Source organism: Taudactylus pleione, unplaced genomic scaffold, assembly GCF_031769625.1.
Source record: "Taudactylus pleione unplaced genomic scaffold, aTauple2 ptg000006l, whole genome shotgun sequence".
In the NCBI taxonomy this organism is placed as follows: domain Eukaryota; kingdom Metazoa; phylum Chordata; class Amphibia; order Anura; family Myobatrachidae; genus Taudactylus; species Taudactylus pleione.
Genome location: NW_028284409.1, coordinates 30,537,900 through 31,691,332, shown reverse-complemented (window position 1 = coordinate 31,691,332; position 1,153,433 = coordinate 30,537,900). Strand labels below are relative to the sequence as shown.

Sequence of the window (1,153,433 nt, the reverse complement as noted above, 5' to 3'; positions counted from 1 at the left end):
CTCTCATGAGCAGGGACCTCTTCCCTCATGTGCTTCTCCTTACACTTTCTTTTACTCCTTTCTCCTCATAAGGGCACCTAACACTTCTCTGCCAACTCCCTGCTGCTTATTGTGAGCATTTTAATCGCTATTAAATCACTATCACTGTCCATCACTGTACTATAAGTTACTTGTTTTTTTGTTCACTTATTAGTGTCACGTACTATGTAAGGCGCTGCGGAACACTTGTGGTGCCATATAAATAAAGATAATAATAATAATTTAATATGGAAACGAATGTTCAGAGTGATGGGAAATGGGTGTGTGTCATGTTAACATGCCCCATTTTTAAGTGACCATGCCCCTTGTGACCACACCCAGCATTGGTAGAGTGGCTTAACATATTTTGCTGGACAATAGAACTCCAGCTTCATCAGAAGCCAGCAAAATACGTTAAGCCACTCTACCAATGCTGTATTGTTTGGGGGCATCTCCTGCATCTGGGTAACTTACAGGATCTTCCTTGGTCAATACATCTATATCCTTGGAACAAATCTGGACATTTGGACTAAAGATACAGCTACAAGTGGACCCACACATTTCCTTTGCTGTGGCAGTGATCTGCTAATTGGACTGCATTTATCCAACTAATCCACTTGGTAACTATTTTGCTGTGTTTGCATTCAATTTACTTTGCATTGGAGTCCTACCAGGATATCAGACATTCATCTAATACACCCCAGCAGGGTTCCCCCTAGCAGCTGAATGAACTAAGATAATAATTTTGTTTAAAAAAAAAAATAATTTTTAATCAAATGCTCCTATGAGATAACATTCAATTTATATATGTATGAAATAAAAATGTTTTGTTAAATTCACATCTGCTTCCATACAATTTTAAATATATTATATATTTTACTATATTCAATTGTTTAATTGATATATATAAACACTGGTTACTTTTAGATTTATTTGTTAGTTATTTAGAGGCTGACAACCTGTAACCAGCTGCTAACTGATTGCACACCTAGCATTTTCCTTTTTTCTTTTTCTGTTTAACCACTTTTAAAAAAACACCCCCAAATTGTCGGGTTATTTTATTAGCAAAATATGTAAATAAGAGCTATTTGAACATGATTCAATATAATTTTTTAACAAAAATGTAAAAACACATTTAAATAGCGAATAATTACATAATGTGATAAAAAAAAAATTTACATTTTGGGGATGTTTTTGAAAAAAATGACTTTCCAGTTTAAAAAAAAAGGTAGAGGTAGATGGAGCGATTATTTAGAATAAATGGGGGTCCGGCGGCATAGACTGGGTTCTGGCTTGCGTTGCGGGGATCTGGCGGCATCCACAGCAGGGGTCGGGGGTCCATCTGCATCCAACCTGGTATGTAGGGGGTTTCACTTGTGGCGGGGTGTGAGGGGGTCCAGCAGATATATATATATATACAGATCCACAGACCGGCACTCAATAAATGATGCATACCATTTGAATTGCTCCGGTGCCTTCCTATAGGGTGCCAACACAGTGTCCCAGATACAGATCCAAAAAAAGGCGTCACTCGGAGACTTGAAATGCAGGTGAAAATTCAGTTTTAATGGTCGACGTTTCGGAGGACAAGCCCCCTTTCTCAAGACACTGACATACCATGTCAGTGGTATGTCAGTGTCTTGAGAAAGGGGGCTTGTCCTCCGAAACGTCGACCATTAAAACTGAATTTTCACCTGCATTTCAAGTCTCCGAGTGACGCCTTTTTTTGGATCTATATATATATATATATATATATTTATTATATATTTTTTTTTTAAGTAAACTTGGTATATAGTGACAGTAGTGCTTAAATGTAGATAATATAGTGCTATAGTGCTTAAATGTAGAAAAAAACAAAAATAAATAAATCAATAAATAGAAATGTACAGTGTCCGAGTATAATAAAGTTTAAAAAATACTGTCAGTGTAGTTGGTAAATTTATATAGCGTACAAACATAAATATATTTCACCTTCAAAAATATTCTCTTAATATTGATAAAGTGTCAGTGCAATTGTGCAAATATGTACTGAACCTGAATGTTAATTTATAAATCAGAGACAGGTACCTTGTATATACACAAATTATTACAAATATTTATTTAAGCTAATACATTTTTTTTTTTAAAAAGGAGAGAACATAAAAACATATATATATACAACAAGAAATCAGATGTTTTAAAAGAGAAAGCTCATAGTAAACATGATAGACATTTCTAATGCAAGATGTGCAAAAAACGGTAAAGTGCCAAATGCTTATCATATTTATAAGTCTATCAGGCAAGTTCATATGAGGTAGGTATGGAGTTTGCCATACTTCCCATAGTGGGCTTTCAACACCTATCTTTGTCCCCTGTCGGGCTGCCAGTGTCGGGATATCGGCGGGCGGGATGGCGCCCGCTGGTATCTTGACTGCATCCCTATATATATATATATATATATATTATATATGTATATATATATATATATATATATATATACACATGCATAAATATATGTGATTCTGAACTGCCCGATCACTCTGGCTGGCAGTGATCGAGCACAACATGGGAGGCAGAGGTGGAGTTTGCTGGCTGGGCCCAGAAGGAAGGAGCTAGAACTTGAAGGAAGGTCACTGGATGACAGCTGGGAGAGGAAGGTGGAGTTGTGGCCGACTTATCACGAAGGTCACGGCTGCTCTGCAGCTGCGCCAGGCAGTGGATGAATTCAGCTGCCCGATCACTGCTGGCCACAGTGATCAGGACTCAGCAGCTTCCGCGGCTACAGGAGCCATGGCTGCTGCTACTATGGATGTCACGGATGCCCTTGCAGCGTGCTGGGAGGGGGGTGCTGCCTTGTGCCCAATCACTGTGGCCAGCTGTAGGGGAGCTAAAGGCGGGGGAGCCGTTGGTGCAGAGGGCCTGGGAGGTCCCTCTTATATAGGTGGCTGCGGGAAGACAAGCCCCTAATAGCCTTCATTGCACCCCCCCCACCGCTGGCCAGTAACAGTCCCCCCCTGCACACCGGACATGAACTACACTGACTGCAGTGGTGGCTGTGAAGCTCTGCCCAGACAGTTCCCATTGGGCTTTTAGCTGCCAGCTGAGAGACATGCTAATTTTCCCTCCATCACTCCTGATAGAAGCAGCCCACAGGTAAGGTGGCACTTGCCTGTAATGCATTCAATAAAGTTATAAAATTAACTGCCCTGCTGCAATCATGTGCAACACTGACTGTACAACTCCTACAATATGTGCAATTCCTGTGTGCCACTCATGTCCAGCTGCTCCTGTCAATGTCACACCGGTGAGGGGGAAGCCAAATTACTGCCTTACCTCGGGTGACAAAAATCCTACTTTCAGCCCTGACTATGTACTCAAAGTCTTAGGGCCTGATTCATTTTCGCAAAGTTGATATTTACGCAGATCAAACAATTGTTTGCCATTGCACATACGTGAAAGCCACACTGCACACATAGTGATTGCATTGCGATTATATTCATACAAATGAACCACTAGCAAAGTGATTGGCAGGTAGTCAGCATTTGGTAACAGGGGTGTGGTTAGAAAAACAGGCGTGTCAAATCGTTTAAAGTCTGTTTCATGGGCATGCATAAATTAGCCATTGTGATCTCCTTCACAGTATGGGAACTCTATGCATGTCCGGAGAGCTGCAGTTTTTGCCGCTGATCAAACTTGATTTACATGCCGCGTGACTGCACAATGTGCATCGATGTTACAGATGTTTATGCTGTTGTATTTTGCCGGATGGATATGAGAAGGCAGCAGTGAGCGTCCCTATGCTATGCTATGCTTTGGAAAGCATTAGCATATTTTAGCAACTGTATTCCGTGAGCGAATGCAGTTGCAAATGCATTAGCGTAAATCTTGGAATCAGGCCCTTAAGTTATACAGTACTTTATAAAAATAAATAATGGTCTCAATGTCATTACACATTTAGAGAGCAAAGGCAAGTGTGCATAAAATTATAATTAGAGAAGGAGTTTGGAATTTTAAATTGCTCCACCAAAGGTGATAACAACTTCTTTTTATGTCCCAGATCTTTAATGCAGGAAGGAGAAACTATCTGCAAAATTCAACAAGCATAGAAGCTTGGAAATGAGACCACTAAAGAGCCTCAAAAATAATCTTAACAACAACCTCAAAAGCTTTCTCATGGCGAATAAGCACATTAAGAGGCAAATTCTTTGCTTAGAGCAGTACAGGAAAACTACTTGTTATCAACTGTAAACCTCACTGCTCATGAGTGTTGTGGAGATAAATTGCATGTGAGCAATCATTTTTTCCAGTGTCTTGAAATTTAAATTAAATGCAGAAAACTACTTAACATATTTATTTTATATAATTCAATTGTTTACTCTAAATCAACAGCAATATGTATATATATATATATATATATATATATATATATAAATATATATATATATATAATTATTATGAACAATTTCTTATATAGCACAGCATATTCTGTTGCACTTTACTAATGGAAATAACATTAATTGAATCAAACTGGGTAGTAACAGACAGACATAAAGGTAAGATGGCCCTGCATGCAAGCTTACAATCTATTGGGAAATAGGTGTTGATACACATGGATAGGTGCTACATATTGCAAATTGGTTCAGCTAGATTGCAAAGGCTATTGGTGGGCTGTATTATCCAGTCACACAGGAAAGTTGGCCTAGGGTCAGGAGTATGTGAAAATGAATAAAGAGATAATATGTGAGGCAGTAAGAAGGGATGTAATTAGATAGGGAAGCTATGTAGGTTATGTGGGTGGTTCTGGAATCTGATAAGCTTGTCTGAAGAGGTGAGTTTTCATGGAACACTTGAAAGTTTGGAGACTAGAGGAAAGTCTTAAGGGGCCTATCCACTAGGCAACCTAAAAGACTGAACGTCTAGCATTCAGACCTTCAGGTCGCCGAGGTGCGGTGCCCAAACTGAACGGTGTTCACTGAACGTTATTCAATGCAGGAGCCTATCCTCCTATCACTGAACATGCTGAACCTGACGAGCATAGTCAGGTTAATGGGCATGTTCAGTAGATAGTCGGACTGGCAAGGATCCAGCGTACATGCGCATCGCTGGTCCTTGCCGGCTATCCATTACCCGACTTTGTGAACAATGTGACCAACACCTCCTGGTTTTGGTCGAATTGATCACAACGTCGTGTAATGGATAGGCCCCCACAGGGGTAAATTTACTAAAGTGAGAGTTTCTAGAAGTGAGTTTTAGAAGAAATGTTGCCCATAGCAGCCAATCAGATTCTACTACTACCACCTTCTAAAAGATAATAGCTAGACTCTGATTGGTTCTCACTTTAGTAAATTTACCCCACATTGTGCATGCGAGAGCATTTCACAGGGTGGGTGCAGCCCAAACAAAGTCCTGTAACCATGAACGGGAATAAGTAATGCATGTGGAAGAAAGATGCAGATCTTGTGCAGAGCGGAGATGTCAGGTTGGAAGATATTTTGAGATAAGTGAAGAGATGTATGTTGGTGTGGTTTGGTTAATAGATTTATGTGTGAGTGTAAGTATCTTATATTGAATATGGTAGAAGACCGGTAACCAATGGAAGGACTGACAGAGTGGAACAGCAGACAATGAAAGGAAGATCAGCCTCGCAGTTGCATTCATTATGGATTGTAGTGGTGAGAGCCTGTTTTTGGGAAGACCATAATGGAGACTATTGCAATAGTCAATGCGGGAATGCCATCCAAGATGAAATGGCAGAGAGACATTCAGTGACAGGGACCAGCAAAGATTGTGACAAATCTGGGGAGGATAGGTAGATTTGAGTATCATCCACGTACAGAGGTTACTGAAAACCAAAAGAGTGGATTAGTTTGCCTAGAGAGGTGGTATAGATTGAGAAAAGCAGAGGACCTAAAACGGAGCCTTGCAGTACTCCAGCTGATAGAGGTAGTGAAGAGGAGGCAGAATCAGAAAAGCAAACAGTGAAAGAGCGATCAGCTAGGAACCAAAAAAGGGCTGTGTCTTGTAGACCTAGGGATCATAGTGTTTGTATGAGAAGAGAGTGGTCAACAGTGTCAGAGGCAGCAGAATGATGTAGAAGTATAAGGAGTGAGTAATGGCCTTTAGCCTTGGTAGTGACCAGATTATTAACTACCCTAGTCTTTGCTGTCTCTGTGGAGTGTTGGGAATGAAAGCCTGACTGAAATGGATCCAAAAAGTTGTGCGAGTTAAGAATTTATGTGAGGCGAGTATAGGCAAGCCCCTCCAGTAGCTTGGAGGGACATGGGAGCTGGGAAAGAGGACGGTAATTTAAGATAGATTTAAAATTGGTTAAAATTGAAAGACAGAGCTTTACTGATTTGTGAGGGTATAGGATCCAGAGGAGAGGAAGTAAAGAAGGAGGATAAGAAGAGTGTAGATACTTTATGTTCATTTGCGTCTAAAATGAAGAGAATGTGCCAGCGGGTTCCGGTGGGTAATGAGCAGGTCACTGGCTCAGGAAGAGCCCATCATTTCACTTCGGATCTTATCAATCTTGTCCTTCAAATAGGAAGCCAAATCTTGACTGATAGTAGCAGGTGGGTTGGGTGAGGGAGAGGTAAGAAGTGATTTAAATGTATTAAATAAGTTGCTTGGGGTTAGAGGCTTGGGCAGAGATGAGAGATTGGAAATATGTTTGTTTGGCAGTGACCAGAGCCTTATGATAAGAGTGGTAGATAGTCTTATATGTGAGGAAGTGATTTGGATTACAATATTTAAGCCACTGACGTTCTACTTTACATGAGCGGTTTTGTAGGTGTCTTGTTAATTTGGAATGCCATGGTTGATGTCTAAGGACCGTATTCAATTTGGAGCAAAAAGCCGTTTACGGCTAAACTTTTTCGCCGATGACGTCATTTTTGCCGATTTCACTTTTTCCCTTATTCAATTTTACCATCTTTTCCCAGGTGCAAAAACGCAATGCAATGTAATAGGCGAAAAAGTTTCGCCTATGAATACCCGGCAGAAAAAAGTGCAGAATTAGGGTTTTGGGGTGCAGAGGTGCAGAAACCACTCTGTACCCTTTGTACACCTCACTTGATGAAAACTGCATCAAATAACGCATAAAAAACACAAAGCACACCCCAAACGAGCACTTTCAAAATGTGGGCGGAAAAATTCAAAGTGGTGGTACAAAATTAAAAACTAGCGAAATAGCCTTTGGGGGGTTCTGCAAGTATGGGGGATGCATTTTTTTGATTGCAGGTGCTTGCTGAAGGTGCATTTTTGGCGCTTTTTAATGCTCGACTTTAGCAATTTTTAAATATGCTTGCACCCATTTTCAAGTATCCCTAATTTGATGGGGCTACTTTTTTTTGCCAAAAAAAGTTGCTAAATACTATTCTTCACCACTCTCCCAAAGATGCTAAATAGCTAAATAGCACCTATTGAGACCATTCAAAGACCCCAAATACCTTTTGTAAGGCTATTTGAGGGTACCCATAGTGAACCCCCATGTCAGAACATCTTTAGGGGAGTGTCAGGCTGATTTCCCCAAAAACAACAGGACTTTTCACCAATTTTGTTTTTGCTGGGTCCCGTTTTTGCCAATTTGGAATTTAATACGGGGATACGCCGGGATGCTTGCGATAAGTTTTTGATGGCAAAACCTCCAATGATGGTGAAAAGTGTGGCAACTGACTTTTCGCTCCAAATTGAATAGTCTACATGGAGTGTGATACGTAGCTGGAGCCACTTCATCAAGGGCTATTTCTAGGGTCTGGTTCAGGTCTCAGGAGAAGTGAACGTAGAAATTGGTGAGTGTAATTGTTGGAGAGAGGTGGCTAGTTGTTGAAAATTAATAGCATTAATATCTTTGCGGGTTTGAGGTGGCTTGGTTGATTTGATTGACATAGAGGTTGATGGAGGAGAGTGTGCAGGTGATCAGGTTGTGATCTGAGAGAGGGAAAGGAGAGTTAGTGAATTCAGAAACTGAGCATAGTCTGGTGAATCTGGTCAGTTTATTGGGAGAGGCCAATATAGGAGATTAGAGAGAGAAGTTTGGAGGCATGAGGATATTGTGGACTGTCAACTGGGATATTGAAATCACCCATGATGATGGTGGACATGTCTGAGGACAGGAAGTGAGGGAGCCAGGCAGAAAAGTGTTCCAAAAATTGTTGGGGTTGCCCAGGTGGGTGATAGATAGCAGCAATGTGCAGAGAGAAAGGGGTAAAAGTCCTAATAGAATGAACTACAACTTATATAAACGTGAGTGATGGTACTGTACACACTAGTGAGGTGTGGTCAGGTGAGGCAGAGCCTTTCCTGCCATACTTAGGTACTGTATACTCCAGAGTTTTTACTATAAAAATTATAAGAAAAATGTAAAGAAAATATTATAAAAATCTTCTTTGTATTATTCTAATCATTTTTACAGTGAAAACTCTGGTGTAGAAAGTATATGGCAGGTGAGGCATTTCCTTCCCTGTCTACCTTTCCGCACATCCCAGATCAAACCACACCAAATTTACAGCACTGTAACCTGCTGCATATGAACCCTCAGGTTCATATATGTATCTGTAAATCTGGCTCTGATACTAGAAAGTGCCTCCCCAGCCATTTACCTCATCGCATATCACTGCTGCACACACACATTCATATTTAACTAACAATGTTTCAACCATGTTTAAGCAGTGTTACCACTTACTGTTCTTGTTCAGACATAAATGAGTGTTAGTTTCCTCCTTTGCTATAACCAGGATTATGGAGCTGACTCAGGGCTCCATAGTGGCCCAATGTATGCATGTGCAAAGTCCGGCGTGCGTGAGCCCTGCTGAGTGACTGAAGTTCAGTTGCTACGGGGCTTGCAACAAGATGGGGCGGCTGTTGATGTTGATTGACAGCTCGCCCCATTTTGTGGGCGGGTAGGGGGGGTGGCTGCACAAACGCAGGCGTTCCCTTAGGATTGCCTGTCGTTTATTGGGCGTTCCAACTGACATCACTAAAGTTGCATTTAAAGTTGCATTCCAGCATCTCTAGTACACTTTGAGTGGTGTTAGCAAACAGGGCCGCCATCAGGAGTGTATAGCCAGAGGTTGGGAATGAAATACTGATGGCTTAAAAGCCGTCGGTTCAAATCCCGACCCTGGAAGCCTGACACATCATAATCCCGATGCCAGCTGGTAAGTATATATAACTCTCCCCTCTCCCCCCCATAACCCTAACCCTTCCTTGGGGTGCCTAACCCTAAGTCCCCCCATGGTGCCTAACCCTATCCCCCCCTCCCCGCACCTTAAATCTAACCCTCCTGGGGGGTGCCTAACCTTAATCCCCCCTTCCCCTAGCCTAGACCTAACCCTCCCGGGGGGTGCCTAAACCTAAGTCCCCCAGGGGTGCCTAAACCTAACCCTCCTCATGGCTAACACATTACAACGCATGGCTAACCTATATTCGGTATGCCGGGTGTCTGGATTTTTGGCGTGGGGCTAATAATAGGTGTCGGTATTTAGACATCTATCTTTAGTCCCATGCTGGTCTTTCAGTGTTGGGATTCTGTCGGTCAGCATTTCAACCGCTGGCATCCTGACTACATCTTACAGCCGATACTAATGATCCCATCTGTGAAGTGATCTGCTACTTATTCACAGGTAGATGTCTGCCTCTGGGTACAAGGCAATTTGCTGTCAGGTTCATCAGTGCACTGAGGGCTCCCCTGTCAGTGTCAGTCAGTTAGGCTGAGGAGCAGGGTTCCATCTGCTTCCCGGGCAGGTAGAATGCAGTGCTTTCAGGTGATAGGTTACCTGCATCTGCACTCTATGTTTGCATGCCTGACACCTGGGATGCAGGCAGTGTATGCTTCTGGCTGCACCAATTGTAATTATAAGAAAATCATTAGAGCGCCCGGGCTGCATCCTCCTTCTGCTTTCCAGCTACTTGTCATATCTACGATCCATGTAGGGAGCGAGTGGCTGCACTATTATAATGCTGATTTTTGTATAGCTATTCACCAATCACAGTGATGGGAAGGCTCCGTACACTGATTGGTGGATGGCTGGTGCTATTCACCAATCAGAGTGCAGTAAGCTGAAGAGCACAAGGTAAGACTCAGGAAAGGCAGAGAGACCACAGAAAGGCAGGGTGAGCTATGTAATTGGGCCGCCCCATAGATCTGAGGTCAGATTCACATTGAATAAAATAAATAATGTTTATTTTAATTAGATTATACTGGGAGAGAGGAGTATAAATGGGGAAGAGGGTGGATTGCATTTAAGAATTGTTCTTACTTGTTTTAACATATTTGATGAAGCTCTACAAACATTGGGGGGAAATCATAGAGGGGTTTAGATTCATATCTGAAATAAGATTTTTAATGGGAGGGAATGGAGCTAAATGGAGTGAATTCACATATAGGGTGTGATTTTTTGTAATGGAGCTGGTGTAGTCAAATCTGAGGTCTGATTTGTTAATGTGTAGTGTAGTGTAGAACAATATGGGCAAGTAGTACAGAGCATGTAGTTGTTACAAATCGTGATCATGACTTGTTCCTCTCCTGCAATTTACCTCCTTCCAGCAGTATTGTTCCAGTTCTGTCGGTTGCCAGGTGATCCAGACTTCGCAGGGTGTCACGTGTTTTGCATAACATGGCATGATTGCTTCCTTCTCTTATTTGTGCATGCTGGCCTTTTGCTGCCTCGCCAACTATAGCATTCCTAGTGGATCTCCTGGCTCTGCTGCATGATCAGCATTCCTGTTGTTCCAGATTGTAGTGAACCCTGCATCACTAGCTCCCCAGCCATTTCATCAGCTTACAAGCTGCTACAGACTCCCTGGCCGCAACATTGGTTCTCCAGCCATTCCATCAGCTTACAAGCTGCTATAGGCTCCCTAGATGCTGCAACGGCCCTCCGGCCACACCATCAGCTCTCCAAGCTGCATCACCATCTCTCAAACCACACCTTCAGTTCTTCAACTTGTATTATGGGCTCAAAGCCACACCATCGGCTCTCAAAGCCACTTCACCAGCTCTCAAGCCGCACCATCAGTTCTCCAATTTATACTATTGGCCCTCTGGCCACACCATCGGCTCTCAAAGCCACATCACCAGCTCTCAAGCAGCACCATCAGTTCTCCAACTTGTACTATCGGCCCTCCGGCAACACCATTGGCTCTCAAGCTGCACCATTAGTTTTTCAACTTGTACAACCAGCTCAAAGCCACATCATTGGCTCCCAAGCTGTACCATCAGTTCTCCAACTTATACTACCGGCTCAAAGCTGCAACACCGGTTCTAAAGCAGCACCATCAGTTCTCCAACTAGTGCTACTGGCTCTAAGCCGCACCATCGGCTTTCAAAGCCACATCCCCGGCTCTCAAGCAGCATCATCAGTTCTCCAACTTTTATTACTGACTCTAAAATATCATCACCAGTTTTCAAGCCATACCACTGCCAGCTCTCCAAGTTGTACTACTGGCTCTAGCCATACCACTGACTATCTTACTGGTATCCAGTATCTTGTGCTATTCTGTGGCTCCCATAGGTAATTTGTGTAAACCACTACTACTACGAGTTTAAGTTCAGATGGCCACTTAAGTACCGGTGAACATTTATAATTCTAAGGGAACAGTGGGTGGCTGTTAGTTGTAGAAGACCTCGCTAGCCTGGGTTCTAGGAGGTTTACATGGAGCAGCCTAGGGAATCATCACATTATAGTCAGCCCAAAAGGATAGATATGGTGCAGTCACAGAATCCTGCCCAAGTGATGCTGCACAGATTCAAGTTCTCACACAAATGGTTCAAGAGCTTACTCTTCGAGTCGAGGATGTCTGGTTGCCGGCAGCTTTTCAGGTGTAAAACAACCTAAGATGAACTTACTGAACCGATTTTCTGGGGATTGCAAACAATTACTCAATTTCCGAGAGAGTTGTAACTTTACTTTAGATTACGTCCCATCTCCTCTGGGTCTGAGTCTCAGTGAGTGGGTCTGGTCATATCTTTTCTCCAGGGAGACCCTCAGACTTGGGTCTTTGGGTTACCCCCAACACATGCAGCTTTACAATCTGTCAATGCCTTCTTTACTGCTTCGGGAGTATTGTATGATGACCCTGACGGTACTGCTTTGGCTGAGTCAAAATCCCTCAAACAAGGGGAGAAGGCAGCAGAGGATTATTCTTCTACATTTTGTAGGTGGGCAGTGGACTCTGGTTGGAATGACCTGGCTTTGCATAGCCAATTCCATCTCGGACTCTCTGAGGCCATCAAAGATATTCTCATCCAGCGTTCTCCTTCTGAGTCATTGGATGACCTCATGCATAAGGCGATAGGAATCGAACGTCATCTCCGTGAATGTAGATGGGAGCAGAATCTTCCTACAAGATTGCCCCGAACTCCCATCTGGGTTCTATCTTCGGATTCGGAGGAACCTATGCAAATTTGTGCCTTTTGTTTACCTCCAGAAGAGAGACGCTGGAGACGTTCCCAGGGTCTCTGTATGTATTGCTCAAGGAATAAGGAACATTCCTTGAGTAATTTTCCACTCAAGACAGTGAAAGGCAAGGCCTAAATGTTCGGGAGGAATTACTGTTAGATAAAAAATGGGTCTCAGACTGTACACCCTGAATATAAATATATATATGTATATATATATAAATATATATATATATGTATATATTTATATATATAGATATATAGATATATATGTATATATATAATTGGAGGTGCTACCTGTGGAGACCATTGATATATACATAAAAAGAAGAAATTCAAGTTCACAACTCCAAATGAGCTGATTATATGTAAATAGATACATTTTGCAGTAAATAGAGGTTTTTGGCATAATCTTGGCAAAGGTTATGGGCCTACCCACCACATCCGGGTAACCTATTTAGGGTAGGTCCCTAACATACTAGGGTTCAAATCCAGAGCGCAGGACACGCCCAAACTAGCCCAGCTAAGCCACCCCAAGGCATCGCTTTAATTAGAAAAGTGAAGTGTAAAGGAAATAGTTAAGAGTAGCGGCAGCTGCATATAAAGAATAAAAATAAAAAAGTGAAATACATATATAAAATACAGACAGTGAAGCGATGAAATGTGTTATAAAGGAAAATGTGTTATAATGCGGTGCCCCGAAGCTCTGGATTTGAACCCTAGTATGTTACTGACCTACCCTACAGAGGTTACCTGGATGTGGTGGGTAGGCCCATAACCTTGGCCAAGATTATGCAAAAATCTCTATTTACTGCAAAATGCATTTATTTATATATAATCAGTTCATTTGGAGTTGTTCACTTGTATTTCTTCTTTTTGTGTATATATCAATGGTCTTCACAGGTAGCACCTCCAATTATATATACAGTATATATGTTCAGGGTGTGCAGTCTGAGGCCCATTTGCAGCTGCTGCTGCTCTTAACTGTTTCCTCTATACTTCACTTTTCTTATTATAGCGGTGCCTTTGGGTGGCTTAGCTGGGCTAGTTTGGAGGTGTCCTGCGCTCTGGATTTGAACCCTTGTATGTTAGGTACCTACCCTACAGAGGTTACCCAGATGTGGTGGGTAGGCCCATAACCTTGGCCAATATTTTGCCAAAAACCTCTGTTTACTGGAAAATGTATTTATTTTTATATAATCAGTTAATTTGGAGTTGTGCACTTGTATTTCTTCTTTTTGAGGAATTACTTTTAGGTCTGGCTCCCATTTACTCCAAGAATTCCATACTAGTTCCTGCAGCTATCCAACTCTCCAATTCTACCTTGGCTACTTCTGCATATTTGGATAGCGGTGCTGCCGGCAATTTTATGGATATCTTTTTTAATCTCTAGGTGTTCCCAATGTCTCTTTGGATCAAGATATCCCCATCTGTGGACTGGATGGAGGATTAGTCTCCAACAGACTAATTACATTCAAAACACCTCCTATCTGGTTGTCAGCAGGGTTTCTACATTTGGAGATCATCTCGTTTTTTCTTCTCCAGTGTCCATTAGCACCCATCATTCTTGGTCACCCTTGGCTCAGGGATCATAATCCCGTTATTGACTGGTCCTATGGGGAAATCATAAGATGGAGTCATGCTTGCCATTCTTGTTATCTTGCTTTACCAGTTTGGGCGGTTCAAACTGCAGATGCTGAATCTCCTCCCACCATTCTGATCCAGTACCAGGAGTTCTCTGATGTATTTTCTACACAAATGGCTGATGCTCTTCCTCCTCATCACCCATATGACTATGCCATCAATCAGTTGCATTCTTTGTCAGTTCCTAAAGACAAAGCTATGAAGGAATACATTGAAGATGCATTAGCTAAAGCATTTATCCACCCCTCTAAATCTCTGGTCAGGCTGGTTTCTTTTTTGTTGAGAAAAAGGAGAGTGGTTTCTGCACCTCTGCACCCCAAAACCCTAATTCTGCACTTTTTTCCGCCGGGTATTCATAGGCGAAACTTTTTCGCCTATTACATTGCATTGCGTTTTTGCACCTGGGAAAAGATGGTAAAATTGAATAAGGGGAAAAGTGAAATCGGCAAAAATGATGTCATCTGCTAAAAAGTTTCGCCATAAAGGGCTTTTTGCTCCAAATTGAATAGGGTCCTTAGATGTCAACCATGGCATTCCAACTTAACAAGACACCTACAAAAACTCTCATGTAAAGTAGAACGTCAGTGGCATAAATATTGTAATCCAAATCACTTCCTCACATATAAGACTATCTACCACTCTTATCGTAAGGCTCTGGTCACTGCCAAACAAACATATTTCCAATCTCTCATCTCTGCCCAAGCCTCTAACCCCAAGCAACTTATTTAATACATTTAAATCACTTCTTACCCTCCCTCACCCAACCCACCTGCTACTATCAGTCAAGATTTTGCTTCCTATTTGAAGGACAAGATTGATAAGATCCGAAGTGAAATGATGGGCTCTTCCTGAGCCAGTGACCTGCTCATTACCCACCGGAACCCGCTGGCACATTCTCTTCATTTTAGACGCTAGTATGTTAGGGACCTACCCTACAGAGGTTACCTGGATGTGGTGGGTAGGCCCATAACCTTGGCCAAGATTATGTAAAAATCTCTATTTACTGCAAAATGTATTTATTTATATATAGTCAGTTCATTTGGAGTTGTTCACTTGTATCTCTTCTTTTTGTGTATATATCAATGGTCTCCACAGGTAGCACCTCCAATTATATATACAGTATATATGTTCAGGGTGTGCAGTCTGAGGCCCATTTGCAGCTGCTGCTGCTCTTAACTATTTCCTTTACACTTCACTTTTCTTATTATAGCGGTGCCTTGGGGTGGCTTAGCTGGGCTAGTTTGGGGGTGTCCTGCGCTCTGGATTTGAACCCTTGTATGTTAGGTACCTACCCTACAGAGGTTACCCAGATGTGGTGGGTAGGTCCATAACCTTGGCCAATATTATGCCAAAAACCTCTATTTACTGGAAAATTTATTTATTTTTATATAATCAGTTAATTTCCAGTTGTGCACTTGTATTGCTTCTTTTTGAGGAATTACTTTTAGGTCTAGCTCCCATTTCCTCCAAGAATTCCATACTAGTTCCTGCAGCTATCCAACTCTCCAATTCTACCTTGGCTACTTCTGCATATTTGGATAGCGGTGCTGCCGGCAATTTTATGGATATCTTTTTTAATCTCTAGATGTTCCCAATGTCTCTTTGGATCAAGATATCCCCATCTGTGGACTGGATGATGGATTAGTCTCCAACAGACTAATTACATTCAAAACACCTCCTATCTGGTTGTCAGTAGGGTTTCTACATTTGAAGATCATCTCGTTTTTTCTTCTCCAGTGTCCATTAGCACCCATCATTCTTGGTCACCCTTGGCTCAGGGATCATAATCCCGTTATTGACTGGTCCTATGGGGAAATCATAAGATGGAGTCATGCTTGCCATTCTTGTTGTCTTGCTTTACCAGTTTGGGTGGTTCAAACTGCAGATGCTGAATCGCCTCCCACCATTCTGATCCAGTACCAGGAGTTTTTGACCATTTGTGTCAAGCCACTATCTTTTCTAAAATCGATTTTAGGGGCGCCTACAACCTTATCCGCATTAGGAGTGGTGATGCGTGGAAGACGGCCTTCAGTACTCACTCAGGACATTATGAGTATTTGGTCATGCCATTCAGTCTAGGTAACGCTCCTGCGGTCTTTCAAGACCTAATTAATGATGTCCTTCATGAATTCCTGAGAGTTTTTGTGGTTGTATACCTTCACAACATTCTCATTTACTCACAGACCTTGAAACAACACCATCAACATGTTTGTAAAGTTCTGCAGAAACTGCGGACTAACCATTCTTTGCTGAGCTGGAAAAGTGCAATTTCAACATCACTCAAATAGCCTTCCTAGGTTATATTACTTTTTCCCAGGGGTTTTCTATGGATCCTAATAAGGTCAAAGCGATATTTGAGTGGGTTCAACCAACTACCCTTAAAGCTATTCAGCGCCTTCTCGGCTTAGCTAATTACTAACGGTTTATCAAGTCATTCTCTGCTTTTGTGGTACCCATTGTGGAGCTCACCAAAAAAGGAGCTGACACCTCCAATTGGGCACCCAAGGCTGTCCAAGCCTTTGAGGATCTAAAGGCCACATTTATTCAAGCTCCGGTACTCCATCATCCAAATCCAGATCTCCTGTTCATCCTGGAAGTTGATGCTTCTGAGATAGGAGCTGGAGCAATTTTGTCCCAGAGGGATGCAGAACATGACCAATGCAGAACATAACCATGATGTGGTTAATTGGGAGTTGCTCACTATTAAATTAGTCTTTGAGGACTGGAGACACTGGCTAGAGGGGGCCAATCATCAAATCGCTGTTCAAACCAACCATAAAAACTTATCATACATTCAGTCTGCTAAAAGGTTGAAATCTATACAGGCACAGTTGGTGTTGTTTTTACCCATTTCAACTTTCTCATTTCATTTTGTCCTGGGTCAAAAAACATTAAGGCTAATGCTCTCTCCAGAAGTTTTGTACCAGTTCAACAGACCACTATCTCTGATTAACCTATTTCTCATATCCACTGTGCTATCACCCAGAATTTGTCTGAACTCATTCAGGTCTACCAGTCAGAATCACCTCTGGATAAACCTCCTGATCTTTTGTTTGTTCCATAAAGATTCAGGAAGTCAGTCTTACTAGATTTCTACTCTCGATGAGCTTTTGGTCATCCAGGCATTAGTAAGACTCTGGAATTACTCTCCCACTCAGTGTGGTGGCCTTCACTGGCCAAAGATGTTCATGAGTTTGTTCTGGCATGTGAGGTATGTCCCCAAAATAAGATACCTCAAACAGCTCCTTCAGGTCTGTTGTTTCCTCTATCTATATCTAACAGACCCTGGACTCACATAGCCATGGACTTTATTGTCAATCTCCCTGTTTCTGCTCGATTCTCCGTTATCTGGACTGTGGTGGACCATTTTAGCAAAATCGCACTTTTCATTCTTTTGACTACATTACCCTCTGCCAATGTACTCTCTGGCTTGTTCCTCCAGCATATATTTTGCTTGCATGGTTTACCTATGGTCAGATCAAGGAACACAGTTTGTTGCACAGTTCTGGAGATCCTTCTGTTCTTCCTTAAGCATCTGCCTCAGCCTTTCTTCAAGTTACCATCCTCAATCCAATGGGCACAGAGGCCCTGATTCAGAGCCGGACACTCTGACAGAGCTCTCGCTCTGAATCAGGGCCGGGCTATTTTTTTTTTTGAGAATGGCCTCCTGACCGTTCGCATAGCTGTGGGTGACCACCCACAGCTATAGTGAGTGGCCAGGAAGATCGTCACGATGGTCAAGACCTCATGACCATCGGGCTTGCGATGAGACCCTTGTGGTAGGGTCGCGTTGCCGCAAGCCCCAGAGAGATTTTGGCTCTAACAGAGCCGAAATCTCTCCCGCTGACATCACTCGTGATATCAGTGGGGCTGCCTCCAAATGGACAAATGGAGGCGTTCACATGTGAACGCCTCCGTTTGGGCAGCCACCCCCCAGCCTGCCCACCAAAGGGGGTGTGCTGTCACTCAACATTGACAGCACTCCCCCTTTGGTACGAGACCCGGAGCGATGGCGTGCCCGTCGCTATCCAGGTCTCGCACATGCGCACGATGGAGCCGACTCCATCGTGTGCATGCACACTGGCCCACCATCGACCCAGTTGCGAGCGCACAGTGCTCGCGACCGGGTCAGAATCAGACCCAGAGTGCATCAACCAGTCTCTGGAGCAATATTTACACTTTTATGTTTTCAAATGTCATAACCACTGGCTTTCTCATCTGCCTCTTGCAGAATTTGCATTTAACAACTCGTGTCATTCAGCATCTTCAGTTTCTCCTTCCTTTTGTTTCACAGGTCTACCTACCAGAGCAAATTGTTTTGACTCCAGTTGGCCTGACTCACCTTCTGACTCTCGGTTCCATCGCATTTGGAGCAAGGTTCATCAAAGCCTTCGGAAAGTCTTTCTCTGCTCCAAGAAGTCAGTTGATAGGCATCGTAGGCCATGTGTGTTTAAAAAGTGTGATTTGGTTTGGCTCTCTATGAAAAACATCAAGCTTCACCAACCTACTCAGAAATTGGGTCCTAGATTTTTTGGCCCTTTTTGCATCATTGCTCAGGTGAATCCGGTAGCTTGCAAACTTCATTACCTAAGTCTCTCTGCATCAACAATATTTTTCACTGTTCCTTATTCAAACCGGTCCTCAGCTCTGTCAAATTCAAGCCTAAATTTCCACCCAGACCTGCTTTGATTGTTGTCCACGGTCAACGCAAATTTGTCATTGAGAAGATCTTGGACTCCAAGATTTCCAGGGGTCATTTATACTTTTTGGTTCACTGGAAGGGCTATGGCCTATAGGAATGCTCCTGGGTCCCTGAGAGTGCACTACATGCTCCTAGGCTGAAGAGACTTTTCTTCCAGGATTTTCCTGACAAACAGGGTTCTGGGAGTTCTTCAACCCCACATCAATGGGGGCTACTGCTACAAGTTGCAGTCATGACTTGTTCAACTCCAGCAATTTACTGCCTTCCAGCAGTATTGTTCTAGTTCCGCTGCAGGGTGTCACGTGTTTTCCACAATGCAGCATAATTGGTTCCTTCTCTTATTTGTGCACACTGGCCTTTTGCCACCTCGCGACTATAGAATTCCTAGTGGATCTCCTGGCTCTGCTGCATGACCAGTGATCCTGTTGTTCCAGATTGTAGTAAACCCTGCATCATCTGCTCCCCAGCCACTCCATCAGATTACAAGCTGCTACAGACACCCTGACCACTCCATCGACTCTCCAGTCAATACATCAGCTTACAGGCTTCTACAAGCTCCCTAACTGCTCCATCGGCGGCTCCCTAGCTGCTCCATCAGCCCTCCAGCCACACCATTGGCTCTCAAATCTGCATCACTGGCTCTTAAGCCACACCATTAGTTCTTCAACTTGTATTACTGGCTCAAGGCTGCACTATCAGCTCTCAAATCATCATCACCAGCTCTCAAGCTGCACCATCAGTTCTCCAACTTGTACTATCGGCCCTCCAGCCACACCATTGGCTCTCAAAGCTCCATCACCGGCTCTCGAGCTGCACCATAAGTTCTCTAACTTGTACTATCGCCCCTCCAACCACACCATCAGCTCTCAAAGCTACATCACCGTCTCTCAAGCCGCACCATCAGTTCTCCAACTTGCACTATTGGCCCTCCGGCCACACCATCGACTCTCAAAGCTGCATCATCAGCTCTCAAGCCGCACCATCAGTTTTTCAACTTGTACTACCAACTCAAAGCTGCACCATCAGCTCTCAAAGCCGCATCACTGGCTCCTAAGCTGCACCATCAGTTCCCAACTTCTACTACTGGCTCAAAACCGCATCACTGACTCTCAAGCTGCATCATTAGTTCTCCAACTAGTATTACCAGCTCTAAGCCGCCCGCACGCCTTCAAAGCCACATCCCCATCTCTCAAGCTGCACCATCAGTTTTCCAACTTGTACTACCGGCTCTAAAACTGCATCACCGGTTCTCAAGCTGCACCGCCAGCTCTCCAAGTTGTACTACCGACTCTAGCCATACCACTGACTATCTTACTGGTATCCAGTATCTTGTGCTATTCTATGGTTCCCATAGGTAATTTGTGTAAACCACTACTACTCCGAGTTTAAGTACAGGTGGCCACTTAAGTACTGGTGAAATGTTTATAGTTCTAAGAGAACAGTGGCAGGCTGTTAGTGGCAGAAGACCTCGCTAGCCTGGGTTCTAGGAGGTTTACATGGAGCAGCCTATGGAATCGTAACAGTAGTGTAGAGCAATGCTAAACCCTGTACACACTGAAAGATCCATTTGAATGATATGAATGATAACAATATAGTTCAGTGAAATATCATTCAAATCGTCCAGTGTGTATGCACTTAACAACGATCGATGTGTGCTCCCATAGGTCATTAATGATATCCCCAGTCATTCCTTGTTGCCGGCATCGGCAAGTGCATACACACCCCCACTGGGTCCGCCACATCTGACATGTTTAACTTCCCAGTGTCATGGCTGCTGCCTAACCTTTTAGTCCATTCATTCCTGCCTCCAGGAATTAGGCCACACTTCTTTCTTTGATGCAGTGATACTACAGTATTGTGTGCCACCACTGAATGCTTATGGAAATTGTCCAGTGTTCTCTGTATTTCCTCTACAATGCCTATCAATCCCAGTACCTAAGACCAAGTTGGCTAAAGCCTATGTTTCAAAGAGAAAAACATCCTCTATGGTACAACAGCCCCAGCAAATGTCTACCTTGTCGTTTGCTACTGCAGCTCTGAATATCAGTTACCCATCCTTAAAACAACCTACAGATGAATCTCCTGTCACCCCAGTAGACATTATATATCTACTGTTTTCATTTCCATCTCACCACTCCAGTAACACATTAATCATTGACCTCTATAGTAATGCATCCCCTCCCTCACTGCTATGGTAAGACATTACCCTCCCTCACATGTGTATTAACACATTCCACTCCCTCACCAATTTAGTACACATTTTGATCCCTCACTCCCTCACTCCTGTTGTAACACATATGACCTTCCCCTCCCTCACCTGTATAGAAGTACAATCCCTCCCTCATGTAGGTAGTAACATATTACCCTCCCTTACACCTGTAGTAACTTATTCCCCGCCATCCCCTCTGGATTAACACATTATACCAGCTCACCCCTGTAGTAACATATTCCCTTCCCTCTCCCCTGTTGTTAAACATTCCCTTCCCTCACCCCATAGTAACACATTTGACATTCCCCTCCCTCACCTCTGTAGTAACATATTCCCCTCCCTCATCTGTGCAGTAACACATCCTTCTCACTTACCTGTGTAGTAACACATTCCTCTCCCTCACCTATGTCATAACACATTCCCTTCCCTCACCTCTATATTAACACATTCCCCTCCCACATTTGTGTAGTAACACATTTCCCTCCCTCACCTCTACATAACGCATTCCCCTCTCACTGCTGTTATAAAACATTTTCCTCTCTCACCTCTGTAGTAACATATTCCCTTCCCTCAGTATTCAAATAGGGGAGCCACACCAACTGCCAGTGATGTTTGGCAGCACATGGGATGACAGTTGGTGTTGAATATTGAACTTTACTACAGCCATGATGAGTCAGTCAGTCAGGACATTGAACAGGGGAAGGAAACTTTTAGCCCCTTTCACACCCTTAGTAGTCAAATAAAAAAAAAATCCCTTCATTGTGGGAACCTACATCATGAAAGGAATATACTCCCTAATTTTCATGTTTCTAGGTGCAGGGGTTTTGGCTGGGCGTTGATGAGTTAGTCAATGAGTCATTCAGTCAGGACATATAATTATATATATATATATGTATATATATATATATATATATATAAATAGATTAACCCTGGATTTATACTCCATTCCTGAAGAGACCTTTCACGTTGATCCGCAATGCTTCATGTATGTTTTTTATATATATATATATATTTCTAAGTCATCTTTTTAAAAAAAAAAAAAAATTGGACAATAAAGATTATGGGGTCTATTAACTAAGACGTTGCGTTAATGCCACTCCTGCTTCGCCTGCTACCGCTGCGAAGCAGGAGCTGGCTAACGCAGCACTTACAAAAAATAGACCAGCCGAGGAGGGTGAACGTTAAGTCACCCCCTCGGCGGTAATAGCTGAGACTCCCTTCCCCTGAAAGCCCTGTGTGCAGTGGCGTAACTAGGGCAGGGCGAGCGGGGTTCATGCCCTGGCGCCGTTGGACCGGCGGCGCGGGGGGGCGCCGCCGGCCACGGTACCGGCCCGCCCGCCCTAGTTAGCCAGTGTAGCGCCGACCGCAATGAGTGCGGTCAGCGCTACACATTTGCACAGGACCAGCGCTAGGCTTCCAGCACCAGTCCTGTGCTGCACGCCTGTGCCCGTTCGCTCCCCCTGAGCACTTGCCCAATAGCGCCAGGAGGTGGGCTCAGGCTGTGCATAACACACGCATCGCCGCCAGCGCTGGCGGCAATGCGTGTGTTAAACAGCAGCCAATGAGAGTCAGATAGACTCTCATTGACTGCTGCAGCACCCACTGCAAGAGCCGGACTTCCGTCCGGCTCCTGCAGTGGGTAATGGGACTGACGTCATGACGTCAGTCCCATAGTGCTGAGCGCGCCAGCCCGGGCGGACTGGAGGGCGGGAGCGGCATCGCGGACAGGAGCAGCGTGGAATCAGGTAAGTATATTTTTATATATATTTATTTATTTTTAAACCTATATGCACAACGGGGGAGGGGTTGGCTACTACTGGGGGGGACATCTACAGGGGGGGACATCTACAGGGGGTGCCATTGGGAGAACCTCTACTGGGGGGGGCTACTCTACTGGGGACTACTACTTGGGGGGGGACTACCACTGGGGGCATTCTAAAAGGGGCCTAGTATTACTAGAGGCACTGCACTCGGGGGACCACTAATGGGGGCAATAATAGGAAGGGCCACTACAGGGACCACTGGATGGGGGGGGGTCACTACTGGGAGCCTGCATCAGGGGGACCACTACTGGGGGCACTGCAAGGGAGGGGGGGACACTACTGCTGGGGGCACTATATAAGGGGCTTACTGCTAGGGGCTCTGCGGGGACCACTACAGGGGGCACTAGATAGGGGGATCACTACAGGGTGCCTGCATAAGGGGACCACTACTGGGAAAACTGCATGGGGGGTACTACTGCTGGGGGCACTATATAAAAGGGCACTGCATAAGGGGATACCGCTACTGGGCGCACTGCATTGTGGGGACTGCTACTGGGGGCACTGCATAAGGGGGAACACTACGTGGGGCACTGCATTTGGGGGGGCCACTACTGGGGGTACTGAGTAAGGGGAACTAATTGGGGGCTGTATAAGAGGGACCACTACTGGGGATACTGTATAAGGGGCACTACTATGGGCCTGCATGAGAGGGACCACAACTGCATACTGGGGGTACTACTGGGGTTAAGGTGCATATGGATAGGAATGTTCAGTTTGAAAATAAAGGGGTGTGTCATGTTGACACGCCCCATTTTTAAGTGAGCACGCCCATTTTTTTGCCTTCGCGCACATGGGGGGGGCTCCTTTTTCAAATTTGCCCTGGGCTCCAAATACCCTAGTTACGCCACTGCCTGTGTGTGACTCACCATCTACAGGCTCTGTCCGGTAGCAGCAGCAGGAGCAGCAGCAGTGACTTTTTTTATTTTTCAACAAACTTGAGGAGAAGTGAGGAGAAGCAGATAACGGCAGCTACAGGAGGCGATATCAGTGCTCGAGAAGTCAGCAGACGGTAAGTGCCCTCTCCCCTTAGTAATACCTGGGACACTTAGCGCTGCAATAGGTTTTTTTATGGCAGCGCTAAGTGACCCAGATCCAGTGTGATATTGTAGCCTGCACTTAGCGCTGGCAGGCTACAGGCATAGAAAATCCCATACTGAGAAGCGGTATGTACAGGGATTTTCTCTGCCTTTAGCATTTTTACCCTTTTTCTCCCCTTAGTACATAGACCCCTATATTTTATTCTGTTATTGAAAGTGTAACGTAATAGGAAGTACTTTTCTGCCCCGCTATAGTAGGTGAATAGTGTGCGACTCTCCCCACACCCAGAAATGTTGCCAGCAGCTGGGCACTCACCTCCTGAGCCCCTTGGATGGCTTTTCATTTCTTAGCAGTGTGCTATCACAGCCAGCTTTGTATCTTCTCACTGATGCTGGGAGGAAGTGTGGCTGTGCTGAGCACTGAGACAGCCCCGGACCACGGCCATAAGTCCTCCCAGCATCTGTGAGAACTGACGGAACCGGCCAAGACAGCACATTGCTAAGAAATAAAAAGCCAGCCATAGAGTTTAGGAAGTGAGCATCTGCTCTGCTCTGAATGGTGCAAGGTGTGTGTGGGTGGGTGTGTGGGAAGGTTATGTGTGGCTTGTGGAAATTTTGCTATGGGGCTCCCATCGGTATAGCTATACCCCTGGGTTCATCAATTGTCATTTGCCACCATAGGTATAAAGAAAATACACACTATTCAGGGTGCTCAATAATAGTAAAAATGTAGAGCTGTGTATATAATCAATATAATCAGGTTTGATTAATCTCGAAAAATTCAGTGCTCCTGAGGGCCGGCAACAGAAATCATAGTGCCCTGTACACACTTAATTTTATGGGCCCCCCATCCCCAGTTCCATTGTTCCTCATTCTGTGTAACGGCCCACGGCAGTGTACTGCCGATGGACATTCCACCACTGAGGTAGTGTGTGCTCAGGCCCAGCGACAGGCAGTACCAGATTAAGGTCCACACAGGCCCAGTGCTGAAATTTATAAAGAGCCTATTGTGAGCACTGCATGTATTACATTACGACCATCCCCTGACTTTCTCAGGACCTGAGAGAGTTAACTGATAGCCCTAATGTAATACATTACCCATAGATCCCAGGAATTACCATGATGAAATACATACCCAGTCACACACAACTCGCAAGGGGAAAAAACTTACATAAATATTTTTATTTCTTTAATTAAATTGTCCTACTTCTTAATGGAACTTACTGCTGTCTATTCCATATCCCAACATCTTCATTTCTCTGAGGCGGTTGTTATATCCAGGACCGGCCTTGGAAAAAGCAGGGGAAGGTAGTCCTAGAGAAGGGTTTCAAAAAAGCAATGATGAAAAAATAAAATATGGTGCAGATATATGTATTATACATATATACATATAAATTGAAGATATATAATGATTGCAAAAGTTAGTATAATTTTTATCTGTCTAATATACAGTATTAGTCTCTCAACATCTTATAGAGTTCTGTAGTTAGGATATATTATAATAGTAATTGCCATTTAAATGATCTATTCTTTATTAGGGGAGAGCTGGGTTCGGATTTCTGAAATCCGAACCCCCCCGAGCCCCCCCGATCCGAGGCCGATCCGAGTCAGGCTCGACTTTTCCCGCCTGACTCGGATCTGAAATCGAGGCAAAACATCATCATCCCGCCTTCCGAGTCTCGCGGGTTTTGGATCCTATATAAGGTACCCGCGTTGGTGCCATTTTCTCACTCGGCTGTGGACAGTGAAGAGAGAGGGTGGGAGTTAGGGCTGGCTGGGCTGTGTAGTGTAGTGTAGTGTAGTGCAGAGTAGTGTTGTGCTGTGCTGTGCTGCGCTGTGCTGCTGTTGTCCACTACTTCAAAGTCCATAGGGGCTGGCTGTGTTGTGCTGTGCTGCTGTTGTTAATAGGGGCTGTGTCCACTACTTCAAAGTCCATAGGGCCTGGCTGGACTGTGTTGTGCAGTCAGTTCTCCATAGGGGCTGTGTCCACTCCAAAGTCCTGTGCAGTGTCCCAGTCCTAAAGGGGTGCTGTAGTGTTGTCCAGGGGGTGCTCTGTCCATCAGGGGTGCTCCCCCCAAGTGCTAAAAAAATAATATTTTTTGTGTGTTGGTGAATTGTGTGCGCAGTAGCCGCACGTGCATCAACAAAGTAGAGCCAAGCGTGCACCTGTGTCATAAGTAAAGGGCCGGCTGGCTTGACCGTTAAAGGGTGCTGTAACCCCCAAAGTACACTCCAGTCCAAACCAAAAAAAAAAATATTTTCTGTGTTTGTGAATTGTGTGCGCAGTAGCCGCACGTGCATCAACAAAGTAGTGCCAAGCGTGCGCCTGTGTCATAAGTAAAGGGCCGGCTGCCTTGACCGTTAAAGGGTGCTGTAACTCCCAAAGTACACTCCAATCCAAACCAAAAAAAAAATTATTTTCTGTGTTTGTGAATTGTGTGCGCAGTAGCCGCACGTGCATCAACAAAGTAGTGCCAAGCGTGCGCCTGTGTCATAAGTAAAGGGCCGGCTGGCTTGACCGTTAAAGGGTGCTGTAACCCCCAAAGTACACTCTAGTCCAAACCAAAAAAAATATATATTTTCTGTGTTTGTGAATTGTGTGCGCAGTAGCCACACGTGCATCAACAAAGTAGTGCCAAGCGTGCGCCTGTGTCATAAGTAAAGGGCCGGCTGGTTTGACCGTTAAAGGGTGCTGTAACCCCCAAAGTACACTCCAGTCAAAAAAAAAATATATATATTTTCTGTGTTTGTGAATTGTGTGCGCAGTAGCCGCACGTGCATCAACAAAGTAGTGCCAAGCGTGCGCCTGTGTCATAAGTAAAGGGCCAGCTGGCTTGACTGTTAAAGGGTGCTGTAACCCCCAAAGTACACTCCAGTCCAAACCAAAAAAAAATTATTTTCTGTGTTTGTGAATTGTGTGCGCAGTAGCCGCACGTGCATCAACAAAGTAGTGCCAAGCGTGCACCTGTGTCATAAGTAAAGGGCCGGCTGGCTTGACCATTAAAGGGTGCTGTAACCCCCAAAGTACACTCCAAACCAAATAACAAAATATTTTTTCTGTGTTTGTGAATTGTGTGCACTGTGGCTGCACGTGCATCAACAAAGGAGCAGCGCCAAGCGTGCGCCTGTGTCCCATAAGTAAAGAGCCGGCTGGGTCATTTCTTAAAGGGCGGTGTAACCCACAAAGTGCACTACTCTCCAGCAAAAATAAAAAAATATTTTCTGTGTTTGTGTGCACTTTAGCCGCACGTATATATCAATATAACATAAATGGAGGACCACACTTTCTCCGATAAAAATAAAATAGGGAAAGATCAAGAACCACTTCCTCCTAGTGCTGTTGGTGCTGCTGGGAGTTGTTCATCATCCCAGAGAGGAAGTAGGAACATCACTACTTTTACTAAACAATTGACCCTCCAACAGTCCCTAGCGATGAGGATGAAGTACGACAGCAGTCATCCTGAAGCAAAACGTATAACTGAGGCCTTGACTGCTATGTTGGTGTTAGACGTGCGTCCGGTATCCGCCATTAGTGCAGTGGGATTTAGACAATTGATGGAGGTAGTGTGTCCCCGGTTCCAAATCCCGTCTAGATTCCACCTGCATCCTCAAAGCAGCAGCGACAAGCGTGCGTCTGTCTGTTAAAGGGTGGTGATACCCTCAAAGTGTGCTACACAAACAATAAAAATATTGTTCTTTTTTTTTCTGTCTTTGTGAAATGTGAGGGCTGTAGCCGCACCTGCATCCTCAAAGCAGCAGCGACAAGCGTGCATCTGTCTGTTAAAGGGTGGTGACACCCTCAAAGTGTGCTACACAAACAATAAAAATATTCTTCTTTTTTTTTCTGTCTTTGTGAATTGTGTGGGCTGTAGCCGCACTTGCATCCTCAAAGCAGCAGCGACAAGCGTGCGTCTGTCTGTTAAAGGGTGGTGTAACTCTCAAAGTGTGCTACACAAACAATAAAAATATTCTTCTTTTTTTTTCTGTCTTTGTGAATTGTGTGGGCTGTAGCCGCACTTGCATCCTCAAAGCAGCAGCGACAAGCGTGCGTCTGTCTGTTAAAGGGTTGTGTAACTCTCAAAGTGCTCCAAAAAATAAAAAACTATTTTTTTAATGTGTTTGTGACTTGTGTGCGATGTAGCCGCACTTGCATCCTCAAAGCAGCAGTGACAAGCGTGCGTCTGTCTGTTAAAGGGTGGTGACACCCTCAAAGTGTGCTACACAATCAATAAAAATATTCTTCTTTTTTCTGTCTTTGTGAATTGTGTGGGCTGTAGCCGCACTTGCACCCTCAAAGCAGCAGCGACAAGCGTGCGTCTGTCTGATAAAGGGTGGTGACACCCTCAAAGTGCCCTCCACAAACAATAAAAATATTCTTCTTTTTTTTTCTGTCTTTGTGAATTGTGTGGGCTGTAGCCGCACTTACATCCTCAAAGCAGCAGCGACAAGCGTGCGTCTGTCTGTTAAAGGATTACATCGGTGACAGCATCCAAGTAGGCATGTCAGACAGTCCGTACCTGTACTGGCAGGAAAAAGAAGCAATTTGGAGGTCCCTGTACAAACTGGCTCTATTTTACCTGAGTTGCCCCCCCTCCAGTGTGTACTCCGAAAGAGTGTTTACTGCAGCCGGGAACCTTGTCAGCGAAAGGCGTAGGAGGTTGCTTCCACAAAATGTGGAGAAGATGATGTTCATAAAAATGAATTATCAACTCTTCCAGGGAGACCAGCCTCCAGAACGTACAGAGGGACCTGTGGTTGTGGATTCCAGCGGGGATGAATTAATACTCTGTGAGGATGAGGATGTACACACTGAAGAGGGTGAGGAATCGGTGGATGAGGAGGATGAGGATGACATCTTGCCTCCGTAGAGCCAGTTTGTGCAGGGACAGATTAATTGCCAGCTTGTTTTGTGGGGGCCCAAACGAACCAATCATTTCAGCCACAGTTGTGTGGCAGACCCTGGCGCTGAAGTGATTGGTTTGTTAAAGTGTGCATGCCCTGTTTATACAACATAAGGGTGGGTGGGAGGGCCCAAGGACAATTCCATCTTGCACCTCTTTTTTTCCTTTGCATTATGTACAGTTTGGGGCCTAGTTTTTCAAACTTCCATCCTATCTGCCACTGCAGTTTCACGCCTAGATGGGTCACGTGTTTGTGCCGCCCACTCGTGTCGCTTAGCATAGTCATCCAGCTACCTCGGTGCAACCTTTTGGACATAAAAACACTATTGTGAGGTGTGAGGTGTTCAGAATAGACTGGAAATGAGTGGAAATTAATGTTATTGAGGTTAATAATAGCATAGGAGCAGAAAAACCTACAAATTCTGTGATTTTAGCTGTTTTTATGCTTTTTTAAAAAAAAATACAGATCCAAAACACAAAACCCAGAACCCAAAACACGGAAGGGTGGTTTTGGCAAAACCAATCCAGATCCAAAGCACGAAGAAAGATCCAGATCCAAACCCAAAACCCAAAACACGAAAAGTGGCCGGTGCACACCCCTATTCTTTATACAGACCCTGTTTACCTTTTCATAAGATGTTTTGATATTTATATATTTCAATAGGTAGCCTATATTTTATACTAACATTAGTAATGTAATCATAATATATATTCATTTTGAATTATTGTTTTCATTTTACATTATAGTTTGTTTCACCTTCCATATGTCTGTATATGCCCTTCTATGTCTGTATGTGCATCTATGGATCTGTATGTGCTTCGCCTTCTATACAGCTATATGTGCTTTTATACATCTATATGTGCCTCTATATATCTGTATGTTCCCCTCTATGGGCCTGATTTAGCAAGGATCGCAGATACGAGTACACACGCAGATGGCCGATTGTGGCATTCTACGCATGCGTATGCATCGCAGTGAATGTTTACGAAGGCACCACTGCGGCCACAGACACCATGCAGACCCATCGCAGTGTGTTTGACAGGAAGTGAGCATTTGGGGGAGGTGACGGGAGGGTGGTTGGCAAAATGCAGGCGTGCCAGTGCGTTTAAAATGCCATTACAGGGGTGTGCATAAATTAGCCAGTGCGAAGTTTAGCAATTTCTCAGTAAGGTCTGAACTTATGTAAGTGAGCGTGAGGCTTCGATGGTACTCAGTGTTACAGATGGTTTTGCAGATTTGCAAAGTATTATGGATGTGAGACAGGACGAGTGGGTGTCTTTATATTGGGCTGCGGCGGCATTGCGACTGCAGACATTAGCATTTTTTTGCAGCAGAACTGCATGAGCGATTGCATCTGTAATCCATGCTGAATCAGGTCCTATGTCCATGTGTGCCTCTCTCTGTCTGCATGTGACCCTGTATGTCTGTATGTGCCTCTATCTCTGTGTGTGCCCCTCTATGTCCATGTGTGCCTCTCTCTGTCTGCATGTGACCCTGTATGTCTGTATGTGCCTCTATCTCTGTGTGTGCCCCTCTATGCCCATGTGTGCCTCTCTCTGTCTGCATGTGACCCTGTATGTCTGTATGTGCCTCTATCTCTGTGTGTGCCCCTCTATGTCCATGTGTGCCTCTCTCTGTCTGCATGTGACCCTGTATGTCTGTATGTGCCTCTATCTCTGTGTGTGCCCCTCTATGTCCATGTGTGCCTCTCTCTGTCTGCATGTGACCCTGTATGTCTGTATGTGCCTCTATCTCTGTGTGTGCCCCTCTATGGCCATGTGTGCCTCTCTCTGTCTGCATGTGACCCTGTATGTCTGTATGTGCCTCTATCTCTATGTGTGACCCTCTACAGTATGTCCTCCACCTGTATGGTCTTTATTTTGCTACCTCCTGTTCCATATTCTGTATTATGCTTCCCTTTTTTATGTGTTCATTATTGTTCCCCATCTGTATTTTTTTAAATGTACACCTTATCTCCTCTTATATCTTCCTTATTGAGCTCTTTATTCCCTTACTGTGCTCTGCATCCCCGTATTTAATTTCCTGTATGTTTCTTATTGTCCCCAGCCCCATCATTTATTAGTGACTCTGAGCCACCCATATGTAATGTATTGTGCCTCAGTGTTTGTATTTTCCCTACTGTGCTGTTTATAATCTGCCCCCTTCCCCTCCTCCTCCTCTATCTATGGTCCCAAAAAACTCCAGTAGATAGCTTACCTGATTGTCTTCTCTCCTCATTGAAAGGGCTCGGCTGATAGGCAGCAGTAGTGTCGGACCTCATCATAGCAGAGACGAGGTCAGGAAGGTGTTGTCGAGGAGCCGGGACCCTTGCGCCTCTTGAGTCAGTCACCTGGATCACACAGCGCTAATTGTGGGTGGCGCATATTCAATTCCTGTATCTGGGGCATCAGAGTTAGTTCTTTCCCTTAAGTGACATTACTCAACGTCCCAGCGCAGAGGACGCGTTGAGGCTGTGACAGTATGCACTGCAGTGCAAGGAGGGCATGTGAAGTCTTCTACCTCACCGGCATCAGACGGAGGGGTTCACGTGGGGGGGGCACAAAAGATGGAAAGAGCAGAGTCTCACATGGCCGCTGGTGATGACCGGTATTTGTTTTTTACCTGCCAGCGGATCCTTGTTGTGGTGTGGGCCGATTTCCATTAGGTTTGTCTGTGGGCCCCTAGAATCTTGAGGCCCAGTACGGCTGTGCCCCTAGTCCCCCCCTGTCGCCAGGCCTGGTGCTCCTAATCATATTTTTAATTAGTATACAAAGTGCCCCTACATTATATTACTCACACCCTCTCCCTGTGGTCTTCAGTGTGAAATGGCACTCGATAATATGCAATCCAAAACATGCAAGATCCGATGCTAGAAAGATGATGTTTTGCCTTGTTTTGTGATCTAAACTTGGCAGGAAGACTGAAGCCCCAGCTCGGTTCAACTCATAACCCTTAAGCTCAAGTGTCCTTGGTTCCCATGGAAACCGAACCGCATGTCTCTACTTCTGGCCTCTTTGGTACCTTTCAACTTCAGTTCAAGGTCTCCATCTCCCAGTGTCTCTTCTCATTCTCCTGAACAATAATGCCAGTCCATAGCGATTGCTTTAGAATTGGTAGCTTAGAATTATTCTTGCATGCAATAGCCACACACACTTTCCCCACCTAGAGCTACTATTGATATCAGAGATTTGCTGTTCAGTTCTCCATAAATACAAAGCCACTCGAATTTTGTGAATCCGGACACATCTGTGTCACAGTCCTGATCTCCTGAGGAGATCTAGACAGATCTGATTCATGGCTATGATCTTCCCGTGGCTCGGAATTCAGATTTTAAATACGAATTTTGGGTTTTGGATTGAAAAAATTACATGATTTTAGCTGTTTTTAAAAATGTTTTAGCAATTTTTTTACAAAAAAATCCAGATCCAAAAACAAAACTAAAACACGAATTGAACCTCCCCCATAATGTATAATTTTGGATAAAAGCATATCAGTTTATTTATTTTTTTGCAGTACTTTGCACAGTAAAAAATAAATCCCATTTTATTAGAATAACTGCCAGCAGTGGGAGTAAATACATAGGCACAGGCTTAGACATCCAGAACAGTGAGTCCTGGAGTGTTTCCCAGTGATTGATGGCTAGGAAAACTACATCCCCTATCGCCTTATGTTTATTCCTGAAATGAGTGGCAAAAATCTGACTGCAGAATCGTCAGCATGCACTCAATGAATAGGAAAACAGAGCAATTGGTGTAACAAATTTTTTGTGAAATGGCAGAAAATGAATATGGTCAGGACTTGATCATAAATAAATAAATATAAACTTTAATTCAATGTAACTATTATGACAAATATCTAAGAGTATTGCACATTGTATACTTAAAACATTGCTAAATCTCCAATTGTTATTCATCAATCAATTGCAATATATTGTAAAAAATAAATATTTCTCTTGAACCCTTTTGCTGATGGAATATCCACAGTTAATAACCTGTTTCAGTCCACTAGTCTATGCTGTGTGAAATCCACAGATGGCAAACACTGTACCTCCTCCCCACTGTCTCACAGCCTTCTTCTCTAGCACTTCTATGACAGCTGTCACCTTCAGAGCTGTACTGTGTATGGAGAATTGTGTTGCTAATTGTTACTTGTGTTCTGTTTATATTTTGGTTACAGTATTGTAATGTAATGTTCTGTGTACCCTTTACTGTATGTACGGTGCTGCGGACCACTTGTGGCGCCCTATAAATAAAATTTAATAATAATAATAATAGTGACAAAGTTATTCGTATAGGCAGCCAAAGAGTTACCCACTCCAAATTAAAGTCTCTGTCCCGTGAGAGTGAAAAATCGAGGGTAAACCAGGGATATGTCGGAATCTGTAGTAATGATCACCCCGTCACAATGATATCAGTCCTGGAAGGGTTGTGCCACGGCTCAGCTAGAAGCTACCTTAAGTTTACAAATTAGAGCCAGCTGTCAGTAGATTTCACAAGTGTCTCACCACAGTGTGTCCAGACTCGTAATGCTGAATAAATAAATCATCAGTATCCTGGACAATCGGACATCAGCGCGTTGACGTCTTGACCACATAGGTAACATCTGGGGGATCCCTCTGATGTGTTTTGCCCCTGAAAATAGCAGGGGCTTTTTCAAAGACACTAATGATTTATTTATTCAGCATTACGATTCCGGACACGCTATGGTAAGACACTGCTGAAATCTACTCACAGCTGGCACTAATTTGTAGACCTAAGGCAGCTTCTAGCTGAGCCGTGGCACAACCCCTCCAGGACTGAGATCATTGAGACTGGGTGAGCATCTCTACAGATTCCGACATATCCCAGTTTAGCCACAATGTTTTAAGTATACAATGTGCAATAGTCATAGATATTTGTCATAATAGTTACATTGAATTAAAGGTTTATATTTATTTATTTATTATCGAGTCCTGACCATATTCATTTTCTGCCATTTCACAAAAAAAATTATTAGCGCAGAGTCCTGCTGTTTTTTCTTATAGTCCTAAACATTTGGTGAGCATTGACAAGCTCATTAATGGACTCTGCAGCTGGGAATGTTAATTGGTTTTATATGTATATTTATTCATTAAGTTTAATCTAACATTTATAAGCACTGGAGTTATTTATCAGAGATATTCAACATTTCCAAACCAATTTCAAATTCAGAATTTCACTGGTTTAATGATCACTAATATGTTCACAGTACCATCACCATCTCCAGGCAATTAAATACTTATTCCTATCTCTGGGTAAGAACAATCACTGTACTTCATACAGTTGGCAATCACCAAATTTAGATTTAGGGCAATATGGGCCTAGAGCTGAGAATCATAAAATTGTGAGATATGATGGGGGTGTGGCCCATATTATTACAACAAAAGTAGCACTGACTGAACCCAATACTTTGGTGCCATTGTGGGCATTGGTATAAAAGAGGAAGGGTAAAGCACATGAGGGAACAGGGATTACACTCTAAAAAGATGTGAAAGACAAACAGTGGTGAGAGATAGTGAGCAGGGAGGATAGAGCAGTGGATTAGCATGAGAGCTGAAAGGCTTTAATAAACTACGTTTTGAGAACCTGTTTATAGCTGTTTCAGGTCTGAGCGATAATTTACATCTCAACTTGTGACAAATACCGGAGCAATTCAGCATTGCTCCGACATGGAGACAGCTGATCTGAAAATCAGCGGTGTCCCTGAATCTTTTCACTGCTCCTTTCGGTGCAGTGAAATTATTGCGCCTGCGTGAACTAGAGTTCACACAGGCACACAAAAGCCCCAGCGGAAGGAGCCGGACAGGGGCGGAGGGATCCAAAAGAAGATGGCAAATGCACCCACAGTCAAGATACAAAAATATTATATTTTCAGATATTGATGACTTTTTGTCCCCATACTAGTGTATGGGGTCAGCGGGCCAGATTGTGAGAGAAAGGTAAATAGGAGATATCACAGATATCACATTGCCATTTTGATGAAAGGTCAGAAAACTTAATTTCTACTAAAGCAGGTGAAAAATAAAATGTTAATTTTCACCTGCTTTTGTAGAAATTACGAGATAATAAACAGACCCCTTTGAGAGATGTGGAGAGTCTGATAAGAAGAAGGAGGGAGTTCCCATGGTGAGGAGCGGCACGGGCAAAATATTGTTTCAAAATATTTGAATATTTGTTGTAATAGTGAAATACATTCTTGCTATCAGATTTGAATAAAATAAAAAAATTCTATGATCCTTTTCATATATGGAAATATATACATCTAGGAAGCATTGTCATTCTCACCACCCAAACGTTGATTGACAGGCTGTGGCTCAATCTTAGTATGCTCTGTGAATGATCATGTTATGAAAAATGTACTGTGAAGCATTGTACTAAAGAGTAAATAAGTGATACAGACATTTATTATGTGTTCTTATACAATTAATCTTTTAATTATATTAGGTCAGGAGTGAACAATTTAGAGGTAACAGTGGATTTATATTGTGCCTGCTATGATGACATAAGAGCAATGAAAATGTTAGGAAAAAACCCGTTGTTCAAGGTTATATTGAGCAGAAAATTCTCATTATTTGCCCTTCTGTGATGTGTTTTCAATGTATTAACTTTTTAACTATTTATTTTCTAGATTTTCTAGCATAGAGGGAACATTCCTTGTAGTAGTAACAATAGCTGTAGAGCCACAGGTTTCTTAAACCTAGTTCAGATAATTTCCTGTCATATAAAATGAAATATGTATGTACTGAGGAGTTTGGCTATTGAAGGGAGCACATAGACAATTTATGTTGAATGGAAATATATGAACAATAGGAGACTTTAAACATTTCAGCCTCTAGTTGATTACAACTGCTACTCTGCAGTGCAAGGGATAATCTATTGCCACACAGAATATGGAAAATGCCTTGCTTAACGACTGCCTGTAACCACCAATCTATAAATCATATTGAATGATTGCTTGAATAATTCAGCCCGCTGAATGTCTTGTTTGTTATTGATATTGCTATTGCACTCTCTAGACATGGGTCTTTCTCTGAAGATAAGACAAGGCAGAACAAGGAAACACTGGTTTTATTTAGTGCTTTTGGGCAATGTTTCCCACAGCGCTATAATGACATTAAATGCAAATTGTAATCAAAAGAAAAAAATGAAGCACTCTTCTATGTTTTTTTGTTTGTGACCTTGAGAGCTGAGCTAAATTATCCTCTAAATATTAAATTCACAGTACAAAGCATAGGATTCACTTAGGAATAATGAGCGAATAAATGAAAGTGTTGTATACAATTTAAGAGGATTGGATAAAAATTTATGGCATGCCAAAATTAGGTTTGTATTGTTCAAAATGAAATTGCATGAACCGATCACTGTTATTTGGTTTCTGGAAAATTAAAAAGGATTGTTTGTTTGAGTTCTATTGATCAAGTCATTAGGCTGATATAAAGCTTTTATGAGAGGGATCTTCCAGTTCAACTTACTGGCAAGACAAATGAGTCATATATTGTATTAAATAGTATGGAGAGTGCTGGAAAGAAGGAAAGTCCTCCAAAAGTGAAAATATATATAATAGGATAAATTGCATTTAAGTGATTTAAAGAAGTATAGCACTATTATTCATATAGATATATGTTGTCTCCATGCAAGCTGGCATATGAGGACCTGATTTAGGTACAGAAAGTATTGAACAGCCACAAGGAAGCGGCTGTGCAATACTGTCCAGCAAATATTAAAATACTGCAAGAGGCATCTATAGGAAGCAGACACTTCCTGACAGCAATAGTGATCTGAGTGGATGGTGTCAATTGCAGCAGCACCGACTTACTTATGCTGACAGCCTTTGAGGCCAGGAAATTGATGCAGTCTCTGGCCTTGGTACTCACTTAAAATGGTGCAACACGCCCCCGTTTCTGGGAACATTGACCAGGCACACCCCCACTCCTCCACCCAAACGTTGATTGACATGCTGCGGCTTGGGGGATCTGAGAGCAAGACACAGGTCCCATTCTGGACAGGTCCTGTGCAAACGCAGCTTTCTGATACTCAGAAAACTGCAGTAAGCCCCACAATAGCGTCCAGACATGAATCAGGCCCATGATATGGCGTGGTCGCTACACTGAAATAGATTAGAAATGCGACTGGAAAAAATATACATTTAAAAAATATATTTAGAATATATGAAAATCATTTGATGATTTGCATATGGGATATCATATTACGGGTCTGCGGTTCTTCTCCTTGTTCCACCATTATATTTGAAAATTGAAACAGATAGGATTAAAATGAAATGAGTACCAATTTTTCAATTGTATGATAGTTGTACTCAGATTGGCACCACCAGTCCCAAAGGTGAATAACTGTGCATGTGCTACACTACCTCACCCAATACAGACTGTCCCAAAGCCAATCATACAATACAGAGAGCATTACAGTGACTGCAATACAATTCACAGAGAATTACAGTCACTGCCATATAATACAGAGAACATCAGTAACCACCATTTAATAAAAGAGCACCACAGTGACTGCCATATAGTACAAAGAGCAGGGATTTCCATTGGGTGGTCCTTTCTCCTGGACACTGTTTGCAGGAGCTCACTGCTTTTACAGGTGCTCACTGCAGGTTCCTGGTTGATGATCCCATAATACTGGGTGGATCGGAGTCACTGGTCACCACATCACCAGAGCAGCACAGGTGGGACCCCAGGAACAACCTCCTGGGGGCTTGCTACAGCCACCAGGGACTAGCCATTGCTGCCATTCTTGACAGCACAGTGGGACATCCTTTTTCTTCCCTGCTCCCTCCTTACCAAAATGCCCACCCACCCACAGTGCTACTGACTTCCTGGCCATTTTCTATTCAGCAGCTCTTTTCAAGTGCCCTCTGCTCACCCCTCCCCTATTTTAAACTTGAAATTATACATGATCTGGTTACTATCCTTGAAAAAGTTTTGCAAACGGAATGAAATGCGTTGGGTTGATATAGATACCACATACTATTGTATTTTATATTTGAACCACAATATTGAGTTGTACAATCCTTTTTTCATTATACAATAAAATCAAATACAATAGTTAGTAGTGATACCATTATTCCAAGGATAAGGTAACACAGACACATATAGAGGGCACCTACCCCCCACTCATTCCACAGCCACACTGGACAGAAGGAGAGACCAGCAGAGATGGACTGAATAGGGTGAGTAACTTTCAACCACCACTCTGTGCTGCATAGTGTCTGTTGGATAGTGATACTGTCCTTGTTCTTAAACTTGAAAGGTAAAGGTTTATGGAGTGGATTCCTGAAGGAGGTTTTAAAGGTGGACCCAGTGTGTAAAAGTACCTGGAGGAACTGTTGTATGGTGTATCACAGTGCTGGATCAAACTACAGTGTATTAGTGAATATCTTGGACCGGGACTGTGAAATTTGAAGAATCTATGAGACTGTCATTTGACAACATAAGGAGAGACTATTCTTGATTAAGTTGGAAGGATGCCAAGGAATATTTTTGTGACTTTGTGGATATATATGTCCTTTGACAATTGTGGTGCGTTAATCACAGTTATTTAGTAAGTACTCATAAGATACATATCTACCTTTATCCGGATGAGCACGGCATTGCTATTTCTTATATATATACTGTTTTAAGGATTTTGTGGGAAACCCTTTTTATGCAGGCAGCTGTCCGTGATTTTACAACTGTGAAACTGAGTGCTGATTGTGTATAATTTGCACCCCCTCCCCTATGTCACTGGGATGAAGCACACTGAAAACTACTGAAGGGCACACAAAGGCTCATCCCAATTTGTCTTCTTTTCAATATCACATCTCCAATTATAGTGATCTCAATTTTACATGATGCTATACCTGCTCCCTGCAGTTGACTTACTAATCCTTCCAATATGGAGACGTTTGTGGCCAAACAGTTGGTGCCACTCTCCTAAAGTTAAAGACAAGCTTACTTCTGCAGCTGTCTCTGCCAATGTCTGAAACTCTCTCTCCTCACCTGTACAAGATACTGGCAGATCTCAAAGAATTAAAAGACTCAATCAATTTTGCTATGGTACCACTCACAAAACATTCACACCTCCTCAATGAAGTGGACCAATGTATTTTAAATTTGGAGGATGAGTTGGCTGATGCCCAAAATTTGATCCGCACACATGAAAATGCCAGTTGGCGAAGTTGAGGGAATTGGAGCAACTTTCTGCAGAGCTGGGCTGTTCATCTTCTATGACACCACTGGTGGTGGAACAGGTTCACTGGGTAAGACCAGACCGACTATTGGACCAACAAACACCTAGACCTGTCATCATGTATATCCTTAAGGTTGTGTACACACCTAAAGATATATCTGTCCAATCTGCCTGCTGGGAAGGAAAATCTTCACCGTCTTCCAGTGTTTGGCAACAAATTTTGTTATTTGCTCCTATATTTTACCAGATTTCCCATCCTTCCAGACCGATTGGACAGATACATCTTTAGGTGTGTATGCAGCATAACTGTGCAGTCAAAGTGTGATTACTAGATGCCTATTGTAAACACCCTAGGCTTCATTACAATGGTGACAAACGTCTTCTTTTCCAGGACTTTTATTTCTAGGTCTCCATGAAAAGGAGAGAATTATCTCTGGTCTGCAACTCAGTATTCCAAGCTGGTTTCTGTTTTTTGCTCTTATACACTGCAAAGCTACTGGTCACATACAATGGCCCTCCTCAATAAAGAGCTTATTGAATTCTCTCTCTTTGGCGTTTGACCCAGTCTCTACCTTTATGTCTTTTCCATGTATATTTACATTGGTTTTTTTTACATTTAATCAGTGTATAATTCTATTAGATAGTAGTTTGCTCCCCCTGCTTGCTAGGACAGGTGGCGGCAATTCTCCAACCTTTTACACCAGCCTGGGATTGATAAAAGTAGGGGTGTCTGATATGAGAGATGATGAGGTAAAAAGCTTTTTTTCTATATGGCTCCCTTATGTTCATACCTTGTCTCCCCAGAATAAGACACCTTTAAAGGTTGCTGTCCAACTGACTTTATGGTAAAATATGGTGACAGCAGCCACTGGTTCTCCCACGTTTTGACTCCAAGATATCCTCTCCTGATTCCATACCCCTATTTGCTAATTGCTTTCAATGTATTTATTTATGTTTTTATTTAATAACAGTCTTGTTGTTGTCTCTATTAGACACTTTGAAGTATGTTCAATGTGACATGTCTCGAACTTCTTTCCTTCGCTGTTATATGATTCACTAGATTTCCAAATGAATGTATTATGATCATTCCTTACTGTAATGATTTTCCCTTATTTGAACCTCTCATTAAATTGTTTTACAAATGAGAAATAATAAAATAATACAGAGAGCATCAATGACGGCCATATACTGTAATGTAGTGAGCATCAGTTATCACCATATAATACAGAGAGCATCACAGTGACTCCCGTAAAATGCAGAGGACATCGCATTGACTGACATGTAAAACATAGGACATAACAATGACTGACATATAATATAGAGAACATTGCAGCCACACAGCTAGGCCCCAGGAATGAGAATATTCAGACAGCAAACTGAGAGAGCCATGGGCATGGTTCTCTCAGCTAAACATCCGGGGAATCAACACCTTGAACTCTTTTTTATGTTCCTCAAACCATTCCTAAATCATTTTTGCAGTGTGGCATGGTGCATTATCCTGCTGAAAAGGACACTACTATCAGGGAACACCATTGCTATGAAGTGGTGTACTTGGTCTGCAATGATGTTTAAGTAAGTAGGTGTCAAAGTAACATCCACATGAATGTCAGGACCAAAGGTTTCCCAGCTGAACATTGCCCAAAGCATCACTCTGCCATTAACAGCTTGGCTTCTTCCCATAGTGCATCCTGGTGCCATCTTTTCCACAGGTAAATTAGACACATACACCCATCCACATGATGTAAAAGAAAATGTGATTTGTCAAGACAGGCTACCTTCTTTCATTGCTCCACGGTCCAGGTCTGATGCTCACTGTAGGCTTTTTTAATTGTGGACATGGGTCAGCCAGGGCACTCTGACCAGTCTGCAACTACACACCCCATACGTAGCAAGATGTGTGACAATGTGTGTTATGACAATTTTCAATCATTGCTATTAACTTCTTCAGAAATTTGTGCTACAGTGACTCTTCTGTGGAAATGGACCAGCTGGACCAGCTGGACTAGCCTCCACTCCCCATTGACATTCATGAGCACTGGGTGCCCATGACTCTGATGACATTTCAGAGAGTTTGTCCTTCATTAGACAATTTTTAGTAGGTACTTACCACTGCATACTGTTGTGGAGATGCTCTGGCTCAGTCATCTAGCCATCACAATTTGGCCTTTTTCAAAGTAGCTTAGATTTTTACATTTGTCCATTTCTCAGCTTCAAACAGATCAACTTCAAAAACTAAGTGTTCATTTTATGTCTACTATATCTCACCCCTGTCAGTGATTTCAATGTTATAGCTGATGGGTCTATCTATCTATCTATCTATCTATCTATCTATCTATCTATTTGTTTTTGTTCTTCATTATAGTGTGGAAGCACACATAATGAAACATAATGCCAAGTTTCTTAAGCTAAGGTAGGATACCAGGGATTTATATTTGTTATATTTACCAATAGTTTAACGATAGCATTAGATTAGCAACAAATTAAAGGGGCTGAGGTGGCTGCAGTAAATAAAGGGCTGCTGCTGTGTTGTACATAAAGGGGCTGTAGCTGCAGTACATTAAAAGGGGGGTTGCAGTACATAAAGGGGTGCTGCTGTGTTGTCCTGTCCAACAAGGGGCTAGGGCTGCAGTACATAAAGGGGTGCAGTGTCGTCCATGGGTGCTCTGTCAATCCAGGGGTGCTCTTCCCCAGTGCAAAAAAAAAAGTTAATTAAAACTAATAATTATCATTCCACAAAAAAGAAATAAAATTATCTTTTTTTGTGTGTGTGCTAGCTATGCTATTATTGTTCAGTGACACTGCCGGCCAGACCGCAGTTTATCATCCATGTATTTGTGACTCTGCAGGTGGTCCATCTGCACTCTGCAGGGGTGCTTTGTTGTCCATAATGGGGTGCTGTGTTGTTCATCAAGGGGCTGCTGGCTAATCCAGGGTTGCTCTTCCCCAGTGTAAAAAAAATAAAATTAGCATTCCACAAAACATGTTTTTTTTTCGTGTGTGCTAGTTATGCTATTTTTGTTTGGTGACACTGCCAACTAGACCGCAGTTTATCATCCACATATTGTGACACTATAAGTTGTAGTGCAGTATGTTATTCTTATTCATAAAAAATCTTGTGACACTAAGTGGTAGCACAGTGTTTTACTCATAAAAAATCCTGTGACACTGTAAGTGGTAGTGCAGTGTGTTGTTCTTTTCTTAATTATAAAAACTCTTGTGACACTGTAAATGGTAGCGCAGTGCTTTACTCATAAAAAATCTTGTGACACTATAAGAAGCAGTGCAGTGAGTTATTCTTTTCTTATTCATAAAAAATCTTGTGACATTGTATGTGGTAGCGCAGTGTTTTACTCATAAAAAATCTTTTGACACTGTAAGTGGTAGTGCAGTGAGTTATCGTTCTCTTATTCATAAAAAATCTTGTGACACTGTAAGTGGTAGCGCAGTGTTTTACTCATAAAAAATCTTGTGACACTGTAAGTGGTAGCGCAGTGTGTTACTCTTTTCTTTTTCATAAAAATTCTTCTGACACTAAGTGGTAGCGCAGTATGTTATTCTTTTCTTGTTCATACAAAATATTTTGTTTGCTTTGGAATCAAACACTTAAATTAAATTGACTATTAATCAATTCTTCCTTTACCTGCCTTCTACTGCATACATACTCCATCTCCCTCAGGCCTCTTGATTAATTAAAACATATGTTTCCTTATGTGCCATGTTTGAAGTTAAACTGCAACATGTTTGTGCCATCCAGTGCTGCCATTTAGCTTAGTTAACCAGCTAGCTTGGTGCAAATTATGAGCTTAAACTGGATTAAATCAATATTGTGAGCTATGAGGTGGTCAAAATTGACTGGAAATGACTGGAAATAAATGTTATTGAGATAAATAATACTGTATGAACAAAAACAGGCCCAAATTATGTGATTTTTGCTGTTTTTTTATGATTTTTAGAAACAAATGCAGACCTAAAACTAAAACCAAAACCAAAATATGCAAGGACGGTTTTGCAAAACCAAATTCAGTTCCAAAACACGAAGGAGACACAGATCCAAAACCAAAATCAAAACCAAAACACGGGGGTCAGTGCACAACCCTTATATATATATATATATATGTCCAGTATAGCCCGCACTCACTGCAGCAATCGTCAACCCAGAGGGGTGCACCTCAAAGTAACCACATGGAGCATCCAGGGTCCATACATATGTAGAAAAAAGAAGTAGCGAGGGCACTCACCATTATTTGCACAATAAAATCCTGTTATTCACATACCACCAGTATCATATAGCTGTATAGTCCAACGTTTCAGTCCCCATATGAGACCTTTGTCAAGGTGCATCCATAGCCATATATTAATCAAGTCATAAGGAAAGTGTAACAACAGTCACCACAGTACACCACATATATAACACACATAATGCTTACCATGTGGGAAGCCAATCGATCAGTGTGAGACTGCACATGCTGCACTGACATGCACGCCCACATGGCCATGCCCACTAGCACAAACTAACTCCAAGCCTCATGTTGGAGAACCAATAGAATGGCAGTAAACATCTGTGACTTCATACAACAAAGTCACATGGCGTAGAGCTGTATTCTACAGCATCAGCACACATATCTCAATGTTGTCTTAGTTAAACCACAACAATAAGTTGCTAGGCAACAACACGCAATGCACGGTGTAAAACATCCACAATGCGTGTCATACATTTTAAATGGACCATAATAATGTCACTCTATTGTGAAGTGTAAAAAAACTCACATAATCAATATGGCACTCCCTATAGATAAGCAAAATACACAAAAACATACATAATCGTATAAAGACAAAAATACAAAAATTAAAACATTCATGTTATATATCAGCAATCCCTAAAAAATTAGAGAAACACATTAAATAGGATTTGTTAATTCAGGCCACGAGGTGCTACTGTGTCCAGTTCATATATCCATTTCGCTTCACACCGTTTAAGTGCCAATTCCCTGTCGCAACCTCTTATTAGCGGAGGCTGCCAGTCAATGACCATACACCGTAAACTAGACAGTGTATTTCCTTGTGCCAAAAAAATGTTTTGCCACTGGTTTGTTGGTAGTTCCCATAGTTAATGCTTGTCGTACTGAACTTCTGTGGTTAGTCATCCATTCACGGAAGGATCTTGTAGTAAGACCAATATACACCAGGGAACCAGGACAAGTAAGCATGTAAATCACAAACTCACTAGTGCATGTGAGTCTATTTAATTTTTATCATCCTGCCAGTATGTGGATGCTTAAATGAATTTCCAGTATTCATACTGCGACACGTAATGCAATTAATGCAACGAAAACAGCCTGTGCGCATATCTTTCGTATTGGAGGGCTCATTCCATAAAGTCGGCCTCATCAATAATTGTTTAAGGCTTGCACCCTTTCGTAATGATAACAGGGGAGTCTTATCCTTAAATGGTAATGTAGAGTCAGGTCTTATAATTGCCCAATGTTTATGAATTGCTTCTGTGCACTGGTGGTATGTGTATCATACAGACTAGAGAAGATGATATGATTCTTCAATTTCTCACACTTGATGCGTTTGTCAGACAAATGTCGGAATTTTTTCATTGCTTTAGCCAGACAGGATTTGATCATTTTATGTGAGTACCCTCGTTGTAAGAACTGTAGTTCCATTTCATGCAACTGGGATTCAGCCATTTCCACTTCACTGTTGTTCCGCAACACCCTCAAGAATTGAGAAATGGGAAGACTGGTTTTAAATGTTTCCGGGTGGAAACTTGATGCCAACAATAGTGTATTAGGATCCGTTGGTTTCCGGAACAGAGTTGTGGCAATTTTGGTGCCCAACCTAAACACAGTCAAATCCAAAAAATCCACATGATCATTGTGTGCTGTGAACGAGAATTTAATAGGGGTTGGCAAATTATTAAGTTTGCTCATCATAGTAGCAACACCCTCATAGTCTCCAGACCAAATTAAAAACAAATCGTCAATAAACCATTTAAAATATAAGATCTTATTACCATAATTGGAGAGGATATATGTCTGTTCAAAATTGCATGTAAATGTTCACATACATCGGGGCCACATTGGACCCAATTGCTGTCCCCGATGACTGCATAAAGAAACCATCTTTATATTGGAAGTAATTATATTCAAGAACACATCTAAGTAATACCAGTAAAATTTCCACTGGGGGTATCACAATATGTTCCTTAATCAGTACATAAAAAGAAAAGGGCGGAAAAAATAAGTGATCTTATATTTAATTTGTCATCATACCCCTTATCAGATAGTGAAACCTCGTTGTTAAATAAAAGTCTCTCAGTTGTGCCACTTCAAAAGCATAGTGATTTTCAGTGGGCGGTTGATCATTATAAAATGGGGAGACAGCTCAGATTATGAGAGTTTTTCTGTGATAAGCAGGAACTCCCCTATAATGATATATTACCTATTCTTAGACAACCTAGTTTATTTGATCCGAATTCTACTAATTTTAGTATAAGGGCCTTTCAACGATTGACAAATGTTGATCATAAAATGTATTGTAAAAAATATTTTGATAATTTTACGATTGATGAATGCAAGGTGTTAAAAAATGTAAAAAACAATCGTGATCTTGTCATACGGCCCGCCGATAAAGGCGGAGCCATTGTGTTACAGGATTTTGTCAACTATGATGCTGAATTTTGTAGACAATTATCTGATAACATCACCTATAAGAGATTAACATATAATCCCACTAATGAAATTAAAAAGAAAGTAGATGATGTTATCGATGATGCGATCGTACATCGATGGTTGGATGAGACACTAGATAAATGTTTGAAAGTACAGTTTCCAGTGTGTCCCATTTTGTACACACTTCCCAAGATGCATAAAACCTTGGTGAAGCCACCTGGACGTCCGATAATTTCGGCGCAGGGATTGATTTTACAGCCACTGGCTCAATACCTTAATGGCTTTCTTCAGGTGTTTGCCAATCAAATTCCCACGTATATTAAAGGTACGGGTGATTTCATTTGTAAATTGAGAGATGTGAGTGAGATTTCGCCCTCTACGATGTTTGTCGCCATCGATGTTGGATCACTTTACACCATCATCCCACATGATGACGGTGTGGAGGTGGTACGTAAGGCTCTTGTACTGATTAAGGAACATATTGTGATGCCCCCAGTGGAATTTTTACTGGTATTACTTAGATGTGTTCTTGAATATAATTACTTCCAATATAAAGATGGTTTCTTTATGCATTCATCGGTGACCGCAATGGGGTCCAATGTGGCCCCAATGTATGCGAACATTTACATGCATTTTTTTGAACAGACATATATCCTCCCCAAGTATGGTAATAAGATCTTATATTTTAAACGGTTTATTGATGATTTATTTATAATTTGGTCTGGAGACTATGAGGGTGTTGCTACTATGATGAGCGAACTTAATAATTTGCCTATGCCTATTAAATTCACGTTCACACCACACAATGATCATGTGGATTTTTTGGATTTGACTGTGTTTAGGTTGGGCACCAAAATTGCCACAACTCTGGGGGTCATTCAGACCCGCTCGCGGGTGCTGGATGCTCGCAAGCAGGTCGATGTTACCCCAATGCGCATGCGCAGATCGGAGGGAGCTCCATCATGCGCATGCGCGAGACCCGGACAGCGACAGCCAAGTTGTCGCTCCGGGTCTCGCACCAAAGGGGGCTTGCTGTCGATGGTGACTGATAGCACACCCCCTGTGGTGGGCGTGCCGGGGGCATGGCTGCCAGATGGAGGCATTCCCATGGGAACGCCTACCGTCTGGGTCCGGCCCCACTGACATCACTAGTGATGTCAGTGGGAGTGATTTTGGCTCTAATAGAGCCAAAATCACTCCAGGGCTTGCGGTCACTGAGACCCTACTGCAGGAGGGAGTGACCAGCGTGTTGCATTAATTGCATTACATGTCGCAGTATGAATACTGGAAATTCATTTAAGCATCCACATACTGGCAGGACGATAAAAATTAAACACAGACTCACATGCACTAGTGAGTTTGTGATTTACATGCTTATTTGTCCTTGTTCCCTGGTGTATATTGGTCTTACGACAAGATCCTTCCGTGAATGGATGGCTAACCACAGAAGTTCAGGGCGAAAAGCATTAACTATGGGAACTACCAACAAACCAGTGGCAAAACATTTTTTTGGCACAAGGACATGCACTGTCTAGTTTACGGTGTATGGTCATTGACTGGCAGCCTCCGCTAATAAGAGGCGGTGACAGGGAATTGGCACTTAAACAGCGTGAAGCGAAATGGATATATGAACTGGACACAGTAGCACCTCGTGGCCTGAATGAACAAATCCTATTTAATGTGTTTCTCAAATTTTTTAGGGATTGCTGATATATAACATGAATGTTTTAATTTTTGTATTTTTGTCTTTATACGATTATGTATGTTTTTGTGTACTTTGCTTATCTGTAGGGAGTGCCATATTGATTATGTGAGTTTTTTGCACTTCACAATAGAGTGACATTATTATGGTCCATTTAAAATGTATGACACGCATTGTGGATGTTTTACACCGCGCATTGCGTGGTGTTGCCTAGCAACTTATTGTTGTGGTTTAACTAAGACAACGTGTCAGTGCAACATGTGCAGTCTCACACTGATTGATTGGCCTCCCACCTGGTAAACATTATGGGCCAAATGTAATAGGGTGAGAGTTTGGAAAAGTGAGAGTTTCTGACACTTTTTAAACTTTGCCAATGTAATAGAGTCCAAAAAAAAAGTAACAGAGCGAACTTGCATGTTTTTTTAGGCTTAAAAAACTCTCACGATTTAAAATCTCATTCAGATGTTTTCCCATTTTGAAGATAAAACTCAATCAATGTGAGAGTTTACTGTTAAACTCTCACATTTTCTAAACTCTCACCCTATTACATTTGGCCCCATGGGGTAGATGTATTATAGTGGCACGTTAACTGCCGCTATAACGCTTCCTGCTTCGCCTCTTTACCGAGGCGAAGCAGGAAGCACTACCGGTGAGATGTGTGAACATCTCACCGGCCAGAGAGGGGGAGCGTTAACTCCCCCCCTCCGGCGCTACCCACTGCAGACCACATCGCATCAGCCTAGTGCTGATGCGATGTGTGTCAGGCCCGGCCGGCTCCAATGAGCATGCACGGGATCTCGCAAGTATCGCGAGATCCCCGCGTGCAGCCCTGGAGCCGGTAGCCGCCACAGCAGGGACAGCGCTGTCCCTGCTGTGGGTATAGGCTAATGCCAGGCTGTAGCTGTCGATAATGACAGCTACAGCCGGCCGAACGGTCAGACGATCTGACCGTTCGTACATAGCCCAGGCTGTCGGCATAGCGCCCCTGTTATTTACCGCCCAGACCCCCGATCATACATCGGGGAGAAACGGTATCAGCGCACTTAACGTGCGCTGATACCGTTTCTGAGCTTCATACATCTACCCCCATGTGTGTTATATATGTGGTGTACTGTGGTGACTGTTGTTATACTTTCCTTATGGCTTGATTAATAAATGGCTATGGATACACCTTGACAAAGATCTCATATGTGGACCGAAACGTTGGACTATACAGCTATATGATACTGGTGGTATGTGAATAAACAGGATTTTATTGTGCAAATAATGGTGAGTGCCCTCGCTACTTCTTTATATATATATATATATATATATATATATATGTATGTATATATATATATAACACCACATCTGCCTTCACTCACTGATATAAATGCAACGGGACCCGTTGCCTGTAATGTAACGACACAGTCTCCAAGAAGAAAAAACGGCACACTGAGGACACAATCACTGATGCAAAAAGTGTATTCACTGCCGTCACTGTTTCGTTTCAGGGCTCACACCCTTTGTCAGGGCACACCAATAAAATACATACGTGATCATCCCCTGAGTGACGTTTTTTCTTCTTTAGACTATATATATATATATATATATATATATATATATTTTATTTTTTTTTTCAATTTGTTCATCAGAATTAATCTTACTTTTACCCAGAACACAAGGGACCTGATTCTGGGTGGGAGTGTGCAGACAGAGATGTGATTGCTTTTTCATATGAATCTTTTGCACCCAGCATGGAGTGGGTGCGAGTCCTGAACTAATGATGGCAAATAAAGATGGTAAAACCATAGACGGATCAGCCTTCCACATGAGGATACAGGTGTACTGAACATGCTTGGGCAGATACTTGCTTCAGCGAATGCTTTTTCATGTTTCTGATTCAGAATCAAACCTTAAAGCAATAATTACCACTGGCATTATTGATAAACCAAAGAACATGTAAAGAAAATGTGGATAAATTATACTCCTATTTCACATCTAAATAACTTCACAGTTTGTGAAAACCTGATATACCAAGCCTCCCTGCATTGGAGCATTTTTACATGATCCCTATTGCATCTATATCTAGGGATGGGTTCCAAAACCAAAAGTGGAATTGATAGAACATTTAAAGGGAGGTTTATCTAAAATGGAAAGTGGAGGTGTTACCCATACCATCCAATCAGAGTCTAAGCATCATTTACTGTATCTAGTACATTCCATAAAATGATATCTAGAATCTAATTGTTTATTAACTATAAGGGGAAAACTCCACTTCTCCTTTTTTTAGAAGGTTTGATAAATCTGCTACTATGTTTTAACAAAATGAAAACTTACTACAGACTAGCTCCTTCTTTTTTCAGTGATGTAAGATTGTTGTTGTAGTCTTAATACATACCCAATACATATAGGCCCCAATGCATTCTGGCCTACTTTTGAAACCTAGTTTGAGGGAGATTATAAATGGTAGTAGAATGTGGTGCGTGTAGTGTCGGTGAGGGGACGTGACCAGCTCCACCCAAAGGGCATGGTTAGATCCACCTATTAGCATATCTATTGCCACTCGGGTGTGTCCTGCAGTGAAAGGTAAATACTGTAGTACTATTTTATTACCAGTTATTTATATAGCATGCAGGTTGAAGCTAAAAACTCAATTTCAAAATCTACCTTATACTGCCTATTATTTTATCAATTTTAAGGTTGGATTTGTGTATTTATGTTTTAAGGTTAAAATGTGTCCTTGCTGGTGACAATTTGTATGTTGTGGGTCCTGCTGGACATAGTGTGTATATGTGAGAATGTCTAGGGACTGAATATTCTGCATTGCAATGGGCAAAATAAGCATGAAGTTGTTGCTGGGCACAGGCTGCATGTACAATATAATAAAATGGTAATATATATATATATATATATATATATATATATATATATATATATATTTAATATAGGCAGTAAATTCCTCTAAGGGCCCTTCTGCCACAAGAAGGTGGAAATGAGAGAGTGTGTGACATAATGGGATACATTATGACCTTGTCACAGACCCTCTCTTTTCCACCTTCTTGCAGCAGAGCAGTAATTGCTGAACTGACTGTTATTAGGGACAACTAACAATACTGTAGGAGTTTATTTTGTTGTAATTGGCTATTTAACACCACATACAGCAAATAAGACTATATGGTAAAGAGGGAAGAGCCACCCAGCAGAGAACAGCAGTAACTAGCAAGCACTCTTTCTCCTGAGTCCCTACAGTACTTACATTTAGTTTTTAATAGAGCTTGTACTTTTGCTGGCCAGCATGTGAGGAGACACGCTGCTGCCACTGGTCGCAGGCACCGGGATCCGGCGGGGAGGCATCTGCGTGCTGGGCTAGGCAGCCATCGCTTTCTGCTATCCCGCGGTGGCCGGCCTATTAGTATTCAGTGAAATGATGTCACACGGCTTGACATCCCCAAGCCAGGTCCCGAACCCCGTCACATCCATACTCGCGCATGCGCAGCCTGGATTTTCTACGGGGCAGTTGGGAAATCGGGGGATTCTGGGCCTGATTCAGAGCGGACGCTATTTGCTCTCGCTCATTCAGAAAAAGGGTCCGGCTATTTAAATTGAGCGCTTGTTCTTTGCGGTCTGTTGACGTCTCTATGTCTGAGCGAGTGAACGAAATATGCGCTCGCTATTTTGTAAAGACGTCCCCTGGCCGCTTGCATCATACGTCATCTCCGCTATTTATTAGATTAATCGAGTACATCGAAAGGCGTCTGAACTGCTCGCAGTGCTTGTGGTTGGATTTTCCTACCGCAATCATGCGAACAGTTCAGGCTAAGAAACAACCAAGTGACGTGGTCGATGACGCTGCTTTGTTAATTATGCAAACCCTTAAAACGCCCGTTTTGACCTTTTGGCACGCCTGCGTTCGGATCACCACTCCCCGTTTTCAAGCACCTTCCCCTGTTACCACCCACAAACGCCTCATTCTGTCACTCAAATTAGCAGGCATTCGCTATTTTCGACCGCAATGAATGGTTCGCGCATGCGTATTACAACCCATACGCATGCGCAGTTGTGCGAACATCGCTCGGAGAGAATGAGCGGCCTCCTACGAGCAGCTCTGAATCAGGCCCTCTGTTTGCTTTCTGGGGTAGCGGGAGCTCCCACCTTAAGTCAGGAGGCTCCCGCGGAAATTGGGACGGTAGGAAAGTATGCCCCAACGATAAAGGCTCACGATTAGCAGTCACGCCGCAATTCTTTAGCATTAACTGCTAGTTTTAAAAGTTTGGATTTGCCTTAAAACTAATTGCCACTTTAAACCTAATGACTATCTCACCGGAATCTTGCTGTTGTATGGCAAGCCCTGAGCTACAGTATTACATTTGGGCCACAGCATGAGCCATTTAACCTACAGTTCCAGACTGTTGTTGGACAGGAAACTGGGACACCCAAAAATGCCTGATTCAACCACAGTCACAGCCGCTCTTGCAATAGCGGTAGCGGTGAGGTGCCCACTTTCAGGCTCTATGGTCTGTGCATTTGCAATGGAGTCTGTAAGCACACCAACATTGATGCCCCATAGGTTACACAGACATTTGCGGTAGCTTAGGGTCTACTTTAATCCAACTAAACATGGCCTCTGAAGCATTGTATTTGCGAATAGGAAGGCAGCAGCGTTCCCAGATACACCCATGACATTCTCATAACATGCCCCTGAAACGGCCCCTTTTTGCAAACCTTTTAGGTCATCTCCCAGTCAGTACCATGAAATGCCCAAAGAATGCAAACCTCTTTTCAAGTATTAGTGATTACGTCTGTAATTGTGAACAGCATCACTCACATTGGTTCATGTGTGTACAGTAAGCGTATTTAAAACTTTTTACACGTACTCAGTAGAAAAACTTTGCTCAATTGCATTAATATAGGTGCTGCATTCATCTTTAAATTAAATCCCATAGTGAGATTATACATGCACATGGCACCCTGGGTCTAATGCAGCCCAAGGCCCCAGCGCAGCGAAGCTAACTGCAGTATGCTACAATATTTTCAGTAGAGGTGCACCGACCGCCCCGGTTTTTTTTTGGTATTGGTTCTAATTAGAGATATGCACCGACCCCCGTGTTTTGGTTTTGGTTTTGGATCTGGATCTCCCCTGGTTTTGGATCTGGAATGGTTTTGCCAAAACCTCACCTCCGTGTTTTGTTTTCATGTTTTGGTTATGGATCTGGATTTTTTCTTAAAAAATAAAAAAACAAATAAAATCACATAAAATAGGCCTATTTTTGTTCCTACAGTATTAATAACCTCAATAACATTTATTTCCACTAGTTTCCAGTCAATTTTGACCACCTCACAGCTCACAAGGGGACCAGGAAGTGTGCTTTCCAAAAATAAATAAACAAATGACTTAAATAATGCTTTGCAAATCTTCTATAAACTAGCATTTCTGAACCTGTAGAGGGACATAAAAAAAACCATAGTTCAAACTGCCGTTGTTCCCACTGTCCACTTAACCATATGAGATATATTGTGAACAAGCGGAACTGAGCAGCAAATGCAACATTTCTGACCTAATGTTTAAGTATTAGGTTGTGCGGCTATGCCATGCCTGCTTGCTGGCATTTTTTTTTCATCCCAGAAGGGGACCAGGAAGCGTACTTTCCAAAAATAAATCTTCTGTTCTGTATCAGAATTTTTCCAACCTGTAAAGAGACATTAAAAAAAACAGAGTTAGTTAGTGGCCTTCAAATTGCCATTGTTCCCACTGTCCACTTATTCTTGGACTGGAGAAACTATGGTGACTGAATTAGTGTCATAACTAGAGGAGGCTGCAAACTGGGTGTCATGTTATGAGATGGCCATATGGGGTATGTTGCTGTTAAGGGATCAGGCTGGTTATATCAGTGGACATATAAATTATAGTTTTTGTTATTCTGGGTTTCCATCTCCTGAAGGGTGTTTACCAACAGACAGAGACTACCTACCTATCAGCTCAGGCATAGACAGTTCCTGAGGAACAGAGCTCTGTTCTCTGGACGGAATACAAATAGGTGGGAGCCCCTGTTCCAAGTCCAACATTTGAAGCTCTTATTCTCTCCACATCATCTATGATAGAATAAAAAAAATTTAATTGGGGACATCTAGCTCCTCAATCTGTACCCTGCTTACCCTTTTTGGACAGTAAGTCCAGCATGGATGGTTTGGAAGAAGGCATAGCAACAGATGGGGATGGTCATTATCAAGGCCTGGTCCCCCAAGTGGGTGCAGTCTGGGAGGTATTGGTTGGCATGCAGGCAGCAGAATAACAAAGGCTTCCATGTTGTTTGTGCTTACTATGCTGTATTTCAGTTTGCCATTCAGATAGGAATAAACTAGTGGACTACAGAACACAGTGACAGAATCACTGGATGTCTTAGTGCATTAAGGCCAAATATGATCCATGAATTCCCATACAGATTCCAGACAGATGAATTCTTTGCTTGTAAAATAATATTTGGCTATCTATAACACCCACCATTGCCAGGAATTACCAAACACTTTGAAGGCTGTAACTTTGAACTGCTTTATAGAAAACATGTGAATGAAACCTTTCCATACTGCAGAACATGATGGAGAAATCCCTTGAAGTTCAGCACCTAGAGCATCTTTTTTCATGTTCACCGAGGCCTCTCGTGACTGTGAAGAAAGATTGTCCACACTGTAGTCTTCCATTGTGACTTTTTAATGGTGATTTCAATGTTGTCCACTGGTTGAGATCCATCTCATCTGAGGGTTGTGTTTTCCCCATGCAAATAAGACAATTCACATCCAGAAGGTGATTATTATGTTTAGCTGTGGTGTCATTCTCTCTTTGGGCAGAATTAGGCTTTAGTTTTTTACAAATATTATAAATATAGGCTTTAGTTTTTTAGAGCATATAACTTTATAGGCTGTTAGGATAACCTTTATGCTATGTTTAAGATTAAAACAAAATAAACTTTTTGTAACCCAATAACTTAAAAAAAAAAGTTTTCATTGCAATATTCATGCAGCCCCTTGCCAGAAGGCAGCACAGCATCCCTGCGCAGCTATGCCGATGATAGGTGTGGCTGACATGCACATAAAAAAAATGTTTATTTATTATTTTGGGCAGCAGCCCCTCGACAGACAGGAGCACAGCATCCCTGCGCAGCTACGCCAATGACAGTGACAGCCAGGTGTAAAATTGATCATAAATTAATTAAAAAACAATTCATTGGTTGCAGCCCCTGGCTGATAAATTGATCATAAATTAATTATAAAACAATTCATTGGTTGCAGCCCCTGACTGTTAAATTGATCATAAATTAATTAAAAAACAATTCATTGGTTGCAGCCCCTGGCTGTTAAATTGATCATAAATTAATTTTAAAAATCATTGGTTCCTAAACCAAACATAACATTAATTTAAAATGTCAGGCAGCAATGCCCCAATCAGCACATAATGGAATGGAAAAAAGTGCAAGATGGAATAGTCCTTGTGCCCCCCCACCCACCCTTACGTTGTATATACAACAGGACAGTTTAACAAACCAATCATTTCAGCGACCAGGAATGCCAAATGTAGCTGAAATGATTGGTTTGTTTGGACCCCCATAAAACAAGTTGCCAATGTGCTTTGGACATGGAAAAGAAAATAATCCCATACACAAACTGGCTTTACGTTTCATCATCCTCATCCTCCCAATCAGTGTGTACATCCTCTTCTTCACACAATATCAATTCATCCCCGCTGGATTCCACCATAGGCACCTCTGTCATTTGTTTATGTAATTGTTGGTCGAGGTCTTCCTCATGGAATTTGTAATTAATTTTAATGAACATCATCTTTTTAATAGAAGTAACCTCCTACGCCGATCACTGACAAGGTTGCCAGCTGCACGGAAAACTCTTTCGGAGTACACACTGGAGGGTGGGCAACTTAAGTAATGCAAAGCCAGTTTGTGTATGGGACTACAAATTTCCTCTTTCCTGCCAGTACTGAAAGGGACTGTCTGACATGTCTATTAGGATGTTATCTCTGAAATAGTCCTCCACCATTCTGTGAATGGAGACCGTATCACACATAGTCACGGTAGAAGACATGTCACTAGTAGGCAGTTCTCTCAGGCCTGACCAGATGTCATTTTTTGGTGACTGATCTGCATGACCAGCAGGCATTCTGTAAGGAAAATGTAGTTTTTTCCTGGCAGCTGTTGAAACTGAAGGAGGAGATGAAGGCATTTCACATGCGGCTGCAGCTGCCAATTTTTTGACCAACAGCTCTTTGCATAGTTTTAGATTTTGGTCTTTTGGAAAAAAACTCACAAGGTAGAACTTAAACCTTGGATCCAGAATGGTCGCCAAAATATATTTTTCAGATTTCAATAGATTGACGACTTTTGGAACCTGGTCAAGTGAATCAAGGGCTTGATCCACCAGTCCCGACATACTTTGCGCAATTGCTCCATTTCACCTCCTCCTTCAGTTTCTCCAGCTGTTTTTGCAAAAGTCTGATGAGGGGAATGACCTGACTGAAGCTGGCAATGCCTGAACTAACTTCATGTGTGGGAAGTTCAAAGGGTTTGAGAACTTGCACAACACGGATATTAATCTCACTGCGCTTGAGTAAGGTGCATTCTCCCTTTACGGCCTATGTCATAGTCTGCTGTATAGGCCTGGATGGCATTTTGCTGTTCCTCCATCCGCTGAAGCATATAGAGGGTAGAAATCCACCGAGTTGCTATGTCTTGCTTCAGCTGATGGAAGGGCAAATTTAACTGTACCTGTTGGTCATGCAATCTTCGACAAGCGGTCACCAAATGTCTAAAATGTCTGGATATTTTGCATGCCACCGAGAGCATCTCCTGCACGCCCCTGTCATTTTTAAAAAAAATGTTGTACCACCAAATTAATTCTGTGAGCAAAACATGAGATGTGTTGGAATTCGCCCAGATATAATGAACTCACAATATTGGTGGCATTGTCTGAAATCACAAATCCTGAGGAGATTCCAAGTGGGGTAAGCCATTTAGCAATGATTTCCCTGAGTTTTTCTTAAATGTTCTCAGCGGTGCCTCTTAGTGAAACCAGTTATACAAAGAGTAGCCTGCCTCTGTATCAGCTGTCTTTTGGGAGATGTTGCTGATGCTGTTGCTGTTGTAGACAATACACCTACCCAGTGGGCTGTCACAATCATGTAATCCTTAGTTTGCCCTGTCCCACTTGTCCACATATCAGTGGTCAAGTGGACAGTGGGTACAACGGCATTTCTGAGGACATTAATAAGGGTTTTTTTTAATGTCCTTGTACAGATTTGGAATTGCTCTTCTAGCGAAGTGGAATCTAGAAGGGATCTGGTAGTAAGGACACAGGATCTGAATTAACTGTTGAAAACCCACTGCAGTAATGGCGGAAACTGGATGTGCATCTAATACCAGCATAGCTGTTATGGCGTCAGTAATCCGCTGTGCAACTGATTGTTGTCATACATGTTTGCCCTTGCCAACGATTGTTTGACAGTTAATTGCTTTTTGGAGGATACGCTACAAGTAGTCTTCCTCCTGGCCCCCATATGGGATGAAGATCCACTGACAGCAACAGCAGCATCAGCAACAGGCGTAGTCATCAAGGATCCTTCTGAGGAATCACAGATAGGAGAGGAGTCAATCATGTTTGGAATACCTACATTGGATGCAGCAGGACTACTCCCGATGACAAATGAGGATGTTGATGATGCAGGTGTTGGTGTTGGAGATCGAAGGCACTTGGATCTCACAGAGAGGGAGCAGGTAGGTGACACTGGACTTGTTACGTTTTGAGTTTTGGAACTTGGCGACGTACACTTTGATATTTGATGAATGTGCTCCAAGTGATGTAACAAGGAGGAGGTTCCTAGGTGATTTAGGTCCCTCCCTCTACTCACTCTTGCATGGCAATGGGCACATATGGCTTGACAACTGTTGTCCGGATCAGGATGGAAATAATTCCACACATGAGAAGTAAATTTTTTTGTCTTTTGTCCCGGCATGACAACAATGGGCTTTGGCTTTTTCAAACCATGGGCAACAGCTGTTGCCTTACTTACACAAAGGACATCCTCAGCATCAACATCCTCATCACCAACACCAACATCTTCATCATCAACATCCTCATCATCCTTAGCACCTTCATCCACCAAAATATCCTCCTCCTCCATGTGCAATTCCACAGAAGCATCCTCAATGACTACGTGAGCAAGATGTTGACTGCACTTCCCTACATTAACAGAGGGCACACAAATGTTGGAACTTGGAGGATCCTCCAGTACACTAGTATTTAGGTCGGGCTCACACATGGCTACCACGGACACACTTGCACTCTCCTTGGGGATTTGTGATTTCGATTTCTCAGGGCACACAGTTGGTTTTTCCGGAGCTGTCTTAACAACTTTCACATTTTGAATTGGACCACCACCACTACTACTGCAAGCAGAAGGGCTATCAGAATCAGCAGCCTTCTTCATAAAGTGAGAAGGCCAAGGCCTTATCCTTTCCTTGCCACTTCATGTAGTGAATGGCATATTGCCAATTTTTTGTTTATCTAAAGTCAAATATCCTTTCAATTTTTTTTCTTAATTTCAGTAAAACTTGCTTTACCATATTGATGGTGTCACTTAAGCCCTGGGGCATGGGCGTTCCTAGAGGTCGAGGAACTTGACGGCCTTGCACTGCTGCTGGCAGCTACAACATGTGGTTCTTGGCCTTGCTCTCCTGTCATGTGACAGCCCTCCATATTTTTTCTGCAGTCTAGAAGCAGTGTCACAATCACCAAAAGTGTAGCCAAGGTGCGGTTACAAAATTAACACACGTGCAGTCGTGCGCACACACAAAAATATTAGAAAAAATTACAAATGATGATTTATATTTTTTGTCAGCTCCAGAAGAACTGGGCCCCAGAGTAATGATTGATCACGACTGGAGTCTGTCAGTACAAGGTTGCAACTTGCGTTGCTGGCTGGATCTTGTCCACTAATGGGGTTAAGCCGAAAACCCAACCACACAAACAAGAAAAAAATATGACACTTTAATTGTTTTTTTTTTTATTGAACACGACTGTAGTCACTGTATCTTGTGCGCTACTGTGGTTAAGCCTAACACCCATGCACACACAGAAGAAAAAAATATATAAGACAGTGACACTTGTATTGTTTTTTTTTTGATTGAACACGACTGTACTGTAGTCACTGGATCTTGTGCACTAATGTGGTTAAGCCTAACACCCACGCACACACAGAAGAAAAATATATATATGACAGTGACACTTGTATTGCTTTTTTTTTTTTGATTGAACACAACTGTACTGTAGTTGCTGGATCTTGTGCACTAATGTGGTTAAGCCTAACACCCATGCACACAGAAGAAAAAAATATATAAGACAGTGACACTAGTATTGTTTTTTTTTTTGATTGAACACGACTGTACTGTAGTCGCTGGATCTTGTGCGCTAATGTGGTTAAGCCTAACACCCGCGCACACACAGAAGAAAAAAATATATGACAGTGACACTTGTATTGTTTATTTTTTTTTAAGAACGACTGGAGTCGGGCAGCACAAGGTTGCAAGTGCAATGTGCATTGCTGGCTGGCTCTTGTGCGCTACTGTGGTTAAGCCTAACATGCCTGCATACACATAAAATATATAAAAACTTAAAAATACTTTTTTTTTACTTTTTTTTATTTGGAGTCCAGAACTTGGGCCCAGAGATGGACACAGCACAAGCCCAGGATACAGCAGACAGCCCAGATGGATCACCAGACAGCACCGTGACCAGAGACCAGAATGGATCAGCACAGACAGCACAGTGATAGTGAATAGTGACAGCACCGTGACCAGAGACCAGAATGGATCAGCAGACAGCACACTGACAGTGACAGCACTGTGACCAGAGACCAGAATGGATCAGCAGTCACCAGCCCAGGACACAGCAGATAGCACCAGTACCTCTCCCAGCCCTACACTACCCACCCTCCCTGTTCACTTTACACAGCCGGAGTGGAAATGGCGTCTGTCGCGTGGTCCCTTATATACTGCATTGATCATAGAGATGAAAGCTCGCGAACCACGAGATTTCCATCTCTATGGTTTTGCCTCGGTTTCAAGAACCGAGTAAGGCGGGAACCTCCGAGCCTGCTTGGATTCGACTCAGTTATGCTAAATTCGGGTGGCCTTGGTTCTCTGAGAACCAAACAGTTCATCTCTAGTTCTAATTCACCACCAGGTTTTGGTTTTGATATTTCCAAACCACCCTTACGTGTTTTCTTTGTGGATCTGTATTTTTTTTTTAAATTACAAAAACAGCTAAAATCACATAATTTGGGCCTGTTTTTGTTCCTAAAGTGTTATTAACCTAAATATCATTAATTTACAGTAAATTTTGACCACAGCTCACAATATTGTTTTCATCCAGTTTAGGAAGAAAAGGTTGCACGAGTGTTGGCAACACAAACACATTACAGTTCAACTTCAAACATGGAACATCTAGGAATCTAGGAAACAGAGTGGCACTGCAGTGGCAGACAGCATTTCAGTTTAATAATCTATATGACCAAGATTGTTTCTAGTAGCACCATGCCGTGGCGTGACTTGGTAGCGCAGAGCATCTTCTCATGCAACTTTTTACCTTCAAATGATTGATATTCTGACAGTGGTGTGAATAGAATGCACCAGCATCAACCAGTATCAAAATTATATGCCTATGTTCTGTTTGCAACTGCGGGTGTATCTGCATGCAAAATGCTACATTACAGTCACAGCTGCTGACTCTGTAACGTAGCATTTCACATGCAGATACACCCGCAGTCACACACAGAATATAGGCATGCTGCATTTCTTTTTAATCAACAGAAGCTGCTTGTGCATTCTAGGCCTGATTCAGAGCTGGACGCTCTGACAGAGCGCTCACTCTGAATCAGGGCCGGCCTTCTGTTTTTTTAGAGCGGCCTCCTGGCCGCTCGCATAGCTGTGGGTGACCACCCATAGCTATAGCGAGTGGCCAGGAAGATGGTCGCGATGGTCAAGACCATCGCGACCAACGGGCTTGCGATGAGACCGTTGTGGTAGGGCCTCGTTGCCGCAAGCCCTAGAGTGCTTTCGGCTCTAACAGAGCGGAAAGCACTCCCACTGACATCACTTGTGATGTCAGTGGAGCCGGCCCAAGATGGTAGGCGTTCCCTTGGGAACGCCTCTGTCTGGGCAGCCACGCCCCCGGCCCGCCCACCAAAGGGGCGTGCTGTAACTCAACATCTACAGCACGCCTCCTTTGGTATGAGACCCGGAGCGATGGATTGCCCGTCGCTATCCAGGGCTCGCGCATGTGCATGATGGAGCCGGCTCCATCGTGCGCATGCGCACTGGGCCACCATCGACAAATCATCTGAATCAGGCCCTCTGTTCGCAACGCTGTGTGAATAAGATGCATTTGAGGGAAAAAAGTTGCTTGAAAGGAGCTCAGTGCTATCGAGTCACATGCCACTCACAAGTTGTGTAATGCAACTTGTAGCGCATGGAGGATTGATGTATGTGGACACATCTGTATGTAGTTGAAGGCAGCAAAAGGAAGGAAAGATTGATTTGTAAGTTAATTTAATTGTTTGATTCCAAAAAATTTAGTTTATCATTGGGCGCATTGGGGAACATCTGTTTTGCATAGACCAACATTCTTATTGGTTATTATTGCTCTAATTTATTAATAATTCGCAAATATTTTTTAACTAAAAAAGAATGCAACTTTAAAAGCCTAGGATTCCTGGCAAGGCTTACAAAGTCAAGAAAATGAATAGCTGCACTGTAAAGCTGCAAATATTTCAAAAATTCACCAATCTCCCCCAAAAAAAATACAGCCCACACTTACTAAATAAATAATACCAGAATTATTGACTGATTTTGATTTATTAATTAAAATATCCATCCATCAAGGGTACTGCCGTGGGCATTGTTGTCCCTACACATTTCCCCTCTGGTGTTTCTATCTGGGTTACAACCTGTGTTTGGCACGTAGGTGTAACCAGTCTGAGGCCAAGAGTGGAGGTCATTCTGGTTTAGTTCATGCTCATCTGAGCTTCTAGAACCAGGAGAGCAGTGGTGGTCTGAAGGTACAACCAAGCGGCAGACCTGCATGACAACAGGGTTTCTGCACCACACTGTTGCCACCCCTCCACATTTAAGAAGAACACTAGAATGATTGATTGATTGATTGATTGATAGATTGATTAATTTAAAAAATTAAGATGAGTGTGAGGCACAACATTATTTCTAGTGAAAAATGTGTTTCAAATTAGTAAAGATTTTAGAGTAATTGGGTGCTATGGTGGATACCATTGCTTTGTATGCAGATGATATGCTTCTGATCTTGGCTGGTGCTGATGACTCCCTGTGCAATTTGTTGAGCACGGTAGATACATCTGGACTGAATTCTGGTATTTTGATTAATTGAGGCAAATCCATTATTGTGTCTCTTAAGGCCTTCACTGGGTCGGCACAGGCTCCAGCTCACTCTCTGCAAAATAGACCATCATCAGTGGCCACTCTTATGTTGTATATTAAAAAGGAATTGCACAGTTTTACAAACTAAGCACTTCAGCATCAGGGACTGCCACTTTTGGGGACTGCTTGGTTTGTTTGGGCCCCCACAAAACAAACTACCATTGGGCATAAGGTAGCTAACATTGTTGTTAATGATGGGTTTAAGGCAGCTAATACTGTTGTTAATGAGGGGCTTAAGACAGCTAACTGTGCTGTTAATGATGTGCTTAAGACAGCTAAGCTAATAGCGATGTCTATGATCTCTGCAATGGTAAGACGCTGTTGTCATTATCATTCTCAATCTCATCAGCGTTTACATCATCTTCACACAATATCAACTCATCCACGCTGGAATCCACCATTGTAGTATTCTCTGTACTTTGATGTAATCAGCAGTAAACGTCTTCCGCGTGGATTTTATAATTTGTTTTAATGAACATCATCTTTTCCACATTTTGAGGAAGTAGTCTCCTATGTCGATCATTGACAAAGTTCCCAGCTGTGCTGAAAACTATTTCGGAGTACACACTGGAGGGTGGGCAGCTTAAGTAAAGCAAAATGAGTTTGTACAAGGGCCTCCAAATTGCCTTTTTTACTCCCAGTAGTCAAAGAGACTGTGTGACATGTCTATTTGTCATTATAATAATAAAAATCCTCCACCAATCTGTGAATGCTAACCATATTAGATTGCATTATGGTAGAAGTGTCACAAATTTTGGGCAACTCTTTTAGATCTGACCAGATGTCAAAATGTTGTGTTGACTCATCTGTATCACCAGTGGGTCTTTTAAGAAAGCTCAGTTTTTTCCTGGCAGGGACAGTTGCTTGAGAAACTGAAGGAGGAGATGTTGTTTTGTCACTTGAGCTGACAACTTGCTCACCAGGAACTCTTTACATCTCTTAATATCTGTGTCAGTTGGAAAGAAAGACATGACATATGACTTAAACCTTGGATTAAATATGGTAGCCAAAATGTAGTTATCCAATTTCAAGATGTTGACAACCCTTGGAACCTGTCAAAGCTAATAAAGAACTTGATCTACAAGCCTGACATACTTAGTGGAATCACTTTGTTTCATCTTCTCTTTCTGTTACTAGAACTGTTTTTCCAAAACTCTAATTAGGGGAATCACCTGACTCAAGCTGGCAGAGACTAAATTTACTTCACAGGTGACTACTTCAAAGGGTTTGAGTATATTGCACAAGCTGGAAAACATTCTCCACTGTGCTAGGCTAAATTACATTCCCCCTCCTCTGCCTATGTCATGGCTTGTTGTGTAAGTTTGGATGGCTTGCTGCTACTCCTCCATTCACTGAAGCATATACTGTAAAGGGTGAAATTCCACCATGTTACTGCCTCTTGCTTCAGTTGGTGGCATGGCAAATTAAAGTTTTCTTGCAACCCTCTGCAATCTTCTACATGCAGTTGCTTAATGGTGAAAATGTCCTTAAATTTTTTTGTGGGCCACAGACAGCATCTCTTGCATACCCTGTCATTTAAAAAAATGCTGCGCAACCAAGTTTATTTAATGAGCAAAACATGGTACGTGTTCGGATTCACCTGGTTGTAATGCTCTCACAATTAGTGTGGTATTATCAGATATGGCAAATCCTCAGGAGTCCAAGTGGGGTAAGTTATTTGTTATTCTGTGGTTAGGTGGACAATGGGTACAATAGGATTTTGTAGGCCAAGATTTTTTATAATGTTCTGGTACAGATGAGGAATTGCTTTTCTAGTAAAATCAAACCATGACATTTTGTAGCAGGGTCATAGGAACTTAATTAACTGTCTAAAACCAGATGCATTAATGGCAGATATTGGACACAGATTTAATGGCTTCAGTGATCTGCTGTTCAACTGGGTCAAAGCTGCCATACTTGCTTCCACTTGCAGAATATTGTTTAACAGTCAATTGTTGGTGGTGGAGATTCCTGGCATTTGGATCTAGTTGACAGAGCGATTTGCTGCAGGCCACACCAGATGTCATCCTTGGAGGGGGTGACATGAATATGCCTGCTTCTCCTCAGTGACAGGAGCTGGGTGCTGCAGTGTGACATTCTTTTGCAGCACTCAGCTCCTGTCACACAGGAGGAGCTGAGAGTCATCCAGAGGCAGCCCAGCATCACCGGGAATGCTGGGCAAGCCCTCGGTGAGCTTTTCACAAGGCCTCATCCCCTTTATGGGAATATGGAATATGTGCACCAGGTGTCACCAGATCCATGGACACCTCTGCTGACAGATGGGAGCTAACTGACTCTGGACAGCTTGTTGTTATTACTATAACAGAATTTTCATAAATTGGCAAAAAGTTTTCATGCACATGCTGCAATTGACATAAGAAGGAGGAGGTTCCTAGATGGTTTACATCCCTACCTCTATTTACTTTGGCTTTATATATGCTACAGATGGCTTGACAACTGTTTTTTGCATTTGTGTAAAAATAATTCCACACATAAGAGGTGGATTTTTTGGTCTTATGCCTCAGACATAACAATGGCCTTTTCCTATCATGGGTAAGAAATGCTTTCATTGGTGCCTCACTTGCACAAATGACATGCTAACCAACATGCTCGATAATGGTGTCAGCTACACAAATATCACCCTCATCCTGTTGCACTTCATCCATAGCATCCTCACTTTCTATGTAAGAATCTTTTCTTGTGCCACTCATTCCCACATTTGCAGAGGGTGCAGCATGGTAGAAGGAGGCATCTCTACATGTCCTGTAGCAGAAAGTCAGGCTTACACATAGCACTCGCAGGCACCCTTAGACTTTCCTCAGGGATTTGTAACAATTCTGAACACAGTTTATTCTTCTGTTATTGTGTTTTTATTCAGAACTGGTTTTCCTGCTTTATTTATTTTTTACACCTCATCTAGATACTGAGTGAAAAGGTCTTGCATCGCCATGTGAGGCAGAAGAAGATACCTGACTGACAGCAGTTGCTTGCAGAACCACCCCTCACAAATTTAAGGCCAAGGCTTGAGCCTTTCCTTGCCACTGCATGTGGTGTATGGCATGTTGGAAATTTTGTATTTCTGCAGGAAACATTCCCTTAACTAGAAGTGTTTTTTTCTTTATCAATGTCAAATATTGCTTTGATTTCAGATGCCTGGCTTTAGTAGATGATGTTGAAGGACTAGTATCTTCATTACTTGTGGCAGCAGTTGCAGCGCTAATACATGGTTGCTGCTCCTGCTGTTCTATCAATTGCTCCTGCTGTTCTATGATATTAAAGCAGTGGCCCTCGACCTACTGACCATTGGTTTCTGAAATACTGTATCACAGCCTGAAGTTTTTAGAACACAATAAAAAAAGTAATTTTTTAAATAAAACCAACAACTGCCCACCGACTGTGAGGCATTGTGCAGATATTATATTAAGGTGGTGAGTCCTGACCTAATGACCATTAAGTGTCCTTAAACACTTAAACACTGCCTGAAGTTTGTTGAACACACACAAAAAATGGTTTATTTCTTATAAAACCAACAACTGCCCACCAAGTACGAGGCATGGCACACGAGACTCGGATCCACTCAGATCAGTTAATTCGGGTGGCTTTGGTTTCCTGGAAACTGAACCCGCTCATCTCTAATTTTCAGTTTTTGTATTTTTAGGCAAGCAAACTGCATTGTAGCTAACCTGATATTATACTCTGTATACAAAAACAAGCAAGATATTTGATTTGCTTTATATTGATTTTTGGTTTATTCCATTGAAATGTTGCTTCATAATAAATCATTTTGTAATTGAAATATTTTCTGAACATTGCTGTTTTGTTGAGAGATAGGGTGATTCTTCATTTGATATAAACCTGAGGATCATTCCAATGACTCCAAAATACATCTTTCTTAATACAATTCCTGGCAGTGTTAGACACCAGAGAAAAATATCTCAACTCACCTTTGAAAAATTGCCTGCTATTGACATGTTTATGGATCTTAAAATATCTTCAGTTGCTGTAAGTGTTTAATAAGATAAATTAAACAAACAAACTTAAATGTATAAAAACATATTTGATTACATGTAAGTAAGCATCCAGCTAGGACAATTTGTCCCCTGTGTATAGTAGACAATTCTCCCGGGCCCTGATTCAGAGATGTACTGTATGCTAATCCCACCCCAGCTGTATGTACGCAGCTGCTGTGCCAAAATATACAAATGTCACAGATGCCAGGATTTGTATTGAGACAACCACATGTGGCATCACAATTCTAAGCGACTGCATACAAAACAGCAACGGTCGCAGATCCTTCAATAAGCGACCCTATGGTTTTGGAGAATGGCTGTATTTACTGAGTTGCAAGAACCTTTTTTTGCACATGGGATCGCAGGCCTTTTTCACCGGCACTCCCCCATTACCTCCCCCAAACACTCCCTGACTGTCAATTAGACTACAAGTGAAAAGTCACTGTGAATGACAGCAGTAATGTACCTTGTTGCTTGAGCAGTGTGATTGAGATGCATGCACCGATAATTGATAATCGTTCAACTGAGTAAATATTGGCATTGCATACATCTCTGAATCAGGCCCTCAGCTTCCAGGAACCATAGTATCCCCATGCATTATGTTTCTGTGTGACATATAGGTGATAAAATGCTTAACTCGCTCAATTTCGCCTGCATACCCTAATTACTATAGGTGCCATCATTTGAGAGACAAAATGGCCAATCAGAGTTGAACGTAAGTCAGCCATAATTACACTCGCATTGCATGCACAAAGAATCCTGCAAATACAGTATGCTAAGTTGTACGCATCTATGAGACTGCACTGCCCCTATTCATATACTTCATTTCATAGCCATCATCATTATCAATGCATACTCACATCAGCCCTAGCCTTGGTGCAAGAGATCTGTAAGAAAATAGTCCTATCTTTGTGTATAAACAACTCTGCATGGCATACAATTCCATTGACATGCACCTGATATGCCTTTACACATACGCTGGTTACCACCCAGTTACTCCCCTTCAACTACAAGTGGAAATGGAACTGAGTTGCATACAATTTTGAAGTTATGTACACATTGCTATGGAGCATGCACAACATGAATGCATGCAAGATCCATCTGCAGTACTGACTTGCATTAAATTCTGCGTCAGCCATCTTACTTAGAGATGTGCGCCGACCTCATGTTTTGGTTTTGGTTTTGGATCTGGATCTGCCCTGGTTTGGGATCTGAATCTGGTTTTGGATATTTTTCCTTGGTGTTTTGTTTTTCGGTTTTGATTTGGATCTGGATTTTTTGTTAAAATATCATAAAAACAGGTAAAAATCACATAAAATGGGCCTGTTTTTGTTCCTACACTATTAGGATACAGCTGGCGAATATTAACATGGCACTTCAGTATGGTAGGTAGGGGAAAGGGAAAAAGAGGAAATGGGAAGAGAGGGAAGGATAATAGGGTGATGAAACATCGCACAGACTGGTGGTATATTCAGTATTCAATCTGATAGTGTATACATGAGATTTGTAGTTACTATATTTACTAGATGAGGGTGCTCCCTGGGAGCAGTATTAGCTATGTTCAAAGAAAAGAAGGAAAAAGTACTCCTCTACTGTGGGGAACACCTCATGTAATGATAGATAAAATCTAACTTTTATTATTTCTAATTAAAATATTTAATGTACTCGCATTGTAATAAAGACACATGAATTGAAGCAATAGGTGGACAAATATCCTGTTGTGAGATACAGGAAGGTATATTTGCATTGATAAGCAGCACAATGTACTCCCTGTCTAGGAAATGCAATAATTGCTGAAAATTAGGTGCGGCAATCAAAGCAGTCTGAACTGTATATCATTTGTATAGTCTGTAAATTCCTATACACATGTCCTCCGCTGTGTGAGGAACTGAAATTTTGTATCTCACAATAAATATGACAATACATAACAACATACCATCATAACAACAATAATAATTAGAAAAAGTACTAGTGAATGATCATATATGCCATTGAGGCATATATGTTGGCGAACATGTAGGTGAGCAAAGGCAAATGAGCTTAAACCATTAATGGAAAAATATCCCGTTGTGAGATACAGGAAAGTGAATTTGCACTGATAAACAGCACTATGTACTCTCTGTCCAGGAAATGCAATAACTACTGTAGATTATGTGCAACAATCAAAGCAGTCTGGACTAAATATCATGGGTTTGATCTGTAAGTTCCTATACATGTATCCTCGCTGTATGAGGAGCGGTAACTCTGTATCTCACAATAAGTATGGAAAATACACAACAACATATAGTAAGAAAAACAATAATGATTTAGAAAAAGTGCTAGTAGGTGATCATATATGCTATTAAGGCATATATCAGCGAACATATTAGTGAAATAAATAAATTTTGTAAATTACACACAGATTAAGAATTAGCACCTTGAACCAGACCTTGTGTCATGATGTTAGAATAGTTTATAGGGTTAGGTGTCCCTTAATTAACTGGGAAGGTTTAAATTGGTTTGTCAGGTAGATATCGTTCAGATGATATATTGAATATTGTGAAAAGCAGTATCCATGCATTTAGATACACTGGGATCTGCTTTTATCCAGTCTTATCACAGGTCTGGTGGTGCAGGGGTCCTCTGTGCGCACAGAGGTACCCATGGAGTGGTGCCTGACGATTCTTATAATTTGGTTTTATTTAGAGATGTGCAGTTAAGTTTTGGCTCATTTAAGTTTGGATCAGAGAACAACATCTTAATGGCTACCCGGCTATCACGTTTCTTGTATAGCCAAAAAGGTATTTCCAAACTTGTGCTAATTTGACAGAAAGAACCCAGTAAAACCGAACTGTTCCTCTCTAGTTTAATGTATTGAACACATAGGCTTTCTCTGGTGATAATGATAATTTTCTTATTGCCACTTATTGCCATAACAATTTATCAATAAAATATTTCTAGGTCAGCTCTGCAATATTCACCTGCCCCATTGATACTGGCCTAAGGTACCAAGGAGTAACTTACTGCTGAATTTGATCAACCCCTACTGCAGAGAAAGGAGGAGAATCCAGGCAACACCGGCTAAGCTGCTGACAGACCCGGCTCCACCATACAGGGTTAAAGGTAAGAGCTGGATGAGGGGAGGCAGATACATTTGGGGAGTGGGGGCTGATGGCACTACTATGGGAGGGGGGCACAAAGACATGGGGATTAGGAGCTCAGGGACCTGATGATACTGCTATGGGGAAGGGGGGAGATATATACAATGGGGAGTGGGGGCTGATGGCTCTACTATGGGAGGAGGAGACAAAGACATATGGGGAGTGGGGGCTCAGGGAGCTGATGCTACTGCTATGGGGGAGGGGGAGATATATACATGTGGGGGCTGATGGCACTACTATGGGAGGGGGAGACAAAGGCATGTGGAGTAGGGGCTCAGGGAGCTGATTATACTGCTATGGGGGAGGGGCTGGCAGATATATGTGGGGGCTGATGGCACTGTTATGGGAGGGAGGGCAGAAGGCAGAAACATGGGGGGTGGGGGCTCAGGTTGTTTATGACACTGCTTTGGGGGGAGGGGGAGAGATATTGGAAGTGGGGCCCAGGGGGATATGACACTGCTATAGGCATCGATGGACTCCATCATCCACATTGGTAAGAAGGGACCCAGTGTGTGTACTAGTGATGATGATGATGGTCATCAGCATAGAAGGGGGTAGGAAGTAACAACAAGGTGCAACCATTGGCTACCATTCTACTGAGATGTGCTAGAACAGTCTACATGGGTGTCCTGTAAACTTACATACAACAGATGGGGTGTGGGGGTATGCCTGTACTGTAAGTGATGGGTGCTAATTGTGCTGTGCTAGCTGAGGAGTGATAGGTGCTGTGGTGTGTTGCTGGGTGTGGGGTAATGGGTGCTGTGCTGGGAGAGGTGCTGTGCTGGTAGAGGTGTTGGGGAGGGGTGAGGTGTACTGTACTGAGTGAGGGGTGCTGGGTGACCGGCGCTGTGTTGGGTGATAGGTGAAGTGCAGTGAGGGAAGAGGAGTGCTGCATGGGTAGAATTTGCCCTATAGAATGCCTTCTGTGGTGGAGCTATAAGGAACTAAGGCCCTCATTCAGAGCCGTTCGCTATTTGCGGTCGTTCGTTTAAAAACAAGGGGTGGCTATTCAAATGATCCGTACGCACATTGCAGTCTGTTCACACCTCTAAGTCTGAACGAACGAGCAAAACATACGCTCATTTATTTGTTAAAAACGCCCCCTGGCCGCACGCATCCTACGTCATGTCCGCTATTTATTAGATTAATCGAGTACATCGACCAGCGTATGAACTGCTCGCTATTCTTGTGGTTGGTGTTTGCTACCACAAATTTGCGAGCAGTTCTGGCTCTAAAATAACCCAGTGACGTGGTCAATGACGCTGCTGATTTAAATATACACACCCATAAAACGCCCGTTTTGACCTTTAAGCACGCCTGCGTTCGGATCTCCACTCCCCATTTTCAAGCACCTTCCCCTGTTACCACCCACATACGCCTCATTCTGTCACTCAAAATAGCAGGCACTCGCTATATAGCGTACAAAGGATTTTCGGCCGCACTGACTGGTTCGCGCATGCGTACTAAAAAGCGTACGCATGCGCAGATGTGCAAACATCGCTCGGAACGAGCGTACTGCCGCTAACGAGCGGCTCTGAATGAGGGCCTAAATCCTGTCCTTTTTATCTTTAGTTACAGCAGTGTGCTGCGAGGGGAGAACCTGGGATTTTCTCCTGGGGGCACCAGAGAAAATATTGTCTAGGGCACCAAATTGGTTAGGGCCAGCTCTGCCTGTAGCTAAGCACAAATGTGAGCTGGCCAGCCAGGTTGCACATGAGCAGAAGAACAGTTTGGCCTGTGGTTCCATTAAAAAAAAAGTTACAAATTTGATGAAAAATTATATATATATATATATATATATATATATATATATATATATATATACAGTCAGGTGCATAGATATTGGGACATTGAATGATTTATCATATTTTGGCCTCTATTCACCACCACAATGGCTTTGAAATGAAACAAACAAGTTGTGCTTTAACTGCAGACTTTCAGAATTATTTGAGGGTAATTACATCCAAATCAGGTGAATGGTGTAGGAATTACAATGGTTTCTATATGTGCCTCCCACTTTTTAAGGGGCCAAAAGTAATGGGACAAACTAAACAATCCTAAATCTAACTTTCACATTTTAATACTTTGTTGCAAATCCTTTACAGGCAATTACAGCCTGAAGTCTGGAATGCATAGACATCACCAGACATTGGGTTTCATCCCTGGTGATGCTCTGCCAGGCCTCTACTGCAAATGTCTTCAGTTCCCGCTTGTTCTTGGGGCATTTTCCCTTCAGTTTTGTCTTCATCAAGTGAACTGCATGCTCAATCGGATTCAGGTCAGGGGATTGACTTGGCCATTGCATAACATTCCACTTTTTTAGCCTTAAAAAACTCTTTGGTTGCTTTTGCAGTATGCTTTGGGTCTTTGTCCATCTAGACTGTGAAGCGCTGTCCAATGAGTTCTGAAGCATTTGACTGAATATGAGCATATAATATTGGCTGAAACACTTTAGAATTCATTCTGCTGCTTTTGTCAGCAGTCACATCATCAATAAATACAAGGGAACCAGTTCCATTGGCAGCCATATATGCCCATCCCATGACACTACTACCACCATGCTTCTCTGATGAGGTGGTATGTTTTGGATCATGAGCAGTACCTTTCCTTCTCCATACTCTTCTCTTCCCATCACTCTGGTACAAGTTGATCTTTGTCTCATCTGTCCATAGGATGTTGTTCCAGAACTGTAATGGCTTTTTTAGATGTTGTTTGGCAAACTCTAATCTGGTCTTCCTGTTTTTGAGGCTCACCAATGGTTTACATCTTGTAGTGAACCCTCTATATTCACTCTTGTGAAGTCTTCTCTTGATTGTTAACTTTGACACATATACACCTACCTCATGGAGAGTGTTCTTGATTTGGCCAACTGTTGTGAAGGGGTTTTTCTTCACCAGGGAAATAATTCTCCTGTCATCCACCACAGTTGTTTTCCGTGGTCTTCCAGGTCTTTTGGTGTTGCTGAGCTCACCTATGCGTTCTTTCTTTTTAAGAATGTTCCAAACATTTGATTTGGCCACACCTAATGTTTTTGCTATCTCTCTGATGGGTTTGTTTTGATTTTTCAGCCTAATGATGGCTTGCTTCACTGATAGTGACAGCTCTTTGGATCTCATATTGAGAGTCGACAGCAACTGATTCCAAATGCAAATGTCACACCTAGAATCAACTCCAGACCTCAGTGGCAAACGCAGGAATTCTAGTGGGGGGTTTCCAAATGCTTGATTTTATAGTGAGTGTGGCCCGTACATGAAGAGGGCATAATTACCACTTATCCAGCTTTAATATGCATCATACAAAGTGTATTGTGTGTCATAATTACAGCATATAGAGGACCAGAGATCACAGTAAGCCATTAAATGCTGCAGTAAGGCCATCCTGTCTGAGCTTAATGTTTTTATTTTAGATGTGAGCACCATTCCAGGGCATGGGAGCAAGTCCTGTAGTCTGTGGGAGCAGCAGAAGAATCTAGCACTGCCCTGGACATATGTGTAAATATTGGGCTCTATAGTAGTGCATCCCTAACAGTGCATGTTTTCCAAATCCCCTATTTGGTGCACAGGTTATTTATTACTGGCTGATACATGTTAAAAGATCCACAGGTGGTGCTATTTATGTCATTTATGATACTGAGAAGAACATGCAGCGCTAGTAAAATTCCATTATATTCCTATTTCTATTGTGGTCATGGTGTGGGCTGGGGAGGTGGGGTTTCCAGGCAGGCGGAAACCCCCCCTGCATTTGCCTATGGACCATATATATATATATATATATACATATTAGAGATGAGCAGGTTCAGATTTCAGAGATCCGAACCCACCCGAATTCAGCAGATCCAAGTCGGATCCAAGCAGGCTCGGGGCTTCCCTCCTGACTCGGATCTCAAAACCAAGGCAAAACCATAGAGTTGGAAATCTCGCGGTTCACGAGCTTACATCTCTATCATCAGTGTAGTATATACAGACCACGTGGTGGACGCCATTTCACTCCGGCTGTGGAGACTGAACAGGGAGGGTGGGTAGTGTAGGGCTGGGAGAGTTGCAAGTGTTGTTTGGTGTTGTGCTGTCTTCTGTCTGCTGTGTCCTGGGCTGGTGCACTGCTGATCCATTCTGGGCTGGTGCTATCTGCTATGTGTCAAGGGTTGGTGGTGCTGTACTGTGCTGTGTCCTGGTGTGTCCTGGGCTGGTGCTGCTAATCCATTCTGGGCTGTGCAGCCTGCTGTGTCCATCTGGGCTGGTGCAGAATACATCTGGGCTCTGCTATGTCCATCTGGGCCCAAGTTCTGGACTTACAAAAAACTAGAAAAAAAAAAACAATAAAAGTGTCTTTTTGTGTAATATTTTTCTGTGTGTGCATACATGTTAGGCTTAACCACACAAGATCCAGCCAGCAACTCAAGTTGCAACCTAGTGCTGCCCAACTCCAGTCGTGATCAATCGGTGCTCTGGGCTCAATTTCTGCAGCTGAAAAAAAATAAAAGACAATTTTCTTATTTTTCTAATAATTGTCTATGTGTATGTGCCTGTTAGGCTTAGCTGCACAAGATCTAGCAAGTCGGCAACGCAGTTTAGTGCTGCCTGACTCCAATCGTGATCAATCAGTGCTCTGGGCTCAAGTTCTGGAGCTGAAAAAAAATAAAAATCAAGTGTCTTTTTTTTTATCTTTTAGTCTGTGTGTGTGTGCGTGTTATGCTTAACTGCACAAGATCAAGCCTGCAACGCAAGTTGCAACCTAGTGCTGCCCAAATCCAGTCAATTGGTGCTCTGGGCTCAAATTCTGGAGTTGAAAAAAAATAAAAATCAATTGTCTTTTTTTTTTTACTTTTACTGTGTGTGTGTGCATGTTAGGCTTAACCGCACAAGATCCAGCCAGCTATGCAAGTTGCAACCTAGTGCTCCCCGACTCCAGTCGTGATCAATCAGTGCTCTGAGCCCAAGTTCTAGAGTTGAAAAAAAATTAAAATCAATTGTCTTTTATTTATCTAATATTTTTGTGTGTGTGCACGACTGCACATGTGTGAATTTTGTAACCGCACCTTGGCTACACTATTGGTGCTTGTGAAATTGCTTCAAGACTGCAGAAAATGTGGAGGGCTGTCACATGACAGGAGAGCAAGGCCAAGAACCACATGTTGTAGCTGCTGCCCGTAGTTAAAGGCCGTCAACTTCCTCGTCCTCTATGAAGGCCCATGCCCCAGGGCTTAATTCATGCCATCGATATGGTAAAGTTACTTGTACTGAAGTTAAGAAAAAAAAATTGAAAGGAAATTTGCCTTAAGATAAACAAAAAATTGGCAATATGCCCTTCACTACATGAAGTGGCAAGGAAAGGATAAGGCCTTTACTTTTTTTTTAGGAAGACTGCTGATTCTGATAACCCTTCTGAAAAAACAACTGTGTGCCATGAGAAATCGAAATCACAAATCCCTGAGGAGAGTGCAAGTGTGTCCGCGGTTGCCATGTGTGAGCCAGACCTAAATAATAGTATACTGGAGGATCCTCCAAGTTCCAACATTTGTGTGCGCTCTGTAAATGTGGGGAAGGGCAGTCAATATCTTGCACATGTATTCATTGAGGATGCTTCTGTGGAATTGCACATGGGGGAAGAGGATGTTTTGGTAGTTGAAGGCGCTAAAGATGATGAGGATGTTGATGATGAAGATGTTGGTGATGAGGATGTTGATGCCGAGGATGTCCTTTGTGTAAGTAAGCAACAGCTGTTGCTCATGGATTGAAAAAGCCAAAGCCCATTGTTGTCATGCCGGAGCAAAAGACAAAAAATCGACTTATCACGTGTGGAATTATTTCCACCCCAATCCGGACAAATGTTGTCAAGCCATATGTAACCATTGCCTAGCAAGAGTGAGTATAGGGAGGGATCTAAACCACCTAGGAACCTCCTCCTAGTTACGTCACTTGGAGTGCATTCATCAAATATCAAAGTGTACGTTGCCAAGTTCCAAAACTCAAAACATAACAAGTCCAGTGTCACCTACCTGCTCCCTCTTGGTAAGATCCAAGCACCTTCAATCTCCAACGCCAACACCTGCATAATCAACATCCTCATTCATCATCGGGAGTAGTCCTGCTGCATCCAATGTAGGTATTTGAAGCATGATTGACTCCACTCCTATCTGTGATTCCTCAGAAGGATCCTTGATAACTACGCCTGTTGCTGCTGCTGTTGCTGTGAGTGGGTCTTCATCCTAGAAGGGGACCATGAGGAAGACTACTTGTAGCATATCCTCCAAAAAACAATTAACTTTTAAACAATCATTTGCAAGGGCAAACATGTATGACAGCAATCACCCATTTGCACAGCAGATTACTGTAGCCATAACAGCTATGCTGGTATTAGATGTGCGTCCAGTATCCGCCATTACTGCAGTGGGTTTTCAACAGTTAATTAAGGTCCTGTGTCCTCGCTTCCAGATCCCTTCTAGATTCCACTTCGCTAGAACAGCAATTCCAAGTCTGTACAAGGACATAAAAAAAAACCTTAATAATGTCCTCAGAAATGCCATTGTACCCACTGTCCACTTGACCACTGATATGTGGACAAGTGGGACGGCAAACTAAGGATTACATGACTGTGACAACCCACTGGGTAGGTGTATTGCCTACAACAGCAACAGCAACATCTACCAAAAGACAGCTGATATAGAGTCAGGCTACTGTCTGTATAACTAGTTTCACTAAGAGGCATACAGCTGAGAACCTTTAAGAAAAACTCAGGGATATTATTGCTAAATAGCTTACCCCACTTGGACTCTCCTCGGGATTTGTAATTTCGGACAATGCCACCAATATTGTGAGAGCATTACATGTTGGCGAATTCCAACATGTCCCATGTTTTACTCACACAATTAATTTGGTGGTGCAACATTTTTAAAAAAATTACAGGGTCATGCAGGAGATGCTCTTCGTGGCCCGCAAAATATCCGGACATTTTAGACATTTGGCAAATGCTTATCGAAGATTGCATGACCAGCAGGTACAGTTAAATTTGCCCTGCCATCAGATGAAGCAAGAGGTAGTAACTCGATGGAATTCTACCCTCTATATGCTTCAGTGGATGGAGGAACAACAAAAGGCCATCCCAGGCTATACAACGGCCTATGACGTGGAGGGGGAATTCACCTTACTCAAGCACAGTGGAGAATAATTTCTGTGTTGTGCAAGGTTCTCAAACACTTTGAACTTGCCACACGTGAAGTTGGTTCAGACTGCTAGCTTGAGTCAGGTCATTCCCCTCATCAGACTTTTGCAAAAACAGCTGGAATATCTGAAGGAGGAGGTGAAATGGAGTGATTGCGCAAAGTATGTCGGACTGGTGGATCAAGCCCTTGATTCACTTGACCAGGTTCCAAGAGTCATCAATCTATTGAAATCTGAAAAATATATTTTGGCGACCATTCTGGATCCAAGGTTTAAGTTCTACCTTGTGAGTGTTGAATTTCCAACAGACCAAAATCTAAAACTGTGCAAAGTGATGTTGATAAAAAAAAATTGTCAGCTGCAGCCGCACATGAAACGCCATCATCTTCTGCTTCAGTTTCTGCAGCTACCAGGAAAAGACTCAATTTTCCTTACAGAATGCCTGCTGGTCATGCAGATCGTTCACCATAAAATTACATCTGGTCGGGCCTGAGAGAACTGCCTACTAGTGACATGTCTTCTACCGTGACTATGTGTGATATGGTCTCCATTCACAGAATGGTGGAGGACTATTTCAGAGATAACATTTTAATAGGCATGTCAGACAGTCCCTTTCAGTACTGGCAGGAAAAAGAGGCAATTTGGAGTCCCATACACAAACTGGCTTTGCATTACTTAAGTTGCCCACCCTCCAGTGTGTACTCTGAAAGAGGTTTCAGTGCAGCTTTCAACCTTGTCAGTGATCGGCGTAGGAGGTTACTTCCTCAAAATGTGGAAAAGATGATGTTCATTAAAATTAATTACAAATTCCATGAGGAAGACCTCTACCAACAATTACATGAAAAAATTACAGAGGCGCCTATGGTGGATTCCAGCGGGGACGAATTAATATTGTGTAAAGAAGAGGATGTACACACTGATGGGGATGACGAGGACAAGGATGATGACAACTAGTAATGTAAATACTAGTGACTACTAGTAATGTAGTGTATGAGATCATTTTCATTTCTATGTCCATATCAAATTGGCAGCTTGTTTTATGGGGGTCCAAACAAACCAATCATTTCAGTCACAATTGGCAGTCCTTGTCGCTGAAATGATTGGTTTGTTAAACTGTCCTGTTTTGTATACAACATAAGGGTGGGAGGGAGGACCCAAGTACTATTCCATCTTCCACCTTTTTCCATTCCATTATGTGCTGGTTGGGGCATTTTTGCCTGAAATTTTTAATTAATGTTATGGTTGGTTTAGGAACCAATTATTTGTTTTTAAATTAATTTATTATCAATTTTACAGCCAGGGGCTGCAACAATTAATTTCTTTTTATTAATTATTCAGCCAGGGGCTGCACCCAATGAATTGTTTTTTAATTAATTTATTATCAATTTTACAGCCAGGGGCTGCTCCAATTAAGTTATTTTTATTCATTATTCAGCCAGGGGCTGCACCCAATGAATTGTTTTTTAATTATTTTTTGATTCATTGTACAGCCATGAGCTGCACCAAAGAATTGTTTTTTAATTAATTTATTATCAATTTAACAGCCAGGGGCTGCACCAACTATCAACTATCAATTCTTCAATCCTCAAGGGTATCCCAACCATCATCTTTGCACAGTCCTCAACTCTATTAATAATTATATCAATCAGTTTTGAGCCAGAAAGCTGGATGCAACCTTTTGGCCCTATAACTAGATGAAAAAATCAATATTGTGAGTTGTGAGGTGGTCAAAATTGACTGGAAACGAGTGGAAATAAATGTTATTGAGGTTATTAATACTGTAGGACCAAATAAGGCCCATTTTATGTGATTTTAGCTGTTTTTATGATTTTTGAAGAATGAATCCAAAACCAAAACACGAAAACAAAACACGGAGGTGAGGTTTTGGCAAAACCAATCCAGATCCAAAACCAAGGGAGATCCAGATCCAAAACCAAAACTAAAACACGGGGGTCAGCACACATCTCTAATATATATATATATATATATATATATATATATATATAGGGAGTTTTTTAGGGGTGCACTCACCAGACTTCAAACAGGAGTTCAAAAGATCAGCTTTATTCCAAACAACGCTATTCCTACGTTTCGGTCCTCTTGGGACCTTTGTCAAGGTGTACTAATCAACTACATACAACATCCTTAAATACCCCTACACCCTCCCCCAAAGACAGTACACAAACATATATAAAAAACAAGACATGGACACATTTAGCATTACAACAACCAGCATCCCCATAATAATAGTCTGCTAATCCACGGAATATATCACCGTATCTTACATCTCTCTGGGTCCAGCATAATTAGCCACAACCGACAGCTGAAAGCTGCGGGCGGCATCTCCATAACCCACGTGGTTTGCGCATAGGGCTGACGTCACATCCCGCGACCAGGGGCATGTGACATCTATAGCCAATCATAGTATCACACACAATGTATCACATAGCCCGGTGCATGGATCCAAACAGAGATTATGTAACCTAGCAACCCAGTGTGTCATTAAACAATCCCCAAACATCGTGGATACATAAGGCAGACATCTACAAAATATACATAGGGTATGTGTAGCTGCCGATCACAGTATTTTTTCTAAAACATAGCTATAACAAGCCAAATCTTTTAACAATACAAACACATGTAAATACATGTATAAAACAGAACATGCGTGAATGCAAAAACCTCAACAATTATCAATATTAATTGTCATAGGCACCAACTGTAGAAGAACTACTGTAGAAAAATTAAAAAAAATAAAATAAAAAATATAATAATAAAAAATAAAAAATAATAACCGATATCCATATCCACAATAGTTCCCAATCCTCTATATGTTGTTATTAGATTATAGAGGTTCAGTTCACTCCCATTTGTTATTCGAAGCCTATAGCACATCACATGATGATTTTCAGAGTGCACCCCTTATAGGAAGATGTTATAATGGATTGCTTCATTCAACCCTCTGGGCCAGATGGTATCAAGTTTAAATATCCACATAGCTTCTTTACGTAGAAGTAGTTTTGCTCTATCACCTCCCCTTTGCAACGGTGGTATTCTATTGATAACCATACATCGTAGGGAGGAGAGTTGATGTTTACATTGTGAAAAATGATGGGCAACTGGTTTATCAGATACACCTGAATCTAATGCCAACCTTATGGTGGACCGATGGTTTGCAAATCGTTCTCTGAATGGATGAATGGATGGATAGTTTTGCCAACATAAACAAAGGAGCATGGACAGATCAATATATAGATCACAAAATCCGATGTACACGACAATCAATGTTTAATCGTGATTTTCTGTCCATTATGGGGGTGTGTAAAATATGTACCAACATTCATGCTCCTACATGTGATACAGTTCAAGCATCGAAAACACCCAATTTTAGTGGCATTCAGCCAACATTCCTTAGTCTTGTCCATCAGCATGTTGGGACGCATTAACATATCCCTCAGGTTGGGTCCCCTCCTATATGCAATGAGAGGTCTTTTTGGTAAAGCTTTATTCAAAGCGGGATCAGTCTTAACCAGTTCCCAGTTCTTCTGGATCGCTGCCCTAGTGGCATAACTTCCAGTGTCAAAGGTCGTCAAAAACACAAAATTTTTCTCATCATTAGTGTTCTTACGTGAATTACCATCTTTATAGAGGTTGCGAGCTCTTAGAAGGCATCTATTGATGACATTGGGATGGTAGCCTCTATCCAAAAATCTCTTCTGCATTTCAAATAGCTGTACCTCCATTGTTTCAGGGTTTGAATTATTCCTCATAACCCTGATAAATTGGGATATAGGCAAACTTTCTTTAAGAGGCTTTGGATGGTAACTATTGTAGTCTAAAAGAGTGTTACGATCAGTGGCCTTCCTAAACAGTCGGGTTCCATAACCTGAGTTGGTAGCGAACACAGTCACATCCAAGTAATTAATCTGACATTTATCATATGAGATAGTGAAACGGATAGGTGTCTCTAAGCTATTTAAATAATTAAGCATCTCCTGCATAGAACATATATCACAACGCCACAAAATGAACACATCATCTATGTAGCGTTTATAATATGCGATGCTACCTCCAAACCTCGGGTAGATATATCGCTTCTCATACTCGTCCATATAGATGTTTGCATATGCAGGGGCGATGTTACTCCCCATCGCAGTACCAGAGGTTTGGAGGTAGCATCGATCGCCAAATCTAAAGTAATTACACCTGAGTGCTAACTCAAGTAGTTCCAGCATAAAATTAAATCGGAGGTAAGCCATGGTGATGTGACTCCAAAGCTCTCTTAACGGATTGTATACCTTCAGCATGTGGTATCTCCGTATATCTTGAGCATACGTCCATAGTTACAAGTAGATGGATATTAGTATCTATCACCAGGGACCTAAGGTCTTTAACAAAATCCCCGGTGTCCTTAATATAACTTTGTATATGCTTCACACACGGCTGCAAAAACATGTCCAAAAATCGTGCAACTGGTTGGAACAGAAACCCCCTTGCCGAAATAATAGGTCAGCCAGGGGGTCTCTGCACACACTTGTGCACTTTCGGCAATGTATAGATTATTGGGCAAATTGGAAAATCAACATGCAAATAATCATAAACACTCTCTGAAATCCAAGATTGTTTCAATGCCCCCTCAAGTACACAATCCAATTTGTTTTTAAATTTTACAGTGGGATCAAAGTCAAGTAGTTCATATGTATTACCATCGGCTAGTTGATTCAGGATCTCCTCGTTATATGCAGAGGTGTCCTGAACAACCACGGCTCCCCCCTTATCTGCCGGTCTTATTGTAATAAATTTATTCGCCTTCAATTCACCTATCGCTTCTCTCTCCAATCTGCTAAGGTTATATTTGACCAATCGATTTTTTTGCAACATCTCCTTAACGGAAGTATCCATCATGCTAGAGAAAGTTTTAATATTATGATTGACAGATATAGGATCATAAGTACTACGTTTCTTAAAAGGAGTCTTATTCCCTACAGGATTAACAATTTTTCAAGCAACCTCAATTTGCGAGCAGTGCTGTAATTGTCAACATTCCATCTTAATCTATCAAATTTAACAGTTGGTATAAAAGACAAACCTCTAGACAATACATTCTCTTGAGCATCAGTAAGTGCCATAGAGGAGATATTTAGGACTTTACTCGAGGGATCTTGGGTGGTTTTCTGGTATTTTTTGGTATTGCCCCTTCTTGGGTGCGGTCTCCTATGGTTACTAATCCCGGGTCTACCTGGGACCTGGTTGTAACCCTAGAAAATGGTTGATATTTCCACATCTGTGCGTCAGAGTTCTCCCTATCAGATGATGACACCGTGGAATAGTCATCATACTGACTGGGACCCCTTCTATTATAAACATTTCTCGGTCTCCTTGTGGGTGTCTCAGAACCCACTAACCACCCATAGACTCTATGATCTTTATAGTCTTTGTCTATCTTGTCAAGTTTATTTCTTTTAAAGTTGACCAGGTCATCCCTATACCGGTCACATTGTGTTTTCAATTTAAGCAGAAAATCCTCCGATTTATCACTCTGCAAAACAGGCTCAGTTTCAACACGGGCCGCACTCAATTCATTCCTAACTTTTTTAAGTTCAAGTCCTACCTCCTCTATAACAAGCAGTAAGAGGTCAAATGAACACTTGTTTAATATCCCACACCATCGGCTACAAAAGTTGGGATTATTGCGGCCGATGATGGGGACATTTTTAATACGGAATCCTCTCGGTATCTGTTTCTTTCTAAAATAGTCAGAAAGAAATTGACCATGTAATAATAAATCCGTCTCCCGTTTTTCAATGTTCAATAGCTTGTGAAATATATCAATAGGTTTATCTCCCAGAATACTCTTAAAATCTGAGACATTAAACAGAACCCTAGCAGCTTCCTCATCAGTAAAAGAAATTTGTTTATATTCAGCATCTGATAATAAATCAGAATTGACCCGATTCTCCATAATCTCACTAAATGACTGTGTCACAACTACCAACTCAGAAAAACACAAAAAAATAAATAATAAATTAAAAAATTATATCAAAATATAAAGAAAAACATGAAAAAATGAAAAAATCAGTGATCCACCAGGTATCCAAAGAAGCAAATGTCAATTGATGTCAGACGTAATCCATCATAGACTCTTCATTTATTCCAAGCTTTTTCTCTAATTACACAATCAGGGTGCAGGAAAAAAATTACCATAGGCTAAAAAATATAGCACATGGTATATGCACTTTTTAGTCAATTCCGCACTCACTTTAGAAAGATAAATGCTGGGGTGCAACATCAGATTGTGGTTCAGGTAAATCCAAGAGACCAAAAATACTGTGATCGGCAGCTACACATACCCTATGTATATTTTGTAGATGTCTGCCTTATGTATCCACGATGTTTGGGGATTGTTTAATGACACACTGGGTTGCTAGGTTACATAATCTCTGTTTGGATCCATGCACCAGGCTATGTGATACGTTGTGTGTGATACTATGATTGGCTATAGATGTCACATGCCCCTGGTCGCGGGATGTGACGTCAGCCCTATGCACAAACCACGTGGGTTATGGAGACGCCGCCCGCAGCTTTCAGCTGTCGGTTGTGGCTAATCGTGCTGGACCCAGAGAGATGTAAGCTACGGTGATATATTCCGTGGATAAGCAGACTATTATTATGGGAATGCTGGTTGTTGTAATGCTAAATGTGTCCATGTCTTGTTTTTTATACATGTTTGTGTACTGTCTTTGGGGGAGGGTGTAGGGGTATTTAAGGATGTTGTATGTAGTTGATTAGTACACCTTGACAAAGGTCCCAAGAGGACCGAAACGTAGGAATAGCGTTGTTTGGAATAAAGCTGATCTTTTGAACTCCTGTTTGAAGTCTGGTGAGTGCACCCCTAAAAAACTCCCTATTTATCAGTGGTCTCTTGGATTTACCTGAACCACAATCTGATGTTGCACCCCAGCATTTATCTTTCTAAAGTGAGTGCGGAATTGACTAAAAAGTATATATATATATATATATATATATATATATATATCTTATAAGCAATAGTAGTTTTAATTATTGTCACCTGTTACTGCCATCTAGAGATGTAGCAGCAGGGACGCATGACAGATGGGTGAGATCTTGGGATCAGTGTACATCGCAGTTTGAGATTTGTGCTCAGCTGAATAAGTCCTTTTTGTGATAATTATTTATCAGCTGTTTATTGGATCACATATAGATTCGGGTCCCTTCTAGGGATAATGTTCCAACATCTTCCTATGGGATGACATACAATTTGGGTCCTTTCTGTGACAATTATCCATCAGCTGTTTATTGGACCACATATAGTTTTGGGTCTCTTCTAGGGATAATATTCGAACACCTTCCTATGACACACAATTTGGATGTTTTATACCCCTGATGAAGTCCTAGCGGATGAAATGCATTGGGTTGTGTTTCTTAGAACCCATTGGTCAGAAGGGAGAAACCTGTTTTGAAATTTACCTCTTCCACTGTTATAACCAATGGAATTTAATTGTGTAAGCAATTTTTTGTATTAGTGTTTTATGTAAATTTGACAGTTAAGTGTTTCAATAACATTATTTATTACATCTAATAGTAGGCCTTTGGGCTGTTTTTTGGGTGTTTCTTTGGTGAGTGGGTCTTTTGTAGAAAATTTCTCTGTGGAGAATGTGGATTGTATCACCAACTGTGCTGAAGTTTCCTTAAAAAGAAGAAGAGTCCTATCTGAAAGGACAATATTGTACTTTGCTCATATTTGAGCTATAATATTCAAAAATTATTGTGCCCTCTAAGTATTGTGTGTATATATATATATATATATATATATTTTATAAACAATAGTGGTTTTAATTATTGTCACCTGTTACTGCCATCTAGAGATGTAGCAGCAGGGACGCATGACAGATGGGTGAGTACATTACTATAGACATATGGAAGGTAGGTGGGGGTAGTAGTAGGAACACCTGAAAGGTGGGTAGCAGTAGTTGGTATGCATTTCATGGGCATGGGAGTAATAGTAGGGACATAGGACAGCAAGGAATGTGGATAGTAATATAGATGACACATGAGAGCTAGAAGGTAGTAATATTAGTAGGCACAACTGCGTGAGTATCAGGCCGTTTCTAAGTGCAATCACACAGGGCACACCGCCTATGACCCCTACTTTATCATGTGGCTCCCTGGAACTGTGAACGTTGGCCTCTGAAACAAGCAGAGTCTAAAGAAGCCTCTGATCACTTCAGAGACCAGCGTTCCCAGGGAAGCACTGCGCTGGAGATGTCATGACATCACCCGTGATGTGAGGAGCGATCCTGCCCTATGCGCCTGCTGTATCTAGTCAGATCCAGTCAGAGTGCCTCTGAGTGTAGTATCTGTAGGTACACATGACAGCAGAGGATGGTGGTAGTAGTAGTTGGTACATATAACAGCTGGGAGGTAGTGGTAGTAGCAGGGATTCAGTTGACATCTAGAGGGTAGAAGTAGGGACACAGATTGAGCCTGGTATTTAGTAGTAGTAGGAACACACATGACAACTGGGGGAACTGGGGGTGGTGATAGCAGTAGTCGTAGGGACATATTACAGTTTGGGAGGGGTAGTTGTAAGGGCACAGATAACAGTTGAGGTAGTTGAAGTAGTAGGGACACACAAAATGAAAGAGGAGTATACAAATGGGAGACATTCCTGGAAGCAAGGTTTTGTTGTCCTTCTTTAGGCTGTTCTTATAGTGGTCTGCTGCAGGATCTGAGCCCATTCCTCACTTGAGGGTAGATGTACTGTATCAAGCCTTGGAGAGAGATGAAGTGGGGAAGACTGTAATAAAAGAAATATGTATTATATGATAATATAGTGTATATTTAAAACATACCTTTTAGTAGTTTTTCTTTAAAATAAAGGGTATCTGGGCTCTTTAAAGATAGAGAGTCCACCCAACATCATTGAATAAGAATTATTAAACCACTGGAAAGGATTCTAATATTAAATCAGTGGAAAAGATTCTATTTCATGAATTATTAGAGCAGCGAAGTATAGTGCAAAATAGTTAAACACAGATGTATTATCACTTGGTAGCAGTAGAGAAAAAAAACATTCAGATACATATTTTGAGATACAAAAAATTCTGTATATCTCACCCACAGGTATAGAGTCAGAAACTCTGATACAAATTGAAGCAAATGTTATAGTCTTAGTAAGTGTGTCCAAAAGGTTACAATTGTACCACTTCACTAATGGTGCATAGCCAAAACTGATAATAGACAATAAACAAGTACAGCACACAGATGCCCTGACCCAATCTGCTTTCCAGCCTCTTCCAGGAAAGGATGCTGGGTGAGAGGGGGGTCAGTGTCTGTGCTGATAGGAATAGTAGCGAGGTACAAACTATCACTCACATTCAGATACATATTTTGAGATAGAAAAAATTCTGTATATCTCACTCACAGGTATAGAGTCAGTTTTTAGAAACTCTGATACAAATTGATGCAAATGTTATAGTCTTAGTAAGTGTGTCCAAATAGGTTACAATTGTACCACTTCACTAATTGTGCTATATATAAATGGTATGATTGAAAGTTTGGAGATATAGATAATAGACAAGTACAGATGCTCTGACCCCATCTGGTTTCCAGCCTCTTCCAGGAGTGGATGCTGGATTAGAGGGGGGCCAGTGGCTTTGCTTATATAAATAGTAGAGATGTACAAACTATCACTCACATGCTAGGTGTTAGGTGACCTCTGTTGTCACAGAAAGGACATTGCAGAGGTCAAATGCACCGTGTGAGGACTGTCTGTACAGTATAAAGTAACCTGGGAGTTAACTCAAAATATAATTTCCTAATATAGCAAATTATATTATATATGCCATATCTCTTGATATGGCAAAATAACATATTTTCAGCATATAAAATATGTGCAGCAGGGGAGAAGGCAGGTTTATCTGGTATACTACTTATACAGACATACCATCTTTTATAGTATTCACATACATTTGATTATAGCCTGAGGTAAAACTTTAGATTGCAAATCACACAGCATATACACCAAAGAAAATGTAAGTTATAATAATAGGTTTGAAATAGTAAAAAGTACAGCACACAGATGCCCTGACCCTGTCTGCTTTCCAGCCTCTTCCAAGAGAGGATGCTGGATGAGAGGGGGGTCAGTTGCTGTGCTGATAGAAAGAAACAAAAGAAAAGTGCAAGCTATCACTCACATGCCAGGTGTTAGGTGACCTCTGATATCAAAATAAGACATAGCAGAAGTCAGATGCAGCATGTGAGGACTGCCTGCATGGAAAAAAGAAAAATACCTCGGAGTATGATAAGGGGCAAAGTCTCCTATTGCTCCAAGGTAGCGTATCCCCGCATGGAAAGTATGCTAGTCAGGGAGAGAAGCAGGACGCATGTTTCGCTGGGTAAGCTTGTTCACCTGTAATGTAAACACCGTATCCAAGCAGCACTGTCTTATAGATGCACACAACCAATCACCAGGTGCATAGAATGACTGATGTGTAACTCAGCCAATCACCATTCATTTAACAGATGGCGGGCAGCAGCCAATCACTAGAGGTTTGCCATTAACTGGCAGTTAGTGAGCCTATCATATTTGTGATATGTGAAATCACACGGGGTTTGTGTATTGTGTGGGTAATATGAGATGGAGAACTGATCATTTGCATATATACTATGATTGGTGGGGAAGTTCCTAACCCATTCCTGTGTGTTAGTGAAAACAGATAATATATAACATGATTATTGTGTATCTCTTGATGTTTGTAACTATCAAATATAGTATGTCAGCATCCAGATAAATAATTACCAATCAATAAACAATTAAGTGATTAAAGGAACATAGCAGGGAATAAAAATAAAAATAAATATATGTCATATTGGCAAAAGAATGATCTCATCTTCTAACGCAAAACACTATAAGATATTCACATATTTACTCTGGGATCTAGTTACTAAAGTGAGAAAAGGGGGAAAAATGCTAAAGACAGAGATAATCCCTGTACATACAACTTCTCAGTATCTACTAAAGGGATTTTCTCTGCCTGCAGCTTGCCAGTGCTAAGTGCAGGCTACACTGCACCTGGGGCACTTAGCGCTGCCATAAACACCTTCTCCAGCGCTGATTTTGCCTCCTGTAGCTGCCGGTATCTGCTTCTCCTCACTGGAGAAGCAGAACTTGAGCTGTGTCAGGTTGGTCATTTTTAAATAAAGTTTGTTGGAAAAAAAAGTCACTGCTGCTGCTGCCGGCTGGAGCCCAGAGATGGTGAGTAACACAGGGCTGTAGGGGAAGGGAGTCTCAGCTGTTTCCGCCGAGGGGGTGCCTTAACACTCACCCTCCTCAGCTGGTCTATTTTTAGTAACTGCTGCGTTAGCCAGCTCCTGCTCCGCAGCAGTAGCAGGCAAAACAGGAGTGGCATTAACGCAGAGTCTTAGTAAATAGACCCCTATGTGTCCATCTTTGAACAGGAGGTGTGTCATAGATTGAACTAGTTTAAAATATGTGTTGTATAATATAGAAGATCATGGAAATATAAAACATTACTTTGCAATCCTAGTCATTGACTCTATCTTATTATATACAGTACATAAGAAAAAAACTTTCATAAGTGCATAATAAAGTTAGTAGTGCAAAAATAAAAATAATAATAAAAATAAACATAAAAATAAATATTAAAATAAAAATAATTAAATAGTGCCACAGTACCTCAAGATATATACATATAAACATTTCATCCTGAAATATAAAAAATCATGGTTCTTAGTATTAAAAACAGTGTATATGAATACTGTATATGTATATATGTATAAAAAAATATATATACATATAAGAAAGATGGAAAATTAAAAATAGTGCTGTGTAAAAGTAACAAAACCCTAATACTTATTGAGAATTAAAGAGAAAAGAGAATCACAGAAAATAAGTACAGTGAGTAGTGCAATATAAATACATATGAGATATTCTGACAAATAGTGTCAAGCATAAGTGTGGTGATAATATGATATCAGTGTAAAGTGGTGAATAACATACATCGTTTATTGACTGGTGGTAACAAAAATTGTGTCGTATAATAGAGGACGATGTAGACTAACCATTGATAAGGTGATAGCAAACTCCTATTTGAAAAAAAGGAAAAGAGAGGGAAACCCATGGTTGTTAAATAGTGAGCAAAAAAAGTGTCACCACAATATAAATCCTAGCACAAGCCTAGAAAAAATAGTATGCAAGAGAAAGAAAGTATGAATAAAAAGAATTTAACAAAACTCTCAGAGTACATAGGTAATAGGCTAGAGATCAATAATCAAGTGATATAGAAGATGCTAAGAGCAAATAATAGTTCTCCTAGTAACTCAATTCTTAAAAAGGAAGAGGGGGCAGAAAAACAGGTGTTTCATTTAAGATGAAAATTCATTAATTCAAGAATACTGAATAATTGATGTATTCATTAAAACCTCCGGGAGCAAGAGCTCCCAATCTAAAGGTCCATTTGCTTTCTTTCATCAAGAGCATCCTCATGGTATCTCCTCCTCTGATACCTATTTTAACTTTCTCGAGACCAAAGACTCTCATTTGGTGTGCGTTATATGGAAATGCATGGAAATGTCTGCCCGCTGTGGTTATTTTCTTCATATTTTCAAGGTCTCTTGGAGCATGTCGTATATTACCTGCATGTTCCAGGATGAGTTGTTTGAGCATCTTGGTAGTGATCCCCACATATTTTTTCTTACAATGTCAAGTGATGCAGTATACCATATTTGTGGTTTTACAGTTGAAATACTCATTTATATGGAGGGTGGTTCCATATTTGTCCATAACCTCTCTTGTATTATGGATATATTTAAATGCTTTACATGTACTACATATAAATGTGCATTTGTAATTGGTGGTCTTCGAATGTTTTTGCAGAAATGACTTTGGACAAAGTGGTCTTGAAGATTCAGCGATCTCCTCCAACTCATTGAGACTGTTGTCTTGCATTTTTTAGCTAGTTCTGGGTCCGACATTAGTATTGGCCAGTGTTTTTGTATAGCCCACTTGATCTCCATCCATTCATTACAAAAGTCCCCCACAAATCGTATCTCGTCTGATTCTTCTTTCTGTTTTGTTTGAAAGATCAGAGTGTCTCTCCTAACTGAAGAAACCAATGTTTTAGCTCTTTTTATGGATCTATGGCTGTAACCTCTTTCTCTAAACTGTATAGTCAGGTCTTCAGATTTCTCTTCAAATATTTTGAGTTCCAAGCAGTTACGTTTAAGCCTTAGAAACTCTCCTTTGGGTATGTTAGAAATTGTGGGGAGAAAATGAGAACTTGAGTGGTGCACAAAAGCTGTTAGTTGCTGTTTTTTTACGAAATAACTCTGTGGCCAACATGTTCCTGTTATCACAATAGATCCTCACATCTAGAAATTAGATGCTTTTCTTGCTATACTCATAGGTGAACTTTAAACTCAATTTGTTGTTATTAAGGTTTTCCATAAATGAAATGAGTTGGCTTTCAGTTCCTTCCCATATAATGAATACATCATCAATATAGCGGAGCCAGGTGACAATGCATGATGTTTGCAATTCATCATTATCCTTGAAGACAAGTTCTCTTTCCCACCACCCCAGGAAGAGGTTGGCCAATGTTTGTTTATTCTGTACAGACAGTCCTCACATGGCACATTTGACCTCTGCATTGTCCTTTCTGTGACAACAGAGGTCACCTAACACCTAGCATGTGAGTGATAGTTTGTACCCCTCTACTATTTCTATAAGCACAGCCACTGGCTCCCCTCTCATCCAGCATCCTCTCCTGGAAGAGGCTGGAAAGAAGATGGGGTCAGAGCATCTGTACTTGTCTATTATCTATATCTCCAAACTTTCAATCATACCATTTATATATAGCACAATTAGTGAAGTGGTACAATTGTAACCTATTTGGACACACTTACTAAGACTATAACATTTGCATCAATTTGTATCAGAGTTTCTAAAAACTGACTCTATACCTGTGAGTGAGATATACAGAATTTTTTCTATCTCAAAATATGTATCTGAATGTGAGTGATAGTTTGTACCTCGCTACTATTCCTATCAGCACAGACACTGACCCCCCTCTCACCCAGCATCCTTTCCTGGAAGAGGCTGGAAAGCAGATTGGGTCAGGGCATCTGTGTGCTGTACTTGTTTATTGTCTATTATCAGTTTTGGCTATGCACCATTAGTGAAGTGGTACAATTGTAACCTTTTGGACACACTTACTAAGACTATAACATTTGCTTCAATTTGTATCAGAGTTTCTGACTCTATACCTGTGGGTGAGATATACAGAATTTTTTGTATCTCAAAATATGTATCTGAATGTTTTTTTTCTCTACTGCTACCAAGTGATAATACATCTGTGTTTAACTATTTTGCACTATACTTCGCTGCTCTAATAATTCATGAAATAGAATCTTTTCCACTGATTTAATATTAGAATCCTTTCCAGTGGTTTAATAATTCTTATTCAATGATGTTGGGTGGACTCTCTATCTTTAAAGAGCCCAGATACCCTTTATTTTAAAGAAATACTAATAAAAGGTATGTTTTAATATACACTATATTTTCATATAATACATACTTCTATTATTATTAATATTTTTTCCAATGAGTGCTCCCCAAAAAGGAATTTTCTTTTTTCTTTTTGGCTTCTGCTAAAAATACTATTTGAGTAGTTTTACTGTATTCCTGGGAGCACCGCCGAACCACGCATGTTTATTGGATAGTACAATCTACTGAGTACAAGCGATTATTTGGTACTACATACTTGTGTTTACTTAGTAATAACTCAATAGTCTAGTGCCGGATCACACTATATGTTTTGAATATTTTATAGACTGTACTAGATAAATTACAGTTATCAGCTGATTGGTTGCTATGGGTAACTTCTCCACTTTAGCTCTCTCAAACATTTGATACATCTCCCCTTCAGACTTTCTGGCTCCCACCACAGAGTCTTCCCACCTGATTTTCAAGGATTTTGGTTTCTGTATAAGACGCTGCGGATGGAACTCATCACCATTTCCTTGTTATGCATGCTGATGTATGCTATGCTTAACTCTGCTGTATAAGCTGTGCTGTGTCCAGACTTCTTTAGTGGCTGTACTGCTACTAGTGAGTCTGGAATGCTTTTGTATGCTGTGTTTTACTCTGCTTTATAGGCTGTGTCCACACTCACAAGTGGCTGTGCTGCCTAGTCTATGTGTATAGGGGGTGCATGCTTCTGTATGCTGTGCTGTACTCTGCTGTATAGGCTGTGTCCAGACTCACAAGTCAGAAGTGACTGTGCTGCTTTGTTAATGTGTATAGGGGGTGCATGCAACTGTATGCTGTGCTGTACTCTGCTGTATTGGCTGTGCTGTGTCCATCATTTAGACATTCACATGCATATATAAGCCTTGTGACACTATGCGGTTTGAATAGAACTGTGCCTGCGACATCAAAAAATGAAATTAAATAATTGTATTGTTTGTACTGTTTGGTGCACTTTGTTCACGTGCATATATAAGCCATGTGGATCCTATCCACACAGGAATAGAGCTGCACCATCAAAATAATAAATGTAATAATTGTATTGGTTGCACTGTTTGGTGACCTTTGTTCATGTGCATATATAAGCCTTGAGTCTCCAGGCAGTGTGAGCAATGTGCCATGTTTGAAGTTGATCTGTCACATGTTTGTGCCGCCCACTGCTGTCACTTAGCTTAGTCAGCCAGCTAGCTGCAACCTTTTGGCCTAAACTGGATGAAAAGAATATTGTGAGCTGTGAGGTGTTCAAAATGTACTGGAAATGAGTGGAAATTAATGTTATTGAGGTTAATAATACTATAGGAATAAAAAAAGGCTCAAATTATGTGATTTCAGCTTGTTTGTCAATTTTTGGGAAAAATCCTAAACTAAAACCAGTCCTGGCATTTTGGAAAAACCTAAACCAAATAGGACAACAAATTAAAACCAAAGCCAGTAAAAATGGTCCAGTGCACATCTCTAGACTCCTATCAGACACAGGCTGATCACAGATGCCAGCTCCAGGCTCCGCTCTGCCTGTCAGATGTTAGGAAGGGCAGAGCAGTACTAGGGGAAATGTGCTGTACCAAAGCCTCTACTAATGCTATCTAAAGTTGATGTTAGTTTAGAAGTGCTTGTTCCTAAAAGATAAAGGAGCGTTTTTATCACAATCCGCACACTGATGGACCGTCTTAAAGGCGTTGTAATGTGAGTGTCACAGGCTTGTCGCTGAAGTGGTTTCATACACAGACACTCAATCGTTTACAGTGGAGGCCATACTCAGGCAGTAATTCTGCACCTGCCATAGGTCTGGTGCAAGTTTTAATGGTGCAACCTTTGTTGGTGTCTGCAATAGAGATGTGCTCGGTCCCCCGTGTTCTGATTTTGGTTTTAGCAAAACCACTCTCAAATGTTATGGTTTTGGCAAAACCACCCTGAAGTGTTTTTGGTTCAGATCCCTTTTTGGGCTTGGTTGTGATTTAATTTAAAAATTGATAATAACAGCTAAAATTATGTATTTTGGATCTGCTTACATGCAATCCAAAACCCATGGTTTGTTTTTTAAATCTGAGTTCTGAACTTACAGCAGACCTGAGACAGGATTTGGTTCTACTCGGAACCCCAAAAGTTTGTGTGTGTTCAGTTTTCAGGAAAACCAAAGCGCATATTAATTTGCAGGGATATACACCAGAGAAAGGCTTTGTAGCATCATTTGCATAAAGTCACAGATGGGTAACCACCAAAACAAGCGGCAACATCGGCATCCACCTCTGAATCAGGCCCTTATCATCTTTTTATACCTTGACTTAAATTATATCATGTGGGCTCTGCTAATAAATGTGTCTATATTAAATGTCATGATTATCCTTTATTTATGGGACACCACAGTAAGACTGCAGCGTAAATGCATAGAAAAGTACAGCACAAACATAACAGGAAAAATGTGAGACACATGACAGTCAATAACTACACAAAAAAGCAAATGTACAGTCACTAGAACTAGAAAGCAGTACTGTAAAATGGTATGCAATCGGGAAGCCGACTGCCTAAATACCGGCAGCCGGCTTCCCGACTGTCATTTCCCGGCAAGGGTGAAATGCCGGGCGTCTAGATGTAGACGCCCGCATTTCCCCGACGCCGGGAGACCGGCGCCCGGCATCACGATCGTAGTGATGCCGGGCGCCGCGAGCGGACAGCCGCAGGGGGGGAAGGTTAGGTTTAGGGCTCCCGGGGGGGACTTAGGGTTAGGCACCCCCGCGGGAGGGTTAGGGTTAGGCTAGGGGGAAGGAGGGTTAGGGTTAGGCACCCCCGGGGGAGACTTAGGGTTAGGCACCCCCCCGGGGGACTTAGGTTTAGGCAGCGGGGAAGGGGGTGGTTAGGGTTAGGCACTTAGAGGGGGGATTAGGGTTAGGCACTTGGGGGGGAAGTTAGGGTTAGGCACCCCTAAGGAGGGTTAGGGTTAGGGAGGTTAGGTTAGGTTAGTAGATACTCACCTATCCACGATAGGGATTTCCAGCGCTGTCGGGCTTCCGCTGCTTTGAACTCTGCTCATGTCGGGCTGCCGCTGATGGCAGTATTTCATACCCATTCCCTGTAAAATGTTTAGAGAGATGTGTACCCAGGCGCTACCCAGGGAGTGTGCAGATGTTATTACAACACTTAAATATGTATATACCTTAATGGTACAAATATTAATGCAAAGCACCTTTAAGTCATGATCTTAGAAGACAAACAATATAATAGGGATATAATTCCGAAAAACAGATTAATGGTACAAATATTAATGCAAAGTACCTCTAAGTCATGACCTTAGAAGACAAAGATGTAATACAGATATAATTCCGAAAAACAGATTAATGGTACAAATATTAATGCAAAGCACCTCTAAGTCATGAAAAGTACATGACTTAGATGTACATGCAAAGATGTAATACAGATATAATTACTAAAAAAACAGATTATTTATTTAAAACATATCTTAAAAGCAGTACTTTGCCAGATGACTGCTTTACCAGATCCTAAAGAAAGGTAGGCATTGGAATAGACAGGGGAGATTCCGGACTACCTCTTACTGCATTACTGCTCCCCAAGGAGCTGTGTTTAGCGGTCACTGGATACTTCTTCAATACTGCTCACCATGTTCCTGCAGCTGCTCATCCTGGTGGTAAAGAAGGATGTGGTCCCCTACCAGGCTCAGAGCCAGAGATTGCAAAAAAAAAATACCAAGGAGGAGGCAGATGATGGCATAGTTAAGGAAAGGAGAGTCAGTCCACAGCAAGTAAAGTATCACCAAATCTTAATATTAAAGACATAGATTATTCCACATCCAAAGGGTTTATATTTACATATATCTGATTTCTGCTGAGGAAAATGTTGTTGTACACTGCATGTAGTTCTTCTTCATTGTAACCACCTATCATCACTGAAGCTGTACTTACAGACAGGTCCGACACTAGGTGTCTCTGCACCCTGCGCCGTCCCTTGTTTCCCCCGCCCCTTCCCTCAAAGCGCCCTCCCCTTGTGCTTATATTATTCACAGAAACCATCGGGGTGGAGGTTGGAACTTTCCTCCTGTATGACCACACAGCTCAGAACATACCTGGAGCCCTGCTTACAGATCAGTGTTCTAACACCGAGAGCATGTTATCAGCTTTCATAAAGAAATGTTCATGAAATATTTATATTTTTTCCTCCAAGAACTTTCAATTGATTCTGGTATAGTAAACCATACCTTTACTGATGCAAAATTCCCCTGAACATTTCTACACACTCTCCCAGCCATTTCCGCTCTGTACATTTACTGATGGCACTGTTATATGTTTTGGCATATGTCAAACAATTCTGAAAGTAAGAGAAAATGTAGAACTGTCAGAAGTATTGAAAGACTTTCATTTTTACTTTCAAAAGTTTTATGATGCATTGATTTGCAAGTACAGAAAATAAATAAATAATACATTTCCCCTCAGTATTCTTTAAATGAACATTCAAGAAAAACACTGTTAGAACACTGTGACCTACCAAATAACAAATCACATGTTACATAAAAAAAATCCAGGATTATGATTGATGGTACTAGTGCCAGTAGTCTGTTATCTCAGCAGGAGGTACAAAGATTGAAAAGCCATTGTGCATGGGAGACATTGTATTCTGCTATTTAAAGCTTAAAATCTGAACAAAAGTAAAATCTGATAAACTGCAGCCACAATATGAATTGTTACTTAGACAAAAGAGAAGAGCAGTAAAGTGGATATAAATGGCTGCTTATTGTTCAACCAAAAATATGGACTTGAAACATATAGAATACAGTGTTTCTTTTTTAAAAAAAATAAAAATAAATAATGCTGTCAATGATGATACTTTTACATTATTAAGTGATAACATTTACAGTTGTGTAAAAAGGTAATAATATACATTTAAACCACACAGAAAATCCCATTCCACAACTGCCAAAAAGCCACATATGGCTGAAAGCTGGTAATTATTGTACAATTCTATTCAAGGCAATAGTTTTATTGATTGTACATTAATTAATTTTTATTTTACCATTTTTTTTATTTGTTTTATTATTTGTATTTATATATTTTATTTTTTTGCATATTTTATTTTAATTATTTATTTATTCTATGGCTGTTGTGGACCTATAAGTTCTAGCGGGTTGATATGGGAGACTGATGCTTAGAATCCCGGCGGTCAGAATCCCGACAACGGCATCCCGATAGGGTTAGGATACCGACACTTGTGGGTAGGTATCCTAATCCTCCCCCTCTCCCTAGCCTAACCCTAAACCTCCCTTCCCAATGCCTAAACCTAACCTACCCCCTCCTAGTGCCTAAACCTAACCTCCCCCTCCTAGTGCCTAAACCTAAATTCCCCCTCCCCTTCCTGTACCTTAAAACCTAACCCTCCTCCCCTAGTGCCTAACCCTAACCCTCCCCTAGTACCTAACCCTAACCCCTAACCCTCCCCCCAACCCTGCTACCTACCTTTGGGATGTGGGCAGAAGGAATGCCAGCGCCGGTATTCTAAGCGGCGGCATCCCCTGTGTTTAGATACTGAACATATCACGTTCCAGCATATGAAACCAACTCCTTCTCCCCTAGTGCCTAACGCTAACCCTCCCTCTAGTGCCTAACCCTAACCCTCCACTTGCCAGCGCTGGTATTCTAAGCACCGACTTCCCCTGTGTTGTGATAGTGAATTTATCCAGTTCCAGCATATGAAACATCCACATTAGCAGAAGAAATTAAACATCCACATTAACAGAAGAAATATAGCCATAATCTAATGCAAATGTGATGCTAGTGAGAAGTAAGGTAGAGAGTGGGGGGTGCAGATTCAGCTGGGGTTCTACAGCAGACATGACTACTAAAGACAGCAGCAATGTCTCTCTGCTAAAGTACTAAAATGATGTGTGTAGCTGGTTGTGTCATGAAATTACCAAAACATCTTCCTCTAATCCAGAGGTTCCCAAATTTCACCACTAAAATCCACATTTTAAGGATATCCATGCTTGAGCACAGGTGACTTAATTAGTACCTCAGTCAATTTGATTCAACCATCTGGACTCAGGCATGGATATCCTTAAAACCTGAACTGTAATGGCAGAGTTTGGGAACCACTGCCTTTACAGGGTGCTTTTGGGACTATTCATATTACAGAGATTTTGAGATGTGGTTAGTGCTTGTATGGGTTCATTATGGAAACTGGCCCCATGAAGTTAAATATAGGTCACATGGAAAAAAAATAACTTAAAAACATTACTGTACAAAATATTTGACATGGCATGTTGAGTTAATTAAGAAATAATTTAAATTGAATTGATGTGTTTAATTAAGTCAGTGGTTTCGATCTCCAATCCTCAAATAACTCCAATAGGTTTGTGGAAACAGGGTGGATAATTACTGATTAAGTCAAATATATTAACTCACCAGTGCCTGATTAAATAAATTCTAAAAACATGACCTTTTAGAGTTGGAAACTCTTCCTTTAAATCATGTAGAGTAGTTGCAAGAAGTACATCCCACTCGCTATGCACTAAGCTTTCAATTTCCCTTTTCAATGAGTAGGATTATATTGTACTATTGGGAGAACTTAATATTAGGGAAATCTATATTTTACGCAAGCTACCATTTATAATGCCTCAATTGTTGTGTAGTTTATTTTATTTTACACTGTAATATATGATAGGATTCACCCATCAAGAATGTTTTTAGTGTCTGTATGATCGTATTTGAAGTATGTAAGCAAGGCGATCTGATTTATTTATATTTATTCATTCTATACCACTCACATAATGTTTTTTTAAACTTTTTTTTAAACTTGTTTCTGTGGAATATTTTTGATAAACCAGCTCTCTGGTGATTAGGAATGATTACACATATCCTGCAAAGTTTGCAAGTGCACACCGGACCTTACCACTCCCAAAAAGCATGGCATTGCACCAGGCAGATATTGTGTGATTTAGTTATAATTAGGGGTGTGCACCGGCCACTTTTCGTGTTTTGTGTTTTGGTTTTGGATCTGGATCTTTCTCCGTGTTTTGGATCTGGATTGGTTTTGCCAAAACCTCCCTTCCGTGTTTTGGGTTCTGGGTTTTGTGTTTTGGATCTGTATTTTTTTGAAAAAAAGCATAAAAACAGCTAAAATCACAGAATTTGTGGGTTTTTAGGCTCCTATTCAATTATTAACCTCAATAACCTTCATTTCCACTCATTTCCAGTCTATTCTGAACACCTCACACCTCACAATATTGTTTTTATGGCCAAAAGGTTCCACCGAGGTAGCTGGATGACTATGCTAAGCGACACAAGTGGGCGGCACAAACACGTGGCCCATCTAGGAGTGACACTGCAGTGGCAGACAGGATGGCAGTTTGAAAAACTAGGCCCCAAACAGTACATACTGCAAAGAAAAAAAAGAGGTGCAAGATGGAATTGTCCTTGGGCCCTCCCACCCACCCTTATGGTTGTATAAATAGGACATGCACACTTTAACAAACCAATCATTTCAGCGCCAGGGTCTGCCACATGACTGTGGCTGAAATGATTGGTTCGTTTGGGCCCCCTCAAAACAAGCTGGCAATTAATGTGTCCCTGCACAACTGGCTCTACGGAGGCAAGATGTCGTCCTCATCCTCCTCATCCACCGATTCCTTGGATAAAACAGGAAAAAGGGATTTAGGTGTCCCTGGACTGCTTACGGTCTTAGCCAAAGTTTCTGAACTTGACAGTAACTTTTTATGAACACGCTGCAGGTGCCGTATAAGGGAGGATGTTCCTAGGTGGTACATATGGCAAGACAGTTGTTGTCCGGATTTGGATAGAAATATTGTCAGACCAAAGAGGTGGAATGTTTGGTCTTCTGCCCAGGCATGACCGTGATGGGCTTTTTCATCCCACGGACAACAACTGTCTCCCCCAGAGCCTGATTTAAACAAACCACATCACCATCAGAATCCTCCTCGCCAACTTCCTCCTCAGCGCCAGGTACACCAGTATCCTCATCCTGTTGTACTTCAACAGTGACATCTTCAATTTGCATATCAGCAAGTGGACTGTGGGTGCTCCTTTCAGCACTTGCAGGGGGCGTGCAAATGGTGGAAAGAGCCACATCTTCCCATCCAGTGCTGGGAAGGTCAGGCATCGCAACCGCCACCACACTTGGACTCTCCTTGGGGATTTGTGATATCTTCTTAGAACGCACAGTTCTTCGCTGTGCTTTTGCCAGCTTAACTTGTTTGATTTTTTTAGCTGGAGGAGGGCTTCCATTGTCATGTGAAGCTGAACCACTAGTCATGAACATAGGGAAAGACCTTAGCCGTTCCTTGCCACTCCGTGTCATAAATGGCATATTGGCAAGTTTACGTTTCTCTTCAGATGATTTAAATGTTTTTTTTAAGGTCGTTTTCCTGAACTTTGTCATTTGGGATTGTATGTGCCCTCTACTATGACATTGGGCATCGGCCTTGGCAGACGACGTTGATGGCATGTTATCGTCTATGTCATGACTAGTGGCAGCAGCTTCAGCACTAGGAGGAAGTGGTTCTTGATCTTTCCCTATTTTATTTTTATCGGAGAAAGTTTGGTCCTCCATTTATCTTATATTGATTTGATATATACGTGCGGCTAAGGCGCACACAAACACAGAAAATATTTTTTTATTTTTGCTGGAGAGTAGTGCACTTTGTGGGTTACACCACCCTTTAAGAAATGACCCAGCCGGCTCTTTACTTATGGGACACAGGCGCACGCTTGGCGCTGCTCCTTTGTTGATGCACGTGCAGCCACAGTGCACACAATTCACAAACACAGAAAATATTTTTTTATTTTGTTTGGAGTGTACCTTGGGGGTTACAGCACCCTTTAACGGACAAGCCTGCCGGCCCTTTACTTATGGGACACAGGCGCACGCTTGGCGCTGCTCCTTTGTTGATGCACGTGCGGCTACAGTGCACACAATTCACAAACACAGAAATTTTTTTTTTGTTGTTTGGAGTGTACTTTGGGGGTTACAGCACCCTTTAACGGACAAGCCAGCCGGCCCTTTACTAATGGGACACAGGCGCACGCTTGGCGCTGCTCCTTTGTTGATGCACATGCAGCCACAGTGCACACAATTCACAAACACAGAAAAAAAAAATGTATTTTGTTTGGAGTGCCCTTTGGGGGTTACAGCACCCTTTAGCAGTCAATCCAGCTGGCCCTTTATTTATGGGACACAGGCGCACGCTTGCCACTACTTTGTTGATGCACGTGCGGCTACTGCGCACACAATTCACAAACACAAAAAAATATTTTTTTTTATTTTGTTTGGAGTGCCCTTTGGGGGTTACAGCACCCTTTAGCGGTCAATCCAGCTGACCCTTTATTTATGGGACACAGGCGCATGCTTGCCACTACTTTGTTGATGCACGTGCGGCTACTGCGCACACAATTCACAAACACAAAAAAATATATTTTTTTATTTTGTTTGGAGTGCCCTTTGGGGGTTACAGCACCCTTTAGCGGTCAATCCAGCCGGCCCTTTATTTATGGGACACAGGCGCACGCTTGGCACTACTTTGTTGATGCACGTGCGGCTACTGCGCACACAATTCACAAACACAAAAAAATATATTTTTTTATTTTGTTTGGAGTGCCCTTTGGGGGTTACAGCACCCTTTAGCGGTCAATCCAGCCGGCCCTTTATTTATGGGACACAGGCGCACGCTTGCCACTACTTTGTTGATACACGTGCGGCTATTGCGCACACACAATTTGCAAACACAAAAAAATATATATTTTTTTTTTGTTTGGAGTGCCCTTTGGGGGTTACAGCACCCTTTAACGGACAAGCCAGCCGGCCTTTTACTTATGGGACACAGGCGCACGCTTGGCGCTGCTCCTTTGTTGATGCACGTGCAGCCACAGTGCACACAATTCACAAACCCAGAATAAAAAAAAATTTTTTGCACTTGGGGGGAGCACCCCTGACGGACAGAGCACCCCCTGGACAACACTACAGCACCCCTTTAGGACTGGGACACTGCACAGGACTTTGGAGTGGACACAGCCCCTATGGACAACTGACTGCACAACACAGTCCAGCCAGCCCCTATGGACTTTGAAGTAGTGGACACAGCCCCTATGGACAACAGCAGCACAGCGCAGCACAGCACAACACAACACAACACTACACTGCACTACACTACACTACACTACAACACTACACTACACTACACAGCCCAGCCAGCCCTAACTCCCACCCTCCCTCTTCACTGTCCACAGCCGAGTGAGAAAATGGTGCTGACGCGGGTACCTTATATAGGATCCAAAACCTGCGAGACCCAGAAGGCGGGATGATGACGTTTTACCTCGATTTCAGATCCGAGTCAGGCAGGAAAAGTCGAGCCTGACTCGGATCGGCCTCGGATCGGGGGGGCCCGGGGGGGTTCGGATTTCAGAAATCCGAACCCGCTCACCCCTAGTTATAATAAGCACATACACAAGCCATTGATGCTTGTGATTATTTAGTGCTCTTTAGTATATTGACACTCTGCTACCCAGGATCTATTCTGAGTTCCTGACACTCTAGTACCTGTATTCTATTCTGACTTCCTGGCACCATGCTAGCCATGTTCTATATTGACACCTTGCTACCTGTGATCTATCATGACTTTCTGACACTCTGCTACTAATGTACAATTCTGATCTATGTATCTGGCCCAAGGACTTTCATACCATTGTCAATGTATGCACTACTTTAGTGTAAATACAAATTCTGTAGTTTCACAAGATATCGTATTCTACTTGTGATACATTTCCTGACAGACGGGTTATGTCCAGTAGTTAGACTGGAGCACTAATTTGGGGTGAGTGGGACAAAGAGGAAGAAAATAATCACAGTGCATTTTAGGACCTGTTTCACACTGCCCAAACAACACTGTTGAGTGCAAAAGGGAGATTATCCTGCTGTGTTAGGATACCCTGGGTGAAATGGAATGCCTGAAAATGATAACCAAGGTATTCAGTAGAACTATTTAGAAAAGGGCACAGGCTGTTTATGCTACACATTTCACTGCATGTCATGCTTTAGTTGTAAATTGTATAGGGTTTGTTTCATGCTAACAGTCAGATGGTTTTGGTGATTACAATGAATGATTCCTACCTTTGGCAATACACAGTACATGGAATAGGCCAGAATATTGCACTTTTGTCATGTAGAAAAATTACTTACTTATCATGTGAAACAGGAAAGCTAAAATAAAGTGTTGAATAATAAATAAATATAATAATAATAATAATAATAATAATAATACGTTTGAAAAGCTGTCATAATAACGTTTTAGCAAAATTTAGCTATGTAAGATACATTTTTCTGTATATCTATTTCAGTTGTAATAGTCAAATGTATTTACTCTGGTTTTTCTTTTTTCAGGTAAATCTATGCACCTTACTTTGCAGTACTATAAATAACTAATTTTGAATACAAAAAAGACCCAAAAACATTTAGACCCTTAACTTATAACTACAAATAATAATGAGAAATGACTGGAGAACAAACATACATTGGCTAGAAGCCTGCACAGAATAACAAATGCAAATACAGCACACACACAGTGCAGGCTCTAAAAATAGGAAACACATTTATTTCATGTCCAAAATGTTATATTCAGTCATAATGTTATTTCTTTATCAGGAACTAGATTTAAAGAATACAGTTTACCCTTACCAAGAATCGGGGTGTTACGGTACTTAGTGTCCAATTACTTCTTCTCCTGTGTTCGCAGGGTCATACAGGGATTAAAAAATACAATTCTAAGTCAATACATGATATAAAATACTGTAAGATAACAAATAATACAATGATTCAACTAAAAAGAGGAATATATGGAAAGCTAAGGGTATTGCATAGCGCCTCACTGCAGCTATTAAAAGCTAATAATGATGAGTAGGGAATAAAGGAACACTCATAACAGTGAAGATGAGGGAGGAGGGCCCTGCCAATGAGGGTTTACATTCTACAAAGAAGGGGTCTACCATAAGGGTCAACTGGGAACAAAGATAGGCAGATGGTTAGAGTGGCGGAGTACTGTTAGGCATTTATTTAGAAGTGAGTCTTAACAGCACATTTGAATATTTGGATACTGAGGGCCAAATGTAATAGGTTGTTTGTTTTGGTAAATTGTGAGTTTTGCTGTAAACTCGCAATATTTTTCAACTCTCCAATGTAATAGGGTGTCAGTTCCGTCGAACTCGCATTTTTTCGCTGTTACTAAAATTCACCATGTTCAAAATCGCATCCAGATATTTTCCCATTAGTAACATAAAACTCTCCAAATGTAATAGGGTGCGATTTTAAGACTCACCCATAAAAGATAACCAAAACCAAAACTTTCCAAATCTTAGACCAGGTTCAGATAGCTCTGTTCAATCTCTCACTAATTGTAATTTCACATCTGAGGCATATTACCACAGATGAACCCCATTAACAATAATTGTCTGCCTATATAAACCACACCTTCATCAATTTCACCTGCATGGCTGTAGCAATGGAGTTTTTGTTACCTTCATATGATCTGTATGTGTCTGGCCTTATTACTGTGGAGGAGCAGTGCAGGAGGAAGGCGCAGGAGCATGACCAGATCCAGGTTCCCATCAGAGTACGTGCTAGACACACTTACAGATTGCGGATGTCCCTGGACTCCCTCTCAGATCAGGAGGTTGTTCAGCTTTTTAGGCTGAACCATACAAACCTCATGAACTTATATGAGCAGGTGAGAGATGATTTGGAGTCTTTGGCAGACAGGAACCATGCAGTGCCTGGGCTGCATAAATGAATGCGTGCCCTGAATTTTTTTGCCACACGCTCTTTTCAGTCTGTGAGCTCTAGGGTGTTGGGCATTTCACAAGCCACTTCCTCTAGGCATTTATCTCAAGTGTTAAGTGCCATGAAGAATTTGTGGCGTACATATATCTCATTCCCAAGTTGTGAGTCTGACTGGCAGCACCTGAAGGTAGCTTTCTATAGGCTCTCAGCATTCCCTAATGTGCTGGGAGCCATAGATTGTACCCACATTGGGATCAGAGCACCACACTTGAGGAGTTATGTCTATGTAAATAGGCATAACTATCACTCCCTCAACGTGCAGGTGGTCTGCGATGCCCAGCTACGTATTCTCAGTGTGGTTACAGGTTACCCCGGGTCTTGCCATGATGCCTATATCCTGAGCCAGTCAGGCCTGTGGGAGAAGTTTGATGGAGCACAGATGCCAGAGGGCTAGCTATTAGGAATTTTTTGTTTGCTGTACTCAAATAATTTCATATACATGTATTAGGTATTACAGACTGCTTCATAAGGAAATATCTTTTCAGTTATTTTTTTTATTTAATGTGCATTGTTTTTTTGTTTTTTTTAAACAACTCAGTTTACTATTTGTTTTAAATGTTATCTGTCCCTAAGAAGTCCTGTCAAATTTGGGGTACTTGTAAATGGGTGCTAGCATATTTTAAAGTCTATAAAGTGAAGTATTAAAAAACGTGAAAAAATGCACCTGTTGCATGCACCTGCAATCATAAAAACAGCTGACCCATCCGTGCAGACCAACAAGAAGTCGATTTTGCTAGTTTTTATGCTTGTCCCCCCACTTTGTGCTTTTTTACCCCCAAAATGTACTTTTTTGGGGTGTTCTTATGTATTTTACCTGGATTTTTTGACCCAGTTGTCCTTTGGGGCCTTTTCCAAAGGTTCAGAGTGGTTTCCCCACGTTTGTACCCCAAAATAAAAATTTTGGATTTCTTTTCTCCTGCTATTCTTAGGCGAATCTTTTTCACCTATTACATTGCATTGACTTTCTGTGTAGGCAAAAACCCGCTGGAATTAAATTTGGAGAGAAGTTCTGGCCACGCGAAAAGCCCCAATCCGTTATACTTTTCCGCAGAAAACAGCTTTTCGCTTCTAATTGAATACGGAGGTATAAAGTGTAGGTACTAATCTGCCGTAAGTTAATACGTTATTTTTTTTTTCTTATAAAAACCGATTTTAGTGTGTTATTAATTTTACTTTAAATTTCATAACAATGTCCAGACGATTCAGGATATGGGTGTCAAAGTTGGCTCATGACACCTCTGGGTAGACCACGAGGCACTCCACAGCACCAGTTCAACCATGTACACAAGGTTACCCCACAGTGTGATTGAGCGGACGTTTGGGGTATTAAAGAGTGGGTTCCGCTGTGTGGACCGATCAGCTGGGATCCTGCTTTATGATGCCGGTAAAGTAGGTGACATAGTTAACAACTGCTGCATGTCGCATAACATTGCTCTGGGTCAAGGGCATGCTGACCTAGAAGACATTGCAGCAGAGGTGGATGTGCCTGATCCTTTAACATCACAGGACATGGTAAACTCAGAGGCTGGGAATGAGGTTCAGCAGCGGCTAATTCACTGCTATTTCTCATGTAAGTATGTGTTCTGTTTTGATTTCTAAAAGGGACAGATTTGACACATTTCTACCAGAAATAATGTATGAATAATTTTCATTTTAGAGGGAAATAAGAGAGACACTTGATTTGAACTGGTATTTATTTTTGGTGGACAATGCATATATATATATATATATATATACAGTCAGGTGCATAAATATTGGGACATTGACAGAATTTTCATATTTTGGCCTCTATTCACCACCACAATGGCTTTGAAATGATACAAACAAGATGTGCTTTACCTGCAGGCTTTCAGATTTAATTTGAGATGAAGATGTAGATGAATGTCTGGTTCTGTGCGTATTCAACTGTACAACACCCCTATTATTTCAATGTCCAGAATAGATATTTACACCTCCCTTCTGTACGATATACAATTGGGAAACCGGCTGCCTTAATACCAGCAGTCGGCTTCCCGACTGTCATATCCCGGCGAGGGAGAATTGCCGGGCGTCTATATCTAGACGCCTGTCATTTTCCCGATGCCGGGAGACAGGCACCGGGCATCCCGATCGAAGGGATGCCAGGTGCCACAAGCGGACAGCCACGGGGGATGTAGTTTAGGTTTAGGGCACCCGGGGGGGACTTAGGGTTAGGCACCCCCCCAGGAGGGTTACGGTTAGGCTAGGGAGAGGGAGGGTTAGGGTTAGGCACCCTCAGGGTGGTTTTATTGTTAGGCACCCCCCCATGGGATTTAGGTTTAGGCAGCGGGGAAGGGGGGGATTAGGGTTAGGCACTTAGAGGGGGGATTAGGGTTAGGCACTTGGGGGGGAGGTTAGGGTTAGGCACCCCTAAGGAGGGTTAGGGTTAGGGGCTTAGGTTAGGTTAGTTTATACTTACCTTAGCGACGATCAGGATTTCCAGCGCTGTCGGGCTTCCGCTGCTGGGAACTCTGCTTTTGTTGGCCAGGTGCTGCCGGGAATCGGCCATGCGGCCTGCGGTATATCATACCGATTCCTCCTGTACAGCCCTATACCAATGCAAGTTTAACAACACATGTTTTAAAGACCCAATTACACTCCCTCAACATACCGTATGTTTAGTGAAATATTCTGTTGTTTGAAAAAAGTATCTAAAATACTCACAAAAAGGATTTCTGTTGCCATCAATTTTATTAAATTTTTTTATTCAAAGTGTTTTTTAAAAATATGCTACCTTCACTACATGTATTTTTTAATTTTATTTTTAAACCATTTAGAGTTGTTAGCTCAACATTTGGGTAACTTACAAACAAATGTAAAAACTAGACAAAAATAAAAATAACATACAGTCAGTAAACTTTTTACTGAAACATTATATTAAACACAAATGTAAAAAACAATGGCCATAATAACATAAATAAATTACTTAGAGCCAAAACTACCTTGGCCCCTCCCTAGCCCTTTGGATGCACCTCCACACACACGAGCACTGCATCTAGGTGGAGACAGTGGGGATGTAGTTTAGGGGCTTGTGGGTTGGGAGCTTTGACTTGAGGTTGATGGTGCCTCAACATTCTGCCTTTGTACTGACAAGTCCCTTTGTTGGCAAAGGAAGGCCTGTGCCAACTCCCGCATGGCCATGGTGTGATCCTGTATGGCTTGTGTAATTTCAAACATATGCACATCATCTCACTCGCCATAGGGGTGCGTGTCTCCTGGGCCACTGCGGTGGTTCGATTCAACTTGCGGAGTTGGTGGCTAATGACATCCATTTGCCGTGTTTGCATCTCCATGAATTCCGTCTGTTATGGAGTGAACATGTAATTTCCTCCACAGTGGGTATGGTGGTTTCTGTTATTTCCTGTGTGGGTTGAGGCTGTTGGGCTGCAGGGCTGGTGAGTGTTGGCTCAATGGTAGTGAGGATAATGTTGGTGTCCTCATCATCCTCAACATCAGAATAATCCACCAGGCCTAAAGATCTGTCAGGGACATCTGGGGCTGGTGTTATTCCAATTGCTTGTGTATATTGTCTTGTGGAAGGTCCTACAAATCAAAAAATAAAGGTGAGTATGTTCACTTTAAAACATCCTCAAACAATGCTTTAACTAGTTGAGGATACATAACAAAGGATTTGTTACAGTAATCCAGCCTTAAACAATGCCAAATTTATTATTCCAACATTAAACTTAGGTCCTGAATGACAGACCACAATTAAATATGCTTTGGCAACGCAAATTATATTTTGTTATGTATTACACATGTGTATAAGCTGCACTGCATGTGTGCAGCAATTGCACTGCATTAACTGATGCACAAAGGAAATAAACGCAGGGTGACTGACATGTTGGTAGTGTTTGAGGACATTGACAAGGAATGTTCACTTAAACACAGGCGTGTGTGTCTGGTTTAAAGACATTACATGGCCGAGAATAAATGACACACATTACAAACATACACAGGTGCGCATTGTTCAATCGAGCACAAGGCTGAAACATGTCACAACTGCTGCAATGGCAAGATAACTGCTGATGTGAGGCAATGTTGCACTTATTTAAGGCAGTATGCATCGTTGTACATAGGTAAGTGGGCAGCAGTGTATGTGTTTATGCTTGTATCTTTTTAATTTGCATTCTCATATGTTTACAGCTGTGTGTTGTACAAATGTACTGCATAAATTGTATTAACAAGCATCTTTGATATTGATGGGTTAGGCCAAATTCACAATTAAATTGTAAAAACTGCGTTATATTTTGAAGTTTAATTATTTGTCAAATCAAGAGGACTTTACATTTAAGTGCTTGTAAAGTGTGTAGCCTCATTACATTGAAACTGTTTTGTTTTTATAATAAGGAATATGTACTAAAGTCACCTTTAATTTTTGGAAGAGGTTCAGTTAATCTAAGTTTATATCATTTTCTTTATTATGTGCAACATCTTCTCTGCTTAAAAATCAGAATGTACTTATTTTTCCCCTTTAAAGTGTCACACTTGTAATTTAATGTTGTTTATGTGACATCTACAATTCCACGCTACTCATGACCTAATGGATTTTAATGAAATGTTTACAGTAGTTTACCAACAAAACTCACCAGCCTCTTCATCAGACAGTTGGGAGCGTGGCCTTTTAGCGGGATTTTTTCGCTTCAAAGCAGCAGCTGGTTAAAGTAACAAATGAAAAAAAAAAATAAATAAAATAATAGCTAATACTGATTATGAATTACAAAGGCGAAGAAACGCCATGCAGTACTGTATGTGCTAATGCATTTTGCACATTGGCTCTATTACAATAGAAAACGTCCTGGCTTTGTTTTTTAACACAAAGCACAAACACACTACAGTACATGCCGCAATAGGCGATAATTATTTGCAGATCGCGCATTTTTGCCTCTAAAAGATTACGGACCAAGAGACAAAAAGCCGTTATACGTGGAAAAGCTTAGCTGATCGGGGCTTTTCGCCTGGATGGAACATATATCAAAATTAAATTTCAGCGCTATTTCACATCAGCGGAAAGTCAATGCAAAGTAATAGGCGAAAAAATATCCCCAATGATTTGCAGGCGGAAAGAAGTGCATGATCAAAATTTAGGGGTGCAAACGGGAAGAAAAAACTCAGAACCCATGGGACAGCCCCCCAAAGGACAACTGTGCCAAAAAATTAAGAAAAACAATGTAACAACATCGCAATAAAATACATTGATTATGTGTTGCAAAAGTTTTACCTAGTTCAGTGCATTGACTTTCCGCTTAGGCGAAAACGGACTGTAACTTTATTGAATACGGAGATACATTTTCAGGTGAAATTAAATTCACAAAACTGGCAAAAATTACTTTTCGCTCCGATTTGTAAAACAAAAAAAAGGATAGTTTACCATGAATCCAAAAAAAAACTTTTAAAGTATACATTTGATTATTGACTCACCAGGACGCCTTGCAGCTGGAGGACGATCCATATCATCAGTATGTTCTCCAGGGAGAACTTCGGGTGCAAAAACCTGCTTCAACTCCTCCTCAAAGCTGGTAAACATTATCCGGACAGTGGTCCTCGCCAGTTTTTCTCGCTTCACGCATTTCATCTGCCAATTTGCCCTTCACACACAGCTTGACATCCTTATAATGCTTTTTGATATTTTTAACATCCAAGGGGCTGGACCCAACAGCATTAACTGCCTCCAAAATACTTTGCCACAGTACTTTTTTATGGGCTAATGGGGTCTTATGGGCATCTTCACCCAGGAACCGACTATACAAGGGCACTATTGCATATACAAATGCACAATTTTCTGCATGCAAAAAATGCATATTGCGCCCTGTGTGCTTTTTCCCAGGTTGTGGAGCAGTTTCCTTCTCAACATCCTCCTCCTCACCCTCTTCCTCCTCACCCTCTTCCTCCTCACTACCCTCCCCCTGTATAGCATCACTGCTCTCCTCCTCATCCTAAGTAAATGGCTGTCTGACTCTCACCACATCATCCTCCTCCTCCACTTGGCTCTCCTCACCCATTCTGTGTCTGGAAGACATGGTAGTCTAATCACAATTATCTGCAGCAAACTTTCTCCTCTAGCCTTCACAATCATCTTCACAAACCTATCAAAGGACAAAATGGAGGAACAGGTGTTTATATAGGGTGTGCATTGATCAGGAGTTGTTGGTGTGCCGCCAATGGTTGACTTTGTTTTAAACTGTTTTAGTAGCCTTTTGAAAGTCGCATTTTGGTTGGTCCAAAAATTGGCATTTTTTTGGAGTGTAATCTCGCTGGAACTCGCATGTCAGAATCATCTGTGCTTGCAAGCTGACACCCTATTAAATTTGCGAGTAGTAGGACAAACTCGCACTTTTTAAAAGTACGAGAAAGTGCGAGTTTGTACTGTTACCAAAACAGACAACCTATTACATTTGGCCCTGAAAGTCCAAGAGGGTGAGCGAGAGAGTTTCAGAGCAGTCAGGCAGAAATGTGGAATGGGGGAGTGAGACAAGGTGCAAAGCAAGAGCAGTCAGTAGAGCAGCAGAGAGGGCGATATGGAGTGTGAACAAAAAAGTAATGTTGGAGATTTAGGGGAGAGTGGAGTCATTCAATGATTCTTAATAATATTTGTGCCCATTCTGACACCATTTACACACCTCAATCAGTGCTCTGACTATAGGCTCATTTACAAATTGTTTGGTAGGTGAGCATAATCAGAACATGCACCCTGATAGGCACATACTTCTTTATATGCCTGTTATCATTTGTGAACCTTGCCCATTATGGATGTAAACAGGTAGTTCTCCATTAGAGACAGAGAAAAAGAGAATAACATTTTCTTTCTCTCTGTCTTTAATGGATAACTACCTGTTTTCAATTGAACTAGTACTCTGACTCCGGGGGAGCAATACCAACAATAAAAATTGACAGCATACTTTATATATATATATATATATATATATATATATATATATACAGATATCGCCTGCTACTCTTACCATTATAGATGTATGTAGTATGTATTAATTTACTTATTATTATCTACTGTTATCTTCTATGAATTTTGCCCAACTGTTCATTTAGTGGCCTTGTCTAAAGCTAGTTTCACACTTGTACATTCATACTTCATGCAATCCTTGTTACACTTACAATCAGGGCCGCCATCAGGGAGAGACTCCGGGTCTGGAGTCTCGTGCCCAAGCAGAGAGGGGGCCCGCACAGGGATGGACCTACAAGTGATGCAGCAGGTGCCCCTTGGGAGTAATGGCCGCAGGTATCCCTGCACATAACAAATCCTTATCACTGAGGAGCCGCAGCGCAGCATCAGGCAGCTGTCAGTGAAAGTGATGATCATAGCTTCCTTTACTCCTGGTGGCTGGCCCCTTTCCCAGACTAGCCACCTGACAATGAGCTCAGAGCAGCTCAGCATATGCCTGACTGGGCATTGTGACTAGCACACACCAGTCTGCCCACTCTGACTACAGTACTCTTGAACAGTCTGACTCATCCCCCTTGCAACAGGTAGAAGTGAGGGCCTCTAAGCACACTGACAGAGGTAAGTTAACTGGGGGGTAGGCGGAGGGCACCACTGAGAGATAGCAGGGGGGCACTGATGCAGAGAGGAATGTTTGGGGGGGCAGCAAACAGGATTTAGGGCAGGCAGATAGAAGAGAAGTCTAGACACAGGCCAAGGTCAGAATTGAAGAAATAAGAGTAGTACAAATGGTTCAGGTCAATAACAGGAAACTGCAGACAAACTGTAGGAGGTTCAGTCACAATCTCAAGGACAGGCAAAATCACCAGCATTGGTTGGGCTGTGGCCATGACTGTGTTCAGGAAGGAGGAGAGACCAGGGACTCTGAGAAAGATCAAGTATACCTGAAACAAGTCTAAACAAACTCTATACACTGCAATATTATCTGCCCTTGGTTATAACACTTAGATTCAGATTTGTATGCAGTACACACAGCAGATGCATCTTTGAATGCAACAGGAGGCGTCTTGTGTAAATATACACCTCCTGCAAGCTTCTGTGATCCACTGCTGCATCTGAGGATGCAGCATCAGATTATCTGAGAAATCATCAGCAATCTAAGTAACCCACAGGGTACCCAGGATGGCCGGTGTTTTCAATATGCTGGGGCCAGTAAGATGCAGCCACTGGCCTTAGCACACCTTGAAAATGGGCCAACAACCCCATTTTCAAGAACTCTGTCTATCCCTTCCCCACCTCCAAACAGCCCCAGCATGTCAATCATGCTACAACTTAAAGGGGACTGCGACTGCCATCGCAGCCAGTGATCAGCACATGCACGGTACAGATCGTTAAACATCAGCGTTGTGTGTAAACCATCAGGTCCCCAGTACCAAGCTGAAACTGTTTCTACAAGCACAAAAAACTGTTAGTTGGGAGTTTGATGATTTGCGTTTCCATGGCCAAACAGCAGAACACATTCCTTAGGCCATCATGCACAATGCCAAACATCGGCTGAGTCATCTAAAGCACGCCATCAATGAATTCTGGAGCAATGGAAATGTGATGTCTGTACTGATAAATCACACTTCACCATCTAGCAGTCTGACATATGAATGTGAGTTTGGTGAATGCCAAGAGAAGCTTCCAGGCTGAATTACAAGACCACGAAGATGAGAGTGTGGTGCCTTGTTAAGACACTAATAGGTGACCCTAGTACTTCCTTATAATCTACACAACCTGCAGAGCAACAAACTGTCAAATAAGCCTCATAATGGTGTAGAAATGCTTCTTGAAATTAATAGAAACACTAATAAAATGTAAGCCATACTCCCCCCAAACTTTCCCCACACTTTATCAACAAATTACTCTCATATTTTCAAAATTCTTGCATTTTTGAGAAAGTATGTCTTTAACAGGATGTATGTGTGCTTTATTTCTAAGATCTTTGTATACAATGCTGGAGCAAACCTTCAGAAAAGATTTAAGACACATTAATGAATGAACTCTGAACACATTGTAACAGCACTCCAAACACTAAATTTCCACACTTTAAGTAGCATTTATCTTGCTTTTTTTGCAATGCCCTAGAGTACCAGCCATCAACAAGAGAACAATACAACCACGAAATTAGGCACCAAAACTCCTTTATCTAACTAAATGGCTTAAAAAAGTGTATTCTTTAACTACAGTTTGACATTATGTTAACTTGCCCGACTATATGACAATAATGTATTTTCTTCCAAAATATATTTATTAAGGCTTTGCATAGTACAATAAAGTATATATATATATATATATATATATATATATATATATATATATATATAAAACAGACAAAGTTGTATAAGCAAGAAAAAATAGTGACAGGTGAAAAACATATAGGGATAAATGGAGGGGAATAGTCCCTATAGTAAAGCCAAACATTTTTTTCCTATTTTTATTTTTGTAAAACCAATATAGATTAATATATTTGTAAACAGGGAAAGTTACATGACTATCTTAAATGGGATATACAGAATAAATTCAATTTATCAAAGAAGAAATTGAACATCGCATCTCTAATATATCAACCCCCAAAAAAATAAAATGACTGGCAAGTTGTCTTAATTAGTGTAACACAAATAATAAAAAGAAAAAGACACAAAACATTGGCCCTGATTCAGAGCCAGACGCTCTGACAGAGCGCTCGCTCTGAATCAGGGCCATCCCTCTGAATTTAAGAGTGGCCTCCTGGCCGCTCGCATAGCTGTGGGTGACCACCCACAGCTATAGCGAGCGGCCAAAATGATGGTCGTGATGGTCAAGACCATCGCGACCTTCGGGCTTGTGACGAGACCCTTGTGGTAGGGTCTCGTTGCCGCAAGCTCTGGAGTGCTTTTGGCTCTATCAGAGCCAAAAGCACTCCCACTGACATCACTAGTGATGTCAGTGGGGCCGGCCCCAGACGGTAGGCGTTCCCATGGGAACACCTCCGTCTGGGCAGCCAACCCCCGGCACGCCCACCAAAGGGGGTGTGCTGTCAATCACCATCGACAGAACGCCCCCTTTGGTGCGAGACCCATAAAGATGGCTTGGCCATCGTTAATCGGGTCTCGCGCATGCGCACGACAGAGCTGCCTCCGTCATGCGCATGCGCACTTGGCCAACATCGACCCGCTTGCAAGCGCTCAGCGCTCGTGAGCGGGTGTGAATTAGGCCCATAGTTACAAATAACCAGCACAACAGGTGCTTACCCGAAACCCACGAGTCGCCGATCCATCAATGGGACAAATCAAAGATAAAAGAAAAAATAGGTAGGGAATAGGATAGTCAAAAGATATGTGTAGAGAAAAAGACAATACAAGAAAAAAAGGTTGTATAAAGAAGGGCTAAAGAGTAATGGGGTTTTGATCAGCCAATAGCTTATAACAGAACCAGGAGGTATGCCGGAAGCAACTCCATATAGCTAGTTTAGTAGACAATGGGAGCATCTGAATATATTTGCCTCAATATTTAAATAATTTAGATGTTAGTGTCTCCTTATTCAGATTTGTCTCCAGCCAGTCCATGGTAAATAAAAAGAGGAGTCTAGAAGTAACCATGGCTAAAGTGGGTGCAGAATCATGGATCCATTGTGGAAGGATAGCTTTTCTGCCAACTGCCGCTAGAAGTAGTAATTATTTTTTATCAACCCTGGGGATATCAGGTTGGTCAGCTAATTAGCCAAATATTGCCCAAGGCACTGTGCAACGGAATGGTATACCCAAAGTGGCAATACCATAATCAGTCAACTCTTTCCAGAATTGTTGGATGTATTGACAGTCCCAAAAGCAATGCTTAAGAGCTTCCTTCAGAGCTAAGCACTTGGGGCAATTGGTATCTTCAGATAGACCAATCAGATGTCGTCTTTAGGGGATATATATGCTCTATGTAGTATTTTATATGTAATTTCCTGATAGGATCTGACTTTAATGAGCTTGAGGTTCAAATAAAAAGTATTGAGAATATCAGTGGGAGTGAGGGATGGTTATTGAGTAGCCCATTTGCTAATCCGTGGCAGCTCACTTTCTGGATCAAGTTCGATTTTCATTCGAACATATATAGTGGAGATAGAGCATGAGCCAAATTGGACAAGAGCATCAAAAGAATTTACAAAGTCTTCTGGATTTAACCGTGGAAGAATGGATTTCAAGTAATGTACAGCTTGAAAGGAAACCTATGTTGAGGCCTAAGATTGTACTCTCCCATAGCTTCAGGAAAAGTAAGTGGGGGATCCCAGTAATTGTCTAAGAGTAGAAATACCTAAAGAGGGCCAAGTTGCAAAAGCTAAGGATGCAGAGTCATCTTGAAATTCCGTATTTCCTACCAAAGGAAGAAACAAGCAATGTGTGTAATTAAGATTATGGGGCATATTAAATTGGGTGCGAGAATAGCAAAAAACCCACACCTTTGAGGTTTTGAGTGTAGAAAGGTGTGCATGTAAGATGTAGTTATGCAAAAAAGGGGAATATAGCTGTGATTCCAGTGCAACATCTGTATAAACATTACAGCCTTGAATCCAGTCAATGGCAAAGTGGAGAAGACAGGCCAGATTGTATTGCTTGGTAACAGGCAAATGAATCCCTCCTCTCTGCAGCTGCTAAGTTAATTTAAGGAAGCTATTTCTAGGGGTTTTTTTAAATATGGAATGCTTCACGAATTTGCATGTCATCCTTGCATAGGGGCCACGCTAATCTTAGTTTTGTCTATAAAATGATTAAAAAAATACAAAGAAGATATTTATAATATTTTCTTTAAATTTTTTTTTTATTTTTATAGTAAAAACTGTGGAGTAGACCTATGTATGACAGGAAAGGCTCTGCCTCGCCTGAACACACATCACTGGTCTCAGATCTGTTGGCATAAACATAGATAACTTATTAATTCATAGTTGTAGATGATTCCTTTTTGTCCTGTAGAACAAGGTGTTTGGCTGTGTTACATTGGAGATATAGGGCCTGATTCTGTCTAGAACACAGATGCAGTCACGGCTGTTTCATTTACCAAAATCGTGTCTGTATCTTATGTTAATTTTGCAGCCAAAGTTCACAAAACTGAGATGCCCACTTGCAGTGTGGTGAGGCAGAGCATTTCCGTCTCTGTGTTTCACACCATCGGTTGTGCCATTGGTCATGTCAGTGAAACTTGCACCAGCCCTATTGCAGATACAGTTTCTCCATCTGAGCATGGCCTCTTGTGTGAGTGGTTCAGCATCTTAGGTCACAGCTTTGGCCGCATCAGCTTCTCCACCCCACTGTAACCTCCCAGGAATGCCCCCACTAAAATTCATAGACTTTGCACCAATTCTGTTCTGCACCTCTGAGCGCTGACAATTGGGACATATGCGCTGTGTGACTCAGACGCATTCGCAGAATTAACACACCGGCCAGCTGTGTGCTGCATCCATTGTTTGTGGCAAAATAATTGTAAAATTTAGGAGGAAGAGGTGTAAAATGTAATTATAGAGGGGTGGTGTGTAGGGTACTGTCCCATCTTGTCACATTTGCAGCTAAGGTGACTGAGAAGGTTTACTGAGAAAACTCCTAGTGGTAACAGAAACAGAGGTCTAGTGGGTGGCAGAGAGGGGCAGCTAGATAGAGGGTGGAGCTGCCGAGAGTGGGGGGTAAGCAGGGGGAAAAAATCTGAAGATGGATAAGTATTGGGTAGGGATATATGCTTGGAAGAATTAAAGAGAGAGTGAATTATTAAAAGTAAACCTGTTGCAGGACATGATGGGATGTGTAGTTCCACAGTAGCTGGAGTGTCATATGCAACGTTGCCTATATCCTGCATCAGTTAGTCCTGCTTGAAAACTACTACTAGGATTGTGCAAGTAACATTGTTAATGCATCTAATATTTTTATTTTATGCTTCATGTGTATTAAATGCAATATAGTTGAATTCACCACTATATAGTGAGGCACACATGTCCGCTAGATGTGTGATAGAACACACCTTTAGGACTATTGAAGAGCATGTTCATGTGATATCTGGTGGGGTTCTCCTCTGTGCCCCTGAAAATGTGGCAGATATTGTGGTTACTTGTTGTATGCAGCATAACATAGTGCTCCTATAAGATAGCCCTGACTTAGGGTGTATTGCACCACACAGTGAGGAGCCAGTGGTCCATCTCATGTGGGGAATACAGGAGAGGGAAGGCAGATCAAAGGTGGCTCATTCAAACCTATTTCATGTAAGTGTCTGATTCTGAGTTGCATGCAGTTCAGTATGTGAATATTTTAATAGTATGCTAATGTGACTATATGCATGGCTTCATGTGTATGTATTGAGCCACCCCATAATTTAAATTCACAGACCCAGCAATCATCACTAGTAACACTAGAAATGGCCATTTACTGGATGCAGAGATTCATTCAACTCAAAATTGCCAGGAGATATGCCAATATGCTGAAGTTTGCTACAGTGAATACATAGTTTGCTAAAATTTGCCATATGCAGCCGCATACAACTGCATGCTACTTAGACTTAAGCCCTAAATGTTTCGCTTAAAACAACATTGAGCAAGCTTGTTCCTTGTAATCAGTTTTAGTCAAATAATAACCTATACTCACCCATTGCTAAACTAATGTTACAGCAAGTAGAGCTATTACAATGAAAAGTGTGTACAGATATAGTGTAAAGCATGTTATTTAGTTTTTTATTTCAGCTGAAAAAGTAGGGATTTTAACCTTTACGTAGAGCAGAGAGGCTAGTGTGGAATCCATGGGGACGGTAACTTGCATACTAATCTTGGTCATTGCCGTGTAGGTAGTGTAATGAATGTCTAGTGCTAGACAATACAAAAAGAAGACACATACTGTGTTACATATCTAATTATCTATGCCAACTTTCACATTAATGAATAACACCTTATGTAAGACATTGCAGCTTTTATTTACACACCAGTAATCCACCTCTAGATTTATTTGCTGTTCATGGAAAAAAAGTAGCCGCTATTAAAAGCTGGACTGAGCATTGAGCAGAACACGCTCACCATTATCTTCTATCTAGCAAATGCTGCTATATCGTACATGTTACAAGCATAAGCCTTCCAACTTTCAAAGCTTTAAAAAGATTCCAAGGTTTAACAAGGAAAGGAAATCTTGATTTTAATGGCAATACATACACCCTTCATTGTTATAACATCATAATCTTGTGAGATCATTTTGTATTTTCAAAGGTTACACTAAACCAAAATGTAGACAATTTGCAAACAAAATAATCAGCCTTTTCCATTTGTTTATAGCAGGCCTATATATTGTCCTTATTATTTCCTATTTGTATTTGAGTTTCTAAGATAGAAAGTTAGGAAGAAACTTCTATAATGAGGTAGCTGGAAAGGAGCCGGACAGTTCTGCTGGAGAGTACAATACAGCTGTGAAAGATATTTCTGAGAAAAGACTCAATTCTATAGATAACGTTGAACCTTCTTTGTGCAATGTTGGGAAATATATGGCCTTTGCCTTACATATGACGCAGTTGTGCTTCAGAGCTTCCTAGTTCAAGGCAGTTTCAGATGAATAGGAAGCTTCAACCAATTAGCTTAGTTAAATGGAGCTGTTCTAGAAGAATGGGACAAGTGTGAAACATCCAACAAAAGATTCCAAAAATGATAGAAAGGAAATCTTTACAACTGATGTTACTGCTTTTGGTAACCTTTGCATTATGAACACAGTAAAATAAAATAATCATTTCTACATTTTATTTTAAACTGTTTCTGAGTTTTTCACTTCACTTAATTTGAGAGATAACCTTAGGTTTATGGTGAGCTAGAAAAGTTTCTTACCTGTCAATGGAGCTTACAGAAGCAGTCAGTGAGATCTCCAGTCCCATAGCCAAATATGATCTAACATGCATGGTCACCTACTGTAGTCACACTGTACAAAGTTTTATTATTGTTGTTTGTATCAAACAATATTTCCCAAAAAATCAGAAGAGCTCTCATGTCTTGGATAAATGTACAAGAGTTATTGTATAATGTCTATCAATGTTAAATGTGACGTTTGGGTATTTTCATTTATAAAAAAAACTGTTGTTTTGTAGGTATAATTTAGACCTAAACATAGAACAAATCGTGACTGAAATACAAACATACATCTTTAGTTTCTATGATTTAATTGAATTTTTAGATCTAAATAAATAAAAAGCACAGTTAAGTAAAGTAATTGCATTCAAATACTCACTTGTTAGATTATGGAAAAGTAATTTTACCTTAAAAACAACATTAGTACTTATGTTCATTCTGCTAAGAGCATGTCAATAATATTCCAAGATTATTTTATTTTTCTTTCTTGCTACACAAACAGAACTGATTTGTGTCAATTATGTTTTTTCCTCCTATTAGGATACAATTCAAACATCAAAGGAGGAAATTTGTGAGTCCAGTGGCCAAAACGTTACACATTTATTGTTCTACGAGTTATTGCATAGTAACTGTATCCATTAGTACATTTCGTCTTCCTGAGCATGCTAATTCTAACATAGTTTTGCTAAGAATAAGGTAAGAATAAAGAACAGATGCGTCCTCATACACAGTGGCTTCAGTCGTGCATAAGGTCCCTGCCTGACTCAGCCTGGTCAAAATGTGCTTCTTATTCACACAAATAAAACAACTGGAAGCGTCAAAACTACTTAACTAGATTGCACTGATTAATTTGATGTGCGACATTTGTCTATCAGCGTGCAACTGAGTCTGAATCTGTGTACGAAGTGCTACAATGCAGCGTCCGCGGCTTTTTTTTCACACTAAGGGGCATTTCAATTCCAGGTGAAAAGTCCCGTAATTTTTGCATGTCAGACTTTTCGCTGACATCACTGGTTTTGAATCCCCATATTCAATTAGAAATCTGCAAAAATGGGACCCGACAAAACTGTAACATGCGAAAAGTACTGTCAGATTTGGAGAAATCAGCCTGACCCCCCCCAAAAGATGCACTGACAATGGGGATCACTATGGATACCCCCGATTAGGACTGCTGAAGGTTTTTGGGGTGCTTAAATGATCTAAATAGCTGCTATTTAGCGTCTTAGCATTGATGATAACATTTAGCAGTGTTTTTTGGAGAAAATAAGTAGTCCCAGCAAATTTGGGGTACATGAAAATGGGTGCAAGCCTATTTTTAAGTTGCTTTAGTGAAGTTTTAAAAATCGTTAAAAATCCACCTGCCGCAAGCACCTGCAAACTTAAAAACACCGGGGGCATACTTGGGGACCCCCCTGGAGTCTATTTCGCTAGTTTTTAAGTTTGTCCCCCAACTTTGGACTTTTTTGCCCCAAAATGAAAGTTATTTTTTGGGGTGATTTTTTTCTTATTTTTTTATGCAGTTTACCTTTGGGGGACTGTCCCAAGGGTGCAGGGGGGTTCCCGCAGCTTTGCACCCCAAAACCCCAATTCTGCACTTTTTTTCAACACCTATTCATAGGCAAAACTTTTCCGCAGGTCCCACTGCATTGAGTTTCCGCACTGGCGAAAAGTCTCCGGAATTGAATACGGAGGAAGCTTATCGCATGGCAAAATGACGTCACTCGCGATACTTTTCCACAGAAAATGGCTTTTCGCACCTAATTAAATACGGGCATACGTTTCCGTTGTGTTTCACCTGTGACTTTTATTGAGACCATTTAAAACCCCAAATACCTTTAGCAGGGCTATTCGGGGGTACGGGCAGCATCTTAAGATCGACGGCAGCATCTTAATCTAGACGGCATGTTATTGCCAGGGTGAAGATGACCCAGGTCCAGGCATCCAGGACCACTCTGTACCCTTTGTACTCCCCCCTTGATGCAAATTGCGTAAAAAAACACATAAAAACCAACAAAGGACTCCCCAAAAAAGCACTTTGAAATGTGGCTGAAAAATTTCAAAGTGGGGGTACAACTTCAAAAACTAGCGAAATAGCCTTTGGGGGGGTCTGCAAGTATGGGGGAGGTTTTTTAGGAATTCAGGTGCTTGCTGAAGGTGCTAATTTTGGTGCACTTTAAAGCTTGATTTTAGTGAGTTTGAACCATGCTTGCACCCATTTTCATGTACCCCAAATTTGATGGCACTAATTATTTTTCCCAAAAAAAGTTGCAAAATGCTATTCTTCACCACTTGCTCAAAGATGCTAAATAGCACCTATTGAGGCCATTTAAAAACCCCAAATACCTTTAGCAGGGCAATTTGGGGGTACGGGCAGCATCTTAAGATAGACAGCAGCATCTCAATCTAGACGGCTTGTTATTGCGAGGGAGAAGATACCGCAGGTCCAGGCATCCAGGCTGCCGTCTAGCTTAAGACGCTGCTGGGGCAGCGCCTTAAGCTAGACGGCTTGTTATTGCCGGGGTTTAGATGCCCCCAGGTCCAGGCACCCAGGAATTGCGGGGAGCAGAGAGAGGGGGGGTTGATGAAGGGGTGCACTGCAGAGCATAGCGGTGTCCAGCAATTAGGGACAAGGGCTACAGGGTGGATATTGGAGCTTGCATTGCCAGGAGCACTTGCAGGGATGTAAGGGCTGGCTGGGACCTGTAGTGCCATGGTTGAAAGTAGTGGCTGGGGATGTGCTATTAGCAGGGCAGCATCTAGGATGTATACCTTTTTGTAATGAATAACTGTAATGTGTCGATCATTTATTTGTCGATCTATTTACTGTCAACCTTTTTAGTTTTGATCTATTAACTGTCGAACTATTTGGTGTCGAACCTGGACTCGTCAATATTTATATATCGATCTATTAACTATCAAACTATTTATATGTCGATCTAGGAAGTGTCAATCTATTGTTACTGTCAGATTTTACATTGTCTAACTATTAGTTGTCGATCTAAGTACTGTTGCCCTTATATACCTGTCTATCTTAGATATTCGTTATACTGTATTACATATCGATCTATTGTCACGTTCGACTATATTACAGTCTAAATAATGTTACTGTCGATCTTCGGTAAGTCGATCTACACTGCCTGTCTAACTAGCGTTGTCAACCTATTTATTTTCTATCTAGACACGGCCGATCTATTAATCCATGCCCATTGGGGGGGCCCTACATCATTTCAGGTACAAGACACATGCAGCTTACACATATCTCACTGATATGTGCAGGCTGCTTTCTCGGGAGAGTTAGGCAGAGGGGAAATCTTGCAATCTCGGGTGAGCAATCTCCTGAAAAACATGCTACTCAGAGGAGATATTTCGTTCTGCTTCACCATTGGCCAACTCGATTAGGAACAAATCAACTGTTGGTAAATTTGAGAGATAAAAAGTGAATACATCACCCGAGTTTTGGCAAGTTCCAGTGAGATTAATCTCATTGTAAATTGGATCAATCTCGATTCTTAGTAAATTTACCCCTAAGTATCTTACCCCTCTCCATTCCTACTTATAACCCTAACCCTCCCTTGGTGGTGCCTAGCCCTAAAACTCCTGGGATGGTGCCTAACCCTAAGCCCCCTGTGGGTGCCAAAATCCAACCCCCCTTTCCTGCACCCTAAACCTAACCCTCCCAAGGGGGTGCCTTAACCTAACCTCCCCCTGGTGGTGCCTAAAACTAACCCTCCCTCTCCCACTCAACCCTAACCCTCCTGGGGGAGTGCCTAACCCTAAACCCCCCAAGACGTGCCTAAACCCACCCCCCAATGCCATGGCTCATATTTACCTGCCTCCCATCTCTTATGATCAGGATGCTGGCTGTTGGGATTATGACATCAGTATCATGATACGTGCAGAGATAGCGGCATTGCCATTTTGCCCAGCAGCGGAATGCCGGCATTAGTATATCAACTGCCAGCATCTCGTCTTCTGGGTTATTAACTACATCCCAATGTCCAAAAGGGTCTGGGTCTGCAGTACATAAAGGGGGGCTGCAGTACATAAAGGGGTGCTGCTGTGTTGTCCTGTTCATCAAGTCACCAGTCCATGGGGTGCTTTGTTGTCCATAAAAGGGTGCTTTGTTGTCCATAAAGGGGTGCTGTGTTGTCAATCAAGGGGCTGTTTTTGTGTGTGTGTGTTAGCTACGCTATTATTATTCGATGACACTACCGCCCAGACTGCAGTTTATCATCCACATATTTTTGACTCTGCAAGTGGTCCATCCGCACTCTGCAGTGGTGCTTTGTTGTCAATAAAAGGGTGCTGTGTTGTTCATCAAGGTTCTGCAGCCTTGTCCAGGGGTCCAGTTAAAAAAATTATCATTCCACAAAAAAATTATATAATATATATTTTTTGCAGTTTTTTTGTGTGTGTTTGCTATGCTATAATTATTTGGTGACACTGCCAGCCAGACTGCAGTGTAAGTTTGTTGATATGGAGGATGATCAAATGAGAGGAGAGCAGGAACCACATACTAGTGCTGCAGCTGTTGCCAGCAGTCATGATGACAAAAAAAGGCCGTCAACGTCATCTACGAAGGCCGATGCCCAAGAGCTTAAGGCAGGGCATCTAAAATCAAAGAAGCAATATTTTACAGTGGTAAAGAAAAAAAAAGGAAAGTTAGCTGCAGAAAGACATAAAATTGGTAATATGCCTTTCACCACACAAAGTGGCAAAGAAAGATTAAGGCCTCTGCCTTTATTTATGACTGGTTTTTCTGCCTCTTATGATGATGTAAGCCCCTCTACCTCTAGGTGGTTCAAAAAGATGAAAATAGTTAAGACACAGGAACCAACTGTGTTGTCAGAAATGTCACAAATCTCTGAGGAGAGTCTAAATGTATTGGCAGGTGCCATGTGTGAGCCTGGCCTTTCCATAATTGCACTAGAATAGGAGCCTCCTTCGACAATTTGTGCATCCTCTGCAAAAGTGGGGATGAGCAGCACAAGTCAACAGGCTGACATAGAAATCCAGGATGCTTCTGTGGAAGTGCACCAGGATGGGGAGGATTTTTGTGTACCTGACGCGAATAAGGATGTTGTTGATGAGGATATTGTTGATGATGATGTTGTTGATGAGAATGTTGTTTGTGTAAATCAGGTACCAGTGGAAACAGTTGTTGCCCATGATAAGGGAAAGCCCATTGTCATGTCTGGGCATTAAACAAAAAAAATCCACTTCTTATGTGTGGAATCATTTCTACCCAAATCAGAATAACAATTGTTAAGCCATCCATACCCATTGTAAAGACAGAGTAAGTAGAGGTAGGGACTTTTACCATCTAGGAACCTCCTCCCTGTTTCTTCATCTATAGCGCATCCATCTAAAGTGTTGCAAAATTCAGAAACTTTGGCAGAAAAAGTAACAAGCAGTCCAGCATCAGCTAGCTCCCTTCTCTCTGCTAGATCCAAGCACCTGCCATCTTCACCATCAACACCATCATCAACAATATCCTCAATCATGATCGGAAATAGCCCTGCATCCAATTTGATAAGGCTAACTCAGTCCTCCCCTATCCTGGATTCCTCAGAAGAATCCTTGAGTGCTACACCTGCTGCTGCTGCTGGGAGTGGATCTTCATCCCAGAAGGGGACCAGGAAGACTATTAACAGTAGTTAAATAACATCTATGCTGGTATTAGATATCTGCCATTAGTGCACTGGGTTTTAGACAGTTATTTGAAGTCCTGTGTCCCTGCTACCAAATCCCATCTAAGTTCCACTTAACTAGAAAATAAATTCCCAGCCTGAAACATAGAAACATAGAATTTGACGGCAGATAAGAACCATTTGGCCCATCTAGTCTGCCCCATTTGTATACATACTATTGCCTCAACCGTTATTGATCCTTACATCTTCTGAAGGATATTCGTATGTCCCATGCATGTTTAAATTGCTCTATTGTCTTAGCCTCTACCACCTCTGATGGGAGGCTATTCCATTTGTCCACTACCCTTTCTGTGAAGTAATTTTTCCTCAAATTTCCCCTGAACCTACCACCCTCCAGTTTTTAGAACATGTCCTCTTTTTCTAATACTTTTCTTTCTTTGAAGAATGTCTCCTTCCTTTACCTTGTTAAAACCCTTTATATATTTGAATGTGTCTATCTATCCCTTCTCTGCTTCAAACTATATATATATTAAGATCTTTTAGTCTTTCCTGGTACGTTTTGTGGTGTAGACCTTGCACCATTTTAGTTGCCTTTCTTTGTACAGTCTCTAATGTATTAATATCCTTCTGGAGATATGGCCTCCAGAACTGAACACAGTATTCAAGATGAGGATGTACCAATGACCTATACAGTGGTATTATCACTTATTTATTTCTGCTACTGATTCCTCTCCCTATGCAACCAAGCATCTGACTTGCCTTCCTCATTGCTTTGTTACAATGTTTGCTTGCCTTTAAGTCACCTGAAATAGTGACTTCTAGATCCCTATCCGCTTCAGTAGTTTCCAGTATAGTGAAATTAATACTATATTTAGCCTTTGGATTTTTGAGACCCAAGTGCATGATCTTGCAATTTTTGGCATTAAACTGTAGTTGCCATGTTCTTGACCATTCCTCTAGTCTACCTAGATCATCAATCATTTGTTTTATCCCTCCTGGTGTGTCTACCCTGTTGCATACCTTTGTATCATCTACAAAAAGGCATAGTTTCCCTTCAATACCATTTGCAATGTCACAAATAAAGATATTAAAAAGCACTGGTCCAAGTACAGATCACTGAGGTAGTCCACTGGTAACATTTCCCTCTTGAGATTGCACTCCATTTACTACAACTCTGTTTCCTATCCTGCAGCCATGATCTTATCCATTCAACTATCTTTGTATCCAATCCCATGCTTTCCAGTTTATTTAACAGTCTGCGATGTGGAACAGTGTCAAAAGCCTTACTAAAGTCTAGATAAGCTATATCTACGGCCACTCCTTTATCTATTTCCTTAGTCACCCAGTCAAAAAAGTCAATAAGATTTGTTTGACATGATCTCCCCCCAGTAAATCCAAGCTGTTCGGGATCCTGCAAATTGTTGGATTTGAGATAATCTACGACTCTTTCTTTTAATAGTGTTTCCATCAATTTCCCTACTACTGATGTAAGGCTCACTGGTCGGTAGTTGCTTGCCTGTACAGGGACGTTAAAAAAAACGTAATTAGTGTCCTCCAAAATGCCATTGTACCCACTGTCCACTTAACCACAGATATGTTGACAAGTGGAATAGGGCAAATGCAAAATTACATGACTGTAACAGCCCACTGCATGGGTGCATTGCCTTCAGCGGCACTAACAGCAGAAGCATCTAAGAAAAGCAGCTCATTCAGAGGTTGGCTACTCTGTGTATCACCAGTTTCACTAAGAGGCATACTGCTGACAACCTCTTAGAAAAACTCAGGGAAGTCATTGCAAAATGGCTTACCCCACTTTGTCTCACCTCAAGATTTGTGGTTTCTGACAACGCCACAAATATTGTGAGAACATTACAGCTGGGTGAATTCTAACACATTCCATGTTTTCTCACACTATTAACTTGGTGGTGCAAAATTATTTAAAAAATGACAGAGCCGCGCAGGAGCTGCTCTCTGTGACCCGCAAAATTTATGGCCATTTTTGTGATTCAGCAGGTGCATGTAGAAGATTGCTGAACCTGCAAGAAATGTTGAATTTGCCCTGTCACCAGCTAAAGCAAGAGGTAGTTACAAAGTGAAACTCCATCCTTTATATGCTTCAGCTATCGATTCCTACCTACCTATACACTCTAAAATAATTGTTGCTGTTTAGTGTTATGAGTCGCACAAGAAATAATTTCTTTCAGACTTTGATTGTGGTTCCAAAGCACAAAAAGTTATTATTCAATATAGAAACAGATAGTTACATGCTGTGATCTAAATACAATTAGCGCATATAAATCATACAGACCCAAGGTACAGTCGTTACATACGCACACGCTCTGGATCCAGATCCCGGCATCAAAGTAGAAACCTCCGTCAATAGCAAAGCAAGCAGACTGGGCATCTAGTTTCAGACAGCCCACATATATACTCTTACAGGGATAGGCAATACAATAGAACAGTTTGGCATGATTCCATTGGTTCTTCTTCCTGGTTCGTCTGTTACAGTATAGTTCATAGGTTAGCTGGTATGGACACAATCCAGCCTCCAACAGCCCTTTGTGTCCTTTTTTCCACTGCATAATAAATATAAGCTGGTTACATTACAGAGTACATTTTAATGTTTAACTCTCTATGGTCCAACGTTTGTAGACACAAGTTGCAATCTTCTCACCGATGATACCAGAAATCTGCAAAGACACAGTGGATCAGTACAACACCAAACACAGTCTGCTTACCATGTACGAAACCTTAGATATCAAATAACATTTATTTCACAACATTACTAATTCTGAATAAACCTTGAATATTACACTTTAATGCAAGGGAACCTTTTATGTAAGTGTGCAGTGTGTAAGTATTGGGGTATTGAGAAAAGACGCTAGTTAGCGTTGTGCGACTACGTGTTTGTGGAGCACACCATGGTATGTGTTTTGCAGGGTTGATCATTTTATATGTTTTAGTGACTGGCTGTATTTATATGATGAGGTCTTTTAACATCTTTCTATTGTGTGGGAATTGCACAACGCTAACTAATAGCATCGCCGTATGTACTTATAATGGGCGAGATTCACTAAAATGAATCTGGGTGGCCAGTCGCAACATGGCGTCTCATTGCCGTTTGCAAAATGGCATAGTGCAGATTTAATTTTAAAGCGATCCTGTCTCAGCCAATTATCTGGCTTCGACACAGCAGATAAAGGAACATCAAAAACCCATCCAAAGCTATACAACGAAGTATGACATAGGAAGAGTAGGGGGCATGTACCTTACTCAAGCTCAGTGGAAAATACTTTCCATGTTGTGCAGAGTGCTGAAACCCTTTGAAGTAGCCACCTGTGAAGTGAGTTCAGACATTGCCAGCTTGAGTCAAGTAATTCCCTTCATTAGACTGTAGGAAAACAGCTTGAGAAACTGAAGGAGGAGCTGAAACTAAGCGATTCTGCTAAGTATGTCGGACTTGTAGATCAAGTCATTTATTTGCTTCACCAGGATCCAAGGGTTGTCAAGATCCTCCAATCAGAGCAATGCATTTTGGTGACTGTGCTCGATCATAGGTTTAAGTCATACTTTGTGTCTTTCCTTCCAAAGGACACAGATCTGAAGTGTTGCAAAGAGCTGTTGGTAAGCAAACTGCCATCACAAGTGGCACGTGATGCAGCAATGGCTCCTCCTTCAGTTTCTCCAGCGAGTGTGGCTGCCAGAAAAAAACAAAACTTTCCCAAAAGAACCACTGATGATGCAGGTGAGTCAATTTTTGACACCTGGTCGTGTCTAAAAGAATTGCTATTAATGAGACCTCTACCATGACTCCATCTGATACGGTCACCATTCGTAAAATGGTTGAGGACTATTTTAATGATAGTATCCAAATAGGCATGTCAGGTAGTCCATTTGACTACTGGCAGGAAAAAAAAGGCAATTTGGAGGCCCTTGCACAAACTGGTTTTGCTTTATCTGAGCTGCCCATCCTCCAGTGTGTACTCAGAAAGAGTTTTCAGCATAGCCGGGAACCTTGTCAGCGATCGGCGTAGGAGGCTACTTCCTCAAAATGTGGAAAAGATGATGTTCCTCAAAATGAACTACAAATTCCATGAGGAAGACCTTTACTGCCAATTATGTCCAAAAATGACAGAGGCATCTGAGGCTGTAATGGTGGATTCCAGTGGGGACAAATTAATATTGTGTGAAGATGATGTACACACTGATGAGGGTGACGAATCGGATGATGATGGCGACAACATCTTGCTTATGTAAAGCCAGTTTGTGCATGGAGAGATCATTGCCAGCAATCTCAGGTGCCCAGTGGTAACTTGTTTTGTGGGGGCCCAAACAAACCAATCGCTTTGGACACAATTGGCAGTGCCTGTCGCTGAAGTGATTGGTTTGTTAAACTGTGCATGTCCTATATACAACATAAGGGTGGGTGGAAGGACCCAAGGACAATTGTGTATTGCACCTCTTTTCTTTGCATCATATATGTGCTGTTTGGGGCATTGCAGCCTGACATTGTTAAACTCAGTTTATGAATGTCCAGAAATTGTTATGGCCAAAGACAGCATCTCCTGTATGCTCATTTATTTTATTTTTTTAAATTCTGAACCATCAAGTTGATACGGAAGGAAAAACATTCAAATGTACCCAATTTTTTAATTGCTACCACCAATCCCAACCGGTTGCCCCAGGACCTTGGTGAATTGATAGGCTGTTATAAATAATGGTTCAGCTCAATAAACACCTGCCCCGTCTATATTTAAGTGACTCTAAGCAGAATAACTGGATAATGTAGATGGTGGGTGTCATGAGAGAGACCAGAAATATGAGCAGCAGCACAGAGCATCTTCCTGTCAGGATGTGTGCAATAAAGTGCAAATATGTTTAATACAAAAATTAGTTGTGTATATTGGTCACTCATAGTGCATACATATTTACATGTTATATACAGTGCGTAAAGCAGGCTGAGGTAAACTGAGGCATGCCACCTGTTGCTGCCAAATAACTTCCAGTATGCCCAGCAAACATCACAGATACTGGGAATTCTAGTTCAGCCAGAGAGCTACAGACTGCTTTCCTCTGATGTAAACAGCAAGTCTTGGTCCCATTATCCCTAACAATCTCCCTGAGCACAAAGTAAACGTCTGTTTACAGTGTGTACTAGCAGCACCTCCACAAGCAAGGCCACCGCATTTCTATTAGATGTATAAAAAAAACCTCATCCAGATCAAAGATGTCTTTCATAAACTGAAGAACTTGATCCTACATTGATCTTCCCTCATACATTTTTGGGGGGGATTTAAACAAGTATTTATTTACTGTTAAAAGAACTTGCAGTGGCGTAAGTCACATGCATGTGCACAATAGCGCAGTATTTAAACATCACTAAATAAAAAAACTAGAAGAGTAGAAACACCCCATAATATCCCATGTGTCCATCCACCACCTTATTCAGTGGCAGAAGCCTGCACAATCTCCTGAATGTGAATGGAGACTGTCTCCAAACTTTGTCTTGCGGCTCAGAATCTCATACATGCAATCATCACTGCAGCACCCCGATACACTGGGAGAGGTCTCGTCTATCTCAAACTGTAAATTGTCTATGAAGAATTGGTAAGCACTGTGATTGTGTTTGAACACTGTAAGGATGACTTTCTTCATCTGTGTGCTAATTGCCATCAATTGTAAGATTTGTACCAGGATTTTCCCCAATCATTTCCTGTGGACATGGATTTCCAACAACACCTCATAACAATAAAGGACATCATACCTGCATTCCACATCAAATCTGAAGTGCACAAAAGTAACAGATGCAGAAAGCACATCTCTAAGGTACCAGGCATATTCATCTGTCAGCGCTTTTCCTGCTCCTTCCATCCCCACTCGCTCTGTTCATATAGCAGCTGCATATTTGTCTTTGTGAGTTCAAATACCCAGTCTTGAGTCTTCTGGTCCACATCTGTTACTCTGCAGCACTCCATAGACAGATTCAACCCATTTCTGTAAAACTTCTTATTCTTAAAGACTGGAAAGGCTCCTAAAAGGTCAACCTGCTGATTGGCTGCTTGCACCTTGGCACACACAACTACCATTGCAGCATGTTCTTCTTGGTGTTTTTGTTGTTTTTCTTTTGCCTGTACAGACTTCCTCCCCATGACGTAGCTGATGACGTAATACTCTGAAGCGTGGTTCAGTTCATTTGCTGGAGGGGGAGAAAAAGCTCATATTTTTTTTTAAGAATCAAAACATTAAAATAAATTCATTAAAAACGAATCAATCTTCCGTCCTTACACAGTCTTTATTCTAATAAACATATTCCAACTCCCTCAAGCCTCTGACCTAGTTCTTGATTAATGAAAACATTCTTGGTTTTTAAACTTCCTAGAGGTTGTATAGTTTATTAAACTGCCATCCTGTCTACCACAGCAGTGCCCCTTTGTGCCATGTTGGAATCTGAACTGCCACATGTTAGTGCCGCCAACTGCTGTCGCTTAACTTAGTCAGACGGCTAGTTGGATACATCATTTTTGCCCTCTACTGGATGAAATCAATATTGTGAGCTGTGAGGTGGTCAAAATTGACTGGAAATGACTGGAAATAAATGTTATTGAGGTTAATAATACTGTAGGAACAAAAACAGGCCCAAATGATGTGAATTTAGCTGTTTTTATAAGTTTTTTTTAATAAAAAATACAGATCCAAAACCAAAACATGCAAGGATGGTTTTGGCAAAACCAAATGCAGATCCAAAACACGAAGGAGATACAGATCCAAAACCAAAACACGGGGGTCGGTGCACACAACTAGTATAAATTATTAACTATGAACTGAAAAGGAGCAGATAACAGTTATACTGGAAGAAGGATTCTGCTGTATGATATGTTAAACAGTAATACTACTGAACACTTCTCCTGATGCTTTTACATAATTGAATGAAAAGTAAGAAGCTACATTTATATTTTATAATAAGACCTACCTAAATCATGTAAAGAAAATTAAGATATGAAATGCATACTTTCCTATGAAAAATATTGTTGAAAATCTGATAAAGCTAAAGTGTGACATATTTATTAAATTCTAAGACATTTCAGCATTACCTAATGAGCTATAAGTCATCTAAGCCAATTCCATTTACACAATTTACCATAAATGCTTACATAAGCAGTATATACATAATTTACCAGTGAAACTATTTCATAGTTATCTTTTGTAGTTTCTGCAAAGTTGATGCAGGCTGGCAGTCATTTCAGCATCCTTTTATTGTATAATCACAATACTGCACAAATGAATTCAATTTGCATAGAATTACTGTCTGTAGATTGTCCATTTTGTGGGAGGCCAGGTGACAATAGGTCAAGTAAAGCATTTTAATTCAGTGTCTCTATTGTGTTTTTAATTGCATTAAAATGTGAGTAGGCCTTCGTCTCTGCAAAGATACTTGTTTCTGGAGGTGGGGATTTTTGCAGCTTCAGATATTTCAGTTATACACAATCCACAAGCTTTAATTCAACTCCCAATGCTGTGGTAAGTAATGATGCAGAGCAAGCAATAAATGAATGCATTAAGTTTAAAGCAGATGGACTTGTTACTTTGACTTAAGGCAGAACTGCATAATGTTGTTTTGCTTGTTTTTTTTCATATCAGTAATGTAAATGATTCATTGCTGAAAGAAAGGCTTTATTATTGAACATTTGTAAAAGGGTTTCATTTCCACAACTATTAAAGCAGAAGTAAAGCTCTGCAAACAAAGAATACAAAATCCCACAAAAAAACACAGTCAGCCAAATCCATGTAAAGAATCAAAACACAATTTTATCAGTAGAATTACAGACTAACAATAACTAACAATGGGATTTAAAAAACACAAAAATAACAATCATTTAAGTATGACAAATAGACGCTATATACAAATAAAAGAACAAATGGACGATATTCAACCATTTCTAAAGATCGATTCTTGAAAAGGAATCCATGGGTATATGACAAAAAAAGAATAGCAATAAACAAAATAATACAAGAATTCACACATAACAAAGGAAATGATCTCTTTGCTTACAATCTTTTACTATTTTGCATTTGTATATATCCCTACCCCAGGATTTGAACACTGATGGGAGGGTGGACCTACACTAGGCAAATCTCTAGAGAATGCTTCTTGGGTGACTATGAGCAAAAGAGTCTCAATGTCATGTATATATACTCAGGTTAAGGAGAACTCTTACAAATTATATTACATATCAGGGGTGGTACAACTGGGTCCCCAATGCCATTAATAATTTATCATTTTCCTGATCATTTGTGGATCTTTAGAATGTGTCAGTTAAGAATGAATGTCTTAAAACAAACTGCTGCTATAAATTTAGTGATATCACCAATATCATGCCGGTTCCAGGAATTCAGAATCTATCACATATTCCACTAGGATTCATTTTTGTCAAAAGGTAATTATCCTATCCTCCTTTGTAGGAGGACACCAGGGTACCTAGGGGAAACCCATGCACAGGAATAACATATACTGTACATTCCATACAGATATGGTTCTGGGAAATCAAACCCAGAACTGGAGTCATGTAAGATAACATTGCTAACCATTGCGCAACTGTGCTATCAATTTGAACATCAATGCTCCTGAATACTGCAAGGAACACAAAAAACTAACACAAAGCAAATACTTGTTAGAAAGTGTATATTTACTATTTACATTTCTATTCAATCATTTTATTTGACTTTCTAAGTCAAAGCACATTTAATAGGCTTTAAGAATGTAAGTTATAAAATTAAAGCATTTATGTACAAATTCTTAACCTATTTTTTATTTTTATTTTTTCTATTACTCAGAACACTTGTTGAATGTCTGTTTTGCCCTCTCTATAAACCTCCCTATGGCCTGAGCATAAGTTGACAGTCAGCATAACCACTCTAACTATTCAATACAGTACAAATGCATTATGTGTGTATATTGGGGTCCCATTCCCAAGATATTTCATTATGATATGCAAATATTCCAAAATACAGAATATTCCGTTATCCAAAATACCCCTGGTCCCAAGCATTTTGGATATGGGAGACTCAACCTGTATACAATCTAGATGTGAAAATCTGAAGAATGGTGAATAGAATGCAATTACAATAAACACTTCATATAATGCAAACATAAAATATATACAGTATGAGCTATAGCAATTTACTGAAACAACATTAAATAAATATATGAGAAACTGAAGTGTGATAATGTACTATTAACACACAAACATAACTAAGTTCTGAACTGTGAGCAGATCTAAGGGTAGAAAAGGTAAGTCAACATTCTTACCATTATTGCTGCTACAAAGGGGAGAATATATCTGCACCTCTTTATGTAAACATGCAGCTACTAAAATGGTGGACCTGTGCTATCATATTAGGGATAGCCATCAGCCATAGATATGCCCGATGGCAAGTGTTTTTTTTTCATCACTAGTGTGGCACCAATGCTGCACCATCGATGATGACACCCGATGTTGAGAAAACTTTGGCGGCACTGGTCAGATGGTCTGCGCATGCAATGGCTAAACTATTTATGGTTTTCTAACAATGGTACATCAATCATCTATGGTACAGTCTTTGATGGCCATCACTATATCATACACTTAGGGACATATACAATTGGGCGCGGGGTTTAGCGAGTTAAAAACCTTGCGCACCTCGCGCCCAATTCCGTAATACCGCGGGTATGCGCGCTCCCGCTACCCGCAGTATTCAATTTAAAAAATAGTTTTTGCGGAGTTTTCAGCTCTGAAAACCCTGCGCTGCGTAAAAAAAAAAAAAAACACCTACCTGGCAGGGGGTCCCGGGGGCTGATGGGAGGAGCAAGGGCTGCTGGGAGATGTAGTTCTCCCAGCGCCCTGTCCGGACACACACACCGCACCGGGGGTCACACTCACTCACTCATACACACTTACATACAGCACACGCACTGACATAGTCACCGCTACTGCAGAAGAGCCGGCTCCCGACGCTGGATGCAGAAGAAGATGCAGAAGACAGCGCTTCGGAAGGCAAGTAATTAAGGACTAATTAAGCTGAGCAAGCCCCAGTGATTTTTCCTAAAATCATCGATTTTAGGAAAAATCACGCTTGCTCAGGAAGTGCATGAAAAAAAAACTCCCGGTGCATGCTTTTTAAAAAACCACACACCTAATAGAATAGCAGAAAACCCGCACCTGCAGGTAAAACCTTGCAGGTGCGTTTTTTTCGCTATTCTCGCACACAATTGAATATGCCCCTTAGAGTGCATTGTGGAGCATCGGCGGAAGCTTATGAGATTCAAACTAAGCTGATATTAGGCTCACTAGGTGGAGCTTACACAGAATATTTCCATATAACAAACATAAATGATACTGAAGGCATGAAAACATCCTTGCTCAATATTATTGATGTATTTTTGTAATCCAGAAAGATACTGTAAATGCATTTATGCAAAGTAAAGATGCATCTTGGTGTGAAGACTGATGCACACATCTTGCATCCCTATGTACATATCTTGAAGTAATGTCACAAGAAACAGATCGGGACATTAAAGGGCAAGTACAGATAATAATAAAAATGTGTCCTTTTAAGATACATATTATTTTGCATTACAGGTGTTAGAATATGTTAGCTATGAGACGCATCTTTGCTCTGGACACATCTGCAGTATATGCGAGAATTAAGGCTACACATATGGTTAAAATAACAAAAACAAAGCGTAAACCTTTTCTGTGTTGACCATTTGCATGTGGCATTTATGGCCCTGTCAAACATTTGTCCCTATCAACCATTCACTTTCTACCTTCTGGTACCTATGGATTGTATATCTAGTTACTGTCTATCTATCAATCCACACCCCTTCCAATGTGAAGCCAGGGTCAGTGCACTGACTGGGGGCTTTCTAGGGGTGGTGGATTTTACTGAGGGGCTGCAGCTGCTGCATGTAACTCAAACACAATACTGTATATGGAAATACATTTGGGCAGACACATCTTTTCTCATATGTAGACTGGGAATCTTTGAGTTCTTGTATATGTGCTGCTATTGAAACACAGTCAGGCCAGTTATGTTGAGAATGGATTCTGGCTTATTTTATTAACACATAATAAACAAATAATTGCAAAATTTGAACTGAGAGACAACTGCACAACTGACAACTGTACAATACAGGTTGAGTCTCCCATATCCACATATTCCGATATACGTAATATTCCAAAATACGGAATATTTTTAGCATGACTGAGATAGTGACACCTTTGCTTTTTGATGTTTCAGTGTACACAAACTTTGTTTAATGCACCAAATTATTTAAAAATATAGTATAAAATAACCTTCAGGCAGTGTATATAAGGTGTATATGAAACATAAATTAATTTCATGTAGGTACACAAACTTTGTTTGAGCCACAAAATTATTAAAATTATTATATAAAATTATCTGCAGGCTGTATGTATAAGGTGTATATAATACATAAATGTGTTCTGTGTTTAGCTTTGGGTCCCGTTCCCAAGATATTTCATTATGGTATGCAAATATTCCAAAATACTGAATATTCCGATATCCAAAATACCCCTGGTCCCAAGCATTTTGGATATGGGAGACTCAACCTGTATGTATTTGATTCTTGGCCTTTTTAAGCCATACATACTTTTTAGAAGTGTTTACTAACACTTTATATACTTTCTTGAGACTCTTTAATCCAAACTACAGAGCTGCTGATTAATCAAGCAATGTAAATTAATTTATATACACATCTGTGTTTGTGAAGTACAAATTAATGTTATATTCTTTGTTGCCTCTAAGGGAGGGGTATATTTACTAAAGTGTGGGTTTTTTTAAATAGAGATGTTGTAAATATACCCCTAAGAATATATTCATGGATGGATTTCTTCAGTGATATTTATATATATATATATATATATATATATATATACATATACATATATATAAAAAGAAAAGAAAAAAGGTGAGATAACATGTGCCTTATGGTGTAAAATTTTTGGGAATCTTTGTCTTCTATATATGGAGTAAACCAATATGCGTACCGCTAAATTATGTATAAGCGGGCAGGTAGTAAGTCCCTTTAAGTTTTCTAGATACACTTCCATCATTCGTGAATCACCACCCTCTGGACATGGATCTGTTTGAGAGATCCAGTTGCTCAATGTAATTAGCCAAACAGAGCAGCTATTCCTTAATTAGAATATCTGGATAAACTACGAAATTAACATTGGGGTGTAGCGCCAATATTAGTACCTGTGTTTGAAAAAATAAATATATATATATATATATATATATATGACGTTCAGTCGGGTTAGGGGTCCCTCTCCTGGGGTAGATGGACTCCTTCCTTACACACACAGCAGCCGGGAAACAGCACACCAGTCTGGATGCGAGTACAAGCTGGTCGGCGCCAGTCTTTATTGTACAATATCAGAAATGACATAAAGAAAACAAACATAAATCCTAGCCCTGTCTGGGCTCTAACTTTACAAGTGATTTCCCTCACTACAAGAACCTGGCAGGGCCTAATACCCTCACCAGCAACAAAAGCACAGCACAGTCCTCACTGCTAGGTTTCCAAGTGTCTCTGAGCAAACTCCTTGCCTGCTCTCCCAGGTGAGACACTCAGCCCCAAACAAACCAAGCATATCTTGGCCACTCTCAGCTGGAAGCCCTAATGAGCCTGTTACCAGACTGAAAGGCCTAAAACCTGGAGTGGCCGTGGGTGGAGCCCACCCTTTCATCACACCCACACCCCCAGGTCCCAAACCGGCTTTTCAAAAAGCCGAAACTCAAGCTTGCTTCACTGCAAACTTTCTCCTGGGGGTTTTAAAACACATAGGTCAGAAACCTAGGGCAAACGTATCTATCACTGACCACTTTACCAGTGATCCTATCACAATATATATATATATATATATATATATTTACACACACATTATATATATATATATATATATATATATATATATAGTCTCCAAAAATCGAAAAAAACGTCACTCCAGGGACACCAAACATAGATGCAAAAAAATGTGTATAATCACATAATCAACTATGTGATTATACACATTTTTTTGCATCTATGTTTGGTGTCCCTGGAGTGACGTTTTTTTTTCGTTTTTGGAGACTTTGGTAATATGATGATTCTGGTATCGGGTTCAGATGGACTTTCTATTATGAGTGCTGGCTGATTTGGTTGCGTATATATACATATATACACATACATATATATATATATATCCTAGTAAAGGAACCCTCACTGTCTGTCTGCTGCTCCGCCCTGCCTCCTCTCTATCCACTGCTCCTCCCTGCCCTCTTCTCTATCTGCTACTCTGCCCACTGCTCTGTCCCACCCCGTCCCACTCTATCCCGCCCCCTCTCTGCCTGTACCGATCTGCCCCCGCTCTGTCAGCTCCGCCCCCCTGCCCTGTTCCATTTTTTCAGGTTACAGCTTTCTTACTTTCTACATTTTTAATTTACAATCCTGTTCAGTGCACAAAAGCAATGTGCAGTGTTTGCTGTCTGACTCTCTAACAAATTTGGAGCAGTTGTAAAAATGTTGTCTTTTTTCAGTGTATGCAACCTCATCATTATAATAACAGCTGGGTGAGAAGCTTTGTTTATCAGGGACGAGACTGGAATAGACATCCCAGGATTGGCTATACACAAACCTGTACTATCATGCCTTGTTTACCCTTGTATGTCTTGTCTATGCTATATTTTGTAATATATTACTTTGTACCTGTTTGGAATAACTGTGTTAACCATTTTCTAATAGAACTATAATCTTGGGTATTTGTTTGTCTCTAAAAACCCTTATTTATATAATAAAAACAGATATTTGCCTGGATAAGCTGACTGCAGGCTAGAAGGTAGCACAGAGACGTAGTCGGCAATGAACCATGGGCCAGTTCCACCTGTCAGTCTGGGAGAAATAGCTGCAGACAGACCTGGTATCTTCACAATAATAATGGAACAGAGGTTTCTCACAATGGGTAAGCTATAGTAAAGCATTGTTGCAACAATGTAAAAACCAGTAATCTTCTTTGCTGCATGCCAAATTATCTACTAGTAAGCAGCTAAGAAAATATAGTGCTGGGTGTACACCTTGAGCTATATATCACCATCAGACAGACAGACCAATTATCGGACATTGCCATATACTGTCAGCTAATTGCTCTATCTGACCTATGGTGAGTGTATCCACTGTCAGATCCGATCAGCAATTAACACACCTTTTGGGCATACTGAAAAATGTATCGTACACAACTGAGTGATAATTGCTGCTCAGTCTCGGCCATACACTGTACAATGACCGATAATTGTATGGCTGACATTTGTGACAGCTCTGACTTGTCTTTTCAAACTGAAATTTTGTAATACATGCAGTGGAAACCGTAGGCTCATAATCAGGTTGCAAATGTTTAATATGTGCTTCTTTTCTATCAGAACATAACAGAAAGCTGATAACAGTAATTTGATAATTATTATATTATCTATTGGAGGATATGAGTTAGTTTTAAAATTAATTTTGAGTGCAAATTAATGTTAACTTCAATCTCCCATTTAACACATCAAACAGAGGAAACCCTCATAAGGTAAACTCAAATATGTATCTTACAGTTATATAAAGGAGAGCAAATCCTTTCCATCTCTGTTCTCTCTTTCTTTACATTGTGATAAATGTCACAATAACTTACTTTATCCCACAGTGTCTCCTTTTCTCCCTGTTGGCACTGTTTCTGCAGCCAACCACTGCCTTACTGCATGGGCCAAATGTAATAGGGTTCAAGTTTTAGTTTAAATCCAACCTCCACCTTCTCGCGTTTTTTGTAGGTTTGAGTTGGTGCTGGGATTCGCAAATGTAATAGCCTGCAAACCTTTGAGCTCGAGGCTACTACACTATGTGAATCTGTGCAAATATTTGCCTATGTAATCTCACACCTTTTAATGTGACTAGCAATAAAAGGTGCGAGGTAAACAAAAGCCTTCATAGATCATTGAGATCTGTGAATTCTTCTGTCTGTGTGTTTTATAAAAAAAATGACATGCGCCCTCTCCCCAGAGGCTTAACCAGGCTCTGGCTCTGTACAGCCTGTGCTGGTTTTAAAAATACAGGGGACAAAATGAATAGGGGGCCCCTGTATTTTAAGTACCAGCACAGGGCTTTTCTGATCCGGTCCTGGTTGTGGAAATCAAGTACAAAAATGGTAGGGATTAGCGGATTGCGCACACAAATTAACCCACTATTTATACTAGGGATGTGCAGGCTCGGTTCTACTCGGTTCCGTTCGTTTTTTTTTACCGAATCTTATTGGGTTTCAGCTGTCACGAGTTTTGGATAGCCAATAAGATTCGGTAAAAAAAAACGAACGGAACCGAGTAGAACCGAGCCTGCACATCCCTAATTTATACCATGTGCTGCTGGTTTACTGGGGTGTTCCAAAACCCCTTTTAACAAATAGCAGGAAAAGAAAAGAAATTTAGCGCTCTATGGTATAGGGATGTGTGTATTGTTCCTATTGTGTTGTATACTAAAAACACCTGTATAGATGTTCTGATAAAGTATTAAATAGTTCCTAATGTACTTTTGACAGGTAGGCAATAACTTTAGGCAGGATAATCCCACTAATCCCACTATAGTCTTATGTCTGGTAGGCAAAAACTCTTGGCAGTGTTTTCAATTGATTAAATATTATATAGAATGGTCCTGATGGTACCAAAAGACCACTGTGCTCTTTAAATCTGTTTGGCAAAAACTTTTGGTGGTATGTTCAATAAATTAAATGTCTTTTTTAGTTGTAATCCACAAGTCATGACTACCAAAAAGTTGTTTAGTCTTTTCCGCCTCTTTTCCGTCATCAGTGACACCTCAAAATAATAAATGGATGCAGTATCAGGGAGGTGGACACTATATACGCAGATAGTTGGTATATTGGAATGTACTCACCAAATTAGTGGACAACCAGGACATTATCTATTGGACTTTTTTACCATAGTCTGTTGAGCTACAGCAGCATATGCTGCATTTTAAACCTTACTAATAAATAGTATACTCTGATTTGTCAGTAGTAAGGTCACATCATTTATCCTCACACTCAAATACGTGAAGTCACGAGCCAGCAATCGGGGGGACCAGCAGATGTCAATTTTTTTCAGTTTTTTTGTTTAACCCCCTGGATGCCTACATGGACCAAAGAGTACATGATCAACGCATAGGAGAGATGAGTATGTTTTTTTTTCAGGTACCCGTGGATGCTAGTTGGAGAAGGGGATGTGATTGGCTACAGGTATACTAGGTGAGTATGTGTGATAGTGAGTGTGAGTGTGCATGTATGTGTGCCTCTATGTTTAAATAAATTGTACTGACATGGTGTGTGTGTCTTGTCTTTTTTTAATATTTCTTTTGCAGTAGAACTACAGGTACCAGTGGGCCCGTAATGCCCCGCATGCTGGTACTTGTGGTTCTCCAAGTACCAGCATGCGGGAGAGACTTTCTAGGACCTGTAGTTCTATTGCAGAAGATTATTTACACTATCTATCTTTTACACCACATTGACACTATCAACCTGGGACCCACCAGCCAGGGGTGTCGGGAATATCCTCGGGCTATCAGCCTAGGCCTGGGGTGCCCTGGAGAGGGGGACCCCTTTATTTGGGGGTCCCCACCTCCCCATGGATCCCCGACCTGGGCTGACTAGAGGTCAAGGGTAATGCTTTGGCCGGGGAACCCGGTGATAGGGTTTTCCTGGCTGTAGCATTACACCCCCCCATTAGAAAAAGTTTGGTTCTGGTTACAGGGGACCCCTACTCATTTTGTCCCCTGTATTTCCACAACCAAGACTGGATCAGAAAAGCCCTGTGCTGGTACTTAAAATACAGGGGCACCTTACGCATTTTGACCCTGTATTATTTTTAGAACCAGGATATGCTTTAAATAACCAATTGCTGATTCTTAAAATACAGGGGGGCCCTACACATTCTGTCCCCTGTATATTAAAAACCAGCACAGGCCGTACAGAGCCCGGGGCTGGTTATGCTTCTGGGAGAGGGTGCACGTCTTTTTTTATAGTGTTTTAATATGTACACACAGAAACATGCACGTATCTCATGGATATGTGCATGTTTCTATATTAATCTGACCTGCTCAGAATAAACTCGCTATTCTGAAGCTGGTCTATTGTTGTTGTGATTTCTCAGGCAGTAATATGTGTGAGTGAAGGACTCGCACTCTATGACATTGCCCGAGTTCTATCTAGAGAATGGGAAAACATCTGGATGCGAGATGCATTTTTGCAAGTAATAGTAAAACCCCAAAAATGGGATTTTACTATATTCGCACCCTATTACATTTGTGAGTGAGTAAAAGATGTGAGTTTAGCGTTAAACTCGCATTTTTAAGAAATTTGCAACCTATTATTTTTGGTCCCATATATTTTACAAAGCTGACATATGGAGAAAATGCACCTGCTAATCTCTATTACAACAGCAGTCATTGGTGTAGAACATATATGTAGTATGCCTCTTTAACTTAATCCATAATGCCTTATGACTTGTACCTTTTGTTTTCATTATTAATTCATGAAAATATGGTGTACAGTTGCATACATACATTTTCGCTATGATTATTTAAATATTATTATACACATACTGTCCTATTTCATCTTGATCAGTTTTTCAGTATTCCATAATAAAAAGTTGGAAACATCCTGGAAAGTCTATTTGGCATGCTACGTTGCCGTATGCTTGATTAAAACTATATTCTGTTCAGCAAATATGTTGAGAATGTGTTTAATTTTTTTTGAATATTACAAAATTTTAATTACAAGTCTGCTATACATTTGTGTTTGGATATTACAAAGTATTTCCTTGAGAAATTTATTTCAGGAATGTTATTTAATGTATCAAAAATGTGTGTTAAAATAAACTACAAAACAGCTGAAATTATATTTATTTATTTATTTTTTACATTAAAAATAATATACAGGTATATTACATTTTATAAATCATATTGTGTATTGTTTTCTATTTTATTATCCTAACTTCCTTTATTCAAAATAGATGACTGTTTCATTTACATAATTGATGTCCCTTATATGCATTATAATACCAGAGCTTGAATTTATGAATCCAGCACTGGTTTAGACTTAACCTAGTGAAAGATAAATATACTCTGTCACCACTGTTTAACAAAAGAAGGGTTTACTTTATGAATAAATAAAACAAATGTTAAGGAAAATTACATCAGAAATATTAATATATGCAGTCTACACAGAGGAAGATTACACATATTAGTTATTCATCACAAGATAGAGGAGGTGAAGATAAAAAAAAATCTAATATCCTGGAAACATTTAATAAAATAGGATAATGGCATTTCGCAACAGAACGAAACCTCTTTTAATAAGTTATCTGTCTATCAAATTAACAGATGGAATGGCATTGGCTCTATGATTAATAATAATGTACAGTATGAATAAATGATAACAAGTGTAGCAATATGATGGTGCCGGGATTACGATAACACTCATCCTCCTTATATCATTAAAATGCTATTTTCACTGCCTGGCTTAATTTGTTGAATGCTAGATCATCAAAGAGGAATGTGATGAATCATGGGGAACAGAACAATAAGGCAAACTGATGCCTGCAATGCAGTTATTTTACATGCATTATTTTACTTGTATCTTTTTTATTAACAGCATTGATGTGCATTTAATCTTTGTCATACTCAGTTTATTTCAAAGTTCTAAAAGAAATATTGCAGTGAATCCATTGCTTCTTTTTCTTATCTTCAATATCATGACAAGGTTCAGTTGTTTTAGATGAAATGTGTTTCTATGCGGTGAATATTTGCCTTTTTATCTGAGTACATAATGAGAGTGTGATTCTGGCTGACTTGCATTCTACTCTGTATCAGTCAGAATACCAACAGAGGCATCCCGACAGTCAGAATCCTGACACCTGAAGGTAAGTATACTAACCCTAACCCTCCGCAGCCTAATCATAACCCTCCCCCCCTCAGCCTAACCCTCCCCCTAGTGCCTAACCCAGTGGTTTCCAAACTGTGCGCCGTGGCACCCTGTAAATATGTGGACAAACAGAAGCGATAACCTGTCCACCACAACATAACTGAACCTAACGATGACAGGTAAGCACAATTTACTTTACTACATTTTTCTGAATTTCTCAATAACAAACTTTTGGCTTAAAGGGTGCCATGAAAATGTTGTTGATATTCTAGAGTGCCGTGTTACAAAAAAGTTTGGAAACCACTGGCCTAACCCTAAACCTCTCCCTAAACCTAATACTTACCATCTGGATACCGGCAGTTGGTTTTCTGGCACCAGGTTTCCGACTACTGTCAGGATTTCAGCGCCAGTATTCTGAGCGCTGGCATCCCAACCGCCGGGATTATAGCTACATCCCATATCAGCATCCTAATGTAAAACATATAGGAGTAGAGGCAATTAGGAATGATGTTGGTCCTGCAAGCATTTCCTATGGTGAACTCGCACCACAAATTGCATCTGCAATTCAATTCCAAACTCACATTGCATTTTCTGGGGAAAGTCATGTGTTTGTGAAAAGGTAGGGGAAATCTTTATATCAGGGTAAACACATCGAGACACAATGCAGAACCTCTGGTACACCCCTCCCAATGAATAATCACTCACTTGGAGGGGATTAAATAGCAAATGACCAATGTAGACCTTACAGTTTTCAGGTTATTTTCTCTAAAGAGCTCAGTAATAGGTTAAATTATGTGGGACAAGTAGCTGGAGGTGCAAATGATGTGGGACAGGTAGCTGGAGGTGCAAATGATGTGGGACAGGTAGTTGGAGGTGCAAATGATGTGAGACAGGTGTGTGTAGGTATAAATGATGTGGGACAGGTATGTGGAGGTGTAAGTGATGTGTGACAGGTATGTGGAGGTGTAAATGATGGGGGACAGGTATGTGGAGGTGTAATTGATGTTGGACAGGTAGCTGGAGGTGCAAATGATGTGGACAGGTGTGTGTAGGTGCAAATTATGTGGGACAGGTCTCTGGAGGTGTAAATGATGTGGCAGAGGAATGTGGAGGTGTTATGATGTGGGACAAATAGCTGGCGGTGAAAATGATGTGGGGCAGGTATGTGGACATGTAAATAATGTGGGACATGTATGTGGAGATGTAAATGATGTGGGACAGGTATGTGGAGGTGTAAGTGATGTGGGACAGGTATGTGGAGGTGTAAATGATGTGGGACAGGTATGTGGAGGTGTACTTGATGTAGGACAGGTATGTGGAGGTGTAAATGATGTGGGACAGGTTGCTGGAGGTGCAAATTATGTGGGACAGGTGTGTGTAGGTGCAAATTATGTGGGACAGGTATGTGGAGGTGTTATGATGTGGGACAAATAGCTGGAGGTGAAAATGATGTGGGGCAGGTATTTGGAGGTATAAATGATGTGGGACAGGTATGTGGAGGTGTAAATGATGTGGGAGAGGAATGTGGAGGTGTAAATTATGTGGGACATGCCTGTGGAGGTGTTGTGTTGATGGGAAAGTGTTTTTTTTTTAAACTTGTAGAGGGAAGCTAACAAACTTGTATAAAAACACTGAAAAATCACTTTACAGTACTCCAAAATGCTGGAAAGACTTTAATTTAATGAAAAACACTCACACATATATTTTAATTTGCTGAAAAACAGTCACACTTCCAGTATATAAAAAGTGCAGAAATCAGCCATTTGACACATTTTAAGAACCTCCTGTTTTTTTATGTATGGCAACTTAAAACCTTCTATATGGTCCTGCTATCTCGGTTTCCCCTTTTTTGTGGTCCAGGATGGTTTTCCCACTTTGTCATTCCCTTCTCCATGGTTGCTTTCTGCAGAAAAGTCATGAAACATCACCACTAGTCCTGCTAGTCTGCATTTCTAATTGAAACTTTCATTTCTCTGGGTGCATTTTACAATTATTAGACCATTTACAATGTTATCTACATTATGATTTTTCAGATGCTATTATAATTATAATTATTTTTGTCATTGATTTGTAAATTGCTATAGTCCTCTGCAGTGCTGGACAGTGGTGAAGTCAGCAAACATAAAAAAGGTAAACAAAATAAATCTAGATATGAAAACAAAGGATAAAGAGGGTCCTGCTTGTGTATATACCTTAATGCACGCATTTGAAAAATATATACAAAAAGTTATTTTTTTATAGAAGTTTTTGATTTGTACAAAACTAAATAAACTTGTGTTAATATTTCTCCCTGCACGAATCCAAAAAATATGAACACAGGAGAATGCTTATAGCAAACTTGCCGACAAACTGGCTGCCTCTTCCGGGAGGAGGCAGCCAGCTCGGCACTGTAGTGGGGGGGAAGGGGGCGTGACCTGTTTTGGGGGCGGAACAGGGGGCATGGCTGCATCATCGTGTCATCGCGGCCCTGCCCCCGCTTCACAATGCATATATTATCGGCGTTGTGTAGCCGGGGGCAGGGCCGCAATGACACGATTCAGCGCGAATCGCGTCATCAGCACCCTCTACCCAGCCACTTTGACCAGGTAAGTGGTGACGCCGGTTGTGGGGAGCGGACGCAAGCGGGGGGTGCAGGCGGGCTGCGCCGGCCGGGAGACTTGCCCCCTCTTCCGGGGGGTCGGGAGCGACACCCAATTTTCGGGACGCTCCCGACCATTTCGGGAGGGTAGGCAAGTATGGCTTATAGTATAGTGGTTCATTACACCAAAAAACTTATTAGCTTGCATACTTAAGAATAATGACAACAGGGTTATATGAAGACTGGACCAAGCTTGTGAAGGCTTTGAATCCCTGTGCTTACTTATGTTCTAGAAGAACTTTGCTAGTGTAATAATTTCAAGTCTAAGAATGAACTATTTTTTAAATAACAACAGCAAGAAGCTGTTTGTCCAAATACAGTAGATACATTCTATGTTCATGGTGTCCACACTAGTTATTCTAAGCTACAGTATGTGATATGGATCTAAGGAGTTGTTCTGCCTAAGAGAAATTAAATGTGTATATGAGACTAACTTAGAAACAATTCAGGCGTGCAACCTACACATTACATTCTAACACTTTGTCAGGGGTAATATTAAATCCATTATGCTATTTGTAATTTTTTTAAAAGGCTGCTTTTATCACTGTAAAAATAAAAAGAAATGTTGACCACCATAATACTACTTGATAAAATAGATTAAGTATTTGAAAGGAGGATTATTAATACAAGTAAATATTTTATTGTAAATTACATATTCCACAAAAGCTAAGGTATCATTTTGTTATGTATTAACAATAGTAATTGTGTTACAGAACCAATAACTATATTGTAATTTTCTAATTTCTAGAAGAGAATAAAAAAATATTTTTATATGTATACACTATATTTTATTGACATTTTCTAATTTCTAGAAGAGAATAAAAAAATATTTTTATATGTATACACTATATTTTATTGAAATTTTCTAATTTCTAGAAGAGAATAAAAAAATATTTTTATGTATATACATTATATACTTATTTTTCTAAATGTTACCCAAGAATGAAACAATACCTATTCCCTCAATTAGATTATGAGGAGTCCGAGAAGTCAACCTAAGGCAGACGTTCCCAAATGCATTTCTCAATGCTCCCCAACAGTTCAGGTTTTATATATATTCATGGTAGATCACAGGTGGTTAAATCAAATTGACTGAGATACTAGTTAAATCACCTGTGGTCAAGCATAGATATCCTTAAAACCTGGACTGTTAGGGTGCCTTGGGGACTGAGGACCTCTTTCAGAGTCGGTCGTTGCGGCCGCACGGTCGTAAGGGAAAAGGGGCCGGATATGCAAATGATGCACTCGCAAGTTGCGTCCTTAAGATCAGATCGTTAGCTGGCCGACCAAGGGGAGGAGGCGGCCGTAAGACAAAAAATACGCCCCCTTCTCGTACGCATTACACATCATCTCCGGCCATATAAGGATTAATCGAGACCATCGGTAACCATCGGAACTGGTCATAGAGCTTAAGGTTGACCATACCCTCTCTTAAGCACTACGATCAGGTCAGTGTACAAACCACCCATGTCACGTGTGCCATGACACTACTTTGTTAATTATGCACTCCCATAAAATACCATTCGCATAATTAGGCACGCCTGCGTTCGGATCTCCACTCCCCCGTTTTCAAGCACCTTCCCCTGTTACCACCCACAAACGCCTCATTCTGTCACTCAAACTACCGACCTGGCTGTGTTCAAGGAGAGAGAAATTTCTGTTCGTAGCAGCTAGTTTGCGCACGCGCATTGGGAACTTTACGCATGCGCAGTTTAGCGAACATCAGTGGCGTACGACCGTGCGGCAGCAACGACCGACTCTGAATGAGGTTCTGAGTTTGGAAACCTCTGACCTTAGGCTTCAATACAGATTTGTCCTAAGTTAATTTTGCCCAAGTCTCACAAAAGACCCCTATATCTCATGCCACAGAGATGCATACTGTACAGTCGCTGGTCATGTTATTTGCTATTCTCCAGACTGCAATGCATATTGCAACCACAAAGGGGGCCAGTTTAGAGCTCTGCTACTTTGTGTGGTCATTACTGTAATATAGTGACAAATACAAGTGTGGAGATGACTCTTCTGTTGCCTGGTCTGCCCATACTGTTGTACTGATGGAGCTCTTTGTAATATTTTTTTTTTAATATGTATTTTGCCATTTTTTACTAATGATTCAGATGTACTGTATTCCACTGATTTATTAGTCAAGCATAACTTGTATTAGGTGCCATAAATATGCAACTCCAAATCCCAAAGATGATTAACGGTTGGATATAGCACATTAAATATGCGCATATTTTCAAACATTTTTGTAGTGCGCAAGTGTAACTGTATTGTCTGCTGTAAACTACCATGTCAGATAGCTCACATGTTAAGTGTTTGACTACAATATGGAAGGTTTGATGGTCAAATCACCCATAAGAAGAGCTGTGATGTATGTGTTCTGTATATACAGAGGTTGTATGTTATTTTAATTTTAATTATATTGTTACACTTGTGTGTTAGGATGTTTTAATTACTGTTATACTAAACTAAACCTTATGAGGTCATTAGTATAAGAATACAATGGGATGCTCTTATATAAATAATGTATATAAAATCATGGCAGGATCCTGGCATCAACATAATTCCATCACTACTGTAGTTTCTGTATTACTTTACTGTTTACTGTTTACTTTATACATAAAAAAGACATTATTGGGCAAGGATCTGATGTCTGGAGAATATTCAACCATATTCTCCAGACATCAAATTAATGTAAAGTATAAAGTACAGTATATTGTTGTATGGTTAGTTGAATGTAAAAATAGTCCCAAATACACTAAAATAACAAACCAGTCTTTCTGCAGTCAGCAATTTGTGTCAATAAATAAACTCTCATGCAATTAATGCCAATTATGCTCTTGTTTTCTGTGCATCTGTAGAAGGTCATTTACTGTGTCACATATTGTTTTTATTGCTGGATCTCCTATCTAGAACCGCCCTGGGTATTTTGAGAGAATAGCCTCCTTGAGATTACGTGACAGTGCTATTTTCATTCTGCTCCCAACGATATCCACATTCGTGGCCCAGGTCAAGTACATCTCATGAGTTACCTGGAAAATATCTTGTACATAATGGTACAGATGGCCCTGAGTCAACATGAATAAGTTTGCCATTTGTGGAGTTATGATAGTCAGGGGGATGTCAGACAAAGATATTCCAGATATGGTCATAATTCCAGCATTGGTCATTACATCATTAAATTCTGTGTCAATGTGTACGCTGTTCATAATAAGGATATGGGCATTGCTAGACATTGCATATACTTTCCTGTTCTTCACAACTTCTGTACATCCATGTTAAAGCCTGAAATCACATCCATACTCTACCTTATACAGTTGAATAATGTAGTTCTGTTTGGGCATCTTCTCTACTTTGTCAGAGAGGCACTGTTGACACAATTGCCCATTAATTCTGGTAGTATGCACCTTGCTCGTAGACTTTGCAGTTTGCTGAGGTACCGTTGCTGATAGGGCACGCTTCTTGGCAATGTTGGATGGAGTTCATTAAAATTTGGGTTTGATGTAAAATCTGTGCGGGGTGAAAATTGATAGAAGATTACTGTGACACATGCTGGTTATTGAGGTGCAATGACTGCTGGATCACTAGGACTTTTTACTGTATGGAAAGTGCTTCATTTCCATTGAAAAAAATGCTGTTTATTATGCTAAAGTAAAGCTAAGAAAAGTTGTTACATGCAATTATTGTGTTTGATCCAGATAAAGCATGGGTAAAAATAGCAAAAGCTCATACTGAGTGTGGTTATAACCAAGACTGGAATTTGTTGTATGGCGATAAAGCAAATATTCAGCAAAGAGCAGAAGTACAATTTGTGAAGCACCTCTGTGCTGTGATGGACTATGGACCTTTGCAATGTGATGAGTTGCCAAGTGATATTTCAGAGAAAAACCTATTTCATGTGCAAAAGAAAATACTCTTGAAAAGATTTGTGGTCAGTGCAAAAGTATGAATGCTGGGCCTGCTAAAGTGGACTAAGCGACTATAGAAAAGACTGATCATATAAGACAAGTTCTGCATTAAATAATTGTGTAATATATGGAAATAAACAATTGGTTGAAAAATAAATATTTGGCTTACATCAAAAGTATGATGAAAAGACAAATGTGCAGAAAATAATGTTGAATCATTCCAGTGTGAAATGTGTTTCTTTAAACATTTCATATGGTCAAGACAAGAGGAAATATTGATAGAAATTAAAAAAACACACTTTAAAAGAGTGCCTAGAAGAAAAAGAAAGTGAACTTAAAGCTCATAAATACAATGGTTTGCAGAGCCAACAAGAGAAAGCCACAGCTGTCACTGCTTGTAATGACACAGACATAGAACTGACAGCATTGACTAAGCATTTTGAAACATTGAAGTGAAAAGAGCGCAAAACAGTAGTCTGGTTACAGCACGGAGAGAGCAACAAATTGGTGTTTAAAACTAAAAACTTATAGTTATCTATAAATGGAGACACTAAAGTATTGTATAGGGGGACATCAGTGTGATCCAGTAAACTCTGACATTGAAAAAATAACTGTTCTAAACTAAATTTATATAAAATGTTTTATTACTGTGTTATCATTTGTGTATCACAATAAATGTAATCGTTCATTACAGTTTAATCTGTCTGTCCATATTGTACAGCATTACATTCCCCCTATCGGTGACTTTTTGCACTAAAATGTATTTCACAGAATCCTGCTCCCCATGTCCTAAGTAGTCTCCCTACCAAATTTGGTGACATTCTGGCTGTTAGATTGAGCTACAGACGGCTCTGAATATGTGAAGTATAATTATGGCCACCCTAAACATGGAGGAGGGTAAATAAAGTTATAGTAGGAAAGACACTCACCGGCCTCACAAAAATAGGAGACAATATACCAAAACGTAGTGCCCTTTAAGCATTTCTTTCCATTCAGTATTCCTATGATCAGTAATTCGTGCCATCAAAATAATATATCCACCACTGTAACATTATCTTTGGTGTAACAATTATAATTATAATAACATACCTCCCAATTTTATTATATGTTCCCTCTGTAGTTAGATAACTTTTTTGCCATTATTCCATCATTTGTGGCAACATCCCCTGATAATCATGCTTCTCACCCGAACATATTTGTAGAGAGCAGCAAAAGGGTCAGTTGTCATCCTCAGAGTAGATTGGTCAGCCTGTCGGAGGTGGAAGTATTTCATTTAGAACTGTCTGCGGGCAGCACAGATGGTGTAATGGTAGCATTACTGCCTCGCAGCACTGAGGTCGTGGGTTCAATTCCCACCCCATCCTCAACTGTGTGGAGTTTGTATATTCTCCCTGTGCTTGCGTGGGTTTCCTCCGGGTACTCCGGTTTCCTCCCACACCAAAAATATACTGGTAGGTTAATTGGCTCCCAACAAAAATTAACCCTAGTGTGTATGTGTGTGTGCATGTTATAGGGAATATAGATTGTAAACTCCACTGGGGCAGGGACTGATGTGAGTGGGCAAATATTCTCTGTAAAGCGCTGCGGAATATGTGTGCGCTATATAAATGGTAATAACTGGTAATTTAGAGCAGAGGGGGAAAATTATCTAACATCAGTTCCCTCTGAGTAAATAACCAAGAGCAGAGACTAGCAACACAGTGCTCATAAGGGTAAATTCAATGCCCCTAAAACTGTGACATTAATGGAATTTATGGCGTATGGGAATATGTTCTGCTGACTTCATCATCATCAGTCTGTTTCCTTGTAATGCCCTTGCCTCACAAAGTTTAACATGATGCAAACTGCATATTTTATTATAATTGTGAGGTTTAATATCATATTTCCACTATTTCTTAAGACAAACATAAATAAATGGCTTACGTGGACATATGCTTATGGTCTGCACCTAACAGTCCCTATATCTAAGTACTGGGTGTGTAAACCAGTAAGTCAAATGAACCTGCTGGTAAATGAAAGTATCTTAATAGTCAGGATAAATTCAGCCAACAAGAAAATTAATGTAAAAATCCCCTTTATTAGAGTCACAATGCTCCAGGATATATGTATATTAAAATGGATGCATGCATTAAAGGGTACCTTGATTTTGCTAAGTGGGGGGAGGGTTAAATGTCCAGAATATGGCACTAATAGTGCCACTTGGGTAGCAAGGTATCGTTCAGTGGAGACCGGCTGGGTGGTGAGGTGTCCCCCACCCCGAAGTTTAGGTTAATTGCACTCTTTAGGTTTTGAAAGCAATGTCCAAAACCTATGAAAATAATATAATATAACTGTATAGTCCCTGGTGAGGCCTCACCTTCCTTTGTCTTCCATCTTCTTTCTTCTTCCCGATGAGCCGGACCATATTTCGGTGGGCGCACATCTGCCGCTCACCGGCATGGTCCTTGCAGTGTCCTACAGCAAATCATCTGATGGCCAGTGCGGTGCTATCATGATATAGCAAGGTCCAGATGACAACGGAGTCCTGGGGTGTCTGCACGCTCTACTCATCTCGATAGGGAGGAGACTTTGGTGTTGTTAGGATGTCCAGTGTGGTGCTTGAAAGTGTCTGGGCTTCTCCTACAAGTGTCGGCCATCCGACCTTCCATAGAGAGTATGGTGGGCACCATGTTGGTATGGGCAGTATTTATCCAACAGTCTGTGACATCATAGGTGTGTGTATGTCTCGCTCGGCAACAACATGATGATTGACAGCGGTAATTGCAGAGTATGTGTAAAAATATGCTAAATGGTGAAAAAGTAGCCATCTAATAATATGTCACATTAGGTTCTCTTGATAAAGTTAAATGGCAAGGAGAGTAATGGTTGGCAAAATAAACATAAAGTGAGGCAGGGTTTGATATTAATGGTAAATGGAATCCTCATGGATGAATAAATGAGGACTACATCTGCTTAATAGAGATGGGAACAAGTTGTCTGTGACGGGCCTCCCATCCCATTAGGTGAATATAGTGTCTGTGGCCTTCTGTTTGTTTTAAATGAGTAGAAGAGTCAAATGCCTAAAGTGTATGGCATATAGCGCTTGGTCAATTATGTGAAACCTTCCTAAAACAGAATGAATAAACAATATGAAAAAATAATAATAATCATATGAATGTTAATAATAAAGTAATACAACAGTAAAAAATGTATTAATAAACAATAATGAAGTACTATAAATAAATAAAAATAAAAATATCTGGTATATGCAATATGTATTGTGTATAATTTATATACAGAAATATACAGTAAAAGGATTTTCACTACTTAATTCATGTATCAATAAGTCGTAAAACTATGGCCCTCATTCAGACCCGGACGCAAGTGGCCGTTCGTACGTTCGGCGTACGTAAAAAAATATGTAAATTCAAGCACTCGCTCGTATTTTCGAACGCAGCTAAACATCCTCCCCAAACTCTACCGACCCCTCCTCTAACTAACGAGCGTGCCAAATAGCGAGCGTACATCCCCGAAGTGGCTTGAAGGGAACGCACGCACAAGCACAAACCGGAAGTGGGACTGTCAGATTCCGATTACCTGCTCCTTTTTTCTGCCTACCTCCCTCAATCGTATCATGCCAATCAATATATCAATTAGCTTAATTGTTTTTTTTTGTTTTTTTTGACAATGCAATAAACTTTAATCTTGTCCGTGTTTGTGTTTACCCGCAGAATACGTACGGCTTAAACATTCACTTTTATTTGTCAAAATACATGTCAGAGCCAATTAAACAATTGTTTTATTTGTTTTTAACCACGCATATTTTCCTGGGTTCATTTCTTTATTTAAATTTGCTTACGCATGTCACTGCATCCAGCCTATCATAACTCTCAAGAGATTTCTGGCCCTGTCGAACACATGACTCATACACTAACCAATAGAATTGGTCCTGTTAATTACCCAAATACATTAGCCAATCAAATTTATTTTCGGGTCTTTATTAAAAATGATTTTTAACAAATACACCATTGCCATCATGAGAGCCTCGGCATTCACCAGGCGCGAGCTGCTGGTGTTAACCGAGGTGATGGATAGGCGGATCACCAGCCAGCCTCCACCCATCACAAATCGAGAGAAGCGTTCCGCATATGCGGAGGTACGTGGCCGCCTGCGTTCCTTCGGCTCACGCCGCCAGCTTGGCCAGCTGGAGCGCAGGTGGTCGGACCTGCAACGGCGGACGCCCCGCTTGCTGGCATGCTTTCGCATGCAGATCGCGGAAAGTAAGTTTTTGGGACTGTGGTTTTCATGTTTATCTTTGTGGCCCTAACTGCGTGTGCATGTTTTCATGTATGTCCTATTTATTCATTGTACTCATATCTGCATGGCCATGTTTTCATGTATGTCCTATTTATTCATTGTACTCATATCTGCATGGCCATGTTTTCATGTATGTCCTATTTATTCATTGTACTCATATCTGCATGGCCATGTTTTCATGTATGTCCTATTTATTCATTGTACTCATATCTGCATGGCCATGTTTTCATGTATGTCCTATTTATTCATTGTACTCATATCTGCATGGCCATGTTTTCATGTATGTCCTATTCATTCATTGTACTCATATCTGCATGGCCATGTTTTCATATTTGTGTTGTCATAAATTAGTGTTTAACTCGGTTTTGGTTGAAACTAACCACAATTTGTTTCACATCTTTTAGGGGCACAGCGAAGACTACGGCGTCATCGCCATCAAAGACGGCGCTCTCGCCCACTCTCCAGAACCCCAAGCCAACCCTCCACACCCCCAAATTCCCCTATTTCCCCCTCCTCCCCAGCCTGCACAGACCCTGTGGAGGATGTTTCGGGGCTCCTTCCCCTCCATCCCAATTCCCCCTCTCCTCCAACCACTCCTCTTCTAACTACCCCCTCCCCTGAATCCCAAATCACCCCGCCAAGCTCGTTGGGGAATGGAGGCACCTCCGAGGAAGACGAGGGAGTGGCTTCTGGAGCGGCCATTATTTTGAACGGTATGGTTTTTTTTTTGTTTGTTTTTTGGCAAAAACTGTTTGTATGTAATCATGTGTCGGTCCCTTTTTTTGTGTTTTTTTGCCGAATTTTTGGGAGTTTTCGGTTTGTCTTTACCTGTTACTGCTGATTTCACCATACACATATCACACCTGTCTGAATCTGATTTTTTGACTTGTAATTTTGGGGTAGACCATTTTGGGGGGGTTGGTTTTTTCGGTGTAATTCTGCTTTGGGCCACAATATTGACATTTTTTTGGGTAGCTTGGTTTGGCTTGTTTTTTAATGTGGTTTCATTATTGATGTATTAATCCCCACACTTTTCTAACCCACAGAGGAACAGAGGCGTACGGCTGAATTAGCCGGATGTGTGGGGCGTATGCGTGACCACGTCATCGGGCTGCTGGTGGTCCTTGACCATATGTCGGTCCTCCTTAGGAACCAGTTTTAGTTTTTTTTTTTACAAAAGTTAAATAAATTAAAAATTTAAACTTAACGTTCTGTCTCATTCCTTGTTTCCAAATCAGAGATTGTTTACACTGACATAAGTAGACTCTTCCAGCAAGGATTTGCAATTATTGTCACTAAGATTGTGTGTTGTATTTTTTAGGAAAACAGGCACAAGAAACACCTAACAGTAACAATCTGATTGGCCTTTTTTGGTGTTGTACAAATTATATATTACTACATTTTACATGTTCCTATTTGGGGGGCAACCTGCTTAGGCCGATATTACGAAGCCAACTGATTGTACAGGATTCCTTTGGGTGTTGGTTTGGCCCCAGAAAACATCTTACATTTTAGCTCAACTTGCGTCATTACAGGCTTACCCCTTAGGCAAATGTAACGTGTGTGAACCTGGTTACACTTGCTTGTAATGGGCAAAAAAAGGTACAAAATTACACTCTCAAAACATTTATTCACAACATAACTAAAATAACAAAGTGTTCACTCACAAACAAAACACACAGTGATAATCATAAATACAACACATACAACAAACTTTTAAAATTCAAACAAAAAATCTGGTTGACGAAGGACCATGCCAACATGATTCCACAAATGTGGCGTTGCAATGTGGGTTCCATAATATATTCCCAAAGTTTCCACATGAAGGTTTTTTTAGGGTAGCAGGAAGTAGTCATCGTTGGAGTCCCAAAGATTATGAAAACAAACAGAAGATGGAGAAAAAAACACAAAATAATTAGATGTTCTCAAACAATCCTTACCACATTGTGTCTAAACACTGTTGTGTTGCCAATAATTACCTAAAATATCTGGCCACCACATCATCGCGTATGGCCCCCCCACATACTGACCTCCGACCAACCTCGGGGGGGCCATCCTCAGGTAAGGCATCCTCTGGCTGCATTGGGACACCACTCCTTATGGCGATGTTGTGAAATATCCCACACAGGACCACAATTTTCGAAACCATATCTGGCAAATACATGAGCTCGCCACCAGAGCGGTGGAGGCATCTGAATCGGCCTTTTAAAAGGCCGATACAGCACTCCACCACTTGCCTGGTGGCTGTAAGTGCAGCATTAAAATTACTTTGTGGCCCTGGTGTGTGAGCCAAATAAGGAGTGAGCAGCCAGGGCGTGCAAGGGTAGCCACTGTCTCCTGTGAAAAAGAAGTGACAACATCAGGATCACTGTGTATCAAGCTTAACATTGTTATGTACTAAAGGTCTCCACTTACCCAGAAGCCACGCATCACCAGCTTGTAGGTTGTTTAATTTGTGCCATATCCCTGATTGCCGGATTACGAATGAGTCATGTGCACTTCCTGGTAATTTTGCATTCAGGGACAGGATCTGGAGGGAGGCATCACATACCACCATTACATTCAGGGAGTGATAGTGTTTACGGTTGCGAAATATGGCCTCCAGCCGTGCTGGAGGCTGAAGTGATATGTGAGTACCATCCACAACCCCTATGATGTGTGGGAAGCCAGCTATTTGGTAAAAATTGGCCTTGGCCACACTAAGGGCACCCATATCCAAAGGCATTTGAATAAAATGATGGAGGTGCTTGAAAAGTGCCTCCATCACTGCCCTCAGGATCCGGGAAAAGGAGGATTGGGAGATGCCCGCCACTATTCCCATCGTTATTTGAAACGATCCTGAGGCACAGAAATGTAACACCGCCATAAATTGCGTAAGTGGTGGTATTGCTGTAGGACTGTCAATTTGCCGCTCAAGATCACTCTCTATAAATGAGAGAGTGTCTATGATGATTTTGGGAGGAAGACGGTAGCGTCTTAAAACCTCATCATCGGGCATTCCAAAAAGGGTGACACGTGTTCGAAATATTTGGGGCCTTGCACGCCTACGATGCCTACACCTGGGACAAGATTGAGGTTGGTCGGCTTCCGGGAGCATGGCCAGAACAATCCGACCCAGATCAACCTGAAATGGCAAGATTTGAATGTAAGGCTTTTTTCCCCCCCCAAAAAATAGATTTTTACTTAGCTTGATGATACAATCCATTGATGCTTACATGCCAGGGTATTGTCATGATTGGGCCAAATTGTAAATAATCACAATATAAAAATGCAACAATTTATGCTGGGTGTTTATGGTTCAAAATTGGGTGCAAGACAAAACATAAAAGGGGAGAAACACACATTTGCCCAAATAGCAAAACGACATTGCGCAGACTACCTCAAATTGGGCCCAAATGTAATCCACAAATGCTAAAGGGAAAACACAACCAATTTAACGGGTCTAAATAAGCATTTAAAAATGCGCTAATTAGTTTGCAAATACCAGTCACAATAGAAACAGTTAAAAATGCGCTAATTAGTTCGCAAATACCAGTTACAATAGAAACAGTTAAAAATGCGCTAATTAGTTCGCAAATACCAGTCACAATAGAAACAGTTAAAAATGCGCTAATTAGTTCGCAAATACCAGTCACAATAGAAACAGTTAAAAATGCGCAAATTAGTTCGCAAATACCAGTCACAATAGAAACAGTTAAAAATGCGCTAATTAGTTCGCAAATACAAGTACAAAAATACGCAGATAGAAAAACACGAATTATTTGAAACATTTCTGACTAATAAAAACAAAGGTTACAGGTGTAAGGTCAAACAAAGTTGCATAAATGCAAACATGAACATTTAATAACCAAGTGAAAAAATAAACTTACCAATAGATAATATATAAGTCTCCGGATCAAAAGGTCATTGGGGCAGAGCCAAAAAAAAACTAACAAAGATGAAATTTGGATAAATTAATGTTCCAAAATTCAGGAAAAGAAGGAGACACACATTGATCAAAAGTTAGACTGCCAAAAACTTACCAAATAAATAAACGCCAAAAAAAAAAACACCAGAAAAAAAGCGAACGGAAATAAAATAAATAAATATAGCAAACAAAAACTTCTCCCACCAACGCCAACTCCAAAACCCGCCAACAATCAACTCCGACCAACATAACCTCCAACAATCAACAAACGCCACCTCGACTCGAGACGCCCCAAGCCATAAATAGTGTTTAGTTTCCCGCACAAATTAAGGAGGGATCATAGGAACGCACAATCAATGATGCGGCTGAAAAATAAGGACGCATGTATAAATACGTCACGAGCCAACCAAAAAGTTCTGGTGTATTTCTTGTTTGGAGCTAAGACATGGCTACAGACCAGGGAAACAATGGGCAACAGTCTGGCGGTAAGTATTTCAGGCATTTGGAAACAATGATTAATTTGAAACATAATATAGTGCAAGTTGTGAAGCTTACAATTCTCAACATTTAAACAAATAGGTGAGGAGGATGACATGGAAGAGGCTGCTGGGCCCAGTATTCCGGCCAAAGCTGGCAAAAAGAAAAGGCAGCCACAATTCACAAGAAAGGAGATGGAGGTTTTGTTTCAGAAGTGTGTGGACATCCTGCCACAGGCAGACAGGAATATGAGTGCAAGCCAGAAGTGGAGAATGTGGGAGGAGGTAGCCATTGCGGTCAATAGGGTGGGTGATTTTGTCCGTCTAGCCCGGGATGTCAAACGGCGGTAAGTAAAAACTTGACCACCCAAAAAAACTGGGGGAAAGAATGCATGAATAATGGCTACTTTTTCACCCACAGATGGCAAGACTTCAAATATCGCCTGAAACAAAAAATGGCTGACAGGGCTAGGCATGCAAGGGGGACAGGTGGGGGTCCCACCCCTGTGTCATTGGAGTTGAATGATTTAGAAGAGCTGGCACAGGGGTGTGTGCAGGCTGTGGAGGTGTTTGGCGTGTCCAACATGGATACGGAAATGCCAGACTTTGCGGCTCCTCATGTTGTCCAAGGTAAATATTGTGATGTCACCAACTCTGAAATGTTAATGTGCCAATATGTAGATTCTAATGTGACTCTTTTCTCATTTTTCCAACAGAGACACAGGCGGATGAGTCTGCTCCAGAGGGGAGCCTTGGCCGCAGAATTTCTGCAGGATCTGCAGGGGAGGAACCAGTACATCCGGCTGAGGACCCTGCAGAAGCCAGTCCTGGGCAATCCCCCTCGCAGGCAGTGTCCCTCCTCACAGAACTCAATTTTAAATCGGATTTCCATACGGAGATTCTGCAGAGGATGGACGCCAGTCTGGTACGGGTGGCTGAGGCCCTGGAGCAAAATGCTGCAGCCAACGTGACCATTGGTCAGGCCCTGGCGGAAAATACCAGGGCCAACATCCGTATCGCCAATACCCTGGAGCAGCTCGTTCGCCAGCACTTTTTGGAGCCGACCTCCCTTCCTGCCGGAACATCAGGATCCTCCACCTCTGGCACAACATCAGCCAATCCTCCAAATGTGCCTAGCCCTGTGCCTAGTCCAGAGGCCACAACATCTGTCTCTGGACAGGCCAGCCCGATGACATCCCGGACCTGGTCTGGCGCCCACCCTCCCCCTGCCAAACGGGGGAAAAAACGTTGACAGCACTGGCTACTTTTCCCACACTCCTTCTGTGCTTGCCCCATATTCCTTTCTGGCCAAAACTTCCCTCTCCTTTCTTGTGAATTGTTTTTAATTTTTAGCTTTACGTTTCCATAACTTTTATGTTTGCACAATTATTAAAATTGTTGGAATTAACACTGCAAAAAATGTTTGGGTAAAAAATGTGCATGAAATTGTTTTTTTTACCAATAAATTTGCCAAAAATGTACGACATTGTATTCTGACATTATTGTAGAAATGGTTTACATTTAATCCTGGCCCACAAGGCAAAAACGCGCAACACCAACATTTTACATGAGAAAAAAAAAGGGCTCTTTAAGGAACGTTTTAAAATTTACATAAGGATGCAAATTCACCAGGCAAAAGCAAAATGGCCAAAAACACACAAACATGATGTCATTATTGTTACAATAGGCCAAAAACCAAATATCAACCCAAAAATAAACCCCCACAAATGTACGCAAATTGATTGTCTAATCCTGACATTAGCAGCTATGATTTCCACCTGCGTACGGTTTTGTGCTAACCCAAAAAACTGATTTCAAAACACATACCAAGCCGGATTTCAATACAACACTAATTGATTTTCTGACAAGCCGTGATTAATCGATGCAACATCGTGGAGTGCCGGGACGGAGGAGAAGGCCATCGCCAATGTGGTCGAGTAATCCAGACCCTAAGCTGTGCGAACATTTTGAAGGGAAAGAGGATCATCCAGTGACGTATGAGTTGGTACGAACACATTTGACGTTCGCATCTGATAATGTATGTACGCCCCAAAAACGCCTCGCCACGCCTGCGTTTTTCCATGTCCACCCCCGTCAACGCCCAAAAACGCCCTGTTCTGTCAATCACATTTGACATGTCACTTCCTGTACGCTATTTGACGAACGAGACAAAAAAAGCTCGCAATCTGCCGTACGCACGTGCGCAGTGTTACACCGACGCATGCGCGGTTACTCAACATCGGAACGCAACGAGCGTACTGCTGTTAACGAATGGCTCTGAATCAGGCCCTATATTCCTAAGGATCCCTTTGGGTCGAGTGTCTAAAAGGGTACCTTTTGTGGTAGGGAAGGTTTCTAATGGTTAATTTTTATAGTTAATTTTTATAGAGGTGTCCCTAAGTGTTTTTTCCTGTGATTACTGATTTCACTTCATTTTCAAGATTTAGCCCGTGTGGTGCTAAGTTTATCATCCATTTCAGTTCTTCCTTATTGATCTTTTTACTATAGTCACCTCCACTCCAATTCTTTTTGACTGACTGAATCCCTACAAAAACTAAGCCTGTTGGATCTTGGTTATGGTGGAGTTTGAAATGATTGGAGAGGTTGTGCGTGCCTAAACTTTTCTGGATGTTTCTTACATGTTCTGAAATGCACAATTTTAATTTCCTAGTGGTTCTTCCAAAGTATTGTTGCCCATATGGGTATGTAATCAGGTAGATAACTCCCTCTGGAGTGAGTTGGTTGCTTGTCAATGTTGTCTGTATTTTCCTTTTTCTAGCAAATGACTGTGAACTAACCTCTGTTTGAGGTTAGGGGCTCTTCTAAATACAATCTGTGATTTTTTAGAGAGAAGGTCACTAAGAGTTTCATCTTCTAAAAGTATATGCCAATGTTTGCGAAGTATCCTGTTTAGTTGTCTGTGGTTATTATTGTATTATGTTATGGAAAGGTTATTGGATGATCTGCTTGTATTTGTTTTCTCCTTATATGTCAACAGTGTATTTCTGTTGGTTGTTTCTACTTTTTTAAAAGCTTTGTGTAACTTTTCCTTTTTGTATCCCTTATCTAGGAACTGTAGTTCTAGCATTTGTCATTGTGATTGGTAGTAAGCCAGGTTGCTGCAGTTTTTTTCTAATTCTTGTAAATTGGCCAAGGGGGATATTTTCTAACCAATTGGGGTGGTGCTCACTGTTTGATAGTTTGTAGCTATTAACATTAACTGGTTTACTGTAAGTTTTGGTGCAGATCTGATCATTTTCATATACAGTACAGTTATGTCTAGGAAGTTGCCTTGTGCTCTGCTGTAGTTTGTGGTGAAGGTGAGGTTATTGTCATTTTGATTAATGTATTCAAGAAATTGTGATAGTTCCTGTTCGTCTCCCTGCCAGATAAACATGACATCATCTATAAAGTGTCTCCATAGGACTAGGTTTGCCCCAAACGTATGCTTAGACCAGATGGTCTAGTCCCCATTGCTGTCCTTGTATCTTGTCGGTAATCATTATCTTTGAACCAGAAATAGTTATGTTGTAAAATAAACTGTAAACAATTGACCATGAAACTGGTTTGTAGATCTGTCATATCTGTGTCTTATTGTAAAAAGTGTTTTGTTGATTTCGTCCCTTGCTAGTGGTCTATGATTGTGTATAGCGAAGTCACATCACTAGTACACAGCCAATAATCTTTGGACCAGTTGATATCATGCAGTGTTGGAGAATATCTGTGTTGTTTCGGATGTATGATTTCTGAGTTTGTACATAAGGCTTTAAAAAGGTATCAATATACTGTGAAAGGTAGGAGGTGAGTTAATTCCTTTGGTGTCCTGGTGGTTGTGTGATGCTCTTATGGATTTTTGGTAAATAGTAGATCACCGGAATGACTGGATGGGGGTTGTCTATGAATTTGTGTTCTTGTTGTGTCATGATCCCTTTAGTTTGACCTTCTTGTAGTAGTTTTCTGAAAAGGGTTTGGTACTGTGTGGTGGGGTCGCTTGGTAGCGCTGTATATGTGCTAGTGTCATTCATAATCCTAGTGCATTCAGCTATAAAGTCTTGTTTATCTAGCAGGACCACTTAAGACAAACATATATGTCATAAGAATAACACACCTTATACTGCAAATTATAGCAGACATTAGAAGTCACCATGAACTTATGTGACATGTATAACAAAAATGCTCTCTAGCCTTTATTAATATTCACCACTGACATGCAGATTTTAAATGTGTGTGTATTAAGGTAGAAACTCTTGCCCTAAATTGAAACATCTATTTCATGGGTTTACAGACAAGTTACATAAAAATTGTGATGAACTTTTGAACTTACAGAAATGGCTTCAAAGTTTATTATTTTAAAATTGAAATTTAGCTAAAACAACAGCAATATCTAACTCAAGTATGTTTTTGCGTGAATCTATTTTCCTGAGGAATTATGAAAATATCATTTAAAAACATATTTTATAAAGAGATAATAATAAAAAGATGTATAGTTTTATACTTAGTACTGTTAAAAACGATACAGGTTCATCTAGTTCAATCTTTCATAATTTATAATTTTGTTGATCCAAGGGAAGGCAAAACAACCCCCAGTGTTTCAGATCACCCCTATAATGACCTCAGCTAATTTTTACTATACATTCCATTTTTCTTAAAAAAAGGCATTCAATCTATTAATATGTTAAATTAGTGAATTAGAAATGACCACCTCCTTTGGTGTGAAATTTAACAGCTTAACCACCTTTACAGTACATAATTAACACATTGATGCTGGATGATATTAATCGATTTAAATCTATGAAAATCGATTAAATTTCATCAACATCAATGCTGTGTTTCTGGGGTTAAAACACACGTTTACTAACAGATAATTTTTGATTTGTTTTTTTAAGTAATGTGTGATTTAGCCCCAGAAATTGATTAAAATTGACCTTTAGTAAATATTCCCCTAAATATTGATATGTTAAACATGGAATTGAAGACTGTGTGCTTATAAATATAGAGTCTGTGCCCAAATCAGAATTAAATTTACATGTGAATCCATGAAAATGAATACAAAAGATGTGAAGTCATTGTAACTCAAAATTTAGCCATCATTATCGCCAGTTTCGTGGTCATATGAAAAAATTTTGTATGGCTATTTAACATGGTGCAATTACCACGACTACGGCTCTAATAAGAGCCACTTCTGGCTATAAGAAAAAGTCAAAGCTATTTGCAGCATGACAAAATCATGTTGCACTGCACAGAGTGAATGTAAAGTGTGTAGGCATATACAGACCTGGAAGGAGGTGTATTCTAGCTCAACTGTAAGTTACAGTTATATTCCCAGCAATGGGGAAAATGCATTTGCACCCTTGCTGAGTGCTTGGTATACAATTATAGTAATTGCTGTATAAAGTTAGAACATTCCAACAAAATGGACACTTTGGAGACTAAAAGCAAGTTTTGTTAATTTAATATTTACTCTCTGTTCTTAACTGAAATAGCTTCAGAAGTAAATGGGTTCCCTACATGAACATTACTATGTACTGTATTTTCTCTACAACTTGATTTCAATTCATCTTTCTAGTAACATCCAGACTGGTTTGACCATGTATTTTTATATCGAGTAACATTCAGTGATGCAACTGGTGCTCAGATCACAAATTTAAGCAGTTTTTTAAAAATATCTTAATTTAAAACCTTTATTTAAATAAGTCTGTTTTCATGGTGATTTAATGAATCCTATGTGGGTATTTCAATGTACTGATTACTATGTTCAATTTTAGCTAACTAAAATCTATTGTAAAATCAACACGACTACTACTACCCTACTACACAGTAGTATGTACTAATACAGAGTGTTTAAATACTGTAATGTTGAGGACTTCCAGTGGTCGGGCGTCTGTAGTGGATTTGTTTTACTCGAGCTCCCTGTCTGCTGTCTCCATCCACTGCCATTGCTGCTGAAATCTGCATTCTCCACTTGGTGTCTGAATGGTGCAGAGATAAGTGCAGGCTGTGCTATCTTATGGCTGCTGGTGCTACTTTTCACTAGACTCCAGCACCTCTGGCTCAGAACATTTTGTGCGGCTGTCACATGGCCTTACACACCCTGCTGTCTCTGTTTGCATTCCCTGGGCCCTCTCGTTGCATAAGGAGCTGTGATATTTACCTGCATTTGGATCTAGCTGAACTAGGGGGGCTCCCTGTCTCCCTTTCCATGCCTCGTGGAGTGCTGTAGTAGGGATCACTCTGCTGTTCCGCTGAACATAGTAAATGCATTGAAAAAGCTGGTAATCATGTAAAGTGTTGATTGCAATATTCTATTCAGAATACTATTCTAGACCCAGGATCTTATTTGTGATGAATTCAGAAAGAATTTGCAGGTGCAGAAAAGAGCAATGACTCTGGCACGGTGCCGGATTCTTTGCTAGCTCCTGTGAGGCACCGTCTTTCTAAATACATCACAAGTAAGATGGTGTTACATGAGGAGCACAGGGAGCCGGCACACCACTTGGGTGGCACAGTGGTTTGTCCTGGGTGCAGGGTGAGAAGTTTGGGCCCCCCCTGTACCCATGGGCCCATGTACACAGCACATCCTGCACCCATGATAGATATGCCATGGTCTTGGTATGTAGACTGGCCTTGCCCAATGTATGCCCTACCTCTTGGAGTCTCCCATCATATCTCTCCCAATCTGATGCTTTTCAGGACTTTCTCACTTCTCATTGGCTTGAATATGTCAATGATAATATAATCCACTGGAATTACCCTATTCTTTTTAGGAATCTGCCAAAATGGTTATGCGGAGATATATACTTTCCTTCTAGGCTGGGCATTGCCGGGATTACCAAGACAAAAATTCTTATTTTTCCTTTTACTATGACTTTTCGGTTTATGTCAGTTTCCCCACCCCCGACAATTTGCATACAGTACGTCCACCAGGCAAGAATAATTTTTATCACTTGGCCAACAAGGCTGGTAAGGTTTTGGCCTCTATGATTAAATCTATTGTACGAGGCAGATTCAGCATCATCCCACCGTACCCGAGCTCACAGCTATATCTAATAATATTATGGAATTCCAGACATTTGATGAGCAACTTTACTCTTCTCCTCCTGGCTACTTTGAACTCTCCAAGCTGCAATTATTCCAAGTTACGCCTGTGTTCCTACTAGCTAGGATTACATACTACAGATCTGCTCTGGTGTCTGCATTATAGAGCTTCAGTGAGTGTACTAATTGTGCTGTCCACCTGAGAAGCTCCAGCTAATCATTCAGCCTGCTGCCTTCTAAAACTGCAGAAGACTCCCAGATTGGGTAATTCTGATTCCAGCTCTGATCTACTCTGCAGCACTGCTGCTCCCAGCAATATCAGTCCCAGCCTTGTTAATCCTGCTTTCAGCATTAATCTACTTTACAGCACTACAGCTTCAAGCAATACTTGTCTTATCCTTCCAGCTCCATCTTCATCTGTCTAACATTGCTTCAGTGTAATAAGCATTCACCCCGTGATTCTTGCTTCAGTGATCCTGTGATGCTAAGCTCTCATATACCATTGTGCTTTATCTGCATACTATTTGGAGAAATCCGGTTTCTTTACATGTATTTCTATCATCATTCTAGTATTCTCTGCACCACTCCACCTGCAGACTTTGGTTCCTGTATGCAGTTTACACCTCATATTCCTGCAAACTACCATCGCCTGCTAAGAGTGCAAGTTTCAAGATTCATCTACAATGTGCTTCTACACTAATACACCTGGGTTCAGCAGTGTCCCCCACACTACACAAGGGCTCCAGCGCCATCAGTTTCACTCATCTGGTTCCAGGTCCCTTGTCTAATAAAGAGCCCCTCTAATACAGTCTAAACATCACATACACTGTCATCACTCATACCAGTCTCATTTGTTTAGCCCAGTGGTCCCAGTTCCTGTGCTCATAAACAAACTCATAGTTCTGACAACTGTCCTCTCTCACCCTTAAGCTGGATATACAATGATAGATATATCGCCCTTTCCTTTGAATGGGTGATATATCTATAGTGCATTACCGGGTGTGTACAGTGGATATGTCTGTGAACTACGTTGTTCACAAACATATCCGATCTGCTGTGCAGCTCAACAAATGGCAGATATATCTGAAAGATATATCGGTTATCTGCTGGTGTGTACGGGCGACCCGCTGATCACTCGTACACATGCCGTGGGACCTAGCAGTGATTGACAGCTCAACTGGGAGGGCGATTTAAATGCCCACTTATTTGAGCTGTTAAGCCCATCACTTCGGTCAGATGAATTGGTAAGATACACTTACCAAATGTCAGACCTAGTGTGTACCCAGCTTTACTCTTCAATTTAATGCTTGATCCCTTTCTCTTCATCTTTCAAGCCTTTACTTCTTATTAGGGGATAACTAGAGGCGGGGTGACCACCAATTCACTGCTTTCACAGAGGATCTCTTCTTGCACATTTCTGACCCCAACAATTCTTTACCTTGTGTCTTCAACACTTTGCTGGACAATGGCCAGGTCTCTGTTTTTTCTGTTATACGAGACAAATCAATGGTTATATCATTAGGTACTGTCGTGAGATCCCTCTGGAGTGCCCCTTTCCAGCTGATCTGGGTGAAGAAGCCCCTTCTCCATTTAGGTATACATCTTCGCAGGTGCATTGAATCTCTATATTCGCTTAACATGTGGCCGCTAATCAAGTCTGTTTTGAAATCTGCAGCTGGTTTAGATTCTGTCTCATTTGGGCCAGGTTAACCTCCTTAAAATGATAAGCTTTCCTAAACTCTTTTACCCCTTCAAATTCTGCCCATAGTCTAGTCTCAGAGGGATGATATAAGCATTATAAAAGTTTTCTGGGTCATCATTTGGAACAACTAATGCCCCAGAGTTAGCCTCCTCAAACTCCAGCAGCCCCCAGCAGGGCTGCCAAGAGAAATTCTAGGCCCGGGTACAGCAACATCCTGGGGGCCCCCTGGAAGAGGCGTGGCCACAGCATGTGGGACATGGCTGCACCTGTTTGTGGGTGGGTCTAGCATGTGAGAAGAGTCAGTTTGTACAGCGACCTCCAAATTGCTTCTTTTTCCTGCCAGTACAGGTCTGACATGCCTACTTGGATGCTGTCACCGATGTAATCCTTTAAAAGACAGACGCACGCTTGTCGCTGCTGCTTTAAGGATGCAAGTACGGCTACAGCCCACACACTTCACAAAGACAGAAAAAAAAAGAAGAATTTTTTTATTGTTTGTGGAGCACACTTTGAGGGTTACACCACCCTTTAACAGACAGACGCACGCTTGTCGCTGCTGCTTTAAGGATGCAGGTGCGGCTACAGCCCACACATTTCACAAAGACAGAAAAAAAAAGAAGAATTTTTTTTATTGTTTGTGGAGCGCACTTTGAGGGTTACACCACCCTTTAACAGACAGATGCACGCTTGTCGCTGCTGCTTTAAGGATGCAGGTGCGGCTACAGCCCACACATTTCACAAAGACAGAAAAAAAAAGAAGAATATTTTTATTGTTTGGGAAGCACACTTTGAGGGTGTCACCACTCTTTAACAGACATACGCACGCTTGTCGCTGCTGCTTTGAGGATGCAAGTACGGCAACAGCCCACACAATTCACAAAGACAGAAAAAAAAGAAGAATTTTTTTATTGTTTGTGGAGCGCACTTTGAGGGTTACACCACCCTTTAACAGACAGACGCACGCTTGTCACTGCTGCTTTAAGGATGCAGGTGCTGCTACAGCCCACACATTTCACAAAGACAGAAAAAAAAAGAATTTTTTTTATTGTTTGTGGAGCGCACTTTGAGGGTTACACCACCCTTTAACAGACAGACGCACGCTTGTCGCTGCTGCTTTGAGGATGCAGGTGCGGCTACAGCCCACACATTTCACAAAGACAGAAAAAAAAAGAATATTTTTATTGTTTGTGGAGCACACTTTGAGGGTGTCACCACCCTTTAACAGACAGATGCTCGCTTGTCGCTGCTACTTTAAGGATGCAGGTGCGACTACAGCCCACACATTTCACAAAGACAGAAAAAAAAAGAAGAATATTTTTATTGTTTGTGGAGCGCACTTTGAGGGTTACACCACCCTTTAAAAGACAGACGCACGCTTGTCGCTGCTGCTTTGAGGACAGTATCATATGCAGTGACAGTAGACTTGTCAGAAATTGTTGGCACGTCCTTCAGTCCGGACCAGATGTCCAAACCGGCCCTTGACTTATGACACAGGCGCACGCTTGGCGCTGCTACTGTGTTGATGCACGTGCGGCTACATCGCACACAAGTCACAAACATAAAAAAAATAGTTTTTTATTTTTTGAAGCACTTTGAGGGTTACACCACCCTTTAACAGACAGACGCACGCTTGTCGCTGCTGCTTTGAGGATGCAAGTGCGGCTACAGCCCACACAATTCACAAAGACTGAAAAAAAAAGAAGACGTTTTTTATTGTTTGTGGAGCGCACTTTGAGGGTTACATCATCCTTTAACAGACAGACGCACGCTTGTCGCTGCTGCTTTAAGGATGCAGGTGCGGCTACAGCCCACACATTTCACAAAGACAGAAAAAAAAAGAAGAATATTTTTATTGTTTGTGGAGCGCACTTTGAGGGTTACACCACCCTTTAACAGACAGACGCACGCTTGTCGCTGCTGCTTTGAGGATGCAGGTGCGGCTACAGCCCACACATTTCACAAAGACAGAAAAAAAAAGAATATTTTTATTGTTTGTGGAGCACACTTTGAGGGTGTCACCACCCTTTAACAGACAGACGCACGCTTGTCGCTACTGCTTTAAGGATGCAGGTGGAATCTAGACGGGATTTGGAACCGGGGACACACATTACCTCCATCAATTGTCTAAATCCCACTGCACTAATGGCGGATACCGGATGCACGTCTAACACCAACATAGCAGTCAAGGCCTCAGTTACACGTTTTGCTTCAGGACGACTGCTGTCGTACTTCATCCTCATCGCTAGGGACTGTTGGAGGGTCAATTGTTTAGTAAAAGTAGTGGTGTTCCTACTTCCTCTCTGGGATGATGAACAACTCCCAGCAGCAGCACTAGGAGGAAGTGGTTCTTGATCTTTCCCTATTTTATTTTTATTGGAGAAAGTTTGGTCCTCCATTTATGTTATATTGATATATACGTGCGGCTAAGGCGCACACAAACACAGAAAATATTTTTTTATTTTTGCTGGAGAGTAGTGCACTTTGTGGGTTACACCACCCTTTAAGAAATGAGCCAGCCGGCTCTTTACTTATGGGACACAGGCGCACGCTTGTTGATGCACGTGCAGCCACAGAGCACACAATTCACAAACACAGAAAAAAATTTTTTATTTTGTTTGGAGTGCCCTTTGGGGGTTACAGCACCCTTTAGCGGTCAATCCAGCCGGCCCTTTATTTATGGGACATAGGCGCACGCTTGGCACTACTTTGTTGATGCACGTGCGGCTACTGCGCACACAATTCACAAACACAGAAAATATTTTTTTATTTTGTTTGGAGTGTACTTTGGGGGTTACAACACCCTTTAACGGTCAAGCCAGCCGGCCCTTTACTTATGACACAGCCGCACGCTTGGCACTACTTTGTTGATGCACGTGCGGCTACAGTGCACACAATTCACAAACACAGAAAATATTATTTTATTTTGTTTGGAGTGTACTTTGGGGGTTACAGCACCCTTTAATGGACAAGCCAGCCAGCCCTTTACTTATGACACAGGCGCACGCTTGGCACTACTTTGTTGATGCACGTGAGGCTACTGTGCACACAATTCACAAACACAGAAAATATTTTTTTATTTTGTTTGGAGTGTACTTTGGGGGTTACAGCACCCTTTAACGGACAAGCCAGCCGGCCCTTTACTTATGACACAGGCGCACGCTTGGCACTACTTTGTTGATGCACATGCGGCTACTGCGCACACAATTCACAAACACAGAAAATATTTTTTTATTTTGTTTGGAGTGTACTTTGGGGTTTACAGCACCCTTTAATGGTCAAGCCAGCAGGCCCTTTACTTATGACACAGGCGCACGCTTGGCACTACTTTGTTGATGCACATGCGGCTACTGCGCACACAATTCACAAACACAGAAAATATTTTATTTTTTTTTGCACTTGGGGGGAGCACCCCTGATGGACAGAGCACCCCCTGGACAACACTACAGCACCCCTTTAGGACTGGGACTCCTCACAGGACTTTGGAGTGGACACAGCCCCTATGGACAACTGACTGCACAGCACAGTCCAGCCAGCCCCTATGGACTTTGGAGGAGTGGACACAGCCTCTATGGACAACAGCAGCACAGCACAACACAGCCAGCCCCTTTGGACTTTGGAGGAGGGGACACAGCCCCTATGGACAACAGCAGCACAGCACAACACAGCCAGCCCCTATGGACTTTGGAGGAGTGGACACAGCCCTTATGGACAACAGCAGCACAGCGCAGCACAGCACAGCACAACACTACACTGCACTACACTACACTACACTACACAGCCCAGCCAGCTCTAACTCCCACCTTCCCTCTTCACTGTCCACAGCCGAGTGAGAAAATGGCGCGGACGCGGGTACCTTATATAGGATCCAAAACCCGAGAGACCTGGAAGGCGGGATGATGATGTTTTGCCTCGATTTCAGATCCGAGTCAGGCGGGAAAAGTCGAGCCTGACTCGGATCGGGGGGGCTCGGGGGGGTTCGGATTTCAGAAATCCGAACCCGCTCACCCCTAATATATATATATATATATATATATGTAGACAGACATATATACACATATATTTATATATATATATATATGACACGTGTAGAGATATATAATATATCATATTTATATAAAATGTAGATATGTAATATATATAAAGGCAACCAAGTCACAGTCACTCATATAGTGACAGATGGACAGCACGGCAGTCAGTGGCGGGATGGGGCTCTTCCGTTCACATTGCAGTCTCACACACTTATCACTCACACTGAGTGTCTGCCCCATGGTCACCACTCACCTGCCTTTCTGCAATCCCTCCTGTCTCACTCTCTGCCCACCACCCGAAGGCTGGAACTGGTGTCAGCTGGTGGTGGAAGAGAGAGCCTTGCAAGATGATGACGTCATCATCTCGCGAGAGCATCGTCTCCGCAGTGGCGTAGCTGCACTCCTGTCAAGTGTGACAGTGACTGTCACACTGATACACAGACAGTCTGGCTGGTGACAGAGATCCCCCACTAACACCTCCCCCCTCCCTCGTCCAATCTACCGAACAGTGACTGAGATCCCCTGCTAACACCTCCCCCCCTTCCCTCACCCGATCTACCGGCCAGTGACTGAGATCTCCCACTAACACCTCCCCCCCTCCCTCACCCGATCTACCGCCCGATGTCACCTATGGTGGTTTAGTAAGGGTGATGTTAAAAAAAAATAGATTAAACAAAAAAAACTGTGGTGTGCTGCGGGCGGCCCAGGCCCCCTGCCATGTCCAGACCCAGGTAATCTGTACCCACTCCCCTCCCCCCTCTCGGTGTCCCTGGCACCCAGCCAATGGTGTCATGAATTTCAACAACCTTACCCTTTATAGTTTGGCTGGCAACTTTCGGAATATCTGGGATTGGCTTCATAAAACACAAATTTACACTAATACTCCTGTAAAGTTATAATTTCTTTCTGAGCTTGTCTTTATCCCTTTTCTACAATCTCATAAATCTGAACTGTCTTTGTATGTTCTTGATAACCCTCTCCTTATATCTACATGTACTACATGGAAAGCAGTTTGCTAGAAGTTGGTTCTCAATGATTTCCATACTATGGGGTAAATGTAATAGCTTGTGATTTTTATTAAACATGCAATATTTCTGCAATAACATGTGAGTTTGCATTTGTCATATGTTATAGGCTTCCAGAACATGTAAACTCGCATCAAACTCACAACAGCTATTTTCTCACCAGCAAAAAACGCCATCCAGATGTTGCCCATGTAAAACATACAACTCTCTGGATGTTATAGGCTGCGAGTCATAAACCCATTGAGAAAGCCTCCTGGTGAAATGCGCATCTGGGCACTCCAGGGAACCCCTTTGAATACCAGGGGAACCTCCTCTTGGCAGACTACCATGAGCAGTGACTTCCACACCACAGGTATCTCTTTCTGGGAACAGAGTGTACAGCGCACCTTGTCTCTGTCCCTGTGCTGTTCATACATCAGGGCACAGTGGGGATAGCTCTTTGCATGCATGTCCCTCCCTTCTACACTCATTCTGATGAATAGGGAATCCCCAGAACTGCTCACCTATGGTCCAATGCATATTACACACACCATAGGAAGCAGCACTCTGAGGAATATTACCCCCTTTCACACTTACCTTATTTCCTTATCTTTCCTGACTATTGTGTCCTATCTTTCACACATATCCCTGCTATGGCACTCTCATTGCGCGGGATGAAGGAGAGCGAGTCTGCACTGAATTTATTTTCATCAGATTCGCACTCACATGGTGTCCTATGTCCATGCAAACACCCTGCAGCAGCCATTTCTGCCATACACAAGTAGAGAGACTTTTTTCTCTAAAACTATCCTGTTTCCTATCACATCCTGATTGAAAATTACCAGTGATCATTTTATTATCTTTGCTATGTTGGACACCACTGGAAGTTGTCCACAATGTGCACATGACTTTCAATAAGATATTTACCTGATCATCAACAAGTATAATCTATTAATTGTTTTAGGAGATCACCTGCAATAAGTGTGGTGTATTACACACAAACCTCATTTTGTAACCCACAGTATATATATTTATATATGTAAAAGTTAGGCAGGCGGCACTTGGAGATGGATGAAAACAGTACCCTCACCAGAGGGATTTTATTAGTGGGTCAACATTTCGGGGTCTTCCACCCCTTCCTCAGGACAACACTATGTTGGTGAGGGTATTGTTTTCATCCGTCTCCAAGTGCCACCTGGCTAGCTTTTACATATTTATTCAGGGGTGCTGTACCCTTAGGATGGCACCAGAGCAAGTTGGGGCTGAATATATTAAGTGGTGGAGTGCCGGAGCATTGGTTTGTATATATATATATATATATATATATTTATTTTTTTTTATTATTATTTTTTTTCTGCTCGTATGTCACTTTGGAACTACCACTTTATTCATGTGTATTTTTATCCCCAAGTGATGATGTTCCATATATGAAATTTATCTATCTAGACAGCCAACTGGGAACTGCCTTGAATACCAGGGAGTAGATCAGGTAGTCACCGATGTTTACAATGAAGGGCAGGTATTCATTTACAATATAACCCCTCTTTGTGTATCTTATTTTCACCATTTGTTTGACCACAGTGTCATAATTAGTGTGTCTGACCCATTATTACTGGGAACCTAGAGATTGGATATATACTTTTTTTCCTATCTCACATCAGTCACCTATCACTGGACCTACCCTGGCCCAGATTATATGTTGTGTTCATTTGTTCAATGTTTTGTGTATAAATGTTTGTTCTTATAATATAATCGTATTACTATTTTTTTCAGCATATGATTAAAAGCTAAGTTTTAAACTTTGATGTAGGTTGAGTGCCACACAAAAAGAGTACCTTTCTTGTTTCCTTCTCATATGTACATAACTCTCAAGGGTGCACCTCCATAGAGAGACCTCTCTAGATTTGACCCACACATAGGACATATTTTGGAACATACATACTACACATCTGATTGTGTCAGCAGTCCCACCAGTGCTTAGGATATCCTCTCTCCCTTTCCCCTATACATTTTGATTTTTCATATGTTATAGGCTTCCAGAACATGTAAACTCGCATCAAACTCACAACAACTATTTTCCCATTGGCAAAAAACGCCATCCAGATGTTGCCCATGTAAAACATATAACTCTCTGGATGTTATAGGCTGCGAGTCATAAACTAGCACAGTACTCTCAAAAATAAACTTGTGAAATAATAGACAGATCCCAAGACAAAGAAGGCAAGAAGATGGCCTTTAATACTAATCAAACCCCTATATAAACCTACCTCTACTTCACCTGTGTGGGTGTATTAATGGCAAACTTTCTGAACTCCTATGAGATGTACATGTCTGGGCTCCTGACTACTGAGGAGCAATGCAGGAGGAGGGCGCAGGAGCATCACCAGATCCAGAGGCCCATTAGAGTACATGCCAGAAGAACCTATAGATTTCGTATGGACCTGGACTCCCTCTCAGATCAGGAGGTGGTGCAGCTTTTCAGATTGAACCGCACAAACCTCCTGAACTTATATAGGCAGGTGAGAAATTATTTAGAACCTTTGTCTGGTAGTAACTATACAGTGTCTGGCCTTTATAAATTATTGTGTGCCCTGGACTTTTTTGCAACAGGCTCCTTTCAGTCTGTGAGCTGCAGATGCCTGTGTCCTATTATTTCTATCCCCATATATAGGGAGGAATCCACTCACATGGTGTCCTATGTCCATGCAAACACCCTGCAGCAGCCATCTCTCGTTCAACAGCAGGGTGTTAGGTATTACACAGGCCACTTTTTCCAGGCATTTAACTTAAGTTTTATTTTCCTTGAAGAAAATATGGTGTACACATATCTCATTCCCAAGTTTTGAGTGACAGGACCTGAAGATCAACTTTTATAGGCTTTCAGGATTCCCAATGTCCTTGGAGCCATAGATTGTACCCATATTGGGCTCAGAACACCAAACTTGAGAGGGGAAGTGTATGTGAATAGGCATCACTAAAACTCCCTGAATGTGCAGGTGGTCTGTGATGTTCACCTGCAAATTATCAGTGTGGTTTCAGGTTATCCAGGATCTTGTCATGATGCCTCTAACCAGCGCCAGTCATCTCTATAGGAGAAGTTTGAAGGGGAAGATATGCTAGATGGCTGACTAGTAGGTATGTTGTACTTGCTTTTCATAATATCATTTTTGTTCTGCTGTAGCAACTGTATGAAAGATTGTGACTGCATGGCCTCTTACGAACATGTATTTACAGTGAAACAGACAATCTGCTTTGCATATCTGCTGTTTGCATGTTGGGATTAATGTTTGGCCACCTAAATACCCTTTCTGTGATGTGTCTTGAAATAGATTACATGTTAACCTTGGGTTGTTTGTTTAAGTACAACTTTAAACTTGGCTGGTGTTTATGTATTCAATGTAAAGGCTACACAGTTCATTTTGGAATGTTATCCCCCTCTTTAAATCTCCCAGGTGCTTGATTCAGGATAACGGTGTCAAACCTGGTTCATGACACCTCTTTCTAATCCACAAGGTGTGTCTCAGTATAAATACAATGCTGCTCACATTGCTACATGCAACGTTATAGAGTGCAACTTAGGACTTTTGAAGAGCAGGTTCCTCTGTTTAGAAAGGTCAGAGGGAACTCTTATATATGCCCCACAGAAAGTTGGTGACCTCATTACTGCCTGCTGTATGTTATATAATATTGCCCTTGGACTGATCTTGGTGACAAAGAAGCATACAACAAGGAGACTTCTAACCCATCACTATCTCAGGATGTTGTAAGCCTCATATCAGCATTTTTTGTCCTCTCTCCCTTTCCCCTATACATTTTGAGTATATGTCCTCCATTTTAAACTCATGTATTCTCCCCTTTGTAGCAACAATGATGGCGAGAATTCTGACTGACATATTTGCTACCAGTAGATTTGCTGACATACTATACTGTAGCAGATTATCCTGTATGTATTTTATGTTGTTTGCATACATTGCCATAGCTCATACTGTGCATACAGTATTGCATATTTTTTTGTTTGCATTATATGAAGTGCAAATTATAATTCCATTCCATTGCATGTTTGTATTCCAGTTTTACCAAATCTCTTTATGAATCCTATTGCTACAATAAAACGGGATATAGTTATGAGACCGGTGGCAGCATGGCCGCCGGTCTCAATCCCGACACTGTAATCCCGGAAAGGAATTTAACATAGATGTCGAAATACCGATGCCTATGTTAATCCCGATGCTGGAACGCCGAGAGAATGCCAGACCGATCGTCCACTGCCGGGAATGAGTATACACTTAGCCATGGATGGGGGGGTTAGGTTTAGGGTTAGGTTTAGGGTCCCCCGGGGGGATTTAGGGTGAGGCACCCCCCTGGGGAAGGTTAGGGTAAGGCTAGGGGAAGGGGGGGTTAGGTTTAGGCACTAGGCGGGGAGGTTAGGGTTAGACACCCCCATGGAGGGTTAGGATTAGGGTGCAGGGAGCGGGTGTTAGGTTTAGCCACTAATGGGGGGAGGTAAGGGTTAGGCACTATGGGGGAGGTTAGGGTTAGGCACCCCTGAGGGTTAGGGGGGAGGATAGCAATAGTATACTTACTTGCGCTGTCAGGATTTTCATCCATCGGGGTGCCAGCGTCGGGATTTGAACCACCGGGCTGTCGTCCTGCAGTCATTCATACTGTGTCCCAATAAAACACCATCTTTCAGATTACTTTGGATTTATTGAAAAGTAGAAGTGGTTATGCTGTCTGTCATTTTATACTCAGGCCATAGAGGAGTTTATAGAGATGACAGAACAGTTACTGAATGTACGAGGGTTGTTCAAAAAGTAATGCCTAAATGCTCATAACTCTGAAATAATAAGCAACGTTTATTTGAAACTTTGTCAGTTTGTACTTTAATATGTCTGCTAACTATATATGTAGTTTTGTTTAGGTAGTCCAAGAAATACTATGGAATCCAAGATGAAACAAAGAGCCATCATTGAATTTCTGGAAAAAGAAGGCTGCAGTGCTACAGAAATCCACAAAAGACTGAAAAAAGTGTACGGTGAGTGTACAATTGACTATAGCAATGTCAGAAGGTGGATGAAGCATTTTCAATTGGGAGAATCGTCCATGTGCGACAAACCTCGTGGTGGCAGACCATCAACTGCAGTGACAGCAAAGAACCGACACAAAGTCGATGTCATGATTCAGAAAGACCATTGTGTGACCATCAGAGATATCAGTGATGAACTGGAATGTAGCCATGGCACTGTAGAAACACTAATGAATGATTTGGGATATTGTAAAGTGTGTGCTCAATGGGTTCCAAAGCAATTAACCAGGGATCATAAGGCCCAGAGGGTGGAACTGTGCAATGACCTTTTGACCAACTTTGAAGCCAACCCTGAGATGTTTTTGGAAAATGTCATTACAGGAGATGAGACCTGGGTATTCCTTTATGACCCATAAACAAAGGCCCAATCAAAGCAATGGAAACACCCAAGTTCACCTAGGCCAAAAAAGTTTAAATCGCAGTGGTCCGTAAACAAATTCATGCCCACATTCTTCTGGGATTGCCGAGGTGTTATTCTCATCGATTACAAAACCAGTTAATCAACATTGATCGATACATTATTATACTTAAGAAGCTGAAAGCAATGTCAGAAGGTGGATGAAGCCATCCGCAAAAAAAGGTCAACAATTCGACTGTCAAATGTCATCTTACACCACGACAATGTCAGACCTCACACTTCGATGGCAACATCTGTGGCCATTGCCAAAATGGGGTGGGCAATAATGCCACATCCACCATACAGTCCTGATTTGGCCCCTTCTGACTTTCATCTATTTAGCCCTCTCAAATGCTGTCTCCGTGGTCAACTTTTTGAAGACATAAAGGTTGTTAAAAACATCATATGTTCCTGGGTCAAACACCAACCACTGGAATTTTTCCAAAGTGGATTCACAGCTTGGGTTGAGAGGTGGAGAAAATGTTTGAGGGCAGATGGTGAATTTTTTGAGTACAGTCATTCTGTTACTAAAACTTCAAGGTATTTTACTGCAAATTTTCAAATCTGTATCTATAGTAAAATTTGAGTTGTGAGCATTTAGGCATTACTTTTTGAACAACCCTCATATGTGTGTTTGTGAGTGTTGATTTAATGTGATATTCTTTTTTAAGCTTTATATATGTGCATAAAAATATTTACACTGGTAAAAATTCTTAACAGTCCAGGAAAAAAAAAGTTAAACTTTTAATTCAAAGAAGACTTCACCCTGAACGGTTCCATTTGTAATCTGAAGGAAAATTTTGAGTAAATTTTTAACATTATAATTTCCAAATTGTTCAGCTATTTGTGAACAGTGACAACAAAAACTATTCACCGTTACCCATAGTGTTTCTTTTTACCACATATTTTGTATTTCGGTTGCCCAAGGGCATTTCATTTGTTCTAGTACATGCATTTTGAAAACAGGATCACACTAAAATTTTTTATAACAAAGTAAAGTAACTGTAAAGCTATCAGTAACAAGAAAAAGAGCAATTGTCTCTATGTGAATTTGTACCATTCCAGCAAACAAACAACCATTTTTTTTCTCTTCTGGGTTTCTGTTATTTGCATTTTGACAAAAAAAATTTTAAAGGATTTCGTTTGGTGAAACTTTGTTTGCTCCAAACAATCAATAAGGGTAGGAGAATAAAAAATTGTTAAGACTACCAGGAGAATATCACCATATTTCTCCAAGTGCTGAATCTTAAAGTTGCAGTACTACCCAGGTAAAAGGTTTTAATTATGGTACTCTTACCTCTAACTGGAGCCCCAGGGTCTGCCAATTCTGGGGCTCAACTGGTCCTATAAAGCAGAATAAGCAAATAAATTTCGTTCATGTGCATTAAATGGTGGCATTTAGGTTTATGTGAGTGGAAGGACTAATTAAAATTGTGATTGGTCCCTCTAATCACAACCCTACCCCCCAAACATACATTTTTCTTCCATTTTTAATAAATAGTCCTTTGTGGTTATGCAATTTCAAAAGCACCAAATATGACTCATGCAGAAGGACAATCATTATAATGGTGAGGAATGATACCAGAAAAAAAGGCATAAGTCAACAAAACTCCTTAAAAGTTTACATGACAAAAGGGGGGCAAGCTGATAATTTCAATTCCTTCAAATAGAAACAAAATTGCATTGGGCAATATTGCACCATTGTGTGTTGGTAGCCAGCTTTGGGCCTGATGGTTTGCAAACAAAACCGATTGTTAGAGATCTGCACAGGATCTGCACTGTGCATGTATGTGCAGGTCTCTATCTGCGAGTATGCTCACAGTGCCCCTAAGCTGCAGCATGACTCACATGCTGTGGTCATTTGGGGCGGGGAATGGGTGGGGTCAGCCATGTGTCATCCCTATTTTCTGGGAGTGGCCAGGCTAGGGTCTGCATCTTCCAACGTAGATTTCCTGACTCTGGCTAAGCAGTTCCAGCAGTCATTCTGAGTAAGCTTAGGCTAAATCAGATGGCCGATGGCTGCGATTGTGATCTGATGCTGCCTCTTTCCATGCAGCACTCAGACCTGCGATGCTGTTAGGGGGTGTCTTTTGTCCTCAGACACTTCCTGCAGTATTAGAATATTTTCTCATTGTTGCTGTGTCCAAAGAATAGCGTACAACTCTGAATGTTGAGAATAGCATACAACTCTGATGATGAGAATAGAATAAAACTCTGAATGATGAGAATAGCATACAACTCTGAATGATGAGAATAGCGTACAACTCTGAATGATGAGAATAGCGTACAACTCTGAATGATGCGAATAGAGTACAACTCTGAATGATGAGAATAGCGTACAACTCTGAATGATACGAATAGCATACAACTCTGAATGATGAGAATAGCGTACAACTCTGAATGATGCGAATAGCGTACAACTCTGAATGATGAGAATAGCGTACAACTGTGAATGATACGAATAGCATACAACTCTGAATGATGAGAATAGCGTACAACTCTGAATGATGAGAATAGCGTACAACTCTGAATGATGAGAATAGAATAAAACTCTGAATGATGAGAATAGCATACAACTCTGAATGATGAGAATAGCGTACAACTCTGAATGATGAGAATAGAATAAAACTCTGAATGATGAGAATAGCGTACTACTCTGAATGATGAGAATAGTGTACAACTCTGAATGATGAGAATAGCATACAACTCTGAATGATGAGAATAGAATAAAACTCTGAATGATGAGAATAGCATACAACTCTGAATGATGAGAATAGCGTACAACTCTGAATGATGAGAATAGAATAAAACTCTGAATGATGAGAATAGCGTACTACTCTGAATGATGAGAATAGTGTACAACTCTTAATGATGAGAATAGCATACAACTCTGAATGATGAGAATAGCGTACTACTCTGAATGATGAGAATAGCGTACAACTCTGAATGATGTGAATAGCGTACAACTCTGAATGATGAGAATAGCGTACAACTCTGAATGATGCGAATAGCGTACAACTCTGAATGATGAGAATAGCGTACAACTCTGAATCAGGCCTTTAGCCACAATGGAGGGAATTCAATGCGATGTTGAATAGCCCAGGGAGAGATGTTTGTTTGGTTAGGCTAAAGGATTTCTTCACGCACCTCCCTGGCACGGCTGTTTTCCAGCTTAGCACGGCGCTAACAGCAGCGTGGCCAGAAATTTAGTCGGAGAATACCGGTTTTCATGACTAAACACCCAGGTTAAGCCATGAGAACCGGTATTCTCTGACTTAACAGCACGCTCAGTTGAATAGTTCAGGGAGCTCCCTCCCTGGGCTATTCAACATCGTATTGAATTGAATTGCACCCAAAGTGTTCTAGAACGTCCCACCTCCTTATGGTATCTCAGTGGTTCCCAAGAAAAAAGTTAAAAAAAGAAATAAATACCATAGTGGTATATACTGATATAATATTATATCGGTAAATCAGTGAGTGTTTTACTCACCTTGTTGTAAGTGAGAAAATGCCTTAAACATTAATTTGTACCCCAATGTCTGTAGGAGTGTTGATATTTCAATAATGGTGTCGAAACAATAGAGGATAATTCAGCAAAATTGTGAATGGCTCCTTTATGTTGTAGGGCAATATATCGTACATTGCCACACTAGATAAATAAGTACATGTTTTATTGGCAATGGATGAAAGCAGAAACTCTCAATTTCTGTTATAAGACCAAATTGTGAGCTGTATACATAAATACTTGTGCAAGTCATAAAATAAAATAAGCTCTTATATCTTAGTATTGTAGGAAAAATATTTCCAAATGAAAGTGTAATACCTCTAATATCCTGCTGTGACTACGCATTTCACTGACCTCACGTCTGCTTCTTCAGCTATTGTTTGTTCTTTGAATCTACAGTATCTGCCCAGAGGCTTACAGAGACTGGGCTTCCCCCAAGCATAGCAAGTAATGTACAACTAGGAAAGTACAGTAGCTGACACAGATAGGCCTCAACCCCTATAAAAGCATAGCTTATGTTTAAAAGCTGCTTCATATCTGTTGTGAAAGTAAGCAGAACAATTGTCATGCTTACATTTTGATAAGAAAAACAGGAAATTTGATACGAAATCAGACCCTGAAATAGGCCAAGGAAGGCATGTTACATATTATAACAGTAGGTTTTGTCATATATGCTAAACACATTCTAATTAGAATAAAGAATACATTCTAAGAATTGCTTACTGTGCTGACCTTGGCGACTATGCAAGGCATTATCTCAAAAGCTCAAAAAGAGGATAACTCATACTTGTTTTTCTGATATGATGTACCTCGCACTGAGCTGAACTTGTAAAGTAAAGACAGCTTTAAATAGTACTGAGGGACGGACCATAATTAGGGACTATATCTATGGGGTATTGAGTATTCCTTTGTCTTGTTGGAATTCAGCTGAGACGTGAAGCTTGTAAGAAGTATAGTGCTTAGCACTGCATAGGCCAATTACAGTTAGGGAGTGTTCATATAACTGTGATGTAATTAGAGAGCTGGGGAAACAATATGTAGTGATGATGACAACTATCAGCGGGTTTATCTAGATTGGATATTTGTGTATTGACACTTTTGACTGATTTAAATCATTAGCATTAAAGCTATATTATATCATGTTCCAACCGTGTACTCGTGTCACTTACAGTAATTAACATGTCTATTTGGACTGCTGCAGGAAATAATATTCACATTTAATACTTAAGAGTAAAACAAAAGATTTTCATAGTTAATGTATTGTACTGTATTGGTATCAGGTGCCAGCCCTGGTCAAAAACACGATCGAAATAGTAAATAAACCCCATAGTGTCTTCCACACAATTTGTCCATTTGAAGCCCTGTGTCTAATGTAGTAAAGATCTACAAGGCACAGTGGGTATGTCTGAGTATATAGGCAAATAGGGATATGTATGGATATGTATGGAAATATGATCACCCTTTAAAATGGGCAATTGTGTAATTATGCTATTACTTATAGATCATTCAATTTAGAGGCAATCATTGGCATGTACAAAGGGGTCTAAATGTCATATTCTGTACTATGCTCAGCGATGCCCCAATGCTCCTTTCACTGTCCAATTCACTTATTTCATGAACCTGGCCAGACATTATGGGTCATGGGCATTACATACCATTGTCCAGGGCTGTGGATAGTCTCCTAGGGGTGCATGCACAGTTAGGGGTATATTTACTAAAGTGCAGGTTTATAGAAGTGGAGGTGTTACACATAGCAACCAATCCGATTTTACTTATCATTTATCTAGCGCCTTCTAGAAGATAATAGCTAGAATCTGATTTGTTGCTATGGGCAACACCTCCACTTCTATAAACCCGCACTTTAGTAAATACACCCTTAAGTGGGCAACCTTCGGAAACTTGTGTCTTCTATTACTATAACAGTGCCAGGTCCTAGACCCCACTCACTCTTGTACCTGACACATATTACCAAACCTCGGTTTCCCATTTCACTATACTTCCAGTGGCAAACTCAGGATTTTGAGAGGGGCAAACTCAGGATTTTGAGAGGGGGACCAGAGATCACAGTAAGCCATTAGTTGCGGCAGTAAGGCCATCCTGCCTGAGCTAAATGTTTTTATTTTAGATGTGGGCTCCATTCCAGAGCATTGCAGCATGTCCGGGAGTCTGGGGGAGCAGCAGAGGAACCTAGCACTGCCGTGGACATACTGTGTATGTACATATCGGTCTCCACCTTATGTACTGGATAGTGTATTATTATACAGTATTAATAATTAACCCTATTGATGGTCTATAGCAGTGCACCCCTAAAAGTGCATGTTTTCCAGGTCTCCTTAGTTGGTGCACAACTGTATTTATTATTGGCTCACACATGTTAAAGATCCACAGGTGATGTTGATTATTTCCTTTGTGAAATTGAGAAGAACATGCAGCACTAGTAACATTCCATTATATTACTATTTCTATTGTGGTCATAGTGTGGGCATGGGCGGGGGGTTTCTAGGCAACCAGAGACCCCCCACCCCTGTGTTTGCCTATGACTTCTGCCCGCATGAAATTTCTGTGCAATGACTCTGCTTTGTTAACCAGGGATTCTGCCTGTTGCTTTTCTTTGGATATCTGTATACTGACCTGGCTCCATTTCTTGGATTAGTCTAATTTTTGATTCCTCGCCATTGGTGTAAAAGACCTTGGATTTTATTTGGAATTGCCATGTCTCACCCCTGCCTGATCTAATTTGAACTCCAGTGTATCCGACTATGGGATGCATGACCATGAGTTTCACCATACTGCATCCTCCAGACAGATGAGCAATGCACCATGTTCTGTTATCTACTGTGATTCTGAAACAACTGGAGTAATTTATATCTTAGGGTAAACAAGATAGACATTAGATGACACCAAAGGCTTCAATAAAGGCAAAAAATGACAGTAGAGGGTGTATTATTGTTTATAATACACAAGCTTTGCTAATGATCTCTAAGACCTCAGGGATTTTAACCAATAATATATGAACTTTCATATATACAGATATTATTTAAAGTAATGTATCCGTATATTAGCATCACTTTTCTTGTATAGATAATATATACAGTACATTTCCTAAATAACCCAATATATAACACATCTATTTTTGAATTCTATCTCTCTAACAATCTATGTAACTTAATGTATATAACATATGAATTGGTTTATTATGCATCAGCCACATTATATTGCACAGCTGCAAAAGAGTCACAGCTGAAATGCTAGTTCTTTTCCATGACAAACACCTATTAAGCAGTCAGAGCAAACCCTCATTAAATCCTCTGACATCACCCTTAGGGCAAGAGAACACAGAGCAGCAATTGCCGAATTGCATATGAAAATTATAGTTTTATTGTCTGTACAACTGAAGACTTAACTCCAGCTCCCATTTCAGTGAGCTCGGCCATAAAGAGGGTATTCTTTCCTAGTACAAGAAAGCACAGTACACCATTGTAATGCAAGAAACAGTCGCTGTTTATGTATTCGATAGCCTGGTTCACAATAGCACTAAGTGAAATGGGCCAGAAGATCCAAATTTAGCAGCTGTGAAGAAAGTAAGTCATAAATAACAGAAAACAGGGCATGCCATTTCATACGCAGAAATAAAGCATTTTATTCACTTATGCTATTTTGACTTAGTTTATCAAGCAGGATTCATAGGTAGGAACCATGTATTTTATATTAATGAAAGCATCTTCTCCTCCATGGCGTTCAAAGGCTTCCAATGTTTCTTGAATCAAGTCGCCAATGTTTTCACGTTTTTGCTGGCTGTAGTCAATTCCGTCTCCTGAATTCACTGCACAAAGAGGAGAGCTCCGTTAGTTTGTAAACTTTTATCTATATACTTCATAACACACATTCTAGGCCTGACTCAGAGGTGCATGTAATACTGATGCCACGCACAAGCGGCCAATGGTTTCAGTCTGCGCATGTGTTTGAATTGCACTGCACATGTGTCCCGATGGTCGCCGCTCTAAGGGCCTGATCCAGCATGGACCGGAATTGCAATCGCATATGCAGATTGGCCGATGGTGCGTACTGCACATGCGTATGCACTGCAGTGTGCGTGCGCAGGATAGCATTGCGATCACACATGCAGATAGAAATCCATTGCAGAGTGAGTGACGGGACGTCAGCGTTTGGGGGTGGTGATGGGGGAGTGGTTGTAGAAACGCAGGCGTGCCTGCCCGTTTGAATGCCATTTCCTGGGTGTGTATAAATTAGCCACTGCGATGGCATACGTTCAGACGGAGAAATTGCACCTGCCTTAGGGTGGTGAGCCTTAATATGCACAGCGGTGGATTAGTGCCACAGCTGGTGGGAATCTCGGTACCATCAGATCGTCACAGTACGAAGACATCAGCCATAGCATAAAGACGCAGACGCACTGCGGCAAAGGATGCAGTCATGGCTGCTATAGCATGCACCTCAGAGTCAGGTACTCTGCACCCAACTAAGCTGCCACAAGTATCTGTATGTGAATAAAAAAGTTAATGTCATGCTACTAAATAATAGGAATATATAACAGGCTCCTACATGCCATGTATATAGTATAGCACAAGTAACTGTTCTATGTTTTATTACTGATGAGAGCTACTTAGCTGTAATAAAATATGACATATGTCAGGTTGTACTTGTGCTACTAACAAGTAGTCACTGGATGCCTAGATAGCCAAAAGAGACATAAAGAGCAACTTAAAGGTCTCTATCTACAATTCCTTAAGCCCCGTCATGTAAAATGTTGAGTAGAAATGTCACATATGCCAATGTCATCCCACAGAGTTACTTTCTACACTTCATACTGGATATTAGGGAATTGCTGTACTTCATGACCCCCTATCTCCTAGCCACTGCTACGATATGACAGCAGCTAAAGGCAGCATTGAGGTAAGGAACCAAGGTAAAGGGGTCATGGATCTTTCACTGTATTTTTACAAGTAGAGCGGTCACGTTGTACAGTAAATGACTGCATTTCCTCCAGGTCCTTGCTTGGGATAGCTTACTCACACTGACCGTGCTATAAAAGCAGCTGGTACTGCATAGCTTCTGACTGTCCCTCATTTGCTGGGACACAATGTTCCTACTTTGTTAACTGACAGCCCAATATAATTCCCAAATTTCTGCATCGCAGATACAGAGCATGATACTGAATCACATGTAATCTGCAATGCAGCCCCATCTAACCATTTAGCGGCTGTATATACATCTTTAGCCAGGTAGATACGATCTACAGCCATACACATCACATCCACTTCTCTGAGGACACTAAATTGGTATTTCTGGGTGGTAAGTGGGCAGAAAAAAATACTAATATGGTTGTGTGTGTGGGCGGGCGGGGGGGTGTTGTGGGCATATAGTCACAGCTATACACTAGTCTTACATATGTATTGTGGATGCCAAATGCAGATGGATCGCCTGCGGTGTAAGCACCAATGATAATTATGGCTGCTCTTGCGTATATAGAAGAGCGGGACGGTGCGATCCCATATATGTATTCCTATTAGGACAGCCACCCCCTCTGTTTCTATTCCTTGTGCTCCAAAGTTTTAAGTTATTAAGCTACGATAATCTTCTAAACACATTCTACAGTTTGCTCACATTTCATTTTCAGCATTTCACTTGCAAAATCTTTTATCTTCTTCTGTTAAAGAAATAATTCATTTTTGTTCATTGAGCAACTTAGCACTATTAAAAGGTCTCCCATAAATCTGAGTAATGTACAAAATGTATAGACTTAATACAATGGCTAGCTCTACTCTTTTTAAATTACTGCACATTGTTGAAATAAATGTCAAAAAGGGAATAGTGGATAAAAGTTAAAGAATAAAAACTTTATTAGTGTAAACTATTGATTTACTAAAACAGGTATCTTTTTGTCAGCTCAATCTACAGTACCAAATTTTGCATAATTTACAAGACATCTTCATTATTTAAAGTGCTGTTGTAAAGTTTTCAATGTGACCTACAACTAAAAAGGGCAACCACAGAATCACAATCAATCATATAGAGAGAACGCAGCTCATGAACTATAGCCATATTTCCCCTTTCATTTGCATTTGCTTTCCATCTAAAAGGATAAAGAGCTTTTCCAAATGAAGCTGTAGTTTAGATAATACATTCATGCATCATGTTTGCTAATAAAGTGCTTTACTTATTAAAGGCAAAACATCAGTGCAGTATCAGGACGCAGAGTCATTCAGGGCTGGAACCCACCATTCTGGAGCAGGAAGATGGTTACAGGGTACAACCTAAGATTAATAGATACATCCTGCACCTTTCTATGTAACAGGGTGCACCCCCCGGGAGCCGGCAAGTGTCAAAGTGGTGCCCTCTGTAACACTCCGCCCATTATGGTCCAGATAAACATCCAATGAGCAATGCAAAATTCTTGTGATTGTGCTATGCATTTTAATTTGTGCAGGTGCATCTAGATTAGTTATTAATTTGTGTGGCTTTATGGAGCAAGGTGATGTTTTCTATGTGTGGAGCAGAAGTCTTCAGTGACCAGTAGAAGGAGTGGACTGTAGTGAGAGCATTCCTTGCAAAGAATGCAGCTGGTGCACTAGGGCATATAGTTTTAATGAGCAATATAAAGGTATTGCACTGTGCAGTGTTATTAGAGAAAAAATGGGCTTTGTATTTTAGGGACATTCCTTGCTGTGCTTCTAATCTGCCAAAGGTGCCTATACTTGCAGTACAATGAGACTCTCTTCGGCCGAGAAGCACATTTTTAGAAACATTTTCTAATGTACAAACAGTGTCATAATTCATTTAAGCCATAAAATAATTTACACCAAGAAATAATTTGAGATATAAACAGAAATGTTGCATTCACTGGTAGGAGTCAGTGGTGGACAACAGCCAATACAGAGAGTGCAGCTGCTACGGTACCCTGAGATGTCGGGCAGTGCCACATAACCCTCCTGAAGCTACTGCTCTGCTCTCTATGTGTGGGGGCCGTAGTATGCCATGCATCTTAAAACCCAATTAGCAGAGAGGAGATCTCCATAGGAGTGAACGAGAATCATCAGGCCTACCCTCAAATGTTGCTATGGGACTTGGTGATGCCATGTTCTGCTACTGATTAGAGTGCTTCTACTGTGGTAGGAGATTGGACTTTGGATGTGACATTTGTACTTAGGCATTAGTTTGTGTAGGCATTAGCCAGTAATGATGTGCTGTAGGAGACCATGTAGACACTGGTAACCTAGGTGTTTTATACTGCGTGTCCAGTGCATGTAAGTAAGGTGCAGTGCTTCATTAGCCTTTTATCCATCTCTATATATGTACAGCGCAGTAGTGAATACAAAACAATTATACCAAAACCATTCCCTACAGTATGTTTGTCTATTAACTGTTTGCTTTATACCTAATATACTCATTATATGTCTATCCATTTATCAATCTGAAATACACAAATTATGTTACTATATGCATAAATAGTGAGTAATAATGTCAAACTGTGTATATTACAAGTAGAGATGTGGGGGTCCGGTTCTCAGAGAACTGTCAAAAAATGAATTTAGGGGTTCCGAGTTGAACCGAGTCCGAGATCACTTTGGGGTACCAAGTTGAACCAATTCCCGGTTTGGATCGTCCTGCGGTTTGGAACTCGGATTTAAAAACTGAACTCAGGGTTTGGATTGCATGCTAACAGGACAAAATGACATCAATTTAGCTGTTTTTTCTGTTTAAAAAAAAATACAGAGTCAAATACCAAAACCAAAACACGAAGGTGAATCCGGATCCAAAACCAAAACACCGTGGTCAGCTCACATCTCTAATTACAAGCAATATAATACTACTTACATATATTAGGCAGCACTGAGGATATCTATCTATCTATCTATCTATCTATCTATCTATCTATCTATCTATCTATCTATCTATCTATCTCATATAACATTCTCTTTAACTATCTGTCTATCTATCTCATATCTATCTATCTCATATCTATCTATCTATCTATCTATCTATCTATCTATCTATCTATATATCTTTCTCATATCTATCTATCCATCCATCCATCAACCGTACTGTTATTTTGAAACAAAGTATTATTTAGTTTGTATATACATATAATAACTGACAATGTTGTTTGGAAAGGCCCATAATGTCATCTCAGAGCATTATAGCAGTAATAAATGACACAGTCAGTCAGTGTCATAATTGTGGCAAAGTTATTCTATATTTCTAGCAGTAACCATTAGGATAATAAAGTGTATGTTCAATCTCCCACGCTACTTTTTGGTCAAACACTTCCACTGCCAGTGCCGGTCTTTATTTCTCTGGATTTCCTTATAATCACACATCTTACATTTCCTAACAAAGTGGGCTGGATAGCAGTTTTCAGAGAGCAAGTTAAAACATCAATATGGCAGGATACTTCTCTATTGCCAGGCATGAACAAAAAGGTTTTCACTAGAAAAATTAGTAAAATCAGCATTTCACAGTGAAGGTCATCACCTTAAAAATATATATCCAACTTTATTAGGCTATTAAAATACTATAGTAGCTGAGCTATAAGCATGTACATAATATTTCATTTTTATATGTATTACCAGTACAATATTCAGATCTAAAAGGGTCTTGCACTTTCAGATTACTCTAATTTATTGGCCTGTATGTCCTGCTGTGCAACGTTGACTGAAACCATTGTTTTTCCTTTCTGTATAGCTTTATGCCTACAGTATAAGCCATATCTTTATATAATAAAACATAGTTGTTTATTTTCATTGCCCTAGTATTCAACATAAAGGCACTCTCTGGATACAATTAAATCCAAGGCAAAGAGTGCAGAAATCTGTACTGTAACCAAGGCAACACAAATAAACGCCTGCATCAGGGCATTTATTTAATTTTTTGTCCATAAACTTTCTATAAAGCTACAAAATGTAGGTTTTCTCAGTACTTAATAAGCAAAATTGTGATTGCTTCATAAGTCATCCATATTGTAAATGTACATGGCAAAGAAAGGCCATTAACTGGATATGCTTGTCACAACATTTGATTTTAAGTTTTATATTCATTATTACTAGGGCTGAGCGGGTTCGGATTTCTGAAATCCGAAAAAACCCCAGCCCCCCCAATCCGAGTCGGGAACCGAGTCCGGCTCAGGTTTTCCCGCCTGACTCGGAACTGAAATCGAGGCAAAATGTCATCATTCCGCCTTCCGGATCTCGCGGGTTTTGGATTCTATAAAAGGTCCCCGGGTCGGCGCCATTTCTCACTCCGGCTGTGGACAGTGAAGAGGGAGGGTGGGAGCTAGGGCTGGCTGGGCTGTGTTGTGCTGCTGTTGTCCATAGGGGTAGTGTCCACTCAGTCCATAGGTGCTGAGAGGGCTGTGTTGTGCTGCTGTTGTCCATAGGTGCTGGCTGGGCTGTGTTGTGCTGCTGTCATAGGGGCTGGCTGGGCTGTGTTGTGCAGTCAGTTGTGCATAGGGGCTGTGTCCACTCCAAAGTCTATAGGGGCTGGCTGGACTGTGTTGTGCAGTGTCCCATAAAGGCTGTAGTCCTAAAGGGGTGCTGTAGTGTTGTGCAGGGGGTGATCTGTCAATCAGGGGTGCTCCCCCAGTAGCCGCACATGCATCAACAAAGTAGCGCCAAGCGTGCGTCTGTGTCATAAATCAAGAGTCGGCTGGCTTGTCCATTAAAGGGTGCTGGAACCCCCAAAGTGCACTCCAAAAAAAATAAAAAATTTGTTTTTTCTGTGTTTAAGAATTGTGTGAGCAGTAGCCGCACGTGCATCAACAAAATAGCGCCAAGCGTGCGCCTGTGTCATAAGTAAAGAGCCGACTGGCTCATCTGTTAAAGGGTGGTGTAACCCCCAAAGTGCACTCCAAACAAATAAAAAAATATTTTTTTCTGTGTTTGTGAATTGTGTGCGCTGTAGCCGCACGTGCATCAACAAAGTAGCGCCAAGCATGCGCCTGTGTCATAAGTAAAGGGCCGGCTGGCTTGACCATTAAAGGGTGCTGTAACCCCCAAAGTGCACTCCAAACAAAATAAAAAATTATTTTCTGTGTTTGTGAATTGTGTGCACTGTGGCTGCACGTGCATCAACAAAGGAGCAGTGCCAAGTGTGCGCCTGTGTCCCATAAGTAAAGGGCCATCTGGCTCACTCTTAAAAGGTGGTGTAACCCCCAAAGTGCACTCAAACAAAAATAAAAAATTCTTCTTTTCTGTGTTGTGAATTGTGTGCGCTTTAGCCGCACGTCCATCAACAAAGGAGCAGCGCCAAGCGTGCGCCTGTGTCATAAGTCTGTTAGAGGGTGGTGTAACCCCCAAAGTGCGCTCCACAAAAAATAAATAATTCTTTTTTTTCGGTGTTTATGTGCGAAATGTATGCGCAGTAGCCGCACGTGCATCAACACAGGAGCAGTGCCAAGCGTGCGCCTGTGTCATAAGTCTGTTAAAGGGTGGTGTAACCCCCAAAGTGCACTCCAACAAAAAGAAAAAATTATTTTCTGTGTTGTGAATTGTGTGCGCTGTAGCCGTACTTGCATCAACTAAGTAGCAGTGCCAAGCGTACGTCTGTGTCATAAATCAAGGGCCAGCTGGCTCGTCTGTTGAAGGGTGGTGTAACCCCAAAATGCTCCAAGAAAAAAACTATTTTTTTTCTGTGTTTGCACCGGGCTGAGGGTGCTCAGAGTGCCCCCCCTCCCCAGCGCGCAGCTGTAGCCGCACATGCATCAACACAGTAGCAGCGCCAAGCGTGCGCCTGTGTCATAAGTCAAGGGCCGGTTTGGACATCTGATCCGGACTGAAGGACGTGCCAACAATTTCTGACATGTCTACTGTCACTTCATATGGTACTGTCACCACTGACAGAATGGTGGAGGATTACATTGGTGACAGCATCCAAGTAGGGATGTCAGACAGTCCGTACCTGTACTGGCAGGAAAAAGAGGCAATTTGGAGGCCCCTGTACAAACTGGCTTTATTTTACCTGAGTTGCCCCCCCTCCAGTGTGTACTCCGAAAGAGTGTTTAGTGCAGCCGGGAACCTTGTCAGCGAAAGGTGTAGGAGGAAGATGATGTTCATAAAAATGAATTATCAACTCTTCCAGGGAGACCAGCCTCCAGAACGCACAGAGGGACATGTGGTGGTGGACAGGCCTGCCAAGAGTCGTTGGGGGCCCCGGTAATAGGGGGGCATGGCCTAATAGCGGGAGGCATGGCCATGCCCCCTTGCCGAAAGACAAAAAAAGATTTGCAGCGCTGCGAAGCGGCGCTGCGCGCTGGGGAGGGGGGGCACTCTGAGCACCCTCAGCCCGGTGCAAAGCCAGGGGGGCGCGATCAGTGTGATCGCTCCCCCACACAGGCACAGCTCCCCCCTCACAGCAGCCCAGCCTCATCGGTGGATGAGGAGGATGAGGACGACATCTTGACTCCGTAGAGCCAGTTTGTGCAAGGACAGATTAATTGCCAGCTTGTTTTGTGGGGGCCCAAACAAACCAATCATTTCAGCCACAGTCGAGTGGCAGACCCTGGTTCTGAAATGATTGGTTTGTTAAAGTGTCCTGTTTATACAACATAAGGGTGAGTGGGAGGGCCCAAGGGCAATTCCATCTTGCATCTCTTTTTTTCTTTCCATTATGTACTGTTTGGGGCCTAGTTTTTCAAACTGCCATCCTGTCTGCCACTGCAGTGCCACTCCTAGATGGGCCACGTGTTTGTGCCGCCCACTGGTGTCTCTTAGCATAGTCATCCATCTACCTCGGTGCAACCTTTTGGACATAAAAACAATATTGCGAGGTGTGAGGTGTTCAGAATTGACTGGAAATTAGTGGAAATTAAGGTTATTGAGGTTAATAATAGCATAGGAGCAGAAAAAGCAACAAATTCTGTGATTTTAGCTGTTTTTATGCTTTTTAAAAAAAAATACAGTCCAAAACACAAAACCCAGAACCCAAACCACGGAAGAGTGGTTTTGGCAAAACCAATCCAGATCCAAAGCACGAAGAAAGATCCAGATCCAAAACCAAAACACAAAACACAAAAAGTGGCCGGTGCACACCCCTAATTATTACCTATATTGTTTGTGATGTATAGTAAAATGGAGTCACTGCAGTGTGAGCTGAAATGTGTCTAATAATGGAATGCAACACTGCTACCAGTTCACTTTAATCATTTATAACTAAAGATTTGTTAGCAATGTACTAAATTTGTTTGGGCAAAGGATGATTTCAGATTAAATCATATGCAAAAAAATTAAAAACCCAGACAATGGGAGGTAAGTTACATACTGGAGCAATTCAGCAAGACTGTTATTATGGATTTTATCACAGCTGTATGAAGCAGCCATCTACTAAAAATGCTCTATTTCGCTGCCTTCAAGTATAAAATGATCTCTCAGATATGATATTACTAAAATGGTCAGCTTCTCCCTGAAGTCACCTGCCAAGTGCTATAACTGCGTATTCCCTCTCGCTACAGAAATTAGCAATATTCCAACTCAAAGTGCGATAATTAGGGCAGCATTCACTGAAAGAGCACAATGGCTATCTCAACAAGGTAGATGGATCTCTTTGACCTGTTCAGAATACCTTATGTTAAGTATGCAATCATACAATATGTGCTTTGAAGCAAATTGATACTGATACATAAGGATTTCCTGAGTTGTCCATGTAAGTTTGACTTCATATCGGTGCACTGTATGAAGACACTGTTCTCATGTTACAAGGATTCTAACAGTTTCTTTATTAATCAATGAAAAGGAATTGTGTATATTACAGTATTCTGTCATTTTTTAAATACTATGGGCCTGATTCAGAGATGTAAGTTAGTGCGACTGCAATATGCAAATATCGCAGCCACATGGATTTGTGTTGAGACACCCGCCGGTTAGCAAATCCAAGTCACTATGTTTAAAGTTGCAGCATCAGTTGCAGATCAGTCGATAATTGGCCTGGTGAGTAACCGTCTGGTCATGCAGAATGTCCGCGGGGACACCGGAGAAATTTTTACTGCATATCGGATTGCAGTCACAGGCTGAGACATGCCCAAATAACAGTCGTGACACCCCTGCATTTGATTCGCCACCCCCCGTTGCCACCCACAAACTGTCCCTGTGTCAATCATTTTGCAAATAAAACCTCAATTAAACTTGATGCATGCGCAGTGAGACTCAGGCGCATGTGCAGATCACTATAATCGTTCACCTGCGTAAATATTGGTATAGCGTCCATCTCTGAATCAGGCCCTATGTCCATGTGAGTGTTTTATTACAAGAGCCAAAACAATCCATATAGCATTTAATGACATTCCAGTGACAGAAAGATTTCTCTACAATACAGAGACTACATTTCAACCCAAACTTTCAAACCAACCACAGTTATCACCACCAAACATGGCTGCAGGGAGCATTAGACAGAATGAGAAATGATAGCATGTACACCCTAGAGCACTGACCGCTTCAGAAATTATGCTTAACCTAAAGTTATGGAGAACCTAGCATAAAAGGCAAATAAATATCAACCATCAAGGGCAAAGAAACAGCTACTCCAATGAAAAAGGCCAAAAGGCCAATCTATTTACCCAGAATATCAAAAGAAAAAATAGTGTAATGCTAAATTATATGAAACTGTCTGTTCTACATCAATAAAAATTATACATTATGAATGTATTATCAGAACCATAAAACTTATAATGGGCGGGTTAACACTCATGCTCTATACATCTCATCTCTTATCACTGCTATTCTCATGATAAGAAATGATGCTTCAAGGCAATTACTAAGAAGCCCCAGCCGGGACGTTGCCTCAGCACAGGTGCTTTCCTAGTGAAGACATAACACTATAGTGATAGCTTTCACTATCACTATACTGGGTTCGGGCACACCTTGCATAGAAATAAAATGACAAGAATTGAGGTGAGGTAACCCAGTGTAATGGCCAGGCATCAGAAGATCCCTCCCAAGCGGTGGTTTCAGAATAGGGAAGAGAGAAGATGGTGTTAGCTAAAGACACCTAAGCTAAGCTTTATAAATTACAATGTATCAGCTTCCCATAGAGAACTATGGTGACAGTTGCTGCAAGTATTTTAGAGCATTCTACAATATCTCCTGCATTACAGCGGGGAGATGTATGAAGGGGCAGTAGGGGGATAACATTACATTTTTAAGTCTGTTTTAATAATTTATTGGGTTGGAGTTTCCATTATAATTTCACTGACACACTTTTTGTAATGTGGAAGTGATAAAAAATAAAGAATTGAATGAAAATAATGCTAATTGCGCATGTTAAGTGCTGCAGCTACCGGATCCCTGCATGTAGTAATGAAGGGAAGCGATCAGAATGACAGGGGCGCTATACCCCTGCCATTCATTAGACACACATGGGGACGCACCATAGACACTTGTACCAGCCTTATGGTAGGTGCAGTTTCTCCATCTGAGAATGGCTTCCTGTGTGAGTGGTTCAGCATCTTTGAAAGATGCTGCTTTCAGCAACATGCCCATGTTAGCTTTGCCACCACCCTGTTACCTTCCAGGTACACCCACTAAATTCCACAGACCCTGCAGCTGATTCACTTCTGTGTCTCTGAGTGGTGACAATCAGGACACATGTGCTGTGTGCCTCATGCGCAGACATTGGACAACTGCATACGGCATAGTCACTGCGTCCATCTCTGAATCAGACCCATTGTCTGCAATTGGAAACAAAGGGGTACGATAAGTACATATATATATATATATATATATACACACACACACCGATCAGCTATAAGATTAAAATCACCTGCCTAATATTGTGTAGGTTCTCTTCATGCCGCCAAAGACCTCTGACGGTGTCCTGTGGTATCTGGCACCAAGACATTAGCAGGAGATCCTTTAAGTCATGTAAGCTGTGAGGTGGGGCCTCCATGGCTCAGACTTGATTGTCCAGGCCATCCCACAGATACCCGATTAAGATCTGGGGGATTTGGGGACCATGTTCCTCAAACCGTTGCTGAACAATTTTTGCAGTGTGGCAAGGCGCATAATCCTGCTGAATGAAGCCACTGACATCAAGGAATAGCATTGCCATGAAGGGGTGTACTTGGTCTGCAATAATGTTTAGGTAGTACGTGTCAAAGTAACATGCACATGAGTTGCAGGACCCAATGTTTCCCAGCAGAACATTGCCCAGAGTACTACACTGCCTCTGTCATTTTGCCTTCTTCTCATAGTGCTTCTTGGTGCAATCTTTTTACAGGTAAATGACACACATGGACGTCTGTATTATAACATGCTGTTCTGATACAAATAAAAATGTGACTGCCTTCTCCCTGCCGGATCTGGTGAGTGCTTTTAATATGCATTCATCATGTCGACAAAATGTCCCTGGTGGCTTAGTGGTGACTTACCTGATAAGGCAGGTTTGGCATCTCTAGCTAAATCTTTTGGGTCCGATGGTCAGCTGATGAGGACTTTCAGGTTTCAGGTGGTGAGTAACGCTAACCGTAGTTCCTAAACCCTAACCCTCCTCCCGCTAGTGCCTAAACATCCCACAGCCTAACGCTAACCCTCTTGACATGTCATCATGTTTAATATTGACATTTTAACAATGTCAAAATTATAACTGTCGACATTGTTGTGTAGACATTTTGACTACATCCCAGTCCCATATATCAACTAAAGCTGGGTACACACTATACAATTCTCCGATCTGTCAAATTTTGTGTCACTGACCTAAAAATTGTTTAGTGTGTGCTGTATGCTGCACCAGGACCCTAGAGTCGGTTGATAACCTATTGGATCTGTCGGAAAGGCATCGTTCTGAATTTGTAGTATGTAAGGAGATCGGCTCGATCCTGCATATGAAAAAAACTCACCTCAACGATTTGAAGTTCAGATTATTGTTTGAAATTAAGCAATAATTGTGTAGTATGTACACAACACCCCTGGTGTTATCAGGATTGGCTTCGTTGTCGGAATTTGTCTAGTTTTTGGCAAATCTGTCAGGTGTGTACCTAGCTTAAGAGTAACTCAGATGATGTAAATTAAGCCTAATAAAATACCAAATCTCACTATCGAGTTTATAGATGGTTACCGTTCCTATGGTTCCTTAAATAACGATAGAGCGTGTGGTCTACATGGGCCCCTGGGGGACCAACACACTGCACCCTTATAAATATACTTACTGCTCCGTAGGTCCGACGCTGGCTGCAGAGATGCAGAAATTACTGGTAAAATGGGCACGGGGCCATTTTCCGGTGATTCGCGCATAACGCAGTAGAAATGTCCCAGGAATATGGTACGGGCGCCATGCTCCCAGAGACCTGCACATGCGCAGTAGACTGTGGTACAATGCCAGAGTCTATTGCATCGCAAGAAAGGAGAGGGCCAGATTGGAGCTTGCACACAGGCCCCCTCCTCTCTTTAACCGCCTCTGCTTCAGACTTTCTATATCTCAGCAAGTCAGAGGTCTAGAACTGGATGCAATTGCACATGAACAAGATTAGCAGGAACGACACATTACATCAAATAGCACATTTCCATGTATTTGTTCGGTCTAACAGGCTTGTGGTTCTATAGCACTATCATATGTGCTAAGTTTACTACAGGACCAACAAGTTGAGAATAGAGAAAGTGCAGAGATGTGGTTTGACAGTGTGAGTGGCCAATGTGTCAGTCATATTATCCTATTTGCACACAACATAATAATGGAATAAAGTATCATGTACATAAGAGAAAATAGTATCATGAGAGTATTATTAGTTCATGCAAATGCCATACCATATAAAACGTTATTACATAAACACAAATATAAATGGGATTTCAGGGTCACATTCATCCAGTAATTGTCTTAAAAGATGAGACGCTGCTCTTTGAATCTCTTCTATTCATGCTCTGTGAAGTTTAATGTTCAATGTCCTGTCCTGGTGATCCACAGCAAGAACAACATTTGGGATCTTAGTAAGACAATTCTGGTAACGCTGTTCTTATAAATATTGACTCAGCTCATAAAATGTTTTTGTAACCCTGTCCTGTTGCTGGTTCATAGTGAAATGGTAGACTGCATTCCCAGCCTACCCAACTGCATCCATTAAGTGTAAATCCTACCTATAAATAGGCAATGATCCTCCTTTAACAACTGTCACACTTACTTTTACATTAGTTAGTACAACAGAAGGACAAAGAGATGTTTGAGACAGACACTGGTTAAAAACTGTGTAACATCCATATAAAACTATTGCAAGACACAATGCTATTTGCAGTAACATGTCTGGAAACCCTGTCAGATGTCACTGTGACGCTGGAACACATGGAGAAGTTTTACGAATGATGCAAGTCAAGTACAAATACACTTGTGATTTGCTTCTGAAACAAATACATTGAAATCAAGCCAGTATGACAGCTGTTATCACTATTTTCCATTCCCTGGATATACTAGCCAGGATCAAACAGAATCCTTGCCTACTTCACATTTTATATTGAAGTACTAATGTGAAAACAAAGGCATTGTTTTTTTACCCTGACAAATAACAGCAGGTGATATATTTAATCATTGTAAAAAAGGGAATTGATATTTTTTATCTGAGTTGGTGAGCAGTTTTATTGCTGTAATAATAAGGTAAAACTTTCAAAATTGCTTGTGTAGCTAAGAAAGATCAATAATGAAACAAAGTGGGTCTGAATAATGTTACATGTACAGGCTCTACTGGCACAAGCACACATAAACTAAGCAATATGTCATTAAAATAAGAACTGAAATGATAACACACAATAGTCAGTGAAAACAATGTGAGCTAGTGTTTTATTTACAATTAACTATGGACAGTATATTGAAGGGCATTAGGAGTTTTTTTATTTTTTATTTTGCTTGGAAATTAAAATATAATTAAAATATAGGCAACCACACATTACATGGTTTTACAATTGTATATGTAAAAAGAGTGATACTTTGCATGGGGAAGCTATTGCCAGAAGCGGTCAGCACGGATTATTGGCAACAACACATTGCTTATAACAATTAGGGTAATAGTGGATATTCAGCATATAGAGTTCCTGGTAATAGTCCACAAATTAATTCACCAATGTCTCATGCAAAAGAGATATTTGGCTAATTATTCTTCATATATTCATCCGCACATATCTCTCATGTTCTGTATTTACTCCACAATCCGGAACCTCAAAAAAAAGGAATAAAGCACCACATAGTGTATGATCCGATTAAAAAGTATTAATATGGTGTACACAATAATACAGTGGTTCACATAAATAAATGGATAATAAAAACCACCATGTGGGGTTTGCCCGTACCATATTTGGCCTTTTAGGAAAGGCGCCTTAGAAGGTATGGATATGATGAACCCGGGTAATCCCTTTGTGCTTTGAGGATGGGAGAAAGGTTGTTTAGTTACATGCACACTACATCAAGGCCGTGTAGATATAAGCTAGACCTGCTGCCACTTTGAGACGTGTTATTTTCAGTTAAACAGATACAGAAATGTTAGCACTAAGAGGTACATTATTCACCTACATAAATCTGGTGCAGATTTTAGAACTGATGATGATATCATGCCTTTTCTACTGACTTAGTCATAGAGCAACATAAGTACAAGTGTGGCTATTGTAAAGTAATGGAAAGGCGGCTGCTGTAAGCAAAGATTACACTATGTTTATGGACCGAAGTGATCCTGAAGGAGGTTTCTATGCCAGATTTCACAAAACATCCTATCACACATCAGTCAGATGCCCGACTGGCCAACATTTCATTATTTTATTTTTTTATTTTGCTTGAATTAGAAAACAATTAAGAGCAACCATCCTGTCACTAATTTGTCAGTCTTAGACTTTGATTGTGGAGATGTTTCATTGCAGATGTTCATATATATGATTAGGGATGTAATCGGCATCCCTGCGGTAGGGATGCCGAGGGTCAGAATACTGATGCCGGAATCCCGCTGCCATCTTAACGGTAAATATTAGGCATAGGGCTAGGTTTAGGGGTTATGGTTAGGCACTAGGGGAGGGTTAGGCTTTGGGGGTAGAGGGTTAGGCTGCAGGAAAGTAGGGGTAGGGTTAGGGGTAGGTGTTAGGATACTTACCTAATTCTGTCAGTCGCGATGCCATTGTCGGTTTTCTGATACACACCTGCGTTTCTACAACCATTCCCCAACGTCACCACCCCCAAACACTGATGTCCCATCCCTCGAACTGCAATGGTTTTGTGTCTGCAGAAGTGATCGCAGTGCCATCGCAATTCTAACTCATGCATGTGCACTGTGGTGCATACAGCCGTTCTGCGTACGCTGTTGCAGTTGCAATCCGTGATGAATCAGGCCCATGTTCATTATATAAATATGAAACAATTCATTAGAAAACTTTACTAAAAAAAAAAAGCCATAAAAACACAAGCTAAGCTCAGATGATATTTAAAATATTTAATGTAATATTAATCAATTTATTAATAATATTTATGATTAGAAGACATCACCAGGGAACATAGTTTTTACGAAAACTAGTGAAAATCAGCATGCAGTATTATGTTTTGCATGCTAAATTGCTCCTAGGTATGAAGCCTGTCCAAAATCACAGCTAAACAAACATACTTGCAAAATGTCCAATATTTGCCCAGTCTTTTTCCTGATAGTTTCTGTTGTTAGCTGAAAGAGAAGAGTCACTTCTCCAATCAGAATATTTAATAAGAACATGAAGTTGCATGCAGTAGGAATCCTTTCGAAACCACAGATGAAGCAGGAACAGAAATGGCTGATGGATTGTACAATCCTCAAGAGACATGCTTTGTGCCTGCACAGACCCCAGACTGTACACTTGTGCTCATGAAGGTTAAAGTACTGGCAGCACTGGAAACATAAGTCTGCTATTTATCAAAGAGCTAGGTATAGAGCAGACAGCTGCAATCTGATCCTTAGTTCAAAGGTAAATCTATAACCTTATCTCTGACCTCAGATCTTCAGACCTTTTTCCTCAGCGTATGTGTCATTAGAAAAATGACTAAACTGTCACTTTGGTCTTTAAAAAAATAATAAATAAGTAAATAAAGTTTGGATAGGTCCATGAAATAAAATACTGCTTGCATATTACCCATAGTATACTGTACATAACACATACTGTGTACAAATTCAAGCTGAATTAACGGGTGAGTTGTGTCCTTAGTATGGTGACAGACAGACAGGGGGTTTAGGTGACCCCACATTGCTGTGCACTGTGTTGTCATGAGCTATTAGCTATTGTTATTTGATGAGTATGTTGCAATTATGATTTCTTGTTACAAATTGGTATTGATCACAGTACCAAAACAAGGGGGGTGAGATGGGGAAAAAGATAAGTGGGAGGGGGGGGGGGGGAGGGGAAATTGGCGGTACACCGCACTGAGGTAAAAAGAAAGGGATCTTGGATACAAGAATAAAAGTGGTAATGTAATAATTCCCACAGTATTCTCTGTGACTGTAATGTCTATTGAGGGTGCAAAAGCCTATGGTGAATCAGATATGTACAGCAAAAAGTACTCCTAAGGTGAGGGGCACACCTCAAATAAGCAATCTAAAATATAACTTTTCATTAATGTATTCATAAAATAAGGGAATTGTTACACACACACATATATACACATATATACCCACATATATACACACATATATACACACATTTGAGCTATTATGTATATAAAAGGATGTATCTTTCTGTCATAGCAGTTGTATTACATATGTCTATTATGAACATATGTCCTATTATTGACAATTAGTACCACATGTACATACATATATGAAATATGATAATGTTAAATATACCATCACAAAACTTCAGGGTATATGTTATCTGCAAATGACAATATATATTAAAGATACACCAAATCTATAATCATGGAGAACAATGTAAATTGACAATCGTGAAAAATAAATAAATTAATATATGAATATTCAAAAGTGACATTTATGTGAAGATAATTACCACCAGGTAAGTGTCGGCAAACATATAAGTGACAATGGAAAAATAATGTGAAAAACACACAGATTAAACCTGCACCAAGACTAAAAATGCATAAGTGTTCAGATACATCAGTATAATCACATTTGCATGGGGCTTCCTTCAATTAATCAGTAATCTATATAGCAACTCTATTTAGTACCAGGCATTTATTAATAAAGGTAGAACAATTGAAGGGAAAACTTAGTATCTATGCATTTACATGCAGTTGGGATCTGCTTTCCCCTGTCGTGCAAGCATCTGACTGGGGATGAGAGTCCCGATGCAACGGCACAGTGAAGAAAATGAAAGACTGTTTCTGCTGCTGATGCAGGCTTCCCCCTGATGCTAATGCAGCACAGTGTGTCAGTACATAATCAAGCTTGAGCTTTCCGTGAAAAATCCCCCGCGAAACGCGCATCAGCACCGCTCATGGGTACCTCTGTGCGCACAGGGGACCGTTGCACCACCAGATCATTATCCATCAAGAAACTTACTGTCATCCAACAGGTATCTTATCTTTGATTTCCCTGCTCTCTCACTGATCGCGACTATGTGCTGACACTCTGTGCTGCATTAGCATCAGGAGAAAGCCTTGACAGAAAGATACATCCTTTTATATAAATAATAGCTCAAGTGTGTGTATATATGTGTGTGTGTTTTTGTTCCGTAACAATTCCCTTATTTTATGAATACATTAATTAAAAGTTATATTTTAGATTGCTTATTTGAGGTGTGCACAATGGCAAGGTGGCATTGTTTGTCATCTTATATAACCTATCCTATTCCTAATTGAAAAAACATATTTCCATGGGTATCCATTAAATACACCTACAGCACATTGTGTTTTACGCAGACTGTGCAAGAAGTGAAATAAAAGCCTGAATCACATAGTCTTGTTACATTAGCTTCATTTGATATCTTTATTTCTCATACAAATGCCCAGTGTGCACAGCTTTGTGAACAATACAGCCTCTGATAACTGTGATATTTATATTGCTTTTTACAGATGTTAACTGGCTCAGTTTTGTGACATTTACAATCATAGAAGCAGAAAAGACAGTAATAATATTTTTCTACAGTGATTGCTTGTTGTAGGGATGTGGTAATGTAGAGATCATTAAAATAACTGTTATGTAACAATAATAAAAGAATTTCCAGGATTTGTTCTAATACAGGCAGTAGTAAAGATGCCTGATAAAAATGAAGCCAAGTCACTAGGTTTAATTTGCGATATATGGGGTAAAATTATCCAATTTCTATATTTAAATCATTAAAGAAATATTAGCACTTCCTTTGATAGGACGTAAGCAATGAGACAGACAATACCAAAGGAAAAACATTTCAGTGTTTAATGGTGTGCTAATTGACCAGATCAAATCCTTTTATACATGGGATGATGTACAGTATGCTGCCATAGTCTAAATTATATGGGTAAGTCAGTTCTGTGACTTGTAAATGTTCAAGACCACACGACATGAGCTCTTGTTTTGTTCATGTAAGTCTGAGTTGTTTTCTAATATCAATAATAAGTTATACTACTTACATAGTTAAGTTACACAGTACTTCATTTTAAAACAGAGATATCAGAAAATTCTGATCATAAGAAAGGTCTATCGGTTTATCAGGAAAAGTGTGTAATATAATTTAATGTAGTCCTTACTGTAAATTCTATGATTATTATTAGTTACAGTACTGAGGAGTTCCTTGGTCCTGTGATGCTATTAAAGCAAAAAGCTGTAGCAGAAGTGCTTCTACACAGAGGTTGGATACGGGATACTGGCGCTCGGGATCTCGACGGTCAGAATCCCAATGCAGGCTTCCAGATAGGTTTAGGATACCGACACTTGTTGGTCAGTATCGTAACCCTCCCCTCTCCCAATCCCTAATCCTCCCTCCCCCCTTCATGCCTAACCTTAATCCTCTCCCTAGTACTTTAACCTAACCCCTAACCCTACCCCAAGTACTTACCATCAGGATGCCGGCAGTCGGAATGCCAGTGCTGGGATTCTGTCAGTTGTCAGGATACCGACGTCGGCATTCTAATTGCCATCATCCCGACTGCCGGTATTTTGACCAGATCTCCTACGCAGGTCATTTCTCAGCAGTAATTTACAGTATATAGTGTAAGATTTTCTAAATTTGTAAAATATTTACAGATGTGTCCTCATACGCAGTTGCTCCAGGCACGCCAAACAGCCAGGTCCCCTGCGACTCAGTTTGCACCAAGATGCACCAGGAATCTGCACTTATTAATTTGATATCTGTGTGTGACTGAATCTGAACCTGTATACGTAGTGCTACGATCTGTATATATTTATTAATAAGCTGAAGTGGAAATACTAGAACTCGCTGTATATAATCAGTGACAAAATTCTCAGTTTATACAGATGTCACTTACAGGAGTTTACTAATGTTTATACATACACACAATTATAAGTGATACCATTAGAATTCACTGTTAATTTATCATTTACTCTGTAATAATAAGTATAGGCTGAAATATCGAACATTCCAAACATTATTTACAAAACTCCTTCTCACAGTTCTAGTTATGAAAGATAGCTCAGGAATTCCACAATATTTGCCATGGTTGTGCAACATCTATCATCCTGAGACTTGGGCTGGGGTTGGCGCTACTTCCTGATACTTCTGTCTGACATGAGTGTTCATAATCTCAATATTTTCAAGTTAGAGTATTTGCACCACTGAAAATTAGTTCTTAAAAGATGTAAAAGACTTTGTAACCATTTTTGTGTTAGTTTAGGAATAACTGTATTATCTATACCAGCATTTACAAATGTGCTTTAGGAATAAACCTACACAATCATAGTATATATAAATATCTGATCTAATACATGGGAACACAGGAATTCAGCTGGGGCATATCTACATGCGTGAATTTGGTAAAATGAAAGAAAATCTGTTGCAATAAGCTTAAAATAGACACTTTGTTTCACAAGCAAATGATTTAGTCCCAAAGTGTTGCTTAAAGGCGCATATATATATATTCACCACATGATAAATTGGATGATTTGAACGATATCATTATCGTTCATCATCTGCAATATCATGCAGAGGATATGCCGTCAACGACCAGTGATGCACGATCCCGCTCGTCATTGACTCCGTTGCTCATCGCCTGAACCAGCTGTCCAACCGAACGATATCTTCAGGTTGTGCAGGTTCGGGGATGAGGGTGCTGGCATTGAACGATATATTGTTCAGTGTGGGCTCAATGTCCACTGCACAATATAATGAATGACTGAACGATATCGTTCAATCGTTCATTATATCGTGTAGTGCAGTGATTTTCAACCTTTTTTAACTGGAGGCACACTACACAAGATCATAATATTGACAAGGCACACCATTCGGCGATGTGGCGTGCGCGACCTTGGAAAAAACATACATATTGGCTCCCACATTAAAAAACCACATACATTGGCCCTCACAGGAATAAAAGGCAATACATTGGCCCCCACAGTAAAAATTAACACTGGCTGGCCCCCACATAAACAAAAAAAAAAGACATTGTTGGCCCCCAAAGAGAAAAAAAAACCCATATTGCTCTCCCCAAAAAAACAAAGTAAACTGGCTCCCACATAAAATATTAATATACATTTTTTTGTCCCTACCTGTTCAGCGGAGTGCAGGCAGGCTGGCTTGTGGCCACAGGGCTGGCTGGCTGGGCGTGCAGGTAGAGCACTATCCAGCCAGCTGTGGGGCTGGCTGGATAGTGAGGCAGACAGGCATGTTGGCGGTGCTGGTGGCCACAGGGTTGACTGGTGCGACAGGATGGCTGGTGGTCACAGGGCTGACTGGCGTGTTGGGGGTGCTGGAGGTTGCAGGGCTGGCTGGCTGGCTGGCATGTTGGGGGTGCTGGTGGTCGCAGGGCTGGCTGGCGTGTTGGGGGTGCTGGTGGTCGCAGGGCTGGCTGGCATGTTGGGGGTGCTGGTGGTCACAGGGCTGGCTGGCTGGCGTGATGGGGGTGCTGGTGGTCGCAGGGCTGGCTGGTTGGTGTGTTGGGGGTGCTGGCGGTCACAGGGCTGGCTGGCTGGCGTGTTGGGGGTGCTGGTGGTTGCGGGGCTGGCTGGCTGGCGTTTTGGGGGTGCTGGTGGTCGCAGGGCTGGCTGGCGTGTTGGGGGTGCTGGTGGTCACAGGGCTGGCTGGCTGGCATGTTGAGGGTGCTGGTGGTCGCAGGGCTGGCTGGCTGGTGTGTTGGGGGTGCTGGTGGTCATGGGGCTGGCTGGTGAGGCAGGCAGGCTGACTGGGGGTGCTGATGTTCTTCATGCAGATCATCTGCAAGGGCCGCAGAGCTGGCGTGCGGGTAGTCTGACTGGAAACGCGGCATGCGTGACCTGTGATGTCATGCCACCGCGTCTGCATAGATGATGACCAGGGCGCTCCTGAGACTCCCAGAAGAGCTCAGCACTGCCCGGTCCGCAACACGGCAGCTCTGAGCTCACACCTAACAACCGCTCGCGGCACACCAGTGTGCTGTGGCACAACGGTTGAAAAACGCTGGTGTATTGGATATGTGCCTTCACACAGTCTTATCTATTGAGATTAATTGTATATTTAAAAATATTTATTTATAACACTTTACCTGCAGTGAAGTTATTGCATCCACCACACAATGTATGTTTTAGGTATGTTGAGGACTGCAGTGAGTATGCAACAAGACACACTTGCCACAGAGAGTAGAGTTATTGCTGTGTCCATGTGGGCCATGCTGCTAACTAGACTATAACTTAAAATCCCATTGTTTTATGTATCCATGGTTTCCTAATGTGTTTCACTTCTTAGTACAAATGCTGTAAACTTACAAATATACAATGACAATATTACACATACAGTACAGTACACATTTGGCGGTGGACTGTCACTCTATATCATAAAAGCAACCTAGTTTGTACATGGATTGGAGGACACACTGAGAGTACTGGGAAAATACGACTGTATATTTATTATATCATAAGGTAGCAATACAATACATCAACATCACACTAAATGACAACTTATTAATAATTCCCAAGTTAATCACTAAAATCCCTAGGACAGATCTTATAAACACAACATTCTTGGGAGGAAGCAGCACTTCACACCCCAAGTTTTGACCAATGTCAGTCATAGCAACTAGCAGTACTCTGAAGAACATGTCTCTTTCTTCCCACTCAAATTTCCATATTGCTTTGTGCCTGCCCTGGGCTGATACCATATTAACATACACCCTGTAAGTGGCTAAGAGCTGTAGGGACTTGTGGAGTCCTTCCCTTCATTTGCTAGGTACCCCATGTTGTGTAGGTGCCACTGAGTGTACCTGCTCTCATACTGGAACAATAGGAACTCTCTTATGTTAATAAAGGGAAGTATGGTGCTGTGAGTTTTCCTCATATTAACCCCTTTCATACTTTTTACCTCGAAAGCTGCTTTCAGTTGATTGGAACTTCCTGTCTTAGAGAGAAGAGGGGGGAGGAGAAAGCATACACTATAATAGAGAAGTTACCTGTAAAATAAAACCTGTTAATTCACCAGGAGACATTTCAGAAACAAACAGGACATCAAAACTTCACACGGAATCTATGAAATACCGGCGGCTGAATAGACGACGGAAGTACGAGCGCTGAAGACCCCGACAGCAGTGATAAGTATACTATCCCTACCCCTCTCCCCTCCTTACTCTAACCCTCCCTCTATGGTGCCTAACCCTAACCTCCCCCATTAGTGCCTAACTCTAACCCCAGCCCGGTGGTGCCTAACCCTAACCCCCCTTACCGCACTCTACATTTAACCCTCCCGGGGGGGTGCCTAAACCTAAGCTCCCCCGGTGGTGCCTAGCCCTAACTTCCCCAAAACCTAACCCTATCCTAGTGTCCCCAAGAGGTTGGCGGGCCACTGCTGCTAATAATTACAGCTGTAGCCTGAAGCATGGGAGCACTGATAAACAAAAGGTTTCATCCCCATAACTTATTATGTGCTTTCACTGGCGTTAACAATGCTAGTAAGAGCGGAGAGTAATCTGCACCAAATATACAGTGTCCCTATTGTTTCATTACATATGCAAAGATCCAAACTATTAAGAATCCTATAAAGCAAACCCTATTCTGGAGTTACCACATGGATTATACATTACTATTAGCTACAATAAGGGTTTATATCTCTATTTCCCAGACATATAAGTAGAAATTATTATTAAAGAAATAAAGTGAAATATTACTGCTTATTCCAAAAGAAAAAAAAGACAGTCATTATGGTTTGACAGATAGCTTTTTAGTATATAGCATACTGCTAGGAGGTGAGTGGGAGAGTTGGCAACTCTATATAGTAAAAGACAGTGAAAGGGATGTAATTGCATACAACATAATTCAGCACAAGCTGTGTAAACGATCCTTAGTGTAAGAAATACTCCAGAAAGATGAACACTTGCCTTTTTCTATTTGAAGATGCAAAGTTATAATTATTTGCTCTTCGGCTTCTGGGAGATTAAACAAACACTATCTAGATCCCAGTTACTCTACCCATAACATCACAAGCTGCAAACTTTGCTTTTTAAACTGAAAATTAAATTTTACTGTGAACTATAATATATAATATAGGATAAATGTAGGACAGTTCAACAGTTTAGGTTAATGCAACAAAATAAAATCTAGATATATATAACATAGAGGTTTTTTTAAAAAAAGCTTCAAACGTCCTGAAAGGATTCACACAAGGTGACATATCACTATCGTCTGAGCCAGAAAAATAATCATTTGTTTTCATAGCACCAACTGCTGTTTTAATGCAGGAGTACATGCAAGTAAGACTCAGGATTTCAAACTGTATTAAGCCATTTATAATCAATTTGAATAAGAGTATGAAAATGTCTGGAAAGATATTTCTTGGATTAAGTTGTCCTCTTTTAAAAAATAAATGTTAATCTTTAGTCTAAACACGTAACCAAAATGTTGATTTAGCAGAATTTATGTAGCATTTGTTGTACTTCCTATGGTAATACACTGGCATCACTGCAATTTTAGATATCTATTGGATAATGTAATATGCAACTTACTTGTTTTAATGTCACATTCCATTTGTTCTACCTACAGTTATATATATCTATTTTTTTCACACAATTAGCCGTTTCAGTCTGTTATCTATAAAGTTGTATACTGTAAATGTTCATAAAAAGTCAGGGAAAAATGTATCCATAATCAAAATTAGGTTTGGGCACATTGTTAGTAGTTGGACTCTGTGTAAATAAAATATATGTTAGAGCTGGATTTTTTATGTTCTTTTAGTTGCATGCTAAAACGTACCGTGTAGTCTGAGACACTATTGTATTATATTTTATATGTAAGGTCAACCAAGACAAATAATAGAATGTAAGCTCTAGTAAGCATAACCCTCCTTGTTCTTGCTCCATCCCTAAACTTAGGCTCATCAACTCAGCCAAAAGATAAATGCTATAACTATTACTATACTAGTAACTAGGTAAACCTGTTATTCTATTACTTTGTTTACGATATTTTGCATCTTTGTTCTGTACAGTACAGTGCTGCATACATTTGTGGCACCATGTAAATAAGTATTAATAATAAAAATAACCTAGAATTTCTTAAATCTAAACATAGTTATCAAATACCTGAGACTACATTGCCCAAAATGTTGTGACTCCTTGGTGGCTACTGTCTGGTGAACACCTGTGTTTGTGTGGTTTGTTTGGATATTGGGGTCTTGACAAATTTCTACAGATTGACTGACGTCAACATGCTGTGATGATACAGGGGAGATTTATCAAAGCTTGGAGAGAGATAAAGTAGTAACTAATCCGCTAGTAACTGTTATTTTACAGGTTGTGTTTAAAAAATTGGTTTGGTAATCAGTTGCATAATGTGAGGGGGTCGATCGGGGCACGTGCCCTGGGCGCCGATGGACCCGGCGTTGTGGAGGGTGCTTCCACCTGCAGACCAGGGCACGGGAGGTCCGCGGCACTACACATTAAGCAAACGCCCCACCGACGGCAATGTTTTTGTTTTAGCACTGCAGCCAATAAAAGTCAGAGAAACTCTTATTGGCTGCTGCACCCAGGGCCAGAGCCGGGCAAAAGCTCACCCATAAGCTCCGCCTTCTGGCTCCCACACTGGGTGAAGGGAGAGACATCAGTTCAGCTGAAGGCTCGGTTCAGCTGAAGGCTAGAGATGACATAAAACCTCTCTCGAGTGTTTCCACTAACCTCCAGTAGTGATGACTTATGCAGGGAATCACCTAACCACTATAAAAGTCTGCTCAGTACATTTCTCCAGTGCCTGAATATCAATAGTGGCAACATAGATGCCCCTACTCCAGAACTATGCTTTCCTGTATAGCTTCCTTCCAATGTTGTTTCAACTCCGGTATACGGTCTCCTCGACAGCAGCACATCTATACCTGTATTTCCATTAGCAGTGTTTCAAGGCAGAGTGTTCATACCAGCTAAGTTGGCAGTGTGAATATGGCATCTGGCACTACACTTTTATGATGAGTAAATCATGGACTTTGCTGCTGTATTATGCTGCTATTGATGAGACCTATCTCCCTTTTACAAATATGCACTTGATGTGAAGCTGGAGTTATATCGATGCTTATCTGGATAAAGATGTTTTTTTAATGATGAATGTGCCACAAAAGTTGATATTACATATTTTTCTAGACAGTCAATGTATGGGGTAGCAACATAAAATTGTCATTTATAATTAATTTATAATTTTTATGTGTAACTATATATATATATTTATTTATATATATATATAAAAATATATATAATTTTTGTTTTATGATGGTTCCTGTTTAACTCCAATTTAGAATTTTAGGATTTGTTTACTGCTGTTATTGATTGACCCTGATCACATCCATAACTATGTGTCACTGATGTGGAGTAATACAGCAGTACCTTGTAGATATTTGATAGAATATAGTCATTTTAAATGAGAAGTGTTGTTTAGCATTTTATTTAAATTCTTACAGTAATCGTTTACAATGTACAGTGATTCTAAAAACCACTTCAAACTAATCAGTTGTGCAATGTGCATAAGCCAAACAATGTTTTAGAAAACAAACTTATTGATGTAGAACAGTTTTAATCGCATCAGCTGCGTAGCTCATCTGGGAAAAGATGGAAATATGACAGCCTAAGGCCACTTTGTTTTTGTGACCTACATTTCATTAAAGGTACATGCTTGTAGATTTTTTTCTCTAAGATTAAATTATTATTTTATTATTATTTTTATAACATGCAAGTGGACTTAATTTATGCATACAATACTGTAAATAATATCAGTGCAAACAGTGAATTCTGATTAAATCACTTATAAACAGTGTGTTCTGATTTCTTTGTGACGTTACAGCAAGCAAGAGTTCAACTTTGAGCAATTCATAATTTAATATACCAATAAGAAAAATTATACCAAATACTTGCTATAAAAATCAGGCGCAATTCAATATATTTCACAATAATAACATTTAAAGCATGTTTGCTCACCTGTCAACCCCACTAAAATAAACATATTCAAATCTGAAATAACTTATCTCAGTAGAATCCAAACATAATAATATAATTATGAGTGTACATCTAGATAAATATCCAAACAAGAAGCACTAAACATAGAATATAGAAAATAATTTTTTTAATATACAAAATAAACACACAATAAAACAATTAAAATGCACACAATTTGTCTCCAGACTGGTATGAGAACATGTGATAGTACTATTAAAGTTTAAAAAAAAATTATATAAGAGATCACCTCTGCAGTACTGTAGGTGTCCCTCATATACACAATATGGGTGTATGACCATAATATCAATATCCCTATCCCTGACTAAAGTTGAATATTTGATCAATAGGTCTTAATTAACCAGCTCTTAAAATGATCTGTCAGAGCCCAATAGTAATTAGGTAGAAAGTTTCTTTGTAGACATCCACATAGGTGTACCTAATTGGAATGTTAGTCTTGAACTAAATATCCATATGTAAATTGTTGAAGATCACACTATGTTGCTGGTATGCAGATTTTATGGCTATCCCGTTAGACCAAGGTGCAGTGTTCTGATCATATGCGCCTGAAGAGATGGAGAGCTACTAACCATCAGTAGACTTGTATGGTAATATAGTGGTCTATTTGTAGACCTCCAACATAGGTAATGCACTTGACCTGCTGCTTGGAGTAATCCTAGTCAAGTAACAAATTTAGCATAAGTAGCTTACCGCTGACGGACTACTACAATGATGTAGTGATCTGACCGTCAGCAGGCATGAACGGTTATCCAGCAAACGGACCAGGATTCTTCTCAGCTTTGAGCACATCGGGTATCCAAAAACGGCACACAAAACGAGGCTTTCTGATCCTTATGCATTTCTCCGCTTCTCCACTGCAGCAGTTTCGTCAGACGGTGTGTCTCTAGGTGATTCCAAAAGTCCTTATATACTCAAATCAACCAATGGAATTCCATTATCAATTGGACAAAATTTAAATCATCTAAACCAGCACTCTGCCCAGCAGCAGAGTGTGGTGCTAGAACTAGAAATGAGGAAATAAAGTTTATCATGTGAAGCTGAAGAGGTTTTCCATCTTTAGGTTACTTGAATATACTGCAACTTTAGCGGAATGCAGTGTTTTTACTTTATAGGTTCCTTCTATGCTTGTCTGCCATGACTTCATGGGCGGGATGTACTAAAGTGAAAAAGATGTAAACCTCCCGAAAATGCAGTTTTGTACCAAGCACCGGAATGCATTGCTTCACCCAGGTGGGTAACGCCATCTTCAGGTGGTGTTACCCATTAGAAGTCTATGGGTTTCTTTTTGGGATGCCTCCTAAGAGGGATCAAATCAGATCCCTCCCATCTCCGCCCACAGCGTGAGCGTCCTTCTGTGCATGCGCAGAAGGACGCCAGAGGGATTTCTGGGTGTTAAACCAGGAAATCCCTCTATCCCGAGGGTATCTCAAAGGACAGCTTTTATCAGGAGAGCTGTCATTTACCATTTAAAGCACATTTCTAAGTACATACCGCGGTAATCAACCACAGTAAGGACCCAATAACAAGGGATTTATGCCCTATATCATTAAGAAGAGATGTTTATGTTTGTTTGCTGTGAAACAGCACAAATTGGTCTCTCTTTGCAATTGTGTCCAAGGCAAACCGTATACCATAGTTGGGCAGTGGAAATAAACAACTTTGTCTAATCATATAGATGCATGGCCAAATGTCACAAAAGTAAGCAAGAAAAATAAAGGAATATACAGCAAAACAATTGAGAAGACATTTATAAGGATAATAAGCAGAACCAAACCTAATGCCCACAAATAATCATTTTTCTCACCCTGCTCCTTTTCATGACTACTAGTGACATCTCACCCAATGCTATAACCTATACACTCCCTATTATATGAATACACTCTTATCCTTTGAAATCCATATAATCCATCTATTTTCTCCTCTCTACCTTTGTATTTATTTCATTTATCGCCCCGCTGGTCCAGTTTCTCATTTACTTGAACAATTAGTGCCTAATTCTTGTTTACTGTTATATTAGGTGATTTCAACATTTCTGTTGACAACCTCACCACAAATTTGTCCTTGTACACTTATGCCTTTTTGTGACATATGACGCGGTTCCCATCCATACTACGTGCTTCTTCTTTCATTTTGTTACCTTTTCCTAGACTTCGCTACTTATTTCCACATTGTGCTACCTTTTCTTTTTTTTGTGTCTTGGGGCCGGATTCAAAGTTTCTGCGGATTCGGACTTTCTGACTGTTTTCAAAGTATCTCCATATTCAATTCCAGGACAATTTCACCTAAGCGGAAAATTCAATGCATTGTAATAAGCGTAAAAGTATCTCCTATGGGAAGGGGATTGTATTGCCGGCGGCTGGCCGAAGGGAGGAAATCCCGACAGCGGAGGTAAGTACAGCTAGCTCTCCCCTCTCCCCCATAGCCCATCTTTAGGGGTGCCTAACCCTAACCCCCCCTAGTGCCTAACCCTAACCAACCCCTGTTAGTGCCTAACCCTAACCCCCCCTCCCCGGACCCTAAACCTACCCCTCCTAGGGGGGTGCCTAACCATAACCTCCCCCTTCCCCTAGCCTAACCCTAACCCTCCCCGGGGAGTGCCTAACCCTAAATCCCCCCCAGGGTTCCCTAAACCTAACCCTCCCACTCCCACGGCTAAGAGGACAGGCGCCTGTGCTTAACCCATTCGGGCCTGCATCGTTCTGCATTCCAGTGTCGGGATTATGACAGGCATTGGTATCTTGATGCCTGTCATAAATTCCTAGCCGGCATTCCACCATCGGGATTGTGATCACATAACTACATCCCCTTCTATGAATAGCAGGTGAAAAAAAGTTCTAAATCGTTATTTTGGGGTGAAAACAAGGGGATATGACTCAGAACCCTTCGGACAGCCCCCAAAGGACAAATCAACCACAGAAAAAAATAATTACTTCAGAACACCCCAAAAAAGTACTTTTGTTTTGGGGTGAAAAAGTAAAAAGTGGGGGACAATTACAAAAACTGGAGAAATAGACTTCTTGGTGTGCTGTAAGGAGGGGCCAAGTGTTTTTGAGATTGCAGGTGCATGTTTGTGGGAGGTTTTTCACATTTTTTAAAAGTTGACTTTACAGACATAAAAAATATGCTTGCACCCATTTTTAAGTACCACAAATTTGACTGGACTACTTATTTTCACCAAAAAATACTGCTTTATGCCATTCTTCACTTTTACAAAGACACTGACAAGAAGCAATTTAAACTACTGAAGTACCCCAAACACTTTTACTAGGTCTATTAGTACACATCTACATTGATTCCCTATGTTAGTGCATCTTTTTTGGGGGTACAGACTGATTTCCCCACTTCTGACAGTACTTTCTGCCTGTTCTGCATTCGCCGCTTTCCGTTTTCACCTGTTTATTAATTGAATATGGAGAAAAGCGGGGACACACACGTAAATTTTCCAGGCGAAGGAGGCGGAAAGTCGGACAGGCAAAACTTTTCCGAATTTTTGCCTCTAAATGAATACGGACTTTAGTTTGTATATAGTGTAATGGGTACCTAGGATTAGGTTTAGGGTTTTTTGTAGCAAAAGATTTGGTATACATTTGCAGATTAATCTTAAAGATGCATGGCTCGGGTCCTGTCTTTTGCATGTTTAACCTGGATTGTCTACTTTTTCCTCAATTCTGCTACTTTTACTTTCAATGTGCTACTTTTTACTCAATATTGCATCTTAGTTTACTTATAGTGTACTAGTTACTTAGTATAAGTGTTTTGGTGTGGCTAAATAGCAAAGTCAGTGTCACGCTAAATGGGGCTATTTCGCGCTATTGAAGATAGGTGAATATGAACACGTGTATCTCCAAATAGAAAATAAATAAAGGCATTGATATTATAAAAATTTATAATTTTAATGATACACCTACCCTTAAGCTTACACATATATAAAAATGCATGATATTGGAACACATACATTTAAAACAATCACACAGTATATTGCAGCAATCACTATGATACCATTAAATCTGTGGCCACAAAACCAAAATTAGATGCATGCATAAAGCCAAGTGAAGTGTTGCTTGAAACTGTTAGCAAAAAAAAAATGTTGTTAAGGATGAGTCATAGAGTATGCAGTCTCTTTCAGCATTAACAGTTCTTGTTAGTTTGATGCACTATATCAGTTAGTATGGCTGTAATATGGATTATTTGTTGCAAATACTGGAAATCTTTATTTTATACTCCAGCCACCCACTTGTACCTCAGCCTCTTAAGACTTATCTGTCACTTTTCTAGATGAGGCAGTTATTAAATCGCCTTCTCTGCCCGACAGCATACACAAGATGGCAATACAATGTATCAGCATGAAGAATACACCAGTATCAGTGACTCCAAACTTAGAACAGTTAAATGCTTAAACCAGAAATAGTGAAGGTGGATTAACAAGCGGCAGACACATACAGCAAATATGATCTGAGAATATCGGACCAGATACCAGGAAGCTGGACATTGTGAGAGAGATCAGAGCAACAAGTGATGAAAGATATTGTAAGCAGAGCTCCACCGTGAGCTGCTGAGGTCTTGTTAATTAAAGACAGTAGCTGAGAGATGCACACACCGGTATTTCAATTTATTTATTAATTATACATAGCACCTATTGTTTTATATTTGCTTTATATCTGTATCTCCTGCTGGCACTGAACTTCATCTCACACCCACTGTGATGGTCATGACCATGACCTTGTCTTTTTATGCTTCTGCCTCAACTCTAGTTTCTCCTACTAGTCCTGCCATCTATCTCCTTTTCTTCAGCCTCATCTTATCTTGTGCCCCCCAAAAGAAAAAAAATATTCCTGACCCTATCCACTTCTCATTTTCACCACTTAAACAACTATTCTCTGCTTTGACTACCCTGTCCTGTCCTGATCAGACTGCTTCCCTTTACAACAAAGCACCCACTTCAACCCTAGATAATATTGCTAGTGAATACTAAAGAAAAGCATCCATCATAAAGTAATTTACAGAGTGTACATAAGCAGGGATGGACGGGGGCTGCTGATCAGCCCTGGCAGTCCCCCGACGGTGCGTCCGCAAAAGGGGCATGACCTTGCCACAAAAGGGGCATGGTTACGTCTCACTGGGGCATGCCGCGAGTCACGGGGGCCTAGCCTCAGTATCCCAGCCGAGCAGAGCAGGCAGAGATGCTCGGCCAGGGTTTAACACTGGGCTGGTCCATCTGGCCATCGCCCCTTCTGGCATTTGCCAGAAGTGCCAGATGGCCAGTCCAGCCCTGTACATAAAGTAATAATATAAAAGTTTATTTAAAAAAAACTGTCATTGCTATATCAATGGAAAATAAGTCCCCTCAATAGTGCCATATAAAATCCATAGCATGGAATAAACATTACATCTTAAGCAATAATGAGTGTATTATGACTATAATGAAATGTTATTTGAAGCAATTAAGATTCTTAGCACATTTCCAGGTTATGTCACAAATGGACCTTGCCTCCGTCACCGTAGGACACTGCAGATCAGACAACACATTACAGCAACAGTACTTATAGTACAACAGCTATACATGATCCTAGTTATCTCTGTCCCCATAATTTACTAGGGTAGAATCCTGAGAGTATGACTATTGTGTCTCATTTGTAAAACCTATTATTCTTGTATTATAATTCTATACAAACATCTAGAAATTACACTATTTCTGGCTACACATTTCCACACAATTGTCAAAAACATTTGAAAGAGACATTGAAACATAGTTTCATACATAGCTGTTAATATGTCATTCTAATGGATACAGTTTTATGAAAGATAGACATGGGGTCATATATCATCCTATATTGTGCTCTAATGGAAAATGAAACTAACAATAGTTTGCACCACAGTATACTTTGATAAACCATATCAGGCCTAAAACTGCCATTGTAGTCATAATAAATATACCATATCTAATCTATACAATTTGAAGACTATATTTAAACATAGAAAAGTATTCATCATAGCAAGTTTAAATCTCAACCATATAATACTTATGTTTTAGAAATGTTTGCATTCATTTTAAAACTGCATTTTGCATTCATTCTAAATTGACCATTATATTTTGTACAGTAATTAAACATTGTAAATTAATCATGCAAAATTTATGTAAAGTTCAAAGATAGTAAACTGTTTCTGTATAAATACTGTAGGTTTGTTTGTATATTTAATGACACACAGTGAACAATATTAGAAAACAATATGTTACAAAAGTGTCCTCTGTTAGACCTAGCTACAAAGGCAATTTTTAGTCTCTGCGATTAAATCTCATGAGATTAATCGCTTATAAAACACTCTGCTACTTTATGTGATTAATCACTTGAGATTAATCTCTCTAAAATCTAATTTCACAGGTCAAAGTAGCATTTCCTGCTCTAACTCACTTAAACAAATCACATGAATGAGCGATTAATCGCTCAACCCATTATAGTCAACTGATGCCATTAATCACGATTGAAATATTGCCGTGTGCAGTCAGAGGTTACAGTTACACTACACAGCAATGAAATAGCACCTACGTAGATAACACCATAGGATACAAGTTGCTGCCAAACTGGCAAATAAATTGCCGACAATCGAGCAACAGAATATCACTCATATAGTGTAGCCCGTATGATGGCATGCACTATGTCTTGAGAGCATTGATTTAAAAGCATGTCCATTAAACATGTATAGAATGTTTATGTCATCCCTATTAATTAATTAATTAGGTAAATAAGACAGTAAAATGTAAAGTCATTTTTTTTTCCAAGTAAGGATATTTTCATGTTACAATTAGAAATCTGACAGATTGATTTAGGTGCTGTATAAATTCTATAAGGTTCTGGATGCCCATTGTAGTTGCAGGATCTGCTCTAGGAACAGTGGCAGGAGGGGCGATTGACTGGGCCACTAATACAGGTATCCTAAGGCCAACTCAGATAGGACACAAACCTGTCAACGGTAAAAATAACCTTTCCTGTTTCATAGAAGTTACAAAAAATGTATGAAGTATCTAAAATGTCATTTTTTATGTATTTAAAGAAAAATGTTAAAAAAACATTCAATACTATCTGTGCTAAATGGTGAAAATATAGCAACAATATTCATTTATCATGATAGTTTGAGGTTCCTTAAAGTCCTGCTGAGAGAAATCAGATTTGTCATTTGCTTTGCACGTTCCCAATACTTAATAGATGGATTAATAATTTTATGTTCTATGTGCAGGGCCATAACTAGGGGTGTTCATGCGGTGATGCCTCATAGAGTGCAGGGCCCTGTAGGTGGCAATGTTGCTGCCCCACGGCACCAACATGTGGCTTGCAGGGTACCTGGAACAGCACCCTGCAGCTACTAGTGCTACTGCACAGCTGCCCAGAGCGTTCAAGGGACGCTCTGGCCAGTGCCCTACATACTGGAGTCGGCTCTCCCTAGGAGTGATGTCATGATTTCATGGGCTAAGGGTGGGGCCGGTACGGGCAGCATAGAGTCCTGTTATGGTACTGTCTATGTGTATAGCTAAATGCATAATAAACATTAAGTCATTATGAGGTCTAATTATGTACAAGATGCATTAAATCTGTATCACAGCTTATAGCGGCAGTCCTGATTAGCACCACACTTCTACAATCTGGGCCTCCACCCCTGTGTTACTTTGGATTGCGCAGAAGCAGCTACGGGGTACACATGCACAAATAGTTTAACCTGGCCTTTCAGACTTTGCATGCTGAATAATTATCTATCTATCTATCTATCTATCTATCTATCTATCTATCTATCTATCTATCTATCTGTCTTGTAGTTCCTGAACGTAAGTCTCCATGCCTTTCAGTTTTCCTTGGACAGTTTGGTAGAAAGTATTAAGTCACAAAGCTTATTTTCCCATTATGCAGACAACTAATGTACTCACATTAGTCAAATAAGCAGGGACAGGTTCCTAAAGGAGTTTTAATCATACAGTAACTGGCACCAAAAGGAAGTATCAGGAGGGTCCTATAGCCTGAGCAAACTTCTGGTCACATGGCTTTCATTATAAAATACTGGAGTTATTCTAGGCTAAGTAATGGATATGAACATTATATATTCCCTTTTAACAATGAGCATTCATTTTAGAACATCACTGAATCTCTTGATCACTCATTCATTTCTTAAATTGCTGCTCCTGCATACAGTATTTTGTCTCATCTTTCACAGTAATGTGGACCATAGTTAACATCTACCATTTAGCTATAACATGCATTGTTCATTACATATAGGGACAACTCGTATCTGATTATCAGTTCCAGTTTTACACTAGTTAGTCTGCATGCAACAGTTTCTTCATCTATCTTATAAAAATTAATCGTATATGAGGATTAAAATTAAGTTAAACAGAATGTGCTAAGGAGCAATAGATGGAATTAATTTTGCAGATTTTATAGTTGCATAGTCTAATTACTGTAATATTAAAATGAGCTTAGAACATATTTAGAATCACTTTTTTGTGTACAGTCACAGGCCCTGTTTGTACTTTGTGAATTTAAAGACATTAAAAACCACTTTCTGATGACCAGAACGTGTCTCATAAGCTCAAGGCATGCCTAAGAAGTTTTCCAGCTATATTTACATAAGGGCAAAAAAATGTAAATGCAATGCAAAATCCAATTAACAATTTAATGGCGTTAAATGAAAATGTCACTAATTTCTCAGATGGCATTTTTGTGCTGCATATAAGCACTATTTCCCCTCACTCATATGCATTCCAAATACTTAAAAAAGCATAAAAATGTAAAATATGACTGTATATTCTCTAAGAAGCAAATGCACTTCAGCTTTTATATGTGAATAACTGTTTATACTGGTTTTTTTTATTATGCCTGGCTTTGAGTTATATGCACAACCCCAAGCATTAGAATATTTTGAGACAAACAATATAGGACTATATTTCCATGGGCCTATTACAAAAAGAAACAGTAATCATCTTAGCACCTTTCATACTGTGGTGATAAAATTAACAATAATAAAACACAACATATAATTGCTTGTATAATAAACCTTTCATAACATATTAATCTAGCAATGTCATTTGTGACCTTTTTACCTCACTGGGTACACTGACTGAGAGTATAGGATACCGCAATACCATTGTAAGCCTTTTTAATAGTTTCCAAGATGACTGTGTACTGGTAACAATGTAAACATTATTTTGTACCTCAGCATATCTGATTGTTTTGGTTGAGAAAAAAAGCACTGCCTTCCTATATATAGGTATAAGATTTCACAAATTTGTCCTAGAAAAAATAGTGGCAGCTCTCCGGGACTTGGAGCAATGTAAAAACATGTACTGATAAACAAACGTTTCAGAGCTCCTCAGGCTCTTTTGTCAAAGTATGTATATATATCAAAGACAGGGCCATTTCAATAAAAAGATAATTCTATAGGGCTTCAACCAAACCTCCTAAAACCCACAGAAATATTAATGCGATTAACTTTCAACAACTATCTACCTCTCTACAACAACGACTATCACCAATTTCTACATTCACTTCTCCTGAGACTGCTGCATCACACCTAAACCAGATTCTAGTAAAAGCCCTCGATGAAGTAGCTCCAGCTACCCATTACACTCCGCATAGACATCAACCGTGGCATTCTAACTTAACAAGGCATCTACAAAAACTCTCACGTAAAGTAGAACGTCAGTGGCGAAAGTCTCGTACTCCATGTGACTTCCTCACATATAAGACTATCTACAACTCTTATCGTACTGCTCTGGACACTGCCAAACAAACATATTTCCAATCTCTTATCTCTGCTCAAGCCTCTAACGCCAAGCAACTTTTTAATACATTTAAACTGCTTCTTACCCTTCCCTAACCCAAGCCAAATGCTACTATCTGTGCACAAGATCTTGCTTCCTATTTCAAGGAAAGATTGATAATATCTGAAATGAAATGGTATGTTCTTCCTCAGCTAGTGGCCTACTCAATTCACTACCTGAACCCTTTGGCACATTCTCTTCATTTGACCCCACAAATGAAGATGAAGTATCTACACTCTTCTCATCCTCCTACTCTATTACCTCTCCTCTAGATCCTATACCCTCACAAATCAGTAAAGCTCTGTCTCCTGTGCACATCCCAACTCTAACTAAAATCTGTAATCTCTCTCTCTCTACTGGCATCTTTCCATCACTGTTCAAGCATGCAGTGATTACTCCCATTCTGAAAAAACAAAATTCTGACCCTAACACTCTCTCAAATTACTGTACTATCTCCCAGCTCCCATGCCCCTCCAAGCTACTGGAGAGACTTGTCTACACCCGCCTCACACACTTTCTTAACACCCACAACTTATTGGACCCACTTCAGTCTGGCCTTTATTCCCAGCACTCCACTAAGGTAGTAAATGATCTGGTCACTGCCAAGGCTAAAGCCCATTACTCACTCCTAATTCTTCTAGATCTCTCTGCTGCTTTTGACACTGTTGACCACTCTGTTCTCGTACAAACATTACAATCCCTAGGTCTTTAGGACACAGCTCATTCTTGGTTCTCTTCCTACCTATCCGATCGCTCTTTTTCTGTTCATTTTTCTGATTCTGCCTCCTCTTCACTATCTCTATCAGTAGAAGTACCGCAAGGCTCTGTCATAGGTCCTTTGCTATTCTCAATCTATACCAAATCTCTTGGCAAATGTATCTGCTCTTTTGGATTTCAGTACCATCTGTATGCGGATGACACTCAAATCTACCTATCCTCTCCAGATTTATCACCATTTGTATTGGTCTGTGTCACTGAATGTATTTCTGCCATTTCATCTTGGAAGTCATCTCACCACCTGAAACTTAATATTTCTAAATCAGAATTAATTATATTTCCACCGGCCAATAACAGTTACCAATCTGATCTCTTTATCATGGTTGATAACTCAACAATCCACCCCGCCCCACAAGCTCGCTGACTTGGTGTCATCCTTGACTCTGACCTGTCCTTTGTTCCCCACATTCAATCTGTCTCAAAATCATGTTACATACATCTAAAAAACATATCCAAAATTCGACCATATCTCACACAAGACACTGCAAAAACTCTAATCCATGCACTCATTATTTCCCGCATTGACTATTGCAATAGTCTCCTTACTGGTCTTCCCAAAAACAGGCTATCGCCATTACAGTCCATTATGAATGCAGCTGCGAGGCTTTTCTTCCATGCCAAACGTTCATCGTCTGCTGCCCAGCTCTGTCAGCCCCTCCATTGGTTGCCGGTTTTCTACCGTATTCAATATAAAATATAAAATACATTTACTTACACATAAGGCCATTAACTGATTTACACCAACATACATCTCTTCATTCATCTCAAAATATCTCCCAACACGACCTCTCCGCTCAGCATAAGATCTGCGTCTCTCATTACCATGCATTACTTGCTCCCATTTACAGTTACAGGACTTTCTTCGGGCTGCACCCACTCTATGGAATGCCTTACCACGCACAATAAGAGTTAACTCTAGTCTTCAATCCTTCAAGCGTTCCCTGAAAACTCACCTCTTCAGACAAGCTTATCAGATTCCAGAACTTACCACAAAACCTTCATAGCTTCCATGTCTTATTACATCCCCTCTTACAGCCCACACATAACCTCACATAGTCTTTCTTTCACATACTCCTGACATTTGGCCTACATTCCTGTGTGACTGGATCATGCTGCCCACCAAGAAACTCTGCATTCTGGCTGGACAAAATTTAAATATATAGCACCTATCCTTGTGTATCAATGCCTATTTCCCTATAGATTGTAAGCTTGCAAGCAGGGCCCTCTTACCTCTATGTCTGTCTGTTATTACCCTGTTTTGTTCTATAAATGCTTCCAATTGTAAAGCGTAACGGAATATGCTGCGCTATATAAGAAACTGTTAATAAATAAATAAGGCCACCATTATACTTTATAGTAAAGAGAGGGAGGAAATAAATCTGAATTAGAGAACTTCTATATTGGTCCCTTGGTGTCATAAGAAGCTAAAAAGGTCCCTTTGTTTATAAGAGGAGTGTCTTCTCTGTCATGTGAAAAATACATTTTAATAAGTTACAAAATGAAAATATATTCTAATATTACCCTCAACCTTATAATCTAAACAATGTCCATTACATTTCTCTAAAATTAGCCAAAATTTTAAAAGTATCCATAATCATGAAAGACCCCTCATACTTTGATTGCCAATAACAAATTCTCACAAAAACAAACTAATTAGTTCTAGTCAAAACTTGATTCATTACTATTTAAAAAACTGAATCAATGGGCCAAATGTAATAGGGTAGAGTTTTGAAAATGTGAGATTTTAGCAGTAAACTCTCACATTGGTCGAGTTGTAACTTCAAAATGGGAACACATCTGGATGAGATTTTACATTGTGAGAGTTTTTTTAGTCTAGAAACATGTGAGTTTGCATGTTCTCGGGCTCTATTACATTGGCCTAGTTTAGAAAGTGTCAGAGTTTACAGCTAAACTCTCACATTTTCCAAACTCTCACCCTATTACATTTGGTACAATGTGTTATACCAAAGATATCGGGCCAAATGTAATAGGGCATTCGGTATGAAATATCGGCTGACACATGGCCGGCAGTTCGATTCCCAGCAGCGTCAGCCTGAAAGATGCAGAGATCCTGGCAGCGGCAGCCCGACAGCACTGGAAATCCCGATCGTCCCTAGGTAAGTACAAACTAACCTAACCTAACCCCCCTAACCCTAACCTTCCTTAGGGATGTCTAACCCTAACCTCCCCCACTGTGCCTAACCCTAATCCCCTCTCTAAGTGCCTAAACCTAACCCCCCCTTCAACGCTGCCTAAACCTAAGTCCCCGGGGGGGGTGCCTAACCCTAACCTCCCCCCAAGGGTGCCCAACCATAACCCCCCTTCCCATAGCCTAACCCTAACCTCCCTGGGGGATACCTAACCCTAAGTTTCCCCCGGGTACCCTAAACCTAAACCCCCCCCACGGCTGTCCGCTCCCGGCGCCCGGCATCCCTACAATCAGGAGTCGGAAAAATGACAGGCGTCTAGATTTAGACGTCTGTCATTTAACCCTCGCCGGGAAAAAGCAATCGGCAAGCCGGCTGTCAGGCTTACGTCAGCCGGTTTCCCGATTGAATCCCGTAATAGGGTGAGAGTTTAAAAAGTGTGTGAATTTATCAGTAAAACGCTCACACTAAGGGACATATGTAATTATGTATCAAAGCTTGATGTGAGATAAAATTGTGAGATACATATCACCAACCAATCAGCTTCTAACTTACATTTTGCAGGCTGTGTTTAAGAAATGATAGTTTGGAGCTGATTGGTTGTTGATATATATTTCACAATTTTATCTCACATCAAGCTTTGATACATATGCCCCTAATACATTGATCAAGTTGTATTTTCAATATAGGAAACACCTGGATGAGAGTTTAAATCTTGAGAGTTTTTTGAGTCTGAAAAACAGGCAAGTTTGCATGTTCTGTTACTTTATTACATTGGCTGAGTTTAAAAATGTGAGTTTTCTCTCACATTTTCTAAACTCTCATCCTATTACATTTGGCCCATCATGTGAACCTACTGTACCGCACCCTTATTTAAATAGCATCAATGATCTTTGTTATAAATATATATTAATATATACAGTCAGGTGTATAAATATTGGGACATTGACAGAATTTTCATATTTTGGCCTCTATTCACCACCACAATGGCTTTGAAATAAAACAAACAAGATGTGCTTTAACTGCAGACTTTCAGATTTCATTTGAGGGTAATTACATCCAAATCAGGTGAACGGTGTAGGAATTACAATGGTTTCTATATGTGCCTCCCACTTTTTAAGGGGCCAAAAGTAATGGGACAAACTAAACAATCCTAAATCTAACTTTCACTTTTTAATACTTTGTTGCAAATCCTTTGCAGGCAATTACAGCCTTAAGTCTGGAACACATAGACATCACCAGACGCTGGGTTTCATCCCTGGTGATGCTCTGCCAGGCCTCTACTGCAAATGTCTTCAGTTCCTGCTTGTTCTTGCGGCATTTTCCCTTCAGTTTTGTCTTCATTAAGTGAAATGCATGCTCAATCAGATTCAGGTCAGGGGATTGACTTGGCCATTGCATAACATTCCACTTTTTAGCCTTAAAAAACTCTTTGGTTGCTTTTGCAGTTTGCTTCGGGTCATTGTCCATCTGCACTGTGAAGAACCGTCCAATGAGTTCTGAAGCATTTGACTGAATATGAGCATATAATATTGCTCGAAACACTTCAGAATTCATTCTGCTGCTTTTGTCAGCAGTCACATCATCAATAAATACAAGGGAACCAGTTCCATTGGCAGCCATACATGCCCACGCCATGACACTACCACCACCATGCTTCACTGATGAGGTGGTATGTTTTGGATCATGAGCAGTTCCTTTCCTTCTCCATACTCTTCTCTTCCCATCACTCTGGTACAAGTTGATCTTTATCTCATCTGTCCATAGGATGTTGTTCCAGAACTGTAATGGCTTTTAGTTTAGTTGTTTGGCAAACTCTAATCTGGTCTTCCTGTATTTGACGCTCACCAATGGTTTACATCTTGCGGTGAACCCTCTATATTCACTCTTGTGAAGTCTTCTCTTGATTGTTGACTTTGACACATAGACACCTACCTCCTAGAGAGTGTTCTTGATTTGGCAACTGTAGTGAAGGGGTTTTTCTTCACCAGGGAAATAATTATTCTGTCATCTACCACAGTTGTTTTCCATGGTCTTCCGGGTCTTTTGGTGTTGCTGAGCTCTCCGGTGCGTTCTTTCATTTTAAGAATGTTCCAAACAGTTGATTTGGCCACACCTAATGTTTTTGCTATCTCTCTGATGGGTTTGTTTTGATTTTTCAGCCTAATGATGGCTTGCTTCACTGATAGTGACAGCTCTTTGGATCTCATATTAAGAGTAGAAACATATATTTAAGCCCAACTGTTTGGAACATTCTTAAAATGAAAGAACGTACCGAAGAGCTCAGCAACACCAAAAGATCCAGAAGACCACGGAAAACAACTGTGGTGGATGACAGAATAATTATTTCCCTGGTGAAGAAAAACCCCTTCACAACAGTTGCCAAATCAAGAACACTCTCTAGGAGGTAGGTGTCTATGTGTCAAAGTCAACAATCAAGAGAAGACTTCACAAGAGTGAATATAGAGGGTTCACCGCAAGATGTAAACCATTGGTGAGCGTCAAATACAGGAAGACCAGATTAGAGTTTGCCAAACAACTAAACTAAAAGCCATTACAGTTCTGGAACAACATCCTATGGACAGATGAGACAAAGATCAACTTGTACCAGAGTGATGGGAAGAGAAGAGTATGGAGAAGGAAAGGAACTGCTCATGATCCAAAACATACCACCTCATCAGTGAAGCATGGTGGTGGTAGTGTCATGGCGTGGGCATGTATGGCTGCCAATGGAACTGGTTCCCTTGTATTTATTGATGATGTGACTGCTGACAAAAGCAGCAGAATGAATTCTGAGGTGTTTCGGGCAATATTATATGCTCAAATTCAGTCAAATGCTTCAGAACTCATTGGACGGCGCTTCACAGTGCAGATGGACAATGACCCGAAGCATACTGCAAAAGCAACCAAAGAGTTTTTTAAGGCTAAAAAGTGGAATGTTATGCAATGGCCAAGTCAATCCCCTCACATGAATCCGATTGAGCATGCCTTTCACTTGATGAAGACAAAACTGATGGGAAAATGCCCTAAGAACAAGCAGGAACTAAAGACATTTGCAGTAGAGGCCTGGCAGAGCATCACCAGGGATGAAACCCAGTGTTTGGTGATGTCTATGTGTTCCGGACTTCAGGCTGTAATTGCCTGCAAAGGATTTGCAACAAAGTATTAATAAGTGAGAGTTAGATTTAGGATTGTTTAGTTTGTCCCATTACTTTTGGCCCCTTAAAAAGTGGGAGGCATATATAGAAACCATTGTAATTCCTACACCGTTCACCTGATTTGGATGTAATTACCCTCAAATGAAATCTGAAAGTCTGCAGTTAAAGCACATCTTGTTTGTTTCATTTCAAAGCCATTGTGGTGATGAATAGAGGCCAAAATATGAAAATTCTGTCAATGTCCCAATATTTATGGACCTGACTGTATATATATATATATATATATATATATATATGTTCTGTATGACTTGGGACACATATCATGGTGGAATCTACAAAATCAATTAATTGATTGGAAAGGCACCTTGCCAGATTACATTACAGCATATCTTCATTGTAAGCAGCCTCTTTCTCTCTGGGTTCTCACTCACAGAATGGGCTACGCTATTTCCTATGATTATCTGGCCCTGCTGTCAGACTTACTGATATTTAGTTGCCAGCTACTGAAACATATTTCTTTCTAAGTACTGTCCTTTATAACAGAAAGCAACTGTCAACACATACCAGAAGAAACGAGCCTACAATAGAAATGGGTGTTATTAATTTAGGGAATATGTTTGTTTGTTTTTTCCAATATGAACTCCTTTGAAGTGTTCAAAAAACTTTTTCCCATTTTAACAGTAATTACTGCTCTAGGCCACAGGCAGACATGTACCCTATTTATAGCTATATCAGAGCTATGTTGTGCCCACCTCAGGGTTTATGTTGGGCTAACTATAAAAGGAGAGCTTTTACACTTCAATACAGCAGTTGCCACCATAAATTAGCAAAGAACAATTAAATCAACTGCCCACTTTATATCCTGAGAGAACTGTGAACAATGATTCATAATTAACCTAAATGACAATGTTTGGTGATGCAGAAGCAATTGGTTTATAAATACAATTAATTATAAGTTTTACAAATATAGAGGTAAATGTTTCAGGGACTCGACAGAATATATTTCAGATAAAATTATTTTGTATAATTCCTGGCAGTAGCTCCAGTGTAGCTACTTTTGGCATATTTACGGTATAAATAGAATTCCAACATAGGGCATAGGGAGGGTCCGCACAATCTCTTTTCCAAATACATGTACAGTACTTGGAAAATCCTCTTTGAAATTTTGTATTATCTGAAAGTGGTGACTGCCTTCTTTGTGGCTACACCATCTAGTCATAGGTGGTGTTAATCAGAGCAGCATGGTTCCTGCCAATATAACTTGTATTTCAGAGGCGCAAAGTATGGTAAGTCCTACATTCAAGCAAAAAATTGTTACTTTAGTTTACATTAATGAAGAGTTCTGTATAATATATACTTATTTTTGTAAATTTCACCTGTAGCTTCCATATGTAATTACAGTGACATGTATTTTTCGGCTTAGTGGTCCTTTACAGCACTAGTTGCAGCAAACCTTTTTTGGAGATCTACCTTATCCCATTAGAGCAATCATTGATGTCTATATTAAAACTACAAAGGAGTTAGGGAAAGATAACTGACAGACAAGGGGACAGCATAACACTTCTCAGTGTGTCCATGTTCAGTCCTGTAGTCCATAGTCATTGCTAGTGTACATATTTTGTAAAATGCAGTAATGCTCTGGACAGACACACTTAACTAGATTCACTGTGTTTGAAGGGCACATAGAAGAGAAAAGTAATGCTGTTTCATTTGAACTAGAACGTTTAAGCTTTTTTTGTATTTAACAGCAGCAATGCTTTCCCTCCAAGAGGAAGAAAAAGGGTTCTACCTAGCATTACTGCCTTACTTTTTGACTTTAAGTTAGCATGACAAAAATCCTTAGCATTTTGCTTTTATGAAAGATTCTTTAGACTGCAGGGAACATTTTTTTGTCAGATGAAAATCAGAAGAGTTTTAAATGGCTTATTCTAACTATATTATAGGTAATAGAAAACTACAAAGACTTTACTGTTAATTTAAAAAAATAGTGTATCTAACATAAATTGATCTCTTGTTAAATAAAGTATTTGAAACAGTTTAAATAATGTGATGCAGTCAGCATCCCGCCAGTAAGGATAAAGACAATCACAATACTGACAGTGACATCCCAATTGTCGTAATAAGGACAGATTATGGAAGTAAGTATTAGGGCTAAGGGGAGGTTTAGTGTTAGGTGGAGGGTTAGGCACTAGTGGGAGGGTTAGTGTCAAGCTGCAGGAGGGGAGGGTTAGGCTGCAGAACGGGAGAGCAGGGCTGCGGGTGGGGTGGGTTAGGGTAAAGGTTATAATACTTACAAAACTCTGTCAGGATTCTGACTGTCAGGATGCAGCTGTATTCTGACCATCGGCATCCTGACCATCTGGATCCTGTACCCAAAACTACAGTACTGACCATTGTGATGTGTTTACAGATTGTTTTAGCTGATATCAAAGTAATAGGCCCCTGAAAATCAAACTTTTCACACAGATGTCAATCAGAGGGATGTGGTATGTTAGGTTAACAGGTTAAACAGATTAAAGTCGACATGCATCTGTGACCACGTTGGCATTCATCATGCCTACATGGAAGCCACATCGACATAACAGAATGTAGACCTAACGTCCCTGGTGGCGTCACTTACCTGGTGGTCACCAACGGCAGTGGCATCTCCAGCGGTGTCTTTCGGGCCCCGGGGTAATGTGACCAGCAATTCCGGTGGAGACTTGTAACTAAGCAACGTACCAGTGAGTATTTCTCTCCTTTCCCTAACTCTAATCCCTAACTCTCCACATTGTGCTCTACCATGTATAGACTTAACCATTCCGATGGCACCTAACCCTAATCCCTAACTTTCCCCATCGTGCCTTACCCTAACTCCCCTCCTTCGCAGCCTAACCCTAGCCTCTCCCTAGTGCCTAGCCTTAACCATTGCGACGGTGCCTAACCCTAATTGATGCCATTTTAGAATGTCAACATTTCACTTGACAGCATTTCAGATCTCAAAATTGTAAACATGTCCGCATTCAGAGGATGTCAACATGGTGTCTGTTGAAATGTTGAACATTATGAATGTCAACATGGTAACTGTCGACCATGTGACCGAATACCCAATCAGAGGGAGGTGATATATACACAGGGTTCAAACACTGTATTTCATTATTAGAACATTCTGAGACTCACCAGGTGTAGGGTGAGTAAACAAATCTAATATTTACTGTTATATCGTTTTCCAATAAATTTGTTTCTTAAAAAAAATATGGTTTTTAAGATGCTTTTTAAAACTTGATTTTATTATGAATTCTGATTATTTTGTAGCACTAATTCTTCACTAATTGAAAAACTGTGAAATAATAAACTTTGTCAAAATATATTCATAACAACAGTCTTATGAAACAATTGAATTAGCTGCAGAGTATTACACTGTCATATGTGTTATTTTCAGGTGCACAGTGCTCAAAGACTCAAGCAGCAGCAGCAACACGTGTGACCACTCAGTAGTAGTACTCCCTGAGATGCCCCTCCCACTCTCTACTCTGAGAAGAGCATGGGCAGTGGGTAGAAGCACAGGATCGCAAATGCTTAGAATATTGCCAAGGAGGCTACATCAGCAATGTCAGGCTTCTTCTATGTTTTACTATTGGGCCAGGCTTTGCACTATCCGTCCCTGTATCAGATAATCAGCTAGTATGTATTGTCCAGGGAATTTTTTAATATTAATTCTAATTAATTTTAATATTAATTCCTAGAATGTGATAAAAACATTGGAAAGATCTGGTGATGTGATGGAAATGTTACACAAATTTGAAAATTACCTGTGGTACTTTTTATGTAAACTATGTTCAATAAGCAGGTATTCATTATCTATCTATCTGTCTATCTATCTATCTATCTATCTATCTATCTATCTATCTATCTATATCCTGTCAAATGATACAGTAAATCATGGAACAGATGCCTTACCATAGCAGAATCCTCTGTATGCCTCTTAGCCAAAAAGAGACCTCTGTGTAGTTTTGTGATCTACGTTAGCTCACTCCTGATAGCCCTCCCTATCAGGAGTGGCTGTGAGGTTTTGGAGCACACCTCTGACCTCTGTCTGAACTGTGCACTGTAAGATCTTTCCCCTCTACTCCTCACTCTGCTTTTACATGACATCCTTACAGACTGTGTGAGGCTGTTTTTTACCTGTCTATAAACTGATACGTCCTTTCCACAGGATATTGCTGTGTCAACTCAGGTAGTGGCTAAGAGGAAAAGGCTCCTAGGAAAAAAATCAATTGACCTGAGATATCTTCCCAGGTATCGAGCAGGGTTTATAGTGGGTAATGGGTTACCTGGGTCTTCCGACCCGGGACAGGTTCCCAGCATGCTGATTGGCTGGTATTCGGAAGCCGTCTGTCTGACAGCTGTTACCAGGGAGGGAGAGATTACAGCCTCCCTGTATGGTCTGGATCATTCTAGTTATTACCCCATCTCTGCTTCATACGGGGAGACTGTAATCTCTCCCTACCTGTCCCTCCAGTGTTAGCTGGGACATCACAGCCTCCTGAAGGGACCCCCCTCTTGAAGGACCCCCAACCCTGGTCGCCGGTCCACTCCGGTCTGGCGTTCAGGGGAGAGCTGGAGTTTCCGGCCCTTGGTGATGACATAATCTCCAAGCGCTGCCACTGCACCGTGTGCAGTCGTTGACCCGGGATATTCCTGGGTCGGCGCCGCAGTGGAAATGGGGTAAATCTCGGGTCTGTCCCAGCTTAGAACCATGTTCCAAATCCCGGGTCAGACCTGGGATTTTGGTGGAATATGGGTATGAGACATCTTCCTCCTCTTTCTCCCGCCAATGCATCACATGACATGCTGAGAGCAGTGGCATGGCGGCAGCCATACTGCTTTGCCATTCAGAAAGTCATTTAAAAGGAGATAATGATCTATTGGAGGATAACTAAGAACAAAGACAATCAGATTCATGCTTAAATTATACATTACTTCCTAATAAAATAAAAAAATCTTAAATCTGAGTTTACTGATTATAAAACATTCATAATTAAACAAAATGAACATACCAAATATTCTTCTAAATTACATATGCAGATATATAAATGTAATACTTTTAGGAGACCACTCCCATTGACCGAATTTGATTTTAGGAGTAATTGTACTCATTAAATTTGTTGACAGATGATTGCATTAAGGAAATTGTCTGTGTCATCCTGTGGGGATATTTGCCAAATCATGTACTTAATCATAATCAATATGGAAATTTGACAGTTTCCAGATTGTCATAGCTAACCTCTTTTCTTTAATAATTTGCAAGATCTGGCCAACACTTATTTTAAATCTATTAAAAATAATACATGTATGTATTCAATTTAGTACTTTATGATAATTATGTTTTATCTGTTTTTAAAATGACTCAGTACAGATGTGTCCTAGCTTAATGTGCCATGTGTAGTGAGACGCCTGGCATGAGTGAGCCGCCAGGTACCGTGCAACATGGCTAGCGTCAAACATCTTTTTTCACATGAAAATGCATCTTAGTCGCAAATGGAATGGAAAATCACTTCATGAGACTGCACTGATTCATTTGATATGTGATACTAGTATATCTGAGTGTGACTGAATCTGTATACGAAGCACAACAGACCTTGGCATGGAAAAAAGCCACGGCCGCTTCATTGTAGCACTTCCTATAGGGATTCAGGGGTAAATTTACTAAGATGGGAGTTCTATTAAGAAGTGATGTTGCCCATAGCAACCAATCAGATTCCAGGTATTATCTTCTAGAAGGTTCTAGATAAATGAGAAGTAGAATCTGATTGGTTGCTATGGACAACATCACTTATTAAATAGAACTCCCATCTTAGTAAATTTACCCCTCAGACTCAGTTGCAGACAAGTGTCGCATATGACATGAATCAGTGCAGTCTCATGAAGCGGTTTGTTGCATCCATTTGTGACTAAGATGTGGAAAAGATGCTCGGTGCAAGCCCAGTCAGACGGAATCTGGTGTGCTGAGGAAGGTTGTTTGGTGAGACTGCAGCAATAGTGTATGAGGACACATCTGTATGATCTAACATGTAAAATGCCAGTAAAATATACAAATGTTGGTATGCTGTCGGTGCATGTAATAATTTCCTAAACAAAGCAATATAGAGTCTAGCAGTCCTCTGCAAACTTTGTACATTTCTTTTTTCGTGTGGTAAATAAAAGTATGAACAAGAGGTTGTGATCTTCTGTAAAAGATTGCCGTCTCTGACGTCACACGCATGTGCATGCAACGTGTCAGTCCTGGACTAATACAAAGATGGGACTCATAGCAGTGAATATATTAAACATTTTCCTATTCAGTGGCCAGTAGAAGAAGCAGATATGCTAAATACATTTCACATAGTTGCCAGCTGTTGCCAACTGAAACAGTGGTTGCTTTTAGAGAATTTCCACTAGAATTTCTAATTAGAAAAGCAGTGTGTTATAATCTACATCTATTTCTTTTTTTTTTAATAATCCATGAGAGAAACATTTATCAAAAAATACATAAAATAATTGTAGAAAAGACAATAATTGATTGTATTATTATTATCTAGTCATCAGCTCTGTCCCTGCAGACTAATCCTATGTAGGAAATGTATCTTTTTATTCTCAGTTTTTCAATGAGTGAGCATAATGCATATTTGGTGAAACCTGTCAAATAATTTCAGCACAATATATGTTTTAAATTATAAATTAAATAATTTAGAAACATTTAATAAAATTATACCATAATCTTAAATGAATAGATGATATTTATGATCCAAAATCTCTGGTATACAGTATAACAGTGCACTTGCTTGCAGTAGTGCTGTAAAGTATACATCGACCTTATGTTTAGTTATTGTATATTAGCCCTCTTACTTGTATCTATGACTTTTCCAAACAGATTGAAAACATGAAATAACCAATTACAAAAAGAGCGCCAGGACGGGGGAGGCGTACTAATTACCAGAGCCCACACTTGTTAGGGGGGCCCAGGTCAGCTTGCTAACAGGGACACTGTCCCCCTGTGGAGCCACCAGTGCTCCTCTGTACATTGGGGAGAAGGAGGGGACATGATGACAGAGGGCATTTGCACTCAGGAGGAAGTCTCTCCCCACGGGTGCCGACTGCTGTGGGTGAGGCTATGTGATCTGCAGGAGGCAAGGTGCTTCCAGCAGATAACATAGCCCCACCCACAGCAGCCGGCACCTATTGGAAGAGACTTTCTCCTGAGTGCACACGCTTCCCACCTTCACTTCCCCTATTTACCATTCTGTGGGTGCAGCAGCTGCTGAGGAGAACAAATGTCCCCATGTCTGGCTGTCGGTGCCGCACATATTATTTTTTACCATTTTTTAGGAGGAAGTGACCACACCTCCCTGGATTAGCCACGCCCTCTCTCAGTATCAGGGCCCATGGCCACGCTCTATGACCTTGATTACAAATCATTGCAGCACGAATATCAAAACATTACATTGTCTGTTATATGATGGCTGAAAACCTCACATTATACTGTATATGCCAACTTTAGGTTCATTCACCAACCTGACAGATGAACATCGTAGAAGCCTTTATTCATACCTACATAAGTCTGACTTTTAACACTTTAAGATCCATTAACATGACTATATACTATACACTGATATGAGCATGTATTACTCGAGATACATACGTTTGTTAGACAATGATAATGTTGACAAGCAGGAGATTGGCAGCTTACCAACAAAGTTATAATGCAGCTTAAAGCATTTTAACAGTGTTGGCAGAATAACTGTAAATATGCAGCTACATAGGCAAACACAGGGGGAGTTTCTGTCTGCCTAGAAACCCCCCTCCCTAAGCACACACCATGACCACAACAGAAATAGTAATATAATAGAATGTTACTAGTGCTGCATGTTCTTCTCAGTATCACAAATGAAATGATTAGCACCAACTGTGGATCTTTTAAAATATGTCAGCCAGTAATAACTATACGTGTGCACAACTAGGAAATGTGGAAAATATGCACTGTTAGGGGTGCACTGCTATAGACCATCAATAGGGTTAATTATTAAATACTGTATAATAATACACTATCCAGTACATAAGGAGACCGATATGTACATATATGTCAAGGGCAGTGCTAAGTTCTTCTGCTGCTCCCTCAGACTCCCGGATTTGCTCCAATGCTCTGGAATAGTGCCCACATCTGAAAAAAAAACATTCTGCTCAGACAGGATGGTCCTACTGCCGCATCTAATGGCATACTGTGATTGCTGGTCCTGTATATGCTGGAATTATGCAACACAATATACTTTGTATGTAACATATTAAAGCTGGATAAGTGCTAATTATGACCTCTTCAGGCCACACTCACTCTAAAATCAAGCATTTGTAAACCCCCCTCTAGATATCCTGCGTTTGTCACTGAGTTTTACCAGCCTGCTCACAGTTGTATTGCCGTTTCAGCTTTGTCAGTATATTGGCTCCGGCATACTGCTGCCAATTTCTTGCAAGTCGACATTATAAACGTTTATAGTATACAAATCTGATCTACAATGTTGCAGATTGTATTTGTAACCTATATTCAAACCGTTAAGTTTAGATTTTGTTTCAGACTTAGGGGTCTATTTACTAAGCAGTGTTAGGAGACAGAGTGAAAATAAGGTGCCAGCCAATCAGCTCCCAACTGTCATCTCACAGGCTGTGTTTGAAAAATGACATTTGGGAGCTGATTGGCTGGCACCTTATCACTTTCTTATCACTTTCACTCTGTCTCCTAACACTGCTTAGTAAATAGACCCCTTACTCTTACTTCAGTGCAGTTTCCTGGACTAGTGTATTTTTTTAAATTGTATTTGCAAATGTATAGCTAACTGAAAAGATGGACTCCGATTGTTGTGATTGACTTGTGAAAACTATATAAGGAATGCATCAACTATTTTAAGCGTAACTCTGTCAGAAGGGACAAAAAAAACCATTGCTATTGGGCATTGCACATGGGCCCACAAGCTGGAGACACAACAGGAATGATAACCCTGCTCATAACAGCTTACAGCAGTGGTTCCCAAACTGTACGCCGTGGCCCCCTGGGGTGCCTCAGGACACTAGCAAGGGTGCCTCAGGTTGGTGGTCCAGCACCAAATCAAATTTATTATGGTCAATGTAATGTAAATACTGTATGTGGACAAACAGAAGTGCACCACCACATAACTGACCCTAAGGATGACAGGTAAGCACAATTGACTTCACTTTACTACATACTACATTTTTTTCTGAACTTCTCAATAACAAACTATTGGCTTAAGGGTGCCGTGAAAACAATACAGATACTTTAGGATCCAGTGATTCAATAAAGTTTAGGAACCACTGGCTTACAGTCTTATAAATATGTTTCTTTTTTGGTATGCAGAAAAGTAAATGAGATTTAAAATGACTGCAAAAGAAAACATACTAACATGCACATTCACATCATCATGAGGCACATTTTTAAGCAAATGTAAAATTATTGTAATACATTTGTTGCAAACAATTTAGTGGCACAATGTTTAGTACCTTTGTGATCCACCATCATCAAGGCAATAATATATCAAAATAAACTGGGTATGTATTTATTTTTCATTTATATATCAGAGCTGTATTTTTATGCAATAAAATAAATTACTTATCTGGAAATGTATGTATATATTTATCTACTACCAAATTAATGTTAAATAAAGAACATGAAAAGGGTTTTAATGCTACAAATATACACTTAGGCAACAATCTTAGTACAGTAGTGCAATCTATAATAATCAAGTGAAACAGTAATATTGTGTATAATCCCTAAATAGGGTGAATTATAATAACACCTCCAAAATCACTATGGGTGGCTGCTCATTCATCAGACAACTGATAGGTGGATCAGCATAGAAATCTAAAACTAAGTGGAGATAGACAAGCATCTAATCGTGTAGAGTAGTACATTAGAATATATTTATTCAGGTCTTCCGATTTCCGGTTTCAGAGCAGTTTGTGACTTACGTATTTCCAAATTAACTAATTGAACTGGGTATTTAAGACTAACAGTACACCCCTGAGGAATTCCTACTTGGGATGAAATCTGTCAGGAACTCTGACCTCCACCTAACTCTATCCATTTTTACTTTTTGGACTGTCATGCTATGCCTGTTTCCTTATGGGCTTTGAAAATTTCTAATAGACATCTCATATTTCTGAATCCAGTTAAGCATATTTTGCCTGTATGTTTTTTATATGTGTTGTGTTTAATAGATGTGTTTTTTTAACCTAAATATACTACACTATGGAGATATGTTTTCTCTTGGTTATATGACCTCAGACATGTGGCTGGATGTAATCACCTGATGTACAGAGCAATATCCAGCAGATAAGCTATAAAGTCCATACAATTTATTAAGATAACTTGTATGCACAGCATTACACTATTTTGGTTTTCCGTTTCTCTTCCATGAATTATATCACACCAAGATGAGATTTTTTCATCCAGAGGAAGAGCTGCTGATAGATTCAAGAACCACAGCCTACAGATACGTGTCTTTATACGCGTATGTTTGATACGCATATATATACAGACTCAGACATAAATATATTCTAACTTACAGATACTACACTATTTGGGGCTCATTTATCTCCTGTTTGTTTTAGGAATTAATATTAATTTAACTGTATAAAACTTAATAATTTGTTTATTTGTCTTTCCTAGAAATGTTCTCTGTATAGAGAACTTGGATTCATATGAATAACTTGGATTCTCATTTTAAAATCAAGCAAAAGACACTCATTCCTGTGTGCATACTATTTCTGAGACAATTATGTTTGAAACAAGCTATCAGAAAAAAAACTATGTTCAATTCTGTAGCAATTTGCAATTCATGATTGGGTCCAATTTGAACGTTGGTTTGGATCTGAACTAATTTCAACAGAAATGAAACCTTTCCCCAAATGTTGGCGGGCATCCATATTCTAAGAAGCAATTACAAAAATAAAAAGGTTTTAAAGTAATTGAAGATTGCATTGGTTACTAATGCAAATTCAAGACTGTATTGTGCCACTACATTAAATGTTTAGAGAACACAAGCCCTAACGTTAAAGTGGAACTCACCTAAAAAAGTGGAAATATTTATTTGAAAACTCATTATACAGTAAGACATTGATATTACAAATATTTTATATACTGATTCACATAAATTCTATGAAGGTTGTTGTTGATATTTCTCAAAGTGGGTTAGATGTGCCATGAACTTTTGCAAATTTATGACAGGGTATAATTAGCAACCTCTGAATCATTAATTTGTAGGAAAAAGGAGCTGACATTCTAGCAAATGTTCTGACATTCATTCTCCTCTAAATAATGGGCAGCACAGATGGTGTAATGGTTAGCATTACTGCCTCACAGCACTGAGGTCATGGGTTCGACTCCCACCATGGCCCTACCTGTGCAGAGTTTGTATATTCTCCCTGTGCTTGCGTGGGTTTCCTCCGGGTACTCCGGTTTCCTCCCACATGCCAAAAATATACTGGTAGGTTAATTGGCTCCCAACAAAAATTAACCCTAGTGTGTATGTGTGTGTGCGCATATTATAGGGAACATAGATTGTAAGCTCCACTGGGGCAGGGACTTATGTGAGTGGCCAAATATTCTCTGTAAAGCGCTGCGGAATATGTGTGCGCTATATAAATAACTGGTAATATGGGTAAGATGGGTAAGATGGGTTTCCTGTAGCCAAGAAAACCCCTTTGTACAGTACCACAGTTTCATTCCCGAAAGCCTCATCACAATCTCTTTAGAATGTAGTTTGAGCATTGCAGAAAGCTTACTAAATTAGATGATAGAATTACTAAAGCTGGGTTTCCTGTAGCCAAGAAAACCCCTTTGTACAGTACCACAGTTTCATTCCCGAAAGCCTCATCACAATCTCTTTAGAATGTAGTTTGAGCATTGCAGAAAGCTTACTAAATTAGATGATAGAATGCAGGGCACATGGACCAGAATTCTAGTGCATACATTACATATGCTCAAATGACTGTCAAGAGGAAAGTGGGGAGAAGGGGGATAATGAGGATAGCTAATCATGGCAAGGGTGAAAGAGATGAGGGGTGGAAATGAGAGAGATACGCTATATAATGTCAAATATTGTTTTTTTTCTGAACCACATACTACCCTCTAAGAATCCTGCGCTTGCTCCGGATAACATGGACCATTACATGAAAGGGCTTCAAATACCCGATGTTTAAATGTACTTATGTTTTGTAAGTGAATTGACAGTTTTGTGACTAAAAAGCTAATGCTAAACAAGGAAATTAAATAGAGTAAACCTTGAAAAGGAAAGTGTGTAGTCACATTGCAGATATTTGAAGAATTATTACAGTGAAGTATGAGAAATGTACAGTACAGTTAATATGGTGATAGAAATGGACATATACAATGGATGCCAATGAACCTGAAGAGGTATCGTTAATAAAGCTTCTAAAAATGATAAGTGGTGGTGTTTCCCATAGTAACCAATCAGATTCTATAATTTCTCTATTGCACCCTAGAAAATGATATACACAATCTTGTTGGTTGCTAAGGACAAGATCTCCGCCTGTCTGTTTTAGAAGTTTTAGTAAATCAACCCCCAAAGAATACAAATAATGCAGACGTATTGTGTATATTAGAATGCAAACAATGGTGTATGTGCTGTTTATAAAAATGTAATTAATCCTGAATGCTCATTTATAGACAATGCATGTATTAAATATAGTGACCAAGTTAGTTGTTTAAAAAAAAAAAACCATTGCTATTGGCACTTGATGTAAATGAGAAAAAAAATGTGAAAACCATTGCTATGCTCTCAGTTAGTGGCCAGTTTTTAAAAAATGGGATAAACCCTTTCTCCAGCATATTTGCGGGGGCTTGGGCTTCTTCCTATGTATTTAGGGTCACCGCCAGCAATAGCTGGAAATACTATTTATCATATTTCAGCAGGGAAAGCTTTCCAAAGTATGGGAAAGCCTATTAGAGAAAGACATTACTCTTATCGACTATGCTATTACAGTCTCAGGATATATATTTTCAATTTTTTTATTTTGTGAAAACTGGAGCTGAAAACCCAAGTCAGGCCATAGAGGGGGCACGAAGAGAGCTTTGGAGGGGTCAGTGAGAGAGATATGAAAGGGAAAAGAAGAGAGTCATGGAGGGGCAGTGAGAGAGATATGAAAGGGAAAAGAAGAGAGCCATGGAGGGGTCAGTGAGAGAGATATGAAAGGGAAAAGAAGAGAGCCATGGAGGGGTCAGTGAGAGAGATATGAAAGGGAAAAGAAGAGAGCCATGGAGGGGCAGTGAGAGATATATGAAAGGGAAAAGAAGAGAGCCATGGAGGGGTCAGTGAGAGAGATATGAAAGGGAAAAGAAGAGAGCCATGGAGGGGTCAGTGAGAGAGATATGAAAGGGAAAAGAAGAGAGCCATGGAGGGGCAGTGAAAGAGCCATGGAGGGGCAGAGAGAGAGCTGTAACGTAAGCTGTGAGAGAGCTATGGAAGGGGGTAATGAGAGAACCGTAGAGGTAGCAATGAGAGAGCTATGGAGGGACAGTGATAGAGATGTGGAGAGAGATGTCAGAGAGCTGTGGAGGGGGCAGTGAGGGAGCTATGAAGGGGGCACTGACAGTGATATAAATGGGGCAATGACAGAGATATGAAGGGGACATGCAGTTGAGAACAGAGTTAGAGAGGATTATATAGCACTCTCAGATAGAACTCTAAACAGTGATTTTGCAAAGCAAATAAATGAAAGACAGTAGGTCCTAGTAGATGTAATTTGTTCTGGTCTGGACACTTTTAATAAAGCACACGACTTCCATATACAATATTATTTTGGTTGTATACTGTATGTATAAAGCTAAAAACAGCCGTGTGTGTTGGACATTGCTTTATACAACAAATTGCTCAGCACCGGACTTCCAAAACATACTGATAAATCTGTAATTAAGCTATCCACATATAGGGCTCTATTTATTAACATTATTTTGACTAAAATAAAGTGAAAAGGCGTGTTTTCACACCCTTTTCACATTATTTTAGTATCACCTATAGTTATTACAGGGCAATTCGAGTAGAATTCGTAAAATTCTACTCCAACCCCTAAGTATCACTTATTTTTAGTAAAGCAGATCGCATTTCCCATAATTGTAATGGGAAATGTGATCCGACCAAAGTTACTAAAAATAAAATGTGAAAAAATACCAGGGAAAGCCCTGTGATAATAACGCCACCTGGAGGTGGCGTTATCCAAGGTCTCCCCCGGTTACCGGCCTCCTGCCCTGCTCTAATGGGGAGAGCAGAGTCGGTCCCTGTAATCAGCTGTGTGGTCTAAACAGACCGCAAGCTGATTACTGTAAAAAAAAAGAAAAAAAAAAAATTCACTTACCTGACTACAGGGACCAGTGATCGGGCCACCGATGATGACTCCCCTCCGGTCAGCTGGTCTCCCATACTGCACTGCTGCCCGGTCATCAGGTGATCGTGCCCCAGTGCAATATGGGAGATCACCTGACTGGAGGAATGGAGAACATCACCGGAGCATGCAGGTAAGTGTAATTAAGGGAGGGGAGGTCGCGGGGGGGTCCGTGATTGTGGGGACGGGGCTTAGCACCGGGGGGCGGGGCTTAGCGCCGGGGGGGTAGCAGCGGCGACCGGTCGGCGCATGCGCGGGCACTTAATCACTGTATTTTTTTGCAAAAATACCGTGATAAGGCTCAGAAGGGGATTTGCAGGGACAGATCTTTAACGCAAGCTCTGTCCCTGTAAGGGATTTGTAGTAAATCCCTGTGATAGACTCCATCTTGTCACAGGATGGTGTGTCTTTAAGAGGAAGTATTCATAAAATTTTATAAAAACTGTTTAGCAGGATTTTCTTACTAACCATCAAGGCCAAGTCATGCAATGCGCAGTTAATCAGCAGTGTAGCCAAATAGATAAGAGTAGACAATGTAGCCTTGGCTCCCATGTATGTACTCTAAGGTAAGGGATAATGAGAAACCAGGAGAAACGTATGTACTGCCACTACTAACCTTGTAGAACAATGAATGCCTGTTTTTTCTGTTATTCTGCATGTCACATTTTGAGATCAACCTCTTTGTAGATACGCCTATAAAGTTTTATGCTTTTCTGTAATACAGTTAGACGAATCTTGAACACCGACCTGACTGTGTATGGATTTTGTCTCCTGAGGTCTCAGTAATGCATACAATAATGAACTTAGGCTGGTGATTAATTCAATAGATTGGTTCTGATCTATCAATACATTATACCTCCCCAATTGTAGGATACCTTACAGATTGGGACTGTATTGTCCCAAATAGCTGGGCAGCTTGGAACGTAAGTCCATTCACATCTGCTATGGTGTGTGCAGCATTAACAGTATTCAAAAATGCGTGGTCACATCATATGCACACTGTTATACAGCTTACTCTGGACTATATGTTGGGAGGAATGCATACAGTATATGTACTTTAGTAAATTACATTTGCATATACTGCAGTACTGTACTGTTTATCTTGCTTTTTTGCAATCTGTAATCAAAATCACTGATTGTAAACTAGTTTATAATTGTGTGAATATAAGTTTATAATAATGCATGTTTCTAAATATGTTTGCAATTGAACCATAACATTTTATTCTTCTGACTTTGTGAGCTGTACTATTTCTCTATATTTTTTATAACTTACGAGATCATAACAATAATACTTTTTATAGCTTTAAAATGTTGGCATTGATGAAGAATGCAGTTGTAAGTGACTTTGAAAAATAAAAACTCCAAATGTATAATTATAGCAGCTCAAGTTAATAATCCAAATTATTCATTCCATTGTGTGAAGACACAGTACAATCTGTTCAGCATAAAACTAAACTAATACTATAATATATGAAAAAGCATAAAATAGACTCTGTCTTTACCACAGAGTGAAAACCGCATTCTGACAAAATTTGTGACTTCACCAGAAAACATTCCTATCAAATAGCTAATTTTGTTGAGATAGAAAGCAGGTGGCTCCCTGAGATATCTCATTTTATATTTGATATAGATAAGGGAATCAAATTGCTCACTGCATTGATAGTGAATGAGAAACAGTTAAGCAGAGGTCAGGGGTGGTTATGGATAATGTAAGTGGAGATGGTTCCAAAAAGGGGTGAGGTGATTGTTTACAAAAGCCAAGTTGCAGCTCGAGGAGAAAGAATAGACTAATATAAGGAATTTTAACGTTGAAACTAAACATTTAATTTATGTTTTCTTTGGATTGGAAAAACCCTCAGCCTTATGCCAGTAAAAGCATGGTTTACATCAGGAGACTGATTTAGTACAGTATATCCATTTAGTTAGTGAAGACATAATTAGACAGTGAATCTAATTTATTTCTACTCTGATTCATAAGTGACAGCTTTGGAAATGGAAGCAATTATCTGATATTCTACTAAATATATCACTGATTTTATATATTCACATGGATGGCCATATACATGGTACTGTACATGTTACCAAATAATGGGCAGGAGTACCCTGTAATGTCTAATGAGATATTTAAATAAAAATGCCCTCATTCCCATCTCATATTCACCCTTCATGTATTTTCTGTTTACTACAAAGTTTATAAAGTAAGGGGCTGATGGACGCATTGCGACGAAAAAAATGCAGGTAGAAAATAAACGTCAAAAAGGCACATTTTACGCGCCTTGTAGATCTGCAATGGTAGCCTATGCACCAGGTAGTGCTCCGTGCTGAGGACAGTAGAAAACAGAAGCATCTGGTTTCCAACAGGTTGTGTGGATTGAGTCAGTCATAAGTAAATACCTGTGCAAGTCCGAAAGGCCAAGGACAGAGAAGAGGAGCGAGGCCAGCAGCTACCAGGAGAGGAAGGGGCTCTTCCATGCTGATTCACCTCCCCCACAGCATATAAGACTCTCAGGTGGCATTATGTTTGTCAGACAAAAATCTGATTTTTTTTGTAGCTTGATAATTTGACTACACACAGTAGTCTATTCAGGCGATGTTTCTGCATGATAATCAGAGATTTCTCCACTGTATGGGGCTGATTCAGAGGTGAACGCTGATGCAGCCAAGTCTGTGTCTATTGGCATTTGCCCCCCTGCGAATACCTCTACAAAGTCTTTCACCGGTGTGCATCTGTGCATCTGATTGTGCAGGGACTGTGACACCAATGTCATCATCTATAGGTGCTGATATACTGATTGGTGCATCTTTGGAAGCAACATCAGTCGCACCATCAAAACTTGCACCAGCCCTATGGCAGGTGCAGTTTCTTCGTCCGAATATGACCTTCTATGTGAGCGGTTGAACATCTATGTACATAACCACTCTCACTAACATGTCCACACACTCCTATAACACGCCTATAAGATGGACCTTCTCTGTACATGCACTAAGCCACCTCCCAGTCACCTACAGGGGATGCGTAGCACTTTTCAAAGACATCTCTGATACCATGCGTCTCCATGACAACAGCACCTTTGTGAGTATACACTGTCTAACTCAAGCGCCCAAAGGAGCTTTCAGTGATTTTCACACATGCACAATAGTAAAAAATTGCTAAACTATGGGAACATCGGCATTACATGTAGCTTATATGTCTAAATGTCTAATATAAATGCAAAGAAATGAATCTATATCTATAATAATGTATAACTAGTTTCTATTATGGTGCTAGTAATTGCAGAGCTGTCTAAATTTACTCATAGCCTGCACACAGGGGGAACATAAAATGATGTCCAGTAAATACAATCCTCCATGCTAGGCATAGGCAACAAACTTATTGCATGGCACATATCCAAGATAAGTGTCTCTTTGAAACAAGGATGAGTACAAACAAATTGAAAAGTTATGAACAGTTTATGTTTTGGGGGTTAACTGTAAAGGTTGTGTGAAATGTTGCCCTGTTTTATGTTTTTATGTTGCTGATCATGATATATAAGAAATACATTACTTAGAATTTGACATCTATAGTATTATATTTGTAATAATGCAGAGTTTCAGCTCTCTTCTTAAGGGACATCCATCCTGAATATGCATTTCTAAAATAAACAGAAATGGGTCACAATAAAACATGTAGACAGTAGGGAAGAAAAAGGACTTTCACATTTTGGTGCACTGAACTTACAGTAATGATAAAATATAACCTTTATCAGTACTCGTTAAAAGATAAATGAAATGGTCTAAATATTCTTGAACATAAATGACAAACAAACACAACATATGTTATATCATAAGCTAAAATTAATCTTACCCAATGGCCAAGAATTATTAATATGACTAATTCTTGACCACTGGGCCAGATTCTTTTAATAAGTACCAATAAAGGTTAGATTTTATCCTTACTGTAGGTTAAGTGCCCCAAAAAGTGAGAGTACTTTTCTTCCTTACTACTATTACTCAACTCTCATTGGCGCAATGCCATACATAGCATTTCTTATTCGTATCAAGTCTTTGATTACATGGACATACCTACAACTATCTTCCAACCAGGTTTTAAGATAGTTGTATACATTGGTCTTGCACTAGTGTGCCTGGATGGTCCACGCAGTCTACATGAAGGTGAATGCTTTCTATCTCCTCTTGAGAGACAACTTCACAAAATTCGAAGTGTGCAGAAAATTGCAACACTCTCACATTGTGCAAAAGTGTGAATGTCCAATCAAAATCCAACCTGTTACCACTTTATAAAACCTCTGTCATTAAATAAACATTGAATGAATTGATTTTAATTGCACAGCAGATGTTTTGCACTTCATTAAAGGCCTCTAAAGTCTGCGCTGTGGCCTCAGGTAAATTCTACAGATGGTTAATGCAACTTGAAAGTAGCTCAAAATAGTGAGCATAGATCATCATGTTAAAATACAGTGATAGTGTCCATGGTGTTAATAGCAAACTTGCTGGGATTCCCAGCATTGCCCAGGATAAAGACTGGTCCCTGAAGTACATCTGTAACCTTTATTTGTTTACATTATCCTCGCCTATAATCCCATTACAGTGATCCTGAAAAGGATCCCACTGTATGCTAACATGTATGCTGGCACACCGGCAGGCAGACATAGAGAGACAGTGCCACCGGTCACTAGGCAATCAGATTCAACTTGTGCCGGCAATATGTTTGTCCATGTCTTTTGCTGCCAGTTGCAATTAGGGGAGGTGAGTTGCTGGGGGGCATAATGTGTAAGGGCATTACTGTGTGGCATAATGTGCAAGGGGCACTACTATTGTGTGGAATAAGGTGTTATATGGGGCATTACTACTATGTAGTATAATCTGTATAGGACATTACTGTGTGGTATAATGTCTAAGGGACATTATTGTGTAGTGTAAGGGGCATTACTGTTTGGAATATTGTATAAGGGGCACTACTACTTTGTGGCATAATGTGTATAAGGGGTACTACTGTGGTGTCTGTGTGGCATAACATGAATGGGGGCAAATGTATGTGTTTTTTTACCTCCAGGGGGAACCCTTTTAAGATCTTGTTATGTGGCCCAGAAAGTTTTACTTACACCCTTGCATGAAAACACAGAGGGCTGACTAATATATATGGTCACTTTAAAAAGGACTAACTCTAGATTTAATATGAACTTGCATGAGTCATAAAGTTTGCTCAGCTTGTGTGGTTGAAAGGATATTTTTGTAGCTTTCACAGAGGTTCTGGCAGACTGACAATTTCCACTTGAGCCAGCCCTGGAACTTGTGTAATTTAAGAGTGTCCCCATTTGTGTGACAGTGTGTGGCCCTGACAAAGTTCAAACCCAGGCAAAAACCTAATACTGGTCAAACTACACCAACCTGCCAAATTTGGTGGAGCTAGGTCCAAAACTCTGGCTGTGCATAAAGGACAAACAGACAGACACTATTTCTCGCTTATTATGTATGTGGTAGATTACCAAATTACAGGTATTAATATATTATCAGAAGACATATAGCAAAGCCTGTATATATCTACTATGGGATAGGTATTTCCACAAGTTATTTCTTGTAAATATTTGATTGTAGAATTATAAGCTGTATTTAAGAACAGTGAAATAATTTTATATATGGTTTATATATTTTCTTTATTTAAAAATTCAATAGGTCATCTCAAATCATTTTTGTTTAATTATGCAATACATAATCTTCTTAAACTTAACAATGATGGAAAAGATTTATTTGAAAACATAAATGCAGAACATTATATTTCATTCGTGGCACAATCAGAAATTATTGATTAAAATGTTCTATTTGCATATATATATTATTTTTTCAATCTATTACAGCAATGTTATTGTATAAGTATGCTAGAGAACAGTCTTCATAGCACTGACCTATACAAACAATAATCAAAGGTAGAAATTATTCAACAATATTCAAATACAGCTCACTATGGACCATTGCACATCCATTGGGGATTAGAGGTATTGTTCAGGAGTAGGGTCAGACGAGAAGGTTATTTCTGCAATGTTTTTAAAATTGATGTATTATAAATTGTAATGCATGCTCAGGTCTATTCATTATCCAATGGTTTCACTGACAAGAAAAGCTTTTGAAGATTAATCACTTCATCAGAGTGATAGCCTGTCGATATCCCTTACCAGCATATCACAAATGCAAAGAGGAAAGAATTCAATGAGGCTATTAATTTAATACAGCAAAGCATCATGAGTACATTTATATTTATAGTACAACGCATTTAACTGTGACATGCAAAGAATACACATGCAGTAATTCCCCCTCTATAATTCTAGATATAAAATGGTATTTTATTTGATTTAACTATGACAATTATTAAAAAATGTAAATCATTTTTGTGTTGTAATTGTGTTACATTCAGTGGCGTATCTATAATGGGTGCAGGGTGTGCGATACGCACAGGTCCAGGGGGGCCCACACCGCACACCCTGCACACATTTATTAAATACTTACCTCTCCGGAGTCACACGTCGGTGGTAGCAGCATTGTACAAATTGCTGGGAATATGTCCACCACAGCCATATTCCCAGCATTTTGAGCATATGTGCAGGAGGGAAATTGCACAGACTAGTGGCCAGAGTGTGCGCTAGGGTGGTGCGTCCGGTGCCACCGCACCGAGCGCAACTGCCCTGAGGGCGCAATACCGGCCACCCACCTAAGTTTCTCTCTAGTCTCTCTGCTGGCGCTGGATGGCCACCGATTAAAGTGCAATGCGTGGCGCCCAGCAGGAGGACCGTTAACAGCTGCAGCCACCGGCTCCCCCCCTACATGTGTGAGTCTCTGGCGCCGCCTCCCGAGTTCCAGTAAGTGCAACAAACCCTGTATCTATTGGGACGGGAGAGACGTCATTATGTCATGATGTCTCCCCACCCAAGGCTCCCACAGTTCCGTGGGTAAAGTCTCTCTGCGGAGGAGCTGCTGCTGTAGGGTGGGTCAGGCAGAGAGCGGCACACTGCAGCAGGGCCGTAGCTAGGGTAGTGCGGCCGGTGCCATCGCACAGGGCACCACAGGTCAGGAGGCGCTGTTTGGGCATGTCAAATTTCTACTTATTATCATTATTGATTGTAGCTTCCTCTTATTTCATCCCCAGCATCTTCTGGCCTCTCCTCTCTCTTCCCTGGCCCTTCCCCATTAAGCCATGGCCCTTTTTTGGGTGCATTATGTCCCTTTGAAAAATTGGGGGGGCGCCAATGCTCTTTCTGGCACAGGGCACCAAAAAGTCTAGTTACGGCTCTGCACTGCGGCTATGCTGTGTGGACACCAGGACAGTGACAGAACCTGCCAGGTGAGGTCCAGTCCACTGTGTTGTTAACACTGGCATCACCATGGCATATTATGCCACGGTGATGCCGTGGCATAATATGTAAGGAAGGAGGGGGAGTTGTACTGTGTGGCATAATATGTAAGGGAGGAGGGGAAGTTGTACTGTGTGGCATAATATGTAAGGGAGGAGGGGGGAGTTGTACTGTGTGGCATAATATGTAAGGGAGGAGGGGGGAGTTGTATTGTGTGGCATAATGTGTAAGGGACATTACTACAATTTAGCGTAATGTATGTAAGGGACACTACTACAGGTATGTAGTGTAATGGAAATAATGGGCACTACTGTGTGGCATAATGTGAATTGGGGGTACTATAGTGTGGCCACGCCCTTTCCCTATGGGACCATGCCCTTTTTTAGGCCTGCGCGCCTACAGTGCGCACTGTCCTTGTTTACAATGGGGGGCACCAAAGCTCTTTCTGGCACAGGGCACCAAAATATCTGGCTACAGCTCTGCTGCCAGCCACCGGGTAGAGCAGATGGGGCCCGTGTGTAGTGTCCGTCCCGGGGCCCCCTCTTCTCTACCTAGTGGTCTCTTAATGTGCCCCTAGTTACATTTAATTGGTTTGGGCATGCTAAAATAGATTCTGATTAAAATACTCATATGCAAATACTTTATCAGTCAAAGATAAAGAAATAACATAATACTTTATGTTATGTAGCTGCACATAGTTATATAACAATGAACACAGACATATTCAATACCAGCTTCAAAGCTGGAGGCACAATGAGATAATTCTATTTAAGATCATAAGAAGCTGGGTTCAATACTCTCTCAAGTACACAATTATACCTGAATGTGAGACAAAGGCATTATTATTATTATTATTATTATTATAGTAATGACAATATAATAGTAACAAGACATAGATATATACAACCCTCTTCAGTGGATGAGTAACACAGAGTATTCTAAATTCTTATGCGTATTTATATCTCTAAATTAAATGGTTGAACATGAAGTAAATAGCAGCTAATTTTACATCAAAGTGCTGACACAAGACATACAATCAAACTATTGTGACATGTTTTGTTGACTAATAAGGGGGACCCTTGTTGATGGGCTAGGTGCTAGGACATTTTCAAGGTCTACATAATAGGCAATATGAGTTACTGTATGATGAATATGCAGAGCATAAAATGCCTATGATTGCCTATTTTCTCATTTTTGCACACTTATTTCACCATGTCCACTGTCAATTCGACATACTTTATAATGTTAAATATAACTTTTTCCAATTTTGAATCACTTGTTTGATCTTCATTACAGGTACTGAAACAGGACTGTGTTTACTTCAAATGTCATTTTTTTCATATTAAATATAAATACACTTGTTTATTTTTTATGACCTGATTATCTTGTGCACGGAAGGGAGACAAATGGCCTCACAGTGAAAATAGCTGTAATGCTACCTGTGAGCTTGTGTTAACACCAGGACCTCTGGTGTACTGCCAGTCTGCAGAGTAGTGAGTACATCCAAGGTAGCCCAGTGGAATGATTCCCATTGAATATAATTTGTCACTAAACAAGCTGCTAACAGAATATCCACTATACCGTCCTCCTGGAAGGAGAAATCTGTAGTTCAAAACTACCCTTGTGACACCAGCCTCATTATTTATTATCTTTAAATCATAGAGTACTGTACTTGCCAACTTGTTATATACACCCCCACCCCCACCCAGGAGGTCCTGTGGGGGATGTGAAAATAGGAATGTATGGGAATGCTTAATTGTAACTGTCACACGCCACCCTGGAGACCCCAGAATCAGACCCCATCACCTACCATTGCGGGTGCTGACCCGCGCTGTCTTCCGGCTCCCGCGCTGTGCGCTGCTTCCCTCTCTCTCTGGCCGGTCTCCGCTGTCCTCTGGAGGGTCCCGCTGCTCTGCTGCTCCCACGCTGGCTCCTGCTGGTCGCTGGTCCCCGCTGACTTCTTCTGAGAAGCGCTGTCCTCCGGTCCATGGGTGCGGCAATCTTGGATTGCCCATGTGACACGCTACCACCAATGAGGAGTCTTCTCCTTCTCTCTCAGCCTGTCGGCTCCCAGCGTCCACTATATAAGGTTCCCCAATGCTGACACAAGTTGCCAGTGCAACTAGTTTCCTAGTGAGCTTTCCCACTGTGCTCCAGTCGCTCCACATAGCTTCCCAGCTACCGACGTCTACCCACGGCTATCCAGCCGCTCCACATAGCCACCCAGCTACCATCGTCTACCCACGGCTATCCAGCCACTCCACGTAACCACCCAGCTACCAACGTCTACCCACGCCTATCCAGCCACTCCACGTAGCCACCCAGCCACCAACGTCTACCCACGGCTATCCAGCCGCTCCACGTAGCCACCCAACTACCAACATCTACCCACGGCTATCCAGCCGCTCCACGTAGCCACCCAGCTACCAACGTCTACCCACGGCTATCCAGCCGCTCCACGTAGCCACCCAGCTACCAACGTCTACCCACGGCTATCCAGCCGCTCCACGTAGCCACCCAGCTATCAACGTCTACCCACGGCTATCCAGCTGCTCCATGTAGCTTCTCAGCTCCTAACGTCCACACAAGGCTATCCAGTCTTTCCAAGTGGCTTCCAAGCTACCACACCACTTCTAGCAGTACTCAAATTCCCTATTAGTTCACTGCTTCCTCTCATGCGGAGGAACTTTATTAAACCAAGTCTCCTCCTGCGGGCGTCTGCGCCAAGTGATACAGGTCCAAGGCCCAGTCCGGGAACACAGTCTTTAAATCCCACGATTGTGACAGTTTGCACTGGCCAGATGGACTCGGCAAGTGGTCAAGGATCTGGGGTAAATCCCTCGCAGGATGTACTATCTCGTCTGGAAAGACAGGAGACCTCTCAGGCCCAGTTGATCCACTTCATCCAAGATATGTCGTCATGCTTGGACAACATTCAGTCCTTATTGGCTCATCCCGCTCCCGCTGGCTCCCAAGCCGCCTCTCCTCCTGTGGTGTCACCTGCTCCCCCGCTTCTACCTCCTGCTCGTCTTCAGCATTCCCCTCTGAGCAAGTTTGATGGCAACCGCAAATTATGCAGGGGTTTTTTAAACCAATGCAAAATCTAGTTAGAGCTACAATCAGCCAATTTTTCAACAGCCAGAACCAGGGTAGCATATATCATCTCTCTGCTCTCTGGCCAAGCACTCGACTGGGTCTTGCCCCTTTGGGAGAAATCGGACCCTTTGCTCTCCAACTACCCTGATTTTATTTCCACGTTTCACAAGATCTTTGACGAACCTGGAAGATCCACTTCCGCATCAGCTGATATTCTACACCTCCGTCAGGGTAGCAGGACCATCGGTCAATATGTAGTCCAGTTCCAAACTCTGGCCTGAGAACTCAATTGGAACGAGGACACTCGCATCGCTGCCTTCTGGAGTGGTCTTTCAGAAAGACTCAAAGATGACCTAGCTTCCCGTGACCTTCCAACCAATTTGGATGATTTAATTTCCCTTTGCAACAAGGTGGATCTTCGTCACAGGGAGCGTGCCTTGTAAAGAGGCAAACATGACCGCAGAAGGCCACGTCCAGCTTCCCGTTTACCCTCTCCTCCTATGGGCGAAGAACCCATGCAGGTCATCCGCTCTCGTCTATCGGCTGAGGAACGACAGAAAAGGCAGAGACAGAACCTCTGTATGTACTGCGGATCTCCTCAACACTTAGTTAGGTCCTGTCCCATCCGTCCAATTCGTCCGGGAAACGCCTCCTCCTAACTTATGACAGAGAGGTTAAGTTAGGAGTTGCCATTGAATCACATAGGAAGTCTGATTCCACCATCCAGGCTCACTTAAAGCTTCCCAGAGGTTCCAAAGCTGTATTAGCTCTTCTGGATTCTGGAGCGGTAGAGAACTTTGTTACTACGGACTTTGCCCAGAAACATCAAATCCCCATAGAAGCGTTGCCTCGGGTCATCACTTTAACCGCCATCGATGGTAGTCGCATTACTAGTGGAACCATCACCCATCGTATAGCACCACTTAGACTTACCATTGGGGTGCTCCATACTGAACAACTGTCCTTCCTAGTGATTCCCAAAGCCTCTCATTCTTTAGTCCTTGGACTACCCTGGCTACAGAGACATTCACCACAAATTGATTGGACCACCATGCAAATAAACTCTTGGGGTTCCAATTGCTTCAAAGGCTGCCTTCAGCAGGTAGTACCTGTCCGATCTTCTGTCATACGGGATTCTACTGACCTGCCCAAAGCTTATGGTGGGTTTTTGGATGTCTTCAGCAAACAGAGTGCAGACCTATTACCTCCCCATCATGATTGGGACTGCCCCATAGATCTAATTCCCGGGAAGAATCCTCCTAGAGGCCGAACCTACCCTCTATCTCTCCCTGAGACTCAAGCTATGTCGGAGTACATTAAAGAGAACTTAAGTAAAGGCTTCATTCGACCCTCCACGTCTTCAGCCGGGGCTGGATTTTTTCTTCGTAAAAAAGAAAGATGGTGGGCTGCGCCCGTGCATTGACTACCAGGGTCTTAATGAGATAACTATTAAGAATCGCTACCCTCTTCCTCTGATAACAGAGTTGTTCGGTAGAGTCAAGGGAGCCATAGTTTTTACCAAACTCGACCTAAGAGGGGCCTATAATTTAATTCGTATCCGTCCAGGCGATGAATGGAAAACGGCTTTCAACACCAGGGATGGGCACTACGAATATCTCGTTATGCCCTTCGGCCTCTGTAATGCTCCAGCCGTCTTCCAGTTTTCCGTCAACGAAAACTTCCGGGATCTTTTGTACAAGAGTGTGGTCGTGTACTTGGACGACATTTTGATTTTTTCTCAAGACCTCCAAACTCATCGAGACCAGGTGAAGGAAGTCCTTCTGAGATTGCGGTCCAATCAACTTTTTTGCAAATTAGAGAAGTGTCTGTTTGAAGTCTCAAGTGTACCATTCCTTGGGTACATCATCTCCGGAACAGGCCTTCAAATGGATTCCTCAAAACTACAAGCCATTCTTGATTGGTCTCTTCCTTCTTCCTTAAAATCCATACAAAGGTTCCTAGGTTCGCCAACTATTATCGCAAGTTTGTGAAAGGTTTTTCAACACTGGTAGCTCCTACTACAGCTCTCACCCGTAAGGGAGCAGATCCAACTAAGTGGCCCGTCGAAGCTACCTCGGCATTTCAACTCCTTAAGCAAGCCTTCATCTCCGCTCCCATCTTAAAGCAACCGGATTCCACCCAGCCATTTATCCTGGAGGTGGACGCATCCTCCGAAGGTGTCAGTGCTGTGCTTTCCCAGCGGTTTGAAGATGAAAAACTTCATCCCTGTGGTTTCTTTTCACGGAAGTTTTTGCCTGCAGAAAAAAACTACACCATCGGGGATCAAGAGTTACTCGCCATGAAACTAGCCCTCGAAGAATGGCGATATCTTCTAGAAGGAGCCCATTACCCCATTACCATTTTCACAGACCACAAGAACCTGCTTTATCTTAAATCCGCAAATTGCCTGAACCCTCGTCAAGCCTGGTGGGCAATGTTTTTCTCCAGGTTTAACTTCAAACTCTCCTATCGCCCTGGCTCACAAAACCTCAAAGCAGATGCACTCTCCTGTTCCATGACAAGCGACCCTGATCTACCCATGGAACAGCCCCAACCAATCCTGAATCCAGCTTTCTTCGCCTCCACCAAATTATCTTCTATACCCCCGGTTGGGAAGACCTTCGTCACTCCAGAACTCCGCAAGAAGTTGCTGCATTGGGCCCATGCTTCCCGGTTCTCTGAACACTTGGGTATGGATAAAACCCTTCAATTGATCCAGCGGTCCTATTGGTGGCCTTCGATGAAAAAGGACGTCAGGTCTTATGTATCGTCATGCATCAAATGTGCTCAACACAAAATACCTTGGCGGGTTCCACACGGTCAACTCCAGCCTCTAGCAATTCCATCTAAGCCATGGACTCACCTCTCTATGGATTTCATCTCTGAGCTTCCTCCATCTCGGGGGCAACAACACCATTTGGGTTATCGTGGATCGCTTTTTTAAAATGGCTCATTTTGTACCTCTTACTGGGCTCCCGTCTGCACCTCTACTCACCCAGAGTTTTATAAAAGAGATCTTCAAGCTCCACGGCCTTCCTCAAGAGATCATCTCAGACAGGGGAGTACAGTTCGTAGCGAAGTTCTGGAGGTCACTCTGCTGAACCCTTCAAATTAAACTAAAATTTTCTACCGCTTATCACCCCCAGACCAATGGTCAGATCGAAAGGGTCAATCAAGACCTGGAACAATTCCTGCGGACTTTTGTCTCCTCCTCCCAAGATGACTGGATTGACCTTCTTCCTTGGGCCGAATTTGCTCACAATAATCATTATCACACGTCCACCAACTCAACAATTTTTGGTCATCATCCTCGAGTGCCAGATTTACCTCTTCTTCCAACATTAGATGTGCCCGCGGCCAAGATGTCTCTTCAACGGTTCTCCAACATCTGGGAACAGGTTCGTTCCTCTCTGACTAAAACCTCAGCCCGATACAAGAGATTTGCTGACTGCCAAAGACGAGCGGTTCCCAATTTCCAACCTGGGGATATAGTCTGGCTCTCTACCCAAAACCTAAGACTCCGAGTTCCCTCAATGAAATTTGCCCTGCGGTACATTGGTCCATTCCCAATCGTCAAAGTCTTGAATCCTGTGGTCTACATGCTAAAACTTCCTCCTTTTCTTCGCATTCCAAGTTCTTTCCATATTTCTCTTCTAAAACCACTGGTCTTAAACCGATTTCAGAAGGTCCTTCCCAAAGCTTCTAGTGTTCAAACACAACAAGGAGAGGAGTTCGAAGTTGACAGAATTTTAGATTCCCGTTGTCGATACAATCATCTTCAATACCTCATCGACTGGAAAAATTATGGTCCGGAATAACGAATCTGGATAAATGCCTCCGATGTCCATGCGCCCCGTCTGGTCAAAGCATTCCATATGAAATTTCCTCATAAACCAAGGAAGTGTCCGGTTGCCACTCATGAAGAAGGGGTACTGTCACACACCGCCCTGGAGACCCCAGAATCAGACCCCGTCACCTACCTTTGCGGGTGCTGACCCGCACTGTCTTCCGTCTCCTGCGCTGTGTGCTGCTTCCCTCTCTCTCTGGCCGGTCTCCGCTGTCCTCTGGAAGGTCCCGCTGCTCTGCTGCTCCCACGCTGGCTCCTGCTGGTCGCTGGTCCCCGCTGACTTCTTCTGAGAAGCGCTGTCCTCCGGTCCATGGGCGTGGCCATCTTGGATTGCCCATGTGACACGCTACGACCAATGAGGAGTCTTCTCCTACTCTCTCAGCCTGTCAGCTCCCAGCGTCCACTATATAAGGTTCCCCAATGCTGACACAAGTTGCCAGTGCAACTAGTTTCCTAGTGAGCTTTCCCACTGTGCTCCAGTCACTCCACGTAGCTTCCCAGCTACCGACGTCTACCCACGGCTATCCAGCCGCTCCACGTAGCCACCCAGCTACCAATGTCTACCCACGGCTATCCAGCAGCTCCACGTAGCCACCCAGCTACCAACGTCTATCCACGGCTATCCAGCCACTCCACATAGCCACCCAGCTACCAACATCTACCCACGGCTATCCAGCCGCTCCACGTAGCCACCCAGCTACCAACGTCTACCCACGGCTATCCAGCCGCTCCACGTAGCCACCCAGCTACCAACCTCTACCCACGGCTATCCAGCCGCTCCACGTAGCCACCCAGCTACCAACGTCTACCCACGGCTATCCAGCCGCTCCACGTAGTCACCCAGCTACCAACGTCTACCCACGGCTATCCAGCCGCTCCATGTAGCCACCCAGCTACCAACGTCTACCAACGGCTATCCAGCCGCTCCACGTTGCCACCCAGCTACCAACGTCTACCCACGGCTATCCAGCCGCTCCACGTAGCCACCCAGCTACCAACGTCTACCCACGGCTATCCAGCCGCTCCACATAGCCACCCAGCTACCAACATCTACCCACAGCTATCCAGCCGCTCCACGTAGTCACCCAGCTACCAACGTCTTCCCACGGCTATCCAGCCGCTCCACGTAGCTTTTCAGCTCCTAACGTCCACACAAGGCTATCCAGTCTTTCCAAGTGGCTTCCAAGCTACCACACCACTTCTAGCAGTACTCAAATTCCCTATTAGTTCACTGCTTCCTCTCATGCTTAGGAACTTTATTAAACCAAGTCTCCTCCTGTGGGCGTCTGCGCCAAGTGATACAGGTCCAAGGCCCAGTCCGGGAACACAGTCTTTAAATCCCACGATTGTGACAGTAACCCTGTGACTGCCTAAAGCCCCAATTTGTGCCATTGCACAGTTATGGTACAGACATGATGATATGATTTGCTGCAAGTCACGTTATTAAGGATGGTGTTCTCCTCTGCCAGGAGCCCAAGAGATGCGCCAATATTGGGGAGTCAGTATGTTTTAAATACATATTAGTAGGAAGGAATAAGCGCTAGTAAAATTTTCTATAAAGAAGATGAATGAAGCGTCAATGCTATAATCAAACCACTGCATACTGTTTTTGTTTTCTTTACATTTCCAGAAAGTGGGGAACCTGATAAAAGGTTGTCTCTTAAAATAAATTACCTAACTCTGGGGCACTTTAGAAGTGGTTTATCTTGGTCTATTGATTATTGCAGCTTCCTTTGTAAACTATATTTTATATTATTATGCTTTTATATATTTTCTTAAGTTAAGTCAAGGTATCGGAATTTTTTTTATACATATTATACATTCTCTTGAATGGTAACAGGAGTCTTCTCATATTGGGTCTAGTTAGTATTACATTAAACCAATTTGGGTGTTACATATTTGCGTGAACAGCTAAAGGCTATACGTCTTTGTGTACCCAAGTTTTTCGGAATCACATGAAAGACTGTGATATTATAACAACAATGATGAATGACAACAAATGAAGAGTGGCAAATTTGATGTAAAGTGTTGGCTTAAACTTCAATATATCAGCCTTTTTTATATTGTACCTAAACTACATTTCTAAATGTTATGGCTCACCTTTAGTGAACCTTCTAAAAACAACAGCAATTCAAATATGTACTATTTTCTTTCTTTACACTTTAAAATTTTGATCTATATTATTCATTGACATAATCTGTTGCCATGGCAACATATGCTGTGAGAATAGCAACAACCATTTTAATTTTACTGTCAGCCTGACATGTAAAACAAAGAGAGAAGAAAGGATCTCACAAACCACGTTCTCAATGACAAATCTATTCAATAGCTCATTATTATCCTTTATTCATATAGCACCAGCCTATTATAGATAGCTTGTGAATAGATTATTGTTTAAATAAAATGCTGAAATAGTATGATGCAATCTACATAGAACAATAAGAAACAAAATAAACATTTTTTAGAAATAGTGCTGATAATAATATTCAAACAGTTTTAATTAAAGTGTAAAATACTTGCTAAATGCTGTTTGATTGGCATACTTAGCTAGTGGTTTTGCATGTATCCTGCATAAGTTACTGATGCTAACATAAGTAGCTGCAAGATAAAGCTAATGGAAGAAAACTGTGTGTGTTCAGAATATCAACATGGAAAGAATGTCTACATTCTGAATGTCTACATATAGAATGTCGACATACAATTTTGCACCAATTTTAGGATTAGGTTTAGGCTGTGGTTAGAGCTAGGCATTGATTAGAGCTACAGTTAGGGCTGGGCTACAATTAGACTTATGATGGGCATACACTATACAATTATCTGTCAGATATCTGTCCAATCTGTCTTTTTGGAATGAAAACCTGGTAGTGTATGGGAACAGATGAGATTCGACCATATGGTCCCAAACACATGAAAATGGACAAAAACGATTGTTCAAATTGGTTAAATATGTTTGATTTAACTAATTTGTCTGAACAACCATTTTTGTCTGTTTTCTAGTGTTCATGAGCAAATGGTTAATCATTTTCTCCCATACATTAACAGATTTTCATTCCAACCAGCCAGATTGGACAGATATCTGACAGATAATTGTATAGTGTATGCCCAGCATGGAGCAGTAATGCACCTGGCTTAGTGGATGAGTGAAAATCCAAGATTCTTTTTGCAAAGCAAATTATTTTTAGCCATTTTCACTCCACATAACCAATGTACAGTAATTCTTATGCTGCTCTCAGCTGCTGGAGATCAGGTTTCAGCCTATGCATTTAATCGAACAAACTTTGCACTTTAATAGAGAATTACATGGTGAATGTTACTCATTGGGCGGAATTCAATTGTTTCGCGGTCCAGATCTCCCGTCTAAAGTGACGGGAGATCACGAGCCGTTATTCAATTGTTCCTGCTTTTCACGCTAATTGCGCCCAAAGTGGTCGTAAATCGGCTTCCCCCGACCAAAGTGCTGTGCGCGATCGCGAAAAGTGCCGTTTGGGTGCCCAAATAGGTCACTTTTCGCCCATTTCAGTTCGCACCCACCTGGGGCTGCGAGCTGAAATGGAGCGCTGGTAGCTGATCGTGCCCGACAGGAGCAACAATTGAATAGCCCCGTCGGGCACGAAGGGGGCTGAAAACAATTGAATTCTACCCATTGTTGGCATACATCACTGCAATGTAAGAAAAGCAGTCTGAAAAGATCTGTCACCAATAAATGTCAGGTATAAGTGAGGCAACAGCATAAAGAATTTCATAAAACAAAATCCTGAAACATGTTTTTAATTAACCAGGTTGTTCTAAATTAGGAGTTGTGGCAACACCAAAGTGATTTGTGGTGCACATCCAGTGGTCCTTTGTGCAATATCCAGGATCTCAGTTAAATATTATATTGTTTGTAAAACAGAATATTTACTCTGGTCAATTTGTCAGATGTAACAGATTGAAATTGTGCATGACAAAGAAAACATCTATAATTCAATATATTATGTACAATTGAGACAAATGACCATCTTTCTAATGGTACATAATGCATGTGATACAGTGCAGTTAGTAAATACTTCTGCACATTAAATCTTGCAATGTTCTGCTATGAGCTTGCTAGATGTGCCTGTGCACACTTATCTTGGATCACCGATGACATTTTGAACAATTAATGATTTTCAGTTAACTTTCTAAAAATATAATCAATAAGAAAATACTGATAATTTCTATAATTTGTACACTGTATACAAATACAATGACATCATTTATTAATGTATTTTTGAGCATATTTGAGCTTTACATATGTATGCATAAAACTTTACATTAAAAATGAATAGTGGCTGACAGAATGAATATTAAAGTAGAGCTAAAACTACAGTAAGTTACTCATATATCTCTGTATTTTCAAGCAATGAAAGGCCTGTCAGGGACACTCATCACTTACTATTACAATGCTAACAATAACTTGCTATGTCATTGGTTGGAGCTGATACACTGGGTTATCTGAAAGAATTTCCACAATACTTAGAGCTCTACCTTATATAGTCAATTAATCTCAGCCTCTGACTGATATGGATTATGTGCGACCTCTGTTACTATTTCTAGTTAACAATACAGCTCAACTACCATATCATTGTTTTCTATACCACATAGATGGGCACCAGATGATTTTATCCTGTCAATTTAAACCTTCTGTCTTGCAAACTGCATTTTTGATCTGACTTGGCTGTATGGTGATTTTTTATATACACATTATAAATTACTACTTATATTTTAGGTGAAACTGAAAAAATTACACCGCATACCAGAATAATACAGTCACATTGTTTTTGAATTGCTAAATTAGTATAATAAAAATTACATAAACTTATTGCAAAGGTAATTTTACTTACTGTGCTCCATGCGATTATGAGTACAAAAGATGTATGGAGATATAGGGGTCTATTTACTAAGCTTTGTTAGGAGATAAAGTGAACGGTGATAAGGTACCAGCCAATCAGCTCCTAACTGTCATTTTTCAAACACAGCCTGTGACATGACAGTTAGGAGGTGATTGGCTGGTACCTTACCTCCGTTCACTTTATCTCCTAACAAAGCTTAGTAAATAGACCCCATAGGGTCCTATTCAATATCAGTGAGTGATTGGCCCCCAATAATTAAGTATCCAATTCACCACATGTTGCAGCAGTGGATAATTCAATATTGATCCGGTGTGGGGGTGGCTGCTCCAAGAAGCAGTCACACTCCAGGGACCGACCCAACACTATTCATTTGAATGCGTCACCTGATTTCAAGCATTTGCACTTCCACAAGGGATGCAGGGCCAGGGTAGGGATCCGATCAGATCCCTCTTCACAACTTGGACCTCCTTCCCATTAGAAGCAGCAGAGTTCAGGGGGAACAATGCACCATCTAGAGATGATGAAGGTATATGCAGGCAATCTCTGAAAACTACCAGTTTGCTGAATATTAGGTGGCCCCATCAAACCCCTAATAATGAATGGACCCATTACTAAAACATGCAGAAACTAGCCCATTAGTGATCATGAAAAAGCACCATAGTCATATTATATGTAATTAATTACACACACAGATATACACACACAGGCGTTTGCACAGAAAATGGCACCACAATGGTATTACATTACAGTGCATACTTATTGCCAGCGTTAATTAAAAAAAGAAAAGTTTATACTTTTGTTGAAAGTAATATCACTATATTGGTTATTTAAAATAATTTTTCATTTTATGTCCTTCCGTCATATGTTACAAGGTGCAATTACATTGCTTTTGATAATAATAGATACCATGATTGTACAATTCATCCCAGGCACCATAAAAAACTGGTTTTAGCATGCAACTATTATAAATACCTGAATACCATATCGCTGGCACTTTAAAACCATTTTCAAGTACAGTTTGCTGCTGTGTTGATGCACCTAGCCTTCCCGATACTTATGTTTTTTTTTAAATACTCTTCTTCCATAAATATTAACTGGTAAAGGCTAGAGTACAGTATAACAACTGGAAAAATGTTGGATCTGCCATGCACAGAAAGCAATAGTGTGCAATAATAATGTGCAATAATGAACAACAGGGGTATCTCCAGGGACAAATCTTTAAATCCTGGCTCTGCTTCTGTAAATTAGGAACACTAACAAACTATGGAATACTAGTTCTGATTACATTACATATGTTTGTATCACACACAACAATTCCTATTTGTCATACTGGGGGAAAACTTGGAGAAGATTACTAGAAAAATAAATACACGAGATAAGAATAATAGTGTTAACTTCAATTGTAATCTATTTGTATTTTAAAATACTAGAACACCTTAATGAACACTGAAGGGTAAATTTACTAAAGTGAAAATTTTTTAGAAGTGGAGATTTTGCCCATAGCAACCAATCAGATTCTACTTAACATTTAACTAGCACTAGAAGATAATAGCTAGAATCTGATTGGTTGCTATGGGCAACATCTCCACTTCTAAAAACTCTCACTTTAGTAAATTTACCCCTGAGACTCAGGGAAGGGGAAACAAGTAATTAGGCCAGAATATTAAAAAAAAAAAAATTGGTGCTTCTAAAATCCTGTGGGCTTGGTTTCTCTAATCTTACACAGCCAGTCAAATATATGGAGAACTGTTATTTCAAAGACCTATAATAAGGCACAACAGAGACCCATCTGAGAAGTCTATTGGGGTATTCGGTCAGAAGGTCACCAGTACCTACAGTATGTGGACATTCATAATGTCGAAACTACAATGCAGATATTAGTGTCGAACCAGGAAGTGAATGTCACTGGAGCTGGAGCTGGGAGAAGATAAGTGACAACTGGGCCACCAGGGTGTTTGTCAACAGTTCATCATGTCGACATATAATCCAGTTAGACGTAATGAATGTTGAAAAGGTCACTGTCAACAGTTAAACCATTTCAAAATGTTTCATGTCAACAGTTTGACTATGTTGACATACTCTGATGACCTGACATGATAACTGTCAACAAATCATACCACACCCATCTACTGGGTGCCCAATCTCTGCACACACCAGTAACCTAGAGTCAATTGTGAGGATTTCCAGGATTTCAAGGGAGGTACAGACTCAATCACCAGAAATGATCACCAGCCACCTGCACACTATAGTACAGTAAACGGAGTGCCTTGCTGCTGCGTAGACTTACCAGTAAGATCTTTATAGTGCATATTCCTTTAGAAACCTCCCATCACTCCCCTCTTGGTCCCCACACCTACAGTGTAGTGGAAATATTTGGAAAGTATCCCCCTTAAGGAGCCTACTTATGTCCCAGGCACCACATCATGGTGGCAATTGTCATACACAAATAGTGTACAGGGGAACGTAGGTACAAGGTACCTTATGAAAAGTAGCTCTCTAAAGGAGCAAACTTACCACCCAGGCAACACCATTGGTTCAGCATCAACACAACTCATTTTCATTGAATTGCTATACAGAAGCACTGTGACTCCATCATACTGTATGTGCGACAATAAATTGGATGTTTATTTTAACATATACAAGACTCCTCTATTATTTAACTTTTGGCATATGCAATTACTGTATTGCTAACACAAGTATTCTTCTTACATTAGAACCCACACTGCAAATACATCTATATACCCAGATCACCCCACACCACAACCAGCACCAAAACAACCCAGGTGGAGCACCTCCACCCACCCACCCTCCCTCCTAAGCTTTACAACACACACACACACACACACACACACACACACACACACACACACACGTGCTTTGTAGAACTATGTTTCCATCCCATTCATCCAAGTACAGGCAGTGTACCCTTAGAGTACTTTGCAGTACCCCAACTATCTCCCCCCCCACCCATATCCACTCTTACACTAATACCTGGGAAGCACAAATACAACTACTTCTCAAACAAGTAATTGGTCCAGGATAATCTACAGAAAAATGGGTTCTTCTAAAACCCTGTCAGCTTGGTTTATCTAATCTTATACAGCCAAACAATATATGGAGTAGTGTTATTTCAAAGACCTATTAAAGCACAACAGAGATCCATCTGACTAGTCTACTGTATTCTAGCAACATCTACAGTATTATTATTATTACTACCAGTTATTTACATAGTGCACACATATTCTACAGCGCTTTACAGAGAATATTTAGCCATTCCCACCAGTCCCTGCCCCAGTGAAGCTTACAATCTATGGGGGTGATTCAGCAAGGATCGTAGTTGCAAAGCTGCACGCAGGCCCCACTGCAGGGAACGCCGGCTGACCCTGTCCCCGCATCGCCCCTTAAATGTCTCTGCCTGTCAATTAGGCAGAGGCATAGAAGCGTCTGCATGCGACTTCACAGGACCTATTTGCACGCTCGCAGAATGGGTCCTGCACACTCGAATATTCTCGATAATCGGGAATCTGCAATCAGCAGTGCACTTGCGTGCACTACTGAATCAGGCCCTATATTCCCTACCACCTGTTAACACTCATACACACTAGGGATAATTTTTGTAGGGAGCCAATTGTCCTACTAGTATATTTTTGGAGTGTGGACAATACATATAATATCCTAGTGATCTCCAAACACTGCAGAGAACATTCTAGTGATGAAGATTGGCTTTAACAATTCAACAAAACTATCACACTCATTTGAGAGCTTCCAGCGCTCTAATTGGTGGACAACAGCACTAGCCATTCTCCAATCAACAAGCTGTGATTTACGAACATTCTAACTGGTGAATTGGCTTTATATACTGTACCAACAGACCAGAATGTTGAGACAGTGCTTCCACCTGTCAGAGTGACTGTAGATATAATAGTTTGTTAATGTATATTGTTTAAATGTATTTCGATGCATACATAGTTTCAAGCAAATCATTGAAATGTAATCTTTAGTTTTGCATACCTGACAAAATGTAAGACAGCACTCAGTGATCATACAGTAATACTATATCCCTAGCATATATAAACCGACCCCAGGAAATTAAAGATGACCAGAGACATAATCAAGAACATAAATTCATGGGACAAATGTTACAAATTCTGCAGCATCCTTAGAAACATAGGATCATTGGCAATTAATTATTTCTGTGTAGGATTGGGGCTATGTTATTTACCAGTCATAATTTAGTTTCCACACATCTGCTATCTAATATTGCACATTGATCAACTTCACCATTAGAATGTGATTTCTAATTGTCACCTCAATGATATTCTAAATGACTCCAAATGTAGCGGTGATAATTAATTTATTCATATCTTAAATTAATTATAGCAAATGTGTTGTTATTCCATTTAGTGCAGAAGATAGTAAATATTTTTATAGGAAATAAAAGTTGCAGTAACACAATAATGTATTCCTTCATATTTTATTTGTGGCTTATTTCTATATCCAGAATTCCACCCTGGAGAAACACACAGGAGGGCATTCTGCTCAAGTCACTTAGGGCCTAAATGAGTGGTGCACGTTAAATACACACAATGGCGATGTTCAGATAGTTGAGCGATTATTTGCTGCTGCGCATGGGCAAAAACCCTTATGATGCACGAAATTTACATTTGCATATCATCGCCACCACGACTCCACAAACATACGCATCAATGATTGCAGCTGCTTGCACCTCTGAATCAGTCCTTTAAGGGTAAATTTACTAAATTGAGAGATTTTGGAAGTGGAGTTGTTGCCCATAGCAACCAGTCAGATTCTGCTTAACATTTAACTAGCACCTTCTAGAACAAAATAGCTAGAATCTGATTGGTTGCTATGGACAGCATCTCCACTTCTAAAACTCTCACTTTAGTAAATATACCCCTTAATGTGGGAAGTAAGTCCCAAGTCTCCTAGTGCATTAGAATATACAGTAAGCCCCAAGTTCAACTTATCTTTTGACAGAGTAATTCTTGCACCATTGAAGTTAAACGGTGAATGTTTGATTCCCCTTGCACCCTTTGGAAATGTACTAACTCCCTTATTATAATCTACAATTACAATATTGTAACATAACAATTGAAAGCATTTGTGAGACTGCTCCCACTGGACATAAAAGATTAACTATGTTTCACATTGTTATTTATTTTTATAGATTATCTGTAAAACGTCTGGACCTTAGTCATTGTACATATAAACCCTTATTTTCCTGCATATTTGTATTTTTGAACATGATTGGGAGATGTATGCTGGTTCATCAGCCATGGTACAATGAAATATCAGACATAGATGGTAATGGATTATTGCTGCTGGAGGTGAAATTACAATGTATTCAGTAGAATGCAGCATATATTTGTCTTTACCATGATGTGCAGCAGCCTTTGCTCAAGGACTGCAAATGCTCTTCAAGAGTTCTGCAAAACATATTGTTTCCAGAAAACAAATGTTACAGCCTGACTTTATTTGATGATAAAATCTATCTTAAATAGGAATCGGTATGAGATGCCGGCGCTCGTGATCCCGACACTTGTTGGTCAGTATGCTAAGCATCCCCCTCTCCCTACCCTAAACCTAACTCCCCCTTTTTGGTGCCTAAACCTAACCTCCCCCCTAGTGCCTGACCCTAACCCTCCCTCCCCGGTGCCTAACCCTAACCCTCCCCCCTTAATGCCTAAACCTAACCCTTCCTCTAGTGCCTAACCCTAACCCGCACCCTAAACCTAACTCCCCCTAACTCAAAGATACTTACCTTTGGTATCCCGGCGATCGGTATCCCGATGATGATGGCGCCGGGCTTCTGACCAGCGTTGGGATTTTGGCACCAGTAATAGGAGTGTCAGCATACAGACCGCCGAGATGCCGAACACATACCCTTAAATATAACACACAGTAGTATAATTTTTGAATAGTGTTTATTCTAGCACCCTGCACCTGTCACAACCCATGCAGTTCCTCTTTCCTGGTTGGAGTGTCAATCTCAGCTCTGGTGGCAGGAAAGAGGAACTGCACGGGTTGTGACCGGTGCAGGGTGCTAGAATGAACACTAGTTGAATGTTCACTGCATCCCATTCCCAGATTTCCTGGTGGGTCCATATAATGTATCTTAACGGAATATTGGTGCTGATTCTGAGGTGGACACAGATGCGATAGTGACCCGTCTGCATCATTCCCGAATCAGGCTAGTCACCCCCTTGTTATTTCCCAGGAATACATACTGAAATCCATAGCTCTTGCATACAAGTTCACTCTGCATCTCCCTGCAGTACTCATCGAGATGCATGGGCGACCCAGGCATATGGGCAGTACTTCAAACATCAGCCAACTGCGTGCATATTGGCACTGTGTGCAATTAGTGTGCACCTCTCAAGCCCATTGAGCACATACATTTGTATTGTACCTGGGCATGAGCACATTGCTCTGCATGGAAATGGATGATTAATATTCATATCTCTATGCATTTTAAAATAACTATGTCTATGCAAAATGAGTCACAGCTCATCTGTTATCAAAATCATGTGCTACGTGAAACTAAAAAGACAAAAAAAACTAAACTAAATAACATTATTAGTTAATTTATACAGTATATAGTTATGTCTAGATCTCTTACTAGATCTAAGTTAAGATAGTTATAATTCAGTTATGTGACAATTCCACTATGTCTGCTTTCATGATTTTCCCAAACAGACATAAACAGACTTCCATATACACTATACGAGACAACGGTACAATATCCATCTTGTATGAAAAAGCTTGTAACATCTGTCAACCTTTCATAAGATAAAGGCTTCCAGTACAACAAATAGGGGGCAGCATTTTTTTTACATTTCTTAAAGAACTATGTATACACTGAAATGTCTATGATGTTTTTTGTGCACAAAAATTGCATAATGAAAATACATCCTTGACCATAGCATATTTTTATTTCTATAATTTTCACTATTGAAAAAAAAAAAAACATTTAGAAATATGACAATGCAAAGCAGCTCTAAAACTAGATTTAAAACCACATTTAGTGGAATGGATTTATATATGCTCATTAGAAGCACAAACCGTCTGAGACCCGTATGTCTGAAATAAGGTTGTATTGTTGTAGCCTTCGAAATGTATTGAAAATATATACTATATGTATTTTCTTATTAAAATATGCTAATCAACTCTATTACATAACACTGGCATTCAATGCTCACCACACAGGGCACCCAGAGGCAATTGTGATGTTGAAATTTAAATATGCAGTTGCCAGCTTGTTTAACCTCAGTAGTTAGTGTGATGAGCAACATTGACTGCTAATATGAAGCTTGGCAATAATTAAGTGGTTGAGGACTGTTATGATCTAAATATATCTACTGTATAGGGTTCCCTTCAGTTACTAATATAAGTTTCAATTCCAAATGGGCTTATTAACAGGGTGAGGTCAGAAATCAGCTGCATACTGCCTTTCCCCTTCACCCACTATGCTCATTTTTTAAACTTGGCATCATCTATTCAGGGGCAGGATGTATCAAGCAGTAAATTGCAGTCGCACCTCTGAAAATTGCCGTTTTCTGAGTTTTTCCCATAATACATATGGTTCACCATATGTATTAAAGTGGTCCACAACAGATATCGGCGCTATCCACTGCAGACCACAAGGCAAAAACAGGGGGCTTTCTGATTGCCTGGAAAATCTCCTCCCCAGCCCACACCATGAATTTACTAGTGCTGTATGCTATTCTCAATATCACAAATTAAATAATTAGCACAACCTGTGGATCTTTTACCATGTGTCGGCCAGTAATAAATATACCTATGCACCAACTAGGAGATCTGGATTACATGCACAATAAATGGTGCACTGCTAGAGACCATCAGTAGGATTAATAAAAACATTCAGCTCAGGCAGGATGGCCCTACTGACGCATTTAATGGCTTACTGTGATCTCTGGTCCTGTATATGCTGGAATTATGACACACCATACACATTGTATGACGCTTATTAAAGCTGGTTAAGTACTAGTTCTGCCCTTTTCATGGACTGGCTACACACTCTAAAATCAAGCATTTGGAAATCCCCCTCTAAAAATACTGCGTTTGCCACTGGACCGCCGCCACTGTATGCCCCATAGAATTCTATGGGGCTGCGATATGCCCATACAGTATGCATCAAGCTCCAGGAACCAAAACTTTCTAGAACCTTGTGCACATAGACGTTTATGGACTTCTTTCAACTGAAAACTAAAAATGTAGTTTTGGAAGTGAATTAAGTCATTAAAATAAGACTTGAATGGGAATTACAGGGGAAATACACCCTCAGTAGTACATTCTCAACTGTAGAGTAGTAAGCATAGAGAGGAATGTAGCACGGGCCCCTACAGCCATTGTAAATCCCAGAGGATCTGCTGAATATCACCTGCACATATTACTGTAGGTAGGAATAGCTCAGGATCACACAGGATATTTCATATTCTGTAACGAGAGGGAGCTTTGGAGAACTCAGTGCTTTTAAGGACAAATGTTGTTCAGAATTTACTATGTAACATGTCCTTTTGCTGAAACCTGACAGTTCTTCTTTACTTTCAATTCATGTGTGTCTATAAATGTATAGATATAATAGCATGTTGTTAACAAGGACTTACATAACAATGATAACTTCAAAATGAATGTGTGACTCTCCTTGGAACCCTCTATTAACCCCTAAGCCTTGTTGGAGATTCAGTTTGTGCAGTTGGTAATGGTTTTACAAGTCTTGGTGTAATGTGTTAAAGTTTTCCTGTGGGTCTTCTCAACTCAGTAGACTTCAGATAAGAAATAATGGATGAGACCAGGAAAGAAATTGTAATCATTAACTCCTGAAACATGCATTAGCAGTAACCTGCTAGTACTATTATTTTTCTTTGGAAATGTATTTGTGTAACTAATATTGTTATTATTATTAATTATTATTATTATTATTATTATTATTATTATTATTATTATTATTATTATTATTATTATTATTATTATTATACTATGCAGACTTTAGTAACACATTTGTTATTTTACATATTCTACAAAGTAACAATTGTTCTACAAACTATTTTTGCTTTTGAAACTGTGTTTTATAAACATGTGCAGTACAGATGGGTCCTCACACATCTTTTCTATAGTCGCGCCAAACCGCCCCTCTCGACGCACCAGGTCCCGTACAACTATGCTAAAGCCGGGCGTCTTTTTTGTGGAAAACTCAATGCAATGCGATGCCACTAAGATGCACCAGGAGATCGTGCTAATTCACTTGAATATCTTTGCGAGACTGAGTCTCTAAATAAGCATACAAAGCGCTACGATGCAGCGGCTGCAGCTTTTTTCCACGCCAAGTTCTGTTTACGGACTCAGATATACATGTGTCACATATCAAATTTATCAGCACAGTCTCTTGGAGTGTTCTAGTCGCATTGCATTGTGAAAGAAGCCCGATGCTAGCAGAGTTGCACTCACACCAGGCAAGTTGCACTGCGTGGCGTATTGAGGATAGATGCAGGAGGACACATGTGTATGTGTGAATGCGTTGCACATATTTTAAGCTATATGCATGGTTCATAACGGGAAATGGTACTGTATGTCCACAAATCCTACCTGAGTAAGGATGTGCCTTAATAGGTCCAAATTGTAATTTGGTTTCATTACAAATGTGGGGATATTGGGCCTGATTCAGTATGGATCACAATTGCAATTGCAGCTGTGTAATCGCACGCAATGAAGCTGCAAAAATATGCTAAGGCTTGCCACAGCTCAGCCAGCAGAGACGCCCACTACCGCTTTCTCACATCCGTAATACCTCATGGTCTTGTGTATACATCGGTAACATCAGAGAACATCGGCCCGTCACGCACAATTACAGCAGGTCTGATCTGTCGCAGAATTTGCAAGTTTCATTGCACGCAGTGATTACTCAAGCTGCATAGGCAATTGCAATGGCTAATTTATGCACGTCCATGCAACGGCGTTCAAACAGACAGACCCACCTGCATTTCTCACCCTCCCGTCACCACCCCCAAACGCTCACAGCCTGTCACTCATTCTGTGATGGATTCCTATCTGCGTGCGTAATCGCGGTGCGATTTCAGCGCAGTGCGGTGCATACGCATGCGCAGTACTGAACAATCGGCCGATCTACGTACATAATTGCCATTGCACACACTGCTGAATCAGACCCATTGATCTGTCATGACATATGTACTTGTATTAGAATGCCTGTAGTTATAAAATGTCTTTGTTTGCATATGTGAAAATATTATCTGGCATTGCTATGTTTACAACCATTCCCTAGTACACTAAATATACAGTCGAGTAGTCAGGTCAAGAAATATGTTTTATATATGGCGATTTTCTTATACACTGTGTGCCTATCACCATACATATCACTCACACACATGAAATTTATTTCAAAGTATTACTTGTGAGCATCACATGCTTCTCATCAGCCTGTATATCTATTGTGCAATGTACTTAGTGAACTGTACTAGAGATGTACAGTATTTGCATATATTATACTTGGATGTAAATTGCATAGCATTCATGTGTACAAAATGTCATTTGGCACTTGTTAAAAAGTAAGGATGGGGCAACAAACATAAAAACTCTGTACTTCTTATCCCAATCTACTGTAACTACTACACTAGGTATAATCCTTCTGTATAATTTACATGCTACTGTATTTTATACTGGACATATATACGGAACCACGGAAACCTTGTTATGACTTTTACTTCCTCTAGATAGTCAAGTTTGATCGTCTTCTCAGCTTTGCAACTACCCTACAAAAGATTCTGCTTGGTGGAGAGCAGTGCCTGTAGTTATAATGTAATGCTTGGAACATGAAAGTAAAGCAACTAGGATACTGAGATGCAGCTCCAGTTATTACTGAGGCTATATTAATAATAAACCAATAGACTCTGACCAAATTACAATTCATTCACTGTGAAATACAGAATAATTATAGGAGACATACTGTATGAATTTATATAAACAAATATCTGGATATAGCAAAATAACTGCTATCATTTTATTCTCAAAGTTTCCATTTGAATATAATTTAATAAAATAAACGACAACATTCATTTAATTGTATATAACATGACGTTTTTTAACCTTTAACCCTTTAAAAAAAAAATTTAAACAAGAAGTGTTAATGCGGTCACATTTCCCCTAAAAAGTGAACTTCGTGACAAAATTTAACTAAACATATTTTCTCCATAGAAAAATGATTTTTTCTTTCCTAGTGATATATATCAAGGATCAGTTTCTTACAATAAGAGATTGCAGGCTAGTATCATGAGCCCATATTCAGCAGTACTTTCTCAGCTTCCTAACAGTTTCTCCTTTATGAAAATAAATCTTCAAGCAATACATTTTCCCTGTGTCACTCCATGCTCTTATTGCTATGGAAATATAATGAAGTTGGTAGATTGTCACAGATGAAGGATACTTTCAGTTTATTGTATGCAGTTTCAAGAAATCACATGAATAGGTTTTATAATAATATGAACTGGGAATTATGGTTTTCAAATTAGTTTTCAGAATGTAGATTTAAGTAATGGGTTATTTGCTTGTGTATTGCAAATTTTGATGGAAAAAGGTAAAATGAAATACTACTAGTGCAATCAATTAATGTTAAGGTCACAGACAGAATGATATATTTCCTGTCAATCATCCATCCTATAATCTCTCTGATAGATCTGTCTTCTTCATATACCTAACTCACCCATCAAACCTCTCAATACTTTAATGAAATAAAAAAATTAGTTGGAGGAAAGGCCTACTATGCGGTAATGGGAAAAGACAGATTTGCAAAAATCTGTTCTTCCAACACTATATGCAATATAAGACCTCTCCTGTTTGATGCTAAATAATATTATTATCCAGCATTTACAATGTAGCAACATTTTATGTAGTGCTATAAAATACTAAAAAGTTAATAGACGTTATTAAAGTTAAAAACAAAACAAACTATCAAGAGCACCTTGCCTATGACTGCATAAAATCTAAAAAGAGAAGATCTAAAGAGAAACATTTAATTTAAAAAAAATGGATGGCAAAAAATTAATTTATCAATGGATGACAAGTTCAAATCAAACTGTTTTGACTTGACAAAGTCTGATGTAAATAAGGTAAGTTTAGTAGTAAAGCTGAGCTTACTGTAGCAACTGCATAAAAATTAAGATTATTTTTATATGTATTATTATTATTAACAGTTTCTTATATAGCGCAACATATTCCGTTGCGCTTTACAAATGGAAATACAGTGATAGAACCAAATTGGGTTGTAACAGACAGACATAAAAGTAAGATGTTGCAGGGAACACTGATGAAGAGTTCCATAGAATATGTGCAGCTCTAGAGGTCCTGCAGCATAAAAAAGTTGATAAGGGCATAATGGTGTGAGCAAGATAGCTGAGTGGAAGAATATATATGAGGAGCAGCCTTAGCTTTGCAGTTTAGGCAGCTGTTGGGGCTGGGTACTGAAGGGGATTGGTCAAATCTGGGATGCGTGATGATACACCATCCAATAAATCAACCATTCGCTGCTAAGGGGGACAATTGTCACCCTCTGCAGCTGGCCTGGACACTCGCCGAGCTCCTCCATCCGGCCTGGGTAATCAGTAAAATTTAACAGTCAATCTGTGCCCTGAGTATGCAATCATTTGTTGTATTTTCTCAGGAATTGTAAATTAATGTCAAGATAAATACGCCAAATACAGTGCAAAGGGGGGTCATTTTATGATTACCACTCCAATTTCAAGAGGAATGATAGTCTAAAATGTTATGTCTTTATCTAAATATGTTTAAGTGGGAGGCATTCAACAGGCAGATACCATGTCTCGTTTTCAGTTATTGCAGATAGGCTATATATTCCTTTCAGAATGTCTTTAGCCTTTACCATTTCGGGTATATGACATAATTGAAAAAAATATATATTTTGATCTAATTAATAAAAAAACAACAACCACATCATAATTTCAGAAGTGTACACAGCACTTGACACAACTTTCATGAGTTGCATCGTAAAATAAAAAGCATTGGGAATCCTATGAGCAACCAGTCTGAATTCTAAACTTTAGAAAACAAGCTGAATAGAGTACAGGTTGAGCATCCCTTATCCGAAATGTTTGGGACCAGAAGTGTCTTTTAATTCGGCTTTTTTCAGATTTTGGAATTTTTGCATAACATAATGAGATATCTTGGGAATGGGACCCAAGTCTAATCATGAAATTCATTTATCATTCATATTCAACTTATACACATGCTGTAGCATGAATGTAATTTTATATAATATTATTAATAATTGTGTGCATGAAATAAAGTTTGCGTAATAAAGTTTGCGTAAAGGCATCTTGCACAAAAAGTTTTGGATTTTGAAACATTTTGGATTTTGGATTTTCGAATAAGGGATACACAATTAGTATTTGCCAATTCTGACTTTACTTACTTACACAGCTAATTTGATATTATGTATCATGTTAATTTTTTGATTTTTGATTACTTCTAGACATAAATGACATGTGAATTGAAAGACTATTCAAAAAAATTTTTAATTTGCACATACTTTACAGTGTTGAATAACATGCAGCAGAACGGCAAAGTGAAAGTAGAACTCAAATATTGCATAGCAGAGAACTTGCACCTCTGTGAATCCGTCGGTTACTTTGCGAAATTCAATTTGTTTGAATGGTCTAATCTATTTTCTTCATCTATACGTGTTAAGTGCTTGAAAATTTTGCCAGAAATGTTTCAAAACACCTTTAGAAACGAACAGCATTGGCATAGTCAAAGAGCTGAGAACTGCTCATGAGCCCATTTTATCTTAAAAGCAATTAGTCAAAAGAAGCTACTAAATCTGCACATTTTCTGATATAATGCCTATAGCCTTTTTTGACGAGATTATGACACTGCTGTATTGTACTGCTTGGATTTCCTATCATCTTGTCTATATGACGGAAATAAAATGAATGCCCCAGTTATCTGCAGAGATCTGAAATATACTGTGAACTCAAACAATTTTTATATAAGATAATGATCTATGTGTTAAAAAGTGTTGAAACTCTAAGGAAAACTGAGATAACACAAATTAAGCCATGTAAAATATTTTTGCTTAACTTTTTAACCTTTGTGCATAAATACCGTTTTTCTCACATTAATAAATGCACATTAGAAAGGAATGCATAAGAACACTTTCAGGTTTAAACCACCCCAAACTGTATGTACAGGGATGATTACAGCTTTTCTGCTGACTTTGGCATTTTGTGAAATTTCACCTTTTCCACTCACTACAGGTATAAGTAATATGCTATTAGTGTCATTTATGTCCAGTAAAACTTCAACAGTTGATATGGTATGCCAGTAACATGTACAGCACTAGTAATATGGTACTAGTAGTAATACTATGAAATATTTCAGTAATATATCACTAGTAGCTTTATACAGGGGTCTTGAGACCGTGAGAGGGTACTGTTTACCAGAGCCCGGGCCGGCTGGAGGGCCCTGGCAGGGGATAGGGTCAGTAGCATATTGGGCAGAGAGAGAAAAGAGAGTGCTGCGGAGCGTCCAGGGAGGCTGCTTTCTCTCCCTCTAAGTGTTAGTGTCAGTGCGATTGCCCGCTCCCCTAGATCTGTTCCCTGATGAGGATTTTATACCATTAACACCAAACAGGGTAACTGTAACAGTAAAACAGGACATTTCAATGGTACAGTAAATTGATATATCTTTGGAACAACTCACTGTATCCTGACAGGGAAGTGAAGGTAAGTCACTGGGAGGGGAAGGAAATTTAGCACGCAATAAGCCTGTACCTAAAGATTGATGAGCACAAAGAGTCAGAGTCGATAATGAAATCCAATGGAAGCTAGCTGACACAGGAGTCTGGGGGAGGGCTAATCCGGCATGACTGTCAATCACTCAGAGATCCAGCTGATTCTTCCCCGGTGAGTTAAATGATCACGCCCCGGCAGCAGTGTTTGGATCAGATTTAATTTTATTGTTTAAATGGACCCCTCTGGCAGTTTTGAACTAAGCTGCAGCCCCCACCCTGCAACCTCCACTGGTTAAGCCACAGGTAGGGAAAAGTCAGATATGCAGAGCCATACATGGTGAGAAATATCATATGCTAAGCCACATGTAGGGAATAGTCTGATATGCAGAGCCATACATGGTGAGAAATATCATATGCTAAGCCACATGTAGGGAATAGTCTGATATGCAGAGCCATACATGGTGAGAAATATCATATGCTAAGCCACATGTAGGGAAAAGTCTGATATGCAGAGCCATACATGGTGAGAAATATCATATGCTAAGCCACATGTAGGGAATAGTCTGATATGCAGAGCCATACATGGTGAGAAATATCATATGCTAAGCCACATGTAGGGAAAAGTCTGATATGCAGAGCCATACATGGTGAGAAATATCATATGCTAAGCCACATGTAGGGAAAAGTCTGATATGCAGAGCCATACATGGTGAGAAATATCATATGCTAAGCCACATGTAGGGAAAAATCTGATATGCAGAGCCATACATGGTGATAAATATCATATGCTAAGCCACATGTAGGGAAAAGTCTGATATGCAGAGCCATACATAGTGAGAAATATCATATACTAAGCCACATGTAGGGAAAAATCTGATATGCAGAACCATACATGGTGAGAAATATCATATGCTAAGCCACATGTAGGGAATAGTCAGATATGCAGAGCCATACATGGTGAGAAATATCATATGCTAAGCCACATGTAGGGAAAAGTCTGATATGCAGAGCCATACATGGTGAGAAATATCATATGCTAAGCCACATGTAGGGAAAAGTCGAATATGCAGAGCCATACATGGTGAGAAATATCATATGCTAAGCCACATATAGGGAAAAATCTGATATGCAGAACCATACATGGTGAGAAATATCATATGCTAAGCCACATATAGGGAAAAATCTGATATGCAGAACCATACATGGTGAGAAATATCATATACTAAACCACATGTAGGGAAAAATGTGATATGCAGAGCCATACATGGTGAGAAATATCATATGCTAAGCCACATATAGGGAAAAATCTGATATGCAGAACTATACCTGGTGAGAAATATCATATACTAAGCCACATGTAGGGAAAAGTTTGATATACAGAACCATACCTGGTGAGCAGGACCATAGAGAGCTGTGCCGGGCCTAATGGCCTAATGTGAGGAGGTGGACCACGCTTCCTTACACAAAAAAAATACAAAAATTTTTAGTTTGAGCTGTGTGCCCCTCAGCCAAGAGGAAATCCGGGGGGGGGGGGGCACGATCAGTGTAAACGCTCCACCGCAGCACAGCCAGAGGCTACCTGCATGCTGGCGCCACAGATGGAATATATGCAAGTATGTCCATATTTTTAAGGCAGAAAGCATGTTAAATTCTAAAGCAGCTTAGTTTAGCCTTCAATATTCCCGCAGCAGCGCTGGCTCACAGGCTATTACATTTAGCCAATTATGTATGATGCAGAAGACCATGCTCTAATATGTGTTTGTAGAAATGCAGTACCCTGTATTTTAAATAATTACAAATAAAAGCTACACTGACATATATGATTATCAGTTATTGTTTAACATTCCTCTCCACATGTACTTTAGTTCATATTTAGTTACCCTTTGACATAGCACAATCCAGGACAAATAAGTGTGTGGTATAAATAACATAAATAAAATGACTGAAAGTTTAAATGTATCTTCATACAGTCAGAATACACCAATGAGCCTTTAATATTTTCTACCACATGAAACTGCTGCACAATCATAACACATGTGCATTGTCAGCTGTTCTTTGTTTGCTTCAACATATTGCGTTCCATAATTTTATTGTCTATGAACATGTGTTTGAAAATACAAACTAAACAAAACTCCTGATAAAAGAAACATTGAATAATATAAATGTGTTAGTTAAAAATGGTCAATTAAACAGACACAAGAGACATTTTACATATTTCATAGTACCCACACAACAGAAAACATCCTGATTCAGATTTATTTTAGTTTCTCTAACCAATGTGACTCATTTGCAAAGTGTTTTACCCTGAAGGTGATCTCTATCTAGATACTGAAGCTGACCACAAAGGGGCTGATCTTACCGATTACTACGAGGGCACAGATACAGGATCACCATGCAATTTAGCCACATAAGTGGGCATCAAATTTAGACAATATTCGACCATTAAACTCTTTGGCCAAATGGCTGGAAAACATCAAATAGAGACTGCTATTGATCAATAGCAGTCTTTGAGGCTGCCAACTTTGCTGAAAATGGTAGCACTGCATTATTTGTAAATATGTGTAAATATCTACAGCAACATAAAAATTTGTGTGTGTAAAACCAAGACCATGCCCAGTTATTTGAACTAATATTCAGTGTTGTCTTATGACATTTTAGAGTGCATGGATTACTGTACTGCAAACCAAGTAATCATTGTGCATTATAGATTATTTGTACACTACAGTACTTTCCCTCTTCTAGGGTTCCAACTACAATTGCAGCATAAACACTGTTCAAGAACAATTACAATAACAAATTTCTAGAGTGTTGAGGATTAAAGTTGTGCATGTACTTATATTAGCTACAGATATGTTCACTCACATGATAAAATGTGGATTAACTTCACACAAGCCATTAACAATGCAAATACATACATTTTCTATTGCTATATTAATTTAGTAATGATTAGTAAAAACATACTGTAGGGCAAAAATGCTATAAAAATCTTAAGAAAACTGATGGATATATATATATATATATATATACATAACCAATTCAGACAAAGTGGCACTCACAGACTGGTAGATCATGAAAATAAGCTGATGCTTTATTGCTTTAGTACAGCGATGTTTTCGGGGTCCATCCCCCGTCATCATGTCCTGATGACGGGGGATGGACCCCGAAACGTCGCTGTACTAAGCATAAAAACAGCTAAAATCACAGAATTTGTGGGTTTTTCTGCTCCTATGCTATTATTAACCTCAATAACCTTAATTTCCACTCATTTCCAGTCTATTCTGAACACCTCACACCTCACAATAGTGTTTTTATGTCCAAAAGGTTGCACCGAGGTAGCTGGATGACTATGCTAAGAGATACAAGTGGGCGGCACAAACACGTGGTCCATCTAGGAGTGGCACTGCAGTGGCAGACAGGATGGCAGTTTTAAAAACTAGGCCCCAAACTATACATAATGCAAAGAAAAAAAAGAGGTGCAAGATGGAATTGTCCTTGGGCCCTCCCACCCACCCTTATGTTGTATAAACAGGACATGCACACTTTAACAAACCAAACATTTCAGCGCCAGGGTCTGCCACATGACTGTGGCTGAAATGATTGGTTCGTTTGGGCCCCCACAAAACAAGCTGGCAATTAATCTGTCCCTGCACAAACTGGCTCTAAGGAGGCAAGATGTCGTCCTCATCCTCCTCATCCACCGATTCCTCACCCTCTTCAGTGTTGTGTACATCCTCATCCTCATAGAGTATTAATTCGTCCCCGCTGGAATCCACAACCACAGGTCCCTCTGTACGTTCTGGAGGCTGGTCTCCCTGGAAGAGTTGATAATTCATTTTATGAACATCATCTTCTCCACATTTTGTGGAAGCAACCTCCTACGCCTTTCGCTGACAAGGTTCCCGGCTGCACTAAACACTCTTTCGGAGTACACACTGGAGGGGGGGCAACTCAGGTAAAATAGAGCCAGTTTGTACAGGGACCTCCAAATTGCTTCTTTTTCCTGCCAGTACAGGTATGGACTGTCTGACATGCCTACTTGGATGCTGTCACCGATGTAATCCTTTAACAGACAGACGCACGCTTGTCGCTGCTGCTTTGAGGATGCAAGTGCGGCTACAGCCCACACAATTCACAAAGACAGAAAAAAAAGAATATTTTTATTGTTTGTGGAGCGCACTTTGAGGGTTACACCACCCTTTAACAGACAGACGCACGCTTGTAGCTGCTGCTTTGAGGATGCAAGTGCGGCTACAGCCCACACAATTCACAAAGACAGAAAAAAGAAGAAGAATATTTTTATTGTTTGTGTAGCACACTTTGAGGGTGTCACCACCCTTTAACAGACAGACGCACGCTTGTCGCTGCTGCTTTGAGGATGCAAGTGCGGCTACAGCCCACACAATTCACAAAGACAGAAAAAAGAACAATATTTTTATTGTTTGTGTAGCACATTTTGAGGGTGTCACCACCCTTTAACAGACAGACGCACGCTTGTCGCTACTGCTTTAAGGATGCAGGTGCGGCTACAGCCCACACATTTCACAAAGACAGAAAAAAAAAGAAGAATATTTTTATTGTTTGTGGAGCGCACTTTGAGGGTTACACCACTCTTTAACAGACAGACGCACGCTTGTCGCTGCTGCTTTGAGGATGCAGGTGGAATCTAGACGGGATTTGGAAACAGGGACACACTACCTCCATCAAGTGTCTAAATCCCACTGCACTAATGGCGGATACCGGACGCACGTCTAACACCAACATAGCAGTCAAGGCCTCAGTTATACGTTTTGTAGTAGTGATGTTCCTACTTCCTCTCTGGGATGATGAACAACTCCCAGCAGCAGCAACAGCACTAGGAGGAAGTGGTTCTTGATCTTTCCCTATTTTATTTTTATCGGAGAAAGTTTGGTCCTCCATTTATGTTATATTGATATATACGTGCGGCTAAAGCGCACATAAACACAGAAAATATTTTTTTATTTTTGCTGGAGAGTAGTGCACTTTGTGGGTTACACCACCCTTTAAGAAATGAGCCTGCCGGCCCTTTACTTATGGGACACAGGCGCACGCTTGGCGCTGCTCCTTTGTTGATGCACGTGCAGCCACAGTGCACACAAGTCACAAACACAGAAAATATATATCTTTTTTGGTTTGGAGTGTACTTTAGGGGTTACAGCACCCTTTAACGGTCAAGCCAGCCGGCCCTTTACTTATGACACAGGCGCACGCTTGGCACTACTTTGTTGATGCACGTGCGGCTTCTGCGCACAGAATTCACAAACACAGAAAATAATTGTTTTTTTTGGTTTGGACTGGAGTGTACTTTGGGGGTTACAGCACCCTTTAACGGTCAAGCCAGCCGGCCCTTTACTTATGACACAGGCGCACGCTTGGCACTACTTTGTTGATGCACGTGCGGCTACTGCGCACACAATTCACAAACACAGAAAATAATTTTTTTTTGGTTTGGACTGGAGTGTACTTTCGGGGGTTACAGCACCCTTTAACGGTCAAGCCAGCCGACCCTTTACTTATGACACAGGCGCACGCTTGGCACTACTTTGTTGATGCACGTGCGGCTACTGCGCACACAATTCACAAACACAGAAAATATATATTTTTTTGGTTTGGACTGGAGTGTACTTTGGGGGTTACAGCACCCTTTAACGGTCAAGCCAGCCGGACCTTTGCTTATGACACAGGCGCACGCTTGGCACTACTTTGTTGATGCACGTGCGGCTACTGCGCACACAATTCACAAACACAGAAAATATATTTTTTTTTGGTTTGGACTGGAGTGTACTTTGGGGGTTACAGCACCCTTTAACGGTCAAGCCAGCCGGCCCTTTACTTATGACACAGGCGCACGCTTGGCACTACTTTGTTGATGCACGAGCGGCTACTGCGCACACAATTCACAAACACAGAAAATATATTTTTTTTTGGTTTGGAGTGTACTTTGGGGGTTACAGCACCCTTTAACGGTCAAGCCAGCCAGCCCTTTACTTATGACACAGGCGCACGCTTGGCACTACTTTGTTGATGCACGTGCAGCTACTGCGCACACAATTCACAAACACAGAAAATAATTTTTTTTTTGGTTTGGACTGGAGTGTACTTTGGGGGTTACAGCACCCTTTAACGGTAAAGCCAGCCGGCCCTTTACTTATGACACAGGCGCACGCTTGGCACTACTTTGTTGATGCACGTACGGCTACTGCACACACAATTCACAAACACAGAAAATATTTTTTTTTTTTGGTTTGGACTGGAGTGTACTTTGGGGGTTACAGCACCCTTTAACGGTCAAGCCAGCCGTCCCTTTACTTATGACACAGGCGCACGCTTGGCACTACTTTGTTGATGCACGTGCGGCTACTGCGCACACAATTCACAAACACAGAAAATATTTTTTTTTTTGGTTTGGACTGCAGTGTACTTTGGGGGTTACAGCAGCCTTTAACGGTCAAGCCAGCCGGCCCTTTACTTATGACACAGGCGCACGCTTGGCACTACTTTGTTGATGCACGTGCGGCAACTGCGCACACAATTCACAAACACAGAAAATATTTTTTTTTTGGTTTGGACAGGAGTGTACTTTGGGGGTTACAGCACCATTTAACGGTCAAGCCAGCCGGCCCTTTACTTATGACACAGGCGCACGCTTGGCACTACTTTGTTGATGCACGAGCGGCTACTGCGCACACAATTCACAAACACAGAAAATATATATTTTTTTGGTTTGGAGTGTACTTTGGGGGTTACAGCACCCTTTAACGGTCAAGCCAGCCGGCCCTTTACTTATGACACAGGCGCACGCTTGGCACTACTTTGTTGATGCATGTGCGGCTACTGCGCACACAATTCACAAACACAGAAAATATATATTTTTTTGGTTTGGAGTGTACTTTGGGGGTTACAGCACCCTTTAATGGTCAAGCCAGCCAGCCCTTTACTTATGACACAGGCGCACGCTTGGCACTACTTTGTTGATGCACGTGCAGCTACTGCGCACACAATTCACAAACACAGAAAATAATTTTTTTTTTGGTTTGGACTGGAGTGTACTTTGGGGGTTACAGCACCCTTTAAAGGTAAAGCCAGCCGGCCCTTTACTTATGACACAGGCGCACGCTTGGCACTACTTTGTTGATGCACGTGCGGCTACTGCGCACACAATTCACAAACACAGAAAATATTTTTTTTTTTGGTTTGGACTGGAGTGTACTTTGGGGGTTATAGCACCCTTTAACGGTCAAGCCAGCTGTCCCTTTACTTATGACACAGGCGCACGCTTGGCACTACTTTGTTGATGCACGTGCGGCTACTGCGCACACAATTCACAAACACAGAAAATATTTTTTTTTTTGGTTTGGACTGCAGTGTACTTTGGGGGTTACAGCACCCTTTAACGGTCAAGCCAGCCGGCCCTTTACTTATGACACAGGCGCACGCTTGGCACTACTTTGTTGATGCACGTGCGGCAACTGCGCACACAATTCACAAACACAGAAAATATTTTTTTTTTGGTTTGGACTGGAGTGTACTTTGGGGGTTACAGCACCATTTAACGGTCAAGCCAGCCGGCCCTTTACTTATGATACAGGCGCACGCTTGGCACTACTTTGTTGATGCACGTGCGGCTACTGCGCACACAATTCACAAACACAGAAAATATATATTTTTTTGGTTTGGAGTGTACTTTGGGGGTTACAGCACCCTTTAACGGTCAAGCCAGCCGGACCTTTACTTATGACACAGGCGCACGCTTGGCACTACTTTGTTGATGCACGTGCGGCTACTGCGCACACAATTCACAAACACAGAAAATATATATTTTTTTGGTTTGGAGTGTACTTTGGGGGTTACAGCACCCTTTAACGGTCAAGCCAGCCGGCCCTTTACTTATGACACAGGCGCACGCTTGGCACTACTTTGTTGATGCACGTGCGGCTACTGCGCACACAATTCACAAACACAGAAAATATTTTTTTTTTTGGTTTGGACTGGAGTGTACTTTGGGGGTTACAGCACCCTTTAACGGTCAAGCCAGCTGGCCCTTTACTTATGACACAGGCGCACGCTTGGCACTACTTTGTTGATGCACGTGCGGCTACTGCACACACAATTCACAAACACATAAAATATTTTTTGTTTTGTTTTGGACTGGAGTGTACTTTGGGGGTTACAGCACCCTTTAACGGTCAAGCCAGCCATCCCTTTACTTATGACACAGGCGCACGCTTGGCACTACTTTGTTGATGCACGTGCGGCTACTGCGCACACTTTTCACAAACACAGAAAATAATTTTTTTTTTTGGTTTGGACGGGAGTGTACTTTGGGGGTTACAGCACCCTTTAACGGTCAAGCCAGCCGGCCCTTTATTTATGACACAGGCGCACGCTTGGCACTACTTTGTTGATGCACGTGCAGCTACTGCGCACACAATTCACAAACACAGAAAATATATGTTTTTTTGGTTTGGACTGGAGTGTACTTTGGGGGTTACAGCACCCTTTAATGGTCAAGCCAGCCGGACCTTTACTTATGACACAGGCGCACGCTTGGCACTACTTTGTTGATGCACGTGCGGCTACTGCGCACACAATTCACAAACACAGAAAATAATTTTTTGGGGGGTTTGGACTGGAGTGTACTTTGGGGGTTACAGCACCCTTTAATGGTCAAGCCAGCTGGCCCTTTACTTATGACACAGGCGCACGCTTGGCACTACTTTGTTGATGCACGTGCGGCTACTGCACACACAATTCACAAACACAGAAAATATATATTTTTTTGGTTTGGACTGGAGTGTACTTTAGGGGTTACAGCACCCTTTAACAGTCAAGCCAGCCGGACCTTTACTTATGACACAGGCGCACGCTTGGCACTACTTTGTTGATGCACGTGCGGCTACTGCGCACACAATTCACAAACACAGAAAATATTTTTTTTTTGGTTTGGACTGGAGTGTACTTTGGGGGTTACAGCACCCTTTAACGGTCAAGCCAGCCAGCCCTTTACTTATGACACAGGCGCACGCTTGGCACTACTTTGTTGATGCACGTGCGGCTACTGCGCACACAATTCACAAACACAGAAAATAATTTTTTTTTTGGTTTGGACTGGAGTGTACTTTGGGGGTTACAGCACCCTTTAACGGTCAAGCCAGCCGTCCCTTTACTTATGACACAGGCGCACGCTTGGCACTACTTTGTTGATGCACGTGCGGCTACTGCGCACACAATTCACAAACACAGAAAATATTTTTTTTTTGGTTTGGACTGGAGTGTACTTTGGGGGTTACAGCACCCTTTAACGGTCAAGCCAGCCGGCCCTTTACTTATGACACAGGCGCACGCTTGGCACTACTTTGTTGATGCACGTGCGGCTACTGCGCACACAATTCACAAACACAGAAAATATATATTTTTTGGTTTGGACTGGAGTGTACTTTGGGGGTTACAGCACCCTTTAACGGTCAAGCCAGCCGGACCTTTACTTATGACACAGGCGCACGCTTGGCACTACTTTGTTGATGCACGTGCGGCTACTGCGCACACAATTCACAAACACAGAAAATAATTTTTTTTTTGGTTTGGACTGGAGTGTACTTTGGGGGTTACAGCACCCTTTAACGGTCAAGCCAGCCGGCCCTTTACTTATGACACAGGCGCACGCTTGGCACTACTTTGTTGATGCACGTGCGGCTACTGCGCACACAATTCACAAACACAGAAAATATATATTTTTTTGGTTTGGACTGGAGTGTACTTTGGGCGTTACAGCACCCTTTAACAGTCAAGCCAGCCAGACCTTTACTTATGACACAGGCGCACGCTTGGCACTACTTTGTTGATGCACGTGCGGCTACTGCGCACACAATTAACAAACACAGAAAATATTTTTTTTTTTGGTTTGGACTGGAGTGTACTTTGGGGGTTACAGCACCCTTTAACGGTCAAGCCAGCCGGCCCTTTACTTATGACACAGGCGCACACTTGGCACTACTTTGTTGATGCACGTGCGGCTACTGCGCACACAATTCACAAACACTGAAAATATATTATTTTTTTAGCACTTGGGGGGAGCATCCCTGATGGACAGAGCACCCCCTGGACAACACTACAGCACCCCTTTAGGACTGGGACACTGCACAGGACTTTGGAGTGGACACAGCCCCTATGGAGAACTGACTGCACAACACAGTCCAGCCAGCCCCTATGGACTTTGAAGTAGTGGACACAGCCCCTATTAACAACAGCAGCACAGCACAACACAGCCAGCCCCTATGGACTTTGAAGTAGTGGACAACAGCAGCACTACACTACACAGCCCAGCCAGCCCTAACTCCCACCCTCCCTCTTCACTGTCCACAGCCGAGTGAGAAAATGGGGACGCGGGTACCTTATATAGGATCCAAAACCCGCGAGACTCGGAAGGCGGGATGATGACGTTTTGCCTCGATTTCAGATCCGAGTCAGGCGGGAAAAGTCGAGCCTGACTCGGATCGGACTCGGATCGGGGGGGCTCGGGGGGGTTCGGATTTCAGAAATCCGAACCCGCTCACCCCTAGTAAACACAGATATTTTGTGTCGACCGTGCTGCACGACAGATGCAATATATCTTGCAGATATATCGTGCGCAGCTGCTGGTGTGTACAGCCAAACAAACAACCAACCCTTGCACTGGCCACAGGAACTGCTGACACTGACATCACAACTGGGAGGGCAAATTTAAATGCCTGCCTAGTTGTGATGTCTGGCCAGACATACTGAGCGGCCAACTCGTAAGTGTGTATGCTTACCAAATCGGTTGCTCGGTATGCGAGGATAGTCAGTCTGCCGCTGGGTAGCTTAAGTGTGTACACAGCATGTGACTCACTCCTTCCAAAACTGTGCAATTTGCCATGATGAGGTGTGACCAGCTCCATTAGAAACACACAATTTTTTAAAAAAAAGTTTTGAATATTTTGAATCATATTCCAGAAATCTTCTTCCCTCACATGCTTCTCCTTCCCTTTACTTATACTATAATTTACTCCTAACTCCCCACAATGGCACCTAACACTTGGTTGCTGATGCTCTGCTGCTTTTTTAAGTGTTATGATTGCTAATGCAGCAATGTTTATAATCTATGTCCTGCATTGTTTTGTACTGTTAAGGACTGTTTTCTTTTGTGCACATTTATTTATGTACTTTGTTTGTGTACTTGCGTTGCGGAACCCTTGTGGTGCCATATAAAGTATAATAATAACAAATGTTTTATTTTTCCTAATTATTTGCAACATTTAAATGAAATGTAAACCTGTATGTTATATTACTAAAGTTACATTTCTATGCAAACATTCATGTGCAAAAGCAGCAGCTCTTTCTAAATATGAAATATCCTTAGCATACATAAATCGTTGTTTGACTTGAATATAGCAAGTGAAAGAAAATGGCAGACAGTAAGATAAAATCTCACTCTTAACAGAGTGGTCACGTTGCTAAGCAACAGCAATGAGTAATAGGGTCCTATTACAGAAATTGGTGGAAGGGGCATGCAATCTAACTTTCTTAGGATTGTAGAATTACTCTATTGGCTGTAGGTCACAAAATTATGAACAGTATTATATATTGGACAAAAGTATTTTATACTTCTTTTTAACATGTAGCAATACATGGTATTTCAAGTTGTCTAGAATTCCATACAATTACATCCAGCATGGTGGCAATCTCACTTACAGAAAATCATGGAACAGACTAGATAAAACAATCTCTAGGATATTCAAGAGGTTAATATCTGACAATATATTAATCAGGCCACAAGCACACTTGGAAAAGCCTGTGTGCTACCAGTGGCATTTGGGGTATGCTTTGAAAGCATTCATGTGCTTATAAAAATGTAACACATATATGAACGGCCCTGAGCTCATAGACTTGACATTTGAAGCTCAAGGTTATTCCGTTGCATGTTTGGTCATGGCCCAAGAGCTATTAAAACATTTCCTTCCCATGACAATGTATTAAACATAAAGAGCAATAGAGAATGAATCATGCATTTGTAAATAATTAGCATACCTGGGGCCAGACCAGCGTCTCATACAGTTTTTTAAGATGCTCCAAAATTTTGTCTGAACCTTTCACATAATAACAAACAGGAAAAATCCTTGGGGTTTATCTTCAATCATGCAGTCTTAATGTATGCAAATGAGATTTAAAACATGCAAAAACCGTTGCGCTGTCCTCTTTAACCTCATATTCAAACATCTTTGTATTTTTATTGCATGATAACATTAATTTAAAATGCATTTACAAATCAGAATAGACAAAACAAAACATAGTTTGATATAGGTAAGAATATGATAATTAAAATGTATTAAATTTATAGAACTAATGTTTATTATAGATAAACATATATTGTACTACTAGTGTCTATTTCAGACTGTGATGCTCCTGGGATACTTAATGGTCTCAGGAATATTCTTAACCTATTTTATTTCCAAACAAAGCACTTGAATGCAATCACAAAGTGCACTTGTTCAATGGATTTTTCATTTCTTTGTCTCTCTGAGTTGCAGCTTTCAGTAGCTGTGTTAGCAGAGACAACCTGATGAATTAAGCCATAGTTTAAGCCTTGCTTATCATTGCCAGCACTTTTTACAGTTAAAATGTGTCAACATTACTGGAGTGGTTATCGGCCTATCATGTTGCTTCCAAATTAATGCTACAGAAATGGAAGATGAAAATCCCAGGAAATGGACAATAGAAAAGACACTTAAACGTCTATTCATTATTAGCAGGCCTATATGTCTTCTACGATTAACATGCAGGCTCTCTTCCTGCTGTGAATTAAATGTCTAAGATGTACCATATTCTGAAAAATGTGTCTATTTAGTAGGCAAAATAAGGATATGTACTTATAGATGTCTATATAACATAGTGAACACAGCTGTAACTATGTGTGGTCTGTTAATCATTACACTATGCCTGCACTGTATTTACTCATTATACTGATTTTAAGCACCTGACAGAACAATAATGAAGCGTGTTGTGTGCAAAATCACAGTAGTATTCATAGTCAGTATTGTGATCACTAACAGTGCAGTCATGTTGTGGACTAATATAGCTGAGTTATAACTTTTTAAAAATTATTGGGAGTGCTAAAAATTATTGGGAGTGCTCACATTAAATCCACCATATGTCAAATTATATGCACAGCCATGACTGTGATCAGAACAGACCAGTGTGCCCTGTGCGAGGCCACTAGCACCGGGAAGAACAAGTTGCTGTAAAGACTGCAGGGTGCATGCTTGGATGCTTCGGGTGGCAATGCACAAGTGATACTGGCACCAGGGTGCCATTCCAGACACCTTGCTAAACAGTTGCCTAGGCTGTGGGGCAGCAACGGTGCTGTCCACAGAGCCCTGTGCTATGTGCATCACCACTGCTCGAAAATCACTAGTTACAGCCCTGACATAAACATAGAGGATGCTCTAGTATCCTCAGAGCTACGCAGTGGAGTAACAACAGTCCCCGCAGACCCTGTGGCCGCTTGGGGGCGGTGGGGGCCAGATTAAAGGTGGGGCGCAGGGGCCATTGCTAGCAACTGTGAATTCTGGCCTCTGAAGTGATCAAAGGCTAAATAAGGCTCTAATCGCTACAGAGCCTAGTGTTCCCAGTGATGCAGTGCGATGTGAGGAGACTGTGTACCTGCGGAATCCAGTTAGATCCAGTCAGCAGCAGCGACAGCGGGAGCCTTGATGGCGTAGAGCCACTGGTTCCCACTGGAAGCTGGTCTGCACTGGGAGGGGGCACTAGTACTGGAGGCACCGCATAAGGGGCACTACATTATGGGGCACTGCAAAAGGGGCACAACTACAGGGGTCACTACTACAGGGGGTACTGCATTATGGGTACTATTACAGGAAGCACTGCTTAAGGGGCACAACAACAGGGTGCATTGCATAAGGGGCACAACTACAGGGGGCACTACTACAGGGGGCACTGCATAAGGGGCACTACTACTGGGGCACTGAATAAGGGGCACTAATACAGGAAGCACTGCATAAGTGTCACTACTACTGGGGGCACTGCATAAATGGTACTACTACAGGGGGCACGGCATAAGGGGCACTACTACAGGAAGTACTGCATAAGGGGCACAACTACAGGGGCACTGCATAAGGGACACTACTACAGGGGACACTGCATGGGCACTAACTAACCTGATACACACAGAGTTTACAGGTTATAACTTATGTTCCCAATAATCTGGTTCTACACGAACATAGAAACTTTGCAACCTGTCTTGAGCTGAGGTAACAGACTGGCAGGAGTGGAGAGGAGGGTTAGGGTTAGTGCGGTAGATCTTTCAGGGTGGGATGTGCTGTGCATTACTGTGTGGCATAAAGTGTAAGGTGCAATACTGTGGCATAATGTTCTATAAAGGGCATTACTGTGTAACTGGCATTACTGTGTGGCATGTGTTATAAGGGGCATTACTGTATGTCATAATGTATTGTAAGAGGCAATACGGTGTGCCATAATGGGTTGTAAGGGGCATTAACATGTGACATAATGTGTTATAGGGGCATTACGGTGTGAATTAATGTGTTATAAGAGGCATTACTTAGTGTGACATTATGTGTAAGGGGCTTTACTGTATCACGAAACCACACACCTATTTCGGGAGTGCGCGTGCCAGAGGCGCGCACAGTAAAAACATCTTCTTTGCGGGGGGTTTAGGGAGGCGCCAGAAACTTTTTGGCAATGGGGAGCAAAATGTAGAGTTAAAAAAATAAAGTTGTCGATGGTCCTGACAATCCCTACATATACAGCATTTTACAATCCAATTTCTTCCATTTAGAATAACCGACAATGTAAAAAATGCCTCAATGTGGTGAAAGCTGCACAACATAATGCATGTTCCTTACTAAATAGAAAATCTATATCTATATCTGAATTAAATGCCCCAAATATACCATATTTTGAATTTGTTTTCTGTACATGCATTTAAATTCATACACAGACATAAATAAATGTAATAATGAATCAATGTGATATCTTTTCTCTCAATTTATAGCTTAATAAAGTTTTTGGGGAGTTTCAGATCATTTGCACAACAGTGCAGTGTTACAAAGCAATGACCTGAAGAAAAAGAAAATACAAATATGCCTGGTCACTGTTCCTGGAAACGGAGGCATGTCGTCTCGGTTTTTCTGGGAGGAATGAGGCCAGGGTCTGCATCAACGGACACAGATTCCTGCCTCTTGTGTTACCAGGCACCGGCCAGGCTGCTGGCATCTTCAGCTCCCGCAGACTGACCCAAGGAGCAACCATCGCGACCATCTGATCCCAGCCTGCAACGTTGGTCACAGTGCTGGGATCGCAAAAGCACCAAGCAGGTGTCTGACTCCTCCTACTGCATTTACATCTGAGATGGACGGATTTGCACAGCCGCTTGTGTGCAGCTGGGTAAATCCTCCCATCTCTGAATCAGGCCCTGAGATTTTACGTATAAACATGACTGAATGCCCTTCTGAATGCACTTTTATGATATTTTTTTTTTAAAACAGTCAACTTGGCTTTCATTTCAAAGCGACAATGATCTGGGATGACTTACTGTGACTTTTGCCTGCAGTGAAGATTACTTTGCATTAAAACAATATGCATTGGAATAAATCATATTTCCAATTTAAATTTAACATCTTAAAGGACTTTTCACCTTCATATAAATGTAACCTATTGGCTTAATCTTTTTTTTTTGGGGGGGGTTGTGCTTTTCAGTCTTACTTTTACAATTAAGACATAACTTTTTATTTTTACTACTGCTAAAAACAACACAAAGTTAGTAGCTGGATATATCCAATAGTAACAGAAATAATTTTCCTCACATGATATAAATACAAATGATGGAAGGAAGCCAGAAACATAGAACAATGTATTTGGAAAAGTGGCAGGACGGTAGGTCTCATGGGCATTATGAACGTGGTGGCAGGGGTAGCAGCTGTCATGGGGCCTGGCAGCTTAATAGGGTTGCAGGAGATTTTAATGAGCTACTGTACTTCCTGTGTGATCACCAAAAATTTTACTATATTTATCATTTAGGATAATTAAGAATGTTAGGTTAAGAGATTAGATAATAAAGCAAATGTTATATATATATATATATATATATATATATATATATATATATATATACATATATATGAAAAGTTTTAATTTGAATCAGTGATTTCTTCTTTGGAAACAGAGTACCTCTACTTGAATTTTTTTTTTTCCTTTTTCTTCTTAGTATCACATTTTGGTATCTAAGAGTACACACTCTAGAGATCCATTGGGTTGATATGTGGATTGATTTTCTGTCCTCCTTAAAATTCTAAATTAAATATTTTAATATCACAGAACTTATACCAGTTCCAATGGAGGATAATGTATGTCTTAATGTGATGACTGCCAAATCCACAAGTCCCAGAATGACATACGCATGTGCTACAACATGTTTTTAGTTATACCAGTAGCAGATATAAACCAATAAATTAAAGTTATCAGAAGGTGGAAAACCTTTCATTAAGTATAAAAACCGATCACAGAGTGACGGCCAAAGAGTCAATCGTGATCAACCAGTCGATCATGGCAACATTATGGTAGATTGCGGTAGTTCTCCTTGTCATCTTGTATTGTTAGCGACTTCTAGCTGGCAACAGGAGCAGGGCTGTATTATGACATCTGTTTCATCAACCAGGAGCGGATGAGAGTATGCATTGTCATCTCTGTGAGGGCTCCAGAAGGAAAGGTAAGTAGGTGAGTGGACTTTTAGAGGTGGAATTATTTTTATGTGGGGGGGGGGGTTGATGGTATGTGGGGGTGTTTAGTTGGTATGTAAGAGGCATATATGACTGTCTAATAGTATGTGAGTAGGTGTGAGGGAGGTCTCTATTGCATGTATGCATCATGTTCAGTCTCTTCATGGCATGCAAAAGTCATGTAGAGGTGTCTGATGGTATACTACAAGGAAAGCTGGGAAGTCTGAAGGCATGTAAGGGCACATGTGGATGACTGATGATATGTGAAGGGCATGTGGGGAAGTCTGTTGGCATGTGGGTAGGTGAGAGGGGCTTGTAAAGAGCATGTGGGAAGACTGAAGGTATTTAAGGGCATTTGTATGGGTCTGGTTGCATGTAAAGGTCGAGATGTGCAATGGCATTTAGGGGGCATGTGCAGATGTCTGGCAGCTTGTGGGTAGGTCTAGGAGGCAAGCAAGGGGCATGTGGAGAGATATAATGGACACTTTGGAAGGTCTGATGGGCATATGAGGAGGTATGAGGGCCATGTTGGATAGTTACAACATTTTATTTTTCCTCATTTCAACAGACCCTTCCATACCACTTATGGTTCAACTTAACTTCTGAAGCAGTCTACTCACAGATGAAGATCATTAAATCAAAACACAGAAGCCATCTGACTGAAGAACATTTAAAATACTGCCTTCACCTGTTATTATTATGAACCATCTTTCATCACATGTAACAGCTACACAATACAAATGTGAAAAACACCTTTTAATTTTCATAAAATGCATATGTTTGATGTTATTGTACATTTCATTGCCCAGTTAGCTTAGAAATATCACATTATAGATCCTGAAAGATTTTTGACCTTTATAGTGGATCAGCCCAAAGTCTGTCACCTCTGGTGTAAAGGATAGAATAAACAAAAAAGAAACCATAAAAATGTAAATACAGTCAATGATTATCTAATTCATTTGAAAGATAGAATCCTACTGTAAAAAATACAGAAAACATTACACATGTTAATGAGGGATAAGGGGCTTTAGCTCTCCGACTGGGTAACTTTAATAAATTAGTAAGATGAGAATGAGATGAGAAAATATCCTACAGATGTTTGTTACATTCATTTTCACAAGTCATAATTTTGTAACAGAGATGTGCTGTAGAAGTGTTGCAGTTGTCTGCACCTGTCCATAACTGGAACAATTGTTACAGTGGTGCCCAATGCTGGGAAAAATAGGGATGGTAACAGATGAAGTGTAACAGAACAAAACAACAAGGAAAAAAAACAAAACAAATGCCGTACCTGGAATAGCATCTGTAATATCTGTTGCCATAAATTGCATGGCAGTCATATTAATAACTAAAACATCAGTGAATGTGGAAACTCTGTATATTCCACGTGGAAAATCATAGGTCCACTATTAAGTGTAAAAAAAAACACATTATAAAATTATTAAAAAGGAAAAAAAGAATGTCTAGAGGGGTTACTAGGTACACATAATAAGAAGCATTTTACTGATGTCTATAGGCAAGAGGGATAGTTTTGTATTGGCATTTCGCACAATGAAAACATCATCTTCTGTCCTATTGATAGATGTTTGCTGTTACAGCTAGACCTAGCAATACTGGCTGGGAGCAGTAAGGCTTAACTAGACGCTTCGCCAGTCTCCAGTGATATACGCATGTATGAACCAACTAGTCGGTTCACAAATGCAAAGTGGAACTGAAAGATGGATTGTTTAACAATAGAAATATATATTTAAATACTAATATATACCTTACAATAATTACTATGTGAAAAAATTATTTATTGAAATAATCTAATAAATAACAAACTAAATAAGTGTCTCAGACCGCCGACACCTGGTGTTCACTTACCCGAACCAACGGTGGTAGTCCGTGCTCTTTGCAGCCTGCCCGGTCCTTGTTTGCTTCCCTTCTCTAAGCAGGAGTTGAGTTAGAATTGACCGCCTCTCGGGGATGTGGTCAATTCAAACCCTGCCTCCTATGAAAAAACCCACTCTGGCACTTGATCAGTGCATGAGTGTCGGGCTCATCTTCCTGCACTTCAGCATTGCTACTGCTTGATCCTAATTGGTGCCCTGTGTATTTGATCTAGATAGAGTTCTAACTAGCTTAAAAAGAAGGAGAATTACTCTCTGCACCAGTGCAGTAATAGAACTTTTGTGGTTAGTTGCACTTCATTGACCCAATATAAATCATATTGTATTCTTGATCAATTTCTTATGGTTTATTTTTATTTTGACAACCAATTAGAACCAATATTATCCAAAAGAGAGAAAGTGGTTTAAATTGAGATGGTGTACTACTTTAAAACATAACTTTTACTATACCTATTTAAAATATTGAAATGTTCACAAAAAAAATCTAAATTTATATAATAAGCGAGAAAGCGTGTCTGTTGTCTGTCTATCTGTTATTCCTTTATGCATGGCCAGAGTTTTGGACCTAGCTCCACCAAATGTGGCATGGTGGTGTAGTTTGACCAGGATTAAGTTTTTGCCTAGGTTTGAACCTAGTCGAAGCCCCCTCCGCCTTTCCACTATATTTGTATAAATATATATGTACACTTGAAGGCTAAAACTCCTTCTGTTTGGTATTTGCACCCCACCCATCTGCCCTTATGTGTTTTTAATCATCAGCCCAGGTTCACACTTTACATTTCTGTCTACATATTAGAGTGGGCACTATTACAGGTAAATCTTAGATAAATTTGACTTAATGTGTTAGTATTAGGGATGTTAGGGACCCATCTTAATGGGTTCACCTTGACATGGTGGATGGGCAAACATTTTTGTCCAAACATGTACTAAGAACCTCACTTATACTCCATGTTAATTATAGAGTTTATCAGAATTATTTTGACTATCATTGTTCTTAGTACCTAGAGCTTGCACCTGCATTTTATGTCCCTAGGTTTGGACCTTGTCAGAGCCACACACTGTCACACAATCCCTAAAAATGGGGACACTTAAATTATGCTGGCTCCAGGGAAATTGTCAGTCTACCAAAAACCAGTGTGAAAGCTACAAAAGTATCCTTTGACTCTCTCAGGCCGAGCAAACTTCATGCAAGTTCACATTGAATCCATAGTTAGTCCTTTTTAAAGTGACTGTATATATTAGTCAGCCCTCTGTATTTGCATGCAAGGGTGTAACTAGAACCTTGGGAGCCACATAGCAAGATCTTAAAAAGCCCAGCAGAGGTAAAAACACACATACATTTGCCTCCACACGGGAGCCCATTCCAGTTCTGCCACACAGTAGTACCCCTTATACACTTTATGCCATGCAGTAGTAGTGCCCCTTATACATTAAGCCACACAGTAATGCCCCTTACACATTATATCACAGAGTAATGCCCTTTACAGATTATACCACACAATAGTAGTGCCCCATATAACACATTACTTCACACAATAGTAGTGCCCCACAGTAATGCTCCTTATAACATTATGCTACACAGTAATGCCCCTTACACATTATGCCCCCCCAGCAACTCACCTCCCTGTGTCCCACCAGCAGCCTCTCGTCTCCCCCTGTGTGCTATCAGCAGGTATGGATTTGGTGCTGCCAGCTAATTTCAGTTGGCACACTGGCAGGCAGCAGAAGACATGGATAGGTAGTGCCAGCACAATTTGAATCTGGCACCAATCGCAAGCCAATTGGAGCTCGTGGACCAGCAGCCAATCAGGAGCTGCCAGTGCTGATTAGCTGCCGATCTGTGAGCTCTGATTGCCTCGCGACCGGCGGTGCTGTCTCTCCATGTGTGCCTGCTGGTGTGGTCACCTCTAATCAGCTGGTGGGCCAGCACCAAATCAACACCGCTAACACCCAGTCCCCCCTCGGCGGCCTTGACTGGATCAGTTCACTTTGTGTACATGACTGGGTGCAGGGGGACCGGCGGGCCACAGAGGCAGCTTGGCAATATAGCAGCCACAGTCTGCATGCATGTTAGCAGCCAGTGAGGTCCTTTTCAGGATCAATGGAATGGGGTAAAGGCGAGGATAATGTAAACAAATAAAGGCTGCAGGTGTACTTCAGGGTCCAGTCTTCAACCTGAATAACTCTGGGTATCCCAACTACTATTAAAAGAATGAAAGAAACCAAGATATGAACCTACTAGTATGTGAAATAAAGGAAAATGTGTTTTAAAATAAAACAAGTCCTATTGTTTTTTTTTTTTAATATATATATATATATATATATATATATATATATATATATAATTCCAATCTTGTTTTATTATTATGGAATCGGTATGATTTACCGCCGGACCCATACCCGGTGGTTGGAATCCCGACAGCGGCATCCCGGCAGAGGAGGAAATCCCGATCGTCCCCAGGTAAGTATATACGAACCTATTTCTACCCCCTAACCGTAACCCTCCCTTAGGGGTGCCTAACTCTAACCTTCCCCCCCAGTGCCTAACCCTAATTCCCCTTCCAAGTGCCTAAACCTAACCCCCCTTCCCCGCTGCCTAACCCTAAGTCCCCAGGGGGGTTGACTAACCCTAAGTTCCCCCCGGGGGTGCCTAACACTAACCCACCCTTCCCCTAGCTTAAACCTAACCTCCTGGGGGGTGCCTAACCCTAAGTCCCCCCCCGGGAATCTTAAACCTAACCCTCCCCCCCACGTGTCTATTAGTGCTCGGCGCCCGGCATCCCGATCGAAGGGCTCCCAGCGTATGTCTAATGACAGGCATCAGAATATCGACGCCTGTCTTTAGACCCTTGCCAGGATATGACAGTCGGGAAAAAGGCTCTCAGGATTAGGTCTGCCGGCTTATCGACTGCATACCATTATTATAACTGTATAGTATTAGTATTATGTATGATTATATGTGTGTATGTTTTATAATATATACTTTATATGCAGATACACCAATGCCATATATGTAATAAAAATAGATGATAATATTAGTTGTTTAGTGGTCTTATTCTATCACATTCATGACATTGGATTGTATAAATTATCCTAGGAGAATGTATTTTCTCTTGATACTATCCAGTTGTTAGAACAGTCCAATATAGTGGTACATAATACTGATGGATTAAACTAAATATGTATACAGTTGTGATACTCTAAACTATAATAAATAATGGAATAGGGTAGAAATCCCTTATTACAATATGCTACTTGATTTCTGACTCTGCTTCTTCTTGCCTGCTCATTTGATACTTCTACTATGGATTCTGGTATTTGACTTTGGCTTGGTAATTGATGACTCTCCTAGACATTCACCAGGTTCTTGCTTCTACAGTATCTTACTCACAGCTCACTGACTATTCTCCTGTATTAGTCCCAGTTACCAGCCTGCTACTCCAGGTACCGACTGAACTGCCACCTGTGTGTCGGGTGCAGTAATGCCCAAATCTCCTAGTGGGGGCCTCTGTTGAAGGCCACCAGCACTTTAAACTCTGCTCGTGTGTTCTCGGTAGCGCCAAACCGAGTTGGCAGAAAACATCCTGAGAACATGACAATTAGGATTGCAGTGGTACTTGATGAAACCTGGTGAACTCTTTCTTTGATGGGATCTACTACCGGTTATAACACCCTTTGACTCTGGGCCTGATTCAGACCTGCTCGTGAGCGCATAGCGCTCACAAGCAGGTCGATGGGTGAGCTGTCGATGTTGATCGACAGCTCACCGCATTTTGTAGGCGGGTCGGGGGGGTGGCTGCACAAATGGAGGCATTCCCGAAGGAACGCCTGCCATTTGTGGGCGGTCCTACTGACATCACATGTGATGTCAGTAGTGAACTTCCTGCTCTATTAGAGCAGGAAGTTCACTGGGACTTGCGGTGGATGAGACCGTACCACAAGGGTCTCGTCGCAAGCCCGATGGTCACGATAATCGCGACCATCGCCAGGCCGTCCGCTAAAGCTGTGGGTGGACACCCACAGCTTAGCGGGCGGCCTGGAGGCTGGGGTAAAAAAAAAACGTCCCGCCCTGATTCAGAATGAGCGCTTGCAAATAGCGAGCGCCTCTGAATCAGGGCCTCTGTACCAAGTTAATTAAGAGTACCCTGACATACTATGGAAAGTATTACAGATTACACCTCAAAAGACAAATGAAAGAGTTATATAATATCAGTGGGACTAATGCACAGAGAATATAACTTTTTATGGTTTTTACATTTGCACAACCTTATATAAATAAAATGTGATAATTCGAACTGCTATAATTATTTTTTTTCAGAAAATGTTTTGTGCAATACAATGTTTTCTACAGTACAATGGTTGGTTTGTTTTTGTAACTCTAGAGTATAATATTATTGTATAGGCAGTTATATGCCAGCACTTGGATAAATAATGTTTGGGATTTTGTAGTGTACGTACATGTTATCTAAACTTCATATATTCCGAAAAAACCTTATTTTCTTCTAAGCCACAACATTGACTATATATCTGTTATATTTCCAGTGTAATAGAGTCTCAGTTTGATAGAAAACAAAAAAAACAAGTGGTTAAAATATTTTAATTGGTAGAAGGCCAGGTGTGTACATATATTTATTATATAACAGAAGCACTGTGTATCTTTCCAGCAAGACACTGTGGAGTGGGTGAAAATTACAGCATGTTCTACAATCCCACTCTTTCAACTATGCTCTTCTACCAATTAGCATTACAACGAGATACAGAAAACAAACAGTGTTTATGTGTTTTGTTAAATATCTGTAGGATGTGCGTGTAAGGATGGGGCAAGAATAATCCTCTGCTCCACTGTTTCTTACAGTTTATTTAAATTTTACATTTTATTAAACATTTTTTGTCCAGCAACAGTAATGGCAAATACATGAAAATACTGCTTTGCAGAAGTGCTTTACAAATGTTGCCCAATATAGATGATTAAACACTGCATAACATGGGTCTAATGCACTGACACTGGGCCTGATTCAGAGCCGGACGCTATTTGCGGACGCTCGTTCAGAAAAAGGGGCCGGCTATTTAAATTGAGCGCTCGCTCTTTGCGGTCTGTTGACGCCTCTATGTCTGAGCGAGCGAACGAAACATGCGCTCGCTATTTTGTAAAGACGCCCCCTGGCAGCTCGCATCCTACGTCATCTCCGCTATTTATTAGATTAATCGAGTACATCGAAAGGCGTCTGAACTGCTCGCAGTGCTTGTGGTAGGATTTTCCTTCCACAATCATGCGAACAGTTCAGGATAAGAGACAACCAAGTGACGTGGCTGATGACACTGCTTTGTTAATTATGCACACCTTTAAAACGCCCGTTTTGACCGTTTGGCACGCCTGCGTTCGGATCACCACTCCCCGTTTTCAAGCACCTTCCCCTGTTACCACCCACAAACGCCTCATCCTGTCACTCAAATTATCAGGCACTGACTGGTTGGCGCATGCGCATTACGACCCATACGCATGCGCAGATGTGCGACCATCGCTCGGAGCAAACGAGCGGCCGCTTACGAGCGGCTCTGAATCAGGTCCACTGTTTGAAACAATGTCTGTGAAAACATATCAAAACAATAGAGAGCCATGGGTTTGTTCACAGGAAGGTAACAAATGAAAGCAAAAATGGAACACATCAATTACAGTCTATGGGTCTTAGAGATCTATTTATCAATATTATTTTTACTAAGCAAATGTGAATAAGGGTGTTATCACACTCTTTTCACATTATTTTAGTATCACATAAATGTATTAAAGGGCAATTGGAGTAGTTTTTGTGAAAAACTACTCCAGTCCCTTAAATTCACATATTTTTAGTAAGCAGATCGTATTTCCCATGTTTGTAATGGGCAAATGTGATCTGCCCAGATTTATTAAAAATAAATTGTGAAAAAATAAGTGGGAAAGCCCTGTGATAATAACGCCATCTTCAGATGTTGCTATCTTGCTACCCCAACTAAACAGACCACAAGCTGATCACTTAAAAAATAAATAGTTAAAAAAAACAGACGCTTATCTGCATCCAGGGACCTGTGATTAATTCTCGAGTGAGATCCTCTGGGGCTTCGATTGGCTGGTCTATTGTGTCCTGCACTGTGAGCCCAGTCAGCTGCTGTATGCCGGCATCTCAGTTAGCAGCATAGAGCAGCTGACCGGGGTCACGGTGCAGAAGACTAGACACCAGCTGAGTGGAGCTTCTGAAGACCTTGCTGGAGCCACGATCACCGGGCAGGTAAGTGTAAGCTGAATGGGGGGGGGGTTGGTGGGTGATCGTGGGGGGTGGGTTGGTGGGCACATGCACGGATGCCTTCTCACTGTATTTATTTGTGAAAAATATAGCGAGAAGATTCACAGGGACAGAGCTTTATTTATGATAAATTCCTGAGATATTTCCTAAAATCTCAATGCAAATTTAGACAAAAATATCACACTACAACTGCATTTGAACTGTGGATTGTAGTAAATATGGGCCTTGGGGGGTATTTATCAAAGCTGATAATAAATAAATTACCAACCAATCAGCTCCTAACTATCATTTTTAAACACAGCCAGCAAAATGTAAATTGGAAGCTGATTGGTTAGTACTTTATCTCTCACAATTTTATCTCTCTCCCAGCTTTGATAAATACCCCTTTAGTGTAATACTGAAGAACTATGTTTAGCTTCTGCTGTTTGCATACTTTTTTGCAGCAATTTCACAAGTAGAAATGTAGCTTTCAACAGAACATGGTAAAAGTTTTCTGGTGTACAGTTATGGAAGGGAGTTTTGTGAATGTGCACACAGGGGTTAATTTGATAACAACCAATCACTGTCCACTTTGACTGAAGACTTAAGAGCTAAATGGCACAGATCTGATTGAGATGGGCAAATGTGGGATGACATATACCAGTGTTTCCCAACTCAAGTCCTCAGGGACCCCTAGCAGTGTATGTTTTATGGATCGCCTCAGTATCACAAGTCAAATAATTAGCTCCACCTGTGGATCTTTTAAAATGTGTCAGCCTGTAATGCATACACCTGTGTATTGTAACATGTGGTCGATTAAATATAAGCCTGATTCAGCAGTGGATACAATGCAATGTCAATATTTACGCAGATTGAGCGATTATTTGCCATTGGCATGTGTGTAATTAGCACTGTGCATGCATCGTGATTGCTTTGCACTTATGTACGCACAGAGAATCCATTCGCTAAGTGAGTGTCATGTGGTCAGCGTTTGGGGGAGGTAACGGGGGAGTGACTGCAGCATGAGAGCTCTCTGCATGCGGAGAGCTGCAGTGTTTGCGATTGTTGAGACTTGCCGTACGTGCTGTGATACTGCTTGATGTGCGTCGATGGTACCGATGTTTACGCAGAAGAGCGACATTGGATGCATATGAGAACGCAGCAGTGGGCATCTTTATGCCGGCTGGGCTTTGGCAGGCATTAGCATATTTTCACTGCTGCGTTCCGTGTGAAATCGCAGTTGCGATCACATTAGCATCCATGGCTGAATCAGGCCCACTTATCTGTTTTCAAAAAGAAGCTTTTATGGGGAATGTTAGTCATTTGCTGCCAACTGAACAGATCATATAATTATCAAATACATTAAACATATGGTTGTGTGTGCAGCAGTTGAACTAACATCTGAAATACAGTAAATAAATGTGTTGGTAGTCCATGCACCTATATCTGATTCTGGTGCAGACACAATAATTATTAGTAAGTAGATTAGTAAACAGGTTTTTGCAATATGCGCATGAATTACACAGGTTCTGTGGCTGATTAAAACCAGGTGAAATGCAGAATTGAGATCAGCCAGCCACAAAACCTGTGTAATTCATATGTGTTCTGGTTTAAAGCGATAGTATGATAAGCATATGCTACTGGCTGATGAGCATTCACTTCTAGACTACAGGTTTTGCTAATTAGCTTTTGAACTATTTAGGTCATATTGTTATCAAATATTTCATGACCATTTTACCATCTTACTGCAAAGTGTGTTTCTCTAACACTACAGACATCTATTAAGATAAAATCATTACAGATATTGATGCCGATTGAGAAAACATATCACATTACAAATGTGTCTTTCCTGTCATTGATCTCTTGGCTTTTGTCAATGCCTTTTGATGACTAGGTAAGTCCCAATGGTAAAGAAACATGATAACATCACTAAAACGTGCTACATTATTAAAAAGAGATGGATATCAAAACACACTTGGTAATATTACAGTGAAATGTAATATTAATTCTGCATGAAAATCATTGTTAAATACAATGAATTGTGTTTAAAATACAATAATTATAATAAATGATGCTGATACAAAAACAAAAGTTAAAATCCATACACTAAGGAGTCGATTCAAATTGAAGTGAGCGCGACGAGGTGCGATTGCAACAACATGGAAATGTCGGCAAACAAAATTCTGTAAGTACACACCTAAAAGATATATCTGCAGATTATGGTTGTTCATACACACTGAACAGCCATCACGGGTCCCACTGGCTGTGGGTCGCATCGCGCCCCCATCCCCGCAATCTCTGCAGCAGGTGTACGGCGGTCAGCTGACCACCCATATACACAGCACGATGAGCAGATATATCTGCAGATATATATGCCATCAGCTGTGCTGCACAGCCGACACGATATGTCTGTGAACTAAGTCATTCATAGACATGATGTCTGTACACACTGGCCAAAGCACACACGATATATAGGCCGTTCAATTGAACGGCCGATATATCAACCAGTGTGTTCCCAGCATTAGGTGTGGAGTAAACCATCTCACAGCTAATTGAAGCAACCCCATAGTGTTGAAAGCTTGGTCCACTGATTTTTTACCACAGCCCTGTTATACTGCCTAATACAAGAGACACCAAAGATAGGATAATTATAAGCATACAAACTAATGCTTCATATATTGTTACCATCATGCACAAACCTAAGGTTAGATTACAATAAACATTTTCTACAAAAAAACCTTCTTGCTCTTATGAGTGGTGGATTTTTCAGGTCTAATGGTCTGATTCAGAGTACCAGGTAAGTCAGCCACAAGTGTGGCCTCTCTGCATGCACAGATATAAATGTGGATCTTTGTCCATGTGCAGGGTTATGCACATCTATGTGGCCACACTGCACTCATACATCCACGTGTGGACATAGCTGTCATCTCAGTACCTGAGAGGTAAGTGCATTTAACCGCAATGCATCCGCTTTAATTGTAAATGATCTAATATTTGCCTACTAAGCTGATATACAGGATTACATTAATGGTGATTAGAAAATATAGTAAGTATTATAAAAAAATACATATAGCCTTCCTAATCCTAAATGTTTATGATATAAAGTGATATATAAGAAGGCTATGATTAACTAATAAATCAGTCAGTGAGGAGAGACGGAGGTGGAGCCGGTTAGACTTGTGATAGCAGATGCCTTGCAGCAGCACTCTGGTGAGAATAGAAAAGCCTGGGCTCAAGAGATGGCAGTGTACTCTGTGCAGGGAGAAGGCTCGGTCCCAGAGGTATTCTGGGCCCTGTGGAAGCTGCACTCTTTTCACCTACAGTAGCTTTGCCCTTGCCTGTGAGTGGCAGCTTGCCTGCCAAAGATTGGAAGAGCGTGTACGGTGACACAATGCTCAAAATTGGACAGGTGTGTAGGCATATATTGGGTGTAGTTTGGTTTGGGACTGGATCCCTTGAGGATTGGACAAGTATGTACCCATCTTTAGACATGCAGTGTCATATCAGATGTATAATTCACTTTATCCTTAGTTTCTAAATTAAAAACTGCAGATAAAATGGAGGGAGGTGTCTGAAGGGCTAAGGGTGGCAGGCCAAAATTTGTTATATAGACCTTACCTGAATTTATAATTCAGATTCCTTTTCTGAAGATGTTGCTGTTCAGGACCTTATTGAAAGATATAATCCAATGTTCATATCAGTAGTCATGGTATAAAACAGAAACTACTCAGAGAGTATCAATGTAGGACAAAATGTCACCACAAAATGGCTGCCAGTAGCTGGGCATCCTTTATATAGTGCTGTGACCTGCATTGTGACATCACAATGCAGGCAGGCAGCAGCTAGAGATGGCTGTAGCAAAGATCAACTCTGAGCCCAGATGCCTTGCAACAGCACTCTGGTGAGAACAGAAAACCTGGGGCTCAGGAGATAGTAGTGTAACTCGGTGCTGGGAGACAGTCGGGCCCCAGAGGCAGCCTAGGCCCCATAGCAGCCGCACTCTTTGCACCTACTATAGCTATGCCCTTGGTCAGCAGTCCCTACAGACAGTATTTGGCTATTGGCGGGTTGCCCATACACACATGCAGGTGCACCGATATATCTGTATGCTATACAGGGTTGTACTGGCCCACAAGGGTACAGAGGAAATCCCCGGTGGGCCCTACTGCCTGTGGGCCCACACTCCCTCCTCTATGTTTCAGGTTCCAGACCTCAAATTATAGATTGTTACTCTATTAGATGGTCAGTTACCTGCTGGATCAGGACCACTGATACCCCTTTTCCACCAAAATTCTGGGTCTGACCCGGAGTTGGAACAGAGGCCCTGATTCAGAGCCGGACGCTCTGACAGAGCGCTCGCTCTGAATCAGGGCCGTCCCTCTTACCTTTTGGAGTGGCCTCCTGGCCGCTCGCATAGCTGTGGGTGACCACCCACAGCTATAGCGAGCGGCCAAAATGATGGTGGCGATGGTCAAGACCATCGCGTCCATCGGGCTTGCGACGAGACCCTGCGGTAGGGTCTCGCTGTCGCAAGCCCAGGAGTGCTTTTGGCTCTAACAGAGCCAAAAGCACTCCCACTGACATCACTAGTGATGTCAGTGAGGCCGGACCCAGACGGTAGGCGTTCCCATGGGAACGCCTCCATCTGGGAAGCCATGCCCCCGCCACGTCCACCAAAGGGGGCGTGCTGTCAATCACCATCGACACACTCCCCCTTTGGTGCGAGACCCATAACTACGGCTTGGCCGTTGTTATTCGGGTCTTGCGCATGTGCACGATGGAGCCACCTCTGTCGTGCGCATGCACACTTGGGCACCATCGACCCGCTTGCAAGCACTCAGCGCTCACGAGCGGGTCTGAATCAGGCCCAGAGTTCCTATCCGGATCAGACCCGGAATTTAGCCAGCGCCGACTCGGGAATATCACACCGGAGTCGGGTCTGCATAGACCCGGCTTTCTCAGCGTGAAAGTGGACACTTGGAGATCATGTCATCTCCAAGCGCCACTGAAGCCAGACCAATCGGCCGACTAGCAGCGCACTCCAGGTCATTGTGAACCAGAGTGCGCTGTTCTCACAGCAGGGTTTCACGGGCTACGCCCGTGTTAAACCCTGCTATTTACCTGGGTTGGATTGTCAGGTCACTCAACCCGGTAATCCAACCCTCTCCCCTTTTACACCAGGGAGCTGCCCGGATTAACCCTGCAATAACCCGGGTTTTAGCTCCGGTTTAAAAGGGGTGTGAACAGCATGGTTCCCTTCTATAGAAACTACACCAAAATTTGCCTAATGGTTAGCCAAGCATCTGTGATGGATGACCACACCCCCTCTGGTGGAAGACCACTCCCCTTAAGCATGGGGCCCTACCACTGCATTCCCCCGGTGGGCCCTTCATGTCCCAGTCCAACACTGATTCTATATCTGTATGATATATCTTCATCGCCTGTGTCTGTGAACGACGTTGTTTACAAACAATCCTCTACTGATATATTGTTCATTGTTCGATCAAACAATATATCTTCTAGTGTGTACCAAGCTTTACATGTAACTCTCAATTAGGTCAATTAAGGGAATGTGTAATTAAGTCTAGATAAAAAGTAGTTTTACAGGTGGGTGCAGAATTAATGAATGGTAATGATTGTTTTAATAGAAAAACTAGCAGAATTTATTAATTTTTCCTATGAAAAGCTAGCTTTCACAGGAAATCAAGTTCAAAAAAGTTTCAGTTAGTATCATAAAGATTACATTATTAAGCGATTTTATTGTACAGATAAATTATGCAACAGTTTTTGTAAATGTTCACTCATGTGTGCATAACTTTTTAGTAAACAACCATCTCTTATTTATTTATGACTGTCAAGTTATGTGTTAGCTTTTATTAGTGTATGTAAAACTGCCCATCATGATTCAGCTTCATATGCCGATGCACTAAGAAATATTATTGCCAACAACTAGTGTTTGACATCTGTGCTGAGAGTGCTGGTGAAAAAAAAACCTAAGTTCAATAATTGTTTGAGGCAGATGGGTTTAAACTAAATAGTTGAAGGAGCGCACAGAACAAAGCACCTGTGATTGCTTAACATATCAGGGGAGTCTTTGAAGTGCAGTACAAGATTCTAATCAGCTGACTGTCAGTGCACATTGGCCCAAGCAAGCAAGCTGAACTGTCACTGCTGTACTAGGCCTGGTAATCAGTCAAGATCAATATTGAAGCTTGCTAACTGTTGTTTATTTTGAATTCTGCATTTTAAACACTTACATGTGAATTAAAAGTCTTACAATGTAAGTCTATATTTAGTCTACAGACAAAACAAAATGTGTATAGTTTATCCGCCATAATGTCACAATACAACATTACATATGTGCATACACACACTTATGTGGTTAGTAATAAGTCTTTATAACTGCTATTACTGGCTTTTACCACTTTATGGCCACACCGCTTTCTTACCATGATATCATCTGAAACCATAACTCCAAAGTCACTTGTATCTGTTCTTGTGAACAGTAGATCACCATTTGTTCTGTTTCATATGTTACTTACATTACAACTTCTCTAGGTAATGGTGCGTACACAAGGTACGATTAAAATGGACAATATGAACGATAACGATTATCATTCATATTGTGCATTTTTAGGTGGCCAACGACCTGCGATGCACGGGCACGTATGGATGATAACGATATCGTCCATCGCCTGTGCATGCAGGCCACCTGGTCAATATCAACCAGGTTACTATAGGGACCTGCGATCATTGATCGCGGGTCGTTGGTCATCATTGGTGGGTACATGGTGTGCTGGATGATCGATATCGAACATCCAGCACCATTAGTATTTAATGTAATCCTTTGCTACAAATGAAATATTTTCCAACAGTTATACATTCAAAATCGATACATAATAAGCCCTGTCCCAATCCACCCCAAAACATTCACTTTTTAGCAAAGCTCCACCCATTTCAGTACAAGCGCCTGTAAATCAGGGAGGCATGTGGTCATATGATCACTGTGAGCATAAGAACCAGGCCTTCTCCATTTTCTCTGGACTCCTCATTGTGCACAGTGCCAGCATTTCATATTCCTCAGGGTCATCAGAGTATTTCTCTGACAGTTCTTGGGACTACAAGATGCTTGATCAGGGGTCAATGAGGTGCTCAGGGGAAATGGTAGAGGCAGGAGGCTCCCATATGCACAAGACACAATACCTATAGCAACCACTTTGGAGGAGAGGTCTTAATATTATTTTTCACTCAAGTGGATGTACTTTTGTACTTTTGAAAAAAGTAACCTGAGGTTTTATGTCATGTAACTCCTCTGTGACTCCTAATATCTTTATATACAGTATGGGGTTCAGTTTAATGGATATCAATAAATGACACTTTAAGTACATGTATGTTAATAATATATTACTTTTCTATATGTCCATAATTAACATAATTCTTAAAACTATTCATTTCTTTATGTCCAGTGAGCAAGGACAGATGGAAGGAGGAGGGTGGATGCTCACTAATGCCGAAGTCAGTGTTTCTAAGTGACATAACCACAGAACAAATGACATGTTACAGTTATGGGGCTATTGGAGGATTATTTTATAAATATTAATGAAAAAAGAATCAACCATCCTGAACTTTCTTTAACAAGATACATCATTAGGTGCTGCTATCAACCTGGGAAATAGACAAGAACTGTGATTCAAAGGCAGACCGTCAATCATGTAATAAATGTGCATGTACGACACATGATAGTTACTAATTTAGAGAGAGAAAAATAATTTAATAAATGGACAACAAAATCATTGAATATATATATGTGTATATATATATATATATATATATATATTTCCTACATTGGACTTAAGTTCGGCAATGAGGAGAAAGGCTTGATCTCAAATGTTATCCAATCAATGACAATGAATACTAACCATGATTGAATGATGTACACTGCAGATCTGACAGTTGTTACTAAATTGTGTTATCTTGTGCAGCTGAAAGTACAATAGATTAACTTGAAAACTTATGCAAAAGAAAAGCAATCCACCCTTGGCTGCCAGTCATGATAAGAAGGATTTTACCTTTGGGTGCAGTTTATAGATCAGGAAGGCAAAGAAAAGTCACAATAATTTATTTCTTAATAAAGAAAAGTCTATTTTACTAAAATCAAGATAGGCGACTAGAGAGTACAGTTCCATGTGAATTACAGGTGAAATCTTTATATTAACTGTTTTTCCACTGATGTAAGAGTAAACCTTAAAATGAACAAATGCCTGTTATCACCTAGGATATCGCCGAGTGTGTGGCCAGCTGTTGTCAATGACTTAAGCTGGGTACACACTGAGACGATTTCGGCATTATATGTAGTTTCTGTCCGGATCGGACATATCGGCCACATCGCTCAGTGCGTACGGTTAATATGCAAGCTCCCGCAGCTACTTGCGACATCGTTGCACGTCCAACTGGATGATGTCGCAAGCGGCCCCGTTGAGGGGTAATGAAGGATGGAACAAGGTATCGTTCCGTCGTTCATTACCTCGTTCTTTGTACCAAGGACCCGATATCAGCTGGGTACACAACGCACAGTGTGTACCCAGCTTTAGTTTTGGTAAAGAAAAAAAATATACCGCATCTTCAGTGCATGCCAGAGTAAACATTATTTTTAAAAGCAACCCCAAAGATATGGAATTCTGGTATCTAGGAAATGTCTTTGGTCTCAAAATTTACTCCCACAGGTCTGACCTATTTGGGACAGATCATCATGGTTCAGTAGCGCAGATACAGCATTGACTATAAGTGTAAATCAGTTAGTAGCAATGTGCATGTTGAAGGAATGAAACCACACACATATAACCCTGTGATCATATGAAAAACAATGTAAAACATTGACATATATATTGAAATAACACTGGACAAAAATAGATCCTAAACACCCTTAGTTCTAGTTTTGACACTTTGCATAATAAAACTTATTAAAAGTAACGGTACAAAGATTTGTTGAATGTTTCATGCTATTTCTCATCAATATAATGACATTTCATTCAATATCTTTAAAACAAGTTGTGTAGACCTTGGATTTTTCTTGGTCTGTAAATGCAAGAATCTTCCTTAAGTGAAACTGATTGGGAATTATGCAGTGATATTTCATCAAAGATTGTGTACTACAAAAATAAAATGTGATGACACCTAATCACAGAAGGGAGACGTAAAAACACTTATTATGACACATTTTAGTAAATAATAGCTTGAATATAGAATATACCTTAGGGAAGATTAATGTGACAAATGTGAGAGTATCAGGTCTGTATCAGTATTACATAACAAGGAAAGACGATCGTTATTAGAGCTTTGTTATTCCTCTACAGATCAGATTTAATCTGAACTTACTTCTTTCTTTTAAAAAGAACAGTAAAGGTTTATCTGAAAACTACAACAATCGAGATTGAGACACCTCTACTGACAGGGGCTCTGATCTGTGATTCAGTACTATTTCTATGGTGCTGCGGTTCTGACACTGGCATTTAGCCATGCATGTGCCTTACGTTGATTTGAGTTGCATTCACTGCAGCTCATTGATCTCTATAATAAATGTAGATATTAGTACACATTGACACTTTTCCCAGGGCATAATGCATCAAGAATAACAAGAAGGAGAGTCCGACAAAACGGAAAGTTAATGGTGCATCAAGCATTTGGAAAAATGTCAGTAATGAAGTTACTATGGAGAGCAATCATTTCTGTTTTTACAAGCATCTAGGTTGAGTTCAACAAGCAGTCAATGCAATTTCAAGTAGTACACCTATGGCTAAATGCTAATATGGTCCTATCATTATATTTTTTTATTGAGGAGTAGATGAGTTTGATCCAAACCCACCAGGAGAAAGAGTTGCGAGATATTGAGCACATTATTTTCTACCAAATGTAAGTAACATTGAATGTGTCTCATGAATGACCATGTTCATTGCAGAAATGGTCATATTGTAAAGTAAGTAGGCTACACCTCTTTATTATTATTTATTATTATTATTATTATTATTATTATTACAGTTATTTATATAGCGCACACATATTCTGCAGCGATTTACAGAGAATATGTGGCCATTCACATCAGTCCCTGCCCCAGTGGAGTTTACAGTCTATATTCCCTATTACATGTACATGCAAACACTTATGGTGGGTACACACTATACAGATATATCTGCAGATGATGGTTGTTTGTACACACTAAACAACCATCATTTGTGTCTGCCCGCAGGTCCCGGTGGCAAGGGGGGGTGTTGGGAGCGTGTCCCAGTGGGCGGGGGGAGTGTCCCGCCCCCCTCCTCGCGGCTGCCGCTGTGTGTGTACGGGCGGTCTGCCGAATGCCAATACACACCTGCCAATGGACAGATATGTCTGCAGACATACCTGTCCATTGGCTGTGCAGCACAGCCAATGCGATATATTGGTGAACGCCGACTTTCACTGACATATCGCGGGTACACACTGCCCGAAGGGCAGCAGATACATTAGCCGATCAATTGATTGGCCAATGTATGTGTCAGTGTGTACCCAGCTTTACATAGTAGGGTTAATTTTTTGGTCTGGAGCCAATGAGCCTACAAGTAATTTTTGGATTGCGTGGGTACCCAGAGGAAACCCACGCAAGCACGGGGAGAATATACAAACGCCACACAGTTAGGGCCTCAGTGCTGTGAGTCAGTAATGCTAACCATTATACCATTGGTGAGTAATGGTTATAACCTTAATTTGGAAGTGAGTCAAAAACACCTTTTTTTATTATAAAATCTATTTGCATGGAATACATTATTTAAAAAGGCTTTCCTCCTTTTGCTTAAATGTAGATTGCACATATCAAAACCACATACATAATTACAGAGGCTACATTTGAAACAATATTTACTTAACAAAAACATCTTGAGAAAACAAACTATTATTACATAAATAAAAAAGCAACTGAAAATGTTAATTCAAAATTGTGTCAAGGTTACACATCCGGTATTCATTGCTTGAACAGATGGCAAAAGTTATCATGATTTCTTGTATCACAATCTTGTTCATGCTGTGAAAACATGGTTAATATATTGACAGTAGGTTGTTCCCTAACATTGTTTTTTCACAGTTAATTACTCGATGCAGCAACATATAATATTATTGCAAAAAAATGTATCATCTATCATGTTGCAACTTTTATAATGGCTTCATGCAAAGTTTCATAGGACATACTGTACAAATTACAGAAGTTTGCATACTTTACTGATCAATTACCATTCATTTGCTTCATTTAACATATTTGAAAAATTAAAAGAGTGAATGAGGTATCTGCAAACCTTACCACACTGTATGTCTGTAATTAGTAATTAGTTTGCAAATATTTGATTTAGCAAAGATATAGCAATTTTACCCTAATTTGTCATGTTTAGGCTTGTACCCCGCAGAGGTTGTGTTATTTTCTTTTCACTTATAACTTCATTAGAACATACTGTATAACAGTGACCTATGGGGCAGATGCATCAAGCAGTGAAAAGAATGGAGAAGTGAACAAGTGGAGAAGATGACCACAGCAATCACAGCTTAATACATCTAGATACCGTTGCATTTATGTATTAAAAATAATGGATTATTAAAATAATTTGAGAATAGAACACATTACATTAAGATGAGAGTGAGATTGAGAGTCAGTCACATGGCAAGTCGCCCAATTAGCATTTACATCCCTCTGGTTATCACTAAATCGTAATGTAGATGGTAAACTTATTGGAAATTATTGGAAAGCAATCTGACATGTCCTCCAGCCCTCAACATTCATAAGAATGTGCTATATGCATGAATCTATACATCTGTAGTCAGAGAAAGCAAAAGTGCTGTTTTATTGGAAACGGTATGTATTACCGCCGGACCTAAGCCCGGCGGATGAAATCCAGACGCCAGAAGGCCAGCAGATGAAGATCCCGACTAAGTTAAGTAAGTACCCTAACCCTCCCCTCTCCCCCCCTAACCCTAACCTTCCCTTAAGGGTGTCTAACCCTAACCTTCCCCCCTAGTGCCTAACCCTAGCCTCCCCCTAGGGGTGCCTAAACCTAACCGCCCCTCCCCGCATCCTAAACCTAACTCTCCCCTAACCTCCCCCCAGAGGTGCCTGACCTTAATCCCCCCTTCTCCTAACCTAACCCACCTGGGGGGGTGCCAAACCCTAAGTCCCCCTGGGAGTGTCCCCCCCCCCCCCCCGTGGCTATGAGCTCCCGACGCCCGGCTTACCTATGTTCGGAATGCCGGGTGTCAGGATTTTGGCGTGGGGCTGATGATAGGCGTCGGGCCATGCCAGGCTTTCACTGTCGAAATGTCGACCGCCGGCTTCCTGACTACATCCCGTTTTATGCTTGTGTTAAAAATACAAGGGGGATTCACATAAATCCCTGCTGCACTGAAGATCACATGCTATTACATTTAGCCCATAGTATTAAAAAATGTCATTTGTTAGGAAAAGTCGCAGAATTGTACAGAACACAAAACTCTTTATGCTGCCATTTGGAAATGGGTTCTAAGAATGTGCACTTTAAACTTTCCTCTCCAGATCTCCAAATTCATAAAATATAACACAACACTTTTTAAATATGGGTTTATTGTTAGATTTGTGGCATGTTTTAGGTTGGTTAGAAGTGCCTAAATTCTCTAATGGACATAATAGGGCTGATTCTGCGTCAGATGCATCTCTTTTCATGGTGGTGAAGTTTTAGCATACATTGCATGTGCAGGAGCAAATTTATCCTTATTTTGTATCAGATGGATATTGGCCGGATCTCTCTTTGGGGTCTATGTACTAAGTCTTGGAGAGAGATAAAGTGGAGAGAGATAAAGTACCAACCAATCAGCTCCTAACTGTCACTTTACAGGCTGTTTGAAAAATTAAATTTAGGAGCTGATTGGCTGGTACTTTATCTCTCTCCACAGCTTAGTACATAAACCCCTTTGTGTGAAACAGGTGTTTTGGGATGAGAATTGGGCAGCAACAATGCGATCACATGGAACTGTACTGTTTTGTAGGAGTAAAAGTGTCATGGGAGTGCTGTAGAAATGTAGCTAGATTTCCGTGCTATTTGTCATACATACAGAGAAGGGAAGCCTGTATCAGATGCATCTCTGGACCTAGCATGGGGCTGATGCTAGTGCCGATACTAATGATGACGGTTGAAGCTGTGGACAGAGAAACAGTGGGCTTCCTGCTTGAAGCCGCACAGATCCTCATATTAGCCTTACAGAAACTCACATTAGCATAAGGTAGTAATTCTGGCTTCAACGGCATCACGCAAACACAGACACTTTGAGGTAAATTTACTAAAGTGAGAGTTTTTAGAAGTGAGTTTTATAAGAGAAGTTGCCCATAGCAACAAATCAGATTCTACTTAACATTTAACTAGCACCTTCTACAAGATAATAGCTTGAATCTGATCGGTTGCTATGGGCAACATCTCTTCTAAAACTCACTTCTAAAAACTCTCACTTTAGTAAATGTACCCCTTTGTGCGACTCAGAATCAGCCCCAATGTCCATTAGACCACTTTCTGATCATCTGATAGGAGACAGAGGGTAAATGTAATAGTTTGCGATCTACTGATGCAGCAGGGATTTATGCGAGTCTACCCGTATTTTTAAAGTGACAATCATTTTAAAGGCTAAACCAGCTTGGTTATGCTTTAAAACTATTGTCACTTTAGAAATACGGGTAAACTCTCATAAATCGTTGCAGAATTGGTAGGTTGCAAACTATTACATTGATCCCAGAGCCTGATGAATCCATCCAGTGAAAAACACAAGGATTGTGGAACTACAGTATGTGGATGATTGCTAATAAAAGTTATCTGTTGATTAAATATCTATACAGATACATCTTATGTAGACTTAATATAACAATTTACTGTATATTCTTTGTCTTTATTCCAAAAAATGCTTTAAAGGACTGGCGCATAAATAACACTTGATTACTATGAACAACAATATAGAATGCTTAGTTTCCCTTTACCTGCTTTGCTTGCCCTGCACACAGGGTGGTACAGTTTAATGTTCCCCTCTAACACACCTATAAAAATATGATAAACGACTCAATTTCTTTCTAAGTGTGCAGAACAGTCTTTGAAATGCTGCAGAATAAAAAGGCTCATTGTGATCCGTGCCTACTGTTTTGTGAAGTACAAATAAAGGTTTTACAGACAACAATGAAAAAAAAAAGTAGCAGGTGGGTTAATTACGATAACAAAGAAACATTGTGGGTACATGTTATACAATGGCATACAGAGGGAACAAATGGAGAGAGACGACAACCCCATTAAGCAGTCAGTCATTAGTGCTGCTAAGATGAATTTTCTGGAAGCTGATATGTACATTTAAAGGGCGCCCACCTACGTATATGTTTTTCTTTTTCTTGTTTTGATTATGTAATGTAAATTAATTTTATTTTTTCTTGCATATGTCAAAAAGACACATAAAGCAAATCAAATGTGCATTGCTCAAGGGAGCATGCTGGCTAAATACATTGAAAGTATCAATTACAGGAAGCTTAATTATGACTGTAAAGAAACCATACAACATTTTATTGTGATGATTGACCATATTTATGTATAGATATATGGATAAAAATGCTCTACTTATTTATTTCTGCCTACATAAAGATTTCAGTGCAAATTTTTATATACACTGATTTGCTAAAAATTATGGGATAGATGCCTAGTATCAAGTAGGACTTCCTCTGGCCAGGCGAAATGCAGCAACTTGACGTAGCATAGATTCCACAGGTGGACAGAAGATCTCTGAAAGATGTTGACCCATGCCGTCTGGATAGCTTGCCACAGCTACCTGATATTTGTAGGTGTAGGATCTTGGGTGCAAATGGCCCTCTCTACATTGTCCCATAAATGTTCAATTGAGTTAATGTCGGGTGAACGTGGGGGCCACACCATTCGTTGCAACTCTCCAGAATGCTCCTCAAACCAATTCTAGACACCTTGGGACTGATGACACGGTGCATTATCCTGCTGCAATATTCCATCGTTTTGGGGGTACATGAAGTCTATGAAGGGCTGTAAATGGTCATCACGAAATACAACATAGCAGCGGACCAGCGGTCCTGTGGACCCAACCCATGCTGGGTGACCACAACCCACACCATTATGGAACCACCACTAGCATGTACGGCGCCTTGTTGACAACGGGTCCATGGCCTCATGGGGCCTGCACCACACCTGAACCCTAAGGTCAGCCCCAAAAAACTGGAACTGTGACTCCTCAGACCACACCTTGTATTGGCAGTCCTCTAGGGTCCAATTAGCAACGTCACGAGTCCAGGTGAGGTGCTCTGTCCAGTGTCGTAGTGTTAACAGGGGCACTGTTGTGGATCTTTTGATCCCATATCGCATGGAAGCTGAAAAATGCTGCACTGACCTGCTGGATATGCATATGGTACATGTGGATGTGATTTGAGCCAGTGTCACTTGTCCGTTACTGTGGACAATTCTGGGCAGATGTCGCTGGTCACGATCTTTATGCTCCTGTGGTCAGCTACTGCGCTGTCCATGGTGGGTGGTAATGTCTTTCATGAGGTATTCATGGTACACACATGACACCATAGATCAAGGAATGTTGAATGTCCACACAACTTTGGAAATGGAATGACTTATTCGTTGGGCACCAACTATCATCCATGTTCGAACTCCAATAAATCACATTGCCTTGCCATGAGCAGCCTAGCCGGAGTTCAGACTGAGTCATGAGATGTCAGATTACAACTGATGCAGGTCTGGGAATTTCCAAGATGCCACAGTATGGTAATGCTACCTACCAATACCTTTACATATTATTATCCCATGACTTTTGGCACTTCAGTGTGTATATATATATATGTAGTCTGTTAAAAGAAAATCATAAACTTTATTGAGACCTACTGTATGCCACCTAACTGCAGGGCCGGCAACAGAAATCATGAGACCCGGTACATACATTTTTTTATGGGCATTCCCCATACCCATGTCCCTGTAACCAGCCCCCTATTTGTGTCCCTCCAGTGGCCATCGTTCTGTCAGTGGCCAACCAGCTCCCACAGTGTTCCTGCAGCCCCAACACTAACCAGGCTGCGGCTCTTCTACTGTCTACTACCAGTGCCAGTGTGGTGCTGGCTGACATCATGACATCATGCACTGCGCCGCAATAAACAAACAAAACTTTATTGCACCGGCCTCCACTGGTGCAATAAAGCTACATTAGTTACAGACTCCCCATACGGACCCGGCCTGTTCCTGCCTGTGCCCTGCTGATTATGCAGCGGAAGCAGTGATCAGGTGAAGTATTATCTGTGGGCCCCTCTGGGGCCCCCTATAACCTCTGGGCCCGTCACAGCTGTGCACCTAGTACCCCCTGTCGCCGAGCCTGCCTAACTGTCCAGATAGATCTAAACCAACATGTTTTGTCTTCTCTTTACTCCCCCTACTATCAATCCTTTGGGTCTATTTTGTTGATCTCAATGAATAAACCTCATAATTTGCTCCCAATACTGACTTACTGGCTCCTAAATTATATGTATGATTATGTCATTTTGCCCTTTATGGATTTGTAAGCAACAAAATGTGTTTACTTATATTTCTTAAGTTATTTATATAACGCACACTTACTACGATGTGCTTTACAAATAATATTTAGTCATTCACATCAGTCCCAGTGGAGGGTACAATCTATGGCCCTGATTCAGAGCCGGACGCTCTGACCAGAGCGCTCGCTCTGAATCAGGGCCCACCTCCATTAATATGAGCGTCCTCCTGGACGCTCGTATAGCTGTGGGTCACCACCCACAGCATATACGAGCGTGCAGGATGATGGCCGCGATGGTCTTGACCATCGCGACCATCGAAACTGCGAGCTACAGCCTGCGGTTGAGTTTTTCAACCGCAAGGCCAGGAGTGATTTTGGCTCTATCAGAGACAAAATTACTCCCACTGACATCACTAGTGATGTCAGTGGGGCCGGCCTCCGTCTGGCAGGCACGCCCACCAAAGGGGGCGTGCTGTCAGTCAACATCGACAGCACGCCCCCTTTGATGAGACACTCCAAGCGAAGGAAAGTCCTCCGCTCGTCGCGTCTCGCGCATGCGCACGACGGAGCTCCCTCCGTCGTGCGCATGCGCAGTGCAGACCATCGACCCACTTGCGAGCGGACAGCCGCTCGCGAGTGGGTCTGAATGAGGGCCTATATTCACTACCACAACTTGGATAATTTTTGTCAGAAGCAAATTAACCTATGTTAATGTTTTGGAGTGTGGGAGGAAACCAGAGCAAGTGGAAGAAACCCCCGTAAAGACGGGGAGAACAAGAAAAACCTCCACACATTTATATATATAAACAGCATATGTGAGTATGTAGGTATTTGCTTATACTGTAGTAGATTAATGTAGTAGATCAACTGTAGACAATAAACCGTAGGGGGTAAATTTACTAAGTGAGAGTTTTTAGAAGTGAGTTTTAAAAGTGATGTTGCCCATAGCAACCAATCAGATTCTACTTAACATTTAACTAGCACCTTCTAGAAGATAATAGCTAGAATCTGATTGGTTGCTATTGGCAAGATCACTTTTAAAATGCACTTCTAAAAACTCTCACTTTAGTAAATTTATCCCTAAGGGTCTATCTGATTTGTAAACTTTCCTGTTCTAACGCCCCTTCTATCTTCCATAAGCCAGCTATATTGAAACATTTGCCAAGAATTGGGGCCCTCCCTTCTATAATCTCTTGTGCTACTCTGTTCAAATCTATCGGCAAGATGACACAACGGAGTTTCCAACCATAGACAGAGGACTCACCACTATTAATTTACACAGCCCACCTGACTCCTCTGCCTTTGCTACTATCTCTGCTCCCCACTTAGTGCCACATTATATGTATCTGTCCCTTCCCTCTAGGATATGTTATAACAAACAGGGCCCTCTTACCTTGTGTTTTTCTGCTTACCACTTCACCCCTGTCTCAGCAGCTCTGTTTCTCAAGCCCATACTGTCAATTTGCTGTTGCTTGGCTATTATATAATTCTGCACTATGTAATTATGTATTATTTTTGTCTGTGCATTGTTTAATACTGCTAAATGTCGTTTATGCTCACCCCCTCTGCTGCAGACCATTTGTGGCACCTGACAAAAAAAATATATAATAATGATAAAACCAAAATAACTCCACAAAGGGAATTAGCCTCAAACATGTTGTTCAAGTCTACATATCTGCTTCTAAAGCTGGGCATACACGTGCAGATAAAATGCCTGTCAGACTGACAGACATTTTATCTCGCAGATGTCCGTGGCATACACTGAGATTTCTCTCATAGTGTATTAGCCCGACATCTGCGCTCCGCCCCCGGGGGAGGAGACATTTCCCTGTTCCTTCCATGACTTCCATGGGAAGGAACACAGGAAATGTCTGTCTGTCAGCCGCGGCTGGGCATACACACCCCGATGCGGCCGACAGTTTACCTGTTAAATATCGCATCTGATGGGCAAGCTGGACAATCTGCCATGCCCGACCAAGCAATATTTAACCCTCGGTCGCCTGCACACATGCTACAATTATCGGGGCGATCCGCGGATATCGGGCGGATCGCCCCGATAATTGTAGCGTGTATGGCCAGTTTAAGTGTATCCAGGAATTGAATGAAAGGTGCTGAGATATTGTATGCAAAGTTGAGGTGTTTGTGTGCCTGTCTTCATGTACATATTAGTCTGATTTCTTGTATTCTCTAATTTCTGTTATATTTCCGTTCATTACTGTACTGTCCAAGCTTGACATAATTTAAATTCATTGTTGCCTAAACACTGAACACAAAACACCCAAGTAATTTATAATACTTTTTATAACTGTTTACAAAAAAGATAAATAGTGAGAATAATTTATTATAAGCAATGTGAAAATAATGGAACTATTTAATACTAGTAATTCATTATTTTTAGCTAACAGTATAAAAATATTTCATATCTATGAACATATGAGTGAGCCATATACATCTATACTATACCTTTCACATCTCGTGTACAGTATGTCAATCTTATTTTATCTGAATATCCAGTAGTTATGCTTGTCTAATTATAAACTGTGATCAGCAGCATGGAAATGGTGGATCATTGGATCTGTCAGGACCTAATTAAACAGTGAAGCTGTCAATCATGTTTGGATGTTGCTTCAGGAGCCGAAGTGTCCTTCTAGCTAAATTTATGTAAAATTCAGATGTAGCTCATGCAGTATAATCAGAGAGCCATATGGTATATTGAGCTCTGCTAGCAGTATTTTTCATTGTAAGGTGGGCTACCTTATATTTCACAAATATGAGATTATCATTCACAGAAGCTCTTGTATATGATCTAGCATGCATTAGCTAAATTACCTTGTAAATTATAGTGCAGAACTATGCAAGCACAATGTATTTTCTCAAATTTTTGCTTCAGAGTGAAACCACACTCATCCTGTATGTGTATATTTATGCAAAGTGTATTATTAAAGTTGATGTATTCTGACATCAGAAAGTCCTGAATATAGGGATTTATTTTAGAAGTCACATCTCTAGTTGCTTTACTAGGGTCAAAGCTGGAATGGAGTTCAAAGCTCAAAGAAAAAGATTCATTCAGTGTCGTAACTCCCAGAGGCAATGCTGAGGTTTGCTTCTGTGGAAGAGCCAAGAGGGGGAGCCTGGGAGGGATATGGCATCCTTATCTGCAACAGAGAGAGCGGGTTGTCTTCAGTGCAGCTTTTTTGAAAACCTCATTACATTGCCCAACCATTGCGCACAACCAATCCCCTACTGGCACAGTTGCTAAGCCTTGAGTCGGAAGGCAAATGAGCACTAACTGTAGTGCCGCTGCACCATTCACTTGTTCACACTGGGGAATTGAGTCACACTTCACCTTAGGATCCCTCTCAGCTCCCAGATAACTAACATAGCGCTTAATTTCTTTTGCAGCTGAGCGGCCCGTAGTCCTAATTTACCCACAGCCTGCAGCATAAGTGAGTCAGCATACCCCCTTTTACTCATTTTATCACTTCCCCTTAAGATAGAAATGAAATTTGGGCACAGTGAGTATGCTGACTGACTAGTAGTAAGTCTGTTGCCAGGGATAGAAAGGAGACATCTTGGAGTAAGCTAAATTCACCTGAGGGGGGCAAGGGGTGCGCGACACACAATACAGGGACATAGCCACAATAAAAAGTGCAAGGGTTTAAGAGACAGAGTAGTTATGTACAAGTACACAACTTTGTAGCTATACATAATAATAATCTGCAGAGTATGTAATTGCATAGCAGTACAGAGGGAGAGAGGACCCTACTTACAAGTCCTTACATTACATACATACACAGCGCTCATTAGTATAGCTAAGCGGGTGGGAGTGTGAGTATGAATGAGGCTGAAGATGTACTGAGGGGAGGAATGGTTGAGGGCTTTGAATTTATTTCTGAGAGGGATGAGGAGCTAGTGGAGTGATTGACAGTGAGGGCAGAAGAGGTGGAGCATTGCAAGAGAAAAAAGGAAGGGTGTAGCAGAATTAAACATAGACTACTGAAGGGCAATGCAGAAGAAAAGTAGACCAGTGAGGAGTAGATTACAGTAATCAAGGGGAGAAATGATAATGCATTGCAAGGGTTTTAGTGGACTCAAGTGAGAAAGGGGGAATCCTGGAAATATTGTGGAGATGGAAATGACAAGAGTAAGGGAGAGCCATGATGCGAGGAGATATAGAGAGGGCAGAGTCAAGGATGACAGGATATTACCAGCATCCCGGCATGTGGGATGCCGAAGGTCTAAATACTGGTGCCGAAATCCCGACAGCGTCGGGATATCAGCTCCAGTATCCCGACCACCGGCATCCCAAAGGTAAGTATCGGGGGTTAGGAGAGGGTTAGGTTTAGGGTTAGGCACTAGGGTTAGGGTTAGGCACTAAGGGAGGAGGATTAGGTTTAGGGCGCAGGAAGAGGGAGGTTAGGTTTAGGCACGGGGAGGGAGGGTTAAGGTAGGGTTTAGGGTTAGTGGTAGTATATTACCGCTGTTGGGATTTTCACTGTCGCAATGCCGCTGTAGGTATTCTGACAAGCATCATCCCTACTGCCGGGAACTCATACCCAACCCATGGATGACACATAGATATCATATTTGACGAACAGAGGAAATGGAGGTACAGATGTGTCCTAGCACATGAACTAGCATTTTACTCTGCCATGATTAGCGATATGTAGCTTTTCCAAAATTCGCAATCTTCGTTGCATTGTAAACACAGACAGAGATGCTCACAGTGTATCACAGTGTATCGGAAGTCTGGATTTTTCTTGACCTCACTGCGGCATTTGATACCATTAACTACAACCTTCATCCTCTATTCCATTGGCCTTTGTAACACTGACTCTCATGGTTCTCTTCCTACTAGTCCAACCCTTCCTTTTCTGTCTCCACTCCAACCTTCATCTCATCTCCCTTCCCCCTTCATGTCAGTGAAGCCGACTAAGATGCATATTTAAGGAAAAAAATGAATGACTCCGCTAAGTCACAGAGTCTATGGTGCATCATACAGGGCTAATTGGTGCGATTTGAGCAAAGGTACTTGTGCACATATCTATATTGACAACAGTGAGGGGGAGAGGGTAAAGAGATGGAGACTTGAAGGGGGGAAAATCATGATTTCAGAAAGCAATGTGACATCCAAATGGAGATGGCTGATATTGAAGGCCAAAAAAGGTTTTCTGCTGGCCAAGGGAAGAGGTGAAGAGATAAAAGAGAAGTGGTTAAAAGGACAGAGCCTTGGAGAACACTGACATGAGAGTCAGTGTTACGGAGGCCAATGGAACAGAGAATGAAGGTTGTGGTCAATGGTGTTAAATGCCACAGTGAGGTCAAGAAAAATCAATATAGAAAAGAGACCATTGGATTTTGCAGAGCTGAAGTCTTTGCTGACTTTGGCGAAGGCAGTTTCAGTTGAGTGGTGGGGAAGAAAAAACGATTTTATCAAGGAGGATGTAAGGGTATAGTTACCATATAGACCTAGTAAGATATAATTAAAAGCAATAAAACAATTACTGTATTTCATAAAGATATTAGACAATAATGCCAGTCAAAAGTAATTGTTGAAAAATAAATGTAACTGTTACTATGGTATCTAATAATTGCTAAGTAAGCAAACATATAGGCTATACAGCTGTAGATATACACCAAAACTTGTGGTTATTGAATGTACATAACCTTTTTAACCAAGAACAATAATCATAAAAAATTGTGTAATAAAATTCAGTAATAACATGAAACAGTAGTCACTAGTAATTTAACAATTTGTACTCATGAAGACAAAAATAATTAATATAAGAATTGGGGCAAAAATAAAACTTGATTACTATCAATAACAATACATAATGATTAGTTTCACTTTACTTGCTGTGCTAGCCTGGCACAAAGGGTGGTACAGTTTAATGTTCCTCTCTAACATACCTATAAAAATATGAATAAAGATTAAACAATAAAAATAGAGGATAAGCGGTACATGAGTTGAGGATGCCAGAAGGCAGAATAAAATAACAACTAGCATCAACTAGATTACTGGCAGGAGCATAATAATCTGGACAAGGCCTAGTTTATACAGGAAGCAAGGGGGTAGAGCTAACACATGGTCAAAATCAGGGGATTAAATAGACAAATATTCAATATACTTACATATATATATATATATATATATATATATATATATATATATACATTCTGCAAAGAGCCAAGCCCGTCAGACCTTGCCACATATCACCAGAAATCCCCAGAAATTGTAACTTCTTATTTTGTACAAGAATATTAGATTGCTATCATTCATATAAATACTGCCAATCATAATATGCAGTACCGATATTATGTAATCATTCACAATAGCGACATGTATTACCATAGAAGCTCTAGAGTCCATTTTGTGAGAAGCCAATACAAAAACTCCGTGGAGATAGGGCCATAGTCAGAATGTAACTCATGACCCAAATTCTATGAGGCACCACTGTGCCACCATGCTGCCAATTTAATGATGTCAATTATTTAAACCCATCTTAAAATCTAGTAAATTAGTGCTAAGAAGGGTGTTTAGTCTTTAGGGGTTATAAAAAAGTGATCAATTTAACAGTTCAACACACACATCTGATGAAATAAGATATGTTAACAAAGTGTTAATTACTATGATTTGCTGATAACTTTTTATGATTCAACATCTTTTTTTATTGCTGATACAGGAATGCTGCACCAAGTGTTGAAGTTTTTATTTTGACATCTCCCAAATAGCATGATGAATAGTGATTTGTTTTCTATCTGGGCCTGATACTGAGTTGCATGAAGCTCCAAATGTGGCCACATTCTGAATGCGGATGGATTTGACAATGGAATGCTAACGCAATTATCCTAATGTGAATGCATCACACTGTCCCACTTTTTCTGTGCACAAAAGCAAACATCAACATTTGTATTGGCACTTATACCTACCCCATGCTGGGTGCAATAGACCCATCTGAAATAGGCGTCCCCTCTAGCATACGTATGATTCAGAATATGATGCAACTCTGGCTACACACCCAAAACACTCTGGGGTATATTTACTAAAGTGAGGGTTTTTATAAGTGGAGTTGTTGCCCATAGCAACCAATCAGATTCTACTTATAATTTATCTAGCACCTTCTAGAATATAATAGCTAGAATCTGATTGGTTGCTATGGGCAACAACTCAACTTCTAAAACCCCACACATTAGTAAATACACCCCTTACTGTATGACACTACCACAAGTTGGTTCTATCATGTGCATATGCCCAGTTTCACGTACGGAGAGAAGCAGCTGAAATGCATCAATTTCTGAATTGCCCCAGATATGCAGAGATGCGTATATTTGCTACAACACATTTGGCATTTGCTAAAGCTGGGTACACAATATACGAGGTATGACCCAGCCGTTTGGTGCAATGTGATGTAGTGATATATCGCACACACTGTACACACAGCACGATCTGGTGTACGACCCTGAAATGTGTTGTTACATGCTGTGCAGCACAGCAGATGGGAGGTTGCGATGAACGACCGCCGTGCACGTGTTATCGGGCATACACACTGCACGAACGATATATATCATTCCGATCCACGTTGGTACAATATATCCTATAGTATGTACCCAGCTTAACACTTGCTAGATGCGACTGCATACAGATTACAGACACAATGGGGCATATGCAATTGGGTGCGAGGTTTAGCGCACAATTTGTTATTACCATGGGTATGCACGCTCCCAATACCTGTGGTATCCTAATACAAAAAAAGTGGTTGCAGGGTTTTCAGAGCTCAAAACACCGCAGACTTCGTATTGATTAGCAAAACCCAGCGGCTGCGGGAAATACCTGTGCCTCAGGGTTTTTCAAGTATCTCGCCCGCAACTGGATATGCCCCAATGTGTCTAAATGTGAGTAGTTGGCATGGTATATCTACTTTTTAGTAAACTGACAGGCAGATAGCAATTGTGCATACTGTATGTATGCAATCTCTAAATGTAAGATATTCAGCTCAATAGATCCTATTTAGTTTGTCCTACTTGGCCTAATTATATGCAAAGATTTGGCATATACAAGTTAGTAACAGTTTTTAAGCTAATAGTATTGTATTGTTTTATGTTTAAAATATGTGTTTATGTTTTTAAATAAAAAAAGTAATTAAAGGAAGATAATATTTAACTTTTCAATTATTTAGTTCAACTAGACATAGTAATTTAGCGCTACAGTATGTTTCTATTCTACTGTGCAATTTTATATTCTTTCAAACCAGACTAGGAAAGCACAAACGTTACATAGACTTTTTCCAGGCGATGAATGTTGATATTTAATCTTGCGTCATTTAGAACCTCATACGAGGACATTTACGGAGCATACCTTTTCACTACTTTTGACTTCATCTGAAGTGTTAAAGGAAGCTGTATCCAGAAATATCTCAGGATTTATCTGCCTAGCACAAATATGTGTCATTCCTTGTATGCCATCTATTACATATATAATATTACAAGCATAAGTTTAAAGCTTTGTACAAGTTTAGAGTTTATCATAATTTGTACCTAATACATACTGAGGCCATGCTCATAATCTGCTAAGTATCTGCAAAGAGCCAAAGCATCATGCAAATTTAAGTGAAAGCCAAGCTTATCTTTATTGGATTCAAAGCTCCCTCCTACCATCCAATTAAAAATAAATATGGTTGGTTAAACACAAAACAAGGCACAGCAGAAGCATCCATGTTTAATAGGAAAATCAAATTTCACACACTGATGAAATTGCTGTTTTGAGCATGAATGGGTCAGATAACCGGGCAGAACAGGCCAGAGAGCTGACATTCTTAAACCACTATTTTCAAATTTAATTTCAGGAAAGAAAACAATCTACTAATGCACTTGAAGACAATAATTGGGAGCTGCTTCAGCAAGTTGCTGCTATGATTTGAATGAATCTCAGTATAGAACAGCCTTACATCTCAGGGACTTTCTGTATAATTATTATGGTTGAGGTTAACTAAGTGCACATCATGAAATTAAAACTTTTTTTTTTTTTAACAATGTACATTAAACTATGTTTCTGGACTCCACATAGCTACTAAGAGGGTGAGCAGAAGTAATGAGTAATGTTAGCATTCACAGCAATATCAACATATTTTTAGAAGGAGACTGCAGAGCTGCCTGGTTATACCTGATAGTGTCTGAATAAGTGAAACATGTCTTAATTCTGCCTGGGATGTCTGTTTGTCCTGCTGCAAATGTGCCTGTCCTTCCGATATACAAGCCTGTAAAGCAAGCTCAGTCTGCACAAATGCATTATTTTTTTATTTAAATACAAAACAAAAATAATAATTATACCAAAACTTCCCCAGACTATGGTAATACCACTGTAAAATGATAATACACACTAGGGGCTCTATTTACTAGAATTCGCATTTGTAATGCAGATTGTAGTGTGATATTATCGACTGAATTCGCATTGCGAATTCAGGGCCTGATTCAGACCCGCTCGTGAGCGCTGAGCGCTCGCAAGTGGGTCGATGGTGCCCAAGTGCGCATGCGCACGACGGAGGCGGCTCCGTCGTGCGAATGCGCGAGACCCGAATAACCCGAATAACAAGCCGTCGTTATGGGTCTCGCACCAAAGGGGGCGTGCTGTCAATGTTGATTGACAGCACGCCCCCTTTGGTGGGCGTGCCGGGGGCGTGGTTGCCCAGACGGAGTGGGCCGGCCCCACTGACATCACTAGTGATGTCAGTGGGAGTGCTTTTGGCTCTGAGAGAGCCAAAAGCACTCCTGGGTTTGCGGCAGCTAGACCCTACCACAGGGTCTCGTCGAAAGCCCGATGGTCGCAATGGTCTTGACCATCGCAACCATCATTTTGCCCACTCGCTATATCTGTGGGTGGTCACCCACAGCTATGCAAGCGGCCAGGAGGCCGCTCCAAAAAGGAGCAGGGACAGCCCTGATTGAGAGCGAGCGCTCTGTCAGAGCGTCCGGCTCTGAATCAGGGCCTCAGGCAATATCACAGGGATTACTACAAATCCCTTGCAGGGACAGAGCATGCGATAAAGCTCTGTCCCTGCAATTCCCCTCTGCACACTAGTCACGGTATTTCAGCAAAAAATACGGTGACAAAGTGCCAGCGCATGCGCCGACTGGCCGACCAGCTGACCAGAGGGGAAACATCACCGAAGGCTCGATAACCGGTCCCTGGAGTCAGGTAAGTAAAAAAAATTTTTGACAATTTTTTTTCACAGTAATCAGCTTGCGGTCTGTTTAGACCACACAGTTGATCACTGGGACCGACTCCCAGCTCTGCTCTCCCCGTTAGAGCAGAGTAGGAGGCCGATAACCGGGGGAGACCCAGATTAATGCCACCTCCAGGTGGCGTTATTATCACAGGGCTTTCCCCGGTGTTTTTTTACAATTTATTTTTAGTAACTTTGGTCGGATCACATTTCCCATTACAATTATGGGAAATGCGATCTGCTTACTAAAAATAAGTGATACTTAGGGGTTGGAGTAGAATTTTACGAATTCTACTCCAATTGCCCTGTAATAACTGTAGGTGATACTAAAATAATGTGAAAAGGGTGTGAAAACACCCTTTTTCACTTTATTTTAGTAAAAATAATGTTAATAAATAGAGCCCTAAATGTTATCTATTACATTAATGATCTGGCTATGTGTATAAGCAGGTAAGATTTGTTCAAGTAATCTGTGTCATAGTAATTATCAACAGAGGAATACAACATTTCTTCAAACCTATATGAAAATATTGGCATCATATAGTACAGGTTTCAGATTTTCTACCAAGTGTATCAATTAAATGGCCACTAAACCTAGAAAGTTTTTCTACCATTACATTAAATGTTACCTTGTTATCTGCCTTACTGCAAGAAGCCGCCTTTATTATAATCTATTTTAGGCTTAGGAAAGCTTCTTGGATTCTCCTTCAGTAGGCTTACTGATAGAAAGTCTGATTCCCTGTAAAAATGTATCCTTCATGATCAAACATTGATTTTCAACTGTGATAATCTACTGAAGCTTCTACACATAGAAGTGTTTCTTATTACCACTCTTTCATATAAATAACTTTAGGACAACTTCAAATATTGCAATACTTTATTTTACAATTGATTCTGATGGTAACTGCCAATTTTACTTATACCTGTAAAAAAGATGTATGTAAATACCTGTTTTCAGGTTAAATATCTAGCAAAGACTTGTAGATACCACACATTAGATTACTTGGCATGTCACTAAACCTACATATTTTTCAACTTGTTAACTGGATGAAGGGATCTGTGTACAATGTGACCATACTGTACAGTATATGTGGGCGGTCAAACAGACCAGACCGAACCATTAATCAGGTCAAGATGAATGACTGGATCCTATGAAGCTCCATTAGAGTGACCAACTGACAACCATATAGATAATATTCAAAGTCACCAGCCAACTGCATTTTACGTGTGGAAATTATTAAAGTACAGACACATTTTAATTGTTCTTGCCCATTTTGGGAAGGTCAGTCTAAGCCAGGCATATTTACTTTTGTCTAAATTGGAAAAGTACTTATTTTGTTAGAGCATATGTTACTACAGGTATTGCAAACACTTTAGAGTTTTTTTGGAAATTACTCTAGATAAGTGTCATGTCTATCAACCACTGAAGCCTCATTTTTGTTTAAGTTGTCCAAATGCTGTCATATACTTATTATGTTTAACTGCTTATAATGTTTAAGCATCTGTCACAGACATACAGTACCAACTGTCTCTATTTTGGAAGGACAGTCCCATTATATGGACCTTGAAAGGAGTGAGACTCACATGAAAAGAGCAAACTTTATGCAATGTGGGTGTTTCTGGCTGGATCAAAGGGGATCTGTGTGGACTGGGTGTAGGGCTTATTTTGTCCCAATATTGCAAATGTACATGTTGGTAGGTACATTGAATGGTATGGGCTGTTTAGTAAATCCAGGGCAAATTTTAAGCTAATTTGTTACATTACGAATAATATATCTAGGTAATATCTGTACTGAACTCATTTTATAAAATGTTACTTATTTAAACAGGAAAAAAAAAATTATACGGATCCACAAAACCTAAAACCTGCAGTTCATCTTCTCATTTTCTATTGTACACTGAAATTAGATTGCTATTCCCATAACTCTATACTGGACTACTTTTTACTGTTCACTTTATAATCTAGTTTTCGTTCATTTGTTTGTTTTCCTGTACAAAAAAACATGACATATGAAATACACCAGCTGTATAATTTTAACTGATAGTATGCAATTGTAGAACACAATTGACTACTCTCCCGTCTAGGACACCCAGAATATGGGGAGAGTTTGCCTGCCAGTTATATTAAAATGTAATTTACGTGTCTGCAACATGGGAAGGAATTTGGCAAGATGATGCAAATCACTTCATGAAGCACCACCCACCTCTGCTTCGCATCATTCTGCTTACCTTCGCTTTTTACTATTTAAACATCTAATAGCAGTTTAAAAGTAGAGTCTGTGAACTTCCCATCTGTATGTATTTGCATTGCTGGTGTGAAACATACATCAGGGGTGCTCCTAAAATAACAGTTGTGCAGCTGCAGTGCATGCACATTTCACACACATCAGTTGTTAATAGTCGAATAAAAGTGAATAAGTGGAATTTACTTTATATAACATTATTTCAATAATGAACATTTATTTAACTATTAGAATTTGACACCTATGAAATACATATAATAAATGGTGCAAGAAAATCACATGCATTCTGTTTGCTGTTTGTGTCAACAAACTAAAAGCTGCAAACAAAATTGTCTAGAATGTCATAGAACAGAAGATAAAGATGGCCCTTCCCAATTAGGTTTACACTCTAGAGGGTTAGGGAAGACACGATTTATTTTATTTATTTATTAACTATTATTATTATTTATATAGGGCACACATGTTGCACCCCAACTTTCCCAAGGTGGTACTTTTGCTTCCACAAAAAAATTAATTTTGTGCCCAAATGGTACAAAATGATTTGTTAAAAACTGCTTTGGCACAAAACCCAAATCAGAAAAAATGAATTTTGTGCTTCTGGAGTAATTTTTATGTTATAAAATGTATTTGTAACATCAAGCAATTTATTTAGCGGCCTGTAACTGACGATGTGCAGGGTAGTGCTTAATTTTATAGTCAAAATTACTAATTGCTAATCTACATGCTCCCTCCTCCCTGTCTACCCCATCTGTGTCATGCCTGTTTGTCTGCCCCTCCCCTTTAGAATGAAAGCTCATGCAAGCAGGGCCCTTCACCCTTTTGTGCTTCTCCTTACTTTATTTTCATCTACAGCTTACTCCTCACTAGGGCACCTAACACTTGGTTGCTTATACTCTGTTACTTATTTGGGTGTTATGGTCACCAATGTAGCAATATACTGTATATTATCCATGTCCTTGTCCTGCATTGTATTGTACTGTAAGTCACTTTTTTGTGTATGTACTTTGTAAGGCGCTGCGGAACACTTGTGGCGCTATATAAATAAACAATATTAATAATCATAATAATTGACCAATTGCCCTCCATGGTCCCACAGAGGTCCATTTCAGTGAACATTTTAAATGTATATTAATTGAAATTGCATTAAAATGTTTCTTAACATTGTGTCTCAGACTCTTTCAGAAAGATTTAATTAGGGTTAATCTCAAAAACTCAACTAAACTATCATAACAGATGGCACTAAATTTATGGAAATCCTTGTTGCAAATATGATCCAAGGTTTAGTTGATTATAAGAAGCTGTAAGTTAGTAGGCAAGCTGTAGGTGATATGCACCATCTCCAGGGAAATTAGACACATCCCAAATGTGAGGCTTTCAGAACCACCTCTCTACCACACTGCTGACTTAGTTTTTTCTTTTTTTTTAATCTGGCAGTTGTTCAGTAGTTATGCAACAGCTTTATGGGCTGGAGCCAAAATGTTTTAAAAAAGAATATTCCTTCAAATGATGGGAGGAAAATTGCATCTATGGTGAATGATTTAGAGAGTACAGCACACACAATAAACCTAGGTAGATGAATCAGTGAGCACGCATACTATTTTCTAGCCATGTCAGACCATCCGATATCAAATATAAAACAGCTATAGTTTTGATGCCATAAATAATTAGTATTTATTGTCATCATTATAAATTCACAAGCACAAAACTTTACAACAGAAATATAGACTAAAGTATTTATCATACAGGCAGCAAATATGGAAAAAATTAGACTAAATTTGTATACTAGAAGATAAACAGGACTCACAGACGTAAATAAGAATAAATGAATGATACAGAAGGTAAATTGGCTTCATGTGTGGCCTCATAATTACTATGTGACCTCTTCAAAACATGTTGTTGCAACTAGATGACAAACCTGGTTGCCCCATGATTAAATTGCTTTGTATGTTTTGTCATCTGCCAATTACTATACCTAAACACCGTAGGGCTGATGCAGAGTGAATACTACCCTAGTTTTAGTAGTACAAGTGGGCATACATATATATCCATCCAGATTTATGTGATTCTGACACTTGCGCTTGTCAGGCCAATTACACTAAGGATACATCAGATTGCGACAAAAATGCATATGCATCTGGTATAACCATATTGTCTCCATGTGGTCAGCAGGAGGTAAAAATAGCATGTGATGATGACGTTGATGATGATGATGATCCCCAGGGCTAACATTCCTTTCAGATTCAGATTGGCTGTTTATGAATTCTCCAGGATGCTGATTGATGATTTCTTCATCACCTGGGGGTAAATTTCCTAAGATGGGAGCTCTATTAAGCAGTGATGTTGCCCATAGCAACCAATCTGATTCCAGGTATTATCTTCTAAAAGGTAGAATCTGATTGGTTGCTATGGGCAACATCACTTCTTAAATAGAACTCCCATCTTAGTAAATTAACCTCCTGGAATTATGTTTTGTCTTTTCTCGTACACGAGACGGGGAGTTGATTGTGTTGTATAAGAAAGGTTTTAGTAGTTGAACTGATGCATTGGCCCTCATTCAGAGCCGTTCGCTATTTGCGGTCGTTCGTTTAAAAACAAGGGGTGGCTATTCAAATGATCCGTACGCACATTGTAGTCTGTTCACACCTCTAAGTCTGAACGAGCGAGCAAAACATACGCTCGTTTATTTGTTAAAAACGCCCCCTGGCCGCTCGCATCCTACGTCATGTCCGCTATTTATTAGATTAATCGAGTACATCGACCAGCGTATGAACTGCTCGCTATTCTTGTGGTTGGTGTTTGCTACCACAAATTTGCGAGCAGTTCTGGCTATAAAATAACCCAGTGACGTGAGCAATGACGCTGCTGTTTTAAATATACACACCCATAAAACGCCCGTTTTGACCTTTAAGCACGCCTGCGTTCGGATCTCCACTCCCCATTTTCAAGCACCTTCCCCTGTTACCACCCACATACGCCTCATTCTGTCATTCAAAATAGCAGGCACTCGCTATATTGCGTACCAACGATTTTTGGCCGCACTGACTGGTTCGCGCATGCGTACTAAAAACCGTACGCATGCGCAGATGTGCAAACATCGCTCGGAACGAGCGTACTGCCGCTAACGAGCGGCTCTGAATGAGGGCCATTGTTTGTTGCAATTTAAATAAATTGTTAAAAACATGGGTGCAAGTAATGCATAGATGCATGTGGCATTTGGCTGGCATAAACCAGGCGCAAATGCTACTGTTGCCGATCGTCATGCATCTTAAGATAGTTGGAGCATTGCATATGGTCACAAATGTGTTTTTTTTAATGAATGTACTGTAAATAGTGCCTGCAATATGGGACACAATTGTGGTGAACTCTGTACCAGCTCTTATGGGATCTTGCCATTCAGTCCTATTACCAAACTACCAGATCTTCACAATTTCCGTTCACCCAAGGTTGTTGGTTAGGCTTTCAAAAGCCACAGGGTCATGTCTCACCATTAAGTTTACTAGATTTCTAGTCACTACAAGCATGTACATATTAAACAGCGACACCTTAACAGAGTCATATCTGTTTATTATAGCTTTAATAGTCCTCAAGTTACCAAACAGTGACCCAAATATGTTTGAAAGTAAAAAAGAAAATAAATAAATAAAAAGTTTTGCTAAAATCCTGAGGTAGTGTGCGTGAGACCTGGGGTAGTGTGCGTGAGACCTGGGGTTGTATGTGTGAGAGCTTGGGTAGTGTGCTGGGGTAGTGTGTGTGAGACCTGGGAAGTATGCGTGAGACCTGGGGTAGTGTGGGTGAGACCTGGGGTAGCGCGCGTAAGACCTGGGATAGTATGCGTGAGAGCTGGGGTAGTGTGCGTGAAACCTGGGGTAGTGTGCGTGAAACCTGTGGTAGTGTGCGTGAAACCTGGGGTAGTGTGCGTGAGAGTTGGGGTAGTGTGGGTGAGACCTGGGGTAGTGTGCTTGAGACCTGGAAGTGTGCGTGAGAGTTGGGGTAGTGTGTGTGAGACCTGGGGTAGTGTGTGTGTGAAACTTGGGTAGTGTGTGTGAGACCTGGGGTAGTGTGCGTGATAGCTGGGGTAGTGTGTTGGGTAGTGTGTGTGAGACCTGGGAAGTGTGCGTGAGACCTGGGGTAGTGTGGGTGAGACCTGGGGTAGCGTGCGTAAGACCTGGGTTAGTGTGCGTGAGAGCTTCGGGTAGTATGCGTGAGAGCTTGGGTAGTGTGCTGGGGTAGTGTGTGTGAGACCTGGGAAGTGTGCGTGAGACCTGGGGTAGTGTGGGTGAGACCTGGGGTAGCGAGCGTAAGACCTAGGGTAGTGTGGGTGAGAGCTTGGGTAGTGTGCTGGGGTAGTGTGTGTGAGACCTGGGAAGTGTGCGTGAGAGCTGGGGTAGTGTGCGTGAAACCTGGGGTAGTGTGTGTGAGACCTGGGGTAGTGTGCATGAGAGCTGGGGTAGTATGCGTGAGACCTGGGGTAGTGTGCGTGAGACCTGGGGTAGTGTGCGTGAGACCTGGGGTAGTGTGCTTGAGACCAGGAAGTGTGCGTGAGAGCTGGGGTAGTGTGTGTGAGACCTGGGGTAGTGTGTGTGTGAAACCTTGGGTAGTGTGTGTGAGACCTGGGGTAGTGTGCGTGAGAGCTGGGGTAGTGTGTTGGGTAGTGTGTGTGAGACCTGGGAAGTGTGCGTGAGACCTGGGGTAGTGTGGGTGAGACCTGGGGTAGCGTGCGTAAGACCTGGGGTAGTGTGCGTGAGAGCTTCGGGTAGTATGCGTGAGAGCTTGTGTAGTGTGCTGGGGTAGTGTGTGTGAGACCTGGGAAGTGTGCGTGAGACCTGGGGTAGTGTGGGTGAGACCTGGGGTAGCGTGCGTAAGACCTGGGGTAGTGTGGGTGAGAGCTTGGGTAGTGTGCTGGGGTAGTGTGTGTGAGACCTGGGAAGTGTGCGTGAGAGCTGGGGTAGTGTGCGTGAAACCTGGGGTAGTGTGTGTGAGACCTGGGGTAGTGTGCATGAGAGCTGGGGTAGTATGCGTGAGACCTGGGGTAGGGTGCGTGAGACCTGGGGTAGTGTGCGTGAGACCTGGGGTAGTGTGCGTGAGAGCTGGGGTAGTGTGGGTGAGACCTGGGGTAGTGTGCGTGAGAGCTGGGGTAGTGTGGGTGAGACCTGGGGTAGTGTGCGTGAGACCTGGGAAGTGTGCGTGAGAGCTGGGGTACTGTGCGTGAGACCTGGGGTAGTGTGCATGAAACCTTGGGTAGTGTGCGTGAGACCTGGGGTAGTGTGCATGAGACCTGGGGTAGTGTGCTTGAAACCTCGGAAGTGTACGTGAGAGCTGAGGTAGTGTGCGTGAGATCTGGAGTAGTGTGCGTGAGACCTGGGGTAGTGTGCGTGAGACCTGGGGTAGTGTGTGTGAAACTTGGGGTAGTGTGCGTGAGACCTGGGGTAGTGTACGTGAGAACTGAGGTAGTGTGTGTGAGACCTGGGGTAATGTGTATGAGACCTGGGATAGTCTGCGTGAGATCTTAGGTAGTGTGCATGAGACCTTAGGCAGTGTGTTTGAGACCTGAGGTAATGTACTTGAACCCTTAGATAGTGTACGTTAGACCTGGGGTAGTGTGGTGAGACCTTAGGTAGTGTGTATGATACCTTAGGTAGTGTGCATGAGACCTGGGGTAGTGTGTGTGAGACCTGGGGTAGTGTACATGAGACCTTAGATAGTGTACGTGAGATCTGGGGTAGTGTGGTGAGATCTTAGGTAGTGTTCATGAGACCTGTGGTAGTGTGTGTGAGACCTTAGGTTTTGTGCGTGAGACCTGGGCTAGTGTGCATGAGACCTGGAGTAATGTACATGAGACCTTAGATAGTGTAATAGATAGTGACAGGGTCTACAAGTGCCGGAAGGCCGGCACCAGTGAAGATCCCAATGGGTAAGTACACTAACTAAACCTAACCCTCTCCCCCACCTAACCCTAACCCTCCCTTAGAGGTGCCTAACCTTAACCTCCCCCCCTAGTGCCTAACCTTAACCCCCCGTAAGTGCCTAAACCTAACCCCCTGTCCCCGCAGCCTAACCCTAACCTCATCCCGGAGGTGCCTAACCCTAACTCCCCCTTCCCCTAGCCTAACCCTAACCCTCCCAGGGGGTGCCTAACCCTAAGTCCCATCCAGGAGCCCCTAACGACGCCTATCATTAGTTCCCTGTTGGGATTGTGCAATCAGGAAGCCGGCGGTCGGCATTTTGACCATCAGCTTCCTGACTGCATACAGTACCTCCCAGGAATTTCCCTGCAAAATCCAATTTTTCCCTCTGCAAAATCCAGGGTTTTTGCTTGAGACCCCCTTTCACACTACACGTGAGACCCGGGAAATTCATAGGTCAACGCCTCTCAGACACACTGTAAGCTGGGTTTTTCAGTGTTTTACACAGTTTTTCACAGTTTTGTCATTAAAGGGGACATTTTTCTGGCCCACAATAGGGGCCATGCAAAGGTGGGGGCTGGCTATAAAGAAACTGGGTGGGGTTCCCATTCTCAAACAACCTGCCACTCTCTCCACTGTTCTCCTCCACCATCTGTCACCACTGGTACTGGCACTGTTCTCAGCCCACTGTCACCACTGACACTGTTCTTCTCCACCCACTCTCACAATTGGCACTGGCACTGTTCACCTTCACTTGTGTACATCATCACTGTAGCCTCTCTCTATCTCCGGCTGGCGCTGATGATGTCATCAGCATAAATCAGGCATCCCTGGCCGGCCAATCAGGAGCTTCTATGGGCAACCCAGGAGTAAAATCCCGGGTCACACCATTCACACATAACCCGGGTTATCTATCCAGGATGCAAATCCTGGGAAAAATCCTGGTCAATAGCAGGGGCGCCGTTGGTGCCTTTCAGACATAAGCAAGACCTGGGTAATTTGGCCGAGTCCCGGCAAAAACCCAGGAATCTCGAGGGCATAAGAGATTATTAAAGAAATCATATTAAACTATGACTCCTTCACTGGTGTTAAATCTAAATATAATTTTAATACCAATGAAGATAGACCACATGATTATGGAGATATGGGCATAGATTACGAGAGGGAGAGTGATAGACCCTACACTTTCTTCTAATAAAATAAATCAGTATTTAGTTACATACTAGGGCCCTCATTCAGAGCCACTCGCTATTTGCGGTCGTTCGTTCTAAAACAAGGGGTGGCTATTCAAATGAACCGTTCGCTGTTTGCGGTCTGTTCACGCCTCTATGTCTGAACGAGCGAACAAAACTTGCGTTCGTTTTTTTTAAAAATACGCCCCCTGGCCGCTCGCATCCTACGTCATGTCCGCTATTTATTAGATTAATCGAGTACATCGACATGGGTATGAACTGCTCGCTATTCTTGGGGTTGGTGTTTGCTACCACAATTTTGCGAGCAGTTCTGACTATAAAATAACCCAGTGACGTGGTCAATGACGCTGCTGTTTTAAATATGCACACCCATAAAACGCCCGTTTTGACCTTTAAGCACGCCTGCGTTCTGATTTCCACTCCCCATTTTCAAGCACCTTCCCCTGTTACCACCCACATACGCCTCTTTCTGTCACTCAAAATAGCAGGCATTCGCTATTTTGCGAGCACATGAATTTCGGCCGCACTGACTGGTTAGCGCATGCGTATAACGATCCGTATGCATGCGCAGTTGGCCAAACATCGCTCGGAGCGAACGAACTGCCGCTTACGAGTGGCTCTGAATCAGGCCCTATATCTACAAATGTAATAATGACACATTTAGTTGATACAAGTAGCTATTTTTAAAACCCTATAATGCAATAATAAACTAAAACAAAGCAAAATCTTTAAGTCATATAAAGAAAGGGCTGAATGTTATTGAACACAAATCCCACTTCTATTTGCCTATTTTCTATTACAACAGAGTGTATTGTTCTCATAACACTCACATTCAGGGAGAAATGGTGATATTCAGGATCTCTGCCCCTACTTGTACAGGAATAGCATACAGAATTCTACATTAACTGCATTGATCCACATTTCCTTTTAAGCACTAGGATAGTAAGAAATTCTGTTAAGTATCGGTCACTAGAGTTCATCTCTCGGGCAGTGCTATTAAAATTCGTACAGTGCAGAAATTATTCCAAATCGCCTTAGGCAGCTTAAGAAAGAATTGATTTCTTTTTAAAATCAATTAATAAAACGGGTTATATTTTAAGTTATTGCTTGTGGACATTAAGAAACCTTTTACTGAAGACTGTTGAAGTTCTGTTCCTTTGCTAGCATATATAAGGACTTTCAATGACACCACTCTCAAGATTAAGTTAGACAGCCCAATAACAGGAATTGCTATATCATCCCCACAGTCAGCTTAGGAAATAAGACGCAGGAAGTTTACTTAGAAAGCGCTACAGTATTTGACTGTTTTTTAAACCCCAAACTCAACATTTTTCTTTTTGATCCAAATAACAAAAATCCTTGAATCCATTCAACAAAAATAAAAAGATAGTCAGATAAATCAAACAGCAATTCCCTGTTCCCTGACATACAAGAGTGTGAAATGCTGAGTGCATTATACAGTATTTTAACATCTGTAACACTTTTGAGGAGGCAGAGAAACAGCAATTTGTGCTGACTGTTATGTGCAGGTGTTCCACAATTATGAGGTTTTCTGGCTGATAAAAAAAAGTCTACATTAATTGCCATTTGGCAGTAGAAGTCTTTGCAGGAAACAAGAATTCAAGCATTGTGTCTTTGATCATGCTTCCAGTATAAAGGTAAAATATGAAAAGAGATAGAGTAGCTGTGTTACAACACAACGTGATATAGTTTTATCCAGGCATAATACACTGAAGTGCCAAAAGTCATGGGCTAGCAGTATGTAAAAGTAATGGTAGATGGCATCACTGTACTGTTATATCTAGGAAATGCCCAGACTTGCAACAGTTGTAAACAGACATCTTGCGAGTCAGTCTGAACACCGGCTAGCCTGCTTATTGCAAGGCAATGTGAATTTTTGGAGTTCGAACAGGGCATGATATATCCCGGCGGATAGGACATTCCATTTCTGAAGTTCTGCAGACATTCAACATTCCTCGATCTACGCTGTCATGTTTGTACTGGAAAAACCTCATGGAAGGCATTACCACCTTCCGTGGACAGCGCAGTGGCTGACCATGGGTGCTTAATGATCATGACCAGCAGTGTCTGCCCAGAATTGTCCATGGTAACAGACAACCAATGCTGGTTCAAATCACAGCCACATTCTATGCAGGAGGTACCAGGCGCATGTCTAGCAGATCAGTGCACTCTGGCGGGTCTTCTTGGATATTGGAGCAGAAGACCCACCAGAGTGCCCCTGTTAACACTACAATACTGAATACAGTGCCTCCCCTGGGCTCGTTGGCACTGGTACTTCAGTGTAGTATAAGATGGTGTCCATATGTTTCGTTTTTTATGCTCTTTCCCCTCTATTCCCAGGTTTAGCTATTGCTGGCCTGTCCCTTCCTCAGCTCTATCTTAAATTCTGTTGGATGGAGCTGTATATTATTCACAACCCACTGCACTCTTCTTCCCCTCATGAGAACCCCACAGTGCAAAAGAATCCACATCAAGGTTTAAGATATTAGGGATGATGCAGAGTTGAACATTCACTCATTTGCAAAGAGTACCTAGCATGAACTTGAACTGGGCATTCTTGGGCATAAAACAAGTGCAGGCAATGCAGAGTCAGCCACATTTCCGTTGCATCTACATTTGGCGGATTGGGTCAGTGAGGGAGTGAGTGTTCAGGTAAATTGGGGCTATGCAGACTTGGATGTAAATGACAATATGCCAGTTTGGTGGCAAGTCTTCTGCAGGTGAAAGTGCGCAATGATGATGATGACTAGAAACTAAATAGATGCATACTGTGTGCTACACATGCAGAAGTGGTTTTATCATGACATACGCACAACCCTACATATGGCAAACATACACATTTTTCCCTGCACGCTTCTTCAAAGCAATGTACACCCAATCTGCTAACTCTGCATAAGGCACATTTGATTACAAGTTGCTGAAATTCAATGATTATATAATGTAAACCACTAATACTATATAATGTAGAAATGAGCTGCATCTAATAACATTACACTTTACTGCAAAAGGTGCTTATGTACCATATAACATGGTACACCTAATCTGACATGCATAGACATCAAGGCACAAAAAAATCTCCCTTTGAGTCTGCTAAAACATATGCATCTAAATATGTATTAAAGAGCAAGCCTTTCAACTATTTTTGGCTCACTAATACTCTTTGGGGGACTGGTAGTTTCAAATAGTCTTTCACATCGCTAAACTGCATGGTGCTTTATGTAGATGTACGTGTGCTTGCAATATCAATGACTGTCTGTAAAAGTAATTCATGTCATCATCACTAACATGGAACTGAACAGGTGTAACCTGAAGCGCTGACTGCTACAAGGTAACAAATGAAGAAACACAAAATATATCAAATTTTGTCCAGCAACAACCAGCACTTCACCTATTGGTGAACTACATATTGTATGATGATTAGCCAGCATTGCTCAGTACACAGCTAAATGGTGGCTATAGTACTGAAAAGTTCCCACCTCAATAATACCTGAACTACATGTTCTGCACAGTACTTTACAATTTTATTATTCAAATAAAATGAGGCCTATTTTTATTGAACACCAATTTGACTCAATGAGTTAATCTGTTATCATCACAATTTGCAGCATTGACAGAAATATCTTAAAATCATCTTGACATAACAGTGGTTCTGATAATAGAATAATACTAGCTGTATAGGTTGCTGGAGTATAGGCTGCCGGGGACGGATCTGAAGATCCCTCTCCCAATGAAAAAGAAGCCTACAGGATACGATAGCTAATATCATCTAAGCTTTTCAAAACGTAATAAACTGTATTAAATTAACGTTACTATAGCGGTGTATGGGAACATTGGGCCTGATTCACAGCTGAACGCTCTGACAAGAGCGCTTGCTCTGAATCAGGGCCCTCCTCCATGAAAATGGAGCGGCCTCCTGGACGCTCGTATAGCGGTGGGTGACCACCCACAGCTATAGCGAGCGTCCATGATGATGGTCGCGATGGTTTTGACCATCACGACCATCGGGCTGGCGACGGAGACCCTGCGGTAGGGTCTCACTGCCACAAGCCCTGGAGTGATTTTGGCTCTATCAGAGCCAAAATCACTCCCACTGACATCACTAGTGATGTCAGTGGGGCCGGCTTGAGACGGTAGGCGTTCCCATGGGAACGCCTCCGTCTGACAGGCACGCCCCCAGCACGCCCACCAAAGGGGGCGTGCTGTCAATCAACATCGACAGCACGCCCCCTTTGGTGCGAGACCCGGAGCGATGGAAAGCCCGTCGCTCCCCGGGTCTCGCGCATGCGCACGACGGAGCTCCCTCCGTCGTGCGCATGCGCAGTGGGGAACATCGACCCGCTTGCGAGCGTACTGCCGCTCGCGAGCGCGTCTGAATGACCCCCATTGTCATTCTCTGAGCCCTTAATTAACACAGGACTTATTCTGCATTACAGCTTTAATATATTGCCCAATACTAAAGGTTCCAAAAATCTGAAAGATAAGGGTATTCCTAAGTGAATATTTTCTAACGTTTCACAATGAGTTAAGAAACAAAAAGTTGCAAGTACTCTTTTAGATTTTGGCATTTAACATTAATATAACACATGCTCTATGCTTTGAATCTTTACTTTTTGAAATGATTCAGACACTGCAGTAATTATGTTAATTTCCTTTTTATTGCACCTCATCTTAATGAGCTTAGTATGCTGGATAAGGAGCATTGGCATTTTAGACCTTCTGATCTACAGTCTAATGTCAATCTAATATTCATAGACTCTGCTTTGCTTGAAGCATTTCTGCAGTGTATTATGCAGCTGTTGACTAAATATGATGAACAAATAGTTAGACATGTGTGTAAGCATCTAAATGAACCAAACATCTTTGATTAATATTTAATGTTAAAGAGAAAATATTGTAACTGGTTCAGCAAGTTTAGTGTGCTATAATAAAGTATTGAAAGAGAGCAGTTCCCCAGAGTATTCAAGATTTAGCAAGCATTATATTGCATTTTATTAATGCCAATGTTTCATTTCCCTAAAACCAACAATGAAAACTTTGAATCTAGAACATTTGAAAACACAATTCTGAATACAAATAGAAATTGCTCATACAAAACATTCCACTGGAGGAAAAGCAACATAAGGCTATGCTTATTAACCCATTCAATGCTGTGGGCTTTCTAGTCCTGTGCTGAGCCCAATTTTTGATGTTTGCACACATCACATTCCAACATGAATATCACAAGTTTTATACAGTACACAAACAAATTATACCTTATTATTTTTTTCAGAAGACATTGCATTTTTAGAACATACCATAAGTATATTTGGCTCCTCCTAACATGTCAATTTTTTTTATTTACTGACATTTCAATAAAGCAAAGAATTATATATATATATATATATATATATATATATAAAATATATATATATATATATACTAGCTGGAGTACCCGGCGTTGCCCGGGATTTTAAGAATGTTTGTTTACACATCGTCCTCCAACAAACCTCTCCTTGGGCAGGCCTCTCGAAAAGTATGACAAACTTCCCCATCCACAGTCCTAAGGTCTTCGAAGGAAGTAGGACCTGTAACGGTGTAAAGAAAACTTCGGAGATAGAAGCATTCAAAATTTGTCGGATGTACAGTGTAAACACAGCCAAGAGCTTATGTTGCTCTGATACCAGGATGACAGTGTACTTCCTATTTGCTGGATCGAACTATGAAATGCACAGCAACTACTTACAGGTCCTTGTGCAGCTGTTTCCGGCATTCAGGGTCTCCACGGTGTATTCGATTCATCCAATTGGTTTTACCCTTCAGGGGCTGACAAAGGAATGAACCAGAAGTAGTCTTTGTGCCTAATTCAGACCCGCTCGCGAGCGCTGAGCGCTCGCAAGCGGGTCGATGTTGGCCAAGTGCGCATGCGCACGACGGAGGCGGCTCCGTCGTGCGCATGCGCGAGACCCGAATAACGACGGCCAACCCGGCGTTATGGGTCTAGCACCAAAGGGGGCGTGCTGTTGATGGTGATTGACAGCACGCCCCCTTTGGTGGGCATGCCGGGGGCGTGGCTGCCCAGACGGAGGCGTTCCCATGGGAACGCCTACCGTCTGGGGCCGGCCCCATTGACATCACTAGTCATGTCAGTGGGAGTGCTTTTGGCTCTGATAGAGCCAAAAGCACTCCTGGGCTTGCGGCAACGAGACCCTACCACAAGGGTCTCGTCGCAAGCCCGATGGTCGAGATGGTCTTGACCATCGCGACCACCATTTTGGCCGCTCGCTATAGCTGTGGGTGGTCACCCACAGCTATGCGAGCGGCCAGGAGACCGCTCTTAAATTCAGAGGGACGGCCCTGATTCAGAGCGAGCGCTCTGTCAGAGTGTTCGGCTCTGAATCAGGGCCTCTGTTTGGTCGCCACTGTTGACACCATCTAGTTGTGTAAGCTCATACAAGAGCAAGAATAAATAAAAAATTGTGCTGCAGAGCTACGTTTTTGCATCGCAGTATAGTTGCCATCTTTATGGGCCTGATTCTAAATCAGATGGATCTCTCCTCATGGATGCAGATATCAATTTTTACCATATTCAGACTCATAATAAGCCTGGCTTAATATCAATAGGGGTTATAAATTCATACAGCATTTAAAAGGTACTGTAAACTCCACGCGAGAGCCATAGTAAATGATGTTCAGAGACTTAGATTATATGCTACAGAATAAAATTCCATAATTCCTTAGAATGTAGCAAAATGCATGTTATAAAATTAAATTATGAAATTAAACAAAAATAACATTTTAATATTTTTATTATTGACCTTGCAGATGGCCCAAGAAGAATGGTGTCCAAATCTGCATATAACAATAAACCAAACAGGACAATGCTCTTATTCTTCTTTGGTGTTTTAGGTGTAGAACCATGAGAGATCTTGGCTTGTAAACTGTGGCTTTTAAACTGTGGATTTGTATAGAAAGACAGAAGAACAAATTTTCGCTTTTATATAGTAGATAGTAGAGATTGAAAATAAAAAATAGTAGATAAGCTAAATCCTTTTCTAATTCCGTACCTGACCTGTAAATGGAGCGAATGCTATGCAAAAATTGTGTTTTTTTATTAAAAATGAACAGTAATTAATTTCGATTTAAAATTTTTTCTTGCCTGTGAACACTGCACTGATCTGTATATCTGCCTGTGGTGAGAAAAAAACCTTCTGTTGGATTTTACTCCAGTCTATGTGATTCTTGTCACAATATATATATATTGAAACTAGGTGGCGATAGTGAGCCATGGACCCTGTGTGGGCCTGGAGGGATCTGCCCATACAGGGTAGCGAAATGTGCCTTAATAGCTGCCGAATGGAATCAGTCCAATGGAGGACTAGGGAATAAAAAAGTGATATATAAGAAAATAAACACTGCATAAAATTAATGAAAGGGTACCGGGAAAATACTGGACCAATAATCCAAATAGTACTCACTACTGTGTTCTATGGGTCTGATTCAACAAGGAATGCAGATGCTAATACACACTCAATCGACCAATTGTTGCATACTGCGCATGCGTGTGTATCGCAGTGTGCGTGCGTGAACTATCCACTGTGATCAGGACTGTGCAGTGATTACGTAGACCCATCGCAGAGTGATTGACAGGAAGTGCCGTTTTTGGCTGGTAACGGAGAGGTTGTCGGTCAAACGCAGGCGTGCTAGTGCATTTCAACTTCATTGCAGGGGAGTGCAATATCCAGCGCGATGCTCTACGCAGCCTGATAGCATGGGTGGAAGTTAGCAATTTCTAAGTAAGGTCAGGGCTTGTGCTAGTGTGCGTGAGGCTGCAATGGTACCAATGTTTTTGCAGTCCTGCCAAACATTACGGATGTGTGTAAGATTAAGTGGGCGTCCTTGTGTAGTGCAGCTGCGGCATTGTGATCGTAATGGATTAGCATACTATCGCAGTTGAACTGCGTGCATAATCACTATTGCATTCGCAGTTCTGTTCCTTGCTGAATAAGGCCCTGTGTTCAAAGAATATCAATGCCAAAATAATTCCATGATATGCACAAAGATAAACACTACATTAAACTGATGAAAAAGAGAAAGTTCCAAACAAAACAATAAAGGTATATGCCTGTGTTGCTGAGAGAATCAGCTTCAGAGAGACCCAAAAAACTAATTTTACGTGCACTGCATTGACAAATATTCCTAACTAGCTGAATGTGACAATTTAAAAAATTATATATGAAGTGTAAGGGGAGGAGGAAAGAGGAACAGAGAGAAAATATTTACGTTCGCCTGGTGTAACCAGACAAACAAAAGGAATAGTCTCTATCTAAACAATAACATTAATGCATTAATGAAATAGGAAAAGTGGACATGGGGAGGCAGAGGGGGTAGAGAGTGGAAAGGGGTAAGGGGAGGGGGGTGGTTAAGCAAATCAAATACCAGACAGAAACAGCCTACAGTATTTAAATGAGAAGTGCAACAGAGATAAGCTATGGGGCATGGGGCCCAATTCAGACCCGTTCGCTAGATGCGTTTGCAAGTAGCCGTCAGCTGCCAAAGTATGCAAATCTCGCGATTACATGGCAAGGCATTAGCACGCCCAATATGTCTTGGGGTGCGATCACGGTGTGTATTTAGACACCCACCAGCCTGTCTTAAGACACCCACTTTCCCTTAGTGATACACATCATCTCCAGGAAGTGTATGCAACAATCGGTAACATCGAGTACCATCGGACCCATACGCAGCACTTGTGGCTGACCATACCCTACTGCAACCACTGCGAGTTTTGCAGTGTGTAATTCAACCATGTGACATGTACTATGATGGTCCGTCTTAATTATGCACGCCTCTGAAATGGCGTTAAGATGCTTAGACACGCTTGCGTTCACACCACCAATTCCCCGTTTACATCAACCAACCCCTGTCACCACCCACAAATGGCTTGTCCTGTCACTCAATCTAGCGAGGCATTTATGTACAAGGGGTGATCGCTTTGCGATTGCATGGACTGGTTCGCGCACGTGCACTGCGTCTTACATGCATGAGCACATTGCAAACATCGGCAGGCTACGTGGAAATTCAGCATAGCGAATGGGTCTGAATCAGGCCCGTAGAGCAATACATTATAATCGTAGGAACTTTACAGAAATCTTGCCAAGACCATTCCCCAGTAGGCAGGCCAATAAAACAAAGTGTTTACACAGCATTCATGTCACAAAACCAACGGTGCACAGAAACAATGGAATTTATACAATAGGGGCTTGGGGTAACAAGAGGGATGAGTATCAAAACAAAATGTTGAGGTAGATGTACAGTGTAAGGAAGAGACCACTGATATAAGATAGCAGGACCCATCATGTGACTGTCTACCAAGGCAACTGCCAGTGTCCATAGAGAACTACCACCGGGTCCAACCCCTGACTTTGGAGTAAAACCCATGCTGTAAAGATAGCAGATGTTGAGGTGTCCATAGCAATAATTGGAGTCAACTAGGGAGCAGTTAATCCAAAGATCCTGGGGAGGGGAGTGTCAGGATTCGGTCTGGGAGCGGCCATTACTCACCATGTTGCCGGCTTCTCCTGATCAGTCATACAGTCAAGACACCAGGTGCAGAGTATTCTCCCCAGGGCCCAGTGAAGATTTCCATGCGATTCTCCATTGCAGACTTCCCACGGCTGCAGTCATGGGCGCAGCTATGTTGTCTTTCTCACCTGACCAGACTTTCCTCCAATGGTAGCCTTGCAGTCTCTCAGCTGACTATCTCGTCCAATGACCAGCTACCTGTACCTAAGGGTATAAAACAGGACTCCAGGAACAGGAAGTTGGCTGAACAACTTCTCTATTTCTAGTTGCTGCTTTGCTGAAGTGATGTTCCAGGCTCCGTGCTGTTCTTATCTCCAGTGCTCTTTCACTGACTCTGCTGATATTCTCTAGTGTGCTTCTCAACAGTCTCAGCTGATATTCTCTTGTGTACTTCTCATCAGTCTTAACCAATATTCTCCAGTAATAACCAACATCGTTCTAAACCGATATTCTCCAGTGATATCCAACATCAGTCTCAACCAATATTCTCCAGTGATAACCAACATCGGTCTCAACTGATATTCTCTAGGGATAACCAACATTGGTCTCAACCGATATTCTCCAGTGTTACAAACATCGGCCATTACCGACATTCTCCAGTGTGCTACATCTGTCACTACTGCTATTCTCCAGTGTTACCAGCATCGGTCACTACTGTTATTCTCACGTGTGCTACATCAGTCACCACCGATATTCTCCAGTGATATCAAACATCCAACATTGGTCATTACCGATATTCACCAGTAATATTTAACATTGGCCCTCATTCAGAGCCGTACGCTCTGAGCAGAGCGCACGCTCTGAATGAGGGCCGGCCTCCATAATTATGGAGCGTCCTCCTGGACGCTCGTATTGCTGTGGGTCACCACCCACAGCATATACGAGCGTGCAGTTTGATGGCCGCGATGGTCTTGACCATCGCGAACATCGCCACTGCGAGCCGGAGCCTGCGGTTGAGGTTTTCAACCGCAGGGCCCGGAGTGATTTTGGCTCTATCAGAGCCAAAATCACTCCCACTGACATCACTAGTGATGTCAGTGGGCCGGCTTCTGACGGTAGGCGTTCCCTTGGGAACGCCCCCATCAGGGAGGCATGCTCCCGGCACGCCCACCAAAGGGGGCGTGCTGTCAATCAACATCGACAGCACGCCCCCTTTGATCAGACACAACGAGCGAAGGAAAGTCCTTCGCTCGTCGCGTCTGGCGCATGCGCACGACGGAGCTCCCGCCGTCATGCGCATGCGCATGCGCAGTGCACAACATCGACCCACTTGCGAGCGGACAGCCGCTCGCGAGTGGGTCTGAATCAGGCCCATTGTTCACTACCAATATTCTTCAGTAACATTCAACAACGATTACCGATATTCTCTAGTGTTTATCTCCAGCCACTCACTTGTCTTCCTGTCATTTGCTAATTCCTGGGTCCCTTACCAGGGGGCCGCACCCTGCTCATTGGGCATAGCTAAGAACATATCCAAATTGGAGGGGTCACTGGTGAAAACCACCGACGAGTTAGATTCCGAGCCTCTGGTCCGGTCTCGTCAACAACCAGCTTTAGCTGATGAAGAAGTCCTATATACTTCCTCCTCGTTTATGCTGCCTCCCCATCTGGTCCCCATCTGGTCCCCTCGACTCCCAGTCCTCTGACTGGAAATCTCAAGGGCCAAGTCGTGACACGGAGGCTGCAGAAGGCTGACTAACAGTTTCCACAGTAGGCAGGGACAACTGGGCAGCAGGCATAGGCTGCATGGTATTTAAAGTGATAGTAATCTCAGAATTATCTGGCATCTCCAGGATAGCTGGGGGTCGAGGTGAAAGCGATGGAGAGTCCACACTGTGACCTAAACCCAAGAGCAGGTTGGTAATTATAGCATCCAGATATGATAGCAAGAGCTTACTCAGCTCTGCCACCAATGATGTGACTAACAAAGGTATACTAGGCATCTTTGCTGATTAGTTTAGTATAAAATAGACAGAGGTAGCACCTGGAAACAGCATAATTAATTAAAAAAACAATCCTGCAAATTAATATAAAGACAATCAGTTGAAAGTACATATATATATATATAAAAAACAATATAAACTAATCATATTAACACAATAAATCAGTAGATAGATAATGAAAAAATAAGTTGTATTTCATTAGAGAATTGTGGTGTTATTTAAAAGTTTAAATAGTGTTATGACCTGGTTCATAATAAAAATTGTTTAACTTGAAGTAATAAGGTGCAAATTATTTCCATCAAGAAGTATATAATACCTGTAGATCAGATACAATGTGTCCACCGTATGTTTATAGATAAATCTGTGCGGTAGGGCTGAGAATAGCGAGCAGCAAGGGGAGTCTAGTGATCAGTAAAGACTCCAGCAGCTAGATCTCACTGCAGCTGTATAGTTCCCCGCTAAGCTCCACAGATAGCCTGGTCAGCAATATTGACCCTCAGTAGGTATCGGGCACAGGCTGCCGCATTTCAGTGCGGCTATTTTACTTCCCGCCCAGCTCCACGAGTGAAAGTATATATTGCAGGTGTCTCGGAGCACTCAGCTTGTAGCGGGGATGTTCTCACCGCTAGATGCAGTATCACAGTCACGGTTCAAAAGAACTCCCCACACCGGGAACGAACAAGCTTTTACGGGACAGAAGGCAGTTCACATAGAACTCCGGGACATCAGTGTACTCCAGGCAATGGGCAGCCCACTGTATTTAGAGAGGGAATTGAGATGGATTATCGAGCCACCTCAGGGAGCTCTATTAAAAAGCGGCTATGCTGGATGCCCAGCCCACCGGAAGTCCTCCTTTTCTATTTTACACAAGATGAGGCTTTAGGCCCCCCAAATTGTGGGAAAAAACATAAGTAATTGTCTGTGATCACCAGGCAATAACTATTAGGGGGACACATTGTTTGAAAGAGTGGGTATCTGGTCGGGCCAGTATGGGGGAGAAAGGACACAATGTGCCCTTGAACCTCCCCTCATCTATGGAGAAACACATTTTTACACAGTGTAAGTTGATAATGTCTGGTAAACACAGGTGATTACAAGGCAATAGCTGGGAACATCAATTGAAAAAGTGGATTCCCATCTATCAAATGCCCAACATGTTCAGATAGCATTATGGGGATTATAGGGCACATTTTCCCATTGTCCAGGGTGTCGAAGCTGGATAATTGGCTGAGACAGAATCAGTTTAAAAATTAGATTGGAACAACGTCATCTTGCGAATGGCCACAAGACACCATCTTAGAAATGAGATCTGCACGACGCCATTTTGCAAATAGCCGCCCAGCGCCATTTTATAAACTCACACTTAAGTATATATGGCGATGCTATTATTAGCATCATGCGATTGCATATTTCACCATACCCCCATACACACATTAAAAATACGCACATTAGCTTCATGCATAATACCCCATGTATAGATGCTGTTTATTAGCTTCATGTGTACGCTTCTTCCCTAAGTTAAAAGACCTCATTACATCCATGGTGAACTTGAACTAGCGCCTTTTCCCAAACCCCTAATACTTACACACTGCACACTCACATAAAAGGTTCCATAGCTTCAAAGTGTAACATTCAAGGTTTATTCATTTATTACTAATGTTGTGAAATAAAGACTATTTGATATCTAAGGTTTAGTACATGATAAGCAAACCATGTCTGGTGTTGTACTGATCTACTCTGTCTCAACAGCTTTCCGGTGCCATCGGTGAGAAGATCGCAACATGCGTTCGCAACTTATGGACTGTAGAGAGTTAAAACACTAAAATGTATTATGTAATGTTAGCAGCTTAGATTTGCATGCGGCGGGAAAAAGGAGACAAAAGGCTGTCGGAGGCTGACCTGTGTCCATTTGAATCGACCTGTTAAATGCCCGTGACGGAGAACCAATGGAATCATGCCAAATTTGCCTATATTATTGCTTATCCCTGTAAGGGTATATATGTGCGTTCAGACCCCAATCTGGAGTCTTCTTGCTGATGCTGTTGACGGAGGTTTCTTGTAGATGCTGGTAACTGGTCCCAGAGCGCGTGCGTATGTATAACTATACCTTGGGTCTGTATGATTTCTTTGCGCTAAACTGTCTTTAGATCACAGCATGTAACCTACTGTTTATATGTTGAATAATAACCTTTGTGTGTTGGAAACAAATTTCAAGGTCTGGAGGCATTTATTTACTGTATGACTGCGTACGCAAATAGCAACAATTCTAGAAGGTATAGGCAGGATTTAGAAGGTATAGGCAGTAGCGTATAGAGGTTTAAATTCAGTATCGTTAAGGGTAATATTTCCTGACGGTCACAAGAAAACAACTGTAAGCGGGCCATTCATTTGAAAGAGCAGACTCCCAATTTTCAAATAACTTTATCACCACATGTGTTTTTGCTCACATGGAGGAGATATGGCACATTTTGTATAGTTTCCACAGTGAAGCAAGATATTGTCTGGTGACCAGAGAATACATATTAAGGGGCACCACATCTGATGACTACACTGTCAGACATTTACTAAAAGAGCATCTAGTTTAAAAGAGGGAAACCCCCTCTATCAAACAAGGGTGCTTCTTCTTTCTAGGTGCCAGGATAGGGAAGATAGAGGGACTTAAACTCTTTCCCACCATAGACTGACGTTGCTGGAACATGGCTTGGTGGTTACCTCCAGGGCCGGATTATGGTCTGTGGGGACCCCTGGGCAACAAACATGTGGGGGCCCCTATTAAATGTGATGAACTGTAGGTATGCACAATTGGGAACCCAGTAGTGTCAGTGCCCACAGTGGTAGTGCCCCATATGCAGAGCCCACAGTAGTGGTGCCCTTTATGCAATGCACCCAGTAGTAGTGCCCCCAGGAGTGGTGCCCCTTATGCAGTGACTCCTATGCAATACTCCCATTAGTAGTGCTCCCAGTAGTTATGCCCCCAGTAGTAGTGTCCCCAATAGTAATGCCCACTGTATAAATACCCCCAGTAGTAATATTCCTGTAGTTGTGCACCCAATAGTCATGCCCCACAGTAGTCATGCCCCCTGTGTGCACCCAATAGTAATGCCCTTGTAGTAATGCCCTCTGTATAAATGCCCCCAGTAGTAATACCCCTGTATTAATGCCCCTAATAGTAATGCTCACTCTGTAGTAGTGCCCCAGTAGTAATTCCCTGCCTTCAAGTAGTAGAGCCCCCAATAGCAATGCCCCCAGAAATGGTGCAATGCCCTCAGTAGAAAAGATGCTTGCGCTAAAAAGAAAAAAAAGTTCATACTTACCTTAAGCCCTGCTCCTGCTGCCTTCTGGTCCGCTCGGCTGCTCCTCTGCACTATGGGAGAGACGTCATGATGTCTCTCCCATAGTGCACTGCGTGAGTCGGAAACCGGAGCTCACAAGTGAGCTCCAACCTCCGGCTCTGGCTACCGCTGAGGGGAGGGAGCCGGGCGCCCACTGGTTACAATCTCAGCGGGCACCTGTCAAATGGTGTCTCCATGTGGCGCCGGGGTTAGGTTGGCTGGAGGAGGCGGAACTGGTTCCGTCTCCTCTGGTTCACTTTAACCCCGATGGCTGGGTGTGGGGGCCCTTCAGGTGTGGGGGCCCAGGGACGATCGCCCCTGTGGCCACCCCTTTAATCCGGCCCTGGTTTCCTCACTGGTTGGCCTGACTGGTGGTGAAGGTAACTACTTTTTTCTTGTTACTGCATATCTCACATCAAAGTGGATGACAAGAGGGACTTGTCATCTGCAGTATATGCATTTCATCTGCAGAAATGGGGGTAGAGGGAGCATAGCCATTTTCTGCATTATCATACAGAGACTTTAGAATAAGGTGACATGAGTCAAGATCAGTTTTCAAAGGGAGATCAAGGTTTATCTCGTGTTAGTTTAAGTTGTTATATATAATTAATTATAACTGAATATAGATAAATGCGAATGAAGATTCATAAGATGCCTGATAAATAATACCTACTGATACCTAAACATTGATGTCTGAGGATATGACAAGTTGCACCTGGCCCTAGCCACTAGGGCAACTAACACTTGGCTGCTTATGCGGGCGTTAATGTCACTAATATAGCTATGTTTATGCATGTCCTGTATTGTATTGTATTGTATTGTAAGTCAATGGTTACTTTTTTGTCTATGTACTTTGTAAGGCGCTGCGGAACACTTGTGGCGCCATATAAATAAATGATAATAATAATAATAATAATAATAATAATAATAATAATAATAATAATAATAACCTGGCAATGTTATTTTGTTTTCTTTTGTTCTGTTCAACATTCACACTCAAAAGGAGAAAAAATATATACTTGATAAGTCATTCGTCAATGACATGTATTAGATGACTTTTCTCTTTGAGAATAAAGTTCCCCTGTCTCTCAAACAAATGAGACAGCAGTAATTGTTCGTCCCACCCTTCCTCAGCTTAGGAAGTCATAATGTAACCATCTATCAGGTTTTGAATATAAGTACTTTTATTTTGCAACAATTGGGGGGGGGGGGTGATTTTAAAAAAGCAAGCTGCATATCAGCAGTGTTTCGTTATGTGTCCAGGAAGGAAACAGCGAAAAACATCAAATTAAAAATCCAACCACTAAACATATATTTATTCATTATTAAACATAAATTATATCTAAATATTAATATTATAATATTATATCAATTATTAATTATGCACCTCACATAGTGGTATTATAACAACCTACTTTCCATATTACAAACTAATCAACATAAAGAATTTGTACTATAATATTAGAATACTATATACTGTTAAAGTCGAATGAGAATTTAGCATTTTTAGAATTTGAGGTTGCTAGTCTCCTATTATCTACTTTCATATATACATTCACAAATCTTTGTTGCTTAGTAAGAAACTCATGCAAAGTTGAATGTGCACCTGTTTGCAGAGTAGCTTGCTTTTTATTGCCTTGCACATGCTCCAGAACCAAATGTAAGCAAGCACTAGTAATGGAGAGTTGAACAAATTTGAATTGCTACATCTAGTAGACTCCTTGTCTTCCAATTCCATAGAAATCTCTATATCAGACATACAACTGGCTGAAGAAGATTGACTGCCACGCATCATTGCGGAAGGCGTATAGTCATTTGGACACTTCACTTGGAAGATTGTAATATTAGAATTTGTTTCCACTGAATATTTGAATATATATATTATTTCTTATACACTTTTTTATGGTACAGCGCAAATAAAACAACGTCTCCCTCAGTATATGTGTGTGTATACACCCCATTCACACTTTCCCAAGCTCCCTTCATAGTGTCCAACGCAGTGGAAGCTGTTAGTGGGGAAGGGGGGGGGGGTGGGACGAGTCCAAATGCACAAGTCTGACTCGGGACAGATTTAGTAGAATTATTATATAGACAATAAATATATTAAATAGTTTTTTCAGTTTAAGGCACTGCATGACTTATGTCGGTATTCAAATATGCCCTAAACTAGTAATCCAAACTTTATAATCTGTTTAAAAATTTTTGTTAAACTATCACACTTGTTATACGGTGGCTGCAAATGGAAAAAAGCCCTTCAATACCAAGGGTCACTTACTTATCATCTGTCCATCAACTTCATTAACTCTTCTTAATTTAAACCATTGATTAGCAGTAGGTAGATTAAAATGTGACCTACATGATCTGAAGATTTACAAAATTAAATAAGCTTTTTCAATGATAAATAAGTATCCTACAGCATATGACAAGCAATTATTTAGTCAAGTAATAAACAACTTGTGGCTCTTTTCACCTGCATTTCGCAGCATGTCCCATGGTTTTATTCAGGATAAAATAATCTGGATATATATTATTCTAAAGCAGTGGTGTCAAACTCAGGCCCTTCAGCTTTTGTGGGACTACATATCCCAGCATGCCTTGCCACAGTTTTAGCATGCCCTAATAGCAAAACTGTGGCACTGCATGCTGGGATGTGTAGTTCCACTGCAGCTGGAGGGCCCAAGTTTGACACCACTGTTCTAAAGGAAACAGTGTAAGCAAAGCACAATAGCACAATGTAGTATTTTCTATAGATCAGTTATGCTTTGTTTCACAATTAATAATTAAGCTTGTGAATATCTGCAAACCCTAAAAAAAAGATCACATTTATGTGTTTTAGAAAATGAGAATATTTTCACTGCAATTGAATCTGCAATTGCTACAATACGGCTTTCTTGGTTCAGAAGTGCACTGAATGGGATGGCATTTTGTATTGTTTTGAAGGCGAAATCCTGAGCTCCATTAGCTTTATGTAATGAGCAGGAAATTTGCAATATTTGGATATACTTATTTTTAAAGCATGCTGCAGCTTTCTAATAGGTTATTCTGAAACCTTATGAAACAGCCATGATAATTAAATCAGCAACATCACAGAAGGCACCATTTCAGTTCTCATCAACAGGAAGCTAAAATCTAACAATAATATAAAATACTAACAAGTGTGTTGAGGTTGTCAAAGTGTTTTGCCACCCATAATTAATCTTAGGAGATCCGAGGTTGTTTGTATCTTCAGATTTAATATTGTGAGAGAAAGAAAAGTAGTCATTTTGTCAACCATCACTATGTCAACAGCGAATATACCGAAAATGCTGATAACATAATATTGACACGGTTGTAATGTTACTAAAAGCATTTTAAACATATCGGCAGAATAACTATATGCTTTCCGACCATGTTTAAAGTTAGAATGCCAACAGGGTTAAGTAACATTACAACTGTGTCAGCATTTTGTCGCTGGCATTCTCTCATCAGCATAGTCACTGTCATCATAGTAACGGTTGACTAAAGATATGCATCACGAGTGAACGGTGCCATATTGATGCCTTGAACTATGATGATACAACATTTATCAAATAACATATAAATAATTTGGTAATACCTACAATCTGATGTGAGGTTCTGTTTTGTGTTGGCTGTTTTCACAATAGGTGGCGGAGTGGCACAGTGGTCAGTACCAAGGTCATGGTTTTGATTCCAACCAGTGCATATCTGTACTACATTTGCATGATCTTGTGATGTCAGGTTCTCTGCTTTGTTCAAAGATGACACTGGTAAAATAATTGATCTACTGTAATGTGTGTGTTTGTGTGGAAAGTAATTAAGCACCATCAGGATAGGGACTGATGTAAATGATTAAACATTCCCTGTAAAGTTCTTAGTAATATGTTGGCACTGTATAAGAATAGCATCATTCTATATTTAGAACTGTGATCAAAGTGGATCACAAGACAGCTGCTATGTAATATTTTGTTCTTGAGAGATGCAATGTCATACCCAGAAATAAATATAATTATAGTTACAAATAATATTTATTATACTTTATATACTAAATATATTTTATTGGGGTAATACAGTGGCACATATCCTCACAGCAATGCAAGGGTCATGGCAAGGGCCCTATCTGTGTTCCTATGTTTGTGTGTGTTTCCTCTGGATGCTCCAGTTTCCTCCCAGAGTCGACAAGATGCTGATAGGTCAAGTGGCTTCTGACAAAATGGAACTGTGTTCATGTGTGCAGATGGTAGGAAACTTAGGGCATGATTCAAAGATGTACGGTTTTCTGATGTTCACGATGTTTACACAGTTGAGTGATTATCGGCTATCTGTGCATGCATCTGAGTCACACTGTGTATGGTCAGTGTGGCTCACTGTGTATGGTCAAGGTACATTGTTCTCAGCGACTATTCATTTGCAAAGTGATTGACAGTTAGGGGTCATTTGGGGGAAGTAACAGGGAGTGGCAGCAAAAACCAGGCATATTTGTGCATTTTCGGGGCATGTCATAGCCTGCATCTGTGATCCCGTACACAGGTAAAGTAGTTTTGACGTCTCAGTTCAGGAAGCCATTTTGTGCGACTACAGGCGACTACTTAGATGGGCAATTATCAAATGATCTACGATGGCATATATGTACGAAGTTGCTTGCAATTGCAATGACACCTGTAGGTGACTCAATACATATACCGGCACCTGTGAAATTTGCATATTTTCACACTTCTGCTGTGTACGAGATCGCAGTTGTGATTGCATTAGCGTACATCTCTGAATCAGGCCCTTTAGCTGGATACACACTGACAGATATATTCCATGGATCAACATATTCCACGATATCTATGTCTTATAAAGTTACAATGTATAAAAGATTACAATGTATATAAAATGTAACTACATGATGAGTCCAACAATGAAGAATAGTTATAGGAAAATACTCCACACAAGTTTCTCATTTAAGCCCCTAGGCATAATTGTGTCCACGGAAAAGATCCATTGAGCGTCCATTTGTGCCAATTTTTTAGCTCTTTCTCCACCATGTATTGATGGTGGAAGATGGTCGATGATTTTGTACCTTAAACTGGTAAGAGAATGATTATCACTTTTGAAATGTTTAGCAACTGGTTGGTCAATATCCTTTCCACTAATGGCTGTCCAAATGGCAGAGTGGTGCAAGGCCATTCTTTCTTTAAAGGTGCGGGTAGTCTTTATAAGACATAGATATCCTTGGAATATGTTTTAACGTGTTTTACTATTGTTATTTGCACACTAACACATATTTTTTCTGAGTTTTTACTTTGTCTTATTATTTGCAATTCTAGCCCCAGGTAGCAGAGGACATGAGTGTCCCAGGTAGCCATTACTACGGCTTACATCATCTCGCCGCGTCTATTCCCCTGCTTGTGGAGGTCGCGTCCTCGGCTGCCAGGTGAGAAGGGTCAAACTACACATTATTTAAGGTAAGCACTACAGCACTTTTATACATATATAGCATTTAGAAAAGAAGTTACTCAATGGGGACTTTAAAATAAAACTTATTTAATGAAAAATAAATTTTGACCCAGGACATTACATCATAGTTAATGAGAGGTTCAGGAACTGAGTTCCTGCTTATTCCTGCTGAAAAATAGCACTGATGATAGGTAACACCACAACTGGTGGCTGCAAATCACATTGACCATAAGTTTGATTTGGTCCTGGACCACCAACCCATGGCACCCATGCAAGTGCCACACTGCAACCCAAGGTACCACAGCAACCAGTTGGGGAACCACTGGGTAAGATGCACATTATATATTTCTTTTAGGTTTTTTGTTTATTATTATTAATTTATATTTATAAAGAATATCTGTATGTGGTCTATTTTGTGCGGATATAGTGTTTTCTCCTCAAATTACTCTATGCATCCACTTGAACTTCATATTTTTCTAACTTGTACAGCAAACTGTCATAATGATAAGGCAAGCAGTCAAATACTTGCATGAGTAGGTATTGTGGATGAAACGTGATGTTCTCTATACAATGTATTCCATTTCATTAACCCACTCAAATTTGCAACAATGTCCTAAACAGCCATTCTTTAAACATAACAAGTCTAGACATTGTCAAAGCCCAGCGTTGACATTCTTTGTGCATTTTATACAGCGGGGGTTTGCATGTAGAAAAATCCTTTTACAAGAGAAAAATTTATAAAATTAAAAATGTCAACAGCAGCATTTGTTTTATAATTCAGATATTTTAAAGAAAAATTTTTTGCTGCCGATTAAACTGTTGGTTTAGAAGAAGTGTCCAAAGGGAAAATTTCAGTTAGAAAACAGCTTGCTGAAATGTTTTTCCAACCCCAATGTGAATTATTTATTTTACACAAAATGTAAAAGCACAAATGTGTGACCCACAGCAACTAATCAACAATTAACTTTGAGCAACGTAATGCAAGTTCCATTAGATAATGAAAGCTAACTTCCGATCTGCTTGATTGGTTGTTAATTATTGTAGCAGGCAGGACCCTGCATTTACATTGTGAGTGAGGGCCTCCTTTACATAGTGCATACAGTATGTACAAGTACAAAGAGTAAGAAGGAAGCACTGACAGAGAACAAACGTTTGCAAATGCCAATGGTAGTATGTAATCTGAGATAGTATTGATGTAAGAATAGGATTACTGAGGCAGTGAAGATGTGTAAAGGTGGGTACACACCTGATAGATATATCTGCAGATGATGGTCGTTCATACACACTGAACGGCCATCATATGTGTCTTGCTGTGGGTCCCGGTGACCAGGGGGCGTGTCGAAAGCGTGTCCCGGTGAGTGGGGGGCTTGTCCCTTCCCCCTCCCTGCAGCTGCTGCTGTGTGTGTACGGGCGGTCTGCAGACATATCTATCCATCGGCTGTGCAGCACAGCCAATTCGATATGTCGGTGAACGCCGACGTTCACTGACATATATCGCGGGTATACACTGCTCGACGGGCAGCAGATACATTGGCCGATCAATTGATCGGCCAATGTATCTGTCAGTGTGTACCCAGCTTTAGATGCAGTTTTTTGTTTTTATCATTTGGATGATGGAAATTAAGTATGCAAAATAGGTAAAGACAATTATTCCTGACTTCCTAACAATCCAGTTCCATAGCACAATGTATAGCATTGTACTCTATGGTGTTAATCTAATTTTCCATGAAGGGGACGAGCTGCAGATGCTATTGCATTGAAACGCCAGCAACGGCACTGCAATTTGCCGATCCGGACATACCATGAGTGTGGCATACAGCCGCACTTATGCTAATTGGATTGTATCCTTTGTTTTACCAAAACATATTCACACCATTTTCAAAATGTAACTAATCCTGACAACACATTTTCCAGTTGGACATTCAACAATTACAAATATCAATTATTCTTACTGTAGCATTGTCTTCCATACAGTCGCCCACTCTACATACCAGTCATTTTCAACTTTAGTCCTAAAGGTCCCCACTGGTCATGTTTTCTGGATTTCTTTGTCAACTATTTTTCTGGGGCAATTATCCCTCCTGTTTTCACAGACAAAAATCCTGAAAACATGATCATTTTGGGGGATATTAATCCTAAGAGAGGACATTATAAATACCAAGGTATGACATTCAGAAGATACATAATCAATTCATAGGTGAGATTAAAGTGTTTTAATTGAGAGGACCCACAGTTGGTTAGAGAATTTCCAAATGAAAGTCTCATCCTATAGATCAATTACTCTGAAAACATGTCTAAGAAAAAGTTAATGAAATCTGCAAAATAGAATAAGAACAGATTAAGATTTGAAAGAATTGTAATATTCCACTGAGCATTGTGAAGTACCCTATATAAAAAGAACAAAATTACAGAATATGGCACAAGTGTAAAATTGTCTTAACCACTTAACTGATGATTTCATTCCCAGCAAACCGCTCAGAAATTGTTGAGTATTTTAATACTAATTTAATTTAAAAAAATGTTTTAATAATATATTTAAATATTTTATTTGAAAAAATATATATCTAGGGGGTGCTTTACAACTGGTGTTTTACAACCCCCCATACCCCCGCATCTATGGGCCCCATTATAAAATAAATTCCCACCCTTATAGGCAATAAATCCTAATAATAACACCCCCTACACCACATTAGTAGTAAAAAAATACCTGTTTTTTAAACCACCCCCACCCCCCTCCTGTAAAAACACCATTTTTCTTTGGTCCCCCCTTCTACCCTGTGACAAGTATGTTTTTTATATTCTTATTTTATCCCCCCTCCAGTGTCATATTTCTATATATATTATTCCTCCCCCACTAATGCTAGATAGCCCCCAACCCCCATGGGCATACACCCCTCCTGCCCCTCCCCTCCCTTCCCCCATATGCACAGCGCAGTGTGTGTCAGGGGGGACAGATGATTAGTCCCCCCTGCTGAAGCTGGTCTCTGCACTGTGATCCCTGCCCATGTAATGCGACGTTGCCAGCTGAAGCACTGCTGGCTGTGGTCGCATTACATGTAACGCCCCCAGATAACTGGTAAACAAGCCTTTCTCATATACTCAGTGCTAGTAAGGAAGTTGTAGGGAGACCAAGAAGCCTCCTGTAACACTGAAAGAGTTGTAGTCTTCTATGGCTGAGAAGGGAGGAACTGTCTATGGCAGAACAATAGCCAGAGGCACTGTATAAGAGGGAGGAAAACTAAAACCATATTAAGTCAAATTCTGCCAGGAAGTATGTAGAATATCCTCAAAGCAAGTGGATGAATTCTATGGCCTAATGAGGCTGATTTAATTTTAGAACATGCGTAATGCTAAGTGTCATCCTGAACCGGGGCATAACTGCCACTATAGCAGGCCCATGAGGTTGCTGTATTGCCCAGCTGTGGTGCTAGCCCTTGCTCATTTGTTCTGGAGATCCTGCTCTGTTGATCTGAGCATCTGCTGGGCCTGGCACCAATGGTAGAATCACAATAACTTTAAAAGAGGAATTGAAATGTCAAACAGGGCTGCACTATACATACACCAGCCCCTACTCATGTTCAGAAAAGTGTTCCTCCAGAGCAGTGACTAGCTATATAGCCCATCACAGCTCCCCACGGTATGCCTATTGTGAATCCTCATCAGGGGAGCATAATGCTATGGGAATGCTGTTCAGCTCCAATGCCTGGAAAGAGTTACAAAAATAAAAAAATAAAATTCATTGGACTCTGAAAGTGACTTATGATTTTTGAGAAGATTTATACTGTTAGTATGAATCAGAATTCATGAATAAGTCAATTATGATACCATTACACAACAATGTAAAATGTGAATAACCAAAGTGGAATAATTACTATTTATAGCCACTATACACTATATGTATATAATCATGTCCTAGTATAATCTCTTCATTTTCCTTTCTCTTACATATTCAGGAAAACATACAATTTGACCAGGGGTGGCCAAACTTTTGCATAGATCTCTTGATATGCAGCATGTATATAAAACAAATGTCAATGTCAGTCAATGTCAATGTGCACAGAATTCTCCTGACATTTAAAATGCCAGCTCCCTTTGTCCACTGTCCCAGCATACCAACTACAGTATCTTACATCTATTTACATTACCTGTCCTTTCTAAATACACATTTTCCCAACAGCTAGCACGCAATACAATGCACTTCTAGTCACTTATCTACGTATATAAATGCAGTTTATTTCTAGGAGATTAACAGTAGAAAGAGAGAATACATTTCAGTTAAGAGGTAGAAATAATAACTCCAGTGAAGAGGTTAGTGTAATATCTCCTTGAGGATGTTATACTTTCCTCTTCCATGTGAATTACATATTGTATGAACAGCGAAAGAATACCATGTATTTCTATGTAAATGTCTCTTTCATGAGAGTTCTTTCAAGAGTGCAGTGTGTTGGCAACAATGTTATTGCTGGAGTTCAATTTGGAAGCAATAATTGCCCGACTGCTGAGACCTTTCCCTCAGCAAATGATGGAAATGTATTTGAAAAAAAGATGTTGTAAAATGTGATCCTGCCATAGTAAAACTTATGAATTGACATATTTCACAGACACAAGAGATGGATGTTACAGCTATGTGATAAATATTGTAAGAAAGGTCTGCATTAAGTCAAGTTGCAAATAATGGAAAGTGCTTACACCAAATCATGAATGTACTTGCATAACAATACTCATATCTTCTGTGCACAGTATCAACAAACACTGAAGGGGAGGGCTACTTCTGCTTCTGCCATGCACTGAAAATACATCTTCATTCATGCTGGCATTCCCAGGCTGCACCTGCTTCTATTCAATCTGGCCATGGAGAAACATTAAAATTAATTCTCCAAGGCTATCAATATCTTCTTCCCTTTCAAACACTATGATACTATTATCCTGAAAAATGATCTGTGACAAATGACGTTTAGCAGGGAAAATACTGATGGAAATAAGGACTATTAAAAAAAAAATGCATCACTCCTGATGGCTTTTCATTCCTTACTGCCTCAATGTCATAATTTATCTGCTTAAAAAGGCTAGACTGTAAATTCTTTTCCATATCCCCTATCCTTTCTTGCATCTTCTCTGCATTTGTGTCATTCTAATGTAGAATTCAACCTCAAAACCAAAATGAATTCCTCCTGTAATGGTGCGAGAAGATAAAATTGCCACAGTGCAGGATTTTAAATTGAGTTATACAATAAGCTAAGAACGATGAATCAATAAGACATTAAATTATTAGACTCTCAAAGGGAATAATGGCAGAAATGCGGTGTGGCTGATTAAATTCTCTAAGCAAACTACTCCTGCTTCACATTTCAAAAGCACAGCCCCAACAAAATCAGTCCCTGGGCTGTCATACCGATTATCTTTGTTTGTTTTCATTTTACACAGCTATTCATTTGCACAAACTCTGCTATTCTAGCCTCTTGAAGCTACGAGGCACCCATCATTGGTCTGTAAAATATTCATGTTTCCAAACAATAATGGCACAAATGAGAAAACACGCAATTACTGCAACACATGACACAACTGATACTAGCAGAACTGTGCTTCTTAAAAGGCTGTTTATTCCCAGAACATAAAAAATATAATGCATATATCAGTCTACTGTGTATCACCCGCCATTCTACAGTATATTTGCATGTTACTAACAAAGAAATGATAAGGGGGCATTTATTAAAACTGGGGCACTCAAGAAAAACCGATGCCAACCAGATTTTGTTTGAATTTGTTTGTAATACAGTCATGTAATAAAGCAAACATCTGATTGCTATGGGTTTCAGTTAAATGTTTGTACAATAACCTGTACACCAGTTGTCATTACTGCCTCCATTGTAATTGTGCTTTTCACTTCATTATTAAAAAATTCAATATTAGAAGATAAATTATTTCAATTAATATAAACAAACACAACATTCATATCTTCTGTATATTTTAGAAGTATAAACAAATGCCTAGCACTTTGGAGCTAAGGTATTCAAACTTAAGTAGCAATAATTTAATGTACTGTTGAACAGATGGCGCACAATGTGAAACTTAGGTACACTATACTCTATCAAAGTCTTCTAGGTGAATTATGTTCTTTCCTTCCTGTATCTCACTTTCTCTTCAGTAGTACAGAATGGAAAAAAATACAGTAAAATTCCACAATAAATGAATATCAATATTAAAAGTATTTATACTGTATACTGCACACCAACTCCTTAATAAAAATGATGGATTGGAGTGCAGAACAACTGCCATAATTATCACTTCTCTGTTATATTGCACTACAGCTGAGTGCGATAACTGTATATCCTTCTATAGGCCGCTGATATGAACGCACAAGAGGAGTGATGTATGTATACAACACTTTTAATAATATTAAAAACACAGGAATCACTTGTCTAAACAAAGTAATCATGTTAACAGAGGATATGAAAGTTGTGCATAGCCTAATTAAGTAAAACAAAAACAAAAAATAGATTGCCTGTAGTAATTATCATATCCATTTCTAAGATATGTGTGTGTACTTCATTTGATCTATCATAGTGTGATTCAAGCATTCCAGTGCAATGCAGCTGTCACTCAACATACTCAGTTTATAAACAAATCAATATAACTCCAAAGCACAGATTGCACTGTGATCACCTGCTTCAAACAATACTAATTAAGGTTCTTTTACTTGAAGTAATCAATTGTGATGTCAGGTCACCCTTATGAAGACGATATTGACTGTGATGGCTGTTTGTGCATGGTGTCCAATGTATTTTTAAGTATATCTGTTTAATATGTTCTACTGCAATTGGCTTTTACTAAAGGAATATATATATATATATATATATATATATATGTACAGTATATATATATATATATATATATATATTTAATTCAGCAACCCTATTAATTTCACATTGCTGAATTGTCAGTGATGGTGACAATGCATAGTGTTATGATATTTAAGGCCTTAAAATACCATATGTTATCAATTTTATTTACTGTACTTGTAACAATATATACATAAATAGGCTGGGTGTATGAAATGGCATAACATATGGTCATAGGTTTTAAAAGAAAAACAAACATCTTATTCGCACAATGATAATTTTATCATCAAATGTCATAGTGAAACATCAAAGTCCCTTTAGTTTTAAAACTAAGAACTGATACTCCAATGTGCTGCTCATACTAGTCAAATGTCATTGTCATTTGTTAGAGACAACCCACTCTTTCAGTTCAAATGACACTGGGTTGGGTTGACATTGATGAGTAACCATAATATTTGATAAACTCAGGTTTTAGAGTCTTGCATCAGCTGTATATACAATTGGATATTGGGTCAATCTCATAACTGACAATGATGATTGACAAAGTCAAGTTTAAGAGTAAGATGTCAGTATCAGGTATCAACTGAAATGGAAAAAAATGAGTTGATGTTGACTAGATGGTCATCAAAGTCAGGTATTAGCGTCAGTCAGTCATTGTTCTTTAAACAATGTAGGCCAAATAATAGGGTGTGAGTTTAGAAAATGTGAGAGTTTAGCAGTAAACTCTCACACAAATACATTGATCGAGTTGTATTTTCAATACAGGAAACACCTGGATGAGGGTTTAAATCTTGAGAGTTTTTGAGTTTGAAAAACATGCAAGTTTGCATGTTCTGTGACTTTATTACATTGGCTGAGTTTAAAAATGTGACAGTTTTCTCTCACATTTTCTAAACTCTCACCCTATTATATTTGGCCCTGTATCTCTGATTTTGACTATAATAAATAACATCCCAAAATATAAATCAAATTGTGCATGCAAGACATAATTAACAAACCTTTATAAATATTTCAAGTAAAAGTAAATATGATAAAATATTTAAATAAGAACTAATTTATATAACATATGAGTAGCATTAGAAGAGTACATTACTAACAATGTTCAGAAATATTAAATACAAGTTTAAAAAAAATCACAAACTAATATACAATAAAGTAGTCACTTCCCTTTAGTACTAATATTTTAGATTTTAGATTAAGTTGCTCATTAGGTAATAGGCTTCGGCATTGTCATATCCCAATTACATTAGGAGGTGTATCCTATGATTAACTGCTAACAAATTTAATTTCAGAATAATGTCTAATAAGTCTAATTTATGAAGTTGTTAGTGTAGTTGCTATCAACTTCTGTACGCATTGTGGGTCAAAAAAAAGCCATTAAGTCTCATTACAATTGATTTGCAAGGTCAAATAATACTTGTTTTAGAGTAATTCAAGTAGTTTGAGAAAGCTAATGAACTTTTTAACTGTGTATTTAGATTAATTAACATAATGGGTGTTATGTCATTAATTATAAAAGTTATGTATTTTGTTAGGGAAGAAGGACAGACATCAAAGTAACTGTACTATATTCCCTGACTAAACAAAGACACCAGTGATTATAAAAATCCACCCATGTCAAAAGCAGTATAGAAATAATATTGGATAATACTCTATTTGATTGTACTAGTAATACTATAAAATAAAATCACAATAATAAAATAATACAACTGCAGTAAATATTTATAGTGCAATTTTGTTTATTCAATTACATGGTCCATGTATTATTTCTTCTACAAAGCATTGACTTTTATTCTAGAGAAACAAAACCAAGGTACCAATTCTAATGTTACAGACTTCATATACTGCTTCAATGACATTCAGTGCATACAATAACAATTAAAAGGTGTGTAACTCCCAATGTACAATGTATCAATTGGCCATATATGGAATTAATTATTTCACTAACACTCCCAACAAAAATGTCCATTCTTTCATCAACTCTCATAGTCAAACTTCAGAGTCACATTAGTTTTAAGACTAATTACTGACACTAAAAGCCTGATGCTGATATCTGACAATTGTCACTGCCACTTGTCAGTCCAATTTACTCATTCAAATAGCATTTAACAGTTGGGCTGGTGTGATAAATTCAAGATGAAAAAATTATCTCACAGGATTTTTTAAAAAAGGTTAATAGGTACTTTTACATGATCTATTTTTCAGTTGCAGTTTATAACCACTACTATTATTACTACTGTATTATTCTTTCCATTGTGTAGCTAGATGTGGTCCCCATATCATTCATATCATTCATTTACTGAAAATATGATTATTATTATTATTATTATTATTATTATTAATATTATTATTATTAATGAAAATAGTATATAGTTCAGTGGAGTATGCTGGCACTATTATATATATATATATATATATACACAGAGAGAGAGAGGGAAAGACTGAGGGCCTGATTCAGCAAGGGACACATGTGAGAGATCGCACGCACTTGGGCGCTGCGAGTATATGATAATCAATGCATCCGCATGGCATCCGCATGGCATATACAGCAATACATAGTGCCGCCCATCTCCCTTTACTCAATGCACAATTAGTACGCAGGATAGCGCAAACATCAGTAACATTGAGAACAATCACTGGAACCAGACGCACAATAGAGGATGACTTGACCTGGTGCAGGATTTTGGTACTTCCTGTGTGCATAGAGTCATCTGGCTGCGTATGCTGCCACACTGCCTTAATTATGCATGCCCCTATAATGGCATCCCAACGCAAAGGCACACCTGTGTTCGCCCAACCACCCCCATCACCACCCACAAATGGCAGGGTCTGTGTACACACTAAATGTAGTCTGTGTACCCTTACCCAATCGTACTGGCTTGTTCACGCACGCGCAGTGTGATGCATGCGCAGTGCGAAAACATCGGCCGAGTGCGTGCATTCTCTCACTTACATTCCTTGGTGAACCAGGCCCTGAGACAGTACTGTCCCATCAAGGCTCTAATTGTTCTGAAATATGACAAATTACAATTTTGTTACTGTAGTGGTTGAAAGTTACAAGTACTACAGAACTGCGTATATCTAAACAATATCTAAAAAATAATGTAGGTGAGTCATAAAGGTAACTTTATTAAGTTTTCTAAGCACCAGATTTACAAGGGTTAGTAAACTGATTGGCAGCTCCCACACTCTGACCAATGAGAGCACTCAAATTCATTCCTATGGCAGAAGTACAGTGACATCTTACATGGTTTTTCTTCTGCCAAGTATCAGGATTTTACTTTGGAAAAAATACCACCTGTCCCAATAGGGATGAAACCATAATGTCGACATTTACAATGTTGATTTATTGAAATGTCAACATTGGATTGGTCGGCATGTCAAATGTTGGCAGCAAAAGGTTATGCTATGGAAAGGGGTGATTAGGGTTATGCTACAGAAGGGGAGGTTAGGGTTAGACACTAGGGATAGGGTTATGATACTCACCGCCAGAAGCAACTCAGTGTAAGCCAGAAGTCATGAGGACATCACCGCCGTACCCAGAAGACACAGCTGGAGCTTCTAGACCTACCAGAGCGGGTAGGTCACCACTAGACCACCAGGGACATTTTTTCAAAATTCTAATATGTTTACATTTCATCAGTGTCTACATAATAAATGTTGAAGTGATCAATATCGTCCTTCCACACATGTTGACATGCTGCATGTTGACATTGTGGCCACGGCGACATTCTCATGTCGACATTATGAGTGTTGACATGATGATTGTCGACAAAATATTCTACACCAGTGCAGATGGATTTGTAAGTAATACTTTGTTTTTATTTAAGAAAGGTTTTTTACATTATACTGGTGTGTGTGTTTCTGTTTTGCATATTTTCCTGGTGCATTACAGGTCCCAGTTAGCCCAGGTACCAGGGCATACTGGCACTTGTGGTTCTTAAAGTGCCAATATACCATGGCAGCTATTTTAGGCACTGGACCATGCTGCAGAGATCCAAGAAGAAAGTGTATTTATTCTATTATTTTACACTATACCCTATACCCACTGCTACATGAGTATAGGATGAACCCTAGTGTTATTGACACTATGGCTCGGTTAGGGTAAACCTAGGATGGGGGGCATACACATTTTTTTTGCAGGCCTAATAATAATAATTAATAATAATTTACTGGCTGATAAAAGAAAATTACTATTGCAGCACCACTTTTGGTCCATTCTTCCATAGTCTATTATTAAAATGTTTACTCCCATGAAAATATTGTATTTACCTGTGATCCTCCAGTACAGTAAATGATTACTCCTGATCTAGTTTTTATCCCTGCCAGTTTGCTAATGTTTCTGTCACTTCCAGTTAAACACGTATCGACCAGCTAATTATATAAAACAACTTCATACTAGTAGCACATTTATATATAGTAAATAAAATGTAATTGTGCATGCTTCACAAGTCTGTTATATGTCAAAAAATTGCTTTTTGGCTTCATAACTGTAAATAGAAGTACAGGTATTACAAATTTGTGCTAATTGTTTTAAAATGCAAGTAATGTGCTAAGTTACTTCTCTCTATTGAAACTTTGAGAGGTTGTCACGTCAGACTGAAATACCAGTATTTTACAGCTAAGAAAATATAGGCATTCTTTTGAACAATCTCAAAATGTATGTGAGTGATGGCATGTCAGCTGCACTGACAGGTAAAATTACATTTCCTTTGCTACTGTATGAGTAGCAGGGCACATAGGACAGGCAGGTGAAATGCACTTTTTCTGTTTTTGGTGAGTAATCATACTTTTCCACTTAGAATTTTACTTTTAACTTTGCCTTTTTATGACCCGCCAATGACTTTCTAGCAGAATAAGTATGTGCAGGCATCATAAGCACTTTTAGTTCTAGGCACGAATTGCTCTTTATTTCTTAAAGTTGTTTTTCTAATAGTATGTAATTTAACAAAGAACAACTGCAATCATAGGGTAGAAAAAAAACGCAAATCTGCAACAATAGCAGCAATCACATGTAATATTTTAGAATATATTGAAATATGTATCGCTATGCCCTTTTATGTACTGTAGTGATGGATTATGCTGTGAATTATTGGAATTGTCAGTATTCTTTTCCTAGGTATTGTGGACATTTAGTAACAAAGTCAGAAGAACTCAAAAAGCAGCCATTTATCAAGACAAGCTGCATAAAGCATTAAATACTTCATGAACTTTAGATCATGCTAGCATTGCAGTGTGCTTTTTGGAGCCACTACAGATGTGTCCTCAAACGCCTAGCCTCAATACGCCATACGGCGCAAGATGCACGGTGCGACTTAGCCTTTCCCAGAGGTGTAGCGTACCCTATTTATCTATATATTTTGTGTCTAATTTGCATCACAGACACAGAAAAACACAGTTAAAACTATACTAGAGACACTGGGCTGTGACATTAACCAAACATGAATTAGTTTTAAAGAATAACAAAGTCAGATGAAGCACAAAGGAACTTGGCAAAAAAAAAAGCCGCGGCTGCTGCATCATAGCACTTTTTATACAGATTTAGACTCAGTCGCACCCAGATGTACAAATGTCACACATCAAAATGATCAGTGCAATCTGGCACAGTAGTGTTGCTGCTTCCAGTTATTTTATTTGTGTGATAAAGACACACATTTTGATTGAAAAAGACACTTGGCACGGCTGAGTTGCCTGGGACCTGGTATGCCAAGAGGGGCTGTTTGCCACAGTATATAAGGATACATCTGTATATCCATTACCTATTTCATCTAAAAGCAGTCCATCAGAAGATTGCAACTATCATATTCAAATAATTTGTAAAGATAGCTAATGCCAAGTAATCTGCTAGTTCTCATGACAGTTGGGCGCATATTCATCACTATGCCCCTTATGTGGCCCAATACTTTGGTATCTGACTCGCAATAAGTTGTGGGATCAGTTACTATATTACTGGAGTACTTGAAGATTGCTCCTGTGTAGCGACAGGTGCTAGTAAAAGCAACTGTCCCTGCAATCTTTTACACTGCTGACCACACCACTGATTACTTGCAGCAGAACTATACACAGTAGTGTTAGTGCACATGCATGAGTTTTCGCATGAGCATTGGCAGAGGGCATGTAGTGTGGAAGGGGGTGGAAGGATCCACTGGAAGGCACCATTTGAAGATTTTAGCCTTCGGAATTTGCTTAAAATAAGCCTAGGTAACCTAAAAATGAATGGGTCCATTACTAAAAACATGGGGAAACTAGCGTTTCTGCATGTGTAAAGGGCTCATAAGGGATCATGAAAAGGCCCATTGGTCACTACATACAAATTATAATTAAGTCAATGAATGGAAGATAAGGTTGTAGTAAATTACTAGATGTTAAAACGCATTAAGTAATTTACTACAACCTTATCTTTCATTCATTGACTTAATTATAATTCTACAGTTAAGTGATAAATACCCAGGATCACAGAATGATACTCGCTGTACTTAGCACCCTAATTCAATTTACTAAGCAGCAATGACTTTCTAAAAAACAATCCACTAGATCATGACCAATGTTGGTATATATGTATTTGTCTTATGAATGTAGGAAATAGATGAATACATCCAAGGAGCACTTTCCCAGAATTAAAAAAATTAACAGAGATTCAACATCCCAAAAAGTAGCTTTTATCAATACAGTACCTTCAGATAAAAGATAAAATCTAACCCAAATGGTCTCATCTTTATATTAGATTTGAAACTCAAATGGTCTCCAAATTAAAGATGGCAGGAAAACTTTAGGAAGATTCTGGAATTCAAAACATTAGCAAGAGTGAAAGACTCCTCCAATATGCCGGGGATGTAACTCGCAGTAGCGCGGTTATCGCTTCCTCTGTCTCTGCATATTTTAGCATTGCTGCTACAGTACGTCGAAAGACACAGCAGCATTGCTAAAAGTGAACAACTCTGAAACAGGCCCAAGTTTGTAACTGTGTATAATTACTCCAGCCCACGTGTAATACCTGACCTTTTTGATGTTTTTTGTTACTATTTTATTTATAAAAATATTTTTAAAAAATATTAATATATCATGTACCCTATTTACTGTATATGACTTCTACCAGATTTCAACAAACTTATTGTCTTCATAATGTGTCTCACATTTTAGAGTTAGCTGCTCAATTTAAATGTATTGCTCATATAATGTCATCTGTGACTTAACAATGTGTAACTAAGGAGGGAGGATAACGTAATAATTGTAAATTAATGTGAACATTATGTTTACATGAGCTTTTTTTATGTATTTCCACTTATATTAAGAATGTTATATAGAATAAAAAAAAGGTTTTAGGTTAGTGACATCAAATAGATTAGCATCTTAGTAAATACAGACTCTATCAGTAGCTTACTCTTGGGAAACAAGTGTTATTTTAGATACATTAGTGATGCACTAACTATCTCTGTTAATGCAAACATGTTTTTGCATTAGATATTTATCTGAGTGTGTATAGTACATTGACCAATGCAGGGTGTAATAAGTAATCACTGAGCCTTATAGCTACTGGGTGACCGCTAATATGTGGCATGGCCTGATACGTGTCCATGCACTGAAGGCAGGACTCTGCTGTTATGAGCATGCCAAGATCTGGCACATGTGCAGTGAAGCACCGTTTGCCTTTCAGTTCTGGAACTGAAAAACCAAATAGGGTTTTGATATGCAGAAACCAGCCCCAGAGCCTGCTCATGAGAGCATAGTGGAAACCTTCTCAGGTTTGCATAATTCTCTCACTTACACTCATTTGTGCCTGGTGAAACGGGACAGGGTAGGGAAGGAACACACTAACGTAGGCTGAGTACAGTAAGCGAGTGTCCACATAATTGCAAACAGATGCATGCCAGCACAGAGATGCATCTATGCCTGTAAAACCCTTTTCATTTACAGATGGCTGAGGGTAAATATATATGATGATATTGATTATGATGAGCTTCAGAGCTAGCGAACCACTTGCATATATTAGTCTGGTGTGAGTCTTTTATGTTTCCTTTCTTAAATGAGATGGAGAGGTCTTTTTGTTGTATAAGATCATTTTTAAATGCCTTTGAAGTCTAATAGAGAACTCTTATTTCAGATACCAAGACAAAAAGATCAAAAATACAAATTTAGATACTTGTGACGTGTACTAGGAATAAAGTGCCAATTTGTATGCTACTTGTGATTGTTGCAACTTTGTATATACACGCAATTGCACCTTTTCTTTGCAAACATATTTTACACCTGGGCTCGGTTTCCGCATCAGGGCCACTATGTGCATAAAGAGGAGAGTGCCACACCTGCCACTATTGTCTGAGACCTATGCAGCATCTCCATGAATGACATATTGACCAGAATATAAAATATATCCCTCACATTTAGCATCACTCTGTGTTGCACAAAGCTATTGATCCTGGAAAAAGGGAACCTTGTCATTTATGTATCTTACATTATTCAGCAAGCCTACCACTATGAAATCACATTCTTCCAGGGCTGGGCAAGTGACAGACAAAAGACTCAGTGCAGCTGTAGGGGAACTGTCGCTCTGAACACATAGGGCCTCATTAGAGTCACAGCCATACATCTGTGATTTTTTTTCACACTGCACATATGTCATATGTCTGAGTCAGTTTCAGATGGTTATATGCAACTTGGTGGATCTGTGTTGCTACGGAAGTCAGCCAGATCTCCATTTGCGGATAAATGGGTGTAACTGGGCGGACCGGGGCGTCCGCATAAGTCTGATCTGAACATGTCATAGACATGCAGATGGAATTGTGGCCTAGTCAGTAGTAAGCATATGCAAAAATTCAGCAATTTCAGATGGTGCAAATGGTGCTGGTGCATCTGCGTGTAGATAGTGATGATTGCTGCTCTTACAAATGGATGTATAAAAGCGTTGCAGCCATATAGGTAAAGCCAACTCTGATAACAGATAGAAGTCCACATCTGTTCTCAGGTACGCAATGGAGTCAGTCACTTGGAGTCAGAATCAGGTAGACAGTGTCACTTATAGAGTGTGCACCGAATTAGACTCAGTAAGCAGTTGCAGCAAGTGTTTTCATATTGTGTAATCAATGTTTTATTTCCATACAAAGAGCCACATACTGTATCCCTCATATAAAACATTAGATTTCTGGTGTTTTTGATTTACTCAAGAAAAATCATCTGATGGAATGTTATTTAGGCCACGTTTCCGAACTGAGTTCTGTAATATAATATTTTTTTTTAAAACCCTAATTATTGCGTAAGGTACTCAGAAGCCCTGCTCTGCTATTCGGTATTCAGATTTCATGTAGTCACCAGTAACTGGACAGAACAGACACAAATGCACTTGTCGCCACTCAGAGAGAGGGAAGTAACAAATAAATAAAGGTAAAACATTTGCAGAGGCGCTAGTCCTCAGTGGAGCACTAAAGGCAAATATAGAACACAAAAAAAAATAAACAAATGAGTAAAAAATAGTGACTGAAAAAATAATCAAGGATTAAACAAAAGTTTCAAATGTAGATCAGCACAGTGATTCACCAATATTTGAAGAACAAAGCTTAGACATGTTATTAAAACAATACTGAATGATACCGTGTTTTCCATTTAATTACATTATGCTCTTAGTACACTGGGAATGGATTGATGCTTATGGTGACAGGTGTACTGCTAAAAACATTTGTTAGAATGTACATACACAAACCAAAATTAACTACGTTTTATTTTCAGGAAGCAAGTGTATTGTTTTTCTCTATATAAATATTTTAAATTGGATTAGTAAATGCTTCATAGTGTAGTACTTTCTCAATGAAATATTGATTTTTCTATATACAGCCCAAACTATTCGCAATTAAAAACAACCTTTCTTTTTAGGTCATAAATCAATTCCTTCCTGAAACTATGCTGGAACGAAAATAACCCTGAGTGAAAGCTAATTTCTCCTAACAATGCAATATCCTTTAACAATAAATCTACTTTTAGAAGTGAAATACATAATATTACCTATATCTAATGCTATCGCTAGAAAGGGTAGTAACAGTATCAGCTGACTTATTTAGAGTCAATAGGCATCTTGTTTTGTTTGTGACTTTATGATACTGTATTAAGCCACAGCCCAGGAACATGGATGATGATTTATAAATAAAAAAATAGTTAGTAATTAGGAGTATTTGTTATCATTGCTACAGCAATACAAATGTTTACAAAATGTTAGACTAATTTCATTTGTAAGGAATATAGATTGTAAGCTCCACTGGGGCAGGGACTGATGTGAATGGCTAAATATTCTCTGTAATGTGCTGCGGAATATGTGTGCGCTATATAAATAACTGGCAATAAATAATAATTTGTACTACAAGGCATTGTATCATTAATATATTATTACCTAAAATGGCATGTTTCTAGATGTATACCCAATAGGTACGCAGGGAACAGGCGACTGGTAACCGGATGACTGGGGAGAAGCACAGACTGTTCGGATATCAGCAGAAGTTCCCCTAGGGATGGTAGCCTGGAGTAGCACTGCTGTCACACAGAGGTCTGATGAGGGTGACTGGAGTCTGGAGCGAGCAGGGTCTGAGGATAACAGCTAGGAACAGGTAACAGCAAGAGAGCACAGAGAACTGGTATCCAGCTTGCACTTGGATAAATGTTGCAGTGGCAAAGAAAGGACTGCTCAGCAGCCCTTAAATACCAAAGGAAGTGCATAATGGTTGCTAAAATTCCTGATAATGCTCTTGCTGGATTGGCTGAAATGAGTCACCTGATGAAATCCAAGATGGCGGCGCCCATGTCGCACTGCTGTGCTGCTTGAAGTGACCCAAACTGACTTCTGCATTCAGAACTCTGTGCCTGCGTGACACTGAGGTATGCAGTGCTGACCTCTAGATTCCTGCGCCCCCGCCAGGGGGACCCCGCCACAGCGTCTGAACAGGTAAGGCTCACTGGCCCCGGACACACACAGCCCTGGCCGTGACAACCATATTCTTACTTCTTCTTTGTAATATGCAGAGAAGAATCATACAATAACATTACATTACAATATTTTTGTAATGGTACTGTAAACCTCAGAGAGAAACTGATACCAATGGGTTATCCAGGGACAGATGAAGAAGCACTGGTGCCGTACACAGATTCCAACCCTTATCAGAATGCAGCACCCACTCTACCTCCTTCAGATATGTAGAAATAAAGCACAAACCTTACATAATTCATATCAGGGTTCAGCCTAGGATCGGCTGTTGCTCACCACTGCGCCGGCTTCCCCTGACTTCTCGTGCAGTCAGATGTCAGGTGTGGTGGCGGGTGACACCCTCAGGATTCTGCCTTAGATGCTGGTGGACTTCCATGGGTGGCCCTGTGTCTTAGGTATTGTGGTTCCCATTATGGGCGCCGCCATGACAGTCCTTCTCATGTGACACTGCCTCCAACCAATGGTAGTGTGGTCTGGGTCAGCTGACGCTGTCCTCCTGCTAACCCTGGGTATATAACCAGCCCCAGAACACCAGGAAGTTGCCTGAGCAACGTTTGTAATTTCTAGTGCGTGTTCTCCTTCCCATGTGACTACCCTCGAGTCTTTGCAAGTGCCACTTCTCAGTGCAACAGTGCGTCATACCACCTCTGCCTGTGTGCAACTCCGTGCCACCTCTTGGTGAAACAGTGCATCAGACCACCTCTGCTTGTGTGCAACTCCATGCCACTTCTTGGTGCAATAGTACATCATTCCATCTCTGCCTGTGTGCAACTACCGTGCCACCTCTCGGTGCAACAATGCGTCATACCACCTCTGCAACAGTGCATCATTGCATCTCTGCCTGTGTGCAACTACTGTGCCACTTCTCAGTGCAACAGTGCATCATACTACCTCTGCCTGTGTGCAACTCCGTGCCACCTCTTAGTGCGTGTTCTCCTTCCCATGTGACTACCCTCGAGTCTTTGCAAGTGCCACCTCTTAGTGCAACAGTGCATCATACCACCTTTGCCTGTGTGCAACTCCATGCCATTTCTTGGTGCAACAGTGCATCATTCCATCTCTGCCTGTGTGCAACTACCGTGCCACCTCTCGGTGCAACAGTCCGTCATACCACCTCTGCCTGTGTGCAACTCCGTGCCACTTCTCAGTTCAACAGTGCATAATTCCATCTCTGCTTGTGTGCATCTACTGTACCACCTATTGGTGCAACAGTGCATCATAACATCTCTGCCTGTGTGCATCTACAAGTGTCATCTCTCGGTGCAACTGTGCGTCCTAACACCTCCGCCAGAGTACCATGCCAGGTGCCCTCTCTAAGTACAACTGTGTGTCGGAATGCTTCTTCCAGTGTGGATAATACCTTCTTCCAGTGCAACAGAGTGCTGAACATCTCAAACCTGTGGGTACATCCAGTATCATCTTTTGCCTTCTCAGTGCCTCTTCTGAGGCATATTCCTTGGGCCATAGTCTGTGTGAGTCTCTATTCCCACAAGTTTTGGATACCTGATTAAAGGACCGCGACCTTCCTGCTGGGTGCAGCTTAAACCCATATCCCGATTGGTAGGGGTCACTGGAGAACACCTCCAAGCAGGTTAGACTCCGCACCTTTACTCAGGTCTCATCAACATCTAATTCCTGTGGATGAGGAGAGCATACATTCAGGCACCTCACCCCCGATTTGCCCGACAACCTCGGACCTCAGCTTTCAATACTCCAGTGGCAAGCATGACAATCCAGTTCAAACTGTTCACCATTACTAATTTCTCTCCATACCATTAGGAATAACATCAGACTGACACATACAGTAAATAATAGTCTTTATTCTATCACTGCTCTCATTGGTCACTAATGAAGCTGTATGCCTCTCATTGTGGCAATTTTGTGCCTGATTGAGGAGCTGTGATTGGTGTCCCCTACATGTTGTCAATATAGCATTTAGTCTGTATGTTTTGCTTTTGTGCTTGCTCTTGTATTGTTCAGGATTACCCCTGCCAGTTTTTGAATATTCTGCATGTTGTATTCCCTACCTCTGTTTTCTCTGTCTATCAAGCGACAACCCATATTATCTTTCTTATTACTGCCAGCTCAGGACATTGTCATGTTGCTACTTTGTTGTCTAACCTGACCATTTGCTTGTCCACATTGTTGTTAGTCACCTATTTCTGGTATTGCAGTCCACACTTATACTCTGCTTCTGCTGCATGTCCAATAATCATATTGCTAACTTGTCTCATGTATGTATGTATGTAGGATTAAAGCCTTTTGTAGGTATATATAATCTTTGTTGACTGCATCATCTTTCTGTAAATGTGTGTTACCTGCATTAAGTGGTATGGGCAACAGAGTATTGGTGTGCATATTATGTTCTATAGTTCTATAAGTTTACTCAATTACTGGGTGAATTCATCACACATTCATCTCTGACATCATCACGACATAAATCCAAGCTCAACTACACCACTCTGCCATTACCCTTCACTTCTCTTGCACTCTACTTACATCCTCTCACTTCCATCTGCAAGCTCCAAGACTTCTCCCAGGTTGGTCTCCACCTATAGACATCCTTGCCTCTCCCTTCTAGACTCTCCCCCAAATACAATCGCTCATACATTCCATTAAAACCCATCTTTTCTTGCTCACCTACCATACCAACTCATACACTGTCATGTCTACTTTTTCAACTTTCTCCAACCACCACGTCCATTTGTGAACCATTTGCTACACGACCACTTGCATACCATTAGCTCCTCCCACAGCTTCATTACTGGTAGATGGCTTAGAAACTTCTACTAGAATTAATATAAATATAGTCAATCATCCCTTAGGCATATTATTTTGAATAAAATATTTGAAAACATTTTTAAAATTAAGCTCTTAATGTAATTACATAAAACAACACACCATTTTTGATGACCTTTTAAAAAAAATTGTCAGGTAAGTGGTTAAAATATCTGCAAAGTGAAACCTCATATCTATTTGGGCAAAGCATCAGGTCCACTAAAGCAGCTAGTCTATGTTCAGCAAGGACTTTCTAGCCCCCCCTTCCCCTGCAGTTCCTCCCTTTAGCTCACTCTGCAGTTGCTACCAATTTGATGTGCTAAACCAGTGGCGTCACAAGGGGGGTGCGGTCCGCACACGGTTGTCACCCGCCGAGGGGTGACACCAAAGTGCAGACTCCTCCTCACTGACAAGAGCAGGGTGCTGCACTGTAGCATTAAGTGCAGTACTAAGCTCATGAAACTGAGGGAGCTGGCCAGCACTCCACGCAGGTACCTCCCCCCAAGTAATAGGCATGGGGGTTTGGGCCACAAGGCCACGCCCCTGCCCATGTGGTCACGCCCCCTGCCTGCATGGCCATGCCCCCTTTTTGGCAGCTGCGCCACGTGCACAGCATCCCTCCCCGCATCGGGTGACACCGCGCGGAGGGACGCCACTGTGCTAAACCACTAAGCAATACAGTATGTTTACCTGTGGCACAAACATACCTGTGGTACATAAAATATGATATTCTCAAAATGCATAACATACCAAAGTCTATTCTGTATGAAATATGATGTTCTGTCATTTTATATTCTGTATGAACATGGTATCTTCAAGATGTGCGTCAATTGCTATCCTGGGTCCTTCTTCAGGGGGAGGTGTAGCGAATAGGCCCAGAATAATCACCAGAAATTATATTTCTTGATACATATGTGATAAACCAGCTGCATTTGATGCCCTGTAGTTGACCTGTGGTTGGTCCAGAGGAGCTGATGGGTACACTGCGGTTTATGATTTGTAAATCCTTTGAAGCCAGCCACACCAGGAAGAGAGGGTGATAACCATCTAGGACCATTCTTGTGATTTGAGGAACGTTTACACAACTGTGTACTGGCCTGTGTCAGTTGGAGAGGGAGTTATGCAGTCACACATCTTTATAACAGAGACCTTGTTGGTTTGGCCAGGTAACCCTGCATTGGAAATCATAGGGGCCCTCTATTGATCTCAAACCCTGCTGACCTGATAGGGAGAACCTATTTAAGTAGGAACAAGAATTAGAGATCTATAAAAAGAAGTGCCATCCAGCATTCAATGTTCATTCATTGGGGAGCAGTCAAAGTGCTGTGAATGCGCCCCGAGATTCGTTATGCGTGAAACCTCCCACACAGCAGCAGTGCTAAGGACTTTGTTGTAAGTTGTCTCAGAAACTCTGAATTTATTTCTCTTTATTTGTTAGAAAATATGTGCATATATAATCTGTGTGTCATTTTAATGTTTTTGTAACTAAGCCTTTAAAATATTTTTTGGATCAAACACATTTAATCTAATATACTCTCTGTCATTCTTATTGAATTTGATTGAAGGTGATTTATTAATAAGTTGTTCGAAGATTGCAGGGCTCCTGAGTAAAGCCTGCATGGTGGCAGAAGAATCGTGTATTTTGGTAAGTGACCGAGGTGCGGCAGCATCACAACCAGTGGATTATTATTATTATTATTACCAGTTATTTATATAGCGCACACATATACATATTCCGCAGCGCTTTACAAAGAATATCTTACCATTCACATCTGCTCCTGCCCCAGTGGAGCTTACAATCTATATTCCCTATCACATGCTCACAAACATACACAGTATGGTCAATTTTGTGGGGAGCCAATTAACCTACCAGTATATTTTTGGTGTGATACATATTGCTGTATCTGTGAGTCAACCCGTTATCATTACAGATGGTTACCACTAATCCAGGGGAGGTGGTGCATGCAGCAAGTTCACTAAACAACATCATGCTGGGTTGGGCACACTATAACAAGAAGTGTGACATTCCCTGTCATAATATGAACCAGCTCCAGGCTGTATAGCATGAGGTGAGATTCCCTTGGCTACATAAGCTTGAAAAAAATAGCCTTGGGGCTTTTCAAGAGCCCTCAGGATGGTATTTGAACTTAAGCTGGGTACACACTGACAGATATATTGGCCGATCAATTGATCAGCCAATATATCTGCTGCCCGTCGGCCAGTGTGTACCCGCGATATGTCTGTGAACTGTGTCGTTCACAGACATATTGTATTGGTTGTGCTGCACTGCTGATGGTCAGATATGTCTGCAGTGCATTGGCAATTGTGTACGGGAGGTCTGCAGACCACTCGCACACAGCTGCAGCCATGGGGACGGGGGGCGGGATCCGCCCACCGGACACCAGTTCCGCCCCCGGCCGCTGGGACCCGGGGGCACAAGCAGATGATGGTCGTTCAGTGTGTATGAACGACCATCATCTGCAGATATATCTGTTAGGTTTGTACCCACCATTAGACAACCATTAGGTAAGTTTATGGATATACAAGTCTCAGCAAAACTGAGCCGCAGATTTTAATCTTCCTAAAAGTGCTATCTGGAGGTGTGGCCTACTTACAGTACTTAAGTAAGTTGTGTTTGCAGTTTGCACACACCAGGCCCATATCCTTGGGAGTAGAGGTCCACAAGTTCATCAATCACATTGTTTTACTACACAAGCAGAATTGTGCTCCTCTGAGTTAGACTTACATCCATCTTTAAAGAACACTCTATATGTTACTAGCCATTCAGATATTTGCTGTCATTGCCTACCTTGAACTAAGAAAAAAATCAGTTGCTGGTTTCTATGGATTGCTGTACATTTCAGGATTATTAGTTTCAAATAAATACAGCTCAATTAATAATATATTATTTTCATTAGGTTTATGGGAAATCCTTAATACAGTATAATGGCAAACTTACATAAGCCATTACATGACTATGACTTCATAGATTTTACACTGTAGATTATCACATTTAGTATATTGACTTTACTACTAAGTGTTCGGAGAGGGATTCAGTGCACTGCATGAGTTATTGTATAATCATGTGAAGAAAAACCTTAAAGGTTAAAAGGGAGAAAATACAGCAAATGAATGGCTCAGTGGATTGAACTAGGATACAGACCAGCTTAGCTCTAGGCTCAAATCTGGCTCATGTTAGTAGTAACAGAAAATTCAAAGCTTTCCAGGTTCAGTTTTACTAAACGTCTCCATTACTAATCATCTTCCATTGAATTTAAATAAACTGTTAGTTCTTAATCATGAACTAACCCAATGATATATACATAAACACAAAAGGACTGGCTATAAATATTCTTAATTAAAAGTAAAAACAAGAAAACTAAGACAAATTTACTCTTAAGAATTAAGTATTTAGTATTTTACTGTTCTGTGACATTATTTTCGATACAGTCTTTTATAAGTCAAGGCCAAGCTGAGATAATGCATAATTGTATAGGGTTTGGAACGGGATCTTGGCAGTTGATAGGCCGTCAGTCACAATACCGACAGCGGCATACCGACAGTCAGAATCCCGATGCCTACAGATAAGTACCCCTACTCTAACCACTAACCCTCCCCCTAACCCTAACCCACCTTTCCTGCAGTCTAACCATAACCCTCCCCCCCACAGCCTAACCCTAACCCTCACTCTAGTGCCTAACCCCTAAACCTGCCCCTAACCCTAAACTTTCCCCCGTATCCTAACTCTCCCTCTCTGCAGTCTAACCCTAATCTTCCCCCCAGTGTGACTTACTGACAGTGACAACCTGAGCCAGCCCAAGATTGCCCTCCTGCTCCACCTACCTATGCTGCAGCCCGACACATTTGGGTGGCCTGCTCGCTACTATCCCCTTGTCTGCAGCTGCACGCTGCACACACATGCAGGACCTGGCCCGAGTATAGAACAGGCCAGCCCGGCATTAGCATCTGACTGGAGAAGTTTAACTGACTCAGCTGAGGCTGAGCAGCACTGGGGTGGGGGCGAGGCCCGGCAGCCTGATGACTCCTCGGATATTTAAGCCAGTGATCTGAGGAGTCTTCAGTATGTTGAGCTGTCTGCTTCAGACTCATCTGTTCACTGTCTGAGAAAGCCGAGGAGTCATCAGGAAGGTCTGTCCCCAACCCAGTCAGCTTCTCCAGGGACCCTGGCAGCCAGCTTCAGGCAGACTCAGAGGAGCCAACTGACAGGGAGCAGGACTGTCACTGAGAAGAAGCAAAATAATGAATATGGCCCTGGACAACTTTCACTTTCTGGACAGTTTTGTTATAGATAAGTGATGGAGGGGGGCACAGTGTGGGTGAGATGAGGGAAGGTAGGAGCACAGTGTGGGTGAGATGAGGGAAGGGGGGAGCACATTGTGGGTGACATGAGGGAAGGTGGAGCACAGCGTGGGTGAGATGAGGGGGCACAGTGTGGGTGACATGAGGGAAGGGGGAGCACAGTGTGGGTGGGATGAGGGAAGGGGAGTCACAGTGTGGGTGAGATGAGTGAAAGTAGGAGCACCGTGTGGGTGAGATGAGGGAAGGGGGGAGCACAGTGTGGATGACATGAGGGAAGGAAGAGCACAGTGTGGGTGAGAGGAGGAAATGGAGGCACAGTGTGGGTGGGGTGAGATGAGGGAAGGGGGAGCACAGTGTGGGTGACATGAGGGGGCACAGTGTGGGTGAGATGAGGGAAGGGGGAGCACAGTGTGGGTGGGGTGAGATGAGGGAAGGTGGGCGCACAGTATGGATGACATGAGGGAAGGGGGAGCACAGTGTGGGTGACATGAGGGGGCACAGTGTGGGTGAGATGAGGGAAGGGGGAGCACAGTGTGGGTGGGGTGAGATGAGGGAAGGTGGGCACACAGTATGGGTGACATGAGGGAAGGGGGAACACAGTGTGGGTGACCAGAGGGGGCACAGTGTGGGTGAGATGAGGAAGGGAGAGCACAGTGTGGGTGAGATGAGGGAAGGGGGGAGCACTGTGTGGGTGAGATGAGGGAAGGGGGGCACAGTGTGGATGAGATGAGGGAAGGAGGGCACAGTGTGGGTGAGATGAGGGAAGGAGGAGCACAGTGTGGGTGAGATGAGGGAAGGGGGAGCACAGTGTGGGTGAGATGAGGGAAGGGGGAGCACAGTGTGGGTGACATGAGGGAAGGGGAGAGCACAGTGTGGGTGAGATGAGGAAATGGGGACACAGTGTGGGTGGGGTGAGATGAGGGAAGGTGGGCGCACAGTATGGGTGACATGAGGGAAGGGAGAGCACAGTGTGGGTGACATGAGGGGGCACAGTGTGGATGAGATAAGGGAAGGGGGAGTACAGTTTGGGTGGGATGAGGGAAGGGGGAGCACAGTGTGGGTGGGATGATGGAAGGGGGGAGCACAGTGTGGATGGGATGAGGGAAGGGGGGAGCACAGTGTTGGTGGGATGAGGGGGCAAAGTGTGGATGAGATGAGGGAAGGAGGAGCACAGTGTGGGTGAGATGAGGGAAGGGGGAGCACAGTGTGGATGAGATGAGGGAAGGAGGAGCACAGTGTGGGTGGGGTGAGATGAGGGAAGGTGGGCGCACAGTATGGGTGACATGAGGGAAGGGGGAGAACAGTGTGGGTGACATGAGGGGGCACAGTGTGGGTGAGATGAGGGAAGGGGGAGCACAGTGTGGGTGGGGAGAGATGAGGGAAGGTGGGCGCACAGTATGGGTGACATGAGGGAAGGGGGAACACAGTGTGGGTGACATGAGGGGGCACAGTGTGGGTGAGATGATGGAAGGGAGAGCACAGTGTGGATGGGATGAGGGAAGGAGGAGCACAGTGTGGGTGACATGAGGGGGCACAGTGTGGGTGAGATGAGGGAAGGGGGAGCACAGTGTGGGTGGGGTGAGATGAGGGAAGGTGGGCGCACAGTATGGATGACATGAGGGAAGGGGGAGCACAGTGTGGGTGACATGAGGGGGCACAGTGTGGGTGAGATGAGGGAAGGGTGAGCACAGTGTGGGTGGGGTGAGATGAGGGAAGGTGGGCACACAGTATGGGTGACAAGAGGGGGCACAGTGTGGGTGAGATGAGGAAGGGAGAGCACAGTGTGGGTGAGATGAGGGAAGGGGGGAGCACTGTGTGGGTGAGATGAGGGAAGGGGGGGCACAGTGTGGATGAGATGAGGGAAGAAGGGCACAGTGTGGGTGAGATGAGGGAAGGAGGAGCACAGTGTGGGTGAGATGAGGGAAGGGGGAGCACAGTGTGGGTGAGATGAGGGAAGGGGGAGCACAGTGTGGGTGAGATGAGGGAAGGGGAGAGCACAGTGTGGGTGAGATGAGGAAATGGGGACACAGTGTGGGTGGGGTGAGATGAGGGAAGGTGGGCACACAGTATGGGTGACATGAGGGAAGGGAGAGCACAGTGTGGGTGACATGAGGGGTCACAGGGTGGGTGAGATGAGGGAAGAAGGAGCACAGTGTGGGTGGGAGGAGGGAAGGGAGAGCACAGTGTGGGTGAGATGAGGGAAGGGGGGAGCACAGTGTGGGTGAGATGAGGGAAGGTGGGAGCACAGTGTGGGTGAGAAGAGGGAAGGGGAGGCACAGTGTGGATGAGATGAGGGAAAGAGGGCACAGTGTGGGTGAGATGAGGGAAGGAGGAGCACAGTGTGGGTGAGATTAGGGAAGGGGGAGCACAGTGTGGGTGAGATGAGGGAAGGGGGGAGCACAGTGTGGGTGAGATGAGGGAAGGGGGAGCACAGTGTGGGTGAGATGAGGGAAGGGGGAGCACAGTGTGGTTGAGATGAGTGAAGGGGGAGCACAGTGTGGGTGAGATGAGGGAAGGGGGGAGCACAGTGTGGGTGAGATGAGGAAATGGGGACACCGTGTGGGTGGGGTGAGATGAGGGAAGGTGGGCGCACAGTATGGGTGACATGAGGGAAGGGGGAGCACAGTGTGGGTGATATGAGGGGGCACAGTGTGGATGAGATGCAGGAAGGGGGAGCACAGTGTGGGTGGGATGAGGGAAGAGGGAGCACAGTTTGGGTGGGATGAAGGAAGGGGGAGCACAGTGTGGGTGGGATGAGGGAAGGTGGGTGCACAGTATATGTGACATGAGGGAAGGGGGAGCACAGTGTGGGTGAGATGAGGGAAGGGGGAGCACAGTGTGGATGAGATGAGGGAAGGAGGAGCATAGTGTGGGTGACATGAGGGAAGGGGGAGTACAGTGTGGGTGGGATGAGGGAAGGGAGAGTGCAGTGTGAGTGAGATGAGGGAAGGGGGAGCACAGTGTGGGTGAGATGAGGGAAGGGGGAGCACAGTGTGGGAGAGATGAGGGAAGGAGGAGCACAGAGTGGATGGGATGAGGGAAGGCAAGAGCACAGTATGCATGAGATGACGGAAGGGTGGAGCACAGTGTGGTTAGCATGTGTGGTTAGCACAGTGTGAGTGGGATGAGGGAAGGAGGAGCACAATGTGGGTGAGATGAGGAAAGGGGGACACAGTGTGGGTGAGATGAGCAAAATCGAGAGCACAGTATGGGTGAGATGACGGAAGGGTGGAGCACAGTGTGTGTGACATGAGGGAAGGGGAAGCACAGTGTGGGTGGCATGAGGGGGCACAGTGTGGGTGAGATGAGGGAAGGGAGAGCACAGTGTGGGTTAGATGAGGGAAGCGGGAGCACAGTGTGGGTGAGATGAGGGAAGGGGAGCACATTGAAGGTGACATGAGGGAAGGGGAGCACGGTGTGGGTGAGATCCAGGAAGGGGGAGCACAGTGTAGGCAAGATGAGGGAAGGGGGAGCACGATGTGGGTGAGATGTGGGTAGGGAGACTACACTGTGGGTGGGATGAAGGAAATAGAGCACAGTGTGGGACAGGGAACACAGTGTTGGATAGGGAAAAGGAAGCACAATGTAGGATGTGGAGCACAGTGGGATACAGATAAGGGAGGCAGAACATATAAGGTGCATAATGCAAAACATATAGAGACTAGAGATGACCAAATTTGATTCTAAGTGGATCTTAAATCTGTTAGTTAAACTGGGTCTGAAATTTGCTTATTTGTAATAAATTCTCATAGTTTAGTTAGATAAATAAAATTGGGGTTAATTTCAAGAAAATCAAAAACATTTGCGCAACTGCAAACATGTGACAGCTTGTTTGAGCTTTTCATGAATGGCTATTTTGTATAGTGTTGTTAATGGTTTTCCATGTTGAATCCAAATAGAACCGGGATAAAAATCACAATGCCTGATTCAGCATGGATCGCTATTCTGCTTATACGCACACAACTGCGTTGATAATATTAGCGGTGATATGTAAATGTGTGCATTCACATTGCATATGCAGCCTGACATAAGGATGCCCACTTCCCCTTACTCACATCCGTATACTTGACCAACATAGTAGAAACAAATCGGTAACATCAAGTAACATCGGACAGTTAGAGAAGCCCAGGCCTTACTAAGGAGTTACTTACTTATGCACACGCAATGACGCCTCAGGCGGCACCTGGTATAGCAGTTAATAATTTATGCACACCCCTGCAACGGTGTTGAAGCGCACTGGCACGGCTGCGTTCGCCCGACCACCCACAAATGGCATTTCCTGTCAATCGCTCTGCTAAGGGTCTGCGTAGTTACTGCGCATGCAATTCCTAATGCATACGCATGCACAGTGCAAATTAATCGACCGATTGCAGGCGTATAAGCAACTGCGTTCCCTGTTAACATCTTTTGTGAATAGTGATATTCAGTTAAGTACCAGGTCCATAGGAGCCTCACATGGTTTGCCTTTGTTGGGCTTTATTCGTACTAACCATCATTTACTTTTGGTTGCAATTCATACAGGTGGGAGCCAAAATAAGACATTTTACAGTAGTTTAATATACATAAATGTATTTTTATATAGTTAAAATAAAAAAATTTAAGTACTTTTTAATACTTCATGACATTGATAGTGTTCCCCTGCAAAATGTATAAATACATTTACATGTAGAAAATCTGCACTATGCAAATAAACATTCATTAAGTAAAGTGTTTTTGCTTAGTAATCCTTCTTGATGCAGAAGCGAAATGTAGACATTTTAATGGGAAACTTTAGCACTATCTATTTACATCTCATCAACAAGTTTAAATGCAACAAAATCGATTAAAGTAGACAAATATGTTGAGAAAAAAAATATACTTGAAAACATATGTCTTCTAAAATGTAACATATTTATTTTCAATTACAAATAAGAAGTGAAGAGAAATAAGGAAGTTCTGCATTCTGAATGGGTGTCTCCTATCAGTAAAAAAGATACTCATATATAGTTATGGCTCCTACAGTATGTGTGCTTTATTGATCAAGACAATTTGTAATTGCAACTGAAAATCTGTTGCTTACACTGCTTACTGCCCTAAATGACAGTACTTCCTCTGATACACACGGATTATCAGAATTAGAGCCGTATTCAATATGAGCCGAGCCGCGATACTTTTTTGCGGCCCGGACTTTACGCCTAGTTTGCCTGTTCTGCAGGCGGTAAAAGTATCGCGGCCGTCCCTGCTTTACCCCGTATTCAATAGGGAAGCATGCGAATCAGCCTGACAACCCCCAAAAGATGCTCTGACATTGGAGTTAGCTATGGTACCCCTGATTTGGCTTGCTGATGGTATTTGGTGATTTTAAACGGGCTCAATAGCTGTTAAATAGCATTTTTCTATACGTGATGCAGAATAATATTTAGGAGCTTTTTTTTTTTACCAGAAAATAACTTATCCCAGCAAATTTGGGGTACTTGAAAATGGGGGTTAGCATATTTAAAAGCGAAATTGAAAAATCGTGAACTCTCCACCTGCCGCAAGCACCTGCAATCAAAAACACACTTGGGGCATACTTGGGGACCCCCCAGAGTCACGTTCGCTGGTTTTTAAGTTTGTACCCCAGCATTTTTTTCGCCCCCTTTTTCCAAGTACATTTTTGGGGTGTCCTTAAGTATTTTTTTACATTTTTTTGACACAGATTACCTTTGGGGAACTGTTTGAAGGTTGCACGGGGGTTCCCGCAACGTTGTACCCCAAAACCCCAATTCAGCACTTTATTCCGCCTCCCATTCATAGGCGATACTTTATCGCCTATTACATTGCATTGACTTTCCGCCTAGGCAGAAAGTCTTTCAAATTGAATACGGGGTAAAAGTCAAACAGGCGAAAATGACGTCATCGGCGAAAAGTTTCCGCCAAAAGCACGCGGAAACTGACTTTTCGCCTCAGATTGAATATGGCCCTTTATAGGAAAAGGACCCTATGGGCTTGATTCTGAATCGGACACACTACTGATCTCAATTTTTTTCTTCTGTACATGCGTCTAAGAGACGTATTAGTGTCGAAAATGGCAGATTTTTTTGCCATCGACGAAAACGGCAGTTTTTCGCCAAAAAGAGGCAACATTTTTGCCCCCAAAAAACGGCAGGTAAAAATGGAGAAGAAAAACTGGAGAGAAGTTTTCTCCATCCCAGACCAGGAGAAAAAAAAAGCAAAATCTCTATTTTTGGCAAAAAATGTGGTGAAAAAAATCAGGTGAACGGTGTAGGAATTACAACGGTTTCTATATGTGCCTCCCACTTTTTAAGGGGCCAAAAGTAATGGGACTATCAACTCAAAAGCTATTTCATGGACAGGTATGGGCTATTCCCTCGCTATTTCATTATCAATTAAGCAGGTAAAAGGTCTGGAGTTGATTCTAGGTGTGACATTTGCATTTGGAATCAGTTGCTGTCGACTCTCAATATGAGATCCAAAGAGCTGTCACTATCAGTGAAGCAAGCCATCATTAGGCTGCAAAATCAAAACAAACCCATCAGAGAGATAGCAAAAACATTAGGTGTGGCCAAATCAACTACACCGTTCACCTGATTTGGATGTAATTACCCTCAAATTAAATCTGAAAGTCTGCAGTTAAAGCACATCTTGTTTGCTTCATTTCAAAGCCATTGTGGTGGTGAATAGAGGCCAAAATATGAAAATTCTGTCAATGTCCCAATATTTATGCACCTGACTGTATATATATATATATATATATATATATATATATATATATATATATATATTGTACTAGGAGGCGCATGTGTGTTTTTTACATTTAAAATTGTGGATTCAGTGTGATTCACACAGGGTCTGGGCCATCCTGTAATGAAGATATTTCTAGGCACTATACACTGTATAGCATGTCTGTTTAATTGCTGGTCCATCAGCATGAGAGATCCCATCACGTTTTATTATGTGATCCATGTCATTCCAGCTTATCACTAGAGCCTATAGTGTATATAATCATTATATCATTATTTTAATAGGTCTGCAAACATATCTATATATAGTAGTACTAATATGAGATATATTATTTTTAGTTCTAAAATTGTGAGTCAATTACATGTCTCAAAATAAATCAATGAGTATTCCCATAGTTACGTTTTCTATTTGGATATTCCTTTGTGAACAAAAAAAAATCAGGTGTGATTATCAGAGTAGCGCTGAATAATTAGCAATGTAATTGGAGGACTGGGAGGGTCATTAGGTACACAGTTTCCACAAGACAATCTATGATTGGAATTCCTATGTGAGTCTAATAATCACACATTTACAAACACTTATATTTTCCAAAGTTGATAAGTTAATAGTGTTTGAGTACAAAGGGCAGCGCAAACCCCTCAGGTGTTCACAAGTTGGTTATAAGAAAACAATAAAGGGTTACTCTATAATATGCTTATACTAAATTATTAAACTTACCATACAACATCCCATGGTTCACTCTGCTGTACTTACTAGATACTTTTTAATTGAGTAACCTGTGCTGAAGTACAGTAAACAAAAATAATTAAAAAAGATTACATTGCAATAAAATAGCACAGTTTTATTCAATGAAATAGACAAGACAGAAGGTATTGTGTACAAGGTGAAATAGGTCATGTTGCAACACATTATATTGCAAAAAATCTCTCTCTCTCTCTCTCTGTATATATATATATATATATATATATATATTTATTTATATGGTTCAATTTACACTTCCTCTGCGCTAGAATAGGGAATTACAATTATGACAATAAAGTGTTACTGACTTGGCCGAACCTCCAGACAGATCCCCTGTCAAGAATGGATCCCGAAAAATCAATATATGGAAAAAGATACCTTATGGACATTTTTCGTGTATATATACATATATATACTATATGTATATATATATATATATATATATATATATATATACATATATACAGTCGTGCCCTTAAGGCTGAATCGAAAAAAACTGCATTCTCCCATAGAGAACTCTCGAGGGAGGGGGGGGAATGGGGTTAAAGGGGCTACACCTCAAAAGCTATTGAAGTTACCAAGCTGAAATTTGGTATGGACAGGTAGAACTGATGCTCGGTGCTGCATGCCAAATTTCAGGGCAAAAAAATAAAGTGGATTCAGGAGTAATCTAAATATATATATATATATATATATATATATATATATATATAGTTAGAAGAATAGAGAGCCAGATTTACTGAGCAAAGATGATGACAAACCCACCCAAATAATAGACCTGCCTCTGGCAGGCGAGTTCGCGTGAAGCACTGCACAGATCACTACATAGAAAATGTTTAAAAGGGTTAAAATTAAAAGAAAAATGGTGTGGGTCCACCTCCCAATCAATAAGCAGCCTCTGCCTCTGAGCCTAGGCTGGTATTGGAAAATAGGGGGGGGGAAGTGTGGTGTCCCCTCTATTATACAATGACCAGCATAGGCTCCAGGTTGAGCAGTAACGTTGTTTTTGTTTTGCCAAGATTCAGTTATGTTCATGGACAGAAGAGGATGTAAATCACAAAATTTTGTGAGCAATAAATGGGTCAATGAGGGCTGTGTCAGGGAGTTTTTATTTATTAAAGTAATACAATATTCAGTGTGTGTCCGGGCATTTATTTTCACAGGTGGATGTCAGGGCAAGCTGGCATTTTTGGTTTGACAAGTGCCATCAAGCCCGGGCAACCTTGTTGGGACTTAAGTCTACCTGTAAAGAACAATATTATTGAACCATTTCTTTAAACTATTACCGCTGCACCAAAAGTCCAGTGTGTGCAGAAAAAAAAATTGGGCTGGTTGTCCTTGGGGAGGGGACCCCATTATTTCAGGAGTCCCCACTTCCCTAGGGATTTCAGCTCTGGGCTGACCATTGTGGTCTGGTTGCCATTATTGCAGCGTGGCAGTGGGACCCCACGCTATGTGTCCCCCTATATAGCTGATTCATCCTAGTTTTGATTATTGAAAAATGGAGGGGACCCCATGCCATTCCCACCACCCCTATTTTCCAATACCAGCCTAGGTCAAGAGGCCCAGGCTGGACAATAATAAAACAAAGCCTGCACACATCATAGTGATCTGTGCAATGCTTCACAATCCACCACTGAATGACAGTGGAAACTCAACAGATTTGCAGCAGAAAGAGTGGCTTCCAAATTCATGAGCATTGCTGGTGGCTTTCAAATTACAGTGGTAAATGCTGTATTTTTCAGGACTAAACCACCGACTATGTATTTGAATTGAAACTGACGCTTAGTAAAATTATATCCAACTGTCTAATTGACTGCCTAGGCCAATGGTTACTTAAAACTATTCATAGTCCACAGAAAAACTAGAACACAAACTGGTCATAACCCCAAGTTTTTCAATCGCATTAACATTTTTGCAAGACTTTTTCATGAAAAAATTTGATGACAAGAAATTGAAAATAAGGACTGATAGTTATTATATGTGGTTTTCAGAAATGTTATATTGTTAAAAGTGAATACATGGGGGGGTTATTCATTTAGCCGTAATAATTTGCCACAGCTAATTGATCCTCTGGGAACTATTCAATTAGCCCAGTAGCTGGCAGTAATCAGGGATTTTTTTTTCACCTGCCTAAGGCGGGAGAAAAAAAATCCCCGATAATCAACCCCCTTACCACGATTGCGGCTGCGAAAACACATAGGTCCGTGACCTTTTCATGGATTCTATGTGTTTTCAACGTAAAAAAGATATTTTTCGACTGCAAAAAATGGGGGCTAATTGAATAACCCGAAAAAAAAACCATTGCAGTAAAGTGAAATAAAGTCGTAAATAACTCCAGTTTTTCACACTCAAAAAAATATCGGGGCTAATTGCATTCCCCTCATCTTTTTAAAAGTTATAATTGCAGTGGTTTACCTGGTACAATTGTTTACCTAACATATTTCTTAGAGAAGCAAACAGCTCTGTTTTTAATAATTACTCCATAAGACTTTCCCAAACAGAAAATACAGCTATAATTGCCAAAGAAATCCCACTAAATCAGGAGTTCTCAACTTTGATCCCCTGGGACCCATAGTATGTATGTGAATCAAGTGGTTCAGTTTTAACTTGAAAAAGTACTTCCTTTTAATTACTCTACCATTGTTTTAAGTCTATAAATGTTACAAATATAATGAACAGAATATTTAAGATCCATACAAAATATTAATATTGGTGCATGATTAGACATTTGCTTCTTAATTTGTAGTATCAAACACTATGTATATGTTACAGATTTCTTTACTTCCTTATAAATAAGAATATGAATAATCTTACATTCATAGTTAGAGTTAGTGTTACAGATACTATGCCAGAAACCAGTTTGCTTTTCCCAATACCGTAAAAACAGAAAGAACCCAACTAGTGTAAAACTATTTAAACCTGCTCCACACTGGAGGATATGGTATTGATATGGGCCCAAATCAAAATAATAAATATGTAACTTCAAATAGCTTTAAATTATTGCTTTTTGGAAATATCCAATCACATTGAAGTCCAATTCAAAGTCACTATGAGCCCTCCCATTTTCTATTTACAAATTTTTTATATTATATGAATAAAAAATTAGATCAGGGTGATCATACAGACAATAGGATACAAATAATAAATCTTAAATGCTGTTGCTTCCAAAGTGTGATTTTTATCTCCGAAAAAAAAGAAAAAAACATCAACACAATAGTGTAGTATATTAATATTATTCCAATTACCACAGGAGTAATTATAAGGTGCTTGTAATGAAAATCTGGGCAATTCCACAATCAGCTCCAAGATGGATGACACTTCGATTATTGGCATACGATACCAATATTCTTCTAATTAGATAATAAGGTGCAATAAAGCAATACTGTAAACATACAGTATAGCAATTTATTTTCAAACATACAATATAAAATGCCAGTGCATGAATAAATAATATAGAGAGCCTTGGGATAAAATAAACAGGACAAAGAGCCTCTGGCTAGCAAGGGTCTCACACCAGTAAGACAGTCCACATGGGTATTCAGCAGAAAGTGTCTCCAGAGAGCAAGAGCCCTGACACGCAGGCCGGGCTGCCATCAGAAATTGTGGGGCCCGGTACTGACAAAATAGGCAGGGCCCCCCGGGGTATAGGGCAGACTTGGGTGGAGCTGTGGAGCTACTTCGGCGGTGATGCATCAATTTGTGCATAAATCAGAGATGCTAGACTTAGTGGGGGGGTAAAAGGGCAGGGAAGGATGGACATTACTGGGGAACAAAGGGCAGGGAAGGCTGGCAAGTGGGGGCACTGGGCTGGCAAGAGTGAACTGAAGCAGGGAAGATAGGCTAGCTGGCTGGACTAGGAGAGGGTAGGGGCACAGGGAAGGCTGGCTGGATTGAGGGAGGCGCAGGGAAGGTAGGCTGGCTAAACTAGAGGGCTAGCTGGACTGGGGTGCAGTGGGCAGGGAAGGAAGGCTGGCTGGACTGGGGAGGGGGCTTAGGATGGCTGGCTAGACAGGGGGGGCAGAGAAAGTAGGCAGGCAGGCTGGCTGGAATGGGGGCTGGGCAGGGAAGGCAGGCTGGCTGGACTGGGGATGGGGGAGCGGACAAGGAAGGCTGGCTGCAATGGGGGGCTGCAGGGAAGTCTGGCTAGACTGGGGGGACAGTGCAGAGAAGGCAGGATGGCTGGCTGGACTAGGGGGTGGTGCAGGCTGGCTGGCAGGGCTGCCATCAGAAATTGTGGGGCCCGGTACTGACAAAATAGGCAGGGCCCCCCGGGGTATAGGGCAGACTTGGGTGGAGCTGTGGAGCTACTTCGGCGGTGGTGCATCAAGTTGTGCATAAATCAGAGATGCTAGACTTAGTGGGGGGGTAAAAGGGCAGGGAAGGATGGACATTACTGGGGAACAAAGGGCAGGGAAGGCTGGACAAGTGGGGGCACTGGGCTGGCAAGAGTGAACTGGAGCAGGGAAGACAGGCTAGCTGGCTGGACTAGGAGAGGGTAGGGGCACAAGGAAGGCTGGCTGGATTGAGGGAGGGGCAGGGAAGGTGTGCTCACTAAACTAGAGGGCTGGCTGGACTGGGGTGCAGTGGGCAGGGAAGGAAGGCTGGCTGGACTGGGGAGGGGGCTTAGGACGGCTGGCTAGACAGGGGGGGGCAGAGAAAGTAGGCAGGCAGGCTGGCTGGAATGGGGGTTGGGCAGGGAACGCAGGCTGGCTGGACTGGGAATGGGGGAGCGGACAGGGAAGGCTGGCTGCAATGGGGGGCTGCAGGGAAGTCTGGCTAGACTGGGGGGACAGTGCAGAGAAGGCAGGATGGCTGGTTGGACTAGGGGGTGTTGCAGGCTGGCTGGACTAGGAGGCAGTGCAGGGAAGGCTGGCTAGACTGGGGGGACAGTGAAGGGAAGGCAGAATGGCTGGCTGGACTAGGGGGTGGGCAGGCTGGCTGGACTAAGGGGGCAATGCAGGTAAGGCTGGCTGGACTCGCGGGGGGCACAAGGCAGGAACAACCTACCTGTTCTTTTCATGGCACTTCCTGTCCTGAGAGAGATGAGCGAAGAATGCACTCAGTGGCAGACAGGCAGAGAGACCATCAGTGTGCCGCTGCGGCATGTGAGCTATGGAGCTGGCCGTGAGCCAATCATAGCTCGGAGAATGGCAGCCAATCAGAGCAGCCGCTTCTGATTGCCTTCCGTTCCGCGAGCTGTAATTGGAGCCGGAACAGCAGCCAATCAGGAGAGGCTGCTCTGATTGCTTGCCGTTCTGCGAGCTATGATTGGCTCACGGCCTGCTCCAGTGTTTACATGGCACAGCGCTGATGACTTTACTTGCCGCTGCCACCCGGGCCCCCTCTCTCTCCGGGCCCGGGACTGGAGGCCCGGCAGTCCCCCTCTGATGGCGGCCCTGCATGCAGGTCCTCCTCATGTCACCAGCTGTGACCCTCTGATATATAGTGCTTTTTTGCCTTATGATGAATGTGCAATAATGTGGTTAAATGCATTAAGCATAAAATATGACGTTACAAGTAAAACCACTGCAATGTGACGTAACACAATGCAAGTAAAACTTTAGTTTCTATGGGGCTAATTCAGAGATGTATGCTAACCCGATGGCTAGCTCACATCTCCGTTTGTAGCCATTTTGCGCCAGCACAAGACCCATAGTGTGATCCCGCATGCAGAGTGGCAGCAGACTGTCAGTGATTGCAGTCTGCTGTCATTTCTGGGAGGGGAGGAGGCGGCGACGGCCTCCATATCCCAAAACAGTGGGGTGACTCTGTCATTGGGGGGAGGGAAGAGGCCAGGATCTCTGTCGGCTGACAGAGATTTCCTGGCCTATTTTAAGCAACTGCGATCGCCGGCTTGAGTGACCCCATGGTCACTCAGCTGGCAGAAGATCACGCAGATGTTCCTATGCTGCGTCCATGGACGCAGCTCGGAACAGTAATGCATGCAGGAGGCATGATACCATGGTAGCAGCTGCGATAGCAATAGCTTTGGAGCTTGAATCACCCCCTATGTTAACACAAGAAACAATGACTACTATCAGATATGCTTACTTTCCATGCATTTCTTTTATATAGTGCACACTGTGTTAAAAATGCATTTAAAAACCACCAGTGAGTATGAACCCTTAAACTCTTTATTCATATCTTACCAAATTAATATATTGTTTATTAAATATATTCAGGTCATATTAATAAATTCCTAACTAGACCAAGACGTGCGTGTTTTATATTCCAACTTTTGAAGAATTTAAAATGTGAAAGTTTGTTCATAGTTTATCCATGATTGGTTGTACAGAGCTCTACAAAAGCTAGTCAATTGCAACTTTGAACACCACAGCAAATTATTTGTATATATAACAACAGGACAAAACTTTCCAGACAGATCAATCATGAAGGTTATTAAATGGATTTGGTTTAATGATTTTTGTGGTCAAGTAAATAAACACAACTTCTAGGCCTTATTAAATGGAAAAATGAAAATGCTATTTTATCAGTTTTATTTTTAACCTTTGTAGTAATTTCTACAGAATTCATATTACATATTTAGTATCTAGATCAGTTTAACTGTTGTAAATGCAAGCACCAGTGGTGGACCAGAGTGGGAAGGGCTGACTGTAGATGTGCCTGGTGGGTGAGAGGTAGCCATAGGATCCTGCCTGATCGCTCTGATTGTGAATATATCACAATCAGAGTGGCCGGGCAGCATTCTCTGCTTAATTCTCATCCCCCAGACACTGACATGCTGTGCAACAGCAGCTGCATATTTACTGGGTATAAAAGTGATTTGTGAATGGTAAAAATCTTAAACCAATCACACTAGTGGGCAGTCAACATACTCTGATTGGTTAATGACTGGAAATACCCACCACACACACTGTAAGAGTAGGTGGGACTTTACTAAATTACCCCCACTCCCCCTCCCCCCCAAAAAAGGTCTAGATCTCTCTGTCCTTGATAAGCAGATACGCTAAATTAGCTTACCATCTATTTTCACCAACAACAGAAAAAGTTGCACCCCAATTCAACCAGTTGTTTTGTGTGATCATAACTCTTTGGGAGCGATTCAATTCAGCGTGAACCGAAGAGCGCCGGGAGGGAGCTAGTTTTGCTAATGATTTATCCTCACACCCTCCTGAGGGTGAGGAGAAATCCGACTAAAGTGCCGGCCGCGAGGCAGATTGCTGGCTTAGCGCGGTGCTAACAGCCCTGTGTCCGGCACTTTAGTCAGAGAATGCTGGTGCTCGCGACTAAACACCCAGGTTGTCTCGAGAACTGGCATTCTCCGACTTATCTACTTCCCATCGGAGTAAATATCGCGCTGAATTGAATAGACCCCTTTATTTGCTGAACTTCCAAAGTGCATGGGATGCAAATAAAGTCATATCACAGATAAGACACAAGACAATGCCTGATTTTAAAAAAAAACTGCCTGTGATCGGGTGTAGCTACTGTTTATTGTAATACTATTTTTAGATACTGTAGTATCTAGTCTAAACTAGTTTCAGTAATCTAACATAATCTAGATTCAAATGGCTGTCTATATCATTCCACACGCTAAACTGGAAAACATATCTGATGCATAAGTACCGACTGGGAGATTCCTGATATAGTGGATGATCTCCCACAGTGCATAATACTCCATGCAGTGTTATGAGCAGCACTAGGGGCCTGATTCTGAGAAGCATGCATGCAACTTCAAATGCGGCTGCTCCCAAGGAAGAGTGGGGTGTGTGATTGCATAGATGCATACACTTTAGAACATGCGTAGAGTCACATTAGCATTCTGTTTCCTTTTCATTCGCAGCAGGCGTCAAGTCTTCCATTCCCATCACGTCCGAATTAAGCTGGGTACACACTAGGATGACAAATCAGCCTTCCGACCAATGTGCCGTCCTATCTGACGATTGATAAGTGCATACACACTTACCAATGGTCGGCCCAATGTGTCATGACTGATGTCACAACTGGACGGGCATTTACATGTGCCCGCCCAGTTGAGCTGTCAGTCACCGGCATCTTCTGCAGCAAGTGTATGGACGGTCAACTGGCAGCCCGTACACACAGCATGATCAGGGCCGGATTGAGGGCCACATGGGCCTGGAGCTGAAAATGACCAAGGGCCTATTATGACTTATGAGAAGCAGAGGAGGTGTGACCAGTGCTGTGTGGGTGTGGCCAGTGCCATGTGGGCGTGTACACCCCTATACCCAATGTTTCCATAAATATGTACCGTATATACTCGAGTATAAGCCGACTTTTTCAGCACATTTTTTGTGCTGAAAAAGTACCCCCTCGGCTTATACTCGAGTGAAGTGTAGCGCTGACCGGACGGAGTTCGGTCAGCGCTACACAGCACAAACACACAGCCGCCGGAGCCGGCAGCTGCGTGTTTGGTGTAATCAGCAGCCGCTGAGAGTCTGTCAGACTCTCAGCGGCTGCTGCTGCTCCCACTGCGGGAGCCATCTTCCGGCTCCCGCAGTGGGTAATGGGAGACACGTCGTCATGACGATGTCTCTCCCATGCAAAGCGGCCGGAGGAGTGGATAGCGGCGGGACCAGGAGCGGGAGTTTCAGGTAAGTAATTTTTTTTTTTAATTCTTATTACGTCTCTCTCTACTGGGGTGGGAGACTACAGGGGGCACTACCAGGGGGCGATTACTAAAGGGGGCACTACCAGGGGGCGATTACTACAGGGGGCACTAAAAGGGGGGATTACCACTGGGGGAACTACCAGGGGGGGATTACTACAGGGGGCACTACCAGGGGGGATTACTACAAGGGGTACTATAAGGGGTGATTACCACTGGGGGTACTACCAGGGGGGGATTACTACTGGGGGCACTAAAAGGGGGGGATTACCACTGGAGGCACTGAAAGGGGGGATTACTACTGGATGCACTACCAGGAGGGATTACTACTGGGGGCACTGAAAGGAGGGATTACCACTGGGTGCACTACCAGGAGGGATTACTACTGGGGCACAACCAGGGGGAATTACTACTGGGGGCACTACCAGCTGCTGCCATTTCCCACACTAGGCTTATACTCGAGTCAATAAGTTTTCCCAGTTTTTTGGGGTAAAAGTAGGTACCTCGGCTTATATTCGGGTCGGTTTATACTCGAGTATATACGGTAAAAGAAAAAAAATGCTTAATTTTGTGAGGTAAATAGAAATACAATTTTACTACTTATGATTTATGGCTGACCATGTGGAGAGCAGATGGCCAGACATCATGTTGTTGTCATGACAATGGGCCTATTTTTATGTGGAGGCCTGGAGCTATAGCTCCATCCTCCCCATTGTTAATCTGGCCCTGAGCATGATGCACCAATATATCTGCGTATATATTGGGTATTGGCTGTGCTGTACAGCCGACGCAATCTATCTAACGGCCGATATATCGGCCAGTGTGTACCCAGCATTAGGCCCAATGATGTAGTAGGGGTTATATTTCAATCAAAAATTAATGAATGGCTATTAAGTAAGGAAGCATGTCAGGCATGCTGATAAATGGTCTTCTCTAATAGAACTAAATGCTAACTAAATTAATGCCTGCTAATGAATTTCTGATCATTTCTGATAATCAAACCCCTCTGGTTTTATTCCTACACATTGGCAATGCCGAATTAGAATGTCTGAGATCTACCATAATGAACTAAAACATTCATAGATACAAGCAAGGTTAAATTTACATTTTCAGATTTCGGAAATGTATTATATGTAATCCCCAATAATGACAGTTGTACCACAATAATGAAAATACATCAGTAAGAATAAATCTTTAGCCACAGGAGATATCCTGATAAGCTTCTATTGAAGAAAAGAAAAAGAAAATCTCCTGGAAACGTAGAAAGTCTCAGTAGTTCACATATTCTTAGTTCTGTTCTACTTGAACACATGTCAGAATACTTTGCTCTTGCTCCAATCATGCTTTCAGTCTCAGGTCTGTGTAATGAACACCACTTAGAGATGCTTTGTGCTTTCAGCAGACGAATGTCAGTAGATGTATGAGAAACAAAACACAATTGCCAAATGTGCTGCTAAAATGAATATGGGTGCTATTTACAATTCCATTAACAACAAAGATGCTCTCATTTTCTTCTTCCTTCTAGAACACAAAGACTAATAGGTTCAGTATTAGCAGGGATTTAGATTTGACAGGTCAAACAGTTGGTGGCTTGGTTCCAAGCCCTGGTGCTATCTTGCATAAATAGCACTTTTTTTTGCCATTGTTTCAACGATAAAACTCATTCACTGTCAATACTTAGAACACTCCGATTTCCTTAAAGATAATTATACATGCTGTTCAAATTACACATTACAGCTTAACCCTTTGAGCGCAACCAGCTTTATAACCTACTGTGTAGAATCTCAAAGCATTTCAAGCTCACCATGATACTGTTGCGGCTGCAATAACTATAATTTTCTTGTAAGAAACCAATACTAAATTATGCACTGTTTTTCTTGGCACATCTCACAGTATACAAAGAAATTCAGGGCTCATAGATATTTTGTGACACATTAGAAAAACATTTAGCAGGGTCCTACAAAAAGACATAATCATCTCTGTGGAATCTCACTGTCGTTCTCTAGCTTTTCCTTTCACACCCCAGTGCGGAAACACAGCCCCCCCCCCCCACCACCACCCTCTCTGAGCAATTAGTGAGGATGTTCAACCTCTTCATACTTAGAAATCTGCAATTCGCTTTTACATTTCCTGCAGCTGTCACTTGATGCTGCAGAGAGACCTGGGGAAGCGATAGACTCATTCTCCTCTAGGGATGCTGAAAGTCTAGGTTGCATTATACAAATCACATGATAATTTTATTTTTTGTGACTATATATATGAATGCTCTGGAAATGTAGAATCTATAAAAATTCCCTAATGCTGTGTACATTTATAGAACAATTGTATAAGGAGCACTTACCAAATCTGTCTTGCAGAAAGACAGTCATATACAATAAAATAAAAAGAGAAATTCTGTTGCGTTAAGCTTTTATAGCTGGAGCACCATCTCAATGGTTCATCCTGACCAGTAAATGTAGGTGCATTTAGAAGAACACTTAGGCTAGCAGCATGTTCAGAAAAATGCACAGTTAATGGAGGCATCGATGAAAGCCACTCAAAAATGTATGTATTTCAGCTGTCTTCAATATTACATAGGCAAACCTGTGTATCCATGCACTTGCAACAACCCTTCTGTATGCATCTTCATATATAATACACCAATACGCTAAGTACGTATGAGAAAACTAGGCCTATTTTTTACTGGTCAGTATTCAAAAATGTAGCAAAGTGCAACCGACCTGACATAAAAGTGCCACCTGCTGACTATAGCACCAACTGCATTTCTCTATTGCTTGCAAGGACTAATTATGAAGAAGAAACAAGGCCTCATTCCAGAGAAGTAAAAAAAAACTTCTACACAAAAAGTTGATATACATACAGTAAATAAAACACACATTGAATCTTCAGGTAAGGCACGGCTATTAACAGCTTTAGAAGTACTGTAGCAAACGGTTGATAAATAGTGACTTCCATTTTTATACAGTCAGTGGCTCTGTGCCCCCTTGTGCTGCTCCCGCCCCTGAACACATAACATCAAGACATCATGCTGAGAGGATGGAGCCGCTGCCCAGAGCATCTTAGGATGCTACAAGCGGCTCTACAGGCTGCCATTCAGGGCACCCTGCAAGCCTAATGCAAGTGCCATGGGACAGCAACAACATACCCTGGGTGACAGCATCACTTGCACAGCACTAGTTATGGCCATGCATAGAAAATAACCCTAGGTATGCATGTCAGGATTCAGAATGTCAACTTCAGAATATCAACAGTTATGAAAATGTTGACAGAGACAAAATGGCAACATTAGCATAGGGGTTAGGGTTAGGGGCTTGGATTAGAGGATACCTGAAAACTGGATTGACAACATTGTGCATGTCCTCATTTCATGAGTGTCGATATGCTAAATGTCCATATTTTCTATGTCGACATTATGACCATGTTGAAATTTTCATGCTGACATTATGAAGGTCAACACGGTTACTGTCGACCTAATATACTGAAGCTGCTGAATGGATATGCCATGAATGAATGTTATTTGGGTTGTATATGCTGAAGGCGACTAAAATGGCATTATAATGTAAAAAGGGATACCTCCTCACATTTCAGATCTGTGAATAGGAAGCATGATGGGGAATAACTGTGTCATGATAGGGGTGTAGTTATCAGGGGCATAGAGAGCCACACCGGGCCCCGGTAAAGAGGGGGCATGGCCTAATTTCAGAAGGCGTGGCTACGCCCCCTTGAAAAAAAATAGTGTTTTGCAGAGCCCCTCAGCCCGGCGCAAAGCCAGTGGGGGGCGTGATCAGTGTGATCACTCCCCCCTTCAGGCATAGGAGATTGCTGTGGCTGCTACTTAGCAGCCGCAAGCAATCTCCTGCTGCAGCCCAGCACACGCTGTGTGCTGTGCTGCTGCAGAGGGAGGAAGTGAGGGGGGGGCGGCGCCAGACCCGGGCCCCTCAGGAAGCCCAGGCCCGGGTAAACTGTACCCGCTCCCCCCCTCTTGGCGCCCCTGGTAGTTATGCTCCCAAGGCCAACCACCCAATCACTGGCACGTGCACCAGTCACATTTGCATACCTCCTGAACTCCAGGCCCTGGTGAAACAGACCCTACAGATTGAGACTGTCCTATCAACATAGGGACAGTAAAGAAGCATGGAATGGTTTGCAATACATCACTATTTAAAACAAGAATGCAAAATATCAGGTGCATTAAGTATTGTTGTTGTATGGGAATTGTCATTCTCTGGAACTATTGCAGCATATAATAATTTATTAAGAAAAAAGAAAAGCTAGTCTGATAAACAAGGGAAGGTGCAGTTCACTGTCCTGTACACTGTACATAGATATTTTGGTTAATCTGAATGTGGAACTACAAATGCTGTTTAATTAAAGTAGCTGCTAATGTTTAGAATTATCCCTGTTTTCTGAGGCCTTAGAAAATTCTGTATTTATGAGCGGATTCGGTGACTTGTGATAGCTACCCAGCTGTTGTATTATATATGTACTCCCTGATTAGCTTTGAAATACATCACTAGTGAGTAGAAAGTATATCAATTCTACAAATTACATAACCCATCATGTAAAGTCTCTGGGTCTCATTTGTGGCATCTGCTGATCCAATCCAATCACACCTCTTGATTGTGCTGATGACATCATTTAATATGTCAGTACATCTCGGGGCACACAAAGATTTATGGTGTAAGAAGCCCCAGTCAGAATCTAACAATTTAGCAAGATATGTAAATACTTTTAACAGAGCATAAAAATATATACATAATATAAAATAGAACATGATAATAATGAATTGCAATTACATGACTTTGGACAGATTGAACAGACCCTTTAAATTATTTCTGCAAAATAATTAGAAACAACTGGTTGCCCTAGTGACCTCAGAGTGTTTCTCTCACAGCACCAGAATAGTATAAGTAGCCATTATGGTATAAACGACGTAGCAATCAGGTACAAGATTTTGGTACCATTAACAACTAAAATAGCTCATTTATATACAGTTTACAATTTTAAATAACAAAAAAGAAGATGATGCAGGACAATGGTTGTGAGAGAGAGAATAGGGATGCTGACAGTAAGATTAGAACATGTCAATCATAACTGAAATAGCTGTCGGTTGTTGCTACATTGTGAAGCTAATTGGTGCAGTGCAGATTTCTACCATACTGCATACATTATAAGGAATAATAATCAGATTCCATTCATATAGATTTTCTCCAATCACTTCGATAAACACGAGAATGAAGAAAAAGGTACATATACAGTGTGTGTATACAGTACATAATACATTTCAAAACATCTTTTTATCAAATAAGTGAAAGAACAAAATAGACAATTTGTTTCCTAGGGAAACCCAGATCAACCATCACTACATAACATGTACAGTAAGTTACTATAAAAAGCTCCATTATAAAATCAGAAATGCCATCGTAATACTGTATAGAAAAAAAAATAGGAAAAGATATGGTGACAGCAGAATTCCCATGAGGGAAATATTTTTATTGACAATAGATGGTCTGATACTTGGATGTAACTCATTGAATCATCATCATTAGACTAGGCTTTTTATGTTCATTACCTGCAAGATAAGGCTGCGGGTTCTAATTATGCACACAGGAGACACAAATTCCAGTCTATCTTATACAAACACATCAATAACAACATTATCAAGAAATCTCTGGGCCTTTGTTAATCATTAGAAATACCAAGATCACAGAATGTACAACTATATTTTTGGATGCCTATTTTTATCACTGCTAAAATGAAGTTTAGCAGTTAAGTACGTTTAATGAGGCAATTCCATGACTGACAATTCTGTTCCCTGAAAGTAGAGAAAACTGCATTGTAAAAATGCTAATTTTAATTAAATAATATACAGCAAAAACAGTAAAGCAGTGGAGTGTAGTCTCTTGAACATGTTAATATTAATGGTTGGATGAGTTCACAGAGTACATGGCATTTGCAATCAGAAATGCAGCCAGTTATTACCATTCACAATACTAAGCTTTTTATGCTCACATTTACTCACTGTTCTCTCTCCCTGAATCTCATAAAACATTTATGAAAAGTGGCAATGCCTCTGTGGAAAGTGACGGCAGATATTGATAGACACTGGAAGTGAAAGCATGGATAAAGTGGAAATGAAGCACCTTTCCATGCAAAGCTTTATAGAAATGAAAGATTATTACTTTCTTATTATACAGCAATGTCCCATGCTTGTTAAATTTTACTCATTAAGAAGTACTCTTACTCCCTGAAAAGTAGCATCATTCATTTTTAGTGCTTGCAGTCTCATAGACTTCAATAGAAGCGTGCTCTTTGATGTACGAATTTCTCTATTAATATGATATTTTTGATCCAGAACACTGAAGCTTCACTCAATCAAGCTATTGTACTTTGACAGCTTTGTTGTCAAGGTCTACAATGCTGCACAATATACATATACAAACATCATTATTAAAGGGATTGGATATAAACATAAGGGCAAGATGAGAACATACTGTACGATGGGAGTCAGCAGTAGTAAGGATGCGACAAAGCTGGTTATATTCAGAAAGGAACCGTAAAATAGTAACAAAATATATCACACATTTAGCAGTGTGTACAAAGAGAATTATATTGCAGATTTGAAATGATCCACGACTTGAACATCTGGATACTTATAAATTATGGCACATATTCAGCAATCAAAGCAGCTTCCTCAGTGCATTTCAAATGATGTACTGTGTTACAATCAAAAGATTTTAAAGCAACTGTATCTTTATTATTTTTTTTTTTTTACCTCCCAGTTTCTCTCTAAAGTAAAGCACAATAACAGCAGAACACAATTTTTAAGGAATATTTAGGCAAAAGATCAGTTATAATATTAAATTTGTCCTCAATATTACATGGCATGTAATCAGAATACAGAAGCCCGGGAAGCTGTCTGACGGAATCCCGGCGTCGAAATCCCGATTTAGGACTAAAGACAGGCGTCTAAATCACGAAGCCTATCTTTAGCCCGATGACAGAATCCCAACAGACGGCTTTCCAAACGAAGGTAAGCGGAGAGAGAGTTAGCGTTAGCCGTGGGGGGTAGGGTTAGGTTTAGGCACCCCCGGGGGGACTTATGGTTAGGCACCCCATGGGGAGGGTTAGGGCTAGGCTAGGGAAAGGGGGGTTAGAGTTAGTCACCACCGGGGTGAGGTTAGGGTTAGGCACCCCTCCAGGAGGGATAGGTTTATGGTGTGGGAAAGGGGGTTAGGTTTAGGCACCCCCGGGTGAGACTTAGGCTTAGGTACCAACCGGGAGTTTTAGGGTTAGGCAGCCCTAAGGGAGGGTTAAAGTTAGGGGGGGAGAAGGGCAGGGATAGGGTACTTACCTTAGCCGTTGGGATTCTGCTTGTTTGGGTTCCGGCGTTTGCATTTAATCCGGCGGCTATTCAGCAGCTGGGATTTCATACCCAACCCTATTACACGTGTACTGTTAATGTACGTCTTTGTAATGAAAAATAGGTAACCCCACATTGGTTCCAAGATGGTGCCAGACATATTTTAAGAGTGCCCCACTGGAGTATAAGCAAGCTTGGTTACATCAAGGGGATGCGAAGAGGATGATGTTTCACTTAACTATTTGCTTTTGGGTGGATGGATTATTGGGGTTACAAAGATATTGTATGTATTATTAAATGTTTTGTAACATGATGATTGTTCTTAAGGAAGCTGAAATGTAGGCCTCACTTCTAATACCTAATGCTTAACCTATTTAAAATTACTGTATAGGCTCCCTTTAATCCTTTTTTACTGTGGGTCTGTGATTTTTTTTTTCCTGAAAAAGCCAAACCTACTTTCTATATTGATCCATATTAGCTTAGATTGCATTGTAATCTGTGTATATTAAAATTTAAGGACACTAGAATGAAGTTCGGTGTCCTATGTAAGTTGTAATGCAATATTTATAAGGGAGATATTTTTTTCTGGAAATATTAAGGTTGTATGTGTAGCAAGATAGATAATTTCTTTAAACTTAACATATGTTAAAAGGCTAAACAGGACAGTAAAAAATGACTAACTCAGACCACAAACACAGTGCTTATATGAAATATGTTCATAAAAAAGAATGATCCAAGATGAGACTGAAAATAAGTTAGGGTGACATTATTCCAGAGGACTCTCAAGGCTGCAAAATAATGTAAGGGGATGTCAGGGAAGAGTGGTGGATGTCCCACCACATGGCCAGCAACACCTCCAATCTGAAGCATTGTTGTATAGTATGGTACTACTCTGCATTCAGTATTCCTCAGGCCTCCCTATTATATGAAGTATCTGTAGGGGCAGGCTGGACTGGGGGGAGATAAATACATGCCCATCAGGTGGATCCTAATTGTCATGGCCCAGGCTATATACAAGCATAGGCCTGGCATTTCTCCCAGAAATCAGCAAGTAGTTCTTGCTTGCTGATTTGGAAGGGCTCCCGTAAGCAGGGTTTTGAAGGGTGATCATTGGTTTTATTAGTAATTATTTGTTTGATTTACTATTTAACCTGCTCTGGAAACAATCTGAACAGTGAATTAACCAGGTATATAAGCCTAAAGACTGCTGCATGATTTTATGTGATTATTGATGGTTTCAACAAGCAGCCTGCAGCAAAAGTCAGATGTTTCTCACACCAGCACAGTTGATAAAATCTGGTGGTGATCTATCATGAATATTTGCTACTTCACTGTAGCGATTGGAAATGGGGAATGTCCTTCTCAGCTGTCTACACTTTACAGCGTTCAACGTCAAACCAGCATTCTCTATGAATAGCTGTGTCCAGAGAAGACATATTCTCCAAAGGGTTTAATGATCCACAACCTCTGGGGCATTATTATAAGAGCATGAACACAGCTCAACCAAAACCACTGGAAGTACCACGAGTACCAGGACGTAAAAGTGCATGATATGTGTTTATTCATCCTTACATGACCATTTGCAAAACTGCAGCGCAAACTTTGCTCATTTAATCACCGCTTTAATTGGAATAGCGAGCCAAGACAGCAGTATCTGCAGTGGTACAAACATTTGCATTGCCTGATGGGAGGGGTTTGGTGGATTGGGGACATTTATTGTATGAATTAGAACCATGTGTAACTACTTTGGAGATTTAAATAAAAGTTACTGTGGTGACAGAATAATTAACAAGTACATTTATTTTTTAAATAAATAAAAACAATGCAAAGCATGATGGACTGGTTCTCTTGGGACAGTGCTTTGTTCTTGCTCTCCAAGATACAGTTTACCAGCCAGTACTATTATTATTATTATTATTATTATTATTATTATTAAAGATTTCATTCAGAATTGTGGTCAATGCACTAAAGTCATTGTTGACCCGTAAATAGCTTATTATGAGGAAGAATCCCTTTTTATCCACAACTACAAATAAAAAAAAAAATATCTGTGGAACATAATACAAAACATCGCCTTCCATTATACTTTGTGTGGGATGTACTAAGCATTGCATCCATGATGCCGTACATACCGCCCATTATCGACTACATGCCGGTGATAATATCACTGATATGTACCCAGAAAAGTGCAAAGGACAGCTAACCCGGTAAGAGCTGTCCTTTGCGATAGAGGGATTTCTGGGTCTATTACCCAGAAGTCCCTCTGGCGTCCTTCGCCACGGAGGGAACTGGGAGGGATCCGATTGGATCCCTCTCAGGGGGCGTTCCAATAAGAAGCCCATGGGCTTCTATTAGGTAATGCCATCTAAAGATGCCCTTACACACGGGACGAAGCAGCAGAATGCATCACATTCCGGTGCTTAGTACATATGGGAAATGCAGTAAAATCCACGAAAACTGCATTTTCGGGGGTTTTACTGCATTTAAAAGCTTAGTACATCTCATCCTATGTGCATTACACCACAGTGCAGAAAATGAACAGTTATATTAGCAGTAATTGATTCTGTCACAAATTTCAGAGCAGGAATCCATGGTATACTAAATGCAATGTGGAACAGTTATTAATATAGTTAAAGTAACAAGTTTTCCTTGTTATAGATGAAGAAACTGCCATTAGCACTTAAATCTGGCTATGTATCAAATGAACCAGTAACAATGGCTGTCAATTGGAATTTGGTTGCTTCAAAAGCACACACAATTTCTAAGCCCAGGCTTATAACACATGCACAGACAGCACAATACTCATCTACTCAAAAAAACTGCAACAAACCTTTAAAATGTAAATATTAGCAGATTATACAATTGCTTCAATGCTTCTGTACTTTGTTTAATAAGCTGTACGTGAGCTGTGTCATAATTTGTAATCTAATATTACTAGATCCCAGCACTGTGAAATATGGTAGTTGCATTACTCTGATCTCCAAATGTATTTGGATTTAGCTGTGAATATATATTATCTAAGGGTTGTTATCATACGTCGTGATTATTTATACTCTAAAATAAATTGCATCAGTTGGCAAGATAATGTGCATTTTAAGGCTTTTGGAAAACGAAAGTATTTATGCAAAAATATCCAATCTATAAAGTGTATTAAGTGATGAATTTCTGGACGAATAAATGAAGCATACAAGTAAAAATACAGACTCACCATTCATATTTTTGAATATGTTGAGGATGGGGAGAATCTGGCGGTAGTAAGGCACAAGAGCTTCACCCACCATTTCAGAGGAAACAACCAGGTGCTGGAGAACTTTCAGTGTGGTGCAGATTACTTGCCGATTGCGAATGTTCAAAGCATCTAAAGCAAGAAAATAAAGATGTTTGAAATTCATATTTTGTATGTATCCATCAGCATCCAGCCTCTGACCCACTTCCACTCTGCATGAGCAGCATTACGTCATCAGACATATGTTACAGGAGACTATTTTACATGTAAAATTAGCACAACTGTGAAAAAAACATGCCTTCCCTGCTTAATTATATCTATAAATATGTGTTAGTGCTGCAATATGTCTCCATAGAGAGCAATAGCACCATCAGTTTGGTCACAACTATGATCAAGCGACCCTTAAAATATACACATTTTGTACTAGATTTCGGGAAAAAAAATTTTGCTTTACCATCTACAAGTACAGTCAAGTATGTAAGACACATAAAGACAAGAGAGAAATGGATAACTGTCATATTATAAATGATGTGTCTCTGAAAGAACAGGCTGGTATGTATAAATGTTTGATGTTTTAATAAAAGGAAAAAAGGACTACAGTGAAATGAGAGTATTATTAGTCATAAGCGTACTCTAAACTGAGTGATCTGGAAATGATCATGGGCCTGATTCAGTGATGTACACTAACCCGATGGTTAGAACATATCTCCGATGATAAGTGATCTGCCCTTGTGCAGAAAGGGTACTGTGATACAGCACGGAGTTCCCCTGATTGACAGGCAGAAGCATTTGAAAGGTAGTGCGGGGACGGCCTGCATTCCCAGAAAGCAGAAAGGGTGCTGTGTCACCCCAGTTTTCTGGGAGTGCCGAGGCCATGGACACAGACTTCCTGGCCTCGCAAGCTGCCAGGACCAGGTCAGGTTGCAGTAGATTTCAGCTAATGCAGCCTGTCAAAAGGGACAACCATCGCGACCGTCTGTCGCGACTGTTCAGATGGTAATCCCAGACTGCAACCTCGGTCGCAGGGCTGGGATCGCACATGCAGCAAGGAGTGTCTGTTTCCTAAAGACACCCCCTGCTGCTTTTGCATTTGAGATGGATGGAATTGCACAGACCAGCAGATTTTCTATGTAGTTCTTCAGGGTGGAGTTATCCTTACAGTATCCTTTTAACTCTTCCATTCCCTGAGTATAGAGGCAGAATTAGTCATAAGAACCAGAAAATTCATTGAGTGCAGGAACCCGTAATAAAAAAAACAAGTAAGGCAAGCAAAAAAACATTGATATATTATCTAGTTTCAACTCAGGAACAGGCTCTAAAATGACTTTTTAACCCTAATCGTTATTTAATTACAATTTGCCTAAATGTGTGTTATAAATCTGCTGCCATTCTATTCAGATTAGTTATAAAGCATCTATAAGAATAGAGTGTGATTCTAGAAAAATCATAAAATTTGCAGATAAGTGCATTATATAATGTGAAAAGGAATCGGTATGATTCACCGCCGGACCCCTGGCCGGCGGTTGAAATTCCGACAGCCGCAGCCAGACAAGGATGAAAATCCTGATCGTTCCCAGATAAGTATTCACTAACCTAAATCTACCCCCTAACCCTAACCCTCCCTTATGGGTGCCTAACCCTAACCTCCCCCCTGTTCCTAACCCTAATCACCCCTCTAAGTGCCTAAACCTAACCCCCCCTTCCCCGCTGCCTAAACCTAAGTCCCTCGGGGGGGTGCCTAACCCTAAATCCCCCCCGGGGATGCCTAACCCTAACCCCCTCTTCCCCTAGCCTAGCCCTAACCTCCCGGGGGGTGCCTAACCCTAACCCTCCCTGGGAGCCCTAAACCATACACGGCTGTTTGCATACATAAATAGAGAACAAAAATTGTTATTATACAGGTTAGTATCATGTATCAAATTCAGAAATATCCTGTGAGAGCATGATATCAGAATTGCACAGTTTTAGCAAGTGACACTAGATAACCATAGATTTAAAGAATTATATGATGAAAGGAGTTGTCCATTAATCAAAATGAATACACTATTTACTCTTCTGGTTGTATACAAAAGTGCAGAACAAATATTGTTATTAAGTTCTTATACAGGTTAGTATCATAATTCAAATTCTTTAAATCTATGGTTATCTAGTGCAATGTGCTAAAACTGTGCAATTCTGATATCATGCTCTCACAGGATATTTGTGAATTTGATACATGCTACTAACCTGTATAATAAAATGTTTTGTTCTCTACTTCTGTATACAAACAGAAGAGTAAGAAGTGTATTAATTTTTTAATGAACAATTCCCTTCATCATATAATTCTTTAAATGTTTTTAATTTTTTGCACGTTTTATGTTAATTAGGTTTAATTTTCATTAATAGTGTGTTTCCTTTGCCTCTATTTACTGCGGGCAATTTCTATTGAGTAATTCTCTCATTGGGTGTCCAATGCAATAAGTATGACACTCGACAGCAGAAATGAAATTGGAGTAACGTCCCTGTTATGCTGTTGTTTCTAAGGGTAAACTGCTCTCCGGTAATCTCTCACTTCTCACAGATAGCATTTGCATAGGTGGGGAGCAGTAGAATGAGGAGAAGCAGCCCTATACCCTGACTTTTCTTATTATTAATGTCCGCCATTTTGTTAGGACATAAAGAAATTAAGGGTACACTTGGATATATCATGATGTACAATAACAATAGATTTCACGTATTGATACTCCATGATTTCGCTAGGTAAAGGTTTATATGTATATATGTTAATGATCTAAATATTTTGCCCTGTTTAAGATTGGTGAACTTTAATAGTTTAAATCACAGCTATATCTGTATAATCGGTCCTGGTGTATAGTCTTATCACCAGTAATTTTTATGACTCGATAATTGTTGTATGTTAGTTACAGTACGTTTTGTCTTCTCTACAGTGTGGCGTCATTTATATGTAACATAGTTTGTATAGATCTCCAGTGGATGTTGTATATGCATACACATGTTACGGATCTCTATTTTAGAGTATATTTATTAAAAGTTAAGATTTAATATTTTTCAATCATTTTCATCATCAATCTAAGGAGTGCTCACCAAACAGAGTTCTTTTCTTTTCCTCTTTGTTCTTTAACATCACAAAGTCGACAGTTATGATGTCGACACTGTCAAAATGTCAACACTCAATGTGTCGACATGCTCACAATGTCGTCATGAGAAATGTTGACATTGTCAGAATGTCAACATTAATATTAGGCTGCAGACAGGAGGGTTGGGTTAGGCTGTGGGGCAGTTAGGGAGGGTAAGGGGTATAGATTAGTGTTAGGAATAGTAGAAAAATATTTTCTCGAATGCCTGATGATTGGAGGTTTGACCAGGAAGAGACAGTCACATGACCACCAGTACCAGGAAGCCGCATTGGTCTGTTGCAAGTAAATCACCGCTGAGATACGTTGACATTCTAACGTATTGACATTTCACTGTCTACATGATGAATGTCAACATATCATACTACAGCCTCACGCCTATACTAACAAAAAAAAGGTCATCGAGATTTACTTACTGACAATGTTCAAAGGTATAAATCTGAACAGTGCTATGGCTTTAATGCAGATTTGCACAGTTGAGCGATTTTAGTGGATAACCTTAGAAATTATGATTATCTTGTATATACTCTCCTCATGTGTAGAAAGACAGAACCCCTTGTTCCTATTTAACCAACATAACCTAATGCTGTTTCCACCATTTTCTCATTGTCATTTGTACATAAGTATGAAAGTAAAAATGTAAGACTCCCAGCAACAATTAACAAGCAAAGAAAAGGGATATAAGGGAAGAGCTGTTTAGAAAAACATTCAGCAAAAAAACAGTCCAACAAACCAAGTCAGCGACTTAACAGATCACACGGCTTATATGATGCCTATGACTAATAAATTCATATTTTCATTACATTGCTTTAAATTTACTTTTTTAAAACATCAACATTGATACATACCAACTCATTTTTAGTTAGGATCTAGATAAGTATGAAACAACTTTAAATTTCTCTCAATATTTAGATATTGTTGTGAAAACTCTTGGTGAATTTAATATACACTCCTATGCCCTGGATTCATTGTAGCCCCTTCATATAAGCCATCTACAATCTCTGTTTTACCAGCAAGCAGCAAGTGGGAGGGTGCTTAAAAGTTTGTATGTAGGGCATTATTCTATTTTTGGAGTGCTGGAGTATCTCAACAAGCAGGGATATTCAGGTTCCAATGCCCATAAGCAACTGCAGGTAGCGGTAGCTTACAGAGATGTCTCAATCCTGACAGTGCTTTACCCCTGCCAAGAAGATTCCATAAAGGACTGGGGGGTGATGTATCAAATTTGCTTAAGAAAACAAGTGGAAACAATGGGCCTGATTCAGACCCGCTCGCGAGCGCATAGCGCTCGCAAGCAGGTCGATGGCCGGGCAGTGTGCATGAGCCCCGGAGCGAGTGAGAACTTTGCTCGCTTGGGGCTCGCAGCAAAACGGGGTGGCTATCGATGTTGATCGACAGCTCACCCCGTTTTGTAGGCGGGTCAAGGGGGTGGCTGCACAAACAGAGGCATTCCCGAAGGAACGCCTGCCGTCTGTGGGTGGCCCTACTGACATCACACGTGATGTCAGTAGTGAACTTCCTGCTCTATTCGAGCAGGAAGTTCACTGGGGCTTGCGGTGGACGAGACCCTACTACAAGGGTCTCCTCGCAAGCCCGATGGTCGCGATAATCGCAACCATCGCCAGGCCGCCCGCACATGCTGTGGGTGGTCACCCACAGCTATGTGAGTGGCCTGGAGGTGGATTTTTTTTTTTTAACAAAAACCGCCCTGATGCAGAGCGAGCAGTCACAAATAGCGAGTGTCTCTGAATCATGACCATTGCCCAAAGCAACTAGTCAACTTTTAGCTATTATTTAGACAGCAATTCTATAAATGTATAGATTGGTTGCTATGTGTAACTTCTCAACCTGTCCTCTTTAGAAGATTTGATACATCACCCCTTTAATACCATCTGCCTGCAATCCATGCAATGGTGTTATGTAGATGGGTCATACAGCAGGTGCATGGGAAACCCTGACCCTCAATGCCTCTTAATGGTTCTAGGATGGACTTGGGTAAGGTTGCCTTCACAGAGGTAGCTAGTGGACCACATGACTGTAGCATCGGTTGTAGTTAAGCATGTAGACTCTGATGAAGTTGCCAGGGCCAAAAACCCAGTATATACAGCCTGCTGTGAGTGTATTTGTCTGCTTTGCATTAATGAAAGAATGAGAAAAGAAATAGAAGAGTGTAATGGTGCTTCACGTCCAGAAACTACTTCCAACAATCAAAAATCAGATAATCACCATAACACGTTTAAAATGTACAGAAATATAGAAATTGCAACATATTGATACCATCTATAAAGTTGAAATATAAAATCTAAATATATATAATTACACCCTTCTCTGGATTGATAGTAAACCGGAGTCAGTCAATTCTGCTAAATTAAGCTCAGTTGTTCAAGGAAACAAGATTTTAGGGGAACAAAGCTAAAAACATTTTAGACATTCTGTTTATTGAAGTTTTTTCTGTACAGAACAATTTAGGGAAATAACAGAAAATATCATTAATAATGTTTGAACAGTTAACTGACACAGAATACACAAGATCAAAGGACACACTGGTAAAGGCATTCTAATGGTTCACTCATAATCACCCTATAGAGGCAAAAGTGACAGCTTTACTGTTGATTATACTACCGATGTATTCCATTGTATAAGGGAACCAAATAGGTTATTTTATAGAGAAAATGAAGAATGGGGCCACAATCCTCCAAGAGAGCATGATTTTATTGCATTTACTATATGGCATATAAGTTTCTGAGTGTAAGTGAGGGAATATGAGAATCTGAACATTAGTGATAAGGGATATTAAATGATAAATATCCTTCAGCATGGGAGCTATTTTCTCACAATATCAAGATTTATGTGATAGAGTGCTCACCTTGAACACACTCCCTCCAGCAAAACTGGAAGGAGGAAATGGTAATTTTGTGGAGGCACTGTGGGACCAGGTACCAACAACGAGTTTTCCCAGATACAGACTGAAGATGCAGAAGAATCAAGACTGACACAAATCCATTCCCCAATGTCAGGGTCATGGGTATCCACCCATATTGTGTTACCCATCCAATTCATATGTTTCTTTACAAGGGATTCTGTGTGAGGTAAGAGGCTATAGATCATAGTGAGTAGACCTTTCACAGAGGAGTGAAGCCAACACAGTGACTCAACTGTCGTCTGCTGATGAGGAATCCATTGGTTCGTAACCAGATGATACAAATTGTACATTTGAATGTAGTTTAATTGAAAGTGCAAAGGAAGATCCCTAACCTCAGTAAAGAATCATAGCACCTGATGAGGAACATACCCAAATACTTAAGATGATGCTTCTTATTTATAATTATAGCTTGCTCTAAGGGTAGTTTTAGGTGGATCTATGGTATTGAGATTCAAAGTATCAGTTTTAGTGGAGATTATTTTGAAATTGGAGATCTCACCATATTCAGCTATATCTTTTAAGAGGTTTGGAAGAAGTTAATGGATTAGACAGAGATAGTAGGATGTTGTTGGCATAAAGTGAAAGCGAATATCCTGAGGAATCTATGTGGATAACTGAGAAATCCTGGTTCTATCTGATTTTGGATGCTAGATGTTCTGTAATTTAGGCGCAGTTTAAGAGTGACAAGGGATATCCCTGCCTTGTCCAATTGCAAATTGAAACTGGTGGAGATGTTTGGCCATTGGCCATGACTGAGGTAGTGGGATTAAAGTAAAGGGATTCAACTCCAGAGAGGATGCACCCAGAAAATCTAAAATAAAGTTCTCCTCATAAATGTCCAAGAGACCCTATAAAACACATTCTCTGCATCCAGGGCCACCACCAGGTAAAAGTACATGTAAGACAGAAGTAATAAATTAGGTCAACAGGTAATCTAATATTGTCAAAAGATTGATGCCCTTGGATAAAGTCAACCTGGTCTAGGTGGACCAGGGAATCTGTGGCCCCAGTCAAGCGATTAGTGAGAATTTTAAGAAAGAGCTTGAGGTGAGAGTTTAGGAACAAGATGGATCTTTACTTGGTTTAGGTATAACTACTATTTCAGCTCGGTGATGGCAGTATCAAACTTTGAACCTACCAAGATGGCATTAAAGAGTACTCCCAGGTATGGGATGAAATATTTTGTTCTATAAGGATGGGAGGCCATCTGCATCTAGATATAAGGCATATTTAAGAGTTTTGATAGTCAGAGCTATCTCCTTATTAAGAGAGAAGAGTTGGGAAGAGGACAATGCAGGTAGGGAAAAGGATTAATGGAAATGGTCAATCCGGGAATCCAAGCTGGGATCCGATTAACAAGAAGATCATATAGCTTCATCTAAATTCTTGAAAGCGTTGAGCATATGTCAGCTATATGTCAGCTGGTTTTGGGAGCCTTTGATGGAGTGGATTCTATTACGAGAACAACAGAAGTGCAACTAGCCACCAAAAAAAGGAGTCCTCCTTATCATAGAGCCTATGTTGCAACTAGTGTAAGGTTTTAGCTGCTTTTAGTTACCCACTTAAGGGATATCAGTTTTGCATAGATTGAATCTCCAATTTGAGTTTCAAGGTCAAGAATTTGTTGGCCTTCTTTGAGTTTCTGCACCTTAACAAATAAATTTAAATGACCTCTGATGGTGACCTTATGGGTCTCCCAAACCACTGTAGGGGAGATCTCACAGGATTGATTAAGTGAGAATTCTTCAAGAGCATGTTCCATTTCCATTCTCTGATGTGAGTAGGATTGAAGCATTTAAAAACTTTTTAGTTATGACCTAATGAAAAAAGAAACCTTTGAGGAAGTTGAGACACCTGATGTAATTTTTATGGCAGAGGATAAACCAAATAAAAAGTAGTATTTATAATTTATTTCTAATTATAAAAATAAGTATGCTACATACAGAATTATATTTAAACACAATTTGAAACAAGATCTTTTCTAAGCCACACATATTCCTAATGCCTGACAATTCCTATGTAAAAGAACCCTAAGCTTAAAGAATCATTAGTGAGTAATTTTATTTATAACAAATCAGACAAAATAAATATTTCTGGGAATGACCTGGGTAGCTTGCAGTGTAAAAGGTGCGACCCAGGTTATTTAACCAGTATCACGCTACCAAGCTGCTAATTGGAGTGCTGAAAGATGACAACTGCAAGCAACGTCCCCTTTTGATGATCCTACACTAGTTTGCAGGGCTGACACGAGTTCTGTGTGAAAGGGGTCGACCCAGGAATAACCCGGGTCCAAGCTGCAGTGTGAAAGGGGTGTAGACAGGGGCATATCTATAATGTGTGCAGTGCACATGGGCCCCATCATCCAGGGGGCCCACACTGCACACCCTGTTTCCATTTATTCAATATTTACTTTTCCTGAGTCCCGCATTGGCTGTAGCATCACTGTACAAATCATGTGGAAAATGGCCGCCAGGGCCATTTTCCCAGTGTTTTACGCATGCACAGTATGAAAATCACAGGAAAAATTGCTGCCGTGCCATTTCCCTGGTGACCTGCACATGCGCAGTACACTCTGGCACAGATTAGTGCCTAGAGTCTACCACTGGGTAGAGAAGAGGGGGCCCCATGAGGAGACTGCACATGGGCCCCTCCTTTCTTAATACACCCCAGGGTGTAGATGCTGTGACTCGTGTTCAATAACCCAGTGAAATACATATCAGTGACATTTATGGCTGCATTATTAATATGGCAGAGGGGAACAGTATCACCAACAGTTCATGTTATAAGGCTTTCTGGGGTCTATTTACTAAGCCTTGGATGGAGATAAAGTGAAAGGATATAAGGTACCAGCCAATCAGCTCCTAACTGCCATGTCACAGGCTGTGTTTGAAAAATGACAGTTAGGAGCTCATTGGCTGGTACCTTATAATCGTTAACTTTATATCCATCCAAGGCTTAGTAAATAGACCCCTCTGTCTGTTGAAACAGGTGGGATAATTATGGACCCAGCCAAATATAGCAAGTCACCTGAGGATGACTAAAGGCAGCCTGAACACATGAGTTGTTGGGGGTGTGTGAGTTTGAATGCCTGTGTGTCTATGTGGCCTACACCATATCATTAATATATTTGATATACATTTCTTAAAATTATTTTTGTTTTTGAGTTATGACATCTACTTTCTCTATATATTATTGTTATTCCATCTCAGAGATCTATTTTAATTTATTAGCTCTCAAGTACATTTGTATGGAGTGCAAACCTTAGCAACTGTTTGCTACTGTATGCAGATTCCCTGGCATTGGGAAACAATGGTAGTTTTTCCAATGCATCTGAAATAAGTTTATATTATACGAAATGCTGTATATGTAGGGCTGAACATAATGATGAATACAATGATTCAGAAGCCAGTCAGATGCAGCATGTAAGGAGTATTTTACAGCATTCTGGTCTACAGGAATTATTTTTAAAAGATAGACTTCTATGTTAAACAATATTTATTCATATGAAATGTGTATATATATTCTAGTATATACGCATGTATACACGTGGATGAGTGTTGCAGGACTTTTGTACTCTTATTTATAATCAATAACTGCAGCTCCTACACACCAGACATGGTAACATTCAATAAAATTTCATTTTAGTATTTCTGAGCTAGCCCTGGTCCAGTTAGTAATCTCTCTCAATAACATACAAATGCCTTTAGGAAATCTCATGAATTCAAGTCAGGGTTAAGATGTCATATGTTGATACAGAGCCCTTAACCCTTACTCATGTGCCAGTTATAAAACCACTGAATATGCTTTTTATTCTTTCATTTTCCCCCCTATTTTATTGCTACAAAGCAATGTATTCCAGGCCCCTGAGGCACTGTAGGGAATTAAGCTGGTTTCTGCTGGGAATGTAAAAAGTCCTTTATTAGTCAAAGCCTTGAAGGAACTAAAAGATGGATTGCGGCCCTGATGTTATAAAATGCTGCCTTGTGTGACTGGTATTTGTTCCCACAGTTTCTGCTGACACCTCACTAGCCCCCAAGAAGGCAGTCTATTCTTTCACATTGGCTCTGTTATTAGTCTATTCAAAAAAAGTATAAAGAAATCACAGTTACTTATTTTGTACACTGACAACAGGAAGTCAACCTGTGAAGGGACAGATACAGCATGTATATTTTCCAATGACTAAGTTCTGCAAACTTCACATTGCTCCTCAGTCAGATTTGTAATTAACTGATGCAGTGCAGGAAAAAAACACATGTAAAAAAAGACCATTTCAAAGTGAGAATTCCTTTAAAATATGTACAACCTATTTAGCGCTATATTGAAAAATAATTTTTTATTGTTTGTTAGAACACTTATTTTTCAAAAGAAAATAAACAATATTGAAAGAAAACTTTCAAATACTGTAAACAGTAACTTAACCACTTACCTAGCACATGGGAACCAACTGTAGCCGCTGCATCCCCCGTCTGTTATGGAGGAAATTTATTCTGCACATGTGCATAACTGATCTCCTCCTTCTGCTCAGGTCCTCCAGGGAGAGAAGTCGTGGCTTGTAACTGCCAACATTACTCTCGAAATTGCGCCCCAGAATGCGTGTGAATGGTTCTACTCTGAGCACAAGTATGCATGTGCAGATATCAGCTGCAGCATGGGGGACTGATAACAGTTCCTCTACCCAACACCCGCTGTATGCTGCAAAAAGATGAGGGGGTTGGGCAATGGCACAGGTGGAGGGGGGTAATGAGGGTATCTTTTGGCAATGGGGGGTTAGGGTGGTGGGTAGGCCCAACCAAAATAATTCTTGGCCGCTGAGGGGGGTATTTTAGAAATATAAAACTATATATATTGAAACATGGGCAGGGGGTACCAATACAGTGGAGACCCATTGACACATGGGGTGGGGGTCAGAGCATTTGGATCTATTACTATTAGAGGGTTGGGGATTGATACTACTGGGGAGTGATTTTACATTGGGGGACTATAGACCCAGGGATTGCAAAACACTCCCTAGGTATATTTCTTTTTTAAATAAATATTTAAAAATATTTTTTTAAAGACATTTTAAAAATATTTTTTTTTTCATTGTCAGCTAAATGATTAAATATAATTTATATTGCCATGATGGATCAAGAAAACTACTACTAAAAATACTAAGATCTTCATAGAGTACATGTAGCACACTTATGCATGCTCTTCTCTAAAAAAGTCTTAGTGCTAAAAATTGCAGCACAAAACCATTTATTTCCATTCTAAACAGTATTTTATAGCAGGGGGATGATGGGTACTTGAATACAGTAAAACTTGCCTATACTTTTATCACTGGGTTGGCTCACATTTCTGGTCACTCCATATCTGCTGTCCTTCTGTGCTAATCCCTGCACTCAATCATTATACCCTGTGGTTCATGTCCTTTCCCTACACTCCATCACACTGCTCCTGATTACATTTCTGACCTACTCTTATGTAAACTGAGCTATATTTAGAACTCAAGAAATTGTGATCGGAACGTTCATATTCTTAACAATTTTCCCTCATTCACTATTTTTACTAGGATAAATAGCTGGTTGGTAAAGATCAAGTAGTAAAAAAACCGAAAAGAGATTAAACTAATTCTATAGTATGCCCAGTATACTCCAACTTTATGGGAAGTCTCTGGCAATATTGTATAGAGGTCACTAGAATGTCTTATAGATTGTAAGTGTTCAGTAGAATGTTGCTTATTGTTTATTAAGGTACTCTGTATTGTACAGAGGTCACTAGCATACTCTTTGTATAGTATGAGTATGTTGGTCACTAGATGGTTCTCTGTATTCTATAGGTATCACTAAAATGCTTTATGTAGTGTATATCACTAACTAGAATGCTCTGTGCTTTTTACAGGCCATTAGAATGATAGCAAATCAGTCACCAGAATGATGTTTACAAAATGTACTGTATATGTCATTAGAATGTTCTCTTTATTGTAGAGATGTTATTAGAATTGTACAGAAGTCACTAGAATTCTGTGTATTGTGTAGTCTCTGCATTGAATAGCAGTCAGATGAGGATTATAGGTGATGCATTTTATAATAGTTATTTTATATAACAAAGTTTCATATATTTAATTGGCTATATAAAATCAAACCCAGATCAGGCATGCCATGCGTACATGCATTTATCATGTCCATTTTTTTATTTTCCTTTGTGGCACTCTGGTAGGAAAGCATGGGCCACATGATGGTATTGACGTAAAGAACAACAGTTGCCATCCTTTCTCTGGATGTTGAGCACCTTATCTGGATAAAAGCCTAGGGAAAGACCTGAATCCTAGTATTGAGACATCCAGCAAAGTTTTATGGTAATTTGCACTAGACCTGTCACTATAAATGTTTCAACTTGGTTGCCAAATATGCAACACTGTGCATGCAAAGTATAAAGAGTGAAAGTGTAGGTCCTACAATATCAACTACATTTAGGGTAGGATCAGCACCATTTTATAGGAACTTAATTTTTGATTTTCTGTTTTAAATTGAAGCTTTATGTTTTTTAATAAATCGTTTAGTAAGAAGAGCTCTACTCCTTTACAGATAATTTAGAAGTGCTCATATCATTCCCAGGTTTATGACTTAATGGACACCAGGGGAAATACATTACGCTGCCAATTGCAATAAAAAACAAAGTTGTTAAAAATTGTGCCTGCATTTAGAAACATTAGACGTAACACAATATCATTTCACAGTCAGTCCTATATAAAAGATGACTCCATGGAGACAAAGGTGTAAATTGAAGGTAAGAGGAAATTTTTACTCCATAAGGTGCTCTGGAAGCTTTATAGAGAGGCTTGGAGGCATTTATTGGAGAAGTATCTTTAATAAATGAAGGGGAGTTGTTTATTCACAGAGGACCTTTCAATTTTAGTAGTATTATTTATTTCAAGAAATATGACAGCAGCACTCATAATATTATGGAGTCAAATAAAGTTTTGGTGTCCTCGAATCATAGTAATGCTACGTTTTGCAGGTATACTATAAAATTAGCAAATGACTCAGCATTTAGTCTGTTTCAATCACATAGAGCACTTACTTTTTATAGGTATAATAAGCTGTGGAATGACAGGCAGAATCTTTGGTCCCCCATGCTCTAACATGTCATGGACTCCTTGACGTGCAAAAAACTCATAAGGATGTGTCATTTCACAAAGCCCGTCAAAGAATAGAGGCAAGTAGTGATGATAGTCCAATTTTTCAATCTCCACCTAAAAAGAAGTAAAAAAAGAATAAATGATATATATTACATTCAACAGAAATGATGGAAAAAGCAAAGGTTTAATGAAAGTGATCATACGTCTTAAACCATTTGTACAGCAACAATATTATTACAGATATAAACTATTAATGAAATATTGTGGGGAGCATATATTTAAAATGAAACTAATTGACTGGCAATGAGTTTTAGTTTGCCTGAAGGGATTAACTTTATTGAGATTATAATGTTCCTGTTGCCACAGTCATTCTAAATTTTCCTGTAGATTTAAAAATTAAGTGAACAGATAAATGTACAGATTGTAATATTAAAATGTAAAAGAAAGTATAACAAAGAATGTACTGTCTTCTAACATTCATTGTATTTTCTGTAAAATCCCTGATGTGCATGTCCTTGATTTTGCTGTTCAGCAATGACAGATGACTTTGTATATATTATAATCTTTGTAATAACTGTAAACCAACATTTGGTCTTTAAAAATAACATGTTGGGCACAGCAGAGCGGTCCTGCTGGGCTATTATCACTTACTCTCAATGTTATCACATAATGCAGCAGGTGTGATAGCTATATTATCCTATAGTTTGCAATGGATTGAGATCCTCTTATAAATGTATAATGTATCCATTTTATTCAAAGTTAGTAAGATCATATTGTTAGCGCTATAATACAATGTACAGTATGCCCATGAAGCATTGTGAGGTCACTTGGATGACAAAAAAACACTCAGGGAATAGCATAGGATTTTCCCATTTACAGCAGTGCCTTTCAGCTTACTTATTAGGCACATTTTTCATTTGAACAAAAAAAAAAATATTTACTATTCTGAAAGCTTTGTAAATCACACTTCTCTTATACACATGTATTCATTATGTCTGACTACTATACTGGTCAACAACAATTTTGTTTAAGGGTGTTCTAAGTATACTTTTTTACGCTGAATCCAAATAAGCAATTGACTTTTCCAATCTGACTAAAGCTGGGTACACACTAAATGATGTGTATACAAAGCGATGTGACGGACGATGGCACAGGCGACAGGCCGACATATTGGGCGGCCTGTACACATTACACTATACAGTACCCGCCAGTCTGATATGTTGGCCCCCGCCGCATCCCGCTGCATGGTGTCGTCAGTCGCATTGTCAGACTGATTTGCATGCAGGGATGACCTGACGATGCAACTGACAACCAAACGGGAGCAACATAGTGCGTATACAGTAACAAATTTTGATGATATGTCAGCCTGATCCGTTGAATCGGGCGAAAATATGATCTAATGCGTACTCAGCTTTAGTTTTCTTGTGGTGCCATGTTTATTTTCCTCATTTAGAATAATCACAGGATAAAAAAAAATTATATATTATTTTTTAAATATTAAACAGGTTTGCAGAATAGATAATGCTGGCAGGATAAACTTGATCAGAGCAGCAGACTGTGTTGGTTGAAATCCTGTTTAGACCAGTGAAGACATGAGCCTCACATGTGTGTGTAAAGCAGCTCCAAGTTAGTCTGTGTTGGATTGAGTGCGCTCCTGCGCTGCCTCCCCCCAGCATCCTGTAGGTGAAACTGAGCCAGCGATCACTAGGACCTGGCGCAGCTCAGTCAGGAAGATTCCAGCTGCGCACACACGGCATCTCTGCGTGTCTTTAGTCCCCAGATTCCATTTGGACAGGATGAACCCCAGAAGCTACTACCAGAATATATTCCAGTACAGCCAGTAACAATAACCGCAAGTACCCTATACCACCACTGATACACTGAGGACATTGGGGCTATCATCCACCAGTGCATTTGTCCAGCTTATACCTGGCACACTACAATGCCCAGCATTATCCTAAGCTCCTGGCTGCTATATTCTACACAGATTGCCTACCACTGTTGTTGACCAATGCCTGTATGCCTGGGTTTAACTGCATATCTGGAGCACTAATAATGTAATGCTGAGCGCTAATATTATTGTGTCAATTATGTGATTATTGACAGTGGGAAAAGATGAAAGAGAGAAAGACTAAAACCATAAATAAATCAAAATAGTTATATAAATAAAAGAAAAAAAAAGAAAATAAATAAAATTATACTTACTGGAACAACAAAAATTGTCTTGGAATATTTAAGCTCTTTTAAAGCATTTTTAATGGGCTGTGGCCAGTTCAGCGCTGTAGATGGTATCTGTGGACTAACCCTATTTTTACCCTATGGCTTGCAGGGTCTTCAGACCTAAATCCTGGTCCTCCCCGAACAGTCTCTACGGCTTTGGAGCACTGTGCTAGTTCCTGGCTCTGGGTAATTTTTTATCATAGTTACTGTGCTAGTTCATGATAATTTCAGGTAATGTGCTAGTTCCTGGCTCTCAGTAGTTGATGATTACAGGCACTGTGCTAGTTCCTGGCTCTCAGTAGTTGATGATTACAGGCACTGTGCTAGTTCCTGGCTCTGTGTAGTTGGTGATTACAGGTACTGTGCTAGTTCCTGGCTCTCAGTAGTTGATGATTACAGGTACTGTGCTAGTTCCAGGCTCGCAGTAGTTGGTGATTACAGGCACTGTGCTAGTTCCTGGCTCTGTGTAGTTGGTTATCATAGTTCCTGGCTCAGGGTAGTTGTGATTGCAGGCATTATGCTAGTTCCTGGCTCTGGGTAGCTGGTGATTACAGGTACTGTGCTAGTTTCTGGCTCTGGGTAGTTGGTGATTACCGGCACAGTGCTAGATCCTGGCTCTGGGTAGTTGGTTATCATAGTTCCTGGCTCTGGGTAGCTAGTGATTACAGGTACTGTGCTAGTTCCTGGCTCTGGGTAGTTGTGATAGCAGGCATCGTGTTAGTTCCTGGCTCTGGGTAGCTGGTGATTACAGGTACACTGTGTTAGAGTCTGGCTCTGGGTAGTTGTTGATCACGGAATGGGATTGTAATGCAGGTGGTTATTTAGCCACCAGTTCAAATCCCGGCAACGTGAGCCCGAAAGGATGAAATGCTGACAGCGGAAGTAAGCTAATCCTCCCATCCCCTACCCCCTCAACTCTCCCTTACGGGTGCCTAACCCTAACCTCCCCCTTAGTGCCTAACCCTAACCTACCCCCAGGGGTGCCTAAACCTAATGCTCCCTCCCCACTCCCTAAACCTAACACTCCCGCAGGGGGGTGCCTAAACCTAACCTCTCCCCGATGGGTGCCTAACCCTAACCCTCCCTGCCTCTAGCCTAGCCCTAACTCTCCCGGGGGGGGTGCCTAACCTTAAGTCCCCCCTGGGAGCCCCCTAACCTAACCCTCCCCCCTCCCACAGCTAAGAAGACGCGTGTCCCGGACCTCGTTAGGGACCACTTAGTTCTGGATTCCTGCTTCAGGGATTATGATAGGCGTCGGTATCTTGACAGCTATCATACATCCCTAGCCGGCATTCTGCCATCGGGATTGTGACCGACAGCCTTGCGGCCGCCGTTCACTTGACTACATCCGGGTGATCATATGTATATTGTGCTAAATCTTGGTGCTTGGTGATTACAGGTGATTTGTGAGTTCCTGTCTCTAGGTAATGATTACAGGCATTGTGCTAGTACCTGGCTCCATACAATTGGTACTGCAGATATAGCACTAGTTGTTATGGTGGGTGCACACCTAAGCGATATATCTGCAGATAATGGTTGTTCATACACACTGAACAACCATCATCTGCATGCCACAACGGAACCCGGCGGCCGGGGGGGCGAGTCGGGGGTGTGTCTCAGCATGCGGGGGGGGTGTCAGATGGTCAGATATGTATGCAGACATATCTAACCATTGGCTGTGCAGCGCAGCCAATGCGATATGTCTGTGAACGACACCATTGACAGACATATTGCTGGTACACACTGGCCAACGTGCAGCAGATATATTGGCCGATCAGTTGATCAGCCAATATATCTGTCAGTGTGTACCCAGCATTAGTCAGTTGGTAAGTAAATGGATAGTGGTAGTTCCTGGCTCCAGTCAGTTTATGATTATATGTACAGTAATGCTTTTTAGCTAAAGACAGTTGTAAATTTCAGGTACAGTGATAATCACTGTGATCATATGTATAAATGCAAATATGCACAGATCACAATTTTGTTTTTATTGATTTGTCTCAGGAGCTGATTAATTTGTGACTGAAAAAAAGAAACTACTCATCCTAAAAATATATGTCATCTTTCTGCAGCATTCACAGATATATGAGGGCGGGTTGAAAAGTAATGACTGATGTTTTTATTCAGAATCAAATAACTCCACAGGACAAACAACTCATAATTGAAGTTTACTTAAAAAAAGTCAATGATCTTCATAGAAACTTTTAGCTACAGTATGCACTTGTATCATTCTATATAAATATAGAAATCTAAAATATTTTTGTGAAATATAAAATCACAAACTACCCAGAGAATGCAAACATATAACAAAGTAACAATATAGTGAATTCATAAAACATATTAAAAGTAACTGCACCCTTAATTATTTGGTTGTAAATAAATTCAATTGAGGCCTTTGAAATAATGTATATGGTAAAGCTGATTTTAGCACATCTACGTACTTCTCTGAGTAGAACTTAAGCAAACCTGCATCAAGTATGGCTTCTCCCTCTCTACCTACTTTGCTGAATCTTTGCTACAGCTCTCATTACAGTGCACACTGGCACGTTGCCATCATTTACCTGTGGTGCTGCCTCCCAAAAAATCCTGATCTCAGGGCATATACATTCCTGTTCATCCCAATTTGCAGTAGGTTGAGAGGTATTTCCATTAAAACACCATAGTGGTGGTCACAGCGGAATCGGGGCCTGATTCAGAGCCGGACGCTATTTGCGGACGGTTTTCGAAAAAAAGGGCCGGCTATTTAAATTGAGCGCTCGCTCTTTGCGGTTTGTTGACGTCTCTGTGTCTGAGCGAGCGAACGAAAAATGCGCTCGCTATTTTGTCAAAGACGCCACTTTGCCGTTCGCATCACAAGTCATCTCCGGTATTTATTCGATCAATTGGGTACATCGAAAAGCATCTGAACGGCTCGCAGTGCTTGTGGTAGGTTTTTCCTACCGCAATCACTGCGGCAGTTCAGGCTAAAAGACAACCAAGTGACGTGGTCGATGACGCTCCTTTACTAATTATGCACTCCCAATAAACGCCCTTTTGACTGTTTGGCACGCCTGCGTTCGGATCTCCACTCCCCCGTTTTCAAGCACCTTCCCCTGTTACCACCCACAAACGGTACATTCTGTCAATCAAATTAGCAGCCCCTCGCTGTTTTGCGAGCGCACGATTTCCGACCGCAATGACTGGTTTGCGCATGCACATTACGACCCATACGCATGCGCAGTTGTGCGAACATCGCTCATAGCGAACGAGTGGCCGCTTACGAGCGGCTCTGAATCAGGCCCTTGGTACGAATTACTGCCGGACCTAAGCCCAGCGGATTAAATACCGACTCTGGAAGGCCGGCTCATGAAGATCCCGACAGAGGTAAGTAAGACCCCTAACCCTCCCCTCTCCCCCCCCTAACCCTAACCCACCCTTAGGGGTGCCTAAACCTAACCTCCTCCCAAGTGCCTAACCCTAACCTCCCCCCACGGGTGCCTAAACCTAACCCCCCTCCCCGCACCCTAACCCTCCCCGGGGGTTTCTAAACCTAAGCTCCCCCCGGGGGGGTGCCTGACGCTGATGCCCCCTTCCCCTAGCCTGACCCCTAGCCCTCCCAGAGGGGTGCCAAACACTAAGACCCCCGGAGTCCCTAAACCTAACCCTCCCCCTCCGCGGCTATCACCTCCTGACGCCCGGCTTACCTATGTTCGGTATGCCGGGCGTCGAAAGTTCGGCATGGGGCTAATGATCGGCGGCAGTATTTAGACGCCTATCATTAGTCCCATGCCGGGATTTCATTCTCGGGAAGCCGGCGTTCAGCATTTCAACCGCCGGCTTCCGGACTACATCCTGGTCATGGCCACTGATGATTTCACCATAGTATAACAGCAAAAGTAAAACCAATATAATAACAACTCATTTTAGTATCAAAGGAGTGTGAAAACTTGTTACTGCATCATTATTGAACGCTCTATTTCAGTTTATAACAAGTCCGCACAAATAAATGATAATGTGGCCATACCATTAGTCTCATTTTGTGGAATTCTCTGAGTGAGATAACTGAATACAATCCTAAAATATCACGTTAACATCTTATTTAGCCTTAAACCTCCAGTGTCTAACTTCTTTCTATATGTTCTGCTCTCTGCCCATTTTGGCCACTAGCACAACATTTGTTTGGGCATCACAAACAGGAAAAATATTTGTGTTAAATTAATTAGCCATATGATTATAGTTTAATATAAAGGAAAACCTATTTTATGATCTGAAAACAAAAACTAATTTGTGAAGTGTTATGCCAAATGTGTTAGTGGTAAATTGTGGTACCTCTCCCTTGATTAAAAAAATCTTAATAATGTTTAGACCCTAATATTAAAACTCAATTCATAGCACCGCTTAATCGGATGTTTCTTTGTTTTCTCAAAAAGTGGAATGTGATAAATGGAAAACAAGGAACATACTCTTCTTATACTGTTAGAAATTAGTTATTTTTATTGTTAAACTTGCTAATATTTAAAAATATATTCTGCATTAATGATACAGTATTTTCCACAATAATGCTGCTTTTGTGTAACTCTGCATTCAGTGGTATGATTTGAGGTATAGCAGCATATGCAGCTGTTGTGAGATAGCGATACAGGGATACCGGGATTAAAATTTCCAATAATAACCTTCTAGGCACCTGCTGCCTGAAGCTTGAAAATGGGATAGGATAGTATTAGGGCTTCCTGAATCTTCCACTTTCAGACAGATAGACCTCAATGTATCACCCACAAACCACACAGTAACTGAATCACTGAGAGCCACAACTGTCAATGTCTGGTTTATGTGATTGGTTATAACATTCCTTTTTAGGCAATTGTGCTTTTCCTACAAATGAAGAGATTAGGAAGCAGATGGGAGAGCAGGATAATTTAATGACAGCAGGCACTCTTCAGTAAACTTGCTGGCAGATAGTAAAGAGTAAATATGTCACATATGCAAACACCAATGTGACTATGTGAAGTAGGAATTGTCAGCTGTGCATATGTTAATGCTCATTTCATCATGCAAGAAAGCTGGTTTAGGGGATTTATCATGCATTCCCAATGAGAATAGGTAATAATAAAATATATAAATGAATGGAGTTGAATGGTGCCAGGTAAATAAATAAATAAACACTCATATGACCCACAGGCTGTATGTATCCCAGAAGGCCATTTTTGTGGCTATGGAGAATATTTCTGTCCCCAGTCACCCTATATCTGTCCTACATTGTAATGGGTCTTAGAGTGACTGTAGTGAGACTGAACCACTCATCAGTGACATACTGTATAACAGACAACCAGAGTGAATGAGTATCACTGAGAGTTGAGGCTGAGCTGTCCCTGTATTACTTGCTGCCTGAAAGACAGGTAGGAAAGTGTGCATGTGAAAATATCGCTATAGGATGGAGGAGTTTTTTTGGGGGTGTTGCTATAGTTGAGTGAGATATATTACAATTGAGTGGGAAATGTGCTATTACAGAGGGGAAGGAAGAAATATGTTGCTACAGAAGTCAAAGGGGTAGTGTGTTACAAGAGAGGGGTGAGAGGGGTTGAATGTGTTACTGTAGAGGTAAAGGTGGAGGGGGATGTATTACTCTATCCTTTCTCCAATCGGTAGACTCTCCTGCCTTGATCAAGCTGTTTCCCTTTACAACACTTCACTTTACCAGTCCACCAGTGACTCTGACACCCTGGCTTTCACTCTCAGTCTCTATTGGTCTGCACCTCAACCCTAACATTGTAAACTCATATATTAACTTCAGGAATGCTCCTGCATTGCTGAACTGTAATGGGGGAAATCATGTTCTCACTGTGATTTGCTACTTTTACAATTCATACTCTCTTCCTACAGATCTGCTCTGACCCACACTAAGCAGTCTTTAAATCTCCCATCCTTTCATAATCATTCAATCCACACTGCCTTTCCACCACTCTCAACTTCCTTCCTTTGCCACTCCTACTGTACTTCTCTGCACTTGACTTCACCACTTATTTCACTTTCAAGAGTGACACCATTATCAAGTACATCTCCTCACTCCAATTCCTTCATCTACTTCCCCTACTTCCCTGCCCACATTGTCCTCCTTTCCCCCAAGATTGGGATGAAATCTATATCTTCTTCTCAAAATCTCCCCCTTCACCTGAACCATATTCCCTCCAAACTTCTTTGCTCAATCTCTCCTGCAATCTGCTCCTACCTTGCATTTCTCTTCAATCTGTCCTTTTATCATCTGCCACTGTCCCCTAATCCTTCAAGCATGCCCTTTGTCTAACCAGAAACCCTCACTTGACCCCATCTCTTTCTAACTACCCCTATATCTCACTCCTCCCCTATGCCTCAAAGTTTCTAGAAAGGTTTGCCTGCCTCCCTCTCACTAGCTACCATTGCTACCAGTTCCTTCTTGACTCTTTGCAAACTAGTTTCTGTTCTCTCCACTCTACAGAAATTGCCCTCAGCATAGTCCCAAATGAACTTCTCACCACCAAAGCCAATGGTAGCTTCTCATGTTTTATCCTCTTAGATCTGTCTCCTGACTTTGACACTGTTAAAAACCCCATTTCCTTCTAACGCTCCATTCCATAAGTCTCTGTGAGTCTGTCCACTAATAAGTCACTCCTTACTTTGTTAACATTATTAATGATTCATTCTATGTATCTATCTCTGAAACTTTATCCCAACTATTTCTAGGGTATGGCCCTCTCCTCTTCACCTTTACATCTCCTTCTTTGGAAACCTCATCAGCACCTTCGGTTTAAAATACCACCTCTATACTGATGACACTCAGATATAACTTTACTCCACTGACCTCTCTCCATCCTCGATTATGTCTCCTCTTAGTATAAGCTTTTCCTCTGCAACCTGGATCCATATCCTCCTTAGAGTCCAATGCAAACTCCTCATGCTCACAGATTAAGTCACTAATCACTTCTCTCCTCCTACATCTCAAACCTCTTTTCTGTCTAAAGCCCTTCAGCCCCATCTACTATTCCACTGATAACAACTTCACATTCACCCTGGTTACCAATTCTCTTTCCTGTCTCCAAGATTTCTGCCACTCTGTCCCCCTCTTCTGGAGCATACTGTACTCTCTTGCCAAGTCAGTCTTTCTACCAGTCTCTCTAGCTTCAAATGTGCACTCAAAATACATGTTTTCATTAAAGTCTGCCAGCCCTCCTCCTTTTTCTCCACTTACATCTCCACTCTTGGCCTGCCCTTCATCACAGTTCATCCACTCACTGTACACCCCACCCTATACTCAAAGTTCTCATGGGCATGGCCCTCTTTCCTTTTGTTCTTGTCTTAGAGTGATCCATGCCATCTGTGCTCTATAACCTTTTATCTCCAATCTGTGATATTGTATGCTCATCCTTACCTTGTGTATAGACTAATTAAGTGCAAAACTGCCTCCTCACCCTGTGACTACCACTTGCCTTGCAAGAGAGACAGTTGCCGTACCCTCAGCCCTTGTCATAGTCCTATCTAGTCTGTTTTATCATTATATTTTGTTCCTAGGAGAGGCAAAAGAAGCAGACACTGAAAGAATAATTTGATAAGTAGGATGAGAACTAGAATAGAACATTGTCCTGAAGACTTTGGGATTGTAGCATTTGTATGAGAAGCCAGTTATGTTTAATTGTGTCCCCTTAAAAATAGTACTATCTCCTAATGCAGACATTAGAACAAAAATGTTTTGTATCTCTATGTAAAGGAGCCATACGTGTGTGAATAACTGACAAGATAGCCAAAGAATGACATTGGATTCAAATAGACATATTACTGTATCATGTATCCTGTTTCCATTTTTGGCTGTTTTTGGGATATTATATGGCAACATAAGTAAGAGTGATGTGGTCACAAGCTTACTCTATAAGTGCTATGGGTTACTTATATGCCCGTAGTATAGTATGCTTTGTCTGCTGTGCACTGAATTCGACTGCTAACACCCTTTCGCTAACATCATGAATCAATTTTTATTATTTAAGAGAACTGTCACAGCGCTTTTTTTTATTTAACTGGAAATCCAATGTATGTGTGACTTCACCTTCTAACTGCTATTCATTTTGGTCTGTATTACTCACTTTATATAGGACATTTTCAATTAAGAAATTGATCATTTGGCAATGTTTCAAGGCCTTATTTCTGTGCGTTTTCAATTTCTGGAATAAGTATTCCTATAACATGACCTTTCAAGGTTATTTAAGCAGCTTGCTTAATTAACTACTTTAGTGCTGGAGGGAGGAAAGAATGGGTGAGAGATAATCCATGGCAGAGGGTAATGCATTTATAGCCTTTCAGTATAGATTAAGGGTATGCCATGTTTTCTAATAAGGGTTTTTTCCCCTATCTATGCTATTTGAAATTTTTATCTATTTTATATGGATACAGATTGCTTGGCAAAATATAGTTTCCTTCCTACAAAATGTATTACACATACGCATATTCATTTTGCTAGCAATTTTGATTTAATTTTTTCATTAGCCAATTGTTTAATATCCAGAAGTTACGTTAGTGCAATATGCAAAAAGTGCAAAACATTTTTTTCTGCCGCCTTGTGATTGAAAATCGTATTAGTTTATCTGCAGCACTAAGGAAGTAGGAAATAAATAAATGTGTGGAGTTCCCTTTTCATAACACAGAGCAATGTAAATATATTGAATATTTCACAGTATACTAAAGCCACCATGAATCTTGTACTATCCATTAACTGCCACCAACATTTCAGAATTATATTTAACATTAGCTGTAAATGCTAAGCAATTGCATTTAAACTATGCTTATTAAGTAGTTTAATTTGGTTGACAAGAACATTGATAAATGTATTTCTTGTCTCAGTGAGATGACTAGGTTTTCATGTATGCTATACATTAAAATAACATGAGGAAAGTCATACCCTTATTAATAGCAACTTACTAATAGATAATTTTATTAGCATTGTTAATAATGCTAATAATCCCTCCTAATAAAACATAAGTCCATACCAGCATACATAAGTAGTCATGTAAATAGAATATAACCTCTTCTTTATATAATTTGCTGGGAAGACAACTATGTAATACTAGGTCACCCCCACTGAAGTACTTGCACCCTCCACACCGAAACCTCTGCTCTCCAAAGAACAGAACAGAGGTCTGCAGTTAGTGGTGAATGAGCTGGACGCACATGCTTTGAAGAACCGAATTGACAGGCACACGAGGAGAGAGTTGCATTGTTGGACCCCTACTCAAATTTGTCCCTGGCCACACCTGTAAATTAAGATGGTATTCATTATTATTATTCTAATAAATACATCTAGTTATTATGTGCAGCAGGGAGTTTGTTTTTTTTATATCATATTTAGATTCTCTGTGTGTACAATTACGATATGGGTACATATTTTGCGACAAAACTGTTTGATTAAAATTCCTGGAAGGAAAAGGTTGTGTGTGGCACTTAGGACGACTGGCACAGCTATGATGAATTCAGACGAGGAACAGGGGGTTTTATTGCTTGAACATGTTTGTAAACCTTTTGTAGATTTCAATAACTATAAATGCCTGAACAAATGTTCTAGAGAATGTTTACAAAATATGGGCTATTTCAGACAAAACTATATATAGTGTAGCTATAATTAACAAATTGCAATACTAATATGAATGATTTAGAGAGAATTAATCTGACTACTATTTACTTTATGGAATTTCAAATAACTTTTTTTTTTTTACTCTATTGAAATGAAATTGGAACATATAGTTTTTCCTTCTTCTGAATCAATACAGATAGGAGTTGATAAAAATTTGAAACCTCAAATTCAGTTACCAGAAAAGCATTACTCAACAGTCACTTGTGTTGTAGATTGTTAGTGACATTGCTTTTATGGCTTAAGTTAATTAAATACTCTTTTAAAATGAGATCTATTTAGTGGAGCATTTGCATTGCAGTGTATTATTTGCTAGCAGGCCCGTTTTGTTTAATATTGGATAAATATGGTCATAGTTTATTTTGATGCTGAGTAGAAACATTTTTTACTAATTAAGAATCTTTAGAGAAAATAAAGGAGATTTGGGGGAGAGGAAATATATATGATCTGTAAAAACAAATGTTCTCTATAAATGGGAAGCACTGGCAGAACAATAGTAACACTAATTAACACTAATACCTAAATAAATACACATTTTGGATTTTTATTCCACTGTAAAAAAAAAAAATACACTCAGCTTTACCCATATAGTAACGGTGCCCATGGCTCCACTACTAATCATATCAAATAAACATAGAAACATCCAAATAGCTGCTACTTGGATAAAGGAACAAGCTATCTCATAGAAGTAGTTTTATATCTGAGCAGCCAAAGTGCACAATATTTTGACTGTTTCTTCATCTGATTGAAAGGTGACTTCTTTGTACTTTCATTATTCTTCTTATTATTATTATTACCAGTTATTTATATAGTGCACACATATTCTGCAGCGCTTTACAGAGAGAATATTTGGTCATTCACATCAGTCCCTGCCCCAGTGGAGCTTACACTCTATTTTCCCTACCACATGCGCACACACACGGGTTAATTTTTGTGGGGAACCAATTAACTTACCAGTATATCTTTGGAGTGTGAGAGGAAACCGGAGTACCTGGAGGAAACCCACGCAAGCACAGGGAGAATATACAAACTCCACACAGTTAGGGCCCATGGGAGTTGAACCCATGACCTCATTGCTGTGAGGCAGTAACGCTAACCATTACACCGTCTGTGCTGCTCATGTCTATGCATGTCTATGCTTTCATGTATAGTAAAAATAAAAACTCACACACATTTCTGCAGACTGGTTTCACCCAGTCATCAGTAGGGTTTGTCAGCTTCTCTACTTCAACACGATGATTGGCCACAAGCCTGAAACATTTTGTGGAGTGATTTGGATAACTTCTCTTCTCACTTGTATCTTCAACTGTCTCTCTACTATGTCTTCCTGGATGTCCCAACACTTTCTTAAACTTCACATGTATGAATCTGAGCTAATCATCTTCTCACCCTTCTGCATAACCTTACGTCCTACATTGTCATTATCTATTGATGGCACAACCATCTCCTCTAGACCCCTAGTACACTATCTTGGAGTTATCCTTGACTCCTCCCTCTCATTCAGAGCACACATTCAGCCCTGCCGTTTCCATCTCAAAAATATTTCCAGAATCAGACCCTTTCTCACCCTGGATGCTACTAAGACCCTCATCCACTCACTGGTCATCTCCAGAGTGGACTACTGTAACCTCCTATCTGGCCTCCCTGACTCCCACCTCTCTAACTCTATCCTGGCCTCAATGCTGCTGGTCAGCTCATCTTTCTCTCCAAGTGTTCTACATCTGACTCCCCTCTCCTACAAGCCCTACACTGGCTCTCCTTCCCCTCCAGAACCCAATTCAAAGTTCTTACACTCACTTACAAAGCCTTCACCCAATCCTCTCCTGTTTATTGCACATCTCAGACCTCATGTCCCTTCACACTCCTGCCCGCCCACTTTGCTCAACAAATGCATGCTGCCTCTTCTGCCAACTGATTACTTCCTCCCACTGCCACCTCCAAGATGTTGCCCGTGCTGCTCCCAACCTCTAGAACTCTCTCCATCTCTCAATCAGACTCTCTGCCTCTCTACAAATTTTCAAATAGACTTTCAAGATCCGCTACTTCATCAAAGCCTTCCAGCTCTCATCCTAACCTGATGCTCCATGTTCCATCCTCACTGTCTACCCCATCTCTGTTATGGGCTGTCTGTCTGCCCCTCCAATTTAGAATGTAAGTCTCACGAGCAGGGCCCTCTTCCCTCATGTGCTTCGCCTTCCCTTACTCATACTAACATCTACTCATCATAATATCATCTTCTCCTAACTCCCCATAAGGTCATCTAACACTTGGTTGCTAATGCCCTGCAACATATTTGAGTGTTATGATCACTAATGCAGCAGTGTTCATAAATCACGTCCTTGTCCTGCATTGTTTTGTACTGTATGTCACTGTTTTCTTGGTCGCTCATTTGTTTATGTACGTTGTAAGACGCTGCAGAACCCTTGTGGTGCCACAGAAATAAAGGATAATAATAATAATAATAATAATAATAATAATAATAGTGTCACTGCGGCCTATTTTGGCTAGAAGATGACACCAGTCCAATAACATACATACCAACATTAACCCAGGCAAAACTGAGACAAAATAAACTCTATCCCTATCAAAACAAACAATGTTCCAGCTCACCCAATCCAACCAATCATGCCCATTTCCTGACAAGCCTGCCCTCTTTTGGATGATGCCTCACACACTATTTGTATGCCCCGCCACTATCAGGACCTAGTTATCTGGATTGCAGTTGCTATGCAATAATGGACAGTTTCTGTGTAGCAGCCTCAATGCTACAAAAATAACATCAAGCAGCACTAATGCAAGATATTTTAAATAAAGTAAATACAGATAATGGAAATTAATATTTAAAAAAAAATACCAAACATGTCATTAAGTAAATTAAACAATTTCGGCAGCATAAAAACATTTGTATCTGTAACCACTAAGATTTACATTTAAAAGCCCTTTTATTACTACAGCTTACATGTATTTGTTTTACTCATTAAATAAACATTTAAATAGAACCACCCTAAATTAAAAAAAATGTTAAGGGCAGCTAAATAGGGAGCAATGATAGGAAACAGCAGCTCAAGCTGGAACCATACTAATTGAAGTGGTCAGTAAACATGACTGATAAATGTGGAATGCACTCAGAAACTGTCTGTACAAGGTAAATAATAGGCCCTTATCTTGGCACCATTGGCTTCTCCTCTATGCAGATTCCATCAGAAGTCAGTTGTGTTGTTTAAAAGGTGTCAATCACACATTTGTGTTTGCTGTTATATGAATAAACAAAGGGAGTGAAACTAAAGCCTCCTTTCCCTTCCAACAGCTACCACTCTACATATAAATCGAAAGCTCTGTGCACAATGTATTTACCATTAACAACTGATTGACAAAGTGAGTTTAAGATTTTAGTGAATATATTAACATTTGCTGTAACTGTAAAGGTCAATAAAGATGCAGAATTAACCATACAGTTACCAAGTTACTATATGCATCTCATATAAAACATCAGTAACTGGTTTAATACTGTGGGCTTCATGTAATAGATTGCGTTCCAGTGCCACTGAGAGAATACATGCGAGTATTTCCTTATTTTTAAAACAGCAAGCATGTTAAAGGCAATACCAAGCTGGTTTTGCATTTAACATGCTTGCTGCTTTAAAAATACCGGAATATTCACATGTATTCTCGCAGAGGTGCCGGCTCACACTCTAACATTTAGGGGTCTATTTACTAAGCAGTGTTAGGAGACAGAGTGAAAAGGGTATGCAGTCGGGAAGCCGGCGGACGTAATCCCGACGGCCGGCTTCCCGACTGCTTTATCCCGGCGAGGGTTAAATGACAGGCGTCTAAATCTAGACGCCTGTTGTTTTACCGACGCCGGGAGACCGGCGCCCGGCATCCTGATCGAAGTGATGCCGGGCGCCGCTGGGGGAGGTTTAGGTTTAGGGCTCCCGGGGGGACTTAGGGTTAGGCACCCCCCCCAGGAGGTTAGGAGGCTAGGGGAAGGGAGGGTTAGGCACCCCCTGGGGCAGGTTAGGGTTAGAAAACCCCCCGGGGGACTTAGGTTTAGGCAGCGGGGAAGGGGGGGTTAGGTTTAGGCACTTAGAGGGGGGATTAGGGTTAGGCACTGGGGGATAAGGTTATGGTTAGGCACCCCTATGGAAGGTTAGGGGGGGGAGGTTAGGTTAGTAAATTTTATCTGGGAACGATCGGGATTTTCACCCATGTTGGCCAGCCGCTGTCGGGATTTGAACCGATTCATACCGATTCCGTGAAAAGTGATAAGAAAGTAATAAGGTGCCAGCCAATCAGCTCCCAACTGTCATTTTTCAAACACAGCCTGTGAGATGACAGTTGGGAGCTGATTGGCTGGCATCTTGTCACTTTCTTATCACTTTTCCCTCTGTCTCCTAACACTGCTTAGTAAATAGACCCCTTAGCCCTGTATCTGGATTTCCTACTGACTCAACTGTGGCTGTTCAGGGTCAGGGTGTATGGGGGAAAGATTGCAATAGATTGTATTTCATTTGAACACATTATCAGGTACTTAACTATGGAAAAAGCATTTAGTAAACATGTTTTAACTATATCTATGCTGACAATCCCACACACAGACACTGTGGCACGTAACAGGATCACTAGAAAGGCTGAAAAAAATAGTTACAGCAAAGTGTTGCGTATTGTTTGTGCGCTATATAAATAACTTATTAATAATAATAGAAGTCAGTTGGCCAAGGTTCAAAAACATGACTACATATACAAATATGGGCTGGCATCCCTTATGTGACAGGGCTCTTTAACATTTCCAGCCCAGCTTTGCCATGTCATATAACCATATTACATTGCCTAAAATACCAAACTGTTGATGCAGGTAACAATATTTCTAAGAAGTGACAACTTCTATTGAAAGCATGTATTTTTGCAATATGTCATTCCCTGATTTTACCATTTCCATTTGTATGGTCCCTTCAGTCCCTGATGCATTTTACTGGGCATATTTCCCACATGTCACACAACCTTTTACCATCTTGAACACTAATAAAGTTGTACACTAGATTTTTCAGTGTGTATTACTGCTTGTGCAATACATTAACTTATAGTACAGTGAAAGAAACAAAACATTGTACATTCAGAATACAGGATGAGATACATTTGGCTTTTTTGTAGTATTATTATTATTATTATTATTATTATTATTATTATTATTATTATTATTATTATTGATTAGGAATGGTTTCTTAGAAAAGTGCACACATTAGTACATAACATAACCTTCTATTTTTTTAAATTTTCTGAATTTCACACCAATTTTTCATAGAATAGAAAATGCATGGAAAATGCAGCAATGTTTATAAATAATGTTCATGTTCTGCAATGTTCTGTATTGTATGTCACTTTCATTCCTGTGTTTTTTTGTTCATATTGTTACTGTACTTTGTAAGGCGCTGCGGACCCCTTGTGGCGCCATATAAATCAAGGATAATAATAATAATACATGCGCTGTAGTGAACTGTAATTCTTCTAGTGAACTCATATTGGACGCTCTGCAATCTGAGGCACACTAAATGGACATCAGTTAAGACCCCACTGAGTTTTGAATAAATACCCCTAACACTGTTGGAGAGCACAGCACGGATGACGGAAATAAACATAGGTAATAATAGACTTTGGGCTCCTTGAATAAAAGTTAAATATGTAATAAATAATCACAAATATACCACAGTAAGAGTAGTATATTCAAAATGACAAAATGACAATATCAGAGGAAATTATAATTATATGATTCTAGGATTTATATTGTAGGCGTAAAAAATGTTAAAGATGTTTGCATAGATTTCAATTTTATAAAACAAAAACAAAACTTTAGCACTTAAAAAGTATCATATATAAATGTCACTCTATATTATATTGTAAATTGTTGATTACATCAGTAATTTCCAGTCAAGTTAAATGAACATAAATTACGTGTAATATACTGGCATTACTGGATAGTTCCCACAATAGCTGGTACCATTTATTAGTGTCATCCCAGTGACAAATTATTAGGAATTGTTTTCCTGATGGAAGATAATGGAGACATTTATCAAATGGAAAGAGTTGACCCAAAGGCAACAACACTTATGAAAGTTTTACACCATTATATCACCAGAACAAAATTAGCAGAGGAATATTTTATTAGCTGCATCTATCCATACTACATACTGAAAGTACTGTCAAACTTTAATAATCCCTGCGGCCAAATGCAAAACTATATAAAATGTTAATATTGCCTTGATATACAATATTATACTGTACATATGTATTTTGTGTGTAGTAAAATACATCTCCATGAAAATATTCTATAGCATCTATATAACATCTCCATATTCTTTATAATATAATGCACAGTGTTGTTCTTGTTCCAGTCTTGGTTTAATTAATTAAATTCAACTTGAGTTTAATTAAGTGTCAGCAATGTAGTGTTTGTATTTCTACACATGTATATTACTTGTGTTGTGTAGCAGATAAAATAAACTTTGTGAAAAAAAAGTAAATTAGGTGTTAGAAATATATTACAGTTGATTGAATAAGGCATTTGCTAACCACCTACATACTTGAAGTATTGCAGCTGAATAAATATTTCTAGCACTTTTTTTTCTCACTTATTTCTTTTTAATAAATGAAAACATGTCTCAGTGTCTCCTATTTAGCTGGTGAATATCAAAAGAATGTCCTAGCAGTTCTTCAGTTAACCAATATTAAAATATATTAGTGTTGCGCAAGTAGATAAAATCATTAAAACAAAAAAGAATGGTGCGCTAGAGTACCTACCAATTCTAAGGGGCCTATTCATCATAACTAAAATGGCCTGTCAACCAAGCAAAAACACTAGAATCCGCATATTTAAGGTGATGTGCCATTCATCATCAGGGGTCCTATAGGACAACCTGATATTCAGCAAACTCCGAAAAACAAAGCTTCTGGAGTTTGCCAGCGAGAACAAATGCCATCTTCAGATGGCAGTTGTTCTCATAGCCCTGTTCCTTCCTATGGGAAGGAGTTTCAGGGATGTGAAGAGGGATCCCCCCGCCGCCTCCTCAGTGCCTCCCTGGCGGCTTTGCGCATGCATGAACTCAGGTCACATATGCGCAGAAGCCAGCAACGGGGACAGATAAGTAACGCTGCTACTCCTGTAGCAGTGTTAAGGTGCGTACACATGGAACAATATGTTTCAACGGTATGAACGATATCGATATTGTTCTGATATATCGTTCATATCAGTGTGTATGCAATGAACGACCAACGATGCGTGCACCCGCTGGACGATAATGATATCGACCATCGTCCATGCATGCAGGCCAACCTGGACGATATCGCTATATCTCCATAGGGATCCGCGATCGTTGATTGTGGGTTGTTGGGGTCTTTTGGGTGTGTGTGGATGAACAATATCGTTCATCCAGCACACCAGGATTTTTAAAGGGAGATCGTTCAGCGATATCGTTATCGCTGAAGATCGTTCCGTGTATACCCAGCATTACTGACCATGAGGACAGCTGCTTTTAGAGCAACTGTCCCTGCACTAGAGCAAAGAATTGAAGAATTGCTTCAGAGATAAGTATCCCCCGTGGCGAGGTGGATACTTAGGTACGGCGCCAATGATGAATAGGCCCCTAAATCTAAATATTAGTTTAGCAGCTCATATAAGTAGGATCTGCACCGACTAAAAATCAATAGGAAGAAAAAACACACATAGGAGTAAATGTAATTGCCTGCAACTTGCATGCATGTGCGAGTTCCTGGCGAGTCTGCCTGATGTTTTAAAGGGACCATCATTTGAAAGTCTTTTAAATAATGGCCCCTTTAAAACATCGGACAGACTCGCTGGGATCTCACCAGTGCATGCAAGTTGCAAGCAATTACATTTACCTGCTTATATTAACAGAAGTGCCTATGGAGTCAGTTGGACATTTTAAACCCTTAGAGTTGAATTCGTAATTACCAAACTCAAAGTAACTAGCTAGTGATAGTGATTGTCATCATCATCAGTGCGTATTCTCATCTGCCCTCAGGCTACCTTAAACAATATGGTAAACAAACACAATATATCAGGAGCCAACCAGTCACTAATCAGGCAAAAGTATATGTGTAATGTAGGCTGCTGCTTGCCACCTGGGAATATTGCCAATCTTCCCAACAATAATAATTAGAAAAAGATAGGTGAAAAGCGCCGCTCAAACACACATAAAATCAAGCAAGTGTATTAGATAAATAAATAAATCACTTTTTAATACACAATAAAACACAATGATATGTCTCCAGCTTACTGATGCTATAAAGTAAATGTCCAGGGAAACATATTAAGCCACTAGTAGAAGTATGTGTGGTATCACAATACCACTGTGATTAATAAGATGACTCGTATGTCCCTCCTACACAAAAAAGAAGTCACTATTAAGAACGTTGAATCTGTCCATAAGAAAAAGACTCTTGAATACTGGGTGAATAAAGCGTGTAATAGCTCTGCTGGATGAATATGCCAAAAACAAAAATGATGGCTAATGTTTAGCTGATACAATGTCCACATGTAATGCACATACCCGCAACACTTCCTCAGGTGGACAGGTCTGCCACTGCCGCACTTGGTAAATCCTCCGGCAACACAGTGGGATCGCTGTTCCTACCAGCTGAAAAATTACCTTGCGGTCAGTTGCCGTCCTCTGTTATGGATGTACCCGTGCTGCACTGATGTGAGCCGTGTCCTCGCAACTGAAGACTGGTGAGTTGTTGGGGGGAAATCCTGCACCACACGGGACGAGTGGGTCACCACAAAGGAATGGATTCACCGGCTGTTTACAGCTCAGGAAGCTTGTATGTGCGGCTCCACAAGACAGCGGGTAATGACTCCAGAGATGTGGGAGTGCACAGGTGGAGCAATCGTGTTCCCTTAACGCATTTCACTGCTAGCAGCGGTGGTAGGAACAGCGATAGGGATGCCAGCTGCCAGGATTCCCACGTCGGCATCCCCAGGTAAGTCGGGATTTTGGTGCCGCTGTTCTCTCGGTGGTTGGGATTCGGATATTAACCACATCCAGTAGAAATATAGTGCTCTGTGTCCTTTTATGAATATAACATATGTGTCCATTGATGAATAAATATAATGAAATGTGCTGCATGGTGAACAGATTTGTGCTGCCTTATTATTGCAATCAAACAATTAATATGTCTCTTTAGTAATACTAATATTGGTGGGTGTATGTCCTATTCCTATACATTTATGTGAGTGTTATGGTGGAATGCATTTACATTGATCCCAATACTCAGATGTGTTTTCCTCATTGTATGTCTAATTTTATATCCTTTTAACATTGTGATTGGTGATACAAAGCAATGTAAAGCTGACATGTATACACTTTAACACGTTACAAAATGGTCTTTTGGGCTTAAACTGATCTAATAAATCACATACAGCTCACAACAACAACATAAAAGTAAAATAACATTGTGTCTGTGCCATCAGTCAAAGACAGAAACATGATATAAATAACTATACACAGTCTTCTAGGATGACAGGTGGTGAGTGGTGACTAATAAAAAGTGTCTTTAAGCTCTCTAAAATCTACTATCAACTACTGTGTACTATGTCTGTAAGTCACTTCTAAAATTACTCCTGGCATCTGACTGATATTTGACCTACAAATCCTAAAATAAATTTTAGGCTAAAGAAAATTCCTTGACAGAAACATAAAAACAAAAAGCACATATTTACTGGGTATTGGGTATCTGGAAACACAATATGAGCAAGTTCTGATTTGTGAGTTCTATCTGTGAAAACAGTATGTTTCATATTTATTTAATCACTAATCTAAAACTAAAGCTAAGTTCTACAGGCAAAACTATATCATGTAGTGGTCCCACTACTGCTTCGAACACGCACCTCTTCACATTATGCCTTGTCCAGTCACATACATCTAATGATAACACATACTGTATATACTCGAGTATAAGTCGACCTGAATATAAGCCGAGGTACCTAATTTTACCACAAAAAACTGGAAAAACGTATTGACTCGAATATAAGCCTATGGTGGGAAATGCAGCAGCTACTGGTAGTAATCCCTCCCCTGGTACTGCCCCCAGTAGTAATATTCCCCCTAAAGTAGATACCCCAGTAGTAATATTCCCCCTTCTGTAGTGCCCCCAGTAGTAATACCCCCTGGTAGTGCCCCCAGTAGTAATACCCCCCCTGGTAGTGCCTCCAGTAGCAATATCCCTCCCTGGTAGTGCCCTCAGTATTAATCCCCCCTGGTACTTCCCCAGTAGTAATCCCCCCCTGGTACTGCCCCCAGTAGTAATACCCCCCTGGTAGTGCCCCCAGTAGTAATACCCCCCTGGTAGTGCCCCCAGTATTAATCCCCCCTGGTACTGCCCCAGTAGTAATCCCCCCCTGGTAGTGCCCCCAGTAGTAATACCCCCCCTGGTAGTGCCCCCAGTAGTATTAATCCCCCCCTGGTAGTGCCCCCAGTAGTAATTCCCCCCCCGGTACTGCCCCCAGTAGAGAGATGTAATATATAAAAAAAAAACACTTACCTGAAACCCCGCTCCTGGTCCCGACGCTGCTACTGGATCCTCCGGCCGCTTTGCATTATGGGAGAGACGTCGTCATGATGACATCTCTCCCATTACCCACTGCGAGAGCCGGAAGATGGCTCCCGCAGTGGGAGCAGCAGCAGCCGATGAGAGTCTGACAGACTCTCATCGGCTGCTGATTACAACAAACACACAGCTGCCAGCTCCGGCGGCTGTGTGTTTGGCAGTGTGTAGTGTTGATCGAACTCCGTCCGGTCAGTGCTACACACGCGGTGCAGCTGTGTCACAGAGACACAGTCTGCACCGCGGGCCGCATGGTACGCTACTCAGCTGCGTACCATGCGGGCATCACTCGAGTATAAGCCGAGGGGGTGCTTTTTCATCACAAAAAATGTGCTGAAAAACTCGGCTTATACTCGAGTATATACGGTACCACTCCTCCTAACACACTACAGTGGGAAACACACCATGCTTTAAGTTTTCCTCACTAGCACAGAACATCAAAAACTAGTCACAAATGAGCTGCCTGCTTCCCTTCTTTCACGGATACTTCTGCTGCTAATCTATGGGTACTCTGGGATTTGGATGCCTGCTCTGCAAATCCAATGCTTCTTATATATTTTGATTATCCTATACAGTGGTTTGCTGTCATGATCAAAAGCTTCCATTTAGGATGAGGTTATGTGTGCAAAAGCCATACACAGTGCCACTTCTTGGGTGAATTCAGAACAAGGCCTATCTCCAATCAGGAAATGAATGGAAAACTAGTGGACCATAGAAATCTGAGTCAGGAAAACCCTGTAAAATGTTGTACTCGCAAACAGGGATCCGTTCTGTTAATGAGCAGGGGGAAAAGGGGATCAAAATTTATCTTGAGATGAGAAGGCAATGACCAAAGTTCAGTTTTGATGGAATTAAAATTAGAGATGAGCGGGTTAGGATCTAAGAGATCCGAATCCACCCGAACTAAGGGGATCCGAGTCGGATCCAAGCCGGCTCGGATGTTCCCGCTTTACTCGGATCTCTGACATTGAGGCAAAACCATAGAGACGAAATCTCGCGGCTCGCAAGCTTTCGTCTCTATATATAAGCGACGTGGCGGGTGCCATTTCACTCCGGCTATGGATACTGAACAGGGAGGGTGGGTAGAGTAGGGCTGGGGAGAGGTGCTGTGCTGTTCTGTCTGCTGTATCCTGTTCTGTCTGCTGGTGCTTATCCATTCTGGGCTGGTGTTGTGCTATCTGCTGTGTCCATCTGGGCTGTTGCTGCTGATCCATCAGGGCTGGTGCTGTGCTGTCTGCTGTGTCCATCTGGGCTGTTGCTTATCCATCTGGGCTGGTGCTATCTGCTGCGTCCATCTGGGCCCAAGTTCTGGAACCAAATAAACTGTATTTTTTTTGTGTAATATATATTTGTCTGTGTGCGTGTTAAGCTTAACCGCACAAAATACAGCAAGTCAGCAACGAAAGCTAGGGCTGTCCGACTCCAGTCGTCATCAATCTGTGCTCTGGGCCCAAGTTCTGGAGCTGAAAAAAAATATATATTTTTTCTTTTTTTTCTAATAATTGTCTGTGTGTCTGTGCGTGTTAGGCTTAGCACAGAAGTTGGCAATGCAAGCTAGTGCTGCCCGACTCCAGTCGTCAATCTGTGCTCTGGGCTCAAAGTTCTGGAGCTGAAAAAAAATAAAAAAATCTTGAATTTTTTCTAATAATTGTCTGTGTCTGTGCGTGTTAGGCTTTGCCGCACAAAATCTAGCAAGTCAGCAATGCAAGCTAGTGCTGCCCGACTCCAGTCGTCATCAATCTGTGCTCTGGGCCCAAGTTCTGGAGCTGAAAAAAAAAAAATCTTGCCTTTTTTCTTTGTCAAATTTTTTTTTGTGTTCGTGTCAGCCACACCTGGCTATCACTGTCTGCCACACCTGGCTGTCTGTCAAGGGGCTGCATGAATATTGCAATGAAAACTTTTTTTTAAGTTATTGGGTTACAAAAAGTTGTTTTTTTTTATCTTAAACATAGCAGAAATGTTATCCTAACAGCTTATTAAGTTATATGCTCTAAAAAACTAAATCCTATATTTATTTACAAACCTCTATAAAGTAGACATCCTATATTCTAAATCTGTTCTATTAAAAAATGTAAACAAAAGCAAAGATTATAAGTCTAGTGTGTTATAGTGTGTTATTATGATGTTAGAAATGAATGTAGAAGGCCAAAAATTGGGTGGACCACACATGGCTGATTGATCAACCATGGTGACTGGATTAGTGTCATAACTTAAGGAAGAGGAGGCTGCAAACTGGGTGTCATGTTATGAGTTGGCCATATGGGGTATGTTGCTGTTAAGGGATCAGGCTGGTTATCATTATCAGTGGACACTTGTTGTTATTTTGGGTTGCCATCTCCTGAAGGGTGTTTACCAACAGACAGAGACTACCTATCAGCTCAGGCATAGACACTTCCTGAGGAACAGAGCTCTGTTGTCTGGAGGGAAGCCAAATAGGTGTAGCCCCTGTTCCAACATCTGAAACTCTTATCTCTCCACATCATCTATTATAGATAAAAAAAATGTAATTGGGGACATCTAGCTACTCTTTCTGTACCCTGCTCACCCTTTTTGGACAGGAAGTCCAGGATGGATGGTTTGGAAGACGAAGGCCTAGCAACAGATGGGGATGGTCATTATCAAGACCTGGTCCCCCCCAGTGCGTGTGGTCTGGGAGATATTGGTTGGTGTGTAGGCAGCAGAATAACAAAGGCCTCCATGTTGTCCGTGCTTACTGTTCCGTATTTCAGTTTGCGATTCAGGTAGGAATAATGTCGGCTACAGAACACAGTGACAGAATCACTGCATGTCTTAGTGCATTCAGGCCAAATACGATCAATGAATTCACAGAGATTCCGGACAGATGAATCCTTTGCTTGTAATAATTTTTAGTAATTCCTGGCAAAGGTGGGTGTTATAGCCAGACACTTTGAAGGCTGTAACTTTGAACTGCTTTATAGAAAACATGTGAATGAAACCTCCACACTGCAGAACATGATGGAGAAATTCCTTGACGTCCAGCACCTAGAGCATCTTTTTTCATGTTCTCTGAGGCCTCTCCTGACTGTGAAGAAAGATTCTCCACACTGTAGTCTTCCATTGTGACTTTTTAATGGTGATTTCAATGTTGTCCACTGGCTGAGATCCATCTCATCTGAGGGTTGGGTTTTCCCCACGCAAATGAGACAATTCACATACAGAAGGTGACTCTTATGCTTAGCCGTGGTGTCAATCTCTCTTTTGGCAGAATTTGCACAATCTTGGTCTTGGGGGCACCATGATGAATCAGACAGATCCTCCAGGGTAAACATCTGATCTGGTGTTGTATCTATTTCTATTAAAACTTTGTGTGTGAGTTTAGTCATCTGCCGCTTGTGGTGGAGATCTCCAGAGACAACGTAAAACCTAAACCTTTTTTGAAATGTTGCATTTAATGCTCTGTTCCGCTTGTTCACATATCTAAGAAGTGGACAGTAGGAACAATGGCAGTTTGAAGGCCACTAACTAACTCTGTTTTTTTTAATGTCCCTGTACAGGTAGGGAAATTCTTTTACAGAACAGAAGGTTTGCAAAGGATTATTTAAGGCAATTGTTTATCTATTTTTGGAAAGCACACTTCCTGTTTCTGGTCCCCTTCTGGGATGAAAAAAATCCACTCCCAGCAAGCAGGCATGGCGCTCAAGAAAGAATTCCCAAGAAAGACACAACATAAGACTTAAACTTTAAATCTGAAATGTTGCATATTTCACATGGTTAAGTGGACAGTGGGAACAAAGGCAGTTTGAAGGTCACTAACTAAATCTGTTTTTTTTTGTCCCTGTACAGGTTGGAAAATGCCTTTACAGAAAGATGCAAAGGATTATTTAAGTGAATTGTTTTTTGGAAGCACTCTTCATGGACCCCTTCTGGGATGAAAATCCACTTCTAGCAGCAGAAGCAGGCACAGGATTCTAAAGAAAGACACAACATAAGGCCTTAAATTAGGGGTAGCCAACCTCGGTCCTCAAGAGCTCACGTTTTCCAGATGACCTAGCTGGTGCACAGGTGTATTCATTACTCACCAAAACATTTAGAAAGATCCACAGGTGGAGTTAATTATTATAGTTTTGATTCTGTGAGGAGACCTGGAAAACATGCACTGTTGGTAGCTCTCGAGGACCAGGGTTGGCTACCCCTGCCCTTAAATCATAGATCTTATGCTTGTTCACATATCTGTGCTGGTTAAGTGGCACTTTGAGGCCACTAACTAACTATGTTTTTTTTAATGTCCCTGTACAGGTTGGGAAATGCCTTTATAGAAGGTTTGCAAAGCATTAAGTTAATTGTTTATTTTTTTTTGGAAAGCACTCTTCCTGGTCCCCTTCTGGGATGAGAAAATCAACTCACAGCAGCAGCATCCATGCTCAAGGATTCTTCTGTGGCAAGGACTGATGTAAATGTACTGTATCACATTTTTTTGTAAATGCCTCCTCCCCTCCCCTTCTCCCTCATAAATCTTTGGAATCAAAAAACGAAATTAAATTTACTACCAATCAACCCTTCCTGTCCCTGCCCTACCTTCAACTACATACATACTCCAACTCCCTCAGGCCTCTCTTGAATAATAAAAGTGTTTCCTGATGTGCCATGTTTGAAGTTGAACTGCCATGTGTTTGTGCCATCCACTGCTGCAGATTAGCTTAGTCAGCCAGCTATCTTGGTGAAAATTTTGGGCCTAAACTAGATGAAAAAATCAATATTGTGAGCTGTGAGGTGGTCAAAATTGACTGAAAACGAGTGGAAATAAATGTGTTATGTTCTGGGTTGTTTGTGGACCCAGGGTGGTAGCAGGAGCAATCACAGAAGCAGGTTTGAATATAAAACTAGGTTTTTTACTAGGTGCTTGAGTAGACATAAAATATGGCAGTAAATAATAGTCCAGGTATATATAAACGTGCACTAGAGTTCTGTGGTGGGAGTAATGGGTTAATGTCCAAGTAGAAACAATTAGAACTGTCCAGGTGTGCAGGTAGTGAGACTGGAATAATCAACCAGGTATGCAGGTAGTGATGCAGGGAAATAATAAGCCTGGTATGCAGGTAGTGAACTAAGGCAATGAGCAGGATGTCAGCAGGCTCAGGCACTCAGGTATGGGCAAGGGTGGTGGAGGAAGCAGGGTAGTCCAGCGGAAGCTAGGAGCTGACAGGCAGCCTGGCAGACAGCGAATTTCACAGGAACAGGATAAGCACAGAGAACTCCCTCTCAGCTAGGCTGAGATACACGTTGCACTGGCAAAGAAGGAAGGCACTGACCCTTCCTAAATACCCCATGCCGTGCTGTTACTGGCCGGAGGGAACATGTAACTCACCAGGATTGGCCAGCTGCATCACATGGCCAGAAGGCAAAATGGCGGCACCCATGCCAAACGGAACGGAGACACCGCCAGACCTTACCAGAGTAGAGTGACAACAGGCCCGCACAACAACGCGTGCAGCCAAAGCCCCCCGCCAGACACCAACTCCGCCACCAGACAGCCCGTGCCACAACGACCTCACAGATAACACCTGACTAGCGCCATGCTGAAATACTCTGGCCGTGACAAAATGTTATTGAGGTTATTAATACTGTAGGAACAAAAAAAGGCCCATTTTATGTAATTTTTAGCTGTTTTATTTTATTTTTTAAGAAAAAATCCAGATCCAAAACCAAAACACGAAAACAAAACACGGAGGTGAGGTTTTGGCAAAACCAATCCAGATCCAAAACCAAAACATGGGGGTCGGCGCACATCTCTAATTAAAATACATTAAAATTGGAATGTTAAATTCTCACAGCAGGAGCATCAACAACTCAAAAACTTTTATAACACTATATGGACTATTGCAGACATCTTGGGAAATGCCAAATCTGGGTAATCACACAAATGCGGGGAAATTAGTGTAACTGAATTTCACTTCAAATATATTTTTACATCTGGGTGGGTGAATAATGTGTGTGATGGAGCTAGTTGACTATTTAGCAATTAACTTTTATTCCGGTTTAGTATAGGAACTATACGATATACTGGCATGGGAAAGGAACTGTAGTATTGTATTCTGTAATGGACACTAAACTATAACTGACATATTAGTATACTGCCATGGTAACTGTACTTTATACTGGCATTGGCGTACATGGTATACAAGCATGGAACTAAACTGTATATTAGGCACTGTGTTGTTTCTCCTATTTTATGACCGATAGGTGAAAGGATTAGAAGTATATATTGAAAAATAGCAGTTATGGCTACAGAGAAATTAGTTCAAAATGGGGGATAGCCAAAATATGTGTAGCACAATTTGCTCTGCCTAGATGTACTGATTACATACTAAATACAATCTTGCTTGGATGCTAGATTAATGAAAAGCTTCCTATTTTACATTGTTCTTCCTCTTTCCTGTCCAGTTTCAGAAACTGTCACTGGAAATCATGATCCTAAAATACAAGTTGTTCTAATGTGAAAAAGGAATCTTCTAACATTCATATATGCCAGTGGTTTGGTTCCCTAACTGGGGTGCCTCGGGGCACTTACAGGGGTGACATGGGTTGGTGGTCTAGGACCAAATCTAATTTTTTATAGTACATGTGATAGACAAAACCAGAGGTGGTGAAGGCCAATCATAAAATATGTGTACAAACAGAAGGGCAATCCTATCCACCACCACATAACTGACCCTACGGATGACAAATAAACACAATTTACTTATTTTAAGTCTTGCAGAATTTCTCCATAAAATTTTGGCCTAGGGGTGCCATGATAACGATGCTGTGCCGTGATTCAAAAACATTTCAGGTACGGAAACCCACCGATTCCGCGGAATCAATGAGTTTTATTCTCGGTCACAAATCCGATTTTGTGTTTCCCACACAGACTTCAGTCCGACTTCGGGGAGTCTTGTGCGGGTAATCCCGGCGGCTAATTGAATATCCCCATATGTGGCTTAAACAGAAAGGCACAAATTCAAAGATGTTTTAATTGGAAAAAAGATACTTTTCATAAATATGTCTCGGTCTGTAACCTATTGCCCACCTCCACACAGGGCATTGTCCTCTGTGTCCAGCCGTTAGCTCTCTATGGGGTCTATTTACTAAGCTGTGTTAGGAGTTAAAGTGAACAGTGATAAGGTACCAGCCAATCAGCTCCTAACTGCCATATCACAGGCTATGTTTGAAAAATGGCAGTTATGAGCTGATTGGCTGGTACCTTATCACCGTTCACTTTATCTCCTAACAAAGCTTAGTAAATAGACCCCTATGTAACATAGAATGTGAACTTTATTATCAGCAACCATTAGTTAATAAACAGGCTAATATAAGATGTATATTTGCCTCCCAGAACTTATTTTGACCATAAAGACAAGGTCAACAGAATGTTGACATAGAACATTGCTGTCTTTATGCACAAGCTGTGTTTATTATCAAAAAAAAAAAAAAAGCTTAATTAGTCCATGGAACAGCTGCTCAAAAGGTTTGGCAGGAAACTCTTATTGCCTCCGGATAGCAGTGTTCCCTGGACTGGTGGTTACTGGGAGTATTGCATAATTTGCTCTTCCTCCTCAGATGCTTTAGGCAGTAACAGAAGGTAAGTGACCTGTCAGCAGTCATAAAATAATGAAAAAAAAATCTTTCCGTTTTACAAGGGTATACATAACTGCAATTAACCATAACTGTACATTTACTCTGTACATCATAGACTATGCAGCAACATTATAAGCATCACAAGCACACCATATGTTAATTATAGATATAGATATATAGATAGATAGATAGATAGATAGAAAGATAGATAGATAGATAGATAGATAGATAGATAGATAGATAGATAGATAGATAGATAGATAGATAGATAGAAACTGCGCACACACAAATATATATGTACACACACTTTTTATGTATATATTTATATGTATACACTACATACACACACAGAAACACACACTTTTTCGCTAAAATCCATTATATACTGAGATAGCAGTAGATTTATCGTATAACACATATCTTCAGTGGAACTCTGCTAACCTCTTCAGTATTGGGTCTGCACTTGTACAGTAGCTTTCAAACATGTCCCATGTTATTCTGTCAGTGAAAGGGTCAAGACCATGGGTTACTGTAAGTTATGTGGTGAACGAGCGAGTCTGCTTTTTAATGAGATGCAATTTAAATGAATGACACTTGGCAGAAGGATTAGGTTAGCTTAGCCTCAAGTTAGTATTACTCTATAATTATCACTTATTTATAAGGCAGTAACATTCTACACAACTGCAAAAATCATAAAACATGGCAATTTTTTTTACAAATTGCTAAAATAAGGGGGTTTGCAATGAAAAAGAAAATGCATGTTATTTTTAAATAGTTTAATAAATTGTTAGTTATAGTATAAAGACACAAGGTAAAAAAGGACGTGATGGTCGTTCCAATTGCCTTCATCCCAGAACAAAAGATATGTGCAATCCTCCAAATAACGACACAATCCTCCACAAACAACGGCACAATCCTGCAATCCTCCAAACAACGGCACGCTATACAGTATCGTTGCATGGGACTGCATACAATTAATTGTTGCTCCTGTAAACACTATACAACCATCTTATTCGGTTGAGCATACACACTGAATGATGATGACGTGCAGCACATCAGATATGAAGATGCGATGTACGATGCACGTGGACGCACGATTGAGGGTACACACTGTGTGATGTGAACGATATGTCGTACCCCCCCCAAGACTATCAAATGTCATGTATTTTAGTCATTAATGCAAATTATACTTCAAGTTCTGGTTACAGTAATAAGCAATATAAATACTATAGTTAAATAGATGTGTTTCAACAGGCTCTAAACTTTTAAATAGTAGCACATTGGAATCAGGGGCGTATCTACCCATTGGCCAGGATGGCACTCGCCAGGGGCGCCGACCAAAGGGGGGGTGCCACCCGGCAGTGCCACCAGTAGCCAAGGGGTGGACAAGTCCCTCGGCCCCACAAGTGTAGGGCAGACCACAGTGATAGCGGTCTGCCCTACACAGTTTACAAACATGCAGCCGCCAGTGGCAGCTGTGTGTTTGTAATAGCAGCCAGCTAATGAGAGTCTGCCTGACTCTCATTAGCTGCTGCGTTGTCCGCAGAGGGAGCCGGCTGGAGCTCACTAATGAGCTCCGTCTTCCGGCTCCCTCTGCAGCATGTGATGGGAGAGACGTCATGACGTATGATGTCTCTCCCATGCAGGATAAGAGCGGGCGGGACTATGTGGACAGCGGCGGTCGCGTCAGGAGCGAGGATCAGGTAAGTTTTTTTTTCTCTCTTTGTGTGTGTGTGTGTAGGGGGGGCACTGAAATAGGGGGTGACCGCTTTGTATAGGGGTGGCCACTACTTGGGGGCACTCTATAGGGGAGGCCACTACTGGGGGCACTCTATAGGGGTGGCCACTACTGGGGGCACTGAAATAAGGGGTGGCTGCTACAGGGGGCACTTTATGGGGGGGTGCCTGCTACTGGGGGCTCTGTATATGGGTGGCCACTACTGGGGACAATTTAGGGGGGTGGCCACTACTGGGGGCACTGTATAGGGGTGGCCACTATTGGGGGCACTGTATAGGGGAGGCCACTACTGGGGGCACTGTATAGGGGTGGCCACTACTGGGGGTAATTTAGGGGGTTTGCACTGTATAGGGGGGACACTCTACTGGGGGCACTGTACAGGGTGGGCTACTACTGGGGGCAATGCAGCATAGGGGGATTGCTACTGGAGGGTTACTACTGGGGGCACTGCATAGGGGAGGCGCCAGTCCATTACATTGCCAGGGGCGCTTGGATCCCTAGATACACCCCTGATTGGAATTGTATATAAAATGCTATGTTGCAACCAGCAGTTCATCCATTTCATTGTTTGTATATTACAGCAGTCATAATTGTGGTTGTGCATGATGGGCCTGATTCTGAGCTGGGAGCAAAGCAAGAGAGAACAAGTAACTGTGCACCTTGTCAAAACCATACTACACTGCAGGCGGGGGAGATGTAACATGTGCAGAGAGGTGTAGATGTGAGGGGGGGGGGTGTCCAAACTTAAATCTAAATAGCAGAGTAAAATAAAGCTGTCCATTATTTGTAGGCTACATGCAAAAGCAGCCAGTATTTATGCTGCATGCAAAAAATAAATATACATTTATTTGCACCCCTTGCATTGTAACATGGGGCCTGATTCATTACGGATCACTATTGCATTCGCAGCTGCGATTACACGCAGTCTCACTGCAAAAATATGCTAATGAATGCTATCGCAATGCCGCAGCAGCCTAACATAAGGACTACCACTTCACCTTACACACATCCGTAATACTTTGCAAGTATGCGAAACCATCGGTAACATCGAGTACCATCGGAGCCTCACACTCTTGCACAAGGTCAGACGTTTCCCAGATATTGCTAACCTCATCGCATACAGTGAAAGCCCAAGCTGTGTATGCCATCGCAGTGGCTAATTTATGCACACCTTGGTAATTCAAACGCACTCGCACGTCTTTGTTTCGCCGATCACCCCCAAACAGTCACGTCCTGGCAATCACTCTACAATGGGTCTGTGTAGTAACTGTGATCAGTGTGATCAAAGTGAGACCTTCACAAACGCGCAGTGCGATGCATATGCATGCACAGAACGCAACAATCGGCTGTCTGTGTGCATAATCGCAGTTGCGATCGGTAATGAATCAGGTCCATGGTTTGTACAAGTGCAAATTTACTTGCTTTTTTGCTTTGTACCCAGAATCAAGCCTAATATGATCAAAACATATCTCTCACATATGTATATACATTACACACAGGGACGTACCTAGGGCTCCGGGCACTCCTGTCAAAGTGAAGGACTTGACACCCCCCACCATCATCCATATAATAATTTTTGCTTATAACTTAGCCATCTGTACTGTATAAAGCATATTATTAAAGACCCTGCCTGTAAAAACTTAACATGCAGAAGGGGTAAGGTACATAAGGGGGACATGAGACTGTTTAGTAACAGTGGCATCAAAGGATGAGAAAGAGGGGGGGCAGGAGTGGAGTAGTAGAATAGGAGGGAAAGAGAGGGGAGGACTAAGGGGAAACATGTGAGGCCTTGTAGAATATATATTGTGCCATTTTATACCCTTTCCCTCCCCTAAACAATGTTCTGCAGGGTGTAGAACGACATGAGCTTTCTCTATACTAACAATACCAGTGCAAAAAGGCCAGCAAGGAAACTCACCCCCACTTGACTCACCCAACCTCCCTGTAATATGCCGTCTTCTAACAGCGGTCGAACCTGCCCACTAGGAATACAGAGGGCGCAGCCTGGCACTGGACATTGGATGCTCCATTTCCACAATTTAATTCTTAATAAATAATAAAAAAAATTTAAGAACGTGTCTTCTGGGTAGCAGACTGGCCCGCTAGTGGATGGCAAGCCAAGCCAGGTGGTACCCCCCCTTGACCAGCACCCCTGGCGAGTGCCATTTTAGCCAATCCCTAGTTACAGCCCTGTATATACACACAGTCACACTTTCTGAATTTTCTAACTGTCCCAACAAAGATTCTCTGCATAACCTTTTGTGGGCATGCAGGTCTGATTGGATACGTGCTTGTTTTCTCCTGAAACATTGCTGGGTTAACACTTATCTATAAATAGATTGAAGAAATTGGGGATGTCTTTGTTAAGTGTCACTATCATACATTTCAGTGTGTACAGTATTGAACATTTTCTTTGTAGACATGCAAATATAATCCTCCTATATCTATATGCATACACTGACCACAGACCTCAATGACTCTTGTCGAAGCTGGATTATTGGCTGAGACAAGATCAGTTTAAAATTGAATCGCAGCGACGCCATCTTGCGACTGGCCGCCATCTTGGAAATGAGATAGCAAGACGCCATTTTGCGAATGGCCGCCCAAGCACCATTTTAGATAAACTCACAATTAAGTACATATAGCGATATTACTATTAGCACCCTGCGATTGCATCTTTCACCATTCCTCATATACACATTAATACGCACAATTGCGCTGTTAACGAGTCGCATATTAGCGAATGCATAAAATCCTATATGAAAACGCTGTTTATTAGCTTTATGCGCACGCATCTGCTCCAAGTTAACTAGCGTCTTTATATCAAACCCTGCATACTCACACATTACATATCCACATATTAGGTTCCATAAGCTTGAAGGTATAAGATTTAAGTTTGTTAATTTAGTATAAATGCTGTGAAATAAAGATTATTTGGTAACTAAGGTTTTATACATGATAAGTAAGCCGTGTTTGGTTTTGTACTGATGCGTACTCTTTCCACAGTATTCCGGTATCATCGGTGTGGAGATCGCATCATGCATTCTCAACTTATGGACCGCAGAGACTTCAAGCAACAAAATGTATATTATGTGAACAACTGTTAGGATGTTGCATGAGGCGGGAATCCAGAGACCCCCAGTTGTTAGAGGCTGGGTTGGGTCTATTTCAATCAGCCTGTTAAATGCTCTGTAACAGATGCAACCCCCTTGGGAACCAATGGCATCAGCAACAAACTTCTCTATTGTGTTGTCTATTTCTGGGGGGTATAAATATGTGTGCTCCAACACTGGGTCTTGGTCTTTGTGCTGAATGCTGATAGACGAGGGGTTTCTTGTTGATGCCTAACATCTGGTCTGGAAGCGCTGCATATGTATACTGTACTTGGGTCTATATAATTCCTTTGCGCCTAATTGTGTTTGGCTCAATAGCGTGTAACTGCTGTACTTTTACTTGAATAATACTTTGTGCTTTGGAACCACAGATTCCAGGTCTGAAGTCTTTATTTACTGTATGACTGCGTACGCAAATTAGCGTCATCCTTAGAAGGTATAGGCAGGATATTAGAAGGTATAGGCAGGATATTAGAAGGTATAGGAAGGAGTGTATAGAGGTTCTAATTCAGTATCGTTACTCTTCAGCACACCCCTCTGAGAGCTCCCTTCTCAACACTTGGGGAGAGACTAACAAGGACCTTTCTTTCATCCAGGTACCACAAAATTCTTACTCAAATTCCTGCACTTTTTTTATATCCTCTGGCTCACACTCAGCTCCTTCCCGCCAGCTCTGTAAGACAGTATTGGGCCGTGGCTTGCAACTTGCTTGTTGTACTTAGCCAGCTCCTGCATCTCATGAGAGCCACAAGCGGGGCTGTAAATCTGGACAGCAGAAGGCAAACGGGACTTGTGGTTCTTTCACAGCCCCCAAACTGTCTCAACTAATCCTCTCACTGCAGTCTCCATAAAGCAGTACTAGCAATGGCATAGCCCGCAACTTGGCCTACATGCCCACAATATGCCCTCAGAACTACGTTCATCTGCAAGTGGAGATGAGGCTAAGTTGCGTATGCTCATAGATGCATATGCTCAAGCCATAGAGCATGCAACTTTGCATTAGCCCCAGGTCCATAACTAGGGGTGTGCGACCTGTGCTGCCACATAGAGCGCAGGCCTCTGTGGGTGGCACCATCGCTGACCCATGGCCCTTGCTTCTTGCTAGCGGGGTGTATCTAGATGCTCTATGCACTGCCGCTCTTTCAGGTGCTGTTTGACCCTGACCCCTATGTGCAACATCATGATGTCATGTACAGGTTGCATTAGAGCACTGGTCAGCCCCTTCTGAAAATTAGCACCTATTTTAGCAAATACCTTGAAAAGGGAGATTTACTAAAGTGAAGTTTGTGAACTATGAAATTTACTAAAAGCTGATCTTCACGTCAAACTGAATTTTTACAAAGAAATAGTTCTTGAACAGCCATCCTAATTTTTATGCATATAGGCCCTCATTCAGAGCCGTTCGCTATTTGCGGTCGTTTGTTCAAAAATAAGGGGTGGCTATTCAAATGATCCGTTCGCACATTGCAGTCTGTTCACACCTCTAAGTCTGAACGAGCGAGCAAAACATACGCTCGTTTATTTGATAAAAACGCCCCTTGGCCGCCCGCACCATACGTCATGTCCGCTATTTATTAGATTAATTGAGTACATCGTACAGCGTATGAACTGCTCGCTATTCTTGTGGTTGGTTGTTTCAACCGCTATTTTGCGAGCAGTTCTGAGTTAAAAAAAACCAAGTGACGTGGTCAATGACGCTGCTGTATTAATTATGCACTCCCTTAAAACGCCCGTTTTGACCTTTAAGCACGCCTGCGTTCGAATTCCACTCCCCCGTTTTCAAGCACCTTCCCCTGTTACCACCCACATACGCCTCATTCTGTCACTCAAAATAGCAGGCACTCGCTATATAGCGTACAAACGATTTTCGGCCGCACTGACTGGTTCGCGCATGCGTACTAAAAACCGTATGCATGCGCAGATGTGCGAACATCGCTCGGAACGAGCGTACTGCCGCTAGTGAGCGGCTCTGAATGAGGGCCATAAATCATTGTGAAAACTTGCAATGTGTATTGCAATTACCTTTAGCCCCCTGGAGAAGTATCACAAGAACCCTCTCTGGCAGGGCAGCCCCATTGACAATCAGGCTAATGCTATCTTAAGCTTTTCACAGCTTGGTACATTGCCGCTGAACTCTGTGCCCGATTCAGACCCGCTCACTAGGAAGCGTTCGCACACAGACTGCCGATGTTTGCATTGTGCACATGCATATGTATCGCAGTGCACGTGTGCAAACCAGTCCGTGCGATCAACAGATGATCGCCCCTTGTGCATAGACGCCTAGCTAGCTTGAGTGACAGGACAAGCCGTTTGTGGGTGGTGACAGGGGTTGGTCGATGAAACCGGGGGAGTGGAGGTGCGAACGCAGGTGTGCCTGAGCGTCTTAGACGAAGCGTCACTTGGTTGAATTTCACACTGAAGCACTCACAGTGCTTGCGGTAGGGTATGGTCAACCACAAGTGCTGCATTTGCATCCGATGGTGCTCGATGTTACCAATGGATGCATACACTTCCTGGAGATGGCATGCTAATGCCTTGCCGTGCGATCGCCTGCCTTGCTGTGGGTTTCCCAGATTTACATATGCTGCTGCGTACGAACGCATCTAGCGAGTGAGTCTGAATCGAGCCTTCTGTCCCCATAGAAAATTATGGGGATGTTTCCACATGCGATGACAGATGATCTGAAAGCAAGAGATATCTCAGATAACTATTGCTTTTAATCTTGGTACATATTGGAGGCACATAGTTCTGACCCTAAACATGCAGTTTGAGCTATATTGTTTGTCAGAATCAAGTAAAAAAAAATCAGAACTTTTTCTGGCGTCTTGATGTGCAGTTTTCTTTAATGACGTACGGACTGGGACTGAATTTTCTTTCTCCAAACTTACCTCACAAATGTATTTTTCCCTATAAATTTATTTAACCAATTGCACAAACATGTGGCAGTGACCTCCACAGCAGGAACCTGGACTGATGAAGCAGGGAGTATCGCTGTGAAACACATCAAAGTGATATTTATTGTACTTTCTGAAAATGAATTCTAATCATCTATAACAGGACCAGAGGAACATTTTAGACTGAACCAATTTGAATGGCTTCTGCTGCTGCAACCCTGAAATTATTTCTCATTTTGTTTTAACAATACAAAAATATTTCAATCACAAATTGGTTTTAAGAAGGTACTGCACTATGGATTTTTATGCATGATTAGCTGTTGCCCGGGGCTTCGCCCACGATGAAATCGCTTCTGGCAACATTTTTTTATCTGAGTTGTTCTAGTTGTATTGCTCTGCATAGGGGCCCTGTTGCAGGAGTGGCCCACATGACCAGCAGCGGTCTACAGACTGGTGGCAGCAGCGCCTTCACCCACCACTTACACCACTGTCACTGTGTGCCCTGTGCACAGACTGTTACGTAGCCTATCCTATTCACCTACCACTCACACTAATGTCACTGTGTGTCCTGTGTACAGACTGCTATGTAGCTTGTCCTATTCACCTACCACTCACACCAATGTCACTGTGTGTCATGTATACAGACTGTTATGTAGCCTATCCTATTCACCTACCACTCACACCAATGTCACTGTGTGTCCTGTGCACAGACTGCTATGTAGCCTATCCTATTCACCTACCACTCACACCAATGTCACTGTGTGTCCTGTGCACAGACTGCTATGTAGCCTATCCTATTCACCTACCACTCACACAAATGTCACTGTGTGTCCTATGCACAGACTGCTATATAGCCTATCCTATTCACCTACAACTCACACCAATGTCACTGTGTGTCCTGTGTACAGACTGCTATGTAGCCTATCCTATTCACCTACCACTCACACCAATGTCACTGTGTGTCCTGTGTACAGACTGCTATGTAGCCTGTCCTATTCACCTACCACTCACACCAATGTCACTGTGTGTCATGTGCACAGACTGTTATGTAGCCTATCCTATTCACCTACCACTCACACCAATGTCACTGTGTGCCCTGTGCACAGACTGCTATGTAGCCTATCCTATTCACCTACAACTCACACCAATGTCACTGTGTGTCCTGTGTACAGACTGCTATGTAGCCTATCCTATTCACCTACCACTCACACCAATGTCACTGTGTGTCCTGTGCACAGACTGCTATGTAGCCTATCCTATTCACCTACCACTCACACTAATGTCACTGTGTGTCCTTTGTACAGACTGCTATTTAGCCTGTCCTATTCACCTACCACTCACACCAATGTCACTTTGTGTCCTGTGTACAGACTGTTATGTAGCCTATCCTATTCACCTACCACTCACACCAATGTCACTGTGTGTCCTGTGCACAGACTGCTATGTAGCCTATCCTATTCACCTACCACTCACACCAATGTCACTGTGTGTCCTGTGCACAGACTGCTATGTAGCCTATCCTATTCACCTACAACTCACACCAATGTCACTGTGTGTCCTGTGTACAGACTGCTATGTAGCCTATCCTATTCACCTACCACTCACACCAATGTCACTGTGTGTCCTGTGCACAGACTGCTATGTAGCCTGTCCTATTCACCTACCACTCACACTAATGTCACTGTGTGTCCTGTGTACAGACTGCTATGTAGCCTGTCCTATTCACCTACCACTCACACCAATGTCACTTTGTGTCCTGTGTACAGACTGCTATGTAGCCTATCCTATTCACCTACCACTCACACCAATGTCAATGTGTGTCCTGTGCACAGACTGCTATGTAGCCTATCCTATTCTCCTACCACTCACACCAATGTCACTGTGTGCCCTGTGCACAGACTGTTACGTAGCCTGTCCTATTCACCTACCACTCACACCAATGTCAATGTGTGTCCTGTGCACAGACTGCTATGTAGCCTATCCTATTCACCTACCACTCACACCAATGTCACTGTGTGTCCTGTGCACAGACTGTTATGTAGCCTGTCCTATTCACCTACCACTCACACCAATGTCACTGTGTGCCCTGTGCACAGACTGTTACGTAGCCTGTCCTATTCACCTACCACTCACACCAATGTCAATGTGTGTCCTGTGCACAGACTGCTATGTAGCCTATCCTATTCACCTACCACTCACACCAATGTCACTGTGTGTCCTGTGCACAGACTGTTATGTAGCCTATCCTATTCCAGTGAGCGCGGACCCAAAGCACCTCTGCCACCACCCACCACCCCTTACTGGCCGCGCGCATGGTACCACTTCTATCTCTTGCATTGATGATGTCAACACATTTTGTTCTTGTTATAGCTCAGCTTTAACTTCACAGATCGAGATGAAACAAAGTGCAGGTTATTTCTAGTTTCGACTACAAAATGAAAAGCTGTACAGTGGTTTTTGCACCAACTTGGAACAAACAGAAAGACGCAATATTCTTATTATATTAGTAAATACTACTAACAATGGGGGATGACAGTTGTCTACACAGTTTCCTTTTTCTTCATGGCATAGGTGAATGTGTTTCTCAAAGTTCACTTTGCACACTGGCAATACAATAGATGATTTTGAATACACATTCAAGAAGGTATTATAAATCACTTCCATACACAGAGAACAATTTTTAATGTTTAATTTCTATTCTGGGTTTAATCCGAAATGCACACCGTATAGTGGACTAAATGGTACTAATTCAGGTTTTAACCTACTGTATACAAGTTTGGGGATCACATCCAGGGGAGCAGAGAGCAGGGGAAGCTGGTGCTGTTTACCTTGGCTCAGGCTTGTTGGAGGCTTGTTTCCGTCAGCAGCGCTGCAGCAGGCAGCGGCAGTTTAAAGAGCCGCACTTAGGGGTCTGTTTACTAAGGAGATAGAGTGAAAAGTCATAAGGTGCTAGCCAATCAGCTCCTAACTGCCATCTCACAAGCTGTGTTTGAAAAATGACAGTTGGGAGCTGATTGGCTGGCACCTTATCACTTTTCTCTCTGTCTCCTAACACTGCTTAATAAATAGACCCCATAGTAAGGTGAGCAGCTGCTGAGGGGGATATTCACATTGTCCCCCTTTGTAGTGCAGCTAGGCCCCTCCCCCAGGGACCTGATTGGCCATGCACTGAGATCCCGTCACGAGGAGAGCCATGGATGAACATGTGAACTGTCAGCAGCAGATCCATTCCAACCAGGACCGTGCAGAAAGAGGAGGCGCCAAAGGCCACCACTCCCATAGGTACCAGCTTTGTTCCACATGGTTCCCTCTGCAGTGCGCGCGTGTGCCATACAAAGTAGTTTTTCATTTTTGGGGGAAGGGGGTGCTACCACGCCTCCCAGATTAGGCCATGCCTCCTCCAGTATCCAGGCCCATCCCCTTTCTCAACAGCCCTGAGCACATCCTGTGTTGACTTGCTCTGTGCATGCTCAGAAAAGCTCAACATGCAGAGTCACAAATATGCGGAACGTATCTACACTTATGACCACAACTTATGACCAAATAGGTGGAATGGAGGAGGGAAGGTGAGTTCTCATCTAGACAAGATCAGGGAGGGAGCAGCCCATGCAGACCAGCAAGTAAGCATATTTACATGTAGTATAGAGCAGGTGCTGGTGGTTGAAGATTATGATGAACCAGGAGCAAATACTGCTAATGCAGAGGCATGCACATCTGGAGAAGCATATAACACTGCATATGTGCACAAATATACTATTTGTTTAAATACTTTGAATAATGTACGTACATTTTACTTACAACTCTGTGTCAGTCTCAGAATGCTCTAAAGCAGAGGTTCCCAAACTTTTTTAAATCAGGGTGCCCTAGAGTAACAGCATTGTTTTCACGGCATCCCTAGGCCAAACGTTTGTTATTGAGAAATTCAGAAACAAATGTAGTAAAGTGAAGTAAATTGTGCTTACCTGTCATGCTTAGGGTCAGTTATGTGGTGTTGGACAGTTTTGAGCTTCCGTTTGTCCACATATTTATATTACATTGACCATAAATATTTTGATTTGGTGCTGGACCACCAATCCGAGGCACCCCTGCAAAGTGTCCTGGTGCACAGTTTGGGAACCACTGCTCTAAAGTAATACTATAAGCAAATCTACACTGTGAAATAGGTGAGGGCAAGTCACTTTTTGCATATTATTATTACACACTATTCTTATTTTTTCTTCCTTTTGGGCTTCTCTGCACATGAGTGTCACCATCAAGTGTACCCTTTACCCGCACCCCCTCATTTCTCACTACTTCTTCTAAACACATCCACCGAAAGGTAATATCAGCGCATAACAGCAATAAAATGGATAATTGCATAACTCTTTATGCTTGAAACCATTCATTTTTGTTGAGTAATTAAAGTAGAAATTTGAACAACTAAGTGCCAGCATGTACTTTCTTCTGAGAAGTTTAAGTAAGGTTTCATTTATGACTAAATCTCTACTTATTATTAGTCATTACATACTTTGTATTAAAAAATCAGATAGGAACAAATCAATGGAAACATGGGGAGTACAAATATCTTTAGTTGAATTTCTTTATAGACATAAATTTAGAAAAGCGAAATGGTAAAAAAATGGATCTTTATTTTTAAGTAAATCAGAAAGCAGACAATAATGGGCAGAGATTATCTCCTCAGTTTGCGATCAGCTTCCCGCCGGTTCAGTGTTATGTATTTTTGGTTCAGCATTTGCTATTTTCTTCCTGTGCATGATGAGACAACTAAGGTATAATTGTGTTGGACACCACAGATGAAAAAAGCCATTAACCTTCATATTTCTTCTATAAAACACTTTAATTTACCTCTAAACTTTAATCTGTAATTATTTTCATTCAGTTGAGCGATTAAATGGTCAGCTTCAGTGTGAAAAGTTCAAATAGCAAAAAAAATACCGAAAACAGAAAAAAGCTGAAAATGTGAATGTATGCAATAATGACTTGATTTATACTTGCTTACTAGATAAAAATAAAAAGAGGAACTGTCATAAATTGCAGGCTGTTATTTTTATTTATTTTTGTAACACCAACTGCATATTCACACGCTTAATTTAACACAAACAATATTTTCTGTTAGTGAAACACAGAAAATGTTAATCATAAGACAGCACTACTGTTGGCAATGTTATTAAATGCAGATACAAAATATATCCTAAAGCAGTTTCCTAAACACCTCCATTACAGTCCAGGTTTTAAGGATATCCATATCTGAGTCCAGACGGATAAATCATATTGACTGTGGAACTAAATAAGTTACCTGTGCTCAAGCATGGACATCCGTAAAACATGAACTGTAATGATGGCGTTTGGGAACCAAAATTTTATATGTAAAGGAGCCACTACGTTCCCCCATCACACAAACTATAAAAGACTTTTATTCGCTCTGAGAAACTGTAAATAAAACTTAGTAAAACTATTAAGGCTCATTAGCTCTGTTGCTCACTGTTATTAAATTGTATAGTGTACAGTGTGTAAACATGTTGTACATGGACATGTTCTTTGCAGGTTTAGCCTCTTTTCTATCAGCTTATCTTTTTTAGCTACTTTTTCAGGGGTAGTGAGTGACCAAAAACTGCACAGACCAACATTTATAAACAAACACAACAAAACTTAATTGTTAATTTAACACCTTATTTCAAAACTCTGACTGATCTAGTCCTTTAGATTATTCCGCATGTTTTATCTATTTTTGTATTGCATGATTAAAAGTTATTACAAAAATATATCATTTTTGTTAATATTGTATCCTGTTTACACACGAACAAACACTTTGCAAAAAGTATATATTATTGACCTTCCTCATTCTAAACAGAACTGGGTAAGTAGTACTCACATGGAACATATTAGTTTGTCTCATTCTTAGCAGAATAATAAATGTTCACAGTCTTTAAAGTTAGTAGCAGAAGTATAGTGACAAATTGAATTGTAATCAGAGTCTTCAGATTACAACACAATAAAGTAAATTTATTTGACAAGACCAACTGTTCTTGTGATAGAAAATAAACAATAGGGCTTATTTGTTAAGCTGAAAACTGTTCAATCAATATCAAAATAATGTTAAATGCATCTAATGTGGCACATCCACTAGCAGACTTTGAAACAACTGCACGATTATGACATTGTAATCGTGCAGTCGTTTCACAGTCTGTGCTGTGCCTACATTGAACGAGCAGTCGGTCAGTGTAGGCACATCAATCATCCCCTAACATGCTCAACCTGATGTTATCGGCAGAATGACCAGCATGCTCGGGCGATGATTGATGTCGGAAACGACCAGCGGGAGTGCGCATCACTGGTCGTTTCCGACATTAATGTGTCCGATTCATGCACGATTCATGAGCGATTAAACAATATCGTTATCGTTCAATCGCTCATAGAAATCGGCAAGTGGATGTGCGCCCTAAGACACATCCAGAATATCCATATATACCAAAAATATACATAATTTAAAGTATAGAGCATGTGTTTTGGATTGTCTTCTGTTATACCATCAAGGTCTACTGCACACATATAAACTAAAATAACATACACACAGATGCACCAAAGACTGGCTGGCGAGTTGCTAACAGTTTTTTCACCTTTGCCAGCCAGTATTGATGGGTACATGAGGATCATTCAGCTGCTTCAGTGATATTTTCTTGATAAATCGTGGGAATTTTTCAGAAAAGTCTATAAAATAATTTCTATTATTGCCACTTATATAAGCAAAAAAATCTGTTTATCTCTTAATGGTCCTCAAATGTCTATCTACATGACAGCACTAAACTATACTTTGTATGTCTTGAGTGATCTTTATTCTGTTGGTTATGCCCTTGCCAGAATCACATTAATGTGGTTAAGTGCATGTTGGGAGTGCACAGGGCTGAAATAAATTAACTCACAGGTGTCAATTAAATTCAGAGCAATGGTTGTGAGTTGCTGGTGTTCCAACCAAATAGCCAATAACCCAATAATAAGAGCGTATCACAGAAATTTTCCTTGCATCATGTAGAGGTGGGCAATAAAATCTGTGATATTTGGCCGAGTGATGTGCACAGACACACATCAGGACCGCACAGAGGCCCTGATTCAGAGCCGGACGTTCTGACAGAGCGCTCGCTCTGAATCAGGGCGTTTTTTTTCTTTTTTATGGAGCGGCCTCCTGGCCGCTCGCATTGCTGTGGGTTGCCACCCACAGCTAATGCGAACGGCCAGGATGATGGTCGTGATGGTCAAGACCATCGCGACCATCGGGCTTGCGACGAGACCCTTGTGGTAGGGTCTCGTGGCCGCAAGCCCCAGAGAGCTTTCGGCTCTAACAGAGCCGAAAGCTCTCCCACTGACATCACTTGGGGCCGCCCCCAGACGGTAGGAAATCTCATGGGAATGCCTCCATCTGGGCAGCCACCCCCCCGGCTCGCCCACCAAAGGAGGCGTGCTGTCACTCAACATCGACAGCACGCCCCCTTTGGTATGAGACCCGGAGCGACGGATTGCCCGTCACTATCCGGGTCTCGCGCATGCGCACGATGGAGCCGGCTCCGTCGTGCGCATACGCACTGGGCCAGCATCGACCCGGTTGCGAGCGCTCAGCGCTTGCGACCAGGTCTGAATCAGGCCCAGTGCTCAGAAATGAATTGCCCTCATAGGGTTATATTTACAAATATTATGTCACAATCCCAAATGTAAAAATTAATTGCATATGATGTAAAATGTCATCAAAGAATTTACTAATAAAATGTTTAAAGACTACAATTGGACAAGGTAATGTCTAATTGTTGTAGAAAAGTGACCTATTTTTGAATTTTTTAAAAGAAATATGTTAAGGCTACACTGTTGTAAACTACATGAATATATAAATAAGTAAATAAATATATATATATATATATATATACACATATATACATGTGTGTGTTTGTGTGGTGTGCTTTATTTCTTCCAGTCATTTACTAGTTGTAGTTTAGATGTCAGTCATGACATATTAGGTAACATACTGCCGAATGACAAATGACTTCTACTCAAGATGGGGCAGAGAATAGATTGATCATCTTATTTGAAAAACCAGCTTATGTTTCAAGGTGAACAAATCAATGTATGACCTTCTTAATCAATATAACCCTACATAAAATCTACTGTGACCTAGTGTGTAGTGCAAGCACTGTATATTTTTGTATAGATAGATAGATATGAGATAGATAGATATGAGATAGCTAGATAGACAGACAGACAGACAGACAGACAGACAGACAGACAGACAGATAGATAGATAGATAGATAGATAGATAGATAGATAGATAGATGACGTATGTTGTTATGTACCTACCCTCCCAGACTATCCAGCAGACTACTGTATTTCGGGAAGTTCCCAATGCTCCCAGTGAAGTGGACAGAATGAGGGAGTGATGACTTGATTTGCAGCAGATCATGTCATAACAGCACCTGTCCTCACTGTGATGCCACGAATCGCAGCATCTTGCAGCTGCGGAAAAGTCATGGTGAAGCAATTTGCATCTCCATGCCTCTGCAGCATAAAGTAAGTAGGTATGGTTATATGTGAAACCTTATTCATAAAACAATTAGTATGTGGGCTCTGATGCTCACAGAGTCTGACATGCCCCTCATGTTTCACCTCACTTCTACTGTCAGTGAACAAGCGACTTGCTACCTGAATGATAAATGACCAGCTTGGCAGTAGTGAGGAGGATGTGACTTAGGGCCTGATTCAGACACGCTCGCTGTATGAGTCCGCACGCAGCCAAAGTTTGCAAATCTTGCGATAGCACGGCAAGGCATTAGCACGCCCACTATGTCTTGGCGTGCGATCACGGTATGTAATTAGACGCCCACATCATCTCCAGTAAGTGTATGCAACAATCGGTAACATCGAGTAACATCGGATCCGTACGCAGCACTTGTGGCAGACCATACCCTACCGCAAGCACTTCGAGTGCTTCAGTGTGTAATTCGGCTATGTGACGTGTATTATGACGCTGCGTCTTAATTATGCAGGCCTCTGAAATGGCGTTAAGACGTCCAGACACTTTTGCGTTCGCACCACCTCACCCCCATTTTCATCGACCATCCCCTGTCATCATCCATAAATGGCTCGTCCTGTCACTCATTCTAGCGATGTGGCTATGCGCAGCGAGCAAATGCTTCCTGATCGCATGGACTTTGTTTGCGCAGTGCGTCTTATACGCATGCGCACATTGCAAACATTGGCAGACTACGTGCGAATGCAGCCTAGCGAGCGGGTCTGAATCAGGCCCTTAGCCGAACGGAGCCAGTATTTTATCATGAGTGGGCTCGTGGGCTCACGTGAATGTTGGATGCCAGATACATAATCTTTGGGATCATGTTTTGCAACAGGAATTATCATTTAAGTATAATACATTGGAAATGATCAGGAATGCCTACTGACAATATAATTAAGAGAGAGAAAATTGTTGCCATTTTCTGCATTTTGTATCTGCTAAATTCCTATTTTGGTCTATATTAAAATGTCTTCGGGTCCTATTTATTAACGCTATTTTTCTAACTGGCAGAGCAGAGCTGGGAGCCTGTGATCACTGCAAAAAAACAAACACCTGCATCCAGAGTGATCAGTGCTCGGTGATGTCCTCCGGCTGGGGCTCCGGTCAGCTGGTCTCCCATCTCCTACACTGTGACCCTGGTCAGCTGCTGCATAGAACAGCTGACTGGGGTCACAGTGCAGGATGGGAGACCAGTTGACCGGAGCCTTGGAGAACATCACCGAGCACTAATAACCGGAGGTGGTACTGGGGCCGGAGAGCTGGTCGATGCATGTGCGGGCACCTTCTCACTGGAATTTTTTTCTGAAAAATACAGTAATAAGGCTGTAGATGGGATTCGCAGGGACAGAGCTTTATCGCAAGCTCTGTCCCTGCAGGAAATTTTTGATAAATCCCTGTGATATTGAATTTAGATGAAAATATCACACTACAATCTGCATTTCATATGCGGATTGTAGTAAAAAGGGCCCTTAATCTTGAGTATCTTAAGTATGTTTGAATCAGTAAAGATCTATAACTTCCTTATAGCTATTTAATTAGATGGATGTTTACAAGAACAGGATTACATCACACACTGGCAGCAATGCAAAACACATTGCAGGGCTTTAAACAACCATTGAATTCAAGTTGTGTTACATCAGGCAATATGCCATACATATGCCCAGCATAACATGCCACTGAATTTCTACAGAGGTATAGTGGATTGCTCCAATTATTCAGCTTGCTTCATTCTGTCTAACATATCTAGAATGTGTAGCTACACTATAGAACTTGAATGCGTGTAATGGTACATCTAAATTATTCTGCATACAAGTTTGGATTAACAGTGCCTAAATAATTAAGGAAATATTTAATATTTAACAATGTCAAAATAACAATGAGCAATAAATGAAATGTTCTATAAAAGCCTGAGATCTGAATACAATCCATCACACAACTGTGATTCTTTCATCAAGAACAAAGATACTACTGATTTGTTTTTCAGGGTACTACTGTATCTAAATGAGATACAGGGATTCTTTACCATTAGTAAGTATTGACTTGAAATAGGCCAACAGTTTTATTTCATGCAATGGATCGTTAAAGGAAGCTCACTACTTCTGACCTGTTCACTTTGATTATTATAGGTAGCTTCATAAAAAGATTCAGCAAGGCTCAAAGAAGACTTAAAATGATCAAGAAATACCAAAATGTGAAAGTGCCAGATGGCTTTTGATATAAAGCTTTGCAGCTGCTGACCAGACATACAGGTCAACACATTGACTGAGTCACAATGAAGTCTTCTTTTATAATTTTCAAATATATTACCATTCAACATATTTAACCACTAAATGTCTCAAGTATTTAACAGCATTATAAATTACCTTTAAATTAGCTGAGTCACAAACAATTTTTATATACTTACACATAATATATCTATTTATACAGTGTATACAGATGAAGCAAAAAAACTGGTGTTAGCACCTTGACAAAGGGGCTTCGAGCTCTGAAACGTTGTAGTTTTATGTGACACTTTAATACAGCTTTTTGTACCAGTCTCCGAGTGCCGCAGTTTTTTGCTTCATCTGAATCTACCTTGTTACTGAGGGCACGGAGAAGGCTGATCTATGATAGTGGAGTGCCAGACTGCGCGCATTGTATATACTAGGGGTGTGCACCGGCCACTTTTCGTGTTTTGTGTTTTGGTTTTGGATCTGGATCTTTCTTCGTGTTTTGGATCTGGATTGGTTTTGCCAAAACCACCCTTCCGTGTTTTGGGTTCTGGGTTTTGTGTTTTGGATCTGTATTTTTTTAAAAAAAATCATAAAAACAGCTAAAATCACAGAATTTGTAGGTTTTTCTGCTCCTTTGCTATTATTAACCTCAATAACCTTAATGTCCACTCATTTCCAGTCTATTCTGAATACCTCACACCTCACAATAGTGTTTTTATGTCCAAAAGGTTGCACCGAGGTAGCTGGATGACTATGCTAAGCGACACGAGTGGGCGGCACAAACACGTGACCCATCTAGGCGTGAAACTGCAGTGGCAGACAGGATGGCATTGAAAAACTAGGCCCCAAACTGTACATAATGCAAAGAAAAAAAAGAGGTGCAAGATGGAATTGTCCTTGGGCCCTCCCACCCACCCTTATGTTGTATAAACAGGACATGCACACTTTAACAAACCAATCATTTCAGTGCCAGGGTCTGCCACACAACTGTGGCTGAAATGATTGGTTCGTTTGGGCCCCCACAAAACAAGCTGGCAATTTATCTGTCCCTGCACAAACTGGCTCTACGGAGGCAAGATGTCATCCTCATCCTCCTCATCCACCGATTCCTCACCCTCTTCAGTGTGTACATCCTCATCCTCACAGAGTATTAATTCGTCCCTGCTGGAACCACAGGTCCCTCTGTACGTTCTGGAGGCTGGTCTCCCTGGAAGAGTTGATAATTCATTTTATGAACATCATCTTCTCCACATTTTGTGGAAGCAACCTCCTACGCCTTTCGCTGACAAGGTTCCCGGCTGCACTAAACACTCTTTCGGAGTACACACTGGAGGGGGGGCAACTCAGGTAAAATAGAGCCAGTTTGTACAGGGACCTCCAAATTGCTTCTTTTTCCTGCCAGTACAGGTACGGACTGTCTGACATGCCTACTTGGATGCTGTCACCGATGTAATCCTTTAACAGACAGACGCACGCTTGTCGCTGCTGCTTTGAGGATGCAAGTGCGGCTACAGCCCACACAATTCACAAAGACAGAAAAAAGAAGAAGAATATTTTTATTGTTTGTGTAGCACACTTTGAGGGTGTCACCACCCTTTAACAGACAGACGCACGCTTGTCGCTGCTGCTTTAAGGATGCAGGTGCGGCTACAGCCCACACATTTCACAAAGACCGAAAAAAAAGAACAATATTTTAATTGTTTGTGTAGCACACTTTGAGGGTGTCACCACCCTTTAACAGACAGACGCACGCTTGTCGCTGCTGCTTTAAGGATGCAGGTGCGGCTACAGCCCACACAATTCACAAAGACAGAAAAAAGAAGAAGAATATTTTTATTGTTTGTGTAGCACACTTTGAGGGTATCACCACCCTTTAACAGACAGACGCACGCTTGTCGCTGCTGCTTTGAGGATGCAAGTGCGGCTACATCGCACACAAGTCACAAACACATTAAAAAAATAGTTTTTTATTTTTTGGAGCACTTTGAGAGTTACACCACCCTTTAACAGACAGACGCACGCTTGTCGCTGCTGCTTTAAGGATGCAGGTGCGGCTAGAGCCCACACATTTCACAAAGACCGAAAAAAAAAGAACAATATTTTAATTGTTTGTGTAGAACACTTTGAGGTGTCACCACCCTTTAACAGACAGACGCACGCTTGTCGCTGCTGCTTTAAGGATGCAGGTGCGGCTACAGCCCACACAATTCACATAGACAGAAAAAAGAAGAAGAATATTTTTATTGTTTGTGTAGCACACTTTGAGGGTGTCACCACCCTTTAACAGACAGACGCACGCTTGTCGCTGCTGCTTTAAGGATGCAGGTGCGGCTACAGCCCACACAATTCACATAGACAGAAAAAAGAAGAAGAATATTTTTATTGTTTGTGTAGCACACTTTGAGGGTGTCACCACCCTTTAACAGACAGACGCACGCTTGTCGCTGCTGCTTTAAGGATACAGGTGCGGCTACAGCCCACACAATTCACATAGACAGAAAAAAGAAGAAGAATATTTTTATTGTTTGTGTAGCACACTTTGAGGGTGTCACCACCCTATAACAGACAGACGCACGCTTGTCACTGCTGCTTTAAGGATGCAGGTGCGGCTACAGCCCACACATTTCACAAAGACCAAAAAAAAAAGAACAATATTTTAATTGTTTGTGTAGCACACTTTGAGGGTGTCACCACCCTTTAACAGACAGATGCACGGTTGTCGCTGCTGCTTTAAGGATGCAGGTGCGGCGACAGCCCACACAATTCACAAAGACAGAAAAAAGAACAATATTTTAATTGTTTGTGTAGCACACTTTGAGGGTGTCACCACCCTTTAACAGACAGACGCACGCTTGTCGCTGCTGCTTTAAGGATGCAGGTGCGGCTACAGCCCACACAATTCACAAAGACAGAAAAAAGAAGAAGAATATTTTTATTGTTTGTGTAGCACACTTTGAGGGTGTCACCACCCTTTAACAGACAGACGCACGCTTGTCGCTGCTGCTTTGAGGATGCAAGTGCGGCTACATCGCACACAAGTCACAAACACATTAAAAAAATTGTTTTTTATTTTTTGGAGCACTTTGAGAGTTACACCACCCTTTAACAGACAGACGCACGCTTGTCGCTGCTGCTTTAAGGATGCAGGTGCGGCTACAGCCCACACAATTCACAAAGACTGAAAAAAAAAGAACAATATTTTAATTGTTTGTGTAGCACACTTTGAGGGTGTCACCACCCTTTAACAGACAGACGCACGCTTGTCGCTGCTGCTTTGAGGATGCAGGTGGAATCTAGACGGGATTTGGAACCGAGGACACACTACCTCCATCAATTGTCTAAATCCCACTGCACTAATGTCGGATACCGGACGCACGTCTAACACCAACATAGCAGTCAAGGCCTCAGTTATACGTTTTGCTTCAGGATGACTGCTGTCGTACTTCATCCTCATCGCTAGGGACTGTTGGAGGGTCAATTGTTTAGTAAAAGTAGTGATGTTCCTACATCCTCTCTGGGATGATGAACAACTCCCAGCAGCAGCAACAGCACTAGGAGGAAGTGGTTCTTGATCTTTCCCTATTTTATTTTTATCGGAGAAAGTTTGGTCCTCCATTTATGTTATATTGATATATATACGTGCGGCTAAAGCGCACACAAACACAGAAAATATTTTTTTATTTTTGCTGGAGAGTAGTGCACTTTGTGGGTTACACCACCCTTTAAGAAATGAGCCAACCGGCTCTTTACTTATGGGACACAGGCGCACGCTTGGCACTGCTCCTTTGTTGATGCACGTGCAGCCACAGTGCACACAAGTCACAAACACAGAAAATATATATTTTTTTGGTTTGGAGTGTACTTTGGGGGTTACAGAACCCTTTAACGGTCAAGCCAGCCGGCCCTTTACTTATGACACAGGCGCACGCTTGGCACTACTTTGTTGATGCACGTGCGGCTACTGCGCACACAATTCACAAACACAGAAAATAATTTTTTTTTTGGTTTGGACTGGAGTGTACTTTCGGGGGTTACAGCACCCTTTAACGGTCAAGCCAGCCGGACCTTTACTTATGACACAGGCGCACGCTTGACACTACTTTGTTGATGCACGTGCGGCTACTGCGCACACAATTCACAAACACAGAAAATAATTTTTTTTTTGGTTTGGACTGGAGTGTACTTTCGGGGGTTACAGCACCCTTAATGGTCAAGCCAGCCGGCCCTTTACTTATGACACAGGCGCACGCTTGGCACTACTTTGTTGATGCACGTGCGGCTATTGCGCACACAATTCACAAACACAGAAAATAATTTTTTTTTTGGTTTGGACTGGACTGTACTTTCGGGGGTTACAGCACCCTTTAACGGTCAAGCCAGCTGGCCCTTTACTTATGACACAGGCGCACACTTGGCACTACTTTGTTGATGCACGTGCGGCTACTGCGCACACAATTCACAAACACAGAAAATAATTTTTTTTTTGGTTTGGACTGGAGTGTACTTTGGGGGTTACAGCACCCTTTAACGGTCAAGCCAGCTGGCCCTTTACTTATGACACAGGCGCACGCTTGGCACTACTTTGTTGATGCACGTGCGGCTACTGCGCACACAATTCACAAACACAGAAAATAATTTTTTTTTTGGTTTGGACTGGAGTGTACTTTCGGGGGTTACAGCACCCTTAATGGTCAAGCCAGCCGGCCCTTTACTTATGACACAGGCGCACGCTTGGCACTACTTTGTTGATGCACGTGCGGCTACTGCGCACACAATTCACAAACACAGAAAATATTTTTTTTTTTGGTTTGGACTGGAGTGTACTTTGGGGGTTACAGCACCCTTTAACGGTCAAGCCAGCCGGCCCTTTACTTATGACACAGGCGCACGCTTGGCACTACTTTGTTGATGCACGTGCGGCTACTGCGCACACAATTCACAAACACAGAAAATAATTTTTTTTTTGGTTTGGACTGGAGTGTACTTTTGGGGGTTACAGCACCCTTAACGGTCAAGCCAGCCGGCCCTTTACTTATGACACAGGCGCACGCTTGGCACTACTTTGTTGATGCACGTGCGGCTACTGCGCACACAATTCACAAACACAGAAAATAATTTTTTTTTTGGTTTGGACTGGAGTGTACTTTCGGGGGTTACAGCACCCTTAACGGTCAAGCCAGCCGGCCCTTTACTTATGACACAGGCGCACGCTTGGCACTACTTTGTTGATGCACGTGCGGCTACTGCGCACACAATTCACAAACACAGAAAATAATTTTTTTTTTGGTTTGGACTGGAGTGTACTTTCGGGGGTTACAGCACCCTTAACGGTCAAGCCAGCCGGCCCTTTACTTATGACACAGGCGCACGCTTGGCACTACTTTGTTGATGCAAGTGCGGCTACTGCGCACACAATTCACAAACACAGAAAATAATTTTTTTTTGGTTTGGACTGGAGTGTACTTTCGGGGGTTACAGCACCCTTTAACGGTCAAGCCAGCCGGCCCTTTACTTATGACACAGGCGCACGCTTGGCACTACTTTGTTGATGCACGTGCGGCTACTGCGCACACAATTCACAAACACAGAAAATATATTATTTTTTTAGCACTTGGGGGGAGCACCCCTGATGGACAGAGCACCCCCTGGACAACACTACAGCACTCCTTTAGGACTGGGACACTGCACAGGACTTTGGAGTGGACACAGCCCCTATGGAGAACTGACTGCACAACACAGTCCAGCCAGCCCCTATGGACTTTGAAGTAGTGGACACAGCCCCTATTAACAACAGCAGCCCAGCACAACACAGCCAGCCCCTATGGACTTTGAAGTAGTGGACAACAGCAGCACTACACTACACTACACTACACAGCCCTAACTCCCACCCTCCCTCTTCACTGTCCACAGCCGAGTGAGAAAATGGCGCCGACGCGGGTACCTTATATAGGATCCAAAACCCGCGAGACTCGGAAGGCGGGATGATGAGGTTTTGCCTCGATTTCAGATCCGAGTCAGGCGGGAAAAGTCTAGCCTGACTCGGATCAGACTCGGATCGGGGGGGCTCGGGGGGGGTTCGGATTTCAGAAATCCGAACCCGCTCACCCCTAATATATATATATATATATATATATATATATATGGGATGTAGTCTGGGTTGGTTAGGGTTAGGCACAGGGGGGGAGGTTAGGGTTAGGCACCCCTAAGGAGGGTTAGGGTTAGGGGGATTAGGTTAGGTTAGTAAATACTTACCTTTAGGATGATCGGGATTTCCTCCGTTGTCGGGCAGCCGCTGTCGGGAATTGAACCGGCGGTAATACATATCATACCCATATATATATATATATATATATATATATTTATATATATTTTCTTTAAGGAACATTTTTTTGAAAGAAAGTAGATCTTTTTTGAAAAATTCTTTATCTACTTGACCTGATGACATTTGTAATAATTTTTTATATTTTTTTGCACTTCTTGAGACTCTATGGGCCGTATTCAATTCGGAGAAAAAAGCCGTTTTCGCGCGTTGTTTTGTGAAAATTCATCTGGTATTTTTTCTCCATATTCAATTCCATTCCGTTTTCGCCTATGCAAAAAGTCAAGGCACTGAAAAAGGCAATACTTTTTCTCCATAGAATAGCAGGTGAAAAAAAAGTGTAAAATCAATTTTTTGGCGGTGTAAATGTTGGGAAACCACTCAAAACCCTTGCTACACCCCCAATAGAGAATTCACCCAAAATGCGATTTAAACAATTCCAAAAACACCCAAAAAAAACCTTTGAAATTTGGGGTGAAAAATATAAAAGTGGGGTGACAACTTCAAAAACTAGCAAAATAAGCGTCTGGGGTGCTCTAAGAAGGGGCCAAGTGTTTTGGGGATTGCAGGTGCTTGTATGACGGAGGAATTTAACTTTTTTTAAACTTCACTTTAGAGACATTAAAAATATGCTAGTACCCATTTTCAAGTATACAAATTTGACTTGATTACTTAATTTCACCAAAAAATACTGCTTAATGCCACTTCACCACTTTTGCAATGACGCTAATAACAAGGAATTAAACAACTTCAGTACCCCAATTAGTTTTATTAGGGCTATTGGAACACTTCTACATTGATTCCCAATGTTAGTGCATCTTTTTGGGGGGTTCAGTCTGATATTCCCAAGTATGACGGTAGATTACACCTGTTCTGCATTCGCCGCTTGCCGTTTTCATCTGTTTAGTAATTGAATACGGTGGAAAGTGGGGACGCGCACGACAAGTTTTTGCGTCCAAAGCATGCGATGTAGGCGAAAAGTCAGGCAGGCAGAACTTTTTCGCGGATGCAAAACTAATTGAATATTGAATTATTTACCTACCTGACTTGATGATATTTTTAATAATTTTCAATATTTTTTAGCACTTCTTGATATGTGTGTTTTTATTTTTGTGTGATTTGGGTGTTTTACTTTAAAGTGCGATAGTTTGTCTAAAAACCTGTGTGCTATGTTATCTCTTGGCATTCAGCACTATGCCCCTGTTATGATAGATATTGAGCCCTTTTAGCAGTCTCTAAGTTCCACATCATATAATTAAACATGGGCAAATGTGCTGTGTATTAAGATTTCCTGTTTGCTTCTGAACTTTTCCGCCTGACACTTCCGGTTTGTACCATGTGACACTGGACGGCCGCTCTGTGGTGACTTACACATGACTGGAGAGTGCATGATGCACCGATGGCCGACATCCTGTTCCGCATTCCACTGCAGTTCAGCGGTAACTTAAAGTATGGGACACGCGATGTTAATAAGGTATTTAGAAGAGAATACATCTAATTCATGTATGAGGGAGACTGAGTGTGCTCTGTGGTGATGACCGCTAACTTTTTGGGCAATAGATCTGGAGATTACAATCTGTTAATGGATGTTTTCTGGAACATTATAAATTATAAGTGATATACTTATTTCCGGTAACCTGGTTAATTGGGGGCGTGTTTATTGTATTCAGGGGTATATATAGCACTAAGGGTTTCACAGATGGGTGTGGGCTATCCTTCTAGGTGGTTATTGGTCTTGACAAAGGTCCATTTAGAGACTGAAACGTCAACATGTATCCTATTATTGTAATGCCGTGAGTAACATTAAAGGATAAATTTTACATTGCTGCTATTGAAGAGCCTGGTGAGTGCTCTCATATTTTTGATATGTATAATATATATATATATATATATATATATATATATATATATATTAGTAAAGTGACCCGAGTCACCCAAATTTTCCCACACCCAGCCCTCCACTCTGTCCAGCCCACCCCTACTATTCCATCCTACTGCCTGCACCTCAGTCCTACCACTCGTTACCATACATACCCCATTCAGGTCGACCCTAGAAGTGAGAGTCATTGGTGATGGGACAGACATTACAGAATTATTATACAGGTTGAGTCTCCCATATCCAAAATGCTTGGGACCAAGGGTATTTTGGATATCGGAATATTCCGTACTTTGGAATATTTGCATACCATTATCAAATATCTTGGGAAAGGGACCCAAATCTAAACATAGAATGCATTTATGTTTCATATACCCCTAATATACACAGCCTGCAGGTCATTTTATACAATATTTTCAATAATTGTGTGGCTCAAACAAAATTTGTGTACAAACATGAAATTCATTTATTTTTCATATACACTTTATACACAAAGCTTGAAGGTAATTTTACACAATATTTTTAATAATGTTGTGCCTTAAATAAAGTTTGTGTACATTGAATCATCAAAAAGCAAAGGTTTCACTATCTCAGTCATGCTAAAAAAATTCCGTATTTCAGAATATTCCGTATTTCAGAATATTTGGATATGGGAGACTCAACCTGTATAGATATATACTACAACTCTCCTTAGTATAAACTGTGGCAATACAGCCAATCCATCAAACTCCTTGCTCTATTTATTTAAAATTCTCCAGGATGATAATGCTTATAGAAAAAAATGTTAACCAGACAAGAAAGGGGGAAATACAGCTGTAATTGTGGGGGTTTATTCTACAGGGGTTGGCAGGAGGCGGTTTCCTCATTAAAAATCATTACCTAGAGACTTTCTTTAATTACACCTCACTTATTTGACAAAGTAGCATTTTTTGTCTGGATTACAACAGGACAAATATAATTAAATGACACTGAGGTGTACTCTTTGCCAAGTGTAGTCAGTGGAGCCACCATATAGCAATGAACTGGGGGCAGGGGCGTATCTATAATGGGTGCAGGGTGTGAGGTGCACAAGGACACACTGGTCACACTACTACAGTACATGACCAACACCAGGCCATTAGACCAGGGGTCTGGTTTGTATTTAATAAACCTTCCTAGTTTTAAACTTTCTCCAATCCATCCATCACAGCAGGACCGGTGTCGAACTGCTCGCTGCCATATATTCACTGGCTTTTTTCTTAGCAACATTGCTGATTGCAGTAAACCGTACTATTAAATTAGCCATCATTACATGCATTTAAATGGATCCTGGGTTTTCTGGGAGAGAAATGGCGGTGTAAAATAGCAATGTATACAAAAGACACTTAGAAAAGTAAAGAAACCCTAATGCTACTTTTTAAATTCATCTCTAAATATAAAAGACATTTAATAGTTAAGCTAATCAAGTTTTTATGTCTTTTCTGCTTTAACTCACCTGATTTTGAACTCTCAGAAATTTTGGAGAGGCTATTCTTGAAACTCAAACTTGATGCATTTTATGATGTAGATAATTTACATCACTAATGAAAAATAATGGAGACACAATGCAATACAGAGTTGGTATGTGCAATATGTGTTATTATCAGAGCCTTCAGTGACATATGCACATACTGTAAGTGCTGCATTATTGGATAGTGATTAATTGCAGCACATGCCATAGTACAATTATAAACACAAAACATTCTCCACGTAGAGTCCACATCAGCTTTTGAGCTGATGTTTGCTGTAAGTAATGTGCTCATTTATACTGAATATGCACAAACATGGGCACAGTTATCGTGTACAAAGCTTCAACCTCCGTGATTGACAACTTCCTTTCTACTACTACTCATTCAATGTAATAACAACATATGACAAATGTTTTCCAGCAACAAAAATCATATAACGCACATCTCATTAACCTTAACACTATTTTTCTTTTTAATTTGTATATTTGGGATGGGATCTTCTAATACTGTTAGTGCATGTCACAGCTCAGTCATTTACATATCATTTACAATGACACTGCATCTTTGCAGTGCCTGTTTTTGAGTCTAGGGTTTGAAGAACAGATTGCAAGCTATGTGGGTCAGATATATGTGGTTACAAATAATCCCAGATATCTATTTTATGCCCAGAATTATGAAGTCATTTTGAAAAGCAATTCCCTAATGACTTTTAAACTGCCAAAGCTTGCTTTTCCAAAATATATGATCATTGTGCTTTACTACCCAATAGCTTGGTAACACTTAAATATATCTGCCAAAACCTTGCTAGAAATAGCTTTGCTCTTGGCCTAGCTAACATTTGTATCTCCCAAGACACATTTTGACTTCTAAAAATGCTGCACCAACCTATTAAGACAATCTGTGCTTCATCTAGTAAATGACTCTCTTACCTGCTATTTAATGTAGTAAAACTTTAACGAAAAAGAAGCCAAAAAAAAATCCAAACAAACAAACAACACAGACTTCCCTTCGTTGTGTTGGAAAATGTGTTTAGCTAATGTGTAATCTGATCCATCTAATAAAATATTGCATTCTATTTACATAATTAAGATGCACATAGATTAATTACAACAGCAGACTTGGAAATACACCCAGTTTTAAAATAGTTACCAACATTTTACAATATGCAAGTTCAAGGGACACTGCATTTCTGATATGCTACATTCCAATTGTAAAGCTCATAGGAATATGTTGCCTCTACAAAAGTAAATGTTGATAAATAGATAATAAATCTAAGCATTTCACAAACGGTACACTCTTCATAAACTTTGCACTCTACAAAAGGATGTACTCTACAAATTGTTACTGTGAGAGTCATCATGGTCATTTGGCTATTATATGGAACGGTGCTGAGGCACAGGCACAGCGAATTAATGAACCAGCTGCATTCTTTGGGGGTCAATTCAATTAGTCGTGAGAGGGGCAAATTGCTGTTGCAATTGCATTGAAATGCCACAACCCCACCTCCTCTCGCCCCCCTCACGTACCAATCTCACACCGGACTCGCTGATTTTCAAACGCAGCCCTAATGGGCTGCAAACAGAAATCAGCGAATCCGGAGCTACTGTAAGTGCGGCACTTACTCGTAGGGATGATTTAATTCAATTGAACCCTATAAGAACACTGCTGGAGAGCACTCCAAATTATAATACACTTTGAGTGAGATGTGTACTGTACTGTAGTTTAGTATATCTACCCTTTACCTCTCTCCCAAGCTTGGTACATATCCCTCTTTGTGTACATATTTTCATTTGTATGTTTAAACATACTAAAACGTACAAACTCTATTCAAGTAGTAAGAAGATTACATGAAAAAAAGCCTGTGTTACTTTTACTGAAACCCTGATTCAGCCTTAAGGCGCACATCCACTAGGTGATTTTAATGAGCGACTGAACGATTACGACATCATAATCGTTCAATCGCTCATTAATCATGCACAATTCGTGCACTATAATGTCGGAAATGACCAGTGATGCGCGCTCCCGCTGGTCGTTTCCGACATCAATCATCGTTTGAACATGACGGTCATTCTGCCGATAACGACAGATTGGCCATGTTCAGAGATGAGGGAGGGTGCCTGTGCCGAACGACAAATCGTTTGTAGGCACTACAGGGGAAGGGGAACGACAGTACGATTACAATGTTGCAATCGTACTGTCATTACCCCATCGCCTAGTGGATGTGCACCTTTAAGAGTGTTATATTGGTGTAAAACATCTCATAGCACAGACAGCATATTGAGTCCTCAAACTCAGAAGAGTCCAAACTGTATCTTACAGCAGTTACACTAATAAGAATTAATATTTATTTACAGACCATTGTTGCTTGCCAGGGCCGTAACTAGGGTAGTGCGACCAGTGTCATGGCACAGGGCACTGCAGGGCAGGGGGCGCTGTTTGGGCCTGTCAATTTTCCTGTTTATCATAATTCTCACTTCTAGCCTCCTCTTCTTTTATCCCCAGCATCTCCTGGCCTCACCTATCTCTTCCCTGGCCCTTCCCCATGAGGCCATGGCCCTTTTTCAGGTGCACTATCTTATGTCCCTATTTAAAAAAATGGGGGGGGGAGGGGGCGCCAATGCTCTCTCTGGCACAGGACACCAAAAAGTCTAGTCACGGCTCTGTTGCTTGCATAGTACGGTATTTCAACAATAATACATTTAAACATCATGGAATTCAATAGCAATTTAAATAAGAAAAATTAACATCTGTCTTTGGTTGGCTGGTAAAGAAAAAAATGAACCCATATCTTTTGATCCATTCAGTAAGCAAGGGCTGTTGACTTTCAATCCTGAATTTCCCTTGGAAACAATATATTACTCATCACTGAACAAGGATGTGCAATTAGATTAAATTAATCTAATGAGATGTAATACCAAATCATTAGAACATTGTACTATTGTTATTGCAATGGGCTTTAGATAAATGATCATTATAAGACACACAAACAATATTGTGCAAATGATTAAATCTAGTGGTTCATGGTTCATCATTTACCAGAACTGTTTGTTTACATGCTGCAGCATCAGAAACTCAATAACCTAAAATCACCCCAACAGATAATGTGCTATTTCTTACTTAATATAAGTCATTGGTTGAATGCATATTTATTTTTTATTTTAAGAGTAGAATAAAATGATACTTTGGAATATATTTGAAGTTCTAGTCTAATATCTAGCATGAAAAACACGACATTTCTAATTAGAAAGAAAAACATTTTGAACTATCAGACCTTGAGGACACATACTTAACACTGATCCCTATTGCCATTCATTATTTTACACTGCTACGAGATAATATATGCCCAGGCTTGGCGCTACCATTAGGCATCTTACGGCAACTGTTGAAGAAAGAGATTTGTTCAGTGTAAGGCAGCTGTCCAGAAATCCACTAAGTCACCCCACTTACCCCTGCCCATGCCAGCTGGTGAGCAGGGCAAGTGAGAGAACAGCTTGAATGCAGGGGTGGCATGTGAGGGAACAGCTAGAGTGCTGTGGGTGGCATGAACTAATAAAGTTAGAAGGCAGGGAGGGATACCGAGAGAACAGCTGATGAGTAGAGGGTCATGTGAGGGAAAAGATAGTTCGGCAGCGGAGAATGTGAAAGAAAAAGTGATTGGCAGAGGGGCATGTGAGGGAAATCCAGGTTGGCAGGGGAGCATGTATTCTTTCATTAATTTGTTTCTGATTTAAAATAGACACCCTTTAGAAATGGTGCAAGTATACTACAGGAATTGCCTTTAAACAGGGGTTTAAACTATAGACAAAGAATGAACTGTCTGCTGCCAGCATCTTAAGCTTTTTTTAATTTGTTGGCTTTGTTCTGAACTTTAACATATGGACCCCACACCTTCTAGAAATCCTGCATTTGGCCCTGGGCAGCAGAGGATCCTGATCAGCATTCTGCACAAGATATCAGTCCATTTGAACATCAGTGTATCTGGACCACAGCCTTGTGAGCTGTCCAGAACAGATAGAAGTCAAGTGCATGAAGAGTTATGAAATGGATATTGAGGGAGGTGGGGTGGTAGGCTGAAACTTTAAATAGGGTGCCAAGACACTTTGTGCTGGCCCTACACATGTCACCTTTATATATCACATATGTAATTATGAGGCATAGAATTATGTGCTGACTAGATACATTTCAAGCTACTGCTGGTTTATGCTCTATGGATGTTTTGGTTTGCCTTTAATTCCATGTCAATCTTTCTTTCTATCTATCTTACCAGTTCCTGATAAACCATTAGGCTGATCTGGCTACTTTCTAGGTCGCTGGGACTTATAGGGCACCCCCGAGCACTAAAATTAAGGAGATATATGATAGATACAGACTAACTATTCTTAACGCTTGCAGTGACCAAAGATCTTACAAGCCACCTCCGCAGCTGCATATCATTTTGTTATCTGGATTCTACATCAATTTGCATCCTGGTGGTTGATACCTCCACAGGGACCACCAACCATCTTAAGCCTAAGGCTCAGATTTATGAACAAGTGATATTCTTGTTATCATTCATTATGGACCTTAAATGGTGCTCCAACCAATCACATGATAGTTAGGAGCTGATTGGTAGGAGCACCATTTAAGATTCGTAACGAGTGATAACAAGAATATCACTTGTTCATAAATCTGGGCCTAAGTTTACTGTGCATCCAGAACAGAGCAGCTGGTGTTTAAGCTCCAGGCACTGGCTCAGTCAGGGGACATCAACCGCGGTGGATAAGCAATGGTATGAACTTTGTATTTCCATTATATATAGACCACCAAGATCATTCCCCGGTGGAACAACACAAAGTAATGGGGAACTGTGTGGAGAGTGCCACTGTACTGTGCATACTGCCCTTACACTGCTACCTCATCCAAATAGTGCCCCAACAATGTTCCCACTTCTCATACTGCCTCAACAATAATCCCATTCCACATAATGCCCCAAAACTATTCCCACTTCTCATACTGCCCAAAACACTTATCCTACTCCTCATATTGCTCCAGCACTGCTTCTACTCCTCATATTGTTCCAACAGTGCTCTCACTCCACATACTGCCCCAACAGTGCTCAAACTCCATATATTACCCCAACAGTGCTCTCACTTCACATATTACCCCAGCAGTGCTCAAACTCCCCATATGCCCCAACAATGCCCTCACTCCATATATTGCCCCAATAGTGCTCTCACACCACATATTACCCCAACAGTTTCACTCCATATATTGCCCTAACACTGCCCTCACTCCACATATTGAACCAATAGTGCTCTCATTCCACATATTGCCCTAACACTGCCCTCACTCCACATATTGCCCCAACAGTGCTCTCACTCCACATATTACCCCAACAGTGCTCTCACTCCACATATTGCCCCAACAGTGCTGCCACTCCACATATTGCCCCAACAGTGCTCTCACTCCACATATTGCCCTAACAGTGCTCTCACTCCATATATTGCCCCAACAGTGCTATCACTCCACATATTGCCCTAACACTGCCCTCACTCCACATATTACCCCAGCAGTGCTCAAACTCCCCATATGCCCCAACAATGCCCTCACTCCATATATAACCCTAACAGTACTCTCACTCCACATATTGCTCCAACAATGCCCTCACTCCATATATAACCCTAACAGTACTCTCACTCCACATATTGCCCCAACAGTGCTCTCACTCCACATATTTCCCCAACAGTGCTCTCACTCCACATATTACCTCAACAGTGCTCTCACTCCACATATTGCCCCAACAGTGCTCTCACTCCACATATTGCCCCAACAGTGCTCTCACTCCACATATTGTCCCAACAGTGCTATCACTCCACATATTGCCCCAACAGTGCTATCACTCTACATATTGGCCTAACACTGCCCTTACTCCACATAATGCTTTAACACTGCTCAAACTTCTCATTCTGCCAAAACACTGCTCCTACTCCTCATATTGCTCCAACACTGCTCCCATGCTACATTTCTCTGTGCGCATCAGCCAAGAGCTGATCCATCCTGCCCCCTCCTGCTCCTCACGCCCTGATGTGTGCACTGTAGCATTAATGGAGGTTATCGCAAACTTGTTTCTCCAGACTTCAAGTGGGACCGGTGTGGTGGATGTCTCAAGAGGTAGAAAGCATTTTGGCTGTCTGACAACTGGCACCAATGAGCACACACCGGAGAAAACTGAACAGATGAAGGTCATATGGTGCACAGCATATTGTGTGTTTTAAACATAGAGTTTAGATGCAAAAAGAGTGTGAGGAAAGGGCTGAGAATACTGTCTCATTACTTTAGTGTACAGTAAATAGTAAGACAGGCTCCTGTTTGTGGTCTTTTCTTGTGTGTTTTTCAGTTTTGCTGTCATCTATTATATTTTGGGGTTAAATTATGTCTCATCAGGCAGCCTTTGCATCCCCCTCCCCTCCTTGTACCTGATTACACCTCATTACAGTAATGTTCCATGCAACAGAAATACCTTTAGTCTACTAATGATGTATGGCAGCCACCTGATCTATATTGTAAACAGTATAATGGCAGAATCCCATTGAAGGGCTGTGATCATCCATTGAGTAGGTGTGGCCATCCCACAAAGGACACAGTATAAAACAACCTCAGATTCACTGACACAGCACTGTGCCCTCTTTAGTCTAATAGATTTTATCTGTGCCACCTTTATTTTAATAATAATAATCTGTGGCCACTTTAGTAGAATAATAATATGTGCCACCTTGCTGTTGACTTATACAAGTCCAAATATGCCAGCCAACAGTTTTCAAATTTGCCATGAAAAGTACCCCCTACAAATGTTTTTATATTCTTTAAAACCAACAAATTGACCACTAGTTCTGCTGGTATATTATCCCTATGTTCACTAAGCTAACTTCATTTGTCCCCCTCATAGCAATATTTTCTGCAAACACAGAAGGCCTGATTCAGAGGTGTACGCAGTTACAGTCGTGACTGCATATTTGTATGCGTAAATACCGCAACCCATTCACAGCATACGGAGAATCCCTACTGGCAGTGGCGGTATTCCGTCACCATACGTACTAAGACGCACTGTCATTGCACCATCAGTCACAATATTGAAGACTGCACCTACCCTATGGCAAGAGCATGGCTGCCAGCATCAGTACAACTGCTTCTTTGGATGCATTCGCTGTGCACGACACACCCTTGATATGCCCACGTCTGACCGACGGCTGGGATGCCGACTGCTGAAATCCCGGCACCGGACACCTGATCAGCAAGGGAAGACCGTTGAAGGAATCTTGGCTGGAGATGCGGATGCTGGAATCCCGACAGCTGGTACCCCGATTGTAGGGCCAGGTAGCTGTTAGCCGTTGGGGGAGGGATAGGTTTACACACCCCGGGGGGATTTAGACTTAGGCTGCGGGAGGGGAGAGGTTAGGATTAGGCACCACCGGGGGGAGGTTACAGTTAGGCACTAAGGGGGTAGGGTTAGGGTTAAGCACTAAAGCTGCCCATACACAGTGCGATATGCACCTTGCTATGCAACTTGGGATCCGACGGCCAATATATCAGGCAGTCCCCACAGACAGAGTGATCGGGTGGCTGACCACCTGATATGCCGACAACCCCCTCCCCTACCCGCATAGCGCTGCATGGGATCGTACATCGCATGCCCAGATCAAGTGAACATGCAGTAAGATCTGGAGGTGCGATGTACGACCCCACTGGCTGACATCATGCCCACACACGGTACGATATAGCAGCATTATCGTACCAATCCGTCAGATCAGCTGCTATATCCCACCGTGTATGGGCACCTTAAGGGGGGGGGTTTGGCCACTTATCGGGAGGGTTAGGGTGCAGGGTAGATAGTAGATAGTGTTAGGGTGCAGGAAAGGAGGGTTAGGGGGTAAATAAGAATGGGGAACACTCCTTATTGTTCCCCTGTTGGGATTGTAACCATCGGGATGTGGCTGTCAGTGTATTGATAGCAGGCATTCTACATGTTGGTATATCATACCTGACCCATCTGACTAGCCTTCCCCGAAAGTACTTAAATGAAACGTCCACCAAAAATCTCTACATGCAATTTTCTGTGTCTTAGAGCGGTAACCATCAGGGCACATGTGCAGTGCGACTCGGAAGCATGCACATGCTCAAAATATCAGCCGCTTGCATGTGGCATTGACATAATGAGTGGGGCGTAGCGAGGGTAAAGTCGGTGGACCTCATGCTCCAGGTGCTTCTTCCAGTCAGGGCACCTTAGAACAGCTGTCCAATGACGCCGTGGGTGGATAGGGCCACCAGGAGCTAGGGCCGGTCCCATGCTCCCCTCGGTGGCTTGCCACAGACCCTGGCTCTCTCCCCTGCTGGGTCAATTCATAATGGCTGCTGACTGCTCAGCTTCTGGGATTTGCGTTCCACTGTGGAAAGCAAACCAGAAGTTGTCATCTGCTCCAGATATGAGGTGTCGTCAGCTGGGAGAAGGAACACCTGGGATCCTTGCAGTTGCCTCTATGACATTGGCATGAGGGCCTAATGTGGTCTGCAAGACAATTGAGTCTTGCCCGATTCACCCTGCAGCACCTGAAAGGTCAGTCTTCTTTGGGGGACTGGGGCAATTAATGTGTTTTATTTTTTCTTATGGGGGCCAATGTATTTATTGTTTTTCCTGTGGGGTCCAATTTGTTTTATTTTTTTCCAGTAGGGACTAATGTGATTTATTTTTTCCTGTAGGGGCAAATGTGTTTCTTTTTTTTTTTTTTTTATTTGGTGGCTAATGTGTTTTATTGTTTTTTGTGGGGGTTAATGTGTTTTATTTTTTCTTGTAGGGGCCAATGTGTTTAATATTTTCCTGTGGGGGTTAATGTGTATCATATTTTCCTGTTGGGGCAAATGTGTTATTTTCTCCTGTGTGGGTGAGTGTGTTTCATTTTTTTCTGTGGGGGCTAGTGTGTTTGTTTATATATTTTTATCAGTGGAATTAGTTTACAGGGTTGTAATATATCTAGCCCTCTATGTCCTAGTTCAATACTGCCTCTTAATGTTTAATTTTATTTCTCTTTTATTTGCCTCACACGCTGGACACCATGGCTACTTGCTATAGTCCCTGTGATGCTCCCTGTATTGTCTACAAAACTAAAAAGTCTGCCAAAGGTTAACCTTGGGGGGTAAGGAGGGAGGGATGCGCGGGGTGTCAACAATTAGTCTAGGATGGCTGGAACACTTAATAAGGCTATGCATACTACACACATGCACATACTGATTTTAAAATACTCATAATATGAATCTATTTGTTATATCTCTAATGCACGTGAAGATATCTAGAATATTAAAACAACCTACTGCAGTTAGTATGAGTAGGTACAGGAACTGGTGTGTGCACTAGTGATGACATTCTATTTTATTTCATATAAGCAATTGTATTCATTAACTTAAAGTAAGTAATTTGTAGTTGCCCAGAAATATAACTAACTTTCAGACTTAAGCCCTGCATTTCACTCAGTAAGTCTGTATTTTCATTTTAGTAACTTGACCTTATATGTAAAAGTATTGTTGTACAGAGCTTGTGCCATGTACAGAGGATCGTCAGACTGCCATTGGTAGGCCAGGTTTAATTTACTTTTATTTACCCTTTCTATACAGTATGTCATTATTTATATTGGAAGAACATCAGAGCTCATGTCTGTACAAAGCAGGTCAAACCTATTTTCACTCAACCTTTCAGATCAATATCATCTTTGCACGAGCCATCACACTTCCCTCTGATCTCTGGTCATGCTGTACAATAAGAACAATTGAGAAAAATCAGATTCCATGAGCAGTATAAATAGAAAGAAAGACAATGTGGTTTTATAAAAACATTGCTTTGTCATCTGTATGACCCTCACCAGTTATACCACAAACAGTGCAGCTTTATAGCAGGGATGGACAAATAATTAGATTACAACGGATCACTGTCCTCACCATTTTCCTTCTTATTTGATTTATCCTTCGCCTTGAAAGCGTATTTGTTTGTGTATATCTGTGTAGATGTTGGTTGTGTTATGTGGCTGGCATAATAATATGCCCCTGCTGCCTCTGCCCTTTGCCTCAGACGTTACCCGGCAGCCATTGCAATGCTAAGTCTGGTGTTAGCATTCGCACAGTAAAAACGTGTTTTGCTGAGCTCGGCATCCTGTCATTCTTTGGTGATCCAGCATCTATAACCTGCATGTTGTAGTGGATGCCAACACTGATTAATTAGGGGATAGTTTGGATAAAACAATAACCAGTATAGCAAGATATTTAACAGAGGCGCATCCACTCTTGGTCCAAAAATACAGAAAATGTTGAATTAAACAAAACACAAACTCCAGTATATGAGCTTTCTAATTGTTATAAACCTACTAACTGCTCTGAAATCTGTGCTAGTCTCCATAAGGTAGAGTGACCCCAATTGTCTCCAGCAATGACAAAACTTCCTCTCTGGGTGCACAATGTTATTAGTGGCAGATCCCCTCATTTACCAGCTCTAAGTCCCTCTATCTTGGCAGTCACCACCTCCCACATGCAGTCAATACTGAAAACACTGCTTATAATTCCCAAATGCTCATGCCTGCAACTGGTATATTATTACATTGAAATACTACATTGAATGTGTTTTACCATAATAGTTAAACTGTGGGATAATTATTAAACATGCTAAATAATATATTAAATACAATTTGAAAAACTGTTATTGTTAAAACTTGAGTGGAAAAGATCTGTTCTCTTACAGTTTTATACTTACAGCACATTCAATTTAGCGTAAAACTAAATTTTCGTAGTGAGCCTTAATCTTATACAAATAACTGACAACTGGATTTGTGCTTCTCATTTTAATACACAGTTTAGGTTCTTTTGTCTTCACCAGTAAATCCTTTATTTAGTCAGAAAATTCAACAAGCTCCAAATAAGTCATTTAACACAGTATATAGAAATTACATAGCAAACTAACATATAAATTATAATAGTACATTATGTTACTACATTCTCTGCAGATTTTGTTATGAAACATATTCAATTTTAGAATATGTAACTGTAAATGATACAATAATACTACTGAGTACAGCCATACTGTATGCTAACTTGTAATGTCATGGCTGAATAAGTGACGTCATACATTCGTTTTTCTTTTCATTTTTTTTCAACATCATCCCTGAAATATTAAATTAAGGCCAGACATCTGCAATCATCAGAAAACTTAAGAGAACAAACCTAAAATTACTGTACAGTTCGATTTATAGCTCTACCCAACCATGCGACATGCTATTAGAACTGAAATGCTTGGTGCCCAGTTACTGACCTCCAAAGTGAAATAGGCAACTACGTTATAACTACAACCTTCATTCTCTCTACACATAGTTCTTAGCTCTGTCCTCTTTCTCCTTTATGTCCCTTAATCCTGAAACATCCTGTCAAAATTCATCACTTTCTTTGCCATTCTAAACACCTTAAAAAATGTCTGATTTCTCATCTGGAAAATGCCTGTGGTTATAGGAAATAGCTGCTATAGGATCTATAATAGTATACTGTGTGTATTTTAAATAAATGTGTCTTCAAACTAGCCCTTAGGACATATTTAAAAATGAACCCTAAAAAACTTGAAGAAAGCCTCTGGAAAGATTACATTTATTTAAAGCAACTTGTTGATAATGAAATAACCAGCCCAGAGATCGTTGCTGTTTATTTCAGACAAAATTCAGTGAAACGGCTGTTTTCAGTCCATGGTAAATATGTCACCACTTTACTGTGGAAAACTGGTGGAGTTAGGGCTCCCACCAGGCACCTAAAGCACTCAATAAGTGACATTACAGGAATTCTAAATTATATTCAGGGTTAAAGGGGGGGGGGGTAGGGCTGGATACAGGGACATGGGGGGTGAAGGGTGGATTTATAGAGGAGAGAGGGGAGCATGAATCACAGGGGAAGTGTCAGGGGGCGATAACCACTGTGGTGGTTGGTGGGGAGAAATATGTCTAAATTAGAACTCATCATCTCCCAACCTTCCAGCCCCCCCCTCTCCCTCTCTCTGTTGACAAAGTCTCCCTCCAGGCTGTTCCCAAGTCCGCTACCTAATCATCACTTTGAACTCCTGCTTATCCCTCTATTTGCACATTCATTCTATACGTCATTCCTACCGCTTCCATATCCCAAACATCTCTAAGTTCAGTCCTTTCTCACCACGTATACCACCAAAGCCCTTTTCCAAGCACTCATCCTCTTATACCTCAATTATTGTAACCTCCTCCTTTCTGGCCTCCCCCATACTCACCTTTCCCCACTTCAATCTATCATTAATTCTGTGGACCATCTAATTTTTCTTTCTAACCGCTCTGTATTAGCTTTCTTCCCTCTCTGCAACCTGCTTCACTGGCTCTATACCCCCCTCTAAATCCAGTTCAATCTCCTTACTCTCACTTAGAAAGCACTCAGTTGCTCTCCACCCTCCTTCATCTCAAACCTTATTTCTGTTTACTCTCCCTCCTGATCCCTCTGTTCTTCCTCTGATTTCCATCTCCACTCCACTTTTTAATTGTGTTTTGTAAATGTAAGCGTTGTGCCATAAATGACAGGATTACCCCATTTCCCTAGCATTCCATGCAATAGTTATAGCAGAAACAAATGTAGATGGAGACAATATAAAGTCCATATCTTATATAGGCTTAAGACAATGTTAAATAGGAAAAGACTATTGTTTGCAACACTGTCCTTCGCATAATTATAATGTCTACTAGTAACTCTGGCAACCAGGTATTAGACATACTGTAGGCCTACACAAGGATCTTTAAAAATGTTTTGTAGTAAACATGTTACTCTTACTGCAGTCAAGGGCGCCGAGAGGAGGGAGGGGGCGCGGGTACAGATTACCGGGGCCCGGGCTTCCTGGGGGGCCCGGGTCCGGCGCCGCTCCCCCTCCCTCACAGCAGCCCAGCACACAGCGTGTGCTGAGCTGCAGTGGAGACTGCTCGTGGCTGCTGAGCAGCAGCCACAGCAGTCTCCTATGCCTGTGGGGGGGAGCGATCACACTGATCGCGCCCCCCTGGCTTTGAGCAGGGCTGAGGGGGCCCAAATCACGGCTCCCGTGATTAGGCCACGCCCCCTATTACCCAGGCCCGCCGCGGCTCTCAGCGGGCCTGACTGCAGTCTACTGTCCCATCACACTGAGCATTCAGGAAACAGTTTGTGTGACTGCTGTACAGTAATTGCAGAAATAAATGTAAAAAACTGACTAAAACGGTAAATGTTAGGTTTTAGAGTTGTCACACATAATTATTCATTTAAATATATTTGTAGAGCTTTTTATTAGAACAAAAGATAGTCAAGTAATAATAGTGTTCATTAGCAAATTAAATGAGATTACTGTACTCATGTTTTATTGTTAAGCAATAAGTTAAGTATACTATTCCGTACTGCCACAGTCAAGAGTAATAAGAAAATCTATCTCCTGTGTGTCTAAATATAATGGAGTTATCAAAGAGAAACCTTTCTTAATTGTCAGAACAGAACAACTTCAAAAGACATCCCGAAGCATCTAGTAATATAATTCCGACAAGCTTTTTATCTATTCCGAGTTGTCGAATTAAACTATCTTGTCATGAATTCTAGTCTCCACCATTATAAATCAAAGGCCTGACATACTTCTGAGCTGTTACTGTTAACATCACTATATCAGGTACAAGACAGATCACATACAGCATATACCTCTTTATTATTTAAGTGATACTGTATCAGTCCTTGCATGTAAATCACCTGACAGTGCATGCATGCTACCTTATACTTAACCTTGCATGAATCAGGACATTGTGGGGCTCATTTAGAGTTAGAAATACATATTACGATCATACGTATTTACATACTGTGTATGTACACCAAAAATACATACACTTACACCCGTGCATAGCTTTTTGCTAATTAACGACTTGCATTACCTTACATATTGAGAGGTGGAATGAAGGAGGAATAGATGGCCAATTGTAGGTAGGATACAGTAAGCGTTTATTTACATAAATGCTACTCAGTTATAGTGGAGGCAGATGCATATACACTTCTCAGAAGCTGTATCTTTTGTGGGTGCTGGAGAGCTGGTGCAAATATATGCAACGTGTATGATGACTATCAGCAATGCTATTAGCCTATATATCTGCTTCCGTTTGGCTACATGTGTATTGACCCTTCCAGCTTAAAATACTTAAGTAATTAGCACACAGATATGTTATATGAAGTTGCAAACATCTATTCACATTACCTAATTACCTAATTGATATTTCTATTGGGACCACTGTAGAAACACATGCCATTAGATTTTTAAGCAGGGTACACAACTGGCCGACAGCTGACCTGCCGACTTATCTAACGATTGGTTAGTGCATACACACTTACCAGTCATTCGGCTGAAGTGTCTGCACTGACATCATAACGGGGCGGGCATTTAAATCTGCCCCTGCAGTCACCAGCGGGTCCCTGCAGCAAGTGTACGGGCTATGGCGGGTCATACAGTATTTGCAAGATTAATTGGCATCGGCTGTGAAAAAGAGCAGATGCAATAGGTCTGTGAATGACGTTGTTCACAGACATATCATCTGTACACACCTGCCGATGCACTACAAATATATTGCCTGTTCAATGGAATGGCCAATATATCTATTAGTGTGTGCCCAGCTTTAAAGGGGAAAAAAAAATGATTTTAACATTTAATTTAACTTCATTTTATCCAATTAATATCATTTTTGTATAAATAGGGTAAAGTGACTTTCGCATTTACTACTAACACTGCCATGCCATATCTGTAACGCTATCATGGGGAGTAAGTATACATACAGTACTTGCTACACCTGATTTGACACACGTATGGTGCAAATGCTTCTCACTGAACATAAACGAAATACACTATTTTTAAAAACCGCAAATGCTTCCAGATGCCTAGAAATACACTTTTTCTTACTTGTATAAATTCCTACACATCCTACGCATGGGTAACTCTTCTAAGTGCAAATGCATCCTACTCTAAATGACCCCTTTAATGTGTTTTTGTACTATTAGATGTATCCCACAGTTAGGAGCATATTTATTAATGAAATGGCCAGCCTCCGATAATGATTACTTATTGCCGCAATGTATTATTACTGAGTCACGGGGACAGGTCCGTCTCTGCGATCAGTACTTTCTATTTGGCTAGTTGCCCATGCACCGATGTGGAAAAAGTATATTCACGAAAAAGTCTGTGGAGGGTAAACCAAAGGGCTCCTGGGGGCAAGCTCCAGAATGCTCTGCTTTCCGGAGCATGGTAAATCTGACAGCTTTGCAGATATTATTTGATGAATAGGCCCCTTAGTACCATCAGCTATAGTCAAAAAAGTAAACTTTCATAACACAATTGTGCTTTTTTGACAGGTACATTACATTCTAAAAGCAGGTATTCACTGGATATTATTAAAATGCAAATATCATAGACATATCTTTTATTGGTTATTAACCATTTTGGACATTAGCTGGCCTTGTGCTCAGGCAGGTAATAATGATGATTTTGGAAATTTTGAAATGTCAACATTTAACATGTTGACACATGCAGAATGTCAAAATGTTTACAATGTCGACATGTGAAATTTCAACATGCACAGACCAGCAGTGGAGGGTTAGGGTTAGGCTGTCGGAGGGGAGTGTTAGTGTTAGGTAGTGTTAGTGTTAGGGGGAGGGCTAGGATTAGGCTACAAGAAGGTAGGTTATTGTTAGGCAGTAGGTGGAGGGTTAGGGGCTAGGATTAAAAGTACTCACTACCGGAAGTCACGCAGGATCTGCCGAAGTCATCAGGAAGTCACTGCCAGACTCGTAAGACAATGCTGGAGCTGCCAGACCCGCTGGACCAGGTAAGTGACCACAAGACCACCAGGGACGTTTTAACGCCATTCTAATCATGCCAACATTTAATCAGTGTGGATGTAATGAATTTCAAAATGCCAAACATGTTGACATTATGAATGTCAACAAAATATACCACACCCATATATAGGTATGACCAAAACTGGAGTTCGCAAAGACCACTTTCTTTCACACTAGCAATCCACATAAAACACATTCATATGGCCTGGGTGCAAAAGTTGAACTGTCCAATTCACATCTATACACAAAATGTTTTTACTATATTATCTAAATCGAATCTGAATTGGAAATTAAAACTAGATATATTATATATTAATAAATTATATATTATGTATTATTAGATTTGAGTGAACAGTGCTTGGCTCATGCTACTGGTTATGATTGTAATGCTGGATACACACTAAACAGATATATCTGCAGATGATGGTTGTTCGTACACATTGAACAACCATCGTCTGTGTTCAGTGTGTAGGAGGGGGCGTGGTCCCATTGGCCGGGGGTGAGGCAGGGATATGCCCGCCCCCCTCCCCGTGGCTGCCTATGCACGTGTATGGGCGGTCTGCAGACCTTGCCAGGGGACAGATATGTCTGCAGCATATCTGTCCATCGGCTGTGCTGCACAGCCAATGTGATATGTCTGTGTACGACATCGTTCACAGACATATCGCGGGTACACACTGGCCGACGAGCAGCAGATATATTGGCTGATCAATTGATTGGCCAATATATCTGTCAGTGTGTATCCAGCTTTAGGGGATACTGAGCTCAATGCTTTGATAAGAGCCATTGGAGGTAATTAATAGGTTTTAGGAGGACTGGTTTAGGAGTTACTAGGGAACTTTAAGGCTAGGAGGAAACTAGGGAAGAGGTTAGGGTTAGAAGTGAAGAGAAGGTTAATCAGAGAGAAACAGTGTCATGGGCAAGTGAGATTTGGCACTCCATGTATGTTGCACAATTGCTCACAAAGCAACCAGATTGCAATGTGTGTGATCAACAAGAGAAGTATCTGCTTTATATTAGTCATGTTGCATTTTAAATTTAGGTTTAACACTGAAAAGAGATACCAGGCCCCAGAGCAATCACTGTGAAGCATTCTTGTACATTTATGTGTATACAATGTATAGCCTCATTGGCTAAATGACAGTAGGAATGTAACACAAGCTTGCACTGCAGGATGCTATGAAAATGATACAACATTCATAACTAAAAGATTCATTAGCAAAGCATTTTCTTGTAACTCGGATGAATAAACAGTGTCACTTACTGCAGTTCTTAGACAAGTCTTTATAAACCATATCAGCAGCTTAAGCAATGTCTATTTGAAGATTTTTCATTCATTATGATTAGTTAGGGGCAACCTAACTATATATCTGCAGCAGACTAATAGCCCTGCAGCCAAATACAAGTTTTGCAAAAAATCTCATTTCTCATAGCTGCTAATGAATGCAATTAAAAAGTAATATTGTTAAGGTCAAGAAAAGGTGTCTAGGTTCTCTATGATAGACAAAAGGAATTTATCTTTTTTAAGTTATTATTTCATTTTAACAAGCAAACTTTGTCTTTATCAGTTAATCTGCATCTTCTCTTTCCTTAGCTACACCCAGGCACTGCTCATGCAAACTTTCAGGGGGCTACATACTATGTTATATGTTATTATGCCCACATACAGTGTTATGTTCAGCTTGGCATGTAGCAGAACAAGGCTATCATACTTAAACAGTGCTCATGGTAACTACAAATCTCAAAGTCACACATTCTCTCTACCATGTGGGCATATGCAGTGACCAGCATGCGGTACTCAACAATGGGCAGCATATTGTGCCCAGCAAAAAAAAACAAAAACAGTTATTATAATAACAGCATTGCATGAGAATGGGGGATGTGGTCGGCTCCCCAACAGTCAGGATGCTGGTGGTCAGAGACCCGGTGCCGGAATCCTGACAGCAGTCTGAATTCCGACTCCGCAATCTTGACTGCTGACATCCCACGATAAGCATTAGGGTTAGGATTAGGGTTAGGTTTAGGGGTTAGGGCTAGGCACTAAGGGGAATGGTGGTAGTAATAAGTGAAGACATGGGATACAAAAATATTGGAATACTTTCCAAGAACCTTGTGATTGAAACTATTCCACAGATAACACCCATTGAAAAAAAGCCTTTACTGGATTACATCAGGCACAAGTATATCCCAGAACATGAGCACTGCTATTTGGTCAGGAGATGAGTGTTTCACAGGGAATCACAGTTTTAATTAATACAATACAGAAGTTGCACCTCTAAGGGCGCGTATCCACTAGACGAGAAAAATGAGCGATTGAACGATTAAGTCATTGTAATCGTTCAATTGCTCATTAATCGTTCATTAATCGTGCACTAAAATGTCGAAAACGACCAGCGATGCCCGCTCCCGCTGGTCGCTATCGCCATTTGTCATCGCCTGAACATGCAGGTCAATCTGCCGTTATCGACAGGTTGTGCATGTTCGGGGATGAGGGAGGGTGCCTGCACTGAATGACATATCGTTCAGTAAGGACACATTATCCACTGCACAGGATGATGAACAGTTGCATGATTACAATAGTACAGTCGTTCCACTCTCGTGTAGTGGATACGCACCTTAATAGTTACACTCTTGTGTCTGAGTTACTGTAGTCTCACAACACAAAATAAAAACATAGCTCTAGCTATGAAACTATTATTTTAATAACTGAAATAAACTGATTTATGTAAGCATAATATACATTTGATCATGCAAAAATCTGAAAATATATTTAAGACACACATCTTGTCACCCCCCATCGCTTCCCCCCAACCCCCCGCTTTCCAAAACTCTCTCTAGCCATAGCGGATATTATCTGTAATGAGACGTTACCAAGTCATACCAATCTGTGTTGTAGTTTTTCTTTTATAAGTTCAGACGCCAGTGGATAGATTTAAGCTTGTATTACATCAAGGAAATTTGAGTGAGCAGAAATGTTTTTTTAATGCAATGTCAAATAGGCACAGGGGACGCAGCCAGCTATGGATGGTCACTCTCTCCTCTTTTTCATCAATCCAATTGTGACTAGGATCATTTAATTTGCTTTACCAGATGGGCATCTAAATGTCCTAACATGCGACCGTTTCAAACCATATGGTCACATCTGCTCATTGCTGTGATTGTTTAGCTACAGATCCTATCACTTATTTTGTCTGCAAAAATGGATTTCTTTTCCATTTATGTTCACTTACAGAAAATTTAATTGAAGCTAGATCACTTGCAATGATCCCAAATGTATAAGTAATATATATGCTGTATATAAAATCAACTTAACAGACAACCTCACTTTCTATATCAAAGCTTGAAACTTTATATTCGTTATAAACCTAGACTAATAATGCATGGTTATTATTATATATCCCTTATAAAGCACAGACAAATACAATGATGTGAAACAGAATGTAAAAATGGTTCTGCCCAAAAGATCTTACAATCATATAGGTATGGGGAGAACGTGATACTTACAGTAGTGAAATAATTTTGGTTAAAGAAAAAAGAAAGGACAGAGTGTATTTTATTGTTTTCAATATAACAAGTCTACTGGTTATACACACAGCTGTGGAAAAGTTTAAAAAACCTTGTAGTGCACTTATGTTAATTTAACTTAAAAAAATGAATGGTCTCATAGGAAAGGAAAAATGTCAATCATTCTCAGACAGTAACACATATACAGGCACTAAAAGTCTGACTAACTGTTTTCCAGTTATGGTTTCCAAAATCTTATTTTGCAGGATCTGTACTTTATTACCTCCAAACTACTGTCTGCCAGTTTATTGGTCCAGAAAATGACAAGTGAATGATTTCCTGGCCACATAATTATTTTATATAGTACTCAAACTGACAAATCAGGTGCACTGAGAATATTAGCACTGGCAATGTAGGAGATCCATCAGTCTCCTATGATTGATCAGGATTTTCAGGACACATCCCATTGTTGTATACCAAACCAACTGAAATTCACTACACCAAGCCATAGTCCACCATGTTTCCTCTCTAGGGGACTTCATCAAGAGGTTGACATGACACTGAATGAAGTTTAAATAGTGCCAGGTTAGGGTAGCAACCAAATGAACACTAGAATGGTGCATAATTATTAACCAATGAAAACAACTTAAAGTATGGATGGCATTTAAATAGCTGATTATTCTCTTCTCTTTAAACAAAGTAGCCTAAAAGAATTTGATTCAGACAATGAGAAATATTGTAGTACACAAACATTTTATAAAGATAGAGAGGAGCAGTTTGATATAATTTAAGGGACAAATCAATTAGAGAATCAACAATAACTAACATAAAACTAGAGCCCGTACAAGACAATATCATTCAATTTCATTACTTACTTTAAAAAACTGCAAAAAAAACCAAATGCTGATAACTGCTAGATGTAATTTTATAAGGGAAACACTTACTGACTGAAATATCATAGGAAGCTAAATCTGTTGGTGTTTGTATATATAAAAAGAATAGTTCATAAACACCTTTTCATTTATGAAGCTTACTAACCTAGACATACTTTTATTGCAGCTGAAATGTCACAGATATTTAAGAAATAAAGTAGAATGTTTTTCTTTCAGAGCTGACATTAGAGAGCCAATTGACGATCACCCTTCACCTCAGTATGTGCCTTTGGGTTGAGCTAGTGGTTGCTGATATATTGCTCACATATTTTATTTCTCCAGTACAGTAATAGTTTGCAACAAATAAAACTGAAATACATTATTGGTTAGATAATGTTCCTCCCTTAAATTATAGTATGTGCACTCCATTTACTTTTCCGCTAGATAAAATTGTTGTTGCCACTTTCACCAGTGGGTCAAGCAATGAGATGTATCACACATTTTATAACTGAGTCCGTGGTCTATGTACTAAGCTTTGAAGAGATATAAGATTGACGGAGATAAAGTACCAACCAATCAGCTTCTGTCAGTTTTCAAACACATCCTCTAAAATGACACTTAGGAGCTGATTGGTTGGTACTTTATCTCCATCCACTTTATCTCTCCCCAAGGCTTAGTACATAGACAGAACAATTATATTATTGGAGCTGTAAACAATGCACTTAGATACATGCAATTATTTTTAAGAATAAGAAATACAAAGTAAGTAAATTATTTGCTTTGATTTGGCTTGTTTCATTATAAACTGTACTATTTGAGCCCCTTCTCCTTAGCACATACACTGTCCAGTGTTTTATTTCAGTGGCAGTTTTGGAACACTCAGGCAATTATGCATTGGAGACTGGGACACACAATACCTAGTGTAATTTATCCAAAGTACACTGTAGTTTATTCAGCTAAGTTTTTATTTTTCAGGCTGAATTCTCTACCTTCCAATGGCCATAGATTAGGTGCAATCAAATGAATCTAGCAAACATACAGTAGCTAAATCTCATTCCTTCAACAGTAATCACACTAAATCAGTAAAAGAAACTACAGCAGCCTTTCATGGATAAATGTATTGTAGTTTTATTAATTTCACATGCAACAATAACAATAAGTGGTATATTCTGCAACAGGAAAGCCAAATATACACAAGTCTATATCTGAACTTTATACACCTCCGGATTGAGGTAAATTATTTAATAATTCAAGAACTCAAAATGTGGAACCTGTAATAATAATTATATTTAATGCCATTAATTGACAGTACTTCAAGAATGGACTAATGGAGGATTTCAGGCTGGGTATTTCATCATGGCCTTTTGTTAAACAAACATTGCTTTATTGTATTCTTCATACGTATTAAATTTTTTATACAATAGCAGAATACTGTAAAAGCTAATTTGTGTTCTAAACAAGAGTTGTATCCTACAAATAATAATATACGATGAGCTGCGCAGTTTAGTAAATGAACAATTGATAAATGGTGGGCTAGAGGCGTGTCTCTGCCTTATCACTTATGAAAATGGGGAGGGGAGTACAGAGGTCACAGGGCAAACTGTCGGCACAGAAAATGACTGCCAAGCCATCTGTGTTATAAGGAGAAGATAATGACATTTCAGCATTACAATTTCTAATTCTTTTGTAGTTCATTCTCTTTCAGAGATCTGACATCATTTCAAGATGAAAATAACCCATTACACCTGTTTTTCTAGATGCCAAAGATCAAAGCAGGCTGAGTAATTTATCTATGTCTCAATGTTTTTCGATTAACAAAAATAACAAGTGCTAGCACACTGGTAAAAATAAATAAATAAATACAACATTAAATATATATAATTATGAAGATGATAATAATAATACAAAATGTAATTATGTTGCAGGCTTGCTATATTAAATGGTATATAATATGCTACTAAATAGTACAAGTCAGATTTAATATAGTCGGTAGTACAAAAATATGTTTTCAGAACCTGTACACTGCTTATCAAATAAGGGTTGAAACTTTGCTACTTGAAAAAAGTTATTTTGCACTGTTTTTATCTAAAATGTTATTCTATATACAAAAAAACAATCTCTTTCTGGAATAAGTATAGTGTTGTCAATTACGGTTCAAATTTAGGGCTAGCCAAGGGATGGGTTACTTCAAAGTGATTATATGTTAGTCTAGCTGTCAATAATAAAGAAATATGAAGGTTGGCTAAGCTTAATAGTTCCTGAAAGTCACAGAGGTTGTTGTACAACTTGAAAAATTATACTTTCCACAAGTCTTGTTAGTAGTTCAATACATCAAAGTGTGTGATGCCCAAAGGAATAGCTAAAAATACAATAGCATTAAGCCCAATATATATTTTTGGACACACTGTGCAATAATATTAACAAGTTATGTATGATGGCCCACTGTTAACACTGCACCAAAAAAAACGGGCATGCAGATTGCTGCTACAGGTCTTCATATTAATTTATTTTTGTGAGTCCTTGATCAAAGGTTAGGGACCAATACAACAGAGTACAGACTGTATTGTTCACTTAATTATAAATTGCGAGCAAAAATCTGCAATCTGCTGTAATGATATTAGCATTAGGGGATGTTGCAGAAAACTATAGCAAATAGTTCTGAAATATGAGATGGAAATATTCTATTCTGTGCTGGTCACATCTAAATCACTGACCTCAGACCCTTTATTGCAATTTTGGATTGTCACTCAGTACACATTTTAACTTTATGGCCAGTTAACTGATCATTTCATTGATATGGCTACGTGATAGATAAAAATAAATATATAAATTATATAGCTTTTTGTTATGCCAGCTAATACTTTATTGCTAAATGAAATGTAATCAAACATTTAGATTGCCTATTTAATGTCACATTAGGTATTGACACCGTATGCTTTCATAAACGTGACTGGTGTTAACAGATAGGTAAATTATAAACCTGAAATCATAGAACATTTATAGAATTGATTGGCTTTAGTTATATTATTGCATATTTGTATAGATGAATCAACTTTTTTGCTTTGTTGCAAAGCTTTCTCTGTCTCAACAGGAATCAAGGAAGTAGCAAAATGCTATAATATGAGTTTATCAAGTAATATAACCCTGATCTGCAGGGATCATGTTCTTTAATGGTGTGATGCAATTTGGTCTGTATGTCAGTTCACTTTCAGTCTTCTCCTAAACAAAGGCCATCAATCATGTCTTACTGTGGAATTATTCCTCTAGCTCAAACCAATAGTGCACACTGGAGACCATGCTGATACCATCAAACTCATTTCATTTAGGACTTCAGGCCACATCCCCATACACAAATGTTATCTCACATGCCACCCAGTTTTTCTTGTTGCTGAAATGGATTGTTAGAAAATGTTCGCTTAGATCTGAACATGAAGTGAAAAAGACATTGTCTAGTTTTAAATTACAAAGATAACACAGGATACATCAAGTGTGTGGTATTGGATCTTTTAAACTTTCAATATGTGGGGAACCAAATGTCACAGCACTGAATAAGTAGTATAATTAGTCTCTAGAGAATGAAAAAGTGGCCTCTGCTACAATTGATTTATGTGATGAGGATGAACATCCATAAGGAGATTTTAATTCCTTCTCCCTAACTAAACTGCAGGGACGTGGAAGCATAAAATAAACTACGTACTTTAGTGCAGAGAGTGGGATACAGAAAATCATTTTAAGCCACTAAATAGCCCATGACCCCATTTATCCTGAACGGCAGAAATCAGTAATGTAAGTCTAACCCAATACACCTAAATATATCCTCATTCTAATACCTTTTATAAACACGTGTAACTGGTAAAACACAATACAGTATTCTGTTCTTCTTTTCTCTAACAGTTCAGGAATCTGCTATGATCTATGTAAGCTCTTTACAGGTCCAATTAATCACAGTTAAAGGCTCCGTTATACATGCAGAAAGTAGTTTGCACATATTTTATGTAACACACCCATTCGCCATTGCTGCAATGCAGGAGAAATCATGGTTATCTCTGGCAGGCACTGAAGTACCAATGTGCCTTGCATCTTCCTACACTAGTATGGGGGTGACTAGTCAGCTTCTTTTTCCGATCAGCAGCCTTGGAACCGGAGCAATTCATATTCTTGATCTGCCACTCTAAATTGTTGTGGGTCAGATCCATAATTTGCATGGGAAGAACACATTTTATTAATTAATAGGCCACTATATGTAGCTGTATTGGCAACTAACAGCACATGTATGGGCCAAGAGGCCTATTATATAAAGCAGTCTCTAGAATGTCACTGTACTACAACATGTGATCCCATCTGAATAAATTAAATCTTTCATACAAGGATTGAACCCCAAATAGATAAAAACATTACAAATGTGCCTACTCTTCCACAAAGTATGAACACTGGCGCTCCTAGCGTTATGCAAACTATTGGCTTGTCCACGCAGGTGTTTTGTGATATTTTCTGGGTGTATATACTCGGAATGAAAACACATCACATTAGAATCAACCCATTCATCTCTCTTTTTCTACTTAACCACTGCAAGTATTACCCTCTTTTAGTTAGTTGGGTATGGGATCCCAGCAGTCGGGATGCCGGTGGTCACATTAACGACAGTGGCATAACAATAGTCAGAATCCTGACCCAAATAGGTATGTTTTTCATTTTACTTGGCACAATAAAGACTGGCGCCGACCAATTAGCACGAGACCCAGACTGGTGTACTATTTTCTGGCTGCTGTGTGTGTGAAGAGGGAGTCCATCTACCCCAGGAGAGGGACCCCTAATCCAGTCCTGTTACAATTGGTGGAGAATGCGGGCAAGCACACACTGAGAAGTGCAGCAAGGACAAAATTTGTCCTTTAAAATTTAAAGGGGCAGACACGTGATTGTTGAATCCCTGGAGGTGGCGTCAGCCAATGCTCAGAGAGGCAAGGTTCAGCTTCCAAACAGCACCTGGAGGTAAAATGGAGGACGTAGTAAAAGCCCTGCTTCAGGCTACAGCAGCTCAGCAGGAAACAAACAAAATCCAGCAGGAATCCACCAGGGTGCAGCTATTGGCCTTGGAGACAGCCCAGAGGCAACAACAAGTCACCCTTGAGGAAACCCACCAGGCCTTAGCAGAAAACAGTCAGGCCATCAAAGAGATGGTACAACACCTAGTAGCCCAGCCTGGAGATGCTAATACTGGTCCTCCACCACCACTCACTCCATACGAGCCAGTCACTTCCTCCAAAAAATTACTTTGGGCGATGATGTAGAGGCATATCTCGCCGTGTTTGAGAGAACGGCCGAAAGGGAGAGTTGGCCCAAGGAGCAATGGGCAAGTCAGGTGGCACCTTTTCTGTCTGGGGAGCCACAAAAGGCCTATTACGATTTGTGCCTGGCCGATGCTAAGGACTATGTGAAACTGAAACGGGAGATCCTAACTCGCTTAGGGGCCACCACCTTTTTTCGTGTCCAACGAGTCCACCGCTGTGAGTTCCAAATCGACAGACCTCCACCCTCGCAGATGCACGACCTCGCCCATTTATCCACCAAGTGGCTACAGCCCGAGACACTGACAGGACCACAAATCGAATGAGTTGTAATGGACCGGTATCTGCGATCCCTACCCGCATCCTTGCGTAAGTGGGTGAGCCATGCTGACCCTAAGTCCGCCGACCAGTTAGTCGAACTGGTGGAGAGGTATGTAGCGGCTGAGGAGCTGATGAGTCTGCCCCACCGAGCCCCAATGGCGCACCGGAGAACTCCCAACAACAATGGTAAGACTGTTCCTGGGGAGAAAGGTGCTGGGCGTTGGAACGTGCCTAAGACTGAGTGTGGGGAACTTGAAGACAGGCTTTCTAGGACAGAAAGGTTCCTGCCCCGTAAAAGATTAGACATTAATGTGACTCAATGTTTCCGATGTGGTGGCTTCGGCCATATAGCAGCTAAATATTCACTTACTCACCAGCAGGCTGAGACTGATAAACACCTGTGTGTACTCACTGTGGAAGGCAGCCGTGTAGCGGCTCTGTTAGACTCTGGTAGCCTGGTTACACTTTTGAGATCTGAGCTGGTGACCCCTTTGAAATATAAGGGAAAAACTGTTGGTGTGACATGCATACATGGGGATACTCTGTATTATATTACTGCCGAAGTGAACATCGAGACGCCATGTGATACCGCGGTAATCTCCGTGGGTTTGGTACTGGGCTTAATGTATGAGGTAATATTGGGAAGAGACTTTCCTCACTTCTGGTAGTTGTGGGGAAGCCGGTTTTGCATTGTGGTAAATCACCCTGCCTCATCTGAAAGGGTGACTGATGTAGTGTCGGAGTCAGAGATGTTCCCATTTTCTAGCATGATTGGCGAAATAGAGAATGCGGAGCATAATGGTGGCTCACCAAGTGTTGTAGAGCCCATTGATCGTTTGCCGGATTTAGAGGTAAGAAGAGAGGTCTTTGCCGTACAGCAGTTAAATGACCCTACTCTGGTGAAAGCCAGGGAGGATGTCAAGGTGGTCCAGATAGTCCCTTGAGGTATCCTCACATGGTAATATGTTAGGACCTGTTGTATCAGATGACTAAGAAAGGGAGGAGATTGTGGAACAATTAATAGTCCCCAAAGCTTACATGAGAACGGTGTTAGATCTGGCCCATGGTCATATAACGGCAGGCCATCTAGGGATAGAGAAAACCACTGAGCGGATCGTGCAGAGGTTTTTTTGGCCCGGTGTCCATAAAACGTGTCTGACTTTTGCGCCTCCTGCCCTGAATGCCAGTATCATGCTCCCAGACCACATTTCAAAAGTCCTCTAGTCCCACTACCAATTATAGAAGTACTGTTTGAAAGGATAGCTATGGACTTGGTGGGACCCTAGTTGAAGTCTGCCCGGGGACATTAATATATTCTAGCAATTCTGGACTACGCTACCAGATACCCGGAAGCGATACCGCTACACAATACATCTACCAAGTCCATTGCTAGAGAGCTGGTCCATGTTTTTAGCAGGTTGGGAATACCTAAAGAGATACTAACTGATCAGGGTACCTTGTTCATGTCAAAAGTTATGAAGGAGTTGTGCCGCCTATTTAAGATTAACCAGTTAAGGACCTCGGTTTATCACCCCCAACCGATGGACTGGTTGAGAGGTTTAACAAGACCTTAAAACATATGTTAAAGAAAGTAGTCGACAAAGATGGTAAAGATTGGGATTGTTGCCTTATCTGCTGTTGGCCATAAGAGAGGTTCCCAATCCTCCACCGAGTTTTCACCTTTCAACTTGTTATATGGGAGACATCCAAGAGGGTACTAGACATTGCCAAGTAGACGTGGGAAGGGCAGTCCAGTCCTTACAAAACAGTGATTGAACATGTTTCCCAGATGCAAGAGAGAATTGCGGCTGTAGTGCCGATAGTTAAGGAGCACTTGGAACTAGTACAGCAGAGGGTATATAACCGCAATGCACAGTTAAGAAACTTTGCTCTTGGGGACAGAGTGTTGGTGTTGGTTCCCACGGTAGAAAGTAAGCTGTTGGCTAAGTGGCAAGGGCCCTTTGAGATCTTAGAAAAAGTGGGACAGGTCAACTATAAAGTTTACCAGCCGGGGAAAAGAAACCCGAACAGATATATCATGTGAACCTGATAAAACCCTGGAAGGATAGAGTGGCACTGTCAGCCATCCAAGCCCCTCCAAAGTGACCATGGCAAAAACCCTGTCAGCCAGTCAACAGCAGGAGGTCAAGGAATTTTTGATCCGAAATAGAAATCCGAAACTGTTTTCTGACCTGCCAGGAATAACCACGGTCATCAAACATGACATAGTCACTGACCCGGGGGTTAAGGTTAACCTAAAGCCCTATAGGTTGCCTGAAGCCCAAAGGGAATCTGTGTCAAAGGAAATTTAAAAAATTTTAGAATTGGGGGTAATTGAAGAATCACATAGTGAGTGGTCCAGTCCCATTGTGTTGATTCCAAAGCACGATGGGAGTGTGCATTTTTGTAATGACTTCCGAAAGCTGAACAGTGTTTCAAAATTTGATGCCTACCCAATGCCAAGGGTGGATGAACTAATTGAAAGGCTGGGGACAGCAAGGTATTTAACCACTCTGGACCTAACCAAAGGGTATTGGCAAGTGCCGTTAACTTAAAACACCAAAGAAAAAACAGCTTTTTCTGCGCCAGAAGGGTTGTTTCATTATAAAGTGTTACCCTTTGGGCTACATGGGGTGCCTGCTACCTTCCAAAGAATGATGGATAGGATTCTCAGACCCCATAGACGATATGCTGCGGCTTATCTGGATGATGTGGTCATACATAGTCCTGATTGGCAGTCTCACTTACCCAGAGTACAAGCAGTGTTATACTCCATCCTTAAGGCAGGTCTGACAGCCAACCCAAAAAAGTGTTGTCTAGGGATGGAGGAAGTAAAATATCTGGGGTACACCATTGGCAGAGGTTTGATAAAACCACAGCTCAATAAGATTGAGGCAATACAGAACTGGCCATGACCCCTCAATAAGAAGCAGGTGAGAGCTTTCTTAGTTTTGCCACCATTGCGGTCCCACTTACTGACCTTACCAAGGGCAAACGAAAAACCATGGTGGAATGGGGTCGGGAAGCGGAGAAAGCTTTCCAAGAATTAAAAATAGCCTTATGTACCCAACCTGTTCTGGTAACCCCTGATTTTGACAAAGAGTTTGTGGTACAAACCGATGCGTCCGGTGTAGGCATCGGAGCCGTCCTGTCCCAAAGCAGAGGGGTTGAGGAACACCCTATTTTTTACCTGAGCAGGAAATTGAATACCCATGAGAGAAACTATGCCACAGTGAAAAAGGAAGCTTTGGCCATAAAATGGGCATTAGAATCTCTCAGGTACTATTTGGTAGTAAGAAAGTTCAAACTGATTATTGACCATGCCCCTCTGAAATGGATGTCCGAAAACAAGGACATTAACACAAGAGTAATGAGGTGGTGCTTGGCGCTACAAACCTTTAAGTTTTCAGTAGAGCACAGGCCAGGAAGCCAGCTGGCCAATGCAGACGCGTTGTCACGCATACATTGCTTGGGGGATTCAGTTGTTCCGCCCCACAGGTCGAAACAAAGGGGGGGATATGTGATAGAATCACTGGTAAAGTGGTCAGTGGTAGATACATTTGCCTTAGGTTTTTGACCTATGAGTTCTAAAAAAGCCCCCAGGAGAAAGTCTGCACTGAAGCAGATTTGAGTTTGGCTTTTGGAAAAGCCAGTTTGGGACCAAGGGGTGTGGATGTGAGGAGAGGGTGGGCTCCATCCACAACCCACTCCAGGTTTTGGTTTTTGGCCTGTTAGCAGGCTCATTAAGCTCTGCACCTGGAACTGGCTGATATAGGCTGTGTCTAATTGTAAGGGAGTGTCTCATACCTGGAAGAGCAAGCAGGCTGGCTGGCTCAGAGACACTTGATGAAACTACCTGTAAGGTCTGTGCATGTGCTTGTGTTGATGGTGGAGGCAGTAGGCCCCACTGTTTCTTTAGAGAGGGAACCTCTTGTTTAGTTAGCGCCCAGACGGGCTAGCGTTTACTTTTATGTTTTGTTTTTCCTTTTACTTGGCACAATAAAGACTGGCGCCGACCAATTAGCACGAGACCCAGACTGGTGTACTATTTTCCGGCTGCTGTGTGTGTGTGAAGAGGGAGTCCATCCACCCCTGGAGAGGGATCCCTAATCCAGTCCTGTTACACTATGTATAAGAAAGGTCCACATATTTGTTTTCAGTAAGAGGGAATCTACTAACACACTTGGCTCAACACACATGTACATATACTGCAGAACATGAGAACATAGAACATAGGGCCTAATTCAGACCCGCTCGCAAGCGGGTCGATGGTGCCCTAATGCGCATGCGCACGACGGAGGGAGCTCCGTCGTGCGCATGCGCGAGACCCGCATAGCGACAGCCAAGCTGTCGCTATGGGTCTCGCACCAAAGGGGGCGTGAAGTCGATGGTGACTGACAGCACGCCCCCTTTGGTGGCCGTGCCGGGGGCGTTGCTGCCCAGACGGAGGCGTTCCCATGGGAACGCTTTCCGTCTGGGTGCCGGCCCCACTGACATCACTAGTGATGTCAGTGGGAGTGCTTTTGGCTCTGATAGACCTACCGCAGGGTCTCGTCGCAAGCCCGATGGTCGCGATGGTCTTGACCATCGCGACCATCTTTTTGGCCGCTCGCATAAGCTGTGGGTGTCTGATCAAAGGGGGCGTGCTGTCGATGTTGATTGACAGCACGCCCCCTTTGGTGGGCGTGCCGGGGGCGTGCCTCCCTGACGGGGGCTTCCCAAGGGAACGCCTCCCGACAGAAGCCGGCCCACTGACATCACTAGTGATGTCAGTGGGAGTGATTTTGGCTCTGATAGAGCCAAAATCACTCCGGGCCTTGCGGTTGAAAACCTCAACCGCAGGCTCCAGCTCGCAGTTTCGATGGTCGCGATGGTCACGACCACCGGCCACAGGCTATACGAGCGTGCTTTGTGATGGCCGCGACCATCGAAATTGCGAGCCGGAGCCTGCGGTTGAGGTTTTCACCCGCAAGCTCCGGAGTGATTTTGGCTCTATCAGAGCCAAAATCACTCCCACTGACATCACTAGTGATGTCAGTGGGCCGGCTTCTGACGGGAGGCGTTCCCGTGGGAACGCCCCCGTCAGGGAGGCACGCCCCCGGCACGCCCACCAAAGGGGGCGTGCTGTCAATCAACATTGACAGCACGCCCCCTTTGATCGGACACAACGAGCGAAGGACTTTCCTTCGCTCGTCGCGTCTGGCGCATGCGCACGACGGAGCTCCCTCCGTCGTGCGCATGCTCAGTCCATAACATCGACCCACTTGCGAGCGGACAGCCGCTCGCGAGTGGGTCTGAATCAGGCCCTTAGTTCCAAACATGACATGTGAGTGTAATTGCGGCTGACAAATCTGAATTAGCCCCATTGACTCAAGCAAACTTTTCACATTTACATTAGATGCCATCTTTGTCAACTAAAAAAGGTTCACATCTATTTACACGAGCACATTGGCACAAAATAGTGATACTGCATAACACTAAGGATTCTATGTACTAATAATCTCAGGAACAGCCACGATTATTATGTATCCATATTATGTATCGATATCGCAGGGGATATTTTAATTTTCTAATGAAAATACCTCCCCTCTGTACAAAGGGAAACTTGTAAGCACAGCAGTTGCGGTAACCGCGTCCCTGCTAGTTATATCCCCTTTTGTGAAAGACTTCTCCTGTAGAGGCTGACACTGCACATGCACGCAGTGGACCCGATTCAGAAATGGACGCTAATGCGATCACAGTTGCATTTTCATACGCAATCCAGCTGCAAAGAAATGCTAATGTTCAAAGGTCAAAGATCACCTGAGCATAAAGACGACCACTGCTGCCTTCTTACCTGCGTGCGACGACACACACCTGCATAAATATCGGTACCATTGACACACATTGGCGGCCATTTTGCCCTTGCAGAAGGTCTGACCAGCCGCAGACTCGGGAGCTCTCCTTTCATGCAGAAGGCTCTCATGCTGCATAAGCACTCACAGTGGCTAATTTATGAATGCCCATGTAACAGCGTTTAAAAACGGACAGGCATGCATGTGTATTTCGGCCAGTCCCCCATCACCACCCCCAAACGCTGACTATCTGTCAATCACTATGCGATGAATTCTGATGTGCGTCTATAATCACAATGTGAATGCAGCGCACGTGCATTCATAAACAATTGCTTGATCTGCGTACGTAATCGCCATTGAGTTAATCTCTGAATCAGGCCCTGTGTGAACTCCTGGGATCTACTGGGCCTAAACTCCGAAAAGCTTCGCTTTTTGGCATTTGGTTCATAACGGTCAGATCGTAGTCCTCATTGATAATAATGGGGACTGCGATCTGACAGCATTGTGCTATTACATAACTACAGTTTATTCATACATTTTATGTAAAAAACAGCTTGATACATAGGCCCCATAATAGTAAAACATATTTTGCTCTGCCCATCTCATTTGTCCATGTTACTAGATATTTACCAGTCATTCACATTTAGGACCTCATTCAGAGTCAGTCGTTGCGGCCGCACAGTCGTAAGGTAAAAGGGGCCGGATATGCAAATGAAGTGCTCGCAAGTTGCGTCGATAAGATGGGATCGTTAGCTGGATGAGCGAGGGGAGGATGCAGCCGTAAGACTAAAAATACGCCCCCTTCTCGTTCCCATTACACGTCATCTCCGGGCATATAAGGATTAATCGAGACCATCGGAGCTGCTCGTAGACCTTAAGGTTGACCATACCCTCTCTTAAGCACTACGATCAAGTCAGTGTAAAAACCTCCCATGTCACATGTGCCATGACGCTACTTTGTTAATTATGCACTCCCATAAAACGCCGTTTGCATAGTCAGGCACGCCTGCGTTCGGATCTCCACTCCCCCGTTCACAAGCACCTTCCCCTGTTACCACCCACAAATGCCTCATCCTGTCACTCAAACTAACGACCTGGCCAAGTTGAAGGAGAGAGCAATTTCTGATCGTAATAGCTAGTTTGCGCACGGGCATTGCGAATTTTACGCAAACGCAGTTTAGTGAACATCGGTGGCGTACGACCATGCGGCCGCAACGACCGACTCTGAATGAGGTCCTTAATCCCTAGAACCTGTCCTCCTGCATTTCAAGAACATCATCTTCCCCTTACTTCATAAATAAGTGCAGATGAAAATGTTCTGACACCGTTCACATGAAAGAGCAAAAGTAAACCAGTTTATTTACAATGATCATTGGAATAACGTCACAGTAGTGTACAATTAAAAAAAAAAGTCCTTTCACACAAGCATGTGTTTTATGAAACAACGTGCAATGTAAAATATATGAATTAATTAAAATGGATTAACATCCCCACATTATAACTAATGTACATCTGCCAATGTAATGCAACATAGTGCATTGTAGTGTAATGTAAAGTAAAGTCACACGTTCTTGTAAAAGTGGGATTTCGGCACATGACGATCCTGATAAAACATTTCATATATGCACATTACTCTGTTAGCATGTACTATTCAACTATTAATAAGCCCAGAATTCAGTCTACTCTATATACATCTGTTTGCAGCTTGTGTGAAAGGGCTCTATTATGGACTTCGATTTTCTCTCCTGAACTGAGTATCTGACCAACTACATGAAAAGATTCTGAGAAGAAAAAAAAACCAGAGAGGCATAATGACAGCAACATAAAACATAATATCTGCTGTTATGTTTTCTCAGATTGCTTAGCAAAATTTCTTCCTAAGGCATAAAAGTAACATCAAAGTGTTCACATTGCCACTGGTATCTGGGCGGTGTACACTGCATGATTTCCACCTACTTCATCTATTCCTCACATAGTTCAAGCTACAATAGAATCTACATTTACAGTCAAATTCCTATCTGTTTATGTATTGTTCGAGTTTGACTATGTTTTTTAAAATTATATATATAAAAAAAAAAAAAACCATTATATCTATAACTACAGTAGCTGGTATACCCGGCATTGCCCAGGATGAAGACTGGACACTAAAGTACACCTTCAGTCTTCATTTTTTTACATTGTCCTTGCCTATAACTATGCAAATTAGGAGTAGTGACAGCGCAAACAAGCGTATTCTCATACCGTTTGGAGTGGGTATATCGAGCGCTAAAGGGGTTATGCTACGTTGTTAAATAGGGGCCTGCCTTACAGAACAGAAATCAGTACAGCTTTCAAAGTCACTTGCGATTCAGAAATCACTGCAGAACATTCAGCTGCGGACATATATGCTATTGCAGCTGCTAACATGTTAGCAGCTGTGATAGCTGTAATATGGTAATGCAGCAGGAGGCGTTAAGCCTCTTGCGTGCATTACTGATCTGAGCTGCATCCAAGCATGCAGCATTGGATCATCTGCAATCACTTCGGCCTGCTAAGGACCATGGGGTCACGCAAGCCAGCCGCCGCAGATGAGTAAAGGAGGCCAGGAAATCTAAGTCTCCGCACCCAGAAACGGTATAATCGAGAATCTGTGCATGTTTTCTGTCACTCCGTCCACAGCTGAATCACCCCCTGAAATCACTCTGCAGACCAACATTGTAGACCATGTCTAGCAGGGCTGCCATCAGGGGAGAAATGCGGGGACTGGAGTGCCGTTCCTGGACAAAAGGGGGCCCGCCCACAGTGGCACTGTGTGGCTGCGATTAATCTCCCCTGCTGTTTGTAATATCCATATGCTAAGCTTTGCCAGGATCAAAGATTGTGTATTGATTATGCTGTCTGCCACAGTTTGAATGTATCGAGAGCTGAGCTGCTCATGAGCCTGCCAGAGTGTGACAGTGTGTGTATGAAGCCAGCCCCTAGCTCCAGAACCTGTTTAATTTTAAGAGTGTCTCGGTTTTATTGGATTGTGTGACAGTGAACAAAGGGCTCGATTCAGACCAGCTCGCTAGATGCGTTTGTACGCAGCCAGCGTATGCAAATCCAGCACACCCACAGCAAGGCAGGTGATCGCACGGCAAGGCATTAGCACGCCCATTATGTCTTGGCGTGCGATCACACTTTGTATGCAGATGCCCATCAGCCTGTCTTAAGACGCCCACTTATGCACATCATCTCCGGGATGTGTATGCAACCATTGGTAACATCGAGTACCATCGGAAGCGAATGCAGCACTTGTGGTTGACCATACCCTACCGCAAGCACTTCAGTGTAAAATTCAGCCAAGTGACGTGTACTATGATGCTGCGTCTTAATTATGCACGCCTCTGAAACGGCGATAAGATGCTCGGGTACGCCTGCGTTTGCACCACCACTCCCCCGTTTTCATTGACCAACCCGTCACCACCCACAAACGGCTTGTCCTGTCACTCATTCAGCCAGGCAGTCTATACCCAGCGAGCGAACGCTTCCCGATCGCACGGACTGGTTCGCGCACACGCACTGCGATCTGTATGTATGCGCACCATGCTACTATCGGCAGTTTGCGTGCGAATGCATCCTAGCGAGCGGGTCTGAATCGGGCCCAAAAACAACTTTATATATATACACAGTACTGTAGAATGCAGCATTAGACAATAGGAACAACAACATCACTGACACATAGCTTCCTCACAACATTGGGGTCATGAGTTTGATTCCAAGTATGGCACTATGTGGCATTTGTATGTTCTTCCCATGTTTGTGTGACTTTCCTCCCGCATTGGTGTATCTATAATGGGTGCTGGGTGTGTGGTGCACATGGGCCCCTGTGTCCAGGGGGAGCACACCCTGCACCCATATTCTATTTACTGCTCCAGAGTCCCAACATGCCAGCCAGAGCTGCAGACAGAAATCACAGGGAAAATGGCGCTGTGGCCATTTTCCCAGAGATTTCCGCACAGTAGAGAAGTTTCCAGGAACAAAGCACAGGAGCCATGTTCCCGGAGATCTGCGCATGAGCAGTAGACTTTGAAATAAAGCCAGAGTCTAATGGGCTGCTAATGAGCAGCCAGAGAGGAAGGGGCCCACACGGAGGCTGCACACGGGCCCAATCCTCTCTTACACTGCCCATGCCTCCCACAGTCCAAAAACATACTGTGTTTATTTGTGGTAGGGGATTTCAGGAGATGTAATAAATATTTTAATGAGGACAAGTGGAGAAGATGAGCATAGGAAACAGCTTCTAGCTATTATTTATCAAGTACATACTTTAAATGATAGCTAGAAGTTGATTGGTAGCTACGGGGAACTTTACGTCTGTCCTCTTTTGAAGATTTGATACACCTATCCCTTGGATTGTAAACTCCAGTGGGGGGCAGGGACTAATGTTAATGATTTCGTATTATCTGCACAACACTGTGTAATATGTTTGGTGATTTAGAAATAAACAACGATAATAAAATTTGTTCTCTAGACAATAGATAGCTCGCTTCTTAGAAATAGATATGTTTTAGAGAATTCACAAGATTAAAAGTATGTGTGTTACTTAAAGTTTATTAATAATTTGAAAAATAAATATTTTGGTTTTAATTTATTGCCTGCAGGTGTTTCCTCTGCGGTCTATGGAAGTTTTACATGCTTTCTGTAGACAGCAAATGCAACAGTGTCATCTGTAGACTACATCAAGGTACTGTTCTATTATGAAAATGATAGAGAAGGTGGCAATCATTAAAATCACATTTAACTATTTTTAACTTTATACAGTATATCTTTAAATATCACTCTTGGATTATCCTACACCTATTCATGTTATCTTCCAGTAATGGCCCAATTCATTTATTAGTTTTTCCCCAAAGAGCTCCATGAGACAGAGAATGTTACTGAAAGCAATGCACAGTTTTCGGCTTGCATAAATAATTATACGTTCTCTATGCAATAAAGGGGTTATTCTTTTTTATTATTAAAAAAAAATAGCAACAGAGCAAAAAATGAAGGGAACCTTTAACACTTCACTGAATAATATCCATGGTATACAGAATAAACCTTCAGCAGCTCTTAGGGATTATTAGATTAATAATTGATTTTGTATTCATTTAAAAGTATGCATAGTAATGAGCTCATTCGTTATTTATGTGGATGTCATATGAATGTGCAGAGGCGTTTTGCTGCAGTTTAGTATTCAGAACCGGACATTTAAAACATCACTTTTTTAATACATTTCACACGATATGATTTATAGCCTATATGTTTTAGTTTTTCTGTGTTTTCATTATTTTTTATCAGTATTATTATATTTAGAAGCAAAAAAGTACCACTCTTGTCTCCCACTGAAGCATTACCTTTTTAAAGTCTTACTGGCTACCTAAAAAAAATATATTAATATATAAGCAAAACTTATATGTCATTTTATTTACTGTAGAAACTGCTCAGTGTTCACAAATGCAAAGTGCAATGAACAAAAAATGTGTAGTCAGTGATAGTGAATCATTCGGCATGAAATATTTAATAATACATGCATTATGAGCAACAGGATCCTTGCATCCAAGGGAAAATCCAGTACATTTTTGTGTTCCCTTGATTTATAATCCAACTAATGTAATAATAATTAAAAAAAATAAAAAATCATATTTTTATAAAGATATATAATTTGTCAACTGACTTCAACAGCGGAGATTACGTGAATTGATTTGTTCATGATTTACAGGTACCTTCTGATGATGATGTCCTTCACAGCGTGTCCAACGGCGACTCCCTGACATCATCTTCTAGTGTGCGCTCTTATGTGACTAGCAAAGCTGAACTTGGTCTTGAAAATTCGGTTGCAGACGGCACAGTATAACTGTCTGCTAGAGTTGACTGTGTAGTAGTTATAGAAGGGTTTTGAGTGGGTTTGCCGGATTTGGCGCTGGACATCAAGCTCTTATAAGTGCAAACGTTGAAAGTTGTCAGTTCCATTTTTGACAGCATGTCGCCACTCCATTCTACCTAGTGCAAGTTCTTCCCAGGTGTCGTGAGACAGGCTGCTTGAAGCCAGGTGACGCTTCAAGACATCCTTGTAACGCAGTTATTGACCCCCAGCCTTGCGTTATTCCAATCGAAAGCTCGGAGTAGTAAACTGACTTTGGCAACCTCAAATCATTGATCCGCACTAGGTGGGGCTAATTCAGACCTGCTCACTAGGATGCGATCACTCATAGCTGGCCGATATTTGCATTCTGCGCATGCATCACAATGCACGTGCACGAACCACTTCGACAGATCGAGATCACTCACTCGCTCAGCATAGACAGCCCAGATGAATTAATGACAGGAGAGGCCGTTTATGGGTGGTAACAGGGCAGGCCACTAGAAACGGGAGAGTGGAGGTATGAACGCAGGCATGCCTGAGTGTTTCCATGTCGTTTCATAGACGTGCATAATTAACAGGTAGCGTCATTGTACACGTCACCTGGTTGTATTTCACACTGAAGTGATCGCAGTGCTTGCGGCCAGGTATAGTCAACCTCAAAAGCTGTGATCACATTCGATGGTGCTCAATGTACCAATGTTTTCATGCACTTCCAGGAGATGACGTGCGCAAGTGGGCGTCTTATGAATGGCTGGTGGGCGTCTGCATACACAAAGTGATCGCTCTCTAAGACATAGTGGGCGTGCTAATGCCTTGCTGTGCGATCGCCTGCCTTGCTGGGCATGTGCCGGATTTGCATACGCTGGGAGCGAGCGATCACATCTAGCGAGCGGCTCTGAATCAGGTCCTAGGTGTCCACACCAGCTCAGATGGCCGCTCATCAGCAAGCACTCCGTGCCATTCATCTTGTTCCGACAAAGAATCTCGGAGTTTGGGACACGATCCTGCCAATTCACAAGCAGGATTGCCCGGAGGCATTTCAGGTGGAGGTTGTCCAGTCTTCCAATGTCTTCCCTGAAGAGGCACCAGGTCTCAGAGGCATACATCAATAAGGGAAGCACGATTGCTTTATATAGAGTGAGTTTAGTCTGCAGCTGGAGATCGTGGGGCTTCCATACTCTATGATTGAGTTTGCCGAAAGCAGCAGCAGTTTTGCCAATCCATGTAGCAATTTCGGACTCGAGGTGGTCGTGTCACGTATTATGCTTCCTAGGTACAGAAATTATCACATTTCTTCCAGCTGTTTTCCACCCAGGTGGACAACAGCGTCGTTCACAGGTAAGCCTTTTATAGGTTATTTTGATGCGCTGGGTTTTCGATGCTCTTATCACAAGGCTGAATTTGCCGCAAAAGTGGCCCATAAGGCAAACATCATTGGCATACAGAACTTTTAACACAGAGAGGTGTCTAACTTTATGATTTGCTCTGAAGCGAGATAGGTCAAAGATGCTCTTACGGTATTAATTGATACGATTCTTAACTGCAGTTCTTCAGAACACCATTTATCAAAGCAGCAAAATAAATGGCGAAGAGTGTAGGAGCCATTACACAGCCTTGCTTTACACCACTGGTGACTGGGAATCTATCTGTGAAGTCATTTTCATGTTGTACTCTGGCCATCATGCCATCGTGGAATTGGCTTACTACAGTAAGTTAATCAACCTCATGGGACATCCAATCTTCTCGAGCACAATCCAAAGAGCAGTCCTCGGTACCCTGTCAAAACCTTTCTCCAAGTCGACGAAGCACATATAAGGAGCCCAATGTTGTTCCAGGTTTTGGGCCAAATGTTATATGGTGAGAGTTTAGAAAATGTGAGAGTTTAGCAGTAAAATTCTCACACTTTTACACTGGTAAAGTTTTATCTTCAAAATTGGAAAACATCTGGATGAGAGTTTAAATCATGAGAGTTTTTTGAGTCTGAAAAACATGCAAGTTTGCATGTTCTCAGACTCTATTACATTGGCTGAGTTTAAAAACTCTCACCTTATTACATTTGGCCCTTTTTTCTTGAAGTTGCTTAACAACAAATATTTATTGATGCAACCGTGCCTCTATTAGGACAAAACCCGCATTGACTCTCCAGAAGAAGTTGCTCTGTCAGCGTGCTCAGACTGTTGTTAATAATATGATTCAGAACTTTACCATCTGCACTAAGAAGAGCTACAGTATGCCCCTGTACCAGGGGCGGATTGGGCTGCGGGGAAAGCAGCAGAGTTCCCGCTGGGCCAGTCCCAGGAACCCATGTGCAGGGCTGGCCAGCCCAACACTGCCGGTGGGGGTCGGCGTTGCCTGCTGTCTGCAGCGCTACCTGGAAACCGGAAGCTTGCGGCTGCACCATCACTCTGTGGTGTCCTCTCCATCAGCCTCCGCCGCCAGCCATCAGCAGCCCCCTCCCTGTCTTTGGGATTGTAGGGGCCGGACGTGACCATGTGGGGATGAATGGGTCATGTGCATGTGCAGCCTGCAGCTGTATGGCTGGTAGCCCTGGGACAGAGTAGGAGCCGGAGGAGCAGGGTGTGGGTAGAAGGCATTTCACTCACTTTGGATGTGAAAACTGGCTGCTGTCAGCGCGAGAGAGGGATGGTGATCGGGACCCATGCAGAGAGAAGGTGACACCCGGAGTGGAGGTGATTCATGTTCAGGCTACTACTTCCCAGAGAGTCACCTTCACTTCAATCCTGCCCACTTATTTCCACCACTACTCACACCCTGCCCCCTGCTCCACACCAATACTCCCATCCTGCCTCTGATTTCCACTTACTCCCACCCTGCCCCCTGCTCCGCACTACTACTCCCAGCCTGCCCCCTTTTCCACACTACTACTACTTCAGCCTACCACAAATTACTTTTACTCCTATCCTGCCCCTGATCTGAAACTCTATGGTTTTTTTCTAGGTTTCTTTGTAACTCAATGTACAGATTATGGCTCAGCAAATATATCTGTTTTAAGTGATGTATTTTACAGATGTTGATTACATTACAAATATTTGCCTAATTGTTATAAATGATATTAGTTTATATTGTGTGATAGTTATTTTTAATCACCCAAACCCATCCTAATGCACCAACCACACCCATTTTTAACCAACCATGCCTACTTTTTTATGAAACCCCACCTGCTTGCCTTTGTTGTAAGAACCATCCCTTGCAGAGGCTGTGAATCAAGACAGCTGTGAGATATGCTTTGGGTACTGTGGACCACTTCATAGTACATAGAGCCCACATCCCAAACACATTTTGCACTTAATTTGCAGGTTGTCAGAAAACATCAAACTAAAAATTTATTCTTTATTAATAAATCTCAATGAATGAGCTCAATTAACCCAATAGTCTTTACTGTGTAGTTGAAAGCTATGTCCATAGGCTAGGAACTGACTGGTTATTTGGAAATGATCTTGAATGGGAGATAATACTGTAACTGTCAGGGTGCATGGAAATGGAGTGCCATCATTTCTAACAAGAAGTGTTTATATGGGTATGTTTGGGATCTAATTTTAGTGGGTATGTAAGCAAGCATTTTAGGGGTTTAGCAGTTAAAAAATTACCATATAACTGAGTAATTTCATTTATTTAGCTAAACCTCAGTCACAACATTTTATTATGTAGGCTAATTGAATGCTTTATTAACTCAGGCCATGTTTCATTGGTCTGGATAACAAGTATTGCAGCTGAAAACAATTGTTCAATACCCAGAGTCATCATCTTGTGCATGCATTGAAGCAAACATGAGAATCATACTGATCTGATGCTCTGACCATCTTTTCAGTGCTGGCAACAGAATCCTAATTAGGAGACTTTAGTCGTATAAACTCAATGGCTTAATTGACTAATATATTGAAGGTATTTAGGGTTTGGTGCAAAAATGCACATATTATGCATATCATATATTCTATTGCGGATTTCTTCTATTGCAAATCACATTTCAATAACTCTTTCTAATTCCAGCTGCCTTATACAACATCTAGCAAAATCAGGTGAGACATGCCATTTTCAGTGATCAAAAAGCACATTTTAAACTATGAGCATATGAAATGTGCATCCTATTATTCAAAGCTAATAAAATATTTACTTTTTAATTTTCAGTCTCCATTTTTCTGGAACCCATCATATGAATTTTGTCAAATTGATAGCGGATCAAAGCAAGGCCTGATATTCTAAACTGTAGAACAGGAAATACTATTTTATTTCCATGCTACTTAGCCTTGGTAATGATGCATAAAACAGATCTTATTTGCATGGAATTTCTTGCAAGGGTAGAGGAGCAACATTATCTAGCAAATAGATGTTTTTGACAATAACAAGGCAGTAAAACAGACAGACTCCTCGAGGTTTTGTTTTTAGAGCTCATTATTGTTTAGCAGTTGTGAATTTGCAGATACCCCATCAAAATATGTAACAATAACAGCAGTGCTATTAATAATAAACTTGTACACTATACTGTACATTTCTGGGGTTATTATTGTTTATGCATTTATATTTATTCTGCAGTATATATGTAATTCTTCTATATTTATTATTGTTAATTACAGCAGTGCATACCCTTTATTGGTCCAAGGGTCACATTTACACCATTATCAGAAAGAACTAATATGAATGGGCTATACTAAAATTTTACTTGCTTAAGTACAGTAAAATATGTGGAAATCACTACAGGAAACATAATAACCTTGATTCAATTATGTAATAATTGAGTTATAGTATACATCCTAATTTTATTAAAAAGTGCTCTTGGGGACCAAAATGTGTGCACCACCACAGAGAGGCAGTGTTCCACCAGATGTGGTTGGACCATTCCACATAGTGGGTGAGTCATATTTGCCTTCCTCATATCTGTAGTTACACATTTCTTCCTTGCTTCACCACTGAAGTAACGCATTTCACCTTCTCCTCTGTAGTAACACAATCCTCCCTCCCTCCTGTAATAACACATTTCTTCCCTGTCTGCAGTAACAAATTAAATAGGGGAGCTCTGTAGCAGCATATTTTCTCTCTGCTCCCTGTAGCTTCACATTTTCCCTTCTGCACCTGTAGCAGCATACTCTAACCCATAACAACAAATTCTACATAATTCTTATCTGTCCTTTTCTCATTTGTACACGGACAGCCTGGCAGTGACTCAGGGAAGCTCATTTACTCTGATTCACTGCCAGACTGACTTTGTGTTATCCACCACGGCCACAGTAAGCATGTGAGACTCAGTACAATGAGAAACAGATGCAGGGAACCCAGGAGACCAGGACTTAAATAGTACATTATTACTTCTGTCAAGGCATCCTGATTATGCTTGTATCCCATTTTGTCACACATCGTGCACAACTGGTATAGTAATTAAAAGTTTAATAACTTTTTGTCAAATAATATACTTGAATAAATGCTAGTGCAGTAGTTACTACACATAACACTGTAGGCCTAATTCAAAGTTGCATGCAAGTCCATTTTGCGGATTGACCATGCAATTTGTTGAGCATATGCCATTTTTGAGCAACTACTAGTGTCTTTCATCTCCACTTGCAGCTGAATGAGTGTAACTGAGAAACAGTGGGAGGTTCACACATAGGTTTAGTATTTGAAGGTAGCGTTGTAGGCGTGTAGGCAGAATTGAGAGCTATGCAGATTTCAGTGCAAGCAGAGATCCATCTGAAGGGTTTGAAGGGTGTTGCGGCCTCGGGTGATCAGGGGCTGTGCCTTATGGCAATAGGCTACACAGCTCCTGCACCGCACAGATGAGGAGGTGTAATGTGTATTTTTTCAGTTAAAAGGTCGTACATCACACCTCCACCTACGTGCAGTGCAGGGGCTACGAAGCCTGTTGCTATAAACCACAGTCCCTGACTATCCGCGGCTGCCGCTGCAGGCAAGTAAGAGAGTGGGAGAGAGGAAGGGATGGGTTGCAGAGGCGTCGGAACAATTTTATGCTGCCACCATACATAAAATCTTTCTTATTAGTCCCTGTATGCAGATGATAAATCCCATTCGTTGTCTGCAGTGAAGGGGTAAAATAATTGCTAATTGAAAAAAAAATGCTTTATTTGAATAAATAACCATTTTTCATTGATTTTCGTTTTCACTATATAATAAATAGAGAACTGTGCCTTTCTCAATAATTATCCTCGTCCCATGGTGAAACATTTAACATAGTGTGAGAGGAATGTCCTCATTCATATAGTACTTATCTTTTAACGATTTAATGAAACACCCTATTTCATGGCCATCTCTGACCTCAGAAAACAGCACTACTGAACAACTATGGCAGATACTGAAGTAGCACCTGAAACAATATATTCCACTATAATCAATTAAACATCAACTGAAGGAATAGATTATACCAATGTCAGAGATTCTATTTGATGGATTCAACACCATTTGTTCAATAGATATTTAAAAACCTTATTATGAAGACCATAGGAGCCAAATTTTTTTTTAAAAAATTGGGGTGCTCCATTATATTATCATTTTTATTTATATGGCACCACAAGAGATCTGCAGCGGCTTGCAGAATACATAAAAAGAAACAGTATGAACAAATCAAGAAAAAAGTGACTTAGAGCACAAAACATAGCAGAACAAGCAGCAGTCATAATACCCAGATGAGCAACAGGGCAACCAAACCCAAAAGTTTGGTGCTTTTGTTGGCAGTGGGAAGGAGATGATGGTATAAGTGAGGGAAGGAGAAGCACATGAGGGAAAAGGGCCTTGCTCGTGAGAGCTTACAATATAAAGGGGTGTGGGAGACAGACAAGGGTCACACAGATGAGGGAGACAGTGAGAGAGAAGCATGGAGCAGTGGGTTAGTGTGAAAGCTAGAAGGCTTTGATGAAGAAGTGGGTCTTGAGAGCCCATTTGAACATTTGTAGAGAGGTGGAGAGTCTGATAGGGAGAGGGAGAGAGTTCCAGAGGTTGGGAGCAACACAGCAAAATCTTAGAGGCGAGACTGGGAGAAAGTAATCAGCTGGGAAGAGAGGCAGCGTAATTTGTGGAGCCAAGTACGCAGACTGGAGTGTGAAAGGAGCTAAGGTCAGAGATGTAAATAGAAGATGACTGGGTGAGGGCTTTGTACGCGAGTGTGAAGAGTTTGAATTGGGTTCTGAAGGGGAAGGTGAGTCAGTGTAGGGCTTGTCGAAGAAGGGAGACAGACGTAGATGCGTTTGGAAAGGAAGACGAGCCAGGCAGCAGAATTGAGGACAGATTTGAGTGGAGAGAGATGGGAGACCTATACAACCTGCCATGCATAGACAAATAATAGGGGTAATCAAGCAACAACAGCATTCACTGATTTGGAACCTTTGATTAAGACACATTTATGGGGTTTATCTTCTTTTGTAAGTGACCTGTATAACCTATTTTCTTTATAAATGCAATGACATTTTAAATCTAAAAATATACAGCATAAATTATAGTACAATTCTGAATTACAGCAAGACACATTGGAGTGTACATACCTGTCATAGACCTGATATTATCTAAGGTGAAGTAAAATGATTTCATGCTATCTATGTTATTCTGGGAAGCAGATTTGCCAAGTAGAAATTTTTTTTTGATGAATCAACCACACAGAATAACTATGAGATTATAATATATTCATAGAAATATTTCATTGTAATCCGTTATAGTACTTTAGCATTGATTTGATAAAATACTAGTTTACATCTGTAGGCATATCCTTTGTATTGTATGCATCTTTTGAAAAGTACAGTATTTTATACTTAAAATGTATTATCTATATGCACTATTATCACAATGAATGCTAAATCTTAAATAAAAACAGCATGTTCTTCTTGATGGTTTAGTTTTGCTACAATATTATTAACAACTCCTGAATTTTAACAAAAAATGTGACAATAAAATCCATTTTCTGCAGATGTATATACAGTTCAACGGGAGCATTGAACTGAAAATTGCAATAGTCTATGGCATTTACATGAAAAATCTAATAACTCAAGCTGCCTACAAAATGTTATTCTTGATATTGCCAATAGGTTGAGAATGGAATAGGACAGGGCATAGCTGCTGCAATTTTCAATGCTTTTAAAAGGTTCTTTGAAGTTGAAGTAAAATCCTTTTTCAACATTGTCACAGAAAGTATGAAAATAAAAGATTGGGAACACTTTAGACACCAAACAGGGTTTTATTTACTATCTTGAAATTAAAAAATAAGGAATTATTTACTGTCATGGTTCAATGTGCACAAATGAGCTGTGACCTGTAGATAACATCTGTCATTTTTATATGACAGATTACATAACAAAAAGTAACAACTGATTGGTTGCTATAGTTTAAAAAAATGTAAACCTGCAGTGCTTCTCTATTTGTGCTATGTGGCTATTTGTGCACTGGCACATTTCACAGTGATGCCCAATAGTAAAATCTCTGCATCAATGTAGCACCTAGTTCCATCTTAGTAACACCACATTCATTAAAATAAACGTTTTTATTTTTCTATTAAACTATACTATGTTTATCTTTCTCTAGGTCTTAAACATTATAATCATTAGCGTAAAGGGGTATAATGATTTATTTTAAAAACATGAGTTACTTTTGTGTAGTTATGACATTAGACAAAGTGCTGCTAAATCTGTGCTTTTCCAAAAAAGTGCAAATAGAAGGTGTAAAATGAGTCCCATAAAATATAAACTATGAAGTTGCTATCGAGATTAAGTCCTTGGGGAGAATAAAGGCCCCCATACACGGTGCGATTGCACCGTGAGAGGCGATAGGGGATCCGTGGTCCGACATATCGGGCGGTCTGCGCACACGGTGCGATCAGGTGGCCGAACGCCCAATATCCCGGCTCCCCCCTATCTCACCCGCATAGCAATCCATGGGATCGCACATCGCATCCCCTGATCTCCTGGTCCTGCAGACAGATCAGGGGGTGCGATGTACAACCAGGGCTGGATTAAGCCTTTGGGGGGCCCGGGGAACTTAAGATAGTGGGGCCCTCTCCCTCTTGTAAGCGATACCCCCCTGGCTTTGACAGTCGTGTGTGTGCCTCTTCCTCCCGCACCTCCATGAGGTAGCAACAGAAACACAGGTACGACTCCTAAATGCAGTCCGGCAGTGGGGGGCAGACTCCCGAACCTCCTCTTGGGCAGTGCGAGGAGGCTGGAGAAAAGCAGAATCGTTCACGGACAGCAGAGCCAGAGTTATGTTGGAGCGAGGCCCGGCAACTGAAACCTTGGGGCCCATTACACTAATTTTTCTTGCCCAAACCCCATCCCTCCCCATTTGGTACAGGCCGGTCGGCTTGAGTCTTTTGTTACATCAGCAACGGGGAACCTCTAAAAAATGGGATCCTCCCTGGACAGATGATAGCTTCAGACGGTATTCAATATTCATGTAGGCAATCGCATGGCCCGGAAAATGCCTGTTTAAGTAGGAATATAACCAATGTCATCATCATACAGCAGGGGTAATATGTTTTTTTTTAAGTGTTTAATGAATATTATTGTGTGACAGCCCCTTCCCTACTGTGTCTTTTCAACTGTCTCATCCCACCATGTCTCTCCTACAGCCTCAGATCCCCCATGTTTCTACATAACCTCAGATCCCCGTGTCTCTGCATAGCCTCAGACACCCTCCCCCATGTGTCTATCCAGCAGCCACAGCCTCCCCTTGTCTGTTCAACAGCCATAGCCCCCCCCTGTGTCTCTGCATCAGCCTTAGCCCCCCTGTGTCTCTGCAACAGCCTTAGCCCCCCTGTGTCTTGGCAGCAAAAGTCACAGCTACCCCCCAATTTCCCAACAGCAGCCACCACCTCCTGTCTTTGGAGAAGCATCAGCCACAAACACCTCCCTGTGTCTTTGCAGCAGCCATCTTCCCCATCTCTCCCTTCTGGAGGAGCATAAGCGACAAACAAGCACTCCCCTGTGTCTTTGCAGCAGCCACCTCCTCCCTTGTCTCTCTGCAGGAACAGCCACTGCATCCCTGTGTCCCTCCATAACCCCACACTTACCTAAGCTGCATCTTCTGCTTGCTCCTCCTCACAGCGGCGGCAGGCTCCTCACTCAGCTGGTCTTCACCCAAGCAGTAAACGGACGTCATGACGTCACGCACACTGCGGCGGAAAAAAACAACTTTATTGAGCAAGCCTGGAGATGCCAGTGACAGTGAAGAGGCTTACCTGCTGGGTTCATCCTATTACTGCAGCGGCGCGGGCCCCGCACAGACTAGCATGGGTAAGAGTGACTGGGGTCCCTTGGAATCTCAGGGTACTTGTATACACCTTTCACTGGGCCTAGTCAAAGCTGCTCTGGCTGGGGGGCCCCCTGAGAGAGGGGGGCCCGGGAGTACTCGCCCCCTATGCCCCCCCCCTAATCCGGCTCTGTGTACAACCCCGCGAGAGTGCACTCAGCCCGATATCAGGACCATACACGGTGCGATATAGCAGGCAAATTGCACCAGTCGGATCGCCTGCTATATCGCCTCGCATTAATGGCGCAAGAAACACTAGAAAGACAGTGCCGCATGGCAACGCTAATGCAACAAATATATAAGTAAAAATTTAAGGTTTTTGGTGACATTGGAAACTTTACATGTATTGTACTAGCATTAAAACCACTGGTAAACAGGACGTAGTCAAAGAAGGGAAGTCGATTAGGCACGGGCTTTGCCGCGCTGGAAAAAGCTCTGTATTTTGCACCTGTAGCAAAGTTCTGGAAACTAATGGTTTCCACCCATGCTAAATGCAAGAGCTTGCATTTTAAATTTTAACATTGAGCTGCAAAGAAAAATCCACCCTTTTGGGCTTAGCGCAAGGAGTTACTGCATCTAAATGATTCGGGTAAACCCTGAGCCTAATTGAATTCCCCCCTAAAGGTCGAAAAATCACATTGTTGACTTTCATAATGTCTATACCACAATGTCGAAGTTAAGACGTCAACATTGACAGGTAATTTGTCGACATTCTCATTTCTGTGCAGCTGCCAGTGGTACAGTACAACTGGAATGACAAGCAACAGAAGAAGGAGGAGATATGAAAGATGAACAAGTTATTAGTCATTAGCACCATCTATTTTAGGTGAATCTTTTTCCTATCCTTCGTTCGGAGAAGGATTTGAAGTGCATGGGCCATACTTGCCTACCGCACCGGAATGGCTGGGAGGCTCTCGAAAATTGAGTGGAGCTGGAAAGGTGGGCAAGTCTCCCGCAGGCAGGAGTCACTGGCCACAGCCACACACTTCCCGTGAAGTAGGCGGCACAGGCCTCCAATGACAAAATTTGCATTGAATCGTGACATCATGACTCCGTCACCCTGCTTCACAAAGCCAGTAATCATGACATTACATAGTGGGGGTGGGGCTATGATGACACCATGCCCCCAACCTGCCCACTATCATCATGCCCCGCCCCCCAGCTTGTAGTAGCTGTGGGTCTGGTATTTTCTTTGGCCTAATGCTCACCTCTGGACACTTGTTCCCCAGAAGTTGTGGCAATAGCTACTACCATCAAGGAGACTGCAGGGATCACTAAAGGAGGAACCAAGATGGCAACAGAAATGACAGTTTAAGTCTCTGGGCCCAGCAGCTGAACTAAGATGGCATTCCAGTATGTCTTTGAAACAACCCTGTCCTTGGTTTGATGACGACCCTCTATCACTCTGCCTTCACACACTTTTTGTATGTTGTTTTTGTGTGAAGATTGTTATGTGGGAGGTAGAGCACAGAACTGTTATACACTGCAGCCATATATAACTGCTGACTAGAAGCCATTGACTTTAGGTCAATCACTGAAACAAGAGCTGCCAACTGGTTACATGGCCTCAGGAAAATGTAATATTAGCTAATGGCATGGATGTAGAACAGCACCATTTTTTTTACTTTCATTGGCATTCAAATAATTGAAAATACGTTGAATTTATAACACTTTTATAACAATTATCAATCTGATTGTCACATTGCGAACAATTGTTATTGATCTTGTTTCTATATTGCACTCCAAATATAATTTGTAAAACATTGACCTGAGATTTATCTGCTCCAGAAAAATTACTACATAAATAATATTTTCATTTTTCAACAGCCCATTAATGGTAAAGCAAAAATATAACCAGCTGTGTTTTGGGAAAACATGTTTTTTCTTTTCTAGAATCTTGCTGAATAAAAGGAAATAGATGCAATGCTTCAGCAGCAATTTAAAATATGGTTCAAATACATTAGGTAACTAATGGACCATTCACTAGAAAGACATTATTCTCAGTCCATTTTAAAAAGCAGAACATTTTTGAATTTCGCAAAAAAAAAATATCAGTTTCATCTACAAATTTAACTGTTGCCACATGAACAATCACATTGTAATGTATTTAATCTGAGGTACTGACAAAAATATAATGCTACAGTACAATATATTTGTGGTGTTTACAGTACAGAATAGAAAGTGGCTTGGAAAAAAGTAATTATAAATTATGACTATATTTAGTCATGTTTGAAAGTATTTTACAGATTTTTTTTCTAGAAAATATGATTTGCTGCTGTTTACTTGCAGTATACTGTATATATTTATATCTTTTTATTAAAAAGTCAATGTGGAAAACTTTTGGCTAATGCCACAAATATTATTCTACATAGGTACCAGCCATGGTATGCAATTATTATGTCAAAACCAGATTGTCGACGTGGTCAAAATATGCCATCGTTCACAATGTCAACATAATGTCAACATTGTGAATTTCTGCAGGCACAATGTCAACAGTACTTGCTACCCTACCAGAATGGCTAGGAGGCTCCCGGAAATCGGGTGGTGCTACTGGCCGCCAGGAAAGGTGTGAAAGTCTCCAACAGGCTGAAGCCACCTTGCCATGTGTACAGGTGGCTGATGACGCAATTCGATTTGAATCGTGTCTTCATGCCTCTGCCCCTCAATTCACAATGGCGGTAATTCCGGCACTGTATAGTAGAGGGCAGAGCTACAATCATGTCATCACGCCCCCAGACCCACTCACCTCCACCTCGCTACGCCCCCCGCAGTGCCGACAGGCTGCCACCTCCTGGGGGGATCCAAAAGGTCAGCAAGTATGGTACATGTTAGTGGTTTGGGTTAGGTTTAGGGTAAAGCTTTGATTAGGGTTAGGGCGAGGCTACAGTTAGAATTAGGGTTATGTTTAGGGTTAAAATACCCTAAAAATATTAACATGCACATCGTCAACATCATGACCATGTCCATGTTGACATTCAGACTTTGTTGACATACTGAATGTTGTCATTCTGAATGTTGACATTTTATGCCAAATCCACTAGTCACATCTATTGTTGTATAATTATTAAAAACACAATTACAATAAAACACATATAAAGGACATCAAAATTCAAATAGTATAAGGAAAAATGTAAATCAACAGCAAAATTTCTATACAACTGTGTGCTATATTATAACAATACCAGTCATTGCCCCAGTGCCTGGGAGGGCAGACAGAGAGGATCACAGCTGCTGGCTGCGTGCGTGTGGGCACATATTTAGATTGTAAACTCATTTGGGCAGGGTCATCTTTACTTTCTGTATCATATCATAGTATCTACTTTATTTATGTCAGCTCTACAGTATATGTATAAAGAATAGGATTAATAAGCAGTATCATAGGAGAAGTAGTCCTGTGACAGCTGGCGTTAAAAAGGTTGCTCTTTCGATAGATAGCAGTATTTACTGTTAGATGGTACAAATTGTACAAGTAGAAGTGTCTTTTTGTCTGTGAAAGCCATTTCATGAATCTATCTAAAGCACCATTGTAAATGGTTCCATGTTACACTGTAGCTGTAGTGTTATAGCTGTGACTGCAGACAATGGCCTGTCCCAAATAGTAAAAAAAAGCTTTGTGTGTAGAATCCCACAACTGCCTTCAATATTCTTGTTTTAAACAAGAGGGTTCAGCTGATGTGTAGCTGTAGTTTATTGTGGCATAACAATTATTTAATATAACATTCACAGAATAGTGCTTTGATATATTGTGTAATGGTAGGCAAATTTATACATGCACAGTAACTTCCATTTATGCAGAAAGTATAATGCCATTATTTTAAAAATAAAATTGCTGGCTAATATATATAATTAATGGCGTCAAGAAGGTAGTGGGGAGTCTGCGGTAGCACAATGGGGGGGGAAGATTGCTTTCAGCATCCCTTGGTATGGCACACTCAGTGCTCGAAGTGAGCCAGTATAAGGTGGTATGCCATACCGCCTCTTCAGTCTGTGCCCCGATTTAAAGTTGGTGCTGAGACCAAATATGGGATCCCAGCAGCAAAAGAGCAGCAACAGGATTATTTGGAGATGTGTCCCACTGGGGACACATATCTTATCAGTGCTAGCTTAACCTAGCATCAGGTCTGGTGCCAGGGGCATATGCGGCATTAATTTATACTTGTCGCCAGCCGCGTGGGTCAATCGCGGACTGGCGACCAATCAAAGAGAAGCATCGGCTGTGGCCATTTAAATTTGGAACTGGCCACTAGCCAATAATGGATTGCGGACCAGCAGCCAATTAGAAGTAGCCATGTGACTGCTTCTGATTGGCTGCTGGTCCGCCCCGTGATTGGTTCACGAACGGCACAATGCTTAACATGCCGCTGCATCTGCACTCATGCCCTGGCCCTGCACCCAATACTCTGTCCCAGCGCCCCGACCAAAGCTGTGCTCCTGCTTGGTGCTGGGCGGCTGAGGAGCGCCCACTGCCACCGAGAAGGAGAGGCGGAGAAGCAGCTGTCTCAGCAAACGCCGATCAAAGATGTGACCCTGATTGTGCAGTGCCACCCACAGAGAGCCCACTGTCAGCCAGGGGATGGAGAAGCATCTCTCTGTCAGCGTAGACAACAGACTTGGACTGGGAGGTACTGTGGGTAGAGTGGGCACTGTGATGAGCAGGAGGTGAGAGGGAATAAGGTAGTGTGAGGTGCAGGGGATGAGAGAGGGAAGCAGGTAGTGTGTGGAGCAGGGGGTGAGAGAGGGAAGCAGGTAGTGTGTGGTGCAGGGGGTGAGAGAGGGAAGCAGGTAGTGAGAGGTGCAGGGGGTGAGAGAGGGAAGCAGGCAGTGTGTGGTGCAGGGGGTGATAGAGGGAAGCAGGTAGTGTGAGGTTCAGGGGGGGTGAGAGAGGGAAGCAGGTAGTGTGTGGTGCAGGGGGTGAGAGAGGGAAGCAGGTAGTGTGTGGTGCAGGGGGTGATAGAGGGAAGGAGGTAGTGTGTGGTGCAGGGGGTGAGAGAGGGAAGCAGGTAGTGTGTGGTGCAGGGGGTGAGAGAGGGAAGCAGGTAGTGTGTGGTGCAGGGGGTGATAGAGGGAAGCAGGTAGTGTGTGGTGCAGGGGGTGAGAGAGGGAAGCAGGTAGTGTGTGGTGCAGGGGGTGATAGAGGGAAGGAGGTAGTGTGTGGTGCAGGGGGTGAGAGAGGGAAGCAGGTAGTGTGTGATGCAGGGGGTGAGAGAGAGAAGCAGGTAGTGTGTGGTGCAGTGAGTGAGAGAGGGAAGCAGGTAGTGTGTAGTTGCAGCGGGTGAGAGAGGGAAGCAGGTAGTGTGTGATGCAGGGGGTGAGAGAGGGAAGCAGGTAGTGTGTGATGCAGGGGGTGAGAGAGGGAAGCAGGTAGTGTGTGTTGCAGGGGGTGAGAGAGGGAAGCAGGTAGTGTGTGTTGCAGGGGGTGAGAGACGGAAGCAGGTAGTGTGTGTTGCAGGGGGTGAGAGAGGGAAGCAGGTAGTGTGAGGTGCAGGGGGTGAGAGAGGGAAGCAGGTAGTGTGTGGTGCAGGGGGTGAGAAAGGGAAGCAGGTAATGTGTGGTGCAGGGGGTAAGAGAGGGAAGCAGGTAGTGTGTGGTGCAGGGGGTGAGAGAGGGAAGCAGGTAGTATGAGGTGCAGGGGGTGAGAGAGGGAAGCAAGTAGTGTGTGGTGCAGGGGGTGAGAGAGGGAAGCAGGTAGTGAGAGGTGCAGGGGGTGAGAGAGCGAAGCAGGTAGTGTGTGGTGCAGGGGGTGAGAGAGGGAAGCAGGTAGTGTGTGGTGCAGGGGGTGAGAGAGGGAAGCAGGTAGTGTGAGGTGCAGGGTGTGAGAGAGGGAAGCAGGTAGTGTGAGGTTCAGGGGGTGAGAGAGGGAAGCAGGTAGTGTGTGGTGCAGGGGGTGAGAGAGGGAAGCAGGTAGTGTGTGGTGCAGGGGGTGATAGAGGGAAGCAGGTAGTGTGTGGTGCAGGGGGTGAGAGAGGGAAGCAGGTAGTGTGTGGTGCAGGGGGTGAGAGAGGGAAGCAGGTAGTGTGTAGTTGCAGCGGGTGAGAGAGGGAAGCAGGTAGTGTGTGATGCTGGGGGTGAGAGAGGGAAGCAGATAGTGTGTGGTGCAGGGGGTGAGAGAGGGAAGCAGGTAGTGTGTGGTGCAGGGGGTGAGAGAGGGAAGCAGGTAGTATGTGGTTGCAGGGGGTGAGAGAGGGAAGCAGAGGCTACTTCTCATTATCAATATCCCTAAAGTTCAGGAGCGGGGGAGGGTTCAACAAAAATGTCCATACCCCCACTTCAAAATTCCCACTTCGAGCGCTGGGCACACTTATAACACATGTATTTAAATAATCTATTTTCACTTTTAAAAGGGAAAATTACAGATGTTTGTATTTAAATTAATTTAATTCGTATATGTATATTTTAAATGTTAAATGCTACATTCCAATTTATTAATAACATTGGGCCTGATTCAGAGATGGACACTTTTTCACAGCAGCTGCGTCTATACTAATGCCTGCTGAAGGCGTCTGAAGAAAAAAGTCTCCTCCTGCTGACATCTCAGATCCGATACCTGCGTCTGAAAACGCAGAATAGGATCAACATTGGGACCATTGCTCGCGATGTGTGCGGCATCAGCCATCTAAGTAAGCCTATGTTTACTCAGAATGGCCACCTCCTGTAAGGACAATAAATCTGTGTGAGCAGACACTGGCCTCGGCACTCCCAGAAGGCGGGGGCGTGCGCCACCCTGTCCACGACTCCAAACGGATCATGCCACAGCTTGGGGGCACTGCGACCATAGTTAAAGAAGGAGACTTGCACATGTGCAGTGCAGAAAATGTGCATGCACAGATCTCCAACAATGGGAGTTGTAAGCAAATCATCTGGTTTGTGTGCAACTTGGAATGAGGCTCATTATCAATACAATATTCTTGTTGTGTATATGATACTTCATACATTTTATAATGTAGATAAATAAAGCAATGTGACTTTCGCAATTACTGCTAACACTGCCAAGCCATATCACTATGCTATCTCTCTGTTATTGTGGTGCATATTATCAGGGGTGCCGACTGAAGGGTGAACGGTTACTAATTAACAAGGCCTGTGCTTGTTTAAGAGGCCCTGGCCAGCTGTGCATAGTAGTTTTCATTCATTTTTTCCCCCTTGGTGGGCTTGGCCACACCCTCACGATTTGGCCACACCTCACCCATAACCTGGGCTCGTCATTGCTCTCTACTGCCCTATATATTATTATACACACTTGTTTCTCTTGAGGTAAACCTGGCACATATGATAGTGTTGTAGAGCTGCACTTATTGTAAAATACATCTGACCAAACATATGCACATAAATGCATTTTTCCACCTTTTCCGCTTACATTCCAAGAACAAATGCCTACAAATCTAAATAATCCCTATTGTTTCTTTGGAATTGAGGCAACCTTATCAAAAGCGCTAGGTCACCCCAAATCCCCTCTTATCAAAACACACTAGAATTGCTATATGGACTATACCTTCCAAGTTCCCGGATTTTAGGATGGTTATACAATCCCACAATAGCAAGACTTTCTGGTGAACTACCTACTGTGCCTCAGATGCAAAGGACTGAGCTACACCTGGGTGGCAAGTATGATTATCTCCAGAGTTAAGTGTCTGAGAGCAGGGCAGGATTATTCATAAGGCTGGCTAGGGTCCTGCAGGGAGAAGTTGCAAGGCACACTATATTCAGCTGAGGTTTGTTTTGAAATAATGGGGGAGGGGGAAGACAACAGACCAATAGCACACTAGCGTCAAGGTTGTTACACCTCCATGAGAGGACACATGACCGCTGTCATCACTGCTACCTGGAGGAAGTTACCTCTGCCCCAGACCTCAGCACATAGAGGGACAGGAGATTCTGCAGGACTTGCAGGTATTCCGTCTACCCACTAGAGAAACGCCACCCAATGCAGGGCAAGGATACCCCAGCATACGGGTGGAGCCAACGAAATTGAAGATCCGGAGTGCACACACCAGGACAGACGCTGCAGCCTACTGGTAAGTGCATAGACACGCCACAGGGAGATATAACCACTAATTGAAATATGGACAGAGGAACATACAGCCGTACAAGGGTTAGGCTATCAACTGTAGTGGGGTAAAAGATTGAAGTGCCAGAGGGGGCCTGAACTATCTGAAAGCCTTAGGGCTTGTCCAATGTTAATATCGCCCTATCTTAGACCATGCACTTACACCATCCACTAGCAGGGGCTATACGAAAGTCTAAACAGTGATATTTAGATTCTTGGTGACCTTAATGTTTAAATATTACAATGTTAATCACACATAAACTTGCATACACCTTGTATGGTATGAGAAATTAGGGATGTTCATTAACTACCCTGATTCAGATTTGAACGTAAAGATGTTGCACCTGTGATTTTTTATTTTTAAAAGCTAAATTTCCACTTGTCTCTAAATTAGTATTACTGGCCACGTAGGCTAAGTATGTCATGGGAATGGAGATGGAATTGTAGACTATTCACAGGTCAGCGTATGCAGAGATCGGACTGATATGGATATTTTGCACTAAGGTTAGGGATGGTGCCAGAGCTTAAAGTGGTCCTGGAGAGGTGGTGGAATTCATCTCCCCACCATCTACTCCCCAACCCGCTACGCTAGTCTGACAGGCCAAAACAAGTGTGAAAACTGTTCTTTACCATTTCCTATACACAATAGTGTGTGTGTGTAAAGTAAATGGCAGGTAGCGTGGAGGCCGCCCAGGCCCCCAGAACTTATGGGGCTATGACAGTGTGAAATACATTTTAGTTGCTCTTTTTAGCACTCCTGCTATCAGCTGAGACTACAAAGTTAGATCACCTAAAAAGAAAAAAAAAATACAATATCATCAGTGTTATTTTTCTGCCGCGCCTCTGAGTTTTTTTTTTATGAGGTCCCCACAAACTAGTCAATGTTACTTTGATGCCTAATATTTTTTTTTGCAACCCCTATGTATTGCCTTCGCTTGTTTCTTTCCTTACCTATATCTTGGTTTCTCTGAAATGAGGACTCTGATAGAGCCAAAAGCACTCCTGGGCCTGCGGAAGCGAGACCCTACCGCAGGGTCTCGTCGCAAGCCCGATGGTCGCGATGGTCTTGACCATCGGACCATCATTTTGGTCACCTACAGCTATGCGAGCGGCCAGGAGGCCGCTCCAAAAAGGAGCAGGGACAGCCCTGATTCAGAGCGAGCGCTCTGTCAGAGCGTCCGGCTCTGAATCAGGGCCTCTGTCTGTGGGATTTCTGTGCAGAGACTTGGTGGAGGTGGAACTAGTTCCACCTGCCATTAGAGGTGACGGAACTCAGACCCTGATTCAGAGCCGGACGCTCTGAAAGAGCGCTCGCTCTGAATCAGGGCATTTTTTTTTGACCACCCACAGCTATATCGAGCGGCCAGGTTGATGGTCGCGATGGTCAAGACCATCGCGACCATCGGGCTTGTGACGAGACCCTTGTGGTAGGGTCTCGTGGCCGCAAGCCCCAGAGAGCTTTTGGCTCTAACAGAGCCGGTAGCTCTCCCACTGACATCACTGGTGATGTCAGTGGGGCCGCCCCCAAACGGCAAGCGTTCCGTTGGGAACGCCTCCGTTTGGCCGGCCACCTCCCCGGCCCGCCCACCAAATGGGGCGAGCTGTCACTCACCATCGACAGCTCGCCCCCTTCGGAGCGAGACCCGGAGCGACGCAGCACCCGTCGCTAGCCGGGTCTCGCGCTTGTGCAAACAAGCGGATGTATAGGGATTGTGCAACTGCTGACTCTCAGTACAGAGGAGATCAATGGTATTGTCATGCATGCAATTTAGTACAAATTGCATGCATCTCTAAATCAGCCCCTAAGGCGGCAACATTTCAGCAGACTCAGGGGTAAACGCTGGATATTTATGGGGGTGGTTTCCATATATATATATATATATATATATATATATATACATATATATACATATACACACACACGTGTGTATACACATACATACTGTACATATATATATATATATATACACATGCATATAGATATACACACATATATACATACACACACATTTATACACACATACATATTTCACACATAGCTTACGTGCACACACATATGTCACACATACATTACAAACAAACCTACCTTGCAGCAGATCTGATCGGGACAGGGCACCATGTTCTTAAGGTCCGCCCCCCTCGCTACAAATTGCCAGGATTCGTGGGTCGATCGAGAGGGGGCGGGGACAAGTGACTTGATTCTAATGAAATTGCGTCATATTGGCTCTGCCTCCTCCATATTGACCCATGAGGGGGCGGAGCTTAAGAACATGGTACCTGCATTCCAGTCTGTCAGGGGGGGTTCTGGGTACTCAGAACCCCCCCTGTATGCGCTACTGAGAGTGATAAGTTAATTCACAGTTGATACTATAAATGTTCGTGAATCTTAAAAGTAATTTAAATAGAGCAAGTAAAGCATCTATTTATCAAATACACATGCTTTTCATATGTGTTTTTCCTGTTGTTTTTACTAGCATTAAAACTGCTTTAAAAGGGGTAATGGTTATGCAACCTTACTTAGCTGTGTAATATACCTAATACAGCTACGTAATCAAACAAGTACACTTACTGCTTTTAACCACTTGACAGCAGGTTGCCATATTAGAAAAATATCACTACATTTACCTCCTTTTTAGAACAAAGAAGTGATATTGTTGACCACCATTTTAAAGACAATTCAAAGTAAATACTCAAAGGTTGATTGTTAAGGATCGGTATGAAATACCGCCAGACCCCCCCACTAACCCTAACCCCCCCTGTAAGTGCCTAAACCTAACCCCCCGCTTCCCCGCAGCCTAAATCTAAGTCTCTCGGGGGGTGCATAACCCTAACTTCCCCCTGGGGGTGCCTAACCATAACCCCCCCTTCCCCTAGCTTAAACCTAACCTCCCAAGGGGTGGGAAGCCCTAAGTCCCCCCTGGGAGTCCCTAGCCTAACCTTCCCGCCCGCGGCTCTCCGCACCCGCCGCCTGGCTTACCTTTGATCGGTATGACGGGTGTCGGGTTCCCGGCATAGGTAAATGACGGGTGGCGGGATTTCAACGCCTGTCATTAGACACCTGCCAGGATTAGACAGTCGGGAAGCCGGCAGTCGGCATTTCGACCGTCAGCTTCCTGACTGTATCCCGATTGTTATGATTTCTTAGTGCTATAAATGCGATCAACATCTGCATTGATAGTCTGATTACTAGGTATTACTATACATTGTGAACTGATCGGGAAGTCAGACATATAAATTTACATACTTTGAGTAAAATGGCATATGCCCATATATCTTTCATAATTTATTGAAATCAATGTATAAAATATAATTTATTTAGAAAAATATTTCTAAGTATAGTTTATTTTCTCATTAAGATGTTTTAAATGACTACAGGGCTAAATAGTTGATATTATCATATTATCAATATCCTAAAAACGTAATACTAAGAATTTTTAGAGAACAAGAGTCACAGGTAATACTAACGTAGTGTGAGAATGATACTGTACTTACTTATTAGTATTTCTATAACGTATCCTGGTACAATTCCCCGAGGAATGTGACCAACTGGATGAATTGGTAAGTGTTCTGTTCCTTTTTCTTCATCTGTTTTGTAAGACTTCATTCGCTGAAATGTTCCCCCGTGGTTCGGTATCACTTGTTCCTAAGGATGACTATAGTCTGTTGTATTGGAGCAGCATCTGCCTTGTCTCTACTCATTATGAGTGCTTTGGGCAGCAGAAAGAATGTTAAAATACAACCAACAGATGTACACGGAGAAATATAGTAACTTCATAATAAGGAGATAAAAGAAAGTTGCTATGTTCCTTAAATATGAATACATCATGCCTTCCAGGGCCAGACACCAAGGACATCATAGTTTCATTGAGCATTTGCAACTCAGCTCCTGTTATGGTCATGAACAAGTATTAATGTGTGATGTGATCTTTAATATCACATGATATGAAGTATTTATTTGCATCAGGTTTGTTCCTTGTTATATTTAAAATGTCTCACATATAGCTGCATTTTTCTAATCCTCCATGTAGTCTATGATTTCTGAAAATGATTTTGAACGTCAAGTTCATAGCAAAATGGCAACACTAGTTTGATGAAACTGTAGACTGTTTAAGATCAGACACTCTAGGCAAGATTGTAGCTGGGGAACACAACTAAAGAAAAACAGCAGAAAGTGTAAAAAGCATTTTTATCATGCTGAATTTGTAACATTATATATATGGTACATGGATGGAAGATCTACAGCGTGTAGATAGATAGTCAGTAGATAGACAACAAATGGTCGACAGGCAATAAGTAGACAGGGTCAAAAGGTAAACAGGGTCAAATGGTCGACAGTTAAAATGTCGACATGGACTAAACACTACAAGTGAACTCATCATAATCACATTTTGTGTAATATATCTTTTGTATTTTACATTTTTTTTCCATAATACTTTTTTTATTATTATTTATTTGCTCAGGATGCCTGTTAATATTTTGTTATGTTGATATGTATATATCTTTCTATTAATAATGTTTTTCCTCATATATTATTATGTTATATATGTGTGATTATGATGAGTTCACCTGTAGTGTTTAGTATGTTTATCTATTTTTAATAGTCTTTGGCGTGGAGAATGTATTTGATTCGATCTTCAGTATTCTAGACATCTGGTACCTAGTCTCAGGTTTCAGTGCTATATTAGGGCATGTTCAGAATTATCAGGGTTAATCCTCAACATTTAGTGTTTATTACCCTTGGCGTCCCGTGCAAGCATTGTATTGAGTGCGATGTCATCTACTGACACGTAACCTGTACCTATGTGAAACGCAAGCTGCCCCGTTGCTATAATGCATCCGTCCTTTGTTGACGGCAGGGACTGGTTGATCTCAGCCACCTTTTATGATGTAGTTCTGGTTTCGCCGGGTTTAAGAGATGGGCGGGCGGCACAGTGATTTTATACACACGCCATCTAACCGGCGTTGTGTGCCAGCGTGTTGCACAGACTCTGGCTGTATTTCTTCATTAAGATGGTGAGTGATCTAAAGTATTGTTACCTCGTTCCCGTTGGTTTTTTCTTCTCCTGATGGAGCCTATCAGTGTTGCCGACGATGTTATATTATACATCTTTTGTGTTTGTTTTTTTTATATAGTTTAGACTGTCCACATTTGGATTCTGCGTGTGACCTCCGAGCATCCCATTTGGAAGTTACTATTAGTAACATCACCATGTTGGCATGTTTTAAATAAGACAGGTAGCTTAATTTGTTTTTGTTTTATATGTAATGTACATATTGGGGCTCATTTCGATGAGTAGATTTATTTTCATTTTATAGACACTCTCATATGGTCATTTATCGTTTTGGTAGAGTGGGTGATATGCACGTACATTTTTGTGATATGCCCATATATATTTTGTTTCATATATATTTTGTTTGGTATATTTATTAGGGTAGTCATGTGTCTATTATTTTTTTTGATCTGCCTATATATGTCCATTTGTATATGGCACGTGAAGCCTGAGAGACTAAGTTTGTTTATGTGTGTTGTTTCTTTTACTTCACAGACACTGTTGTGCTTGATGACATTTGTCTGTTACTATAATTTTGTGATTGCAATTCTATGTTCTAAAGAAGGTCCACTGAGGACCAAAACATTGACATATTTTTCTTATGCATAATAAGTATGGCCATTTGAAGCCTAAATAAAACGTTTATCTAATGAGACTTTGGAAAGTGCACCTGTCCATGAATATTGTTACAGTTTGTTATGCTATTTGGATATGAACAATCCTAGTGGCACCCCTACTGACAACAAATTAATAATGGTGTGAGTGCAGGATTTATGGAGTATATATATATATATACCTTCCAGGTGCGGCACTCGGGAAAGCCAAAATAAATACACAATATCCAAATGTGTTTGCAACGTTTCAGTGTCTATTTAATTAACACTGTCATGAGGAGTAATCAAATAGAACAAACGTACCATTTAAGGTGCATACACTCGTAAGGATTTTTTGAACGATTTAACTATAACGATGTTGTTATCGTTCAATTGTTGAAAAAATCGTTGTTTCTCAGTTATAACGATGAACGGTTATCGTTCATGCGCATTCCCGTTTGTAGTTTGTTGTTCATTCTGACTGACCAACTGAACAATTTTCATTAAGGGAAGTTACAAAAATCATTTGTAGTTCAAAAAATCGTTCATTACACTTTATAAAATCTGACAGATAATCTGACAGATAATCTGACAGAAATTTGTTGGTAACAAAATCGTTGTGTGTGTATCTCAGAATGGTGTTCAGTAACACCATCAAGTTCCAAAAAAATGCTTTTTCAAAACTTGATGAATGGCCCTGACACTTATTTTTTACAAAAGTATGCGAACATTTTAATTTTCAAATGCTTTTGTGAAAAATAAGTGATGATGAATAGGTCCCTAAATCTGGCCATGAATAGAATAGTAGAATGACCAGCTCTAAGTCATATTGGCCCTATAGAGGCACCTGGCCACATTAGACAGATCCAGCCATCAGATGTATGGTGCAATTAGTGCAGATGGACGATAAAAGGTTGTATTCTAGAAAGTACCATATTAATGGTAATATAAAAACAGGATTATCTGTGATAGGGCTAATTTCTATAGTCGCTGATTGAATGACCGATCTTGCCAGTTCATACATAGATACATACATAGCAGAATGGGAAGTCTGGACTTTGGCTCCCAGTTTCATTGGGAGCCAAACCAAACAAATAAATAAATAAAAAAAAATTAGTTGAAAATATAAAATAATAAAAAAAAAAAATATTTAAATAATGTTCTGGTCTGGAAAAAAATGCTTTATTTAAATAAATAATGTTATTTATTTATTTATTTATTTATTTATTTACAGTTCTTATCTCCTGCGATTGCATTACTGTTAAGGTGAAAATGAAAGGAAGATTATGGTGGCACCCCATATCGCTGCAGTCCTTTCAAGACATTCCTTTTGCATAGTCAAACTCTTCCTTGAGAAACACAGAGAAACTGTTCAGCGAAGGCAGCTGCCACTAGTAATAGTAATGACAGCCTTCAAAAAATAGGGAGCATCTCTATATCTGGGGAAAATAGTTGCAGAAAGAACATTTCTCCCTTTGATAAATATAGCACCTAACAACCAAAAAATTATTAAACAAATATTTTTTAAATAACAATACAGCATTCCTAGTTTTATAATTGCAAACAGACACTAGAATATTATTCAGGAACTGAAGCAAGTAATTCTTGAAATATCATGAACAAGAATATAACTGTATATAACTTTTGCTGGAAACAGTATTGCGCAGTAGGTGTGTAAAAACCTGTTGTAAACATGTCTAAACTCAATCTGGCCTTTGAAAAGATTATGTCAAAGCATGATTTTAAGAAATACACTAACAGAAAATGTTAAATCATGAAGTTAAGTTCATTTTGATAGGTAGTGTACGATTAGATGAACATAATCAAAATAACATTTTTCATTAAATGTAGTAGATAAAGCAGATGGGTAAATTCATTTAAAACGAATCTATAACTATCTTTAAATAACATTTCTTTTAAGTCACAAGGTAACAAACGGTACAGAACTTTTTTTTAACACTCACTAGTTGCTTAGCAACTTCTTATGAAAAGTGCGTATTAACCACTAGGATGCTAAATCAAAATTCACAAATATAGACTACAACAGTACTTCTAACCTTCAGTCCTGCTGTGCTCACAAAACATACATATTTAAAGTCTGTCTTCACCTTTGAAAGGTTTGCTGAATGAATGATACAAAGTTGAAGATTAAGCTGTACTTAAAAGGTAATTTCAACCAAAAGTAAACATTTTATTTTGGGTAGTGTTGGAAAAGCCTTTATAGAACTTCCCTTGCTTCCCTTGGACCCTCTGGTTGCTGGGATAAGGTGGCTCTTACAGTCACACATCAAACTCCTCTATCCACTTACAAACTGGACTCAATTAGACAGCCCAAGCGGGTACTGAAGCCTTTCTCCTAAAACATTGCATCCTAGGAAGCTTAGAAAGAAGTTCTGCACGGGATTGTTATAGCTATCAGGGACCCTGGTGGATTCAGTAAACTGTGATGTCAAAAAATTATTATCTATACTAACTCCTTCAGTGTCACCCAAAGCTACATATTTAGGTTGTTGTGGATATTTTCACTAAGGGCCTGATTCAGCAAGGAACGCAGGGCCGCCATCAGGGGGGGATTGACGGAACTATAGTCCCGGGCACGGACAGAAAGGGGCCCCGGGTAACAGCGGAGTGTACAAGTGCCGGTGGTATTTTGCATTTGGAGCCGGCCGCAAGCTGATCGGAGCTTGCGGACCGGCAGCAAGTAAGGAGCAGCCGCAGCTGCAGCTCCTAATTGGCTGCTGGTCTGCAAGATCTGATTGGCTTTCGGCCAGTGCTATATTCAAAGTGCCATTGCCTGCACCCGGGTCTCTCTCTCTGTCCGGGTACAACAACCGCCTGCCAGTGGGGAGAGGCTGTACAAGGAAGACAGCAGCCGAGGAGAGAGGGAGCAGCAGCGGAGAAGCTATCTACAGCCGCCGCGTGATGGTGCAGAGGAAGGACAGGCAGGAGCAGGAGAGGCTCGAGACTGACCAGGTACATAGACTCCAGCTCCCACACCCTCACCCTGCTCACACACCCTCACCCTGCTCTCACTCTCACACCCTGCTCTCACACCCACACCCTGCTCTCACCATAACATTGCTCTCACACCCACTCCCTGCTCTCACCCTGCTCTCACACCCTCACCCTGCTCTCACACTCACCCTGCTCTCACCCTCATCCTGCTCTCACCCTCACCCTACACTCACACCCTCACCCTACACTCGCACCCTCACCCTACTCACACCCTCACCCTGCTCTCACACCCACACCCTCACCCTGCTCTCACACCCTCACCCTGCTCTCACACCTTAAACCTCCCTCGGCTCACATCCTCACCCTCACGATGCTCACACCCTCACCATCACGCTGCTCACCCATATAATCCACAGCGACGCCCACCTCTGACAAACTGCCCCCCCCTCCCCACTTAAAGGGAGGGGCCCTGCCTATTTTGTCAGTCCCGAGCCCCATCATTTCTCATGGCAGCCCTGAAAGAACGCATGCTAGCATATGCACACACCTGTCTGCTGTGATAATATACTAATCAATGAAACCGTAGCCGAAGATGCAGATGCCCAGCCCCATATAAAGTCGCCCATCTCCCTTTACTCACAGCCTGATGAGTACGCAAGATAGCGTAAACATCGGTAACATTGAGAACCATCGGATTCATTAGCATAATAGTGGCTGACCTGACCTGCCGCAGGATTTTGGCCGCTTCCTGTGTACAGCTTGCGGTATGGCTGCGTATGCCGCCGCACTGCCTTAATTATGCATGCCCCTATAATGGCGTTATAACGCCTGCGTTCCCCTGACCACTCCCCGTCACCACCCACAAACGGCACTTCCTGTCAATCAATATCGGAAGGGTCTGCGGGCACACTGCGTGTAGTCTGTTTACCATAACCAGATTGCACTGGCTGGTTCGTGCATGTGCAGTGTGATGCATACGCATGTGCAGAGCAAAAATATCGGCCAAGTGCGTGCGTTCTCTCCTTTGCGTTCCTTGCTGAATCAGGCCCAGTGTCATAATATGCATACTTTTTTATAGCACTAGTGAGTGAACAAAAGTCTGAGAGTTTGGAGATGGAAAAGAAATGATGAATCCTAATGAAATGGATTAAATGCCAATCCTAAATTATAGAAATACAAGATATTCCAGCCCTCATTAACATTAATGTTAATATTGTATTTACTATTAACTTTACAAGCAAAGCTTAGGGCCTGATTCAATGACTTATGGAACAGCACAACCACTGTGTCTTTGTATGCAGCAGCTGTCCTAAAATATGCAAAAGCTACAGGAGGCATCTTCAGTAATAAGACTCCCACTGCCGGCTTCTCTGATCCGCTGCTGCATCCGAAGATACAGCTATCGAATCAACTGTGTGAACATCGGACATCTGAGTGACCCTCAGGTTACTCAGGATGTCCGGCAAAATAACGCTGCTGGGGACAGTGAACCTGCATCCAAGGACACAGCCAATACTTTTGTCACGCACAGAGAATGGGACCGTCACTCTCCCTTTTTCTGCAACGTTCCACTTTGCCACCTCCAAACACCAGCAGCATGCTAATCATGCTTATGGCTTTTGGGGGACTGTGATCGATGTTGCAGAACCTGAGTTAAACATACGCCCACTTGCATAGTGTATATTGTGTATATTCACATTGCGCATGTGCTAAAAATGAATGCAAGCAAATATGGGTAATGCAGAGTTGTACACACTTAGATTACATCTGCACTTGGAACTGAATAGGTAGAACTGGGGTGTAATGGGGTGTTTACACATATGAAGAATTTAGTGACATACAAATGCGTCCTATGCAAAGATGGGCGTAAGGGATAATACTGTCACGCTCGGCCTTGTGGAGTCCCCTACTGAGGGGCTGAAAGTTGTGGTCCTGGGTTACGGAAGAAAACAGGGGTTAGGGGCCTGGATGTTCGTTCTCCCCATCCACAAGCATCGGATGTTGGAGAGACCTGACCAAGGGTGCGGAGTCTAACCTGCCGGGAGGTGTCCGCCAGTGACCCCTCTAAGCGGGATATGGGCTTCAGCTGCACCCGGCAAGCAGGTCGCAGTCACCTGGTCAGGGATCTGATGCGAGTGGGAATAGAGAAAGAAACCCCGCTATCGCCCACTCATAAAATAATCTCTGTACAAATAGTACAAAGAAGCACACTGGAAAAGTTTCTTGAAGAGGCACTGTGAGAGACCAGAGAAAGAGAATCCACTGAGGAGTAGGTTATGTAGCTAACACTGGAGGGAAGTGAGGATATGCTGCTAACATGAGGGAAATTGAGGATATGCTGTTGTCACTGAAGGAGAGTGGTAATTGCACCAGTTTGGATGACGTGGTGTCTGTACAATGAGTTGAGTACAAAATACACAACGTGCGACTTCTGACGCACCTGTGCACCAAGAGGTGGCACTTGGAGTTGCACACAGACAAGGTGTACTGACGCACTGCTGCACCAAGAGGTGGCACCTGGAGTTACTCACAAGCAAGGTGTTCTGACGCACCGCTGGACCAAGAGGTGGCACTTGGAAATAGCACACAAGCAAGGTGTTCTGACGCACCGCTGGACCAAGAGGTGGCACTTGGAAATAGCACACAGGCAAGGTGTTCTGTCGCACTGATGCACAAGGATATGACACTGGTAAATAGCAAACTAGCAAAGTGTTCTGTCGCACTGATGCACAAGGATATGACACTGGTAAATAGCAAACTAGCAAGGTGTTCTGTCGCACTGATGCACAAGGATATGACACTAGAAAATAGCAAACTAGCAAGGTGTTCTGTCGCACTGATGCACAAGGATATGACACTGGTAAATAGCAAACTAGCAAGGTGTTCTGTCGCACTGATGCACAAGGATATGACACTGGTAAATAGCACACAGGCAAGGTGTTCTGTAGCACTGATGCACAAGGATAAGACACTGGTAAATAGCACACAGGCAAGGTGTTCTGTCGCACTGATGCACTAGGATAAGACACTGGTAAATAGCACACAGGCAAGGTGTTCTGTCGCACTGATGCACAAGGATAAGACACTGGTAAATAGCACACAGGCAGGGTGTTCTGTCGCACTGATGCACAAGGATATGACACTGGTAAATAGCAAACTAGCAAGGTGTTCTGTCGCACTGATGCACAAGGATATGACACTGGAAAATAGCAAACTAGCAAGGTGTTCTGTCGCACTGATGCACAAGGATATGACACTGGTAAATAGCAAACATAATCACTAGGACTCAGTATATAGGAGATGTACAGAGTATACATAGGAAATACCACTTGGAAGAGTCTCTGGAATATTGCATGTGAAGCCTGGAACGAAGTAAGCAGCAAACAGCAACCATCTGGGATTAACGAAGTTGATCAGGCAATTTCCTGTTCACCTGGAGTCCTGTTTACACCCCCAGGTAGCTGTCCATTGGATGAGCATGTCAGCTGAGAACTGACACAGCTACCACTGGATAAGGATCTATCAGGTTATTCAACCACGATGGCTGCGCCCATGACCATCGCTGCAGGAACTCCGATATGGAGGATTGCGTGACAGTCACCTGGGCCCGGGGAGAATACTCACCAAGTCACCTACCACTGCACCTGACGTCTCACTGCTCTCACTAATGAGGGGAAGCCGGTGCTGCGGTAAGTAACAGCCGACGCCAGGCAGAATCTTGACAAATACACTTATTTGAAGCTTTAACTTTTGCACCTAGTAAAGGGTAGGTGCTAGCACTCTAAAATGACTAATAGCATATATGCTCCACAATCAGATACAGTCACATATTGGTATGATTACAATTTTGCACATGGGCGAAAATGAAAAAAAAATTCCGCTCATACTGTACTTCTTTTGTGCAATGTAAAGGTGTGTCCTCATACACCAGTGCGCCAGTGCAAGACATAAGCTTTCATTTTCCATTAAAATATTTATTCACTTATCACCTCGTCTACATATCAGTAACTTCTTTTTTTTCTTTTAATACATGAGGCTTAACTAAACTGAATTATTGCATGCAAATTCCTCCCATACTCCTAACTCCCAACAAACTCATGCCCGGCGTGACAGAGATTCTCAGACAGAAGTAACGTGTCAGTATTGTCACTTGAAGTTGTTTTATTTGTGTGAATGAGATGCACATTTGAGCGAAAAAGTCGCTCAGTGCGGCTGAGTCACCCCGGGACCTGGCGCACTGGAGAAAGCTGCTTGATTTACTTCCAAATCTGCACCAGAGACCAATGTCTGTCTAAAAACAAATACTATTTTAACTAAAAAACAGTAATGTGGATATATGCCCTTTGTGTTGTTTTCACAAAGAGATGCCTATTTTTAAAATGAGTTCAAATAAAAAAAATGGAATTACAGTAATAGCAGAATCACCTTTCGACAACTTTTTCAATAAAATAGTGATATTCTGCTCCTCAACTCTACATGCCCTGAGTGGTAAAGATTCATTTTGGTCTTGGACTCAGAGGAGATGTGCATTCATGACCCAGTTATCTGGAACACACAAGCGCATTGGAACTGAAAACCGAGACTTGTCTATCAAAAAAAAAACAGTTGTATGGTGTCTGAAGTATAATGATCATTTATTGTATAAAAAGAATACATTTCTTGTCACCTAGCTAATACACCGTTGTCTTTGGCAATATAAGTATGTTGATTTGTATGTTGGTTTTGGTTTATAGTTAATTTTAGACTAAAATAAGCAAAAAAACATATATCGACATTCTGGTGAAGACATGTTAAATGTCGATATTCGAAACATGACGGCATTTTGTCCATGTCGACATTCTGAATTGTAGAGCATTTAGTGTAGTGTTCTCTAATATGCAGAGGGTCGCAGAGAGTTTTTCTTCTTACATAAAGACAGGATTATAAAAATCCGAAGAGATTGCTGAAACCTGACATCAGCCTATACTTTCACTTTATAGTGCATTTCTAGGTACACACTCACCAGTGCAGAATTATAACATGGGAATATCCTGCCCCACAGCAATTTCTTTTTCGGGGAGTAACAGTGGTGCATGTCCATTTAGGCCTTACTGCACATGCGCTGGCAACATTTCAGTTTCAGAACAGCAGAGAGAGAACCTTCAGAAGGTTTGAGCCAATATTGTAAAGCCCCATAAGCACTGGGTGGGCTGCTCTAGAAGTAGTTACAGATGCGTCCACAGCGGCTGTGACACTGTAACCTAGCATTTCACGCTGAGATATACCAGCGGTTGCACACATAATATAGACATGCCAAATATCATTTTAATCATCAGAAGCTGCTTGTGTTTGTCGTATTCGCATGCAAATAAGATGCATTTGAAGTTAAAAAGTCGCACGAAAAGACACTTGGCCCCAACGAGACACTCCATGGCATGGCGCGACTAGAAGGGCTGTTTAATGCACAACGAACTAAGATGTATGTGGACACATCTGTATCAGTGGCATCACAAGGGGAGTGCGGGGAGTGCAGCACTCGGCTACTGACTGGCATGGCAAATAAACGTAAATAATCATGTCTAAGTAAAGCAATTGGCTTACAAACCAAAATCTACAAATACTGCACAAGATTAGTTTTCATTCTAACAGCCTCTGCACTGAAGTGGCTTCTACTGTACTGTACTGTAGATCACTTCACAGTCTTATGTGAAGATGAAAGTGACAAGAAAATCCAAACATGTATTTTGCAATGGACGGAATTGCTGCACATGAATTTTATGTAGCAATACTCAGAAAGGTTCTCAGGACAGTATCTGTGTAATGAACTAAATATTTTCCTATTGTATTACACATAAAAGAGTAATATTATTATTATTCATAAACATATTAAATTGTGTATTAAAAAACATAGATTTTGTTCTTTCAGATACATTTAACATTTTGTAACTATAATTGGAAAGATAATCTTAAATGTTATTTAAGGCTATCTTTAGGCTTTCCTTAAATAGCCCATCAGGAATATATTGAATATAAACTATGTGGAAACAGGCTTGGGATGTAGTTTGCTTTTTGCCAATCAGAATGTGGACAAGTGGTACGGGACCCCAGAAGGCAGGCCCCAGAATTCTACTTACAGCATTTTACGCTCCTCGCGGTACCACTGTAAACATGATGAATTACCATCATGTTTACAGTTTTTGGAGCGTGCAAAAATGTTGTTAAGTAACATTTCACACTTGCCGACATCCCGGTAACTGCCTTCCGGGGTCCACATACTGCTCTTTGACATTCTGCTTGTCGACGAACTGTATTTATCCTCCACTAGACTTAATATATATGCCTCTAAGACTTTTTTGATTACAAAGGATCTTTTTGTTGAACAGTTTTTACACACAGAACAATCTCTGACATCCTTTATATAGTGAGGAAGCACAAAAAAGAGATTGCACAATCGTGAATAAGTACAAAATTGTTTCACTGTAGGGCAGTGGTCTATTTATTCAACGGACAAATGATTGGGCCAAATTAAATGTCTGTGGTATGTAATATACTCTTTGTTTATAAACGAAAACAACAATGTATTACTGCAAGAGGAACAGCATATGCAATATATAATACTCATGAGGTTATGTATAAAAAGCTAAAAATACTTAAGACACTGCAAATTGGCAAGCCATTTTCATTGATTTGAATCCACAGTAGTTGTTGCTAAGTGGGTCTACACTTTTTACAAAGGGAAACTGAGATCTAGGCTTTGGCAAGGGAAGCAAAGCGAGCTCTAATCTTACCATTAGGGAAAAAATTTAATCACTTGACAACGGAACAAAATGGATCAGCGTATTAGCAACTGAGTGCTTAAAAACCTTGGAGCTTGGAGGCTGTAATCCTATTTCTTTTAACGTTAAATAAATACCACAGCAGCAAAAAGCAGAGGCATGCAAATCCCCAGCTAAAGTGATTGGCTGTAAAACATTTCACTTCTGCCTTTGCCGTTTCATCAACTAGTTCATTTATTTTATCTGTGACTTTTTATTGTAGAAAATATACAGTTTCATCAAACAAGTTGTAGATGTTATCTTCTTTTTAGCCACACATATTAACTATGTGATCGCTGTCAGGGCATGAGAAATATGGCTAATACAATACTACTACTTTCTATATATTCCAGGATCATTCAGGTCTGTGGGCGACTAGCTGTAATTATTAAATTAATCCAGAATGTGCAGGCCCATTATGTGGCAGTGCTATGAGGAAGCACCAATATCAAGCTGGGTACACACCTAACAGTTATATCTGCAGATGATGGTTGCTCATACACACTGAAAAACCATCATATGTAATCTGGTCGGGGGTCACGCTGCAACCCCCTCCCCGCGGCCTCTGCTACAAGTGTACAGGCACACAGCAAGATGGACAGATACTGTATATCTGCAGACATATCTGCCATCTGCTGTGCAGCACAGCCAACACGATTAGTCTGTGAACGACGACTTTCACAGACATATTGCTGGTACAAGAAGAAAAAAAAGTTTCAGTGCGCTCCCAATGGGATTTCAAAAAACTTCAAAAGCAATTGCAATCAATATATTCACAATAGTTCTATATGAAGATCATGATGATACCACTACTCCATAAGTCCACTCTAGTTATTTTGAAACACTTTGTTTTTTGAGATAATCCTTATAATTTCTGTGATGTGATGATTTCACCATTCAGTTCCTTCAATAAAAAATGGCTGTAATATACCACTATATATGTGGGTACAACACAATTCTTTATCAAAATTGTGTCAGACAGTCTATAAGAAGTATATGAAATATTTTTAACCAGTTCACTGCAGATTCACCATTCCAATAAATTTTCCATTCTATTCCTCTTTTAGATGCGGCTCTTCTCTTGTGCAAACTTCTTATAATATATGTCCATGAAAAACACAAAGAGAGGTAGCCACCATAGCATAAAATCTTTTACACTTTATTGGGAATATAATTAGAAACATAAAAATGGAAGCGTACCAAATATGACCTTTTGAGAAAGGTACACTTTAACACATATAGGGGTATTGTGGTCCCCCTATAGAGCGTTACCTTCCCCGTCTGGGTATGCGTCCAATATAGTCACCAACGCGTTTCAACCACTATCTGGGTCTTTATCAAGGTGTAAAGTGATGCTGCAGTGATCAGCTATTTATAGGTGAACAGGACCCGCCTTAGTATTTATTTTAACAATTACTTACTCAGATTATAGGAGCTGTCTATCAGTCCTTTGGTGCTGAGGGCCAGCGCGCTCTCTGTGGCGTCCCACGTGACCTTGATGCGGAAGTGCCTGCGTTCCAGCATCTCTCAATGCGCTCCACGCACAGCTACTTCCGCATCACATGGTGCACGGCCGGAGGGACAAGGAAATGCTAAGCGCGTCCCACGTGGTGCACATCGTGATGCTGGTACACACTGGCCGACAGGCACATGATATATTGGCCGATCAATTGATCTCCCAATATATCTGCCAGTGTGTACCCAGCATAAGAGCACTTTGCAATTACAGGTCTAACTGACCAGGGTACAGTTCACTGACTGTGAGGGGCAACTGTCAAGGATATCAGTCAACCCCGCTGTCAGAAGATGGCACACAGCGCAGATTCTTTTCCAACCACTTACTGTAAGCAGACTACAATAATACAGAATCAGATTATGATGTAGAAACGCAATAAAACATAGTGAAACATGTTTAATAAAAAAATATATATATTACACTTGGAAATCATTGCCCTTCCTTTCTGAAAGGTGTCATGATTTCAAACATTATTTACTGCTCTCCTTCTTCTAGAGGATCCAAGAGATCAAAATCAGCTCGAAAGTTTCATAAATTGTGATTATGTGGTTAATGTTCCTTCCAAATTTTGTAGTTTAATTTGGGACAGTCTGCAAGAAGCAGAATCACCCATAGGGCCTGATTCAGAGATGTACGCTGATGCGATCACAGCTGCGTTTTCATACTAAACGCAGCTGTGAAAATATGCTAATGTCTGCAAAGATCACCTGAGCATAAGGATGCCCACTGCTCCCTTCTTACCTGTGTGCGACGACGCAAACCAGCATAAATATCGGTACCATCGACGCACATCGGTGGCCATCTTGCCCTTGCGGCAGGTCTGACCAGTTGCAGACTTGGGAGCTCTCCTCTCACGTAGAGGGCACACATGCTGTGTATGCACTCACAATGGCTAATTTATGCACGCCCATGTAACAGCGTGTTAACGGACAGGCACATCTGTGTTTTTCTGCCACACCCCCATCACTACCCCCAAACCTGATAACCTGTCAATCACTGTGAGATGTATTCTGAAGTGCTTCCGTAATTGCAATGTGAATGCAGTGCACAATCAGTGTGGCTTATACGCATGCGCAATGGTAAACAGTCGCTCGATCTGCGTATATGATTGCCATTGCGTTAATCTCTGAATCAGGCCCATAGTAAGTAGATGGGTGCATGGTCATGCAACACAGTAATACTGATGTTACATTTGGGCATACCTCCCCTAAAAACTCCCTTTCAGTGCTGTGTACAGCTGACTTGTTAGTGGGTCGTCTCATCTCCCAAGTGTCCTAGGAATGTGAGCAATGGGAGGTAACTTGGAGCTGGATTTATAGGTCATACTGTAATAAAGCAGAAGAAAATGGAGTTTGCGGGTGGTTATAATCAAAGTTTTATAATAGGGGACCATTTGCACATCCTAGCTGCAGCTGATGCCCCTGGCTTTCCGTTGAGCACATCAGTGTATTTAATATTACAAACGTCGCAAAGGTTTGGGATAAACACAGAACCATCTTGCTCTTACTAACCTAAAAAATTTAATTTTTCTTTAGAGAAAAGGATATCTGTAAGACTTATTTGCTGAGGAAAATAAATACGATATATAAAGTATTCACTGGAAGAATTAGGGGTGTGCACCGGCCACTTTTCGTGTTTTGTGTTTTGGTTTTGGATCTGGATCTTTCTTCGTGTTTTGGATCTGGATTGGTTTTGCCAAAACCACCCTTCCGTGTTTTGGGTTCTGGGTTTTGTGTTTTGGATCTGTATTTTTTTTTTAAAAAGCATAAAAACAGCTAAAATCACAGAATTTGTTGGTTTCTCTGCTCCTATGCTATTATTAACCTCAATAACCTTAATTTCCACTCATTTCCAGTCTATTCTGAACACCTCACACCTCACAATAGTGTTTTCATGTCCAAAAGGTTGCACCGAGGTAGCTGGATGACTATGCTAAGCGACACGAGTGGGCGGCACAAACACGTGACCCATCTAGGAGTGACACTGCAGTGGCAGACAGGATGGCAGTTAGAAAAACTAGGCCCCAAACTGTACATAATGCAAAGAAAAAAAAGAAGTGCAAGATGGAATTGTCCTTGGGCCCTCCCACCCACCCTTATGTTGTATAAACAGGACATGCACACTTTAACAAATCAATCATTTCAGCGCCAGGGTCTGCCACACAACTGTGGCTGAAATGATTGGTTCGTTTGGGCCCCCACAAAACAAGCTGGAAATTAATGTGTCCCTGCACAAACTGGCTCTACGGAGGCAAGATGTCATCCTCATCCTCCTCATCCACCGATTCCTCACCCTCTTCAGTGTGTACATCCTCATCCTCACAAAGTATTAACTCGTCCCCACTTGAATCCACCACCACAGGTCCCTCTGTACCTTCTGGAGGCTGGTCTCCCTGGAAGAGCTGATAATTCATTTTGATGAACATCATCTTCTCCACATTCTGTGGAAGCAACCTCCTACGCCTTTCGCTGACAAGGTTCCCGGCTGCACTAAACACTCTTTCGGAGTACACACTGGAGGGGGGGCAACTCAGGTAAAATAGAGCCAGCTTGTACAGGGGCCTCCAAATTGCCTCTTTTTCCTGCCAGTACAGGTATGGACTGTCTGACATGCCTACTTGGATGCTGTCACCGATGTAATCCTCCACCATTCTGTCAATGGTGACAGTATCATATGCAGTGACAGTAGACATGTCAGAAATTGTTGCCAGGTCCTTCAGTCCAGACCAGATGTCCAAACTTGGTCCTGCCTGCCCTGCATCACCGCCAGCGGGTTGCTTAGGATACCTAAGTTTTTTCCTGGCAGCCCCAGTTGCGGGAGAAAATGAAGAAGGAGCCGTTGACGTGTCACGTTCCGCTTCAGCTGACAGTGTGTTCACCAGCAGGTCTTTGCACCTCTGCAGGCTTGTGTCGGCCGGAAAGAGAGACACCACATAGGCTTTAAACCTAGGATCAAGCACGGTGGCCAAAATGTAGTGGTCTGATTTCAACAGATTGACCACCCTGGAATCCTGGCAAAGCGAATGAAGGGCTTCATCCACAAGTCCCACATGCCGAGCGGAATCGCTCCGTCTTAGCTCCTCCTTCACTTTCTCCAGCTGCTTCTGCAAAAGCCTGATGAGGGGAATGACCTGACTCAAGCTGGCTGTGTCTGAACTGACTTCACGTGTGGCAAGTTCGAAGGGCTGGAGAACCTTGCACAACACGGAAATCATTCTCCACTGCGCTTGAGTCAGGTGCATACCCCCTCCTTTGCCTATGTCATAGGTGGATGTATAGGCTTGTATGGCCTTTTGCTGCTCCTCCATCCTCTGAAGCATATAGAGGGTTGAGTTCCACCGCGTCACAACCTCTTGCTTCAGGTGATGGCGGGGCAGGTTCAAGAGTGTTTGCTGGCGCTCCAGTCTTCGGCACGCAGTCGCTGAATGGCGAAAGTGGCCAGAAATTTTTCGGGCCACCCAAAGCGTCTCCTGCACGCCCCTGTCGCTTTTCAGAAAATTCTGCACCACCAAGTTTATTGTGTGAGCAAAACATGGGACGTGCTGGAATTTGCCCAGATGTAATGCCCGCACAATATTGGTGGCGTTGTCAGATATCACAAATCCCCAGGAGAGTCTAAGTGGGGTAAGCCACTGGGCGATGATTTCCCTCAGTTTCTCTAAGAGGTTGTCGGCGGTGTGCCTCTTACTGAAACCGGTGATACACAGCGTAGCCTGCCTTGTAACGAGCTGGCGTTTCTGAGATGCTGCTACTAGTGACGCTGCTGCTGTTGCTGCGTAAGGTGATACATCTACCCAGTGGGCTGTCACAGTCATATAGTCCTTAGTCTGCCCTGTTCCACTTGTCCACATGTCCGTGGTTAAGTGGACATTGTGTACAACGGCATTTTTCAGGACACTGAGGACACTTTTTCTGACGTTTCTGTACAGTCTCGGTATCGCCTGCCTAGTGAAGTGGAATCTAGACGGGATTTGGAACCGGGGACACACTACCTCCATCAATTGTCTAAATCCCACTGCACTAATGGCGGATACCGGACGCACGTCTAACACCAACATAGCAGTCAAGGCCTCAGTTATACGTTTTGCTTCAGGATGACTGCTGTCGTACTTCATCCTCCTCGCTAAGGACTGTTGGAGGGTCAATTGTTTAGTAAAAGTAGTGGTGTTCCTACTTCCTCTCTGGGATGATGAACGACTCCCAGCAGCAGCAACAGCAGCAGCGGCAGCAGTAGGCGTAGCAATGCAGGATCCTCCAGAGGAATCCCGGATAGGAGAGTCAGTCATGCCAGTGACATGGCCTGCAGGACTACTTCCGATCCTGACTAAGGAGGAAATTGACGAGGAGGGAGTTGATGGTGTGGTTTGCAGGCGCTTGGATACAACAGGACAACGGGATTTAGGTGTCCCTGGACTGCTTACGGTCTTAGCCAAAGTTTCTGAACTTGACAGTAACTTTTTATGAACGCGCTGCAGGTGCCGTATAAGGGAGGATGTTCCTAGGTGGTTGACGTCCCTACCCCTACTTATTTCACCTTTACATATGGTACATATGGCAAGACAGTTGTTGTCCGGATTTGGATAGAAATATTGCCAGACCAAAGAGGTGGAATGTTTGGTCTTCTGCCCAGGCATGACCGTGATGGGCTTTTTCATCCCACGGACAACAACTGTCTCCCCCGGAGCCTGATTTAAACAAACCACATCACCATCAGAATCCTCCTCGCCAACTTCCTCCTCAGCGCCAGCTACACCAGTATCCTCATCCTGTTGTACTTCAACAGTGACATCTTCAATTTGCATATCAGCAAGTGGACTGTGGGTGCTCCTTTCAGCACTTGCAGGGGGCGTGCAAATGGTGGAAAGAGCCACCTCTTCCCGTCCAGTGCTGGGAAGGTCAGGCATCGCAACCACCACCACACTTGGACTCTCCTTGGGGATTTGTGATATCTTCTTAGAAAGCACAGTTCTTCGCTGTGCTTTTGCCAGCTTAACTCTTTTGATTTTTTTAGTGGGAGGAGGGCTTCCATCGTCATGTGAAGCTGAACCACTAGTCATGAACATACTAGGGATCGACCTTAGCCGTTCCTTGCCACTCCGTGTCGTAAATGGCATATTGGCAAGTTTACGTTTCTCTTCAGCTGATTTAAATGTCTTTTTCAAGGTCATTTTCCTGAACTTTGCCATTTGGGATTGTATGTGCCCTCTACTATGACATTGGGCATCGGCCTTGGCAGACGACGTTGATGGCATGTTATCGTCTATGTCATGACTAGTGGCAGCAGCTTCAGCACTAGGAGGAAGTGGTTCTTGATCTTTCTCTATTTTATTTTTATCGGAGAAAGTTTGGTCCTCCATTTATGTTATATCGATTTGATATATACGTGCGGCTAAACACAGAAAATAATTTTTTTTTTGGTTTGGACTGGAGTGTACTTTGTGGGTTACAGCACCCTTTAACGGTCAAGCCAGCCGGCCCTTTACTTATGACACAGGCGCACTCTTGGCACTACTTTGTTGATGCACGTGCGGCTACTGCGCACACAATTCACAAACACAGAAAATAATTTTTTTTTGGTTTGGACTGGAGTGTACTTTCGGGGGTTACAGCACCCTTAACGGTCAAGCCAGCCGGCCCTTTACTTATGACACAGGCGCACGCTTGGCACTACTTTGTTGATGCACGTGCGGCTACTGCGCACACAATTCACAAACACAGAAAATAATTTTTTTTGGGTTTGGACTGGAGTGTACTTTCGGGGGTTACAGCACCCTTTAACGGTCAAGCCAGCCGGCCCTTTACTTATGACACAGGCGCACGCTTGGCACTACTTTGTTGATGCACGTGCGGCTACTGCGCACACAATTCACAAACACAGAAAATAATTTTTTTTTGGTTTGGACTGGAGTGTACTTTCGGGGGTTACAGCACCCTTTAACGGTCAAGCCAGCCGGCCCTTTACTTATGACACAGGCGCACGCTTGGCACTACTTTGTTGATGCACGTGCGGCTACTGCGCACACAATTCACAAACACAGAAAATAATTTTTTTTTTGGTTTGGACTGGAGTGTACTTTGGGGGTTACAGCACCCTTTAATGGTCAAGCCAGCCGGCCCTTTACTTATGACACAGGCGCACGCTTGGCACTACTTTGTTGATGCACGTGCGGCTACTGCGCACACAATTCACAAACACAGAAAATAATTTTTTTTTTGGTTTGGACTGGAGTGTACTTTCGGGGGTTACAGCACCCTTAACGGTCAAGCCAGCCGGCCCTTTACTTATGACACAGGCGCACGCTTGGCACTACTTTGTTGATGCACGTGCGGCTACTGCGCACACAATTCACAAACACAGAAAATAATTTTTTTTTTGGTTTGGACTGGAGTGTACTTTGGGGGTTACAGCACCCTTTAACGGTCAAGCCAGCCGGCCCTTTACTTATGACACAGGCGCACGCTTGGCACTACTTTGTTGATGCACGTGCGGCTACTGCGCACACAATTCACAAACACAGAAAATAATTTTTTTTTTGGTTTGGACTGGAGTGTACTTTCGGGGGTTACAGCACCCTTAACGGTCAAGCCAGCCGGCCCTTTACTTATGACACAGGCGCACGCTTGGCACTACTTTGTTGATGCACGTGCGGCTACTGCGCACACAATTCACAAACACAGAAAATAATTTTTTTTTGGTTTGGACTGGAGTGTACTTTCGGGGGTTACAGCACCCTTTAACGGTCCAGCCAGCCGGCCCTTTATTTATGACACAGGCGCACGCTTGGCACTACTTTGTTGATGCACGTGCGGCTACTGCGCACACAATTCACAAACACAGAAAATAATTATTTTTTTGGTTTGGACTGGAGTGTACTTTCGGGGGTTACAGCACCCTTAACGGTCAAGCCAGCCGGCCCTTTACTTATGACACAGGTGCACGCTTGGCACTACTTTGTTGATGCACGTGCGGCTACTGCGCACACAATTCACAAACACAGAAAATAATTTTTTTTTTGGTTTGGACTGGAGTGTACTTTCGGGGGTTACAGCACCCTTAACGGTCAAGCCAGCCGGCCCTTTACTTATGACACAGGCGCACGCTTGGCACTACTTTGTTGATGCACGTGCGGCTACTGCGCACACAATTCACAAACACAGAAAATAATTTTTTTTTTGGTTTGGACTGGAGTGTACTTTCGGGGGTTACAGCACCCTTAACAGTCAAGCCAGCCGGCCCTTTACTTATGACACAGGCGCACGCTTGGCACTACTTTGTTGATGCACGTGCGGCTACTGCGCACACAATTCACAAACACAGAAAATAATTTTTTTTTGGTTTGGACTGGAGTGTACTTTCGGGGGTTACAGCACCCTTTAACGGTCAAGCCAGCCGGCCCTTTACTTATGACACAGGCGCACGCTTGGCACTACTTTGTTGATGCACGTGCGGCTACTGCGCACACAATTCACAAACACAGAAAATATATTATTTTTTTAGCACTTGGGGGGAGCACCCCTGATGGACAGAGCACCCCCTGGACAACACTACAGCACTCCTTTAGGACTGGGACACTGCACAGGACTTTGGAGTGGACACAGCCCCTATGGAGAACTGACTGCACAACACAGTCCAGCCAGCCCCTATGGACTTTGAAGTAGTGGACACAGCCCCTATTAACAACAGCAGCACAACACAGCCAGCCCCTATGGACTTTGAAGTAGTGGACAACAGCAGCACTACACTACACTACACTACACAGCCCTAACTCCCACCCTCCCTCTTCACTGTCCACAGCCGAGTGAGAAAATGGCGCCGACGCGGGTACCTTATATAGGATCCAAAACCCGCGAGACTCGGAAGGCGGGATGATGACGTTTTGCCTCGATTTCAGATCCGAGTCAGGCGGGAAAAGTCGAGCCTGACTCGGATCGGACTCGGATCGGGGGGGCTCGGGGGGGTTCGGATTTCAGAAATCCGAACCCGCTCACCCCTAGAAGAAATAAATAGTATTTGGAAATGTGTTGGGTATGAAATGCCGACAGCTGTCATTCTATGTTGAATTAGTAACTCGCTAACTAAGGGGCCCATTTATCATTAAATATTTGTGGCTTATTCCCTGAAAACGCCTGTTCTTTAGGAGAAAGCACAAATGTTTACCATTTGCTGAATGTATCAGAAGTACTGCAGTAGATATCCCGGGTACCTGCTGCGATCCCTCTATTCCCATCTACGGCCACAACCCCCTATGGGCTACACTTCACACACATGCCTGTGGTTCACTGCTTGCAAGACTTCATCTAGTGTTATAGGTTAGCTCTCCTATCAACACAATGTATTGTCTGATGGACTCATAAAATCTCACTCTTCATATATAGGGAGCGATTCAATTCATTGCGATGTGAATAGCGCCTGGATGATGGTCCCGGAGCTATTCAATTCTCTGTGATTCTTAAGTTGACTAAAGGATTTCTTCTCACACTCTCCTGTGGGTTCGAGAAGAATTCTGACCAAAATGCCAGCCACAAAGCTGTTTTCCAGCTTAGCACTGTGCTACCAGTTTGGCAGCCAGCACTTTAGTAAGAGAGTTCTGGTTCTCTCAGCTAAACCCACTGCTTAAGTTGTGAGAAACAGCATTCTATGATTTAAGTACTTCTAGTCGGACTTAACATCGCGGTGAATTGAATAGTTCCAAGACCGACATTCCAGCGATATTCACATCGCAGTTAATTGAATCACCCCTGTTGTGTTGTTGTGCCCCTTGACAGCGAGACCACACCTGTTTTTTTGGCGTGCGCCTACGCCGCATGCTTTCCGTGCTTCCGTTGTGGATGGGGGCACCAAGGCTCTTTATGTACACAGGAAACCAACAGGTATAATTACGGCTCTGCTTTGGTTTGCACAAATGTGTCATCCTCTGCGTTCAGCACCCCTGCCTTAAAAAATTCCTACAGTGATCATTATATAATCCTCTACATTTGCTAAGCCAGGGCTTGGTCAATTTGGAAAATACCTTCCCTTTTCTTTGTGTGTAACTTACACCAGTGAAGTGCCAGCTTTAACAGAACCAACCAAATACCAAATGTCTGACTATGGCGCATGTTTGAATCCCCTGCGGATGAGCTCTGTTGTGTTCATTTTAATACAGAGAATGATGTATACTTGTATGGTGTTTTGATATTAATTATATTTGTGAAAGTATAGACTAAGGAGTGGCAGGAGTCAGGAATAGTAAGGGGAGGAGTCTGTCAGGAGCCAGGTGCGGACGCGAGGTGGGCCTGTGTGCTGTAAATGCCAGGGCCTATTTTTAGTCCCAGTCCGGCCCTGTGAGTAACCCTCAGGTTACGCAGGATGTCCGATGTTTTCACTCTGCTGGGGTCAGGAAATCTGCGTCGGAAGAAACAGATCCAGGCCTCGGCACATCTTGAAAATGGGGCCGTCACGTCTGCGTTTTCAAGCATGCTGGTCAATACTGACCCTTCTCCGCCCCCAGATGGTTGCAGCATGTAAATCATGCTGCGGCGTAGGGGGAACTGTGACTACTGTCACGGTCAGTGATTGGCACATGCGCAGTACAGATGCTGAGCATGCTCGGATCATTAAACATCTGATTTATGCATAAACATCCGATTTACGTACAACTCTGAATCGGCCCTTAAGTACTCTGTTCATCAGTTGGTACAACTCTGACTTGCTTAAAGTACAGTATTTTCTTTGAGAAAAGGCAACATCCCTGACATATATATATATATATATATATATATTTATATATATATATTAGCAGAGTCTAACATACAGTATTTCCTTAGCTTTTATGTATGGTAATTGTCAGTATATACATTTATTATACCCCATCTGCCTTTTTTTACCCCTAACCTCTCTCCCTCCATCCTGTTAAATGTCACTTCTTTTTTTTCTGTGTTGAATAACTATGTTCTCTTAATTACTGTGATGTTTTGATTGGATATTCTGGAGAATCTTGAAATCCACTAAATGTAATTCACTTCTGGCCATGAATGTATTACTACTTACACCTTTTATGCATGATGCCCTTTGTTTTTGTACAGTATATTTAAGGCTAGGGGATTTGCATTCAGCAAAATACAGTACTGTTGGTCTTTTTTCTTTCTTTTTCCCTTTTCATTTCCTTTGTCAAAATTGATATTAAAAATAAGACAGCAGTACCTTTAGGCGAAGAGATTCACTGTTTTGTCATTTTATTATGAACAGTGCTATATAAAATATATTATGGTTTATGTCAGACCAATAAAAGGAATTAAATCCTCCAAGGTGTCCAATTTTGTACAATAGGATTACACCAACTTTGAATCTAGGCAACATGCATCCAGATTCAATAAATACACTCTCATAACTTGTAATTTGTAATACTGGATTCTACGTTGATGTTACAATGTGAAAATTCTTTCTATATGATCTTATGTTATTACATTGCACTTAACTATGAGGCTGATGCTGAGTTGGATGCACTTGGATGCATGTGGGTTCCCTCCTACTATAAATATGCATCCAGCTCTGCCCTAGTAACATATAAGCCAGGTGTTAGGCAAACATCAAATACACTTGTGCCCAATCATGTCATAAGCACAATAATTTAGTTTTTATAATATATGTTTTGATAGCAAAATGCTTTTTCCAGTAAGTTTTTATTAAATAATATAAAAACAATCTACATGATTAATATTTATTTGAGTGTACAAATAAAAGTAGCAAAAACATAATGCTAAAGGACAGGATGTAGTTTGGAAGCCGACGGTCTAAATCCCAACCGCTGGCTTCCAGACGTTCTAATCCCGGCGTGGTACTCATTAACCAGATGCCGGAAAACCAATGCCCGGCATCCCGATCGAAGTGATGCCTGGCGCCGGGCGCGGACAGCCTTTTAGGTTTAGGGCTCCCGGGGAGGACTTAGGGTTCGGCACCCCCCTGGGAGGTTAGGGTTAGGCTAGGGGAAGGGAGGGTTGGGGTTAGGCACCCCCGGGGGCAGGTTAGGGTTAGGCACCCCCCCGGGGGACTTTGGTTTAGGCAGCAGGGAAGGGGGGGTTATTTTTAGGCACTTAGAGGGGGGATTAGGGTTAGGCACTTGAGGGGAGGTTAGGGTTAGGCACCCCTAAGGGAGGGTTAGGCTTAGGGGGGAATTAGGTTAGCAATATTTACCTTAGGGATGATCAGCATTTTCACCCTTGCCGGGCTGCCACTGTCGGGATTTGAACCGCCGGAAATGTGTACCTACTACACCCCTAAAGGACAGATAGCATCTATCAGCTTTAGAGGTCAATTCGCAATCAGCCAACTAGAAGCATCTAACTAGTGCTGGCTATCATTTTCATCATCAGTGTTTATTTGCACTAACCCTCAGATACATACCCTGCATATACTGTACTCGCATTAGTGACATTGTAACCCAACCCTGGATGTACAATTCCGCAATTACAGACATTGTAAATGAGGGGCGAGGACATGATGACACGATTCAAGTCACTTGAACTTCCCTCGCATGCATACTTCAAGCTGTACTCCACTCAGGTAGTGTGCGGGAGCAAGCAGCCCTATGGGCCCCCTGGGAGACTTGTCTGTACTTCCCGAGATTCGGGAGTCTCCCAAGTGTAGGCAAGTATGGGTAAAACGTCTACAGTAAACAGGACTTTTATCTGTGTTTCTCTGGATATTACAAGGTCACACAATGATATATAATCTAAAACGTTTAATAATACTCATTGATTAGTAGGGTTTATGAGTTGGGAAATATAAGTTCATGGTTGAGAAAATCCAAATCTATCTTGTGCAAAAACAGGCTCAAAAGAAAAAGCAATAAAGGGAGAAATGTTTATTTCCACCCCTAAATTCAGTGGAACTGTGGGCCTGATTCAGAGTCGCTCGCTCTGACAGAGCGCTCGATCTGAATCAGGGCCGGGCTTTTTTTTTTTTGGAGCGGCCTCTTGGCCACAGCCATAGACCATCGCGACCAACGGGCTTGCGACGAGACCCTTGTGGTAGGGTCTCGTTCATCGCAAGCCCCAGAAAGCTTTCGGCTCTAACAGAGCCGGAATCTCTTCACTGACATCATTTGTGATGTCAGTGGGGCCGCATCCAAACAGCAGGCATTCTCTTGGGAAAACCTCCGTTTGGGCAGCCACCCCCCCGGCCCGCCCACCAAATGGAGCGAGCTGTCACTCAACATCGACAGCTCGCCCCCTTTGGTGCGAGACCCGGAGTGATGGAGCCGGCTCTGTCGTGCGCATGCGCTGTGGGCCACCATCGACCCGGTTGCAAGCGCTCAGCGCTTGCGACCGGGTCTGAATCAGACCCTGTGTTTGTCTGTTTATCGCATTTGTTCTGGGTAATACACTGACTGTTATTTATGGAGTGTTCGGTAGAGGGCGCTGCAGGAGAATCAGATTGAAGGGCTACTTTCAGTCTTCTGGGTGCTCATTGTCATTAATCTTATATAAAAAAAGGTTTTGCTTGCAAGGTTTATTTAAGCATGGAAAACAAGTTGTTTTATCGTATGTGTAAACTTGGTTAAAACAAGTATAAATCTGTTTTTAGTCAAATCCTGAGCTACTGTATTATTGTTTTGAGATTGATATGATTAAATAAGAACATGCATGAAAGGTATAAAACATGTGCAATTTGCTCTCACATTAGTATCTTTAACATGCAGAAAGATTAAAAGATGTAAACTAGGAGTAAGATGCAAATATTGCTATTTGTGATTACTGACAGGGTGCTGATACAGAGTTAATAGCAAAGACAGGAGTGTGGCATATTTTGACAACATTCGTCATGTTGACATTCATAATATATCAATGAGAATGCCGACATGGTCATAATGTCGACGTGCACCATGCAAACATGCAGGCAATGTTGACATTGACCAGTTCGACATTTATCATGTCAACACTAATAACACGTCGACATGATTAGAATGTGAACAGAAGTCCCTGGTGGTCTAGCAGTGACTTACCTGGTACCCTCAGTGGCTCCAGCATTGTCTTCTGGGTCTGGCGGTCATCTGATGAGAACTTCCAGAGAAACCAGCGGCACTTGTGGCTGTGAATATGCTTAACACCTAACTCTCTCCCTAGTGCCTAACCCTAACTTCCCCTCATGCAGACTAACCTTAATCTCCCCCCCTGCAGCCAGTCTGTTATGTTCTGGGTTGTTTGTGGACCCGGGGTGGTAGCAGGAGCAATCACAGAAGCGGGTTTGAATAAAAAACTAGGGGCCTGATTCAGACCCACTCGCGAGCGGCTGTCCGCTCGCAAGTGGGTCGATGGTCTGCACTGAGCATGCGCACGACGGAGGGAGCTCCGTCGTGCGCATGCGCCAGACACGACGAGCGAAGGACTTTCCTTCGCTCGTTGTGTCCGATCAAAGGGGGCGTGCTGTCAATGTTGATTGACAGCACGCCCCCTTTGGTGGGCGTGCTGGGGGCGTGCCGGGGGCGTGCCTCCCTGACGGGGGCGTTCCCACGGGAACGCCTCCCGTCACAAGCCGGCCCACTGACATCACTAGTGATGTCAGTGGGAGTGATTTTGGCTCTGATAGAGCCAAAATCACTCCGGAGCTTGCGGTTGAAAACCTCAACCGCAGGCTCCGGCTCGCAATTTCGATGGTCGCGATGGTCACGACCATCGCGGCCATCAAAAGGCACGCTCGTATAGCCTGTGGGTGGTGACCCACAGCTATACGAGCGTCCAGGAGGACGCTCCATGAAAATGGAGCCCGGCCCTCATTCAGAGCATGCGCTCTGCTCAGAGCGTACGGCTCTGAATGAGGGCCTAGGTTTTTTAATATGTGCTTGAGTAGACATAAACTATGGCAGAAAATAAAAGTCCAGGAATATATAAATGTGCACAAAAGTTCTGTGGTGGGAGCAATGGGTTAATGTCCAGGCAGAAACAATTAGAGCTGTCCAGGTGTGCAGGTAGTGAGACTGAAAATGATCAAGCAGGTATACAGGTAGTGATGCAGGAAATAGAAAGCCAGGTATGCAGGCAGTAAACTAAGGCAAATGAGCAGGATGTCAGCAGACACAGGCACTCAGGTATGGGCAAGGGTGATGGAGGAAGTGGGGTAGTCCAGCGGAAGCTAGGGGCTGACAGGCAGACTGGCAGACAGCGACTTCACAGGAACAGGATAAGCACAGAGAACTCCCTCTCAGCAAGGCTGAGATACACATTGCACTGGCAATGCAAGCGAGCTCTGAACTCCCTTAAATACCCAGTGCTCAGCCGTGAATGGTCAGAGAGGAGCATGTGACACAACAGGATAGGGCAACTAGGTCACCTGACCGGAGACAAGATGGCGGCGCCCATGCCAGAACGGAATGGAATCACCCCCAGGCCTAACCAGACTAGAGTGACAGTATGCCCCCACAGAACCACGCACAGCCAATGCTCTTCGCCAGGCACCACTGCCACCGCCAGACGCCCCTCGCCATAGCGTCCTCACAGGTACTACCCATCGACTACCATGCCGAGAGACCCTGGTCGTGACACAGTCCATGCAGAATGCTGGCATTTCATGTCGACATGTGAACGTGTCAGTGTCCTGCATTTTACCAATATTTACATCATACCTTTCAACATTGTGATGTCGACTTAATGCATGTAAATCTGCATATTTACTGAGCTGTACAGATTTCAAATTTACTACAAGTCATTATCATCAGTATGTACGAGCAGCTGCAAATGATAAACCTCCTATTCAGGTGCATAAGAGCAGAACTGCTGACCTGAATCAGCCACATTGAGGTAAACACACTCTCAAAGAACTTTGTTTATGTGAGAAAGCCTCTTCCCAAACCCTTTCTGGTTTTACAATCATAAGGTCAGATGTGAGCAAAATACGTGTGGGACTACAAGCATAAGGATAACACCATGCTCTCATTACACTTATTACAGGTACTAGATCATTCAAAAACCTATCAGACACATGTAACGTTGAATATTTTGTCAAATATCTGTTGGATTACATCGTGGTTTGAAATGGAACTGATGCCGTCACTTTCAAAGCGTTAAAAACTGGAGATGTGTCATTGCCAGAGATGGTGCATTTCTATGGGCTTGGGACCCCTTACTTCTGGGTAACCCATACTATGTACTACCAAATTAATTATGCTGTAAATGACTATGATAATTGCATAGCCTATAGATCTACTGAGAGTGGGCTACTATAAATACTGTATTGGGATATAAAGCACATTTATTTTTCCAGACACTGAGAAGATGAAACCCAAAGATACAAAGTTCATTGTTGTGACTGCAAGGCCATCTTCAGCAATGATTATAAATCTCAACATGAAAGAAATAATCACCATCTAATTTCCTCCATTTATTTATATCTGTATTTATCATTATCCTACAAGGAAACTCTAGGAATCAGAATTGGTATATTTCTCAATTCTCCCCCCAAACAAATATCTCTACTGCAGCTATGCCCTTGGTTCTAGGAGTAAACAACTTGATCAGCAATAACAAACTTTTGCATAATTACTTTAGTGGACTTACAATATGTAGAGACATAGGACCTGATTCAGAGGTGCATGTAGTGTGGATGCCGCATGCAAGCGCCTGATGTTTTCAGTCTCTGCATGCGTCCGAGTTGTACTCGGCATTCATCCCAATGGTTACTGCTGAAAGCTGCAGAACTAATTTGGATGCAGAAAGAGGCAATTTCAGTAGCTAGCCAGATGCAGGCGTGTCGTGGTCAGCGATGGCGTCTTAAGACACAATTGCACTAACACAGACGGCCATGTTCAGGCAGCGATCCTGCACCTCCATAGGGCTAGTATAATGTTCAATGGTGTGACTGATGCATCCGATGGTGCATCTTAATACGCACAGCGGCGGATTAGTGCTGCAGCCAGTTGCTGTCTGTGTACGAATACTATCGGCTGCAGCTTTAGCATAAAGACACAGTCACACTGCGGCAATAGCGTCCACCTCTAAATCAGGTCCATAATTGTGCATGCCTTTCAACTGTACTGAGTTTGCCTGGACAGTCCGGATTTGTTGTACCTAAAAAGAGGAGAGCGTGTATGAAAGGAAGAGGAGTGTAAAAAAAGTGGGTGTTTCTGAATGGATAAATATTTAAATGTAATATTAAAATGAATGGCCACATTTTACCTATTTCATATTTTTACATGCTCCAGTTTTATTTTTCACAATATGTTAAAGGAGATGCTCAAGCTAATCTCTGCTCAATAATAAACAGTCTTACCAACAGTATAAGAATGGCAGTGAGTCGTAGTCCCTAAACTCCTGATGTTCAGGTTATACTAACTCCTCTCCCTCCTGAGCACCTCTCTAGCAGGTAACAGATGGCAGGAAAATTAGGAAAGTCAGGCCATCAACAAAAGGGGGCATCTTATGTGCTAATGTACTGCTTAATAATATGAACACATGAAACAATCATTTGAATCAGAGACTCTGAAATACATTTTTTTCTTGCCAGCCATGGCAATGAATATAGCTGGTGAGGGGTGCAAAGCATGAGTGTCTCTTAAGCAGTAGAGAACTATGGCATCGGATCATTGCGGTCCTGATTTTTTGAGGACAAGGGTTTAATATTAAAAATAAATTATCACTTTTGACGCAGGTCAATTACAGTAAAGAATGGCAACCACTGCACTTACATATACCACAGTGATCAAACAAATCTATCCAAAAATATTATATATTGTAAGTAACTTAAAAAGATAATTGATGTAATTACATTTATACATGATGAAAAGGACATTACCATTTTATAGATTTTATTTTGGTGATTGCAAACATCACAAAAGAAAAGTATCATGATTAATAATGAAATAACCTCATTGATGCAGTAATCAATGAAAGTTATAGAGCATCTCTGCAACAAAAGGGAAGAGTGAAGGTAATTTATAATGGAACTAACATGGTGCCAAGCTAATGATTCTTTAATAATGAGAGAGGCCTTTGATCTTCCTGATTGCAACAAGCGAATTGTGTGGTTCTCTCAATTGATAAGTAGGCTTACAGTTTATAGTGAGGTCAGTATTGTATTATTTAACATTCAGGAAAAACTTGATATTGGTGTAACATGATTGAGATCCCTGACAGATTTTCAATAGCAAAGAGAGGACATTCTGAGACAGTTATTCATTAAATTCTGATAGTGCTGATAACAATCTATTGCACACAAATGCTCATTGAGTTTGAGGTACTTTTAGTAATTGTTACACAAAAGGGACAAAGTAATATTTCACACGATAATATACAAGGCTGCTAGGGCAAAAATGTAAAGAGTCAGATGTACTTTACTGTGCTTAGTGCAACACTGAGAACTTCACAGTATGGAAAGTAAATACTGAGCATTTGCCCAGGGAATATATTGTTGAGTATTTTTCTATATTATCCTAAACAAAATTATTTTCTATACAGAACCTAGTACAATACATATGCATATTATACTTGAATGACTAGATAGAAGTTCTAATCTCCAAATGCATATAGGTCATATAGATTTTATAGCATTTGTATATTTATAAAACAAAACATCAGGGACTTCTACGAACTACCTCTGGGTAAGTATAATGCTCCCTCTGGATCATGCCCCCGGGATGTGACAGAGGTCACAGTACAATAGGAAATTGGGGCGGAGACTAATTGTGTGTTTGGAGACTGGGAAACCCCAGAAGGAGAGAGCAGCAGACTAGGAATAAATCAGTTGACAGGAGGGAAAGAAGATCCTGGGCTCCCCTGGTGTTACAGCATGTGGGGCACAGCCACTGGCGGCTCAAGGCATGGGCAGGCAGGGCCATCGCCTGGAGCACCATAGCCTAAAGGGCAAAGCCCTGCACCCTGCAAGAACATTATTTTAGAGGTGCTCACCACCACCTGGCTTGGGAAAAATCCGCCCTCCACCCACCCGCTGGAGCTATTGGTATATGATATGGGGAAGGGAGTGGGGGAGGGATGGAGCGACAGTGCAGCACAGAATGGGGCAGAGAAACCTAGCGCCGGCCCTGGGCACATGTGGTCTGCTGAGGTAGCAACGCACAGAATCCCTGCTGCAGTTCCTGCACTCCTCAAGGTGTTCAGGGGTGTAGTGTGTTTATGTAATGTTTGTTTAGTAATAGGGTTACAGGCAGTTCATGAGGGGGGTTCCAGGTACCCAGAATTCCCAAAGTGTGCCACTGACATGGTCCTATTTTGCCAAGGAAATGTATTAAATATTTCATATATTTCCATAAATTTAAATAATACAAGGTCACAGCTGACCAATATACTGTACAATGGAGAGCTCAATTAGGTTCTATTATCTGCTGACTAGAAAAATATTACAGAGACTTGTCAATCTAGTGGTAAATGTGGGTTCTTGCTAACTTGATCTTCATCCTACTTAAAAAAAAGTTCCCTCCCTCCCAGAACATTGGAAGAGGGTGCACATGCCAAATGCGGCCTCAAAATGATTGCTTCGCTACACAGTATGACATAACTTAGCATGGAATATTTCAATGAATGTATTCAAATAGCAAGTCTGGCTCTCCCAGAGTAATGGTGAAAATGGTGTCTCATGGTTTCTCACCCTTTACAAGCTGCCAGAGTTTTTATATGGGACACACAACTTGTATCACTATGTGTAGATTTATAAGTGGATAACATTCCTTTTACACTATGTGGATATGTTTGATCCCAATATGTACTGGAACTTTTGTGAAATACATGTGAGGTGTGCTTTGTGTAAATATTTAAATTGAATGTCTAGCCTGCTTCGCTGGTAAGCTTTGTTCCTATGGAAACTGTCCCTTTGCATTGTAATGTTTACATATATTAATGTTTTATATATGTTTAAAAGTTGTGAACCTGTGATTGGCTGCTAGCACTACCATATTGAATTGTAAACTAGTGATTAGCTGCTGGAGCTGTTAGGTTGATCTGTTGGACGTCGCCATGGGCAGTCGTCTGACCGAGTCCTTTATGAAATGCGTTAGACATGGCCTGGTGATGCTCAGATGCTGCCCCTGACTCCTCTGTGCCTGCCATTTCATCTAGTCCCTGCTCGCCGTAATTGAAACTAGGATCTGCGGCGTGGGTTTGTGTCCCCCATTGATACAGGCACGGCTGTTGTGAGTGAGATATCCGGAGTAGACCCCATTGTAATTGGTGATACACACATATATAGTTTTCTATTTAGTAAAAGCATAACCTGGTTGCAGGGTGATTTTCAGTTTAAAGATTTCTCAAAATAAAAATATAGGCACTCTAATTGCTTTTTCTTAATGCACACACAAAATGTCCACTGCATTAGTACACAGTAACCACTTGCCTGGCATGTTCAAATTTTTCCAACCACACCAGGTCGTGCGTTATCTGAGTTGGTCGCAATAATGACCAGTCAGATAAACAGTGTGGGTGGCTGCAGGAAGAGAATCTTCCAGCAGCTGCTGCTCTCAGAGGGACCTTCCAGTCTGCCTCAGTGTCTGCTGTGCTGCCGGTCACTGCTGATCGGTCAATACAGAAGGATTCCCCACCCAGCTTCTGCAGAGATTAGCAGCCGCTGGGGCAAAGTAAATTAACACCCCTCTCCCCCTAAAGTGTATCTGGTGCCTGAAGCAGCTGTGAAAAGGAAAGTTGTGATGGTCCCGATGGTGGTGATCTGATGCTCTGATATTTGAAAAAACTATTTTTTTACAAATAGTAAAAAACTAAATATTTCTTTTTAATTAAATCATTTTGGATAAGTTGAAATACATGTTCTTCACCTAATTCACTCATTATAAAATAACAATTTCTGAGAGATTTTTAGAAAAAAAATTTTCAATTAAGTGGTTAATGCACACAACTAATCAGTCGATCATATGGCAGCAATTGAATGCATAAAAGCATGCAAACATGGCCAAGAGATTCAGCTGTTGTTCAGTCCAAACACAACACTAAGGAAAAAGGGACTTTGATGATGCCAGTTTAAGTATCTCAGAAACTGTTGATCTCCTGGGATGTTTACTTTCAGGGGTCTATTCATCATTATATATTTATCACTATTGATTATTATGTTTTAAACTATCTGTGAGTTTAAAAAGAACTTTTGGAGGCATTCATCATGCCTCATTAACAGAAGTATCACTTCCGAAAAGCTGCCCTTTTGGGAGTCAGTTTATTGGAATTGTGATACTTTTCCCCCTACAGCTAAGGTGTCAATAAGGATTTCCTCACACTGCATCTCTCCCCCCCCCTCGCTAACCCCACTACTTTCTGTAACCACAGACACCCCCCCAGCTCAGAATTGTAGACCCCCGCCACTCGTGTCTGTCTCCCCACTAACCCCACCACTGCCATTAACCAACTCCCTCTTCCGCAGCCGCTGCTGTTGTGTGTAACCACTTCCCCTGCTGCTGATGTAATCCCCTCCCCCCGTGTCCCCAAAGTATGGGAACTGTGGAAATTATCAGGGGGAGAATTGTATCCAGGAGATATCAGTGATACATGCTTAATGAATTGCCCTGAACCTTCGATTTTTACAAAGTAATGTAAATTGTTAATTTTCACTACTGTACTTTGTAGAAAATAAGGGATTATGAATAGACCCCTCAATCCCTAGACTTTTCAGGGAAAGGTGCGCTAAACAAAGTATATCCAGTGAGCACAGTTTGCTGAGTGAAACTGCTGTGTGAATAAAAGAGGTCAGAGGAGTATGACGATGCATTACAGCAGTGGTATAGCAGCTCTGATGGCACAGCAAGTTGAACCTTGAAGTTAGTGGACTACATCAGAAGAACATTACACAAGGCTCTACTTCCTTAAGAACAGGAAACTGCATCATAGGGTCATCAAAACAGGACAGCTGAAGATTTGGAAAATGTCACCTAATATTATACTGTATGTCGAAATCTACTGTGACATACAGTATAAGGGGTAGGCAGTGGTGTAACTCCAGGAGGCAGTGGAAGCATTGGCCTCCAGGTACCAGCTATCAGTGGGACACCAAGGACGCTGCTAAGCAAGGACAGATCTCTCTCCACACATTTTATGTCATGCTGACTGCTTTCCTTGCTCACAAGCCCCTTTGGTGGACCCCACCTCCTGGGCCTTGAGCTGAAAGTCCTGGAAAGTGGGGCACATCACAGTGTGTACAGTGAGCTACAGCAGCTGAAAGAAAGGAGAGCAGTAGTTGTTTTAAGGTAGTGCACTAAATGTTAAAATAAAATTTGTTGGGCATTTGCGGCCAGCAACCGAAATTAAATAATCCATTTCGCCACAATAAGAAACCTTTATTTGCCCAGATGTACCATTGATGAGTCCCCGGGATCATATTACTTTCTTCTTTGCCCCCTCAGTTGTGCTACTGCGCATGTGCCCACGAATGACGGCACTCACACAACTCGGAGTTACTGGGGGGGGGGGTTTGGCACCACCGTCCATTTCGCCTACGGGTGTCTGGTATGCCCTTATGCCCCTGGGGGTACGGTCAGAGTTTGGCATAAAGAACATTAATCCATGAATCCATCCTGCCTTGCTCAGGCTGGTGGTGGTGGTGCAGTAGTGTGGGGAATGGCATACATTAGGCCCCTTAATATCAATTAAGCAACATGTAAATTCCAAAGCCTACTTGAATGTTGTCGCTGTCTATAAAATGAAAAAGTATATTCTGCAAATTGTTCTCCCGGAGAATTTTTGTAAGCAATGATAACAGTTCCTTAAATAAAATGTTATATGTCATTTATACATAATACACTGTTACTAAACCATTCTTGACTGTTGCTAAATTACTTATATTGCTCTTTGAAATAAGTGTATATTAAAAATCAATCCATTACTCTTTTTGCATCAGACACCTGTTTTAGTCTGCTGCATATGCCAGGTGGAGGTCACACTTCAGCGAATACTAGGAAGAGTGGACAGCCTGAGGAGTTCAGCATCACAAGTGATACACTATTGAGTCTGTTCAGCTTTGCCATTAATCCCAGATATCCATGCAAATGCTCTACAAGGGATGATCAAATGTTATCTTTGAAAGCCAGAATAAGGTTTCAAGCCTAAGGACATTAGAGTCGCATAAAATAATTGCTTCCTTCAAGTATAGCTAAGAAGTTAACAAGTTGGCTTGGCAACTTTGATTTCCAAAAAAACTATAGTATGTACAAACAATAAAGCATATTTTTGAAAACCTTGATTGACATAAAATGAGGAGACTAGGGGCCTGACTGAGAGATGTACGCTAACACTAATGCCACCACTTTTGGGAATTTGTACGCAGCAGCTGTGCAAATGGTATGCAAATGTCAAATGTGCACCCTCTGGGATTTGTCTTAAGACTCCCACTGGCAACTTCGCAAATGTAAGCGACTGCGTACAAAGACATCAGTCGATTATTGGACTTCTAAGTAACCCTATGGTCGTACAGAATGGCCCCCAGAATCAAGACAACATTTTCACTGCAAACACGTTCGCAGTCGCAGGCTGAGACACACCCTGGAAACGGTTGCGACATGTCTGCATTTTCGTTGTCACCCAAAATTGCCATTCACAAACAGTCCCTGCCTGTCATTCACTTTGCGATTAATCGGAATCGGATTTTAGTGGCCAAGTATAAAAATACAAGGAATTCATTTTGGCGGATGCCCCTCCATAACATATAAAAAACAGCAACCATAACACACCCATAAGGCTCTACTTCCTTAAGAACAGGAAACTACAGCATAGGGTCATCCTAACTGTTAGCCAGCTGATACTGGAACTTGACGTATGCGCAGTGCGACTCCATTACCAATAATCGCTCTACAGGCCTAGTTCAGTGGCATACGCTAATGCAGTAGTGGCTGCAACTTTATGCTAATGCCTCAGAATGTCTGACAGAGTTTCACTGCTACAATATTAGGGGTGAAAGAGATTGCCGGGATAGCTGAATTGCTCCAATGATTTTGTATACACCGCTGCTACTCTTAGCGATTTAGAAACTAGACAACCAATGATGCTAATATTAGCATAATAAATAAACCCACCTATAAACAAATTTGTATACTACAGAAGTATTTAGTATTTTTGCAAATTTCTATTGTAATGTGACAATCCCTGATTTAGTTGTATTAAAATTGTTTGGAAACAACAATGTGTTTAGAAAATCAGTTCACCACGCCCAAATGTATTTCAGAGCAGATGCTCATTTACAATCCAATATGAAAACATTTATTATTTTGCTGATTCATACTTCAAAAAAATGACTCATGGTTAATATGTATAATTTTTAAAGCATCAAATGTGTGGACCTACAGAGCATTAAGCTGCATACACTCGGTACGATCTGTACCACCAACGGCTTGAAAGATATCTTTCAGTGAAGTCATCCTGCCATATCTCTGAACAGGCAAAGTTGACAATATCATGCAAGTTGGCCTGCATGCATGGATGTTCATGCGGGAACGTGCATCGTTGGTCGTTCACTGCATAAATATGAACGATATCGTTATCATTCATATCGTTCATAGATATGGTACCATGTGTACACAGTTTAAGTTCATACTGTTTGACCAATATAAGCAATAGTAGGTGCATGACCATTTCTACAACTGGGAAGGGCCTGTGTGCAAACACTTTGGGGGGAAATGTATTAGAACGGGATTTTCTCAAAATGTGAAAGTTGCAAACTTTTGTTTTTAAAGTCTGCACACACTGGAGATGACGTACGCTAGTGGGCGGCTAAAGACAGACTGGTGGGCATCTGGAAACACAAAGTAATCGCTCGCCAATACATAGTTGGCGTGCTTATGTTTTGCTGTGCGAGAGGATGCCTTGACGTCACTTAGCTGAATTTCCATATGCTGGGAGCGAGCGGCCGCATCTAGCGAGCGGGTCTGAATTGGGCCCACAGTGCACACCTGACAGCATGTACTCCCCAATCTGCCTCACCCATGTAATGGCTGCATATCTGGGCATCCGGCCGGGACTGACACATGGCTAATGTCGCCTTCCTGTACCCACTTTTAGCAGGGTCTGGTGCTGTGTGTTCAGGGCAATGTGTAGATGGAATTGGTTGCACATGTCCTGGAAAGGAGATGCAAAGGGATGGGTGCCCTGCAGTGTGCCAGTGACAGGCAGCTCTGCTCTCATCATTTCTCCCTACTGTAGACTGTGACTTTGTATACATGCATTTAGCACACTATGCATTATACAGTACATGTACACACACAGTAAATATATAAACATATACAAATTGTAAAAATGTGGCCACACAAAAAAAGACCTGTAAAGGGGTGGAGGTGGAACCATAAAGGAGAGGAGCCAGTACGGGACAGAATTAATCATTAAATCGCCCCCCCCTAAAAGATCAGTCTAGATCCCTGCCCCTGCCTCCATGAGCAGGATGTACTTCATGTGGATCTATTCATACAGGGTATATCATGCTACCACACACGTGTCAGTCTTCCCATGTATGCCTTGGGTCCTTGTACGTTTTATCTCCCACAGTGTAACCTTCGTAGTGCGCCAAACATGGCTGCTTCACATGGTACACTCGTGGATGGCATGAAAAATACATGGACCTGACCAATATGGTCGGACCGTACTCCTAGTGTTAGGATGCTGCAACCACCCATTTTGTGTCATCTCTTCTAGGCGTAACATATTCCACCCAGGGTAATCCTTATAGTGCGCCCAAGATGACTGTACTTTCATGAGTGGAATATATAACCCGTGGAAGTTATTTCTCAAAATGTCTGCACTAACCCTGCAGTATGCTTATTATGCTCTCTATTGGGAATCAGTATGACATAGCGTGGACCAGGGCCGGACTGGCCATCTGATAGTCCCATAAAGATAAAAATGAACCTCATTATGCACACATGTAGAATTTAAACACTATTATTTAGCTTTATATTGCCAACATGGAGAAGTGGCAGAATTTGGGGATGCAGGTAATAGACCTGTGGACTAAATGCCGCCGGTCTATATCCCGACACGAGAAGCCCGACGGGGGACTTCAGATATGCGGCAAAATACCGACGCCAATCTGAATTGAGGTAAGTCCGGGGTGTCCTTAGCGTTAGCTGCGGGGGGAGGGTTTATGTTTAGGGAGTGTAGCTGGGTTAGGTTTTGGGGGGGAAGGTTAGTGTTAGGCACCCCAAGGGGGAAGGGTTAGGGTTTGCCACCCCCGGGGGTAGGTTAGGGTAAGGCAACCCCCCGGGAGGGTTAGGTTTAGGCACCCCCAGGTGGAACTTAAGGTTAGGCACCACCCCGAGAGTTTTAGGGTTAGGCACCCCTAAGGGAGGGTTAGGTTTGGGAGGGAGAGGGGAAGGTTAGGGTACTTACCAGTCGGCGTCGGGATCTCCTGCTGTCGGGATTCTTGTGTCTGGATTTAAACCGACAGCTAAACAGCCGCTGTTATTACATATTGATTTCCAAGTTATGCTCCCTCAGTAACAGCCTAGCCGGTGCTCCCAGCTATAGAAAAGCCTAAGGCTGCTGGAGCTTAGGCATAATCAGTAGCATTCAGCACTGAGTATTGTTTTTATTCAAATGCTGGCCATAAGGCCCCCATACATCAGAGATTGATTGCAGCAATCGTGCAATTTGCAATCGCTTGTGTATAAAAATCTTTCCCTTTTTCAATCGATTGTGGCATTCTGCAATCTGCAATCGATTGAAAAAGGGAAAGATTTTTATACACAATCGATTGCAAATTGCACGATTGCTGCAATCAATCTCTGATGTATGGGGGCCTTAATTAGGATAAAGCTCCATCACCAGGTAAAAACATGAACAAGCACCTGCCACAAGGTAGCACCTAATGAGTAATGTACAGCAATTGCGTCAGTCCCCTCTGAATCCTTCATATTCCAGAGCTTGGTAAATTTGACCATTTAGCAGCTCCCACAGAAACCATAGAATAGGGGCTGCTTTTGCAATAAAAAATAAGGGACTGTAGCAGATAACAGGTGTTTTCGGGGATATCACACAATACTGGTATTAAGGTAGCTTAAAAAATATCACCTTTTAAAGCTATATTAAGCTGCTGGCACTTTCACCACAGAAACAAGGCTGCCAATACCAGGCACGCCGAGAGGGGAGGGAGTGGGCACTACTTAGCTGGGCCCAGGCCGGCTGGAGAGGCCTGGGTCAGTAGCACATTGGGCAGATTCAGAGGAGACTGCTGCTGCACAGCGACAGCAGTCTCTCTCTCCAGCACAGGCTGCTGTGTACTGGGCTGCGGAGGATCCAGGGAGGCTGCTGCCATTCACAGCAGTGACCTACATAATTTGGTAGGGGAAATAGCCATGCCCTCCAGTACCCGGGCCTGTACTGCTCTCGATGGTCCTGGCCATCAGAACTGGTAGAGCCCGTTCCAAATTATACATGCAGGGCCCCACACTTCCTCAACTAAGGGCTCAAAAGATAATGGTAGTGGTGGGTTTCGCGCTATTGAGTAGTACCTCTAGCAGCAGAGCACCGGGAAGGTATCCCCACCTTCCTTTGTAAATTGAAAGTATTAAGATGTGGTGTCTGCGCTCTAAGGTACTATTATGCCATAATCGCTATAAAAAACTATGAAGTTTTTATAGGTATATCTATTGTGATCTGTAAGGGAATTATGGATGTTGGTGATGCCTATGCTCCTTAGAAGAGCTCCTTAATTTTAAGTCTCTATGGGAAATGTCCTGGTGTAATCCACCTCTTGAAAGCTGTTGGATGGTAGTTCTTAAAAAGCAGCAATCCTGGTGGTATTTACTGGTGGGCAAAAACTTTGGGCAGTATGTTCATCTGTACATAGATTAGAGTTAATGTAATTGTTATTTCAAAAGTTCTTGAATGATAGTTGGTATATATATGGTAGGTGTATCCTCTCCTCTCCAATTGGTCTCTGTCCCAGGAAAACAGCCACTCCACCTCAGGGATTCACAAAAAACACAAATTGCAGTATCAGGTGCTGGTGGGCACTATGGTGCAGAGGTAAGTAAATATAGGACTTACCTGGCTCCCGACGTACTCCTGCTGGTCCACCGCACGTGCCTCCTTTTGCGTGTGTTAGAGTGATGGGTGTAAAGGGCAAGACAATAGTATCCAATTTGTCTGGACAGAACACTAGGTGTATGGAGTGGGGATAAAACTCTATTTATTTTTCTGCAACTAGCCCGGATGGGCAACAATCGGTGTCAGAAATTTAAAATATCATATCACATGAAAAAGACTTGAAACATATTAAACATATGGTTTAGGGATGAAAATCAAAAAAGTCACATCAGTCAGTAATGTCCCAACGCGTTTCATCCCATGTGGGGACTTTTTCAAGGGTAGGTGAAAAATAAGGGACTGTAGCAGATAACAGGTGTTTTCGGGGATATCACACAATACTGGTATTAAGGTAGCTTAAAAAATATCACCTTTTAAAGCTATATTAAGCTGCTGGCACTTTTACCACAGAAACAAGGCTGCCAATACCAGGCACGCCGAGAGGGGAGGGAGTGGGCACTACTTAGCTGGGCCCAGGCCGGCTGGAGAGGCCTGGGTCAGTAGCACATTGGGCAAATTCAGAGGAGACTGCTGCTGCACAGCGACAGCAGTCTCTCTCTCCAGCACAGGCTGCTGTGTACTGGGCTGCGGAGGATCCAGGGAGGCTGCTGCCATTCACAGCAGTGACCTACATAATTTGGTAGGGGAAATAGCCACGCCCTCCAGTACCCGGGCCTGTACTGCTCTCGATGGCCCTGGCCATCAGAACTGGTGGAGCCCGTTCCAAATTATACATGCAGGGCCCCACACTTCCTCAACTAAGGGCTCAAAAGGTATTGATGTTTTATAATAAAATATTGCTGGAAAGGCCTAGTGGGGGCCCTCACACCCCTCAGTATCTGGACCCGTGTCTGCTCTCGATGGCCCTGCTAGAATGGGGGCTCATCATACACGACACCATCATATGCTATGTACACTTATTATTACTATTATTGTAGGAATCACAAGAAACAAAACAGCCTACTGATATAATGTTGTAAACTTAAAATCAATATAACATATAAGTTAATGGAAAAAAAATAAAATCCTATGCATTGTCTAAATGTACATTGTAACACAATTATATTAAAATAACTGTACATAATAATCTGGTTCCTATTTATTCACATAGCTAAGTGACCTAATAGAATAATAGATAGGCCCATAGTATATTCATTAGGACAATTGATTGTTACTGGAGAAAATACACTAGAAACTCTGGCTCTCTACCTCTTCATTCCTGGCAGTAAACAAGAAAGTAATGAGGGTAACTGTCCATTCTCTTAAACATACTCGGAATGCAACCTTTCATATAATTGCATGCAGTTCTCTGTAGGTGTATATAGAGCATAGGATACATATCTCAGCATGGGTTGTCAGGCTTGGAGGAGCAGGTCAGACAGCAGACTGAAATTAGAGAGAATATAAATAGAAAATAAAAGAAGCAGCGGATGAAGTAAGAAAAGGGACCCAAAGAGAAGTTTTACAATATGAATTCAAAATTACACGAAAAAAATCTAACAAGCAAACAAATCAAATGTCTCTTATTTACAAAGACTGTGTTAAAGATTGGTTCCTGATTGTTTAGAAGAGTTATTTGTTAAAATTGCTCAAAAGTGCAAATCTGCTATACCATTGTAGTCAATCAAAACATTACAGTACTTTGTCTAACCTGCACAAAACCTAACTGCTGATTGGTTGTTATAGTTTAGTGCAGAGTTGCATGCTGCAACAATGCAATATGACCATGCCCCAAATTTTCTGATCTAGGGGCATATTTTTTAATACATTTTATACTAAAATATTGTGAAAACGGGTGTTTTCACACCCTATTCACATTATTTTACTATCATCTAAATGTACTAAAAAGCAGTTATAGGAGAATTTGCAATATTCTCCTCCAAGTCCTAATTATCTGATTTTTTTATTAAGCATATCGCATTTCCCATAATTGTAATGGGAAAAGCAATCTGCTCAGTTTTACTAAAGTTAAATTGTATGCAAATAACGGGGCAAGCACCCTTGAAATGGCATAATTAGGGATTCCCCTGTTTCACCCACTCCTGTTCTGTTCTGACAGGCATAGCAGAGCCGTGAACTGGCGCCTGTGATCAACCTTAGGTGTCTATATAGACAACAAGGTTGGTGCAGGGTGAGCAGAGCCATAACTAGACTTTTTGGCGCCCCCTCATTTTTCAAAGGGGCATAACGCACCCAAAAAAGGGCCATGGCAGGGATAGGAGAGGCCAGGAGATGGTGGGGATGAAGTAAGAGGAAGCTAGAAGCAAGAATAATAATAAACAGAAATCTGACAGGCCCAAACAGTGCCCCCTGACCTGTGGTGCCCTGTGCGATGGCACCGGCCGCACTACCCTAGCTACAGCCCTGAGGGTGGGGGTATAGCAAGAGCCGGAGGCGGCACACTTTTTAGTCAAAAATACCCTAAGAACTGTGCGAAGAGTATTCACTGAGACAGAGCTTTCTCGCAAGCTCTGTCCCTGTGTGCGATATTTGATACTTCCTTGCAATGTATTAAAATAGTGTATTGCAAATTTGGACGATATTATCACATCCCATCCACATCTGAGATGCGGATTGTTATAAATATGCCCCTTAGCCTTTCCACCCATGATGTCATACAACGGGTGGCAGGGCCGCAAGCAACCTGAACAACACAGCTGAGGATACTTTGGGGGGCTGCTATGGCTGCACTCTGCAATTTAGAGCGTCCACAGAATGCTCCGGGCAGCACTGCAGCTGTGATTCTGGCACCCGACTAGCCAAATACAGGGACCATGGGTGAGCGGCGTTGCTGCCCACAGAGCTCTGTGTGGCGGTACCGGTCGCCCATAGCTAATTATGGCCCTTTTTAAAAATACTACAGACTGTATCAGCTGGCTTAGGGGGAGGGTGTGTTTGATGTATGTTCAGCAGTCTAACTAATGAAGGGGGGGTTGCTTGAAGACGGGATCAACATTGCAGACAAAAAAGCTTTCTTCGGGTGTGAAAAGTGTAGCCAGAGAGAAAGGAAGATGTCAGATATATAAGGAGAAGATGGTTTTACAGGTGAAGAAAGTCTGTATCCTTGGAATGACATCCTTAAAATACAGCCAGGGGCAAACGCAGGATTTTTAAGGGGGGGTTTCCATTTATAAAATATATATATATATATATATATATATTTTACATATACATACACACATATATATCAGCCCCAAACAACCAGTCCCAGCCAGCCCCTACCGCAGCCAGACAGCCACCCAGCCCCAGATAGCCAGCCCCTGCCCCACACTGCCAGCCGCTGTTCCAGACAGCCAGCCCCAGCCCGATAGGCAGCCTGCCAGCCCCTGCCCCAGCCCAATAGCAAGCCTCCCAGTCCCTGCCCCAGACATCCAGCCCCAACCCCACACTTACCTGCTGCTTGTAGTAGCTCCTCAGTCAAAATCCGTGGCTCAAAGACCTCTGCTGTCAGTGGCGCGGCATAACGTCATGCGCGCCGGCCGCCGGGTCTCACCATCTCTCTCTCTCCAAATGAAAAAAAAACTTGCAGGCTTTACACTGCAGCATAGCGGGCGCGTGGGTCGGGAGCGGCGGTGCCGGGCGTGCGGGCCCCCCTCTTTGTCCGGGCCTCCAGTCGAGTCCCTGGTGATCACTGCGCGCTGCCCGGCCACTGTCGGTTCAGCTGTCAGCGCTTCCGTGTCAGTAGGTATGAAAGCACCTGATGCAGAAGCGTTGACAGCTGAACAGGCAGTAGCTGGGCAGCTCCGAGGGTGGCCCGCTGATTATGCAGAGATGGAGACAAGTCTGTCTCTGTCTCTGAAAAAAAAAAATAGTTGGTCAGGGGGGGGGTTTCTGGGTACTCAGAACCCCCCCCCCCTGCGTGCGCTAGTGGCCTTTACAATGGCAGACAAAGGCCTGATCAACTATAAGGTCTGAGCACATGAACAACAAGGTCTTAAGACTCAAGACTTTTATACTTAACAGCAACTTTGGGTACTGAAGCAGAGCTGGAGATACGTCAGTTTGTGTAGAGTATAGCTGCATACACACACAACAATTTAGTTAATGAACGATTTTAGTAAACGATTTTCTACCTTGAAAAAATGAACTAAAATCGTTTACTAAAGTTGTTCATTCACTATGGCCCTCATTCAGAGCCGCTCGCTATTTGCGGTCGTTCGTTTTCTAAAAAGGGGTGGCTAGTCAAATGAACCGTTCACACTTTGCGGTCTGTTCACGCCTCTAAGTCTGAACGAGCGAGCAAAACATGCGAACGTAAATTTGAATAATACGCCCCCTAGCCGCTCGCACCATACGTCATGTCCGCTATTTATTTGATTAATCGAGTACATCGAACAGCGTCTGAACTGCTCACTATTCTTGTGGTTGGTTTTTTCAACCACTATTTTGCGAGCAGTTCTGAGTTAAAAAAAACCATGTGACGTGGTCAATGACGCTGCTGGATTAATTATGCACTCCCTTAAAATGCCCATTTTGATCTTTAAGCACGCCTGCGAACGGATTTCCACTCCCCGTTTTCAAGCACCTTCCCCTGTTACCACCCACAAACGCCTCATTCTGTCACTCAAAATAGCAGGCATTCGCTATTTTGCGAACACATGAATTTCAACCGCACTGACTGGTTCGCGCATGCGTATAACGAACCGTACGCATGCGCAGTTGGGCAAACATCGCTCGGAGCGAACGAGCTGCCGCTTACGAGTGGCTCTGAATCAGACCCTATGTTCATTTAAATGTAATGAACGATTTTTTAGAACTACAAACGATTTTTGCATATTCCCTTACTGAAAATCGTTGAGTTGACAAGTCTGACTTAACTACAAACTACAAACGTGAACGCGCATGAACGAAAATTGTTCATCGTTTGACTCAGAAAGTGAATGATTTTTACAAACGATTATCGTTAAACGATATTGTTTAACGATAATCGTTCAAAAAATCGTTGTGTGTGTATGCCCCTTTTCACTTTTTTTTAGCACCGTGCATACTGAGAAATAGTCCAAAAACAGACGTATGAAAGATGCGACTATTCAGAGACAGATGTATTTCACCCTCTCGACTTATTACAACTAGCAAGGCGGGACACGGAGGGAAGGGTTGTTCTGATGGATCAAGAATACAGTAGTGTTTATTCAACTATGATTGATGCAGAGATGGAGAACTACACCCATGCGCCCGTCTGCTGCTGTATATATGGTGGCTGCTGGACCCATGGTGTAACAGCTAGTGATGATGATACTAATGATGATGAAAACCTCTACTAGTTGGTCACTTTTGATTGGCTACATGCAGATTCACCCCTCATGCAGCTGATGAGATTATATGTTAATGTTTCTAATAGCTAATAAGTGTAAGTGATCGCTTACACCACAGTAAAGGCAATTCGCTTATTGCTGCTGCTTATCTCAACATAATTATATTTTTGCTTCCTTTACTGATCTAATTGATAGGGTCTTTTGTTCTCTGCAAAACTGATTTTATGAATGTTTTTTATATATCTGATGATAGGTACTTTTTCTAGGTCCTTTTTTCTTAAACATGCAGTTTATGTGATGCTGCTGTCACTTCTTATCAATACACTCTGGCATGACTGCATATTCATTGTTTATCCTTTTCTTATTTTTGTGCTGGTAATAGACAATAGCTGTCTAGCTTGGGTGTAAAATCCATTGGTTTGCGTGCACTTTGCATGTATAATTGTTTCAGAGGGGTAAATTTACTAATGTGAGTTTTTAGAAGTGAGTTTTAGAAGACATGTTGCCCATAGCAACCAATTAAATTCTACTTAACATTCAACTAGCACCTTCTAGAAGATAATAGCTAGAATCTGATTGGTTGCTATGGGCAACATCTCTTCTAAAACTCACTTCTAAAAACTCTAACTTTAGTAAATGTAATCCCAGAGTGTGCCGTATCTACAGTATAACTCTGAATATAGGTGTAAAAGCCATTGGTTTGCGTGCACTTTGCCTGTATAAATGATTCAGCGTGTGCCGTATCTACAGTATGGGGTAAATTTACTAACATGGGAGTTCTATTAAGAAGTTATGTTGCCCATAGCAACCAATCAGATTCCAAGGGCCAAATGTAATAAGGTGAGAGTTTAGAAAATGTGACAGAAAACTGTAATAAAGTCACAGGACAGGCATACTCGTATGTTTTTCAGACTCAAAAAACTCTCAAGATTTAAGCTATCATCTAGGTCAGTGGTTCTCAAACTCGGTCCGCAGGACCCCACACCATACTTGCCTACCCTCCCGATTTGGTCGGGAGCCTCCCGAAAATCGGGTGCCGCTCCCGGCCTCCCGGGAAGGCAGGCAAGTCTCCCGACCTCCGGCGACGTGTCTACAACCCACGGATTTGTAAGCATAAAGCCCAGCAGCGGGGGGGGCGGTGACGCGATTCGCGCTGAATCGCGTCATCGTGGCTCCGCCCCCTGCTCCACAATGCCATTAATATCGGCATTGTGAAGAGGAGGCGGAGCCATGATGACGCAATCGTGCTGTCATGCCCCCATGCTCCGCCCCTAATGACAAGTCGCTACCGGGTCCCGCCCCCTTTGACACGCCACGCCCCCCTGCTCTGTAAGCCCGACAGCTCCCTCCCGGAAGGAGGGAGCTAAATGTCGGCAAGTCTGCCCCACACAGGTCACTTTTTGCAGATCACCTAGCAGGAGCACAGGTGTATTCATTACTCACTGACACATTTTAAAAGCGCTACAGATAGAGCTAATTATTTCACTTGTGATTCTGTGAGGAGACCTGGAAAATATGCACTGTTTGGGGTCCTGAGGACCGAGTTTGAGAACCTGTGATCTAGGTCATACTTGCCAACTCTCCCTCATTGTCAGGGAGACTGCCTGAGATAGTAGCAATCTCCCTGTCTCCCTGAAGACTCTAGCAATCTCCCTCATTTCATCCTTACCCCCATTATGAAGCTGTTATATAAAAAAAACAGAGATATATACATTCAAATGGGATCATTAGTGTCATTTCCTTGCATTGGTTATTATAAGGCACAATGATCCCTATGAATTTCTGAAAAGTATTAGTGTGTTTTCATCAACAAACAGATCTTACTAACTGCTTTTGGGCTGGTTTACATTTGGATGTAAGTCAGGTTTAGGACGTGTCTCTCAGATGTAGCAGTACACGCCCACTGTAACACGCGCTCATAGGTGCTGCTTTCACAATCTCCCTGAAATGCTTTTTCAAACGTAGGCAACTATGATCTAGGTGTTTCCTGTTTTGTAAATACAACTCGATCAATGTATTAGAGCTCTATTTCTTAACATTATTTTTACTAAAATAAAGTGAAAAAGGGTGTTTTCACACCCTTTTCACATTATTTTAGTATCACCTATAGTTATTACAGGGCAATTGGAGTAGAATTCGTAAAATTCTACTCCAACCCCTAAGTATCACTTATTTTTATATTTTATTTTTTTCACTTACCTGACTCCAGGGACCGGTGATCGGGCCTCCGGTGAGGTCAGCTGGTCTCCCATAGTGCACTGCGGCCCAGTCATCAGGTGATCGGGTCCCAATGATGTATGGGAGATCACCTGATCGGAGGCATGGAGGACATCACCGCAGGCCCGGATCATGCAGGTAAGTGTAATTAAGGGAGAGGGGGGGTCGCAGGGGGGGGAGGGGGGTCACGGGGGGGCCACAATTGTGGGGGCGGGGCTTAGCACTGGGGGAGGAGCTTAGCGCCGGGAGGGGGTGTAGCAGCGGCTACCGGTCGGTGCATGCACGGGCACTTGTAACTGTGTTTTTTGCAAAAATACCGTGACTAGTGTGCAGAGGGGATTCGCAGGGACAGAATTTGTAGTAAATGCGAATTCAGTCGATAACATCACACTACAATTTGCATTCAATATGCGGATTGTAGTAAATAGAGCCCTTAGTGAGATAGTTTTACTGCTAAACTCTCACATTTTCTAAACTCTCACCCTATTACATTTGGCCCCAGGTATTATCTTCTAGAAGGTGCTAGATAAATGAGAAGTAGAACCTGATTGGTTGCTATGGGCAACATTACTTCTTAAATAGAATTCCCATCTTAGTAAATTTACCCCTATAACTCTGAATATATAAGTGAAAAAACGCAAATTTTTGCGTGCAACTTTTGAACGCAACCTTGAAATCATTTACAGAAGCAGCTGTGAATTAGGACCTTTATGCAAAGCTACTGGGAAACAGTAACTTAAAAGAAGCATCCAGATTAGTGGTTGTGTACCAAAGTAAAAAAGGTATTCATTTAATAAATGCATTAAAATTATTAAAATGGTGACTCATGTCAGGAGACCACCAATATGCAGTGGTGAGCTCTCACTAAATGCATTGTATCAGTAAACAGACAGGTCCTTATAAGCAAGACTAATAATTCCTAAAATCTCATATTTACTCCCCAGACACAATTGGTTAAAGCATTGAAGCAGAGCATTTGGTAGAAGTGTTTTGTTGTTACAGAGCTTTGATTTAGCCATTGACAAAATCTGTATGTGTGTTCATTTTCTGAACCAATGAAATATGACATATTACATAAGGAAATCTTTTTGAAAACATCCAACACATACAGGCATAGCACAGTTTTAAGGCAGCTGTGCTTGTGAGCAGCTGTTATTGTGAGTCACAGTTGCACTTGTAAAGAGCCCGCACCTGCCACATACTGTATGTGCTAACATATAAAATAAATAATTCATCAGAGGTTAGCACCTTCCTTTTTTAAGAAGTACTACATCACATTTGTCACATTTCAATCATTGCTGTTTCCTTTTACAAAACCAAATCACAGTACAGTACAGTACATTGAAACAATACATACAGTAGAAGGAAGCTAGGCTGAACTAGTGTAAATCTAAATAATGTGTTACAATGCTATTATAAAAAGTAGAAAATAAATAAATAAATCACATAGCAATGTTGTTTGATGAGACACCTCAATGCACATGGATCGCTTCCTAGGATGTTCAATTGAAAATGCAGTATGTCCTTGAAAAAAGAGATTCCTGATCTTTATAGTGAACAGGATGTCTGAACATACTGTATACACACCTAGCAGGCCTCATGGCCCATTAAACATTTATAACTTTTCAGTCTATACAGGCACCCCATGCGCTACAGAGATCAATAACGTCTACTCTCACAGCCGTTCAAACAGTGACTGCGTCTTGAATTGAAAGGCACAAAATAATGGCATAAAACAAATGCACTTTTTTGTTTTCAGAGTAATGGATGGAGTAATGGATGGAGGGAAGACAGTGGTTAAGGTTAAGCTCATCAATTCCTATTTCAATGTGGCCATGAGGTTTTTAAGAAGTTACATGATGGTACATGGATAGGGCAAATAAGTACAGAGGCGGATCTACTATGAAACTAATAAAGCTTAAGCGTCAGGTCCCCTAACCCCGGAGGGGCCCTTAAAACTAATTTATTTTTGTTATGAGTGAACTTTTTCAACAAAATCAATGTTTTTTTTTTTTAAAGTGTGTGTTTTTCAGTGATAGAATCATAAGTCAATGGGTTGAAGCACTTAATGTTGACCTTATATGCTCTACAGTAGTGCATGTATAGGGGTTTCTGAGTACCCAGAAGCTGGCTGGGCACAGAATAGAAAGCCGCTGTCAGTGTCACTGCTGTCAGTACTGCCAGGTGCCACTAGATGCTCCATTCTCCATTGGTGCTGTCCCATCTGCCAGAAGTCAGCCCTGCAGTGCTGACCACAAACTGAAAGCTGAGCTGACTGAGGGATGGCATGCTGCTTAGAGGTGGAAGCATGCAGCGTGGGGGAGAGCTCTGTATATATACAGTCTGTCTCTCTCTGTGGGGTTTCTACATCTATCTATCTATCTATCTACAGTCTCTCTCTCTGGGGAGATTCTACATCTGTATATCAGTGACGTACGGTGAAGTCAATGGCTAGGGAGGCACTGGCTGATTAACACCCCTTCTTATAAAAAAACAGTCTAGGGTTCCCCCTATATAACATTAACTAGCACCAGGCTTAACCAGCCAAGAGGATAATGCCATAGTAGGGTACACTCAGAGTGGGGTACCCCTGCCATCAAATTAACCACCCCTTAAACTAGTCAGCCCGGGGCTGGAATTCCTCAGAAAGTGGGGATCCTAAAAAATAAATGGGGTCCCCCTCCCACGCAACAACAGCCCAGTGCTATGCCCCGCACCCCTGGTGGTGGTGGGTGGTGAGTTCATGGTATAACATTGTTCTTTACAGGCGGCTTACAGGTCCCAGCAAGCCTGCCCCAGCATGCAAGAACAGAGATAAGGGTTAGCCTAGCACTGTTCAGCACTAGACACACCGTGGAGGCATGGCTATGCCATCTCCATTACATACAATGGTACTCTCCACAATGGCATAGTTTATTGCTTGATAGATCTACTATCATATGTAAAACAATGTAACTTTATTTACACTTCTTTGATGTTTGCTTCAGCAAATGATTTAAGTTGCAGTATCTAAATAATTATGTACATCTCTAAGCTTCAACTTAAGGAGCTCATTCAGAGCCGCTCTCAAACACTGTGCGCTCTCGCAAGCGGCCCAATATTTGCGCACTGTGTATGCGCCGCATCTGGCGTGTGCGAGCCCCACTGAGCGACTGAAGTTCAGTCGCTACGGAGCTCACAACAAGATGGGGCGGCTGTCGATTGTGAGTGAAAGCTCGCCCTATTTTGTGGGCGTGTAGGGGGGGTGGCTGGACAAAAGCAGGCGTTCCCTTAGGAACAGAAAGAAAAACTGGTGTGCTAATCACTCAGGTGTTGTCTAATATAGAGACTTGCTGCTGACACCAGAGGGATACCTGCAAATCACCCTAAAAAAGGAACAAAAAAATACAAATAAGGTGTCTGCGCTAATCACTACATAAAAAAACATAGGCTGTGAAAATTATAAATATATTATTGTTTTATTAAACATATGAAAAAATTAACTGCAGTTCAACTCTAAAAACATATATAAACATTACACACAAAAAGAAATTGAATGTTACATTAATAATCTAAGCACATACTGTTTCCAATATATCGTAGGAAAAAAGATAGATGCTTTGAACGCTATGTAGAGCCTTGATGGTAATCAGCATATGTTGCTAATGGCAACCAGATTGATATCAATCTGTAAAGTAGGTTTAGTCACTCTGTTGAAACCTGATATAGGGTATGGTGACTCCCTAAATTACAGAGCCGTGGGGCTAACAAATCTTGGTTTGGTGAATATAATAGCGGGGGTCTCCAGACCAAAACCCACAGTACAGTATCTCACCTGTCCCAGTGGACTCAAATCTCCAAAGACTCCCTAGGAACCAACTGCTCCTGCGACTCCCAGACAAATAGAAACAAGTAGGTGTGATGTTGGTCCCTGTGACCAGCGCCGCTCCGGCGGCTAACTGTGGGACTGAGCGTTGCTCCAATGACTCACAAGCAGGGAAGTCGTACAGGATGGTGAGCCTTAGGAACACCTGGCATTTGTTGGGCAGGCAAACTGACATCACTACTGATGTCAGTAGTGGACTTCCTGTTCTATTGGAGAAGGGAGTCCACTCGTCCTTGCGGCATCCCAGACCCTACCGCAGGGTCTCTTTGCAAGGCCGATGGTCGCGTTTATCGCGATGGTCTCCTGGCCGCTCGCACAAGCTATGGGTGGTCTCCCACAGCTTTTTGATTAATTAAAACCGTCCCCATAATGTTGCTTTGATTGAAAGACCAGTTATCAACACAATGTAAATATATAATACAGTAGTGCTTTAATGAACATAGTAAGCATAGTAAACTTTTCCTTTCAAAATGTATAGTTTACTAGTGCCGTGATTGATGGCTAAATACTACATTTAGACCACAAACTACAGCTCAGTCAGAGACAATGTAAAACTTCTTTCTCAAAACACTATATCTTACTGACGCTAACGTTTATGTTATATTCCTTCTGTAAGAAGGTTTTTTATTATTATTTTGCATTCATTGATGAGTGCTGCTTCAGTCACTGACATATATATATATATATATATATATATATAGATATATATATATGTAATGAAGCCTTCCAGTCGGGTTAGGGGTCCCTCTCCTGGGGTAGATGGACTCCTTCCTTACACACACAGCAGCCGGGAAACAGCACACCAGTCTGGATACGAGTACAAGCTGGTCGGCGCCAGTCTTTATTGTACAATATCAGAAATTACATAAAGAAAACGTAAACATAAATCCTAGTCTTGTCTGGGCTCTAACTTTACAAGTGATTTCCCTCACTACAAGAACCTGGCAGGGCCTAATACACTCATCAGCAACAAAAGCACAGCACAGTCCTCACTGCTAGGTTTCCAAGTGTCTCTGAGCAAACTCCCTGCCTGCTCTCCCAGGTGAGACACTCAGCCCCAAACAAACCAAGCATATCTTGGCCACTCTCAGCTGGAAGCCCTAATGAGCCTGTTACCAGGCTGAAAGGCCTAAAACCTGGAGTGGCCGTGGGTGGAGCCCACCCTCTCCTCACACCCACACCCCCAGGTCCCAAACCGGCTTTTCAAAAAGCCGAAACTCAAGCTTGCTTCACTGCAAACTTTCTCCTGGGGGTTTTAAAACACATAGGTCAGAAACCTAGGGCAAACGTATCTATCACTGACTTTAACAGGGATCCTATCACATTATATATATAGTGTTAAGTCTAGCTCCGGCGGCAGGCAGGGCGCCGGAGCTAGAGAGGGCACGTTCGTGCGCGCGCCGCGTCCGAGAAGGGGGCGTGGTCATCGAAAATGGGGCATGTCTATAAGACGAGTCCCCTTTTCGTCACTCTTGGGGTCGTGCCCGGCACTTACGGACACGCCGGGCAGCCCCCAAGCCCTGCAGACAGGGAGAATAGATGCCGGGTGCGGTGACCCGGCGGAAACCGGGTCACCGCACATTTCTTCACCCGTGGGACACTGCGACCCACGGGTGAAGACAGTTCCCGCAGGCTGTTAGGGCAGGGCGCTTTTTGCCTTCCAGAAAGAGGGCAGGGCGCCTCGCCCCACTAAAACAGCCTAGCGGGAACGCTATATATATAGTCAGTAACTGAAGCAGCACTCATCAATGAATACACTCTGGTGCCAAGTCCACAAGAGAAATCATGCAAAACACTCACCAGATCCAGCAGGGAAGAGGCAGGGACTCCTCTCTCATTAGTGCAGTTATTCAGTAACATGTTGGTTTGATACAGTAAAACAATTCTTTTTTATTCAACTTACATGAGTGATTATATTGTATTTTTACAGTAGCACCTTCTTATTCCTTAAGCACTGCAGACCAAGGAGCTCATTCAGACCCGCTAGCAAGTTGCGGTCGCTCTCTTGCAAAAAGGGGCTGGATATTTAAATGAAGTGCTTGCACTGCGTTGCGTAAGGATGCCCACTATGTTTTAGCGAGCTACGGCAAAGTGCGCTCGCAAGTGTCTAAAGACGCCCCCTTGCCACTTGCAACAGACGTCATCTCCGGGAAATGTAGGATTAATCGGACCATCGTGAGCCATCGGAGCTGCTCGCAACCCTTGGGTTGCCTTAACCCGACGCAAGCACAGCAATCAGTGCTAGCTGAAATACATGCAGGTGACGTGTACAATGATGCTACCTTGCTAATTATGCATGCCCTTTAAACGGAATTTTGGCGGCCTGACACGCCTGCGTTCGCACATCCACTCCCCTGTTCACAAGGACCTTCCCCTGTTACAACCCACAAATGGCAATATCTGTCACTCAAAACAGCAACCTGATAGTGGCTTACAAGCAACCAAAATCAGATCGCAACGAATGGCTTGCACACGCGCACTGGTAATTATACGCATGCGCAGACGGGCGAAAATCGCTCAGAGCGAGCAATCGCGCCTTAGCGAGCGGGTCTGAATCAGGTCCCAAGTACCATAACTTCTATAGGAATATTGTAATTTCTCTAATGTGTATATATTGTATTGTTAGCAAAAAAAAAGATGACCATATTACACAAAGCATCATCAGTGATCAAAATATACAATCACATAATGATGATTTCTTTAGCCTGAGTTTTTGCAATATAAGTAGCCCGTTAAACTATATAGGGATAGTTGCAAGGATAAAAATGCTGCTAAGTGCTACTGTGTCATCTTTCTACTTCCTACATCTCCCTTCCAAAATTCCTGGAAAACCAGGACTGGCTTATCTGTACCCTGTCAATATGCAACCCATGTTGTTAAGTTAACATAAACTAAGTGAGTAGTTAGTGAGTTTATTACAGGTTTGTTTGTTTGTTCTTCAGACAGTTCGATTGTTAGTTATGACTAAAATCATACCTCCATCGCTTTTTCATACAAGAACAACAATCTAATTGAGCACTGCAGTAAGTTTTCCATTCTTCATTGTAATTAGCCATAATCATAGCCTTCCTGGGTGCATGAGAATGTTCAGACGACTGATTCACAACCCTAACCTATTTGAATATGAATCTTCTCAGTAAGTAGCAATAAAATAAGGGAAACAAAGCAGTTTCTCTAGGGAATTTTGTAAAGCATTCTTACTAATTCTTCCTCTTCAAAATGTTCCTCTTTCAGTATCTGGGATTTGTTTGCTAAAACAAGGGTTGCTTAATGAATACAATGGTTTATTATTTCCCTTAAGTGACACAGCAGGGCCCAAGTAATACAGACCAAGCTCTTTCAGAGCGCGCCAAGAACATAAGAAACAAAGGAGCAGCATTTCCATACAACAAATAGAACTCTCGGCTTGGTCTCCGGTTTAAACAGTCCACAGAGCAAGACCTCGGCTCTGCTATTCTAGATTTCCGAGCCCGTATTTTTCCCTCTGTTTTATTCTTCTCAATGACTCACACACAGGGCTGAGACTGTGGCTGTGCTGTCATGGAAAAGCACATAGCAACAGCAGAATGATGGCTGGAGGAGGGGTGACTTCACTTTCTCTCATGTGCATTCATAGTGAGCCACCTAACGGTGAGTGCTTTTACAGTTCCACTTGTATCCTGTCATGTTTCAAAGCATATTTTCCTTATTATTATTAACTAAAGGAATTAAATGAATGTATGTATACAATAAACACATTTAACAGTTTTTAACAATTATTTTTTATATATAAATATATATACAGGACAGGTTAAAAAGAGTCCTTTCATCTTTAGAGATCATACACAGAGATGATAAATAAAAAATGACATGCTTCTGACTTGTGTTTTCAATTCCTCTTTGCAGCATAGTATACTATTGGGCATATCCAATTAGGTGCATAATTTACTGTGCGGGGAAAAGCTCCGGGTTTAACACTGAGCTATTCAATAATTCTATTTTTGCCTGCACAGTAAACTCTTGTGCAACGTGCGGTAACCCATAGATTCTGCGTAAAACTCTATGGGTTTCCCCACGTGTTAATCCCTGAGGGTGCATTCTAACGCACACCTTTCCACGCAGCTCCCGAGGCTGCCAGGAAATATGCACCTTCTGGGGCATAATGTGTGGACATGCAGAACCTAATTAAATGGGTAAAAGTTGACAATTAGCCACAGAGTAAACCTTGCTGCTAATTGGATATGCCCTTATGGGTTTATTTATTAAAGACAAAAAGCCTTAAATCCTGATAAAACGGGATATTTTCACAGGATTCATGTATTTTGCCTGTTTGTCAAAGTCAACTTTTTGGTGAAGACAATCACTGGCTATTTCTATAAATGGCAGATATAAGCGGATGATATAAGTGGCCATCTCAATATGTCGCTAGACAAGGGAGTCCACAAGCAAAAATGATTTATTATTTAAAGCATTTTTTCTTTTTGAAAAATAAAAAAATAGTTTTAATTCTTTACATTTTCTACTTATTTTTTTTGTAACAAAATTTATTTTTTCATCATTGTGGATTTTAAACTTACAGTTACAGTGAGCAAGTGGGAGCCAGTAAGCCGATCAGACATGACATCTATGCGGCCTTATAAGCAATATGGCAAATATGTATTTTGGGCTGATTTAATAAATAGATACCAATATTAAATTCTGAGAGTCCCATGCATTTTAAAGCCACTGATGACATCACTCAAAGAGGAATGTGATCATCAGCTGATCAAAAATAGGCAGATCAAGTTGTACCTTATTACTGGATTAATGGATATGACAAATCCATGAAGAATTTGGTCTTTAGGTACATTATGTGTGCCAAATGTCTTTCATTATTCAGCTATAAGGCCATATGGCTGGATCACACCTCACCATGCATGACCAGCATTGGTTGATGAAACTACTGTGACTAGCACATTTGAAGGTGTTATATACATCTTGATAATATAATTGTAAAATGTTACATTTAAATATCAACAGCCTCTAACTCTTCTGAAGCCCTTTTTTGCTTAAAAAATAATAGTTGCATGAAAAGAATATGAGGTAAATGTAATAGCCTAAGTTGCAGGTATGCACACATTTTTGTCGATTTACTTGGTAAATTTAAAGTGGAAAATATTAAAAGGCAAAACCAACCTCTATGTGTGGTTGGCAACTGTCCTTAATTTCCCGGGTCCAATGTTTTAATATTTGTATCTTTAAAATGTTGTCCCTGTAAATATCCCCATTTTTTAATACATGCCAACTATACAGTACACTTTCTATTATGCTGTATAACAAATGCAATTCACATTATATCTAATTATTTTTTAGCAATTATAAGTTTATGTATTTTAAATATCTATATTCAAAATTTCATGAATTACATTATTACCAAATTCAATAAACATTTCATCACGGTGAACCAAGGACAGCTCTTTATGGGCTTAGATTTATATGAGATATGAAGTACACATAGAGGGCATACATTTATATACTGGATATGTAGATATGTTCTAATGGACTTTAAAAGTATTTAATTACATTAATGTCTCTTTTTTATTGCAGTTACGAGAAAAGTAGAAATTTATTTTAATGCATTTTCATAATAAAAGTATAATTCCATATTTAATAACTGTAATGAAGCTAATGTATGTCCAGAAATGTTTTTGCTTTATTATTGTGACCCCAGAAATACCTTTTGTAGTAGTTTCTGTAAATATCAATAGTAGTTTTATTATTCAAATATAAATTGTTTTACCAGGAACAAATACATTGAGAGTCACTTCTCTTCAAGTATGTCCTAGATACATCCTATACAGTTGTGAACTAATTTCAGATAAAAAGCACTGAGCATTACATTTACATACATGTTTATATAACAAAATGATAGAAGCTTTTGAAGATCTCAAACAGGTGGTACATTTTTTAACAAGTAAAAGAAGGCACTCTGTAGGTAAATAATAGGTGATAACGAGTGTAGTATGAGAAATGTTGACACAAGAATGTCAACAAGTTTTGAATGTCAACATGGACATTAGGTCAACAAGCAAAATGTCGACATACAGTTTTTTGTATATTTTACACTACCCTAATCCTAGCCCCTAAACCCAATCCTAACCTTAACCCTAAATATAACACAAAAATGTACTGTCAACATTCTGGTGTCGACATGTTAAATGTGGACGCCAGACATTTTAACCATGTCGGCATTTGTGAATGTCAACATTTTGCTTGACAACCTTATGTCCATGTTGAACCTGTTAACATTCTGGTGTCGACATTCTGACTGTTGACATTCTGACTGGATACCAGTGATAAGTAGGGATGGACATCAGAAGGCCGTCATCGAATGGTTGCCGGGCTTCCGACATCAAATCCAGCAAAGCGATGGCAACTAGCCATCACACCGCAGCCATTACATAGTATAACTATCACAATAATTCTACTTGCATCCGAAAAGGTGGTGAAGCCTTTGTGGAAAGGGCTAGAGCCTTGCTGCACCTCCCATCCATGTCACTGTGTGCACATGCACAGCACTATCCGAAATGTTGGGCTACCCCCAGGCTCCCCCTACACTGAGAATAGATGTCGTGTGCATCTGCTGCTCCTGTTGGTATGCAGAGCAGTGGTGTGTGCACCCCCACAGTCAGCCATCAAATGGGCATCGGAAAGCTGTATCCAATGGCTGGCAACCATCAAATTCCTGATATTTAATGGAAACATCGATGGTTGCTAACCATCGGCTTCCAATGTCCATTCCTTGTGATAAGTGGTGCTAGCTACAAGGGTAACAAGTCCGTTTCGATAAAATTGGACAATTGGGATAAAAAGCATAAGACAATTATCCGAGTTATATCCCTGGCAAATTGGAAAAGTCGTTCAGAAAAGTGAAAGACTTCTCCAGGGAAAGCTGACATAGCGCATGTGCCAGCTCAAGGAGCCGGCCGGAGGCTGCGAGAGAGAAATCGAAAGATCTCTCTTCTGCTTCCAAGCCTCCATAGGCTTAAATTAGCTTGCACCATCTGAAGATAGTGTAAACTACCGAAGCTAAAATTTGAAAAAGTTTCGCGTTTTGGAGTTTAGTACATAGTGGTCAGATTGATAATAATGGTGACTGCGATCTGCAGTGCTAGTTAGCACTTTGTCGAGATCTGTGAAATCTCCTGCATTGTGCTTTTAGTACATACACTATATAGACAAAAGTTATTGGACACCCACGCGCAAGCAAAATGCATACCATGCATTACATTGCACACATGTTCCAAATGGCCACTATAGTGGCCATTTTGACAAGAACACTTCGTAGGGAGGCCCATGCACTTGCAGTTCTACGGAAATAATTAATGTTTTTATCAGGATGACAATGCCACCTGTCATGTTTCCAGGGCGACCCTGGACTGGTATACAGAAAATTTGGTAACTCGTATGGGCTGGCCAGCTCAGAGTCCAGATCTTAAACCCAATGAAAACCTCTGGAACAAATTGGATTGATGGGTGCATTCTAGGCCGACTCGACCTTCTTCAGTGTCATAGTTGGTCACTGTACGTAAGGCAGAATTTTAAAATATACCGCCTGCTCTTGTCCAGGGACTTGTGGACAGTTTGCCATGAAGGGTGTCTGCAGTAATCACTGCACTTGGTGGACCTACAAAGTACAGATGTCAATAAAATCTCGTTGATGTATTTGCTGTCAATGTCCAATAATTTTTGTCTACATAGTGCAGCTACAACACATACAATTATGCCAAAACTACAGTTTATGCATAATTTATTTAAACAACAGCTTGATACATAGGCCCTTAAATATTTATTTTATTTTCTACATGTGTAAACTGGTGCCATCAAGATACGGAATCATTGACATCAAAGGGTTATTCAGGTGCTCACACAAGACTGAGCAATCTGTGCTGTGGTGCAGAATATTGATTTATTTCTTATATGATGAAATAAGTGAGGGCAGGATAGGGGGAGAAAAGCAAATTAATTAATAACTTAGTAAATGTGTAGTTGCTGGGATTATTATTAGGCCCATGCCAAATCAGCTATTTTGTACCAGTTACTTTGCAGGCTGCTACAATTCATTACTGCTGTAGAACGAAAATCTGGAATTAAGTGAAGAAATAAAGTAGTAATGTCTATTGAAAATGTTGCATTAAATGCAGAATATGTCATACTCACAGTTTCATTAAAACATAAAATGATGGCTAATAATAATAATAATAATAATAATAAAAAGTACTGACTACATGTTTAAACATATGAAATATAACTTTTCAATTCTATGGGTAAAAACTTGCTCTTATTAAGGTATAGTACTTTTCCTAATATATGTATTACATGGGCTACAACAAACTGCTTTAAAATCCAGTGACTAAAATATCAAAGCACTACGATAAAACAATACATCTCTCACATTTTCAATGGTACAGCATATACAGTACATCCAACTCTGGGGTACTATTGATAAAGGCAAACAGGGCAGATAAAATACATAGGCAGTCTCTAATGAGGCCAACTGAGCAAGTCAATGAACCAGTACTGAACAGGCAACCAATAATACATCTATAAATCAGTTTTTATGGTGATATTTATAAAGGTCAACAGTGCAATAAAACTGATCTACAATACAATGAAGAAAACAGTTGACGCGATATTCTCCGTTTTTTTTTCTCCTATCAGAACGTCATAGCTATCAATAGCATTTCAAACCATAATATTCACATTTTTATGTACAAGGAGCAGGCCTGTTTATTGCCTTATAAATTACAAAAAGGAACCATGCTGCTACATTGTGTGGCATATATAGAGGTGAGAAAAATAAAAATCAAATTGAATATTTAAGCACAGAAATGAAGCAGTTATGGTGTATAGATGTTTTTGTACCTTGGAATTAGAGTCAACTTTGCTATTACAAGTTTAGTAGAGACCAACATGATACACAAACAGATTGCTTCTTGTAAGCAGAGTACAGCACAATACATCAATAAAATTCTGTCTTATAAGTGGAACAAAACATAGTACAAATCAATAGAATGCTGCCTTACAAGTAGGGTACAACATGACATACAGTGTGTCAGTAGATCGCTGCCTGATAGGGAGAACACAACATGATACATCAGAAACTGCTGTTTTTTCATTATCACTAATGGCTGGGCATAGGAACCAATTGGCAAACATAAATAAAATGATGTACAGCAGTATTGTTCTGTTAGTAATGCATATTGGTACACTACGCTTCTTACAATCATTACAACAGAATGCATAGCTTCTATTATATTTATATTTGTTAAAGTGCTCCTATTCTTTAATATGTTGAATTACTACATAAATACAGGTAAAATCAAATTCTATTCAATAATCTATCATATCTATTTATTATCATCATCATCATCATTATTATTATTATTATTATTATTATTATTATTAATATTGTTAGATAGATAGATAGATAGATAGATAGATAGATAGATAGATAGATAGATAGATAGATAGATAGATAGATAGATAGATATGAGATGAACAGATAGATTAATAGATAGATAATATTCAACAAGATTATGCTACAGCAGTTGAAGGAAAAAATCGGAAACCAAAGTTCACAGTATAATGAGACCTATAGCAGCATGACCCTTGTACTATCCACAGATCAGCAGTAGACACATAACTATTGTTTCAAAAGTTTTTCAATCTGCTTTTCATAGTCACATTGTTTTGTAAATTATTTATTACTGTGTCAACAAGCTGACATTTTATATACAACTACTTTTAGAGAGAAAGAAATAAAATAATTGGTATACAAACTACAATCCTTAGCATGTAAAAATATTTAGGCAAATGCAAGGACATTTAAGAATATATATAGATGATAGATAGAGAGATAGATAGATAGATAGATAGATAGATAGATAGATAGATAGATAGATAGATAGATAGATAGATAGATACTGTAGAATGGTAGATTTCAGATATAGATCTGAGGCTGCCAAACTATGGCTCTCGGGCCAAAATGTTATATCTGACATCTATCATTCTACAGTATCTATCTATCTATCTATCTATCTATCTATCTATCTATCTATCTATCTAATCTATCTTCATAAATGTCCCTGCAGCTGAAATGTGGTAAGCTGTCCCCTGCTAGACTCTTGCCCCCCGCCCCATCTGGGATTCCTCCAGACACCTCTGTTTGGGGTCTGAAGGTAACTTAATTCTTTTAGTGGCTGTATGGCCTGGGCCAACTCCTACAACACATGTCATGGAGGGTAGTGGAGCGCACATGATTCCTGCATTTGGACCAGCACACAGTATGCACAGTGCAGCAGCAGGCAGTATGAATTTCATGAAATAGAGAGGTTCAAAGAATTATGCCACATGAAAGTTTGCTATGGAGATGCAGCTGAAATGTGGTAAGCTGTGGAAGACAACTAACCCTAGTGACAATCCTAAACCAGATGAAGTAGATAGAGCCACGGACAGCATAGGCCTAACTGTGGAGCAATACGTTATCTCCAAGATTCACAGGAAAGTGGCAGCAGTGGATAGCCCTGCAGACACCATATGAAGACAGAGGTCCCCTGAGGAGGATACATTTGAGGCATATGCATACACTGTATGGTACCAAATTGAGTGAATGCAAAGACATGAATAACTATATTGATAAGATGATGTCTATATGTCAGCAGCTACCATCTGTAGGAGTCCAAGTTGATGACGATGAAGACGCAATGGTGATACTACAGAACCAAAGATCTGTTATATTTCCTAGTAGTAGCTCTAGAGCCCAATATGAACAGGTATTGTCAGGACTAAACTGTTGCAGTTCCAACATTAAATGATGAGAATACTGCATCACACACAAGTTATACCAAGGATCAAAAAGGCCCAAGTACAGGTATTTGGTATGTCACAAAGTTATACACGAGGCCTTATAATAAAAACTGAAATATGTGAATGCCGCACAGCAAAAGAAGCGTGACAAGAAAAACAGCCCTAAGCATCACAGACATTTACAGAAGAGACTGTTGGTACATAGGGGTTTACTCATCATCACTTAAATGGCCATTACACATGCGGAATTGCTCGTTTCTGTATAATATATGTAATGGGTCATTCATCATCAGGGGTCTGATAGTAGCTCCTAATATTCAGCAAATTCCGAAAACTCATGGTTTTTGGAGTTTGCTTGTTAGAAAAAATGCTATCTTCAGATTGCTCAGGTTCTTGGAGCCTCGCTCCTTCCTATAGTAAAGAGGTCCAGGGTTGCAAAGAGGGATCTGAGTGGATACCTCCGTTGCCTCCTCACTGACTCCCCAGTGGCTCTGCTTATGCGTGACCTCTGGTCACACGTGCGCAGTAGTCGGAAATGGTAGAGGTAGGTAACGTTGCTAGTAAAGATGCAGTGTTATTACGGGAACAGCTGCTTTTCAGAGTAGCTTTCAGCGCACGGAGCAATTCAGAATTGTTTCAGTGATAAGTATCCCCTGCAGTTAGTTGAATAACCGATGATGAATAGGCCCTATAGACTCGGGAGCAACAAGACACTTTAGTTGCATCCAGGAGTGGTTTCACTAACCACATGTGATCTTATAAAGATCAGAGGAATTGGGGACAAAGTCCTTACAGCCATGAAAGTCAGGACAATAACGATTTTCCTAAGAAAAAAGATATTCAGGATGTGTTATTGGTACCAGATATGGGGACAAACCTCATTGTGTTACTACATACAGATGTGTGTAGTCCGATGGAGGTGAAATTGATAAGTGGATACAGTTATTTTCTAACATTCATTAAAGACTTCACAAGAATGACACACATGACACAATTCACAAGGGTGAATTGGTAGATAAATTGCAGATTATATGAGATCTGTAGAAGCTTAAAAGTCTTGAGATCTGACAAATGTGGAGAATCCAAAAATAGGAGCATAACAACCTTTCTAAAGAACTATGGAATTGAGCATCAACTAACAATTGCATACATACAAAATATATGGGGCACAACAACAATCCGTTCCTAGGGTACCGGCAGCTCACCGCCCACTGACCAACGCATTTTGACACCTGACCGGCATCCTTTTTAAGGTGCCATTGCGGTAACGCATTGGTCAGAGAGCGGTGAGCTGCTGGTACCCTAGGTACGCATTCTTGTTGTGCCCCGTTGATGTCTGGACATCTTATAAAACTGGTTATGCAATTGTTTCCTTCACTATGGTACAAGTAGCCAATCCATCTGTTTTTATGTTTTTGTTTATCTATTAAATACTTTTTAATGTGCTGCACTATGGAGTCTTTTACATATATTTCCCTACATGTGATTTGATCCCTTGAAAATAAATGTGGCAGCAAAGATGCATATAACTGTACATACTGGTGAAAATACGCATTTATTTCCATGTTGTGGGGCATACTCTATTAGGTGTGAGAATAACAAAATACCTGCACCTGCAGGATTTTTGTCAAGCAATTAGGTGCGGGACTTTTTTGTTTTTGAGTGCCAGGAGGTCTTTTTTGAGCAGCCCCAGAGCATTCAAATTTTTCCTAAAAAACATATTTTTAGTAGAAATGGTCAGGAAATGCTCTGGGACCTCGGTGGCACCCCTCTTAATGACTAATTAAGCAATTGAAAGATTCCAATTAGCTTAATTAGCCCTTATTTACTCACCATCCAAAGCGGTGACTTCTTCCTCCATCATCGGGAGCCGGGTCTTCTGCAGCAGAGTGAGTATGTGTGTGTGTGAGTGTTCATGAGTGTGTATGAATAAGTTTCTGTGTGCATGAGTGACCCCCAGAGTGTGTGACTCCACCCGTGTAAGTGTATTTCCTCCCTGTAGCCATCGCTGGGAGAACTACATCTCCCACCAGTCCTTGTGCCTCCCAGCACCCCGGAGCCTCCCAGTAGCCCCCGTGACTCCTAGCAGCCCCCTCCCCAGTGATAAGATGAAGGGGAGGCCACCGGGGCCGTGGAGCCAGACATTTTCTTTTACGTGCAGCTGTGTTTTCAGCTCTGAAAACCCCACAACCTCTTTTTTTTTAATTGGATACCATGGGTATCGGGAGCACACATACCCGGGGTATTCCACAATCGGGGGAGAGGGGAGCATGGTTTTTTACCTCGCTTAACCTCGCCTGAATATGCCCCTATGTCAGTGATGGGGAACCTTTTTTCTGCCGAGGGCCATTTTGATATATAAAACATTATCCGTGGGCCAGGTGCAGGTCACGCCCCCTCCACGTGATGTCACACAGGGACGGGGCCACAATCGTCAGTGATTACAGCAAAGCCTGGAGCATCCTGAGGATGCTCCAGGGAGCTGTAAGGGCAGTGGTGTGACCGTCTAAAGCATCCCAAGGACGCTCCAGGCGGCACTGCTGCATAGATTCTGGCTGCAGGATACCATTATAGATACCCTGCTATCCAGATGAGGCTAGCAGAAAAAAGCTCAGAGGGCGAGACCAAATGATCCCGGGGCCCCCGGGCCTGAGGTACCCCATCCCTGCCCTATGTGGTAGCAATTATTGATTTGCATTCAACTGTGCAGCCAGCCCCAAATATTTTTTTTTGCTTGATGTAGCTATTGTTCTGATTAAGTCGGGAAATGCATTAGATTTCCTATATGGTGCTTCTCATTCAGGAACCCCTCAATTAGTTTTGTATACAGCATCAGACATTTTCTGCAGGATCCATAAATGTGTCTCGGTGGCCTAAATGTTGATAAAAGCAAATAGCAGTACTAGGCGCAACAGACACGCTGACTGCTACCATTTGGTGACTCTGGCATAAAGAGACACTGAGACCCAAACCACTATTGCATGTTGCAACAAAGTAACAGGTTGCTCTTGTGCGACAAAGATCAAGCCTGGGCCACATGTGTGGCTAGGACGCAAACCGATACTACAGTATTTACACTGCACCCTTTGCAGGAGATCCTCTTTCAAAGCTAGGCACAGTCAGCTGAACTAATTGGAAACTTATACATTTAGCCCTGCTTTCAACCACCGTTTGAAACATATTACAAACAGTGAGATCCTGATATTACAGCAACTAAGTTGCAAGCCGCCTTTGCTTGGTGCAACTAAATAGCAGGTTCATTATGCGAAAGAGAACCAATCTAACTAACAGGTATGGCTGGGTGACAAAATTCTACCACCCACTTTGCACCAATTACAGAGAGTTCTGTACCACCTGAACTTTACAAGGAAAACCCTTTTGGTGATTGTACAAAGCACACAGCCGGCTGGACACATTGTGGTTTAAACTCTATGTTATTCCCTTCCAGGAATCACCACCAAGCTCACCACACCAAGTGGACTTTACACTAATCATGAGTATTGATGAGATAATGCCATTTTTATATATCTGATCACTTTGATCTATGCATTTAACTGGTGCAGGTTTATTACATTATATATGGTTAATTTCATCTAAGACTATTACATTTTATTAATATTCTTTGGAGGGGTTTCTGAGTTAATTCTGAGTTAGATCATGTTAGTATAGTGCTAAAGAGGATGCTCAGGATAATGAAAAAGTACTTTAAGAAAATGCTGGTATTGAAATTTAATTCCTCCTGTGGGAAAATCAGGTGGGTCACTGCCTTCTGGGTATGGAGTTGTCGCCTAACCGGTGGGTGTAGCGTAGTGGATAGATTCACCAGAAACAGTAGTGGTGACAAAAGTTCTGTCAGGAGGAAGATTGCTACTCAGGTGCATGTGTCGAGGGAGGTAATCAGTGACCAAATTCAGATATTATTATTTTGAAATGGTGCATATTTTATATACCATTTAGACAGGGCCGACCTGAGGTAAGCAAATATACTGGATATATTTTGGCGCCCCTTAGTGGACTTCCAACTCAGCTCACTCATCCCCCCAACACATGGAGCCCCTCACAGCCTACACACTGACCCAGTTACTGCCCACCTCACAGCATCATCACAGCACCACATACTGCCCTTTTCACAGCCGCCTCACAGCACAGCATCCATCAACACAGCACAGCACAGCACCCCACCACTCACTTCTCTCCCCACCTCACAGCATCCCAACATAGCACAGAAAAACCCTCTACCCTCACAGCCCCCTCAGCATAGCACCCCTCATCCCTCTTCTCACATCAAAGCATCCCCCACAACACAGAAAAACCATCCCCTCACAGCACTCCTCAAAGCCCCGCTGAGCACAGCCCCTCACAGCTAATTGTATTTACTAAAAATGATCTAATGCTGCCCATCCACTAGCAGACCATAAAAACGACAGCACGATTACGATATTGTAATCGTGCTGTCTTTTCTATGTCTGTGATAAGCCTATACTGAATGAGCAGTCGTTCACTGCAGGCTCCTCAATCATCTGGCACCATGCTGAACCTGACGTTATCGTCAGGTTGACCAGCATGTTTGCCCGATGATTGATGTTGGAAACGACCAGCGTGCACGCGCACCGCTGGTCATTTCCGACTTTAAAGTGCCCGATTTGCGGATGATTGCCGAGCGATTGCACGATAACGACGTAGTTATCGTGCAATCACCTGTCAAAATCGCCTAGTGGATGGGCAGCATTACTGTTGTCAATCCTTATTTCATCACAACACCTCATACAGACAAATCAGAATCAACAACTGTGGATTCCTAAACCATATCATTCTACTGACAAATTCCACATGGCAGCAGACACCTGAGTAGGTCTTGCAACAGACCCTCTTAAAGAATATAAGATTCATACTTACCAGATTTCTTAGCATTTTACCTAACCAAGATAGCAATCTTTTACTAGCTTTTAGAAAATGGTACCCAATAGCAACATTACCTACCAATCTGTAAATGTAATAAAAAAAGTGATCTTTTTGTTTGTACATGGTCAGCTATACGCAACTGTAATTTTATGAATTTAGTGTATAATTCATTTTCTATTTTAAGTTATTTTATATTTCAATTGAAGAAGGTAATTCATTTAAAATTGGTTAGATATACATATTCAATTAAACAATATATATTACTTTCAAAATGACGGCAATTAGAGTGGCGTAGGACATAAAAAATTACAGCTGTGATACCATAAATTCATGTAATTGATCTTCATTATCTATCTTTATCATATTTTGTTTTGGGGGTGGTGGCACAACACTGATTCATCTGCATAGACAAAGGATTATCTCCATACTTACATTTCTTCCAGTATTCAGAAAATTGAACTACAAGAGGATGTGTAAAAGCAAACTAAAAATACAGTCGTATTTGGAACATTAAAGTAGTAAACGACCATTTGTATTTCCAGCTTTCAGTGTAGACGTTGTAGACTAATAATTGTCCTTGACCTTCATTATGCACCTGTGCTTTTTATGTACAGACATAACTTAAGTCACAGGCAATTATCTACCAGTAAAGCCCTCAACCATTGCAGCTATTAAACCCTGTCTGACCATTAATATGTTCTTTCTCAGTAACTTCTGTGTCACATAAGCTTATTTATAAAACTAGCTTATTGCATTACCTCATAAGCTATTTCTAATCATGGCAGGTTGTTGCTATCCACAGCAAGCTTAAAATATTGAAGCAGCAGCTTGTGCTTTCATGTCTTTGAAACTAATGAAACAGATGCCAGCTGCATACTTCAACCACAGAATGAAAATAGTCTGTGTCATTCTAAAAGGTGTTGTCCACTTTTGGACAACCCCTTTTCATTCACTGGGGCTCACCTCCCATTAGTAACTCAGCAAGGCATCCCTCCCCATTAATGTGAGGGAGCACCACTGTATGAGACCGTGGGCAGTGTTTTTAAGAATTGTGCAAAGCCTTTACCCAAAAGTATCCAATGCATTTAAGAATAATGCATACTATTTTCACGTGGTTTGTTGTGGAATAATATGGCACCTGATTGTATTGGAGGTGCTGCAGCCCACCTAGTATGCAAATCCCTTTGAGGCCTCTATAAGTCAGTGCTCTTAGTGCCCTACACCAGAAAGAGAGCAGAGAGATAGTGGCGGAGAATACAGCATTGGCTAGCAGCAGATTACAATAATATTCTTGTTGGCATATCAGTATTTACTTTGCAAAAAGATAACACTAAGCTGCAAACAAAGTAGGTCGACGACCCACCGACCTATCTGACGATACACACTTACACACACTTACCAATCATCATGTTGGGCTTGACAGCTCAATTGGATGGGAAATGAAATTTGACTGCCCAGTTGAGCTGTCAATCACCGTTGAGTCCCTACAGCATGTGTACTGGTGATCAGCGGGTCGCCCGTACACACCAGCAGATGACCAAAATAACTTTCAGATATATCGGCCATCTGCTGAGCTGCAAAGCACATCAGAAATGGCTGTGAACAGTGTCGTTCACAGACATATCCTCTGTACACACCCGGTGATGCACTATAGATATATCTCCCATTCAATGGAGCGGGCAATATATCTATCAGTGTGTACTCGGATTTAGTTATAAAGTTTGATCTACTTCAAAACTTCTGAACATTACTGCAGAGCCCAACCTTTACAAACTGTCCCATTGCTATAATATCTTTGTCACACATGATCATTTTTGTCTTTCCATTGCTATTACTGTTTCCATATATATTTCAAACTTTTAGTCAACAGCATGTTACTGTTATTCTTCTAACATACTCCTTACATTTCTGTTTCTTTAATACTGCTAGAAAAACAGCACAATCCAGGTTTAGAAAGTATGATAAATTGTTCTCTCTGTGTTATACTGTGAAATGACTGCTTTGAGATTAAGGAATGTTAACCCATATCAAAATTTATTTATTATGCATTTACCTACAGGATAGTCAATAATAAATCCAATTTAATGCTATTCCGGAGGCTTTTACAAATCTCTTCTATAAAGAAGTAACACATTATTCTAAGTAAATTTGACCAGAAACCTTTCAGTCTGTCGCTAAGCGAGAAGAGGCTTTATTCAAAGACAAATAGCCAAGAGAGATTCTGTAAATTATTATGGTTGCTATTTGCTTTCATGACAGTGTTTCTTAGTATTGGGCCTTGAAGTCTAGCCCGTGGCTCCAGAGTTCAGCGTTGAGAATACAGAATGTCCTAAAGACCTTAAAAATAGTTTTAGAACATACTGTAACTATGATTTGTTCATGTTAAACTGCTTCACTGCTGTAGAAGTCTGACACAGATTAATATAGGGACATTTACAGATGTCAACAGAAATTTTTCATACTTAAATGGCCCATTTAGAGACCTTCAGCTGTGCATTAGCCTTTGCTGCACAAAGGCCTTCAATAACGGTCCTAATACAGCACACAGGTAATTTCATTTAACTATCTGGGGAATAAAATAACGTGGTTCCCAGCTCCAAAATGTACATTTTTATACGAATTGAATGCTGAAGCACAGTATATTAAATTATTGAAAATATAGCATAATTTTGCATATTGACAGACCTGTAGAGCGCCCAGGCAGCTTGAAACATTTCATATATAAAGTCTAGCTTCTATGCTTGAATTAATTTTAAATCTAAACTACTGAAATGTATCAATCCAAACTACTGAAATGTAGCAATCCACAGCTTCCAAATTCACATGAGTAGGCAACATGTGGATGTAACATGTGCACATTATTAACAACACTTTTGTATTATAAATAATTATCCTCCCAGCTGGGTATATTCTAATAAAAACTGAAGTATTCTCAGAGTGACCAGACATGTATGTGTTAGAAGATGCAGGAGGTGCCGCATTGTTCAGGAAACTGCAGCCCAGAGGTAATCACCAGGTCCTACACGCAGTGCAGCTCTCTGTGTATTGCATGTCATATTGTGCAGTATATCCTGTTACCATGTATATCCTGTTACTATGTGCGGGGTTAGGGTTAGGCACTAGGGAGAGGGTTAGGCACTGGGGAGGGAGTGTTAGGATTAGGGTGCAGGGAGTGGGAGGTTAGGTTTAGGCACTGAGGGGGGGGGTAGATGTAGGCATCGGGGAGGGAGGGTTAGGTTTAGGGTAGGGTTTAGAAAAACACTTACCATCTTTTCCGAAGCCACTGTTGGTGTTCTGACCAGCGGCATCCCGACAGCAGGGATTTCATACCCAACCCCCTCAGTGCTGTTGATAGTTTGACCTACCTTGGACAAGTGTCTTCAGCTCCTATATATTTGTTTGTGACCTTGTCTTCAGCCTGCTATAGACATCAGCTTTCCTCACCCTCAACCACAAACCTCTGCATGTTAAACGGATTTCCTTGTCTACAGCCGCACACCTTTGCATGTTAAACGGATTTCCTTGTCTACAGCCGCACACCTTTGCATGTTAAACGGATTTCCTTGTCTACAGCTGCACACCTTTGCATGTTAAACAGGTTTCCTTGTCTACAGCCGGACACCTTTGCATGTTAAATTGATTGCCTTGTCTAGAGGAACACACCTTTGCATGTTAAATGGACTGCCTTAAGCTGGCCACACACTAGACCAACTTTCATCCAACCATCCAACTAGTTGATTGGTTGGAATGAAAATCTGGTAACGTATGGGAGTAAATGATGATCAGCAATTAGCTCCTAAATGCCAGAAAACAGATGAAAATGGTAAGTCAGACAAGTTTGTTTGTCCATTTTCCGGCGTTTGGGAGCAAATTGCTGATTGTCATTTGCTTTCATAACTTACCAGATTTTCATTCCAACCAATCAACTAGTTGGGTGGTTGGATGTAAGTTGGTGTAGTGTGTGGCCAGCTTTATTTTCCACCTTTGCATGTTTACCGGATTTCCTTGTCTACAGCCACAGCCCTCTGCATGTTAAATGGATTGCTTTATCTCTAGCAAGTCAATCAGCTCGCCGGACCAGAGAAAAGATGGCAGCAAAAGACAGGCATCTTAACATGAGGTGTTGTGTGCTTAGGCAGATCAGTTTTGTCTCCTACTGGATATACTATGTATATATATTTATTATGGGATGTTCAACCTTTTACTGACCACTTAAGTTATTTATTTGAGATAAAAATGTTTTTATGCTCTCTTCCCTACAACCTATATTATAGATATTACATAAACTGCACTTTGTATGAGGCATATGATAGCTTGTTAAGTGCTATTTCATGGGCTGGCCACATTCACTCTAAATTAAGTATTTTGAAATCCCCCTCTAGAATTCATGTGTTTGCCCCTGACAGTCGCTACATTCCTTTAGTGTAAAAAACAACTTTTGTAATCTATACATTGACAAAAATGAATAAAAATGTATTAAAAGCTTGTATTATACTATGGAAAGATCATGTATTATTAACTTTATATTTTTTTAATTTGGGTAAAGGCTGTTGATATTACTGAACATGCTTTGGTATTCATCGCAAAATCAATCTAAACTAAAATACAACAATATATTACTACAATATGCATTAGGCTTGCATTATGTTTTCTGAATTTTAAAATAAAACGGTACATTTCATGCATGTGATGTGTTTAAGACAATATAGTTGTACCGAACAGGGAGGTATGAGACTATGGAATGTCATCATCTATAAATACATTTTACATGCACATTACTGTATGTGCCTTTGCTGATGGCTAGAATATACTTGCTTTCCTATGTAATTATTCATGGATGAATTAACTTAAAAATGAGTAAATAACCCCACCTAATTCCTGATTAATTACCATCCCCTGCAATTAATAATACCATTTCACTAAAAAGGAGGGGGCATAGCATTTTGCTGTAATCTATGTCTCATGCTGGGTAGTGTGTTTCTATCTCTTTTTAAATAAGGAAATAAAGAGTACAATCTGACTGCTTTATTTATTGAATAGACATCTATCTGCTACCCTTAGGATGGCTCTGCACATGTCAGAAGAGCATTGACTTTTTTATTTTAACAAAGCAATATAAAAAAGTGCAAAAAAGGATGTCAAGACTGAGGGGTTTATTCATCATCGGGGCCGTATTTCCCCACGATTAGTAATACTGCTACATAATAGCAACGTTACTTATCTGTTCCTGTCGCTGGCTTCTGCGCATATGTAACCTGAGGTCACGCATATGCCAGTGACGTGCGATGAGGTCAATGGCTGGGGAGGCACACATGTATAAAAACTAGGGATGTGCAGGCTCGGTTCTACTCGGTTCCGTTAGTTTTTTTTTACCGAATCTTATTGACTATCCAAAACTCGTGACAGCTGATACCCAATAAGATTCGGTAAAAAAAAACGAACGGAACCGAGTAGAACCGAGCCTGCACATCCCTAATAAAAACACAGTTTTTATATCAAAATTCTGGAGTATGACAGGGAGTGTGGCAGGGGAGGCTCTGCTCCCTTGCCTACCCTGACTGCATGTACTTGGCAAATGCAAAGCTGCTGGGGAGGCGGCGGCAGAGGGATTCGCATGGCTCCCTCTTCGCATCCCCGGAAATCCTTCCCATAGGAAGGAGCAGGGCTCAGAGAACAAGCACCATCTGAATATGGTGTTTGTTCTCGCAGGCAAACTCCAAAACGTAAAATTTTCTGAGTTTGCTGAATATTAGGTGGTCTGATGATAAATGGCCCATTATCTTAAATATGCATAAACTAGCATTTCCGCATGTGTAACAGGCCATTTTAGCGATGATGAATAGGCCTCTGTGACACATCAGTAATAACTTATTATTAGACATTGTCAGTTTCATGCCATTGTGAATAACAGAAAAAAATTATATATATTGTGGTGAGAGGGGTTGTCTCTCACCTATAGTGCCCACATTCTGGTGGAATCAGCTCCCTCCAATGGAGGCTGGAGTGAAACCTGTGCGTTCTGCATTAGCAGTGGAGGTGTGGAATTCCAGGTTTTCACAATTACACAGACCCAGCTGGAATAATCACTGGAGCACAAGAAGGGTTTAAAACTCCCACACACCTGATGTTCCTTGCTCCTGATACCGGACAAACTGGCCTGGTGTTAGGTACAAGGAGTGCTGGAACATTTACTTTTATGTTTATTTGCTTATTTTCTGTTACGTGCCTGTGTGTATCCAGGCCTATGCTCAGGTGTTTTCCGGCATTAAAAGCCACTGCTTTACCAAGAACCTGCCTGTCTGGAGTCCTCATTTCTATCCCCCGTGTTACTATATATATATAAAGTTATATTTCTCCAGTTACAAATGCTGCTTAATTATTGTTTATTGCTACAAAGGAAGCATATTGTTTTGCATCATTATTAGCCTTCATGTAAATAAACTTTCCTAAGTGGTCTCTTAATGAGCAGAGTGCACAAGAGAGAGTTGCAAGGGATTGCATAGTTCTCGATCATTACTCGTTCCAGTACCTTAGCTCTACTTTTAATCAATTAATTAGAGAATAAATAAAAACAGGTTTAATTTATTAACCCTGGTGTTCCTGACACTGATACAACTCTATGAGATAACAACTGCTCTGTGTGCTTGTGCACATATGTATGGCAATACCATGTTTCATTTAGTTTAATCAGTAGTTAATAGTTTATTTCTATCCCACTGCATTACAATTATTTATCCTGCCAATATACACATGTGTCCACCTGTCCCTTTTATGCCATGTGGTGCAACAAGCTAGGCACAATTCCCATGCTGCAGACTTTTCCTCAATTTTGCTACTTTTTCCTCAACTTTGATACTGTTTTTGCTATTTTTACACATTATTGTTTTCCTCAATCTTAAATCTTATTTAATAAATATTGTATTAGGATTTTTGTCACAAAGGAATTAGCACAAAAAGTAAGCATACTGATACATGTCGTGGGCCATTCGTATCGGATCTGTCTTATGCACTTTTTCTTCAACCTTGCTACGTTTTCCTGCTGCTTTTTCCTTTATTGTGCTACTTATTCCTCAATTTGCATCTTAGTTTGCAAATAATGTACTATGTACTTAAAGTTAGTGTTTTGGTTTGGATAAGTAGCAAAGTCTGTAGCATGATAAATGGGGTTATTTGGTGCGATTTGAGGATAGGTGTATGTGGACACATCTGTACATCAATTCATATTTCTATTGAGTACACATTGAGAGTACAAAAGATGCATAATTCCTTTACTGTTGTAGAGCAGACATGACTGCAAACATTTTTCACTTAATATTCACTTAATTTTCATCTATATTTTCATATAGAAGGGTTTGAAAGTCACTCAATGCATTAAAATGCTTCTTTTTTATTTTACCACAGTGTACAGTATTACACAGAAAAGTAAAATGTTTTGTATATATAACTATAGGGACAATGAAATTAACCTACGAGTGGCCCTATGGAGGTTCAGCCTACCGTAATCACCCCCTATGTATGTATGTATCTATCTATCTATATATCTATGTATCATGGCAAATTAATGTAAATTGAAGTTGATAGTATTACAGTTGTAACAGTATGTAAACTAGCAGTATTGGACAAGGCCATATATAGTCCCACTTTGACCACACTGTGTGTGTGTGTGAATATATATAAAATGCACAAAATGGCGTGGGTGAAAGATGGCCAAATATGAAGATGTTTATTGCAGGGCACCACCTATGGACTGGCTGTTACCCTGGTACAAAGAGATTCATAGAGCAGTGGGCATTAATTTGTTGAGTTATCAACATGTATGCAACTTCTTACATACTTTTTACATATTTAAAGAAAAGCGGTGCATGAAACAGTGAACTGTGAGATTCATTGTTTCAATCAGTATCGGTTTACTTGGACTTTCTTATTACATTGCATATTACTGTAAATCACTCTAAGGGGTCATCCAATTAGGTGCGAATTGCAAGGTGCAGGTTTCTATTTTCACTCTGAATTCGCATAGCGAATTCATTTTGCAATCCAATTAGCAACTCGCACTGAATCAGTCAGACTGAATTCGCAACTTTCCATTCGCACCTCCCAGAGGGTGAGATATGGAAAGGAAAATCTTTATTTTAAGATTAAAATGTCGGGACACTGTGCTGAACCCCTTGGAAACCCCTCTTAATGACTAATTAGGCATTTGACAGTTTTCAATTAGCTTTATTAGTAATTACATGTAATTTTTGGGGTAAAAAAAATTGTCCCCAAATTATCCCAAAATCAACTTTTTCGTTAGATTAGGCACCCAAATTTAATTACAATAATTTCCTAGTTGAAAAATAATTGTTTTTATCATTATTGTTCAATTTTTCAAGGTGCCCTAAAAAGTACCCCAAAATCACCCTTTTTCCTACTTTTTTTTGCATTTTTTTAAATTCCTTTGAGATTAAATGAAAAAAGTTAGATTTTTAGCAATTTCTTGCATTTAAAAAATATAAAACACAAATCAGCTATTTGACACCATTTAAAGACTTACAGTACCTTCCTAATGCCCACAAACAGCCTTCCATACAGTCCTGCTAACAAAATAATCCATTTTGGGGGTCCCGGATGGACTCCCCACATTTTCATGCATTTCTCTCAAATCTCATTTGGCAGTCAATTCGCACCCATCCGCTGTGAGTAGTGCGAATAGGCATTTTTAATTGGATTGGAGAATTCTCGGGAGCGCGCTTCGATACGAAGTCTGCAAGTTTCTGGAAACAAACTCGCTACTCGCAATTCACACCTAACTGGATTATCCCCTAACTATTTGTTGGACACTACAGGCCAATGTAATAGGGTGAGAGTTTAGAAAATGAGAGAGTTTAGCAGTAAACTCTCACACTTTTTAAACTCGGCCAATGTAATAGAGTCCGAGAACATGCAAACTCTCACAAATTAAACTCTCATCCAGATGTTTTCCAATTTGGAAGATAAAACTCGACCACTGCTAAACTCTTACAATTTTCTAAACTCTCACCCTATTACATTTGGCCCTACATCTTTATTGAATAAGTCTTTACCTGCTATTCTTGCTAATAGCTATTTGTGCAGTATCAATGTTTCAAGATTATGTACAGTAATCCCAAATGCTGATGGTATGAGAACATTACAGCAATTGATCCACAATAATCCTTTTTTATATTAGACCTAAAGGTAGATTTATTGTTGGATTTGCTAGAAATGAGTCTTACCTATAATTTTTTTCTGTTATAACGGCAAGTTTTATTTACAGGTTTCTGGCTGTGCGATGGGGTCAAGTGTGGTCCCATCCAATGTCAATATGTTCTCAGTTGAACAAGATATTTTCTTTTCCAAAATGGATGTAGCTAGTAAGATTTTTTCTATATTAGTTACATAGACAATTTATTTTTTTATATGGCTGTGTACTAGGGAGGGTTTTGTTTAATTCATGGATAAGCATAATGTATTGTCTAGTGACCAGTGGCGGGCTGGGCCGGGGGGGCAGGGTGCCATGTGCCCCCCGGGCCGCAGTGTCATGCGGGCCGATGGCAGTCTGTGTCACTGTGACACAGACTGCACTGCGTGTGTAGCGCTGACCGGACGGAGTTCGGTCAGCACTACACAAGTGACAAACACACAGCCGCTGGCTCCGGCAGCTGTGTGTTTGTTGTAAGCAGCAGCCAATGAGAGTCTGGCAGACTCTTATTAGCTGCTGCTGCGCCCACTGCAGGAGCCGCTCCATCTTCCGGCTCCTGCAGTGGGCAATGGGAAAGGCATCATATGACGTCTCTTCCATAATGCCCGGGAAGGACAGAGACGGAGGAGCGGATGGCGACGGTGGGAGCGGAGATTCAGGTAAGTGTTTTTTTTTTTACTACGTGTGTCTATTGGGGGGGAGGCTGGCACTACAAGGGGGAGACCACTACTGGGAGCACCACAAGGGGGGAACCACTACTGGAGGCACTGCAAGGGGGGGGACTACTACTAATGGGGGCAATACAAGGGGGGGACTACTACTACTGGGGGCACTACAAGGGGGGGACTACTGGTGGCACTACAAAGGGGGAACCACTACTGGACTGGGGGCACTACAAGAAGGAGGGACTACTACTGGGGGCACTACAAGAGGGAGACCACTAACACTAATCTGGACATTGAAAGGCCCTCTAATTTTATAGAAAAAAGGCTGTTACAAATGCTTAAATTTTCTAACTATTTTTCACTATATCATTATTGGTAACAGCTTTAGTCATCCACTTAGCAGTAGAAAATGTTACATTAATCATTTGACATGTATATCCAAATTCGTAGTGTATTTGGTCTGTTGCTCGTGTGGTCTTAGTTATGCCAGTAAAGACCAACAGGTAGTTTATAGAGCAGATGACCCTTCATAGATCGGCCATCCATTCTGTTATTGCTAATGGTACCAGCGACCACCATATTGCATGTCATTATTTGCAGGCAGGGCACAATTATCCAGTTTACGGTATATAACTATTGATCAGGTGCCTGCTTCAATAAGAGGAGGTGATAAATTAGGAGGCAGCATTAATATGATAAGCTCTAGATCAAAAATATTGTTGCAGTGTGAAGCCCGGTGGATACATACATTAGGCACTTTATGCCCTAGGGGTCTTAGAACAATGGGTTTACATTGCTTCTTATAATATTTATTACATTAGGATTATGTCTTTCTGAATTTTCTTGTTTGTTTGGTCAGTAATAATTAGCCACCATCTGCGATCAAACTATTTATTTTGTTGAGGATATGTATTGCTAATTATTGGTGTTGCCTGTGTGATATTCTGTATGCTGTATAGTTACTGTGTTGCTACTGTGGAATCTAACGTCAGCATGTTTGTATTAGATACTATGGTGATGGGCACTGGGTGATGGTATCACACAATGTGGTTAGCAAGGTATAAGATAAGCTGCTTATGTTATGTTTCTTTGTAACCCTGAGGACAATGTGAACAAATACAGTACATTGAAATATTGGATCTTGTTGACCTGCCTATGAGTATTGTTTCTCCTCAAGCCTGAATGCCAACTGCTTGGAAAATTATGATGGTGGTATCCTTTATATTCTTAAAGATACCAATGGAGGACACAGGGTGCAGTATTTGATTATGAATGTAAGGTACAGTGCACACATCGTATCACAACCTAGTATAATAGTTGTCACAAGCTACTGTTCTATAAACCTCCATTGTACTAAGTTATATCTGGCCAGAAGGATAGTTAAGTGAAAACACATCTGTATATATCAGTGTGTTTATAGCCTGATTCTAAGGTGCATGCACAGGACAGCTGCGGCAGCCAGATTTAGTACCATATGCTAATGCATATATCTATACGGCTTCATGTGTATAGTCAAACTGCTCACTGTTTTTCCATCTGCAGCCACATTCATCATGATTAGCGTCAGGATTTACATTTACCCCATGCTGGGTGCAAGAGATCTATTGGAAACACATCACAGAATAGCACATAATGCTAGCTACATGTCCATGACACTCCCATGACACTTCCATGAAGTAGATGCCTTGTGTGCAACTGCAAGGCAGCCGCCCAGTTGCAAACCAATAACGGCTATTTCACAAAACCAGAGAACCGTCCACAGTCGTGGCTTTCATCAAGGTGTGTGGCTTATATGCAGTTTGCAAATAATCCATCAGTGTGCCCAGGGCCGTAACTAGGGTGGTGCAACATTTGCCACTGCACAGGGCACCACAGGGCACAGGGTGCTGTTCGGGCCTGTAAATGTTTTGTTGGCGGAACATCCAGTGGTGCAGCTGGTGCATTGCATCGGGGCTCGCGGTTAAGAGGGGGCCCACAGCGGCATTGACAACAGTATTGTAATGAGTCAGCGTGATTCATTACAATACACTGCTGCGGGCTGTAGCAAAGAAGGTGATCCGACCCCCCTCCTCCCCTCTCCTCTCCTCCCCTTCTGTCTCCTCCCCTCCTCTTACCTTCTTCTCCTCTCTGACACTGACTGCAGTTGCCGGGGGCCTGACGTCACACTCTAGTGACCGGCCCCGGCACAAAAACTAGTTGAGAGGTGACCTGTGTACTCTTGGGCTCTGGCTTTGCTGATGCCAGGGGAAGTTACCCGATGTAGACAGCTTCTCTGCACAAGGACTGGGTGAAAGATTAGTTCCTTACTAACAGTATACTCCCAATTTCTCTCTCTCCTTGTATTTTTTCTTCCTATCTCCCTCACTGATTAGTGATCGGGCAGAGCAAAAAAAAATGTGGGTCCCAGGGACCCCACACTTTAAAAAATTGGGGTCCTACTCCACTGTTTCTGGGTCCCATTACATATAATGGTGGGTGAGTGCAGGCAGCAGTTTGGACAGTGCTGGGGAGAGGTAGCAGTTGGGGTAGAGGGGATTATGGGCAAGCAGCAGTTGGGGTAGAGCTGGGGGTAAAGGCAGGGAGAAGTTGGGGAAGAGCTTAGAGAGGAGTAAGGGCAGGCAGTGCTGGGGGTAGTAAGAGGGCAAGGGTAAATAGCAGTTTATGTGAAGTGGGCATCTGTACAGTATGTATGTGAACAATGGGTATGTGTGCAGTGGACATTTTTGCAGTATGTATGTGTGCAGTGGACATTTGTGCAGTATGTATGTGTGCAGTGGACATTTGTGTAGTATGTATGTGTGCAGTGGACATTTGTGTAGTATGTATGTGTGCAGTGGACATTTGTGCAGTATGTATGTGTGCAGTGGACATTTGTGTAGTATGTATGTGTGCAGTGGACATTTGTGCAGTATGTCTGTGTGCAGTGGACATTTGTGCAGTATGTATGTGTGCAGCATACTTGCCTACCCTCCCGATTTGGTCGGGAGCCTCCCGAAAATCGGGTGCCGCTCCCAGCCTCCTGGAAAGGTAGGCAAGCCTCCCGGTCCCCGGCGATCTATCTGCCCCCCCCTGCGAATACAGTATAATCCCCGGCAGTGGGGGGGGGCGGTGACGCGATTCGCGCTGAATCGCGTCATCGTGGCCCCGCCCCCTGCTTCACAATGCCATTTATCTCGGCATTGTGAAGAGGGGGCGGGGCCGTGATGACGCGATTGCGCTGTCACGCCCATGCCCCGCCCCCATTGTTGAGTCATTTTCTGGGCCATGCCCCCTTTTGATGTGGCACGCCCCCCTGCTGAGGACGCCTGACAGCTCCCTCCCGGAAGCAGGGAGCTAGAAGTCGGCAAGTGTGGTGTGCAGTGGACATTTGTGTAGTATGTATGTGTGCAGTGGACATTTGTGCAGTATGTATGTGTGCAGTGGACATTTGTGCAGTACGTATGTGTGCAGTGGACATTTGTGCAGTATGTATGTGTGAAGAGCTCTGACAGTGAAAGGTTAGTACTGCAGCAGAGAGTGCTCGCTGTGAGGGTGTCCCAGGGGAAGAGATATGGCGTGATGAAGTCCATTTAGATGGGTATACAGGCTTTCTGCAAATACCAGGACAGCAGGCTTGGGACTAAAGCTGGGTACACACTGAACAGATATATCTACAGATGACAGTCGTTCATACACAATGAACGACCATCATCTGTGTAATGGGCGCTGGTCCAGCTGGCCAGATGCTGTGTCCCGCCCTCCTCCCTGCCCACCCGTACACACTGCACGATGGACAAATATATCTGCCATCGGTTGTGCAGCAAAGTCGACGCGATATGTCTGAACGACGTCGTTCCCAGACATATAGCTGGTACACACTGATCAATTGATCGGCCAATATATCTGTCAGTGTGTACCCAGCATTATGCAAAGATGTGCTACAGGTAGGGGTTGGGAGGAAAGAGTGTTACTGAGGTTAAGAAAAGGGGCATTTGTGAGGAGAGAGTGAAATGTGTTCTCGATGAGAAGACCTAATGCGCTAAAGGGGAGGAGCATAACATGCCCCAAGACTATATAATCTGACTATATGCCCTATGTGACATGGACACACTTCCTCGTCTTGCTGCAAATGCTTTTATGTACACAAAACTTTAGCAATATTGGGATATATAGTATAACTGCAGATCTTCCCCTTTTCCTATGGTAATCTTCCAATTTTAATTGTTAAAATTGGGCCCCCCTCAAACAAGTAGAATCTGATATACAAGTAAATAAGCACAATTTCACTTTCCTGCATACAACATAAAGAACATTGTTGAGGTTAGTGTCCCATTAATGTTTGTGGAAAGATAAAGGAAGCTTTCAGCCCACAAGTTTAGTTCCACAACTGATCAACATGGTGAAAGATCTAATATCGTATTGGCAATCATTATAAGTCATTAGGTACAATTATTAATCTACCATGCAGAATTATAACAAAGCAATAAGAAGGGATTCATTTAAAGATTGCCTCAAATATTTATTTCAAATGTTTACAAATTCCAAAGCAATAATGCTTACATGCACACTGCAAAACGAAGTGAAGCATGTCCTGGACTTACCTCTTCTAAAAGCACAGTCTGATATGCCACTCTATCAAGGAGGGCAGCACTGCCGCCTGCTGTCACGGGATACAGCACATTGCTGAGGCAGCTCCTGGCAAGTAGAAGTCCTCTCTCCCACGGGTCTTGACTTGTACTTGCAGAGAGCTGCCTCAGCAATGTGCTGTATCCCGTGACAGCAGGCGGCAGTGCTGCCCTCCTTAATCCGGCGTCCAGAGCAGCAGCAGTTCGTGGTGAGAGAGGCAGGTCTGAGCACCCAGCAGCCGCGGATCTGTTAGTCCCGCCCCTGCCTCACTGAGTCAGACCAGAGCATTAGTCACACTCGATCTGTGAAGAGATAGGAGAGAGAGCCCGGCGGTCTCACGTGACCAGGAGGCGGAGGTCTTAAGCGGTTATTGGATGATGAGACGCTGCCGACCCCACGTGATTGTTTGGGGGGATTGTTTGGGGACAAGGGAAGATGCTGAGGAGAATTGACCTGGCTGTTACACAGCGCGTCCTGCAGGGCTCACTAATTTTTAGAAGTGAGTCCCTCACTTCCTGTAGCGCGTAAATATGCGCTGTGGTGCTTATTTTGCGAACACTGCTGATACTTTACTTTCATGTCCCAGTAGACCCTTCCAACCCAAATAACCCCCTTTACAACCTCCTACAGAGGCCTCGCTTACCCTCTGCACCTACCCTTCACCACCTATATGCAAATGGTGTAAAACACCGTGGTAGACTCTGCAGCGCTGTGTTTTAGATGTTCAAATCCATATGATATCAATATACCAGATTGTAATATTCATAAACCACATTCGGAAAGAAAAAAGGAATTATATGTCCATCAAGTCATTCACTCAAAAAATATAAACAGTAAAGGATGTTCCTTGTAGTAAATAACACCATATGACGTCTTATAATATTATATTAATAATGCTTCAAAAATACAGCTCCTGTATATAACTTGATAGCCGTCCTGGGCGATTTTTTCAAATCACAAAGAAAAAGGGAGGACTCTATTCCTCAAGACAATTTTCCAATGTAGATCCTGAAGGGTGGATTTAAATTATTGTAGTTCACCAAGGAATAAATCTAAAAGTCTCGATACTCTCCCAAAATGAATACTTTTAATAAAACTTAAAAAAAACCAGTCACAATAAAAACAAAAAATGAGATTCAAAACAAATCTTCTTTAAAAAGGGTAAATCTCCTTCAAATCACACTAGTGTCATTCAATGATGTTAACTCCGTGTACGACAAACCTGGAGTAGCTTACCGGACCTGCAGGGACCCTCCAAATAGCAGCGTAATTAGCTCCATCTATGATGGTAGGGATATATCCACAGAAGAAATCCTATGTCACCTGACACTGGTTGCTGACTTGGAGACGGAGATTCTGATAACATTAGTCATTGGAGTTACGCGGGATTAGGAGAACCCAGCTAACAGGTGGCAGATGTTTGCTGGATGCCGGAGCAGCTGAGACCCATACGATTAGATGGTCATACACAGCGCATGAGCCGTGGGTGAGAGCCGCGAGTACAAGCTCAGAGCACGTCGGATAGTGTGGGGAGAGCAGACAGGTCCCGGGTGAGAGCCGAGCCCTGAGTATCATCTACTGCCCAGAGGATTTACCAACCTGGTACTATCAGGTGACATAGGATTTCTTCTGTGAATATATCCCTACCATCATAGACGGAGCTAATTACGCTGCTATTTGGAGGGTCCCTGCAGGTCCGGTAAGCTACTCCAGGTTTGTCGTACACGGAGTTAACATCATTGAATGACACTAGTGTGATTTGAAGGAGATTTACCCTTTTTAAAGAAGATTTGTTTGGAATCTCGTTTTTTGTTTTTATTGTGACTGTTTTTTTTAAAGTTTTATTAAAAGTATTCATTTTGGTAGAGTATCGAGACTTTTAGATTTATTCCTTGGTAAACTACAATAATTTAAATCCACCCTTCAGGATCTACATTGGAAAATTGTCTTGAGGAATAGAGTCCTCCCTTTTTCTTTGTGATTTGAAAAAATCGCCCAGGACGGCTATCAAGTTATATACAGGAGCTGTATTTTTGAAGCATTATTAATATAATATTATAAGACGTCATATGGTGTTATTTACTACAAGGAACATCCTTTACTGTTTATATTTTTTGAGTGAATGACTTGATGGACATATAATTACTTTTTTCTTTCCTGATGTGGTTTATGAATATTACAATCTGGTATATTGATATATTGGATTTGAACATCTAAAACACAGCGCTGCAGAGTCTACCACGGTGTTTTACACCATTTGCATATTAGTGACAATTTACATCCAGCTGTCGGGTGTTAGTGCTAGATGCAGCAGCAGTGTGAAGCGCTCTATTGAAAATTCCTTGTATATTCTATATCCTTTACCACCTACCTCTCACCGTCACCCACTGCCTCTCTCTGTCACTCTCTCCCTTTCACCTGCTCTGTCACCCACTGCTTCTCCCTGTCACTCTCTCCCTTTCACCTGCTCTGTCACCCACTGCCTCTCCCTGTCACTCTCTCCCTTTCACCTGCTCTGTCACCCACTGCTTCTCCCTGTCACCCTCTGCTTCTCCCTGTCATTCTCTCCCTGTCACCTTTACCGTGTCCCCCTTCTTGTCACCCTTTTCCCGTCACCTTCTTCCTCTCTCTGCCACCCTCTCCCTTCACCCTTACCCTGTCACGTACTGTTTCTCACAATCATCCTCTGTTTCTCCCTATTACCCTCTGTTTGTCACCCTCTGCCTCTCCCTGTTACCATTTCCCTGTCATCCAATGCTTCTCCCCATCACCCTCTGTCTTTCCCCGTCAACCCTCTCTCTGGTCAAACCTCTGCTATATGACAGTCACATTGGTTATATTCCTTTGCAAACAGGCGTCCTCCGAACCATGTGATCTCCCTCGTGAAAACTGAATAATGACTGCAGTCCTAGGGAGGAACAACTTCTTCAAAGGTTCCCCATTGCAGAGAAAACACATATAAGTAAGGCAGACTCTCAATTGATTGGCCTGTACCTGCCATCGACTCGGAAATGGGGGGCCCTAAACAAATGTGTGTACCAGTCCCCATGATTTCTGCTGCCGGCCCTGGTTGGAGCTCCCATCCAGTTGGATGAAATAGAAGGACTGGACATTCCTTCTACCTGGAACTGCAACTTTTTTACAGATGAGCTAAATGATCAAGTTTTTTTAACTGATCATAATAATTTTAATGTATGCATGACATTTTGTGTAATTTTTTAAAATAAATACTACACTATCATCTCCCTATGTCATTGGCTGTTTTCTGGTATGTGGGAGTCCAGTGATATACTGTACCATACAAAGGTTAACCATCCAGGAACAAAAGCTGAGAGATACTGTGACAAGCATTCCGACGATATTGGGACGAATCACAAAATTTATTGCTAATGAGCGATTTCCATGTGCAGTGAACATATTACATAAGTGCTCTCCTTGGTTTTCTTGTCATTATTTCCATTTTAGATCCTTTCTGGCTTGGATCATCTGAGGAGAGCATCTCTAATACTGTTTGCATTTTAATGTTTAGGAGCGCAACATACTGTAGTTACAGTTGTATTGTGTGTGTATTTATCTATATATACTTAAATATAACGGTAATGGTAGGTGACATCTCCATACTGTGACATCTTGGAAATGCCCAGATCTGCATCAGTTGTAATCTGAAATTTCGTAAGTCAGTTTGAACACCGGCTAGACTTGTTCATGGCAAGGTGACGTAAATTATTGGAGTACGAACGGGGCATGATAGTGGGTGCCCGATGGATGGGATATTCCATTTCCAAAGTGGACAGTGCAGGTCCCAACTACGGGTGCTTAATGATCATAACCAGCGGCATCTGGCCAGAATTGTCCATGGTAACGGACAAGCGACACTGGCTACAATCATATCCACATTCAATACAGGAGGTAGCAGGAGCATATCCCGCAGGTCAGTGCAGCATTCTTTAGCTTTCATAGGATATGGGAGCAAAAGACCCACCAGAGTGCCCCGGTTAACAGTATAACACCAGAAACAGCACCTCACCTGGGCTTGTGATGTCACCAATTGGGCCATGGAGAACTGGCAACATGTGACGTGGTTCGATGAGTCATGGATTCAGCTGTTTCAGGCTATTGGTAGGGTTCGGGTGTGGCGCAGACCCCATAAGGCCATGGACCCCATTGTCAACAAGGCACTGTGCAGGTTGGTGGTGGTTCCATAATGGTGTGAGATGTGTTCACTTGGCATGGACGATTCCGCTGGTCCACCTGAACTCCGCTGGTCCGCTTGAACACGTGATTGACCAGTATTGATTGCAAAAACACAGTTTTGAAAAATTGGTTTAGGTAAATTGCCACTACTGTTCCCATCAGATAAATAAATATACATATGTCCCTGGATAGTCTAATGAAAAAGACAGTGCTATATATCACATTGGTAATCTTTCTGTAGAAATACCAGTGTCCAAATTGAATGGCTCCCTCACCTGTTGTCTAGGGAGCTTGGATCTCCGTATGACGGCTCTGTCTGTAGCGGCAGCAATTCCCGTGATGAAGAGACTCAGTCCCCGCGAGCAGCTTGCAGCATAAAACGCAGGAGGCACAGCTGGTGTTTGCTGACCTTCCCCTTGTGGTGTTCGGAAAAGGGACCGGGCTGTACAGGCGCTGGGATGGCTTACAGCGGCACAGCTCAACCCAGGTGAGGGGAGCTGAGAAGCCTGTGTAGCCTGAGTCAATGAAAATCTCCGTGCTCTATGGCAGTCAAGGTAGTTCAGGGCATGCGTGGAAATATCTGGCAGCGTTGATGGTAATAGCCAAGCAGGACAGGTATCAGGATAATGCAATGATGATCCAGGGGTAGTTCAAATGTTTGCACCTACGCGCTTCGACGCTCCTCAGGCGTTACTTTGCCGAACACCACAAGGGGAAGGTCAGCAAACACCAGCTGTGCCTCCTGCGCTTTATGCTGCAAGCTGCTCACGGGGACTGAGTCTCTTCATCACGGGAATTGCTGCCGCTACAGACAGAGCCGTCATACGGAGATCCAAGCTCCCTAGACAACAGGTGAGAGCTTTCCATCGTGACACCGTATCATAGACCGCTCATCCATATAAAAGGCAACACTGGGCTACTTGAAATATTTCTCCTGCTACTCAAAGGATACTTTATAACACAGTGGTGACAAGTGTATCAATCTGTATCTCCAATTTTTGGACACAATCTTTTCACAGCCAGCGGGCCCGCAGCCATTCAATTTGGACACTGGTATATCTACAGAAAGATTACTAATGTGATATAATGCACAGTCTTTTTCATTAGACTATCCAGGGACATATGTATATTTATTTATCATATTTTAATTGTCAATAAATTTGTTTATTTTAATACACGAACCTTGTCATATAATACCTATACCCCCTGACACACCGGCTGTTTTTTCATATATATTGTACTCTTGATATTGGGACTGACTATCCCTTTCAGCCGTGCTGCCTCAGGGGTGTAAATTTACCCTTTTAGCGCCTGGATACCTTTTTCCCTTTATCTACTATCCCATCAGATGCTGTTATATTGATTGCAAAAGCACAGTTTTGAAAAATTGGTGTAGGTAAATTGCCACTACTTTTATATTAGGAGCAATTTCTATAAACGCAGTTAGGAATTTATTGTGAATCTGTAATTGTCTACTCCCTTCTCACAATTTGTTTATCTTAAGCTGCATACACACACAACGATTTTTTTAATGAACGATTTTAGTAAACGATTTTTTCCCTTGAAAAAATTTACTAAAATCGTTTACTAAAGTTGTTCATTTACTAAATGTCATGAATGATTTTTATGAACTACAAACGATTTTTGCATATTCCCTTAATGAAAATCGTTGAGTTGACAAGTCTGACTGAACTACAAACTACAAACGACAAACTACAAACGTGAACGCGCATGAACGATAATCGTTCATCGTTTGACTCAGAAAGTGAACGATTTTTGCAAACAATTATCGTTAAACGATATCGTTTAACGATAATCATTAAAAAAATCGTTGTGTGTGTATGCAGCTTTAGACTTTATTGCATCCCAATTTAGTGTGTATTGAGTACTGGGGGTGGGATCCCAATCAGTGAGCACACAGACCCTTGTTTGTAGCTTTAGTTATTAGTGCTCAGTTAGGCTGCATAGCCATAGGCTGCTATAGTCAGTCTTAAGGTACAGTCAGGTGCATAAATATTGGGACATTGACAGAATTTTTATATTTTGGCCTCTATTCACCACCGCAATGGCTTTGAAATGAAACAAACAAGATGTGCTTTAACTGCAGACTTTCAGATTTAATTTGAGGGTAATTACATCCAAATCAGGTGATCGGTGTAGAAATTACAACGGTTTATATATGTGCCTCCCACTTTTTAAGGGGCCAAAAGTCATGGGACAAACTAAACAATCCTAAATCTAACTTTCACTTTTTAATACTTTGTTGCAAATCCTTTGCAGGCAATTACAGCCAGAAGTTTGGAACGCATAGACATCATCAGACGCTGGGTTTCATCCCTGGCGATGCTCTGCCAGGCCTCTACTGCAAATGTCTTCAGTTCCTGCTTGTTCTTGGGGCATTTTCCCTTCAGTTTTGTCTTCATCAAGTGAAATGCATGCTCAAATCGGATTCAGGTGAGGGGATTGACTTGGCCATTGCATCACATTCCACTTTTTAGCCTTAAAAAACTCTTTGGTTGCTTTTGCAGTATGCTTCGGGTCATTGTCCATCTGCACTGTGAAGCGCAGTCCAATGAGTTCTGAAGCATTTGACTGAATATGAGCATATAATATTGCCCAAAACATTTCAGAATTCATTCTGCTGCTTTTGTCAGCAGTCACATCATCAATAAATACAAGGGAACCAGTTCCATTGGCAGCCTTACATGCCCATGCCATGACACTACCACCACCATGCTTCACTGATGAGGTGGTATGTTTTGGATCATGAGCAGTTCCTTTCCTTCTCCATACTCTTCTCTTCCCATCACTCTGGTACAAGTTGATCTTTGTCTCATCTGTCCATAGGATGTTGTTCCAGAACTGTAATGGCTTTTTTAGATGTTGTTTGGCAAACTCTAATCTGGTCTTCCTGTTTTTGTGGCTCACCAATGGTTTACATCTTGTGCTGAACCCTCTATATTCACTCTTGTGAAGTCTTCTCTTGATTGTTGACTTTGACACATATACACCTACCTCCTGGAGAGTGTTCTTGATTTGGCCAACTGTTGTGAAGGGGTTTTTCTTCACCAGGGAAATAATTCTTCTGTCATCCACCACAGTTGTTTTCCCTGGTCTTCCGGATCTTTTGGTGTTGCTGAGCTCTCCAATGCGTTCTTTCTTTTTAAGAATGTTCCAAACAGTTGATTTGGCCACACCTAATGTTTTTGCTATCTCTCTGATGGGTTTGTTCTGATTTTTCAGCCTAATGATGGCTTGCTTCACTGATAGTGACAGCTCTTTGGATCTCATATTGAGAGTCGACAACTACTGATTCCAAATGCAAATGTCACACCTAGAATCAACTGCAAACCTTTTACCTGCTTAATTGATAATGAAATAATGAGGGACTAGCCCACACCTGTCCATGAAATAGCTTTTGAGTTGATAGTCCCATTACTTTTGGCCCCTTAAAAAGTGGGAGGCACATATAGAAACCATTCTAATTCCTACACCGTTCACCTGATTTGGATGTAATTACCCTCAAATTAAATCTGAAAGTCTGCAGTTAAAACACATCTTGTTTGTTTCATTTCAAAGCCATTGTGGTGGTGAATAGAGGCCAAAATATGAACATTCTGTCAATGTCCCAATATTTATGCACCTGACTGTATGTATCAACTAGCAGATAGTGGGACGACAGTATGATTACAACATTGTATTCATACAGTCGTTCCTCTTCCCCTGCAGTGCCTACATCGAACGATATGTCGTTCAGTGTAGGCACCCTCCCTCATCTCTGAACATGGTCAATCTGTCGTTATCGACAGATTGTACAGCATGTTCAGGCGATGATTGATGTCAAAAACGACCAGAGGGAGCGTGCATCGCTGGTCGTTTTTGAAATTTTCAAGACCGATTAATGAGCGATTGAACGATAACAATATCATTATCGTTCAATCGCTCATTTTAATCGGCAAGTGTTAGATTTTAAGTGTAATTACAATTTGATAACTAAGACGGAGTTACGCTGGAGTTAAGCTGGGGGATAACTGGAGGAGAACATCCTTAAAGCCAGAACACTTTCTGAAGGACATCAAGCGACATACTTATATGAATTACCTAATTCACCATCAGTTGCTGTATGCATATCCAGGAAACTCCTTACTGCACTCACTGCTTGGACATAGCAAGTACTTCCCTATCTGCGTTCTGCTCTTGTTGATTGATCTTGTTGTTCAAACACTACTGACTGGATCGGCTCTGTACATTGTAATTTTTAGCCTTCATACTACTGAAAATCCATTTAGTATTGCCTTTTTCCATTGCATCACATCTATCCACTTTAATCAATCTTTATTTTAATAACTAATTCCTGTACCCGATACTCACATACTTCTCTTCATATTTCACTTTTGGAGCTGCTCTCATACATTAGCAGCACTCTTCTTTTACTTGTATTTTTGAACATTTAACAACTTTTAACCACACTGTCTCTACATCATACAGCTTCCAGTCCAGTTTTTATCTCGCTTATTACCTCGTCCACAGCATGAACACCCTTACTTCAAACACTCTCCTTATTCAGTGTCCACATAATCCTCTGCTTTATCCATCCTTAGCCTCCCCCTCTTGTCTCCTCCACTTGCTGGTCCCCCTATTTTCTCTCATCAGTCTCCCTTTCAACCCTCTGCTTTTTTTCCCACCTTTCCTGTCCTCCACTCTCAACCACCTCCCATCCTTCATTGCCTTGTTACCTCACCACTAAGCCCATTCCCTCTTGGTTCTGCCTGTCACCTCCAGGGCTGCCAAAATAAATTATGGGCCCAGGTACAACAACATCCTGTGGGACCACAGCATGTTGGGTATGGCTGCACCCATTTGTGCTTCTCACATGGTAGACCTACCCACAAATGAGTGCAGCCATGCCCAACATGCTGTGGTCCCAAAGGATTTTGCTGTACCTGGGCCCATAATTTATTTTGGCAGCCCTGGAGGTGACAGGTTTAAGATGACTTGATGTTATGTCAAAATTAAGTCCTTCATTCATCTATCTCTATAACAAAAAAATAGATTTTGTATATGTGTTATTTACATGAGAGATGTATAAAATAGTTGCACTTTCATTTTTGTCTGTAAAATTTTAGCATCTAAATACATCCAGCTAAAAATGCAGCTATTATGGGACTGCCCCGCCATCCTAATAGTGACTACTTTAGTCCCAGCTGCTGGGTGCTATGCCAGATGAATGAAGGACTTAATTTTGACATAACATCAGGTCATCTTAAACACACACATTCCGCTGCTTGTATCCTAACCCACTGCTCCATACTTCTTTTTCACTATCTACCCCATCTATGTTGCCTCTGTCTGTCTGCCCCTCCCCTTTAGAATGTAAGCTCTCACGAGCAGGGCCCTTGTCCCTCACGTGCTTCTTCTCCACCTACTTATATTACATTTACTCATAACTCCACAATTGGCACCTAACACTTGTTTGCTGATGCCCTGCTGCTTGTGTTATGCAGCTATGTTTATTAACCATGTCCTTGTCCTGCATTGTTTTGTATTACTATTAACTGTTTTTTTGTGTACTCATTTATGTACTGTGTAAGGTGCTGCGGAACCTTTGTGGCGCCATATAAATAAAGGATAATAATAATAACCACTACATTGCATTGCCTGATGACCATTTGTAGCCCTTCATGGACTTCATGAACCCCCAAAACAATGGAATATTCCAGCAGGATAATGCACCATGTCATCGGTCCCAAGTTGTCCAGAATTGGTTCAAAGAGCATTCTGGAGAGTTCCAATGAATGGTGTGTCCACCTCGTTTGCCTGACATGAAGCCAATTGAGCATTTATGGAACGTGGTGGATAGGTCCATTCACACCCAAGATCCTGCACCTACAAATATCAGGGAGCTGTGGGAAGCTATCCAGATGGCATGGGTCAACATCTCTCCAGAGGTCTTCCGTCCACTTGTGGAATCAATCCCATGTTGAATTGCTGCACTTTACTGGGCTAGAGGGGATTCTACACAATACTATCATCTAATCCCATGACTTTTAGCACTTCACACATCACGTCAATTGGACCCCACTCCTGTTGCGCAAATGTAGGGAATTGCAGGTCCGTGGGGAAGCTAAAGTGATGAGATTCACATAATTTTAGCTCCGTCCCATCCAAACAGACCTGTGATTCCGGTATTATCTCACCATCTTGCCTACTTCATTAGGAAGTGGGTGGGATGTGGAGAATTCACCCACTCTTCCGATGGCCCAGAGTACTGCACGAAAAATCTGGAGTCTCCAACACCTTCTGGTAGAGTAGGTAAGTATGATACACACACGTAAAACTTTTGGTTACAAAAAAATAAGGAATTCTATTTGATACAGTACTATATTAAAACTTTGACTCTATTTAGTTTTCTGACATGAATCAGGTAACTTTTTGCCTTATTATTATTACCAGTTATTTAAATAGCGCACACATATTCCGCAGCGCTTTACAGAGAATATTTGTCCATTCACATCAGTCCCTGCTTACAATCTATATTCCATACCACATGCTCACACACATACATACTAGGGTTAATTTTTTGTTGGGAGCCAATTAACCTACCAGTATATTTTTGGAGTGTGGGAGGAAACCGGAGTACCCGGAGGAAACCCACGCAAGCACATGGAGAATATACAAACTCCACACAGTTTGGGCCACAGTGGTAATCGAACCAATGACCTCAGTGCTGTGAGGCAATAATGCTAACTATTACACCATCTGTGCAGTCTTATGATTTAGTTTTGATATTTTGCTAGTATCCACTAACTATAAAGCTACTAGGCCTTTTCAGAACATTACATTATAAGAATGTAAACATTTCAACTGCATAACGGACACAAAGATCCACCTGTTAACTTTCATATGCCATCCCTAGGGCCTCTTTTGTTTTCTAAAATATAGTCTTCATTATTGACTAGGGAATTGAAGAAACCAAACAACCGGAAGACTCAAGAGTGGCAAAATAATGACTGGCTTGCTGATGTGCAGAATGTGACTCATATGCCACTGCTGGGAGTAGTAAGCAAAGTCATATAGGTAATGAAGCTGCATAGTGATAAGTGTACTAAATCTGTTCAGAGTATGTGTATTTTCAGCACGAGAATTAAAAGACTATTACAATTCACCAAAATGATGATACAGGATTTAATAAAGATGCAATACCACAAATGCTTGCAAATATAATCTACAACATAATATGTATGCATAATCTCCTGCAAAAAAAAATATTTACAAACAGTGAGTATAGATATTGATGCTTGTAATTATTGAGTTTGTCAGAGTTCATTGAATAATCTTTGGATTATAAGACATAATGCCCTACATTTACAATATATTTTATGGATATTAGTCACCTCCAATTTCTGTGACTTTCATAAAAGCATTCAACATTATATAAGATTCTGATGTCACTTCTACTATCTTTGTAATTAACAAGTGACAATGAATTATGCAGGAGCTTTAATTAGAAACTGCAATTTGTCATGACTTTAATATTCCATGTGTATTTGTGTCCACCCATGTAGTATTTTTTTTTGCTGTAACAACATATTTATAAATAAAAAAGTTCTAATTATTACTTTTTTAATTAATTATAAATTTTTTCAACCAATCGTGTTTTGCAGAGGAACAGACAGATGTGTCACATTCCAGTTCTGCTTGTGCTTCCTCATACAATACCATTAAATGCCTTTCTACAATGTATATGGAAATGTAATATTCATTATTATTTACTTTCAAAAATAAAAGTTTATGCATTATTTCTTACATCCTGGATCCTCCCATATTGTGATCGGCAGCTCTGAGGCACCCTTCACCAGGCGGCTGCAGAGAGGAGAAGCCACTGGGTAAATATAAACTTACTAGCACCTTTTCCCCCTTGGCAGCCCAGATCTTCAATATATTGGTTTTTCAATATATCAGTAAAATCAATATATATTTTTTATTTTGACACTTTTATTTGTTTTTTAGTATTATTTTGAAAGGTCTGATGGCAAGTGTGTTTTTTTTTCCATTGATGGCAGCCCCGTCATCAAGGCAACATCGTCGGTCCCGGGTCCGATAACCGTGGTCTGCGCATGCATAAAACAATCATCGATGGCTAACCATCGATAGTTTTCTGAAGATGGTTTAAAACCATCGGCCATCGATGTTACATGCATCGATGGGCATCACTACAGTATACCATAAATTTGCTATTTTTATGGTACAGGTATACTGAGCTTCAAAAAATAAAAAAAATAAAAAATATATATATATATATATATATATATATTTTTTTTTTTTTTTTTTTTAAATATTGTGTTGGATAAGTATGAAATAGATGTTCTTGGCATAAATCAATCATGAAAAAAAACCTGACAATTTCTGAGTGGTTTTTGGAAAAAAATATAGCCAGTTAAGTGGTTCATTTTTAGTCTTTTCAGAAAGAAATATGGTAATATGGAAACAAGATATGGATTCTTCAGATGTCAACTTCAGGGAAAAAATATGTAATATATTTTCAAGAGTTAGTGCATTTATACATTGATGTGGGGACCTTAATTAACACATTGGGATAAAATAGCAATACCTTTTCATTAATTAATTGTATCATGCAATATGATAAATCCATCTTTCACAGATTATACAAGCATTTTGCTTAACATTTTGTAAATATGAAAGATACAATCATTACTGCTAATGGGCTATTAATTTAAACAGAACATTAATATGTCTATGTAAAATGGACTATGAAAAACATTACTTGTAAAAGGCCATCGACTGTAGTAACAATGAGCATATAATTTATTAATCAGTAAGGATCGCTGTTTCATTTGTGCTATGGCAGATAACACATGGTGGACAGCTACAACATAGATGGAAATTCATGGTACGTAGCTGCCCATGTATACATCATGAATGGCTGTTTTCTATGCCTGCAGAAATGATGCACAGTGTATTGTTGTTGGGGACATTAGCAGTATGAAGGAGTCCTAATAAGTAGGTTAACATTAGCACGAGTGAAGAGGTGGGTAAATTGTGCAAATTCATGTTCAGCTTTTCATTTCCCATCCTGCACCATATTTGTAATTAGCAAACTGCAGAATTTATAGTCTGAATAGAGCCGAAACAATGATGGTCAGTTCATTCTGCAGGGTCATGTGGCTCAGGTAAGTCTGGGAACACATAAGGACAAAATCCCAGTGAAAGGTACAAAAACTTTGGGCCTGATTCAGACTCACTCGCGAGCGGCTGTCCGCTCGCAAGTGGGTCGATGTTCTGCACTGAGCATGCGCACGACGGAGGGAGCTCCGTCGTGCGCATGCGCCAGACGCGACGAGCGAAGGAAAGTCCTTCGCTCGTTGTGTCTGATCAAAGGGGGCGTGCTGTCGATGTTGATTGACAGCACGCCCCCTTTGGTGGGCGTGCCGGGGGCGTGCCTCCCGTCAGAAGCCGACCCACTGACATCACTAGTGATGTCAGTGGGAGTGATTTTGGCTCTGATAGAGCCAAAATCACTCCGGAGCTTACGGTTGAAAACCTCAACCGCAGGCTCCGGCTCGCAGTTTCGATGGTCGCGATGGTCACGACCATCGCGGCCATCAAAATGCACGCTCGTATAGGCTGTGGGTGGTGACCCACAGCTATACGAGCGTCCAGGAGGACGCTCCATTTAATGGAGGGCGGCCCTCATTCAGAGCGTGCGCTCTGCTCAGAGCGTACGGCTCTGAATGAGGGCCTTTGTCTTCTATATTTGTGCACATGTCCAGTTTGAAAATTTTGCCCGACTCATGTTATATATATATTTTTTTTTACAGGACATTGCTTATTCTATATTATAGGTTAACAAACGTATATATAAATAATCACTGTCTTATTCTATTTGCACTTGGGCCTATCCAATTTGCATTCAATGGATTTGTCACATACAGAAATAACCTGAATATTAACCATTTTTTATACAGATGTGTCTTCATACACCTATTTTTTTTGCGCCATATGGCACGAGATGATTTAGTTGGCATCCCAGAGCACACAATGCCGGTGGTCAAAATCCCGGTGCCAGAATCCTGACAGCTGTGATCCCGATGGTATTAGGGTTAGGGGTTAGGCACTAAGGGGAGGGTTAGGGTTAGGCTGCGAGCGGGGAGGGTTAAGCGGCGAGAGGGAAGGGTTAGGATTAGGCTGTGTGGGGGAGAAGTTAGAGTTAGGCTGCGGGAAAGGTGGGTTAGGGGTAGAGCTAGGAGTAGGGTTACAATAATTCACCTGCGGCACGAGTCACTGGTGTAAGACCTCAATCTTTTTACCCAGTACTTTTTCACAAATTGTGCATCACTAATGGTGAACTAAATAGCTAGTAGTGTACTATATATATATATATATATATATATGCCCTTCAACATGTTTCTATATATATATATATATATATATACAAAGGAGCAAGCGTCATGGAATTATTATGCTGGGTACACACCATACAAACACAGATCAGAACAATATATTGTACACATCGTATAGTGTGTACGCCTGATCAGTTGTTCTCAGCTGTCATTCATTGAAAGGTCCCATCTTCTGTGCTGCACATCAGATGGGGCAATTCAATGAACGATGTGGTGTAGTTATATGCAGCATGTAACCATATATTACGTCATCATAATGCGGATCATGCAGTGTATATGGCGCATGCAATGTATTGTTGCATTGCTCACCACATCACTGGGTTGCACCCAGTGCCAGATTACCAAATAGGCACAAAGAATAAGCACAATAATTAATGGACATCGGAATCCCCAAACAGCTGGAAAATGTAACAATTTATGGATCTATAAAAAGAGCTGAAACCGATCAGTTCTTTAAGAGCATGAAAGGGTTAAAGTCACCAGTGTGTATCCTGGATCTATAGCTGGCCAGAGTTCCCCTCCACTGGATCCATCACTTTCTTCATTCAGTGGGTTCCTCCATCCTAAAAATACCAACGCGTTTCTACCCTTAGCTAGGGGTGGGTTCTTCCATCCTAAAAATACCAACGCATTTCTACCCTTAGCTAGGGTGTTTCTTCAGGTGCAGCGATAAGCAGAATGGTCTCTCTGCTTGAGACAATCCTATATACACCCAGTTTAACCTATATATAGGATTGTCCAGTAATTTTTACTTTTTCCAGCTGTTTGTGGACTCCGATGTCCATGAATTATTGTGCTTATTCTTTGTGCATTTTTTACATTAAAAACTGTATTATGCTATATATACCCTTTCTATTTTTTATGACTACACAATGGTATACTATTGAAAGGGACTGAACCAAAAACCTTTCTTCGTTACTGTGGATGACTACAGAAGGATTTGAACTTCTAGTCAAAGACTACTTACTTTTTAACTGTGGTTTGATATGTCTTAAATACCTATTTACATGAATGGGCTGGTGAGCTGTGTCTATTCTATTGTTTCAAATAGATATCGTTATCGTTCATGCAGGAACGTGCATCGTTGGTCGTTCACTGCATAAAAATGAACGATATGAATGATATATCATTGAACGATATATTGTTGAACAATATCGTTATCATTCATATCGTTCATAGATATCGTACCATGTGTACGCAGCTTAATGCTAACCCAGTGTGCCCCATGTTCATAACTTTAAATATATATATATATATATATATATATTTATATATATATATATATATACACATACATAGAATTGTATAATGATAAAGGAAATGTGTACTTATCTACGATGAATATAACATCTTGCAAGTACACTTCACTTCCTTTAAAGATCATACCTTAAACTCAATTTAAAACAATCTTGTTGAAGGTGGCAGTGGCCTTAACGTTTACCCCACTATTGTGGCTATCTTTCCTATGCCATTATAGTTTATTTTAGTATCTCTAAGTCCTTTAGAGTCAGCTAAGATCAAATCTTATTGAAGTGTTTTTATTTCTCCCATGCTACTGAGCACATTTTTTCATTCCCTTTATGACTCTACAAGGCTTTATTCAGTTTATATTTTTAGTACAGCATCTGTGTGGCTCTTCTTGTACCATGCTATATAACCATTACAATAGTGTTGTCTTCAGTTCTTTCTTTGTGGCACTTAGTGTGACTGATTTGTTACAGTACCTATTGTAGCAATTAATGTTATAACACAACACAAATCAGTGTTTTATGTATGAAACATTTTACCCACTCCCACCACTTAGTAAACTTTTATTTTCAGCAGTTGATTCTTGACCTTTATATTAACCTTCCAGTATTACTACCAGTGTGTTGTAAACTGAATTAATTATTTTGATGTACAGTTGTACAGTAAGATGGAATTTATACATAACCATGTGACACTGCTATATGGAATAATGCACTTAACTCTAAATATCCTGAATATTAAAAGTCAAATAAGAATAGCAGCAGGTGTTTTCTGCAGAAGCTGCTCATGTAATTTTGGAGGAATGGTTACGATACACTATTCGGCACAGGCCCCTCACTAGGGGGAATATGTATCAAACTTTCATGAGAGATAAAGCAGAGAAGTTTCCCATACCAACCAATCAGCTTCTAACTGACCAACCAATCAGCTTCTAACCGTCATTTTAACAAGCACTGCTAGCTAAATGACAGTTATCCCCCTTTCAGACATACAACCCGGGAAATTTCCTGCACAGACCCAGGAATTTCTCCTGTGCAAATTCCCGGGTATTTGGTCGAGACCCCCCTTTCACACTACAGACATAAGCCAGGTTTTTCTGCTTACCTGCCTCCAGTGGCGCTGGCGGCGATGCGTGTGTTAAACAGCAGCCAATGAGAGTCAGATAGACTCTCATTGACTGCTGCAGCTTTCGTCCGGCTCCTGCAGTGGGTAATGGGACTGACGTCATGACATCATGACGTCGGTCCCATAATGCTGAGCGCGCCAGCCCGGGCGGACTGGAGGGCAGGAGCGGCATCGCGGACAGGAGCAGGAGCAGCGTGGAATCAGGTAAGTATATTTTTATATATATTTATTTATTTTTAACCTATCTGCACAACGGGGGAGGGGTTGGCTACTACTGGGGGGACCTCTACTGGGGGAGGTGTGGCTACTACTGGAGGTGCCATTGGGAGGACCTCTACTGGGGGGGCTACTCTACTGGGGACTACTACTTGGGGGGGACTACCACTGGGGGCATTCTAAAAGGGGCCTATTACTAGAGGCACTGCACTCGGGGGACCACTACTGGGGGCAATAATAGGAAGGGCCACTACAGGGACCACTGGATAGGGGGGGGGTCACTACTGGGAGCCTGCATCAGGGGGACCACTACTGGGGGCACTGCATGGGAGGGGGGGACACTACTGCTGGGGGCACTATATAAGGGGCTTACTGCTAGGGGCACTGCGGGGACCACTACAGGGGGCACTAGATAGGGGGGATCACTACAGGGTGCCTGCATAAGGGGACCACTACTGGGAAAACTGCATGGGGGGGGACTACTGCTGGGGGCACTATATAAAAGGGCACTGCATAAGGGGATACCGCTACTGGGCGCACTGCATTGTGGGGACTGCATGAGAGGGACCGCAACTGCTTACTGGGGGTACTGTATAAGTACTACTGGGGTTAAGGTGCATATGGATAGGAATGTTCAGTTTGAAAATAAAGGGGTGTGTCAAGTTGACACGCCCCATTTTTAAGTGACCACGCCCATTTTTTGCCGCGCGCGCCTTCGCCGCGCGCACATAGGGAGGGGATCTCCCTTTTCAAATTTGCCCTGGGTTCCAAATACCCTAGTTACGCCACTGCCTGCCTCTCCTCTTCCGTCTGCTAGGGCAGGGCGAGCGGGGTTCGTGCCCTGGGCGCCGTTGGACCGGCGGCGCGGGGGGGCGCCGCCGGCCACGGTACCGGCCCGCCCGCCCTAGATAGTCGTCTGCTCCGCCTACCCCTCTTCGGCTACCGTTGATGATGTCATCGATGTCATCACTGGGCAGCCGGAAGCTGGCCAATCAAAATGCTGCATTTTTTTTATTATTATTATTACTTAATTATTTGTTTTAATTCTTTTATTGCCCTGGTGGTCCAGCGGGAGTAAGGGTGGTCCGCTATTGCTGAGACCAGTCGGCAGTCTCCAGCGCAGGCGGGTGTCCTCAGCGTCCGGCTGGGGTCTGTGTCGCTGACTCCATCTACAGCGACACAGCCACTGGTGCGGGGGGTAGTGAGCGGCAGCACTGAGCTGCCAACTCTATGTAAAAGCTGCTTGGTGCAGCCCGGGAGTAGTAAATTCCCAGGTAGCACCATTCAGACATAAGCAGAGCAATTTCCCGGGACTTAAGTCCCGGGAAATTCCCTGGTCGATTGATGGGTCGGCACCTTTCAGACATACACGGCAACCTGGGAATATGGCTGAGGCAAGCCAAATTCCCGGGATTCTCCGTATGTCTGAAAGGGGTATTAGTAGCTGATTGGTTGCTGTTGGCAAATTCTCCACTTTATCTCTCTCTAAAGTTTGATTACAGTAAATAGGCTAACTCCTACTTTACTCAGCCTTATCAGTGGATTCCCCATGTGCTTTGAGTAGCTGTAATGGAAGCATGGCTAGAAACGACTTCCCCTTTGTTAATAAGGGTATCCTGCTCTTTAATACAAACGACAATAGTAAAAAATAACAATAAAAGCAACGTTTTCCTTTAAACTAGTTTTAAATGCATGACTGAGTGAAATCCAACTGCAGAACTATAGCACTGAAAAACAGTAAGTGGGACTTGAGCTGTCAATATTATAAATGAGAATACCATAGCAAAGCTTGTTTAAACTCATTTATACAGCTTTGCTTGATATTCAAGTGTTATTTGTAATGCACTTACCACTTAGTGAAAGCTGCAATCATAGCAAAGACAAAAAGCTTTATTCAGTAAATCATAAAGTGAGTATTGGCTTCAAATCCAAGACACAAAGCAGTTGTTTTATCTCTTACACTTAAAATTGGTTTTCACTAAGGGATATATCCGTGAAATAAATATCCTTTAAAAATACTTACAGTGCTACATTTGGCCAAACAATTTTTCATTGCTCAGCTTCAACAACTGAGCTGAAGTGTTATTCAATACAATTAATAAATGAAAAATACTGATCAGTGAGATCCTACAATCAGTTTATATGTCTATCATAAAGGTAAAGGCAGATTTAGGGCAGAAGTATTCCTTTTAAACCTAAGTTTCAGTGTGCCATTATTCTGGGCCCCCTCAATACATTATTCTGTAAATAATGTATTGTATAACTCTGAGTATAAGGACCCCAAAGACATACTTAAGGAACCCAATTTCATACAAACCAAATGCCCCATTCTCACTTAAGGTGCATACACACTAGACGATATGCTCCCTGAGCGATATCGTCTAGTGTGTCCCCGGCAGGCTGTGCTCAATGTCGTTCATGACATTGAGCACAGCCGCTGAACGATATCATTAGCGATATCGTTCAGCGCCGGGCTCTCTCCCCCATTCCCTGACATGCAGAAACCTGACGAGGTCGTCAGGTTGGCCTGCATGTCAGCCCGATGAACGAGGATGACGAACGACCCGCGGGAACGCGTGTCGTCGTCATCGTTCATCTTTTTTGTGTTAAAAATGGACGATAAAGTGGACGACTGAACGATAACGATATCGTTATCGTTCAGTCGTCCACTTTAATCGCCCAGTGTGTACGCACCATTAGGCTAAGTTCAGAGAGGGTGTGTTGACGGAATTGTGGGCTATGCAGAGTTGTGCGTATTTGTACATACACCTGTTTTAATATGCATGTCTAGTATATCGATGGTGCAAGTGCACATTGACAATGATAATGGCTGCCAAACCAAGTGTACGGATAGAGATGGTCTGGCCAGGACATGTGTACAACTCAGTATACCGGTAATTTTACACATTTCGTTCCGTGCACCAATGCGGGAGCAATGGCAGCCGACTTGTATTCAACTTTGCATCAGCCCCGAAGGAACAAAGGGCCTGATTCAGACCCACTCGCGAGCGGCTGTCCGCTCGCAAGTGGGTCGATGTTATGGACTGAGCATGCGCACGACGGAGGGAGCTCCGTCGTGCGCATGCGCCAGACGCGACGAGCGAAGGAAAGTCCTTCGCTCGTTGTGTCCGATCAAAGGGGGCATGCTGTCAATGTTGATTGACAGCACGCCCCCTTTGGTGGGCGTGCCGGGGGCGTGCCTCCCTGACGGGGGCGTTCCCACGGGAACGCCTCCCGTCAGAAGCCGGCCCACTGACATCACTAGTGATGTCAGTGGGAGTGATTTTGGCTCTGATAGAGCCAAAATCACTCCGGAGCTTGCGGTTGAAAACCTCAACCGCAGGCTCCGGCTCGTAATTTCGATGGTCGCGATGGTCTCGACCATCGCGGCCATCACAAAGCACGCTCGTATAGCCTGTGGGTGGTGACCCCAGCTATACGAGCGTCCAGGAGGACGCTCCATGAAAATGGAGCCCGGCCCTCAATCAGAGCGTGCGCTCTGCTCAGAGCGTACGGCTCTGAATGAGGGCCAAAATCTCTAAAAACTGCAGGTTTGATAATGATAATCTTGCAGCACGAAATTTGGCATGTTCTAATTTTAACATTGAATTGAGAAGTTTTCCTTTATTAATTAAAATGCATTTGACATGAATTAGACTATTAATATGAATAGATGTTTTTTATATAAAATATCATATTGTAAGTCCAGAATGTCCTATCCTATATTAATGTGCCTAGAAAATTCTCTTTGTTCCAGTGTTTCAAATGTGAAGAGCTGAAATAAATCACAGCTACAAATGAAAACATCAAAACACGTATTGATTTTTTTTATGGTCATATTGTCAATTTGACTTGGTTTGCCACCTACCAAAGAGGTTATTGCTCTGTAGTGCTGAAGCGATATAGGGCGGAGGAGGGGGATGAGGAGGAGGGAAATGTAAGTGTTGGGACCAAGCATGAAACAGTCATTAAATTACTAATTGGACCAGAACAGTGTATTCACCTTCAGAAAACTCATCAGAGCTTTGTTTGTGGTGTTGAGCAGAACTTTATGACAAGCAGCAACCGGTACTCTTAAGAGTGATGTTTCAATGTGCAGTTTAAAGATGAAAGTGTAACAAGCTCTGACACTTTTAGGTGGCAACCTTTGCAGCCTGGAAAAAAAGCTATTCTGCCTGAAACAAATTGATAACAATATAATTTTGTCTTTCTTGCTCTACATTCCACCCTTAACCCCTACATTGTAAAAGAAAAAAACAGTCAACAATAGTTGTTGTTTTTTATTTTTTTTTTAACTCAATGCTGTTTTTTTAGTTGTCAATCCAGCAAGTTTGAAGCTTACAGCTTTGCTAGTTTCCCCTCGGGTCCATAGTAATGTGAATTGTCTTTATCCAAGTGCCTAACAAATCACTGTCATATAACGGCACTCGACCTTTCTTTTCAATCTATGCACTTTTCAGGAGTTATAAATCAGTTGACTTTCAAGCTCGATGAGATGGCATATGCCCTGGTTTGAAGAACAGATGGAAGCTTGGGGGAAAATGGTTTCTGCAGGCCTGCTACAAGCAGCACTTCTCCATAAAAGTGAACCATTCGCACTAATTCCCCACATAAATTATACAGGCAGGATGCGTCAGTCCATTCAGCAGAAAATCTTTCATCTAGCTTTCGGAGGTCATTTAGCAAATTTAAATTCAAATTATTTGTAATACATGACTGCATTTGCATTTTGTATGTTTCCAAGAGTTTGCAATTAACATCAAGTAAAATGATGTCTTTAATTGCGTCTCGATCCAAAAAAGTAATGCAATAAATTACATGGTACAATTTTAAAGATTCCTAAGATTTTGTGATAATCCGTTTCTATTAATCGATGACAGGAAAATTTGCAATCGTATTGCGTCAGCTTCACATTATTGGAAGTATTGGAAGCTTCTCACTGGCTTATCCAGCCTATAGCAAAAGCATGTACCATGAAAACGTAGACACACAAACACACACGCTGCTGACAAAGAAATCAACACTCCAAAATAATCAAAATTAAAACTACATTTGAAATTTTCTATTATTATGGTATACTGATTACTTTTTCTGCAGTTATCTGGAATATGCGGCATTTAAAGTTATATGAATCCTGCAGTCGGTAGATTATTGTATTGCATTAACTGTTTGCGTGTGCCAGCTCTCTAACTAATTTAGGACCTGATTTAGAGTTGTACGCTAATAGCATCGTATCGCCGCTGCATCTTTGATGCAACATTGATGCAAAATTATGCTAATGCCACAGGAGGCGTCTTGTGTAAATGCCACTGTCGGCTAATGTGATCCGCTGCTGTGTCCAAGGATGCAGCATTGGATCAACTGCATATAAATAGGACATCTGAATAATCCCCAGGTTACTCTGGATGGCTGTGAAATTCAAACTATGAGGACAAGTGAAGCTGTCCTGGAAGACGCACGCCCAAAAACGTACCTGTTTTTTGGGATGCTGGCCATCACAGCCCTTCCCCATCCCTAAATGACTGCAGTATGTCAATCAGACATGGACCAGCACATGCACAGTACAGATCCTGTGCATGCACCGTTCAGCCACCATCAGAGTTGTATGCATGCTATTGGGTTTGCTTCAATCTCTGAATCAGGCCCATAGTTTATACACATACACTGAACTGTAAGTAGTTTGGAGCTGTGAAAGAAATTTCTCTGGCATATTAGTTCAGTTTCTTTTTCAGTTTTTACAATGAGGAAATATATATACGTACATCCCTAAAGTCGGTGAAATTAACCAAAATGATGGAAACTGTTTACAGAAGTTTTCTACTTGTGCACTATGTCCCTGAGTGCCACCTTCCTTCAATGTATATATATATACTAGCTGATGTGTCTGGCATTGTCAGGCTTTTTCTCTGTTCCTCCCTTACCAACACCTGTCTCACTTTCCCTTCCCCTATCAATGTCTTTCCCACTCTTTTCTTGTATCCTTCTCACTATCTCCTTTTCCCTCCATCTCTTTTCCCATCTCATTTTCTCCTTTTTTCCCCAGTCTTTCTCTCTCTACCCCTCATTTTACATTTTTCCCGCTCTTTTTTTTCTCCTTTATTCTGTCTCCTACTTATTTCACTTTTTTTCTTTTCTCCTTTCATTTATAAGCTCCTCTGTTCTGTAACTCACTTCCCCGCCATATCAGACTGTCTACCAGCCTCCACTGCTTCACACTCCTCTAGCATCTTAGCTATCATCTCTCTGCCGTCCAACATTTTGTTCCCAGTTCACCTCCCAGTTAAACCCCATCTGTAAGCTCTAACAAGCAGGGCCCTCCTCCCTTTTGTTCTCTCCAGCACTGAGTCCCTAGTGTAATTCCATTTGTGGTCATGGCTAATGACATTTTCTGTCTGCCTATACCACGATACTAAGTCATTGAGTTTTATTGACACTCACAAATGCATCTTATTTACCATTTGATTAAGCCCCTTATACGGTTCTTTTTGTACATTTTATATATAAGTGGTTTTGTTTTCATTGTAATTGTTTCGCTGTATGGTGCTAGAGACACTTGGTGGTACCATCTAATAAAAGGATAATAACATTAGTTACAAATTTACAATGAATTGTCACGTACCTGTATATGATAAAGAGGAATAAACAAGGAATTAATACAAAAACAATTAAACTCCTTGTAGGACTTTAGCTAAACAGTGAAGTGTGCCTACCGTGCACTTTGTAGCAGGTTGGATATGATGGGCTGATTGAATCACAGAGTGTGATTGGATGGTGTTGTCACAAAGAGGGCATAGTGCAGTCACACAGTCTATATGGCAGGTTTGTTTGTGATTGAATAGTGATGTCAAAGAGTGAGCACAGTGCAGTTACACAGTCAATGTAGCAAGTTATTGTGTGACTGTATGGATACACCTTTGGGCAGCACTAGACATAACCAATATATAATAGGCACACCATTGGTATTACCACGATCTAATATAAATTATTTTTCAAAAGTACCTAAGTCTAGATTAAGGTTTTTTTTTGACATTCCAATTACCCATATACATATATTTAGTTTCATTTTACATGTTCAGTACATGTAGTATTTTTGCCTTCTTACTGCTGACAGAAGTCACAAGTATTCCATAATGCACTGTTTTGTAGTGTCACTCTGTGTTCTCTGTTTTATACATGCAATTGGTATATCAGGGGAAATATGTTTCCAAGCAATTATGGAATATACGACTTGGTTTGTTATGAGGAAAAAATAGCTGCATAATCATCCCTTCAACTTTGCTGGAGGGGTTTAGATTACATCCAACACTTCTGTGTAAAACACTTTTCATTACTCAATGCTTTATCCCTCCATGTGGGTTGCTTAATGAACTCCTCCTAAAGCTTTGCTTGAGAGGTTTGTTACAAAATTTAGCACCTTAGGCATATGTAAAAATCCATCCTTATTGAAAACATCACTATCTGCAATATTCTTTAAATGTTTCCCTTCAGTAGAATGTACTTAGACTACTAAGTGCACTTGGTTAGGAAATGCTTTCTAAGATGTACTACTGTGCATTTTGTGTAACTATTGTATATATTTATATTTATTCCTTATGGTAAACATATCTACGTTATAAGGTTTTTCAGTAATAAAACAGATGGAAGATTAAGAGTTGCTGATTTCTAAACATTTATACATTTCAGTAATGTACTGTAGGGTTGGATGACACACATTAGCAAAAAATGCAATGGAGGATAATGATTGAATGCTAAACCTGTTCTGTACTTACAGGTTTAATCAGCCACTTAGCACAGAAAATGACGTAATTACATGCAATATATTTGCTCCCAGACAGATAAAAAATTACATTCACTGTGCTGAAAAAGGCTTGTGTTCAACAATGTTGTGTTAATAACACAAGTTGGGATTTATAATTTGCCCTCCATTTTGTTTTGAATGGCATCACTGGTAACAAGGCTGATTACTGTGAATATTAACAAGAAAATAATGCATATTTTACCTAGCAGAAGTGTGTAGTGAGTCATTAACAGTATTTAGGTGTCTATTCATTATGTTAATTATTGGGGCTTGATAATTAACATTCTCATTCGCAGCGAGTGCCAGAGCACTTCTTGAATGCTCCGGCGCGGAGACAGCTAATCCGAAAATTAGCGGCCTCCCTGAACCGTTTCACTGCTCCTTTCAGTCAGCCTTGCCAATACTAGTGCACCTGCATGAACTACAGTTCATGCAGTTGCACAAAGCCCCGGCATAGGTGGAAGGAGCTGGACAGGGGCGGAGGTATCCGAAAGGATCACTCATCGCAATCCGGGACTCCTTCACATAGGGAAGGAGCGGGGTGTGTGCCGTTTGAGAGCACTCGCCATTTGAAGATGGCGAATGCTCCCGCAGTCAAGCTCCAAAAATATTGTATTTTCGGAGCTTGATGAATCTCTGTCCCCATACTAGTGTATTGGGACAGTGGGCTACATCGGGAGAGAAAGGTAAGCAGGATATATCTGTGATATCTCCTGCATTACCTTTATGATGAATGGCCCCAAAACTTCATTTCTACAAAAGCAGGTGAGAATGTTAATTTTCACCTGCTTTTGTAGTAATTAAGTGATAATGAATAGATCCCTATGAGACAAGAACTAAAAGTAACACTTCTGATACTGAACAATATTAATCAAGCCATTATATAGGGATCCAGTCACATCGTCCACAGTTACCATGTCAACATTCATAATGTCAATATTAGAATCTCGACATGACGAACATGTCGACATGTTCACAATGTAAATATATGAAATGTGGTCATTCTGCAAATGGATATAGTTAGGATTAGGCGCCGACAGGAGAGTTAGGCTACGGGCACGGGGGGGGGGGGATGGAGTGGGGTAAAGGACAGGCACTTAGAGGGACAGGGGGGTGTATGGATTAGGTTAAATTATGTATTAAAAAACGCCACTCTGTCAGAGGTCTGCACTAGAAGTAACGGTGACATGACCGCCGGGACCTGGAAGCCGCACCAAGCCACTGTAGCCGTCTGGACAAGGTATGCAACCGCTGGGCCATCAGGGACATCATCCCTGTAGACATGAAGAATGTCGACATGGTCACTGTGAACATGCTAAGCATGCTGATATTGCCACCATGTTGACATTCTCATGTAGACCTGATGCATGTTGACATGGTAACTATCGACTAACATACCACACCCCATTATATATGGGATTATGTACACCCTACTGTAAATTGTAAGTATATTATAAATTACATGATTATATTAGGGCACAGCCTGCCAAGTGCTTTGATACAGATCAGGGGACCTATACTGCGTCTCCTAATATCAGCAATGATTTAAAATAGTGACTATTGTAAGTTATTTATAATTAATGTTTTTTTACCTAATAAACACAAGTTATAGAGCAATTTGTCTATATTGTACCAATAGATCACATTTTGTTTAAAATGTACGTATTAAGTGTTCCACCAGGTGAATATTAAAATTAAGCATGAGGAGACAAAACTGTACAATCTTAAACGGGAAATAAATTTAGCCCGATGGACGCGATTTGCTATTCTGAAATGGCAGATCATGTACATCTACATCACAAGTTTTAACTTGCAACTCATAGAGGTGTTCAGGAAAATGTGTAATGTCAGCAATACCGTAACTGGATGATATATACCGGGCTAAATTGAACCCTTATAATCCTGGTGAAATCCAAATTCAGATTTAGTTGTTCTAAATCTAAGATTTTAGCTTAGCACAAGTCTTGCTAAAAACGTATTGCCGAATTCCAAACTGAATTCTGTATTTAGTGCCAATGCCAAATGATCTATTAGTAAGGAATAATTAGGATTGCTGTAATTCATTTGGAAACAGTATTATTTGTCATATTTTCATTGTAAATGGTGTTGTTTGTTTTATGAAAAAAGTAATGGTCAAAGAGAGATCTATGTTCCTTCTAATTTCTGAAGTAAGTTGCAAATACTGTATTTGGGTGAATAGAAACATAACAGATTTTTACTGCAATATATGAACTGAGCAGCGCACAAAATGAAAAGTTAGGGTGAGCTTCACAAATTAGTAGGGTGTGTCTTTTCTGTATATTTTTACACTAATACAATGTGACTGCTCAGCAAACTAAAATGGCCAAGAACTACCTATCAGTGATTAGACCAAATGGTTCCGGGGGCCTTACTCGGCCCCCGGGCCTGAGGTTCCCCATCCCTGAGCTACAGCCATCTTCAGGCTTCAATAGTGCATTTCTTTTCAAAGAGGGATACCCGCCGGCCAGTATGGAGGCTTGCGCAGCACCAGATGTGCTTTAAGAGAGGAGGGGGCCTGTGTGGAGACTCCGATCGGGCCTCCTTCTCTCTGGTGGTGCAGTAGACTCTGGCATTGTGCCAGAGTCTACTGCGCATGTGCTGGTCTACGGGAACATGGCACCCGCGCCGCTTTCCCGGGTCCTCTCTACTGCGTATGCACGAATCACAGGGGAAATAGCTGCTGCAGTGCTGCAGCCAGCGCTGGGCCGATGGAGAGGTAAACATATTTAATTGGGTACAGGGTGTGTGGTGTGGGGGCCCCCCTGGACCCAGGGGCGCATGTGCACCGCACGCCTTGCACCCTATATAAATACGGCTCTGTGCAGCATATTGGCTGCAAATGTGCATTAGGTTTACTGGGTCTGTAGCCCATTGCTTCCAGCTCTTAGACAGGACAGCACCTTACTAGAGTCTAAATTTGACATTCTTAGCAGACACTGTTGCCTGTGTATTGGGGTTGTGATTGAGCTTCTCTATCCAGCACCTCCTGATCAACTGAGGATCATCCTATTTTAAAAATACTAATTAAAACATCCACTTGTCATAAATATATTTTTAGAATAATATAAGAATCTCCTTCCAGCAAAGTGTAAATATAAACAAAGTTGCATTGATATATGGATTAATGAAAGCACTGCTTGCTGCATTTTAGGATACAGTTGCATGATATATTATTAAATACAATTTATGAGAACAGCAACATTTTTAATAGATGTTCTTTTTTCACCTGCAGGAGAACAGGGCACAGCTTAACAGAAACATATGTAATATAATATTAGTTGTCTGTCATTTGCATGCTTCAATTCAGTTTGATCACTGAAGAAACCAAACACAGATATATGACCTTGCTTGTCCTCATACTCAGCAGGTAGCTGTACTAAAATAGAATTTGTATTACCATTCACTAGCATAGACTGTGTAAGTAGCATTTCTGTTTAATATGCTTATTTGAATCAGTTTTGCTTCGATGTACATTGCTCAAATAATGATTTCTCACTTATTTTGGCTTTCACAAATTTATGTTTCTGAGTAAGAGGAATAAAAGAGGAAGAAACGATTCCGAGAACACACATAATTAAATGGCTGGTGCAGGAAAAAGATCAGCATTCAGTTTTTCAAATTAAATTTAAAAGCTTGCTCTGGTGAGTTAAAAAGATTGGCAAGTTTTTACAAATAACATCAGTGGGCATTCGGAGACAGAAACCCAGCCGTATTGGAATGGAGTCATTAGGCAATACATTTATTTTGAAGCCAATTAACCTTTTGTCAGAGAAATGTCGACGCTGTAATGATTTCAGCAGTGGAGGTCAGCCTCTAACAGAGGCATGTATGACAGCGATTATGTTGGTTGACATATGCTGCAGACTAAAAGCACAGTCTCAGAATGAGAATCTGCCTTCGTTTATATGCTGCTCTGCACTTTCTAGGGAGCAGCCAATTCTGACCTATCCATTTAGGTAATTAAAGCTTCCATTTGGAAGTGTCCTGCAGGAAGGTGAAATTTGGGGGAGATAAATGGCTACTGCTAGCAATATGCAATCACTTGATGGACTGCCTGAAAGAGCTGAGGTTGCCAGGTCCTCATAAAAATAGAGATGAATTGATGTAGGAGGTAATTCTCTGAGGCAAAGAGGCTCTGTCATCTTCCTCTTTTACGGCAGATAATTTAATTGTTAGCCAAGGTGGCTGGCTGACACCAGGGGCCTGCCTCTGAACAGCTTCCACCACAAAGTTTCATTTGCTAAGAAATTACTCAGGTTTATTTACTTATAAGCCAACTTTGTTTGGCAATAGAAGATGTCACTTCAATAAGCACAGCTGGCAGTCACAGCTGTGCTCTCACTTACCTTCCAGGCTATTTTGTTTCCTTTCGTATCATGCTCAAGGGCGATTGGGAAGTCTCCTCGCTCATAAAACTTGCGAAAAGCTGTGGGCTTAGCAGGTCGTTCTTTGAATGCGCCTGCTGCTGGGGGGCCTCTCACCTGCAAACACAAGGTAATATGTATATCAGTGCAATGATAGAACTCAGGCAGCCTCATACATCATAGTTATGCACGTTTTCAGTTTTACAATGCACAGCTTTCAGGGAAAAATTATCTTTAATACTATACAATTATATTTTTAAAGGCATCTCATACTGAGACTCAAAAGGAAAGTTCTAAAAAAATAAAAAGACAATGTTCACGTAGTAAGCAGTTTGTAAATGGATGTCTATAATCTGATTCACAATGTCCTTCACATATTGATTTGGAGAAACATTCCAAGATAATGTTCTCGAATGATGAAGGAAATTGATCATAGTAAACAGAATATTTAATATTCCTTTGTTATTTTAACCAAAGAAATGTTTGATTCATTTCACTACAGTTTCTGTCAAAATGTACAATGATAATATAAATATGAGTACTGCATTAATATAAATTATGTCACCATATTTGATGGTGCATTATGTATTTACAATATAAAAATTAGATTTTTACTGTGTCATTGTCCAAACAACTCACTATACTGTATACACTGCTAGTTTAAGTCAACTTTTGATTTGAGTTTCAGACAGCGATAAGCTTTCTTTTAGGTTAGCTTCCTAAAGCTGTATGGTACAGGGGAATCTCACCAGGTACGTATACTGCAGACTGAAGTTGAGCTGAATATATGGCGGCACAAGACCCTATGTACTAAATAATAAATATGGCAATATGAAACATAATGCTTTTCTTTAAAATTATTTTTTTTTGCAGTTTTGGAAAATTTTAAATTCAACAGATATTCTACTTTTGATGAGCTTTATTGTGAGAGTTGAGTTGTTGCAGCTTTTGGCTTAAGGTAACAGATGTGCTTCCTTCCATTGCATATACAAATGTATCCACATACATCTGTCCTCCATGCACTACAAGTCGCGTTACACATAACGCTTGAGTGTAATGAACTCGGTAGCGCTGAACATCTTTTCGTGCAACTTTTTGCCTTAAAATGTGTCTTACTGGCAAAGCAATGCAAATAGGATGCACAAGCAGCTTATGCTGAGTACAATGATATGCGGCATGCCTATATTCTGTGTGCAACTGTGGTTATATCTGCATGCAAAATACTATGTTACAGTGTCAGTGGCTGTAATATACTGACACTGTAATATAGTATTTTGCATGCAGATAAACCTGCAGTTGCACACAGAATATAGGCATGCCAAATATAATTGTACTCAGCACAGTGGCGGAACTCCCTGAGACAATGGAGTCAGTTGCCCCCGGGCGCCAGCCCTGAAGGGGGTACCTGGCTCCATTGTCACCCGGGTCCCAGCCGTTCCACCAATCAGCTTCAGTGGTCAGTCTTCTAACTAGAGGAGTGGAGCCGCTAAGCTGAGCTCAGCGGCGCACCTCCTCCGGCTCCACCACGTCTCTCTGGTCACGCCGACATGGACGGTTACATGATACATGACGTCCACCGCGACCTTGTGACTGCCCCTTCTGAGGAGCCGAGGCTCCGTCTCCGACACACTGCTGCTGGCCTGCTGCGCTGCAACTTGGCACCATAACCGACGGCTGGCTGCGGGGAGAGAGTGGCTGGGACACAGGAGAGAGGATCTGTGGGCTGGCTGTGGCACTGCAGGAGACAGACAGTATAAAACATTATTACAGATAGTCTGTCTCAGTGCCTGTCAGTCAAGTGCAAGCCCTATGAGGGTGGGGTGTGGTGACAAATGAGTAAAGCTGATTGTGCTGTACTTCTGGTGTCCTGGCACAAAGGACATTGGGTAATAAAAAGACATATTTTATGATTATATTATTTAATTGTTATTCCGAAAAGTGCAAGTAATTATGAAACATTGGACAAGTCACAAGAGGTTCCACTTTATGCTTTTGTGAGGACACTATAGGCCCCATTTAAATCTGAATGAATGCCTGTTAGCTGAGTGTATTTAGAGTGTTTTCACACTGCATATGCTCTGGAACTGAGCGTGCATACTTTAAGTAGGGGCGATGCAGAAATGTACAATCTATATTAAGCACTTCTACATAGGGGCAGAACTATGGGAGACAATGGAGGCGCCTGCATGCGAATTGCGACATTACAGTGTCATCGGCTTTGAGGGGGGGCACCAAATTATAACTTGCCTCCAGGCATCTTGGATGAATTTACGCCACTGACTCAGCATAAGCTGCTTGTGCATCATGTTCACATAACTTTGTGAATAAGACACATTTTAAGGGAAAAGACCGCACGAAAAGACGCTGATTGCTACCGAGTCGCTGTAAAACGCAAGGAGGCCAGATGTATGTGGACACAGCTGTACATAAGGTTAAGGTTACATGAGAAGTGGTTGTCAAAAAGTTGGCCAATCCTTTAATAGAGCTACCTGAGTAAAAGCAATGACAATGTATTCACACAAGTACCATTATTATATTCTGTTGGTGGGCAGAAGTCTGTGTAATCGAATCCCATGTGACCATGTACTAACAGCTGATAACTTAAAGATGCTTTCTGATTTAAAATCAAAATTTTAAGTTCAAAGATTGTCGACCTTTAGACTAACTAAACAAGTTTGAGCTAACGTCAAGCAATGTGAGCCTGGGTACACACTGGGCCTGATTCAGAGACGGACGCTTTTTTTTTTTGGAGCTGCCTCCTGGCCGCTCGCATAGCTGTGGGTCACCACCCACAGCTATAGCTAGCGGCCAGGTTGATGGTCGCGATGGTCAAGATCATCACGACCATCGGGCTTGCGATGAGACCCTTGTGGTAGGGTAACGTGGCCGCAAGCCCCAGAGAGCTTCTGGCTCTAATAGAGCACTGGTGATGTCAGTGGGGCCACCCACAAATGACAGGCGTTCGCTTGGGAGCGCCTCCGTTTGTGAAGCCACCCCCTGGCCACACCTACCAAACGGGGCGAGCTGTCAATCACCATCAACAGCTCGCCCCCTTTGGTGCGAGACCCGGAGTGACAGAGCAGCCGTCGCTAGCCGGGTCTCACGCATGCGCACGACAGAGCCGGCTCCGTCGTGCGCATGCCCAGTGGGCAAACATCGACCCTGTAGCAAGCGCTCAGCGCTTGCGACCGGGTCTGAATCAGGCCCACTATGCGATCCCTCACACGATATATAGTTCCATCGTAGATCAGAATGATATATGATGCAGATTGCATATTGTGAATGCCCGATAGCGCGTGCCCATGGGTCATCCATCGCATCGTCCCATCTGCTGTGTTGCACTGTAGATTGGACGAAGTGATGAACGATGCCATGCTGTTAAATGCATTATGGATTGACACATCGTGCTGTCATCCACTACATTATGCAGTGCGTACGGACAGCGCAAGTATCGTTCCATTACAGCTGCGTACACCATTGTGTAGTGTGTACCAAGCGTATGGTTCACCACATTTGAGCTGGTCTGTGTGTGGTAAAGCCTAAATGGATACATTATAAAACTTTTCTAATATAGTTAGCAGTGAAATACGTTGTTCTAATAAACTTTTTTTTAAGTATACTATAACATTTAGCCATATCAGCTTGCACTGGAAAATGTTATAGAAATATTAATGTTTTTAAAACAAAACAGCAAAATTAAATCACTATATTTTAAGATATTGTCATTCTGCTGGCAGACAAGGCTGAGTATACATCATACTACAGAAAGTGAAGATAGAGTGTTTTGCAATTATAAGATACATGTCCATCTGCTATTTGAATCCACAAAGAAGTCTTTTGCATTCTTTACCATTTAAAAAGATACTCTAGAAGGGAGAATCTATCCTTTGCTGCAACCTTCAAAGTATCTGGTCCATTAAAGGAATTAGGAATTACAGATTATTTTTTGCTTGATATAAAGGCAATTTGTGATTATACACCTTATGGAAGGTCGTTAAAGTTGTATGATATAATTGGGTCTGTAATTTAAATTTAGCCGCTGTCTTTGCTAATTGAGTTGAGTGTGTGTTGTTTAGGTCCTGACTAGGGTTGCCACCTCATCCCTTTAAAACTGGACACATCTGTGGATAGCTGACTTCAAGTCCCCATTTCACCTGGGTTTAATCAGCTAGAGAACTTGTGTAATTCATGTGTCCAGTTTTAAAGTGATGAGCTGGCAACCCTAATCCTGATCTACCAAGGGATCTGTGGAGATGAGCAGCATATTGGCAATTTGATTTCTAAATAAGGTAATATTAAGCATTTGTGCTGAAAAACATAATGAATCTGATGCCGAATACAACATATGCCCATGTGTGAAGTATCTTCTGCATGAAATTGCATTATTCATGCTCCAAAAATGGGTGATGGCCAGTTCAGTCGATGCAGTCAGAGCCGTGACTTGGCGTGTGCGAGTACTATAGTGTAGTTGCACCGAGTGCAGGGCTCTGTGGGTAGCACCATAATTCTAAATATCCGCTAGGATTGGCACAATCAATAAAAGGGGCATAGAGTATAACTTACTGGTGGTTTTCAACAAGGACCTTCAGAATGTCGTCATGTTCTGAATGTAGACACACTGACAGAATGAGAATATTGCCAACACGTCTTCATTGTGAAAGTTGAGTAAGCATGTCGGCATTTTTATCTGATTAAGCCCTACACTAATCTAGCCAGGTCCATGTTGACATTGTGAATTCCCGCATTCCAATATTCATGTTCAGTAATTTCTTTTATGGTATCTTTATAATATTTCACCACATTTGAATATATTGAATATTACTGATATATGTGCAGGTTTGTAAGATAGGCATTTTATAACTAGCACAATACAATAGACATTTCCTTGACCTTTCTATATGTTTATATTTGTCTTTATTGTCTATGTGGCTTATTACAATCTTTGATTTTATATGTGCAATTTATAAAAGTTAAGTTTTATATTATATATTTTTTCTAAGAGTACCCCCGCATACAGGTATTTCTTTTAGTTTTCAGTGTTTGCTCTAGTATCATTCATATACTCCAGGGGTGCACCACCAGTTTCCAGTGCTATGGTAAAACAATAATTTCAGGTTGATAATTATATTTTTGTGGTTGTTATATCTAGATTTTAAGTCTGACTTTACTGGTTTATCACTATTGTTGCTTATAGAAACTATTCAATGTAGTAAACTCTCCTATTTTTTGTGTGTTCATCCACATAATATACTGTACATCAAAAGTGCTATGAACGAGTAACACTAGTAAAAACCACTAAAGGATTTCAAAGGGAGGACTTACCTAAAAGACCCTTCGGTATTTGCTGCCATTTCACCCCATCCTGGAATATTCAATTAGAGATGTGCCCAGAACCCCGTGTTTTGGTTATGGTTTTGGATCTAGTTTCATCTTTGTGTATTGGTTTTGCAAATCATCCTCATGTGTTTTGGTTTTGTATCAGTTTTTTTTTTTTTAAATTGATAAAGTTTTCATGAAATTCGGGTGGATTCAGACTTCTGGAGAACCGAATTGCACATTTCTACTTACAATCCCAGGAGGAACCTCATTTGAAAGAGGAGAGTCAGCTCTTTCAAGTAGTTATTACAGTAATGAGAATAGCACCCTATACTGCAGAAAGTATTATAAAGTCCAGAAATTAGTTTTTTTACAGCCGAGATCTATCCCATCTAGAAATCAATAAACTCAGAGGTGCCCTAATTTGATGTGGTAGGTTGTCTAATTTTGAAGATGGTATGTCTGTTGGGCTACCATAATATTCTAAGAGATTTTGCAATTCATTTACATTATCAAAAAATAAAAATAAAATTATTTATAAGTTTTAAGTGCAGATTTTATTAAGAAAAACTGTCTATTTTGGCTAGAAAAACGCCCAATATTTGCTTTTAGTTCACTTTCTGTCAATTTCAATAAAAATTTAAAATATTTGCCCCTTTTGGGTATATTTTCTTTGCCATGTCAGTACACAAACTAATTGTATTTTCTGAAATTCAAAGTCTTCGGGAATAAAGTATTGGGTTGGTATGAGTTACCTGGCCAGTCCAAAATGTGGAAAAATAGGCTCAAAGCTGGAGTGAGAGATACCTCAGTGGCAAAAGAGTTACTTGAGAACATCTATCAAGTTCAAGTGTTACTATTATTTGTCCCATGCTAAATATTAAAGTTGCATAGTGGATATATTCACTTATTCGTCATTACAATGTTTTAAACTGCATCTTAACTGTTGGCATACTAGCGCTCGCATACTGATGCCGATTTCCTGCATGTCGACATTATGAATGTCAATATGCAGACTGCATATCTTGTATAAATGTATATTTTTGGAAATGTAGTTGTAAATTACCTCAACACTTTTTATTTAATATTTACTAAATGCTGGCCCACTGCATTACTAATATGGTATAACTGAAGTACTGTAGAAGAATATGGAACAGAAATCAATAGATGAAATTAAAAACTACATAATTATTGCCGTTTCTTCCCGTTAATATGTGAGTGGCGAAAATGTCCATCAATCTAGCTGCCACTCTAAATTTAATAGCCTTTTAATTTCATTAGCAAAACTACAAGTCAAAAGCAATCTTATTGTTTGACCTCTTCAGATTCATTAATGCAAGCCATTTCTGTGATTTACCCAATGACAAGGAAAATGGCGTGTCTAATACTTATGACAGAATCATAATCCAGTGGGACTTTGGTCAAGCAGAAAGCAATAACACTAATGGAACTTTTTACTTCAGGGCTTCTCAAAAACACAAAATTTATGCTTGCATACAAATTGCTTTTTGTAATCCTGCTTATTAATAGAACATTAAGGAGATGTATAACTTATATACATATAACAAAGTCATTAAAAAATAGACTTATGTGATCTATTTATCCACAGGCCAAACATCATTCTGGAAAAGGATAGAAAATGTGATCATATACAGAAATTATTCTTAACAGTAAAAATATTAAATGTATAGCATCTATTACCAGAACAGAGGCAGATGCCGTCAATAATGCCTGTTCACAAAAGATGTTGAAAGAGAAAAGTATGAATACAATATAATTTAGTTTCTAAGTAATACATTATTATTTCCATAGTAGTCCAACCACAACATGTATTATAATTAAATGAATATTTTAGTTTATTTATATTTTATTTTAAAATGTGCAAATCTTTAAACAAAAATATTTTTCAATCTTTAAAAAATTATATTTAAAAAAAACGTAACTACAGAAATATAACTTAAATTTAGGGAAGCGTGAATTAATTTGACTAATACTGAAGTAGCAGCAGTTCTTCCCTTCCTCCTGTGGAGGGGCTGCCTGGGCTGCAGCAATCCCTACCTTCAGCTGCAGTCCGGTGGTCCCTATACATTGCACATGTGCGAAAAAAAGAATTGGGGAAAAAAACACAATCAAGCCTTGCACATGCGCAGTAAAAATAGGATCAGCTAGGGGCTGCTATAATAAAAGCAAAAGATACTTCCCTTAGCAGCGCATTATTTGCTAATGGCAGTCCCAGGGAGTGAAAACATGTTCTCCTGGGACTGCTTGTCTGAAGTATTATTAGCAGAAAGCGCTTTCCATGGGAACCCACTTCTGCTAGCAGCCACAGGAAGAAGGTAGGAATCGCCTTTGTAGTGGGGGACTGGAGTCTCACAGGGGAGTAGTGGATTTTACTGAGGAGGGGTTAGGTAAAATCTGACACTGTTCTGTAGAATTTCAAAGAAAAGGCCCACAATTATGCCTACCAGATAATCAATCCCATCACAATGAATGAGGCATCAGCAAGCATCAACAAATGTCATAAGCCTACAGCATTTTAAAAAGAGATGATAGCTTCTCCCCTACTCATTCTTTCTATAAAGTTATATTATAAGTCTTGAATTTTATCTGTGACCTGTGATGGGATCAGAAGACTGATTATATACCTCTAATTTATATAATAATGTGATCAAGTCTGTTCCGTGTCCGACATACATGCGCAGTGGGAGCCGTGGCACAAGTCACCCCTCCAACAACTCCCACTGCCAGAGCAACAGGACAGACTCAAGCAGCAGAGGAGGAGGACCCACCAGGAGTTAAGTACTGTATGCAGCCATGAAAGGGAGTGGAACAGAGCTAGGAGAGAGCAAAGCAGTACACAACAGAGCACAGTGTGGTAGTATCGGATGAAGAAGAAAGCATAGAGAGGGATGGGGTGGTACAGAATGAAGGCAGGACAGAGAGGGTGGGGGCAGTGAGGGAGAAGGGTGAGGGCTGGATAAGATCTGGAGGGGCTAAGCGGGGCCGGGTGGAGCAGTGGGCAGACAATGGTGACCCTGTTCTATTCTATATAAGAAGGCAGAATGGCATGTCCTGAGACTGGCATGCTTAGTAGGTGTCAGAATACTGTGACATCTCTGACACTGGTGGAAGGGAAAACAGTTCAGACCAACTGTCAGTAACTGTAATGTAGCTGTTACGTAGTAAAGGTGTGTTTTAGTTACTCCTTTCTTTAGCACCAATCTAGAGGGACAGTGGTAAAATGAGAAACACCCATGAGACATTTTTCAGAAATGTTTTGTGAAACTTTGAGGCCACTTACAGGTCTACATAGCAACTGATCCGAAAGTGATTGGTCCGATCACCCATAAAATGTTATGCAAAGGATATGTATACTCATCAGCCATAACATTAAACCAGAAGCTTAATATTGTCCTCCACATGCCACCAAAACAGCTCTAATCATGGACTCCACAAGACTTCTGAAGGCAGCAGTCCTGCAAATTTGGAGTCCAATTCAACACCTTGAACTCTTTGTCATGTTCCTCAAACCATTCCTGAACAATATTTGTAGTCTGACATGGGGCATAATCCTGCTAAAAGAGGCAACTGCCATCAGGGAATACCATGAAAGGGAGTAGTTGGTCTGCAATATTGTTTAGGTAGGTGGTACGTGTCAAAGTAAAAGCCACATGAATTCCAGGACCCAAGGTTTCCTAGAAGAACATTGTCAAGAGCATCCACTGCCTCCGCCTGCTTGCCTTCTTTCCACAGTGCATCCTGGTGCCATCTCTTCCCCTGGTAAAAACACACACACAGACAGCCATCCACATTATGTAAAAGAAAACAGAATTCACCAGACAGGGCCACCTTCTTCCATTGTTCCATTGTCTAGTTCTGATACTCCCGTGTCCTTTCAGTGGTGGACAGGGGTCAGCATGGGCAATCTGACTGTTCTGTGGCTATGCAGCATAATATGCTGAATGTTCTTACACTTTTCTATCATCTCAATTCGGTGCCCCACAAACGGAATTGTCTTTTTCGTTTTGCCTGTGCAAAACATAATACAATATAGTAACTTTTCTATCATCGCCAGCATTTCACTTTTTCAGCAATTTGTGCTACAGAAGCTCTTCTGTGGGTTCAGACCAGGCAGACTAACCTTCGCTCCCCATGCACATCAATGAGCCTTGAGCCATGACACCATTGCCAGTTCTCCAGGTTTCCTTCCTTGGACCACTTTTTGTAGGTACTAACCACCAGAAGTGTAACTAGAACTTTGTGGGCCCCATAGCAAAAACTTGAAAGGCCGCCCCCCATTGGCAGGTAAAAAAACCCACACAGTTGCCCCCACAAGAAAAAACACATTAGCCCCCACATGAAAAAAAAATATACTCAGTACTGCAGGGCTATACTGCTCTACAACCCCCCAATACTGCTTCACATCCCTTTATACTTCTCTACACCTTTCTATACTCCTCTACCTCCCTCTATACTGCACTCACTGCCCATCCTCACAGCACCACATACTGCCCCTTTCACAGCCACCTCACAGCACCTGTCACCACAGTACAGCACCCCCCCACAGCACAGAAAACCACTCTCTCCACACAGCACTTCTCACAGCCCCCCTCAGCACAGCTCTAATCATCACAGTTTCTCACAGCACAGTCTCCCTCATCCCAGTCCCCCCTCATCACAGTCCACCTCACAGTACAGAAAAACCCTTTCTCCTCACAGCATTCCTCACAGCCCACCTCAGCACAGTCCTTCTAAGCACATCCCTCCTCTACAGCACCTCACAGTACAGTTCTCATCATAAGCCCCTCACATCACTACCCCCTCACATGACAGCCCCTTACATCTCAGCCCCATCAGCACAGCCCCCCTCAGCACAGCCCTTCTTCACTCCCCACCAGCAACAGCAAACTTACCTGACGGTTCTGCACAGTGGGGTCTGGTGGCGGGAGCTCCATCCTTGTGGCTCCTGTACATCGGGGGACTGGCGGCGGCTGTGCCATCCTTAGTGTGGCTCCTCTACAGCAGGGGACTGGCAGCGGCAGCAGGGGATTGGTGGCGGCGGCAGCGCCAGTGTTCTATGTGGCTGAGTACCCGGAGTAACGAGCGGGCTGACACTGCTGACAGGGGACTCACGGTGGCCCAATCCATGTGTGACTGAGTGCAAGGGGAGCAGCCCTAAAGAAAGCCTGGGCCCCATAGCAGCCGCACCCCTTGCACCCACTATAGTTATGTCACTGCAGCAGCATAACTAGGTACTTGAAGGCCCCATAGCAAAAGTTTGTAAGTAGTCAGCCAATGGTGAAAAATGTATGTAACACATGTAACTTTGACAAGGAAGATGGGCCCCTCTCAGCTCAGGGCCCCATAGCAGCTACAGCTGTTGCACCTATGGCAGATATGCTAATGCACTGCATACAGAGAACTCCCAACAAGACCTGCCATTTTGGAGGTGCTCTGACCCAGTTATCTAGCTATCACAATTTGGCCCTTGTCAATGTATCTCTGATCCTTAGGCTTTCCAATTTTTACTGCATCCAACACATCAACTTCATGAATTGAGTGTTCATTTGCTGCCTAATATATTACACTCCTTGACAATTGTTTCTGTACAACGCTTGCTATTTCAAAAAATTTGCTCTTTAAAGTCATAACAAAACTGAGTAGGACAATAACAATTATTAATAATAATTATTAATAATACCTATAGTTATCTGCAGTATATGTATAATACCTACAGTATAGTTAGATGCAGTATATGTACCAAAATTACAAAAATATGCCATAAATAAACAACACACTGAATGGTTCTAAAACACAAGTTAGTGAAATGTATGAATATCTGTCATCTCCTTAATGAAATTGATATACAGTTTTTTTTATATATGAACACATCTTTGCAGATTTAATCACCTAACTGCTACAGTCGCATAAGATGCAACCACAGCTAGCTGGTATTTTGATGACATTTAGATGTGAGTTTGGACACACCCCTCCCAATCTAAACCTCGCTGCACATTTTACATCTGTCCCACCTGCAGAGCAACATGGTTTTACCAAGATGCAGAGTTACTTGCTCTTTCTTACTCTATTCCCAAATCTGGATAAGACCCTAAGAGCAGAAAGGGTGGGAGCCTACTTAAATTGCCCAATAGCATTTTCCCCGGATGACACTAGAATAGTAACAGAAAAAGCTTAACTAGTGGCCATAATGAGCTAAATATGCCATAAAACCTCTATTCTGCCCATTTACTAGTGTATTCTATAAACACGTATTAATTGCGAATTGGGGGAAATCATACACAAACAGTCTGTTATCACCGTGAAATGTGAAAATGCTCACATACATCAAAATATATCAAGAATAAATCATTTCTAAAATCATACCATAATCCCCTGCACCATTTCTGTGTGGGGCTCATGTATAAGGGACTGGGTGATCCAACCTGGGAAACAGCTGCACAATACTTTATGTCTCTATAGCTAACTAATTATATACTGTTTTTTCAACCTTGTTCCTTATAGCATAGGAATATTTTTTTCCCTCATTTTAATAATAAAAAACAAGTCATCTTTTACCTAGAGGTCATTTAAATGGACTGGGATTTGTCCTGTTCACTTATCTGGTTCATAAACAAAGTAAAGAATCTCACTACAGGGATAGACTGACCCTTCGTTTTCTGACAACGAGTAACTCACAGTACAAGCTTTTGGGAATGCTATACTTTGCTTACATCACATAGGGTTGGGTACTGGATGCTCAGATTCCTAGCGGTCAGAATCCTGACGCCGGCATCCCAACATAGTTAGGATACAGACACCTGTCAGTAAGTATCCTAAGCCTCCCCCTAACCCTACCTCTCCCTCCCCACAGCCTAAACCTAACCATCCTCACCACAGCCTAAACGTAAACTTCCCCCGCAGCCTAACCCTAACCCCCTCCCCCCCAACAGCCTAACCCCAATACTTATGATCAGGACACTGGCGGTGAGGATGCTGGCACCGGGAATCAGACTGGTGTTGGGATTCCGGCAGTGGCATCCAGACAGCCGGGATATAAACTACATAACATTACATAGTAAGGATGTGTTTTACATTGAAGTGATAACCCTGTATCTTATCATATTATTCTTCAGCTTGAAAACGATCTAGAAATGTTAACAATTGTACTGATATAATGCAAAACTTGAATACCAAAAAACATTCACATTTTCAATTGTTTTAAGTATGGTCTTTTCACAAAGAGGACCTAGCATAAAATAATACAAGTAGCTTTTTAGCATTACCGTCGATTGTGATCCAACCTCATATGAATGCATCCTGAACAATACAAGATTAAAATAAATGTAATGAAATTATTGATTTCATATTGTAAACTTTGTTAGAAACCAATTTAGAGCTATCTGAAAGAAATGACTCTTGTATTGGCGGATCACAGATTGCTGCCTTTTGGTTCAATAATGACAACAAAAACTCAAAGACACAAAGAGCTGCTGTATAACGTGTATATTTAACTGAACCGAATACAATTACAGCTTGTAAAAACTACTTGGTAGTGCAAAAGAGAGCCATGTCAAATCTCATTATAGTTCTCTCGGTTTTGATAGATTAAGACACAAGAGGAAGCAAAAGAAATCAGCTATCAATTTAAAGGTTTTGAATTATTTTAAAAAGCAGAACTTCTTATTATAGAGTTAATGCTTTGTTAAACAATTGCACAATGATAAAGAGCTGTTGTAATATTCTAGCAGAGAGGCCGCTTATAAAAGCTGAAGTGATTTTTCTACCAATTTTTGTTTTTCCTTTAATTTTTGATAGTCCAATTAGATAAGACCTATTTATTTTCAAAATTCGATATATTCCTATGAGAGAATCCACACTCTTCTGCTAGCAAAATGTTGTAGATGGACATCCACTTACATAAAACTGCTTTATTATTGACAAGCTAATGAATGAAGCCATAAACCAAACACCACTTACAAGCAAAATCTGGAGCTCTCTAAAAAGGTCCTAAAGGTCACCATGAATCAGGAACATTGCTGATGCTGGCATAATGGGAGGGTTTGCTTGTTCTATGTCCAGCAGAGACCATGATGCCATTAAAAAACATTGTTAATCTGAGCTGGCACAATCACTCACCATTTGGCACCAACTACAAAATCAATATGGGAGCAAGAAGGACAGTTGGTTTTTATGCCATACACTGGCTGTCTTAATCGAGTACCCATGTAACAGGTATTTGAAAGCTTTCTCCAAAACCAAATAAGATTCTACAATAATTAGTTAATCTTTCATGTCTCTACCTTCTACTGTCTCTTTTCATTTGACTCTTACCACAACACCAATAGCGGCACAAAAACACAATACTATTGGCTAGTTTTACCTTATGTTATGCAATGTCTTTGTATCAGATCCCTTAAAGTACAGTGCTTCATAATATGTTAGCTCTCTATGGATAAATGATAATACAGTACTATACCACTATGTTTAGGTTATTAAAAAGTGTTCATTCACCTCCAAGCTGTTTATGCTGATGCTGCATCTATGCTGGATTTTAAAGCCTGGATGTTATACAGACGAATGGGCGTGTTTGCACCAACAGATGAGTCAATCACCTGAACCACCAATGGTTGGATGAGTCAGTTGTTCTAATGGGTTTATGTTTTCTTGTGATTTTTTTTGTGATTTTACCTGGAATGCAGCGTATATGCCGGTGTGGCATTTACAGACAGAAATAAGGTACTCATAATAGTAGTGTAATAATGTGAGTGGAAAAGAGAGGGATCTGGAGAAAGAGAAGTATATGCAGAGAGAGAGCACAGAAGAGAGCAGGATTAATAAAATCTACAGGGAGTTTGAAAAAGTAACAGTGACTGTGTGCTAAGGGCCTGATTCAGACCCACTCGCAAGCGGCTGTCCACTCGCAAGCGGTTCGATGTTGTGCACTGCGCATGCATACGACGGCGGGAGCTCCGTCGTGCGCATGCGCCAGACGTGACGAGCGAAGGACTTTCCTTCGCTCGTTGTGTCTGATCAAAGGGGGCGTGCTGTCGATGTTGATTGACAGCACGCCCCCTTTGGTGGGCGTGCCGGGGGCGTGCCTCCCTGACGGGGGCGTTCCCAAGGGAACGCCTACCGTCAGAAGCCGGCCCACTGACATCACTAGTGATGTCAGTGGTAGTGATTTTGGCTCTGATAGAGCCAAAATCACTCCGGGCCTTGCGGTTGAAAAACTCAACCGCAGGCTCCGGCTCGCAGTGGCGATGGTCGTGATGGTCAAGACCATCGCGGCCATCAAACTGCACGCTCGTATAGGCTGTGGGTAGTGACCCACAGCTATACGAGCGTCCAGGAGGACGCTCCATAATTATGGAGGGCGGCCCTCATTCAGAGCGTGCGCTCTGCTCAGAGCGTACGGCTCTGAATGAGGGCCTAAGTGTGTAACAGTCCAAAATTCAAATAGGGGAGTCAAACCAACTTTCAGTGAGTCTGTCCTGGCGATGTTTGGCAGCATTTGGGGTGGCTGTTGGTGTGGCTCCCCTATTTGAATTTTGGATTACGCTACAGCTCACCTGTGAAGCCCACTGTCTGTCACACAATTAGCACATAGACATTGCAGAGGGACTTTCCGAACACACTGTATTTTATAGCCCCTTGGCATACTCAGTGGCATCTCTACCTGCCATTTTCAAATAACATCACTTTTGGGACCTCTTTCAGACAGGATATAAAGCCAGTTTCTTCCTCACGTAGTTTTAGTCCAATTTAAGCAAAGTGTGTTTCAATGTATGATAACTTGTTCATCTATCCACTTAAAATTTAAACATGTGCTACACTGGCTTACAACAGGACACTGTGACTAAGGGGTAGATGTACTAAGCCTTGGAGTTATATAAAGTGGAGAGAGTTAAAAGGGTATATGTCCTAAGCCTTGGAGAGAGATAAAGTGGATGGAGATAAAGTACAAACCAATCAGCTCCTGTCACTTTACAGGCTGTGTTCGAAAAATGCACTTTATCTCTTTCCAAGGCCTAGTACGTCTCCCCTTAGAACAGAAAATCCACCAAGTGGTTAACCATACTTGTGCAAGCATGCACATAGCCCTGATATATTATTACAGCCCTTTGTTCCTACAACAACTGTTCACCCACCACATCAGCTGAAGTGGAATCCCTTTATCATGACTCTGCAAAGTCCATCACATTTCCAACAACTTCTGACAGTGGCAGGCTATTGTCTACTGTCCCCTACTTAGTTGCCTCACCTTGGCAGTGTGGAAATTTCTTACAAGTGAAAACACTGTATGGGGAAGGCTCAGGAGATATTTAGTAAGCTGAGGCTGGGAATGATGTTGAGAAGAACTGTGGACAGCAGGGGGTAAATTTACTAAAGTGAGAGTTTTTAGAAGTGAGTTTTAAAAGTGATGTTGCCCATAGCAACCAATCAGATTGTACTTAACATTTAACTTGCACCTTCTGGAAGATAATAGCTAGAATCTGATTGGTTGCTATGGGCAACATCACTTTTAAAACTCAGGGGGTCATTCAGACCCACTCGCGAGCGGCAGTACGCTCGCAAGTGGGTCGATGTTCCCTACTGCGCATGCGCACGACGGAGGGAGCTCCGTCGTGCGCATGCGCGAGACCCGGGGATCGACGGGCTTTCCATCGCTCCGGGTCTCGCACCAAAGGGGGCGTGCTGTCGATGTTGATTGACAGCACGCCCCCTTTGGTGGGCGTGCCTGGGGCGTGGCGGCCAGACGGAGGCGTTCCCATGGGAACGCCTACCATCTGAAGCCGGCCCCACTGACATCACTAGTGATGTCAGTGGGAGTGATTTTGGCTCTGATAGAGCCAAAATCACTCTAGGGCTTGTGGCAGGGAGACCTTACCACAGGGTCTCTGTCGCAAGTCCGATGGTCGCAATGGTCTTGACCATCGCGACCATCTTTTTGGCCGCTCGCATATGCTGTGGGTGGTCACCCACAGCTATGCGAACGGCCAGGAGGCCGCTCCATTTTCATGGAGGAGGGCCCCGATTCAGAGCGAGCGCTCTGGTCAGAGCGTCCGGCTCTGAATCAGGCCCTCAGTTTAGTACATTTACCCCCAGGTGTTCACTGCTGCACTATTCTATTGTATCCAGGTAACCAGAGTTTGCCAGAGTGGGGAGACTCTTGGGCCTAGTGATGATTGCTTTTAGAAGCAATGATGGGGATTTCAAAAGGGAAGAATTCAAATCCGCAAGACTGCCATTCTTAGCAGGAATTATTATCACTCGGCTATTATTTTTGGGTCTCCCTTATTTTGCATTTGTTCCTCTGAACTTCATGCAGACTAAAATATATAGACATACACGCATATTCTAAGCATATGTAGACAAATAGTGCCTACACAATGTTATGCTTTGATTTTAATCTTTCTGCTTGGCTAGAGGTTTAAACACTGCTGAAATGTATTCTATTAAGTAGTTACTGTAATAAATGTTAGATGATGCAATCTGCCATAAATCAGCATGTAGATCAGAGTACTTGCTTTAGTGCTTTTGAGTTAGCAAGAAATGTGGAGGAACTTTCACCCAATTAATGAGATTAAATGCTGCAGGGATACTATTGTAATAAGATAAATGAAGAAAAAAGCTGAACAATGAGACACAATGCATTATCACATCTGGATATGAGAAACAACCTTTTCAAAACCTTTGTTGGCAGTTTAGTATCAGAAACTGTTTAAAACCGACTATGCACTAGTATAAGGTAATGATGAATAATGCTGCTTAAACTGTCACATATGTTCATTGTGAAACATTTATTTGAATAATGTTATACTACAGCTTAAATTAGACAGGTTAGTTTACTCCAGAAGCAAGATTGAGATAAGTGGTAAATTGGGAGAAATTAAATGTTTTGTGGTTTTTAATTTTTTTTTATATAACTCAGACTACTGTATCATATGAATTACAAAAGAAAATAAAAGTTGTCTACCATCAGATTACTTTCATTTTCTGCTCTGTACTCTGTCCTCCTGCAAACTAAATACTTTATTTCATTGTGAGTTTCTGGACCAAGCAGAACTGTTTAATTTCATTGTCCTGTGATACAACGTTGTGCACTCTGCAGTAAAAATTATATACTGTGATCAGGTGTGTCATATCCCAGGGGAAAGGAAATAAACCGTTCTCTGAATGATATAAAGACAAGGCTAAAATACATGAAGGAAGATAGACAGAACAAAAGCAATATGTTATATTAAAAATTGTAAGAGAACATGTACTGTATAAACCAGGGAATACATATGTTACACCGCCGGCCGCATGGTTCAAATCCTGGCAGCGCCAGCCCGACGAGGAAGGAAATCCCGATCGTGCGTAAGGTATTATCTAACCTAATCTGACCCCTAACCCTAACCCTCCTTTAGGGTGCCTAACCCTAACATCCCCCCCTGTGCCTAACCCTAATCCCCCCTCCAAGTGCCTAAACCTAACCGCCCCCTTTCCCCGCCATCTAAACCTAAGCCCCCCGGGGGTTGCCTAACCCTAACCCTCCCTCCCCCTAGCCTAAACCTAACCTCGAGGGGCGGGTGCCTAACCCTAAGTCCCCCCAGGAACCCTAAACCTAACCCTCCCCGCCCGCGGCTGTCCGCGCTCGGCGCCCGGCATCCCGTCGATCGAGATGCCGGGCGCCGGTCTCCCGGCGAAGGTTAATTAACCCTCTCCGGGATTCTGTAGTGGAGATGCTGGCGGTCGGCATAGCGACTGCCGGCATCATAAACGCATACCATAAACCAGTGGTTGCCAACCCGTAGCTCACGAACTATAGGTAGCTCGTTGTCTTAATTTTGGTAGCTTACCTAGCTCTAGTACTGCCGGGTCAACTAGGAGGAAATTACCTCTGACGCACCCTCCCCCATGATGTCGAAGCCATTGGTGGAGCCACAGTGAAGCACGTCAGGTGAATGCCACAGACTTTACAGCAATTACCTGACGTGCTTCCCCGTGGTTCCACGTTACGGCAGAGTGTGTGACTCTTGCCCAGCAATGCTGCTGTGTGAAAATCACAGAGCAGCCCTGCATATATCTTTTGCTTCTCTGCTGTACTTACCTCCTTGAAGCCAGTAATTAACAGTGATATGTGCCTGTTCTTATACTTTATTTACGAACTACAACAATATCACTGTATTCATTAAATTCATTGTTGTTTTCTATTAAACCTTTTTGTTAATTTTCATTAAATGACCTTCAATTGTTCGGTTATTAGCCAGATTTTTTTTTTCTACAATTTTAGTAGCTCTTCAGGCTTCATTCTTCTCAAGTAGCTCATAGCTTAATTAAGGTTGGTGACCACTGGTATAAACTAATAAAGGAAAAATAAATAAAACTGATGCATTTTACATATTATATATTAAGCAAAAAAAATATATAATATATAACATTATTTCTATTTTTTTTTCATATTTAAAAAAAAAAATGTTTGTATGTGAGCATTAAATAAATTTCACAAAAATACCACAAAGGAGAAGAACAGAATGTAAATCAGCAAGAAGTCATACAAAATGTTCACATAATGCTACACAATCCTTCAACTTTTGCAGCAAACCCTTTTTTATTTAGCAACTGTTAAAGTGTGCAAGTAATTATATCTTAATAGGTTTGATACATACTTATAAATCTAATGCCCTTTACCAATATATTGCACGTCTATGGCTCGCAAAATAATACTTCCAGCAGTACTTTACACTGAAAATCAACTATAGCTGTGTGACTACAAAGTAACTGACAGGTTGAGCACATCGGAAACCACGCAAAACATCAATATTTGCTGTTCTGGAAGTGCCGTGCTGTTACCTGAAACAATTTTCTACTTAGTTGCCTCAAAAAGACAAAACAAAGCTAGCAGGTGAGACTATTAGTATTTGTTTATATTTCTCTAAAGGATTAAAGTCAAGCAGATGTAATTGGGAAGTGTGTTACTATACAGTTAAGCCAACAAGTGCTTTAAATATTACTGTTCTTGTATTTCAGCTAGATGTTGTATGCAATCTGCATCACGTTCTATAAATTGCATTTGTTATACCATACTTTTGGGTTCAAATAACATTTTTAGTCCATGTGCATTTATTTTTAACATCTGTATTATAAAATGTATAAAAATGTTCTTGAACAAAGAATTACCTCCCTTACTGTAAACAGGGGGAGCATCTGTCTGGTGTAATCCCACATGCTCAACAGACCAAAAAAGGACACTTAAATGGGGTTTCTATTTAATATAATTGTTCTAAATCCCCTACTATCCCTATAATAGTACTTTGGTGGAGTCTCTGGGCCTTATTCAGACCCGCTCGCAAGCGGGTCGATGTTGGCCAAGTGCGCATTCGCACGAGGGAGCCGGCTCCGTCGTGCGCATGCACGGGACCTGGATAGCGACGGCCTAGCCGTCGCTATGGGTCTCGCTACAAAGGGGGTGTGCTGTCGATGGTGGGGGACAGTCGCTGCTTGGGTTTAGTCGTACAAGGGAGAATTTAAATCAGAAGCTATAAGGCTTTAATTATAGTAGCTGCTTCAGATCTGTTCTGCTATGGAAAATGTGAGCATCATTCAAAGTGGTGAAAGAAGTAAATGGTGGGGGTTTCAGGGAAGGAACCCCAATAGAATACTATTTTGGAGAAAGGAGTGGATTTAGTGCTTTTTTTTTTGCAAAGTGGGAAACCCCTGTAAGGTTATTGTAAATGTGTTAATTTCCTGCCATGTATTTAGACACCTATTCAAATATTTATCTTCGCACATATATGGACATCTTAACCCATACCACATTACAATGCTCACAAACACTCCAGTTAATTAAGCCAAAATGATCATGGAGACTTTACATGTAAGACCAATACTCTATATTTGAGCCATGTGTAAACTATTTGCCAGACTTTAAAGAGGTATAAAATTGGAAGGAAAAAATGAAATAGGATTTGGGTCCAAAAGAATATTTGCTTCAAGTAAAACATTAAAAGCTTCATTCCATTATCGTTGTGATGTACTATGCAGTGTTATCCCAAAATATTAGTTTGTGAAATAGTTAATTGGCATGTTCACATTTTATTTTTGCTAATAAAAGCACCCCCAAAAAATGTTAGTTATGGATGAGTTAATCCTAGCAGCATTACAATGCCAATGTCAACATGATTGACAGTCCCAATGCTACTACAGGATATAAAGGTAGGACTGTTAATCATCTGTGACATGTGTGGAGCACATGGGCTTTGGAAGCATTCCTATTCATTACTGCTTGGCTCATGGTTGTAATATTTCATACTGAATCACAGCAAGGTACCAGTTAATGCTGAAAGAACTAAAGTATGGGACAAGGGCATCAAATACTATAATTATTGAAACTTTTTTTTACCTTATTCTATGTTATAATAAGTAAATGAAATAATTTAAAAAAGTAAATGAATACTGAAGAACCTGTCTATTAAGATACAGCAGCTTTCAAATTAAGTAAATAAGCATTTAAAGGAAAACATGACTGTCCATCCTATTTCGTCAGCTTCTTTTTCAAATTTAAAAGTGCCCACACACTGTCAGATATTTTGCACGATATGTGCAAATCGTCAGTGTTAATTGACAAAAACCATGCCGATGAGCGTACTTGCGGTTTGTCCGTTGTATCTTCAGATCTTACCTACTGCAGACAAGATCTGCGAATCTCATACACGACGCAATGGAAATCATTAAGGAAGCATGATAGATTGTTTGTCAAAATGAACACTTTATGCATGATTTCGTTTGTCCAGGACTGATAGGGAGCTGCCGGGTAGTTCAATGGAAATCGTTAACGACATTGCATCGTTTGCGAGTTGTTCAGTGTATGGGTACCTTAACTTATCATTCTTGTACTGTTAGATAACAACACTGTACTATGCTAGACATAAACTACACAGTGAACAGATTTCTGTATCACAAGTACAATCAAGCATGAGCATGCAAAAGTCAAGTGGTTTAGTAATGTATTTCAGGAAACAAGCCCCACTGAAACTTTTGTCATAATGAATATCATAAGTCATGCGTCCTACAAAAATGTTAATAATTCTGTGGTGACTATATTTTTATTTATAAAATTTTAAAGAGCATAAAAATTTGTTAATTTTCAGGACTATGTTTAAAGTGAGCATGGTTCTAATTGCATTAATGCCTTAGATATGAAGTTTCAATACACCAGGCTTACATATTTTATTATTTTGATCTCAAGCAATCAATAACCATACCATCTCTATCAATCATACTTCTGCATATTTTCCATACATTAGGGGGGTGGGGGGAGGATTCCATTAGGAATGCGGCAAACACTGCGCCTAATTAAATTCCCCCTAGGAGTTTAAAACATATCTCTCCACTCCAGGACTTAGGGTAGAAGTTACTTCATATCTCTCCACTCCAGGATTTAGGGTAGAAGTCCAGTTCTTGCTTTTACCTGCTGTTGCTATGACCTGCAATAAGCAGAGAACTACTGCTCATGAAGATTAGGCAGTAAGTTAATTTTAGGTAAAAGAAAGGGAGTGTCAGCTTGTGCCTGTTGTAGATACCTCTGCTTTCTCTGGCAGATGTTCACGAAACGCGTTGCAGCTATTCCTAAGTGAGACTTAATGTTTATTTAATTTTGTGTTTTATTTTTGTTATTTAAATCTTTGTGTCTATTATTATGCCTGCAATAATTTTTACACCTGATAAGGTGAATTAAGTATTTCAAATTGTATATTGTTTATTGCAGTGAAAGTTATTATGCAGGACAAATACACTCGTTTATGTTTGGGGACCTGTTTTCAGGTTACTTCATTTTATATTTTGAATTTCATAAATTAAAGATAAACTATTACTAGCACATTGGATGCACAGTCTATCCTTTTATGGCTCATTAGGGGGCAGATGTACTAAGCTCTGAAAAGTGATTAATTGGAGAGTGATAAACTACCAACCAATCAGTTTCCATCAGTCATTTTTCAAACACAGCCAGTAACATGACAGGAGCTTTTTGTAGTTTATCACTCTCAAATGTATCACTTTTCAGAGTTTAATACATCTCCCCCTTAGGGCTCTATTTATTAACATTATTTTTACAAAAATAAAGTGAAATAGGGTGTTTTCACACCCTTTTCACATTATTTTAGTATCACCTACAGTTACTATAGGGCAATTGGAGTAGAATTCGTAAAATTCTACTCCAACCGCTAAGTATCACTTATTTTTAGTAAGCAGATCGCATTTCCCATAATTGTAATGGGAAATGTGATCCGACCAAAGTTACTAAAAATAAATTGTAAAAAAATATCGGGGAAAGCCCTGTGATAATAACGCCACCTGGAGGTGGCGTTATCCAGGGTCTCCCCCAGTTACCGGGCTCCTACTCTGCTCTAAAAGGCAGAGCAGAGCCCGGAGCCGGTCCCAGTGATCAGCTGTGTTATCTAAACAGACTGCAAGCTGATCTCTGTTAAAAAAAAAAAAAGTAAAAAAAAAATTTACTTCCCTGACTCCATGGAACGGTGATCGTGGCTCCGGTGATTACTCCCCTACGGTCAGCTGGTCTCCCATGGTGCACTGGGGCCCAGTCATCAGGTGATCGGGTCCCAGTGCAGTATGGGATATCAGCTGACCGGAGGCATGGAAGACATCACCGGAGCACCGATGACTGCAGGTAAGTGCTATTAAGGGAGGGGGGTAGCTGGGGGGGTCCACGATCATGGTGGTGGTGCTTAACAATGGGGGCGGGGCTTAGCACCGGGGGGGTAGCAGCAGCGGCCGGTCGGCGCATGCGCGGGTACTTTGTTGCGGTATTTTTTGCGAAAATACCGTGACTAGTGTGCGGAGGGGATTCATAGGGACAGAGGTTTAATGCAAGCTCTGTCCCTGCAAGGGATTTGTAGTGAATCCCTGTAATATTGCCTGAATTCTCAATGCAAATTCAGTCGATAATATCACACTACAATCTGCATTACAAATGCGGATTGTAGTAAATAGAGCCCTTAGTGAGTAAAGAATGTTACCATTCTTAATATTGTGTTTTATATTCAGATGTTATTTCTGTATTTGTGCATTTAAATCATGATTACAGTAAGGGCTCTAGTCATATCTTCTCAGTGCAGGAGAATCTCCCTCTTTTCAGTAAATTAATCTTCACAGTACATGCTTTTTGATCGAAAGGTAAAATATTTTGTAATTGATCACCATAAATGCAGTAACTCCAGTTGCCACCAAGCAAAATGTGATATTAAAGCTTCTACCTGTGATAAAAGGCTGAAAAAGGAAGCATGTGGACACACCGCAACTTTTTGCAAGACCCGCTCCCTACACCCCCATCCCTTCCCACCCCAACATTTATCACAGTTGTCTTAGTCAATTCCCTACACATTCCCACACATCCGCCCCCCCTCCCCTCCCTTTGTATACCCCTGTCCATACACATTGTCCTGTTTTATGTATTGTCTCATATTCACACACAGCAAGCTGGCTGCTACTCAGAGAATACCCAGTGTATGTACATTTTTTTATTTTATTTTAATACCACCATATTGCACATTAACTCTATCATCTCTATACTTCATGTTAAAGATTTTAATAAATAAGCAAAACTGCATTAAGACATCTTGACTGAAGCACTTAATTTATAGAATCAATATATACGGTTGAGCGCTATGGTATAACCAATATTCTGTGTATCATTGATAAATAAGTTTCTCCATGCTCTGCATGGGTACGCATCGCAGAGGTTCCCCAGTGGGCTATTACGTCAAATACCTGATGAAAGTCTTCACCAGCAGGGGGAGGAAACTTCTATATCCGGAGAAATCATCCCGATTTTGCCAGGATTTAGGGCTTTTCCCTTATGATAAATAGACCAGTGCTATTGTACAGTTAACTATATCATGAAGCTGGACAAAAAGATTAATACAAAACTGACATCAAATAACGGTATGCAGTCGGGAAGCCGGCGGACCTAGTCCCGACAGCCGGCTTCCCGACTGTCATATCCCAGCAAGGGTCTAAAGACAGGCGTTGATATGCCGACGTCTGTCATTAGACATACACCGGGAGCCTCACGCCCGGCATCCCGATCGAAGGGACGCCAGGGGGGGGCGGGTCAGATTAGGTTCAGGGTTCCCAGGGGGGACTTAGGGTTAGGCACCCCCCCGGGAGGTTAGGTTTAGGCTAGGGGAAGGGGGGGTTAGTGTTAGGCACCCCCGGGGAGGACTTAGGGTTAGGCACTGCAGTTTCTGCATAATTTTATGTATTGCAACTATGTACTAAATGCACAATGCAGCAGATTCCACAGAAATCTCTGGCAAAGTGCTAATTAGTACTTCAAAACGCAGTTTCCATTATTATCAATGGGGACTATGATCTTACCCCTATGTACTAAGCTTCTAAAAGCAAACTTTTTGGCGTTTAGCCCTGGTAGTTTACACCATCTTCATATGGTGTAAACTGCTTTGAGCCTATGGGGACTCCAGGGGCAGGAAAGAGATCTTTCGATCTCTCTCTCGCAGCCACTGGCCGGCCCCAGAAGCTGACACTGTGCACATGCGCAGTGTCAGCTTGCCCCCAAGCAAGTCTTTCAATTTTGTGAAAGACTTCCACAATTTGCCGGGGATATAACACGCGGGGACAGCGGTTACCGCAACCACTGTCCCTGCGAGCTCCCCTTTGTACATTATGGGGATATTTTCATTAATAATGAAAATATCCTCTGCGAGTTGGGCTGATAATAATCACAGCAGTCCTGTGATTATTGATACATAGACCCCTAAGTAGGCCTACACATCACAAGACCTGCTGCAACATTCTTCTATTTTGCCATCATATTTTGTACTTGATTTTAAGTATTTTTAACGTCGCAAGCCACCTACATATTAAAAGGTATGTGAAAATAAAAAGAGCATGGAAAAGGCTAACAAAATAATTCACTAGTTTATGCTGTGTCATCTCTTATTAAAATGCAGTGTTGTCTGTTTGTATAGGAATTTTGTAAGGCTGAAAACATTTGAAAGAACAAGAAAACACTAGGAGGTTGAACAAATACAGCAAGACCTCTACTCAGTGAGATACAGAGATCATGTGGTGATTTAAATATTGCATCATAAAGTGAGAAATAGTTTTATCTGCCCAGCAATGTATCTCTCCTGAGCCATTGCATACAGAATAATACATACAGCATGCACCTAATTAGGGTTTAATGCACACCTAAACTGTGTGATACCACATGATACTATTAAATCACTTCACTTTGATGTTGATTATGTAAATATTACTAGTTCCTAATAGGTGTTTGTAATAACAATATTTATTACATTTTATTTGAAAAGTTCAATACATTCCATAGCACTGTGATAAAACCAATTGGTATGTGAAATACCTAAATAAATACAAACAACAGATTATAAGAACCATACCCACAAGGACAACAATTTAAGCATGATAGAGTCTATCAGATACAATGAAATTTTGGTTATAGGTTAATTATGGAGGCATTATCTGAAGGTGAGCATCTCTTTCATGGGTGTGGTATAAGAGATAGACAGTAATTAGATAGAAAATGTCTAGATCGACCCCAGATGTTAGACAGTTAATAGATTGACAGGAGCAAAAGGTCGACAGACTAAAGGTCGACAGGTACAAATGGTCAACAGGGTCAAAAGGTCGACATGAAAATGGTCGACACGAAAATTGTCGACACATGATTTTTCTTTTTACGCGGAAATACCATTCGGCCCCTTGCAGGCTCACTTCGCTCGCCACATGGATTTATTCCCCCTCCATGCCCACTTGGATGGTAGGGAATGACGTTGGCTGGTAGGGAATGACGTTGGACACTGGCTCATCTTAAGTGCTTAACCCTAAACCTAACCCTAAATTTTTTTTTTAAAAATCATGTGTCGACCATTTTTGTGTTGACCATTTTCATGTCGACCCTGTCAACCATTTGTACCTGTCGACCTTCTTATATGTTGACCTTTAGTGTGTCGACCTTTTGTACCTGTCGACCTTTTGTAGCTGTCGATCTATTGACTGTCTAACATCTGGGGTCGATCTAGACATTGTCTAACTAATTACTGTCTATCTACAGTCCGGCACCCCTCTTTCACAAATGCATATTTGACTTAATATAGATTTATAAACTGTTGCTTGTGGCTTCGCCCATAACGAAATCGCTTCTGGCAACATCATTTTTATTTATGGTGTTCAAGTTGTATTGCTTTGCATGGGGGGTCCTGTCGCGGGAGTGGCCCATGTGACCAGTAGCGCTATACAGACTGGTGGCAGCAGCACCTTCACCCAACACTCACACCAATGTCACTGTGTGCTTTGTGCACAGACAGCTGTGGGCCCAAAGCAATTCTACCCCCACCCCTTATGTGTGCATGGTTCCGCACCTATAGCTTGCATTGATGATGTCAATAAATGTTGTTCTTGTTATAGCTCAACTTTAACTTGACAGATGGAGTTGAAACAAAGTGCAGGTTATTTCTACTTGTTTCCACTACAAATGATGCAGTTTTCATGAAAAGTGGTTCAGTAGTTTTTGCACCAACTTGAACAAACAGACAGAATCAACATTCTTATTATATTAGTATAGATAACATTTTAAATACAATAGCAATGTCTCAGGTCATATGGAAACACATGAACAAAAAACTTTACCTGTTTGTTTGTGGTTGGTTCATGGTTAATGTGTTAACCCTGTGAAAACTATTAATATGAGTTATATTTTCTATTAATTTCAATGTTAATCAAAAAATGAGTTAAACCAATTTGCGCAAAAAACAATCCTGCAGCTATAGAAAACACAAAATAGAAGTAATACCGAATTTCCAAAACAGAATTTTACAAAAAAGAGAGTGTGTCTATTAGCGCTTATTGTAGAAACCTATTAAAATAGGATAATGGATAAATTACCCAAAGTGTGAAAAACAACCATTTATTACACACTTAAAATAAACACAATTAAAAATGTATCACATACAATATCAAATTTCATATACCAATACTGGCACATAAAATAGGGGTTCCAGAAAGAGCCTCTCACTGGAATAAGGTGCTGCGGTGGGCAAGTGCTAGTTAACAACAAAGGGTCCCGGGCCTCAATAGCTCGGCACCACTGCAGGGAGCTTATAACAATCCCAGGATAACTGGATTCCCGAATTTCAAGTTCCTTCTTATTCCACAAAACACCTCCTGCAACGCGTTTCGGATCTTCAATGATCCTTCCTCAGGCAAAGGTGGATTGTGTTGTGGACATAGTGTCTAATTTATACCCTCTAATAGCTCCTCTTTGGTCCTTCAATTCCCGCTGAAATGTGGGCACAGGCGGCGATTACGTCACTGATTACGTCATTTGATCAGCCCGTACACTTGCTGCGAAGGCTGCGGGGAGGTGGGCGTGACATGCGCCCCAGCCAGCGGAACCTGCTGCCAAAAGAAAGATGATGCTTGTTCAGTGTGTATGAACAACCCTCATCTGCAGATATATCACTCGATCTGCAGATATATAGCTAGAGGTGTGTACCCTGCTTTACAACTCTAGCTGTCTGTATTAATCTGTTTATTTATTTTGCTTTTGAATAACATAACTCATGCTTCAAAAACATTTCTAAATCTGTATGTAAATATAAACCATCATGTATTCTGTGATGATTTATTTTGCACTGAAATATATTATCCATCCGTATTGGGTGGCAAGAATAGTATGACAATTCCTGTATGCAAGTTTAGATAGGAAATAAATTGCTATGCTAATACAAGAACATGTTTACCAATTTGCCATGCATCTCAATAGACAGAAAAAAATGACAGCCTGAACTGCTTAACTTTTATTTAAGAGCAGCAAATTCCAGGGGTGAGGGTCAATTTCTCTACAGTTATGGCCAGTCTCTGGGGTATTCAGCCTGGTTGTACGCCATCAGGTTAAAGGGCATAATTGAAAACCGTATACTAGCGAGATTTGTTGATGGGGGACAAAGGTTGGTGCTCTGTTGCTGCAACAGCAAAACCCTCCAAATGTCTGTGTGCACTGCTGAGTACAGTTTATTGAAAAATAAAGTAAAACCAAAGCATGGATAAAAAAAATTGCCTGTCATCTTCACAGATGAAGTAGTTTATTAAGTGTGATCTGCTCTAGAAATTACAAATTGTTGCTATATATAAGATGCCTACTATAAGACTAATTATAAGCACTCATGTCATAATCTTGAAGATACATTTCAGGGAGTAGAAACGAAGGCTTTAAAAATAAGATTTGCAGATTTTTTTTTTAATTAATAAATAAGTAAGACCATTGTAGGAGTTGTTTCTTCTGGGAGCACTCATGTACTGTAGGTCAATGCTTTACCCACTGAGCATTAAGGGGAGAATTAAATTGTTTTATGTGGCGCGCTAATTAGTGGACTCTGGATAAAGTAATTCAATTGTTGCTCCATTTCTGCTCGCTGCCTTAAGGTGGCAAGCAGAAATGTGCGAGAAGTTCATTGTTTGGGTGCCCTAACCAGGACTTTAGACCAGTTTTTCCGCTTTACGTGGCTAAACTCAGTTTGTTTGGGCGTGAAAAGCTTGATAATTAATGGTCACCCAAATCAATTGAATTGCTTTGATGGGTGCCCATTAATTATCGCTGGGCTAACACAATTGTATTTCCCCCTAAGAACAAGACATAGGGGCAGATGTACTAAGCTCTGGAAAGTGATACATTGGAGAGTGATAAACTACCAGCCACTCAGCTCCTGTCATGTTACAGGCTGTGTTTGAATAATGACAGGAGCTGATTGGTTGGCAGTTTATCACTTTCCAATGTATCACTTTCCAGAGCTTATTACATCTGCCCTACAGACAAATGATGAGTCAGTATTCAATTTTTTATTTATTACCAGTTATTTTTATAGTGCATACAAATTCAGCAGCGCTTTACAGAGTATTATGCCCAGTTTGGGGATTATTAGTGTTGATGTGGGTATTTGCTTACATGTGAAGTATCATTATCTCTAAAAGCTTCTCTTCTTTTTTTAAAGATTTTATTAATGTGTGTAAATTATTTGCATGCATTTAAATTTTCTAGTAACCGTTCTGATGTGACATTGTCTCCTTCAGAGACAGAAATATACAATGTCCAAGGAAAAATATCACTATAGATTTGTAAATATAACAGTTCATATTAAGCGTGTTTATGTCAGAAATACACTTTTATGAGGTAAATTGACTAAGCATGACTAAAATCACTGTGATCACTCTTTTTTTTTATGGGGTAATGATGTTCCATATTGTTCAGCTGTACTATATTTCAGACCACCATGATACTGATAGGTCAAACATAAGTAATGGTTACAGCCCTAATGGCAATGTTACACATATTGCCAGAAGCCCATTATCTCCAGAGAGTCATCAAAGATTCAATTTAGTCCACGCTATTTTGTCTTCGTTGAGCTGATAAAACGCCTGAATGGTTAAGACAGCTTGGCTAATGTACTGTCAAGCAATAGGACTATGCTGAATGAATGTAGCAGGATGTAAGAAAAATATTCTTGACAGATTTTTATTTAAAAAAAGAAAAAAAAAGATATGTATGTATTAAATGGTTACAAGTGGGAAAATGTGTCGTGTTTTATTTTCATAATGATTTTTGCAGAGGCCACCAAAACAAGCAGTGCTGTGGTATGGCTTATTGCTCTTATTATTACTTTTTATTGTTGGTCAGATAATGTATAATAATCATACTGTTTCAAGTTCATAATAGTCAGACAAAGAGAATACAGTCAGCACAAATGCAACAACTATATATTCTTTACTAGAGTGGATATAAACCCTTCCTATTCTGAAGCTATTGTGATCTTTTGGGGGATGGGTACAGTGAATATCACACTATTCTTTTCAAATAAGATAATGGAATTGGTATGAGATTCCGGCGCTCGGGATCCCGGCTGTTATAATCCTGACGCCGGCATCTCGAAAGGGTTAACATACCGACAATTGTCGGTCGGTATGCTGACCCTCCCCCTCTCCCTACCTTAACCGTAACCCCCCCTCTTTGGTGCCTAACCCTAACCTCCCCCCTAGTGCCTGACCCTAACTTCCCCCTCCCTGGTGCCTAACCCTCCCCACATAGTGCCTAACCCTAACCTCCCCCCTAGTGCATGACCCTAATTTCCCCCTCCCTAGTGCCTAACGCTCCCCACATAGTGCCTAACCCTAACCTCCCCCCTAGTGCCTGACCCCTAACTTCCCCCTCCCTAGTGCCTAACCCTCCCCACATAGTGCCTAACCCTAACCTACCCCCTAGTGCCTGACCCCTAACGTCCCCCTCCCTAGTGCCTAACCCTCCCCACATAGTGCCTAACCCTAACCCTGCACCCTAAACCTACCCCCCCAACACCCTAATACTTACCTTCGGTAACCCAGCGGTAAGGATGATGGCGCCGGGCATCTGACCGGATCCAGGGTATGTGTTGGCATCCAGACCGCTGGGATGCCAAACGCATACCCTGGTAATTAAAAGGCACTACAGCCTTGCAGCTGTGGACTGAGCGCTAGGCTAAAGCCAACAAAAAAAAAAGGTTTAAAAAAAAAAATGATTATAATAAAAAAAATAAAAAAATATATATATATAGTTTGTTTTAAAAACGGGGTAGGAGGAAGGGAGATCAAGTAAAAAGAATTGACGTAACAAAAGGTAGAAATAAGGATGGGGAAGGGTTAAAGCTGGGGATGAGAATAGAAAGAGTGAAAAGCCAGAGAATTAAAAACAATGGGTCATATGACCACAATGGTCATAGCCTCTTATTGACTGGTTGGGGGGCCAATTGCCGGTATGGGGCGGTGTTGTAGAAGTGCTGTCCCTAACTTACCTATAATGGGCTAGGACAGCTTTTTTTCCCTCGCAGGGCGATCACTTGCAAGGAAGCAATAATGCTTTCACCGTGGTGGGAACTGATAACATTAGATACCAGGAGTGTTGTGGTGTCTGGATCCAGTTGCCTTGCCTTCTGCCCTTGTGTAGCCCTTTCTTCTGCATCCAACGCGTTTCAAATCAATAGAATCAATAGAACAATAACCAGTCGTGCCAAACAGCCCCTCGGCGCACCAGGTTCCGTGAGACTCGGCTTGTGCTAAGTGTCTTTTTCGCATTTTTCGCTCAAATATGCATCTTAGTCGCAATATAATGAGACTGCACTGATTAATTTGATATGCGACACTTGTACATCCGATCTGTGTGCGAATGGGTTTGAATCTACATGAGAAGTTCCACAATGCAGTGGCTGCGCCTATTTTAACGCCACGTTCTGGTGTGCTTCATCTGCTACTTAGCACATATTTATAACTAATTCCTGTGTGGATAAAGTAGCCCGGCGTCTCTGGTACAGATTAAGTGGTGTTTCACTGAGTCTGCCGTGTAAATAAGATGAAACATTGAAAAAGTCGTTATGTTAAACCGCTCGGCACGGTTCCCTCGTGCCAGATGTCTTGTACCACGTAGCATATTGAGGTTAGGTATATGCGTACACATCTGTATTTTAGATTGTATTTGCCATGTTTGATGCTTACTAATAACAAACATCTTAATGAGTTGTTAATTTAGAGCACTTCAAATAATGTTTATATTAATGATTAATTTTATACACATATATTTGTTTAAACAGAAGTCCATGGTGAAGAATGGTTTGCAAAACCTCAAAGTGTGAAGCTCCAACAATTACTGCGGTATAATGTAATGTAACATGGGAGCACAGTTCCTGATTGTCTTATAGACCAAAAACTCTCTGAATGCTTCCAATCTCTATATGCTGCAATGCATGCAGGTCTATTCATTTCTTATCTTACATTATGTGTAGCACTATGTCACCACAGAGGACTCAAATGTAAATGACAATGTCAGCTCGCACGCACCAAGTTATTACCATTGTCCTAGAGTATTTTTTTTGGACAGCAATTCAATGATACCTCCGACTCATGAATACAACTATTAGGTTATTGTAGCTCTTAATAGCACATCAGACACTAAAATGACTACTGGGAATAAGAGAGTATGTCCAGATATGCACTCCTGCTAGCTAAAAGATGCTACTACACAAATTAGTGCTTTACAGTCATATAAAAACACAGCAGGATTCTATCAATCAAGTAGAGAATATTAATCTAGCAAATTTTCTGACAAAAAGAATCTCAAAGTGCTTACTAATAAATAGTGCCGCTTTCCTGTCGCTTATCAAACAGCTAATAAAACAGTAAGTACGGAGTCCATCTCCAGTCCTAATAAAATTGCTACTTTCTTTCACTATGACAGCAGGATCAAAGATAAAATACAGATGAGCTCTCATAACTGGTTCACTTTATATCAGTCATTTCTTCCATTGTATGAAAGCTGAATACATCTCAACAAATTTTCTTCTGTTCTGTCGTACATCATACAAGAGTTTTAAAATATATTATTCTAGGAGTATATTTGAGTCCATTATATATATATATATATATATATATATATATATATATATACTGTATATATATATATATATATATATATATATATGTATCTATGCGACCACACTATTTAGATTAAAAAAATTCATACAAACTTGGCACTCACCCATTTATATTCCAAACTGCAATTTATTTAAATTCAGGGAATGTTAGTTCCAAAATATTGCAATACTTAGTCAAGCTGACCAACCATGTCACGTGTAGATAGCTAGCTAGCTAGAGTTATATCTCTTTCAACTGTGAACCTGAACAAATCATATTGCAATGCAAGGGGTGTAAATACATACATATTTTTACATGTGGGGTAAATACTGGCTGCTTTTGCATGTAGCCCACAAATCCTGCACAGCTTTATTATTGCTCTATAATTTATGTCAGTTTGGAAACACTCCTCCCAAATCTAAATCTCTCTGCACATTTTAAATCTGCCCCACCTGAAGTGCAGCATGGTTTCACCAAGATGATCAGTTGAGAGATCTCTCTCTATTCCCAAGTCTGAATCAGGCCCTCAGTGTGTGTATGTGTATGTGTGTGTTTGTGTGTGATGTATTACACATACTGGTTTATAAAATCTAAGTTTCCCACTTCCAAAAGTGAGAACCAATCGCCAATGCACTTATTCTGGCCATGTTGTGGAGGTTACTATTATCAAACACCAAGTTTTAGATTTACATGTCAATTTTTAATAATATGTAAATTTTTAATAATAATGTCGATAAACATAATAGGCTTAACATGTTTGGGAACATTCAATAACAATGTGATTTTCATTAATTATGGAGGGAATGTAATATTTCGCAAAATCCATACAATCTTTTTTTTTGCAAGTAGATCTTGAATAAAAATCTAATACAATAGATTTTCTAGGCACTGCATGTACGTCAAATAACTATGTTTTTTTTTACTTTGTTGGAAGTACATTTCTGAGAGGCTCATACTGTATTGATTTCAGATGTTTTTTTTCCTATAATTTACCTACATGAAGAAAACACTTTAAGTCAATTGATTGCATTTGTTTGACATGGTATTTTAGTAAAAACCAGAGCTGCAATGCAAATGTATTTCAAAAGGCATCATGGATGCTCTATTGCAGAACGTGCACTTTTTTTTGTTGGTCCTGCGCTCTGGACAGCTGATGATAAGCACATTTGTGTATTTAAATATATGCAAGAATCCAAACACTAGATTTACTTTGTACAACAATCAATTGAAATGAGCTGGAAGTGTAAATATTGCACAGGGAGCAAGATGAAGGAGATAACTGGGGGGAAGAGACTGTAGGGAAGGGGTTGGTAGAAAAGATTGATGCACGGTAATCTTCATTAAGATACAGTACCAGATCTAAAGAAACAAATTACTGATACAAATGGTACTGAAGTACAGTTTAATAATACAAAATAGTTTGACCAGGGAAGTTCACATTTTGCCCTGCCCAAAACTTATGTTAGTACAGTATGTATTGTCTGGTTGGACCTGTGTTGTAAGATAATGATATTGGTTATATTACTATGCAAAAATGTATCTCCTGGACCATGTGATCCCCTACATGAATATGTATCTCCTAGACCATGTGATCCCCTACATGAATATGTATCTCTTGGACCATGTGATCCACTACATGAATATGTATCTCCTGGACCATGTGATCCCCTACATGAATATGTATCTCCTGGACAATGTGATCCCATACATGAATATGTATCTCCTGGACCATGTGATCCCCTACATGAATAAGTATCTCCTGGACCATGTGATCCCTTACATGAATATGTATTTCCTGGACTATGTGATCCCCTACATGAATATGTATCTCCTGGACCATGTGATCCCCTACATGAATATGTATCTCCTGGACCATGTGATCCCATACATGAATATGTATCTCCTGGACCATGTGATCCCCTACATGAATAAGTATCTCCTGGACCATGTGATCCCTTACATGAATATGTATTTCCTGGACTATGTGATCCCCTACATGAATATGTATCTCCTGGACCATGTGATCCCCTACATGAATATTGAAAATGACTGAAGACATGATCTACCCAGGGTTCTTCGGAGGTTCCCCGTTGCAGAGAAACTACTATATAGATAATGTCTTTTTATTTAGTACACACAAAAAGCAGTCTCTGCAGTGGTCACGGAATCCTCCATGCTAACGCGTAGGAGTGCACACATATATATCCTCATACATCTAGCCTCAATACGCCATGCAGCGTGACTTGCCTATACAACACTTGTTGTGTGCACCTGAGTCTGTATATCAATCAAACAGAACTTGGGATGAAAAAGCTGTGACTGCTACTTTGTATACAGATACAAAGACTCAGTCGCACACAGATATACAAGTGTCACATATCAAATTAATTAACACAGTCTGATGGTGCATCCTAGTCACATCATATTGCAACACATTTTCTGTAAAAATAAAAGAAGCAAAAAGATGCCTGGCGCTAGCAGAGTCTCACAGGACAAGGCGCGCTGAGAGGGGCTTTTAGTGCGACTGCAACAAAGATGTATAAGGACACTCCTGTATTTTTCCATCTTCGCTCCCCCTCCTATCTAATGCTGACTACGCCCACTGGTCTTAGGTCATCATTTCTGAGGTATTTGATATTACTTTTACAATTGCATTAAGAGTTTATAATGTCACCTGGGCATTGCTGCAGACTATAAAGGTATTTTATGAATGGGATTGGTGGACCAGTAGGAATACCAGGTCTGATGCTCAATTAAATGCATATTGGGCATGGAAGATCCAAATTGGCCATAGATGCTGCTTGTCATGCATGGCAATAAACGTGTATATACACCCATATGCAGCGTTGGATAAATCTTTGGGTTCTGTCCTCTAACCGTACATATGCACCAGACTGTACTTGGAGCTCATAATATGGAATCGGTATGAAATACCGCCGGCCACATGGTTCGATTCCCGGCAGCGGCAGCCCGACAGATGAACAGATCCCAGCAGTGGCAGCCCGACAGCACTGGAAATCCCGATCGTCCTCAGCTAAGTAATAACTAACCTAACCCCCTAACCCTCCGTAGGGGTGCCTAATCCTAACCTCCCCCCCAAGTGCCTAACCCTAATCCCCTCTCTAAGTGTCTAACCCTAACCCCCCCTTCCCTGCTGCCTAAACCTAAGTCACCCGGGGGGTGCCTAACCCTAAGTCCCCCCCGGGGGTGCATAACCCTAACCCTCCCTTCCCCTAGCTGAACCCTAACCCTCCAGGGGGGGTGCCTAACCCTAAATCCACCCCGGGTGTGCTAAACCTAACCCTCCCCCCCAGCAGCTGTCCGGTCGTGGTGCCCGGCATCCCTTCGATCGGGATGCCGGGCGCCTGTTTCCCAGCGTCGGGAAAATGACAGGTGTCTAGATATAGACGCCTGTCATTTAACCCACGCCGGGATAAAGCAGTCGGGAAGCCGGCTGTCGGGATCATGTCAGCCGGTTTCCCGATTGCATCCCCATAATACTTACGCCCAACTCTGTATGGCCCGCAGGTGTATTGGCACGCCCTCACTGACCTTTGCCTAAGTGAGAATGCCCCATTACAGACCTGTAATACTCTCCAGTTGCTAATGGAGGTGGGTTTCAAATGCATACAACACTGCATCACTCAATTCACTGTGCCCAAGCACTCAATTTACACTCAATAAATGGGCCTACATTCAACTCGGTATCAGACCCACAGTTCTTGTTTTCTGGTTATGTCCACAATAAATTTGTGACACTAGTAAATTTCCAGTAAAAATGCTTTGCAAAGAAGTGTATCTGGGCTACTAGTTCACAAACATTCTGTTACCACATTTATATCAGGTTGTGCCATGAAGGGTGGTGGGAGGAGTATTTGTAATTTGCATATTGGGAGGTGATGATACAAGATTAATTATGCTTTTTCTGATATTTTTGGAACTGCCTGCTCTGCTCCCCACTTGCAATGTCCAGCTCTTCTCCCTGAATGCCTATGCGGTCACTAGCAGGCTGCACTCCATTTATTTTTTTTTGTTCATGCCTTCCATTCATGGAATAATGTAGTAATTCTGAGCTGGTAGTGAAAATATCCTAGAGTAGGACAACCCTCGACTGGAATAAACAGAGGTAAGATGTTGGGGCAGGTATAATGAACTTGGTCCACTCCAGGGAGTATCTACAGAGGGGACTCACACACTTGTCCCTGTATCTTTTCCCCTTATTAGCAAGGCCCAAAATTTCTCATGACAACACTGGCAACAAGTCCAATCAATATCTATAGTTCTCTTTATCACATGAAAACAGCACACTGCAGAGAAGGTTTATGTCTCCAGTAAATGGTAACATGCACAGATGGAACTGTGTATTTGAGGCTGCCCAAGTGTATGAAAAAGAGGCGATTGCCACACCTTCTGGCTGCTATACTTAACTAGCAGCTACGGGTATTGAAGCACATTGCTGACAACCACGTTACCCTCTGGGCTAATTTATTTTTTGTGAAGAGGACCTTGCTCCCATCAAGGGTGCACCGGACCGAAAGCAAAGGGGAACGGTGAGTTGTATATTACTGGTCGTTGGCATCATTGTCATGCTCTAAGAGCTCCCTTCACCTTACCATCCTCCTGCTGTCCCCTAATTATCTCCAATATAATACTTTTAGGGACACACTCCATCATCCGGTGACTATTGCTATACCGATTTGTGTCCCTAGCATGGATACGTTTTAGGTTGTTATATCTTGTTGGGTATTAACTATTATAAATAATTATTCTAATTAATATCACTCCGGGAGTTTTCTTTGTTTGCTTGACTGTACACATTTTCTATGTATATGTGTAACTGTTTTTACAAAAAAAGACTTAAAAATACATTTATATTCTTTAAGGGGCAAATTTATGAAGCAAAAATGGTCCGATCAGTAGGCATGTTATGAGAGTGTCGCGGGCACAGGCATAGGAGGTCATAGTCAGACGGAGAAACTGCACCTGCCATAGGGCTGGTAGAAGTTTTGATGGTGTGACCAATGGTGGCTACAAGGACACACAAATCGGTATTACAGTGCATACAGACGCTAAAAGTGGGTGTCTCGGAACTTGCACATTAGCCGAATGGATGTACAGAAGGGAATGATTTTGTAGCGGCGTTTGCATAAACTCATAGATGGGCAACCGCCAATCAGGGCTGTAACTGGTGGTGTGCAACCGGTGCCACCGAACAGAGCCCAGACCCACAGCTCTTGCTTCTGGCTAGCAGGGTGCCGCAGCCAGGATCGCTACTGCAGTGCCACCTAAACGTCCTTTAGATGCTCTAGATAGGTGCCTGCAGTCCTCAGGATGCTCTTTTTAATGGTGCACTTCCCCAATGCTAACGAACCTGCCCCCTCTGCGCAACATAAAGATGTCATGCATGTGATGCTATGACATCACGCGATCAGGGTGGCGAGCCGGCACAGGACGAATCTTAACGCTGTTATGGCACTGCCACCGACAGACACTGCTGGATGCGCTTTTGTATGCAACACAGGTCCACTGTGTACCATTCAATACTAAACTAAAGTTACATGTGATATTTCCCCCTCAAGCTACTATAATAAAAAGATGCAATTAATGGTTAAGGGAAATAACAATTTTGTTTTAGTGTAAATTTCCTGTTTTCTACTGTATCCTATGAAAGGCAATATGGCAATATGAATTTTACAAGATATAATCGCAAAAGCAAACCTTAAGGCCAAGTGGATTGAGTGATATTGGAGATTTCAGATTGTATTTTAGTGTCTTTTTCAGCTACCAGATGGCATTGTTCTCTTTAATGGTACAAGCTGGGCCAAACTGCTGCATTTGTAATTATTTAAGGAAGAGATACATACAATACATACTACATTGTGCTTACAGATTCCAGTTTTGATTTGTTTTTGTTATGGCACACTGAAATGTCACAGATTTATTATTAATGTAAGATGTGTCATCTTGCTAGTGCTGCTTTCTCTGTATATTTGTAAACTGCATTGTAAAATCCAGTATATATATATTTTAAAACTATTACAAGCAGTGGGCATACACTTTTAATATTTTTATTGTGTGCCTATATTAAGTACTTAACATGAATTGAAAAAAATGTGTTCATAAACACAAATATATGCATACAAATAACCAAAATCCATAAATAATAAATATAATAACTACATTTGTAAAAATATTAATAAATCAGGCATGATAGCGTTTTAGCTTTTCAAGTTTTTTTTTGTAAGAGTGAAAGAATAAGAATATAAATATAGAACACCTTATGAAGCAGGTAAAGTACATGTCAAATTAGCAATGACACCTGAATGTGACATTTTATAATAAAAGAAGAATTACAGTGTGAATAAAAGGTAAAATGAATTGTGCAGTCATAATGATGTGCATTATTTAGATCATTTTCTGTTATACAAAGGATACTTCCCTTTAGCGTTGCTTGAGACTTAACAGAGGTTCTGTAATTCATTTTAAATGTGCTTATTTATATATGTTTCGCATAATTTTAAGGGAACCCGCTATGAGCTATCTTGTAAGATAACAAAGCATAGAAATAGTTTAGGGACACTTTAATCTGCAAACATATTCATGTTATCATAGGAGGCTGCAAACTGGGGTCACCTACACTTTATTCTTCCCATATGTGTAATTTATATCCTCTTTTATTCCAATAGACATGAAAATGAGAGCTCTTCCCAGTAAGCAGAATTGATGAAAATTGCCTTCAAAAATGAGAATTCCAAGTAGTTGCTAGGCAATGAGACCTCCCTGAAAAGTCAATTTAAAAATGTTTTGCAATTGATATCACTGTCGAAAACATTTACAAAATACAATGGTACAATACGACAGATAGAAGAAGCAGAGAGCTCACAATACATATATGCTATGATTATTTTGCCACAATATGTTATTGCTGACTTTCACATTATGAAAAATAAAATAATAGTAATAAGAACAAAAAAGCAACAGATGCTGCCTGGGTATTTAATACTATCTACCAGAACGGGTATAGCATTGTGGACTACCGATGTTAAACTATAGTTGTAAAGAATCATTCAAAACACATAAAATGGCACTGTGTATATTTATATATAAGTATGAATAATGAGTTTTTTATATACAGTACAGGCTGTTAAGGATGAACCAGATACTAAATGCTTTTTAATAAGACCCTTAGGGGGTGATTTACTATAAAGTACGCCACGTCTGACAGATTGACATATTCACATTTGCTTACATTCTGTCCAGCTGGGTGTGAGGAAAAATAAAATTCTCATCCTTTTCCACACCTCCCAAGGCAGCGTGGAAGTGATTTCAGATCAATTGTTCTACTGAAAGTTACGTGCTTTAACCATCCCACACAATTTAAAAAATAATCTAACAATATTTTGCAGATGTTTTTATATGTTTTATGTGAATGATTAAAATAGCACTGTTAACTCACAATGAGCCTTATTCAGAGTTGCATGCAAGTCGTCCATAGGTGCAACTGCATTGCGTGCTTGGAAATAAATGCTCATCTCTACCTGTATTTCGAGCTGGCTGCAACTATACTGTAATCACTATCAGTGCACATTTGAAGCAGCCCTCTCCATGGTGCTAGTGCCATACTTGCCTACTTTTGAAAAAGCATTTCAGGGAGATTGTGAATGCAACACCTATGAGCACACATTAAAGTGGACGTGTACTGCTACATATTGTCATAAAATTGATTTACATCCAAGTGTAAATGAGCCCCAAATCAGTTAGTAAGGTCTACTAGTTGATGAAACCAGACTAATACTTGCATGTAGTCATAGGGATTATTGTGCATTATAACTAGAGATGTGCAGGTCCGGTTCTCAAAGAACCCACAACAAACGAATTTAGGGCTTCTGAGTTGAACCGAGTCCGAGTTTGGAATCACTTTGGGGTACTGTGTTGAACCAAGTCCCGGATCGGATCTTCCTGCAGTTCGGATCTCGGATTTAAAAAGTCAGGTTTTGTACAGATTCAAAACCTAAACCAAAGCCAAAACACATAAGGGTGGTTTTGCAAAACCAAAATACGAAGATGAATACCAGCTTCATAATGGGGGTAAGGTGCAATGAGGGAGATTGGTAGACTCTTCAGGGAGTCAGGGAGATTGCTACTATTTCATGGAGTCTCCCTAACAATCAGGGAGAGTTGACAAGTATGTGCTAGTGATCCATCTGAAACCTTATGGCTCTGAGTATCTCATCTCTGAATAGTTTTGCCTACATGCCCACAGAGCACTTATTATATGACATCTACACTTTATTCTCTCCATATGTGTAATTTATATCCTCTTTTATTCCAAGAGACATGAAAATGAGAACTCCCCCCAGTAAGCAGAATTGATGAAAATTGCCTTCAAAAATGAGAATTCCAAGCAGTTGCAGTTCACTTACATCCATTCAGTCACAGGTGGAGATGTGGCTGAGATGCTGCATATGCTCAGTTACAAAGAATGCATGCAGTGCTAAATATTGCAAGCTCCATTAAAAAAAACAGACCTATATAATGGGGAACTCAAAAAGTATCAATAATTGGAAAAACCAATCATCAGTATAGTGATTCCTTCGTATAGTGATTTGTTAGTATAATTAAAAATTAGCTTTTAATATATCTCCACTAAAAGAATAGGGATTTGTTGTGCTCATTTATAAAATATCTAATTGAGCTCCCTTCACAATTACTCTCATGAATTTATAAAAATAGATCTATTATAAGAAGTAGCATAAAGTATGTGGTGACTATGCTTGTTTGAATTCATATGCTCATATAGCTCCTGATGGGTACATAATATATTATAATAGCAGGGTCAGGTACAGTTCATATGACATATAAAAATTGGAAATAATAATTGTAAATAACTCATAAATTAGAACTGTATGTAATAGTAACTACTCGGTCATTTGAGATAAATCTATACATTGAGTGTGATAATAGCGTGTCTGCTGAGTATCGTCCCAACTTCATATACCATGTATGGCCAAACACAAATGCAAATGATCCCCGGCTTGCAACAAATTATTTAATCCTATTGCCGGGTTGGATACTACCTCAATGTAACCAAAAATATATAAATATACACATGAAATGCTAGCAGAGTACTCTGAAAAAAGGGGAGAGCAAAGACCACCCTGTAGGCGTAAATATCCCAGATGACCTGATACTGATTTATATCAGGATAGCAATCCCGGATTACACACTTAAATATTGTAAACTACTATAGGCAGATAATATCATGTTGTGTCACATAACCCCATAGAAATTATAATAGTAAGTACAGTGTACAAGTACCTGGTCCCCTCTGCTGTCCAGGGTCTTCTATGAGCGGACACCTGGATGAGAGAGGGATCAGGAATAACTCCGATAGAAAATAAGGGAGAGGCGGGGGACACTGATCCGTATGTGGTGTTAGGCAGTGTATGTTGCTGAAAGCATTGCAGAAATCTGAATGCGCCACCGGACCAGGTCACGACCCACCCGAAGAAGAGTACCTGAGTTAAAATGACCGAAGGATTGTGCCTGACACCCTGCTGCAGTGGGGAGCGACTGACTGGACACGTGTTTCACCACAACTGGCTTGTTCACCATACAGCCTATATAATGGGGATGCAGCTTATTTACGGGCGCCCGGAATGCTGGATGTCGGAAGCCCGACTCTGTGCTAAAGATAGGTATTTAAACACTGACGCCTATGTTTAGCCAGATGCCGAAATCCCGACGCCCAGCATCCAGAACGAAGGTAAGCGGGGACTGTTAGTTGTTAGCCACATAGGGTCAGGGGGAGGTTAGGGTTATGCACCCCCCTGGGAGGGTTAGGTTTAGGGTGTGGGAAGGGGGGTTAAGGTTCGGCATCACCGGGGGGAGGTTAGGGTTAGGCACCACCGGGGGGAGGTTAGGGTTAGGCAGGACTAAGGGCCGTATTCAAACGTTTGTTTTTTCGCCACTAGCGAAAAACGGACGTTTTTTTGACACTGGCGAAAACTAGCGTTTTTTTCGACACTGGCGAAAACGAACAGATTTTGGCAAAAAAAAGCTGAAATTTTCACCAAAAACGGCGTACAGGCAAAAATGGAGAATAAAAAACAGGAGAAAAGTTTTCTCCATCCCAGACCAGGAGAAAAAAATGTTAAATCCCTATTTTTAGCTAAAAATGTGGGGATTTCTTTCAGAGCTCTTTGGACACCCCCTAATGATAAATTACCCCAAACATTTTTTGTAAGTTGCCTACTTTGGCAAAAAACGACCGTGCAATTTTTGGGTGAAAAAATTAAATAGTTCCAGGAAATTACTGTACCACGTAAATTGGGGGTACGTTAAAATGGGTGCAAGTATATTTTCATGTCGTAAAAAATGCAATTTTAAAAACCATTAAAAAAAAAAACAGCCTACTGCAACCACGTGCAATGTTTAAAACACTTGACACATCCATTCCACCCCCTGAAAAATCAGACCCAATACGTTAAAACTATTTTTGACAATTTTTTTTTTTTCAACAAATGCAACTTTCGATTTTTTTTTCTGGTAATTTATCATTAGGAGGGGGAGGGTCCAAATTGTTCTGAAAGAAATCCCCACATTTATCCAAAAATAGGGAATATGCATTTTTTTTCTCCTGATCTGGGATGGAGAAAACTTGTCTCCAGTTTATTTTCACCTGTTTGACGTTTTCGCCTGTTTTTTTTGCGAAAATTTCATAATTTTTTGTGTGAAAAACGTCAGTTTTTGCCAGTGGAGGAAAAGACGTCCATTTATGCCGCTGATTGAATACGGCCCTAAGGGAGGGGTAGTGTACTTACCAGCCCCAGTCAGGATCCTGACTGTATGGGCTTCCAGCGTCGGTATTTATTCCGATGGCAATACATCTGGCGGCATTACGTACCGATTCCATATAATGACCACCAAATCCTGCAGTGTCTTATGCTGGGTACAGAAAAGATATATCTGCAGATCTATGTGCAGGACAGTATGGACATAGAGATGGGGTGTGGGGGCAATATGGAACATAGAGATGGAGTTGTGGGGGCAGAATGGAACATAGAGATGGAAGTTTGGGATTAGTTTGGAACATAGAGATGAGGGTGGGCAATATGGACAATATGATGAATGGAGGGAATTTCTATGTCTGAGCAATGGTGATTGCAGCGCAGATTTTTTGATCTTCTCTCCCCCTCCTGTTAAAAACTGGTTACACCACTGCTTGTCTCATATAGTGGCTTCTGCACAATTCATTTTGAACAGTTGGAGATGTGCAATATGGACCACAGAGATGGAGGTGTGGGGGCAATATGGAGCATAGAATTGGGGGTGTAAAAGCAATATGGAACATAGAGATGGAGATGTATGGACAGTATGGAACATAGATGGGTGTGTAGGGGGCAGTATGGAACATAGATGGGGGTGTAGGGGGCAGTATGGAACATAGAGATGGGGTGTGAGGGGCAGTATGGAGCATTGAAATGAGGTGTGGAAGGAAGTATGGAACATAGAAATATGGATGTGGGGGAATTTCTGTGTCTGAGCAATGGTGATTACAGCGCCGATTTTTCGATCTCCTGTTAAAAACTGGCTACACCACTGTTTGTCTCATCTGGTACCTTGCGCACAATTCAGTTTGAACAGTTAATCAGTGATGCAGCTACTGTACCTACACATTTATAGTATACTGAAAGTGGCAAGCAATTGAAATTGGATAAAAAAGAGACACAAGGGTTAATTACAACCAGATGGCAGAGTACTATCTTCTGTGCCCTGTTAATTGCTGTTGCATCTACTATATTATGCACATATTTAGGTTCATAAACCACTTTTGCATTAAGCATATATTTAGGTTCATAAAACGTTCAAGAGAATTGGGCCTTTGTTTACATGATTATTCACTATTTTGGCACCCACCACCATCAATATTAACTTGTCTGTTTAAAAACTGCCCATTTAACACTCACTTTATACTTTGTTTCAACTGACATAATTGTGAAGTTTGAAATATTTAACCAATTTGTATAATAGCACAGTAGCATATTGAAAATAGCTGTTAACAACACACCCAAGTTGGCATTCAAAGCAATGCTTTTATATTGCTCCAAAGCTCTGTGACAGCATGCAAATCAGGGAACTCCTCCAAGTTCTCCCTGTAACCACCAGTTAAACTGTTTTAGTGGTCCACTGCGCTGCACCATCTGGTCATAAATGTCACTCATAGACTGAGGCAAAAGATACAAATGCAGGCCTGCCATGTAAAAATATTGAATCCAAATATAAAATGATACAAGTTTAGTACAAAATTTAATCTACACAAAGTAGACAGCTATAATAATATACTCCATGAAATATAAATTAGCACAATTTGCTGGTCTCCTTTAACGTAACATTTATATACTGATTTTTGTAAGGCTAACTAAATATCAAAGATCAGCTTATTATGCTTTATAACTTGCTATTACTGTTTTCGTCCTTTATTATTTACTATATGGGCTTACAAAATGAGACAAAAAATTGTGGAAAACAAAAATACTTTGAATAGAAAAAATTGCATAGCGACAAAAGGAATCATGTTTTGCTTTTTGGAAGGATGATTTTGACAATAATTACAAACCAAAACTGTGAACAGGACATTGTACAATATCAAGTAGGAACAAATAATGGTTTCTGAGTACCTTGTCAGTTTCAATTCTATCATCAATGGTGTCAGATTCCATATATTATTTGTTTACTAATCATAGAAAGCCTGTCAAAGATTGAGATTCGTAAAATGACAGCAATGTGAATTTAATGAATTTCTGGGATAAGAAATCACACCAGAGAAAGAAGTGAAATGCAAAAATGAATTTTAATGCAATTCAAACATAAGACCTCCGTCTATTGAGAAAATAAGCAGACCTAGGGGTTGATCAGTTAGTTATCACTACTCCCAAAAGCAGCTAACAAGGTGAACCATGTGTCTTCAGCATATTTTGGACAAAGTTCATAATATTTTAAAGCTACATTACCTTACATTTTCTTCTGATTATGAGTTTGTTTTGTAATAGCTTGTTATTAAACTCTGGCCCCTCACCAGAGCCGGATTTAGACCTCATGGGGCCCTAGGCAAGATACCAGTTTGGGGGTCCCCCTCCGTCAAACAATCCATAGCACTATATGTGAATTCCTGATTCATGCCCTATACATTGTTGTATGTAGCAGTGGAGTGCCGGCTTCCTCTATTCTACTATATATAGTAGAGTAGTAGAATAGTATATATAGTAGATATATATATATATAATCTAGTGATATTGTAAAAACTGTGCATAAATCAAGTAGGTGTCACTAGGTCAAGTCTTGACCTAGTGACACCTACTGGATATATACAGTTTATATATAATTGCCCCCATTGAGATAGATACATTTTCATATCATATACTCTTCTTTAAAGCTTGGTGACTGCCCCTTTTTCTTTTTATTGTTTTACACAACTGTATATATATAGTGTGTTTTTTGCAGCCAGCCCCCCTTTTTATTGTTTTACACTATATATATATATATATATATATATATATGTGTGTGTGTTTGTGTGCTCATCAGTGGCCCTACCTGCCTGGCCTTGCTGGGTGCCGCTGGTGGGCGGCGGCAGGCCAGGAAGGCTGCTAGGGCAGGCTGCTAGGGGCTTGATGGATGATGGATGGAACATCAGCTGCGAGGGACAGGGCAGCGGGTGGACTTTAAATTTAGTGGCAAACTAACTGTAATCTTGGATCTTATCACATAACTCCCACTGTGTTAATTTTCAGGTATTTTAATAGATTTTACTGCATCCCCACTCCCAGTAAAATTTGCCACTCCCCTGTGAGCCCCCAGTCTTTCAGTATTGGAATTATCAGGGACTTCCTATTGAAAGCACTATCCGCTGATCACTATTCAGACAGGCAGTCCCATGTGGAGGTGTTTTCTCCCCCTGGGACTGCCAGTCCAAACTGCCATTAGCAGAAATGAGAAGTCGCTACTGCTTTAATTAAGGTAACCTCATTCGACTTCTATGGGCAGCAGCAGATGCAGCCCATAGCCAATGCCGATTCTGCACATGCACCAGTTTTTATTGCAGACTTTTTGTCCCGTCCTTTTTTTGCGCATGTGCAATGGGTAGGGACCGTGCGCTGAGCAATTGGACTGCAGCCTACCCATAGTAAAAAGGTAGGAACCACCACTGTATATTGGCCTGATTCTGAGTCGCACACTTCTTTGGCCACTTTTTCTTATGGACACAGCACTGTACCAACTTACATATTCTAATGCGACAATCAGTCAAACTAAATTGCAATCTGTGCACCTGAAAGTGCAAGCTTATCCTGCCCACTGTTCTGCAGATGCAACCGTCATCATCGGTATCGCCACTTGCACACAAGTATCACCACTTGTACATTAGTATTGTTACTTGCACAGTCCCATGCTAGGCGCAAGAGATGAAATAGGCGTCCTTTACCCATATGCATAACTCAGAATTGCATGGAGCTGTACATACACTTGCACGACACCCCCATCAGAAATAGCCACTTTGTTCATCTTAATACTCGCTGCCAAGTTGCTGCCCACAAATGTCTATTTCACATTGATCTCCTTTCACACAACATACAGCACATGCACACACCATGTTTTGTGGTAAAGACACATGTGCCGTCATCACTAAAATGGGAGATGTATTTCACAGATGCGCCAGAATCAGAATCATGCCATAAATCTCCAACTCTCACACTGAAGACATTAGGAATAGTTTACATGTTGTAGGCCTATATGCTTCATTTACAGCAGACAGCAGTAAAGAAGTTAATAACAAGACATTACAAATAATTGTATTATCATTTAGAAATGGGCCCCACACTTGTTTATATCTGTAATAAATAACTGCTATTGTATTATGTCATTTTTGGGAGAAATTAGAGAGAAATGTGACGTCCTTGATGTTGATATTTGACTAGTTATCTGCAAAATCTCTCTAAACATGGGGTGCTTCCAACTGAACAAGAAAGGGCCCTTTAAAAAAAATATATTCTGGGAACAGAACAATTTTGAATAGTTATTTTCAGTTGGTGTACAATCCTTTTAACAACATTCATCCAAAATGTTATTGTCCAATTCCTTTTCTGGCAGGTGTTTCTTTGCTTGACTCTACAAATCTATTTAGGCACATTTACTAACAAACACTCTTGAATAGAGAGATAAATGTAGGCACTGCTGAGATGCCATTGGCCAGTTTCACCACTGTGTGAGACCACCCTAGAGCTTCATGGATCTGAATGACTGACCTACAGTAACCTAGTTTACATAAATGTGTGCATACCAAGTAATGATATTCAAAGTTTGATGATGTATGACCTTTTTGATATTTAAACTCTATTGCTCTTTTTCAGCACTTCACATTGCCCTTGATTTTCAATGAATACAAGGGAAATATTTGTTCACACTGTTAGGGAACACTTACTTCAAAGATTATGTATAATTTAAACATCTGTCTCTAATGGTACATTTCCAGTTAATCATGTGTTCTTCTCAACAATCTTAAAGCATACAGACCATCTCTCCAATAACACCTATTTCTCTACTTCCCTTTGCCTCCAAACTACATGAGTGACAATTGCACAACAAGTTACCTCAAACCTCATTTCACTCCCAACATTTCACTGATACTGCACTGACAAAAAAATGATCAATTATCTACTTACTCTACATCAAAATCGACATGTAATTTCTATATACTCATCCTCCTAGAACTCTCTGTTGCTTTCAGAACTGTTGTTCACCCTCTGCTCGTGCACCTCAACTGTTTTTCACGCTCTTCTCCTTTGGCCTTTGTGACAGTTCTTTCTTGGTTAATATCCTATCCAGGGCCAGCTTGAGGCATGTTCGACCAGTGCGGTTGAACAGAGGTGCCACCCCATAAAGGGCGCACCCCTCCAAACCATTCCTGATTTCAGCGGAACAGTCCCATTTTTCAGGGACTGCCCCGCTGTTCCACCCATGGGGCAAAGTGTCCCGCGGGTGGTCGGTTGATGCTGCGCGCATGCAGTGCAGGAAGAGGACTGGGGGCAGCCCAGCTAGTAGTGCTGGGCTTGCCCCCAGCCTGACATTAATGGGAGGCATGCCATATGGGCACACTCCCCAAAAATATGTCATTTAGTGGGCATGACCTATGGTAATTAGGCCACTCCCCAATTTTACCCGCGCAGCTAAGGGATCGGCCCTGATCCTATCTAATGAACTTGCTCCTTTAGTGTCTCTACTGCTGTTACATTCTCTACTCACACTAACTGCTGGATCCAAAAGAACTTTCTTCATGGTCCTCTGCTTTTTCAATGCACACATGTTCTCTTGGGGACCTAAATTAGGTCACCTAATTCACTTATTTGACATTCAATACCACCTCTAACAACACCCAAATATACCTCAACTCATGTAACCAAATGTCTCTCTGCTATCTCCACATGGATGTGCCGATGCTACCAAAATTTCTACATGTCCAAAACAGAGCTTATCAATTTGCCTTCTCCCAGAGTTGCCACCTCCCTTCATATCAAACTTTTCACTCCTGCTGCCTTGGTGTGACACCTGGCTAGTATTTATTCTTCCTATCTAGTCTCTCATCCCAGCACTGTTGCCTCCACTTTAGAAATATTACCAGAAGATGCTACCAAAAATCTTATTCACTCACTTGTCATTTCCCACATTGACTACTGCAACTTCCTGCTCTGGCATTCCCTTCATTCATCTATCAGCACTATAATCTATCTTAAATGCTGCAGCAAAATCTGTTGCACCACTTTTCAAATTCCTGTACTTGCTCTCTCATCCAGAATCCAAATAAAATTGCTCACCTTACCTACAGTACAAGGCCCTCAACAACATTACTCTTATATACATCTCAAATGTGATATCAAAATACTCTACCTCTACCCCTCTCAGATCTACAGTACCTCTGACGTATGCCTCTTCTTTGATAACCACTTCTGACTCTCGTGCCACTATTTATGGAATTCAGTACTATGACTTAAATTTGCAAAAAAAAACTTACGCTATTCATGCACAATATATATATTATTATTATTATTATTATTATTATTATTATTATTAGTGTTGTGGATTTGTAAGGCACTACAGTGCTCTGCAGCACCAGGTAGTTTTGAAACAGGGCATACATACATAAAACGGACATACAAGGTAGACAAACTAAATTAAATCATTACAAAAAGGGTAGGAAGGGCAATGCGTATTAGAGATTTTACAATTACACTATACGTGATACTTGCCACAGAAATGTACAAGTTACAATGTTCAATAACTGAAAAGGGAAAGCTTAGAGGCCTATATGCTCAGTGCTTAGTTACATCACAAACTGTGTGGCTAATACTTGTATACCAGCTGTTACTACTATCGGTTTTCACATCAGGATAATAATATCAGTTGTACATATATTACTTTGAAATTATACAAAGTCCTTAAATGAATGAAGGAGCTCATTAGTATAATACCTAAAGTTCTAATCATCAATTTTAAATGATAAATCTCATTGCACATTTATTGTGCTGTACATTGGCTTAATAGGAAACCATAGTAAGATGTAGTGGGTTTCAGATGTAATAAAAAAATAGTGCTATCCATCACTTGTACCTTTCCAAAGCTTGTCTAGTTCTATTAATCTTCTCATCCTATTTATTTGTCATAATCCAATAATCTTTCTCACCTCCCACAGCATCCATTGTGTGTGCTCACTTCTCTCGCAGTATGCGGCTGGCTGTTGACAACATCTTCACAAAGAATACATCACGTTTCATATTTTATCTTGACTTGCAAATGTGTTTGAAAAATGAAAAAAAAATATTGTTTTGTTTTCATTTATTATTTTACTGATGATGTATGTCAGCCACCTGCTGAACAGGCACATGTGTGTCACTCTTTGTGCTCAAGATACTGGCAACAGCTACTGCACAGTATATCATATGAGCACTTCGAGGAAACAGGTAAGGAATATGCTATACCAATAACAACAGTACTTACACAGAAATGGGAGTTATTTTACATTTATTTCATGTTCAGCAAGGTACTTCTGTACATAGGTCACTAAACAATACCGACAATGTTATTAAAAGGGGACATAATTGTCTTGGGTGCTATAATTTCCAAATAAGGCTGTCACTCTTACATCTGCTTTGCAGTGACAAGATGAAATACCAATTACCTTACAGCAGAGATACTACTAGCTTCAATCTTGCAAAGGCTACTGGTAATAAATGCTGGAACTCTGTAGAAAACAAACTCAATGATTCCTAACTCTTAATGCAAATTCATCAACCCTTGCTAGCCTTTCAGTAGGGACATGTTTCTGACATACTCCAACATGTTTACTACAAGTATCATGGAGAGATAAATGAATTATATAGTCTACATGTAAACATAGCATGGAATTAGAATTGTTACTTTTGTATTCTGGGTGACTCATCTAATCATATAACTCAGGGTTGCATACAGAACAGGGTAGGAGGACTACAAATCTCGTTGGCGACTTGGGTTTCAAACAAGCAAGTGCTGATGGTAGAATAGATTGAGGAACTAAGTTTGTTAATTTTGTTTTCTTTTTGGAAATTACATTTATTACAATACACCACAGGTTTTAACTCAGTGTTTCCCAAACTGGATGCTGTGGCTACTCGAGTTGCAAAAAAAGGAAATGGTTATCCACACAGGACCAGAGTTATACACAAATAATTTAATAACCAACAAATTTCCAAATAATCTAATAGGGAGTTTCCCTTCTGGTATACAAAAATGTTGGTGGTGCTCCCCTGGAGTTATGTAGTTAATATATCTCATGGGAATCTTTTCTGCAAAGGGCAGAAATGACAGAAGAAAAAGACTCCTTTGTGGGGACACTCTTAATTTTAGTAATTAAACCTTAGATTTTAATAATTCACATATAAAAGGTATGTTAAATGAAAACAGACTTAGAGGGTATCCAATTAATGGATCCCCACGATCAGCGAAAACAAGGGGATTTCTTGACGATAATCCCCATTTTTCACCAATGTTTTTTTTCACCTTATCTTATTATTTTGGACACGAAAACACATAGGATCCACGATAAGCTCGCAGACCTATCTGTTTTCGCCTTTTTTGGGGGTGAAAAAACAGCACTTATCGTGGATTATTTTTCGGGACACATTAGGTCCCGAAAAAAAAAAGCCTGGATGAGTGTCTGCATTGGGCTAACTTGGGACTAATTGGACAGCCCCGCAAGGACCCAGTAGCGCCCAAACAATGTTTGGGGCTAATTGGATACCCCCCTTAGTTACAAAGCGATATTTTGCAAAAAAACAAAAAATATATGTATATAGACATTTATAGATTAATTATATATATTTATTGCCGGTATAAAATAATTATTAAAGTATTTGCTAATGAATGGAGAAATTGGGGAAGATGTTCAGATGTGATTCCAATAGTTTCTATGTATACAGCTTTCATGTCAATAGTATATTTAAATATAAATATCAGTAACTGTAAATTGTGAGAAATCACTTATTTTGTCAACAGTCAAGTAAACCGGGATGCGTTTAATATACCGACACTCGGGGTGCCGACTGCCGGGATCCCAGTATTGAAATCCCGATCAGCATCGGAGGACCAGCCATGGAATCCCAACATGGCTGGAGATGCTGACACTGGAATCCCGAGCATAAGTATAGCGGGGCCGGGTAGGTTTTAGCTGCTGGGGGGAGGGTTAGATTAGGTGCCCGGTGGGGACTAAGGCTGCGGGAGGGGGTGGCTAGGGTTAGGGACCAGACAGGGGGGTTAGGTTCAGGCACCACCAGGAGGAGGATAGGATTAGCAGGGCCGCAACCAGGGGGGGCTGGGGGTGCACGTGCACCAGGTGCCTAATTATTCAGGCGCCAATATCCGGTTCCAAAATTATGTGCGGGACGGCATGAGCGGTCACCCCATGACCACCTTACTGGCTATACATCCCCCACTACTTGTGATATTAAAACGCTGCAGTTTAGTACTCCTCGGCGGCTCAGCTGTTTCTTACAGCAGTCGCCAAGGAGCATCTCCACAGTCAGAGTCTCATGAGATGATGATGTCATCATCCCAGAAGGCAATGTCTGTGAGGCTGAGCTAGGTGCCTAGGGCTTTGACTGTCAAGAGTCGATGGCACAGATAGTGTGAGGGTGCGTTTGTTCCCCTATCTGCCCACTATATAAACAAATTATAAACACCCCAAGTTAAATATATATATATATATATACATATATATATATATATATATCCATATCTATATATCTCTATATATATATATCTCTCTCTATATATATATATATCTGTCTATGTGTCTGTATATATATACATATATATATATATGTAGTCTAGAATATAGGTTGGCACACACAAAAAATTGAACATCCGCCTGGGGTGCTTCCCCAATGCTCCCTCCTGGGCAGCATCAAAACATATCCAAGGTAGTAAATAAGGTGCACTCACCAGGGACTTTCCTTACGGCATAGTCACAAGTCGTCACAGGTCGACGTTTCAGTTAACAGATGTAACCATCCTCAGGACAGACTTCCCAAAGCACCAAAAACAGGCTCTTTTGCTCTAAGTATCTGTCACCATCTTTGTATTATTGTCTTAAACCTCTATGTGCACCTGTGTATGTTTATCCTGCATTTGTGCCTGAAAAGGGCGCAGACTAGAGATTCCTAACTTAAGGGGGGTTAGGCATAAAATGTGAATCCTAAGGAAGAGGCTTTGTTTAGCTGAAAGTAGTATATAAGTGATCATAAAAGGACAGAGATTGCAGTCTCTAGAAATAGCATAGACCGTTTTTGGATATGCCAAGGTGCTGAGTCAAATGCAATGGAGTTCATGCACAGATTTGTACAGTTTATTCCCTACTGCGTTGCAGCTTTGTCTGAGATTTTTCTTTACGCATGCGGCAAATTAGCAGTCCTAAGGCGTATGTATCTTCATCCATGTGCATCTGCGAGCGGTAACAGGTTAGCGTGAAAAGGGCAGCAACTGGGCACGGAGCACTGAATTGAATGGTAAAACTAATTTCTATAGGAATTTCATGGTAGTGTCATGGGCGTCTTTTGGGTGTGTAATAAAATGTTGTTGCATCTTGCGTCTAGTTTATCCAATACCTTTCCAAATTGAAAATTTACACCAAGCATGAAGCAGTTTCAGATACCAGTAATGACAGCTGCCTATATATGGAAACTAACAGAGTGGTTGGGATGGGCTTAGTGCATTCAGTTGCACAGACTTCCTACACATGAAGGCAAATTGTCGCATTTGTTGGAGAAAATACAAAGATGCAGCCATGCGGCAAATCAATTGCAGATGCGTCTGACTCAGTATCAGCACTCAGGTCATCGGAACGTTCCCCAGAGATGGCAGCAACAAAAATACTTTACATTTTCAGTTTCAATTTTAGCTTATGCATTTTTTTTCTCTTTGCTTCGCTCTGTAGCATATAACCTCTCTTATTTCTGTCTCCTACATGGATCCTTTCAAAGCACTAAATGTAATTAAAAATACCAGTATTATTTATTGCTCTTAAAATTCAGGCAATTTCTCCTTGTGCTGTGTGACTCAATTTACTAAGCCTTTGCTTCTATTGCAGATACATTAAATCTAACTTCATTCTTATATTGATCTCGCTTCATTGCCAACACTACTTAGCTCAAAAAGAAAAACTGCTTTCAAAAGTTAAAGCAATTGACATTGTAATTTTACTTTTATTTATAGTTCCTGATCTTAAATATGTGAATTTGTACATGCCTTGTACTAACCAGTGATTTTAATGTACATAAGTTGATGGGAGAGAATTTTATGTGTTAGAGAAATGAGCAATATGCCTTTGCAAAATCCTTGTGCTACAGTAACAATTGTGACAATAGTAAATGTATATAAATAATACTGTATATATAGATGGGGAGAGTGGATGAGGGGCACAGAGATGAGAAAATCACTGAAAAGGTTGTCAAGGGGAGATATATATATATATATATATATATATCAGGGGTTGTTAGCTTCTGTTCTGTCTAGTACACAGAAGCTGATTAGCAGTCATGATTGCTAGACAACGGGCTCAATCCAATTTTGTCTGCGATGATCTCGTGGGTGCAAGTCATCACGACAACAGACGGACCTGACGGTAGCCCGAATTCGCATAAACGTGCTTGCAGCCCCGTAGGGCTCCAAGCAAAATTATGCGATAATGGGCTAAGAGCGGGCCGTAAGGGGTGCGAGATGCAGTGCCGTGGCCAGTGTTTTAACACTGTGGCAATGGCACATTGCACCCTTTGCAAACAAATGGATTAAGCCCAACCTGTGAGAGGTTGGTAAAGGGTGTGTCAGTCTCTGTGCTCAGTTTCTCACTGCTTGGGAACAGGTCAGAGGCCTGCTGAAAGACACTGTGATTAGTGAAAGTAAGTTTTAAAGACTTCCATTTTGTGAAAGGGATGGTAGGTCCCTCAACTCTGAAAGAAGAAATAATTTTGTTTAGTTTGAGCTGGACAGGCCAGGATTTATGTTTATGTTTTGGGTTGTTTTTGTGCCACTTTTAAAACTAGCTGTGGATACTTGTACCAAGGCCCTCTGCAAGTGCAACCATTTATGCCAGGAGGCAGCAATCTCACCAATATCTTGTCACTACATCTAACCTTGGGTTTGTTGTGGCACCTGGGCATTACATGGATATTTTTGAGAGTGCCGGACTCGGCGATTATTTTGCATATATATATATATATATATATATATATATATATATACAAATCCTCAAGTGCGGCACTCCGAGCAATAAACACATAATGATCATATATATATATATATCGATCTATATATAAATATATATATATATATATATGTTTTAAAATATTAGAATGTTTATATATGTGTATATATATATATATATATATATATATATAAACAGTGATAGTCGTCTCTTGAGACCGGTAATGATCCCACTTCGAGAACAGAGAGGCGGCACTCCTTCGGTAGTGTAACGGTTTGTATTAAGAGGTTGACATATCACACTTAAATGTCATTGTTACATTTAAGTGTGATATGTCATCTTCTTAATACAAATTACCGGTCTCACTCATGAGAAGACTATCGCTGCTGTAAGTTACTAGGAAAGGCACCCTCATAACTGCATTTATTTATCTTCAGTGGCAAACCACAACCGGAATATATATAAATATATATATATATACGTATATATATGTATATATATATATATATATATAGTTCAGCAGGGAAACCGCACTTACAAGCCTCCAATTCACCAGCTGCTGGGGTGCCACATGTCAGGGAAGTCCATCTCACAGAGACACCAAGATATATTGAAAGTATATTTGGAGAGCACTCACCAGACTACTTAAAGATTTTTATGCAAAAGGTAAAAAGTTTTTAATCAATATAAAGTCAGTCGTCGACGTTTCGGCTCACGACAAGCCTTTGTCAAGACATAAATCAGAAATCCACCAACACTGACGAACAGCAACTAAAAGTGTGTGCATAACCAGAGCGTCTTTATACCATAAATGATTAGCCACTAATTAACCATATACACCGTCTCCGGAAGAATCCAGAGCACGGGTTAAAGCCAAGTAATATAGATTACAGCTGTACCCACCTTAAACTTAATGCCAGCAATCCTATCCATTTGTACTTTGTAAGCGGCACCACATTACAGCCAGGCTCAATAGCAAGTACAGCCCGGGTACAGCAGGCGGACGTCATCACGCACGTCATCACGCACGCCCATATCACATAAGTCTTAGGACTTATATTTGATAAATAAGTTTATGAGATATTTGATACTAACCTGAATCCTAATAGAATGGAATATTTCACTGTATTTTATGTATTGTTAATATTATTGTTGTTTGTTTATAAGTGTAGCACTGTTAAGAGTGTGCATAACTACATTACTACTATAGTTAATAATGGAGGAGACTGATTACTAAAAGGGCCAATTGTGTTCTAGCGAGGAACAGTGTGTTCCGATTACAATGGCCGTGTTATACTGAAGAATTTGTTGCTATGCACTTAATGTTGACATTTCCGGGTGTATGTGTTGCTAAGCGTGGCTTGGCGCAATACAGCCGGTGTATCATGTGATATGGGCGTGCGTGATGACGTCCGCCTGCTGTACCCGGGCTGTACTTGCTATTGAGCCTGGCTGTAATGTGGTGCCGCTTACAAAGTCCAAATGGATAGGATTGCTGGCTAATCATTTATGGTATAAAGACGCTCTGGTTATGCACACACTTTTAGTTGCTGTTCGTCAGTGTTGGTGGATTTCTGATTTTATGTCTTGACAAAGGCTTGTTGTGAGCCAAAACGTCGACGACGGACTTTATATGGATTAAAAACTTTTTACCTTTTGCATAAAAATCTTTAAGTAGTCTGGTGAGTGCTCTCCAAATATACTTTCAATATACATATATATATAAAGTCTTTATAAATATAAATATTGCACTCACATCCACTTCAGGAAAGTCCATGAGTGCATCACTAAAGAGGACACTAGACGTGCTCCATAAATATATCCAGTGGCGACTTTTCAGTCAAAAGAGGGCACTCACCATAATTTGATGAAAAAAGACTTGCTTTTAATATAATTACTTCATCTCAGTAGAGCAATATAATCATCGACGTTGATGCTCTTGGTCAGCACGCTGAACAGATGACACACGGCAACTTGTCTTGAGAAAGGCCCGGATGGGTCGAAATGTCGATGATTATATTACTCTACTGCGATGAAGTAATTATATTAAAAGCAAATCTTTTTTCATCAAATTATGCTGAGAGCCCTCTTTTGACTGAAAAGTCGCCAATGGATATATATATATATATATATATATATATAAATATATATATATATATATATAAATATATATAAACAAAGGGTCCCCAATCACGTTTTTGTGTCAATAGTGCTGGGGTCGCAGGCTCAAGTGAGCAAAGTAGCTCCAGAGTCATAGAAACATATTGAGTGCACTCACCAGCCTTGAAAACGTAGAAAAAAGGATTTTATTGTCAGAAAGCCATCATCAGTTGTTAAAAAATGTTAACTGGTTTAAAGCTTACCTGCCAAATAACTTAGGCCCTCATTCAGAGCCACTCGCTAGCGGCAGTAAGCTCGTTCCGAGCGATGTTCGCACATCTGCGCATGCGTACGGTTTTTAGTATGCATGCGCGAACCAGTCAGTGCGGCCGAAAATCATTTGTACGCAATATAGCGAGTGCCTGCTATTTTGAGTGACAGAATGAGGCGTATGTGGGTGGTAACAGGGGAAGGTGCTTGAAAACGGGGAGTGGAGATCCGATCGCAGGCGCGCTTAAAGGTCAAAACGGGCGTTTTATGGGTGTGCATAATTAATACAGCAGCGTCAATGACCACGTCACTTGGTTTTTTTTAACTCAGAACTGCTCGCAAAATAGCGGTTGAAAAAACCAACCACAAGAATAGCGAGCAGTTCATATCCTGTTCGATGTACTCGATTAATCTAATAAATAGCGGACATGACGTATGGTGCGAGCGGCCAGGGGGCGTTTTTATCAAATAAACGAGCGTATGTTTTGCTCGCTCGTTCAGACTTAGAGGTGTGAACAGACTGCAATGTGCGAACGGATCATTTGCATAGCCACCCCTTGTTTTTGAACGAACTAACGCAAATAGCGAACGGCTCTGAATGAGGGCCTTAGTTAGTTGGCAGGTAAGCTTTAAACCAGTTAACATTTTTTCAGTTTAAACTCTGTGATAGCAGCTACCAGGTTCCCATAAGTATGACGGATAGTGTATGACCTGCAGAGAAATGGGGTCCCGTGATGTGAGCTGCAGGCTTAAATGCATTGATCAATCCATGAACCAAAACCCCATTAGTTATGAATTACTGTGAGTGATTTAGCAATGGTGAGTGCTGAGTTTTCTGTTTTTATTAATTGAAGCAACGTGGTCAGAAGCCACTTGCACACCAGTCCCGGGAATGGCGAGTGCAGATTTCTGACTTTGTGTGTATATATATATATATATAAATATATATATATATATATATATATATATATATATATATAATGTTCATTCTAGCACCCTGCACCTATCACAACCTGTGCAGTTCCTCTTTCCTGCCTGGGGTGTCGCTCTTTGCTCTGGTAGTTCTAGAACACTCGGCTGATGCAACAAACTGTTGAGATACAGACCAGAGTGAGGTAGAAGCACCAAAGCAGAGAGTGACACCCTATGTAGGAAAGAGGAACTGCAGGGGTTGTGACAGGTGCAGGGTGCTAGAATGAACACTATATATATATATATATATATATATATCACACGCCTCAGAGAACTCAGAGAATAATGCAGGACCAGCACTCAGGATAATTAGCAAAGAAAGTAGATGTATTAAAGTTCCATTACAATCAAAGTGCACAAAATGGCAACAGGGGCCCAACAGTCTGTTTCAACTGCTCCAATGCAGTGTTCGTCGGGGCATACAGACACACTGAAAAAGCTGGATAATAAAGGCTGGGAGCACTCCAATTAACCAATCACATAGCAGAGTAAATTAAACAACAACACGTGTAATTGGCGGGGATCAGAGGAAAGGTGCTCAGTGAATGATGTGTCTGTTATATATTTTAGACACACATACTGTATATTGAGTCCTGTTCGGACCTTCTGTTTTAGGATTGGTCGCACTTTTTCCTATCTTTTCTTATTGGCTGCTGCTGCGATCTACCGGTTGAGTGTCCGTGGTCAACTGGTGGGTCGTGATCATCGTTTTAGCCACCTCTGCCTTATTGGATATTGTTTTTTCATGCTGCTTTTTTCTTACTACATTCTCTGATTTTTTAAATCAATTAATTCAGTTTAAGTTTAAGACATTACGGTGTCTGATATAATATGGCTGATTTAAATTCTGAATCTATGTAAAATATTAACCTTAAATAAATAACCTCAACACTTTACCAGTGATAATGCAGAAAGGTTTCTATTTTCTGACATTGACACACTTGCATTTGATAAGGATACTTCTGAAGAATATTACAAAGACCTCTTGCGTTTAAAGATGAGAGAGGTTGAACTCCATCTACACTAACTGACTCTTTCACAACATTATAGAGAACAATTTATTCCCAGAGGGCTTATATTACACAATAAGCCGAATCTGGAAAGAAATAACGAATTCAGTATTAAATGGTGCTATGTTCACAAAAACTGATACTACCAATGATTGTACAGAGATCTAGCAGAGATAAAGAAAGAGGTTTTAACATTGGAGGAATAAGATCTGCACACCTAGCTCAGGTATCCTGGCAGGCATTGACATTCTGTCCAAATTCAGAGAATTTCTGCTTAGGTTTAAGAAGGATAAATGTAAATGTGAAACATGGTTAGAAAGACAACAAGGTTAACACCTGGATCTACGGGGTTGAAGAAAAAAAAATACAGTTCAGAGAACAACCACACAGTTCACTGGCATTGAAAGCCAGTCACAGACTTCAACTAGTGACTCGGACATCACTGGTACATCTATACAAGGTGCGAGTAGCTTACAGAGATCCAATGGGAAAAGACAGAACTTGATACTAGCCATGTGCCCTTATTTTTCAGGTTATTTCTTTGTATGCTGATTTGACCATGACAGTTTCAGTGGCTTATTTATTATAATGATATTATTTCTTGGACACCTTCAGATCATATATGCCTCTCTCTCTTTGTTATTGGGCTATTTTGATGCATAGAATAATGTTACTGAGTATTCTTATACATTTTCATGTATGTTGTAATTTTGCGAGAGGTTAGTGACTTCTCATTACTGAAACAGGTATCAGAGCTTTAAAGTGATGTCACAATACAATATTGGAATAACCTTTGCACATGAGAGGAGCAGCTGGTAATCTCTTCCGGTGTTATCAAACCGGAAATACAATACACCTTAAACAATAATGAAAATACCGCGCCCAATTGAAGGGATACAATACCACAGCTCAAAAAGTATCAGTGCAAATGTGTGGATATGCGATAGTGCCTGTTGTCGCCTTCTCCAATAGTGAGTTGATATTTCTCTCCAAACATCAGAAAATCATCACATAAAAAGAAAAGAAAAGTACTTATAGTGTAGCATATTCTGATTTCTTCAATAAAATAGAGTAAGGTAGACCCAAGTTCTAAACCTCAAAAATGTATTCTACTGTATTGGTGAAATATCAGGAAAATGGATCACCCTTAGTGAACGAATATGTACAGTGATGGCGCTCACTTTTGAACTGTGGTATTGTATCCCTTCAATGGGGCACAGTATTTTCATTATTGTTTAAGCTTTAAAGTGATGTATCCATTTAAGCCAGCATAGAGTAAGTATACTTTGTTCATTTCAATTTTCTTGGAACATACTGTATGAAGTTGGCATTTTTACTGTGACAATTAGATATGGCATCTGGAACACTAAGGTGGCAATACAAGTCCCTTTTTGACTTCTCAATTCCTGAATGTCCTGCTTATTTGGAATTTAAATATTTCCGTGAATGGATGGGTCCACAATAATGTTGTAAAGGAAGCAGTCCTTGCAGGTTCAGATGGGTGCAAGCTTTGTAATAGATTTCAGCACCCCCCTCACTCATGGAGCCCTAACATCCCCCCCCCCCCTGCAGCTGACAGGGAACATTCCTGTCTTGCTTTCATACCCAAGATCAGACAAGAGAGTCTGACAAGGGGGGGGAGGAGGGGGCCAGGTACATAGTTGATAGAGACTGACATTAGGGACATAAAGGAGAGAGAGGGAGATGTGGGGTGAGAGGGAGAGAAATGAGAAAGAGGGAGATGAGGGAAGGTGAGGGGAGAGGGATTAGAGAGCATTATGGGGGGTTAAGAGGACAGAGATAAGAGAGGGGGGATAAGGGGGACAGAGATGAGGAGAAGGGGAAGTGAATGGGACAGAGATGAGAGACATAGGAGTAGGTGAAGGGGAAAGAGATGAAATATGGGGGGTAAGGGAACAGAGATAAGAGACAGGGACAGGAAGATTCTAGGGTGACAAACATGAGACTGGGAGAAGTGCAGCTAGGGTGGTAGAGATGAGATGACAGGAGGTGAGGAGGAAAGTTATACAGGGAGACAGCAGGAGAGGTGAGTGAGACAGAAATGAGAGACAGGTAGATGGGGAGAGGATGAGAGGCACAGAGATGAGAGATGTATATATATATATATATATATATATATAAATATAGTATATATATAGAATTTGCAGGTCCACACTCACATCTTAGTATATCCACTTTTGCTGGGGTGACAACCTTAGTGAGCACAGCGGCTCCAAATGCATTGACAAAAATTGAGGTGCACTCACCAGACTTGTAGTAACATAACAGGTTTTCTTAATTCGCATATCAAATGGAGACAGCATCACAGTTTGCTACAATTTACTACAAGTCTGGTGAGTGCACTACAATTTTTGTCTATATATATATACAGTCTATATAGTGTGTATATAGCCCTTCTTCGCCAAAGGGCTGGAGAGCGGTACAATAATGAGTGTCTGCAGGCAACAGTGAAGCATGGTGGAGGTTCCTTGCAAGTTTGGGCCTGCATTTCAGCAAATGGAGTTGGGGATTTGGTCAGGATTAATGGTGTCCTCAATGCTGAGAAATACAGGCAGGTACTTATCCATCATGCTATACCATCAGAGAGGCATCTGATTGGCTCCAAATTTATTCTGCAGCATGACAACTACCCCAAATATACAGCCAATGTCATTAAGAACTATCTTCGGCGTAAATAAGAACAAGGAGTCCTGGAAGTGATGATATGGACTCCACAGAGCCCTTATCTCAACATCATCGAGTCTGTCTGGGATTACATGAAAAGAAAGAAGGATTTGAGCTAGCCTATATCCACAGATCTGTGGTTAGTTCTCCAAGATGTTTATAACAACCTCCCTGCCGAGTTCCTTAAAAAACTGTGTGCATGTGTACCTAGAAGAAATTATGCTGTTTTGAAGGCAAAGGGTGGTCACACCAAATATTGATTTGATTTACATTTTTCTTTTGTACAGTCTCCTTGCATTTTGTTAATTGATATATATATTTTTGAAAGCATTCTTACTTTATAGCATTTTCTCTACACCTGCCTAAACCCTTTGCACAGTTCTGTGTATATCTATCTATCTATCTATCTATCTATCTATCTATCTATATATTAGTAGCTAAGTCATTATATGTAAAAGCATGTTTTGAGAAAACAGTTTATACTGTACCTACAAAGGCAAGTTTAAATTCTGAATTGAAAATGGCTCCAGCAGAGTTCCAAGGTATTTCCTTGTGACAACATGCAAAGAAGCAGCTTCTATTCATGAGAAGTCACTTCAGGGAAAAGTAATTTATATGGCAGATCTTAGATCATTGCTTTACAAACTGGATATTCATAGCATGACGCATGCAGCACTGAGACAAAAGGGATTTTGCCTAAATATGTGTTGCTCATTTGCATATTATCATTTTAGTAACTCCAGACCAATGACTTTAAATCTCCACGAGAAAGATATCAAGAGGACTGGCTATGCACCTGCATTTCATGTGACTACATAAAAATCACCCACATTTACACATTCAATATAAATCATTCAGATTCTTCATGTCACACGCTTAAATGAGCAGATAAATCTAAATACAAATTATTAGAGCATCTAGGTAACTGCACATCCTGTTAACATTACTAAGTAAAACACCACATAAAACAAAACATAATTAAGTAGCATATTTATAACATGAGTGAACTGTTTTTACATTCTGTAGGAAGGAAGAAACAGCAATATATTTAAACTAATGGCTGTTGCAGGATAAATTTGGATGAGCAGTTCATTTTCTGTGGTACTAAGCACTTGCTTGAAATATGAAGAAAGAAGAATGTTATTAAGGTTTAACGTAATTTGAATCAGTAATATGCAAAAAACTTTCCAATATGACATAGTCCTTGACTTTCATAATTCTTAAGCACTTTCTTTTATCATTTTGCTGATGTATGTTCTATTTTAAAATCAGGAGGATAATGGATGTGCTTCTTATACAGTAAATTGGGTTTTATATCAGAGACCTGTCAGAGCCACGACAAGTTGACCTGACAGTGGTCTTGCATTTGCAGCTCTCCTCCATGTCCGCTTTCTCAAGGTGAGAGGGTCAGTTTTAAGAAAAGTGCAGAAGATTGCATGATCCCTCAGGAAACATCTCCGATCAGTAATAACATTTACTGCAAGCTATAATCATTTTATGTCCTTCTTAACAGCGTAAAAGCAGAGTTATACTTTGCTACCACATTTATTTTTATTAATCAAGGACATTTAAATCTATACATACATTAACAATTATTTTGTACCACAATATATGAAAAGAAACAAATGTTTTTCATTTTTCTGATCTTGAAAAAAATAAAACAGTAAAATGTTATGTTATTTACCACTGTATTGCATGGCATACTATACATTTTTTATGACTGTTACTGAATGCTGTGGGATTTGCATCAGAGAAATACTAATCTCAGTGAAGGACAATGGATGTTAATTAAGCACTTCATTACAAGAAGCCAAATTAATTTGTTCATTAAATTGATTACCAAGTATAGCTCTATGCATGAAAACTTCCTTTTGTGGTTCTGGGTCCATGGGGATCATTAATCTAAGACTCTGAAGGGTTGTATGTTAAAGGTGTAAGTTGAGTGATTTTTGTGTAACAGGTGTTGATTCATTCACGAGGTTAGGTCACTGATAAGGTCTTCCATGCAAGTCATAGGAAACAACTCTCCAATGTCTCCAAAAGCTGTGAAATGCTTGGCAGGTCAAGAAAGCCATACAATTGGTACTTGACATCTTATTTATTCTTCTAGGTTAGAGCAAAAGGAGAAGATCACTGTTTTTTTTTTCCTCATGAAAAAATGTTTAAGTTCAAAGTACAGTATTGCGAAGTAATCAACCAAAAATTTAGCACAGACTTATATATTTCCAAGTATTACAAGTCATAAGAATTAGCAAACATGCTCTAAAATAATCCATTGTGTTCATACTGATAACAGATTTTGTATTGCACTGTCGCCATTGAAGTCTGATCATTTCTATAGAGAATACATTTTAGGAGGTTGGTAGTCTAAAATTTCACTATATAAGGTTTTATACCAGTGATAAACAATATAGAATATCAGGAAATACAGCACTGTACAGGTAGATTTAGTGTTTAAGCATAATAGCATAAGATAATAGGAACGTTATAATATAGTCATTAGTCAAGCATGGTATAGAAACAAAGCAGGCAGGTATAAATAGACATCAATTACATTTCAAAATTGTGATAAAACTAGGGATGTGCACCGGCCACTTTTCATGTTTTGTGTTTTGGTTTTGGATCTGGATCTTTCTTCGTGTTTTGGATCTGGATTGGTTTTGCCAAAACCACCCTTCCGTGTTTTGGGTTCTGGGTTTTGTGTTTTGGATCTGTATTTTTTTTAAAAAAAGAATAAAAACAGCTAAAATCACAGAATGTGTTGGTTTTCTGCTCCTATGCTATTATTAACCTCAATAACCTTAATTTCCACTCATTTCCAGTCTATTCTGAACACCTCACAATAGTGTTTTTATGTCCAAAAGGCTATGCTAAGCGACACGAGTGGGCGGCACAAACACGTGGCCCATCTAGGAGTGGCACTGCAGTGGCAGACAGGATGGCAGTTTGAAAAACTAGGCCCCAAACAGTACATAATGCAAAAAAAAAAGGGTTGCAAGAAGGAATTGTCCTTGGGCCCTCCCATCCACCCTTATGTTGTATAAACAGGACATGCACACTTTAACAAACCAATCATTTCAGCACCAGGGTCTGCCACACGACTGTGGCTGAAATGATTGGTTCGTTTGGGTCCCCACAAAACAAGCTGGCAATTAATCTGTCCCTTCACAAACTGGCTCTACGGAGGCAAGATGTCATCCTCATCCTCCTCATCCACCGATTCCTCACCCTCTTCAGTGTTGTGTACATCTTCATCCTCACAGACTATTAACTCGTCCCCGCTGGAATCCACCACCACAGGTCCCTCTGTACGTTCTGGAGGCTGGTCTCCCTGGAAGAGTTGGTAATTCATTTTTATGAACATCACCTTCTCCACATTTTGTGGAAGCAACCTCCTATGCCTTTCGCTGACAAGGTTCCCGGCTGCACTAAACACTCTTTCGGAGTACACACTGGAGGGGGGGCAACTCAGGTAAAATAGAGCCAGTTTGTACAGGGGCCTCCAAATTGCCTCTTTTTCCTGCCAGTACAGGTACGGACTGTCTGACATGCCTACTTGGATGCTGTCACCGATGTAATCCTCCACCATTCTGTCAATGGTGACAGTATCATATGCAGTGACAGTAGACATGTCAGAAATTGTTGCCAGGTCCTTCAGTCCGGACCAGATGTCCAAACTTGGTCCTGCCTGCCCTGCATCACCGCCAGAGGGTTGCTTAGGATACCTAAGTTTTTTCCTGGCAGCCCCAGTTGCGGGAGAAAATGAAGAAGGAGCTGTTGACGTGTCACGATTCGCTTCAGCTGACAGTGTTTTCACCAGCAGGTCTTTGCACCTCTGCAGGCTTGTGTAGGCCGGAAAGAGAGACACCACATAGGCTTTAAACCTAGGATCGAGCACGGTGGCCAAAATGTAGAGGTCTGATTTCAACAGATTGACCACCCTGGAATCCTGGCAAAGCGAATGAAGGGCTTCATCCACAAGTCCCACATGCCGAGCGGAATTCCTCTGTCTAAGTGGGGTAAGCCACTGGGCGATGATTTCCCTCAGTTTCTCTAAGAGGTTGTCGGCGGTGTGACTCTTACTGAAACCGGTGATACACAGCATAGCCTGCCTTGGAACGAGCTGGCGTTTCTGAGATGCTGCTACTGGTGACGCTGCTGTTGTTGCTGCGTAAGGTGATACATCTACCCAGTGGGCTGTCACAGTCATATAGTCCTTAGTCTGCCCTGTTCCACATGTCCGTGGTTAAGTGGACATTGGGTACAACGGCATTTTTCAGGACACTGAGGACACATTTTTCTGACATTTCTGTACAGTCTCGGTATCGCCTGCCTAGTGAAGTGGAATCTAGACGGGATTTGGAACCGGGGACACACTACCTCCATCAATTGTCTAAATCCCACTGCACTAATGGCAGATACCGGACGCACGTCTAAAACCAACATAGCAGACAAGGCCTCAGTTATACGTTTTGCTTCAGGATGACTGCTGTCGTACTTCATCCTCCTCGCAAAGGACTGTTGGAGAGTCAATTGTTTAGTAAAAGTAGTGGTGTTCCTACTTCCTCTCTGGGATGATGAACGACTCCCAGCAGTAGCAACAGCAGCAGCGGCAGCAGGAGGCGTAGCAATGCAGGATCCTCCGGAGGAATCCCAGATAGGAGAGTCAGTCATGCCAGTGACATGGCCTGCAGGACTACTTCCGATCCTGACTAAGGAGGAAATTGATGAGGAGGGAGTTGATGGTGTGGTTTGCAGGCGCTTGGATACAACAGGACAACGGGATTTAGGTGTCCCTGGACTGCTTACGGTCTTAGCCAAAGTTTCTGAACTTGACAGTAACTTTTTATGAATGCGCTGCAGGTGCCGTATAAGGGAGGATGTTCCTAGGTGGTTAACGTCCCTACCCTTACTTATTTCACCTTTACATATGGTACATATGGCAAGACAGTTGTTGTCCGGATTTGGATAGAAATATTGCCAGACCAAAGAGGTGGAATGTTTGGTGTTCTGCCCAGACATGACCGTTATGGGCTTTTTCATCGAACGGAAAACAACTGTCTCCCCCGGAGCCTGATTTAAACAAACCACATCACCATCAGAATCCTCCTCGCCAACTTCCTCCTCAGCGCCAGTTACACCAGTATCCTCATCCTGTTGTACTTCAACAGTGACATCTTCAATTTGCATATCAGCAAGTGGACTGTGGGTGCTCCTTTCAGCACTTGCAGGGGGCATGCAAATGGTGTAAAGAGCCACCTCTTCCCGTCCAGTGCTGGGAAGGTCAGGCATCGCAACCGCCACCACACTTGGACTCTCCTTGGGGATTTGTGATATCTTCTTAGAATGCACAGTTCTTCACTGTGCTTTGGCCAGCTTAACTACTTTGATTTTTTTAGTGGGAGGAGGGCTTCCATTGTCATGTGAAGCTGAACCACTAGTCATGAACATAGGGAAAGATCTTAGCCGTTCCTTGCCACTCCGTGTCGTAAATGGCATATTGGCAAGTTTACATTTCTCCTTAGATGATTTAAATGTTTTTTTCATGGTCGTTTTCCTGAACTTTGTCATTTGGGATTGTATGTGCCCTCTACTATGACATTGGGCACCGGCCTTGGCAGACGACGTTGATGGCATGTTATCGTCTATGTCATGACTAGTGGCAGCAGCTTCAGCACTAGGAGGAAGTGGTTCTTGATCTTTCCCTATTTTATTTTTATCGGAGAAAGTTTGGTCCTCCATTTATGTTATATTGATATATACGTGCGGCTAAGGCGCACACAAACACAGAAAATATTTTTTTATTTTTGTTGGAGACTAGTGCACTTTGTGGGTTACACCACCCTTTAAGAAATGAGCCAGCCGGCTCTTTACTTATGGGACACAGGCGCACGCTTGGCGCTGCTCCTTTGTTGATGCACGTGCAGCTACAGCCCACACAATTCACAAAGACAGAAAAAAAAAGAATTTTTTATTCTTTGAGGAGCGCACTTTGGGGGTTACACCACCCTTTAACAGACAGACGCACGCTTGGCGCTGCTCCTTTGTTGATACACGTGCAGCCACAGTGAACACAATTCACAAACACAGAAAATATTTTTTTATTTTGTTTGGAGTGCACTTTGGGGGTTACAGCACCCTTTAACGGTCAAGCCAGCCGGCCCTTTACTTATGACACAGGCGCACGCTTGGCACTACTTTGTTGATGCACGTGGGGCTACTGCGCACACAATTCACAAACACAAAAAAATATATTTTTTTATTTTGTTTGGAGTGCCCTTTGGGGGTTACAGCACCCTTTAATGGACAAGCCAGCCGGTCCTTTAGGGACTGCAAAAACATCATATTTGCCAAGCTCTTAAAGATGCTTAGCTAATCGGAGCTTGGGACCTCATTCAGAGCCGGACGCTATTTGCGCTCGCTCATTCAGAAAAAAGGGGTGGCTATTCAAATGAACCATTCGCTCTTTGCAGTCTGTTCACGCCTCTAGGTCTGAACGAGCGCACCAAACATATGGTCGTTTTTTGGAAAACTACGCCCCCTGGCCGCTCGCATCCTACGTCATGTCCGCTATTTATTAGATTAATCTAGTACATCGACCAGCGTATGAACTGCTCGCTATTCTTGTGGTTGGTTTTTCCTACCGCAATCTTGCGAGCAGTTCTGACTATAAAATAACCCAGTGACGTGGTCAATGACGCTGCTGTGTTAATTATGCACACCCATAAAACGCCCGTTTTGACCTTTAAGCACGCCTGCGTTCGGATCTCCACTCCCCGTTTTCAAGCACCTTCCCCTGTTACCACCCACATACGCCTCCTCCTATCACTCAAAATAGCAGGCATTCGCTATTTAGCGAACAAACGATTTTCGGCCGCACTGACTGGTTCGCGCATGCGTATTACGATCCGTACGCATGCGCAGTTGTGCAAACATCGCTCGGAACGAACGAGCGGCCGCTTACGAGCGGCTCTGAATCAGGCCCTTGGTCCCATTCGCTAACTTCACCTTCAGATGGCGTGTACCCATTATAGCCTAAGAACTGTATTTTCACAGTTTTATGCAAAGAGGGATCATTCGGATCTCTCTCTGGTAAATACTGCTTGCACAGGAATGGCTCAATGGTTGGGTATGTACAGTAGCCCAACTATCTCTTTAGTGTTTAGCACTCTCTGGGTCAGGTTCTATTCAGAGCTCATTCCCCACTTCTCATTAATAGTAAATAACTAAGAAAATAAAATACAAATCGCCACAATATGTTGCAAAGGAATGTTAATTGGGGGGGGAGCTTGGTCACAGTTTATGTTAAATAGGCATCTTAGCCAAACAGTGACAAAAAAACATGTTAAAAACAAAAGAAGCAAAAATCTAATCAATAAATGTTCACTAAAATGCATAATTTACAAGATAAAATGTTACAATTATACTACTTTATATTTAATCAATAGGAATATACTTTCCAGTATATAATCCTCTTTGGAGTTACACAAAGCATATTATAAAAAAACACATTCCTCTTCTCAGCTGTTAATTAATATTTTATAGATATCCAGCTAATGTTTAATATAACTTTGCGTTAGGTGATAGATACACCAAATTTTCACAAAATAATTATTATATTTACTGTTATAAGATTTAATAAACCACAAGTCTAGAAAAGTTTGGTCAAGGAGAAAAGTGTAATATGAGTTTGATAAGAAAATGTCTCATGATAAAACATGAGCCTTCTAAAGAATTCTAGTGTTATAACTCTAACTTAAAAGTTCTGGAGAACAAACAGGTTTTTTTGAAGTTATCATCAATGGAATGAGAATAATATTAACAAAACCCACTCCTTTGCCTTGCAGATGCATGCTGTAGATGTAGACTGATTAAATAGAATAATAATTAAAAGGTACTATGGATAGTACACAGACTCCTTCTGTCCAAATTACCATCTTTGGTAAGAATTGTCACTTATTTTTTATTTGCTTCTAGACATTTACAAATTGAAAGCAGATATGCAAGTCTTTTGAAAGCAGATGAGAAAGCGGACTTAAGGTGGGAACACACCTGACAGATATATCTGCAGATTGAGTGATCGTGGTCATTCATATACACTGAACGGCCATCATCTGCTTGTGCCCTCTGGTCCCGGCGGCCAGGGGGTGGGACCCGGTGGCCGGTGGGCGAATTGTAGGTGTGTCTCGTCCCCCTCCTCGCGGCTTCAGCTGCGTTGTGTACGGGCGGTCAGCAGATATATCTGTCCATCAGCGGTGCAGCACAGCCAATGCGATGTTCACCGACATATCGTGGGTACACACTGGCCAACGGGCAGCAGATATATTAGCCAATCAATTGAACGGCCAATGTATCTGTCAGTGTGCACCCAGCATTTGGAAGTGTATCTTTTTCAAGCTGTTGAACTGTAGGTACTTCTAGCTCCTTAACAACCGGAGAGCTGTATGCTGTCAACCCTTGTGTTAGTGTTGCATCGTGATTATTTTTTTCAGAAATTATGCCACATAAAAACCAGGAGATGGTCATAAAAACCAGGAGATGGTCGTAAACCCTGCTCACAAAATTCTTACTATATATATATATATATATATATATATCTTTATACGTGTTGACTGAAAGGGTTTTGGTGAACATCCACATCAGGCAAACTACAGACAACAGGCTTCACCCACCAATGATTGATAGTATAGATTACAATTTTCAGTGGTTCTGCTTTACATAATTTGGTGTTAGCCACAAGTTCATAAGGATGCGTATAAGCTGCTATGGCAAAAAGAGTGTTGTATGCTTACTTTTTCCTGCAGTGAGGCATTTTGCAAATACATACATTATTCCACTATGTAGTTGCCAATGAAAGCTATACATTTACATTGACAATTTTGTTCTTATGAACTCCACCAACGGGCTCAGAGTGGGACCCATTACTGTCTACACATGAACAACTTAAAATTATTCTTTGAAGACTGTAGTCTATCTCTGGCAGAAACTTTTCTTTATAAGTCACACTTAATCTCAGGTATATATGAATTAGCAAAAATAAACAATATTTTATCTACAATTTCACCTTTATGATTTGCCCTCTCCGATAACCTGCTACAAAGTGTATACAAATTTAAAAATTTAGGAATATTGGTTACTAAAATTCCCTCTGTTTTTCATTTCTCCATGCAAATATTCTTCTCATAATAGAATGTGTTAAAATAAGTTCCATTTATGGAAAAAGCTCTCTTTTAGGTAGGAGGGATATTATTCAACATACCTTAAATTATTATATTAGGTAATATATAAAGCAGGGACGGCTCCAGGGTTCGGAGCACCTTTTTCCAGCTATTAAAAGTGCGCCCTCACATCGCGCACGCAACCAAAAAGGGGGGTATGGTCTAATTACCATTGGCCACACCCCCTATGTGACATTATTTGGAGGTGTGCCTGCATGGCACACCTCCAAATAATGTCAGACTGGGGGGAGCCTCACTAGCTGGGCTTCCCCCAGCCCTCTCCCATTGCTGAATGGATGCATCCATTCAGACTCAAGGGTCCGGCACCGCAGCACAGCTGCAGCAGTGGGGGTCCCCAACCTCCCGATTTCACTACCCGTAGCCCAAGGATGGAACAGCGGGACAGTATGTTGGGGAGGGGTGCATCCTCTATGGGTGGCGCCCCTGTTCGACCGCACTGGTTGAACACCCCTAGACCCGGCCCTGATATTAGATTATAAACATGGATAAGCTACAGTTGGCCATCTTTGAGATGCTGAAGGATGTGACAGAGCTGGGAAGAATAATTTTGTTATGCGATGTGATAGGCCAAATGTAATAATGGACACAAAACTCCCAGAAGTCTTAATTACATGGCTATTCTATCAGATATCATCAGTATATCTGATAAAACAGAGTATTTATGTAATTGTAATTCTACAAACAGAGGTCCTACCAAGTCCAGGTTACAATATATCAGGTTCTTCATTAATTTGCAACTGTGATTTAACTATTCACCAAACATACCTAAGTCTTATGAGTTTGAGCTAAATCTCCACTATTTGCTCTAGCAATGGGCAAATTGATTAAGCTTTTCTGAAATTAATTAGAATTGATCCCTCACCTATTTCTGCAATATTAACAATTGATATCAGTTGGTCCGCTGCTATAGCCAAGCTAGCCAATTTCTTCACCTTTAGCAGCCACCTTTCCTATAGACCTTAAGGTGTTCACAAGCAATGGTTTTCCCCACAGGTCTTGTGGAGGTAGTTATAATCACTGACTGTAATTGGTAATAAGTGACCAATGAGAGGTCATTAAAGTTCAAGAAGACCATTGTCAGGACTATGAATAGTAGTTGTGACAGAAACAATGGCAGATTGAGGTGTTCTCAGTCTGATGCTACTGTTTACACTAGTTAACTTGACATTACTTAACATCTCTTATGTATCTAGCATTATTATCAGCAATGTGAGGACTGAATTGACCTGCTGTTAGGATTGGCTACTGCTGGATTATAAAACTGCATTATTCACTTTTCGCTTGTTATAGCATTAGCTTGTCAAGGAATTATGCTCTGTACCATTGTTTGATCCTGCTCATTATGACTGCCTTGTCTGTCATCCATCCTGGCCTGTGCCTGACTATTGTTGTCTGCCACACATACTGATTGCAACTAGAGATGAGCGGTTCGAATTCCTTGGAATCCGAACACACTTGAACTTCCAGGATCCGAGGTGAACCAAGCCGCAGCTCGGATCTCCCTGTCTGCCTCAGATACCTATCCGACTGTCGAAAGGTATCTGAGGGAGACAGACTGTCGGCGGTTTTGGCTTGGGTGCCAATTTCAAAAGTCCCATTGAAATCAATGGGCTGACCGGTGATTGGCTGAGAGCCATCTGTCACAGCTCTCAGCCAATCAGTGCTTCCCCATAGACTTCAATGGGGCAAATGGATGCAAGATTGTGGCCCCCACCAAACTGAGGACAACCGCAGGCCTGATACCGCTGACACACCCCAGCACTGCTGGCACCGCCACACCCCAGCATTGAAAACACAGCCAGCAGTCAAGTACTGAGGACACCGCCAGCACTTCCACACTCAAAACACCGCTGGCGCTCCTGCACTGCTGGCACCCCCGCACTGAGAACACTCCCGGTACTCCTGCACTGCCAACACCGCCTGCACTCCAGCACTCAGGACACCGCCGCAGCCCACACTTTGCCGACACCTCTGGCACTCCTGCACGGCCGACACTGCTTGCAACCCTACACTGAAAACACTGCCGAAACCACCAGCACTACTGCACTGAGGACACTGCCAGCACTTCTGCACTGCTGACACCACCAGCACTCCCATGCTGAGGACCCTGACAGTACCCCCGCACTGCTAGCACTTCCGCACTCAGAACACTGCCATCACTCCTGCACTGCCAATGCGGCACGCCTGCACTGAGCACACCGCCACCACCCCAGCATGGCCGACACCACTGGCACCCCCACACTGCCAACACCACTGCCACCCCCACACTGAGGACAACCCCGGCACCCTCTGTCACAGTAAGTGCACCATTGGTATATCCAACCTTCACTATATCCAACCCGCACTGTTTTTGACCTGCACTGTAACCCACACTGTATCCAACCCGTTTTGTATCTGACCCGCACTGTATCCAACCCACACTATATCCCGCACAGTATGTGACCCACACTGTATCCCGCACTGTATGCGACCCGCACTGTATGCGACCCATGCTGTATCCAACCCGCACTCTATCTGACCAGTACTGTATCTAATCCACACTGTATCCTGCACTGTATGTGACCTGCATTGTATACAATCCACAGTGTAACCTGCACTGTATCCAACCCGCAAGTACAGAATGCTGTTTTTATGGTTGGGGTGATTTTTGTCACTGCTCACCAAAAAGGCTGATTGATCACATTACTAATTTGCAAAACATTTTAAACAGAAATAACTGTCGTGTATTTGTGCCGCTGCTGTATCTTAGTTTAGCCAGCCGGCCTTTGGCATATATTGGTGAACAATATTGTGAGCTGTGAGATGGTCAAAATTGAGTGGAAATGACTGGAAATAAATGTTATTGAGGTTAATAATACTCTAGGAGCAAATTATGTGATTTTAGCTTTTTTTGACAATTTTTGGAAAAAATCCAAAACCAAAACCGGACGATGAATTAGAACCAAAACCAAAACCAGCAAAAATGGTCCACCGCACATCTCTAATTTCAACCTGTTATATTGTCTGCTGCTTGCTCTGAGCTTGGTTTTTGATCCATATGATTTTTTTTGCTGCCTACTCCAATTTTGGACTTTTCAAATGATTTTTGCCACTGTAATTATTTATACTTCTGATAGTATTCTTGGTTTTATTCCTTTCTATGCTTAGGGAGTTTGTCTCCAAATTATTATTTGAGAGCATTAGTCTTTAGTATTAGGATCTTAATTTGCCAGACAACCATAATTTGCATAGAGGCTTACTCTTCCTTTAGCAACCTGAGTGAGACTTTTTCACCACTTGCAGGGTATAGTGATTGCCTATCAAAGTCAATAACCAACCGATAATGACTCCTCCCACTCCAGCATGGGTGGGTAACTCTCTGCCACCAGCAGGCTCCTACATATGCACCTGGAACTGCTTTCCCTCCTCTTTCCCTACACTGGCACCTGGAATTGCTTTTTTCTTGAGGTTCCTACAATAGCACCTGGAACTGCTTGTACTCCTAGGTTAATACACCAGCACCAGCACCTGGGAGCAATCCTACAAAGCTCTTACTTCCAGCATCTAGAACAGCTGACTTCTGGGTACATCATCTGGATAGTGGGCCTGATTCAGACCCACTCGCGAGTGGCTGTCCGCTCGCAAGTGGGTCGATGTTATGGACTGAGCATGCGCACGACGGAGGGAGCTCCGTCGTGCGCATGCGCCAGACGCGACGAGCGAAGGAAAGTCCTTCGCTCGTTGTGTCTGATCAAAGGGGGCGTGCTGTCGATGTTGATTGACAGCACGCCCCCTTTGGTAGGCGTGCCGGGGGCGTGCCTCCCTGACGGGGGCGTTCCCACGGGAACGCCTCCCGTCAGAAGCCGGCCCACTGACATCACTAGTGATGTCAGTGGGAGTGATTTTGGCTCTGATAGAGCCAAAATCACTCCGGAGCTTGCGGTTGAAAACCTCAACCGCAGGCTCCGGCTCGCAATTTCGATGGTCGCGATGGTCACGACCATCGCGGCCATCAAAATGCACGCTCGTATAGCCTGTGGGTGGTGACCCACAGCTATACGAGCGTCCAGGAGGACGCTCCATTTTCATGGAGGCCGGCCCTCATTCAGAGCGTGCGCTCTGCTCAGAGCGTACGGCTCTGAATGAGGGCCAGTGTCAACTAATTCCCCTCTAGTTACTTACTGTAACCAGTACTTCACTTGGTAGAAGGCAGAGACCTTAAGCTTTGGAGACACTGCGATTCAACCTCAGACAGCCAGAAACAGTTAAGCATTTGACGCTTAACTGGTGGTCAAAGGAAACAAGTAGATGAAGGTGTTGTCTTGATGAAGATGATTATTATCTCCAAATGTCTTTAAAAAGACAATTCCCTCACCGAAGGGCTTGCAGAGCTTTTTTTTATTCAGTTTCAGCAAACAATACCAGAGCAGGTAATCCAGCTTCTGTCCCTTTAACCAATCCAGATGTGTGCAAGCATTATTCACAGGTACTGAGCTTGACAGCTTTACCATTGTTAATGAAAAGAGGTGAGCTTTCTCATAACTGTGCATGACACTGTAAGGGAGGTGGGATTCTTATTTAAACTTCCTACGAGATTCTGCTGGGGGTGCCTGATTAGTTTACCTCCTCTTGCTGAATTTGGGCTCCAGAGACAGAGTGGCCAGACATCGGTCTCCCTGCTACCAAGCAAGAGCCTTACAGGGTTTCACTGTAATAATTTGCTAGGTGAAGTTCCCATCTTTTTTTTCACATCCTAAGTTAATCCAAACTCAGGAGGCTGTCTGTTAATTCCTCCTGCAGCTGAGTGAGTCTCCTCTGAACCTGGGGGCTGCTGCATCTTCACTCTACTCTAAATAACTTTTTTAAATATAGTTCTATAATCGCATCTCATATATTAAATGCTCTACATACACTGTGTCAGCTTTCATCACAGCACCAGGCTTCATCTTTCCCAGCTGCAGTGCTGTACCATACATTTTATATACATACCTTGCCCTTCAACCCGAGATGCAATGCTCCAGGCTGCAGAGCTTCTACTCTATATCTGAAACCTGCATTAAATGTACTAGTCCCAGGGCACTATGCTGGGACTTTAACCCTTTGGGTGCTGGCAGTATTGAGATTTACCATCACACCAGAAGTTTTTTTTAAATGGTGCTGCGACGCAAAGCTTAACCCAGTCAATGACATTACTGCCATCCGGGTCCCCGGCCACACCAATTCTAGGTCTATAGCTATACACCTATACAGAGGGCCTGGGGGCAACTTAATACTGGTGAATATGCTGTATAGAGTTCTAAGGGAAATAGTGGCTGCTATAGGTAAACACCAGATGCAGTTCTATAGGTGTCTTTTGGACAGTGTCATGCGGTTAGGTCAATGGCTGCGGAGGGATAAATGTATAAAAACACAGTTTTTATATCAAAATTCTGAAGCATGACAAGGAGTATAACATGGGAGGGTCTGTCTCCCCTGCCTACCCTGACTGCACGTCCCTGATTAAGGAAGTAGCATAAATTACAGTCATACTCAATCAGATGAAGGTTCAAGATCAGCAGGCAGAGAACTGTGATCTGGGTTAGGACATGATTCAAGGAACAATGGCAATGGTCAGATACAAAGTAAATGTTCACAAAAGTAATCTGATAATAGCAGGTCAGAAATAAAAGCCTACAACAAGCGATTCATTTTAAGACATACACATATTAAAGACTGGACCATAAAATGTTCAGAATCTACCACCAACATTTGGCCTGATATAGAGATGGACGAAATGGCGATTATTACGCAGATCGAGCGATTGTTCTTCATTGCACATGCGTATAAGTCGCACTGCACACACGCTGCAAATGTCTTGCAATTCCACATGCACAGAGGATACATTCGCAAAGTGAGTGATCGGTAGTCAGCATTTGGGGGAGGTAACGGGGGGTCATAAAAATGCAGGTGTGATAGAATTTAAATGCCATTACATGGGTGTGCATGAATTAGTAACTGTGATCTCCTGCACAGCATGAGAGCACTCTGCATGTTAGAAGAGCTGCGGTGTTTGCGGCTGATCAGACCTGCCCCAAGGGCAAGATGGCTGCTCAATGTGCATCAATGTTACAGCATACATGCCGACATTCAGTTCCCTCCTTCTGGGAGAGAGCTGAATGTCTGTGGTCGGGTAATGACACGATTTTAGGGGCTCCGCCCCCTCTTCACAATGCCGAAAATATTGGCATTGTGTAGCAGAGAGCGGAGCCACGATGATGCGATTCAGCACGAATCGCGTCATCGTGCCCCCCGCTGCGGGGGCTTCTTGTAGTAGTTGGGGGGGGGGGTCAGGCGGCAGCCGGGAGGCTTGCCTACCTTTCTGGGGGGTCGGGAGCAGCACCTGACATTCGGTAGGCTCCTGACCAAATCGGGAGGGTAGGCAAGCCTGTGTTACAGATATGTACACAATAGCATAACTGACATAGGTGCAGGGGGTGCGGTTGCTATGGGGTCTGGACCGCCTCTGGGGCCCGGCCCTCCCCCTGCACCTACGCTGCCAGGCTGCTGTGCGGCTGTGAAGTAGCAGCCGACTGCTCGGAAGGTGAAGGCTCGGGCTGCTCTGTGCCGCCAGAGAGACGGAGGCTAACTCGGTAATCACAGGCAGGCTGTACTCAGTGGGAAGGCAGAGCAATAACCGGACAGCTTACACTGAGGTTACATCAACCGGGACTCCATTGAGTTGCAGCACCCCGGTCACTGGCAAGCACTACATGGCTATGGTAATCGGGGGAGCGGTTCCTTCTCTGGGGATGATGGGGCACAAAGTGGGGCAGAAATGGGGAGGATGAAGGTGCAGCAATGAAGGGAGTGGTGGCGGTGTATGAAGTGCCCGTTGTGACCGCTCTCACCCCGCTATCAGTGCCCAAATTCTTCCCTAATGTCCCGGTCATACCCGATTTCCGAAACGCTGTGTTCCCCAGGTTCATCAAGATTATTGAGGTAAGTACCACTGGTGTCACCAGGACACATGACTATGTCGCAGCGAGCCCTTAGTCACTGTGTCTAATGGGCTGCAATGACTAATGTGCGTATGTATAGTATACGGGAATAAGATGCATAAGTGCATAGTTAACACCATCATAAAGTAAACCTTGTGATATATTTATCTTTTATTTTTAATGTGGTTTTTATAGTTTTGAAATATTTCTGTTCAATAACAGCCCATACAGTTAGTGTTGTTTGAGAATGTCATCAAAAAGTACACAAAGCACACAGACATACAGTATTAGTGCATGGGAAAAGGTGGCGGTAGTATCGCAAGTACAGTAGATTAACAGTATAATGGAAGCTGAAACACGTCAGTGTTTTATTGCCAATAATTAAAGGATGCCATATATTAGTTGTTCATACGTGTTGGGTACGAGATCCTGACCGGAGGGGAGAGGCTTAGACCTAGAGGTGCCCGTGAAAATGTTGCTATGGGGCACCCCTAGGTCTAGTTACTCCTTGGATATTTGCGCAGGTAAGCGACGTCGTCCGTAGCTGAGAAGGCAGCAGTAGGTGGCCCTATGCTCGGGTGATCTTTGGAATCATTAGCATATTTTCGCAGCTGTGTTGCTTATGAAATCACAGCTGCGATCGCATTAGCGTACATCTCTGAATCAGGCCCACTGTTAACAATATGTTGGATACTGTAGATTAGGTATCTCACAATTGCCATATTGTGGAAGGAGGTACAAGTCGCATTACACATAACGCTTGAGTGCCAAGTGACTCGGTAGTGCCGAGCGTCTTTTTGTGCGACTTTTTACCTTCAGATGAATGGTATTCGCACATCGATGCAAATAGGATGCACAAGCCTAAATGATTATAATGTTGCGGCATGCAACTGTCGGTGTATCTGCATGCAAATACTCTGTTACATTGTCAGCGGCTGTGACACTGTAATATAGCATTTTGCATAAAGATACAGCCGCATATCATTGAATCAGCAGAAGCTGCTTATGCATCATATCTGCATTGTTGTGTGAATAAGATGCAACTGAAGGTTAAAAGTCACACAAAAAGACACTTGGTGCTACCGAGTTAGGCCCACGGCATGGCATGACTAGAAGGGCTGTTTAATGCGCAAGGAGGCTAGATGTATAAGGACACATCTGTATTAGTAGTCTTATGCCTATTCCTGTATACTCCAAAATAATACTTATGAGGTATCCTAGAAAAGATGTCTGAAAACATCAGCACTTTCATTATTATTTGCTAGATTTAAACATTGTCATACATGTTAGTTTCCCTCCTAGAGAAAAACAGGCATATACAATACTGTTCATTTTCTGGAGTGAGTAAACAAGGCACAGTCTGTACTGTTCTTTCCATTAGGAAACAAAGCATATTCAATTCTGTTCTCTCATGGAGTAAACATGGCGCATTCAATACTGTTCTCTCCTGGAGTAAACAAGGCACATTCAATACTGTTCTCTCCTGGAGTAAACAAGGCACATTCAATACTGTTCTCTCCTGGAGTAAACAAGGCACATTCAATACTGTTCTCTCCTGGAGTAAACAAGGCATACTCAATACTGTTCCTTCCTGGAGTAAACAAGGCACATTCAATACTGTTATCTCCTGGAGTAAACAAGGCACATTCAATACTGTTCTCTCCTTGAGTAAACAAGGCACATTCAATACTGTTCTCTCCTGGAGTAAACGAGGCACACTCAATTCTGATTTTCTCCTGAAGAAAACATGGCACATTCAATACTGTCCTCTTCTGCAGTGAGTAAACAAGACACATCCAATACTATTCTCTCCTGGAGTAAGCAAGCCACATTTATTTTGGTTCTCTCCTGGAGAAAACATGGCACATTTATTTTTGGCATCTCCTGGAGTAAATATAACTCACAAGGCACATTCAATACTATTCTCTCCTGGAGTAAGCAAGGCACATTTATTTTGTTCTCTCCTGGAGTAAACAAGGATAACTCAATTCTGTTCTCTCCTGGAGTAAACAAGGCACATCCAATACTTTTCTCTCCTGGAGTAAACAAGGCACATTCAATTCTGTTCTCTCCTGGAGTAAACATGGTACATTAAATTCTGGTCTCTCCTGGAATAACCATGGCACATTCAATCCTGTTTTCTCCTGGAGTAAACATAGCACATTCATTACTGTTCTCTTCTGGAGTAAGCAAGGTAAATTCAATACTGTTCTCTACTGGAGTAAACAAGGCACATTCAATACTGTTCTTTCCATGAGTAAAGAATGCACATTCAATTCTGTTCTCTCCTGGAGTAAACAGGTCACATTCAATTATGTTGTCTCCTGGAGTAAACAAGGCACATTCAATAAAGAAGGCACATTAATTTCTGTTCTCTCCTGGAGTAAACATGGCACATTCAATTCTGGTCTCTCCTGGAGTAAACAAGGCACATTCAATTGTGTTCTCTCCTGGAGTAAACATGGCAAATTCAATTCTGGTCTCTCCTGGAGTAAACAAGGCACATTCAATTCTGGTCTCTCCTGGAGTAAACAAGGCACATTCAATACTATTCTCTCCTGGAGTAAACATGGCACATTCAATACTATTCTCTCATGGAGTAAATATGGCACATTCTATACTATTCTCTCCTGGAGTAAAAAAGGCACATTCAATACTGTTGTCTACTGGAGTAAACAAGGCACATTAAATACTGTTATCTCCTGGAGTAAACAAGGCACATTCAATACTGTTCTCTACTGGAGGGAACACCCCACTTTCAATACTGTTCTTTCCTTGAGAAAAGAGGGCACATTCAATTCTTTTGTCTCCTGTAGTAAACAAGGCACATTCATAACTGTTCTCTCCTGGAGTAAACAAGGCACATTCAATACTGTTCTCTCATGGAGTAAACATGGCACATTCAATACTCTTCTCTCCTGGAGTAAACAAGGAACATTCAATACTGTTCTCTACTGGAGTAAACAAGGCACATTAAATACTGTTCTCTCCTGGAGTAAACAAGGCACATTCAATACTGTTCTCTACTGGAGTGAACACGCCACTTTCAATACTGTTCTTTCCTTGAGTAAAGAGGGCACATTCAATTCTGTTCTCTCCTGTAGTGAAAAAAGGCACATTCAGTACTGTTCTCTCCTGGAGTAAACAAGGCACATTCAATACTGTTCTCTCCTGGAGTAAACAAGGCACATTTATTTTTGGCCTCTCCTGGAGTAAACATAACACATTCAATTCTGTTCTCTCATGGAGTAAACAAGGCACATTCAATACTGTTTTCTCCTGGAGTAAACAAGGAACATTTAATTCTGTTCTCTCCTGGAGTAACGAAGGCACATTCAATTCTGGTCTCTCCTGGAGAAACAAGGCACATTCAATACTATTCTCTCCTGGAGTAAGCAAGGCACATTCATTTTGTTCTCTCCTGGAGTAAACAAGGATTACTCAATTCTGTTGTCTCCTGGAGTAAACATGGCACATTCAATTCTGGTCTCTCCTGGAGTAAACAAGGCACATTCAATACTGTTCTCTACTGGAGTAAACATGGCACATTCAATTCTGTTTTCTCCTGGAGTAAACATGGCACATTCAATACTGCTCTCTTCTGGAGTGAGTAAACAAGGCACATTCAATACTATTCTCTCCTGGAGTAAGCAAATCAAATTCAATACTGTTCTCTACTGGAGTAAACATGGCACATTCAATACTGTTCTTTCCATGAGTAAAGAATGCACATTCAATTCTGTTCTCTCCTGGAGAAAACAGGTCACATTCAATTCTATTCTCTCCTGGAGTAAACAAGGCACATTCAATAAAGAAGGCACATTCATTTCTGTTCTCTCCTGGAGTAAACATGGCAAATTCAATTCTGGTCTCTCCTGGAGTAAACATGGCACATTCAATTGTGTTCTCTCCAGGAGTAAACAAGGCACATTTTTTTTTGGCCTCTCCTGGAGTAAACATAACACATTCAATTCTGGTCTCTCCTGGAGTAAACAAGGAACATTTAATTCTGTTCTCTCCTGGAGCAACGAAGGCACATTCAATACTATTCTCTCCTGGATTAAGCAAGGCACATTTATTTTGTTCTCTCCTGGAGTAAACAAGGATAACTCAATTCTGTTCTCTCCTGGAGAAAACATGGCACATTCAATTCTGGTCTCGCCTGCAGTAAACATGGCACATTCAATTCTATTTTCTCCTAGAGTAAACATGGCACATTCAATACTGTTCTCTTCTGGAGTGCGTAAACAAGGCACATTCAATACTATTCTCTCCTGGAGTAAACATGGCACATTCAATACTATTCTCTCATGGAGTAAACATGGCACATTCAATACTATTCTCTCCTGGAGTAAACATGGCAGATTCAATTCTGTTCTCTCCTGTAGTAAACAAGGCACATTCAATCCTGTTCTCTCCTGGAGTAAACAAGGCACATTCAATACTGTTCTTTCCTGGAGTAAACATGGCACATTTATTTTTGTCCTCTCCTGGAGTAAACATGACACATTCAATACTGTTTTCTCCTGGAGTAAACAAGGAGCATTTAATTCTGTTCTCTCCTGGAGTAAATGAGGCACACTCAATTCTGATTCTCTCCTGGAGAAAACATGGCACATTCAATACTGTTCTCTTCTGGAGTGAGTAAACAAGGCACATTCAATAATATTCTCTCCTGGAGTAAGCAAACCACATTTATTTTGGTTCTCTCCTGGAGTAAAGAGGGAGCATTCAATTCTGTTCTCTCCTGCAGTAAACAAGGCACATTCAATACTGTTCTCTCCTGGAGTAAACAAGGCACATTCAATACTGTTCTCTCCTGGAGTGAGTAAACAAGGCACATTCAATACTATTCTCTCATGGAGTAAAGAAGGCACATTTAATACGGTTCTTTACTGGAGTAAACAAGGCCCATTCAATACTGTTTTTTACTTGAGTAAATAATTTACATTCAATTCTGTTCTCTCCTGGAGTAAACAAGGCACATTCAATAATGTTCTCTCCTGGAGTAAACAAGGCACATTCAATACTATTCTTTCCTTGAGTAAAGAAGGGACATTCAGTTCTGTTCTCTCCTGGAGTAAACATGGCTCATTCAATTCTGTTCTCTCCTGCAGTAAACATGGCACATTCAATACTGTTCTCTCCTGGAGTGAGTAAACAAGGCACATTCAATACAATTCTCTCCTGGAGTAAGCAAGGCAAATTCAATACTGTTCTCTATTTGAGTAAACAAGGCATATTCAATACTGTTCTTTCCATGAGTAAAGAATGAACATTCAATTATGTTCTATGCTGGAGTATACAAGGCACATTCAATTCTGTTCTCTCCTGGAGTAAACAGGTCACATTCAATTCTGTTCTTTCCTGGAGTATATAAGGCACATTCAATAATGAAGGCACATTCATTTTTGTTCTCTCCTGGAGTAAACATGGCACATTCAATTGTGGTCTCTCCTGGAGTAAACAAGGCACATTCAATACTGTTCTCTCCTGGAGTAAACAAGGCACATTCAATACTGTTCTCTCCTGGAGTAAACAAGGCATACTCAATACTGTTCCTTCCTGGAGTAAACAAGGCACATTCAATACTGTTATCTCCTGGAGTAAACAAGGCACATTCAATACTGTTCTCTCCTTGAGTAAACAAGGCACATTCAATACTGTTCTCTCCTGGAGTAAGCGAGGCACACTCAATTCTGATTTTCTCCTGAAGAAAACATGGCACATTCAATACTGTCCTCTTCTGCAGTGAGTAAACAAGGCACATTCAATACTATTCTCTCCTGGAGTAAGCAAGCCACATTTATTTTGGTTCTCTCCTGGAGTAAACATGGCACATTCAATTCTGGTCTCTCCTTGAGTAAACAAGGCACATTCAAATCTGTTCTCTACTGGAGTAAACAAGGCACATTCAATACTGTTCTTTCTTTGAGTAAAGAAGGCCCAATCAATATTGTTCTCTCCTGGAGTAAACATGGCACATTCAATTCTGTTCTCTGCTGGAGTAAACTTGGCATATTTAAAACGGTTCTCTTCTGGAGTGAGTAAACAAGGCACATTCTATACTCCTCTCCTGCAGTACACATGTCACATTCAAATCTGTTCTCCTGGAGTAAACAAGGAGCATTTAATTCTGTTCTCTCCTGGAGTAAATGAGGCACACTCAATTCTGATTCTCTCCTGGAGAAAACATGGCACATTCAATACTGTTCTCTTCTGGAATGAGTAAACAAGGCATATTCAATACTATTCTCTCCTGGGGTAAGCAAACCACATTTATTTTGGTTCTCTCCTGGAGTAAAGAGGGAGCATTCAATTCTGTTCTCTCCTGCAGTAAACATTGCACATTCTATTCTGGTCTCTCCTGGAGTAAACAAGGCACATTCAATACTGTTCTCTCCTGGAGTAAACAAGGCACATTCAATACTGTTCTCTCCTGGAGTGAGTAAACAAGGCACATTCAATACTATTCTCTCATGGAGTAAAGAAGGCACATTTAATACTGTTCTTTACTGGAGTAAACAAGGCCCATTAAATACTGTTTTTTCCAAGAGTAAAGAATGCACATTCAATTCTGTTCTCCCCTGGAGTAAACAAGGCACATTCAATACTGTTCTCCCCTGGAGTAAACAAGGCACATTCAATACTGTTCTTTCCTTGAGTAAAGAAGGAACATTCAGTTCTGTTCTCTCCTGGAGTAAACATGGCTCATTCAATTCTGTTCTCTCCTGGAGTTAACTAGGCACATTCAATACTGTTCTCTCCTGGAGTAAACAAGGCACATTCAATACTGTTCTCTCCTTGAGTAAACAAGGCACATTCAATACTGTTCTCTCCTGGAGTAAACAAGGCACATTTATTTTTGGCATCTCCTGGAGTAAATATAACACATTCAATTCTGGTCTCTCCTGGAGTAAACAAGGCACATTCAATACTGTTTTCTCCTGAAGTAAACAAGGAGCATTTAATTCTGTTCTCTCCTGGAGTAACTAAGGCACATTCAATTCTGGTCTCTCCTGGAGTAAACAAGGAACATTCAATACTGTTGTCTTCTGGAGTGAGTAAACAAGGCACATTCAATACTATTCTCTCCTGGAGTAAGCAAGGCACATTTATTTTGTTCTCTCCTGGAGTAAACAAGGATAACTCAATTCTGTTATCTCCTGGAGTAAACAAGGCACATCCAATACTTTTCTCTCCTGGAGTAAACAAGGCACATTCAATTCTGTTCTCTCCTGGAGTAAACATGGTACATTAAATTCTGGTCTCTCCTGGAATAACCATGGCACATTCAATCCTGTTTTCTCCTGGAGTAAACATAGCACATTCATTACTGTTCTCTTCTGGAGTAAGCAAGGTAAATTCAATAGTGTTCTCTACTGGAGTAAACAAGGCACATTCAATACTGTTCTTTCCATGAGTAAAGAATGCACATTCAATTCTGTTCTCTCCTGGAGTAAACAGGTCACATTCAATTATGTTGTCTCCTGGAGTAAACAAGGCACATTCAATAAAGAAGGCACATTAATTTCTGTTCTCTCCTGGAGTAAACATGGCACATTCAATTCTGGTCTCTCCTGGAGTAAACAAGGCACATTCAATTGTGTTCTCTCCTGGAGTAAACATGGCAAATTCAATTCTGGTCTCTCCTGGAGTAAACAAGGCACATTCAATTCTGGTCTCTCCTGGAGTAAACAAGGCACATTCAATACTATTCTCTCCTGGAGTAAACATGGCACATTCAATACTATTCTCTCATGGAGTAAACATGGCACATTCAATACTATTCTCTCCTGGAGTAAAAAAGGCACATTCAATACTGTTGTCTACTGGAGTAAACAAGGCACATTAAATACTGTTATCTCCTGGAGTAAACAAGGCACATTCAATACTGTTCTCTACTGGAGTAAACACCCCACTTTCAATACTGTTCTTTCCTTGAGAAAAGAGGGCACATTCAATTCTTTTGTCTCCTGTAGTAAACAAGGCACATTCATAACTGTTCTCTCCTGGAGTAAACAAGGCACATTCAATACTGTTCTCTCATGGAGTAAACATGGCACATTCAATACTCTTCTCTCCTGGAGTAAACAAGGAACATTCAATACTGTTCTCTACTGGAGTAAACAAGGCACATTAAATACTGTTCTCTCCTGGAGTAAACAAGGCACATTCAATACTGTTCTCTACTGGAGTGAACACGCCACTTTCAATACTGTTCTTTCCTTGAGTAAAGAGGGCACATTCAATTCTGTTCTCTCCTGTAGTGAAAAAAGGCACATTCAGTACTGTTCTCTCCTGGAGTAAACAAGGCACATTCAATACTGTTCTCTCCTGGAGTAAACAAGGCACATTTATTTTTGGCCTCTCCTGGAGTAAACAAAACACATTCAATTATGTTCTCTCATGGAGTAAACAAGGCACATTCAATACTGTTTTCTCCTGGAGTAAACAAGGAACATTTAATTCTGTTCTCTCCTGGAGTAACGAAGGCACATTCAATTCTGGTCTCTCCTGGAGAAACAAGGCACATTCAATACTATTCTCTCATGGAGTAAGCAAGGCACATTCATTTTGTTCTCTCCTGGAGTAAACAAGGATAACTCAATTCTGTTGTCTCCTGGAGTAAACATGGCACATTCAATTCTGGTCTCTCCTGGAGTAAACAAGGCACATTCAATACTGTTCTCTACTGGAGTAAACATGGCACATTCAATTCTGGTCTCTCCTGGAGTAAACATGGCACATTCAATACTGCTCTCTTCTGGAGTGAGTAAACAAGGCACATTCAATACTATTCTCTCCTGGAGTAAGCAAATCAAATTCAATACTGTTCTCTACTGGAGTAAACATGGCACATTCAATACTGTTCTTTCCAAGAGTAAAGAATGCACATTCAATTCTGTTCTCTCCTGGAGAAAACAGGTCACATTCAATTCTATTCTCTCCTGGAGTAAACAAGGCACATTCAATAAAGAAGGCACATTCATTTCTGTTCTCTCCTGGAGTAAACATGGCAAATTCAATTCTGGTCTCTCCTGGAGTAAACATGGCACATTCAATTGTGTTCTCTCCAGGAGTAAACAAGGCACATTTTTTTTTGGCCTCTCCTGGAGTAAACATAACACATTAAATTCTGGTCTCTCCTGGAGTAAAAAAGGCACATTCAATACTGTTTTCTCCTGGAGTAAACAAGGAACATTTAATTCTGTTCTCTCCTGGATTAAGCAAGGCACATTTATTTTGTTCTCTCCTGGAGTAAACAAGGATAACTCAATTCTGTTCTCTCCTGGAGAAAACATGGCACATTCAATTCTGGTCTCGCCTGCAGTAAACATGGCACATTCAATTCAATTTTCTCCTAGAGTAAACATGGCACATTCAATACTGTTCTCTTCTGGAGTGCGTAAACAAGGCACATTCAATACTATTCTCTCCTGGAGTAAACATGGCACATTCAATACTATTCTCTCATGGAGTAAACATGGCACATTCAATACTATTCTCTCCTGGAGTAAACATGGCACATTCAATTCTGTTCTCTCCTGTAGTAAACAAGGCACATTCAATCCTGTTCTCTCCTGGAGTAAACAAGGCACATTCAATACTGTTCTTTCCTGGAGTAAACATGGCACATTTATTTTTGTCCTCTCCTGGAGTAAACATGACACATTCAATACTGTTTTCTCCTGGAGTAAACAAGGAGCATTTAATTCGGCTCTCTCCTGGAGTAAATGAGGCACACTCAATTCTGATTCTCTCCTGGAGAAAACATGGCACATTCAATACTGTTCTCTTCTGGAGTGAGTAAACAAGGCACATTCAATACTATTCTCTCCTGGAGTAAGCAAACCACATTTATTTTGGTTCTCTCCTGGAGTAAAGAGGGAGCATTCAATTCTGTTCTCTCCTGCAGTAAACATTGCACATTCTATTCTGGTCTCTCCTGGAGTAAACAAGGCACATTCAATACTGTTCTCTCCTGGAGTAAACAAGGCACATTCAATACTGTTCTCTCCTGGAGTGAGTAAACAAGGCACATTCAATACTATTCTCTCATGGAGTAAAGAAGGCACATTTAATACTGTTCTTTACTGGAGTAAACAAGGCCCATTCAATACTGTTTTTTACTTGAGTAAATAATTCACATTCAATTCTGTTCTCTCCTGGAGTAAACAAGGCACATTCAATAATGTTCTCTCCTGGAGTAAACAAGGCACATTCAATACTATTCTTTCCTTGAGTAAAGAAGGGACATTCAGTTCTCTCCTGGAGTAAACATGGCTCATTCAATTCTGTTCTTTCCTGGAGTAAACATGGCACATTCAATAATGTTCTCTCCTGGAGTGAGTAAACAAGGCACATTCAATACAATTCTCTCCAGGAGTAAGCAAGGCAAATTCAATACTGTTCTCTATTTGAGTAAACAAGGCATATTCAATACTGTTCTTTCCATGAGTAAAGAATGAACATTCAATTATGTTCTATGCTGGAGTATACAAGGCACATTCAATTCTGTTCTCTCCTGGAGTAAACAGGTCACATTCAATTCTGTTCTTTCCTGGAGTATATAAGGCACATTCAATAATGAAGGCACATTCATTTTTGTTCTCTCCTGGAGTAAACATGGCACATTCAATTGTGGTCTCTCCTGGAGTAAACATGGAACATTCAATTCTGGTCTCTCCTGGAGTAAATATGGCATATTCAATTGTGTTCTCTCCAGGAGTGAACATGGCACATTCAATTTTGGTCTCTCCTGGAGTAAACAAGGCACATTCAATTCTGGTCTCTTCTGGAGTAGACATGGCCCATTCAATAGTGTTCTCTTCTGGAGTAAACAAGGCACATTCAATTCAGTTCTCTCCTGGAGTAATCATGGCACATTCAATTCTGGTCTCTCCTGGAGTAAATATGGCATATTCAATTGTGTTCTCTCCTGGAGTGAACATGGCACATTCAATTTTGGTCTCTCCTGGAGTAAACAAGGCACATTCAATTCTGGTCTCTTCTGGAGTAGACATGGCCCATTCAATTTTGGTCTCTCCTGGAGTAGACATGGTACATTCAATACTGTTCTCTATTGGTGTAAATATGGCACATTTAATACTGTTCTCTTCTGGGGTGAGTAAACAAGACACATTCAATACTGTTCTCTCCTTGAGTAAAAAAAGGCATATTCAATACTGTTCTCTACAGGAGTAAACAAGGCACATTCAATACTGTTCTCTCCTGGAGTAAACAAGGCACATTCAATACTGTTCTCTTCTGGCGTAAAGAAGGCACATTCAATTCTGTTCTCTCATGGAGTAAACAAGGCACATTCAATACTGCTCTTTCCTTGAGAAAACAAGTCACATTCAATTCTGTTCTCTCCTGGAGTAAACAAGGTACAATCATTTCTGTTCTCTCCTTTAGTAAACAAGGCACATTTATTTCTGTTCTCTCCTGGAGTAAACATGGCACATTCAATTCTGTTCTCTCCTGGAGTAAACAAGGTACATTCAATACTGTTCTCTCCTGGAGTAAACAAGGAGCATTCAATACTGTTCTCTCCAGGAGTAAACAATGCACATTTAATACTGTTCTCTCCTGGCGTAACCAAGGTACATTTAATACTGTTCTCTCCTGGAGTAAACAAGGTGCAGTTAATACTGTTCTCTCCTGGAGTAAACAAGGTGCAGTTAATTCTGTTCTCTCCTGGAGTAAACAAGGAGCATTCAATACTGCTCTTTCCTTGAGAAAACAAGGCACATTCAATTCTGTTCTCTCCTGGAGTAAAGAAGGTACATTCAATACTGTTCTCTCCTTGAGTAAACAAGGAGCATTCAATACTGTTCTCTCCTGCAGTAAACAAGGAGCATTCAATACTGTTCTCTCATGGAGTAAACAATGCACATTCAATACTGTTCTCTCCTGGGGTAACCAAGGTGCATTTAATACTGCTCTGTCCTGGAGTAAACAAGGTGCAGTTAATACTGTTCTCTCCTGGAGTGAACAAGGTGCAGTTAATACTGTTCTCTCCTGGAGTAAACACGGTGCAGTTAATACTGCTCTCTCCTGGAGTAAACAAGGTGCAGTTAATACTGCTCTCTCCTGGAGTAAACAAGGTGCAGTTAATACGTTCTCTCCTGGAGTAAACAAGGTGCAGTTAATACTGCTCTCTCCTGGAGTAAACAAGGTGCAGTTAATACTGTTCTCTCCTGGAGTAACCAAGTTGCATTTAATACTGCTCTCTCCTGGAGTAAACAAGGTGCAGTTAATACTGTTCTCTCCTGGAGTAAACAAGGTGCAGTTAATACTGCTCTCTCCTGGAGTAAACAAGGTGCAGTTAATACTGCTCTCTCCTGGAGTAAACAAGGTGCAGTTAATACTGCTCTCTCCTGGAGTAAACAAGGTGCAGTTAATACTGTTCTCTCCAAGAGTAAACAAGGTGCAGTTAATACTGTTCTCTCCTGGAGTAAACAAGATGCACTCAGTTCAGGTCTCTCCTGGTGTAAATAAAGCTCATATTATACTCTTGCTGAGCTGCATGCATCTTGTGATATGGCCAGATAAGCAAAAGGTGACTTTTTCTGGGTGGGGTGGGCTGGGGGGCAATTTTGTGCTTTCCACATAACCACAAATTCTGTCCAATTCAGCATGAGCCCCAAACTGTTTTAACTATTTTGATACTGTGATATTAATGTTTCTTTTGCATTGTTTAACTAGTGAGCTGATTCAGCATTATACGCAAACCCGATTTTCAGTGATTTCTGGTGCTGGTGCTGCATGTCTGTGAATTATTCATTGCCTTCTCACATATTGGTTACAGGTTGTTCTGTCATTGCCCACTTTAAAAAAGTTTACTGATGGACAAGCAGGGTATGAAGAATGACAGCAAAAAGATGCACAGAACTTTAAATACTCCTTAAAAACATTGGGTTCTTGTATTTTTTTTCTTGGGTATTTATTCCAGTTCAAATGGTTTTTATACAGTGCTAGATGTTTGTGTTCAGGTCCAATCAAATTTAGCATGTGGGGCCACTGTCAGGGCCGGCTCGAGGAGGAACCCTAGGCCATTCCCCAAATGACACTAATTGGGGGGCGTGCCTGTATGGCACGCCTCCCATATCATGTCTCGCTGGGGGCAAGCCCAGCCCTCTCCCTGCACAGAATGGATGCCGCGCTTCCATTCCTCTTCTCCGGGTCCGGCACTGCCATACAGTTGCGGTGGTGGAGGTGCCCAACCTCCCGACCACTAGCGGGACACTTCAGCCTGCGGGTGGAACAGCGGGGAAGCGACCGAAAAAGGGACTGTCCCACTGAAATTGGGATGGTTGGGAGGGGTGAGCCCTCTATAGGATGGCTTCCCTGTTCGACTGCACTGGTCAAACGTGCCTCGAGCCAGCCCCGGCCAGTGTGTTCTCTGACAGCACTGTCTATCCAGTCTTTGAAATGTGCAGAATTAGTGACCCGTTAGTTGTGTGTTTATCCTGCTTTGCCTGTGGGAGTGCTGTTTGCATTTATTCCTGAAGAGCTGCCCTAATATGTAATCTATGGGATACTTAAAAACATATTGTCGTATGAAGTGTATGAAACAAGAAAATCATCAACAGACTTTAAAATAGCTAATATTGATAGCAATAGGCCTTTTAGAATAAAAAAATACTTTATATCAAACAGGTAAAAGACTGTATTTTACCTCTCAGCAAGTTAATCTTTATATGCCGAAGATGAAATTCACACAATTAACAATAAGGTCATACAGTATTTAACTTTTTTTATGTGCTAGAATTAAAAAATATGAATATGAAAAAAAAAAATCGGACAAATCACCCTAAATGACATTTCTTTTGTTACTGCTGATTGCAGTGCCACAATGTTTTTAGATATTTAGTGCAGCCAAAAGCTGTTATCCCACAGTAAGGTATTGCAGCTGAAAACATGTTTAGAATGTTGCTAGAGGGATAAATTATTGCATGGTGTTTGTTTGACTAAATGGCATTAATCCATCCTTGTTTTGGTGTCTTCCTGACATCACCAAGAGATCAGCTGCCATGAAGCATAACTGTGCTTGGCAAACTGAAAGTGCTTTTGAGCTATTTTAATGGCTTCCTCTGCTGGCTCCAAGACATTTAGTTCCACTTGTCTGAAAGGAAAGCATTCCAGATTCTTAGTGCTATTTTCAAAAGATCCATCCAGAGAAGACCGGTGTTAAAACAGAACCTACAGTGCGTAACCATTTGAAATAGCAAGGGTATGTAATTCAAATGCAGAGCTGTATGGCTGTGCCAGTTGGCTACGCCAAGCTATTGAGGGGAGAAAATACTATAGAATAGAATCTGATTCTGTGATTTTTTTTCTAAAGATTTTTCCCTTCACAGCTTCTCATCCTATATTGTATATTACTTAAATTTATTGAGATGCATGGAGCAAGGCTAATTGCATTTAGGTTTTTCTGACAATATATTACTGGTGATCTGACTTTTGTTTGTAAAATATTCAGTATAAGTGTGAACACTGAGGTCAAGGAGAGAAATATTTTTCTATTTACATTCTGCCTATACTTAGATAAATACTTGTTATCTAGTCGACCGATTTTTCACATCTCACTTCAGGTACAGAAGGCTACAAATTTCTGTCCTCCCTTCACCTCTAATCTTTGAATGAAGGACACTGATGAATATTCTGCCTCACAGATGACATATTTAATTAAGTAGCACTGCACAAATGCCCTATTGCTCCACGATTAAAAGGATTGTGTGATAAAGGGAAGAAAAAATTCTACCACTTTCATGATTTTCACTGAGGGCAGTGTTTCATTAGAGTACATAGACAATATGTTTTTCAGCATGGAACAGTAAGATATATGGCAGCTACAACATATTTTATTAATTAAAACAAAACAGTAAATATGACAATTCTTACAGTACAGCACTGCACATATCATTTACCATGCCAATGGGTTTCTTCTACGTAGAGCGATGGGTCCCCAAATATAAGACCCCAAACTGCTTTTTACTCTAGAGGTTACTATCTTCACATCTGGATACATTTTACAATTACAGAAATACTGCTGAATTTTAAGGAACTGTCAGCAGAGAGTACCTTTAAGTGTTGGGAACCCTGGTCAGCGGGGACGGGAAACAGTCGGGAAGCTGATGGATGGAATGCCGACGGCCAGCTTCCCGGCAAGCATTAAATGACAGATGTCGAAATCCCAATGCCTGTCATTTTCCTTGCAACAGGAGACCGGCACCCGGCTTACCGATCAAAGGTAAGCCGGACGCCAGGGCGCAGACAGCCGTGTGGGGGGGTGGTGGTTAGGTTTAGGGTCCCCGGGGGTGACTTAGGGTTAGGCACCCCCCAGGAGGTTAGGCTTAGGCTAGGGGAAGGGGGGTTAGGGTTGTGCACCCCTGGGGGGAGGTTAGGGTTAGGCACCCCCCGGGGGGACTTAGGTGTAGGCGGCGGGGTGGGGGGGGTTAGGATTAGGCACTTAGAGGGGTGAATAGGGTTAGGCACTTGGGGGGGAGGTTAGGGTTTGGCACCACTAAGGGACGATTAGGGGGAAAAATTAGGTTAGGAAATACTTACCTAGGATGATAGGGATTTTCATCCTTGTCGGGCTGCCGCAGTCGGGATTTGAACTGCTGGCCATGCGGCCAGCGGTAAATCATACTGGATCCAGCGGTGACACAGAAAAATGAAACACTAGTGAAGTCTCATGCTGGTGTGTTCTGCTGACAGTGTAAAACACATTCAATACACAGAGAGACCCAAGAGCACCATCTATCTACATGCTAAGTTGTTGTTACCAGAAATATTGGCTATCGTTGCGCAATACAGTATTAGGGGGGAATTTAATGATGTTTTATTTGGAGAGCTTGCTTTTTTACAGCAATTTTTTGTGGGGCAAGTTACAACCCCCTAAATTATTAAAAGCAAAATCACAGGAGAATAAACAAATAACCATTTTTGAACATGACATTCCACAAATCGATATCCTGATCTTTTCTATTGCAAAAATACAAATTGCAGTATACGGCAACCTATAGTCACACAAACTGCAGGCCTGAGGAAGGATCGCTAACGATCCGAAACACGTTGCAGGAGGTGTTTTGTGGACCAGGAGGAACTTTCGTTTGGGAACTCAGCCATCCTTTAGCACTAGCCCACCCGCAGCACCCTACCTTGGTGAGAGGCTGTTATTTGGAACCCTACTCCTATGTCCTTATATTGTAATATATTTATTTTTCAACTTGCTATTGCATGTTATATACATGTTTTTTAATTTGTTTGTTTTAAGTGTGTAATAAATTACCTTATTTTGCACACCTTTGGGTAATTTATCCATTATCCCGATCCAAAAGGGTTTTCCACAATAAGTGCTACTAAATACATCCTCTTTTTTGTAATATGTTAGTCTTAGGTTAAAAAATTGTCGACACGAGTTTAGTCATGTAACAGAGAAAATGAAATGAAAATGAAAGCCCCAAATCTGAGTTCATGAAGTGAGCAGCAGTGGGTGACCGCTCGGGGGCCTCCCGGATACTTACCTAATTTGCCGGGCGTTCGGGAGAACCACCAGAGATTTGGGGGTAAATTTACTAAAGTGAGAGTTTTTAGAAGAGAGTTTTAAAAGTGATGTTGCCCATAGCAACCAAAAAGATTCTAGCTATTATCTTCTATAAGGTGCTAGTTAAATGTTAAGTAGAATCTGATTGGTTGCTATGGGCAACATCACTTTTAAAACTCACTTCTAAAAACTCTCACTTTAGTAAATTTACCCCTTGGAGTCTTTCAGATGTTTCGAGAGACTAGGTAAGTATGGTCTCATAGTGAAATAAGCAGAGTTCTCAGCTGTCCATAGTTCTGTGTCTCCTATTATAATCACTATATACAGAACGTGTTATTTCTGTAATATGTGTGATCTACAGAGTAATTTCTTGTTTGTCTTCGCCCCAAGTTTATTAATATGCATGTTTGTTCACTTATGGCTTCATTTATAGAAGGATATTCTCACTTGCCACACTATTATTATCCCTTATCCTTTATATGGTGCCATAAGTGTTCCACGGTGCCTTACAAAGTACAAAAAGCAAAAAGGGAAACAGCATGAACAAAGCAAGAAAAAAAGTGATTTACAGTACAAAACATTGCAGGACATGGACAAGGTTTATAAACTTTGCAGCATCAGCAATCTTAATACCTAAATAACCAGCAGGACGGCAGAACCCAGAGGTTTGGTGCCATTGTAGCTAGTGGGGAGGAGATGATGGTATAAGTGAGGGAAGGAAAAACACATGAGGAATAGTGTGCAAGCCATACCTCCCAATGATTTTTATGGGGGCGCTAATAAAGCGAATGCTAGGCTGCTTCTTAACCACCTTCACTCCCCTCTGAAAGGTGTTCAGAGGTGATGGAAAGTGGTTAAGAAGCAGCCTAGCACTCACTTTACTAGCATGTACTGTACATTCATTGCCGCAAACACCAAAAGCAGATGAGTGTAGCACCCATTCTGTTCACAATTGCTCTGATATGTAGAGTGAATGTACAAATTGATCAACTTTCTGATAGAGAAACATATGTGTCTGCCGATGGGATGATGTGATAGAGCCATCAAAATTGGTCAATCTTGTCTAAATTGGGACAATTAGGAGTTATGCATAATCTGATGCCAATCAGCTGCTTGTACTCTAAAAGTAAATTTTTACACAAAATGATACTCGATGGCAGAGAATAAGATGAAAAGTGAGTCCCTAACCATCATTCCCTTGTGTATATCCTACCTAGTTTTATTACCCTGTATTGTCCAATGATGTCATTGCAAATTCATTGTACCATCTGTCACATTAATAAGATGGGTAAGAAGACACCTGTATGGTTGTGATGGAGGAAAGGTATAACACAGAACTGTACACTACATGGTAGGATTATTATTAATTATGATTAAAGTTTACTTAATCGTATTTAAAACATAACCACCTTTTTTATTTTATTTCCTTAGTTTCATGAAAAACTTGATGGGGACTACACAGCAATTTTTATAAACCACTGCTGAGTTCTTCTGCCACCAATGCCTTATTGAATAGTGTTTTTCCCTTCCAGCAGTGATTTCTATCATCTGATACCATACCACAGTAATAAACACTGCAAAGGTGTTATCTACAGAGCAACAAAGGGCCTGCTTCAGAGTTGTATGCTAATACCATCGCAGCTGTGATCCTGTACGCAGCTACTGTGCGGTCGCCCATAGGCATACAAAGACGCAGCATCAGTTGCAGATGCTACCATTTTAGCAGCTGTGAGTACTTTTATAGTTATGCAGAATGACTGCGGGAACTGAGACACTGGAGCTATATTTTATGCGCACGGAATCGAAGACGCAGGATGTGACACTCTCCCGAAACTGGTACGACACACCCGCGTTTTTAGCAGACACTCCCTGTTACCTCCCCCAAATGCTCCCTGACTGTCAATCACACTGCAAATAAGTACTCGCTGCAATCACTATTTCAATGTACCACGACGTATGTGCAGTGTGACACAAGTTATTTCCACTACAAAATTATGCAAATTTTATGAAAATCGGTTCAGTAGTTTTTGCGCCAACTTTAAACAAACAGACAGACACAACGTTCTTATTATAGTAGTAAAGATTTTTTTAAAAATTCCATCCCCTATTTCACAGGTTCTCAAACTCGGCCCTCTGCCCCCGAACAGTGCATGTTTTTCAGGGGTCCCCATAAAATCACAAGTGAAATAATTAGCTCCACCTGTAAATCTTTTAAAATGTGTCAGTGTGTAATGACTACACCTGTGTACCTGCTGGGTGACCTGGGAAACGTGAAAAGTGTGGGGCCCTGAGGACCGAGTTTGAGAACCACTGCCCTGTTTACTCTCTAGTCCCTTCACCCCCCCCTCACCATATACAGCAGGTAGAATACCTTTCTGTTTCCATATCTGACATCTATAAATATACATAGAGATACCTGCATATTTGATTATGGCATAATCTAGCATAAAATGCATAACAGAGAACTGAGGAAGTATCAGGGCACCTTACTGCAACTGATAAACGTGTATTGCTCAACTAAACAGTAAACATACTTGTCAACTCTCCCTGATTGTCAGGGAGACTCCCTGAAATAGAAGTAATCTTCCTGACTCCCTGAGTCTAGCAATCTCCCTGACTGCACTTTACCTCAATAATGTATGTCATATACAGTGGTGTAACTAGGGCAGGGCCGCTGAGGCTCGTGCCCTGGGCAACGTGGGACTGGCGGTGCGGGGGGGGGGGCCATGGTACAGGCCCACCCTAGTGAGCCAGTGTAGTGCAGCATGCAGTGAGTGCGGTCCGCACTACACTGTTACACACACATTGCCGCCAGCGCTGGGTAGTACACTCATACTACCCGACGGCGTTGTGTGTTTCAGCCAATGAGAGGGGCAACTCATAGGGGGGATCACTACTGGGGCCTTCATAAAGGGGATCACTGCTGAGGGCACTGTATACGGGGCACTACTGGGGGCCTGTATAAGGGGGACCAATACTGGGGGCACAGTATAAGGGGGACCACTACTGGGGGCACTGTATAAGGGGCACTACTGGGGGCTGGCATAAGAGGGACCACTACTGGGGGCACTGTGTAAAGGGCACTACTATAAGGGACACTGCTACTGGGGATATTGCATAAGGGGCACTACTACAGTGGGCATTGCAAGAGGGGCAATACTACTTCGGGCATTAAGGTGCATATGGAATGGTAAGGAATGTTCCCAGAGTGACGAGAAAGGGGTGTGTGTAATGTTGACACGCCTCATTTTTTAGTGGCCACGCCCCTTGTGGCATGTGATCATGCCCATTTTTCTACGCGTGAGCACATAGGGGGGCTCCATTTTTCTATTTGCCCTGGGCTCCAAATACTCTACTTATGTTGCCACTGGTTATATATAGAAAAACAGAGATATGTACATTCAAATGGGATCATTAGTATAATTTCTCTGCATTGGTTATAAGGCCCAATGATCCCTATGGCTACATACATTTTCGGAAAAGTATCAGTGTGTTTTCATCAACAAGTAGATCTTACTAACTGCTTTGGGGCTTGTTTACATTTGGATGTAAGTCAGTTTTTTGGCACGGCTCTCATATGTAGCACTACACGTCCACTTTACAGCCGCGCACATAGGTGTTGCTTTCACAATCACCCTGAAATAATTTTTAAAAAGTAGGTATGATTAAACTTAATACAAGGTAATATGTATGCTAGATATAGTAACATCTCTCTGTGCAAGCTATTAACAGATTTTAAGTGCTGCACTAGACATGGTATACTCACTAATAATTTTATATCCTATCTACAATGATGTCACACCCTTACCATTAGAACACAACCTGAAACTGTTATACTCTGATAGGTTTATCACATGTAATGAGGGCACGGGGAATAGATAAAGAGACTATGGGGAAGAGAAGTCACACAAAAGCATTTATTTTATTTAAAGTCCAACAATGACAATATTTTTATACATTCATCCCTTAAGTAAACAAATAAAAGGGGAAAATGAAATATTTAGGGTTATAAAAACTCTAAAGCTGCTGCCTTACTGTGGACAAACTGTGTAACCACATAAATATTATTGGATTAATATGCAAGAAAAGCAGAAAGGATTTTCACACATACCAACCATTCAAAAATACAGTTTAATGGAAAATGTACTTTGCAGCAATATTGCAGCTTCTTACATGCTGAACAATATGGGTTTTTTAGGTACTCTGATATAAGATTATTATATTTCCTAACAGACTCACCTTTTTATTACAATTATGAAGTCATTAACCTAACCAGATACATATTCATATTTTGGGAGATTTAAATCTAAGAAAGGATTATTTTGTGCTATGGAAGATTTTGTTTTTAGTAAATATTTAATCTTCTTCCAGTAATGTCTCTGATGAAAGTTACTGCTCGTCACTGTTCATTAGATCTTCTCCAGCTGTTCCATGATTCTAGAGTTACTATATGCACAACTAAAATGATTTTGTGCATATTGTGTTGTAAGAGAGTAACAGCAATCTTTGTGCTTAAAACACTGCATTAATTAATCCTTCGGGGTGTTATCAAAGAACATTTGTATAATATGTGTTGGGTTTTTTTTATTTGTGTCCAGGAAATGCTTGATATAACATTTGTGTGACTTCATAAATCTGCACAGTCACAATGAAAACCAATGGGACTAATTATTTTTGACACTTTTTGGAAACAATTGCAGAAGTTCCTCATCTATCTCAAAGTTGAGAACAAACACAATTTCTGACACAGGGACATCAGGGAATGGCAGTGGATTTTGGTCAATAGGCAAGTTACATCTGTACACTTGATTCAAAATACTCTGAATATCTTCCTGAATACGGCATTTTTTGGCTGCATTTGACATGTTTTATATTACGGTGATACAATATTAATTTCCATATGCTATACATTATTTTTAATTAAAATTTGTTCTAGAATATTTGAAGTATGACATTGCAAGAAACAATATGGTTTGTATCCAAACTGGTGTTACATGAAAAGTTCTAAGCTGTTTGAATATTGTAATTATCTCATTGGCAGGCCATTCTCATCCTGCCCTATGATAGTGTTCCCGCTAGGCTGTTTTAGCGAGGCGCCGTTCCCTGCCCAATGTTTGAAGTGCAGAACGCGCCCTGCCCTATTTCCGAAGGACAGAACGCATCCTGCCCTCCAGCGCGGCGGCCCGCTGAGACAGCCTGCGGGTTCTGCCTCCACCCGCGGGTCGCTGTGTCCCGCGGGTGGTCAAAACGGCGGCGTAGCGGTCACAGCCGCAGCCCTTGGGGGCTGCCCGGCATGTCCGTTAGTGCCGGGCACGCCCCCAGGAGTGACAAAAAGGGGACGCATCATACAGACACGCCCCATTTTCTTTGGCCATGCCCCCTTTTCGCGCGCGCGCGCAAAAGTGCCCTAACTCTGGGTCCGGCGTCCTGCCTCCCGCCGGACCTAGAGTGAACACTATATGAGGACATGCACGAGTAGAAGCTTCAGTTATAGTATAAGGTTTTCATACCCTATTCAAATGTACCTTAAAAATTAAATTTGCACACATTTGTTATTAGTATTATTGGACCGGACATATGGCAGGTCATCTCATACTCTCTGAGCCTGCAATGAACAGAAAGATATCGAACCAACAGGATCGGGACTGCTTGACCCACATATACTGCAGAGATAAGTGCTCTTCTCTTCCTAAGGCTGGAGTGCAGCACTTTAAATGTAATTACAATATAAAGTTGCTGAACTTGGTGGACCCCAGTCATGGTTCCTTACTGCTGTGCCCCCTGTACCCTCCTGATAAAGCCCCTGCAAATACCACTGCAAGCCCTTCCCTGATGTACAGCAATGCGTCTGAATGTGAAAGGACCGAGACACCCACTTTGAGCGAGTATATACACCCGAAAATAGCACCTGGTGCATCTTTAGATGCAACCATCGAAAGCACCATTGAAACATGCTAGGTGCAGATTGGCATCCAGTGTGAGTGACTATGAGTTCACACCTGCAACACTCCCATAGCACACCCATAAGACAATCTCCGTGTGTCCATTTAGCCACCTGCTTGTCATTTCCCAGTCACTGCCAAGAAACGCCCAATACATGCGTCTCAATCGCAACTGTGACTATGTGCGCATGGACTCTGGAGGCATGCGCAGTACAATGAACTCCCTCAACTCTGTCCCACATCGACATTGTATCTGACTCAGAATCAGGCCCATTGTCTCTTATTTTGGGATCAAAATAATTGATACTAATGTCGCCGCACCGTCTCTGTTTAAACTCAGACAGCAGTGTCTGCACAACACACTGATATATGAAAGAGCTCTTAAATATTTGGGAAATTGCTAACAAATGCTTTGATACCAATGCAAATATAGTGTATTTTTTTAAAGAATGAAATGATTATTTACCCCAAACCTCATTTGAATTAGAATGCTGGCAGTGCATTTTATGTCTTATCTGCGTAAGCTCTACAACAGTTATCTCATTACAACATTTGCTTATATGAACTCATGTAGCTTCGCAATTTCCCCATGGTTACCAATCATGCTGCTCTCAAAGAAAGGGGACTTTATTGAAAGCTTCTAGTCTCTCATCGGACTAAAGATCTAATTACACAGCTATTATTATGTAAGTCTCTGAGCATCATACCCAAAGAAAAATCAGAATATAACAAGACAGCAGGAAGAGATGACAAGACTGCTACAAATATTTGAATGTTATAGTTCTAGCCTCTAAAGCATGACAGAACAAGTGTTTACTCTTGAAACTATTTATTTTATGCTAGACAGCCTTATTTCAAAAGTCTGAGATTCATCTTACTGAAACACTTGTTTCTTTCTTTGTAATAGTACAGAATAACCACTGGATCAATATAAGTGGTATCATTTAATCAGTTTAAAGACATGTACATCAGTACATGTCTCTACAATGCAGCAAAGCCTTATGCTTTACAGTAATGATTTCTACTTATGAAGATACAATTCTGGAAGCATTCGGCTAGCATTTTCAAAATATTGATTAATTACTTTGTCATACAATCCCTTTAGAAAAAGTGAGAAATGGATGATGTAAAATAATATATGATTCACTGGTGGAGAGGTAACTTACGCTGGAAAGTTTCAGCTTCGGTGACTATACACATAGCACTTATATTGTAAAGAATATTTAAATGTAAAATGAAAATACCCCATGAAATAGTTTAAATAAAACCATTGCATGTTTCTTGTTTTGATGCTAACAGGTGATGTACATAGGGAAGAGTCAGCAGCAATATCTACAAACGTCCTGCTTCATGCTCGAGAGGAGTGTTCAGGGCTTGGGGAGAACACTTCAATTTGTTTTGCAGTTACTATTGATCCGCAGTTGTTTCAGAGCCGTACATTGACAGTCCTGAACTTGTTTTTAGTTTCACCTTAATATGGCGGCTGTTGTTTGGCTCAGTTAACTATTATCTGACAATGTTTTTAATATCCATGCTGGATAATTCTATTTTCAATCTATTCATTAATAATAATTTAAGGAGTTTGATTGCTATGATGACTTTCCTACATACAGTAACTTTCAAAAATAATTCCTATTCCAATAATAATAATAATTCCATAATAATAATTCCAATTCCAATAATTCCAATAATAATGGAAACTTATTTGTATTGTATTTATCTGATGGGTTGTACACATATTTAGTAAACTTGCCCCGCACATTTATGCTTCATAGATACAGGTGTTTCAGCCCACGTTTACTCAGCGTAAAATAACAAATTAGAGCAGTGGTTCCCAAACTGTGTGCCGTGGCACCCTGGGGTTCCTCGGGACGCTTGCAGGGGTGCCTCAGGTTGGTGGTCCAGCACCAAATCAAATTATTTATGGCCAATGTAATATAAATATGTGGAAAAACTTAAGTGCAAACCTGTCCACCACCACATAACTGATCCTAAGGATGACAGGTAAGCACAATTTACTTCACTTTACTGCTTTACTTATTTTTTTATCTGAATTTCTCAATAACAAACTTAAACTTAGGGGTGCTGTGAAAACAATACTGATACTCTAGGGCGCCGTGATTCAAAAAAGTTTGTGAACCACTGAATTAGGGGCCTGTTTATTATTTAGTTGCATCATGCAGAAACTATTAATATTGGTGCAATGTATTACAGCTGTAATGCAGGAGATATCATAAATAACTCTTACATTTATTAAGGACCAGCACAACAAAGCACTTCCCATAGATCTATATGAGGACAGCAATATTGTCCAATCTACAAAGCTCCAATAATTCTTGGCTCCAACAGTTAATACCATCTTTAGATGACATTAGACATACAGTCTACCTTTTTGCTGGGGAGGAATTTTCACATACCTTCCTGGCATCCTATGCGTGGACATGTGTGACACTGCTTGTGCAGTAGATATGTCCAGTCCGAATGATATGTGGCATTAAGAAATTATAGTTTATGGGGCCCCACTGCCACCTGTAATAAATAGGTTCCCTAGTATTCAAATCACAACTGATAAATGGAAGATGTTGATGAATAAGGACTGCAATATATATATAGGGATTGAGGAAGACAGATTAGTGTGGATGGGTAGGAAGACAGAGTAGGGCGGGTGGGGGGAGGAGACAGAGGTCTTTTGTCTTTGGAATTTCATAGCTTTTTTAAAATTGATTAACTATCAGGGTTTGGATGAGCAAACCGGGCTACCTGCAGGGGAGAAGGGCAACAAAATGGTATACTAACACAGGTGGAAGAGGGGACAGCATGCAGGAGGTTAGTTTGGGAGGTGCAGAGTGTGAGACAGCTGTAGGCGTGCAGGGTAGCAGCAGAAGCGGTGGTGCAGAGCAGTGGCAACGGTGCAGTGCAGAGGGCTCACTGGTAGTGCGTATGCACCTGAGAAAATCAAATCAATAAATCACAGATGCATGAATGCAGCAATGAGATCCATCTACGCATCTGTTAAAAATTGAATGTGTAAAAAAAAAAAGTGTAGCCCCGCCCCCAAGAAAACAAACAGCATCGGGCTTTGGAGCCCCAGTACTGGTTGTGCTATATATAGGGGACAAATGACGTAGGGGTCCCCCGTATTAAGCACAACCAGCACCAGGCTTTTGAGAACCTGTCATGGTTGCCAAATTACGGGGGACAAATGATGTAGGGGTCCCCCATATTTAGTGCAACCAGCACAGGGCTCTGAGCCGGTCCTGGTTCTGGAAATACATGGGGAAAAATACATAGGGTCACCCTGTATTTACCAGAACCAGCACCGGACTCCTTCTAGCGGGGGGGTGATGCCACAGCCAGGGCAGCACTTTCACCGGGCTCCCCAGCCGCAGCATCACCCCTGACTGCTAGTCAGCCCAGGCCGGGAATCTCTGGGGAGTCGGGGACCCCCCAATAAAGGGGTCCCCCTCCTCAGGGCACCCCAGGCCCAGGCTGATAGCCCAGGGCTATCCCCAGCACCCCCGGGCAGTGGGTACTGGGTTGATTGTGTTGTGTGGTGCATATGAATATATAAATATTGTATTTTGCAGTAGTACTACAGGTCCCAGCAGGCATCCCCCGCATACTGGCACTTGAAGAACCACAAGTACCAGCAGGCAGAGCACTAAGGGCCTGCTGGTACCTATAGTACCCCTGCAAAATAAATATTAAAATAAAACAGACAGACACCTTTTTTTAAAATATTTGATTTAGCAGGACCTTCACCAGGGGGGCGGCAGCCTTAAGCTCATTTACATGGCTGCCGCTCCCCAAGGACTTCTATGGCATCTTCACCTGGAGGGCGACGGCCTTTAAGCTCTTTTTCCTGGCCATCACCCATCCAGGGCTTCCGCGCCGTCTTCTATCTTCTGTCTTCGGCAGCTCTTCACTGCTGCCTCCCCGCCGCCGACTGAGTGCACGGCAACTCGCTCTGGCAGTATTTAAGCCAGCCAAGGGGGCGGGGCAATGATGTTGCGAGCTGTGATTGGCTCACGGCGGCCATCTTTGAACTTCAAAAATGGTGCTGAGGTGCCATTTTTGAAAAGGGCAGGTTTCTCACCATTGAATTCAATGGTGAGAACCACTCATTGGCTGAGAGGCGGAAGGCTCGCCTCTCTCAGCCAATCAGCGCTCCGCACCGGGATTTCTGGACTGAAATCCCGCAGCGGAGATGGCATTCAGGTAGTAGTGTACTTAGAGGACACTACTAATGTCCGTGGGCTCGGGTGATTCGCGTTTTTTTTGCCAAGACCCAGGATTTGCCTACTTTGGAACGAAGAGGACAGATCTACGCATAGGAGGAGGTGAGTATGGAATTTTTATTACAGGTACACCATTGGATCACCTACCGGAGAAGAGGACAGATTGTGTGAGATAGTGTGTATGTATGTGTGAGTACATGTGTGTGTGCATGTATGTTTTAATAAAATTGTACTTTTCTACGGTGTTGTGTGTTTATTTTAATATTGCTTTTGCTGTGGAACTAAAAGTACCAGCAAGCCCGTAATGCCCCGCATGCTGATACTTGTGGTTCTCCAAGTACCAGCATGCGGGTAAGGCTTGCTGGGAACTGTAGACAGAAAGACAATATTTATATTTTCATATGCACCACTTTACATAATCAACCCAGCACCCAACGGCCAGGGGTGCCGGGGATAGCCCCGGGCTATCAGCCTGGGGTGCCCTGAGGAGGGGGACCCCTTTATTGGGGGGGTCCCAAACTCCCCAGGGATCTACGGCCTGGGCTGACTAGTGGTCAGGGGTGATGCTTCGGCAGGGGGGCCCGGTGAAAGGGCTCCCCTGGCTGTGGCATAACCCCCACCCGCTAGAAAGGGTCCGGTGCTGGTTCTGGGAAATACAGGGGGGCCCTATGCATTTTTCCCCCCTGTATTTCCAGAACCAGGACCGGCTCAGAGCCCTGTGCTGGTTGCGCTAAATAAGGGGGACCCCTACATCATTTGTCCCCCACATTTTGGCAACCAGGACAGGTTCTGAAAAGCCTGGTGATGGTGTGCTTAATACGGGGGACCCCTACATCGTTTGTCCCCTGTATTTAGCACAACCAGTACTGTGGCTCCGTAGCCCGGGAATGGTTGGTTTTTTGGTGCTGCTGGAGGCTCCTACTGCGGTTGTGCAACAAGTTGAAAAGTCCTATCTCTACAATGGTGCATTCTTGAGGTAATAGTTTAAAAACTGTAACTTTCTAATTTACCTGAACCACAAAAGCACGTACCCTGGCACAATAGCTACCTAATAAAACAAACCTCAAGTCTAACGTCCACCCCTATCCTGAGTTATGTCTTCCCAAAAATCCCCCATAGACTATAGCAGAAAAGGGTTCCTAATTAAGAGTGTCAGAAAAAAGTGACAGTTGGAGCTTTAGATTATTCCCATGTCCTAATTTTTTATGCTTTTGCCCTAAAATGTGGCATGCAGCACCGTGCGACAGTTCTACCCGCCCCTACCAAATTTCAACTCGGAACCTCCTACAGCTTTTGAGGTGTAGCCCCTTAAACACCCCGCCGCCCCCTTTGGAGTTCTCTATGGAGAAATCCATTTTTTTAGATGCAGCCTTAATATAAGGGCACTCCAAAATAGTGTTTAAAAGGGCTAGAAACCTGAAAGATATATTGGCTCCCAGTATGCTACGGCAGGAAATCCCAAGGAACAAGGGACTATGGGATAACTCATGCAATGGATTTTTTAAGTGTGCAATATATGTAAATTTGCACATCCCTTAACCCGCTCCTTTAAAAACTTTGATGACTCGCGAACATACCAAATTAAGGAATATATTAATTGCACTATGACTTGTGTAATCTATGTATTAGAATGTCCCTGCAAGCTTATATACATAGGGAAAACGAAACGATTACTAAAAATTAGGATACAAGAGCATATTCATAACATAAAGAATAAGGTGGAAGCACATACTGTCCCCAGACATTTAAAGTTATTCCATAACTCGGATGCAGAATATCTAAAATTCAAAGCTATCGAGCACGTCACATTAGGTGAACGAGGTGGTGATCTGGAGAATAAATTATCAAGGCGGGAGATGTTCTGGATCTATGAATTAGATACCCTTGTCCCTAGAGGCCTGAACGATAACTATGAGATTGCTCCATTTTTAAACTAGTTTTTATTCTGTTAGTAGATAGTTTTTTAGTAGATTTTAATAGGTTTTAAACATTTAAAAATATTAATATCCATGTTGCGGCCATTAATATTAGCATTAATAGAGGACTCTTGTCATTTACATTATTATCACTTGAATATGGATACAATACATCGTCGGACTTTAGAATTATTTAAGAAGCTATTAGATTCATAATTTATGCATGTTGGCTATTTTGTATTACTAGGGAAACATAGACTACAACAAAATGGCAACTGTTTGGTATTGTAGATGACATAAAGATGTATTTTAGCAGAATGGCAATTGTATTAATTAATTCCGTTTTTTTATATTAGTACTAATGTAGGTTTTTATGGATCATGATTGTATTGTTCTTATTTCCCTGATGCTGTTTTAATCTCTGTGTGAATTTTAACAATAGGTTACTATATTTATATTACATGCATGTTGTTACCTGAGATATGGCTTTATAGACCATAACAAAATGGCTACCGTACATTCAGACTCTATAGACATGGACTACAGCAAGATAGTGATGTCACTAAAATTAATCAAAGACGGAACAGAGAATGCCGCGCCTGTGGGATGAGTTATGCTGGCGCTGTGACCAGGCGCCTGGTTATGACGTTTGGATTAAGGACATTCGGTGACTGCGAGTGAGGCGGATCACGGGTGTCCTTGGGTAATTTTATGGCCGATACAATTTTCTGGCATATTAAGTGCTGTAGCCCATGTGAGGGGAAGTGATGTAACTTCCGGATCAGGTGGTAATCAAAATTGGGCAGTACACACACCCCCAATGGTAATGAGTAAGGGTATATAAGAGGTAGCCTCCATACACATCCTCATACCTCCTGATGAAGTCCAGTTATCTATACAAGGACAAAACGTGTTGAGGTTGGTACAAGGGACTTTGGAGACTCTGTGGGCCCAGGGGATGGTTCCCCTTCAGATAAGCTAAAAATTCTTTACGTGCCTTCTATTTTGGCTTTGTGTGTAATAAATGTTGTTTGTTTAAACCGTATTACACTATGATGCTTATTTTCCTTATCTGGACCACATAATCTGTCATGAGAACTTTTGGATATGATTGTGGACGGTCATATCCCATGTGAACATCATTTGAGGGAAGATACTTCCAACAGTTATCAAGATAATGGTATTTACCACTATAATAGGTACACCTTTAATCTTAAGGGTGTTGTCTGATTGGTGGTGGAAAAATATTTTCTGGTTGTATTGCACTAGGAGGCGCTGTTTCTCATTTTCTTTTTCAGAGACCTATTATGAACTGTTGCCTGGAGGATAGCAGCCCCCTTTGAACTAGGGGAAGTGCAAGATCATTGGGACATAAAGAACTGTCCAGGACTGATGAACAGCCACAAGTGGGCTAGTATAAATACCATCCAGTGAACAGTGAACCAGCGCCATACACCACTGCTTTGTGTTATATACTGTGTATATATATATTGTGACACAGTTAGGTTAGGGGGTCCCTCTCCTGGGTAGAGGACTCCTTCCTTACACACACACACAGCAGCAGGGAAGCAGCACACCAGTCTGGATGCAAGTACAAGCTGGTCGGTGCCAGTCTTTATTGTACAATGTCAGAAATAACACAAAGAAAACATAAACGTAAATCCTAGCCCTGTCGGGGCACTAACTTCACAGGTAGTTCCCTCACTACCAGAACCTGACAGGGCCTAATGCCCTCACCAGCAACAAAGCACAGCACAACACTTACAGTTAGGTTTTCAAGTGTCTCTGAGCAAACTCCCTGTCTGCTCTCCCAGGTGAGACAATCAGCCCTCAACACACTAGGCTTATATTGGCCACTCTCAGGTGGAAACCTTAACAAGCCTGTTACCAGGCTGCCAGAACCAAAACCTGGAGTGGCCGTGGGTGGAGCCCTCCCTCTCCTCTCACCCACAACCCCCAGGTCCCAAACCGGCTTTTCAAAAAGCAGAAACTCAAGCCTGCTACACTGCAGACTTTCTCCTGGGGATTTTAAACACATAGGACAGGAATCTAGGATAAATGTCCCTGCCACAGACCATTTTACCAGTGATCCTATCACATATCCCCCCCCTTTGTTTCGACCTATGGGGTGGAACAACTGAAGCCCCCAAACAATGAACGCGTGACAACGCGTCTGCTTTAAACAACAGGCCCCCTGGCCTGTGTTCCACCGAAAATGTAAAAGTTTGTAACGCCCACTTTATGGCCAACGCCTCCTTCTCCACTGTGGCACCGGGTAGGCATCGAATTTTGAAACACTGTTCAACTTTCTGAAGTCATTGCAGAAACGCACACTCCCGTCGGGCTTTGGAATCAACACAATGGGACTTGACCATTCACTATGTGATACTTCAATAACCCCTAACTCTAGCATATTTTTAATTTCTTTCGACACCGATGCTCTTGGTGCTTCTGGTAACCTATAGGGCTTTAGATTAACTTTAACCCCTGGGTCAGTGATGATGTCATGTTTAACGACCGAGGTTTTCCCAGGTACGTCAGAGAACAGCACCCTATTTCTAACCAGAAACTCCTTGACCTCTCGTTGTTGAATTGCCGACAGGGTTTTTGCCACTGTCACTTCGGGAACTAAGGGCCCTGGTTTTACTAGAGGGACTCGGACGGCCGACAGTACCGTTCTATCTTTCCAGGGCTTTAACCGATTTATATGGTATATCTGTTCCGGTTTCTTTTCCCCGGCTGGTAAACTTTGTAAATGACCTGTCCCACTCTTTCTAAGATTTCAAAGGGCCCTTGCCATTTAGCCAAAAGTTTATTTTTCCCCGTGGGAACCAATACTAACACTCTGTCCCCAGGAGCAAAGCTGCGTAACCGAGCATTGCGGTTGTATACCCTCTGTTGTGCCTGTTGAGCCTGTTTCAGGTGCTCTCTCACTATTGGCACCTCTACAATAGGCAATGGAACTAGTGGACCCTTAAAACGTGGTCTGGGAGCATGATACTGACACTCAGGGCAGGATAAATCCTGACACATTGCCATGTGGGTATAGGACAAAGGACTATCAGGGTCTACGGGTTTACCATCAACTACCTTTACCTTCTCCCTGGCTTTTACCAAAGTAGGGTCATTCCACTGCTCCACGGCAAAGACCTCTCTTCTGACCTCTAAATCAGGCAGACGATCACCTGGCCCAACAACACTTCCCACCTCAATGGGAGGCACATCAGTTGGCGGGCCACCGTCATGCTCCGCATTCTCTAGTTCGCCAACCATAGTAGGAAAAGGGAATAACTCTGACTCAGAAGAAACTCCCTCCTCCACTATATCGACAACCTTCTCAAGTGGACCGGGGTTGTTCACTTCTGGAACAAAACGGCTTTCCCACAATTTCCAGAAGTGAGCAAAGTCTCTCCCCAATATTGCATCGTACATCAGACCAGGCACCAAACCCACAGAAACTATAGCAGAGCCACACGGTGTCTCGATGTTCACCTCGGCAGTAACATAATATCGATTATCCCCATGTATGCAGGTCACATCAACAGTTTTCCCTGTATGCCTCAAGGGGTTCACCAGCTCAGCTTTTATAAGTGTCACCAAGCTACCAGAGTCTAACAGTGCCTCTACTCGGTTGCCATCTACAGTGAGTACACACATGTGCTTATCAGTCTCAGCCTGCCGGTCAGCCGTACAGGCTGTCTGTGCAAAGAAAGACCCCCTGCGGTAGACATGAGCAGTATCACATTGCATAGGTTCAGTTGTAAGTGAACAATTAGCGGAAATATGGCCGAAGTCACCACACCGGAAACACTGAATCATATTAATGTCTAGTCGTTTACGGGGCAAGAACCTTCCTGGCCTGGCAGGCCTGTCTCCAGGTTCTACACCCTCAGTCTTAGGTACATCCCACCGCCCAGCACCCTTCTCCCCTGGAACAGTCTTACCAGTGTCTGTGGGAGTTCGCAGGTGCGCCATCGGGGCTTGGTGGGGCATACTCCTCAGCTCCTCAGCCGCCACGTACCTCTCCACTAGCTCGACCAACTGGTCCGCGGTCTTAGGGTCTGCATGGCTCACCCACTTGCGCAGAGTCGCAGGTAACGATCGCAGGTACCGGTCCATCACGACCCTTTCCACGATCTGTGGTCCCGTCAGCGTCTCAGGCTGTAGCCATTTTGAGGACAGATGGACGAGGTCATGCATCTGTGAACGTGGAGGCTTGTCCATATGGAACTCCCAGCGGTGGACCCGTTGGGCACGAACAAAGGTGGTGACTCCCAAGCGAGTTAGGATCTCCTGTTTTAGTTTTTTATAGTCCTTGGCATCAGCCAGGCATAAGTCTAAATAGGCCTTTTGTGGCTCCCCAGGCAAAAAAGGTGCCACCAGACTTGCCCACTGCTCCTTGGGCCAACTCTCCCTTTCGGCCGTTCTTTCAAATGCGGCGAGATAGGCCTCCACATCATCGCCCGAAGTCATCTTTTGGAGGAAGTGACTGGCTCGTACGGAGTGAGTGGTGGTGGGAGGACCAGTATTAACATCTCTGGGCCGGGCGACCAGGTGCTGTTCCACCTCTTTTATGGCCTGGCTGTTTTCCGCTAAGGCCTGGCGGGTTTCCTCGATGGCGACTTGTTGTTGCCTCTGGGCTGTCTCCAAGGCCAACAGTTGCACCCTGGTGGATTCCTGCTGAGCCCTGGTAGATTCCTGCTGAGCCCAGGTAGCTTCCTGCTGAAGTTTGTTCGTCTCCTGCTGAGCTCTGGTAGATTCCTGCTGAAGTTTGTTTGTCTCCTGCTGAGCTGCTGTAGCTTGGAGCAAGGCCTTAATAATGTCCTCCATTTTGTCCTGGGGTGTAGGTTGGAAGCTGAACCTTGCCTCTCTGAGCATTGGCTGACTCCTCCTCTATGGGACTCCAACGACACAGTGTTATTTCCACACTCACAAATTGGGTGTCTGTCCCTTTAATTTTTAAATGGAAAGTTTTCCTCTTGCTGCAACTTTAGTGTGTGTGGTTGCCCGCATTCTCCACCATATTGTGACACAGTTAGGTTAGGGGGTCCCTCTCCTGGGTAGAGGACTCCTTCCTTACACACACACACACAGCAGCAGGGAAGCAGCACACCAGTCTGGGTGCAAGTACAAGCTGGTCGGTGCCAGTCTTTATTGTACAATGTCAGAAATAACACAAAGAAAACATAAACGTAAATTCTAGCCCTGTCGGGGCACTAACTTCACAGGTAGTTCCCTCACTACCAGAACCTGGCAGGGCCTAATGCCCTCACCAGCAACAAAAGCACAGCACAACACTTACAGTTAGGTTTTCAAGTGTCTCTGAGCAAACTCCCTGTCTGCTCTCCCAGGTGAGACAATCAGCCCTCAACACACTAGGCTTATATTGGCCACTCTCAGGTGGAAACCTTAACAAGCCTGTTACCAGGCTGCGAGAACCAAAACCTGGAGTGGCCATGGGTGGAGCCCTCCCTCTCCTCTCACCCACAACCCCCAGGTCCCAAACCGGCTTTTCAAAAAGCCGAAACTCAAGCCTGCTACACTGCAGACTTTCTCCTGGGGATTTTAAACACATAGGACAGGAATCTGGGATAAATGTCCCTGCCACAGACCATTTTACCAGTGATCCTATCACAATATATATATATAAATATGTGTGTGTATGTAATGTTACATGATTGAATCTTGTGTTAAGTGGATATTAAGAAAAACGTGTGACAAGGGGCCATAATGTAGCCTCTAAAGAAGAGGTATTCAACCTTGTGAAAGGATATTGCAATGTCAAGAGCACTACTGTACTATGTTTTATTGAGCCAGACATGCAACTTGCAACATTTCAGCATATTGTCTAATTAAAAAAGAAACACTAATAATAACAATGGAAAGAATATTTAAAAATGTTGTTTTAGTTATACCAATCATTTTTTCCTTTGCAGGGATTGTCAACAAACAAAACTCCTTATTTTTATACTCTGAGTACAGTTTTTATTCATAAGTGATATGAAATGTTTTATTTTAACAGCAAGGGGGCTACAAAATATAATAAAACTCATCTTAATCAATCATAACACAGAGTGCAACCATAGTATTTACAACTCTAGCAAATCGCAGCTGCCAAATATTAATTATTTATTAGCACACTATGGAGGCAATGCACAGATATTCATCACTATAAAGTTGTCAAAATATGCTAGAAATTGTAAAGTATATGCATCTATTAATATTTTCGAATTTGGGTAACAATAAAGATGTTGCATATTTTAAAAATCACACATTAGAGAAAATTTGAATATTGAACTAAACTTATTTGTATATAGTAAACAAGTTGATGTGTGCTTCATGCTTGGTTATAGCACACCATACAACTCAGTAAAGGTAAAAGTCCTGAAGGCTCACATGTTTTTAACCTGATTGTCTGACAGAAAAACTCACAAAAGGTTCAACAAAGATCATATTATTATTGGTTAATGAATGTTTTTAGCTGCTGGCTTTCATGACCACTTAGCTTTTACTTCCTCAGGCAACAGCACCAGCTCACAGATCATTGATTTGAAAGGTGGTGGAGAAATTCAAGGTTAGGCCCAATAAGAATACTATAGGTCATTTGGAGAATAATTTAATTTGTTCTATGGTAGTGATTATGAATTCTCTTTATACTTTATCATCTTAGGAGCACCTGTGGATGTACATTGCCTCCCAAATTATATCAGGTTTTACGTTTTACAATAATGGAGTTTTCTTCAGAATCCAAAAACAGAAGATAGGCACCAAGCCGACAATGAATAATAAATTAAAGCAATATAAAAAATATATATTTTGCAACAGAACATCATCTATAAATAGATGGAGTCTTTTGAAACAGGAAAATATATATTGCTGTTAGGTAAATGTCAATGGTATAAATGTTGGGATTTTCATCAAGGACATAAAAGTTTATACAGGGATAATTCTGTCAACATTCAATTCTTCATGTTAAATCTGTTTAATTTATATTCATTCATGAAACCCTGCCCAATACTTGTCATCTATAAGAGCCTGTTTTTCATGCATTGCTGCACTGTGGTTAGTGTGTAGCTGTCCATAATTTTAGATACTCTACCTAGCAAACTATAATGCACTGTTATGTCTTTAAACGCTAGTTATCAATTCTTTAGATCAAGACTGTGATGTTACAGACCATTTACTTACAGAAATTCTTTGGCAGCAATGGTAGAGTCCTGCCACTATATTGACATTCTTCGTAGTTTTACCGGTATTAAGTATAGGTGAATATAGGGAAATCTGCCTGTACCACAAAGAAGGTAAAGTGATATAGGATAACAGTATAGAAGTGTATTAGTGGCCACAATAAAAGTATTTGGGGTTCTTAATATGGATTGGGTATGGGATTGCCAGTGCTCGGGATCCCAGCGGTCAGACTCCTGACGCCAGCATCCTGACAGGGGTAGGATACTGACACCTGTCGGTAAGTAGCCTAACCCTACCTCTGCACCTACCCCTAAACCTAACCTTTCGTTCCCACAGCCTAAACCTGACCCTCCCCCCTATAGCCTAAACCTAACCCTTCCGACTGCAGCCTAACCCTAACCCTCTTCCCAGTGCCTAACCCTTGCCCTCAGTGCCTAACCCTTTCCCAAACCCCACTTCTTACTGTCAGGATGCCGGCGATCGGGATGCTAGCGCCGGGATTCTGATTCGGGATTCCCAGTTTTACCAGTGATAAGTATAGATGAAAATGGGGAAATCTGCCTGTACCTCAAAAAAGGTAAAATGATATAGGATAACAATATAGAAGTGTATTAGTGGCTATAATAAAAGTAAATTTTGGTTCTTAAATTGGATTGGGTATGGGATGCTGGCGCTCAGGATCCCAGCAATTAGAATCCTGATGCCAGCATCCTGACAGGGTTAGGATACCAACACTTGTTGGTAAGTAGCCTAACCCTACCCCTGCCCCTACCCCTAAACCTAACCTTTCCTTCATGCAGCCTAGACCTAACCCTCCTGACCACACAGTGGCGTAACTATACATTTTGCTCCCCCCTGCTAGAAAAGTTTCTGGCGTCCTGCCTATGACCTGTCTATTTGAACGCCGTTGCATGGGCATGCATAAATTAGCGAGTGCAACGGAAAACGCAGCTTGAGTACACAATGAGTGCTACGAGGTTAGCAATTTCTAAATAAGGTCAGACCTACTGTACTTGTACGTGTATTTCATAATAAGCATCAGACTGTGCTAGGATAACAATAGAACAATCTGAAACATAACACTGTATATACAGAGCAGCAGCATCTAAAATATTCCTAACAAAGGGTATAGGTTCTCTGTTCACTAAATAATCTATAGTTACAGTACAGTATTGATTATTTAGTGAAGAGAGAAACTATAGTGAAGAGAGATTCAAACTATACCCTGGTTTAGTTATTATTCATTCCCTTCCTAACGGGAAGCCAGGAGATGACATGGTGATTGTAAATTGTATTAACATATAATATATATAGCCATGAGCCAGCCCAGCACTGCAGCCCACTGACTGAGCACGGCACCGCCCACCTGTCCTCGCAGACCTGCCTGCCTGCCTCACAGTGACTCCAAAGGCAGCGCAGGCACAGCAATCACTGCGTCTCTTCCCTCACCTCTTTGACGCCCCCAAGCCACTGCAGGAACTGCAGGGACTGTAGTTATGCCACTGCGACCACAGCCTAACCCTAACCCTCGCCCCCAGTGCCTACAGCTACCCCAAACCCCACTTCTTACTGTCAGGATGCTGGAGGTCGGGATGTCGGTGCCGGGATTCTGACTAGTGTTGGAATTCCAATGCAAGCATTCTGAGCGCCGACAGCCAGGATTTAAAATGCGTCCCCTTAAATTGTGTCAAATGGCTTTTATGTGTACTGTATATAATGTTCACTCTAGGTCCGGCCGCAGGCAGGGGGCCGAACCTAGAACTATGGCACTTCTGCATGCTGATGGCGCCCGCACGCCCCAGTTAGGGGGCGTGACCAAATAAAAGGGGGCGTGTCTTTATGATGCGTCCCCTTTTCGTCACTCCTGGGGGCGTGCCCAGCACTTACGGACATGCCGGGCAGCCCCAAGCGCTGCGGTCACAGTGAATGGATACCGGGTGCATGCGCCCGGCATCCATTCTCCGGCGTTGACCGCTGCGCCACCATTTTGACCACCCGCGGGACACTGTTACCCGCGGGTGGAGACAGAACCCGCAGGCTGTCTCAGCGGGTCACTGCACTGGAGGGCAGGGTGCTTTCTGCCCTTCAGAAATAGGGCAGGGCGCCGCGCCGCGCCCCGCTAAAAAGCCTAGCGGGAAGGCTATGTATATTTCTACATCATTCAAATAATGATAGAAAGCAAGTCTTTTTTGTCATAATAAATATGCTGTTTAAATTAGGGTGTGCATTAAAATGCCTATAAGTATATATTTGTGTCATTTCACCACTTAACTGACACGTATCTTTTTTAAAAAAATTTTATTTGTCAATTCTTTTTTTTTCTTCCAAACATAGGTACATTGGACCGCCACCATCGGAACATCGCGACCATCACAACATTCCTTTTGCTATGCAGAATTCGCACCCACGAAAGCCTTGGCTAATCCTACGCATACATTAGATTTTCCACTAAACAGATATTGCATCTATAGTTGGACTGATCCATTTGATTCATTTGATTCCCACAATATCCAGCCACTTAACCGATATTATTAAATGGTTTTATATTGTTTATAACGCTAAAGGGGCGTGCTATTGAGGTATTTCAATGTTTGTTACACTGTCTGACGTCACTCATTTATTTATTATTTATTACCAGTTATTTATATAGCACAAACATTCCGCAACGCTTTACAGAGAATATTTGGCCATCTATATCAGTCCCTGCCCCAGTGGAGCTTACACTCTATGGACCTTATTCAGAGGCGGCCGTACGGTCTACGACCGCACGGCCGCCTCGATGTTTTGCGAGTGCGCATGTGCACAAGGGAGCCGGCTCCCTCGTGCGCATGCGTGAGACCCGCTATGACCGACAGCGCTGGTCGTAGCGGGTCTCTTTCCCAAGGGGGACAGCTCACCCCGTTTGGAAGGCGGGCCGGGGGGGTGGCAACCCAAATGGAGGTGTTCCCATGGGAATGCCTGCCGTTTGGGGGAGGTCCCACTGACATCACTAGTGATGTCAGTGGAGAGCTTCCGGCTCTGACAGAGCCAGAAGCTCTCCGGGGCTTACGACAAGTGAGACCCTACCCTAGGTCTCATCGTAAGCCCCGATGGTCGTTAGAGCTGCGGGTGTTATCCCACAGCCTAACGACCACAACAGAGGCAGGTGGTCAGGATGCAAGTGGCCGCCCAGTTTCTGAGCGACCGCTTGCATCCTCCGACCGCCTCTGCATGAGGCCCTATATTCCTTACCACATGCACAGGCCCGCTGAGAGCCGCAGTGGGCCCGGGTAATAGGGGGCGTGGCCTAATTGCGGGAGGCGTGGCCATGCCCCCTTCCCGGGAAAAAAAAAGTTATGCAGCGCTGGGAGAGGGGCGCTCTGTGCCCCCTCAGCCCTGCTCAAAGCCAGGGGGGGCGCGATCAGTGCGAATTCGCACGGAACGCAGCTGCTAAAATATGCTGCTTGCCACAGCTCATCCAGCATAAAGATGCCCACTGTTGCTTCCTAACATCCCTCCACTGTCGCTCTTTGCGTAAACATCGGTACCATTGAAGCACATCGACCACTCATCCAGCATTTACAGCAGGTCTGGCCTGCCGCAGATACTGCAAGTCTCTTGCACGCAGATAGTTCTCAGGCTGCGTATGCAATTGCAGTGGCACGCCCAAGCAACGGCGATCAAACGGACAGGCACTCCTGCGTTTTTCCGACCACTCCACCATCACTATCCCCAAACACTAAAAGCCTGTCACTCACTCTGGGATGGATTCCTCTGTGTGCCCGTAATCGCAGTGCAACCACAGCGCACACGCAGTACGGCCTATATGCATGTGCAATGGCAAACAATCGCTTGAGCAAAAGTATGTAGTTGCCCTAAGTGCAGTTTTCATTGTGTATTTTGAGTCTTTATAGACTATAAGTTGCCTTTAGTTTGTATTGCACTTGTATGTACTTCATAAAGAGCCCAAAGGGGCTCTAACATCCGAAAAATGACCTATTATCACTACTTGCTTTGAGAGAGCTTGTTTCCCTCATATGGTTTTCTTACTTGCAGGTATCTAAGTGCCCTACTCAGCAGCTCATTTATGCCAATATAGCAGGTGTAAAATGCATGCCAGTATGTGCAATTCAAAATAAACACATAAATGCAATCATATCAAGATGTTTAAAGTAAATGGAATACCACGTGGAAATGTCCCAAAAACCTGATATACAGTAATCCACTAAACTCCTCTCAGGACTAACAAAAAGAATACATGTTGGTAAAAAAGACAGATATGACTACCACATTTATACATGAAAATTAAACTTAGCCAGTCAATTACTACAATTAAGGTGCATACACACACAACGATTTTGTTACCAACGATTTTATGAACGATTTTCTGTCAGATTATCTGTCAGATTTTTTAAAGTGTAATGAATGATTTTTTTGAACTACAAACGATTTTTACATATTCCCTTAATGAAAATCGTTGAGTTGACAAGTCTGACTGAACTACAAACTACAAACGCGAACGCGCGTGAACGATTGTCGTTCATCGTTTGACTCAGAAAGTGAACGATTTTTTTCAAACGATTATCGTTAAATTATATTGTTTAACGTTTAATCGTTCAAAAAATCGTTGTGTGTGTATGCAGCTTATGGAGAATAACGATTTACTCAACGATTTGAACGATATCTGAAGAAAAAGAAAGAAATCTGACAAATCTGATTGCAAACATGTCAGATGTCAGATATCGTTCTCTAACAAACGTGAACGCACATCGTTCATCGTCCATCGTTCATGCTTGTACACATGAACGATTTTTTTCATCAGATTTGAACGATTGAACGATTTTTAAAATCGCTATCGTTTAAATCTGATGAAAAATCTGACCGTGTGTATGCACCATTAAGTCTTCATTTTCATGAAATAAAATTGCACTAAAAACAAAAGAATAAGGGCCTGATTCAGAGCCGCTCGTAAGCGGCCGCTCGTTCGTTCTGACCGATGTTCGCACATCTGCGCATGCATACGGATTTTAATACGCATGCGCGAACCAGTCATTGCGGCCGAAAATCGTTTGTTCGCTATATAGCGAATGCCTGCTATTTTGAGTGACAGAAGGAGGCGTATGTGGGTGGTAACAGGGGAAGGTGCTTGAAAACGGGGGTGTGGAATTAGAACGCAGGCGTGCTTAAAGGTCAAAACGGGCGTTTTAAGGGAGTGCATAATTAATACAGCAGCGTCATTGACCACGTCACTTGGTATTTTTTTACTCCGAACTGCTCGCAAAATAGAGGTTGAAAAAACCAGCCACAAGAATAGCGAGCAGTTCATACGCTTTTCGATGTGCTCGATTAATCTAATAAATAGCGGACATGACGTAGGATGCGAGCGGCCAGGGGGCGTATTTTACAAAATTACAACCGCAAGTTTTGCTCGCTCGTTCAGACTTAGAGGCGTGAACAGACTGCAATTAGCGAACGGTTCATTTGAATAGCCACCCCTTGTTTTAGAACGAACGACGGCAAATAGCAAGCGGCTCTGAATCAGGCCCAAAGTACAAATAAAAACACTGTTGCAGATGACCACAGACTGACACATTACAAACTGCAGCACATGAAATTGCAAAACAGGTGCTAATGAGATGACAGGGGGTCGGAAGCTCCAGATTTCTAAAAAACAAACATTTTTATTTTACAAATCTTCCCTGAAGAATAACATTGTACATTTTCTATTACAAATCAGATCTATGTTTTTATTTAGGGAGATAGTTGCCAGTTAGATTTTTGCCATACAACCCACATTAAAATGACACAGATAAGCTCTCAAGCATCATAATATCCAGAGCAATGTTGATTGGAGACTCTGCAGTAACCCTCATGACTCCTAAGCGCTTAAATTTGACACTAACAGATGTGCATAACCCTCTATAATTATTGAGATCTCTCAGATGGGAGCCTACACTTGGAGTACTGTACCACATAGAAGCAAAGCATCACACATCAATCTTATTGCTGCCCATTATACACTAGAATCTGATGTGTCCATTCTGAGCAAGAAATTGACAGACGTCACAGATAGGACCCAATGTAATAAGGGTGGAGGGTATCCCTGATACAGTTCCCAACTTCATTTTAGTACACCACTACCTTGCTCAATGACCTTAATCTAATTATTGGTAAAATAATCATACTGCTAAAACCTAACCATATAGCATTTGATGCCTTTGGGACACATTGTAAAGGGTAGAATTTTTCCACATACACTAAAAGAAACACACTAAAAGAGGACAGACAAGTCTCAGGTCCAGATAGCATTTTGAACTACACGCAAATATTATTGTACCTTTCCTTGCTGACATAGGCAAAGATGAAAATGCTTTCAACTGTTACCAATACGCTTAGGAACAGACAGGGTTTTCCTCTCAAACTCCTGGTTCAATGCAATGGAGTCATTACCATCAAACCTACACAAGCTAGGTCAAATGGGCATATTCAACTCAACTCAGATCTAAAGATGTGTAACTACATATGATATTACATATGCGCTAATATGTTCTGCTAAGACAGGAGGGTGCCCCAGTGGTTCTGAACCAACCACCCTCTAAAAGTTAACCAATTAAATAAATGGGGTTTTGGAGTTTTTACAAAGAGCTACTCCTGGAGAACGGCATTTAGATGTGTAAGAGCATTGCACTACGTTGCATTGGTGTTTGTGTGATTATACACATATATTATATGTAAAATACACAACCGCAAGTCACACTTAAAGTTGGATACACATTTAAGCGATGGGCATTCATTGCCTATACACACAGGAACAAGTTAATGAACAATGGAAAGATCACTGTTCGATCCTTCATTAACATACCACATGTCACTAGCGATATCACTAGGTTTGATGTGCAGCACATCAAACATATCGACAGTTGCTTTGCAATCGCTGGTCCAGACTGAGCGATGTGGGCAATTTGTTGTTACAAAATGGCAAATTGACCTGACATTGCTCCAGTGTGTAACCAGCTTTAGTGCTATACTCTTACATATCTACAGTAACTGCAATTCCAAGGGTGTAGTGTTTTGAAAATCCCCATTTCTTTATCGTTACCTCTTCTAAGTGACTGGGCATCTATTGTAGATTAGTGACCAGAGGTGTACTTCAGATCCTGATCCTACCACATATATAAATCGCTGGTGTCTGTTCTGGCTTCAATTTGTGTGGTCTCTGGAAGAAAACATTTTTCACATACTAGTCCCCAGATGTTACCACTTTTTTAACCAAGGGTATCTGTTGGTGTTAAGATTATATATATATATATATATATATATATATATATGCGTGCTATACATTTCACAAGGTTCACTTTTAGCTCTGTTAATTATGTTCTAATTATTCTAGGGTTTGTGGGGTTAAGTCTGGGCCTAATTTAGAGTTGTATGCAAACCTGATGGCTTTTCCATGTCAGTACTACTTGGTAATGGGATTTGGTCATAATACCGACCACGGGGATTCCGGTCCTCAGAATGCCCAATCGGCCGGCATCCCAAAGGGGAAGGGTTAGGCACTAGTTGGAGGGTTTGGGTGAGGCACTAAGGGGGAAGAGTTAAGTTTATGGTGCGGGGAGAGGTAGGTTAGGTTTAGGCACTAGGGGGGAGGTTAAGTTTAGGCACCAGGGAGGGAGGGTTAAGGTTAGGGAGAGAGGGAGGGTTAGGATACCGACCAACAGGTGTCGGTATCCTACCCCTGTGGGGATGATGGTGTTGGGATTCTGCCCGCCTGCATCCCGTACCCAACCCTTTGGTAACGTATGGTGCCTAATTTAGTTGTTGTCTCCCTCATTGCGTTTTACACCTTAATTCTCTGATAGTTATACATAATAAGCAGGCTTTATAGTGAGAGAACCTACTAAACCCTGCAAGTTTGGAAGATTCACAGAATATAATTTTTTCTCTAAATTCAGGCTGGATGAATTAAGAGGATTCAGAGATCATCTCCACTCCAAGTTCAGAAAGCTCTCAATAGACTTCATAAGAAGTTCTATAAATAAGCATAAATAAGCTGTTGGCTCACAAACTCAGAGTACAACAAGCTAGATGCAAGATTCATTGGTTAATTAATTACACTGGAAACAAAGTATCAAATCAATGTAATAAATTGTGAACATTTTGCAAATATTCCAAACAAAAAAATCTGAGTGATTCTACTCCATAACAGATTTTAGCTTTATTACCTGATCTTTCCCTAAACACATTTAGCTTTCATCTGGCTTCCATTAATATGTCTCCTTGAAGAGAGATATAGTGGAGTAGTAGCTCAAATCAACCTATCAGCTTCTAACTGTTATTTAAAATACTGTGCTAGATAAATGACAGTTATAAACTGATTAGTTGTTTTGTGCAACTTCTCCACTTTATCTCTCTTCAAGGCTTGATACATCTCTCTCTAAATCTCTCAGGGAATGGCCCCAGGACCAGAATGGACTTGTTCTTCTTTCCATCTAGCATTAACAATGCAACAATATATTTAATTCTTGCCCAGATTTAGATGGGTAAGCTTCAAAAATGTTATAAGCACAGATTATTACATCCTTGAACTAGGCAAAAATACCTGCCATTATAAAAATGACAGCCCTATTCAGCCGTATCAAACATAATAAATGTACTCTAACAGACTGGACCATATCCTTCCATCCCAGGTTAACTTGGACAAAGTGGATTTTGTTGTTGGCCATCATATCCTGGACAACATCTGATGAGTGCTCAGTATTTTGGCCTCCAAGGGAGTGAGAGAATTATTTCTGTTGATCATGTTGTCTTGATGCAGCTGCTATGCAGCTATGGAATTTGTGGAAGTGTGTACTAGAATCAGCCCCAGTTCTGTACACCTTTCCTTCTGATGGATTCCATCCTACTTTCCTTCTCATAAATCCAATGCTTATTCAAGATTCAAATTACCTTCAGATGGGCAGCACAGACGGTGTAATGGTTAGCATTACTGCCTCATAGCACTAAGGGCGTGGATATGATTCCCACCACGGCCCTGTGTGGAGTTTGTATATTCTCCCTGTGCTTGCGTGGGTTTTCTCCCACAATCCAAAAATCTACTGGTAGGTTAATTGGTCCCCAACATAAAATAACCCTAGTGTGTATCTGTAGATTGTAAGCTCCACTGGGGAAGGAGCTGATGTGAATGGCCAAATATCCTCTGTAAAGCGCTGTGGAATATGTGTGCGCTATAAAAATAACTGGTATTAAATAAATAAGATATGCTATTGACAGGAAATGTCCACACTGGAAAAATGTTGACAAATCACAATGTTTACTATTCAGTTTTCAGGTATCGCTAACCATAACCCTTAACGTTAATGTCGACATTTTACAGATGTCTACATTTTAACCATGTCCTTCCATGAATCCTCTGGAACCTTCTCTTCATTTGATCCAACAAATGAAGATGAAGTATCTACTGTAGACTCTTCTCATCTTCCAATTCTCCTCTTGATACCCTCAGCAGAGCTCTGTCTCATGTGCTCATCCTGACCTTAACTAAAATCTGTAATCTCCCTTTTGCAGATAGTGGGTTCTGGACTGTAGATAGACAGTAGAGCAGTAACTAGACTTTTTGGTGCCCTGTGCCAGAAAGAACATTGGCGCTCCCCCATTTTTCAAAGGGAGATAATGCACCCAAAAAAGGGCCATGGCCTCATGGGGAAGGGCCAGGGAAGAGATAGGAAAGGCCAGGAGATGCTGGGGATGAAATAAGAGGAAGTTACAAGCAATAATGATAATACACAGAAATTTGACAGGCCCAAACAGCGCCCCCTGACCTGTGGTGCCCTGTGCCATGGCACCGGCCGCACTACCCTAGCTACGGCCCTGATAGACAGTAATTAGATAGACAATGTCTAGATAGAAAACAGATGTTAGACAGTCAATAGTTAGACAGGGATAAAAGGTTGACAGGGACAAAAGTTACACACACTAAATTTCAACATATAAGAAGGTTGACAGGTACAAAAGGTCCACAGGGTCAAAGGTTCAACGTGAAAATGGTCGACACAAAATTGGTCGACATCTGATATTTATTTTAGGTTTAGGGTTAGGCACTTACCTCCACGGCTAGGGTTAGGCACCTACCCCCATGGTTAGGGTTAGGCATCAGGAGGGAGGGTTATGGTTAGGCCCCAAGGGGAGGGTTAGTGTTAGGGTGAACATTAGGGCTAAAAAATAAACAAAAATGAATAATAAATAAAAAATGAACTTTTGACCCTGTCGACCTTTTGTACCTGTCGACCTTATTACATGTCGAACTTTAGTCTGTCTAACTTTTGTCCCTGTTGACCTTTTGTCCCTGTCTAATTATTGACTGTCTAACATCTGGTGTCTACCTATACATTGTCTATCTAATTACTGTCTATCTCTTATACCACACCCGTGGCTAATTTATAGGCTATATATCTTACCAATTAGCTGTACGATGTGACTGGCCTGATATCACAACTGGTCGGGCATTTAAATTTGCCCGCCCAATTGTGATGTCAGTGTCGGCGATCCCACCAGCCAGTGTACAGGTGTTTTTTTTTTTCAATTGAAAATTACAATACTCGGTGTCCTAGTCTTTATTTTAATATTATTTGCAGGTGGACTACAAGTACCAGCAGGCACTTAATGTCTGGGACATGCTGACATGTTTGGTTCTATAAGTGCCATCATGAGGGGCATGCTTACTGAGACTTGTAGTCTGCCTGTAAAGAACAATATTATTAACTATTTAATTACTATTACCCATAAACCCAATGGATATGGATTTGTAGGGGGGACCATGTGAATTTATTTTTTAAACTATTTCTATCATTTTAAACTATCATTCTAAACTTGACAAAGCCTGCACAGATAATGATCTCTGCAGTGCTTGTCTATTGTTTAGCTTCTATTATATACAGTGGTTTTAAATGGTGGATTGTCATTTAGACATCACCGGTGATCGATGGGGGTTTCAGTTTAGACATTATAAAATAACCTTTAGTTAATTCTGTCACTCTGACATTGAAACTGGCATCAACAGACGGTGGTTTCCGATGGGTTCTAATTGACACCCTAAATTTCCCTAATTGTCCTAGAGTTTCTACAATGACTAGTTCATCTTTCTTGTTAATACCTCTTTAAAATTGGTTGCTGCTATTAATATTGGTGGCTCATTGATTTTCTGCTGTGCAAAAGCTATGTACACATCCCCTCCAGCAACTATATTTGTTAGAGTTGTAATTAGACTTTTTGGTGCCCTGGGCCAAAAGAAAGCATTGACATCCCCTCCCATGCCTGAAAAAAAGGGCCTCGTCCCATGGGTAAGGGGCATGACATATCTGATTTGTCCTATACAATGATGAAGGGGTATCAAGCCCGTTGTACCACTATTATACAGGTGTACTGTAACTGTCAAATACAGTGTGAATCCAATGGCTGCAGTGATGATATACAATATTTATGCAGTGTAACTACCAGCTCTAGATGTAGGAGAGCACTGGTGAAGCTGCACCTGCAGGAGGATTTGTCCATCATCGTGCACAAACCTGGAGCCCGGAGTGTAGATCACCGACTGAAGGTACAGCAGACTTGCCTACTTTTGAAAACTAGTTTCAGGGAGATTGTAGAATGCGGAATATGGCGAGCTGTTAATGGGGCATGTCATGCTCTGCTCAAAGGTTGTGTCTAACTTCACCTATGGGCGTATGTATTGATTGACACTCAGGGTGTTTCCTGCAGTGAACCAGGAGACTCCCGCAGGATAGGTAAGTATGCTCCTTACCAATACAGTGTCTAGAATATACCCCACAGTGCCCAGAAGGCGCACAACCCCCATACCTATACAGTGCTCAGCAAACACCCCCATATCCGTAATAGTTCAGTATACACCCTCCCATACTTACACTCAGCATACACCCCCCATACCCATACAGTAATAACCATGCATCCTTCCATACCAACACAGACCCAGCATGCACCCCCTCCATACCCACACAGTGCCCAGCATACATAACCATACAGTGCCAAGCATGCACTCCCTCCCTACCCACAAAGTGCACAGTATACGCACCCCATACCAACACAGTGCCCAGTATATACCCCCACATATACCATACAGTGCCCAGCATACATACCCATACAGTGCCCAGCATGCACACCCCATACCCATACAGTGCCCAGCATGCACACCCCATACCCACACTGAGACAGTAACCATCATACACCCCCTATACCCACAAACTCAAAGTGCCCATCACACAGCCCCCCTACCCTTACCATGCACCCCCCACATACATAGTACCAGACACACACACATACAGTACAGTAATACTTTACTATTCTATACCTGTAGCACAGCCACACAGCATCTGTCATGGCCCTGTTTCCAGCAGCAGAGAGTAGGGATAACTAGAGGAGAGGGTAAATACTGCCCTCACTGCAGAAGGGTGGCAGCCATGTTGCTGAAGATCTCCAATTCCAGACACCTCTCTTTCATATGCTCTCCCCCTGGTAGCCGCCGGCTGCAATTACAGCTAAAGGTGCTCTACAATTGACGACAGCAGAGGAATGCGGGGGATTTAATTAAGTTTCCGGGGCATCGAGAGACTGTGCCTTGATCCGGGAGTCTCCCGCAGGAATCGGGAGGGTAGGCAGGTATGAGGTACAGATAGAATGCTACTTGTAGTGTACAGTATATGCAGCAAATATCAGACACAGGGAGATCTGTGAATGTACCTTGAGCCGGCAACTTAAACTCATCAGCAGAAATTGTGGGGCAGATAGCTCCATGTGTAAGGTGTTTGATTGCTATGTGAGAGGTTATAAGTTTGAGTCCTGGGTTTAACAGTATTTTAAAATGTGTGTGTTAAATAAAAGAGGATGTGACTGAAGGTGCTTGGGAAGGTGGCCAGAGAGGAGATAGGGGCAGCCAAAAGATGCCAGGGATAAAAGAAGAGGATGCTACAAGTAAGGATGATTATAAACAGAAATTTGACAGGCCCAAACAGTGTCCCCTGCCCTGCGGTGCCCTGTACCGTGCCACATGTCACACCACCCTAGTTACGGCCCTGATAATTGTTATACAGGTTGAGTCTCCCATATCCAAATATTCCGAAATACGGAATATTCCGAAATACGGAATATTCCGAAATACGGCATATTTTCAGCATGACTGAGATAATGAAACCTTTGATTTTTTGATGGCTTAATGTACATAAACTTTATCTAAGGCACAAATTATTAAAAAGATTGTATAAAATAACCTACAGGCTGTGTGTATAAGGTGTATATGAAACATAAATGAATTTCATGTATGTACACAAACTTTTTTTGATGCACAAAATTATAAAAAATATTGTCTAAAATGACCTGCAGGCTGTGTGTATAAGGTGTATATAACACATAAATGAATTCTGTGTGTATATTTGGGTCCCATTTCCAAGACATTTCATTATAATATGCAATTATTCCAAAATACGGAATATTCCGATATCCAAAATACCCCTGGTCCCAAGCATTTTGGATATGGGAGACTCAACCTGTACTGCAACCTTATATATCAGTTACTCACCACATATCTTATATTGTAAACTCATTAGGTCATGACTATCATTAACTTGTGTTTCATTTAGCTGTACTGTATGATTATTATATAATTATATTATAATTATTGTTGTTATTAATTATTATTATATTATTATTATTATTATTATTATTATTATTATTATTCAACACTGTTCACATTTTAAGAAAACAATTTTACAATCTGTACTTAAAGATAAAATACTACAAAGCGCTTTTCCTAAGAAAGTTTTGCAACCTATATATCTTTGAACTACTTACTGTAAGGTGGAAAAGTGCAGTTGCTGGGTTCAGGCTTACTCCATATCTCATGACAAGTTGATATGTATTCTCATGAGGTACAAGTAGAAGAGCAGCACTGAACAAGAACGGTTGAATGGTTTCCTGATTGTCTGGTCATAAAAAGAAGTTCAAATGTTTTTTTCTTGCATACCATAAAAACAGAATCACTTCTTTATAAAAATGAAACCTTTGCTTGTAGGTTGTTTGTGGTAACAGGAAAACAAAGTCAAAGCATTTCCTTCAACCATAACCTTCTGACTGGGTCTAGAAAAGAAAGTCTCGCGTGTTCAAACGTTCATATGACAAATACTTTGGAACACATTTACTAAGCTGCACTTATGATGCATAATTATAGATGAAAAATAAATTCTTTATATGTAGGAAGAATTGGAAGAGAAGCGTTATGTAGGTAGGTAATATGCCACATAAGTACCTTATGCTTTGTACTAATTCCTTTAAGGATTTTCCCAAACGTTTCCTGCAGGTCCTGCACTTTGGGCCTGAGGGCCTGATTCAGAGCTGGATGCTATTCGCGCTCGCTCGCTCAGAAAAAGGGGCCGGCTATTTAAATTGAGCGCTAGCTCTTTGCAGTCTGTTGACGCCTCTATGTCTGAGCGAGCGAACGAAACATGCGCTCACTATTTTGTAAAGACGCCCCTTTGCCGTTCGCATCACACGTCATCTCCGGTATTTATTAGATTAATCGAGTACATCGAAAGGCGTCTGAACTGCTCGCAGTGCTTGTGGTAGGATTTTCCTACCGCAATCATGCGAACAGTTCAGGCTAAGAAATAACCAAGTGACGTGGTCGATGACGCAGCTTTGTTAATTATGCACACCCTTAAAACGCCCATTTTGACCTTTTGGCACGCCTGCGTTCGGATCACCACTCGCCGTTTTCAAGCACCTTCCCCTGTTACCACCCACAAACGCCTCATCCTGTCACTCAAATTAGCAGGTATTTTGCGAGGGCTCGGTTTCCGACCGCAATGACTGATTGGCGCATGCGCAATACGACGCATGCGCAGATGTGCGAACATCGCTCGGAGCGAACGAGCGGCCGCTTACGAGCGGCTCTGAATCAGGCCCTGAGTTTGTATGCAGCGGCTGTGCAATAATATGCTAATGCCGCAGGAGGTAACTGGTGTAAAAAGATGCCTCCTGGTGGCTTCTCTGATCCACTACTGCATCTGAAGATGCAGCATCGGATCAAACCGCGTGAACATCGGCCATCTGAGTAAGTCTCAGGTTACTCAGGATGGCCGGTATTTTCAAATGGCATGGGTCAGTGAAGTTGTGTTGGAAGACGCAGACACTAGCCTAGGCATGCCTCAAAAACGAGGCCCGCACGCCTGGTGTTTGAAAATGCTGGCTGTTGCCACCCCATTCATGGTCCCGAATTACTGCAGCATGTCAATCATACTGCAGCTTGGAGGCACTGCGTGTGAACTTGCAGAACTAGATCTGCACATGCGCAGATCTCACACCATCGGAGATGTATGTAAACCATCAGGTTTGCTTACATCTCTGAATCATGCCCTTTATTAACATAAATGTACTATTTCTGCCTTCAAATGTATGTTAAGCTAGGTACACATGGGACTACTTGCAAATGATGCAATGTTGTCAACGATTTCCCCTGAACTCTCGGGAAATGATCTAGTGCATACACACTGTGCAATCTAACAAACTACCAAATGATATATTGTGCGTTGTCTGGTGGTTAGATTGTTAACTATATAATGTAACCATATGGCCTGGTCATTTAGTAGAGGGCACAGTACATGCTGCGCGATTTGCGGGCGGAATCGTTAACGCCATTGACACATATTCCTGCATGTACAAAAGATCTGAAGATGCGACGAATGATGCCGCGGGAGCGCGCAAAGTGCGTATGCACTGGACGATCTGAACGATTTGTCGTTCTGATGTGTCAGAATCGGCCAAATCATTCAAAATATCGTCTAGTGTGTAGGGGCCTTTACTCCATTGTCAGAATAATAATAATGATGACATGAGCTTCATTACAGCTTTAACAGCTGGTGTTGAAAGCACCACTCTTAGTTAAGCATTAATATTTAACTGTGCTGCTCCTTCCCCTCTGGTGAGCACTGGGAACTAAACACTGAAGAAATTTTCCGGGGGGTCCTCCATTTCTGTTACACAGTTCTTGGACTATTCATCTAGTTAAATGTATTAACCCACTTAGTATGTCAGCCATACGGGGGTGTAACCCAATGAGAGGGGGTAGATTTATGATTGCAGATTCTTATTGGTCCTTGTAGACATGCCCCATAGGCTGCGAGCACACCAATGCTATACTACAGAAATGCTGAAGCCCTGAGCATGCAGTTACCAGATGGTCCACTAAGGGGAAGCAGAATCTCAGTTAAACTTTAACAACTAACTGGCAGTGCTCTTTTAATTGTGTCAATTTGGAAAACGGTGCATTTTTTATAATTTAACACATCATACATACAGATAGAGTGTATTGCAGTAAATGGCATACCAATGCACAGAATGCTGTTTGTTTCAGATGTTTTTGCAAATAACATAAATATCATGTGCATGTCCTATAAAAACAAATGTTATACTACAGTTATATATAGATTTCACATATTTTTAAAGTTATAAAGATTTTTTCATAGTGAGCTAAGAAGTGCTACACATGTTGCCACATTTTTCCTGAACATTAATATCCCTGTGTTATCATTTGGTCAACTATCAGTTTTTTTCTATGAATATATATATATATATATATATATATATATATAGAGTATATACAGTATAGTTTTCATGTGCTGAGCTCCGTAAAATACAAGGAAAACATAAAATTAGAGTACAATAAATATTTTATCTAAATAACGATACCCAGCATCAGGTGGCTTACCCAGAAACATTTTGTTGGGAAAATTCTCTGCCCTTTTGGTTGTATATATATTGTAAAATCTAAATGTCTTATTGACTTTTTTTTACCAATTCCCATGCATGTTTACATTTCAACTTAAAGGTCATGTTTGTTATTAAAAAAGTCAATTTCTGATAGAGCTGAAACACACAGACATATATATGTCACTAAAAAAGTTGAATTGCATTCAGCAAATGAAGCTTTTCCAGAGATACATCCATCTTATTATTTAGTTGAAATTTTTGCAATCCTTCTATAATCAATGTTTGCAGGAAACATTCCAAACAGTACGTTCAATGCAAGAACATTGCAATGTAAGAAAAGAGCTGGGGAATCTTATCATTTAATAATGTAACCTGTAGGGAGGGTGTTTTTTTTTCTTCACATTTATCTATGTTTCCATTCACATACAATTACTTTCTCATTACCAGGAAAACTGTAATTAAATTGATACTCTTTATTTTCTAATGGAATAGATTTTTATTGCAAGCTTTCAGATCTATTTAGGTTTCTAAGACACACAAATATTATTATTATTATTTATTATTACCAGTTATTTATATAGCGCACACATATTCCGCAGCGCTTTACAGAGAATATTTGGCCATTCACATCAGTCCCTGCGCCAGAGGAGCTTACAATCTATATTCCCTATCAATTTACGCACATACATACACACTAGGTTTAATTTGTGTTGGGAGCCAATTAATATACCAGTATATTTTTGGAGTGTGGGCGGAAACCAGAGTACCCGGAGGAAACCCACGCAAGCACAGAGAGAATATACAAACTTCCCACAGGTAGGGCCATGGTGGGAATCGAACCCATGACCTCAGTGCTGTGAGGCATAATGCTAACCATTACTGTCTGTGCTGCCCTGCCAAATATGTGAAGTCTTGCAAAAAGTGTAGTATACAATGTTTGTATAGTTATAAAAAATACTTTATATGTGATCTGGTTTTTATATTTTATGAAATATTATAATTGAATTGTCGGCGCCATAGTGGACAAATGGATGTTTGTGGTTTTACACAGGAAACAACACTCCTTAACAAGATCTTGTGACAATATAAATAAATATAATGTGTGTGTTTGTATATATATATATATATAATATATATGAAGGATATTGGTTCATGCGCAAATGTCCACTGTTTTTCCAACACTGCAATCCAGTCCCAATTGAGCGTAGTTATAGATTTTGTGCAGCTTCATCCAACATACCCGTAACCCCGGCAAACAGATTCAGTTCATGCAAAAGGAAAAGAGAGCGCACATATAACTAATATATAATAGCACTTTACTTAAAGAATCAAGCTCACATACATTTAAGAGTAGAATAATCGGCATATACACTCAGCCTCCATGATTTTGCCGGCGACTCCACGACATACAGCGTCCACCATGGGGCTGACAGTTCCACACTGCAACACGGATTTCCAGCAGCAGAATCAATGCCGGGGATACTCCACCACAACTATACAGAGATGTTTGCATAAGGCTATTAAACGGCACGCAGATGGCAAGTCCGTAGGGGGTTCTAAAATTTACCCTACCAGAATTCTTTTTTCCAGCAGGTTTGATGCCACATCGAAATACTCGAAAAAAATAGTCAACAAATATTGGCCGATTATTGCAACCGACCCTGATCTGGGTGCACTTGGCAAGAGACCACCGGTATGCGCCTACAAACGCGGTCCCAATCTACGGGATATGCTTATGCGACCCACATTAAAACCAGCAACAACTATAACTTCTTGGTTTCCTTCCACGAGAATGGGATGCTTTAAATGTGCGGACTGCACCACTTGTAGGTCACTATTGACTGGCAGCACCTTCTCTCATCCACATAGTGGAAAAAGAATCAAGATCAAACATCGACTACACTGCATGATGAACTTTGTGGTGTATATGTTAATTTGTCCGTGTGGTCTCCACTACGTTGGGATGACAAAGAGATGTTTTCGCGAACAAATGGCGAATCACCGCTCCACGATTAGAATGGCCCTTGAGCAGAAAAAATCGGACAAACCAGTGGCAATCCACTTTCTTGAACAGGGACATTCTGTGGCAAGTCTTAAGTGTATGCTCATTGACCACATACCAACCCTAACTAGGGGTGGAGATCGTGAATTAGCTTTGCGCAAATGTGAAGCTAGATGGATTTTCTATCTGGATACATTGGCCCCCAGAGGATTTAATGAGTCCAATTCTTACAATATTTTTTTGAAGTAATAGATCATTTAAATATTACATTTTTTCATTTTTCATTATATTCTTTAATCTTTTTTTGACCTTGCACATGAGGATATTAATATTTGTTCGTTTGTTTTATTATAGTTTTTTCATATTAGTTTGATATTTTTTAGTATTATTTTTCATAGTATTGTGGATGTATTATTGTTTTTTAACATGCACTTGGTGTTTAATACTAGCCACACTATTTACCCATAACGATTAACCATATTTCAGGTTTAAAAGTTAACTTTCCTATTTATGTGTAATATGCTTGCAATCCAGTAGATGGCGCTTTTATAGGCTTTACTACACATTGATTATGTGTTATAATGATGGCATGTAGTCTAAACTACCTTTTGATTGGTTTAGCTGGCCGGACATATGACTTCCGGTTCTGGCATGCGTTCCACGGTGGTGGAGCGCATGTAACTTCTGGTGGTCGAGTTTCTTTAGCTCTATCACATTTGTTTGATTACTTATGATGACCGGACACGTGACTTCCGGTTTTGGCGTGCGTTCCACGGCTGTGGAGCGCATGTCACTTCCGATTTTCGTGTTTTCTAGCAATTTTGTGCCTTTAGCGCTGATGTGAATGGCGCTGATCCTACAGTATGATCTCTATACAGGTAGTTATGTGCCATCTAAAGAGAGAGGTTCTACTTGAAGAATATAATGGTATTATTCTGTTGGTACTCTTTTTGCTACCCAGCAGGCTGTGCGGCTGGGGGTGGCACCTTGTGTTAATTGTTTGGGGTATTTAGTCTGGCTAGCATGGTGATGGTGTATATCCTGCACTTGGTTGTTCATCAGAAATTGTTGTTGCATGGTCGCTGTGGTCTTGATAAAGATCCTGGATAGGGATCGAAACGTCGACTGGACTGAACCTTTTGTATCTTGCTGCAATGGGTATTTCAAAAACCTGCTTTTGCATTTATAAATGAGTCTTTTTTCATATATTTGGTGAGTGCCGATTATTTTCTCTGTATATAAATGGACAGCTCTAACTGCCTTTAAATTGAGCACCCCGCCTGTACTCTTGCTATACTGGAGTGTGGACACTTTGGAATATACAATTGATCCTGGCTTCAATATAAATCTGGATTTTTGTCTGGCACCCTGCTTGTTTTGCTATGGACGCATTAAATTGAACATACGTATGGAACATTGAACTGCCAAGTGAAGTATTTCAGCATCACGTCATCCTTAACGAGTATTTTTTAACATGTTCTGATATAGTTTTTTTTTTTTTTTTCTCATGTGCAAGGTCTTATGTTTTGTTTAAAAAATCTTTTTGGATACATGATGATCCTGTCTCCTTGAACTGGGTTGGTAATTGTTTGTAGTCTCTGTGTTGTTTGTCGTTTTTTGCATTTAACGTGTGTTATTGGGAGTAGCAATTATGGCATCAGGACAGGGTTGTGAATTTGATGAAGCTATGTTTAATGCCATTGAGACTAATGTCATTTCTTTGACTGATGACGATGCCGATAAGGTATTGTTTAATCATTCTGAATTCTCCTGTCTTCCTGATGAAACCCCAAAAGATTTATTCCATAGGGGCTTAAGGCTTAGGAACCGTGAAATTGAGCTTGTATTACACGGTCAATTTTTATCTGACTACTTTAGAAATAAGAGGATTCCTAGAGGTTTTAGAGTCAATAACATACCTACCTTAGGCCTTAACAACCTTACATTTTGCACCAAATGGTGCGGAGTGCTTAACAAGTGCTCACTAGATTTGATGGTCTTAGTCATCGAGGAGGTAGGGACTGAATTGGTTAAAATTCGTCAAGAAATTGCCGTGTTTAATGAAAGCTCACTTCCACTACTATCTGTTGACAAAATAAATAATTGGAGTGACAAAATTACAGAACAAATAAACAGTTTCCAACAAGAGCTAATAGCCTTTAAAAGGAAGAAATTAAGCACCGTTAACTATAATTATGCTAACCATCAGGTCTATAAATGGCTAAAGAGTGAGGTGGGTGGTAATAGATCTAGACGTCATCAGAGAACATACATGCGGACACCCCGCTTCTACGATTCATCATCATCACAGTCCCACTCAGAGGGTGAAACCATAGATCTTAATCGAAGAAACCTTGATGAATCTAGGCCTCCCAGTGGTTCTTTTTTAGGCAGAGTGACCAGATCCACCAGAGGAGGTCTAGATTTCCTACGAGGAGAGGGCGACACAAGAAGAAGGAGAGGCAGGGGCAGCCGGTATTAGATACAGTATTTAATCTCTCTAGCTATAAGTTGTCTGATGCTGAGTTAGAGGTATTATCATTAGGTCTTTCGTTTGTACCCACACTAGCACATGACTGGTTTGATTCTGCAGTGGATCACTATAAACTTGGCAGAAAAATGAGGCTACGTGAGTTTTTTGGAAATAACAATGATCCCGTGCCAGACCAACTATTTAAATCTCCCAGCAGTTTTAATCCTCCAAGCACTAACGCTAGTATCAAAACTTTTTTGCGACTCACTGCACAGGATTTGGCGCTTGCCACTAGCAAGCCTAAATATGACAATTTGAGCCCTGCCCAGCGTTTGGCATTAAAGTCTTTGATTAAAAATGACAAAATAGTTGTGAGACAGGCTGATAAGGGTGGGGCAACAGTGGTCCAGGATTGGACTGCGTATAATAAAGAGATATTACGCCAACTATCCGATACCTCCACCTACACTAAAGTTGCTGTTAACCCGCTACTCTCGGTTAAAAATAAAGTTGATACAATTATTAAGCGTGCATGTCAACAGGGGTGGATTGATACCAGAGTTGCCAGTTGCTTGGTGGTGGAACATCCAGTGTGCCCTATTTTGTACACTCTTCCTAAGGTCCACAAGCAACTGACAGACCCACCAGGGAGACCGATAATCTCTGCACGTAACTCAACACTACAGACAGTGGCTCAATTTATTGATTCTTTTCTACAGGTAGCGGTAGTACAGATGCCTAGTTATTTAAGAGACACTGATGACTTTTTAAGAAATTTAAGATCAGTGAGTTTACCTACAGGACCAATTTGGTTGGCCACATTGGCTGTAGCTTCGCTATATACTGTAATTCCACATACAGGTGGACTGCATGCCATTAGACAGGCGCTGATCAACATTGATCATTGTGGCCCACCGATTGAGTTTCTGGTTGAACTCACTGAACTAGTCCTGACCAATAACTATTTTCAGTATGGCGGTAGCTTCTATATACAAAATACTGGCACCACCATGGGGTCAAACCTTGCTCCGGCGTATGCCAACTTATATATGGCGGGGTATGAACAGACACATATCTTGCCAAATTTTGTTGAAAATATAGTATTCTATAAACGATTTATAGATGACTTTTTTATGATTTGGTCAGGTACAGAAACCCAGTTCATGGATATGGTCCATTATCTCAATGGTTTGGCTTCTCCCATCAAATTCACTAGTAGTATTCACTCTACAACAATGAATTTTTTGGATGTCACGGTGTTCCTTGAAGGAAATGTCCTTGGAACTACTCTATACAGAAAGGACACAGATCGGAACACCCTTCTTCATTCTACTAGCCAACACCCAAGTCATCTAAAAGAGAACTTGCCGATCTCTCAATTTCTACGGATACTTAGAAATAATTCTTCTGAGTCTATGGCTGGTGTACAAATTGACGAGATGTCTGAACGATTTGTGGCTAGGGGATACTCCACCACAACTATACAGAGATGTTTGCATAAGGCTATTAAACGGCACGCAGATGGCAAGTCCATAGGGGGTTCTAAAATTTACCCTACCAGAATTCTTTTTTCCAGCAGGTTTGATGCCACATCGAAATACTCGAAAAAAATAGTCAACAAATATTGGCCGATTATTGCAACCGACCCTGATCTGGGTGCACTTGGCAAGAGACCACCGGTATGCGCCTACAAACGTGGTCCCAATCTACGGGATATGCTTATGCGACCCACATTAAAACCAGCAACAACTATAACTTCTTGGTTTCCTTCCACGAGAATGGGATGCTTTAAATGTGCGGACTGCACCACTTGTAGGTCACTATTGACTGGAAGCACCTTCTCTCATCCACATAGTGGAAAAAGAATCAAGATCAAACATCGACTACACTGCATGATGAACTTTGTGGTGTATATGTTAATTTGTCCGTGTGGTCTCCACTACGTTGGGATGACAAAGAGATGTTTTCGCGAACGAATGGCGAATCACCGCTCCACGATTAGAATGGCCCTTGAGCAGAAAAAATCGGACAAACCAGTGGCAATCCACTTTCTTGAACAGGGACATTCTGTGGCAAGTCTTGAGTGTATGCTCATTGACCACATACCAACCCTAGCTAGGGGTGGAGATCGTGAATTAGCTTTGCGCAAATGTGAAGCTAGATGGATTTTCTATCTGGATACATTGGCCCCCAGAGGATTTAATGAGTCCAATTCTTACAATATTTTTTTGAAGTAATAGATCATTTAAATATTCAATTTTTTCATTTTTCATTATATTCTTTAATCTTTTTTTGACCTTGCACATGAGGATATTAATATTTGTTCGTTTGTTTTATTATACTTTTTTCATATTATTTTGATATTTTTTAGTATTATTTTTCATAGTATTGTGGATGTATTATTGTTTTTTAACATGCACTTGATGTTTAATACTAGCCACACTATTTACCCATAACGATTAACCATATTTCAGGTTTAAAAGTTAACTTTCCTATTTATGTGTAATATGCTTGCAATCCAGTAGATGGTGCTTTTATAGGCTTTACTACACATTGATTATGTGTTATAATGATGGCATGTAGTCTAAACTACCTTTTGATTGGTTTAGCTGGCCGGACATATGACTTCCGGTTCTGGCATGCGTTCCACGGTGGTGGAGCGCATGTAACTTCCGGTGGTCGAGTTTCTTTAGCTCTATCACATTTGTTTGATTACTTATGATGACCGGACACGTGACTTCCGGTTTTGGCGTGCTTTCCACGGCTGTGGAGCGAATGTCACTTCCGGTTTTCGCGTTTTCTAGCAATTTTGTGCCTTTAGCGTTGATGTGAATGGCGCTGATCCTACAGTATGATCTCTATACAGGTAGTTATGTGCCATCTAAAGAGAGAGGTTCTACTTGAAGAATATAATGGTATTATTCTGTTGGTACTCTTTTTGCTACCCAGCAGGCTGTGCGGCTGGGGGTGGCACCTTGTGTTAATTGTTTGGGGTATTTAGTCTGGCTAGCATGGTGATGGTGTATATCCTGCACTTGGTTGTTCATCAGAAATTGTTGTTGCATGGTCGCTGTGGTCTTGATAAAGATCCTGGATAGGGATCGAAACGTCGACTGGACTGAACCTTTTGTATCTTGCTGCAATGGGTATTTCAAAAACCTGCTTTTGCATTTTTCATATATTTTTTGAGTGGCGATTATTTTCTCTGTCTAAAAAGTTCAGTGAATGATCTGATATACCTGTATGCAACGCTTTCAACAAGGTCGCTCATGCATGCTGACATGCATGTACATGCCTGGACCTGCCCCCAGTGGGGGCTTGCCCGAGGCCACCACCGCACTGCCATTGTATTCATTTCAACAGAGGGTTCCGCAATATGTAGATTACTATTTACAGCCGATAGTACAACAAACACCCTATTATGTTAAAAACACTACTGATTTTTTGAACAAGTTGAAATCCTTTGGACAACCACCAGAACAGTGTCTGCTTGTGACACTAGATATAAGTAGCTTGTATACTATATTGACAACAGTGAAGGTATAGATGCCATGAGAAGGGTTATAGGATCAAGTACCCATTACAATGGTCCAACTAGTGAGTTCCTTTTTCTTCTCATGGAGATCATCCTACATAAAAAATACTTTTTGTTTGATAATGCATTCTATATCCAATGCAAGGGCACTGCCATGGGGTCCCATATGGCTCCGGCCTACGCAATTCTATGATTATGAGGTTAAACACATCATGACGAATCGAATTTATTCCCAATTTATTGCATTCTATAAACGGTACATATACGATTTGTTTTTAATAAGGACTGGCAGTGACCTTGCGTTGGAAACTATTGTGGATTCTTTGAATTCTTTACCTGGTTCCATTAAATTTACTTTTTCCAACAGTCCACTCAGCATCCCATTTTTGGATGTTTTAGTTTCATTTGAGACAGGCGCATTCACCACAGCAATTTACAAAAAAGCCACAGATAAGAATACACTTCTCTTGGCCAGCAGTTTCCATCCACAACCCCTAAAGAAGGGTTTGCCCTACTCACAACTGGTGAGAGTAGTAAGAACTACCTCCAATCCGGGCAAAGACCCTGAGGCCCTACAGGTGATGGGTCAAAATTTTATTAACAGGGGCTATAATGTCAAAGAAGTACAGGAGGCCATTCAGAAGTGTCTATGATTGAATAGAGAGGATCTTTTGAATTCTGAAAAGAAAACAGACAAAACTGAAAGGATGATAATTTCCAGTACATACTCAATTACCTCAATTTTGATGAGGAAAGTCATCTTGAAACACTAGCACATCCTACGAACTGACCCTTTATTGGGTCCATACTGTCAAAAAGACCCACTTTTTTGTTATAAATGCAGTCCAAATCTGAAGGAACGTATAACCTTCGCAGATGTGAGTCTGAGGGTCAGCACTAATATCGTTTGGCTTAAAACTATTGCAGAAGCCTTTAAATGTGGCAGATGTATTTATTGCCATTATCTATTAATGGGGGAGAACTTTTGCCATCCTCTTACAGGCATATCCTACCAGCTCCGACACCGCATGACTTGCGAATCAAAATACATGGTATATCTGATTGTATGCCCGTGCAAAAAATCTATGTGGGCTAAACCATATGGATGGTTAAAAAACGTATTGCACTTCACCAATTCTCCATTAAAAAAGCTGCTTCTTTAATTGATACCAGCACACCTCCTGTAGCTATGCACTTCATCAGGCATGGTCACAACATGAAGGACTTTGTTTTTATGCAGATAGACCACATCCCCCCATTGAGAAGGGGTGGTGATAGGCACAAATTACTCTTGCAACATGAATGTGAATGGATATACAGGTTGGACTCTATGTCTCCCTCTGGCCTTAATGAAGAATTTACTTTTTCATAATTTTTTTGATGTGCTGAGTGGTACTGCTAATACTGATTTTACTCAGTTTGTTTTTTTCTTAAGGAACCTTTCATATGGCTTTTTCGCTTTTTCAAATGATTCATTCTTGTGATGTGTAGGCTCTCACTGACAATAGACATCACAATATGTATATTGAATGTTTCGCAGTAATAGGTTATTATACAAAATGAGTCTAAACAGTAATCTACACACTAATATAAATATAAATGGGTTAAGAAATATACATATATATAATATTATTTATAATAGTATAACTAATGGTGATTTTTGTATTAAAAAGTATTTTTAATAATATTACTATGACTATCACCATCATGAAAGGTGATATATTGAATTAGGTTTTTGGGCTATATGTTGTATTTTTTCTATTTTTTTAATTTTTAGATTTTTGTGTGTTGAGTTGACTGATGCTGGATTTGCCAGTATTATGTTTATAATACTTGAGATGATGCCGTCCTCGGTGCTCTGTGACTCAGTGCAGCCGTATCTGCGGACTGCTGCTTGTTGTTACAGAGGCTGATGACAGGCGCGCTGCTTGATATGTGGGTTTGTTTACATTTTGCTGGGTCCGCAATGTCACTTCCGGTTGATGGAACCATGCGGCTGAGCACTGTTTGTGTGGGTTAGCTGTGGGAATTCCGTTGTCTGTGGGTGATTGTCCGGATGCCTGCTAGATGATACATGTCAGGTGCTTACACAGGTGAGTGGCTGCACCTTGATTGTTTTGTGTATTTTTTATGGCCTATGCTGGCACAGTAAATGTGGCTGACCCTTGAAAAAGGTGGTAACACCGAAACAGATGTCGGGGCTGGGAGTCATCTAATATGCCTGAAAATGTAATTCTGATAAGAATCAAACTTTATGCAGCCAGATGGCATTTGTTCAAACTAAATAAATGTATTGATATACCTTTTGCTATACGGATGGTGTGCTGGTCCTACTTTATTGTTTCCTAGGAGGCAGATGAGGAGTTTTTTCTGCTAAATATACAGGGCCGGCTCTAGGGGTGTTCGACCTGAGCGGTCACACAGGGGCGCCACCCATAGAGGGTGCACCCCTCCCCAACATCCCGATTTCAGTGGGACATTACTGTCCCGCTGTTCCACCCACGGGCCAAAGTGGCCCGCGAGTGGTTAAATCTGAAGGTTGGGGACCCCCACCACTGCAGCTGTGCAGCGGTGCCAGACCCCGGACTCTGGATGGATGCTGCGTGCAAGCGTGGCATCCATTCAGTAACAGGAGAGGGCTGGGGGAAGCCCAGCCAGTGAGGCTCCCCCCAGCTTGACGTTATTTGGAGGCAGACACGCCTCCTAATAATGTCATGTAGGGGGCATGGCCTATGGTAATTAGGCCATGCCGGCGCTCTGGAGGGGGCTGGCACAGGGTGCCCTGCCCCGTGGAGCCGGCCCTGTGTATATATATATATATATATATATTGTGACAGGGACAGCGTGCTTTCACATGAGGTTAATGTGGAGCAGCAAGTTTGTGCAGAGATGGAGCAATAAACAGCATGGTGATTAGACCCAGTCCAGGGATTAGTTGTAAACCACAAGCAAGGCTAATTAGCAGCACCTATTATCTGTCTTTAAAGTTGTGTCAGTGCAAAGCTACAATGATCCTGACACTGAATTAGTCACCCACGTTATAGGTCCGGGGATGACTAGTGTTAGGAATCCTGCACCTGGGGGTCCACTAAAAGAACTGTGTTGCTGTATGGAAGATTCTGTGTACCTGCATTAACAACTTGCCTGTGAACACTGCATTGACCTGTATATCTTCCTGTGGTGAGAAAATAAACTTCTGTTGGATTTTACTCCGGTCTATGTGATACTTGTCACAATATATATATATAAAGCATTTATAATACAATAAGCAGGTCCCTGAAAATAATGAATGTTGTTGGATATAATAAACCAGGGTTGGCCAATCCGCGGCTCTCGACCCGCATGAGGCTTTTTTGAGCTTCTAATGCAGCTTCCAGGCTCTGTAGACCCCCATTATTACTGAGAATACTGGTCTCTGAAGCCATCAGAGACTAAAGAAGCCTCTGATTGCTTCAGAGGCCAGCGTTCCCTGTAATGCAGTGGCGGGTGACGTCATGAAATCACCCGTGATGTGAGGAGTCCGTGCGTCTGCTGGATCCAGTTAGATCCAGCAGGCAGCGGAAGCAGCAGCAGGAGCGACAGCGGGACTCGGGAGCCCTGACAGCATGGATCGATGCCAGCATTAAGGTAAGTTTCTTCATAGGGGTGTGGGCAGGGAGGGGGAGCTAGTGCTGGGGTCACTTCCTTAGGGGGCACAGCTACAAGGGACAATGCAGAAGGGGCACAACTGCTAGAGGCATTGCTTAATGGGCACAGCTACAGGGGGCATTGCAGAAGGGGCACAACTACTGGGGGGCATTACATAATGGGCACAGCTCCAAGGGGGCATTGCATAAGGGCCACAACTAATGGGGGCATTGCTTAATGGGCATAGCTACAGGGGGCATTGCAGAAGGGGCACAACTACAGAGGGCACAGCACAATGGGCAGAACTAAAGGGGGATTGCTTAAGGGCCACAACTACTGGGGCAATTGCTTAATGGGCACAGCTACAGAGGGCATTGCATAAGGGCCACAACTAATGGAGGTATTGCTTTATGGGCACAGCTCCAGGGCATTGCATAATGGGCACAACTACTGGGGGCATTGCTTAATGGGCACAACTACAGGAGAGCACTGCATATGGGGCACAACTACAGGGGACACAGCATAATGTGCACTGGCATTCTCAAAGTATTTTATGTGGTTCTGGATTTCAATATGTATTTTATGTGTATCTGGCTTGTTTCTGTGTATTTTATGTGAACGTGGCTATTTCAATGTTTTGTATATTGCTCTGTGTTTACGTAAAATGTGTATTTTCAATGTCCTGGGTTCGCCCCCAGCATGACTAAAAATGGGGTTGTGACACAAGGTCATGCTCTTGCAAATGTCATACCAAAGGAGTGCACAAAAATGGGGTGTGGCCTTGTGACAGCTAGGCCACGCTCCATTTTTTGCCCGGGCGCCTATGGCGCACACATGATATTGGCCCTTTTGCTTGACTACATATATTTTTTGTCTCTTTGCCTCCGTCTGGTTGGCCACCCCTGTAATAAACAATGTCACTTTCGGTACTATTCAATTTTATTATAGATAGTTCCAACTTAAGTGCGTTCTTTGACAAAACCTATATGATGAAACACAATAAGCTTTGGTTTGATGTGGTGAGGTTCCTGTGTAGAGAGGACTTGCCGGTGATTTCTCTGTATATACTCATTTTCTAGAAGTGGTTTATGACCGCCTTTTTTGTTGTGCATGTTATTAATCAATTTTAATCGATTGCATAATAAATTGTTTTACTTTTGATGCATTATGTGGTGTCCCCCATTTGTGCTATATTTAAAAAATATTTCTCACAACTGGATTTGGGTACTTGTTGGTGAAGACGTTGGCCGATACACATTGGTCCGTGCAAGTGGACCTGACACTGTAACTCATTGAAATGTGAGACTGGTCTAATATTTTAAGCTATTGTTTCTGGGACTTGTTCTGTATAAATAATAAAAAAATAAATATATATATATATATATATATATATATATATACAGCAGAGGATTGGACGGCACTTGAGAGGCTTGAAACAGCCTCTCGAGTCTTGATAAAAGGGTTACATCCCTGAAACGTCGATTACACTTTGACTAGTGTCATGGTCTTTTTTTGAACTGTTTCAAGCCTCTCGAGTGCCGTCCATTCCTCTGCTACATGTCATCTATTCAGGAAGGGCATCGGAGCTGTTGTTATTTACCCTGGAGTGCCGGTTGTTTGGACTTATATATATATATATATATATATATATGCACAGAGAAGCAGGCAGCTCTTCTCATCATGAAATACATCCAGGCAATGCAGGTGCCCTCCAAGCTAAAAACCCAACCGAGAAGTTACAAAGTTGCTGTACTAGACCTAATGTAATGATCTATATAAATAAAATGAAATGTCCTGACTGACTCACTGAACGTCCAGCCCAAACCCCTGGACCTAGAAACATGTAATTTGGGGAGGATATTCCTTCCATGATGACATGTAACATGTTTTCTCCTCCTGTGCAAAGTCCTGACTGACTGACTCATTGTGTCTGCAGCACAGTTCAATATTTAAAGGGGAGCCACACTGCCATTCCAAATACTGCCAAACATCACTGGCAATTGAGGTTAATCTAATCTAGTTTGCCACATTTTAGTTGTAGCAAGATCAGCTTTCTATGCACCTGATAAAAAAAATATGGGTATATTTACTAAGCAGCAGCTTATTAAAGTCATCTGTTGTCAGTGGTTCTACCTTCAGGATTTAGAACCAGGCATGTTTTGCTTTTAATATTAAGGGCAAAATTTACTAAGCGGCGGTTTGTCGGCGGTTTCTATTCTATTCTAAACCCCGGCGGTTTGGTGGCGGGTTCTATTCTGTTCTAAACCCCTGGGGTTTGGTAGCGGTTTTGCAGCAGTTTCTAAATGACAGCCCTGTTCTATTGTATTCTAAAATGTGTTTTGACTGTGGTTTGGTGGCGGTTTTGCTATCTGTACATTTACAAAGGCCAAAACCGCTGCAAAACTGCCATCAAAACACATTTTAGAATAGAATAGAACAGCGCTGTCATTTAGAAACCGCTGCAAAACCGCCACCAAACCCCTGGGGTTTAGAACAGAATAGAACCCGCCACCAAACCGCCGGGGTTTAGAATAGAATAGAACCGCAGTCAAACCACCGCTTAGTAAATTTTACCCTAAATCTGAAGGTAGAACTGCTGACTATAGATCTCCTACGTAACAGCAATAGAATACATTTCTCCTAAATAGCAAAAATGCGACACAGGGGTGTGACTGCAACATCCTGGGGGTGTGACTGTTTTTACATTTCCCAGTGGGCATGCTTAGAACATCTGAAGTACAAAGCTGTCCTCTACTCCTAGAAAAACACATTTGTATTGCTTCATGCACTGTGGGCCTGATTCAGATTTAGTAGTAACGTAAGAAAGAACAAGTAACTGAATCTTGGTGAAACCATGTTGCACTGCAGGTGGGGTAGAATTAAAATGTGCAGAGAGATTTAGAAATTTCAATTGCAGTGTAAAAATAAAGCTGCCCAGCATCTGTGGGCTATATACAAAAGCAACCAGTATTTACAGCGCATGCAAAAAAAAAGAATGTATTTGCACTCCTTGCATTGCAACATGGTTTATCCAGGTACACAGTTACTTGCTCTATCTTATACCGCTTTTATACTTAAATTCCGGGTCTGACCTGGAGGTTGGAACAGGATTCCAAACCGGATCAGACCCGGAATTTAACCACCGCCCACCCAGGATATTCCCGAGTCGGCGCCGTTTACACCAGAGCTGGGTCTGCAGTGACTCGGCTCTTCTGGCGTGGAAGTGGACGCTTGGAGATAACGTCATCTCCAAGCGCAACTGAAGCCGGCCATTCGGCAAGCATGTAGATTGGTCCAGGTCATCGTGACCCGGATTGCTCCATTACACTGCAGGGTTTCACGGGTCATTCCCATGTTAAGCCCTGCAAGTTACCTGGGTTGGATTGCCAGGTCATTCGACCCGGGAATCCAACCCTGTACCCTTTTACACCAAGGAGCTACCCAGGTTAACCCTGCAATTCCCAAATCTGATTCAGGCCTTGTGTATGGTAGTGGAAATAACCCAACTTTCCATAAATTGTGAAAAAAGGGCAACTATGGAACAGTGATCTCAAATTAGGACTGTTGGGATTTATGTATTACGTTACACTTAACTAAAGTTGCCTTAGGTGGTCCCCTTATAAAATAGAAAGTATGATAAAAACCAGTGTGGCAAAAAGAATGATAGCGTGTAACCTAAACCTTAATTATAAGGAGTAAGTACAAAGCTGACATTCAACAAAGAAAAGGGCTATTGGTGGTGCTCCCATAGGGGGGAATCCAATTGTGGGTGGGAAATTTAAAAAAACCCATGGCATGGGTTTTTCCCGCAGAGTTGAGGTTTTGCTATTCAATTAGAGGACTGAAAATGGGATGTGGTGATTTCTATAGAAATGACTGCGTCTTTTTTCTCGCACCTCCAGAGAAAATCTGAGGACTAATTAAGCAATTGGAAGTTTCCAATTAGCTTAATTAGTCATTAATTACTCACCTTCCGAAGTGGTGTCTTCTGCTTCCAATGTCGGGAGCCAGGTCTTCTGCAGCAGGGTGAGTATGTGAGTGTGTGTGAGTGTTTGTAAGTGTGTATGAGTGAGTGTGTGCATGAGTGTGTGATTGTGTGTGTGAATGATCTCTGGTGTGTGTAACCCCCCCCCTTCCGCCCCATGTGAGTGTATTCCCCCCTGTAGCCAGCACTGGGAGAACTACAATACCCAGCAGCCCCTGGAGCCTCCCAGCAGCCCTCTCCCCAGTGACAAGATAGAAGGGAGGCCACCGGGAGCTGTGAAGACTACCTGAGGCCCCCAGACAGGTGAGTATCATTTTTTTTAATCTTATTTTTTGCGCGTTGTGGGGTTTTCAGCTCTGTAAACCCTGCAACCACTTCTTTTAATTGGATATTGCAGGTATTGGGAGCGCACATACCCGTGGTAATCCAAAATTGGGCACAAGGGGCACAAGGTTTTTTACCTGATTCACCACCATAAAATTAGCCAGTATATGATGAAGCATGCCTCAGGCCAGACCTTTAGTACTCCTGCTGTGCCCCACCTCCTCCCTTGTACTTTTGGCACTAACAGACTCATCCTCTGCCACCCAGAGGTATCTGGCTATTTCACTTTATTGTAATTCTTAGCAGCCTAGTGAGACACCAATTCTCAAACCTGAGAATCAAAATCCCTAGCAGAGAGCAGATTTGAAATGTATTGAAGTATGCAATGTGGTGCTCTCATTAACAGCTCACAAGGCACACAGCTGATAGTAGAAACCTAGCATAATTGACATGAGTCTCTTCCACCTAAATTCCTATATATTCTAAATCTCATATCTGGGAAGGTTACTTATTTATGTCTGTTTTTGCAAATGTCTATTACTACTTGTGCTCAATAACACTGAAGAAAATTTATGTGCTCAGAAATGTTTGTAATATCAAAGTTGAAGTTTTTCTGTTTTTTGTGTAGTGGTTTTTGATTTTGGACCTATATATTTGGCAATCTTAATTTTTCCCAGTTAAACTTTCAAATATTAGCAACATTATGAATATACCACTGTTTTTCAAAGTAAAGTGCAAACATATGCTCTGAGTCAGGTCCAAATTTAGGAAATTGGCAGGAACTCCTGAACAAACCAATATACTGGGGCAGAATGGATGGTGTAATACGTTGCATTAATGCCTCAAAGCACTGAGGTGTTGGGTTCAATCTCCACCATTGCCCTAATTGTGTGGAGTTTGTATATTTTCCCCGTGTTTATATGGGTTTCCTCCAGGTACTCCGGTTTCCCACACCAAAAAATGCTGGTAGGTTAACTGGCTACCAACAAAAATTAACACTAGTGTGTTTGCATGTGGTAGGGATCATAGGGCCTGATTCAGAGCCGGATGCTCTGACCAGAGCGCTCGCTCTGAATCAGGGCCATCCTAGTTAAATTTGGAGCGGCCTTTTAGACTCTCGCATAGCTGTGGGTTACCACCCACAGCTTATGCAACCGTCCATGATGATGGTCGCGATGGTCTTGCGACGAGACCCTGCGGTAGGGTCTCACTGCCGCAAGCCCTGGAGTAATTTTGGCTCTATCAGAGCCAAAATCACTCCAACTGACATCACTAGTGATATCAGTGGGGCCGGACCCAGACGGTAGGCGTTCCCATGGGAACGCCCCCGTCTGGGCAGCCACGTCCCGGCACGCCCACCAAAGGGGGCGTGCTGTCACTCACCATCGACAGCACGCCCCCTTTGTAGCTAGACCCCGAGCGACGGCTTCACCGTCGCTCGCCGGGTCTCGCGCATGCGCACGACGGAGCAGCGCATTTGGGTAACATTTACCCGCTTGCGAGCGTCCTGCGCTCGCGAGCGGGTCTTAATGAGACCCATAGATTGTAAGCTCCACTAGGACAGCAACTGATGTGTATGGCCAAATATTCTCTGTAAAGCTCTGCAGAATATAGGCGGGCTATATAAATAAATGGCAATAATAACATATGCTGTGTACAACCATCAATTAATATATAGTCAAATATAGGTGTAAGAAAACATATTGCAGGTTGCATGTATTTAGTGGATATAAAAATTCTCTGGTTTGTCAATCAGAATCAATATATTAATGGTCACAAATTTTCCCATTACACATAATTTTGTATAGCACGCATATCAAACTCTGCAAAAAAAATGTGATACTATAGTCTTTGGACTACAATGCTTAATGCCATCTAAAAAGCTTTTCAGGGCTTGGTAAATTGGATATTTACTATTTTCACAGTCCTTAGAATGCTATGGTCAATGCTTTTATTATCGAAAACAGAGAAACCGCTGCATATATGTCCTACCCCATTTTAATAGCAACAATACTATAAAATGGGGCAATCTTGAAAAAAAGTTTTTTGGGGACTGACCACAATATTTTTATTTACCTTAATAAATAGGCCCCTTAATGAGCTCTCTCATTCTCTAATTACTATTACTTGTGTTATTAAATAATGATCAATAAATAGTATAATAGTCTTGTCTTTGCCACTCAATACAATTTCCCTTACAAGGCAAAGTGAGGTGACAAAGAGAAAATGATGCATAGCCCAGAAATGTGTATAATTTTACGGCTGAAATCTATGCTTTGCTATCCTTGTCAGAAAATGCTTTTCTCGCTAAACAGACTCTATACAAACACAATGTCACATCTTGGAAGTCCCTTCTTTACTCAGAACATTTTTATATACTGTATGCTCATTATAGCAATGCTGCACCTTTCATGCTGAACATGAAGTTTGTATTACAATACGTTCTAAACTAGGCTTCTGATCCTTGTGTCATACTGCAATAAAAAAAAAACCTCTAAATTAATTTATTTGAAACCAGTTTTAATATATAATATCCATCAGTTTGAGACTTTGCTCTGAACTGTTAAAATATGTGTCATTTTGACACTGACAGGCAGAACCATATTGAGATTGATTTATTATCTTTGTCACTTCAGCTTCTTTGAAAATGGCACAATTCTGTCAATTTCCTACAATACTCTTGCTTGATGAATATGTCAGCAATAGTGAGAAATACAGACTAGCATTGTTTCATAAGCCAATGCTTTATAGGGAAGGGAATCGGATAGAAAATATTGATTATTTCTATATTTTCGCCATTGGAAAATAAAATCAATTGCAATAAAATATTGGAACATGGATTTTTTGCTGCTAAATTAAATTTTTACTCTACAAAACACCTGAATCAAAATCTGTTTCAGGGATATAGACATGATTATTATTAAACTTTATTTACAGGGCACAGTACAGAGGGCATACAACAAGACAGTACATGGTAACAATGTACAATACAGTAAATAGTACAATATAGTATATAATTAACAAATAACACTACAACTCTTGACCCAGTTACAAATGTAGGGGGCGCAAGGGGAATATTTAGCATAGGGTGAAACCTGCATCAATAGGCATGGGCACAACTAACAGGTTTTGAGCCCCTGAACAACAAATAAGGGGTGAGGTCCCGTGGCAGAGAGCCTAAGGAGGAGGTGATGAGTGTAGCTGGTGAGCAAGAGTACAGGAAGGAGAAGGGCCCGGCTCGTAGCTTACATACTAACTGGAAGGGGAGACAAACAAATAACACAGGAGAGATGAGGGCAGGAACAGGAGTGGCAGAGATGGAGGATGAAAGAGGGTAAGATGAACAATGTGTAAAAATGACCCCATGCTCTTTTTCTCTTCTTTAAGTCTGAGGTGAGGCTCCAATCACGCATTGCAGTGAAAAAACTGGACTGGAGACTTGGGTCACATTTCTCCCCATCCATTTGGAGCCAGAAGGCCCCACTGAGGGGAATGAGAACTCTTCCGGTCACCTTCACATCCCGACCCTCAGAGCCAAAAGGCCCCTTAGGGGGCAAAGGTCTTCGGGTTTCCCCCCACTGCAGGGCTCGAGGTCACCCATTTCACCCCAGGGTGAAACTTCCCCCTGGGGAATGGTTTCTTCATTTCTAACCAGTAGAAAAAAGCATCAGATGACTTGGGGTGTCCGCACCCAAAACCCCACAAACGTGAAAAACACACACATGTGTAGTAAGTTTAAAGCAACTGTATTCTATTACCCTCTATGTATTCAGTGTGTAAAATGGTTCTGTGACATGTATCAAAATGGATGCCAGGTATCATACCCTAGAGATGACCCAAGTTTGTACTGTAGAGGGGCTGATGGGTTGAATGAGGTTTACGATCTCTGTCCTTTGAAGCCAGTCAGACTAGAAAAGGGGCAGATTACCATATATCCAGATTCACAAGATTTGTGATATGTTGATGTAACTGTATCCTATCTCTTATGCAGACAGCTGGGCACTTCAGATAGCTCTGCAAATATGTGAACAACTGCCCGGTGCCATTTTAATAGAAAATGTGTGTGAGTCAGAATTCATTAACATTGGGCACTGAGAGAGTTAACCAGAAGGTGAGGGCTAAGTGACCCCTCCATACCATAAAGAGGGGTCTCAGCTAGCAATGGATGTTCAGGAGAAGCAGACCTGCTGAGGTGTCCAATCATTCCAAGTGATCTCCTTCAAGCCAGTTCATACTTCATAATTCTTGTGAGATATTCTGATGTATTCATTTTTTATTTCTGAAACTATTCTGCCTATTAATTGTATGTCATTTTTGTAATAGTGTTTGCAATAATAAGCATTGGAATTTTTTTTTCAAATTAAATCTCCTTTAATTTAGCCTGGTCTTAGCTGTTCTTACACGGACTCATAGCCTGGGATCCGTAAGGTACACGTTACATATCAGGGCCGTAGCTAAGGGTGGGGCGGCCGGTGCCATTGCACAGAGCGCAGGTGCTCTGGGGGCGGAACCGGCCGCATCTGCAATATCTATTTTCCTGACATCCGCTAGTATGTCGTTACTAGCGGGGCGCCTGCTGCCCGGTGGCTCAGCTCCTTCTCACTGCAGTGCACTGGCCAGCCGGACTGTGTGTGGCCAAATGGTGTTCATAGGCTCGCCCCCGAGTCAAATGTTATTTAGCAGCTATTATGACAGGCACTGGCAGCCTGCCAGCCCAGTGCCTGTCAACAGCGGGCAGTGTCTAGGAGCGCTCACGAGACAAAGCTCCTGCAGTCACCACAAAGGTGGTGCATCATCTTTAGCTCCACTCCCTCTGTTCTCCTCCTGGCTCCTGCTGATCTGTGTGGTAGTTTTATCCCTCTACAGCAGCTGCAAAGTCCCAGTAGCAGTAAGAAACCCTCTCTCCCCTGGCCACTAAAGTTAAATGGTGAAGCAGCAGGTAGAGGTGGTGCAGAGAAAAGGGGGGCTTAGTTCAAGGCTCGGGGGATTAGAGCTGGGGGGAGGGTGTTGACATTTAGGAATGGTTGCACACAGATGCACCCCACAGTTCCTTTCACCCCTGCACCCTGTAACTACCACCCTGAACCCTGTGTGTGCCACTCCTGGACCTTTCACCCCTGTACAGTGTAACTGTTCCCCCTGCAACCTGCAACTATCACTATTGCACACTGATACTCCACCCCTGCAACTGCCACCTCTGTATCCTGTAATTGTCCTCTTGTAAGTTACACTCCTCCACCCTGTAAGTGCAGCTTGTAACTCCCACCCTGCTGTGTGGCAAAATGTGTTAGGGGAATTACAGTGTAACATAATGTGTATGGGGCATTACTGTGTGAAATAATGTAAAAGGGGATTACAGGGAGGCATAATGGGTAAGGGGCATTAATGTGTGGAATAATGTGTAAGGGGCATTACTGTGTGGAATAACATATATAAGGGGTACTACTGTGTGATGTAACATGACTAAGGGGCAATACTGTGTTGTGTAATTTATAATGGGATTACTATTTTGTCCCATCCCCGTAAGACCATGTCCCTGTGTGCTTTCTGGCACATGGCACCAAAATGTACTTATGGCTCTGCTACATATACATATGTGATATCATTGGTGAATATTAAAAACTGTGTGAAAGTAGAACCTAAAGGCTACGGGTTCCAATCACTTGGCGGTGGCAGTTGAAGTTGTGTGATTAACTGTGAGTGCTAACGTAACCATTAATTGCGGTAAGAGGTTGACGTATCCGGGAACTGGCTGATAGTGACAACATGTAAAACATAAAAAGTGACAAAAAAGTGCTAGTGCAAGCATAAATAAATAAGCTCCAGTCTTTCATGGCCTCATGGTAATCTGGGGCTGGCCGGCAGCCAGAGCAAATCAAATAAAAGAGATTATCAGAAACAAAAATCAATAGTGAGGAAACATTGCAAAGTCACTACTGACTAGGAAGTCATCACCTATCAAATGTAGAAAATTTCTAAACTGATATTTACGTAACCAATTCTCATCCCTGTTGCTGAATGTAACTGGCAACTCAGACATTTTTGTAATTGTGTATTACATTTTACATGAGAATTACTAGAGTAGAGAAGAAGAAGGTAATCGTCTTACAGATTTGTCCTCATACATGTAGCTTCAATACATCATGTGGTGCGAGACACCTGGCTTGAGTGAGCCACCATATTTTTCTCTCAAAAATGCACCTTAGTCACAATGCAATGCGACTAATGCTGGGCATACACTATGCAATTATCGGTCAGATATCTGTCCAATCTGGCTGGTTGGAATGAAAACCTGGAAATGTGTGGGAGCAAATGACAATAGAAATTTGCTCCCAAACACTAGAAAACGGACCAGATTTTCCTTCCCACCAGACAGATTTCACAGATATCTGACAGATAATTGTACAGTGTATGCCCAGCATAAGATTCACCAGATGACTGTGCTGATTAATTTGATATGCGACACTTGTATATCTGTGTGCGAATGAGTCTCTAAACGAAGCACAACGGGCGAAAAAGATGCACAAGATGTGCTGTGTGGCGTGTCTGCAGCAATAGTGTATAGGGACACATCTGTAGTTTGATCATATGTTCCAGACAATGTATAAGTATGCATATTCAAATTGTAGTCTATCCCTTCAATTAAAATGGAGTTGGTAAAAATACACTGCTTACAGCGAACCAAAAAATAGAGAAGTCAAGAAAGCACTGAGCACAAAGTGCCTGATGTACAGTTAGGAGCAAATCTAGCCAAAAGCTGCTATTTTGCCCTTTAGAATAACCATGTTCCCTTCAGGGGAGGTAGACTTAAAATCATGGGAAGACTGGCTGCTGAGCAGCCCTGGTGGTTCTTCACAAAAGGGGCATGCACCCCTGTCTTTTAGTATCCCTGGCCGAGCAGAGCGTCGGGAGGAGGAGCTGTTCAGCCAGGGTTTGACACCGGACGGCCTATCTGGCCATCGGCCCTTCTGGTATTTGCCAGAAGAGCCAGATGGCCAGTCCGGCCCTGCTTAAAATCCTATAACATCTATTAATTACAATGCTAAATTAAAGCTACCCATTGCTTGTTTGTTACATGCAAAAGCAATCAGTATTTCCCATACATGCTCCTCAAAAAATAAATAATAATTGCAATTGCAAACCCTATTGCATCATAAATATATTTTACTTGGATATTCTATCATGCAAATATTGCATCATAGAATATCCAGGTACAAATTTAGCTGGAGGCTCAAACACTTATTCAAATTCTGTGCAGCCACTGTCAATACTCTAGTAAAGTGTATTAACATTAATTTATTAACATTTACTTCTTTAGCTCCAGCATGCTCTGTTGCACTATACAATTGGTATAGCCCAGCCGTGCCTTCCAGCATATTCTGTTGCACTATACAATTGGTATAGCCCAGCCGTGCCGTCCAGCATATTCTGTTGCACTATACAATTGGTATAGCCCAGCCGTGCCGTCCAGCATATTCTGTTGCACTATACAATTGGGAACAAAAAGTATAAGAACAGTATAAAATAAGACGGGGTAAAAACAGACAGACAAAGAGGTAAAAGGGCCCTGCTTGCATGCTTAATATGACATGATATTAGCATGATACAGCAGAGTATATTTCATGCCATAATATGTTAACATTTCACCGGGCGATATATTCAGCATTAGCAGTGATTTTGTGTAAAGCTTAACATATATTGACACATTTTATTTAAATACTTAAGGCTCTGTGGTGGTGATTTAGCTGTGGACGCAGGAGCTATCTTAGCTGCTAACAAGCTGTGATAGCTGTAATATGGTAATACAGCAGGAGGCATGCATTACTGATCCCAGCTGTATCCTTGGGCGCAGCATCAGATCATGTCCCTCGGACGGCTTAGTGACCAAATTAATTTGCACTAATTGAAATGCAAAAGTACTTATCATAGTACTTATGCTGGGTACACACCTGATTGATGGACCTTCCAACTGTCTAATGGACCGACCGATCCAAAGATTTGGTAAGTGTTCTACACAAACAAATTGTGCATATACACTTACCAATCCGCCTCCCAACCTGCCTGGCCACAGGAATTGATAATGAGGTCATTGTCGGTGTTTCCTGTGGCCAGCATATGTGTAAACACACAGCCAGATGTACCAATATATCTGTATGATATATTGGCATCAGCTGTGCTGAAGTTCACAGACATATCGGGTGTACACACCCACCGATACACTACTAATGTATCGTTCGTCGATAGAATGAATAATATATCAACAATGATATATCAAACAGCCTAAAGGTTGTGGTTCCGAAATAGAACTCCAAATGACTGTAGTCTAGTAGAAAGTAAAACTGCAGTGCTATTAAGCCTTCTCTTTTTCTTAGCGATGATCAGTTCGCTGTGTGATAAACTCGACTGCACAACACAGTTCCAACCTATGTGTCACAGAGTAATCCTTTACATAATGCAAACAAACTGATGATATTGTTTTTATTTTAATATTCTCTGTATTGTATTTACATTGTGAATCCAGCGTACAGTCTTCATTGCCCACTTTGTATATGGGAATATGTGACCTTCTATTATTAAGTACGTGATTTATACAACTGAACACATTTTCTTTGTAACATATTTGTTTGAATGAGTCTAGTGGGCACAGACATTGTTTATGTACAGACAATTATATATAATGGGTACATTGTATTAAAAATAACTAAAATAACTGAAAAGAAATTGCAATATCCTAAAACAGATTGAAGACCTAAATTGTGTGCAATATTCTCTGTAAACTGGGTGTGGGCAGGCAAACTAGAAAGTGCCTTTTCTCCATCACTGTCCCTTAGACCACTAAACTATGGCTTATACATTAGATGTAGAATGTCCTCTACTTTCATTAACCACTATTACCATGCACATTAACACTTGGTACTTTTTCTAATCTATGGCAGTGTAGTTTAAGCACCACACATCTAACCTGACAATACTGATTCTAACCCTCACATATAGGACCTCCATAAATCCAGTAACATGTATGTCTTGCAACCTTCTCGGTGTGTTTGCAAAATTTGTAAAATTACGATACTTATTCTCACCAAGTTGCAGCCATCATATGAAATGAGCAACATCAGGGCCGGATTAAGGCTTGTGGGGCCCCAGGGCAACTAAATTGTAGGGGCCCCCTTCAAGCCACACAGAGCCAGGTCAGCCCAGCCGTGCCCCCAGTAGCAGTCTGCCCCAGCAGGGCCCCCAGTAGCAGTCCCCTCTCAACAGTAGTCCCCCTAGTAGTATTCCCCTCTATACTGTGTTCCCCAGTAGTGGTCCCACCAGTGTGCAGTGCCCCCAGTAGTATTCCCAGTAATACCCACAGCAGTGCCCCTAGTATTCCTCCCAGCAGTGCCCCTAGTAGTACCCCCAGCAGTGCCCCTAGTAGTCCCCTTAGTAGTACCCCCAGCAGTGCCCCTAGTGGTAGTACGTCCGTCCGTGCCCCCCCCCCCGCCAGACGCACACAGAGAAAAAAATAAACCTCCACTTACCTTAATCCCCGCTCCGTCATCTGCTCCTCCGTCCGGCGTACTCCAGGGCCGGCCCACTATGCATGATGGGAGAGATGTCTTGACGTCTCTCCCATCAGCCACTGCTGGAGCCGGAACCGGGGGCGCAGCAGCGCGACGAGAGTCTGTGTGACTCTTACCACCTGCTAAAACAAACACACAGCTGCCGGCGGCTGTGTGTTTGTGCTGTGTACCGCCCTGTCCCAAGCTGATGCAGCAGCACTGACTGTGCTGCTGCATGCAGTAGAATAGCCGCAGCAGCAGAGTGCCCTATTCCCAGGAACATGTGCCGCTGGCACCTGTTCTCGGCAGGGTCACAGCGACCCTGTATGGGGGCCCCTCTGTGTGTGGGGGCCCAGGGACGACCGCCCCTTTCGCCCCCCTCTTAATCCGGCCCTGAGCAACATAATACCCCTCCACATTAGAAGGTAAGCTCTCATGAGCAGGGCACTTTACCCTCTTGTGCTTCTCCCTACTAATACTTTCATCTTAATGCCCACTAGGGCACTTAACATTTACACCTTGTTGCTTATTTGAAAATTATGATCGCTAATGCAGCAATGTATTTAAACCTTCTCTTAGTCCAGCATTGTATTATATTGTACTGTAAGTCACTGGTATCCTGTTCACTTATTTGTTTATGTACTATGTAAGGCGCTGCAGAACACTTGTGGCGCCATATAAACATAGGATTTTATATATATATATATATATATATATATATATACAGTATATTATAAGGGCACTTATATTAAGGCTAAATAGAAAAAAACGGAAATCTCCATAAAGAATTCTGAAGGGGGGGGGGGCAGGGTGTTTAAGGGGATACACCTATTAGAGGTACCAAGTTGAAATTTGTCACGGACGGGTAGAACTGTCGCTCAGTGCTGCGTGCATAATTTCAGGGCAAAAACAAAAAAATTAGGATTTGGGAGTAATCTAAAGCTCCAACTGTCACTTTTATCTGACATTCTCAATTAGGACAACTTTTCCGCTGTTCTCTTTAGGGGATTTTTGGGAAGGCATAACTCAGGGTAGGGGGCAAATTTAGACTTGGGGTTTGTTTTATTAGGTAGCTATTGTTCCAGAATAGGACCTTTTGGGGTTCAGGTAATTGAGAAAGTTACAGTTTTTAAACTATTACCTCACAAATTTGCCATTATACAGATAGGAAGTTTCAATTCCTTGCGTGGCCGCAGTAGGAGCCTTCAGCAGGTGTAATCACTGTGGCTTCACTTGGGTGCAGCAAGATGGCTGCCTTTCGCGGGTGGTAGCGGGGGCCGGGACCGGGGGTAAGGAAGCCGTGCTCATTGGCTAAGAGAGGCAAGCATTCCACCTCTCAGCCAATGAGCGGTTCTCACCATTGACTTGAATGGTGAGAACCGAGCATGCCCTTTTCAAAAATGGCGCCTCAGCTCCATTTTTGAAATTCAAAGATGGTCACCGCGAGCCAATCACGACTTGCGACGTCATCGCCTCGCCCCATCGGCTGGCTTACTGTATACAAAGCCAGCATGAGGCGCATTCCAGTCACAGTCTGGAGAGAAGACCAGCTGAAGCATGAAGATGCCACGGAAGCCTTGGATGGGCGGTGACCATGCAAAATAGCTTAAAGACCGCTGCCCTCCATGTGAAAATGCACAAAAATAAAATATTTAAAAACAAACTGTCTCTGTTTTATTTTAATATTTATGTTGCAAGGGTACTATAGGTACCAGCGGGCCCTTAATGCCCCGCCTGCAGGTACTTGGGGTTCTCCAAGTACCAGTGTGCGAGGATGCCTGCTGGGACCTGTAGTACTACTGCAAAAGACAATATTTATATTTTCATATGCACCACACTTTACACAATCAACCCGGCACCCACCACCCAGGGGTGTCTGGGATAGCCCAGGGCTGAGGCTGTGCATCAAGTTGAAACTTCGTATCTCTATAATGGCAGATTCATGAGGTAATAGTTTAAAAGCTATAACTTTCTCAATTTCCTAAACCCCAAAAGCATCTACCCTGGAACAATACCTACCTAATAAAACAAACCCAAAGTGTAAATTTGCCCCCTATCTTGAGTTATGCCTTCCCAAAAATCCCCCATAGAGAACAGCAGAAAAGTGGTCCTAATTGAGTGTCAGAAAAAACTGACAGTTGGAAATATAAATTACTCCAAGTCCTCATTTTTTATGTTTTTGACCTGAAATTTTGCATGCAGCACCGAACGACAGTTCTACCAGCCCATGCCAAATTTCAACTCTGTACCTCCAATAGCTTTTGAGGTGTAGCCCCTTAAACACCATGCCCCCTCAGGATTTCTCTAAGGGAAAATTCAGTTTTTTTCGAGAGGACCCCTACGACGCACGTCCCCTGTATTTTGGCAACCAAGACTGGCTCTGATTAGCCTGGTGCTGGTTGTGCTTAATACAGGGAACCCCTACATTGTTTGTCCCCTGTGTTTAGCACAACCAGCACTGGGGCTCCAAAGCCCGATGCTGTTTCTGCTGTGGTGGCACGTCATTTATTTCTTGTATTACACAATAATTTTTTAAAACAATACATGGATTGATCTCACTGATACGTCCATGCATCTGTGTCTTATTGATATGATTTTCTCAGGTGCATGCCCAGCACCAGTGAGTCCTTCTGTCGCCCGCTGATGCTTCTGTGTATGCCCGTTGCTGCCACTGCTCTGCACTCCCACTGCTGCCACCAGAGGCACTGAGAGGGGGGGGAGCGGGTACTAAGTACCTGGGCTTGCTGGAGGGGCCCAGTGGGGGCCTGGGTCTGGCACCGCTCCTCCTCCCTCTTACGTCACAGCAACCCAGCACACACTGCTGTGTGCTGAATTGCACTGGGAGACTGCTTGCGGCTGCTAAAGCAGCAGCCGGAGCAGTCTCCTATGCCTACGTAGGGAGCGATCACGCGGATCACGGCCCCCATTGGCTGTGCACCGGGCTGAGGGGCACACAGCGCCCCCCTCCCCAGCATGCAGCGCCGCAAAAAAAAATTATTTAAACAAAAAAAAATTCTAAGAGGGCATGTCCACGCCTCTCACGATTAGGTCACGCCCCTTGTCACCTGGGCCCAGTACGGCTGTCGGCGGCCCTGGCTGCCACTGCCCCACACACCTGCAGCCTGCCGCCACAGCCGTCTCTCTCTCTGCACCCTGAGTTGCATAGACTGCATGTGTGTATTCCAATGAGCACACAATTCTATGAATTAGCAGCTCCACCATTTTGGTAGTGACAGCACAACTCTGTGAGAGTGCTTAATTCTGCAAATATCCACAGGGTGTGATGGCATACCATATCTGTATTGTGCAAGGAAGATGTCCATTAAGGCATCAGCCTTAATGATCGTAATTTCATTGATTTTTTTAGTTTGAGTGGAACAAATTCAGTAGGTTTTGTGAAATTTCAGATTATGTGTAAGAAGCCTTAATGGCACATGTGAGGTTTTTCGTCTATGGCATACATATATATATATATATATATATATATATATATATATATATAAACATTAAATACGAACATTAGATACCAAACACAATTTATTTTAAGGTCAGCCCAATATTTTATCTTGAATATAAGAAAATGCTCTACCAGGACTCTTTAGAGATAATATATATATGTATATATATATATATTTTTATGGAGTGCATTTAATGCAATCAAATGTAATTAAACAGATTTTGCTCTCTGAAAGATACGTCTTTTAAAAGATTAATCTCTAAACTCACTAATGAGATTTGAGATGATTCTGCCCACCAGTAAGGGAAAAAAAAGAATCAAAGGGAACAGCGATTCATCAACCAAGGTCAAACGTGCCACACTCAAATTTATGAATGCAAGACAAGGTGTATTGTAACAGTATTTATAGAAGCACTCTGATAAATTTGACTGACTATCTACGGATTTATGGCAGCTTTTGGCAAGCGACATCTTGAAAGGAAAATTCATTTAAGTGTTTTAGTGACTGGAGTGCAAAAAGGCACATGATACACTGGTGTTATAAGGTAACTTATTATAAATAACAGCAACATAAATAAAAAACAATATCTATTTCAAGGAGAAACTACTAAATATGCTAATGATGCTGTTCTATTTCGTGATTCTTGTTATTTATTGAATAGCATTAATTAATTTTTCAGCGTAATGTGAAACAGACATAACACAAAGCATGGTCATGTAGCTATACAAGCCAGGCTCTGCAGGTAGAGTCTTTAAATTATACTTCATGGAAAATAATAAAATTTTACTATGTGGAAACAGATTCTATTTGTATTATTTACTAGACCAATGCAATTGCTTTATAACGTTTCAGAATCAGTGATTAAATGTCTAACTCCTAACTGAACACTAGATTTGTAAGGCTCATGGTACAGGAACATTTTTACATGTGTATCAAAATATGTTGCAAGAATGTCTTCTCATAGTAAATATTACAGTACCCCTTGCATTTAGATTGTGATGCCGACTCCAAAGTGAATATATTTGGAATAAAATATCTAGCAGTAGTAAGCTTTTTTCTTACAATAATTCTATAATAAAACCTGAGGACCTTCATTTAAAAAGGATGTTAACACGGGGCCATGTTTACCCACCTATTCAGTCCCTCACTGCTTACCCTGACGCTATGTTCGGGAATTCATTTGTTTTTTGGGTAGTGAAAATTAATGGGCGCACCCGACGGGGCCATTTGATATTTGTGGGTGCCCATTATTGCACTTGTCACCTCCAGAAGCATCTTATGTATATGACAATGCATTACATTATATTTTGCACTTATAACAACTCTGTAAAGCTGCACCTCACTGTTATAGTTGGGCATAAGTATATGCATTATGCATTTGTACTTGTCATGTTCAGTACGCTTGATGTCAAAATACTCTTCTGATGGTTAAAATAAATCAAAACATGCCTTAACCCAGTGGTTCACAAACTTTTTTGAATCACGGCGCCCTAGTGCATCAGCACTGTTTTCATGGTACCCCTAAGCCAAAAGTTTGTTATTGAGAAATTCAGAAAAAAATGTAGTGAAGTGTACAGTGAATTTAACTGTTCTTACCTGTCATCCTTAGGTTTGGTTATATAGTGGTGGACAGGTTTGTGCTTCTTTTTTGTGCACATATTTCAACTACATTGACCACAAAGAATTTGATTTGGTGTCACCAACCTGAGGCACCCCTGTAAGTGTCCCGAGTGTGCCGCAGCGCACAGTTTGGGAACCACAGCCTAAACCACTTAACTGACAATTTTTTTTCTAAAAACTGCTCCGAAATTGTCATTTTTTTAATGAGTGAATTAGGTGAGGAACATCTATTTTAACTTATCCAAAATAATTTTTTTTTAAGATTTGTAAAAAAAACAAAAAATGTTTTTTTCAAATATCGGAAACACCAGCGGAACATCGGAAACATCGTGACTTTCAATTTGACACTGGTTTCAGGCACCAGGTACACTAAAGGGGAGAGGTTAATTTACTTTTTCCCAGCGGCTGCTAATCTTTTCAGGCAGTGGGTAGGGTTCCTGCTTTGCTGACCGATCAGCAGTGATCGGCAGCACAACAGACACAGGGGGAGAGGGTACAGGCAAGCACAGAGACTGGAAGGTCCCTCTGAGAGCAGCAGCTGCGGGAAGATTCTCTCGTTTACCTGACTGGTCGAAATTTTGTGATCAGAGCAAATAAAGAACTTCCTAGTGTGGTCGGAAAATTGCGACCATGCCAGGCAAGTGGTTAAAGAGGTTTCAAATTCCTTTTATGTTAAATGCTGCTCACTGCCTTTGATATCAATCAGCCAGAGGAATGAAAGAATGTGTGTTCAAAAGATGGCATATAGACTGGCTGTTATTCACTTACTGCCAATCAGATGCAGCCATTGTTAGGAGCCGCCAATGCGTCTCGCAGGTCTGGGAGGTCCTGGTTGTTGCTTGGCAACCGGGACACCATGTCATGACAGCCGCAATGGCCAATGGTTCTTTCTGTTGCTAGGCAACTGTAACTCTTTGCGATCGCACTGCCTGTTGGTCCTGGCTGTTACTACAGTCTGGACGCTTTCTTTGTACCTGCAACTACTCAGCTGCAGTGTAATTAATTGTAAGGAGCCTGTCTCCAGATGTGCAGCTACTCAGCTGCAGTATAATGTTTTGTAAGGGGCCTGTCTCCAGATGTGCAGCTACTCAGCTGCAGTATAATGTTTTGTAAGGGGCCTGTCTCCAGATGTGCAGCTACTCAGCTGCAGTATAATGTTTTGTAAGGGGCCTGTCTCTGTTCTGGGGTTCTGCTTGGCTCCCTGAATAATTAAAGCACATTCAGGGCCTTGGTGCACTGCCGGTTATCGCTTCTGTTCTGCCAGAAGCCACCTGCCCTGCTGCAGTATTCTACAGCCATGGACAAAAGTTTTGAGAACGACAAAAGTATTGGTTTTCACAAAGTCTGCTGCTTCAGTTTTTATGATGGCCATTTGCATATACTCCAGAATGTCATGAAGAGTGATCAGATGAATTGCAATTAATTGCAAAGTCCCTCTTTGCCATGTCAATGAACTTAGGACCTCATTCAGACCCGCTCGCTAGATGCTTACGTTAGCTCGATGCGTATGCAAATCCAGCTAAGTGACAGCAAGGTAGGCGATCGCAAGGCATAAGCACGCCCACTATGTATTGGCGTGTGATTGCATTGTGTATGCAGATGCCCACCAGCCTGTCTTGCGCATGTCATCTCCAGGAAGTGTATGCAACCATCTGTACATCGAGGACCATCGGAAGCGAATGCATCGCTTGTGGTTGACTATACTTTACAGCAGGCACTGTGAGCACTTTAGTGTGAAATACAACCAAGTGACGTGTACTATGATGCTGCCTCTTAACCACTTAACTGACAAATTCTTTTTCCAAAAACCGCTCCAAAATTGTCAATTTCTTTTATGATAGAATTAGGTCAAGAACATAATTTTAAACTTATCCATCACTATTTTATTTGAAAATTATATATTTTTTAAATACAGTAAACCATAAAAACAGCAATTTTTATGTTATACTGTAGTGATGGCCATTGAACGCTATACCATCGATGGTTCAACCATCGTTAAAAGCCATCAATTGCTTAGCGATGGGTCGAGATCCGTGTAGACCACAACTGCCGATGTTTCCTAAACATCGATTGAGGGTTGCCATTGATGGTGCAACATTGATGGCCACCAGCAATGGCAAACCACTTGTTTTCAGCCAGACCATCGATGGTTGGCAAACCATCGATGGTCAGTTGCCGTCCCTAGTCAGAGGCTCTGCGATATCTATTGACATATCTGTATATATACACATACATACATATACATAGTGTTGCCGCTAGGCTGCTTTAGCAGGGCGCGACGCACTGCACTGCTTTTGGAGCGCCCTGCCCTTACCGCACAGCGCCCCGCTAAAACAGCCGACTCCACCCGTGGGTCGCAGTGTCCGGCGGGCGGGGAAATGTGCGGTGACCCGGTCACCGCTGGTGAATAGACGCTGGGCGTATGCACCCAGCATCTTTTCTTCCTTTCAGTAGCGCTTGGGGGCTGCCCGGCGTGTCTGTAAGTGCCGGGCATGCCCCAAGAGTGACGAAAAGGGGACGTGTCTTATAGACATGCCCCCTTTTCAATGGCCACACCCCCTTTTCAGGAGTGCGCACGTTAGTGCCCTCTCTAGCTCCGGCGCCCTGCCTGTCACCGGAGCTACAGTGAACACTATATACACACACACACATATATATATATATATATATACACACACACACATGTGTGAGTATATGTGTATATGTATATATATATATATATACATTTCCAAGTCTGTCCGGCACTCCAATAGTAGGAAATGCTCCGGTGCCCTCCACGGTCGAGAAACAGGCCGACAAATAAAGATCCATAAACGGAGGCACTCGTGAGACTGAGTAGTATAGGGTAAAAACGTCCTTTAATCGTACGTTTCGGGAACAACTCCCGTCGTCAGGGACATACAGCAGTACTAAGAACACCAAAACATACATACACATACCCCCAGAGCTGCCCCAATCAACATTAAAACAAGACACACCTGTTGCAGAGCGGGCCAGAGAAGTCCCCTCCAGCGCGGCCAGACAGTCCAACGCCGGGTGATGACGTCATCCGCCCGCATCCGCCCCACGTGGTCACCGTCTCAGGTTGCTAAGCAACCCAATAACAAAACACATAAAAAAATGAATCTGTGCAGCAAAAAGCATGCCGCACGCATTTACAACAATAACATTATACATTTAAAAACATTCACTAACACACAGAACGTGACTCCATTGATATTGTGTTCCTTAAATTATCTACAAGGAGAATAATTTCTAGAGGCAAAAAATATTATACACATTATGGCGCAACAGTTAGAGAGCTAATACAACAATATTCCAGTGTATAGAAAAATCCTCAGTGACACCAAACCCTGTACAGCAGTATTCAACAAGTACAGGAAAACAGGAAACCACAAGCAAGTTACCAACTAGTACCATACTCATAGATCACCAAGAACCCATGGGGGTATCTCACATCAAATGAAACACTTTAAATCCAAAGTTTCGTTAAGGCCTCTAGGGGCCAGGGTACCCAATTTATGTATCCACCTCGACTCCTTCTGCAGTAACCTCCTACCTCGATCGCCCCCTCGCTTAGAGAGTGGCTCATGGTCAATAATTATTAGATATATAGATATATACATATATCATATAGCATATAAAACCGAACTTATTAAATTTAAAAATGAAAAAAGAATGAAGGTCGATGCTGACTATGAATCTAATACTGTATATCAATTTAATAGTAGCCGCTTGGATAGAAAAAAGCCATTTTTTAAGAGGAATCGTAATTTTAACTTGGATACAGAATCTTCCAATGAATAGCAATCATCGGCCAGCGATAATGACAACCCAATTGGCAGGTCTGGCAAGCGCACTCCGGCACTCCCTTTAGGGATGTTTACAAGAGCACAAGGTCAATAAGGAAAAGGTCCTACACTCGACAAGGGGGCCAGACCAAAAGGCAAAGGACGTGGCGCAAAACCCCCTCTTCCACGCAAAACTTAGTGGTAAATCTTTCTAGTTATCCACTGTCAGACACTGAATTATGTGTACTGAACAAGGGCCTCTCGTTTGTGCCATCTGTCTCTTTTGATCCTTTATTATGGCAGATTGAGCAACACTCTCTGCAAAGACAATTAAAATTAAAAGAATATTTTTCTAAAAATGTTTCTAGCTCTGTATCGGGAGTACCTGAGATTCCAGCTCAGTTAAATAAGATTTTACCACGTTCTACATTTGAACCACAGTCATTTAACCCTACGATAAAAACCTATATGAGGCTACTTAATTCAGAGGTCCAAAATGTTGTGACTAAACTTCCAAAATCTCAACCAAATCTGAGCCAAGAGGAATATGCGGCATTACGTACTTTATCTCAGAACACAGATATAGTGTTTCGTCCAGCCGACAAAGGGGGTGCCTTGGTGGTCCAGGATTTGTCGGATTATAAATTACAGATCACGACTTACTCTCTTTTAACCTCGGATCTGACTGCCTCCTATAGAGATGAACTAAAAACTATCCTTGGCACTGCTGTTATGAACAAAATTATCTCTAACAAATTGTATGAAGCTTTAATACCGCAACATCCTTTAGCACCAATCTTATACTCTATCCCTAAGATACATAAATCTATGGTGAATCCCCCAGGCCGCCCTATTATCGCGGCAAGGGGATCTTTGTTTCAGCCTACTTCGATTTACCTTGACTCATTGTTACAACCTTGTATTAGATCTCATTCTCGATATTTGCTTGATACTTCAACGTTACTAAAAATATTATATGAATTACCTGTGTTTACAGATGAGATTTGGCTGTGCAGTATAGATGTGTGTAGTCTTTATACCATCATTCCACATGAGGCTGGTCTGAGTGCTACCAAATTGTTTTTGGAAAATCATCCTGACTATATGGGTCCTGACGTACAGCTAGTTTTAGATCTTTTGCATTTAATTTTGACAAAGAATTTTTTCCTGTACGATGGTAGGTTTTACCTCCAAATGATCGGTTGTGCGATGGGGTCGAATGTGGCCCCATCGTATGCCAATATTTATATGTTTATGATTGAGCAGTAATTATTTTTTTCAGACCCTATTATAGCAGATAGAATAGCATTTTACACGCGGTACATCGATTACCTGTTGATATTTTGGAGGGGTCCAAGGGATGTTTTTTTTTTTAAGCTGATCAATGATCATAATTCTAGCGCTAGTCCCGTGAAATTTACTTTTAACATCAGTGACACTCAGATCAATTATTTGGATGTATAGATTTCTATCAATAATTCTAAAATCCATACTAGTTTATTTACAAAAAGTACGGACAGAAATAATCTGCTGCACTATAAGAGTTGTCATCCTTTACCTCTTAAACGTGGTTTGCCTTATTCCCAATTACTCCGAATTAAACGAATTACGTCAGATCCTGTCCTTGCGGAAAAACAGATGGATGATATGATTCTAAAAATTATTGAGAGAGGGTATAATCCAGTTGATCTGCAAGCTAGTAAACAAAAGGTTTTAAATTTGGACAGACGGGAATTACTTTTTAAGAGATTTGATAAAGAAACTGACAAGGGTGCTTTGAGCCCCCCTGTTATTCCTTGGATAAACCATTTCAATAAGGCTGCCAAAAAATTCTGGCCGTTGATACAGTCTGATGGTGAACTTAATCTCTCAAGTACTAAAATCATGCCTTGCTATTCTCGGGGCCGTAATTTACGAGATATTCTCGTGAAAACGTTCCCCTATTAGGACAATGGGTACTAATAGTAAATTGTGTTGTATCAGATGCACATGCATGACATGTACATATTTAATAGCAGGTGATAAGTTCTATCATTCTCATTCAGGCAAAATGTATCATATTAGGCATACGATGACTTGTAATTCTTCGTTTGTAGTGTATCAGATTTTGTGCCCTTGCGGCTTTTCTTATATTGGGAAAACTGAGCGTACTTTCAAAGAAAGAATGGCATTACATCGATCGGCCATACGGGCAGCAATTAATTCTGGTACTAGTGAACAGCCAGTGGCTAAACATTTTGCCATGGCTACCCATCCTCTGGCATCTTTGAGATACAGGATGATAGATTTTATCCCTGCTATGATTAGAGGTGGTAATCGATCCCTGAGACTTTTGCAGTGTGAAACACGCTGGATCCACCGGTTGGGGACCCTTGCTCCCAAGGGGCTCAACGAACAGCATGGTTTCAATTATTTCTTGTAATATATTGCATTAATACATATCAATATGAGTCCGGATGCTGTACGTTTAGGACGCTGTACAATAGTTTTATAAAAACTGTGCTTGTTCAGGTTATTCAGGGTTGAGCTGATCTGTAAAACTATAGGCCTGGTCTGTTTATTTGAACATAACAAATAGCTGCTATATTTATTATATTTGTTGTATAGGTTTATAGGGGTTTAGTGCGAATAGATTTAGGTGAGCATATTAACACTATTGGGTATTTGATATTTTGTTCCAAGCTTATTAGCTTGGATTATAATGTTGAGCATTTCGTTTACGTGTTTTAAGTCCATTTATTGTTTATTTTTTTGTTTATCAGTTTCTATGGTGATGGTGAACACTAGGGACGTCATTAGACTGAGCGGGACATGTGACCGCAATGTCGCTGACGTCATCAGGCGGCGCCGCCCGACGGGGGTGTGGTCCCGATTTGGGTGCACCGCGTTAGTCACTTGGTGGAGTTACTTAAGGTAAGATGTCTCTGTGTTTTGTATTGTCCTGATGAAAAAGCGATATTAAAGAGCTTTGAAACGTTGACCTTCTAAACGCTGACTCAAGCCTCATATGTGCCAGGAGTGCTGCTTCCCACGTAAGACTGTTTGCATATATTTGCGGGCACCCGGCCAAGTTTTCTATGTTACAGGGAGTGCCAGACCTTGCTGTGTTCTATATACATATCTATATATATATACAATCTACTGCCCGATCACTGTGTCCAGCAGTGATCAGGACAGAGGCGGAGCTTGAGCAGGGAAGAGGACTGGGAGGGAGGAGGTATCAGGTGCCCAGCCCAGGGATAGAAGCAGCTGCCGAGATTGGAGGAGGTGGCCTGCCGGCCGGCGGGTCACAGGGGCGGCCACCACGCTGGGAGGAGGAGGCCGGCTGGGAGAAGAAGGAGGTGGCCAGGACGCTGATGCCGCCACTGCTGATGCCCATCACGCTGGAGGTGGATGCCGGACCTGGGATGCAGAAGTCGCTGCGTTGGAAGAAGAAGGAGATGGCCAGGATGCTGAAGCCGCTGCCATTGATGCCATCGCTCTGGAGGTGGAGGCTAGACCCAGGATGCAGGAGCTGTTGCACTGGGAGAAGGAGGTGGCCAGGACGCTGACGCCACCACGCTAGGAGGAGGCCAGCCCCGGGATGCAGGAGCCGCCGCACTGGGAGGAGAAGGAGGTGGCCAGGATGCTGACGCCGCTGCTGACACCACCATGCTGGGAGGAGAAGGAGGTCGCAGAAGCCGCTGCTGACAACACTGCGCTGGGAGGAGGTGGCCAGCCCGGGGACGATGGAGCAGCTGCCGCGTCGGGAGAAAGTACACAATAGTGGTCAGCCGGTAATTGTAAGCAGGAGCAGCCAGATGGTGTGACGCTGGCTGCTTCTGCTTACAACTATCTAAGGAGGAGGGTCACGCAGGCTGCCCGATCACTACTGGCCACAGTGATCGGAATTAACTGGAGCCTGCATACGCGCCGGTAGGGGGGTGCTGCGAGATGCTGACATCATATCAGTGATTCTCTCGTTAACACAGGTGAGAGTGTTGACGAGGACAAGGCTGGAGATCACACTGTCATGCTGATTGAGTTAGAATAAAAGACTGGAAGCTTCAAAAGGAGGGTGGAGCTTGAAATCATTGTTCTTCTTCTGTTAACCATGGTTACCTCTAAGGAAACACATGCAGTCATCATTGCTTTGCACAAAAAATAAGGGCTTCACAGGCAAAGGTATTCCTGCTAGTAAGATTGCACCTAAATCAACCATTTATCGGGTCATCAAGAACTTCAAGGAGAGAGGACCAATCGTTGTGAAGAAGACTTCAGGGCACCCAAGAACGTCCAGCAAGCACCAGGACCGTCTCCTAAAGTTCATCAGCTGGGGGATTGGGGCACCAGCAGTGCAAAGCTTGCTCAGGAATGGCAGCAGGCAGGTGTGAGTGCATCTTTACGCACAGTAAGGTGAAGAATTTTGGAGGATGGCCTGGTGTCAAGAAGGGCAGCAAAGAAGCCACTTCTCTACAGGAAAACATTAGGGGCAGAATGTTATTCTGCATGGGTTCCGGACTATAGACAGACAGTAATTAGTTAAACAATGTCTAGATAGACACCAGATGTTAGACAGTTAATAGTTAGACAAGGATAAAAGTTCGACACTGACAAAAGTCAGACACACTAAAGTTAGACATGTAAAAAGTTCAACAGGTACAAAAGATCGACAGGGTCAAAAGTTCGACATGAAAAAGATCTACACAAAAATGGTCGACACTTTTAAAAAAAATTTTTAGAATTAGGGTTAGGTTTAGGGTTAGGCACTTATCCCCACAGTTAGGATTAGGCACTTACCCAGATGGTTAGGGTTAGGCACCAGGCGGGAGGGTTAGGCACCAAGGGGAGGGTTAGGGTTAGGGTGAAGATTAGGGCTAAAAAACAAAAAAAATAATTGTCGACCATTTTCATGTCGAACTTTTGACCCTGTCGACCTTTTGTACCTGTTGAACTTTAATGTGTCTGACTTTTGTTTGTGTCTTACTTTTTTCCCTGTCGAACTATTGACTGTCTAACATCTCATTGTCTAATTAATTACTGTCTATCTCTTATACCACACCCATTCTGCAAAAGTTACATGGATTGGACTGTTGAGGACTGTGGTAAAGTTATTTTCTCTGATGAATCCCCTTTCAGATTGTTTGGGGCATCTGGAAAAATGCTTGTCCGGAGAAGGAAAGGTGAGCCCTACCATCAGTCCTGTGTCATGCCAACAGTAAAGCATCCTGAGACCATTCATGTGTGTTGTTGCTTCTCAGCCAAGGGAGTGGGCTCACTCACAATTTTGCCTAAGAACACAGCCAAGAATAAAGAATGGTACCAAAACATCCTCCAAAAGCAACTTCTCCCAACCATCCAAGAACAGTTTGGTGATGACTAATGCCTTTTCCAGCATGATGGAGCACCATGCCATAAGGCAAAAGTGATAACTAAGTGGCACGGGGAACAAAACATCAACACTTTGGGTCCATGGCCAGGAAACTCCCCAGACCTTAATCCCATTGAGAATGTGTGGTCAATTCTCAAGAGGCGGGTGGACAAACAAAAACCCACAAATTCTGATAAACTCCAAGCATTGATTAGGCAAGAATGGGCAGCCATATGTGGCCCAGAAGTTGATTGACAGCATGCCAAGGCGAATTGCTGAGGTCTTGAAAAAGAAGGGTCAACACTGCAAACATTGACTCTTTGCATAAACTTAATGAAATGGTCATTAAAAGCCTTAGACACTTATGAAATGCTTGTAATTTTACTTCAGTATACCATAGTAACATCTGACAAATAGGTCTAAAAACACTGAAGCAGCAAACTTTGTGAACACCAATACTTGTGTCATTCTCAAAACTTTTGGCCATGGCTGTAGCAGTTTTCTGCTAGTTTTTGCCAGCCATTCTTGCATTTCAATTTGGCCCTGCTTGTAGGAATCCATTCCTGTACTGTGTCTTTGCCAGTACTGCATCTTCTTGTTAATCTACCTTTTTTTCTGGTCATAGAATCTCTCCAGCTCCCACCTCAGCCCATTCCTTGGGCTGCTTAGTTTTAGGATTGACTCTTTGTACATGAGTTAAATCCAAGTGGCATCCTATTACCAGGTAAACTTACTTCACCCAGGAAAGACGGCTGTTATAGGTGAACACCAATATTAGTCTGCAGAAGTCATGTGGTGATCTAGGCATGCATAACAGCTATCTACACCTACTACCTTAATTCTGATGTTATAAAAATTCCTTTTCAAGAGAGTGAGTTGGTGGTCTCCATGAATCACTATGCATCTGCTGATGATACAGAGTACACACAATTCTGTACTCTTAAGTACTTCCACATAGATGGCCGTTTTTTAGAGATGGACACATTTGCACTATGAGCATATGTGTAAACATATTGCTGCTGCTGCTGCTGCTGTAACAGCAAAAAGAGTGTATCTGTAAATGTTACATAAAAATAAGTAATACAAATGAATAGCTGTGACCTCACATATTATTGCTGCCATGCTAATGAATTGTGTAGTATTATTCATACAACCAATCAGCAGCTTCTAGATAGCGCTTATAATATTCATCGTCATCTTTGCTCCAGTCATCCAGAACCCATGTCTAATTTACATCTATCTATGTTGCATCTCCAGTGGTAGTGCTACAATAAGTAAACATGATTTTAATATTCTTAGCTTACAATTATGTGTCCCATTTCACATTCCTAGATGTAAGAGGACGCATGTCTACAATATGCACACATTTAAAAATTTTGGTGCCAAGTCCAGTACCGAAATTAATATATTTACAGTATATCCCAATAACTGATAGATACTCTAAAGAACTGTAGTGTATAGGCATATATGTATGAGATGATTTAGTCCCACTTGGGGGCCTATTTATAATTATCGTGTTTTTTATTTATTATTGCCACTTATTACGGCAATAAGAAATCATGGACTGCTGGAGTGTAAAAAAATACATGACAGGGACTCCGATAGGATCCCACCCCTGTGATGTGTAAAAGATCTCTAATGCAATCACTATATTTCAGTTTCAGTCTGCTGATTGCGCATGTGCCAATAGAGAGTACCTAACTCTGTGTAAAGTAGCCCGTCGGCTACAATGGCTAACACAGACTGAAGATGGTGTTAGCTACCGGGGCCAAGTTCGGGATAACTTTGCATTCTGGAGCTTGGCAAATTCTGTATATAAGCAGCCCCACAGAAACCTATCTTGGCTGCTTTTATAATTGAAAACATTAACTTCAGCAGATATCGACAGATGTCTCTGATATCTGATGTGGTCTCCCCAAACATCCATTCAAGGGATCCTAAACATTTTCAGGTACTCCCGAAAACAGGTATTCTTCATGGGATATCCCACAAATATACTTTAATAAGTATGACCCTTAGATATAAATGAACAGATAATATCTTCTGTTTCATTTTTCTACTTAGGTATTTTAGTGCAGGGATCAATAAGACTACAGCCTCACTGACTAGCATCAAGTCTGTCGAATAACTGTAAGCACCTGATGTTTCTTTATGAGTATAGATGATTAATTGATGCTTTTTTCTGTTGGCAATGATCCTGATTACTGGCGCACCACTAATTAAGTACCCAATATAGTGGGTTATAACAACAGTATTGGTGAATTAATTGTGTCTAGAAGCCTCTGGTTGACTGCTCAGCTGCTATTTTAATTTGGTTTTCATCTGCATGAATGACAAGCAAATTGTTACACAGAGTGGCCTGCATTCATAGGTTACAAAAGCAACAGACAGCAATATGATTTAACATTAAATAAGTTTTGTTTATTTGCGTTAAGTAGACCAAAATGCATATCAATGAATATGAGTGAACAGTAAAAAATGGGAATAATGGTTTACATCTGTGCCAACATGATGCATTTAAACAAAAACAAATAAAGCTTAATTTTCGTTAAACCCAAAGGAAGAAAGTACACAGTGCACAATGTAATTGTTCACTTTACATGACACAATATAAACTTTTTGCTGACAGATTTGCAGCTATCTCTCTGTGGGTTGCACTGACATATATATTTTAAGAGCAATGTAATGATGATGGAAAGTGTTGTGTTTACAATTTTGATGCAAGGGTATAATTAGGGCTCGGTACACACTGGCAGATATATTGGCCAATCAATTGATCAGCCAATATATCTTGTGTACGTCGGCCAGTGTGTACCAGCGATATGATTGTGCTGCACAGCTGATGCCCAATATATTTACAGATATATTGGGGCATCATGCTGTGTGTATAACAAAACATTCAGCTTATCTCTTCTTGTTATTCACTTTCATGACATTCTGAAAGGGTCTAGAACAGAGGTTGGCAATTATTTCAGTTCTGGGGCCACTGAACAAGTTTTAGTAAACTATTGAAGCCCACACACAAAATAGCATGCAAAAGCTTTATATATTTAAAAGTCAGATGGCAATCCACTTGTCGTAAGGTTTCAGTGATCTTAATATTGCGATAATGAGCAGTGCAATCTGATTAAGATCACAAGAACCTTACGACAAGTGGATTGCCAACTGACAAATATATGAAGCTTTTGCATGCTGCTACAGTCACTAATTGAAAGTGCTACAATATGGCTGGAGTCTTGTTAAGCTGCATACACACACAACGATTTAGTTAATGAACGATTTTAGTAAACGATTTTCTACCTTGAAAAAATGAACTAAAATCGTTTACTAAAGTTGTTCATTTACTATGTTCATTTAAATGTAATGAACGATTTTTATGAACTACAAATGATTTTTGCATATTAACTTGAATGAAAATCGTTGAGTTGACAAGTCTGACTGAACTACAAACTGCAAACTACAAACTACAAACATGAACGCGCATGTACAAAAATCGTTCATCGTTTGACTCAGAAAGTGAACGATTTTTACAAACGATTATCGTTAAACGATATCGTTTAAAGATAATCGTTCAAAAAATCGTTGTGTGTGTATGCACCTTTACAGTTTAAGCAAAACATTTAAGCTGCTACCTACACAGGGATATTTTATTGTCTTAACACTGGTTTTTATACATTTAGTACTTGTTTTAAATGTGTTTACCTATGGCTAATAGAATATTCTGATTTTTGTGGTTTAGTATATTTATTCACCATAGCATTATTTTCCCACTTTGTTTGTCCTACCTATTTAATAGATTTGCCTCAGGTGAATAACAACAAGAAGATTTTTTAAGTAAATTGATTCATTAGCACTGCGTATTTCCATTATTCTTAGTAATACTCTGAACACTAAGCGGCAATGTGAGTGCCCACAGATAATACAAACAGTGCCCCATACATAATGTAATTGCCAGTGCTACACATATATAGACAAGAGTGCACATACTAGCAATATCCATAGCTGAAACTCAGGGTTGGACTGGCCCACGGATACAGGGGAAATCCCCAGTAGGCCCCACTGCCTAGGGGCCCCAACTTTTCCTCTAGGGGTGGAGCAGGGTCATGGATGATCTTGGCACTTGATTTGTTTCTATGGAAACTATACTAACATTAGCCCTCCTGCCAATAAAAGTGGGTGGAGCTGACATACCCCTGTCTCCTCTTTTATAAAGGGGGCCTGTGCTTTGCATGTCCTCTCTAACGGTTGGCCAGTCCATCTGTTTTGGCTGGCCACACGCCCTCTGGTGGCTGGCCACACCCCATAATCTTGGGCCCCTACCACTGCATTCCCTGATGGGTCCTTCATGCTCCAGTCTAATACTGCTGGCACTATAATCCTTTATAGTTTATTGAAATAATCCAACTCATTCTAATATAATAATGTTTATGGACAATTTGCACCAAAACCTGTACACACAGACAGGAGACTATCATCAGCCAGTACCCCAATACAGTTGTTTGTTCACAAACACAAGAGATTTAAGGAACTAACCATATGCTTTTTGTTCAATGCATCACCTATGCCATTTAGGCACTCAATTTATATTGAATCTAGCAAATCTCAGTCACAAAGTAATGTCATTGCTGGATAGCCTTGGCTGGCATGCCCTATCTTTAGAAGTGCCCTATTTTAAAAGTGCCGACTTCTTTTTAAACCGATTAGTTGGCGTTATATCAGCGTTATGAATAATATCTTCAGCTGCAATTGCTTGTGAATTGACGCATCCTTCTGTCTCCTCTAACCTGCAGGTAAAGGACTACTGCTCCCAGCATATTCTTGCTGCATTATAATTGTATGTCCCTGCCAGAGCTGTACTAGGTAAAGGACTACTGCTCCCAGCATATTCTTGCTGCATTATAATTGTATGTCCCTGCCAGAGCTGTTCTAGGTAAAGGACTACTGCTCCCAGCATATTCTTTCTGCATTATAATTGTATGTCCCTGCCAGAGCTGTACTAGGTAAAGGACTACTGCTCCCAGCATATTCTTGCTGCATTATAATTGTATGTCCCTGCCAGAGCTGTACTAGGTAAAGGACTACTGCTCCCAGCATATTCTTTCTGCATTATAATTGTATGTCCCTGCCAGAGCTGTACTAGGTAAAGGACTACTGCTCCCAGCATATTCTTGCTGCATTATAATTGTATGTCCCTGCCAGAGCTGTACTAGGTAAAGGACTACTGCTCCCAGCATATTCTTGCTGCATTATAATTGTATGTCCCTGCCAGAGCTGTTCTAGGTAAATGACTACTGCTCCCAGCATATTCTTTCTGCATTATAATTGTATGTCCCTGCCAGAGCTGTACTAGGTAAAGGACTACTGCTCCCAGCATATTCTTGCTGCATTATAATTGTATGTCCCTGCCAGAGCTGTACTAGGTAAAGGACTACTGCTCCCAGCATATTCTTGCTGCATTATAATTGTATGTCCCTGCCAGAGCTGTACTAGGTAAAGGACTACTGCTCCCAGCATATTCTTGCTGCATTATAATTGTATGTCCCTGCCAGAGCTGTACTAGGTAAAGGACTACTGCTCCCAGCATATTCTTGCTGCATTATAATTGTATGTCCCTGCCAGAGCTGTACTAGGTAAAGGACTACTGCTTTGAACAATTAACTTAGATGTAATGTTAAATTAAGTAGTTTATCACTGCATAGTATCTGTAGTTGATGGTTTAGAATATAGTTTTATGGTTGTGTTTTCTTAGTTTGATTCTAGGTATATAGACCCAGACGTTAGCTTAATGGTATGTGCTATTTGTTTGTTTAAGGTAATTTATTGCTTGCAATAATAGTGGGAGTGTTTTGGGGGTAGTTAAAAATTAGTGGTTTCACATGCCAGGCATCCTATGTAAAGTTCATTAGAAGGCTGGATAGCCTTGGCTGGCGTGCCCTATCTTTAGAAGTGCCGACTTCTTTTTAAATCGATTAATTGGCGTTATATCAGCGTTAAACAGCAGTGAAACAGAAGGACACCCACAGATCTACAAACAAACAACAACCTCACCATTAATTGGACAAAGTGGGATGAACAATTGTGAGTTCACATTCTCCATACTGCAAGATCCTGAGGACTACATAACCAGGACTTTCAATATTGAACTCCCTGTTTGGTAGCTACAAAAACCTGGTGCCTCCCTTGCTACTATTTGTGCGGCTCTGTGCTTTACACATAATCCTAATGCATACTTATCTGTGTTATATCAGTTTACCTCTATAATAATGTACTTTTACCTTAGCTCTTTTTCTAAGTATTATATCATCTAGCTCCTACCACTGTCTATTTTATTATTTAATTTCTGCTCCCACCAAATCTCCACTTTTTCATACTCAATAATAAACTTTTGCTGTACAGACACTTTTCCCACACTGTACTCTTACTTGCATTTCTGGAAATCTGCACTCTCTCCTACATTCTGTCTTCATTCCTACTTTTAACTTTTCTTCCCCTATTTACATCATCCTTACCATGACCATGTTTTCTTCACCTCCCACCCTCACTCAGTGTCTACCTAATCTTTTGTTCTGCCCCTTGCTTCCACCTTTATCCTTTTCCCCTTGTCTCTTCCATTTCCTCTTCCCCTTATCTCCAGTCATTTACCATCCCCCTGGCCCTCCCTCCAAGTTCCTTGACAACGTTGCTTCCTGGCTCCCTCACTTTCTCTCCTCAGACCTTCCCTCCATTATCCTAGGTGACTTCAATATTCCAATTGATACCCCCAAAGAATCCTCTGCCTCCAAACTCCTCTCCCTCACATCTTCACTTGGTCTCTCCCAATGGACCTCCTCACCCTCCCATGTGAATGGCCATGTGCTTGATCTGGTCTTCACTCACCGCTATGATATTTCTGACCACCTCAATTCCCCATTCCCACTTTCTGACCATCACCTTCTCTCTTTTAACCTGTCCCTCTCTCCTTCCCCTCCTCTACCTCCAAAAGCCTCCATTACTAAGCATAACATTGATGCTATCGACACAGGTTCCTTTTCTTCCCTGCTTGACTCACTTCTCTCCCCTATCCTCTCTCTCTCCTGCCCTGAACAAGCCACTTCCCTATACAACGACTCCCTTACTTCTGCTCTGGACTCTGTCGCTCCGGCGATCACTACTCACACTCGCAGATCTACTCCTCAACCCTGGCATTCCAAATGCACCAGATACCTGCAAAAGTGTTCTCGAACTGCCGAGCGACAGTGGAGAAGATCACCCTCTAAGGCAGATTTTCTCCATTTCAAATTATGCTCTCATCCTATAGTGCTGCGCTCTCCCTCTCTAAACAGTCATACTTTAATAACCTCATCTCCTCTCAGTCCTCTAATCCCCAGCGTCTCTTCACCACTTTCAACTCCCTCCTTCGCCCACCCCCTCCTCGTCTCCCCTCCTTGCTCACTGCCCTTGACTTTGCTACCTACTTTACATCTAAAATTGATTCCATACGTCAGGACATCATATCCAACCAGTTCCCCAGCTCTCCACCTCCTCCATTGCCAAATAACCCCTCCCCATCAACTTTACCAACTCTAACATCCTTCTCCCCTGTATCTGGAGAGGAAGTCATGGCCCTCATCCGGTCGTCCCCCCCTTCCACCTCCCCCCTTGATCCCATCCCCTCCCGCATCCTCCGCTTCCTCTCTCTCTCTGCCTGCTCCCATCCTGCCCACCTCGTTAACCTCTCCCTCTCATCGGGCACTGTTCCTTCTGCATCCAAGCATGCCCTTGTCTCCCCCATTCTTAAAAAATCTACCCTTGATCCTAACCTTCTTTCTAACTACCGACCCATCTCTCTCCTCCCCTTTGCCTCCAAACTCCTTGAGCGGATTGTCTACAACTGCCTTACCACTTTTCTTTCCTCCCACTCCCTCCTTGACCCTTTTCAGTCTGGCTTCCATTCTCTCCACTGAAACTGCCCTCACAAAAGTCAGCAATGACCTTCTTGCTGCCAAATCCCAAGGCCACTACTCTCTTCTCATTCTCCTTGATCTTTCTGCTGCTTTTGACACTGTGGACCACCCTCTCCTGCTGAATATCCTTCACTCCCTTGGTCTACGTGAAACTGCCCTCTCCTGGCTGTCGTCCTACCTCTCTGATCGATCTTTCTCAGTTTCCTCTCATGACTCCTCTTCCCCCCCAAAGCCTCTTACAGTAGGTGTTCCCCAAGGTTCTGTTCTTGGTCCTCTCCTATTCTCCCTCTATACTACCTCTCTAGGTGAACTCATCAGCTCTTTTGACCTCCATTATCATCTCTATGCTGATGATACTCAAATCTACCTTTCTTCCCCTGATCTCTCCCCCTCTCTTCTGACTCGTATATCCAACTGTCTCTCTGCTATCTCTTCCTGGATGTCCCAGCGATTTCTTAAACTTAATATGTCTAAGACAGAGCTGATCGTCTTCCCACCCTCCCACATCACCTCCCTTCCCACTATTTCTTTATCAATTGATGGAATAACTATCTCATCTAGTCCCAAGGTGCGCTGTCTTGGAGTTATCCTGGACTCATCCCTCTCCTTCAAATCACATATCCAGAACCTTTCACAGTCCTGTCGTTTCCATCTCAAAAATATTTCTAAGATCAGACCCTATCTCACCCAGGATGCTACTAAAACACTCATACACTCACTGGTCATCTCCAGATTGGACTATTGTAACCTCCTCCTATCTGGCCTCCCCAAATCGCATCTCTCTCCTCTCCAGTCTATCCTTAATGCTGCTGCATGGCTTATCTTCCTCTCCAAACACTCTACATCTGCCTACCCTCTCCTACAAGCCCTCCACTGGCTCCCCTTCCCTTTCAGAACCCAATATAAGGTTCTCACGCTCGCTCACAAAGCCCTCACCCAATCTTCTCCCATATACATCTCTGATCTCATCTCCCTTCACACTCCTCTCCGCCCACTTCGTTCAACTAATGCACGCCGCCTTTCATGCCAGCTGATTACTTCCTCCCATTCCCGCCTCCAAGATTTTGCCCGCACTGCTCCCCACCTCTGGAACTCTCTCCCACTCCCCATCAGACTCTCCACCTGTTTGCGATCCTTCAAACGGGCTCTCAAGACCCACTACTACATCAAAGCCTTCCAGCTATCATTCTAACTCATTGCTACATGCTCCTTCATCCCTATCTACCCCATTTGTGTCAACCCAGTTTGTCTTCCCCCACCTTTTTAGAATGTAAGCTCTCACGAGCAGGGCCATCTACCCTCCTGTGCTTCTCCTTACTATAGTGTAATTTACTTCTTACTCACCACTAGGGCACCTAACACTTGGTTGCTTATGCTCTGTTGCTTATCTGGGTGATATCGTCGCTAATGTAGCAATATATATTATCCATGTCCTGTATTGTATTGTATTGTATTCTGTAAGTCACTTGTCTACAATTTGTTTATGTACTTTGTAAGGCGTTGCGGAACACTTGTGGCGCCATATAAATAAATGATAATAATAATAATAATTGCTGATTTAAAAGCAATTTGAATTTGACTGTTTTGAAGAATAGATCAATTCTTATATTGAGACAGTGGGGGAGATGTAAGAAGTGGTGGTGAGTGCCAAATGCACTATAACCAGAACTTTTTGACACTTTCATTGAACATCAATATGTATAAAAGCAGATAATATAGAGAAAAATCACTTTTCTCTGCAATATCTGCAAACATTTAATGATTTTGATGTTGGACACAGCACATTAGCACTTGGTAGGTCTTGCAGGGATCATCGTAGGGGTCTTCTCTCCCCTACTCTGGTGGCCAAGAAGTGAATACATCTCTGTGTTATTGCTTACTGCTTTGCCTCGAGAAGAGGCAAAGGAGGAGCTATAGCGATGTGATAAGTGCCGCTAGATTACATCTCACACCAGTGTTTCCAATAGCCTTATTGGTCTACATTCTCTCACCACTATGCTTTTTCTTCTACTGTTCTCCTACTATTCTTCCTCTATTAAATTCTACAGCACCAATTTATTTTTAAACTTAAAAATAATAATAAAAATAAAAATTGCTAAAACTCAAAAAATATATTTAGATATTTTAAAAAGGAAAAATGCTTTATTTAAATTTTCTCTGACATGGCAATAGCTTATGACGCAGCTGGCAGTACATTTACCACCGCTGTCTTTGGTAAAAAAGCAATAACTAGCATCCCCATGCAAAGCATTGCAGGAGTGCCCAGCAATGGCTATTATCAGCTGTAGGGCTTCATAAATAAGGTGAATACCTATGTGCGTCTGAAAACAAACAATCCCACCAGATGTAGGGCTCTTCTCCCACTGATAACTAGGGGTCTTAAGGGTCTATTTAATAAGCAGTGTCAGGAGACAAAGTGAAAGGAGATAAGGTGCCAGCCAATCAGCTCCTAACTGCCATGTCACAGGCTGTGTTTGAAAAATGACAGTTGGGAGCTGATTGGCTGGTACCTTATCACTTTTCACTCTGTCTCCTAACACTGCTTAGTATATAGACCCCTTAGTCTGTAAGCTCCACTGGGGCAGAAACTACTGTGAATGATTACATATTACATCTACACATAATAAAACTGGCACTATGTATGAATAATAATTAGTGTGGTGATCCCCATTTTTGTTTAGAATAAAGAATAACAATTGTTCTACTTTATTTGTGAAAAAGTATAAATTACTAATCTTGTTGGGTCTGAGTAAACTTATTTTGAGATTTGCTGCAGTGTATGTAACTACCATTTAAAGCCTTGTTGTTATAGTGTCATGTTTATGTCAAAAATCTGCAGTCCAATGCAGTGATAAAAAGTCTACTATTGTCTACAAAGCGGTAAATTAACCTAAAATATCTTCATGAAAGCGACTATTGTGAAAAATACTTATATTTTACACTTTTAATTATGTACATCAATGTCCAATAATCAAAGCTTCAAAAATAAAATATCAATGTAATTTTTCTTTAATTTAATCATTTGGAATTGCAGCATGTGTGAAGCCACTGTGTGACAATAAAGGCACTACAGATCACTAAGGTCACACTTGGTAACACCAACACTGAAAATGGAAAACTGCAGATCGTTTAGCATGGTTATGGAGCATTCACACGGTCAGATGTGTCAGATGAATGATTGAACGATTTGACCAACGATTTGAACGATTTTGCAAACGATTTGAACGATTTGAACTACGAACGATTTTTGACTGCATTAAAATTACTGAAATCGTCCAAAACTGACTGCAAACACATCAGATGTCAGATATCGTTATCTGACCATCGGGAACGCGCATCATTCATCGTTCATCGTTCAGACATGTCAGATATGTTATATTTTCCTTCAGATATGAACGATTTTTTAAATCGTTATCGTTCAGATCTGAAGAAAAATCTGACTGTGTGTATGCACCATTATATGCACAGAAGAAAGAGAAATATGTCAACTGTAGAGATGTATTGAAAAGTATCAAAGTTCACAAAAGTATAAAGAACCTCTAAACATAATAAATTGTTTCATTTAAAAAAACCATTGTAAACTAGACACATTCAAAATTAAATATTATAGATATTTGTTGCTCCCTTACATGTAAGCAGGAACCTATATATTTGGAAATAGAACACATTTGAAAGCAATACTAATGCCTGAAATGGTATTATTACCTTTATGTATTAAAAAAAAAAAGAAAAAAAGGTAAATATTTGTCTCTGGAAAAAAAGGCAGAATTCTTCAAGCCCTATCCTTATCTAGAAAGACTGGAAGAAAGCAAAAGGTGAGAGATGTGCTTTAAAGTGCAGGGATTAGGTGTAAGGAACACAACACGGCTCAAAAGGCCGTATTCAATTAGGTGCGAAAAGCCGGGCGGAAACTATTCGCCGTATTCAACTGCAAAGACTTTTCGCGTACGGGGAAAGTCAATGCAATTTAATAGGCGAAAACGTTTCGCCTATGAATACCCGGTGGAAAAAAGTGCAGAATTGTGGTTTTGGAGTGCAAAGGTGCGGAAACCACTCTGCACCCTTTGGACAGCCCCCAAAGGATAACTGCATTAAAAAAATGCAAAAAACAGAGGAACACCCCAAAAAAGCACTTTGAAAATCATGGCGAAAAAGTACAAAGTGGGGGTACAAACTCAAAAACTAGTGTTTTTTTATTGTAGGTGTTTTTTGCAGCACTTAAAACTTCACTTTAGCGATTTTTATGCTGGCACCCATTTTCAAGTACCCCAAATTTGACAGGACTACTTATTTTCACCAAAAAAAACTGCTTAATGCTATTCTTCACCACTTGTGCAAAGTCGCTATTTTGGAGCAATTGACAGCACTTAAGTACCCCAAACAGATTCAGTAGGGCTAATCGAGGACATCTACATTGATCCCCAATGTTAGTGCAATCAGGCTGATTTCCCCAATTCTGCCAACACTTTTCACCTTTTACAGTTTCGCCAGGACGCGTTTTCACGTCCTTTGGAATTGAAGACGGCGAATAGCGGGGGCGCGCACGATAAGTTTCCCCGGCTAAAACATGCGAAGTTGGAAAAAAAAGTACATCATGCGAAAAAGTATCGCAGGTGCAAAACTAATTGAATATGGCCCTAAGTGTGATAACTATGCCAGCATAGCAGCGATGTATTGGGCACATCAAGTCCTTTAGCAAGTATAGTTATATGTAAGCACTACTCCTGGAGTGCCATATTCCTTCTTCGATACTTATACGTGTATGTTTATAGAAATAATGAGCAGCTAGCTACACCTGGCATATGAACATTTCACATGTTCTCACATCTGGGCTACCACTGCCGATCAGTATGAGGTGGACCAGACTTTGTAGGAGAGAATCACGCAATGCTATGGGCTCCTGTATAAATTGGACGTTCAGTTTGTCCGTTTGTGTACACATCTGTGTCTGTATCTTCCACAGAGACTCTCATTATGTTACTTATGCTTCTCACTTACAATTGAATTCTTCATCATGGCTTTAATGGTGAATCCCTCGGAGGAGGCTGATGTCTTGTCCTTGGTCCTGGAGAGCTCGGTCTGCGCTGGCAGCTTGTTGTAGCTGCTCTCTACCACCATATTCAGCACTATGCGGTAAGGGAGGTGAGATCGATGTTACTCAGGTCAGAAGGGTGAGAAGCGACCTGTGTGTCACCTCAGCGCTCCGTGTAGTGCCTGCTTGTTTATGTCCGTTACCAGGGTGACAACGGCACACGCTGCCCTGGTTGCTAAGCAACGCATCAACTCTTTGTGACGTAGTACATGACCCAGGTAAACCAGCGCAGCATCGCAGGATTCTCCACACTGTCCCAGCGTGCTTTGCGAACCTGCGCATGCGCAGTTTTCTTTGCATGTGTTTGTACGTACGTAGTTAGTGAACATTGGAGGAGTGAGGTCTGCGTGATTGGTCCTGCTAGAGTCATCCGGAGGCAGCTCTGTATGTCATTAACCGCAGGCTGCTGCAAATGTTCGTGTTTGAGAATATAGCAGCATTTTGCCCAGTACATGTGGTGTTTTGCGCTAAACTCTGCGTTATTTACGTATTCTGCGAAGTCAGGTGTACAAAACATCAGTTTTTGATGGATATGGATCAAAACTCTCTATAGGGTGCTATGTACAAAGCTGATTTTTACATAAAATTATGCAGACACTGCAGTTTCTGTATAATTTTATCATATGTATTGTTGCTAAGTACTAATAGCACAATGCAGGAGGTTTCACAGAAATCTCTGGCAAAGTGCCAATTTATTTATTTATTACCAGTTATTTATATAGCGCACACATATTCCGCAGCGCTTCACAGAGAGAATATTTGGCCATTCACATCTGTCCCTGCCCCAGTGGAGCTTACAATCTATATTCCCTATCACATGCTCACACACATACACACTATGGTCAATTTTTGAGGGGAGCCAATTAACCTGTCAGTATATTTTTGGAGTGTGGGAGGAAACCGGAGTTCCCGAAGGAAACCCACGCAAGCACAGGGAGAATATACAAACTCCACACAGGGCCATGGTGGGAATTGAATCCATGACCTCATTGCTGTGAGGCAGTAACGCTAACCATTACACCGTCTGTGCCAATTAAAACTTCAGATCACAGGGCCTGATTCAGACCCGGTCACAAGCGCTGAGCGCTCGCAACCGGGTCTATGGTGGCCCAGAGCGCATGCGTACGACGGAGCCGGCTCCGTCGTGCGAATGCGCGAGACCCGGATAGCGACGGGCAATCCGTCGCTCCGGGCCTCGTACCAAGGGGGCGTGCTGTCGATGTTGAGTGACAGCACGCCCCCTTTGGTGGGCGGGCCGGGGGAGCGGCTGCCCAAACGGAGGCGTTCCCTTATATTATAAGCTTAGATAATGTTAAGCCTCTTGTGTAAACGAGCGTGCTAGTATCAAGATTCACAATGTTTTCACATGTGCGATTTTTTCGCACCTAAATGTGTAACGTGCAATTCTATTCCTAGAATTATCGCACTTGCGAAAACTCCATAGACAAAAACCGGCAAAAAGTTTTCCCCATCTCAGCGCAGGTGAAAATATTAGCAAAATCCCTATTTTTGGCTTAAATGTGGGGACTTGGGCCCTCATTCAGAGCCGCTCGTTAGCGGCAGTACGCTCGTTCCGAGCGATGTTTGCACATCTGCGCATGCGTACGGTTTTTAGTACGCATGCGCGAACCAGTCAGTGCGGCCGAAAATCGTTGGTACGCAATATAGCGAGGGCCTGCTATTTTGAGTGACAGAATGAGGCGTATGTGGGTGGTAACAGGGGAAGGTGCTTGAAAATGGGGAGTGGAGATCCGAACGCAGGCGTGCTTAAAGGTCAAAACGGGCGTTTTATGGGTGTGTATATTTAAAACAGCAGCGTCATTGTTCACGTCACTGGGTTATTTTATAGCCAGAACTGCTCGCAAATTTGTGGTAGCAAACACCAACCACAAGAATAGCGAGCAGTTCATACGCTGGTCGATGTACTCGATTAATCTAATAAATAGCGGACATGACGTAGGATGCGAGCGGCCAGGGGGCGTTTTTAACAAATAAACGAGCGTATGTTTTGCTCGCTCGTTCAGACTTAGAGGTGTGAACAGACTGCAATGTGCGTACGGATCATTTGAATAGCCACCCCTTGTTTTTAAACGAACGACCACAAATAGCGAACGGCTCTGAATCAGGCCCTTGGTTCAGAACCCTTTGGACAACCCACCTAATGACTAATTAGGCTAAAATAATTTTTGAAATAGCTAAATTCACCCTAATAATGACACATCATTTTTGGGGTGAAAATTTAAAAAAGTGTTGGAAAATGGGTTTAAAGTACTGGATCATGTATTTTGGGGGGCTCTATGGATGGGATAGGTGTTTTTAGGATTGCAGGTGGCTGCAGCAGGTGTATTTTTAACATTATTTAAAACTGCACTTCAAAGACAAAAATATACTAGCAACCATTTTAATGTACCTCCAATTTAACTATAGCAACGGGAGTGCGTAAATATTGCACCAAAACTGGCGAATAGTGCGAAAACTTCTTCGCCATTAAGTTTTTGTTTTATCGCAGCTAATTGAATCCGACCCTAAGTGTGGGAAACCTCGAAGATGAACTCAAACAGTTGCCCAGCCGCCACCAGTTCACACAAACCACCATAAGTAAAGGTTTGGGACATGTCAAGGAGGTTTTCAACGGAGCTGGTGTAGTTGTCCCCCTTGCGGGACATGATGCAGAACTCCTCCCAGTTGTGGCACATGATGGAGAACTCCCAGTTATCCACCACTTGCCTCACAAGGCACGCACCTTCCTAGCCATTAGCTGAGTTTCAAACATGATATATGAGAGGGACCGGAACATACAGTGTGATGGGGACAATGGTGTGAGGCACCATGACCCCTTTAACATTCGAAAACTCAATTGCCATGTTCGCGAAACTGAAAAATCCCAATACCAAGCAAGTGAAGTAAACAAATGGAAAAAACCTAGTCAGAGTGTTAAGTCCTTAGCAGTGGCGACTCCAAAGGTGTGGCTACACCAACGGTCTCCCCAACTGCTGCCAAACATCCCTGGCAGTTGGTGTGGCTCCCCTATTTGAAAATTGGAGTGCGCTGCAGCCCCACCTCTGAAGTCGCCACTCCACCTGGACAATGAGCTTTCAGTCCCACAGCACTTGGGACATGTTGCTTTGTCACCCAATCTCTTCAGTCTAGAGGAAACATTTTACCATTTTTCACCTCAGTGGGTGCTTACGTCATGGATGTAATATAGTCCCCTATGTTCATATTTCTAGGTCAGGGGGTTTGGGCAGAGCATTGATGAGTCAGTCAGGACATTGCACAGGGGGAGGAAACATTTTAGCCTTTTTTTAACCCCATTAGAAGTCAAATTCAAAAAAATACCTGCATAGTGGGAGCCTATGTCATGGAAGGCATATACTCCCCAAATTACATGTTTCTAGGACTAGGGGTTTGAGCTGTGCATTGATCAGTCAGGACATTTATATATATATTACCACCCACATGCCTCTTACACATAGATCATTTTTGGCAGACAGACACAAACACACTTGGACTGTGAACTTCCTACAACTCCCCCTTCCTACACACACTTGGACTGCAGACTCCATACACACACACATCTCCCCAGGGGTGTGATTAGATATAGAGGAGCCCCATAGAGCCCCCCCTAGGTCCCCGTCTGCACCCTCCTCACTCCCCTCTCCTCGACTTACCTGCTGGCTGCTCCATGGTTGCACTGCACTGGGCATGTGGAGGAGAGGGGAGTGAGGAGGGGGGGCATGGACCAGGTCCTGGAACTGTAGGTGCAGGTGGAGGGCTGGGCCCCATAGCAGCCGCACCCCCTGCACCTATGGTAGATATGTCACTGTACCCCCCCCCACACCCATAGACACACACAGACTTGAATCACAGTGTTGCCAGCACAGCCTGAACCCACCGTGGCACTGACTGAGGCTGATTACACTAGTAGAGGAGGAAACTGGACAAACCCACAATGGCATGGGAGGAGCTGCTGCAACTGTATATACGCAGCGCCTCCCACTCAGCCATCTTTCTGTAGATAGTGCACAGACTGAGGACGGAGCTTCCGCACATGCGCAGTAGCTCCGATTTGTGGAGACAGGCAGACGAAACAAAGTTGTCTCTGTCTAAATAAAATGTTTTTGATCCTTCAGGGGTAGGGGTTTATGGGTGCTTGGAAACCACCCCATCCCTGGGTGCACCTGTAGTTCCAGAGGTCATTGCAGGCTTCCTAATGTACTTAATTGTGGCAAGCACAAAAGTGGAATGACAAGCATTTCTAGAACACAAAACAAAAATGGCACAGAGTCAACCAGATTAAAAATGGCAATATGTATGGGTAACAATGTAAGGAGTAAATTTACTAAGAATCGAGTTTGGGAGAGTTTGTAAACTCTGGAGAGTTTGGGCATTTTTTTCCACTCTCAAATTTACTAATGTCAAAATCGGGAGAGAGATCTCCTTTGATACGGGAAAATACTGGAGAGTTACCAAACTCTCTTCAATTAACCATCGGCAAAACTCGAGAACCTTTTCACTGGTTAAGATTAGTGGTGAGCGGGTTCGGATTTCTGAAATCCGAGCCCCCCCGATCCGAGGCCGATCCGAGTCAGGCTCGACTTTTCCCTCCTGACTCGGATCTGAAATCGAGGCAAAACGTCATCATCCCGCCTTCCGGGTCTTGCGGGTTTTGGATCCTATATAAGGTACCCGCGTCGGCGCCATTTTCTCACTCGGCTGTGGACAGTGAAGAGGGAGTTAGGGCTGGCTGGGCTGTGTAGTGTAGTGTTGTGCTGCGCTGTGCTGCTGTTGTCCATAAGGGCTGTGTCCACTCCTCCAAAGTCCATAGGGGCTGGCTGTGTTGTGCTGTGCTGCTGTTGTCCATAGGGGCTGTGTCCACTCCTCCAAAGTCCATAGGGGCTGGCTGTGTTGTGCTGTGCTGCTGTTGTCCATAGGGGCTGTGTCCACTCCTCCAAAGTCCATAGGGGCTGGCTGGACTGTGTTGTGCAGTCAGTTGTCCATAGGGGCTGTGTCCACTCCAAAGTCCTGTGCAGAGTCCCAGTCCTAAAGGGGTGCTGTAGTGTTGTCCAGGGGGTGCTCTGTCCATCAGGGGTGCTCCCCCCAAATGCAAAAAAAATTAAAATATTTTCTGTGTTTGTGAATTGTGTGCGCAGTAGCCGCACGTGCATCAACAAAGTAGTGCCAAGCGTGCGTCTGTGTCATAAGTAAAGGGCCGGCTGGCTTGACCGTTAAAGGCTGCTGTAACCCCCAAAGTACACTCCAAACAAAATAAAAAAAATATTTTCTGTGTTTGTGAATTGTGTGCGCAGTAGCCGCACGTGCATCAACAAAGTAGTGCCAAGCGTGCGCCTGTGTCATAAGTAAAGGGCCGGCTGGCTTGACCGTTAAAGGGTGCTGTAACCCCCAAAGTAAACTCCAAACAAAATAAAAAAATATTTTCTGTGTTTGTGAATTGTGTGCGCAGTAGCCGCACGTGCATCAACAAAGTAGTGCCAAGCGTGTGCCTGTGTCATAAGTAAAGGGCCGGCTGGCTTGACCGTTAAAGGGTGCTGTTACCCTCAAAGTACACTCCAAACAAAATAAAAAAATATTTTCTGTGTTTGTGAATTGTGTGCGCAGTAGCCGCACGTGCATCAACAAAGTAGTGCCAAGCGTGCGCCTGTGTCATAAGTAAAGGGCCGGCTGGCTTGTCCGTTAAAGGGTGCTGTAACCCCCAAAGTACACTCCAAACAAAATAAAAAAATATTTTCTGTGTTTGTGAATTGTGTGCACAGTAGCCGCACGTGCATCAACAAAGTAGTGCCAAGCGTGCGCCTGTGTCATAAGTAAAGGGCTGGCTGGCTTGTCCGTTAAAGGGTGCTGTAACCCCCAAAGTACACTCCAAACAAAATAAAAAAATATTTTCTGTGTTTGTGAATTGTGTGCGCAGTAGCCGCACGTGCATCAACAAAGTAGTGCCAAGCGTGCGCCTGTGTCCCATAAATAAAGGGCCGGCTGGATTGACCGCTAAAGGGTGCTGTAACCCCCAAAGGGCACTCCAAACAAAATATTTTTTTTTTTTTTCTGTGTTTGTGAATTGTGTGCTCTGTGGCTGCACATGCATCAACAAAGGAGCAGCGCCAAGCGTGCGCCTGTGTCCCATAAGTAAAGAGCCGGCTGGCTCATTTCTTAAAGGGTGGTGTGACCCACAAAGTGCACTACTCTCCAGCAAAAATAAAAAAATATTTTCTGTGTTTGTGTGCGCCTTAGCCGCACGTATATATCAATATAACATAAATGGAGGACCAAACTTTCTCCGATAAAAATAAAATAGGGAAAGATCAAGAACCACTTCCTCCTAGTGCTGTTGCTGCTGCTGGGAGTTGTTCATCATCCCAGAGAGGAAGTAGGAACACCATTACTTTTACTAAACAATTGACCCTCCAACAGTCCCTAGCGATGAGGATGAAGTACGACAGCAGTCATCCTGAAGCAAAACGTATAACTGAGGCCTTGACTGCTATGTTGGTGTTAGACGTGCGTCCGGTATCTGCCATTAGTGCAGTGGGATTTAGACAATTGATGGAGGTAGTGTGTCCCCGGTTCCAAATCCTGTCTAGATTCCACCTGCATCCTTAAAGCAGCAGCGACAAGCGTGCGTCTGTCTGTTAAAGGGTGGTGACACCCTCAAAGTGTGCTCCACAATCAATAAAAATATTCTTTTTTTTTCTGTCTTTGTGAAATGTGTTGGCTGTAGCGGCACCTGCATCCTTAAAGCAGCAGCGACAAGCGTGCGTCTGTCTGTTAAAGGGTGGTGACACCCTCAAAGTGTGCTCCACAAACAATAAAAATATTCTTTTTTTTTCTGTCTTTGTGAAATGTGTGGGCTGTAGCCGCACCTGCATCCTTAAAGCAGCAGCGACAAGCGTGCGTCTGTCTGTTAAAGGGTGGTGTAACCCTCAAAGTGCGCTCCACAAACAATAAAAAATTTTTATTTTTTTCTGTATTTGTGAAATGTGTGGGCTGTAGCCGCACCTGCATCCTTAAAGCAGCAGCGACAAGCGTGCATCTGTCTGTTAAAGGGTGGTGTAACCCTCAAAGTGCGCTCCACAAACAATAAAAAATTCTTCTTTTTTCTTCTGTCTTTGTGAAATGTGTGGGCTGTAGCCGCACCTGCATCCTTAAAGCAGCAGCGACAAGCGTGCATCTGTCTGTTAAAGGGTGGTGTAACCCTCAAAGTGCGCTCCACAAACAATAAAAAAATTTTTTTTTTTTCTGTCTTTTTGAAATGAGTGGGCTGTAGCCGCACCTGCATCCTTAAAGCAGCAGCGACAAACGTGCGTCTGTCTGTTAAAGGTTTACATCGGTGACAGCATCCAAGAAGGCATGTCAGACAGTCCGTACCTGTACTGGCAGGAAAAAGAAGCAATTTTGAGGTCCCTGTACAAACTGGCTCTATTTTACCTGAGTTGCCCCCCCTCCAGTGTGTACTCCGAAAGAGTGTTTAGTGCAGCCGGGAACCTTGTCAGCGAAAGGCGTAGGAGGTTGCTTCCACAAAATGTGGAGAAGATGATGTTCATAAAAATGAATTATCAACTCTTCCAGGGAGACCAGCCTCCAGAACGTACAGAGGGACCTGTGGTTGTGGATTCCAGCGGGGACGAATGAATACTCTGTGAGGATGAGGATGTACACAACACTGAAGAGGGTGAGGAATCGGTGGATGAGGAGGATGAGGACGACATCTTGCCTCCGAAGAGCCAGTTTGTGCAGGGACAGATTAATTGCCAGCTTGTTTTGTGGGGGCCCAATCGAACCAATCATTTCAGCCACAGTCGTGTGGCAGACCCTGGCGCTGAAATGATTGGTTTGTTAAAGTGTGCATGTCCTGTTTATACAACATAAGGGTGGGTGGGAGGGCCCAAGGACAATTCCATCTTGCACCTCTTTTTTTCTTTGAATTATGTACTGTTTGGGGCCTAGTTTTTCAAACTGCCATCCTGTCTGCCACTGCAGTGTCACTCCTAGATGGACCACGTGTTTGTGCCGCCCACTCGTATCTCTTAGCATAGTCATCCAGCTACCTCGGTGCAAACTTTTGGATATAAAAAAACTAGTGTGAGGTGTTCAGAATAGACTGGAAATGAGTGGAAATTAAGGTTATTGAGGTTAATAATAGCATAGGAGCAGAAAAACACAAATTCTGTGATTTTAGCTGTTTTTATGCTTTTTTAAAAAAAAATACAGATCCAAAACACAAAACCCAGAACCCAAAACACGGAAGGGTGGTTTTGGCAAAACCAATCCAGATCCAAAACATGAAGAAAGATCCAAAACCAAAACACAAAACACGAAAAGTGGCCGGTGCACACCCCTAGTTAAGATAGGATTCGGGAATTTACCAAGCATACCAAGCAGAGCGTTTCTAAACTCTCATGAGATGGGAAAACTCTCCTGTAAAAACTCGTGAAATAAATACACCTGCCTGTGATTTGTGAATTTGGCAGAAACATACATAGGGCCTGAGTCAGACCTGCTCGCAAGCGGGTCGATGATCCCCCACTGGCCATGCGCACGCCGGCTCCGGCGTGTGCATGTGTGAGACCTGGCCAGTGACGGGCGCTCCGTCGCTACGGGTCTCGCACCAAAACGGGGCGGCTGTCGATTGTGATTGACAGCTCGCCCCGTTTTGGAGGTGGGCAGGGGGGTGGCTGGCCAAACGTAGGCGTTCCCGAAGGAACGCCTGCCGTTTGGGAGCCGCCTCACTGGGGCTTGCGATGGACGAGACCCTACCACAAGGGTCTCGTCGCAAGCCCGATGGTCGCGACAATCACCTGGACGCTTGCAAAAGCTGTGGGTGGTCACCCACAGCTTAGCGAGCGGCCAGGAGGCCGACACAAAAAAAAAATAATGCCGCACTGATTCACTGATTGGCTCTGGTTACTGACTGTTCCCACGTGGGGGAAAATTTACTAAGCAACCGATTTCTGTTCGATGTAATCTGAGATCAGGTTACTGAATTTACTAAGCTGCCGAGTTGGTGTCATTCGTATTGTTCGAAGGTGCATTCATTTGATAAAATTTGTATTATTAATTTGTATTCGGTGTTCGATTTTGATTAACTCTAACAAACAGATGCACGGACGGATCTGGGAGATCTGTGATACATGCATCTGTGTGTCAAAAAATAATAACAGATGCACAGACAGAACAGTAAGATCCGTCTGTGCTTCTGTGTTTTAAAAAATGAAAACCTGTGTAACAATAAAAAAAACAGTGTGGCCCCTCCCCAAAAAAACAACCAACATATGGCTGACTCATGAGCTCTATCTTCCGTCTCCTGCAGTGGGTAATGGGAGAGACGCCATGACATCTCCCCCATAGTGCAGAGTGGGCCCGGGAGGATGGAGGACCGGCAGCGGGCACAAAAACAGGAGCCGGGATTAAGTTTTTTTGTGTGTGTGTGTGTGTGTGTGTGTCTTTGTCTTATCCTGCTGGGGGGAGGAGGGGGCACTACATAGGGGGGCTATTAGGGGCACTATATAAGGGACACTACTGGGGGCACTGAATAAGGGTGACTACTACTGGGGGCATTATATAAGGGGCACTGTATTGGGGGGACCACTACTGGGGACACTGAATAGGGGGGACTACTACTGGGGGAATTATATAAGGGGCACTGCATAGGGGTGACCACTACTGGGGGCACTGCTTAAGGGGGACTACTACTGGGGGCATTATATAAGGGGCACTGCATAGGGGGGACCACTACTGGGGCACTGCATAAGGGGGACTACTACAGTAGTGGGGGCACTATATAAGGGGCACTGCATAGGAGGACCACTACTGGGGGGACTGCATAGGGGGGACTACTACTGGGGCACTGTATAGGGGGCACTGCATAGGAGGGCCACTACTGGGGGCACTGTATAAGGGGCACTACTGGGAGCACTGCATAGGGGGGCTACTACTGGGGGCACTGCATAGGGGTGACTACTACAGGGGCACTGCATAGGGGAGACTACTGGGGACACTGTATATGAGGCACTACTGGGGGCACTGCATAAGTGGTACTACTGGGGGCACTATATAAGGGTGCATTACTGTGGGCACTGTATAAGGGTGCACTACTGGGGGCATTGTATAAGGGGCACTACAGGAGGCACTGCTACTGGGGACATTGCATAAGAGACACTACTATAGTGGGCATTGCAAGAGTGGCTCTACTGCTTGGAGCATTAAAGTGCATATGGAATGGAAGGAATGTTCCAATAGTGAGGAGAAACAGTGGTGTGTCATGTTGCCATGCCCCCATTGTCCAGTGGCCACACCCCTTGTGACATGTATGTGGCCACGCCCAAAATATAATATTTTTAACTCTTTAAATTGCACCACACTTTACATAATCAACCCGGCACCCACCGCTCCAGGGGTGTTGGGCATAGCTCCAGGCCATCAGCCTAGGCCTGGGGTGCCCTGGAGAGGGATCCCCGGCCTCGGCTGGCTAGTGGTCAGGGGTAATGCTTTGGCTGGGGGACCCAGTGAAAGGGTTCCCCTGGCTGTGGCATTACCCCCCCCCCCACTAGAAATGGTTTGGTGCTGGTTATGGAAATTACAGAGGACCCCTACGTTTTTTGTTCCCTGTATTTGCATTACCAGGACCGGCTCAGAGCCCAGTGCTGGTTGCGCTAAATACAGGGGACCCCTAGGTCTTTTGTCCCCTGTATTTTGGCAACCAGGGCTGGTTCTGAATAGCCTGGTGCTGGTTGTGCTTAATACAGGGGACCCCTACATCATTTGTCCCCTGTATTTAGCACAACCAGTACTGGTTCACCAAAGCTTGGTGCTGGTTGTTCTTTTGGGGAAGGGGCTACGCCATTTTTTAAAATTTATTTTCACACAGGTTTTCTTTTTTTTAAACACAGGAGCACAGACGGATCTCGCCAATCCATCTGTTCATCTGTGTTTATTTCTTGACACGCAGATGCATGTATCACGGATCTCCCTGATCCGTGTGTGCAGAGTTGTCAGTGATGGTTAAATTGTTCATATGTCAAACTCGAATTGAAAAAAGGTCTTCTGTTTGAGTTATCTATTTGCTGTCCTTTATGGCTGATTTGCACTATATTTCGGCTGTTATAACAAATACGAATCCTTAGTAAATTTCCAGGTCCTATAGATGTCTATGGCAAAAGGCTGCAGAGTAGGACCGATGGTGTATGTGTCCGAAAACATGTTACCGTCCGAGTTTCAGGTGTTCTCGACTGATGTTTCCTTTTTGAATGGAGCAAAGTCAGCCGAGTTTAGCCTTTAGTAAATTCCGAATATGCAGTTCACGCCTGATAATGCCACATTCGATGCCATTCGAGCTTAGTAAATTTACCCCATAGTTTTATTGTTTTTTTTTTAGTTAAACATCAGTGAGTAACTGAACACTGATGCAGAACACCTTAGGGCAGATGCAGAGTTGCACACAAGTTGGCAGCAATTGTACTTGCACTACATACAAGGAAATAAATGTGAATAGTCACCCGTATGCAGAACATACTTGCCTACTTTTGAAAAAGTGTTTCAGGGAGATTGTGAAAGCAACACCTATGAGCGCTGTGTTAAAGGTGACATGTACTGCTATATCTGAGAGGTGTGCCATAAAATTGATTTACATGTAAATGAGCCCCAAAGCAGTTAGTAAGATCTACTTGTAGATGAAAACACACTGATACTTTTCAGAAAATACATGTAGCCGTAGGGATTAATGGGCCGAATTCAATTCATTGCGATGATGAAAAGCAGCGGGAGGGAGCTCCTGCAGCTATTCAATATACCGCGCTGTTTGGGCAGCTAAAGGATTTCTCGCACCCTCCCTGGGGATGCGAGGAGAAATCTGACAAATGAGCATGGCGTGCAGCTGTTTGCCGGTTTAACACCCGCCCGCCTTGCAGTTTAGTCAGAGAATGACAGTTACCGCGTGAGAACCGGCATTCTCTGACTAAACCAATTCCCGACAAGGCAAACAGAGCGCTGTATTGAATAGCTGCGGCAGCTACCTCTCGTGGATATTCATCATCGCATTGAATCGAATTTGGCCCATTGTTCCTTATAACCAATGCAGGGAAATAATACTAATGATCCTATTTGAATGTATATATATCTGTTTATTTTCTATATACCAGCTTCATAATGGGGTTGGGATGCAATCAGGGAGATAGCTGGACTCTTCAGAGAGTCAGGGAGATTGCTGCTATTTCAGCCATCTATTCTTGACAATCAGGGATAGTTGGTAAGTATGATGTAGAGTTGCATGCCTATATGTAACAGAACCACCTCTGTCCATCCGCTTGTTGAAGTAGCCATCATCACTATCAATGTGAACTTGCACCAGCTCTATACCTGATCACCTACTGCTTGGTCCACACTATGCAATATACAGCCGTCTAATGATATACTGTATATCGTTAAGTGTGTTGGTTCGTGTGCATACACAGTATATATGTGAACGACGTTCACATATATATTGTGTTGGGCGGGCAGCATGGCAGATGCGATGTATCTTGCAGATGTGTCTTGCAGATATATTGTGCGCATCTGCCAGTGTGTATAGGCAACCTACTGACTGATCCATTACACTGGCCGCAGGAACCTTCGACACTGACATCACAATTGGGCCAGACATATCGAGCAGGCGATCGGTAAGATTGCATGCTCACCAAATCGGTGACGGTTGGCAGGCCGCAGGGTCACTCAGGTATGTACCCAACATAACACCGTGCACACAACTCAACATAGTCAGCAATTCTGCCTGCCTATTCACGTCATATCCTCCCTCATCTTATTCTAAATATGAACACCCCGCTGACACTCAGCCTTGTCCCTTTAGCTGCAAGCGACTGAGTTGCGCACAGCTGAATCACACATAGTTGCGTTAGTTAAACTGCGGACCTTGTGCAGTGCTTAATATCACAAGACCTGTCCACAAAATGGACCCTTTGAGAGAGATCTTGTTAGCTACCTGTCTGGCATGTCTGAGATTGTATATTCTATGACAAAAAATAATTTATTGCTTCAATTAAGTGGCTTTGCAATTCAGTCCTCCTGAAATTCAAATACTGCAGGAGGTGGCTGAAGTGAAGAGATGTCTACTGTCAGCATCCGCGATCCCAGCGCTGCAACTAAGGTTGCAGTCTGGGATCACCAGTGCTACCATTGGTCACGATGTTGTGCTGCACCGGCCAGCTGAATATGCCTCAGCTTATGCAGGCTGGCCTGGATTGCAAGGCCAGGAAGTCTGCGTCCATGGACGTAGACCTTGGCCTCGTCCCTCCCGGAAAATGGTGACCATTCGCCCAAGTTTCTGGTAACACCAGCCGTCCCTGCACCGCCTCCCAAATGCCTCTGCCTGTCAATCAAGCAGAAGCATAGAGGGGCCTGCATGCACTCTCGCAGGACCCATTCTGCACATGCAAAGAATGGGTCCTATGCATGCTCAGATTCCTGATAATCGTGAATCTTAGTGAGGATGCATATCTGTGTCCCCTGTAGAATCAGGCCCTCTGGTGGTGAACTATATCATAAATGGAACCTTTTCTTTCACTATTACAGGATTCACATTATTCACAGCAATAATCTGTTCTGGGATTCACCCCTGATTCACCTAAGAGGAGGGACATTTTGTTCTGCCTGGTATCTGCTGATTTATGTTCTAAGAATATTGTTTCATAAAATATATATTCACATGTAGTAATTGTTGTTACACATTTACTGTACATACATCAATTTAGAAAACATTTTCTTTTATTTATAAGTATAGCTTCTATTAGTATTTTTACAGGTCAATGCTGACAGCATGCAAACACATTTCCTCTCCTTTACTTATTCATCTTCTCTGTGTATTCTGACTAGGTGTAAAGCAATAGCAGTAGAGCCCGATACCAATTGATTCAATCAGCAGTGGGGGGTGAGTTGCCATTACAATGGCATGGAAATGCAGACAATGGCACCTCATCTTGCAGCCTGATCTCATCCAAAACTCACAGATTTTGTAGTCCTACTACAACAGAGCTAGTATAAGTGCGACATATAACTGCACGGACCTGTGGGGTGCGTTTAATTGCATCAACTTAATGGAAAGTGTAATGAACTCTTCTAATAGAAAAAGGAAATTGTTCTTTGGCTGTTACTGGAGAAGGAATTAACACCACAGTAAAATGTACAATAAATTGATTAGCAAACTGGAAAAGGTTGGTAGATTTTTAAACCTATTTTATTAGCAGTCAGACCTTATCGCCTGCAGTAATTGATGAAGTTTGTATATGTCTCCTATCCACCTACTGTATAACTTATGTCTGACTTGGACTTGATGCAAATTATCTGTAACCTTTGCCCCTGTCTCTTTCATGTTTTCTTTCTCTTCGTAGTGTTCAGCAGTATCCAATAAGAACTGAATTAAAAAGGAATATGGCCAATAATGCAGAACTAATTAAAAAAAATAATATTTATAAAAAAATCTAAGTACCTGTAATATACCTTTCTTGTCCTGATCATCATCTTTGTTTTTTTTGTTGGGTTCCACAGAACACAGACGGCTTTGAATGTGAAGAATTTGAAAGTTTGAATTGAATTTTGGAGGTAATGGGGAGTAAAAATATTTGAGAGAAAGAACAGTCTTACATTTAGGACTGATTGTAGGCAGGAGAGATGGGTGTGGGGAAGGCCAGATAGCAGAAGATTGAATTAGTGAAGGTGGGAGATAATGAGGTAATAGATAAAGGGTTTTGTAACATCCTTAGTAAAAAAAAAATGCAAGAGAGACTCTACGGATTAATTACATTCCCCAACAGCAACGCAAAGGGCTGTTCCAGAAATGAAAAATGTATCCCCCCAGCATCACCATATTTCACTATGGGGGGAGAACGTGCAATGCCAGAACTACCGTAAATTGAACGATATTGTGCGTAGCATAGCTTTCCGGTGGTGCCGAAAGGTACATTTGAATTCCCCCATATGTGGTGGCTGTAACTACCTCATATAGGGCTGCGGTAGGTGTAGTGTTTCACAGGTTGTTACTTATTTTCTTGGACCCATACACTGACAATCCTTTCTAGTCTTCCACTTGAAACACAGTACTTGATCTGCATTTTAGCCTTGCTATACAACCTGACAGCTAGTCAGCCTCCTTGTGCATTTCCATATAAATGAAACTGGACCAGAATGCAACTAAAGTAAAAGCTCTCTTTTCCATAAATTCTTATTTTCCAGGGGTTCTGTCGTCATAGTATATAGATACATTTCTTCTGTCTCCACTGTACTTTCTCTGTAGGCATGCAATTGTTTTTTTTATTTACTCACTAATCCTGTTTTAAAGGATGATAAATCTTCTAAAGTAAAAATTTAATTTTTACATGCTTACAGTTCCCTAATTAGGAATTGTCCTTAAGTGTATCTACTACAAAGCACTATTATGTGACCTAGCTATGATCAGATATCAACTAACCTTTCTGTAACTGATGGTGTCTTAGGAATAAATGTTTTAGTAGACAATTCTGCTAAGAGAGACCCCATTTCAGTCTCTGATTTGAGGTTCACCATCTGAGTACAGGGAGGCCATGGATTTTTAAATCAGACCAAACCAGCCTTTTGTACTGTGAACAACTTCAGTGTCCTCAGTGGCCAAATTCTGTTAAATTTCAAACTGGTTTGAAGTTACTCATCACTGCTGTGGAGGCTGGAACTCTGAGAGACGGACTAGTAGAAGACATAATGATACCCTGTCCTAGAAGAGGGAGAATGATCTCCGTAATACCCCTTTCACATCGCAAAAATAACCCGGGATATTCCCGGGTCGACCCGGGTTAATGTGCAGTGTAATCGTGCCACTAAAAAAATTCCCAAGTCAATCGAGCAGGGTTGAACAGGGAACAAGTCGGGTTGATGTGCAGAGTGAACAGGTCCTACCCGGGTTATGCTACCCGGGATTCAGCAAACAGCGATGATTGGATGTTCCTGTGTCTCCCTTGATGATGTCAGCAGCCAGAGCACTGGACACATGCACAGCACACTGCAGACAACAACAAGAAGCAGCATTCCTGCAGTTAAAGGCTTGAATACCAATATCACCACTACAGCCATGTCCATTTTTAGTGAAGAGGTGAGGGAGTTGCTGACCATAAGGGGCGAGGAGGAAATTAGGAGATGACAGGCTCAGTCAAAGACGCTGTTGTTTACAAATATATAGCAAAGATGCTGGAATCCCGCAGAAGGTGGTCAATAAATTAAGGCACTATGGAAACATTTTATGAAAGTATATGACCACAACAGAAATAAAAGTGTAGCTGCTTGCTTAGATTGGCAATTCTATGACCTATGTGCCAGTGTTTTTGGGCACACAGCATTATGTGCACCAGTCAGCTTGTCATCCATCTTAGCAGCTGGGGAAAGCAGCCAGGCCTGTGCCACAGAAACCACCAGAAGCGTGCCAGCCTCACAAGCATACCCATACTTGCCACTGTTACTACCAGATGACCCAGCCGACAGCATTCAGCAAGATTCCGTGGCCCATGATGACAGTGTTTCTGCAAGCATTGAGGTGGTAGTTGAGACACAGGCTGCGCCAGTGGGATGCCCCCAAATACTCAGTCCCCAGTTTTACGCAGAAACAGTAAGTATTAAATTAAAATATAACACACTGGATTACATGTATGAAGCTGTGAAGAAGGTGGAAAGGTGTGCCAGTGGAGAATTTGCCTATGGTAATCAATTAGTTCTCATGGTTAACTACTCCACTGGCATAGTTCTCCACTCTGAATTCTTTTTTAAAATATTTTATTTATTTATTAACAGTTTCTTATATAGCGCAGCATATTCCGTTACGCTACACACAATGATCAATTCACGCAGTCCACATTACATTTTTAAAAAGGTCCACAATTATTTATTTATTTATGTGCACTTCATTTTGTTTTGTTTCATTATAAGTGGTTTCCAGGTACACTCAAACATATTGGTTCTCGAGCGCTTCTTTCATTATAATACATTTTTAAAAAGCAAAATTGCAGAGTGTAGCTTGTGTGCAGGTGAGAGAAGGCCACACACACATTTGCTAACACCGCTGCTATTTTATATACGCTCACTGATGACTCTTATGTTTTTTTTGTTTTCTTCCCTGCGCAGTATGTACGATTCTACCAAAGAGAAAATGATCTAATAAAACCGAGCAAGCTGCCAGAGTCATGACTACTGTCTTGGTTGAAAAATTACAGGAAATAGACGCTGCAATGTCTGCACAGGAAGACGCTCATCTAGACAGCTTTCTGCAGGCAGAGCGTGATATGCAAAATTCATTTATGTCCCAGCTCATGGGCATGATGGATCGTCACAGTAGGGAATCATATGAATTAGGGATGTGCGCCGGACCATTTTTGCCGGATTTGGATTTGGTTCTAATTCGTCATCCGGCTTTGGATTTGGATTTGGATTTGCCAAACTGCGGTGACTGGCTTTGGATTTGGATTTGGATTTGGATTTTTTTACAAAAATTGACAAAAAAAGCTAAAATCACATAAATTGGTCTTTTTTTTCTTCCTAGAGTATTATTAACCTCAATAACATTAATTTCCAGTCAATTTAGACCATATCACAGCTTATAATATTGTTTTCAACATTATTGGCCAAAGGTTGCAGTGAGCTGACTGGTTACTAAGCGACAAAGCAGCGGCACAACGACACAGACACCACAGTATAAAGCACATCTATGACACATTGCCACACAGCAGTGGCAGAAATTAAAAGTAGTGCACCCACCCAGTGGGGTACGGCCAGCAGAGTCACAGTACTTGTTTACAAAGTGGGCTACGGCCCTAGGAGTCACAGTGCACAATCTTATTAGCATTACACCGCACATAGGGCCTGATTCACATTACACCATAAAGTAGTGTCTCTTATTTATGTTACGACACACAGTAGTGCCCCTTTTACACAATGCCCACAGTAGTGACCCTTTTACACAATGCCCACAGTAGCGGTGTCCCTTACACAATGTCCCCCAGCAGTGGTGCCCCCTATGCAGTCCCCTTAGTAGTAGGGTCCACTATGCAGTGCCCCCAGTAGAATGCCCCACAGTAATATGCCCCCCATTAGCAGGCCCCCCCAGTAGTATGCCCCCCATTAGCAGGCGCCCCCCATTAGCATGCCACCCAGTAGTATGCCCCCCCAGTAGTATGGCTCCCCCAGTAGTAGGCTGCCCCAGTAGCAGGCCCCCCCAGTAGTAGGCTGCCCCAGTAGTAGCCCCCCCTGTAGTATGGGCCCCCCCTGTAGTAGGCTGCCCCAGTAGCAGCCCCCCCCCAGTAGTAGTAAGCCCCCCCAGTAGTATGGCCCCCCCCAGTAGCAGGCCCCTCAGTAGTATGGCCCCCCCAGTAGCAGACCCCCCCCAGTAGTATAGCCCCCCCAGTAGCAGGCCCCTCTGTAGTATGGCCCCCCCAGTAGTATAGCCCCGCCCAGTAGCAGACCCCCCCCAGTAGTGCAGACCCCCCCAGTAGTATAGCCCCCCCCCAGTAGCAGGCCCCTCTGTAGTATGGCCCCCCAATAGTGCAGATCCCCCCAGTAGTATGGCCCCCCCAGTAGCAGACCCCCCCCAGTAGTATAGCCCCCCCCAGTAGCAGGCCCCTCTGTAGTATGGCCCCCCCAGTAGTATTGCCCCCCCAGTAGCAGACCCCCCCCAGTAGTGCAGACCCCCCCCAGTAGCAGGCCCCTCTGTAGTATGGCCACCCCAGTAGTGCAGACCGCCCCCCAGTAGCGCCCCCGGTCCTTTGACAAGTAAAAAAATAAAAAAAATAAAACTTACCTGATTCCCCGCTCCCGCGCCGTCCGCTCTGTCACACGCTGAGGAGGGAGCCGGAAGACGGAGCTCATGTGTGAGCTCCAGCCGGCTCCCTCCGTGCAGCAGCCAATGAGAGTCTGTGTGACTCTCATTGGCTGCTGTAACAAACACACAGCTGCCGCTGGCGGCTGTGTGTCTGTGTAGGGCAGAGCGCTATCACTGCGCTCTGCCCTACACGCGAGGAGACGGCCGCCGTTCAGCCCCGAACGGGGATCCGAGTCAGGCGGTGAACACCCGAACAGGGTTCGGGTGGACTCGGATCCCCAATGTTCAGAGCGGTTCGGATTCCACAGAATCCGAACCGCTCATCTCTAATATGAATGCCAAAGGGAATCCCAGCAATTCCAGATGGCGTTTCTAGAGTGAATGTTTAGTCGCAGTCAAGGCCAAGCCACAGTCCCACCACAACAACAGATTCCACACTACCCAAATCTGCCTTATCCAGAATACAATTCTGCTCAGTACAATGACCGTAGTCAACCTCCTGAAAGCCAATAAAATCCAGAGTAGCCTGTTTACATGAATTTAACATATCTCCTCATTTTGTTTTTTAATTATTTTGCCTAGTACCTATGTTATAGTAGGCATTTCTGTAATTTGGTGCTAAAATGTTATATGTTTTACATGTTTATGGATATTTTATACTTGTTATAACATGTACATATCCTGTAAGTAGGCAATGCTTTTGGTACAAATATGCTATTTTGAATATTGTATATTTGTGCATTATATTTTCTATGTTTTCAATTTTGAAATGTATATGCAAAAACCTTTTGAACAATATACCACACACATTGTAATGCGTGTTGAAGTAAAAATTTATAAACAGGTACACTGGTTGAACCCAAAAATAAACCATTTTTATTTAAAAAAAAGACATTTGCCTTTCTTTAGCTAAGTAGTGATAGCAAATGTGGCTGTTAGAGCTGCCCGGATCTCCCCAACATAATGGGGTAGATGTATTATAGCGGCACTTAACGTGCCGCTATATCGCTTCGCGCTTCGCCTCTTTACCGAGGCGAAGCAGGAAGCACTACCGATGAGATGTATAAACATCTCATCGGCCGGAGAGGGGGAGCGTTAACTTCCCCCTCCGGCGCTACCCGCTAGAGACAGCAGAGCGTCGGCCTAGTGCTGATGCGCTGTGTCTCTGTCCCGGCCGGCTCCACTGAGCATGCGCGGGATCTCGCAAGTATTGCGAGATCCCCGCGTGGAGCCCAGGTTCCGGCAGCCGCCGCAGCAGGGACAGTGCTGTCCCTGCTGTGGGGATAGGCTAACGCCAGGCTGTAGCTGTCGATAACGACAGCTACAGCCGGCCGAATGGTCATGCGTTATGACCGTTCGTACATGGCCCTGCCGTCGGCGCTGCTATCTTATAGATAGCAGCGCCGATAATGACAGGGGGGCGAAGACCCAGACCCCCACCCAGACTCCCGATCATACATCGGGGAGAAGCGGTTTCAGCGCACATGACGTGCGCTGATACCGTTTCTGGGCTTTGTACATCTCCCCCATAGGCCGTAGATTCACGGTCAGTGAAATCAAATTCTGACTCCTGCACAGTCCACTCTGGCAGAAATCTCTCCTTCCTAAGCTAACATATATTGTGCAGTACACAACACGCAGCTACAACATCAGGCATGATCATGAGAGCCACATCACAGCGCTTCATCAGACAGCGCCAACATCCTTTTAAGCGGCCAAATGCATTCTCCATGGTCATACTGGCTGAACTTAGAGTATGGGTATTATTACCAGTTATTCATAACAATAAATATATGCAATTGTTCTGGGCTTAACTGTACATGTTGCATGAAGCCTTTGTTAGCCAGCGCCGTAAAGGGTAGGCTGCATCCCCAATAATGTGAACCGGGATCTCCACCCCATCGACAGTCTTGGATTTCTATTGTAAAAAAAAAAATTGGCATGGTGGAACAAGTAAAATCACATGGAGTTACCTGAAAAATTACATGTACATCAATGCAGAATCTACATATGTCCATTGAGTCTGATAGTACACATATATAGTCTGGAGCACGCAGCACAGCATATTTGTACCACTTAAAATTATTGATACATCAGGGCAGCATCCAATAATGTTTGTAAGTGCCTATTAGGTTCTAAAACTACACATGCTGGTTGTTTTTAGCACATTACATAATTATAATAGAAAATATTTAGGGTTAGAAATCACAGTATGTACAATTGATAAATTGGTGGACAAGTTTTGGCTGGGCAGTGGATGTAAGCTAACCATTGCACACACCATGCTGCCACAGCTGACAACTACAGATAAAAAAAATAAGTATAACAGGGGCTGTCCACAAATATGACAGATGACTTAAATGTGACACAATCTGAAAATGAATTATGGCCCTCATTCAGAGCCGGACGCTCTGAGCAGAGCGCTCACTCTGAATGAGGGCCGTCCTCCATAAAAATGGAGCGTTCTCCTGGACGCTTGTATAGCTGTGGGTCACCACCCACAGCACATACGAGCGTGCAGGATGATGGTCGCGATGGTCTTGACCATCGCGACCATCGCCAGTGCGACCAGAAGCCTGTGGTCGGGTTTTTTGACCACAAGCCCTGGAGTGATTTTGGCTCTATCAGAGCCAAAATCACTCCCACTGACATCACTAGTGATGTCAGTGGGGCCGGCTTCTGACGGTAGGCGTTCCCTGGGGAACGCCACCGTCTGGCAGGAACGCCCCCGGCACGCCCACCAAAGGGGGCGTGCTGTCAATCAACTTCGACAGCACGCCCCCTTTGATCAGACACAACGAGCGAAGGAAAGTCTTTCGCTCGTCGCGTCTGGCGCATGTGCACGACGGAGCTCCCTCCGTCGTGCGCATGCGCAGTGCACACCATCGACCCACTTGCGAGCGGACAGCCGCTTGCGAGTTGGTCTGAATGAGGCCCTATATTTTCTTACCTCTCTTGGGAAAATCCATCCGCCTCGCTTGTCCTCTGCTAGGTGGAACAGATTTGCGGAGACTCTTGAGTCATGTGCTTGTCCGAGCCACCCAATAAAGACATCTGTGGAGCTATAAATAATGTACAGTATATTAAGTTTTCAAAAGGAAACAGATTAGTACATATGCATACATTATAAAACACACGCTGGTAAAAATAATGCTTACCAATACTTGTGGCACACTATGGCCTGTAAGACGATGGAATGCCAGCCTTTTCTATTATAATAGTCTGCCAGGTTGTCATGGGGAGCAGTGATGGGGATGTGTGTTCCGTCTATGGCACCTGCACACTGTGGATACCCACACCTCAGGAGACCTTGTATTGTATCCTCTATTCGCTCTCCTTGTAGCAGGTAGATGAACTACTAGTAGAGAGTTTCCAGCAATGCCTGCGTCACCTGGTAGACTATGTTGCAGACTGTGGATATCCCAACTCCAAACAAGCAGGAAAGTGTACGGTACTCTCCTGGGGTAGCATACCACCACAATGCAATGGCTAGCCTCCTACTTGGCTCTATGGGTCTCCTGAAGCTCGTGGACTGCCTAGAAAGTCCTGGGGTCAGTAGGTCCAGCAGATAATAGAATCGTGCACGTGACATCTGAAAGTGGACCATCCACTTCACTTTGTGAAAAGCTTCCACTGTAACCATGAAAGTTTCTCTGTGCTTGTGGTCTCGAGTCCACAATCTTCGGTCTGTCGACATGTTCAGTTTCAGGATAGTTGTCATGATAGATGATATGAGGCCTCACCATATTGTTTTCAAGTGGTTGCCTTCTCAGCCACAAACTGAGCCCTCCTTCTCCTCCTGAAATAAGTGTACAGTATGTTGCACAGTGTCAGAAGCTGCATCATGCTCTCACTGGCTGAATGAAACAGCAGTAAAACACAAACACTCATGAGCTCTGGAAAACACACAGGTACTCCATCGGCCATGATTGCTGCAATGCTGTGAGCAGTCCCCACATCTCCCTTTTGTTCCCTTTTGTGACCTTATCTATCTGAGCCTGAAAAAGTAAATTTTTAATGACATACATAGAGTTTTACAGAACTGACCCGGGTTCAGTGTGAACGGGGCCGACCCAGGAATAACCCAGGTCGAAGGTGCAGTGTCGCAGCCAGGTAGGACCCGGCTTCAAATTCCCGGGTCGGAGCCGGGTTTGCGATTTAAAAGGGGTATACATGGCTAAAATAAATAATTCAGTAATACAAGGATTGTGTATGATTGTGTGATGAGCAGTTAAAGTTAAATTGCTAAGTTACCTACTGTAGCTGCCCACTGTTTAGGTAGCTAGAAGTGATTTAGTGCCATGATGGGACAAGAGCTTTCTGTTTTGTTGTATGTAGTTACTTTTACCTGGGGTGCAAAAACTAATTTATGTTGAGAAGCCTGAGTTGGATCCTATCCAAGTGTTTTTCATTTTTAATAAAATAATATTTTGTTACATTTCATGAAGCTACACTTTTTGGGAAATTCTTTTTTTACTTATACCACAATAATAAGATTTCAACTGTCATTATATAATAGCAGCATCAGTTCTTAATGTACTGTTATTGAACATTTTTATTTTTTTGTTTTCAGACAGTCATTGGAAAAAACTTTTCACTACAGTTTTTGAAATGTCATATGTCATCCCAGAGCACACTAGCTATTGTCTGGCATTACTAATGGTAATGGAGAATTTGAGGACACAGGTGTGCATTCAAAGTCTAGCATTTACATCAGTGTGAGCATCCATCTATAACTGTCCAGTGGAACGCCTGGTAATTGAGTATCAGAAGTAACAGATGCGCTTTTAGTACTGAGTTTTCTTGCTAACTACAAACCAAGAAACCATGAAGTATATATTTTAAAATGTTGAATTATAATGCAAACATTTTTAATTCTGTGGATTCTACACTGATAAACAAAACAAAGTGTCTTTCTAATTAAAGTTGTTTTTCCAACATTTATTCAGTGTCGAATTTCTATTTGAAATGTTCTATGTATATTTTTTCTAATTTAACAGATTGATTGTTTTAATAGTTTCACCACTTACTGTAATTATTGTAATTTTATCTTCTCTACAGACTGCACTGACACTATTTCCATTATGAAGTATGAGAAAACTACAGGTTGCTGTCATAGTATAACTGCAGGCCTCTCAGGATTCCATAAGTGTTGGAGCACCTGAACATAAGGTAAGATTCTTAGTTAATATTAGGCTTATATTCTGGTTACATTGATACATTACGTTTATGGTTTATTTCCTGTCTCTGCTGCTGTACACCCATAAGGTAGAAGGCTGGGTGTTTGGTATTCCTATGCTCACGTGGCAGTAATTGTTAGTGCTCCTTCTTAAGCTGTTTTGAATTATTAAAATTTGTGTATTGGTATGTTTCAGGGAGGTCTATATAAATTCTGTAAAAGTTTTTTTACTTGATTCTGGTGTAATGGTTAGCATTTCTGCTCACAACACTGGGTTATTGGGTTCAATTTCCACCAAGGCCCTATCAGTTTGGAGTTTTTATGTTCTCCCTGTGCTTTGTTGGATTCCTCAGGGTGCTCCAGTTTCCTCCCACAATACAAAAACACTCTGGTAGTTTATTGGCTTCTGACAAAAAAATGAACCCTAGTGTATATCTGAGTGTACTGTACATGTGGTAGAGACTATAGCTGGGCAGTGACTGATGTTAATGACCAATATTCTCTGTAAAGCACTACAGAATATGTGTGCATTATTTAAAACATAATTTGCTTATGTTCCCTCCAGAGTAATAATGTGTCTATTGTGTGTGATTTGTAATGTTGTCCTTGATACTCAGCAGCTCCTAGTGGGCTTTTTATGAGTTGGGTGTAAATTACCTAAAAGTAAATTTTGGGTTGATTTTAAAATCAACCAAAATCGATCGTTTTTTCTGTTGTGTTTGATTTCTAAATCTGTGATTTACTAAAAATTATTTTTGAGTTGTATAACAAAATCAATGTTGATGCTGGTCGATCTTAATTGTGTCAAATCAATCAGTTTTGTCCAATCCGTTACAAATAGATAGAAAAGTGACATGTCAAATGATTCCAAATCTACATCAGATCAACCAAAAAAACTGACTTCAAACCCACTAACACTTCCTACTGATTTTGTATTGGCCAAATCATATGGGAGATGGGCAAGCAAACTGAGGGTGTAGTTTGGGGTGTGGAGAGAGATGTTGGCAGGAGAGAGCGCAAGTTGTACAGGTTGGTGATTGAGAAAACAATTGTTAATAGTAATCTTGCGTCTTTTTGTGTAGTCTGCTATTCTTTATAAGTGTATTACATTTTTAGTCTAGTGTCTTGCTTACCACCCCTGACAAATCACATAACACAAACACAAACTCCTTTTCAACCACAATCACAAGGCTTCCTTAAAACACCTCATAGACACATCCCACCATCATCACATTACTTTACCAACCCCTACCACCACCCAAACAGCACAGTCAATAAATTTTTTTTTAAGTATATGTTTTTTTTTTTCTGTTTTGTGTTTTTTTTTGTTTTTAGTTATTTTTTTTAATCCGTTTTGCTTTCTTAACAGAAGATATGGCAAGACAGCAGCCTCCGAATAAGGGATTTTCTTCTGAAGGATCTGGATCTGACTAGAGTCCCAGTGACGAAATTGATGAGCAAAGACAGCAAAAGAAGAAAGAAGCTAGAAGAAAAGGCGGCAAATAAGAGAAAAATCAAAAAAACAGTAGGCGCATGATGAAGATTCTGAACAGCCAAGTTCTGCAGCAGGAGGGAAATCCATCAGGTTCACCAACCCGGAAAACCTGTGTCTTGTCGAAGAAGTACTCCAAAACTATAACAAGATCATAGGCAGCAAGGCCCAGACCACAGCTCCCAGAGAGAAGTCAACGATCTGGCTTAGAATTTCAGAAAAAGTCAGCGCTGTAGGTCATGCACCAAGACCTATGGAAGCTTGCAAAAAGAGATACAGGGATTGCAAGCAGAAGACCAAACCAAAAATGGCAAAAGAACATCGCCATACCTGCAGTACAAGTGGTGGACCTGTGAAGAAAGTGAAGTGGTTGGAATGGGAGGAGCAGATGAGAGAAAGATTGAGCCCACAAATGGTTGAAGGAGTTGCCGGTACAATCGACTCAATGAATACTTCAACTGAGAGCCTTCCAGGTAATTTTTATTTTTTTTAAATTGTCCTAAACATAATAATTAACAATATTTTCTACATTGTTTGCAGATACATCACTCAGAAGACACACCTCGACACGGACGTCTGCAGAACTGGGTCAATCAAGTCGTAAATCAGGTGAATATCTACTGTATTAAAAACGTGCGTATGACTTGGTTGTGCATGCATGTTTTATGGTGAAGTGTGTTGTATGTTTGCACATGTGTTGTATGGTTACATGTGTGTAGAATGGTTAAACGTGTGTTGTATTTAAAGTGTGATGAATGATTGTACCTGTGTGTAGTATGCTTACACATGTGTGCTGTATGGTAAAGTGTGTTGTATGGTTGTGCTTGTGTGTTGTATGTTTGTGCTTGTTTGTTTTAGTTACAGCTGTGCATAGCCTAGTTAAACATGTGTATTGTATGGTAGGGCCAGGGGCAGAACTATGGGAGACAATGGAGGTGTCTGCCACCGGGCACCAGCACTGAAGGGGTACCTCCTCCATTGCCCACAATAGATTCATCCCACTTAGGACTGTAAATATGTACCTGGAGTGTACCGTAATGGCCACCCAATACATGGCACCTCTTCCTGGCACCTGAGAAGCTACCATAACCATATACTATGAGATACTGTAGATAGATATTAGATAGATATGATAGATAGATAGATAGATAGATAGATAGATAGATAGATAGATACAGCGCCGGCTCCAGAGTTAGCCGTTCCCTGTATGTTATTTGGGGGTGTGCCTGTATGGTATGCCTCCCGTTAATGTCAGGCTGGGGGAAAGCCCAGCACTACAGCAGTAGCTGGGCTGCCACTAGCCCTCTTCCTGCAGTGAATGGATGCCACGCGCCATTCCTCTTCCTCTGGGACCCACACGTCTGCGGCGGTAGTCGCCGGACACTTTGACCCGCGGGTGGAACAGCGGGGCAGTACCCGAAATATGGGACTGTCCCGCTGAAATCGGGAATGGTTTGGAGGTTTGCGCCCTCTATGCGGTGGCGCCTCTGTTCGACCACACTGGTCAAACATGCTCGAGCCGGCCCTGGATGGATAGATAGATAGATTAGATAGAGATGCACCATATTTATTTTCCCTTTTTTAGGGGGGGGGAACCAACTTATAACTTTCCTCTGGGCATCTGGGATGAACATACGCCACTGGGTATGGTCTGTATGATGTATGATTGTACCTGTCTGTAGTATGGTTAAACATATGTGTTGTATGTATAGTGTGTTTTATGGTTGTGCCTGTGTGTTTCTATGGTACAGTGTGTAGTATGCTTACACATGTGTTCTATGGTTGCACATGTGTGTTTGGCTACGGCTGTGTGTAGCATGGTTAAACATGTGTTGTATGGTAGCACCTGTGTGATGTATGATTGCACCTTTGTCTTGTAAGTTTGTTCCTGTGTCTTGCATTGTAAAGTGTGTTGTTTTATTACTTTTTTTTTAAATTATATTATTTATTTACAAAGGGACACCAGCTAAGAAGAGGAAGACAACCAGCAGCAAGATCAAGCAGAAGGGTAACTTATAATTATTATTATTATTGTTTTTTTAACATTTTAACATATACATTTTGTAATCTTAGATTTGTCACAGCATCCAATGATTCAGGAGACAACTCTACCAACAATCACAGAGATAGGTATATTGTTTTTTGTATTTCTGTCTTGCTCTTTAGGGGTTATATTTACATTTTAACATATACATTTTGTAATCTTAGATTTGTCACAGCATCCAATGATTCAGGAGACAACTCTACCAACAATCACAGAGATAGGTATATTGTTTTTTGTATTTCTGTCTTGCTCTTTAGGGGTTATATTTACTAAAGGTTTTTATAAGTGGACATGTTGGCCATATCAACTAAAATTATTATAGATAGTATATAATATAATGGTTTAGATTAATATTAAGTTGAATATTGTTGGTTGCTATGGACAACATATTAACTTCTTAAAGCAAGCACTTTCATAAATATACCCTTATTCTATATTTCATTTGTTTTCTTTCAGGCTCTGTTGCTCTCTCTCATGTCTCTCTCTCCCTTGTTCTCTCATGTTTCTCAATATCTCTCAGTGTCTCTATCTTTCTCTTTCTCTCTCTCTTTCTATAAAAAAATATATTTTTTAATAATTCCTAGGAGAAATGCCACCAGAGGTGATACTGGAATCTGAGGTTAATGTAGAAGAAGACGTCCAGCCAACAAATATAGAAGAGGACAATACCGTTGTTGTGGATGTATCTGAAGGTATGCAATTTTACGTAAAGTTATATATATTTATATATCTGTTTCATGCCTCTCCCTCCATCTCTCTTGTCTGTCTCTCTTGTCTGTCTTGTCTCTCTCATGTCTCTCAGTTGTCTCTCTCATCTTTCTTTCTTGTCTCTTTCTCTCTCTCGTCTGTCTCTCTCTATCTCGTATTTTTATTGTCTCTCTCGTCTCTCTCTTCTCTATCTATTCTCTCTCTTGTCTGTCTCTCTCTTATCTGTCTCTCTCTTCTCTCTCTTGTGTTTCTATCTCTCTCATGTGTGTCTCAAATGTTTCTCCCTATCTTTCATATAATATCTTTCAATTGTTTTCCAAATTTTTTTGGATCCAATGTAGAAGTACCATTGACAAGTGGTGGAACATCTTTGGGACTTATGTTGTATCGACCTAATATCTGATTACTTGGTAATATATTATTTTATTGATTAATTTTTTTTTTATTTTTTTTTTTTAATATTTGTTTAAAAATGTGTTTTGTCTTAAAAATAAATACAGATTCCGAATCAGATGGTGAGGAGGATCTGCAAGTGGACTTGTCATTACCACACAGTGGTAAGTGTATTTTTTTTAATTGTTAAATATTTTATCAATGCAATATAGGATCAGTGTTTTATGCTTTTTATTTTTATACTTTTAGCAAGTCCACTAGTTGAATCTATCTGGCTGTCGACACCAGTTAGGCAACAACCACCTACGCCTCAAACTGAAACATCTGAGTCCACATCAATAGACCGAATTGCGATCATCAAAGAATATTGGAAAGCTGATGGAGCAACAACAACAAAATCTTCAAACGGCTGTTGAAAGTGGTTTTACAAAATTTTAGAGAAAGCCTGACAACATCAACCAAGAAATAATCCACTTGACCTCTCAAGGACCCTTGGACCAAGGCAACATTTTCCATGGTTGGCTAGTCAAGAGGGAACACACAAGAAAGAAGATGAGCCCCTGTACATACAACGGAAGATGCGTTGATATTGTTTTTTCATTAATGAAACAGAAATAAAAAGTGAGGTAAGTATGCCTATTTGTTATTCACCTCCTATTCTCCTGCCCTGTTTGATTCTGTCCTCGTTTCTTCTTTGTTACATATCTTCTAACCTTTCTTACGGTGGCCTGTCTGTGTGTGTCGTAGTCTGTAGTCCTGGCGGTACTGTATGTAGTCAATTTGCCAGCGGGTTAGGATACCGGACATCAAGTTTTTAATCAAGTTAGGACCAAATTTTTAAATTTTGAAAAAATGTATTATTAATTCCCAATTAGACATATTTTAATTGATTACTCCAAAATATAAATAAAATTATACTCACAGGAAAAAAAATTATTGATGACTTCACGACTTGTTCCTAGATGCATTGTGATCATCTACTGGCAAAGAAAGATTTTCGTCCAACAAAACATCTGGATCGATGGCCAGTGTAAAACTTTTACTGATACAGATGTTATATAAAATGCAGCATGCATTTACTATGTCGCACACTTTGGAAGGAGAATATAATAACCTCTCTCCCCGAACGGTAAAAGCACTGAAATCGGCTCTTAAGTAGACCAAATGTTTGTTCAATAACTCCCCTTGTAGCAATGTGTGCAGACTAAAACCTTTTCTCAGCAGGAGATAGTGGATTAGACAGTGGTATTAGCAACCAAGGTCAGCATCCATAACCAGCATCACCTGGTAAATAAACATAAATTGTTTTGGTTAATGTAAATAACTCATATCTACATTCCACAATTAATACACATGTTTGGAATGCTGGTGGGGATAGTATAGACAATGTAAAATATCTATTTTAAAAACTATAATAATACATGGACTGTACTCACCAACAAGCCATCAAGGTTCACGTCTGTCCTCCATGAATGAGGATAAAAAGGACTGCTGGCGAATGAACGAGTCGTGTGATAATCCAGGGTTGCCTACTAAAACGTTGCAGATTTTCATATGCGAATCGCAGACCATCTGTACATTGATCGAAAGAATTTTTTTTCTATTGCGAAAACATTCCTCACTACTCCGTGGCGGTGTGAGTGCTACATGAGTACAATCAATTGCACCCATGACATTTTGCATGCCGGCAATTTGAAAAAAATCATGTTTTATCTCCCTCCATTCACTTTCAGATGGCCACTTGATAAAATTGGGAGTTGTTTCTGGAAAGCCTTTACAACCTGTGATAAAATCCTTGAAAAAGATCCCTGAGAAAATCCAGTTATCAGAGAAAGCGTGGGTTGAAATATTCCAGAAGCCGAAAAGTGTAGGCCTGCCAATAATTAAGATAAACCAGGGACCACTATATTGGTGGTAGCCCTGGGTTCCAGATCAGGCATTAATATGTCCTACAATCAGGGCCGGCAACAGAAATCTCGGGGCCCGGTACAGTGATGTCTCTGGGGGCCCGACCTTCTCGCCACCACCCCCGATTCTGCACATCCCTGCCCTGAATGTGTGATATGTGAAGCATGATAATGTTAACTGAAAGATATGCCAGCCTTTAAATAAAGTAAAAATGCACTAAGACTTACCACACTGTCTCTCTGTCTCTGATGATGCAGTCTGTAGTTTTTGTCTGCCATCTCTTGTAAGGTCTTCCTGATGTCAGTGCTGTGGATGCCTCAGGGGTAGGAGGGATGGTGTCTGCAGCCAGCCATTCTCAGTCATCAGCCCCTCATCACCTTCCTCAAATTCAGCCTGTCATCACCATCCTCAGCCCAGAAGCCCCCCATCACCTTTCTCCATCCCCAGACCCCATCCTCAGTCCCCAGCCCCTATCACCTTCTGCCCCCAGCCCCCATCACCTTCCTCTGCCCCCAGCTTTCTTCATCTTCCTCTTCCCCTTCACCTTCCTCTGTCCCCAGGCACCATCAACTTTCTCTGTTTCCAACCCCTTTCACCTTCTGCCCCAGCACCTTCCTCTGCGTCCAGTCTCCTTTATCTTCCTCTGCCCCTTCATCTTCCTCCATCCCCAGGCACCATCACCTTCATCTGCTTCCAGCCCCCTTCACCTTCATCTGTCCCCAGGCACCATCGCCTTCCTCAGCTTCTAACCCCTGCCACCTTCTGCACCCTCCCCTCATCACCTTCCTCTGCCCACAACCTCTTTCACCTTCCTCTGCCCCTTCACCTCCCTCTGCTTCCAGCCCCTGGCTTCTTCTGCCCCCATCTCCAATCACCTTCTTCTGCCCCAGCCTTCTTCATCTTCCTCTGCCCCCTTCACCTTCCTCTGCTTCCAGCCTCCTTCACCTTACTCCATCACCAGGCACCATCACCTTCTGCCCCAGCCCCTGTCAACTTCCTCTGCCCCCTGCACCTTCTTCCATCCTCAGCCCTAACAGCAGCCTCAACTACTTAACACCTGATGGCCAGCCAGGGATCTATCCACTTCCACCCGGGCTGGGAAGACTTGCAGTGACATGACTAATGACATCACGCCGCAACGTTGCAGTCAAATGAAAAGGTCATGCCCGGCCCATGCAACAGCTGAGCCACCTGGAAGAGCACAGCACTGCCTGCGCCAAGCTACAAGGGAGCTGGGGCTGGGCTGTGGTGGCTGTGTTTCCCGTCTGGACCTCGGGGCCCGGTACGGGTGTTCCCTTAGTACCCCCCTGTCACCGGGCCTGCATACAATTAAAAAATTGCATGAGAGGAGAGTTGATACAATCTGATTACCTCTGTCACAGGGATGTCTGCCAGCAAACGCCTTCTACGATATAAGCATGGATGTGGGATTTATACCGCATCAGCTGATGGAGTATCCCAGCAGAAAGATTCATATGCTCCTAAACAGTGCCTTGATTATCACTTTCCTCTATAACCTCATCTATCAGGCACAACCATAAAACACCTCCAAATGCATCCATCTCTATGAAATTCAGTGAAATATGCAAGTTGTGGTTGAAACAGACTGCTCCAGCAAATTTCCAGTTAAAAGCAGGACTAAAGCTGTTTGGAATGTTCCATTGTGTATTTTCTGAAAAAATGGAGGGTGGGATTGAACTGTCCCACTTGCTTTGTTGGGGGTTGGAGGGTGTTGTTACCGCCGGACCCATGCCCAGCGGTTGGAATCCTGACAGCAGCATCCCGACAAAGGAAGAAATCCTGATGGTCAAAGGTAAGTATATACTAACCTATTTCTACCCCCTAACCCTAACCACTATTGATACCCCTTACTCGCTATACCCAATTGTCACTCTAATGTGACAAAGTCGCTTAAGAAATAATTACTTTCCAATCCAATTGTGGTTCCAAAGCACAAAAATTTTAATTATTCAAGGAAAAGTATAACGCGCTGTGATCTAAACAATTAGCGCAAAAAGCAAGTAAATACAGCGTACAGCCAATACATATGCTAGCGCTCTGAATTCCAGTTCTCAGTCATCAATCCTGAAGCCTGTGGTCATCTAAGAAGAGAAATGACTTCCCTATGGTTTCTAGAGCACTAGCCTATATATCTTACAGGTCACAGCTCTAACAAAGAAACTAGTTGACAGATTTCCATTGGTTCTTGCTCCTGGACATTCTGGTACGATGCAGGTCATAGGTCAGTTCATACAGTGTCACTAGGGGTATGTCCCAGTTCCTCAGAAGTTTTTTTGTGTGGTTTTCCCACCGAAGAACTGGTTTAAACTAGCCACTACATACAGAGGTATACATTCTACTCACTAATTCCCTATACTTCATAGCTTGCGTAAGCATGATGCGATCTCCTTGCCAATAGAACCGGAGATCTGCGAATAAACAGGGATTTAGAGTGGTACCAAACATGACTTGTCTACTAGCTTTTGTACCTTAAATATCATATACATTACATTTCACAACATAAGCATTTGCTAATAAAATCTCTAATTTCAAGCTTAATTTGAGGGAACCTTTTTATAAGTGCTTGCATGTGTGAGTGTGAGAATATTGTGTACTTTCGCTAGTATGCGTTGTGTGTCTATGTGTTTTGGGCTTATCTGTAGGCTTTGATGTACAGCGCAAACGTGCGTTGAACATCTTGTATATTTTATATGTATTATCTAATGTGCGTATAGGTTTTGTTTGGACTTTCAACAATATGCAGTTGCAAAACAGACTCACGACGCTAATAACAAAGTATAGTGTCGTACACAATGGTATCGTGCTGACGACGCAAAATGGCGTCGTTAGAGGTGACACAAAATGGCGTCGCCAGATATTAATTTAAAAGATTTGGTCTCAGCCAATCATCCGGCTTCGACACCCTCCATTAGGGGTGCCTAATCCTAATCCCCCCCCAGTGCCTAACCCTAATCCCCCCTCTAAGTGCCTAAACCTAAACCCTCCTTCCCTGCCACCTAAACCTAAGTCCCCCGGGGGGGTGCCTAACCCTAACCTCCCTTCCCCTAGCCTAAACCTAACCTCCCAGGGGGGTGCCTAACCCTAAGTCCCCCATGGGAACCCTAAACCTAACCCCCCCCGCAGCTCTCGGCGCCCGGCGTTCCTTCAATCGGATGCCAGATGTCGGGCTCCCGGCATATCGACGCCTGTCTTTAGACCCTTGCCGGGATATGTCAGTCGGGAAGCCAGCTGTCGGGATTAGGTCCGCCGGCTTCCCGACTGCATACCGTGCACTGCCCAGGTAAAATCACGCACCCCCCTGACATGCGTGAAAAAAAAGGTGAGATTTAAAAAATAGTCACGCAAGAAAAACAGGTGCATTTGTATAGTGTAAAGTTTTTGGAGGCGTAAAATATTGAAAAAATCTCGCAACACGAGAAAATTCAATATTCCCGATTCCAACTGAATATGCCCTTACGTGTGCCCTAGGTACAGTATGTAGTCCATCCACTGATGACTACTGAGCTCCATATGCCTGGCTAGATTCCCATGCTGTGCACTTTTTACTCAATTTTGCATGTTACTTTGCATATAGAAGCCGATTCAATTGTCCATGTTTTTTATGTGACCTTGCGCAAATGTTTACACTGAGATGCATTATTTTGTCCTTGCACGCCCCTGATTTAAATACCATCCAACTGAAACCAGGTAGCAAACGTAGGTCCACTTTTAATAGGGTGAGAGTTTAGAAAATGTGAGATTAGCAGTAAAGTCTCACACTTTTTAAACTTGGCCAATGTAATAGAGTCCGAGAACATGCAAACTCGCATGTTTTTAGACTTAAAAAACTCACGATTTAAAATCTTATCAAGATATTTTCCCATGTTGAAGATAAAATGTGAGAGTTTACTGACAAACTTTCAGTCTATTACATTTGGCCCGTAATCTGCATAGATACAGTAGAGATGGGTTGCAACTACGCCCTCCTGCGTCCTATTTAACCCAATATTTCGCTTACAGAGCTGCCATTTTTGGAAAAAGCTGCTCGGAGAGAAGGAAGACAGAAGTGGATCCAGATTGGTGAAATTAAAAAAAACCCTCCACAAGCAAATCTCTAGACATATCCCCCCTCCCCCCACACATACACACACACATGCACACACAACACTTTTGCAGTCGTCAGTTCATTTGTTGATTTGTTGTAAGTTATTTAGATAAGTTGATTTCTGATATTTGTTTGTTGTTTAGGTTGTTGGTTGTTAAGTTCAGTTCTGATATCTGTCAGGAGTTTATCTTGTAGTTGGATTTATTAAATGCTGTAGAGAACAGAATAGTACAGCAATCTGTATATGCTCTTATTTCTTGTAGGTAGTTTTAGATTTTCAGTTTCTTGTGTAGTGATAGGATAGTTTATCTTTATTTTTATTTTTTTGTAGCGAAGATCCCTCTAATTAGTTCCTAGTGCAGATTACCTTTTCCACTCTGTACCCATAGAGTATATAATATGCCAAGGTTTACTAATTTTTTTCTGTTACCAAATGTGTTATTATTATTAGTGACATAAATGAAAATGTTCAGGGGCAACAGCCAAGATATTACAGGCTCTTCTTCTTTAGAAGAATGTAAAGTGGATTCAGAAGAATGTTGGTCTCACTCAGAAGAACAGGAGGAACAGCGTAAACAAAAGAGAAAAAACAATGGAAGAAAACCGTTAGAACACCTGCAATGGATCCTCCAGAGAAAGCTGCATCTGAGAAGGTGGGTACTGTAGCTGGTGGATGATCAGCAAGAGTTACAGAAGTAGAAAATCTTGTTCTTGTCGAGGTGGTGGTAAAGAGCTATGACAAAATAATAGGATGCAATGCACAGACCACTTCTGCCACGGAAAAAGCAACTATTTGGTGAGTAATTGCAGCTAAAGTTTGTGCTGTAGGGGTCACACGCAGAGATGTGGAGGTTTGCAAAAAAAGTTATAGAGACTGCAAATGAAAGATGAAATCCAAAATGGGCAATGTAGCATGTCATGCAAGGGGAAGAGGCAGTGGACCACCTAAATATGAAAAGTAGCTCTCTTGTACCCTCATCTTTGATCCCCAAGATAAGACTGAAAAATTGTAATGTCTAAATTTAAATTGATAAGAAATATAGCAATATTACCCAAAGTTGTTATCAACTCAGCAGACAGCAACACGTCTTTTCCATTGTTGGGCACTGCAGTATCCAAAGACAGATCTGGCCAGAAGTCAGGTTTGTATTTATTTAGTTTTATGTGTCCGGTAATAATAAAAACAACTTTGTGAGTGTGTACAGTGGTTGGGGAAGTGACTGTGTTAGTGGGTGCAGTGTCTAGAACTGTGTCATGGTTTAGAGGGGGTAGTAACTGGGTAAGTGGAAAGAGTGTTGGGTCAGAAAGGCAATGGCTGGTTAAGTGCTTGTGTTTGTGGTTGCAGTGTCTGATGCAGTCTCTTGGTCAGAGGGGGCAGTGCCTGGGAAAGTGGGTGGTAGAGGCTGGGTAAGAGGTTGCAGTGGCTTGGTAATTAGGGGCAGTGGCAGGTAAGTGGGGGTGTTGCATTAGTGGGTGCAGTAACTTATACAGTGGCTGGGTAAGTGGAGCAGTGGCTAGACAGTGTCTCAATTAGTGGTTGAAGTGTCTGGTGCAGTGTCTGGTTCAGAAGGGGCAGTGTCTTGGTCAGGAGGGCAGTTACTAAGTAAGTGGGAGCAGTGGCTGGATCAGAGGAGCAGTTGTAGGGTAAGTGGGGGCACTGGCTGAGTCAGAAAGAGCAGTGGCTTGGCCAGAGGGGCAGTGGCTGGATAAGTGGGGGCAGTGCTTAGGTCAGAGGAAGCAGTGGGGGCTGAGTCTGCATTAGTGGGTGTAGTGCATTGGGACAGGTGGTGCATTGGTTGGGTAAGTGGGGGCAGTGCCTGTATCAGAGAAGGCAGTGACTGGGTAAGTGGGGACAGTGGCTGGGTCAGAGGGGGCAGTGGCTGGGTAAGTGGGGACAGTATATGCATTAGTAGTGGGTGCAATATTTGGTGCAGTGTCTGGTTCAGAGGGGGCAATGGCTAGGTCAGAAGGGGCAGTGGGGGCTGTGTCTGTGTTCGTGGGTGCAGTGTCTGGGTCAGAGGGGGCATTGACTGGGTAAGTGGGGGCAGTGCAGGGATGGGCTGGGCCAGGGGGCTGGATGACAGCTGCCCTCTGGGCAGTCTTATTTGCAGTGCCTTGGGCCATCCTCTGGCTCCTGCAGACAGCATTACAATTGTGTGCTGTCTATTGCCAGAGAGCCAGTAGAGAATGGGAAGCATCATGCACCCATTAAGCTTCTACTAGTACAGCAGCAACGCACATAGGGCCTGATTCAGACCCACTCGCAAGCGGCTGTCCGCTCGCAAGTGGGTCGATGTTGTGCACTGCGCATGCGCACGACGGCGGGAGCTCCGTCGTGCGCATGCGCCAGACGCGACGAGCGAAGGAAAGTCCTTCGCTCGTTGTGTCTGATCAAAGGGGGCGTGCTGTCGATGTTGATTGACAGCACGCCCCCTTTGGTGGGCGTGCCGGGGGCATGCCTCCCTGACGGGGGCGTTCCCAAGGGAACGCCTACCATCAGAAGCCGGCCCACTGACATCACTAGTGATGTCAGTGGGAGTGATTCTGGCTCTGATAGAGCCAAAATCACTCCGGGCCTTGCGGTTGAAAACCTCAACCGCAGGCTCCGGCTCGCAGTTTCGATGGTCGCGATGGTCACAACCATCGCGGCCATCAAACTGCACACTCGTATAGGCTGTGGGTGGTGACCCACAGCTATACGAGCGTCCAGGAGGACGCTCCAGAATTATGGAGGGCGGCCCTCATTCAGAGCGTGCGCTCTGCTCAGAGCGTACGGCTCTGAATGAGGGCCATAGTGTGCCAGCTCTTAAACCCAGCAGTGTTGAAAACTGCACTAGTCTGCTAAAATATTCCTTATTGATTGGTTTCAATTGTATATTCTTTCTAACTGTTTTGGGTACAGTTCGCTTATAAATCATTTCTGTAACAGGTTCAAGAAAGAGACAGCTGATCAGATCTGCAACCTTCAGTCGTCTTATACTAAGCAAAGGTAAAATTAGTTTATTGGTTATGTAGTTTAATAAAAATTTGGTAAATATTGAATACTGGTAGCTACTACACCACATACCAAAGGATCTCTGCATCTTTTACTTACAGTTAATTTATATTTTTTATATTTTAGATACCATTCAACAAGGCTCTCAAATCGGAGACAACTTTGATTTGCTGAAAGCAAGTGTTATTAGTGTAAGTACATTTTTTTCTTATCTAAGTAAAATAAAATATATTATATACAGCAATATACAAGCGCTCTGACTGTCGCCTGTTTCTCCATTGCTGTGTATTACCTTTGGGAGGGCATCTACACCTTTTGAGTTTGCATGCTGTATATATATTTATTTTAATAAAATGCAGAAAAGCATGCACTCACCAATTATAGGAATAAAGACTTTTGTCATGGTGCTAGAATGCAGACGTTTTATAGTACAAGTAGAATACGGCACTCAGGCGCTTGCAGTAAACAAATGGGTTAATTGAATGCAAAAAGCAACATTTTGGAGACAAGTTTTGCTATTCTTTCTACAATTTTAATTTATTTTGTTGCAAAGAAATTGGTATAAATTTGCAGTTTAAGCATAACAATGCATGGTACAGTTCACTCGTATTGGACCTGTTTTACCTTTTCACTTTGTACTTTTTCCCCAATTTTGCTACTTATAGTGCAGGTTTCTTTTTTTCTTGGATGGGATATGCATTTCTACATTATTTTTTATTCTGTTTTTAAAGGCCAAGTCATCATAATAAAGTTGGTGATGACGATGATGATGAATGCTGTATCGTTACTCTGCTCATTACAAGATATGCTTTGAGCATATCTTGTTGTGGCTACATGTTGACAATGTTTTCATATTCACACATTAGGCTGTAATTCTGCAGTAATAAGTTTATGTTTACACATAATTGTGACTTATGCTAAATGCAGCCCCGTTAAATACAGCGGGACCTTGATGTTCCTTTGTTTAAAAAATGAAAACGTCTTTTTCTTTCCTACTGCTAAAAAAGGTTGATTTAGGTCACTTAGAAAGATGTTCGAACTGTTTTATTTATTGTTGAACCTTAGATTTCTTGCAGTTTTGCAAGATTGGCCATGAAAATATATTATGGAATATATGTCCATTAGTATAAACACTGTGATGGATGACATTTCTTGCAATAGAAATATTACAAAGTGATCATTATATTAGACCTAAAGGCATGTTTGTTTATACTGTCAACAGTTTCCTAGTTCAAAAATGGTGATAAAAATGTACAGATGATAGATAGTGAACATCCTTTATGGGCTTTTTGATGTTTTTAAAAATAACTACTTTTTATGACTGCGATTAAAGACTTTGTTCCCACTACTCTGTTATTAAAGTAGTAGAGTATATTTGCAGTATGTATTTCAGTAATAAAGTAGAAATGTTTATATACTATATTTTTATTGTTTATTATTTTCACATGCTGTGGATTTAATAGAAGACTATGCTTTACAGTGCCGCCCTCAGAGGGTTTTATTGTCAATGCTTTATTAACCCAGGGGCTAACCGATCTATCTTAGGTCAGATATATGGCACAACTGTCAAATGATTAATTGTAGATTTCACACTTAGACAAACCTTGTCAAAAGCCACAGTACATCTGGAATTTTTCCAGAATATGCAGTACAAGTTGTCAGTACTTGGGTTTTCTGTTGAGGAAACATGTTTATGCTTATCCAGATTTGTACACTAAATAAAGTTGTGAGCAGTATAAGGCCAAAAAGCTGCCCACTGAAACAATGCATTGCCATGTGATAATCCTGTTTAGCTAATCAGTCATTCTCTTGAATAAATATTTATTTAATGGTTTATTGTTAACGTAGAGATACGATGCTGCACATCACAGTGCCTCATGTATTCTTCTGCACAGAGAATATTCTATTTGTAATACAATTTCTTGTTACTGTTATTATTATTAATATAATTTATGTTCATTGCTCTGCTGATCAATAGCTTGTAATTAGGCAGGACAATAGAGTGCTTGTAAGAGTTTATGTAGTCTATTTGCTAAATACATAAAATTGCAGTGATAACTATCATCTTATACAAGTGTTATTGTGTTATTTCAACAATTTATTATATGACACAAAAAGTGCACCCATCCACGTTGCATGCACAATCACCAAAAGGGTCTGTCACGGGGAGTAGCTTTACCCGCAGCCTGCCAGAGAAGGTAAGTTTTCCCTGCATTTTCTCCACTACAGAGGCTACTGCATGAGCAAAATGACATCATGAGATTGCATTATGTTTTTAGCAATTTAGCATTTGCTAAATTGGTCATACCTCAAAGTCCCCATAGCGGTCTATGGGGCTGGCGGAATCAAGAGAAAATAGAGGGACTGCAGGAGAAATCAATGACTCATGCTAAATAGCATGAAGTGGTGATAAGGTTCTATTCTGTGGATAGTTTTGGTGCTTCTTAATCCTGCTTGTGTTTCTTCCTATTATGGTAGTTATATTCCTTAAGTAGATGGGGGTACCCAGAAAAAATGGATATACAAATATAGTGTACATTGTGTTGTTTAGGATGGGTGGTCAAGTAGAACTACAGATGTGTCCACATACACCTATCCTCAAATCATGTCAAATAGCCCCATTTAGCATGCTACAGAATTTGCAATTTGGCTGCACCACACACTAAACCTAAGTATCTAGTACACTGTAGGTGAACTAAGACTCATAATCTAGGAAAATTGTGATGTCTCAGTTGAAAAATTAAATGAAAAGTAGGTAGTGCGCACTGTGGAAGAGGGGCATTTGACAATTAATTAGTAATCAACTGCTGGGCCCTGGCAATTAGTACTGCTTTTGTTGTTCCTTATGGTAGTTGCTGTGGCAACAGATGAACTCGCTTCCATGTAAACTCAGTATCCTACCCTTCCATCAGGCATATACAATGGTCAAATTAAGCCAGTATACAGCTATATTATATACAGCCATTGCTCTTTAACTCACAACTCGATGATCAATTGCCATAAACAATTTGTCCCCAATGCAGAAGCCACCATGGTAATCTATTATTGTACTGTACAACACTTAACAGATTAGCTATTTTAGCCTTTTATTTAATAGGGATACTGGATATTGGTATATTAAATATTTTTGATATCACCTTTATACAGATTATTTTGTTCTTTTGAACAAAGAACAATGTGAATGCCATTGTTACAGAACACAAGATTTAGTAATCAAATGACAAAGTTCGAGATTAATAAAGGTTGTTAATATCTCCATCTGTCAGTGTGTACTCTCTATTTGGTTGTGTACAATTTATTTTCTGTTAAAGAAAAATAGTTTGGAAAATATCAAATCTTATGTCAATGAAAATTTGTAAATAAAATGTATTTTGTTTTTATTTCGATAATGATGATATTTTACTTAGTGAACAAAGTAGTTCAGGTCATTCAATGTATTCTCTTTTTATTATTCTTTTCACTAAAGGGTGATTGATATATTCCCATGCCTGATTTGTAATATCAGTGAATGTGCATGCTTTGTTGAAGTTGATTAAAGTGAAAAAATTTCTCGCTGTCAATTTAAGATGTCAGCGTGTATATGCTAAATCATTTTATTTAATAAAATGTACTTACTTGGACTTGTATTTTGTACTTGTGTCATATTGAGAAAGACAAATATAATATGTAAGGGTGGAGCTGCAGCCAAACAAGTGAAATAGCACACCTGGGATAATCTGCTCTATATATAAAAGCAGGGAACTGTTCGTCTCAAGGAAATGAACATGCAGCCAATTAGGATAGAACTGCAGTAGGGCTTAACTTTTTTTTTTTTTTTTTGGGGTTAAATCTAGATAAAATCTTTCTACATCAAAGTGTAAATATACTTTTCCCAATGTAATGCAAAAACTTTTCTATTATAGCTATTTATAAGTATAATTATAAAACATTTAGCAATCCAATTGTACTTAACCATCTAGTTGAACAAGTTCGCAGTAAATCTTCTTGAACTGTGTCACCTAAAGAATTAGGGTATATTAAGCCTATCCAATTCTTTTTTGGTCTAAACAAGTCCAGAAATACCATGTAAATGATATATAGATAAGATGGAATCAGCTTGCTGTAGATGGAGTATCCGATATGTCTTGAGAAGTAGCCTCTTTTTCCTCCCGAATAAAGGCCATCGCATCTGTTGGATTGGTGAAGTCCTTGTAAGAAGAGCCATCAAATAATCTAAGTCTGGCTGGATAGAAAAGTGCGAATTTACGTTTGTCCGCAGCTAGTTGTGAGCACACTGGAGAGAACGCCTTCCGAGCTCTAGATAACTCCACCAAATAATCTTGAAAAAGATAGAGCTTCTTGCTCTCCCAAATAATTGGCATTGTTTTCTTCTTTGAAGCCATCCAAAATGCCTGTTTATGCAGGTAATTTAGACATCTAAAAAGCACAACTCTCGGTCGCGAATTAGTTGAATCGGTATTTTGGCCCAGTCTATGTACTCTCTCCACTACCAAGTCACGACATTCCTCTTCTATACCAAGTATGTTTGGCAGCGTATTACGGACAAAGTGAGCCAGTGCTGTACCTTTGATAGTTTCCGGAAGACCAACTAGTCTGATGTTATTGCGACGGGACCTATTTTCTAGGTCATCTATTTTGTTCCATAAATTATAGTTATCTTGTTCCAACTTCTTTACTGTATTTTTTAGTTTTGAGACATCTTGAAATACATCTCCCACTCTCTGCTCTGTTACATTAACCCTATGGGTTAAATCCTGTAATTGCGCCGTTATATCAGAAACCGCTTGAGTTAGGAGTGGTCCCATCATTGCTTTAATTGCTTCCACAACATCATTATAAGTAATATGAGCATCTGATACATTGCGGTTTTGTTTAGGAGATAATAATGAGTCTTGCGGCAATATAGCTTTTTTGGCTACAGGTGATGCAGGATCTTTACCGTTGCCTGAAGACATTGCCGTTTCAGCTCGGCGTTTTTCTTGCCTCTGTTGTTGCGGTTTCAGCGGACCAGAGGAAGGAAAATATTTTTCCATAGAAATCAGGCGCTTTATATTGATGTAACAAGAACAGTCAGTGGGGTTTTTAGAAAAGGTAGGGTTACGGGTTAGCAACGGTTCTCTGTGTTAGGTATTATTTCTGCATCAAAAATATATTGTGGAGTGTAATTATTTTGAGTACCACATGGATTAATGAATAGTCTTGAAGTATGCAATATATAAAGGTAGCAAACAAGTATTGAGACCTGTCCTGCAGTGTCTCTAAGATGAATAAACTTTATAAGCTAATGTCTTTTCCTGTGGTTGTGGGGAAATAGCAAGGTGGAAATTGCTGTGTGAATCTGGATGTGGAAGAGTAACTCTGTTATGATAAAATGGCCGACGTCTTTATCAATAATGTCTAGCTGTACTTAATATCTCAATTATTGATATAGTCTTTAATGATATAGGGATACCACTTTTTTTTTTTCTTTTTCCTTCTCAGAAGTAATGTCACTGATGCTGGAGGGTAATATAGTGTCACCAGTCTTTCTGATGATGACGCGATCAATCAGATTAAAAATCGAGGTCGCAGGCTTACCTCCGGTTCCAGGCCACACTTTCAACCAGTATGCGAAAGCGGGAACAAAGAGACACTGTTTACTCACTGCGGGTAGCCTCAATCGTGTATCCCAGCTCTGCGATGCAGTGCCTCCAATGCCGGTAGAGTAAAACGGCTCCCCTTGCTCTCCGGGCACAGTCACCCGCGATCAGGCCAAAAATCGAGGCCGCGGCTTAAACCTCACCGCTAGGCCTCGCTAGCGGTCATGAGGTGTAGGGATCTGCCTATCTAGTGCAGCAGGCTGCAGGTATCGATCACAACCTAAGTTGCCCGAATACAATCCTCCTATCTCTTCTCGAAGTCACTATTTTACCACTTCTATAGAGAGAGCTGATTTCTCTGCGTCTTCCTCTATCCACATCCAAATCATGCCCCCCAGGGCTTAACTTTTAAAAAGTTGATAGTTCCTGTGGCGAGGTGATAGATGGCAGACCAGCTGGCAGATCAGTTGGACTATGTAAGCTAAGTGATATATCTCACTAAGAAATACAGTAGTTTCTGTTATGTGCAAACTTTCTTTGTTCTAGTGAATAGGATTGCCAACTAGCAACAGCTAGGGGGCTAAGGGACAAGCCTCCAAGATTTTGCATAAGGCAAGGAGAGAGAAAATTTTTCCATTACTAACCTGCTGTCACTAACAGTGAAGCCACACATGCCCATTAGGTTAGGTCAGTGGTTCTCAAACTCAGTCAGGACCCCACACAGGTCACTTTTTCCAGGTTACCTAGCAGGTGCACAGGTGTATTCATTACTCACTGACACATTTTAAGAGATCCACAGGTGGAGCCAATTATTTCACTTGTGAGTCTGTGAGGAGACCTGCAAAGCATGCACTGTTTTGGGTCCTGAGGTCCGAGTTTGAAAACCTGTGGGTTAGGTTGTACACAGGTCACATGCACACAACCAGCTAGGTGGGAATACTGCTGTACTGGCCAGATTTTTGTGAGCTTTCTGCTGGCAATCCTATACCTGTACAGAACGGAAGTTTGAATATTACCATGACAATGGAGAAGGAAAACAAGAACTGAAACATTGGTTAAATAAAATATTTATTGAATTTTGACAATATCAATAGCTGATAGCTATAGGTGTTGTAATTTTTTTGGAAGGGTAAGTATTCAACTTTAACCATAACATAAGTGCCATGGCAATAAAAGAAGTGTTAAATCATAAACCCTGAAATTTTGTCCATTTATTATTTATTATAGGTCTGTATAGTCTATCAATTTGCATGAAGTTATTAGAACTGATAATGTAGAGCCAAACTTTGTCTAATCATAGAAGTTATATAAATAATTTTAATCTTTAGAAACCATCCCTAGAGTCTTTTATATATATCTTGGTAGGCCTTTCTAATCAGAGAGAATATGTAATTATAAAAGCAGGTGGGAGCAGGGACAGCAACCGTTCCCTCAGCTGAAATCTAGCTCCTTATCTGCGCCTATGCAAGTCCCAAAAGCACTCAAATCCCAAGTACCCGGCAACATTGTGGATGTGATGTAATGATTTAAAAAAGGTTATTTGATGACAATGATCTAATAGTGACTTTTCTGGTTTTTTGTTGGGAAATCCCAGATCTGCTAATAATAATAGAGTTAGGTTTCTGTGTTGAATTAAAGTTTATAGCTCTGTATTTCCTATGAGCAAGTCATCTAAATATATTAGACTGTAGACCCATTTTTGTCTCAGGCCTGTTACGATAGCATCGACTACCCTGGTAAATGTGGGTTCATTGGACCAAATACATTTATACTGGTACGTTTTTCTCTGCCAATAAAATCTTAACAATATCCTGTGGTTTGGATGTATGGAAATAGAATGTGAAGGATCACTGAATTCAATTTTAATACAAAACAGATCTTATCTAATAAAAAAGGTATGTTGTGGAAACCTTTCATAAAAAAATATTTTTCAATATTTAAAGTAAATCAATGCTTTAATGTTAAAAACTGATTTGTAAGACCTGTCTATTTTTTGATTGGTAACGTGGTTGGTCCAGCCTTTCAAAGTGCAATCTATTTTGCTGTTAGAGAGAGGTATTTGCAGAGTCTCATTTAAGTCATGACTGTAAAAAAACTAAAATATGACACGGCCATCTTTGTCCTCCCATTTTCATGTATACCCCATGACATCATTATGTCTTTGGATATGGTTGGTGACATCACTGTTAGTACATCAATCTTTTGGGCACCCCTCCTTGGCCACCTCATGGGCAAAGCAAAGAATAAACTTATTAAAGCATATTTATTTCTGTATTATTTCCCTAAATGATGCAACGGGAAAACATTGTTTATGCACATTTTGGTTACATAAATGTTAAATTATGAATTCCATAAATTAGAGTGTGACCAATAAGTGGGTTATACGTGGCTACCAATCTTAAACAGGTAAGTATGGTGTGAAATGACTGGGTAAGTAGTTACCCCAAAAATAGACTAAGCCGGTCATATAAACAATAAATGAAAGACAAAAATAATAATATTATACACAAAATACATGTAAAATGTTTAAATAGACCCTGACTGGAAGGTTACTGGGAGTACTAAATTATACAACTCAATGCTGTTAATATAATTATGTGCAGAGTGTCATAAATAAATGATGGAATGCCATAATAGGTTCCAGGTAAGCAACACCTATAAGTGTGGAAGTGTGCAAATAAATCCAAGGAGATCAAATCAATATCAGAGAGAATACATGATCAGGAACGTTCAATCTATATTAATAGATATTAGAATTATTAAGTGTTAAAACAGTCCTAGAGTCTGATAGGATCAGAATATATGTGAGACTTTCATTTCAAACTGATATATAAGTCTTCTTATAGTTATGCCGTTCTCCAAGCATAAAGCAGGGTTTCAGGTATCCAAACACTCCAGGAATCTATATATGCATCTCAGGTGTACCTACAGCAAGCAGTCTTTCCCAATGGTCATCCATCCAAGTACTAATCAGGCCCAATGGTGCTTAGCTTCCAAGATCAGACTAGATTGGGCGCTTAGAACGAGGTATGGCTGTAGATACCATTAGGACACACATTATACCATCCCGTGTACATCCATTACCACCATGATAAAAAAGGATCTATTTCATAGCTGTTATTAAATCCTCGGGGAGTCAAAGTGTCAAGTCCAAAAATCCAGTACCATCTCCTGTCTTGATAATTTATTTGCTAGGTCTCCTCCTCTATCTCCCAATTCAACATGTTTAATTGCCTTGAAGGTTAGGTCATTTGGATCAGAATTATGATGTAGGCTGAAATGTTTTGAAACCATGTGTCCTTCTACTTTGTTCTTAATATTTTGTACATGTTCCTGTATCCTAAGTCTAAGGGGTCTCATGGTTTTACTCACATACTTTATACCACAGGTGCATTCTAAAAGGTATATGACTGACTGGGAGTTACAGTTCAAATGATGTTTGATTTTATATTCCTTACTGTTGTTGGAATTGTTGGAATTGCAGCCGAGGCTGCTTTTGCAAGAGTGCTTAGATTTTAAGTGCTCAGTTTGAAGTGTATTTAGAATTTTTAAATTGAAGCTGAAGTTATTCAGGAGTTACTACTAACTATACTTCTACCTGGAAGAGACTGTGATGTGATTTTTAATTTCTTATCTTCCACAGGTAATTTAACTACTGCACTCAACATATCTTGCTGCATGGTTTTTCTATTGCACAGTCTTTAAAATTGCTAGGTAATTTAACTACTGCACCCAACATAACTTGCTGCATGGTTTTTCTATTGCACAGCCTTTAAAATTGCTAGGTAATATAACTATAGAGTATTTCATATAGTTGTAAAATCTGTACCAAGGCAGGAAATTACTCTGTATCTGTGTTTGTAGATTGTCCTCTCACCATTTGTTTATTTGATTGCTGACCCTTTGTTGTTTGAGAAGGGTGCTAGGGGAGGGGTAGCATGAGTGTGGACACCTGGTTTCTGCCAGACTTATTACTTATCTATAAGGCTGCTATAGCCGAGGCTACTTTTGCAAGAGTGCGTAGATTTTAAGTGCTTATTTTAAAGTGTATTTAGAATTTTTAAATTGAAGCCAGAGTTATTCAGGAGTTAAACAGGAGTTGAACAGAAGGAGAAATGAACTAATCAACATTCCTGCTATTTTGAACTGTTTTTATCTACCACCACATTCCCACCATGCCTATGGATTGTGCCTGCACCTGGATCCCCAACGCTGCCAGCATCCCTCCTGATCTCCCCTTGCAATCTGCTTATCCACTCCAACTATGCCATACCAAGCAATGCAGCAAGATAACTCCTCAAATGGACCATGGTTGTGGCCCCCAAATCTTGAGGCTTGGTGCAATTTTGCTCAACTCATTGTCTTTTCTTCTTAAGTTTAAACTAGCCTTTCCATAGATGTTATATTACTGTGACCCTTGTATCCAGCCCATCTGTGTCACCCCTGTCTGTCTGCCCCCTCCCCTTAGAATGTAAGCTCTCATGGAGCAGGACCCTCTTCCCTCATGTGCTTCTCCACTTAATTATACTTGGTTGCTGACACCATGCTGCTTATCTAAATGTTATACAGCAATGTATTAATTATGTATCTGTCCTGCATTGTTTGTACTGTTAATAACTGTTTTCTTGTGTGCTCATTTGTTTATGTACATTGTAAGGCACTGCAGAACCCTTGTGGCACCATTTAATAAAGGATAATAATAATAATAATAATAATAATAATAATAATTGCTGAATGTTATTCTTTGTCGATGTTTGCATTTATTGCATTTGCCACACTTGTAGCAGTAAGGACAACTGTGCACAGTAATGTTTTTTAAGTCTTGGTATTTATTAGCATGCTGGGGGCCAGGGTGCCTTTAAGATTTCTAGCTTTCCTAAAAACAATTTGCGGTTTTGGTGGGAGAACTTCTTTTAAGACTGGATCCATCAGGAGAATCTTTCAATGTTTATTTAGAGAGTGTTTTTTTTTATCTTTTTTTCCTGTGCATTATATGTAGTCAGGAATGAAATAATATATTTCTTCAGATTGTTAGTATTCTTATATTCAAGTAAATCTCATCTTTCTAACACTTTTGTTTTGTTCACTGCTTCAGGTAGGACATTGGCTGGATAGTCTTTCTCCACCTATAGGTGTATAGCTGTATCTGCGCAACACAAGTACCCATTTCACTGCAGTTTCTCTTAATCCTATGGAATTGTGAATAAGGTATATTTTCTTTCCACTTCTTCAGGTGTCCACTTTTATAATGGATATAGCTATTAGTATCAATTTGTTATAAAAAAATTTGTGAGAATCTTGTTCTCTTCACCAATTAAAATGAAGTCCAAGAACTCAATTGAGATAACATTTATGTTGGATGTGAATTTAAAATTTTATTGCTTCCCGCAATGTGGTCTAAAAACAATCTAAAAAGGTCAGATCCTTCCCATATTATCAAGATATCATCTATATATCGTTTATACAGTGTGATGTTCTCCTTCTATGGGTTATTCCCATATATGTAATTTTTCTCCAAGTACCCTATAAAAAGATTGGCAAAACTGGGGGCAAAAATAATCCCCATTGCCGTAGCACAGATTTGCAGAGAAAACTTTAAATAATTATGATTTAGGATAAAAGCCGTTATATCACATAAAATTCTCTGTGTAAGGTGCTGATTGATGGGTCCAAAGATTGTACATCAATTGTTACCCACATGTACGAGTTTTTCCAGTCAATATTTTCTTTAATTTATAGCACATTGGTTGTATCCTTCAGATATGACTGCAGCTTTGTGACATATTTACATATAAATGTTTAGTAAGATATTTTGTTTTATACACAGTATTTTATCTTGTAGTTGCTTTAATCCAGAAAATTTAAGTCTGGAATATCTGGAATATTGTTAGCTCATCATAGTTTGAAACCACTTGTGAATTAAAAAATAAAACGTGTAGTCTTCAGCGTGACAGCAGCAGGGCCAGATTAGCAATGGGGTGGATGGAGCTACTGCTCCAGGCCTATACATTAAAATAGGCCCATCACCATGACAGGGTGATGATGTCCAGACACCCAACTGGCAACACAGTTGGCCACAAATTATAAGTGTTACAATTGTATTTCTATTTTCCTCACATAAGCATGACATTTTTCAATTTTACAAATTTAAGGGAGACATTAGGGCTGATAGTGTAGTGGGTGTACACACCCACTTGGAATTAGCCACACCCATGCATGACTGTCCACAGCTCCTCCACTTCTCACAACAGGCCCTTGATCATTTTAAGCCCCAGGCTCATGTGGCCTTAAGTCTGGTCCTGGGCATGAGAGGTGTTTTTAGCTGTGCTTGCAGACTCTTAGCCCTACTTCAAGTACACTAAAAATACACAAAGAACCAGTGATCTGTGTTCTCGGTGGAACAAGATAAGATTCTTGGATACAAAGATGTTAATCAAGCCACACAAACAAATATCAGTTAAAAATACATTTATTACAAAGTAAAAGAAAATATATTATAAACACTTAACTTGCTTGGCAGCTCAATCACGTAGGACATTCATGGCTTCACCTTGGAGCTGTAATCTCGCTCATTGAGAGAAAGTTGAAGGCTGCTGAATCTCCTTTGTCCTGAACTTTTTATACCAGCCTGCCATCAGACTCCAGACACCACTTACAAATATGGGTATAAACAGTTTCCAACTACACTAATGGTTAAATACTGATAAGACAAATATAACAAACAAATGCATGCGTGGAAACCTAAAGGCAACACATGGAGGATTTATGGTGTGTCTAATTTTCATGTTCATTTGTACAGTACCACCTAATGCAATGCCTGACCACTATCTAATGCCTGATACATTCATAAAAACACTGCACACACCAATCAGCCATTTTTTGCACTCATATTACAATCATATTTGTGACAGTGCAGCCCAGTAGCTTTCTAAAATAAGTTTCCTCCCTCTCAAATACCATTTAGTAAAGAAGTACAATGAGAACTGCAGTTTAATCACATCTCACACATTGAGAGGACACCAAGGTATTTGTCTAACAAAGATGGTCTAGATGCAGAAAACTCTTTTGATAACAACTAGTAAATATGTTCACACATGGACCTTTGTCCTGAAAAAAGATATTATGAGTTGGATAAGCTTATGCTGGAGCAGGAAAAGACAAGTGTTAATGTTAGAAAATTGATTACTTGTTACTGTGGTAAGTGATAGGTTATTGTCTGCAGTATAAAGAAAACACTGTGGCTTATAAATTATGCTGTGAAATACATCTGATACAAAATTGAATATAGGTGGAATGTAATAGAATAAGAGTGCAGAAAACTATGCACTTTAGGTTAACATCATTTGTCAGAGTTTAACATCAAAATCAGATTGGACAGCATCATTTGACCAAATTAAGCAAGTGTTCAATAATGATAACAAGTGATGTATGACCTGCATTGAGTGATGAACCATGAGTGACAAGTGATGAGTGACAAGAGATGAGGAATGAGTGAGAAGTTATGAGACATGATAGACAAGAAATGAATGATGACTGTAGAGTCACGAGTGATGATGACTGACTGATGAGGATCTTAAAAGAAGTGAGAATAATGGGTGATATATGATGTATCATATCAGACATCATTTTATTTTTTTAATTAAAAAAGTAGTGTAGAGTCTCACTGTTTGTATTTTCATAATCTAAACAATCAGAAAACAGTTAAGAGCTCCACTTATATTGCTGAAATATTATTAGATAGACACAGACATATAGACATGTGATGGCTTTCATGTTTACATATTAGAAAACTGGATGTATCTGGCAAGACCTAAAATAATTTATTATGAATTGGAAGCTTGTGGATGATTAAACGGATTGTGTTAAATAAGGATTGCTCTTGATCCAACATCACTGTAATCTCCTTATTACTTTTGAATAGGAGAAGGAGATTACTTGCTATACGCTAATTGTTTTCATTGATACTGTGCCTGTAGATATTAAATTCAACTTCATTTAAAATTTGTTGTAAAGATTGAGCTGAACAGTCAACTAGAGGAACTGAAGAGTCAAACCCAATGGTTGGCATTTGTGGCTACATTGAAAATATGAGCATGTACTAAATTAGGAGTTCTCAACTGGTGGTATGGCCAACAAGTCTAGGTGGTATGGGGCTATAACCCCAGAGCAGTCCCCACGACTTGCAAAGTTGCATGATTGTGATGTCACAGATGAGGTAGGGAGGGGAGAGAGCACTCAGCAAATACAGATGAGGAAGGGGGGATGCCGGTGCTTAAAATTCCAGCACCAGAATCCTGACTCCTGTCAGACTCCCAGCGCCAGTATCCCGACCGCCGGCATCCTGAGGTTAAGTAGCGGGGTTGGGGGAGGGTTAGGGTTAGGCACTAGGGGAGAGGGTTAGGATTAGGGTGCGGGGAGGGGGAGGTTAGGTTCTGGCACCGGAGAGGGAGGGTTTTGGTAGGGAGAGGGGGAGGATTAGGATATGGATCAACAGGTGCCAGTATCCTAACCCTGTTGGTATGCTAGCATCAGGATTTTGACCGATAGAATCCCGAGCGCCGGCATCCTGTACTCATCGCGATTTACAGTTGCGTTAAAGAAAATAAAATAAATGATCAGTCTACTAACTGTATGGAGATAGATGAGACACCATTTACTTCACAATATGCTTCACACCTAAGCAAGCCTGAAAGTGGTTGGTTCTAAAAACACAAAGTTGTCTGAAAATATGGTGAAGAGTATATAAAATTTGGATTCAAAGTGATAAAAGAATGGAATGACTCACAACCTCAGTGCATTTATTGTTTTGTGGTTCTGTCAAACCAATGTATGAAACCTGCATTTTTTTAGAGATGTGTGTTGACCCTCATGTTTTGGTTTTGGATATGGATTCATCTTTATGTTTTGCTTTTGCAAAACCACCCTCAAGTGTATTGGTTTTGGATCTGGCTTTTTTAAAACAAAATTCTAAAAAAATTTTTTTAAAACATCTAAAATCATGTAATTTTTGCAATCCAAAACCCGAAATTCAGATTTAAGATCCAAATTCCGAACTTTGGGAAGATCAGAACTGTGACTCATATCTGTCTGAATCTCCTCAGGAGACCAGGACTGCGACTTGGATCTGACCGGATCCACACAATTCGGGTGGATTCAGATTTCTGGAGAACTGAACCGCACAACTTTTAAGATGATATCTTAGTACAAAGCATGCAGCTTTAGAGAATAAATCACCATAATTCTGTTATAAAAATGTTGGCGATTAAAGCAAGTAAAAAGGCAATAGCATCATTTACTGGAACTTGTGTTTTATTGGTTTATTTTAATAAGTTAAGAGCTGTGTACTCTCGGCTTCTTTCACTCTTGTGTTTTGAAATGCACAGTGACCACATCCAACTGTTTAAATTAAGTAAAAAAATTGCTCTTTGAACTTTGAACATCGGAATTGATTTTATAATGATATTTGGTTGGCAAAATTAGCTTATTTAGATGACATTTTCAATTGTCTGAATGACTTAAATTTGCAGTCTTTTCCAAATTTTATATATTGTTGTTAAAAATTAAATTGACCTTCAACTTCTCATTGCTATAAAATGCCACTGCAAAATGCTTGTTGAAAGCTAAACAGAAATGGATAAGAAACCCTTTAAAAGGATCTTTTCTATAGAGTCTATCACTTGCAGAGAAGGAACCATTGATTGAACCTTCATGTGACAGAAGTCTACAAACAATTCAAAAAGCTGAAATACAAAATTGGTATCCGCCAGTAGTTGCGCTAAGAGCTGCCAAAAAGTTGTATTTATCTCCCTGGTGTTATCCTCACCAAGAACATGGAAAGAAAAATAATTTGGAGAATACCCCTCTGTGCTCTTTATATTATAATGTTACTTATCTTAGTTATGTGATGTCCTGATTTGTGTGGACCGGAATTCTTCACAATTGATAATTTTGCAATTGGTGGGAGGCAAATGCTCCAATGGTAGTGGACATGTGGGAATATAAAACATAAAAAATATAGTGCAGGCACTTCCACAACAATATCTTAATATATATGAACAGCTTAATATCCCAGTGTCTATAATGATTGGTGACCGAATGTCACAATTTGGGCAAAAAGAGTTTCCAAAGAAGGATTTTTTTTAATAGGATATGTTCCAAATAGTAAAATCCAGAAAATGAAGTGCAGAAAAAAATATTCACAACTGATACATCCAAACGATAAACTGGTGGGGGTGGCCTCCAGTGATTGCAGTGCCTGTACAAATTTAGTGGATGATCTTGCTGCCCGCAGCAATAATCCAGTCTCACAGATGGTAAGCACAGTCATCTCCTGGTCTGGTCAGATTGAACCTCTTTGCACCTTTTCCAACACGTTTCAATCAGTGCTCTGATCTTCCTCAAGGCATGGATATGTGTATTTTCCCTCAGATATTTATACCCAGTGAAATTTAGAACACCTGATTACTGGGAGGAGCCACCCTCATTCACAGTAACATATGGGTACATAGATATTTCACCAAAATAAAAACTATCTAATACATAAATAATCTATCTAATAATAAACATGATCACAGAATCGCTGTTTAACTAATAAAAAAAGCAGCAAATAGTGCTATAATCTTTATCTAAAACGAAGTTTTTAAGAAACTTCCGGTCCGGCTACTTCTTCCGGTCCGGCTAATAAATACATCCTTGTGAAACCACAGTAATGTGGTTCCCTCTATCTTATCGCCAGTATAATCTGAAACCTCCATTGGCCACCCTAAATGCGAGGGACATAGATATCCGGTCCGGATTTTGTTTCAGGTCTTGCTGAAAAAGGCATCCCCGCAATGCCTTAATGTTTAAGTTCCTCCATACTTAATGATATGGATGAAGAGCGAGGGACGTAAACATCCGGTCCGGCTATTATTTCCTGTCCAGCTAAAGAAACGTCCCCGCAAGACCTTAATGCTGAGGTTCCTCCGCACTCAGTAAAAACGAAGTTTCCTTATATTAGTTAAACCAGCTAGAAATAATATGGCAGTCATCAAAAAAGCTAATCCGCCTTCTATCCTATAACAATAGGAAAAAAGATGTGGATTTTAACTATCAGAGCAAAGCCCGGAATTACTGCCATAGCAGTCATATATAAAATTGATCAGCGGCAATTTTAAGTCCTGGCATCCCATTCATTACAATCTATTTAAGTGATCATTTACATAAAGAATGGTTAAAAAAATTATACACTTGTGAAAATTTAAATATAAGTCATACATTAATTTAGTATACTTTCTTATATTCTAATTGTCATATGAATAATCTTCCATATTCTACACATAATGCAGTAAAGTTTGTACACAATCGATTATAATTAACTATACACAAAATCCACAAATTTATGGGGACATACTGTATATCATTATGAGTAGAAATAAGGCTCTCAAGGTTGGCAATCCTTATCTTCCATGATTATCATTGGATTTTTCCATACGTATAGTGGCCCTTTAATAAGAACAAAGAAGGTAATTTACAAAGGTTAGATATCTCTGTCAAAAGGGACCTTTCTTGACAAAAAAGAAAAAACCTTTCATAAAGCTATAGACTGTACAGCCCTAAAAGATTGAAATAGACCACTATCGCGGTTATCATCATTTAAATATGTTATTATTCTAGAAACCATTTGATTTAGAAATCTTTATTTAACCGTGTTGTGTTAACGTTTTTAATGAGTATATGTACTCCATTTCCGTCTTTGCTAGAGTTATTGCCATATTGTTACACCTCCAGCATGGTTTTACCTTTTAAATAATTGCTGCTTTAAAAAAAAAAGGGCAGACTCACCGGAATTGCACCCATGCCTGCATCTTGGTTCTCACTGTATATTCCCCCCGTATTTTGTACTACATAAAGATAGATCTAGTCTAATCCTATGATGTTATACTCCTATGTCATCTATGTTTCTTACTCTTCATAGTTCTACAATACCTGATTTGATATGACTTTAAACTGGGTACACACCGGACGGATGTCGTTCCGATTTGGCCAAATCAGAACAAGTTTGTATTCACGATATAACGCAGTTTGTATTCACGATATGCATGTTCCCGCAGTCGCATGCAATGTTGTCTGATGTGATGTGCTCCACATCAAACATGACGATATTGCATGCGGCACCATGAAGTGTAATGAAGGACAGAACGAGTGATCGTTCCATTGTTCATTCATTGTTCTGTATAACCAAGATCTGATAAGTCAGCTGGGTAAACATCGCTCAGTGTGTGCTCAACTTAACTCACTGAGCAGCCCATGGATAAAGCATATATGTCACAATTTAAAGAATCCATATAGCAGTATACTCAATATAAAGCCTTAATAATTGATAGCCATAGATAATGTAGGTATTAAATTTGTACATTACATTTTTAGCAAATTATAAGTTATATTCCTATTTTTGAGGCCAGTGTCCACCAAAGGATTCCGTGGAACTTTTATGGAACAAACTGCCAGTGTATGGATTTCTAAGAAAAAGACCATTTCATATTTCAAATAAACTTTCTTTTAATTCATAAATGCTGCAGTTTGCCTTTAAATTATCCTGAAACATTTTCATCTATTCTTGAAATATTTTTATATGTTGGACCAGGCACAATATGTTATTTCAAAAGGGCACAATTCTATTTGGGTAAACCTAGTTTACAGGACATCAGGACGTATCACTATTTTGTAAAGCTTTTTCTACATTTGTAGAAGTCTGCTCTCCTGTAGAAATGTACATTGATTTCTGACATCTTATGACTTACTGTTAGGGGTGAGCAGGTTCGGATTTCTGAAATCCGAACCCCCCCGAGCCCCCTCGATCCGAGGCCGATCTGAGTCAGGCTCGACTTTTCCCGCCTGCCTCTGATCTGAAATCGAGGCAAAACATCATCATCCCGACTTCCGGGTCTCGCGGGTTTTGGATTCTATATAAGGTACCTGCTTCGGCGCCATTTTCTCACTCGGCTGTGGACAGTGAAGAGGGAGGGTGGGAGTTAGGGCTGGCTGGGCTGTGTAGTGTAGTGTTGTGCTGTGCTGCTGTTGTCCATAGGGGCTGTGTCCACTCCTCCAAAGTCCATAGGGGCTGGCTGTGTTGTGCTGTGCTGCTGTTGTCCATAGGGGCTGTGTCCACTCCTCCAAAGTCCATAGGGGCTGGCTGTGTTGTGCTGTGCTGCTGTTGTCCATAGGGGCTGTGTCCACTCCTCCAAAGTCCATAGGGGCTGGCTGTGTTGTGCTGTGCTGCTGATGTCCATAGGGGCTGTGTCCACTCCTCCAAAGTGTTGTGCTGTGCTGCTGTTGTCCATAGGGGCTGTGTCCACTCCAAAGTCCTGTGCAGTGTCCCAGTCTTAAAGGGGTGCTGTAGTGTTGTCCAGGGGGTGCTCTGTCCATCAGGGTTGCTCCCCCAAGTGCAAAAAAATAAATATTTTTTCTGTGTTTGTGAATTGTGTGCGCAGTAGCCGCACGTGCATCAACAAAGTAGTGCCAAGCGTGCGCCTGTGTCATAAGTAAAGGGCCGGCTGGCTTGACCGTTAAAGGGTGCTGTAACCCCCAAAGGGCACTCCAAACAAATAAAAAAATATTTTCTGTGTCTGTGAATTGTGTGCACTGTGGCTGCACGTGCATCAACAAAGGAGCAGCAACAAGTGTGCGCCTGTGTCCCATAGGTAAAGGGCCAGCTGGCTTGACCATTAAAGGGTGCTGTAACCCCCAAAGGGCACTCCAAAAAAAATAAAAAAATATATTTTTTTGTGGTTGTGAATTGTGTGCGCAGTAGCCGCACATGCATCAACAAAGTAATGCCAAGCGTGTGCCTGTGTCATAAGTAAAGGGTCAGTTGGCTTGACCATTAAAGGGTGCTGTAACCCCCAAAGGGAACTCCAAACAAAATAAAAAAATATATTTTTGTGTGTTTCTGAATTGTGTGTGCCTGTGTCATAGGTAAAGGGCCGGCAGGCTTGACCATTAAAGGGTGCTATAACCCCCAAAGTGCACTCCAAAAAAAAAATATATATATTTTTTTGTGTTTGTGAATTGTGTGCGCAGTGGCTGCACGTGCATCAACAAAGTAGCGCCAAGCGTGCGCCTGTGTCATAGGTAAAGGGCCGGCTGGCTTGACCGTTAAAGGGTGCTGTAACCCCCAAAGTGCACTCCAAACAAAATAAAAAAATATTTTCTGTGTTTGTGAATTGTGTGCACTGTGGCTGGACGTACATCAACAAAGGAGCAGCGCCAAGCGTGCGCCTGTGTCCCATAAGTAAAGGGCCGGCTGGATTGTCCGTTAAAGGGTGCTGTAACCCCGAAAGGGCACTCCAAACAAAATAAAAAAAATATTTTCTGTGTTTGTGAATTGTGTGCACTGTTGCTGCACGTGCATCAACAAAGGAGCAGCGCCAAGCGTGCGTCTGTCTGTTAAAGGGTGGTGTAACCCCCAAAGTGCACTCCAACAAAAGTAAAACATTTTCTTCTGTGTTTGTGAATTGTCTGCACTGTACGTGCATCCTCAAAGCAGCAGCGCCAAGCGTGCGTCTGTCTGTCAAAGTGTGCTCCACAAAGAATAAAAATTAAAGGGTGGTGTAACCCACAAAGTGCACTAGTCTCCAACAAAAATAAAAAATTATTTTCTGTGTTGTGTGCACCTTAGCCTCACGTATATATCAATATAACATAAATGGAGGACCAAACTTTCTCCAATAAAAATAAAATAGGGAAAGAACAAGAACCACTTCCTCCTAGTGCTGAAGCTGCTGCCACTAGTCATGCCATAGACGATAACATGCCATCAACGTCGTCAAGGCCGATGCCCAATGTCATAGTAGAGGGCACATACAATCCCAAATGACAAAGTTCAGAAAAATGACCTTAAAAAAAACATTTAAATCATCTGAAGAGAAACGTAAACTTGCCAATATGCCATTTACGACACGGAGTGGCAAGGAACGACTAAGGTCTTTCCCTATGCTCATGACTAGTGGTTCAGCTTCACATGACGATGGAAGCCCTCCTCCCGCTAAAAATATCAAACGAGTTAAGCTGGCAAAAGCACAGCAAAGAACTGTGCATTCTAAGAAGATATCACAAATACCCAAGGAGAGTCCAAGTGTGGTGGCGGTTGCGATGCCTGACCTTCCCAGCACTGGACGGGAAGAGGTGGCTCTTTCCACCATTTGCATGCCCCCTGAAAGTGCTGAAAGGAGCACCCAGAGTCCACTTGCTGATATGCAAAATGAAGATGTCACTGTTGAAGTACAACAGGATGAGGATACTGGTGTAGCTGGCGCTGAGGAGGAAGTTGGCGAGGAGGATTCTGATGGTGATGTGGTTTGCTTAAATCAGGCTCTGGGGGAGACAGTTGTCCATGGGATGAAAAAGCCCATCACGGTCATGCCTGGGCAGAAGACCAAACATTCCACCTCTTTGGTCTGGCAATATTTCTATCCAAATCTGGACAACAACTGTCTTGCCATATGTACTATATGTAAAGGTGAAATAAGTAGGGGTAGGGATGTTAACCACCTTGGAACATCCTCCCTTATACGGCACCTGCAGCGCATTCATAAAAAGTTACTGTCAAGTTCAGAAACTTTGGCTAAGACCGTAAGCAGTCCAAGGACACCTAAATCCCGTTGTCCTGTTGTATCCAAGCGCCTGCAAACCACACCGTCAACTCCTTCCTCGTCAATTTCCTCCTTAGTCAGGATCGGAAGTAGTCCTGCAGGCCATGTCACTGGCATGACTGACTCTCCTATCCAGGATTCCTCCGGAGGATCCTGCATTGCTATGCCTACTGCTGCCGCTGCTGTTGCTGCTGCTGGGAGTCGTTCATCATCCCAGAGAGGAAGTAGGAACACCACTACTTTTACTAAACAATTGACCCTCCAACAGTCCTTAGCGAGGAGGATGAAGTACAACAGCAGTCATCCTGAAGCAAAACGTATAACTGAGGCCTTGACTGCTATGTTGGTGTTAGACGTGCGTCCGGTATCCACCGTTAGTGCAGTGGGATTTAGACAATTGATGGAGGCAGTGTTCCACTTCACTAGGCAGGTGATACCGAGACTGTACAGAAACGTCAGAAAAAGTGTCCTCAGTGTCCTGAAAAATGCGGTTGTACCCAATGTCCACTTAACCATGGACATGTGGACAAGTGGAACAGGGCAGACTAAGGACTATATGACTGTGACAGCCCAATGGGTAGATGTATCACCTTACGCAGCAACAACAGCAGCGTCACCAGTAGCAGCATCTCAGAAATACCAGCTCGCTCCAAGGCAGGCTACGCTGTGTATCACTGCCGACAACCTCTTAGAGAAACTGAGGGAAATCATCGCCCAGTGGCTTACCCCACTTAGACTCTCCTGGGGATTTGTGATATCTGACAACGCCACCAAAATTGTGCGGGCATTACATCTGGGCAAATTCCAGCATGTCCCATGTTTTGCTCACACAATAAACTTGGTGGTGCAGAATTTTCTGAAAAGCGACAGGGGCGTGCAAGAGACGCTTTGGGTGGCCCGAAAAATTTCTGGCCACTTTTGCCATTCAGCGACTGCGTGCTGAAGACTAGAGCACCAGCAAACACTCTTGAACCTGCCCCGCCATCACCTGAAGCAAGAGGTTGTGACACGGTGGAACTCAACCCTCTATATGCTTCAGAGGATGGAGGAGCAGCAAAAGGCCATTCAAGCCTATACATCCACCTATGACATAGGCAAAGGAGGGGGTATGCACCTGACTCAAGTGCAGTGGAGAATGATTTCCGTGTTGTGCAAGGTTCTCCAGCCCTTCGAACTTGCCACACGGGAAGTCAGATCAGACACTGCCAGCTTGTCAGGTCATTCCCCTCATCATGCTTTTGCAGAAGCAGCTGGAGAAAGTGAAGGAGGAGCTAAGATGGAGCGATTCCGCTCGGCATGTAGGACTTGTGGATGAAGCCCTTCATTCGCTTTGCCAGGATTCCAGGGTGGTCAATCTGTTGATATCAGACCACTACATTTTGGCCACCGTGCTCGATCCTAGGTATAAAGCCTATGTGGTGTCTCTCTTTCCGGCCGACACAAGCCTGCAGAGGTGCAAAGACCTGCTGGTGAAAACACTGTCAGCTGAAGCGGAACGTGACACGTCAACAGCTCCTTCTTCATTTTCTCCCTCAACTGGGGCTGCCAGGAAAAAACTTAGGTATCCTAAGCAACCCGCTGGCGGTGATGCAGGGCAGGCAGAACCAAGTTTGAACATCTGGTCCGGACTGAAGGACCTGGCAACAATTTCTGACATGTCTACTGTCACTGCCTATGATACTGTCACCACTGACAGAATGGTGGAGGATTACAGCATCCAAGTAGGCATGTCAGACAGTCCGTACCTGTACTGGCAGGAAAAAGAGGCAATTTGGAGGCCCCTGTACAAACTGGCTCTATTTTACCTGAGTTGCCCCCCCTCCAGTGTGTACTCCGAAAGAGTGTTTAGTGCAGCCGGGAACCTTGTCAGCGAAAGGCGTAGGAGGTTGCTTCCACAAAATGTGGAGAAGATGATGTTCATAAAAATTAATTATCAACTCTTCCAGGGAGACCAGCCTCCAGAATGTACAAAGGGACCTGTTGTGGTGGATTCCAGCAGGGACGAGTTAATACTCTGTGAGGATGAGGATGTACACAACACTGAAGAGGGTGAGGAATCGGTGGATGAGGAGGATGAGGATGACATCTTGCCTCCGTAGAGCCAGTTTGTGCAGGGTCAGATTAATTGCCAGCTTGTTTTGTGGGGCCCAAACGAACCAATCATTTCAGCCACAGTCGTGTGGCAGACCCTGGTGCTGAAATGATTGGTTTGTTAAAGTGTGCATGTCCTGTTTATACAACATAAGGGTGGGTGGGAGGGCCCAAGGACAATTCCATCTTGCACCTCTTTTTTTTCTTTGCATTATGTACTGTTTGGGGCCTAGTTTTTCAAACTGCCATCCTGTCTGCCACTGCAGTGTCACTCCTAGATGGGCCACATGTTTGTGCCGCCCACTCGTATCTCTTAGCATAGTCATCCAGCTACCTCGGTGCAACCTTTTGGACATAAAAACAGTATTGTGAGGTGTTCAGAATAGACTGGAAATGAGTGGAAATTAAGGTTATTGAGGTTAATAATAGCATAGGACCAGAAAAACCCACAAATTCTGTGATTTTAGCTGTTTTTATGCTTTTTAAAAAAAAAATACAGATCCAAAACACAAAACCCTGAACCCAAAACACGGAAGGGTGGTTTTGGCAAAACCAATCCAGATCCAAAACACGAAGAAAGATCCAGATCCAAAACCAAAACACGAAAAGTGGCCGGTGCACACCCCTACTTACTGCATGTAAAATTCAAGTGCTTTTGCAGTGAGAAACTTGCTTTATGCTTATATATAAGTGCACAAACAGGGACATTTATATACATAGGGCCTGATTCTGAGTCAGACATATTTATTCCTATGGTCATAAATAGCGAGTTTTAGCAATCATCAGATGCACAGAAGTGAATTTATGTATTTTTGCACATCTCCGTCCAATTCTGAGTCAGACAGATCTAGGCCAGATCTCTCTTTGTGTTAACAGGGTGTGTCTGGGCATCAACTGGGCTACAATACTGCAGTTGCACGCAAGAGATCTATCTTGCGGGAGTGCCGTGGGCATGTAGGTATACTTCTGTGTTATTGTGTGCCATGTATGCAGCAAAAAAAAAGCCTGTTTCTTTTGCACCCAGCATACGGCAGGTGAAAATGGCGATACTAATGATTACAGTTGCGGCTGTAGACAGAAAAACAGTGGGCTTTCTAATTGAAAATGTATAGACCCTTGCATTAGTCCTATGAATTATCAAATTAGCATAAGTTAATAAAATTAGCCTTGCAGCATCCTGCAATTACAACCACTTTGTGTCCAACTCAGACTCATGCCCCTAGCCCACACTTGGCACTCAGATGCTAAAATGTGCACCCCTTGAGCATTGAATATGTACTCTACTTGGCCTTCAAAGCTATGTGCAAAAATAGGTAAGTGACAGCACAAGATGTTATTCATGATATACATCTTTACTTAATGTTTAATCATTCAATCTAAGTGATTTTTTTAGAAGCATCAAGAAATTTGTTTGTTTTCTACATATGTAATAGTACAGTAAATACTAATTTGAATTGTTTACATTCAGCTTGCACTCATGATTTTCTTTACAGTTTGTATCTCTTCAATGCCCTACTTTAGATGACAATAGTAGATGCAATGCACTAGGGAGGAGGCATCATTAAATGTTATAGATTGTTGTTGTTTTTCTCTTTAGATTTGCCAAGTGCTTCAGCAGGACAAAACAATAAGTAAATTATTATAAAACAATGTGACAATGTACATTATAAAGAAGGGTAATATCATTTACAACTGGCTTTGGAGTGTTGCATTTGCAAGTCTTTATGTTACCATAGCAACAGACAAAGAACTGTCAGGTTAGTATTTCTTTCCAAATCTACATAATAACCTATAATATGCTGTACCCATAATTTCAAATATGTATTAAAATATATTCTTGCATTTCTATTTATCAGAAATGTTACAATATAAAAAAATACCACAAGAAAAAGTGAACAGTTCATTGAAGTTAAAGAGAGAGCTACCTCTGTTTTGGGAAGAGTCTCTGTAATAGGGTCATGAAGAATTTAAATAATAGTCTTGCTAGGATTAGAGAGGGGTTTAATGAACATAAGGACACAATCAATATATCTATTCTCATTAGATATACTCAAAATGTATTGGCTATTTTTTAAACTGCATTAAAATATTTTTTATGAATTACTGAACTTTAGGATGGACTAAAAAAGCTTGCCTGAGGAAGCAGATAGAGGTCTGCAATACAAGTTGCAGTTATTTTGAGGTTGCTATTTTCCATTCATCCCTGCATTTCTTATTTTCCGTTTCTTAATATTTACATTTTTGTCCTTATATTTTAATTGCAATTGCAGTTATTTTATGCTTTATGGTTTAAGTATATTTACCTTTGAATAAATAGTAATTTTTTTATATATTGATTTTGTCATAAATTGGGATGACCATCCCTAAGTAGACAATATTTTTATGGATTATTTAAGTTCTTACACCTCTCTGTAATGAGATAACAGGACTTTATTCCATTAATATTAAACCAATGAAAATTGGGATTATAAATGAATGTCCAAGGCGAATAACACATTTATAAAGGGTGAATACAATCTTGAAGGATTTATTTGTTTGGGTTCACCATACGCAACAGCAGGCACTGTTGTTTTTTCTGTAACCCTTTCTAAGTATGCCGAGAAACACATACCAGAAGGTTTGAAAGCCACCAGTGCAATTTTGCAATCATTTGCAGGTAACAGTGCAATATTATCCATGGGTCAATTACATTTCAGAAATGTTGATAATACATAAATATTGAGTGTATACTTTTGGACTCACACAGTGTACACTATATATGTTTTCCTTAATGTTGGTACTGTTCACTGTGAGTATGTGAATGCACAGTTTTGATTTAAACCAGTCACCGAGTGCCACTACTTACTTGCATCGTCCTTTATTGATTACTTCCAGAGGGCACTGGAGCCCTGTTTAAATATACAGGAGAGTGCCAGTTTGAATTGGACTATATATTATTATTTGGGACAAAGGACACTTTTATTGACTGTTTAATACTCCTTTGCCAAGGTGAAGCATCTTTCTACATTGTGATTTGCACTTTCAAGCACTTTTGCACCTTACTATTACAATTTACACAATTGCACTACTGTACGTACTATGGAACAAGCTACTATGAATACTATTCTGGATGAATTGCCGGGCTACAATGGGTCACAATCAATAATAGGTGACCTATACAGTTTTACAGACACTGATGCTAACAAAGTATTATTCAAGGAGCAACTAACATCCACAGAAAAATCTTTCTTTTACATGGCATTTCACTTTCAGACTATTTTAGAGGAAAAATTATACCCAGAGGCTTAAGAATATGCAATGAACCCACAATAGTTCGTTTTAATCCTGACTTTTACAAATAAAATGGGTCGGCATATTAAACGTAAGGAGGCTCATTAAATCTGGACCTGTTTCTCAAACTTTTTAGAACTTAGGCTAACCAGAAACTTTTTCTTATTTGATGGCAAATTATATCGCCAGATGCGCAATGGGAGTAATGTTTTGCCTTCTTTTGCTAAGGTGTTTATGTGTCAGGGAGAAAAGATTATGTTCTTTTCCGATCCTGAAGTTTCCAAACATATATTTATATTCTCACGCTATATAGATGATGTATTTATGCTGTGGACTGGGGGAGCAGAAAAGCTACAACATCTGATAACCAGAATTAATGACAGGACATCCCCCATTAAAGTGACATTTCAAATGAGTGATGTCTTTTTGAACTACCTGGATGTGCAAGTGACAATAACTAATTGTAAAATCTTTACTTGGATATACACCAAACCCACAGATAAAATACCCTATTAAGAGCCAATAGTCATTATCCAAGGGCACTCAAAAGAGGATTACCCAGTTCACAGATGATCAGAGTCGCAAGGATCACCAATGACCACTCCAAACTGGAACAAGCATTAGATGAAGTAATCTCCATATTCCTAGAAAGGGGATATGATTCTAAACTGTTGGCTAGCCATAAAAAGGAGATACTAAGTATATATAGAGGGACACATTATTAAAACCCACTGTCAAAAAACAGGATCTAATAGTCCCCTTCATCAACAAATATAATACATCTAGCCCAGTTGTACCTAGAGCAATGAGAGCTCTTTGATCAATCATATCTACTGATAAGAACCTGTCCTGTTTCAGACATAAATAGCCTTTGTCATGCTACACAAGTGGAAAAAATTAGTAGTAGAGACATAGTAGTCCACACAGACATAACAGGTTTTGGACAAGACAGATCTTTTCCATCTCCACTTCTACTAGTCCACCCCCCTTTTTAAGCAGAGGTCCTGGCTTTTACAAATGCTTGAAATGTACAGCATGTAACAACATGACCACGGGTTCAACTTTTAAACATCAGGTCTCTAACTGAATGTACAAAATTAAAAGTGCTGACTTGCACATAAACACATTATTTACTTGATCACATGCCCCTGCGGTCTTTACTATGTAGGGGAATCCATAAGAACAGCTAGAGAAAGGATGGCCTTACATAGATCCGCAATCAAATCAGCGCTACAAGGAAAACCGTCTGGCCAGCCAGTGGTGAGACACTTCGCTGAAAAAGGACATACAATAGGGGAATTAAAACATCAAATTATTGATTATTTCCCCAAGTACATGAGAGGCGGGGACCGATCAGGGAAACTTCTGCAACTAGAGACTTGGTGGATATTTACACTCAACATAAATAACCTCCATGGCTTCAATGAGAAAATCCAGTGGAGTGTCTTCAAATAATGTTTAGAGTTGTTTGTAATTTTGAATATTGTGGCCATATATTTTTAAGATGGTAATCTATACTTAACAATTGATATTTTTTAATAGTGATTAGTCCCAGCTCTCTTTTATACTAGCATAATCACATTCACTAATGACTGCATACATGGATTCTCTTTTTTGCACTTACACAGATGAGGATTACACATCTATTTTTGCTACACTGTTTAGGTTATATATTTAGATATGGTTTTATGTGGCAACACGTTTATATTGGGTTTTAGAGGTAACAAGTTTTAACATGATTTGTCTTCATATTAATGTAAGCTCAGTACATTATTTCTTCACATAGACCTAAGTATCTGGGAATAGATTTTAAATGACACATGGGAGCTGGGATATATACTTTTTATTGAAAACACTTTTTATTGAATATGCTTTATGTCAGCAATATTCTAAATAGTAAAATTTTGGACTGAAATAGTTGTTTCATTTGAGTTTCTTACCTTTATTATGGGTCTGTCAAGCTTGTTCTCAATTGTTTATAATATTTCATGATGGTTTTCAGTTTATTTTACTATATTGTACTCCTCTTTTCATCAGTGGCTATATACTCTAATACATAGTACACTTTTTTTGTGAGGTGGTGGTTTACTTTACTCACTTTTTTTGCCATTACATCGATGACATCTTCATTCTATGGTCAGGTGACCAACAATTGTTTTTGGAGTTAATGCCTAGACTTAATGAGAAGGATGAGGCTGTGAAATTTACCTTTGACTGCAGTTACACAGAAGTACACTACTTGGATGTAACTGTGAAGCTTAATGCCGAATGGGTAATTGATCCTCAATTTACACCAAAGTGACGGATAGAAACAAATATCTGGAGGCTACCAGTCATCATCCTCTGGCCTCTAAATCAGGCCTCCCCTTTTCTCAATTCTTGCGGATTGTGAGGATTTGTAGTAACACCGAAGATGCCAGTGTACAGATGGACTTAATGACGAACAAATTCCTGGCTAGAGGATACCATCCCAAAGCTTTAAAACTGGCCAAGAACAGAGCGCTGTCAATTAGTAGAACTGATGCACTAAACTGCATACCTCGTAACAGGAACAATCCACAGAGGATGGTCTGGACGAAGGACTATACACCCTTGAGCCATAACCTTATGAAATCAGCAAAAGAACTTTGGCCCATTGTGCCTAATGATGATTCTCTACAGGTCCTCAATAATTCCTCCATCTTGCCTGCATATAGGCGAGGCAAGAATATTAAAGATCCCTAAAACCAGCCACTTCATTACCCATAAAGCTGGCAACTATCGTTGCACTGGCTGCACTACTTGCAGCTTTTTGGAGATAGGGGATACTTTCGTGCACCCGAGGCCAGGCAAAAAATTCCAGATCAGATTTCCCCTTACCTGTTCTAGACGTTTTGTGGTTTACTACATCAGGTGCCCATGTGGGCTCCTGTATGTAGGTAAAACCACCAGGTAGCTTAAGGAGTGTATGGCTCTTCATAGATCCAGCATCAGAGCTGCGATAGATGGTAAACCGACTGAGCAGCCTGTTGCTAGGCATTTCCGCAATTTCAAACATAATCTGAGTACACTGCGGTACAAAATGATTGACTGGGTACCCCCCAGTCTAAGAGGAGGTGATCGAGACCGCATACTTTTACAAAAAGAGGAAAGGTGAATCCACATCTTAAACTCAGTACACCCTGCAGGTCTCAATGAGATGCTCTCCTATTAGTGCTTTTTATGATCTTTAAATCATATGTGTTTGTTTATGCTGTTCACATTCACACTGTCATTTATTACAGTTCACATTTAGATTACTCCATTGAGTTGTTGGTCAGTTTCCAACAATAGCCTCTGCCCCACAGTGCTGACAGTCAGTTCCTCATGTCAGCCACAACATTTGCCACACTACTGCCCCTGCATTTGGCCAGCGGGCAGCACTGCGCTCACAGCGCTATATGTATGTTTTTATTGATTGCTTCAGAAATACAGGTATAGATAGTATGTTCTTTACATGTCTTCATAGCCCCTACTTGTAGTCAGTGGCTTATAGCATATTCATTGTACTGTCACTTCTATTTGTTGTTACAGTTTCCATGGGGATGGGCATGTATGGTAGGCCACACCCCTATAGGTTGCTGGGATGCCTGCAGATGGCCGCTACTGATGACGTCATCGTGCCTGAACCGGGCTCATGGCAGTGTGATGCACGGGGTTGAGTGTCTATGTATATTTGTATTTGTAATTCAGTATTGTGTGATGTCTTGATAAAAGAGGGCAATTCTCTGAAACGTTGATAACCCACAAAAGAGTCGTTTGATTATTTTATATCTATTCCGGAGTGCCATCCAGTACTTTTCTTTCTGTATATATATATATATATATATATATATATATATATATATATATATATATATATAGTATGATATGGGTAAAACCGAGTGCGGGCATATTCCTTTTCTGTTTTGTTTAAAAATTTTGCCTTGTGCTATCATAGCAGCATTCAGTTAAGGCTATAAAAGGCCTAGTTGGGTGTGGCTAACAGCCAGCCCCTATATAAATGTGCCCCTCTGTATCTAGGAGGTGAGCACATTTAACTGAAATAATGATGTGCTGGGCATATATGCTAGTGTTAGGGATCTGTAGAAAAATGGGGTCCCTTGATGCTGGGCTGCAGGCTTAAATGCTTTGATCAAATCATGACAAAATCCCCTTTGTTTTATTTGCTGCACACACATAAATGTGCAGTATATTATTGTTAGCACCGATAGCAAAAGATTTTCTGTATTGTATACATTTATGGCATTCATATTGCCTTGTGCTGCTGGTACCATGTATGATATGGATAAAACCGAGTGCGGGCATATTCCTTTTCTGTTTTGTTCAAAAATTTTGCCTTGTGCTATCATGGCAGCTTTCAATTAAGGCTATAAAAGGCCTAGTTGGGTGTGGATAACAGCCAGCCCCTGTATAGATGTGTCCCTCTGTATCTAGGAGGTGAGTACATGTAACTGCAATGTAATGATGTGCTAGGCATATTTGCTAGTGTTAGGGACCTGCAGAAAAATGGGGTCCCTTGATGCTGAGCTGCAGGCTTAAATGCTTTGATCAAATCATGACAAAATCCCCTTTATTTTATTTGCTGCACAGACACAAATTTGCAGTATATTATTGTTAGCGCCGATAGAATTTTTTTTTCTGTTTTGTATACATTTATGGCATTAATATTGCCATGCTGCTGGTACCATGTATGATATGGGTAAAACCGAGCGCGGGCATATTGCTTATATATATATATATATATATATATATATACATACATACAGTATATATATATATATTCCTTAGAGAAAAAACCTTACGGTTTCACATGTTACATAAAGGTTGCTTAGACATGATCTGAAAATTCTGGTGGTGGGGGGAGACAGAGTTGCACAGTTGTGGGGCCAGAGTAGTGCAGATCCAGGGAGAAAGAGTGCCATAGATGAGAGAAAGACAGCAATGTGGCTGTGGAGAAGGCAAGGATGCAGGGCGATGCGGCTAGGGAAAAACAATGTGTGGCTTATGGAACACAGACTATCACATTTGGGAGACCACACAGCAGTAGGTATTGGGGAATATATAGCAGCATGGAGGCATATAGGGGTAGAAAGTGTACATGCATAGACAGCATATGATATTTTTAAAAATAAAGGAGCTGAACATGTATTTTAAATGAGATAAATGTATGCAGTGAGAAGGATGTTGGAAGCCAGTGAGATTGTTTAGGTGATCAAATGGGAAGATTGTGGGCACTGAGTGGGATGTGGGAGCCACATAACTGCTCATACCTCAGTTGCATAGACTGCATGTGTGTATTCCAATGAGCACACAATTCTGTGAATTAGCAGCTCCACCATTTTGTGAGTGACAGCAATCTCATTCTGTGAGAGTGCTGAATCTGCAGTTAACCACAGGGTGTGATGGCATACCATATCTGTATTGTGCAAGGAACACATGCATTAAGGCGTCAGCCTTAATGATCATAATTTCGTAATTTAATTGCTTTTTGACGTTTGAGTGGTAGAAAGTCAATAGGTTTTGTGAATTTTCAGATCATGTCTAAGCAGCCTTAATGGGACATGTGAAACCGTAAAGTTTTTTGTCTATGGAATTTCATAGCTTTTTTAAATGTTTTTTTCTATTAGGGTTTGGATGAGCAAACCGGGCCACCTGCAGAAGAGAAGGGTAACAAAATGGTACACTAACGCAGGTGGAAGTGGGGACAGCATACTGAGGCTGGTTTGGGAGGTGCAGAGTGCGAGACAGCTGTTGGCATGTGGGGTAGTGGAAGCAGCGGTGGTGCAGAGCAGTAGTAGAAGTGCAGTGCAAAGGGGGCATCAGTGGGCAACAAAGGGCTCACTGGTAGTTCATAGGCACCTGGCTTTGGAGCCACAGTACTGGTTGTGCTAAATACAGGGGACAAATGATGTAGGGGTCCCCTGTTTTAAGCACAACCAGCACCAGGCTTTTCAGAACCAGTCCTGGTTGCCAAAATACAGGGGACAGCTGATGTAGGGGTCCCCCATATTTAGTGCAACCAGCACAGGGGGAAAAATGTGTAAGGTCCCCCTGTATTTACTGGAACCAGCATCGGACTCCTTCTAGCGGGGGGATGATGCCACAGCCAGGGGAGCCCTTTCACCGGGCCCTCCAGCTGCAGCACTACCCCTGACCGCTAGTCAGCCCAGGCAGTGGATACCTGGAGAGCTGGGGGCCCCCCAATAAAGGGGTCCCCCTCTCCAGGGCACCTCAGGCCCAGGCTGATAGGCCGGGGCTATCCCCAGCACCCCTGGGTGGTGGGTGCTGGGTTGATTGTGTTGTATGGTGCATATGAAAATATAAATATTGTCTTTTGCAGTAGTACTACAGGTTCCAGCAGGCTTCCCCACATACTGATAATTGGAGAACCACAACTACCAGCAGGTGGGGCATTAAGGGCCTGCTGGCACCTATAGTACCCCTGCAGGAGAAATATTAAAATAAAATAAACAGATACCATTTTTAAAAGTATTTTATTATGCCACATCTTTACCTGTAGGGCGGCAGCCTTAAGCTCTTTTACATGGCTGTCGCTCACCCAGGACTTCTACAGCGTCTTCACCTGGAGTGCAGCGGCCATTAAGTTCTTTTGCGTGGTCACTGCCCATCCAGGGCTTCTGCAGCATCTTAATGCTTCAGCTGGTCTCTCCAGCTTCCTGGCCGATGACTGAATGGACGGGGACTTGCGCTGGCTGTATTTAAGCCAGCTGAGGGGGTGGGGCGATGATGTTGTGAACCGTGATTTCCTCGCTGTGGCCATCTTTGAATTTCAAAAATGGCATGGGGCGGTATTTTTGAAAAGGTCATGCTCGCTTCTCACCATTGAATTCAATGGTGAGAACAGCTCATTGCCTGAGCGGCTGAAGGCTCGCCTTTGTCAGCCAATGAGCGCTCCGTAAAGAATCCCGGGTGGCGCTGTCATTCGGGTAGTAGTGTTCTTAGAGATAATAATGTGTGAAGGTCCGGGATGTCTCATTTTTTTTTGCCAAGACCCTGGATTGTGTGAAGAGGACTTGATCCACGCATAGGAGGAGGTGAGTATGGAATTTTTATTACAGGTACTCACGATTGGATTATCTACTGGAGAAGAGGACAGAATGGCTTTAGGGATACTAGCTGAGTATGTGAGATAGTGTGTGCATGTTTGAGTACGTGTGTGTGTGCATGTATGTTTTAATAAAGTTGTACTTTTCTACGGTGTGTTGCGTGTTTTTTTAATGTTGCTTTTTCTGTGGAACTAAAAGTACCAGCAAGCCTGTAATGCCCCACATGCTGATACTGATGTACCAGCATGTTGGGAGGCTTGCTGGGAACTGTAGTTCCACAGCAAAAGACAATTTTTATATTTTCATATGCACCACACTTTGCATAATCAACCCAGCACCCACTACCCAGGGTGCTGGGGATAGCCCCGGGCTATCAGCCTGGGCCTGGGGTGCCTTGAGGAGGGGGACCCCTTTATTGGGGGGTCCCCAACTCCCCAGAGATCTCTGGCTTGGGCTGACTAGCGGTCAGGGGTGATGCTGCAGCTTGGGGGCCTGGTGAAAGGGCTCCCCTGGCTGTGGCATTACCCCCCCACTAGAAGGAGTCCGGTGCTGGTTCTGGTAAATGCAGGGAGACCCTACGCATTTTTCCCCCTGTATTTCCAGAACCAGGACCGGCTCAGAGCCCTGTGCTGGTTGCACTAAATACTGGGGACCCCTATGTCATTTGTCCCCCATATTTTGGCAACCAGGACTAGTTCTTAAAAGCCTGGTGCTGGTTGTGCTTAATACGGGGGACCCCTACGTTGTTTGTCTCCTGTATTTAGCATAACCAGTACTGGGGCTCCAAAGTCCGGTGCTTGTTGTTTTCTGGGGGGCGGGGCCACGCCATTTATTTTTAAATTAAACACAGAAGCAGGTATCATGGATCTACCAGATCTGAGCCTACATTCTGTGTTGTGCTACCTCCCCCGGGTCCTAACACCTGCCCCACCACCATCCGCACTGCCGCCTGCACCGCCGCCGCTAAAGCCGCTACTGTCCCAAGGTTCTGGCCACAGCTAATGCTCGCAACCCCCCCGCTCCTTTGCGCCGGGTCCCGCTGCAGCTAACACCAGCTTCTTCCCCCAAGACCACCACCGCTAAAACCCACAAATGACGGCCATCTTGGTGCACCCAAGTGAAGCCACATTTATTACACCTGTTGGAGGCACCTACTGCGGCTGCGCAACAAGTTGAAAAGTCCAATCTCTACAATGGCGCATTCTTGAGGTAATAGTTTAAAAACTGTAACTTTCTAATTTACCTGAACCCCAAAAGCATGTACCCTGCACAATAGCTACCTAATAAAACAAACCCCAAGTCTAAATTCCACCGCTACCCTGAGTTTTGCCTTCCCAAAAATCCCCCATAAACTATAGCAGAAAAGTGTTCCTAATTGAGAATGTCAGAAAAAAGTGACAGTTGGAGCTGTAGATTACTCCCAAATCCTAATTTTTTATGTTTTTGCCCTGAAAGTTGGCATGCAGCTCCCAGTGACAGTTCTACCCAGACATGCCAAATTTCAGATCCATACCTCTAATAGCTTTTGAGGTGTAGCCCCTTGAACACCCTGCCCCCCCTCCAGAATTATCTATGGAGAAATCCGTTGTTTTGGATGCAGCACGACTGTCCCATTATAATACACTAGTTTATTGGACACTGGTCACCTCAGTTCCCGCTCCACCTGTCCTGCTCCCCACTTGGTGTGGCCCTGCACTCTCACTTCTTGATAATCATCAATTATCTGTAAGTATTTATGCTTTTTTTCTGCCATCATATTAATTTTTCCTTTTGGAATAAACCTTCTGCAATTTAGAGCAGATCAGGAAAATCATGTGGTAATGGCAGTCTGGCTACCTCTTTTGCCTGTACATACATCAAATGTTAAGCCTGGCTTCCAACCCCTGAGGTCCACCTTTGAGGTATATATATATATATATATATATATATATATATATATATATAAAATAACTTTTGTGCTTGGTGTCATGACCTGGCCCTTGAGTTTTCCAGTCAGAGGACTGGGAGTTGGGGTGACTAGGTGGGGAGGCAGCAGTAGACAAGGAGGACGTACATACAACTTCCTCATATGCTAATTCCGGGTGTTGACAAGACCTGACCAGAGGCACAGAGTCTAACATATTGGTGGCTTTCAACAGTGACCCCTCCAATTGTGATTTGGGTTTAGCTGCACCCAATGAGCAGGTCGCAGCCCCCTGATCAGGGACCCAGGAATTAGCAACTGACAGGGAGATGATAGAGACAACTGGGTGGCTGGAGATTATCAATGGTGAATATCAGTAATCACCAATGTAGAACAATACTGAAGAATATCGGTAGTGACCGATGTAGAATATCACTGGAGAGTCTCAGTAGTGACTGATTTTGAATATCCCTAAAGAGTATCGGTAGTGACTGATGTTAAATATTCCTGAAGGATATTGGTAGTGACTGATGTTGACTATCACAGGAGAGTATTGGTAGTGACTGACTGTTGAATATCACTAAAGAGTTTCAATTGTGACCGATGTTGAATATTCCTGAAGAGTATTGGTAGTGACTGATGTTGAATATCACTGGAGAATAACAGTAGTGACAGATGTTGAATATCACTGAAGCAGTGCTCGAAGTGGGGCGGTATGCAGCGGTATGACACCGCCATTTCCCGCCACCACTTAATTTTTTTTGTACCAGCGCTGGGATCGAGTATGGGATCCCAGCGCAGGAACAGGAGCAGCATTGTGTAAGATGTGTCCCGCTGGGGACACATCTCAACAAGCGGCAGTCAGTGCTGGGACGGAGCCGGGAGCATCGGGTCCCGCACTGCAGTTTAAAGTTGGCACTGGCCACCTGCCAATCCTGCCAAAGCTGCCAATAAAGAAAAGGGAAGCTTCTCTTACCTCTGGCACGGCTATGAACTAATCTTGGCTTACGCCCGGCGCCGGATTTGAAAAGCCGTCCTTTCTTTTGAATGGCAGCCGATAGCTACCAGTCATCCAAAGTTACCAGTGGCATGGATCCCTGCCAAGTCAGTTACCCAACGAGCTGGATCAGGGGCGGGACATCTGCTGTGCTGTCGGTGCTCGCAGCAGAAAAAAGTAAGACGCCGCTCAGCTGCTCTGACTCTCTCCTGTTCAGGAGCCTCAGCCACCCATAATTCAGCCTAGACAGGCTCCCCATTGAGGAGACCCTGGAGGACAGTCCACAGGTCAGGGGGGAAGAAGGGGTGTGTATTGTGCTGCTGGGGGGGTATTCTAATTTCCATACCCTCACCTCTAAATTCTCACTTCGAGCACTGCACTGAAGAATATCAATAATGAACAATGCTAAATATCACTGAAGAATATCGGTAGTGACTGATGTTGAATATCACAAAAGAGTATTGTTAGTGACTGATACTGAATATCACTGGAGAATATCACAGAGACTGGTGAAGCGCACTGAGGATACAACAGTGTGGAGCCTGGAACAGCAAACCGAACTAGCAGGTACTAGAGAAGAGAGGTTGTTCAGGTAACTTCCTATTTCCTGGAGTCCTGCTTTATACCCTTAGGTAGCTGTCCATTGGAGGAGAGTGTCAGCTGACAGCTGGCAAGGCTACCTTTGGTGGAGGGCCCGGTCAGTTGAGAAAAGCAACACTGCTGCGCCCATGACTTCCACCATGGGATTTCTGATGTGGAGGATTGCGTGGTCAATCCTCCCCTGGGTCATTATCCTCCCCTGGGGATAATACTCAGCATGTCACCCTCCACCGCACCTGGTGTCTGACTGCATGGTTAGTCAGGGGAAGCCGGCACCATGGTGACTAACGGACAATCCCAGGCTGAATCCTAACAGTTCCCCCTCCTTTTAGGACATGGACACCACCTTGAAGGTTTAGCAGGAAACTTCTTGTGAAAAGCACAAATAAGCAGTGGAGCATGAACATCAGAGGCTTTTATCCATGTTCGTTCTTCCGGGCCATAGCCCTTTCAATCAATCAAATACTGAAGATGACCCAAATGATGTCTGGAATCAAGAATCCATTCCGCCTCAAACTCAATCCTATGTTGAATAGAAACCTGTGGTGTTTTAGGTACAGTGTGATGGAATTGAAGGAGAACTAAAGGTCGAAGCAAGAAATATGAAATGTATTCGATACCCTCAGCTGGGAAGGTAATTCCAATTTGTATGCCACTCGGTTCACTACCTTTAATATACAATAAGGACCAATGAAACGTGGAGCTGGTTTCATACTTGGAACTCTCAATCTCAAATTCTTGGTGGAAAGCCAGACCTTATCTCCAGGTCATAGAAGAGGAACAGCCAAACATTTGCTATCAGCAAATTTCTTGTAGTTGCTAGATGCTTTATTTAATGAAAAATTTATTTTCTTCCAGATATCAGATAAAGATTCAAGAAGACCAGAAACAGCAGGTACACTGGTGGTAAAGCTTGGAACTCTGGGACACGAGGATGCTTTCCAAAAACAGCAAAGAAAGGAGTAGAATTTGTGGATGTGTGGTAACGATAATTATGAGCAAATTCTGCCCAAGGCAGCAATCAAACCAATCATCTTAAGAATAAGATACAAATAGTCTCCAGTTCTTGATTAATTAATTATTTCTGTCTGCCAATTAGTCTGTGGATGATCGGCAGAGGAAAACTTCAATTTTATTTCACAGGAAGAACACAAGGCTCCCTGGAATCTAGCCGCAAATTGTACACCATGGTCACACACGATTTCTTAAGGTAGGCCATGCAGACAAAATATTTCATGAAGAAAGACTTTGGCTAATTGTGGTGCTGAAGGGAGACCAACCAGAGGTATGAAGTGAACCATTTTAGAAAATCAGTCCACCACTACCCAAATTGTATTGTAACCCTTGGAGGAAGGTAACTCCGAACTAAAGTCCATGCATAAATGAGTCCATGGGCTCGACAGAATCGGTAAGGGTCATAGAAGACCTATTGCTTTTCTTCAAACCGATTTGTGCTGAGTGCACTTTGCACAGGAGACAATAAAATTACTGACATCTTCTTTCATAGATGGCCAGGAACGTTGAAGGAATTTAAAGGTTTTATGAATGCCAGAATGACCTGCAAATAGAGAGGCATGGGCCCAAGTAAGTAATTTTTTAGGAAGATTGGGAGCCACAAAGACTTTGCCTGGAGGAGTAACAGAAGTAACTTGAGTGTGTGCAAACACTAGAGGACTGAGAATAGAATTTTTTTAATGTTGACTTTCCTCTTCTAGAGGCAAAAAGGATCTAGAGAGCATGTCAGCTTTCCAATTCTGTACTCCTGGACAAAATATGTCCTTGAAATTAAACCTAGAGATGAAGAGAGCCCAGCAGGCCTGCCTGGAATTAAGACATTGAGCCATCTTCACATATCGCAGATTCTTGTAATCTGTAAAAATAGTTACTATGAAGATGTCTTCATTCCTCGAGTGCAAGTTTCATGGCCAATAAATTCCTGTTCACCAAAAGTACAGTTTCTTTCCACTGGAGAAAACTTGCACTTGATATGACCAAGAAATGGCATAAGAGGCTTTTCAAAAATACACTTAGAAATCTTTCAAAAAAAGTGATGGTTCTTGAAGACAGGAGAGAAGCTCTTTTACATGAAGACGGTGAAACTAGATGTCCCTTGAAAAAAATCTAAACATCATCCAGATAGACCATAACAGTATGATAAAGAATAATATCTCGAACAATCTCTTTCAGATAACCCTGGAAGACTGCTGGGGCATTGCTAAGGTCAAAAGGCATCACTAAATAATCGAAGTGGCCATCGTGAGTATTGAAAACAGTCTTCCAATCATCACCTTCCTTTATCCAAATCAGGTTGTAGGCCCCTCAAATATCTAGTAGGTACAGATGGTGGCACCACACACCTTATCGATGAGTTCAGAAACTAGAGGAAGAGGATACCGTTCTTCACAGTGATCTCATTTAATCCACGATAGTCGATACAAGGCCTTTGGCCCCTGTCCTTTTTTTTCCACAAAGGAAAACCTGCTCCGGTGGGAGACATAGATGGCCGAATGGCTAAATTTTCTCTGATATAATCAGACATGGCCGCAGTTTCTGGAACTAAGAGTGGGTTGACACGACCTTGCAGTGGAACCTTTCCAGGCACCAATTCAATGGCAGAATCCCATTGGCGGTGAGGAGGTAGTTTATCAGCAGGTTGTTAAACATCAAAAATCTTGCTATGGCTTGGGCAGTTAAGTGCCTTGTTTAGAACTTTTCCCACAGAAACTGGAGCTGTGTGAGAAGAAGGAATCTGAGGAGTATTTTGATGAGTCTTTAAAGGAACTATTTGAGGAAGACATTTCTCGTGGCAATTGGGTCCCCATGCAAGTATATGCATGGTAGACCAATCAATAGTAGGACTTTGCATCTGGAACCAAGGTAATCCAAGAATTAGAACATGAATACACTTGGGTAGCACTAGAAGCAAATTTTTTTCCTGATGTAAAACACCAAGACTTTAGTGAAATGGGTAGCGAAACTGACGTTATGGTACCTCCCAGGATAGTACTGCCATCCTTGGCAGAGAGGGCTAACATCTGTGGAAGCGGTTTAAACGGAATATTAAGTTCACGCACCAAAGTTTCTGAGATAAAGTTACCCGCTGCTCCAGAGTCAATAAAGCATTAATTCTCTTAGTGCGGGAACCAGCATAAACTTTAACAGGCAATAAAGAATCAGATAAATGAGAGGAGTTAGATAGAAACTCCAACTGGATGCTCCTAGAACTGGTGAAGATTTTCCCGTTTCCTGAGAGCTGAGGACAAGTGCCAATGAAATGTCCCAGAGTTGCACAGTAAATGCAAAGCTTATCACGGATAGAGCGAGTCTGTTCTGCTGTAGTCAAATGAGAACGTTTATCTGCATAGGTTCATCCTTGGGTGAAAAGGAAGGATTCATATTGGTAGAAATAGGACGATCCTTGCTACGATCCTCTTGCCACTAACTTGACTGTCTTTCTCTATGACGAAAATCAATTTTAATATAGAGAGAAATTAATTCTGAGAGTGAATCAGGTAGGTCTCACAAAGCCAACTCATCTTTCAATTTTTTGGACAAGCCATGTAAGAAAACAGCCCTAAGAGCTCCGTCAATCCATTACAGCTTGGATGAAATGGTTTGAAATTGGAGCACATACTGACCCACCATGTGTGAGCCCTGGCAAATCCATAGATTATCCAATGAGGCAGAAATAGACCTCCCCAGTTCATCAAAGATCCTTTTAAAAGAATGAATTAAATCCTTATAATTGGAGACCAAAGAGACCCATTCCAGAGCCAATCTGGAGAGTAAAGAAATAATAAGAGTTATGGTAGACTTACCTTCAATTCTATAGGGCCCACAGGAACTACCTTGGGGAATTTATGGTTTGGAGGAAACCAGGCACCAAACAGTCAATGCTTTCCAATCCCAGGATGCACTGGGTCCTCCCCTATATATACCTTGCCTCCGGCCACAGGTCCTCCGTTTGTAAACAAGCCGATTGGCAGGAGAAGGAAAGTGGAGAAGGAAGTACACATTATACTAGAAACACTCATACAAAAAGAGGGAATCAGTGACAAGAAGGAGCAGATCCCATTGAAGCCAGGTGTGTCAGGGAAGGTGCCCTGTGGACCCTATGGACCTCGAAGGAAAAGAGTTATCAAAGGTAAGTCTACCATAATTCTTATTTTCTTGTTCAGGATCCATAGAGTCCACAGTAACTACCTTGGGGATGTCCTAAAGCAGTTCCCTGAGCCGACAGGAGGATCCGCTGCCCAAAGGAAGCATCCTGAGAGGCATAAATATCAAATGCATAGAATTTGATAAAGGTATGGATGGAAGACCAAGTGGCTGCCTTACACAGCTATTCAGCCAAGGCGCCATGCCTAACCACCCAAGAAGGTCCCACCAACCGAGTTGAATGTGCTGTCACCATGCTGGGAACAGGGAGATCAGCCTGTGCATAAACTTCAGATATAATCATACACAGCCACCGAATCAGAGTCTGTTTGTTGGCTGGCCAACCATGTTTGTGAAAACCATACAAAACAAAAAGTGCAATTTATTTCCTAATGGAGTTAGTACGATCCACGTAGATATGAAGGGCTCAAACCACATCCAATGAGGTTTCACCAGCAGAAAGGCCTGAAGACTTGAAAGTCGGTACAACAATTTCTTACTTTATATGAAATTGGGATACCACTTTTGGAAGATAGCCTGCCCACTTACGAAGGACAGCTCTATCCTGGTGGAAGATCAAATATGGGAGGTGACAGAAAAGTGCTGCCAAATCAGAGACTGCGAGCTGAGGAGATAGCAAGGAGAAAAAGCGTCTTCGCTGTCCATCACTTGAGGTCCACTGCATTCAAAGGTTCAAAGGAGGGAGCCTATAGCACCCTGAGAACCAAAGACAATTCCCACGGTGCCACTGGAAGAACAGAAGGTGGCTGCAGATAAAGAACACCTTGTAAAAATGTTCTAACATCTGGCAAAGGAGTGATTCTATGCTGAAACCAAACTGACAGAGCAGAAACCTGTACTCTCAATGTGGCCAGGTGGAGACCAAGGTCTAATCCAGCCAGGAAAAAAGCCAGAACTCAAGAGACCCTAAAATCTTTAGAAACAGAGAGAGCCCATTCTCTGGCATATATGTCCTGATGACTCAGGAAGTCTGCCTCCCAGTTGTGGACTGCTGGGATGAATATTGTCAAAATTGCCGGAAGATGACATTCTGCCAAGTCAGAATGTTTGCCACTTCTTGCATGGCTGCCCAAGTTTTTATGCCTTTCTGATGGTTGAGATAGGCTAATGCGGTCGCATTGTTGGACTGGATCTGGACAGGCCTGCCCTGAAAGGGGTCTCTTGCTAAAACCAGTGCCCTGTATACTTCCTGGAGTTCCAAGATATATATGGGCAGGTGATTTTCCTGAGATGTCCACCTTCCCTGGAAAATGCAATAACTTGTCACCATGCCCCATCTTTGAAGACTGGTATCTGTGGTGAAGAGTACCCACCTTGGGATCCACAGAGGGCAACTTTTGTTTAGATGAGCCGTCTGAAGCCACCAGGCCAGGAAGAACTGAACCTCTGGGGAGAGAAGGATCATCTGAGACTTTATTATCTGATACTGACCACTCCAATGAGACAGAATCAATAGCTGCAAAGCCTGGAGTGGAACTGGGTGTATTTCATCATGTAGAAGGTGGAAACCATGGACCCCTGGACCTGCATTGCTGAGTGGACTGATACTCTTTGATTGTGGATGAATTTGTGCACCCACAAATGTAGAGCTGAAATCTTTTCTACTGGCAAAAAGATCATCTGTGCTTGAGAATCCAGGAATGCTCCCAGAAGTATCATCCGCTGAGATGGAAAAAGTAACAACTTTATCCAATTGACAATCCAGCCATGCTCTTCTAGGCAGGCCACTGGCAGCTGGAGATGATGATGTAAAACATCCTGAGATTGTGCTAATTTCAGGAGGTCATCCATGTATGGCAGTATCCTGACTCCTTGTCATCTGAGATGAGCAGTCATGACTGCCATTATGTTGGTAAACACCCAAGGGCTGTGAACAGAGCAAAGGGCAATGGTACTGTTGCTGATGAATAGCAAAACTCAGAAACCCTTGGGCAATAGGTACATGCAGATATGCATCCTGTTTGTCCAGGGAACCGTGAAATCCCCAGGTTTCATTGTCAGCATAATTGATTGTAGGGTCTCCATATGGAACTTGGGCACATGAATGAACCTGTTGAGAGATTTCCAATTCAGAATAGAGCAATGAAACTTGTTTAGCTTCTGAATCAAAAACAAATCCGAGTAATAAATCCTTCCTATATATATATACAATCGTGTCACTCAAATGAAGAGTGAAAGAAAAAAGTGCAGTATGCAAACATACATGAATCACTTGAATATAAGAAAAAAATATATATATATCAAGCCCTCTATTGGCTAGCAAGTTCACAAGGATAAGCAACAAGGCTAATTAAACTAGATCATAATATATGTTTGCAAAACATGAAAAAATAATAAGGCGAAAATTGAAATAATTATAAATAAATGTCATCAAAAAATAAATACGGTAAATCACTGCATGTAAAACCAATAAATGCAGTGATTACACGGACCTCGCAGTTCAACAATTATAAATATAGTATAAATGGTATTAGAGGCGTCCCTCCATATGCAATAATTACAAGTGTTAATTCCGCATTAGAGATTGCTGACATTGAAAGATAGTGCCTGTGTACTTATACGGACCAGGGATCTACTGTTGCCAGTCTTACATGAGTATTGAACTGGAAATGAGAGTCCCTGACCGAAGACACAGTGAAGAAACAATAGGTACTTTCTTTGCTGTCAGTGCGGAAAAATGTATTCTCCCTGTTACCTCAGCATTGCAGGGTGAGAAATACTTATAATATACAAGAGGCAAGGTTCTGTATTGCCCCAGAACCTTTGAGACCCTCGGCATCCATTTGACCCTAACAAACTGTCATGACCTGGCCCTTCAGTTTTTCAGTCAGAGGACTGGGAGTTGGGGTGACTCGGTGGGGAGGCAGCAGTAGACAAGGAGGAAGTTCATACAACTTCTGCATCTGCTAATTCCATGTGTTGACGAAACCTGACCAGAGGAGTGGAGTCTAACTCAATGGTGGTTTTCAACAGTGACCCCTCCAATTGGGATATGGGTATAGCTGTGCCAAATAAGCAGGTTGCGGCCCCTTGATCAGGGACCCAGGAATTAGCAACTGACAGGGAGATAAGAAAGACAACTGAATGGCTGGAGATTATCAATGGTGAATATTGGTAATCACCGATGTAGAACAATACTGGAGAATATCGGTAGTGACCGTTGTAGAATATCACTGGAGAGTATCAGTAGTGACTGATGTTGAATATTCCTGAAGAATATTGGTAGTGACTGATGTTGAATATCACAGGAGAGTGTTGGTAGTGACTGATGTTGAATATCACTGAATAGTATTGGTAATGACCGATGTTGAATATTCCTGAAGAATATTGGTAGTGCGTGATGTTGAATATCACAGGAGAGTATAGGTAGTGACTGATGCTGAATATCACTGAAGAGTATCTGTAGTGATTGATGCTGAATATCACTGGAGATTATCACAGAGTCTGGTGCAGCACACTGAGGATACAACAGCATGGAGCCTGGAACAGCGATCCAAAGCTAGCAGCTACTGGAGAAGAGAAGTCGTTCACGTGACTTCCTGTTTTCTGGAGACCTGCTTTATACAGATGGGTCCATATACATCTAGATTCCTGGAGTGTTAAACAGCCCTTCTAGTCATGCCATGCCGTGGCGTGACTCGGTAGCGCCGAGCATCTTTTCATGCGTCCTTTTACCTTCAATGCATCTTATTCACACAGCAATGCAAATAGATAGCACAAGCAACTTCTGCTGATTAAAATGATATGCGAGTGCGGGTGTATCTGCATGCGAAATGCTACATTACAGTGTCAGCGGCTGTAACACTGTAACGTAGTGTTTAGCATGCAGATACACCAGCATTCACACACAGAATATAGGCATGCTTCATATAATTTTAATCAATAGAAGTGGCTTGTGCTGTATATTCACATCATTGTGTAAATAAGATGCATTTAAAGGCAAACAGATGCACGAAAAGCTACTCTGTGCTACCGAGTCATACTGAGCTCCAGCGTTATGTGTGGCGCAACTTGGAGGAGAGTGTCAGCTGAGAGCTGACAAGGCTACCATTGGTGGAGGGTCCGGTCAGGTGAGAAAGACAACAAGGCTGTGCCCATGACTGCCACCGCAGGAACTTTGATAAGGAGGAGTGCATGGAAGGCAACAGGGCCCTGGGGATAGTACTCTGCATGTCACCCGCCGCCGCACCTGGGCTCTGACTGTGCGGCTAGTCAGGGGAAGCTGGCGCTACAATGAGTAACGGCTGATGCCAGGCTGAATCGTGACACTTGGGACCGTCTGCAGTACAGTACCTGTTACAAACATACGGTATACTGTGATAAAGACTTAAAAAGCCTCTGCTTTCCAATTTTGTGACAATTTCTTTTTGGTACTAGTACAAAGGGGCACATCCACTAGGCGATATTAATGTGCGATTACAAAATTACGAAATCGTAATCGTGCAATTGCTCATTAATTTTGCACAAATCGTGCAAAAATGGCCAGTGATGAGCGCTCCCACTGCCCTTTTCCGACATCAATCATCGCCCGAACATGCCAGTCAACCTGCCGATAATGACAGATTGACCATGTTTGGGGATGGGGGAGGGTGCCTACACTGAATGACTAATCGTTCAGTGTAGGCACTGCATGGGATGGGGAACGACGGTATGATTACGATGTTGTAATCATGCTGTCTTTCCCTAGTCGCCTAATGTATGTGAAGCTTAAGATCTACATGAAGATTGGTTATAGTAAAGATCAGATAATATTTCTGACCCATTTGGGACTCATAAGGTTAATTTGTTTTCTATTCCTTCAGAAAATACTAAAGAATTACATCCCTTGCAATCAATTTTTTTCTTTATCTGTAAAAAAACATTAGGAAGTTAAAGGAAACTGATTACTTCACATGATTACAATCAATAGGAGAACAAAAAGTTAAGAAGAAAACAAGCAACACTGCATGTGATCTTATCTTACATCTAAATAATTGTTTCAAGTGGTGCTGAGATTGCTTCTGTCTGCCAGGTCGCCTTAGGTTTTGTGTTTTACTGTTTGAGCCTGAAACTGAATTGAGCAAAGTGTTCCTTTCACCTACAGTATGTGCCAGGGTTAACTGAATTACTGACATTTTCATACACCAGATGCATTAAGCATGTTGTGTTTCCAAATTATTTTATTATGAATATGATTACATAGACAATAGTAAAAAAAAAACAGTGGTTTTATATTAATTTGAGAATTATTCTTTAAGTCTTTATGTATAGGATGATTAGAGCTGATGCTCAGTTGCATCTCAAATTGCAAGTGGAAAATGGGTTCAACTATGACAAGATGTGCACCACTTGACATATATACCAGGTTTAAGTCATACATACATCACATATACATTAAACCATGTATTTTGCTAAAACAATAATATATGCATGATCAACAAAGAAAATCATCTATCGGCTTAATTTTATTATTATCCTTTTTTATATGGCACCACAACTGTTCCACAGCGCCTTAAATAGATGTACACACTGAGCGATGTGGCCAATATGTAATTCTGATTCATCCGGAAATTACATATTGTGCCGATATCGTCTCACTGTGTACCCAGCTTAACAGTACAATACAATGCAGGACAAGGACAAGGTTAATATACATAGCTGCATTAGTGATCATAACACTCAAATAAGCAACAGGGCATAAGTGTTAGGTGCCCTAGTGGGAAGTAAGGAGTAGATGAATGTAAAGGTAAGGAGAACCACAAGAGGGTAGAGGGCCCTGCTCGTGAGAGCTTACATTCTAATGGGTAGGGGCAGACAAACAATAGTGACACAGATGGGGTAGACAGAGAGGAAGGAGCATGTTGCAGTGAGTTAGGATGAGATCTGGAAGGCTTTGATGAAGTAGTGAATCTTGAGAACCCATTTGAAGATTTGTAGAGAGGTGGAGAGTCTGATGGGGAGAGGGAGAGAGTCCCAGAGGTAGGGAGCAACACGAGTAAATTTTGCAAAAAACAATAGCAATAAACCTGAAAATGTATTTGACTGGGGAAAGTTAAAGCGTCCGCAGGCTGCAAACTCATGGCCAAATCTGTCTGGATGACCGATGTTCAGTGTTTAGACAACATATAGGGTCTGATTAGTTGCTATGGTTTTAGTACAGATTTGATTCTGTGAGCAGTGTTAGTAAATTACCTATTTGTAGTCAGATCAGACTATAAAGTCAAGGTGGTCTGCAGCTTTTGTGAGCACAGAGAAAGTTCCTACGTCAGGCAGCCACAAGATTGATGTTGGGTAAGAACCACATCCATTGCGCGGTTATGGTTGGTCCACACTAACACTGCTCCATCATACATTCACCAAAGCAAATACATTGCCTTGACACAATTTCTGCACTGACAACTTGTATTTGAAATTAATATGTATCAAGCCCTGGAGAGAGGTAAAATGGGGAAGCCACCCAAAGCAGCCAATCAGCATTTAACTGTTACTTCAAATAATGTGGAGAAGAAAGGACAGTTAGAAGCCGATTGACTGCTCTGGGCAACTTCTTCACTGTATCTCTCTCCAAGTATTGACACATTTCCCCCCAAGTATCTACAATTATGCAATGAAACAAAACACAATGAAGGATGGAAGCCCAGTGAACTTACTGAAGTGTCAGATCATGCTGCTTAATGGATAGAAGATCTCTTAATTAATTAACCATTACTCAACTTATTTCACCTCATGGCTTTAATTCCCCAAACTTGGCGCAAGAGGAATCATTAATGAGGAAGGAGCAAGTGCATTTGCAATCAGCCAATCACTAATTGTTCACTAGTGCTGGCACGTGTAATCATTATCACACTGCCCTCAAACAAAATGTGTATTTACCTCTGCCCTGCAAATAATATGCCTTGGACAGAGGTATTTGCATCTTAGTGCAAGTCTGCATTGGTTTGCAATTATGCAAACACACCAATAACATTCTTGAACTATGTAAAGCACACTTCCGGTCCCTACTTTCTAAGTGGGCGTAAGTGTCAGATTCACTTAAATATGCATAGCTGTATATGCCTGCAGTCTTCTTTCTGAGGTTATGCAGAAGGTCTTACATATTTCTGGTCTCCAACTGGCATAGGTATCTTTTAGCATCAGCCCAGAGGTGGATTTAGACCTCATGATGTCCTAGGCAAGATACCAGTTTGGGGCCCCCATCCCTCAAACAATCCTTTGCATAAACCACAGTAGGTTTCGCTGGATCAAGATACACACTTCATATTTTATACATATATATATATATATATATATATGCACACACACACACTGTCATGCCTTCAGCATAGGGTTTGTTATGTTACACTAATTCACATTAGCAGCCCCACCTAGTGGTCAGGACAGCAGCAGTTTAAATCTGATCTATTTTGTCCTTCTTAACATTCCATAGCAGTCTAGCAATGCATTCTTGGCCAAAGGAGCTGTAAGCAGCCATTTTCCTTTTCACATGGTCCCAGACAGTCATCATTACATATGCTCAACCTGGTACAGCATCCGATGTTTTACCACATCACTTATCATTACTTATCATCACTCATCATCAAACATGCACACACACATGCACACTTGTTTATACGCATCGATCTGTGTACATCTACGCAAATTCCTCTATCGAATAATAAACTCAGTTCTTCAGATCATATCTGACTGGATTATTGGAAGATAGAGTATTGGTTATGCTGGCTGCTCCAAATTTGTCAGACACTTAGTGTGGGGCAGTACACACACAGTAATATGATGTGTGTATCTTGCTCCAGTGACACCTACTGTAATATATGCACAGTTATTTCAGTAGCTGTTACTAGATCATATTATATACTGTATATATTTATATAAACCGAGGAAAGAAGGACGAACAGAGGTAGACAGGAGGAAAGGGGAAAAATAGTGTGAGATGGCAGGAATGGGGGATGGACAGAGAGAAAGGGGGATGGACAGAGGGAAACAGGAGGAAAGGGGGACAGGATGAAAGGGGAAGAACTAGATGATACAGAAGGAAATAGGGAAGAACAGAGGGAGTCCATAGAAGGTGAGGGAACAGAAAAAAAATAACTACACAATAGCTAGTGACTTGGTAGAGAGGGAAAAGCAGTTACTGGGGAGACAGTGGGTGACATTGAGAAGCAGAGATTGGCAGGAAGAGACAGTAGATGATGTGGAGAGGCAAAGAGCGACAGCGGAAGGTTCAGTGACAGGAAGAAGCAGTGGGTTACTAGGGAGAGGCAGAGGGTGACTGAGGTTGGCAGGAAGAAGCAGTGAGGGAGAGGCAGAGAGTGACAGGGAGAGGCAGAGGGTGACTGTGATAAGCAGTGGGTGACAGCGGCAGTCAGTGGGTGGCAGAGCACCGGTGTCCCCTCCCCAGCATACACACATCTACCCCCTATATCCTGACCTGCAACAATAGTGTATATATATATATATATATATATATACAGTGCTCAAAGTGGGAATTTAGAGGTGGGGGTATGGTGAATGAATCTCTTCCCCCCCCTCACCTTGGGCCCCTGCTTCCATATAACCCCATTGTAAATCTCACCCCCCCCACTCTCCCTGCCTGCTCCCCTCTCTCACACCCTGCCCTTCTCACTAATTCCCTCTCTGTCACCCCCTACAATACTAACTGCCTGCCTCCCTCTGTCTGCCCCTCTCTCTATTCCCTCTCACATCCTCCCCTCTCTCTATTCCCTCTCACTACTTACCTCTGTCCTGCGCTCAGTGCGCTGCTGGAACGGAGCTGCCAGGACTCAGGAGCACCAGGTCCCACGTTGCTGGTGCAGCTGTGCGAGCCAATGAGAAGCTGCCACTTGGCAGCTTCTCATTGGCTGGCGGCCACGAGCCCTGTGATTGGCTGACTGCTGCGAGCCCCGTGATTGGCTTGCAGCCGCGAGCCTTGCGATTGGCTGGCGGCCAGTGTGTGCTGACTGTAGCCGGGACCGGATGCTTTGTCCCAGCTACATGCCAGCGTGTCCGCTGCCGCTGATCGAGATGTGTCCCCTGCGGGACACATCTCTACACATTTCCGCCGCTGTTCCAGTGCTGGGATGCCATACTGCATCCCAGCGCTGGTGCATTCTTTTCTGCGGCTAAAATGAAGTGGGGTCGGGAAGTGGCGGTATGTCATACCGCCGTATAACGCCCCACTTCTACCACTGTATATATATATATATATATACACACACAGACAATATATATGGAAGTCTGACTTACCATTCCTGGCTGTGGGTGGTCAAATCAACGGTCTGTCAACTGAGCTGAGACACATCTGGTGGTGGTTTCTTTCTTCTTTTAAGATGAACTTCAAATAACTACTGTGTGTAGGGGGGAAGGGGATGTTACACTGTTATGTGATAATGCTCAGACTATCACCCACACTAGTACTCACTAGGACTATATTACATGCCAGGTGGTATTATGTACATGACTTAATATGTGTAATATATTTATTTACTCTTACAACCTCACACTCATTCTCATATATAGTATATATATATATATATATATATATATATATATATATATGTATATATAGTGATAACTTGGGGGTTAATTAGCTCGGTAGACTGGGGTCAGTGGTGCAGTGAGTAGGTGCAGAATTAGAGGGGGTCATTCACACCCGGTCACAAGCGCTGAGCGCTCGCAACTGGGTCGATGTTTCCCCACTGGGCATGTGCACGTCAGAGCCGGCTCCGACGTGCGCATGCACGAGACCCGGCTAGCGACGGGCGCTCCATCGCTAGGGGTCTCGCACCAAAGGGGGTGAGCTATTGATGGTGAGTGACAGCTCGCCCCATTTGGGAGGTGGCCAGGGGGCATGGCTGGCCAAATGGAAGCGTTCTCGACAGAACGCTTTCCATTTGGGGGCAGCCCCACTGACATCAGCAATGATGTCAGCGGGGAACTTCCTGCTCGATCAGAGCAGGAAGCTCCCTGGGGGTGCGAGTGCCGAGACCCAACCTTAGGGTCTCGGCGCAAGCCCCGATGGTTGCGATGGTCTTGACCATCGTGACCAACACCCTGGTCGGTCGCTAGAGCTGTGGGTGGTAACCCACAGCTTAGCGATCGACCAAGAGGCGGCACTACAAGATGCAAGCAGCCGCCCTCATTCAGAGCAACCACTTGCATCTAATGACTGCCTCTGAATGAGGTCCAGAGTCCACACGTAGCAGTTCAGTTTAAATAAACATAAATAATAAATAAACAACCTAGCCCTTGTTTAGGGCACTAGCTCACTTCTTGAGCCCTCTCTATTAAAGTGCAGCTAGTCTGTAAATAAAAGTCCAAAGTCAGTTTAGCCCTGTTTCATGCAGGTTAACACAGGCTCTGGCCTGGACTTTAGTTGGCTGGCTGCAACAGCCTCACAGTCTGGCCTGCTTCCATGCAGGTACCATAGCTCAGTCCCAGAGTTTGATAGCCTTCCCTGTTTCCCACAGGTCTAGGCTCAGGCCTCCTGGCCCTCAATGGCTTGCTAGCACAGTGAGCTCTGTCTGACATTTTACTTTGTTTCTTTTTAACCTTCAGCCTTGATGCCCTGTAATGGCTACTGGCATACTTCACTAATAGCTCCTCTTTTTTCAAGGGACCAACATTACCCTGAGAGTCGTCAGCATCACAACTTCTGGACCTTGGCTTTATGTCAACAGATAACACACTGGCACTGTCACCCTCAGATTCTGGACTCCCGTGTCCACATAGGATACTTGAATATTTACTCCATTGATCCACATAATGTATCTCACGGCTTTGATGGCTAACTGCCACTTCATTAAGGCATAGAGCTCTTAGATTTTCTTGTGCTCCCGATTTTTGAGCCTTGAAAATATAATGAACTTCCACATGTTCCACCAGCACAGGTTGAAGTTCACTTTCCACAGAGGTCTTTATTTTCCAGTTCACTTTAGCTGGACATTTTTTCTTCAAGCTTTGTAATTTGAGACCACTTCACTTCCTCACAGATAAATTCAGCTGTATTGCAAGTTTTATCCTGTTTGCATGACGGCATTACTTCATATACATGAGAATTACTCTTAACAAGACTGTTACCATTAACTGTCTGTAAGGTTCTGTTTTCCACTGCAAAAATGCATGACTTGGGCACATTCACATCACTGTGATCATATAGTGACATCAGAATCTCATCTTTGGAAGCCATCAACATATCTGTAGACTTCTGTACATCTTGTACTTTTGCATCACAGGTTACGCAATCACCATCTGTATACATTATTTCCTTATCGCCAATTTCAGACACAGTGTTGCAACCTGGACCTGTGTCCCTTTGGGAGGACTTCACACCCTCAGCTATTACTGTAAGCTGAAGTCAAGGAATCTCATCCACTTTTCCAAGACCGACCTTTTAGGAATTTCCCAACTCCGATACTTCTGTTCCTTCTTGTACACCGATATCGTTAAAAGAGGACATCTCTATGATCACATTGCTGCTGAAAGACACCATTCTGGAATATCTTACTTAGTTCCCGCAATTCACTGTTTGTCAGCTGCTCATCACACAAGACGCTCTATACCGGAAGCATATCACTCTGCGCGCCAGCCTTTTGAGGATCAACTTGAACCAATTGCTGCTTGTGGTTATGTACTTCTGCCACACTGGGTTCAGCAAAGACATCGGATGCCATTTTAGGTCCAGAATTCAACTTCAGAATGTTATTTAACTTCTTTTCCACTTGTGATTTTTCCACTACCATGTGGAACTTTTTCTGAGCCATAGACAGCTGCTCTTCCAGCTGGGCAATTTTCATCATGGCGCTTTTCAACTTGCTCTCAGATTGCAGCAGATTGCGCTCCACAACTTCATGTTCAGCAAGTCTCAACTTTTGTACATTTATTTCAGACTCTGCCACGTTTAATTCACTTTGCAACTCCAGTTCTTTGGTATTCCTCTCCACTTGGAATCTTTGCAACTGGTTCTGTGTACATAGCAGACACTTCTCAAGGTTCTCACTCTGTTCTTGCAACTTCCAAGTCCTGCCATGGGCAAGGTAAAGCTCTCTCTCCAAAGACTCACTTTGCTTGGTGACTTTATGTAGACTTTCCTCCAGGAATACATTTCTTTCCGTCAGACATTCTGAGACTGCTCTAGCTGCAGCTAAATTGGATTGGAGAGTTTGTACTTGCTCCTTACAGCTAACTTTAAGACGTACCATCTCCATCTCTTTTCCTTCATGGTCAGTTTCCCACTGAGCGCGAGTCTGCAGCATCTGGGGATACTTCTCTTTTACTTCACAAAACTTTTCAGCCAGAGAACTTTTCTCCAATTCTCAGTCTTTAAGTTTTACTTGTGTGGACACAATTAAAGAGTCTTTTCCCTTTAACAGCAGAGCCAGATCCACCACTTTCACTTGCGTGTACTCTGCATCACTGTGATGTCTCAGGACACATTCTTTCAATTCCTCCACTTCCTGCTGAAGTAAAACCCACTTTTGCTGCAATTCAACAATATCTTGCTGTAATACATCATTCTTTGCTAGCAGCACATCATTCTCATACTTTGCAATGCATTTGAAAAGTTTAACTTCCTCAAGGCATTCAGACATAGCTGCCAATTTAAGGTCTGTCTCTTTTAAGAACTTCACGTTTTTTTTTATTTCTTCTTGCTCAAATGCCATTTTCAAAGAGGACAAATCACTCCGTATTTTCTTTTCAGTTTGATCATGAAAATTTCTCTCATCAGTCAATTGTTCCATTAAGTCATCAACCTTCATTCAAAACTTTACGCATACTGTCAAATTCTTCCAGGCTGATATAGTCCTTTCTGGACAGACCTTGCACCATACACTGACCACACACACTGACATCTTTATTCTGCTTTGTAAATGTCTCTTTCAACGGAATAACACTGTTTACCCCATCAATTTGAAAGGATTCACCACAGAGGATTTCAAACAGCTTTAAATCTCTTCCATGTAACTGACTTTCTTCACATTCAGACTGTAAACTCCAGTTTTTCCATCTCTCTAGACTGAGAATTACATTTTGTAACAAGAATTCTGACTTTGGAATTTTTCTTTTTATTTCCCATGACTCTTGGCACAAAATACACAGGAACAACTTGATTTTGTTTTCACTATATCACACTTTGTCTTCAAAAGTATTTTTAACACAGCAAAACATTTTTCTTCATGTGGCACTATACTTGCACTTTTCACTTGTACAGCATAATATAACACAGCACCTGCTTTCATTCTGTGGAACTACAATGTCCAGCAGCCACCATAGCACTTGCTCTGTTCCTTGCAAAAGCAATGTCCAGACCAGATAATTAGACACACCTTGTCTTAACGAGACATAGAAAACACTTTTGTGTGCTTTCAGAAAAATTAACAGTTTTGCCTGTTAACACTGCTGTAACAAATGTCATAACCTCTTGCATTTCTTTGAAATAACACTTTCGCACATTTGCAAACAATTCTTCTTCCCCTCCAAAGGAAGAGTGAACACTTGCAGACAACTTTTCTGTGCAACAGACTTTAACTTTTCTCTTCACTCACCACCTTGATGAGCATTCCACCATGCAGGTGCAGTGAGCCTCCTTATTTCCATTAGCTGCTGTAATCCACTTTCTGTGTAGACCTGATGCCCGCATTCTCCACCATATGTGATAACTTGGTGGAGAATGCGGTGGTTAATTAGCTTGGTAGACTGGGGTCAGTGGTGCAGTGAGTAGGTGCAGAATTAGAGTCCACATGTAGCATTCCAGTTTAAATAAACATAAACAGTGTTTTACTTCCAGCATGTGAAATCAGGAAACAGAAAAATAATAAACAACCTAGCCCTTGTTTAGGGCACTAGCTCACTTCTTGAGCCCTCTCTATTAAAGTGCAGCTAGTCTGTGAATAAAAGTCCAAAGTCAGCTTAGCCCTGTTTCATGCAGGTTAACACAGGCTCTGGCCTGGTCTGTAGTTGGCTGGCTGCCACAGCCTCACAGTTTGGCCTGCTTCCATGCAGGTACCATAGCTCAGTCCCAGAGTTTGATAGCCTTCCCTGTTTCCCACAGGTCTAGGCTCAGGCCTCCTGGCCCTCAATGGCTTCCTAACACAGTGAGCTCTGTCTGACAGGTCTGCCTCAGTCCTCCCTGGACTGAAGTCACTGGGCCCTCTTACACCTCTTCCCAGAATCCTTTTCTTCTCTGTGTGGGCGGATCTCTTCACTCGTGCCTGCTCTCCCCTTTTGTTATTTACTGTACCTGCTGATCTACTTTTTCTTCTGTCTTCTTAACGGGCTGCTGGCTGGAGCTGTGCTCGGGCTGGCCAGGCGGACTTGCTGCTCTGCCCCAGTCTATCTGCTCCTCTTCTTAGTGATGAGACATTATGATGTTGAGATGTCATGACCTCTTGTTCTCTCCCATGCTGTCACTCACACCTCCAGTGCCATCTTCCACTCCACCTGGTAGCAGCCTGTCACAGCCAGAAATCAGAGAGGAGGGGGAACCCAGAACCAGGAACAGAACATTACAGTCGGGCACACCGATCATGGCGGCATTGGGCATGGCACTACATAACTGAGTGTCAAAACATGAAGCAAAAAATGGGTAGCCAGGGGCCCCAGTATACCACACCAGCTGCACCACTGGTTGTTTTGCCCATGTGTGTATGTGTCCTCTCAGAGCTGGATTAAGACTAGGGGGCCCTAAAGGGCATCATTTGGGACACAGGGATCATGTTCTTGTGCGCAAGCATTTGGTGCGCACATGAAAAGGGGGCATGGCCACACATATAGCCCCAATTTTATATCACACTGGAGGGGAGGATCGCTTCCCAAGCCTCGCAGACCTCCCTACCTTTCCCCCCAGAATGCAGGACAGTCCCACTAAAATTGGGGTGGTTGAGGGGGTATTCATACATACATACTGTAAAACGAGATGTATCAAGCATGGCATTTTGTATGTGATACATCCCGACAATACCGTATGCAGTGGCATTTATTAAAGCCGCATGTATGAATATTTGCGATTATTTACACAATGGACAGAGTCCTACAGCACTTGCGTGGCTGGAGGGCCCTGGGAGAGATCCTAATTGATCCATTTTGGAAAGTTTTGCGAAAAGAAGCCCATAGGCTTCTATAGGCAACGCCATCTATAGAAAGTGTTGCCTATCCGGTACAAGCTCTGGAAAGTTTTGCTTCCCAGAGCTTGATACATACTGTATGTGAAACATCCGAAAACAGCAGTTTTCAGAGTTTTGACTGTATTTTGCCGTTAGGACATCCTAGTCAAACACGTATACACTTACATACTGTCACACATATACACATATCTACAAATACATATTTACACATATGCACACATACAGTATATAGTTATACACAGTCACATACATACATAGTTACACACATACATACATACAGTCACACACTAATACACAAACATACAGTCACACATTAATACACAGTTATACACTTATACACACACATAGTCACACACTAATACACACAGACTTACACACACACATATAAATACAGTCAAAGTACACACAGTCACACTTATATATACAAACACATACATTTCTAAATAGAGTCACTCATACAGTCACACACACTTATACACACATACATAGTCACACATACTTTTACATACATACATACCTACAGTCACACACACATTCATAAATACAGACACAGCCACACACACACATCCATACATACAGTCACACACTTATAAACACACATACATACAGTCACAGCCACACACTTATACACACACATACTGTACATACAGTCACACACTTACACAAACACATACATGCATACAGTCACAGTTATACAAACACAATCATACACACAATATAGTGCCCCCTCCCTCCTCCTCTCTCTCTCACTCACCTTGCAGGGTACATTAGTATTTGTTAGTCAGCACACCAGCTCCTCCGTGCTCTCCTCTCTTCCATGTTGCTTGGCTAGCTGCTGGCAGTGATAGTGCCGTGTAGCCCCGCCACCTGCCCAGACTCCACCTCTTTTGGCTCCCACATCTCGAGAAGTGCTGCAGCTCAAATGAATGACAAGTTGCTTATGGAGAGAGGGGGCCCCGGGATGTTGTGCCCCCTGCACTACCCCCTTAATCCGGCTGTGTGTCCTCTGAAGCAGCAGTTCAAACACATGATTCTTTCCAGGGCCGGACTTCGGTGGAGCCCGGCCACGGGCCCTTTGGGACCCGACGGGCCCTAAGCGGCTGCCCCGGTTGCCTAATGGTAAATCCACCCCTGCATCAGCCTCTTTGTTTCTATTTTAATAACTAATTACCTACTAACATATTCATAAAAATGTTTATTTTGCAGTTTTACATTTATGAAATCAATGTTTCAGTGCTTTGAAATACCCATTTAAAGACTTAAGTTGTGTGAATTATGTATAAAATAAAAACAGTTTAAATATTTCTGTTGAGATCTTCTATCAGGCTGTTTGAGTGCTTGTGCTCTCATGCTTCCCCACAGGTGCATCGATGGGGGAGAGGGCATGCACAAAGTACATGGTGCTGTCTGGGGCCCAGATAGGATCCTAGGCCTGCCAGGGAGATGTAACCACACCCCAGGGATGGCATCACCATATACCCTTCAGGGGTGTAATTTCAGTAGAGGGCCCCGGTATTAACTTTGATGCATGGACATGCCCAATATTACTGGAGCCTGAAGGATTTCTTATCAGCTCTGCTGCCAGTTACTGGGTTATCCACTGTCCACCAGAGAATATACTTTACTTTAGCTGGACCAGCAGTAAATAGAATGTATTATACAATGGCCTTAATTGATTTCTCCATTGTATATAAGGCATAGGTGAATATTGTTCACTAGTGTCCAAGGACAACGGTCAATATTCGAAGGACTCTACACTGAAAATGAGTGAATGGGCTTTTATTTGTATGCTAGCCACCAGACTATGAGTGCTGTATTGAACACAATTCACCAGACTAAAGACTATGGGCCTAATTCAGACCGGACACTATGCTGCGCTCGCTCGCATTGAGCAATTTTTCGCAATCTGCGTATGCGTATGAGTCGCAATGCCCGTGCACGAACCAGCCAGTGCAATGGGAAAGTGCTCGCCCGTAGCCTACAGTCGGGCCACTATTTCGTGACAGATAGTGCCGTTTGTGGGTGGTGACAGGGGAAGGTGCTTGTAAACGGAGGTGTGGATGTGCGAACGCAGGCGTGCCCGACCATCAGAATGGAGTTTAATGGGTGTGCATAATTAGCAAAGTAGCGTCATTACACACGTGACTGGGTTGTATTTTATCCTGAACTGCTCCTAATGTTGTGGTGGGAAAAGGCTACCACAATCGCTGAAGCAGCTCCGATGGCTCTCGATGTTCCCGATTAATCCTACAACTGCCGGAGATGACGTGTGTTGCGAGTGGCAAAGGGGCGTCTTTATACAGGTGCGAGCGCATAGTGTGGCCGCTCGCTATTACTTAGTCGGCGGCTTTACGCAACGCAGTGCAAGCACATGATTTAAATAGCTGGCCGCTTTTAGCCAGCGAGTGGCCCCAAATAGCGTCCGGGTCTGAATCAGGCCCTATGTACATTAACTACAATACAGTAGCTAGTGTATAAAAATACAAAAATATAGAAAAAAATGCACACATAAGTAGAGTATTTTAACATAAATTAAAAGTCAAGCCAATATCATCCCAACATGTGTAGCAGACAAAAATATCCCAATTACTGTACATCTTATGCGGAGTTCAAGAGATGTGTATTCTTCTGCATTAGAAGCATATGTACTATGTTTATGTTGTTTGAGCTTATATAGTTTATACTTTATTGATAAAACGCTACTGCACATTATCCATTTGGAACCAATAAACACTATTGAACCATCACTACTTGTACCATTTATACCCTTAAGTTACTGCCAAATTAACACTTTATTCACACTGTTTAGGAAACATACATTCACTTTATGTGAATTAAACTAGACACATTATTTAAAAGAAACACCCAAGTTTGATTACAAAATAACATTTATTAAAAGCATAAATATTAATATATATTTTACATTTAGACAAATAAATTAAAAATTTTCCCCATTAAATTGAGATATTGGATAATATTGGCCAGTCATTATGGCACATTTATTATCTGTCACCACAATGCCGACGCCGGGATCCCGAATGTAAGTACCAAGATTAGGGGGAGTGTTAGGGTTAATGTAATTTGATAGATGCGCTTGTATTTAACTAAATACAATCTGTACGATGCTTAGCTGACCAATGCATCTAAGATGAAGATCATGTGCAATAAATATCTATAGATATGGGTATGGAAATGTCAGAACTGATATCAAAAGAAATAATATATAAAAATAAATAAATACAATGAAAACAATTAAAAATGATTATTAAAAATGTGTCTAGGACCAGCAATGTCTGAATATACAGTGAACTCAATATATAACATGAAATAAGGGTGTTTATAGCTTTTTTTCTGAAAATATGCATGTTACCAGGTCTCCCGTAACTGACAATGGGGCTGTGTCCTGAGCACTGGCTGATTAACTCACCCTACCTTTCCCTAGCGGCGGTATGAGCTGATGGTTGCTGGAGTATTGCAGCAGTCGGAACGTGCTCAGTCTGCTGTATAAATGGCCCATCTGATTTCCGCTTTCACTTGCCCAGACTGTCCTCTCCCAGGCTCTAAGCAGAGAACCGCTGTTTAAGTTGGGAGTTCTTACTGTCTCGTGTGCTTGCGTCCACTCTGTGTTGACGTCAGTATGGTGTCCTTCTTAAACCAACGCGTTTCATCATGGATAACTTTATTAAGGTGTCTGTGAGGTGAATTTTGCCTCCTTTTATTCCTGAGGGACTGTTTTAATTGGCTACTTAATTGAATCATTGGATAAATGCCTTAGATCCCTCTTTTGCTTGTTCTTGGGAAATTATAAAATGAAGCTGTGTGTGTTATACCACATAATTGGAAAAAATATATATAATAAATATATTAAAATGTACTTTATTCGTTTGTGTGCAAAACATAAATTAAATGGATGTATTATAAACGTCTGTCTTTAAAATCAATTGATATTTTCTAAAAAAATAACTACAAAAGTTCCCTTATTCATAGTATCAATTGTGTAGAACAATATATACAGATTATTACCAGGTCAATGGTCATTATGGTAGATGATGCCGGGTGGCCGGCTTGTGAAGTCAGCAGACTACATACATCCACGTGGTTCCTGGGCTGGCCACTACTGAAAAATGGGGTGGACAAGGCCTGGCTTCCGGGAACACCAGTCGACCCCATCCCTGCACCACCCCTTAAATGCCTCTGTCAGTCAAGCAGGCAGAGGCTTTAAAGGTCTTGCATGTGTCTTAGCAGGACCCATTCTGCACACTCACAGAATGGGTCCTATGCACACACAGATTCCTGATAGGCGGGAGTCTGCGTTTAGAAGTGCACTTTCGTGTACTGCTGAATCAGGCCCTTAGTCACATGCACTGCAAAAGCTGGATGATGTGGAACAATGTTTTTCTACTGCACATGTGTCTAAGTCACACTGAATATGGTCCCAATTCTTAGCGCACAGAGTTGCAATTCTGATTTAGACCCATGGTGTTATAAATGTATTGGTCATTCCTGGGCGTGATGGGTAGCTAATCAGACACATGGGAGCATTATGGGAGTGTTGTGGAAAGTGGCTGCATACAAAGAAGCATCATCGCTCACATTGGAGGCCATACTCAGATGCAGAATCTGCAACTAGCATAGGCATGGTACAAGTTTAGATATTAGCATCTAAAATCTCTCAATATGGGCATCTCAGTCCTTGCAGAGATGTAAGTTAGGGGAGGGCTTTGTAGCAGCATTAGCATAAAGTTGCAGATGCAACTGCTGCAAAAGATGTCGTCACAGCAGCGTCTGACTCAGATTCAGGCCCATAATAGTCATACCAAAGGATGGCAAGGAACTGGCCTTGTGCTCCAGTTACTGTACAGTCTCACTACTTAACTGCTAAACTCTTTGGCAAATCGACTGAAGCCTCTGCTCCTGAAGATGTTGACCAGGTGGGATTTATGCTCAGAAAGGAGGCTAAGGAGAACACCACAAAGCTCATCGACCTTATTTTCAGAATATTTGACTCATAAATCCCAATGGTGCTTCTAGTTACTGATGCAAGAAAGACATTTCATTATGTATTTGGCACATTGGAATTTTATTTGAGGGATTATGGAGCACATGGACCTGGGAGAGAAATGCCTGCATATGATTCTCACACTCTATACAGCAGCCCCGCTCTGGTAATATGAATGGTGTCTTATCTGATGTAATTCCTATACCCAACAGGACCGCCAAGTATCTCACTTTGGCGAGAGCTATTTGGTCTAATGCTACTATCACAGGTGTGTCCCTGGACACTACTGTTTACTGCCTAGCTCTTTTAGCAAGAGCTAAAATGTATCAGCCATCATTACCAACACCATAACAATGTTTTCATGGTTATTGTCTGATTTTCAGCACTTTTAAATACTTAAGGGTTCTGCTTTCGAAACATGCAATCAACTTGCCTCTCGGAATCACAGTCCCCTACTGAAAAAGGTATGTAGTAAGCTTGTGAATTGGTCTTCTCAAAAATTCTCCTTATTTGGTAGGATGAACCTAATTAAGATAACCATTCACCCAATAGCCCTATACCTACTCCAAACTTTGCCATAAGGGTTCCTACCAGTTTTTTGTCTGACCTACATCAGGTTATTTGCCAATTTGTAAGGGAAAGGTAGAAGCCCACATTTAAGAAAACAAATTCTGTTTCTATAAAAACACTGTCAATGCGATAGCTCCTGTTGATATCTGCATGCCACCAGGTGATTGATCTAAATAAGATTGTAGAATGGACTAGGGGGTGGAGAGGACATCAGGTTATTTGCCAATTTGTATGGGAAAGGTAGAAGCCCACATTCAAGCAAACAAATTCTGTTTCTATATAAACACTGTCAATGCGATAGCTCCTGTTGATATCTGCATACCACCAAGTGATTGTTCTAAATAAGATTGTAGAATGGACTAGGGGGTGGAGAGGACAAACAGTAGATGATTGAGAATGGGTTTTCTCCTTCCCCTTTTCAATACCTCCCTTGGTGTCAGAAAATTCCAAATGTAGCTCAACCTACTGTACTATTGGCCAAACATTAAATATATTTATGGAGATACCTCAGATCTTGGATGGGATATACCTCATTACCCCCTTCTCCATAACTTTTCAATTGTTCTTGGTACTCAACAGGTCCTCAGTGGGAGGTGCAGCTCTGTTGGATAGAGACCACACTTTGAACAAAAGGATGTGCACAAGTCCTCTCTTCCAGCCTCTAATGTTTCTGACTTGCTCAATATTCAGAAATAAGTACTGATATTAATTATATCTCATTATAAAACCAATAGCATATAAAGATATGTATCTCTCCATCGCTTTTATAACTCCTTATATAGACAATGTGATTCAATAAATGTATTGGTGAATAGTAAATAGGAACTAAAGAGACCCAGTTATTGTAAATGGAGCCCCAGACTCATTAAGGATTCCATTACCAGAAATGTTTTGGCAATGCTACAACCCCCCAGAGGTTATGTGATTCTTTTTTAGCACACTATTAGGCTTAACCACATTGGTAGTTGGTACGGCAATGCAGCATGCAATGGTAGGCATCATTGCAATAGTACTGTATGTAGGGTTGAATCAATACTACTCCATGTTGGATAGCATTGAATATTTTGGTATGGCAGGAATAGCACAGTATATAGGGATGGGAGGAACAGTACTGTATATAGGGATGGGAGGAATAGCACCTTATTTAGGATGGCAGGAACAGCACTATATGTAGGGATGGAAGAACTAGCACTGTATGTAGGAATGGGAGAAATAGTACTGTATGTAACGATGGGAGGATCAGCACTGTATGTAGGGATGGGAGAAATAGCACTGTATGTAGGCATAGGAGAATCAGCACTGTATGTAGGGATGGGAGGAATAGCACCTTATGTAGGATGGCAGGAATAGCACTGTATGTAGGGGTGGGAGGATCAGCCCTTTATGAAGGGATGGGTGGAATAGCACTGTATGTAGGGATGGGAGGAGTAGTGCTGTATGTAGCGATGGGAGGAATAGCACTATATGTAGGGATGAGAAGAATAGCACTATATGTAGGGATGGGAGGAATAGCACCTTATGTAGGATGGCAGGAATAGCACTGTATGTAGGGATGGGAGGATCAGCACTTTATGAAGGGATGGGTGGAATAGCACTGTATGTAGGGATGGGAGGAGTAGTGCTGTATGTAGGGATGGGAGGAATAGCACCTTATTTAGGATGGCAGGAATAGCACTATATGTAGGGATGGAAGAACTAGCACTGTATGTAGGAATGGGAAAAATAGTACTGTATGTAATGATGGGAAGATCAGCACTGTATGTAGGAATGGGAGAAATAGCACTGTATGTAGTATGTAGGTACGGGAGAATCAGCACTGTATGTAGGAATGGGAGGAATAGCACCTTATGTAGGATGGCAGGAATAGCACTGTAAGTAGGGATGGGAGGATCAGCCCTTTATGTAGGGATAGGAGGAATAGCACTATATGTAGGACAGCAGGAATAGCACTGTATGTAGGCATGGGAGGATCAGAACTTTATGTAGGGATGGGTGGAATAGCACTATAGGTAGGGATGGGAGGAGTAGTGTTGTATGTAGGGATGGGAGGAATAGCACTATATCTAGGGATGAGAGGAATAGTATTGTATGTAGAGATGGGAGGAATAGTACTGTATGTAGGGAGGAGAGGAATAGCACTGTATGTAGGGATGGCAGTAATAGTACGGTATGTTGAGATGGCAGAATTAGCAGTGCATGTAGTATTGGGAGGAATAGTATTGTATGTAGAGACTGAGGAATAGCACTGTATGTTTCGAACTCCAGAAAGTTTCTAAAGATTTCAATAACAGAGACAGTTCTCTTCATATTAATCTGGTGATACATGTTTACTATTTACTAAGATACTCCAACATTTGTGGACAGAGCTATTACTTACCTTAAAGCAAGAAAGCTGTAGGACATCTTGCTGTCTGGGTGGGAAGTGCTTTGTATCACCTCTCATGGCTCCACTGTAGATAATTCTTGTGAAAGAGTTTTAAAGGAGAGCCAGCATGATACACAGGATATTGTTGACATATCCTATTTGTGTAGAACTTGTGAGGTTAACAATAGGCACCAGTGGAATTGAGAAATGGAGTTTAGGCCAGACAGTTTGTCCATAACCAGTTTATTAAGGATAACAGCGGTGGCAGCAGTAACAGAGTAATAAGTAAATGTTTCAGGTTACTAAGGGAGTATCCTTTGTGAGTGAGGTTAACAGGAGTATTATACTGTAGCACCACTGCCAGAATAGTGAATCAAAGATTTATTATCACACATACTGTAGGATATAATGCAGAAATCAGAGTAAGCAGGCAGCTTTCAAAGGTGAGTACACAGTAAAAAGAAATGCATAAAGTGATTAAGTCCCAGATTGTAATGGTTAATGCAGGCAAACTGTGTTGTAACCAGTAATGTCCTGGATTGTACTGATAAGTGCAGATATCCTAGGAACTTGGTACAGCAGATTGCACAGTTGAATGCAGGATACTTGCAGATAAACACAGGCACTAGGGGGTAGATTTATTAAAGCTTCAAAAAATTAAAAGTGGTGGTGTTGATCATAGCAACCAATCAAATTTTGTCTACTATTTTCTAGGATGAAATACAGAATCTGATTGGCATATTAGTCACAGCACCCTCTAATATTTTAGAAGCTTTAGTAAATATACCTCTAGGTGAATGCAGGATTCTAACAGGTAACACAGTACTGGAATAGCAGCTGTAATCAAAAGCCAGAGTACTGATCCAGAAGTCTGACACAGTGATCTGACACAATGAACAGCAAAGGAAAGCACCATGGAGTAGGCTTAAATCAGAGATTCATAGGTGCAGACCACAGCTGCTTAACCACTTAACTGATGAATTTGTCTTTTATTCTATTTCAACTTATCCAAAATAATGAAATGTAAAAAAAAAAATTAACAAACCGTTTTTTACCCGAACATCGGAACATCGGATAACTACCATCGGAAAAGGAAATTGGAAACATCGTGACCATCATGACTTTCCATTTTGAAGTGGCTTCAAGCACCAGATACACTTTAGGGGCTGAGGGTGGTGGTAAATTTACCTTTTCCAAGTGGCTGCTAATCCTTGCAGCTGCTGGGTGGGGGGCACGGTTGTGCTGACTGATCAGCAGTGATTGGCAGCACAACAGACAGTGGGGGAGGGTGCAGGCAACAGAGGGACCGGAAGGTCCCTCTATGAGCAGCAGCTGTTGGAAGATTCTCTTCCTGCAGCCGCTCACACTGTCTATCTGAATGATCAAAATATTGTGACCAGGTCAGATAAAGCACTGCCTGGTGTGGTCAGAAAAATGTGAAAATGCCAGACAAGTGGATAATTAGACAATTATATCAAGGTGCAGGATCACAGATTGGCCAAGGGGGACATAATGGAATATGCTGGACAGGCACCACAGGAGAGAGCAGCCCCTATGGAAGGAGGGTGGTACTGCAAAGGATTGTGACAATATATAAGAAGAGAGCAGTGGTAACCTGTTATGGTTCTCGCATGATTGAGACAGACCACAGGACTGCTGACCAAAAACTAGACAGAGTTTGAGGAGTGGCAATCCTTCCACTAAAAGAACTAACTGGAGTGAGGCCGCAGGTTAATGGATTCTAGAGCAAATGTAAGGACACAGTATACTAGCAGCAGCAAATGATGATGGTCTTGGGTGCGTCTTGGGACTATGGCGCAGCTAGGTGGCCAAACAGGGAGTGGCCGGACAACTAACACAAGCTGCAGGACAGGAGTTACCTGGACTGTGAAATTGCAGGATTTCAGACAAGCACTAGACAGGCAAGATACAGGCAAGGACTTGACAGACAAGATACAGACAAGGACTAGACAGACAAGGCACAGACAAGGACTTGACAGGCAATGCACAATAATGTGGTAAGACCACAAGCTAAAGGAACAGACAAAGTTCAAGGTGTGACCTTGCGGGCCAAGGTGCAACAAGAACAACACAGAGTAACTTGAGGGCCGAGGTGTAGCCTTAAGGGCTGGGGTGTGACTAGGACAGGACTGAGGTGACAGGAACAAGACAAAGTGGCCTTGAGGGCTGAGGTGTGACAGGAACAAGACTGGAACAACACGATGCGGCCTTGAGGGCCGAGTTGTGACTGAAACAAGATGGAGGTGACTGGAACAACATGATGCAGCCTTAAAGGCTGAGGTGTGGCCTTGAGAGCTGAGGTACGACTGGAACAACACGAAACGGCCTTGAGGGCTGAGCTGCAGCTTTGAGGGCCGAGGAATGACTGGAACAGGACGGATGTGACAGGAATAAGATGGAGCAGCCTTTAGGGCCGAGGTGTGACTGAAAAAACATGATTCAGCCTTAAGGGCCGAGGTGCAGCCTTGAGGGCCGAGGTGTGACTGGAACAACATGATGCAACCTTGAGGGCCGAGGTGTGGCCTTGTGGGCCGAGGTGCAACTGAAAAAGGATGGAGGTGACAGGAACAAGATGGAACAGCTTTGAGGGCCAAGGTGAGACAGGATCAAGACGATGTGGCTTTGAGGGCCAAAGTGCGACAAAAACCAATGTGGCAGACAGTTGAAATCAGGCACGGCAGGAATGCAGGCTAGAGACAGTGAGGTTGAGAACACTGCAGGCTTGAATCGAATGGAAACAGACTGACATGGCTTGACTGGGCTGTGGTATGGAAATGCTGCAGGCAGCAGAGAGATAAGCCATGGCTGCATGAGTCGCTGCTCCGGGAAATCCAAACAGCAAGGACGTGAGCAGACGGAACCACAGCAGATGACTCACAGGAAACTTCTAATCTGACAGACAGGTACAGGACACACAGGAACTGTAGAACAAGGTAAGACCAGCTAAGACTCAGGCTTCTGAGCACACAGGACAAACATACTCTGGAAGTCAGACAATATCACCAGCCAGGAGTGAAGGGCTGGCTGTAACTTATCAGGAGTAGGGATCAATCAGAGCAATCCCTGCAAAGAGCCTCCTAATGACCAGCTAGTGTGCAGCTAGTTCTACACACATACAGACAGGCAGAAATGCAGCAATGAGCTGCACATAGACAAGACAGGGTCTGCCTGCAACAGCTGAAACATGGATCAGGACATGATGCAGTGTCCCAGTCGCAACTACGGCTGGGACCCGCCACCAAGATGATCCTCTGCCACGGATCCTAACATAACCTCAGTACTAAACACCAAAGAGGAATATATGCTGCATGTCCGTGCTGTACTCATCACACACTCTAAAATGGCACATGGACATGAGGTCATGCATACGCAGTAACATGTCCCAGCTCACTCTTCTCTAACAGAGATAAATATGCATCATGACATGGCAGGATGAAGGTCAATGCAGCTCCTGAGCCAGGGTAACACAACAACACTGGCCACCAAGTTGTTATGTTTATACCTATAAACACAGATGTATAGAATTATAACTGTCTTAATTAACTTTGTATAACACACCAGGGTACACCCACCTATGTTTTCATCCCGATTTGCAGTGGTTTGCTGAAAGTCTACCAGGGTAAACAGGATTGATCCTGGACTACTTGGCTTTTTACAAGATATTTCTTGGCAGATAACAGAGCAGGGGATGTGTCTTCTATGTCTGTGACTAGGCCTGATTCAGAGATGGACAGTAATGCATTCGCTAGTATAACAAGGTTATAGAAATATTCAAATGCTAATCTCAGCATTCCCCTTGTACACTTGTGCGATGAAGAGTATAAGCACTGAGACGCCCACTTTCAGGATCTGTGGACTGTGCAACTGCGATGATTATTGCAAACACCGCCATCGGTGCACCATTGGCACTTGTGGTAGCCTCAGGGCTATTCAGGCTATTCATCTCATGTACTTGCAAACATGGGCCCTGAGGCTGTGGATTTGAGATTGGAAAAGCAGCTGTGATCAGTGATACGCCCTTGACAAGCCCATTTGGTAGCCATTTTCTGTGAACATTTTAGTCACCTCCCTTGCTCCACCATGAAATGCCCATGGATTAATCATAGCGATGTTGTACGCAATTGCGTTAACCATTAACCAGTTAGCGTGTGCACAGTAAGGGTTTCCTAGGCTATTTGCTCGTTGTGCATTAGCAAAAAAAGCTCAACTGCGTAAACATTGGCATTGCATCCATCTCTGCTCAGCCTCACTGCTCCTTATACAATAATTCATTTAGTGCACATACAACTATGCCAAGAAATGAGTATGATATATGATCCCTTAACACTGTCATTTAAATCTGATTGGCTATAAGGTTGCATAGAAATACTTATAAACTCAAAATTAAAAGAGTGATAAAATACCTATTTTAATAATGTCAGGTGTGCAGTCCCTTCCCTTCTTGTGGGGGACCAGCACCCCCTTTTTTTCTGAGTGCTGTCGGTTTTAAGTATCTTCGTACTAGTGCTTCTCACTTTTCTTGTGGACAGACTTATTCTATAGCGCCTGGTATATAATATTATAATATTGTTTTTTCTTTTCTATTGGTAATATTGAGGTTTTTTTCCTTGCTCTCAAGATGGGCAATTGGGAGATGAATTACACCACCTCTCCAGGCCCACTTTAAGCACTGGTTAAATAGTAGGTAATTAAATGGCAGTGCAGGCATTGTATGGTGGATTGGCCCTAAGGCTCACTGATAATATTCCTGATGGGCTGATGGGATCACTACTCAGCTACTTTTTTTCAGGATTAATATTACAAATGTGACTCCAGTCACACCAAAATAGCCCCTCTCCGTGCACTAAGTCCTATACGACTTGGCCATCCTGAGCATCTTTATAGCTCAAAATGTGCATCTTATTCACATAATTGAAACTAGAAGCAACATGATTACATTGCTAGCATACACTAACCAGTGGGGCCTACAGCATTTGTACATCTGTGTGCGACTGATGGCCTGATTCAGTAAAGATTGCTATTGCGATCTCACACCAGTAATCGCACGCAAGTACTTTATGCTATGAAAATATGCTAATCAGTGGTGGCTCCATAAGTGGGGCTGCAGCGCAGTCCAAAATTCAAATAGGGGAGTTACACCTACTCCCAGCCGCCGATGTTTGGCAATGTTTGGGGAGGTAGTTTGATGTTGCTCCCCTATTTGAATTTAGGACTGCACAACCACTGATGCTAAGGATTGCTATCGCAATGCTGTCACAATGCCAGCATAGAAATGTTCACTGCCTCCCACTATCGCTATCTTACATACTTTACAATGAAATTGCTAAATTCATTGCATGCAGAGAAAGCTCAAGCTGCATATGCCATCACAGTGGCTAATTTATGCACACCCTGTAATGGTGTTCAAACACACTGGCACGCCTGCGTGTCACTGACCACCCTTAAATGCTGACTTCCTGTCAATTACTCTGTGATGGGTCTGCTTAGTCTCTGTGATCACAGCACGATCACAGTGTTGCCTTCGCGCAAGTGCATTGCAATGCATACACATGCGCAGTCTGCGTGCAAAATCACAATAGCGATCCTTACTGAATCAGGCCCTGAGGCTGAATCTGTTTAAAAAGTGTTCAGATACGAGCAGCCGCAGCTTTTCCTTACACCACATTCTGTTGTAATTTGTTTACAACTTTGTACGTGTGTTATGACTAGATTTGTACTGGTTCGGTTTCATTTGGTTCTTATCGCTAAATTATCACAAGTTCCAATTAGTTCAGATTTCTCTTAATGGCTAGACAAAACACGTGACAGCCGGATAGCCAGTATGATTCCATTTTTGAGATCCGAACATATCCGAGTAAATCCAAGTAAACGAAACCGCACATCTCTAGTTATGACAAGTCCTGTGTTATTAAAGTCACAGGTTAGTGTCACTGGTTCACTGTGAGTGGTGAGTGACAGTGAGTGGTGAGGCGTTCCCATGGGAACGCCTCTGTCTGGGCAGCCACGCCCCCGGCACGCCCACCAAAGGGGGCGTGCTGTCACTCACCATCGACAGCACGCCCCCTTTGGTACGAGACCCGGAGTGACGGCTTGCCCGTCACTATCCGGGTCTTGCGCATGCACACGACGGAGCCGTCTCCGTCGTGTGTATGCGCGCTGGGCCAACATCGACCCACTTGCGAGCGCTCAGCGCACGTGAGCGGGTCTGAATCAGGCCCTGAGTTTGGGTGAGTTTGCAAAATCATGCAAGTTTAGCCTGTTTTTTCAAACTCGCAAATTTACTAAGACCATACAGGAGTGAGTTTGGAAGTGAGTTTTATCTTCTCACCGTTAAAACTCATGTGAGTTTGCAAACTCGACTAAACTCACCATCAGCCAAACTAGGAAATACTTTACATGAAAAATTTGCAACTCACAAATTTACAAAGAATCGAATTTACAGTCTGGGGTGAGTTTGTAACAAACTCACTGATAAATTGATGTTTCAAATAGACCACCTCCTGAGCTGCGAGTTTGGAAGAAACATACACAGATCAGTGTGATTGTGTTTGTTTCTGCCTGAATACCTAATATAAAGTGTTTTTTTCTAAAAAAAAAAATTATGTTGGGTCCCCCCCAAAAGCCTAACCAGCCCCAGACTTGCCAGCCAGTCCTGGTTCCTAAAATTATGGGGAACAAAATGAGAAGGGTTCCACCATAATTTAGGTACCAGAACCTGTCTTCAGTGCCAGTCCTGGTTTTAATTATAGGGGACATTTTTTGTAAGGGTCCCCCTACAATTAAACCAGCTGTAATGCCATAGCCTGGAGACCCTATTACCAGGGCTCCATGGCCAAAGTATTATCAGCCAAAGCCACTCAGGCCAAGCCGGGGATCTCTGGGGTAGTGGTGACCTCCCCAAAAAGGGGTCCCTCCTTTCCCGAATCCTAGGCTTGGTCTGAGGCCCAGGACTATTCCCCGCTCCCCTGGAGCATAGGGTATGGGGGTAATAAAGTGAAGAATAGATGTAAACTATTGTATTTTACAGTGGAACTACAGGTGCCAGCATGCCTGCCCTTTGGCACTTGTGGAACTACAAGTGCCAGCAGATGGCCAGGACCCATACCCCCACTGTAAATAAATAGCTAAATAAAGACAAAACACACACACCATGCCTAGTATAACTTTATTTCATACACCTACCCATTCACACATACTTACCTGCTGCAGATGTGTCTGTCTGCTTCTCAAGTAGGCTCCGTGTGCCTGGCCCTGCAAAAAAGAATCTATACTCACCTAGATCCTGGCACTGCTCTCCGTAGCATCCAGGGTCTTGGCAAAACAAATAAACGAGTTACCCGAACCAGACCGACAGATGTAAGTGTATGCTGTTGCATATACTTACACCTTGCAAAATTACAGATGACCAAAGTCAGCTGTAATTTCTCATGGGGTGTGAGCCAATCAGCGGCCACTTTACATGTAAAGCAGATGCTCATTGGCTCATCCTGCAGCAGGTAAGTATGTGTGAATGGGTACGTGTATGAAATAAAGTTATACTAGGCACGGTGTGCGTGTTTTGTCTTTATTTAACTGTTTATTTTACAGTGGGGTTATGGGTGCCAGCTGTCAGCTGGTACTTGTAGTTCCACAAGTGCCAAAGGGCAGGCATGCTGGCACCTGTAGTACCAGTGTAAAATACAGTAGTTTCCTTGTATTTCTCACTTTATTACCCTCGTACCCACAGCCCAGGAGTGCGGGGAAGAGCCCTTGGCTTAAGACCAAGCCTTGGGTTTCGGGGGGGGCACCCCTTAATGGGGGGTCCCCATCTCACCTGAGATCCCCGGCTTGGCCTGTTCGGCTTGGGCTGATAATGCTTTGGTCATGGAGCCCCGGGGAAAGTGTCTCTGTGGCATTACTGCCCAGCTCTTTTGGGTCTGGTGCTGGTATTAATTTTAGGTGGACCAGTACACAATTTTTTCCCCCCTGTAATTAAAACCAGGACTGGCTCTGCAGCCAGGCGCTGGTTCCTAACTTCTGGTGGAACCCTACTCATTTTGTTCCCCGTAATTTTAGGAACCAGGACTGGCTGGCAAATCTGGGTCTGGTTAGGCTTTTGGGAGGGGACCCTACGCAATTTAAAAAACAAACAAACATTTAACCCGTTTTTTACAGGTAGACCACAGAAGCAGCCTATATTTCACTGATATGTGCAGGCTGCTTGCCTGGGTGAGTTCTGCACAGAGAAAACACTGCAATCTTGGGTGAGTAATCTCATCTAAACATGCAATTTTGGGGTAAAAACTTGTTCTGCTTCACCATCGGAAAACTCACTTTCAGCTAAACTCACTTCTTAGTAAATTTGCGAGTTGTTAAAGGGTAAACTTACCCCAGTTTTCGAAAAGCAAAGTGAGTTTAAAAAAAAACAAAACTCGACCAAACTCGATTCTTAGTAAATTTACCCCTTAATGTATTAAACAACATTTACTTAAGCCCAGCGCTCTCATTTTTCCATTTTTTAAAAACCTCAATATGACTGACATAAATACCATGTGCACAAACACACACTGTTGTGTATAGGAAAATTTTAAGTGTATGGCCAGGAGCCTAGGGGATGCTTAGGCCCCCAGAACCTTTAGAGGCTATGAGAGTGTGAAGTACATATTTTTTTTAAAATCTGTTTTATTGAAAAATTTTCAATACATAGACATAAGTAACAAAAGAAAAAAAAGTGGTGATACAGCATATTGCTATGTAGAGAATCTATCAGTATCACAGTAAGTATATTTAAACAATCTATGCTTAGAAAACAATGGATTGATGTTACCTAGACCATGTAGTACAATAATGTAAAGCATAGAAATTATATGAGAGTGAACTCGCAGTAAGACCTTGAATTAAGTATTAGTTCACTCAGTGATTATAATAAAATAAATCAAAACAATAAGCAAACATAAAAACAAGGGGCATTAGATGAGAAATCTTGTCTAAATAGAGAGAACACCACCAGACACAACATATATAGAAGCAAAACACATGAGGGATGGAATAAGGGAGGGGGGAGAGGGACATGGAGATGTAGTTCACTTTGTAATAAGAAGAGATTGCGTTAAGGAAGTTCTAGCTATCAAGTATGAGTTGCCTATGAAGGAACCATTCAGTAGAGCTAAACATTTTGAAAATTTGGTCTTGCTCTTCGGAGGGTAGTGTATTTATATATAGACCCCATTTCTCATAGAATTGTACAAATCCTGTATCTAAATTAGTGGTGGTGGCTCTCAGATCAAAATACAGAAGCTTTTAACTTCCCCTATTGAATGAGAGGTTTTGGAGATCCAGTCAATAAGAATCAACTTCTTTGCCACTGCCACTATTGCAGTTAGTAAACTGATTGAGGCCTTTTTCCCGTTCCCTAAAGACCAATTGGAAAAATTGGGACATAGACAAGCTAGAGGATCGGGGCTCAGTTGGAGAGAGAAACTTAGATTAATAAAGTTGACAAGTTTGTTGCAAAATCTTCTAATTTTCCAACAGTCCCAGAAACAGTGGAAAAAAATTGCATTAGAAACATGGCATTTGCAGCAATTACCTGTATTTGCATCAACTATATGTTTATGTTGTATAGGGGATATATAGGCTCTATGTAGTGTTCTAATATGAACTTTCTGTAAGTATGTGGACTGTAAGATCTTTAGAGTAGAGTCAAAGTGTTTTAATAGGATCAAAGGCCCTCATTCAGAGCCGTACGCTCTGAGCAGAGCGCACGCTCTGAATGAGGGCCGGCCTCCATAACTATGGAGCGTCCTCCTGGACGCTCGTATAGCTGTGGGTCACCACCCACAGCCTATACGAGCGTGCAGTTTGATGGCCGCAATGGTCTTGACCATCGCGACCATCGAAACTGCGAGCCGGAGCCTGCGGTTGAGGTTTTCAACTGCAAGGCCCGGAGTGATTTTGGCTCTATCAGAGCCAAAATCACTCCCACTGACATCACTAGTGATGTCAGTGGGCCGGCTTCTGACGGGAGGCGTTCCCTTAGGAACGCCCCCGTCAGGGAGGCACGCCCACCAAAGGGGGCGTGCTGTCAATCAACATCGACAGCACGCCCCCTTTGATCAGACACAACGAGCGAAGGAAACGAGCTCCCTCCGTCGTGCGCATGCTCAGTGCAGAACATCGACCCACTTGCGAGCGGACAGCCGCTCGCGAGTGGGTCTGAATCAGGGCCAAAGTATCTTGTCTCATAGGGAAATCCTTCCGCCATGAGATCAAGATAATAATAAAAATATAAAGATAAATAAAAAACATGACAAAGAAATTAAATCTGTAATAAGAATATAGCTTGAAATCTGCAAATATAGAACAGTTTCCTTGTAGCTGCAATGTGCCTGTAGACTAATTCATATATAATACAAGTATAATATAATGCAAGTTGCCAAGAGCTTGGAGAAAGCAATTTTAGGTATTTTATTCTGACAATGAAATTTAGAGGTTGATCTGGTAAAGCGTTGGATGTCAGAGTTAGATAGGGTAATAGGGAGCATGTGGATGAAGTAGAAGATTTTTGGGAATACTATACTTTTAATAACTGCATTTCTGCCTAGCAGTGAAGTGGGTAACTGTTTCCAATTATTAAGTAAGGAAATAATCTTGGTTATTACTGTAAGAAAGTTTAAGTTATAAAGCTGTGTGAGATTGGATATAATAAATACTCCAAGGTACTTAATATGTGAGGGGGCTAAAGTGAGAGGGATAGGGATAGAGGTAGAGGAGAAATTTGAGGAATTCTTATCTAAAAGTAAAAACTCGGAAGTTGATCTTATATCCAGAGAATGATCCAAAGTCATTAATGATGCAGAAGATTTCTGGTAAAGAAAAGTGAGGACTGGAAATGAAAAATAACATTTTATCTGCAAATAGAGCGACTTTAAGATCAACTTTGCTAGTTCATAGTAAATAAGTTAAAGGAATGTAATGCTATAGCTAAGGGTTCAATAGCTATTGCGAAGAGAAGTGGAGATAATGGATATACCTGTTTAGATCGTCTTTGTATGGAGAAAGTGTTGATAATAGTCCATTACAGGAAATTTGATCACTAGGTCGATTATAGAAAGTCTTCTTGATGTCAACAAAGGGCTCAGGGAATCCAAAATGAACCATAGAATTAAAAAGGTGTTGCCATAATATAAGGTCAAACACCTTTTTTGCATCTAACGAGAGGATCATATTGGAATCAGGAGTCCCGGAGTCTTTAACATGTTGGATTGCCGAGAGTACTTGTCTGACATTGACCACTGAGTGTCTACCCTTTATGAAGCCCGAGTGGATGATATGCAGCAGAGTATACTTAATTCTTTCTGCAAGGATCTTAGTGAATATGTTGTAATCGAGATTGAGATGGGAAATAGGCCTATAGGAACCCGGTTTAGAAAAGTCTCTCCCTGGCTTGGATAATACTTTGAAAATCGCTGCATTAAAATATAAAGGGATAGTTTAGGTAGATATAATATAAATATAGAAGGCAACCAGAGTTTCCCCAAAATGAGATTGAAGTGTTTTATAAAAATCTCCACTCAGACCATCCGGGCCAGAAGCCTTAGCAGGCTTTAGACATTTTATAACCTCCAAAACTTCTTTAAAGTTATAGGAGCATGCAAAGCTGAAGCCATATTAGAGGGTAAGGAAGAGAAGGGAAGGGAAGAGAATCCAAATCAGAAGAGTGAGAGTCAGAAGCCAAGGGGGGCTGCTGGTCATTCAAGGTCTGAGCATTTGAAAAAGAACATGTGGGGAAGACTGATGAGTTAGTGGAAGGACTTGAATCTGGATGAGCATAGAGCTTCTTATACAAATCACTCATAATCTCGTGATTGCATGTTAGAAGTAGTGAGGGAGCCATCACTTGTGAGTAAAGGGTGAATGAGCCTAGGACTATGGGTGCCATTTATGAGATTAGCGAGTATACGGACAGTGTTATTTCCAAATTTATGATAACTGAAATTCACAGAGAAGGAATACCTATCCCCCATATTTTGAAGGAATTCATCAAAATTAGTTTTTTTTGTAAATAATCCTGATTAGGGGTTTCCTTATACTTTTAGTATGCGTCAGTTAAGGAGGATTGAATGTCAGTAAAAGAGTAAGCTAATATTTTTATTTTGAGAGGAAACATAAGAAATGATGACTCCTCTCAGTACAGCCTTGGCTGTTTGCCAAAACAAAGCTGGGTTGATCTTTAAGTGCTTAAGATATCATTCTTGAACTCCTCCCAAGCAGAGTCAATCCTGATTCTAAATTTTAAAAAATTTGCGAGATGTGATGGAAATCTCCACAGTTGAGGCCCACTCCTTTCTATTGGCAGGTGTAGGGACAGCCAAATTAGAGCATGGTCTGAAATCGAAATTGAAAGTGTTTGATATGCTGCCGACAGGCAAGTGTAATCTTTAGACATGCATCTGGTATCCGCCAATAGTGCAGTGGGATTTAAACAATTGATGGAGGTAATGTGTCCCTGTTACCAAATCCCGTTTAGACTCCACTTCACTAGGCAGGCAATACCAAGAATGTACAGAGACGTCAGAAAAAGTGTCCTATAAAATGCAGTTGTACCCAATGTCCACTTAACCACGGACATGTGGATAAGTGGAACAGGACAGACTAAGGACTATATGACTGTGACAGCCCACTGGGTAGATGTATCACCTTACGCAGCAACAACAGCAGCATCACCAGTAGCATCTCAGAAACACCAGCTCATTCCAAGGCAGACTATGCTGTGTATCACCGGTTTCAGTAAGAGGCACACTGCCAACAACCTCTTAGAGAAACTGAGGGAAATCATCGCCCAGTGGCTTGCCCCACTTAGACTCTCCTGGGGATTTGTGATATCTGACAATGCCACCAATATTGTGCGGGCATTACATCTGGGCAAATTCCAGCACATCCCATGATTTGCTCACACAATAAATTTGGGGGTGCAGAATTTTTAAAAAAATAACAGTTCCGTGCAGGAGTCGATTTCAGTGGCCCGAAAAATTTCGCCATTCAGCGACTGCATGCCGAAGACTGGAGTGCTAGCAAGCACTCTTGAACCTGCCCTACCATCACCTGAAGCAAGAGGTTGTAACGCAGTGGAACTCAACCCTCTATTTGCTTCAGAGGATGGAGGACCAGCAAAAGGCCATTCAAGCTTAAACATCCACCTATGACATAGGCAAAGGAGGGGGTATGCACCTGACTCAAGTGCAGTGGAGAGTGATTTCCATGTTGTGCAAGGTTCTCCAGCCCTTCGAACTTGCCACACATGAAGTCAGTTCAGACACTGCAAGCTTGAGTCAGGTCATTCCCCTCATCAGGCATTTGCAGAAGCAGCTGGAGAAAGTGAAGGAAGAGCTAAGATGGAGCGATTCTGCTTGGTATGTGGGACTTGTGGATGAAGCCAGGATTCGAGGGTGGTCAATCTGTTGAAATCAGACCACTACATTTTGGCCACCGTGCTTGATCCTAGGTTTAAAGCCTCTATGGTGTCTCTCTTTCTTATGGACACAAGCCTGCAGAGGTGCAAAGACCTGCTGGTGAAAACACTGTCAGCTGAAGCGGAACGATGGTCTTGACCATCGCCACTGCGAGCCGGAGCCTGCGGTTGAGTTTCTCAACTGCAAGGCCCGGAGTGATTTTGGCTCTATCAGAGCCAAAATCACTCCCACTGACATCACTAGTGATGTCAATGGGCCGGCTTCTGATGGTAGGCGTTCCCTTGAGAACGCCCCCGTCAGGGAGGCACCCCCCTGGCACGCCCACCAAAGGGGGCGTGCTGTCAATCAACATCGACAGCACGCCCCCTTTGATCAGACACAACGAGCGAAGGAAAGTCCTTCGCTCGTCGCATCTTACGCATGCGCACGACGGAGCTCCCTCCGTCGTGCGCATGCTCAGTGCACACCATCGACCCACTTGCAAGCGGACAGCCGCTTGCGAGTGGGTCTGAATCAGGCCCCAAGTTTGGACATCTGGTCCGGACTGAAGGACCTGCCAACAATTTCTGACATGCCTACTGTCACTGCATATGATGCTATCACCATTGAAAGAATGGTGGAGGATTACATCAGTGACAGCATCTAAGTAGGCATGTCAGACAGTCTGTACCTCTACTGGCAGGAAAAAGAGGTAATTTGGAGGCCCCTGTACAAACTGGTTCTATTTTTTCCTAAGTTGCCCCCCTCCAGTGTTTACTCTGAAAGAGTTTTTAATGCAGCCGGGAACCTTGTCAGCGAAAGGCATAGGAGGTTGCTTCCACAAAATGTGGAGAAGATGATGTTCATCAAAATGAATTATCAATTCTTCCGGGAAGACCAGCCTCCAGAAAGTACAGAGGGACCTGTGGTGGTGGATTCCAGTGGGGACAAATTAATACTCTGTGAGGATGAGGATGTACACAACACCGAAAAGGGTGAGGAATCGGTGGATGAGGATGACATCTTGCCTCTGTAGAGCCAGTTTGTGCAGGACAGATTAATTGCCAGCTTGTTTTGTGGGGTCCCAAACGAACCAATCATTTCAGCCACAGTCGTGTGGCAGACCCTGTCGCTGAAATGATTGGTTTGTTAAAGTGTGCATGTCCTGTTCATACAACAAAAGGGTGGGTGGGAGGGCCCAAGGACAATTCCTTCTTGCACCTCTTTTTTTTCTTTACATTATGTACTCTTTGGGGCCTAGTTTTCAAACTGCCATCTTGTCAGCCACTGCAGAGTCACTCCTAGATGGGCCACGTGTTTGTGCTGCCCACTTGTGTTGCTTAGCATAGTCATACAGCTACCGTGGTGCAACCTTTTGGCCTAAAAACAATATTGTGAGGTGTGAGGTGTTCAGAATAGACTGGAAATGAGTGGAAATGAATGTTATTAAGGTTAATAATACCGTAGGAACAAAAAACAAAATTCTATGATTTTAGCTGTTTTTATGCCTTTTTCCAAAAAAATACAGATCCAAATCCAAAACCAAAACCCAGAAGGGTGATTTTGGCAAAACCAATTTAGATTCAAAACACGAAGAAAAATGCAGATCCAAAACCAAAACACGAAAAGTGGAGAGCTTCATTATTATAAGTGCTTAGTTTTGCAATAATATGTTGGAACAAAACTTGGAATTGTAAGTAGATGCTGCCACTGCAGACCAATTCAGCATTTGAAGTTTGAGAACTTCCTAAGGGATTAGATTTGAGCTTCCCTGATCAAACACCCATTTTCCTACTTCTCTCCAGTGCTAAACCCATGAATCTACAGTATATAAAATATTTCCAGTGCACCACCTGAATCTCTCTAGCACCACCGCCCCGCATCTCACCAGCATCAACTGCCTGCATATCACCAGTGTTATGCTCCATGAGTCTCACCAGTGTCATCCCCCCTGCGTCTCTCCAACACCATCCTCCCTGCATTTCTTCAGCACCATCTTCCTATGCCTCTCCATCTCACCCCACCTGTGTCCTTCCAGTAGACCACCTCTCTGTGGGCATGATTCAGCAAGGAACACCCGGCACCCGGATGCAGATGCACACAATCGGCCAATGTTCGTGGTCTGCGCATGAGTCTGGGTCGCAGTGCGCGAACCGCTCACTACGTCTGCAAAAGCAAGTGCAGTGAATACTCAGACCCAGGGAAAAGTGATTGACAAGAAGTGCCGTGCAGTGAATACTCAGACCCAGGGAAAAGTGATTGACAGGAAGTGCAGTTTGTGGGTGGATACGGGGAGTGGTTGGCCGAACGCAGTCATGACGGTGTGTTCGCACCTGGTTACAAGGGCATGCATAAATTAGCCACTGAGATGCCGGACGTAGCCTGGCATCCCTCTGCATGCAGGCAGGGTCAGGTCTACCTTTAGTCTACGTGTGGATCCGATGTTACTCGATGTTCCCGATGTTTTTTCAGGCTTGTGCATCAGTATGGACGTTAGCGGAGAGTAAAGGGGGTGACATTATGTAGTGCTGGGCATTAGCATCTTTGTGCTGCGATTGCTGTGCATATGCAATCATTAGCATATTCTCGCAGCGGGCGGGTGTGTGCGTCTGCATCCATTCGTTCTTTGCTGAATCAGGTCCGGTGTTACTTTAATCCAGTCCCCTCTCACTTTCTTCTTTGCCTTCTCTTCTTCACACACTGCTGTTTTGGAAGGCAGTCTGACAGACAAAGCACCACTCAGTGGTGTACTTTCCATACTTGATACCTGGGGTGGGATCATTTGGCACCTCCCCAGTAAGCCATGCAGTGCCCCCTGTATGCCCCACAGTGCCCCCCATTATGCGCTACAATGCCCCCCATTATGCCCTAAAATGCCCCCCACTGCATGCTACACAGTGCCCCATCAATATGCCCCACAGTGCCCCCTGCATGCTGTACAGTGCCTCCTCCAGTGCCCCCCGAGTACTCACCTCCGATGGCCAGCTACTCTTGAATCCTTCAGGATATATGTTCATCATGCACAGTGTATGCATTGCAGAGTGGCTCTCAAGCTCCCTTACAAGACTCGGGAGCTGCTCTGTGCTGTATGCATTGTGCATGCAGAATACAGAGCTGTAGCAGGCCCCACCCAGAACAGCTGCCACTGGGCACCTGTTCTTGCCATTTGTGGTGTCAGATTGTGGCCAGCTGCATTATCTATTGTGCTGTGTGGTACACAGCATGGAGGGCTCTGGCATAGCGCTGGCAGTCAAGGCCACGGCAGAGGTGGAACTAGCTCCACCTATCAATGAAGGTTACACCCCATTCCAGTCCACTTTAACCCTTCATTTTAACAAAACTTGAACTGTTTGATAGTTGTGGGAAAATGAAATCTGAGAGAAGATTAATAAGTCACACACTGGGCTGTTCTACATCATAGCCATCACTACCATTATGTTGACACATACAGCTGGACGGATTTAAAGGTGTAGGCAGTGTGGATGGCGTATGCAGTTGGCCTATGTTTTTTAAGTCTATGACTGTATCTGAGCCAGTGGCCTAACTACTGTTCCTGCAGCCCCAGCGGTGGCTTGGGGAGCGACGCCAAATGAGGGAGGCGCTGGCGTCAATGAAGTGAGGGGAAAGAGGCAGCCGCACTGACTGCTGTGCCTGCGCCGGAGTAACTGACAGGTGAGCCGTGGGTGCATGGGAGCAGCGAGCTGGCAGTGATACAGGGCTACCAGCAGCGGCTGCACCTGTGCTGATCAATCCTGAGGTGAGGACTGCGGGCGGCCTGCGGGGGAGTGGGAGCCGCAGGCCGGTTAATCACTGGCAGTGATACAGGGCTGCCAGCTGGATGAATGCGAGCAGAGGAATCCTTCAGGGGCGGATTGTGCCGCTGGGAACTCCCCTAAGTTCCTTCCAGCTGGGCTGATTTTGCTGCATGGCTGGCTGCCGTGTGATCGGAGCTCAGCTCCGAGTAGCAGCATGTCCCTTCAGTCTCCATAGACAGGTTCTGCGCATGTGCAGAAGCTGTCTATGAAGCCAAAGGATGACAGACGGGGAGCTGCTGCGCATGCCTGGCTACAGCAGTTCCTCCCATGGGTCATTGCGGAACCACCTCACCTCACCACCGGTCGAGTCCAGCTGGCATCCCGGGCTCAGACCCATCCCGCTCCTATCAGTGTCACTCAGCAACAGAAAAGGAGGAGGCGGTAAGGGACAAATAAGGCTATATGACCGAGGGGGAGCTGCTCGGTCACTGTACATGCAACTTGTAATGTACATGTGTTCTTAATTTTTACACTGTGTGTGTGTGTATATAATATATATATATATATATATATATATATATATATATATATATATGTACACACACATATACATACATATATATAATCTCACAATGTACATCTAACTTTTACTGACTGACACTGTATACAGTGTACATAATAATCTGTGTGGCAGATAGTAAAAGGTAGAAGTACATTGTGGGATGAATGTGTATATATATATATATATATATATATATATATATATATAAATATAATAGACCTCTCACACTCCTCTACACCTCGCCCCAGAGGGGGGAGCAATATTTATAGTTACGCCACTGATCTGAGCCGCACGGTACATGCGTGCCATTGGTTACTGCCAGGAGACATAGAATTAATTTCTATGCAAGAGCTTCTGATTTCACTGGGTGTCCCTGGGAGGTAATAGGGGGGATGTTAGACAGAAGCGGGCATTTTGCGGGTGTGTCGCTGAAAGCGCTTGTGTCTAAAAATGCAGTAGCACTGATACGGAATGTTATGTTCACATGGAGAAATTGTACCTGCTATGTGGATGGTGCAAGCTTTGATGGTGTGACTGATGGTGCGTCTAAAGATGCACCGAAACAGATTGGCGCCACTACAAGTGGGTGTCTCAGTATGAACAAGCATTAGCATAATGATGCATAAAGATACAGCACAATACGCAGCTGCGTTTGCGTCCACCTCTGCACCAGGCCCAGTATTTCATCCGTAGACTAGCTATACTACAATTACTGAACGAAAACATAATATTTAAATTCACAAATCCGAGTACAAATGACAAATATGAAGTAACTCCTTGGTATTTAGAAATTGTGCCTAAGGGAAATAGGAAGAAATGTAATTTTAACATTGCTTACATAACAGAGACTACACAAACAACACTAAAAGGAATATATGGACAAGCTGGTACAAAATAAATTAAATACTTTAGCTCATTCCACATCTGGTACACAGGAGATTTCCACTTTTATTGACAAAAGTGGTCTGGTTGGTTGTGATAAGAGAACAAACACAAAATTAATAGACCAAAATAGTCAATACTTTAAAGCGAGGTGACTGTATTGTCCGATTTCTGCTGGCTGCAGAAGATTCCGATTTTCTCTTTTGCTAGAGATTAGTGTAGATCTTATGAAAGTCAGCTCCATAAACCATTAAACATAATTCCCACTAGATGGTTTTACAGTTATATACTGTGTGGACTTTACACAGTTATTTTAATTTACTGATACAGTATACTGCATATTTTTCACAGAGCCTTATTCAGAGATTTATGGAAATCCGATATTTGCGTGTGCAGATCTGTCCTGCGACGTTGTAACAGTCTCCCAAAGACCTCAGCATGATTGATATGCTACTGGTGTTTGGGGGTGGCGATGGGGTGCATTACTAAAAATGAGGGGTGTCAGCCCCATTTTCAGGGTGAGCCGAAGCCAGTGGCTGCGTCCTTGGACGCGATACGTTTAAGATGCCGGCGGTCACAATCCCGACCGCCGGCATCTAGGATCCTTAATCCCAGCTAGGGTTAAATGACAGGCGTCTATAATCCAGACGCCTGTCATTTTCCCGACGCCGGCACACCAGCGCCCGGCATCCTGATCGAAGGGATGCCGGGCGCCGCAAGCGGACAGTCATGCGGGGGGGGGAGGGTTAGGTTTAGGCCACCCGGGGGGACTTAGGGTTAGGCACCCCCCTGGGAGTATTAGGGTTAGGCTAGGGGGAGGGAGGGTTAGGGTTAGGCACCCCCCCTGGGTCTTAGAGTTAGGCACCTCCCCCTGGGATTTCGGTTTAAGCAGGGGGGTTAGGGTTAGGCACTTAGAGGGGGGAGATTAGGGTTAGGCACTTGGGGGGGAGGTTAGGGTTAGGCACCCCTATCGAGGGTTAGGGTTAGGGGGTTAGAATAGAATAGTTTAGACTTACCTTGAGATGATCGGGATTTCCAGTGCTGTCGGTCTTCCGCTGCCGGGCTCTGCTGTTTTGTCGGGCTGCCGCAGCCGGGATTCGAACTGCCGGTCATGCGGCAGCTGGCATTCCATACCGAATACCCTTGGATGCACCTTCACTGGCCCTGGCAGTGTGTTTTTTCTGGACATCATGAGTAACCTGAGGGTTATTTAAATGTCCAAAGTTCACACAATTGATCTCATACTGTGTCTTTGGATGCAGCAGTGGATCAAAAAATCTGGCAGTCTTTTTATAGACGCAGCTGCTGCAAAATTAGCATACATCTCTGAATCAGGCGCTTAGTTAGACAAGTGTCACACTTGGGACCCGATTCAGAGTTGTATGCAATGCCAATGTGTATGCAGTCAAATCATTATCAGTACAGTGCATGTGTAAGAGGGGCAAGGGGTGGTGTATTGTGTGCGCCTGCTGCCGTGCAGGCGTAGCGGGCCACTTACCGCTCACACCCCATGGCTCTCACCTTCGGGCCGCCAAGATACTCCTACTGACGGTCCTGGATTCCCTGGTTCGACGCTGCCGGGACAGTCTACCCTGTAAGATAGGTCGGACACGCTGAGCCTCTAGAAGGGACCTTGGGGCTACAATTATGGACTAATGGACAGACCTTATGGGGACTAGAGAATGGTCATCATTGGCACTTTCGGCCTCAGACTGGTTACACCCAGGGTGCAACCTGAACGGAAACGCCCAAAGAGGAAAAGTGTGGGGGGTAGCACACACAACAATAATTGTGACACACAAACACAAAATGCGCTCACCGGGTATGTTCTTGCCCCCTCGATGGGCGGGTGGTCCTGGTCACAACTCCTGTAAGAGAACACGGCGGCCTAGTGCCACGTGAGAGCAATACCTGCGGCCTAGCATCGAATGAGCACAATGCCTACAGCCTAGTGCAGTATCAAAGCAATACCTGTGGCCTACTGCCATATGAGAATACACCTGTGGCCTAGCGTCGCAGGGTGGTGAACACAGATGCACAATGGCCTAACAGTGGGCTACAATGGTCTCGGCCTAGCGCCGGATAGTGGTGGTACAGTGGGTACAGTGATGCACACAGCCTAACAAAGGGACTACAAAGGCCTCGGCCTAGCGCCAGATAGTGGTGGTACAGTGATGCACACAGCCTAACAAAGTAACCAAAAGGGACCTCACTGAGGGCCTACCTGATCCACTGACCTGCGTCCCGGACTCATTCCAGCAACGATCCGTCTGCTCCGGTAACTCCGACATGCCTCCCCACGCCGGGCCACGTGCAGGAGTTTAAATAACCACCACGCGGCCTTCTGGGGTGGATGACGTGACGGGTCCTCATTGGCCCGCCGCGTCGCTTGGTGATGACGTGCCACACCATGTGGGCGCGTCCAGCGATGCGTGTCCAGTCCTTGTTGGTGTCTTCGTGGGAGGAGGGGCACTCGGCCCCGGACCTCCCACACATGCGTCAGGGTACATCACTGTAGTCCAGGGGTCTTCAAACTTGGCCCTCCAGATGCTGTGGAACTACACATCCCAGCATGCACTGCACATAGTTTTAGCATGCTGTTATATCAAAAAGGTGGCAGTGCATGCTGGGATGTGTAGTTCCACAGCAGCTGGATGGCCAAGTTTGAAGACCCCTGCTGTAGTCTCTTGAAGCGACAATTTACTCACAGTGTTAATGGCAATCAGACAGTGTTTGGTAGAGGTCATGGGGAGTGATGGCAAAGAACACAGGCATGTTGCAACCGTTTAAGGTGCGTGTCACAGCCTGCCCATATGCAAGGAATGTGGCTCTGACTTTCTCAATTCCCATGGCTATCCATAGACTTACTTATGACTCTTACAATCTGCAACTGATACTGCGTCTTTGTACGCAGATGCTTGGATTTGCAGAGCTGCGTACATTTGCATATTTTTACATAGCAACTACGCACACATATGCAGCAGTGGCGGCGCCATTAGCGTACAACTCTGAGTCAGGTCCTTGCTACATACAGTATAACGGTGTCCTAATGTGCTTTACTCATATTCTAGTTTTTCAGTCAGAGAATTTTAATGGATATACAGCTGATTTGTACATTACACACAATGAAAGTAGCATTCGCTCAACATGATTCAGAGGTGGACGCAGTGTTGATTTCGGTCGCAAGCGGCTGTAATTATTTTGTGCATTTACTTATATTTGTATGTCTTGTTTATTTACCTATTTTTCCTGTAATTTATCCCTGGAGCTATTTCTCAAAAAATACTAAAACTTTATCAGCGTTATCTCTGTGCTCTAATGAATTCACGTGCCTGGAGAGGCCCATGCTATATTTGTGTATAACTGTGAATTTAAGTGAGATTCAAGTGTCTGGTGAATGTAAGAGAACTATTTTAATACTCTTCGTGGTGGCAGCTTAGGTAAAACCCACGTCACAACCACCTAGCTACGTCAGGTTGGTGTATCTGAACATAGGCTGGGCACGGTGTCGTGACACCAGTACAGAATCCAGGCATGCTTAGAAGAGGACACTGAACTTAGCTGCCTGGGAAACTGATCTTTCCAATTCTAGCTATGTGGCCAGAAAATGCACTATTCTGCCCATGACTGTAGTGCAATGCAATTTGTTATTATAATACATAAAACAAGAACATTCATTGTAAGATGAAAGTGTGTATTAACATTTCTGTAAAGCAGGATTCAAAAGAAAATCCTTGCCAAGGGCCAAATAGAACATCCCCACAACATCATGTACTGTATGATACCAATTATTACATCATTGATAAAGATTGCAAAATAAAAAAGAACAAATGTGTCCAGTTTACAATAAAAGTGTATCTTGGTTTGAGAGAGAAATAACATATAGTGGATGGTAATATAAGAAGTTTACAAAATATGTAAAGGTGTATTGTCTATTAAAATCATCTGTTGATTCCTCTCCTAGGAACCAAGCAGCAGAGATACCATAAATCTCTATTTAAAAATATGTATTTTGATAAATTGTAATGTTTAATGTCTTCTTGCTAGCATGGGATGCATATTGTCATTATATATAATTAATAATTGTCCTTGACATTAAATACATGTGATGGGGCAAAGTAAAAAAAAAAGGGATGCAGTCTTCCTTTTTAAGCTTTCTACTAACTGGAATCTAGGCTTTAGATCAGTTATATTTTACATACATCATCTAGTTTTGGTAGAGCAGAAATTTATAGCGCCACAAATATATATCTGCAACTTTTTTTTTTTTTACTGTTGCCCAATTTAGCCAAGACGTCTGCGGGTACCAAAGGCCCCATCCGGACCCTCAGCAGAAGGATGCATGGTTAAGCCATCTTGAAGTCTTTGTTACACTTTCCTTGCACCACTGGGCCCCCAGAGAGGCCTGGGCACTTTGAAAACTTCTCTTTCGGTCCCACTGCTGTTAACAGTTGCAACAAAACAAAGTAATGTGCTTTTCTGTAATCAGAGTAATACACGAGTAGCACGAGTAGCAGGCAATACCATCATGTGTGACACAACATATGCCCTCTAACTTCCCAATGGGAAATATGCTTTTCCCTAATCCCACCAACACATCCACTGATCTCTCCATTTGACCCTGGTTTGCTTTCTGGTAAAAGCTGTCGCCAAGGATCAGGACTGCTGCCAGGTATGCAGTAAGCTTCATAGGTTTGCCTTAAATTTTTGTTTTTATGATACACAGCAAATAACAATTATTTTACACATTTCTGTATACTCCTTTATCATGTGCAATATTACAAATCTGTGCTTTAATAGGTTGTGAACTTTTATATTAAAGATGAACACTGCACTATTATTATTTATTCTCAAGCATAATATACTGTATATAAAATGTAAATGCCTTGAAACCCTGAACATATACACACAGTGTGTTGGTTTTATACTTGAAAACTTATGTTGAGTAAAAGACAATTATCTACTTTAAATATAAAATAGATTCCTACATTATCCTCCTTAATCACCGGATTATAAAATAGCTCAGATATTTAATAGAGTTCTTAATCTTGATTTGCAAAAGAGACAGATTCTGGAACAAGAATAAATTGTCTCCGCTTGTTGTGGTGTTAGGTCATTTTTGTCTTAAACATTTTTATAAAGCTGGATTATGGCTGTGCAATTCATACTTACCATAAATATCCTATTTGCAATCAAGCTGCTTTTGGATTATAGTCACAATATAATTTCCTAAACCTCTGATTTTCTTATAGGAAAAAAAATGTTCATTATGTAACTGATTTGCATTTGGAAATATATAAATTTACAATTACAAACTGTAAATTGCCACTTTAAATATATTAGGGCTCATTCTGTATTGTACACATGTGTCAAAAAAAATTAAACTTTAAAAAGCTGCACATAAAAATAGCATATGTATGCTCATAACCTGAGACATAGGCGTCAGGAACACATACACCCAGACACCAACCAGGTTTAAGTGCATAATCAATTTGTTAACGTTTTCTGATTAGAAAAAAAAAATCACTGGTAGTTTTGATTTAAATAAAAAATACCTGTTACAGCACAGTACAAAATATGCCCACAACATATAATCTACTATATGCACAATCAATTAAAATAGCACCTATAAGCTTTATATGTGAATTCACTATCAGTCATTTAAAAGCTGGCTGCTAGTGCCAGTAATCACCATCATCACCTCTACTTCCTCCTCCTCATCATTATCATTAGCAGCAGTGTGTACTTGCACCAGAGCAGTTGATATGGTAAACTAATAGGTAGTTATGCACCTATATGTGGGTTTGACTTTGGACCTGATTCAGATATGTACATAAACCAGAGGGTTTACATACATAGCCAATGGTGGGGGCTCATGCACAGAACCTGTTTTGCTTATGTGCAGAACGGGTCCTGTGATCACAGTCACAGTACCAAGGTCCCCTGAGTTGCAGCCTGATTGACAGGCTGCAGCCATTTGGGGGCAGGGAGGAGGAAGAGACATCGGGCAGCGTTCCTGGAAATGGGGTGCTGAGGCCAGGGCTGCATCCTAGTTTATCAAGCTAAAATTTGAAGAAAGTTATGCAACATGGTAGTTTGTTTTGAAAATGCAATTAAAAGCGTGAAATGTTTTAGAAGGTTACAGTAGATTCCAGTGACAGTCCAAGCCCAGACTATGTAGAGAGAGCCATGGGTACTATTGTCTTAAGTGTAGAGCAACCCATGTACTCTATCATATATGGGAAGATGTCGGCAACAGATATGTGAACAGCACTGCAGCTGGAGGTCTCATGAGAAGGATTAATTTAATGCATGCATTATACAATACCAAGTTATGTGAATGCAGCAATATGAGTGACTATATTGACAAAATAATGTTGGTTTATCAGCAATTACCGCCTTTTGGAGTGCAAGTAGATGATGAAGAGATAGCTACAGTGATGCTACAGAGCTTGATGCCTAGTAGCAAACACAGCAAAATTAACCACAGACACAATCAGAGCAAAGTTACTACAATTCCAGGAATGCGTGTGAGTCAAACGCTGAGAGTACTGCATTACACACAAAGAGTGAGAAATTAAGAAAATTCCAATTCAAGTGCTAATTATCTCACTAGATAGGTCACAAAGCATTAGATTGCAAGAAAAATAATGTGAATCCTGTTCAAGGCAAAAAATGCAGTGGCAAAGATGAAACAGCCCTCAGTGTTACAGAAAGGACTTTCGGTATACTATATGATTTCAGGCGCAACAAGGCATTTCATGAATTGTCACAGAAAAGTCGCAGAACTCCAAAGTGTGCTTTATGCACCAGAGACGGAAACAAATCATATAGCCATCATTGTCCTAGAACAGAGAGTTCACTAAAGGAAAATGCATTGTGTAAAATAGAAAATGAACCAACATAACCACAGGCACCTAGTGTCAGCAATTCCATTTGTACATCCTTGTATGCACTGTTATGAGATGATGACAACTGAGTCATAGTCACTGGAACTCTGGCATAATATTTGGTCACCTTCTATGACAGTGGTCAAACATTACTGAACAGGATGGTTGCAGGAATGTCAGAGACTGACATAGAGAAATTTGTATTTGTGAGCTGTATATAAGGAAATAAAGCTGTCAGACATTTCCCCAGTCAGCAAGCAGAGCTGCAGCACCACTTGAGTTAGTACATACAGATACAGAAGCAGGCCTGGCAACAGGGGGTACAAAGGGTACCTCTGTCCAATGCCCCTAGGTTCAGGGGGCCCTGAGGTTCAGATGGGCAAAAAATGGGGCCATGGCACCTAATTGTTAATAAACTTACAAGCCGCCAGCACGGTGCAAGTGGGCACAAATAATCTAATTAATAACCAGCAGCCAGCAAAGGTACCAGCCTCCTGGTGACCTGGTCTGGTCCATGCCCATAGTGTGAATGATGTTGTGATGCCATTACACATGATGCTGTGCCCCTCTGTTCTGTCCCTGTCAGGTCTGCCTCTCTGCCGCTGCGGCCATGGTCCACTAAGAGGAGCAGGAACAGGCAGCCTGACAATGAAACATACATGGAACATCCTGGCTGAGGGCACTGCACAACAAGCCGCAGGCAGTCTACTCCCTGCACTCTCCCACCCATGAGGCAGCTACTGCAGCAGAGTGACACTGACTTCCACAGCCTGCACCAGAGACAGTGTGTGGTAAGGTAGGTGAAACCATTAATTGAATATGTCCCTTTGTTTAAGTTTACAATATCCATTGGATTGTACACTGAATATTAGGCAGCAGACGTTAGTGTATATGTATGTGTGTGTATCTATCTATCTATCTATCTATCTATCTATCTATCTATCTATCTATCTATCTATCTATCTATCTATCTATACAGATGTGCCCAACTAGTTTGTTGTTCATTACTCGCCATTCAGGGCTCTGTGTCAGACCATGGAACATTACGTGATGGCTGTACTTGTGGTGTACTGTGGTATTCTTCAACAAAGGATACACTATGGCATGTAATACAGCACTTAACCGCTGGGTGGCTAGTGCTCCACTGTTGTAATTTGTACTGCACACTATACTGTTAACTTGGATGGATATCACATTCACGCACTGTATAGTATTTGCATGTTTGCACAACCAATGTTTTTAATATCACATACATACTGTACAGTAAGCTCTTAGAACGGGACACAAATCAGTGCACATACTGTACATAACTGTAAAGTAGTGAAGTTGCCCGAGTTGGGATTAATTAATCTCTAATGGTGGGGTACTGTGTATATACAGTACAGTATGTACTAGTACTGTATAATATTTGGAAAGGAAGACAATTTTTGTATTATTAAAAATAGCAGCGGGTGGGTGGAGTGCACAAGGATGAGCCCGCTATGTGCTGTTCTTAACATAGCTGGCTTGTGGGCTAGTGGTTAGGTGATTGCTTTGCACAATGCTGGTCCCAGGTTCGAGCCCTGGAAAAGAATAAATTTTTTTGTCACTGTTGGCTCTTGACACTATAATGAAACGACTATAGTAGTGGGCTTTTTAAAAGTAAGGCATTACAAATGCAAAATTGCCGCACTGTCTCAGACTTTTACACTATGGAGATTTCTCATGACTTCAGTAACTGGTAGTGGGCTCTGTATGAGAGAGAGGTCTCTGTAATACAAACTGACTGTGCGTTTAAAGTGCAAACTTGCGTCAATGTCTGCACGGTTGGTGCTGTGGTGGCTGTCAGCAAGCTCTGAGGGGTTACAAATGGGATTTCTGGCACATGCCCAGTGGAGCCAAGCCATACAGTATGCCATGTAGCGCTACAGTAAGCCATGGCGTATGGAAGAACACAGCACTGTGCAAGCCCAGTGGGTCGGGAGTCAAACAGCGAAAGTGGGATGTCTGTATTACAGTATATACTTTAAAGCACAAACTTGCATCAATGTTAATGCAGTCCCAGACTTGGAAACTATAGTGATTTCTCATGACTTCAGTAACTGGTAGTGGGCTCTGTTTGAGAGAGAGTTCTCTGTATTACAAACTGACTGTGCGTTTAAAGCACAAACTTGCATCAATGTCTGCACGGTTGGTGCTGTGGTGTCTGTCAGCCAGTTCCGAGGGGTTACAAATGGAATCTCTCGTGCATGCCCAGTGGAGGATGGGATATCTGGCACATGTCCAGTGGAGCACTACAATGTCTAAGTCTGGGACAGTGCCGACAGTACTTACATTGGCGCAAGTGTGCTATTTTAACCGCACAGTCAGTGTGTAATACAGAGCTTAATGATTTCAAACTTTATTAGACATTCTTCTTCAGCTTTATTATACATTTCTGATTCCATGTGGAAAACGCTGTACTACTGTATAGTGGTGTCGAATCACAGCTTCTGTCAGCCAATCATCGGGCAGTGATACAGAACATGCATTGGAAACCAGACGCATGCACTGTGTAGTTTAGGAAAAGTGACACCTGGTGGACAAAAAGTTGTATTACACGTTATGACTTTTTTCCAGTGCTACGCTATGCTACAGTACGAAACTTTGTGTGGCGCGACTCATGGAGTGGTGTGTGGCGCGCCATGTGAGGCACGCTACATAGCATATGGAGCAACAAACTAGCTGGGCACATCTGTGTATATATATACAGTATATATATCTATATCAGAAGGTGCATTTGTTACAACATTTATATTGCAAAGGTAGAGTTGGACTGTGGGCCTGATTCAGAGATGTATTTTCATCTGATGATGCATGTATATCTCCGATATTTCTGGGTCTGCGTCTGTGCTGTGCTGGCTAGGCTGCGGGAAGCATCAACTCCTGCAGCCTGACCAAAGGAGCAAATGGTCGTGATGGTTGTGATGTAGATCCCAGCCTAAGACATCAATCACAGTGCTGGGATTACAAATGCAGCAAGGAGGTGTCTGACTTCTGACCTCCTTACCTCCTTCTGTTTTTGCATCTGAGATGGATGGATTTGCAGAGCTGCTTGTGTGCTGCTCTGCAAATCCATCCATCTCTGAAGCAGACCCTGTGGGAGGAGTATAGAGGGTGGTGGTGGCGTTAGTGATTGGGGCAGAAGGAAGGGGCTCTGGAGAAACCATTGTACCGGGCCCCAAGATTTCTGTTGCCGGCCCTGAATGGAAGTAAAATCAGTAAGTGGATACAGATGCTTCGTGATTTGGATAGATGATTTCATAACAATTACACACCTATAATTCATCAGAGAGAAGTCTGAAGTAGTGATGAAGATTGCAGACCACAAGAGATGTGTAGAAAATTAAACTCTTCACAGACTCCAACTGATAATGATAAAGAATATTGAAGCAGAAAGGTGGATTTCTTCTAGAGAAAATATCAAATAGAGCATCTATTAACCATTGCCTATACTCCTGAGCAAAATGGTGTAAGTGAACGAGCAAAACACACACTAGTTGAGAAAGCAAGAAGGATGCAGACCTAGATAAGCAGTTTTGTGTGGAAACACAAAACATCTATTGAAATTTGGTCAAAGAGTAAACCAAGTGTAAAACATCTCAACATTTTTGTAAGTACTGCCTATGTACACACACAAAAGAAAATAAGATCCTCGCTAGACTCAAAATCTATGAAGTGAATCATGCTTGACTATTGCCATGAAAGTGGGTATTTTGCAGAAAGGTGAAAACAGATGGGATCATTGCACACTACAAGGCTTGCTTGGTTACAAAAGGTTACACCCAAAAGTCAGGAATTGATTTTGGTAAGACTTATTTCCCCATGGCAAAATATAGTATACTTCGATTAGTTATGGCTATAACAGCCTTATATGATATGCTATTGTACTAGCTGGACTTCAATTCGGCATTCCTGAATGGTAAACTGACAGAGGAGATATACAAGAAACAACAAAGATAGATATGTGGACTTGTGCGCTATTCAGCAGCTGGTAGGTGGTATCAAAAATGAAAGTGTCCCCACACCTTCACCAAGATATAACATGCACAACAAAGGTATTGAAACCTCCTTTCTAGCGCTGACAATACATTACAATTGCAGATTCCTTCTGGGGTTTCTCCCAGGTGAGTCCCCACAGGATGTGTGAGGTTATTTTCAGTATAAATCCCCGGGTTGATACCCAAAAATAAGGGGAAATGGTACATATAGTGAAGTACAATTTATTACATAGAAACAAACAGATATAAAATTAAACATATAATTAAACATAGAAAAATGGCATCCAAAAATTAGAGAGAGAACAGAGTATCCCCAATTGGCTGAAAAAGCTGCAATTACCGGCTGGATGTCTTTTGCAAAGTTCGTAGTAAACACAACCCCGTGTGATGTCCGGAATCTCTCACTGGTTGTCTGCTTTACTCTCCTCTGCCAGATCACGTGCTGCCTGCCTCTGAGCGGTGACTCCGTCTCCTCGTACACCAACGCATTTCTACCCCGTGCTGGGGTCTTTTTCAAGGTGGTAGCGGATGCCTTCATGCTTTCTCATCTCCCTTAAATACTCTATCTAATCATATGGACACGGGCACAGCTGATCCCTAGACAGAGGCCAAACTACATGTCCCATGATCCTTTGCTGTGTCCGGCCAATGAAATGTCTAAAAGGTCCTAGTATATCCGGTATCCTTAGTGATCGCGATGTATTTAACTTCCCAAGGGCAGATCCTTGTTGTCTCACTTCCGTTTTCGTTGTCATGGAAATAATAAACAAAGAACTCCTCCGTGTTTATTGTGTTTCTTTCAATAACTCAATAGTATTTGTGGCTTACACATGGATTCCGCCCTTGATGGCATATCTTACATATCTTTAATAAATAGAAATAAAATCAATTAATACACTGAATTAAAAAAATCAATTAATACACTGAATTAAAAAAATACTTCAATGGAAAATAGTTATACCCAAACCGCGTGCAATGAAAAAGTGCAATAGACTAGATTAGAGCAGTGCCGCGTTAAATGAACCATTTTACTTCAAAGTCTAGATTTAGCCCCCCAGGTATCAACGTCCCACATCTAAAAATATCCTTCATTTCTGCTTGGGCTAATTGATTGGCCAGATCCCTCCTTCGCCAGTGACCCTTTACATTTTGTAGTCCTATGAATCTTTTAATGGCTGACACATTACTGTTATGACAGGTTTTAAAATGGTTTGACAGAGCATGGGTTTCTAGACCCTTTCTAATATTTCTGAGATGCTCAGCAATGCGTGTCTTCAAGGGTCTGGAGGTTCTCCCAATATAATACAACTTGCAACTACATTCTATTGCATATACTACGCTTTTAGTGTTGCATGTAATAAAGTCTGTTATTTTATAATTGTATTTATTAATTACTGCTTCAATGGTTTTATTTTGTCCATCTCCCTTTATTTCTCTACAACCTATGCACGATCCACATCTAAAAAAACCTTTGCTTTTATTTACTGGGGTATCTACCCGTGGAAGAGCACTTCTAACTAGGCTGTTGCCTATGTTGGGTGCTCTCCTATATATACATCTAGGTTTATGTGGTAAATGGGTGCCAATTATTGGATCATTTTGCAAAATCTCCCAATGTTTATATAGAGACTTCTCTATATTTTTATATTGGCTATTATAAGAAGATACAAATGCCCATTCAAAATTAGTGGATTTGTTTATTTCTTTGTTATTATTCCTCAACAAATTCTCTCTTGGAACATCTTTTATTTTTTCTAGTGCTTTGCCCACTCCCTTTTCTGAATATCCAGATGCCACAAACTTATCATACATCTCCTTTGCCTGAATATCATATACATCCGCCTGTGTGCAGTTGCATTTCAACCTCCTCAATTGGCCTCCTGGGATTGAATTAAGCCAAATGGAGTGATGGCAACTGTCTGCTCGGATGTAAGCATGGGAATCCGTAGGCTTAGTGAAATTTTTAGTTTGTATGGTATTGTTGAGAATAAAAACAGTAATATCCAAAAAATTAACTGTTGTTTCACTGCTGGAGAAGGTAAACTCTATATTTAATAAATTAGTATTTAAATAGTTAAAAAACTCATTTAAAAGAATACTGTCCCCTTTCCAGATAAAAAAGACGTTGTCTATATATCTAGACCAGGACACCAGGTTCGCTCCGTATGGGTTGTGGTCCCAGTTAAAATTATTCTCCCACTGTCCCATAAAAATATTCGCATAACTCGGAGCGAACCTGGTGCCCATCGCAGTCCCAACCTTCTGTAGATAAAAGACGTCTTTAAAAACAAGTAATTATTAGTTAGAATAAAACGAACTCCATCTACAATAAAATGCTGTAAGGTCTGATCCATATCACTGTTCTCTAGACTCTTAGTGATGGCATTAATTCCATCTTGATGATCAATGATGGTGTACAGTGATCGAACGTCAGCTGTCACCATGATCAGACCTTCTTCCCATGTCAATGTTGTTAAAAGATTTAAAAAATCCTTTGTATCCTTTAAATGGGATTTATTTTTTAAAACTATTGGTTACAGGTAATAGTCAATGTATTCTGACAGATTAGCTGTCACTGAGTCGATTCCAGAGACAATGGGTCTCCAAATTTGGATCTGGAAGATAAGAATAGCGAGACCCCTTTCAAACCTAAGTCCATCTTTAATCCTACATATATGAAAGGAAATTTTGTGGACACGTTTTACAATATGGTATATGATGATATCATTAAGATGGAAACAAAAGAAATGAAGCACAATTTAACATATAAGGAATGACAGGCGTTAAAATCCTTAAAATTAAATACAGAAATAGTGATAAAACCCGCCAACAAAGGCGGCGGGGTTGTAATTTTAGATAGAGAAATGTATGAAGGAGAAGTTCTAAAACAGCTGGAAGATAGAGGCATATATCATAAATTAAGAACGGACCCCACTACTAGAATCCTAGAAAAACTCAGGGAGATGTTAGATAAATATAATAAAAAGGGTGCTATAATGGAAAAAGAACTACTGTTCTTATTTAACCCTCAACCAGTGATTCCGGTCATTTATGTATTACCGAAGATACATAAAAACCCGATACATCCACCGGGGAGACCCATTGTCTCTGGAATCGACTCAGAGACAGCTAATCTGTCAGAATACATTGACTATTACCTGCAACCAATAGTTTTAAAAAATAAATCCCATTTAATGGATACAAAGGATTTTTTAAATCTTTTAACAACATTGACATGGGAAGAAGGTCTGATCATGGTGACAGCTGACGTTCGATCACTGTACACCATCATTGATCATCAAGATGGAATTAATGCCATCACTAAGAGTCTAGAGAACAGTGATATGGATCAGACCTTACAGCATTTTATTGTAGATGGAGTTCGTTTTATTCTAACTAATAATTACTTGTTTTTAAAGACGTCTTTTATCTACAGAAGGTTGGGACTGCGATGGGCACCAGGTTCGCTCCGAGTTATGCGAATATTTTTATGGGACAGTGGGAGAATAATTTTATCTGGGACCACAACCCATACGGAGCGAACCTGGTGTCCTGGTCTAGATATATAGACAACGTCTTTTTTATCTGGAAAGGGGACAGTACTCTTTTAAATGAGTTTTTTAACTATTTAAATACTAATTTATTAAATATAGAGTTTACCTTCTCCAGCAGTGAAACAATAGTTAATTTTTTGGATATTACTGATTTTATTCTCAACAATACCATACAAACTAAAAATTTCACTAAGCCTACGGATTCCCATGCTTACATCCGAGCAGACAGTTGCCATCACTCCATTTGGCTTAATTCAATCCCAGGAGGCCAATTGAGGTTGAAACGCAACTGCACACAGGCGGATGTATATGATAGTCAGGCCAAGGAGATGTATGATAAGTTTGTGGCATCTGGATATTCAGAAAAGGGAGTGGGCAAAGCACTAGAAAAAATAAAAGATGTTCCAAGAGAGAATTTGTTGAGGAATAATAACAAAGAAATAAACAAATCCACTAATTTTGAATGGGCATTTGTATCTTCTTATAATAGCCAATATAAAAATATAGAGAAGTCTCTATATAAACATTGGGAGATTTTGCAAAAAGATCCAATAATTGGCACCCATTTACCACATAAACCTAGATGTATATATAGGAGAGCATCCAACATAGGCAACAGCCTAGTTAGAAGTGCTCTTCCACGGGTAGATACCCCAGTAAATAAAAGCAAAGGTTTTTTTAGATGCGGATTGTGCATAGGTTGTAGAGAAATAAAGGGAGATGGACAAAATAAAACCATTGAAGCAGTAATTAATAAATACAATTATAAAATAACAGACTTTATTACATGCAACACTAAAAGCGTAGTATATGCAATAGAATGTAGTTGCAAGTTGTATTATATTGGGAGAACCTCCAGACCCTTGAAGACACGCATTGCTGAGCATCTCAGAAATATTAAAAAGGGTCTAGAAACCCATGCTCTGTCAAACCATTTTAAAACCTGTCATGACAGTAATGTGTCAGCCATTAAAAGATTCATAGGACTACAAAATGTAAAGGGTCACTGGCGAAGGAGGGATCTGGCCAATCAATTAGCCCAAGCAGAAATGAAGGATATTTTTAGATGTGGGACGTTGATACCTGGGGGGCTAAATCTAGACTTTGAAGTAAAATGGTTCATTTAACGCGGCACTGCTCTAATCTAGTCTATTGCACTTTTTCATTGCACGCGGTTTGGGTATAACTATTTTCCATTGAAGTATTTTTTTAATTCAGTGTATTAATTGATTTTTTTAATTCAGTGTATTAATTGATTTTATTTCTATTTATTAAAGATATGTAAGATATGCCACCAAGGGCGGAATCCATGTGTAATACACAAATACTATTGAGTTATTGAAAGAAACACAATAAACACGGAGGAGTTCTTAGTTTATTATTTCCATGACAACGAAAACGGAAGTGAGACAACAAGGATCTGCCCTTGGGAAGTTAAATACATCGCGATAACTAAGGGTACTGGATATACTAGGACCTTTTAGACATTTCATTGGCCGGACACAGCAAAGGATCATGGGACATGTAGTTCGGCCTCTGTCTAGGGATCAGCTGTGCCCGTGTCCATATGATTAGATAGAGTATTTAAGGGAGATGAGAAAGCATGAAGGCATCCGCTACCACCTTGAAAAAGACCCCAGCACGGGGTAGAAACGCGTTGGTGTACGAGGAGATGGAGTCACCGCTCAGAGGCAGGCAGCACATGATCTGGCAAAGGAGAGTAAAGCAGACAAGCAGTGAGAGATTCCGGACATCACACGGGGTTGTGTTTACTACGAACTTTGCAAAAGACATCCAGCCGGTAATTGCAGCCTTTTAAGCCAATTGGGGATACTCTGTTCTCTCTCTAATTTTTGGATGCCATTTTTCTATGTTTAATTATATGTTTAATTTTATATCTGTTTGTTTCTATGTAATAAATTGTACTTCACTATATGTACCATTTCCCCTTATTTTTGGGTATCAACCCGGGGATTTATACTGAAAATAACCTCACACATCCTGTGGGGACTCACCTGGGAGAAACCCCAGAGGGAATCTGCAATTGTAATGTATTGTCAGCGCTAGAAAGGAGGTTTCAATACCTTTGTTGTGCAGAGGAGATATACAGTCAGGTGCATAAATATTGGGACATTGACAGAATTTTCATATTTTGGCCTCTATTCACCACCACAATGGCTTTGAAATGAAACAAACAAGATGTGCTTTAACTGCAGACTTTCAGATTTAATTTGAGGGTAATTACATCCAAATCAGGTGAACGGTGTAGGAATTACAACGGTTTCTATATGTGCCTCCCACTTTTTAAGGGGCCAAAAGTAATGGGACAAACTAAACAATCCTAAATCTAACTTTCACTTTTTAATACTTTGTTGCAAATCCTTTGCCGGCAATTACAGCCTGAAGTCTGGAACGCATAGACATCACCACACGCTGGGTTTCATCCCTGGTGATGCTCTGCCAGGCCTCTACTGCAAATATCTTCAGTTCCTGCTTGTTCTTGGGGCATTTTCCCTTCAGTTTTGTCTTCATCAAGTGAAATGCATGCTCAATCGGATTCAGGTCAGGGGATTGACTTGGCCATTGCATAACATTCCACTTTTTAGCCTTAAAAAACTCTTTGGTAGCTTATGCAGTATGCTTTGGGTCATTGTCCATCTGCACTGTGAAGCACCGTCCAATGAGTTCTGAAGCATTTGACTGAATATGAGCATATAATATTGCCCGAAATACTTCAGAATTCATTCTGCTTCTTTTGGCAACAGTCACATCATCAATAAATACAAGGGAACCAGTTCCATTGGCAGCCATACATGCCCACGCCATGACACTACCACCAACATACTGCACTGATGAGGTGGTATGTTTTGGATCATGAGCAGTTCCTTTCCTTCTCCATACTCTTCTCTTCCCTTCACTCTGGTACAAGTTGATCTTTGTCTCATCTGGCCATAGGATGTTGTTCCAGAACTGTAATGGCTTCTTTAGATGTTGTTTGGCAAACTCTAATCTGGTCTTCCTGTTTTTGTGGCTCACCAATGGTTTACATCTTGTAGTGAACCCTCTATATTCACTCTTGTGAAGTCTTCTCTTGATTGTTGACTTTGACACATATACACCTACCTCCTAGAGAGTGTTCTTGATTTGGCCAACTGTTGTGAAGGGGGTTTTCTTCACCAGGGAAGTAATTCTTCTGTCATCCACCACAGTTGTTTTCCGTGGTCTTCCGAGTCTTTTGGTGTTGCTGAGCTCTCCGGTGCATTCTTTCTTTTTAAGAATGTTCCAAACAGTTGATTTGGCCACACCTAATGTTTCTGCTATCTCTCTGATGGGTTTGTTTTGATTTTGAAGTCTAATGATGGCTTGCTTCACTGATAGTGACAGCTCTTTGGATCTCATATTGAGAGTCGACAGCAACTGATTCCAAATGCAAATGTCACACCTAGAATCAACTCCAGACCTTTTACCTGCTTAATTGATAATGAAATAATGAGGGAATAGCCCACACCTGTCCATGAAATAGCTGTTGAGTTGATAGTCCCATTACTTTTGGCCCCTTAAAAAGTGGGAGGCACATATTGAAACCGTTGTAATTCCTACACCGTTCACCTGATTTGGATGTAATTACCCTCAAATTAAATCTGAAAGTCTGCAGTTAAAGCACATCTTGTTTGTTTCATTTCAAAGCCATTGTGGTGGTGAATAGTGGCCAAAATATGAAAATTCTGTCAATGTCCCAATATTTATGCACCTGACTGTATATTGAACTGCCAGAACACTATAATGAGATGTTTAAAGAAGGGGAAGTCTGTCTTTTTTTAAAAGCACTGTATGGCCTGTAGCAGAGTGGCCAATGCTGGTACATTAAATTAGATTCTGCAGTACAGGAAATGGGCTTTAAACACCTTAAAGACAGATCACTGCCTCTATAACAAGGATACTTTTCATCAGTGTTGTGTATGTGGATGATTTACTATTAGCAGGCTAAAAGGAATACATTGGAGAAGTAAAAGAATTGCTTGGACAAAAGTTCAAGATGAAAGACGTGGGCTCAGCCCATTACTTACTAGCTATGAGAAAGGCATCAGATCTGATGACCAGCAGACATACATTGAGAATCTACTTGAAAAGTATGGCTACCAATAGCTACTCCCATTGACAAAACTATGAAATTTACCAAAGACATGTCACTAAAAGATGAGAAGGAGGCTGAAGACATGAACAATGTACCTTATCAGAATGCCATCGGGCATCTAATGTTTACAAGTGTCAAGGGACCTGGCCTGATATTGCTCATGCAAAAATCAAGGCTAGTCACTTTGTCACAAATCCAGAAAGGTAGTATTGGACAACTGTCAAAAGGATCCTAAGATGTCTGAAAGAAACACCTTCCATGATATTGGAAATTACTAGATCCGTAACTCTGCATTGAAATCATTTTATGTTGCTGATTGGGGGGTGGATGAAGATGACCACCACTCTTACACATATACTTGCTCCTGTTGGCAGCATTATTAGTGAACTGGGCAAGTAGAAAATGGTAGCACTGTCTACTATGGAAGCAGAACACATGGCATTGACAATCAGCCAAGGAGGCCTTGCATCTCAAAGAGACTGATTTAGTTGAATGTCATGAGTATACAAGATACCATCAACATTGAGTGTGATAACAGAGGTGCAATCGACCTATCACATAAAAACAAGAACCACAAGAGGTCCAAGCATTCCGAGATCAGGAATGAATCGGTTGATGTGGTTCATATTGCCAGTTAGGCTAATCCGGCAGTTGTTCTTACAAAAGTTGTACAGGGGGGGTGTGGTCCTATAACTGGTAAAGGTTATTACAGTATGTCTACCACCTTATGAAGATACTAGAGAGTATATAAACAGGTGGGGTGATCCCAGAAGCCAAACAGACACATACACAGAAACACTCATAGTTGTGTCAAGTGACAATGACCTACAGTTCACTTATAACACACAAACATAGAGAGGAAAGGACAAACAAAGTGCTAGTGGGGTGTCACAAATCTGGGTCTTAGCATTTCTGACAAGCTCATATACTCCTTCATTGTTTACTTCAGACCTCTTCAGAAACATTAATTTGCAATTACCTGATGCACCTAAGCAGCTCAGCTGTGCTCACCTGATCCTCTGCTCCAATGGGGATGGACTGTCTGCTTTTTAAACCTGCACCTGGAGTCAGCACAATGTGTTCCTTTCCCAGGATAGTTTTAGGCTCCAGGTTTACTCCTTGTATCATGATATCGTGTTCTCTCTGACTCTCATTGCTACTTTGTGGATCCCTCGCTATTTACCATCTCCACCTCCAGTACCATTCCCTGTAGCATTTACCTGCTTTCCATCTGCTGCTGTGTATATCATCACCTGTCAACATTGTATCTTCCACGCTAGGGTTCGGTGTGCAGTATATAATCTGTACACTGAGGTCTTCAGTAGCTGTATTACTTATCCTGACTCTCAGTTTCTGAGTGATTATTTTAGTAATTAATTTCTGCACCCACTACTTCTTAAACACTTTTCTTTAGATTACACTGTTGTAGCTGTGTTCTTATATTTGGCAGCACTTTTCTTTTACCTGTATTTTAACAAATTTAACTACACTATATCCAGGGCCGGACTGGGACTAAAAATAGGCCCTGGCATTTAAAGAAAACACAGGCCCACACTGGCGTCAGCATCTGGCCCCAGGCGTAGACTCCTCCCCTTACTATTTCTGACTCCTCCTACTTATTAGTCTATACTTTTATAAATAAATATTATTAATACCATCATTAATAAGTAACAACATACATATATATAATTCTATGTATTAAAATACATTACAACAGAGCTCATCCTGCAGGGGATTCATACATGTGCCATAGTCAGACATTTGGTATTTGTTTGGTTCTGGTAGGTAAAGCTGGCACTTCATTGGTATAGGTCACACACAAGGATAAGGAAAAGCATTTTCCCAACTGACCAAGCCCTAGTTTAGCAGTTGTAGATATAGTGATCACTGTAGAAAGTTTTTAGGGCAGTGGAGCTGAACACTGAGGAAGACACATCTGTGCCACCAAAGTAGAGCCAAAAGTACATATTTTGCTGCTTTGTGTACATAAAGAGCATTGGTGCCCACCTCCACACCTAAAGGAGGAAAAGAGAGCACCGTAGGCGCGCTTCAAAAAAAAAAAAAGGGGTGTTGTCTCGCTGGGAAAGGACGTGATTACACGATAGCACCCCCAATTCAAAATATGCCACACAGTAATGGCCCTCAGTCACATTACACCACACAGTAGTATCCCTTACACATTATGCCACACACTGTAATGGTCCTTACACGTTATGCCATGCACCATAATGGCCATTACACACATAGAGTGGTCCTAGCAGGGCTGCCAAGACACTCAGCAGGCCCAGGTATGGTGGGAGTACATGACTACATGGGAGGGCATGGCAACTCCCTCTCATTTACAGCATGATTATAATGTGAACTGCTGTGAGGCAGAGGTGTGAGTTGTGAGTGGTTGCTGCATATTGGAGACATTGGTAACACCTCTCCTGTATTCCCATGCCCCTAAAGAGACTTTTACCCATCCTCCTGTTTCCCAGTTCCAACCCATCATCAGAACTTTTGTTACCTAGACAGTTTGCCACCCTGTCTCATAACCATTATGTAGGTAGGGCGACCGAGGGTAAAATATCGATTGGTCGGGCATGCCGGATCATCCAGCCTGCCGTCTGATGCGAAATTCTGTCATTTATTTCTTGTATTATATCACATAGAGACTTCACATCAACATTTCAGTCCGGTACATGGACCTTTGTCAAGATAATGACAAAAGTGGACCAAACACACTATGGGCCTCATTCAGAGGCGGTCGGAGGATGCAAGCCGCTTGCATCCTGACCGCCCACCTCTGTTGCGGTAGTTAGGCTGTGGGTTAACATCCACAGCTCTAACGACTGCTCCGGTGATGGTCGCGATGGTCAGAGACCATCGCGACCATCGGGGCTTACGACGAGACCCTAGGGTAGGGTCTCCCTTGTCGTAAGCCCCGGAGAGCTTCTGGCTCTGTCTGAGCCGGAAGCTCTCCACTGACATCACTAGTGATGTCAGTGGGGCCTCCCCCAAATGGTAGGCATTCCCATGGGAATGCCTCCGTTTGGGCTGCTACCCCCCCGGCACGCCTTCCAAATGGGGCGAGCTGTCAATCAACATCGACAGCTCGCCCCCTTTGGATCGAGACCCACTACGACCGGCGCTGTCGGTCGCAGCGGGTCTCACGCTTGCGCATGACGGCGCGGGCACCGTCGTGCGCATGCTCTGTGGGGGGCCATCGACCCGGTCCGAGCGCATCGGCGCTAACGACCGGGTCTGTATGACCCCCTATATACCCCCATATAGTGTGTTTGCCCCACTTATGTGGTTATCTTGACAAAGGTCCATGTACCGGACCAAAACGTTGATGTGAAGTCTCTATGTGATAAAATAATACAATAAATGAATAATGCATAAAGACTGGTGAGTGTAACCCTGGTTATTACCTTTTTATATAGAGCCGCGGATTCAAATCCCGACTCCGGAAGCCCGACTATTGAAAATCCAGACGCCAACTGGTAAGTACCCTATCCCTCCTCTCTCCGCCCTAACCCTCCCTTGGTGGTACCTAACCCTAACCTCACCGGGGGTGCCTAAACATAACCCACCCTCCCGGCAGCCTAACCCTAGCCTTCCCCAGGGGGTGCCTAACCCTGATTTTTCCTTGGGGGGACCCTAAAGCTAAACCCCCATCCCTGAGCAGCCTTTGTTAAGGATCCTTTGCTCAGGATTCCGGCAGCCAGGATGCCGACGCTGGTATCCTAGTCCCATTGGAGATATCATCATCGGCATTTTTCCGGGGCATCGGGATTCCGGCATGTGTGTGTGTGTGTATATATATATATATATCAATGTTCTCCCCAGGCTGTATTTTGCGGCTGCACCACCCGGCAAGAAACAGCCTACCACCCGGCACATTGGAAGCCTGCAAGTGGGGACAGTATTTGGGGGCTGTATAAAAATGCCCAGATCCTACAGACTTTGCATCTTTTTCATAATCAGAGACTGGGCCTCTAATAAGAGGAGAATTAATATATAATATATAAAATGTTATTTCAAGTTTAAATCATTATAAGGTCATGGTTCATGGTCATGGTTCCCACCCAGCTGAAATTTTTTTCTGGGGAGAGCACTATATATAACATCAATATCAATTTACACCATAATAGAAAGCTAAAAACAATCCAACTGACATAACCCCCCCGTTCTCTTTAGCATAGAAAAACAATAATAAATAGCACATAAGACATGAATAATCGAACAATCGATGGCTCCAGATACAATATAAGAATCCATCTAAACGGCCAACGTCCAATCCGGAGCATGGTGCACAATATAACAAGCATAATGTAAAGGCACACATCCACTAGACAACAGGCCGTGACTGGCTCCCCTCCCTCTGACTGGCTTCTCTGTGAAGATGTAAATGAGTTTTACATTGCTAGGTACACATATTCCTGTGTACACGGCTCAGGTTTCAGCAGAAAGGGGGTTTTAGCCATATCACAGATTTACACAGCAGAAGTGGATTAATGGGTCACTGGACATCTCCATGTCTACTTTGGGGGCTCCCTCATAAAGCTTTATCTATTTCTTGACCAGACACTCAACACACAATTCTGATAACCTCTCAAACAAGGTTTATTTATTTCCTGATCAGAAGCTTTAAAGGGAGATGTGGCCCTTAACTGAGACCTGGATTTTGGGATTTGCAAACAGGTACAGAGATTTCTTGCTACAGGGGCCTTAAATGTTTATCTGCTTCTTCCTGGCCTGTGCTTGGCTTCAGATATATCAGAGACTGTAAAACTTCTTATTACAAATAATCACCTCTGTACATGGACCAACAGAGGCTACTTCATTTATAGGTCACTATGCTGGCACACATTTCATACCCAAAGTAATTAATAGGACATTTTAATAAATCGTCATTGAATCAGCCAATAACGTGATCATGACACCATACCTAGACTGCCATTACTACAGTTTGCTCCATAACTACACAGCAAAACACAACTTATTTACTGATTTTGGACATTAAATTATGAGTTAGAAAGTGCAGCATTTAATCATCATGAGTCATGAGATTAAGAAATAAATTATCACCTTGAATACAAGAATAGAAATGTTATTTACACATTTATAGCACACAGTAGTTCAACAAAGGACATAATCAAAAAGGATACAAACAACCATGTGAAAGTTCCAGAAAATATGGAGGAAATGTTCAGTGTGACATTTAATAAAAATTAAGTTAAATTAAGTTTTAATAAAGTTAAATAAAGTTAATGTAAACCCTACTGAAACTGTTGTTACTTACTATGTATGTTTAAGAAAAAGAAGCTACTCTTTGGTATTTTAGTGAATATAACAAATACAGACGTATAATTTGTAAGAAAAACCTACAACACTTATAGCACAGCTGATGACAGCATACACTTAAGCACTGCAAGAGTGGTTCAGTTTTGAAGATCAAGTGAGGAAAAGGTGTTTTTCATAGAGAAACTCGGAAAGTACTTTATACTGGCTCCTGTGAAACAGAAACATTAGCATATGCAAAGTATTTCAGGACATTGTAGTTCTTTTATCAGGCATCCTGGTAATGTTCTTGATCAAACTTTAAATAGCTCACGATCCCATTCATTAGCCACCATGATTACAAATATAAATTCTTTATAATACTATATCTATATATACACTATATATATTAATATATATATATATATTCAAACAATATATATAATCTCATATTAAAATTTAATTAAAATGTACTGAATAGTGAGTTTATGAACAATAAATACTTTAGTAATTTTAAACAATAATAATAATAATAACAATAATAATAATAATAATAATAATAATAATAATATTATTATTTATAAATAGCTGACACATTACACCATGCTGTACATTGAGGGCATAATAATAAAAATAAATTGCACACACAGGGCGGAATTAAATTTAATGTGAATTGAATAGCGCCAGGAGGGAGATCCCGGAGCTATTCAATTCAGCGCGATGCTATGCCAGAGAATCCAGGTTCTCGCGACTTAACCTAGGAGCGAGAACCGGCATTTTCTGACTAAATTGCCGGGTGCGCTGCTGTTAGCTCTGTGCTAAGCTGTAAAACAGCTGCGTGCCTGGCACTTTTGTTGGATTTCTCCTCTCATCCCCAGGGGGGTGCGAGAATAAATCCTTAGCCCATACAAACACCGCTTTGAATTTAATAGTTTCGGGAGCTCCCTCCCACGGCTTTTCAACATCGCTTTGAATTTAATTTCCCCCAGTAACATGAAACAATAGATATACATTGCACTGCCAAAATTAACTTTCAGGCTGGGAGATGTGGAGAACAAATGTTACTTAAGTGTTGTTGTAGATTGCTGTCACTCACAAAATGGTGGAACTGCTAATTCACAGAATTGTGTGCTCATTGGAATACACACATGTGGCGCACATATCCGACGGAGTGCCCACAATCTTCCCATTCATTCACCACAACAATCCCACTGGGCTCCAACATCCTTCTCACTCCATACATCCATTTCATTCAGAATACACATTCAGCTCCCTAATTGCCAAAACGATCATACTCTATCTATGCATGTAAACTATTTGTGCCTCTATTTGTGCTATAACTTCCCCAATCCCTACAGCTACGTGGTCTCTTAACTGTGCTAGTTCTTTATTTCCTCATCCGCACCAATCTGTCTTTACCCATCTACGCCACCCTGTCTTCCTGAATCTGTGCCACTCTGTTTCCTTCCATCTGCACCACCATCTTCCCCCTAGTCACACCACTTTGTCTTTCGCTCATATGTGCACTCTTTATTTCTGTAACTGCACCACACTGCCCCCCCCCAACCATGGGAATCTTTCTTCCCACCTATCTGCACCTATCAGTCTTCCCCAATCTCTACTGATGTGTGTGCCATCATTGTGCTAGTCTGTATTCCCTCATTCGTACCAATCTGTTTTTATTCATATGTGCTACTCTGTCTTCCCACATCCATGCCACTCTGTACCCCATTCCACATCGCTGCACACACACATGTGTACTCACACATGCACCCACTATCTCACAGACTCACCTAAGTATCCCTGTAGCCTATCTGTCCTCTTCTCCAGCAGATTATCCAATGGAGTACTTGTAAATATGAAAAAAGGCATGCCCACCCCCAAAAATAGCAACCAGCACCAGACTTTGAAGACCCAGTATTGGTTGCCAAAATATGGGGGACAAATGACATAGGGGTCCCCCGTTTTCAGCGCAACTAGCACTGGGCTCTGAACCGGTCCTGGTTCTGAAAATACAGGAGGAAAAAATGTGTAAGGTACCCCCCATATTTACCAGAACAACCTACCAGACCCTAGCAGGGGGGTTATGGCACAGCCAAGGGAGCCCTTTCTCCAGGCCCACCAGCCGAAGCATCACCCCAGGCTGCTAATCAGACCAGGCCGGGGATCCCTGGAGAGCTAGGGACACCCCAAAAAAGGGGTCCCCCTCTCCAGTGTACCCCAGGCCCAGGCTGATAGCCCAGGGCTATCCCCAGCACCACTGGGCAGTCAGTGCCGGGTTGATTGTGTAATTTGGTGAATTTTAAAAAATATTTTCTTTTGCTGGTGAACTATAGGTCTAGGCAAGCCTTTCCTGCATGCTGGTACTTGGAAAACCACAAGTATAAGCAAGCGGGTCATTTTGGGCCCACTGGTACCTGTAGTACACCTGTAAAAGAAATATTAAAATAAACAGACACCGATTTTAATTTCATTTTTTTAATCTGCACCTTCACCTGGGGGGCGACAGCCTTTAACCTGTTTTTCATGGCTGCCACCACTCTAGGACTTTGATTACATCGCCTGGCGTGTGCCCACCCGCCAGGGCTTCGGTGTCTTCACCTGGCATGCACCACCCCACCAGGGCTTTGGCATCTTCACCTAGTGGGCAGCAGCCTGTGTCTGCTTTTTTGCATCCGCCGCCCACTAGCACTTCTGGTGTCTTCACCTGGTGGACACCAACCTGCCAGTACTTCAGTGTCCTTGCCTAGTGGGTTGCAGCCTGTGGCTGCTCTTTTACATATCCACTGGCAAAGACTCCTGGTGTCTTTGCCTGGTGGGCGCCAACCTGCCAGGGCTTCGGCATCTACGCCTGGCAGGAGCCAACCCACCAGGGCATCTGGTGTCTTCATCTGGGGGCTGGCAGCCAATTAGCTCTTTTGCATTGCTGCCACCTCCCCAGTGCTTCTGTTGTCCACTTCAACTAGTGGGCGGCAGCCTGTGTCAGCTCTTTTGCATGGCCACTGCCCACTAGGACTTCCGGTGTCTTCTTTCTTCAGGAGCTCTTCTCTGCTCCCTCCTGGCCATCAGACTGCCATGCTGCCCCCTTGTGCTGGCTTGTATAAGCTAGCCAAGGTGGCAAGGTGATGATGTTGCAAGCTGTGATTGGCTCGACCCGATGCTGGCACTGCTGGGTCCTGTTGATGCCGCGAGCTGTGATTGGCTAATGGCGGCCATCTTTGAATGTCAAAAGTGGCGCTGAGGCGCTATTTTTAAAATGGGCACTGCAGCCGTACTCGTCAGAATGGCTGACAGGGACTGGATGCTCTCGGATCTAACCCCGCTGCCGACACCCGCCATTGACACTACCAGGTCCCGCCACCAGTTTCCGGCATCCACCACTGCAAGGTTCTACACGCTGCACCATCACCGCCACCGCTGTAGCCAGCACAGATGCCACCACTGCCCACTCCACCGCCGTCACCCACTCCACCACTGCAGTTGAAGCCCGCTTGAGTGCCGCCATGTTCCCGGTTGTGACCAATTCCATTGCTGGGTTGGTCCACTGCTAAAGCCCACAAAAGGCAGCCATCTTTGTACACCCAGGTGAAGCCACAGTGAATACACCTGCTGAAGGCTCCTACTGCGGTTGCGCAGCAAGTTGAAATTTCCTATCTATTCAATGGTGCATTCTTGAGGTAATAGTTTAAAAACTGTAACTTTCTCAATTACCTAAACCCCAAAAGCATGTACCCTGGAACATTAGCTACCTAATTAAACAAACCCCAAGTCTATATTCGTCCCCTACCCTGAGTTATGCCTTCCCAAAAATCCCCCATAGAGAACAGCAGAAAAGTGGTCCTAATTCAAAAAGTCAGAAAAAAGTGACAGTTGGAGCTTTATATTACCACAAGTACCAGCAGATGGGGCACTAATGGCCTGCTGATACCAATTGTACCCCTGCAAAAGAAATATCAAAATAAAACAAACAGACACCATTTTTTTTAAATATTTTATTTAGTAGCACCTTCACCTGCGGGGCGGCAGCCTTTAAGCTCTTTTTCATGGCTGCCACTCCACCAGGACTTCTACGGTGTCTTCACCTGTAGGGCGGCGGCCATTAAGTTCTTTTTCCCAACCGCCACCCATCCTGGGCTTCCGCGGCATCTTCTGTCTTCGGAAGCTCCTCTCTGCTGCCTCCTGGCCGATGACTGAGAAGACGGTGCCTCGCGCTGACTGTATTTAAGTCAGCCAAGGGGGCGGGGCGATGACATCGCAAGCCGTGATGGCTCATGGTGGCCATATTTGAATTTCAAAATGGTGCTGAGGCACCATTTTTGAAAAGGGCACGCTCAGTTCTCACCATTGAAGTCAATGGTGAGAACAGCTCATTGCCTGAGAACTGAAATGCCAGACGGAGCTGTCATTCGGGTAGTAGTGTCCTTAGAGGACACTACTAATGTTTGTGGGTCCGGGTCTTTTGCGTTTTTTTTTTCAAGACCCTGGATTGCCTGAAGAGGACAGAGCCACGCATAGGAGGAGGTGAGTATGGATTTTTTATTACAGGTACTCCATTGGATTACCTATTGAGAAGAGGACATATTGGCTTCAGGGATACATAGGTGAGAATATGAGATAGTGTGTGCATGTATGTTTTAATAAAATTTTTCTTTTCAACGGTGTGTGTGTTCTGTGTTTTTTTAATATTGCTTTTGCTGTGGAAATACCAGTACCAGCAGGCACGTAATGCCCCGCAAGCTAATACTTGTGGTTCTCCAAGTACCAGCATGTGGGGGTGGCTTGCTGGGAACTGTAGTTCCACAGCAAAAGACTATTTTATCTTAACTTGTACAACACTACACAATCTACCCAGCACCCACTGCCCAGGGGTGCTGGGGATAGCCCCGGGCTATCATCCTGGGCCTGTGGTGCCCTTGGTCCCCAGCTCCCCAGGGATCCCCAGCCTGGGCTGACTAGCGGTCAGTGGTGATGCTTTGGCTGGAGGGCCCAGTGAAAGAGCTCCCCTGGCTGTGGCATCACCCCTCCTCTAGAAACAGTCTGGTGCTGGTTCTGGATAATACAGGGAACCTATGGATTTTTTTCCCTGTATTTCCAGAACCAGTGCCCATTGCTGGTTGCGCTGAATATGGGAGACCCCTACATCATTTGTCCCCCATATTTTGGCAACCAGGACTGGTTCTGAAAAGCCTGGTGCTGGTTGTGCTTCATATGCTTCATGTCCTTTCCAAAGCCCAGTGCTTGTGGTTGTTTTTGGGGAGGGGTCAAGCCATTTTTTTTCATACACAGGGGTTTTTGTTTTATTAAACTCAGAAGCACAGACGGGTCTCACTGACCCTTCCCTGCTTCTGTGTTTGTTTCTTTTAAACACAGATGCAGGTATTATGGATATTCCAGATCCGAGCCTGCATCTGTGTTCTGCTACCTCCCCCAGGTCCTAACGCCTGCTACACTGCAGGCCGCTAACACCCGCTACCATCCCCAGTTCCCCACCACAGCTAAAGCCCGCTAACCCCTACCCCCTCTACCCTCATCCTGGCTGCAGCACACTTTACACAATCAACCTGGCACCCACTGCCCAGGGGTCCTGGGAATAGCCCCGGGCTATCGGTCTGGGCCTGGGGTGTCCTGGAGAGGTGCAATCTTTTAATGGGGGGTCCCCAGCTCCCCAGGGAACCATGGCCTGGGCTGACTAGCATCAGGGGTGATGCTGTGGTGGGGGGGCCCAGTGAAAGGGCTTCCCTGGCTGTGGCATCACCCTCCCTGCTATAAAGAGGTCAGTGCTGGTTCTGGTAAATACATTGGGACCCTACACATTTTTCCCCCTGTATTTCCAGAGCCAGGGCTGGCTCAGAGCCCAGTGCTAGTTGCACTGTATACAGGGCACCCCTACATCATTTGTCCCCCATATTTTGGCAACCAGGGATGGTTCTGACTAGCCCAGTGCTGGTTGTGCTTAAGTACAGGGGACCCCTACATAATATTTCCCCTGTGTTTAAACACAACCAGGACTGGCTGTTAAAAGCTCAGTGCTGGTTGTGCTAGGGGGTCACCATATTTATTTTACACATTACATTTTGAACTTAAATGTGTCACAGCCAGGGTATTTCAGCATGGCGCTAGGCGAGTGTTACCTGTGAGGTCATTGTGGCGCGGGCTGTCTGGTGGCGGAGCTGGAGTCTGGTGGGGGGCTTTGGCTGCGCACGTTGTTGTGCGGGCCTGTTGTCACTCTGCGCTGGTAAGGGCTGGTGGCATCTCCATTCCATTTGGCATGGGCGCCGCCATCTTGCCTTCTGGCCATGTGATGCGGCTGGCCAATCCTGGTGAGTCACATGTTCCCTCCAGCCAGTAACAGCACGGCATAGGGTATTTAAGAAGGGTCAGTGCCTTCCTTCTTTGCCAGTGCAACGTGTATCTCAGCCTAGCTGAGAGGGAGTTCTCTGTGCTTATCCTGTTCCTGTGAATTTGCTGTCTGCCTGTCAGCTCCTAGCTCCCACTGGACTACCCCGCTTCCTCCATCACCCTTGCCCATACCTGAGTGCCTGAGCCTGCTGACATCCTGCGCTTCAGTTCACTACCTGCATACCTGGCTTGTTTATTTTCTGTTCACTACCTGCATACCTGGCTTGATTACTTTCAGTTTCACTACCTGCACACCTGGACAGCTCTAATTGTTTCTACTTGGACATTAACCCTTTTACTCCCACCACAGAACTCTTGTGCACATTTATATATTCCTGGACTTTTATTTACTGCCACATTATATGTCTACTCAAGCACTTATTAAAAATCCTAGTTTTATTTTCAAATCTGCTTCTGTGATCGCTCCTGCTACCACCCCGGGTCCACAAACAACCCAGAACATAACAAAATGCATGATTTTATTTTCTCAGGTGCATGCGCACAACCAGTTAGCCCTCTGTCACCTGCTGATGCCCCCTTTGCACTGCACCGCTGCCCTTCTCTGCACCACCACTGCTGCCTCTACCCCACATGCCTACAGCCTGCCTCTGCAGCCATCTCGCACTCTGTACCTCCCAAACCACTTCCTGTGTGCTGGCTCCTCTTCCACCTGCATTAGAGTACCATTTTGTTGCCCTTCTCCCCTGCAAGTGACCCGGTTTGCTCATCCAAACCCTGATAGTTAATACATTTTAAAAAAGCTATGAAATTCCATAAACAAAAAAATCTTATGGTTTCACATGTCCCATTAAGGCTGCTTAGACATTATATAAAAATTCATAAAACTTATTGAATTTCTGCCACTCAAACACCAAAAAGCAATGAAATTATGATCATTAAGTCTGACGCCTTAATGGACATATTCCTTGCGTAATACAGATATGGTATGCCATGACACCATGTGGTTAACTGTAGAATCAGCACTCTCACATTGTGAGATTGCTGTCACTCACAAAATGGTGGAGCTGCTAATTCACAGTTGCATAGACTGCATGTGTGTATCCAATGAGCACACATTTCTGTGAATTAGCAGCTCCACCATTTTGTGAGTGACAGCAATCTCGCTCTATGAGAGTGCTGAATCTGCAGTTAACCACATGGTGTCATGGCATACCATATCTGTATTATGTAAGTAGCACGTCTATTAAGGCATCAGCCTTAATGATCATAATTTCATTGCTTTTTGGAATTTGAGGGGTAAATTTACCAAGAATTGAGTCTGGGAGAGTTTGCTTTTTTTCAACTCGATTAGCTTCTCCTAAACTCGGGTGATTTGAAGCTCCTGAGACTCTCAAATTTACAAAGAAGGGAGTTTAACTAAGAGTGAGATGGCCGATGGTGAAGCAGATTGAGATTTCTCTGCCAAGTAGCAAGAGATTTCTCTCCCCGAGTAGCAGACTTTGCAGGAGATGACTCACTCGAGATTGCACTGTCTTCTCTCTGCAAAACTCTCCCGAGCAAGCAGCCTGCACATATCAGTGAGATATGTGTAAGCTGCTTGTGTTGTACCTGTAAAAAAAATGGGTTAAAAGTGGTTAAAAAATTTAAACAGGACCTACCCCCTAAAGCTTAACCAGCCCCAGGCTTACCAGCCTGTCCTGGTTTCTAAAATTACAGGGAACAAAATGTGTATGGTTCCCCGGTAATTTAGAAACCAACACCAGGCTGCAGGGGCAGTCCTGATTTAAATACAGGGGGAAAAAATTGCGTAGGGTCCCCCTATATTTAAAACCAGCACCAGACCCAAAATGGCTGGGCTGTAATGCCACAGCCCGGAGACCCTTTCACCGGGGCTCCGGGTCCAAAGCATTCTCAGCCCAAGCTGGTCAGGCCAAACCAGGGATCTCAGGGGAGGTGGGGACCCCCAAATAATTGGTCCCCCCTCTCCCTTAACCCCAGGCTTGGTCTGAAGCCTGGGGCTCTTCCCCGCACCCCTGGAGCATTGGGTACGGGGGTAATAAAGTGGGGATATTTAAGTAAACTATTGTATTTTACAGTGGGACTACAGGTGCCAGCATGCCTGCCCTTTGACACTTGTGGTACTACAAGTGCCAGCAGACCTATATCCTGGTGCTGTTCATTCTTTTGTTTTACAAAGGCCATGGATTACTGCGGAGACCAGCACCAGGATATAGGTGATTATGAAATCTTTTTTTTGCAGGGCCAGTCAACACGGATTCTACTGGAGAAGGGGACAGAAACATCTGATATAGGTAAGTATGTGTGAATGGGTAGGTGTGTGTAATAAAGTTATACTTTTCACGGTGTGTGTGTTTTGTGTTTATTTAACTATTTATTTTACAGTGGGGATACAGGTGCCACCCATCTGGTAAATCACAGACCTTGATATTCCCTTGGTGTACTACCTATGACACAAGTAGCGTGGTTATTCCCACAGCAAGTAGAGCCCTGTGGCGCATCATAACAAGTGATAAGGACTTACCGGGCCTACATAAAACCAGACTGATGACATGCTATAAATGAGGACGTAACTTAAGAGACTTTGACACAGCTCTGTGTCAAAAAAGCAGAGTTGTTATAGATGTCCATCTTGCATGATATACAGCTACCTACAAATGGGAACCACCTTTCAGCGTCCACACACAGGAAAGACTTTTCATATTAAGCATGTTCTTACATGCAATTCTACATTTGTTATATACATCACCACCTGTCCATGTGGTCTCTACTATGTAGGGATGACAACATGCAAGTTTAAGGAAAGAATGGCACTTCACAGATCAGCCATAAAAGCTGCCTTAAATGACAAACCAATGGACCAACCTGTTGCAGTCCATTTCAAAAAGCATCAGCATCAATTAGCTTCATTGAGAAACAAAATAATTGACCACATCCCGATGAAGATCAGAGGTGGGGACCGTGTAAAAGAACTAACCAAATTGGAAGCATCGTGGATTTTCAGACTTGGAACAAGGGCCCTGATTCAGAGCCGGATGCTCTGAACAGAGCGCTCGCTCTGAATCAGGGCCCACCTCCATTAAAATGGAGCGTCCTCCTGGACGCTCGTATAGCTGTGGGTCACCACCCACAGCATATTTGAGCGTCCAACAAGATCGGACTTGCGAGTGAAACCCTGTGGTCGGGTTTCTCAACCGCAAGGCCAGGAGTGATTTTGGCTCTATCAGAGCCAAAATCACTCCCACTGACATCACTAGTGATGTCAGTGGGGCCAGCTTCAGACTGTAGGCGTTCCCATAGGAACGCCTCCGTCTGGCAGGCACGCCCCCGGAACGCCCACCAAAGGGGGCGTGCTGTCAATCAACATCGACAGTACGCCCCCTTTGGTGCGAGACCCGGAGCGATGGAAAGTCCTTCGCTCGCCGGGTCTCGCGCATGCGCACGATGGAGCTCCCTCTGTCGTGCGCATGCGCAGTGGGGAACATCGACCCACTTGCGAGCGTACTGCCGCTCGCGAGTGGGTCTGAATGACCCCCAATATCTCCACGAGGGTTTAATGAGTGCATTATATGGAACTCTCTAAGCTAACTTCAGCTGTACTCTGTTTACTATATGTTGTGTTTTGCAAGCCCCCTATTTCAATATGTTTTCTCAACATGTTTTTCATGCTTATCCTGCTTGCTATATGTAGTTTTTATATTACATTTTATTTGCATTCACTTATGATTTATTATCTTTGATTCTTTTGTTTTTTCTTTTCCACACAGCCAGCAATCGGGGCAGCATTTCAGGTTACTACAACAACCGCCGGGGAATGAGAACATGATGTCAGCGGGATGCGCCATCCTACTCGGTCGCATGCACCCGACCCAGCTGCAGTGTTCCTGTTCACTCTCTCAGTGGGGCTATAAGGTAAGGTGCTTTTTCATTTGTATGTCTTCTTTCTTCCTGAGGATGAGGCGTGTAAGCCTCGAAACGCTGAAGTAAATTATTTCTTATTCAGCAGACTGCAGTGCCATGTGTGTTTTGCCATCATCGGCACTTCCATTATACTATAATATATATATATATATATATATATTTATATACATACAGTAGTGTGCAAAAGTTTTAGGCAGGTGTGGAAAAAATGCTGCAAAGTGAGAATGCTTTAAAAAATAGAGGCGTTAATAGTTTGAATTTTGTTAGTTGATTAAAATAAAGTGAAAGAACAGAAGATAAATCTGAATGAAATCAATATTTGGTGTGAGCACCCTTTGCCTTTAAAACAGCATCAATTCTTCTAGATACACTTGCACACAGTTTTTGAAGGAATTTGGCATGGAGGTTGTTCCAATCATCTTTGAGAATGAACCACAGATCTTCTGTGGATGTAGACTTGCTCAAATCCTTCTGTCTCTTCATGTAATCCCAGACAAACTTGTTGATGTTGAGATCTGGGTTCTGTGGGGGCCATATAATCTCTTCCAGGTCTCTTGTTCTTCTTTACACTGAAAATAGTTCTTAATGACATTGACTGTATGTTTGGGGTTGTTGTCCTGATGCAGAATAAATTTGGAGCCAATCAGATGCCTCTCTGATGGTAATGCATGATGGATAAGTACCTGATATACAGTCAGGTGCATAAATATTGGGACATTGACAGAATATTAATATGTTGGCCTCTATTCACCACCACAATGGCTTTGAAATTAAAGAAACAAGATGTGCTTTAACTGCAGACTTTCAGATTTAATTTGAGGGTAATTACATCCAAATCAGGTGAACGGTGTAGGAATTACAACGGTTTCTATATGTGCCTCCCACTTTTTAAGGGGCCAAAAGTAATGGGACAAATTAAACAATCCTAAATCTAACTTTCACTTTTTAATACTTTGTTGCAAATCCTTTGCCGGCAATTACAGCCTGAAGTCTGGAATGCATAGACATCACCAGACGCTGGATTTCATCCCTGGTGATGCTCTGCCAGGCCTCTACTGCAAATATCTTCAGTTCCTGCTTGTTCTTGGGGCATTTTCCCTTCAGTTTTGTCTTCATTAAGTGAAATGCATGCTCAACTGGATTCAGGTCAGGGGATTGACTTGGCCATTGCATAATATTCCACTTTTTTGCCTTAAAAAACTCTTTGGTTGCTTTAGCAGTATGCTTCGGGTCATTGTCCATCTGCACTGTGAAGCGCCGTCCAATGAGTTCTGAAGCATTTGACTGAATATGAGCATATAATATTGCCCGAAACAGTTCAGAATTCATTCTGCTGCTTTTGTCAGCAGTCACATCATCAATAAATACAAGGGAACCAGTTCCATTGGCAGCCATACATGCCCACGCCATGACACTACCACCACCATGCTTCACTGATGAGGTGGTATGTTTTGGATCATGAGCAGTTCCTTTCGTTCTCCATACTCTTCTCTTCCCATCACTCTGGTACAAGTTGATCTTTGTCTCATCTGTCCATAGGATGTTGTTCCAGAACTGTAATGGCTTTTTAGATGTTGTTTGGCAAACTCTAATCTGGTCTTCTTGTTTTTGAGGCTCACCAATGGTTTACATCTTGTGGTGAACCCTTTATATTCACTCTTGTGAAGTCTTCTCTTGATTGTTGACTTTGACACATATACACCTACCTCCTGGAGAGTGTTCTTGATTTGGCCAACTGTTGTGAAGGGGTTTTTCTTCACCAGGAAAATGATTCTTCTGTCATCCACCACAGTTGTTTTCCGTGGTCTTCCGCGTCTTTTGGTGTTGCTGAGCTCTCCAGTGCGTTCTTTCTTTTTAAGAATGTTCCAAACAGTTGATTTGGCCACACCTAATGTTTTTGCTATCTCTCTGATGGGTTTGTTTTGATTTTTCAGCCTAATGATGGCTTGCTTCGCTGATAGTGACAGCTCTTTGGATATAATATTGAGAGTCGACAGCAACTGATTCCAAATGCAAATGTCACACCTAGAATCAACTCCAGACCTTTTACCTGCTTAATTGATAATGAAATAATGAGGGAATAGCCCACACCTGTCCATGAAATAGCTTTTGAGTTGATAGTCCCATTACTTTTGGTCCCTTAAAAAGTGGGAGGCACATATAGAAACCATTGTAATTCCTACACCGCTCACCTGATTTGGATGTAATTACCCTCAAATTAAATCTGAAAGTCTGCAGTTAAAGCACATCTTGTTTGTTTCATTTCAAAACCATTGTGGTGGTGAATAGAGGCCAAAATATGAAAATTCTGTCAATGTCCCAATATTTATGCACCTGACTGTATTTCTCAGCATTGAGGACACCATTAATCCTGACCAAATCCCCAACTCAAGTTGCTGAAATGCAGCCCCAAATGTGCAAGGAATCTCCACCATGCTTCACTTTTGCCTGCAGATACTAATTATTGTACCTCTCTAAAGCCCTTTGGTGAACAAACTGCCTTCTATTACAGCCAAATATTTCAAAGTTTGACTCATCAGTCCAGAGAACCTGCTACCATTTTTCTGCACCCAGTTGCTATGTTGTTTTCACATCGAAAGTATGCTATTTTGGCCGCAATTCTTCCATGAAGACCATTTCTGGCAAGACTTCTCTAAACAGTTGATGGGTGTACCTGGGTCCCACTGGTTGCTGCCAGTTCAGAACTGATGACACTGCTGGACATCTGATTTTGAAGGGAAGGAAGCACGATGTGTCTTTTATCTGATGCAGATTCGTTGGCAAACCACTGCGTCTACGGTTCTCCATGTTGCCCCTTTCTTTGTCTTTTTCAAAAGTGCTTGAACAGCACATCTTGAAACCCCAGTCGGCCTTGAAATCTTTGCCTGGGAGAGACCTTGCTGATGCAGTATAACTACTTCAGTCTTGCCATGGTGTATGACCTGTGGCATGAAACTGTCTTTCACATCCTCACCTTTGTAGAAGAGTTTGGCTGTTCCTCACCCAGTTTTAAGCCTCCTACACAGCTGTTTCTGTTTCTGTTTACATTTGAAAATGAAGATCATTATCACCTGTCTGGTATGATTGGTTAATCATACACTTGACTATAATCCTACAAAATCTCTGACTTTGCGCAAGTGTACCTAAAATAATTTATTCTGTTTTGTAGACAAAGGGCGGTCACATCAAATATTGATTTGATTTAGATTTTTCTTATGTTCATTTATTTAGCATTTTGCTAAATGATAAAAATACACTTCTAACACCTCTATTTTTTTTTAAAGCATTCTCACTTTGCAGCATTTTTGTCCACACCTGGCTAAAACTTTTGCACAGTATATGTATATATTATACATATATCATGTGACCAACAGTCATCAATTATATAAGTCACAGATATTCACAAGTAAATGTTCCATCTTTATTGAAACTACATGCATCACAACTGGCAATGAGGATAAAATATATTCATCACTGCGCAAAGAAATAGCCAAGAAGCCAGCAGTAAATTGTGAAATATGGGAACCAGTGTAAGAAACAGAGCTCTGAAGTGTATTATACTAAGAACACAACCTGGGCACATGAGTCAAATCAGCCATTCCTCAAGTGTACATAGGGAATTGGTATGATTTACCGCCGGATGAATGGTTGGTGGTTCAAACACCAACAACGTGAGGCCGACAGGACAGAAAACCCGATCGTTCTAAGGTAAGTATTGACTAACCTAATTCCCTCCCAACCCTAACCCTTCCCCCAGTGCCTAACCCTAATCCCCCCTCTTAGTGCCTAAACCTAACCCCCCCTTCCCCGCTGCCTAAACCTAAGTCTCCTGGGGGGGGTTGCCTAGCCCTAACCTCCCCCCAGGGGTGCCTAACCCTAACCCCCTTCCCCTAGCCTAACTCTAACCGCCCTGGGGGTGCCTAACCCTAAGTCCTCCCTGGAAGCCCTAAACCTAACACTCTCCCCCCGCACGGCTACCAACGCCCGGCGTACCTTCGATCGGGATGCCGGGCATCGGGCTCCCGGCATAGGTCTATTGACAAGCCTCGGCATCTTGATGCCTGTCTTTAGACCCATGCCAGGATTAGACAGTCGGGAGGCCGGCAGTCGGGATTGGGTTCATTGGCTTCCTGACTGCATAACGTACATAGTGACCCCCCCAAGATTTAAACATTAAAAAAAATGTCAGGATACAATACATTGGCATAGTGTCAGCCTTCGTTGGTCACTATAGAAAATTGTGCTGCATATGTAGAAAGTATGTGCATTTATTGTAATAGTGTTAGTGGGAAAAATAAAGTATCAATACTGCTCAGTGTAATAGGGATGAAGATATACAATTTGTTGCAGTTATTAATACCAGTAAAGCCTTCTTGCAGGAAGTTTTTAATGGCTCACATGTACAATTTTAACCCCAAACCACTAATAATTGTGAGAAGTTTTTTTTACGTAAGTCAATATAAAGAAGTCCTACATATGTAGCAGATGTGCAGGGCCATAGCTAGGGTAGTGCGGCTGGTGCAATGGCACAGGGCACCGCAGGTCAAGGGGCGCTGTTTGGGCCTGTAAATTTTCTGTTTATTATACTTCTCACTTGTTGCTTCCTCTTATTTCATCTCCACCATCTCCTGGCTTCCCCTATCTCTTCCCTGTCCCTTTCCCATGAGGCCATTCCCCTTTTTTGGGTGCATTATGTCCCTTTGAAAAATGGTGGGGGGGCGCCAATGATCTTTCTGGCACAGGGCACCAAAAAGTCTAGTTACGGCTCTGCAGATGTGAGATGGTTACCAGGACACTGTCAAATTGGAGTGGGTCTTTCAGATTCAAAAAGAGACAGGATGGTGATTGGTATGCATAATGAAAATATATTATTTGCAATGGTGTTAACTTTGGACAATACAGTGTCTATTTCAATTTCAAGGGGGATGTTAGCAAATAATGCATCAGGGTTATGAAAATGAAGACTTGCAGCTTTGACCCTTATTTTTTTTTTAAACACAGAGGGGTAAATTTGCTAAGAATGGAGTCTGACAGAGTTTTTTTTTCAACTCGATTTGCATCGCCTAAACTCGGGTGATTTGATACTTCTGAAACTCACAAATTTTCTAAGAAGTGTATAGTCCCAAGACACGCCCCTCAATTAACACACAGAAGTGTACCATCTTACCATTAACTTCACAAAATACATTAACAAACCCTACAAGGGCCAATAACAATCTGGGATCATGTAGACAAACACAGCAATCAGGGTTCTGAAAATATCCACATACCTCATCTTAAATAATCATTGTGAAAGGCACAAACAGGTAGTGTACATTCCACTGCAGTGGAATGCATAACTGGTGCTGATAAGTCCCACCACAACTATAGTGGCCTCAGATAACCTTATATAGAAAGGGCATTCCTTTATCCATTGCGAATCCCTACAGCGTGCAGCCGGGATGGGATATATTACATTCTGGGACCTCCCACCAGCCGGAAGGAGTAGCACATGACTTCTGTGTTCCACAGCCTTGGAGCGCAAGTCAGTCATCCCCATGGTAACATAGGCTGAACACTAGAGCAGCAGCTAGTCTCCTAGTGTCTGAAAATCTAGGCTCCAATGTTGCTATATGTACTAAAAATCACCATGGTGATCCTGTAAACAATAAGTTAGCACCGTTCTGGCAAAGTACATCTGGCATCAATTTGTAACAAATCATCCACTAATAAACATATATAAACAAAGAAAAAAATAATAAACACAAAATAAGGACCATCAGGAATAATATATAAAAAATTTTTTTAAATTGGAAGTTTTAAAAAAGAATCAAAGTACACCCTGTCATTCAACAGGAGGTATATCAGAGATACAGAACATTATAAAAAGATATTAAGAGGGTTAATCTCATGCAAGCCCCTCGGAATCACAGTGTCCAGTTCATGGATCCAAATAGCCTCTCTTTTCAAGAGAAGCAAGTCACAGTCACCCCCTCTTGCCAAGGAGAGGATCCAGTCAATTAGCATTTAATGTAAGGTAGAAACCTGGTGACACTCTTTAAACAAATGTAGGGTCACAGGTTTGTCGGTGGACCCCATATTATGCTGAGATATGCACTCCTTAAAGGTCCGGATGGTCTTCCCCACATACATTAGCCCACGAGGGCATGTGAGGGAGTAAATGACATGGTTGAGCTGGCAAGTAAGCATGTGCCTTTAATAGAGCTTACAACCGCTTTGAGGATGACAACAAATTTTCCTGTGATTTGGGATCTACAAGTTGTGCATCCAAGGCACGTAAAACAGCCATTCCCCTACGACAGCCAATTTCTCCTTTCTGGAACCTCTGGGCACATATCAGGTCTTAGTAAAAGTACTTTAAATTACTTCCTCGACTTATGCTCAAGAGAGGAGTATTATTACTCAACCATTTTGAAGGCTGGGTCTGTGGAGATCAGAGGCCAGTGCTTCTTGATTCTCTTCTCCAAGGATCTTAAATTGGTGTCAAGCCTGATGTTTAAAATCACAGTGTCAGTGTGTTCTTTATTCACCTTGTGCTGTTTTTGCTGAACAATATCATTAGCTCTCATCTGGCATCTCTCTATATCACTTGTACCCACATTCCAAGAATCTATTATGGCATTCCACCAATTGTTGCTCAGCTTTAATCGGGTCTGAGTTATTTCTCAAGACTCTAACAAACTGTGACACAAGAACCCTGGCTCAGGGTGGTGGCTCGTAGCCCATAACAGTGTGTTCCTGTCTGTCAGCCTTTCGATAAAAGTAATAGCCCAGGGTGCCCTCTTGTCGTAGTACAGCAACATCAAGGAAATGCATCTGGGATTCATCTGTGGCTGCTGTGAACTGAATGGGCGTGTCAAGATGGTTCAAAACTTCCACCATATAAAAAAACTAAACTGTATCTCCCATCCAAATAAAAAAAATGTCATCAATAAAGCATTTAAAGAAAAATTATTTATTAGAAAAATACTCAAAAATATATCTTTTATCTTTGAGCCCATCACAGTATCTGCCAGTTGAACGGACCAATCTCTTTGGTACATGAAATGGTTACATTCCAATACTGCATGCAGAAGAGACAATAAGAATTCAATGGGTGGTCCATCATAAGGGCCCAAAGCAAGTGTATCCCTGACTGCTTGAATCCTACCCTCGTGGGGAATGATTGTATACAAAGAACAGACATCAGTGGTACCCAATAAGCAATCAGGGGGTACAATACCCAGCAATTTCAGTTCTTTCAAGAAAACTCCAGTATCTTTCAAATAAGTGCTAGTAGATTTAACAATAGGTTACAAGAAATAGTCTGTAAACCTAGCTATTGGCTGCAAAAGAGACCCTCTGGTGGAAATTATGGGTCAGCCATGGGGGTCAGTGAGGGACTTATGAACTTTAGGCAAATTAAATAAAATTGGACAAATGGGATGACCCACTGTAAGAAATTCCAGAGTTTCCTCACTGGTCCACCCCTGTGTGTGACCCATAATCAACAGATTGTCAACCATTTTCTTGAACCTAACAAGTGGATTGTATTCAACCTTCTCATACGTACCCAAGTTGGATAGCTGCTTTTTAATTTCACCATCAGATTTATCAAAATCTTGTAATACCACTGCCCAACCTTAATTGGCATTCCATATTACAATCGATGTATTATCTCGTAGGGCCTTGAGCTCCTTTCTCTCCTCCATACTCAAATTATCAAACGATCTAGATCTCATATTATCCACACAGCATTCTTGATCAACCACTCTCAGAAATGTTTTTAAGCTGGCATTGTTTGACACTGGGTCAAACATGCTAGGCCGCTTAAAACGTGAGGTAGGTACCTGTGATCTCACTTTAGACTGATTATAAAAGAATTCTCTAAGGCGTAGTTTCCTACCATGCAGAAATGATTGACAAATCAGATAAATGAATCAAATGAATAAGTCAGGATAAAGGACAAGCCCCTAGACAATAATGTTCACTCAGCGATGCTAAGTGGATGTGAAGATAAGTTGAAAATCAACTCCTCTGACCCCTCCTGCCCCTGGGTCATCCTCTGCCTCGAGAATTGTTATTCTCTTCGGACAATCATTTATACACTGTATGTCTTTGGTAATCATTTTAAAGAAATAAGATCTACCTTGTATTTATCAATTTGAGCCTGTAACCTCTCTAACCAGTTGTTTGTCTTATCAGCTCTTAGTGTAGGGACAGATTCCTTTTCAAAGTTCTTAATTTTGTTTTTCACTTTAGATAATTCTGAGACAACCTCCTCAATGACTAGAGCAATGAGATCAAGTGAGCACTTATTCAGCACCCCACACCATTTGACACAAAATTATGGATTCCTGCATCCTATGGTAGAGGTTATGTTTACCTTAAAACCCCAGGGGATGCGCTTTTTGCGATAATATTTGTACAAAAATTGACCGTACAAAAGTAAATCTATCTCACGCTTCTTAAGGCGATTTAACCTGTGAAACAAATCCAGCAGGGTTTTAGATGGTAAATGATCAAACTCCAACTCATTGAACAACACTTTTTCAATCTCATTATCAGTGAGGCTAATTTGCCTGCTCTCAGCGTTACTCAGTGCTGCATCATCATAGAAGCCGCCACCTGTAGCCATTCCACAATAATGTATACCAATCACAATAAATGTAAATAAGCCACCAAAGTATCACAGCACAAGTATGACCAAACAAAACTGCTGGTCTCCAAATCAACAAAAAAAAAAAATCTACACAGACCCAGCCTTTAAGTGGTTGAATAATAATACTCCTCTCTTGAGCATTAGTCGAGGACATACTTTGAAAGATCTTTTACTGATACCTGATATGTGCCCAGACATTCCAGAAAGGAGAAATTGGTGGGGGAACGACTGTTTTAAGTGCCTTGGATGCACAACTTGTAGATCCCTAATTACAGGAATATTTTTTTGTCATCCCTACAGTGGTCATAAGATCTATTTAAAAAACAGGCTTACTTGTCAGCTTGACTATGTAATTTACTTCTTCACATGCCCTTGTGGGCTGATGTATGTGAGGGAGACCATCCAGACCTTTAAGGAGCGCATGTCTCAGCACCGCTCCTCTATACACTTGGCCTATAATATGGGGTCCACTGAGAAATCTGTGTCCCTACATTTTTTTAAATAGTGTCACCAGGTTTTTACCTTATGCTACTTGCTAATTGACTGGATCCCCCTGTTGGCACTTGGAAAGAGGGGGAGACTGTGACTTGCTCCTGTTGAAAAGAGATTATTTTTTTGGTCAATATATTTTTCCTAATGGTCCTTTTATTGTGTTTATTATTTTTTGTCTTTGTTCATATTATTTTTTGTCTTTGTTCATATTATTTTTTGTCTTTGTTTCCATATGTTTATTAGGGGATGTTTTGTTACATATTGATGCCAGATGTATTTTGCCAGAACGTTGCCCGCGTATTGTTTACAGGATCACCATGGTGATTTTTAGTGCATATAGCAATATTGGAGCCTAGATTTGTGGACACTAGGAGACTAACTGCTGCTCTTGTGTTCAGCCTGTTTCCATGGGGATGACTCACTTGTGCTCCATAGCAGTGGAATGCAGGAGTCATGTGCTGCTCCTTCCGGCTGGTGGTAGGTTCCAGAATGTAATATCCCCATCCCGGCTGCACGCTGTGGGGATTTGCCATTGATATAGGGATGCCCTTTTTATATAGGGACATCTGCGACCACTATAGTTTTGGCGGGACTTATCAGAACCTGTTATGTGTTCCACTGCAGTGTTGTTACTACTGAGGTGAGGGAAGGGAATGTATTACTCCAGAGTTGAGGGAGGGGAATAAGTTACTAGAAGTGTGAATCAGGGTAATGTGTTACTTCAGGTGTGAGAGAGGTATTGTATTTGTACACTTGTGAGGGATGGGTATATTGAATGTGCTACAACACGGGCGAGGGAGGGAAATGTGTGACTACATAGGTGAGCGAGGATTATGTGTTACTACAGAGGTGAGGTAGTACACAGGTGAGGGAGGGTAATGTCTTACTACAGCAGTGATGCATTACTATAGAGGTCAAGGATTAATGTGCTACTGGAGTGGTGAGATGGAAATGGAAACGGTAAATATCTAAGGTCTACCCAGGTAAAACCGGCTACATCATTTAGTAGTATATATATATATATATATATATATATATATATAGATACCTGTATATGGAAAATTAAAACAAAAGTGGATACTTGCGCACAAATTTTGAATTCCTTGTGTAGATGGAGTCATAAAGAATAGTACGTTTTGAAGAACACTTCCTGAAACTAACAGGTGGCTGCAGTTTTCCAATATTCCGTGTGGCAAACAGAGAGTAAAGTGCTGAAATATAATAAATAGTGATTGTAGGAGTGAACGAGTGGCCAGGTATGTATATTAGGCAGAGATGGTTCTGTGTTTATTATGCTGCCCCATGAGGAAGGTGCTTGTGTGCACTGAAACGGCTGTTGGGCATGGACATTGGGCCTCTTACCCTGATCACTGTTCTTCACATGAAGCGATGAGTATTACATGCCTTTTAGCTGACATGGAAATTTTTTCCTCTTGTCCAAGATGCACTTTATGTGATATTTGCACGTCTTAAGCTTTGTGGAACTGATTATGGGATACATGTTCTGTGCCACATATAAAAGATTTTTTGCATTTATTATGGTGTGCTGATCGTCTTTAACAGGACTGCTGCTATATATATACATATATATATATATATATATTAGGGGTGTGCACCGGCCACTTTTCGTGTTTTGTGTTTTGGATCTGGATCTTTCTTCGTGTTTTGGATCTGGATTGGTTTTGCCAAAACCACCCTTCCGTGTTTTGGGTTCTGGGTTTTGTGTTTTGGATCTGTATTTTTTTGAAAAAAAGCATAAAAACAGCTAAAATCACAGAATTTGTAGGTTTTTCTGCTCCTATGCTATTATTAACCTCAATAACCTTAATTTCCACTCATTTCCAGTCTATTCTGAACACCTCACACCTCACAATAGTGTTTTTATGTCCAAAAGGTTGCACCGAGGTAGCTGGATGACTATGCTAAGCGACACGAGTGGGCGGCACAAACACGTGACCCATCTAGGCATGATACTGCAGTGGCAGACAGGATGGCAGTTTGAAAAACTAGGCCCCAAACTGTACATAATGCAAAGAAAAAAAAGAGGTGCAAGATGGAATTGTCCTTGGGCCCTCCCACCCACCCTTATGTTGTATAAACAGGACATGCACACTTTAACAACCCAATCATTTCAGCGCCAGGGTCTGCCACACAACTGTGGCTGAAATGATTGGTTTGTTTGGGCCCCCACAAAACAAGCTGGCAATTAATGTGTCCCTGCACAAACTGGCTCTACGGAGGCAAGATGTCATCCTCATCCTCCTCATCCACCGATTCCTCACCCTCTTCAGTGTGTACATCCTCATCCTCACAAAGTATTAACTCGTCCCCACTTGAATCCACCACCACAGGTCCCTCTGTACGTTCTGGAGGCTGGTCTCCCTGGAAGAGCTGATAATTCATTTTGATGAACATCATCTCCACATTCTGTGGAAGCAACCTCCTACGCCTTTCGCTGACAAGGTTCCCGGCTGCACTAAACACTCTTTCGGAGTACACACTGGAGGGGGGGCAACTCAGGTAAAATAGAGCCAGTTTGTACAGGGGCCTCCAAATTGCCTCTTTTTCCTGCCAGTACAGGTATGGACTGTCTGACATGCCTACTTGGATGCTGTCACCGATGTAATCCTCCACCATTCTGTCAATGGTGACAGTATCATATGCAGTGACAGTAGACATTTCAGAAATTGTTGCCAGGTCCTTCAGTCCGGACCAGATGTCCAAACTTGGTCCTGCCTGCCCTGCATCACCGCCAGCGGGTTGCTTAGGATACCTACGTTTTTTCCTGGCAGCCCCAGTTGCAGGAGAAAATGAAGAAGGAGCTGTTGACGTGTCACGTTCCGCTTCAGCTGACAGTGTGTTCACCAGCAGGTCTTTGCACCTCTGCAGGCTTGTGTCGGCCGGAAAGAGAGACACCACATAGGCTTTAAACCTAGGATCGAGCACGGTGGCCAAAATGTAGTGGTCTGATTTCAACAGATTGACCACCCTGGAATCCTGGCAAAGCGAATGAAGGGCTTCATCCACAAGTCCCACATGCCGAGCGGAATCGCTCCGTCTTAGCTCCTCCTTCACTTTCTCCAGCTGCTTCTGCAAAAGCCTGATGAGGGGAATGACCTGACTCAAGCTGGCAGTGTCTGAACTGACTTCACGTGTGGCAAGTTCGAAGGGCTGGAGAACCATGCACAACACGGAAATCATTCTCCACTGCGCTTGAGTCCGGTGCATACCCCCTCCTTTGCCTATGTCATAGGTGGATGTATAGGCTTGAATGGCCTTTTGCTGCTCCTCCATCCTCTGAAGCATATAGAGGGTTGAGTTCCACTGTGTCACAACCTCTTGCTTCAGGTGATGGCGGGGCAGGTTCAAGAGTGTTTGCTGGCGCTCCAGTCTTCGGCACGCAGTCGCTGAATGGCGAAAGTGGCCTGAAATTTTTCGGGGCCACCCAAAGCGTCTCCTGCACGCCCATGTCGCTTTTCAGAAAATTCTGCACCACCAAGTTTATTGTGTGAGCAAAACATGGGACGTGCTGGAATTTGCCCAGATGTAATGCCCGCACAATATTGGTGGCATTGTCAGATATCACAAATCCCCAGGAGAGTCTAAGTGGGGTAAGCCACTGGGCGATGATTTCCCTCAGTTTCTCTAAGAGGTTGTCGGCGGTGTGCCTCTTTCTGAAACCGGTGATACACAGCGTAGCCTGCCTTGGAATGAGCTGGCGTTTCTGAGATGCTGCGACTGGTGACGCTGCTGCTGTTGCTGTGTAAGGTGATACATCTACCCAGTGGGCTGTCACAGTCATATATTCCTTAGTCTGCCCTGTTCCACTTGTCCACATGTCCGTGGTTAAGTGGACATTGGGTACAATGGCATTTTTCAGGACACTGAGGACACTTTTTCTGATGTTTCTGTACAGTCTCGGTTTCGCCTGCCTAGTGAAGTGGAATCTAGACGGGATTTGGAACCGGGGACACACTACCTCCAGCAATTGTCTAAATCCCACTGCACTAATGGCGGATACCGGACGCACGTCTAACACCAACATAGCAGTCAAGGCCTCAGTTATACGTTTTGCTTCAGGATGACTGCTGTCGTACTTCATCCTCCTCGCTAAGGACTGTTGGAGGGTCAATTGTTTAGTAAAAGTAGTGGTGTTCCTACTTCCTCTCTGGGATGATGAACGACTCCCAGCAGCAGCAACAGCAGCAGCGGCAGCAGGAGGCGTAGCAATGCAGGAACCTCCGGAGGAATCCGGGATAGGAGAGTCAGTCATGCCAGTGACATGGCCTGCAGGACTACTTCTGATCCTGACTAAGGAGGAAATTGACGAGGAGGGAGTTGACAGTGTGGTTTGCAGGCGCTTGGATACAACAGGACAACGGGATTTAGGTGTCCCTGGACTGCTTACGGTCTTAGCCAAAGTTTCTGAACTTGACAGTAACTTATTATGAACGCGCTGCAGGTGCCGTATAAGGGAGGATGTTCCTAGGTGGTTAACGTCCCTACCCCTACTTATTCCACCTTTACATAAGGTACATATGGCAAGACAGTTGTTGTCCGGATTTGGATAGAAATATTGCCAGACCAAAGAGGTGGAATGTTTGGTCTTCTGCCCAGGCATGACCGTGATGGGCTTTTTCATCCCACGGACAACAACTGTCTCCCCCGGAGCCTGATTTAAACAAACCACATCACCATCAGAATCCTCCTCGCCAACTTCCTCCTCAGCGCCAGCTACACCAGTATCCTCATCCTGTTGTACTTCAACAGTGACATCTTCAATTTGCATATCAGCAAGTGGACTGTGGGTGCTCCTTTCAGCACTTGCAGGGGGCGTGCAAATGGTGGAAAGAGCCACCTCTTACCAGTGCTGGGAAGGTCAGGCATCGCAACCACCACCACACTTGGACTCTCCTTGGGGATTTGTGATATCTTCTTAGAAAGCACAGTTCTTCACTGTGCTTTTGCCAGCTTAACTCTTTTGATTTTTTTAGTGGGAGGAGGGCTTCCATCGTCATGTGAAGCTGAACCACTAGTCATGAACATACTAGGGATCGACCTTAGCCGTTCCTTGCCACTCCGTGTCGTAAATGGCATATTGGCAAGTTTACGTTTCTCTTCAGCTGATTTAAATGTTTTTTTTCAAGGTCATTTTCCTGAACTTTGTCATTTGGGATTGTATGTTCCCTCTATTATGACATTGGGCATCGGCCTTGGCAGACGACGTTGATGGCATGTTATCGTCTATGTCATGACTAGTGGCAGCAGCTTCAGCACTAGGAGGAAGTGGTTCTTGATCTTTTTCTATTTTATTTTTATCGGAGAAAGTTTGGTCCTCCATTTATGTTATATCGATTTGATATATACGTGCGGCTAAACACAGAAAATATTTCTTTATTTTTGCTGGAGAGTAGTGCACTTTGTGGGTTACACCAGCCTTTAAGAAATGAGCCAGCCGGCTCTTTACTTATGGGACACAGGCGCATGCTTGGCGCTGCTTCTTTGTTGATGCACGTGCGGCTACTGCGCACACAATTCACAAACACAGAAAATATATATTTTTTTGGTTTGGACTGGAGTGTACTTTGGGGGTTACAGCACCCTTTAACGGTCAAGCCAGCCGGCCCTTTACTTATGACACAGGCGCACGCTTGGCACTACTTTGTTGATGCACGTGCGGCTACTGCGCACACAATTCACAAACACAGAAAATAATTTTTTTTTTGGTTTGGACTGGAGTGTACTTTGGGGGTTACAGCACCCTTTAGCGGTCAAGCCAGCCGGCCCTTTACTTATGATACAGGCGCACGCTTGGCACTACTTTGTTGATGCACGAGCACCTCCTGCGCACACAATTCACAAACACAGAAAATAATTTTTTTTTTGGTTTGGACTGGAGTGTATTTTGGGGGTTACAGCACCCTTTAACGGTCAAGCCAGCCGGCCCTTTACTTATGACACAGGCGCACGCTTGGCACTACTTTGTTGATGCACGTGCGGCTACTGCGCACACAATTCACAAACACACAAAAAATATTATTTTTTTAGCACTTGGGGGGAGCACCCCTGATGGACAGAGCACCCCCTGGACAACACTACAGCACCCCTTTAGGACTGGGACACTGCACAGTACTTTGGAGTGGACACAGCCCCTATGGAGAACTGACTGCACAACACAGTCCAGCCAGCCCCTATGGACTTTGAAGTAGTGGACACAGCCCCTATTAACAACAGCAGCACAGCACAACACAGCCAGCCCCTATGGACTTTGAAGTAGTGAACAACAGCAGCACAGCGCAGCACAGCACAACACTACTCTGCACTACACTACACTACACTACACAGCCCAGCCAGCCCTAACTCCCACCCTCCCTCTTCACTGTCCACAGCCGAGTGAGAAAATGGCGCCGACGCGGGTACCTTATATAGGTTCCAAAACCCGCGAGACTCGGAAGGCGGGATGATGACGTTTTGCCTCGATTTCAGATCTGAGTCAGGCGGGAAAAGTCGAGCCTGACTCGGATCTGCCTCGGATCGGGGGGGCTCGGGGGGGTTCGGATTTCAGAAATCCGAACCCGCTCACCCCTAATATATATATATATCCCAACCTGATCATAATAATAATTTTCTCTATATAACTAGCCTATTAGACTACAATGAATGCTTTTTTGCCCTGTTTTTGGTTTGTTTTCCAATGGATGGATTCAATAAGGCCAAAATACTAGGAAAGTACTTGACATTTTTTTTTTATATCTGTGCTCCTCTATATTTTAATAATATTATTAGAGCCCTCCTCATGGTTTAAAATTAATATTCCTCTATAATTTTTTGATAATATTATGAGTGTGTTTTACTTATAATGTTAATAATTGTGCCATTACATTATTAATATTTAATCTTTCCCTCACATTTATCATAGTATTGTAGCTATTACTTTACTCTCTATGTCCTCTTATTGATCTGACCTAGTGCTTTTTGACGCAAATGAATGATGCTTTGGAAAACCTGCAGACATGCAACCAACCAGAAGCAGTTTCATTATTCAGAAAGAGCATCTGTTTCTAAATTACTGTCTAGAGATATATTTATCAAAATACATTGGAAATTGCCTTTATTAATATTACCAGTTATTTTGTATAGCGCACACATATTCCGCAGCACTTTGGCCATTCACATCAATCCCTGCCCCAGTGGAGGTAACAATCTATGGCCCTCATTCAGAGCCGTACGCTCTGAGCAGAGCGCACGCTCTGCATGAGGGCCGGGCTCCATTTTCATGGAGCGTCCTCCTGGACGCTCGTATAGCTGTGGGTCACCACCCACAGGCTATACGAGCGTGCATTTTGATGGCCGCGATGGTCGTGACCATCGCGACCATCGAAATTGCGAGCCGGAGCCTGCGGTTGAGGTTTTCAACTGCAAGCTCCGGAGTGATTTTGGCTCTATCAGAGCCAAAATCACTCCCACTGACATCACTAGTGATGTCAGTGGGCCGGCTTCTGACGGGAGGCGTTCCCGGCACGCCCACCAAAGGGGGCGTGCTGTCAATCAACATTGGCAGCACGCCCCCTTTGATCGGACACAACGAGCGAAGGAAAGTCCTTCGCTCGTCGTGTCTGGCGCATGCGCACGATGGAGCTCCCTCCGTCGTGCGCATGCTCAGTGCAGACCATCGACCCACTTGCGAGCGGACAGCCGCTCGCGAGTGGGTCTGAATCAGGCCCTATGTTCCCTATCACATGCTCGCACGCATATACACTAAGGTTAATTTTCATTGAAAGCCAATTAACCTACCAGTATATTTTTTGAAGTGTGGGAGGAAACCGGAGTACCCAAAGGAAACTCATGCAAGCACAGGGACAATATACAAACTCCATACAGTTAGGGCCGTAGTGGGAATCGAGCCCACGACATCTGTGCTGTGAGGCAGTAATTCTAAGCATTACACTGTTTGTGCTGCCTTTGTTTGCCTAAAATGGCTGATAACAGTGGGCAATAGTTTGTATAGGGTGTAATTTTTTGGCCGAAAATGTGTCTAAGTAGCAATGCGATGTGACTAGTAACATGAGTAGGACAAACCAGGAGACTGTGCAGATTCAATTGATATGCAAAACTTGTATATCTGTGTCTGTAAATGGAAATTGGCTTGGAAAAAGCTGTGGCTGCTGCAACGTAGCACTTTGCATGCTGTTTGAGAGTCTCAGTCGCACACAGATATACTGTACAAGTGTCACATATCAAATTAATCAACTCATTCTCCAGGTGCGACCTAGTTGCATCGCATTTTCAGCCAAAAAGGAGCAAAAGAGATGCCCGACGCTAGCAGGGACCAGACATGCCGAGGTGGGTTGTTTGTCACATTTACCAAAGACGTGTGAGGACACATCTGTATATGTTTTATAAATATTATTAACTTTTTTCATATTAAATAAATTTACATTTTAGGTCTAGTGGTCTTTTAAGCAGAATTCACTTAAGATGCCTTTAAAAGTAAATTTAGTAGACACAATTAACTTTTATCCCCAATTACCTATTCCATGAATTGAGACATATACATCTAATGATGCACAATCTGCTTAGTATTTAAGCTGATATTTGGATTGTTAATTATCCGGGAAACCAGAAAATGCCTAGTATTATGAATATAATATTAGCTAACATGGTACATTAGAGACAGAGCAAGACACTATACTTTATAGTTTGTTTTTTGAATATTCCACTTTCAATATCAGATATTCTCTAGCATCTGTAGAATTACAGGGTACTCTCATGTGTGTATGATTATGGAAATTAGAAGCATTCTGAAACAATGTAAACACTTTCTTCATTTAAAAATATACCTATTTCTACCTATGTGTGGGCCTGATTCAGCAAGGATTGCTTTTGCAATTATGCACGCAGTGTTCTGAAACTCCTGAACTATTACATAAGACCCCTAGAGTCCCTCTATAGAGGGTCTTCGACCTATAAAAGCACCTGCTGTTCCCCTAGTATTAGATGTACACATTGGTACTTAGACGGCCACCAGGTTTATTGGCTGGAGTAGGAACATATACTTAAAAGAGTCAGGGTAATAGCAGAATCAGAATGGTTAATACCTGTTGCTTATGCAACAGACAGGAGACCGCTAAGTACTGTATATCGGCTGGAGTAGGAACAGATACTTAAAAGAGTCAGGGTAATAGCAGAATCAGAATCCACAGGGTTAATACCAGGACAGTTAGTAAACAGGCGATTTAGCAGACAGCAACAATAATCCACACAACAAGACTTGCAAATGTAGCAGCCCAGAATCTGACAAAGCATATATATATATATATATATATAGTGGCGTATTTAGGGCTAGTCGAGCAGTTCACATGTCCAGTTGGTTTTAATATGCTGTTTTCTCCTAGCCTTTCACAGCTCTAACTCAAACATCAGTGGTGAATGATCACCCATCTCCCTCTGCTTCCTGTCAGCTCTTACCAATCTCCTCCATGATTTACATGTGTGTGACAGACTTCTTATATGTCCCTTTATATCATAAACGTTGAAAATGAGAGAGAGATTAAATATTTTTTCTTTTTTTTCTAATATATCTCTTCCTCCACAATACCCACCACATACCAATCACCACCCACTGACACATATGTCAACCATGCAGGAGAAAAGTGCAAATACCACATCAATCACAATGCACTATTCACAGGGTAATATGCATATATGCAAACTATTTTGCCCACAATGCATCTTGTTTCTTATTGATCCACTCATTCCTTGTGTTGACATATAGAAAGCAATAAATAGTGCTTTGAATGTAGTGTTACAAAAAAAAAGTCTTCCTATTTCTACAGGTGTGTGAATTAAACTAACCCCATCGTAAGTTTGATGAATTTTTATTTTTTAAACATGTATTATTTATCATTATTTATTATTTTTATATATGATGCTAAGTAGTAAATGTAAATCTTTGGCTCTTTATACATGTACTACTATGAGGTTTTTATCTCTGAAGTAAGATACTGATCAAAGGATATATGATCATCTGGTGTGTATAAGCAATTGAACAATCATTGCTAATGCCTGGAGGGATATAAGGAAGTGCCAATGGTTAGGGCACACAGTCTTGAGAAAGTCCCGGTTTTCACGGGACGAAACGCGTTGACGTCATCACCCAGGCACCTGAGATTGTTTTACAGCACATCACCACTTGCAGCACGCCTATTTGGAGTTTTTTGCAAAGCGCTAGATGCCGATTCATCCCCGGAGCCTACCGCCAGCTGACACACAGCCATCGCTTCACCAGCAGCACCAGTCTCCGGCTGCACGTTAGTTGGCTCTATCCAGCTGCGGCTTCACAGCGTCCGGACAGGCTGAGCTGGGATGGACACTGGTGGGATCACGGACTTTCAGGGGTGAGATACTCCAATTTTCAATACCCACCCATTTATCCTCCAGCGTGACTGCATTTCATACTGGGACGCCAGTAGTAATTGCAATCTAAGCAGTGCAAGTGAGTTACCTCACCATTGGAAACAAATTGCTACATTTGTAGCCACATTGGTGTAGGAGTGGAACATTAAAACACTGTGCTGTAGAAACCTCAGTGATACAGTTACACTCTCACATAAGCTAGAGAGTTTGATCTTTGCAATTAATTGATTGATATTTCCTGTTTGATTCTATTTATGTATATTTGATCGCAAGCACTAGTATTTGTGGATTACATTGTATTAAAGCATCAAATTTATTTTATTTAAGCCTCCTGTTTAATTCAACAGACAGCAAACCTTATGTAGAGTTTTTCAATTTGAGAATTCAACAGTGCATAGCGCAGTAAAACAATTTTACACTTTCTTTTGTTTCTGTGGAGACTTTTGTCTCTAGGTTTTTGACCAAACCTGTATTACTTGCAGCTGGCACTGATTATAATTAAACAAATTTGGTATTGAGCGCCGGGATATTTGTAGCTTTGACTGCAAATAGTTTTTTTCAAAACTTGTCTGAATGACCATTTTCAGCAGTTTTCTGGCATTTACGAGCAAATTGCTGATCATCATTTACTCCAATATGTTACCAGATTTTCATTCCAACCAATCAACTCATTGGATGGTTGAACAGAAAATCATTAGGGGTGTACCCAGCTTAAGTGTTAAAAATGTAAAAATATATATTGGAATTTAAAAAAAAATTGTCTCCCTATTTCTACAGGTGTTTGAATTAAACTACCCCCAGTGTAATTTTAGTATATTAAAATCCACCCAATGTGAGTGATTGGACATGACCCTTCTGGGCTGTTTTTTCTTCAATAGTGGGGGATTGAACATTACCCTTCTGGGCTGTCTTCACCACTTCACTTCACTTCACTAGAGGGGGATTGGACATGAGCCTTCTGGGCTGTCTTCACTTTAATTTGGGGGATTGAACATGACCCATCTGGGCTGTCTACTCTTCTCTCTAAAGATCATTACATGAATGTGATATGAGTGCAACAAAGGCATTGGTTGTTAAAACCATAATGCATTATAGGTAGCATAACTTCTACATATGCAAATTATTTTACCCAGAATTTCACCATTATCACCACAGCACCATTCCCATCCACACTGCTCAGCAGTGCAACATTCGCACCATACCCAGTAACCCCACACCATACTCACCCACATTAACACAACCGTTTTGACCACTACACCAAGGTAGAGTGCACCTTACCCCCTTTATTCCCATTCTAACTCAGTGCAGGAACAGTACTCCCGCACAAAGGTGCAGCACTCTGTACCACAACACACCACCCCCTGATCAACAAGAGCATAGTTCTACCCCCCATTTTCACATTATCCATCAGCACCCAGAACTGCAGCACTAGTGACCAGGAACAGCCCACACACTAACCTATACCCCTACAAGACACAACCAGGAACCCCCCTATCAGAGCTGGATTTACACCTCATGGGGGCCCTAGGCAAAATACCAGTTTAGGGCCCCCTCCCTCAAACAATCTACAGCACTATGTTTTCCCTAATACCTTAACCCAAACAACTAAACTAACCCCTTTAGTGCCTAACCCTAACTCCCCTCCAGTGGTGCATAAACCTAATCCCCCTGTCCTTAGTTTAACCCTAACCTCTCCCCACTCGTGGCACCTAAACCTACCCCACTTCCTCCCTCCCTCCTGGCAGCTAACACCTCACCGACCCTGCTATACTAATGATCAGGATACCGGCTGTCTGGTCTTCTGGCCAGAAGTGGGGATTCCAGTGATGGGATTTCGAGAGCATCCCAGCTGTAGGTAAAGTAACTACATGCCCCTTGCGAGGGACCAGCTAATTTGGGTGCTAAGAGGAAGGCCATTAATGCAGAATGGGTGAGAGGAAGGAGGGTATTAATGCAGAGTGGGTGAGAGAAGGCAGGGCATTAATGCAGGTGAAGGAGGGTATTAATACAGGGTGGGTGAGAGGAAGAAGGGTATTAACCACTTGCCTGGCATGGTCGTATCAGATACGACCATACCGGACTGGGCTTTCCCTGACATGGTCGTATCTGATACGACCAGTCAGGAAAGCTCTGAGGGCGGCTGCTGGAAAATAATTTTCTAGCAGCCGCCAATCACAGAGGGACCTCCTGGTCCCTCTGCACACTGTCCCTCCCTGTGGGCCGGCCGATCACTGATCAGACAGCCCAGCGCCGGCGCAAACACCCCCGACAGCAGCGGCAGCCTGGCGGCTGCTGACAGGGCGGAGAAGGCAGTGCTGATAGCGCTGTCCTTCTCTCCCTCCCCCTCCGGAGAGCAGCCGCTGACAGGGCAGAGAAGGCAGCACTGATAGCACTGTCCTTCTCTCCCTCCTCCGGAGAGCAGCAGCCCAGTGGCTGCTGACAGGGCAGAAAAGGCAGCGCTGATAGTACTGTTCTTTTCTCCCTCCTCCGAAGCTAAAAGCAGCCCGGCGGCTAATGGCAGAGCAGAGCAGCTGCTGGGTAGAGAAGGACAGCGCTATCATCACTATCCTTCTCTCTCCACCCCCACTAGCAACAGCCCGGTGGCTGCAAACTAGACAGAGCAGCCACCGGGCAAATAGAAGGTAGCGCAATCAGCACTTTTCTCTACCCACCCTGTTAGCGGCTCCCCAGCCGCTGCAAATAGTAGAGGGAGCAGCCGCTGGCCAAAAAGCCAACCCATTCTCTCCCTCCTCCATTTTTGTAACCCCACCCCATATATAAACATCAAAGCCCTATATATACACAGTATACAGTGTATATATATATATATATATACTGTGTATATATATATATATATATATATATATACACTGTATATATATATATATATATACATATACACTGCATATATGTATATATATACATACACACACTATATATATGTGTGTGTATATATATGTGTGTACATATATATATATATATAAAATGTGTGTATATATATATATATATATGTATATACACACACGTGTGATCTATATACATGGATATATACATATACTGTATATATACAGTATATATGTGTATGCGCGCATATATATATATATATATATATGTGGAGCCCCCCAACCGATGTCAAAAAATCGATTGTTTCTATTGATGGTTGAACCAATTGGCCATCGATGGTACAGCTGTCAATGACCAGAACTACAGTATACCATAAAAAATGTAATTTTTATGGTATATGGTGTTTTAAAAAAAAAATTGCTTTGAAATAGTTTTAAAAAGATGTTCTTGACCTAATTCAATCATAAAAAAAACACAATTTCGGAGCGGTTTTTGGAAAAAAAATTTGTCAGTTAAGTGGTTAATGGAGGGTGGGTGAGAGGAAGGAGTGTGTTAATGCAGGGTGGGTGAGAGAAGGGAGGAAATTGAGCATCAATACCCTCCCTCCTCTTACCTACCCTGTATTATGACATTTCATTTTTAACATATGGATCATTTATATCCAACCCATACTGTCCAGCCCACTTTAAATGATAGCCCAGTAATAATAGATATCCTTGAGTTTGATCTACTCCCCATTTATATTACACCTCTGCTAGTGTACTGCAGTTACCACCCAGCGTAAAACATTACTATCTGTTATCAGGCTGTCCCCAGATTGCTAATCAGCTCAATGTGTTGCCATTTCATGTTTTTAGAAATAATGCAGATTTTTCCTTCCTGTGGGCAATAGGAATTACATAGCGTACAATGATATTTTACAGTGCAGACTTCGGAGGGGTTGGGTATGAGATGCTGGTGCTCAGGGATCCCGGCTGTCAGAATCCCGATGCTGGCATCCCGACAGGACTAGCATACCAACACTTGTTAGTCAGTATGCTAACCCTGCCCCCCTAGTGCCTAAACCTAACCTCCCCCTCCCTGAATCCAAAACCTAACTCAACCCCAGTGGTGCCTAACCCTAACCTTACTCCTTGGTGCCTAACCCTAACCTTCCCCCTTGGCGCCTAAGCCTAACTTCCCCCTCCCTGAACCCTAAACCTAACCTTCCCCCATTCATGCCTAACCCTAATCTAACCCCTAAAACTAACCCTCCGTAATCTCTGCTACTTACCTTTGGTATCCCGGTGGTCAGGCTGCCTGTGCCAGAATTGTCAGAGGCATAGTGATTCCGGCATCAGTAATATCAGCGCTGGCATTTTTTTTTTTTAAATTGTTATTCTTCTTTTGCTACAGTAGCTTGTTTTATTAGTCAGTATCTTTACCTCAAAAATTGAGGTAAGGATACTGACTAGTAAAACAAGCTAGTAGCAGAGTAAGCAGACAAAGTAGGCATGCAGGATGGGTTAGGTCAGAAAGGTCCCTTCTCCAACTAGGATCTAGCAGCATCTATTCAGGATGGAAGGGCAGGAGAGCAATGCCGGCTGCAGGGACAGAAGTGAGTGTTGGCAGTGCTGTACTTACACAGGGTGAGATGCATCATCCTGGCTTCCAGACTGGCTCCTCCCGGGCACCGCTGCTCTGTACACCCTCTGACTAAGGAATTTGATGGCCACAGTGGTGAGTTTATTACAGAGACCCCTCATGCGCAGCTCCTTCATCCTGAACAGGCCAGCGGTGATCTTAGATCATCCTTTCCGCACTCAGAGCCTGTCACTTCCTTATGAGGAGTGGACCTGCCCTGCCCCTTGGCTTAAGTGACAGACACGGACACTGACAGCAGTGTGTCAGGGCCAGAGCAGCTGTATTCCTAGCAGTAGTCTGCATAATGAACCAGCCAGCCTTGAGTAAATACCCCCCCATTAAATCCACCACTGGTGCTGTCTGCTTCTGGTGGCACTGGCAGAGGCTGCTGTGCTGAGGTGGCAATGGAGCTGGCTGGAGTATATGGGTCTGGGAGGTGGCCGGCGGGCATGATCAATGACCTTCCAATGCACAGTGTGTGACAGTTAGTGGTGCTGCAGTGGGACTCTGGGAGAGTGGGCATGTCCTCGTGACATTGTGATATCATGATGTCACACGGTACTTGCACACTGCATCTCTTGGAAAGTTTCATCAGACAGATTTTTTGGGGCAAAGGGGGCTGTCCACGGGCCCCTTGGGACCCACCGGGCCCTAGGCGAGCACCTAGGTTGCCTTATGGGAAATATGGCCCTGTCCTCTATTTACAACACACCCAGGGCACCATAGAGAAATGTACACATGGGCATTTTCAACATAAGAGACACACACGTAGATAGGGCCAGACTCCTTTTACAGGAATTAGACCAAAGAGCCACATTACAGAATAACAGCACCACTTTTTGCCATACCTACCTCCAGTTAGAGAAACTTATCACCAGGGAATCCAAAATCTGGTGGGATGCACACATACTACAGTGGTACTTCAACAACAACCTTATCCCAAAGGGCCTAGTAATTCAAAAACACCCACACACAGCCACAACAATCCCACTTTCATGACCAAATGGAACAGCATACTTCATGACTGCTCCAAATCACTCATCAACCTCATCATTACACATCACAAAGAAGATCTAGCTCTTCTAGACAACCAAATGAACACTCTTGACAAAAACTTGGACCCCTACAAAGGGGAGGAGGAATTCAGGAACCTTGTGACACTGACACAAAACAAATTCAACAAAACAGAGAAAGCCATAATCGAGAAAAAGAAAGCAAAAATCATATGGGACAAATCTGGACACCACCACTACCCCAGCACCCACAAGAAAAACACAGACACACATCACAATGCCAACACCTCCATTCTGACTGCTAAGAACACACAGACCTCAACAGACCCAACATCACATCACTGACACATACCCGATAACCCCACAGGCACCCCCATATACAAGAAACTAGAATTAACTTATCAACAATACATGTCCAAGATTCACAACACAAGGAACCCATCAGACATATGCAACACCAACAAAGAGGATGACACAAACAACCAGGAACAAGATTCAGACTACAACACATCATTCAGCATTCACGAAATAGAGAACCCATCTGAGACCAAACACTACAAACACTTAGCCAGACAGTCACTCAACCAAGGGTGGGTCAACACACTCAGAAGGGCACACAGATGAACAATGGTCACACCATTTTTTAGATCTTGAGGTAGGCAACCATGCCTGCCTACAACCACCCCCCATGAACACCCCAAACAGACCAAAACACAAGTTAGACCAATGAGACGAGGATGCAGAGGCGGATAAACCACCAAAACCCAAACATTGACCAATCCCACACATCCACCAGCACAGGCAATTTCAACCTCAGTAGCCGTGCCCTCACACCAAATGACATCTCTGTACTGAACAAAGGACTAAAATTTGCTCAACAGAACCCATTGAACAAATTTGAAGCTTACCTTGGTGTAAACAGTTTCATCCGTAAACTCACCCTCAAGAAATACTTCATGTCCAACCCCATCACCAAAGAACCCACACACAACCAATACAAGCACACCACAATCAAACACCCATCCAGCTTCTTCCCCAGTCACCTGAAAGGACACCTCATACATACCTTCGAACATCTAGTAACAGAGGACATAAACAAACTTAACTCCCCAAACAAATTACACAACCCAAACCTCACCGCAAATGAAACAAGTGCACTGAACAATCTCAAATGGGACAGATACCTGATAATCAAACCAGCAGACAAGGGGGAGGGTATAGTTCTCTTAGACAACCCGACTACATCACAGAATCACACCACATCCTCCAGGACAAAGACACATACGAGACACTCAAATCCGACCCGACACAGAAGTTCAACCAAACACTCAAACATATGTTACTGACCGGATTAGATACAGGTATCCTCAACAAGCAGGAATACAACTTCATCCATAACCCAAACCCTGTCATACCCATATTTTACTATCTCCCCAAGATACACAAAAGCACGACAAACCCACCAGGCAGGCCCATTATTTCAGGCCCATTATCAATTCCATCTCATCGAATCTATCACAATGCATCAACCACTACCTACAGAACACAACACATACTGAAAATACTTGAGGACATCTCCTGGGGTGATGACCACTGGCTAGTTACCAGCGACGTCACAACAGCATTGGACACCATCTCAATCAGGACAACACACTAGAACCAGAACAGATCGCATTCATCCTCCAGGGCATAGACTACATACTCACACACAATTACTTTTGATTTGACAGGGACTTCCTCTTGCAGAGGACTGGGACCACTATGGGGACCAAGTTTGTGCATAGTTATGCTAACCTGTTCATGAGCAGTTGGGAGGACTCCCACATATGGACAGGTCATGGCTGGGACGCGAACTTGGTCCTATGGACCAGATACATAGACAACGTCCTCTGCATCTGGAAGGGTCCCCTACACACACTCTTCGGCTTCATCCAACACATCAACAACAATGACAGGAACCTCAAGTTCACAACCAACTACATTCAATCCTCTGTTAACTTTCTTGACCTAGAAATATACATAGACAATGACCAGATACACACCAAGACCTTCCAAAAACCCATAGATGTCAACAGTTGCATTCTCTCCAGCAGTGGTCATCAGCCCTCCTGGCTCAACAACATCCCCACAGGACAGTTCAAGAGCATCAGACTCAACTGCACAAAACTCATGGACTGGAATGGTAGTGCAGGAATGGTTCTCCCGCACAAAGGTGCAGCACTCTGTACCACAACACACCACCCCCTGATCAACTAGAGCGCAGTTCTACCCCCCATTTTCACATTAACATGAATTCTTTCACAGGAACTGGAAGCTACATACTGAACGCTATAGCCAGCATCTGAGCAGAGAACCAGCAAAGGTAAAAAAGGAAGAAGATCCAATTGGTGCAGGGATAAGGTAACAGAGCAGTAAGGTGGGAGGACCTCATGGAGTAGCAGCCCAGTGTCCTCATCACCTAGCAACAGGAGTGAGAGAGCCACCTGGCGTATTGAGGTAAATCAAAGTGTTATGGTGGCTTGTGACAGCAGGATTGCAAACTGGCTGCAGCTGAAAGCTTCAACAAAGCTGACAGCTTCCCTTCTGTCTAGCAACAGCCAGGAATAAAAACTGATAAGGCGGTCAGAAATACTGGTAGTGGATTGTAACAGTACCCCTCTTGAGATGAGACCAAGAGTCCCCTAGCACCTGGCTTACTAAGGAACTGTTGAAAAATGCTCTTTTGAGACTGGGGGCATGAACGAACCTTTCTGAAACCCACGACCTCTCCTCCAGACCATATCCCTTCCAGTGTACCAGTAACTGAAGCCGACCTCTCACCCTCTTGGAGTCTAGAACCTTATCCAATTCATATTCTTGATGACCCTGTATCAAGACTGGAGCTGGCTCTCTAGGAGAACAGACTGGAAGTGGTCAGAGAGCATGACTGGCTTGAGTCGAGAACAGTGGAAAGTACTATTAATCTTAAGGGAAGCTGGTATTTTCAAGCGGAATGCCACTGCATTCATTTGTTTTATTATTCTGAAAGGACCAATGTACCTGGGGCCTATTTTCTGTGAAGGCTGATGAAGTGATGTTTTTTGTGGACAACCTAACCAATTGGCCCACCTTGAAGTCATACGGTCTTATTCGCTGGTCAGCAGAAACACAGGCACGATTAGATGCCCTTAGGAGAGCCAGATAAACTGCCTTCCAGATAGCCCAAAGACTAATGAAGGGAGGTAAGGATCTGGAAGCCTTTTGTAGTGGCTCAAAGGAACCAGCCCTCTGATGGATTCCGGTAATACAGAAGAATGGAGAGACTGATGCAGCAGAATCCTGTTTTGATACTTGGAGACATAACATTGGAGGTATTGCTCCAGTGATTGATTTACCCACTCGATCTGTCTGTTGGATTGCTGCTGATACCCAGAAAATAGACTCAAAGTGACTTTGAGAGCTGCACAAAAAGCTCTCCAAAATGCTGGCACGAATTGAGATCCGTGGTCTGACACAATGTCTTGTGGGAGGCCATGCAGTCAGAATATATGCTGCAAAAATAACTTGCATCTTTGCTGAGGGTAAGCCTGTCAGTGGAACTAAGTGGGCCATCTTACTGAAATGATCCACGACCACCTAGATGTATTAAACTGACTTGACCTAAGGTCCACAATAAAGTCAATGGTAATGTGAGGCCATGGTTTCTGAGGTAATGGTAGAAGCAGAATATGTCCAGTAGGTGCTCTGTGGGGACCTTTGTTCCTGGCACAGATAGTACAACTCTGTACAAACTTCCATGTGTCTTGAGTCAATAATGGCCACCACACTAAACGAAGACAACAGTTCCAAGATTTTAGCCACCCCAGGTTGTCCCAAGGCACTGTTGGCATAGAACTGTGAGAGAACTGTTGCCCAAAGATTCTGTGGATCAAACAGATGCCCAGTCAGAGTCTCAGGTGGTGCTTGGTCCTCAAAAGCACTGATCTGGGCTGTGAGGTCTTAGACCAAACCAGCATGGATAATAGTGGATGGAATAATAGATTCCACTGGTGTCACTGCAGTTTAAACTGACTGAAAGCTGCATGAAATAGCATCCGCCTTGACATTCTTTGATCCTGGTTTGTAAGAAACAATAAGATTGAATCTGGCAAAAAACAGCCCCCACCTCGCCTGCCTGGGACTTAGAGCCTGATTCAGACCCACTCTCTAAGATGCATACTCTCGCTGCTGCCGATGGTATACAGTATGTATGCATTGGGCACATGCGTATGCATCGCAGTGCGCATGTGCATACCTTAGCGAAAGTTCACAATGCATTCTCTCGCTGCACATAGCAGAGTGAGTGACAGGGGAAGCCATTTGTAGGCAGTAACAGGGGCTGGCCATTAAAAACAGAGTAGTGGAGGTGCAAATGCAGGCATGCCTGAACATCTCAATGGCATTTTAGAGGTGTGCATAATTAAAAGACAACATCATAGTACACGTCACCTGGCTTTTTTTTACACTGAAGTGCTCACAGAGCTTGCGGCAGGGTATGGTCAACCTCAAGTGCTGTGATAGCATCCGATGTTACCCAATGTACCAATGGTTGCATACACTTCCTGGACATGACATGCACAAGTGGGCGTCTTAAAACAGGCTGGTGGGTGCCTGCATACACTATGTGATTACTCGATAAGAAATACTGGGCGTGCTAATGCATTGCTGTGCGATAGCACTACCTACGCAATTTGCATACACATTGTGCGAGTGATCACATCTAGTGAGTGGCTCTTAATCAGGCCCTTAGCCTTTTAGCTGACTAAATGAAGGTGAGATTTTTGTGGTATGTGTAGACAGTGACAAGATGTCTAGTACCCTCCAACCAATGTCGCCAGTCTTCAAAGGCCCATTTAATGGCTAAAAGCTCCCGATTGACAACATCATAATTAGCCTCTGCTGAGGAAAACTTGCTAGATAAAAAGGTACATGGATGAAGTCTAGAGTCCGTGGGTCCTTTTGATATAGGACAGCGCCTTCTCCAACCTCAGAAGCATCTAATTCCACCACAAATGGCAATGCTGGGTTTGGGTGCTGAAGAACAGATACTGATGTGAAGGCTGCCTTGATTTTATTGAAGACCTGGATAGCTACTGGAGACCAATGGACAGTATCTGTGCCTTTCTTTGTCAACTGCACAATGGGATCTACAATCTGGTGAATGACTGGATAAATCTGCCATAATAGTTGGCACAGCCAAGGAAGCACTAAATGGCCTTCTGATTGGTGGGTTGGGTCCACTCTAGCACTACACAAAAAACAGAAGGGCGCTGTGGTTATGAAAGTGGTATTCCAATGCAGCTCTCTAAGGGGTGGCTGTCCCCTTGAAAGGAAAAACAAGAGAAAATGTGGGAGAGCGCATTGGGGTGACCAATAAATAATGTTTAATAAATGAATAAACAATCTGTTGACAATAAATCTATACATAAAATAACAAATAAAACCATAGATCATGAGAAGTACCAAGATGTAATGGATTGTATCTGTGAATACAATGCAGATGGATGAAAAATGTATATCAAAAGTACCACATGTATTGGATAAAAATCCTAAAGGGGAAAAATGTCTAGGTAGGCACTGTGGTGCAAAAATTAAAATATGATTAGAAAAATGAAAGTAATTGTCTCAAATGTACTCCAATATCCGTATAATAATCATCCATGCACTGTTGTGCAATGTTGAAAATATGATAAAGAAGTCCCGAATATTTGATGCAGATAACGTATTAGTTAATCCAACATAATTGATTGGTCAACAGCATTTAAATAAGCCTCATTAATAGGCTGAAACCACCAGTAAGTTGAAAATGAAGGGCAGTGTCCGTAATGCCACTCCGATAATCAAAGTCGCCGTGCAGAGAGATTGTGTAGTCTCCTGATGGGGAGTAAAGCCTCCAATTGCTGGGGAATGTCAGTGCGGAGGATCAGCTGCTCTGGTGGTGAATGCCGCCGTATGTTGGAGTAATGTAATCTCCTGCTGATTGAGAATCTCCGCTAGCAGGGCCACGAGGGAAAATTTAAACTGTAGACGGCTCCTGTGGTTTAAACCACCGTGGATCGTGATACCAGGGCCGTAGCTAGGATAGTGTGGCTGGAGCCATCGCACAGGGCACCACAGGTCAGGGGGTGCTGTTTGGGCCTATCATATTTCTGTTTATTATCATTCTTGCTTGTAGCTTCTTCTTATTTAATCCCCAGCATCTCCTGGCCTCTCCTATCTCTTCCCTGGCCCTTCCCCATGATGCCATGGCCCTTTTTTGGGTGCATCATGTCCCTTTGAAAATGAGTGGGGTGCCAATGCTCTTTCTGGCACTGGGCACCAAAAAGTCTAGTTACTGCTCTGCGTGATACAAGTCCCATATATAATTGTAGATGAATGAAGAAATAAGGTGTCCTTTCCTAATGCGTTTCTCGGCCCACGTCTCTCTGGCCATTTCCTCAGAGGTAGTCACCTCTGAGGAAACGGCCAGGGAGACATGGGCCGAGAAAACGCTTTACATCGCTCTGGACCTTCCTCAGGTGATGTAATGGCAAAAGTATGGGTAAGTGGGGATGGACCCTCCTGCTCTAACATTCGTTCTCTGATGCATCGCTCTACCCTTATGACCAACTACATCAAAGCATCCAAGGAGCTCGGCGATGGATACTGCACCAGATTATCTGTTATCTGTTCTGTTAGGCCTAAACAATATGGACTGCGTAATGCTGGGTCATTCCAACCACAGTCATTGGCCCAGCACTGGAATTCTGTGCAGTATGCTTTCGCGGTACTCCTTCCTTGCCGGAGAGAATGAACTGAGCCTCCACTGTAGTAGCTCGAACCGGATCATCGTAGAGATCCCCCAAGGCAGCGAAGAAGGCATCCAATGACTGACGGGCTGGATGTTCTGCAGATAGACCAAATGCCCAGGTCTGTGGTTCACCTTGGAACAATGAGAAAACAATCCCTACTTTTTGGACCTCTGATCCAGAGGAGTGTGGTCTCATCCAAAAATATAGCTTGCATGCCTCATGAAAATTAAGGAACTGACTCCGATCTCCAGAGAATTGATCTGGCAGATTCATCTTGGTTCTTTAATAGCTAATGCTGCCAATGGAGTAGTGCGGAGACTTTGATCATGAAATGCTACTTGGGGGGACAACTCCTGAAATTTCTAATTCAGCGTCTGAAGCTGATCAGCTAGGACAAATTCCAAACAGTATAGGATGCTTTCAGCTTGGATCACATGAAACTAAAACATGGAACAAAACAAGATTGTCAGTAGCAGAAGCATACAAATGTGCCCTCATACATCTATCCTTTTTGTGGTATTTGGCACAAGAGCATGGCATGACTTATATGCTCTGCTGGTAGCAATACCTTGAATTTCATACTTCCACCTAAATGAAGCATTTCATACGAATTGTAGCCACATACAAAGTTGCCTGTATTGTACTAGGCTCAATAAATTAGTACTTTTTTCCCAAAGGAATTTGTATAAAGTCACATATTAATCACAACGATGCGTGGCATGAAGCATGGCATGTCTCACTTTTATTGGACCTCTGGGCCTAATTCAGACCCGCTCGCGAGCGCTGAGCGCTCGCACGTGCGTCGATGGTGCCCTAATGCGCATGCGCACGATGGAGGGAGCTCCGTCGTGTGCATGCGTGAGACCTGCATAGCGACAGCCAAGCAGTCGCTATGGGCCTCGCACCAAAGGGGGCGTGCTGTCGATGGTGAGTGACAGCACGCCCTCTTTGGTGGGCGTGCCGGGGGCGTTGCTGCCCAGATGGAGGCATTCCCATGGGAACTCCTACTGTCTGGGTCCGGCCCCACTGACATCACTAGTAGTGTCAGTGGGAGTGCTTTTGGCTCTGATAGAGCCAAAAGCACTCCTGGGCTTGCGGCAGCGAGACCCTACCGCAGGGTCTCGCCGCAAGCCCGATGGTCGCGATGGTCATGACCATCGCGACCTTCTTTTTGGCCGATCGCATAAGCTGTGGGTGGTCACCCACAGCTATGCGAGCGGCCAGGAGGCCGCTCCATTTTTAGGTAGGGGGGCCCTGATTCAAAGCGAGCGCTCTGGTCAGAGCATCCGGCTCTGAATCAGGCCCTCTGTCTTTTTAGAAACACAGTAGCACACAGCAGCTTAATGCACTGCCAGAGCCAGTGTCCAGGGTACCCATGCATTGTCATTTTGTTGCCTTAGCGAAGTAAATAAGATACATATTTTGTAAAAAACTCTATAGTGAGATGCATGGTGTGGCTTATTTTGAAGTCTGTAGTGCACAACACAGGGCTATATTATCAGCAGAACCTATGTTGATAGGTGTCAGCATTATGTGATGGAGGTCAGTCCACACATTGAATAACTTAACCAGGGATTAGCTTATTAACCAGGTAGAACAGCAAGATGTGAGACAACACAGGGATAATGCAGGAATATACAATATGAGACAGATACAGTCAGGAGTGGTTTAATGCAGGTGGCATGCAGTGTTTGCAATGTGCACCTTTAGATACATGCAGTGTTTGCAGTGGGACTTGCATTGCAGCCAGCAGTGGTGGCATAATGGTGTTTGGTGGCACTGCTGTGCTTATATGTGGCATATGCCAGGGGCACAGTGTTTCTCCAGAGCAGGTTGACCGAAATGGGGTGGAACTGCGTTCCATCAGTTCCCTTTGGAGACTGAACCAGTTCTGCCTCCTCTGGCCCACCTAACCCATGATGTCATCCCAGTGCCCCAGGGAGTTGCTGGGTGCCCGCTAAGATTTTGTTACCAGCAGGAGCCTGGCTCCTTCCTTCCCCACATCAGCAGCTGGAGGCTGGAGTTCACTCCCATAGTACTCTCCCATAGTTACAAGGAGCGGGCGCCCAGATGGAAGGTAAGTATTGCAGGTTTTTTTTGTGTAAGTGGCACTACTAGTAGGGGCACTACTAATAGGGGCATTACTACTGGGGCAATTACTACAGGAAGCATTACCACTAAGGGCATTACCACTGGGGGCATAACCACTGTGGCACTACTACAGGGGGCATTACCACTGGGTCACTACTACAGGGGGTATTACTACTGGGGATAATACAGGGGACATTACTAATGAGGGCACTACTACTGGGGGCACTACTACAGTGGACATTACTACTGGGGGCATTGCATTGGGTGCACTGCATAAGGGGCACTACATAAAGGGCACTACTGAGGGCACTGCATAAGGGGCACCACTACTGTAGGCTCTGCATAAGGGGAACTAGCACTGTGGGCACTGCATAAGGGGCACTATGACTACAGTGGGCTTAGCATAAGGGGCACTACCACTACAGTGTGCATAGAATAAGGGGCACTACTCCTGTAGGCATTATGTGTCTGTAAGCATTATGTGTAATGGGCACTACTGCTGTGGGCATTGTGTAAGTGGCACTACTATGGGCATTATGTGTATTAGGGCAACCAATGTGAGCATTATGTATAAGGTGCACTAATGTGGGCATTGTTTAAAAGGGGCACTGCTGTGTCAAAACAAAGGAACACTACTATGTGGTGTAATGTGAATCAGGGGCACTATGTGCAGTGTAATGTGAATATGATTGTGCTACTGTGTGGTGATTTTTGAATTGAGGGTACTATTGTGTGACCACATTCCTTTTTTGAGATCATGCCTATGGCGATTGTGCAGTCCTTTAATTAAATAAGTGCCCATGGGGTGAGTTCCACCACTTCTCTAGGACTACTTTAAGCACTGCTCCAGAAACATGGAGGAGCAACTCCTATCTGGCTGGATGAGGTAGGAAAAAGAATGCTTGGTATGGCGCCCATACACAGAAGGCACATTGGGTCAGATGTTATGCAAAAGAGTTAGAGGAAGTACACCAGAACTTGGCATAAAGAAAAAGCCATGTCCACTGCATTATAACACTTCTTACACAGATTCAGACTCATTTGCACACAGATGTCCAAATTTTGCACATCAAATTGATGAGTGTAATCTAGCAAAGTAGTTTGTTATGTACAGTTATTTTATTTTGAGCAAAAAAGTGTCTCAGCGTGGTTGAGTCATCCGGGACCTAGATCGCTGAGGGGGGTTGTTTGGAGTGACTGAAGCCACAGTGTGTGAGGACACTTCTGTAACAAATGTCAGGTATTTCAGCCAATAGTGGATAGTAATGAATTATTGTAAAATCCGACCTGAAGTTGAAATTAGGCACGCTGTCTTAGGCAACAAATAATGGCCCTCATTCAGAGCCGCTCGTTAGCGGCAGTACGCTCGTTCCGAGCGATGTTTGCACATCTGCGCATGCGTACGGTTTTTAGTACGCATGCGCGAACCAGTCAGTGCGGCCAAAAATCGTTTGTACGCTATATAGCGAGTGCCTGCTATTTTGAGTGACAGAATGAGGCGTATGTGGGTGGTAACAGGGGAAGGTGCTTGAAAATGGGGAGTGGAGATCCGAACGCAGGCGTGCTTAAAGGTCAAAACGGGCGTTTTAAGGGAGTGCATAATTAATACAGCAGCGTCATTGACCACGTCACTGGGCTATTTTATAGCCAGAACTGTTCGCAAATTTGTGGTAGCAAACACCAACCACAAGAATAGCGAGCAGTTCATACACTGGTCGATGTACTCGATTAATCTAATAAATAGCGGACATGACGTATGGTGCGAGCGGCCAGGGGGCGTTTTTAACAAATAAACGAGCGTATGTTTTGCTCGCTCGTTCAGACTTAGAGGTGTGAACAGACTGCAATTTGCGAACGGATCATTTGAATAGCCACCCCTTGTTTTGGAACGAACGACCGCAAATAGCGAACGGCTCTGAATCAGGCCCAATGTCCAGTACTGTGGTTCTCAATTTACAGAAGGGACACAGAGGGAAGTACAATATATTGTAGCACCAACTGGTAAATGCTGAGCAGATGCAGGGCAGTCACCAAGAGGCAGGGAATTCAATTACCCTCTCTGTCTTGCACCTTCTATTGGGACAGTGAAAGGAGTAAGGAAAAGCTTGCTAACTGAGAAGGGTTTGGAAATACACTCAGATACTGAAGATAAACAATGCCAGCAGCCTGGCAGACATGGATTTAACTACCATAGGTGCAAGGGAGTCAGCTGCTATGGGGTCCAGAGCTTAGGGGGGTCCATCTTCATTGTCAAAGTTACATGTATTATATACATTTTTCACCATTGGGTGGTACATAGGAGCGTTTACAAACTTTTGCTATGGGGTCTTCAAATACCTAGTTATGCCCCTACTGGCGGACTAGATGATCTGACTAGTAGCAGGATGCACGGGTCAAGTCGAGTGCTTTTCAGGTACCTTGATGTGTGAAATTGCATAAAGGGCTTTGACATTAACAGTGCGGAATAGTCCGAGAGGTACCTTGCCAACCCAGGGAATAAAATGTTTCAGGATCACTACTGAGAGATTTTGTGGTAGCAATATGTGAAGTGGAAGTGAAGAAGCCCTTGATCAGTAAATATTTAGGACTAGTATAACATTAGCTGACAGTCTCCATGTCCTGTTAACATGGCTGCAAGGCCATGCCCCTATTCTATTTTTTCAAAATCTTTTTATTAAGGATTTTTCAGAGACAAGTGGTGCAGATATCTTAGATACGACCACCAAAAAACAAAACAGTTGCCTATGCAATAGCCAGATATGAAAATAGCAGTAACCAAGATGGTACAAGAAATTGAAAAGTTAACAAACGCAGTCCTCAAGGCTCCCCAACAGCTCAGGTTTTAGAGCTATCCATGGTTGAGCACAGGTGATTAAATCAAATTGACTACAGTTCTAATTAAGTCACCTGTGTTTAACCATGGATATCTCTAAAACATGAACTGTTGGGGAGCCTTGAGGACCGTGATTGGGAACCTCTAATATAAAGAATAAGATGTTTTGACATAAGTGTGTAGAGTGTAGAAAATAAAATATATGCAAATAATACAAGGGGGGTTCAAAAGAAGAAAGAAAAAAAAAGAGAAAGACAAGGGGAAACACTTAAGGGTAAGAATGGGGAGGTTTTTAATTTTTTATACATCAAGATCTAATAAAAAAATAAGGTGGCCTTGCTTGTGGAGGTATTGCTAGAACATACTGTAAACATATGTTTACTAGTTTGTACTCAGGGAGGTTGTTAGGGATAATGGAACCAAGACTTGCTGATTACATCAGAGGAAAGCAGCCTGTAGTTCTCCGGCTGAATTAGAACTCCCAGCATCTGTGATGTTTGCTGGGCCTAATGGAAGTTGTTTGTCAACAACAGGTGGCGTGCTTCTGGTTACCTCAGCCTGCTTTACGCACTGTATGTACCATCTAAATATATTTGTATGTGACCAATATACACAACTAATTTTTGTATTAAATGTATTTGCAGTGCACTTTATTGCACACATCCTGGCAGGAAGATGCTCTGTGCTGCTGCTGCTCATATTTGCCCACCCCATCAATTTGGTGGTTCAACATTTTCTTTAAAAATATGAATGGGGCATACAGGAGATGCTGTCTGTGGCCATTACAATTTCTGGACATTCATAAATCATAAAATTAAAAATGTTAGGCAGCAATGCCCCAAACAGCACATAATGCAAAGAAAAGAGGTGCAAGATGGAATAGTCGTTGGGCCCTCCAACCCACCCTTATGTTGTAAATATGAAACAGAACATTCACAGTTTAACAAACCAATCACTTCAGCGACAGGGACTGCCACTTGTGGCTGAAATAATTTGTTTGTTTGGACCCCCACAAAACAAGCTGCCAATGCACAGTGGACATTGGTGACAATGATCCCATACACAAACTGGCTTTACAACATGGTAAGATCAGATGTTGTCATCATCATCATCATCATCATCATCCCCATCAGTGTGTACATCCTCTTCTTCACACAATATAAATTTGTCCCCGCTGGAATCCACCATTACAGGCGCTTCTGTATTTTTTTTTACTTAATTGCTGGTAAAGGTCTTCCTTGTGGAATTTGTAATTAATTTTGATGAACATCATCTTTTCCACATTTTGGGGAAGTAACCTCCTACGCCAATCACTGACAAGGTTCCCGACTGTGCTGAAAACTCTATCAGAGTACACACTGGAGTAACTTATGTAAAGCAAAGCCAGTTTGTGTATAATCATCCACCATTCTCTGAATGGTGACCGTATCAGACAAAGTCACAGTAGACATGTCACTAATTGTAGGCAGTTATTTCAGACCCAACCAGATGTCAGGTTTTGCTGACTGATATGCATCACCACCAGCAGTGGGTCTCTTAGGAAAATTTAGTTTTTTCCTGGCAGCCGCAGAAACTGAAGGAGGAGATACTGCCGTGTCATGTGCCGCTTGAGCTGAAAATTTTTTCACCAACAGCTCTTTGCATCTATTCAGATTTATGTCCGTCAGAAAGAAAGACACATGGTATGACTTAAACCTAGGATCAAGTATAGTTGCCAAAATATAGTGATCTGATTTCAAGAGATTGACGATCCTTGGATCCTGGCAAAGTGAATGAAGGGCTTGATCTACAAGTCTGATATACTTAGTGGCATCATTCCATTTCAGCTCCTCAGTCTTTCCAGCTGCTTTTGCAAAAGTCTGATTAGGGAAATGACCTGACTCAAGCTGGCAGTGTCTGAACTAACTTCATGTGTGGCAAGTTCAAAGGGTTTGAGAACCTTGTACAACATGTAAATTATTCACCACTGCACTTGACTAAGGTGCATTCCTTCTCCTTTCCCTATATCATAGGCCATAGTGTAGCCTTAGAGGTTCTCAGTGGTATGCCTCTGAGTGAAACCGGTGATACCCAGGGTAGCCTGCCTTTGAATGAGCTGGCATTTGTTAGATGCTGCTGCTGCTTGAACTGTTGGAGACAATACACCTACCAAGTTGGCTGTCACAGTCACGTAATCTTTAGTTTTCCCTATCCCACTTGTCCACATATCTGTGGTTAAGTGGACAGTGGGCATAATGGCATTTCGAGGACATTAATAAGGTTTTAATGTCCTTGTACCGATTGGGAATTGGTATTGTAGAGAAGTGGAATCTAGAAGGGTCATAGTAGTGGGGACACATGACCTCAATTAACTGTCTAAAACCCACTGCATTAATGGCGGATACTGGATGCACATCTAATACCAGTTAAGCTGTTATGGCATCAGTAATCCGCTGTGCAACTGGGTGTCTGCTCTCATACTTGTTCACCATTGCAAAGGACTGTTTGACAGTCAAATGTTTGGTTAAACTTCTAAAAGTAGTCTTCTTCCTGGTCCCCTTCTGGGATGAAGATCCACTCACAGCAGCAGAAACAGGTATAGCACTCAAGGATCCTTCTGAGGAACCACGGATAGGAGAGGGGTCAGCCATTCTTAAGAAATTAGATGCAGGACTACTTCTGATCAGGATTGAGGATGTTGATGATGATGCAGGTGTTGGTGGTGGAGATTGCCGGAGCTTGGATCTAACAGAGAGAAAGGAGCAGCTAGGTGACACTGGACTGATTGTTACATTTTTTTTAGCCAAAGTTCCTGAATATGAAGAACACTTTAGTTTGATGAATGCACTTCAAGTGACGTAACAGAGAGGATGTTCCTAGATGGTTTAGGTCCTTACCTCTACTCACTCTTGCTAGGCAGAGGTTACAGATGGCTTGATAACTGTTGTCCAGATTTGAGAAGTGGATTTTTTGGTCCTTTGTCCAGGCATGACAACAATGGGCTTTTTCCTACCATGGGCAACAACTGCTGCCTGATTTACAGTTTTTACACAAACATCCTCGGCATCAACATCCTCTTCATCATCCACATCCTCATCATCCTTGTTAGCGCCAACTACAGAAATATCCTCCTCATCCTCCTAGTGCAATTCCACATAAGCATCCTGGATTTCTAAGTCAGCATGTTGACTTGTGCTGCTCATATCCACATTTGCAGAGGGCACACAGATGGTGAAAGGAGGATACTCTTCAAGTAAAGTATTAGAAAGGTCAGGCTCACACATGTCAACCGCGGACACACTTGGACTCTCCTCAGGGATCTATGACTTTTCTGAGCACACTGTTGGTTCATGTTCCTTAGTGATTTTCATTTCTTTCCACTTTGTGTAGTAAATTGCATGTTGTCAATTTTTTGTTTCTCTGCAGCTAACATAGATTTTAATAATATTTTTCTTTAACACTGTAAAACATTGCTTGCTTGATTTTAGATCCCTTGACTTACAGTAAGCCCTGTATGCCCTTGTGCATCGGCTTTAGTAGATGATGTAGATGGACTAGTATTATCATGACTGGTGGCTCTGGAAGCAGCTCCACCACTAGTAGATGGTTCCTGCTCTCCTCTCAACTGATCGTTCTCCATATTAACAAACACGAATAAAGTGGGGTACAGCACACATGTCAATTTGTACCAATGTTATATATTACACTGCGGTATCAATGACCTACAGTGTGAATATTTTTTACGAATACACTGCCTTTTCCACTAACAGTGTGACAATATTTTTTACAAATACACTGCGTTTTTCACTTACAGTGTGAATATTTTTTATGAATACACTGTGTTTTCCACTTACAGTGTGACAATATTTTTTATGAATACACTGCATTTTCCACTTACATTGTGACAATATTTTTAGTGAATGCACTGAATTTCCACTAACAGTGTGACAATATTTTTTTATGAACACACTGCGTTTCCACTAACAGTGTGACAATATTTTGTTACGAATACACTGTGTTTCCACTAACAGTGTGACAATATTTTTTACAAATACACTGCGTTTCCACTAACAGTGTGACAATATTTATTACGAATACACTGCATTTTCCACTAACTGTGACAATATTTTTTATGAATACACTGCGTTTTCCACTTACAGTGTGACAATATTTTTTACAAATACTCTGTATTTCTCACTTACAGTGTCACAATATTTTTTACGAATACACTGTGTTTCCACTAACAGTTACCCCTGGATGGACACAGCAGACCCTGGTTAGACACAGAAGCCCCTGCCCTTGATGGACACTGCAAACCCTGCAGTGTCCATCAAGGGCAGGGGTTTGACAAAGCAGCCCCTGGATGGACACAGCAGCCACTGCCCATGAATGGACACAGCAACCCCTGGATGGACACAGAAGCCCCTGCCCTAGATGGACACAAGGATAGTGCAGCCCCTGGATGGACACAGCAGCCACTGCCCCTGGATGGACACAGCAACCGCTGGATGGACACAGCAGACCCTGGATAGACACAGAAGCCCCTGCCCTTGATGGACACAGCAACCCCTGGATGGACACAGCAGACCCTGGATGGACACAGCAGCCCTTCTTGGATGAAGCACAGCCCTGACAGCCTGGGACACAGCAAGCAAATGGCACCAATTACAGTGGGGGAGGGACTTTTATACAATTCACAACACACAAGAATCCAACAGTGGGATGATGATGTTTTGCCTCGCTTTGAGATCCGAGTCAGGCGGAAAAAACCCAAGCTGGACTCGGATTTTGTCTCGGATCTGCAAGTTCGGGTCGGTCCGGTTCTCAGAGAACCGGACCCGCTCATCTCTACTCAGAATATCATGAAACTTACACACCTTTAGGATCAAACACAGAATTCGGAAGGGAGCAGTGTTGGACTGGGAAATTAATGGCCCACAGGGGTAATGCAATGGTAGGGCCCACTGAAGGGAGTTGGCACAAAGCTGAAGGTGTGGCCAGATGGGGGTGTGGCTAGCTAGCAGAGAAGCATTAAGTTAAAAAAAAAACTGCACAGATCCAGAGCCAAATTAAAAATAAAAACACAACAATAATAATGCTGAATCTGGTATTCTAGTTATAGTTTAAAACCAGGTAAGTAATAATTTGTATGTCCAGTCTTCATAAGGCATAGGGATTAGAAGATGCAGCTCTAGTCACACTGGGTAAGCTTGGATACAGGGATCAGCATTGTAAAGTCTGAAATGTATGTATGATTGTATGGTGAGAAAAAAAGCATTGGGTAAGGGATGCTGGTGCTCGGATTCCCGGCGGTCAGAATTCCAATGCCGGCATCCCGACAGGGTTAGGATACCAACACATGTTGGTCGTATCCTAACCCTCCCCCTCTCCCTACCCTAACCCTCCCTCCCCATGCCTAAACCTAATGTCCCCCCTAGTGCCTAAACCTAACCTACCCCTCCCTTTCCCTAATCCTAACCCTCCCCCTAGTGCCTAAGCCTTACCTTCCCCCTAACCTTGCTACTTACCTTTGGGATTCTGACGATTGGGATACAAGTGTAGAGATTTCGACAGGTATCAATATTCCGGTGCCAGCATTCTGAGTGCTGGAATTCCCGCTGTCAGATTTATGACTGCACCCCGGGAAAAAAACATTGTAAGTCCTGTTACATTAATGTAGAGTGTCGCAGTTCCCACCATATAATACAGTGTTGCAGTGATCACCATATAATACAGAGAGTGCTGCAGTGACCCCCATATAATACAGAGAGGGCTGCAAAGTCCGTCATATAATGCAGAGAGTACCCCAGTGCCCACCATATAATGCAGAGAGTGTTGCAGTGCTCACTATATAATGCAGAGAGTGTCCCAGTGCCCACCAAATAATACAGTGTTGCAGTGATCACCATATAATACACAGTGCTGCAGTGACTGCCATATAATACAAACAGTGCTGAAGTGACCACCATAAAATGCAGAGAAAGCTGCAGTGCCCACCAAGTAATGCAGAGTATTGCATTATTGCACCCTTCACACACACAATATTAGTACACCCCCCCCCACACACTAATACACAACCCCACCATAGGCAATATTTAAATACAGCACCCACAGAAAAAAATACAAATCCACTCCGTCCCTCCCATATACCAATCCCCATAGCTAACACTAAAACATTTTTTACACCACCACTTGCACTTACTGTACCTACCCAGAGAGAGGATACTGTATGTCTCTCAGTGATGAATGGACCTGGATCCTCTGCTTTGTGTCTGTGCAGCTTGAGCTTCTCGCCCCACTGGCTGCAAGTGGCATTACCAGAGGAATCAATGGGCAGCTGCTGCTTTTATAAAACATACAGACTGCCACAACATAAATATAAGCCAGCGCCCACCTCCCGCTGCCGCAAACCCCCCAGCCATCAGCCGGGTCAGTGAATAGGGAGCCTCTCTGATTGCCCAGCAAGAGGGGTACATCTGCACTGCAATGACTCCTCCCCCATAACGTCACCTGAAGCCAGTGCACGCTCCACGCAGCCTGCAGCTACTGGGTCAGCTCAACTAAACTGACTGCCCAGCAAGAGAGGAACATCTGCACTGCAATGACTCCTCTCCCATGACATCACCTGAAGGTAGTGCACGCTCCCTGCAGCCTAAAGCCACTGGGTCAGCCCAACTGAACTGACTGCCCGGCAAGAAGCTGTAGTGTAACATGGCGTGGGTGACATGGGCTAGGGCGATGGTGACATGGGCTAGGCCCTGCCCTTCTGTAGCAGGGGGAATGTCTATCATTCACTGGGGCCCATGGGGGAATCCCCTGAATCCCCAGCAGCCCAGTCCGAGCCTGGAAGGGAGATTCCAGATTTGCCTTTCAGAAAAATATTATTATCATAAGTACTGTATGTACAGATGTATCCTCATACACTGTGGCTACATGCATCCTTGTTGTGGCATAAAACGTATGACAAAGCTGCGGTTTGGCGCACTTCAACATGAGAGGGTTCACGCTATGCAGCACACAGCTTAACCGCTGGGTGGTCAGTGCTCCGCTGATGATAAAAACTGTATACAATAGCAATGGATAGAGATGAGAGTTGCAGATGTGAACATTCAGTACTCAAAATATGCAGTGTGTGGGTATATGTAGAAACATCTGTATTTTCTGCGAGTTGAAAAGTTAAAGGCTTTTAAGTCTATAATGATAATAATGGCAATTCAGAATAGAATATTTACATTAGAAAAGTTGGGACAGCGGCTTGCGACCAGTCAGGATTTATTCAGTCTGGTTCATGGCAACTTTCCATCATTTTGCATTCTATTAGATGCAGCGACTTGCAACTCACTTGGAAATCAACTTAATTGTACCAGTTTTTCTAATTAAGAGGCAATTATATCCACCACCAATGTGTAAGCACTCTTCTATCTTAGTTTTCTTCCTATAGTTCATTCAGGTCTCGATTCAGAGCCGCTCGCTAGATGCGTACGCTCGCCCCCAGCATATGCAAATTCGGCTAAGTGACGGCATGGCAGGCGCACGCAAGGCAAGTCATAAGCACGGCCACTATGTCTTGGCTTGCGATCACATTGTGTATGCAGACGCCCACCAGCCTGTCTTAAGATGCCCACTTGCGCACCTCATCTCCAGGAAGTGTATGCAACCATACATCGGGTACCATCAGAAGCAAACACAGCACTTGAGGTTGACTACACCCTACCACAAGCACTGCAAGCACTTTAGTGTGAAATACAACCAGGTGACGTGTACTATGACACTGCCATTTAATTATGCAAGCCTCTGCAACGGCGTTAAGACGTTCAGGTACGCCTGCGTTCGCACCTCCACTCCCCCCATTTTCATAGACCAACCACCCACAAACGGCTTCTCCTGTCACTCACTCTGCTGGGCAGTCTATTCACAGCGAGTAAACGCTTCCTGAGCTTTTGCACTGGTTCACGCATGTGCACTGCGATGCATATGCATGCCCAGAATGCAAACTTCGGCCAGCTTTGAGCGAACGCTTCTTAGCGTCTGGGTCTGAATCAGGTCCTCAGTGCTCTCTTTTTTGAACTCATCTCCTCTTCACTTTCTCTATCTTTTGGAGTGCAACAAAGCTATGCCCTAGGCACTCTCTATAAAAAGTCAATTTCAGAAGGAATGTGTATAGGTATTGTTTTAAAACTAATATATATCAGTGGTTGTGGGGTAATATACATGGTTAATAATAGAAATTATATATTAATATAAATAAATAAATATATATATATTTTATTGATGTGCGCTGGACCGTTTTTGCTGGTTTTGGTTCTAATTCATTGTCCCCCTTTGTTTTGGTTTTGAAAAAACACTGGGAATCATTTTGGTTTTGGATTTTTTCTAAAAAAAATGTAAAAAATCTAAAATCACATAATTTTTGCCTTTTTTTGGTTCCTATAGTATTATTAACCTAAATAAAAATTTTCCAGTCAATTTTGACCACCTCACAGCTCACAATATTGTTTTTATCCAGTTTAGGCCAAAAGGTTGTATCAAGCTAACTGGCTGACAAAGCTAAGCAACAGCAGTAGACGGCACAAACATGTAGCAGTTCAACTTCCAACATGTCATATCGGGAAACAAATGTTTTCATTTATCAGGAATCCTGAGGGAGATGCAGTATGCATGTAGTTGAAGGCAGGGAAAGAAATGATTGATTCATAGTAAATTTTATTAAAGTTTTTGATTCCAAAGCAAATTTCTGAGGGAGGAGGGGAAGAATTTATACAGAACATTTATTCATTCACATCAGACTTGCCCCACTTGACCTCCTTGGTGGTTCCGAATTAAAAAAAATTAAAGCATCATGCAGGAGATGCTGTCTCTGGCCATAAACATTTCTGAACATTTGTGGCATTCATCAGCCACATGTAGAAGATTTCATTGGCTGTGAAATTTCAATTACCAACATTGCACTTCTAGGAAAGAGAATGGCACTGCATTGACAGATAGGATGGCTGTTTAATAAGATATAACAATAGGTTTGTCATCTACACAAAAAGACAGTCAGCAATGCCCCAATCAGCACAAAATGCAAAGAAAAGAGGTGAAAGATGGAATTGTTCTTGGGCACTCCTACCGACGGGAGTATGGTGGTGTCACACCTGCCCATTTCGAGTCTTGAATGGAAGAAGAACTATTAATGTGGCGGCAAACACAACAAAAGCTCTAATCAGGAAGGGGGCAGAGGTATTATTAAAGTCTGGTACCAGAGCAGGAACTACACATTTTGGTGCCCTGTGCCAGAAATAATTAGTGCCCTCCCATTCAAAATACACACAGTGCACGCCAAAGGCACATGCCAAAGTATAGGGGTGTGACTTCATAGGGAAGGGGGGTGGCCACAGAATAGTACCAATTTACATTAGACTGTACAGTAGTGTTTATTAGTCACATTACACCACACAGTAGTGCCTGTTATTCACATTACACCGCATTGTGGTGTCCGTTATTCACATTACACTGCACAGTAGTGCCCATTATTCACATTACACAACACAGTAGTATCCATTATTCACATTACACTGCACTGTAGTGTCCGTTATTCACATTGCACCATACAGTAGTGTCCATTATTCACATTACACCACACAGTAGTGTCTGTTATTTACATTGCACCACACAGTAGTGTCCATTATTTATATTAGACCATACAGTAGTGTCCCTTATACATGTTACACCGCACAGTAGTGTTCCTTATGCATGTTACACCACACAGTAGTGCCCCTTATATATGTTACACCACACAGTAGTACCCTCTAACATCATTAGCTACTTTCCTGTCTGCTTATTTGAGACTAACAATACAATGTATAACCTCTACAGGAGAAAAAAGATTAGCAAGCAGAACAATACACACTTTATGACCTTAACCACTTGCTCTTTCAGTATACATGTACTGGACAATAATGTGGGAATGGAAGTGATATATGAAGTATTTGGGGAAACCAAAGCTTAACATTTTTCTGGCACATAATCAAACAGCTATATTTTGCAATTAAACAGTAGTATGATTGTTACTGTATTTTCAACCAATTTTAATCTTACTTTAGAGTAACTGGCTGTGTTTACTTTAAAGTTCTGAAGGACAGGACCACTAGGTCAGTCACTCACAGTGACTCACTAACTGGGAGTAGCAATGACCAGGACCTGCTGCTGGTTGCTGCTGGATAGCTCTGCCCCGCCACTGTCACTCAGTCACTGGACCTCATCTGGCTGGTTCTGCTGGACAGTCACAGTGACAGGACACAGTCATCCACACAGCACCATGCCACTTACTGCGCAGCACCCCGCCTGCCCACCCAACAGCTCCTCACACAGACCTCACCTAGGAACTGAACATCTCCAGATATTTGGACATCTATTAAACACAGCTGTGGCAGACAGGATGGCAGTTTAATAAACTATAAAATGTAAATAAGCAATGCCCCACACAGCACATAATGCAAAAAAAGAAGTGCAAGATGGAAATGTCCTTGGGCCCTTCCACCTACTCTGATGTTGTATATATTAAACTGGACATGCAAAGTTTAACAAACTAATAACTTCAGCGACAGGGACTGCCACTTGTGGCTGAGGTGACTGGTTTGCTTGGGCCCAAATAAAACAAGCTATCAATGGGCATAAGGCAGCTAACAGAATTGTTTTTGTTAATCCTCTATACTTTTGGAAATGTAAGAGATCATTCACCTCCTCTGATTTCTCACCCTCATCAGTGTGTACATCATCCTTACACAATATCAATTAATCCCCACTGGAATCCACCATTACAGGTACCTCTGTATTTTTTTACTTAATTGGTGGTAAAGGTCTTCCTCATGGAAATTCCAGTTAATTTTGATGAACATCATCTTTCCCACATTTTGTGCAAGTAGCCACCTATGCTGATCTCTGAAATGGTTCCTGGCTGTGCTAAACCTGTTTTTGAGTACACACTGGGCAACTTAGGTAATGCAAAGCCAGTCTGTACAAGGGCCTCCAAATTGCCATTTTGTCTTTCCAGTAGTCCAACGGACTCTGTGACATGCCTATGTTTATGGTGTCATGAAAATAAATCTCCACCTTCTTTGGATGGTGACCCTATCAGATGGAGTCGAGATAGCAGAGTAACTAATTTTCAGCAATTCTTTTAGACTTGACCTGATGTCATAAATTGACTCCTCTGCAACACCACTGGTTCTTTTGGGAAAGCTGAGTTTTTTCCTGGCAGCTTCCAGAGAAATTGAAGGAGGAGATGTCATTGTGTCATGTACCACTTGATCTGCCAATTTTGTCACCAGGAGCTCTTTGCATGTCTTTAGATATGGGTCAGTTGGAAAGAAAGACCCGACGTACAACTTAAACCTAGGATTAAGCACAGTCACCAAAATATAGTGATCTGATTAGAAGATATTGGCAACCCTTGGATCCTGACAAAGTGAACAATGGACTTGATATACAAGTCTGACTTACCTAGCAGAAACACTTTGTTTAATCTCCTCCTTTAATTTCTCAAGTTTATTTTCCAAAAGCCTACTTAGGAGAATCACCTGACTCAAGCTAGTACTGTCTGAACTCACTTCACAAGTGGCTACTTTGAAGGGTTTGAGCACCTTGCACAAGACAGAAAGCATTCTCCACTATGAAAGACTAAGGAACACTCTGCCTCTCCCAATGTCATGGTTTGTTGTATATCCGTGGATGGCTTTTTGCTGTTCATTCATCCGCTGAAGCATATAAAGGGTTGGATTCCACCTGGTTACCACCTCTTGCTTCAGTTGGTGGCAGGTCAAATTCAACAGTTCTTGCAGCTGCTGCAATCTCCTGCATGCTGTGGCTGAATGGTGAAAATGTCCCCACATTTTTTGGGCCGCAGACAACACCTCCAGCATGCCCCTGTCATAAGAGGTTGTCAGTGGTATGCCTCTTATTGAAACCGGTGAAACACAGAGTAGCCTGCTTCTGAATGAGCTGGCATTGTTTGTTAGATACTGCTGCTGCTAAAGACAAATCACCCATCCAGTGGGCTGTCACAGTCATGTAATGTTTAGTTTTCCCACTATTCCTAGTCCACATATCTGTGGTTAGGTGGCCAGTGGGTACATTGGCCTTTTGTAGGCCAATAATTATGTTTATTGAGGACACAGGACCTCAATTAACTGTTTGAAGCCCACTGCATTAATGGCAGATATTGGACGCAGAACTAATACTACTGTAGCATAGTCGTGATGGCATCAGTGATCTGCTGTGTGTCTGGATATGAGCTGCCATACTTGCTTCCCTCTGCAAAGGATTGCACAGTCAGTTTTTTTTAATACTAGTCTTCTTGGTCCCCTTCTAGGATGAAGATCCATCCCCAGCAATAGCAGGCCTGGCCCTGAATGATTCTCTGAGGAATACCAGATAGGGGAGAAGTCAGCTAGCCTTAATGAATTGGATGCAGGACTACCTCCGATCATTACTGTGGATATTGAGGATGAAGGTGTTGGCGGTAGAGATTGCAGGTGCTGGGATCTAGTTGAGAGAAGGGAGCTAGCTAATGCTAGACTGCTTGTTGTTATTTTTTAGCATGTGTTTCTGATGTTGTCAAAAAAATTCATGAGTTCTGTCAAAGCACATCAATGATGCCGCCAATTGTCTGTGCACTTACCCATCTTTGGAGTAGGATGTTGGGGATGGTTGCAGGGCCACTCTGGGATATCCTGCATACAGCTGGCGGCCCTGGTCTTGTAGTTCCGATGGTGTCCCTGATCATTCCTCCCATGGGTGCTGCCATATTGAACTGAGTCAGATGACTCATTTCGACCAGTCACAGACCCAGCTCAGCACTCCACCAATCCTGAGCTAGCATGGGGGATAAAAGGGGGCTGAGAGCATGCACCCAGTGCCTAAACAAGTAGATACTTCCTGCGGTGTGACAGATTTTTCTGTTGCATTCTCCCAGTGTGCAAGCTTACTGTTCTAGGCTCCTGTGGTTCCAAGCCCAGTTCTGCAAGCTCTCATGCCGGTCCCAGTCTGGTTCTGCAAGTTATTCCTGCTGGTCCCAGTATGGCTTTGCAAGTTACTCCTACTGGTCCCAGGGCCTGATTCAGCAAGGAACTAACAGGAGAGAATGCATGCACTTGGCCAATGTTTTTGCTCTGCGCATGCATATGCATCGCAATGCATGTGCACAAACCAGCCAGTGCGATGTACTATGCATACACAAGAAGTCCGATGTCCCAGGGACAAGTGATTGACATGAATTGCTGTTTGTGGGTGATGACGTGGGAGGGGTTGGGCAAACGCAGGCATGTCTATGCATTTGGATGACATTTCAGGGGCTTGCATAATTCAGCCCTTTGCGGAAACAGATGTAGCATGAGTTCTAGTTGCACATAGGAAGCACCACAAATCCTGAGTGAGGTCAGGTCAACCACTATTATGCTAATGTGCTCGCCTGTTCTCGATGTTACCAATGTTTCCGCTGTCTTGCCAGGTATTAGAGGACGCACGTTAAGAGAAGTAGGTGGTATTATGTAGTGCTAGGTGTCTGCTTATTCTGCGTCCGTATGCATTCATTAGCATATTCTTGCTGCAGACAGGTGTGTGTGTCTGCATCAATACGTTCCTTGCTAAATCAGGCCCCCAGTCCAGTTCTGCAAGTTCTCCTACTGGTTTTAGTCCAGTTCTGCATGTTCTCCTGCCAGTCCAGTCTGGTCCTGTCTAGCAGCATCTATACATCCATTGTCGCTACACATCGCCAAAAGCATTTACACTATTAAGTTATTTCTGCCTGTCCCAGTCTGGTTCTGCAAGTAACTCTTGGTGGTTCCAGTCTGGTTCTGCAAGTTACTCCAGTTGGACCAGTCAAGTTCCTCCTGGCTGTATCTAATCTATCCATTGCTGCTACCCATCATCAAAGGCAATTGTCACTGCTACCCAAATCTGCATGAGAAAGAGCTATATATTGCCTTCATGGTTCCTTTTGCGCTCATCTGCCACTTATCCTCCACCATTGCCTGAGACAGGTAACTCTGTAACACCAGCCGTGACAAGTTCGCTGCAAATGACGTAACAGGGAAGAGGTTCCTAGATGGTTAACATCCCTACCTCTGCCTACCATGGTTTTACAAGTGCTACAGATGTCTTGACAATTGTCAGAATTTGGGTAAAAATAATTTCACACATAAGAGGTGCATTTGTTGGTCCTATGCCCAGGCATGACAATAGCCTTCTTCTTTTCATGGCCAAGAGCTGCTTCAACTGGTGCCTGACTTACGCAAACAACAACATCCTCATCCTCAACATCCTCAGTAGCGTCGGTGTGAGCTCCACAAATATCCCCTCATCCACTTGCACTTCTTCGGTGGCATCCTCAATTTCTATGTCATCAGCTATATTTGTGCTGCTCATCCCGACATTTGCAGGGGGAGGAGAAATGGTGGAAGGTGACTGCGAGTACAACATGATCAGAAAGGTCAGACTCACACATCACACTCATGGACACACTTAGGACCTGATTCAGACCCGGTCGCAAGCGCTGAGCACTCGCAACCAGGTCGATGGTGGCCCACAGCGAATGTGCACGACGGAGCCGGCTAGCGACAGGCACTCCATCGCTCCGGGTCTCGCAACAAAGGGGGCGAGCTGTCGATGTTGAGTAACAGCTCGCCTCCTTTGGTGGGTGGGCCGGGGGGGTGGCTGCCCAAACGGGGGCTGTGATGTCAGTGGAGAGATTCCGGCTCTGTTAGAGCCGAAATCTCTCTGGGGCTTGCGGCCATGAGACCCTACCACAAGGGTCTCATAGCAAGCCCGATGGTCATGGTGGTCTTGACCATCGCAACCATCATCATGGCCACTCGCTGTAGCTGTGGGTGGTCACCCACAGCTATGCGAGCGGCCTGGAGGCCATTCTAAAATAAAAAAAACCCGGCCCTGATTCAGAGCGAGCGCTCTGTCAGTGCGACCGGGTCTGAATCAGGCCCTTAGACTCTCCTCAGGGATTTGTTACAATTCTGTTTCTGAATATACAGACTGTTCTACTGCCTTAGTGGTTTTCATTTTTTTTACACCTCTTCTACACTCTGAGTGATAAGGTCTTGCATCATCATGAGTGGCAGAGGAAAATGCCTCACTGACACTTGCAGAACCACCACTCATAAATAAAGGCCAAGGCCTCAGTCTTTCCTTGCCACTGCATGTGGTGAATGGCATGTTGGCAATTTTATGTTTTTCTGCACCACACTTATCCTTTAATAGATGCCTTTTTTTCATTATCAACTGTATATTGTTTTTTTAATTTTAGATGCCCCGACTTAAACCCTCTATGCCCTTGAGCACTGGCTTTGGTAGATGACGTTGAAGGACTAGCGTCGTCATCATTACTGGTGGCAGCAGCTGCAGCAACAGTTTTTGGTTGCTCGTCTTCTCTTAATGGAACATTATCCATTTTTCAATTTGCAGATCACAGCGTGGCTTACATATGCACGTAAACAAAACAAAGTCCACCAAACAGTACAAACAATACAATTTTTTTTGTAGATGGTGCAGCTGTATTACTGCGTGGACAGGAGGCACTGGACTTATATATGCACATGAGCAAAGTGCAGAAAACAGTACAAACAATACAATTATTTTATTTTATGATGCAGCTGTATTCCTGCGTGGACTGGAGCCACAGATCGTATATATATACAGTGAGAGAACTGTACAAAACCATACAAACAATACAATTATCATTTTTTCTCTACGGCACAGCTGTATTCCTGTGTGGACTGGAGGTACAGGGCTTATATATGCATATGAGAAAAGTGCACAAAACAGTACAAACAATACAATAGTTTTTTTTGGGATGGAGCAGCTGTATTCCTGTGTGGACTGGAGCCACAGCACTTATATATATACATGTGAGCAAAGTGCACAAAACAGTACAATGTACAAGTAATACAATTATTTATATTTTTGATGGCACAGCTGTTGTCCTGCAGGGAGTGGAGACACAGGGCTTATATATGCACATGAGCAAAGCGCACAAAACAGTACAAACAATACAATTATTATTATTTATTTTTTTATGGCTCAGCTAAATTCCTGTGTGGACTGGAGCCACATGGCTTATATATGCACGTGAGCAAAACAAAGCATACAAAACTGTACAAACAATACAATATTTTTTATGGCATAGCTGTACTCCTGCGTGGACTGGAGTCACAGGGCTTATATATGCATGTGAGCAAAGTGCACCAAATAGTACAAACAATACAATTATCTATTTTTTGATGGCACAGCTTAAATTCCTGTGTGGACTGGAGCCACAGGGCTTATATATGCACGTTAGCAAAAAAGCGCACCAAACAGTACAAACAATACAATTATTGAAATAAATGTTTTGATTTTTTTGATGTCACAGGTACAGCTCTATTCAAACTACATGGAGTCACAGGGCTTATGTACATACTTGCCGATATCCTGGCTGCCCCTTCTGGGAGGGAGCGGCCAGGTCGGCTTAGTAGGGGGGTGGAGCCGGTAAAAGGGGGTGTGGCCGGGTCAATACATGTCATTTAGGGGGCAGGGCTAGGGCAGAGCCACACACTAACATCATTTTGGCCCCACCCCCGCTACACAATGCCGATATTTACAGCATTGTGGAGCAGGGGGCAAGGTCTGGATACTGCACAACCAATACAGCAGGGAGCTAGCTGCAGCATACAGCAGCTTGCACTCCCTATACACATTGACTAAGCAGAACAGCCACTTGTGACTTGTGAGTGTGGACACAGCCTATATAGCAGAGTACAGCACAGATTACAGCAGTGTGCACCCCCTATACACATTGACTAAGCAGGACAGCCACTTGTGACTTGTGAGTGTGGACACTGCCTAAAAAAGAAGAGTACAGCACAGATTACAGCAATGTGCACCCCTATACACATTGACTAAGCAGGACAGACACTTGTGACTTGTGAGTGTGGACACAGCCTATACAGCAGAGTACAGCACAGCATACAGCAGCGTGCACCCCCTATACACATGACTAAGCAGCACAGCCACTTGTAACTTGTGAGTCTGAAGTCTGGACACAGACTATACATCAGAATACAGTCAGCACAGTAGCATGCACCCCCCTATATACACATTAAGCAGCACAACCTATACTGCAGAATACAGTACAGCAACATGCACCCTCCTATATATAGTTATTTAACTAAGCAGCACAGCCTATACAGTGGAGTTAAGCACAGCATACAGAGGTGTGCTCAACAAGGAAATGGCGCCAAATCCCATCCGTGGTGCCTTATGTAGAATCCACAGCCCGTGAGAATCTGATGCCATGGGGATGATGTTTTGCCTCAAAGCAGAATCCGAGTCACACGGAAAGATCTGGACCTTTGAATATTTCCACCTGACTCAGAATCCGAACCATTCATCTCTAACATATATACATGTATATATGACTTCTCTACCACCTAAAGTGGTAAACATTTTTATAACCACTATAAAATGGCTGCAGAACTGGGTTGTGGGTGCAGAGGACAGGTTGAAATATACAAATCTATATCTACAGTAGGTTCTCATTTTTCCATCTGTACCACCTCCAAAATGTCTCAATGCACCTGAAGAAAACTACTTACAAGGACCAAATCTCCACCCCCTGGCCTGTGTGTGATGCTATAATTCTCCACGCTCTTCCTAGACAGTAGCTCAGCTTTAAACTATAAATGGAAATTGTCCTTTTACACTTCAACCTTAATTAATCACAAATAATGCTTAATATATACAGTACAGTACACTGGTGTCTTTTTTAAGTAGTGCTTAATAAGGATTAAAAGATGCCTTTTTTGCCTTTATCTTTTGATTACAGCATGTTCAAGGTAGGAACAATTTTGCATAAAGCTATAAATTGCATTTTGACCACTAATTTTACAGCAGACAATTTTTATGGTGCTGGGAAAGCTTTGCTTTGCCCTTTCTTTCGATACTCTGACTGAGTGGTGCAGACATCCTCATTAAGTGAAAGTTAAAAGACTCTTGCTCAACAAGAAGCAGGCCAAATTAGAGGTATATAGAACAGCAGGTGAAAAACAAATGTCATTGATCAAAGAATATGAAGTTCTCAAATAAAAAACAGTCTTCAGGCCTTGAATTTAGTCCCATGCATGTAAAATATTTTGATAGAATGGAAAAGTATAGGTAAAAAGCAGTAGGAATTGCACTTAGTGAAATAAAAATATAAAGGTGACTCATTAGTAATATCTACAGTACCATATTCAAACTTTTAAAATGGAAAGGACATGACTTTGCTCAATGATAATAACAAAATGACGTCAAGATAAAATGTTGCAGCAGATGATAAAGTTATTAGAATACTATATGAAGGGTAAACAGATTTACCATCTTCTGGATTATAATTAACATATCATAGTTAGGTAACATGAAATGCAGAAAGTTTTCCAGTTTATTTCCTTTTATGCAAATATTCTGTAAGTACCTGTGATTTGGGCTATTAGTATTTTACCCAGAAAGTGTTATTTATTTAATTGTATTATCAACATGGAAATAGGTTATCACAGGGCAGAGGTACTAAACTCTGGAAAGTGATAATTTGAAGAATGATAAACTACCAACCAATCAGCACCTGTCATTTTTCAAACACAAACTATAACATGGCAGTTAGGAGCTGAGTGGCTGGTAGTTTATCACTTTCCAATTTTCCAGAGCTTAATACATCTCCCCTTTAGGGTTGTATGATGAATAGCAATAAAAGGAATCAAGATTAAGCATTAGGAATTGTAAATCTATACCTAGTACAGGTAGGCACTGAAAAAGTAGTTTTTTTCTATACATGCCACATGTAAACATTTTTATTTCATCAGCAAAGTAAAGTGAACAAAGGCAATGAGAAAAGTTATTTTATAAGGGTTTAACTGAAGTGAGGTAATGTTACATTGCTCAGATGGGGAGGCATTAAGTAGACGAACAGCTTGCTTTAAATTCATTTTGCAGCGTATACGCAATAGATTCTGATCAATGAAAGGAGACGTTTGCAGAATTTTTCACAGAATCATAATAATTAGAGATGAGCAGATTGGTTTTGCTGAAAACCGGACACACGAACGGACAAGATGGAGGCGTTTAACATCGGAACTCACTTTAGTTCCAGCCTCCATATAGAAGACGCTGCAAGTAAAGCTGGGTACACAACTAAAGATTTTCTGGTAAAGTATGGGAGTAAATGATGATCATCAATTTGCTCCTAAATGCCAGAAAACACATGAAAATTGTCGTTCAGACAAGTTTGTTAAATGTTTGATCTAAACAATTGTTCAAACAACAGTTTTTGTCCATTTTCTGGCGTTTGGGAGCAAATTGCTAATTGTCATTTGCTTTCATACCTTACAGATTTTCATTCCAACCAATCAACTAGTTGGGTGGTTGGACAGAAAATCTTTAGGTGTGTACCCAGCCTTACATTCAAGCAGCAGGCAGAAGTAACTTATTCATCAATACAACCGGGGTGGAGGTCTGTACGAACTGCCTGTTTTAACTATATACATTGAGCGGCATAGGAACTGATTGTCACATTGATTATCTCTCACTATAAATTATCAGTGAGTTTATGGAATGTTTGTTTTAATTTTTTCAAAAAGTGATTTTATGCCAACAGCCAGGTGTGGCTGTATGGCTATTCATTAAATTGCCTATATCTTGATTTGGCTGTGGCTGGGACAGCAGAACACATTTTTTAAAGGCATTGCTTTGTATATCTATTGATACTTGTCCTAGTACATAGATGTTATACAATATATACAATAGATTGTACATGCATTTTTTACTAGATTTGTTATGTGGTTTTATTTTTATTTTATCTATCCATGCATAATAAATAATAAATTATTTTGTGATTATATGGGCACAATTATATCTCTTTATTGGTTTTAAATCCACAGCGCTGTTCATCAGCATTATTACTGTTTTCATTTTGGGTTTGCTACTTAATTGAACAGCTGCGTGAAGTTGTAACCCCTTAAAGATACATTTTGCATTACACTCCATTAAGTGCCTGAATCTATTTATTCTTTTTTTTTTGCTAAAAATGTGCGAATATAGCTCTATACTCTCATATTTTCAAGACTCTGACCCTATTACATTTAGCCCCATGTATCCAATTTTATAATCTTAGTAATTATCTGTGGTGTAGATTATACTATCTTGTGTGTGTTCAGAACAAACTTGTCCAACCTTAAAAGTGTAATGCAGTCTGATTTTTCAGCTGAAATATTTGAAAATTTGATCTGAACAGTTTTTAAACACTGATAAAACAGCATCCATGGTATTTGGGACAAATGATAATCTTGCAAAGTCTGATTTGGGCAAACTCCTACCCTAATCTAACATCAGTGTCCAAAGATAAATATTTCGGATTGTAAATTGATCGCACCCTTGTATTTTGTTTCTATATCGAAAACCCTGACATCCAATATGTTTTCTAAATTGTCTAATCCTGTCTAAAAGCTGTTTACACACTATACAATTTGGCAATATTCGGGGGATCTGCCTGTTTTGTTGTGTAGTGTGCAGGCATGAGTGTCACGCTCTGGCTAAGAGGATTCTCCACCACAAGATTAGAAGTCGTGGACCCAGGTTGAGGAGGGAACAGGAGGCGAGGGGCCTGGATTAGTGTTTTCCTCATCCACCTGTACCGGATGTTGGTGAAACCTGACCAAAAGCGTGGAGTTTAACCTACTGGGAGGTGTTCACCAGTGCTCCCTTCAAGCGGGATTTGGGCTTAAGCTGCACCCAATAGGCAGGTCCTGGCCTTTTGGTCAGGTATCCAGCACCAGTGGGAAAAAATGGAAGAACACTACCACAGGGCAAGCACAGGAGAAAGATATTGGAGGATTGTACTGAAGTGATGGACAGAACACATACTTAGTGGTTTCAGTCACAATGCTGACACAGGAGGTAGTATAATGAGTGGGTACTTGGATTATGTACTAAGGGCCTGATTCAGACCCGCTTGCAAGCGGGTTGATGGTGGGGCCCTGTGCATGTGCGGCGTGTGCAATGTGTGTGCGCAAGCCCCGGAGCGAGTGAGAAATTCACTCGCTCTGGGGCTCACTACAAACGGGGCGGCTGTCGATGTTGATCAACAGCTAGCCCCGTTTTGTAGGCGGGGAGGGGGGTGGCTGGCCAAACGGAGGTGTTCCCGAAGTAATTCCTGCCATTTGTGGGCAGCCCTACTGACATCACTCATGATATCAGTAGTTGTGCTTCCTGCTGTATTAGAGCAGGAAGCTCACTGGGGCTTGCAGGAATGAGACCCTACCACAAGGGTCTCATCGCAAGCCTGATGGTCATGATGGTTGCAACCATCGCGACCATCAACTGGCCGCTCACAAAAGCTGTGGGTGGCTTAGTGAGTGGCCAGGAGGCTGGTTTAAAAAAAAGCTTTTTGCGAGTGGCTCTGAATCAGGGCCTAAGTACACACACTATGGCTTTAGACGCAGCAGTGACACAGGAGAATGATATCATGAGATGGTACTTGAATGATGTACTAAATACACACACTGGCCTCAGACGCAGCACAGGAGAATGGTATCACAAGATGGTACCGGAATGATAAACTTGATACACACACTGTGGCCTCAAACTGTGGCAGCACAGGAGAATGGTATCACATGATGATACTTAAATGATGAACTCAGTACACACACTGTGGCCTCAGATACAGCACAGGAGAATGGTATCACGAGATGGTACTTGAATGATGAACTCAGTACACACACTGAGGATTCAGCTGCGGAGCTAACACAGAAGATGACTCTTAATAAATTGTACTCAGAAGACGTTCTGAGTACACACACTGTGGAAAGCACTAGGAACAAATCACTAGAAGGAACGGAGCTTCCTGTTGACCAGATCCCGCATATATACCCTAAGGTAGCAGCCCATTAGAGGACACTGTCAACTGACCACAACCCACGCTACCATTGGGTAAAGGGTTAGTCAGGTGAAAACAGACTGTCATGGCTGCGTCCATGATGGTAACCACAGAAACCACATCATGGAGCGAGCACATTGATGTCCTAGCAGACCCCAGGTATAATCCTCAGTGTGTCACTCACTGTCCGACTGCTCTAGAGATCAGGGGAAGCCAGCGCTGAGGTGAGTATTGGCTAATCCTAGGTCACAACCTGACACATGAGCATTACAGCATTTCACTGATAAAACAGGGAAAAAACAGCCACAAATGCTCCTCTTCGATTATCGAATCAGTCAGACTTGGCAGAAGATATCAGCCAAAAGGTCCCAATATCATGCAGTGTGTGCACATTCTTGATAATAACCTTATTTCCTCCCATTTTTAATGTTTACCTCATCATCCTGGTGTACAGACATATGCAAATTATTGATCCATGTGCCTGAAAATTAGCAGATTTTTTACAATAATTGTATAGTGTCTACTCCCATGATCGGTACCTTCCACTTGCAGGAAAATTGTGCCGATTGTAGGTTCGACCAAAAAATTGCATAGTGTGTAGCTACCTTAACTCTCTTGGTCAAAAAGCACATCACACAACAGATGCTAATGTCTTTTATACTACGGGCTTGAAGTGCAGTCACCTAAATGCACATTGGTAAGCTTGATAGACTTTCAACTCAATCTATCATTTTTAGTGTGTATTTAAAAACCCAGTGGCAAACGCAGGATTTTGAAAGGGGGGTTTCCTAATACAGAACCAATGGAAAAACTTTTAACCACAATACTATATGGTCGTTGAACTTTTGCTGACTTCTAGTATCCCGCCGCCAGCACACATTAACCTCTATAGGAAAAAAATTAACACAATTGCCCCCACAAGCAAAAATCCACACACATTGATCTCCACAGAATAAAGAAAAAACATATTGGCCACAATAGGAAAAAAATTAAACCGGAAAACACAGGAAAATAATAAAATTCATTGGCCCCCACAAGAAAAAAAAATAAAACTTGGGAGGGGGTAGGGTGGGCAGTGTATGTCCCTGGGGCTGGGTAATGTGTGAATTGGTGGCTAGTGCATGTTCCTGGGTTGGGGGGTACTCTGTCTAGGTAGCCAAAGGATAGGGTGGGAGTGTTTGTCCCTAGGGCCAGTTGGCAGTTTAGTCCTATATATATATATATAGCAGAATGTGAAAGATATAGAAGAGTAGGATAGTGTGTAACAGAGGGTGATGTAGCAGGGGAAGATAGTGTGTAACGGTGATAGATGTAGCAAAGGATAGTGTATAACAGAGGGTGATAGATATGGTAGAGGATAATGTTTAACAGAGGGTGATAGATGTAGCAGAGGATAGTAGGATAATGTGTAGTAGAGGGTGATAGATGAAACAGAGGATAGTGTGTAACAGAGGGTGATAGCTATAGTAGAGGAAGATAATGTGTAGGAGAGGGTGACAGATGTAGCAGAGCAGGACAGAGCTGAGTTGAATGTGTTGTAATCACATTTACTAAAGTGCTCCTGACCAGAAGACTTACATAAAAAGGGCTGTGCATCGTCTCCTGCATGTGTAGGGAGATCGGCAGCTCCATGACACTTCTTCCTGTTAAACAGCATGTGCCAGCTCTTGCATGCTGCCAGGTCCAGCAGCATGCTGGGAAAGAGAGTTTCCCAAGCTACACTCTAACACTACATAGAGTGAAAAGTGCACTTCAACTCCCATGAGTCACCTTGCATATGGTGAGTCAAGCAGACTGCTCTGCTCCCGGAGCTAGTCGATGACTGTTTACAGCTTCCTGATTGCGTTCCGCAGTGGAAGGCAAATCCTGGAAGCTTTGCAGCCTGCCCGGCTGATTTACGAATCAGTCAGGGACAGGTGAGCCGGCTGTGATGGGGGGATAATGTGACCGGCTCAGCGGGAACTCTCCCGCTGTCCCGGCAGCACAATCAGCCCCTGCCTGTCTGAGCTCCAGTCTTTGATGCGCAGCGATGGATTGATGGACAGGGGGGGTTTCTGGGTACTCGGAAACCCCCCCTGCGTGCGCGTATGAAACCACACCGATGTGATGTGCTGTCAGACTAAGACAATGGACTCTAAATATAGAGTTCCCCTTGCCTGTTAGTTCTTCATATACTGTTGTGACAAGTGACCCATTAACTGAACACACATATTACCTTTGCAACTAACAGCACTTAATAGTTACAATAAATTATATTTCCTGAAGCCTACAATGGTAGGAACAACATACCAATAACTACTAAATATCTATTTATTATACACCTGCAGTAATTAATAATCTGTATTTTCCTTATTTTGCCTTTGCCTATTCACGAGCAAAACACTGATGATGGAAGTTTAATTGATTGGTGGCTAATGTTCATACATACGTAAAGTAATTCGACTAGGCGGTGATTTAACAAAGCCTCTCAAGCTTTGCTGGTCCCCTTTTGAGGATATATAGTCATCATCCTCTTAGATATATTGATTCAGATAGTTGTCCCCACAGGTCCATGTGGATGAGATTAAACTGAATTAACTAGAGTAATGTTGGATAAATCTTAGATTTATCAGATGCTAAACCTTTCCTGGATAGGAAAAAGCATTGATGGAACATTTTGCTTGTATTTATATCTGTATTTTATACAGTATTATACAGTATTTTCAAAGCTGGTTCTGTAAGCATGCTTATGAAAGCAAATCTTAATGTCTTCTGTCTGTAATAAGATCACTATTGTATATGATCTATCCAAAATATACCTGAAAATGAGAGGTGACTGAATACATTTCTTCCTTATAAAACACTTTATATAACTATCTCTCAGGTCCACATCACCTAATCTAGCAAATGACACAAATGGTTGTGTGATTTTTCTAAACAAGTCTTCATTTTTTTTATTACATTGCGTTATGTGAGCTTTTCCTGAAAATGCACCTATGATAGGTTGTTTAAAATGTGTTCCATATAAAGCAGTAAGGGGGAGATTTAATAAAGGTTGGAGAGAGATAAAATTGGAGATAAATAGCACCAACTAGTCAGCTCCTAACTGTCATTTTTCAAGCACAGCCTGTAAAGTGACTGTTAGGAGCTGATTGGTTGGTGCTATATATCTCCAATTTTATCTCTCTCCAAGCTTTATTAAATCTCCCCCTAAGTATTTAATTATCACCTTCTGCTAGGTAGTGCACATTTCAATAAGTTTCGGAGCTTACAAAACTGTACAGATTTATTTTTAAATCAGGACCACTTTCAAATATGAGGAATCTCCACCAAATATGAGGAATCTTGTAATATGAGGAATATCCTTAATACAATTATAATAGCCTATCTGAAAAATGAATTCATGTTTATTTGACATTTATGTACATCTCCAAGATAATGACAAATTCCAAAACACTCCAGCATTCTAATTTGTTTATAACTTTCTTAAAACAATGTACAAACAGGTGCATGATGTCACTGAAAACTAGTAGTAACTAGTCACTGCACTCTAACACTGTAAATGACCTTCAAAAATCACCTTTATCGATTCAGCATCACCATTTAGAAATTGCTGTAGATTGTAACGTGTAACGAAAGATAATGTGTAGCAATTTACCCTTAGTAGTATAAAGGCTAAACCTACATTAAAATGCACACCTTTCACACTCAATAGCAGGCATTTTAGTATATTTTTCTAAATCCACCACTTGTAATGTGCAGGAAGTGTCTTCAGTTCATTTTGGTAAATACTAGTATCCTTATTTTCCCTACTGTAAAAAACTGACACATTCTTAACTATGATTTATACTAAATCTTGGAAGCTTACAAAACTCACAGGATGCATGCTGAATAATCATTCTAAAAAGTATCTATAAATACATATTTATTACTTTCCACATATCCACATTAGTGGTGGAAAGCCGACTCTTGTTAGAGAAAAGAGCTGTTAAGGACTGTGAGTTCTCTTTCATAAATCCAAAGTGTCTGACTTTGATATTGCTGTTTACTGAAGTAAGCCTTTGTCCTGAAATACAATAAATCATGTTCCCTAAATTCAATAGAGATTTTGTATTCAGTGGGTAGTCTTGGCCTCCTTAAAATTGAGTGATAGTAGTCAGCGTAGTTTTATGTACTAGTTTTATCATGTACATAGGTGCAACAGTATATTTTACCCAGTGTTAAAGCTGCCTATTCCTTGTGTTAACCCATTCCTGGAGAAAGGGGTTATCATTTTATCCTCTTATTTAAGAAAAGGGTACCACAAAGATCACTGATTTCTGTTGCAGTCCCCCTTTTTATTTTCATTATCTCCACATCCCCATGCTATGGGAAATGCAAGAGGTGAAAATATTTGCGCCACTATGTAACACTTTCTTGAGATGAGATAACCAATATCCTTCAATGTGAAACATGTGAAGCCAAAGACACACATTTCCTGAACTCCTTGCTGGCAAGTTTAGGCTACCAGTGGGGTGGAGAAAACCAACATGAGAAATTTCTTACAAAACACATTCCATATTCCCGCAATATTATAAAGGGGTATATTTACTAAAGTGCAGGTTTTTAAAAGTGGAGATGTTGCCCATAGCAACCAAACAAATTCTAGATGTTCTCTTCTAGAAAGTGCTAGATAAATATGTATAATCTGGTTGCTATGGGCAACAACTCCACTTCTAAAAACCTGCACTTTAGTAAATATACCCCAGATAGTCAGTAAGGAAAAAGTATACCAATGTATTGGAATGTCTTTGATGTTGAGCAGAAGGGCAGCTGGTTTGGATAAATGTGATATAACCCTTTTATTTTGAGGCCTTTTTTAAAAAATTATTTTTGAGATTTGCAGATGTCCACTACTAACTAATCCTATGTGATACATTGAAGTTAATTTGAACGGCTATACAGGGTCTTTCACTCCCTTTTTGACAACATTTGTTTAGTTGTTACTTATTTACATTTATACATATGAATACACTACCTTTTGGTTTATCAACTGAGTTTTAGGTGTCTATGTACCAAATAGCAGCAAAAAAAAAGCGGTAAAAAAAGAAAAAGCTCATTGGGGTAGCTGAAAGCAAAAAGAGGACTTCTAGTGCTTCACCAGCCAGTCTTGGTTTTCTCAGTGCATGTGCAACCTTGTTTTGAAAGCTCACATATGCATAATACACTTGAAATCCAGATTTGGGCTTCCAGTTGCACTTTTAATAGTAATAAAAAATAATTTAAAAAGCCCACATGGTGTTTTTTTTAAATATATTTGGCAAAGAATAAAAATCTTTATTTTAAAAAAATAAAACATGTTTCTGTGTCAGGTGGCTCTGCTACTGAGATAGTGATTGCGATAGGAGGACATTAAGCTCTGCCAGCAGTTGGTTGGTAGAAAGCTTATTTCATGGGAGGCTTCTTAAATAAGGAGATGCCCTATGTCTGTCAAAAACTTATCTCCATTTCATAAATACAGCCCTTAATTCCTTATCATCTTGAGGGGTTCTGCATAATGAGCTTGTGTATAGAAACTGATTAGTAGATAAATAATTTACTTACAAAAGGTATACAGGTTTAATGGATAGGAAACTTAATTAGGACTCTCAAGAATGTATGCAAAGAGGTGAATAGCTGCAGGTACAAGTTTGTACAGTACTTATTAATTTAATAACATTCAGTTCATCAGATATTTACTATAGTTTTGTTGCAAGCTTTTTCATAAGAAACATCATATGAGGAGGTAATTCAATTGTTCCAGAGGATATTGATACAAAAGATATGCAGGCCTGCCAGGATCTTACAAACTTGAGAGAAGAGAATCAGACTAACCAGGTTCTACATTTTTATCACCTTAATCCAGTGAAATGGCTAAAAAAAAGGTTCAGAAAAGGCTGCGCCAGTATACCAAATTACTAAGTAAAATGAATCAAGTTTATAAATAAATACATAGAGGAATGGCTTGATCATAAATTGCAACAATGGTAATTTATTACTAAATAATGAATCCATATCACCTACACACATATTCTTAGCAGCATTCATGAGCAGCAGTATAAAATATATATGAATACATGTGTAACTACAATATAAACCATATAATAGAATCCTAAATGAAAAAAGGTTTTTGACTAAGTTGAAATAATATGAACATCGATGAATCCTGTGGTAATAGTAACAATTAAAGTCCTTTTAAAATGTCTGTCTGTTTTAATTCCAAAAACAATGTTCTTATTGATTCCAAGGAATAGAACTTTGATCAGGATCCCCAGGTAGCGATTAGTTTGATACTGTGTAACTTGTGAAATGGGAGGCAATCGGGAAGCCGACTGCCTAAATACCGGCAGCCGGCTTCCCGACTGTCATTTCCCGGCAAGGGTGAAATGCTGGGCGTCTAGATGTAGACGCCCGCATTTCCCCGATGCCGGGCGCCGCGAGCGGACAGCCGCGGGGGGGGGGAGGGATAGGTTTAGGGCTCCCGGGGGGGGGACTTAGGGTTAGGCACCCCCCCGGGAGGGTTAGGGTTAGGCTAGGGGGAGGGAAGGTTAGGGTTAGGCACCCCGGGGGGGACTTAGGGTTAGGCACCCCCCCTGGGGACTTAGGTTTAGGCAGCGGGGAAGGGGGTGGTTAGGGTTAGGCACCCCTAAGGAGGGTTAGGGTTAGGGGGGTTAGGTTAGGTTAGTAAATACTTACCTATCCACGATCGGGATTTCCAGCGCTGTCGGGCTTCTGCTGCGTCACACTCTGCTCCTGTCGGGCTGCCGCTGACGGGAATCGAACCGCCGGCCATGCGGCCAGCGGTATTTTATACCAATTCCTGTGAAACATATGCTGGTTTTACAATGAGAGAAATAATAAATGTCAGAATACTCACCACCTACTACACTATTCTGTGGGCAATAGGAGCGGTGTTGGAAGATTTGTGTGCAGATGCTGTATATCCAAAACAGGGTGCGGACCTCTGAAGTTTTTGATAGCCAGCCAGTAATGGAGGAGCCATGCAGGCACACGGGCGTTAGTGGCAGTCCGTACGCTGCACTTCTCCCATGGGAGATCAAATTATCACAGCCCAATAGAGTGATATTAGGCTTCCATGCTTGCGAGCTTGTATATTGGTAGTGTCAGCGGCTGCAGATGACTCTCAATAAGGGCACAAATTGTTTCTCTTGCACAGAGCAATCCAGATCAACTCATATGGTCACCCTGATTGGGTTTGGCAAATAGAGATATAAAAGTAGGGGATAGCTTGGACCGGATCAACATGTTTTGTCCTTCCTTTGGGGACTTTTGTAACTTATTTTTTCACTTATTTGAACTATACAATCACATCAATCCCTATTACACCGATTCAAACCTAGGATTATAACTGGTAATATACCAATTTATTCAGACTTCATAATACTATCATAATGTAGCAAGTAATTCACAATCCTTATTGAATCAAGCACACGGTTCAGGGCCATATCTTACAGTGAATACTTAAATATCATAATTGTGCAATCACTATTATCTTTAAAACTAGCCAGAACTACGATCAGTATCTACCAAACATAATTCCACATAATTCCACAATAAACAGCACAGTGTATGGCCTAGATCACACCACAGAACAATTATTGCACCTACTGCATGCTAACACAATTCCCTACAGACTTACACATATACTGTACAGTTTATACTATTCAAACTACTGCATTATTTCTAGAATCTATTACACAAGATTTACCATTACCTAACCCATGTAAGCTAAATTTCAAAACCATTAAACTATGCAATACTTAGCCATTAAGATAGTCCAGGCATGTTGAGCCCCATGGCACTGGTCTGGATGTAGCAGAGAGAGTGTGTTCTTGTGGGCTAATTCATAGTCTTTGTTCTTGTGATAGAGTTTCTGAACTCCAACTTCCAGTCTGCCTTTCTCACCTTTGGGAGTGGTCATCCCTAGGGGATGGTTCAAACTTGTTGTGTAAGGGTGCATACACACCTGTACGATATCGGCACGATTTGGCCGATTTAGCCAAATCGGAATGACAAATCAGGCATATCGTGCAGTGTGTATGCCCAATTTGCGTGTACCCATGCGATATCGTGCGATTGGCTGTGCTGTACAGTCAATCATACGATATCGCATGTGAGCCTGTACAAGTTAATGAAGGATGGAACTGTGATTGTTCTGTCTTTCATTACATCTTTCAAGTGTGTACCGGCAATCATGCGATGTCCAGGGTGAAGACAAATTGCCCTGAACATCGGCACGATTGCCGGTCATTTAGGTGTGTACCCAGCCTTAGGTACTTAGGTATCCTGATTGTAAAAACCAAGAAGCTCATGCCCAGGTCTATTGATAGTATTCAAAAGCTTTGTGTGTGCGATGGCTATCTTTGCCTTAGGCAGAAGGTGGTCTTTGTGTGTGAATTAGCAAAGGTCATGGCTAGGTTTGTTCATATGGTAATTTACCTGTAAAACCAGTTTCTGGGCTATGATATAGTTGTCATGTATGTGAGTATTATTAATTAAATAAATGAGCTAATATGTGTATATATATATATATATATATATAATGATTGATTAATAATTAGTCTGAAAATGGTGATATAAATGTACACACTGTAACAGTAGTTATGGGAAGTAGTCAGCATCCCGGTGGTCAGAATGCCGGCGGTCACAATACTCAACATCAGTCAGAATCCCCACTCCAGAATCTCGACCGCTGGCATCCCGTTAAGTATTAGGTTTAGGGTTAGAGGTTTGGCCACATGAGGGGGTGGTTAGAATTAGGCAGTGGGGGGAGTTAGGGTTAGGCTACAGGGGGGGTTAGGGATAGGCTGTGGGAATGGTGGGTTAGGGAGGCGATTAGGGGTTAGGGTTAGGACACTAGTGTCAGGATTCTGACTGTCGGGATGCCTCTGTCAAAATTCTGACCATGCCAACTGCCGTGATCCTGTACCCAACCTGCAGTTATTCATTGTCTTTTATTTCCACCACCTCAAAGTACTAATAAAATTCAAGACATTTTATAGGAAGAAAATGCTATGCAGCCTTCACGATAATCAAGTTTCATATGCCTTCATCATACTTTTAACTTCATTATTATTTATTTTTATAGCATCACTATATAATGCAGTGATTTACAGCTAACATTTAGTAATTCCTTAGCATCTACAGTGTAAATTCACTACCACTTAAACACACAAGCACTAAGTTAAATTTAAACAGCAGTCAATCATTATATTAGGACTGTGTGTCTGTTGAAATCAATCAAATCAACATAAGGGGGTGGGTGTTGGAAGGAGTGTACTCCTGTGCTACCTCCTCCCAGTACCCTGACAAGGTCTGACATGGTGGTCACTATGACCTGCAGAGTCAGTTAGACATGCCCAACCTCTAACATGCACTACTGCATCTTGTGTTCCATGAGGACAATCAGACCCAGGATACTCACAGCATACAGAGCTGCACAGCATATGGGACAAGGAGATGAACGATGCCATGATACTAAATGCAGCATGACCTATTGTACCATCTTACACTGCATCATACAGTGTGCATGGACATTGCGATGTACTGGTTCATTGCATTGTCTCGTTAGCTGGGTACACAGTTGTATAGTGTTTACCTAGCTTCAGGGTGAATGGCAGTTATTTTCAGTAGTACATTTCATATATGGGGGGATGTATTGAACCTTGGAGAGAGATAAAGTGGAGAGAGTTAAAGTACCAACCTATCAGCGCCTAACTATCATTTTTCAAACACAGCGTGTAAAATGACAGTTAGAAGCAGATTGATTGGTACTTTATCTCTTATCCTCCTGATCCTTCTAAAATGCTTTATACATTTCCCTTATGGTGTCTAGTTTAGTATCCAGTCAAAAGGTTGACAGTAGCCATGTGGACATTCATAATGTTGACACCACAATATCAAAATTATAATGCTGACAAGTTGAAACTGTTGACAGGCACCATGTTGACATCCTCAAAGTATCGACATGTTCCCAATGTCAACATCTGAACTGTCGCCATGTCAAATGTGACAGTCTGAAGATGTACTGCTGGCATAGTGAGGGTTAGACTGAAGGAGGAGGGAAGGTTAAGACTACAGACTAGGATTAAGGGTTGTGGGGTAAATACTTATCAGAATGTTGCTGCTGAGACATTGCCGCCAGAAATTATCCTCCTCCGCAGTTGGTCTCTGGGCTCCTGCATTGTGACCCCGGTCAGTTGCTCTATATTACAAACTGAGCAGACTTAGACTGAGCTTGACTGGGGTCACAGTGCAGGAGCTGGGAGACCAGCTGACAGGTGCTCCAGAGGACCTCACCGAAGCACCGACCACCGGTCCCTGGATGCAGGTAAGTGTTTTTTGTTTTTTTTACTATTTTGTTTATGTGATCAGCTTGTGGTCAGCTGGAGAAATAATGGAGGGCAGCTTCTCTGCAACAGTGTACAGATATGTTTGCATGACCAAAAAGTGGGCGCAATGAGCTTTCATTGGAGTAACAGCGAGGGGTGACAGCGAATTAGAACAACATATAAACCAGAATGACCATGATATAAGTGTATGTAAGGTTTATTAATTTTAAATTTATGAGTTTAAAAAAATAACAACAAATGTTAACAAAGCAGACAGAAATTTATTGATATTCATTGGGTGTACTCTGGTATGAGGATCTCGTTGTAGACACAGAAAGTGGATTAATTTTTTCATCTCGTTAAAAGTACATTAAAACAGGAAATGTAAGGGAACTTTTGAACCTGCACAATTTGGGTTTGGTGCTCCCCAAGATCACTATTCTGTAAAACCCTTGTGGTCTATCCTAGCAAAGAACTGCACTTAGGGAAACAGCCTCTACAAAATGGACTTTTCAACTAATCGTTCTTTATGTGTTTTAATAATTTCACTTTAAGACATATTGCTTAATGTAGTGCAATATAGGCATTGTAAGACATATATATATATATATATATATATATATATATATAAACAAGACAACAGTGGCACTCTCAGGACTTGAAAAAAATAAGACACACGACTCCACAGGGTCTGCGTTCAACGTTTCAGTTGATTTGACTTTTATCAAGAACAGCAACAACGTGATAACAAACATACCTTTATAACCCAATACATCCCACGAAGTGAACATGTGTCCCGCCTTGTCGCCTGCCGAGTGAATGACGTAACTCTGGAGGGACCGTCGCAGTCATGATGACACGGCCGCTGTCATCATGAATGCGCCGGTCCCACCTTTTTTTCAAGTCCTAAGAGTGCCGCTGTTGTCTTGTTTGTATGCTTGGTTTTTCAACCATTTTGAGGGCACCCAGGCCAGTATTGTATTTACAGTGGAGTGCCGGCGTTATCTCATTATATATATATATATATATATATAAATAGATATATATTATGTATATATATATATATATTATATATATATATATATATATATATATACACATACACACAGCAATTGTAGCCGGCACTCCATATGGCAAAAGTTGAAATGTGCACCTGGGGCCTTCCTAATTACCTTCCCAAGCAAGGAAAAGGAAAAAAAAATATAGAGCAATACGCGGCACTCCCAGCTACTTCACAAAGTATACAATACATTCATAAGTAAATCAACGTTTCAGAACACTTGTAATGGTTCTTTCCTCAGGATACAATAAAAATATTTTTTATTGTATTGTGAGGAGAGAACCACTACAAGAGTTCTGAAACATTGATTTACTTACCTACGAGTGTATTGTGTCCTTTGTGAAGTCGCCGTGAGTGCCGCCTATTGCTCTCTCCCTCTCTCTCTTCACTCTACACAAAAATATATGAAGATTAGAGGGCACTCATCATTGCAACAGTAATAAATACTTAATAGTTACATACCACCAGTGTCATTGGACAAAATCCGATGTTTCTGTCACATTACAGACACACATATCTCAAGAGGCCACAGCCATCTGAAATCATCAGTAAACATACATACTCCACCCATATAAATAGCAACATAAGAATGATTTACCAGGTGCATTCAATGCAATCCACTCTTTCCACATGGTATGGTGGAAGGCATGCCAATAGAGCCACACCCCCATAATGACAACGTGTAAAAAAACACTAAGAAATCACATGTATATAAGTATTCACAGCCTTTGCCATGAAGCTCAAAATTGAGCTCAGGTGCATCCTGTTTCCACTGATCATCCTTGAGATGTTCTTACAGCTTAATTGGAGTCCACCTGTGGTAAATTCAGTTGATTGGACATGATTTTGAAAGGCATACACCAGTCTATATAAGGTCCCACACTTGACAGTGCATATCAGAGCACAAACCAAGCATGAAGTCCAAGGAATTGTCTGTAAACCTCTGAGACAGGATTGTCTCAAGGCACAAATCTGGGGAAGGGTACAGAAAAATATCTGCTGCTTTGAAGGTCCCAATGAGCACAGTGGCCTCCATCATCCATAAATGGAAGAAGTTCAGAACCACCAGGACTCTTCCTAGAGATGGCTGGCCATCTAAACTGAGCGATTGGAGGAGAATGGCCCTAGTCAGGGAGGTGACCAAGTACCCGATGGTTACTCTGTCAGAGCTACAGCATTCCTCTGTAGAGAGAGGAGAACCTTTCAGAAGGACAACCATCTCTGCAGCAATCCACCAAACAGGCCTGTATGGTAGAGTGGCCAGGCAGAAGCCACTCCTTAGTATAAAGCACATGGCAGCCTGTCTGGAGTTTGCCAAAATGCACCTGAATGACTCTATGGTCTGATGAGACAAAGATTGAACTCTTTGGTGTGAATGTCAGGCATTATGTTTGGAGCAAACCAGGCTCTGCTCATCACCAGGCCAATACCATCCCTACAGTGAATCATGGTGGTGGCAGTATCATGCTGTGGGGATGCTTTACTGTGGCAGGAACTGGGAGACTAGTCAGGATAGAGGGAAAGATGTATGCAGCAATGTACAGAGACATCCTGGATGAAAACCTGCTCCAGAGCGCTCTTGACCTCAGAATGGGGCAATGGTTCATCTTTCTGCAGGACAACGACCCTAAGCACACAGCCTAGATATCAAAGGAGTAGGCTTCAGGACAACTCTTTGAATGTCCTTGAGTGGCCCAGCCAGAGCCCAGACTTGAATTAAATTGAACATCTCTGGAGAGATCTGAAAGTGGCTGTGCACCGATGCTTCCCATCCAACCTGATGGAGCTTGAGAGTTGCTGCAAAGAGGAATAGGTGAAACTGCCCAAAGATAGGTGTGCCAAGCTTGTGGCATCATATTCAAAAAGATTTGAGCCTGTAATTGCTGCCAAAGGTGCATCAACAAAGTATTGAGCAAAGGTTGTGAATACTTATATACGTGTGATTTCTAATTTTTTTTTTACATGTTGTCATTATGGGGTATTGGCCCTCATTCAGAGCCGCACGTTAACAACAGTACGCTCGTTGCGTTCCGATGTTGACTAACCGCGCATGCGTCGGTGTTACACTGCGCATGTGCGTACGGCAGATTGCGAGCTTTTTTTCTCTCGTTCCTAAAATAGCGTACAGGAAGTGACATGTCAAATGTGATTGACAGAACAGGGCGTTTTTGGGTGTTGACGGGGGTGGAGATGAAAAAACGCAGGCGTGGCGAGGCGTTTTTGGGGCGTACATACATTAGCAGATGCGAACGTCAAATGTGTTCGGACCATCTCATACGTCACTGAAACATCCGCTTTCCCTTCAAAATGCTCGCACAGCTTAGGGACAGGATTACTCGACCACATTGGCGATGGCCTTCTCCTCCGTCCCGGGACTCCACGATGGTGCAGCGATTAATCGCGGCTGGTCAGTAAAGTAATTAGTGTTGGATTGAAATCCGGCTTGGTATGTGTTTGGAAAGCAGTTTATTGGGATAGCACAAAAGCGTACGCAGGTGGAAATCAGAGCTGCTAATGTCATGATTACACAATCAATTAGCGTACATTTTTGGGGTTTTATTTTGGCCACAATTTGGTGGTTATGGCCTATTGTAACAATAATGTCATCATCTTTTAATTAGCTCCCTTTTTTTTTGGTTTACTGTGGAATTTGCATCGCTATGTGATTTTTTAAACGTTCCTTAAAGAGGCCTTTTTTTTTTTTAAAGAGGGTCAGTTTTTGCCTTTAAGGCCAGGATTAAATGTAACCCATTTGTACAATAATGTCACAATACAATGTCAGTGTTTTGTTTTTAATTTATTGTTTACACACAAACAAATTGCCTAATATTTTGTTGCCTTTTTTTGTGGCCAAGATATTTGATCCAAAAAAAAAAAAAACATAACTACTAACATAAGCGTAAATACAAAATTTAAAAACATTTCACAAGAAAGGAGAGGGAAGTTTTGACCAGAAAGGAATATGAGCCAAGCACAGAAGGAGTGTGGGAAAAGTCGCCATTGCTGTCACCGTTTTCTCGCCCGTTTGGCTGGGTGAGGGTGGGCGCCAGACCGGGTCCGGGATGCCATCGGGCTGGCCTGTCCAGAGGCAGATGTTGTGGCCTCTGGACTAGGCACAGGGCTAGGCACATTTGGAGGATTGGCTGATGTTGTGCCAGAGGTGGAGGATCCGGATGTTCCGGCAGGAAGGGAGGTTGGCTCCACCATGTGCTGGCGAACGAGCTGCTCCAGGGCATCGGCGATGCGGATGTTGGCCCTGGTATTTTCCGCCAGGGCCTGACCAATGGTCACGTTGGCCGCAGCATTTTGCTCCAGGGCCTCAGCCACCCGTATCAGACTGGCGTCCATCCTCTGCAGAATCTCCGTATGGCAATCCGATTTAAAATTGAGTTCTGTGAGGAGGCCCACTGCCTGCGAGGGGGCACGCCCTGGACTGGCTTCTGCAGGGTCCTCAGCCGGATGTACTGGTTCCTCCCCTGCAGAGCCAGCAGAAATTCTGCGGCCAAGGCTCCCCTCTGGAGCAGACTCATCCGCCTCTGTCTCTGTTAGGAAATTGGAGAAAAGACTCACATTAGAATCTACATATTGGCACAATAGCATTTCTGAGTTGGTGACATCACAAGACTTACCTTGGCCAACATGAGGAGCCGCAAAGTCTGGCATGTCCGTATCCATGTTGGACACGCCAAACACCTCCACAGCCTGCACACACCCCTGTGCCATCTCTTCTAAGTCTGTCAACTCCAATGACACAGGGGTGGGACCCCCACCTGTCCCCCTTGCATGCCTAGCCCTGTCGGCAAGTTTTTGTTTGAGACGATATTTGAAGTCTGCCCATCTGTGGAATGAATTTGGAACCATTATCCTTTTTTTTACAATGGGGTTTGTTTATAGGATGGGAAAGTGTTTACTTACTGCCGTTTGACATCCCGGGCTAGACGGACATAATCACCCACCCTATTGACAGCAACGGCGACCTCCTCCCACATTCTCCACTTCTGGCTTTGGCTCATATTCCTGGCTGCCTGGGGCAGGATGTCAACGCACTTCTGGATCAAAACCTCCATCTCCTTGCTTGTGAAATGTGGCTGCCTTTTTTTTTTGCCAGCTTTGGCGGGTTGACTGGGGCCAGCAGTCTCTTCCATGTCATCCTCCTCACCTATTTGGGTAAATATGCAGATTTAGCCACTTCACAACTTGCACAATATTATGTTTTAAAAGAATCATTGACACAAAATGCATGAAGGCCTTACCGCCGCAATTTTGACCATTGTTTCCCTGGTTTGAAGCCATGTCTCTGCTTCCAGCATGAAATCATCCAGAAATTCTATGTGATTTCGTGACGTATTTATACATGCGTCCTTAGTTTGCGGCCGCATCATTGATTGTGCGTCCCTATGATTCATCCTTAATTTGTGCGGGAAAATAAACACTATTTATGGCTTGGTGTGTGTGGAGTCGAGGTGGGGTTGTTGGAGTGTTGTCGGTTAAGTGGTTTGGATTTTGTTGTTTGCGGCTGGAGGATTTGGCAGAGTTGTTTTTTTGTTTGTTTTTGCTACATTTCTTTGGTTTTTCCGTTCGCATTTTTTTCATTTTTTCCACATCCTTTCCTGATTTGGTAAGTTTTGTGCAGTCAAATTTGTGGCCAATTGGTGTATTCTTCTGTTTTGTGGTTCGTTAATTTGTTTAACACTCATTTCATCTTTTTTAGTTTTTTTTGGTTTTCGGACCCAAAGAAGTTTTTTTGGGAAATCTTATATATTCGAGTTGGGTAAGTCCATTTTTTGTTTTGCATTTGCGAATTAATTACCGCATTTTTGACTGTTGGTGTAGTGACTTGCATTTGCGAATTAATTACCGCATTTTTGACTGTTGGTGTAGCGACTTGCATTTGCGAATTAATTACCGCATTTTTGACTGTTGGTGTAGTGACTTGCATTTGCGAATTAATTACCGCATTTTTGACTGTTGGTGTAGTGACTTGCATTTGCGAATTAATTACCGCATTTTTGACTGTTGGTGTAGTGACTTGCATTTGCGAATTAATTACCGCATTTTTGACTGTTGGTGTAGCGACTTGCATTTGCGAATTAATTACCGCATTTTTGACTGTTGGTGTAGTGACTTGCATTTGCGAATTAATTACCGCATTTTTGACTGTTGGTGTAGGGACTTGCATTTGCGAATTAATTACCGCATTTTTGACTGTTGGTGTAGCGACTTGCATTTGCGAATTAATTACCGCATTTTTGACTGTTGGTGTAGCGACTTGCATTTGCGAATTAATTACCGCATTTTTGACTGTTGGTGTAGTGACTTGCATTTGCGAATTAATTACCGCATTTTTGACGGCTTATTCATCATATAATCCAGTTTTGCTTTTCCCTTTTCCATTTTTTGGGTCCATTTGAACCCTATTTGACGTACGGTGTGCAATGTCGTTTTCATCGATGGCCAAATGTGTGTTTCCGCTATTTTCTGTGTTGGCTTGCAACAATTTAAAAAAAAAAAAAACACCCTCTAAATTTTTGAAGTCTCATTGTTGGCTTTTTTACAGTTTATACGTATCATGACAATACCCCGGCATGTAAGCAGCTATGGATGGTATCAGAAAGCTAAGTTGTTTTTTGTTACTTTTGGGGTGGGTCAAAAGCCTTACATTGTAAACTTTGAATTTCAGGTAGATCTGGGGCGAATTGTTCTGGCCCTGCTCCCGGAAGACGACCAACCTCAAACTCGTCCCAGGCGTAGGCATCGTAGGCATGCAAGGCCCCATATATTTCGAACACGTGTCACCCTTTTTGGAATGCCCGATGATGAGGTTTTAAGACGCTACCGTCTACCTCCCAAAATCATCATAGACACTCTCTCATTAATAGAAAGTGATCTTGAGCGGCAAATTGACAGTCCAACAGCAATACCACCACTGACGCAATTTATGGCGGTGTTACATTTCTGTGCCTCAGGATCGTTTCAAACAACGGTGGGAATAGTGGCGGGCATCTCCCAATCCTCCTTTTCCCGGATCCTGAGGGCAGTGATGGAGGCACTTTTCAAGCACCTCCATCATTTTATTAAAATGCCTTTGGATATGGGTGCCCTTAGTGTGGCCAAGGCCAATTTTTACCAAATAGCTGGCTTCCCACACATCATAGGGGTTGTGGATGGTACTCACATACCACTTCAGCCTCCAGCACGGCTGGAGGCAATATTTAGAAACAGGAAACACTATCACTCCCTGAATGTAATGGTGGTATGTGATGCCTCCCTCCAGATCCTGTCCCTGAATGCTAAATTACCCGGAAGTGCTCATGACTCCTTCGTCATCCGGCAATCAGGGATATGGCAGAAATTAACCAACCTACAAGCTGGTGATGCGTGGCTTCTGGGTAAGTGGAGACCTTTAGTACATAACAATGTTAAGCTTGATACACAGTGTTCCTGATGTGGTCTATTTTTGTTCACAGGAGACAGTGGATACCCTTGCATGTCCTGGCTGCTCACTCCTTATTTGGCTCCCACACCAGGGCCACAAAGTGCGTATAATTCCGCACTTACAGCCACCAGGCAAGTGGTGGAGCGCTGTATCGGCCTTTTAAAAGGCCGATTCAGATGCCTCCACCGCTCTGGTGGCGAGCTCATGTATGTGCCGGATATGGTGTCGAAAATTGTGGTCCTGTGTGGGATATTTCACAACATTGCCATAAGGAGTGGTGTCCCAATGCAGCCAGAGGATGCCTTACCTGAGGATGGCCCCCCCGAGGTTGGTCGAAGGTCAGTATGTGGGGGGGCCATACGCGATGATGTGGTGGCCAGATTTTTTAGGTAAGTTTGAACAAAACTCCAGTGTTTATACCTAATGTGTTTGTGTTTTTTGGCGAACATCTAATTTATTTTTATTTTTCTCACCATCTTCTGTTTGTTCACATAATCTTTGGCACTCCAACGCTCACTACTTCCTGCTACCCTTACCAAACCTGGATCTGGTCCTTTTGGGCATATATTCTGGAACCCATATCGCAACGCCATGTTTGTGGAATCATGTTGGCATGGTCCTTCGTCAACCAGTTCTTGATTTTGTGTTTTTATTTAATTATTTCTTGGTATGTGTTGTATTTGAATTTATCACTGTGTATTTTTTTTGGGAGTGACCACTTTGTTTTCTCTGTTATGTTGTGAATAAATGTTTGAAGAGTGAAATGGTCTTCCTTTTTTGGGACGTTAACAGCAAGTGTAACCAGGTTAACACAAGTTACATTTGACTAAGGGGTAAACCAGTACTGACGCCAGTTGAGCAAAACTGAAATATGTTTTCAGCTTCCCAATCCACACCAAAAGGAAGCCTGGCCCAACCTTGGGATTTGTAAGATTGGCCTAAGCAGCTTGCGCACCAAGTAGGAACCTGGAAAATGTAGAAATCTGTAATTGACACTACACCCAAAAAGGGAAATGACATTGTTACTGTTATGTGTTTCTGGTGTCTGTTTGACATACAAAGACAAAACACAATCTAACTTTTAAAAAAGGGAAATCCTTGCAGGAACAGTCTACTTATGTCAGGCTAAACTATCTTGGTTTTGGTTTTTAAAAATGAGCCACAACGTATATTTGTCTTAATAAATTTAATTGGAAAATAGAACCAAAAAAAAAAAACTAATGCCGAAGGAGGCCAGACAGCCGGTCGAGGGCCACCAGAAGGCCGATTACATGTTGGCGCATCTGCCCCACAACATCCGCCACCTCTTGCCGACGCCTCTGTTCCTCTGTGGGTGAGAAAAGTGTGTGGGTTAATACAACAATAGGGAATCCACAGAAAAATTAAAAAAAAAAAAAAATCACTCCTAAACCCAAAAACAAAAATAAAAAGGGTGGGCTGGCAAAAATACAAGGCCTAGGTACAAATTCCCACAGGTATGATATGTGTATGCTTAAATCACCAGGAAGAGGTAAAGGCAAACCTTCACAATCAACAAAAGTCAAGCCACAAAAACACGAAGAAAGGCACGACACATGATTACATACAAACAGTTTGTGCTTTAAAAAAAAAATTAAAAAAACATACCGGGAGACAAAACTGGAGCTCCGGCCAAACCTCCATGATCCTCCTCGGAGGATCCGTCATTCCCCAAAGAATGGGGCGGAGTTATGCTGGACTCCGGGGAGGGGGTAATTGGAAGAGGGGTGGGTGGAGGAGAGGGGGAAGTGGGACGGAGGGGAAGGAGGCCCGACATTTCCGGGAGAGGGTCTGGGAAGGATGGGGAGGAGTGGGGAATAGGGGAAAGATTTGGGGTGGAGTGTTGGCTGGGGGTTGGGGAGAGTGGGCGGGAACGCCGTCTGGATGGACGGTGACGGCGGAGTCTTGGCTGTCCCCCTAAAATATGTCAAAGAAATTGCGTTTAGTTTATGGACAAATCCGGGCAACCAAACTAAAAAAAAAAAAAAATAGCAGTAGAATTAAAAAAACAGAAATAGAGGGGAAACATGCAGACGCAGATATGAGTACAAATAATAAATAGAACAGACAGGAAAACATGCAGACGCAGATATGAGTACAAATAATAAATAGAACAGACAGGAAAACATGCAGACGCAGATATGAGTACAAATAATAAATAGAACAGACAGGAAAACATGCAGACGCAGATATGAGTACAAATAATAAATAGAACAGACAGGAAAACATGCACACGCAGATATGAGTACAAATAATAAATAGAACAGACAGGAAAACATGCACACGCAGATATGAGTACAAATAATAAATAGAACAGACAGGAAAACATGCACACGCAGATATGAGTACAAATAATAAATAGAACAGACAGGAAAACATGCACACGCAGATATGAGTACAAATAATAAATAGAACAGACAGGAAAACATGCACACGCAGTTTGCCCCACAAACACAAACATTAAAACCACAATACATAACACTTACTTGCCAGGATCTGCATGCGAAAGCATGCCAGCAAGCGGGGCGTTCGCCGTTGCAGGTCGGACCACCTGCGCTCCAGCTGCCCGATGTTGCGGCGTGAGCCGAAGGACCGCAGGCGGGACCGTACCTCCGCATACGCGGAGCGCTTCTGCCGGTTGGTCATGGGTTGAGGCTGGCTGGTGATCCGGCGATCCATGACCTCCGTAAGCACCAGCAGCTCACGCCTGGTGAATGCGGAGGCTCTCATGATGGCAATGGTGTTTTTCTTAAAAATCATTTTTGATAAAGTGTGTAAAAATTTTCTGATTGGCTAATGTATTTTGGAAATTAACAGGAGCAATTTTATTGGTTAGTGTATGAGTCATGTGTTCGACAGGGCCAGAAATCTCTGGAGAGTTATGATAGGCTTGATGCAGTGACATGCGTAAGCAAATTTAAATAAAGAAATCAACCCAGGGAAATATGCGGGGATCCACAGCAATAGTACAATTGTTTAATTGTGGTTCACATGTTTTTTGAACAATAAAAGCGAATGTTTCATCCGTACGTATTCTGCGGGTAAACACAAACACGGACAAGAGTAAAGTTTCTTGCATTGTGTTGAAAAAAAACAAACAATTAAGCTAATTGATACATTGATTGGCATGATACGATTGATGGAGGTAGGCAGAATAAAGGAGCAGGTAATCGACATCTGACAAGGCCACTTCCTGTTTATACGTGTGCGTGCGTTCCTTTCAAGCCATTTCGGGGATGTACGCTCGCTATTTCGTACGCTCGTTAGTTAGAGGAGGGGTCGTCAGAGTTTAGGGAGGAATTTTAGATGCGAACGAAAATACGAGCGAGCCATTGAATTTAAATATTTTTGTACGTACGCCTAACGTACGTGCGCCCGCTTGCGAGTGGGTCTGAATGAGGGCCATTGTGTGTTGAATTTTGAGGACAAAAATTTATTTATTCCATTGTGGAATAAGGCTGTACAATAACAAAATGTGGAAAAAGTGAAGTGTTGTGAATACTTTCTGGATGCACTGTACATGCAGGGGGTGGGCATAAAGTAAGTGCCAGCACTCAAGTAATAGGGGGCTAATAAAGAATGGTAAATAATATTCACAACATACAATTCCAGCATCTATAATAATGAACACGAATGCTGCCCAGAAGTCATGCTAATGTTGTACACAAAAACACATATATTAAATACAATCATTACAAGAAATAAAGTAAAGTAAAATAAAATAGCCAGCCAGCCCAAAACCAACACATAATTAATACTAATACTAATTTGAGAATAAATAATGAAAAAGTAAAATAAAAATCACAAAAATACACTAAATGAAATCTGTTCTTTAAGGATCCTCGGGGCCACCATATCAATATATAAAATCCATTTGGCTTCCCTGCGTTTTAATGCCAATTCTTGATCTCCACCCCTTATTAATGGGGGCTGCCAGTCGATGACCATACACTTAAGTGTTGAAAGTGAGTGCCCTTTCTGGAGAAAATGTTTGGCTACTGGTTTAGTTGTCATTCCAGTCACCAAAACCTGCCGGACCGAACAGCGATGGATCGCCATCCACTCACGAAACAGCAGGGTGGTGAGGCTGACATAAAAAAGAGAACAAGGGCATGTAAGTATGTAAACAACAAACTTACTAGTGCATGTGAGTCTGTGTTTAATACTAATAGGCCTGCCAGTGTGTGGGTGTTTAAAAGTGCTGCCCACATTCATACTCTGACTTGTAATACAGTTTATGCAGCGGAAACACCCAGTTTGTGTCTTTTTCGTCTTGATGGGCATCAGATATATTGTGGGTCTCATCAGCAACTGCTTGAGACTTTGGGACTGATTCAGAAGCGCACGCTATTTGAGTGTGCTCGCTCTGAATCAGGGCATTTTTTTTTTAAGTCTCGGCCTCCCGGCCTCTCACACAGCTGTGGGTGACCACCTACAGCTTGTGTGAGCGCCCTGGCGATGGTTGCGATTATCACGACCATCGGCATTGCAAGGAGACCCTAAGGTAGGGTTTCAGCACTCGCGAGCCCCAGCGAAAGTGAAGTTCTCACTCGCTATGGGGCTTGCGCACGCACCGCGCTTGTGCACTGGGCCACCATCGACCCGCTTGCAAGCGCTATGCGCTCGCAAGTGGGTCTGAATCAGGCCCTTTGTCCCTTGCATAAGGAAACAAGTGCCTTCTTATCTTGTAAAGGCATAGCTCCATCAGAACTTATAAGGTGCCAGTTTTTATGAATCGCTCGTTGAATACTGGTGGCATGGGTGTCATAAAGGCTGGAAAAAATAATAAGTTTCTCCAGTTTCGACTGGTTCTTCTGAGTTATGGAGGGCTGCTGGAATGTATTCCTTGCTTTATCCAAACAAGGTTTCACCACCCTATGTGAGACATCGCGGTTGTGTTCTCCTGGTGGAGGAGGGTGCGTCATGCCGCACCGGTCCGTGATCGTGAATGTCGTGATCCGGGGAGTAACCCCGCTGATGTCTGTTGCTAGGGCTGACTGTGTAGTCACTATGCAGGACACTTGTTCTCATTAGGAGGATTTGTTATTGTGACCGGGTATGTGTATGGCTCTATTGGCGTGCATTCCATCATACCATGTGGACACAGAGTGGATTGGATTGATTGCACCAAGTCATGCTTATGTCACTATTGGTGGTATGTAACTATTAAAGATTTTTTACTATTGTAATGGTGAGTGCCCTCCAAGCTTCATACATTTTTTGGATATGTGGTTACACTGAGGATGCACCCCCATAAGATGGTCATGCTGTAGCGAGTGCAGGCTTTATATGGATTATATATATATATATATATATATATATATATATATATAAATAAAATGAATTTTGCTTTGTTGTATTCATTTTAAATATAGCTTTTTCCAATATTTCAGAGGGGTCTATTCTTGATTGAATCTCTCTGTGGAATACTTTTAGAAGAAACATATGTTCAGAATTTTTAAGTAATTGCAATATCACTAAAAGCTTTGCAATTAAATTACTGAGACTAAATGCTGTAGAAATTAGATTTTTGTTGATCTTATTATGTCAATTTGAGTGTAATATGTGTGATTGATTCCAGAATATTCTGCAGAACAATGTCAAAATCCTTTTAATTCAAACAATGAATGTGCCATGGAACTTTTTTGGTACATTACATTTTGAATATAATTTAAATGACTTGAACTTATAGTAATATAAATATATTTTACCATCATGTAAAATCCACAATTGGTTTACAAAATATCTACATGAACATATCTAAGTGTTATGAGACAACAAAGAAATATTTTGTAAATATTTTTATTATCTTTCTCAAATTTTATATGGTGCTTTTTAAACCTAAAGAAAAGTTTGGAAAGATTCTATTGATTCCTCTGTCCATCTTAGATACCACAAGATCATACCTGTTGTTGGATTGACATTGTCCAATTTAACAAAATTTATTTACATTTATTATGTGCCAATAACTTTTTGCGAACTATGGTTGTGCTATAATTTTTTAACCAATTTTCAGTTAATTAACTTCCACATTTGTTAATGTAGCAAATTATTTGAACTTCTTATATTCCAAAAGTTTGCTTTTAATTCAAATGCAGTCTATAATTAAATCGATAATTAAATTTCAGCCTTGAATATAACACAGAAAAGAAGAATATTAAAGAGATGACAGTAAAAGTTAAAATGTACCACATGATATAACTTATGGGCTGCCAGCTTGCAAAATCACAGCAAAAACTGTTACTTCTTCATTGTGTTGGTTGCTCTAAAGCTGCATAAACCTAATGAATGGTCACAAATTTCAAATGTCTTAAATATAAGTATTTGGTGTTCTGGAATTTAGTCCATAGGCCATATGTTCATTAATTACAAGCAATATGCAGCAAAAATTGAAACCAGGACCCAAGACAAAAAATATGTGAATTAAAATAAATAGCACACCTCATTACTGCAGTTTAAATTAAAGTTACCTTTTTGTTTCAACTTTCTGGTATGAGTTCAACTAAATAACATGCATTTCAACTGTTTTTATCATATGACTGCTTTTATTATAATAATGTGTGTGGATTAATTAAAGATTTCTACGTTTGCAAGTACTGACATTTTTGCACTAGTTTTTACTTTCTTTAAATGTTGGGGATTTACATTTACACTAATGGGATGAGAAGGAGAAGAAAGAAAATAACTTTTTTCCCTTTCACACCAAATAAGGTAACTTGGAGATGGATAAATTCAACTCTACCTTTCCAAGATCTGATACACTTTCTTAAGTTGCCAATCCACTTAAAGACATGAAAACAACTGCATGATTATTATTATTATTATCCTTTATTTATATGGTGCCACAAGGGTTCCGCAGCACCTAACACGTACAAAAACAAAGTACAGAAACAGTACAGAAACAGTTGAACAGAACAAGGAAACAGTGACGTACAGTACAAGACATTGCAGTACAAGTACATGGTGTATAAATATTACTGCAACAGTAGCAGGATGGCAAAAGTCAAGGGTTAGGTGCTGTTATAAGGAGTATAGAGTAGATAATATAAGTAAAGGAAGGAAAAGCACATGAGGGAAGAGGGCCCTGCTCGTGAGAGCTTACATTCTAAAGGCAAAAGGCATACAGACAGGGGTGACACAGATGGGGTAGACAGTGAGCATGGAACAGAGGGTTAGAATGACAGATGGGTGGATTCCAGTTTTACATTATGTGAGCAAGTGAGATGGAGTAAGATTTACACCTCTGACATTCTACTTTAGTTTTTGTAGGTGTCTGTGGAAAGCCATGGTTGCTGTATGGTTAAGGTGTGAACCAGCAGTTTCAGGTAAATGTAGAAATTGGTGAAAGTAGTTGTTGTAAAGAAATGTTCAGATGTAAAATAATGATAAGTTGTGATAGAGTGTGGATTCCATAAGGCACATTTATTGATTTGGAGGGTGATGGGGGACACATGGGGTTTGCAGGGTATTTTTTCCATATTAAAACCACTGTGTGTTTGTGTGGGGCCTGGATTTGGTGATATGTCACCAGATAATAAAAGTAGAAGGATAGAGAAGTAGATAGAGTTGTAAAAGTTTTTATAGTGACACAATGAGGCTGTAATAGTCAATGTATGATGAAAAGATATCTTAGGAGTTTTAAGAGGAGGGGAGAGAATGAATAGGGTTGCAATGAGCACAGAGAGTAGAGTTAAGGATGTTATATCCTTAGAGAAAATATAAAGAATAGTTTTGATGAAAAGAAATGTGTAGTACATGGTGAGAATTAGGTTTGTTACTTTAAAACTGATTTCCTTAAAATTTGTCTAAATCTGAAATTACCTTAGATGTTGGTCAATGTTTGTTCAACTGTTTGATTAACTGTGGTAGTTTTCATCATCCGTCATTTTCAGCATAGAACTAAAATTTTTCACTAAAATGATAAAATCCTTCTAGGCTCATTTGTGCACCATTCCTCAGGGGAATAAATGCCTTGTACCATATTCCCTGTCATATTATGTCCAACGGTGTTGCATTTCCTGTGTTTGAGCTATATAAATTGGTAGTTGATATGTTTGAAGATTTTTGTGTCTAAATTTTGCTCTCAAGATGGAGTCTTTGTCTAGAGTCAAATGTAACTTTGATAGTTGGGCCTCTGGGAGTATAAGGCTGCACTTTACACAGAAAATCTATTGTGCTGTTAATGCTAGCTTCAAATAATGTTCTCAAATCTGCAGTGAGAGATCTGCACCTTTTAGTGATATTTCAAACTTTAAAATCAATCAATTCAGAGACAATGGAAGCTTTAGATATTAACTGTTATCTGCAAATGTATTAATGTGTTTTATTGCCAATGATGTGGCTTCATAAATCTTCTGAGACCAAATTAAATTCTACTGTAGATTTCTTGCTTTGAATTTGAGATAGGAACTCATATAGCTTCTCTATTTTCTCTCTCCAATCCCATATTTAATACCACTTTGGAATAACACTGCTTTTCCCCCAGGCACAGGTGCACATCCCTTCTCTTAGTGGAATAAAAAGATGTGGTCTTCATGGCAAACATTGCTCTTTTACAGAGATTTCCCTTAGTGTATATTCAGGATGTGCCACATATCATACTCAGACTAGAAGCAATATTTTTGATAGTATCATAGTTATAGTAATTTACATAGAGTTCATGCTTCCTCACCACACTATGATGGAGTCTCTCTACTAGAAGAGGATTACTTTTAACTATATACAGAATGGTATTTGACTACAGTCCATCCTCAAGGAACTCCATGAGATCAAATGAAAAAAAGACATGTGGAAACTCTAGAACCTGATAACTGGTCATTTAAAAGATTAAAGAGTAGAGTATCTGTGCAAATAAGGGAGAATGCACACTAAGGTGTTTTATGCACAGCCAAATTTCATACTATATTTTAAATTTCTATTTTTCGGGTCCTGACTTTTTGAGGATTTCCAGCCCTGTGCTTACCAGCTTTTGACTTGTTTTACAGTATGACAGGAGAACTCAATGCTGTGTGTCTCCCTGCTATACTGTAAGCTCCTGGCTGGTTCAACCTGGTGCTGGTTAGTTCTTATTTCCATAAAATCCTCAATTTCTCATCTCAACCATAAAAAGAAATAAAAAAAATATCATGGTGTAGTAGATTCTTAAAGCACTATTCTGGCTTCCACTCGGAGTGAAAAAAAAATCCACTATGTGATAATAGGTTATTCTATAATGCAACGAAATCTTTCACCAATGAGAAGTGTATGAACAACATGGGCACTCACAATGAAGCTAAGTGAATGATGTGGGTAAAGGTATCTTTACATAATTTCCAACTTCCTTAGGGCATACCCAACTCATGCAGATGTTCGTAAAAACATGCACATCAAGGTATCGTTACTAATGAAGAACTTCTTATAATGGGCATATCCCACTCAGAAAACCGTGTTTATCAAGGTTTCTTTGATTAATTCTGGTAGTACGCTCTCAGTGTCACAACATAAATATATCAAAATATTATATATATATGAACAAAAAATAAATCACTTTAGATAATTTAAAAAATTTAGATAGAAAGGACTTTTTAAACCACAAATGTCAACTAAGTGACAAATTTGATTTTGGTTTTGTTAGTGAGTTTAATAACCAACATAGAACTATATAAAAAGTGTAAACGAAACACTGGGGACTACTAAAAGAAAGACTATGTGTTAGGTTCCATCAACCCAGAAAGACCAATATGTATCTATCGAAAGGCACCCACTTAAAGTCAATATTAGTCTCTAGTAATCTTCCATCTTCCTCTGCTCCTACCAACATCTTGTCAACTGGTTTTTTAGGGGAGGCACCTGCCGAGGTATTAAGAATATTAAAAGTGATAGGAGTAATAAGAAATCTAATATATTACAATTAATAATCAGAAAGTTAACATCAAAAAATGTATTACATGCAATAGTAAAAATGTAATTTATGTAGTCAAATGCATATGTAATAAATTCTATATTGGTAGAACATCCAGGTCCATAAAAGTAAGGATTAGCAAACATCTTTGCAATATAAAAAAACACAGGCTTTGTCTTTACATTTCAAGGAAATCCATAAATGTTCAACAAAAGACATTGTGGGTTTCTATGGAATGAGAGTCATTAAAATAATAAAAGAATAGGGATATGGCCTGTGAGTTAGCTAAAACAGACATGAATCTTATATACTCTTTAAAAATGTGTATTTCTATTGGACTAAACAGTGACTTTGAGTTAAAATGTTTTTTGAAACTTTTCTTAGAAAGTACAGTAATTGTTGTTTCTTTAAGTTGTAGAACTGAGATTGGCCAAACATCCTTACTACAAAAAGTGGAGAAAATATATGGATTGAACAATCATTACAAGGGTGGACTATGAACTGTGAAATTCTGGTGGAATAGAACTACAAATATGGAGTTGCAGTATCAGCTACCCTATGTATTAATATTTTGTATATGATATAGTTATGCTTTATTTTTATGATGTTTTTTATTTATTTTCAGAATTTGTTTTTATGGCCACATGTTTTATTTCTTGCTTAGTTTACTGCCACCATAATGTGGAGATGGTTCCACTTTGGGGGGGGGGGGTGATCTTTTTTTTATGATGATGATCTGCCACACTTCTGGTCATGGGACATTGGCGGTATCACATGGAGCCATTACATGCGGTAGATGGCTGCACATCCAGCATATGCTGCAAGTTTTGTCAAACTTCTCTTTTGGGAGAAACTACTACATCTGACATATTGCCACACATCCGGCACTATGCCGGATGTTTGGCCTTTTCCAGTATGCTGGTGTGCTTAACACTTGATATTAATCTATGTTTGCAATTTTTGTTTTTAGAAATATTTTAATTTTAATTTTAAGAATATCACAGCGTGTAAAACAATTACATATCAATAGCATATTGGTGAAATAAAACCAAGCAAAATCACAATATGCAATCTTGTTTTTAACATATATTTATATATATATATATATATATATATATATATATATATAACTTTTTAAAAAAACACAGAAAAAAACAGGTATATACATAGCAAACCATTTCTAATGGGTAGGGAGAGATGATACAAAGGAAAGAAGTGAAGGGAAAATACAGGGTTTGTGGAGAAACAGTAGGGAACTAAGGTCAGGTGAAAGACTGAAAAAATATGACTGTCAAAGAAGGCTTGAGTTAAATAAACTATGTCTACATCTAATGCAAAGGAGTTAGGGTTCTATATGAAGAGGAATAAATCAAGTTGCAACAAAGTCCAAGTGCTTCTCTGGGGCTGTGTGAAATTTCATATTTCATATTTATATAGAAGTCTAATAGTTGAAACCATTCTCATATCAAAGGAGCCACCACTGAGCACCAGCGAACTGGGACAACCGCTCTTGCTGCTTTATTAATATATTTAAGGAGGGATTTTTTTATACTGGGATATAGGTGTGTTTGAGTATGAAAGCAATCAAAAATCTGGTCCTATCTGAACCTGGTAACACAACACTTCTGTTGAAAGCACTATAATTTTGGACAAGAAGGGGGAAATTAGGGGACAGCCCAACCATATATGTATCAAAGTACCTCTATCCTTACCACATCTCATGCACAGAGGGGAAAAACTTATGCAACATTACCGGACACCTGTACCACCTCGTCAGAAGCTATTATTGAGTTTTATGTTTGCGATTTTAATATACTGTTCCAGTATTCACATTATGGAGTTTGTTTAATGTAAGTATTTTATGATATGGATTTCTCTTATGCATTTGGAATGTTTACATGTTATGTTTTCAATATGAGGTAATTTTCCAGTCATTTAATGTTGGTGTAAGGAAGTATAAATGCTTGAATCAGTTTTTCTCTCTGCTGGCTATGAATAAATATATCCAAGTTGGATTGAAATGCGTTGGCCAGCAGAAACGTTTCCTGGTGTCTTGCCCTTGAAGTTTTTTTTGCCAGTGGTCTTCAATCCAGTTCCTTTGAAAGTCCAGGCCTTCCTGTTCCATCATCAGGTTTTTAGACCATCTAAGCTGCTCTTATTATTATTGACTCCAGGCAGATCCCCAGAGTCCAATTTTTTTTTATCATTGTGAATATTTTATAGCTCTATTTTTATGAGTTGGAATAAATATATATTTTTATATGTTGTTACACCGATGAGAGAGTACAATCATAAAGGATCAAAGAAACCTTGATACAGCTGGTTTTATCTGCCCCAGTGTGAGTGGGGTACACACATTATAAGAAGTTCTTCTCGAGTAAAGATACCTTGATGTACATGTGTTTATTAACATCTGTGTGAGTGAGGTATGCCCTTGTTATATGGAAGTTGGATATTAAGTAAAGATACATTTACACACATCATTCACTTACCTTCATTGTGAGTGGGATACACCCATGTTGTTCATACACTTGTCATTGGTGGGAGATTTTGTTCCTTTACAGAACACCCTATTATCACACTGTCAATTTTTTTCACTCTGGGTGAAATTCCGAATAGTATTACACCATGATATTTTTTTATTTTTTTTATGGTCAAGAAATGAGAATTTGAGGATCTTCTGGATATAAGAAAGAAAATTATCTGATCTAAAGAAAGTTCATCATATATTGCCTTTATCTTTTGACATAATTACTGTTTTCATATATGTTGTTGTTTGAAATATGGTGAACATTTCCTGTCTACCATAAGGTGGGGCTGCCTTGCGTTATTTCTGGAGGTCTCACTCAACATTTTTTTTAAAGTCTATTTGCTGTTGGTTTGAACTGAAAGAACTGATGGCTTTTACACCTGCAAAATACGACTGAAAATTATGTTGGGTTTCAATTGAAATGATCAATATGCCAATTTTGTCATCTGTAATCTTGTTGATGTCCGGCAATTTCAATAGATTTTAAAATAGATCTTAAATTGACCTTTAGTAAATTTACCCACTGGACTTTGACTAGGCCTTTGTAGAATATTCCACTTTTTATGTTCAACAACACCAGTATTGCTTTGGCATTGTGTTTGGGATCATTAGTCTGCTTACAAGTGAACTTTCTCTCAAACTTTAGTTTTCTAGCTGACTGATGCATTATCTCCCTGTATTTCCTTGCATTTTTCTGTATACATTGGTCTTTCAATTTCACAAGTAACAAAAAAATCCCCTCTACATGATACTGCCATCCCAAAATGTGACTGTTGGGATAAAGTTTGCTAAGGAGTGGGTATCATTAGGTACAGTATGACCATGTTATTTGAATTAGGAGTCTTTTACCCATAACAGCTGACCTTTTTTAATGCATATCAGGTTGAGGCTGATTGAAAGTTAATTATTAGGGCAATTATTTTCAACTTTGTATAAACTTGGATCTTCCTCAGGGTAGAATACTTATATTTGTTAGTTTGTCTGCAACAAACTAACATCCATCGATGACCTCTTTATTTCAAATAACCTCAACCTTCTAGCAATAACAGAAACATGGCTCACACAAACAGAAACTTCCTTCCCTGCAGCACTCTCACACGGTGGCCTACACTTCACACATACCTCCATTCATGGTACCAGTAAAGGAGGTGGAGTAGGATATTACTGTCCCAATATTTTACATACACAGTGCTCCCACAGGTACCATCACTCACATTTACATTATTTGAAGTACATTCTAACAGGACTTTCACCACTTTCTCTCTGCACATTGCTGCTATCTATCTGGACCAGCCAATCAATTTCAGGAACATTTTTTCTGCCTGACTCCCTCACTTCCTATCCTCTGATATCTCCACCATCATCATGGGTGATTTCAATATCCCAAATGACAGTCCACAATCTCCTCATGCCTCCAAACTTCTTTCTTTAACCTCCTCTTTTGGCCTCTCCCAATGGACTGACTCCTCAACTCATCAGGATGGCCACTGCCTTGATCTTGTATTTACCAGACTATGCTCAGTTTCTGACTTCACTAATTCTCCTTTCCCTCTCTCAGATCATAACCTTATCACCTGCACACTCTCCTACATTACGTCAACCTCAATGTCAATCAAATCAACCATGCCTCCTCAAACCCGCAGAGATATTAATGATAATAATTTTCAACAACTATCCACCTCTCTGCAACAATTACTTTTGACAATTTTTAAATTCACTTTTGAGACTGCTGTATCACACCTGAACCTGACCCTAGAACTAGCCCTTGATGAAGTAGCTCCAGATACCTATCACACTCCACGTAGACTTAGACATCAACCATGGCATTCCAAATTGATAAAACATGTACAAAAACTCTCCTGTAAAGTAGAACATCAGTTGCATTAATTTTGTACTCCAAGTGACTTCCTCACATATCAGACTATGTACCACTCTTATCGTAATGCACTGGATACTGCCAAACAAACATATTTCCAATCTGTCATCTCTGCCCAAGCCTCTAAATCCAACCAAGTTTTTAAAACATTTAAATCACTTCTTACCCCTCCCTCACCCAACCCACCTGCTACAATCAGTGCACAAGATCTTGCTTCCTATTTTAAGGACAAGATTGATAATATCCAAAATGAAATGGTGGGGTCTTCCTCAGCTAGTGTTCTGCTCAATTCCCTACCTGAACCTGCTGTCATGTTATTTTCATATGACTCCACTAATGAAGATGAAGTATCTACACTCTTCTCATCCTCCTACTCTACTACCTCTCCTCTGTATCCTATACTCTCACAAATTAGTAAAGTTGTATATCCTGTACTTATCCTACCTACACTTAACTAAAATCTGCAATCTCTCCTTCCTTACTGGTATCTTTCCATCACTGTTCAAGTATTCAGTGATCATTCCCATTTTGAAAAAAACTAAATTCTGACCCAAACTCTCTCTCAAATTAATGTCCTATCTCCCAGCTCCCTTGGCTCTCCAAGCTACTGGAGAGACTTGCCTACACTCGCTTCACACACTTTCTTAACACCCACAACTTATTGGATAGACTTCAGTCAGGCTTTCATTCCCAACACTCCACAGAGACAGCACTGACTAAGGTAGTAAATGATCTGGTCACTGCCAAGGCTAAAGGCCATTACTCACTTCTAATTTTTCTAGAGCTCTCTGCTGCCTTTGACATTGTTGAACACTCTCTTCTCATACAACACTACAATCCATAGGTCTTCAAGATACAGCCCTTTCTTGGTTCTCATCCTACCTATTTAATTGCTCTTTCACTATTCGCTTTTCAGATTCTACCTCCACTTCGCTACCGCTATCAGCTGGAGTACCACAAGGCTCAGTCTTAGGTCCTCTTCTTTTCTCAATCTATACCACCTCTTTTGGCAAACTAATCAGCTCCTTTGGTTTTTGGTATCATCTGTACGTAGATGATACTCAAATCTACCAATCCTCCCCATATTTGTCACCATCTGTGTTGGTCCATGTCACTGAATGTCTCTCGCCAGCTCAAACGTAATATATCCAAAATGGAATTAATTATATTTCCACTGGCCGATAGTAGTTACCAACCTGATATCTCTATTACTGTTGACAACTCGACAATCAACCCCAATCCACAAGCTTGCTGCCTAGGTGTCATCCTTGACTCTGAACTGTGCTGTTCCCCACATTCAATCTGTCTCAGAATCCTGTTACATACATCTAAAAAACCTAGCCAAAATTCAACCATATCTTACACAAGACACTGCAAAAATCTTACACAAGACACTGCAAAAACTCTAATACATGCACTCATTATTTTCTGCATTGACTATTGCAATAATCACCTTACTGGTCTTCCCAAAAACAGACTCTTGCCACTTCAATCCATTTGAATGCAGCTACGAGGCTGAACTTTCTCACCAAATGACAATGATCATTGTCTGCTGATCCACTCTGTCAGTCCCTCCATTGGCTACCAGTCTTCTACCATATTCAATATAAAATACTTACACTCACACATAAAGCTATTAACCCAATTACACCAACATACATCTCTTAACTTATCTCAAAATATCTTTCAACCCAACATCTCCGCTCTGTGCAAGATCTGTGTCTCTCATCCTTATGCTTCACTTGTTCCCATGCAAGGTTGCAGGACTTTTTTTGTGCTGCACCATCCTGTGGAATGCTCTCCCATGCACAATAAGACTTTCCGCTAGTCTCCAAACATTCAAGCATTCTCTGTAAACTCACCTCTTCAGACAAGCTTATCAGATTTCAAAATTGCCTACATAACCTTTATAGCTTCCCTATCTAACTCCCTTTTTATAGTATACACATATCACATTTTCTCTTTCTTCAATTTCACATCCTCCTAACCCTAGGCCAACTTCCAGTATGACTGGATCATACAGCTCACCAAGAACATCTGCAATTGGGCTCGACCAATTTTCAATATGTAGCACCTATCCTTGTGTATCAACACCTAATTTCCTATAGATTGTAAGCTTGCGAGCAGGGCCCTCTATTAATGTTGTTTCAAATTGTAAAGCACAATGGAATATGCTGAGCTATATAAGAAACTGTTAATACATACATAAATAAATAAATAATGATTATCAGGTTGAGGCTTATTGAAAGCTAATTATTGTGGCAATCACTTTCAACTTTGTATAAACTTGAATCTTCCTCAGGGTAGAATACTTATGCATGCAGCTTTTTTATTTTTTTTTTAATCTGCAGATACATAATAATTATGAAATTGCACATTTACTTTAAGAGCCTCCTGGCCTGCAATAAAAATTCTGCCAGGAACAATCTGTGCGTCTTTTGTAATACAGACAAATATATTGACTTTTTAGGGGGTTTGAACACTTTTTAAAGCCACTGTATTTCTGAATCTGCATGGGACACATTTATGTGAACATGCCATCACTGAACGTTGCCTATGTGAGTATGTCCCTTCACCTTTGCCCACATTTGCATAAGCGCTTTTTTGGAGCATGTTCTGTGTGAATTTATGCTTGACATATTCAACTGTGTATAAGCATCTAAGATATAAGCTGACAACCAACATATCATGCAGCTGTAAGTTAGCTGCATGATAATTCTCTGCACTACAATGTAGCTTTGATCTACAACATAGTTCATTTAGTCATGTAACTAGTCCTAGATATAGTACTAGTATTGTCTATTGCTGAAATCTATACACAGTTAGGGGTAAATTATGAAAAAAGACAAAATGGCTAGAACAGTACCAGCCAGTGGCATAATTAGGAGGTTGTTGGCTGGGGCACATGTCCTGGGTGCCATCGGACCGGCAGTGTGAGGGGGCACCACTGGACATGGTCCAGGACATTGTTTTCAGTCAGTGCAGTGTGGACCACACTACACAGTAAAACAAACACACCGGCACGAGGTAGTAATCTAATACTACCCGACGGTGGTGTGTATGTTTTAGCAGCCAATGAGAGTCAGTCAGACTTTCATTGGCTGCTGCACCCACAGCGAGAGCCGGGCTGAGCTCCACCTTCCAACATCCACAGTGACATCATGACATCTCTCCCAGCAGCGGGCACAGGAGCAGGGACTCAGTATTGTGTTTTGTTATTTTGTGTGTCTTTGTGCTATAAATGTAAGAGGCAATGCATATGGGGGACCACTACTGTGTAAGGGGCACTACTGCTGACACTGCATAGGGGGGACCATTACTGGGGACACTGTATCAGAGGCATTGCATAGGGGGGACCACTACTGGGGCATTGTATAAGGGGAACTACTGGGGCACTGTTCTAGGGGCAATACTGAGGGCACTGTATGAGTGGCACTGCATAAGGGGCACTACTGGGGGCACTGTATAAGGGTGCATGACTGGGGGCACTGAGTAAGGAGCACTGCATTGTGGGGACTACTACTGCAGGCACTGTATAAGGGGTACTACTGGGGTCACTGCATAGTGGGAACCACTACTGGGGGCACTGCATAGGGGGTACCACCACTGGGGTCACTGTATAAGGGGCACTTTTGGAGGCACTGGCTAGGGGAAACCACTACTGGGGGCACTGTATAAGAGGCACTACTGGAGGGACTAAATAGGGGGACCACTACTGGGGGCACTGCATAGGGGAAACTATATAAGGGGCACTAATGGGGGCACTGTATAAGTGGCACTGCATAACATGCACTACTGGGGGCACTGTATATGGGTGCACTACTGGGGCACTGTATAAGTGGCACTGCATAAGAGGCACTACCGGGGGCACTGTATAAGGGTGCACTACTGGGGGCACTGTATAAGGGGGCATTGCATAAGTGGCACTACTACAGGGAGCACTGCTGCTGGGGACATTGTATAAGGGACACTACCACAGTGGCAATTTCAAGAGGGGTGCTACTACTGGGGGCAATAAGATGCATATGGAATGGAAAGGAATGGTCCCAGAGTGACAAGAAATGGTGGTGTGTCACTTACTTTTCCACTTTTTAACTTGCCCTGGGCTCCAAATACCTTAGTTATGGCACTGAGAGAATAGTAAAATTCTGACAGAATCTGGAAACACATCTAGAAAAATGTATTAATTACAAACATATCGCTGCTCAATCTTGCATATCATAGCATAAAATATTTCACGGTAAGCATGTGACAGTATTAATGCTGCAGCAATCATGTCTTAAAAAAACGTACTAGAAAATAATAACCCAACTAGTTCTGTTGTACTGGCTGCTGGTCTCATTATAGATTGCAAATAGGAATTGATGTAGCAAATCAAACCAGATTGAAATGAAACATACTATGAACTGCAAGCAATATTTTTAAATATTGTTTGCAGCTATTTGGAAAATTTTAACTTACTTTCAACAGAATCATAGAGAGCATAATTTCAGGTTCTTGACTACAGTATACTACTGACTTGAAACCTGCAAAGAATATTCTGCTTATCTGCCAATTAGGGAACCACAAAATCAGATTATATGAACTGTTCCTGGTCTGCAACCATAGCTTGGACCAGATAAAATAGGTATTATCACCCTGTGTAAGGGTATAAATTAAAAATATTTGAAGCTATGTTTCAGTCAATTGATTTGCACACTGAGACAGTAAGTGATACAGTTGTGTTAAGTGTTTTGTAGAACATAAATGTAAGTTTTTGAATGTGTGATCTCAAAAATAAACAATACATACAGTACAAGATGATAAAAAAGAAACAGAAACAAGGCAACAAAATAATGACACAGGGAGTACAGCCAGATTAGTTTGCCTGAAAAGAATCTTTTAACTGTGAATGGGAGCAAGTAATGAAAGTGAGACACAGATCTTGAGCGGAGTGGAGAGGGTAGGGAGATAATTTAAAATAGGCAAAGAGAAATATGTTAATATGTGGTTTGATTAATAGCCTTATGTGTAAGTAAAAGTATTTTATATTGAATATGGTAGGAAACCGGTAACCAATAGAAGGATTGACAGAGCGGATCAGCAGACGATGGACATTTGGTGAGAAAAATCAGCCTCACAGCTGCATTCAAAATGGATTGTAGTGGTAAGAGTCTGTTTTTATGAAGACCAGTAGAGAGACTATTGCAATAATCAATGTGGGAAATAATTAGTTCATGGACTAGAGCTTTTGCAGTGTCTTGTGTAATATGGTCATATTTTGTATATTTTTTTGATGTATGTAACATGATTTTGAGGCAGATTGAAAGTGGGGAACAAAGGACAGTTCGGAGTCAAGGATGACACCTAGGCAGCGAGCTTCTGGGGTAAGGTTGGGTATTGAGTTATCAATAGTTATAGAAATATCAGGTTGGTAGCTACTATTGGCTGATGGAATTATAATTCAGTCTGTTTTGGAAATATTAAGTTGGAGGTGTGCCCAGATGACATCCAAGATTATATGGCAGAGAGGAATTCAATGACACGGACCAATAGAGATGTTGACAAATCAGGAGAGGACAGGTAGATTTGAGTATCATGTGTGTGCAGATGATTAGTTTGCCAAGAGATGTGGTACAGACTGAGAAAAGCAGAGCAACTAAGACTGTGCCTTGTAGTACTCCAGCACAGAGAAGGTGGATGAGAAACGAACAGTGAAAGAGCTATTGGATAGGTAGGATGAGAACCAAGAAAGGGCTGTGTCTTAAAACCTAGGGATTGTAGTGTTTGTATGAGAAGAGAGTGGTCAACAGTGTCTAAAGCAGCAGAGAAATCTAGAAGCATAATAAGTGAGTAATGGCCTTTAGACTTAGCAGTAACCAGATCATTCACTACCTTAGTCAGTGCTGTCTCTGTGGAGTGTTGGGAATGAAAGCCTGACTGAAGTTGGTCCAATAAGTAGTGAGAGTTAAAGTGTGTGAGGTGAATGTAGTCAAGTTTCTCAAGTACCTTGGAGGGGCACGGAAGCTGAGAGATGGTAATATGAGAGACAGTAAGAGAGTTAGGGTCACAGTTTTGTATTTTAATAATGGTAGTATTCGCTGCATGCTTGAACAGTGATGGATAGATACCAATATATAGAGAGAGATTACATATTCTTAAACTATATCAGTTGCTGCCAAACATTTCTTACATAAACTGAGCAATAAATCTGAACACCAAACAATGTGGAGGAAGAAAATAAAATTTTGCCTTTTTGCTCTATGGTGTCTTTTACAGACATCCACATGTAAAGTATTACTACAGCCAGATGGGAAACTGTGTGGAAAAGGCAAAGTTGTGCATAGTAAAGTGGGCAATAATTTGCCTATTTTTATGACGGTATATAAGAAAACAGATTTTTATTTTTTAAGTGAAAATATTTTAATAAGATGGAAAATGGGATTGGGATTGTAGTGATCATTTGGTTTTATCCCAATTTAACTGCAATGCTCAAAGCACTTTTACCTGTGCGAAGAAGCCCAATTTTTTCACCACCTGAAGCATAGCAGCAATTGGACTGCGGGTATTAATTTCAATAGAGGTTGCATAGGTATAATACTGTATATTAATGCCCACTAATGTGCACACATGAACAAATGTTTAAAAAAATTACACGGTTGTCTTCTTACTGTAACAAAAACATGTTAGAAATAATTGATGGTAAATACAGCATGTTTTTTGTTTTTTAGAGAAAGGAAAATACTTATGGTTAGTCCAAATCAGATATGACTGTTGCGTGAGTTTTTCTTATTATCAACTATATACTGATCATGTCTGTCTAAATAACATGTAACATAAAGAAAAAGAGCATTATTATTATTATTATTATTATTATTATTATTATTATTCTCTTTTATTTATTAGGTGCCACAAAGTGTATGTAGTTATGTACATGGGGTAAACATAACACCAAGTAGTACAATAGTTTACTATCACAAACAGTCAGGTGCATAAATATTGGGACATTGACAGAATTTTCATATTTTGGCCTCTATTCACCACCACAATGGCTTTGAAATGAAACAAACAAGATGTGCTTTAACTGCAGACTTTCAGATTTAATTTGAGGGTAATTACATCGAAATCAGGTGAATGGTGTAAGAATTACAACGGTTTCTATATGTGCTTCCCACTTTTTAAGGGGCCAAAAGTAATGGGAGTATCAACTCAAAAGCTATTTCATGGACAGGTGTGGGCTATTCCCACGTTATTTCATTATCAATTAAGCAGGTAAAAGGTCTGGAGTTGATTCTAGGTGTGACATTTGCATTTGGAATCAGTTGCTGTTGACTCTCAATATGAGATCCAAAGAGCTGTCACTATCAGTGAAGCAAGCCATCATTAGGCTAAAAAATCAAAACAAACCTATCAGAGAGGTAGCAAAAACATTAGGTGTGGCCAAATCAACTGTTTGGAACATTCTTAAAAAGAAAGAATGCACCAGAGAGCTCAGCAACACCAAAAGACCCGGAAGACCACGGAAAAAAACTGTGGTAGATGACAGAAGAATTATTTCCCTGGTGAAGAAAAACAACAGTTGGCCAAATCAAGAACACTCTCCAGGAGGTAGGTGTATATGTGTCAAAGTCAACAATCAAGAGAAGACTTCACAAGAGTGAATATAGAGGGTTCACCAAGATGTAAACCATTGGTGAGCCACAAAAACAGGAAGACCAGATTAGAGTTTGCCAAACAACATCTAAAAAAGCCATTACAGTTCAGGAACAACATCCTATGGACAGATGAGACAAAGATCAACTTGTACCAGGGTGATGGGAAGAGAAGAGTATGGAGAAGGAAAGGAACTGCTCATGATCCAAAACATACCACCTCATCAGTGAAGCATGGTGGTGATAGTGTCATGGCGTGGGTATGTATGGCTGCCAATGGAACTGGTTCCCTTGTATTTATTGATGATGTGACTGCTGACAAAAGCAGCCTAATGAATTCTGAAGTGTTTCAGGCAATATTATATGCTCATATTCAGTCAAATGCTTCAGAACTCTTTGGACAGCGCTTCACAGTGCAGATGGACAATGACCTGAAGCATACTGCAAAAGCAACCAAAGACTTTTTTAAGGCTAAAAAGTGGAATGTTATGCAACGGTCAAGTCAATCCCCTGTCCTGAATCTGATTGAGCATGCAATTCACTTGATGAAGACAAAACTGAAGGGAAAATGCCCCAAGAACAAGCAGGAACTGAAGACATTTGCAGTAGAGGCCTGGCAGAGCATCACCAGGGATGAAACCCAGCGTCTGGTGATGTCTATGCGTTCCAGACTTCAGGTTGTAATTGCCTGCAAAGGATTTGCAACAAAGTATTAAAAAGTGAAAGTTAGATTTAGGATTGTTTAGTTTGTCCCGTTACTTTTGGCCCCTTAAAAAGTGGGAGGCACATATAGAAACCATTGTAATTCTTACACCGTTCTCCTGATTTGGATGTAATTACCCTCAAATTAAATCTGAAAGTCTGCAGTTAAAACACATCTTGGCCCTCATTCAGAGCCGTACGCTCTGAGCAGAGCGCACGCTCTGAATGAGGGCCGTCCTCCATAACTATGGAGCGTCCTCCTGGACGCTCGTATAGCTGTGGGTCACCACCCACAGCCTATACGAGCGTGCAGTTTGATTGGCGCGATGGTCGTGACCATCGCGACCATCGAAACTGCGTACAAAAGCCTGTGGTTGAGTTTTCAACCACAAGGCTCGGAGTGATTTTGGCTCTATCAGTGCCAAAATCACTCCCACTGACATCACTAGTGATGTCAGTGGGCCGGCTTCTGATGGGAGGCGTTCGCATGGGAACCCCCCAGTCAGGGAGGCATGCCCCCGGCATGCCCACCAAAGGGGGCGTGCTGTCAGTCAACATCGACAGCACGCCCCCTATGAAGAGACACTACGAGCGAAGGAAAATCCTTCGCTCGACGCGTCTGACGCATGCGCACGACGGAGCTCCCTCCGTCGTGCGCATGCTCAGTGCAGAACATCGACCCACTTGCGAGCGGACAGCCGCTCGCGAGTTGGTCTGAATCAGGCCCATTGTTTGTTTCATTTCAAAGCCACTGGGGTGGTGAATAGAGACCAAAATATGAAAATTATGTCAATGTCCCAATATCTATGCACCTGACTGTATGTACATAATATAAACACAAAAATGTCTATAAAACACAGATGGTGGGATGAGTACAGGGGCAAGGGTAGAGCAGCTCATTGTTCTTATGGGATCAGGAGTTGCACCTGTGTATTTGCTAAGCATTTGTGCAATTGTTTTTATGAACTGCAATTATTTTATTGCTTCTTAATTGGTCTGAAATGTGCTCACTTTCATTTGCATCAATTTGTCTTAATAGCAAAATCTGCCTTTAACAAGAATTGTTTCTAGAATCTACTCCCAAGAGGCCTTGAAGATTACGCAGTGCCTTACTGCTATGAAATAAATCTGTGTTGTTGTTTTTTTTTCTTAAGTAACAGATATTGTTTCATAAAGTGGATACAAAAATACTTTTAAACTTCTCTCTCCATATTCATATTAGGGATCATGCAAAATGTATAGGATTGTGCCATGGCATATTGCAGACACATATGTATGCCTTCAGTTTGTATGGATAAATCTTCATAGATATATGTTCAAAGAATAATATAAAATACAGTACTTTGCAATTTCTAAAATTTAATTTGACCTCATTCCAGCTATTTATTGTGGGGGAAAGGAATAACCTATACTTAAGAATGTTTCAAACTCCTATTATGAAATTGTAGATCATTAACTGTGCATTACCCCACTTCCTACTACATTGAGCAGGGAATATTAAACAGAAATAAAATGTTACATTTTAAAAAGTTCATTCTCTGTATCAGTCCATTAAATCTTTACTAAAACCGAATCTCTAATTAGCACAATGTAATGCATACTTAAATAGAGATAGAATAGTGGATAAAATCGTTTTCTAGTTGAAGAGAATGGAGAACATATTTAACGATTGCTAAATTTAAGATTTACTAAATCATTCAGGATCACATAACAAAGCAAGAAGAGCTATTACTTTTAAAGAAAAATAATAAACAGTATGCCTTAACATATTTTCTCATAATATTACTTAAAATCTGATAACTATTTTGGATATTATGATCCTTTTAGACATACAATTTATATAATTTGTGTGTTAAAACATATTTTTTCTCTTGTATTTGTTGTTCTTCTGAGACTACTTGCCAAAACCTTGACTAGTAGTATGTTAGGAACACATGGCGGTGTTGATGCTACCTCTTACATTGTATTTTGACTTTTGTATTAGTTAGAACTGAATTGAAGTGAACCACAGAAGTTACCTATGTAACATTGTAGCACCAGTTTGATCTGATTGGCAGACATGGATTACTTATAGATTGTAAAGACTGTATGAATGATAAACATGTAATGTCCTCATCATGCAGTGGTCTTGATTAATGAAATATTTAAAAATATATATATTATATTTGATTTTTTATATGCTTCTTACTGTTTATTTATATAGCAATGTTAGATTAGCCCAGGATGTCCAGATAATATTTACACATTCACACCAGTCACTGGCCCATTTGAGCTTACAGCCTAAACTCATTGCTATACAACAATAGACACTAGGCTCCATTTTTGTGAGATACCAGTTAACCTACTTGTTATGGATTGTGGATGGAAAACAGATCATATAGAGAAACCCCATGAAAACAAAGGGTGAACTTACAAACTCCATGTTGAAAGCGTAATGAAGAAATTGGAGAAAGCACTCACAAGAAAGGAGACTAGGTGGGAAATTGCCATGCTGGAATGGTATATTTCAGAGGTACTGATTCCTAAGCGGTTACAAATCCAGAATCCATCTCCTTTTAAAATGGACACAAATCATTTTGAATAGATGTACGCTTTCACTAATGAGTCTCATAATTAAAGAAAGAAAAATAAACCTTGCTAAAAGTGAGAAGCAAATAAATGAACTTACATCACTCCTTGATCCATTCAAGGAGTTAAAGGAGTATACAGATCTAGAGAATGAAATTGAAGTGAGACTAATACGCAAAAAGAAAGATTTATTTAATAGAAAACAAGAAATATATTAGAGATAAGATGGAACTATTGAGAACTGAAGAGGTTGAAGAAAGTGATAATATGAGTGAGATTGAACTAGAAACGTCTCTAGAATGTCTGATCCACACACCCAGATCCAATTACACCCCTATCATAATAGCACAGATGAGAATGAGAACTGATGGCAAAAGGAGTAGAGATTATCCTTCATATTTTTGTTATAAAGTAACATACAAAAACAATGGTAGGAGAGAAAAGGGAGAAATATATTGGCAAAATGTAAGGAGAGTTAATTATGAAGACACTAGAGAAATGAAAAGAACACATGAGGATAGATATGAGTATCCAAAACAAAAACCATGGGGAAACAGGGTTTATGAGGCATCTCCTTACCACACATATCACCATCTTCCCACTTCAAATTTTTATGAGGTACTTAATAGAGAGATTTTTTTGGAGAGGGACAGGAAAAGAAACAGATGGGTGTAGGACACAAAAAGAAATGTACACACAGAGGTAAGACGGGGGAAAGGCTACAAACATAAAGAAGATAGCAATACCACCACTTGTGGATCAAATAAGGAAGAAAAATTAGAGGATGCTACTAAAGTTTTCAATGTAAGCACATACGTATTACAAAAGGATGAGGTCAATTTGTTGAAAAAAGGACTTAAGTTTGCATCGGTAAATTAGCTAAATAAATTTGATATGTACATTGATATACAGATATTTGTCAGAAATCTGTCTCTTAAAAAATATTTTCTGAACCAAAACTTGTGCAATAGTGAAGTAAGGAATGTTTTTAAACATAAGTCCACTTTTAATCCCACTTTTAACAGAGGATGTTTTTTAGAGAGTTTTAATAGAATTGTGTGCTCTGAGGTAGAAAAATGAGACTGAAACATAATACACCTTATAATCTCACCAAAACTGAGTATACAGCTCTACAAAATCTGGAAAAAAACATAATATAACAATTAAACCGGCTGATAAAGAGGGGGGAATAGTGATCATGGACATGGATAAATATAAGTCAGAAATCATGAGGCAGTTGGGAGATAAAATGACATATGCCCATATTAGAGGAAATCCGACAGACAGGATAGAAAAGAGCTTTATAAACCTCATTAACAAACATGAAAATAAACAAACCATTATGTCACAGGAAAGGAAATATTTAATAAAGAAACATTCAGTACTATTTGTGATGTACATCCTCCCAAAGATACACAAAGACGTGACCCACCCCCCCGGGTCATCCAATCATAGCGGGCACAGACTTGATTATTTCCAACCTGGGACATTATATTGACTTCCATCTACAACCAGAAGTTATTAAAGTAAAATCCTATGTCAAGGACACTATAGACACAATTAGACTTCTGATAAATATAAAGGTATCTGGCAAACACTTTCTAATTACAGTGGATGTATCATCCCTGTATACCATAATTGATCACCAATTAGGTATCAATGCAGTCAAGTATGCTTTAAGAAAAAATCAAGATGAAGTAGAAGAAAGCAAAATAGACTTTATCAAAGAATCTTTAGAGTTTATTCTAGCCAACAATTATTTTTGGTTTAATGGACAATATTTCATACAAAAGAAGGGCACAGCAATGGGGAGTAGAATGGCGCCTTCATATGCCAATTTATTTATGGGATGGTGGGAAGATCAGGTAGTATGGAATAATAACCCCTCTATAGGGAACATACCTGTATGGTTAAGGTTTATAGACAATATATTTTTTATCTGGAGTGGGGAAGAGGAGAGTCTTAAATTGTTCAGTAATTATCTTAATCAAAATAATTTTATTACATCCTTAACTTTTAATGTGGATCAGAATGAGGTTAATTTTCTAGATTTAGTTATTTATAAAATTGAGGATCATTTAGCTACTAGAAATTATGAAAAACCCACAGACAGTAATTCATACATTAATGTCAACAGTCATCTTCACCCCAGATGGCTAAAGAATATCCCTAAGGGACAAATTCTCAGAGTACGTAGAAATTGCACAGACAAAGGGATTTTCTTTGAACAGGTCAAAAGTTTAGAACAAAAATTCACCATAAAGGGATATGATAAAGTATCAATAGAAAACACTATTCAAGAAATTAAAAATATTCCCCATACAGCTCTATTGGAGTGTAAAGAAAAGAAAACCGAAGAGGGAAAACCCACATTTCCATTTATTAGCACATACAATAGTAGATACAAAACTATAGAACACATCTTCTGAAAAAATTGGTATCTATTACAACAAGACCTGGTGTTGAAAGACATCATCCCCTCCAAACCCGTATTCATGTACAGGAGAGCACCCAATATAAATACTAGACTAGTTAAAAGCGTCAGACCTGAGAAAAGAACAAGGAGAATCAAAACCAATGGCTTCCATCAGTGTGGGTCTTGCATCGTCTGCACTACAAACACACATCAGACAGCCAAAGGTGGGACATTTACTTCAGGTTCTAATGGAAGGATGTTTAAAATACAAGAATTTATCACCTGCAATAGCACAAACTGTATATATGTAATTGAATGTGTATGTGGATTACAATACATTGGTAAGACGTCTAAAAAACTCAGAAAGAGGTGGGCCGAACAACTTAGGAACATTAAGAGAGGTGTTACAAATCATTTGCTTTCCAAACATTTTTTAGAGAAACATCAAAGCTCTACAAGTGGAATTAAGTGTATCATGGGCATTAAAAAAGTGGAAGGAATTGGCGCACTAGAGGAGTTGAAACTTTCTTAGCCAAGGCAGAAATGACATTAATTTATGATGCTAAGAAATTAGAAACCCATGGCATGAATGCGGACTTCAAACTTAAGTAGTTCCTGTAGCTCAGTAGAAGACTATTATACACACAAAGATACATCTTATTTTTATTATTCTAAAGTATATCTTGAGTACTGTGATTTTATATAAATATCCTCACCATGGTGCTAATCACAGATATGTTTTACTTTATTTATTTCTCACTCTTATATTTTGTATGATGTTTTATGTACCCCAAATTGGACAATCTTGATCATTATTATTGAAGGATGTTGTAAGGGTTATATTTATTTATGTATATGTATCCGTTTGTGGGTGAGGATCTGATTGCAGTATAATCAGTGATTTCACTGGGTATTGTGAAATGTTTCATCGCTCACATCACCTCCTAGATGCTGAACATGACGTAATCCGCCAACACACATTTACCCAGTGCATCTAAAGCATATTGAAAAGTGGCACAGGAATAAGGGACAGACCGGTGAAAATTCTGGGTTTTTAGCAACATATAACAACCCTATACACTGCCAGGAAATGAAACACAAAGATTTAATGAATATTAAATACATAACCTCTAGGAATATGCACAATACTAAGACAAGGTGCACTGCAGGTGGTGATTAGTATCGTCATCAAGGAATGACACAAACCATCATCAAGAGTGACACATGTGGTTTAACACAATGCGTTCCAAGGGGTGACACGCATGGTAACCACTTATGATGACATCACAGCGGTCACCACAAGCCCGGATAGAATGAAGCACGAATCACATAATGCATTCCAAAAGTTGGAATGCATCATGGAGAATCAAAACCTGGGCAATTCAATAGATAAAGAGAGTATCTTTAGAGCCCGCACAGGAGAAAACAGAGAAAGAACAATAATAAGAACATCCTTGGTGTATACAATACACTAAAAATAGGATGGGGAAAAATATTCCTGTCCAAACCAACTTATATGCAGATCATAGTATCCAATAATGGAGATAGATTCAATTTTTGAGTTGGCGGTGCTCCCCTGAGTCAGAGTGATACAAGGTATGTAGAAATATAGAAAAAAGAAGACTCTTGGTTGGGGGCACTCGAATACTGTATCAATAGTAAAAACTAGTGATACTAAAACTTAACTTTTAATATATCAGAAATTAAGACAATGGATAATCAACAATACATTACATACAACATACAACACAAAGATCTTCCACTATACCACTCAGACAAGTGGAACAAATTGTGCATGTGGCACTAATGAGTGATGTGAAAAAATAAACTGATTAAGCTGAGTTCGGGCGAATATTATTCTAGTTATAACGATTCAATAAGCTATAATTATCAAATATTTATTAATTACAGGAATAAAAATAGATTCTCCTAATGTTGCATATGGCTAATCAATTGCTCACACAAGTGGGCATGCAAAAATCACCATAACAAACGTATAGAACAACAGTACACCAAGTTGTCGAGCTGACATGTATGTTAAGCCAGTATGTCGGACAATAGTTAAAAGCTGTTCCAAGATATATTTGAAAATTTGCTGCATGAAATTTTAAGCAATTTGCATATTGATGACATCTGTCTATTTATATCATTATAGAGATTATTATACAGTTTTGAAACATGATAATCGTTTAAGCACATACATGTAATGCAACAGCAAAAGTTTAGTTTTTATACTGTAAGAATTTCAGCAGCAGGTTTCTAAATAAATATCAATTTGATACTATCTGTTAAGCAGAAATCGTACTATTTTGCAGCACATATGTCATCTTTTTAGGGTGCTATACACGGAATGTTTACTGCATACGAATGACTGGCTATAGAATAGACAGACATAATATTAAGTATAATTATATCAGACATTAAGTCACTGTGTCACCTAGATCAGGGAATGAGATACATGTAGTTATCATAAGGCAACATACTGCACAGAGGCATATAAATTACTGTAAGTAGTACCAAAAGGGGCCCAGACAAATGTCTCCCCCATTTCTACTGTCACTGTGTCATGTGAAAACAGAGGACACGGGATGAGAGAACGGGGTTGGCAGCTGGTAGGAAGAAAGAGAAAGAGCACCTCTGCTGTCAGTGTGCACAAGTTGTTACTCCCCTGGTATCAAAGACATTGCAGGACAGGTACAAGAGGCAGACTGATGAGAGAGTGCAGAAAATTATCTCTATATGTGCAATTTGTCCCCTAGCAATCTCATACATTAAAAAGGTTTACATGTAAAGTATCAATGTTAAAAATATAAAGGCGTAAATGACAATATCTATAGTTCTTGGTTAAGATTGTAGTTCTTAAACCACTGTATAGTCAATATAGAGTCATGCAAGAGCAAAAATAAATATAAAGCACCCTGATCTGGTTATCCAGAAAAATAAATAAATAATGAGTAAAACATTTCCCTATGGTGATTATGCAGAGTGGTATCTGATTAGTCAAAGATAAATAAATATATATTGGGGGGAATCCTTCTCCCAACAACATTAATTAGTTAGCCCTCTAGAGCAGGTGCACGGCACAAGGAAATGGACCCATGCACCGTGATCGGGAGAGCAACATAAATGGGAGACGGTCCCTTTATTGAAAAGACAGCGGGATCCGGCTGTCCGATCACAGGGAGAGGAAGGTAAAGAAGGTAAGATAATTCTTACTTCAGAATTCGAGCGGCTCTGGCTGCATGTTATATCATTCAGGCAGTAAGTGGGATGGTGCCCGGCCGGTCAGGTGGTTTAGGCGGTGAGTATTTTGTTTTCACGATCGGGCGGCTGTGACAGCATGCTGCATTTTTCAGGCAGTCAGCAGGATGGTGCCCGGCCGATCAGATTACAAGGCGGTGGGTGATGACGTATGTTTCGCCGCGTTAGATAAGGCTTGTTCACATCAGTGACATGTGTGAAGGGGAGTCCAATAAATACTCGCCCTCATAGAGGATAATTGTCTAATTGATGAATTAACTCTAACATAGTGAGAGACATAGATTCATATCAAGGATAATTAAATGCTCCAACTAAAGATATGTACATTATGTATTGTCTATCATTAACTGGTAAGAGGATAAAGGGGGTAGATATTTAAGTATTATCAGATAAACATATACAATTATGTAGAAAAGATACTGTCCAATTAATAACATGGAAAATAGCAACCTAATCATAATGTTATTAATGAGTCTACTAAATGACAAAAATAAATGAATACACGATGTTGCTATGTCTCCCTTAATTAACGGTGACGCAAATGATTCAATGAGTAATGTTAATCTTAATGATTACAGTATTGTCTGCGGTTTATATCTGGATAGATAGCTAGATAAGATGGTAACCGATATTAAACAGTTAATTAACAAGTAAATGATTGGTATGTGTATGCAACCGTATATGTTGGGAATTCCCATAAGAGTCTGTTTAACTACTAATGCATACTGGATGAAAAATTACCTAGGGGGGAAAAATATATATCCAATATAAATATTATAGAGCAACTGCGCTGAATATCACAGTATCTATGATAGTACATGGGAATAGAAACATAAATATAGTTACATCTCCCTTAACTTGTGATGAGATAAGTAAAAGATGAATGGTTGGAAATTATACCTGATTATGGTAGAGTAATTGATGTCCAATGAACAGGAAATACTTGCTTAATTAGATAACTTCTTTATAAAAATGTATATATATATATATCTCAGTATATGCTAAAACCTCTGAGGATAAATCTCTGTGTGCATATTATTGCACACTAGGGAAATTTCCTGATGGAATTTCTTATATATACGAGAAGGGTAGAATGGGGAAGGAGAGAGGAGGAAAGAAACGAGGAGCAAAGAATGGCTCATAAGATCTTACTGATATTCCGCAGTAATGGATTAATATTTTATGCGACAGTGAGGGGTTGTACATGTACAAGCATCAGGTGATATTCATGGGAGCATTAAGTTAGAGGAAGGGACTAAAGCTGATGTACTCATTGAGGCCACCTGGTGTCAGGGTCCCCAGATTGAAAGTCCATTGACTCTCTTTCTTCAGTCACCTCCTCTAATGCCTAACTTAACCTCTTCCAAACCGAAAGCTTTGAACCTTTTCAGGTCTCCCTTATGTTTATGATAAAAGTGTCTGGCAACCGATGTCAGTTGCCTCATCTTACTTATATTGGAGGCAGCATTTCTCACTGTTCCTAGATGTTCCAAAATCCTCTCCTTCAGCATCCTGGTGGTCATACCAACATATCTCACACCACATTGGCATGTGATGCAATATACAACTCCTTTTGTTCTACAATTTATATAGTTCTTAATTGGAACCAATGCTCCATATCTGTTAATGACCTCAAGTTTTAGTATCACTAGTTTTTACTATTGATACAGTATTCGAGTGCCCCCAACCAAGAGTCTTCTTTTTTCTATATTTCTGCAATTCAATAGATAACAGGTATCACGCTGTTTACATGGGATGAGTTAAGAAATCACCTACTTTAGTTTACCTCCATACATCGGGGGTTATAATACATCCAAGAAAGTTAGATATAAGCATTAATTGATACAACATGTCCCCTGATAAGGAAACAGAGGAGGGAACCTTTACACTTAGTATAAATACCTGGTCAGCTTTACCTCCATACACACCTTGACAAAGACCAGTGAATGGCTGAAGCACATTGGTATACTATTGTGAAGTGGTGTTATCCAGAATCCATTCCAAGGAGGGTAGTGGTCAATAGGGGTAGCATCAATACTCCTATCTGTGTTTCATTGTACCTTTCATATAAAAGGACTGAAAGGGTACGCAGCAATTTTATTGTGTTTTTATCACATTAATAAATGTTTTTTTTGTTTTACACTATATGGTGTCTCCATATTTTGTCTTACATATGCTTCTTCAGCTATCAAGTGGACACTGAGGGGCTAAAGTGTGGAACTGAATTTGCATAATTGGAGGAACCAGGTTTTTGGATACAAAGGACTTGACATATTTACAGAAGATTCTTGATGAGATACATGAATTCTTCAAAAGAGTGACTATATCATATAACTTTATTTGTTTTTATCTGCAATATTCTAATTTGTATTCAACTTCTGTTTGGAAAATATACTTTTATTTGGAAGTTTTACTGCAATGCTAAGTACTGTTTATTTTCATTGAAAGTTCTAAAATATTGAAGAAAGTGATGTCTATACTTTAGAGATCTCTGAGGATCCCCGTGTTTTGATTTTGGTTCTACAACCATCTTGGTGTTTTGATTTTGTTGGTTGCTTTTCATGCATTTTACTTTGCATGATGCCATGGTTTTCCCTATCACCAGATTTTTTACCTAACCTATTTCATCCTTCTCCCCATGCCTTGAATATATTACTAAATAGAGATGTGCACAGACTCCAGTGTTTTAGTTTAATATTGGCTTTGGCTCTGAAACCATTTTCATGATTTGGCTTTGCCCAAATATCCTAAGGCAGTGGTTCCCAAACTCTTTTGAATCATGGCACCCTAGAGTATCAGAATTGTTTTCACTGCAACAAGTTTAAGTTTGTTATTGAGAAATTCAGAAAAAAATGTAGTAAAGTAGTAAATGAAGTAAATGGTGCTTAACTGTCATCCTTAGGTTCAGTTATGTGGTGGTGGACAGGTTTGCACACATATTTACACTACATTTACCATAAATAATTTCATTTGGTACTGGACAACCAACCTGAGGCACCCCTGTAAGTGTCCCAAGGCACCCCAGAGTGCCACAGCGCACAGTTTGGGAACCACTGTCCTGTTCATGTAATTTGTAGTTTTTTTGTTCCTACATTAGTTCTTATTTTACTGATGTCCATTTTCAAGGCCATTTTCTAATGACCACTTTCATAAAAATTTGCCATAGGCTGCACCGAACTGGCTGACTAAACAAGTGGTAGAGATAAACATATGGCAATTTAATGCAAGATACAAATCTTAATGTGTGGAAGATGGAATGGCAGTTTAATAAAATATATACTAAGGAAGTCAAATGGTTTGAGAAATATGACATAATTTATTCTTAATCTTATACAGCATGTAACAGAAGTCAGGTAATTTAATAAAAGTAGATAGTGATGGCACACAAGGGTGGCCATCACCCAGAAATTGATTGAACATTTACTCTTTAACTATAGAAGCTAGAGGTCTGGTGATACTAGTTAACAGGTTCATTGTGCACCAGACACCCTACTAGCATTGATTTACAGTACACTGGGCTTGTCCTCAGGCAGTAGCATTTGATTAATTTAAATGTTTTATCTACAGTACCATGTCTTTCATATACTTTATATTAGTAGAACAGTAGCCTTACACAGCTGAGGAATTTCTGTTGGTGGAAAACTCAATCTAGATGGAATTTGGTAGTGTGGTCACATGATCCAAAAATAAAAACCCTGATGGTGAAAATTGGAGGAAGATCCAATGCTAACATAACTGTCATGTTTAGTAATCCTCTGTGCAACAGGGGGCTGGCTGTCATTCATGATTCTTCTTTCAAATGATTGTCCAACTTCCGTGACAGGGTCCCTATGCAAAGCAATAGAACTATAATATCATGGGTGAAGTCGCGGGCAACAGCTAATAATGTTCTAAATCTGAGCTGCATAATATAAATTATTAATACATTTAACTGATATGCGGATCAGAATAACGTCTTTTATTCAAAAGCAATCTACAAGGTAATTGCATATCAACAACAGTGACAAATAATATAAAGAGGATTGTTCCAGGCTCAGAGTCTCCTGTGTTTCCAGAACTTTCTCTTGTGGATACTCTCCTTTCTGAAACTCAACCATTAACCACTTGTTCCATCGCTGTTTGCCTCTCAGTGCTGTGGCTTCCATGCCAAATAGAGATTACCACCGGGCTGTTTACCATCGCTGTTGTATACCATCTCAGCGCCGCGGCTTCCACACCACACACAGACCACTTGCTGTTATCTGCATTCCATCTACCACTGTGCATCATCTCTCAGTGCTGCGGCTTCCACGCTGCACACAGACTGATTGAATTATCTCCTGCATTAGCATTAAAGTGTCTGTACAGTAGTTAACAAGTTTGTAGTTGTATCTGGAGATGCTGCTACTGGTCCAAAAAAGACTGACACCACATCTCAGCTCAGGAATAATTTTCTGGATATCAATTTAACAATTTCCTTCTAGTTTGTGATTTTTTGTTAGTATGTTCATGTACAGTCTAAATAGCTTGTGGTTGGAAAACAAGGTTAGTGCCAGCAGCAAGCTTCCTATTTTTACTAAAGTGTCTGAGGGAGCTGAGAGCCCAAAAAATGTTTTTTCTTTATTTTCCAAAAAGGTTGGCAGAATACAACAGAGGAGCAGGATGTCCCAGTTTAATAAATTAAATTTGATTTAAAAAATTATTTATTTTATTGAAGACGAGAATTATACCCCTTTCACACTACAAGCAATAACCTGGGTTATTACACATGAACGCGCAGCAACCCTATTTACTGTGCAGTGTGCTAGGGATAGGTTGAAATAAGCTGGGTCAAGAGACCCGGCAATTCAACCCTGGTCAAAGAGAATTGTTGAACTCTTGTTCAACCATGCTCGCAGTGCAATGTGAACTGGTAACCCGGGTCCATGGGACCCGGGTCCTATTTACTGCATAGGAAGAGCTGGCACTTAGTGATAAGATCATCTCCAAGCTCTGGCTCATGTCGTGAAGGCATTGACATCATCAACCCAGCATTAGTGCCCGGTCAGGCTGCCAGTCTGAAAGGGATCTCAGCCGAGTCATACCCGGGATGGGCATGTGAACAAAATCCCGGGTGCGACCAGGCATACCAATGTAAAAGGGGTATCTTTTTGAAATAATATAAGGGGGGCATATATTAAATTGATTTTTATAAAATTGGGATGAATGTAGAGATTCAGACCAAATTTTTACATTGATAATAAAAAAAGAATAAGATTTAATTAAAAAGATTTTAATTTAATAATGTAATTAAGGCAGTGGCAATTGATTGCAGTGTTTACAGGCCTCTGTTGATGTGGTTGTGGTGAGGAAGAGATGTACATAACAGTGATCTCACAGAGGCTCACTAGATCATGCCCTGAAAACACTCCTGACCCATTTCCATTTTTATAACCATGCCCGTTACCTCTCCAAACACTGACTACCTGTCACTCACTTTGTAAATAATTCCTCTTTTGACTTTTGTCATTATTTCATCACCATGCAGGTGCAGTAGGGCTTTGGCACATGTGCAGTGGCAAAAATATTGCTCCACTGCAGCCAACATTGATATTAAATGCATCTCCGAATCAGGCCCTTTATTTGCCTATCTGTATCTGGGGGATGCAGTCAGGAAGCCGATAGTCAAAATGCTGATCACCAGCTTCCTGTCTATCTAATCCTGGCAGGAGTCTAATGACAGGCATCGAGATCCCGACGTCTGTCATTTTACCTACTGATCGAATACAAATACTGTTCGAAGGTAAGCCAGGCACCAGGCGCGGACAGCCACGGGGGGGGAGGGTTAGGTTAGACACCCCCAGGGGGAGCTTAGGGTTATGCACTCCTCTGGGAGGGTTAGGTTTAGGCACTTAGAGGGGGTTAGGGTTAGGCACTAGGGGGGAGGTTAGGGTTAGGCAGCCCTAAAGGAGGGTTAGGGTTAGGGGGTGGTTAGGTTAGTTAGTACTTACCTTTAGAGCAGTCGGGATCTTCACTGGTGCCGGGCTTGCAGCATCAGGATTTGAATCACCTGACATAGGTCCAAGGGTATTTCATACTGATCCCGATTCTGGGACTGATATTAATGAAAAATAGTCCATGTAGATTATGTTAATTAATTAATTAATATTAATAAAAATATATTACTTTACAAAAAAGAAGAGTAAAATAATTTTACATGATATAATAATTTTTTTAGGAGACTGAAAAAGCTTGTGCATTGATTTATTTAAATTAGGCAATAATTTAGGCAACAATAAATATATGATTAAAATGATTTTCATAAACCTCTTGATGATTGATTATTGGAAATTTGGAACTAAAATGGATCTCCACTATAAGTGATAGATGAAAAAATGCACATACAAGGGGCTAAGACACACTGAGGGTGTTACCCTTAAGCCTTTAAAAAAATAATTATTAAATAATGGACAACTTCATGATATAAGATGATTAATATAATTTAATTTGTCATGAGTAAATGTATTTATTTTTAATATAAAGTGGTCATTATCATTATTGAATAATATATTGCATATAATAGCTTTTTTACCTTTGGCTAGAATCAATTAATTAATACATGTTCTGGGTTTTTTCTTTAAAGGAAAAGAGAGTTAGACTCCACCATAAGCAGCAGCAGCATACATATTGTACATACAGTAAATTATGTGCTTTTTAATTTATTAGAATTTTTTGTTACTGCTCCACCACAAAGGAGTGTTAGCAGAATTAGTAGAAACAGATCACACAAGTGGTACACAAGATGTTATCTTTAAATATTATTTATATTTATTATAATTTTTTTTTAAAAATGATTGGCTTGGTGATTGATTTTGTGGGCAATTGTTTGTTTTACTTATTTTAATTACATTGGAAATCAAGTACATTCATAATTTATTTACTAGTTGTTGAATGATTGACCAGATCATACTGTTTATACTGTAGCATAATATATCTCTTTGTAGTCACCTTTGTATGCTTTGCTATTACCTTCCCATTGAGGGTACCAGGTCTTCATTATGAACATCCTCATTGGCAAGGAATAATAATATTTGGCTTTGCTGCTGACATGAAATTTATGCAGACTTTTGAAGAGCACCCTCAGTTTGCAGTCCCACCCCCATGCCATTTCTTAAAAATTAAGGCTGCATGCTGCTTGTTTGATCACTGCTTAACAGCCTTGACAGCCTTGGCTGTGATATAAGTAGGAAAGGACTACTTTTTATAAAGCAAGGTGGAATATAATTTTTTTTTGAGAGGGGGGGATAAATTCATTGCGAAAGACAAGTAAATACCAACCTTTTTTATACAATAGTCTGCAGTTCCCACAGTAGGACGGAAAGTCAAGTAGCCTCCAAGAATTGTTTCTTTTTTAAACTGCCTCTATTCTGTCTGTGCCAGTATATGTTGATCTACCTGTGTTTTGCTGTCTCTCTCAGTATTTATATATTAACAGTGATGCTTTGCCTACATGTGCAAGTATCAAAAGACAGAAAAGCCTCCTCACAGTGCCATTATATGTGATCAAAAAAACAAGCACATAAAATAATAGGAAAATTATGTTTAACCTGCTTCACCTCGTGATTGAGCAGATTATGCAACCAAAAACATGTGAGGTCTGAGATTTCCAGAAAAAATGCATTTTGCTTTCTTACAAATCCAATTTTGGTGCAAAAATGAAAGTAATGACTTGGTACCCCTAAATTTGGTTCAGACTGATTTCTCAGAGTCCACACAGCTCCTATCTACCTTTAATATACTGTATGTACAGTATGCTATGTACATTTCCAAATTGGCTTTTCCATTTGGCGTGTATGGTATCCTTGCTATCTTAGCTGTACTGTATGTTACTTAATGGTTATTACTCTGGATTTTGGTACACTCTATTATCTTTATGTCAAAATGTTATGTATGCTGTTCATCACAAATTATATATAAACTAATGAACTACAGTACTTGCAAGTGTAAGATAAATTTTTCTAGAGTGGTACATTGTCCCTAAATCCATCAAAACAGTTTGTAACAAAATATTTTGCTGAATAGTCTAGAAGCAGGTATGTACTGTAGGATCATATGAACATTGAGAGACTCTGGTGTCTTAACTGACAATTTATCAGGAAATGCTTTGGAAAAAAAATAGAAGAGAACATCTTATTAAATTGTCCAATTTCAAGTATATATTTCATATGGAATTTTAGTAAAAAAAACAAAATTAGATGTAGAGTATGCAGTAAACAAGTGGAACACATTGAACTATATTTTTTTTAAAACTGGAAAACAATAGAAAACAAAACAAAAAAAATGTTTGAAGTCAGTTCTGCTTGAAAGAATAACATAAAATTAGATCAATAGTACTTGTCATTTGTTTGCAAAAGTGCTGCTATTTACAGTATTTGACTATTCAATATAGAGGCAAAGAAAAGAGTCATTATATTAGAAAAGTTGACAGAACTTGCTGAACTGCTAAAAATCTATGTTCGCTCAAATCTGTTATAAACTGTATTTTATGTAGTTTTAACATTTTAGGGCAAATTTTATAAAAAAAATGTTAGCAAGTTTTATATTTACATTTTTAATTTAAATTGTATCTTTACCACTAAATATAATATTTTGCATATTTGTAGGGTGAGACTTGTTGAATCGTAAATAAACCTTTAGTACCTTCCTGCCTATAAATGTCTAAGATTCACCTGCCTAGAATCTCTAAGACAAAACCTGCCTATACCTTCTAAAACCACAAGATGTCGCTAATTAGCGCTGTGTTCTCATTATACCATTAATAAGACTCTAAGACAGTTGAATAACGGTCCAACGCGCTAAGGATTATTATTCAGGTAACGTACAGATGTTACCATGCTTTGATCTAACAATGAGCGCAAAATAAATTGTACAAACATTAGGTCATAAGGTACAGTCAATACATACGCGTGCGCTCTGGGACCAGATACCAGCATCAATAATGAGACCTCCGTCGAACAGCATAACAGGAACACCGCAGACTGGCATCTTGTTTCAGAGCACTCACATATATACCCGTACTGGGATAAGCAATACAATAGAATACGTTGGCAGGTTCTCATTGGTTCCTCTTCTTGCTTCTTCCGTTACAGTACAATTCATAGGTCAGTGCAAAGATACAACCCAGCCTCCAACAAACTGATTGTGTCCACTTTCCCGCTGCATAATAAATCTAGTCTAAACTATGGCATACAACATTTCAAGAAGTTATTCTCTCTAACATTCATATTTCATAGCCGCATGTTCTGATCTTCTCACCGATGCCACTGGAACGCTGTGGGAACAAAGTAGATCAGTACGGCACCAAACATGGTCCAATTGTCATTTACTAAGCCATAGTTACAGAAAACATTAATTTCTTTATATGCTAGCATTGCGACTAAATCAAGTAATAATTATCCTTTTTGCGTTACGGGACCATTGCTTTTAAATGTATGTATGCGGGGAGAAACAGCACTGAATAGCATTGTGCGTCTGAGGGTCGGTGGGGCACTCAGCGAGCAGCACTAAGCTGGAAGGGCATCTATGTGTGTGTGTGGCCATGCCAGTATGATTTTGGGAAGGATCACTAAAAAGCTGACTGTGTTCTGTTTAACATTGTGTGTATGAGTTGCAGGGAATTTTGCTACTTTTCAAATATAAGTCTGTGTGTGATATTATACACGTAAGTCCATGCATGATGGGCAATATGCACACACAAACATACACACATATATATATATATATATATATGCACATATATTTTTCAGATGTTTTTAAACTGGAATAGCTAATGGGTGTGTGTGTGTTTAGTTCTCATACAGGGAGGAGGCTTCCAGCTGTGCTGTTGGAGCCTCACTGTTTATTCTGCCTATTTTGGGTTGAAGATGGGCTCAATTGTGTAGCTCCATAGCTAGGCTACATTACAATTGCCATAGCTCATATATTCTTATGTAAAAATGCTCACAGCACCACGGTATATTGTGTCGTGTTATGGTATAGGGATTTTCTCCAGGATGGGCTTTGTATAGGATTCCAAATGCTAATAAGTTATTGTTTGTGTTGAATACTGTCTGCCTGTGTTTGAGGAAGGCTGACTATGTACCTTTTTTTTCAAAACAGTGTTGTGAGATTTTATTTCTAAGATGGAGTCTTGTCGCCCTTTACAAGATAGCATTGTGCAGATTCCAATTGCAAACAGATTCTGTCTTCGCCAATTATCCGGTTTCGACAGTCCACCCTTTGATAGCCAATCAAGCGCTATCACAACCTATTCTGAATCTGTTTAGCCATGCATGAGAATATACCATTCAATGTTATTATGGTATGACACAGTGTGGTCATTTGAACCATTCAGATAATGCGTCTCCGGGAGGGACATAAAACTGCCCTTATATGCACACAGCGGATCCTTAAGGGATCATGGGAAAGATGTGGGGATGCATCTATCCTATAAGGAGAGCCTTGAAGGGGAATTGAGACTTTACATTATCTGAGGTGTTCTATGAATAACATTTCAATAATACATTCTATGCGTGTCTAAATATAATACATCAAACGATTGTATTTCCTAGTTCAGGGTTGTAATGCAGTTCTATATTTACCTCAGTATGCATATTGTCATTACTGACCACCATCATAGTTTCATTCTTTCGTTTCACTCTGTTTTTACATTTTCCACACTTCAATACAATAGGAACACACCAGACGCATCATATTTCTTTTGCCTCTGTGTTCATATTGTGTGTGAAGATAGGGTGACAGTGTGTTTTTATGTATACCCAGCATTTCAACATATGTGAGGGTCATAACTTCTGGAAGTATTCTTCCCAAATAACATAACAATTACAATACTAAAATTGGTCAGAACCTTCCCTGATTGGCATTGCACTCCTCCTCCAGAATCCACTCCATCAGCTCTGCTGTCAGCTCACATTTGCTTTATTGGTCCTCCATAACAGACACTGAGTATCCCCAAACAGATCATCATGACAAAAACTCTGGAAAAAAAAAAAAAGAACTAGGATGACCACAGCAGACCACTCCATTGCTGGAAGCACTGATCTACACATTTCTTTAGCTCAGATATCTCACCGTCACCTTTTTAATCCTTCCAGCACAAGCTCGCAATCGACAGGTCCACGTTATCGGCCTTGTCTCTGCCTTGAATCTCCACCGGTTGGTTAACCTCCCTATAGTGTGTGGAATGGACCCATGTATCTTCCTCGGCCACCCTTTGAGGATGCTGTATCGTCAGATACGGACCTTTCCACCGATCAGTCAAACAACCTGAGCTAAAAAAAAATTTGGATCATAACAAATTCTTCCAGATTTCACATCATGACAGGTTGCATTAGACATGTTAGTTAATAACACTTTCAATATCGGTTATTCTCATTCATCTTCATGAGACCCTGCACAGTAACCTCATTATAATATTTTCACATGAGGCTGCCTGTTTGAAAAGTATCTGCAAGGGGGAAAATAAAGGAAAAGACAGTCTGGGGTAATCTTAGTGTTGTTACCCTTCACCTTTCACATGTTCTTGGAAACGTCACCTGTAAAATAAGTCCCCCCATCATTTTTTTTAAGAATTCTAGGGATATAGTATCTGCATACAGGTTCCTGCACTTAAATCTTGTTATTAATAGCTACTGCTCAAAATAATGCCTGGACCACTGGGTTGGATAGTATTCCGAGTAGTCGACCTCAGCCTGGCATGGCTGCCATTTATCCTTAGCAACCTTGTGTCCTGTGAGTGGGAGACAAAGTACAACAGTTTAATATCATTTAAACAAGACCTAAAATACAACAATAAATCGTCCACATTTTACATTAGAACAGATCCATTGGCAAGTTGAAAAGATTTCAAACAGTCTTATAAGGCTTTGGCAGACAATACTGGGTTTGTCCATGAGACCCTGGGACTCTCGTATCTGCTTGCAGTGTACCCCTCACCTTATTATTGAAGCAAGAGGGTACTGACAGTCAGGGTCTGGGAAAAATAATGAAGAAAACAAAACAGATGTGGGGTATCAGTTACATCAACTACCATTACCAGTCTTTCCCTATTAATGGTGTGACCTAACCCCTAAGGTTGACTGTCCTGTTTTAAAGCAGCATTCACGGCCGTGATGTGGGCAGGTGACAGCTGTGGCTGTCCTGATGGTGTGGGTGTCCCTCTCTGTTACATTTTAAAACATCTCAGTGTGTGACGTGTGTTGGGAGGTTGTTGTTGTGTGAGGGGAAAATATGAAAAGACAGAGTTTGAAAAGATTGAGGTTGTGTATGAGGATATAAGGTTGGCCGTGTGTGATAAGTGCGTTGCGGTGGTATTTGCATTACTTCTAGAGCTTGAATACTAACAGCCATTAATTTCTCGCTCAGCAATTCTCTCTTCTTAAGGATGTTTTCATCATGCTCAATTGCAGGTTCCCTGAGAGTGTCCACTGTAATTCCCCTCCACCCAGGAAGTGAGGTCTGAACCCTGTTCACTGGTGAAACCCCCTCCCTTGCTGACACTGGTGGGATTGTTACATGGGAAAGAGCAGACATTACAACAGGTTCATTATCTGCATCATAAACATGTTCCTTATAGTTACTTAGAAGAGGGTAAAATTTACTTGTTACATTTTTATGTTTTTTTTTTTTACATTGACTGTACCTACACCTCCATCCGCATAGGGTGGATGGTGGTGTGCATGAACCACCTGTACTACCTTCCACAATGCTACCATGCCACACGTGCACTCTATTTCGCAGCTCGCACGCATTGCAATTCAGCGCTGCGGGTTTACTATCTTGTAATGTGCTCACGACGCTAGTTTGTGTCATTTGCACATTGTTAAGCCACGCATCCCCTTCATGCTGCCACAGTTTTAAACATACAAAATACTTAACCTTTTTCTCTCGGGAGCGCATCAAACTGATGTGATCCCGGACATTATCTAATACATCCCTATCAAAACTACCAATTCTGGGAAATGATCTAACACTCTTCCTCATCATATTAAACCATAAATCACAATACCTGGTTGCATTGGCACCGTACTTAGTATGCATAATATGTCATGCTGACCAGAGCGGAGCTTTCAACAGCAGCACATCATTGCCTAACATCTCTACTGTTTGCGTGACTCCCATTCTGAGACAACTCCTATGCTTTTCAATAAATATTTAAGCCGGTGAAAGACAATCAAGACACTTTCACTTACCTGTGGACGATTTAAGTCGGTGGCGCCCACACACCTGGAGAAGATTTAGTAAGACAACTTCCACACCTGGATAAGATTTGAAAAAGGCAACTTCCACACCCAGATAAGATTTAGAAAGGCCACTTCCACACCTATGAGAGTTTGTATGTCGGCTACTCTCACGCACCTCTCTACAACAAAGACAACATGTACACCTGCTACTGTGTATAGAACGGTAAAGCTGCTTACCGAGCGGCTAGGCTAACCCTTGCACCTAGCCTTTAAGGATCATATGATAAACTTAACTTTGTTCAACAAATATTCACTGTTACACACTTTTTTCCTGCGCAGAAAAATACATGTTAACCCAGATATTGATAACAATTGAAAAAGGTAAACCTCAATGGCTTTGATCAAACACGTGGCAGTACAACTGGAAATATGTATACGCTTATTGTGCGACCAGTCGCATTCACAATAATGCGACTACCACACAACCGTATAATGGCTTTTTAACTGCGTACGCAAAAGTGCGTCTTTTACTGTGCGCAAAACTGCGACTCAGCCGTATATTCAATACTGCGGCACCCCTTTTAAACGTTAGGTTCTATCAACAAAGGAAAACAAACTTTTTCCTTTCTTGTCCCTAGATTCTAGTCAGCTTCCATTGCTCACACAAAAATGGATAGCGATCTTTCAGTACAAAGCAGTTACAGGAAAACCCTGTATGTGGCCACTCCACCCTTTGCTGAGATATCGCTAGACGTATGTGCCGTGTGAGTAGGTAAGTGACTTCACTCAATGAGCCCCCATCTGTTGAATCGTAAATAAACCTTTAGTACCTTCCTGCCTATAAACCTCTAAGATTCACCTGCCTAGAACCTCTAAGACAAAACCTGCCTATACCTTCTAAAACCACAAGATGTCGCTAATTAGCGCTGTGTTCTAATTATACCATTAATAAGACTCTAAGACAGTTGAGTAATGGTCCAACGTGCTAAAGATTATTATTCAGGTAAAGTACAGATGTTACCATGCTATGATCTAACAATGAGCGCAAAATAAATTGTAGAAACATTAGGTCATAAGGTACAGTCAATACATACGGGTGCACTCTGGGACCAGATACCAGCATCAATAATGAGACCTCCGTCGAACAGCATAACAGGAACACCGCAGACTGGCGTCTTGTTTCAGAGCACTCACATATATACCCGTACTGGGATAAGCAATACAATAGAATACGTTGGCAGGCTCTCATTGGGTCCTCTTCTTGCTTCTTCCGTTACGGTACAATTCATAGGTCAGTGCAAAGATACAACCCAGCCTCCAACAAACTGATTGTGTCCACTTTCCCGCTGCATAATAAATCTAGTCTAAACTATGGCATACAACATTTCAAGAAGTTATTCTCTCTAACATTCATATTTCATAGCCGCATGTTCTGATCTTCTCACCGATGCCACCGGAACGCTGTGGGAACAAAGTAGATCAATACGGCACCAAACACGGTCCAATTGTCATTTACTAAGCCATAGTTACAGAAAACATTCATTTCTTTATATGCTAGCATTGCGACTAAACCAAGTAATAATTATCCTTTTTGCGTTACGGGACCATTGCTTGTAAATGTATGTATGATGGGAGAAACAGCACTGAATTGCATTGTGCGTCTGAGGGTCGGTGGGGCACTCAGCGAGCAGCACTAAGCTGGAAGGGCATCTATGTGTGTGTGTGGCCATGCCAGTATGATTTTGGGAAGGATCACTAAAAAGCTGACTGTTTTCTGTTTAACATTGTGTGTATGAGTTGCAGGGAATATTGCTACTTTTCAAATATAATTTTGTGTGTGATATTATACACGTAAGTCCATGCATGATGGGCAATATGCACACACAAACATACACACATATATATATATATATATATATATATATATATATATGCACATATATTTTTCAGATGTTTTTAAACTGGAATAGCAAATGGGTGTGTGTGTGTGTGTGTGTATAGTTCTCATACAGGGAGGAGGCTTCCAGCTGTGCTGTCAGAGCCTCACTGTTTATTCTGCCTGTTTTGGGTTGAAGATGGGCTCAATTGTGTAGCTCCATAGCTAGGCTACATTACAATTGCCATAGCTCATATATTCTTATGTAAAAATGCTCATAGCACCACGGTATATTGTGTCGTATTATGGTATAGGGATTTTCTCCAGGATGGGCTTTGTATAGGATTCCAAATGCTAATAAGTTATTGTTTGTGTTGAATACTGCCTGCCTGTGATTGAATAAGGCTGACTATGTACCTTTTTTTTCAAAACAGTGTTTTGAGATTTTATTTCTAAGATGAAGTCTTGTCGCCCTTTACAAGATAGCATTGTGCAGATTCCAATTGCAAACAGATTCTGTCTCACCAATTATCCGGTTTCGACAGACTCAAACTGAAAGCAGTACGTCACAGTTTTAAAATTTAAAAACCATTTGCAGTTTCAGCAAAAGGACTGTGTGGAACTAGATTATAGACAGAGGCAATGTATGGTGCAGTTTTGTGAAATATTTTTATTGTTCAAAAATATTTACAATTAATGAGATGTGTCTTGTTTATCTTTTTTGCTGCTTTGTTGCTTATTATGTCTGTTTATATTATTTTTTTTCTAGAAAAAATTATGTGTTCATTTTGAGTAAATGTGGTGTGACTGTCATTAGTGTTTGTGTAGTTTGTGCTGTTTGCCTGTCTCTTTGGAGTCAGGTATAGTATAACATTGGGTTCAAAACAATAAGAATTGTGCCCTGGTGTCCACCATTATACCCTGCCTAGTAAAGGGTCCTGGCATATACCCTGTCCCCTTAGTTTGCCCCCCCTTCTCCCCCCACCACCACTCTGTCCATCCCGGCTGCCCACTCTTTCCTGTTCACCACCAAACCATGCTCCCCACATCCATGCTATCATGGTGCACACATTCAAGAGACAGGACAGAGGCTATGAAATTATTGTATAGATATGGGTTCCAGAGCAGCCAAAATTCTATTACATTGTAAATGCTATTGATGGTCCAGATAGTTTGAACATAATACAACAATTTTCATAACAGAAACTACAAAAATAACAAAAGGGTAGATATGCATGTAAATACAGAGACCATGGTCATAATACAAAGGATGTGGATCCCATTTAGGGTAATCAGTTACTAGGATTGTTTATCCCACCCCTGAATGATCCAGGTGAGGAAGCCATTTTAGGCGCACTACATAGGATTTCACTGGGCATAATGATGAATGCCTGCAACTATTGACACAGAATGGGAGAGATAAGAGTATTAGACAAGATCCTTGCAAGTCCTTCTGAGCTTTGCTTTGTTCATTTTACAGAGAGCACCATACGAGACAGCCATGTTGGATGCACTACATTGCAACTGTGCGAATAGGCAATATATGGAAATGATACATACTAGTTTGAAATGAGCATTGAGTTGATGGGATACCCACTGCATAGATAACTTAATGGGTTGCTCATCTACATAATTAAAATTTTGTTTAAATACTATTATATTTATCAAATATTGGCTAGAGAAAAAGTGGAGAAGTTAGTTGCTCAAAGCAATCAATCAACTTCTGTCATTTTCTGGAACAGTTAGAAACTGATTGGATGGTATGGGCAACATCTTTGCTTTATCTCTCTCCAAGATTTAATAAATATCCCCCTAAAATATATATACAAAGTGATGCATACAGGCCAACACATGTAAATATTTTAATGTGTCATGTTTTTAAATTGTTCACAATAACATGTTTTCACTACACAGTAAATAAAGCTTCACAAAATTAAAGTTTCTTTCAGGGTTCCATTAACAGGTCATCCCATAATCTAGTCCCAAAACAAGTGACAAAACCACTAACACATTGACAGGAGCAGATAGCATGTGAGTCCACCTTAAAACTAAAATAAACACTGCTCTGTCAGTATTGTAATTGTACTACCCTCATCTCTTCTTTGTGAAAAGACACCTTCCAAAGAAAAAATAACATAACATATCTTTCAGTTTTGGACAAATTGTTTTTGAGCAGGTTTTGTGAAGTATTTAAGGGCCAGCATACTGTGGCAGCTGATAGGTAGCAGTGTATGCTGGGACTTGTAATTTCACAACAATTGCACAAACACAGCTTGTTCATGTCTGATATATTGTGTACACTCTTCACATACTTATATTTCAAATTCAGGAACTTCAAACCAACATTTTTGTGTTGTAGTGGACACAGCTGCTCTGCATTCATCTGTGCATGGAAGAGGACACTCATCATTTTGGTTTGTGGATCAGCAGTCTGTGGGGGAGATGTACAAAGCCTTGGAGAGTGATATCGTGGAGAGAGATAAAGAACCAATCAATCAGCTCCTAACTTTCAATTTACATGCTGTTTGCAAACTAATTCAACACATGAAAAGATGCACAAGGTGGTTAATTAACAGAACTCTTGTCCAATTGGTTGGCATAGCACTGTATTAAACAACCCAAATTAAACATGAAATTATGATGCTTTTACTGTAACCATGCCTTGATTCATCAAGGCCACCACAAGTACCATCACCACAATTTCTAGTTCTGTAGTCCAAAGTCCATCAAGTTCAGTATGCACAGAAGGGGTGGAAGTGGCAGAGGCAAAGCATAAGATACTTTATACTTTTTTTCTGAAAAGAGCTATGCAAAAATAAATGTATGTTTTCTCATTTATACTAGAGATGGGGAGTTTGGTTATTCAGAAAACCAAACACACACAACTAGGGGTTGGAAACTAGAGGTTTCCAAAGAGAATCCAGTAACAGTTTGGGTCTGAGAATGATGAAATTTTTTTTACCAGAAATGTTACATCTTGAATATTTTAGATTACATGTACAAAAAAGGGGGTTTTAAGGCAAGTCCACACAAAGGAAAAAGCAAAGGGTAATATGACATTAAATGTAAATGTAAGATCAAATTATCCCAATACTGACTCAATAATGATAACTAAAAATAACCAATAATGTAGATTTTTACAGAACTACCGTAAATGGATATATTGGTAGTGATGCTGGTTTAGTCAGTGGTGCTCCCTAAAGTCATATATAATTACAATAGTAACACAAAAGAGGAAGAAAAAGACTGTGTGGGGGCACACTTAGGGGCATATTCAATTAGCCGCGGGGTTTACCCCGCGGCTAATTATCGCGCTTGATGTCATTCAATTAGCGGGGATTGCACGCGTGGGTGTCCCCGAGACCCCGCGCATGAGTCCCCGCTGTCGGCCTTTACCTCACACCTCATGTAGGTGCGAGGTAAAATATGCGTGTAGCCGGCCTAATCGGCCTCGCACTAGATGCTATAACACACTGTTTCCGCGTTGCTCGCGGAAACAGTGTGTTCCCGCGTGTGACATAGGAATTAACGGCGCAGGGAAAAAGCTATTTTATTGAATAGCTTAACCCCGCGCCGCGGGACTATCAAGCCCCAATTACTCACGGGAGAGGTCTCGCGGGTAATTGGATATGCCCCTTATAGGGAGAAAAATAAGTTAAAACTTAACTTTTATTATGTAATAACTAAAATGAAAGGAGTTTAATTATTAATTAAAATGTTAGATACAAATTCAACTGATATTAATGACTGTTGCAAAATGTGAAATATTGACTTAATCAAGTTTTCGAACAGTATCATACTGTAATTTCTCTGCCAGTTATCAGTTATGCTCTCATTAATATACATATTTTACCATCAGCTGTCTAGGCAATGTATGTGATTGTCCTTGCTGAGTACAACTGCCAGAGTCTGCATTAACCCCCATGCACCATCAGCTGTCTAGGCAATGTATGTGATTGTCCTTGCTGAGTACAACTGCCAGAGTCTGCATTAACCCCCATGCACCATCAGCTGTCTAGGCAATGTATGTGATTGTCCTTGCTGAGTACAACTGCCAGAGTCTGCATTAACCCCCATGCACCATCAGCTATCTAGGCAATGTATTTGATATTATTTGACATCCTGCAAACCACAACTCCTAATCTATAGCTGCATTAATGCAAAATTAGCTGTGTATTTAAAGTATGTGTTTAATGCTGTACATGTTTGTAATTAGTATTGTTTAAATGTCTGTGAATCTTTTTTGACTTGCTAGCCATAGTCATAACCTGTGTTTGGATGGGGATCACTGAAGCATAGTTTATAGTGCCATGCTGCCTGTTTACTTAAACTTTGCAATATATGTCCACTGATCAATCTGCATTTCAACCAGCCGACCAATTGGCTCGATGTAAGCTAGGGTCTTAATCAGGCATACTATTTCTTAACATTCAGTCTTAGGACAGCTTGCTGAGGGTAGCAGCTTGATGTGGTTATGCATTAAGTGGTTAAAATCAAGTGTGCTTTCTGAACAGTTAAATAACAGTTGAAAAACATTGAAGACCAGGTAATTACAAACCCATTACTTAGAAATTTTTATTTTTTGCAAATACAAAAAAAGACAATGTATCAAAAACTTCTTTTTATAATCTCACTCTATGGCATACTCTCCAAGGCTACTACATCTTTACTCTTCCTGCAGCTCACCCTTCTGTACATATTGCTGCCTCTTTAATCTACTCTCCACTTATGAACACACATGAGCTTTTAAATTATCTACACACACTGAAAATAACATTTACAACCTGTCGCCATAAAAATCTTTTGGACAAATCCAACAATTATATTTATATCTCTCTCCTGCTGCTTCTATTAGCTGGTGACATATCACCAAATCCAGGCCCAACCCACATGCCACACCCACAACGAACTATAAATCCATCTAACCTCATAAACATTGCGTGCCTCCCTTCACCATCCAAGTCACTAAAATGTGCCTTATGGAATGCACGCTCTGTCTGCAATAAGCTAACATCTATCCACGACCTCTTTATTTCAACCAACCTCAGCCTTCTGGCAATAACAGAAACATGGCTTACACAATCAGACACTGTCTCCCCTGCTGCACTTTCACATGGTAACCTACACTTCTCACACACCTCCAGGCCAGGTAATTGTAAAGGAGGTGGGGTAGGAATATTACTCTCCCAATCTTTCACATACACAGTTCTCCCACAGGTACCTTCACTCACATTTACATCATTTGAAGTGCATTCTATCAGGACTTTCACCCCTATCTACCACCCACCTAGGCCACCCCAACAATTTCTGGAACACTTTTCTGCCTGGCTCCCTCACTTTCTATCCTCAGACATCTCCACCATCATTATGGGTGATTTCAATATCCCCATTGACAGTACACAATCTCCTCATGCCTCCAAACTACTCTCTTTAACTTCCTCTCTTGGCCTCTCCCAATGGATTGACTCCTCTACTCATCAGGAGGGCCACTGTCTTGATCTTGTATTCACCAGACTATGCTCAGTTTCTGATTTCACTAATGCTCCTTTCCCTCTCTCAGATCATAACCTTATCACCTGCACACTCTCCTCCATTACATCAACAACATTGAAATCAACCAAACCTAAACCCAAAACCCATAGAAATATTAATGCCATTAACCTTCAACAACTATCTCTAAAACAACAACTTTCACCAATTTCTACATTCACTTCTCCTGAGACTGCTGCATCACACCTAAACCAGATTCTAGAAAAAGCCCTCGAAGAAGTAGCTCCAGCTACCCATCACACACCACGTAGAGTTAGACGTCAACCGTGGCATTCTAGCTTAACAAGGCAACTACAAAAACTCTCGCGTAAAGTTGAACGTCAGTGGCGAAAGTCTAATACTCCAAGTGACTTCCTCACATATAAGACTATCTACAACTCTTATCGTACTGCTCTGGACACTGCCAAACAAACATATTTCCAATCTCTAATCTCTGCTCAAGCTTCTAATCCAAAGCGACTTTTTAATACATTTAAACTGCTTCTTACCTCTCCATCACCCAAACCACCTGCTACTATCTGTGCACAAGATCTTGCTTCCTATTTTAGGGACAAGATTGATAAGATCTGAAATGAAATAGTAGGCTCTTCCTCAGCTAGTGACCTGCTCAATTCCCTACCTGAACCCTCTGGCACATTCTCCTCATTTGAGCTCACAAACGAAGATGAAGTATCTACACTCTTCTCATCCTCCTACTCTATTACCTCTCCTCTAGATCCTATACCCTCACAAATCAGTAAAGCTTTGTCTCCTGTGCTTATCCCAACCCTAACTAAAATCTGTAATCTCTCTCTCTCTACTGGCAACTTTCCATCACTGTTCAAGCACGCAGTGATTACTCCCATTCTGAAAAAACAAAATTCTGACCCTAGTACTCTCTCAAATTACCGTCCTATCTCCAAGCTCCCATGCCCCTCCAAGCTACTTGAGAGACTTGTCTACACCCACCTCACACACTTTCTTAACTCACACAACTTATTGGACCCACTTCAATCTGGCTTTCATTCCCAATACTCCACAGAGACAGCACTGACTAAGGTAGTAAATGATCTTGTCACTGTCAAGGCTAAAGGCCATTACTCACTCCTAATTCTTCTAGATCTCTCTGCTGCTTTTGACACTGTTGACCACTCTCTTCTCATACAAACACTACAATCCATAGGTCTTAAGGGCACAGCTCTTTCTTGGTTTTCTTTCTACCTATCTGATCGCTCTTTTACTGTTCATTTTTCTGATTCTGCCTCCTCTTCGCTACCTCTATCAGTTGGAGTACCGCAAGGCTCTGTCTTAGGTCCTCTGCTATTCTCAATCTATACCATGTCTCTTGGCAAACTAATCAGCTCTTTTGGATTTCAGTACCATCTGTATGCGGATGATACTCAAATCTACCTATCCTCTCCAGATTTATCTCCATCTGTATTGGTCCGTGTCACTGAATGTCTTTCTGCCATTTCCTCTTGGATGTCATCTCGCCACCTGAAACTTAAAATTTCTAAAACAGAATTAATTATATTTCCACCGGCCAATAACAGTTACCAACCAGATCTCTCTATCACTGTTGATACCTCGACCGTCCACCCCGCCCCACAAGCTCGCTGCCTTGGTGTCATCCTTGACTCTGAACTGTCCTTTGTTCCCCACATTCAATCTGTCTCAAAATCATGTTACATACACTTAAAAAACATATTCAAAATTCGACCATATCTCACACAAGACACTGCAAAAACTCTAATCCATGCACTTATTATTTCCTGCATTGACTATTGCAATAGCCTCCTTACTGGTCTTCCCAAAAACAGGCTGTCACGAACCCGGGCTGACTCGCAGATACAACAATCTGGATCAGCTGGTTGTGATGCCGGCGCACCGCGGTCACTTACCAAAATACACGGTTCTTCTGCCACCACGCAGACTGTTCTCCGGAGGTCTGCGATCTCCCAACAGATTAATAATAAATCACATTCAAATGACACACAAACATGTAGCATGGGCCTATCCAGGCATGCAAGTTCAATTAGAATCACGGAGAATATGCTAGATTAAATGTGTTTCATCCAAAAAATATTTTCAAGGCTTAGTTACAAAAATATTAATAAAATGACAAACAGATTATAATGCAAATATTCTCTTACAAAATAAAAGAGAGAAATAAATCAGAGTCCCTAAGACAACTTACACTAAAGTTCTTAGCACTGCTGATGGGGTGGGGGATCTCACCCACAGGAATATCCTGATGCACTCCCAGACCTGACTGTCTGAACCCCAAGGAGTGGACATTGAATGTTGGATGGTATTCTCTTTTTATACATCCCTAATTCTTTGTTCATACTTAACAGGGTCTCCCAATCAGGTCAGCAGGGTTTAAGATTAATAGATTCCCAATACAGGGTTACCGGGCCAAACTAACAGGGTCCCTGCTTTAAAGATAAGTGATGATATAACTCACTCTTCAACTTCCTCCTTCTAGACCTATAGTAAATACCAGAATCCTTATCTTAGCCTCTATAATAGTCTTTTGAAGTAGGGCACTGAAGTAACTGGAGGTCTGGGTCTGGTTATGATATAGGACACTGACTTCAGGGGTCATAAAAAGGGAGAGTTGTTCACACATGGCCTCACACTGTGAGGGATATACATCATTTGGTTACCTGAAAGCCATTCACTTGCTAATTCCAGCCCTTTCTGACCTGCACACCAAATAGCAATGGACATACCATGTTTATACAGTCTATAGAGCTAAAGGACACACAGTTATATAACACTCCTCAAATCACAGTACATAGATCATTATCAACCCCTCTTTCTGGAATGCCTATCTTCAAAAGAGGTGGGGTAATACCTCAGCCCTTCTAGGTACACACAGTTCAATTAAAGGACTTCATAGTTCACAAAATATTATTTCTGGCGATTATTCTTGCGATTAATCGTCACACGCCCCCCCTGAAGTTGGACACAGGAGAGACAGTGATCCACCTATCACATTCTCTCCTGTGACCCCCAATACCATGTTACCTCATTGCAGTACCCATCTGCCTCTTTAGCAGCAGCTGCTACATTTTCCAAGAGGTCAGGTTTCTGATCATTTTCATTTAAGCAATACATGGCTATTACACAAGTTCTCATGTCATGCCAAGCTCTGAGCAAATTACTGTGGTACACAGTCTTGCTCTTCCATCCCTCCCCTGCTGCCAACACATAATTGACATCTTGGAGATGTGGCACTATTAGCTGGGGACTTTCCCAGGCAGCCTGTAGCTTGGTCAGCTGCATAGGGCTCAGCACCAGGCCCTTGTGGACCAACTCACAGGTGCCCTCCCTCATGCTGCAGTCATACCAGAGCTTTTGTTTCATCTGCGCAGGGTTCAGGTCATTCTGCGCCATTCCCCTTAGGGACTGTAACTCCTCCCTGAACGTCACCATGTACGACACCACTGACATTTCAGGGGGAATCAATTTACCTTCCCACTCTTCCTTAACCAAATCTAAGGGGCCGCACACTCTGCACCCATATTGGAGTCCAGAGGGTGAGAAGCCAGAGTGTTCCTGCGGCATCTCACTGTATGCAAAGAGGCGACGCAGCAGGAACCCCTCCTGGTCTCTTCCCTGAGACTCCACGAAAGTCCTAAGTATTTGGTTTATGGTGATAGAGTGGGATTCAGAATGGGAGTATTCAGCAGTACCTAACATAGACACCACCTTCTCATCAACCTTAGGGGTAGACCCTGACACTAAAGCCTCCCCCAGTTCTGGTTGTGGGTGACGGATACCTCCTTCTACCCTGTGCCTTGAGTACGGCACCTCACTCATGCCTTCTGGGCAGTCCTGGGCCTCCAGCTCATCTGACCTGGTCTGAATCACTGCTGGTTCATGTAGGGAGTACTTCCCTTTATCACTGCCCTGGCTCCATCTCCTTACACAGTATCTGGGAGTGATCATTGTCAATCTCTAGCTCCCTGAGACCTACAACAGGAAAGGGAACTTTTGCAACCTCAATGTCAGTCATTGGAGAGAAAGTACAATCAGACACCACATTTTTAAAAAATGGATCACCAGCCTGCACTTCTAATTCAAGAGGTAGGATCAGCTGTGACTCTAACACACCCTCCTCCCTCACAGGATCATCTAATGCATTGCTATCCAGCATTCCAGTCAGGTCCTTATCAAACAGCCCAGTGGGGGGTGTATGGCTTAGGACTGGGTCAGTGTCCTGTGCAGCTTTGATAGCATCCCTCTGGAATACCTGGTCATTGTGAGGAGTTAGGGCAGCAGCTGCCCCGCCCTTTCCCAATTCAGTGTCTGAGACTGACCTGTGTACAAGGAGGGAGGGGGGATAAGGGGGATTAACCTCTATTGAGCTGGTTTCCACACCTGCAAGGGTTAACTCACTGCCCCTCTGTGCTGCTGTGGGACGGGTCATTACTGTAAATGAAGGGGTTACATTGGACTCATTGTTGCATACAGTATTAACCTCAAATACTGATAAGGGAACAGTTATCAAATCATTTGCTAACCGCCTATCACACATATTTGCAATGTAACACGTTTCTGCCTGCCTAGATTCTGCACTGGGAATCTGCAAAGGGTTAGTTTCTGGGACAGACAGATCAGCAATATTTTTGGCATCACATACTGTTATACCCAAATTACACTGGTCATCATAATTCACCTGGGTGAAAACAGGGTTATCTTGTATTATCACAGCATTATCAACATCAGCAATGACATCATCTTCACATGTCTCTGTCACTTTCCAAAATGCAAAAGGATCACTGAGCATTTCAGGTTCTTGACAAAGTCACAACATTGCAAGATTCAGTATGAACACATACTACCTGAGATGAGTTACACGGTGCAATAGAAGCAATAGAGATAGCAGGAACAATATTTGCAGGAACATATTGGGACAAGAATCGTCCAACTTCAGTGTCCACTAACACATTTGTGGGATTATTCGCAGACATTCCCACCTCTCTCATAGAAGTAGGATTCTGAACAATTATGTCCTGTGCAAAATTGGCCTCCCCCTGTAGCAAATTCTGGGCGTCCTGTGGTGGTACGCTGCTAGTACCATCAGCTTTCCTCACCAGCGTGAACTTGGCCTCCGGACGCAATAACTCAGCAGAATACTCCACGTTGACTGTAGCTGGTGAGGGCATCTTTTCCTTGCGGGCAACCTCTGTAGGCTGGGTGGCTGCTTCTCTAGCTTGTATAATAAGCTGTTGCAGGCGGTGCCTTTCAGCATCCACCCGGCGACACTGGTCTTGCCAAAATGGGGTATGGAGTTTCCCCCAAAACCATACTTCTTCGAAAGCGGATTCAAAACACTTCTCCAGGAAGTCCAGCAGTTCCTCAGAACTCATCTTATAACTTGGATCCAGAATCGCATGGTGATACATGCTGAAGGCATTGAACTCATCGACCTGTGCGTTAGTTAGCTGCTCGATTATATCACGACGAGTATTGCTGTGGCAGGGGACACCTTGCAGCTGACATTCTTCAATCAGCTCTGCCATGCTCATCATGGGATATGGATCATAGGGATCTGGTACAACTTGCTCACTCTGATCCTGTGGTGCTGACTGGGTTCTCAGCTCAGGTTCCAACACAAGGAAATTCTCTGGGTGAGTGATATGTAAGTCTCTAGCAACAGGCTGATGCTGTAACCCAGCCTGGTCCAGCTGGTATAAGCGCTCTGCTTGGCATTCTGCAGCTTCATGTTCTGCAACCTCCTGGGCAGCTTCCTTGTCTGCCTCACATTCCGCTGCTTCTCGTTCTGCAACCTCCCGGGCAGCTTCCCTAGCAGCAGCAGCAGCATGTTCCTCTGCTTCCCTGGCTTGGGACTGATGCATTATCTGCATTTGCTGCAGGAGCAATGCAAAGTCCTTTTCCCCCAAAACTTTGCGGGCGTTTTCCAAGAACTTATAAAAGGCCATATCGTCACTGAAACTAGCAAAGGTATCCGACCTTTTCCTAGTATCGGTGGTAATGTCCAGTGTCAGAGGATTTCTCCCAACAAAGTTTGCCTCAGCGATATCCTTTCCAGCATCCTGGCCCTTATCTGCCTCTAGGAGTGCTTGGATAAGCTGATCTTTACTCTTGTTGGTGCTGACAATCCCTCTGTCCTTACATAGGTCACAAAGCTCATCCTTCTCTAGATGCTTGTACCCAGCGGCCATCTCGGATCTCACTTCTTGCCAAATAAAAATAGAAAAGAAAAACCAAGAGAAGGGGGGGAAACAGAAAGTATTTGCAACTGTATGTCTTTTACAATCTTATAAGCCTTGAGCGTACTCTCCGGTCAATTAGAATGCTGATCCTATCCAGAATCATACAACTAATTGACTTAAGTTCTTATAAAAATAAAAATGATTATCCCACCGCTTGCCACCAATTTGTCACGAACCCGGGCTGACTCGCAGATACAACAATCTGGATCAGCTGGTTGTGATGTCGGTGCACCGTGGTTACTTACCAAAATACACGGTTCTTCTGCCACCACGCAGACTGTTCTCCGGAGGTCTGCGATCTCCCAACAGATTAATAATAAATCACATTCAAATGACACACAAATATGTAGCATGGGCCTATCCAGGCACGCAAGTTCAATAAGAATCACGGAGAATATGCTAGATTAAATGTGTTTCATCCAAAAAATATTTTCAAGGCTTGGTTACAAAAATATTAATAAAATGACAAACAGATTATAATGCAAATATTCTCTTACAAAATAAAAGAGAGAAATAAATCAGAGTCCCTAAGACAACTTACACTAAAGTTCTTAGCACTGCTGATGGGGTGGGGGATCTCACCCACAGGAATATCCTGATGCACTCCCAGACCTGACTGTCTGAACCCCAAGGAGTGGACATTGAATGTTGGTTGGTATTCTCTTTTTATACATCCCTAATTCTTTGTTCATACTTAACAGGGTCTCCCAATCAGGTCAGCAGGGTTTAAGATTAATAGATTCCCAATACAGGGTTACCGGGCCAAACTAACAGGGTCCCTGCTTTAAAGATAAGTGATGATATAACTCACTCTTCAACTTCCTCCTTCTAGACCTATAGTAAATACCAGAATCCTTATCTTAGCCTCTATAATAGTCTTTTGAAGTAGGGCACTGAAGTAACTGGAGGTCTGGGTCTGGTTATGATATAGGACACTGACTTCAGGGGTCATAAAAAGGGAGAGTTGTTCACACATGGCCTCACACTGTGAGGGATATACATCATTTGGTTACCTGAAAGCCATTCACTTGCTAATTCCAGCCCTTTCTGACCTGCACACCAAATAGCAATGGACATACCATGTTTATACAGTCTATAGAGCTAAAGGACACACAGTTATATAACACTCCTCAAATCACAGTACATAGATCATTATCAACCCCTCTTTCTGGAATGCCTATCTTCAAAAGAGGTGGGGTAATACCTCAGCCCTTCTAGGTACACACAGTTCAATTAAAGGACTTCATAGTTCACAAAATATTATTTCTGGCGATTATTCTTGCGATTAATCATCACACAGGCTATCACCATTACAATCCATTATGAATGCAGCTGCAAGGCTTATCTTCCTTGCAAAACGTTCTTCTTCTGCTGCCCCACTCTGTCAGTCCCTCCATTGGTTGCCGGTTTTCTACCGTATTCAGTACAAAATACTTTCACTTACACATAAGGCTATTAACCAAACCACACCAACATGCATCTCTTCACTCTTCTCAAAATATCTCCCAACCCGACCTCTCCGCTCAGCACAAGATCTGCGTCTCTCATGCCCATGCATTACTTGCTCCCATTCATGGTTACAGGACTTTCTTCACGCTGCACCCACTCTATGGAATGAACTACCTCACACAATAAGACTTTCATCTAGTCTCCAATCCTTCAAGCGATCCCTGAAAACTCACCTCTTCAGGCAAGATTATCAAATTCCAGAACCTCCCACATAACCTTCATAGCTTCCATATCTAATTACATCCCCTTTTTACAGTCCACACACAATCTCACACATTGTCTTTCTCTCACATCCTCATGACATTTGGTCGACATTCCTGTGTGACTGGATCATGCAGCCAACCAAGAAACTGTGCATTCTGGCTGGACCAAATGCAATATATAGCACCTATCCTTGTGTATCAATGCCTATTTCCCTATAGATTGTAAGCTTGTGAGCAGGGCCTTCCTACCTATATATCTGTCTGTTATTACCCAGTTTTGTTCTATTAATGTTTACAATTGTAAAGCGCAACGGAATATGCCTCGCTATATAAGAAACTGTTAATAAATAAATAAAATAAATATTTTAAGACTGGATAAAGATTCCTGTATCTTATATATCTCCCACTCAATCCGCTACAGTATAACCAATAAACTGGTTTAAACAGATTAATCTGTAATAATTAATGCTCCTTCAAAAGTACAAATGTATATACACATCCACGTTGTGATACCACAAACCTGCTATAAACACATATGCTGTCAGCATAAATATACACAACACAGATATGTACATGAATATCGAAAATCCTATCCCATAAATCAATTTTAGATGGGGAAGGAAAAGAAGGGGGAAAAAGAAAGGAAGAGACAAGAGAAGAAAAGGGGGATGCCCAATACTCACAAAAATCAAACAGTACTATCTCTATCAAACAATAGGTGTAAGAACCATCCATACATGTTACACGATTGTTGTACAGGTTTACCAATATATGTCATAATCTTCCATAAACCCACCCTGAACGACAAATATCATATCAATACAGTATATATACACAAGAAAATTTGTAATGAACCCTGTAATATCAACATTGAAAGATTTTCATGGGTGCACCCTTAAACGTAACTGGGAACAATTATCATATAACAGATGACACCCTAATATAGTAGTTTTTTTATCTGTTGATGCGTATACTCGTGGGTAATTGCATATATTTGTTGTTACTTATATATGCCTCTAGTTTGTGATTGTCTTGTTGCAATACTGCAATATTCATGAAGATGGATATTTGTGTACATTTATCCTGTAATTGATATTATTCCAAATGGATTCTGTATTCACTCAATGTATTGAGTATTTAGGATATTGAATTCATAGATATATTTCAAAACAGTATATTTGTTTGTTGATGAATAGTTATATACATTCCTTGCTATACATACATAAATATATATATATATATATATATATTCCTCCTCCTGAGGTATCCAGAAACATATATGAACAGTCTCAGAACCTTTACAGATCTGTCTTCCGTTAGTGTTTTAGTCCAATGTGATGTTAATTATTCCAGGTGGGTATTTATAATTAAGCCCAGAAATGTCCTTTAGGTATACCCAAGATACTAATTCACAGGTTTCATATATTGCCCTTAATTGGCAGACACCTCCATGGTTTATGAGCAATGTCAAAATTAGACAAATCTATTTTTCGTTAGAATTAAGGTCCACTATGATGTTAATTAATCAGAAAATGTCCTTTTGGTATATCCAAGATCCTAATACACAGGTTCATTATATGCCCCTTAATTGGCAGACATCTCCATAATTTTATAATAGCTGTGATATCAGTCAGAATAGAATTTATATTCACCTGAAATATCAGCAATGAGAGAGGTAGGATATAAGAATATTAGTGCCAATGTCTATTTAACTAGCCCCCTTCTGCTGTTTGCCATCATAGGATAAACCTAGTGGATAGGAAATGAGATAGGGGACTGTATGCATCAGGAAGAGAATAGGGAAAGTCACAATCAGGACAGGACAATGGCAGTCTGCCCTGTTACCTTAGGTAGCACAGGGATTTCAATGCCACTTACCTGTCCAGCGTTACTGTCTCGAGTGACAAAGGAAAGAAGGAGCTTGTTAGCAGCATGTTCTCTGGAGAGAGTAGAGAGCCTTCTGGCTTGCTGGTCACATGTGCGCACCACGTGACCACTTAGCTGTGTACTGACACGCGTTTCACTGTGCTTGGTCACAGTGCAGCTTCAGTGTTACCTATTCCTGGTTCTCCTGATACATATAGGAGGGACCAATCAGGACATCCATAAATAGATTGGCATCTAATGCAGCCACTACTATAGTTTCTCTGTTAAGTCAGTCCCAGGTATTGCTTACTTTGATTGACATTTTGTATGTCCAATCCAATCACAAGTATTGTTTACTATGATTGACATTTGGAATATCCAATCCCTATATAGGTGTCCATTTATTATGTAAATCAAGGTCTGCATCAGGGAAATTATCATTCATATATGCCCATAGGTGGTCCTCAGCATATATCCATGCAATGCCTAAATATTTCTCCATACATATGCACTCATAACTACATATGTACATACATGTACATATATGTCTCTGCATAACAATGCATATTACACACACGATATGCATATAACATATAGCACACTCTATGTAAATATCACAGAATTATCATTCCTAATATTATAAAAGCAATAGTGATGCACCTAAAAATATGCTGCATCCATACAATATACATGATGACTTGTTAAAGTATTCTGCAGGAACATGTGCTCATTTAGAACATTGCATTAGCAGTATGTTTGTACTATTTATGATCCATAATTGGATACTATATCATTAGTATAGACTATTTATATTATTTACCAGTTGATTTACATTTAATGGAATAAACAAGTAGTGCATTGCACCCTTTAATCTCTTAAAAACGAAATATAACTATTATGCGTCTAAACGCTTCACATTTGTTTATAAGGGCAGATATTTTTCACATCCAATGATATCAAAAAGGGAAGATGTATGTCATTCCATTTCCAAGTACATATACATATGAGGACATATGTGTATGGGCACGCACATATACATATACATACATACACATACATATATACCTGCATATACATACCAGCACCTGTACACATACACATACATTTCCACTGTGAAAACCAAATCCGAAAGGAATTTTTTGGAAATTCCAAAATAACAGATCATAAATGTCATAATACACTTGAGTGCAAAATTCATACATACCCATGTATATGTGCATGAATGTCACCCTCACATACTCCACTATAATATAATATTATATATATATTTATATATATATATATATTACAGTCAGGTCCATAAATATTGGGACATTGACAGAATTTTCATATTTTGGCCTCTATTCACCACCACAATGGCTTTGAAATGAAACAAACAAGATGTGCTTAACTGCAGCCTTTCAGATTTAATTTGAGTGTAATTACATCCAAATCAGGTGAACGGTGTAGGAATTACAACAGTTTCTATATGTGCCTCCCACTTTTTAGGGGGCCAAAAGTGATGGGACTATCAACTCAAAATCTATTTCATGGACATGTGTGGACTATTCCCTCGTTATTTAATTATCAATTAAGTAGGTAAAAGGTCTGGAGTTGATTCTAGGTGTGACATTTGCATTTGGAATCTGTTGCTGTCAACTCTCAATATGAGATCCAAAGAGCTGTCACTATCAGTGAAGCAAGCCATCATTAGGCTGAAAAATCAAAACAAATCCATCAGAGAGATCGCAAAAACATTAGGTGTGGCCAAATCAACTGTTTGGAACATTCTTAAAAAGAAAGAACACACCGGAGAGCTCAGCAACACCAAAAGACCTGGAAGACCACGGAAAACAACTGTGGTGGGTGATAGAAGAATTATTTCCCTGGTGAAGAAAAACCCCTTCACAACAGTTGGCCAAATCAAGAACACTCTGCAGGAGGTAGATGTATATGTGTCAAAGTCAACAATCTAGAGAAGACTTCACAAGAGTGAATATAGAGGGTTCACCACAAGATGCAAACCATTGGTGAGCCACAAAAACAGAAAGACCAGATTAGAGTTTGCCAAACAACATCTAAAAAAGCCATTACAGTGCTGGAACAACATCCTATGGCCAGATGAGACAAAGATCAACTTGTACCAGAGTGATGGGAAGAGAAGAGTATGGAGAAGGAAAGGAACTGCTCATGATCCAAAACATACCACCTCATCAGTGAAGCATGGTGGTGGTAGTGTCATGGCGTGAGCATGTATGGCTGCCAATGGAACCGGTTCCCTTGTATTTATTGATGATGTGACTGCTGACAAAAGCAGCAGAATGAATTTTGAAGTGTTTCGGGCAATATTATATGCTCATATTCAGTCAAATGCTTCAGAAGTCATTGGACGGTGCTTCACAGTGCAGATGGACAAAGACCCGAAGCATACTGCAAAAGCAACCAAAGAGTTTTTTAAGGCTAAAAAGTGGAATGTTATGCAATGGCCAAGTCAATCCCCTGACCTGAATCTGATTGAGCATGCATTTCACTTGATGAAGAGAAAACTGAAGGGAAAATGCCCCAAGAAGAAGCAGGAACTGAAGACATTTGCAGTAGAGGCCTGGCAGAGCATCACCAGGGATGAAACCCAGCGTCTGGTGATGTCTATGCATTCCAGACTTCAGGCTGTAATTGCCTGCAAAGGATTTGCAACAAAGTATTAAAAAGTGAAAGTTAGATTTAGGATTGTTTAGTTTGTCCCATTACTTTTGGCCCCTTAAAAAGTGGGAGGCACATATAGAAACTGTTGTAATTCGTACACCATTCTCCTGATTTGTATGTAATTACCCTCAAATTAAATCTGAAAGTCTGCAGTTAAAGCACATCTTGTTTGTTTCATTTCAAAGCCATTGTGGTGGTGAATAGAGGCCAAAATATGAAAATTCTGTCAATGTCCCAATATTTATGGACCTGACTGTATGTGTATATATATAAATATATATATATATATATATATATACACACATATATACACACTCAAAAATATTTTTAGGTGGAGGAGAGAGAAATAGAAAGAAAAGGAGATACCAGGAGAACACAGAAAAGCACACAAAAAATGCAAAACATTTGAAAATTATTTTACAAAATTATATATAAGAGGAACCGAGAATGGAAATGTTAGTCTAAAATCGGTGTTAGTTTTCCAATGGGTATTAAATATATTTTATCTCATATATAGAGATGGTTAAAATTCAGACCCAAATCTACCTTTTATTTGCTAAAAATTCATAACCATTAAAAATGTAATTATTGACAAAAACAAAAAAATTATATTATATTCCCTATTTAGAAGAAGTGTATATAGTTATAATATCGGATATAAAACTGTGAAGAACCATAAAACAGGTATCATAAAAGTGTAATTCCTTGTGACAGTGTCAAAAGTGTGTGTATATACGAAAGTGTATATAGTGAAATATAAAAAAAATCAATAAAATATAGAGAAATTTACAAAAAAATCAAATAAGGGTTATTAATAAACCAATTTCTATATAATGTGAAAATGTGATGTGTTAAGTGTGATTGTGTCAAATGCACCCTAAATGGTGCATACTATTACCCGTGATGCTAAAATTACAAATGTGTAAGAAACATCAATTTTTATTATAGTGGAGGGTCAACAACCTGTTGCTTATATTATAGTGGTGTCATCAAGATGTTAAAAAGATTCCATAATTGATGTGCTCATTCATTCCCTTTGGAGCTAATGAGCCCAATTTAAATGTCCACTGACTTTCCTTTCTCAATAATGCATTTGTCATAGCTCCTCCCCTTATTCCAAGTCTAATTCTTTCCAGTCCACAGACTTTTAAGTCCTTACTTGAGCCAGCATGGTGATGATAAAAATAACATGCTACAGTTGTAAGCTATCTCATTTTGACGAAGTTCGTTGCGGCATTCCGAATAGAACCAATGTGTTCAAGGACCCGTTGCTTAAGGGATTGTTTAAACAACACCGGGTGGTCATCCCTACATATTTAAGGTTACAGCTTTACATGATGCAACTCCTTCCATTTTGCAGTTGATGTAATCCTGTATTTTGATTATGTTATTAAACTTGTCCTCAATTTCTTCCATTCTAATAATGTGTTTGCATATTTTACATAAACCACATGGAAATGTGCCCACTGTATCATTTTTTCTGAGTGTATTCTTAGTATAATGACTATGAACAAGTTGGTCGCTTAGATTTTTGGATCTACACCAGCTCATAGAGACTTTTGGTCCTATCCTTTTTGACAGATCTGTATCTGAGATTAGGATTCCCCAGTCCGTTTGAATGGCATTCTTCAAATCTCGCCATTCATGGCAAAAACTTCCCTCAAATCTGATGTTATCTTGTTTGTGTCTCTGCTGACTTCTTTTACTATTGCCAAAAATCAGATGTTCTCTCTTCACTTGGTTCACTTCTCTCAAAGCTTTTTTTGTTTTCGTTTTTCTGTTGATGTGTTACTGTAGCCTTTCTCCTTCGATCTTTTTGAGAGGTCCCTACTTTGTTCTTTGAAGGAAATGTCATCCGAACAATTTAGTCGCAACCTCAAGTATTCCCCTTTTGGGCCATTTTCTATTGTGGGAGGAAAATGTGAGCTCGTTTAATGAGGCTATTTGTTGAGGTTTCCTTTTTGTAGAGGTCTGTGCCAATCATATTGTCTTGATTTTTGTATATCATTAAATCCAAAAAGGGTATTTTCTCTTGGCTGATGTCATACGTAAGGTGAATATTGAGGTCAATATCATTCAATTTTGTGATGAATAACAGTAGAAGTTCTATGACTCCCTCCCAGATTAGGAATATGTCATCTATATACCTAATCCACATAATAATGTGGGATGTCAAATAATTGTTGTTCTCATGGAAGACCTTCTCTCTCTCCCACCACCCCAAAAAGATGTTGGCATATGTGGGGGCACATGCCGCTCCCATTGCTGTATCTCTCGTTTGTAGAAAAAAATTGTTGTCAAATGTAAAGAAATTATACCTCAATACAAAATTCAATAGCTCCAATAGGAATTATTGGAAGCCTTCAAATTCTTCCATCATCATGAAGTATTTGACCACCTCCTCCCCTTTCTCATGACTGATGCTGGTATATAGGGCTTCTACATCAAGTGTAACCAAAAATTGGTTCTTGTTCCAATTTGATGTCATCTAATTTTCGTAGTACACCTGAAGTGTCCTGGACATAGGAGGGTAAGCTTAAGACATGATGTCTTAGATGGAGATCCAAGAAGATACTAGCTATTTCAGTTAATCCTCCTATGCCCTACACTATAGGTCTACCAGGTGGCATGGATATATTTCATGTACTTTGGGGAGCATATAGTATGTTGGTATCCATGGATTTGAGTTTTAAGATATCCAGGTTCTTGTGGAGTGATTTTCAAATCCTTCAAAGCTCTATCAATAATCCTCTGATAGAGTGTGTTGTAGTTGTCTAGAGGATTCAAGAGGATTTTCTTATAACAACTTGAGTCTTCTAGTTGTCTATATGCTTCTTTTAGGTACATTTCTATGGGCCATATGACCACATTTCCACCCTTGTCTGAGGGTTTTATCAGAACATCTTGCCAGTTTTGGATCTCTCTTAAGGCTTTCCTAATCGTGGGTGTCATAATCCCATGGTGTGGATTCCTTAATCTTTTTTTCTGATTGATCTTATCAAATTCAGTAGCCACAATATTCATGTATATCTTGATCTCAGGACAGATATTGTCTAGGGGAAAGAATGTAGATTTGTTCTTGCAAGTAGGTCTCTTCCCTATTTCCCACGTGAACATGTCTAATGTCTCTGATCTCTGCTTAATCTGATCTCTGCTTAACACTTAATTAAGTCAATATTTCGAATTTTGCAGCAATGATTATTATCAGTTGAATTTGTATCTAAAATTTTAATTAATAATCAAACTCCTTTCATTGTAGTTATTATATAATAAAAGTTAAGTTTTAACTTATTTTTCTCCCTATAAGTGTGCCCCCACACAGAGTCTTTTTCTTCCTTTTTTGTGTTAATATTTTAGATTACATATGAGACCCTCCCTCATTATCAGGTGCTATTTCACACAAGAGACTGTAGGAAGATGGTGTGGGACTGTAGTTAGTTTAAAAAAAAAGCCATTAGGATGCCATTAGGAGGACAGAAGGTGTTATAGTAGGTGGGTTGGGTACAAAATACAGACAGTAAAAACATCAAAACAAAAACATCAATATTGTCAAAACATCTCCAATCAAAATATCAACATGGTTGATATGTTGAAATTCAATATGTCGACAGTCAAAATATTGATATGGACATAACCTACACATGGTCAAAAGTTAGACAGTCACGATGTTAAAATGTGTGTAGACTGCAATTTTGGCATTGGAGAGCTATCATCAATAAATAGATAGTCAACCATCGATCATCGATAAACCATAAGAACAGTCCATCAGTGATCATTTTCATCAATTATCAAAAAGCTTATTGTATGTTTAGCTCTTGATTTCCTAACATCAATTATTGGCACAGGACATGCTTAATAAACTTATTTTTAGATGGAAATTGATCATCAGAAAAACTAAGGGCCTGATTCAGACCCACTCGTGAGGCGATGGTGCCCAAGTGCACATGCGCACGACGGAGGTGGCTCCGTCGTGTGTATGCGCGAGACCCGAATAACGATGGGTCTTGACACCAAAGGGGGCATGCTGTCGATGGTGATTGACAGCACGCCCCCTTTGGAGGGTGTGCCTGGGGCGTGGCTGCCCAGACAGAGGCGTTCCCATGGGAACGCCTACCATCTGGGGCCGGCCCCACTGACATTACAAGTGATGTCATTGGGAGTGCTTTTGGCTCTGATAAAGCCAAAAGCACTCCAGGGCTTGTGGCAGCAAGACCCTACCTCAGGGTCTCATCGCAAGCCCGATGGTCTTGACTATCTCGGCCATCATTTTGGCCGCTCGCTATAGCTGTGGGTGGTCACCCACAGCTATGTGAGTGGCCAGGAGGCCACTCCAAAAAGGAGCAGGGACGGCCCTGATTCAGAGCGAGCGCTCTGTCAGAGCGTCCGGCTCTGAATCAGGGCCTAAGTCCTAATGATTGATATAAAAAATCATTAGGTAGCATAAAGCCTAAGTGCCATGGATCGTCAATACCATTAGATCATCTACTGCTGTTCCACCTTCAATTTTAGTTTTAGAGTGGTGTATAGAGTTATCTATTGAGTTATTTACACATGTCCAATATTTATGAAAGTAGATATATGTTTATTTTATGGTCACAATATTTTTGCAGTGAGTTCATCCACATTTTTTAGCAAAACCTGGATAATTATGTAAAATAATAACAAGCAGTGCAGCATCAGCTACCAACAGCATGGATAAATCCCAACACATGCAATCTCCACCACCAACACCTTCATCATTAACCTTCTCATTAATGATCCTAGCTAGGCCTCCTGCATCCAATTTGTAAAGGCAAACTGACTCTTGTAATGCAATTCATGATTTCATTTTAGGGCTGCTGCTGGGGTGGAAACTTCATCACAGAAGGGGACCAAGAAGACTAATAGTTTCAAACAACAATTGACTGTGAAATAATTATTTGTAAGCTGAACCAAGTTTGACAGCTGTCATTCAGTAGATCACTGAATCCATGATAGCTATGTTTGCATTAGATCTGCATCTAATATATGCCATCAATGCATCTGGTTTTAGATGATTAGTTGAGGTCATGTGTCCATGCTACCAATTCCATCTAAATTCCATTTTACCAGAACAGCAAATTCCTCACCTGTACCAGGACAGGCTTTATGTAAATAAAGATAAAGCCTCCAATTTTGGGGTGAAACATGTCAGAGGCATCCTTTGTTGGCACCCATTTATGCACATAGTCTTTTGGATTTACACCATGGACCTCTACTTGGTGTTTACATGAAGCCACCAGGTACAGCTGCAGTACTTTCACAGGACTTTTGTCCAGGAGATGAATGATGTGGTTTCTGGTGGCTAAGGAGATTTACTCACTAAGTGGCCACCTCACATGCTTGTTGGACTTGTGACACTTGTTATAAAGCTAGAGAATCTGGTAATTAATATCAGCATCTACCCAGTTACCTGTCTGATTGTACTAACCTGGGACTTGTAGTTCCACAATGGTTCTTTTTATATAACTGATACTGTGTGCATATTGTTTGAGCAAACATTCTGCATCACTCTACTGGATCACTTGGTAGGATTGGTGTTAGGATATACATCAATATATATGTTGTACTGTAATGTGTGGGATTGAAAAGCCAATACATATGCATTTTTTATGATTCTTATTTTTTTCAAATGCAAGCTGTTTTTATAGATCACTATTAAATTGACATTAAATATATTTATCTTGTCTTTATCTCTCACTGCCATTTCAGTGGTATATAGATTGTTATTAGTGCAGTTCCACAGCAATATTGTTGTCTTCTGTAGTTTCTCTGATGGAATATTCACTATCTCACATTGGAAGTAGCAGCTTTTTTGTTATGTACATAATCACACACAGGAGATTGTATTTTTATTTAATAATTGTATTTCTTTATTTAAACAAAGACACATAATAGCACCAAGGTATTTTTATTTTCCAAGTTAATTTTGGTAAGCATGCTTGATACTAGATTTAAGTCTTACATAATGTATTTCTCTCCAAATGACACAGATCTTAAGAGATGCAAAGAGCACCTTGCGAGCAAGTTGTAAACTCAAGTGGCACATGCCAAAATTATGTTTCCTGCTACAGTTTTTTCCTGAAAATACTGCTGCCAGGAAATTTCCAAGAGACCAACTGATGATGATGATGAGTCAACTCCAGAGTGAAACATTATGACATCTGGTCAGGCTTAAAAGAATTTCCCACAATTATTGACACATCTACTGTGACCCAATCTGATACAGTAAAAATCAATAGAATGGTAGAGAATTTACAAATGATAATTTACAAATTAGCATGTCACAGTCATTTTGAATACTGGGAGGATATGAATGAAAGTTGGTGTCCTTTGTACAAACTAGCTTTGGTTTACTTAGGCTGCCCATCCTCTAGTGTGTACTCATAGAGAGTGTTAAGCACAACCAGGAACCTTGTAAGAAAAATGGAAATTAGCTCAAGGAACCTTGTAAGCAATACATCTAAAAAATGTGGAAAAACTGATGTTTATCAAAATGATTTACAAATTCTATGAGGAAAACCTTTGCTGCCAATTACAAAAGTACATAGACTTCTGTAATGGTGTATTCTAACTGGGGATGAGCTAATATTTTATAATGATATTAGAAGAGTATAATGAACATATACCAACCGTGATGATAATTAACAACACATTAAGCCCATTGGTATCTTGGTTTGTGGGATTCCCAAACAAATCAACCACTTCAGCCACAAAAGTGGGCACTCCCTGTCACTGAAGTACTTGGTTTGTTAATCTGTTTATGTTCTTTTTAATTTCCTAAATAAGGGTCGGTGGGTGGGCCCAAGAACAATTCCATCATGAACTACTCTTCATTGCCAATATTGTGTGTGCTTGACAGGCAGCATGTATTACTATACTTTACTGGGGAATTCATGTTCTTTCTGTATTTTGCAAGACCATTCATCGCCAGCTTCTCATCCATGTATATAGGCCATGTTTCCGGAAGCTTTTTCATAGATATAGGGGATTATGTAATAGGTTGCGATCTATAGCAGCAACTGCTGCAGGTATTCCTGTGAGTCTTCCGTATCTTGCAAACCCGGCTGACTCTTAGAAACACCAACTTGGACCAGCTGTGTCATGGCGGTGCACGGTTTCATCACTTACCTATAAATACACAATTTCACTGCCACCACAAAAGAGACATTTTCCAAACAAATATCAATATTTCACACTCAATTACACAGGTATATGACATGGGCCTCACAGGCTCACAGAGTCAATAAGAATTACAGAGAATATGCTAGATTAAATGTGTTTAATCTGAAAAATATTTCCAAGGCTTAATTACAAAAAAATATTAACAAAATGACACACAGGTTAACATACAAACAGTTTCAGAAAATAAAAGGATTAACACAGAAATTCAGGATACTTACAACAGAGAAATTAATAATGTCTGCTTTGGTGGATTTTACAAGAAATATGTATGGTGCATCCCCAGCGACCAGCTGCTACCCAAGAAATGAACTTTGATTGTTGGGTGGCATTTCTTTTTATGGATACCCAACCTTTGTTCCCCCTCAAAAAGGTTCTACGTGGCCAGCTAGCAGGGTCTAGGATTATTAGAGGACCCTTGGGTCTTCCAATACAGGGTTATTTTGCCAAACTAACAGGGTCTCTAGACAGGTTACAACATAACTCCTGTCATGATGATATGTAACTGAATTACTCATATGGCAGGAAAACTTTGCATTTTGAGACTCCTGGTCTCTTGATCACCTTGAAAAAGAGACCAGGAGTCTCGAAATGCATCGTCTAGCATGTAGCTACCCATCTGTGGACTTGCCTTATCTGGACAAGCCTGGAAGTTTATGCAGGGTGTTTTCTGGATGTATTCTGCTGTATACCATCTTCGGCTCCTATCTTTCCAGCCGGGAAAGATCCACTTTTAACTATTTAACTATTTTATTGCTTTTTATGAACCATTTTACTGCTTTTTATGAACAGTCTAACTTGTATTTACAGTAATATAATGATGTGTAATACATGTACTAATAACATGCACTTTACCAGACCCATATAATATTAATGTTATATACATGGTCTATCCAACCTGTTTTACTTTTGTGAATAAATTAGATTTTATATTTTAAATCTGTGTGTTCACCAATTAATGGAGTGGTAATAAACAATACATGTTTTTATAAATATTTTGTGATGATGTACAATTAGTACCTATATTTGATGTCACCAAGCCCTTTATTGTTATTTAGACTATGTGGCTGTGGTATATATTTATACCCAGGAAAGCTATATTTTTATTTCTAAATTTGACCATGGCTCTTACTACTGTAGGTAGCGCCATCCTGACACATTAGCTCAATTCTTGTATCTATATTGTGGGCATTGAGAGTGGTCCTTGTGTTAAGGTAAGCCTGCTAATAACTAGGGAAACACCCAATTTGATCTTCATCAAACTTCAAATCTCTGTCATGGAGGTTGTAAGGAAGTAAGGACTCTCTAGTTGTGAGGGCTACACAGTTCATTGTGCTTTAACAGAGGAGAGATACACATATCTAAAACAGATACCTCTCCTTCAGGGGTCACGCTGTGTGGGTAAACACCTGTCCTGACACAAACTGGTCATAGGCTTTGACAGCATCCTGTCAGAGTAGGGGGGGGCTGTGCCCTTTGATTTCAACATTGATTTTTGTATTTTTGTTGGCAATGATTCCTACATAATAGCAATTGACATTTTATTCATTGTCAATTTCATTGTCCCTATGTCATATATGTCCCTATGCCACATATTTTTAAAGCATCAATAATTTTAAATGCAACACCAGCTTTGTTTTGCCATTAACATGAATGTTGCTTCAAAAATACAGGAAGATTTGCAGGGGCTGCTGATCACAAGCCCTATGTTATCATGCTCCTTAGCAGGCTTTATTGCGTGTGCCTTTGACAGGCAGTTTTACTTTTATTACTGTACTTTTAACAGTACTTTACTGGGGCATTCATGTTCTTTTGTAACTAGCAAGGCCATGCTTCACCAGCTTTTCATCCAGGTGTAAATCCATAGATACAGAATTGTGTCATCAAATTACATAATTAATAATTATTAATTTTGACAAGGCTGTTACTTTACCTTGAATCTCTTGTATTGTCCTTAGGTCTTTGATTTGTTGATTGGGTTCAGTTTTCATTTTAAAAATCTCATTGGGATTTTGGAAGCTTGTTTTTTAATAGCTTTTGGAAGCTTGTTTTGTAATAGTGTTTATCTATATCTCTGTTTTACATTTATATATTATTACTGTTAGTAATCAATCAATCAATTAGTTAATGACTTACCACTAAACTTGTGCTGGCCTCAGGCCACTCATCTAGTTCTTGTTTAATGAAAATATTCTATTGAGTCATATAGTTTATTGAACAGCCATCATCTCTGCCACTGCTGTGCCACTATGTTTCATAGATTCATAGATGTTCTATATTATTTTAAACTGTTATGTGTTTGCTCTGCTGCTCTGTTGTTTAGTATAGCAAGCCAGCTCACTGAAGATATTGGCCAATATTGGTTAAAATAATATTGTGAGCTGTGAGGTGGTCAAAATTGACTGGAAATAAATGTCATTAATGTTAATTATACTGTAGGAACAAAAACAGGTTGACTTTACATGAGTTTAGCTGGTTTTTTTAAACATCTTTGAGAATTCCAGATCCAAAACACGGGGGTCTGTGCACATCTCTTATTTAAACTTGATAAATTATTGTCATTTGCAAGTAAGACCTTTAAACTTAAGGTAATTTTAGCATCAAACACTTACATGAAAAGTAGGTACAGTATCAGTTAGTCTCTGTCTGACCTGCCTCTTTCCACTGTATTGAAGGACGCAAGTCAGAGACATGTTCGCTATTTACAAATATATTGAATGGGGTAGACAGCAAACCAACACAATATCAGAGACATTTCCCAGATCCCAGGAGCATAGAGGACACCTCCAACTTTTAAAGACAATGGAACCTGGTTTTCAATATATATATATATATATATATATATATATATATATATATATATATGGTACATGCTATTTCACATCTAGTAACTATATGGGGATCTTGTTATATTTGTGTTGTGCAGGAGTCTGCTTGTGCAACAGAGGTTTTATTCCCCAATAGTAACACCCATATCCTGAGTCACCTAAATATAAAAATAATTAATATTAGTCATTGATTGTGAATTAGGGCAAAGAAGCTGCATGTCATCAATTACGTTTATCACTGCTTATCGCTGTGCATATACCAAAAGCCATCCCTCTGGTATTTCTCCACTGTGAAACAAAAAGAGATTACTATCTAAGGTCATACATGTCATAACATGACCAAGGAGAGCAAGAAACAATCCTCATTATCTACATGTTTGCATCACAGGTGGCACAATATAGAAGTTATAGTATTATAATTGCACTTAACACTTATATAAAATGCCAGAGTGATGCTGACCACATATGGGATGCCCACCACTCTGCATGTCACGGATGGAAAAACACTCAATACTGACGGTTTATAAAAATCACCCTTTAGTGAATTTCTTGTTAAAGTTTAAGAATTGTGAAAAAGTTTCCTCCAAATTGTGCTAAAAAGTCTAATTCTAAAGGGAGAAAGAAATATATTTTAAGCAAGATCAAATTATATTTTCCTCCTAATTCCTGATCAATAACTATTTTTTTTATTATAACCACCACCATAGAGGCATCCACACATCAAATACTTAATTGATGGAATGAACAAATGCATAGTATTTGGGTCCTAGTTCATCCATCCTTTTTTCAGGTTGGGTTTGCTTTGTCAACATTCATCACAAATGTATTAACTATTTAACTACATATCAACCCCCCTTAACTTAAAGATGTCACTTGGTATAAGTTCTAAATATCTTAAACTTGCTTGAAATCTTCCTGTAATAAAACATAATAATAGCATCAAGCAATAATAATAACAAACATCTTTAATCATCACATTTCAGCCCACATTTTTCACAAAATACACTCAGTGACGTGAGTATATTGGCAATATTTTGCACACTCATGATTTAATTCACAGTAATTCACTTATTCTTGACAATTTCTCTAATAAAATGATGTTTGATAGTGAGGTGCTTTGATCTGCCATGTTACTTTGTACTAGCAGATAACTCTGAAGCACCTTTATTGTCTCATAGGATGTTGAGAGCATTTTTAGGGTTTAATACTTTTAGTTCACTTATAACCCTTTTACACCAACCTAAAAATCCCTGGTTGATGCACATCAACCCAGCATTTTTGGCGGTGTAAATGGATCCACCAAGGTCCAAGGGATCCAGCTCGGGTACTTTGCAGGGTTGGCCATGGGTCATTCCCATGGCACCCTGCAGCATAAATGGTGCAATACGGGTCCGAATGACATAGATCGTGCCGCATGCTGCCCGGTTGGCCAGCTTTGTTGGTGCATGTAGATGACATAATCTCCAAGCGTCCACTGCAATACTGGAAGAGCCAGGTAACTGCAGACTCAGCTTCTGTGTGAACAGCACAGACTCGGGAATATCCTAGGTTGGCGCCACAGTATGAAAGGGGTAGGTTCCGGGTCTGATTTGGATTGGAACTCTGTTCCAACCCTTGGCTCAGACCCGGAACTTTGGTACAAAAGTGGTATTAAAGTACTTTTAATCCAAAGTTCTGTTTCAGTCAAAGTCATATATTCAACTTCTGTTGCAGTTGCAACTGTTGGTTATTCCTTACTTTACCAGCTTATCGCTGTGCCTGCTAACTCAACTAGGTATCCAGTATAAGAATTTCTGTCATCTTCATCTTCAATTGCAGAATATCTAAAGTTTTAGTCCTTGAAGACATAAGTTTTAACTAGCCAGTACCCATTAGGTTTCTCAAGGGCCTCTTAACAATTAACCAATACTGTTTTTCAGGATTCGGTGAAAACTTGCTAACGTGGCTCACTGTATGTGTGATGTCCAGGCAACTTCCAACACTTGCATACATCAGACTCCCAATTGTATTTTGGTATGGGATAGTTCTCATCTCCTTTATTTCAAATTCTGTAATTGGTGACATGCTTCTAGTTAGTTTTATACTATTGTCAACATGAGTATACAATGGTTTTGCATCTAATATACAATATTTCAATAGTACAGTGTCAATATGATTTTGCTGATCTATACTGACAGTTCCATTTTTTACAGTATATTTAAATTCAATTTAAAATTTTCTCCTAAAAGTCTTTACATTTTCAATGTGACTTTCTTGACCAGCTAGTAGCAAATCATCCAACTCAAGGAAAAACTTTCCTAATATCATTTTGCAACTGACCACTGGCCCACAAGCCATAACACCAGCTGTCAAACCTCTCCACCACCTCTGCAGCCATACCACTGGCTCTCAAAGCCGCATCTCATCACCAGCTCTCCATCCACACTACCGGCTCTCAAAGCCAGATTACACCACCGGCTTTCCAGCCACACCACTGGCTCTCAAAGTTGCATCTCACCACCAGCTCTCAAAGCTGCATCTCTCCATTGGCCCACAAGCCATACTACTGGCTCTCAAAGCTGCATCTCACCACTTCCTCTGCAGCCACACTACCGGCTCGAAGATGCATCTCCCCACTGACTCTCCAAGCCACATCACTGGCCTCCGAAACACTGCATTAACTCTTCTAACAGCTTTAGCCACATCATCGGCATTCAAAGCCGCACCATCAGTTCTCATAGCCGCACCATTGGCTCTCATAGCCGCACCATCAGCTTCTTAGCCAAACTACTGACTTCTCTCTCAGTTTCCAGTATCTTCCATTATTCTATGGGTTCTGTAGATAAACCTCTACTACTTCAAATAAATACTGGTGAACATCCTCCAGTTCTAAGGTAACAGTGGGTGGCTGTTAGTGGTGGAAGACCTCGTTAGCCTGGGTTCTAGGGGTTTACATGAAATAGCCTGGCAATGCATATCAATTACCTTATCCTATCTGCAGCAGTAATTTGGGAAGCTGGAATAAACCATCAACAAGCAGCATCCATCTGCATCATGATCATGAGATGTCCCACATTTTGCAGAGTGTCCTATGTACATTTAACATTCAGGAACTTTCGACATTAATATTTGTCCTGACAGTACTATACTTTTTATTTGCACTAGCAGTAGTAATTTATGATTTTATTGCACTTTTAGCTGTACTGCTTATTTATATATTGTTGTTTGTATGTGTATCATTGTTTTGGCCTGGGAGATTATTTTTACTGCTCTGCATTTGTATGAAGTGTGATGCTTTAATAAAAGGGAGGTTTTACATATTATCTATATGCATTGATTTACCCTGTGTGACCAGATCCATCTTTCTCTGGTTTATTGCTTTGTTAAATGAGGATTGACAATCTCCTCTATAGGTGAGCAGCTTGTTGTCATTTTTGGGGAGAATTTTGCATCCTCCAAATGGTGCCAAGATAATATTTGTTTCCATAGATGCATGAGGACACATCTTTATTTGTTGAAATTTGAGAATAGGTTATTGCAGACACATCATTATTGGAGATGAGCGGGTTTGGATCTCAGAGATCTGAACCCACCCGAATTTAGAGATCCAGGTCGAGAACCGAACATGCATTCGGTTCCCCCGCTGGGCCCAGATCTCAAACCGAGGGAAAATGTCAGAGATTAAGGCCCTCATTCAGAGGCGGTCGGAGGATGCAAGCGGTCGCTCAGAAACTGGGCGGCCGCTTGCATCCTGACTGGCCGCCTCTGTTTCGGTCGTTAGGCTGTGGGTTTACACCCACAGCTCTAATGACCGCTAGGGTGATGGTTGCAATGGTCATAGACCATCGCGACCATCGGGGCTTACAATGAGACCCTAGGGTAGGGTCTCACTTGTCGTAAGCCCCGTAAAGCTTCTGGCTCTGACAGAGCCGGAAGCTCTCCACTGACATCACTAGTGATGTCAGTGGGGCCTCCCCCAAATGGCAGGCGTTCCCATGGGAACGCCTCCATTTGGGCTGCCACCCCCTCGGCCCGCCTTCCAAACGGGGCGAGCTGTCAATCAACATCGACATCTCACCCCCTTTGGAAAGAGACCCACTATGACCGGCGCTGTCGGTCGTAGTGGGTCTCACGCATGCGCACGAAGGAGTCGGCTCCCTCATGCGCATGCGCACTGGACAAACATCAAGGCGGCCGTGCGGTCGTAGACCGTATGACTGCCTCTGAATGAAGCCCTAAATCTCGCGGCTCATGAGCTTTCGTCTCTGCTATATAAGGAGTCCCCATGGCTGTGCCATTTCACTCCGGCTGTGGAGAGTGAACAGAGAGGGTGGGTAGTGTAGGGCTGGTGCTGTCTGCTGTGTCCATCTGGGCTGGTGCTCTCTGCTGTGTCCATCTGGGCTGGTGTTGTCTGCTGTGTCCATCTGGACAGGTGCTGTCTGCTGTGTCCATCTGGACTGGTGCTGTCTGCTGTGTCCATCTGGGCTGGTGCTGTCTGCTGTGTCCATCTTGGCTGCTGTGCTGTTGTCCATCTGGGCTAGTAGCATGCTGCCTGTGTTGTCAATCACTGCTGCCTCAGTCAGGGGTGCTCCAGGCCCCAAGTTCTGGACAAAAAAAAAATAATAATAAAAAGTGTATTTTTTTTCTTTGTGCGTCTGCGTTAGCAGCACTTATTATCATACAGCAGCAACCTATTGCTGCCTGTGTCATCAATCACTGCTGCCTTGGTCAGGGGTGCTTCGGGCCCCAAGTTCTGGACAATAAAAAATAATAAAAAGTGTATTTTTTTTTCTATGTGTGTGTGTGCGTTAGCCGCACTTATTATCAGACAGCAGCAACCTAGTGCCCCGTTCATTTTTAAAAAATGGCCATATGTTAGTGCCGACCACTGCTGTCACTTAGTTTAGTCAGCCAGCTAGCTTGAAGCAACATTTTGGCCCTAGGCCTAACCTAGTTGAAAAAATCAATATAGTGAGCTGTGAGGTGGTAAAAATTGTCTGCAAATGACTGGGAATAAATGTTATTAAGATTAATAATACTGTAGGAACAAAAACAGGCCCAAATTATGTGGTTTTTACCTGTTTTTATAATTTTTTGAAAAAAGGTCCAGATCCAAAACCAAAGCCAAAACCAAAACACGCAAGGGTAGTTTAGCAAAACCAGATCCAGATCCAAAACACGAAGGAGATACAGATCCAAAACCAAAACACGAGGGTCGGTGCACATCCATAACCATTATACATTTTCATATTTAGTTTTCATTGGTATTTTTTTTTATGCAAAGCAGCACTAGTGGGTAAGAAACCTTTCTACTGGGCCATTTAAAAACAAAAATATATTCAATATTAGTATGTGAAGTCTTCACAAGCTTAATAAAATAATTTCTTCAGTTTACTTTGACCTTTTCTTTTCAGTGTTTTCTTTTTCTATTTGAAAAAAAAAATGAGCTCAATTAATACTCTGTAAATATGGGATCGGTATGAAATACCGCCAAATCTATGTCCGTTGGTTTAAATCCCAACGCCGCAAGCCTGGCACCAGTGAAGATTCCGACTGCTCTAACGGTAAGTACTAACTAACCTAACCCCCCCTAACCCTAACCCTCCTTTAGGGGTGCCTAACCCTAACCTCCCTTCCTAGTGCCTAACCCTAACCCCCCTCTAAGTGCCTAAACCTAAACCCCCTTCCCCGCTGCCTAAACCTAACCCTCCCAGGGAGGTGCCTAACCCTAACCTCCCCTTCCCCTAGCCTAACCCTCCCGGGGGTGCCTAACCCTAAGTCCCCCTCCGGGAGCCCCTAACCTAAACCTCCCCACCCGTGGCTGTCTGCGCCCAGCATACCTTTGATAGGTATGCCAGGTGTCAGGGATGCTGGTGTAGGTAAAATGACAGGCCTGTCATTAGACCCCTGCTGGGATTAGACAGTCGAGAAGCCGGCGGTCGGCATTTCGACCGTCGGCTTCCTCACTGCATCCCATAAATATATGTATCTGGAAAATGTTTGCTTTGTACATATAGTAGGTGAGTGAAAACATATAGATCTTTTTTTTGCTAATCATGGCAACAGAATGTTCTAAGGGGCCTACTGTATGTATCAAAGCTGGGAGAGAATAAAATTGTAACAAATAAATCACTATCCAATCAGCTCCTAACTATAATTTATTAAACACAGTTTGTAAAATGTTAATTGGAAGCTGATTGGTTAGTACATTATCTCTCACAATTTTATCTCTAGCCCAGCTTTGATACATAGACACCTTAATAATAATTTGTTAAACAGTTCAGTAGTTTGTCATATAATTCAACAAATGAGTTGTCATACAAGGTTTTCCTAGTGACAGCTTATCAAACACATTGTAAATTTAAATATGATGGGTCATAAAGTGCAATTTGTAATCTGTTATCTATACTTCAGCAAGGAGGCATGGAAAAACACCAGCAGACCAAATTTTGAGTTTCAATGAAAAAAAGGTAAATTGCAGAGGTTTCCAAACTTGGGGCCTGATTCAGACCCACTCGCGAGCGGCTGTCCGCTCGCAAGTGGGTCGATGGTCTGCACTGAGCATGCGCACGACGGAGGGAGCTCCGTCGTGCGCATGCGCCAGACACGACGAGCGAAGGACTTTCCTTCGCTCGTTGTGTCCGATCAAAGGGGGCGTGCTGTCAATGTTGATTGACAGCACGCCCCCTTTGGTGGGCGTGCCGGGGGCGTGCCTCCCTGACGGGGGCGTTCCCACGGGAACGCCTCCCGTCAGAAGCCGGCCCACTGACATCACTAGTGATGTCAGTGGGAGTGATTTTGGCTCTGATAGAGCCAAAATCACTCCGGAGTTTGCGGTTGAAAACCTCAACCGCAGGCTCCGGCTCGCAATTTCGATGGTCGCGATGGTCACGACCATCGCGACCATCAAAATGCACGCTCGTATAGCCTGTGGGTGGTGACCCACAGCTATACGAGCGTCCAGGAGGACGCTCCATGAAAATGGAGCCCGGCCCTCATTCAGAGCGTGCTCTCTGCTCAGAGCGTACGGCTCTGAATGAGGGCCCTGGTTCTCAAGGCACCTTAACAGTCCAGGTTTTAAGGATATCCATGCTTGACCACTGGTGACTAAATTAGTACCTCAGTCAAGTTCATTTAACCACTTGTGCTCAACCATGAATATCTCTAAACCTGAGCTGTTGGGGTGCCTTGAGGACCGCGTTTGGGAACCTCTGGTATATTGTAAAGCAAACAACATTCCCACAGGGGCATGAACAAAGTGTACTTATGACAGCAGAATGGAGTAGAAGATCATAAAACAGTGGTAATGCTTGATGGCAATTTAGGAGTTTTTAGCATCATTTGAAAAAAGTCACTGACGGGCAACTGTATAAGCAGACATGGACATGACTGTGCCCGACTCAGAATCAACCCCTGTGAGCAGGGACGGACTGAGGGCCTGATTCAATGTGCACTGCTAATCGCAGATTCCCGATTATCAGGAATCTGTGTGTGCGCAGAATGGGTCCTGTGTAATCGCACACAGATCCTTGAATGCCTCTGCCTGATTGACAGGCAGAGGCATTTAAGGGGTGGTGCGGGGGCGTCCTGCATTCCCAGAAATGGGGGCATGTCCGCTCCATTTTCCAGGAGTGGCCAGTCCAGGATCAGTGTTGATCAATGCAGTGTCCTGGGCTCGCAAGCCAGCCAGTTGGAGTAAGCTGATGCTTATTCAGCTGGTCAGAGGCCCAGCGCTTTCAACCATCGCGACCATGAACCACTGATGGTCGCGATAGTTATCTCAGCCTGTGATCTCTGTCTAAGTGCTGGGATCTCAAATTCAGCAGGGGTGTCATACACCTCCTGCTGCATTTGCACAATAGAAAGGATCTCAATTGCACAGCTGCCTGCATGCAGCTTTGCAATTGCAATCCTCAGGCCCGGCAACAGGGGTACAAAGAGGACAAAAAGAAAAATTATATTCCTCGCTACCTCTATAATAAATTCAATAGGAATTATAGAATACAAATATAAATATATAGATATATAAATAAAAAATATAATTATGAACAAAGATGTAATGTGTGTATAATCGCAATAATGTTTATTAACCACTAAAAAAACCCATGTTAAAATAAGAAATAAGACATGAGTTATTATGTAGGATAATAAAAAGTACCGACAACAAAAAGATAAAGATAAAACACACTGTTACACTGTATCATATGGATGTAATAATGTCACTAATCACTGTGGTCCATCTGCAAATGGATACATATTATAAATGGATATATAATGCAGTCCAGAACTAAATGCCTGTCCTTCATGCCGAGTTAGTTCACACTTCTGCAGACATATAGTGAAGCTCTTTAATTAACTGATGAAGACAGGAAAATCCTGATTGTTGATAGGAATGATGATAAAGTCACATATTCAATCTAATATAGGATCATATGTTTCAGCCATCTGTTGAACATCAATAACGGTATCCGTGCATTGCATCGCATGCACTTGTTTGCTCCCAAAATGACTTAGATTAGCCTTAAGCTGTTGTAAAGCATATGTACATACAGGTCCATCAGTGTATTTCTCCCATATTAAAAGCTAAACCCTCTGCAGAAGATTGAGCACAGTCTCTGGGCAGAAAAAGCATCTAAGTTGTAAACAATCAGCTAGGCAAAAATTAAAATTGAAACAACATGCAGATCGTGTCTCCAATTAGACAGGTTCATATTCTCATATCATAGACCGTGAGTACTCACGAACTAGTAAGAACCACGTGGGGGCCTCTGCTGTAGTTCGTAGTCCCGTGTACTCAGCCAGGATATACTGGAAACTGAGACGGATACTGTGGGTGTATTAGCCGTTCAACGGAAGCCAGAGTGGAGACGTGAATGGAGCATTGACCAAGTGCAACAGAGCAACAATGTAGCCGTGTAGCAAGGTGAGTGGAAGGAACGTCCTGTCTGACACATTTCTTCACGTCATGTGACTTTTTCAAAGGAAATGGGGAAATCTACGTAGTGTCCTTATACTCCTACTCCCCCAGGTGACGCTTAAGGAATCAATTAATACACAGACAAATACTTAAATGTGGTCATTTCAGCAACATATGAATTGCACAAACCACATTAGTTACACATAATTAAACATTCACATCACATTATAAACAAAAGAAAAATATAAAAAATGAGAATGTAGATAAAAATAAAAAGATAAATCAAAGAAAAAAATATAATAAAAAATATAATAATGCTAATGATATCAATTATCAATGACAATAAATTCTGCTCAGTCTAATCATAATTCATTGAAATTAATTAAAATTAATTACAATTTCCCAATACAAAGAGATTTTTATATGCAAGACCTGGAGTGCCATCTGTTTTTGTGGTTTGTGTTTGGAGTACCCTACATGCTTCTGGACTGGGACACCTTGGCAAATTGAACAGTGGATATGCGAGTGCTGTACAGCACCAAATATATATATATATATATATATATATATATATTAGGGGTGTGCACCGGCCACTTTTCGTGTTTTGTGTTTTAGTTTTGGATCTGGATCTTTCTTCGTGTTCTGGATCTGGATTGGTTTTGCCAAAACCACCCTTCAGTGTTTTGGGTTCTGGGTTTTGTGTTTTGGATCTGTATTTTTTTTAAAAAAAGCATAAAAACAGCTAAAATCACAGAATGTGTTGGTTTTTCTGCTCCTATGCTATTATTAACCTCAATAACCTTAATTTCCACTAATTTCCAGTCTATTCTGAACACCTCACACCTCACAATAGTGTTTTTATGTCCAAAAGGTTGCACCGAGGTAGCTGGATGACTATGCTAAGCGACACGAGTGGGCGGCACAAACACGTGACCCATCTAGGAGTGATACTGCAGTGGCAGACAGGATGGCAGTTTGAAAAACTAGGCCCCAAACTGTACATAATGCAAAGAAAAAAAAAGGTGCAAGATGGAATTGTCCTTGGGCCCTCCCACCCACCCTTATGTTGTATAAACAGGACATGCACACTTTAACAAAGCAATCATTTCAGCGCTAGGGTCTGCCACACGACTGTGGCTGAAATGATTGGTTCGTATGGGCCCCCACAAAAGAAGCTGGCAATTAATCTGTCCCTGCACAAACTGGCTCTACGGAGGCAAGATGTCATCCTCATCCTCCTCATCCACCGATTCCTCACCCTCTTCAGTGTTGTGTACATCCTCATCCTCACAGAGTATTAACTCATCCCCACTGGAATCCACCACCACAGGTCCCTCTGTACGTTCTGGAGGCAGGTCTCCCTGGAAGAGTTGATAATTCATTTTTATGAACATCATCTTCTCCACATTTTGTGGAAGCAACCTCCTATGCCTTTCGCTGACAAGGTTCCCGGCTGCACTAAACACTCTTTCGGAGTACACACTGGAGGGGGGGCAACTCAGGTTAAATAGAGCCAGTTTGTACTGGGGCCTCCAAATTGCCTCTTTTTCCTGCCAGTACAGGTATGGACTGTCTGACATGCCTACTTGGATGCTGTCACCGATGTAATCCTCCACCATTCTGTCAATGGTGACAGTATCATATGTAATGACAGTAGACATGTCAGAAACTGTTGCCATGTCCTTCAGTCCGGACCAGATGTCCAAACTTGGTCCTGCCTGCCCTGTACCACCACCAGCGGGTTGCTTAGGATAGCTAAGTTTTTCCTGGCTGCCCCAGTTGCGGGAGAAAATGAAGAAGGAGCTGTTGACGTGTCACGTTCCACTTCAGCTGACAGTGTGTTCACCAGCAGATCTTTGCACCTCTGCAGGCTTGTGTCGGCTGGAAAGAGAGACACCACATAGGCTTTAAACCTAGGATCGAGCACGGTGGCCAAAATGTAGTGGTCTGATTTCAACAGATTGACCACCCTGGAATCCTAGCAAAGCGAATGAAGGGCTTCATCCACAAGTCCCAAATGCCGAGCGGAATCGCTCCATCTTAGCTCCTCCTTCACTTTCTCCAGCTGCTTCTGCAATAGCCTGATGAGGGGAATGACCTGACTCAAGCTGGCAGTGTCTGAACTGACTTCATGTGTGGCAAGTTCGAATGGCTGGAGAACCTTGCACAACACGGAAATCATTCTCCACTGCATTTGAGTCAGGTGCATACCCCCTCCTTTGCCTATGTCATAGGTGGATGTATAGGCTTGAATGGCCATTTGCTGCTCCTCCATCCTCTGAAGCATAGAGAGGGTTGAGTTCCACCGCGTCACAACCTCTTGCTTCAGGTGATGGCGGGGCAGGTTCAAGAGTGTTTGCTGGTGCTCCAGTCTTCGGCAGTCGCTGAATGGCCAGAAATTTTTCAGGCCACCCAAAGCGTCTCCTGCATGCCCCTGTCGCTTTTCAGAAAATTCTGCACCACCAAGTTTATTGTGTGAGCAAAACATGGGACTTGCTGGAATTTGCCCAGATGTAATGCCCGCACAATATTGGTGGCATTGTCAGATATCACAAATCCCCAGGAGAGTCTAAGTGGGGTAAGCCACTGGGCGATAATTTCCCTCAGTTTCTCTAAGAGGGTGTCGGCGGTGTGCCTCTTACTGAAACTGGTGATACACAGTGTTGCCTGCCTTGGAACGAGCTGGCGTTTCTGAGATGCTGCTACTGGTGACGCTGCTGCTGTTGCTGCGTAAGGTGATACATCTACCGAGTGGGCTGTCGCAGTCATATAGTCCTTAGTCTGCCCTGTTCCACTTGTCCACATGTCCGTGGTTAAGTGGACATTGGGTAACTTAAGATGATTTAAATGTTTTTTTCAAGGTCATTTTCCTGAACTTTGTCATTTGGGATTGTATGTGCATTCTACTATGACATTGGGCATCGGCCTTGACAGACGACGTGATGTCATGACTAGTGGCAGCAGCTTCACCACTAGGAGGAATTGGTTCTTGATCTTTCCCTATTTTATTTTTATCGGAGAAAGTTTGGTCCTCCATTTATGTTATATTGATATATATGTGCGGCTAAGGCGCACACACACACAGAAAATAATTTTTTATTTTTGTTGGAGACTAGTGCACTTTGTGGGTTACACCACCCTTTAAGAAATGAGCCAGCCGGCCCTTTACTTATGGGACACAGGCGCACGCTTGGCGCTGCTCCTTTGTTGATGCACGTGCAGCCACAGTGCACACAATTCACAAACACAGAAAATATTTTTTTATTTTGTTTGGAGTGTACTTTGGGGGTTAAAGCACCCTTTAACAGACAAGCCAGCCGGCCCTTTACTTATGACACAGGCGCACACTTGGCACTACTTTGTCGATGCACGTGCGGCTAGTGCGCACACAATTCACAAACAAAAAAATATATTTTTTTATTTTGTTTGGAGTGCCCTTTGGGGGTTACAGCACCCTTTAACGGACAAGCCAGCCGGCCTTTTACTTATGGGACACGGGCGCATGCTTGGCACTACTTTGTTGATGCACGTGCGGCTACTGCGCACACAATCCACAAACACAAAAAAATATATGTTTTTATTTTGTTTGGAGTGCCCTTTGGGGGTTACAGCACCCTTTAGCGGTGAATCCAGCTGGCCCTTTATTTATGGGACACAGGCGCACGCTTGGCACTACTTTGTTGATGCACGTGCGGCTACTGCGCACACAATTCACAAACACAGAAAATATTTTTTTATTTTGTTTGGAGTGTACTTTGGGGGTTACAGCACCCTTTAATGGACAAGCCAGCTGGCCCTTTACTTATGACATAGGCGCACGCTTGGCACTACTTTGTTGATGCACGTGCGGCTAGTGTGCACACAATTCACAAACACAGAAAATATTTTTTATTTTGTTTGGATTGTACTTTGGGGGTTACAGCACCCTTTAATGGACAAGCCAGCCGGCCCTTTACTTATGACACAGGCGCTGCTTGGCACTACTTTGTTGATGCACGTGCGGCTACTGCGCACACAATTCACAAACAAAAAAATATATTTTTTTATTTTGTTTGGAGTGCCCTTTGGGGGTTACAGCACCCTTTAATGGACAAGCCAACTGGCCTTTTACTTATGGGACACAGGCACACGCTTGGCAGTACTTTGTTGATGCACGTGCGGCTAAAGCGCACACAATTCACAAACACAGAAAATATTTTTTTATTTTGTTTGGAGTGTACTTTGGGGGTTACAGCACCCTTTAACGGACAAGCCAGCTGGCCCTTTACTTATGACACAGGCGCACGCTTGGCACTACTTTGCTGATGCATGTGCGGCTACTGCGCACACAATTCACAAACACAAAAAATATTTTTTGATTTTGT

The 1,153,433-nt window shown here is 41.6% G+C and overlaps 1 protein-coding gene, 1 non-coding gene and 1 pseudogene across 2 annotated transcripts; all 3 read right to left on the bottom strand.

Annotated features, from left to right (window-relative positions):
• Positions 1-115,119: 115,119 nt before the first annotated feature.
• Positions 115,120-115,224, bottom strand: LOC148543175 (U6 spliceosomal RNA). Its single transcript, XR_015872986.1, has one exon. It is a non-coding gene; the product is annotated as a U6 spliceosomal RNA (small nuclear RNA).
• Positions 115,225-129,382: 14,158 nt separating this feature from the next.
• LOC148543174 (N-alpha-acetyltransferase 40 pseudogene) lies at positions 129,383-130,086 on the bottom strand (annotated as a pseudogene).
• Positions 130,087-184,235: 54,149 nt separating this feature from the next.
• PACRG (parkin coregulated) lies at positions 184,236-834,999 on the bottom strand. Its single transcript, XM_088451815.1, has 5 exons — positions 834,693-834,999; positions 650,631-650,765; positions 421,667-421,838; positions 408,530-408,679; positions 184,236-184,722 (listed from the first exon to the last, which is right to left on the bottom strand). The coding sequence occupies exons 1-5, from the start codon at positions 834,810-834,812 to the stop codon at positions 184,562-184,564; spliced, it is 738 nt and encodes a 245-aa protein (XP_088307941.1). The 5' UTR covers positions 834,813-834,999; the 3' UTR covers positions 184,236-184,561.
• Positions 835,000-1,153,433: the final 318,434 nt, after the last annotated feature.

Excerpts from the sequence above, each read along its gene's own strand:
- PACRG (XM_088451815.1), bottom strand. The coding sequence starts at position 834,812 with ATGGTGGTAGAGAGCAGCTACAACAAGCTGCCAGCGCAGACCGAGCTC. Across the intron at positions 421,839-650,630 it reads GAAACAAAATAGCCTGGAAG|GTGGAGATTGAAAAATTGGA; the intron begins GTAAGTGAGAGC and ends ACTTCTTTTTAG. Across the intron at positions 184,723-408,529 it reads CATATTCAAAAATATGAATG|TGAATTCAGGAGACGGAATT; the intron begins GTGAGTCTGTAT and ends CTCTTTGTGCAG.